This window comes from Cetorhinus maximus, chromosome 22 (genome assembly GCF_964194155.1).
Source record: "Cetorhinus maximus chromosome 22, sCetMax3.hap1.1, whole genome shotgun sequence".
Taxonomy (NCBI): domain Eukaryota; kingdom Metazoa; phylum Chordata; class Chondrichthyes; order Lamniformes; family Cetorhinidae; genus Cetorhinus; species Cetorhinus maximus.
This window is the reverse complement of record NC_135900.1, coordinates 2,033,887-3,186,742: the sequence shown is the minus strand read 5'-3', so window position 1 is coordinate 3,186,742 and position 1,152,856 is coordinate 2,033,887. Positions and strand designations below refer to the sequence as shown.

At 44.2% G+C, this 1,152,856-nt stretch overlaps 3 protein-coding genes across 24 annotated transcripts; 2 read left to right on the top strand and 1 right to left on the bottom strand.

Moving 5' to 3' along the window:
* Nucleotides 1-50,028: 50,028 nt before the first annotated feature.
* Nucleotides 50,029-238,619, top strand: ppp1r12a (protein phosphatase 1, regulatory subunit 12A). Of its 18 annotated transcripts, none has more exons than XM_078567617.1 (28): nucleotides 50,029-50,340; nucleotides 127,769-127,899; nucleotides 141,215-141,333; nucleotides 154,147-154,306; nucleotides 154,988-155,132; nucleotides 160,312-160,386; nucleotides 162,563-162,651; nucleotides 162,799-162,953; nucleotides 163,675-163,802; nucleotides 169,250-169,366; nucleotides 171,001-171,237; nucleotides 176,628-176,725; nucleotides 176,811-176,966; nucleotides 183,456-183,602; nucleotides 186,623-186,760; nucleotides 189,205-189,321; nucleotides 191,892-191,915; nucleotides 199,472-199,562; nucleotides 201,809-202,000; nucleotides 206,467-206,629; nucleotides 210,002-210,138; nucleotides 214,119-214,181; nucleotides 222,322-222,338; nucleotides 222,746-222,887; nucleotides 223,510-223,614; nucleotides 225,149-225,196; nucleotides 226,031-226,081; nucleotides 238,136-238,619. In XM_078567617.1, the coding sequence occupies exons 1-28, from the start codon at nucleotides 50,110-50,112 to the stop codon at nucleotides 238,220-238,222; spliced, it is 3,363 nt and encodes a 1,120-aa protein (XP_078423743.1). In that variant the 5' UTR covers nucleotides 50,029-50,109; the 3' UTR covers nucleotides 238,223-238,619. The 18 variants fall into 18 exon arrangements, with proteins under 18 accessions (XP_078423743.1, XP_078423725.1, XP_078423724.1 ...); XM_078567599.1 differs by lacking the exon at nucleotides 169,250-169,366 and adding an exon at nucleotides 232,453-232,629 and having other exon boundaries at nucleotides 238,136-238,270; XM_078567598.1 differs by lacking the exon at nucleotides 169,250-169,366 and adding an exon at nucleotides 232,453-232,625 and having other exon boundaries at nucleotides 238,136-238,261.
* Nucleotides 238,620-292,718: 54,099 nt separating this feature from the next.
* pawr (PRKC, apoptosis, WT1, regulator) lies at nucleotides 292,719-442,592 on the top strand. Of its 2 annotated transcripts, XM_078567642.1 has the most exons (6): nucleotides 292,719-293,350; nucleotides 388,925-389,041; nucleotides 422,389-422,420; nucleotides 434,167-434,323; nucleotides 434,662-434,766; nucleotides 440,915-442,592. In XM_078567642.1, the coding sequence occupies exons 1-6, from the start codon at nucleotides 292,823-292,825 to the stop codon at nucleotides 440,999-441,001; spliced, it is 1,026 nt and encodes a 341-aa protein (XP_078423768.1). In that variant the 5' UTR covers nucleotides 292,719-292,822; the 3' UTR covers nucleotides 441,002-442,592. The 2 variants fall into 2 exon arrangements, with proteins under 2 accessions (XP_078423768.1, XP_078423767.1); XM_078567641.1 differs by lacking the exon at nucleotides 388,925-389,041 and having other exon boundaries at nucleotides 292,813-293,350.
* A 73,751-nt stretch (nucleotides 442,593-516,343) lies between these two features.
* LOC144696397 (synaptotagmin-A) lies at nucleotides 516,344-1,034,369 on the bottom strand. Of its 4 annotated transcripts, none has more exons than XM_078567640.1 (10): nucleotides 1,034,046-1,034,369; nucleotides 779,875-779,917; nucleotides 600,349-600,551; nucleotides 563,202-563,386; nucleotides 553,287-553,403; nucleotides 549,948-550,115; nucleotides 547,770-547,937; nucleotides 540,147-540,264; nucleotides 520,779-520,912; nucleotides 516,344-518,327 (listed from the first exon to the last, which is right to left on the bottom strand). In XM_078567640.1, the coding sequence occupies exons 3-10, from the start codon at nucleotides 600,518-600,520 to the stop codon at nucleotides 518,121-518,123; spliced, it is 1,269 nt and encodes a 422-aa protein (XP_078423766.1). In that variant the 5' UTR covers nucleotides 600,521-600,551; nucleotides 779,875-779,917; nucleotides 1,034,046-1,034,369; the 3' UTR covers nucleotides 516,344-518,120. The 4 variants fall into 4 exon arrangements, with proteins under 4 accessions (XP_078423766.1, XP_078423762.1, XP_078423764.1 ...); XM_078567636.1 differs by having other exon boundaries at nucleotides 553,287-553,412; nucleotides 1,034,046-1,034,362; XM_078567638.1 differs by lacking the exons at nucleotides 779,875-779,917; nucleotides 1,034,046-1,034,369 and adding an exon at nucleotides 752,641-752,729 and having other exon boundaries at nucleotides 553,287-553,412.
* Nucleotides 1,034,370-1,152,856: the final 118,487 nt, after the last annotated feature.

Below are 1,152,856 nucleotides of genomic sequence, written 5' to 3'. Positions count from 1 at the left end.
TTGAGTGACCGATGGATTTCAGTGACTGTTTTTGAATGACTGGTTCCAGATCTCATATCTCACAGGAGGCCATTCAGTCCATCCAATCCATGCAAGCTCTCTGCAGAGCAATCCAAGTCAGCCCCATTCCCTTACCCTATTGCCCTAGCCCTGCAAGCTTATTTCTTTCAACTGCCCATCCAATTTCCTTTCAAAATCACTCATCGTCTTTGCTTTCAGGACCCACAGAGGCAGAGAATTCCATGTCATTACCACTCACTTCTTAAAAGAAGTTCTTCCCCCACATCCCCTTTGCATACCTTGCCCAAAACCTAATATCTGTACCTGCTCGTCCTTGTACCATCAGCCAATGGGAACAGCTTTTCCTTATTTACCTGATCCAAACCTGTCATAAAGTTAAAAACAAAATACTGCGGATGCTGGAAACCTGAAACAAAAACAGAAAATGCTGGAAAAGCTCAGTAGGTCCAGCAGCATCTGTGGAGAGAAAAAAATAGAGTGAATGTTTCGAGTCCGCATGACTCTTATGAAGAAGGGCCTTCCGAAGGAAGGTCATATGGACTCAAAATGTTAACTCTGTTTTTCTCTCCACAGATACTGCTAGACCTATTGAGTTTTCCCAGCATTTTCTGCTTCTGTCATAAAGTTGCATGTTTCCATCAAATCTCCACTCAGATCCTTTGCTCCAGGGAGAACAACCCCAACTTCTCCAACCCAACTTTGTAGCTAAATTCCCCATCCCCATCCTGCACCATTGAGCCGATAGGAAAAGGCAAATTGTAGCCAAATGTTTCTGTTTGCAAACTCTGCAGCTTCTCCTGACCCACAGCCTAAAATTTCTCAGTAACAGCGACTTAGAAAATAAACAGGGTTCTTCCATTGTCCAGTCCAAAGGAGCACAGCACCAGCTGGCCAATGTTATACCTTGGTTTGGTGGCACTGGGCTCTCAATGTCACTCTTTTGGTCAGGAGAAATGTGCCATGTGATATCCTCAACTGCAGATTGTTACATTCTCACAGCATAACTTGCAACCCATGGCTCAGTGGGTAGTACTCAGCTCTGAGTTGGAAGGTTATGGATTCAAGCCCCACTCCAATGGAGGAAACATTACACTGTTAAAGGTGCTGATTTTTGGATGGGATGTTAAGTAGAGGCCCTGTCTGCGCTCTTAGACAGACATAAAGACTCCATCGGCACAAGTTAAACAAGAACAGGGAAGTTCTCCCAGTCTCCTGGCCAACATTTATCCTCAATCGACATCATTAACACAGATTGACTGGTAATTATCACGTTGCTGCTTGTGGATCTTGCTAGTGGTATTGTCATTGGGCTAATATTCCAGAGACCTAGGGTAATGGTCTGTTCAAATCCCACCAAGGCAGATGATGAAATTTGAATTTAATAAAAATCTGGAATTAAAAGTCTGATGATGACCATGAAACCATTTTGTTTGTTGTAAAAATCCACCTAATGTCCTTTAGGGAAGGAAATCTGCTGTCCTTACCTGGCCTGGTCTATATGTGACTCCAGACCCACAGCAATGTGGTTAACTCTTCAATGCCTTCTGAAAAAGGGTAATTAGGGATGGGCAATAAATGTTGGTCTCACCAGTGATGCCCACATCCCAAAAACAAATTCTTAATGATATAATTAGGAGAAACTTCTTGGTGGTTGGGGGAGGGGAAGGCACTCATGGGGTTAAACCAGGTAAGAATTTGCAAAATGACAGCTTGCGAAAATGGTAAGAGCTTTGAATAAGCAGACAACAGTCCTTTCATAGGTAAATGGTGATGTGCCCAAAGCCACAGAAACAAACTCTCATGAGCAACTTTGTTCATTTAAGCAACACTTTGTGGAAAGTAGACATTTGGTCAGATTCCCTCAGACTGCACCACAATATTAATTACAGTCTCTCTGTGCAAGCTTTGTCTGTTTAAAGGACTCCTGTTTCTATAAAAATTCAACCTTCATGACAGTAATTTTTCAAACTAACTGGAGCATTTGTTGGACCTTTGATTTCCCTATATTCTGCTTTGCAGACATTGCTCTTTTGGAAACTATTACCATTTTAAACAGCAAGAACAATTGGTTCCTAACTGCAAACCTTGAATTGTCTTTCTGAACTAATCAAATTATACACCCCTTTACAAAAATATGGATGAGCTAAATTGTAGCTTCTAGGCACCTGTGGTTGATCTGATTGATTGTGGCCTTAACTCCATTTTCCTGTCTGTCCACCATAACCCTTGATTCCCTTGAAGATAAAGAAATCTGTCCGAATTGGTCTTGAATATACTCAATGACCCAGCCTCTGCTACTTTCTGGGGTAGAGAATGCCAAAGGTTAACGAGCCTCTGAGAGAAGAAATTTCTGTCTTAAAAGGAAGACCCCTTATTTTTAAACTCTGCCTCCTGGGTTCTAGATTCCCATATGAGAGAAAACATCCTTTCAGTATTAACCCGGTCAAAGCCCCATCAGATTTTCACCCCCACCCCCTGGCGGCATTCCGCAGGGATCGTTTGCTCCAGGACACCCTGGTCCACTCCTCCATCACCCCCTACACCTCAACCCCCTCCCACGGCACCTTCCCATGCAACCGCAGAAGGTGCAACACCTGCCCCTTCACTTCCCCTCTCCTCACCATCCAAGGGTCCAAACACTCCTTTCAAGTGGAGCAGCACTTCACTTACACTTCCCTCAATTTAGTCTACTGCATTCACTGCTCCCAATGTGGTCTCCTCTACATTGGAGAGACCAAACGCAGACTGGGTGACCGCTTTGCGGAACACCTTCGGTCTGTCCGCAAGCATGACCCAGACCTCCCTGTCGCTTGCCATTTCAACACACTACCCTGCTCTCATGACCACATGTCCGTCCTTGGCCTGCTGCAATGTTCCAGTGAAGCTCAATGCAAACTGGAGGAACAGCACCTCATCTTCCGACTAGGCACTTTACAGCCTTCCGGACTTACTATTGAGTTCAACAACTTCAGATCATGAACTCTCTCCTCCATCCCCACCCCTTTTCTGATCCCCCTTTTTCCAATAATTTATAATTTTTAAAATATATTTTTCTTTACCCACCTATTTTTAAATTTATTTTGATCTATTGTTTTATCTCCACCTTTTAGCCCATTTCGATCCCTTCCCCCCACCCCACCCCCACTAGGGACATCTGCCACTTGCTTGTCCTGCTTGCTACCCTTAATGTCCCCATTAGCACATTCCTTAGATAATATCACCACCGTCAATACCCCTTTGTCCTTTTGTCTATGACACCTTTGGCAATCTCTTCTTTGCCTCCACCTATCACTGGCCCTCTATCCAGCTGTACCTGTCCCACCCCCTCTACCAGCTTATATTTCACCTAATTTCTCTATTTCCTTAGTTCTGACGAAGAGTCATATGGATTTGAAACGTCAACTGTGTCCATCTCTGCAGATGTTGTCAGACCTGCTGAGTTTTTCCAGCTATTTTTGTTTTTGTTTCCCATCAGAATCTTATATATTTCAATAAGACCACCACTCATTCTTCTAAACCCCAATGAGTATTGGCCAAACCTGCCCAAACTTTCCCCATAGGACAACCCTTCATTCTTTGAATCAACCCAGTGAACGTTCTATGAACTTCCTCCAATGCAAGTATAGATAAGAAGACCAAAACTATACAAAGTACTTACGGTGTGGTCTCACCAACACCCAATTGTTGCAGGATTTCCCTACTTTTATATTCCATCCCCCTTGCAATAAAGGCCATTCCATTTCAAGAAGACAGCTCATCACCACATTCTCAAGGGCAATTAGGGATGGGCAATAAATGCTGACTGAGCCAGTGATGCTCACATCCCATGAATAAATAAAATAAAATGTCTTCCTAATTACTTGCTTTCCCTGCATGTTAACTTCTTGAGTTTCATGTACAAGGACACCTAGATCGCTCTGTACTGCAGCGTTCTGTAGTCTCTCTCCAATCAAATATTAGTTTGCCTTTCATCAGAATGAATACCCAGTATTTTTTGTTTTAATGTCAGTTTTGATGAAAGGTCACTGACCTGAAATACCGGCTGGGATTTTACCAGCCCATTGGAGATGGGCTGGCAATCATGAGGGAATCTAAAATGGCGGTGGAGGGTGTCAGGAGGGATAGTTTCCCACTGCCATGTGCTATTCTCAGAAGTGGGAACAGCAGCAACTCAAATGGCAAGTGGCCAATTCCGTTAATCCGATTAATTGGCCTATTAGCGGCCATTTTATGACCTCACTAGCATTTTAGCAGTGCTGGATTAGCCCTGTGCTACATGAGGCAACCACCCAGCAGTTTCCTGCTGGGGGCCCTCCTTTCTGAATGGTCAATAGTCTATGGAGGGCTCCGGGCCAGTAGCTCAGAGAGGCAGGCTGCCATCCTTGACTGGATGCTGGTCACAGTGGTCATCTCTTAACTGACCGCCACTGGTAAAATTCCCTCCACGGTCCCACCATTTATCCGCGCACGCTCAGGACATTTGCATACTAGCAGTGGGACCGACAGCATGTTGGTAAAATTCCAACCATTCACTCTGTTTCTCTCACCACAGATTCTGCCAGACCTGTTTAGTATATTAAGCACTTGCTATTTTTATTTCAGTTCTCCAGCACCTGCTTTTGCTTTTGGCTTGGACAGACAGACAGACAGATAGATATAGATAGATACATGGGTCAGAATCTTGTGGAGGTGCGGTGGGTCTCAGCTGCTGACTGGAAAGCTGCAGAGATCCCTGCATGCCATCTTTTTGGGAAAGCCCACTGCATCATATGCAAATAAGGCACTTGGCAGGTCAGCGGTGGGCCATCCTCCAGGATCAAGGGCCCTGGGGGTGGAGGTCCTGCCCACCGAGAGCTGCCAGCCAATCTGAGGTCAGCACCTCTAAGGAAGGTGGTGGCTGCTGCCAGTGCGACACCCACCGAGGCCTAGGATTGTCACTGGATCCCAGGCCACAAGTGAGTGATGACGGGAGGGGGCTGTGGGGTGGGAATCATGGGAGAGGGTTAGCAGCAATAGAAGGGGGATGGGAAAGATGTCCATGGGCCTTCTCACCATGTTCTTAATTGTGTGATGGGGTCCCTACCCACCACCATCCCACCTGATTAAATGCCCCCCCCCACCCCCCACAACCAAACCCACTATCAGGGAGGGCACAAGATTCCACCCATAGACAGACAGACAGATAGAATTCTTTCAGATGCTGTTATTTAGCAGTCACTCTGTCAACCTGTTATGGTGCAAATTGAAGATCCCGCAAAATGATTTGATGAGCAAGGATTTCCCTAATGTCCTGGCCAATGTTACTTCATTAATCAGAATAAAAACCACCAGATCATTGTTACGGACAGGAGGGGTGTCAATTCAAACAGGAATGATTTTTCTCTTACCACCTGTCTGTAAAGAGAAGGGGTTTTAAATTAGTTTGTTTTAAAAACTAAGCGATGGTGTATTTTTTCCCAACCCCTCAATTTTTGTGTGATCCAATTTTACTACTAATCCACAGCAAATTCGAAGTACGATTAACTCAGAAGGTTAGTCTATTTCATACATTCAGAATCAGCGAAAGGAATGTCTGCAATGTCCCATTTTGCATTCACACACTAAACAGGAGATAGAGAAAAGGAGGTTTACAGTACAGGGACCAGTGAAAAACTGAATATTGGTTCAAGTGAGTGTCAGAGTCCCAACGTCAGAGTCCAATGAGGAATTCTTTCACATAGGTGTTTTGTATTCGGCTGTTTGGAGACCGGTGTTGTCTGATTCGCTATTCAGGTGGTGTTGATGTTGCAAGGTGAAGTAGGGCATGCAGAGAATTAGTTGGTTCTGTCGGCAATAGTATGAAATCTTCCTGCAAAGTCTGGTTGTCCTGTCTGAACAGAGCCGGCTTCTTTGTGGCTTGCCAGTCGGATGGTAAAACAGCAAACTGGGTGTGCAGTTCAGAAAGTAATACTAAACTGTTCAAAAGGCCAGAATCTTGGGTCATGTGACCTTCCTCCTGCATGCTGATTTTAAAAGGTTTGTTTATTCAGTGTCTGGAATTAGCTATGTTTTCAGGACTGATAGTGTCTCAGCCATTATGGGTTGAAAGAGTTGTCATTTATGTTGAGGGTCTGGCATTTGGGAAATCATTGTCTCAGTCGACCCACTGCTAGCAAAGTCACTGCATTCCTGTAGCTCCCTTTGAAATTGTTCTGAACAGACCCAGGTTGTCCGTTAGTAGCTCCCTAGGCATTACGAGGTGTGACATTCCTGAAAACGAGACGAGAATTTTTCTGACCTGGAGAAGAAGTCCAGTTGAAAACTATAAAATAGCAATCAGGATAAAGTTTTTAAATATATCCAGTGTTGGGTTTCTTGTCCATGTTGGAGGAACCCAACACCATTTAATTTGCTATATGTGAGGCTGAGGGCTGCCATACCTGCTGAAAATAACAGTGTCCACACCTCAAACATGCTTCAATAACTGTAAAGTGCTTTGGGGCATCCTGAGGATGTGAAAGGTGTGATATAAATGCAGGTTCTTTCTTCCCTGCTTATTCCCTGGCTGTTTGCCATCAGTGTATTTATAAGGCTGTTCTTCTCAGATATGTTCAGGTTGGTGTGACCTGAGCAGCCTGCTCTCAATCTCTTTGGTCTTTTCTCTCCCCACTAGATATTTCACAAACAACACACATTTCAAATGTCTAACCTCAGTGGTGGGGAAATTATTGGCAGCAATTCTGAGGGACATAATTAATCTATGCTTGGAGAGGCAGGGATTAATCAAGGACAGTCAGCATGGTTTTGTTAAGGGGAGGTCATGTCTGACCAATTTGATTGAATTTTTCAAAAAGGTGACCAGGTGTGTAGATGAGGGCACTGCATATGACGTAGTCTACTTGGACTTCAGTAAGGCTTTAGATAAGGTCCCGCATGGGAGACTGATAATTAAGGGAAGAGCCCATGGGATCGAAGGCATTTTGGCAAATTGGATCCAGAATTGGCTGAGCGGCAGGAAGCAGAGGGTGATGGTCGAGGGGTGTTTTTGTGACTGGATGACTGTGTCCAGTGGGGTTCCACAGGGATCGGTGTTGGGTCCCTTGCTGTTTGTGGTATATATAAATGATTTAGACTTGAATGTCGGAGGGTCGATCAGTAAGTTCATGGAAGACAATAAAATTGGTGGGGTGGTAAATAGTGAGGAGGATAGCCTTAGATTACAGGAGGATATAGATGTGCTGGTCAGATGGGCTGAACAGTGGCAAATGGAATTTAATCCAGATAAGTGTGAGGTGATGCACTTGGGCAGGACAAACAAGGCATGATGAATGGTAGGATCCTGGGAAGTACTGAGGATCAGAGGGACCTTGGTGTGCATGTCCACTGGTCCTTTAAGGTAGCGGGATAGGTAGATAAGGTGGTTAAGAAGCCATATGGGATACTTTCCTTTATTAACCGAGACATAGAATATAAGAGCAGGGAGATTATGCTGGAACTATAAAACGCTGGTTAGTCCACAGCTAGAGTGTTGCGTGCAGTTCTGGGATCCACATTATAGGAAGGATGTGATTGCACTAGAGAGAGTGCAGAGGAGATTTACCAGGATGTTGCCTGAGCTGGAGAGTTTTAGTTATGAGGAGAGATTGGATAGACTGGGATAATTTTCCCCAGAGCAGAGGAGATTGAGGGGGTACATGATTGTGGTGTATAAAATTATGAGGGGCATAGATAGGGTAGACAGGAAGGAACTTTTCCCCTTGGTGGAGGGATCAATAACCAGGGGGCATAGATTTAAGGTAAGTGGCAGGAGATTTAGAGGGGATGTGAGGAAGAATTTTTTCACCCAGAGGGTGGTGGGAATCTGGAACTCACTACCCGTAAGGGTGGTAGAGGCAAAAACCCTCATAACATTTAAGAAGTATTTGGATGTGCACTTGCAATGCCATGGCATACAAGGCTATGGGCCTAGTGCTAGAAAATGGGATTAGAATAGTTAGGTTTGACCGGCGCAGACTCGATGGGCCGAAGGGCTTTTTTCTGTGCTGTAGACCTCTATTACTCTATGACTCTAAACAATAAATCAGTCCCAGAAAATAGGACTTCTAAATTTTAAGTAATTGAGAGAGCTTATGTGTTATAAATCTAATACATAATTGCATGAGTTCTTATCTCTGCCTGTAAGTGGCTAGAATAGACATTTTCATTTGGCTCAATGTCTGTGCTGATTACACTTCTAATATGGCTTTGCCCATTCATTATAACAACCTCCTACTTAACAATCTTCCAAGATCTTTCCATTGTTCTAATCTGGCCTCTTCATTATGCCATTGCTCTGCCTTTAGGAGCAATATCTTCAATTGCCTGGGCCCTAAGCTCTGGAATTCCCTCCGTGAACCTCTCCACCTCTCTGGCCACCTTGAAGAGACTCTGTAAAGCCTACATATGTCCCAATATCTTCTTATGTGGCTTGGAGATAAATTATATCTAAACAAAACTCCTGTGAAGCACTTTTGGGTTTTACAATATTCAAGGTAATATTCAAATGCAAGTTGGTGTTGTAAAAGTTCAATTTCTTTCACGTCAATTAATTAAAAGTTTCTCAAAGGAAACTTGAAAAGAGCACAAAATAGTCTCCTGTCAGAGAATTACACTTCTAAGAGTCAACCTCTAACAAAATACACTGGCTGAAGAAAGTCTTCTATTTTTATATCTTAATTTTAAAGAGAAACCTCTTGCATTCAATTGACTCACTTCCTGACGATCCAAAGCCTATCTACCATCTACCATCAAGTCAGGAGTGTGATGCAATATTCTCCATTTGAAAAAAATTAACCAATCATAGTGGCACATGTGCTGAAAGGTTTTACTCCTTTTCCTGTGAATTGTTTTAAAATTGTTGGTGTCACACTAAGAGGTCTGGAAGCCTGTGTGGTTGAACATAAACCGTTTATTGGTAACCCATAAATATATACATATCTCCCAGGTATAGCTCTATCTAGGTGCTAACATCAAACCGATTTCTCTCAGACCCTCTCTGCACCACCCTAGCTCCTGTCCACTGTCATGTGTCTCTCTGCATCATATTGTCTGTGGTATTCTTTCCCCAGTCCCACATTAACCCTTACTAACCTGACCACCCTTATATTAACCCCCCCAATTCCTTATTCAACATATTAACAGTACAACCTTTTTTTTACATGTTACACTTCTGCCCGCTTTTCTAAGGGGGGTAGTGGTACTGTCGCAGGACTAGTGATCCAGAATCCCAGGGAAATTCTCCGGGGACCCAGATTTAAATTCCACCATGGAAAAATGGTGAAATTTGAATTCAATAAAAATCTGGAAGTTTAATGATGACCATGAAACCATTGCCGAATGTTGTAAAAACCCATGTGGTTCACTAATGTCTTTTCGAGAAGGAAATCTGCTGTCCTTACCTGGTCTGGCCTACATGTGACTCCAGACCCATGGCAATGTGGTTGACTCTTAACTGCCCTCTGAAATGGCCTAGCAAGCCAGTCAAATGTATCAATCTGCTAAAAAGTCTAAAAGGTGTTGTGATTTGGCAGATGATGTGTGCCAGGTGGACCAAATCCACAAGGGAACTTAGCCACCCTGTCACAACAGTTTTGCAATTTGAATTTATTATTAGAAGACTTGTGCACTGAATTCAGAAGTAATGAGTCCATGAACAACTTTAAAGACTTTAAAAATTAAATTAAAACATTTATTAACAAAAGGAAATAATTCAAACACAGACATAACATTACAGTTACTTGATATTATAACAAATCCCAAAATTGCAAATTAACCTGACTCCCAACGACACACCCCCTTAAGGCAACAGTCCAAAATAGATTTTAAATTTAAATAAGCAATCCATCAAGGTTACCACAGCACCCGCTCAACAGGGCATTTCTTCAGAGCAGCTAGAGAACCTAAGTCTGGTTCACACGGTGTACCTTTCCAGGCTTTCCACACCACACCCCACATAGATTTCCATCCTTCTTTATAAACGTTTCTCTCTCTTTAAGATGTAAAATCCCATTGTTTAGAAATTTACTTTTCCCATAATATAAAAGTTCTTTCATGTTGTCAATATGGCCTTTTCCTTTTGGGAAAAATAAAGGTATTGCTTTGCCTCGCTTATCTTGCTAGTTGTAAACATTACACCATCCCTTTGAAAATCAAACAACCCTTCACTTATTTAAAAATGCAAATTTCATCACATCCTTTTTGTGGAACCCTCATCCTAGCTTATCCATCTCCATTTCAAAAGTCTGCTTTACTCCTACTCTTTTGATAATTTCAATCTTGTAGTCTAAGCGTCTCTAGTCTAATTAAATCAGTCATACAGACAGAACCATTCACACTCACACCCATAAGCCTACAATAAAATGAAAAATATGATAGTTTCGTGAGAAAGGAATTGAACCGGCATTGACCTGGCACCAGAAAGATAAGGGCAAACTCAGCACTGTCAGCCTTGCAAAGTCTTCCTTACAAATATTTGGGGGCTCGTGCCAAAATTGGGAGAGCTGTCCCACAGACTAGTCAAGTCACAGCCTGACATAGTTATACTCACGGAATCATACCTTACAATGTACTATCCTTGGGTATGTCCTATCCCACTGCCAGGACAGACCAGCAGAGGTGGGCACAGTGGTATATAGTCGGGAGGGAGTTGCCTTGGGCGTCCTCAAAATCGACTCTGGACCCCATGAAGTCACATGGCATCAGGTCTAACATGGGCCAGGAAACCTCCTGTTGATTGCCACCTACAGGTCCCCCCTCAGCTGAAGAATCAATACTCCTCCATGTTGAACACCACATCGAGGAAGCACTGAGGGTAGCAAGGGTGCAGAATGTACTCTGGGTGAGGGACTTCAAAGTCCACCCCCAAGAGTGGCTCCGTAGCACCATTACAGACCGCGCTAGCTGAGTCCTAAAGGGCATAGCTGCTAGACTGGGCGTGCGGAAGATGGTGAGGGAACCAACAAGAGGGAAAAACCTACTTGACCTCATCCTCACCAACCTACCTGCCGCAGATGCATCTGTCCATGACAGTATTGGTAGGAGTGACCACCACACTGTCCGTGTGGAGACCAAGTCCCATCCTCACATTGAGGATACCCTCCATTGTGTTGTGTGGTGCTACAGGCGTATATCTATAGTGATACAGATTTCAAAAATATCTAGCAACTCAAGACTAGGCAACCATGAGGCGCCCGTGAGGCTACAGATTGTTCTCAACCACAATCTGTAACCTCATGCACCAGCATATCCCCCATTCTACCATTACCATCAAGCCAGGGGATCAACCTGGTTCAATGAAGAGTGCAGGAGGGCATACCAGGAGCAGCACCAGGCATCCCTAAAAATGAGGTGTCAACCTGGTGAAGCTACAACACAGGACTACTTGCATACCAAACAGCATAAGCAGCAAGTGATAGAGGTAAGTGATTCCACAACCAACGGATCAGATCTAAGTTCTGCAGTCCTGCCACATACAGTCATGAATGGTGGTGGACAATTAAAGAACTCACTTGAGGAGGAGTCTCCACAAATATCCCCATCCTTAATGATGGGGGAGCCCAGCACATCAGTGAAAAACTTAAGACTGAAACATTCACAACAATCTTCAGCCAGAAGCACCAAGTAGATGATCCATTTTGGCCTCCTCCAGAGGTCCCCAGCATCACAGATGCCAGTCTTCAGCCAATTCGATTCACTCCATGTGATACCAAGAAACAGCTGAAGGCACTGGATACTGCAAAGACTATGGGCCCTGACAATATTCCTGCAATAGCACTGAAGACTTGTGCTCCGAACTTGCCGTGCCCCTATCCAAGCTGTTCCAGCAATGCTATTACACTGGCATCTACCCGGCTATGTGGAAAATTGCCCACATATGTGCTGTACACAAAAAGCAGGACAATTTCAAAACAACCAATTACCGCTCCAATCAGCCTCCTCTCAATCATCAGTAAAGTAATGGAAGGAGTCATTAAAAGTGCTCTCAAGTGGCACCTACTTAGCAATAACCTGCTCACTGACACTCAGTTTGGGTTCCAACAGGGCCACTCAGCTCCTGACCTCATTACAGCCTTGGTTCAAACATGGATAAAAGAGCTGAACTCCAGAGGTGAGGTGAGAGTGACTGCCCTTGACATCAAGGCAGCATTTGACTGAGTGTGGCATCAATGAGCCCTAGCAAAACTGGAGTCAATGGGAATCGGGGGAAAACTCTCCATTGGTTGGAGTCATACCTAGCACAAAGGAAAATGGTTGTGGTTGTTGGAGATCAATTACCTCAGTTCTAGGGCATCGCTGCAAGAGTTCCTCAGGGTGGTATCCTCGGCCCAACCATCTTCAGCTACTTCATCAATAACCTTCCTTCCATTGAAAAATAATGGAAATAGGTGGGAAAAGAAAAATCTATATAAATTATTGGAAAAAAGGAGGATCGGAAAGGGGGTGGGGATGGAGGTGAGAGTTCATGAACAAAATGTTCAGTACCATTCACGACTCCTCAGATACTGAAGCAGTCCATGTCCAAATGCAGCAAGACCTGGACAATATCCAAGCTTGGGCTGACAAGTGGCAAGTAATATTCATGCCACACAAGTGCCAAGCAAATACCATCTCAAACAAGGAAGAATCTAACCATCGCCCCTTGACATTCAATAGCATTATGATCGCTGAATCCCCCACTATCAATATTCTGGGGGTTAGCATTGACCAGAAACTGAACTGGACTAGCCATATAAATACTGTGGCTACAAGAGCAGGTCAGAGGCTAGGAATCCTGCGGTGAGTAACTCACCTTATGATTCCCCAGAGCCTGTCCACCATCTACAAGGTACAAGTTAGGAGTGTGATGGAATAATCTCCATTTACCTGGATGAGTGCATTTCCAACAGCACTCAAGAATGTTGACACCAACCAGGACAAAGCAGCCCGCTTGGTTGGTATCCATCCACAAACATTCACTCCCTCCACCATCGATTGTTGTAAAAACCCATCTAGTTCATTAACATCCTTCAGGGAAGGAAATCTGCCATCCTTACCTGGTCTGGCCTACATGTGACTCCAGAACCACAGAAATATGGTTGACTCTTAATTGCCCTCTGAACAAGAGCAATTAGGAATGGGTAATAAATGCTGGCTTAGCCAGCGACGCCGACATCCCATGAATGAATTTTTTAAAACTCTGACTTTATAAATTCAGATGGTCTGGAGGTTTGACTACTCATGCAGATCTCGTTCTTGTCATGTTTGGAGGAATGGTTGGCTCAGTTGCTTTGATGAAGCTTTGTTGACTTGGAGTTGAAATCGTACTATTCTGTGTTTCTGGTACTTAGGTGTCTCCATGTGATTCGCTTTATGCACTGTTTCATGTTGAATTTCTCTTTATCAACCATCCATCTTCTGTGGTCGGATACCATTTGCTTATCCCATTCCTTACGGAGGGAATGTTCGCTCCGTTCATTCATAGAGTGGACTCAGGTTTTCTTTCTCTGTGCGGTCTGCCATGTTCTCCCTGGAAGTTGACATTTCAAAAATGGAATCCTCATTTCCATTTGTTTCCGAATCTTAGACAAGTACTTGTTTACTCTATCATTTTCCAAATCATTTTCAAGGTTATTCATCTTTTCATTCAGCTCAGCAGCTACTCTGGTGAGTTCAGTTGTCTTTGTTTCAGAGTTATCTGTGGAATCCTTATACAAGCTTAACATCCTCACCTGAGCATTCAGTTCCTTTCAGAATCTTTCTCCCATGGTCACTCACTGCTCCTTAGACTCTTTCAATTCACTCGTTAGATCCTCAATCTGTTTCTTAGAATTTTCCTTTTCCGCTTTTATAGCCTGGATTTGCTCTTCCATATTGCGCATCTCATAATTCATGTTCTTCAGATTGGATCGAAGTTCAAGGATCTTATTACTCTTCTCACAATAAAGTTCCAACATTTCATCAGTTTTGCTTTTTTAAAATCCTGCATTCAACCAACTGTTCCAATTCATCAGCAATTCCTTCAAGCTCACATTTTTAATTTTACTTCTGCTAGTTGTTTCTGAGAATCTTCATGCTCCTTTGTGAGAGCTTTTACTTTCTCTTGCAACTGTTTAACTTTTTCTTGACATTCCAGGTTCTTGGGTTTCATTTCAACAACTCAATGGTTCTCAGTAAGTCTGAAGCATTCAGTGCTTTCCCTTCTATCTCCTTAATCTTCAGCATAGGATTTACATTTTCCAATCTTATTTCTGTCTTTTCTTTCTCCACCCATGCAGAGCTTTATCCTTGTCATTTATTTTGTTTTTACTGTCGGCCAGGTCTGTCTCCAGCGAAGTCTTAACTTGTCTCAGTTCTGTAACCATGCTACTCATGGCTTCATTATCTGCTTGCAGCTTGGAAAGCTCTACAGCTTTTCCTTTCAATGCCTCCTCTATTCCACTCAGATGGTTCTTCAGCTCTCATGTCTGTTTCTTGTACCTCTTGGCTATCCTCTGGAATATTAATCATTGCCGAGTTTCTCTGCCAGGTTCTTCAGTTTGTTCAGTGACAAATTAGTTTTGCTTCTCTTCGTAATTTTCTAGAGGAACAAACTTTGACCTGAGGGATCCTTGTAGCACATTACTGCCTTTCAACAGCGGGTTTTCCTTCTCTTTTGTGAAGCTCAATTGCTTTGTCTTAAGTTTTCTTGTAATTCAACAGAGTCTTCTCAACCTTTTCCTTCTGTTCCTTCATTCTGCTGTTCAAGAAAGTCTTCATTTCTTCATGTTGCTGAACAGTTATGTGCTTATTTTGCATTTGATCTTGAAGGACAATTAGAAGTTCATGCAACTGTTTATTTTCTTGTTGACCTCTTGCTGTGCTTCAGTGCATTGCTTTGTAAACTGGTAATTCCAATGCAGCTTTTTCTGAAGTAGTATTCAATGCCTTTTTTTAACTTCTAATGTTTTTCCAGGACCACAGATTGATTCTTTAAAGAATCTTTCAGGGCAACGACATCTTTGAGTACCATTCCTGCCTGCCGTTGTGCCTGGCTGTACTTCTGGTGACTGCAGGAGGTCCCACACAATAGGTTAGTAAACAAAATTAGCACAAATGGGATTGAGGGTATTTTACTTGCATAGGTTGAGAAGTGGATAATGGACAGAAAACAGAGTTGGAAAAAATGAGTCATTTTCAGGTTGGCAGGCTGTGACTAGTGGGTCACCACAAGGATCAGTGCTTAGGTCTCAGCTATTCACAATCTATATCAATGATTTGGATGTGGGGTTTAAATGTAATGTTGCCAAGTTTGCAGATGACACAAAACTAGGTGGAAATATGATTTGTGAGGAGAATGCAAAGATACTTCAAGGGGGTTTGGAGAGGCTAAGTGAGTGGGCAAAAATTTGCCAGATGGAATACAATGTTGAGAAATATGAGGTTATCCACTTTGGTAGGAAGAACAGAAATACAGAATATTTCTTAAATGGTGAGGGTCTGGGAAGTGTTGAACTTCAAAGGGACTTGGGTGTCCTTGTTCATGAGTCACTGAAAGCTAACATGCAGGTACAGCAAGCAATTTAGAAGGCAAATGGTATGTTGGCCTTTATTACAAAAGGATTGAAGTATAGGAGTAAAGATGTCTTCCTACAATTATATAGAGCCTTGGTGAGACTGCACCTGGAATATTGTATGCACTTTTGGTCTCTTTACCTAAGGAAAGATATACTTGCCATGGAGGGAGTTCAACAAAGGACCACTAAATGAATAGTAATAATAACAAAAAGTGCTAGAAAAACTCAGCAGGTCTGGCAGCATCTGTAGTGAGAGAAACAGAGCTAACGTTTCGAGTCTGTATGACTCTTTTTGTTTTTATTTCAAATTTCCAGCATCTGCAGTATTTTGCTTTCATTTACTAAATTAATTCCTGGGATGGGGGGATTGTCCTATGAGGAAAGATTAATAGACTGGGCATTTATCCTCTGGAGTTTAGGAGAATGAGAGGTGATCTCATTCAAACTTACAAAATTCCTACAGTGTTCGACAGGATAGATGCAGAAAGGATATTTTCTCTGGCTGAGGTCTAGACCAGGGGACACAGTCTCAGAATAAGGGGCAGGCCATGTAGGACTGAGATGAGGAGGATTTTCTTCACTCAGAGGGTGGTGAATCTTTGGAATTCTCTGTCCCGGAGGGCTTTGGAGGCTCAGCCACTGAGTATGTTCAAGACTGAAATCGATAGATTGCTACATATTAAAAGCATCAAGGGATACGGGGATAGTGCAGGAAAATGTCGTTGAAGTAGAAAATCAGCCAAGGTCTCATTGAATGGTGGAGTGAGCTTAAAGGACTGAATGGCCTACTCATGCTCCTATTTCTTATGTCCTTATGTTCTACTGGTTGAGATCTTTCAACTCAGCTTTGATACAAACATTTCCCTGTAGAATAGCTTCATTTTATTTTTGTAGGTTTTGTTTCTTTTGGGTTACATCAGATAACTTTCCTTCATTCACAGTTATCTGTTTGCTTCACACTGCCACCTGCTGTTCAAGTTTGGGCACTGTGCCGACATTTTCAAAAAGCTCTATTTTGAAGCCTTTCGGCTGCATCTCCACTTCTTCTTTCCTTTGCATTAAACCCTTCAGCTTGTGCATTTCATTGCACTGACATGGTCTGTTTTGCTTGAGTATTGTCTCCCTTCCCCTGGGGTCTCCTTGCCCTTTTGGTGTTTTATCAGGGGTGTTCTATACCTTTTTTTAAGATCTGCGTTCTCCACAACTTGGAGTTTAAAACACAGGTCAAAGACTTTTATTATCTTGCCAAATGTGGTTGAGGACTCATCTAAACCTTGTCTTATGATTACATTGTTGGCAAATTCACCAAGAATGTGTTAACTTGTACTTCCTCTGATTGCCTACTTAATTCTGATGTACTTCCCTAATCTAAAAACTCTGTTCTCCAGGACGCCCAATTTTACATCTAGTTTGACCCTTGCATAAGCACAAATTGGTCTGGTCATTTTGATTTACTATCCATGCCTGTTTTTAAGAACAGGGGAATACCGCTTTAAATTTTCTTTTCCAAATAGTGCCACGGAAACCATTCCCTTTTCTCTGTTTCCCATGCTTGTCGGCTCCTGTGAAGCGATTGTGGGCCCAACTCTTCAAACCAATCAATTCTGCAAAACATTTTCTAAACAAGCCATTTGGGCCAGGTATTTGTTTTTTTTTAAGCTTAAAAGCCCGATAGAAAGGCAATTTTAGGCCCTGGCTGCCATTTTGAAATTTTTCTTTCATTGATTGGAGCTCAGCCACCATAGGGTATGGTGCCGACTTTGGACTCAGCTGCAGTGTTCCTTCAGCTGCTCTGGTTAAACAATCGGTAAACCCTGCCTGATTAGTGCCCTGGTTATTTTTAAAATGTAAGTTCAGCATTTTCCTCAACTTTGCTCACCCTTTTTGTGATCTGGCTGGGTCCTTTGACTTTGAAACAAAAACAGAATTACCTGGAAAAACTCAGCAGGTCTGGCAGCATCGGCCAAGGGTCATGAGGACTCGAAACATCAACTTTGTTCTTCTCCGCCAATGCTGCCAGACCTGCTGAATTTTTCCAGGTCCGGTAATTCTGTTTTTGTTTTGGATTTCCAGCATCCGCAGTTTTTTGTTTTTATCCTTTGACTTTGAGTTAGATCATGTCTGGCTCTAGGTCTCCATGTGCTCTGGTGGATTCCTTTTGAGTTGTATTGTGAATTCTCCTTTTGCCCTTTGGTTTTTTTATTTCTTATCGGAAATTTGCTCACCCTTTTTGTGACCTGGCTAGGCCCTTTGACTCTGCATTCGATCAAGTCTGGCGATGGACCTCCACGTCTGCAATGGGGTTTCTTTTTAGGTGATCTCCAGCAGTGTCTTCAAATTAGGTGCACTTCGCCCAGGCCAGGCTTCAGTTTCTTTAGTTTCTCATGCCTTGAGATTCTATGTTTCTTCTTCAGTTTCTCTGAGCTTATGTGCTCGTTCATTAGCTGCCTTGGGATTTCAGAGTCTTTTGCCTGCTGCCACCATGTTGTAAGGTTCTTTGGTGTCCATGAGGTCTGGAGGCTTGTGTGGTTGAACATAAACCATTTATTGGTAACCCATAACTATATACGTATCTCCAAGATATAGCTCTATCTAGGTGCTATCATCATACCGACTTCTCTCAGAGCCTCTCTGCACCACTCTGCCTCCAGTCTATTGTCATGTGTCTCTCTGCATCATACTTTGGGCAGTACTCTTTCGCCAGTCCCACATTAATCCTTATACTATGTGGATCACCCATGAAAAATGAGGAGACCTGTGAATCTGATTGCTGTTCGAGTGTGACAGATTTCATGTCCGCCTCCTCTCCTTCTCTGTCTTGCGTTTCTCAGGGGTTTATTGCACACAAATGGGGTGTTGTGACATATTTATGAGCTCTACTTGAGAGCTAAGCCAGAGAAAATGGTTTCCCACGGTAGTACAGAACATCTGTCTATATACACTCCTTTGTGGAGTAATTAGCTTTGAGGTTTTATGACTTAATTACTTTATGGCTTTTAGCTCAGAAGTTTATTATGTCTTAATAATCTGGAACCTTCAATTGTTTGAGTTATCTTTGTTTGACATCCATTTTCCAGCATTCAGTTCAACTGCTAGACTTCCATTTTGTTTGGGAAGTTTTCAATTTAAGCTTTTTTACTTTCCAAGCAATGCAGAGAATATTTCCCAAAGGAATTCCAAATGTAGGTACAATGTGACAGTTCTCTGACTTCTTTTTCCCCTTTATTCTTTCATGGGATGTGGGTGTCGTATTTGTTGCCCATCCCTAATTACCCTCGAACTGGGAGTTTGCTAGGCCATTTCAGAGGCCAGTTAAGTCAACCACATTGCTGGGGGTCTGGAGTCACATGTAGGCCAGACCAGGTATGGACAGCAGATTTCCTTCCCGAATGGATTATTTACAACAGTCAATTATAGTTGGAAAAACTCAGCAGGTCTGTCAGCATCTGCGGAGAGGAACACAGTTAACGTTTCGAGTCCGTATCCCGTCTTCCAATCCCAGCCCGAGCCGTGTATTCACCATACCCCCTGACCTTCCCCTCTCTCTGATGCTGAACATTTAGTGCACAGCCAAGGACTCAGTTTCATACCCTTACGCCCTCATCTCAATGAATTTTGGGCTCGGCACGATGCTGAACTCTTCTTACGCCACCTTCATCTCTGTGCTCACTTCTTTGGGCAGGAGTCCTCTCCCTGTTCAACGGATCATTTTACCCACCTCCAATATCCTCCCTCCACCTGGACCCCTCCCTCTGGATTCTTACCTTCTCTTGATCTTTTCATTGAGAACTGTCGGCGTGACATTAGTCATCTCAATTTCTCTGCTCCTCTCACCCACTCTAACCTGTCTCTCTCTGAACTTGCTGGACTCCGTTCTCTCAGGTCCAACCCTGACATTGTCATCAAACCCGCTGACAAGGGTGGTGCTGTTGTTGTTTGGCGCACTGACCTCTACCTCGCAGAGGCTGAGCGTCAACTCGCAGACACTTACTCCTATCTCCCTCTGGACCATGACCCCACCACTGAACATCAAGCCATTGTTTCCAGGACGGTTACTGACCTCATCTCTTCTGGAGATCTTCCTTCCACAGCTTCCAACCTCATAGTCTCCCAACCTCGGATGGCCCGCTTCTACCTCCTACCCAAAATTCACAAACAGGACTGTCCCGGCAGACCGATTGCGTCAGCCTGTTCCTGCCCCATGGAACTCATTTCTTGCTATCTTGACTCCATTCTCTCTCCCCTTGTCCAGTCCCTTCCCACCTACATCCGTGATTCCTCTGACACCCTACCTCATATCAACAATTTCCAGTTCCCTGGCCCCAACCGCCTCCTCTTCACCAAGGACGTCCAATCCCTCTACACCTCCATCCCCCACTGGGATGGTCTGATGGCTCTCCACTTCTTCCTCGAACAGATGCCTGAACAATCCCCATCCACCACTACTCTCCTCCGTCTGGCTGAACTTGTTCTCTCACTGAACAATCTCTCCTTAAACTCATCTCACTTCCTCTAAATAAAAGGTGTGGCTATGGGTACCCGCATGGGCCCTAGCTATGCCTGTCTCTTTATGGGGTATGTGGAACATTCCTTGTTCCAGTCCTGCTCCGGCCCCCTCCCACAACTCTTTCTCCGGTACATCGATGATTACTTTGGTGCTGCTTCATGCTCTTGTCTGGACCTGGAAAAATTTATTAATTTTGCTTCCAATTTCCACCCCTCCGTCATTTTCACATGGTCCATCTCTGACACTTCCCCTCCTTGACCTCTCTGTCTCAATTTCTGGTGATAGACTGTCCACCAATATTCATTACAAGCCTACCGACTCCCACAGATACCTCGACTACAGCTCCTCACATCCCACTTCCCATAAGGACTCCATCCCATTCTCTCAGTTCCTTCACCTCCGTCGCATCTGTTCTGATGATGCCACTTTCAAAAACAGTTCCTCTGACATGTCCTCCTTCTTCCTTAACCAAGGTTTTCCACCCACGGTGGTTGACAGGGCCCTCAACTGTGTCCGGCCCACCTCCCGCGCATCTGCCCTCACGCCTTCTTCTCCCTCCCTGAACCATAATGTCCTCACTTATCACCCTACTAGCCTCCGCATTAAAAGGATCATCCTCCGCCATTTCCGCCAACTCCAGCATGATGCCACCACCAAACACATCTTCCCTTAACCCCCCCCGGCGGCACTCCGCAGGGACCGTTCCCTCTGGGACACCCTGGTCCACTCCTCCATCACCCCCTACGCCTCAACCCCCTCCCACGGCACCTTCCCATGCGACCGCAGAAGGTGCAACACCTGCCCCTTTACTTCCCCTCTCCTTACCGTCCAAGGGCCCAAACACTCCTTTCAAGTGAAGCAGCATTTCACTTGTACTTCCCTAAATTTAGCCTACTGCATTCACTGCTCCCAATGTGGTTTCCTCTACACGGGAGGGACCAAACGCAGACTGGGTGACACCTTCGGTCTGTTCGCAAGCATGACCCAGACCTCCCTGTCTCTTGCCATTTCAACACTCCACCCTGCTCTCATGCCCACACGTCCATCCTTGGCCTGCTGCATTGTTCCAGTGAAGCTCAACGCAAACTGGAGGAACAGCACCTCTTCTTCCAACTGGGCACTTTACACCCTTCCGGACTGAATATTCAGTTCAACAATTTTAGATTATGAACTCTCTCCTCCATCCCCACCCCCTTTCTGATCCCCCTTTTTTCCAATAATTTATATAGATTTTTCTTTTCCCACCTATTTCCATTATTTTTAAATGTATTTCCTTCCATGTTTATCTCTACCTTTTAGCCTATTTCGATCCCTTCCCCCTACCCCACCCCCACTAGGGCTATCTGTACCTTGCTTGTCCTGCTTTCTACCCTTAATGTCACCTATTAGCACATTCCTTAGATAATATCACCACCTTCAACATCTCTTTGACCTTTTGTCTATGACATTATTTGGCTATCTCCACCTATCACTGGCCCTCTATCCAGCTCTACCTGTCCCACCCCCCCTTAAACCAGCTTATATTTCACCTCTTTTCTATTTTTACTTAGTTCTGTTGAAGAGTCATACGGACTCGAAACGTTAACTGTGTTCCTCTCCGCAGATGCTGTCAGACCTGCTGAGTTTTTCCAGGTATTTTTATTTTTGTTTTGGAATTCCAGCATCCGCAGTTTTTTGCTTTTAATCGATTATAGCTGTTGTGCTCACTATGACTAAGACTAGTTTTCAATTCCAGATTTTATGAACTAAATTTAAATTCCACCCGCTGCTGTGGTGGGATTTGAATCTGTGTCCCCAGAGCTTGGGCTTCTAGATTACAACCCCAGTGACGTTACCACGATGCCAGCATCTCCCTCCCGGTATGTTGAAGGGGCTTCCACTCTTGCTATGAACAAAAGGGTTTGTACTAATCTGTAGCCTCACCCCTATGCTTACTGATCTACACTGTTTCCTGGTCCAACAATGCTTTGATTTTAAAATTGTTATCCTTATTTTCAAGTCCCTCCATGGCCCATCCCTCCCCATCCCTGTAACCACCTTCAGCCCAAAACTCTTTGGGACCTCGGCATTGCTCCAATTCTGGTCTCTTGGGCATTCCCAGTTTGCTTTGCTTCATCACCATGCCTTCATCTTTTGTGCTTAGGTTCTGGAATTCCATCTCTAAAAATCTCTGTCTGTCTTTCTCTCTCTCTCCTCCTTTAAGATTCTCCTTAAAATTCTTTGACCAAGCTTTTGGTCACCTGTCCTAATATCTCCTTATGTGGTTCAGTGTCAATTTTGGTTGATTATGAAACTGTGAATCAGCTTGAAACATTTTACAATGTTAAAGGCACTATATAAATGCAAGGTGTTGTTGTCACTATGTCAAAATCCTGGAACTCCCTCCCAAACAGCACTGTGGGTGTACCTACACCACATGGACTGCAGCGGTGCAAGAAGGCAGCTCATCACCATCTTCTCAAGGGCAGTTAGGAATGGGCAACAAATGCCTGACTTACACATTCATGAATTCATAAAAAATTAAGAGGGGGAAAAGAATCATCAGATAACCAAGCACAGAGAGGGAGTGAATGCATTAAATGACCGGCAAACTGCATAATACAAAACAGGTTATATATTAAAGATCATCAGTGGTATAAATGAGACAAGTAGAAAGAAGAAATAAATGTGGAAGTAGCAGGGAGTGGAATTGAAAAGACACAGGATGGTCTGTGTCAAAATGACACGTAAGAAATAAATGAAGTAAGGCAATGCTGAAACTAGTTGACTTGTGTTAGGAATCTTGTAACTATTGTCACAAACTGTATCTTGCTAGTTAGCAAAAATGTCACCAGTCAGCCTGGTAATACCATATTATTTGTTAGTGTGCTCTATTTAATTATAACCTGAGTCATGTTGCTACGTCATGACCTTCCTGTGACCTGATAGCCAAGTTGCATGAGTTGAATGGTTATGAATATATGAAAAGGCCGCTCAGGCCAAAACATCCATCCAATTTTGCGTAGTATTGATCACAACCTGACCCACTCAATTCACAATTTTACCACTTACCTCCAGGATCCATTTTAACTGCCCTCCCTGAAACTTACTCACTTTGTGAGGAAATAGCTCTTCCCCTATTCCATAATTGCCCTTTTCTCCATGTCCCTGAGGTTTTTAAATGTTTTCGGTGTCCACATCCAATCTTTCCCTTTCACGTTTCTGAAAGCTTTCACCATGTCACATCAGGACCTTCCCTTTATAATGAGAATAATCTTACCTCACTTTCTTCACCTTTCATCAGGACAAAAAATTCCCCTTCACAACTATTGATCTTCTTTGCACAGCTCAAAGGTAATAATATCCTTCCTTTAACCAATACTACAAACAGTACCCTGACTGTGTCCAATACTACACACTGTACTCCGACTGTGTCCAATACCACACACAGTACTCCGGCAGTGTCCAATATCACACACAGTACTCCGGCAGTGTCCAGTACTACAAACAGAACTCCGACAGTATAAAATTCTGACAGGGGTGGACAGACTGGATGCAGGGATGATGTTTCCTCTGGCTGGGATTCTAGAACAAGGGGCCACAGTCTCAGGATACAGAGTAGGCCATTTAGGACTGTGTTGAGGAGAAACTTCTTCACTCAGAGGGTGGTGAACCTGTGGAATTCTCTACCACAGAAGCTGTGGGGAACAAGTCACTGAGTATATTTAAGAAGGAAATCAAGAGATTTCTAGACTCTAAAGGCATCAAGAGGTATGGGGAGAGAGTGGGAGTATTGCGTTGAGGTAGAGGATCAGCCATGATCATATTGAAAAGCAGAGCAGGCTCAAAGGGCCAAATGACCTACTCCTGCTTCTATTTTTCAATGTTTCTCAGGGCAGAATCTCACCCTTGACAGGCGGACTCAGCAGGGGCAGGCGGGGGCTGTCAGGAAGCTGACCACCACCCGTTATCGGGGCCAGCAGGCAATGTCACACTGGCAGGTCAATTAAGGCTCGCCCAGCGTGAAACGTGAGCAGCAGTGCTCAGCGCCGCCTGTGCGGGCCGGAGTGGGGGGGGTGGGGGGGGGGGGGGGGGGGGTGGGATGGGGGGGTAGTGTGAGTGGGGCGAGCGTGACCTTCGCACATGCGCGCGAGTGTGCACACTTCAGTATCTGCCTGAGGCACAGAGCTGCCCCATGGAGATAAAGCATTTTTAAAAAAATAAATAATGTGATAAGACATGTCCCCTCTAGTGACTCTGTCACATGAGCAGGGGCATGTTATTAATTAAATTTTAATTTTTAATTTTATTTTTATTTGCTTTGGGAAACCTTATTCCGCCTTCTCTTGCACACCACACAGCTTTCCCTCCTTTATACATATTTTCCCCTTTGAATGCAAATTCCCATTGGGCTGGATTTTACCGTTGGTGAGTGGGGGCGGGGTCCACTCGCTGACACGTAAAATGACGCATGATGATGTCGGGCGGAACTCCTGACGTCATCCCGCCCCATTTAAATTTTCAGGAAGGCGGGGGCGCAGCAAAATCAGCTGCGTGCCCGCCGACCTCTCATTGGCTAATTGAGGCCATTGACAGATCAATTAAAGTAATTAGTGGACCTGCCCATCCAACCTTAAGGTTGGTGGGCAGGTCAGGAGCCCCGGCGGTGAATAGAAAAAACGTGAAACCTCATCCACCGGTGGATGAGGTTTCATGCAGGGTTGCAAAAATTTTAATAAAGTTTTTTTGGAAATTATGAACATGTCCCAACTCATGTGGCATTGTCACATGAGGTGACATGTAAGGGAATTTTTTTTTTTCTATTTTTAATGTTTTTGAAAGTAGAGGCGATCTCCCTGAGGCTGCACTTAGCCTCAGGGAGATGAGTGCGCTCTTTCATGCGCATGCGTGAAAGAGCGCACTCTCGATTTTAGGCATTCCCCCTGCCCGCACAGGGAGCACATAGCACTTTCCTGCGTGTGTCATGCTGGGCGGGCCTTAATTGGGCCGCCCAGATAAAATGGCGCCATGCTTCGATCGGAGACGCCAATAGGAAGCGCGCCCGCACGCACCTGCCCATCAACTTCCCCCCCGCCAACGGGGGGATAATTCAGCCCATTGTTTCACTCTGTCTTTGGACTTTACCTCTCCAATAATAAAAATCTATCATACTACCAATTTTCCAATAATCTTCGGGAAAAATAAAACACTTTCTTAATTTCTCCTGGCTATTTGAAACATTTCACCCCCTCTTTTGAATTCAAGCTAGTATGGTTTATTTTAAAATGCAAATGTTCCCTTTACACCCCACATTGCAAAACTTTATCCATTTTTACCTACTTAACATTTCAAACCTAGCTTATCTTTTAATACATCAAAGTCTTTAGGCCAACTGCCTTTAATTCATTTAAGATACACACACATTTACACATACACACATACCCAGACCCATAAACACAGACCCCACTATTACTCTACTTTACAATAAATTCCAATAACATTATGATAATTATTATATCTTCCTGACACAACATACAGTACTCCGACAGTGTTCAATACGACACACAGTACTCCGACAGTGTTCAATACGACACACAGTACTCTGACAGTGACCAATACTGCACACTGTACACTGACAGTGATCAATACTGCGCACTGCCTTCTGACAGTGTCCAATAATACACACAGCACTCCAACAATGACCAATATTACACATTGTACTCCGACAGTGACCAGTACTACACACAGTACTCCCACAGTGACCAAGATTACACACAGTACTCCCAGAGTGACCAAGATTACACACAGTACTCCCACAGTGACCAAGATTACACACAGTACTCCCACAGTGACCAAGATTACACACAGTACTCCCACAGTGACCAAGATTACACACAGTACTCCCACAGTGACCAAGATTATACACAGTACACCCACAGTGACCAAGATTACAGACAGTACTCCCACAGTGACCAATACTATACACAGTACTCCGACAGTGACCAATACAACATACAGTTCTCTGACAGTGACCAATACGACACACACTACTCTGGCAGTGTCCAATGCTACACACACTACTCCAACAGTGACCAATACAACACACACAGACAATATTCTGGCAATAGTACTGAAGACTTGTGCTCCAGAACTTGCCACACGCCTTGCCAAGCTGTTCCAGTACAGCTACAACACTGGCATCTACCTGGCTCTGTGGAAAATTGCCCAAGCATGTCCTGTACACAAGATTCAGGACAAATCCAACCCGATCATTTACCGTCCCTTCAGTCTACTCTCAATCATCAGTAAAGCAATGGAAGGGGTCAACAACAGGGCTATCAAGCTGCACTTGCTTAACAATAACCTGCTCACTGACTCCCCCAGTTTGAGTTCCGCCAGGGCCCCTCAGCTCCTGACCTCATTACAGCCTTGGTTCAAACACGGACAAAAGAGCTGAACTCCTGAGGTGAGGTGAGAGTGGCTGACCTTGACATCATGGCCATATTTGACCGAGTGTGGCATCAAAGAGCCCGAGAAAAACGAGTCAATGGGAATCAGGGGGAAAACTCTCCACTGGTTGGAGTCATACCTAGCACAAAGGAAGGTGGTTGTGGTTGTTGGGGGTCAGTCATCTCAGCTCCACGACATCACTGCAGGAGTTCCTCAGGGTAGTGTCCTCAGCCCAACCATCTTCAGCTGCTTTATCAATGTCCTTCCTTCCATCATAAGGTCAGAGGTGGGGATGTTCACTGATGATTGCACAATGTTAGCACCATTCGGGACTCCTTAGATACTGAAGCAGTCCATGTCCAAATGCAGCAAGACCTGGACAATATCCAGGCTTGGGCTGACAAGTGGCAAGTAACATTTATGCCACACAAGTGTCAGGCAATGACCATATCCAATAAGAGAGAATCTAACCATCACCCCTTGACATTCAATGGCATTACCATCACTGAATCCCCCACTATCAACATTCTGGGGGTTAGCATTGACCAAAAACTGAACTGAACTAGCCATATAAATACTGTGGCTACAAGAGCAGGTCAGAGGCTAGGAATCCTGCGATGAGTAACTCACCTCCTGCCTCCCCAAACCCTGTCCACCATCTACAAGGCACAAGTCAGCAATGTGATGGAATACTCCCCATTTGCCTGGATGAGTGCAGCTCCGACAACACTCAAGGAGCTTGACACCGTCCGGGACAAAGCAGCCCGCTTGGTTGGCACCCCATCCACAAACATTCATTCCATCCACCACCAACGCACAGTAGTGTGTACTATCTTCAAGATGCACTGCAGAAATTCACCAAGGCTCCTTAGACAACATCTTCCAAACCCACGACCATTACTATCTAGAAGGACAAGGGCAGCAAATAGATGGGAACACCACCACCTGGAAGCTCCCCTCCAAGTCACTCACCATCCTGATTGGAAATATATTGCCATTCCTTCCCTGTCGCTGGGTCAAATTCCTGGAACTCCCTTCCTAACAGCACTGTGGGTGTACCTACACCACATGGACTGCAGCAGTTGAAGAAGGCAGCTTACTATCACTTTCTCAAGTGTAACTAGGGAAGGGCAATAAATGCTGGCCCAGCCAGTGAAGCCCACATTTCATTAATGAATTTTAAAAAACCACTACTCCAAAAGTGACCAATACTACACACAGTACTCCGACAGTGTCCAATACTATGCACAGTACTTCCACAGTAACCAAGACTACACAAAGTGCTCCCACAGTCTCCAATACTACACACAGTACATCCACAGTGACCAAGGCCACACACAGTACTCCAACAGTGTCCAATACTACACACAATACTCCGGCAGTATCCAATGCTACACACACTACTCCAACAGAGTCCAATACTGCACACCGTTCTCTGACAGTGACCAATACTACAAACACCACTCTGACAGTGACCAATACAACACACAGTTCTCCAACAGTGTCCAATACTACACACAGTACTCTGACAGTGACCAAAACTACAGAGTACTCTGACACTGAGTAACACTGCACGCAATACTGCATTAAGAACATAAGAACATAAAATACAGCCTCCTCAATCTCTCCCCATAGAACAATCCTGCCATCCCAGGAATCAGTTTGAAGTGAACCTTTGTTGTACTCCCTCTACGCCAAACATATCCTTCCTTAGGTAAAGAGGCTAAAACAGCACACAATACTCCAGGTGCAGTCTCACAAAGGTTCTATACAACAGCAGCAAGGCTTCATTACTCCTGCACTTAAATCCTCCTACCATAAAGGCCAACATACCGTTTGCCTTTCGAATTGCTTGTTACACCTACATGTTCACTTTCAGTAACTTATGAACAAGAACACCCAGGTCCCTTTGGACATCAACCTTCCCAATTTCTCCCATTTAAGAAATACTCTACATTTCTGTTTTTCCTACCAAAGTGGATAACTTCACATTTTTCCACATTATATTCCATCTATCATTTCTTGTCCTCTTACTCAGCCTGTCTAAATCCCCTTGAGGCCTCTTAGCATCATCCTCACAATTCACATTCCCACCTAGTTTTGTGTCATCAGCAAACTTGGAAATATTACATTTGGTCCCCACATCCAAATCTTTGGTATAGATTGAGAATAACTGGGGCCCAAGCACTGATCTTTGCGATACCCCACTAGTCACTGCCTGCCAACTTGCAAAGGAACCATTTATTTCTTCTCTCTGTTTTCTGTCAGTTAACCAATCCTCAATCCATGTCAGTATATCACCCCCAATCCCATGTGCTCCAACATTGCTTACTAACCTCCTGTGTGGGACCTTATCGAAAGCCTTCTGAAAGTCCAAATACACCATATCCACTGGTTTCCCCTTATCTATTCTAGTTACATCCTCGAAAAACTCTAATAGGTTTGTTAAATGTGATTGCCTTTTCATAAACGCATGTTGACTCTGTCGAATCCGACCATTATTTTCTAAGTGTCCAGTTATGACACCCTTTATAATAAACTCTAGAATTTTCCCTACTTCTGATGTCCAGCCCATTTTCTTTCTCCCTCCTTTCTTAAATAGTGGGGTTACATTTGCCACCTTCCAATCTGCAGCAACCATCCTAGAGTCTATAGAATTTTGAAAAATAACCACCAATGCATCTTTTATCTATGCAGCACCTCTTTCAACTCTCTGGAATGTAGATCATCAGGTTCAGGGGATTTATTAACTTTCAGTCCCATTAATTTCGCTAGCACTACTTATTAGTCAATACTAATTTCTTTCAGGTCCTCATCGCTCACGTCTCTTGGTTCTCTTGTATTTCAGGAAAGTATTTTGCAACCTTCTCTGTGAAGATAGACACAAAGTATTTGTTTAGTTTCTCTGCCATTTCCTTATTCCCCATTATAGTTTTCTCCTGTCTCTGTCTGTAATGGGCCCGCATTTGTATTTGCCGGTAGTTTTGCCATTATGGGTGCTTCTTTAGTAGAAAAATGGCCTCTTCTGCCCACTTACCGTGCAGCCAACTTGTTGAGGACGCTAGTGTGAGTTACTTGTGTTAACCGGAAGTATGCAGAGTAGTTAGCTCATGTCAGTCAGCCTCCAACTCTGGTTTGATGTCCAGCTTGCCCTTTACCTGATACTTGATCGACTTCCAATGCAAAGAGTTGTCCACAACCGAGCTCTGCAGACTGGCACATTCCAAGGTTCAGGACCATGTGCTGAGGGACGCACTAAAGCATGGGGCAGCGGCTGCACGTGCTTGATGGAAAAAGGCCACTGTCTAAGGCCTGTCTGCCATAGTATACCAAGGAACTGGAACCCATGTAAAGTCCCTCAGGCTGTGTGTATGAGATGAAATATGTGTTGTAAATATTATGTGTAAATGCAATTGTACTCAAGCACCTCAGCAGGCCACATGCTGCATGGAAAGAAATGGAAACCTCATTACACTTTCTGTAATGTCCAATTTGAAATGCTATGAAATGTACTTTTACAAATCTTATGAATGATGTATATATTTGGAAAAAAAGTTCACCCTCACCTCTCTCATTAACGCCCTTTCTTAATCATGCATTCAGCAGTATGAGGGACACCCACCAGCACTGTATATTGGGATCATCAACAGCTCAATGGTTGTTGCTTCTTACTTTTCGACTGGTTGTTGGTGTTTGTGGTAGTGCCGGGTGTTTGCAGGAAGTGATGTTGCATGTGGGAAAACTGCTGCTATAAGAGCTCTGAAATCACCAGCTTAGGTGTCCCGATTCACCCTGGCTGTACATCCTCCACAACTTGGCCAATATGAGGCCTTACTACCATAAAAGCAAAAAACTGGGGATGCTGGAAATCCAAAACAAAAACAAAAATACCTGGAAAAACTCAGCAGGTCTGGCAGCATCTGCGGAGAGGAACACAGTTAACGTTTCGAGTCCGAATGACCCTTCAACAGAACTAAATAAAAATAGAGGAGAGGTGAAATATAAGCTGGTTTAAGAGGTGGGGGGAGGGGGACAAGTAGAGCTGGATAGAGGGCCAGTGATAGGTGGAGATGACCAAAAGATGTCATAGACAAAAGGACAAAGAGGTGTTGGAGGTGGTGATATTATCTAAGGAATGTGCTAATTAAGGGTAAGGAATGTGCTAATTAAGGGTAGAAAGCAGGACAAGCAAGGTACAGATAGCCCTAGCGGAGGTTACCTTACTACCATAGATTTGGAGACCACCTCAGAGGGAGGAGGATGGGAAAGAGGAGGAGGAGGGAGGAAGGAGCCAGCCAGAACGTCCATGTTCCAAATGGTGTGTCTGTCAGTGTGTTCCAGCAGTGCTAAGTGTATGAGGGTGAGCTGAAGCATAGAAATGTGAGGTTTGAGTTGTGGTGGATATAGATTGTTGATTGACAAGTGAAGCAGCTATGGTGAATGGAGCAGTGTGTGAACCTAGTGGTCTGCTTGGTGAGATGTGGCATGTAAGGTGCATTAATTGATCTTGCCAGTCGTGAAGTGATCAAACATCTTTCAGGTCCCTGAGGGAGGTTTGTATCATCAGATGTTTAGTCTTTTGGATGAGACGTTAAATGAAGCCCCATCTGCCTTCTCAGGTACACATAGAAGAACCTATGGCATTCTGTCCAATATTTATTCTTCAGTCAACAACATTGAAACAGATTATCTGGTCATTTTGTGAGAGAATCTGTATTTTTGTGTTCGTGCTGTGCGTTTTCAGGGCAGAGGCCAAGGATTACAATTCCTGTCATGGCTGGGACTCTAGGACAAGTGCAGAGAGCGACAGGGGACAGGCTGCCTGGGTCTCTAGGACAAGTACAGAGAGTGACAGGGGACAGGCTGCCTGGGTCTCTAGGACAAGTGCAGAAAGTGACAGGGGACAGGCTGCCTAGGTCTCCGGGGCAAGTGCAGAGAGTGACAGGGGACAGGCTGCCTGGGTCTCTGGGGCAAGTACAGAGAGTGACAGGGGACAGGCTGCCTGGGTCTCTAGGACAAGTATAGACAGTGACAGGGGACAGGCTGCCTGGGTCTTCGGGGCAAGTACAGGGAGTGACAGGGGACAGGCTGCCTGGGTCTCCGGGGCAAGTGCAGAGAGTGACAGGGGACAGGCTGCCTGGGTCTCTAGGACAAGTGCAGAGAGTGACAGGGGACAGGGTGCCTGGGTCTCCGGGGCAAGTGCAGAGAGTGACAGGGGACAGGCTGCCTGGGTCTCTAGGACAAGTGCAGAGAGTGACAGGGGACAGGCTGCCTGGGTCTCTGGGGCAAGTGCAGGGAGTGACAGGGGACAGGCTGCCTGGGTCTCTAGGACAAGTGCAGAGAGTGACAGGGGACAGGCTGCCTGGGTCTTCGGGGCAAGTACAGAGAGAGACAGGGGACAGGCTGTCTGGGTCTCCGGGGCAAGTGCAGAGAGTGACAGGGGACAGGCTGCCTGGGTCTTCGGGGCAAGTACAGAGAGTGACAGGGGACAGGCTGCCTGGGTCTTCGGGGCAAGTACAGAGAGTGACAGGGGACAGGCTGTCTGGGTCTCCGGGGCAAGTGCAGAGAGTGACAGGGGACAGGCTGCCTGGGTCTCTAGGACAAGTACAGAGAGTGACAGGGGACAGGCTGTCTGGGTCTTCGGGGCAAGTACAGAGAGTGACAGGGGACAGGCTGCCTGGGTCTCTAGGACAAGTGCAGAGAGTGACAGGGGACAGGCTGTCTGGGTCTCCGGGGCAAGTGCAGAGAGTGACAGGGGACAGGCTGCCTGGGTCTTCGGGGCAAGTACAGAGAGTGACAGGGGACAGGCTGTCTGGGTCTCCGGGGCAAGTGCAGAGAGTGACAGGGGACAGGCTGCCTGGGTCTCCGGGGCAAGTGCAGAGAGTGACAGGGGACAGGCTGCCTGGGTCTCCGGGGCAAGTGCAGAGAGTGACAGGGGACTGGCTGCCTGGGACTCTAGGACAAGTGCAGAGAGTGACAGGGGACAGGCTGCCTGGGTCTCTAGGACAAGTGCAGAGAGTGACAGGGGACAGGCTGCCTGGGTCTCCGGGGCAAGTACAGAGAGTGACAGGGGACAGGCTGCCTGGGTCTCCAGGGCAAGTGCAGAGAGTGACAGGGGACAGGCTGCCTGGGTCTCCGGGGCAAGTGCAGAGAGTGACAGGGGACAGGCTGCCTGGGTCTCCGGGGCAAGTGCAGAGAGTGACAGGGGACAGGCTGCCTGGGTCTCCGGGGCAAGTGCAGAGAGTGACAGGGGACAGGCTGCCTAGGTCTCTAGGACAAGTGCAGAGAGTGACAGGGGACAGGGTGCCTGGGTCTCCGGGGCAAGTGCAGAGAGTGACAGGGGACAGGCTGCCTGGGTCTCCGGGGCAAGTGCAGAGAGTGACAGGGGACAGGCTGCCTGGGTCTCCGGGGCAAGTGCAGAGAGTGACAGGGGACAGGCTGCCTGGGTCTCTGGGGCAAGTGCAGAGAGTGACAGGGGACAGGCTGCCTGGGTCTCCGGGGCAAGTGCAGAGAGTGACAGGGGACAGGCTGCCTGGGTCTCTAGGACAAGTGCAGAGAGTGACAGGGGACAGGGTGCCTGGGTCTCTGGGGCAAGTGCAGAGAGTGACAGGGGACAGGCTGCCTGGGTCTCCGGGGCAAGTGCAGAGAGTGACAGGGGACAGGCTGCCTGGGTCTCTAGGACAAGTACAGAGAGTGACAGGGGACAGGCTGCCTGGGTCTCTGGGGCAAGTGCAGAGAGTGACAGGGGACAGGCTGCCTGGGTCTCTGGGGCAAGTGCAGAGAGTGACAGGGGACAGGCTGCCTGGGTCTCTAGGACAAGTGCAGAGAGTGACAGGGGACAGGCTGCCTGGGTCTCCGGGGCAAGTGCAGAGAGTGACAGGGGACAGGCTGCCTGGGTCTTCGGGGCAAGTGCAGAGAGTGACAGGGGACAGGCTGCCTGGGTCTCCGGGGCAAGTGCAGAGAGTGACAGGTGTAATGACACAGCAGTTGGTAAAGGCTGAGTTGTTTAAATCCCAGAGGGGAACTCGAAATAACTGTCATAACCTATATTTTCAATTGGTATGTTTGAGATGCAGCTCTGAATTCAGGAATAAGACCACTGAACCTCATAGTTTTTTATATAAAACTAAATTAAACATTTAGTAATTTACAACAAATTTAACAAATTACTATCATAATAACTTAAACAAATCCCAAAATTTATCACACCCAAGTAAATCACCAAGGTAACACTAACCCATAGATTTTAAACAGACACCAGGGAAAGCACATTTGATCTTACGAATTCAAAATGAGGTTCCTTGCAATTTGGTTCCTCTGCAGACACAGTTGGAGGCTTACAGCCTGGTTAGATCTTAAATGCCTCTGCCTTACACACAATCTCCTTTCCCTCTTTATACCTAGCTTCCCCTTTGAATGTAAATTTTCCATGGTATCTCTAGGCTTTTAACTTCACATCTTCTAACAATAACATTTTGATCCCACTGATTTTATTAGTAAGATAAACACATTGCTTGGCGTCTCCCAGCTAGGTGCAAGATTTTTTGCTTACCCTTGAATGCTTTATTCATCAAATGCAAATGCAAACTTTACCTTTTAACTTCCTTACTGTTTACCCAATTAACATCTCAAACTACGATACATCAAAGCACCCAGACTGTTGGCTTTAATCCAATTGAGACACACTCAGTCAAACAAGTAGACACAGACCCCACTATATCACTATTTTTAAAATAATTTCCAATAACATTATAGACATTAATATCTCTTCATGATACAGGGGACAGGCCACCTGGCTCTCCGGGACAAGTACTGTTCACTCACGTTTACCTGATTTTAATTCTGGACGTTAAAGAAAAGTAAGCTAGTCCTTCTAGATGGCAGCAGTCATGGGTTTGGAAGATGCTGTCTAAGGAGCCTTGGTGCGTTCTTGCAGTGCATCTTGTAGATGGTTCACACTGCTGCTACTGCTGCTTTGTTGACTCTTTTATGGTAAAAATTTTTTCTGTTTTTGGTGTCACTGGCTGGGCCAGCATTTATTGCCAATCCCTAATTGCCCTCCAGAAAGAAGGTGATGGTGAACTGCTTTCTTGATCTGCTGCAGTCCGTGTGGTGTAGGTACACCCACGTGCTGTTAGGAAGGGGCTTTATTCTCTTAGTAAATACCTGGGATTTCAAATTTAGTCTATTTTATAACAAAGGTTACTGGTCCCTGGCTGGATCATAACAATTATCACATTGCTGTTTGTCGGAAACTGATTTGCACAAATTTGGCAGACAGGCCTTAGACAGTGGCCTTTTCCCATCAAGCACGCACAGCCGCTGCCCCATGCTTTAGTGCGTCCCTCAGCACACGGTCCTGAGCCTTGGAATGTGCCAGTCTGCAGAACTCGGTTGTGGACAACTCTTTGCATTGGAAGTCTATCAAGTTTCAGGTAAAGGGCAGGCTGGACATCAAACCAGAGTTGGAGGCTACTGACATCATGAGCTAACTACTCTGCATACTCCCGGTGCACACAAGTAACTCACACTAGCGTCCTCAGCAAGTTGGCTGCATGGTAATTGGGCAGAAGAGGCCATTTTTCTACTAAAGAAGCACCCATAATGCAAAACTACCGGCAAATACAAATGCGGGCCCATTACAGACAGAGACAGGAGAAAACTATAATGGGGAATAAGGAAATGGCAGAGAAACTAAACAAATACTTTGTGTCTATCTTCACAGAGAAGGTTGCAAAATACCTTCCTGAAATACAAGAGAACCAAGAGACGTGAGCGATGAGGACCTGAAAGAAATTAGTATTGACTAATAAGTAGTGCTAGCGAAATTAATGGGACTGAAAGTTAATAAATCCCCTGAACCTGATGATCTACATTCCAGAGAGTTGAAAGAGGTGCTGCATAGATAAAAGATGCATTGGTGGTTATTTTTCAAAATTCTATAGACTCTAGGATGGTTGCTGCAGATTGGAAGGTGGCAAATGTAACCCCACTATTTAAGAAAGGAGGGAGAAAGAAAATGGGCTGGACATCAGAAGTAGGGAAAATTCTAGAGTTTGTCATAAATGATGTCATAACTGGACACTTAGAAAATAATGGTCGGATTCGACAGAGTCAACATGGATTTATGAAAGGGAAATCAGGTTTAACAAATCTGCTAAAGTGTTTTGAGGATGTAACTAGAATAGATAAGGGGGAACCAGTGGATTTGGTGTGCTTGGACTTTCAGAAGGCTTTCAATAAGATCCCACACAGGAGATTAGAAAGCAATGTTAGAGCACATGGGATTGGGGGTGATGTGCTGACATGGATTGAGGATTGGTTAACTGACAGAAAACAGAGAGAAGAAATAAATGGTTCATTTGCAGGTTGGCAGGCAGTGATTAATGGGGTATCGCAAAGATCAGTGCTTGGGCCCCAGTTATTCTCAATCTATACCAAAGATTTGGATGTGGGGACCAAATGTAATATTTCCAAGTTTGCTGATGATAAAAAACTAGGTGGGAATGTGAATTGTGAGGATGATGCTAAGAGGCCTCAAGGGGATTTAGACAGGCTGAGTAAGAGGACAAGAAATGATAGATGGAATATAATGTGGAAAAATGTGAAGTTATCCACTTTGGTAGGAAAAACAGAAATGTAGAGTATTTCTTAAATGGGAGAAATTGGGAAGATTGATGTCCAAAGGGACCTGGGTGTTCTTGTTCATAAGTTACTGAAAGTGAACATGTAGGTGTAACAAGCAATTCAAAAGGCAAACAGTATGTTGGCCTTTATGGTAGGAGGATTTGAGTACAGGAGTAATGAAGTCTTGCTGCAGTTGTATAGAACCTTTGTGAGACTGCACCTGGAGTATTGTGTGCAGTTTTGGTTTCCTTATGTAAGGAAGGATATATTTGGCGTAGAGGGAGTGCAACAAAGGTTCACCAGACTGATTCCTGGGATGGCAGGATTGTTCTATGAGGAGAGATTGAGGAGGCTGTATTTTATGTTCTTATGTTCTTAATGCAGTATTGCGTGCAGTCTTACTCAGTGTCAGAGTACTCTGTCAGAGTACTGTGTGTAACATTGGTCACTGTCGGAGAACTGTGTGTTGTGTCTGTAGCATTGGTCACTGTCAGAGCAGTGGTTATTTTAATTCATTCATGCGATGTGAGCTTCACTGGCTGGGCCAGCATTTATTGCCCATCCCTAGTTAACCTTGAGAAGGTGGTGGTGAGCTGCCTTCTTCAGCTGCTGCAGTCCATGTGGTGCAGGTACACCCACAGTGCGGTTAGGAAGGGAGTTCCAGGATTTTGACCCAGCGACAGTGAAGGAATGGCGATATATTTCCAATTAGGATGGTGAGTGACTTGGAGGGGAACTTCCAGGTGGTGGTGTTCCCATCTATTTGCTGCCCTAGTCCCTCTAGATGGCAGTGGTCATGTGTTTGGAAGGTGCTGTTGAAGGAGCCTTGTTGAATTTCTGCAGTGCATCTTGTAGATGGTACACACTGTTGCTACTGTGCGTCGGTGGTGGAGGGAGTGAATGTTTGTGGATGTGGTGCTAATCAAGTGGGCTGTATTGTCCTGGATGATGTTGTGGGAGCTACCCTCATCCAGGCAAGTGGAGAGTATTCCATCACACTCCTGACTTGTGCCTTGTAGATGGTGGATAGGCTTTGGGGGGGGTCAGAAGGTGAGTTACTCATTGCAGGATTCCTAGCCTCTCACCTGGTTTTGTAGTCACGGTATTTATATGGTTGGTCCAGTTCAGTTCCTGGCCAATGTTAACTCCCCCAGGATGTTGATAGTGGGGGATTCAGCATTGGTAATGCCATTGAATGTCAAGAGGTGATGGTTTTATTTGCTCTTGCTGGAGATGGTCATTGCCTGGCACTTGTGTGGCGCAGATGTTACTTGCCACTTGTCAGCCCAAGCCTGGGTATTGTCCAGGTCCTGCTGCATTTGAACATGGACTGCTTCAGTATCTGAGGAGTCACGAATGTTGCTGAACATTGTGCAATTGGCAGTGAACATGACCACTTCTGACCTTATGATGGAAGGAAGGTCATTGATGAAGCAGCTGAAGAAAAAGAAGAGTCATATGGATTTGAAACGTTAACTCTGTTTCTCTCTCCACAAATGCTGCCAGACCTGCTGAGTTTTTCCAGCAATTTCTGTTTTTATTTCAGATTTCCAGTATCCGTAGAATTTTGCTTTCATATTATGAAGTTGGTTGGGACTAGGACACTGCCCTAAGGAACTCCTGCGGTGATGTCCTGGAGCTGAGATGACTGACCTCCAACAACCACAACCATCTTCCTTTGTGCTCAGTATGACTCCAACCAGCGGAGATTTTTTCCCCCTGATTCCCACTGTTATTTGTTTTGCTAGGACTCCTTGATGTCACACTTGGTCAAATGCTGCCTTGATGTCGAGGACAGCCACCCTTGCCTCAAATCTGGATTTCAGCTCTTTTGTCCATGTTTGAACCAAGGTCGTAATGAGGTCAGGAGCTGAGTGGCTCTGGCAGAAACCAAATGAGTGTCAGTGAGCAGGTTATTGCTAAGCAAGTGCCGCTTGATAGCACTGTTGATGACCCCTTCCATTACTTTGCTGATGATGGAGAGTAGACTGATGGGGTGGTAATTTGCTGGGTTGGATTTGTCCTGCTTTTTGTGTACAGGACATAGCTGGGTGATGTTCCACATAACTGAGTAGATGCCAGTGTTGTAGTTGTACTGGAACAGCTTGGCTAGGGGCGCGGCTAGTTCTGGAGCACAAATCTTCAGTACTATCGCTGGAATACTGTCAGGGCCCATAGCTTTTGCTGTATCTAGTGCCTTCAGCCGTTTCTTGGTATCACATAGAGTGAATTGAATTGGCTGAAGGCTGGCATCTGTGATGTTGGGGACCTCTGGAGGAGGCTGAGATGGATCATTCACTCGGCACTTCTGGCTGATAATTATTGCAAATGCTTCAGCCTTATCTTTTGCACTGATATGCAGGGCCTCCCCATTATTGAGGATGGGGATATTTGTGGAGCCTCCTCATCCAGTGAGTTGTTTAATTGCCCACCACCATTCACAACTGGATGTGGCAGGACTGCAGAACTAAAATCTGATCTGTTGGTTGTGAAATCGCTTAGCTCTGTCTATCATTTGCTGCTTCTGCTGGTTGGTAATTAGTCCTGTGTTGTAGCTTCACCAGGTTGACACCTCATTTATAGGTATGCCTGGTGCTGCTCCTGGCATGCCCTCCTGCACTCTTCATTCAACCAGGGTTGATCCCCTGGCTTGGTGGTAATGGTAGAGTGAGAGATATGATGGGCCATGAGGTTACAGTTTGTGGCTGAGTACAATTTTGCCGTAGCTGATGGCCCACAACACCTCATGGTTGCCCAGTCTTGAGTTGCTAGATCTGTTCAAAATCTATCCCATTTAACATGGTGGTAGTGCCACACAACACGATGGAGGGTATCCTCAATGTGAAGATGGGACTTGGTCTCCACACGGACTGTGCGGTTTTCACTCCTCCCGGTACTGTAATGGACAGGTGCATCTGTGGCAGGCAGGTTGGTGATGATGGGGTCAGGTATGTTTTTCTCCCTTGTTGGTTCCCTTACCACCTGCCGCAGATGCAGTCTAGCAATAATGTCCTTTAGCACTTTGCCAGATCGGTCTGTAGTGGTACTACCAAGCCAATCTTGGTGATGGACATTGAAGTTCTCCCAAACAGAGTACATTCTGCACCCTTTCCACCCTGAGTGCTTCCTCCAAGTGGTGTTCAACATGGAGCAGCACTGATGCATCAGTTGAGGGGGTCGGGGGCAGTATGTGGTAATCATGAGGTTTCCTTGCCCGTATTTGACCTGATGCCATGAGACTTCATGGGGTCTGGAAGTGATGTTGAGGTCTCCCAGGGCAACTGCCTTCAATTCTCTCTATGCTTGATCAAACCTGCCTCCATCACACTCTCAGGCAATGCATTCCAGGCCTTAACTACATGTTTTGTGAGGAAAGTTTTTCCTCATGTCACCATTGTTTCTTTTGTCAATACCTTAAATCCGTTCTTGATTCTTCCACCGAAAGGGATATTTATTCCCTCTCTACTCTGACCCATCATGATTTTGAACACAAAGATAAAAACAAAAAGCTAAAAGCTACTGCGGATGCTGGAAATCCAAAACAAAAACAGAATTACCTGGAAAAACTCAGCAGGTCTGGCAGCATCGGCGGAGAAGAAATCAGTTAACGTTTCGAGCCTTCATGGCCCTTCGGCAGACAGAACAGTTCTGTCGAAGGGCCATGAAGGCTCGAAACGTTAACTGATTTCTTCTCCGCCGATGCTGCCAGACCTGCTGAGTTTTTCCAGGTAATTCTGTTTTTGTTTATGATTTTGAACACCTCTATTAAATCTGCTCTCAACCTTCTCTTCTCCAGGGAAAACAGTCCTAACTTCTCCAATCTATTTACATATCTGAAGTTCCTCATCCCTGGGACCGTTATCGTTAATCTTTTCTGCACCCTCTGAAGCCTTCACATCCTTCCTAAAGCCTGGCACCTAGAAACTCGACCCAGTACTCCAGCTAAGGCTGAACCACCGGTATTCCATACGAGTTTAACAAAACTTTCTTGCTCTTGAAGAAGAGTCATACGGACTCGAAACATTAACTCTGTCCTGCTCTCCACAGATGCCATCAGATCTGCTGAGTTTTTCCGGCACATGTTTTTGTTTCAGATTTCCAGCATCTGCAGTATTTTGTCTTTATCCTTGCTCTTGTACTCTTTGTCCCTATTAATAAAGCCCAGGCTACTGTCTGGTTTATTAACTGCTCTGTCAACTTGACCTGCCACCTTCAATGATTTATGCACATATACACCCAGGTGCCTCTGATCCTGCACCCCCTTTAGAATTATATGCTTTATTTTATATTGTCTCTTTGCATTCTTCCTACCAAAATGCATCATTTCACATTTCTCTGCATGATATTTCATCTGCCACTTGTCCACCCGTTCCACCAATTTGTCTGTGTCCTTTTGAAACTCCAAACTATCCTCCTCACAGTTCACAACACTGCCAAGTTTTGTATCATAGGCAAGTTTTAAAATTGTGTCCTGTACACTAAGGTTTAGGTCATTAATATATATCAGGAAGAGCAAGGATCCCTGGAGATCTCCACTACAAACCTTCTTCCAGTCCAAAACAAATCACTAACCACTGCTTTGTTTCCTGTCACTCAGCCAATTTCGTACCCATGATACAACTGTCCCTTTTATTCCATGAGCTATAACCTTGCTCATCGGTTTGTGAGGCACTGTATCAAACGCCAAGTCCGTGTACACCACATCAACAGCAATGCCCTCATCAAAATTCTCTGTTACGTCTTCAAAAAACATGATTTGCCCTAAACAAATGTGTTTTGGCTTTCCTTAATTAACCTACATTTGTCCAAGTGACAATTAATTTTGTCTTAAATTATTGGGCTGAGTTTTACGTTGTGAGATGAGGACCGCTGCCATCCTGTGCATGCTGTGAAATCCGGCGTGATGACAATACCCGAAATCGGCAGCTCACCCGTTCTTTTTTAAAAACTCATGAATGGGCAATTGACCTTGTTAACAAGGCAAGGGACCTGAATAATATGTTGCCTACACCCTAATGCAATGGGCGCATGGGAAACATGCTCTGTGGGAATTATGTTTTTCAACAGGAAGGGATGCAAAGGTGGGTACAAATGCTGCAAGTGGGACTGTGGCTGACTTTGTCAGAACAAGTCAGGGAGAGTTTGGTATTGTTGTTGCATTTTGCTTTCTTTCAATTTGAAACTCCATTAGGTTATTTCCTGAGGGAAGAGGAACATCCAGGAAGTGTTGCAGACAAAATTGTGGACTGCAGCCTTGGTGGTGAACATCACTGTAACCAATGGGAATAGTCCACCCTGTAGCAGGTCCGTCTTCCAGTGGGGAGGAGAAGAGGAGGATGAGGAGGAGGAGGAGGGGGGAAGCTGGGCAAGGACAGGTTACGCCCTGTACTCCAGAAAGCTGGCTTTCCTGATGCTGAGCAAGGGGCTGTGGAGGAGAGGCTCCAGCAGACCTGCCAGGCAGACAGAGGAAAAGGCACTGTCTAGCCAATGGAGTCTACCAGCCCTGGCTCCATTGCGTGCAAACGACAGGGTGGCAGTGCGTCCAAAGACTTCAGCTGTTCAGCTGTACAGTCACAGCAATCTGTGGAATGCTGGCTGCTGACATTGCATCTAATTGTGAAGGTGGGCACCTGATGCCTGTGACCTTGAAGGTCACAGTGGCTCTGCATTTTTTCGCCACAATGTCCTTCCAGACCTCATCTGGAGACCTGTGTGAGATTGGTCTCTCTGCATCACATGGACAAAATAGTTCCCCCCTCAAGCAGCTACATAATCACTTGGGATATTTCCTCTCTTTATGCACCCTGTGCTTTCTCTGGCACAAGTACAAGGCAACTAGCATATTCACATAGAACACATCTTCCTTTGTCCATGCTGTGTGAAATTTGGTTGCATTTAGGCCAGTAATCATAAAGACTATACTTCAAAAAGTAATCCATTGATTGCTAGCACTTCAAGATCTAACTTTAAGTGGGGATAAGAATGACGGACAAGCAACAGGGGACAAATGGGTTTTTCCAGGTCTTTGCTCTGGGCTGAAAATGTCTTCACAGAATCCGGCAGAAGTTATTTTAAAACACAGCTCCTGTCAAGTTTCATTCTTTTTATAACTGAGTTCAACGGGGACTGCTTGGGAAATAAGAATCTTGTTGCTGCATATCCAGCCTATTCATAAACCACTAAATCCTGAGACAATATTGTTATTTGAAGACATGTCATGATATTTTTATGTGAAATTGCCTTTAAAATGTATTCCGTGTGTTGCAGTGTTGAACTACTTCCCAAAGATCTCTTCCAATAAATGAAAAGGAAGACTTGCATTTCTATAGCACTTTTCACAACCACTGGACCGTCTCAAAGCATTTTACAGCCAATTAAGTACTTTTGAAGTGTAGACGCTGATGTAATGATGGAATTTACCCTGCAATTTGAGAGGAAAAAGCTGGAATCAGATGTAACGGTATTACAGTTGAATAAAGGCAACTACAGAGGCATGAGGGAGGAGCTGGCCAGAATTGACTGGGAGATGAGCCTAGCAGGAAAGACAGTGGAACAGCAATGGCAGGAGTTTCTGGGAGTAATTTGGGAGACACAGCAAAAATTCATCCCTAGGAAGAAGAAGCACACTAAAGGGAGGACGAGGCAACCATGGCTGACAAGGGGAGTCAGGGACAGCATAAAAGCTAAAGAGAAAGCATACAATGCGGTGAAGAGCAGTGGGAAACCAGGGGATTGGGAAGCCTACAAAGACCAACAGAGGACAACTAAAAAAGAAATAAGGAGGGAGAAGATTAAATATGAGGGTAAACTAGCCAGTAATATAAAAGAAGATTGCAAGAGATTTTTTAGATATATAAAGGGTAAGAGAGAGGCAAAAGTGGACATTGGGCCGCTGGAAAATGACGCTGGAGAAGTAGTAGTGGGGAACAAAGAAATGGCGGAGGAACTGAATAGTTACTTTGCGTCAGTCTTCATGGTGGAAGACACGAGTAACATCCCCAAAGTTCAAGAGAGTCGGGGGGCAGAAGTGAGTATGGTGGCCATTACCAGGGAGAAGGTGCTAGGAAAACTGAAAGGTCTGAAGGTGGATAAATCACCTGGACCAGATGGATTACACCCCAGAGTTCTGAAGGAGATAGCTGAAGAGATAGTGGAGGCGTTAGTGATGATCTTTCAGGAATCACTGGAGTCAGCGAGGGTCCCAGAGGACTGGAAAATCGCTAATGTAACCCCCCTGTTTAAGAAGGGAGTGAGGCAAAAGATGATAAATTACAGGCGGATTAGCCTGACCTCGGTCGTTGGTAAGATTTTAGAGTCCATTATTAAGGATGAGATTTCAGAATACTTGGAAGTGTATGGTAAAATAGGGCAAAGTCAGCATGGTTTCATCAAGGGGAGGTCATGCCTGACAAATCTGTTAGAATTCTTTGAGGAGGTAACAATGCCACCATTTGGATGAGATGCTAAACCGAGGCCCCATCTTCCGGTTTGGGTGATGGAAAAGATCCCGTGGCATTATTTCAAAGAAGGGAATGGGAGTTCTCCCCAGAGCCCTAGTCAACATTTGTCCCTCAATCAACATCACAAAAACAGTTATTATCGCATTGCCGTTTGAGGGGTCTTGTTGTGCATAAATTCGCTGCTGTATCTCCTACATTAGACCATAAGACCATAAGACATAGGAGCAGAAATTAGGCCATTCGGCCCATTGAGTCTGCTCCGCCATTCAATCATGGCTGATAAGTTTCTCAACCCCATTCTCCCACCTTCTCCCCGTAACCTTTGATACCCTTACCAATCAAGAACCTATCTATCTCGATCTTAAATAAACTCAATGACCTGGCCTCCACAGCCTTCTGTGGCAATGAATTCCATAGATTCACCACTCTCTGGCTAAAGAGGTTTCTCCTCATCTCTGTTCTAAAAGGTCTTCCCTTTACTCTGAGGCTGTGCCCTCGGGTCCTAGTCTCTCCTACTAATGGAAACATCTTCCCCACGTCCATTCTATCCAGGCCTTTCAGCATTCTGTAAGTTTCAATCAGATCCCCCCTCATCCTTCTAAACTCCATCGAGTATAGACCCAGAGTCCTCAAACGTTCTGGTATCTAATGAGGCTCCACAGGAGGAGGAGTTAAACAGGAGGCAGCAGCAGCACTTGGAGTAAAGACAGATAGATAAACAAAGAAAGACCTGCATTTATATAGTGCCTTCACAACCTCAGGAATTCACAGAATCACAGTGCAGAAGAGGCCCTTCGGCCCATCGAGTCTGCACCGACACGTGAGAAACACCTGACCTACCTACCTAATCCCATTTACCAGCTCATAGTCTTGAATGTTATGATGTGCCAAGTGCTCATCCAGGTACTTTTTAAAGGATGTGAGGCAACCCGCCTCCACCACCCTCCCAGGCAGTGCATTCCAGACCATCACCACCCTCTGGGTAAAAAAGTTTTTCCTCACATCCCCCCTAAACCTCCTGCCCCTCACCTTGAACTTATGTCCCCTCATGACTGACCCTTCAACTAAGGGAAACAGCTGCTTCCTATCCACCCTGTCCATGCCCCAGATCGCCCCTCAGTCTTCTCTGCTCCAACGAAAACAAACCAAGTCTATCCAACCTCTCTTCATAACTTAAATGTTTCATTCCAGGCAACACCCTGGTGAATCTCCTCTGCACCCCCTCTAGTGCAATCGCATCCTTCCTATAATGTGGCGACCAGAACTGCACACAGTACTCCAGCTGTGGCCTCACCAAGGTTCTATACAACTCCAACATGACCTCCCTACTTTTGTAATCTATGCCTCGATTGATAAAGGCAAGTGTCCCATATGCCTTTTTCACCACCCCACTAACATGCCCCTCTGCCTTCAGAGATCTATGGATACACACGCCAAGGTCCCTTTGTTCCAGAACTTCCTAGTGCCATGCCGTTCATTGAATACTTCCTTGTCAAATGTTCTCCTGTACACATTTCAAGAAATCCACTCCATCCAAGCTCTTGACACTATGTCTATCTCAATTAATGTTGGGAAAGTTGAAATCACCTAATATAATGGTCCAATGAAGTGCTTTTCAAGTGTATTGACTATTGTAAAGTAGGCAACCCGGCAGCCAATTTTCACACAGCAAGCTGACAAAAACAGCAATGTGATAATGTCCACAAAATGTTTATTTTCTGATGATTGGCAGATAAATATTAGCCAGGACACCAGGGATGACTTCATTGCTCTTCTGCAAAATGGGATATTTGCATCCACCTGACAGGGCAGTCAGAGCTTCAGTTTAATGTCTCATCTGACAGCGCCTTGGGCAATTAAGCACTCCCTCAGTATTGCACTGGAATGTCAGCCTAGATTTAAGTGCCCAATCCTGGAGCAGAACATGAAGCTGCTAGCTCTGACTCAGGGATGAGAGTGTTGGCAATTGAGTCACTAACAGATACCAGCAGTAACACTGGAAGAGGCAAGAGAGGGATAGAGAGAGAGTGAGAGAGAGAAAAACACTTCAGGAGAGATAGAGAAGGTGGAAGTGATGCTAGTTAAAGGAGAGAATCTGGGAATGGTCATTTGGCAATGTTGGTTTTGGTTGCTCTGGTAACAGGTGTGAGGAGTGAAAGTTTACAAATTATGGAGTATGAAAATTTAAAACAAAAATTAACCATTTGAAAGGTAGACACTCAAAGTTGTTTTAAGAAAGAATACCTATTGCGTCTGCTGGAAATGCATCTCCAGTTGGATGGAGGGGATAGGGCAGCATTTTGGAAGGATTGTACCAATCCTATAGCTCTGAATGTAGTTGGCTTTGAATCTCCTATTTTCTATTTGGAGTTTTTCCAGAAAATCATTTTCTCCCCTTCACAGGATTGTTATCATGCAGAAGGAGGTCATTCAGCTCATTGTGTCTGTGCCAGCCATCTGAATGAACAATTCCCTTCTTGCCATTCTCCTGCCTTCTCCCCGCAACCCTACACATTCTTCCTTTTCAGATAACAATCTAATTCCCTCTTGAATGCTTCAGTTGCATCTGCTTCCACAACACACTCAAGCAGTGCATTCCAGATCTTAACCACATGTTGCGTGAGAAAGTTTATCCTTATGTAGCTTTTGCTTCTTTTGCCAATAATGTTAATTCTGTGCCCTCTCTTTTTTGTTGTTCTTACACAGGATATGGGCATCGCTGGCTGGGACAGCATTTATTGCCCATCCCTATTTGCCCTTGAGAAGGTGGTGGTGAACTGCCTTCTTGAACCGCTGTAGTCCATGTGGTGTAGGTACACCCATGGTGCTGTTAGGAAGGGAATTCCATTATTTTAACAAAATGACAGTGAAGGAACAGCGATTTAGTTCCAAGGGAGGAAGATGTGTAGCTTGGAGAGGAACTTGCAGGCATCTGCTGCCCTTGTACTTTCAGGTGGGAGGAGCAGGGGGAACCATCTGTCCATTATTTTATGGGACCATTATATTAGGTGATTTCAACTTTCCCAACATTAATTGGGATAGACATAGTGTCCAGAGCTTGGATGGAGTGGATTTCTTGAAATGTGTACAGGAGAACTTTTTAGGTCAATATGTAGAGGGTCCAAAAAGGGACGGCGCAGTGCTGGACCTAATTCTGGGGAATGAAGCCGGACAGGTGACTGAGGTGGTGGTGGGGGAGCATTTTAGGGATAGCGACCACAAAATGGTACAGTTTAAGCTTGTTATGGACAAAGAAATAGACAAGTTGCAAAAAAATGTTTTGGATTGGGGGAGAGCGGATTTTAGTAAAATAAGGCAGGATCTGGCCAAGGTAGACTGGGAACAGCTACTTGTGGGGAAATCTACAGAAGAGCAGTGCGGGGGCGTTCAAAAAGGAAATGGGAAGGGTACAGGCTCAACATGTTCCCTCTAGGGTGATAGGAAGGAGTAACAAGCCCAGAGAACCATGGATGACCAGAGATATTCAGGATACGATGAGAAGGAAAAGAGAGGCTTTTAGCAGGTACAAGGGAGCAAATCAGTGTAGGCATTAGTGGAGTACAGAAAGTGCAGGGAAGAGCTTAAGAAAGCAATTAGGAGAGCAAAGAGGGGATATGAGAAAGCTCTGGCTGGTAAAAGTAGGGAAAATCCCAAGATATTCTATAAGTATATCAATGGGAAGAGGATAACCAGGGAAAGAGTAGGGCCCATTAAGGACCAAGGGGGCAATCTATGGGTGGAGCCAGAGGAGATTGGTAGAGTGTAAAATGAATAGCTCACATCCATCTTCACCCAGGAGAATGAGGATGAAGGGATGGAACTCAGGGAGAGAGACTGCGAGGTTCTTAAGCAAATTGATATAGGGAGTGACAAGGTATTGGAGGTGTTGGCAGGCTTAAAAGTGGACAAATCTCCAGGTCCAGATGATTTGTGTCCCAGACTGCTGAGGGAGGCAAGGGAGGAAATTGCAGGGGCTCTGACCCAAATTTTTAATTCCTCTCTGGCCATGGGGGAGGTGCCGGAGGACTGGAGAATAGCTAATGTGGTTCCGCTATTTAAGAAGGGCTGTAGAGATAAGCCAGGGAACTACAGTCCAGTGAGTCTCACATCAGTGGTAGGGAAACTATTGGAGAAAATTCTGAAGGAGAGAATCTATCTCCACTTGTAGAGGTGAGGTTTGATCAGGGATAGTCAGCATGGCTTTGTCAGTGGGAGGTCATGCTTAACAAATTTGATTGAATTTTTTGAGGAGGTGACCAGGTGTGTAGATGAGGGCAGTGCAGTTGATGTAGTTTATATGGATTTCAGCAAAGCCTTTGACAAGGTCCCACATGGGAAACTTATAAAGAAGGCAAATGCACATGGGATACAGGGTAGTTTGACAAGGTGGATTCAAAATTGGCTTAGTTGTAGGAGACAGAGGGTGATCACAGAAGGCTGCTTTAGTGACTGGAAGCCAGTGTCCAGTGGCGTACCACAGGGATCTGTGCTGGGTCCCCTGTTATTTGTCATTTATATAAATGACATAGATGACTATTGGGGGGTAGGATTAGTACGTTTGCGGATGACACAAAGATTGACACAAAGGGTGGTTAACAGTGAGGTTGCGTGTCTTGGGCTACAGGAAGATATAGTCGGGATGGTCAAATGGGCAGATAAGTGGCAGATGGAATTTAACCCTGAAAAGTGTGAAGTGATACACTTTGGAAGGAGTAAATGGACAAGGAAGTATTCAATGAACGGCATGACACTAGGAAGTTCTGAGGAACAAAGGGACCTTGACGTGTGTGGCCGTAGATCTCTGAAGGCGGAGGGGCATTTTAGTGAGGTGGTGAAAAAGGCATATGGGACACTTGGCTTTATCAATCGATGCATAGATTACAAAAGTAGGGAGGTCATGTTGGAGTTGTATAGAACCTTGGTGAGGCCACAGCTGGAGTACTGTGTGCAGTTCTGGTCGCCACATTATAGGAAGGATGCGATTACAGTGGAGGGAGTGCAGAGGAGATTCACCAGGGTGTTGCCTGGAATGATACATTTAAGTTATGTAGAGAGGTTGGATAGACTTGGGTTGTTTTCGCTGGAGCAGAGAAGACTGAGGGGCGACCTGGTCGAGGTGAACAAGATTATGAGGGGCATGGACAGGGTGGATAGGGAGCAGCTGTTCCCCTTCATTGAAGGGTCTGTCACGAGGGGACACAAGTTCAAAGTGAGGGGCAGGAGGTTTAGGGGGGATGTGAGGAAAAACCTTTTTACCCAGAGGGTGGTGACGGTCTGGAATGCACTGCCTGGGAGGGTGGTGGAGGCGGATTGCCTCATATCCTTTAAAAAGTACCTGGAAGAGCACTTGGCACATCATAACATTCAAGGCTCTGGGCCAAATGTTGGTAAATGGGATTAGGTAGGTAGGTCAGGTATTTCTCACGTGTGCAGACTCGATGGGCCGAAGGGCCTCTTCTGCACTGTGTGATTCTGTGATTCTGTAAATGACATGGCAATGTTAAAATTTAACAGAGTCTCCAATGAATACAAAACAGTCATTCCATATCTGAGTTCACTGTCCTGTGTTCTGATCTGCATGTGCCTGGAATGCTGTTTGTCCTGTCAAATGGACTTCTAAATTTTGCACATGCGTAGTCCCTGCTCTCCTCCTGTAAGTGCTCTCTAACAGCTCTGACAGCTCCCCCCACTCACACCCCAAGACATGGCAGCACTACCCTCCCTGATCTCACAGCTCCATCCCGCTCGTAGGGAGCCCCATGGCAGGCTGTCCTTTAATTCCCTCTATGACAGTTGGTCACCCTGGGTAGAGTTTGCGGGTTTGGAAGGTGCTGTGAAAGGATTCTTGGTGACTTTTCGATCCTTTCACAAGTGGGAACAGTCTCTCCCTATCTACTCTGTTCAGTCACCTCATGAATTTGAATACCTCTACCAAAGCTCCTCTCAGGCTTCCTCTTCTCCAAGGAAACCCATCCCATCTTCTCCAATCTTTCTTCATAACTGAAGTTCCTCATTCCTGGAAACATTCTCATGTATTTTTTGCACAATGTCCAACTCCTTCACATCCTTCCTAAAGTGTGGCACTCAGAACTGGTTGGACCAGTGTTTTATACAAGTTCAACATAACCTCCTTGCTCGAGTACCATTAATGTCCCTATTAATAAAACCCAGGATACCATATGCTTTAACTACACTCTCAACATGTCCTGCCACCTTCATTGACTTATACACATAAACATCAGGCCCCTCTGCTCCTGCACCCTCTTTAGAATTGCACCCTTTATATTGTGTCTCCATGTTCTTTCCTCAAATTGGTTGGGCCCCCCCAACCAAGAGAAATCTGCCCAGCAACAGGCACGTGACGTAATCGCGCCCACCCCCTCCCGGTGACGTCATCGGGCGGGAGCCCGGATCTCGAGCTGTGGGCGGGGTCTCCAGTTCTCGCGGGATTATGCAGATGAGCGGCGCCATGGCTCCCAGGGCGATGGGATAGCGAGAGGGAGACGGGCCACACAAGATGGCGGACGCTAAACAGAAGCGGAACGAGCAGCTGAAGCGCTGGCTGGGCTCCGAGACTGAGCTCGAGCCGCCAGTCCTCAAGAAGAAAAAGACCAAGGTCAAGTTCGACGATGGCGCCGTCTTCTTGGCCGCCTGCTCAAGCGGGGACACGGACGAGGTGAAGAAGCTTCTGGATCGCGGCTCGGACATTAACTACGCCAATGTGGATGGACTGACCGCCCTGCACCAGGTGAGGGAGCGAGGGGTGGGGGGGGCAGGAGGCCGCGGACCGCCAGCAGGCCTGGGGAATCAGGCCGGGGGCCTTCAGCTCCATCACCGGGTAAACCATCCGTGGCTCGGGCGCCTGGGGAGGCGGAGATTGGCCGCCTAAACCCCCCCCCCCACCTCCCCAGTTCTCCACCCCCCCCGACCCCTATCTTCCCCCCACCCCTATCTCCCCAGTTCTCCCCCCCCCCACCCCTATCTCCCCAGTCCTCCCCACCCCTACCCCTATCTCCCCAGTCCTCCCCACCCCTACCCCTATCTCCCCAGTCCTCCCCACCCCTACCCCTATCTCCCCAGTCCTCCCCACCCCTACCCCTACCTCCCCAGACCTCCCTACCCCTACCCCTATCTCCCCAGTCCTCCCCACCCCTACCCCTATCTCCCCAGACCTCCCCCCACGCCCCCCTACCCCTATCTCCCCAGATCTCTCTCTTCTTCCCCCCTATCCCTATCTCCCCAGATCTCTCTCTTCCCCCCACCCCCCTACTCCTATCTCCCCAGACCTCCCCCCCCACCCCTATCTCTCCAGATCTATCTCTCTCTCTCCCCCCCCATCTCCCCAGACCTCCCCCGGCCTTCCCCCATCCCTTCCCTCCAGACACTTCCCCATAACCTTCCTCCCCCAGGCCCCTCCACCCAACCCCCGTGGGCCCCTGGCCCCTTTCTCCCCCATCTCTCCCCTCCTCCTCCCTCTTCCCCCCCCCCCCCCCCTGCCTGGGCCCCAGCCCCTTCTCCCCACCACCAACCTTCCATGGTCCCTCCCTCAACCCCTTCCATTTCCTATGGGCCCCCAGCCTACCCCACAACCCCATCCCAGCCCTCTCTCTCAATCTCCCACGCTCTGCTCATCACCCCCCCACTCGTCTCTTGGGGGAGATGTTAAGTTTGCTTTGGGTGAACGCAATGAGTGAGGCCCAGCTCTGCAAGGAGGAAGCTGATTTCTTGTTGGTCGCCCTGCCATCAGCTGGGCAAGAGCAATGTCTCTAAATGGAAAATGCCATCTTTTGCATGAGGGTGGGCCTGGGCAATGATGCATTGGCACTGCAAATTGAGATTGAGGAGGGAGTTTGTGGCATTTATGGATATTACAGCTAAGCTTTGGGTAGTTGAGCATTCCATGATCCCCCATTCTAGTTGTCTGAGCTTGCTTGCCAACATCACTGCCACAGTGGAGGCTGAAAACTGGGCTTTTCAAAGCTGCTGTGCTGAATTTGGGGGTGAACAAAGTCAGAAAGCTGAAAGTTCCCAGTCTGAGCGACAGCTCCTTCAACCACAGCTCAAACCATCTTGTTGCACTACAAAATAGGCTTATGAACTTGCAGCTTTTGTCTGATCTTAAAGTTTGCATTGCTAAGAGTTTGAGGCTTTCTTGGGTTGTGAAGGCTGTTGAAGCCTGTCAGTAAAGGATACACTATTGCATTAATTTGTTTGAGTAGATTGCCGCAGTAATATGTAATGTCACAGTTTCTTTTATTGACGAAAATGCTGTGATGGAGCTTTTTTTTCCCTGTGAAATTGCACTTACTTGAGCTGTATTGAAATTGTGCAAGTGGATCTCGTGCACTCTGCTGTGTTTCTGATGTCTACCATAGTTTGTCAGTTTGTTTTAGACTGTGGTAAAGGCTGTTCAATATGTGGTAGCTTTGCCATCTCTGAAGGATGATTTTAAATGTTAGATTTGTCCATGATGCTGAGAAATAAGCACTGAACAAACGAAAAGTCCTGTACTGACAAGGGATTGCTCAACAATCTTAATCAAGGTGTTTCAATGATGCAAAACGTGGCAGAAAAGCTGGAATATTTTGTAACTTGTCAGAGCTCTGAGATCAGCCGACAGCCTTGGAATCTCGCTAACTTTCATAGTATTTCAGATGTGTGCATTTGTCTTTTGTTGCTGACAGCAGTTGTCATTGTGTTCCTTGTGATCAAAGTTCATGTAAGTATTGACTTTGTGATCTCATCACAGGTACATTGAAAAATGTTCATTTTATTTGTATGCTGAAGGCTTACACTATTATTCCATGGTTAGTCATGGATAAAATTGGTTAGTGTTAATTAAGTTAAGGGCCAGGCATGTTTCATCTATGTATCATCTATTAACCTGGTTATGTAGCATATAGCTTATATGCTTGTGCAAAATTTGAAGTTTTACAAGCTACTAATCTTGTGACTGAATGTTCCAAGGCGCCTAATGTTAAAAATGTGTTGGACTTCCAAAACCAAATTGCCTGTATATTGTTCTACAGCACAGTCTTTTGTACCTGACATTCCAATGTGACAGCAGGTGTAGAATAGAGAGTAGCTCTTATCACGGAACACCAGATACATATGTATATAAAAATATACTAAGCATTTCCTTTTAAAGGTAAATGAAGCTTATAGTATAGGGCAATGAGATTCATAATATACACTGCATGGTGCCTGTTCTGATGATATCAGATGGGCGGATGCATTCCACCCTGTCATGCTTTGCAGTGTGCATTCCTGAAATGACAGACAATGGTCTAGGAGTGGATGCATTCTTTAACTGCCAGGCTTGAAATGACCTCTGATTGAGGATGCACGTTTTGTTGAAAAGTAGAAATGATAAGAAAGTACAAGAAGTTTCTGGTTTACTTCCATGTTAGAAATATCTAGTTGTTACTTACTGAAGTTCAAATGTACAGTTTGGGAGCAGATCTGTGAAATCATATTGTTTTGACTATCTCCTCGCAGCAAGAAATTATGACAGCAAATCTAATACAACGTCTTTTGTATTTCAATTCAATATTAGCTTTTCGGAAGAGTGCAATAAATCTAGTTTTGACCATCTATGCTATAGGGACATTTTGTTAGATACAGAGGTCTTTACTTTTAAATCTGAGAGGGGATTATGTTCCTGGTTAAATTTAGCCACCTTGCAATGGACTGAATTTCAAGGTTTCTGAACATTAGACACACCACCATCGGTCATTGGCAATTCCTTGTGTCGAGGATGAAACTTCCTGCAGATGGTCGGGTTGAGGTGAGGCGTCAGTGTTGGCCAAGGGTTCACAGATGGCACATGAGCCCTGTCCTAACCTTACAGGTTCTCCCACATTGACGATATCCGTTGCCGGCTGGTAGAAATGCTGACGGATTGTTGACTTGAGCAGCTGCCTTCCCTCTCCGTCTCTCCTGTTATTTTCTCTTAGTGGCTGCTATTGTTGATTGTGAGGTCTCGACACAATTTTTTTTTTGAATTGTCAGTTTGGTTGCATTTGGGTATCTGCTTCCCATGTGTCGATGCTAATTGAGCAGATCGTCATAGAGGCTTTAAGATTGTCCTTGAAATGTTTCCTTTGGTCCTGTGAACAGGTTCTGTGGCGTAGCTGAGCAGAGCACCTTTTTGGGTAGCCCTGAGTCAGGAATTCAGATAATATGTCCTATTCATCTCAGCTGAGAGATTATCACGGCCTTAATATTTGCTATGTCTGTGTCTTGGACACTTATGTATGTTTTTTGTCCTCCCACTTGACTTGCACTAGCCAAAGAATTGATGTTTTTTGAGGGCTTTGATTTGGTGTCTATAAGTTGTCCAAGCTTCAACATTGTAGAGAAGTTTGGGGAGAACCATTACACATTAGGCTTTAGTGTTGGATTTGATATGATTCTCAAAGTACACAATATAGCATAGGCTGAGCTAGCACGTTGAAACTCTTTCGAGTTATCAACAGTCACAGATTGCAACTCTTTCGAGTACAATCACAGTTCTTGGTTTTCCGGGAGTGGGACATGAACCCACAACCCTCTGATTCAAAGGCGAGGGTGCTATGAACTGAGCCACAGCTGACACCACGTTGAAGAGGAACACCACCAAATTCAGCATCAGCTTTTTCGACTAGGTAGGTTTCACAATATGGAAAGCCAGGGACATTTTCCAATCCTTCATATACTTTGCTGTGGATTGTCTCCTCATGTTTGAGCACAATTTTGTGTTTTTAAAAAATCCTTGAGGTATTTGATGAAAAGAGATGCTGTGGAACCTTTCATCTTGCACTTGTCAGGGCAGATGCAAAGATACCAAATTTCAAAGGGAGAAACAATTTATATTGCATGAGAAAAGGATGCTGACTGGTTGGTAAGTCGGACCTGATTGGTCGAGATGTTGCCATGGAAAATGCACCAGGGAGTTATTGTCCCCATGCTTTGTTTATTCAAAAAAGGTGCAATGTCTGGACATATTCCTTTTGCCTGCAGAGGACAGGTCCCTGCTTATGAACATATGCAGCATCTAGCAAACATAAGTGAGTTGCGTTGCGAGCCTGGCTGATTATCTTAAATTGGTTGTTAGTGTAATTAGCACACTCAGGATTGTTCAGCAAATACTGCCCATTTGCAGAATTAAATCTAATGTCAACATTATGTTCTGAGCTTTACAAGCACAGATTGGTTGAGTACAGTCAGTATTCTGCCCATTGCAAACAGCCGAAGGGACGTGCTGTTTGATATGATCCGCCAGTTGTTAGTACATATGACCGCTATAACTGGCATCACACTGGCACTGAGATTCATGGACCACATTGTTTATTTATATGGTAGGCAGAATGCCTTTTTTGGCTTGGAGGCAGCATCCTGTTAGTGAAAGCACCAGCACTACACACAGCCGACTTGCCAACCAATCTACACCTATTTCTCATGCAGTATAATGTGTTGTTCCCTTGAAATTTGGCATTCCTGTGCCTATCCTGATGAGTGCAACATGAAAAGCTTCATCATGTGTCTTTTTTCAGTAATACCAAAGCTCTATACCACCAAGTGATCATTTGATAGTTCGGAAAATGGGATTAAACGCACCATAATCAAAACATTCAAGCGAGTTTGCCATTTCCATGATGTTTCCAAGTTACGTTTATTAGATGAAATAATTTAATTAGATTGTGGAGTAGCTGTAGCACCATTGGATGACACTGATTTTTTAGTGGAAAAGTGCGCACTAATTTTTCGTCTTACCAAATTAATTTCAAAGCTGCATTTGAGCTGCCCAATTTTGATTATGGTGTGCATTAACACAAGACCGGCAGAAGCAAAAAATGCAGTAAGTCCCAGAGGCTTAAGTAGCTGGAGTTTGATTCCCAGAGCGCTGCACAAGTGCAGGTAAATGGTGGTGTCTATCTTGGAAGACAAATGAATAGTTTCCAAAAATACCAGTTTTGAAATTTTAGTGTGCAATCATGGTGTATTTTTTACCCACGCTTTACAGAGCTACGTAATTCATTTTTACTGTCTTGAGCAGTATGGTAAGTCGACTAGTTATACAGACACAAGCTCTAAAAGATACACCGCCCACCTTGGAGCAGCTGGTGGTGGTCAGCAAATACCCCTGCCACTTTTCACATTCCAAAGACGCATTTAATGAAAAGGTTTGCATACTAGGTTGTCTGGACTGATATCTCAGTGACTATTGCCAACCAGGGGAAGTGCTATCACGGTGAGCCAAATGTCACACTCAGCCCATGTCTTTGTTTCTTTTATCTCTCCTCCCCCTCCCAGCTTAATATTCTGTAATGAGCCTCTGAGGAATAAATGACAACACTTACTGCATTTGTGTTAGAGGATCACTGTCACATGGAGTTAGGATAAAGGCCAAAGTTTTCTGACTTGGACATGACTAAACTTCAGAATGATGTTCCTTTTGATTTATTTCGATCAGCTTTGATTCTCACAAGCACTAAGTATGATTAAGTCACTAGTTGGCTAAGTACATGTTGTGTACCACAGGCTATCAGCTGCTTGCCTTGTGCTTAAAGCCATAAAAATGATGCAAACAAAAAGACTTGCATTTATGTGATACTCTCCAGTCCCCAATTTTCTAATACTTCCCCAAGCACTTAATAATGAATTAGCCATGTTTGAAATGCAGCCGCTATTATGATGAACACAACAGCTAATTTGCACATAGCAAGATCCCATAAACTGATGATATGCGAGATCAGTTGATTATTTTGGTTATAATACTAGATCCTGCAGCAGAACTTGGCTAAATTGACATTTGTTGGATGTGTAAATGTATGCTTAAACTGGAAGTTAGTAGTAAAGCAGAACTTGGCAAAAACCAGATCGTTACAGAGTTGAACTCTCCCACTCAAAAGTGGGTTTCACTTCTGTTTTCATTGTGATAAGTGCTAAAAGTTTTGCCCCAGCTAATTCCTGTCTCTGGAAACTACTTACATTCCGTCAAATGCATTTTGTCTGTTTCTAAACATTGACAGTTTTTTTGTTTAGGGGGTGGGGGTGTGGAGCAGGGGCAACGCCTTAGATGGAGGTACAGGAAACTTGCTGGTGCTCAGCTCTTGGAAACCAATATTTGATACCTTTAAGTCTCAAAAGAATTTGAGAACCCTTAATTCTAAGGTTTATGCTCAGCAAGATGTTACTATACACTCTTAAGCAATTGTTGCATTCTATAGAAAAAAATGTTGACTGTGCGTTCAGGGTGTAGGTTGTCATCCATGGCTAACTGGATAGCCCACATCTGACATAAGGGAAAGCAAAATACTGCGGATGCTGGAAATCTGAAACAAAAACAGAAAATGCGCCCAAGGGCCCAACCACTCCTTTCAGGTGAAGCAACGCTTCACTTGCACCTCCTTTAATTTGGTCGACTGCAATCGCTGTTTCCAATGCGGTGGACTCTGCATTGGAGAGACCAAATGCAAACTGGATGACTGCCTTGCAGAACACCTTTGGTCTGTCTGCAAGCCTAACCCAGACCTTCCTGTTGCTTGCCATTTTAACACACCACCCTGCTCTCATGCTCACATGTCCATCCTTGGTGTATTGCAATGTTCCAGTGAAGCCTAATGCATACTGGAGGAACAGCACCCCATCTTCTGATTAGGCGCTTTACAGCCTTCCGGATTTAACATTAAGTTCAACACTTCAGACCATGGATTCTCCTCTATCCTCACTCCTTTTTTTAATCCCCTTTTTTCTATATTTTTATTCATTGCTTTATCCCCTTTTCATTCCCCCCTCTATCCCATTTCCTATCCTTTGTTACCCCATCACACCTGCGTCCCCCCCCCATCTCCAAAAGGGCCATCTGTCACTTGTTCCATGTTCTTTCACAAAATGCTTACCCTTGTTCTGCTATTATCTCATTCCGCTTTCTTACCTTTATGGCACTATTATCACCATTTTTTAGCCCTTACCACTGCCATTAACACTCCCCGTTGTCCTTTAGTTCATGACATGTTTGTCAAACTCTCCTTTATCCCCACCTATCGCTGGTCTTCTATCCAGCTTCACCTGCTCCACCCCGCCTTCAACAGTATAACTTTATATTTAACTTAATCACATTTCCACATCTTTAGCTCTGAAGAAGGGTCATACAGACTTCAAACGTTTACTCTGTTTCTCTCTCCACAGGTGCTGCTCGACCTGCTGAGTTTTTCCAATATTTTCTGTTTTTGTTTCTGAGTTAGGGGTTTTGAGTTAAAGTCCCACTCCAGAGACTTGGAACAGATAAATCGAGGCTGACCCTCCAGTGCACTACTGAGGTGAGCACATTGCCAGAGATGCCATAATTCAGATAAATAGCTAAGCTGAGGCCCTCCTCGGGTGCATGCCTCTGGAGTTTGGAAGAATGAGAGATGATCTCATTGAAACCTACAAAATTCTGAGGGTGCTTGATAGGGTAGACGTCAAGACATTTTTCCACTGGTTGGGGAGTCCAAAACAAGGCGGCATTGTCTCATGATAACGGCCAATAATTTAAGACTGAAATGAGGAGAAATTGCTTCACTCAAAGGGTTATGAATCTTTGAAATTCTCTTCCCAGAGGGTTGTGGATGCTCCATTGTTGATTACGTTTAAGGCTGGGACAGATGGATTTTTGGTGTGCCAGGGAAATGAGGGATATGGGGAGTGGGGGGGTGCAAAACTGAGCTGAAACCCACGATCAGCTGTGATTGTATTGAATGGTGGAGCAGGCTCGACAAGCTACGTGGTCTGCTGCTGTCCCTGTTTCTTGCATTTTGGTGATGTTAAAGAACCAATGTTACTACGTCAAAGAAATGAAGGGAGAGTTCCCTAACATCCTGGGCCGATATTTATTCCTCAACCAACGTTGCAAAACTGGATAATCTGAGCATTATCACACTTTTGTGGGAGTTTGCTGAGTGCAAATTTGCTGTCTCACTTCCTAAATGACAACAGTGACTTCACTTCAAAAGTACTTCCTTTTTACTGCCAAGTGCTTCTGGATGCTCTAAAATCATGAAAGGTGCTATAAAGATGCAAATCTTTTCTTGAATATTTTTGCTACCAAACATACAGTAAAGCCAAGTTTGGAAGAACAGAATGCTGCAATATAGAAATTGGGCTGTTAAACTCATCACATCTGTACCAGTCAGGGCTTACATGAATGACATGGTTTTGGTTGTGGGCTTGCTTGGTAACGTAATGTGATGTTTTCTGAGTGTTCAAACAACACAAAATATTTGAAAACATTATGGTTAATCTAAGGGCGCTTTTTTGAAGTGAACAGTCATTTTCTGCTTACAAACTTGAGTTAGGAGAAGGCCATTCAGCCCCTCAAGCCTGCTCCACGGTTCAAAAAGATGATGGCTGATTTGATTATGGCCCCCGCTCCAACCTCCTTCCTACCCCCTATAACGTTTGACTCCCTTGCAATCGGGAATTTCTCTTAGTTGTAAAAATATTCAATGACCCTGCCTCCATCACTCTTTGGGACAAAGTATTCCATGGACCCGTGACCCTCAGAGAAAAAATTTCTCCTCAGACCAGCCATAAATGGAAGACTCCTTATTTTTAAACCATGTGGCCTTATTCTAGTCTCTCCCATAAGGGGAAACATCCTCGCAACATCCATCCTGTCAAGTCCCTTCAGAAACTTACATGTTTCAATAAGGTCGCTTCTTATTCTTCTGAACTCTGATGGATACAGGCCCAACCTGACCAAGCTTTTGTCATAGGATAGTGCCCTCATTCCAGGAATCAGTTTGCATGAACCTTCTCTGAACTGCTAATGTCAATATATTCTCCCTTAAACAAGGAGACCAAAACTCTGTACACTCTTCCAGACTACTTGGTGGTCTATCCTATACCCTACACAACTGTAGCAAAACATCCTTACTTTTATATTCCATTCCCCTTGCAATAAACAACATTTTTTTATTCATTCATGGAATGTAGGTGTTGCTGGCTAGGCCAGCATTTATTGCCCACCCCTAATTGTCCTTGTTCAGAGGGCATTTAGGAGTCAGCTGCATTGCTGTAGGTCTGGAGTCACATGTAGGCCAGACTCTAAGGATGGCAGATTTGCTTCCCTAAAGGACATTAGTAAGCCAGATTTTTTCGACAGTGGTGGCATGGTCATCGTTAGACTTTGAAGTCCAGGTTTTTATTTGCCATGGTGGGATTCGAACCCAGGTCACCAGAGCATTACGCTGGGTCGCTGGATTGCCAGCCCAGTGACAATACCACTTTGCTATTGCTTCCCCCTTTGCCTTCCTAATCACTTGCTGTACCTGTATATGAGCTCTGATTCATGTACCAGGACACCTAGATACCTCTACTTCAAGTTCTGCAATCTCTCCCCTTTTAAATAATATGCTGCTTTTTTATTCTTCTTGTCAGAGGGCAAGTTCACATTTTCACACGTTATGCTCAATCTGCCAAATTTTTGCCCACTCACTTAACCTATCAATTTCATTTCCCTTTGCAGACTCCTTATGTCCTGTTCACAACTTAATTTCCTACCTGCCTATCTTTGTGTCATCAGCAAATTTGGCAACCATACATTTGGTCCCTTCATCCACGTCATTAACGTTCTCCTTGCATTTGATGGGTTACGTTTCCTAGTGTTTGAAACCTTTAACAAAACAAAATTGATGTAGACCCACAAAAATCTGACATGTGGCACGAGAGCAGAATGCGAGGGCTGGCCGCATGTGGCCACACTGCTCTGTGCTTGTCCCCACAGTGAAGTACAGTAGGCCTGAAGCTTGGCATGGGCCAGCCAGACCTGCAGGAGAGAAGACACATAGATGTTGCAGGTACATTACATATATGAAGTTTAATTTCATTCAGATTTGTAAAACATTTCTGTGTTTAAATGCTATGTGTAGTTTGGTGCTTGAATTTTAATGGGACTTATTTATGGAGCAGTAAAAACTTAAACCAAAATCTAATTACTTTGTTTTAAGTGGTCTGCACAATGCTGCAAAATTGCATTTAAGAAAAGCTTTAGATGGCAATGGATATTTTTATTCCTTAACAGCATTTGAAACAAAATCTTTCATAACTTGACCACTTTTTTCAAATGCATAGAGGAAAAAATTTTATTGCAGATGGTTTAGTTGTCTACTAACTGAAAATGGAACAAAAAATCTATGTATATTGATAAATTAAATTTTTAAAACTGTATGTTTGAGGATTTAAACTGTGATCCAGAATTTTAGCTAGGAGAAAATGTACTTCAGTTTCAACATGGAATGTGTGCTTGGGTTTGATAGTTAATTTGATTTAAATTTGTTTTGATGAATGAGGCTTAGTCTGTACAAAATTCAAAGGTGCCGCTGACTTGCCTTTTTTAGGGTATAAGACAGTGCATTCGTGCCACCCTTGAATCTGCATGATTACATTTGTTCTAGACCTGCACTTTTCTTCAAAGAACAGTCTTGAACCTTGGCTACACACTTAAGGGAAGAATATAGCAAAGGGGATGATTGGTATGTTTATCTGCTTGTTGGATTTAATATAGTTAACACACAGTTGTGGAAATAATTAGCACACAAAGCAACCAAACCTTGCTTTGTAGTGAAATAATCTATGAAGCACACCAGTTAGCAGGTTCTAAGTAAGTACATATAGTCCGTTGTCTTTAAGAGCAGCTTTAAGGCGAGTTTACATTTCTGCAAAATGGTAAGAGTTCTGTTTCTGAGTGAGGAATTTGTGTGCTTGATCACCTTGTATATCATGTACCCCTTTTATATCTCATGCCTGAGGTGAAATCGGAATTTTTATGTCCCTGACTAAACTCTAAATTTCGTGTTTTAACCTGACTTTGTTAACCCCTTCAGTTTTCAAGCAATTACTATTAACTGTTTTGAATCATAGATCCCCAGCTATCTTAACAAGACTGCTTTGCATAAATGAATAGATGTTTCTCAGTCGATTTCAGAAGATATCACCATTTGCACATTTGTGCCCATCATACAAAAAACTTGAGATAGTGAATCATGCAAACCTTTCACATCAAAGTGGGTTGGTGTTGTTGAGTGAAGGACACAAGCTTTGGATATTTTAAATGAAATTAGAAATTCAACCTTGGCTGCACAGCCCTTTAATCAGCGTACCTGGTGTCATAATATCCTTGAAGCTTTGCATTGTTAAAATTTATGTTGCTTTGTATTTCCTCATTGTAGTAAACTCATCTGGCATAGTTGGCTACTTATTTTCAGCCTCCTATCTGGGGAGAAGTAGAGGAGCTGATTTCTGCAGGTTAGCGGAGTCGCTTAAAGAACTGACTGCAGGTTGTAGACTTCATGAAGAGGTACTTCACCATCATGATCAGGACCTCTGGTTTATGATGACATGTGGGATTTCCTGGAATGTTTGTGTTGAGATTCTGTCATTCCAATCACTTTCTTTTGTCAAAACTGCATATTGATAGCTTTACTATGGTGATGTTTGATCTCTTTGGAATGTAACTGATATCAGCTTTGTTGGATGGACAGGGGTCAGGTGTTTCAGCCCTGGAAAAACTCGTAATGTATGCAGCATTTACTATTATTCCATAGAACTCAGTGGCAAGTTGTTTTCATGTTACCACTGTTTAATTTGGAGTTCAGGAGAAGCGTGTTCAGGAGAACCCGATGTTTGCACAGTTGTATCTGGCTCAGTTGTTCTGGTGGTTGCCTCTGTGATCCACAAAGCTGGGGTTTCTGTTTTTGGGACATGATACACTCATTTGCCGCCACTAATCTCTCAGTATCCAAATTTATTAGTGTAAATATAAAAGCAGGTCATGCTAATTATCTGAAGCTTGATTGCCTGATTTAGAGAGTGGGCAGGGTGGGATGGAAGTACATAGATCAGAATTAAATTGGGAATTGTGATGCCAGTGGTCTTATCTTGGTGAGCAGACGTATTAGGCTTTCAGCCTCCGCTTGGTAGTAGCACTTTCATCTCTCAGTTAAAAGGTCATGGGTTCAAGCCCTACACCAGAGACTTGAGCACTTGATCAAAGCTGACACTTAAGTACAGCATTGAGAGAGTGCTGCATTGTCAGAAATTCTGTCTTATCAGATCAGTCAATAAACCATGGCTCCGTGTACCTTCTCAGCTGGATGTCGAGGATCCAACAGCACTATTTGAAGAACAGAAGAGGGATCCTGACTCCTTGGTCAATACATAATTAAAATATTAGCTGGTCATTAATTTGCATTTGTTTCTTCAGCCATCAGCAAAAGTGCACCATATATAGCTAACTCATCCTCAACAGATTTGATTTACTGCATGCCCATCATCTTAGGCAGATGCCAGCAATGACGATGAGTAATTAATTTACTGTGTGCAAGTTGGCTCCTGCCGTTTCCTGCGTTATAACAGTGTCTACACTTCAAAAGTAGTTCATTGGCTGTGAAGTGCTTGGGGACCCCTCAAGAACTCAAAGTTGTATTTAAATGCATGTTTGTTCTTCTAAAATTCTAAAATGCTTATGTGTTTGGGAAAACAGGCTCCGGACCCCTATCTGGTGCCCCAAAATCCAGATGGACTCAAAATCTGGCTACATTCTAAGCTGGTGCCCTGGGTAGTAATTTGAAATTGGTACGCAGTGTACTTCTTTGAGCTGCTGCTTTGTTTGGTGGTGCTACCAATTCCTGCTCGGTTCAACCACTGCTCCTTATGCATATGAGTGTGTCTCTGTAATTTCAGTCTTTTTTGGCCCTGTTTTTTTTTTCAAAATCATGTAGAAAAGGCCGGCAGGAAGTCCTGTGGCTGGCGGGAGTGCCAAGACGATTTGTTGCTGAGTATTAAGCAGACTTAGTAATATGCGAGAGAAGGATGCCTCAGTGAAAAGATTGAGTGAAGGATATGGTGGTGTTACATCGACCATTAATGATTTGAAAAAGCAAAAGGAGAAGTTACTAAAACAAAAACAGAAGAGTCACACGGACTCGAAATTTTAACTCTGGTTTTTTTTTCTACACAGATGCTGTTAGACCTGCTGAGTTTTTCCAGCATTTTCTGTTTTTGTTTCAGATTTCCAGCATCCGTAGTATTTTGCTTTTATTTTAGCGAGAAGTTACTTAAATTTGATACTGACGGTGATGTTCCAAAATTAATGGACATTAGGAAAACACTCGATCAGTCAAAGACTGTCCATGTAGACAGTGTTAATAGAGTGGATCAGGCAGTGTCGAAGCAAAAAATATCCATTGGATTGCTTCATTATTATGGCCCAAGCAAAAGTGCTCCACGAAGAGTTAGACCTAACAACACCATGTGAATACTCATCAGGATGGGACTACAGATATATGAAATGTCATGCAGTATGTCTGCTGAAAGTTTGCAGCGAAAAAGCTTCAGCTGACCATGAAGCTGCAGAGGCATGCTTGAATGAATGCTCCACAATAATGTTGGAAGAAGGTTTAACAGCATAGGAATTGTGCAACACTGATGAGACCTCGTCATATTGGAGATATGTTCCCAGGAAAACCTTGGTAACAATGGATGAGTCAGTACCAACAGGATTCAGAGATTCTAAAGGTGGCACAATATACTCAGATGTTCAAGTGTGCACTACCTGTGGCCAACACCAAGAACAATGGGATTATTTGAGAACAAGCCAAGGCTGGCACCAATGATCTTTTCTAAAGCTAATTGGAGTCAAATTACAGGTATGTAGCTACACACAGGTATAAATTGCTTGTTTTTGGCAAAAGCCAGAATCCTCTGGCTTTCAGGGGGGAATCAGGGTTTTTCCTGCTGTTTATAAGGCCACTAAGCATCTATGGATGCCGAGACAAATTTTCCTTGACTGGTACGAAAGCTATTTTTTCCCTGAAGCCAGGGCTCATTGTTGGTGCCTGACTCTTCCTGGGGACTGCAAAATTGTGTTACTCCTTGTTGCATGCCCTGATGCAGAACTCCTCATCAAAGACAATGTTTTCAGAGCTTTTTTGCCCCGCAACCGTATGTCCCTCATCAACCCATGGGCCAAGGCATTCTGTGAGCATTCAAGACCAGGTACAAGGCTGAATTCCTGTTTGAAGATTGTTTGAATATTGACAATGATGCTCTGGTTCACCTCCAACTCTTAGACAGTGAAATATGCGACATGGTCATGAATAAGAAAAAGAGAATGAGAGTGATGATGATGGCAATGAAATTGGTGTGTTCGATGAACAGGAAAAGTGCCTATTGACAGGTGCATAAGCATTATGGAGGAATTGATTCATGGGATGGAGCAGAAGAGCCTCATTACAGAGCAGCATATAATGTGGGTCTGCAAGATAGAAGAGGTGTTCCTGAAAGAAAAGCCTAAATATTTGAAATAACATAAGCTGCAGGACATGTTTAAAAGAATTCTGACAAAGCATCAACCTTCAACTTGGACTGACAAGTGGCAAGTACCATTTGCGCCACACAAGTGCCAGGCAATGACCATCTCCAACAAGGGAGAATTTAACCATCACCCCTTGATATTCAATGGCATTGCCATCATTGAATCCCCCACTATCAATATCCTGGGGGTTAGCATTGACCAGAAACTGAACTGGACTAGCTATATAAATAATGTGACTACAAGACCAGGTCAGAGGCTCGGAATCCTGCAGTGAGTAACTCACCACCTGACTCTCCAAAGCCTGCCCACCATTCACAAGGCACAAATCAGGAGTGTGATGAAATATTCTCCACTAGCCTGGATGAGTGCAGCTCCAACAACACTCAAGGAGCTCGACACCATCCAGGACAAAACAGCCCATCTAGAAGGACAAGGGCAGCAGATACATGGGAATGTCACCACTGGAGGTTCCTCTTCAAGTCATTCACCATCCTGACCTGGAAATATATCACCATTCTTTCACTGTCGCTGGGTCAGAATCCTGGAACACACTCCCTAACAGCACTGTGGGTGCACCTACACCACAGGACCTGAGGTGTCAGCTGTGGCTCAGTTCATAGCACCCTCGCCTTTGAATCAGAAGGTTGTGGGTTCATGTCCCACTCCCGGAAACCAAGAACTGTGAATGTACTCGAAAGAGTTACAATCTGTGACTGTTGATAACTCGAAAGAGTTACACCACAGGGCCTGCAGCTGTTCAAGAAAGCAGCTCATCACCACCTTAAGGACAGTCAGGGATGGGCAGTAAATGCTGGCCTAGGCAGTGATGCTCACATCCCATGAATGAATTAAAAAAAAATCTGACAGGCCTTCATTTGGAAGTGGGAAAATGGATGGTTTGATAAATAAACCCTTTTTATTCTTTATTTTTCATACTTGTTTTGTGTATTTTAAGTACATTGCACATGCGAGGCTGAGGACCCAAAATCCCCAAATCCATCACTTGTCCGATTCCCATCTTCCCAGCTACGGGGTCCAATACCTGTATGCTTCTTTATGATTACATTAGTCGATTAGGATTCCCTGGAGCTGAAGTTGAAACATTTTCTCCATCTGTAAAATAGGTTCATACATGAGATTCAAGACTGAAGTTTAAAGCCATGTTCTACTAATTTGCTTATTTCTCCAGTTGCTGTTAAGTTTTGCAGAAGGATGTACTTACCAGTAGAGCAATATGGTAAAGAGCAGGACATTAGAAACATTTCATTTGAACAGGACAAGCAAGTAAAAGAGAAATACAGGTGCAAATAGGACCAAGTTGCCTGGGATTCAAAGACTAGATTGCCTCAACTCCAGACACATGACCAAAGGGTCAAAGATTCGAAACACCTATATTAAACATCATTGGTAGGGTGCATACTTTGGGTTCAGAGTCACAAGCTTCATGATCAATTTTCCTGGTCATGCTTTTTGTCTGCATGTCCCATTTGTAAATTGTTACTTCAATATTTCTCATTCAGTTTTGCTATGCTAACTGCTACCATGTAGTCACAGGCTTTGACCATTGGCCAGCTCTCTGGAGTGAGATTCTCTGGCCTGTTCGCCCCACAATTCTTGCCAGTTTATATATCAAAAACTCTCATTCTGTGGGCAATACCAAGGAAAATTTACTAGTTCGTGGGGAACAAGGAATCATACCTTTTTTTTAAAAAATGTGCTGCCGCCTGTCCTCTTTACAAATGTTAATTGGTCAGATTTTGTTCAAATTTGTAACAATTGTCAATTTTTTCTTATCAATTTTATTGGTACATACTATCTAAAAGTTCAATTTTTATGGCATCAAGACTGTGCATTAGGAACAATGTGCAAATTTGTAACCTCTGCAGCTTGAACCCTAACTTAGTCCAACTCACTCATCACCCCTATGCTCACTGATCCACATTGGCTCCCAGTTAAGCAATGCCTTGATTTTAACATTTTCATCCTTGCTTTCATATCCCTCCATGGCCTTGCCCTTTCTTATCTATAATCTGCTTCAGCTCTCAGGTGTCTGCGCTTCTCTAATTCTGCCCTGATTTTGATTGCTCCACCATTGTCTTCAGCTGCCAGGGCACAAAACTCTGGAATTCCCTCTCTCAACCTCTCCGCCTCCCTACCTCACTTTGCGATCACTTAAAATCTGCCTCTGACAAAGCTTTAGGTTATCTGCAGTAATGTGCCTCAGTATCAAATGTTCCTGTAAAGTTCTTTGGGACTTTGGTTATGACTAAATATAAGTTGTTACACATTATTATCTCTGATAGATGATGACATCAGAATCAGATGACTTCGTGATAAAATGATGTAGCTTATGGAATTTTGTAGGCCAGTCTGAGAGGAAGTGAAAGAGATGAGTTGATATAATGCTAGTCCTGTGTGCTATATCAGAATTGAAGTGAAGCATCAAAGGATACGCAAGTTGAGGGGAAGGGCGAGGAGTGGAGTTCCCTAGAGCATGGAGTTCATTTTGGCTGATAAAGATCAGGGAGGGGCAAGAGTAGTTAGCCATAGGAAGAGGATTTGTAAATGCTACAGCTATGTTCTGAAGTTTAGTACTAATAAGTATAGGCTATGCATTTGTCATTTGTGCGTGCTGCATTTGGCTCCTTGTCTTCAGTATCCAGTTTTGAAATTCACCTAAGACTGTTTTCCAAAATACTGCTTGACCATAGCTTGCCTGTTTCCATTTAAAGGTTTGACCTACTTAAAATTTCAGAAATTCCACAGCCAAAGATTTCAGTCAAATTTTGCAAAGCATAATCTCAATGACTTTAGAATATTTAAATGTGAACTAAACTCGCACGTGCTTGTAGATTGTGCTGAAATGTATCTACAAGTACTTGTTTCTCGTGTGAGGACTTGAGTTCTCATAATGGTATGCTTTGAAAATCCTTCACCTTCTACATACGTCCCTAGAAGATATAGAATATAAATTCAAGTTTGCAAAATTGCAGTGGGATGCATACTGTCTGTTTTAAATTGACTTCTTATGGTCTCCAATAAATTGCATGCAAGCCTTTGAGACCTGAAACAAAATCAGTTCAGTTTGAAATAGATGTTAGCTGTTTGATTTTAAATAAAGATGCTTGTATTTGTTTCAAATGCTGACTTATCCCACAGTCCCCACATATTTTTATAATGTCTCACTGAGCTGGAAAATAAGTCATCTCATTCTGATGTCCATGATGAGCTTAATTTGATTTTGACGTAGAACTTCAACATTTCCAAATGACTGTGTTGTATAAATGTTTCATTTATGGTTGTAAACAATATGTTGCTTTCAAAACATATCACAAAAACGACTTGGTTTAATAGCTGATCGGTTACTTGTGTAAAGCCTTATATGGGTGATTTATTTTGAATCTGTTTACGTCATGTAAGTCTGTAATTAAACTATGTAACCTTTCCAAGAACGGTAGTTTTATGATGGGAAGTGCTACTGGCAGAGTTAGCAATGCTGTGGACTTTGACTTGCGCCTATGCAAAGCAAAAAAAAACTCAAACACAAACAAGTGCTGGAAAAACTCAACAGGTCTGACAGCACCTGTGGACAGTGTTAACGTTTCGAGTCCGTATGAATCTTCAGAACTAAAGCGAAGTAAAAATGGTGAAATATATACTGTTTGGGGCGGGGTGGGGGGAGGAGATCAAAATAGGCTAAAAAGTGGGAATAAAACAATGAATAAAAATGGAAATAAATTTTAAAAATAATAAAAGGTGGGAAAACAATATATAAAAATTTTAAAATAAATATTTGAAAAAAGGGGTGAGGATGGAGGAGAGAGTTCATGGTCTGAAGTTGTTGAACTCAATATTCAGTCCGGAAGGCTGTAAAGTGCCTAGTCGGAAGATGAGGTGCTGTTCCTCCAGTTTTCGTTGAGCTTCACTGGAACATTGCAGCTGGCCAAGGACGGACATATGGGCATGAGAGCAGGGTGGTGTGTTGAACTGGAAGCGACAGGAAGGTCTGGGTCATGCGGGCAGACTGAAGGTGTTCATGCTGGAGTTGGCGGAAATGGCAGAGGATGATCCTTTGAATGCGGAGGCTGGTGGGGTGAAAAGTGAGGACAAGGGGGACCTTACCATGCTTCTGGGAAGGAGAGGAAGGTGTGAGGGCAGACGGTGCAGGAGATGGGTCAGACACGGTTGAGGGCCCTGCCAACCACCGTGGGTGGGAAACCTTGGTTAAGGAAGAAGGAAGATATGTCAGAAGCACTGTTTTGGAAAGTGGCATCATCAGAACAAATGTGACGGAGGCAAAGGAACTGAGAGAATGGGACGGAGTCCTTACAGGAAGCAGGGTGTGAGGAGTTGTAGTCGAGGTAGCTGTGGGAGTCGGTAGGCTTGTAGTGCATATTGGTGGACAGTCAATCACCAGAAATTGAGACAGAGGTCAAGGAAGGGAAAGGAAGTGTCAAGATGGGCCATGTGAAAGTGATGGAGCGGTGGAAATTGGAAGCAAAATTAATACATTTTTCCAGGTTCAGACAAGAACATGAAGCGGCACCAAAACAGTCATCGATGTACCGGAGAAAAAGTTGTAGGAGGGGGGCCTGAGTAGGCCTAGAACAAGGAATGTTCCACATACCCCATAAAGATGCAGGCATAACTGGGGCCCATGCGGGTACCCATAGCCACACCTTTTATTTAGAGGAAGTGAGATGAGTTTAAGGAGAAATTGTTCAGTGAGAGAACAAGTTCAGCCAGACGGGAGGAGAGTAGTGGTGGATGGGGATTGTTCGGGCCTCTGTTCGAGGAAGAAGCGGAGAGCCGCCAGACTATCCTGGTGGGGGATGGAGGTGTAGAGGGGTGAAGAAGAGGTGGTTGGGGCCAGGGAACTGGAAATTGTTGATATGATGTAGGCGATCAGAGGAATCACGGATGTAGGTAGGAAGAAACTGGACAAGGGGAGAGTGAATGAAGTCAAGATTGGAAGAAATGAGTTCCGTGGGGCTGGAACAGGCTGACACGGTCGGTCGACCGGGACAGTCCTGTTTGTGGATTTTGGGGAGGACGTAGAATCGGGTTGTTGGCGTGACATCGGCTGTCTCAATTTTTCTGCTCCTCTCACCCACTCTAACCTGTCTCCTTCTGAACTTTTGTGTTCTCAGGTCCAACCCTTACTTTATCAAACCTGCCACAAGGGTGGTGCTGTTGTTGTCTGGCATACTGACCTCTAACTCGCAGAGGCTGTCCGCCAACTCTGACACTTCCTGCTACCTCCCTCTGGACCATGACCCCACCATCGAACATCAAGCCATTGTTTCCAGGACAGTCATTGATCTCATCTCCTCTGGAGATCTTACCCCCACAGCTTCCAACCTCGTAGTCTCCCAACCTCGGGCAGCCCACGTTTACCTCCTCCCCAAAACCCACAAACAGGACTGTCCCGGTAGACTGATCGTGTCAGCCTGTTGCTGCCCCACGGAACTCATTTCTTCCTATCTTGACTCTGTTTGCTCTCCCCTTGTCCAGTCTCTTCCCACCTATATCCATGATTCCTCTGATGCCCTACATCATATCAACAATTTCCAGTTCCCTGGCCCCAACCGCCTCCTCTTCACCCCTCTACACCTCCATCCCCCACCAGGATGGTCTGATGGCTCTCCGCTTCTTCCTTGAACAGATGCCTGAACAATCCGCATCCACCACCACTCTCCATCTGGCTGAACTTGTTCTCTCACTGAACAATTTCTCCTTAAACTCGTCTCACTTCCTCTAAATAAAAGGTGTGGCTATGGGTACCCGCATGGGCCCCAGTTATGCTTGTGTCTTTATGGGGCCAATGAAAAGATCAAGGGCAGGTAAGAGGCCAGAGGGAGGGGTCCAGGTAGAGGGAGAATACTGGAGGTGGGTGAATGGATCAGTTGAACAGGGGGAGGACTCCTGTCCAAAGAAGTGAGCACAGAGATGAAGGCGGTGGAAGAAGAGTTCAGCATTGAGGTGAGGGTGTAAGGGTATGAAACTGAGCCCTTTGCTGAGTACAGAACATTCAGTCTCAGAGGGGAAGGTCAGGGGCCATGGTGAATACACGGCAAGGGCTGGGATTAGAAGACGGGATGGGGTCAAAGGGACAGGAAGGAATGGAGGGTCCTGGATGGGCTTTGGTATCAATGAGTTGTTGGACCTTGCGTTCCATAGCACCTGAAAGAAAAAGACAAAGTTTATTGTTGAGGTGTCGGATGAGACGAAGAATAAAATGAAACTGGGGGCAAGGACAGCTTTGAGATAGGGTGAGTCGGTGCTGCAGGAGGGAGAGATCGAGTGTTTTCATATGGCGGCGTATGGCACTGAGTGTGGATCTCAGGATGCGGCAAGAACAGCAGCTTGAGGAGATACCTGTAATCCTGGGTGGATTCAAAATGAGGGATGGAACTTCAGTTGGAATCCACGTGGAGTAAGTCGGAGACAGAGACAGTCACTGAGGAAGGAAATATGGCGGTGAAAGCGAGTCTTAGTAAACACCTTGTCAAGCCCCAGGAGGAAATTGGAACGCAATGAAGGTGAACAGGGCAAAAGAGACAAGCAGAAACCCTGTCGGAGAGAAGAGCAATACTTCTGAGCAATACTTCTTCAAGGTAGGCATTCCTGGAAGAGAAGTGGCAGTTAATTAAACACTAAGTTAAAGGCAAAATACTGCGGATGCTGGAAATCTGAAACAAAAACAATAAGTGTTGGAAAAACTCAGCAGCTGTGACAGAATCTGTGGAGAGAAAGACAGAGTTAACGTTTCGAGCCCATGGCTCTACTTCAGAATTAAAGAGAAGTAAAAATGGTGAAATATATACTGTTTAAGGGGGGTGGGACAGATGAAGCTGGATAGGGCAGCGATAGGTGGAGGCAAAGGAGAGATTGCAAAAAATGTCATAAACAAAAGGTCGAAGGGGTGTTGATGGTGGTGATACTGGCTAAAGGATCAAAAAAAACTCTAGTATATTCACAACAGTACTGTGTCTGGCTTTGGCCTCCTTACTTAAGGAGGAATATACTTGCATAGGGGACAGTTCAGAGAAGGTTCACTCATCTGATGCTTGGGATGAAGGGATTGCCTTATGAGTTGAGCAGGTTAGGTCAATGCACTCACTGAAGAATGACACATGATCTTATTGATTGAAGAAGCAGGCTCAATGGGCCAGATGGCCTACTCCTCCTTTCTGTTTAGAGCTGTTCTGACTAGACTGATGCTAAAAACATAGCTGGCAACATCTATTACTCAGTCATTTTCAAGTTGTCACTACATGTGCTTCAGTGCATTTCAAATTGTACTAGATACAGGCGTAGAGTTGCACCCTTCCCCCTGCACACTGTCCCCCCCCCCCCCCAAAAAAAAAAAAAAATTTCTTGCTGCTTTGCCCCATCTTTGGCAGCTGTACCTTTGGCTACTTCAGCCCCATGATCTGGAATTGAAGTCATATTGGTACATATTCAATGATGAAGCATCCATGACCCTCTGGGGTAGAGAATTGCAAAGATTCGCATCCCTTTGAGTGAAGAAATTTCTCCTCATCTCGGTCCTAAAAGACTGGCCCCTTATCCTGAAACTGTGCCCGTGTTCCCCCGAATCCCCCGCTAGTGAAAACACCCTCGGTGCTTACCCTGTCAAGCCCCTTCAGAATTTTGTACCTTTCAACAAAATCACCTCTCATTTCTCTTATCTCCAAAGAATATGGACCTGGTTTACTCCACCTCTCATCATAGGACAACCCTCTCATCCCAGGGACCAATTTAGTGAACCTTTACTGTAAGGTGTCCAGTGCAAGTATATCCTTAAATATGGAGACCAAAACTGGATGCAATATTCCAAGTGTGGTGTCATCAAAACCCTTTGCAGCCAGTGTCTCGCTTCTTCTCATAGCTTGCATTCCTACCTAGCTTTGTATTGTCAGCAAACTTAGGCGAAGAGACAAAGTAATGTTTCTAAGTAATTTAATCTAGATTTATAAATAACTGAGTCCCCAGCACTGATCCTTGTGGCACTCAACTAGCCACAGCCTGCCAACTTGAAAATGCCCCATTTGTCCCTACTCTTTGCTTCCTGTCTGTTAACCAATTCTCTACCCCTGCTAGTATGTTGCCCTCAGTCCGTGAGCCCTTATCTTGTGTATTAACCTTATCAAATGCCTTTTGGAAATTCACGAACACAGCATCTGTTGGTTGCTGTTAATTTACGCTAGTAGTTATTTCCTCAGAAAACACTAAATTTGTCAAGCAAGATTTTTCTTGCATTATCATGTTCACTTTGTCTGATCATACTATGATTTTCTGAATGTAGTGTTAAAACTTCTTTATTAATGGATCCCAGCACTTTGCCTATGACTGTCAGGCTTTCATAGGCAAACAGGCCTGTAATTCCATGTTTTCTCTCTCCCTCTTCTCTTGAATAACAGTGTTACATTTGCTATATTCCAATCTTCTGGGACTGCTCCAGAATCAAGGAAATTTAGGAAAATGATAACCAGTGCATTCACCATCTCTTTTACAACCCAAGGACGTAGGCCATCAGGTCCTGGGAATTTTTTGAATTTTAGTTCCTTAAGTATCTCTAGTATTTTTTGTCTGCTATTAATTACCTTAATTTCCTCACTACTTTAATCCCTAGGTGACTCTCTATTTCTGGTATGTAATTTGTGTCCCTCAAGCACCTATCCAGTTTCCTTTTTGAAATCATTCATTGTCTGTGTTTCCACCACCCTTGTAGGAAACGAATTCCAGGTCTTTACCACTCGTGTTTTAAAATTAGTGTTCCCAACGTCACCTCTTGCCCAAAACTTCAAATCTGTGCCCCCAAGTCCTTGTCCCATCAGCTAGTGGCCAGCTAATGAACAACTTGTCCTTGCCTATCATGTCATAATCTTGCACACCTCTATCAAATATCCCCTTGCCTCCTTTGCTCCAAGGAGAACAATCTCAGCTTCTCCAATCTAACCTTGTGGCCTTGTACCTCATCCCTGGAGCCATTCTGGTAAATCTGTTCTGCATCCAAGGATCCTCACACCCTTCCTAAAGTGTAGTGATCAGAACTGGATGCACATCTTCAGTTGTGGCCTAACCAGAGCTTTATACAGATTCAGCATTCCCTCCCTCAACCTCCATCTCCCTTTCCCTATTAAAACCCATTTCTTTGATAGCTTTTGGTCACCCCTTTTAATATATACGTTCTTGCCTTGACATCTATTTTTTGATGGCATGTTTGTGTTAATGGTGCGATATAAATACAGGTTGTTGTGAGTGAGAAGGCAGTCATGAGCTCTCAAAACAGCTTGGGTTTTAATGTGCTTGAGAGCCGGACTGAGACCAAAGCTGTGAATTACACACTCGCTGATTTTCTGAAAATGGTTTACCAATGTAAAACTGGGAATGTGACTTCAGCATAATCTAATTTAGTAAAATGTCTCTCAGTTACAGTTGTGACCGTTTTTTCAAATCATTCTGGGCATTCTTTTAAAATGAACAATTGCCTTTTGAACCCAGGTTAGTATATGTTGGTGATGGAACTATTGAGTGTGCGATTGGCTTGATGGTCTAATGAATGCATTCCAGTATGACCTAACAAAACTGTTGGTCAATTCAGGAAGCCTTCTGGATTGGTTAGTTTTATAAATGACTTCTTATGTGGTATGCTGCCAGTGTATCCCATGAACTTTGGCATCTTATAGTCCTGCAGCCTTGTGATTTTTGAAGCTTTGTTTCTTGCCAAAAAAGCATGGTGGAGATTGCTTGTGATTCAATAAATTGTATCACAGAAACATGCCATTCAGCCCATCATGCCTGTTCTGTTAAGATAAAAACAAAGTACTGCAAATGCTGGAAATCTGAAATAAGAACAGAAAATGCTGGAAAAACTCAGCAGGTCTGGCAGCACCTGTGGAGAGAGAAGCAGAGTTAACGTTTTGAGCCGAAACATTAACTGTTTCTCTCTGCACAGATGCTGCCAGATCTGCTGAGCTTTACCAGCGTTTCCTGTTTTTACTGCAGATGCTGGAAATCTGAATTATTTTACTTTTCTCCTTGGAATTGTTTTTTCACCACTTTATTACGTTGAGCACATCTTAATTTGTACCGAAGTTAGACTTTACTTTGTGTTAAGTGCACCACTGTGACACAGGTTGTGTGTCACTTGGCTTGAGCTTGCTTGAGAGTCTGGAGACCAAATCAAGTTCTGTCATTTCCATGCGAACTGTTGAAAGGTCATGAGGACTCGAAACGTCAACTCTTTTCTTCTCCGCCGATGCTGCCAGACCTGCTGAGTTTTTCCAGGTAATTCTGTTTTTGTTTTGGATTTCCATGCGAATGTCTGTCTGAATCTACTTATGGCCTCAAGTGGCAAAGCTAGGTGTGATGGTCACCTGAATTTGTTTCCTTAACGTCTAGGTTTTAGCATATCTTATTTCCTTATTTGCAATCTGCTCTACAAGTTGAAAACGTCACCTGAATGTAATGACGCTGTATCAGGTTTAACCAGACTTGCTCATCACACTGGTTCTTTGAAAGCTGTACCCTGATTTGCTCTTCCCTTTGAACATATCTGAAAAAAAGTAATGTCAGTTTTTGGATTCCACCAGATTTGAAAATTCCTCTGTTTCTTTCGGAACAGAGAAGGGTAGAGGCAGCCAGTACATCTGTGAACATTCTGTACTTGAAAGTCTGAGTTGCCAAACCTTAAAGATTTGGTCATATGTGAAGCTTTTTTGTTTCTCGCGTCATCAAGTTGCATTGGTTGTTCTGAGCTTTTAACTCCAACAAACCAGTCTTTCTCAGCTAAAAAAATCGTGATACTGACTGGAGATAACAAAAGCCAATGTAGGTTGCCCCATAACTATGGTGTGTTTACTGCTGCTGCAGCTTGGATGCGACGCAAGATTCCTGGCAGTTGATGGTAAACATGCATGCAGTATCCCAGTTTGATGCAACTTTTAAAAATAAACAGCTGTGGTGGGCGAGGAAGCTTCTTGAATTTCATAGCTTTTAATGTGACATCGGTATGGGTGCTCAAGTATGGTATGAAACTAGCATTTTTAACTTCATAGTCTCATTCACAGCAGCTTTGAAGCATTGTCTAAAATATACAGGTTTACTTGTTTGTAGCATCCATCCCCATCATCATTGGCACAGTGGCTGCTGTACCAGATAGTCAATCTCCAGAATGCCCTGCAGCAACTTACCAAGATTATTTTGATAGGGATAAGAACAAAGTACTGGAAATACTGTGGAGAGAGAAAAACAGTTGATCCTTTGAGTGGAATATGAATTGTATTTGACTTGAAACGTTGACACTCTTTCTCTCTCTGTACAGATGCTGCCAGATTTGCTGAGCATTTCCAGCACTTTTTTTTCCAGATTTCCAACATCTGCAATATTTTGCTTTTATTTTGATTGCTCCTTTCTCACACATGAATGACAAGCTGGCAACAATGTCACAGGAATCTTCTCCAAATCTCACACAAACCTCACTTAGAAACATAAGAAATAGGAACAGGAGTAGATCATTTGGCCTCTTGAGCCTGCTCCGCCATTCAATAAGATCATGGCTGATCTGCTTGTGTTTTGACTTGCGCCAGATATTCCTGTTCCTCCATTGTCACTGGTTCAATATCCTACAATTCCCTATCTAACACTATTTTGGGAGCAACATTACAACAAGAACTACAGTGGTTCAAAGCTGAGGCTCACCACTAGCTCCTCTGGGTAACTGTGGATGTGCAACAAATGTAACTTTATCATTGCCTGCATCATATGAACAAACGTACAGCAGAATGTTTCCTGAAAACTGAAATTTGAATGGGTCTGTGGCCGGTGGTGAGGGAACACAACAGGGAAAAACCTGCTTGACCTTGTACTCACCAATCTACCTGTGTTATATGCATCTGTCCATGATGGCACATTGGTAGGTGTGATCACTGCACAAACCTTGTGGAAATAAGTCATGTCTTCACATTGAGGATACCCTCCATGTTGTGTGACACTGCCATTGTGCTAATTAGATTTTGGTTAGATCTAGCAACATAGAACTGGGCATCCATGAAGTGTTGTAGGCCATCATCAGCAGTAGAATTGTACTTGACCACAATCTGTAACCACATGGCTCAGCATATCCCCAACTCTACCATGATCATCAAGCCAGGGAATCAACCCTGGAAGCAACCCTGGTTGAATGAAGAGTGCAGGGGAGCATGCCAGGAGCAGCACCAGGCATATCTAAAAATGAGGTGTCAACCTAGTGAAGCTACACCACAGGACTACTTGCATGCCAAACAGCAGAAGCAGCACACAACAGAGCAAAGTGATCCCACAACCAATGGCTCAGATATAAGCTCTGCAGTCCTGCCATATCCATTCCTGAATGGTGGTGGACAATTAAACAACTAAAAGGAGGAGGGGGCTCCACAAATATCCCAATCTTCAATGATGGGGGAGCCCAGCACATCAATGCAGAAGACAAAGCTAAAGCATTTGCAACCACCTTCAGCCAGAAGTGCTGAGTGGGTGATCCATCTTGGCCTTCTCCTGAGGTCCCCAGCATCTCGGATACCAATCTTCAGCCAGCTTGATTCACTCCACCTGATATCAAAAAATGGCTGAAAGCCCTGGTATTGCAAAGGCCATGGGTCCTGACAACGTTCTTGCAGTAGTGCTGAAGACTTGTGCAGCATAACTATCTGAGTCACTGGCCAAACTGTTCCAGTACAGCTACAACACTGGAATCTACCCGGCTATGTGGAAAATTACCCAGGTATGTCCTGTACACAAAAAGCAGGATAAATCCAACCTGATCACTTACTGCCCCATCCGTTTATTCTCAATCATCAGCAAAGTGATAGAAGGTGTCACTGTTGCTATCAAGCAGCACTTGCTGAACTGGTTGGAGTCATACCTAGCACAAAGGAAGATGGTTGTGGTTGATGGAGGTCAATCATCTCAGTTCTAGAACATCACTGCAGGAGTTCCTGAGGGTAGTGTCCTAGGCCCAATCATCATCAGCTGCTTCATCAATGACCTTCCTTCCATCATAAGGTTAGAAGTGGGGATGTTCACCATTCGTGACTCCTCAGATACTTAAGCAGTCCATGTCTAAATGCAGCAAGACCTGGACAGCATTCAGGCTTGGATTGGTAAATGACAAGTAACATTTGTGCCACACAAGTGTGAGGCAATGACCATCTCCAACAAAAGACAATCTAATCATCTCCCCATGGCATTCAGTGGCATTACCATCACTCAGTCCCCCACTATCAATATCCTGGGGGTTACCATTGACTGGAAACTGAACTGGACCAGCCATAGAGAGACTGTGGCTACAAGAGCAGGTCAGAGGCTGGTAAGTCTGACAATTTTCCACATTGTCAGGTAGATGACAGTGTTGTAGCTTGGCCAGGGGCTCAGCTAGTTGGTGAGCACAAATCTTCACAACTGCAAAAATGTTGCCAGGGACCATGGCCTTTGTGGCAAGTAACTTAACTGACGCCCCAAAGCCTGTCTACAATCTACAAGGCAGTAGTGTGATGCAATACTGTCCACTTGTCTGGATGAGTGCAGCTCCAACAACACAAGAACTCAACGCCATCCAGGGCAAAGCAGTCCACTTGACTGGTGCCCCATCCACAACCTTAAACATTGTCCCTCCACCACTGATGCACACTGGCAGCAGTGTGTGTACCATCTACAAGATGCATTGCAGCAACTCACCAAGGCTCCTTCGACAGCACCTTTACAAACTCATGATCTACCTAGAAGGACAAGGGCAGCAGATGTATGGGAACACCACCACCTGCAGGTTCCCCCTCAAGCCACATACCATCCAGACGTGGAACCAAATTGCCATTCCTTCACTGGCTGGGTCAAAATCCTGGAATTCAACACTGGGTGTACCTATACCACATGGACTCTAGCGGTTCAAGAAGGCAGCTCACCACCATGTTCTCAAGGGCAATTGAGGCTGGCTTAGACAGTGCTCCACACACGCTGTGAAAATGTAAAAAATAAATTGGCATTCACCTTTTTGTTAAATTAGTCTCTCTGATCTGTCTGCTTTTTGGCACCAAAAAGTTTAGTTTGTTAGCCTGACAGATTATTCTTGGGTCACTATCTCAAAGTGGAAGGGATTCAGGCGCACTCAGCATCACGCTATACTGCACGATGCACTGCAGCCAAATGGGCTTAAATCTGTTTTAAAAGAAATTGTGATAAATAGACTTAATTTTCAGATTTTCTCGGTCCTTTGATAATGAAGGGCATGACAATGCTTATTTCTGTTTCTAATACTGCAAGCACATGACACGCATTGACTGAGCTGACCCTGAAAAAAGAAAAACTTGCATTTAAGTAGTGCCTTTTATGATTTGGTGGGGGGGGGGGGGGGTACCAAAGCTGTTCCAATTAATGAAGTACTTGAAGTGTAGTCACTGTTACAATTTTGTAAATCTAACTAATTTGCACACAGCCGAGCTCCAGCAAGGGGAAGTATGATAATAACCAGATAATCTCATGTTGATTGTGGCCAGAATGCCGGGGAGAAGTACCCTGCTCTTCTTTGAGATATTTCTTTTTACGGTACACCTGAGAGGGAGGACAGGGCCTTGATTTAACATCATGTCCAAAAGCCAATACCTCAGACAGTGCAGCCACTGGAGTGTTGGCCTAAATTTTGTATTTAAGCCTCTGGAGTGAGACTTGAGACCACAACCTTGTGAGCCAGTGAGTGTGCTATCCACTGAGCCTATGCCTCCCAGACCTGGAAATATATCTTTAATCCTTCACTGTCACTGGGTCAAAAACCTGGAACACCCTCCCAAAAAAGATTGTGGGTATACCTACATCATGCACACTGCAGTCATTCAAGAAAGTGACTTACCACCATTATTCCAAGGGCAGTGAGGCATGGGCAATAGAATGCATGCAATGTCAGCAACACTTACATCCCCGGATGATAAGATAGAAAATCCTATTGCAGTATCAAAATGATTGGCACACTGCAAATTTGGCTCTGGATAGAAATTCAGTTGCTACATATATTTCAGAGTCTGATTTAAAAGTAATTTACAAATGTGTTGAACACACTAATGGGTTTATAGCACTGTTCTGGAAAGGGCATACATTATCCATAATAGCATAAGGAAGACTGGATATATTTGGTTCCATCTCAGTTTGCAGAATCTGTTGCTTGTTTTTGCCTTTGGCTCCAATCCTGGCACCAAAATCATGTTTGTCTTTTTAAAAAATGTGACTGGAAAATCTTGGTTCAATATGTCTGCTTCAGTTTAGGAGAGCAGAAAATTTATAGATAACCATGAGAATCAGTTGGGGCTCTTCATACACATTTTCAACATGTTGTGAAAGGTTTTTAAACCATACAAGCTGCACAAATCAGTGAGAGTAAAACTAACAGCAGTTTCACTGTGACTGGTTTCTCTACAAACTGAATCAGCAAAAAGAATGTCTTGCAGCTTCTATTTTGTGTGACTGGACCATGGTATTTGTTATCCACTGTATACAAGATTGTGCTAGAAAAAGGAAGTCCTGTCAGGACAGGAGTGAAAAGGGACATAGCCAAGCAATGTCTGTGGCTTAACAGAGTAAAACTGCTGAATGAACAAATAACTACATAATCCTAATGAAAGCGAAGGGGAAGATAACATGGAAGCTAGCCACCCCAGCTCAGAGCCGCCGAAAGTGCAAGCTGCTGCTGTGCCATGATACATGGCTTGGGGTAATGGTACCGAGGTCCATTTGAATTCCTAGGCAGTTTTACCAATATGAAAAGGTGAAAGTTAAAACAAGTAAATGTTTTTCATTTAAAATATGACTGCGGAATGGTTCAATGGCAACTCTAACTGTGACACACTCTTCACCGTTCTGAAATGTAATGCTGTGGACTGCAGTAGTTCAAGAAGGCAGCTCACCACCACCATCACCTCAAGAGCAATTAGGGGTGGGCAATAAATGCTGGCCTAGTCAACGACGCCCACATTCCATGAATGAATAAAAACAAGTCAATGCTGACCACAGGCATAGAATTTCAAATTGAAAAGTGGAACACTGTTACACGTTTCTCTAAATTATGGTGTCTGAAAAATTTGCACTTCAGCGTAAAATGGTTTAAGTCTGTCCCAGGGAACTGTCCATAATCCAAGCCTAACTGGTGTGCCATGTAGACCTGTGGAATGTTACGATGTCACACTGGTGTAAGAAAGAAATTGCATTTATATGGTGGCTGATCATTCCAAAACCCTTTGCACAATGCCATGGAACATTTTAATGTCCGCCTGAACAACCACACAGGGCCTTGGCTTAACAGGAAGGCAATGCCTGGAATTGTGCTGACACAATCAGCCAGGATAATGTGCTCAAGCCCACTGTTTTAAGATTCAGAAGAGAATAATGTATACTGAACCAAGCTGGTAACTTGCAATCATGTTGTAGTGCACAGCTCAGCTTGGTGTTGAAGCACATCACTAGAGCAGGAGTAGGAAAGGTTTATATCTGAACTTGAATCAGACCAGTGTCCCATAACTAAGGGCATAAATACTGACCATTTAAAAAAAAAAACTGATTCTAAGTCAGAAAACAGTGTAGAAATCTGTGGCCACTGTTCCACCATATGCGAGCTTTGATCATTGTTTATCATCTTAAATTGTGCAGCATTACGATGAGAGTCATAGAGGTCTACAGCACAGAAAAAGGCCCTTTGGCCCATCGAGTCTGCGCCGGTCAAACAAGTACCTAACTATTCTAATCCCATTTTCTAGCACTAGGACCATAGCCTTGTATGCCATGGCATCGCAAGTGCACATCCAAATATTTCTTAAATGTTATGAGGGTTTCTGCCTCTACCACCCTTTCATGCAGTGAGTTCCAGATTCCCAATACCCTATGGGTGAAAAAAATTCTTCCTCAAATCCCCTCTAAACCACCTACCCCTTACCTTAAATCTATGCCCCCTGGCTATTATTGATCCCTCCACCAAGGGGAAAAGTTCCTTCCTGTCTGCCGTATCTATGCCCCTCATAATTTTATATCCCACAATCATGTCCCCCCGTCAATCTCCTCTGCTCCAGGGAAAATAACCCCAGTCTTTCCAATCTCTCCTCATAACTAAAACTCTCCAGCTCAGGCAACATCCTGGTAAATCTCCTCTGCACTTTCTCTAGTGCAATCACATCCTTCCTATAATGTGGATTCCAGAACTGCACGCAATACACTAGCTGTGGCCTAACCAGCATTTTTTACAGTTCCAGCATAACCTCCCTGCTCTTATATTCTATATCTCAGCTAATAAAGGCAAGTATCCCATATGCCACCTTAACCACCTTATCTACCTGTCCCGCTACCTTAAGGGACCGGTGGACATGCACACCAAGGTCCCTCTGATCCTCGGTGCTTCCCAGAGTCCTACCATTCATCATGTATTCCCATGCCTTGTTTGTCCTGCCCAAGTGCATCACCTCACACTTATCCGGATTAAATTCCATTTGGCACTGATCAGCCCATCTATATCCTCCTCTAATCTAAGGCTATCCTCCTCACTATTTACCACCCTACCAATTTTCGTGTCATCCGCAGACTTAATAGTCAACCCTCCTACATTCAAGTCTAAAGAGTTGATATAAAAGCTGCAGGTTTAACTTTTACACAAGTGAATCAGACCAAAATGAGTTCGAGATGGAGCTTCGAGATGGATAAATGATGAAGACCAGGAAGCTCGGCCCTGTCTGTGCTTGTTTAGCAGTTGACAAAATGTCCCACTCGGGCGAATAAAATTTAATTGACATTCCTTGTCCATATTCAGTTTGGTTTGTTTTTAATGTATGACAGACATGTTTGAAGGACTGGATAGCCTAATCCTCTTGTTCCTTCAGTTCTTGAGGCATTTGCTTGAAACTATGTTGTCATCAGGTGAGACCAAGGTAAGTCTCGGGCCCTTTGGTTAAATAGGGGTGGGATGGAGAGGAATTGGAGGAAAACAACATTTCTCAAAAGGAGAAATTCATGATGAAGGAATTGCACAGATCCCACTCCAGCAGATCAGATTCAAGCTTTGCAGTCCTGCCACATCCAGTCTTGAATGATGATGGGTAATTAAAGAACTCACTTGGGGAGGAGGCTCCACAAATATCCCCGTCCTCAATGTTGGTGGGAAGCCCAGCGCATCAGTGCAAAAGATAAAGCTGAGGCATTTCCTACAATTTTCAGCCAGAAGTGCTGATTGGATGACCCATCTAGGCCTCCTCTGGAGGTCCCCAGTATCTCACATGTCAGTCTCCAGCCAATTTGATTCACTCCACGTGATATCAAGAAACGGCTGAAGGCACTGGATAGTGCAAAGACTATGGGCCCTGACAATATTCCGACAATAGTACTAAAGACTTGTGCTGCAGAACTTGCTGCGCCCCTAGCCAAACTGTTCCAATACAGCTAAAACGCTGGCATCTACCCAGCTATGTGGAACATTGCCCAGGTATATCCTTTACACAAAAAGCAGGACAAATCCAACCCGGCCAATTACTGCTCCCATCAGTCGACTCTCAATTACCAGTAAAGCAATGGCAGGGGTCATCAACAGTGCTGTCAAGCGGCACTTGCTTAGCAATAACCTGCTCACTGATGCCCAGTTTGGGTTCCGCCAGGGACACTTGGCCCCTGACCTCATTACAGCCTTGGTTCAAACATGGACAAAAGAGCTGAACTCCCGAGGTGAGGTGAGAGTGACTGCCCTTGACATCGAGGCAGCATTTGACCGAGTGTGGCATCAAGAAGCCCTAGCAAAACTGTAGTCAGTGGGAATTGGGGGGGAAAACTCTCCAGTGGTTGGACTCATACCTAGCATAAAGGAAGATGGTTGTGGTTGTTGGAGGTCAGTCATTTCAGCTCCAGGACGTTACTGCAGGGTAGTGTTCTCGGCCCAACCATCTTCAGCTGTTTCATCAATGACCTTCCTTCGATCGTAAAGTCAGAAGTGAGGATATTCACTGCTGATTGCACATTGTTCAGCACCATTCATGACTCAGATGCTGAAGCAGTCCATGTTCAAATGCAGCAAGACCTGGACAATATTCAGGCTTGGGCTGACAAATGGCAAATAACATTTGTGCCACACAAGTGCCAGGCAATGACCATCTCCAAGAAGACAGCCATCTAACTATCGCCGCTTGACATTCAGTGGCATTACCATCACTGAATCCCCTACTAACAACATCCGGGGTGGGGGGTTACCATTGACCAGAAATTGAACTGGATTAGCCGTATAAATACTATAGCTTCAAGAGCAGGTCAGAGGCTAGGAATCCTGCGATGAGTAACTCACCTCCTGACTCCCCAAACCCTGTCTACCATCTGCAAGGCACAAGTCAGGAGTGTGATGGAATACTCTTCACTTGCCTGGATGAATGCAGCTCCAGCAGCACTCAAGAAGCTTGACACCATCCAGGACAAAGCACCCTGCTTGATTGGCACCCCATCCACAAACATTCACCCCCTCCACCACCGACGCACAGTAGCAGCAGTGTGTACCATCTACATGATGCACTGCAGGAATTCACCAAGGCTCCTTAGACACCACTTTACAAATCCACAACCACTAGCATCTAGAAGAACAAGGGCAGCAGATAGATGAGGACAACACCACAACTCCAAGTCACTCACCATCCTGACTTTGAAATATATCGCCGTTCCTTCACTGTCGTTGGGTCAAAATCCTGGAACTCCCTTCCTAACTGCACTATGGGTGTATCTATGCCACATGCACTGCAGCGGTTCAAGAAAGCAGCTCACCACCACCTTCTCAAGGATGGGTAATAAATGCTGGCCCAGCCAGCAAAGCCCACATCCCATGAATGAATAAAAAAAAGATTTTAATCAAATTTCAAACTGCTAAAATCAACAGCACAAATCAATTCTGGAGACTTTTTTTTTGTATTTTGTCCTTGCTTTGACTTTGTGCCTGAACGCTTAATTGATGGTGCAACTTATGAAGAGTGCTCATGAACTGAAGGTGTACACAAGTGGCTCATTACTATTTATATTTATCACCAACAAGCTGTTAAGCGTATGAGGTGTCCAATTGATTGTCCAAAGCCTGTGTTGTCGAGCGCATGGAGTTATTTTTATCACTGACAGTGGAGGAGCAGGTTCCCATTGCATAACTTTTACTTTGCTTTACCAGTGACTATTATTGACAAAGCAGGGTGCATGAAAGCAGCACATTGAAAACACCCGACTTGCCACATCAAGGCGAGTAGAAAAGCAGCTTGTAGGACCAGGAACCAATTACAATGGCCAAGTGAGGAGCATCTGCCACCTCCGTGCTTAAGGCTGCTTCATAGGCCCCCAGAACCATTTTGCAACATGACCAAAGTTGCAGAAATGGGCTTTTAGAGTAGAAGGCGAGGTTATAGTAGCTTCCTGCTTTTTGAGACCTTTAAATAATTGGACAAGAAAAGTCATCAGTGAACCCGCTGACTGCCAAATCCAACTTGAATACACTTTGAACAATAATAAACTATTTTCTTTTAATTAGCTATATTCATTTCTAGTAATCAACACCTTTGGAAAAAGTCAATGGAGCAGCTTTTACTCCAATGTTTGTGTAGTTGCAGGATTTTGGAGTTTTGTGTGTTACTGTTTTTTTAAAGCAGTCAGATTACACTTAATGTTTTGTTTGGCTGTATTACAAAACTTTAAGTCCGTTTGACCACGAGCTATGTCGTGAAACAGCAATCTTTTGTAATATTGGTTTTGCAAATTAATGTTGTTTTTAATTTGCTAAAAGCTGGGGCAAAGATTTTGTACAGAGTTTGTCTGAAAAGGGATACTGTAGTTTGGTACTATAATTCAGTGATGGGCAATAACTTCCTGTTATTGAGCTGAAACATGGTTGTAGTAAGGGGCTGTTAAGTGTAATTTCCTGTGCAAGTCTTGGTTCAGCCAGTGACTGCTAAAGCTGCTCATTTCTATTTCTTCGGTCCATTTTTTGAAATCTGTGGCAGAATCGAATCTTGTCAGTTTTGTACAGATCTTCTGTACATTAAGTGGGTTCAGTGCCAAGTTGCCCTTAGTGTAAAGAACACTTCTAAAGTGTGAAACTGAAATACAATAGAGGGTTTTCTTTGAAACTGTATTGAAATGGCATTTCATTTGCATTTAAAGCATAACTGCAGATTGGTCATCTTATCCTTTTTTTATAAAGAAGGAAAACCCAATAATTTCAGGATACATGCATGCACACAGTCAATGACTTTGTAATTCATTGTGGGCATGCAGAGAAGACTTGCACTGACTGCCCAACCCATTGTCATTTCTTCATTACAAAGCTGCAACAATGGATTATGCCCTAATATCCTAATGTTATAGGCTGTGTGGGAGCAAAATAGCTTGAGGCTTGAACTTCTCGAGTCAGCTATGCATTGTGGTTAAAGACCTGCAGTTTATACTTGACAGGGAGTTGCCTCTCTGACCATGTTCACCATCATAAGTTGGAGCATAGTGATGTAGAAATTGCTGAAGTCGGTATGTGAATATGTTCAACTGTTTTAATTTCTGTCACAGTTCTGCTACTCTTGTGAATGTCTGCTGAGGGCTGATAATCTCATTGAGGGAGTGGCCAGCGGTTATGTTGAGACCCAAATGAATATGAATGACAAGGTGTAATTTAGTAATCTTATCATTTCAACTGTATACATACAGCTTGTTGCACAGCTGGAAGCAGTAGTCCCTCTGATTACATTCCTGTAAGGCACAAACATGCAAAGGGAAAGGTAAATCAACTGTGGTTAACGGAAGAAGTTAAAGATTGCCTTAAATCGAAGGAAATGGCTTATAAGGTTGCCAAAAAAAGTGATAAGCATGAGGATTGGGAGCAATTTAGAAACTAGCAAACAAGGACCAAGAAACTGATGAATTAAGAGAAAAGAGAATATGATTGCATACTAGCGAGGAACATAAAGGCAGACTGCAAAAGCTCCCTTAGGTATGTGAAAAGGAAAAGATGAGCTGGGACAAATGTGAGCCCATTACAGGAGAATTTATTGTGGAGGTAGGGAAATGTAGAGAAACCAATAAGTTAACTTAAGTCTGCCTTCATGGAAGAAGATAAAGAAAATATATCAGAAATACTATGCAACCAAGGGACTTGTGAAACTGAGGAACTACAAGAAATAAAGAGAGAGTACTTGAAAGGTTAATTGGATTGAAGGTTGATATGTCCCCTGGACCAGATGAGCTTCATCCCAGAGTGTTGAAGGAGGTGGCAAGAGATAGCGGATGCATTGCTGGTTATCTTTCAAAATTCTATAGATTCTAGAAAGGCTCTTGCAAACTGGAAAGCAGCAAATGTAAACATGCTATTTAAGAAGGGAGGAAGAGGGAGAATGGAGAACTACAGACCTATTAGTCTGATGTCAGTAGTAGGGAAAATGTTAGACTCTATTATGAAGGATGTGATAACTAGACATTTAGAAAGGAATGGTAAGATTGTGCAGAGTGAGCATGGATTTATGAAAGGGAAATCATGTTTGACAGACTTGTTGGAATTTTTTGAGAAGGTTACTTGTAGCATAGATAAAGGAGAATCAGTGGATGTGGTGTATTTGGATTTTCAGAAGGCAGGTTAGTAAATAAAATTAGAGCGTATGAGATTTGGGGAAATACACTAGTATGTATCGAGAATTGGTTTGCAGAGAGTATGAATAAACAGACCCTTAGGATGGTAGGCTGTTACTAGTGGAGTACTGCAAGGATCAGTGCTAGGTCCACAGCTGTTCACAGTCTGTAATATTTACAAATTTGCTATTGACACGAAACTGGGTGGGAACGTAAGCTGAGAGGAAGATGCAAGGAGGCTTCAGGAGGACTTGGACAGGCTAAGTGTTTGGGCTAGAACATGGCAGATGGAATATAATGTGACTTAAGTGTGAAGTTATTCACTTTGGTAGGAGAAACAAGGCAGGTTATTTCTTTTAAAAAAAAACCAAAAATACTTGGAAAAACTCAGCAGGTCTGACAGCATCTGCGGAGAGGAACACAATTAACATTTCGAGTCCGTATGACTCTTTCTTAAATGGTGAGACGTTGCGAAGAGTGTGTGTCCAAATGGACCTGGGTGTCTTTGTTCATGAGTCACTAAAAGCTAGCATGCAGATGCAGCAAGCAATTAGAAAGGCAAATGGTATGATAAAAGAAAAATACTGCACATGCTGAAAATCTGAAACAAAAACAGAATGCTGGAAAAACTCAGGTCTAACAGTATCTGTGGAGAGAAAAACAGTTAACATTTTGAGTCCGTACGACTACTTCAGAGCTCTGAAGAGTCATACAGACACGAAACGTTAACTCTGTTTTTCTCTCCACATATGCTGTCAGACGTGCTGAGTTTTTGCAGCATTTTCTGTTTTTGTTGTTGAAGGCAAATGGTATGTTGGTCTTGGTCGTGTGAGGATTTGAGTGCAGGGGTAAGGATGTCATTCGGCCCATCGTGTCTGCTGCGCCATTCAATGAGATCATGGCTGATCTGATAATCATCAATTCCACTTTCCTGCCTTTTCCCTATAACCCTTGATTTCCTTACTGATTAAAATTCTGTCTATCTCAGCCTTGAATATACTTAACAACCCAGCCTCTACAGCCCTCTGGGTAGATTCCACAGATTCACTACGCTCTGAGAGAATAAACTCTTCCCCATCTCTGTCTTAAATGGGCGACTCTTTACTCTGAGATTATGCTCTCTGATCCTATCTCTCCCACAAGGGGAAACAACCTCTCAGCATCGACCCTATGAAGCCCCCGAAGAATCTTATGTTTCAGTAAGATCGCCTCTCATTCTTCTAAACTCCAATGAGTACAGGCCCAACCTACTCAACCTCTCCTCATAAGAAAATCCCTCCATACTGGGATCAACTTAGTGAACCTTCTCTGGACTGCCTCCAATGCTAGTATATCTCCCCTTAGATAAGGGGACCAAAACTGTTCACAGTATTCTAGGTGTGGTCTAACTAGTGCCTTGTAAAGCTTCCCTTGGAGAAAAGAAGGCTGAGAGGAGACTTGATGGAGGTATTCAAGATCCTGAGGGGTATGGACAGGGTAAATAGTGAGAAATTGTTCCCACTCAAGAGAATGTCAAGCACTAGAGGACACAGATTCAAAATAATTGGCAAAAAGGTTAAAAGTGATGTGAGGAAAATTTTTTTCACTGAGTTGTTGGAGTCTGGAACAAACTTCCAGAAAGGATGGCAGAGGCAGGCTTGAATCGAGATGTTCAAAAGAGAATTGGATTGCTACCTGAAAAGACAATGTGCAAGTGCACGGGGTTAAGGCAGGGGAGTGGGACTTGGTGGAATGCTCTTTCAGAGAGCCAGTGCAGACTCGATGGGCCGAATGGCCTCCTGCATTATAAAGATATCTTGATACTGTGAAATGTTCCACACTGTGAACCCGACCGACGATATTAAATTGGTTGTCAGCGTAACTCTTAGCACATTGAGGATGCAAATGTTGGCCAATTATGGAATCGCAACTAATGTTGGGCACTCTGTTTTGAGTTTTGCCAGCACAGGCTGGTTGGGTATGGTCTGTACCCTGCTTGTTGCGAACAGTGGCTGAGATACACTGTTTGATACAATCCGCCAGTCTTTGGGGCATACGGCTTAGATGCCTAGCATCACACCGGCGCTGAACTTCATATACCACATTACTCGTTTGTGTGATAAGTAGAACGTCTTTTTGGCTTGACAGCAGCATCCTGTTAGTGGCGAATACTACTTGTGTTGTTATTGCATAGCAGCTGAAACAGCTAGCTTCACCTGCTGCTCAAATTTTTGAGATACCCTACCCTTCCAGGGTAATCCGAGGTAGACTGGGCACTTTTAAGGGCCGAAAGTGATATTCACTGAATTTATGAACTCGCGCAGCTGAGTTCAGCTTCAATGACACCCTGTATGCCCAAAGAGATGGCCTTGCCACAGGATGATCTTGAGGCGCAGCTCCCGTGAACATCTTTGTTGTGTTTCATGAGAAACGTGTCTTCGATGGAATGACAACTAATCTCCTACCTCTTGCGTATTTCCGATATGTGGATTATACATTTGCTATATTTAAATCTGCAGCTGCTTCATATAATAATTTCCTTACATGTCTTAATGAGCTCCATCCTGCTTTCAAATTCACCTATGAAATGGGGCAGTCAAATGAACTCCCCTCCCTTGACATACCAGTTGAGAAATCTGCCAGGGGATTCTCTACCGTGGTCTACTGGAAGCCTGCCTTCACTGGTCAGTATACAGATTGGGATTCTCTCAGTTCCACCCTCAGTAGGATTGGTCTCAATAATGGGTGAGCCCAGCACATTAGTGCAAAATACAGGGATGAAACATTTGCAAACCTGTTGATCAGAAGTGCTGAATGGCTGATTCTTCAAGGCCTTGTGCGGAGGTCCCATTATCATAGATGTCAGTCTTCTGCCAATTGTATTCACTCCACATATCAAGAAATGGCTGAAGTCATTGAATACTGCAAAGACTATCGGCCCTGGCAACATCCTGGCTATAGATCTGAAGACTTGTGTTCTAGAATTAGCTGTACTTCTAAGCCAAGCTCTTCCTATACAGCTACAAAGCACTTGTGCCTACCCCACAATGTGGAAAATCTCCCAGTTATATCTTGTCCACAAAAAGCAGGACAAATCCAATACGGCCAATTACTGTCCCATCGGTTCACTCTTGATCATCAGCAAAACGATGGAAATTGTCACTGAATCCACTGCATGAATAAGCAATAGCCTGGTCACCAATGCTCACCTTGGGTTCCCTCAGAGCCACTCTGCTCCAGACTTCATTACAGCCTTTATCCAAACACACTTTATCCTTTATCCAGGCAAAAGAGCTGAATTCCAGAGGTGAATTGGGTGACTGTTCTGGACATCAAAGCAGCATTTGACCATGTGTGGTGTCAAGGAGCCCTGGAAAAATTGAAGCCAATGAGAAACATGGAGAAGCTCTGCACTGATTGGAGTCATACCTAGCACAAATAAAGCTGGCTGTGATTTTTAGAGGCCAAATATCTCAGTTCCAGGACATCGCTACAGGAGTTTCTCTGAGCATTGCCCTAGGCCCAACCATCTTCAGCTACTTCATCGATGACCTTCCTTCCATCATAAATGGAATGACCACTGCTGATTGCAGTGTTCAGTATCATTCACAACTCTTCACATACTGATGCATGCAGGCACCGATCACGTCAAGACCTGGGCAACTTTCACGCTTGGACTGACCAGTGACAAGCAACATTTATGCCACACAAGTGTCAGGCAATGACCACCTTCAACAAGAGAACCTAGCCATTTCCTTTGACAGTGAATGTCATTATTGTTGAATCTCCTAACATCAGCATCTTAGGGGTTACCATTGACCAGAAAATGAACTGGATCAACCAACTAAATACTGTGGCTCCAAGAGCAGATCAGAGGCTGGGGAATTTTGCAGCGAGTAACTTGCCTCCTGACTCCCCAAAACCCCTCCTTCATCAGCAAGGCACAAGTCAGAAGTGTAATGGAATACTCTCCACTTGCCTGGATGAGTGCAGCTCCAACAACACTCAAGAAGCTGGACACATCCAGGACAAAGCAGCCCGCTCGATCTGCTCTCCATCCACCACCTTCAACATTCACTCCCTCCTCCACTAACACACAGTGGCAGCAGTGTGTAATATCTGCAAGATGCACTGCAGCAGCTGACAAGCCTCTGCAGTGCACCTTGTAGATATTACACACTGTATCTTCCAAACCTGCAGTTTCTATCACCTGGAAAAATGAGGGCAGCAGGCGCGTGGAATGTCACCACCTACAAGCCCCCTCCAAGTCACACACCACCCTGATTTGAAACTATGTTACTGTGTTCTCACGGCCATTGGGCTAAAGTCCTGTAACTCCAGTCCGAGCAGGACTGGGTGTATCTACATGAGGTGGACTGCAGTGGTTCAAAAATGTGGCTCATCACCACCTTCTCGAGGTCTATCCAAAATGGGTTTCAGATGCTGGCTTTGCCAGCAATGGTCATGTTCCAAGAACGAACTAAAACTGAGTCTGTCCCTAGTGCTGAGCTATTGACGCAGTGTCACATCTGTGATGTGCTTCCATCTGCACATCGCTCACCTTTGCCTCTACCCTAGCCCATCTGCCATTTCAATCCATATCCATGCTCGTGCCGCTCGATACTCAATTATCCCAATGTACTTCAGATTGACGTCTCATCTTCCACTCTGTTCATTTTCCTTGTCCAAAACTTTGCTACCTGCATGCTGTCTTGTGCCAAGCCCTGCTTGCCCATCATTGTTGTCCTCTCTGCATTAACTTAATCCCCCAAAATCTTTTAAAATTCTCATCTTTGTATTTAAGTTAATCAGTGGCCTTGCCTCTTCCTTAACTCTGATTTGCAACCAATGCTCTGCCCTCTTCCAGCTTTGCCCATACTCATCATTTCCAACTTACTTTGCCCTCTCCTCTTAGACCCAGTGTTGGTGGCTCCATCTTCAGTGTTAGGCAGTGTTAGCCGCCTAAAACTACATGGGCTTGAATTCTTCCTCTTAATCCCTCGGCACTTCCTCTTCAATATTGTCTTTAAAGAACCTCTTTTAAACCTATCTCTGAACAAGCATTTGATCATTGCTCCTAATATGTCCTTTTACTGTGCATCAGTTGTTATCCCCTTGGGCCCCTCTGAAGCATTTTGGAATCTCAAAGGTGCTATATAAATGAATGTAGTGGCAATATTGTGTTCAATTGTGTCAGTGGACTTTGGCTGTTATCAAAAATTTCTGTGTAGGCCAGCAACGGGGAATGACATCCTGGCATATATGAGATGGACTAAGAGTTCAAGTTTGCTAAAATCAGGATAACTGGTGGGGGTTGACACCTGTCACAACCAGCAGCTGCCAGAAGTAGACTACAAAGTCACCTTGTTTGGCAATGGCCTCTGCCTCTTGTGACTTGTTAGCATTAATACAAATGAACAGCACTATGCACAGAGCTGGCAGTTACTACTCTGCAATCAGTACTGCCCAGTATATTTCAGGTTATCTGCTTGATGTGCATTTTGTTTCTCATCCAACTTCAGTATTCCAATTGAATCTTATTATTTTATTCAAATTCATACATTTTTAAGATGCATAATTGACTTAAATATTCAAATAGCTGTTTTGCACTTTTTTCTGCAAGGACCTCCGTTAGTTGTAATGTAATGGTGCACAAACCAGCCTGTTTGAACCATTCATGCACTCAGTATAAGTATGGATTTTGCAATTCCACACTCAATGTCTGGATGGAGCACTTTGAGCTATATACTAGTAGGGTGAAATAGTGATGATGTAACTTTTGAGCAAATTTAAAACATTGCTCGAGAAACAGATTGACTTGAAGAACTTTATCTGGCATCAAATGCTAAATAACACTGCAAATTTTTTTTTGTCATTTCATAGCTGTGCGTAACTCAAAGTTTAGCTATCATGGCTCAAAGGTTTAACATGCATTTATATAGCACCTTAAACATAATGAATTGCCCTGAAATGCTTCACAAAGATGTAACCTGACAAAAAATTCACGGAAAAGGAGCAGACATAAAAACAGGTGATCCGAAGCTTGGCTAAGGAGGTGGATTTTAAGATCCTGTCGAATTGTAAGCCATCTATTACCTAAGTTAATGTCGAACACAAATTCTTGGGATTGTGACAGGACCAGTATACTGCAACAAATCTTAAACCAGGCATCTAGGTTGTGTCTTGAGGCATGCAAGCTATTGAGTCTTGTGAGCCTGATATTAAAGTTTAAACCAAGGATAACATGTTTTCAGATTCTGATTGATTTTGTCATTTAGAATTTATCCCCTCATGAAATCAACTCTATACCTGTGTTCCTTTTAATTTCCCTTTACTCTGGCAGCCCATTGGTTGTACTGTGGTCTCTTAAAGAACCATAGAAAAGTTGTGGCACAGAAAGAGGCCATTCAGCCGATTGTGTCTGCGCCAGTTGAAAAATAAAAATATACCCAATTTAATCCCACCTTCCAGCAACTGGTCCGTAGCCTTGCAGGTTACAGCACTTTAGGTGCAGATCCAAGTGCCTTTTCAATGAGTTGAGGGTTTCTGCCTCCACCAGCAAACCAGGCAGTGAATTCCAAACACCCACCACCCTTTGGGTGCAGAAGTTTTTCCTCATGTACCCTCTAATCCTTTTACCAATCACCTTAAATCTGTGCCCCTGGTAATTGACCCTCTGCTTGGGGAAACAGCATCCCTGTCAACTTTACCTAGGCCTCTCATAATCTTATACACCTCAATCAGGTAACCCCTCAGTCTCCTCGGTTCCAAGGAAAACAACTCCAGTTTACCCAATCTCTCTCCATAGCTGCAATTTTCAAGCCCTGACAGCATTCTTGAAATCTCCTCTGTACTCTCTCCAGAGCGATTTTGTCCTTTCTGTAATATGGTGACCAAAACTGTGCACAAAATTCTAGCTGTGGCCTGACTAGCGTTTTATACAGTTCCATCATTACATCACTGCTTTTGTATTCTATACCTCGTCCAGTGAAGGGAAGCATTCCATATGCTTTCTTTATCATCTTATCAACCTGTCCTGCCATCTTCAAGGACCTGTGAGCATGCGCACCATGGTTTTTCACTTCCTCCACCCCTCCCAATATCCTCCATTTTTTGTTTATTCCCTAGCTTTGTTTGCCCTCCCCAAATGCATTACCTCACAGTTCTCTGGATTGAATTCCATCTGCCACTTTCGGGCCCACTCAACCAAGCCATTGATGTAATTCTGGAGACAGCAGCTATCCTTTTCACTATCAATTTTTGTCATCTGCAAATTTCCCAATCATGCCACCCATGTTTAAGTCCAAATCATTGATATCTACAACAAACAAGGGACCCAACACTGAGCTCTGTGGAACGTCACTGGAAACAGTTTTCTATTTGCAAAAACACCCATCAACCACTCCCCTTTGTTTCCTGTCACTGAGCCAATTTTGAATCCAACTTGCCACATTCCCCTGTATCCCATGGGCCTTAGTAAAACCCATGTAGACAACATCCGCTGCACTACACTCATCAATCCTCCCTTTTACTTCCTCAAAATCAATTAAATTAGTATGCTGACCATCCCTGATTAATCCGTTTCTAAGTGACAGTTTACCGTGTCTCAGAATTGATTCTAATAATTTGACTAACTGGCCTATAATTATTAGGTCCATCTCTTGCACCCTTTTTAAATAAGATTGACTTGCGATCACATTTGCGCACATCTTAAATAGACCTCTGCTTGTGCATGGCCTGCATGCTCCCATTTGTTGTGCAACTGTGCATGTTAGCAGGTTAGAGGGAATGTTGCTCTAGACCCATGTAATTCATGCAGGGAAAACTAGTGAATAAGAAATATAAGCACAAATGGAATAGAGGCAGCTAGGCTTTAGAGCATAAGACATAGGAGCAGATGTAGGCCATACGGCCCAACGAGGCCATTCAATGAGATCTTGGCTAACCTGATAATCCTCAACTCCTTTCCTGCCTTTTCCCCATAACCCTTGATTCCCTTACTGATTAAAAACTTGTCTATCTCAGCCTTGAATATACTTAACGACCCAGCCTCTACAGCCCCCTGTGGTAAAGAATTCCACAGATTGACTACCCTCTGAGAGAAGAAATTCCTCCTCATCTCTGATTTAAATAGGCAACCCCTTACTCTGAGATTATGCCCTCTGGTCCGAGACTATCCCACAAGGGGAAACAACTTCTCAGCATCTATCCTGTGAAGCCCCCTAAGCATCATATATGTTTCAATAAGGTTGCGCCTCATTTTTCTAAACTCCAATGAGTCAACTTCTCGGGAACAACCCTAGTGAACCTTCTCCGGATTGCCTCCAATGCCATTATATCTTTCCTTAGATAAGGGGACCAATACTGTTCACAGTATTCTAGGTGTGGTCGAACTAGTGCCTTATATGCTTTTAGCAAGACTTCCCTATTTTTATACTCCATTACCTTTGAAATAAAGGCCAACATTCCATTTGCCTTCCCCATTTCCTGCTGAACTTGTTTGTTAACTTATTGTGATTCATGCACGAGGACCCCCAAATCCCCCCGTGCTGCAGCTTTCTTCAGTCTTTCTCCATTTAAGTAATATTCAGCTCCTCTATTCTTCCTGCCAAAGTGCATAACCTCACACTTCCCCATATAATATTCCATCTGCCACATCTTTGCTCACTCACTTAACCTGTCTATATCCCTCTATAGACTGTCATCCTCACCACTTGCCTTCCCACCAATGTTTGTGGCATCCGCAAACTTGACGATAGTACATTCACTTCTCTCATCCAAGTCATTAACATATGTTGTAAATAATTGTGGCCCCAGCACTGATCCCTGTGGCACTCCACTAGTTACAGGTAGCCATCCTGAAAATGCCCCCCGTATCCCAACTCTCTGTCTTCTATTAGTTAGCCAGTCCTCTATCCAAACTAATATACCACCCCCAACACCATGGGCTCCTATCTTTATTAAGTAGCCTTATGTGTGGTACCTTATCGAATGCCTTTTGGTAATCCAAATATATTACATTAACCGGTTCCCCTTTATCTATCCTGCTTGTTACCACCTGCAAGAGTTCTAATAAATTTGTCAGGCATGATTTCCCCTTCATGAAGCCATGCAGACTCTGCTTGTTTATATTACGCATTTATAAATGCTGTACTATTACACCCTTTACAATAGACTCCAACATTTTCTCAATGACGGATCTTAAGATAACTGGCCTATAGTTTCCCGTTTTATTTGTCTCTCTGCCCCCCCCCCTCCTCCTTTGAATAAGGTGACAGTGTAGAGAAAACTTTACTCTCTATCTAATCCCGTACAGTACCTGTCCTGTGAATGTTTGGGACAGTGTAGAGGGAGCTTTACTCTGTATCTAACCCCGTGCTGTACTGGCCCTGGGAGTGTTTGACGGAGACTGTGGAGGTGGAGAGGGAGCTTTACTCTGCATATAACCCTGTGCTGTACCCATCCTGGGAGTGTTTGATGGGGACAGTGTAGAGGGAGCTTACTTTGAGCATTACTTTGAACTGATTTTGCAAAACTCCTGGATTCTGCATGACACTTGTATTAGATCTTATGATGAATAACAAAACTGCTTTGGGGAAGTCTGAAAAATATATTGGTCTCTGTATGACAGCTGACACTTTCTACGTTTGGCAGCTTTAGTGAGCGTGGGGTCATTGAGAATCGACAAAAACTAAGTTAATGTTCCTAACAAAAACAAATCATTCTTCTATTTTGTTCATTAATTTCTTTCATGAGCTGTTTAATATTTTTGGCTTGCAGTAGTGCTTCTAGTTTGTTACTGTCAAACTTCACTTTGCCACAAAAAAGGGAAACCATTACTGTGGGCAGAAGTTGAGCTTCATTGGAACTGGCATTCTTTTTAATCTAATTCAACACATTGTGACTCTGTCCAGGCCAAATGTTGGCGTCTTCTACAATAGAAGGGAATGAATTCAAGTGGGATAGTACTAAGAGCTTTTCCCTTCAATGTTCTCCTTTCCCTCCATCTTCTCCTCCCCATCTAATCTTCTCTCTCCTTCACCCCTCCCCAAACAAGATATTGCACTTTTTTTTTAAGTGGAAGAACTGAGAGGCAGTGAAGGTCGATATGATAACTTGTCCTCTGAATCAAATTTACTTTAATTTTTGAGTGCTGTAATTGGCATGGAGGAACAAGAATTTTCCCAATCCCATTCAAGCCTCTCTTAATTGGGTATCTATCAGTGGAGTTATCGGAAGTGTTATTCAAGTTGGTTTCTTCTCCATTTAAGTTCTGAAATTCCATAAATGAAGGAAATTGTTTTATTTGGAAATAAGTCAGAAAAGATATTAAAATTGCTCCTCTGCACCTAACCCCAGTAATTATGCTTAAACTTTTAAAATGCTCTCTCTAAAGCGTGTGCTGCTTCCCTTCAGATCCTGCAGATGAGATGCTGTCATGCTTGTTGCTATTGGCCACCTGAATTTGTGGCTGCAACTAATCTATGTTGAGGATACAATTCACTTTCGTCGATGATCATAACATTCAGCAAAGATGGATTCCAGCGACATAGAAGGACTCTCGGGGCATGACTTGCTATCCGTGGCTAAGGAAGTTAAAGTTAGTATCAAATTGAAAGAGAAAGCATGCAATTACACAAAGATTAGTGACAGGTTAGAAGATTGGTCAGAATATCAAAAACAGCAAAGAATGGCAGAATGGCTAAAAAAGGGAGAAATTCGAGTGAGAGAAAGCTAGCTAGAAATATAAAAACCAAAGAGTTTCTATAGGTATTTAAGAAGGAAAAATGTAAAGTGAGCATTGATCCTCTAGTGAGCCTGGGGCATTAATAATGGAAAACAAGGAAATGGCAGATGATTTGAACAGATGATTTTCTATCTGTCTTTTCTGTAGAGAATACGAATAACATGCCAGAATTAAGTGTGCATCAACAGGTGACAGGGAAAGAGGAACTTCAAACAATTACAATCACAAAGGAAAGAGTACTGAGAAAATTATTTGAACTAAAAGCTGACAAGTCCCGGGGTCCTGATGGGCTTCATCCTAGGACCTTAAAAGAAGTAGCTGCTGAGATAGTAGATGCATTTGTTTTAATTTTCTCAAATTGTAGATTCTGGGAAGGCCCTATCAGATTTGAAAATAGTGAATGTAACTCCTCTATTCAAGAAAGGAGGGAGACAGAAAGCAGGTAATTACAGGCCAGTTAGCCTAACACGTTATAAAGAAAATGTTGGAATCTATTCTTAAAGAGATTATAGCAGGACACTTAGAAAATCTCAATGTAATCGGGCAGCGTCAACATGGTTTTGTGAAAGGGAAATATTGTTTGACTCACTTATCAGAGTTCTTTGAGGAAGTAATAAGGAACGCGGATAAAAGGGAGCACGCGGATGTGGAGTGTTTGGATTTCCAGAAGGCATTTGAAAAGGTGCCACATCAAAGGTTACTGCACAAAATAAGAGCTCATAGTACAGCGGGTAACACATTAGCATGGATAGAGGATTGGTTAGCTAACAGGAAGCAGAGAGTAGGGATCAATGGGTCATTTTTGGGTTCGAGTGGAGTGCCACAGGGATCAATGCTGGGGCCTCAACTATTTACAATCTATAATAATGACTTGGATGACTGGATCAAATACATGGTTGCTAAATTTGCTGATTATGCAACTATAGGCAGGAAGGTAAGTTGTGAAGAGGGCATAAGGGTCTTGCAAAGATATATAGATAGGTTAAGTGAGTGGGCTGAATTTGGCAGATGGAGTATAATGTGGGAAAATGTGAACTTGTCCACTGGCAGGAAGAATAGAAAAGCAGCATATTATTTAAATAGGGAGCGATTGCAGACGTACAGAGGGATCTAGGTGTCCTGGTACATGAAACTAAAGGTTGGTATGTAGGTACAGCAAGTGAATAGGAAGGCAAATGAAATGTTGATGTTTATTGCAAGGGGAATAGAATATTAAAGTAGGGATGTCTTGCTACAGTTGTAGACCACATCTAGAGTGCTGTGTACAGTTGTGGACTCCTTATTTAAGAAAAACATAGTTGCATTAGAAACAGTTCAGAGAAGGTTCACTCGACTGATTCCTGGGATGGGAATGTTATTCCCTGAGGAAGGATTGGACAGGTTGGGCCTGTATCCATTGGAGTTTAGAAGAATTAGAGGTGATCTTTTTGAAATGTATGAGATCCTGAGGGGAATTGAAAGGGTGGATGCTGAAAGGTTGTTTCCGCTTGTGGGAGAGATCAGGACTAGGGGACATGGGTTAAAAATAATGGGTCTTCCATGTAAGACCGAGTTGAGTCTTTTTCTCTCAGATGGCTGTTAGTCTGTGGAGCTTTCTTCCCCAGAGTGTGGTGGAGGTGGGGTCACTGAATATTTTAAGGCTGAATTAGATAGATTCGTGATTGACAAGGGAGTCAAAGGGCATAGGGGGTAGGAAGGAAAGTGGAGTTGGGGCCACAATTAGATCAGCCAAAATCTTATTGAATGGCAGAGCATGCTCAAGGGGCTGAATGGCCTTCTCATTTGTATGTTTGTATGTTTGATCATGATTCAAATTGAGTTTCCTTATTGTCAGGCTTAAATCATAAATGTTAGACTCATGCTGCGGTCCATGTCTGATAACTAGAAAACTACTATTTGAAATTACTATGTCCTGTTTAAAGCTTGTTTAACTCAAAACAATTATTAGCTTTCCATCTCATTGGACTGATTTTGGAGCTACAGTTTTCTCAGCACAATGGTACTGAAGCAGGCACTGACATTTTTACTGGAAATCAGATGCACAGTATAAACCAAGCACATATGTGAAAAAACCTGTTTGAACACTCAATGTCAAGTTAGTTTCTTCCTCTGACTTGAAGTATTTGCCCTTAATCTTGCAGAAAAATACGGCACTGTAGAACCTGTTGCATCAATGTTGTGAAGGACTGAACAGTATTTGGTTGTCTTTGCTGAAATGAAAATGCTGACTGCTTACTCATCATGAAGCAACATTGAAGTTAATCTTTCCAAATTTGGTTTTGGTGATTTTGTTTGACCAATTTCTTTCCACTACATATCTTACTGTGTGTTTCAAAACCAGTCTGGATCTGTTTCACAAGATTCTCTCTCCTTGTAGGAGTATATCCCATTGTCCTATTGCATGACCTTGATTTCACTGTTCTGTAATTCTTCTTGGGATGAATTGCATTGAATTTTCTTTTGTACACAGCCTATCTTCCAAACAGGAAAAGTTGTGATTTCCATGGTCTATGCAAGCTCCTATTACAAATGGCAAATATTTTTTGCAAACTCTAAAACACCAAAACAAAAACAGAATTACCTGGAAAAACTCAGCAGGTCTGGCAGCATCGGCGGAGAAGAAAAGAGTTGACGTTTCGAGTCCTCATGACCCTTCAGCAGAACAGTTCTGCTGAAGGGTCATGAGGACTCGAAACGTCAACTCTTTTCTTCTCCGCCGATGCTGCCAGACCTGCTGAGTTTTTCCAGGTAATTCTGTTTTTGTTTTGGATTTCCAGCATCCGCAGTAGTTTTTTGTTTTTATCTCTAAAACACCATTTGGATTCCAGCTCCATTCATTGTTCCTGTGATGATTCTGAAGGCCATTTGCCCAATCTTAGCTAATCTTAGGACATTGACAGTGAAGTTCTCTGTTTTTGTAGAATCTAATTACGGGATGTATTTAGTTCTTAAATGATTCCAAGGTTTTCATTTCCACAACTCTATTCAGATGTTTATTCCCTAATTGGTATTGATCACTGGATGAAGAATTTTCTGATACCTGCCCGAAATTTGCCTTTTGCTGCTAAGTTTAAACTGCTACACTCTCAAACTTCAAGTTCGGGTACTGGTAATTTTTTGGATGCTAAGCAGTCCCTGAAGTTTTATATCAGCTTTGGCAATGGTTTTGAGTTCCAATAACCTATATGAGGGGAGCATTCGTTGCAATGTTCTCCTGTCAGTGAAATATTCATCAAAATTGGACTCTGGTTTCTGCTCACACAGCGTAATTCATATGTCATTTAAGCTGTTGGGAGAACTCTGCATTTGCTGGTTTTGTGCAGCAACTAATTATGTGGTAAAACTAGCAAGAAACAGGGTTAAAATACGGATATTGGAAGAGTGAAATGCCACTGTGATTTGCTGTGAACTAATTTGCACTGAACTCTTTCACCCTCAACAAATTAGGCTTTGGCAGCTTTCCATTTCAAAACTGAACTTATATAGTCTGATAACATTCTGCATGGCCTCCTTAATGATTCCAGTCACGTTGCAATTTGTGAGAATGAGTTCTGCAGAAGAAGTTGAATTTGCCAGGCTATAATTATTTTATAGAATTCTTGACTTTTAATCTACCATCCATTTTCATTGTTTACAGTATAGAAAAATAAACTTGTATATTACAGACCGTAATTTTAGCAGCTGATCTGAATATTTGCCTCATCTGTTTGTGCAATAATAGCTTTTTAATACTCGTATTTTGTAAGAAGGCTTAAAAGTGCATGTCCGTTTCCTTTATGTTCGACAAAGAAGTTTTGAATGTAGTAATTGTTTACTGTTTTCTCGAAATTACATGTTTTTGACAACTATTGTCAAGCAGTTTTCTTGTATTTTCACGCTTCCATAGTAACATAATGTGAATCAGTGGAAACGTTCACAAACTGATTAACCATCTGACTGGCCACAATGTAAATACATGCTTCATGGCTGTAACCATATTTATATCTCTTACAGTAATTCCTTATTTAGTGTGTACTGAAAAGTGTGATATTCAAACAAACAACGTGAAGTGCATCAGATTCGCCCATTACAACCTAAGTAAAGGCTTTAGTTGGGCTCTGTAGGACATGTCCCATCAAAAATAAATTAAAACATACCCTGAGAGTTTAAATGCTGTACATTGCTAAATTACTATCTTGGTAAACAAAATAACTTGTAATATATATTTAAAAATATAAAAGAAATATCCTCTTTCTACTTAACTCCCACTTGTCATCTATCACGCTTGCTGCCTCTCCCATTCCCCGATCCTCCCGCTGGCTGCCAATTGTGCTCTGCCATCCCTCCTGGCTCGGCTGCTCTTCCTCCCGAATCCTTCATGAACGACGGCTTGGGTGATGAGCGACAAGAGGCAGAAATCAACATACGGAGTGAGCAGTTTTGAGTCGCAGGGGCACTGAGGCAAGCCACAAGCTCGCGAGCCGGGGCGGGAAAAGAGGAGAAGCCACTCCAAAATGGCAGCAATTGCATCACGCGACCCAACATTTCACCCAGTGCGAAATGATGTCAATGTGAACGCACAATACTAAAAGTGAATACCAGTGTCATTAAAAGCAAAATGCTTAGTTGAAACAACTTAAAACAGGGCAACTTAAAGTGAGGTCTTAATGCAGTTCCCATACAGCGGGAGGGTTTTATGGGCTCCCATAACTCATGTAGTTTGCAGCGAGGTGGGAGAGTGTCCATTGCATTTGAGCTGGATGTCAGCCTAAATATATAGCTGGGGTTCGTGTCTCCACTTGCCAGGACTGAAGTAGGTTCCAACCCTAGACCTTTTGACTCTTGGATAGCAATGCTATTACTGAGCCAAAGGCAGGCTCATTCCCCATCAAGCAATTAATACCTAGATATGGTGGCAATTATAGAATAAACATTGATGTTGCTCACTTTTTTTTTTTACTTCTAACCTTAATGCCTGTACAAATCCTAAGGTGCAATATTTCCAGTCCTTTATTTAAAAAACAAAGCAACAGCCTTCCTTTTTGGTGCCTGCCAAACACTGTTTTAATACCTAGCGTGTGGCCAGCATTAAAATTTAATCATATTTGAGTGCTGTTACCGGAGGCCTGCATGTCTGATTAGAAAGCCGTGAATCAGGAAGAATACAACAAGACACCTCAACCGATTACCATTCTTAATAAATACTACTAACTGAACATTGTATGCCATCACTTTATAAAGTGGCACTCAATTTCTGATTAGCTGTATCCCTTTATCTTAATGCTTGTTTGGTATACATTTCTGTGAAATATGTTAATGGTGCCATATAAGTACACACGATTGCAAGCAAAACTGGGTGACTTTCTGCAGTAATAAAAACACAATGCTGCAAAACCTCAGGTCCGGCATCTGTGGAGAGAGAAAGAGTTAAGGTTTTGAGTCCATATGACTCTTCTTGCAGTGCTTTCTGTAAATAGCAAAGATTGCAATCCAAGGTATGTTGCTGGTGGAGGGAAGGGTATTTCAGCCTGTGGATGGGGTGCCGATCAAGCAGACTGCTTTGTTCTGCATGGTATCTAGCTTCTTGAATGTTACTGCAGCTGTACCCATCCAGGTGGGTGACAAGTATTCATTCACACTTTCAACTTGTGCCTTGTTGGTGTTGGAGAGGCTTTGGTGAGCCACACAATACCCAGTCTCCGACCTGCTTCAGCAGCCTCAGTGTTCACATGGCCTGTTCTGTTGCACTTCTGGTCAATGATGACGAAAATATTGATAGTCAGATATTTAGTGCTGGTAATGCCCTTGGTCATCAAGGTGTGATAGTTTGGCCATCTCTTGTTGAAAATGATCGTTGCCTCATACATGGTGCAACTGTTTACCGCTTGTCAGCCCAAGCCTGGATGTTATCCAGATCATCACAAATTCAAGTGTGGCTGAACGTGGCAATCATCAGCAAACAGCTCAACTTCTAACCTTGAGGCAGTGACATTGCTGAAGTTTCATAAAACAGCTAGTTCTAAGATGATGTCTTGAGGATGTTGATGTTCAGAGGCTGAGCTGATTGACCTTCATAAACTATAAGAAGCTTCCTTTGTGGCGGGAGTCCAGCCTCCTGAATTTCACCACCCGTTCCGCCCCTGAGCTTCACTAACTTAAGTTTTACTTGGTGCTGCACTTTGTTGAATGCTCCCTTTATGTTGAGGGCAGTCATTCTCACCTGACTTCTGAAATTCAGCTCTTGTGTTAACCTTGGATTGAGGCTGTAAGATTTGAAACCATGATTGCCAGAATCCAAACTGGATATATTATTGATTAAATATCCCTTAATAACACTGATGATTGAGATTAGATTGGTAAAATGCTCATTGCTGGGTTAGATCTGTTATGCTTTTTTGTGCGAGGCTTACTTGGATCATTTTCCACATTTTCTGCTCTGAAGAAGAGTCATACAGACTTGAAACGTTAACTCTGTTTCTGCCTTTGTAGATACTACCAGACCTGCTGAGCTTTTCCAGCATTTTCTGTTTTTAATTTCATTTTCCAAATTGTCGGTCTGGTAGCTGTCAGCATTACTGATGCACTGGAACAAGTTGGTTTGAGGTGTGATGAGTTGTGGAGTAAATTCTTAACATTGTGGAAAGTTTGCTTGTCAGACACCAAATACTGGATGAATATAAATTTTCTTTAGCAGAATATTGGGAAGGCGAAAGCTATTGTCTTCGGTCCCTGTCACCAAGTTTGTTCTCTTGCCACCAATTCCACCAGTCCTATGGCAGCTGTGTGAGGCTGAACCAGATTGTTTGCATTCTTGGTTCATCTTGAGATTTGACCCCACCTACATATCTTTGCCATCACTTAAGACTGTCCATTTCCACCACTGTGACATCACCCTGCCTCAGCTTGCCTGCTGCTGAAATCTTCACCTATGCCTCAGTTACTTCTAGCCTTAACGATTCCAATGCACCCCTGACCAGCTTCCCTAATTTGACCCTCAGCAAACTTGAGGCAATTGAAAACTCAGCTGCCTGTGTCTTAATTTGCACCAAGCCTCACTCACCCATTTCCCCTGTGCTCAATGATCCATGTTGGCTCCTGGTTCAGCAATGCCTTGAGTTTAAATTTCCTGTCCTTTTTCCAAATCCCTCCTATTTGTGATCATTTCTAGTCTCCCCGGCCCTTTGAGATCTTTATGCTCCAGCAGTTCTGGCCTCGTGAGCATTTCCAATTTTCATTTCCCACCATTGGTGACCATGCCTGAAGCTACCTGGACATTTCCTCTCTCCACTTCTTTATCTCTTTCTCATACTTTAAGATGCTCCTTGAAGCCTATCTCTTTTTGATTAAACCTTTGGTCATCAGGTCTAAAATCCCCTTATATGGCTTTGTGTCAAATTTTGTTTTATGTTCCTGTGAAGCTTTGGATGTTTTACTGGGCTAAAGGCACCATATAAATGCCGTTGCTGAATCAAATCAGCTACAGGCATCTGAGGGTGAGGGGCTAAGAAAGATCAGCACTTGAAGCTGAAGATTGTTACTCATGCTTCAGCCTCGTGTCCCATGGCAGAGACCAATACCTGAGTGTAATTGAAGTTGGGGGTGATGATGGAGCCTCCTGCTCCTGTTGTTTTAATAATTGGCAGTCACCATTGGATGCAGCAGGACTGTCGAAATTTGGATGCAATAGTGCACTTGTCCATTAATATGTGAATGTATAAACATGCAGGTGGATGTCTCTCGTTTACATATATCCCAAATTTTTCTGTTAAATAGTTTGACCTTGGTACAAAGTTTAAACAGCTATACACTTAAGCTAAACACACAAATGTAAATTAGCTGCTGAAGGTCACATTGACTCCCAATTTGAGAGCCAAATTGACTCCCAAGTGGACTAACATAAATGCCTCCATGAGTCCTGTTTATCTTTTCTTCACTGTTAAGCCAGGCTCAGTTGCCACATTAACTGCAAATGCAGCATTTGGGGCAATAATTCCCCAGAGGCAGGGTGAATGCATTCAAAGATTGGTTTGAGGACTTGTACTTGATTATCTTACCAAATATGACACACACCCACACCCATTTTTTCCCCAAATAATGCCTTTGTGAAATAACTTGCCTTTTGCAGCATGGTGAAGCCACAACAACGTGGTCAAGTCCTTACCGACACCCATTGAGGTTATGTAGAGTTTATCATCTGAGTGGGGTCAAGGAGATTTGCTGAACACACAGGCAACAAAGTATTTGGACACTTCGGCAGGTATGGTCAGAGGGTAGCACAATGGACAGTACAGAGTGTTGAATATCCTCATGGGTAGGAAAATATGGAATGCTTCATTGAACGTGTTTGTTTAGATGTCAGTATTGGTTTTGTACCGCACAAACAGTCTGTCTAGTCTAAAATCGTATTAAGCACAATGTCTATCTGGCTAAATGACAGCCAATGGGAATGCATATCCTTTTGAATTCCAGGTATTGTTATAATGGTATGTTAAACTGTAAATCTGGGCTTCTCTGGGATTTCTATTCCATATAAGGTAATATGGTACCATAATGAGCCTGAAAAGAAACTCAGCTTGAGCAAAATCAGCTCTGCCCTTTTATTGGCCTCCTGTAACAGAACAGTAGCTTGCTTAATGAAGCCGGCTTGAAGCTCTGTACTACAGCGCTGGTACTGGAAGAATTTCATTTTCTTGACCTTCAAAGGTTGTTGCTTGTGTCAAGGAAGCAACTTTTATTCTTTTAGCCTATATCATGTTCAGTGCACAGTACTTCTGGTAGGAATATTAATACTTTCAGGGTGTGGTTGGCCAGGCCAGCATTTATTACCCATTCCGAATTGTCCAAGAGAAGGTCGGGGTGAGCCGCAAAGAAAGTTGTATTCCTACCAAAAGTAGTGTGTGCTTTTTACCTTGCAAAATCACTTTCAAAATTGGGATTTGATGCAAATTTTTTGGTAATTATCCATCACTTCAGTTTATTGATTCATACACATAGCGAACTTTTTTTTAAACAAAAGCTCTTGAATTTTGATCTCTTGCCTTGATGAATGCAGCAGCTTTTTATCTATAATGGCTACTTTACTCTTTCCAGGTGTGGGGGAGTGAAAATTTTGGCAATCATTGAGAAATAACAATGAAAGGTATTCAGGTTGTATAAAGCATTTAGTGACTGAAGTTGAAAGGAACAGGTTCATATCCTGTGTTATGATCCTGTTAGGAACAGTTGATATTTAAAGAAGAAATCCGCACAACCAGCAATTAACTGGCAGAAGTATGCCTCAAGATTTCATATTTTTAAACAAAGAAAATTTACTTTAGATGAAGACAAATTAAACAAAGCAAGCACAACAAACTTAACACTATAGCTTATGCAAACACATTCTATAAATTCCATTCTACTTTTTACTCCCACCCCTGCAAACTGCCCCAAGAGCCCCCTTATCTTACAAAATCCTGCAGATGCTTTCACCTTTCCTGGCACCAACCCAAAGTTATGCAGCAGTCCTCTGGAATTTATTTTAATTCTCCTCACTATTCCAGTTTCCTCCAAGATACAGGATTAATGGAGATCTTTCCATTCGTTTTTGGCTAAGTGACCCTCCAATTTTAAGACTCTGAAATCTTCAGCTTCTTGTTCTGGCTGTGGACATATATAGACTGCTTTTTCCCAGTCTGCTCCCACAGTTTCTGTACAGTTCTTTTTAAACTGACTATTCAAGCTAAATGCTTTCTGTCATAAGGAGCACTAGATTTTTTCCCCTAACTTCAAATTAGGCAAACGTGGCAGAAACTCTTGCCACATTTAAAAAGTACTTGAATGTTTACTGGAAGAGCCTTGATCTGTAGCGCTTCAGACCTGGCGTAGGAAAATGGGATTAGGCTGGGTAACTCTTCATTGACCAGAAGGGGCATGATGGGGTGAATGGCTTCTTGTCATAAATTTCCTGTGCTATTTAAAGCGATTTGTTGTAATTACGGAAAATGTTTCATGGTTTGTTAAAGCTAGCATCAACTGTTCTAGTGATTAAATAATGAAGAAACATTTAATATTAAAAGGATTGTTAAAATGGCTATTTATGCCTTGAGAAATAAATTAAGATTTATTATTATTGTTTTATGGGACTTGGATGATGCTGGCAAAGCTGGTGATTATTACGCATCCCTAATTCCCCTTGAAAAGGTGATGGTGAGCTCCCATCTTGAACTACTGCTGTGCGTTTGGTGTAGTTACGTCCGGAGTGCTGTTCAGTAGGGGTTTCGAAAAATTTGACCCAGCAACCAGTGAAGAAACGGTGATATATTTTCAAGCCACGATGGTGTGTGTTGTTCCTATGTACCAGCTGTCTTGTTTTTCTAGGTGGTCATGGGTTTGGAAGGTTGTGTTGATGAAACATGGCAAGTTGCTGCAGCACCTTGTATACCATTTAGCTATTTGCTTGTTATATTTTGTGAAATAGATGTGCTTATATATTCCAGTCTGGAGTTCTGAATTCTCATCACATGAAAAATCCTGTGGAGGTTTAGGATAACCCATGTTGAACTTGAGCAGTGGGATTTTGTGATTTGGACTGCACTGCAAGAAAACATTGAGAAAGCAGATTCAGTAGTAACTTTCAAAAGTCATTTGTATAAATACTTGAAAAGGAAAGATTTTCGGGCAATGGGGGTAAACGCAGAAGGAGTGGGAATAATTGGATAGCTCTTTCAAAGAGCCAACGTAAGTATGATGGGCAGAATGGCAGCCTTCTGTTCTCTAAGATGCTGAGATTCTTACTGAGATACTGAGTGTAAGGATTTGGGCTTGTCTGTAAGTGTGATGTTGAAGTGTGAGGCACAAAAAGCTAGAGTCAGTAGAAAAGACTCAAACTAAGCAACTAGCTTCTCGACTAAATTTTCACCCCACCCCCACCCTCCACCCTTCAAGATTGAGAGTTCTGGAAATGCAGCTCGTGTGGGTATGTGGTACACAGACACTCGGATGCTCTAGAACTGATCAGGGTCTCATTTTAGTTTCCCTTAGCTGGGTGGGTGGTGAGTAATTAGAGGGCATTGCCGCTGGTAGAATAGTAGCTTGCCATAATTGAATCTTCAGGAGCGGATTGATCAGTATTTGGTGCAAAGCATTGGACATGAACCAAATGCATGAAGGGAGAGAAAGGGAAGGAAAGTTGTATTTTTTTTCTCATCTGTTTTATTCCGCCTTTTTTCCAACATTATGATGTATGGTTCCGTGGCCACTATTGCCAGTGACATCTTGCATTTTTCAGCACCTTTATTTGTCACAAACTTTCCCAAGTCACTATACAGGATAGAATGAGGCCTGATGTTGTGATGTTTTATTCCTCATCAGAGCCAAGAATGATCCTCTGGAGGTACTGAACAATTTCAATGGCTAAAAATAATTCAAGGGAAAATGTGTTTTCCTGCATGTTACTGCAACCTTATGTCGCTATTAAGGCTGAAGGTTAAGAATTAGGAAAAATGAACATATGAATTAAGAGGAGGAATATGCTATTTGGCCCCTTGAGTCTGCTTCGCCATTCAATAAGATTATGACTGATCTGATTGTAGCCTCAACTCCGCATTCTGTCTATCTCTGATAGCCTTTGCCTCTTGTTAGTCAAGAATCTATCTACCTCTGCCTTAAAAATATTCAATGACCCTGCTTCCACTGCTCTCTGGGGAAGAGAGTTCCCAAGATTCAAGACCTTCTAGGAGAAAAAAAAGGTTCTCATCTCCAAGTTAAATAGGAGATCCTTTATTTTTAAATAGTCCACTCTTTCTAGTGGCAATTTAAAGCATGATTTTGACAAGTTATATTTAAGCTGTCTGAAATTGGGAGAAGAATGGCAAGATGAAAAAGTTAGATTTGAGGAGAGTAATTCCGAGGCAAAGGATGGTCTGCCTCTGGTGGAGGAGCAGAAAATGGATGCAACAGAAGCTGGAGCACCAAAGAATATACCTGGGTTTGAAGGGTTTGAGGTAGGATAGATGTGGGGAGAATGAAGGAAAGTTGTTTGTCTTGGCTATTTTACCTCTGGCTCGTGACAATGTGAAATGCGCATAAATGTTGGCATTCAGAGGGATTTGGGTGTTCTCACATGTGAATCACAGTGTTAACATGCAGGTACAGCAAGCAGTTGGGAAGGCAAATGATATGCTAGCGTCAATTGCAAGGTGGTTGGAGCGTTAGTAAAGAAGTCTTGTTGCAATTATATAGGTCTTTGAGACCACACCTGGAGTAGCCTCCCCAGCTGCTCCCCACCCCAGCTCCCCAACCTTAACCTGAGGACTGATATATTTGCCTTACGCACTCTCAATTGTCAGACTGCTTGTCTGACATCCAGTACTGTATGAGCAGAAGTTTCCTCTAATTAAATGTTGAGAAGACCAAAGCCGTCATTTTTGGTTACCCCAAGCTCGACCACCAAGCCACTGACTCCATCCCTCTTCCTGACAACTGAGGCTGAATCAAACTGTTGGCAATCTTGGTGTCATTATCAACTCCGAGATGAGCCTCCGACCACATGCCTGTGCCGTCACTAAGACTCCTTAGTTGCCCTCTACAATGTTACCTGAATCCATCCCTGTCTCAGCTCATCTGTTGAACCCCTTTGTTACCACTAACCTTGACTATCCTAACACACTCTTGGCTGGCCTCCTACCCTCCCTAAATTTGAGGTTATACAAAACTTCTGCTTTCACTTGCACTGAGTCCCATTCGCTGATCACCCTGTGCATGCTGACCTATATTGGCTCTAACACCTTGATTTTAAACATTTTTACCCTTGTTTTCAAATCCACCCATGGTCTCTCCCCTTCCTATCTTTGTAATCTCCCCAGCCCTACAACCTTTTGAAATCTTGCTGCTGCTCTAATTCTGGTCTATTGAGCATCCTGATTTTATTCACTTCACCATTGGTGACATTGCCTTAAGCTGTCTGCGCCCAATTCTTCTCCATCTCCGTTTCTCTTAAGGCACACCTTAAACTCACTCCTTTGACCAAGCTTTTAGTTATCTGCCCCAAGATCATCTTATGTAGCTTTATTTTTACATAATGCCATTGTGAAGCACCTTACGATGTTTTATTACGTTAAATGTGCTATATAAATACAAGTTGTTGCCTTGGCATGAGTGATTCACTAGATTGATTCCTGGGATTTAGAGAGCTGTTATTTGAGAAAAGGTTGAGTGAAAGGGGCCGATAGTATCTGGAGTTCAGAGGAATAAGAGATGATCTCATTGAAATGTATAAAATCCTTTGAGGACTTGACAGGGTAGACGCTGGATCGTGGCCCCATGTTCTATAGTCCCCACCTGGGCAAACAATGTCAGGATAAGGGATCAGCTACTGAATGAGGAGACATTTCTTAAAGCATTGTGAATCTTTGCAATACTCTACACCAGAAGGCCGTGGGAGTATATTCAAGGATGAGATAAGCAGATTTTTGGATATTAAGGGAAATGAGATAAAATGGGGTAGGGCATGAAAGTAATAAAGATTAGCCATTATCTTATTGAATGATAAATCAGACTTGAGGGGCCATATAGTCTACTCCTTCTAAAGCTTAAGGCCATACATTTGCAGGTAAGAAATTTGGTATCCTGAAGGACATTGAGTTAGCATAGGTCGATGTGTAGGGGTAACTGGAACTTTGGAATAGGATACAGCTGTGTTTGTGTGGGATGGAACTCTAGAGAGTTTTGAAATTGATTCAAGCTAAGGAAGTGTGGATAAAGGTGATCAGGTATGGGAACCCTGAACTTTTTTTTCTGTCTTAATGTGGGGATTCCAAGACCAGTTGTAATGTGCTGGCAGGGATCAGCTAACTTAAAACTTAACAATTAAATCAAAAAGCATTTTGGGTCCCAGATTCAATGTCAATTTATTTTTTTTGCTGGCTAGATTTCTTGCAGTGAAAATTTAAATCAACTTGGCCAAATTTACACTTTTGCAGTTGCTGCTTGTAACATGCCCTATTAATCTCTGCTGAGGCTGGAGAGATTGGAGTTTCTCCATCTATGGATGAACACTTCTGCAACCTGCCACGACAGCAGCTTAAAACGCATCAACCCAGCTTTGCAAGTTCCTCTTATTAATCCCTGGAATCAAACGATCATTTTAATTTGCATTACTTTATGTTGAGGCTGATGTGAAAAACTTAACCTGCACAATCCAGAACTGAAATATACAGCTGTTACGTTGAACAGTATTTAGGGGCCAAACATTACAACAGTGACTGCACTTCAAAAGTACTCCATTAGCTGTAAAGTGCTTTGAGACGTCTGGTGGTCGTGAAAGGCATTTCTAAATATTATTCTATTGTTTTTAAACGACTTTTAGGATCCTGCTTAAAGCTGATCATGACTCCTACCGGGATATCTTGTACTTCAATCAGAGACAGCATATTCTTTAAGCTTTTCTTAAGTTGTAAAATCGAGTGTAAAATCACAAATCTGAGTAATAGAGGGACAAAAAATAATCATTGACCAGACACTGAATTGGACCAGCCATGTAAGTACTGTGGCTTGTTTTTATTCGCTCATCGGATGTGAACGTTGCTGGCTAGGCCACCGTTTATTGCCCATCCCGAGTTGTCCTTGAGAAAGTGGTGGTGAGCTGCCTCCTTGAACCGCTGCAATCCATGTGGTGTAGGTACACCCACAGTCCTGTTAGGGAGGGAGTTCCAGGATTTTGACCCAGCAACAGTGAAGGAATGACAATATATTTCCAAGTAAGGATGGTAAGTAGATTGGAGGGGAACTTCGAGGTGGTGGTGTGCCCATCTGTCTACTGCCCTTGTCATTCTACATTGTAGCGGTAGTGAGTTTGGAAGGTGCTGTCTGAGGAGCCTTGGCGAGTTGCTGCAGTGCATCTCTAGATGGTACACGCTGCTGCCACTATGCATCAGTGGTGGAGGGAGTGAATGTTTTTGGATGGGGTGCCAATCAACTGGGCTGCTTTGCCCTGGGTGTTGTCAAGCTTCTTGAGTATTGTGGGAGCTGCACTCATCCAGGCAAGTGGAGAGCATTCCATCACACTCCTGACTTGTGCCTTTAAGATGGTAGACAGGCTTCGGGGAGTCAGGAGGTGAGTTACTCGCCTCAGGATTCCTAGCCCCTGACCTGCTGTTGTAACCACAGTATTTATATGGCTAGTTCAGTTTCAGTCAATGTTAACCCCCAGGATGTTGATAGTGGGGGATTCCAGTGATGGTAATGCAATTCAATGTCAAGGGATAATGGTAAAAACAAAAAGCTAAAAGCTACTGCGGATGCTGGAAATCCAAAACAAAAACAGAATTACCTGGAAAAACTCAGCAGGTCTGGCAGCATCGGCGGAGAAGAAATCAGTTAACGTTTCGAGCCTTCATGGCCCTTCGGCAGAACTGGAGCATAGTTAGAAGAAGGGAGAAATATAAATTGGTTTAAGGTGGGTGGGGTGGGGTGGGGGGGGGTGGTGGAGAGAGAGACATTGAGGGTGTGGTGTGGTGATTGTGGAGATGAGCAGATAATCAAAAGATGTCAAAGACAAAAGGGTCAAAGAGGTGTTGAAGGTGGTGGTATTTGTCTGAGAAAAGTGCTAATTAAGAATGGAAGACAGGATATTCAAAGTACAGCTCTAGTGGGGGTGGGGTGGAAAGACTAAAGGTTTTAGTTTTAGATTTAAAAATAATGGAAATAGGTGGGGAAAGAAGAATCTATATAAATTATTGAAAAAAAAAGCGGGGGGTGGGGGGGGTGGGGTGAAGAAACGGGATGGGGGGAGGGGGAGTTTAAGATCTAAATCCACCTCATCTTCCGACTAGGCACTTCACAGCCCTCTGGGCTGAATATTGAATTCAACAACTTTAGATCTTAAACTTCCCATCCCCACCCCGTTTCTTTCCCCCCCCCCGCTTTTTTTTTCAATAATTTATTGCCCATCCCCAATTGCCCTTCAGAAGGTGGTGGTGAGCTGCCTTCTTGAACTGCTACAGTCCATGTGGTGTAGGTACACCCACAGTGCTGTTAAGAAGGGAGTTCCAGGATTTTGACCCAGCGACACTCAAGGAACAGCAATATACTTCCAAGTCAGGATGGTGAGTGACTTGGAGGGAACTTCCAGATGGTGGTGTTCCCATGTGTCTGCTGCCCTTGTCCTTCTAGATGGTAATGGTTGTGGGTTTGGAAGGTGCTGTCGAAGGGGTCTTGGTGAACTCCTGCAGTGCATCTTGTAGATGGCACACACTTCTGCTACTGTGCGTCGGTGGCGGAGGGAATGAATGTTTGTGGATGTGGTGCCAATTAAGCGGGCTGCTTTGTCCTGGATGGTGTCAAGCTTCTTTGTGCTAGGTCTGACTCCAGCCAGTAGAGAGTTTTCCGCCTGGTTTCCATTGACCTCAGTTTGCCAGGGCTCTTTGATGACACACTTGGTCAAATGCTGCCTTGAAGTCCAGGGCAGTCACTCTCACTTCTGGAGTTCAGCTCTTTTGTCCATGTTTGCACCAAGGCTGTAATGAGGTCAGGAGCTGAGTGACCCTGGCGGAACACAAACTGGGTGTCAGTGAGCAGGTTATTGCTAAGCAAGTGCCGCTTAAAGCACTTTGCTGATGGTGGCGAGTAGACTGGGGCAGTAATTGGCTGGAACAAAAACAGAAAATGCTGGAAAATCTCAGCAGGCCTAACAGCATCTGTGGAGAGAAAGAAAGGGTTAACGCTTCGAGTCCGTATAACTCTTTTTCAGAGCTAAAGAGAAGTAAAAATGTGATGAAAGTTATACTCTTTCAGGAGGGTGGAGCAGGTGAAGCTGGATAGAAGGCCAGCGATAGATAGATGGAGGCAAAGGAGTGGTTGACAAAGATGTCATGAACAAAGGGACAAAGGGGTGTTACTGGGAGTGGTACAATGATGCTGTTAGACCTGTTGAGTTTTTCCAACATTTTCCATTTTTCATTTCAAATTTCCAGCATCCGCAGTATTTTGCTTTTCACTCAGTAATTGGCTGGGTTGGATTTGTCTTGCTTTTTGTATACAGGACATATGTGAGTAATTTTCCACACAGCTGGGTAGATGCCAGCACTGTAGCTGTACAGGGCAGGCAAGGGGCACAGCAAGTTCTGGAGCACATGTCTTCAGTACTATAAGAGCAAATTAGAGGCTGGGAATTCTGCAGCTAATAACTCACTTCTGGACTCCACAAAACCTGTCCACTATGTACAAGGCACAGGTAAGGAATGTGATGGAATACTCTCCACTTGCCTGGATGAGGACAGTTCCAACAACAGTCAAGAAGCTTTGTCCAGGACAAAGCAGCTTGCTTGTTTGGCATCCCATCCACAAACATTCACTCCCTCCACCCCTACGCACAGTGGTCACAGTGCGTATCATCTGCGAGATGCACTGCAGCAACTCACCAAGGCTCCTTAGACAGCATTTTCGAAACCCGCTACCTGTACCACCTAGGGCAGCAGATGCATGGAACACCACCATTGGATGTTCCCCTCTAAGTCCTCACCATCCTAACATGGAATTATATCGCAGCTCCTTCACTGTCACTGGGTCAAAATCCTGGAGCTCCCTCTCTGACAGCACCCTGGGTGTTCCTACAGCACATGGACTGCAGCGATTCTAGCGGGCAGCTCAGCATCTTCTTGAGGGCAATTAGAGATGGGCAATAAATACTAGCCCAGCCACCCATACATCCCATGAACAAATAAAAATAAAAACCAGCCAATTCTTAATGAAATGACAAAACATTGAGCAGTGTCAGTAGCAAAATGAAATATACCTGTATGAAATTGATTGAGAAGACAAAATGACCTGAAGCCAGCAGTGTTTCCGTGAATAGAAAGTAGCATTAAAGTAGTTTGTGCTTGATTACAATGCATCAATCGGCTCCTGGGCCCAGAAAATAATGAAATCACGCCACAATCAACTCTTTTTTTTAGCTGAATAATGAATAGCCTGATCAAGGGAGCAATGATCTCCCAGGTATGTCCCAACCAATGTGCAGCCAGAGTTTGATTGTTCAATGTTATGGTTATTTTCTTGGTGCCATGTATTTTAGGCTTCTCAATTGTGGATTGTTGCAGATGTGGAGAAATTTGCTATTTGGAATTTTCATTGACTTATCCACAAAATTGTTGGTCTGAGAAGTAGCAAGTAACATTCAAACCACACAAGTGCCAGGCAATGACCATCTCCAACGAGAGAGAATCTAACCATCTCTCCTTGACATTGAGTGGCATTATTATCGCTGAATCCTCATCAGCATCCTGGGAGTTACCATCGTCCAGAAACTGAACTGCCCAGCCAAATAAATACTGTGGCTACAAGAGCAGGTCAGAGTCTGGGAATTCTGTGGGATGTAACTCACTTCCTGACTCTGCGAAGCTTGTCCACCATCTGTAAGCCACAAGTCAGGAGTGTGATGGAATACTCTCCACTTGCTTGGATGAGTGCAGCTCCCACAATACTCAAAAAGCTTGACAACATCTAGGGCAAAGCAGTGCAGTTGATTGTCAATATTTCAGGTCAATTTCTGCTGTTTAGAACATGGAAAAAAGTGCTTCCCGATCCCACCACCAGGGGAACCAATTTTTCTGTTTTTCCCTATTGAATTTGTATGATTTTAAAAACCTCCATTAGATCGCTGCTAAACCTTCCAAATTCAGGAATGCAAGCCATGGTTTTGCCATTTGCCCTCATGATTTAACCGTTTAAGCCCTGGTATTATTATGGTCAATCTGTGCTGTACTACTTCCAAGGGCAGTATACCCTTCGTTATTTCAAATAGTTGGTTGTTTCTGTTGACGCTATCAGTCCTGAATTCTGTGATTTTGTTTTTGATGCTTTTTACCAACTCGTCTATGGAAAGTTGTGAAATTAGCCACTCGTGATTTTTTTCTTTTGGAAAATTGTAATTTGCAATTTGCTAATTTTCCCGATGTCAAAACGAGGGATTTAGCAAACCGTGATCAGCATAAAGCACTGTGTCAGGTATAACTTGGTGAGCTGAATAATAAAACTCATTATTTCCTGTTCCAAAAATGTGCCTAAGCCAGGCATTTTTTGTTTTGTTTTCACATGCTAGTCACCCAGTGGCTTCTGTGGGAGATTGAGTTCAGTGCCAATGTCAATTAGGAACTGGATTGAGACTGCTGCAGTGAGAGCCCAAAGACCAGTGAAGCTTGGGACCCTTCCAGCCAGCAGTCAGCACACTTGCCATCAGTTTGGCCTGAAACGGCATCAAGATCTCAGTGGTGCAAGGCTGGTATTTAATCCACTGCCTTTGACAGCCTAAAATCTGTTGGTCAAATTAAAACTGGTTTAAGAATGCATTCTGAGCATAGTTTTTTGTGGTTACTTGAGAGAACAGTTTGTTGTCTTTAAAAAAAAAATGATGCTGAAAATTGCACTAAATTTAATTTTGAGTTTCATAGGTAGGTCTTTTTTATGTGAAGTTAAGTGAAATGAAACAAAGTTTTATTCCATTCATGACATGGATAGTTGTAACAGGCAATAACTTTCTCCAAAAAGAGAAAAGTTAACCTTCTCCCCCTTACCCCCAATGCATTACCATTGCGGAATTCCCACGATCAACATGCTGGGGGGTTACTGTTGACCAGAAACTTAACTGGACCAGCCATATAAATTCTATGGCTACAAGAGCAGGTCAGAGGCTAGGAATTCTGCAGTGAATAATGCACCTCCTTTCTCCCCAAAGTTTGCCTCCCATCTACAAGGCAGAAGTCAAGAGTGTGATAGAATACTCTCCACCTGCCTGGATGAGTGCAGCGCCAACAACATGGAAGAAGCTCAGCCCTCTCTATGACAACGCAACCTGCTTGATTGGCACATCATCCACCTCCTTATACAGTCACCTCCATCACCGACGCATAGTGGCAACAGTATACTATATGCAAGAGATGTGATGAGCGATGTTAATATAGTATCATAGGATGCAATTCACCAAGCCTCCTTCGACAGTACCTTCCAAACCTTTGATCTCTACCTAGAAGGACAAGGGCAGCAGACTACCACCTAGAAGTGATTACTGGAACTCCCAGGTGGTAGTCTGCTGCCCTTGTCCTTCAAGGTAGAGATCGAAGGTTTGGAAGGTACTGTTGAAGGAGGCTTGGTGAATTGCTGCAGTGCATCTTGTAAGAAAGTACAAAATAGGAGAAGTAGGCCATTCAGCCCCTCAATTTCAGGCATTTATTGGTCAAAATTGAGAAATCTGCTAATTGAGTTTTCATTTTTAGTGTGATACCATGAATTAAATCTTGCATCTAGGGTGGACAATTGCATCTGTTTGGTTCAAATGCCATGTTAATGATTTCTGCTAATTGAACAATCATATATTGCCCTAAATTTTAGTGAACAAAAGGTAGTATAAAAACTATGAATAAAGGCAGTAGGTTGAACAAACCGAGTGAAGAACAGCAGCAACATATGGTACCTTTAACATAATGAAACATCTCAAGTGCTTCAGAGAAATACTAAAACAAGGCAAGACTGAGCCACACAGGAGATGTTAGATGACCAACAACTTGGTCGAAGAGGTAGTTTTTAAGGAGTGACTTCAAAGAGAAAGCAAAGTACAGAGGCAATGGGAGGGAATTCCAGAGCTTGGAGCCTAGGCAACTGAAGGCATGGACACCAATAATGGAGGAAATTTAATTGGGAATGCACAAAGGGCTGAATTTGGAGTGCACATAACTCAGAGTTGTGGGGTTGGAGGAGATTTGAGATAGGGAAGGGCAAGGTGATAGAGGGATTTGAAAACGGATGAGAATTTTGAAATCAAGATGGTGTTTGCGAACCAAAATAGTTCAGTGAGCATGGGTGACGGGAATGGGACTTGCTGCGAGCTATGGCTCTGACAGCAGAGTTTTGGATGACCTCAAGTTTGCGGAGAGTAGAATTTGATTTCAGAATTTTTAAGGGCTGTTTAGACGCTATTTGTCCAATTTCCACCGTATAACTGGGCTAAGATGACACAACTTTATAGGCTCCAGAGAGTTAGGCTTGCACAGGAATTTTTTTAGTCATTGACACTGCACCATCACTGTATTGATGGGTCATTTATTTACATAACTATATGTTCAGGTGGGTTCGTAATCAATATGGTGGCTGAGATTAGTTTTTCTCCAGAAGAACGACCACAGAGATGTGCTGAATTATGTCTGTGTTGTAAATTTCCGTGGTCCTATCTAATGGCATTTTAGCTGTAGGCTCTCTTCCCAAATTAAATGTGTATAAGATATCTGTTCGAAAATTACATGTAGATGAACTGTCTTTGCGGCAGCATATCCTTCCAAGAGAGGGAGTGAAATGTAATTTTAGAAAGGCAAGGGATATAATTTTCATAAATTTATAAATATGGCAGTTTAGACTCAACATTTAAAGAGAACGGGTAGTAAAATTGGAATCATGTACATGTGTACAGGTACATATAACCTGCCCCTTCCATAGATCAGTCCATAAGGCCCAATTTATTGAATTGCCTGAGGGGAGTTGTGAGCATTTCTTTGCGACACCATAAGATGGTCAAAATTGCACAATTTCTATTTGTTTAAACCTTGTTGGATGTTTTCACAAATGACACTTTTTCTTGCTGGCAGTAGCATAAGGTCTGTTATGGTCTACAGTGTATTCTAATCTACCTTATCAAAACTTGAGACACCAGTCTCTTCCTTGACAAAAATTGCTATCTTGAGTTTACTGAAGCAGTATTTGCTGATTCTGCTCTGAATTTTCTGAACAAATCCATTACTGGTTGGGAATGTTGGGGAGGGAATGATTTTGACTCTTAGGAGGCTTATCAGTTTTCCAATTTTCTAATTGCATCCTATGATACTATATTAACATAAAGTTGAAGGCGTTTTTACTTTTGCATATGGATTAGGCTTTTTGCCCCCTTCTCCCACTTCCTCCCCTCAAAACAAAAACTGAATGACAAGCCTGGTTGTATGTATACTCGCTGCTATGTCTTGGAATTTTAAGTCCTGAAAACACCCTTTCAACTCCTCTCTGAATCCTCTTCAATGCGTCAATATCTTTTTGATGGCACTGAAGCAGTCCATGTCCAAATCCAGCAGGACCTGGACAATATCCAGGCTTGGGCTGACAAGTGGCAAGTAACATTTGTGCCACACAAGCGTCAGGCAATAACCACTGCCAACAAGAGAGAATCCAACCATCGCCCCTTGATGTTCAATGACATTACCATCACTGAATCCCCCACTATCGACATCCTGGGGGTTACCATTGACCAGAAATTGAATTAGACTAGCCATATAAATACTGTGGCTACAAAAGCAGGTCAGAGGCTAGGAATCCTGTGGCGAGTAACTCACTACCTGACTCCCCAAAGCCTATCCACCATCTACAAGGCACAAGTCAGGAGTGTGATGGAATCCTCTCCACTTGCCTGGATGAGTGCAGCTCCCACAACACTCAAGAAGCTTGAGGCTGCCCAAGACAAAGCAGCCCGCTTGATTGGCACCACATCCAAAAATATTCACTCCCTCCATCACCGAAGGCTCCTTCGCCAGCACCTTCCAAACCCACGACCACAACCACCTAGAAGGACAAGGGCAGCAGATAGATGGGAACACCACCACCTGAAAGTTCCCCTCCAAGTCACTCACCATCCTGACTTGGAAATATATCGCTGTTCCTTCATTATCACTGGGTCCACATCCTGGAGCTCCCTTCCTAACAGCACTGTGGGTTGCAGCGGTTCAAGAAGGCAGCTCACCATCACCAGCTCAAGGGCAGCTAGGGATGAGCAATAAATGCTGGCCCAGCCAGCGAAGCCCACATCCTGTGAACGAATAAAAAGAAATGATGTATGAAATTGATCTCTATTCCAAATGTGTTCTCTCCAATTATGTCTGGAAGATTAGAATAACTTGCTTTAACTTGAAGGCAAATGACCTTGAGTTGCAACCCAGTACTTAGGTATTCTTGTTGACAACCAGTCATTAGTGAACAGAAAGGTTCACCACCCCCTATTCCTATTTTTGAGCATTTTGCCAGTGGGCACCCCTTCATCATGTAAATATGTTTAATTTTTCTTACTCCAATGTGGATTGGATTCACCCTAAAAATTTATCTGCAGCTGCTCCTTAAGCTGCCCACTTCATTCGTGTAGAGCCTCTTAAATTCAGTCAGTCTCCTTTTATATTTGTCTCCTTGCCACACAGCTTAGAGTCATGAGCAATTTTTTAAAAGAAAAAGAATCAGAAGCATCTTCCTCCATGTTCTTCGGTCAATAGAGCAAACTGTAGAACTGCACTGATTGTCGTCGCCTCCCTCATTGGTCTGGGCATTTGACAGCAGCTAAAAATTATTATCCCATGTTTCTCAGCGGTTGTTTGATGTTTAATTGCAGTACTCACGTCAGCATGCTGTAAACCTATCTGCTGTTATCTTTTGTAAAGTTCAGTATTTCTACGTTACTGTATCTTCTGGAACTCTTTTTCCTTTCTCTGTCCTGTTGTAACTCTTTTTCTTTCTCATGGCTTCATTTTTACTTTGATTATCAAAAATTTGTGTAAGAACTGGAATTTAAAATATTAAATTTGTACTTTTTAGAAAGTTACAATTCCTTTCATACAGTATTTGCTTTAGCTTACACTGTTGAAGAAATCTTTAGTCATGATTATGTACCAAACCTATTCCCATGAAGCAAGACTAAAGGCCACATGCAATGCCTCAAGCCCCTGTGTGCTTACTTCAGGTGACTTGCAGTTTGAGAAGTTTTTTTTTTGTTAAATGTTGTCTAGTTGGTAGATTAATCTTAAATCAGTATCAAAGATGTGTTTGTGCAGCAACTTGAAGTATATGCAAATTCATGGGAAAACTAAGCTAAACTCAATATGAAATACCTGTGGGATCTATAAGGACAATAAGCTTGAATGCCCTAGCCTTAGAAGACTTTACAGTTGTTTCTGAGGGAGAAGTTTTAGGCTGATGGTTAAGGGTGGAGAACGAAACACTTAATATTCACAGTTCAGGCACAGCATAACCTGATGCAAAGAGGACTGTCCACACCATCTAATGGCAGCTCCTACCCTGTAACCAAAAGGAAGAGACCAGCAATATTATAGGAGCTCAATTATCTCAAAGGTCTCCATCCAAACTCTACACAGTCCTGATTTGGACATGTATCGCTGCTGTTTCACTGTTTGTTTCTGTGAACACTCTACCCCATGCCATCACGGGATTACTGTCATGCATGAGCAGAGCGGCCAACACCACCACCCGGCTCCTGGGGATGGGTGATAAATGTGGCCTTGCCAGTGCTGTTCATGCTCCACGAACAAAATAGTTGTACGATTTTTGTGCTATTTGGTGTCTCTTTCAAAACATATTGAGAGAGGTTAGCAAAGCAATATGGGACCTTGGGCTTCGTAAATAGAGGCATTGGGTACAAAAACATGGAAGTTATGCTGAACCTTTTATAAAGCTGTGGTTAGGCCCCAACTTGAGTAGTGTGTGCAGTTCTGGTCGTAACACTTTAGAAAAGATGTGAAGGTCCTTGAGAGGTTGAGAGGAGATTTACCAGAATGGGGGCGGGGCTTAGTTACAAGGTTAGGTTGGAAAGGCTAGGGTTGTTCTCTTTGGAGCAAAGGAGGTTGATGTGAGATTTGATGGCGGTGTACAAGATTATGATTGGCTTAGATAAGGTAGACGAGGAAAAACTTCCCTTGGCTATTGGTACAAGATCTAGGGGTCACTGATTTAATATTTTGGGCAAGAGATGCAGGAGGAATACCATATGGTTTGTGGAACCTGCTCCCCCACTCTATGATAATGGCTGACCTTGGGCTTCAACTTCATTTTCCCGCTCGCTCTCCGTATCCCTTCCCTGAGAGACCAAAAATCTGCCTATCCCAGCCTTAAATGTACTCAATGATGGAGCATCTACAACCCTGTGAGGTAGAAAATTCCAAAGATTCACAAACCTTTGAGCAAAGCAATTTCTCCTCCTCTCAATCCTAAATGATTGGCCCCTTATCCAGAGACTGTACCCCTGTGTTTGAGACTTCTCAACTGGGAGAAACAATCTCTCAGCGTCTACCCTATCAAACCTCTCAGAATTTTGTCAGTTTCAATCAGATTGCCTCACATTTTTCTAAACTCCAGAAAAATATAACCCCAGAATATGAGGAAGAACTTTTCTACATAGTGCAAGGGTACAGGGAAAAGGCAGGGCAATGGCACTAGGTCATAATGCTCATTTAGAGAGCCACTGTGAACATGGGCTGAATGGCCTCCTACTGTGCTAAGATTCTGATCTGGAACTCGCTGTCTATAAGGGTGGTGAAAGCGGAGACAATCGATGGTTTTGAAAGGAAATTGGATGGGCACTTGAAGGAAATAAACCTGCAGGGCTACAGGGATAGAGCAGGAACTGGGTCTGACTGGATTGTTTCATGGGGACCTGGCATCGACTCAATGGGTGGAATGGCCGTCTCCTCACCCAAAATGACCCTGACCCTATTCATTGACTAGATGTTGCTTGAGTACAGAACTCCAGCTTCATAATCCGTTCCATCTGTTTACCAAACCAGACAACCTTTTCTGATGAGACCATATCTTAGTGATTTCATCAGCAGAACGGACATTCGGGTATCGGGGCTTGTATCCTGTCAGGATAGGAGCCATCAAGGGTAGTTGAAACTCAGCCCACTTGTAGTCAGCTGTTCAATGTTACTTGTAAGAAGTAGCTTCAGGAGTGCCTATGCTCTTTCAAAGCTTTGTTGCTTTGATCTGGCATCATACATCTTTGATGTAACTTGTCAGGCCTACACACCAACTACTATAACTTGATATCCTAATCAAAATAGCAGTTAACAAATTTGATCCTCTTGTTTTAGGAAGTTCATCCTTACTACAAAACTGCAGTTCAAACACAACCTTCATTTGATCTACACCCTGGCACTCTTTGAAGCTCTCCCTACATATTACATTGCTCTTTTCACCTCTAAGTTGCGCTGTTACTGACTGTTCTCTGAAATTAGCTCTCGATCCAGGCCCTTGGCCATGTTTTAACGGTTAGCAAACAAAATCTGTTTTGACTAGTTTTATTCTGTGTGCCCATAAAAGTGGCAGTTGCACTTGTTGTGAGAATTGAAATGGAATTATGCTAAACCTGTATCGAACCTTGGGTAGACCACACTTAGAATATCACGGCCAGAAATGCACCAAGAAGGATATAGAAGCACTGGTTAGGGTGCAGACAAGATTTACAGGGCTATCACTTGAGTGAACGTAGTAGAAAATAACATTGGTTTGCAACTCATGCTAAAACTAAGAAAAGCTAGAACCAGTGATTCCTTTTCTCACCTTGAGTCAATAACGTGACTAATTCTTTATAATATGTAAGTGTCAGATAAAATGTAGGGCTTTGAAAAATATCCGTTGAAAATAGCAATAAGTGAAGCTTTGTGAATTTAAGTAATACTCATTTCAGAAATCTGACATGAGACACATCTGGAGAAAATAGAATCAGGGAGCATGTTCCTATTTGAACTGATTGGTAGTTTGTCAGACATGTGACCAGCTAAAGAATTGTTACAGCTTTGTAGCTAGTTGAGGTGAGAGGTGAATTGAGAATGAAGCTGGTTTTTTAAAATTCCTTAAGGGCTGTGAGAATTTATAGCTGAAACTTTTGCCACTCATTTCTATTGGTGTTTCCGGCCAAAGAGCTTAAATACATTTCAGAATGATGCATTGCCTACAGGAAGTGCTGGAAGATTTGCCTATTGCTTGACATGATCAATAAAGGAGCCCCCTTTGTTGTCTTCCAATTCCTGACATTGGACAAGTTTTAAGGATGGATTTCCCTCAGTTTCTTCCTTAGCTACCTTTTATAGAAGCTTCCTAATCCCTTTTGGAAAGTGAAATATGTTACAGTGCACCTAGCTTCTGTGTGAAAGCACTAGTTTTCATATTAAAGGTTTTGGTTTTTGATTTTTTTCTCCTTGATTCTGAAATCCTTGGAGCAGCAGATCTCAAGCATATGTTCACTAATTAATTAGAATAAAAATGCTCGATCAGCTTAAGGATCAATCTTGATAAATAGAGGCCTGCATCACTACTAACCACTAGGCGAGGTGTTGGTGATAACCTGAGGAAATGGTTGAGATTGTTGTGGGTTCACAGTGGCCAACACCCAAACAGTCATTACTGAATGGCACTAAATCAAATGGCTTTTGGCTGCAGAATATTTACATATTTATTTTGAAATGGTGAAACAAACTCCAGAATTTTTTTTTTCACAGTTATATACATATGTGTATTTTAACATTAACTATTGGAATTGTTTATCAAGTGCCTAATTTGTTGTTGAAACTGTTATTGCAAATTTTAATTAATTTCCAAAAGAGAAAAAATGACTGGAAATCTCTTTGTTATTTTGCCCCATGATAGCTCATGCTATATTGAATGGGGGAAGAAAAAATCCAGCTGATCGTTGAGGGGTTACGTTTTGAAGGGCAGATACAATGCATATCAGGGTTGCATGATAAATTTTTTGAAAAACTCCTGTTGTCATGCGTCCAGCTGACTATGAAGGAGCTGACTCAATCAACCTAATTTAAAGAAGTGTATGCATTTAGCAAATTGGTATTTTTCTGATTTTAAAGGCTGTCGGGTAAGTGGTCGGGCTATATACTCCTCCCACTTAGAAACTGTGCAAATAACACGATGGATTTGCCATTCCTATTCTTGTCAGTTACAAAGTTGAACATGCCAGCTACTTTAATTAGGAACTGGTGTTATTTGTTACGGTATAATCACATCACCTACAAGTGGCATCAGCTACGATTTCAGTTCAAATATAGTACAGCAGAGCACTGACTTTGAGTTTATCTGTTTCAATAAATTGGTCCAAATACATGCATGTTTGAAGGATTCTTGTGAGGATCTTAAAGGAAAGAACTGACTGCATTTATCCAAATGCAGTTAACCTCATTGTTGTGCTCTGTGCATGAATATCTGTATACACAAATATAATCATCGTTGATTTGGAGGAAAAATATCTGGAATGTTTAAGCGTTTTTGTCTCAGAGGGGAAATCATAGATTGAGAGGCAGATTTCTGCAATTATGCTCCCTCGTACTGAGCTTCAATCTCAAAATCCAGACATATTGTCCAAAGAGGACAAACTTGTTGGCACTAATCGCTGTCTCTCTGGTGTGAAACTGCTTTCACTCAAGTATTTTAGAAATATGTTAACCTCCAATTTTAAGTGGCATAATTGGTTTATCATAATTAGGCTAAACTTTTCTTCATTAAGGCACTATGCTATTATCAGTTGATTTTGATGTGAAATATAGACATGGTTTGTTTACTTTTTGTCAGTTTGACAGTGAAGCATTAAGTTTTTGACTACAGTTTTGTACCCTGTTTTTAATTTATCGGGTTCACACTCTGGAACAGATTTATGAAGAACATGATGGTGATGTAAATCACGTTAAATTCAATTATGTTGTTTGAGAAGGACATTATTGTGACACCGTTCTTTCCCCAAATGCCTTTGGCAAAACCTTTTCTATTTTTATGGATGTTCAGTAATCATGACCATTAACTTTCAAAATAAGTCCTTTAATGTACTAACTGTTTCTTAAGGACTTGTTAGTGTGTGCCTGCATGAAATGTATTGAAATGTGATTTGACTTACTGTCACCAGTTTATTTTCATTGTTCGTCACTGCTTTCAATATTTTGGGCATGTTATCTGTGAAGTCATCAAACACCAAATGCCAATTCTCTTTTATTCTAACAGTTTTATTTTGAAGGTAATCATGGAATATTTTAGTTTGAAATTGTTGAGTTTTGTTTCAAACATTCCATAAGTTATTTTGTAGTAGTGGGGCAGAAATACAAAAGCCAAGCCTGAAATAAAAACGTTGGCCTATTAACTTCTGTAAAGAGAAAAATTGTGTTAGCAGAGTTCTGATGAAGGATCTACATTTAAACTGGCAACCTGCCTTCATTTCAGCAGTTGCTGACAAAACTGTTGGGAATTTGCAACATTTTCTCTTTATATTTGTTCTTTGTTCATGCTCCCACTTCACCTTCAAAAAAAAGTCCAGGATGCTTGAACCTTCGTTCTTGTTCCCTACTCTTCCCCCAAACAATTTGGAATGTTTGGAAAGTGAACATGGGAAGTCAGAGCTGCAAATTTGTTGGTGCTCATTTTCTGACTTTTAAAAGAAGGTTATTTAATTTGCTTGGTCTTCCTGTTGGATTTGGAACAATGATGAATTGACTCATCAAGAACACAAAAAAAATTACCTGATGCTAATTTGCGGTGTAGCTTTGGCAGTAAGATCAAATTGCAAGTAATAAGACCCGGCCATCAAATATCTGAACTTTGCTCATTTAGTACATGGACGAGTACTGTAAGATGCTATAATGAGAAGGTGTGCTTGAGTTTTTTTGACTCTACTATCCATCTGTAGCAAATATTGAAAAAATACATTTTTTATATCTCTTCTAGGCATGTATAGATGATAATCTGGATATGGTGAAATTCCTAGTGGAGCATTCTGCAAATATTAATCAGCCAGATAATGAAGGTTGGATACCATTGCATGCAGCTGCTTCCTGTGGATATGCAGACATAGCAGAGTAAGTAGACAACTTCACCATTCTTTTTATAGACTTGCGTTTTTATTTCTTCCTTGCTGTCCTCCCCTGGCATTTAGGGAAGTCTAAAGGATGGAGAGGGTGGAACCTTCTGTGAGGATTCAAAAATTTTGTATAATTGGCTGCCAAGGGCTGTATGTTGCCACAGGGTGGCTGGATTTCCCCCCTTTTAAACTTTAATACTGCTTGGCAGTGAATCAACAGATTTCCACTTGATGTCAAACTTATTTTAGTGTTGGGAGTCGTTACTGGCACCTTGAAGCTCCCTGATACTAAGCTGGAGTTCAGAAGTGCTACACTGCTTTAAAGCATTTGCTTGAAGATCGATCCTTTTTAAAGAAGGAATTAGTCATCTTATTCCATCTCGTGGATATTAATTATTTGAATATAAGATTTTTTCTTCAATGAGTTGAAACAATTGTGATTGAGGGGATAATCCTTACTCTTGAATTTGATTTTCTTTTATTATTTGTTCGTGGGATGGGGCGTCACTGGCAAGGCCAGCATTTACTGCCCATCCCTAACTGTCCTTGAGAAGGTGATGGTGAGCCGCCACCTTGAACCACAGCATCTGTGGTGAGGCGGGGGGAGGGTGAGCATGCACTGAGTTCTATGAATATTGGAGGCGGTGAGTGTTTTTTATTCATGGAATGTGGGTGCAGCTGGCTGGGTCAGCATTTATTGTCAATCCCGAATTGTCCTTGAGAAGCTGGTGGCATGATGTGAACACTGCGCGTTCGCTAAACCTGGGGGTGTGAGCTCTGCGCGCCCCCCTCAACCTGGGGGCATGAGCACTGCGCCTGCCCCCCCCCCCCAACCTGGGGGTGTGAGCACTGCGCGCCCCCTGAATTCTGGCAGTGGAGGTTGTTGGGTTTAGCTATGCATTCTCTGAACCTGGGGATGAGTGCTGCATGTTCTGAGAGCAGTAGTGTTTGCAATGTGAGCTTTGCAGCCTGTCTAACGAGGGCTTAATCAATTACACAATGCAGACACCTTGATGTACTCTACAGACAGGTTCAAATTACACATTCCGTGAAAACACTGTGTGTCTTGACTTTCAAGGGGACAAATCAAAAATCCAGTCTAACCCACAATGTTGCAGACAAACACCTGCCAAAAACATTTCAAATGTAATGAGTTGTAAGTCAGTGATGGTCAACGAAGGCCTGTGGTGGGTCTGTGATGCAGTAGAAGGCAGGAAAGACTGAATGGCATCATTTTGTCACATTGCACAAAGTGAGGTGTGGTAGCTGTAACTAGTAATGTTTCATGTAAACACCTCGATGTGTTTTAATCCAATGGTGTGGCTCTAATATAGCCTCAGTTTTCAAAGTATCTTGGATTTTTCACAATTAGTGTCTGGTAAAGATGAAGAAAGCAGGCACAAGTTCACCACTGTGGTTCTTGCACATGACCTGTTGGCAAAACACTTTGTCAACTCTCTTATTGCTACCATTATGTTACTTAATTCTGCTGTGCTGAAAGTACCTGAAACAAATTGAGCATGTATAGTTAAATGTTCATTTTCTAAATTGAAAATGGATTTGTCTTGTGTTGAACACTGCATGAAAAAAGCTTGATATTTTGTTTAGCTTTTGTACTGAGAACAAGTTTTGTTCGTCAAATGTGCAGCACTAAGGATCTTGCCAAAAAACTGGAATATGATTTGCAGTTCCTTATTTGTAATGGCAGGGGTTAAAGTGCTCCTGATGGTGTTTCTTTGACTAATCCACTAAATTATTGCATCGACATACCACGAGGAGAAACATTGCACAAGAAAGTTTAGATGAAGATGATCCTTCCTATGTTGCTGTTTCTTTATTTTCCAGCCAATATCCTGAAATGCTCAACCTACCACTTAACAGGAGCAGCATCACCTCCTCCTCACAGCAGCTGGGCATGAGCAATAAATTCTGCCAGTGTTGTCTGTACTCTGACAACTTATGTCTTGTGATTACAGCAGTAATATTAATCATGTGAGCTTTGCAGCCTGCCTGATGAGGACTACATCAAATTGTTAATGGTTTTATTGTTCTTGTGTCAGGTACTCTTCCAAATAATGTGTGCCAGTTGTGTGAAGAAATCTCTGTTTTGCCTTCATTAAACCTTTCACACTCCTGACTATCCTCTCATTAAACCTCTGGTGTTTTTACGCCCAAGAGTAACTTGTACTAACAAAGAGAATCTATCTTTGTGCAAAGTTCTCCCTTTATTCTTTACAAGTGATTTACTTAGAACTATATGGATCAATAACTTGAGTTACTTGATGGCAGTTTTTTTCTGTGTAATACTTCAAGTTGTTCTTAAAACCAAAAGATGTACAAGTTTAAAAGCAAAATACTGTGGATGCTGAAAATCTGAAATAGAAACAGAAAATGCTGGAAAAACTTGGCAGGCCTGGCAGTAGCTGTGGAGAGAGAAACAGAGTTAACATTTCAAGTCCAATATGACTCTTCAGAGACAAAGAAGTAGAAATGTGATGGATTTTATACTGTTTAAGCGGGGGATGAAGCAAGTGGAGCAAAATAAAAGGTCAGGAATGGATGGGAGCTAAGGAGAAATTGATAAAGATGTCATGGACAAAGGGAGTGTTAATGGTAGTGTTAAAGACTAAAGAAGGTGCTGTTAGTATAAAGGTAAGGTAGCAGAATGTGTAATTCTGTGTGTTAATAGCAGAACAAAGGTCAGCGCCTTCAAAACAAAACAAGTGACACATGGCGGTGGGGGATTGGATGGAAGGATTTAAAAAAATACATAAAAACATAATTGGATTTGAAAAAAGGTCAAGATGGAAGAGCAAGTTCATGGTCAGAAGTTATTGAACTCGATAAGTCTGGAAGGCTGTAAAGTGCCTAATCGGAAGATGAGGTGCTATTCCTCCAGTTTGTGTTGGGCTTCATGGGAGCATTGCAGCAGGCCAAGGACGGACATGTGGGCATGAGAGCAAGATGGTGAGTTGAAATGGTGTGCGGCAGGAAGGTCTGGGCCATGCTTGTGTACTGAGCGAAGGTGTTCCGCAAAGCAGTCACTCAGTTTGCATTTAGTCCCCCCAGTGTAGAGGAGACTGCATTGGGAGCAGCGAATAGATGTACAAGTTTGTTTGTTGCCATTTAATTAAAAAGCCAGAACAATCCAAAGTTAGACTTTCTAAAATACTTTAATTCCTATTAGTTGCTAAACTGTCTTGGTTTGCTTTCTGTAATTAAGTTCAACTGTGGAGGTGCACTATTACTTGAAATTCACAAACTGCAACTAACCAAAATCTGAGGAAATTATACTTGTGTTGGTGAAATAAAGCATGATGAGCTGAAAGTAAAGATTACATTTATATAAACAAATCCACCAATGAAATTTTAAACAGCTTAAAACCTCATTTCTAAATTTGAATAACAAAAACTAATGCCTGCTTGAATTAATATTGTTAAACATTGAGATTCAAGATGGAAATTATTGATAGTACCTTGTGCTGTCACCGTTACTGAATTTCTTAAGTTTGAATCGATTTATTGCAACATGCTCACTAGATAACAACTTTAGGTGCATTGGAATTAAAGAAGCTGGGCTAGATTTTAAGGGGAGAAGTAATTTTCAAATGTGGTATCGACAGCTATTTGTGCTGTTGAATATTCGTTTTCAGTTGAGTGGGCAGAGATTACGAGGTGCATATATGAATACATAAACATGAATTAGGACCAGGAGTAGGCCATTCAGCAGGTTGAGTCTGCTCTGCCATTTGATAGGTTCATGGTTGGCCTGATTATGGCCTGAACTCTACTTTCCTGTCGACCCCCTATAACCTTTGACTCCTTTGTCAATTAAGAATCTGTCTAACTCTGCCTTAAAAATATTCAATGACCCTTCCTCCGTTGATCTCTAGGGAAGAGAATTTCACAGACTCATGACCTTCAAGAGAAAAAAATTGCTTCTCATCTGTCTTAAAAGGATGACCTCTTATTTTTAAACTGTGTCCTAGTTGTTCTAGTGTCCTGTGTTCTGGTCTCTCCCATAAAGGGAAAGATCCTCTCAGCATCCACCCTGTCAAGCCCCCTCAGTACCTTGCGTTTTCAATAAAATCACCTCTCAATCTTCTAAACTCCAATGGATACAGGCTCCGCCTGTCCAAACTTTCCTCTTAAGATAACCCCCATCTCAAGAATCAGTTGAGTGAACCTTCTCTGAAATGCTAACACAATTATACCCTTTCTTAAGTAAGGAGACTAAAGCTGTACACAGTAATGCAGATGTGATCTCACCAATACCCTGTACAACATTAGCAAAACTTCCCTACTTCAATATTCCATTCTCCTTGCAATAAATGGCAACATTCTATTTGCCTTCTAAATCACTTGCAATATTTTGACTTAACTGTATTCCTTCAAAGTCACCACCATTACTGTAAAATTTGCAGTAACCAGTGCTCATGTAGAATTTCAATATGAATATTTTGACGTTTTGTTTGAAAACGTGCGTTGTTTTGAGAAGTGCCTTTTCGCAACATTCAAGATAACTGAGGTTTGGTGGCGTTGGGAGGGGTGCCTTAATTGACAGCATGAAGATAAAGAATTCCTTGAACTGGGCATTGACATACTCTTTTATCTGAAGTCTGTTGGATTGTTGGGAAGCTGTAAGCATGTCCAACTTTCAGAGATCATTCATTGTCTTTATTTTCAGTAGGGAAGAGCCTACCAGCTGCAAGTCATTCTTGTTACACTTGTGTTAGCCTGAATTTGATCACATTGGGCAGAAAGCCTTTTGATAATCCGAGTCGATAACACATGCTTTTCCTATCCTGGGTCTGAAAGAACAGAATTAAGTTTAAGAAAGAACTTAAATTTATCTCGTGTCTTCCACGTCTTCAGGGTGCCCTTGATTGTTTTGCAGTCAATGACATTTTTAAAATGTAATGTAGGAAATGCAGCAGAACAGGGTGGTGCCACAAAGGGCATTCAATTCATGACAAGGTGGCCTGTTAAAAATGTTGTTTGAAGGATAAATATTGACCATGACACTGGGATTACTTCTCTGTTCTTTGAATAGTGCCGCGCCATCTTTTATGTCCACACGAGAGAGCAAATGGCAGCCTCGATTGTAACACCTCACCCGAAGAATGGCATTTCTAAAAGGGTAGTGATACTTCAGCACTGCACGTGGAATGGCAGCCTAGATTAAAGTGAAGTGAATTGGCTAATGGTGGCATCACACAAGTGACTTATGAAGAGTCTAGACAGTGGTGATCGAGCCATTGAGTTGCCATAGCCAGATTCAGCGTTGTTTTTCCATAGGGGATTACAGAGTAGAAGTGGAAAAATTAGAAATGTAAACTGTATATTTTTTTAAAAGAAAATCCATCAGCTAACTGAATGTTAAACCCTGTTATAATTCATATTGAAGGCACCTTAGTTTAGAGGAAATAAAAAAAGCTGGCATTGATAGAGTAAGTAATAGCAATAACTGTGCACAGCAGATCTGTCAACATCTGTGAAGAGAAAAGACCATTAATGGTGGCATCATATCTTGCTGCCATAAGTGAATTACTCTAGTTTTTCTCACCAAACTTGACCTAAAGATGACTCAAAAGGATCTGGATACTTTGGGATGATGGGCTGCTGTGTGCTGCATGACACCACTTCCCAAACCTCCAGGGCAACATTCAAACTGGACAAATGAGCAAATAAAAAATATGAGCAGCTATGAGTAGCCTGGGCTTTGCCAGCTTTGCTGCTTGGGGGTCAGGGAGCTCGTAGATTGGGCACCCCTCTCCTAAACTTCTCATCCTATCAGCGCATTGATCCTTGGGCAGTTAGCAGGTGCTTGTTCATATGATTGAATTAGTTTTCATCTTTACCTTTTCATGTTGAAACGCTCTGGGTTGGCATGTTCTTTTTCTTCCTCACATGAGCTCTTTGCTTCCTGAAACTTTTCTGGAACATTGACCTTTTCTCAATGTTAAAAGAAAATCTTGGGAAAAAAAACACAGGAACCACAGAGCAGTCCCATTCAGCAAGTCAAAGCGTCTTTTCCCAAAATGGAAACCGATGCTGATGGATCCTGCCGTGTATTTCCAGCAGTTTTATTTTACCACCACCTGGCCAAACAAATCCAGTATTTATTGAAGCCTAAAACAGAAAATGCTGAAAATAATCCGGTCAGGTAGCATCTGTGGAGAGAGAAACAGGTAATATTTCAGGTTGATGACTTTTCACCAGAATCAATAAAGTTAGGAGTCATCCTTTGTCATTTAATCTCTCCTGCCTTCCACTCTATCAGACTTTTCCTTTTGCTTATCATCCTTCCTTTCCCTGCCTCTTTAAACCTGTCACATCCTTTTCCAGCACTGATGAAAGGTTATTGACCCTGTAAGGAATATATTTTTTAAATTTCTGTTGGACTGTTGTAAAGAACATATCTTTTTATTTTCTGTTCGACTGTGAATTAAAATTACAATGGCTGCAGTTTGAAAGACATGTCCACTGAAACAGGATAGATGTATACAATGTTGCAGTCCTAGAACAGAGTATGCCATGAAAAACAGAGTGGTGCCAGAAAGGAGCCCTGGACCAAGGGAGCTGCCTGACAACAACGTTTTAATTGACTCTTGACCAGGTTTTGTGAGAGAAGCAGTGCAGCAAAATAACTCCCAGCCTGAAATGAGAAAGATCTAAAACCACTCTTCTGTGTATGGAAGATTCCAGTAATTTCACGATAATAGCTAGCTAGCTTTTTCTCCTCCTATCTCCGTAACCTGCTCTCTTTGAAAACCTCTGTCAAGAGGCAAAAGTGGAAGATCACCATCAAAGACATTGAAAGGCAAGTGTTCAACCAGAGAACTAAATACTGAAAATGCTGGAAGGCCACCTCGTGTCATCAACAAGAACTAAAAGGAATTTGGAAGACATTGATCAAAATAAACCCATTGAATTCTGCACTCTGGAATTAGTGCTATTGAACTCTTTTATCCCACCCTTAAAATCCATGTTCTTGTGCACTTTACGTACCTTGTATGTGTGTGTGTATAGAGATTTAAGATGGGGATAGAGTTTAAGTTATAGTGTTACAAATTAGCAGTTCATATTTGCTTATTTTTGCCACTGGTTAACAACAGTTTGTTCAATAAACACTTATTTACTTATTAAGTTCACAAACCTGGTGCTCGTATTCTGTTAACCTAAATTAAACAGTCAGGTAGAATTGGGGCAATCTGGTGGTTTGATCACACTTTTTCACATTTGCCGTGGCTTGATATTACAGCGCACTATCTCCACAAAACATTAAACTCCTGTTTCTTTCTCTCCATTGATGCTGCCTGACCTGAGTTTTTCCACCATTTTATTTCAGATTTCCAGGATCTGTAGTATCCTGCTTTTGATTTAGTGAAGCCTACCTACCGTATTATAATATCAGAACAGGGGATTTATTAACTTTAACCCCATTAATCCCAAACTCTTAACTAATGTTGTGTGTGGATTCGGATGGCTTGAGGTTATTTATTCTCCCATTTTTTTCCACTTTGTGCCTTGTGTCAAAGGATGAAGAATCTCAGTCATGAGTAACTTGCTGTTTTGAGCCCATGGGACACAGTTTAACAGCCTTGAGGGAGTGGAGGAAGCCCCCCGGTAACACAAGCTGTTTCTGCAACAATGGACACTTACAGATCAAGTTGCTGTATTTCAAAATGCAGCAAACTAGATATATGAATGTTTTGCTGAGCATTACTGATGTAAGCTTGCTGCGATAAATGTTCAGTTTGAGCAAAACTACATTTTATCCCTCATCACTGCTCAAATGTCTCCCATGTTTCAGGCTGCCTGTAAAATTAATGGCAAAAGTATAAACGAGGTTTGTGGAAATGACAGCTGCAGTAGGTGTTTTGGTTGTAGCGTTGTTCTGACATCAATCAGGCTTTAACCTGGCTTTTACCCAAGCAGCTCCTATGTTGATTTTGAACCATGGGAGTTTATAACACCCAAGGAACCATCTGGCCCAGTAAATAGCAATCGTTTAGCAAGTGAAATTTGGTTGTGTTAGATGCCTGGGATCATAGAACAACATTAGTCTAGATGGAGTTTCTTTTCAGTTCTTAATATTCAAGAAAAGTATGGGAGGATGTTGGCATTTTCTGTCCCAAGCGTGTTGAACTCCTGTTCCCACAGATTCCTCAGACAATGTAATATGGTAACTGGCTCTTAATATAAGGATACCTGTCTTCATATACAAACATATGAACTAGGAGCAGGAGTAGGGCACTCAGTCCCTCAAACGTGCTCTGCCATTCAATAAGATCATGGCTGATCTGATTGAAACATTCCTGCCAACCCTGATAACTTTTCACCCCCTTGCTTACCAATAATTTATCTATCTTTGCCGTAAAATATTCAAACACTCTGCTTCCACCACCTTTCGAGGAAGCGTTCCAAAGACATTGTATCTTCGGAGAAAAAAATTCTCCTCATCTCTATCTTAAATGGGCGACGCCTTATTTTTAAACAGTGACCCCCTAGTTCTCGATTCCCCCACAAGACGAAACATCCTCTCCACCCTGTCAAGACCCCTCATGATCTTCATAATTTCAATCAAGTTGCCTCTTACTCTTCTTAGCTCCAATGGATACAAGCCGAGCCTGTCCAACCTTTCCTTGTAAGACAACCCTTCCATTCCAAGTATTAATCTAGTAAACCTTCTCCGAACTGCTTTCGATGCATTTACACCCTTCCTTAAGGAGACCAGTACTGTACACGGTGCTCCAGATGTGGCCTCACCAGTGCTCTGTACAACTGAAGCATAACCTCCCTACTTCTGTATTCAATTCCCCTTGCAATAAATGGTAACACTCTATTAGCTTTCCTAATTACTTGCTGTACCTGCATACCAACCTTTTGCGATTCAAGTACTAGGACACCCAGATCCCTCTGCCCACTGAGGAGTCAACATTTAATGGTAGCTTTCAATGTTCTACAATGACCAAGTATAAATTGGGTTACAGTTGTAATATCCACTCATATCTGCTTTTTAAATGAGATGCACGTGTCTATGGAATGGACCTATATTGCACATGGGAGACATTTCAATACATAAATTCAAGTTTCAGCTAGTCTGCTTTTGATTCTGAAAGAGTGGGCTTGCAATGATCGTGGGCTATGGACTAACCAACATCGTGAAGGAGTGAATTTGAAGTTGTCCCACTTGTATTTCAGAATTATGGAGCTTCCATTGATTCTTGCACTTGCTATGAATACTTGCTAGCATAAATCTTGGCTTTAAGTACATAACAGGAACCAGATTTTGTCCCTGGTTATTTTGTGTTTAAGTTTTGCATGTTAGGAATGTTTAGTTGGGGTAACCCTCCGAATCCAGAGCAGTGTGCAGTACCTCAAAATTGCTCCAGCTCTTTACACTAAGCTGAATCACTTTGCTTGTTGTGGTACTTCAGCTCATTGCAATATCAGTTTTTAATAATCACGCAATAATAGACTTTTTCTTAGCATGAAACTGCAAGGCCTATGAACAAGTTGCAAATGGTTATCACTTCATGAGACATAAACTAATATCTTTAACTTGGTGCCAGCAACCTGTTGGACAGATAGCAAGAGGCATGGACAATTAATTAGCTTGCCACTTAGCTAGCCTTAAACTTGAATCTATAACAGCACAGCAATGTCTGGTTTCAGTTTGAGGATTTTGTTTCTTGTGCAGTCCTTGCTCAATTTGGGCTTATAATTTATTATGGGATTAATTTTTCAATGCATGTTCAGGTGCAGAAAAGACAGTTGTAAAATCAGTTTTGTCTCAGTGAGACAGTTTTCTCAAATTCAAAGTAGTGGGAATAGGTCTGTGAATAGCTTCACCTTGTGCTTTGCCAAGAGCTTTGAGTCTGAGGGGTTTTGGGCCAATGTGTATCGATCTGTTGTGTAGGTTAGAATGGGAACCTAAGCTTGCATATTTGAGATGTTCACTCGTGCAGCAGAATGCTGGATAAATTCGGATGGAGTAGGAAAGACAGGAGACCGGTCCAATAGAGCTGTACAATGAGCAAGCATTATTTGTGTATTTAATTCCACTCTCAGGCACTCGGTGTTTGAAAGACTTATGGTGCCTTTCATGGTGCAACGTGCTTTACAGCCAATTAAGTACTTTTTGCATTGTAGCCACCATTGTAGGAATTTACACTACTATCTTCATAACTTGATGCATGCAACCTGTTGGCAGTTTGCAGGAGGAATATTTGACAGGGATGAGGGGACAAATTGGTGGTTGTTGACCATTATGTTATCAGGGAATTCCCCTTGCATTGCATTCTCTTGCTCTCTCTATTTTTGGCCCTATCCTACTTTGACTGACAAAGCTTAGAAAAATACTGTATTGGATGCAGCTTCAGTGGAAAGCAGTGATGGGGCACCAACTGTAAACGTGGACACTAGATGTATCAGTGGGTAGTCAGACTGAAATATTGTTGGATAAGTCATTGAGAAATTTACGGCACCGAAGGAGGCCATTTGGCCCATCAGGCTCATGCTGGCTCCCCACGAAACAACCCAGTCAGCCCCACGCTCAGTCCTTGTATCCTTGCAAGTTCAATTCCTTCAAGTACCCATCCAGTTTTCTTTTGAAATCACTGATTGTCTCACCACCCATGTGGGCAGCAAGTTGCACATTAGCACTAAATTTGCTTTGTCTAAAAAAATTTTTTCCTTGTATTCCCCCGCATCTCTTGCCCTAAATCTTAAATCTGTGCCCCTTAGGCCTTGTACCATCAGCTCATGGGAAGAGGTTTTCCTGATCCACCTTATCCAAACCTGTCATAATCTTGTGCACTTCAGTCAAATTTTGCCTCGATTTTCTTAGCTCCAAGGAGGAGATCCCTACCTTTTCCTACCTAATCTTCTGTCTAAATCCTCCCCCATCCCTAGAATCATTGTGGTAAATTTGCTCTCCTCCCTCTCAAGGACCTTCACATCTTTCCTTAACTGTGGTGACCAGAACTGAAAGAATACTCAAGTTTGGGTCTAACCAGAGCTTTATATAAAGATTCAGCATAACCACTTCCTTCTCTACTTAATGCTTCTATTTATGAAGCCCAGGATCCCATATGCTTTGCTAACCACGCTCTCAATATGTTCTACCACCTTCAAAGGCTGATGCACATGCAGCACCAGGTCCCTCTGTTCCTGCACGCACTTTAGAATTGTGTCATTAAGTTTATATTGACTCTCCCACTCCTTCTGCCAAAATGCATCATCTCTCATTTCTCTGTATTAAATTGCATCTGCCACTTCTCTGTCCATTCTGCTTGCCTATCTATGTCTTGTTGCAGGCAATTGTTATCATACTCACTGTTTGCCACTCCCAAATTTGGTGGTATCAACATGTTTTGAAGTTTTACTTGTACTCCAAGATCCAAGTCATTTATTTATACATATATAGCAAAAATAGCACTGACCCTTGGGGAACACCACTCTACCACCCTCCCATCTGCTATAACTTGCTGCTTTCTGTCCTTAAGCCAATTTTTTTATCCAATTAGGCACTGGCCCTGATATTCCATGAGCCTTAATTTTGTTAAGCAGCCTTTTATGTGGTATCTTGTCAAACACTTAAAATCCATATAGACAAGTTCCACAGCATTCCCTTCATCAACCTCTCCTGTTCATTCATCAGGAAATTCAATTAGATTAGTCAAGCATGATTTCCCTTTTACCAATCAGTGCTGGTTCTCCTTAATTAACTGGAACCTCTCCAAGTGCCAGGTGATTCTCTCCACTATCTCCCCCACCACCCAATTCAGGATTCCAAAACCTTGCTTACCACTGATGTTAGACTGACCGGCCTGTAGTTGCTAGGACTGTCCTTGACACCCTTATTCAAGAAAAGGTGATGATTTCACCATTCTCCAATCTTCTGGCACCTCCCTCATGTCTAGGGAAATTAAGGCAAACCCTTCTGCTCTCACCACCCCCACTTCCTCAACCTGTGATGTAAGCCACCTGGACCAATTGACTGACTTACCCTAAGCAGAGCCAACTTTTGTGGTACCCACCTCCCTTTCAGTTTTTGCACTGTCTGTTTACTATTTTGGGGGAGGTGGTGGCATTGTGGTATTGTCACTGACTAGTATTCCAGAGACCCAGGGTAATGCTCTGGGGACCTGGGTTCGAATCCCACCATGGCAGATGGTGGAATTTGAAATCGATAAAAATCTGGAATTCAAACCCTGATGACGACCATGAAACCATTGTCGATTCATGTAAAAACCTATCTGGTTCACTAATGTCTTTTAGGGAAAGAAATCTGTAATCCTGACCTGATCTGGCCTACATGTGACTCCAGACCCAGAGCAATGTGGTTGACTCTTAGATGCCTTCTGAACAAGGGCAATTAGGGATGGGCAATGAATCCTGGCCAAGCCAGCGACACCCACATCCCATGAACGAATATATTTTAAAAAATGCTGTTAGAAGATTTTTGGGTTCCCTTTCATGCTGACTGTCATTCTATTCTCATACTCTCTCTTTGCCAGCCTTATTTCCCTCTTCTCTTCCCTTCTCAACCTATTGTATTTAACCTGGTTTTCACTGGAAGAACTCTGACATGCATCATACATCCTCCGCTTTCATTTAATCACCAGCTCTTATCTCCCTCCTCATCCAAGGCTCCATTTTTTGTTTCCCTTGCCTTTTCCCCTTGTTGGCATGTACTTAGCCTGTACATGAAGCACCTCTTAAAGATCGCTCATTGTCCCTTTGGTTTTTTTCCTGTCCATCTCCGGTTCCATTTAACTCTGGCTAGATCCCTTTTCATCACATTGAGGTTAGCCCTCTTCCAATTTAAAAGTTCTATGTTAAATTGTTCCTTGCTCTTCTCCATGACCCATCTAAAAGTTATGATACAATTAGGAATCAAGGCCCCAGAAAATTAAAAATTCGGTCAAGAATGTGGTTGAAACTTGGACTGGTTGTGAGAATTTTGCAAGTGATTAAAGAAAGTATTCCGATGATTATATAGACTTAAACTTGCTTATGCTTGGGAAATTCAATAACAAAAATAATTAAGTGGAAATTCAGTCTTCGTTTTGATGAAAGTCAGAAATTAAACTCTGTTAGGTTTAAATTTATGGAGTAATGATTATTTGGATCTGTCGCGTTCAGCCTTGAATTGATGAAGGTAATTATTTTCTATCCAAATTTATTTTTAAAAATGAAATTAGAATTAAGTTAAAATCTTAATTGGCATTGTTAACATATTTGCCATTTTTTTTTACTGAAATCCAATAAAGACTGTTTATCTTTTAAACATAATTTTGCAGGTATTTAATTAGTCGTGGAGCAAATGTAGCTGCAGTCAACAGTGAAGGAGAAACTCCATTAGATATAGCTGAAGAAGAAGCCATGGAAGAGCTCTTGCAGGAAGAAATTAGTAGGCAAGGTAAGAAATGAGCCATGGGGGAAAGTATTTCAACAATGCTATGTAGCTACTGCTGACTGTAGAATACAATCAGTGGATAACTTGCAAATTTGGAATGGTTCCAGTAGAATTGGAATCCTTTGATCCTTCAAACTCTTGAGTGGACAATCTCACTGGAAAAATCATAGCTAAACCTTTGCCTTAGAGGTTCTTTACGTAGAACCCAAATTACCTTGCTTTCCAAAAGAAAAATACAGTGGATGCTAGAAATCTGAAATAAAAGCAGAAAATGTTGAATATATTTAGCAAGTCAGGCATCTGTGAAGAGGGGAACAGAATTAACAGGTTTTAGGTTGATGACCTTTTGTCAGCATGTTCTGTCAAAAGCCCTGAAGCATTAATTTTGTTTCCCTCTTCACAGATGCTGCCAGGCCTGCTAAGACTATCTAGCACTTTCTGTTTTATTACCATGCTTTCGCATGCCTTTTTAAGATTACATTCACTGGTGTCTGCCTTCATGTCCTTCATTCAGTTGCATTGAACTTTGCTTTGCTCAACATTGTAAGTGTAAAACCTGTTGTACTTACGAATTTCGATTTGAGCCAGATTCTGAATGGCCAGTAAGTTCAGCGAGCACTTTAGTGCTAATTACAATTCAAAGCAACTTTGTATTCCATTTGGACAAATTTATTGTTCGCAAATTCAGTATTTTTGTGGTGACATGGACTTCCCCAAGGCATGACACTCCATCTTGTTTAGATTATGCATGCAATGTGGTCTGAAGGATCAACCTGATGGTGGGAGATCAGATGCTAGTTATTGATGCAAAGAATTTCATCCAGCTGCCTCAGACAAACAAAAGAGCTATCAGGAAGGCTTTCCACGAGGTTTGTTCCACTACGCATATGTTCTAACTTGCATAGAAATTATAACATAAAACAGGCCATTTGGCCCAATCAACTCGTGTTGATGCATATCCTCCACACAAACAGTAGTTCTAATGTAATGTGCCTGCCCTGATAGTATCTCTTTCAATTACCCATCTAACCTATTCTTAAATGTTGGCTTGGTTACTGCTTCAGTCATCAACTTTGGCACTGCATTCCACATATTTGTAACTCTGTAGAAAATAGTTTGTCATTCTTAGCTAAACCTCTTGTGTTTCATTTTGTGTCCGAGTCCTTTCATTCTAGACCCACATTACTTGAAACTGTTTCTATCTGCCCTTTCTAATTTGAAACATCTATCTCAAATCACTGCTTCATCTTCTGTGCTCTAATGAAAACAGTACCAGTTTTCAACTGTTCATATTTGTATTTCCTCACAGGCAGCATCTTGGTGACTGCACTCTTTTCTATCCGTTGCCTTGACATACAACTGTGCTCTCACTAAAGTCCAGTATAGACCCACCATTGCATCTTGACTTTTATATTCCTATATCTCTTGTTTTAAGCCCAATATTCCCTTTTCATTTGAGATGATGTTTCCACAGGTACAGTGTCTCAAAACTGGCAACCTTGGGACCGAGCCCTTGTTGGATTTCAGATCTTGGTTTTTGGTTCTTGGTTGGGTGGATCAGGAGAGCTGGGTTGGGTGGGGTCATGGGTCGCTTGGACCATTGGAAGTGCAGGAAAAGATAGGCGAGCGAAGCTGATAACCAATCAGTGCAGCACCCAGTCGAACAAACCAGTAAGTTACTTTACTCAACTAATAGCTAATGTTCAGCTTCAAAATATGTCTGGTTTTTGGAGATCGCCGGTTTTCAGAGAGCCAGATTTGAGACAGTGCACCTGTATTGTCTTGTGAACCTGAACTCCCAAGCCCCTCTAATCTTCCACATCATGCAGCTTTCCTCCCATTTAGAGTGTAATTATTACTTTTTTCTTTTTACTGGCAAGCCACCTTCTATTGCTAATATTGGCAAAGATATCCACTAACCAGCGCTGCATATCTTTTAGCAAATGGTGTGGGCTACTCTTAAGCTAACTTTTCTTGTGTTCTCAATGAGAATGCAGTGGGCCATGTTCGAGTCTGCCTTTGCCTTTGTGTTGTGATGTCGCATACAATTTTACTGGGGATCATTGGAGAAATGAATGCATCTATATAATGTTGCATTTAGCCATTTAGAAAAGACTTTTTCTCAAAGTAAACATTTGAAGTATAGTGACTGTTAAAGAGGACAACAGTCATTTTGGGTACAGCAAGCTCATACTAACGGTATGATGAAAGACCAGTTAATCTTTATGGTTGGGGCACCAAGAGAATTTCCTGGTGGCCTAACCACAAATTAGCATACCAACTGATGTTTCATTTCATTGCTTCCCTCAAACGTTGAGATCTTAATCATCCACCTGAGCCACTGAAAGAGGCAAACAGGATCTTGGTTTAACATTTGATCAAAAGGATAACATTCCTAGAGCTGGCACGAAATGTACACCGAATTCCTGGAGTGATACTAGAACCCTCATCAATTTGGGCACAAAGATGACATCAGCTAAACAAGCTGGCATCAGAGTGCCAAGTTATTAACAGTTGGGTACGCTCTTTTAAGACCAGACTCTCTCTCTATGGTGGTTGAAGGGTCATATGCCTTTCAGAAGGAAAGGATAGATAGCATTGAGATTTTCCTGTTGGGGTACCTCCATGTTGCAAGGGATGAGGGAATTGACGAGGAATTGCACCCCATAATATTAGTTGAATTGAACTAAACGGGAGTAGTCCATGTTTCATTCGGAGAATCCTTGAATCTATTAAACGGACATTGGTAGTAAATCTTTGAACCAGTCATTCAGCAATTCAGACAGGCACTTTAAAATAAGTTGTAGTTGGTTGAAGTTTGAAATCTGTTAGAGGAAGTATTGTTTGGCATGATAATTTGGAAAAAGTATTTCTTCAGTGCATATAGTCTGTTCTTGCCACAGTCTTTGCGTGCTGAGAAGAGCAGTTTCTTAGTTTAACTTAGACTTGTGTCCTTTAGTTCCATGTAATAAAGTCCAAATAATTTTCAAGGCCGGCAAAATGACTCACCTCAGTATTTCCACCTGGCATTAAAAATCGCTTCAGCTCTTTTTGTCCCAGAACCTCCTATGGTGAAATCGAACATACGAGCGTGGGGCCAGGGTAGGCCATTCAGCCCTTCGAGCCTGCTCTGCCATTCAATAAGATCATGGCTGATCTGATAGCCTTAACTCCACATTCCCACCTGACCTTGATAACCTTTCACCCTCTTGCTTATCAAGGATCTTTTTATCTCTGCCTTAAAAATATTCAAAGACTCTGCTTCCCCTGCCTTTTGAGGAAGAGTGTTCTAAAGACATTCAACCCTCTGAAAGAAAAAAATTCTCCACATCTCTGTCTTATATGGAGAGCACCTTAAAACGTTCATATGTTACAAGAGATCACCTTCGCTCTTGTAAATTCTGGAAACATAGGCCTAGTCTATTTAGTGTCTCCTCATAGGACAATCCCTCATACCAGGAATCAGTCCAGCGAACATTCGTTGTACCCCCTCCAAGACAGGTTTATCCTTCCTTAGGTAAGGAGGCCAAAACTGTACACAGTATTCCAGATGTGATCTCACCAAGGTTCTGTATAATTGCAGTAAGACTTTTTAACTCCTACGCTCCAATCCTTTTATAATAAAGGCTAGCACACCATTTGTTTTCCCGATTGCTTGTTGGACCTGAATGTTAAGTGATTCCTGTAGAAGGACACCCAAAAGTGTTCTGAACACCAACGTTTCCCAGTTTCTCACCATTTAAAATATACACTCTTTTTCTATTTTCCTTCTGAAGTGGAAAAACTTCAAATTTCTCTACGTAATTAGTATTAACACTCTGGGACTAGTGAGGGGAGAGAGGAGACTCTACCATTACCATCAAGCCAGGGGAGAAGCCCTGGTTCAATGAAGAGTGCAGGAGGGCAGGCCAGGAGCAGCATCAGGCATTCCAAAAAATGAGATGCCGATCTGGTGAAGCTATAACACAGGGCTACTTGCGTGCCAAACAGCATAAGCAGCAAGTGATAGATCAAGCTAAGTGATTCTACAACCAACGGATCAGATCTAAGCTTTGCAGTCCTGCCACATTCAGTCACGAATGGTGGTGGACAATTAAACAACTCACTGGAGGAGGCGGCTCCACAATATCCCCATCCTCAATGATAGAGGAGTCCAGCACATCGGTGCAAAAGATAAGGCTGAAGCATTCGCAACAATCTTCAGCCGTTTAGTTCTCATCAAGCCCCAGCAATTCTTTCAAATGTAGGTTGTCCAAAATTGTGTGGAAATTCCAAATACTTTCTTGGGACTTAATTGGGTCCTTTGTTGCGAATCCTAATATTTGATTAATTTCACATTGACCAGACTGTTCAAAAATGACACCCACTTCTTTTCCTTCAACATTCTTGTTCAGTCACATCCTTCCATTATGTATTTCATTTGTTTTCTGTTTCAATATGAATTACCTTGTCTTCATATACAAACAAAATGAAGGCAGCATGAAATTATTTTTTATTTGTCCAACTTTTTGACAACTTCCATACAATGGAAAATTGATCAGTTCAGCAGAATTTTTAATGTTGTTGAAATGTGGGTAACCTGAGCAAGGCAGTATCTCCTATCCTTAGTTGGCTTGAGAGCCTGAGTCAACTCATGCCATATTTAGGCCAGACTGAGTAGGGGTGCCAGGTTTCCTTCCCTGAAAGACATTAGTCAATCAGTTAAAGTTTTAGGAAAATTCAGTCCTTCTTGGTGTGATCTAATTATTAGATTAAAATAACTGGTAATTTTTTTTTCACAACTTGCCATGTTGGGAGTTTAACTCATGACCTCTCATTTGTTGGTTAACTACTCGGCTGTTGTGCCAATCGGTTGGATTAGCTCCTCTCTGGAGTCATTTGTAGTAAATTGTTCTGTAACAATAATGTCTAAATTGACCTTTTAATACTGCTAAACACTCGGGTTCACTGATTTGGTCTTGATCAATGTGTTCATGAGCTAAGAATGTAAAACAATGATATACATTAAAATATGAGAACAGGAAATGCACAACATGTAAAGTGGGAGAGGTTACCATCATCTGAACTCTCGTATTGATGATTGCATTAATAGGTATACAAACTGTTGTGATGAAGGTTTATATTTAACCAATTTGGGCATTCACGGCATTTTCCAGTTTCTCGCTGGTTTCCACTGGTCTCAAACGTTCTTTCCATCTCAACTATTTTTTGATATGTATTTTGAGATTGTCAGAAATTTGAACGGATTTCATGGATACTTTGGAACTTTGCTGAGAGGAGAACTTATAAGCAGGTTGCATGGGTTCTAGATATGCATCATGCTGCACTGATGAGATTCTACTCTTCACGTCTTGCAACTTGTATTGATCAACCTTTAGATAATCTAGATAATGCAATGCTGCTATGATTTCACCTGTAATCTCTTCAGCTTTAGAGAACAAGACGGGCATGTATTAACTTGGCTCATGTGGTAGCACTATTGCCAGAGACAGAATGTCATGAGTTCTCAAGCCTCATTCCACATTATCTAGTTAAACCCTTGAGGTCAGCACCAAAGCAATGCTATATTGTTTTGAAATGAGATTATTAAATCAAGGCTCCATATCGGCCTGCTCTTGTGTTCAGATGGTCTTTCAAAGCACTTTTTAAAGGAGTGTACTAGGCTTTGTCTTAACAAACCTCATCAAATAAATTAACAGATCATTCGTCCTGTTGTTTGTGGGAACTTGCTGGGTGCAAAATGATTGTCACATCATTGCATTCCAAAGAAATAGTTCATATTTGTAGTGTTTTGGAATATTTTTTGAGATGTGATAAGACTGCAAGTTCCATCTTGATTGATCCCCATTTTTTTTTTACTAGATTTTAATTTAAATTTGACACAAGTTGAATTTTTAACTCTATTGAACCTCATTTCAATTATTTAAAAAAAAATCCATCGTAAGGAAACATGCTCTTCTGTTCAAGCCCAACAGCATACTACATCGCCCTCTGCAGGCAATTTTTCCATCTGTCTGTAAGGTCTTTGTTCAGCAAAGCCTGGAAAATAAAATAAATAGCGTAATAATGTAGCATAATGCAATATAGTTTCACAATCCTGTACAGCAAATGTATTACCACGTAAACTGTTCCAGTAGTAATAGAAAATAAACTCCTTGGAGGTAGGAAATATTTCATATTGAGCATTTGTCTTTCACCAGATCTATTTTCCTCAAAACTTTCTTAATGCAGGAATGTTGAGGACTTATTGTTCACCAAGGCTTTAGGAATAGGAGGGTCAGTATCCAATACTCTAATCCAATCTAATACTCACGTTCTGTGCTACCAAAAGACTATCTGGATTTTAAAAAATTGGCTTAAGGACAGAAAGCAATGTGCCAGACTAGATGGTGGTTTTTTGGACTAGAGGGTGGTAGACAGTGATGTTCGCCAAGGGTCAGTGTTACGACACTGCTTTTTTTGCTGTAAATAAATGACTTGAGTCTTGGAATACAGAGTAGAACTTCAAAATTTGCCGACCATACTAAACTTGGAGGAATGACGGACAGGATGATAGTAATTACCTGCAACAGGACATAGGCTAGCAGAATGGGCAGGCAAGTGGCAGGTAGAATTCATAACAGAATTTGAGAGGTGATGCGTTTTTGCAGAAGGGATGAGGAGAGGCAATATAGACTTAATGGCACAATTCCAAATTATATGCGGAAACAGAAGGACCTGGGGTGCACGTGCATCGATCATTGAAGGCGGCAGAGCACAGTGAGAGAGAAGCTAGCAAAGCATATGGGATCTTGGGTTTCATAAGTAGAGGATTTGGTCACAAAAGCAGGAAAATTTATGCTGCACCTTTATAAAGCTCGGGGTCTTGCGCCCACTTCTGGTCACCACATTTTCGCAAAGATATGGAAGTCCTTGAGAGGATGCAAAGGAGATTTACCAGAACAGTTCTAGGAATGGGTGGGGGGTTGTGGTGTGGTTTAACTACAAGGTTCGGTTGGGAAGGCTGGGGTTGTTCTTCATGGAGCAAAGGATGTTATGGGGTGACCTAATAGAGGTGTACAAGATTATGACAGGTTTAGCTAAGGTGTCAGGGGGATAAGGAATCGGGGGGAAAACTCAGCACTGGTTGGAGTCCTACCTCGCACAAGGAAGATGGTTGTGATTGTTGGAGGTCAATCATCCCAGGACATCGCTGCAGGCAATCCTCAGGGTAGTGTCCTAGACCCAATCTTCAGCTGCTTCATCAGTGACCTTCCCTTCATTATAAGGTCAGAAGTGGGGATGTTGGCTGATGATTGCACAATGTTCAACACAATTCGTGACGACTCAGATACTGAAGCAGTCCATGTCCACATGCAGCAAGACCTGGACCTTGCATGGGCTGATAAGTGGCAAGTAGCATGCACACTACACAAGTGCCAGGCAATTACCATCTCCAACAAGAGAGAACCCAACCATCTCCCCATGACATTCAATGGCATTAACATCACTGAATCCCCCGCTATCAACATCCTGGGGGGGGTTACCATTGACCAGAAACTGAACTGGACCTGCCATAAATACTGTGGCTGCAAGAGCAGGTCAGAGGCTGGGAATTCTACAGAGAATAAATCACAACTGACTCCCCAAGGACTGTCCACCATCTACAAGGCACAAAGTCAGGATTGTGATGGAATACTCTCCACTTGCCTCAATGAGTGCAGTTCCAGCAATACTCAAGAAGCTTGACATCATCCAGGGCAGAGCAGACCACTTGATTGGCACCTCATCCACCACCATCACGGTGGCAGCATTGTGTACTATGCACTGCAGAAACTCACCAAGACTCCTTTGACAGCACCTTCCAAACCCGTGACCTCTGCCACTGAGAAGGACAAGGGCAGCAGATATATGGGAACACCACCACCTGGAAGTTCCCCTCCAAGCCACTCACCATCCTGATGGTTACTTCACTGTTGCTGGTTCAAAATCATTGAACTCCCTTCCTTAACAACACTGTCTGAATACCCCCACCAGGTGCACTGCAGCGGTTCAAGAAGGCAGCTCACCACCACCCTCTCAAGGGCAGTTAAGGCTGGGCAATAAATGTTGGCCTAGCCAGTGATGCCATCATCCCATAAATGAGTATAAAAACAAGGTAAAACTCTTCCTATTCACTGATGGTACAAGGACCAGGTAATATGGATTTAAGATTGTGGGCAAGAGATGCAGGGGGAATGTGAGGAAAAATGTTTTTTACACAGTAACCTAGAATTTGCTGCCCATGAGGTTGGAATCTGAAACAATCGATGATTTCAAATGGAAATTGGATGGGCACTTGAAAGAAATAAACCTGCAGGGTCACGGGGATAGAATGGGGACTGGGACTGAATGGATTGCTCCATGTGGAGCCAACATGGACTTGATGGGCTGTATTGTAAATGACTCAATGACTCAATGACCAGGGAATTTTAAGGCATTTTATGAGTTGAAATGTTCCACAGTTGATCATTTAGGCTGCTTTGTCTTGGATGGTGTTGAGCTTCTTGATTGTTATAGGAACTGCATTCATCTAGGCAACTTGAGAGTATCCAGAGTTCTGACTTATTCCTTGTGGATGTTGGAGAGACATTGAGATGTCAGCAGGTGTTACTCACTCTTGCAGCCACTGGATTTATGTGGCTGATCCAGCTAAGTTTCTGGTCAATGATGACACCCAGGATGTTGAGAATGGGGGCATCAGTGGTAATACTGTTGAACATCAAGGGGAGGTGGTTAGATTCTCTTGTTGGAACTGATCTCTGCCTGCCATTTGCCACTTATCAGCCCAAGCCTAAATGTTGTTCAAGTCTTGCTGCATGCGAGCATGGGACTGCTTCATTATCTGAGGAATTGTGGATGCTACTGAACTCTAGCTCTGAGCAAAATGCAATTGACCCTTAACATCCACTGCACAAGACAGATGGTCTTAGTTTAACATCTCATCAAAAAACATGGTGCCCCTGACAATGCAGCACACTTATCAGAACGGCAGAGTCGTCTCAGCCTGGATTGTGTTCAGGCTTCTGGAGCCATGAATTCACAACTTTGACTTGAGTGAGCTACCACTGATCTAAGATTGATACTGTATGAGAATGACTGCCTTAAACATGGTGCTAGAAGAAATGAAGGTGATCATTCAAGATTAGCTGCTCCTTGGAAGTTTTTCTCTTGTCTGGATCTCGGCTTAGGGCTGTTACAATGTTTTGAACGTGACTATCCTTGCCTAGTTCAAAATGTGTGCCTGTTAGTTCTGTGATAAGCATATGTTGGGGAGGTCTGGCTGGGATGTGAGTGAGGTTGGCAAGACCCATGTATTAATTGTTCCTGAAGACCTACAAAATATGGTGGTCAGCTTCAGCCTTGAATTGCTTTCTTTGGAAGACCTTGTAATTTCTATCTCAACTTTCTTTGATTTATTAATGTCATGCTACTCAGTAGTAAGTGCATGATTAAGCCATTGAACTTGACCCACCAGGTTCTTGATTTTGACCACGTAACTGCAGGTAGATATTGGAGGTCAGGCATTCCTCTCATGAAGGGAAAATTAGCTTTGAACCTTTGAACCCCATCTCGTAGGTAACTTAATTAGTTTTGTGTTCATCACTGTGTATGGCTGTCTCTTGGGTAAGGCTTGGAAAGATGACAGTTGAGAATAGTTGTTCACCCTCAAATTGAAAGGAAAGCTGGTATGTCCCGCTTAGATGGGATTGTATTTATAATTCTGTTAATGAGGCTGCTGTTTCACATATTTTTGAAAGGATTTCCCTTGCATTTTTATTTCATTAATGAAATGAGTGTTGTGTGTCTGCAGTAAGTGAGGCAGCCCTATTTTCAAATTGGACTTGAACCTTTAACTTGGCAATGTTCCCCCTTGTTTTGCAGAGTGCGTGGCTGATTTGTTTAAGTGCACAACCCCTTAAATTTTCTTGCTGTGGATGCACTGTCATTTAAAGGAGTGCACTTGCTTGCATGGGGACTTTCAGGCCGTGCAGCTTAGGGGAAGTGTTACTCTTTGCTCTCTTCAGGTTACTGTATGTTTTACATTCTCCAATTGTGAGATTTCATTCTGTGAAAGGGAATTGTATATTGTGTTGGAATTATATATTACACATCGCATTAAAAGAGAGTTTTAATACCCATCAAAGACACACAAAATGGCTATGGCAGAGTTTCTCTCTTGTTAATGCTGGGATGTGAGTGAGGTTGGCAAGACCCATGTATTACTTGTTCCTGAAGACCTACAAAATATGGTGGTCAGCTTCAGCCTTGAATTGCTGTAGTTGTTGCGATTATACTTGCATAATGACAAGAGGGAGTTTTTTTCCATGGAATTATATAGCATTTGCAGCACAGAAACAGGCCATTCAGTCCAACCAGTCTCAGTTTTTATGCTCCACATGAGTGTCCTCCCACTGTTATTTACTTCATTTTCCCCTATCAGCACACCTTGTATTCCTTTTTCCCTTGTGGATATTTACCTTCTCCATAAAATATATTTGTGCTATTTGTATCAGTCGCTCCATGTGGTAGTGAGTTTCCAACAACACTCCAGGTGAAGGGGTTTCTCTTAAATTCCCTGTTGGAATTATTGTTGACTATCTTATATTTATGGATCTGAGTTTTAGCCTTCGCCCACACGAATCCCTTGATAATTTTAAAGACTGTTGACATCCAAGTCACAGAAGTGACACGATAATTTCTTTGTTGAGACATTGCTCCTGCACCAGTGATGAATACAACCTATCAGGATAGGTTGAACAAGTTGGGGCTCCTTTTCTCCAGGAAAGACAAGTCTTGAGGTGTGACCGGATAGAAGTCTTCAAGATTATGAAAGAGTTTGATAGGGTAGACATAGAGAAGATGTTTCCATTTGTGGGGGAGAGCACAACTTGTAGCCGTAAATTTAAGATAGTCACTGATGAACCCAGTAAGAAATTCAGGAGAAACTTTATTCAGCATGGTGAGAATGTGGAACTTGCTATCACAAGGAGTTGAGGCCAATAACATAGATTTCAGGAGAAGTTAAGTGAACTCATGGGGAGAAAGGAATAGAAGGATATGTTGAATGAAGGATGGCAAAAGGCTCGAGCAAAAAGTAACAGCACAGACCAGTTGGGCCGAATGGCCTATTTCTGTGTTTTAACTACTATGGAGCTATAACTGCTATGGAACTGTAGTTTGTCTGCATCTGAAAAATCAGGACAGGAAAATCATAACGTTGTAGATCCTTTAGCCAGTTGTGATGATAGGTCTGCACTGGATATGTTAAACCTGTTTCTCTTTTCAGATATTGACCGACGTGATGTGTGGGTGTAAATGTATTTCATATTCCGCACTTTAACAATGCTTTTAAATCAGTCATTCCCCTTGAGGTAGGTAGGTCACTGTAATATTTGTAAATTGCGTTCTGACGAGCATTTCAGCTAGTTGAGGTATCAGCTCCGGCTCACCTTTTGAAGTGGGTTGTGAGTTTCGCTGCCAGTCTGAGACTACATGATAATGTAAGCTGACCACAGTGCGTTACTTGGGGGAGTCTTTCTGACATATTGAACAGAGATCAGTAACAGCACCAACTTGCACTTTAGTAAAAGGCTCTGCAGATGTGTAATGAGACAAAAATTGACACTGGCTGAAGGATGAAACATGAGGGTGGGTGACCAAATGTTTGTTCAGAGGCAGGAACACTTTTTAAAGAACGAGCTGAAGAGGTTGAGGGGGGAAATTCCAGAGCCTTGGGCTGAAGAGCAGCAACCAACAGTGGAGTGAAGGAAATTGGGGATGTGCAAGTGGCTAGCTTTGGAGGAATGTAATGTTCTCAAAGTTGTGGAGATGGAGGAGGTAAGAAATGGTGGGGGGAAGCGAGGGCAATGCTAGGAGCGATTTGAATGTTCGGATGAACATTTAAATTTGAAATGTTGATGGACTGGGAGCTAATTTAGGTCAGTGAGCACTGGAGTGATGAATGAACAGGACTTGGTATGAAATGGGATATGGGAAACAGTGTGTTGGATGAGTTCAAGTTCCTGGAGACTGGAAAATGGTAAGCGAACTGGAGTCTCGACTTAAAACGATGGATAAGAGTCTCAACAACATTTGGGCGGAGGCAAGGGTGGAACTAGGTGATCTTATGGAGGAAATGGCAGAGAGGATGTAATGGACTTAAGAGATGTCATGGTGCTATCTGGAGTTCTCTTGGTGTCCTAGTCAATATGTATTCCTCAACCCAAGTTACTAAAACAGATTATCTGGTCTCTCACCTGTGGGCTGTTGCTATATACCAATTGACTGTCATTCCCTTACATCATCAGAGTACTTTTTCTTTGAAATACTTTAAGATGTCCTGATCTAGTGAAAAGGCACTCGTGTGCAATTTCATTCCTCCCTTTATTCCTTATGTCATGAGCCTAAAGGGAATATAAACATAAAAAGGTAAGTTGGATGTCATTTATTGTATGATCACAATTGCACAAGCAAAATCAATAACTTTTAATCGAACGTAATTCAATTTTCATTCATAAAGTCTTAATTTTGCAGTTGTTAATGCCATCTGCTCTGTAGAACAGTAGCCCTAATTAGCCCAGATGTCATGTTGCAATCTACATTTTAGATATCCATGTTTTTTGAGTAGGTTCTTTGCTGTGTTTGGATTTGTTTTCTGTGCTAAACCCTAAATATCCCCTGACTCTTAAGGATGCCAAGTTGTCTAAACGTAATGATGCATGCTTAGCACTCGTTAGCAGGTGTGTGGCTAAACTGTTTTGCTAACTTGCTTTTTGAACTGGTTTGTTTGTTTAGGAGTGGACATAGAGGCAGCTCGGAAAGAAGAAGAACGAATAATGCTCCGCGATGCCAGGCAGTGGTTAAATAGTGGGCAAATAAATGACAATAGGCACCCCAAATCTGGGGGAACAGCTCTTCATGTAGCTGCAGCTAAAGGCTACTCGGAGGTTTTAAAGTACGTACTTAAAACTACTCAAATACTTTGTATGCAAAAGTAAATAAACGATTGAAACGAGCAAATTGGTTCCTTTTTTTATGTTTCATGATACACTAGGGTAACTTGTGTGTCAAAATTGTAATTACTGTAGTTAAAATGACTGGTTGTGGTTTTATTTATTTCATACCCCTGTAGATATTTGATGGAGGTGGGACACTTCATGATGCTTGTAAGCTATGAACAGAAGCATGCAACTTAATTACACGTTGTTTGACTGCTTTAGGAATCAGGTGACTTTAAGTGGCTCAAGGCAATTTAAATGTTGAGAAGCGGCAATACATGGAACTCGCTGAGTTGAAATCTGTAAACAGAAGACTATCGTAAAATGCACCTATCAGGTGTCAGTTGGCTAAGCGAGCCTGTTCACTGAGGTGTTGTACCCTCTTAGCATGTTCTTGCCTTGTTGACACCAAACTTTGGGCTTGTCTTGAAGTGCGTATGACTGAGAAGTGATTGATATAGTACAGCTGAATCAAAAGTGTTTGCCGGGGTTCGTGGACGTCTGGCTCAATTTAACTTTGTTAAAATATACACTGAAGTTCCAAAAAGCTACTGTAACTCAGAGATGACATTTATGGGGGTGTTCTTTTTTTGTGGTTGACTTTTTTTTGAAGAGGTGACTTTTTTTTAAATCCACAGGCTTCTAATCCAGGCAGGTTATGATGTAAATATCAAAGATTATGATGGCTGGACTCCACTTCACGCGGCAGCACACTGGGGTAAAGAGGAAACCTGCCGGATCCTGGTAGAAAGCTTCTGTGATATGGAGACAATCAACAAAGTGGTTTGTTGCCAGTTACATTTTTTTGTTAGTGGTAACCAGTTTTTTTTTGGTTTTAAGTCTCGTGTGTAAAGAGAAACAGATGGTTAAATGATTGTAAGATCAGAGCATTTTGCTTGAAATCGCAACAGTACACAAGTTGCCAGGGAATTGAACCTGTCACAAACTACGTAGCCTGATGAACAGATGATTCCTATCCGTTGATAGCGAACGGACTCTAAATACCCTCTGAGGTGACTGGACAAGCCACTTAGTTGTAAAAACAATTGCCAGAAATCCCCTCAGAGGATGGCAAAAAATGCAGCCAACTATTATATCACGTTGTCCAGAATTTCAGTGACCTCATGAATTGGCTTTTAAGCATTGCGTTTAAATAGCAGCACAGGAGTATCCATTGATCTTTAGAATATTGGAATACACTTAGTGGAAGAAAGACTTGCATTTCTGTAGTACCTTTTGTGACTTAAGGATGTCTCAAAATATATTACAGCTGACGTACTCTTTGAATAGTAATCACTGTTGTACAGTCGGAAACATGGCAGCTAATTTGTACACAGCAAGATCCCACAAACAACAATGTGATGACCAGATAGTCTGCTTTTCATCATGTTGATTGAGGGATAAATATAGACCAGGACATCAAGGAGAACTCTGATCACCTTCAAAATGCTATGGGATCTTTTATGCCTACCTGAGAAAGAGCAGATGGTGCCTAGTTTTATTGTCTCATCCAACAGGTGCATATAGCTTGGGCTTTAGTGCCCTCATGAGTATTTATTTATTTTCTTGTATTCAATCATGATTTATTTTATATTCATTCACGGGATGTGGGCCCCGCTGGCTGGGCCATCATTTATTGCCCATCCCTGGTTGCCCTTGAGAAGGCGGTTAATCCTGTGATAGTAAAGCTTTGTAAGGCACTATCCTAAGACACTATTAAGTCCAGTTTTTTTTTCTCCCTCCCTGTTTTTCCTGAATGCATTGTCTCCTTGCTACAGTGAGGTTTCACAGGCGTTAGGCAGCCTCTGATAGCACACTTGGGTAACCATTCATCAGTGGTGAGCATTGGCAGTCAGTGTTGGCAAGGTATTGGGCGATTGGGGCGTAGTGGAGAGGAAGAGCAGTGATTTAAGCTGAACAGGTTTCCTTTTCACCTTCCTTGGCTCAGGAGAACTGAAGGTAATTGTCGTGCCTGTATCACTGGCTGAATAAGACAGCTCAGCACACACTAGACTTAATACCCTGTTATATTTCTGATCTCTCTGACTCTGTTGCTCGCTCAGTAAACTTAATGTCAACATCATCTGAATGTGAAGGTGTCTGGTGGCAAACTGAATTTGTGCTTCTATAGGTAGCAGTGACTTATAAGGAAGCCATGTAACTAGAAAAAGGCGCTTCCAGTATATTAACACCAGTAAACACTCTTTCTATTGGTAATGTTCTCATTAATTATTTTGTTCAATAGTTTAGATACACAAGCCAGCATTGTAAACTAACTTGCTATTCTGAAGCTTGGCTGCTGAGCTGCACTAGGTATTTTGTTAACGGCGATCCTCCAGAGCCATTTCCTTGTCACACTGTTTATGAGTTGGAATAAAAGACTGAAAGCAAGAACAACATCCATCTCACCTAATCACAGTCTAGGCATTTACACTCTGGCGGTAAACGGTACATAAAGCTAAAGTCGAAGTGTAGGTGTAGTCAAATTGGCTTTTTGTAGTGTAGACGTGTAGTTGAGCAATTGAGATTCCATATTTTGGCAGTCTTGAATGAAAACTGCTTCACAATGAAGATATGACAAGAGGGTTGTAGTGCAAGGGTAAAGAGGACTGGTTTGCTGTGAGGAGTATAAATATGCCTTTGAAGTACTTGGACCTGATGGCAACAAAGTAGACTGTAGTTGAAATAATAAAGTAGGCAATATTTTGTTTCATCCTATCAGTGAGAGGATGTGTTTTTGGTGCAGGAGCAGAGGGACCTGGTGGTATATGTGCATAAATCGTTGATGATGACAGGAGTTGGGAAAGCAGTTAATAAAGTATGTGGGATCCTGGGTCTTAAAAATAGGGGCATGGAGCACCAAAACACGGAAGTTGTGATAAAGCTGTATAAAACACTTCCGGCCTCAACTGGAGTGTTATGTCTAGCTTTGGGTATCACATTTCAGGATGTGAAAGCATTAGAAAGGGTGCAGAAAAGATTCACATGAATGAAGCAGTCCATTTCTAAATGCAACAAGACCTGGACAGTATCCAGGCTTGAGCTGACAAGTGGCAAGTAGCATTCATGCCAGACAAGTGCCAGGCAATGACCAGCTCCAACAAGAGGGAATCTAACCATCGCCATTTGACGTTCAATGGCATTACCATCTCTAAATCCCCCGCTATCAACATCCTGGGGGGTTCTATTGACCAGAAACTGAACTGGACTAGCCATATAAATACTGTGGCTACAGAGGTAGGTCAGAGACTAGGAGTCCTGTGATGAGTAACTCACCTCCTGACTCCCCAAAGCCTGTCCACCATCTACAAGACACGTCAGGAGTGTGATGGAATGCATGTTAGTGGGGTGGTGAAAAAGGCATATGGGACACTTGCCTTTATCAATCGAGGCATAGATTACAATAGTAGGGAGGTCATGTTGGAGTTGTATAGAACCTTGATGAAGCCACAGCTGGAGTCCTGTGTGCAGTTCTGGTCACCACATTATAGGAAGGATGTGATTGCACTGGAGGGGGTGCAGAGGAGATTCACCAGGATGTTGCCTGGGATGAAACATTTAAGTTATGAAGAGAGGTTGGATAGACTTGGGTTGTTTTCGTTGGAGCAGAGAAGACTGAGGGATGACCTGTTCGAGGTGTACAGGGGCATGGACAGGGTGGATAGGGAGCAGCTATTCCCCTTAGTTGAAGGGTCAGTCATGAGGGGACATAAGTTCAAGGTGAGGGGCAGGAGATTAAGGGGAGATGTGAGGCAAAACCTTGTGACGGTTTGGAATGCACTGCCTGGGAGGGTGGTGGAGGCAGGTTGCCTCACATCCTTTAAAAAGTACCTGGATGAGCACTTGGCACGTCATAACAGTCAAGGCTATGGGCCAAGTGCTGGTAAATGGGATTAGGTAGGTAGGTCAGGTGTTTCTCACGTCTTCGTGCAGACTCGATGGGCCGAAGGGCCTCTTCTGCACTGTGATTCTGTGAATACTCCCCACTTGCCCGGATGAGTGCAGCTCCCACTCAAGAAGCTTGACACCATCCAGGACAAAGCAGCCCGCTTGATTGGCAACACATCCACAAGCATTCATTCCCTCCACCACTGACGCACAGTAGCAGCAGTGTGTACTATCTACAAGATGCACTGCAGGAATTTACCAAGGGTCCTTAGATAGCACCTTCCAAGCCCATGACCACTACCATCTAGAAGGTCAAGGGCAGCAGATTGATGGGAACACCACCACCTGGAAGTTCCCCTTCAAGTCACTCACCATCCTGACTTGGAAATATATCGCTGTTCCTTCACTGTCGCTGGGTCAAAATCCTGGAACTTCCTTCCTAACAGCACTGTGGGCGTACCTACACCACATGGGCTGCAGCAGTTCCAGAAGGCAGCTCACCACCACCACCTTGAGGACAACTAGGGATGGGCAATAAATGCAGGTCCAGCTAGCAAAGCCCATTTTCCCGTGAATGAATAAAGAAAAGTCCCTCATTCCTGGACCCAGTTACATGGATGGATTAGAGAAGTTGGTGCGGTTCTCCTTGGAGAACAGATGATGAAAAGGAGATTTGATAGAGGGGCTTAAAATCACGAGGGATGTGGACAGAGTAGATAGGGAGAAACTGTTCCATTGGCAGTAGGACTGAGAACCAGAGGACACCAATTTATGGTGATTGGCAAAAGAAACGGTGGTGACATGAGGAAAAGCCATTTTACACTGTGAGTGGTGAGGATCTGGAACGCAGTGTCTGAGAGCGTGGTGGAGGCAGATTCAATTAAGGCCTTCAAAAGAGAATTGGATAATTATCTGAAGAGAAAAAAAGTTGCAGGGCTATGGGGAAAAGGTGGGGGAGTGTGCCTTGGTGAGCTGCTCTTGCAGAGAGCTGGCATGGATACGATGGGCAGAATGGCAACTTTTTGTCCAGTAGTCGCTCTGTGATATTGTTTGACCAGGAACCAGTATAAGTTAGCCAGCATGGGGTGATGCATAAAGGGGCTTGTTGCGAGTTAAGACACGGGCAGCAGAGTTTTGGATGATCAAGTTTATGATGGGATGCAAATGGTGGCCAGTGAATATAGCTTGTAGTGGGGACCAAAGATACTTGTTTCAGTCTTCGCAATATTTAATTGAGAATTTTTGTGCAATTTTGAATGTTGGAGACAGTGGAGAGGTCCAGAGAAGTGATAGTGAGATAGAGCTGAGTCATCAGTGCACATGCAGAACCATATGTACTTGAATAATGTTGCCTAGGAGTGGCATGTAGATGAAAAATTGAAGGGTGCCGAAGATAGATACTCTGGTAGCTCCAGAGACGAGTGTGAGTGGAAAGAAAATTCATTGCAGGTGATTCTGCGGCTACAATTCCAGTAGACAAGAATGGAACTAAGCGAGGGCAGTTCCACCAAGAGAGATGATAGAGGAAGATGATGTGGTCAAATATGTGGAAGACTGCAGATCAGTTGAGAATGATGAAGAGGGATAGTTTACTTTTGTCACAGTCACAAGGGATGTCATTTGTGATTTTGATGAGAGCCATTTCAGTACTTTTGCAGGGCTGGAAATCTGACGGATTCAAACATGGAATTATAGATTGGATGGGCATGGATTTGGGAGGTGACAACACATTGGAGGACCTTGAAGAGGAAAGGGAGGTTTGAGGTGGGGCAAAGACAGGTCAGGGTGAGTTCTTCTGAGGAGAGGGTTGATGACTGCAGGTTTGAAGTGGTTTGAACAGTACTTGAGAGCAAACAAAGAACAATATCAGCTAATGTAGTGCCTCTTTGCTGGCAGCCTCAGTTCCCAAGAGAGTGACGTGAATGGTTTGAGATGTGTTACCATGGCTTCTGAAACTGTCTAACCCAGTTTGCGTTTTATTAATAACTTTTATTTTCAATTTGGCACTTGACTTGGTAGAAAGGTTTTTCTTTTTCTGTAGACCTCTTCTGAGACCTGTGAATTTTGTCCATAGGGGCAGACAGCTTTTGATGTAGCTGATGAAGACATTCTTGGGTACTTAGAAGAGTTGCAAAAAAGGCAGAATATGGTAAGTTTCTGGAACCTATTACAAATGATCACTCTTTTATTAATTGTCTCTTGGCAGAAGAAAAGAGTTGAATTTCTTCAATATAACTTCAGTCATGTTTTATTGTGATTGGACTATCCATGCAAATACATATAAAGCTTTCTGCTGAGTTAAATAGGGATGGAAGGAAGCCCTCTGGTCAAAACATTAAAGCTGGCTTATGATATTCAGGCCCTACATTCTAATAGAACTCTCAGTATTTATCATTAAAACCAGAATTGGTATCTTGAAGGACAACCATAGAAGACACATTCACAGCCCCTTTTGTTAACTTTTCAGTATGTCAAGTAGCAAATGCTGTTTTTGACTACTCTCATTGTGCACGACTAAATATTGCTGTTTTTAATCTATGCAAAAAGAATTTGTTTGAAATTGAGATTGTGGAACATCTGCCTGCACGTAACTTTTCCAAAAAGTCTATGACTGCTGCCACATATGAATCTGCATGTGTATAGATGGCCTGCTACCAGCACATTTGTATTGTGCCTGTTGGGGTTATCCCCTGGTGACACCATTCGCAAGCACTGAGTAAGTTTTCACATGGACAAAACCTGTAGCACCCAACTTTACCTCTCCTCCACCACTATGTCAACTTGTTCTGATAAAGAAAGTGAAAATGTTTCCACCCAACCGAATGCCACCAAAGCCACTCCTTTTCCATTCCTACCAATACTTGCTTGCCTTTTGCTGCAAATCTTATCACTACCACCAGTTATGTGCTCAGACTACACTAAGTGCTTCGCCATCTTGACATTCTATTTGACCTGAGTACCCCTAATGTACTTGTCACCTGGTCAGTTATCAAGTCTGCATTTTTTCTCCACCCCCCAGAAGTTGTTTCCTTGTGTCCCACATTTTGTTAAAGTCCTTAACCCATTGCTGTGTCTCTGACATTGTGTTCTCTCCTTGCCAGAGCCCCCCCTCTTTTTCCTTCCTCCTTTCAGAAACTTAAATTAGCCCCTCTCTGCGGTTGCAGTCATTCATGTGCTCCCTTCCCCTAACCCAATGTGCATCACTGTGTCCTTGCTAAGTTGCATTGACTGTCTGTCCCCATGGTAGTTTATTTTTTTGATAATCTTGCCACTGTTTGGGGAGAGGCTAATACATAAAACTGCCCAATCTGTCTGTTTCCTCAGTCAAAGAGCGGAAGCAAGTTGTTTGCTACATGAACTTTTCGGGATACAGACGCATGCTGCTAGCCACTTGAGTTCGAAACCGAGCAATTCGCATTTGACCTGTTGAGTTCCAACAATTGCCCATCAGCTTGATACAAGCCAGAAACACTGTCTGTGTTCTTCAGACATATATTCGTTACATTTTCAGTGACAGAGCCATTGAGATTTCTACAGTAAAGTTTTTGTTGCCATGACAAATAAGTCTACAGCTTTGACGGCTGTTTTTGCTCAAAGCACCCTGTGATACTCCTTGAGGTGTAAATTGAACTATCCCAGTGAAAAATACATGCATCATGGAGACATGGCCTTTTCAACTTAGTTGTTGTTCCCCAAAATGTGGTTTAAACATTCAGTGTGAAAGGCCTTTGTGAATCCTTTGTCAAAATGCACTTGGCTCCCAGAGGTGGGAGGACAAATGGTTTCTCAGTTTCAGTCATTGCTTTTTCTGAAATCAAAAAATAATTTATCATAACATGAACAGCCCTTTGAGATCAGAATTTAAAATACTTTCTGTTTGACATGCATAGTTTGTGATTTCTTCAAGTTTTCAAACACACAAGTAAACGTTGCACGTGGTTCAAACTATCCAAATGACCCTCATATTTACAAACTTGCAACCTCCTGATTTTGTTATCAGTCTATTTAAATTGGTCATCTTAAGATGGATTGGGGGTAACAAAACCTTTCACCCAATTTAAGCTCATTTCTAGAATATCAACTCTATTAAATTCCTGTTACAGCACCTATCTATTCGTCTTAAATTAGTCCATTATTAGCAGTCTCAAACTACCCACCCGAGCTGTTCACCTTGAGAACAAATAAATACTTTGTGTACCCTTCCTAATTCTGCCCTTCTAGTCAGTTGCCTTGCACTGAATGGAAATGCAATTATTCAATAGTTTCATAATCTAGCACCATTTTAAAATTGTACCTTGATTTTTTTTTTGTTCCCCCACCAAAAGCTTTTTAGGGAGAAGCAAGCAAATAAATCCCCATTGATCGAGTCAACTACAACAATGGAGAACAACCAACAACTAAAACCCATCAAAAGGTAAGTAAAAGTGAGATTCACAATATGTTAGTCATGATTGATAGGCTCCATCATTTGGGGAATCAAGTCTTCTGTTTCCTGTTCCTGCTTATGATTAAGATCATTCATAGTCTACAAACTGGCACCTTACTGAAATTCTCTTAACAGTAAAGAAACCCTGCTGAATGAACAGAAGATTCCAGTGCATATAGAGTCCCTGGAGCAGGAGAAAGTGGACGAAGAGGAGGAGGGAAAAAAAGATGACTCTAGTTGTTCCAGTGAAGAGGAGGAGGAGGAGGACTCAGAGTCAGAAGCAGAGACAGGTAACCTCCAAGAAATTTTTAAATTGTTAGCCATAAATACAGCCATGATTAGAATAATTGGACCATCTCAAAACCTCCAATCATGTTGACCCTTTTCTGAAGGTTACTGGATTTTTTTGTCTAAAATTGCCAAGTCTGTGCCATTAAAGTGAGGGATATGCTATTGATGAGGTGTAGAACAGTCTCTGCTTCATGTATCCCATGTCAGCATCAATCACTCCCAAGTCATAAACAGCATGTCGAGTCAAATTCCCTTCACATCTGTCCTTACACTGTCAACCTCATTAATTGCATAGTAATGGTATTGAGAAGCAGTTATGTGCAACCAGTTCAGATCCATTAGAAACTGAATTGAGACTAAAATTATTTCTATGTAGAACCTTTGCACCAACAGACAGAATTATGATTCCATCAGCGTGGGCTGCATTTGTGTTCACGTGCCAGTGCTGAGAGGCCATTGCCTGACCAACAGCACCATGTAGTACCCTAATATATCATGTTTAAAAGTTATGCCATTTGTTGTGTTCTACATTTAGCAAATTAAACAAGAAAAGTGATTTTAATTTGTCCTTTCTCTAAAACTTCTTGGAATATAGTGCACAAGGGTCAATGCTGCAACATTCCAACAAATAGAATGCTATGACTATCTTGGATAGTTTATAAGTTAATTTTGTGGGTTTCTTTAGTCATTACTCGATTAAGAAGTGCAATTTTCTTCCAGAAAAAAACAAACCTACAGCAACTGTAAATAGTGTAAACCGTATCAACAGTGGAGGTATACAGTCTGCGGCTGTGGCCCCATCAAGTGTGCCCACAAATCAAGTTACACCAACATCACCAGTGAAAAAGGTATGGGATAGCCAATTTAAACTTTAAATGGTCAGCATTGGGTGGGCTAGCAATCTTGGCAGGAGAGGTGTTTGGACACTCCACTGGAGGGTTTAAATCTTTATCAATTCAAAAATTCTTATTGGGTCAGTTTAATTATTAGCTGGGTTGTTGTAATGTGCAGCAAATGCAACCTTACATCTGAGGGGAAAGATAAATACTGTCCTACATCTTGTCTGAAATAGCTCTGTGTGAAACATACCTGCAGCAATTGAGTGATGCAGTCATTTTGGTGATAGCATTAAATTGTTTGATCTATGCATCCTGCCTTTCTAATTAGAGAGACGGCACTGGATAGAGAAAATGAAGATTAAACATGAGAAATCTAAAAGGGTCTCAATATATATTTGTTGCAGTTGGTACGTAGAACTGCAAATACTGGCAATGAGCACGTGAAATGAGTAGATTGTCCAAATGGAAATCAGTCACTGTCCTTTTAAGACTTGACATCACCACTGCCCTGGCTCGCCGAGCAGACCGTTGTAGTGAATAGTAGTCAACAGGCTGAAAATATGCGCATTCAAAACTCCCGGTATTTAAGGTCAGAGAAGGGAAGACATTTTTGAAGTACAAGACAAACATTTAAATGTGGTTACTCCAGCATTCTTCCTTAATTACTTATCATTTATGTACAGATATGCCAAATGGAGCTGGAGTAAATATTGAGGCTGCCCTGAACCACAGAAATGCCAAAGCATTTTTCGTTATATGAAAGGAATAGTTCATGGAAGCATTTAAGCATGTAACTGGTACTGCACATGAGTTCAATTATACTGGAATTTGATTAGAATGAGTCTTCAAATGAGTCTTCCTATGTGAAATTTGACAAGCTGAAGTCTAACACAAAGAAATGCGCTTTATGTGCTAGTTAGCCATGTATTTTTGAATGGGTTTACCCAAGCCCTTGCTGCTAAATCATAGTTCTGTACTGGGAAGTGACCTCAATCCTACAAGCACAGAAAGCTATGTCTCTAATCAGCAAAGTTGTGTTTTAGAGAGAACAGGTGGCAGGTAAAAATTAAGCATCAGAAACTCTTGACCAATGAAGGGCAGGTTCAAGCAAGCACTTAGATGATTTTTAAAAATATATTGACATGCCAGACAATACAGGTTGAGGTTCACTTAATCTGAATGCAGATGTAGACAAAATAATGGAAAACCTGAATTTTCCAAGTGAGACACGAAAGGGCAACTTCTTTCATTTTGAAGAATTAAGAGAAAAACTATTTTGTCAGCTGAGTTCACTAATTGCATTAGTTCACTCATGTCACTTTGGCTCTCCCTTCACTCCATCAGTCTGCTCCATTGTCAGCAGCATTAGCGGGCTGTCTCAATAGAGACTTGTAAATTGGCAGTTGGGCTTTTAGTGGATATGAGTTTGGTTATGTCTGAGCCAGAATACTTAATATTGGTATTGCAGAAAGTTTGATGAAAAAGTTGGAGAATTTGTATAAAGGCATAATGTGGCCTGATGCATATTCTAGAAAAACTTCACTCAATCTTCTGCATCGTGTTTCAGGCAAAGATGGGTTTTGGAAGATGGACCACTAGAGGTGAAGCAACCTAGCATTCTGTGCAGATGTTTTACTTTCTATAGAATACTGATGTGTAACTGCTGCAGTCCTTTGGGTGTTTTCATAAATGAGGTGTTGTTTAAGGGCAAGAAGTTGTGGACTTGCTTCAGACATCTTTTATTTAGGATTAACAGCTTGACAATCTCTGATGTTGGAGACTTTGGATAGCTAGCATGAAATAAGCCCTCCAATATGTAACTTTGGACGATGTGAAGCCAAAGAATGAAGGGAACTTTTCATGCTGGTCAAGTATATCATTCTATTACAGGGCTTTTTAGACTATTAAAGTTGATAGTAATAGGTGAGCTGTTGTGCATCACGTACAGAGTTGTCCTGTTGTGAACTGACCAGGTATTGAGGAGATTACTTATACAGAGAGTTTTCTCACATCAGTCAGCTATCATATACAAGTCAATTTTGGCCCTGTCAGGATTTGAAAAATTCTGGCAGTTCCAGGAAACCCATAATGGCTGTAGTGTTCCAGGTATTTTCTATTATCAAAGGTGTTGAGCGGACATTGGAAGTTCTGTCAGGCGGTTCAGATAGGTGTTGCACATGCTTTGACACTGAGGAAAAGGATGTTCTGGTGCTTTATTTCTGGCTAAAGAATGGAGGAAGTGGAGGAGACTTTTTTAGATTATGTGATACACAGTGGATACTGGTTGTATTGAAATGTCAAAACCATTCAAAACTTTTCAAGATACTTGTGCGACATGCTAAATGCTAATACCTTGAACAGAGGCCCCACCAAACCCCTCCAACCATCACCCCCATCGTCTTACAGATCTTGTTTTCACGTTGGACAATTTCTCCTATAATTTATTTCACTTCTTTGAAATAAAAGGCATTGCTATGGGTACCGATGGGTCCTAGTTATGCCTGTCGTTTTGTGGGGTATGTGGAAGAATTTCTTGTTCCAGTCCTGCACAGACCCCTTCCCCCAACTCTTTCCTGTACATTGATGGCTATATCAATGTCGTTTCTTGCCCTTGTCCAGAGCTGGAAAACTTAATCAACTTTGCCTCCAATTTCCACCCTTCCCTCACTTCCCTCAACTTCTCTGTCTCCATTTTTGGGGCTAGACTGTCTATTATAAGCCCACCAACTCCCACAGCACCCTCAACAACACTTCCTCACACTCTAGCACCTGTAAGGACTCCATTCCATTCTCCCAGTTTCCCTGTCTCCATTGTATCTGTACTGATCATGTAACTTTACACAACAGCGAGTCCGATATATCTTTTTATAACCCATCACATTTCTATCCTCTTTCGGTTCTGAAGAAGAGTCATAGTCGACTTGAAACATTAACTTTGTTTTTCCCCACAGCTGTTGAGTATTTCCAGCATATTCTGTTTCTATTTCAGATTTCTGGAATCCACAATATTTTACTTTTATGCTAAATGAAAGCCTCCCTAAATCCTTTGGATTGGAAAGCCATTCAGCCCATCTTAGCTCAACCACCGAATAAGATCCTACAGTTTCCCTCCCCTCCCTTCCTCTTTCCACCTGCAAGTCTGCTCCTTATATTTAATACTCAGAAGAAATTCATGGCATCAGCCCTGAATTTACCTTTTGACCAATGTTCCTTCTAATGTCTATTCACTCTGCGTGGCTTGTTTGAGGCACTAAACAATCCCTTTAAGATTGCTGTGCAGCTGGGCAGCTTTGGAGTTCTTTGAGGTTGCAACAAGCAGGGTGGCTGAAGGGGAACAAGGTAGATGTAGTGTATTTGTAGTGTATGCCAAAAGGCATTCGATAAGGTGTCACATAAAAGGTAACTGTACAAAATAAAAGCCCATGGCGTTGGGGTGATATACTACCATGAATATAGAGCATTGGCTAACAGGAAACAAAGTATGCATAAATGGATCGTTTTCAGGTTGGCAAACAGTGACTGATGGAGCGCCGCAGGGATCAGTGCTGGGGCCTCAACTATTTACGATCTATGTTAATGACTTGGATGAAGGGGCTGACTGTATTGCAGCCAAATTTTCTGATGATACAAAGATAGTTAGGAAAGCAAGTTGAGGAGGATACAAAGTCTGCAAAGGAATTTGGGTAAGTTAAGTGGGCAAAATTTGGCAGATGTAGTATAACGTGGGAAAATGTGAAGTTGTCCATTTTGGCAGAAAGAATGGAAAAGCAGCATGATATTTAAATGGACAGAGATTCCAGAATTCTGTGGTACAGAGGGATCAGGGCGTCATTGTACATGAGTCACAAAAAGTTAGCTTACAGGTACAGCAAGTAATTAGGATGGTAAATGGAATGTTGGTCTTGTTGCAAGCAGGATTGAGTATATAAGTGGGGGAAGTCTTGCTGCAACTATACAGGGCATTGGTGAGATTGCACATGGAGTACTTAGTCTCCTTGGTCAAGGAGGGATATACTTCCATTGGTGGTAGTTCAGGAAAGGTTCACTAGGCTGATTCCTGGGATGAAGGGCTTATTTTATGAGGAAAGGTTGGGCCTCTCCCCATTGGATTTTAGATGAATGAGAAGCGATCTTGTTGAAACACCTAAGATCCTGAGGGGACTTGACAGGGTGGATGCTGAAAGGATGTTTTCCTGTGTGGGAGAGACTGGAACTAGGGGAGACAGTTTAAAAATAAGGGGTCTCCCATTTAAGACTGAGATGAGGAATTTCTTTACTCAAAATTACTTTGGAATTCTCTAGCTCAGAGAGCAGTGGAAGCTAGGTCATTGAATATGTTCAAGACCAAGTTAGATTTTTGATTGGCAAGGAAGTCGAGATTTATGGGGGCAGCCAGGGAGCTGGAGTTGAGGCCACAATCTGATCAGCCATGATCTTGTTAAATGGTGGAGCAGGCTTGACGGGTCGAATGTCCTACTCCTTCCATTTCTTATGTTCTTTGTGAATGTTGCTTTCAGCTGTTTTGAACCTGTGCGTTCGCATGTTATTCTAGTGGATTAGATTCAAGTATCCAGATTTATTTTCTCTATTGTATTTGCAGTTTTGCACATGTTTAACATTGTCACTTAGTTTTTTTGTCTGCAGCCTTTCAGTTAATGATTACGATTATGGATTCATGTTGCTTTTTAATGAAACCAGTAGTTGTACTGGTGCAGTTATTCTCTCATTTAAAGATTGATGAAAAATGGGTTAAGTATGCATTTACTTGAAAAAAGCAGTACAAATTGGATCTAAGGTTCCAAATTGGCTGTAAAACCAAGACGATAAGCCGCCTTCCATCAAGTTTCTCACCACATTTGGGAGCTGGTAGTTTCTCGCATTGAATTGAAGCATTAAATAAGAAGTGGGTACTCCAGCTAATCTCCAAACAGTAAAAACTATTTGTGATGCTAATGGAACCTTATACTTGTGTAAAAGCTCAGTTACTGTTGCACCAGGATGCCAGTCAGACTGAGGTCAGGCTGCTCTTCTGACCGAAGTCTGTTGATGGTGTGCCCTGGTCAGGTGTTTATCTTTGCAAATGAGCTGCAGCATGTTGGCAGCCGTCTTACATTTATATGGTAATTACATTTTGCAGTCTTATTTGGAACTTGAAGCAGTTTGCCCAACCTGCAACTGTTCAACTTATGATCTCAAGGTGTAGTCTAGTCTGCTGTGAACTTTAATAGAACCTAGCAAGTATTAAAAATATCAAACTAAGTGGTGAGTTAACTTTGATTTGTTCAAAGTTTAAGACTATACACTCTTTGATAATACTGTCAGGTGTTGAGCTACTTGTCCTTCAAGTGTTCTCTGGTTGATGATTTTATTCACGTCGATAGCATGCGACTGATGTCACACTTGCGTATTTCTCCTTGCAGTTTTCTCATTGCACTTTTTGTTTTAATTGGCTTCAGTATGAATCCATTACTCCACTAATGCCTGTGGCGGAGCCATTAGATCCGACATCTTGGCGTCAGGGCTTGCGCAAAACTGGCATTGTTCTTGTGCCTCAAAAGGGTGAAAAAGTTATGGTGAGCTGGCTTTTGTGTGCACAGAGGTTTGTGTTTTGTGTAAAGTTGCCTGTTTACTGGAAGTATCCGGTTTTGCAGTGCATGTTGTGTTGACACTCATTCTCCTCATGTTTTTAAACAAATAGTTCTGACATCTGAAAATGTGAATTAAAACGCAGAATTTGTGTGGTTTGTGTGCACATACGTTTTTCGCGTCTGTTTTGTTGCATTGCCTTAACCTGCCCTCAAAGTGCATGAACAACTGTTACGTAACTATGGAGTAGTTCATGGCATTGTAGTTTAACAATAGTGGTCTCCTGTTAACCTCCCCACCACCCACCCCCACCTCAGCTCTTGGGGGACCAAAGGCACTGTGTATAGACAGAAATACACTTGCGTTAATATACGTATAGTATTGCGTTAGTAAATGATGTGACTTATTTGAATAGTGCGGTGTTAATTCTTTGTCCTTATGTTCAAAGATGATATGACTTTCAAGACAAGTCTTCACAGTTTTTCGGTTTGGAAGCAGGTCGAAAATTGGCTATTTTGTTGCAAAATATAGTCTAGCTGATTTCCTCTATTTATAAATTGTATTAATCTTTTGGAAATTAAAATAAGCCGCACAGACAAACAATGCATTTGAAATTAAACTGGAGGGACTGAATATTTCTGTGTTAAATTGGAAAGTGATGTAGATGTTGATGTATCTCTAAGAGCTATAGAATAGCCCAATGTTTGTACAATTGTACAACAAAGCTGGTTAGAATAATTGACATCTGACAACATTACCAGTAGTGGTTGATAGGTTCGTCATTGTTTTCTTGTGCTCAGTGTAAAGAACAAATCTGTGTCTTATGAAAATTCTCTGCATATTTTTGTATTCTTAGATAATGCCGTGTTGAGAGCCCTACATTTTCACCGTATTGCAGTAAATATTAAAATGTTGCCATCATTAGACCTCATAGCTGATGAATCAGATCTTGGCCAGACTTTCCATCATCTCACTGTGTTGGTGGACTGTTTGTGTTTCTGAGTCATTTTGTTTTAGTAAAGTTTGGGTTCTTTGTCTTTTGGTGAAGGGTATTGACTATTTTCTAAATCTGATTGCTTTTTGAATGATATATTAGAAGAAGACCTGGGGAAAATCTTTTAGACGTCATCCAAAACAATGGCATATAAAAAATCATAATGTAAATTGACTAACTATTCTATCTTGAATCCCATGACGTTCAAGAAGGCTATGTTTCTGAAGCTCTACAGAAAAACAGTCGTGCATTTCTGATTTACACGGCTGTAATTTGAAATGGCCACCTTTTGCCTGATTTGGAAATATTTTACAGTTCTCAGTCCTAAAGAACTTGTTTGTAGGTATATTTATATGATCTGGTCCTTAGCCTTGGTATTATTGATATTGTATTCGCTGGAACATTTCCTTTTTCCCCACATTGAGGAAGCTAATGAATTGATACATCATAACTTGAATATATACTTGTATATTAAGTTGTCATGGTAGTTCAGGTTTACTGTAGAAGTCAAGTACAGAAAGAATGAGTGATTGTTTTGTTGATCCTTGATCTTTACGTATGGTCTGCCCTGGCACAGGAGCTTGATAAACACTCGTGGATAGTATAGTTTTCAAAATTCTTTTACAGTTGGCCACCCCGTTCATCAAGTCTTCGAAAGAGGAAGAAAAAAAGAGTAAAGATGAGGAAGAGAAGAAAGATGCATCTCCGGCATCTTGGAGGTCAGGGCTTCGGAAGACTGGAAGCTATGGTGCATTGGCTGAAATTAGTGCTTCTAAAGAGGCACAGAAAGAGAGGGATGTTACAGGTGTGATGCGTTCGGCCTCAAGCCCTCGACTTTCATCCACTCTAGATAACAAAGAGAAGGTAACTATTAAATCCACACACCATCCGTTTTATGTTGAAACCCATTTAAGTTGAGTAATAAATTGTCTGTGAAAAATTGGATATGAAGTAATTCAGACACTTCCCTTTCTCCCATCCTTCCCCATCTCCCGCCCCCTCCCCACCACCACCACCACAAAAAAAGTTCAGTTTAGAACTGATGGTGTAAAGTCAATTTTTTAAAGAATTGGCAATATTTGAGAGGTTGATTAAAGATCAGTGTGTCACTTGACTGTAGAAATAGGTTTTCTATGCCGCAAAGAGCCAACATAGGTTCATGCTGGTTATCCCCTAGGCCTGGCAGTTTCAGGTGAGGTCCCAGTCACAAATGAACTGGTATAAATAGCTGGAGAAATAAGAATCTTTTCAGGATCACCGTTTAAGACTTCTTCTCAGCACATTGGTTGTAGTGTCTTGCAAAGACCGCCTAACCAACCCAGGTGCAGGCTTAGCTGAATAGTATTGACCCTATAGCAACATATAGGAACATAGGACTTAGCTACAGGAGAAGGCCATTCAGCCCTTCAAGCCTTTTTTTAAAAATTTGATCGTGAGATGTGGGTGTCGCTGGCTGAGCCAGCATTTATTGCCCATCCTTAACTGCCCCTATTCAGAGGGCAATTATTTTAACAGCCAACCACATTGCTTGGGGTCTGGAGTCATACGTAGGCCAGACCAGGTAAGGACAGCAGATTCAAAAACACAAAATGCTGGAAAAACTCAACAGGCCTAACAGCACCTGTGGAGAGAAAAACAGTTAATGTTTCGAGTCTGTATGACGCTTCTTCCGAGCTAATGAGGAGTAATAACAAGATAAAATTTGTACTGTTTAAGGAGGATGGAGCAGGTGAAGCTGGATAGAAGGCCAGCGATAGGTGGGAGCAAAGGAGAGATTGACAAAGATGTCATGAACAAAAGGACAAAGGGGGTGTTAATGATAGTGGTAAAGGCTAAAGAAGGTGCTGATAGTGGCATAAAGGTAAGAAAGCAGAATGTGATAATAGCAGGACAAGGGTAAGCGCTCTGAAAAGAACAACATGAACAAGTGACAGATGGGCCTTGTGGGGGTGAGGTGGTGGGAAGGGACGGTGGTGGGAAAAATAGATCGAAAACAGGATAAAAGGTGAGGATAAAACAATGAAAAAATGAAAAATAAAAATCAGTGGATAAAAAATATAAATTAATATTAAAAAAAGGGGTGAGGATAGAGGAGAGAGTTCATGGTTTGAAGCTTTTGAACTCAATGTTAAGTCCAGAAGGCTGACAGTCCACAAACAAGACTGTCCCATTGGACCGATCGTGTCAGCCTGTCCCTGCCTGACTCCGTTTTATCTCCCCTTGTCCAGTCTCTTCCCGCCTACCTCCATGAGTCCTCAGATGCCCGACATCATATCAACAATTTCCAGTTCCCTGACCCTAACCACCACCTCTTCACCACGGGCGTCCAATCCCTCTACACTTCCATTCCCTACCAGGATGGTCTGAGGGCTCTCCACTTCTTCCTTGAACAGAGGCCCAAACAATCCCCTTCCACCACCACTCTATTCCATCTGGCTGAACTTCTTCTCTCAGTGAACAATTTCTCCTTAAACCTGTCTCACTTCCTCCAAATAAAAGGTGTGGCTATGGGTACCCGCATGGGCCCCAGTTATGCCCGTCTCTTTTTGGGGTATACATAGAAACATACATAGAAACATACATAGCAAATAGGAGCAGGAGTAGGCCATTCGGCCCTTGGAGCCTGCTCTGCCATTCATTATGATCATGGCTGATCATCCAACTGCTCCCGTTTTCTCCCCATATCCTTTGATTCGTTTTGCCCCAAGAACTATATCTAACTCCTTCTTGAAAACATACAGTGTTTTGGCCTCGACTACTTTCTGTGGTAGCGAATTCCACAGGCTCACCACTCTCTGTGTGAAGAAATTTCTCCTCATTCAGTGTGGGACATTCCTTGTTCCAGTCCTACTCAGGCCCCCTTCCACTATTCTGTCTTCAGTATATCAATAACTGTTTCAGTGCTGCTTCAGGCTCTCGCCTGGACCTGGAAATATTTATCAATTTTGCTTCCAATCTCCACCCCTCCATCACTTTCACATGGCCCATCTCCGACATTTCCCTTCCCTTCCTTGATTCCCCTGCCTCCATTTCTGGTGATAGACTGTCTACCAATATTCATTACGAGCTCACCAACTCCCACAGCTACTTCCGACTACAGCTCCTCACACCCTGCTTCCTGTAAGGACTCCATCCCATCCTCTCAGTCCCTTCACCTCCGTTGCATCTGTTCAGATGATGCCACTTTCCAAAAGGGCGCTTCTGACATGTCTTCCTACTTCCCTAAGCGAGGTTCCCACCCACTGGTTGATGGCCCTCAAACGTGTCCGAACCATCACCCACGCCTCTGCCCTCACACCTTCCTCTCCCTCCCAGAACCATGATAGGGTCCCCCTTGACCTCACTTTTCATTCCGCCAGCCTCCGCATTCAAAGGATCATCTTTTGCCATTTCCGCCAACTCCAGCATGATGCCATCACCAAACACATACTCCCCTCACCACCCCCTCCCCACCAGCATTCCATTGGGACTGTTCCCTCCAGGATACCCTGGTCCACTCCTCCATCACCCCCAATGCTTCACCCCCCCCTCCCACGGCACCTTCCCATGCAATCACAGAAGCTGCAACACCTGCCCCTTTACCACCATCTCCCTCACTGTCCAAGGGCCCAAACACTCAGGTGAAGCAGCGCTTCACTTGCTCCTCCTTCAGTTCGGTCTACTGCATTTGCTGCTCCCAATGCAGTCTCCTCTACATTGCAGAGACCAAATGGAGACTGGTGACCGCTTTGCGGAACACCTTCGGTCTGTCCGCAAGCATGATCCGGACCATCCTATCACTAGCTGTTTCAAAGCACCATCCTGCTGTCATGCCCACGTGTCCGCCCTTGGCCTGCTGCAGTGTTCCAGTGAAGCCCAACGCAAACTGGAGGAACAGCACCTCATCTTTCGATTAGGCACTTTACAGCCTTCCAGGCTTAACATTTGGAGTTCAACAACTACAGACCATGAACTCTCTCCTCTATTCTCACCCCTTTTCTTACCACCTTTTTTCAGTATTTTTTTTTTGTATTCACTCATTTTTATTTTTACTTATTTTCATTTTTATTCATTGTTTTGTCCCCACCTTTTATCCTATTTCGATCTTCTTTCCCACCACTGTCCCCTCCCACCACCTCATCACCACAAGGCCCATCTGTCACTTGTTCATGTTGTTCTTTTCAGAGTGCTTACCCTTGTCCTGCTATTATCACATTCTGCTTTCTTACCTTCATGCCACTATCAGCACCTTCTTTAGCCTTTACCACTACCATTAACACCCTCTGTCGTTTTGTTCATGACATCTTTGTCAATCTCACCTTTGCCCCCACCTATCGCTGGCCTTCTATTCAGCTTCACCTGCTCCACCCTCCTTAAACAGTATAAATTTAATCACATTTTTACTTCTTATTAGCTCCGAAGAAGCATCATACAGGCTTGAAACATTAACTCTGTTTTTCTCTCCACAGATGCTGTTAGACCTGCTGAGTTTTTCCAGCATTTTCTGTTTTGTTTCAGATTTTGCTTTTAAGGACAGCAGATTACCTTCCCTGAAGGACATTAGTGAACCAGATGGGTTTTCATGACAATCCCCTCCAGATCTTTTATGTTTCACTAAAATCACCTCTCCTCCTTCTCAATTCCAATGGGTACAGGCCCAACAGGTTCAACCTTTCTTCGTATGATAAGCCCCTCGTCTGAGGAATGAGTTGTGTGACCCTTATCTGAACAGCTAATGCAATTACATCCGTTTTCAAATAAGGAGACCAAAACTGTATTCTGTACTCAAGATATGGCCTCATCAAGGAGATGCGCAGCTGCAGTAAAACTTTCCTATTTTTATATTCAGTTTCTCTTGCAATAAACGCCATCAAGTTTGTCTTCCTAATCACTTGATGTACCTACATACTAACTTTTCCTGATTCATGTACAAGGACACCTAGATCCCTCTGTACCACCTGATTTCTGCAAGCTCTTTCCATTTAAACAGTATACTGCTTTTCTATTCTTCCTGCAAAGTGGACAAGTTCACATTTTCCCATATTGTACTTACCTGCTAAATTTTTTCCCACTCACTTAACCTGTGTCTATATGCTTTTGCAGACACTCTACCCCTCTATGATAACTTACTTTCCTACCTATCTTGGTGTCATCAGCAAATTTAGCTACCATATATTTGGTCCCTTCATCCAAATCATTTATGTAGATTGTAAATAATTGAGGCCCTAGCACTGATCCCTCTGGCACTCCACTTGTTACAGCTTGCCAACTTAAAAAGGACACATTTATCCCTACTCCCTGCTTCCTGTTAGCTAACCAGTCCTTTACCCATGCTAATATGTCACCCCTACACCAAAATGATTAGAAATGGCCAGAGCAGATGACATGGGATACCTTATTACGAAATGGCTCTTGAAGGTATTGTCTTGAACTGGCTAAGAATGTCACCTTTTTGCCTGATTTTCTGGGATTAAAGCCTTCATTGTGGAACCTCTTCTGTGATCACATTCAGTTTGCAATGTAGTTGCGTATGGTATATCAATATAAACGAATGGATACTCAGACCCAAGTATAATAAAGTGGGTGGGTCTTCACTAAGAAACTGTACCTAGTCATTTACTTTGGGAGCTGGCTGTGCCTACCAGCCAGAAGATCTTGTTAGCATGCTTGATAAAAAGCACACTTCATTAAAAAGAATGACCTAATTTATACTCGAAACCTACATTGCGAATCTCCAATCCTGATTCATAAACTGGAAACAAGTACGTTGTAGTTTCTTTGCTTGTTAGTAATGTTTTTACATGGTGTAATTCTAAATTATATGTCCAAGGGTTGAAGGGTAGGAATAGCCTAATAATTTGGACCAATGTTAAATATGCTTTGCTGGAACATGAGTCTGGGTAAGTCACTGGTAGCCAGGAGAATTAAATAGGACTGATTTGGAATGAACAAAACAAGCAACAAACAAAATTGAAAAAAAAAATGCTGAAAATATTTGGGTCGGGCAACATCTTTGTAGAAACAAAGAGGTACCATCATCTTGATGACCTTTGTTTCTCTAAAGGTGATGCTTGGCCTATTTCCAGCATTTTTTGACCTAGCTTTCCAGCGTTTTGTTTCTATGACAGATTCTTTGCATTTTCAGTACTATGCATATATGTTATGAGTGATAAAATGGTTTCATGTATTATTTTAATGTGGCAGAGATGTAGCAAGATTATTTAGCAGCTCCAAGCAAAATTTGTTGTTGAGCTACTTTTCCACCTTGCCAACAGGAGAAAGACCAGAAAGGAACGAGGCTTGCATATGTTGTACCTACCATCCCATCCAGAAGACTGGCCAGTGCATCTGACATTGATGAGAGAGAAATCAGGTAAAATCCTGCTCCAGTTTCTTTTATTATTTTCTTAGTCTCTCCCGTTCTTTGTGTGTATTCAACTGAGATGATTGCTTCACAGAGATTCTGCGAGTAACTTGGTGCGTAGCGGTTCTTACACACGGCGACGTTGGGAAGAAGATCTGAAGAGGAAAGAAATGAATCATACATCCACCATTGAAGGGTCTACATCACAAAATCCTGCTGTCACCAATGTAGTGCCTAGTTATCAAAGAAGGTAATTGGAAGCTCTTGGTTTGTGTAGTGATTTGGTTATGGAAACAAGTTAGAGGAAAGGAAAAATCAACTTTAGCCTGCCCTCACCACAGTCACTGATCCTTGTTGATTTTATTAGATTTGAATAGGCCCATCAGGCAACAAAGGCAGCTTTACCAATGCAAATATGTTACCCCTACACCAAAATGATATAGAAATGGCCAGAGCAGATGACATGGGATACCTTATTGCGAAATGGCTCTTGAAGGTATTGTCCTGAATTGGCTAAGAATGTCACCTTTCTGCCTGGGATTAAAGCCTTCATTGTGGAACCTCAATTGGGTGTCCTACGTGTAACCCTGATTCAGGAGAAATAAGAGTAATTAATCTGATCAAAAAAAACTATTCAGCTCATCAATTGTCATCCCTGTAGTATATTAAATGTTGCAGTATACCGATTTGTACGATGAAAACAAAAAGTTTGAGGAGGAAGAATCTTGGAGCTCTGCTGCTGTCACCCTTGTTTCAACATAGTTGCTTGCTACCAATGCATACTGACAAAGAATGGGTATCCAGGGTTTATTGCAACCTTTCGGCAGGCAAGGTACCTCAGCACAGGTGAAGATGTGCAAAATCAACAGTTGCTTGTGTGCTGTTCCCAGGTACAGTTTTCTTTCTCCACCCTTTTCCCCCTTTAATCACCCCACTCCTCACCTCCCCCTGCCACAACCAAAGAAAAAGCAGAGGAGGAGAATGACACCCATGCAGGCGCCTGCCTCAGAGACAGGATCTGTGTTTTATGCCACATTTTGCACTGTGCACAAAGGTGGTGGGTCCTTGATGGTTGGTTCTTCCTGTTTATGCAATTTTACTGGCGCTGGTCCAGAAAACTAGGAAAGGACATTCCAACATTTTGGAATAGTTATGAGTACCTTGTTCTTGGAGTTTGCCCATTTTGGTTTGTGAAGGATACTGACCTATAAAGAATGGCGAATGCTGCAATTTGCAGGTGAGGAATCTACCTTTCACTTAAAGCTGCTGTTGTGTTCAAGCATATATCAAAAATAGGAACACTGATATCCTCCAACGGGCCATTTCTACCATCATGCATTTATCATGCTTCTCAAGCAAATGAAAGAGTAAGCATTGCCAGATATCAGATAGTTCCCAAGTGTTACTGAACTATTTGGTGCTTCAGCAATTAGTAAGCTAACATTTTTCATGGACAATACTCACCACCCCCACTGGCGAGCATCTAGGCTGGACCTTTCCTGTGGTAAGTTGTATGAAATGGACAGGGTCATTCGGCAGCTTGATGCATATTGTATTTAAGTAGCTTCACAAAGTGCTTTTGTTAAATTGACCTCATCTGTAACTTCCTTGCACTAAACATTAATCTCTTCCATGAATTCAGCAACTTTAAACAATCTTCATGTGATCAAATCTCAAAACAGTGATAATAAAGTAGGCATGTTCAGAACCATTTTGGATGTCCAGCTGAGTGACATAGAATTTGACAGCACAGAAGGAATCCATTACACCTACATTGGTTCCCAAGAAGCTTTTCCCTTTGTCATATTTGTGCTAGAATTCACATCAACAGAAAGCCATGTTCTAGTCAGACTCTTTGAGTACTTGGTCCTGTTCTGGTCATTGAGTCACAATAAAGGCATGAAAGCTCTGAAGGCACTGCAGTGAAGGTAGACACAAAGATGAACTCCAGTGTCTCAATATGTTCAGTTGAGGGGGAAACCTGAAGAAATGTGGGCTTTCAGGCTGAAAATAAGGTGTCTGAGAGATATACAAGATTGTAAGGATATAGGAAGAGGTGAAAATGCAATACTGTTAAGTTAAATAGTAAGCATGGCAAATGCGGTTGGAGGTTCAAACTGATGACAGATAAAACAAGTGAAGAGGTCACTCAGAGCGCACATCTTCGCCACCTGTATTAACTCAATGTTATCAGAATTACACAACTCTTCCTTGAGACTTTTCCTTGCCTTGGTTGATGCCGTGTAACTACAAAGCTGAAAAAAGAAATCTTTTTATTAAATCTTTTCATCACTGAGGAGGCTTCAGGCCAATTCATATCCAACAGCCTGCTCTGAAAACTCTGCTCATATTTTGACAGCTATGATAAATTGCACCACAGCAACTGGGACAATCACAACATTGTAAAACAAACAACCTATGAAATTCTTTAAAAAAAAACTCAATTTACCTTATCTCCCAATGTTAATGGATTCGTTAAAAAAAATTCCAGGCTCTAGATCTGCAGTTTCCCCAAAAACTAACCAGTTCTTCCTCAGGCCTATCCTTTTTGTTTACCAAATTTCATTGATATCCATCCCTTAGTTTTTGAGAGAGTTTGTTTCTCTCCAGACAATGTAACAGGGGCAAAAACATTAGAACTGACATGGGTAATTCTTTTTAATGCACAAGTAGTTTAATGTATGCAATAGGTTTTCAGAAATTGCAGTGGAATGCAAACTTTGGAATTTTAAGAAGTAATTGGATGCTGAAATGGGAGACATAAAATTTTTCTTTATAGATGAACTAAGATGGGCTGGGTGACTTTCCTCATCCACAAAACTGCATTAAAAATACACAGTTATCAAAGGGGAAAAATAGATGTTTTTTAATGTAAGTTTTTGAAGTTTTGTTATGAAATTTTTCTAACTTGGAACAAGGATGAAGAGAGGGCTGCAGTTTGACAGAAATAATGAACTAATTGGCAAGTGGGACAGCTCTGTTTCAATTATACAGGAATTGAAGAATTTGAGCTAATGGGAAAAAGCTATTTGAGGACCTGACCATTTTCAAAAATCTGCTTGCTTTTTTGACACACCTCAATCCTTTTTCTACAGAAACAAATTTAATTGTTCTGCTGGAACAAGTTAAAATTATCCACTTTGGCCTGCCTTAGTGATTGATTCACTATGCCTTAAACTTTATAAACATCTATTGTACTTGACTTGCCAAATTTGCACTGCATTTCTTCTGTACGTCAGCAGAATTTTGAAGTCAGTCATGTGTAGCCCAGCCCTCATCTGCAAAGTAGATGATGTCAGGGAGGGTTTCTGTGCAAATTTTAAATAGGGTAGTTTCCATTAGTGAAAGAATCATGAGAAAGATCATCACCTGTAAAGGGCTTCAGAGTAAAGCAAAGCTGATCATAACTTTTAATAGTAATGCTGGATGTAAGTACCTCAGTTTTGCCAACTGTGTTGTGAATTGTTGTATCTTGCTCTTAATCTAAATGGATGTCCTCTGCTTTGTCAGATAACTGCATGCGTTGTCTTAGTTGTCTGCAAGCATAATTGAAAGAATATGAACCGTGAATGCTGTTGACACACACCTGCATCCCAAAGAACCTGTTCCAAGTTGATAATGTTATCGTGAAGTTCTGACACATTATATGAAGACATAAGCAATAGTTTTAAATTAGGAATCACTGTTGGTGTTTTCTGTTGGGTAAACTAAATACAAATAGTGTGCTCCTCTTTCATGATATTAAACAAGATACCTCCTACAATTTGGCATCCTAAAAACAAAGAGAGTGTTTGGTAATAACTTCTGGAAATGAGTCCATGACCAGCTTCCAATGCATCTTAAACTTCATGTTACAATTTAGTAGCATCAAAACTTCTACAACTCATTCGAAGTATACCTGGAGCTCATTGCCCATTACAGATGTGACAAGAGGACACTTACAAAATATTGACAGGATTAGACAAAGTCAATACGGATTTTTGCAAGGGAAATCATGTTTGGCAAACCTACTGGAGGTTTTTGAGGACTTAACTAGCAGAATAGATAAGGGAGAACCAGTGGGTGTGGAGTATTTGGATTTTCAGAAAGCTTTTGATAAAGTCCCACATAAGAGGTTTGTGTGCAAAATTAAAGCACATGGGATTGGAGGTAATATATTGGCATAGGTTGAGAATTAGTTAGCAGACAGGAAACGGAGAGCAGGAATAAATAGGTCTTCTTTGGAACTAGGCGGTGATTAGTGGAGTGCCGCAGGAATCGGTGCTTGGATCCCAGCTATTCAAAATATATATCAATGATTTGGATGAGGGAACCAAATGCAGTATCTCCAGGTTTGCTGACGACACAAAACTAGGTGGGAATGTGAGTGGTGAGGAGAATGTTAAGAGGCTTCAAGGCGATTTAGACAAGTTGAGTGAGTGGGCAAATACAAGGCAGATGCAGTATAATGTGGAGAGGTGTGAAGTTATCCGCTTTGGTAGGACAAACAGAATGGCAGAGTATTATTTAAATGGTTATAGATTGGGAAATATTGATGTACAAAAGGACCTGGGTGTCCTTGTACACCAATCACTGAAAGCAAGCATGCAGGTGCAGCAAGCAGTTAAGAAGGCAAATGGTATGTTGGCCTTCATTGCAAGAGGACTTGAGAAGAGGAGCAAGAAAGTCTTACTGCAGCTTTACAGGGCCTTGGTGAGATCACACCTGGAGTATTGTGTGCAATTTTGGCTTCCTTACCTCAGAAAGGATATACTTGCCATACAGGGAGTGCAGTGAAGGTTCACCAGACTAACTCTGGGATGGCAGGATATGAGGAGAGATTGGGCTGACTAGGCCTGTATTCACTAGAGTTAGAAGAATGAGAGGAGATCTCATTGAAACGTATAAAATTCTGACACGGCTGGACAGACTGAATGCAGGGATGATGTTTCCTTTGGCTAGCAGGTCGAGAACAAGGGTCACGATCTCAGGATGTGGGGTAGGGCATTTAGGACTGAGATGAGAAACTTTTTCACTCGGGGTGGTGAGCCTATGGAGTTCTCTACCACAGAGGGCTGTGAAGGCCAAATAACTGAATATATTTAAGAAAGAAATAGATTTCTAGACTCTAACGGAGTTGAGGGGTATGGCGTTGAGGTCGAGGATCAGCCATGACCATAGTGAATGGCACAGCAGGCTCAAAGGGCCGAATGATCTACTCCTGCTTCTATTTTCTGTGTTTCTACAGATTTAACATCATTGTTTATTATTGATGTGGACTTAAGTGAAGTTGTCAAAACACAAAAAGAACAGGATTTGTTAAGGACAAATCGTGTTTCACTAACTTGAGTGTGATGAGGCAGCACAGAGGTTTGATGAGGGCAGTGCTGTTGATGTGGTGTACACTGACTCCCAAAAGGCATTTGATGAAGTGCTGCACAACAGACTTGTGAACAAAGTTATAGCTCATGGAATAAAAGGGCCATCGATATGAAACTAGCTGAGTGACAGGAACCAAAGAGTAGTGGTGAGCACTTGCTTTTCGACTGAGGTAGATTTATACTGGAGTTCCCCAGGGATTGTCCCACCCTTCGGTTCCTGATTATATATTAATGACCTAGATCTTGGGGTACAAGGCACAATTGCAAAATTTGTGTTTGATAAGAAATTTGGAAGTATTGCGAATCATCGTAGTGTGGAACTTTAAAACAATGTAGTTTGGTGGAATGGGTAGACAAGTGGCTGATAGCACTGGAAATTTGAAGTGATTCATATTGGTAGGAAGAATGCAGGTAAATTAAATAAAATTCTAAAGGGGGTGCAGGACCAGAGGGACCTTGGTGTATATCTGCATAATCATTAAAAGTGGCAGGGCAGGTTGAAATTGCGGTTAATGAAGCATTCCACATTCTGGACTTTATAAATACAATTACGTTAAACCTGTATAAAACACTGGTTCGGCCTCAACTGGAATATTATGCCTAATTCTGGGCACTACACTTTAGAAAGGATGTGAAAGGCATTAGAAAGGTTGCAGAAAAAATTCTTGAGAATGGTACCAGGGCTTAGGAAGTTCAGTTACGTCAGAAGATTGGAGAAGCTGGGACTGTTCTCCTTGGAGGAGAGAAGGTTGAGAGGAGATTTAGTAGAGGTATTGCAAATATTGAGGGGTGTGGACAGAGAACATAGGGAAAAACTGTTCCCACTGAATCAAAAACGCAAGGGCACAGACTTAAGGTAATTGGCAAAAGAAGCAGTGGCAACATGAGGAAAAGCTTTTTCACACAGTGAGTGGTTTACACTGCTTGAGTATGGTGTCAGCAGTGTCCGTTGGGGCTTTCAAAAAGGAATTGGATCATTATCTGAAAAGGAAAAATTTGCAAGACTACAGGGAGAAGGCAGGAGTGGCACTCGGTGAATTGCTTCTTCACAGGGCCAGCACAGACATGATGGGCTGAATGGCCCCTTTCTGTGCTGTAAACCATTCTGATTCTATAACAGCTACGTAAATTTCATTAATTGTGGGTTTTTGTGTTTCAACCTGAAACTGGGTTTTGTCTTTTGCTGTCCAGTCAAACTAAACGTTGCAAACAACTTTCTAGCTTTTGTCACTCATTTAACATTAGTGCTTATTTAAGATGTTTTATTTAAGACGTTTTATTTTGCGTTTTACATTTATGCATGATAGCATGTATTCCTATTGCTTTTATTACGTTTTTCTAATTATTTTGATGTGCTTTCTTGCTTGATATGCATGCAGTAATTCGTATCTGCTAGCAATAGGCAGAAGTAGCAGTGCCAGAGATCTCCCAGCCAGCTCTTCCTCAACCATCAGCTTGGATTCTACTAATTCTAAGCCTAGGCAGCCATCTTCAACTCAGTACTCATCTTACAGCATCTACAAAAGGTATAACATTGAACTGTTTGCAAAGGCCAACACCTCAATTTGATTAGAATGCTTTTCTTCTGTGTGTTCCACACTGACCTTTTGTGCATGTTTGTTAGTGTGTGCGTGTCTCTGTGTGCAATTGTGTCCTCACTTCATCGTTTTCCTAATATTTTGATTGAGGTACTGGCTTTTTAATGAGTATAAAAGATAAGTGCAGCATCAGTTTACTATCTGACAACTTACCATTATTATACAAGCCCTGCACAGACTTTGCTTCAATACAAAATGTTGAAAATACATATGAAAACTGGAAAAGACAGGGGTAGTGTTTTAGGCATAGATCCTTCTGCTCTGATGCAGGGACTGCACCCAAACAGTAACTTGATTTTTTTCCCCTCCACATATAAAACTGAATTTTTTACAAATTAATTTTTGGCGTTCTAGTATTTGGAGTCTCTATCTGTTTCTTCATAATTGTTTTTTTATTCATTCATGGGATGTGGGTGTTTCTGCCTAGGCCAGCATTTATTCCCCATCCCTAATTGCCCTCGAAGGTGGTGGTGAGCTGCTGCCTTGAATTGGTGCAGTCCGTGTGGCGTAGGTACACCCACAGTGCTGTTCGGGAGTGAGTTTTTGTGGATTTCAATGATTTGTGTATTTTTAAAAAATATGTAGTTTTGGTAGTTGTGGCTCGTGAGAAAGAGGGAATTTGTTCTATTGGGATGACCTTTCGTACAAAGAGCTGCCATGATTCAGATGTAATTTTGCCAGTAATCTGTTTGGGTTGCTCTACATTTCCATTGCAATTCTGTATCCTGATAGTCAAGATAGTCAGAATGCTGACAGTAGTGTGCCTACGTCATCTGGGGCCCCATGTTATAACTTTGGCACAGCTGATGACCGAGTGAATTGTATTCTTGCCAGATAGTAACTTTCAAAAGAATAAATGCTTAAAGGGAAAATGCATGCATGACTGTGGGGAAACACTGGGGGAGTGGGATCAGTACAATAGCTCTATCAAAGAGCTGGTATAGGCATGTTGAGATGAATTATTCTGTGCTGCGTCATTCTATGATATTATGAAAGCTGGTATGGAGGCATTCTAATATGCACATTGTGGCTTCTGTCCTCTTTATCTTGGTGTTGCATGGGGCTGATACGCTGGGATGACTTTCAGTATTTCTGGAACGCTGGGAATCCTGGGAATAGTACTTAAGGCAGCTCCTTGACTTTATTTTTGTGTGATCCAAGGGAACCCAATTTTCCATTTTAAATTAATGTTTGTTATATTGGGCAGGCAGGCTCTGTGGAGATAATCAATCCTCCCAGCCTGATATTTCTCTTTCGCTGCACCCTGTGTTCCAGTATGCCCAGGAAAAAGAAAATCTACCTCTGTGTTGCTTCATGTACAGGTGACCCTTGTTGTCCTGACCCTTGTTAAGTTGTATTTATTGGGGAAGCATCAAAAAAATCAAAGTGTAATGAGTGTTAACTATAAACCTGTTGACAGTCATTTTAATCAACCTGCTTTAGTGGCCTGCCAATTGTTTGGTACCTTTTCAAACATTGGATTGTTGACATTCATCTTGATTTCCACTTTCATGTTTGACTGGCATTTTAAGAAATTGCCTGTTCCATTGGATCCTTACCGAACAGAGCACCATTTTTTGACCTTTTTGCAAAACAGCGTGTTTGGAGTGGTTATATTCTACCCTTGAAATATCCTTGTGCCACATTTTTTTGAATTCTATTTTCAACATAACTGATCTACCCAAACCCATTTATCTTTGCTGCAAAAATGGAATTCAAACCTCAACCTTAAAACCACTTAATTGTACATTCAGAAAACTTCAATAGCTTCCTCTCATGTGACACGTTTCTTTTGAAAAATGGACAGGCTGAAGGGGAAGTCAAGTATGCATCTGATAACTTAATTTTTAGCCTTGGAGCTGAAAGAACTTTAGGGCAAATCTTGCCTTTCCAGTGTGTAATAAGGTTAACCGTTCAGAAATATCAAGAATATGTTTAAAGGACAACTTTTTAATAACCACAGCCAATATTTGAGAACAAAGCCTAATAATGCAAATCAAAAACATTGTGCTGGTACATTTCCATACGTGTTTTTCTCTATTGCATTTGACTTGGAATCTTTTCCATTACTACCTCTTCCAGTTCCGCACACATACGAACCACTGTTTATTCTTCTGGTCAAATTATTTTCTTCACGTTATGGAACACTGAATTCAGTGTACTGTTCATAGCCTGAAAACAGGATGCAATAAAAACCATTACCAAGCTTAGAAGATATTCTTAAACTGACATCAAAGAAAAAAATCTGTTCATTGTACAGAATGCTGCATTTAAAGCTAACCTTTTTAAACGCAGCAGTGCTTGGAAAAAATTTTGATGAAAGTTCTCACAAGGCATCTCCATTTTAAACGGTTCCCAAAGAATAATAAATTATTCCCGCTGGGACAGACTAAAACACAAATGTGCAAGCTTCCACGTAAAACTTTGGATTGGCCAAGTTCCTGCACTCATTTGTTTGTCAAAATTGATTGATGTGGATAAAATATTGTTTTACAGAGGGCATTTTTATCCCTATCTGTCAATCAAGGTATTTTTGGAATTTGTTAAACATTGCTATAAGTGCTACGGTATATAACAAATTAAGTTGTGTGTGTGTGTTGTGTATGTCAGCAACAATATCCTTTTAAACCATCTGAGAAGGGAAGAAAGAACTTGCATTTATATCTTGTTTTTTGATTTCATTTTTTAACAGCTCAACCAAGTGGGCTCAATTATATAGCTAAGTGACTCCATTAACATCAAATTTAAAAAAAAACTTAAACGTGGAATTTGACATGTGGAATTTTCACCAATCCTTCTGTTTAATGGAACATGTAGTGTAGGAAAGAAATGGAGTATGCTATTTTAAAAAAAATCTATTAACCTTCCTGAAAATCAATATTTAGCATTGCATTGAGATCATAAAGACTTTTGATGAACCTTTCTCCCCACTTTGCTTTTCCCTTCAGTAGTTCTTTTGGTAGAAGGAAAGAGGATTTGATCAGCCCTGTTCAAAGTGCCATTTCAACCAACACCGTAGCAACCATTACCTCAACAAACAGCCTGCAACCTATTACCAGGACCTCTGCATCCTCTGCATCTGGCAGGTAAAGCAAATGAATTGCAGAGATTTCACAGGAAAGTTTTTAGGTTTTTTTCTCTTATGTTGTACGTTTTCTTTCCTTTGTGTGTCTTAAGGATACTGGATTTATATGTGCAATAGTTATTTGTGGAAAGGTTGAAATTTTGGTCAGGAAGGAGACCAGTTAGTCCATTGGCTAGTGGTGTTATTAGATGCACAACAGAATCGTCTACTTGAAGTTTATTTTTGCACTCACCAATCCACTGTTTGTTCTTTCAAGGGATGTGAGCATTGCCAACAAGATCAGCATATATTGCCCATTCCTCATTGCCCTTGAGAAAGTGGCGGTTAGCTGTTGCCTTGAACCGCTGCAGTCCATGTGGTGTAGGTACACCCACAGTGCTGTTAGGGAGGGGGTTCCAAGTTTTTGACTCAGTGACAGTCAAGGAATGTTGATGTACTTCCAAATCAGGATGCTATGTGGCTTGGAGGAGAACTTACGGGTTGTGCTGATTCCATGAGTCTGTTACCCTTATCCATCTCGATGCAAATCCGTCACGCATTCGGAAGGTGCTGTTGAAGGAGCGTTGGCGAGTTGCTGCAATGGGCACCTTGTAAAAGTGCGCATTGCTGCCACTGTGTCAGTGGTGGTGGGAGTGAATGTTTAAGGTGGTGGATGAGGTGCCGATCAAACAGGCTGCTTTGCCATGGATGGTGTTGTGGATGTTTCTTCAATCTGTGCTTGCCGTAATGCCTTCCATACTTCATAACCCTTTGGTATGAAGAAATTTCTTCTCACATTCCTTCTCCTTATGCCTTTATTGTTATCCCCTTATGGTTTGTTGACTAGCAGAAAAATCTATCTTGTTTACTCCTCATTAACATCTTTTCCTGTGATTACAGTTCTGTATTTTCCAAACTCCTCCCATCTACCGTATCATGCTTGTAAATCTTTTGCATGGCTTCAGTATCCAATGTTCTTAATGCTTTTTAAAAAATTCATTGAGGGCATGTGGGCTTCGCTGGCTAGACCAGCATTTATTGCCCATCACTAGTTGCCCTTGAGAAGGTGGTGGTGAGCTGCCGCCTTGAACCGCTGCAGGCCCTGTGGTGTAGGTACACCCACAGTGCTGTGAGGAAGCAAGTTCCAGGATTTTGACTCAGCAAGTACCCAGATGTGTACATTAACCAGTTAGTGTTTAAAGATGTTCAGTGGTAATCGCAAATCGCAGGGGCAATCAGAGTAATAAATTAGAGTATCAAAACTAAATTAAAGCAAGAAAGTAGAAATGTATGAGAGCCTTCAATAAGAATAATGAGGATACAATTTTTGAAGTATTGGTCCAGATTTTTGAACAAGTATCCTATTTACAAATATGGGAATAGTTTGATATGGGCTTTTGATGCACTTTATTGATTAGCTGGTGGAGTGAAATTCACCCTGACACTAGTAAATTACATGTTCAGTCAGCCCTCAGGTGGCCTTGTGACTCCATAGGTGTAAAATGCAAGGTATTATATGAGAAGTTATGCTACACATGACTTATGTTTCTCTTCATAAGTGCCATAATTAAACTACTTGAAGTAGAAGGTGAGCTGTTGAGAAAGGAAAGGTGAGGACCCTTAAGGAGAACAATGATCCAGTGCCACCGCAATTAACGCCTTAAGAGCTAATCCACATAACTGTTTGCAAACATGAAGTATTTCAGACCAGGCCAAAAAGCCTAGCATATCCAGATAAACTCCTGCAACTATTAATAAGATAGTGTTACAGTAAAATGCTGGAAAAACATCAGTTGGAAAAGCAAAAAGCAGGTTCATTGATTCCAGCGAGGAGTCTGGAGCTGAAAAGGAAACCCCCAATGTTTTCATTTCCAGTGCTGTTGCACCTGATGTTTCCAGTACTTTCTGTTGAGTTCGACACCCCATTTCTCATTTTCTCCTCCTGTCAATCCAGAACATAAGATGGTCTAATGTTTAAACAACTTTGAAATTGACCTTAGCAGTACTGCAATAAATTTCCCTATCCTCAGCAGACTACTTTTTAATTCTTTCACCATGTGGGTGTGGCTGGTTAGGCCTGCATTTGTTGCCTATCCCTAATTGCCCTTGGAAAGGTGGTGGGGAGCTGCGTTTTTGAACAGCTGTAGTCTGTGGTGTAGTTACCCCCACAGTGCTGTTTTAGTTCTTCCCAAAAGAAAACAAATTCCTTCTACAATGGTACCAAGATTCTAGTTAACTGATATTTGAATAGAATTCTCAAGTTGCACATTAAACTGCAGAAACAAAATTGGCTTGGAGAAATTAAAACAATTCAGACCAAGGCCTAAATTGATGGTTTTTTAACCTTTAAAGCCAGTACTTAAGTCATACAAAATCTGTTTGAAAATTGATTTTGCTTGATTTTGATTTCATGTTTGTTGTGCTTTGCTTATTTTCTTGTTTGTGTTGCTGCTTGATATGCTGTAGTACCTCAAATCGGTTCTCGACGGGGGACAATACTGAAAGAGAGAAAGAGAATGTTCCTTCAGCGGTTGCTACAACTGGCACTGTCTCTTCAACAACAGAGGTCAGGGAGAGACGCAGGTGTGTAGTCTTCCTGGTAGCGTTGATGCAGCTTTAGGGAGGTGGCTACTAAGATTTAGAATCTTCTAACGCAAAATTAATGGAATTTTATATAGATCTAGCATGCGCTTCAAACAAATTCGATTTAAGGGTTCTAATGCCGTGCCATGATTCCTGCATGCGTAATGTCCAGATTTTTTGCCCACTTTTGTTCCATTTACCATTTGTCTTTTCCACTTATTTTTGGTGAGTGTTGGAGCATATTTTGGACAGACCACTTTGTACATCTGCTGCAAAAGGAGAGATCAGATTATTTTAGCTCCAGGTTTATCAAGCGGACATGTAAAATGCATCATAACATAGAATAACCTGAGACAGCCTTTGAAGCTTTGGGGACAGATATTACGTATGAATTTATAATAATTAATTGTCTGAGAAATTCCCAAGCCTGGTTGTGAAGAAGACACTGAGACTAGGATGCTTGGAAGCGACCCTTCATTGATCACCACAGATTTTACTTCTCCACTCTAATACAGTCTCCCTCCAGTGCAGGTTGACTCTTCTTTATATACACATCTGAGTTTAATTTGCTAATTAATACCCAACACCCCTTCACCTTATTACCTTAAACTACTGGGTATTTAACATCCATCAATAGAACCTATTAGATACTAATATTCATTAAGTTAAAGTATTGAATTTTATTCTTCAGAAAGAGGTATTAGAGGTAAAAGTAAATTAGAAACTATTTTTGATTCTAATGCAGCACAGAGAATGGCACATTGTTCGTGCTACCAGGCTGATATTACATATGAAATTAGAATTAGATTAGGTCTTGGCAGTGTGGCTTTCTTTCATAGTGATTCAGAAAGGCAGGTGATGAGGTGATATCTGACCACAGTTTTAACCATCAGAGCTTGCATTTCCCCAAAGTGCAGTAAGCATGATCTGCTCTTGAGCTCTACGTGGATAAATTTTACTATTTTAATGTCTTGAGTATTACTTTAGCCCCTCTTTCAATCTCAGGAAGTCTCAAAATGTTTTACAGCCAATAAAGTACTTTTGAAATATAGTTGTTGTAATGTAAGGAAGCCAATTTGCACACAGTAAAGTCCCACAAATAGTGAGATAATGACCGGATGATTGGCAATAGGAATATTTGTTAGCTGGTCATTTATATAATTACTGTTTTGATAAGAGCCATAAGGAAACCATGATGATCAAATATTGGAGATGTTTTGAGAACTATTTTTCCTTCATTTTTTTTCCCCCAGAGGAAGTTGTAAATGAGACTGGAGGAGTAGCTGAGAAAAAGAGCCACTACTGGAGATAAATATTCAAGTTAGGAGCAGGATAAGTAGAAAAGACCCAAATGGTATCCATCCCAGAATACTGAATGAAAGAGGCATTAGCTATAGTTTTCTAATAATTGGTCAGAGCTTTATAGGTGGAAAATTCAGTTAACGGGTAAATCAGGAAACTCTAGACTAGCTTGTTCTAACCCATATGTGTAAACTTCCGGAGCGCTCAATGTGGGATGAAATTAGCAAATACTTGGAAAGGCATAGGCTAATGAAGGATCAATAAAGGACATGGCATGCTTGAGCAATTGTAGAATTTGCAGTGTTTGGTGAAAATATTTTTTATTCATTCATGTGGGCTTTGCTGGCATTTATTGCCCACCCCTAGTTGCCCTTGAGAAGGTGGTGATCTACCGCCTTGAACCGCTGCAGTCCATGTGATGTAGGTACACCCATGGTGCTGTTAGGAAGGGATATGGTGGATATTGAATATCTCATTTTATGGAAGTCATTTGATAACATGCCACATCGACTTTTAATGGCAATAAAGGCACGTGGCATTGAAGGGAATGCATGTTTCAAAATATCGAGGCAGTGAGAGACAAATAAAAATCCTAAGTATAAGATTTTTTTTTGAAGAGTGGCGCAACAGAGGACTCAGAGTAAAGATCTAGATTAGTAATGGTATCGATGGTCCTAAGTGGATACATTATGTACTGCTTTACCCAAGAGTCAGGGCAAGACCCAATTCCAGTATTACTTGGCAAATTTAGTGTTCCTGCAATTTGGAAAAAATTAAACTTGGTACGAACTGACTTTCTAGACTTTGGTTTTTCCATGGAGGCTTTTGTTAAGTGACTATCAATATAACAGTAAATGACTCTTAATGGACAAAATAATTTTGTTACTTGTTGAATAATTCTTGTTCTGGACAAGAACCTAATTGAATAGTCAAGCATTAGGGCCCTGCAATGCAAAAAGCTACTTTGGCATTTGCACTTCTAATTTATTTGTTCAAGTTGAGAAATGGGCAGATTGTTCAAGTCAGTGCATGGGTTTATGAACCAATCAAATTCTCTCTCTCCCCCAATGCTTTGCTTTTTCTCCTCTCTATATCTCAGCCTCTTGTTCCTTTTCCCTGCTCTTTCTTCCCCTGTTATTCTCCTTTTTTCTTTCCCTTCCTTTCATTTTACTTTTTCCGCCCTTTATTTTTAAAATCTAGGCTATACTTAATCATTAACTAGTAATTCCATGCTTTGAATTTTTACCAAAACAACTTTTTCTCATCAGACTATTGGTTCCTTTCGAGATTCGGTGAGATGAAGATCTGCATGCTTTGTGGCCATTAATACTGGCTTGTGATTTTTAAGAGTTGTACTTCATTAGACTGTAACCAAAGCATTAGAATGACTTAATTACCTGAATACCTGATATGAAGTGAAAGCAATTGGCATGAAACAGGCCTTCCCTTTTCATTAACTTTCCTTTTATAATTGCTGACTCTGAGCATTGCACTAAATTTGTATAATTTAGATGCTTGGGACTATGATACAAATGACACTTCTAAGTTAGCATGCGTTTTAACATCTGTGCTGGTATAATAAGTTTGAATTGAGCATTTGCAGTTTGAAGTGGTACCTGAGTATGTTTTTTTTAAATTTCACATCAAGCATCTCTAATTCTGGGTTGGTTTTGGAAGATTTGGCATAGAATCGTTACGCTATTGAAGAAAAGGAAACGGCTGCAGTCGTGACTTAAATGTCTAATGTAGCTGTTCTCTTGGAGTTTTTGGTGTAACTGTTGTGCGTGCTGTACTGAGTCACATTCAGCATGAATATAGGAGCATGGTTAGACCATTTGACCCTTCGAGCTAGCTCTGCTATTCAATATGATCATGACGGATCTAAATCAAATCTACCTTCCCGTACTTTCCGCATACCTCTTAATTCCCTTCACATCCAATAATCTATTGATCTCTGTCTTGGGTAAACTCGGGGGTAAAAAATTCTAAAGACCCTTAGAATGAAGAGATTTCCCCTCAAATCAGTCCTAAATTGCTGATCTCTTATCCTGAGACTCTGACCTCATGTTCTAGCCTAGCCAGCCAGGGCAACATTCCCCAATATCCATATTCCCTTTCTAATTTCCCTCACCATTCAGGCCATTTGTTTGCAGAATCACAGAATTGTTACAGCACAGAATAAGGCCATTTGGCCCATCATGTCTGCACCAACTCTTCAACTGAGCAGTCCACCTCATGCCATTCTCCTAATTTCTCCCTGTAACCTTGCACATTCTTCCTTTTTAGATAACTGTCTAATTTTCTTTTGAATGCTTCAATGTTGCTCCTCCAAACTTGTCAAGCAGTGCATTCTAGACCTTAACCACTCACTCAGTGATGAAGTTTTTCCTCGTGTCACCTTTGCGTCTTTTACCAATTATTTTAAATCTGTCCCCTCCTCCTTGACCCTTTCACGAATGGGAACAGTTTCTCCTGATCTACTCTGTCCAGACCCCTCATGATTTTGAAGACCTCTGTCAAATCTCTCCTCAACCTTCTTTGCTCCAGGGAAAACAGTCCTAACTTCACTAATCTATCTTCATAATTGAAGTTTCTCATCTCTGGAATCATTCTCATGAACATTTTCTGCACTCTCTCCAATGCCTTCACATCCTTCTTAAAGTGCGGTGCCCAAAATTGGACGCAATACTCCAGCTGAAGCCGAACGAGAGGTCTATACAAGTTCAACATAAACACCTTGCTCTGTACTCTATGACCCTATTAATAAAGCCTAGGATACTGTATGCTTTATTAACTGCTCTTTCAACCTGTCCTACCACCTTGAAAAGCAAAATACTGCGGATGCTGAAATCTGAAATAAAAACAGAAAATGCTGGAAAAACTGAGCAGGCCTGGCAGAGTTAATGTTTTTGAGTCCATATGACTCATCAGAATAGCCTTCTGAAGAGTCTACCACCTTCAGTAACTTATGCACATATGCACTGACGTCCGTCTGCTCCTGCACCCCCTTTAGAATTGTGCCTCCATGTTCTTCCTAGCAAAATGAATCACTTCACATTTCTCCAGATTGAACTTCATCTGCCATCTGTCTGTGCATTCCACCAACTTGCCTATGTACTTTTGAAGATCTACACCATCCTCCTCATGGTTCACAATGTTTCCAAGTTTGTATCATCCGCAAGCATTGAAATTGTGTCCTGTGCACCAAGGTCTAGGTCATTAATTTATATCAGGAAAAGCAAGGGCCCCAACACTGACCAGAATAACATTAATTAACCACTACTGTGTTTCCTGTCACTCAGCCAATTTTGTATCCATTTTGCGACTGACCCTTTTATTCCATGAGCTTTAACTTAGCTCACAAGTCTGTTGTGTGGCACTGTACCAAATGCTTTTGGAAGTACTCTACATCAATTGCATTGCCTTCATCAAACCTCTCTGTTACTACTTCAAAAAAACTCCAAGTTAGCTAAACGCAATTTTCCCTTAAGCAATCCATGCTGGCTTTCTTTAATAGATACATGGGCAACTGAGTTAATTTTGTCCTGAATTATTGTTTCTAGAAGTTGCCCCACCGTTGAAATTAAACTTAGTGGTTTGTTGTTGCTGGTCTTAACTCACAACGTTTGCAATTTCCCGTCTTCTGGCACTGCTTTTGAAGGAAGACTGAAAAATTATGGCCAGTGTTTTCTCAATTTCCACTTTGACTTCCCGCTGTATCCTTGGGTGCATCTGATCTGGTCCTGGTGCCTTATTAACTTTAAGAATAGGCAGCCTTTCCAATACGACCACCTATCAAATTTAAACACTTTGTGTCTGAATTGACTCCTCTTTCATCATGGCTTGGGCAGCATCTTCCTTGGTAAAGACAGATGCAAAGCATTCATTTAATACCTCAGCTAAATCCTTTGCCTCCATGTGTAAATCCCCTCTGGTCCATAATTGGCCACACTCCCCTTACCACCCTTTCACTATTTATATGCCGAGAGAAGACTTTGGGATTCCCTTTTATATTGGCTGCCAGTCTCTCTTCATACTCCCTCTTACTTTCTCTTCTTTGGTTTTTCATCCCCCCTCTGAACCTCCTATATTCAACCTGGTTCTCAATTGTATTTTCAACCTTACATTTGCACTGCATGGCCCCTTTTAAGTTTACCATACACGCACTTATCTTAAAGGGGCTGCTTCCTGTGCGCGGCCTGATTGGCCCCTGTGCTGTAGGTTCTGGATGACTGTGCAGCCACATACCTGCATAGCTTAGAAGCAGAATTGACCAGCATTTACACTGTTGAGCCCTTTCAGAATTTCATATTTCAATGAGACACCTCTAATTCTTCTAAATTCTCAGGTATGTAGGCCTACTGTAGTTAATTTCTTCCTAAAGGGTAACCCCCACCCCCCCATTGCAAACATCAGTCTAAAGAGCCTTTGTTGCACTTCCTCTAAGGCTGGTAATTCTGTTCTTGGGTAAAGGGTCCTAAAACTGTATGAGATACTCCAGATGTCTAACCAAGGCCTTTTACAATAGAATAAGAGTTATTCATGCTGATATTCCAATCCCCTTGTAATAAAGGGTAGCATGCCATTTGCTTTCCCACTTTTTGCTGTACCTGTATAATAACTTTGTGATTTGTGTACAAGGGCACCCAGGTCCTGCTGAAGATCAACATTTCCTAGTCTCACTATTTAAAGGTCATCATGCAGGTTCCAGGTTTGATACCTGGTTTGATGATGTTGAAACAGCTGATCTTTGCTGGATTGAGGTTATAATAATTTTATGTTTGTTAAAGGAGGGATAAAGTTTGTCCAGTGCTATCATGCTTTGTAGATGTTTCATCATTGGCGATGAACGAAGAATATCACAAGCATATTGCATAACATTAATTCAAGTGTCCCATTTAAACTGAGTATCAATACACAACATGGTTGCTGATATTAGTGAAACCGTGCCTCAGTTTGAGTTACTGCTATTGGGTGAAGGTGGGGACAGAATCAGGACAGACAGGGAGCATAGCCAAAACTAAATTTCCGGCTACAATTTATAATTCCTAATATGGTAAAGGAGCATGCTGTACAGAAAATGAGCACTGTAACTAATGGCGAGTTTAAAGCAGTTCTTTTGAACATGAAATGTTCACAAGGTCCAAATTCCATTGGTAGTGAATTGCATATTAAAACAAGTGCTTAAAATCAAGACTAATTTGTCATACTTAATATAGGCACATGGGTAAGGAGGAGAGAGTTTCATACAATCCCATGGTTTTGGTAATATCAAAATTTATGAGCTTTTCAAATAGGATTTATTGTTCCTGGCCTTCTGAACATTGCAACCCAGAGCTGCTAAACTGGATTCACGTGGTCAGGCATTTTTGTGTGATGATATAGCTAGGTAATTAAAAATCAGCATTAACTTGTATTTATATGCTACCATTAATATAGTAAATGTTTCAAGGTGCTTTACAAAGGCAAAAAGGAATGGCAAACTGTTGTAAGAGAATCGGAGAAGGTGACTGGCATGGTATGAGAAATGGGTTTTGAGGAGCCGTGAGAGCGATAGTGTTCCAAGTATGGAGCCCACATAGCTGAAGGCAATGATTAAAGTGTGGAATGGAGGAAGGCAAGTTAAAGGAGGTAAGATTTGGGTGACTTGCATTGAGTGTAGGTTGTCCATAGGCCCAGGGAGCCACAAGGGAGTTTGAGATAGGATGGGGCGTGATCAGGGAAGGAGCTTTAAGTGAGGAAAAGAATTTTGAGCTTAAGTTTTGAGAAATGGCAAGCCAGTGGAAGTTTTCAAGAAGATAACACAAAGGAGCAGAAATAGGCCATATGGCCCCTAAACCTTCTCTGCCATTCAAGAAGATGGGGTCGATAGTGTGAAGATGTGGGCAGTAACGTTTTGGGCTAAGTTTGAATAAGTGTGGAGAATAGGAGGAGCACTCTGTGGGAAGTGAAGAGTGAACGTTATGAAGCCATGGCTAGGTTTCACAGGTCAGGCTGTGTGGAACTGGAAGTGGATAGCATTGATGATTGGATACGTTGAAATTTAGCTTGAGACACTAATATGTTCAACCTGAGTGAACAGCTAGGGAGGAGAACAGAGTTGGGAACTATGCTCAGTTTTTGTTGGGTATCTGGCAAAGGCTTCAGTTTTGATCAATTGATCTGTTTTATCTAAAACTCAATATCTGGCAAGCAATGGGAAGCACAGTGATCACAGGCTTGAAGGTGATACTGAAATAATGCAGGTGTTTTTGGTATCTACATGGAAGCTAGCTCCATGCCTTTGGGTGATGCCTATAGATTAATCTGTAAAACCAGATTAACTTGTATTAGTTTTTGTGATGTGTTGAACACTGGTGAAACGGTGTTTATTTCCCCACCCCTAGTTGCCCTGAGAAGCTGGTGGGCCTTGATTGTAACTGGTTTATCAAGCTACTTCTAAAAGCATTAAGATTGGAGACACTTGTAGGTCAGACCAGTTATGAGTGTTACATTCCTTTCCCTGAAAGATATTAGTGAACCCTTTTGGGTTCTTAGGATAAAAGAGGAGCTTTTGATGATCAGATTTATTGAATTCCATTTCACTGCAGGCTGGCAAGGTCTGCACCTATTGCCCATTCCTAACTGCTTTTGATAAGCGGTGATGGGCCGCCGCCTTGCACCACTAGTTCATATGAGTCCTGGCGTTTTGACCTTGAGAGGCTGAAGGAATAGCAAGTGTGTGACTTCAATGTTAAAGGGAGGTATTTGACTTTCTTTTGTTAGAGATGACCATTGCCTGGCATTTGCATGGCAGGAATATGAATTGACATTTATCAGCCTAAGTTTGCATGTTGTCCAGTCCTTGCCGCTTGCAGACATGGATTGCTTAATTGCTTGAGGAATGGAGGTGGAATCTGAGCTTGGGATGGAAGCAAAGTTGATATCTGTTGAAGATATTTGGCCCAAGGGCACTGCAGTAATGTTGTGGAGCTGAGATGATTGGCGCCTCACAACCACAGCCATTGGAAAGTGATCCCCACTTCAGTTTTATTAGGACTTTGGTGCCACACTGTGTGGCGTGCTTCCTTTTTGCCAAGGGCAGCCACTCTCTCCTCACCTCTGGAATTCAGATCCTCTGTCCATGTTTGGACCAAGGTTGTAATTGAGACCTGGAGCCGAGCAGCCCGAGCAGAACCCAAACTGATTGGGGCTCTCAATTTGTGCTGCGAGTTGAGTACCCTAGTCACTATGCTACTGTTCTCCTGGAGTTCTAATTGGCCGGTTAGTACCTTGCAAAAAATGCAGCACAATTTGTTCTCTGTCAACTTTGTGTTCACTTATGAATGCAACTGTTGATTCAACTCAAAAATTAGCATTTGATTTAATTTAGCAATCATACACTATTTTAGCAGTTTATCGGCAAATTTTATCATTCGCAAATTATTTGAGATTTTTGTTTGTAGGACTGTTATATTTGATAAAATTAAACATTGCATTCATAATGATGAACCCTTACAGATAAGCTTAATAGCTTTTTATCATTCAATTGTGGCAAAGTGCAGGATTGATTAGATTTTGTGTTTTATTACTTCAGCTGTTCTGTACAGGCAAAAAGTTGAGATGTGCCAGAAGTTTTTCTGCCAAACTCCAAATTTGAAGTGGAGTTTGGGCACAGTGTTTTGACATTAGCAGCCAAATTTTGTAGCCCTGTTATCAGCTATTGTAATACATGCCAGATATACAAGTTTTTCTTCAGCTGCATGTGTGTATTTGAATAATTCCTTTCAGTACCCAGTCTAATTATGCGTCCTGCAGTGTCTGTTAGCATTTGATGTCTAGTATCTGATTGTGAGCATGTCAGTGGTGTCTGTAATACAAATGACTTGGAAGTAAATGCTTCTTCCAGGAAGAATAATCTGGCGTTGAGTCGAAGAGATTAAAGATAAATTTTGTGCCCAGCACTAAAAATTTTAATTCAGTTTGCATACAAAACAGGAATGTCTAACATCTGAACGTGTTCAGATTGATGCACAGGTAGAGTACCTCAAATCTGGCTACCCGAATACCAGACATTTTTTCCATGTGCTCAGAGTGGCTTAGCGAACCTTGACCACACCCAGCCCAATTTGGACTGATCCGCCTGACCTTATCTGCATAGGAGCGCCTTCTTGCAATGGCCTAAGTCAGTTCAAAGAAAGTTATTAAAAGTACTGTACAATCTTGCATGAATAAATAACAAATAGTTTTTAGTTACAACTACAGAGTGTTTTTAACATCATTTCAGTTTGATCTTCTCTCATTTTAAACAGGGTTCACTGACGTAGGGAAGTGGGTGAGGTGTGAAAGAGTTATTGAATCCAATGTGTGATAAGTAAATTAATATTAGCAGCACATGGCCATTAGCCTAAAGTGCTTTGCAGTCATATCATTTGATTTGCCTGTGTCCCTTATTTACTGAATTAAGGGGTTTTAATTTGTTTCCAGAAAACCAGCAAGTTCCAAAATCCAGCATTGTCTCAGTCCCGAGGCACCCCACCTGCAATTAATTTGTTTCAGGGGCAAAAAGTGAGAGTTCAATGCCTATCATTTTGGAATTGGTGCACTTGTACAACAGTTTAAGCAGAGATAAATATGTTCTTCCATTTTTGAAACTTTTAAGAGTGATAGGAGAAATTAAGTTGAAGACTGTTTGTTGTGATTTGTGAATAAGTAAAAATGGGATGTGGATACATTTGAACTTTCATATTTAAGAAAAGACATGAGAAACCGTTTGCGCCCAAGTTGTTGAGCAAATCATACTTCTTTTCAAACAAATAAATCTGAATTACAAGTCATTTCCTGACTCAAATAACGTTTAATGTTAAAGGTCGTATTTAACTCCTGTCCGAGATGAAGAATCGGAGTCACAAAGAAAAGCCAGGTCAAGGCAAGCGAGGCAGTCGAGAAGGTCAACACAGGTAAGTTTTTGTCTTTCTCTCCTTGGTTCAGAAAAGGTTCTTTCCCTTCATCCACCGATCCAATGTGATCTTAAATTTTGTTGTTGCTTTCACATCTGTCAACCCTGGATCTGAAATCCAAGTAGTTCTGCAAAGCATTTTCTCTTTCCCTCTGTCCTGAAGCTGACATTTAATCTTGAACCTAGGTTTCTTGTTCTTGACCCCATAATGACCAGCAAAAATCTGCCTCTGTCTGCCCTGTTGCATCCAATTACTCAGTATTGTTCTTATGTGGAAAAAAAAAAACCAGTTTTTTGGAATCTTCAGTTCTGTTGCCTCATACCAGGCAGCATGTAGTGAATACAATCTGCATTATACCCTCTCTAAATACTCAAATCTCTTTTGATATTCTTTCATTGGGTGTGGCCATTGCTGGCTAGGTCAACATTTATTGCCCATCGCTAATTGTCCTTGAGAAGGTGGTAGTGAGCTGACTTGATTTGCTGCAGGTTTTATAAACAGTGAAACTATCTGACGGGTCTTCATATAGGCTTATTATTACATCTTGGTGTTTCTATTCTATACCTCCTGAGATGCTGAAGCAATCCATGTCCATATGCAGGTAGACCGGGACAAAATCTAGCCTTGGGCTTTTAAGTGGCCGGTAACATTCATGCCACAGAAGTGATAATGACTCGAACAATGGTCATCTCCAACAAGAGTAAATCTAACCAACCTCCTTGACATTCAATGGCATTGCCATCACCGAATTCCCCCACTATCAACACCTTGTGGGGGGGTTACCATTGACCAGAAACTGAACTTGACTGGCCATATAAATACTGGTTAGAAGAGCAGGCAAGAGGCTGGAAGTTCTGCAATGAGTAACTCACCCCCAGTCTCCCCAAAGCCTGTTCACCATCTAAAAGGCACAAGTCAGGAGTGTGATGGAATACTCTCCACTTGCCTGGATGCGTGCAGCTCCAACAACATTCAAGAAGCTAGACATCATTTGAGGACAAAGGAGCCTGCTTGATGAGCACCCCATCCACCACCTGAAGTATTCGCTCTTTCCACCACCATGCCCTGGCAGCAGTGTGTATCATTTACAAGATGTACCGTAGCAACTCACCAGGCTCTTTTGACAGCACCTTCCAAATACATGACATTTCCCACATAGGACAAGGGCAGCAGGTGCATGGGAACACCACTATCTGTATGGGAGCACCACTGTCTGCAAGGACCCCTCCAAGTCACACCCCATCTTACCTTGGAACAATATTGCTGTTCCTTCACTGTCTCTGGGTCAAAATCCTGGAACTCCCAACCCTTCCTAACAGCACTATGGATGTACCTACATCACATGGCCTGCAGCGGTTCAAGAAGGCAGTGCATCACTACCACCTCGAGGGCAATTTGGGATGGGCATTAAATGCTGGCCCACCCAGGGATGCTGATATCCCATGAAAGAATTTAAAATAAATGAACTGCAGTGGTTCAAGAAAGTGGCTCATCACCACCTTCTCAAGGGCAATTAGTGATGGACAACAAATGCTGGCCTAGCGAGCGATGCCCTCATCTTGCAAAAGAGTAAAACAATCTTGGTTCCTTAACTGATATTTTTAACTTCAAAAAGTGCATCAGGCAGAGCAGGTGTAAGTGCACTCAGACTTGCAATAGTTTTTATTACAGGAGTTGATTTTTTTTGCCCTGACTTGGGTGCATGTGATGGAGCATCCCAGGCTACATGAGTTGTTTAGCCCATTGTGCTTGCACCAAAGAGCTATCCAATTAATCTTTTATTTACAGATATTTATGAAATTTTATAAGTAACTATTGAATCTGTCTCCACACCTTTTCAGATAGTGCATTCCAGATCACCACAACTCACAATGGGGGAAAAAACCTCATTTCCTCACCTGATAGCGGAAACCATTCCCTTCCATCTAATCTATCAAGTCCCTTGGAATTTTAAATGCTTCTATTAAATTCTCCCTTAACTTTCTCAGCTCCAAAATGAACAATACCAGTTTCTGCACATAACTGACATCTCTTGCCCCTTGTACCATTCTGGTAAATTTTCTCTGCACCCCCTCTAAGTCCTTGACATCCTTTCTAGAATGGGGTACTAAGAAATGGACATGGTACTTCAGCTGAGGACTAACCAGTATTTATATAGGTAATGTTCCTCGGGCTTAGACTACTGTAACGGGCACAAGGAATGCACAGTGAATCACGACTGAGCATTGAACAAAACTGTCTTGCAGGGTGTAACACTGACGGACCTACAAGAAGCTGAGAAAACAATCGGGCGGAGTCGTTTAGACCGTCGAACTCGAGAACAGGAAGAAAAAGAAAAGGAGGAAAAAGAAAAGCAAGACCGAGAAAAGCAAGAGGACAAGAATCAACCGGAAACTCAAGATGACGAGAGACAAAGGTTTAGTAGAAACACTGAAGAGGTAATGGTCTTTATGAAAAAAATTACATGATTTATTCAGTAAATGTGCACTATAGAGCATAATATTTTGACAGTATAGTGTTTTTATTTTCATTAAGCATGCTAAATGCCTTTTCAAAGTAAATTCTATTGACAGGCTCTGGAGAAGTTGTGCTTCACATCCACACAAATCTTATGCCATTGTAGATTGGTGGTGCTCTCAGTCTCCTCCAGCTTTTTATCAAGCCATATCACCATTGTGTCAATCTATTTGTCATAGTTGAAAAGGTCAGAGGGAGTACAGCTACATTAAGCTTCAAGGGAGTAAGGCAAGGCTGGATGGCCTCTACTTTAATGCCAGGAATATTACTGGTAAAACGGATGAGTTAAGGGTGAGGATTGACATGTGGAATTGTGATATAGTAGCCATCACTGAGACATGGTTGAGGGAAGGGCAGGATTGGCAGCTCAACATTCCAGGATATAGAATCTTCAGGCTAAACAGGGGAGGGGGTAAAAGAGGAGGAGGCGTTGCATTATTAGTTAAGGAGTCCGATATTGCAGTAAGGAGAGATGATATCTTGGAGGGGGCATCGAATGAAGCTTTGTGGGTAGAGCTTAGGAATAAAAAAGGGGCAGCCACATTGTTAGGTGTTTATTATAGACCCCCGGATAGTCAACGGGAAATTGAGGAGCAAATATGTGCACAATTTGTGGAGGTGTGTAAAAACAATAACAATAGGGTAATTATATTAGGTGATTTCAACTTTCCCAACATTAATTGGGATAGACATAGTGTCAAGAGCTTGGATGGAGTGGATTTCTTGAAATGTGTACAGGAGAACTTTTTAGGTCAGTATGTAGAGGGTCCAACAAGGGACGGCGCAGTGCTGGACCTAATTCAGGGAATGAAGCAGGACAAGTGGCTGAGGTGGTGGTGGGGGAGCATTTTAGTGATAGCGACCACAACATGGTACAGTTTAAGTTTGTTGTGGACAAAGAAATCAATAAGTTGCAAAAAAATGTTTTGGATTGGGGGAGAGTGGATTTTAGTAAAATAAGGCAGGATCTGGCCAAAGTAGACTGGGAACAGTTACTTGTGGGGAAATCTACCGAGGAACAGTGAGGGGGTGTTCAGAAAGGAAATGGGGAGGGTACAGGCTCAACATGTTCCCTGTAGGGTGATAGGAAGGAGTAACAAGCCCAGGGAACCATGGATGACCAGAGATATTCAGGATACGATGAGAAGGAAAAGAGAGGCTTTTAGCAGGCACAAGGGAAGCAAATCAGCAGAGGCATTCGTGGAGTACAGACAGTGCAGAGTGGAGCTTAGGAAAGCAATTAGGAGAGCAAAAAGGGAATATGAGAAAGCTCTGGCTAGTAAAAGTAGGGAAAATCCCAAGATATTCTATAAGTATATCAATGGGAAGAGGATAACCAGGGAAAGAGTAGGGCCCATTAGGGACCAAGGGGGCAATCTATGGGTGGAGCTAGAGGACATTGCTAGAGTGTTGAATGAATACTTCACATCCGTCTTCACCCAAGAGAATGAGGATGAAGTAATCGAACTCTGGGAGAGAGACTGCGAGATTCTTAAGCAAATTGATATAGGGAGTGACAAGGTATTGGAGGTGTTGGCAGGCTTAAAAGTGGACAAATCTCCAGGTCCAGATGATTTGTTTTCCAAGACTGCTGAGGGAGGCAAGGGAGGAAATCGCAAGGGCTCTGAGCCAAATTTTTAATTCCTCTCTAGCCACGGGGTGAGGGAGGCAAGGGAGGAAATCGCAAGGGCTCTGAGCCAAATTTTTAATTCCTCTCTGGCCACAGGGGAGGTGCCAGAGAACTGGAGAACAGCTAATGTGGTTCTGCTATTTAAGAAGGGTTGTAGAGAGAAGCCAGGGAACTACAGGCCAGTGAGTCTCACATCAGTGGTAGGGGAACTATTGGAGAAAATTCTGAAGGAGAGAATCTATCTCCACTTGGAGAGGCAAGGTTTGATTAGGGATAGTCAGCATGGCTTTGTCAGAGGGAGGTCATGCCTAACAAATTTGATTGAATGTTTTGAGGAGGTGACCAGGTGTGTAGATGAGGGTAGTGCAGTTGATGTAGTTTATATGGATTTCAGCAAAGCCTTTGACAAGGTCCCACACGGGAGACTTATAAAGAAGGCAAATGCACATGGGATACAGGGTAATTTGATAAGGTGGATTCAAAATTGGCTTAGTTTTTCATGTTCAAAGGGTACTGATTAGTTATCTTTGAACAAATCACACCTGAAGCTTAATTCATTGAATTTTTGTTGATGCCATGATCATCTTTGACTGCGAAGAATGAACTCATATCCCAGAAAGCCAGATGGTGAAGACGAGCACTGGAGCCAAACTCTACACTTTTTAAGCATTGATTTAGAGATGCAGATAATAAACATGCATCTCCTAATCAATCGACCGCAGTTTCAGTCTGTTCCTATTTGTGGCAGCACCAGTTAATGCTCATTTGCATACAATCAAACCACAATTAACATACATTTGACAATTGGGGCAAGCCTTCAATCTGTCCACAAAAAGTTGGCAAGGTACATTCTTCTGTATTTTCTGTTTTCTTCGAGTCAGTGTTTTTCTCACTTCTTCAAGTTTTGTTCAACAAGTCTGGGCATTAGCGCTGATGAAACCTCGCCAAGAGCCCTCTAGAATGAGCATCAGTTGAAATACTGCCCTGAAAAAGACACTTGTGTGAATAAAATGAGGCAAAATAAAAGCCAATGGACAATGTCAAATTGTTCATAGGCTCAGCAACTAGCAGTGCCCCGTTCAGTTCTTATTGACCAACTGCACTTTGTCTGGGTCTGAATGACTCTTTTGAAAGGGCCTCTGAAGCAAATTCAAGCAAAGTAACTCAACTCCTGACTCCCCAAAGCCTGTCCACCATCTACAAGACACAAGCCAGGAGTGTGATGGAATACTCCCCATTTGCCTGGGTGAGCACAGCTCCCACAACACTCAAGAAGCTTGACACCATCCAGGACAAAGCAGCCCGCTTGATTGGCACCACATCCACAAACATTCACTTCCTCCACCACCGACACACAGCAGTAGTAGTGCAAGATGCACTGCAGGAATTCACCAAGGTCCCTTAGACAGCACCTTCCAAACCAATGACGGTACCATCTAGAAGAACAAGGGCAGCAGGTACATGGGATCACCACCACCTGGAAGTTCCTTTCCAAGTCACTCACCACCCTGATTTGGAAATATATCGCTGTTCCTTCACTGTCACTGGGTTAAAGTTAAAGTTAGAGCTCCCTCCTTCACAGCACTGTGGGTGTACCTACACCACATGGACTGTAGCCGTTCAAGAAGGCAACTTACCACCACCTTCTCGAGGGCAACTGGGGATGGGCAGTAAATGCTGGCACAGCCAGTGAAGCCCACATCCTGTGAATGAATTTTTTAAAAAAGCTTGCTCTTGATTGATATTGATGCTGAATAGTGTACCTTCAATTGGATTGTTGCTGTTTGGTACATTGCCAGCAGTGACAATGTAATGCCAGCATTGAAAACCAACCACATGCTTTCAGTTTGGACGTACTTTGGAACTAACTTGTTAAAGTTTTTTCATTCAGCTGCCTCGCCCTGAACTATCACTGAGGCCGCGATGCCTTGCTTTGTGTGGTTAGAATCTCTGTGCTAGTGGATAGATGTCAAAATGCTTAGTGATGAACTGACACAGTTATGCTGGTTTCTACAAAGGCAACTGAGTGAACAATTTATCCCATAATTTTGAAAGACAACATTGAGAAAATGTGAAGCGGTTAATGACCTTTCCAAGTGGAGCCTTGTCAATTTGTGTATTTGATCACACCCAGTGCAAGTGGACTCCCCAGTTGCTCCTGAAGACCTCCTGGCCTCGAATGTTGACGATGGGTGGTATTTAGATTTGACTGCACACATTAGCTTTGGCAGCTCTGCTGAGGTTGTTTTGCAGGGTCATTCTTCTTGCACCTTACCCATGATAATGAAAAATGCTGAATGAAAGAAAGATTGCTTACACTAGGGTGTTTTTCATTCTCATCATGTAGATCATTCTCCACAGACCACAATCCTGTTATTCATCAGACACTGTTTACGAATTTCCTAGTTACTTTTAATTTCAATTTAAAATCGTCTGGCACAGCAGTTTCTAAGACTTTCTTAGGAGTCCACATGCAGCTTACCTACAGTCCACCGACAATCACTATTTTTCCATTTGTGCGAAGTGTACAGTTCCCCTGGAAATCACCATGCTAGGTAGTTAGTATGCTTGGAAGTTGCAGATAATTTGACAAATGAAAAAAACCCAACAGGGTGAATAATTCATCAGTAATTTGCTGAAAAGAAATAACCTTTTAAAATCTATGAAATTGATGCTGTCACTAAGTAAATGTTTTTGGTGTAAATTTTAAAGCTCTCACTCAGCCTTACTGTTTATTTCCCATTTTTTCTTTTAAAGCCTTATCAACGCAACAGGCCAAGTACCACAGCATCTTCAACTGCTGCCATCTCTGCCCTCAATAGTTCATACGTTGCATCCCATCTAAATCGACCCAACAGCCTTATAGGCATTACGTCTGCTTACTCTGCATACTCCCGAGTCCCTGGAGAAGTAGATAAAGGTAAAGTTGGAATTGTTTGAGTGGTCTGTTGGCAAGAGCTAAGCATGAGTCTGTGACTATATATTTATACCTGCTCCACTTGAGTGTGCTTCATAACAAATTGATGGAATTTTATCCATTTAAAAAATTTATTTACATTTATATACATATCTGTGGGCATATTACATATTAAACATGCGCGCGCGCACACAAATCCTGTATGCTTAGATAAAAATTTAATTGTAAAAAAAAATCTGAATCTTGGCAAACTTTTCCTCTTCTCGGCAAAGAACTTGCATTTACAGGAAACGTGATCACATCCAATACTTCACAATCAATGTATTCCTTTCAAAATGCAGCCACTCCTATGCCGGCAACCAACTACCAATGTGTGTGAAGCTAATTTTAGTTAAAGTTGGTTGACAGTGGATTATTGGCCCCTGGGAAAACCCTCTAAACTCATGCTGGTAGTGAAATATCTCATTCAAAAACAACACTTGCGCTGAAGTATTTGCTAAAATTATCTGCTTAAACCCTAGAGTGGAACTTGAACTTCTGATTGAGGTGAACTGAGCTACCACCTGAGGCAAACTGAAACTCAAGTGTTGCAAGTGCTAATCTGTTCATTATTAATCCATTTCCTACTGTACAGCAGTGAGGGCACTTTAAAAGTAATTAATTGGCTGTAAAGCATTTTAAGACAACCTGAGGACATGAAAGGCACTGTATAAATGCAAAAGTTTATGTCCCAGGTCTCATTCAATCCTTCAGTCTCCATATATTTGTTGAATACCTATGACCCATTAGATGAAATCCTCAATTAAAAATAGTGTTGGGCAACCATAATATTAATTTATACTCTGCTGAATAACTTGCATGTAACTGAATTTTGGTTCATTTAAACCTGTTCTCTATTAATTTGCAGTGTGGTAAATGCTGGCACAAACACAATGGGCTAAATGGTCTCCTCCTGTGCTATAAATTTCTGTGATTCTATTAAGAAAGTGCAGAATAATGTGGAGGATTTTTTTTATATCTGTGGACATGACAGCCGGCCACTTCACAGACTATGAGATGACTTGAGGGAGCAGTACTTTGCATGACATCTATAACATGTAGTTACCCTATGGTGACACTCAGCTCAAGACTAAGGATACTCTATTTTTAAAGGACAGGAACATTATACCTTGTCATTCACAATATAAAGGGCATAGCAGAAGGAATAGATCCATTCAGCTCCTTAAGCCTATTCCACCATTTGATCATTAGCAAAGTGATGGAAGAGGTCATTAACAGTGCTATCAAGTGGCATTTACATAGCAATAACTTGCTTGCTGATGCTCAGTTTGGGTTCCACCAGGACCATTCAGCTCCTGACTTCATGACAGCCTTGGTCCAAATATTGGCAAAAGAGCTGAACTCCCGAGGTGAGGTGAGAGTGACTGCCCTTGACCTCAAGGTAGCATTTGACCAAGTGTGGCATCAAGGAGCCCTAGCAAAACTGGAGTCAGTGGGAATCGGGGGGAAATCTCTCCACTGCATGGAGTCATACCTATGAGCAAGAAGCAGGAGTAGGCCATTCGGCCCCTCGAACCTGCTCCGCCATTTAATAAGATCGTGGTTGATCTGATAGTAACCTAAAATCTGCATCCCGCCTACCCCCGATAACCTATCACCCATTTGCTTATCAAGAATCTATCCACCTTTACCATAAAAATATTCAAAAACTCTGCTTCCACTACATTTTCAGGAAGAGAGTTCCAAAGACTCACGACCCTTTATTTTTAAACAGTGACCCCTAGTTCTAGATTCCTCTTCCTCAAGAGGAAACATCCTCTCCACATCCACCCTGCCAAGACCCCTCAGGATCTTGTGTTTTCATCAAATCGCCTCTTACTCTTCTAAGCTCCAGTGGATACAAGCCTAGCCTGTCCAACCTTTCCTCATAAGAAAACCTGCCTATTAAGTACACAAATCTGCATGTGATAAACTCAAAGTCGACATCTCAAAAGAGAGGTAGTTATATTTTGTGCCAAAGTGTGTCACTCAGGCCTGAATTTTATGTTCGTTGGGCAGGCATGCACTCGACCCAATTGGGCGTAAAATGGTGCACAATATTTCGGTTGGCGGGTGCGCGCAAGAGTCGGCAGCGTGCCTGCCGACAACTAAGAGGCCTATTACAGCACTTAAGCAATTAATGTATTTTTCACTGCCCGTTCAACCGTTCATTAGTGCGCGGGCAAATAGACCAGGCGGCCTGTACGTTTTTAACGAAACCTCATCCACGAGCGGGATGAGGCTTCCAACGGTAAATAAAAATTCATTAAATATTTTTCACCATCATTTTAAACATGTCCCTCTTCATATGACTGAGTCACATATGGGGACATGTTTATATCATCTTTAAAATCTTTATTTTCGCTTCTGCACTTCAGCTCCCTGAGGCAGCTCTGTGCCCTCGGGGTTTTCAGCGCACGGTCCACCCATGCATGCGCAGACTTCGACGCTCACCCTCCTCCTGCTCCCACTGTGGCAGCGCTGAGCACTTCTGCACACCGTTCGCACTGGCTGACCGTTAATTGGCCAGCCAGTGTGAATTTGCGGTCGGGGGCCGATTGTGGGCAGCGGACCTTCTCCCAGCCGCGCTTGCCCGATGACCTCGAAATTCAGCCCCAAGTGTTTTATTTTCTTGATTTTCTTCTGCGTTTTAATTGGCTGCCTCCCCCATTATGCCCCAAAATAATCAACCATTTGCTCTCAAAAAATCCCTTTCATTTTTTTCTTCATTCTTATTGAATCGCACTGGACTGTAGAATCTCAGGTGTCTGCAGATACACCATATATGCTTTGCTGAAGTGATCGTGTGTCTGGGCATTGAATGATGCCAAGTTCCTCCACTTTGGAGACCCATTTTAAGGCAAGTCTGGTCACATGACACCCAACACACACATGTGCTTTTTAAAGGAGGCCTCACTAAGTGCTCCACCACTTGTTTAGCTAACTTAGCATGCAGCATAGTTTACATTTGGGCCCTTCCAGGTCAGTCTGATTCACTGTAGGAGGCTGTTAACACCATCAGTATAATTAAATATTCTAATGTCCATCAAAATGAATTTACTAAAATAGGCAGCTTCTTGCAGCCTTAATATAGAGACCAGAAATAAAGTATGGCCAAAATGTAAATTTTCAATGAATACTGAAGTGGATTGGCTTAAGTATCTGTGTATAAAGCTAGACACTGTACTTGAAAATATTTAGCTTTTCTGTTTAATTCCCACGCTAAAAGCTGTAGGAGAACTTGTGCAATGATTGTTGCTTTAGCAAAGCTGGTGAGAACTTGTAGTTACACTGTTTGTCGAAAGGGAAAAACATTATTTTCTTTAATTTGACTAGAAATGGACAAAAGGGAGGATGAGCGAGACGGAGAAGAGAAATTGGACGATAAGTCGCAAAACAAACCATCAATAAGAGATCGCCGGCGGCCTAGGGAAAAACGGAGATCAACAGGTGTTTCTTATTGGACACAGGATGTAAGTGTGATGTCTTTACCCGATTGTTAAAACAAAGCATGTTTGATGTATAACCTGCTCAGTCAGCACTTGGACATGACTCCTTTGTTGGAAAAATCAAGGATCTGCTATTTAAAATACGTTCAATCTCCACTAAGTGAATATGTGTGAGGAGCCAGTTATTTGTCTAGGAGCTTTCTGATACCAAATAATCTAGAAAGAATGTATATGGGATTCATTTGTTGGAGAACTGTTGTGCCCAGATATTAATTTCCTTAATTTCGCCACTGTTTTTAGCCCCTAGGTTACATTCTATTTCTGGTATGGAACTTGTGTCTTTTGCTGTGAAGAGAGGCACAAAATGTGTGTTCAATGCCTCTGCCATTTTCTCACTCCCCGTGAAAAGTTCTCCTGTTTGCTTGTAAGGGACCAATGTTTGCTTTAGCTACTCTCTTCCTTTTTATATACCTATAAAAGCTCTTCCAATCTGTTTTTATATTTATGGCTAGTTTATTCTCGTATTCTATTTTTCCCCCTTTTTATCAACGTTTTGTCGGCCCTTTGCTGGTTCCTAAAACACTTCCAACCCTCAGACTTGCTATTATTTTTGAAACATTGTAAGCTTCTTCTTTTAATCTAATACTATCCTTAACTTCCCGAGTGATCCATGGATGGGTCCTCCTTGTTGATTTTCTGTTTTTCGATGGAATGTATTTTTGTTGAACGTTTGGATTTGTTTCTTTGAATGTTTCCCACTGTTCATCTACCTCCATATCTTTTAATCTATTTACCCAATTAACCTTGGTCAGTTCTCCCCTCATACCTCTGTAACTGGCTTTAACTAAGTTTAAGATTTTGTTTTTGATTGGAATATGTCAATTTCAAACTTAATGTGGAATTCAATGGTATTATGATCACTATTTCCCAGTGGATCTTTATTGTGACATTACTAATTAACCCTGCTTCATTACACAATACTAGCTCTAAGCTAGCTTTTATCCCTAGTCAGTTCCACTATGTACTGCTCCATGAAACTGTCACGAAAACATTCTAAAAACTTACCATCTGAACTATTCTTGCCAATTTGATTGTCCCAGTCGATATGAAGATTGAAGTTTCCCACAATTATTACATTTCCTTTGTTACAGGCTCCAATAATTTCTTGTTTAATGCTCTGCCCAACAGTATAACTACAGTTTGGGGCCTATAAACTAACCCCACCAGTGTTTTTTTGACCCTTTGCTATCCCTGATTTCCACCCTTACTGATTCTACTTCACGATCTTCAGAGGCCAGACGTTTTCCTGCTAATGACTTTACCATCCTTTGCTATATGGGCCATCCCACCACCTTTGTCATTCTGTCCATCTTTCTGAAATATTGTGTACCCTGGAATATATATTTCCCAACCATGATCATCTTGTAACTATGTTTCTGAAATGGCGATTAGATCTAACTCAATTACCTCTATTTGTGCCAATAATTCATCTATCTTATTGCAGATGCTTCGTGCATTCAGATAAAGAAAATATAATTTCATTTTATTTTACTTCCATTCCCTGTAATGACCTTATTCGCTGATGTACATTTTTTGTTATCTCTCTGTCCCTTCATGTTCCACTCTGCTTGTCTTTACCTACATTGCTAATCTGTTCCGATACTGCGACCTTTCCCTTTAGTTATCTAAGTCTCCCTTCACCCGAACCTTCCCCCTCCTCTGTTAGTTTAAAGCCCTGTCCACAGCCCCAGTTACACAATTGGCCAGGACACAGGTTCCATCGTGTATCAAGTGGAGCCCATCCCAGTGGAGTAACTCTCTCTTCCCTGAGTACTGATGCTAGTGCCTCATGAATCGAAACTCCTCCTTCCCAAAGCACTCTTTGAGCTATGTGTTTTAACCCTATGCCAGTTGGTGTGTGGCTCAGGTAACAATCCAGAGATGATTACCTTTGATTCCTGCGTTTTAGTTTGGACCCCTATGCTTCAAAAACTCTTGGGTAGAACCTTGGATGTCATTGGCTTCCACATGGAACATGACAACTGAATCATTCCCCCTCACACTCCCAAGTTCCTCTCCAGCCGCGAGGAGATGTCCTTCACCCTGGCACCGGGCAGGCAACACAACATTTGGAGCTCCCTCTGGCGGCTGCTGAGATCAGTATCTATCCCCTTGGCTGTACCGTCTCCTATCTTTACCACCTTCATCTTAGCTCCACCCACAAATGGCATCCTTCACCCTGGCCAGTCTGCTCATCCACCTTACAGCCCTTCTCATCCATACTTGTAGCCAGCATCTTGTACCTGTTAGACAAAGCCAGGGGCTGAGGTTCATCCATCACTGCATGCTGGGTCCCCATATCTGCCTGACCTGCAGTCACACCCACATGTCCCTGACCATTGGCCAATTCCAAAGTTCTGCCTAGCCTAAGGTGTGTGACTGCCTCCTGGGATAAAGTATTTCGGTAACTTTCCTGCTCTGATGCAGTGCAGTACCTGCAGCTTGGCCTCCAGCTCAGTGACTCAGCTGATGCTGTTTTAAAGTGGATTCTTACCCCTCAGCAGTTTTCAATTTCCCGCTGGTCTTGCCCCTCTCTCTGCGCTGTTTTCGATTAAAAGATTCTGAGCGCAGAGCGCCCAGGATGAGGGTTTCTTTTTGTTGCTTAATGGTCAGAAGGGGCCATGTGGTGCTTGCTCCCTGTGTGGATGAGGAGAAGGACTGCAAGGTGGATGAGCAGACTGACCATGGTAAAGGATGCCATTCATATGCGTGGGAAGAAGAGCAATGCGGTAGTGATAGGAGACAGTATAGTCAGGGGGATAGATACTGTTCTCTGCAGCCACCTCTCGGACTATGCTGAACATTGCAACTGGAGTTAATCAGGCCAGACAAAAACAAATTATCATTTGCCTGTGACGATTGGAAAAACCTGGTGTAACTACACCTGTGATGACTTCAGCAAGAACCATGGGTCTACAGTAGGAAGTAAAGGAGAGGAAAAGCACCTTTCATAATCATACAAATAACTGAGGGAAATTAAGGAAGATTTTGAGGAGGGAGCTGTGGCAAAAATAAATTAACACCTTGAATCTTAGGCAAATTGTATACTCCACTATGGGGAAGTCGTTTTTGGAGAAAGACAGGTAGTTGCATTTAAGCACATATTATTTGATGGGTATTGCAGTTATATCTTTGGAGCCCTGAATATTTTACCATTGACCAGGAACTGAACTTGACTAGACATGTAAATATTGTGGCTACAAGAGCAGGTTAAAGGCTAGGAATGTGGCAAGTAACTCGCTTCCTGACTCCCCACAAGCCAGGAGTGTGATGGAATACTCCCCACTTGCCTGGATGAGTGCAGCTCCTACAACACTGAAAAAGCTGGACAAAGCAGCCTGCTTGATTGGCACCACATCCACAAACATTCATTCCCTCCACCAGGTAGCAGTGTGTACTATCTACAAGATACACTGCAGCAATTCACCAAGGTTCCTTGAACAGCACCTTCCAAACCCACGACTGCTCCCATCTAGAAGGACAACGGCAACAGTCACATGGGAACACCACCACCTGGAAGTTCCCCTCCAAGCTACTCATCATCCTAACTTGGAAATATATTGCCATTCCTTCACTGTTGCAGGGCCAAAATCCTGGAACTCATTCCCTAACAGCACTGAGTGTACCTACGCCACATGGATTGCACCGGTTCAAGAAGGCAGCTCACCACCACCTCGAGGGCAATTAGACATGGGCAATAAATGCTGGCCTACCCAGCAATGCCCACATCCCATGAATGAATGAAAAAAAACTTTCAGAATTATTGTGATGTGCTAAATTTAAAGCTTCTGTATAATAGCAATGGGGTTTCAGAAGCTGGTCTGATAGCAGTCACCAATAACACTACAAGCCTTGGACCACCCATGATCAATGCCATGGAGCAAGTCAGCAAGTGTGTAAATATCTTGAGTTTGCATCCTAATATTTGAAACTGTTGTTTTTAGAGTGATGAGAACGAACAAGAGCAGCAGTCAGATGCAGATGATGGAACGAACAAGAAGTGTCAGGTAGTTTCTTTCTCTTAAGTACTCAACTTTGAAATATTTTTCTTGGAATGGCGACAGAAATTTGCAATCAAAAGAATAAGCTCATACCATCCTGAGAGTTAGCTTTTGTGTGCTTTAATAACAGGGTCAGCTGTGTTTGAGCCTGAATTGGTTGAAATACTTCAAGACTAATTAAATTTCAAGTAAAGGGATTTTCTGTTGTAATATTTGTGACGTTCACTGTTCTGTTTATGGGAACATTGATCTGCCAAATCATACCCGCAAGCAGATTTACTGCAGTAGTTCCTGTTCCACATAACACTAAATCTGCACTAAAAATGCACGTATTTGGGCAGTGTTTGGTGCCACTTGATGAAATCACTTATGAGAAATTCTTGGATTTGAATATTTTTAGGAAGAATTTTGTTTTTATATGGCCATCAGCATGATGAAAGTGCAAGGCACTAGATGTTTGTTGTAAGATCCAATATTTTAATTGGGCCTTAATAAAAATTTAGTCAGCAGAGAAGGTACCATTACAAGAAGCAAAATGGTTTGCTTATTTGAAAGAAATGTGTTTTGCTGAAAATAAATAGAGTATTAGGTAATTGTCTATGAAGGTGCACATGAGTTCTTTAGACCAAGTGCAGTCTTCAGCTAAAGCAAAATGAGCAAAGGTCAATTGGACCAGGGGGTCTCAGACTTTGTTCTGAACCCATTTTAAAGTAACAGTCTTTATTCTTTTCAATATTATTTTATAGAACCAGAAAGCCTTAACACATAAGGAGCCCATTGCTCCAGTGCTGCCTTCCAGGAAGTGATATCCATTTAAATCTTTTTCCAAGTCCTTTTCCATACATAATTGAAAAATCAACTATTAATCCACATGCATGATTCATAACTGTTTGAGGAATGACATTCTATATCCCAGCAATCTTCAACATAAAAGAAGTCCTCCCTGTTTCTTTGTTGATAATTTATGGCCTGTCATTAACAACTCATGAACCAGTGGCAGAATTTCCCTCAACTTTTACCTTGTCAAAACCTGTCATAATTTTGAATACTTGTATACCCTTACAATTTGCCTGAATGAAAAGAGCCTTTCACCCTTGATCTACAATGAATTTCCCCAATACTCTCCACAATCTTGACATTGTTCCTAAAGTAAGGTACTCAAACACTGGACATGCTATTCTAATTTCAACCTGCCTCATAATTTGTATATGTGCATTTTTGTTTCAGTTCTAATTCTGTACCTCCAAACCCCAGTGTCCCTTTTTTATTTAGCTTCTATCAGCTTGTGTTTTCACCTTTGAGATTTGTGGATCTGAGCCTATGAATCTTTCTGCTGACTCCTTTTTTGATTTCACGGTGTGTGTGCAGTAACCTTTGACGTGTCAGCTTATCAAATACCTTCTGGAAATCCAAGTACACAATATGCACCTTGTTTGTTCCTCAAAAAAAAGTAATAAATTAGTTAAACACAATCCCCCTTTCACAAACAACCCATATTGACTCTGCCTGATCAAATTATGATTATGAACACCTCAATGATGTGTTCTAGCAGTTTCCCTATGGCAAATGTTAGGCTAACTGGCCTGTAGTTTCCTGCTTTTTGTGTCCCTCCTTTCTCGAATAAAGGTATTACATCAGTTATTTTCCAACCCACTGGGACCCTACTAGAATCTCCAGAATTTTGGAAGATTATAACCAATGCCTCTACTATACCTGGAGCCACTTCCTTTAAGGCCAACTGGTGCTGGGGACTTGTCAGCCTTTTGTCCTAATAGCCTTTCAGCACCTTTTCCCTAATGATGGTGAATGTTTTAATTTCCTCCCTGTTTGCCTCTTGATTTTCAAGTATGTTTTTGAAGTTTTATAAGTCTTCTATGGTGAAGACTGACACAAAATATCTGTTTAATACCTCTGCCATTTCCTTGTTTTCCATTCGATAAGGTGCCACATAAAAGGTTATTGCACAAGATAAGAGTTCACGGTATTGGGGGTGATGTATTAGCGTGGATTGAGGATTGGTTAACACACAGAAAACAGTGTCGGGGTTAATGGGTCTTTTTCAGGCTAGAAAGATGTAACTAGTGGAGTGCCACAAGGATCAGAGCTAGGGCCTCAATTATTTACTATTTAAGGAGGGGGCAGAGTGTCATGTATCCAAATTTGCTGCTGATACAAAAATAGGTGGGAGGGCATGTTGTGTCAAGGACATAAGGAATCTGCAAAGGGATATAGATAGATTCAGTGAGTGGGAAAAAACTTGGCAGATGGAGTTTAATGTAGGAAAGTGTGAGGTCATGCACTTTGGTAGGAAAAATCAAAAGACTGACTATTATTTAAATGGAGAGAGAGAGACTCCAAAAAAGTGCAGCACAGAGGGAACTGGGTGTTCTCGTGCATGAAACACAAAAAGTCAGCATGCAGGTGCAGCAAGTAATCAGGAAGGCAAATGGAATTTTGGCCTGTATTGCTAGGGGGTTGGAGCTTAAAAATAGGGAAGTCTTGTTGCAACTGTACAGGGTGTTGGTGAGGCTGCACCTGGAGTACATTGTACAGTTTTGGTCCCCGTATTTTAGAAAGGATAAACTGGCATTGGAGGCAGTTCAAAAAAGACTCACGAGGCTGATTCCTGGAATGAAGGGGTTGACTTATCAAGAACGGCTAAACAGGTTAGGCCTTTATTCATTAGACTTTAGGAGATTGAGGGGCGATCTTATTGAAATGCACAAGATTCTGAGGGGGCTTGACAGGGTTGATATTGAGAAGATGTTTCCACTAGCGGGGGAATCTCGAACTAGGGGACATAGTTACAGAATAAGGAGACATTCATTTAAAACTGAGATGTGAAGGAATTTCTTCTCAGAGGGTAGGGAATGTCTGGAATTCTTGATCCCAGAGAGTTGTGGAGGTTGGATCACAAAGTATTTAAAGAAGAGGTAGATACATTTTTGAAATTTTGGGGAGTTGAGAGCGATGAGGAGCTGGCACGAAAGAGGAGTTTGAGGCCTGGGGCAGATCAGCCATGATCTTATTGAATGGCGAGGCAGGCTTGAGGGGCCAAATGGCCTACTCCTGCTCCTTTTGGGGAGGTGATAGTGTAGTGGTATCGTCGCTGACTAGTAATCCAGAGCCCCAGGGTAAAAGTATGGGAACCTGGGTTTGAACCCTATCATGGCAGATGGTGGAATTTGATTTCAGTATAAGTCTGGAATTAAAAGTCTAATGATGACCATGAAACCATTGCCGATTGTCGTAAAAACCCATCTGGTTCACTAATGTCGTTTTAAGGAAGGAAATCTGCTGTCCTTACCTGGTTTGGCCTACATGTGACTCCAGACCCACAGCAATGTGGTTGACTCTTAAATGCCCTCTGAACAAGGGCAATTAGGGATGGGCAATAAATGCTGGCCCAGCCAACAACACCTACATCCCATGAATGGATTAAAAAAAAATTCCTATGTTCTTATTATCAATTCCCCAGACTCATTCTCTGGAGGATAACATTAGCTTTAGTGAGTAATTGGATAACGCAGTCATCTTTGTGTTAGGCATGACTCCAGCCAGTGGAAAGCTTTTCCTAATTCCCATTTACTTCAATTTTACTTGGACTCCTTGATACCACACTAGATCAAATTTAGAATCAATCAAGTTGAGAACCATTCTGTTAGAAATTTTCTGCTGGAATTGCAATGGAAGAATCTGGCCTCATCTTTTTTCCTTGGCTTAATTTAAAACATGCTTGCTTCATCATGACAGTAAAACTCCCAACTGTCAGATTTGTGGCTACGTGGGATGTTTTATATAATCTGTTGTATAAGTAACATTTTAGATGAGCGTTATCTGGTGCTGCAGTTGTAAATTGCCAATCTCTGCAGATCTTTCAGCAAAGGTTAACCACTTTGCTGGGGGATGAACGGAAAGACAGAACTGATTAGGTCAAATTTGAGTATTTCAGTACATGGTAGATCCACATTAAATTAATCTTTGAGAGTAAATCATCTGAGCACTGCTTCCCAGCAGAGAAAATATCCTTTCTGATGCATGCAAAGTGCTGAAAATTTCTTTGTCTACCTTATGCCTCATTGTATTGCTGTAACATCATCTCAGGTATATATGCGGAAGCTCTTTAGTAGCTATTAACTAATGGTGAATGTTGACTGTTCTGTGTGAAGGACTCTGGTCATCTCAAGAGTTTTATTGTCATTTTTTTTAGGATATCATTTCAGAAAAGTTAGCTTGATATCTTTCAGTGTTTGTGCAAATATTAGGAAAGCTGGACTTGCTGCTGTTAGTAGACCAATATTGCATTAATATGGCACCTTTCACAACCTCAGGATTTCCCAAAACCCTTCATGACTTTTGAAGTATAGTCATTGTTGTAATGTTTTACTTCAGTCATTTGTAATAAATATTATGTTTGGCCTTTTTTAGTTTTGTTTGCTTAGTTTTACCATTTGATTTAAGTTTCCAAATTATAGTTTCATTTTGATAGATTATAAAACTTCATTCACAAAACTGGAAGACTGAAGGTTATTGGAGATGGAATGATTTGTCTGCTGGACAGTGACTATAAATATCATTTGAAAGGGAACTGGAATAATTATTTAACAAGGAAGAGTGCGTGTGCAAGCAAGTTACATATGTATTACCTACCTGAATGGCTGGCCACCTGTCTCCTGTGCTGTGATTTCAGTTGTGCATTCTTTCAGTAGTCCAGGAAGGTTACGTTTATTTTGATCCATTGGAACAGCAACTGAGAATTAGTCATTGTTGTCCTTGGCAAAATCTGAATCCTAAATCCAAGGGATGTTGGGTTTTCAGTAATGAGATTGGAAACAAACTTGAGGCCTGTGACACAATGGAAAGAACCCAGTTCTCATCCCTTCCAGCCATACAATGAATCTCTGAATAAGTCCTAACTTGACATTTGCAATATTCCTGAGCTTAACGTGCTTCACCAACCATGAAGGACTAAGTAGATGGGCCTGACCAGAATGTAGGACACTATAGGAGCATGTAAAACTTTGCAATCTTGAGTTCAAAAGATACAGTTGAGAAGTAACTTTTACTGGCAAGCTTGCCCTGACATAATTGCTGTGAAGCATGAAATTATAAAAGCCACTTGAGTATCTAGATAGAAAATTGCTTGTATATAATATTTGACCTTTGCATATCGGATTTGTAGTCAGTAATTCTTTTCGATGTGTAAATTAATCATCTTGTATTGTGACAAAATGTCAAATAAATAATTCTCGGTACAAACTCCATTCCAGTGTTCTTGTCCTAAAATTGTAATAACAAAATTGAACTTTTTTTGATTAAAATATTGATTGCTACATGAAAATGCTTAATGTGTTCAGGTAATGATGAATAATCTGAATTATTAGTGCAAAGAAGTGCTTATGGTTATAGTTCTCTTTGTGTGAGTACTTTGTTTAACTTTCAAACCTTTGCAACTTGGCAAGTTCAATAAGTGATAATTGTGAATTCTAAACTTTGTTAATGTTGGACTTCAGCTGTTATTTCTACTCCATACTTCTGAATATTTTATGATCAGAATTGCTCATTGCTCCATAATTAGAAACAGCTGCAGTGATCTGTTTAGTATCATGAAGGTTAATATCTTGACAGAGGAATATTCCATCAAGGGCACCAGATTAACCCTTAACCCCTGGCTTTAACTCCATATGTCTAGGGCTTATTGCCCAGTTTATGCCTGGGATTTATGCCAACATTTAGGTCATCTCCTCCTTTCTGACTCCCATCAATCAGTTGAGTTTGTTAGCATCTACAATAACTAATTTCCCATCAGGATTCTAACTATTTGCTGATTGGATTAACCTTTTCTTTGCCAATTATAAAACAGATTGAGTACCAAAGTCATGAACTAACATTTCTTTATTAGCCTTAGAATCTTAGCAGTGAAACATAAACATTGTGCATGCAAATAATTATTAGGATGAATTGAAAAAATCCGAAAGTGGTTACAGAAGCAGGGAAAGTTTACCATTATTTCTCAGTAGTTCTGCATTGACTAATTATGCATTTGCTGCTGAGATCGATGTAAATTGTTGCTAATTTAGATTTTAACTCCTTGGCCAAGGAGTTAACAGGATTATACCCCAAATAATTGAATAGATTGAAGTTTATAGACTTGTTGTGGCCCAAGTCCTTAGAAGCTGATGTAGAATAATAGGATAGGATAACAGGTTGTCTCACCTTCCTTGGGGAGGTTTGGGCTCGTCTGACTGAAGTCGAAGTTCCTCACCTCTGTCATTCAAAAGTGCTACCCATTCTTTCTGGATGCTCTGCTCCTGCATAAATTCATTGTGTATCTGGCCTAGCTGTCTTAAATCTCACCTCTTTTGACCTTAAGACCTGTACATCTAACTGGCATATGCACCTGTCTACAACTGACTGTTATAGCCCTACTTAATTGTAATCCTTGATATGACAGAACACCCTGCTATGTATGCTAGAAGTATAGCTCTACACATCTACTGCAAATCAATGAAGCACTGGCATTATGGCCCTTTGTTTACTCCCCTGCTTCTTTGACCTTTGCTAGCAAAATCCAGTATGACTCAGATAAAGTTGAAAATCTTCATCCCTTTAGCGAGCTGATTGTGGATTTAGCAAGCTGATTGTGGATTTAGCGAGCTGATTGTGGATTTAGCGAGCTGATTGTGGAGCTGAGCAAGAATGGAGCGCCAGCCAGTTAACATTGGTGTTTGGAAGTTTGATTTTTTTTCATATTTATGCTGTATATTAACAGTTTGATTGCTAATGGAGGGACCCCAGTAGCTTGGGATGGTGATCTGATGAATGACAAAATGGCAATTAATGTGACTAAATACATGTAATGAGACTTGCAAAGGGAAATAAATGGAGAGAAAATAATCTGAATAGTTCTGTGCCACAGAGCACAGCACAGGAAAGGAAATTTGGGCTATTGATAGTTTGTTGAAAGCAATAGCTCAAGCTGTGCCAGGAATAAGGTAAAATTGGGCAGATGCTGGGCTGGAATATTTCAGGTGCTGCTGACTGTTTACGAGATGCATGTGTATTTGCACTCTTGAGTGCTGTATACAATTTTAGCAACTGTACTGTACCACATGAAGCACATTAGATGCAGTGCAGAGAAGCACCAATACTTAAGGCATCTGTGCGAGGAGACTTAAAAGATTGTTTAATTTAACAGAGATAGGAAATCTTGAAACACTTGAAAGAGTAGATAAGTGGAATTTTGCTAATATGGCTAAAATTGCCACAAACTTAAATCAGCAACATGGGCTCAAGTGTAGAAGAACATGACTGCTTAGATTAAATGACTTTACACAGGGAAGGTGAATTATGGATTAGGTTATGGAGGAAGGCAGATATTGTGGGAAAATTTGAGGGAGAATTCACCAATGTTTGACCTTGTGGGCGAATAGAGTTTTTGAAATGACCAGATGGACAGTCAAGCTTTTTTCCTCTCCAAACTTTCGTTTGCTTCTGATCTATTGGGATTTAGAATTGGTAGGTATAAGATCTGAATTTTACCATCTATAGCCACTCTGAGAGGATGGAGCATTGCAGTTGGGAACTGCATACTTATTGGAATGATTTTGAGTGCTTGCTCCTAAACATGGGAATTTTTATAATGAAAATGGACAATTTTGATCACTATCCTTATGATTCTTCTCCAATAGGAGTGACCTGATTTCGGTTTGCAGAATTTTTTAGAATGTTAATCAGTGGTTAGCCACTCAGCTGTGAAACTATTTTGAACACCCCAAATTTCCTTTCCTGTGCTGTGCTCTGTGGCACAGAACTATTCAGATTATTTTCTCTCCATTTATTTCCCTTTGCAAGTCTCATTACATGCATTTAGTCACATTAATTGCCATTTTGTCATTCATCAGATCACCAGCTGAGATTTTTTTGGGGATTAAAAAGTGTCTCGTTCTCAACTTAATTTCATCCTCAATTTGTGTTAAATGCAGAATCACCTTGAATTTGGATTAACTATTAACTCCATGTCTTTTCCTTTTCAGGACAAAAATAAATCATACTGTTGCTCAATTCATGTTTCATAGTTTACTAGACCTTTATCGTTAAAGATTAGAAAATTTTCTAAAATTTAACTTTTTGTTTCTTTTTGCAGAATGACAGACTTTCAAGGTATGATTTTGTTCATTTTTATGCCATTACAAGATAATGTGCTTGCTACACAGTCAAAGGTACAAACTAGACAGGATTTTGAAAAAAAAAATCATGTAGACTTTGTTAGTGTAGAATGCCTGATTTGCATTCTGTTTGGGAGTCGGAAGAGGAAAAGAAGAGAATCATTGTGTCTGAGCGTAATTGGGGAAGTCAAATCACACAAGATTTACAGCTTTGTGTGAGTGATAAGCTTATTTGTGTTACAAATGTTTTGCTGGGAAGATGACCAAAGTTGGTAAGAAAACACAATGTTCTGGAGCTGTTGCATGAGGATTTACTTGATTTGCAAAAAACTTGTGCTCAGCATTACCTATTCAGGACACCATGAAAGGAAATCAAGCTGACAATGTCTAATTGTTTTACAGGTTTGACTCGGGACTTTCTAGTACTGCACATAATGAGGGTTCCGAGCAGTTAGCTAGTCGAACTGGTTTCTGCCCTTACAGAGGAAGCCGGCATGCACCTCACAGCAGGGCAGAAAAGGAAGACACGTTGGATTATAAAAAGGTGACCATTGAAGTGGTGTCTTCTCTACGTCTGTGCTTTGTAAAGAGGTTTGAATATTGTAAAATAACCCTCTGTCCCTGACTTTGCTTGTATCTGCGTGCAAAGCAGGCTCTTGAGTTAAAGTTATAGGACTTCAACATATAATCAAGCTGACATTTTCATACTGAGATTCTGAGGTAGTGCGGTGCTGTCGGAGTTCATGTTTTGCAGATGCGTTTTTAAACCAAAGGTCCTGTTTGCCTGCTTGTTTGGGCTAAAAGATTCTAGAACACAATTTGCTGAAGTTTAGGGGTGTTTTCCTCGTGTCCTGGAGGCAATATTATTCCTCAACCAAAACCAATTATCCAGTCATTTACCTTGTTATTTGTGTGACCTGGCCAGGTTCCAAATTGCTGCTGTGTTTGCTTACATAAGACACTACGTTTCAAAAAATAATTAATTGGCTTGAAGCACTTTGTGATGCCCCTGGGTTACGCAAAGCTAATGACTGAAAGTTTTGTCAGGCGTAATGATTTATCAAAAGGGATGATGCTGTAATTGGTGAACAGTGGTATTTAATGTGTAGCATTTAAAAGCGGAATTCCAGGTATTGCAATGATTGAAATTTGTGATATTTTCACAGCTTTATGAGCAGTTCCTGGCAGAAAATGAGAAACTTAAGGCGAGTCTACATGACACAAACGTGGAGCTGAATGAGTTGAAAGTGCAGTTAGAGAAAATCACACAGGTAAATGCAGCAATTAATTCTTTGGTGATAAAGGTAAATACATACGGACATTTGAAAAAACAAATTCTGTAACATACAAATTGAAAGTTTGAGTTGGAATAGCAAATGTTCAGTTTATTTTGCATCTGTATATTCAGTTGATCTTGATCCTAAGTAAGTCTTAGTCATTGGTTAGGTTTTGACTTAGCATTCTAAATGGGGCATTATTTGTACAGTAGATTCTAATCTCACAGCATATGATACCAACCCGTGGAGTCTAACAAGTCTGCCCAGTCACCACTGGTCAGCCTCTGCTTCAATTGTTACCAACGCAAAACGCATCTTCAGCTTTACAAATTGAGCAAAGGACCAGACACAAACGAATCTTGATCACTGGCACCAAATCTAAATGGAGGCCATTGCAGATATTGTAAGATATGAGGGTTCCCTGTATGGTGAGCTAATTTCATAAAACCCATGGTTTATCACAAAATGTATCAAACCCCTCTTCTCTTGGGCCAGAGAAATAGAGGACATCATTGGTGATCTTTTGAAGTTGCTGCTTGCCCCATCTGCATTCAGCTTCATGATGCATGTCTTACAGGTTGCAGTGATTGCCTCATGATTAGAGAATTGTATATCCAGATTATGGGGAGATAGTGGCGTAGTGGTAATATCACTGAACTAGTAATCCAGGGACCCAGGGTAATCCTTTGGGGACATGGGTTCAAATCCCACCATAGCAGCTAGTGGAATTTAAATTCAATTAATAAAATTTGGGATTGAAAGCTGATCTCAATAATGGTGACCATGAAACTAGCATCGATTGTCATAAAAACACATTACTTATGTCCTTTGGGGAAGGAAATCTGCCATCCTTTCCTGGTCTGGCCTACACGTGACTCCAGATGCACAGCAATGTGGTTGACTCTTAACTGCCCTCTGAAATGGCTGAGCAAGGCACTCAGATCAAGTGTTCAACAAATGCTGGGCTTGCCAGCAACGTCCAATCCCATGAAAATTTTTTTTTAAAAAGATGCAGGGTACTAGCTTGTTACTCTGAATATTTCCAAATTGATTTGTTTGCAAACAACTCGATTATTTTGATGGAAGACATTAACAAGGGCTTTGGATTCACCAGTCCACTCTTGACTCTGAGTGAGTACTAATGAGTAAAGATCATTGGTTGATTGCCTGCCTTTAGTGGACCTTCCTATTCCATTACATGAACTTGTTGTCCATATGCACTTTCTTCACATTTCCTGTAATTTAGTGATATAGAGTCTATTGGCTTCAATTTTGAATCTCCATATTGTGCTTCAAGAACAGCCAAGGTGTTTTGATCTGTTTGGGAAGGGGTAATGTAAAATAATTTTCTTGAAGCACTGTTGGAAAGGGAAATTGCAACTGACATCAGTAGTCTTAAAATGTTGATGATAACTGTGACTTAAAAATGACATTGAATACCCGCACTTAATCTCTGGGACGCTGAGTATAACCTGATATGAATGAGGGAAATTATGTTAAATACACATGACCTAACATTGTATTTCAGAGGCAAGAAAGGATAGCTGATCGGTCACTGCTAGAGATGGAGAAAAGGGTAAGCTTCAATTTACAGTGCAATCCAGAATAGTACTGGTAATGAAAATTTTGAATAAGTTCAGTGATCATGATACTTTCATCAGCTTGGAGGATTACTGTATTGGTTTAAATGACATTTTAATGTCCAGATGCGCCTTCCTGGATTTATAGTCCATTTGGAAAATAGATGTTTTCTCAAACACTGAACATATTTAAAATGTGGTATTTTAGTTGTGATTTATTGTTGCTTGAAGGGTAAATTCAGAAATGGATCTTGCATTGAATTATATTGTTATGGTAACTGTGTCAACATTGCAACTCTTAATAAAACTGCAGTAGCAACTGTTGAAAGTAATGTCTGAAAAAAGATGATATATAATGTGTCGCTGTTACAGAATGCATTTCTTCATGTACAATAGAAGCTGACCTATTTTAATCATAGCTTAAACTATAAGCACTACAGGTTATTGAAGTTCTGTTCCTCAAATATCATATACTCACTTTTTGCTGACTGTATGCATTCTCCAGTGCAATGTACCAGGTTGAAAGCTTGTCCTTCCAGAGTTGGCCAGCTCCAGATTAGCACTCAGGTTGGTTAAAAGCCATGACACAAGGTGCAATTGGTTCAGCAGATTCAGAACACACAGGATATCTTTCCATCACTGTCATCAGAATAGTATACAAACTTTCACTGAAGTGGAAAATTGGTTGTTTTAAAAAGGTGAGGCTGGGGGAGGGGGGAGAATTATTTTACTAAAACTGAGGGTGAAGACACAGAACAAAAAGTGATTTATCTAAGCCTTGATTTTCCTTTTCAATGCAAGTGGTGTGACAATTTGCCATTATTTAACAGGAAAGAAGAGCTTTGGAGAGGAAGATCGCAGAAATGGAAGAGGAGCTTAAGGTGAATTATTGTTCATCCAATTAATGTTCTTTATTTGAGATTGGTTTTTGTATTGCTTTAACGGAAACTTGAAAAATCCTCCAAGGGTATCTTTCAAATGGCACCATAAAGTTTCTGTTGTGAAAGTAAGATGAGATTTGTATGTTAACTTCTGATGTATAATGCAGTTAACAAGAAAATGTTTAAATGACTGCTGACCAAAGTGATGGTGATGGCAGAGTAAAATTGTTTTTAAACGAGCTTTGTACTGTTTACCATAACGTAATACGGCTATTGGAATTCCACAATGACTTTTTTCAAAAAGAAAAGATTTCGTCTTGGAACTGGCAGCCATCAGCAACAAGGTTTTCTTTTGATGTGCGTGATATATAAAGAGGCTGTATCATATTGCATTTGACAAAACCTAAAGGCCCTGGTTTTCCCCTTGGTTCAGTTAGATAGCTGGCACAATTGTTTCCATGCAATCAAATGAACAGATTTGTGTGGTTCAGTTAAATTTATTTTCTAATGGTTAAATTGGAGGAGAGCCTCTGCTGTTATCCAAGACAATAAATCAGTATATAAGGGAGGATTTATTATTTTGTTGCACATGGTGCACAGAGGAACTCAACCCTATTGCGTTGACTGTGCAATGTTTGTGGGCTGTCATGATCTGTTTGATTTGAAACATCAGCCTTGACCAAGACAGGAGCCGAGTTAAGATATTTTTCTTCATGCTAAGATGACGGTTTGGATTATATTTTATTATCCCTCAACGTCCTGCAAAACCTTCAGATAAAAGCAAAAAACTACGGATGCTGGAAACCCAAAACAAAAATAAAAATACCTGGAAAAACTCAGCAGGTCTGGCAGCATCTGCGGAGAGGAACACAGTTAACGTTTCGAGTCCGTATGACTCTTCAACAGAACTAAGTAAAAATAGAAAAGAGGTGAAATATAAGCTGGGTTCTGGTTATGGAACTGTCGGCGTGACATTAGCCGTCTCAATTTCTCTGCTCCTCTCACCCACTCTAACCTGTCTCTCTCTGAACTTGCTGCACTCCGTTCTCTCAGGTCCAACCCTGACATTGTCATCAAACCTGCTGACAAGGGTGGTGCTGTTGTTGTCTGGCGCACTGACCTCTACTTTGCAGAGGCTGAGCGTCAACTCGCAGACACTTCCTCCTACCACCCCCTGGACCATGACCCCACCACTGAACATCAAGCCATTACTTCCAGGACTGTTACTGACCTCATCTCCTCTGGAGATCTTCCTTCCACAACTTCCAACCTCATAGTCTCCCAACCTTGGAGGGCCCGCTTCTACCTCCTACCCAAAATCAACAAACAGGACTGTCCTGGCAGACCGATCGTGTTAGCCTGCTCCTGCCCCAAGGAACTCATTTCTTGCTATCTTGACTCCATTCTCTCTCCCCTTGTCCAGTCCCTTCCCACCTACATCCGTGGTTCCTCTGACACCCTACATCATATCAACAATTTCCAGTTCCCTGGCCCCAACCGCCTCCTCTTCACCATGGGCTTCCAATCCCTCTACACCTCCATCCCCCACCAGGATGGTCTGATGGCTCTCCGCTTCTTCCTCGAACAGAGGCCTGAACAATCCCCATCCACCACTACTCTCCTCCGTCTGGCTGAACTTGTTCTCACACTGAACAATTTCTCCTTAAAATTCTCTCACTTCCTCTAAATAAAAGGTGTGGCTATGGGTACCCGCATGGGCCCCAGCTATGCCTGTCTCTTTATGGGGTATGTGGAACATTCCTTGTTCCAGTCCTACTCCGGCCCCCTCCCACAACTCTTTCTCCAGTACATCGATGATTGCTTCGGTGCTACTTCATGCTCTTGTCTGGACCTGGAAAAATTTATTAATTTTGCTTCCAATTTCCACCCCTCCATCATTTTCACATGGTCCATCTCTGACACTTCCCTTCCCTTCCTTGACCTCCCTGTCTCAATTTCTGATGATAGACTGTCCACCAATATCCATTACAAGCCTACCGACTCCCACAGCTACCTCGACTACAGCTCCTCACACCCCGCTTCCTGTAAAGACTCCATCCCATTCTCTCAGTTCCTTCGCCTCCGCCGCATCTGTTCTGATGATGCCACTTTCAAAAACAGTTCCTCTGACATGTCTTCCTTCTTCCTTAACTGAGGTTTTCCACCCACAGTGGTCACAGTGCCCTCAACCGTGTCCGGCCCATCTCCCGCGCATCCGCCCTCACACCTTCCTCTCTCTCCCAGAAATAGGGTCCCCCTTGTCCTCACTTATCACCCCACCAGCATCCGCATTCAAAGGATCATCCTCCACCATTTCCGCCAACTCCAGCATGATGCCACCACCAAACACATCTTCCCTTCACCCCCCCGTCGGCATTTCGCAGGGATCGTTCCCTCCAGGACACCCTGGTCCACTCCTCCATCACCCCCTACACCTCAACCCCCTCCCACGGCACCTTCCCATGCAACCGCAGAAGATGTAACACCTGCCCCTTTACTTCCCCTCTTCTCACCGTCCAAGGGCCCAAACACTCCTTTCAAGTGAAGCAGTATTTCACTTGCACTTCCCTCAATTTAGTCTACTGCATTCGTTGCTCCCAATGCGGTTTCTTCTACATTGGAGAGACCAAACGCAGACTGGGTGACCGCTTTGCCTGAACACCTTCGGTCTGTCTGCAAGCATGACCCAGACCTCCCTGTCGCTTGCCATTTCAACACTCCACCATGCTCTTATGTCCACATGTCCGTCCTTGGCCTGCTGCATTGTTCCAGTGAAGCTCAACGCAAAGTGGAGGAACAGCACCTCATCTTCCGACTAGGCACTTTACAGTCTTCCGGACTGAATGTTGAGTTCAACAATTTTTGATCATGAACTCTCTCCTCCATCTCCACCCCCTTTCCGATCCCCCCCTTTTTTATTCCAATAATTTATATATATTTTTCTTTTCCCACCTATTTCCATTATTTTTAAATGTATTTCCATCCATTGTTTTATCTCTACCTTTTAGCCTATTTCGATTCCTTCACCCCACCCCACCCCCACTAGGGCTATCTGTACCTTGCTCGTCCTGCTTTCTACCCTTAATTAGCACATTCCTTAGATAATATCACCACCTTCAACACCTCTTTGTCCTTTTGTCTGTGACATCTTTTGGTTATCTCCACCTATCACTGGCCCTCTATCCAGCTCTACCCCACCCCCCCTCCCCCAAGCCAGCTTATAGTTCTGTTGAAGAGTCATACGGACTCGAAACGTTAACTGTGTTCCTCTCCGCAGATGCTGCCAGACCTGCTGAGTTTTTCCAGGTATTTTTATTTTTGTCCTGCAAAACCTTGGTGCTTTTTCAACATCTCTCCTTTGTTGCAGAACTACCATCCTATATTGGGTGATTCATGCGCACCTTATTAATGAGAAGTAATTTTCACTTTGTCACCCGGTATGAGGTTCTAGCTTCATCAAGCTGGAGAGAAGATGAGGGTTCGGTTTTGGAGATGATGGATGGTCTTTGATACAGAGGCCTAAAAAATGGCTTCATCAACAGTGTTATCAAGTGGTACTTGCTTAACAATAACCTGCTCACTGACGCCCAGTTTGGGTTCCGCCAGGACCACTCGGCTTCTGACCTCATCACGGCCTTGGTTCAAACATGGTTAAGAGAGCTGACCTCCAGAGATGAGGCGAGAGTGACTTCCCTTGACATCAAGACTGCATTTGACCGAGTGTGGCCTCAAGGAGCCCGAGCAAAACTGTAGTTAATGGGAATCCGCTGGTTGGAGTCATACCTAGCACAAAGGAAAATGATTGTGGCTGTTGGTCAGTCATCTCAGTTCCAGGATATCACTGCAGGTGTTCCTCAGGGCCGTGTCCTAGGCACAACTATCTTCAGCTGCTTCATCAATGACCTTCCGTCCAACGTAAGTCAGAAGTGGGGATGTTCACTGATGATTGCACGATGTTCAGCACCATTCACGACTTCTCAGATACTGAAGCAGTCCATGTCCAAATACAGTAAGACCTGGACAACATCTGGGCTTGGACTGACAAGTGGCAAGTAACATTCGCACCACAGAAGTGCCAGGCAATGACCATCTCCAACAAGAGAGAATCTAACCATCGCCCCTTGACATTCAATGGCATTACCATTGCTGAATCCCTCAGTATCTGCATCCTTGACCAGAAACTGAACTGGACTAGCCATATAAATACTGTGGCTACAAGAGCAGGCCAGAGGCTAGGAACCCTGTGGTGAGTAACCCACCTCCTGACTCCCCAAAGCTTGCCCACAATCTACAAGGCACAAGTTAGTGTGATGAAACGCTCCCCACTTGCCTCGATGAGTGCAGCTCCAGCAACACTCAAGAAGCTTGACACCATTATCCAGTCGCAACATGTTCGAATGTTCCCAGCTGTGTAATTTTCTAAAGGCAGCCTTTTAATCATTGCTGTATTGTCAATAATTCTTCACATTTATCAATGTTACATGAAGAATTTCAGTTGCTCTATCCAGGTGGAGGAACTTGCTTCAGGATTTCGTCACTTGAGTTCTTCAGTTTTATCTGACATTTCAGCTATAGAGATGATGATATGGTTATGGAAACCAAGAAACTAGCCACAAGAGTATTTGGATTACATTTTTACTCTGTCGCATGCATTTCATTCATTTTAATATCAGCTAACCAGTGGTTCAGTGTGTATCAAGCATTTCTGGAGCTTCAAATAGTCTCTGGTTTTTACATCAACAGCAGGTTGTGAACACCATTGCGTAAAGCTTAACTGAACCTTCCATATTAATACTATGACTACACGAATAAGGCAAAGGCTGAGTACTTGAATGTGTGGATTACCTCCTGACCCCACAAAACTTCTCCTCTATCTAAGAACACTCAAGTCTGGAATATGATTTGTTCCTCCTGAAGCTGCACACAATCCTAATTTGGACATATATTTTTTGTTCTTTCATCTTTTGAGTTAATATTCTGCAATTCCTGATGGAGCACCCTAAGCACAAGGAAGCAGTGGCATAAGGAGATGGTCAACACCATGTTAACAGATGGCCCATAAACGCATTGGATCATCTTAGGATCATAAGTTGTGTTTCCTGGTAGTCTGGCTCACTATGGTCATAAACAGCCAGAATGATCAGTGAAATTCTGATCTCTGCATTTGCCTGTTTTTGTTGAACAACGGCGGTCTTAATCTGCATGTATACCTTTGCCCTGATGGTGTAAATTATTTTAGCTGCTGTTGGGGATCACCATTGACATTTGTCTGCCTTCATTGCCTGACTTAAAATGCCATGGATACAAGTGTTGGGATGTGCAGAAACATTGTGTTTTGTCTCATGGGGCTGCGATGTAACTCTTTTCTAGACACCATGGTATCTGTGCTTGCATTAATGGAACTGTCAGCATAGCACAATTTCCCAGATGCTTCACTGGAGCATTATCAGACAAAATTCAACACTGAACCACAAAGGAATATTCACACATATGACCAAAAGCTTGGTCAGAGGTAGGTTTTAAGGAGCATATAGAAGGGAGAGAGGGGTAGGGTGGCAAAGAGATTTTGAGTGAGAATTCCATAGTTCAGGGTCTAAGCAGCTTAAGGCGTAGCTGCCAATGGTAGAATGAAAGAATTTGGAAATGCTTTCAAGGCCAGATTTGGAGGAGCCCAGAAATCTGAGTGTTGTAGGACTGAAGGGGATTACAGAGGTAGGGAAGGGTGAGTCCATGGACGGATTTGGAGACGAGGAGGATAATTTTAAAGTCGAGACTAAAGGATTTAATTCAGTCCTGTATGGCAGTGTGAAGCTATGGTGGAGATATGAAGCTACTGTGTATGTTTATATATGGTGGCTGTAACCTCTTCCTGGCTTATAATCTCTATCTTGTATTGTCCCCCTGCCAACTGCTGACAGAAGGCCCTTCTTGTGTAGTTTGATGCCTTCTCAATTATTTCCTAAAAAAAAATTGGTAGTGTGTATGCATGCACATTAATTTGTTTTGGCAAGCAGGTGACATAGTGTCATGTGGCATTAAAGAAATCAAAAACTCTGATCCATTGAGTAAGCTGAAAGTTAGTTCCAAGTCAGAATTGCATGGAGACCTTGTGCTGTATGATGTAATTTGTGATCATAAAATTGGTATTGAGTGACTATTTGAAAATGTGATATGAATTGTTCAAATTTGAGTTGCCTTACCATCATGCTGCTGAACTCCTTGTGAGGGAAACACCCCCAAGGTCTGTGTCCTTGTGCCAAGTGGAAAATTGGGCACTGATTTTCATTTTGTTAACTTTTTTCTTTCCTTATGCCTGCTATCATTCTGCTTTCCAATTCTGTTTCTTCTCCTTGTGTTTTGATCCCCTGCAGAACCTGCATCAAGTAAAAGAGTTTCAGACTCTGAGGCAGTTAAATGAGCGGCTGCTGGCTGAGAATAGGGCTCTGACCAGAGTGGTTACCAAGCTTTCTGAGTCCTGTAGGCAGCTCCAGGCTGTGGACTCGTAGCTCCTTCCCTTTTCTTCATTACTTCCCTTCACAGCCAGGCAGGTGCTAAACTTCAGTTAACTTTCTAGTCCCACTTTTTTGCAATCTTTTTGAGTGAGGACTGCTTCTGTTTGCTGCAGTGCTTCATCTAAATTTGTGGAATGCAAATGTTTTGCTGCTTTTGAGAGTTGGGCAATTCTGTGTGACTTTTATATATTTGTGCTGCTGCTAATGTGGCTTTCCCCATCTCCCCGTGTTCCTTTGAGCATTCTCTCAAGAGCTACACTATTTGAATTCGATGTGTGGTTAAACATAGCCTACAAGCTCACCAAGAACTTAATTTGCATTGACTAGTGGTTGGTTAAACATTGCCAATACAAATTGCATGCTTTTAACTCCACTGGGAATTGGGCTGCACACTAGAACTAAATTGCCATTTGACATCCTTTCACTTGTGTTTCTTTGTGGTTAACCCGAAAGTGTTAAGATTCTGTCAAAGCTTGTCGCTCCAGTGCAATTCCAGTTCGACGGGGATCTCTGAGGCTTGAGGTAAAATGGCTTCAAGCCAAAAGAAATCTCTTGCAGCACTTGAAAGAAGAGGTGCAAGTGAGGAAAAATTTCCATTCATAAAGCACCTTTGGTGACGTCGGGATGTCCCAAAGCGCTCAGCCGCTGAAGTGTTTCTGAAGTGTAGTTACTGTTGCAATGTTGGGAGCATAACAGCCAGATTACACACACAAGTAAGACCTCCAACCATACAATATTTTCCTTTTAGTGACGTTGGTTGAGGGGTAAATATTGCGCAGGAGACCTTGAATTGTTTGGAGCTGTGGGCTGACAAATGCCCAGGTCTGGATGGACTTAACCCATAGGTCTGGAAAGAAGCGGCTAATGCACTGGTTTTAATTTTCCAAAATTCCCTTGATTTGGGGAAGGTTTCATTAGTTTGGAAAATAGCAAATATAACTCCTTTATTCAAAAAGGGAGGGAGACAGAAAGCAGGAAACTATAGGCTGGTTAGCTTAACATCTATCATAGGGAAAATGTCAGAAGCTATTATTAAAGATGTTATAGCAAGGCACTTAGAAAAATTCAAGGCAATCAGACAGAGCCAACATGGTTTTGTAAAAGGGAAATCATGTTTAACCAATTTATTGGAGTTCTTTGAAGGAGTCACGTGCTGTGGATAAAGCGGAACTGGTGGATGTACTGTACTTAGATTTCCAGAAGGCATTTGGTAAGGTGCCACATCAAAGGTTATTGCAGAAAATAAAAGCTCATGGTTTAGGGGGTAACATATTAGCATGGATAGAAGATTGGCTGGGTAACAGGAGGATGTGATGAGTGGTGTGACACAGGGATTAGTGTTGGGGCCTCAACTTCTTACAATTTATATAAATGACTTTGATGAAGGGACCGAAAGAATGGTTGCTAAATTTGCTGATGAGACAAAGATAGGTAGGAAAGTAAATTGTGAAGAGGATGTAAGGAGGCTACAAAGTGACATAGGTTAAGTGAGTGGGCAAAGATCTGGCAAATGGAGTATAATGTGGGCAAATGTGAAATTGTTCATTTTGGCAGGAAGAAGAAAAAGGAATCTTATTATCTAAATGGTGGAGAGATTGCAGAGCTCAGATTGAGTGATCTGGGTGTCCTAGTGCATGAATCACAAAAGGTTGGTATGCAGGTAATTAGGAAAGCTAATAATAGAATGTTATCATTTATTGTGAGGGGAATTGAATACAAGAGTAGGGAGGTTATGTTTCAGTTGTACAAGGCTCTGGTGCGATCACATTTGGAGTACTGTGTGCAGCACTGGTCACCTTATTTAAGGAAAGATGTAAATGTGTTATAAGCAGTTCATAGATAGTTACTAGACTAATACCAGGAATGGGCAGGTTATGTTATGAAGGAAAGTTGGACAGGTTAGGCTTGTATCCACTGGAATTTAGAAGAGTAAGAGGTGAAATAATTGAAAGCTTTAAGATCCTGAGGGGTCTTGACAAGGTGGATATGAAGAGGATGTTTCATCTTGTGGGAGAACATAGAACTAGGAGTCACTGTTTAAACATAAGTGGTCGCTCATTAAAGACAGATGAGAAATTTTTTTTGAGGGTTGAGTGTCTTTGGGACTGTCTTCCTCCAAAAGGCGGTGGAAGCAGAACCTTTGAATATTTTTAAGGCAGAGCTAGATAGATTCTTGATTAACAAGTGGTGAAAGGTTATCGGGGGTAGGCAGGAACGTGGGGCTGAGGTTACATTCAGATCAGCCATGATCTTATTGAATGATGGAGCAGGCTCGAGGGGCCAAGTGGCCTACTGCTCCTAATTCGTATGTTCGTATGTAATTCCCAGTTCATCATCAGAATAGTTTCATGAGATCTTTCACTTGAGAGAGAACACTGGGCCTCAGTTTAACATCTCAGCTGAAAGATGGTACACCTGACAATGCAGTGCTCCCTGCACTGAAGTATCAGCTTTGGTTATGGGCTCAAATCTCCAGAGAGGGACTTGAACCCAAAGTCTTCTGACTAGACAAGATTGCTGAGTTAGCATAGCTGTCATCAAGAAAAGCCTAAGGTACGATGGGCCATTTCATAGTTAAAGCATTAACTGCAGGAAAAGCTGTAGTAGCAACATCTAGGTGCTGTTTATAACCAGGAAGCTCTGGAGTTGGATCGGTTCCTGGCTGCAAGTTGACACGATTTAATGTCTGATATAAGACTGTTACATTTGTGTAAATACAGCTTTGCGTGGTCAATATCAAGTCCTGGTAGGTTTGTATTTTTAGGAATAATTAGGGAGCACTGATTTGCAGTGAGGAACACTATTGTGGAGTGGTAGAGGGAAAATTGCTGAAATTATGTACATTCATAAATGGAATGAACGTTAGTATGTTTGTGGGATGGAGATGTGTGACAATTAACTCCATCTTATTACAATGTGAATTATGTAAGGGAGAAGCAGTTTTTGAAATTAGCACTTTTACACGCAGTTAAACATAATAGGCTGTGACAGTCAACCACTGTGGTTTGTCTCCTCCTCACAGGCACTCATGCTAATTCCATTTGCCTGCCCTATCCCCTAAACCTCTTCTTTTAAAAACTGCGTAGCTTGCAGTAAATGCTGCGATTTTAAAGTCGATAATGTTAAGTTGCTGTCAAGTTAAATACAAGAACGTAGCAATTTACTTGACAATAAAAACTTGCTGATTTACCCAGCTATCTGTGCAGTAGAAAGGGAACTCATACAATGATGTGTACACACAATCCAGCTACAGCCTAAATAAATCAATTGCTAGCTGTAGCCTAGTTTAGGATGATGCAGTTGGGTGATCACCTTTGAGATTGGGTATGTGGAAAAAGTTGATATAAAAACAGAAAATGCTGGAAAAACTCCGCAGGCCTGGCAGCATCTGTGGAGAGAAAAACAGAGTTAACGTTTTGAATCCGTATGACTTCAGAGCGAAAGAAATAGAAATATGATGGATTTTATACTGTTTAAGTGGGTGGAACAGGATGGAAGGTTAGGGATAGGTAACAGCTAATGAGAAATTAACAAAGATGCCATGGATGCAAGACAAAGGGAGTGTTAATGGTAGTGGTAAAGATTAAAGAAGGGGCTGACAGTGGCATAAAGGTGATAAAGCAGAATGTGTTAATAGCAGAACAAGGGTCAGCTCTGTGAAAGCACAACATAAAAACAAGTGACAGATGGCCCCCTGGGGGGAGGGGGGCACGGTTTGGGGAAAAAGGATTTAAAAAAATTAGTAAAATTAAAATCATCAATGAATTGGTTTGAAACAAAAAAGGCCCAAGAAGGAGGAGAGAGTTCATGGTCTGAAGTTGTTGAACTCAATATTAAGTCTGGAAGGTTGTAAAGTGCCTAATCGGTCTGCATTTAGTCTCCCCAATATGGAGGAGACCACATTGAGAGCAGCGAATACAGTAGACCAAATTGAAGGACGTGCAAGTGAAGCGCTGCTTCACCTGAAAGGAGTGTTTGGGCCCTTGGATGTTGAGGAGGTAAAGGGACAGGTGTTGCACCTTCTGCAATTGCATGGGAAGGGGATAATGGAGGAATGGACCAAGGTGTCACGGAGGGAACGTTCCCTATGGAACGCTGGTGGGGGTGGTGAGGGGAAGATGTGTTTGGTGGCAGCATCATGCTGGAGTTGGCGGAAATGACACAAGATTCTTTGAATGCGGAGGCTGGTGAGGTGAAAAGTGAGGATGAGGGGGTCCCTATCATAGTTCTGGGAGGGTGGAGAAGGGATGAGGGAGGGTGGGGAAGGGGTGAAGACAGAGGTGAGGAGATGGGTCAGACATGGTTGGAAAGCCCTGTCAATCACAGAGGAGGGAAACCTCGGTTAAGAAAGAAGGAAGACATGTCAGAAGCGGTGTTTTGGAAAGTTGGAATCATCGGAACAGATGCAATGGAGGCGAAGGAACTGGGAGAATGGAATGAAGTCCTTACAGGAAGCAGAGTAAGAGGAGCTGTAGTCGAGATAGCTGTTGGAGTCGGTGGGCTTGTAATGAATATTGGTAGACAATCTATCACCAGAAATGGAGACAGAGGTCAGAAAAAGCTGATGTTTCCTGTCTGTTTTGGGTACAGCACTAAAAGTTTAAAACTGGTTTAAACAGCATATGTTATTGTATTAAACCGGGGTCCTTTATTTTTCACTTAAGGAGTTAGTTCTTAAGCATGATTTCCACTTTTCAGAACAATCATGTAGGCCAGCTGTATTCTATTACCACATTTGAAAAGTGTAGGTGAAAGCTGATGCTGCCAATCCCAGAAGAGTCTCTAAACAGGGCTATGACCGTTGGTGGAGTAGATGTTCATCTCATCATTGGATATATGTTACAAAATTAGCATACTTAAAATTGGCTGCAACCCACTGACAGTTGAAGAAAATTGCCACTGTGCCATTGCAATTGAAAACTAACTAGTTCCCACAAGGCGAAATTTCACTTTGAGGCGCTAAAAAGGAAAATAAAGAACCTGCATTTATATCCGACATTTCACGAGCTCAAAACATCCCAAAGAACTTGACAGCCAGTGAGTTACTTTTGAAGTGTATTGGCATTTTGATGTAGGAAGCGCTGCAGCCAATTTATGCGGAGCAAGCTCCCACAAACTGCAATGTGATGACCAGATTCTCTTCTTTGTGCTGTTGTTTAAAAATGAATATTGGGTGGGACGTGGGGGGAGAACTCTCCTGCCCCTTGAAATAGCCCCAGAGGATTTTTTGCTTCCATCTGAAAGAGCAGAAAGGGCCTCAGTTTTATTTCTCACTCACCTGATAGTTGGAATATACTTTGTGTCTATTTGAGATGCTTGAACGTGACTTCAAGAAATAACAAAGACTGAAAACTCCAAGGCTGCAGTAACCTTCGTGAGCACAGATATGAAATTGTAATGCTCCACTCTCAAAATTTGTACATGTTCCCACAGTTCATGTTCTGTTTTGTACAGCTTTGTTTATAATCTTTGTTTTCAATGTTGTCTGCAGGCTGAAGGTTATATTAACAGTGGCTTAGCATGTTCTTTGTTTTCACTGCAGATGCTACCAGACTTGAAAGCAGACAACCAGAGACTGAAAGATGAAAATGGGGCTTTGATCAGAGTCATCAGCAAACTTTCCAAGTAAACAGGATTCGGACTGCTGTTGATGCCATTGCATGAAAACTGATTAACTCTTGAGCTACATCACACTCATTCAGCAAAGTGATCAAAAGGAGATGGAAGTGACTGACTAGGCTCCCACCTTGAAGAGAATCATCTTTTATGAACCTGTTTAATGTCTTTATATATGGATATATATATTATATATATAATATATATAGCCATTTAACAGATGCTAAAACTGCTGAAGAAGTGGAATGACTGAAAATCTTGTTTACAGTAATATGAGGAAAGTGTTTAAGGGCAGAAGCGCCTCTATATTAAACCAATAAGCCTTACTACTTGTACATAAAACTCTTGCGTCAACAAACTGCTTTCATTGTCAACAAAGACAGTTAAGAATACAACTAAATTTTACTGTGCCACAGAATTGTGTTCCTTTTTCACGTGCTTAAAAGTGTTTAATATGTGCTTAACCACCCATGTGCCAGTTCAAGTTGGGACAAGTATTCACAAAACTATCCCATTTTGGAAATGATGCGTCTAAGCCCGAAAGTGGAGGTAACTGCGAATCGTGATTTGTCCCTCCATGTTGATCAATACAGTTGGTGAAACGTTAGCTTTCACTGTTTGTGCAATATGCATTTCTTTATAAGATGCTTTATAACAAATCAGTTGAAGTAGATTTATTTTACAAAATGTTTTCTTGACTGACATCTGTCACAGTTTTTTAAGTCTGTAGCATAAGTTCTTATGGAATCTGTAACCTGCACTTTCATTTTAGCAGGTACTGTGTATGTATATTTTATATTTATATTATATAATATATATATATACACACACACACACACATACACACATACTGTTTTAAGTTTCAATGCACCGTGTAGGCGTAATGGTTACACAAAACAGATTGTTCAAAGATGTGGCTTTTTAATGATGAGGTTTTATGGTTTAAAAGGTGCATATAGACATGAAATGAGTTTTTGGAAAAGCATGGTGTCTTGAATGGTAAGCGGTACTTTTGAATCGGGATTCCAATATTCACAGATGTAAAAATGTGCATCAAAGATTAATGAGAGGTTTCTTACTGTGTTTTGCATTCTGTGAGTCACATTCGGGCCATTTAAGTTCCTGCCAGAGTATTATCACTAAAATGGAAGTTTGTTTTGGAAATCTAACTTAATGGCCTTCACATAACTACTTTAGTTTTGTATCCATTGTTTTGGGGCTGATGGGAAGAGTCGCTGAAATTTGGAAAAGCATCATCATGTTGGAGCCCAGAAATCTAAATGCACTTCCTATATTTTGGCCTTTTACAAAAAAAAATTCAGTGAACACTCTTACCATTAGACCAATATTGTGCGTCACCCCAGGTTATTTTGAATATATATTTAAACGTCAATACAACTTCATACGGCACATATTATATGTCAAATAAAACCACTGAAGAGTTCAAACATACTGAGTCATTGTACATTGTTAAGCTTGCAGTAGCTGTTGTATTATCCTTAAATATATTGTATTAAATGTGAATTTATACCCCGTCATATAAAAATACGGTTCTTGTGTTACATCGCTTATCGTAGTCTTCTAGTAATTGGGGCATAATGCCTCTTGTCTCTGGGGCGTGACATTTTCTGTTAATTGGTTTTATGCAGGTGTGGATTCATACTCTTACTACCAATCTCAGGAGATTGATTTTATAAAGGTACCAAGAAAACTAGATTTTCACATTCAAATGGTATTTGGACTAAGTGATTGTTGGATTGTAATTACCAGTGGTGTGTGACATCTTACTGTGGCTTGACATGAGCAGAAATAGTGACGACAGAGGGTTTGAATGCTGGTTCACCACAGTGCTCTGAGTGTGTGACTGACTGACTGGCTAGCAGATTGTGGAATGTATTGAGTGCATGTGCAAAGTTACCGTAGATGTTTCTAATATTTTAGTGTTTTATATTTAGCTTATTTATTCTTTATATTGGATTTCATGATGTAGCTGGTGTGCTGTTTCAGTTTTATTGGTAGTATTGAGCAGACAGTGCATCTGCATGAAACTGATTGCAAAAACTTCCAACTATTTTCTGAAAATTGTATTTTGACATATACAAATAAAAATTAAAATGTTGACTTAGTGCCATATTTATTGACCCATGAGCTGAATTATAAAATACACTGTTTAACCTTGACTTTGAAATTACTGCAACAGCCTCAAGTATTCATCAATGCTCCTCAGCTGAGAAAGAACCTGTTTTGGTTGTACTCAACAGAGCAAGGTGTGTAAGGTAAGGTGTGTATTTGGGAAAATCAGGCCATAGCATTTATAGAAGACTTCAATTTTGGAATCTGTATGGTCTCTGACTGTGTCCGATCCCAGGGGTGTCCAAACAGCAACACATGGATCTTGTGGCCTTTGAAAAAATCACAAGAACCGAAGAAATAGGAGCAGGCGCAGACCATACAAACCCAGGGACCCCAGGAGCCAGTCACAGCAGGTAGGTGATTGGCTGGTGAGTATATCCTATATTTTCTATTTAATTACTTAGAAATAAACATTTATAATAGTAACATTTATTGAATTAAGAATATAAGCACAAGCAGGACTGGAGACATGATTTAAAATTTAATCATTGAAATAATTAAGCAATCTGAAGATGGCAGGGCAGGCGACGCTTGGTGACTGCAGAACAGGGGGGCTCATGGACACTTGTGTGCTCCCTGATCATAAAGGATGACATACGGATATAGTGAGAAATGACCTGGCCTCAGAAGATCACAAAGCAGAATCTGTTTGGATGGAAATTAGGAATAGCAAGAGTCAGAAAACACTGATGGGAGTAGTTTACAGGGACAGGTGGGAGCTCAGGAAAAATTAACAAAGATGTCATGAACAAAGCGAGCATTAATGGTCGTGTTAAAGACTCAAGAAGGTTCTGAGAGTGACATAAAGGTAAGATAGCAGAATGTGTTAACAGCAGAACAATGGCTAGCGCTCTGTGAAAGAACCCCCCTGTGCGGGGGGGAAGGAGGGTGGGGAAAAGGATAAAAAGGGATAAAAAATGTAAATAAATACATAATTTAAAAATTGGATTAAAAAAAGGGGTCAAGATGAAGTTCATGGTCTGGGGTTGTTGAACTCAATGTTAAGGCTGTAATTCCTAACTGGAAGATGAGGTGCTGTTCCTCCAGTTTGTATTGGGCTTGACTGGAGTATTGCAGCAGGCCAAGGACAGATGTGTGGGCATGAGAACAAGATAGTGTGTTGAAATGGCAAGCGACAGGAAGGCCTGGATCATGCTTGTGCACTGTGAAGGTGTTCCGCAAAGCAGTTACCCAGTCTGCATTTAGCCTCCCCAATGAAGAAAGCGCATTGGGAGCAGCGAATACAGTACTCCAGATGTAGTCTCATCAAGGCCCTGTACAGCTGCAGTAAAACTTTCCCCCTTTATAACCCATTCCTCTTGCAATAAATGACAACATTCCATTTGCCTTCCTAATCACTTGCTGCACCTGCACACTGACTTTGAGATTCATGAACCCGGATATCCAGAGCCCTTTGTACCACTGAGTTCTGCGATCTCTCTCCATTTATATAGTACACTCCTTTTCTATTCTTCCGGCCAAAATGGACATGTTCACGTTTTTGCGCATTATACTCCATCTGCCAAATTTTTGCCCACCCACTTAACCTGCTTATATTCCTTTACGACTCTCTACCCCCTCTTGACAACTTAATTTCTTACCCCTCTTGGTGTCACCGGCAAATTTGGCTACCATACATTCGATCCCTTTATCCAAGTCATTCGTATAGTCGAGGCCCCAGCACTGATCCCTGTGGCACTTAAATTACAGCTTGCCAATCCAAAAAAGACCCACTTATTCCTCCTATTCTCTGCTTCCTGTTAGCTAACCAATCCTTTATCCATGGTAATATATTACCCTGTAAACCATGTGCTCTTGTATAGTAGCCTTTGATGTGGCACCTATTAAATGCCTTTTGGAAATCCAAGTACACCACATCTACCGGTTCCTCATTATTCACCTTAAATGTTCGTCAAACTCTTTACGGATTAGTTAAACACGATTTTGCTTTCACAAAGCCATGTTGGCTCTGCCTGATCCCATTATGATTTTCTAAGTGTCCTAACATAACCTCCTTAATAATAGATTTTAACGTGACAGATGACAGATACCTATGGCAGATGTTAAGCTAACTGGCTTATAGTTTCCTGCTTTCTGCATCCTTGCTTCCTTGAATAAAGATGGTACATTAGCTATTTGCTAATCTGCTGGGACTCTTCCAGAATCTAAGGAATTTTTGAAGATTATGATCATGCATCTACGATCTGTGCTGCTACTACTTTTAAGACCCTAGGATGCAGGCCATTGGGTCCTGGGGACTTGTTTTAAGTTTATCCCACCCTATTGCGTTTTGACTTCAATTATCTTTGGGACGTTTTCTAAGTCTTCTGTGGTGAAGACGGACACAAAATACCTGCTCCTTGTTTTCCATCATCAATTCCCTAGACACTCACTCAAGAAGACCAACGCTAGCTTTAGTTACTCTTTTCCTTTTCAAATACTTGTGGAAATTCTTAGTATCTTTTTATGTTACTAGCTAGCTTTCTCTCTTACTCTGCTTTGTGTGCCTTTATTATCTTTTTTAGTCATTCTTTGCTGGTTCATAAAGTCTGTCCAATCCTCTGAGCTACTAATCTTTACAGATTTGTACAGTGTTTCTTTCAATTTAATACTATCTTTGACTACCTTACTTGGCCACAGTTGAAACATCCTTCTCAAAAGAGCCTTTCTTTCTCACTAGGATAAACCTTTGCTGAGAGTTATTAAATATCTCCTTAAATCACTGCCACTGCAACCTTGTAACCTAGTTTCCCAGTGGCCTTAGCCAGCTAGCCAGCTCTACCTTCATATCCTTGCCGTTACCTGTTATTATAGGTTTAAAACACTAATCATAGACCCACACTTCTCACTTTCAAACTGGACACGAAATTGTATAATGTTATGATCGCTGTCACTTAGAGGCTAATTTACCATGAGGTAATTGATTAATCCTGCCTCATTGCACATTACCAGTTCCAGGGTAGCCTGTTCCTTGGTGGCTCTAGAACATACTGCTCCAAGCAATTGTCCTGAACATACTCTGAATTCATTTTCCAGGCTACCTTAAATTGGCAATCTACATGTAGATTAAAGTCACCCATGATTATTGTGGTATCTTTTTAACTTGTCTCATTTATTACTACTTGTATGCTCTGTCTTACTGTGTAGGACAACAATGTGATAATTTTGGGGATTTTAATCTTAGACTGGGACAATCAAATTGGCAAGAATTGTCTGGAAGATGAGTTGTAGAATCTTTTTGTGACACTTAGAGCAATATGTTGTGGAACGGACTTGGGATAAAACTATCTTAGATCTGGTATTGTGTAATGAAGCAGTGTTAATTAGTAATGTCATGGTAAAAGATCCACTGGGAAATAGTGATGATTATACCATTGAATTCCACGTTAAGTTTGAAAGGGACATAGCCCAATCACGAACAAGAATCTTAAACGGGTATTATGCAAGACTGGTTAAGGCTATTTGGGTAAATAGGCTAAAAGATATGGTGGTAAATGAGCAGTGGGAGACATTTAAAGAAACAATTGAACATGTTCAACAAAAATAAATTCAATTGAAAAACAAAAACTCAGCAAGAAAGACCCATCCATAGCTAACTCGAAGTTGAGGAAAGTATGAGATTGGAAGAAGGGCCTTACAATCTTGCAACAAAAAAAAAGTGCCAAGTCTAAGGATTTGGAGTGTTTTTGAAACTAGCCAAGGGCCACCAAAAAGTGGGAAAAAGGAAAAAAATAGAATGAGAGTAATCTAGGCCCCAAAAATACAAGCAGGTTGTAAGAGCTTTTATAACTGTAAAAAGGAAAAGAGTAGCTGAAGTAAATGTTGGTCCCTTAGCAAGCAGAGGCAGCAGAAATCAGGGGCAATGAGAAAATGGTGGATGCATTGAACATATTTTGTGTTTTGATAGTAGAAGACGCAAGTTTCATACCAGAAATTTACAGTTACTGAGGGACTTAGAGTAAGGAACTTAATAACAGCAGAGAAAAAGTACTGCAGAAGCTTAAGGGACTAAAATCTGATAAATCCCTGGCCTGCAACCTAGGTTTCTGAAAGCGATAGCTGCAAAGATAGTGGATGTGCCAGCTTTGATTTTCCAAAATTCCTTGGATTTAGGAACATTCCTGCTAAATTGCAAGTTGGCAAATGTTGTTCAACTTTTCAAGAAAGGAAGGAGAGAGAAAGCAGTGAACGACCAGTTAGTCTAACAACAGTTGTTGGGAAAATGCTGGAATCTATTATTAAGGAAGTCTTAATTCATTTAGAAAGGCACAGTATGATTAGAATAAGTCGACATGGTTTTACTAAAGGGAAATCCTGTTTGACAAATTTATTGAGAGTTATTTGAGCATGTGACTTAGCAAGGTAGATAAAGAGGAGCTAGTAAATGTAGTATACCTGGATTTCCAAAAGCCATTCGATTAGGTGCCACACATGGTGAATAAGCAAGATAAGGGCTCATGGAGTTGGGGCAATGTTAGCAATGGATAAAGGATTGGTTAACTGACAGGAAGCGGTATGTGGGCATAAATGGAGCATTTTCAAGTTGGCAGGCAGTGGCAGTGCTGCAATGCTGGGACCTCAACTATTAACAATCCATATTAATGACTTGGATGAAGAGACAGGAAAAATGTGAGGTGATCCAAGCAATTAGGAAGGCTAATGGTATGTTGGCCTTTATCACAAGAGAGTTTGAGTACAGGAATAGCCAAGCCTTGCTTCAACTGTATAGAACCTTGCTGAGACCTGGAGTACTATGTGCAGTTTTGGTCCCCTTACCTTAAAAAGGATATTATTACTATCGATGGAGTGCAACAAAGGTTCACCAGACTTGTTCCTGGGATGACAGGACTGGGCCTGTATTCTCTTGAGTTTTGATGAATGAGAGGCAATCTCGTCGAAACCTACAAAGTACTTAAAGGGATAGACAGGATAGAGGCAGGTAAGATGTTTCCCCTGGTTGGGAGTCTAGAACCAGGGGACACAATTTCAAAATAATGGGGAAGATACTTAGGACTGAGATCAGGAGAAATATTTTAACTCAGAGGGCTGTAAATCTTTGGAATTCTCTAATTCCAAAGAGCTGTGGAATCTGTCATTGGATATGCTTAAAACAGAGATTGACAGATTTCTAAATACCAACGATATTAAGGGATATTGAGATAGCACGGGGGAAAAAGGCTTTGAAGTGGATCAGCCATGATCGTATTGAATGGTGGAGCAGGCTCGATGGGCTGAATGGCCTACCCCTCCAATGTCCCAGAGAGTAATCTACCTAAGTTTGCTGATGATACAGAGCTAGGTGGTAAAGTAAGCTGCAAAGAGATAAAAACAGAAAATGCTGGAAAAACTCAGGTCTGACAGCATCTGTGGAGAGAGAAACAGAGTTAACATTTCAAGTCCGTATGACCCTCCTTCAGAGCTAAAGTGAAAATGTGATGAAGGGGGGTGGAGCAGGTGAAGCTGGATACAAGGCCAGTGATAGGTGGGGCTAAGGAGAGACTGACAAAGATGTCATGAAGTAAAGGACAAAGGGAGTGTTAATGGTAGTGGTGAGGGCTAAAGAAGGTGCTGATAGTGGCATAAAGGTAAAGCAGAGTGTGTTAATAGCAGTACAAGGGTCAGCCCTCTGAAAGAACATCATGGAACAAGTAACAGATGGCCCCTTTGGGGGTGGGGTGGTGGGAGGGGCTGTGGTTGGGAAAAAAAGGATAGAAAAAGGGATAAAAAAGGGAATAAATGAATAACAATAATTAGATACAAAATAAAAATGGATGTAGTAAAAAGAGGATCATCAAAGGGGTGAGGATGGAGGAGAGTTCATGGTTTGAAGTTGTTGAACTCGATGTTAAGTCCGGAAAGCTGTAAAGTGCCTAATTGGAAGATGAGGTGCTGTTCCTCCAGTTTGCATTGGGCTTCACTGGAACATTGCAGCAGGCTAAGGGCGGACATGTGGGCATGAGAGCAGGGTGGTGCGTTGAAATGGCAAGTGACAGGGAGGCCTGGATCATGCTTGCAGGCAAACCAGAGGTGTTCTGCAAAGTGGTCACCCAGTCTGCGTTTGGTCTCCCCAATGCAGAGGGGACCGCATTGGGAGCAGCAAATGCAGTCAACCAAATTGAAAGAATAATTCCGAAAGAGCATCAAATGTAGGATGTGGGAAGGCCCTTCTTGTCTTGTTTCACCAGTGTTAGCAATTGGACTATTTGGATTTTCTAACCATCCAAACATAGTGCAAAATTATTTTGTAGTTTCTTTACTGAGATGAATTAAAATAAAAATAAGTCATCACCCAAACTCTGCTTCCTGATATGCGTACAACAGAAATACATAAGCTGTAAGTGTGTTTCATCACTCACTGTTTGTGAAGTGAGTACTACCGAAATGAAGTTTTTGAAGTTTACCAACTTTTCTTAAAATAAGTGACACAAAATGATACAAAATATAAATGTTAATGTGCTTCACAAAGTCATGACAATTTGAATTGATTTTGTTCTCGCCCTGATTTTGGGCATAAAATTTCAGTTATTGGAAAAATAGCAAATGATGTTTTTTTAGTGAGTATTTTGTTTGATTTGTAGGGAAAAGGTAGTCCATGGTGTGACAGGGAACAATGAAAGACTACTATTGAAATTAATATTGAAACTCCAATTCAAGCAATAGTGTCAAAGGGAAGCAGACCAGGTAAGTGTGCGCAATTTTGCATTGGAGTTCATACTTGAAATGTTTGCACAAGCTTTCAGCTGAGCATGTGACCCACAAGTGTTAATGTTGTAGATTTAGTGTTGGGTGCGGCAAGTTGAGTCATTCCCAATGGGCAGGAATGTTGTACCATGCAACAAACAATGGTATTCTGAAAGTCTGGGTGTGGATCACAAATTTAAATGAAGCACAGTTGAGGGTAGTGGCATTTAATTGGTTTGACAGTAGAACTACTGATTTGAAAAGTGTGTGTAATTTTCGGACTTCTCGTCAAAAAAAAATCACCCAATGTCACATGACTGGCTTTCATTGCATTAGGGACAATACCCTCAGGCTTGAGTGGGTTGAACATCTTGTGCTTGTGTTTAATTCTTTGTTAGACTAATTTGGAATTGGATATTGCAGCCTAAAATTTTCATAAAAGGGTGGTAAAAGGAGGCAGATTAGGAACCAAAAACGAGATTTGCATATGGAGACACAGGACATGACTAAATGAGTACTTTGCATTTGCCTCTACCAAGGGAGATGATGCTGGTGTTACGATTCTGTGGGGGACCTTAATCCAAAATAACCAAATTTACCAAATGACCCCCAATGAAGAAATTACCAACAAGATTGCTTTTTGTAGATTTTACTTTAAAATGAATCAGAATCCACATAAATTAAACATTAATTAAACATTAATTGACAGGCAAATTATAGTGTCACAAAGTATAAATTAGGCATCAAATAGCAGATACAACAAAAACTATCTCATGAGATTACAGGCATTGGCAGAAAGGGCTGCAGACACCAAAACTACACCTGAATGAGATGTGGATTGAGTGAGGAGTTGGGAATTTTGTTCAGGTGGGGATTTGGGGCAGAAACAGAGAAAGTGTCGTAGGCGACTTCGGTTCCGAGTTGCTGAGCTGGAGTCTCAGTTGGGGACATTGTGAGGCATCAGGGATGGGGAGAGTTACCTAGACGCTTGGTACAAGGAGGTAGTCATTCCCCTTAGGTTAGGCAGAACTTAAGAGTTGGTCAATGGTCAGAGAGACAGGACGATGTGACTGAGAGTCAGGCAGGTAAAGGGAACTAGCGTGCAGTGATGGAGGATCTTCAGCCCCTGACTTTGTCCAACAGTTATGAGGTATTTGCTACCTGTGTGGATGAGGAGAAAGACTGCAAAGTGGATGAGTGGACTGACCATGGCATTTTGGTGAATGATGCCATTCAGGTGCAGGGAGCAAAGAGGAATGTGGTAGCGATAGGAGACAGCACAGTCAGGGGGATAGGTACTGTTCACAGAATATCTCAGTGCAGAAGAGGCCGTTCAGCCCATCGAGTCTGCACCAACACGTGAAAAACACCTGACTACCTACCGAATCCCATTTACCAACACTTGGCCCATAGCCTTGAATGTTATGACGTGCCAAGTGCTCATCCAGGTACTTTTTAAAGGGTGCGAGGCAACCCGCCTCCACCACCCTCCCAGGCAGTGCATTCCAGACGGTCGTCATCCTCTGGGTAAAAAAGTTTATCCTCACACCCCCCCCCTAAATCTCCTGCCCCTCACCTTGAACTTGTGTCCCCTTGTGACTGACCCTTCAACTAAGGGGAACAGATGCGCCCTATCCACCCTGTCCATGCCCCTCATAATCTTGTACACCTCGATCAGGTCGCCCCTCAGTCTTCTCTGCTCCAATGAAAACAACCCAAGTCTATCCAACCTCTCTTCATAACTTAAATGTTTCATCCCAGGCAACATCCTGGTGAATCTTCTTTCCCCCCCTTCCAGTGCAATCACATCCTTCCCATAATGTGGCGAGCCGAACTGCCTAATCCCATTCCACAGTACTCCAGCTGTGGCCTCACCAAAGTTCTATACAACTCCAACATGACCTCCCTACTTTTGTAATCTATGCCTCGATTGATAAAGGCAAGTGTCCCATATGCCTTTTTCACCACCCCACTAACATGCTCCTCCGCCTTCAGAGATCTATGGATACACACGCCAAGGTCCCTTTGTTCCTCAGAACTTCCTAGTGTCTTGCCATTCATTGAATACTTCCTTGTCAAATTACTGCTTCCAAAGTGTATCACCTCACACTTTTCAGGGTTAAATTCCATCTGCCACTTATCTGCCCATTTGACCATCCCATCTATATCTTCCTCTAGCCCAAGACACTCAACCTCACTGTTAACCACCCGGCCAATCTTTGTGTCATCCGCAAATGTACTAATCCTACCCCCCCACACAGCCATCTATGTCGTTTATATAAATGACGAATAATAGGGGACCAAGCACAAATCCCTGTGGTACGCCACTGGACACTGGCTTCCAGTCACTAAAGCAGCCTTCAGTCATCACCCCCTGTCTCCTACAACTAAGCCAATTTTGAATCCACCTTATCAAATTACCCTGTATCCCATGTGCATTTGCCTAACCACATTAGCTGTTCTCCAGTCCTCTGGCACCTCCCCTGTGGCCAGAGAGGAATTAAAAATTTGGGTCAGAGCCCCTGCGATCTCCTCCCTTGCCTTCCTCAGCAGTCTGGGACACAAATCATCCAGACCTGGAGATTTGTCGACTTTTACGCCTGCCAACACCTCCAATACCTTGTCACTCCCTATATCAATTTGCTCAAGAACCTCGCAGTCTCTCTCCCCGAGTTCGATACTTTCATCCTCATTCTCTTGGGTGAAGACGGACGTGAAGTATTCGTTCAACACTCTAGCGATGTCGTCTGGCTCCACCTATAGATTGCCCCCTTGGTCCCTAATGGGCCCTACTCTTTCCCTGGTTATCTTCTTCCCATTGATATACTTATAGAATATCTTGGGATTTTCCCTACTTTTACCAGCTAGAGCTTTCTCATATCCCCTCTTTGCTCTCCTAATTGCTTTCTAAAGCTCCACCCTGCACTGTCTGTACTCCGCTAATGCCTCTGCTGATTTGCTCCCCTTGTACCTGCTCAAAGCCTCTCTTTTCCCTCTCATCGTATCCTGAATATCTCTGGTCATCCATGGTTCTCTGGGCTTGTTACTCCTTCCTATCACCCTAGAGGGAAAATGTTGAGCCTGTACCCTCCCCATTTCCTTTTTGAACACCCCCCACTGTTCCTCTGTAGATTTCCCCACAAGTAACTGTTCCCAGTCTACCTTGGCCAGATCCTGCCTTATTTTACTAAAATCCGCTCTCCCCCAATCCAAAACATTTTTTTTGCAACTTGTCGATTTCTTTGCCCATAACAAGCTTAAACTGTACCATGTTGTGGTTGCTATCGCTAAAACGCTCCCCCACCAGCACCTCACCCACCTGTCCGGCTTCATTCCCCAGAATTAGGTCCAGCAATGCACTGTCTCTTGTTGGACCCTCTACATATTGACCTTAAATTTCTCCTATGCCCATTTCAAGAAACCCACTCTATCCAAGCCCTTAAAATTGTTTATCCCAATTAATGTTGGGAAAGTTGAAATCACCTAATATAATTACCCTATTATTGTTTGTACACACCCCAGCAAATTGTGTACATATTTGCTCCTCAATTTCCTGCTGACTATCTGGGGACCTATAATAAACACCTAACAATGTGGCTGCCCCTTTTTTATTCCTAAGCTTTACCCACAAAGCTTCATTCGATGCCCCCTCCTAGATATCATCTCTCCTTACTGCAGTAACTGACTCCTTAACTAATAATGCAACGCCTCCTCCTCTTTTACCCCCTCCCCTGTCTCGCCTGAAGATTCTATATCGCGGAATGTTGAGCTGCCAATCCTGTCCCTCCCTCAACCACGTCTCTGTGATGGTTACTATATCACAATTCCACATGTCAATCCTCACCCTTAACTCATTCGTTTTACTTGTAATACTCCTTAAAGGAGAGGCCTTGCCTTACTCCCTTGAAGCTTAATGCAGCTGTACTCCCTCTGACTTGATTGTTTTACTGTATTGTGCTGTGCCCCTATTCTGCTAACATTGTGTCCCCTTCCCCTGCCAAATTAGTTTAAACTTCTCCCAACAGCACTAGCAAACCCGCCCGCAAGGATGTTAGTCCCGCTCTGGTTCAGATGTAGACCGTCCCGCTTGTACAGGTCCCACCTTCCCCAGAAACTGTCCCAGTGATCCAGGAATCTAAAACCCTCCCTCCTGCACCAACTCTTAAGCCATGTATTCATCTGCGCTATTCTCCTACTTCTGTGCTTACTAGCACGAGGAACTGGGAGTAATCCAGAGATTGCAATCTGAGAGGTCTTGCTTTTCAGTCTACTGCCTAACTCCCTGAATTCTTGATGCAAGACCTTATCCCTCTTTCTACCTATGTCATTGGTACCAACATGTGCCATGACTTCTGCCTTATCACCCTCCCCCTTCAGGATGCCCTGCAGCCGCTCAAAGTGACATCCCGGACCCTGGCACCAGGGAGGCAACCCACCATCCTGGAGTCACGTTGACAGCCACTGTAGAACTTATCTGTTCCCCTGACTATAGAATCCCCTATTACTATTGCTCTTCCTCCCCTCCTGTACACACAGGCTGCTTATGGTGCCAGAAGCTTGGCTCTGTCCGCACTCCCTGGAGGAACCAGAGCCCTCATCAGCCTCAAATGGAATACCGATTTGCGAGTGGAACCCCAGGGGATTCCTGAACTTACCTGCCTGTTTCCCTTGGACTGCCTGGTGGTCACCCATTCCCTTCCTTTTTCAAGTCCCTTCAGCTGCGGTGTGACCACCTCTCTAAATGTGCTATCCACGATGCGCTCAGACTTGCGGATGCTCCATAGTGTCCCCAGCCACAGTTCCAGCCCTGAAACCTGAGCTTCCAGGAGCTGCAGCTGGACACACTTCCTGCACACATGCTGGTCCTGGGCACTGGAAATGTTCCCAGATTCCCACATGGAGCACGAGGTGTACACCGCGGCTTTGAGCTCTCCTGCCATGACTTATCCCTTTAAATTAAACCTTTTAAATCAATTACTGTCGGGCCCTTCTTTCCTGACCCTCATTACTACAGAGTATAAGTATAAAGTAAAATACAAAGTATAAACCACAAAAAGACCTTAAACTATAAGCAATAAAAGTAGTAAATACTTACCCAACCTTACCCACTACTTACCAGTCATTCCTCTGCCTTGTAGCCTCTACTGCTGCAGCAGGGCAAGACCACTCTGAAGATTTAAGAAGTTGGATAGCAAAGAAAAAACTGCAAAGAGCACCTCTTCCCCTGTGCACCGAATTCCCACTGTGCACCAAATTGCCAATACCCACACTCACTCTGGCTGTGTCTCACTCAGGATGAGCTCTCTCCCCCGCTCATGCGCAAGTACACTGTTCTCTGTAGTCAAGAGAAAGAGAGTCCAGATGGCTGTGTTGCCTACCTGGTGTCAGGGTTCAAGATATCTGCTCAGGGCTGAAGAGGAACTTGCAGTGGAAAGAGGTGGAGCCACTGGCCTTGGCCCATGCAACATAGGTAAATAGATAAGGTACCAGGACCGATGAGATGCACCCAAGGGAAGTGAGTGGAAATTGCAGAGGCACTAGCAATAATCTTCCAGTCTTCCTTGGACACAGGAGTGGTGCTAGAGGATTGGAGAATTGCGAATGTTACACCCTTGTTCAAAAAGGGATGCAATGATAAAGCCGGCAACTACAGACCAGTCAGTTAGCCTTCAGTGGTAGGGAAACTATGGTTTGGGACAAAATCAATAGCCATTTAGACAACTGCAGGATAATTAAGGAAAGCCAGCATGGGTCCATTGAGGGAAAATCATGTTTCACTAACTTGCTAGAGTTTTTTGAGGAGGTAACAGAGAAGGATGGTAAGGGAAACACTGCTGATGTAGATTTTCAAAAGGCAGTTGATACAGTGCCACACAATAGACTTGAGAGTAAAATTCTAGGTTATGGAATAATAGGGAAATTAGGCACTTGGGTAAGAAATTGGCTGAGTGACAGGACACAGATTATGATAAATGGTTGTTTTTCAGATTGGAGGAACGTTTGTAGTGGAGTTCCCCAGGGGTCAGTGTTGGGACCCTTACTCTTCCTGATATGTATTAATGACCTAGGCTGTGGTGTGCAGGGCATGATTTCAAAATTTGCAGATGATTGGAAATGTCAACTTTGACGAGGATATTCTCGAACTTCAAAAGGACAAACATGCAGTGGATTAGACAGACAAGTAGCAGATGAAATTTAATGCAGAGAAGTGTGAAATGATTCATTTTGGCAAGAAAAATATGGACAGACAGTATAAAATAAGGAGAGAAGCTCCAAAGGAGGTGCAGGAACTGAGGGACCTTGGTGTATACGTACATAGGTCATTGAAGATGGCAGGGCATGTTGAGAGAGCAGTTAATAAAGCATATAGTATGCTACACTTTATTAAAAGGAGTATTGAGTACAAGAGTAAGGGGGTCATGTTGAACTTGTCTCAGATACTCATTAGGCCTTGGCTGGAGTATTGCATCCAGTTCTGGGCACCATACTTGAAGAAGGATGTGAAGGTATTGGAGAGGGTACAGAGGAGATTCACAAGAATGATTCCAGGGATTAAGAACTGTAACGATGAGGATAGATTGGAGAGGTTGGGACTGTTTTCCTTGGAGAAAAGTAGGCTGAGAGGAGACTTGATAGAGGTATCCTGAGGAGCATGGACAGGGTAAATAGCGAGAAACTGCTTTCCCTGAAGAGAGCATCAAGAACTAGAGGGCACAGATTCAAAATAATTGGCAAAAGGAGTAGAGGTAATGAGAGAAAAAATGTTCTCACCCAGAGGGTGATTGGAGTCTGGAACGAAATTCCTGAGAGAGTGGTGGAGGCAGATCCTATCGAGGTATTCAAAGGGAGTTGGATTGCTATTTGAAAAGAAAGAATGTGCAAGGTTATGGGGTTAAGGCAGGGGAGTGGAACTCGATAGAAAGGTCTTTCAGAGAGCCAGTGCAGACTCGATAGGCCGAATGGCCTCCTGCATTGTAAAAATTCTGTGATAAAGACTAGGAACGAGGTTCTACACAGTGTGAGAGAGGAGCTAGGTGTGAAATTAAAAAGGAGAATCTCAAAAGTAATAATCTCTGGATTATTACTTGAGGCACATGAATATTGGTATAGGGTGAACAAAATTAGAGAGATGAATACGTGGCTCAAAGACTGCAAAGTGGGCTCCAGTTCTTGGGGCATGGCACCAGTACTGGGGAAAATGGGGGTTGTTGAGTTGGTATGGTCTACCCTTGAAGTATGCTGGGACCCATGTTCTAGCAAACCGCGTAACTAGGGAAGTAGAGAGGGTTTTAAACTAAATACTGGGGCCAAGGGATCAAATTTGGGAAGATGTGGTAAACCAAAGAGTAGAGACAAGGCAAGAGAGAAAGGTATTAATATGGGAAATGATAAACAGACCGTGACTGGAAGGAACAGACAGTACAAATCTGTGTAAATCAGCAGAGAAGCCTAAAGGTTACAAAAATACTTAAAGGGCAAAACTGAAGTCTCTGTATCTGAATGCACATAGCTTTCAAAACAAATCAGCTGGATTGATAACACAAATGAAATAATAAATATGATCTGATAGCCACCACATGGCTGCAGGATGACATAGATTTGGACCTGAATATTGAAGGGTACATGACATTTGGGAAGGACAGAAAGCTTGGCAAAGGTGGAGGGGTGGCTGTGTTCATTAATGATGGTATTAGCACATTAGAGAGGTGTAACCTAAGTCTAGGAAACCAGGATGCAGAAGCAGTTTGGGTAGTGCTGAGAAATGATAAAGGCAAAAAGTCAGTTGTGGGAGTGGTTTACAGACCCCCGAACAGTAATCGCATGGTGGGACAGGGTATGAAAGAAGAAATAATGGGAGCTTGTCAGCAAGGTACGCTGATAATCATAGGGATTTTAATCTGCATATAGACTGGAAAGATCAGATGGGCAAAGGTAGCCTGCATGAGGAATTCATAAAATGTTTTCAGGATAGTTTCTTAGAACAATACGTTCTGGTGCCAACCAGAGAGCAGACTATACTAAACTTGATATTGTGCCATGAGATAGGATATTAATTAACGACCTCATAGTAAAGATGCCCCTCGGTAGCAACGATCATAATGTGATTGAATTTTACACTCAGTTTGAGGGAGAGAAGAGTGGGTCTAAGACTAGTGTTTTAATCTTAAATAAGGACAATTATGAGAGCATGAAAGCAGAGCTGGCTGAAGAGAGCTGGCAAATTAGGTTAAGAGAGAGGCCAATAGAGATGCAGTGGCAGACATTTAAGGGTATATTTCAGAATACACAATGAGAAAGTAAAGGAGGAAAACCTATCATCATCTCTGGTTAATTAAAAAAATTAAAGATACTGAAGAAAAAGCCTATAATTGCGCAAAGGTGTCATTTGGAAGTGCAACAAGCACACATCTGGTTTGATGGAGGAGTTTTGGGTCGGGAGTGCCAATTCTTGCTTGGCATGAAATAGGCTATTAATTTAGATCCAGCTCAAAGTCTTATTTGGGATTTTTGTTTTGTTCTCATCTGATGTCCATGGGAGGTTATGGGAGAGTTTTAGGCTGCATTTTATTTCTGGTATATAACTAAGGTTTAGTAGAAAAAAAATTAGGTTTTGTTTTAAAACCAGCAGGTGGTGCTGGCTACTGCCAGCTTTACTGCACTCTAACTACCTTTTGCCCTATGTTCTCTCAACTGAGTTCACTTTGTTGCGTAATTTGAGAAACTAATTGCCAGGCTGCATTTGCATTGAACATTTTGTACACATGTTTTTTATTCTCTTTATATTGCATGCCATTTCTACATTTAAGGACAAAACTCCTGTGATCCAAGTTTTTTATTTTAAGTAAACAAGATCTGCATGTGCACTGAGGAAAAACAGAAATCTTTTTAACACTTTATGTAACATTGCCTATTTCCAAAAACCTGCAAAAATTAATGCAGCAAAAGGCTTTTTTAAAATCCTTCCAAACTGCTTTACTGAGCGGTAGTTAGTGTGCATTTATTTTATATATGAAAATGTACAACTCGAGAACAAAGGTAGGCTATGCAGAAGGGACCCGTACTAAAACCAGAAGAGCACCACTGTCCTTCTAGAGATGGCAGTGATTAGTCATCAAACTGATGGGGTTGACCGGGGAAGATTTGAAACTAGAGATGGAAAAGAGAATCAATAATACCCCTGTATCTGAATTCAACACTCCATGGTCAGTTAATGCTCAGCTCCCTCCATTCTACCCCATCAACGTGTGTCATGCCAATCTGAGGGTCACCCCTGCTCCACTTTTGCACTCTTGGCTAACTCTTTCCACCCCCCCCCCCCCCCCCCCCCCCCCCCCCGCCACCTGACCCTCCCTTTCATGCACCAAAGATACATAGATCACTTGGATGTCAATGCAATTACTGCTGAATGATAGAAAAATTTCTTGCTGTGGGGCTCCCTGGTAACTAGAACTGAATTGCCACTGGCCAAACTCATTTCACACGGGAGGAAAATACCGTGGACGCTGAAAATCTGAAATAAATTCTGGAAATACTCAGCATGTTAGACAGCATCTGTGAAGTGAAACAGAGTAATTGTTTCAGGTTGAAGACCTTTCATCAGAATATAAAGATTTCCTGTTGGTTTGGGCTGGATTTGAGCTTGGGTCTTTGGTGAAAAGCTCCCTCCTTTTTGTTGCTCAGGCTGGTGTTTGTACATGGAAACCCAGTGTCGCCTTCAAGATTCTGTAAAGCCCAGGCACTTTGGAAGTGCATTGGTGGAGTTTTTATTTACCTTGTAAAGTTCACACCCAGTCTAAAGAAAAGCAGTCATGGAACAGGTAGCACACAGGTGGCCATTTTGCCTATTGTGCCTTTGTTGGCTCTTTGGTCCCCTGCTCTTTCCCCGTTGGCCTATAAAATTGGGTTATTTTACTCTATTAAAGGCACAGTATGAATGTAAATAATAGATTAAAAGTGATACAAATAATCAGCATGCAGGAAATGCTCTTTGCTTAAAATTTGTAAAACCTAAACATTAAAGTGGCAGCTAAGAGATTTTCAATCTGAATTGCTCCCCATAATTTCTACAATCTGATTTTAGTTATAGCCCAACCAAGATCCCAGTCACTTGCTGTAATGTTGCAGGTTTTAGCGCACTCAGCTACTTGCTTGGCCAGTTTGCTTCCCTCTGAGTTTATTCATTGTTCACTAGGGCACAGTTTGGAACCAGCTGCAAGGGGATAGTCTCACAGTGTAGATCACAGACTGGGTTGCTTCACTTGTGAAAGAGAATGCATTTTCAGACAGAAGGTGAAAAAGAGAGCAAGTAAATAAACAGACCTAAATTGGGCTCAGTTGTATTCCCAAAGTATTTGTGTGCTTCCGTTTGAGCGAAGATGAATTCAATCGTCAGTAATTTGCATTTATATCACACCTTTAACGTAGGAAGATATCCAAAGGTGCTTCACAGGAATATTATTAAATAAATGTTGACACTGCGCCACATGAGATGTTGGATAGGTGATCAGAGAGGAATGATTTAAGGAGAGTCATAAAGGAGCAGATAGATTTAGGGAAGAAATTTCAGAGCTTGGGGTTCTTGAGCTGAAAGCACAGCCGACAATGGTGGTAGGATTAAAATTGGGGATGCGTAAGAGGCCAGAATCGGAGGAGTGCAGAGATCTTGGGGGCTTGAAGGACTAGAGATGGTTACAGAGGTTATAGGAAAGGGTGAGGCAGTGGCATGATTTGGTAAAGAGGACCCTGTTTGAAAAAGAATGGTTAGCTATTAGGTTTAGCATATTTAAATGGATGCTGACATTTAGACAGAAGGCCCATTCCCATCATCTCCCCAGAATGGGGACTAAATGTGGCTTTGCCAGAGTCACTCACATGCCAGCAACGTTTCTGAAATGTTGCCAGAGGTTAAATTTGTTTCTGCAAGGCGAGCAAAAGCTTGGTCAAAGAGGCAGATTTTACAAGATTCTTAAAGGAGGCAGAGAGCTTTAGGGAGGGAATTTTAACTTGGGGTCCAAGCAGCTGAAGGCACAGATATTGAATTTTAAATCATACAGGAAGTGATGAACAAAAGAGATGGACTCGTTTCCCCACAGCTGATGAGAGTCAATCTTGACAGATTTCCTGCCAGTCACCTTGGTTTAGGATAGCTAGGGACAGGCAGGGAGAAAATATCTTTTCATGTATGTATAAAATGTTTCTACGTCTGTGTAAAGTCAAGAAGATGTGCTTATTTCAAATAGTGAATTTTAATCCACTAGCTGAAAACTTGGATATGAACACTGAAGAACAGACATTATAAAACAAGGTTAAATGGATGACTGGAAATCATGACCAAAAAATGGCTGCCCCAATTTTCATCACTCTGCATTCCACGTGACACTTCATTGGGATGAAGACGCCAGGTCTGCAAAGACTGCACCAGACACAATAAACCCCTGAAGAATGTGAAAGACCATCTCTTGTACCATTAACAAGGCATTAAGACAAGCACCTGAGATTCAACCGTTGGAGATGGGACATTAGATCTAATCCCTTGCGCCATGAGAGAATGGTGAAGGTAACTTTGCAGACATGAGCTAATCAAGCTACCTTTTGGAATACACAGCCAACAGCCTTTTTTGGATTCCCTCCTCAGACAGCGGAGAGAGCAAATCACAAGATCAACAAACATTTTTTGGGCTTTCGACATTTTTTTTTTTGAAACGAGTTGATGCTGATGACCTGAGGACAAGCAGCTGAAGCTGTTGAGCATGAAGACTTGGCAGCTTATCTCAAATCTGCCACAGATTTGTTAAATCTTGGTGTCTCCCTCCACCCCTCCGGGTAAGCTTTGAACCCTGTTTGCTGATCAAAACCAACCAAAGGCGTATCTACTGTGAAAAGAGACTTTTTAAAACAGAAATTCTGCTCAACACCACTGCCTCCAGAGGAACAACCAAATTAACTGGACACAGCTTTTAAGTCAAAACATCAGAACCACCAAAGGAGCATCTGATCAGCAGAGTCATTGAGCCACTAACCGTATATTCCCTTTACTTATGGAATATAATTTGATCAACATATCCTTCCTCATTCTAATCTGTATTTGTGTGTGTGGGCCCTCTGAGTGTGTGTGTATGAGGAGAAATGTGGTGCAAATTTTATTATTTTAGTCAGATCAGTCTACGTACAATAAAATTAAGCTCTTAAACTCAAGAAAACCTGTTTGATCGGTTCTTTTAAGATCACAGCACGGAAACAGTTAAACACTTACAGAATTAGCAAGTACACTCTTTTAAATTTAAAAACCCTGTTACAGTCAAATCAGGAGCCATTTGACTCCTCCTCACCTGGTCACAATAATAAAAATGTAAAATTTTGTGCAAGATGTTCTTTAAGCAAATAATTGCCCTCAACCCTGACTATGCAAATAATCTTTCTCCCCCACACCCCTCCCAGTCAAGGATGGACTTGTGTTAATTCTTAAAGACTCTAAACGATTCAACAGAACTTCAAGCCAAATGACCTGTACTGTCTAGAAGGACAAGGGCAGCAGGTGTATGGGAACACCACCACCTTCAAGTTCTCCTCCAAACCACGCACCATCTTGACTTGGAAGTTTATCACCATTTCTTCACTGTCACTGAGTCAAATTCCTCCTGCCCCTCCCACTATGGGTGAACCTATACTGTGTGGACTTCGGTTCAAGAAGACAGGCTCACCACCATATCCTCGTGGGCAGTAAATGGACAATAAGTGCTGGCTGAGCCAGTGACACCCACGTTCTGTGATAGAATTTTTAAAAATGTCGAAATGTTGCCCAACCTGTGACTGGGGCTGCTGGTCAATACTTAATAGGAGTCGAAACAGGCACATCCAAAGGCTGTCAGCTCCTTATTAATTCATGTCACCAGGTGGATTATCTGTGCCTGAGCACCAGGTGACATTGCTCCCCATGTCAAGCCCAAATAAAAATTCTGGACGTTTGTGCTGTTTGCTGTGATTTCATATGTAGTCATGTTTTATGTTGCTTATATTTCTGGCAAAATTCCACATGAGATGAAAGAAAAGAAAATTAACATGGGACTTTGGAGGATTTTCGACCGATCAGTCGGCAACTGAATGAAAAAGGCAGGTTAGTGCCGTGTATTTGTGGCACTTTCTGGTTTTCATCAATTTTTCACTATGTACACACTTCTCTTTGTTGCTTGCTGCAAGATGAATGCTTTTCATTTATCCAGGGGATAAATGAATAATTTACCTGCAAGGAGACACAAGAGAATTTGGTTTTCTTCTGTTACATAAGTAGTTGCAATTACATAGTGCCTTTTACAACCTTGGCATTGCAAGGTGCTTTACAAACAATGAATTACTTTGAAAGTGTAGCCACTGTTCTAACAAATGTTCCACTGCAGCCAATTTGAGCACAGCATGGTCCCACAAACAACCATGTGAGGATGACCAATCATGGGGGAGGCGGTGGCCTAGTGGTATTGTCACCAGACTAGTAATCCAGAGACCCAGGGTAATGCTCTGGGAATTTGGGTTCGAATACCATCCCATGAATGAATAACAAAAAGTAATGTTGGTTCAGAGATAAATAATGGCCAGAACACTGGCACAAATTATATAGCACAGAAAGAAACCAATTGGCCCATTGTGTCTGTGCCAGAGCTTTGAAAGGGCAATCTAGTTCGTTCCACTCCTCTGCCCTTTCCCTATGGCCCTGTAATTTTTTCCTTTTCATGTATTTATCTTATATCCTTCTGAAAGTTACTGGAATCCCCATTGAGTGTAGTGTCTTTGGAAGCATGAGGCCTAAAGGGAGATGCAGCTAGCTGCCAAAATGGCCAGAGCTAGGGGTTTATGCTGGATAGTAGTAGGTTACCTTTGTTTCTTATTGTGTTTGTCTTCAGTCGCCTGTCATATGAGGGAAGCAGTCAAAAGGCCAGGTGAGAACATCTTTTGCAGCTGATCCATGTGTCAATCTTTGGGTGTCCCTGATCTGTAGCTGTGTGGAATCTGGTGATTCACTGAGAACCACACTGGCAGTATGTCCTTGAGTGTTATATTTCCCCAGGTTTAGTTGTGTTTCGTGTTACTTTCTGGATACGTGTGTTAGATTGAGTTTGCAGAACAGAAACAGGCCATTTGGCCCAACGGCATTAATGCTCCACCAAGTGCCTCCTTCCACCCCTCTTCATCTGAACCTATCAGCAATGCTTCTATTCCTTTCACCCTTACATTTACGGGGAAGTTGGATAAACATACCTGTTCCAGGCTTGTCTGACCTTTTCTCACACTCACTCATTCACTCACTGACTCCCTCCCGCACACACACACACATTCCCCCACACATACACATTCCCCCACACCTACTGACTCGCACTCTCTCTCCGACACTCCTATGCAGTGCGTCTTCATCCTCACCAAGTAACACCCCACCCCGCTCACCTCAACAATCCCTGTGTTAGCAAGCTCCACATTCTCACCACTCAGGAAAAAGAAGCTTTTTCCTGAATTGGATTTGTTAGTAACTATCCTATTATCGATGGCGTTCTAGTTTTATGTTAAAAAAAACAAAAGAATCTTGAACCACTAATGGTACTGGTTCCTTGTGAGGGGTTTTCTTAAATTGCCTGTGTTGGCATTGCATTGCATCTGTTATCGGACTAACCGGAATTGGCGCTGCTATCTCCACTAACCCTGCAGTTCTGCACATTGATGTCAGTCACTACACCTGAGCTGCGGTGAGCACCTCCATGAGTCTGAAATATTTTACCGTCCCAAACCGCTTTCCTCTTATCAGGCGACCTTTAAACCAAATCCCTGTTTGCAGATTTGGGTGTGTTAAAGATCCCATGGCACTATTCAAAAAAAAAAGAATTATTAGCAAACTGCCATTGGGAAACATTAACTGGTTATTTATCTCGTGCCATTTGTGGCATCTTGCCCGGTGCAAAATGGTTAACATGCTTAATACATAATTGCAGCTTAAAGTATTACGTTTATTTCAAAGTTCTTTGGGTTATACTTCGAGAGATGGATACTGCATTTATAATAGTGCCTTTGATGATGTCAGCAAACCTCAGTGTCCTTTGACCGTACAGAACTGAGTATTGCTGACAAAAGTGTCATGCCGAAGCTTTTCATCTTTCGCTCATCAGGATAGATGCATGAATGCCAAATTTCAAAGGGGGCAACCACTTATGCTGTATGAGAAAAGGGTGCTGATTGGTTGGCATGCTGACTCTGGTCAAGGCATTACCATAGAGAATAGATCAGGGAATTATTGTCCCACTTTTGTTTAATTCAAAAAAGGTGCAGTGGCTGGACGTGTCCCTTAAGGTGGGGATCAGCAGTAATCCTGGGGTGCCCGTACTGGGAGCTGCTGCCCCTCTGAGGCTAATGGATAAGTTTGGAAATGAGGAAAATGGAAAAGACTAGATTGTATTTATTTAGTTGCGTAATGTATAAGGCAGGTTTTGGCTTTCTGTAAGATCATGTCACACGATGAGGCTTGAGGAAAACCACTTGAACTGCCTTTATTGATTTTTGTAAGGTTTTCTACCTCGTGCTTTGTGAACCTCTGAAGAAAATCCAACCAATGATGGCCAGGAGAAGATCCACGTGTCATGCAAAGATTCCCCACCCAACCCTGAACCATGGAATGACCTGAGGGGCAAAAAAAAAAAAGGTTTAAAAACCACAGCAATTCGGGAAAGAAATTTGGAAAATTCTTCTGCAACCCCCAGCTTTGGCAATCAAAAGTTGTCCATGAGACAATGTTGACCATGCGTTTTATGTCCCAGGGCTCCAACCTCTTGGGTGAGTGATCTTTCTGGAAAGAATAATGATTGAGTATTCACAGCATGAACCATCAGCCTGTTGTACAACTCCACAATTCTATAGGAAGTGCCCTTTCACAACCCATAAGACTGACTAGGCTGGGTACGTTGGTAGCATGTGACCGTTTTTTTTTTTGTCTGGAATGTGTCCTCAAGCTTGAAAGTCTATGTAAGGATATGGGAGGCATTCAATTCATTTCTCATAGAAGGTGAATGAGACACAGTTGTCTGCTCTTCCATTCAATGGTATCTTCAACAATTATATATTAAATGGCAAAGAATGTTCTTTTCTGGGTATTTCTGAAAGAATTGCAGCATTAATTTGACAGAAAGCATTCTGTTGGTCAACTTGATGGTGATGCTGAGAACATTGTCTGAAAATACAAGTGTCTATCCAAGTTGCCAATTTGTGACAGCAGCTGGTGGGTGTTAACTTAATTTTGGACATAGTTCTTTGGTAACATGCTGAAAAAGGGTGAAGGATGTTCTTTCATTACTGAAGAAAGATGACAAACATCAAAGTTCCACTATTAGTCTAAGAGATGCGTCCAAACAATTGGGCTCAGGATTCCTGTGCAACAGAAGTACTTCCTTTGGCCTATGTGTAAAACCCCAAGAGCAAGCCATGAGATGGATTTGCAGCAAAATTATTCTGGTCTAAACCATCCAATCTCTGGGTAAACTGGAGGAAGTACCATTCCCTATAAGGATAGGCATGTCTTCTACATATTACGCAATCAAAAATTCTTTTCTGTGGATTTCAGTTCCGAGAACCTTACACTTAATGGTACATGTAAGACACTTGGATAACCCAAAGGAAATATTTGTATTTCTTCGATCCGTGCTCGGGTCCTAGACGCTACTTCCTGACATTGTTCTTGGCTTGCAGAGTGAATGAACTTCATGAACTGAATTATCTTGTTTCGCCTTCCATACCTGATGTTCCCAGTGCTTCCAGAATAAGTTGCATGAGAAGGCAGTTTGATGGCATGGTTTGCCATTGTATTAATGCACCATCCACAGGCTGGTAGGTGCAGATCAGTCGAAGGTGATTTCCTCCATAGGTAACTTATCTGAGCTTGTGAAGGAACATACCAGGGAACGTGTTTCCTGTGATTAATCTCTCATCCCTCTCTTCAATTAGTTACAGAAATGAAAACAGAAAATGCTGGAAAAACTCAGGTCTGGCATCATCTGTGGAGAGAGAAACAAAGTTAACTTTTCGTGTTTCAGAGCTCTGAAGAAGAGCCATATGGACTCGAAACATTAACTCTGTTTCTCTCTCCATAGATGCTGCCAGACTTGAGTTTTTCCAGCATTTTCTGCCTTTATTTCAGATTCCCAGCTTTCACCTTATTTACAGAAGTGCTCTGGCTAAAGACTCTGTGACTGACGGCACTGTTGGCTGGAGTTTATCTCATGTTGGAAGGAGTCATTGAAGATAAAGGAGATGATTTGTTTTAAACTTGGAGAAATAAAAATGTATAAATCGCAACAACAATGGGCCATTTGCAGAAAAGATTCTGTCAAACCCGAATGTTCCAGAAATTAATAAAATGGATTCTATTCTCTTTTAGAAACCTGCTATTTTTTTGGCATTGCACTGATGCCAAGGAAAGCTTCTGGCCTTCTGAGACTGAACTGTGCTGCAGTTTTTGGCTGAATGGTGTAGGAAGAATCTTGATGCGTTGGCGAGGGTACGCTGTTGATTGACTGGAATGCAGATATTAAACTTGCAGCAAGTTGGTGAAGGAGGAGATCACAAGTTAATCCTAACTCAGTTTCAGATTTATTCACAAGGTGAGACATTACAAATGTCTAGCTCCTAAGTCTACAACCCACGACCAGTGTTAATAAGTGTCGCTTTATACTGTTTTATAAGAACGAAAAGCAAATAAACGCAATGGTGCTTTGCTTGCAACAGCCGAAGAACTGAAGCCATGCTTGGAAGGTGAAACTTGAGTGCTCTCGGAGATCCGGGGGAAAGGAATCTCTGAAATCGTGAGTGAAACCCTGGAGGTGGATCCTTGTTGAAGCCTTCCAAGCAGGAGCGACTTTCAGAGAGAATCCCAAGGTCAGATCTTCAAATGTTGGAGATTGGAAACCCTCGTGAGAAAGACAGATTTTCAGCAAGACCAGCTGGCTCTTGGTGTGACAAGCATCTGGGTGGGTTATTGAGAAATCCATAGAATCTGCTTTGGTCACATCTGGCATTAATTTGGAGTGTGGGGTGTCTGACCACAGTTCACCAGTTGGTTCATGTGTGCAGCATACTTAGCCTGAATGCTAGAGTATAAGGTGGATAGGGTAAATTGTTTTATCTTTCTGAATTTGTATTTGCCTGTAGCAAGATAGTTGGAGTGAAGGAATAGTGAATATTTGGATCATTTTTTTGAGTTTGTATTGAGATCTTTCTAACCTTTTTGTCTGGTGTAATATAGTTCATTCATCTTGTTTAATAAATATTTTATTCTTTTTGTTTAAAGCTCATTAGACTCTTCTGGATTTGCTTAGTAACTTTCCTCCATGGTTTCTAAAAACAAAAAGTTAGGATCTACCAAGTCAGGTTTCACTCTGGAATCTGACTTGTCCAGTATTAACTTCATCTGGGATTCTAACACCAGAGGACTGGAGAACTGCAAATATTGCACCCTTATTCAAAAAAGGATAAAACCCAGCAGGATTTAATCTCGGTGGTGAGAAAGCTTTTAGAAACTATAATAAATTAACAGTCAATCATACAAGTGTGGATAAATCAAGGAAAGTCAACATGGATTTAAGGCCAAATTGTGTTTAACTAATTTGCTTGAATTTATTGATGTGTTTTTATTCATTCATGGGATGTGGGGTTCGCTGGCTGGGCCAGCATTTTTATTGTCCATCCCTAATTGCCCTTGAGAAGGTGGTGGTGAGTTGCCTTCTTGAACCGCTGCAGTCCACGTGGTGTAGGTACAGCCACAGTGCTGTTAGGAAGGGAACTCCAGGATTTTGACCCAGCGACAGTGAAAGAACGGCGATATATTTCCAAGTCAGGATGGTGAGTGACTTGGAGGGGAGCTTCCAGGTGGTGATCTTCCTATTGTCCTTCTAGGTGGTAATGGTCGTGGATTTAGAAGGTGCTGTCGAAGGAACCTTGGTGAATTCCTGCAGTGCATCTTGTAGATGGTACACACTGCCATTGTGCGTCAGTAGTGGAGGGAGCGAATGTTTGTGGGTGTGATGCCAATCAAGTGGGCTGCTTTGTCCTGGATGGTATCAAGCTTCTTGAGTGTTGTGGGAGTTGCATTCATCCAGGCAAATGGAGAGTATTCCATCACACTCCTGACTTGTGCTTTGGTGAGTCGGGAGGCAGGTTACTCATCGCACGATTCCTAACCTCTGACCTGCTCTTGCAGCCACAGTATTTATATGGCTAGTCCAGTTCAGTTTCTAGTCAATGGTAACCCCTGGGATGTTGTTAGTGGGGGATTCAGTGATGGTAATGCCATTGAACATCAAGGGGTGATGGTTGGATTCTCTCTCGTTGGAGATGGTCATTGCCTGACACTTGTGTGGCGCGAATGTTACTTGCCACTTGTCAGCCTGAACCTGGATATTGTCCAGGTCTTGCTGCATTTGGACATGGACTGCTTCAGTATCTGAGGAGTCCTGAATGGTGCTGAACATCGTGCAATCATCAGCGAACATCCCCACTTCTGACCTTATGATGGAAGGAAGGTCATAGATGAAGCAGCTGAAGATGGTTGGGCAGAGGACACTACCCTAAGGACTCTTCCAGCATCCGCAGTATTTTGTCTTTACCTGAGTGTTTAACTCCTGCTGTGATGTCCTGGAGCTAAGATGACTGCCCCCCAACAACCACAACCACCTTCCTTTGTGCTAGGTATAACTCCAACCAGTGGAGAGTTTTCCCCAGATTCCCAGTTTTGCTAGGACTCCAATTGTGACCTTGATGTCAGAGGCAGTCACTCTCACCTAACCTCGGGAGTTCAGCTCTTTTGCCCATGTTTGAACCAAGGCTGTAATGAGATCAGGAGCTGAGTGCCCCTGGCGGAATCCAAACTGAGCATGAGTGAGCAGGTTATTGCTAAGCAAGTGCCACTTGATAGCACTGTTGATGACCCCTTCCATCACTTTACTGAAGATCGAGAGTAGACTGATGGGGTAGTAATTGGCCGGGTTGGATTTGTCCTGCTTTTTGTGTCCAGGACATACCTAGGCAATTTTCCATATTGCCGGGTAGATGTCAGTGTTGTAGCTGTAATGGGACAACTTGGCTAGGGATGCAGAGAGTTCTGGAACACAAGTTTTCAGTACTATTACCAGAATATTGTCAGGGCCCAAAGCCTTTGCAGTACCCAGTGCCTTCAGCCATTTCTTGAAATCACGTGGAGTGATTCGAATTGGCTGAAGACTGGCATCTATGATGCCGGGGACCTCTGGAGGAGGCCGAGATGGATCATCCACCCAGCACTTATGGTTGAAGATTGTAATAATGCCTTATCTTTTGCATTGATCTGCTGGGCTCCTCCATTATTGAGGATGGGGATATTTGTGGAGCAGCCTCCTCCAGTGAGTTGTTTAATTGTCCACCACCATTCGCGTCTGGATGTGGCAGAACTGCAGAGCTTAGATCTGATCCGTTGGTTGTGGGATCACTTAGCATTGTCCATCACTTGCTGCTTATGCTGTTTGACATGTAAGTAGTCCTGTGTTATAGCGTCACCAGGTTGACACTTCATTTTTTGGGTATGCCCTCCTGCACTCTTCATTGTACCAGGGTTGATTCCCTGGCTTGATGGTAATGGTAGAGTGGGGGATATGCTGGGCCATGAGGTTACAGATTGTGTTTGAGTACAATTCTGCTGCTGCTAATGGCCCACAGCGTCTCATGGAGGCCCAGTCTTGAGTTGTTGCATCTGTTCGAAATCTATCCCATTTAGCACAGTGGTAGTGCCACACAATGCGATGGAGGGTATTCTCAATGTAAAGGCAGGACTTCCTCTCCACGAGGACTGTGTGGTGGTCACTCCTATCTATACTACCATGGACAGGTGCATCTGCAGCAGGCAGATTGGTGAGGATGAGGTCAAGTATGTTTTTCCCTCTTGTTGGTTCCCTCACCACCTGCCACAGGTCATTTAGGACTCGGCCAGCTCGGTCAGTAGTGGTGCCACTAAGCCCCTTTTGGTGATCGACATTGATGTCCCCCACCCAGAGTACATTCTGTGCTTTTTCCACCCTCAGTGCTTCCTCCAAGTGCTGTTCAACATGGAGCAGCGCTGATTCATCAGCTGTGGGAGGGCGGTGCGTGGTAATCAGCAGGAGGTTTCCTTGCCCATGTTTGACCTGATGCCATGAGACTTCATGGGGTCCGGAGTTGATGTTGAGGACTCCCAGGGCAACTCCCTCCCAACTACATACCACTGTGCCTCCATCTCTGCTGGGCCTGTCCTGCCAGTGGGACAGGACATAACCAAGGATGGTGATGGTGGTGTCTGGGACATTATCTGTAAGGTATGATTCCATGAGGATGACTATGTCAGGCTGTTGCACTGAGACACCGTTCTCCCAATTTTGGCACTAGCCCCCAGATGTTGGTAAGGAGGACTTTGCAGGGTTGACAGGACGGAGATTGCTGTTGTTGTTTCCGGTCGGGTGGTCTGACCGGTTTCATTCCTTTTTTGTGACTTTTTTTAGCAGTTTGTTGCAACTGAGTGGCTTGCCCAGCCATTTCAAAGGGTCTAGAATCACGTGTCGGACCGATGACAGACATGAGTGAACCAGATGGGCTTTTACAACAATCAACAATGGTTCATGGTCATCGTTAGGCTTTTAATTCCAGATTTCTTTTTTCCTTTTATTGAATTTAAATTCCACCATGTGCCATGGCAGGATTTGAACCCAGATACCCAGAGCATTACCCTGGGCCTCTGAATTACTAGTCCAGCGACAATACCAGTAAGCCATCACCTCCCCCAGTTAACAGTGAGGGTTGATGTGTATATGGAATGTCCTATTCCAGAAAGCCAGTCTGAGAAGGATAGTACTGGTACCAATCTTTACTCAGACTTGCATTTATTTACAGAGTGGAAAATTACAAAGCGTATGCCTAACAGCCACGCAGAGTTTCATTACGTGTGTTTTGATATGCGCTCAAGCAGAACCCCAACTAATGCCCTCCACCTGCACACAATTAATGTACAATTTATTTAGATTTTCAAAAAATGATAAGTTGTCACACAACACACTTGTCAGCAATGTTGAAGCCCTGAAATAATGAACACAGTGGCAACGTGGATACTAAATTGGCTGAATGACAGGGAGCAAAGATTGTTTTCTTTCAGTTAGCAGGAGGTTGCAGTGGGGCTCTCAGGGGTCACTACTAGGACCACTGCTTTTCTTAAGTTATATATGGCCTGGACTTCAGTGTACAGGGCACAGTTTTGAAATTTGCATATAAGACAAAACTTGGAAGTATTGTGAACTGTGAGGATAAAGAAGACATAAACAGGCTGGTGGAAAGGGCAGTCAAATGGCAGATGAAATTTATTGCAGGGGAGAGTGAAGTGATACATTTTACCAGGATGGTTGAGGCAGGATAACATAAAATAGATGGTACAATTCCAAACGGGTTGCAAACAGAGGTAGCCGTGAAATATGGTTACAGATTGTTAAAGGTACCAGGACCTGTTAACCTTAACGATTCACTCTGCAGCAGCGTACAGAAGTCGGATCCGGGCGACGAAATGTATCCTGAACCTGAATGCTCGCAGAGTCCCCAATAAACATTCGTGATCCACCCTGTCGAATGCCTTCTCCTGATTAAGGGACGGTAAGGCGCTGAACAGAGCAGTCCTCTGGGACAGATGGATGATGTCCCGGACCAGATGACTGTAGTCAGAAATGGTCTGGCCCGGGACCATGTTGGACTGGTCAGAGTCGATCACGTGGTCCAGCACGGTGCCAAGGCAATCTTGTAATCTGTGCTGAGGGGGAGACTGGACGCCAGTTCTGAAGTTGGTGGAGATCCTCCCTCTTAGGCAGCAGGGCGATGACGGCCCTGCCCCACGAGAGGGGCATCTCCCCGGTCACAATACTCTCCCCCAGGGCCCCCACGTAATCGTTCCACAGGATGCCCCAGAATGCCCTGGAGAACTCCACGGTCAGCCTGTCCAGCCCTGGGGACTTGCCCCTGAAATAATTCACATTGGTTTTAGCAGCTTGCATGAGATCAATAATTCTTCATTCTCTGACTGGGAATCGAACGCAGGCTGCGAGAGTGAAAGTACCTAATCCTATCCAATAGACCACCAAAAAACCTAAAGAAGATGTAGTTATTTTTGAGCACAGCCTGGACACAGGTGTTAATCACTTGTACATAATGTTCACTGTTGTAAATAAACTCCCAAGACTGTCTCCCTGCCTATGGCTCCTTGTTCTGATGAGCAGTGTTCGTGTCACTCAGAAAATATTCAGTGACTCTGCTTCCACTGCCTTCTGAGGCAGAGAGTTCCAAAGTCGCACAGCCCTCCAAGGAAACACTTCTCTTCATCTCTGTCCGAAAACGGCAGCCCCTAATTTTAAAACAGTGCCCCCTAGTTCTGGACTCACATCCTTTCCACACCCACCTTGTCGAAACCGTTCAGAATTTTATATACCCCTCAAATCACCCCTCACTCCTCTAAACTCCAGTGGAAACATGCCCAGCCTGTCCAACCTTTCCTCATAAGACAACCCGCTCATTCCAGGTATCAATCTAGTAAACCTCCTCTGAACAGCTTCCCCTACATTAACATCCTTCCTTAAATAAGAAGACCAAAACTGCACACAGTATCTGAGATGTGGTCTCACCAATGCCCTGTATAACTGAAGCATAACATCCTTATTTTTATGTTCAATTTCTTTCGTAATAAAGGATAGCATTCCATTAGCCTTATTAATTACTTGCTGTACCTGCATACTAATTTTTTGTGACTCATGCACAAGAACACCTAGATCCCTCTGCACCTCTGAATCCTGCAGTTGTTCTCTGTTTAAGTAATTGCTATTTTTATTCTTCCTGTCAAAGTGAACAACTTCACATTTTCTTACATTAAACTCAATCTGCTAGGTCTGCCAGAAGAGTGAGGGGTGATTTGATTGAAATATATAAGATCCTAAACGGTATTGACAAGATGGACGCAGAAAGGATGTTACCTCTTGTGGGTGAGCCCGGAACTGGGTGGCATTTTTAAAATTAGGGGTTGCCCTTTTGGGACAGAAATGAGAATTGTTTCTCGGAGTTGTGCGACTTTGGAACTCTCTGCCTCAGAAGGTGGTGGGGGCGGGGTCATTGAATATTTTTAAGGCTGAGGTAGATAGATTCTTGTTAGGCAAGGGAATCAAGGGTTATCAGGGGTAGATGGGAATGTAGAACTCAACACAAACGGATCAGCCGTGGTCTTATTGAATGGTGGAGCAGGCTCGAGGGGCTGAATGGCCTACTTCTCCTGTTTTGTTTATTCGTATGTGAAGCTTTTGTTCCTGCACAAGATAAAGGCAGATATCTCAGTCCAGGGCCTCTTCCCTGTGCAGTGTGTAACCTTCAGACCAAAGTGATGGTCTGGCTTCACACTCGCTGGACACATTAGTAATGCCTGCACCTCAGCGGTGCTTGTCATTGCTGCCAGAATTCAGGGGGTAGGTGCCACAGAGCTCTGTATTCTTTCTGTGTGCTCTCAGCACCTTTGAGATGGGACTGGCCCCCATCTCTTCAGCATCTATGACCAGCGACGCTGTGCTCCTGAAAGGCTCAGGTGCTGAAGGCTGGCAAAGGATCAGGTGCATTTAAAGTTTCATGGCTGCATCTCCATGATATGACCCTGATCACAGAGCGCAAACGAGCTGCCCTCAGCCAACCAGACAGGAGTCAGACATTCACAAGGGCAATGTGAAGATCTATGGAGTGTTATCACTATCTAGTCATCATCTTCCACAAATCTTGCATCTATGAGGGCCTCCCGTGTGTGCCTGCCTTTTCTGGCCAGTCCGATGGCCTCATAGCTGGCATCCTCGCCCTCAAGGACCTCATCACCGTTATCCCTTTCAACACCCTCCTCACCGGAGGAGACATGCAGCTCCGCCATCTCCTCAGCCAGGTTCTATCCCCGCTGCAGTGCCAGGTTGTGGAGCATGCAGCAAGCTAGATGACGCATGACACTCTCGGTGGACTGTATTGCAGTGCTCCACTGGACCTGGCGAGGCACCGGAACCTCATTTTCAAGATGCCTATTGTTTGGTCCATCAGATGTCCAGGTTGCAGCATGAGCCTTGTTATACCGTTGCTCTGCTGCAGTCTGAGGCTGCTGCATGGGTGTCATCAGCCATGTTCTCTGTGGGTAGCCTTTGTCCCCAATGAGCCATCCCTGCAGCCTCTGTGGACCCTGGAAGATGTCAGGGATCTGAGACCTGCTAAGGATGTAGGAGCTGTCGGCTCCCCCTCCCTTCTCTGTAGGATGCGTTTGTGGTGGTCGCCCACCAGCTGAAGATTTAGCGACTGGAAGCCCCTGCAGTTGACGTAGTTGACTGCTTGTTGCCACTGAGATCTGAGCGCCTTCTGAGTGAAATCGATGGCACCCTGCACCTGTGGGAAACCTGAGATCTGTGCAAATCCCATCGCTCTTGCTTCCTGGCTTTCCTGATCCCGGTCGAAATGCACTAAGTTCTGTGCCCTCACAAAGATGGCGTCCATGACTTCCTGGATACACTTAGGCGTGGAGGCTTGCAAGACCCGGCACAGGATCCCTGGATGAAACCATTGCCATAAAAACTGAGTGCCACGGTCACATTCATGGCCACTGGCAGTGGATGCCCTCCATGTCCCTGTGGCACTAAATCCTTCATCAGGTGGCATATGTGACCAACCAGTTCTCTAGACATGCACAGTCTTCGGTGACACTGGTTCTTGGTCATCTGCAGGAATGACAAGCGTTGCCTCTAGACTCTGGGTCTAGCAAAGTGCCTATGAGCGACTGCTCTCTGTGGATCTTCAGTTTCATGCGCAGCAGGCCCTGCCACCCCTCATCTTGAGGGAAGTACTCCTTCCTTTGCTGAGTCAGGCACCTCCACCGCACTCTTCTCCTCCTCCTCTGCTCCCTGTAAGCCATGAGGGATACTGTTAGATCAGGCTTCATGATCTTGATGTTCTCCTCCAGCAGGATCAAAGAGAGAGAAACATGGGTTAGCACATGTGTCCTAAAAACTTCTCTTGGTTAAGTCTGAAGGCCCCTTAACTCAGGAGAGTGCTGGCCACCACTTGACTGGCCAGTGTGCGGTGCGCTTATTGGCTGCTTGACACCCCACCCACCTCCGCCCCACTCCACTTGACTGATTGGTGGCAGCTTTGGCCACTGAGACTGCATGCTGTGCTCTCAGCTCAGGTGCAGGCATTCTCCTAAGCTGCATTGCAAGGCTGCGCTGTTGGCTTGAACCATGATGGATACTGGTCCAAGCCTGAATAAAGAGATTGCAAGGGGCTGTGAGCACCTCCATCAGTGACTGCGCCATGGCCGCCTTTCGTAACGGGATTGTACAACTTGCAGTCAGCCAGTTGTTCTGCTGCCGCCTTAAATACACATTAATTTGCAGTTTGCACCCGAGCGATGAAAAGTTCTGGAGTATTTGGTGGCACACTCATGCTTTTGAGTTGCTTGCGTGGACAGAAATGCTTCAGAGGCCCGACTCCAAGTGCGTCAATGGAGCTGCAGCTGAACGGTCTCAGCTGCGGAAGAATGCTCACTTTTGACAAGGTTTTCCTAATGCGTGGCTGCTTCCCTTACCCCAACCCCCTCACCCACCTTGTGCACTTCCTTCATGTCTATGCTGCCTTGCCCCCCTCAACAGACACACCAGCCCTCACCCGGCACCGCACTGAAAGCCAGCCGGGGAAAAGCGACTTGCCTTTGTCACCCTCCCCCTCAAATGCGCGACGCCTTTTCCCGAGTGACGCTCGGGAGCGCTGTGCAAGGTTGTATGCACTCACCTCCGAGTTCCCTTTGAAGTTCAGCTTGCTTGGAGCACGCCTTTTTGTAAAGACAGTCGTGAAGCCCTCCGTGCTGAAGTCACGCTGACGTGGGTGGTAAATTTGATGTGGGGGGGATATTTCCAGTGAGCAGGGCTTATAATGAGATGCTGAAGTATTGAAATTAGGTTCCTGATGTGCGGCAGCTAGAAACACAGCCCACAATTGGCTGGTGGAGTGGACGATTGCAAACTAGTTTCACAATGGCATGAAACTGATTTTTGGCCTTCTCGCCATATTGCCTGCCATGGTGCCCAGTGCCAGTGGGGCTGGATGATTCCGCCCGTGGAGTACAAAAACAAAAGTTCTGATGGGCCTTTATAAAACGCTGGTTTGACCTCAGCTGGTGTATTGTGTTCAATTCTGGACACCGCACTTTAAGCCTTCACATTCTTCTTAAAGAGAAGGTGCTGAAAACATTCAAGAGAATGATTCCAGGGATGAGAGACTTCAGTTATGTGGTTGGATTGGAGAAGCTAGGAGAAGAGAGGTTGAGAGGAAATTTGATTGAGGTGTTCAAAATGGTGATGGGTCTGTGCAGATGAGATCGGGAGACACTGTTCCCACTGGCAGCAGAGTCGAGAACCAGAGGACACTAATTTGTGATTGACAGAAGAAAGCAATGGTGACATATGGAAAATCTAATGCAGTGAGTGATTAGGATCTGTAATGCACTCCTCAAGTGTGTGGTGGAGACAGAATCAATCATGGCTATCAAAAAGGAATTGGAAAAGCACCTCGAGCAATTTGCAGGGCTACGAGGAAGAGTAGGATGGGAGGTAGTGTGACTACCCGAGTTGACCTTGTAGAGAACTGGCATGGGCACAATGGGCTGAATGATGGATCCATCTATGATAGATTTTTGTTAGCTAAGAATGTCAAGGGATACAGAACCAAGGCTGATAAATGAAGCTAGGATACAGATCAGCCATGATCTAATTGGATGCTGGAACAGGCTTCAGGGGCTGAATGGCCTCCTCGTGTTCCTTTGCTGTCCAGTACGAGGAACTACAAACACTAAGGCTCACAAAATTGGGACAGTTTTCGTAGGAACATAGAAAATAGGAGCAGGAGATCGAAAGAATACAGAAGTGTGTGCTGAGATTGATCTTAGACCCTCAATATCAGTTGGACGACAGCTTTCATGTCACAAAGCTCTAAACTCTACAAACAAGAAGAGTTAATGTTGGTACTAAGTTCGTAAAATCCCTTATGCAATCTGCCCAATTTGGGAACTGATTGCCCCCACCATGCCCAGGGCAATCAAGGCAACTTAAAATTTTGACTAAATTCAACCCTGTGAGATGTAGCATGCAAAGGTACTGATATGTAGCCCTATTCCTTACATGGCTCAAGTCCTCAAATGATTTCTTAAATGAAGAAATTTATATGCACTTCAGTCATGTAGAAATGGTGCATTGGCTTGGAATTTTAATATAATAATTCAACTTTAGCCTTTTAATATTCCATCCACCACTTCCCTGTTACCTGCTGAAGTTGTTTGCCTATTTTATTACTACATGATTGTTACATGTTTTTAACCTGATTACTTAGTCTATATATGAATTTTATGATGTAAGTCACACTGCAGGTCAGCCTTCAGGCTGTGAACATATTTCTTGAATAAGATACCATTATTACTTACAGGATTAATTTTGGAAAATCAAGAGGATCAAAGCAAGCCTGGCAGGCAGCTTAGATTGTAAAGGGACATTCAGCCCTCACCTGCTGTTGCCCTCAAGGATATATTTACAGGCAAAGTCACAAATAGTTTGCTTCATCAGAGGATTTGGGCACCTGTTCTTATGATCTGGAATGCTCTGCACTGTGGTGCAAGTTGATTGAATAGTTACTTTCAAAAAGGAATTGGATAAATAAATTTGAAAAGTATAAAGTCATTTTACGTATATACCAAAGATGCCCTGGACTGGCAAAGGAGGCCACTCTGTTCCTGTTCAGCTGCAATGGGTGTGTGATTGCAGAGCAGCCTGGCCAGTCTGGCATAGGCCTTGTTCTTTGATAAATATCACGTGTGTGTGTGTGTGTGTGAAAGAATTTCAAGGGATTGCACAATGATTTAAAAAAACAAGCCACGCACAACTAAATATTAAAGGGAATATTGGCAACTCTTTCCAACAAGACATCAAACGGTGTCACCGTGCTGCAGACAGTTTCATGTGTCTATCTTGGGTCTCCTGTCACTTTGACGTTGTCTGTCACGTCTTTTCCTTTCCCCACAGCCTTGATGAGTCAGCTGACCTAGTGAAATGCCTTCAAAGCCTTTCCAAAAGCTTTGAAGAATTTTTGTCCCTTTATGTGTACATGTATATAAGATCCTAAATGGTCTTGACAAGGTGAATGTGGGAAAGACGTTTCCTTTTGTGGGTGAGTCCAGAGCTAGAGGGGGGCACGGTTTTAGGATTGGGGATCACCCTTTTAGGACAGAGATGAGGAAAAATTTTTTGAGGCTTGTATGACTTTGGAACACACTGCCTCCGAAGGCAGTGGAGACGGGGTCATTGAATATTTTTTAAGGCAGAGGTAGATAGATTCGTGTTAGACAAGTGAATCAAAGGTTATCGGGGGGTAGATGGGAATGTGGAATTTGAAACAAACAGATCAGCCAAGGTCTTATTGAATGGCAAAACAGGCTCGAGGGGCCGAATGGCCGCCTGGTGCTCCTATTTTCTGTGTGGCCACTTATCTTTAGTTGTCTACACCCCTTTACATTTTCGCCTAAGGCACAATTTTCCCACCCCATCTCCCATTTTAAAAAAAACAGGCTTGCCTCCCTAAACATGGAGGTATGCGTAACTCAGCTATTCAGTTGAATATGGAAAATGTCACACATTGTGCCAGTTTCACCCTCATTCCAAGTTGTTCTGGACCAATCTTGGGCAGGACAGAAAAAAAATCATCCAAACCCATTTGTCCAATGGTGGCAGGTGACAGCTGCTGCCAATTTTAAATTCATTCTTAGAACGTGCTGGCATTTGTTGCCCATCCCCTAGTTGCCCTGAAAAGGTGGTGATAGAACTGACCGGCTTATCCAGGGTGGCAGTTTTAAGTCAATCAGGTTGGTGTGGGACTAAAGCCTCGCACAGATCCAGACTGGGTAAGGTGGGCAGGTTTCCCTCCCCAAAAGGGCATTAGTGAACCAGTTGGGTTTTTGTGTCAGTCTGATGGCTTCCTGGTCACCTTTACTGAGACCAACTTTTATCTCCAGGTTTATTTTTAAAAAACAGTGTGCAAATTCTCAAGCTGTTGTGGCAGTATTGGAACTTAAGGTCTCTGAATTAATGGTCTGTTAACATAACCGCCACACTACTATACCCTTATATCTTGACTTGTGATTTCTGTTGAGAACAGAAAACAAGTTCAGTCTCCTTGAGGGATAAGAAATCTCCTTTCTCCATCCTGCTCACATGGAATAAAACTGAACTAGCTTGGAAAATTGCAACATTAAAATGAAAAGTGAGCAATTCTGTAAATATTTTGTGTATTGACGTGAGTATCTGTAACATGAGTCACTTGGTTTGAAGCCACAGTCTAAGCAGCACTGTCTCCATTTAGTTTTATTACTGTTCTTCACCAAATATGTTGCTCAAATGGCACAAGATCTAAATTGCCTGTTCTAAATCGCACCAGAGGAAGGCTGTAACCCACCTAGATTTCATATTTTAACATTGAAGATTGTCCATTCAGACCCACACGGGAGGTTGCTCGGTCCCTGAATTGCAGCAATTAGGTGTGACTCAGTTTTGAGAGAGGAATTTCAGTTCAACCCTCTTCTAATCCCTCATCTTCAATGTTTGCACCAAGCAAACTAGACGCTGTTCCGCAGATCGGTTGGAAAGTTAGAATTATCATTGCTCCGTCTGAGAGAACTTAATGAAATCTGTATGGTTGATTTCATTGGCCTGGAAAACAGTACCTTCAAATTATGTTTAAAGAGTTTGCAGGAGTAAACTAATATAAGATGAGACTTTATATAAAAAAAAATCTCATTGCACTTCAGACTTTTGGAATGTTGTTCAAAATCGATGGGAGGGAGGCTGTCATCAGTGAGGTGAAAGGACAGTTAGGAATAAAGAAATAACTTGCATTTATATAGAACCATTCAAAAACTTGGGACCACCCAAAGCGTATTACAGCGAATGAAATACTTTCAGGTGCAGTCACTGCTGTAACGTAGGAAGTTCGACAGCCAACTTACACACAGCAAGATCCCACAAACTGCCGTGTGGTTATGACAAGATAATGTGTGGTTGTGATGTTGGTTGCAGGGTAAATGGCGGCCAGGATACTGATGGGGGGGGGGGGGGTGCGGGGGAGGTGGGGAGTTCCTCAGCTCTTCCAAATAGTTCCATGGGATTTTTTTTTGGATAGATGTGGCTGCAATATCTCTCCGAAAGACAGCACCTCCGACGGTGCAGCACTCGGTCAGAACTGTGCTGGAGTGCCTGCTTGGAAGTTGTGCTCCAGTCTCTGCAGTGGGACTTGAACTCTCAACCTTCTGATTCCGAGGCAAGGGTCAAAATCCTGAAACTCCCTCCCTAACAGCACTGTGGGTGTACCTACTCCACATGGGCTGCAGCAGTTCAAGAAGGTGGCTCACCATTGCCTTCTTAAGGGCAATCAGGGATGGGCAATAAAAAAAATTGCTGGTCTAGCCAGCACTCACGTGTTCCATTAAGGAATAAAAAAAAAATAACCACTGAGCCATGACTGACAATACATAACGACTGCTACAGGAATGATTTCACTTTTTAATCAGCACATTATTTGTGAAGGGCTTTTGGATGTTTCTGTGAGATGTGATGTGCGACAGGTGAAATTGTCTCACTTGAGGGTTATCTTAGAAACTGCCAAGTTGCAATCTCATCAGTATCTTCATGGCTGGCTGGACTAAGGTGCTTCCCTGTGGAGGGGAGAGGAATTTGGGATATTCTGTGTAATTTAAGAGTAAAAGTGAGTCAGCGAAAGGTAACCAGAACAGCTGTGGGATTGAACGGTTAAAATGAGGAGTACATTGAGGAAAGGAAGGATGAGGGTATGAAAAAATGTTGAGACATCAAAGGTAGGAATGTTTGTGTCAAGCTGTCTAACATCACAGTATTAGAAAGCTTAGGCGTACCAGAAATTGGGATATATGTGTCACATCATAAACTATTGTGATTATCTTTTCATAGAAAATTTTGTTTACAGTAAGGTTCTGGAACTTTGTCACCCAACTGCATTTTTAAAAAAAAACATCTGTTCTGCATCTTAAGATGGAATTCATCATCAGTTCATTTTCTTTGGCCGGTGTCATGATTTATTGAAGCTCTTTAGATCTGTGGGTTATTTTGTCTCAATTGTGTCAGTGAAACATGACAGAAATTAGCCATTCAGCTCCTCGAGCCTGTTCCACCATTCAATAGTTTTATGTTTGATCTGTGACCTAGCTCCACATACCTGCCATTGTTCCGAATCCCTTAACATCTTAAGCTAAAGAAAACCATTACGCTCAGATTTAAAATTAACAATTGATCCAGCATCAGCTGCTGTTTGCGGAAGAGAGTTTCAAACTTGTCCCACCCTTTGTATGTAGAAGTGTCTTTTAATTCACTCCTGAAAGGCCTGGTTCTGATTTTTAGACTCTGTTGTCTAGTCCTTAATTCTCCAACCACTGGAAATAGTTTTTCTCTCTCTCTCTCTCCAACCCTCAAAAACATCAAATCACCCCTTAACCTTCTAAATTCCCAGGAATACAGTTCTAGTTTGTGTAATCTCTCCATTTAATTTAACCCTTGGGAACCAGGTATCATTCTGCTAAATCTACATTGCACTCCCTCGAAAGCCAATATGTCCTTCCTAAGGTGTGGTGCCCAGAACTGCTCACAGCAACTCCAAGTTGGCCTAACCAGAACTTTGCGCAGCTGAAGCATGGTTTCTATCCCCTTGTATTCTAGCCCTTGAGATATAAAATCCAGCATTCCATTAGTTTTTAAAAATTATTTTCTATTCCTGTTTATGACGTTTTAATGACCTGTGTACCTGGACCCCCAAGTCTCTTTGTTCCTTCACTGTTTCTAGATTTTCAGTATTTAGAAAGTCCCCTGTTTTATCCTTTTAAGTCCAAAGTTTATGACCTCATATTTTCCTATCTTGAAATCCATTTTCATTTTTGCCCATTCACTGATATCTCTGTAATTTTATGTTTCCATCTGCACTGCTTGCAATTCTGCCTATGTTTGTGTTATTGGTAAATTGGAATATGTGGCTTTCTATCCCATCATGCAAGCCATTAATAGATAGAGTGAATAGTTGAGGCCTCATCACAAATCCTTGTGGGGACACCATTAATCACATCCTGTCAATTTGAGTATTTGCCCATTATCCCTACTCTGCCTCTTGCTGCTCAGCCAGTTTCCTAACCAGGTCAATGATTTGCCTTCAGTCCATGAGCTTCAATTTTAGGTAAAGGTCTCTTATGAGGGAGTTTGTCAAATGCCTTCTGGAAATCCATATAAATTACATCCAATAGGCATTCCAATGTTCACTTTTGTTGTCACCTCTCCAAAAAATTCCATCAGGTGTGTTGGACCTGACCTACCCTATACAAATCCATACTGGCTCTCTCTGATCAACTGAAATTTTTCAAGGTGTTCACAAAGCTACCCTTAATTACAGATGCTAGTAATTTTCTGACAAAAACTGTTTGGTCACCTGATCTATAATTCTCTGGTTTCCCCCCCCCCCGCCACGTCTTTTAAATAGTGGAATGACATGTGCAGCTTTCCAATTCAAAGCAAGCTTTTCCGAATTGAGAAACATTGAAAGATTATAGTTAGGGCATCAGCAATGGCCTCACCTACTTCTTTTAAAACTCTGGTGTGGAAACTATCTGGTCCAGGGGGTTTGTCACTCTTTCGTGCCATTATTTCCTTCATGACTGTTACTTTGCTTATGTTAACTTTGTGGTGAGAACCTGTCCCTGATTCAATATTATTGCAAGAGGTTTTGCGTAATTATGACGAATAGGTTAGAATATTTAATAAGTACTTTGTAGTGGTGTTTACTAAGGAAGAGGATGCTGACAAAATATCCATAAAAATGAAGATGGTAGAGGGAATGGATGGGATGTACTGAAAAAGCTGGCTATGCTTAGAGTGGAAAACTTGCCTGGTGTGGATGGCTTCCATCCCAGGTTGCTAAAGGAAGTTAGACTGGAGGTAACAGAAGGGCTTGCCATAATCTTTCAATCTTCCCAAAAAATGGGGGGAGATGTCAAGAAAATTGGAGATTAGCAAATGTGACACCTTAATTCAAAGATACAAGTACATTCCCTAATTAAACTGACCAACTTGTTGTTACATCAGTGGTGAGTAAGGTTTTAGAAACAATAATCAGGGGGGAAAAAACAAGCACTTGGGAGATTTGAGTTAATTAAGGACAGCCAGCACAGATTTGTAAAAGGCAGAATGTGCTTGAATAATGTCATTGAATTTTTTGATAAAATAAGATTAATGAAGGGAATGCGGTGGATGTTGTCTACATAGATTTTAAGAAAGTGTTTGACCAAGTACTTCATTTTAAAAATTATTTTATGGGATGTAGGTTTCACTGGCAAGACCAGCATTTATTGCACATCCCTAATTTCCCTTGAGAAGGTGGCGATGAGCTGCGGCCTTGAACTGCTGCAGTCCATGCCATGTAGGTACACCCACAGTGCTGTAGCGTTTCAGGATTTTGACCCCAGGTGAGTGAAGGAGCGGCGATATAATTCCAGGATGGTGAGTGACTTGGAGGGGAACTCACAGGTGATGGTGTTCCCAAGTGTTTGGTACTGTTGTCCTTCAAGGTGGTAGAGTTTGCAGGTTTGAAATGCTGGCTAACAAAATTGAGGCTCATGTAATAGGAGGGTCAGCTTGGATTTTAAAAAAATTGGCTTAAGGACAGAAAAAAGCATGGTAAATGATTGTTTTTCAGACTGGAGGATCGTAGACAGTGGTGTGCCCAAGGGTTGAGGCTAAGACCACTACTTGTTTGATTTATATGAATGACTTTGATACTGGAATACAGAGTAAAACTTCAAAATTTGCCAGCGATACTGAGCTTGTAGGTATGGCAAATGGTGCGGATGATGCCAGTCGACTCCAGTAGGACATAGGCTAACAGAATGGCTCATGGCAAGTGGCAAATGGAATTTAATACAGAGAAGGGACAGGGAGAGGCTATACAAATTTAATGGCACATTTCTAAAGAATGTGTAAAGACAGAGGGTCCTTAGGATTTATGCGCATGGATGTTTAAAGGTGGCAGGACAGATTGAGAGAGTGGTTAGCCAAGCACATGGGATCTTGTCCTTCATAAATTGGTATTGAGCATAAAAGCAAGGAAGTTAGGCTGACCCTGCATAAAGCCCAGGTTAGGCCACAACTACATTTTTGCATCCAGCTCTGGTCACCACCCTTCAGGAAGGATGTGAGGGTGAAAAGGAGATTTATCAGAATGGTTCCAAGGATGAGGGATTTTAGCTACAAGGTTAGATTGGAGAAATGGGGGTTGATCTCCTTGGAGTAAAGGAGATTGAGGGAGATTTGATAGAGGTGTAGAAGATTATGACAGGTTTGAATAAAGTAGATGAAGAAATGCTGTTCCCATTGGCTAATGGTACAAGGACTAGATGACACAGATTCAAAGTTTTGAGCAAGCAATGCAGGGGGGGTTGTGAGGAAGAACTTTTTTACACAGCGAGTGGTAATCACCTGGAAAACTCTGCCCAATGAATAATTTCAAAGGAAAATTGGATGAGCTGATGAGGGTAAGTCCACTTACAGGGCTATGGGGATAGAGCAGGGGTTTGAAACTGATTGGATTGATCCACAGGGAACCGGCATGGACTCAATGGGCTGAATGGCCTCTTCTTGTGCCATTATGACTATTGCAATGTTCTGTTGCTCGTGCTTGGTTGTTGTCATATAAAAAAAATGGCCTAGAAACTTGTCTTGTGCCCTAGGTTCTTCAGCTTTCTATGCCACGACTGAAGAATCATTTCTCAATGATGCTTTTCAACATAGTCTTTGAGTTCAAAAGTTATTAGAGAGCAATGGACCTAGTTTTGAAACAGTGTAAAGATTGCTGCTTTTCATATATTGACTCTGTTTTTGAAGTGGCATGATTATTGAAGAGATTGGGAGTTAATAAGCTCTATTATTTCTGGTATAACAGCAAGGTAGAGGGTTAGCTTGGAGGTATGCTATATCCCACATGCACTAGATTACGTTTTTGGTTCTTGCGAGGTACTGACCTGCTAATGGAAGCTGGCTTCTGTGGTGAGCGTCAGGAAGGGCTGTTGAGCAATGGACCAAATTGTAGCAAACTATCCCCAACTCGAACGACAGAGAACTAAAATTGAATCCCACAGAGTAGGTTATTTGGGGAACAGACTCGGTAAAAGTCTTTGATTCTGTGTTGATTCCTTTAATTTGAAGCTGGATCAATGTTTAGGTTGGGAATGGATTGAAGATTAGAGATAAAAACAGAAAGAGATGAACCAATATTCCACAGATGACCAGCTTTTCACCAACGAGGCTGGAAGGACCTTGTGTGGTGGGCAATTGGGCAGGATCAAACAGTGGATTATATAGAGTAGGATGCTGGTGGCTTGTTTGATTGTACCGTGGATGCTGCCATTGTGAAATAAAAACAAAGTGCTGGAAAACTCAGGTCTGGCAGCATCTGCGGAGAGAGAAACAGAGTTAGCATTTTGAGTCCAACATGATTCTTCAGAACTGTTAGAACCAGAACTGGTAGAATTTCAGAACCTAGGCTTTACTGATAGAGATAAAAGCCAAATACTGCGGATGCTGGAAACCTGCAACAAAAACAGAAAATGCTGGAAAAACTCAGGTCTAGCAGCATGTGTGGAGAGCGAAACAGAGTTAAAGTTTCGAGTCCGTATGACCCTCCTTCAGAGATGAAGAGAAGTGGCAACGTTATACTGTTTAAGGGGGGTGGAGCAGGTGAAGCTGGATAGAAGGCCAGCAAATGGTGGGGGCAAAGGAGAGATTGACAAAGATATCATGAACTAAAGGACAAAGGAAGTGTTAATGGTAGTGGTAATGGCTAAAAGGGAACATGAGATCCACACTCTCTGCCATGAGCCGCCATATGAACACAATAAATATACCTTTGGTGAACAACGGCAATGATTCTTCTGCTTTGTGATGATAGATGTATGAAATCCAATAATAAATGGAGAGCGAAGGCCATACTATTCCTCCCCTCTTGTTGACTGAGAATGGACTATGATGGACACAGTTCCTAGGACTGAGAGGAGTGAAGCACTCCTAACTGCTGAGAAACAGCTGTGTTTCGTGTCTCTACCCCTATAATCTTCCCCAAAACATTCGCCAATTAACTTGCATAGAGTGTTTTATTTTAACGTCCGGAAAGTAACGCTAGTATATCCAATTTTTTGCTACAGAAGAGTCAACAAAGCTAAGAGGGGATTTAAGAAGGGAGGGAGAGAGAAAAGGGGGAACGACTGAGCTTGTTAGCCTTAAATCAGTAGCAGGGAAAATGCTAGAATCTGTTATAAATGATGTGATAAAAGGATACTTAGATAATAATGGTCTGATCAGGCATGATCAACATGGATTTATAAATGGGAAATCATGTTTGACGAATCTGTTGGGAGTTGTTTTGAGGATGTTACGAACAGGATTGATAAAGGGGAGGCGGTGGATGTAGTATACTTGGATTTTCAGAAGACTTTTGATAAAATCCCCCACAGGAGGTTGGTTAGCAAAATTCAAGCACATAGGATAGGAGGTAATATACTGGCATGGATTAAGGATTGGCTAACAGGCAGAAAACAGAGAGCAGGAATAAACGGGTCATTCTCGCGTTGGCAGCTGTGACTAGTGGGGTACCGCAAGGATCAGTACGTGGGCCCCAGCTGTTCACAATATATATCAATGATTTGGATGTGGGCACCAAATGTATTATTTACAAGTTCACGGATGACAGAAAGACAGGTGAGAATTGTGTTGTGAGGAAGATACAAAGCGCCTTCAAGGGGATTTGGACAGACTTAGTGAATGGGCAAGAATATGGCAGATAGAATATACTGTGGAAAAATGAGAGGTTATCCACTTTGATAGAAGGAACAGATGTGCAGAGTATTTCCTAAATGGTAAGAGATTAGAAAGTGTAGATGTACAAAGGGACCTGGGTGTCCTTGTCCATAAATCACTAAAAGCTAACATGTAGGTGCAGCAGCAATTAGGAAGTTTAATGGAATGTTAGCCTTTATCACTCAAGGATTTGAGTACAGGACTGGGGAAGTCTTGCTTCAATTGTATAGAACCTTGGTTAGACCGCACCTGGAGTATGGTGTGCAGTTTTGGTCCCCTTAACTTAGGAAGGATATTGTTGCCATAGAGAGTGCAGTGAAGGTTCACCAAACTTGTTCCCAGGATGGCAGGACTGTCCTGTGAAGAGAGGTTGGGGAAACTGGGCCTGTATTCTCTAGAGTTTTGAAGAATGAGAGGTGATCTCATTGAAACCTACAAAATACTTAACTGCATTTCCTCTGTCTGTACCTTTAAGATGTTTCCCCCTGGTTGGGGAGTTCAGAACCGGGGACACAATTTCTAAATAAGGGGGAAGCCACTTGGGAGTGAGATGAGGAGATTTATTTTAAATCAGAGGGTTGTGAATCTTTGGAATTCTCTACCCCAGGAAGGCTGTGGAAGCTCAATCATTGAGTATGTTTAAAGCAGAGATTGACAGATTTCTAAATGCCAATGACATAAAGGGATATGGGGATACAATGGGGAAAAAGATATCGAAGTGGATGATTAGCCATGGCCTTATTGAATGGTGGAGCAGGCTCGATGGACTGAATGGCCTACTCTTGCTCCTATGTTCCAAAGCAAACACAATACTAAGAAGGATCGTACAGACTCAACATTAACTCTGTTTATCTCTCCACAGATGCTGCTAGACCTGGTGAGTTTTTACAGCATTTTCTGTTTTTCTTTCAGATTTTCAGCATTCGCAGTATTTTGCTTTTACAACACTATTTATCCTATGCTCCAACATGCTAAAGCATTTGCAGCCATCTTCAGCCTGAAGTGCTGAGCAGATGATCCATCTTGGCCTCCTGAGGTCACCAGCATCACAGATGCCAGTCTTCAGCCAATTTGATTCACTCCGCGTGATATCAAGAAACAGCTGAACGCACTGGATACTGCAAAGGCTATGGGCCCTGACAATGTTTTGTCAATAATGCCGAAGACTTGTGCTCCAGAACTAGCCGCGTCAAGTTCTTCCAATACAGCTGCAACACTGGCATCTACCTGGCAATGTGGAAGATTGTCCAGGTATGTCTTTTCCACAAAAAGCAAGACAAATCCAACCTAACCAATAACTGCCCCATTAGTCTACTCTTGTTTATCAGCAAAGCGATGGAAAATGTCATTGACAGTGTCATCAAGCAGGACTTACTTAGCAATAGCCTGCTCACTGACTCTGAGTTCCACCAGGACCACTCAGCTTCTGACCTCATTACAGTCATGGTCCAAACATGGACAAAAGAGCTGAATGCAAGAGGTGAAATCAGAGTGACTGCCCTTGACACCAAGGCAATATTTGTCCGAGTGTGGCATCAAGGGGCCCTAGCAAAACTGAAGTCAATGGGAATTGGGGAAAACTCTCTGCTGGTTGGAGTCATACTTGGTACAAAGGAAGATGGTATGGTTGTTGGAGGCCAATCATCTCAGTCTGGGACATTGCTGCAGGAGTTCCTCAGGGTAGTGTCCTAGACCCAACCATCTTCAGCTGCTTCATCAATGACCTTCCTTGCATCTTAAAGTCAGAAGTGGGGATGTCCGCTGAAGATTGCATAATGTTCACCATTTGTGACGACTCAGATACTGAAGCAGTCCATGACCATATGCAGCAAGACCTTTATGTCATTGGCATTTAGACAATATTCAAGCTTGGGCTGATAAGTGGCAAATAACATTGACACCACACAAATGCCAGGCAATGACCATCTTCCCTTGGCATTCAATGGCATTACCATTGCTGAATTTCCCACAAGTCAGCATCCTGGGTGTTACCATTGACCAGAAACTGAACTGGACTAGCTATATGAATACTGTGGCTAAAAGAGCAGGACAGAGGCTGGGAATTCTGCGGAGAGTAACTCACCTTCTGACTCCCCAAAGCTTGTCCACCATCTACAAGGGACAAGTCAGGAGTGTGATGGAACACTCACCACTTGCCTGGAAGAGTGCAGCTCCAACAACAATCAAGAAGCTTGACACCACCTAGGACAAAGCAGCCTGCTCGATAGGCACCTTAAACATTAACTCCCTCCACCACTGATGCACAGTGACAGCAGTGTGTACCATCTACAAGATGCACTGCAGTAACTCGCCAAGGCTCTTCGACAGCACCTTTCAAACCCATGACTGCTACCATCTAGAAGGACAAGGGCAGCAGATATATGGGAACACCACCACCTAGAAGTTCCCCTCCAAGCCACTCACTATCCTGACTTGGAAATATATCACCATTCCTTCACTCTGGCTGGGTCAAAATCTTGGAACTCCCTAACAGCACTGTGGGTGTACCTACACTGCATGGACTGCAGTGATTCAAGAAGGCAGCTCACCACCACCTTCTCAAGGGCAATTAGGGATGGGTAATAAACGCTGGCCTAGCCAGCAATCCCCACATCCCATGAATGAATATTTTAAAAATTCAGAATTAACGAGTTAAACATGAAATAACAGGAAAATTGTGGTTGAACATAAATTACAAATTGCACATTAAATGACATACAACTCAGGCAGATCTTATGAATTGGCTCAGCAGCCCACTCAGATTTGGATGATCTCACTAAGTCGCAAAGTCCTTCAAAACTCTGTCTTCTTCATGAGGAATTGCAGCTCCCCTCCTCCTAGGAGCTAGTCTGATCCCCATGTTAGCAGCGTATATCCGATAATGCAGCCTACATGGAGGATACATCACAAAAGATCTATAAGAAACCCATGGTGAGTTCACACATCTGACCATTAAGTTGCAAGTTGACTTATGATCAATCTATCTTCTAAACTGAAGGGAATACAAACCAAATTTATCCAACCTGTCTTCCCAATCTAACCCTGTAAACCCTGGTGCCATTCTGGTGCGGCTGTACTGTATCCCTTCGAAGGACAATCGGAGGTGTGCTGCCTGGAACTTGGTGTTCGCGTAGGGGTCGGACCAAGACTGTGCAACTGAAGCATCACTTCCTCAGTTTGAATTCCAAATCCCTTGAGTTGAAGGCCAACATTGCACTAGCCTCTTAAAATGCTTTGTTTTTATGCTCCAGCTTTTGCTGATTTCTGTACATGGACCTAAACCCCTTCCCTCCTGCATATTTCCTAATCTCCCTCCATTAGGAAAATATTCATGTTTTCTTCTGTCGATCCAAAGTGGATGATCTCATGCTTCCCCACACTGAACTTCATCTGCCGTGGTTTTGCTCACTCACTTAAACTGTTTAGGCCCCCTTGTAATTTCATACTACAGAACATTCAACAGAACTCTGTGTCTCCTAACTTTGTGTCTTCTGTAAACTTGGCTATCTAATTCCATTAATTGATTCAAGTCATTGATATATATGGTGAGAAACGAAGGCCCCAGTACAGAATTCTGGGGAACATCACTTGTCACATCCTGCGAATCAGACAACATTCTCTCTTTCTCCTGTCTCCTAACCAATTACCAACCCATACCACAATGTTACCTTCAGTCCTGCACTCTTTCATTTGATTTAATAGCCTCTTGTGTGGAATCTTATCAACTGTCTCTGCAAGTTCATATAAATCAATGTATGACATAAAGGTCTCTGGGTACTTCCTTTTGGGTAATCTCGCAATTGGTAATACCTGCAGACTAATCCAAGAACAGGCATGTGGTGTAATTCTGTCCCAATAAGTTAAGATGATCTCACAGTATCATGTATCTATATAGACCCTTCGATTATAGAAGCACATCATAAGGTGATTCAGAAGTCAAAAGGACAAGGGAGGGAGGCAAGCCATTGCTTAGGACTTAGAAGTAACCGAAAACCGGTTCAGCATTATGCTTGGGAGAGGGATTTAAGGTGGAGAGGTGTGTGCAATGAGCTTTGAAGACTAGGGCTGATTGGTTGAAGACTCTAATGCTGAAACAAGCGTGCATGCCAAAAAGAATGTTGAAAAGAAAATGGGATGAATTCTTGAAAGGAAAAACATTTGCAGTGCTCTGGGGAGAGAAGGAGTGGGACTAAATTGATCGTTCTTTCAAAGAGCTAGCACAAATATAATGGGCTGAATGTCCTCCTCCACTTGTGATTCCATGAAAATGTCTAACCACATTTGTTATGATGAGGTCAATTATGAATGTCCACTCCACCGCCAATCACATCTTGCATGCAATTTAAAATGATTTAGGTGCCAAACTGTTCGATACAAGATCAGGCTAGACACACACTCGCGATGGACAAGGGTAGAAAATGGGGACAACCATTGTGAATTTTTGATTTTAAAAATTAAAAATGCAGGCAAATTAATTTCTGTAAACTGTTGCTGATCACGTGACATGGCCAACAATGAGGTATCTGGAACAAGAAACTAATGAATGGTCGTGTGTCTACTCCCTAATAAAATATGATAATTTGGTGGAAATTTCCTCTCCTCTCGTATAATCTAATCTAACACAATTATGAAAATGTCCTAATGGTGGGATTGGAATGTACAATTTAATATTTTCTGTCTGATTGATGTATAACTCCATGAGAAGAAGGGTGTGGGTTGGAATGTGGTGGGTGGTGGCAAGAGACAATCAAAACAATATTTTCCGGCAATAGCCGTTTGGATATTTATTTAGATCTTGAGGTCAGCATTGATGCTGCCTGCAAAGGTTTCTGCAACCCAACCGTTTTGGGATTATTCACCTGGGACTTCTGATCTCAGCTGAAGCATCGAAGGGTCAGCATAGATATACGCGGGCAAGACTGCCAAGCACAAGAAGAGACAGACAAAGTGAGGACAAACCCCCTTTTCATGACAGAAGCTGCCGTATTCGGGTTTTAAAGGTCCAAGTCTTTCAGTGGGTTGGTGAGTGGGTGAGGTGGAGTAGTCTGGTTGAGTGGGGGAGTGATGGTTGCCTGGTTGGTTGTGGTGGTGTTCAGTTATTGAGTTAGACCAGATATTAACTAGCGCAACATTTCGGAGGGTAAGTATGCAGGTAACTCCTGCGTACCTGAACCAAGTCTCTATACTGAGCTCAGTGTCAGAGATTTTCGCAGAGGGTCCCAGGCAACAGGAATTAGCCCATTGGAAGTTGAAATTTCCTGGGCCGTTACCCTGCATGTGTGCGCGTCAGGACTTGCGCAGGGTCCTGACGTGCATCTCTCAACTTATGTCCAATCTTCAACAACCCAGGTACTGGAAAATTTGAACTATGAAGTTTTTCTTCTTGCATCTTGTTGCTTTCCAAAAGTGGCTACTTTTCACCTGTGCTGCTGGAAATTGAGCAAATCTGTGTAACTTTCATCCCTGAGATGAGATGCTGTTTGCCTGCTCAGGTTGTCAGGGAAATCTTGTGGACCTTGTAGGTAACATTCATCTCTCAACCACAACTACCTTCATTTATTACTGAGACTGATTGGCTAGCTCTACCAAGAGGTGGCATAGGCATAGTGGTCCGAATGGCTGTTTTCTGTGTTAAATCATTCAATGACTCTATTAACCAAGCAGACTTCCTTTATTGTGTCTTTCATGACCTTAGCTTTTTGAAGTGTTGTAGGAAACTTGGCAGCCAATTTGTACACAGCAAGATCCCACAAAGAGCAATGTTAAACAGATCAGATTCCTTTTTAAAGTGATGTTGGTTCGGGGATAGATATTGGCCCTGGACATTGGGGAGAGCTGCCCTCATCTTTGAAATACTGCTATGGGATCTTTTACATTCACCTGAGGGGGCAGACAGGGCTTCGGTTTAACATTTCAGTGAAAAACAGCACAAACAATAGGTTATTAGCATAAACAAAGGTTCTTTATTAGCTACACCTTAAACAATTGCAAAGCCAGTTCCTAGCTTTTGGCGTATGCCAGAAAAAAAATGTTCAGTAAGTAAATATTCTAAATATTGAAGATTTTACCTTAAAGTCACATTAAAGGTAATAAGTTCAGAAATGATACAGCAGTATTTTTAAGTTGTGTGTAAGTTAGAGTGAGTGAGCTTTCTAATTTTGCTCTTGGTTGTGTTCCTGATTCACTGATCATTAAAGGTAATGGGGGTTGGGGAACAGCGAAAGGGGGATCTCAATTCAGGGCTTTAATGCCCTCAAGCTAACCTTGGACAAAAGCATGAAATGTCTGTCAATTTATGGAGTGCAATGAGTGGTGCTTAAAACATGGATGGAAGTTGTTGAATAAGCAGGAAAAAGGGGCTGAGGAGGGACATGTAACACCCCCCCCCCCATCACTGTCTGAGTCTCTGAGCCTCTATCTCTGTCCCTCTTTGTCTCTCTTATTCTTGCCCCTCTCTTGCTTCCCTCTTTCTCCCCCTTCTTGCACTGCCACCCCTCCCCACCTCCTCCCTCCCCCCTCTCGCCCCGCCCTCTCCCCTCTCGCCCCGCCCTCTCCCCCCGCCCTCTTCCCTCTTGCGCTGCCCTGCTCTATTCCCTCTTGCGCTGCCCCCGCTCTCTCGCACAGAAACATAGAAACTAGGAGCAGGAGTAGGCCATTCAGCCCTTCGAGCCTGCTCCGCCATTCATTATGATCATGGCTGATCATCCAACTCAATAGCCTGCTCCTGATTTCTCCCAATACCCTTTGGTCCCTTTTGCCCCAAGAGCTATAACTAACTCCTTCCTGAAAACATACAATGTATTGGCCTCAACTACTTTCTGTGGTAGTGAATTCCACAGGCTCACCATTCTCTGGGTGAAGAAATTTCTCCTCAACTCTGCCCTAAATGGTTCTCTGCCCCCAGCTCTCTCTGTCCCTGCAGATGGAGGGAGGAGGGAGGGGTATTGTTGGTTGTATCTGAGGTACCTGTAGCGCTCTCTGTCTGAGAGTCATTCTATCTCCCTCTGTCCTTCTCTCTCAGTCCCTGCAGCTAGAGGGAGGGGGAATGAGAGCTGGCAGGAGCTGAGGTACCGATACTCCCTCTCCATGTGCCTGTCTCTGTCCCTGCAGGTAGAGGGAGGAGAGGAGCAGGAGGATTCCTGGGGGAGGGAGGGAGGGGACGGTGCGGCTGCGTTCTGGGATTTGATACCGTTCAGCTGCAGCTCCTTCCGGCCTGTGCAGGGGTGGGTGGGGGGAGAGAGAGAGAGAGAGACCGGGACCCGGGACCCGGTGCCTGAGAGCGGGGAGGGGGGGGGGCGCCAGGGAGCCGCCGAGTGCAGCCACCTGCCGGTGGGCGGGAGGAAGGAGTGAGCGGGGCGGCGGGGGGCAGGTAGGAGGTGTCGGTGTCTCCCCCAGGAGGAGGGAGGGAGGTGGGGGGGGAGCGGGAACCGGGAACCGGCTCCAGAGAAACTTTGTGGCAAGTTTCACTTCCTGCGCATTGTCTGTGGGAGAGAGAGAGAAACTTTGACCCGAGTTTGGCAACTTTCTTTCCCAATTCTCTCTCTCTCTCTCGCTGTGTGCACTTGGTTTATTATTTATTTATTATTTTTTTTTGGTGTCTTTTCCCAGTTGTATTGAGTTCGCTTCATTTTTCCCTCCCAGTACCTGGGGCGGGTGTTTGTGATGTTCACGGATTGAGACAGAGCAGAAACTTTTTGTTTTCGGAACTTTCCCCTTGTGTTTTGGGAGTTTTTGTTTTGTTTTGTTTTATTTTGTTTGGTGTGTGTGTGGGGAGGGGGGGGGCGATGGCGAGCGGGGGTTACCGGCCTCCCGGGAACACCACCGACTTTCTGGAGGAATGGAAAGCCAAGCGGGAGAAGATGCGCGCCCGCTTCGCCGCCGCTACTACCGGCGCGAACAACGCCGAGCCCGGCGGCCCGAGCCGCAACGGCGCCGAGCTCAACAATAACAACAACGGCGGAGAACGGGCGGCGGCGGCGGCGGCTCCTCCGCCCGTTTCAACAGGCGCCGCCGGCACAAGGTCCGGGGTTCCCGCTCCCAAGCGGCTGGAGGAAGACGGGAGCGGCGCCGCCGCCGCCAAGAGCGGCGAAAGCGGCGCCCGAAATTCGCCCGCCGACGCTTGCGAGCTGGAGGCGGAGAGCCCGCCCGCCGCCGCCGCCGCTGCTGCTTCCTCGCCGCCCGCCTGCACTAAGAACAAGGACAAGATGAAGAGCTCGGGTCCCAGCGCCAGGAAAGGGAAGGGGCAGATCGAGAAGAGGAAACTGAGGGAGAAGAGACGGTCCACAGGGGTGGTCAACATCCCATCCACTGAGGTAAGGATGGCATCACAAACCCTCCCTAACCCTGCCACACACCCATGCCCCCTTCCCCATTCCAGCTGGTTGTGGTACCCCCCCCCCCCCCCCTCCCACTGTTATCAATGTCTTGTTATCAGGACCGACCCGAAACCCTGACATACATCATCAACTTCTCCATCATAGACAGCACCGGAGGCTATTCGGGCCATCCTGCTCCTTGAAAGGGGCAATCCCACTCTGTAAACCTCTGCTTTCTCAAGTACATACCTGATTCCCTTTTGAAACTTGATGTTAAATCTATTAGTACAAATCTATAAGAATGTGTCCTATGTATATATATATATGCACAGGATAATAGTATAACATTACGTCTGAATATATGATGTTTAAAACTTAGACTGAATTCCACTTGTATAATTGACCCCAACTTCACCTGGACTTCCTCATCTTGAGTCCCCATGTCTAATGTTACATGAGGTTGCTCACTGTCTATAAAGCAAATTGGCACAACACGTACCTGTTTGTGGGAGCTTGCTGTGCACAAATTGGCTACTTTACTACATTACGTCACAACAGTGATTACACATCAGAAGTGCCTGATTAACTGTAGAACACTTTGCAATATCTTGAGGTTTTGAAAGGTACTATATAGTTGCAAGTTCTTTATACTGAAAATACAAAATGTGTGTGTTTATATTACAAGCAAAACTGTTGTTTCACTAGTTTATTGAGCTTCCAGTGAGATTGTCAAAGGCTGCGTGTGTTTTTCAAGGGCCATCTAAGACTGGGTAACAACGTCATCAAAGTGGAGGATCCAGATTAGTGACCTGATAACTTGCAGCTACAGTTGATATTGAAGCGAATGCATTTAACCCTCTGCTTGCTTTAATTATCCTTTGCTTTCTGCCTATGCACCCTATTTTTAGTTTAATTTGGGAAGAGGTGGGAATTATCCAAGTCTTTAAAATGTTTGAATTTGTCTATTTACAGGAGAGGGCTGTGACAGCTCGATAATCCCAACCAGGTTTATCTCAGGTTGTTATCTCAGTCTCCAGGAAGTCATTGACTTTCTAAACCGCCTGGGTTTACCTGGTGGAATTGATAAATAAGCAATAACGAAAAAAAAAACAGCATTACAAACTTATTTTTATTTCAAAGCAAGTGTTTCCAACGAATTGATGAACTGTTGAGTGAAATTAATTTATTTGCCCCGAGGTGTTCTCTTGTAAACTGGATTGGGGGAGAGGGCAGTGAATTCTCTGTATTGTCTAACATCATAGTGTATAATTTCAGTCCTGAGGTCTATATGCACACAAAAAGTGATTGACAGAAATGTATATTATGACACGCAGCTGTTGTTAAGCCAGCTTCATTGGACACAGTGCCATATTGTACAAGCAGTTTTATATGCAACAACTATTTGTTTTTAGCATCGTAAATGTGGTAAAACACCCCAAGGCACTACATTCGTTTTCATATCCTACTCTACAGAACAGCAGTGATGTGTATTTCTGAAGCTACTCAGAGATCAGCACAAGTATTGCTGAAAGGTTGTCTGCTGCCCACTCAGCATGTCAGCATGTGGTCCAATCCCCTTAATTCAAAGTTGCTTCATTGAAATAGAGAGAAAATTAACTAATTTATCCAGCACCCTTCACAACCATGAGGACGCCCTGAAGCATTTCACAGCCAATGAAATACTTTCCGAATTGTTGCCGCCGCTCCAATGTAAGAATCACAGCAGCCAATTTGTGCACAGCCAGATCCCACAAAGAACAATGTGATGATGACCAGATAATCTGTTGTAGCGACTTCAGTTGAGGAATAAACATTGGCTAGGGCACCAGGGAGAACTGGAAATGGCTGACACTAGCCAATAATTCAACTCGTTTAACACTAAATTCTCACTTTGTGTTCTTTATATTGCTTAATTCAAATTGTGAAGCAGCTGATTTCTTAGACTTTGAGTTGTCCACTGTAGGTTATACGCTATTTTAATACTTACATTCAAATGAGAAGAATGAAAGGTGACCTAAGATCTAACATCTAAGACCCTGAGGCAATTTGACAGTGTGGCTACTGAGAGGATGTTTCTCCTTATGAGAGAGACTAGAACTAGCGGACGCAGTTTGAAAATAAAGGGTCTTCCATTTAAGATGGAGATGAGAAGAAATTATTTTTTTCTCAAAAAGTCATTCGTCTGTGGAAGCCTCTTTCCCAGAGAGCACTGGAGGCTGTGTCATTGAATATTTTTAAGGCTAATTTATATAGATTCTTGATTGACAAGGGAGCCAAAGGTTATGCGGGGTAGACAGGAATGTAGAGTTGAGGCTACAATCAGATCAGCCATGATCTTATCAAATGGCGGAGCAGGCTCGAGGGGCCGAATGGGCTACTCCAAATTTGTATGTTCGTATGTATGTATCTTTTTCCAATAACCCTTTTACTTTGTAGTGTTTTTAGTTGCACTGTCTAACTGGTTACCAAAATAATTTTGCTTTGTGTAGCTGCAGTTCAGATTAAGACTTGCTGAAGATTGGATATGCGTACTGTGTAGGTACTGATTGACTGCCATTTACGTGGTTTACATGAGAGAGGTGTGCATTGCTGTCATTAGCACATCAATTATACCCTGGAGTTTACGATATCTGTTTAGAAATAAACAAAAATTTCTAGAAATCTTGCAAAATCCATCTATTTTGAGCAATGCGGTGTATAGCAAGTGAAGAGGGCACTCAGTGGGGTCCATACCTCTGTGCTGTGTTAACTCAACATTATTCCAACTACACAGCCCTTCTTTTGAGGCTTTTCCCTGCCTGGTTGATACTATATAAATTCAAAGCTGAAAAAAGGATTTTTTTTATTAAGAGCATCCATCTCACTGAGGAGGCTTCACACAAATCTACATCCAACAACCTGCTGTGAAAATCCTGCTCACATTTTGACAGCTGTGACAAATTCCACCACAGCAGCTGAGACAATCCCAAACATTCTAAAACAATCGACAACATTCTAAATCAAATGACCCACAACATTCTTTTAAAAAATCAATTCGTCCCATCTCCCAATGTTAATGGATACTTTTTTAAAAAAATTCCAGGATCTGGATTCACATCTTCAACAAAAACTAACCAGTTTTTCCTTGGGCCATACCCTTTCTGCCTACCAAGTTTCATTGAAATCCATCTATTACTTTTTGAGATACATTGTTTTCAATTGCTAATCAAGATTATGCCGATTTTTTTTTGAAACTAATATTTCTCAAAACTTTGAATATTCACTTATGATGGAATTTCTAGGTATTTTTGTGCATTTTCATAGTAGTACGGGTCACGTAGTATTTCCAGAACAAAACCAGGCCAGTCAAGTCAGTTCATGATGGTGTTTATGCTCCACACGAGCCTCCTCCCATCCTAGTTAATTTTATCTTATCAGCATCTTCTATTCCTTTCTCCTTCATGTGCTTGTCTAGCTTCCCTTTAAATGAGTCTGTACTATTTACCTCGAGTACTTTCTGTGGTAACGCGTTCCACATTCTAACCACCCTGTGGGTAAGGAAGTTTCTCCTGAATTTCCTATTGAATTTATTTATGATTATCTTCTATTGATGGGTCCTTGTTTTGGTCTCTGTGCAAATTAAAACACCTTCTGCGTGTCTACTCTATCCTATCAAATGCTTTCATAATCCAATCGATCACCCCCTCAGTTTTTTTTTAAGAGAAAAGAGTCCCAGGCTGTTCGATCTTTTCCGATATGTATACCCACTCAGTTCTGGTATTGCCCTAATAAATCTTTTAATGCACTTCCTATAGTGTTTCCATATTTTATATAGCCTAGAGACCAGAACTGTTCACAGTACACCAAGTGTAGTCTAATCAAAGTTCCATAAAAGCTTAACATAACAGACCTGATTTTCAATTTTTTTCTCTCTCGAAATAAGCCCCGGTGTTGTGTTTGCTTTTTGTGGACTTATTAACCTGTGTGACTACTTTGTGATTTGTGTAACTGTACCCGCAGATCTACATTTAGAATCTCATTTTCTCAGGATTATGTGACCTCCTTATTCTTCCTACCAAAATGTGCCAGCTTAGCTATATTGAAATTCATTTCCAAATACACTCCCAGTCTGCACGTTTATTAATGTCTTTCTGTATTTTGTCACTGCAGTCCTTTGTATTAACTACACCCCCCCACTATTTGGACTCCATTTGGAGTGATCTTCAACCTTTCCAAGTTTATAATTACATTAAAAATAGAAGTGTCAGGTAAACAAAATACCCGGTAATCTCTCAAACCTGGGATGCTTTGGACCAAGTCATTTCTGAATTTTAGAATTTTCTGGAGTTTAGAATACATAACTTGCAAGTGTGTAAACCGGAAAACCCTGTTGATATAGGTCTTTACCTGAAATATGAAATGGTGATAAAACATTATAAAACAGTAATACAGATTGTTTCAATTATCCTCATACTGTACTTTCATGATTCTGCTCCCATAATACTGGACTAAAGTAATGCTGGTAACATCAAGGGAATAGGTAATGTCAGTTGGACAGCACTTAAATTAATGACACTGCTGGTTACAGTAACAGGGATAACTTGTGCAGTTACAGTTTCTCCAGAGTTACTTGGTGACTCAAGTCACAGTCAGTTGCTGAGCATTCTGTATCTGTACATTTCGATAGGTTCTCCACGTTCTGCACCTGGCTGGTTTGCCAGTTTATTTTCCTAGTGGTGCCCAACTTGGGGCCCGGGTGATCACCTGAGTTGGATTCTGCAATGTTGATAACCGAACGTTTTGCAATGCCTGTTGCTGGACAGTTTGTACAGTTTGGCCTTGTACTGCAGCAACTTGGATGGTTTGAGCAGCATGGTGTGCGATTGTCTGAATGATTTGCTGCTGTATCGGAGACGGCAGCCGTTGCCCAACAACCTGCTGCACCTGCTGAGGCTGAACCTGCTCTTGCAAGTTTTGCAAGCCGTTGGACTGGACGACCTTTGTACTTTCTGCTTCAGAGATGGGCACAACGGAGGCCAACTCCTCCTTGGTATTTTCTGAGTTGCAGGTGTTGGTGCAGACGGACTGAGTGGTGTCTGAGGAATTGATTGTGAAACGCTGCGGGGGAGGGGGAGGTAGCGTAGGCGGAAGCAGGCGGAGGAGGTGGCGATTCAGGCATGTTGTTCAAAGAGGGGCTGGAAATGGGTGCGGAAATGACTTCCATTCGCGACCCGGCCCATCTGAAGGCTGGACAGACTGACTGCGTCCTCTTTGGGTGCTGGCCACCATGCTGTTTATAGGCACGGTCAAAGTCACGCCACCGCCTATATTAATAGGTAAGGTAGTGACTGTCTTGAGATTGAGAGCTGGAAATATTAACTCCTCGTAGCTGCAGGGGCACGGACAGGCCAGGGAAGATGGGGAAGCAGGCGAACCTGAGAGTTACTTGGGCTCCCTCATAAAAAAAATTTGGGGCAACTGATTCTGGACAATGGATTTTTGGACTGGAGAGGTTACAGTGCATAATGTTCATCTTTAGAAAGAAATACAAAGCCTCATTCTTTTGTATAGCTCCCTCCCTCCCAATCTCAGGATGTCCCAAAGTGCATCATCACTGCATTTGAAACGTAGTCACTGTTGTAATATCGGAAATGCGGTAGCCAATTTGCGCACAGCAAGTTCCCATGAACCGTGACACGGTAATGATCAGGCAGCCTGCTTTGGTGATCTGTGATTGAGGGATAAATATTGACTGGGACATTCCCCAGTTCCTCTTAAAATGGTATTCATGGGATCTTTTACACCCTGTGTATGAGACTAATCGCCTTTGGCAGACTAAATGCATACATATACACACATTCACTCTTAATGCAAATTTTATACCTTCCCTCCACCATGTGAAATAGGGCAAGTGAGCCTGTGCTGTCCATGTGTGGGTTAAGAGTTGTTGTTACAAAGGCTTTTACTAATGGGATTGTCTGCCTGCCAGCCCTTAGGCTAGGGTGAGGTAACAGAGTGCAATCAAATGCAAGGTAGTCACACCTTGTCTGACATAATTATGTATTGTCATGATGAACTGCAAGGCCTATTAGGCTGTTGTTTTTTCTCTCTGTTTTTGATGCATTATGCGTGATCAATTTTTTTTTTTATTGTAAAAATATACTTTATTCATAAAAAATCTTCAATCACATTCAAAACCATTTCAAAAACAACATTACAAGGGTACAATCCAGGTTAAACTTTTACAAAATGTATCACCAGGTGCATCAGTACAAACAATATTACAATCATTTACAGCCTTTCATTTTGATCTGTACAGCCCGAGGGGCTCTAAACAGTTCCCAATCTCTCGGTGCGCTGTGGTAGAAAGGTCTTAGACAGCGACCCTTCCCCATTGCGCCTTTGCGGCAGCTGCCCCGAGCTTTAGTGCGTCCCTCAGCACGTAGTCCTGGACTTTGGATTGTGCCAGTCCGCAACAATCGGTCGGGGACAACTCTTTGTGCTGGAAGACCAACAAGTTTCGGGCAGACCAAAGCGCCTCTTTCACCGAGTTGATGATCCTCCAGCTGCAGTCGATGTTTGTCTCGGTGTGTGTCCCTGGGAACAGCCCGTAGAGCACAGAGTCCTGTGTCACAGAACTGCTCGGGATGAACCTCGACAGCAACCACTGCATCTCTCTCCAGACTTTCTTTGCAAAGGCACAATCCACAAGGAGGTGAACAACGGTCTCTTCCCCACCACAGCCACCTCGAGGGCATCGTGCAGAGGGGGTGAGACTCCTGGCGTGTAGGAAGGATCTGACGGGGAGGGCCTTTCTCACCACCAGCCAAGCTACGTCTTGGTGCTTGTTGGAAAGTTCTGGCGATGAGGCATTCTGCCAAATGACTTTGACAGTCTGCTCGGGGAACCATCCCACAGGGTCCACCCTCTCCTTATCCCTCAGGGCCTCTAGGACGTTACGTGCTGACCACTGCCTGATGGACTTGTGGTCAAAGGTGTTTTTCTGCATAAATTTTTCCACCAGGGACAGGTGGTACGGCACGGTCCAACTACTTGGAGCGTTCCGCGGCAGCGTGGCCAGACCCATCCTTCGCAACACCGGGGTCAGGTAGAACCTCAGCACGTAGTGACACTTGGTGTTTGCGTACTGAGGGTCTACGCACCGCTTGATGCAGCCACACACAAAGGTGGCCATCAGTATGAGGGCGATGTTGGGCACGTTTTTTCCCCCTTTATCTAGAGGCTTGTACATCGCGTCCCTGCAGACACGATCCATTTTCGACCTCCAGATAAAGCGGAAGATGGCTCGAGTGATCGCCATCGCGCAGGAGTGTGGAATGGGCCAGACCTGCGCCACGTACAGCAACAGCGAGAGTACCTCACACCTGATGACCAGGTTCTTACCCGCAATGGAGAGGGAGCGTCGCTCCCACATGCCCAGTTTCCTTTTCACCATAGCCACTCGCTCCTTCCAGTTTCTAACGCATGCCCCGGTCCCTCCGAACCATATCCCCAGCACCTTCAGGCCGTCAGCCCTGACAGTGAAGGGGACAAAGGATCGGTCAGCCCAGTTCCCAAAGAACATGGCCTCGCTCTTCCCACGATTTACCTTGGCTCCCGAGGCCAGTTCGAACTGGTCGCAGACGTGCATCAGTCTGCGCACCGACAGCGGATCTGAGCAGAAGACGGCGACGTCGTCCATGTACAGGGAGGCTTTTACCTGAGTGCCTCCGCTGCCTGGGATCGTCACTCCTCTTATGCCCGGATCCTTCCTGATGGACTCGGCAAAGGGTTCTATGCAGCACACGAAAAGGACAGGCGAGAGAGGACAGCCCTGCCTGACTCCAGATTTAATCGGAAAGCTATCTGTTTCCCACCCATTGATTGAGACTGCGCTACTGATGTTAGTGTAGAGCAGTTGGATCCAATTTCGAATTCCCTCCCCAAAGCCCATTTTGGAGAGCACATCCCCCATGTAGGTGTGCGATATTCTGTCAAAGGCCTTCTCCTGATCCAAGCTGATGAGGCAGGTATCCACACCCCTGTCCTGTACATAGGCAATCGTATCCCTGAGCAGCGCCAGGCTGTCAGAGATCTTCCTGCCTGGCACAGAGCAGGTCTGGTCAGGGTGAATCACCAATTCCAGAGCGGATTTGACCCGGTTGGCGATGACCTTGGACAGAATCTTATAGTCCACATTCAACAGTGAAATGGGTCGCCAATTTCTAATTTCCTCCCTTTCCCCCTTGTGCTTGTAGATGAGGGTGATGATGCCTTTCCTCATGGATTCTGACATGCTGCCGGCCAGGAGCATACTCTCGTACACTTCTAGCAGGTCTGGGCCGATCAAGTCCCACAGAGCCGAATACAACTCCGCCGGCAGGCCGTCGCTTCCGGGGGTTTTACTCTTCTCGAAGGACTCGAGGGCCTTAGTCAGTTCGTCAGGAGTTAGCGGTTTGTCTAGGCTCTCCCGCGTACTGTGGTCTAAGACCTCCGTGATAGAGGACAGGAAGGACTGGGAGGCCGTGCTGTCCGTGGGCTTCACGTCATACAGACCGGCATAAAAGGATTTGCTGATCCTCAGAATGTCGGACCGTGATGACTTTACTGAGCCGTCTTCTTCCTTCAGGCTGCTGATCACAGAGCGCTCTCTGTGTACCTTTTGGAAGAAGAAACGTGAGCACGTCTCATCCTGCTCCACGGAGCGGACTCTGGAACGGAAGATGATCTTGGAGGCCTCCGAGGCAAAGTGCGAGGCTTGCTGGCCCTTCACCTCTTGGAGCTCCTCCTTGACATCGACCCCCATCGACTGCAGCCGGAGCAGATTCTGCATCTTTTCCTGGAGTCGGGACATTTCCCTCTGTTCCTTTCTAGCTTTCTGGGTGCCTTTGCGGATGAAAAACCTCTTGATGCTTCCCTTGATCACTTCCCACCAGTGTGTCAGGGACTCAAAGAGGGGTTTCACGGTTCTCCAACCTTTGTAATCCCTCTTGAGCTCCTCAATGTTCTCTGGGGTCAGCAGTTGCACATTTAGCTTCCATGCCCCCCTGCCCACCCTCAGGTCTTCCTCCAAGTGGCAGTCCGCCAGTAGGAGGCAGTGGTCAGAGAAGAACACCGGCTTGACGTCGGTGGATCTGACTGTGAATGCACGGGACACAAACAGGAAGTCTATCCTGGAACGAATGGACCCGTCTGGCCGCGACCAGGTGTATCTACGCTGCGCTCCGTCTGCAGGGTTGCTGAAGACGTCGTGCAGCTTGGCATCCTTAACTGTTTCCATCAGGGATCTGGACGTAGCGTCCAATCTGCTTCCGGCCCTGCTGGATCGTCCAGCCGCATCGATGATGCAGTTGAAGTCCCCGCCCAGAATGACCGGCCTGGAGGTCGCCAGCAGCAGTGGGAGCTGCTGAAAAACCTCCAGCCGCTCAGCCCCTTGTGCCGGGCCGTACACGTTAATTAACCGGAGTGGAGCGTTCTTGTACATTACGTCTGCTACCAGGAGTCGCCCGCCCACCACCTCCTTGACCTCGGAGACGGTGAAGTTGCCTCCCCGCAGCAGAATACCCAGGCCGGAGGAACGAGAGTCGTTTCCGCCCGACCAGATCGATGGCCCGTGGGACCACCATCGTGACCATTGCCTGTAGGAGCTGAGGTGCGGTATCGCACACTCCTGCAGAAACAACAGGTCAGCTTTGACCTTGGCTAGGTAGTCCAAGGTCGCAACACATCGCGTAGTAGATTTAATGCTACGCACATTTATGGATACAATCTTTAAACCCATATTAAAGCATTTATTCTCCTACCAAACCCACTGTCTCTGAGAGTCCCAGACCTTTAGTCTGCTCCTTCATACCCGTAGTGAGCTCAAATTCCTTCACTTTGGATGGGCTGAGGTAGATCTCCTTGGCCGTGTTCTGCTCCAGTGGCATCTGGAGGTTCACGTAGTGAGCGGGTTTTGAGATGACCTTTGCTGGAGAAGCTTCTCCAAAACTCACCCCCTCTGGGGGGTTGCTGTTCCCGGCTTCCCGGAGCTGGGGTGCGATGATTGCCTCACTGCTCCCAGATTCCAGGGGCTGTGGTGCACTGGCCTCCTCAGGTTGCAGGCAAAGTTGGGGTGCGCTGGTCTCCTTGTTGTCTCCAATTTTCTGGAGCTCGGGTGTCTCGTCCTCCAACGCCCTGGAGCTTTGCCGCCTCTTCTGTCGGTGCCGCTCTGGCACTTCATCATCCGAAGAGCTGCTGCCCTTGTCATCCGTGTCGGATGGGAGACGCCTCTTGCCGCTTCTCTGGGAAACGCCTTTGCTTCTTCTTCGCTCCCTCTTACTTTTCTTGTTCTTCACCGTCCGCCACTCCCCCTGCTGCTTTTCCACTGCTGCCTCCTCCTCCATTGATTCGCTGTCCTGAGGGCTGGAAGGTTCAGGGGGTAGTGCTGTTGATTGGCTCTCTGTTGCCTCAATCTCTTTCTCCACCTTGTCTCTCTCTGTGTCCTCCTTTGTCCCGTTGAGCTCCCTGGGGGCCTTGGTGGTTGGAGTGACACGGAACCTTTCTTCTGCTTCCCCCTGGTCGGCTTTGGCTGCCTGTGCGTAAGTACGGCAGCGTTTGGGGCAGGTCCTGTAGAGGTGACTTGCCTCGCCACACAGGTTGCAGCACTTGGCCTGTTTGCAGTCTTTTGTCTGGTGCCCTTCCTGTTTGCAGATCTTGCAGAGGGAGGCGCTGCAGTTGGCCGCCACATGGCCAGCCTTGCCGCATGAGCGACAATGCTTGGGTTGCCCAGCGTAGACCAGGTAGCCACGGTTTCCCCCGATTGCGAAACTGGAAGGAGGGTGGAAAATGGCTCCCTTACCATCGGTCTTTAGCGTGACCTTAAACAGGCGTTTGCCTGTCCAGATCCCCAAGTCGTCTTGAATCTCGCTGCCGCTCCCCACCTTATCGAAGTACCTGGTGAGGAAGGTGACCACGTCGGCGACAGGGACGAAGGGGTTGTACACATGCACCATCACCTCACGTTCCCGTTGCAACGGCAGAGAAAAGTGCGGCTCCGCCGTCAGGATCTTCATCTCCGGCAGGTCTCTCTTCTCCTCGAACACCCTCAGGAGCCGGACGCAGTCTGCCACCCGCTTGAACGTCACGTCAAAATAACCACCTTTGCGGGAGTCGTGCAGGGTGAAGATCTCCGTTGCTTGGAAGCCGCACGCCTTCAACAGGATCCTCCTGGTGAAGAAGCCCCGATCCATAGGTGATCCTCCTTCGCTGTGGTTCACCGTGACTCGGACGGTGATAGGTAATCCACGGTATGGATTTGGATTGCGATTGGTTATCGCCCTTCCATCCCGACCTTGCCTTGGCAGGACCATGGTGTCGCCCCTGCAACACTACACTTGATCTTAGCCAAGAGGCCGAGATGCGTGATCAATGCTGTCTAAACTGGTACAGTGGATATCTCTCATTTACCTTTTAAAGTGCTTGTCAGCTAAACCATAAAGGGAGAGAAAGTGTTGCTTTTTGGTGATGGTGATTTTTTTTGTGTGATGCACTTCCTGGTTTTTTTAACCCCCCCCCCCACCCACCTGCAAAAATATTGTATTCTTTACTTTGGAAAGATAATCATTTCACCCTCTCAGCAACCCACAGAGCTGCAGTGGTTAGAAGCTTTTATGTTTAATTTTTTACACACCACTTTGTAACCACTTCCCATAATTTACGAACTTTTCAGAACAGCAACTTCCTATCCTGTTACCAAGAGAATAGGGAAAGGATAGGGCAGTGGGACTAACTGGATAACTCTTCCAGAGCGCCAGCACAGTTGCGATGGGACAAATGGTGTTCCTCCAGTAAAGTAACATTTTTAAGATCATGGACTCCAATTTAAAATGATAACAGTTTGAAAAAAGTGTTTATAAAATAACATAGGTTTAAAATTTGAAGTTTGTGACTGTTTTAAAATGACCTGTTGGCCTATATCTTGTGGTGAGGCTATCGGTGCTTGTTTTTATTAAGGTGTAAGTTGGGCAGCAACTTCCAGTGACTGGACATGAGGGGTTCGATGCAAAAATCAGGGAGTTTCTGTCTGAGTTGCCCTGCCCCCCCCATAAGCTGTGTTGTGCCAGTGTATTGCCCAGAGATTGGGCATTGAAACAATTGGAGAGGTATGAATTGCTGTGCTTACATGATAGGCACCCATTGAACTCGCCAGAAGAAAGTCCATTTCGGTTTAAATGATTTTTTGTGGTGTGTTAAGTCTTCATTACTGCCAAAGCCTAAGCCCGAGCAAAACTGGAGTCTGTGGGAATCGGGGAAAACTCTCCACTGTTGGAGTCATACCTAGCACAAAGGAAAATGGTTGTTGTTGTTGGGGGCCAGTCATCTCAGCTCCGAGACATCACTGCAGGAGTTCCTCAGGGTAGTGTCCTCGGCCCAACCATCTTCAGCTGCTTCATCAATGACCTTCCTTCCATCATAAGGTCAGAAGTGGGGATGTTCACTCATGATTGCACAATTTCAGCACCATTCACGACGACTCAGCCACTGAAGCAGTCCACTTCCAAATGCAGCAAGACCTGGACAACGTTCAAGTTTGGGCTGATAAGTGACAAGTAACACTCATGCCACACACATGCCAGGCAAGGACCATTTCTGACAAGTGAGAATCCATACATCTATCTTTCACATTCAGTGACATTGGCATCGCTAAATCCCCCACCATCAACATCCTGGGGGTTACCATTGAATTGGACTAGTCATATAAATACTGTGGCTAAAAGAGCAGGTCACAATTCCACAGAGAATTACTCACCTCTTGACTCCCCAGAGTCTCTTCACCATTCACAAGACATAAGCAGAAGTGTGATGGAATACTGTCTACTTGCCTGGATGAGTGCAGCTCCAACAACACTCAAGAAGCTCGACACCATCCAGGCCAAAGCAACTCGCTTGATTGTCACCCCATCCACAAACATTCACTCCCTCCACCACCGTCACACTGGCAGCAGGGTGTACCATCTACAAGATGCAGTGCAGGAATTCACCAAGGCTCCTTTGACAGCACCTTCCCCCATCACCTAGAAGCGCAAGGGCTGCAGATAGAGGGGAACACCACCACCTTCCAAGCCACACACCATCCTGATTTGGAAATATATCGGCCATTCCTTCACTGTCGCTGGGTCAAAATCCTGGAACTCCCTCCCTAACAGCACTGTGGGTGTTCCTACACCACATGGACTGCAGAGGTTCAAGAAGGCAGCTCACCACCACCTTCTCAAGGACAATTTGGGGTGGGCACGAAAAATACAGGCCAACCACATCCCGTGAAAGAAGAAAACGAAACGAAAACCTCTCTGACCCTGCAAGCTGACTTTAGCAAGTGTGAAGTGAAACTCCTTCAGATTTTACTTATTATTAGAGATTTCTAAAAATCTGAACAACTTTTTTCTATCTTTTTACCTCTCTCTTAATCCAACTGTTCTTTCCCTCACTTTTCACTTGTACCTGACTTAACATTGAATTAACTATTTTTACCAATAATACCTGGTTCAGACTTTGCAAATCTCAATAATGATTCTTCAATTTGATTGGGTCAGGAGCTACACAGTTGCTTTGCCCTCTACGCCCGGGTCATAGATCCTGTAGAGGATGCTGTGCAAAACTGGCTTCTAAATCACAGCAAGTTCCCATTATAAATCCCAGAGAAAGTCTGTGGACAAGTGCAAGTGTAATAAATGGCCAACATCATTCATTCTCTGCTGCCCACAATACCCAGGTCAGCAAGTTTGCATGTTTGTTTTTGACCTGGATAATACTTACATTGCTAATGTTAAGGGATAAGCTGCTTGAATTTTGTAACTGGCATTTTCCATCTCCTATTTACATTTCACTCTCTTCTCCCCCACATCCCACTATGAGATTTATTGTCCTTCCTCTTTACTTTATTAATGTTGTTTTTTCCCCTCTTTTTTATTCAATGTTTTTCAATTATTATTGCATGTTATGAATATCTATGGAATGTTGGCTTTTATTTCAAGGGGGCTGGAATGCAAAGGGGAGGAGTTGTCCATTGCTTTAGTCACAACCCATCTGGAGTAACTACATTCAGTTCTGGGCACTGCATCTTGGAAAGGATAATGACCTTGGAGGGGGTGCAGTGTAGATTCACCAGAACGATAGTTGGGCATAGACAGGTAAATTGTGAAGATGGGTTGCATAAGCTTGGGTTTGTTTTCCTTTGAGTTTAGAAGGTTGTGGGGTGATCTGATGAAGGGTTTAAGATGTTTAAAAGGATTCAATTGGGTGTCAAGAACGAGGGGCCTATCTTAAAGATAGAGCCATCCAGGAGTGAAATCAGGAACCGCTTTTTTTTTCACACAAAGGGCTAGTGGAAATTTGGAACATTCATCCATATGGCTGTGGATGTTGTGGGGGTGGTGGTGGGTGCAGTAGGGGTGGACTTGGAGTTTTCAAGAGTGAGGTTGGTATATTTTTATTGGGTAAGGGTATCGGGGGATATAGAGAAAAGATGGCTAAATGGAATTGAGATGCAAATTAGCCAAGATCTCATTGAATGGTGGGACAGGCTCGAGGGGCTGAATGGCCTCCTGTCCCTATGTTTCAATTTCAAAAGTGCCAAACAAGAAAGGCCTGTATTTTAATCAGTATTTGGCAACTGCTCACTTGGAGCAAAGCCTCCGATAGTCTCAATGTGGTGCATATATTTTTAAACAAAAGAAAAACATGATTCTGTTGGACTTGCTATAGACTCCATTACCCTGTCTCCCTTCCAAATGGGCTAGTCTCCAAGTTCATTCAGTTGAATTGTCTCCAATTGATTATTCCATTATACTGGGACAAAAAACAAAACTCTGCATTCATCTGGCTGGCTCTAAAAACTAATATTCATCAAATGCTCCCTCTCCTCAAGTATTGCCCCAGTTCTCTCTCAATAAATGCCCTTGCTATTTGTCCAACTCAGTTTATCTCAAACACAGGTTCAGCACCTCACTGTGGTAGCTGTTTTCAGTTGTCAAGTCTAGACACACTTACTGCAGAACACCAATTCAACAGCAGATTAAACTGTGTCCCCTAATTCTAGTCTCTCTCACAAGGGGAAAAGTCCTTTCAGCATTCCACCCAGTCAAGTCCTGTCAGGATCTTCAATAAAATCACCTCTCATTCTTCTAAACTCCCAACGGATACTGGCTCAGTGTGGTAATTATGGCTTTATGTAATGTGTAGCATACCTTTAAGAAGGGTTTTACAATGTAAGATCACATAATCGTGTGTAACCCATAGAGGAGCAGCACGGGCTGCCTCTGTATTCAGAAGGAGAAGTATGGAGATAGGGTATGATGTAGAAACACGTGTAGCTGCTGAGTACCTTGTAAATAAACACAATGTGTTCCACCTAAGAAGTGCCTGCTTATCTATATCTATATCTATCTATAGCACCAACTGAGCCATCCCACAATAAACGTGCAACTGGGATTCACTAGTCCCAACACCCAGCCCAGCCCGTCCAACCTTGGCGCATAAGATAACCCCTTCATCCCAGGAATCAGTCAAGTGAACCTTCTCTGACCTGTTTCCAATGCAAGTATATCCCTCCTTAAGTAACAAGACGAAAATTGTCAAATGTATGGGAAGGACCCCATGGCACCATTTTGAAGAAGAGCACGGAGTTCTCCCATTGTGCTGGCCAATATTTATCCCTCAACCAGCATGTCCAGGGCATTGTCACATTGCTGTTGGTGGGAGCTTGCTGTGTGCAAATTGGCTGCTGCATTTTCTAATTACAACAGTGACTACACTTCAAAAAATATACTTCATTGACATTGACGCCGTGACAGGTGTGATTGAAATGCAAGTTCCTAGTCTATGATTTTGTGATTATAGGAGTTGTCTGGTAACCAGTCCTGAGTTCCTGCCGTTAAGTAAAGTTGCGGTTTTAAATTCAATGAATCTGCTAGTTTGTGGCACCAGAGAAAGATAACAATGAAATTGAATTGTTATAAAACCCCACTGGTTTGGTAATGCCCTTCAGTGAAGGGAATCTGTCCCCCACCGTAACTTAGTTTGTACAACAGAAAACTCCAGTCTGTGTGGCTGTCTCTCAGAAGCTGAGTGAGCTGCAAAAACTATTGTGAGTGGAAGGAGCATCTTTTTCAGGGATACTCGGGATGGTTACGAAATTCTGCCCTGCAAACATTGCTCACACCCCTAAACAAACAAAAAAAAATTAATCCTCATCAGTGCATAGAATCACGCAATAGTTACAGCACAAAAGGAGGCTATTTGGCCCATCATGTCTGTGTTGGCTCTCTGCAAGAGCAATCTACCTAGTGCCATTCCCTTGCCTTTTACCTGTAACCTTGCAAATTTTCTCTCTCCAGATCATGATATAATTCTCTTCTAAAAGTGACGATTGAACTTGCCTCCGCCACACTTTCAGACAGTACGTTACATATCCTAGCTACCTGAGAGTGGTTCTCCTCGAGTCGCCAATGCTTCTTTTGCCAATTACCTTAGACCTGTGCCTGCTGGTTCTCAACCCTTCCGCCACTGGGAACAGTTTCCCTGTCTACTCTGTCCACATCCCTCATGATTTTGAGTTCGGTCAAAATTCAGTCATGAAGCACTAAAAGGGGGCTGTTTAGTTCAATATGCCTTTGCTGGCTATTTTAAAGAGCTATCCAATTAGTTCCACTCCCCTTCCCTTTTCCCATAGCCGTGAATAGTTTCCACCCCCCCCCCCCACCCTTTCAAGAATTTATCCAGTTCTCTCTTAAAGGTTATTATAGGATCTGCTTCCACTATAGTTTAAGGCAGTGCATTCCAGATCACAATTCGCTGCATTAAAAATAAAATTCTTCTCGGCTCCCTTCTGGTTCTTTTGCCAAAGACCTTAAATCTATGTGAATGCACAATCAGAACAGACCCAGTGCTGCTCTCCGCACTTAAGGGGGCTAGCATTTCAGGGATTAATGGTTGGGACGTCCTGCCTGCCAATTGAAAGTTGGGGTCGGGCAAGTTACCCATGGCTCTGCAAATTCTGCCCTCTCAAGCATATAATCAAATTCTCTGCTGAAGGTTTGAAACTTTGATGTTGAAGAATTCAAGCTTTGGCAGTGTTGAAGCAGGACAGGACTGTCGGATCCTAGTGAAGGGAGTGTGTATTTGTGTAAGGAGCACCTTCCCTATCTGACCAGCATTTTAAGAAGAATGAATTATTTTAAAAGGCAACAAATAAATTGTGTTGTGTCAAGTGGAGCTGAAGTCTTTGGAGAAATGCTACTTGTAGTTTCTTTGCTGAAGGGAATGTTCAGTAACTGTGAATCCTGCCTAAGAGGGAAATGGGAGCGGGGGGGTGGGGGGGTTGGAAAAAAATTCCGATTGTGTTAAAAGACTTTTTGTTTTTACAAACTGGATCTTTTTCCAAGGGTGATTTCTTTCAGTGTGAAGGAGAGGCAAAAAGCTAACTTTTCCCTTGTTGAATGCTTTTTGTTTTGGGTTCTCCTCAATTTTAACCTGTAATGTCGCTGAGCTTTGTGTATCGGGAGTGTCCTGACATTATATGTAAGGAATGCAAAAATGAAGCCTGCCCTTTATTTTCTACTGCATCTCTGCAGCTCTTGTAAATATCCCGCGTTACTGAAACTCAGCTGGTTTTATTCTGCTACATCTTCCCTGCAGCAAGTGTATTCCACCACAAAACTGCCAAGTTTTAATACTTAAATTCTGTTTGGCTATTTAAAGCTCGTATTGTAGTTCCGCATGCAGGAGTTCAGACTTTCAGACTTAGCCAAAAGCTGGGTTAGCACATAAAATACAGCACTTTTATTGGGTGGGGAGGAGAAAATTGTGCAAGTTCAGGTGGTTCTAATCTTTGCTTATTCATGCGTCCCCAGCAATCCGCTCCGCTCACCAGGTTGCCTCAGATTTAAGGTCCCACTTCAGATCGTTGAAAATTTTAATTTTAACTTTGACGTTGAACTCGTGGCAGAGCCAGTGATTGAAGCCAGGAGCTCCCCCGAATCTAGGTTAAAAAGGGAATGCAAGGTGGTAGCACACACCCGATGTGTGTTTTTTGAGTGTACTGCTCAGAGCTGCATTAATTTGAGATCTGGGAACACCAAATGACGTTCCTGTGTGGAGAATAAAGCCTGGGGACCAGTGTTCTCATATTTTACTTTTGGAGTGTGCAGTGATTTGTTTTGAGTGCATGGCCCCTTTTAATTTTTTTACGTGACTGTACATGCGTGGTAATTTAAAGGGGCTGACTTGTGTGTGGCCTGCATGGGGACATTCAGCTTACTGCACAACCACACAGCTCAGAGGGAATGTCGCTGAGGGCTACAGATGCTCTTGGTGGTTCTGAACACCTGTCAATTCTGAGGAAGAACAATGATTCCTTGGCTTCCTTCATTCTCTTTCTCCTCTTTTACCCTGTCTTCTTTTGACCATCATCGTCTTCACACCACCTCTCCCTTCCCCACCCCATCTGGTTGCCGTGGCTGAAAGTTTAAATATGGGGACAGGAGAGAAGTACTTTCACAGCCAATTTGCAAACTCTCACAAGCAGCAATGTGATAATGACCAGATAATTTGTTTTTTGTGACGTTGATTGAGGATAAATATTGGCCAGGGTAATTATTGGCTGGGATGTAGGGAATAACTCCTCTGCTCTTCTTCAAAGTAGTGCCATGGGATCTCTTACATCCACCCAAGCAGGTACATGGGGCCTTGGTTTAATGTCTCATCCAAAGGACTGTACTTGGCATTCCTTTGTCCACTACTTTAGTCATCTCTTCAAACATTTGACTCCTATCATCTGACTTAGTCTTTCTTCCCCTTCTGTTTGAACACAAGAATTTGGACATAGGAGCAGGAATAAGGCATTCAGCTTTTTGAGCCTGCTCCTCTGTTTGGTAAGATCTTGGATGATCTGCTACCTCAATTCCATTTTCATCGCACTGTCCCCGTATCCTTTGATTCCCTTGATATCCAAGAACCTTTGTCTTGAATATGCTTAATGAGCATCCACAGTTCTCTGGGTTGGAGAATTCCAAAGCTTCACAACCCTCTGACTGAAGAACTTTCTCAACATCTCAGTCCCAAATGGTCTACTGTGTATTCTGAGACTGTGCCCCTATATTCTAGATTCTCCAGCCATGGGAAATATCACCTAGCATCCACCCTGTCAAGCCCCTTCGGAATTTCGCATGTTTTGATGAAGTCACTTTTCATTCTTCTAAGCTCTCCAAGAAATATAGGCCTAGTCTACTCAATCTCCCCTCATCAGAAAATTCCCTTATCCCAGAAACCAGTGTAAGGAACCTTTGTTCCATTTGCTTTAGGGCAGATATGTCCTTCCTATGAGGAGACCAAAACTGTACCTAGTCTGTAGAGATGATGTGAATGAAACCACGTGAATTTTTCCTGTATCTGAAACTTTTGCTCACGATTTTTGCCATGTGTTTGGAGATATGTAGCATATCAGTTATAGTACAAAAGAGAGTTAATGAATATGTATTTCTGTATGTAACCCAAAAAGGAATGGTTTATCTGCTCCTATCCTCTTTGATTTCATACCTCTCCCAAGGGGCCCCTTTTCATGTGTGCAGTTTGGAAGGTAGATGTAAACTATTTCACCACTGAAGCTTCTCAACCTGAGGAATAGTCTCACTGAGTTGCTGTCAAATCATCCCTGAGGCAGAAAGGTATTTTAATGCGAAAAATAGAATATCTCTTGACCCACTTGATGTTTCTTTAGATAAAGTTAATGGCTGGTTAAGCAACTATGTCTATTTTTTTGAATCCATTGACATAAATTGCCAACCCTTCTGATGTTGTGACACACACTAAGGGAAGTTGTTTAAATTCATCCTGTACTTCAGCTGCCAAGGGCCTGAGCTTTGGAATTCCCTCCCTTAAGCTCTCCTCCTCTCTACCTCTCTTTCCTCCTTTAGGTTGCTTCCTCCTTCATGTCTCGCCCCCCCCTCTCCCGCCCCACCCTCACCATCCTCCAACGTGATTTACAATGTGCTGGGTTTGCGTAGACAGTCAGCGTTAAGTGCGGGAGGAATTTAAAATCAGACTGCACTGGGACTGCTGTAGCACAAGCGAGCTCAGTGAGAGTGTTTTTCCTCTTTTAAGTGCATCCGGATTAACTCTCAGCCGTCTGACTGAAATATAATCACCAGATACAGAAGCAGTGCAACCTAAGCAGTCTCTGCTCCTGGCGATATTGTTTCCAGCCACCACCCTCCTTAAACTATTTGCAGAGTCACCGCCCTTAGCAACAAAAGGTAACCCGAGGAGTGATGTGACATCAGCACATTGGCTGCTCTGTTGTGTAGCAGCAATAGGCCTACGGTTGGAAAGCTGAATATTGCTGCTATGCAAACGTAACCGACCTTTGCCCAGACACAAATCATGTAGCGTGTTATTTAACCAAAGTTGTTGCTGCTAGGATAACGTGATTAATCAGTTAAAGCAGGATCTGCCGCCTTAAAGATTCTGTGGAGCAAAGCAGTAGATTTTCCCAAAGGTTTACTATTGGAGAATTCAGCAAAAGCCTGTTTTAATCCTTTGGCTCAAGAATAAAGGATCTCACCAGCTGAAGGGGGAATATAGTTAAGAGTGTACTAAAGATGCAATAAAAGATGATATATAGTCAGTCTGCAGTGGGACATGTTTATGGACAGTATATAACATGAGCTGGTGAGTGTTTCAAGGCTGTGCTGACATTTCGTACATGGATGTTCCCCTGTTTGTTTAAAATTCTATTGAGTTCTTCTTTCACAGGCAAGGGGCTCAATCTTGACTAAGTGCCATAGGGGTCACAAGGAGCAATAGTGAATCGGCAACCGGTTTTACATCTCTCCCAATGGACTTCAACCATTGTAATAATAATGGGGAGGTGTAAACCGAGCTGACAGCTTGCTATCAGTCACTATATACGATCACACAAAGCCAAGATCTACCCTGGGTAGTGAAGACTAAGTGTAGTTCTCAGGTACAAAGGGTTACAGACTAAGGGACAACATACCAGGGCATGTGGACATAATCAGTCCCCGTTTTTAAGTCATGCATTCTGGCCTTTATTTTTAGATTCAGATCCTAAATTCCTCAGACTACTTTTAATAGCAGAGACTTCCTGCAGAAACCTCTCAATGGTGAGGTTACACATCTCTGCTGGTGGTGACATTACAGCGTGACAGGTTTACACGAAACAGTCTCCAGTCTAAATATAGTGGCTGGAATTTAGAATGAAAAATGCTGATGGAAAGTTAACCTACATTTGGCATTCAAGGTTGCTCCGCCTCTCCACAAGATCATAGCAAATCTACTATCTCAACTCCACTTTTCTGTACTATTTCCACATCCCTTAATTTCCTTAGAACTGTCCCCAAAAGCCTATCGGCCTCTGTCTTGCATAGACTGAACGATGGAGCATCCACAGCACTCTGTGATAGAGAATTCCAAAGATTCACAACTTCCCTGAGAGGAGAAACTTCTCCTCATCTCAGTCCTAAATTGTTGACCCCCTATTCTGAGACTGAAAGTTCATTTCTATATTCTGCAGCCAGGGGGAAACATTTTCTCACCATCTACCCTGTCAAACCCCTTAAAAAAAATGTATATCTTCAATGATATCACCTCTCATTCTTCTAAACTGTAGGGAATGTAGACCTAATCCACTCAAGAATGGTACCAGGAAGGAGGGACTGGAGAAGGTGACACTGTTCTCCATGGAGAAGGGAAGGTTAATGGGGGGGACTGCAATAGAGGCATTTAAAATTGTAAAGAGTTTTTATAGAGTAAATAAGTTGAAACTGTTTCCACTGGCAGAGGACCCAGATATAACCTAATTAGCAAAAGAAGCTATTGGGGAACACCTGAGCTGAGTGTTACAAAGCAGAGTGGAAACAACCTCTGTGTCTATCTTGTCAAGCCCCTCCAGAAGCTCATATGTTTCAACGAGATCCAGCTCTCATTCTTCTAAACTCCAGAGAGCATAGACCCACTTTACTCAGCCCCTCATCACAGGATAACCACACTCATTCCAGAGACCAATCTAGTGAACCTTCGCTGCACTGTCTCCAATTTAAGTATATCACACGTTAGATATGGAGACTAAAATGGCACAGAGTATTCTAGACGTGCTCTCACCAAAGCAAGACTTCTTCATTCCCGCACTCCAATCTCCTTGCAGTAAAGGCCAGCGTGCCACTTGCCTTCCCAATCGCTTGCTGTATCCGCATGCTAACGTTGTGTTCTTTGTGCGAGTCCACCCAAGTCCCTCTGAGCATCAACATTGACGAGTTTTACTCCTTTTAAAAGATATTCTACTTTTCTATTCTTCAAACCAAAGTGAATAACTTCACAATTCCCCACATTATGCTTCATCTGCCATCTTGTTGTCCACTCACTTAACCTGTCTATATCTCTTTGCAGCCTCTTTGTGTCTTCCCCACAGCTTACCTTTCCACCTGGATTTATATCGTCAGCAAACTTTGATACATTGCACTCTGTTTCTTTGTCTAAGTCATTAATATAGATTGTATACAGCTGAGGCCCCAGCACTGACCCTTGCATCACTCCACTGTTCACAGCCTGCCAACTTGATAATGCCTCCTTTGTGCCTACAGCAATAACCATGGGTGATTTTAATCTACATATAAACTGGAAAAATCAGATTGGCAGTTGTAGCCTGGATGAGAAGTTCATAGAATTATTTTGGGACAGTTTTTTTTAGAGCAGCACGAGAGCAGGCTACATTAGACTTGGCATTGTGTAATGTGAAAGGATTAATTAGTGACCTCAGAGTAAAGGCACCCCTAAGTAGCAGCGACCACAATATGATTGAATTTTACATCCAAGTTGAAAGGGAGAAGAATGGGTCTAAGACTAGTATTTTAAACTTAAATAAGGGCAACTATGTGGGCATGAAAGCTGAGCTAGCCGAAGTGAACTGGGACATGAGGCTAGGGGATAGATCAATAGAGAAGCAGTGGGGGATATTTAAGGGGATATTTCAGAGTACTGAGGATAAGTATATTCCTACTATAAAAAAAAAATTCTGAAGGGAGCACCCACCATCCATGGTTAATTAAAGAAGTTAAGGAAAGCATCAAACTTCAGGAAAAAGCACATAACGACACAAAGATGAGTGGCAGGTCAGGTGATTGGTCAGAATATAAAGAATAGCAGAGAATGACTGAAATGTTAATCAGGAGAAAGAAATTAGAGTATGAGAGGAAGCTAGCTAGAAATGTAAAAACAGATAGCAAGAGTATTTAAAAAGGAAAAAAGTAAGTAAAGTGAGTGTTGGTCCTCTAGGGAGTGACAGTGAGGAATTAATAGTAGATAATAAGGAAATGGTGAATGAAATGAACAAATATTTTGCTTCTGTGTTCACCACAGAGGATACACAAAACTTTCCAGTAATAGCTGTAAATCAGGAGATGGAAGGGAGAGAGGAACTTGGTGAAATTGAAATCACTAGGGAAGTGGTACTGAGCAAACTGATGGAGCTGTGGCTGACAAGTCTCCAGGTCCTGATGGACTACATCCTAGGGTCTTAAAAGAGGTGGCCAATCAGGTAGTAGATGTGTTGGTGTTAATTTTCCAAAATTTGCTAGATTCTGGAAAGGTTCCATCAGATTGGAAAGAAGCAAATGTAACTCCTCTAGTCAAGAAGGGAGGGAGGCAGAAAACAGGAATCTATAGGCTAGTTAGCTTGAAGCCTGTCATGGGGAAGGTGTTAGAATTGATTATTAGGGAGGTTATAGCTGGGCGCATAGAGAAACTCAAGGTAATTGGGAAGAGTCAGCATGGTTTTGTGAAAGGAAAACCATGTTTAACCAATTTATTGGAGTTCCTTGAAGAAGTAACATGTGCTGTGGATAAAGGGGAGCCTGTAGATGTGCTATACTTAGATTTCCAGAATGCATTTGATAAGGTGCCACATCAAAGGTTATTTCGGAAAAGGAAAGCGCATGGGGTAGGAGGTAACTTATTAGCATGGATAGAAGATTAGCTGGCTGGCAGAAAACAGAGGGTACGCATAAATGGGTCTTTTTCTGATTGGCACGATGTGACGAGTGGAGTCCCACAGGGGTCTGTGCTGGGGCCTCAACTATTTACAATTTATATCAATGACTTAGATGAGGGGAGTGAAGACATGGGAGCTAAATTTGCAAATGACAAAGATAGGTCGGAAAATATGTTGTGAAGAGGACATAAGATTTGCAGACGGGTACAGATAGGCTGAGAGAGTATCCAAAAACCTGATAGATGGAGTATAACCTAGGAAAATGTGAAGCTGTTCTCTTTGGCAGGAAGAATAAAAACGCAGAGTATTACTTAAACGGAGAATGGCTGCAGAATCCTGAGGTGCAGAGGGACCTAGGTGTTCTCGTGCATGAGTCACAAAATGTTAGTATGCAGGTACAGCAAGTAATTAAGAAGGCGAGTGAAATGCTACCCTTTATTACAAGAGGAATTGAACATAAAAGTAAGGATGTTATGCTTTAGTTATACAGGGCACTGGTGAGACCGCATCTCGAATACTGTGTGCAGTTTTGGTCTCCTTATTTAAGGAAGGATGTAAATGCATTGGAGGTGGTTCAGAGGAGGTTTACTAGATTGATACCTGGAATGAGTGGGTTGTCTTATGAGGAAAGGTTGGACAGACTGGGCTTGTTTCCACTGGAGTTTAGAAGAGTGAGGGGTGAATTGATTGAAGTATACAAGATCCTGAACGGCCTTGACAAGGTGGACGTGGAAAGGATGTTTTCTCTTGTGGGTGAGTCCAAAGCTAGGGGGGCACTGTTTTAAAGTTAGGGGTTGCCCTTTTCAGACAGATGAGGAGAAATTTTTTGAGGGTTGTGCGACTTTGGGACTCTCTGTCTCCGAAGGCGATGGAGGCGGGGTTATTGAATATTTTTAAGGCAGAGGTAGTTAGGTTATTGGTGGTAGATGGGAATATGGGATTCGTAACAAACACATCGGCCATGATCTTATTGAATGGCAGAGCAGGCTGAAGGGGCTGAATGGCCTGCTGCTATTTCATATGTTTTTATGTATGTACTCTTTGTTTTCTGGCCCGTTAACCAATCATCTGTCCATGTTAACATGTTAACCCCAACTGCATGAACCCTTGTCTTGTCTATTAACCTTGTGTGACACATTATCGAAAGCCTTTTGGAAATCCAGGCGTATAACATCTACTGCTTCCCCTTTAGGTACCTTTCAGTTACATCCTCAGAAAACTTTCAATTTGTCAAACATGATTCCCCTTTCGTAAAACCATGTTGATTTTTGTCTGATCATACTATGATTTTCTTAGGTGCATTGTTAAGACTTCCGTAATAATAAATGTCAGCACTTCCCTGACGATTGCTGTCAGGCAGACTAGCCTGTTTTCTCTCTCCCTTCTTTCTTGAACAGGGGTGTTACATTTGCTAACTTCAATCTGCTGAGACTATTCCAGAATCTCGGCAATTTTGTAAAATCATGGCCAGAACATCTGCTTTCTCTGTATCTGTCTCTTTTAGAATCCGAGGATAGGAATTTGTCGGATTTTAGTCCCTTAAGTTTCTCCTGTGCTTTTTCTCTGCTGATCTTAATTCTCTTATTCTTTTTAGCATCTAGATTACCCACTATTTCTGGTATGCAACTTGTACCTTCTCCTGTGAAGACGGACACAAAATATTTGTTCAATACCTCTGCCATTTCCTCATTCCCCATGATAATTTCTCGTGCCTCAGCTTTTTAAGGGGCCAATGTTTACTTTAGCTACTCTCTTCCCTTTTATATACTTATAAAAGCCCTTACAACCTGTTTTTTATATTCCTGGCTAGTTTATTCTCGTATTCTATTTTTTTCCCGTTTTATCAACTTTTTGGTGGCCCTCTGCTGGTTTCTAAAAATTCCCATTTCCTCAGACTTGCTACTATCCTTTGCAACTTTATAAGCCCCTTCTTTTAATCTAATACCATCCTTAGCCACCTCAGTAAGCCATGGATCGATCTTGTTTTTAAATGGAATATGTTTCTCTTGAATGTTTTCAATTGTTTCTTTAAATGTTTCCCATTGTTTATTTACAGCCATACCATTTAGTCTATTTACCCAATTAACCTTAGCCAATTCTTCCCTCATATCTATGTAATTGGCTTTGTTTAAGTTTAAGATTCTTGTTTGTGATTGGAGTATGTCACTTTCAAACCTAACATGGCATTCAACTGTATTATGATCGCTCTTTCCCAGCATATCTTTTACTAAGAGATTACTAATTAGAGATTACTAATTAACCCTGCCTCATTACACAATACCAGCTCTAAGATAGCTTTCTCCCTAGTTGGTCACACAATGTACTGCTCCAAGGAACTATCACGAAAATATTTTTACAAACTCATCATATAGCCCCATTTGATTGGTTCAGTTATATGAAGATTAAAGTCCCCCACAATGACTACATTGCCTTTGTCACAGGCTTTTACTATCAGGGCTATTATCCCATCTCTTTTGCCATTCCCTCTGTGTTCCCTGGAATATTTATTTTCCAACCTTGGTCACCATCTAACCATGCCATTAATGGCGATTAGTTCAAAACCATGTATCTGTATTGGTGCCATGAGCTTATCCTATTGCAGGGGCTTTGCTCATTCAGCTAAAGAGCTTTAAAGTTTATTTTTTTTACTTCAATTCCCTGCATGGAGCTTATCCGCTCATGCACGATTACAGTTAAACTCAGTTCCTCCCCTGTCCCGATCTGCTTGTCTTTACCTGCATCGCTACATTGTTCTGTGCCTCAATTTTTCTCTGGATTTCTAAATCTCTCTTCAGCTGAATCCTAACCACCCCCCTCCCCACCCCCTTCCTACCCCTGATCCTTGGTAGCGTAATCCGCAGCCCTAGTTAGACAATTTGCCAGGATACCGGTCCCAACATGGTTTAAGTGAAGCCCCTGCCAACGGAACAGCCCTCTTTCCTGAGTACTGGTGCCAGTGCCCCATGAATCGAAACCCCTTCGTCCTACACCACTCTTTGAGCCCCGTGTTTAATTCTCTAATCTATGCCAGTTGGCATGTGGCATTGGGAACAATCCAGGGATGATTACCTTTGACGTTTTGCTGTTTAATTTGGACCTTAACTCTTCAAACTCTCTCAGCACAGCATCATTCCATTTCTACCTATGTCGTTGGTTCCTATGTGGACCACATCAACTTGATCCTCCCCTTCCCACTTCAAGTTTGATTCCAGCAGCAAAGAGATCTCCTTAACCCTGGCACCAGGCAGGCAACACAACCTTCAGAGCTACCAGTCGCAGCAGCAAAAAATAGTTTCTATCCCCTTAAATACTGTCTTCTATCGCTACCACGTTCCTTTTCGCTTTCTCCACTTGAATGGCATCCTTCACTATGATGCCGTGGTCATGTTGCTCATTCACCTTGCAGCCTTCTCCCCATTCCCACAGGGAGCAAGCACCTCATACCTGTTGGTCAAAGTCAGGCTCTGTGACTCCTCCAGTGCTACATGCTGGTTCCCCTTGTCTGCCTGACTTGCAGTCACAACTTCCTGTCCCTGACCATTGACCGACTCTAAAGTTCTGCCCAGCCTAAGGTGTGTGAACATGACCGGGTAACTCTTGCCCTTCCCTGATGCTCTGCAATGTCTGCAACTTAGACTCCAGCTCAGCAACTCTGAGCCGAAGTTGCTCAAGTCACAAGCACTTAGCACAGATATGGTGGTCAGGGTTCCACAGATTCCTTAATGTTGCAGTCACAGCACACACCATCCCTCCATGTCTGTCTAATCTTATTTAATTAATTAGTCAATTAGTTATTAATTTGCACAGAGAAAGTCGGAGCAAGTCTCCTAGTTTGGAGACAAAAGAACATTCACCAGATACTGGAGTTGAAAAGGATGTAAAAGCAACATCTCTCTTTCCCTACTGAACGGAATGCCCACCTGCACCAAATTCCTGGTACAGCACCCATTCCTCATTACACTTTACCCCTATTTTCCCACTCTGTGTCTATTTGGAAAACTCTTTCAAAGAGCCACCTTCAGCCAGAAGTGGCGAGTGGATGATCCATCTCAGCCTCCTCCGGAGGTCCCCAGCATCACAGATGCAAATCTCCAGCCAAAAACAAAAATACCTGGAAAAACTCAGCAGGTCTGACAGCGTCTGCGGAGAGTGATACAGTTGACCTTTCGAGTCCGTATGACCCTTCATCAGAACTAAGACATATAGACATGAGATGAAATATAAGCTGGTAGAAGGAGGTGGGACAGGAGAGCTCAATAGGGGCCAGTGATAGGTGGAGGGTCATATGGACTCAAAACATCAACTGCAACCCTCTCCGAAGATGCTGTCAGACCTGCTGAGTTTTTTTCCAGGTATTTTTGTTTTTGTTCTAGATTTTCAGCATCCGCAGTATTTTGCTTTTATCCAAGTCTCCAGCCAATTCGATTCACCGCATGTGATTTCAAGAAACGGTTGAAGGCACTGGATACAGCAAAGGCTATGGGCCCTGACAATATTCTGGCAATAGTACTGAAGATTTGTGCTCCAGTACTTGCCATACCCCTAGCCAAGCTGTTCCAGTACAGCTACAACACTGTCATCTACCCGGCTATGTGGAAAATTGCCCAGGTATGTCCTGTACACAAAAAAACAGGACAAATTTAACCTGTCCAATTAGTGCCCCATCAGTCTACTCTCGATCATCAGTAAAGTGATGGAAGGTTATCAAGCGGCACTTACTCAGCAATAACCTGTTCACTGACGCATAGTTTGGGTTCCGCCAGGGCCACTCAACTCCTGACATAGAAACATAGAAAATAGGAGCAGGAGTAGGTCATTCGGCCCTTCAAGCCTGCTCCACCATTCAATATGATCATGTCTGATCCTCTATCTCAACGTCCTTCTCCTGCGCTTTCCCCATACCCTTTGATGCCTTTAGTGTCCAGAAATCTTATCTATTTCCTTCTTAAGTATTTTCAGTGACTTGGCCTCCACACCCTTCTGTGGTAGAGAATTCCACAGGTTCACCATCCTCTGAGTGAAGAAGTTTCTCCTTATCTCAGACCCAAGTGACCTGCCACGTATCCTGAGACTGTGACTCCTTGTTCTAGATCCCACCCAGCCAAAGGAAACATCACCCCTGCATCCAGTCTGTCCAGTCCTGTCAGAATTTTATACGTTTCAGTGAGATCCCCTCTCATTCTTCTAAACTCCAGTGAATACAGACCTAGTTGGCCCTATGTCCCCCTCATGTGACAATCCTGCCATGTCAGGAATCAGTCTGGTGAACCTTCGCTGCACTCCCTCTATGGCAAGTATATCCTTTCTTAGGGAAAGAGACCAAAACTGAACACACTACTCCAGGTGTGGTCTCACCAAGGCCCTGTACAGCTACAGTAAGACACCCTTGCTCCTGTACTCAAGTCCTCTCGCAATGAAGGCCAATATACCTTTTGCCTTCTTAACTGCTTGCTGCACCTGCATGCTTGCTTTCAGTGACTGGTGTACAAGGACATCCAGGTCCCTTTGTACATCAACATTTCCCAATCTATCACCATTTAAATAATACTCTGCCATTCTGTTTTTTCTACTGAAGTGGATAGCTTCACACTTATCCGCGTTATACTGCATCTGCCATGTATTTGCCCACTCACTCAACCTGTCTAAATCACTTTGAAGCCTCTTAACATTCTCTTCACCACTCACATTCTCACCAAGTTTCGTGTTATCAGAAAACTTGGAAATATTACATTTGGTTCCCTCATCCAAATCATTGATATATATTGTGAATAGCTGGGGCCCAAGCACTGATCCCTGTGGTACCCCACTAGTCACCGCCTGCCACTCCGAAAAAGACCCATTTATTCCTACTCTCTGTTTCCTGTCTGCTAACCAATTCTCAATCCATGCCAATATATTACCCCCAACCCCATGTGTTTTAATTTTACACACTAACCTCTTATGTGGGACTTCATCAAAAGCTTTCTGAAAATCCAAATACACCACATCCACTGGTTCTCCCTTATCTGTTCTGCTAGTTATGTCCTCAAAAAAACTCCAACAGGTTTGCCAAGCATAATTTCCCTTTCATAAATCCATATTCATTTTCTCTAATCCTGTTGATATTTTCTAAGTATCCTGTTAACACATCCTTTATAATGGACTCTAGCATTTTCCCTACTACTGATGTTAGGCTAACTGGTCTGTAATTCCTTGTTTTCTCCCCCCACCCCTTTTTTAAATAGTGGGGTTACATTTGCCACCCTCCAATCTGCCGGAACTGTTCCAAAATCTACAGAATTTTGAAGATGACAATCAACACATCCACTATTTCCAAGGCCACCTCCTTTAGTCCCCTGGGATGTAGATTATCAGGTCCTGGGGATTTATCAGCTTTGAGCCCCATTAATTTCTCCAGCACTATTGTTTCAGTAATATTAATTTCCTTCAATTCCTCCTTCTCATTAGACCCTTGGTTCCCTACTATTTCTGGGAAGTTATTTGTGTCTTCCTCTGTGAAGACAGAACTAAAGTAGTTGTTTAATTGCTCTGCCATTTCCTTGTTCCCTATTATAAATTCTCCTGTTTTGGATTGTAAGGGACCTATGTTTGTCTTCACATACTTTTTTTTTAACATACTTAGAGAAAATTTTACAGTCCACTTTTATGTTCCTTGCAAGTTTACTCTCATACTCTATTTTTCCACTCTTAATCAATCCCTTGGCCCTCCTTTGCTGAATTCTAAACTGCTCCCAATCCTCAGGCTATGTACTTTTCCAAGCAGCTTTATATGACTCCTCTTTGGGTCTAATACTAGCCTTAGGCCTGAATCTCCTGGTCGGCGTGTGGGGGCGGCTAACGCATAAAATGATGCAGGGTGACATTGGACATGCGTCCCAAAGTCACCCTGCGTCATTCCATCTGCAGTTCGGTGGGCGCGCACCAGAGTCGGTTGCGCGCCTGCCAAAGGCCAGTTAGGGCCATTTAAAAACCAATTGAAATTATTAACAGAGCTGCCCATCCAACCTTTAGGTTGTTGGGCAGGCGAAGAGCCCAGGCGGCCTTCGCATTTCTCATGAAAGCTCATCGACGGGCGGGATGAGGTTTCATGATGGCATTATAAATTAAATAAAATGTTTTATTGAAATACATAAACATGTCCCAGCTCATGTGAACAATGTCAGTTGAGGGAACATGTCTGAGTAATTAGCAGCTCCGTGCCTCAGGGAGATTTCTGCGCTCTTTCGTGTGCATGCTCCGACTCTCCTTCCTCCGCCCCCCCCACCCGCACAGGGATCACTAGCGTTTCCGGGTGCGCGTCACCCCGGTAAGACCCGCCCTTGTAACATGGCGGCGCACTGGCGGTGATGGGCTGCGTGCCCACTCCTGCCCAGCCCGCACGACGGGGAGAAAATTCTCTCCTTAATTTCTTTTGTTAGCCATGTTCGGGCCACTTTTCCTGTTTTTTTTTGTGCCAGAAAGGAATGTATAACTGTTGAAATGTATAGGTTCGTTCCTTAAATATTATCCATTGCCTATCCACCGTCATGCCTTTTAATGAAGAACCCAATCTATCTTCGCCAACTTATGCCTTATACCTTCGTAGTTTCCTTTGTTTAGATTTAGGACCCTAGTTTCAGATCGGACTACTTCACTTTACACCCTAATGAGGAATTCTATCATGTTATGGTCACTGTTCCCTAAAGGACCCCACACAACAAGATTATTAATTAGCCCCTTCTCATTGCAGAATACCAGATCTAGGATAGCCTGTTTCCTCGTTTCCTTTACATACTGGTCTAAAAAAGCCATCTTGTACACACTCCAAGAATTCATCCACCCCAGTGTTATTGCTAATTTGGTTTGCCCAGTCTATATGTAGATTAAAATCACCCATGATTACTGTAGCACCCTTGTTACATCCATCTCTAATTTCCTGTTTAATGTCGTCCCCTACCCTACCACTACTGTTTGGAGGCCTATAGACAACCCCCACTCATGTTTCTGCCGCTTGTTGCTTCTTAGCTCCACCCAGGTTGATTCTACTTCTAGATTTTCTGAACCAATATCCTCTTTCACTATCGCACTGATTTCATCCTTAACTAACAACACCACCTCACCTCCTTTTCCTTTATGTCTGTCCGTCCTAAATATCGAGTATTCTTGGATATTAAGTTCCCAGCCTTGGTCACCCTGCAGCCATGTCTCCGTAATCACAATCGTATCATATACCCGTTTACATCTATTTGCGGTGTTAATTTGTCCACCTCATTGAAAATTCCCTGTGCATTCAGATACAGTGCCTTTAGACTTGTATTTTTAACATTTTTACACTTTTTGTACTATGGCCCTATTTGCTGCTAGCCTTCGTTCCCTCTGCCTTCCACTTTTGCTTTCTACTTTTCTGTCTTTCATTCCTATCTTTGTTTCCCTCGCTTGTGCCTCCCCGCTCAGGTTACCATCCTCCTGCCATCTAGTTTAACTCCTCCCCCACAGCACTAGCAAACATCCCTTCAAGGGCATTGGTCCTGCTGGGGTGCAACCCGTCCAGCTTGTACAAGTCTCACCTTCCATAGAATCGGTCCCAATGCCTCAGGAATCTAAATCCCTCCCTCCTACACCATCTCTTCAGCCACGCAGTCACCTGGTCTGTTCTCCTATTCCTGATCTCGCTAACACGTGGCACTGGGAGTAATCCTGAGATCGCCACCTTTGAGGTCCTGCTTTTTAATTTATTTTCTAGCTCCCTATGCTCTGCTTTCAGGATCTCATCCCTCTTTTTACCTATGTTGTTGGTACCGATATGGACCAAAACCTCTGGCTGTTCACCCTCCCCCTTTAGAATGTCCTGCAGCCGCACAGTGACATCCTTGACTCTGGCAGCAGGGAGGCAATGTATCTTCCTGGTGTCACATCAGCGGCCGCAGAAACGTCTATCTGTTCCCCTTACGATAGAATCCCCGATCACTATCGCTCTCCCAATTTTTTGTCTCCTCCCTGTGCAGCTGAGCCACTCGTGGTGCCATGGACTTGGTTGTTGCTGCATTGAGAAATCCCCATAGAAATCATCTCCCTCAGCAGCATCCAAAACAGAAAATCTGTTAGAAATGGGGATGGACCCAGGGGACTGCTGTACTACCTGCCTCATGCTGTTACTCTGCCTGACGGTCACCCATTCCCTTTCTACCTGTGCACTCTTTACCTGCAGTGTGACCACCTTACTGTATATGCTACCCACAAAAATCTCAGCCTTGCGGATGCTCCATAGTGACTCCAACTGCCCTCCAGCTCTGAAACGTGTATTTCAAGTAGCTGCAGCTGGAGACATTTCCTGTACACGTCGTCACCCTGGGCACTGGAAGTGCCCCTGACTTCCCACATTGCACAGGAGGAGCATTCCACTTGCCCTGCCATGGCTTACCCTTAAATTACTCCCTTATACTTCCTCTAGTTTAGAGAATATTAAGCACAGAAGAAATACTCACCAGGCCCTACTTATCAATGCTGCCACTCTTCTTACTGAGGAGAGGTAGAAAATGAAAGGATCCCTCCCTCCATCCTTCCTTCAGCAAACTCCGTCTCTCACCAAACTCCAATTGAAGCACTCTAATGCACTCTACTCCCAAAGCAACACTCCAGCCTTGGCCATTACAGCCTTGGCCAAAACATGAACAAAAGAGCTGAACTCAAGCACAGAGGTGAGAGTGACTGCCCTTGACATCAAGGTTGCATTTAACCAAGTGTGGCAACAAAAGACTCGAAAAAACTGGGTTCAGTGGGAATCACGGGGAAAACTTTCCTCTGGTTGGAGTCATACCTAACATAAAGGAAGATGGTTGTGGTTGTTGGAGGTCAATCACCTCAGTCCCGGGACATCGCTGCAGGAGTTCCTCAGGGTAGTGTCCTCAGCCCAACCATCTTCAGCTGCTTCATCAATGACCTTCCTTCAATCATAAGGTCAGAAGTGGGGATGTTTGTTGATGATTGCACAATGTTCAGCACCATTAGTGACTCCTCAGATACTGAAGCAGTCTGTGTCCAAATGCAGCAAGACCTGGACAATATCCAGGCTTGGGCTGATTAGTGGCAAGTAACATTCGCACCACACAAATGCCAGGCAATGACCATCTCCAACAAGAGAGAATCTAACCATTGTCCCTTGATGTTCAATGGCATTACCATCACTGAATCCCCCACTATCAACATCCTGGGGGTTACCATTGACCAGAAACTGAACTGGACTAGCTATATAAATCTTGATGGAATAAATGCTGGTTTAGCCAGCGACGCCCACATCCCATGAAATAATTTAAAATAAGCCAGGTTGATTGACCTGCGTTGGGCACACTGATTTTATAAGTTCTGTTAAAAGATTTTTAGTCATAATTGATTGCTTATAATGTGTGTTTAGTGCAAATGTGCCCCAATTGTGACCCATCAATCTGGTCCATGTGGCCAAGATTACTCAGTTCTGTTGGCCTGTTTGAATTTTTTGAGTCTGGAGGGTTGGAAAGGGTTTTTATTTGTATAGTTTTATAGCTCACTGATGAATAAAAATTCTGAACTTCAGAACCGCTTTGTATCTTCTGCTCGAAGTAGATGCAGATTATTGGGAATGTTGATTTAACCCTCAAACTTGTCCCAAAAGTCTTTTTGAATGGGCCCTTGGGACTGGTGAAGATAAATTGCTTGGGCTAAAGAAAGAAGCTTGCATGTACTGCATGGCCTTCTCCAATTGGAATTCAATGTTCTATGTTCTCATCCAGTCCTCCAGCCCTCTGAGAACCCTGTCTTCCTCCAATTCTGGCCTCTTGTGGACCTTCCTTTCTGGACCTGTCTTTGGCAGCCTTGGCCCCAAGCCCTGGAATTACACCCTTAAACTCCGTCCTTTAACCAAGCTTTAGGTCACCTGTCCTAAAGTCTCTCTTGTTCGCTGGCGTTTTATCTGATCATGTTCCTGTGGAGCACCATTGAGATGTTTTTGTACATTCAAGGTGCTATGTAAATGCAAGTTATACTTGTGAGTGAAGCTCAACAAGTCAGGAAGCACTTATTCATACAAGGGTTGTGGAAATCTGCGATTCTTACCCCTAAGAAGCTATTGAGATTGGGGATCAATTGAACATTTCAAAACTGAACTCAATAGCTTTTTGTTGGGTACTTGGGTTACACAGCCAAGCAAGTAAATGGAGTTGAGGCAGACACCTAATTGGCCAGCAGAATAGGCTCAAGGTGCTGAAGGTTGTCATCCTTTCCCAAGCCTGTTCTGAAACCTTTTGCCTGATGCAGTCATTGCCTGTGGCAATGTAGACTGATGTATTGTCCAGACTCTTGTTTCCCAAATCTATATTGTTTGCATAAGCAATTAAAAACCCCCCTAGATAATGGTACCTCGTCGCTAAGAAGACATTTTCTAAGTGGGCCTTTTTTTTGTTATTTTGGAACATACTCGAACCTATCCTCTTACCTCCTAGACAATAACTGGTGACGTTCAAGGAATGGCTTAATTGAGTGTTTTTGGCCAGGTATGTGTGTGTGTGGTCCTTCTGCTGACAACCATCTTGGATTGATTTGCAATCCAATGCAGCTGCTCCCTGGGTTTTGCACTGCAGCGGAGATTTGTTTGATTTAGCTGTCTCTTTCCAGGACCCAGCATTTTCCCTGTATACATTACCAGCAAAGCCCTATTGCAGGTGAAGCTACATGTCTCAAACGTTGCTGCTGCTGCATATCCTGGTTATGAGGCTGTTGGGAGAAGGTTGGCCCTATGCCATGATTGTAAGGCAGCTGAAGCCAGTCATTGTTGTTTTTTTTATGGCCCTTAACCTCTGAAGGCTGCATAGCTGTTTGGTCACTTGGCGCATGATGTACACTGGATAGTGCTTCAAGCCATCCAACTGATTATCGGGTAAAATCAGCAAATGTTTTTTTCATACTCTTAACATAAATATGCAAGTTAAAAAATGGTAGATGCGCAAACTGTCAGCCTTTTTAGTTTAACTTAAAGAAAGATCTGAATTTATATGGCGCCGTTCACAACTGCAGGATGCCCCCATCTGCTTTGTAGTCAACAACGTACTTTTGAAGTGTAGTCATTGCCATAATGTGGGAAATGCCACAATTTTGTGCACAGCAAGATCTCATAAACAGCAGTGTGATAACGGGTGAACCTTTCGAGGAGTGGCCAGGGCGTCACATTGCTGGTCCGGACGAACTCGGCCTCTTCAGAAATGCAGAGGGTACCCGTACTCGGAGTCCTCTCTCATATAGCGGGATTGTCTGGGGGAAGCCAATCCATGACCCCTTTTTACGGCACTAGCTGCTGTATTTTGGTAAGTCTTCATTCACTAACACAGTGAAAAGCTTTGGGGCATTTAAATAGATTTTCAGTGTGTTAATGAATGAGTGTGAGTGAGGTAAGTGGGTAGTGTGGTAGCTGATAGGGTGGGTAGGGTGCCAACTGGGTAAGGCGGTGGGTGGTAGGGTGTCAACTGGGCAGGGTGACAGGGTGGGTAAAATGGTAGGGTGGTGAGGTAGGGCTGGGGAGGTGGGGGGGGAGTGAGTTTTTAAAAATTCATTCATGGTATATGGGCGTCGCTGACTGGGCCTGCATTTGTTGCCCATCCCTAATTACCCTTTGAACTGAGTGGCTTGCTAGGCCATTTCAGAGGGCATTTAAGAGTCAACCGCATTGATGTGGGTCTGGAGTTACATGTAGGCCAGACCGGGTAAGGACGGCAGATTTCCTTCCCTAAAGGACATTAGTGAACCAGTTGGGTTTTTACGACAATGGACAATGGTTTTGTGGTCATCATTAGTCTTTGTGGTCTTCGAATTCCAGGTTTTTTATTGAATTCAAATGTTACCATGTGCCGTGACGGGATTTGAACCAGGGCCCCCAGAGCATTACCCTGGGTCTCTGGAATATGAGTCCAGTGACAATGTCACTACGCCACTGCCTCCCCATGTCAGAGGGTCTGCGGGGGGGGGGGGGGGGGGGGGGGGGGGTTGGATGGTAGTCAGAGGGCCAGGAAGGGGTTGGAGGGTTGTGGGGGTGGGAGGGGGGGAAAGTGTCTGGGGGTGGGGGGAATGTCAAGGGTCAGTGGGGGAGCGTGGGTTGGCCAGGGGGCTTGGAGCGGAATCAGAACATTGGGGGATTAGTCGGAAGTTGGGCGAGGGGGTGGGATTAGGCCTGTTTTTCTTCTGTCTAACATCTCCTGGGTAACTATTCTGGTAAGTGAATCAAAGCCCTACGATATCTCCAACTCTAACTCGGAAGTGGAGACGTTTTTGGAGGGTTGCCGATCAAATCCTTTTAATTGCTGCTGTTTATGCAATTGTGCTGGAATTGAATCAAGTTTAAATGATGTGTCACGTGGATTCTCAGAAAGCATTTTTCAGAGAGTCGTCACTTTAGCATTCCTTATTCAAATTTTGTGGGTTCTTTGTTATTTATTTGATCTGGAACACGCTGCCTGAAAGGACCATGGAAGCAGGTTCAATAGTAACTTTCAAAAGGGAATCAGATAAATGTGAGAGGAGAAAAAAAATTGCAGGGCTTCGGGGAAAGAGCAGGGGCGTGGGTCTAATTGGATAGCTCTTTCAGAGAGCTGCCACAGGCACAATGGGCTGAATGGCCTCCCTCTGCTGTAAAATTATATGACTTGAGTAGAGAGAAAAAAGGACTTGCACTTTTTAACATGTTATCAAGCCCCAAAACACATCACAACCAATGAATTACTTTATTTTTTTCTGAACTGTAGTCACTGTTGCTTTATCAGTCGACATGGTAGCTGATTCAAGCTGAACAAGATTCCATAAAATAGGCATTGTACGATTGACAGGTTAACATATCCTTGGTCAGGTTGATTGAGCAAGGAATGATGATCAGGATGCTGGGCAGAATCACTCTTGTTCCAACAGTGGCCGTGGGATTTTTTACCTCCACCTGAGAGGGCAATTGGGGTCTCGGTTTTAATGTTTCATCCAAAAGGTGGCACCTCTGACACAACCGCACTCCCTCAGCACCTCACTGATCTGTTGGCCTATATTATGTGTTCAATCCTCTGGGGCGGGAATAGAACCCATGACGATCTGCTTTAGAGGCCAGAGTGCTACCCACTGGACCACAGCTGGCAGCCAAATTTCTCACGTTTTGATTTTTCCATATTGCAAATGTATAATGCAGTCTGTGTTCCATGACCTTTGTTTCAAAGAGATTGAACCACATATAATGTTGAGTTATGATTTATGATATAATGAAGAATGTGCTTTTGGCAAGATCGGACGGAGTATCTGTAAATCTAATACTGTCTATTAATGTGTTCATGTACAAGCATTGTAAATTTAGTTTGGGCCGTGCAAACATTTAAAAAATTAAATATTTGCATGTCTGCTTCACAAAGACATGTGTTTAGTGAAAAGTAGGGAGACTTCTCCCGGTGTCCTGGCCAACATGCATTCCTCAACCAACACCACCAAAACGTTAAGCTGGTTATTTATCTCATTGTCTCTCCCTCTGACCTTGGATCAGAGAAGGGATAGAGATTAAAAAAAAATCAACCCACCTGAATCCCCAATACCTCAAAGAGAATTTTTAACCCTAAAGCCCCCTTTCACCCCTTCCACCCCAGGGCTCATTGATACCCCACTGATGGGAATTTGTGGTCTGGAGAGGATGGCAAACCCCAAATCCCTGTCCTACCGATGTTGAAATGAATATGTGAACCATCCTCCTCTCCTGAAAAATTATTTGTTCCCCCACCTCCTTTCGTTGCTTCCATTGCCCCCAGTTCTCCTTCTCCTTCCCCATCTCTTTTCCCTCATCACTTGCCTCTGCTGCTCTGCTCTCTTCCGCCCCACCCCACCCCTCGCAGTGCTCCCCATTCAGTTCTACCAGCGCTTCCCCTTCATTCCAACTCCCTGTACCACACTGAGCAATCGGTCATTAGTGACAACAGACTCTCCCTCACCACCCCACCCCCCACGGTAACTTTTTCCAGCTCTGCAACTCCCAGGGATCTCTGTGCTACTCCGTTTGTGACCTCTTGCACATCCTCAGTTCTCATTGATTAATCTCTAGGAGTCATATTTACACTGCCTTGGCCTTAAACTCTGAAATTCCCTCACTTAAACCCTGTGCATCTCTCTTCTTTAAAATGCCTCTTAAAGTGTACCCCTTTGACCAAACTTTTGATCACTTGGCGTAATATCTTACATGGCTCAATGTCAAATTTTGTTTGATAAACCCTCCCGTGAAGCACTTTGGGATATTTTATTACATTAAAGGCGCTATATAAATTGAAGTTGCTGTCGCTTTGTTGTGGTCAGGAGCATGCTAAACTTGTTGATTGGTCACCAGAACCAACCAACCAACCCACTGGGCATTGGGATTAGTGCACGTGATTCCAGTTCACTCAACTGGCTTCAGATGGTTGCTCTTTTGAGTGTCCAGTGTGATCATCAGATCTGCTCAGAAAACAGTTTCTTGAAATGCAAAGTAGGATCTTTTTGAATCAAAACAAAAACTTCCAGTTTTCAGCATTAACATCTTGAGCCTGTCAGCCCTGGATCTGGTAATTAGGTATGTACTGAATGCGCATGTGGTTTGAAAACTGCAAAGAACAGTCAGTATTAAAATAGTTAAATAGCATAGACCATGGACTTATTTCCTTATTAGGAGTGTTGTGTTCTTTGGCAAGTTCAACTGTGCCAAAGCCATTGATAGGAAGTTGGAATTATTTCACATTATTTAGCAATGTGTAATTTATGTTTCGAGCTCACCGTTCTTCCAGAAATTTCAGCTTATGCTGCAGAAAAAAACCTGCCTGTTCCTCTTTTACCGCATGAGATTATTTTCAACAAACAGAAAGTAAATGTTGTTCTCGAGTATGAAAATGACAGGAAAAGCAGTCTCTATCAGAATTCCTGGAGCCATCTCTTTTTCCCTCTCCACTGCTTCAGACAATGTTGGCTCGTGCTCAACCCCATTTGATTTTAATCTCTCTGTCTCCAGGAGCTCATCTTGATGTATCTTCTTGCCATTCTATCCTCTTCATCCCCATTTTTCTGTCAAAGATAAAGAAAGACATATTTATATAGCACCTTTCATGACCTCAGGACACTCCCAAGCGCTTCAGAGCCAGTGAAGTACTTTTGAAGTGTAGTTTCTGTCGTGATAAAAATGCAGCAGCTAATTTTTACACAGCAAGCTCCCATAAACAGCAAGGTGATAATAACCAACAGTCTGTTTTTGTGGTGTTGGTTGAGAAATATATATTGATCAGGACAACAGAGATAGCTCCCCTACTCTTCTGTGAAATAATGCATGGGTTTATTTTATGTCCAACTTAGAGAGATCAGATGGGCCTCGGTTTAACATCTCGTCGGAAAGACGGCACCTCCCGACAGTGCAGCATTCCCTCGGTACTGCCTAAGATTTCCGTTAACATATTTTTTTGATGTTCCTTCATGGACAGCATTACCTTGACTCAACCCCTACTGTTTTTTGAATCTTGTTTCTTTTTAACTTTCTGTGCCAAGAGTCTGAATTTCAAACTTGAAGGGAATAGTTTGGAGCAACACAACCACTCACAATGTCACAGTCAAGATTCAATAGAAGGGAAGAGTATTATTGTAATCAAAACAAAAATTTAAAAAAAACCATTCATAACAACTTGACATTGTGATGAAAAATGCAAAATACTTCCATGTGAATGGTCTGGGACTCAGAGACAGCCATGTTCGTTGTATCTTACAACACAGAAAGAGACCATTCAGCCCATCATGTCTCTTCGATAGTGATTAATTATTCCTCCTTCTCTGCTCTTTCCCCAGAGTCCTGCAGATGCTTTTTTTGGTTCATTTTTTTTGCGTAATTACGATGATCATTTCCACGGCGGTCAGATAACTGGACTTTGGCCACTGATCAGAAATACTTCATATCGGCCCAGTGAAAACTTTTTTTTTGTGCACCTGTGACCCAAGCACCTTTGATCTCACTAATCTCTTCTCGTTCTTCTCATAAATATCCATCATGTGATATGTAAATTTCTCTGTTGCGCCTTCAATAAATAATATATAGAAGGATAGAGAGGTCTTACCTCTCATACACCCTCCTATTCCTGTAACCTCCTCTGGCTCTGCAACCCTCTGATCTCTGCACTCCTCCATGTTTGGCCTCTTGAGCATCCCCAGTTTTGATCATTCCGTGTTGACCATGCCTTCAGCTGTGAAGGCCCTGGAATTTCCTGCCTAAACCTCCCTGGCTCCCTCTCTTTTAAGAAACTATCACAAATACACTCTATGAACTCGTCTTGAAGGCTACCTTTACCAATTTCATTTGTCTAATCTATGCAAAGATTAAAATCACCCATGATTATTGCAGTACCTTTCTCATAACCGTCCTCTTTATTTCTTGATTTATACTTTGCCCTACAGTGCAGCTGCTATTAGGGGCCTATAAAACACTCCCACCAGTGACTTCTATCCCTTGCTATTTCTTATCTCCACCTAAACTGACTCTACATCATGATCTTCTGAGCCAAGATCGTTTTTCACTACTGTACTTATCCTTTCTTAGCAGAGATACCCCACTTGCTTTTCCGATCTTTCCAAAATGTCAAATACCCTTCAATATTCAGTTTCCAGCCTTAGGCACCTTGCAGCCATGACTCTGCAATGCCTATCAGATCATACCCATTTATTTCTATTTGTTCATCTATCTTGTTTCAAATGCTGCATGCATTCAGATAAAGAGCATTTAATCCTGCCTTTTTGACCATTTATCCCTACTTCAACCCTATTTGCACTCTTATGTTTGTATGCACTTCCTTTCCTGTGACACTCTGGTTATCATTGCCCATTTTGCTATCCGGCACTGTGACTTTGTCCTTTCTCTTTAATGTTCTAAATTTCCGGTCACTTGAATCCTTCCTCACCCCTAACTATTTTGTTTAAAGCCCCCTTTACAGACCTAGTTATACAACTTAACTGGACACTGGTCCCAGCACAGTTCAAGTGAAGCCTGCCCCAACGGTACAGCTCCCTTTTTACCCATTACTGATGCCAGTGCCCCATGAATTGCAACCCATTTCTCCCACACCAATCTTTGAGTCATGCATTCAAGACTGATTTTATTGACCCTACACCAATTTGTTTGTGACTCAGGTAGTAGTCCAGAGATTATTACCTCTATGATCTACTTTTTAATTTAACCCCTTGCCGCTCATAACTCCCTAAGCAGAGCCTCTTTCCTAGTTCTATGTATGTTGTTGGTTTCAAGTGAACCACAGGAACCAGATCCTTCCCCTCCCACCCCATCTTCCTCTCCAACCCTGAGGAGATGCCCTTAACCCTTGCACTGGGCAGGCAATGCAGCCTTGGGGACTTGTGTTCTTGGCTGCAGGGTACAGTATCTGTCCCCCTCACTATGCTGTCCCTTACGACCACTACATTCCTATTTATGCCTTAACTTGAATGGCCCCTGTACCACTATTACCCCTGTTATCCACCTTGAAACTATTCTACCTTGTAAGCATCATCAGTTTTGTTTTTTGCTGAAATTTTTTTGGCCTTTCAAATCTAAGAGAGCAGAGCAAGTCCAATCCTTCTGTTGAGAAGCAAAAGAGATGTACGCTATTGACACAAGAACTGAGAGGTTATAGCTATCATGAAAGATTAAACAGATGGGCCCTTCTCTCTGGAAAAGAGAAGGCGGGGAGGTGGCCTGGGAGCCATTGGACACCATTGTAAACTTGCCCTGTCTGAAAAATAACTGCCCACCACTGTTTTCTACTTTCTGTCCCTTCGCCAATTTGTAGCCATTCTCTTACTGTAGCTTTAATCTTACAGGCTTTAATTTTACCAAGACTATTATTTGCTACTTCTGCCAAATGCCTTTTGAAAGTCCATACACAGAACATCAACCACACCACCTCCATTAATCCTCTCCATGACTTCCGATGGGGAAAAGAAGCTTTTTTTTAATAAAAAGTAGTGTCCTTAAAACTAGATATTAGAAGGAACGGTAAATACAATGTCTGGAAGGATAAGAGATGTTTTTTGGGCACAGGCTCTGTTGAAACTGAACCTTCCAGGAATAAAAATGACCAGAATGTCGATCCTTGGTGGCTTGGCAATAACTCTTTTTGAAAAGTCTATGCACGTGATTATCTGGGGCAGGCATCCGAGGTTTCTGTTCCCGACGTTCAGCCCCGTCTTTCAGGTGAGATGTCAAACTGCTCCATGTCTGCCCACTCAGGTGGACGTATAGATCCTGTGCTATTTTTCTGAAGGTGAGCTAGGGGGTGGTGGGGTGCTGTTCTTCTGGGATCCTGGTCAACATTATTCCTCAATCAGCATCACTATAAACAGATTATCTGGCCATTATCACATTGCTCTTCGTGGGATCTTGCTGTGCACAAATTGGCTGCCATATTTCCTACATTGCAATAGTGACTACACTTCAAAAGTACTTCATTGGCTGTAAAGTGCTTGGGGACGTCCTGAGGCCGTGAAAGGTACAGAAATGCACATTTTTATTTTGTTTTTGTCCCTTCAGCTCTCCTCTTTTGAGCCACTTCTTCAGACCTATTTCCTTTGACCAAAGTTTTGGTCATCCATCCTCATATCTCCTGATGTGGCTCCTTGTCAAATTTTGTTTGGCAGCACCCCTTGTGAAGTGCCTTTGGGACGTATTACTACGTTAAAGATACTATATAAATAATACAAGTTGTTGTTGTTCATTGCTTCCTGCCATTGTATAATCGGTCAGTGTGCTGGGCATGCTCACAACTCACAATTGGCTGTTCAGGCAAAGCTGTACCATCTGCTGATTGTGCCAGTGTAGAGGGTCATCAGCAGAGATGCGGAGGGCAGGAAATTGGGGGTAAATACTTTTTTTTAATGTCTGCTAAAGGATATGGACAGACTTTTCCTGCTCTACATGAAAAAATAGCAAAATGGTCCTAATTTTCTATATCATGTAGGACAACAGAAATGGGTTCTGTAACCACAGTTCCAACTGTTTTATAATTAATTAAAATTATGATGCATATTGTTCCAGGTGTGAGACATTATTGGAAGTATTTGTAGAATCAGATGGTATTTAACTCATTGATCCTGTGCTGGTTTACAGCTAACATCCCCTCCTAATGTCTCTCACCTGGAAAATGTAAAGTGATCCACGGTTTAAGCTGACTCTGTCCATTGCAGCTGTACATGGTTTAAAACACAAAAACTAAAAAAAAAAATGTTTTTCTTTTAAATCCTGAAGATAGTTTTAGTTTCCTCTCCATATTCAGCATTGTTCTTACATAGTGTAATACACAGCTTTATTCCAAACATGTCTTAGATTCCTTTGGAATATGCATGTGCCAAATTCTTAATCTTCACCAGAGCTCTTAACTGGTTAAGAACTGAGGAGTTTTCATCCATAAACAAGTCTTTAGGATTGCCCTTCCAAAACTGATGAACCTCAAAGAAAGATTTGCATTTCCATAGCACCTTTCACAACATCACAAAGCGCTTCACAGCAACTTGCTTTTGGAAGTGTAGTTGCTATTGTAATGCAGGAAATGTGTAAGCTAACTTGTGCACAGCAAGCTCCCACAAACAGCAATGTGGTAATGATCAGATAATCTGTTTTAGTGTTGGCTGAGGGGATACCGGGAGAACCCCTCCCTGTTCTTCTTCAAAACAGTGCCGTGGGATCTTTTTACATCCACCTGAGGGACCAGGCGCAGTCTTGGTTTCATGTCCCATCCAAACGAGGCCCCCGTCAACAGTGCAGCACTGGTAGTGCATTGAACCGGAGTGAAAGCAAGTCATCCTTGATCCCAAGGGATTGCCTAAGAATCAGAGAAGACTGGGAATGTCAACCTAGATTTTGTGCTCAAGATTCTTAGGGGGCTTGACAGGGTAGATGCTGAGAGGTTGTTTCCCCTTGTGGGAGAGTCTAGGAACAGATGGCATAATCTTAGAGTAAGGGGTCACCCATTTAAGACAGAGATGAGGAGGAATTTCTTCTCTGAGGGTAGTGAATCTGTGGGATTCTTTACCGCAGAGTCTATAGAGGCTGGGTCATTAAGTATATTCAAGGCTGAGATAGACAGATTTTTAATCAGTAAGGGAATCAGAGGTTAGGGGAAAAGGCAGGAAAGTGGAGTTGAGGATTATCAGATCAGATCTCATTGAATGGTGGAGCAGATTCGATGGGCCAAATGGCCTACTTCTCCTACGTCTTATAGTCTCTGGAGTGGGACTTGAAGCCATGACTTTCTGACTTACCGGCAAGAGTGCTACCCACTGACCCTGATGTGTATCTACTGTGATGTGCATAAAAATGTATATATATTTTATAGATATATTCCAGCACAGATACTGTACTGCAGATATCACACCTTGCTACACGTGTGGAACACAGTGCTGTGTGCATTTAGCTAGTGATTGAGGTTGACCAGCACCTTCCAATTCAAAACTTCCAGACCAAACAATTAAAATGAAAGGGTTTCGGGTATGCTTAACTAGTGAGTGAACTTTGGTTTTTATGGGAGAACAGATTGAGTTTACTCAATAATGCATTGGATGTTACATGGTCAGAGGTAAGAGTTCTTCCACTGACTATGGCTACCACCTGTTGGATTGTAGTCCGGAAGACCACTGCATTCTTTGACAACAGTCCTGCATCTCTACTGTTCTACCCATTCGGAAGAGCTGAAGAGGCTGTGGGGCTCTTTGCTCTAAAAAAAAACGAGAAGGCCGATGGGTGAGCTGATAGAAAACCTTTTAAGATTATGGAAGGGTTTGATATGATAGGGAAAATATTCCCATTTGTGGGGAGAGATCAAAGCAGAGATAATAAATCTTCAATGGTGGTACTACATTACAGCTCGGTTAGGGAACCCGAGTTGCTGTGGCAACGTGCACTTTTACATGCATGTTGTAGCCTGGAGCTATGGATAGTGATGACAGAGGCTCCAACTTACTTTCTTTCTCTCCCGCTCTTACCACCTGTCATTGGCGTGTGTTGGAAGGATTTGCAGCTTGATACTCAACCCTGTTTGGCCATATTATGAACACACCTTCCTTGACCATCAAGTCCTGGGGTGGGACTCGAGCCCAGAGCTTCTGGCTCAGAGGCAGGGACACTACCCACTGCACCACAAGACTCACACAAATACAAGATAGTCGCTAATAAATCTAATAGGACACTTGGGAGAAATGGCTTTATCTTGAGAGCAGTGCGAATGTGGAACTTGCAAACACTGGAGATGGAATGGTTGAGATGAACAGCCTGGATGTATTTAAGGGGAAGTTAGATAAATGCATGAGGGAGAAAGGAATAAAAGGATATGCTGGTTGGGTGAGATGAAGAGGGGTGGGAGGAGGCTCATATGGAGCATTAACATCAGCATGACCAAGTGGTCAGTGTAATTCTATGCAATGAAGTTTCCCTTTTTACCTCAGGCAGTGTGTGAGTATCAGATAACAATATCTTCATGTAAACATGATAGGTGAGCGTATCCACACCTTCCCCTCCCTTCCATTCAACTTCAAGGAGATGCTGAAATAACCCCCCTCCCTCCTTCAGCACCCCACAGAAGCAGAGGATTTTCCCTTAATGTTGTCAGATCTTTTGTGATGATATTAATGGCAAATTGAATGATGATAATGGGGGCATTGATGCTTATTCTGCTAAGGTGCAGCTTTGTTTAAGGCCACATAACCTTTTAAGATTTGAATTGTAACTACTATAAGCAAACACATCCTGAGGATTCTTGGAGTTTTCTTTCTGTTCACTTGGGGGTTGGAATGTCCATGTGAGTTTGGGCCTGTGGTCCAGCAGCAACAGGCCTTGTGAGATTAACCTTGTGTTTGTGATTTCCAAACACCTGTATGCTGATGTTCCATTTTTAATGGATTATAGTCAAGAAAGAACTGTGGATTTGTGGTATCAAAAAGTTGCTGAAACTATTTAAAATCTTAAACTCGTTACACTTGGATATATTCTGAAGTGTGGGTTAAGTGTTAAACCTGTGGAGGAGCTATGTCAATATTAAAGTGTCATATGATCAGAAACATGTTTTTAGGCCTGTTATTTGGAGGGAGTTAGGCATAATGTGTTGGAAGATTTTATCGTATCCATTGTGTTATTGAATTGGAGCAAGCAATATAAGACTTGGTATCTCGTTTCATAGTTTACACTCATTGAGGTTAAAATAAGATAAACTTATTGGCTGTCAAATGAAGGAGGGTGCCCAATGCAAATTATAGAATTGTACAGCACAAATGGAGGCCATTCAGCCCATCATGTCTGATTCTTTGAAAATGCTATCCAATTAGACCCACTTTCCCACTCTTTGCTCATTTAGACTTGCAACTCAATCCCCTTCAAGTGTTTACGAGGATACTAATTAGGAGCAGGAGTGGGCCACTTGGCCCCTTGAGCCTGCTCTTTCATTCAATAAGATCATGGCTGATCTGATTGGAACCTTGTGGTAATTATGGTTTTATTTAGTGTGTAATGTACCTTTAAGAATAATGCATGTTAAGGAAGATCACGTGATCTGCAGTAACCAATGGGCGAATAGTGCGGGCTACCTGAGCAGTCAGTGAAGAGATGGAGTTGGAGTTGAAAGCACACGTGTAGTTGCTGCTGAGCACATTGTAAATAAACTTAATGTTTCCACCCAAGAAGTGTCTGCGGATCAACTCTATCATTAATAGTCCAATAGGCCACCCCACAACAAACTGGCGACGAGGATAAAACAGGATTGAACAGAAGAAATCAAGTTCAAAAGAAAGGAAAATATACACACCAGGTATGCTGTCCCTTTAAGTTAAAGAAGAAACGGGCCCTGATCCAAATAGCTGAGAAATCTCCCCACATTGAAAGAATGGTACCAGGGTCGCAGGACCCCTGAGTGAGAGTCCACAGGATGGGCAAGCAAAACATCGGAAAAGGGAGAGAATCTGTATGTATGTTGTAAAGTGGGCGGCAGCTCCGCAGGCTCAGCGGGTTAGAGAAGCTAAAAAAAAAGGAGCAGTCACTGCCGAAAGCATTTAAACAAAATCCACCACCCCGGTCGGGTCACAAGGCCGCTGGGTCTCCCGAGCTGCGGGACATTAGGAGTTCAAGCAAAAAAAAAAGGCACTGAGAGGGGGAAAAGGAAGAGAATTGAAATTGCAGAGTTTGAATGCAGAGATTGCAGCCGCACCCTTCCTTTTGTTTTAAAGTTTGGAAGCTAAAAGAAAGACTCACAATCACAGGGATCCCGCCAAAACTCGAAAAGCGCGGGAAACACACCAGAGAAAAGCTGACGGCTGCAGAGACAGCCCGAGTGGTGACCGCTCTTAAAGCAGCAAAACATTTAAAATGGTACATACAAGAAAACTGGCTATGGCCAGAAAATTAGAAGAGACCCCAGAGAAAGGGCAAACCTGCCGAAGGGAACAAGAGACCCCAGAGAGAGGGCAACTCCACCAAGGGCAACAGGAGACTCCAGAGGGAGAGCAACAAGAAATTAAACAGTTGAAAGAACAGTTGAATGTCCTTCAAGATCAAATGCAAAAGGAATGCATGAACATTCAGCAACGTGAAGAAATCAAGGCCGTCTCAAACAGTAGATTGGAAGCACAGCAGAAGAAACTCGGAGGGCTCAGGGGAAGCCCCGGTAATCGGAGAGGGATCGGGGGAAGCCCTGGTAATCGGAGAGGGATCGGGGGAAGCCCTGGTAATCGGAGAGAGTTCAGGAAGCCCTGGTGATTGGAGAGAGCTCAGGGGAAGGCCTGGTGATCGGAGAGGGCTCAGGGGAAGGCCTGGTGATCGGAGGGGGCTCAGGGGAAGCCCTGGTGATTGGAGAGAGCTCAGGGGAAGGCCTGGTGATTGGACAGAGCTCAGGGGAAGGCCTGGTGATTGGACAGAGCTCAGGGGAAGGCCTGGTGATTGGACAGAGCTCAGGGGAAGGCCTGGTGATCGGAGGGGGCTCAGGGGAAGCCCTGGTGATTGGAGAGAGCTCAGGGGAAGCCCTGGTGATTGGAGAGAGCTCAGGGGAACCCCTGGTGATCGGAGAGGGGAAGCCCTGGGAGTCGTGTATCGCTGGATACAGCCGGGAGACAGGAGTTTGGATAAACTCCAAGGCAGTGCCAGCTCAGTGAAACTAGCTGTCTAGCAAAGAGCTGAAGAATCAGCTAAATGAATCCAAAGAGGCTTTGGAAGCAAAAGTCGCAGAATTTCTCAAGAAGCAGACAGATAATGGAATTTTGGGAGGCTCAGCCACTGAGCTTAGACAAGTTGAGCTTGCCTCAGAGAGAAATCTGGCCAATAGTGAAGTCGAAATAAAGGCAGAGATTAGAGCCTGTGCTAGAAAGAAGAAGCATGTAGAAAGAAGATACAGAAATACTAATAGGGCCTCCACCCAGTTGTGGGGAAAGTGAGAGTTATAAGAGAGGCACCTGCACCAAAGAACACCTCAGAGCTCAAATCATTCCTAGGAATGATCGACTATTATGGGTGGTTCTTACCCAGTTTGTCTACAGTGCTGCCCCCCTGCATTCTCTACTCAAAAAGAACCAACGTTAGTCTTGGGAGATGTCCCAGAAAGAAACTTTCATAAAGATGAAACAATTGTTGCACTCGTCCAATCTATTAGTGCATTATGACGAGGCGAAAGATTTGGTGCTGACATGTGATGCACCTCCCTATGGAGTGGGAGTAGTTCTCTCTCATCGGATGGAGGATGGCACGGAACGGCCAATAGGTTATGTATCAAGAACACTCACCACAGCGGGAAAGGGATACTCACAGGAAAAAAAGGCCTGTCCATCGTCTTTGGTGTCTAGAAATTTCACCAATACGTACATAGCCATCGTTTTACAATCGTTTCAGACCACAAACCATTGCTAGGATTGTTTAGTGAGGATAAGGCTATACCACCCATAGCCTCAGCAAGAATACAACGATGGGCTTTATTTCTGGCAGCATACAAATACACCTTCATACACAGGCCTGGCAATCATATTGCAAATACTGACACCCTTAATCGTTTGTCTTTAGAAGAAAATGATGAGCACGTCCCAGTTCCATAGGAACTTGTCTGACTTAAATTCCTTAGATTCCTCGCCAGTATGTGCTCGACAGATCAGAGATTGGACAAGCCGGGACCCAGTCCTATCTCAAGTATGAGAACAAGTGCCACATGGTTGGTCACAGGAGCCTGTGTCTGATGGAATGAAACCGTACTTCAACAGAAGACATGAAATAACCAGCCAGGATGGTATCATATTGTGGGGAGCACAAGTTATAGTTCCTCCAAAGGGAAGGGAGCCACTTTTAATCGATCCATCCAGGAATTTCCTGAATGAGACCACAGCACGCAGCTAGAGAGTTTAGTAAAGCACTATGTGCAATGTCAGCAACTGTAAAAGTTGCCAGTGACAGCTCCGTTCCACCCATGGGAGTGGCCAGTTAGACCCTGGGTGTGGTTACACATTGACTATGTTGGACCTTTACTGGGAACAATGCTTCTGCTCGTTGTCGATGCCCATTCAAAATGGTTGGATGTATATGAGGTGAAGTCACCAACATCGGCCGCTACAGTTGAAAAACTACGCCAGAGTTTTGCCATTCACGGACTACCAGAAGTAGCTGCTTCCAATAACGGGACGGCATTTATGAGTGCCGAGTTTCAACGGTTTATCAGCCTCAATGGTATCACTCATGTGAAAACTGCACCTTACTGCCCTTCCACAAACCGACTGGCCAAAAGGGCGGTTCAAACATTCAAAGCAGACATGAAAAAGCTAACTGGTGATTCCTGGCAACCAAGCTAGCACACTTTCTTTATCATTACAGGACTACTCCTCACACAACAACAGGTGTCACACCTGCGGAGTTATTGTTGAAACACCGTCTCAGGATGAGATTGAGCTTAATAATGCTGTATTTAGAGGGGAAGGTGGAAAGGAGTCAGGGAGGCCAGAACACTGGACATGACTGGATAGTTGTGAGAGGAAATTTACAGTGGGAGGGACAGTATATGTGAAAAATGTTGGGGAAGGGCCAAAGTGGTTATCAGGTGAAATAAGTGCAGTGACTGGATCTCTATCTCACCATGTGAGGGTGGAAGGCCAGATCATCTATAAACATGTGGACCATTTAGGGAAGAGAGAGAGACAAATCACCAAGATTTGGTTCCACCAGTGACCATGCCCGGGTCTGCGTTTCCTGTTGAAGATACTTAACCCAGGATTGATATGTCTGATATTCCTGTAAGAGTTGAGGATACAGAGCTGCGAGTGCCCATCGAAGCACCTGATGTTCAGGCAACTCAGGAGAAGCAGGTTCCTGATAAAGAACCTGAAGTTGTGGAGCTGTGACATTCCACATGTACCAGGAAACCACCTGAAAGACTGAACTTATAAATTCCTCACCCAGTGTAAATATTATGTTGTCTTGAAAAATATGTACTTGTAAATATAACATGTATAGCCGAGTTAAAGGGAGAGGAATGTAGTAATTATGGTTTTGTCTAGAGTGTAATGTACCTTTAAGAATAATGCTTGTTAAGGAAGATCACATGATCTGTAGTAACCAATAGGAGGGTTGTGTGGGTTACCTGAGCAGTCAGTGTAGAGATGTAGTTGGAGTTCAAAGTACACATGTAATCGCTGCTGAGTATGTTGTAAATAAACTTAATGTTTCCACCTAAGCAGTGTCTGTGGATCAACTCTATCGTTAATAGTACAACTCAGCCACCCCACAGCAAACTTCAACTCCACATTCCTGCCTAAACCCAATAACCTTTCACCTCCTTGCTTATCAATAATCTATCATCTTTTGAGGAAGGGAGTTCCAAAGACTCACTATCCTCTGAGAGAAAAATTTCTCCTCATCTCTGTTTTAAATGAGCGACCCCTTTTTAAACAGTGACTCCTAGTTCTAGGTTCTCCCACAAGAGGAAGCACCCTCTCCACATTGACCCTGTCAAGACCCCTCAGGATCTTATATGTTTCAATCAAGTCGCCTCTTACTCTTCTAAACTCCAACAGATAGAAACCTAGCCTGTCCAACCTTTCCTCATAAGCCAATCTGCCCATTCCAGGTATTAGCCTAATAAACCTTCTCAAAACTACTTCCTTTACATCCCTCCTTAAATAAGGAGACCAGTACTCCTACACAGTACTCCAGATGTGGTCTAACCAATACCCTGTATAACTGAAGCATAACCTCCCTACTTTTCTAATCAATTACCCTCACAATAAACGGTAACACTCTAAATTTGCTGTACCTGCATACTAACCTTTTGTGATTCATGCACTAGGACACCCAGATCCCTCTGCATCTCAGAACTCTGCAGTCTCAAGCCATTTAGATAATATGCTTCTTTTTATTATTCCTGGCAAAATGGACAATTTCACATTTTCCCATCTGCCAAATTTTTGCCCACTCACTTAACTTATCTATACCCCTTTATAGCCACTTCATATCCTCTTTGCATCTTACTTTCCTGCCTATCTTTGTGTCATCAGCAAATTTAGCAACAAGTACCTTTGGTCCCTTCAGCCAAGTAATTTATATAAATTGTAAAAAGTTGAGGCCCCAGCACTGATCCCTGTGCACACCACTCATTACATCTTGCCAACCAGAAAAAGACCCATTTATGCCTACTCTCTGTCTCTTGTTACATAGAAAATAGGAGCAGGGGTAGGTCATTTGGCCCTTTGAGCCTGCTCCACCATTCAACATGATCATGGCTGATCCTCTACCTCAACGCTGTATTCTTATGCTCTCCCCATACCCCTTGACACCTTTAGAGTCCAGAAATCTGTTTTCTTCTTAAATATATTCAGTGACTTGGACTCCACAGCCTCTGTGGTAGAGAATTCCACAGGTTCACCATCCTCTGAGTGACGAAGTTTCTCCTAAATGGCCTAACCCATAACCCGAGACTGTGACCCCTTGTTCTAGAACCCCCTCAGCCAGAGGAAATATCATCCCTACAACCTGTCTGTCCATCCCTGTCAGAATTTTATACGCTTCAACGAGATCCCCTCTCATTCTTCTAAACTCCAGTGAATACCGGCCTAGTCGGCCCAATCTCTCCTCATATCCTGCCATCCCAAGAATCAGTCTGGTGAACCTTCACACTGCACTCCCTCTATAGCAAGAATATCCTTTCTTAAGGAGACCAAAACTGAACACAATGCTCCAGGTGTGGTCTCACCAAGGCCCTGTACAGCTGCAGTAAGACATCCTTGTTCCTGTACTCAAGTCCTCTCGCAATGAAGGCCAACATACCATTTGCCTTCTTAACTGCTTGCTGCACCTGCATGCTTGCTTTCAGTGATTGTTGTACATGGACACCCAGGTCCCTTTGTACATCAACACTTCCTGATCTATCCCCATTTAAATAATACTCTGCCATTCTGTTTTTCCTACCGAAGTGGTTACCTTCACACTTATCCACGTTAAACTGCATCTGCCATGCATTACCCACTCACTCAACCTGTCTAAATCGCCTTGAAGCCTCTTAACATCCTCCTCATCGTTCATATTCCCACCAAGTTTCATGTCGACAGCAAGCTTGGAAATGTTACATTTGGTTCCCTCATCCAAATCATTGACGTACACTTTGAATAGCTGGAATAGCACAGGTCCCTGTGGTACCCCACCTTCACCACCTGCCTTTCGGAAAAAGACCCGTATATTCCTACTGTCTTTCCTGTCTGCTATCCAATTCTCAATCCATGCCAATATATTACCCCTAATCCCATGTGCTTTAATCTTGCACACTAACCTCTTATGTGGGACTTTATCAAAAGCTTTCTGAAAATCCAAATACACCACATCCACTGATTCTCCCTTATCTATTCTGCTAGTTACATTGTCCAAAAGCTCCAGTAGGTTTGCCAAACATTATTTCCCTTTCATAAATCCATGTTGACTTTGTCTAATCCTGTTGATATTTTCTAAGTGTCCTGTTATCACATCCTTAATGATAGACTTTAGCATTTTCCCTATTACTGATGTTAGACTAACCGGTCTGTAATTCGCTGTTTTCTCCCTCCCTCCATTTTAAATAGTGGCGTTACATTTGCCATCCTCCAATCTGCAAGGACTGTTCCAGAATCTACAGAATTTTGAAGATATCAATCAACACATCCACTATTTCCGTGGCCACCCCCTTTAGTCCCCTGGGTTGTTGTTTATCAGGCCCTGGGGATTTATCAGCTTTCAGTCCCATTAATTTCTCCAGCACTACTGTCTTAGTAATACTAATTTCCTTCAATTCCTCCTTCTTAGTAGACCCTTGGTTCCCTAGTATTTCTGGGAAGTTATTTGTGTCTTCCTCTGTGAAGACAGAACTAAAGTAGTTGTTTAATTGCTCTGCCATTTCCTTGTTCCCTGCTACAAACTCTCTCATTTCAGACTGTAAGGGACCTACATTTGTCCTCAAATACTAGCTAACCAATCGTCTATCCATGCTCATATGTTACCTGCTACACCCTGAGGTTTTATTTTGTATAGTAAACTTTGATGTGGCAACTTGTTAAACGTCCTCCGGAAGTCCAAGCACAGTTCATCTACCGGTTGCCTCTTTATTCGTGTTGCTTGTTACTTCTTCAAAGATCTCCAATAAATTGGTTAAACATGATTTCCCTTGCACAAAACAATGTTGACTCTGCCTGATGATCTTGAATTTCTCTAAGTACCCTGCTATAATGTCTTTCATAATAGCTTCTAACTTTTTCCCTATGACATATTTTAAGCTAACTGGCCTGTAGTTTCCTGCTTTCTCTCTCCCTCCTTTCTTGAATAAAGGAGTTACATACGCAACTTTCCAATCTAATGGAATCTTCCTGGAATCTAGGGGACTTTGGAAAATATTTATCCAATTTCCTTGTTAAATGTTACCATTGAATCTACTTCCACCATCCTTTTCAGGCAATGCATTCCAGATCACAAATACTCAGTGTTTAAAAAAGGTTTCCATCTTCCCTAGGTTCTTTCACCATTTGCTTGACTCTTTCGATTCATTTTCTCGTGGCCTTCTCCCTTTCTCCCTGAAGCCAAGTCCCTTCCTTGATGCCCTGGCTGGTTTGTAAAGTTACAATGTTGTGGAGTTATTACCTTGTCACATTCCTGCTTCTGTCACCTAGGCCCTCTTATCTCATGGCCTTAATTATAAAATTTAAATCCCTCTGCAACCTCATCCCTCCCCTATCTCTGTAAGCTCATCCAACACTATGACCCTGAGATTTTGGCACTGCCCTCTTCAGCATCCCTGCTTTTCATTTCTCTAATACTGGCCGCCATGCTTTCAGTTGCCCTAGGCACAAAACTCTGAATTTCCCTCCCTCACCTTGATTCCTATACGACCTCTCTGCCTCTCTCTCTCCTTTAAGACTACCTCTGGCCAAACATTTGGCCACTATCTCCTCAGGTGCCTTGGTTTCACGTTTATTTGATAACACTCCTGCGAAGCAGCTGGGGACATTTTACTACATTTAGGATGCTATAAAATTGCATTAATTCTACATTTAATTAAATATTTTTCTTTTCCCATAGCTCCAGAGATGAATGGACTTGCATCTTGCCCTCTGATTATGAATAGCTGTTGCATGAGTAACTCTCATAGAAAACCTTTATTAAGTTTTAATTTTAAAAAAATGACGGAGTGATTTCCCCTTAGAACTGGTTTACAGGACTAGATTCTTCATTCCTTCTGACATCTCATTTGAAAAATACATTTGGCCGCGGCCCAGCCATTTAAAATCCTCACAGTGCAAACCATTAATTGCCAGTCTGGTTGTGCGGCAAGGATGATTTTCCAGATAAAGCTGGAAATATTGGCGTTTGGTCAGCATTCTCTTCTGGTGTTTAACCATAGTCAGAAAGCTAACCATTCTCTGCTTTCCCATAACTTTATTTTTTACATTTTAGGAATTGCCCACAAGTCCATGTGAACAATGCTTTAATTGAAGAATTGCTATACTCTGCTTATTTGCAGTAAATTGTAATCTTATTCACGAGAAAAATCACTGAAAGAAGCACATTGTGAACCAAGACCCCAGCACTCCGTGCTTGTGGGGTCATAGAATTCACCCAGATTTCTCCTTTGCCATTTCTTCTTCCCCTTCCCCACCCTGTACCCTCACCCCCCATTGTATATCTATTAACTCAATGTTCTGACTCCAGCTGGAGACTTCTAAGCTCCAGATAGCCAGATGATCCCCATACATCTCGCACCTTTCACACACACTCTGTTAAACCCCAATTCTCATTCATGCTTCGTTACCTGTTGATATGACGATTCCAGCACGCTCCTATCCGGCCTCCCATGTTCTGTTCTCCATAAACCTATGATCATCCAAAACCCAGCTGCCTGTGTCTTAACTTGCAGTGAGCCCTGTGCCCTGATCACCCATGTGTCTGTGGACCTAAATTGCTTCCCAGTCACGCACCGTCTTGACTTCAAAATTCTCATCCTTGTTTTCAAATCCCTCTGTCACCTCACCCTTCCCTATCTGCATAATCCCCTCCAGCCCCACAGCCCTTTGAGATATCTGCACTCTTCTAATTCTGGCCTCTTGTGCATTCCCAAATAATCGCTCCACCATTGGTGACTGTGCCTTCAACTGCCTGGGCCCTGAGCTCTGGCATTCCTTACCTACGCCTCTCCTCCCTTCTTTCCTCCTTTTAAGACACCCCTTAAAACCTATCTCTCCAAACAAGCTTTTGGTCATCTGACCTGTCATCTCCTTATATGGCTTAGTGTCATACTTTGTTTTATAGTACTCCTGTGGACACCTTGAGATATTTCATCACACCAAAGATGCTAAATGCAAGTTGTGTGAACAGTAATGGCCTGAAACTCATTGCCTACAAAGGCAGTGGAAGTGGAGATGATGAATGATTTCAAATGGAAATTGGATGGGTACTTAAGGGAAATCAACTTGCAGGGCTATAGAGATAGAGCAGGAGAATGGGACTGACTGGATTACTCTACAGAGCTGGCAAGGACCCAGTGGGCTGAATGACCTCCGGCAGTGCCTTAGTGACTCTATCACCCTTTAATCATAGCCAGAGAGTAGCCTGCAACGGCTTCTCTTCCTGCTCCCAAACCTTTACTCCCAAGAATCTATCCTTGCCCCCACACCCCCCCCCGCCGATTTCCCATCTCCATGCTGCCCTTCGACAACATCATGTGAAAGCACAGTGTTACTTCACACATGTACACTGACAACACCCGGCTCTACCTCACCACCACCTTCTCGACTCCTCCACTGTTGCTAAATTCTCAGACTGCTTATCCAAACTGGATCCGTGCCGGCTGAGCAGAAATTTCCTCCGGTTAAATATTCGGAAAACTGAAGCCTTTATCTTGGGTCCCTGCCCTGAACTCTGTTCCCTCGCCGCTGACTCGAACTATCTCCTGGGTTCTGTCTCAGGCTGCTCTGTCACATTTGATCCTGAGCTGGGCTTTCAACCACAGATCTACACTGTCACGAAGACCACCTGTTTCAACCTTCGTCACGTCGCTGGACTTCACCTCGGCTCATCTCACTGCTGGAATCCTCATCCATGCCTTTGTTTTTCCTGATCACTCCCAAGCACTCCTGGCAAGCCTCCCATATTCTATCCTCTGTAAACTTGAGGCTATTCAAAACCGTGCAGCCTGTCTCCAAACTCGCACTAAATCTTGTTTACCCATCAGCCCTGTGCTCACTCGTCTACACTGGCTGCAGGTTAAACAATGCAGCAATTTTAAATTTTTCATCATGGTTCTTAAATCACGCCGTGGCCTCAACCCTCCCTATCTCTGTCGGCTACTACAGCCCTACAACCCTCCGAGACCTCTTGTGCTCCTCTAATTCCTGCTTCTCAACCTCCCCTGATTTTAATCACGGCACCATTGGCGGCCATGTCTTCAGCTGCCTGGGCTCTTAAGTACTGGAATTTCCTCTCTAAGCCTCTTTGTCTCTCTCTCCTTCAAGACACTCCTTAAAAACCTACCCCTTTGACCAAGCTTTGGTCACCTGTCCTGATATCTCCTTGTGAGGCTTTGTGTTATATTTCATTTACAGTTTCTGCTGTGGCTCAGTTGGTAGCACTCTCACATCTGAGTCACATGATTCTGGCTGAAGTTACACTCCAGGGCTTAAGAATGAATAGCGAGGCTGACACCACAGTGCAATACTGAAGGAGTGCTGCACTGTCGGAGGTGCCACCTCTTGGGTGAGAAGTTAAACCAAGGCTCCATCTGCCTGTTCGGGTGGATGTAAAAGATCCCATGGCACCATTTCAAGGAAGCACAGGGGAACTCTCCCCAGTCCTGATCAATATTAATCCCTTAATCAACATCATAAAAACAAATGATTTGATCATTGTCACATTGCTGTTTGTCAGAGTTTGCTGTACACAAATTGGCTGCTGCATTTCCTACATTGTCGCAACCAGGATGGGAGGAGTGCATGAATTATCTCGCCCCACTACTCCACAGGCCGTACCATTAATTTGTGTTTACTTTTCTCACTGAAATGGCCAATTGTTTACCTCTCGTGCCCTGAAGAAAAGAGAGACTGACCAGGCTTCTTCAAAATACTCGGAATGATTCATTTATTATAAAACAAAACTCCTTTTAAACCAGTTTCAAGAACTGGTTGACACACAATTGTAATCTGGACGTGTAACTGACCAGTCGTTTTAAACTTCTCCAGCGCGCGCACATTTACACACATACACACACACACACATCCACACACACACACACACACACACATCCACACACACACACACACACACATGCACACACACAAACAAAATACATGTCGCCTCTGCAGAGTCGGTGGATGGAAAATAATACTTAGAAAGAAAAAAAAAATTCAAGTTCACGGAGGTTTGATGCTGTCGGTCTGAAGCTCCCTCAGGTGAAGTTAGATGGCTGGGCCCAGTAGATGTCAGTTCACCGATGATGCTTCAGTGTGGAGGAGAGTATAGCTGGACCAATTCTTCCTCTCTCAGCCAGCAAGTCCATACAGACCGACTACACTCAGATGAGGATTATCTGGCTACAGGTTGAGTGAGAGCAGAGAGAAAGAGAGAGCTGGTCAGGGTAGCCTTCTGTTCTCAGCCTTTCCCCAACAAGACTGACAGTTCAGGTGATTGCACGGAAGAGGTTTGGGTGTTGACAGTTCGAAGGTGAACTTATGACCCTTTTTAAAAAAAAAACCTCTGAGGCAGCCTCCCACTGTCCAAAACCAGAACAAAAATTGCTGGGAAAACTCAGCAGGTCCGACAGCATCTGTGGAGAGGAATACAGAGCCGACGCTTCGAGTCTGCATGACTCCTCATCAGAAAGTTTCAGATTTCCAGCATCTGCAGTATTTTGCTTTTATCCCACTGTCCAAATGCTGTAATGTCCTTCCATATTTAAAAAAAAATTTACTTTAAAGAGAGATGATTCTAATACGTTACAACAGTGACTACACGTCAACAGTATTTCGTTGGCTGTAGAGCGCTTAGAGACATCCAGTGATTGTAAAAAGCGCTATATAAATGCAAGTCTTTTTATGTAATCCATTTGAAGTACCTTGGGATGTTTTATTATTTCAAAGAGGCTATACAAGTTTAAGTTGTTGTTGCTGTTGGATGGCGCTTGTCTTGTGATCTGATGCTCGAGGGTTACTAACCCTGCCGTGGGGAAGTTACTGGTGTGAATGGATGTTTTATCATTACTTGTTGCCCTTTGTTCAAGCTCTCGCTTGTAGCAAGATGTCTGGAATGGCATTGTTGACAGTTCAGTCATGGTGTAAGCTATGCGTGTTGGAACAAAGCTGCCATCAGCTGCTGTTTGGGGGTATACACCTGCCTGCAGCTCGCATTAGGCTGGAGGACAATGAGAGTGTTCAAATACAGGGGAGTCTGATTGCAGCTAATTATACCGCAAGCTTCCACTCGAACCATTCCTTCATGCTTTGTTCTGCAATGACCTTCCGTTACAAGTAGCATGTACGTTACAACCTGTTTGTAAAGTAACAACACATCATGTCCCAAAAACTTGTGTGCGTTGAGGAATTTTGAACTTACAAGGGAAATGCCTGGCCTGCAAGTGAGATATCCTGGTGATGATGAAGAAAGGACCGGATCCTGATGGGGGAGGGGAGGTGTTTTAGCATCTGGATCACTCTGAGAATAGAGGTTTCACTAAGGATAACAGTCTGCTGGAAAATGGAAGGACAAAGCCAGTATTCCTGTGAAAATGATGATCTGACCCTAACATGGTATTTAACCTGGAGGGTGGACAACTAAATCTGTTCTGATTCAATAGTGAAAATTAATGCAAGTATTCAGTTCTCACACGGGGATCATAAAAAGCTGTTCCAGCATTGAAATGATTCCGAATGTTGCAAAAGCGTTGGCTTAGACTAGTGTGTCTGAAGTTCGGATACGTAGGGTACGGTTTTCTGACACCTAGGCATTAATCCATGTCAGAAAATTATTTTAAGATGTTGATAGTATTTCTCTGTGCAATCCTTTCCAAAAGAAATGGAATGTAAGCAACCACATCTCTAAGTATGGTATTAAAATGTTTTTATTCTGAGCAGAAACATATGATTGCAAGCAGGGTTCTGCACGTAATGATGCAGAACAGAAACTGGCCATTCAGCCCATCTTGTCTGTGCCAGCTCTTTGAAACAATTATCCAATTAGTCCCACCCATCCTGCTCTTTCTGTATAGCTGTGTATATTTTCCCTTTTCAAGTATTTATACAATTCGCTTTTCGAGGGTACTATTAAATTTGTTTCCACCATGCTTTCAGAACATTCCAGACCAGAACAATTCACTGAGATTGGCCAATTTCTCCTCATCTCCCTTCTTGCTCCTTTTGCCAATTGCCTGAGATCTGCGTCCTCTGGTTACCAACTCTCCTGCCAGCAGCAGTGGTCCTTATTTAATCCATGATTTTGAACACTCCTATTAAATCTCTCCTTAACCTTCCCTGCTCCAAGGAGAACAATCCCAGTTTGTCCAGCCTCTCTCTCTCTCATAACAGGGATAGAAAGCTACAGATTTGAAGTTCTGTTGTGTCCTCTGAGCTTCATTTATTGTCGTGTGCAGCAATATTTTATGAAGAATCTCTTTACACAGAAAACTCCCGGTTCCGAACATTCGGGTTTCTCTGTCCTCTTCGTAAGCCATGTTTCTACAGCTGGGATAAAAACAAAAAACTGCGGATGCTGGAAATCCAAAACAAAAACAGAAACACCTGGAAAAACTCAGCAGGTCTGGCAGCATCGGCGGAGAAGAGCACAGTCCTCATGAGGACTCGAAACGTCAACTGTGCTCTTCTCCGCCGATGCTGCCAGACCTGCTGAGTTTTTCCAGGTGTTTCTGTTTTTGTTCTACAGCTGGGAGTTGTATTGAAGAGAGCCTCTGCCTAATTCAGTGGGTAACGCTCTCTTTCATCTGAGTCAGAAGGCCATGGGTTTAGCTCCCACTCAAGAGACTGAGCATGTCATCCAAGCTGGCACTCCCAGCACAGTTACTGAGGGACTTGTCTTCATCTTAGGCAGTCCCTCGGGATTGAGGGTGACTTTGCTTCCGCTCCGGTTCAATGGGCTCTGAGGTGGCTGATAAGTCCATGTGGGTCAGGTGGTGCTTGAAGGATTGGGGAGGTGGGGTTGTTTGGAGGTTTGAGCGCTCTCTGTCTGGTGTCTTGACTTCACCTCTGCACATTCCTGACCAAGTCTTTCGATGTGTTTGGCAGCATCGGTGGAGAAGAAATCAGTTAACGTTTCGAGTCCTCATGACCCTTCGGCAGAACTGCCGAAGGGTCATGAGGACTCGAAACGTTAACTGATTTCTTCTCCACCGATGCTGCCAGACCTGCTGAGTTTTTCCAGGTAATTCTGTTTTTGTTTTGGATTTCCAGCATCCGCAGTAGCTTTTAGCTTTTTGTTTTTATTTCGATATGTTTAGTGCCTTCCTCCCAAATGAACCTTCTCCATTTTGGCTGGTCACAAGCCAGGGACTCCCATGAGTCAACGTGGCTGTTTGAACACTCTAGGGATGATTTTAGGACATCCCTAAAGCATTTCTGCTGTTCTCTTTGGGAGTCTTTGGCTGTTATAGAGTCCTGAGTAGCGCAGTTGCTTTAGGAGTCTGGCATCAGGTATATAAACAGTACGCCCCACTCAGCGGGGCTGGCTTTGAGCACTGAGGGAGCACTGCACTGTCTGAGGTGTGAAGCAAACATTATACCAATGCTCTGCCTGCCCGCTCAGGTCAATGTGAAAGATTCCACGGCTAGTATTTTGAAGAAGGACAGGGGAGTTCCCTCTGATGTCCTGGCCAATGTTTATCTCTCAATCAATATCACGTACTAATAGATTAGAATATTAACTGATTACGCTCTTTGTGGGAGCTTGCTTAGCATAAATTGGCTGCCACATTTCCTGTGACAGCCGGGACGACACTTCCAAAGTATTTTATTAAGGTTTTGAATAAAGAAGGAAAAATTGTTTCCACTGATGGGAGGGTTGGTAATCGGAAGACACCGATTGAAGGCAATGGGCAAAAGAACTGGGATGAGGAGAATAAATTTGTTCCCTCAGTGAGTACCTTGTAACCCTAACTCCTTGTAAAGCACCTTGGGGTGTCCTGAGGTCCTGAAAGATGCTGGTCTTTGTTTTTCTTCGTAGCTTATATTTGATTATGTGAATCAAATAAAAGGCTAGAAAACCAAGCAAGATACTACTTCTTTGCATCTGGGGATTTATAATTTTTTTTTTACCTCTTTGGCTTCTTCACCAAACTGCCTGCTAGTCACCTACACCTAAAGCCAGGATTTTGGTCGTGCACCCCTAGTGAGGCCTCTGAGGAGTATCGAACAGGAGTAGGCCTTTGGGCCTGGCTGATCTGTACCTCAACTCCATGCGACATCTCACTGTTTTATTAATTGCTGGACAAAGAATCGGCACTTGAGAGGGAAGAAGATAGCAACATTAAGGGCAAAACCAGGGGTGAAGGGAAGTGTGCCAAGGAGGTTTTTCAAGGCAGGGAAGGAGGTGACTTGGCGGAAGGTTCCAGAAGATGAAGGTGTCGTAGTTGAAGGAGAGAGGGAAACAAGTCATGTTGAAACTACTTGAGTTGTAGGAATCACAGAATTGTTATGGTGTAGAAGGAGGCCATTCGGCCCATCATGTCTGGACCGGCTGTCTGAGCATTTTAACTTAGTGCCAATCTCCTGCCTTTTCCCTGTAACCCTGCACATTGTTTCTATTTAAATAATTCTCCAATGCCCTCTTGAATGCCTCAAGTATAGAAGGGATAGAAGTGTAGAGCAGCCATTGCTGTGAATCGAAATAGTGAGTTCACCAGAATTCCACTGGTGTGTAGCTTGATGACATTCAACTAAGTGAAGGCCAGCTGGAGTTGGGCTTGTTCCAAACAGCCTAAACCTATTCTGTTTATAGTTGACAAGTCACAACTAAGGATCGCCATGGTTGTGTTTATATTTTGAATCACCACTGTGGCATTTGACCTGCCTTGGTTCACCAACACTTCAAATTTACAAACATCATTCTTGTGTTCAAATCCATCCTTGGCCTCACCCTCTTCCAACCAATCTCCTCCAGCCGTATAACCTTCTGAGATCTCTACGCTCCTCCAATCTTGGCCTTGTGAGAAGTCCCGATTTTAATTGCTGCATTGACAGCCATGCCTTTGGCTGCCTAGGCCCTAAGCTCTGGAATCCTCTCCCTAAACCTTTCCACCTCTCTATCTCTCTCTCTCCTTTTAAGACTGTTCTTAAAACCTACCTCTTTGACCAAGTATTTGGTCACCTGCCCTAATATCGCTTTATCTTGCTCGTGTCAAATTTTGTCTGATAATTATTAGTGTGAAATGCCTTGGAATATTTTGATTATGTTGAAGGCGCTTTATAAATACAAGTTTTTGTTGCTGAATCAACTCTAATAAAGAGCTCCAAGTATTCAGGGCAACAGAAGATAACTCAGAAAATATTCAGTGACTTAAAAGGTCAAAGAATGTGAAGAATTTCACAAGACTTAGTTTATCTATATGTAAAAAAATTGAGAACATTGTTAACTTTACTGTGCACTCAACAGTTTTGCTATCTGCTTAACTCCTGTGGCAGCTCCTGCTGTCTCTCAGTGCCTTAAACAAGTGCAGTTTTTCATGTTAAAATATTTGTGTAGAACAATGAACCAATGGCATTGGGGGTTTGCAGTGTGTAGTTCACGATATTCCATTAGATTGTCAGTAAGTGACACCAGATAGGACACTTCATGTGGGTGTGTCAGGCTTTGTTTGAGCAGGTTTTCAGTGTGAGATAATGTGTCTTACCAAAGCACACGTGTCTGTTAATATGTTTTACAATATACGATGGGAGCTCCTTCCACAGAATGCACCTGTTTCCACTTGTAGTTTGTGTCGATTTCCTATTCACGTCGGGAGTTGGGATGTTCCGTGGTAGCACTCTCTCCTCAAAGTCAGAGGGCTGTGTGTTCAAGCCCCAGGTTAGAGACACGGTTGCGTGGGCAGTCATGTGATGAAACTTCCTGAGACACGTCCACCAGAGTCGGAATGCCACGGCATGGGTGACCGCAAGCCAAGTATAATATTACCAGGGGCCCTCGCTAGCAGATTGACCAGGCTGCTGGCCGTCACAAGTCTCAGCGTCGCAGCTGGTGGGAGAGAATCTGTGCCCCAGGAATCCAGTGGCGTTAGCCATGGCCTCCAGATGTGTAAAAGCAACTTTCACGTTGGCAACAAGTCAACAAGGTGGTGGATGCCCTGCCATCTGAAAACATCCCACTGAAGTTAGAAAGCCGCTTTGATGTCATTAGTGTGACAGTGTTAGCAGTAGAACGTGCCAAGCTGTAGGCTTATCTGCAGATGTTAGAATGAGCTTCCATCTGTCCTCTCAAGATCCCATGGCCACTGTTTTGAAGAAGAGCAGGGAAGTTCTCCTTGGTGTCCTGAGCTGATATAGCCCTCAGCGAACACCACTTTAAAAAAAATAACAGACCAACTGATCCATTTATCTCATTGCTGTGTGTGGGATCTTGCTGTGTAGAACATTGGCATTGTGTTTCTCAATACTGCAGCAGTGACTACATTTTAGAAGTACTGCATTGGCTCTAAAGGGCTTTGTTTGGGATGTCCCGAGGGTGTGGAAGACGTTATATAAATGCAAATTTGCAGTAGTATATTCAAGTCCGAGGCTTTGTAGCTGGACAGATATTTGGTAAGACATGGAAAGGTAATTAATTTTAAAAATTGCATTACACAACCTAACATTTGGCATTTGAGTAAGTGAGTATAGTTTAATGAATACAGTAAGACAGACGAGGACTCGAAAGCGTCTGAATGTGATAGGTGACTGGGCAGGGGGTTTAGTGTTCTGCAAATTAATTGAAATCCTCTCTGGAATGTGTCTGTGGAATGTTCCTCGCTGCCAAATTGTTATCACATGCTGATTGATGGAAGTATTTACTGGCAGATGTCAGCCGCTTGGCTATTTATTTTCAGCCAAAGGTCAGCCCTGAAACGGGATTTATTTGTGGGGGGTGCAGTGGAGGTGTTTGGGGTAGATTGTGAAAACTAAAACTGGAGCAAGTTTGGCGGATCTTACACAATCCGTGTGTAACTCTTTCCATGCACAGGGTTCAAGGAGGGAGGCACATTGACCAGAATGTACTGTGCAGCTTGAGTTTGGTTCTGGGTGATAGCTCAGAGTAATTGGATTATTCTTAACCCTGCGTTTCCAAAGTGAAAAGGGGCCTTAGGGATTTATCCCTTTTGTATTTTTGAGACCGCTGTTATGGGTAAAGAATTTGTTTTTGCTCCTAATAAATGTTTATTGGCTTTTCTCAAATTAATTTTCGAAACTCAACAGGTTTCGATGACCATCTCATCCCTTACATCTTGCATTACACAGGAATTCCATAGATTTAAAGATCTAGCAGTGAATTATGAAGATTAGAAATTCTTTTGTACCTGTTGGACATTACAAATACTGTGACTGATCCATTGAGAATTGTGTTTTGCTGGGTTTAGGTTATCTGCTGCGAGTGTCTTTTTACAAATGTATTTGCTTTTCTGCTGATGTCCCCACCCCCTCTCGAAAGTTCCAGGAAAAGCGTTTGTGTTTGATTTTTATCAGATTCCTGCGAAATGTACGATTAGCTGTAGAAAGTCTGAATTCAGTTTTTGCACAAAGATGTTTCCACTTGTGGGTGGAGACCATAACTAGGGATCAGAAATAAAGACAAATAACAAACCCAGTTGGGAACTCAGGAGAAACTTCAGACAGTGTTGAAAATGTAGAACTCACTACCACAGGTAACAGTTGAGGTGAACAGCATAGATACACGTAAGGGAAAGCTAGGTAAACTCATGAGCAAGAAAGGAATAGAAGGACATGTTGGTAGGATGAGATGAAGTAGGGTGGCAGAGAGGCTCCTGTGGAACATAAACCAGTTGGACCAAATGTCCTTTCATAAAAACAAAATGCTGAAAAACTCAGTAGGTCTGGCAGTGTCAGTGGAGAGAGAAACAGTTAACGTTTTGAGTTGAATATGACTTCATCAGAACTCTGCTCTGAAGATGTTCTGAACAAGAGTCATATTCGACTTGTTAACTCGGTTTCCCTCTCCACAGATGCTGTTAGACCTGCTGAGTTTTTCCAGCATTTCTGTTCTTAGTTCAAGTCTTTTGCATCCACAGTTTTGTGCTTTTATTTAAGGCCTGAATGACCTGTTTGTGCTGCAGTACGTTCTAGGGAATGCTTTGTAAAATGTTGAAGCCCCAAAACCCGTTTTGAATTTAGTTTTGCTTAAACTGGGGATAATTATCTGCAATGGTACTTGTCCCATTTCAGATCATTGTGCTTGTTAGAGGAGAAATCACCATTGTAACCCATTTGAATAGCTGTCCAGTTCTTTTGTAACAAAGCCTTTTGATGCCCTAATTGTCCCTCCCTAAAGCAGCCTCCTCTCTTTGCATTGTGGCCATGTCTACTCAATTGTTCTGAAATTGCTGCTGGTGGTTCGTTGTGTGTCACTTTGCGAGGTGAAAGGTCAAGAATGCTATTGGTCAAAGGGCCACCTGCTCTTATCGAAACGGGGACAAAACACCCTACAAATCAAAAAATTCTTTTGGTGGTTATTCTTGTTAAGTTGTTTTATGCTCCAATTTAGCAGAAAGTGAAAGTCTTTCTCTAGAGAATCTAGTCATTAGTTTCTGAGAGAAACTTTTTAAACATGCTGTTTAAGGGTGCTCCTGTGGTTTCATAAGGTCTGCTAATATGAATATTAGCTTCTACCCTGAATGCAGTGTAATATTCAATCGCAGGGACATTGGATGTTCATTCTCCATTTGAGAGGTTTCATCATCCACCCAGAGCTGATTCATCTGATTCCAGAGATCAGTGTGAGCACGAGAAACCCTACAACGGGTTTTGGGGAGAGTGGGCGGGTGTGCGGGGGGTGTTTAGGGGAGAGTGGGTGGCTGTGGGTGGGTGAGCAGGGGGTGTTTAAGGGAGAGGGAACGGGGCGTTATTCAGGGAGAGTAGGCAGGGGCACGGGGGTGTTTCGGGGAGAGCGGGCGGAGGCACGGGGGGGGCTGTTTCGGGGAGAGTAGGGAGTTGCAGGGAGGTTTTGGGGAGAGTGGGTGGAGTTGTTTCAGAGAGAGTGGGGTGGGGTCTGGGTAGGGTTGTTTCGGAGAGAGGGGTGGGATCTGGGTGGAGTTGTTTTGGAGAGAGCGGGGTGTGCAGGGAGGTTTCGGAGAGAGTGGGTGGGGTTGTATCGGGCAGAGTGGGGGTTGTCTGGGTGGGGTTGTTGTGGAGAGAGTGGTGGGGGTTGGGATATGGAGGTTGAAAGCTGGGAGTTTAGCAGGTTGTGAAATAGAAGAGATATCCTTTGAGATGATAGAAAAGGCCTTGATGAGAATATCGAAAAGAACATGGTCTGGTTTGCTACTGCTTTTGGGAGGAGTTTAAACTAATTCGGCAGGGGGAGGGGACACAGAATGTTAGAATAGGGACACAGCATAATACTGTAAAACAATCAAGTCAGAGGGAGTACAGCTGCATTAAGCTTCAAGGGAGTAAGGCAAGGCTGGATGGCTTCTACATTAATGCCAGGAGTATTACAGGTAAAACAGATGAGTTAAGGGTAAAGATTGACACATGGAATTGTGATATAGTAGCCATCACAGAGACGTGGTTGAGGGAGGGGCAGGATTGGCAGCTCAACATTCCGCGATATAGAATCTTCAGGCGAGACAGGGGAGGGGGTAAAAGAGGAGGAGGCATTGCATTATTAGTTAAGGAGTCAGTTACTGTAGTAAGGAGAGATGATATCTTGGAGGGGGCATCAAATGAAGCTTTGTGGGTAGAGCTTAAGAATAAAAAAGGGGCAGCCACATTGTAAGGTATTTATTATAGACCCCCGGATAGTCAGCGGGAAATTGAGGAGCAAATGTGTGCACAATTTGCGGAGGTGTGTAAAAACAATAACAATAGGGTAATTATATTAGGTAATTTCAACTTTCCCAACATTAATTGGGATAGACATAGTGTTAAGGGCTTGGATGGAGTGGATTTCTTGAAATGTGTACAGGAGAACTTTTTAGGTCACTATGTAGAGGGTCATGTGGAAAGACATGGACTAGTCAGGGATGGTCAGCATGGATTTGTTAAAAGGAAATTCTTGCCTCACAAATTTGATTGAATTCTTTGAGGAAGTGACAAGAAGGGTTGATGAAGGTGGTGCAGTGGATGTTGTGTACATGGATTTTAGCAAGGCATTTGACAAGGTCCCATATGGCAGATTGGTCAGGAAAGTAAAAGCCCATGGGATTCAGGGTAATGTGGCAAACTGGGTAAAAGGTTGGCTTTGTAACAGGAAACAAAGGGTAATGGTCGATGGATGCCCTTGCGAATGGAAAGTTGTCTCAAGTGGTGTTCCATAGGGCTCGGTGTTGGGACTCTTGCTGTTTGTGTTATATATTAACGATTTGGACGTGAACGTTGGGGGCACGATTGGGAAATTTCCAGATTACACAAAGATTGGCCGAGTATTGTATAGTGTAGAGGATAGCCATAATCTCCAAAACGATATAGATGGGTTGGTGGAGTGGGCGGTAAAGTGGCAGATGGATTTTAACATAGAGAAATGTGAGGTCATACATTTAGTCGACTGCATTCGCTGCTCCCAATGCGGTCTCCTCTACATTGGAGAGACCAAACGCAGACTGGGTGACCACTTTGCAGAACGCCTTCGGTCTGTCCGCAAGCATGACCCAGACCTCCCTGTCGCTTGCCATTTTAACACTCCACCCTGCTCTCATGCCCACATGTCTGTCCTTGGCCTGCTGCATTGTTCCAGTGAAGCCCAACGTAAACTGGAGGAACAGCACCTCATCTTCCAACTGGGCACTTTACAGCCTTCCGGACTTAACATTGAGTTCAACAACTTCAGATCATGAACTCTCTCCTCCATCCTCACCCTTTTTGACCTTTTTTCTAATAATTATTATATATAATTTTAAAAAATTTTTAAAAATCTATATATTTTTATTTTCCCACCTATTATTATTTTTAAAATTTATTTCCATTTATTGTTTTATCCCCACCTTTTAGCCTATTTTGATCCCCTCCACCCACCCCACCCCCACTAGGGCTATCTGTCACTTGCTCATCCTGCTTTCTACCCTTAACGTCACCATTAACACATCCTTTAGCTAATATCACCACCGTCAACACCCCTTTGACCTTCTGTTTATGACATCTTTTGTAATCTCTCTTTTGCCGCCACCTATCACTGGCCCTCTATCCTGCTGTACTTGTCCACCCTGCCTTAAACAGCTTATATTTCACCACATTTCTAATTCTCTTTAGTTCTGATGAAGAGTCATATGGACTCGAAACATTAGCTCTGTCTTTCTCTCCACAGATGCTGTCAGACCTGCTGAGTTTTTCCAGCAATTTTTGTTTTTGTTTCAGATTTCCAGCATCCGCAGTATTTTGCTTTTATCTTAGTGATCAATGTCTTCACAGCTTTCAGTGATTCTTTAGTCTCTTTGTGCTGATAGCTGTTTGATCTGTTCTGCTAGGTGTTAACACATTGGTCCCCTGCACCTGATTGCAACCTCAAGGTAACCCAGTCAGTGGTGGGGGAATCCGTTCCCCAGGGATAACCAGATTTAACAAAGTTACAGCCAAACTTGAGACCCATTGAGTGAGGAACTGGAAGTGCGGGCACAGGCATCTCAGAAGAACATGGATTCAAACCCCACTGCAGTCACTTGAGCCCATAATCTAGGCTGTCACAGAGGTGCAGCACTGAATGAGTGCTGCACTGTTAGAGATGCATGAAACGTTAAACTGAGTCGACATCTGCCTCTTGGGTCGACGTAATCTAGCCCATGACACTAGAGCAGGGGAGTTATCCCCAGTGTCGCGGTCAATACTCATACCGTAACCAACAGCTAAAAATAGATGGCTTGGCCATTATCTCGTTGCTGTTTGTGGGATTTTGGAGGGGAACTACCCGCTGAGTTCCATGTAGCGTTCAGTAGTTTGGTGTTTGATTATGTATGTCTGTTCTCTGGGCGCAACTAGTTAAGCCTGAATTTGGTTACTTAAAGAGAGACTGAACTGAGGCTGGCTGCTGTAAAACATGGGGGCAGACATTTTAAAAACCTTGTGAATAAAGCACACATTGGGTGTGTATCATCTCTGCACATTGCGAGGCATAAAACACAACATTCTACACGTTGCAACAGTGACTCCATGGGGAAAGGGCAGGGCAGTGGGGCTATTTGCAGAGAGCTGGCATGGGATGTGATGGGCTGAATGGCCTCCAGTGTTGTAACCTTTCTGTGTTCTCTGAAAATGTACGCTATTGACTGTGAAGTACTTCGGGACCTCCTTGGATCACATTGTATATGTAAATTGTTCTTCAATTGTGACAACATTTTTACTTTTTGATCTGTTTATGTAGCGGAAAAGAGTAGAATTACTGCAGGGAATGTTCACAAGATTAATCCTGAAGTGGACATGTCAGCGAATAATATTGAGGCATCATCAAAAGTCAGACAAGAACAGAGACATTATGTTTTTGGCAGCTTAACTCAGTGACCAGGATTGTTACCTAATAATGAGAGGCAGCAAATAAATCCAAATGTGTTCAAACCTTTGCTACTTTTTACTTGTCGGTAAAATTTCCGTTAATACCAGATTTCATATATTATTGTAGCTCAACAACTTCTCATCAGAAGAATGTGAAATGTGGAAAATTCATTCCTTTTATCCTGCTCTATTTGAGAAGCATCAAGTGTGGCAGTGTACCCTTTACTTTAGGGGCAGGGGTAACATGTCAGAATGTTACAACAGAACCGCTGGTCACACACACGCACACACTTGAGTGCACCCACTTAAAATTCCTCCACTGCTACTCCTACAAAGAGTCCTAATTGCAGACAGAAGACGCTGCATGCTGATGTGATTCAGTTGCTGAGGCATTCACTAAGGATCTGCAATGCACTGCCTGAAAATGGATGGAAGGATATCCCTCAGTCAAAATCACTAAAACAAATTATCTGGCTATTTATCATGTTTCTGTTCGTGGGAGCTTGCTGTGCCCAAATTAGCTGTCACGTTTCCTACATTACAACGGTGACTACGCTTTTTCATTTGTAAAGTGCTCTGGAACATCCTGAGATTGTGAAAAGTGCTGTATAAATGCAAGCTCTTTCTTTCCCTCCTTCCTTCTAGTTTTCTTTCTTATCCCTCTCTGCTCCTCTCTTTCATGGGCATAGGCATAATGGGCCAAATGGCCTCCTCCAGACTTACGGCGAGCAATGCCATGACAGATTCGCTCATCTTTGATAAATGTTTCTGAGCTTGGATAGTTTGTGTTTTAAGAAGATGGTTTTGCTAGCATCGGTTCGATTGTCATGTTGTTAGTTTGGGTCTGGAGCAAAGCTCGATATGCACGTTTGTGTAGTCTGTTGGTCTATGTGTAGAACCTTGGTTTAACCACATTTGGAGTGGCAATCTAAGGTTTTGGCCAGCTTATTGCACAAAAGGATATAGTCCTTTGATGAATCAATAAATCAGAGTGGGTTAAACAGCCCCTGATGGGGTAGACACTAGAGAGGTGTAAAATAAGATTTATGGCATAACACCAGAACTGAGATGTTACACCCTATTGAGAAAGAATGAACAGGCTACCTCAGCAGTCAATGTAGAGATGGAGATTGAGTTGGAGTTGAAAGCACACGTATAGTTGCTGCTGAGTATATTGTAAATAAATTTAATGTTTACACCCAAGAAGTGTCTACAGATCAACTCCATCATTAACAGCACAGCTCGGCCACCCTGCAACAAACTGGTGATGAGGATAAAACAAGATTGAACAAAAGAAATCAAGTTAAAAAGAAATCGGCACTGTACCTCGCCCGGTGATTGTAAGTGGCAAGCTCTGTTAGAATTGAAGAAATTATCCCCCCTCAAACTGCCACAATTTGGGAGAATTGATCCTTTTGGACTAGCCACAGACAATTGGTCTCAGTAAATGGAACGCCTCACATTCTTTTTTCAAGCAAACGAGGGGGAAGAAGCAAACAATCCTCTTTGAGTACTTATGGGAGCAAAATGAACAGTGTGATTCGAAGTTTGACAGCGCCAGATTCAAAGAGTTCCGATGAATTGTGATGGACCTCGTGAAGAGTAATTTTAAACCAAAGCCCTCAGTCACAATGTAGAGGTTCAGGTTTAATTCACAAAATAGAGCCCCGGGTGAGACAATCGCATGCTACCTGGCAAATCTGAAGCAGCTAATGGAACATTATGAGTTCGGTACGATTCTGAACGGCATGCTCAGAGATCGTTTTGTGTGTGGTGTGAAAAAGGACACAATTCAGAAAAGATTATTGTCCGAAATGAATCTGGATTTCAAGAAGGGGCTGGAGATAGCGTTGGCCGTGGAATGCACAGTAAGAGATTCAAAAGCAATACAGGCTGCGCAAAATAGGGCCATCCTCCACATCGGGTGGGAAACCTCAGCCAAAAGAGGTGCGAAAAAGCGAGTCTCTGCTGAGAAGCGGGAAACAGCCCCCACTAGCTGAAGAATGAAGAAAAATAACTTAGCAGCGAAATTAAAGAATAATTTTAATAGAGGCAGAAACAATCAGTCTTCTAGCGATTGGCAGTTTAAAAAAATCAAATGCTATAATTGTCATAGAAATGGAGATATGATGAGACAATGCAAGGAAAGATTCGAGCAGGCTCATAAACAAAAGAGGCCCAGTGAAATCTACAATGGAGAAGAGCCTGAAACAACAAAGTCAGACATTTACTCATTGTTTCATCTGAAAGTTGGAAAGACAGAACCAATATTTGTCACAGTGAAAGTGAATGGTAGACCTGTTAGAATGGAAGTGGATACAGGAGCTTCCACTACAGTAACTGGGGAACATACCTTCAGATATTTGAACAATGGTGAATGTCAGTTAAGTTTAGAAGAAACAGCTGCCAAACTAAAAACATATACAGGTGAAGACATTCAAGTGAAAGGCAGAAGCAGAGTAACTGTCCATTATGGGAGCCAATTGGCACAGCTACCCTTGATGGTGGTAGTAGATGAAGGGGCCGAATTGGTTAAAGGAGTTTAAGTTGGAATGGGCTGAAATTTTCTAGTTGAGAGTAAGTGGGCTACCAGAGCTACTTAGAAAGCATGCCACCATCTTTAAGGACAAACTGGGGATAATTCAGGGCCTGCAGGCCAAGATTCAAGAAGCAACCCCTCGCTTCATGAAGGCGAGACCAGTGGCATATGCACTGTGAGGTCAAGTCAACATTGAACTGAGCATAATAGAGAAACTGCGTGTTATACAACCTGTTCAGTTCTCAGGATGGGCAGCACCCATAGTCCCCACCCTTAAACCCGACCAAAGCATCCAAATTTGTGGGGACTACAAACTGACGGTTAATAAAGTAATTAAGCTAGACAGACACCCCATCCCAAAAATTGACGACCTGTATGCCAAGCTGGCAGGAGGGACAACGTACACAAAGCCTGACATGAGTCATGCTTATCAACAACTAGAGTTGGATAAGGCCTCCCGGCAATTTGTCACAATTAATACCCACAAAGGGTTGTACCAATATATACGATTGCCTTTCGGTGTCTCCTCAGCTTGTGCCATCTTTCAGGGAATAATGGAAAGCTTACTGTAGGGACTGGCCCAGGTTGTAGTCTATTTGGACGATGTATTAGTGACAGGATTCACTGAGAAAGAGCATTTGGCAAACTTAGAAAAAGTCTTAAAACGTTCCTTACAAGCTGGGCTGCGTTTAAAAAAAGAAAAGTGCATGTTCCAAGTGAGGGAGGTAATCTGTTTGGGTCACTGGGTAGATTCACAGGGTCTCCACCTGGTCGAGGAGAAAGTGAGAACCATAAGAGAGGCACCTGCTCCAAAGAACGCCTCAGAGCTCAAATCATTCCTAGAAGTGATCAACTATTATGGGCAGTTCTTACACAATTTGTCTACAGTGCTGGCCCCCTCCCCTCAGGGGAGGCAGTGGCCTAGTGGTATTGTCACTGGACTGGTAATCCAGAGACCCAGGGTAATGCTCTGGGGTCCCAGGTTCAAATCCCACCCTGGCAGATATTGGAATTCAATAAATATCTGGAATTAAAAGCCTGATGATGACCACGAAACCATTGTCAATTGTCGTAGAAACCCATCTAGCTCACTAATGCCCTCACCTCGTCTGACCCACATGTGACTCCAGACCCACAGCAATGTGGTTGACTCTTAAATGCCTTCTGGACAAGGGCAATTAGGGATGGGCAATAAATGCTGGCCTGGCCAGTGACACCCACATCCCATGAACAAATATTTTAAAAAAATCCTCTACTCAAAAAAAAATCAGCGTTGGTCTTGGGAGGTGCCCCAGAAAGAAACTTTCATAAAGGTGAAACAATTGTTGCACTCGTCCAATCTATTAGTGCTTTATGACCAGACAAAGGAATTGGTGCTGACATGTGACGCATTTCCCTACGGAGCGGGAGCAGTGCTCTCTCATCGGATGGACGATGGCACAGAACGGCCAATAGGTTACAAGAACGCTCACCACAGCAGAAAACGGATACTCACAGATAGAAAAAAAAGGCCTGCCCATCGTCTTTGGTGTCAAGAAATTTCACCAGTACGCACACTGCCATCACTTTACTATCGTTTCAGACCACAAACCATTACTAGGATTGTTTAGTGTGGACAAGGCTATACCACCCATAGCCTCAGCAAGAATACAATGATGGGCTTTAATTCTGGCAGCATACAAATACACCTTCATACACAGGCCGGGCAATCAAATCGCAAACGCAGATGCCCTTAATCGTTTGTCTTTACCTGAAATGATGAGCATCTCCCAGTTGCACAGGAACTTGTTTTACTGTTAACGTTCTTAGATTCCTCACCAGTATGTGCTCGACAGATCAGAGACTGGACAAGTCGGGACCCAGTCCTATCTCAGGTACGAGAACAAGTGCTACATGGTTGGTCACAGGAGCCCGTATCTAATGAAATGAAATCATACTTCAACAGAAGCATTGAAATAACCAGCCAGGGGTGGCATCTTATTGTGGGGAGCACGAGTGATAGTTCCTCCAAAGGAAGGGAACCACTTTTGATTGAACTTCACTATGCACATCCAGCAATTTCCCGAATGAATTTCCTGATGCAACTATCTATGGTGGCCTGAGATGGATGGCGAAATAGAGAGTTTAGTAAAGCACAGTGTGCAATGTCAGCAACTGTTGGATGTATATGAGGTGAAGTCACCAACGTCGGCCGCTACAATTGAGAAACTATGTCAGAGCTTTACCATTCACGGACTACTAGAAGTAGTCGTTTCTGATAACGGCACGACATTTACAAGCGCTGGGTTTCAACGGTTTATCAGCCTCAACGGTATCACTCATGTGAAAACTGCAGCTCACCACCCTCAAGCGGATTGGCTGAAAGGACGGTTCAAACATTCAAGACAGGCAAGAGAAAGCTAACAAGCGATTCCTTAGCAACCAAGCTAGCACGCTTTCTTTCTCATTACAGGACTACCCCTCACACAACAACAGGTGTCACACCTGCGGAGTTATTGTTGAAACGCCATCTTAGGGCAACATTGAACTTAATAATGCTGTATTTAAAGGGGAAAGTGTAAAGGAGTGAGGGAAGTCAGTAAACTAGACATGACTGGCATAGTTGCCCATCGAAGCACCTGATATTCAGGCAACTCCGGAGAAGCAGGTTCCTGACAAAGAATCTGTAGTTGTGGAGCTGCGACATTCCACACGGACCAGGAAACCACATGAAAGACTGAACTTGTAAATTCCTTACCCAGTGTAAATATTATGTTGTCTTGAAAAATATGTACTTGTATCTGTATATGTATATGTCTAGCCGAGTTAAAGGGGGAGGAATGTAGACTTATGGGTTTATTTAGTCTGTAATGTACCTTTAAGAATAATACTTGTTAAGGAAAATCACATGAACTGTAGTAACCAATAGGAGAATATCAGGGGCTACCTGAGCAGTCAGTGTAGAGATGGAGTTGGAGTTGAAAGCACACGTGTAGTTGCTGCTGAGCATATTGTAAATAAACTTAATGTTTCCACCTAAGAAGTATCTGCAGATCAACTCTATCATTAATAGCACAACTTGACCACTGTAGAACAGGTGGCCTAACTGAGATCTTTCAAACAGTGGAAGTGTTTGTTAGGGTAGACATAGAGAAAATGTTTCTTTTCCCACTTGCTGGTGAGACCAGAATTCGGGGTTATAAATATAATGGGGTGGCCAAACTTTCTGAACCTTGGAGCTGCATACAACAATCTCCAGACATTCGAGAGCCACAAGACATAGATAACCTTTAAAGGCATGTTTTCATTACTATTGCACACACTTGGGTGCCCTCCTTCCCCATTCAGCCACACTCACACATCCCCTCCACCTACTCCACCCCCACCCCCAATCTGGATTTATCCTCCTTGCCTGGATGTGGGAGAGAGGGGGCTGTCAGGGCCCAAACCCCAGGCCTCAATTCTCACTGACCCCCCACCAATCCTTTGTCCCGCTTTTGGCCACTCTCACCCCAGTCCGGGACAGATTCACCTCCCACAGTCAAGGTGGCATTAGGCAGGCAATCCAGTACAGGAGTGCTCTGCAAACTGGGTATGGTCTCTGCATCTCCGAATCACAGCGCTGGTGCTGGACCGGTTAGGGTAGGGTTGAGCCGGCGGATGTTGTGGCTCTGCATGCCCAGCATTCCACCCGTATCTTAAGAATGATCCAGATTATTCTCCCTGCCCTAACAACTTCCCCACTTTATCTGTAAAGTTGCACTGTTAAAGAGCCACGCGTGGTTCATGAGCTGTGGTTTGGCTGTCCATGAAATATAAGATCAGGTTAGCCAGGCTTTCGTCAGTCTCAGGGGATGATGGACGGCGCTCGGTGTGTTTGTCACCTCTGGTTTGAACATTGCCTGTTGTGGCTGTGGGAGCCGATTTGTGAGTGGCACAGGCGAATAGCATTGGCCTGAGGTCGACCGATGTTTTTACCTTCTGGTGGGCTCTCTTTTCTGCCATTTAATCATTTAAAGATAAGGTGATCATTGATCAGTCCAATAGGAAATTCACGAACGACTTCTTCACCCAAAGAGCGGTGAGAATTCATTTACCACAGGGAGTGGTTGAGACTGAATAGCGTGGATGCATTTAAGAGGAAGCTGAATAAACACACGAGGGAGAAAAGATTAGAAAGAAATGCTGATAGGGTGAGACAAAATGGGGTTGGGGGGGAAGGGTGGGGGCTTGTGTGGAATGTAGACCCGTTGGGCTGAATGGTCAGTTTGTGTGCTGTAGAATTTTATACAATACTAAGTGTTCAGAGTGATCCGTGACTATAAAAGGTATTATATTTTGGAATCATGAAGCTATCTGCCAGCCGTAAAAGGAAATGCTTGGATTGTGATTTAAGTCTGAAAGGAACTGGTCGGGAAATAATTATCTAGGGTGTTGACCCAGAAGGGTAATTAAGGTCTGGCACAAATCTCGATTGTTTAAAACAGGTTGTTTGAACTTTCCTAATTTCTTAAAAATATGATCTGCCTTATGAATCTCTTTGTGGAAGTTTCAGAATCTAAAGGGAAGCTCAAGGTAAACCAGAAAGTGCTGAAGATTAATAGATACCTGTCTTGTTCTTAGCTGAGGAAGATTATTGAGAAGGAGCAAGATGCAAAGAGGAAGAGGCTTAGCCTTTGAGTAGCAGGTACACACAGGGCTATAGGTGATTACAGTAAAACTCAGGGACAGAATAGAAATAGATTCACTGTAAATGAATCAGCAGCTAGGAAAAGTGTCAGTGGGAACTGGTTTAAAATACCATCTGTTTTTTATTGTTATAATATTTGTGCGGATGGTTTTGATCTCCTTGTCTCAGGAAGGACATGCTTATCTTGGAGGGAGTGCAATAAAGGTTCACTAGACTAATTCCTGGGATGAGGAGATTGTCCTGTGAGGAGAGAGACAGTAGACTAGGCCTATATTCCATGGAATTTAGAAGAATGAGAGGTGATCTCATTGAAATGTATCCAAAAAAATTATAAGGCTTGTTAGGGCAGATACTGAGGTTGTTTAGGTTGTGTGTGAAGTAGAAAGAGTTGCAGAATGTATGTGTGACCCTTCACAGGAAGTATATATAGATTTATATAGCTCTGACGATGAGTGTAAGGATTATATTGCCCAAGGCCATTGAACACAGGTTTGCTGTGATTATGGAGATTAGGTTTATATGATGGCCTATAGTCCAGTTAATTGGAGGGAGGGGTGGTGGTGGAATTTCACTTGTGTTCCCAGGGTAGTTGTGAAGTGGGATGGCTGGGGGTTCTTGGATTGATGATCTGGGTTTGTACAACATAGTGTTTACCACTTCTCTGAAAAACACAAGGTGGTGTGAAAACACACCCTGCAGATAAATTACATCTAAAAACTGAACGACCGCCAATTTAAATCTCAGAGTTGAGTTCAGTGACTAAAACAGAAATGCAGAAGTATCCCCGACAACTTTTTGAACAAGCTGCTCGAAAGCACCGGGTATTCAGAGATTCAGAAGGAAAAAAACCCGTTCAACCACATTGCAGAGAAAAGGCAACAGAAATTTGGCACAGGGGACCAGGAATTGAAACTTGTGCCAACAGGTGCAGCATTGTCACAAGATCACACTTGACCTGACCTGATGCACCTTACCAGAAGGGCCTTGGAAACTCAGGAATTCCGATGAAAATCAAAATCTGGCCATAACTTTTATATTTTTCCAACCCTGTCCAGTTTCCCTCCCACCTTCCTCCCTCAGTAAACTTCAATTCATGCGAAACTCTGCTGCACGTACCCTAACTTTCCCCAGATGCCGCTGGCAGCCATGCCTTGAGACCCTTGGCCCTGGAATTCTCTCCTAAATCCGTCCACCTCTCTCTCCCCCTTAAAGACACTCCTTAAAACCTATCCCTTTGACCAAGCTTTTGGTCACTTGTCCTAAGATCGTCTTATAAATCAAAATTAGACATCGAGCCAAATAAAACTCCTGTGAAACAGCTTGGGACGTTTTTACTTCATTAAAGATGCTATATAAACACAAATTGTTGTTATTGTCTTTGTGGAAAATTTCTCAACAAGCGTTTTGTTTACACTGAATTTAATGTGGAAAAAACAAACCTTGCCAGACTCTTTATGGCGCACCATAAGCTGGACTTGTCATGCCATTATGAACTTGTTGAATGACATATCCTTCATGCAGCCAACCTCTTATAAGCATTGTACCAGTGGGCCGCCTTCTCAGCTCTTCACGCTGCCTTTGACAATTAGACCAATTCCTTAATTAGGGAGTTTGCAACAATCCTGTTCGTGGATGCAAATGTCCTCCTGCCTCCTGGACACAATGCCTTGTACTCCGGTGATGTGGGTGCAGTCTGTCTCCATTTTTCACACTCAAGCGGGATGGACAGGGTGGCGGCTGTGGCTCAGTGGGTAGCACTCTTGCCCTTGAATAACAGGGTCGTGGGCTCAAGTCGCACTCCAGAGACATAATCCAGCCTCTGACAGTCCCAGACCTGAGGGTTTGCTGCACAGACTGAGGTGCGCTGCCTTCCAAATGAGGTAGTAGGCCGAGGCCCTGCCTGCCCTTTCGTGTGGAGGCCCCACCATGTTGGAAAGAGTGAGAAAACTGCCCCCAGGGTCCAGAACAATATCTACCTCTCAACCAACATCACTGTAAAAATATTTTATTCATCCATCATGATTGCTGTTTGTGAGATCTTGCTGTGCACAAATTGGCTGCTGCCTTACCTCCATTACAAGTGTCTACACTTCAAAAGTACTTAATTGGCTCTAAAGCACTTTGGGACATCCCAAGATCATGAAAGGCACCACATGAATACAGGTCTTTTTTGTTGTCAGATTATGTGACTCTTGGGGCATAATCCTGTCCATGTGTGCACTGTCCAAGAAGAGTTGATGGGTAACAGTCTGGAGTTGATTGTCTTCCTCTACCACTCCACTACAAGGAGTGGCTGAGTACAAGGAAGCTAGATAAGCACTTGATAGAGAACAGAGTAGAAAGTTATTAGGATGATGGAGTGAGATGAACTATATTTGAGGATCATAATGTGAAATGATGAACAGTAGAAGATGGCAGTGCATACAGTGCCATGTAACTCTCAATAGCTTGGCTGGTCGAGGTGGGGTAATGATATTTCCTTATGAAATGATCATTAGCATTGGATCACTTCCAAACTCTGCAGCAATGCCTGAATTCTATCTCACCCAAACAATCACGTTCTGCTTGTTTCTCCTGTTTAACTATTACCAGAGCAATCAAATCAAGGATAATGGAAGAAGTCAAATTTCCTTTTCCAGTCCAAAGGGTTTTTCAGGATTTTCTGCCATTTTGTGGATCGGAATCTGCAATTCCATTTGATTATTTTTCTGTGGAAAATGACAAATAATTGGCTTTGACCATCACATGTAGTGAGGCAGAGATTGCTTCTTGTGGATGTGGAGGGGGAAATCTTTGAGCAATTTGGCACCAAACAAACAACAATTCACACTTATACAGGACATTAACATCGTAAAATGTCCCAAGGTGCTTCATAAAAGTCTAAGTGAAACAAAACTTAACACTGAGCCACATGAGGAGGGAGAGGCAGAGAAGTTTCAGGAGGAACTCCAGAACTTAAAACCCAGGCAGCTAAAGGCACGGCCACGGGTAGTAAAATGATTAAAATTGGGGGTACACAAGGGGCCAAAATAAGAGGCGCTAAGGGATCTCGGTGGGTGGGGGGTGGTTTGTGGGGCTGGAGGAAATTACTGAGATAGAGAGGGGAGAAGCCATGGAGGAATTTGAACCCAAGGTTTTTTAGACTGTACTTTGCAAAGCTACTAAACCATCAATACAAAACGACAATTTTGACCAAAAACATGGATTTGGCTCTGAGCTCTTCGAGGGTTGTGCAGTTTGGCCAAATCTTTTAAGTTCTGCCTTGCAGTTACAGAAAATACCATTTAAAGTCCTCTGCCCTATCCCTGAGAATGAACAAAATGCCTGTGCTTTTGTTTTGGTTGAAACTATCACAAAACAAAGATTTCCTCTTTCTCTCCGCTGGACTTTGGTTTACAATTTGCTTGCTTCCTCTACCAAACCCATATCATCTTATTAGGTTGTTAATGCAGAAGAAGCAATCAGATTAGTAGCAGAGTTGAACAGGATCTCGCACTACACTGTGAGAGTGAACAGCTGACAGACTCCAAGGTAAATCAATGAGCAGAGCTAATGTGATTGGGCAATGAGCAGAGATACTGTGATTGGGCAGTGAGCAGAGGTAACGTGATTGGGCAATGAGCAGAAATAACCTGATTGGGCAATGAGCAGAGATAACCTGATTGGGCAATGAGCAGAGATAATGTGATTGGGCAATGAGCAGAGTTAATGTGATTGGGTAATGAGCAGAGTTACTGTGATTGGGCAGTGAGCAGAGGTAACGTGATTGGGCAATGAACAGAGCTAATGTGATTGGGCAGTGAGCGGAGATAATCTGATTGGGCAATGAGCAGAGATAATGTGATTGGGCAGTGAGCGGAGATAATCTGATTGGGCAATGAGCAGAGATAATGTGATTGGGCAGTGAGCAGATGTAATGTGATTGGACAATGAGCAGAGGTAATGCGATTGGGCCAATGAGCCAGTTCCTGTGGGTGGACTGATTAGGAAAAGGGAGTGAAAATGTGTCATTTATGAAGTGGTAAATCAATCTTGCAGGATCAGACAGGCAGGACCCAAAGACCACACCTCAAATATTGGTGAAATCCACTAGTACTACACTAACTGTCAGCCTACACTACATAGAGTTGAAGTGTATTGTTTGCTATGGCCCCCCCTTCTCATCTCTGGTGAGAGACTTTTTCTTGCTTCCATATTTTTCCTTCCGTATTTTTGCACCATCAATATATCTCTCTGTTCCCTTGTTCTGTGATAACGTTAAGTCACACTGTTCTTATACACATCCTACCCAGCTCAAAGCCCAAGTAATTTCCCTGTTTAGGTGGCACATTGTCCTTTCCTGAAATTATAGAGCTTTGTAGCTGGCCATTTGACCCACCACACCCACAAGATTTGTAGGAGCTATCCAAATAATCCCACTCCCCTGCTCTTATCCCAGGGCCCTGCAAATCTTTCCCCTTTAGTACCCTCTGAAATAGCCTAACAAGCCACTCAGTTGTATTAAGCCACTACAAAGTCAATGAAACTGGATGGACCACTCGGCATTGACCTAGGTACTGAAAACGACAACAGCAAACTCCGCTCTGTCGACCCTGCAAAGTCCTCCTTATTAACATCTGCGGTGGGGAGCTAGTGCCTAAATTGGGAGATCTGTCTCACAGACTAGTCAAACAACAGCCTGACTTAGTCATACTCACGGAATCATACCTTATAGATCATGTCCCAGACACGACCATCACCATCCCAGCAGAAGTGGCGGCACAGTGGTATACAGTCGGGAGGGAGTTGTCCTGGGAGTCCTGAACATTGACTCTGGACCCCATGAGGCCTCCTGGCATCAGGTTAAACATGGGCAAGGAAACCTCCTGCTGATTACCATGTACCGCCCTCCCTCAGCTGATAAGTCAGTGCTCCTCCATGTTGAACACCACTTGGGGGGAAGCACTGAGGGTAGAAATAGCGCAGAATGTACTCTGGGTGGGGGACTTCAATGTCCATCACCACGAGTGGTTCGTTAGCACCACTGCTAAGCTGGCCAAGTCCTAAAGGACATAGCTGCTAGACTGGGCCTGAAGCAGGCGGTGAGGAAACCAACAAGAGGGAAAAACATGCTTGACCTCATCCTCACCAACCTGCCTGCTGCAGATGCATCTGTCCATGACAGTATCAGTAGGAGTGACCATCGCACAGTCATTGTGGAGACGGAGTCCTGTCTTCACATTGAGGATACCCTCCATCGTGTTGTGTGGCACGAGCACCATGCGAAGTAGGATAGATTTCAAACAGACCTAGCAACTCAAAACTGGGCGTTCATGAGGTGCTGTGGGCCATCAGCAGCAGCAGAATTATACTCAACACAATTTGTAACCTCATGGCCCGGCATATTCCCCACTCTACCATTACCATCAAGCCAGGGATCAAACTGGTTTAATGAAGAGTGTAGGAGGGCATGCCAGGAGCAGCACCAGGCATACCTAAAAATGAGGAGTCAACCTGGTGAAGCTATAACACAGGACTACCTGAGTGCCAAACAGCATAAACAGCATGCACTAAACAGAGATAAGTGATCCCACAACCAACGGATCAAATCTAAGCTCTGCAGTCCTGCCACATCCAGTCATGAATGGTGGTGGACAATTAAACAACTCACTGGAGGAGGAGGCACCACAAATGTGCCAGCTGTGGCTCAGTTGCTAGCCCTCTTGCCTCTAAACCAGAAGGTTAAGTGTTCAAATCCCACTCCAGGGTCTTAAGCACAAAATCTGTGCTGCTGTTCCACTGCAGTACTGAGGGAGGGCTGTACTGTCTCTCAAACTGATGTCCCATCCAAAGAGTACATTACACTGTTGATTAGAGAAAAAGGGAGGCTTATGGCAGATACCGGGGGGCTCAAAACTGTGGAAGCCCTAGAGGAGTATAGAATGTGTAGGGGGGAACTTAAAAAGGAAATTAGGAGAGCAAAAAGGGGGAATGAAAAAACGTTGGCAGGTAAAATAAAGGAAAATCCAGAGTTATTTTACAAGTACATTAAGAGTAAGAGGATAGCTAGGGAAAGAGTAGGGCCCATTAAGGACCATAGTGGTAATTTGTGTGTGGAGCCGGAAGATGTAGGCAGGGTTCTAAATGAATACTTTGTGTCGGTGTTTACAAGTGAGAGGGACGACGTGGGTATGGAAATCAGGCAGAAGGACTGTGATACAATTAAAGAAATTAGCATAGAAAAGGAGGGGGTTCTGAGTGGTCTGGCAGGCTTATAAGAAGGTAAATCTCCAGGCCTGGATGAAATGTATCCGAGGCTGTTGAGTGAGGCAAGGGAGGAGATAGCAGGGGCGCTGGCAATAATTTTCAACACCTCTCTGGCCACAGGAGAGGTGCCAGAGGACTGGAGGACAGCCAATGTGGTACCGTTATTCAAGAAGGGAGGAAGGGATAAACCAGGGAACTACAGGCCAGTCAGTCTTAACCTCAGTGGTGGGGAAACTATTGGAAGCAATTCTGAGGGACAGAATTAATCTACACCTGGAGAGGCAGGGGTTAATCAAGGACAGTCAGCATGGTTTTGTTAAGGGGAGGTCATGTCTGACCAATTTGATTGAATTTTTCGAAGAGGTGACCAGGTGTGTAGATGAGGGCAATGCATTTGACGTAGTCTACTTGGACTTCAGCAAGGCTTTTGATAAGGTCCCGCTTGGGAGACTGATAACGAAGGTAAGAGCCCACGGGACCCAAGGCAATTTGGAAAACTGGATCCAGAGTTGGCTAAGTGGCAGGAAGCAGAGGGTGTTGGTCGAGGGGTGTCTTTGTGACTGGATGCCTGTGTCCAGTGGGGTTCCACAAGGATTGATGTTGGGTCCCTTGCAGTTTGTGGTATATATAAACAATTTAGACTGAATGTAGGAGGGTTGATCAGTAAGTTCGCGGATGACACGAAAATTGGTGGAGTGGTAAATAGTGAGGAGGATAGCCTTAGATTACAGCAGGATATAGACGGGCTGGTCAGATGGGCTGATCAGTAGCAAATGGAATTTAATCCGGATAAGTGTGAGGTGATGCACTTGGGCAGGACAAACAAGGCACGGGAATACAGGATGAATGGTAGGATCCTGGGAAGTACCGAAGGTCAGAGGGACCTTGGTGTGCATGTCCACTGGCCCCTTAAGTTAGCAGGACAGGTAGGGAAGGTGGTTAAGAAGGCAGATGTGATACTTGCCTTTATTAGCCGAGGTGTAGATTATAAGAGCAGGGAGGTTATGCTGGAACTGTATAAAACGCTGGTTAGGCCACAGCTAGTGTATTGCATGCAGTTCTGGAATCCGCATTATAGGAAGGATGTGATTGCACTCGAGAGAGTGCAGAGGAGATTTAGCAGGATGTTGCCTGGGCTGGAGAGTTTTAGTTATGAGGAGAGATTGGAAAGACTGGGGTTATTTTCCCTGGAGCAGAGGAGATTGAGGGGGACATGATTGAGGTGTATAAAATTATGAGGGGCATAGATAGGGTAGACAGGAAGGAACTTTTCCCCTTGGTGGAGGGATCAATAACCAGGGGGCATAGATTTAAGGTAAGGGGCAAGGTGTTTAGAGGGGATGTGAGGAAGAATTTTTTCACCCAGAGGGTGTTGGGAATCTGGAACTCACTGCCTGAAAGGGTGGTAGAGGCAGAAACCCTCATAACATTTAAGAAGTATTTGGATGTGCACTTGTGATGCCATGGCATACAAGGCTATGGGCCTAGTGCTGGAAAATGGGATTAGAATAGTTAGGTATTTGTTTGACCAGCGTAGACTCGATGGGCCGAAGGGCCTTTTTCTTTGCTGTAGACCTCTATGATTCTATGACTAAATATCCCCATCCACAATGATGGAATAGCCCAGCGCAGCAGTGCAAAGATAAGGCTGAAGCATTTGCAACAATCTTCAGCCAGAAGTGCCGAGTGGATGATCCATCTCGGCCTCCTCCGGAAGTCTCCAGCATCTCGGGAGCTAGGCTTCAGCCAATTCAATTCACTCCACATGATATCAAGAAACGGCTGAAGGCACTGAATACTGCAAAAGCTATGGGCCCTGACAATATTCCAGCTATAGTATTGAAGATTTGTATCCCAGAACTTGCTGTGCCCCTGGCCAAGTTGTTCCAGTACAGCCACAACACTGGCATCTACCAGGCAATGTGTAACATTGCTCAGGTATGTCTGTCCACAAAAAACTTCACCAATGACCTCCCTTCCACCATAAGTTCAGAACTGAGGATGTTTGCTGATGATTGCATAAAGTTCAGCACCATTCACGACTCCTCAGATACTGAAGCAGTCCATGTCCAAATGCAGCAAGACCTGGACAATATCCAGGCTTGGACTGACAAATGGCAAGTAACATTTGCGCCTCACAAGTGTCAGGCAATGACCATCTCCAACAAGAAGAGAGGGGAGATGGCGGCATAGTGGTATTGTCACTGGAGTAGTAGTTCAGAGACCCAGGGTAATTCTCCAGGGACCCGGGTTTGAATCCCACCATAGCCGATGGTGGAATTTGAATTCAATAAATATCTGGAATTAAAAGTCTGATGATGACCATGAAACCATTGGCGATTGTTGTAAAAAAAACCCCATTTGGTTCACTAATGCCCTTTAGGGAAGGAAATCTACTGTCCTTACCTGGCCTGGCCTACATGTGACTTCAGACCCCACAGCAATGTGCTGACTCCTAAATGCCCTTTGAACAAGGGCAATTAGGATGGGCAATAAATGCTGGCCCAGCCAGTGACACCCACATTCCATAAGTGAATAAATAAAATCCAACCATTACCCCCTAACATTCAATTCAATGGCATTATCATCACTGAATCCCCCAATATCAACATCCTGGGGATACCATTGACCAGAAACTGAATTGGACTAGCCACATAGATTCTGTGGCTAGGAATCCTTCAGCGAGTAATTAATCTCCTGTCTGCCCACCACCTACAAGGCACAAGTCAGGAGTGTTTTTGAATACTCCCCGCTCGCCTGGATGAGTGCAGCTCATGCAACACTGAAGACGCTTGACACCTTCCAGGACAAAGCAAGCTGCTTGATTGGTGCCTCATCCACAAACAATCACTTCCTCTACCACCGACGCACAGTAGCAGCAGTGTGTGTACCATATACAAGATGCACTGCACAAACTCACCAAGGCTCCTTAGACAGCACCTTTCAAACCCACGACCACTACCATCTAGACGGATAGGGGCAACAGATAGCTGGGAACACCACCACCTGGAAGTTCCCCTCCAAGTCACTCACCATCCTGACTTGGAAATATATCGGCTGTCCCTTCACTGTCGCTGGGTCAAAATCCTGGAACTCCCTCCCTAACAGCACTGTGGGTGCATCTACACCACATGGACTACAGCGGTTCAAGAAGGCAGCTCACCACCACCGTCTCTAGGGCAATTAGGGATGGGCAATAAATGCTGGCCTAGCCAGTGACACCCACATCCCATGAACGAATAAAAAAAGTTAAGTTTGAATTTTCACGGAGTCGGGACAACTCTGGAGACATTTAAAAATAGCTGGTGGGACATGATTCCGACATTCCTGCCCCCAATTCCCAGAACCCCCAATGTTTGCTGGCAGGGGATGAGACTTGCTCCCTGAATTCCCAACCTGGCAGCGATTCCATTGCAGGGCTAGGCATCCCCTTGTCCCCTGCAATTTTTGTGGAGTTCGACCAGCTTCCCCATGACTTGTGATTCATGGCTTCTCAGAGGAGACGTGAACCATAGTCTGGATTGTGAACCCTTTGAAAGGTAACTTTCCAAAAAGCATTTGATTTGATAAAGTGCCACATCAAAGGTTATTGTGGAAATTAAAAGCTCGTGGTGTAGGGGGTAAAATATTGGCATGGATAGAAGATTGGCTGGCGAACAGGAAACAGGGAGTAGGCATAAATGGGTCTTTTTCTGGTTGGCAAGATGTAATGGTGGCGTGCCACAGGGATCAGTGCTGGGGCATCAACTTTATACAAGTTATATACATGGCTTGGATAAAGGGACCGAAAGTATGACTGCTAAATTTGTTGATGACACAAAGATAGGTAGGAAAGTAAGATGTCAAAATGACACAAGGAGGCTACAAAGAGATAAAGACAGGTTAAGTGAGTGGGCAAAGATCTGGCAAATGGAGTTAAATGTGAAGTTGTCCATTTTGGCAGAAAAAATAAAAAAAGCTTATTATCTAAATGGTGACAGATTAAAGAGTTCTGAGAAACAGAGGGCTCTGGGTGTCCTAGTGCATGAATCACAAAAAGCTAGCAAGTAATTAGGAAAGCTAATAGAATGTTATTGTTTATTGTGAGGGGATTTGAATACAAAAGTAGGGAGGTTTTGCTTCAGTTATACAGGGCATTGGTGAGTCACATCTAGAGTACTGTATACAGTATTAGTCTCCTTAATTAAGGAAGGATTTAAATGCATTGGAAGCAGTTCAGAGAAGGTTTACTGGACTAATACCTGGAATGGATGGGTTGTCTTATGAGGAAAGGTAGGACAGACTAGGCTTGTATCAATTGGAGTTTAGAAGAGTAAGAGGCAACTTGATGGAAACAGATAAGAGCCTGAGGGGTCTTGACAGGGTGGATATGGAGAGGATGTTTCCTCTTGTGGGAAAATCTAGAACTATGGGTCACTTTTTGCAAATAAGGAGTTGCCTGTTTAAGACTGGAAAAACCTGGAAAAATCTCTTCCCTGAGAGTCTTGAGTTTTTAGAAGTCTCTTCCTCAAAAAGTGGTAAAAGCAGAGGTTGATAGATTCTTGACAAGGGGGTGAAATTATCGGGGGTAGGCAGGAATGTGGAATTGTGGTTACAATCAGATCAGCCATGATCTTATTGAATGGCAGAGCAGGCTGGAAGGGCTGAGTGGCCTACTCCTGCTCCTAATTCGTATGTAGGTTTAAAAGGCCTTACTCATGCCCCCATGTCCCCCATGCCCATTCCACCCTAACGCATGATAACGTAAGCACCCCCCCCCACCCCCACTCACCTGGGCATTGAAGGGCCAAGAGTTGGCATGGAGGACATGGCAGGGTGTGGGTTGGAGGCATGAGTTGGCATGGAGACAATAAGAGGTATTGGTGCTGGGTTGAGGGGGCAAGAGTTGGCTTGGAGGTGGCATATGGAGTGTGTAGAGGAGTGAGGGGTGAAGGCTAGATGGCCCAACAATCTTTAATATAACTGGGGCGAAGTCCCAGAGAACCAAGGCAGGCCTTCTAACCAGCCACCCTGGCACTTGGCCACCCCCATGGCTGCCTAGGCTTTACTTCTGGGGTTGGTGTGCCTGACCTCATCCCACACACAGTCTCCCCAAGAGTGAAAATCATGACACTTGGGGACCTTTCTATTGAGGCGGGTCTGACCAGTTAGGAAATTTCTCAATTCAAGCTACCTGCCTCGGTAGTGAAAATCCAGGCCTTACTATTGAATCAGCTTCAACCATTCCACATCACCACAACTCAGTTCATGAAAAAAATCTTCAACTCCTCTCTGGCTCTTCTGCCAGTTACCATAAACCTCGTACCCCCTGTGCTGTGTTCAATGGAATTATTAGTCCCAGATGCAAAGAGCTGCCCTTTCATTGCCTGTAAAGCATATTGGAATGGCTTGTGGTTTTAAAAGACTCTCAAATTCAATGTTCAGTATAACTTGGATCACAGTTATTATTGTGAAACTGTCTATAATTTTGGATTGTGATGAAAGAACAGGGAAAAAATGCACAGAAGTGCAGAAAAATGGTTTCTGAGGAAATGCAATTCATGGTCAGGGATTTGTAGAGCCAGAAGGTGAAATGCTCAATTTCTTTCGTCGGAGTTAAATTTTTACATAAGAACACAAGAAATAGGAGCAGGGTTAGACCATTCGGCCCCTCGAGCCTCCTGGGCCATTCAGTGTGATCGTGGCTGATCTTTGACCTGAACCCCAGTTCCTGCCTAAGACCCAAAAATCTACCAATCGCACTGAATATATTCAGCGACTGAAAAGCTCTGGGATAGAGAATTCCAAATATTTACTGCGGTAGATTGAATTGCATTCCCTGATCAGGGAGCAATATGAAACAAACTGCTATCATGGTGTAGATTATCCTTTCTGGAAAAATGTGTTTCAACTTTCGGATCGTTTTTTATTAGAACTGCAACAAACCAGGACTGTGTTTCTTTTTTGTCCATTGTTTGTTAGAGTGTTGGGAGATGTTGTGGGGATTTGGTTCAGTACCTCTGATGACAGGTCATTGGTAACAGGTAACTGGTCTCCTGGAGTTTATTTGGTTGCCTTCGGGAGTTGGAAAGAAATTTCTCCAGAGTGTCTTCCTGAAAGTGACTTTTGTTAGCCTCCCACTGAGTTATTGTTACAAATGTTTAAGGATGCTGGCAGACCATCTTCACGGGTAGGGTGAACATACATGAAACATAGGTAATAAGAGGAGGCCGTTCAGCCCCTTCAAGCCTCTTCTACTATTCAATTAGATCCTATTGTATCTCAACTCCATTTCCCCGCTTTTGTTCATAACCCTTAATGATACCTGGAATGAGCGGGTTGACATATGAGGAAAGGTTAGACAGGCTGGGCTTGTTTCCAGTGGAGTTTAGAAGTGAGAGGGGTGACTTGATTGAAGTATATAAGATCCTGAACGGTATTGACAAGGTTCATGTGGAAAGGATGTTTCCTCTTGTGGGTGAGTCCAGAACTAGGGGGCACTGTTTTAAAATTAGGTGTCGACCTTTTAGGACAGAGCTGAGGAGGATTTTTTTTTCTCCCTCTGAAGATTGTGCGACTTTGGAACTCTGTCTCAGAAGGCGGTGGAGGTGGGGTATTTTTAAGGCAGAGGTAGATTCTTGTTAGGTAAGGGAATCAAAGGTTATGGGGGATAGATGGGAATGTGGAATTCGAAACACAAACAGATCAGCCATGATCTTATTGAATGGCGGAGCAGGCTCGAGGGGCCGAATGGCCTACTCCTGCTCCTGTTTCATATGTTTGTATGTTCATATGTTAACACCTTTACCCAACAAAAATCTGTTGACCTGCTGAGTATTTCCTGCACTTTCTGTTTTATTTCAGATTTCCAGTTTATTTTGCTTCAATAAAAATTTGCTGGTCCCTGTTCAAAGCTGTCAAATGTTACATAACCCTGAGCTTTTTGGGGAGAGAATTCCAAGTTTCCACGACCCTTTATGAAGAACTGCTCCCTGACATCATTCCTTAGCAGCCTAACTTTTATTTTAAGGTCATGTGTTCTGGACTCTGCCCAGAGTTTCTCTCCGTCTTCCCATCCTAATAAATGCATCCGTTAGAATGCTCATTTAATCTTCTATACTCAGAGGGAATACAAGCCTAGTGTATGCAACCTGGCCTCATAGTTAAACCTTTTTAGCCTGGTATCATTCTGGTGAATCTGTGCTGTGCCCTCCCCAAGCCCAATATACCCTTCCTGAGGTTTGGTGCGCAGAACCGAACACAGATACTCTAAATAGAGTCTACCCAGAGCTCTGTACAAATGTAACTTAACTTCCCCACCCTTTTTATTATTTTCCTCCTCGGAGAACTCCTAAGCATATTTGTTAAATTCATCCTGACTCCCTGATTTTTGGGTCAAATACAAGTTCAATTTCAATTTCTGTTAGCTCCAACTCTTGATGAAAATAGGCTCGTTGGAATGTGGTCTTTGTGTTTAATATAAGAGATCCAGATTCGTCCTTTAGGTTCCCAACCCTCCAGAAATTACAGATTTAACTCCAGGACACTATGAGTAACACCCGGGCAGAAACATCCTAGAGTGGGCTAAAACATCATAGTTTTTTTTTTAAGTTAAAAAAAGGTTTGAACTGTTTTTTGGTTAGTTATAAAATTATTGAATATGGGAAGGAAAAGCTGTTTGACTGATAGTAATGAAGCCTCAGTTGAATAATGAAATGATTTATTTGCTTTCGGATTGGCTGTGGGAAGGCGGGGCACCATGTGGTGACCAATAGCAGGAATGTGGGGCGGAGCAAGTGAAGGCAGGAAGGTCATATGGTGAAACTTCCAGGAATGGAGTCATAACTAGGTTGGAATCATACCCAGCACAAAGGAAGATGGTTGTGGTTGTTGGAGGTCAGTCACCTCAGCTCCAAGACTTCACTGCAGGAGTTCCTCAGGGCAGTGTCCTTGGCCCAACCATCTTCAGTTGCTTCATCAATGACCTTCCTTCCATCATGAGGTCAGAAGTGGGGATGTTCGCTGATGATTGCACAATGTTCAGTACCATTCGCGACTCCTCAGATACTGAAGCAGTCCATGTCCAAATGCAGCAAGATCTGGACAATATCCAGGCTTAGGCTGACAAGTGGCAAGTAACATTCGTGCCACACAAGTGTCAGGCAATGACCATCTCCAACAAGAGAATCCAACCATCACCCCTTGATGTTCAGTGGCATAAATAATACAATAAATCTGGACTACAAAAGCTAGACTCAGTAATGGTGACCATGAAACTATCATCAATTGTCATAAAAACCCATCTGGTTTACTAATGTCCTTTAAGGAAGGAAATCTGCTGTCCTTACCTGATCTGGCCTACATGTGACTCCAGACCCACAGCAACGTGGTTGACTCTTAACTGCCCTCTGAAATGGTCTAACAAGCCACACAGTTCAAGGACATTCGGGAAGGGCAACAATGCTGGCCTTGCAGGCGACACCCACATCCCATGAATGGGCAAAAAAGAAATTACCATCACTGAATCCCCCACTATCAACATCCTGGGGGTTACCATTGACCAGAAACTGAACTGGACCAGCCATATAAATACTATGGCTACAAGAGCAGGTCAGAGGCTAGGAATCCTGCAACAATTAACTCACCTTCTGACTCCCCAAAGCCTGTCCACCATCTACAAGGCACAAGTCAGGAGTGTGATGGAATACTCTCCACTTGCCTGGATGAGTGCAGCTCCCACAACACTCAAGAAGCTTGACACTGTCCAGGACAAAGCAGCCCCGCTTGGTTGGCACCACAGCCACAAACATTCACTCCCTCCACCACTGACACACAGTAGCAGCAGTGTGTGTACCATCTGCAATATGCATTGCAGGAACTCAGCAAGGCTCCTTAGACAGCGCCTTCCAAACCCACAGTCACTACCATCTAGAAGGACAAGGGCAGCAGACACATGGGAACACCACCACCTGCAAGTTCCCCTGCAAGCCATTCACCATCATGACTTGGAAATATATCGCTGTTCCTTCACTGTCGCTGGGTCAAAATCCTGGAACTCCCTCCCTAACAGCACTGTGGGTGTACCCACACCACATGGACTGCAGCAGTTCAGGAAGGCAGCTCACCACCACCTTCTCAAGGGCAACTAGGGATGGATAATAAATGCTGGCCCAGCCAGCGAAGCCCACATCCCGTGAATGAATTTTTAAAAATACATCCGAGCAGAGTTGGCAACTCCTCTCCAGGCTCTTTGTGTGGAAATGGGCAAGTGTCAGTGGGGGAGTTTCCAAAGTCATATCAAAACAAACTGTTTGCATCACAAAATTTGATCTACAAACAGGATGTGTTATTGTTGTTTGCAGCTTGTAATATGAAACCTGAATCTGGGCAGCAATTTTTAAATCTATAAAATTCATATCCTACCACACAAGCTTTGTGCTATGAATGGAATTTTTGACTGTCGGCTGGTGGGATGGTGAAGAAATTCAGTGCGTCATTGCTCTGCTTTACATTCCCAAGTTACATCTGAGCTTCTTGATCCTTATTCTCCGGGGAAAAAAAAGTCAGCTTTACCTTGTAGGGTGATAAAGCATCGAATGAGCAGTGGGCTGTGGGGTTGCCAACCCTCCAAGATTGCCTTGGGGTCTTCAGGAATTAAAGACTAAACTCCAGCTCAACTGCGAGCGAATCCCAGGCAGAAACATCATAGGGGCTTTGGGAAAAAAAGCGTCGATTTCATTTTCTTTGAACCCTTTTGTTGATCAATGATAAAGATGTTGAAATGGGGGAGAAAGGCTGTTTGGTTGACAGTTAAAAATTATCCAATCAGGTGAAGGAGTCTGTTCCTGTTCCAATAAATGCAGGGAGATGGGCACTGTGGTTGGACAAGCTAGATGACCAATAGCAGGAGTGATGGCGGGAGTGGTTGCAGGCTGAATGTCATGTGATGAAATCGCCAAGAAAACATCCAATCAGAGTTGGCAAACGTACTGGGGAGGGGCTGGGTTAAAACTCGGTGAATTTTGTTACTTGGACTCGTTCATAGATTTTCTGTCATTTGTTGGGTTCCACTGACAATTTCTATATTGCTCTTGATATTTTATTTTACAAAACTAACTTGTAATGGAATTGTCATTTTCTTGGGTAGTTTTAATGTTTTACTAGTTAAGCTCCCATTGGCTTTGCATTTGGACAAAAGCTTGGTCTCTCCTTTTGAAAAAATATTTAAACTTAAGCTTTATTGTTGTGGGTTGGCTACCAAGAAATAGAAACATGGGAATTGGATTAACAAAGACTAGGGTCCATTAATTTGCCTTCTACAAATCTGGTAATCCTATGATCGGCCAGGATCTCATTAAATGGTAGAACAGGTTTGAGCAGTTCAGTGGCCTCCTCCTGTTCTATGATACAATATAATGCATGTGTTTACGAATCATGGCGATCAATCTCTGCCAATATGGCTACAACAGATCTTGGGAGAATAGAGATCCTTTTCCTCACCCCCTTCTTTTTTTCCCCATCTCTGTCCCCTCCTCCCCTTTTCCCCTCCTCCCCTTCTCTTCCCTTCCCATTTTGGGGAACTCTACATGCTGCCTCAAGGTCTCCAGTTATTCCTGACAGCGCCAAACAGCTGTGGGAAATCTCACCTTTGTTTGGGAAGAGGGAATAAAGTGAGTCGGGGAACATGGAAGATTGAGGATCCTCAGTTGCACTCCTCCATGTCTCAACTTGGTAGTTGCAGAATGATAGGTCTGGAAAACCAAAACTGGTGCAGCAGAGAGTGCACTCCTGAGGATGGGCCAACCAGCTTACTGGAATAGAAGTAGAGGGCGGGTGCACCTCACATGGTAGAGTTTGACTCAAATACAGGGAGGAGGTCAGTCAGTCTCTAGAACCAATGCTCCTCTCATTAGTGAATTCTGTTTGAAAAAGGGATTACTTTCAAAAGCCTTTCCACTATTTTTTCTCCAGAGCCCTGACGACGATGATCATTCAGGACAGAAGCTGCACCAGAGGGAGGATGCCATTACTCAACAGAACACTATCCAGAATGAGTCGATTACATCTGATGCAAGCAGCCCATATAACGTAAGAATTGTTTTGTATTTTCTACTCACCGTCATTTTTTTGCTGTTGCAATAATAGGGCCACAATCCATAACTAAATAGTGTTCTATAATTGGCTTATAGGCTATCGAATGCCTTAAAGTAGCGATGTCCATGCTTGATGGTTGGGGTGGTCAGTACATGGGGACATAAAGCACAGGAAGCTCAGTCTGGAGTTTGTATTTATCTGCTGTTTTTTTGCCCTGTTTGAATTTTATTTGCATGGAAGTTTGGAAAACATATTTTTAGTGCTATGCCTGATTGGTGGATCATAGAATCTTTCATCACAGAAGGAGGCCATTTGGCCCATCCTGCCTGTACCAGTTCTTTGAATGAGCTATCCAATTAGCCCCACTTCCTTGCTCTTTCCCCATAGCCCTGTAGATTTTTCATTTTCACATATTATAGGATCAATTACTATTGAATCTGCCTCTCCCGCCCACTTAGACAAATTCCAGATAATGGCAATTTGCTATACGGAATAAAATCTCATCTGTCCTCTGGTTCTTATGCCAATTATCCTAAATTTGTGACCTCAGTTTACTGACCCTCCTGCCTGTGGTAACAGTTTTTCTTCACTTACTGTATCAAAACCATTCATAATTTTGAACACCTCTATTAAATCTCCCCTTCACCTTCTCTGCTCTGAGGAGAACCATCCCAGTTTCTCTTGTCTCTCCATAGAACTTAAATCTCTCATCGCTGGCGTTCTATCACATCTCCTCTGCCCCCTCTTGAAGGCCTCGACATCCCTCCTAAAATGTTACACCAAGGATTAGAAGCAGTGTTCTAGCTGAGTCCTCATAGCGGATAAATCTTAAATCTGAACACCACGATCTTCAGATCAACGTAAATTAATTAGAACACTGATTTAAACTTTATCTTGAGTCTCAAGGCCTCATCAAACACAGCTATTCAGCTAATGAAGCAAAGACTTGGAGGCACCTACTATAAAGTATGAACGAACCTTGTTTCTAATTCGGGCTGGGAAAAGGTCAGTTGGGCTGAATGTACTGTTTCTGTGCGGTAAATTCTATGTAGTTCTATGCGAGTGCGCATAAGACAGTGAGAAAATGTTTCCGTTTGTGGGGAGCACAAAAATACAAGTTATAAATGTAAGGCATTCCTTAATAAATCCATCAGGGAATTTCAAGAGAAACTTCTTTACCCAGAGAGTGGTGAGAATGTGGAACATGCAACAGTCCAGGACAAAGCAACCCGCTTGATTGGCACCCCATCCACAAACATCCACTCCCTCCATCACTGACACACAGTAGCAGCAGTGTGTGTACCATCTACAAGATGCACTGCAGGAATTCACCAAGGCTCCTTAGACAGAATCTTCCAAACCCACCACCACTACCATCTAGAAGGACAAGGGCAGCAGATACTTGGGGACACCATCACCTGGAAGTTCCCCTCCAATCCACTCACCACCCTGACTTGGAAATATATCACCGTTCCTTCACTGTCGCTGGGTGAAAATCCTGGAACTCCCTTCCTAAGAGCGCTGTGGGTGCTACATGCTACATAGCACCTACACTACATGGACTGCAGCGGTTCAAGAAGGCAGCTCACTACCACCTTCTCAAGGGCAAGTGCTAGTAAATGGGATTAGGTAGGTCGGTCAGGTGTTTCTCACGTGTCGGTGCAGACTCGATGGGCCGAAGGGCATCTTCTGCACTGTGTGATTCTGTGAATTAGGGATGGGCAATAAATGCTGGCCTAGTCAGCAACACCTATATCCCTTGAATGAATAAAAAAATATATGGAGTGGTTGAGGTGGATAGGATAAATGCATTTAAGGGAAGGCTCGGTATTCACAAGAGGGGGAAAGGAAAAGAAGGATGGAGTCTAATGAAGAATGGGAGGAGACTCATGTAAAGACTGATATTGGTCACTTGGGCTGAATGGCCTGTTTCTGGTCTCTAAACTCAATGTAAAATATTCTCTCCAATTGAACAAACATTACTTCCCCCCCCTACCTCAGAGCAGCTGTCCTTTCTGTGTAATTCTGTGTAAGATTGGAATAAGCTGAATGTGCTTCAGGTAGGACAGAATGTCCTCAGCTCAGAAAAAGTGGCTCAGTGGGTGATTGGTAATGGAAGGGTCAGTACATGCAATATGCATATGTTTGTATATATTGTTCTTTACGCTATCATTTCCAACTAGCTGCAGTTCCTTTGTACTCTTGCTGGATCCGTATTAGCCTGAAATAAAAACCAGCAGGGAAGTTTCTCTCTCACTGTATAAAATTACTGAGTATTTCTTGTCCAGCTGAATAAGCAAAATATTTATACGGACTACGTACTGAGAAAGAGAAATATTATGATTGTGTTGTCCACAGCTTCTCCCTGATAAGGGCTCAAATTTCCCCCCTTTCCAACCTGCTCCCTTTAATTATCATAGATTTCAGTGCCTACCTTACATGTCTAAGTCTTTCGAATCAGGACACAGGAGGCTGTGGGCATAATCTTCACGCTGGATTTTTAATCATCTCCATCTGCCTTTTAATTGCATCTCTGAAGCATCATCCCAAAACCCTTCATGTAGAGCACTTGCATTTATATAGCGCCTTTCACAGCCTCAGGGTGTCCCAAAGTGCTTTATAGACAGTGAAGTATCTTTTGAAGTGTAGTCACTGTTGCGATGTAGGAGACACGGCAGGCTCTTTGTACACAGCACGATCCCACAATCAGCAACAAGATAAATGGTCAGATAATCTTGTTTTAGTGATGTTGGTTGATATATAAATATTAGCCAGGACTCCCCTGCTCTTCTTTGAAATAGTTCCATTGGAACTCATTTCTATTCCTGGATACCTGCATTTGAACCTTCAGACCTTATCACTTTGTAGATCTGTCTTTTTATGTGTGCGGTATTGTTGGTCAAAAGAGTGGTGTGTTTTCTGCCATATTTTTACCATGTCAACAGGGAGGAAGCATTTTGTGCAGACTTTTCCTTTGTGTGCCAACACCCATTGACACCAGAAATGGTAAACCGGGGATGACATTCCAGTTACTGATCTATAACTTCACAGCGTTTCATTTAGGGCGGTTTGAAACAAAACATCCCATCCTAGCCTATTTGTAACTAGTAATTTATAGTGGTAATGGGTAAGTGAAAAATACTAGAAATATGTACAGACGTCTCCCTCCAAAACAATTTACAATTATGCAGCAATTGAGGGATTATAGGGAAGATTATCCTGTGCTAGAGCACGAGATCTCTGTTTTCCTTTTAGATGCCAGTGTTAATAGCAATCCAGCCTTTGAGTTACAAGGTTCAAGTCCCACTCCAGAGACTTGAATGCTATATCTCAGCTGGCACTGAGTGGAGTACTGAGGGAGTGCTGCACTGTCAGGGTTGCTGTCATTCAGATAAAACATTAAACCAAGGCCCGCTCTCCATCTCAGGTGGACATAAAAGATCCCATGGTACTAATTCGAAGAAGATCAGGTAAGTTGTCCCAGGTGCCAGGGGCCTATTTTTATCCCTCAATCAACATAACTAAAAACAAACTATCTGGTCATTATCACATTGCTGTTTGTTGGAGCTTGCTGTGCATGAATTGGCTGCCACGTTTCCTACGTTACAAGAGTGATACACTTCAAAACTATTTTATTGGCTGTAAAGCACTTTGGGATGTCCTGTTAATGAAAGGTGCTATATAAATGCAAGGATTTTCTTTCAAGAATCACGTCCGTTCTGTTTTAATTTGTGAAACTGATTCATTGTCGAGGATTTCATTGATACATTTTAGTGGGCCAAGGTAAGTGGTAAGAGGGAGAAAAACAAAACAGTTTGTGTTTGGAACGCATGTATTTGATGCTGTACACGGCTTCTGGTCAGTAAATGAATCTGAATGACAGCCGCTGTGAACTTCCCCGGAGATTTGTGATCTCTTTTTGAGCACGAGCCAAAATTCCAGCAATAAGGGATTAGGGCCAAGTTCACTGGGTGACACAGCAAAAGCATATACAAGAGCTAAGTGTAATGAGCAGCTTTAAAGAGAAAAAAAAAAATCAAATTTCTAGCTTAATTGAAAATTCAGCTTCTCATATCCCAACTCATATTGTCCTATTCACCCATCATCCACTGTGCTCTCCTCACCTACACTAGCTCCCAGCCCACTAACGCATCAATTTTAAAGTTCTCATCCTCTTTCTCACATCCCCCTGTGGTCTTGCCCCTCCCTATCTCTGTAACCTATCCCAGCCCCACAACCCCCTGAGAATTCCACTCTCCTCCATCTCCAGGATCCTGTCCATTCCCCGCCTCCTTTGTCACATCATTGGCGGCTGTGCCTTCAGCTGTCTAGGCCAGAAGCTTTGAAATCCTCTCTCCAAACCTCTCCGCCTCTCTACCTCTCCTTTCACAACACTTCCTTCAACCAACCTCTTTGACCAAGCTTTTGATCACCTGACCTAATGTCTCTTCATGTGGTTTGATGCATTTTTTAAAATCTGATTATAATCCTGTCGAGCATCTTGGGATGTTTTACTGTGCTATATAAATGCAAGTAGTTGTTTTGCAGGAAATAGCAGATCACATAATTGAATTAGTTGGAGAGCCCAATAAATATAGAAATTAAAAAAATCAAATGTTCTCAGACATTAATCTATCGAAACTCTTCAAGGTGGTGTGAATAGGATGTATGAAAGGGCCTCAACTAGCAATGGAAATCAACCTCAATTTTGATGCAGTGGTTTAACTCTCTCTGATCTGTATCTAGTTCACATTTTCAATAAAGACCGCAATTAATTTTAAATAATCAATGACTACTTCACTTAAAATATGATCAAATACAACAATTGCCAATACTGACCGAGAGACACATTTCCAATTCCTGCCACTGGAGTTATTACAGTACAGAAGCAGCCCAACTGGTCCATACCCGTCTTTATGCTGCACATAAACCTCCTCTAACCCCTCTTCATCTCACCACATCAGCATAACTTTCTAGTTACTTCTTCCTCGTGTGTTTATCCAGCTTCCCCTTAAATGCATCAAACTATTTGCTTCTCCGCTCCCTGTGACAGGGAGCGACACATACTCGACACTCTCTGGGTAAAGACATTTCTCTTGGATATTTTAGTTTTCGACTTACCCACAAATGCAAACATCTTCTCTACCTTCATAATTTTAAAGTTCTCCATCAGGTCGCCCCCCTCAGTCTTCTCGTCCTCCCTTGGGAAGATCGCATACTTGATTCACTTTCATTCGTTTATTCATGAAATCTGGGTGGTGTTGGCAAGGCCTAATTGTCATTGGGAAGGTGGTGGTGGAGGCACCTTCTCGAGCCATTGCAGTCTGTGTGCCTTATAGTGTTTTGTAGCGGCTTTGATACACTGAGTGGCTCACTAGGACATTTCAGAGGGTAATTACAAGTAAATCTGGAGTCACATATAGACCAGACTGGGTAAGGATAGCGGATTTCCTTTGCCCAAGGGTATTAGTGAACCAGGCGAGTAGTCTGATGGTAAGTAGCACTAATATTATCTTTTAATTGTAGCTTTTATTTAATGAACTGAACTTAAGTACCCCATCTGCTGTGAACTCATATCTCTGGGTTATTGGTCCAGCCCTCTGGATTACTGGTTCATTGACAAAACCATTATGCTTCCGTACCCTTTTCTAACTATTCAGATTAGTGGATGGGAAATTGGGTGGGGTCTGTAAAGAGTGTGCACACTTCCATGCCCAGTTGTCCTGTTTTCACTGTGCCAAGATTAGCTAATGGACCCCATCAGAGTTCCTTCCCTAAATCACTCCATCTCTCCTCTTCACCACCTTTCAGAGACCTATCAAAACCAACCTGTTGGTCCATTACTTTGGTTGTGCCTCCCAAATCTTCCCACCTTAGTTCAGTGCCTGTTCCCTTTTCCATTCCCTCCCAACCCCTCTCTGTAAAGGGTCTGCATAAATGTAGGTTTGCTGTTGTAGTTATGTTGGGAGTTGCTCTATATCCAGACTTATATAATCTCCAGAAACTAAGACCAAGCAGGTTGTCTTCAACTCTAGAGCACTACTTCACGCTCAATTTAAACATAGCCTTGGTGCAAACAGTAGCCCTTGCTCTTCAATGGAATATTGTCTTTTGCTTTTTGTTGATGCTCATTTTGGTAGATCTTCACAATTGGAAGGAAGCTTTATTTGGATCTGGCTGAACAACTTTGGTTGAATTTCAAGTAAAATAGTCATCACTGTCTAACTGCTGATTTGACCCACCTTTGTTCTGTGGCTGATGTGCCCACTCTCTCTGTCAATCATCTGTAACAGTTGAACGGACTATCACTCCACTCCACTCCACTGACTTCTGTGGAGTTTGTTTTGTCCTTGTTGTTCTCGCCTGTCTGCTGTTTTAGCTTTTGACTCCTGGTATTTCATCCATCTGATTTCCCATATTGGTTAGCATATGTTGTAAATTATTTGACTTGTGTGTGTTACATAACCTCTGAAAAGCACAGTGTATTAATATCTGGAAAACATTTCTGCACTAAATGTTTAGCGATGGCAAATGGAAAACATTAGTGTCTCATCTGTATTTAATAGTTTTCCTTTCCACTAAGAAAAGTAAATTGTAGGTCCCACCAACCAAATGAATTTCATTAAAAGCTGCTTATTGCATTAGCATTAGGCAATCAGCCACTTTGCCCCTATCCTTCCTGTGATCAGCAAGCTGCTGTGTTACATAGAATTACGGAGAATGTACAGGACTATCAAGTCATTTGGCCCTATCGGTCCAAACAGGTGTTAATGCTCCACTAAAGCCTCCTTCCTCATCTAATCTTATCAGCATAACGCTTTATTCCCTTCACCCTCATATGCTTGTCTAGCCTCCCTTTAAATGTGTCTATCCCCTTTGTCCTTTAAGTTGAAGATGACCATGTTCATCCTCTGGGGTGTTTGGTGGGGTTCTGGGGGCTGCTCAGGCCGTTCGGAGCCTGGAAGCTTCTGCTGCACATAGAACAGGATACCACTGATGCTTGAGTTTTGGATGAGTAGCTGGCTGGGGATTTCCTCTCTTGGTGTTTTCTCTCTGTCTCTGGTACATGATTGCTTTTGAAAGAGGCCGCACCGTTTTTTATTTGGTTATGCCAGGTACAGCGATCCTGGGCGAGCCTCCTCCAGGTCTTGGAGTCGATATCTGTTGTAGGGTGGCCGAGTTGTACTAGGAATGATAGAGTTGATCTGCAGAAACCTCTTGGGTGCAAACATTAAGTTTATTTACAATGTACTCAGCAGCAACTACACGTGTGCTTTCAACTCTACACTGGCTGCTGAGGTTGCCGGCACTACTCTCCTATTGGTTACTACAGATCATGTGATCTTGCCTAACAAGTATTATTCTTAAAGGTACATTACACACTAAATAAAACCATAAGTCTACATTCCTCCCCCTTTAACTCGGCTATACATATTATATTTCCAAGTAAATATTTTTGAAGACAAGATAATATTTACACTGGGTAAGGAATTTACAAGTTCAGCCTTTCAGGTAGTTTCCTGGTACGTGTGGAACGTCGCAGCTCCACAACTTCAGATTCTTTGTCAGGAACCTTCTTTCCTGGAGTTGCTTGAATATCAGGTGCTTCGATGGGCTCTTGCAGTTCTGTATTCTCAACTCTTACAGGAACATCAGACATGTCAGTCCTGGGTTGAGTATCCTCAACAGGAAACGCAGACTCAGTTATAATCACTGTCTTTTTTGTCTTGAATCCATGAGTTCACGAGTTGAGTAAGCTCGAATTGCACACCTTCATATACACTTGTTAGTTGATGCTTGCAATCAATAACAGAGAGAGACCGACATAAGAACAAACTGTGATTGTTTATTACAACAGAAGGAAGAGTACTAAATCCTTACGTGCTCTCACAACCACCTCCAGCTTTAGACTTCCAGTTAACCAGTAGCCCGTGCTGTACATTGATTGGTCACTACTGTCACATGGTTAATCCACTTGCATTCTCTTAAAGGTATATTGTACTCCGCTTTACCACACCCTTCCCCCTTTTACTTAAAAAATACAGTTGATAAACATAATAACATGTGAACGATTTACGGTAATAACTATTTACAAATCAAGTCTCTCAGGAGGCTTTCTCGGACGTATTGAGCGTCTCAGTTCAACAACCTCGGCTGGTTTTTCCAAGACCTCCTCTTCAGGGAATGGTCATCCACTAGGTTCCTCAGTGGATGATTTCACCATCTTCTGTTATGTTCACTCCTGCTGTCCCTCCCCTCCAAGCTCAAACAGATAAAGGGCAACGAGTATAAAACAACACAGAGAGAAAAAATTTGTTTTTTTGTTTTTTCGAGGGTTGTCAATAATTCCTCTTTTTCTTCCTATGTGTCCTTTTCTGGGTAGCACTGATCTGTATCTCGTTCTTCTCTTTAATTTTGCTATTGGCTGGACTTGACTCTAGTTTTAAAATTTCAATGCTTTTACGCAGCTACTGCTTCAGCTCTTTCAATTCTTTCCTATTCTCATTAATAGTTTCCTGGAGAATATCATCTTGTTGCCCCTTCTCAGCTAATTCGTTCCTTAACTTGGCCAGATACAGGCTTAACTCTTCCTTTTCTTTATCATACCTCTTCAGTGGCACAAATTGGGAGCTGATTGAATTTTGTTTTGCGCGAAAGTCCTTTAATAGGTTTTCCTTTTCTTTTTGAAGGATGCTGACTTCAGCTTGAACTCTGTCCCGGTGAAACATTTTTACGGGCTTCTCCCGTTGGGTCTTCACGCACTCATTTTTTCCTGCAGTAAGGCTTCTGGTTTCCAATTGGGAACTTAGCGGGTCCTCAAGGTTTATAAGTCCCAGCCAGTTCCTTCTGAGGAGACTCGGTCCCCTGCCTGATATTACAAATAGGGGTAATTTTGCAGACTGTTCCTCATATTGCACCTTGACTTGACATACCCCTTTCGATCTTATTTCTTCACCCGTGTATGTTCTCAGTTTAGTGTCCGAAACCTCCAACCTTAAAGGATGGATTCCTTTATTCAAGTATCTGAATGTATGCTCTCCAATGACGGACATTGATGCTCCAGTATCAACTTCCATCCAACGGGTTGTTCATTTACTATAACGACTACTTGGATTGGCCCAGTTCCACCCACTTTCAGGTTATATAATGAATGGATGTCTGATTCTATTTCCTCTGGTTCTTCAATGAGACATATTTCACGATTTCTCCCTTTGGCTTTAAAATGCTGTCTCAGCCGATCTTTGCAGTGCCACCTTATGTGACCATAGTGGTGGCAGAAAAAGCATTCGACTTGTTTGAATTGTCGATCTCCTCCTGGATGCATTTCTCTCATTCATTTTGTGGGTTTTCACTGTGGCACTGCTGTGTTTTTTACTGATCGTTACTTGGGGGGCATTTCCCACCTTCCTGTGGGGTCCAATGTTTTTGCACCTTTTGTGCATCTCTTATAGCTTCTGAATTTCTAACAGTGTTATCCATGGCTGTGGCTAATTCTATTGCTTTACTGAAGTCTAGATTAGCTTTGGCTAGCAAACGCCCTTGAATAGCATCATCTCCAATCCTGCATATCAGCCAGTCTCTCGACATATCGCTAATGGACGTTCCGAATTCGCAATATTCAGATAATGCCTTTAAAACGGCAACTTAGTCAGCTGTTGTCTCCCTTGGAAGCTTATTTCTTGAATTGAACTTGAAGCGTTGCATAGTGACTGAGGGCCGTGGTCTTGGGTGGTTTTGTATAACTTTTATTAACTCGTCGAAAATCTTTGAGTCAGGGATGTTAGGTGGCGTGAGGCTGCAGATAAGCCCGTGCATTTTGCTCCCGCACGTGGACAAAAGAATCGCCCTCTTCTTCTCCTCCCCCCCAATGCCATTAGCGGTAAAACGAACGCTAGATGTTCGACATACTGAGATCAGTCATGTGAAATGGATCGACACGCCTGGACTAGAGAGCAAGCTACGAGTCTCAATAGGAGTAGAAGTCCTTATGACTGAGATTCTAGTAGCTGCTAATAAATTGGAAAATAAGCTGATAAAGGAAGCCAAATGAAAAGAGTTAGAAAGTTGGAAGGAATTTGAGATATATTCTGAAATACCCGACAGAGGACAGCCCAGCTTTATCCCACAGATGGACCTGTACAGAAAAGGTACTCCCAGACGGCACATATAAGGCCAAAGTGAGATTAGTAGCCCGAGGCTTTGAAGAGAGACTAGGAGAGCAGGATGTCAGAGTGGACTCGCCTACTGCGGGGAAAGTGAATTTGAAGAGATATTAGCTATTGGGAGGGCAAATTGATTGATATAAAGGCTACGTCTTTACAGGGGGAGAAGTTTCAAAGGGAAGTTTTTTTTGAAACCACCCAAAGAAGCTGGGGATGTAGGAGGAAAGCTATGGAAATTGAACAAGTGTGTTTTTTGGGTTGAATGATGCATCAAGAGTATGGTATTTTTCCATGAGGTCTGTCCTGTTGAAATCAGGTTGCGTTCAGTGAAAGGCAGGTTTCACAATGTTTTGCTGGTACCATAAGGAGAAACTAGCTGGAATCTTAATCATGCATGTTGATGATTTCCTGTGGGGAGGCTCTGTAGAATTCGAACAATGGGTAATCAAGAAGATAAAGAAGGAATTCAAGGTCGGAAGTCAGGCTTCAGGGAACTTTAAATACATAGGTTTAGACATTAAACAGAGCAAGTTAGGAGTGACATTGAATCAACAATCTTATCTAGAAAATGTTAATCATATCCCAATAATTCGTGGTAGATCCTCACAAAAAGAGGATCCTGCTACCAGGGAAGAAACGGAACAGTTGAGAAGCTTGATTGGACAGTTGAACTGGTTGTACACTCAGATTAGACCTGACGTTAGTTATGATGTGTTGGAGCTGAGTACCATGATGAAACATGCTGCAGTTGAGCAAGTTCTGAGAGCAAATAAAACACTTAAAAAAATTAAATTCGTAGAGGTGTGTGCTCAAGTTTCCAGCCTTGAGTGATCCAGAATATATGAGATTGGTCATTTTTAGCGATGCTTCACATGCCAATCTTCCAGATGGGTACTCTAGCACAGCCGGGTTTATCATATTCTCTAGCACAGCCGGGTTTATCATATTCTCTAGCACAGCCGGGTTTATCATATTCTCTAGCACAGCCGGGTTTATCATATTCTTGGTGGGAAAGACTGATAAATGTTGCCAGCTGGCTTGGGAGGCCAAGAAAATAAAAAGGGTTGTGAAAAGCACCTGAGCTTGGTAGAAGCATTAGATATGGGGGTTTAGTTATCCAATATACTGACAGAAATATTATATATGGGACAATGTGAGAAACGTTTGCCCATGGAATGTTATGTTGATAACTGGTCTCTTTGGGACAACGTTCATTCCACAAAGCGTCACTGATAAAAGGCTAAGAATAGACCTAGCCGGCATAAAAGAAACATTAGAGAGGAGAGAGATCTCTAAGATACAATGGGTTGACAAGTCACCAACTATCAGACTGTTTTACACAAAGAAGTGCCTGCTCTAAGAAATTATTAAATGTATTGGGAGAGGGGTGTCTTATGTTATAAGGATGCAATGAAAAAAAACTTTTTTTGTTATATAATTGTTTACATATATATATTTGGTAAAGGAAATACAGGAACTATAGAAGTGGAAATACATGGCATTACCTCCTTCTTCTGTTTGTTTAAAAAAAAAGCTCTTTTTAAGTTTTTTTCAAAGTTTTAATTTAAAAAGAAAAGAGGGGAATCTGTCAATGTATAAATAATCACACTGCCCGGCAATCACCTTGTTAAAGACAATTGCTAGTTAAACACGTGTTGGGCATTGATTATCCCATCTCAACAGATTAAAAAGATACAGCTGGAACACTTTGTGTGGAAGGTATTTGGGAGTCAGTAGCACTGAGGAGTTGTCTTGAAAATAAACCAGCTTCAACCAAAAGACCAGCCTGGGTTAATTCTTCCACCACAGCCTCTTATTGTGATTAACACACTTCCATTCTAACAGGTTTGCCATTTACTGTCACTGTGACAAATATTGGTTCTGTCTTTCCAACTTTCAGATTAAACAATGAGTAAATGTCTGAATTTGTTGTCTCAGGCTCTTCTACATTGTAGATTTCACTGGGCCTCTTTTGTTTACAAGCCTGCCTGAATCTTTCCTTGCATTGTCTCATCGTATGTTCATTTCTATGACAGTCGCAGCGTTTGATTTTTTTTAAACTGCCAATTGCTGAATGGCTGATTGTTTCCACTTTTATTAAAACTATTCTTTAATTTCGCCGCTAAGTTATTTATTCTTCGGCTGATGGGGGCTGTTTCTGCTTCTCAGTGGGGTCTCGCTTTTTCGGGTCTCTCTTGGCTGAGGTTTCCTGCCTGATGTGGAGGACGGTGCCATTTTGCGCACCCTCTATTGCTTTTGAATTTCTTACCGTGCTTTCCATGGCCAGCGCTATCTCTAGCACCTTCTTGAAATCCAGATTCACTTTGGACAATAATCTTTTCTGAGTAGTGTCCTCTTCCACACCACATACTAAACAATCTCTGAGCACGTTGTTCAGAGTCGTACTTAACTCACAATGTTCCGTTAACTGCTCCAAGTTTGCCACATAGCATGCAATTGTTTCACCCGGGGCTCTATTTCTCAAATTAAACCTGAACCTCCACATTGTGACTGAGGACTTGGGTTGAAAGTGACCCTTCACGATGTCGACCAATTCATCACAATTCTTCGAATCTGGAGCACTGGGTGCTGTCAAACTTCGAATCAGATTGTTGGTTTTGCTCACACAAGTACTCAAGAGGATTGCTCGCCTCTTCGCTTCCCCCATAATCTTTGTCGGCTTGAAAAAAAGAACATGAGGCGCTCGATGTGTTGAGACCAATTGTCTATGGCTGGCTCAAAAGGATCAATTCTCCCAAATTGTGGCATTTTGAAAGGGGATAACTTGTTCAATTCTAATGGAGCTCGCTACTTACAATCACTGGGTGAGGTACAATGCCAATTTCTTTTTAACTGCATTTCTTTTGTTTAATTGTATTTTATCCTCATCGCCAGTTTGTTGTAGGGTGGCTGAGTTTTGCTATTAATGATAGAGTTGGTCTACAGACACTTCTTGTGTGGAAACATTAAGTTTATTTACAATATACTCAGCAGCAACTACATGGGCTGAATTTTCCCCCCATCGGGGTGGGGTGGGGGGTGGTTTGCGGGTGCGGGCAGGCGCGCGCCGCCATTTTACGTGATGCTGAGCGCTCCCTGTGCGGGCGGGGGAGGGGGAATTCCCTGAGTGCGGGTCTGCGCTCTCACGCACATGCCCGCGAAAGAGCGCAGAAACCTCCCTGAGGCACCCGTGTGCCTCGGAGATTTGTTTAATGTTCAAACATTTAAATAAAGAGTTGAAAATATTTTTAAGACATGTACCCTCATGTGTAAATATCACATGAGCTGGGACATGTCAAGGAACACTAATTTAAAAATCTATTTAATTTATAAACGCTTCATGAAACCTCGTCCCACTCGTGGATGAGGTTCCATGAAAAATGCGAAGGCCGCCTGGGCTCTTCACCTGCCCAACTACATTAAGGTTGGGCGGGCAGCTCGTTTAATTGATTTAATTAGTTTTAAACAGGGCTTAACAGTTTGGCGGACAGGCAGCCAAGTCAGTTGTGCGCCCGCCGAACTGGAAATCTAAATGACGCGCGGTGACATCGGGACACCCGCCCGACATCACCGCGCATCATTTTACACGCCAGTGAGCAGGCCCCACCCCCGTTCACTGACTGGGAAATTCTCCCCCATGTGTGCTTTTAACTCTTAAACCTGTCTCTACACTGACTGCTATTGGTTACTACAGATCATGTGATCTTGCCTAACAAGTATTATTCTTAAAGGTACATTACACACTAAAACCATAATTACTACAATATAAAAACTCCTAAGCAAAGCCTTCAGAGTGACCTTATAGCGCTTCCTTTGACTGCCATGAGAGTGCACCCCTCACTTAAACTGTCCTTACAAGATTCACTTTGGTAAACGAGTGTCAGGCATTCTGGCTACCTGACCAGACCGACTTGGTTGTGACTGTCTCAATATGGTGTGGATGCTTGGCATGCTAGCTCAGGTGAACCCTTCAGCGTAAGGTATTTCCTGTCATCTGATCTTCAGAAGCTTCTAAAGACAGCTCAAGTGAAAGTGGTTGGCTTCTTGGCATGATGTTGGTACACAGTCCAAGTCTTGCAAGTGTTGAGCAGCGTGGGTAGGATTATTCCTCTATAGCTTTTCAGTTTGGTAGGCAGACTTACTGCTCTTCACTTCCAGACTGATGTGCAAAATCTGCCAAAAGATATACTTGCTTTGGCAATTCTTGCAAGTGTCTCGACATCAATATGAAAAGCTTGATAGAGTATGCTGCTGAGATATGTGAACCTGTCCTCTTGACCAGTTCTGGTCATGGACTGAAACCTTAGGCTCAGGATGGGGCTTTGGTACTTCAGTTTTCTTTGTGCTGATCATAAAGTGAAAGTTTTGCAATGCATTGGAGAACATGTCCAAACTGCACTGCATGTCCAGCTCTGAACCAGCGGTCATTGGCAAACAGGAAATAGCAAAGTATGTCCTTGGAGACTTGGTCTTTGTCTGGAGTCTTCTCAGACTGAGCAGCTTCCTGTCCATGCAATATTTGATTTTGATGCCAGGATCACTATCATGGAAGGTATTGGAGGGCACGGCAGAGAGAAACATGCTGAAGTAGGTTGGCACTAACACACAGCCTTGCATTAGTGACTGGGAACAGGTCAGAGGATTCACCGTCACCCAGGGCACACTCGAGCAAGCCATCATGGAACTGTCAAACTATTGTGATGAATTTCTCTTTTGAATTCCCGATTGGATATCTTGATGACTATCTTATATTGACCACCCTCTAGTTTTGTCCTTTCCCACAAGAGGAAACATTCTGTGTCTACTCTTTTCAAAACCTTTCATAATTTTAAAGACTTCTATTAGTTCACACCTCAGCTGAATTCTTCCGTTAGCTGACAAAGGCCCTCCCTGATTCTGAGGGGGTTAGACAGGGTGGACGCTGAGAGATTGTTTCCGCTGGCTGGAGAGTCTAAAACCCAGGGGCACAGTCTCAGGATAAGGGGCTGATCATTTAGGACTGAAATGAGGAGAAATGATTTCATTTTAGAGGGAGATAGTGGGGTGGTGGTAATGTCAGTGGACTGGCAACCCAGAGACCGAGGCTAATGCCTCCAGGATCGTGGGCTCAAATCCCATCATGGCAGCGGGTGGAATTTCAATTCCGTTAATAAATCTGGAATTGAAAGCTAGTCTCAGTAATGGTGACCGTGACAGACACCATAGATTGTTGTAAAAACCCATCTGGTCCACTAATGGGGAAGGAAATCTGTCATCCTTACCTGGGCTGGCCTACATGTGACTCCAGACCCACAGCAATGTGGTTGACTCTTAACAAGAACAAGAGGGAATGGGTAACAAATGCTGGCCTTGTCAGCGACACCAACGTCCCATGAATGAATATTTTTTTAAAAACTCAAAGGGTCATGAATTTTTGGAATTATCTACCCCAGAGGGTTGTGGGATGGTCCATCGTTGAATACATTTAAGGCTGGGATGACAGATTGACAGCTGGGATGGTGTCTCAGGGAATCAGTGGTATGGGGAGTGAGTGGGAAAGTGGTGTTGAAGCCCAAGATCAGCCATGATCGTATTGAATGGCAGAGCAGGCTCGATCCACAGCAAATCCTGGTTGAGAAGTTGCATTAAGCAGTGCAGAAGGATTCTGACAAAGATTTTGCCGCTGATGGAGAGGAGTGAGATTCCTCTGTGATTCTTGCAAGATTGGCAAGTTCCTTTCCACTTCTACAGGTGGATAATGTATTCTTGCAGGGTGGTCCTTTGCTCCCACAGAGACTGAAGAGGGTCATTGAGCTTCTTGAGCCAGGAGCTGATGCTATTCCTGCTGAGGTCTACAAGGTCAGTGTCTGTCTATCTGGTTAAGAAACTCACTGGTCAAGAAATGTATCTGTACCATTCACTTTAACCACTCCCTGTGGTAGCAAGTTTCACCTTCTCAACACTCTTTGGGTAAAGAGGTTTCTTTTGAAGTCCCGGTTTGATTTCTTGATGACTATCTTATATGCTGGCCCCTAGTCTAGTTCCCCACCAGAGGAAACATTCTCCCTGTGCCTGGTCTTTTCAAAACCTTTCATAATTTTAAAGATCTCTATTAGTTCACTCCTCAGCCTTCTCTTTTCAAGGGAGAAGAGACCCAGTCTGTTCATCCTTTCCTGATAAGTAAAACATCACAGTTCTGGTATCCTCCTTGTAAACCGTTTCTGCACCCTCTCCAATGCTTTGATGCCCTTTTTTAAAAATAATAGCACAACCAAAACAGTACAACCTGCTTCAGGGGTGGACTCACCAAGGTTTGATACAGGTTGATTCAAGATCTCAGTGAATCGGGTTAATATGGGTCCTAAAATATGTGAACATAAAATTATCACATATTTTATAAACTTTTATTTTCTCTGTGATAAATGAGAAATTTTATTTTATTTAATTTTATTTTATGAATAAAATTTTAGTTTATTCACTATTTCCAGAGAGTTTAGTTGAAATCTCATTAGGTCATTCTGTTGATTTTGTGCCTTACAGAAGGATTCCTTTCAGTTTCCTGATGATTGGGTGAATTTAGTACCGTAATGATTCTGAGCGCCGGTTTATAAATTCTCGATAATGTCGTTTGTCTACTGTGCTCCCCTAACGTTATGGAAATTACAGCATATAAAAAGGCCATTTGACCATTGTGTTTGTCCCAGTGATTGTTCATAACTGAAGTTATCAACTGTAACCTCATTTCCCTTTCCTATCTGGGAATATGGTGATTGATGAAACTTAGGACAGGCCTTCACAATTGGAAAAATTCCTTAATGTTGGATGTCCAGGCAGCGCATTTCCAGAAAATTATACACGTCAACCTTTTAAAACCAAACTTGCAATTGCAGAACATGTTTATTGACTCCTTTCATAGAAACATAGAAAATAGAAGCAGGAGTAGGCCATTCGGCCCTTTGAGCCTGCTCCGCTATTCAATATGAACATGGCTGATCCTCTATCTCAACACCGTACTCCTGCACTCTCCCCATACCCCTTGACACCTTTCAAATCCACAAATATATCTATTTTCTTCATAAATATATTCAGTGACTTGGCCTCCACAGCCTCTGTGGTAAAGAATTCCACAGGTTCACCACCCTCTGAGTGAAGAAGTTTCTCCTCATCTCAGTCCTAAATGGCCTGCCCCATATCCTGAGTCTGTGACCCCTTGTTCTAGATCCCCCCAGCCAGAGGAAATATCCTCCCTGTATCCATACCCCTTGCATACCCCTGTTAAAATGATTGGTCTTCAGAACCCTCATCCCACATTCCTATTTGATATTTAAATAGTTACACTTGGATTGTGTCACAGGTGGTTGGGATCATAAGAGTCGGAGATCATGCTTTTCAAGTCCCGGCCCTAGGGACTGGAGCACTCTCAGTGCAATGCTAAGGGCATCTTTCCAGGAGACGTTAAACCAAGGCCCTGTTCAGCCTCTTAGGTGGGTGTAAAGGATCCCATGTCACCATTTTGTAGAAGAGCAGGGGAGTTCTCCCCAGTGCCCTGGCCAATACTTACCCCTCAACCAGCATTGCTAAAACAGATTATCTGGTCATTGACATTATTTGCTGTGTTTCATATAACCCAGCAGTCACTATGTTTCAAAGATAATTCACTGGCTATTGACATCCTCAAAACATGAAAGTTGTTACGTAAATGTAAGTTTGCGTTTTTAAGAGAAATAGATTTAAGTCTTCAAGTTGTTGATACAAACTTGGCATCCAGAATCTATTTCAATTTATCTTTGTCTTGATATTTCTCCCTCAACAATACCGAAATCATATATTCCATTACTGTTTGTGGGTAATCGCTGTATGGCTGCTGTATTTCCTGCATAGCAACAGTAACGATTGGCATAAAACGCACTGGAGCATCCTGAGATTGTGAAAAGCGCTTCATCTTTTCTTTCCTTTTGTTCATTTTGGTAACTGCAAGACATCAGGATCAACCACATCTGTGCAATAATTGCCTTAGGACACATTTTACGCAAAGAGTCTTCAACACTGGAGTTTCAGTCCGTTCATGCTTGTTTCTTATGCCCATCTCACCCAAAATTGGCAGAACTCACGTCAATGATTGCAGCATATTGAGCGTAAATAGAAATTCCATGATCTTTTCTGCCAGTTTAAAAGCCTAAGCAGGACCCCACAGGCAGGATGAATTAATCATCATTGAGTTTCTGCTAATTGTGCTTATTTGAGAAGCTCTGAGGAGACGTTTAAAGCTAAGCTGCAGTTTTTAGGCACAAGGATGTGAATAAGAACTGTTTACAGGGTTTCGAATTTTTTTTTCGTTTACCAAGGAACTGTGGCACCCTAATACAACTGGCAAATGTCCCTTATATTTTTTTAAAGTAATTTTTCAGTCGTTTAAGATTGAATTACTGACAGGTGGTAGATTGGCATTGTGATTGAAAATCATTATTTTTGTGATTTAAACCCGGTTTAACGGTCCCGGGCTATCACTCTTATTTACGGCAACAATTGTTTTTGAAAACCACATTTTTTTTTGAGTGAGAGTTTTCGCTGGTTCATGTTTGATTTTTGATAGGCCAATGAATTTGAGTGTGACCCCCGAGGAGGGGTGGGGTGATAGGGGGGCACTTCTCAAAACTGCTGAAACATGTGAAATATCTGCCTGGACCCCTGATTGCGCCCAAATCAGAAACTTCATCCCACAGTGGTCAGTGGAGCTGCAAATTCACCTCATGGTTTCAATTTGATTTGTTTCAGAGGGTTTGACAAAAGTATTGGAGAGGTTTTCCTGCACGAGCGGTAGAATTTTTTAGCAATGCGTCAAGGATTTTATATTTTTGCCGAGTTCATTGTTTTCCATTGTGTGATGACGAGCTTTGTCAGAGCGGTTTGTTGGGTGTCGGATTCAATTTTCCAGCAGTGCCCCTGATGAAAGAGAAATGAAATGTCCTGTCCTGGCGAAATCCAGGGATTGGTGTTTGATTCCTAACACAGTGATGTTGAATGATGGGCCGTGGGTCTGTATTTATATCCACTTAATCCAAGCAAATAATTCAGTTAATTGCAATGGGCATATTCCTCTGGATACACACAGCAAGAAAGAACTTGAAACTGTAGATAGCTGCACATACCGTCCTCTGGATGTCCCAAATCACTCCACAACCAATCGAGTACTTTTTGCAGTGCACTCACTGTTATGTAGGTAAATGCTGTACCCAATTTGTACATAGCCACTGAAAGAGCGAGCGACCAGCTGGATTGCTGTTGGTGGACCAGCTCGAGGGAGGAATGTTGATTAGGTCACTTTCCTTTCTCCCCTTCAATTAGCGCCATGCAATCTTTTCTCTCCACTTAGGTGAGAGTGACTGCCCTTGACATTAAGGCAGCGTTTGACCGAGTGTGGCATCAAGGAACCCTGGCAAAACTGAGCCAATGGCAATCGTAGAAAACTTTTCACTGGTTGGAGTCATACCTAGCACAAAGTTTGTGGTTGTTGTAGGCCAGCTGTTTCAGCCCCAAGGCATCGCTGCAGGAGTTCCTCAGGGTAGTGTACTCGGCCCAACCATCTTCAGTTGTTTCACTAATGACCTCTCCTCCAACATAAGGTCAGAAGTGGGGATGTTCGCTGATGATTGCACAATGTTCAGTACCATTCGCAACTCTTCATGCTGAAGCAGTCCATGTCCAAATGCAGCAAAACCTGGACAACATTCCGTTTTGGGCTGATAAGTGGCAAGTAACATTCACACCGCACAAGTGCCAGGCAATGACCATCTCCAACAAAAGAGAATCTAACCATTGCCCCTTGACATTCAATCGCATTACCATCGCTAAATCCCCCACCAGCAACATCCTGGGGGTTACCATTGACCAGAAACTTAAATGAACTAGCCACATAAATACTATGGCTACAAGAGCAGGTCAGAGGTTGGGAGTTCTGAGGTGAGTAACTCACCTCCTGACTCCCCAAAGCCTGTCCACCATCAACAAGGCACATGTCAGGAGTGTGATGGAATACTCTCCACTTGCCTGGATGAGTGCGGCTCCAACAACACTCAATGAACTCGACACCATCCAGGATGAAGCAGCCCGCTTGATCGGCACCCCATATACCACCTTCAACATTCACTTGTTCCACCAACGATGCACACTGGCAGCAGTGTATACCATCTACAAGACACACTGCAACAACTGACCAAGGCTTCTTCAACAGCACCTTCCAAACTCACGGCCTCTACCATCTAGAAGGACAAGGGCAGCAGATACATGGGAACACCGCCACCTACAAGTTCCCCTCCAAACCGCACACCATCCCAACCTGCAACTATAGCGCCGTTCCTTCACTGTTGCTGGGTCAAATTCCTGGAACACTCTCTCCAACAACTTTGGAGGTGTTGCTTTATCAGATGGACTGCAGCAGTTCAAGAAGGCGGCTCACCACCATTTTCTCAAGAGAAAAATACGGGTGAGCAACAAATTCTGGCCTTGCCCACATCCCATGAACCAATAAAAAAAAAACTTGAGCAGGGGACTCAGTTTCAGGTCCCAACCAAATGGTGGCACCTGCAACAATGTAGCACTCCTCCAGTACTGCATTGGAGTGTTATCCTAGATTTCATGCTCAAATCTCTAGAGTGAGACTTGAACCCACAACCAACTGACTCAAAGGCAAGAGTGCTACCTACTGAGTCTCAGCTGACCTGATAGCGTAGCTGTTTGTTTCTGTGTATTTTGTGTCGATTGGGATTTTACATACAGGAACAGTGACAAATTATGCAAAATATGATAGAAAACTTCTCATTCGTAAGGTTAGAAGTGTAGACTGTTTAAAAACATATAAATTGTGATTGTCCAAATATTTCTCAGTGAAGGGACGAAAGAAGTTCCATCTTTATAACGCTCTACTACATCCTCAATCCATCTTTATAATGCTCTACCACATCCTCCGAACATCTCAAAGTGTTTTACAACCAATGATTAATTTTGGGATGCAGTCAGTGTTACATCGGAGAGCATAGCAGCTAATTTATACCCATCAAGATCCCACAAACAACCAATGAATGGTTGGATAATCTAATTGGTTTTGATGTTAATTGAGGGAGGAATATTAACCTTGCTCATTTTCAAAATAAGGTTTACTGCAGGTTGATGGAGCCTGGGTTTAAATTCTCAACTCAAAGATGGCATCCCTGACAGTGCAGCCATGTTCAGAGGAGTCAGTTTAACTTCAGTGGTGGGCAAGTTTCTAGAAACAATTATTCGGGATAGAATTAGTAGTCATATCAGGAAAGATATCGGTTGATAAGAAAGAGCCAGCATGGATTTCTAAAGGGGAAATCATGTTTAACCAATTTGCTGGTGTTTTTTGAAGAGGTAACAGAAAAGGTCGCTGAGGGTAATGCTGTTGATGTGATGTACATGGACTTTCAAAAAGCATTTAACACAGTGCCACACAACAGAGTCGTGAGAAAAGTTATTGCTCATGGAATAAAAGAGACAGTAGCAATGTGGATACAAAATTGGCTGAAAAATATGAAGCAGAGAGTAATGGTCAATGGAAAATTTTTGGACTGGAGGAAGGTTTGCAATGGAGTTCTCCAGGGGTCGGTGTTGGGACTCTTGCTTTTCCAGATATATATTAATGATCTAGATCTTGGTGTGCAGGGGACAATTTCAAAATTTGCGGATTATATGGAGCTTGGGAGTGTTGTAAACTGTGAGGAGAACAGTGTAGAACTTCAAAAAGATATAGACGTTGGTGGAGTGGGCAGATAGGTGGCAGATGAAGTTCAATGTGGAGAAGTGTGAGGTGATGCATTTTGGTAGGAAGAACATGGACAGACAATATAAAATAAAGGGTGAAATTTTGAAGGGGATGCAGGAGCAGAAAGACCTGGGTATATATGTGCATTGATTATTGAAGGTGGCAGGACAGGTGGAGAGAGCAGTTAATAAAGCATATAGTATCCTGGGCTTTATTAATATGGGCATAGAGTACAAGAGCAAGGAGGTTATGCTGAATTTATTTAAGACTCTCGTTAGGCCTCAGCTGGAGTATTGTGTATAGTTCTGGGCACTGTATTATAGGAAGGATGTGAACACATTGGAGAGAGAGCAAAAGAGGTTTACAAGAATGATTCCAAGGATGAGAAACTTCAGCTATGAGGATAGATTGGAGAGGTTGGGACTGTTCTCCTTGGAGAGGAGAAGGCTAAGAGGAGATTTGATAGAGATGTTCAAAATCATGAGGGGGCTGGACAGAGTAAGTAGGGAGAAGTTGTTCCCGCTCGTAAAAGGATCAAGAACGAGAGGGCACAGATTTAAAGTGATTTGCAAAAGAAGCAAATGTGACGCGAGAAAAAACTTTTTCACACAGCGAGTGGTTCGGGTCTGGAATGCACGGCCTGGAAGTGTGGTGGAGGCAGGTTCAATCGAGGCACTCAAGAGAGCATTAGATTGTTTCTATTCAAATAATCATGCAGGGGTTACGGGGAAAAGGCAGGGCAATGGCACTAGGTCATAATGCTCATTTGGAAAGCTGGTGCATCCAGGATGGGCTGAATGGCCTCCTGCAGTGCTGTTAAAATTGTGCCAATCTTTGGAACTCCTGACCCCAGAGGACCGTAGATGCTCAGACGTTCAGCATATTTGAGGCTATGATTGGTCAAGTTTTGGGCAGTAAAGGAATCGAGGGATAAGGTGGGAAAATGGAGTTGAAGCAGAAGATCAACCATGATCTTAGCAAAAGGCAGAGCAGGCTTGAGGGGCTGAATGGCCTACTCCTGCTCCTTAACGTTATTATATGTTAGATATATACGTGAGATTTGACAATCCAGAAAATATCTCAATTAAGCAGCCAGTGCCATCAAGATCCTTGACCACATATTTTTGTTAAGTTGGTGGAGGAACAGACAGATGGAATTGAAGCCCTTGCAAAGACAAAAGAAATTGAATCTGAAAGAATTCTAAAGCAATACAAGGAACAGGCAATAAAGTGATACTCAGGAAGTAACCTATTGAATTTCAGAGAATATGAAACTAATCAAGCTTCCCTTTTAGTTTATTTGGACATATAAACTTCTCAGTTCGATTCCAGGCACAGTAATCACTCCCAGTATCCATCAGTCTGTGTACAATATTGACCACATGGGATATGAACCTTTAATCGACTAAACAAAAACATCTGGAGAAAGGTCTGTGAAGCCAATAATATTTTACAATAAAAAGGTTAGGATGGGTTCAGTGTCGCCAAGAAAATTTCAATAAAGCGGCTCTCCAGAGCAGGAGTGAGGTTATAAAGATGAACAGTGTTTGCAGGAGTCTGAGGCATCTGGCACAGCCTAACAGCCTGCGAAAGCCGAGGACAGCAGCAGAGCTAAGACTTTATTGGCAGCTTTGGGAAGGATATTGCTTCAGAACAATCGATGATAATCCTGATTTAGTAAAGGCTACCTGCATTTGCGGTAATGGAAGATTCAGCATCATGGAATCCTTTCTTTCATTAGTCAAGGCATAGAATAGAAGAGCAGGGAGGCTGTGCTGGAACGATAGAAAACATTAGTTAGGCCGCAAATTGAGTACTGCGTGCAGTTCTGGTCACCTCATTACAGAGAGGCTGTTATTGCACTAGAGCGGGGACAGGGGAGATTTACGAGGATGTTGTCAGGACTGGAAAATTGCAGCTATGAGGAAAGATTGGAGAGGCTGGGGTTGTTCTCCTTGGAACAGAGGAGGCTGAGGGGAGATTTGATTGAGATGTACAAAATTGTGAGGGGCCTGGATAGTGTGGATGGGAAGGGCCTATTTACTTTAGCAGAGAGGGCAGTGATTAGGGGGAGAGATTTAAAGTGATTGCTAGAAAGATTAGAGGGTGGTGGGGCGGGGGAGGTGGGTGTGAGGAAAGATTATTTTCACCCAGAGGGTTGTGGTGGTCTGGAACTCACTGCCTGAAAGGGTAATAGAGGCAGAAACCTGCGACTCATTTAAAAGGTGTCTGGATATGCACCTCAAGTGCTGTAACCTGCAGGGCTACTGATCAAAAGCAGGAAAGTGGGATTGGGCTGGGGCGCTCAGCTGGTGCAGACATGATGGGCCAAGTGGCCTCTCTCTGTGCTGTAAACTTTCTGTGATTCTATGTTTGGTGAGAGAAGGGAGAGGGGCAGTGGGAAAGTGCAATGGGGGGGGTGGTGGTGTAAGAGAGAACTGGGTGGGGGAGAGAGGGTGTGGCAGGGGAGGGGTAGGGCAGGTGGGGGAGGGTGACAGCACAAGGCAAGGAAGAGAGGGATGAGCCTGCAGGGTGAGGAAGCCCAGGGGAGGAGGAGAAAGTGGGAGAGGGTAAGAGAGAGAGGGCGTTGGGTGAGAGAAGAGGGAGAGAGTGTGGGCCAGGGGAGGGGAGGGGAGATGCTAGGGCAAAGTAGAGGCAGGAGGATGACAGCAGGACATGAGATTCATTTAGATTGCTTTAGCAAAGATGCAATTAGAAGAACAGATTCCCTTTAATCTTCATAAATCTCCAAGTAAATCTAATCTAGCCATGTGATTATTCACATAAATGTGGTCAAACCTGCTTCTCTCTGGAGTGATAAAAATAGATTTCCACTTATATAGCGCCTTTCACATCAGCAAAGGCTTTACAGAGAAAGAAGTATTTTTGAAATTTGTTGTAGAGTAGGAAATGCAGCAGCCAATTTGCACACAGCAAGCTCCCACAAGTAGCAATATGATAATGACCAGATAGTCTGTTTTTAGTGATGTTAGTTGAGGGATCAGGAGAGATCTCCACCCCCCCTCCCCCTCATCTTCAAAATGGCACCATGGGATTGTTTACTTCAACATTTCACCTCAAAGACAGCACCTCCAACACTGTAGCATACCCTCAGTAAGTGGATAACTAGCTTCATGCATAACTTGCATTGCATGTCCATCACCTGGCAAAATGTGACACGACTCTTAGCCTTTACAAACACAAAGGCTGCAGGAATTTACACCGTGTTTAATTTACTGAATGGCTGAAATAAGCTAACCAAACACAACTTTAAAAATGCACCTCGTCAGTCTCTGATCAAGAGCATCTCCACTTCCACATGAGAGAGTCAAGGCAACCAAAGATGAATGTAGGAAGCACACAGAATTTCTCATAACGTTAACCTCAATTGTCCTAAGTCCTGTTCGCACATCACCTTTCCCACCCTACCTGCACTCACTGATCTACATTGGCTCCTGTCCAACAACCCCTCGAATCTTAAAATTCTCACCCTGCTTTACAAACCCGTCCTTGGCCTTGCCCCTCCCTATCTCTCTGGCTTTCTCCAGCACTATCACCTTCCAAGAACACTTCACTCCTCCCATTCTGGCCTCTTACGCATCTGAGTTCCATTTCCCCACTATTGGCGATTGGGGGATGCGATGATGCAGTAACCCAGAGACCCAGGGTAATGCTCAAATCCTGCCACAGTAGAATTCAATAAAAATCTGGAATTAAAAGTCTGATGATGACCATGAAACCATTGTCGATTGTTGTAAAAACCCACCTGGTTCACTAATGTCCTTTAGGGAAGGAAATCTGCCGTCCTTACCCGGTCTGGCCTACATGTGACTCCAGACCCACAGCAATGTGGTTGACTCCTACATGCCCTCTGAAATGGCCTAGCAAGACACTCAGTTGTATCAAACCACTACAAAGTCTCAAAAAAGAAATAAAACCAGGTGGACCACCCAGTATCAACCTAGGCACAGGAAACGACAACTGTCCACCTTCTGTCCTTACTAACGTTTTTTATTCATTGATGAGTTGAGGGCATCGCTGGCTAGGCCAGCATTTATTGCCCATCTTCAGAGGGCAGTTAAGAGTCAGCCACATTGCTGTGGATCTGGAGTCACATGTTGGTCAGACCGGGTAAGGATGGCAGATTTCCTTCCCTAAAGGACATTAGTGAACCAGATGAGTTTTTATGACAATTGGCAATGGCTTCATGGTCATCATCAGACTTTTAATCCTAGATTTTTATTGGATTCAAATTTTACTATCTGCCCTGGTGGGATTCAAACTCAGGTCCTTAGAGCATTACCCGGGGTCCCTGAATAATTAGTCCAGTGACAATGCCACTATGCCACCACCTCCCCCTGGGTCTGCGGCAGGTGGTGAAGAAACCAACAAGAGGGAAAAACATACTTGACCTCATCCTCACCAACCTGCCTGCTCAAGATGCATCTGTCCATGACAGTATCGGTAGGAGTGACCACTGCACAGTCATTGTGGAGACGAGGTCCCGCCTTCACATTGAGGATACCCTCCATCGTGTTGTGTGGCACTACCACCATGCTAAATGGGATAGATTTCAAACAAATCTAGTAACTCAAGACTGGGCATCCATGAGGCGTTGTGGGCCATCAGCAGCAACAGAATTGTACCTGAAAACCATTTGTAACCTCATGGCCCGGCATGTCCCCCACTCTACATTTACCATCAAGCCTGGTTCAATGAAGAGTGCAGGAGGGCATGCCAGGAGCAGCACCAGACATACCGAAAAATGATGTGTCAACCTGGTGAAGCTATAACACAGGACTACTTGTGTGCCAAACAGCCTAAGCAGCAAGTGTTAGTCAGAGCTAAGCGATCCCACAACCAACAAGATCAGATCTAAGCTTTGCAGTCCTGCCACAACCAGTCGTGAATGGTGGTGGATGATTAAACAACACAGTGGAGGAGGAGGCTCCACAAATATCCCCATCCTCAATGATGGAGCCCAGTACATCAGTGCAAAAGATAAGGCTGTAGCATTTGCTGAAATCTTCAGCCAGAAGTGCCGAGTGAATGATCCATCTCAGCCTCCTCTGGAGATCCCCAGCAATTCGACTCACTCCGCGTGATATCAAGAAATGGCTGAATGCACTGGAAACGGCAAAGGCAATGGGCCCCGACAATATTCTGGTAATAGTACTGAAGACTTTTGCTCCAGAACTTGCCGTGCCCCTAGCCAAGCTGTTCCAGTACAGCTACAACACTGGCATCTACCCAGCTATGTGGAAAATTGCCCTGGTATGTCCTGTACACAAAAAGCACAAATCAAACCTGGCACCATCCATCTACTCTCCATCATCAGTAAAGTAATGGAAGGGGTGATCAACAGTGCTATCAAGTGGCACTTGCTTAGCAATAACCTGCTCACTGATGCCCAGTTTGGGTTCCATCGGGCCCACTCAGCTCCTGACCTCATTACAGCCTTGGTTCAAACATGGACAAAAGCGCTGAACTCCCGAGGTGAGGTGAGAGTGACTGCCCTTGTCATCAAGGCAGCATTTGACCGAGTGTGGCATAAAGGAGCCCTAGTAAAACTGGAGTCAATGGGAATCGGGGGGGAAACTCTGCATGGATGGAGTCATACCTAACACAAAGAAAGATGGTTGTGGTTGTGTGAAGTCAATCATCTCAGCCCAGGACATCACCGCAGGAATTCCTCAGGGTAGTGTCCTCGGCCCAACCATCTTCAGCTGCTTCATTAATGATCTTCTCTCCATCATAAGGCCAGAAGTGGGGATGTTCACTGATGATTGCACCATGTTCAGCACCATTTGTGACATTAAGCAGCCCATGTGAATGAGCTGATAAGTGGCAAGTAACATTCGCACCACAAGTGCCAGGCAATAACTGTCTCCAGCAAGAGATAATCTGATGATCTACCTTTGACGTTCAATGGCATTACCACACTATCAACATCCTGGGGGTTATCATCGATCAGAAACTGAACTGCACTAGCCATATAAATACTGTGGCTACAAGAGCAGGTCAGAGGCTGGGAATCCTGAGGCGAGTAACTCACCTCCTGACTCTCCAAAGCCTGTCCATCATCTACAAGGCACAAGTCAGGAGTGTGATGGAACAATCTCCATTTGCAGCTCCAACAACATTCAAGAAGCTCAACATAATCCAGGACAAAGTAGCCCATTTGGTTGGCACCCCATTTACCTCTTTCAACATTCTCTCCCTCCACCACCGACGCACAGTAGCAGCAGTGTGTACCATCTACAAGATGCACTGCAGCAACTCACCAAGGCTCCGTAGACAGCACCTTCCAAACCCACAACCAATACCATCTAGAAGGACAAGGGCAGTAGATAGATGGGAACACCATCACCTGCAAGATCCCCTCCAAGCCACTCACCATCCTGACTTGGAAATATTTTGCCGTTCCTTCACTGTCGCTGGGTGAAAATCCTGGATCTCCCTCCCTAACAGCACTGTAGGTGTACCTACACCGCATGGACTGCAGCGTATAGAGGACAGCTCAACACCACCTTCTCAAGGGCAATTAGGGATGGGCAATAAATGCTGGCTAAGCCAGCAACGTCCACATCCTCTGAAAGTATAGAAAACCAGGAAGGATTTCCTGAGTTTTGGGTCCAGGCATATACTTTTTTTAATTCATTCACAGAATGTGGGCTTCACTGGCTGGGCCAGCATTTATTGCCCATATCTACTTGCCCTTGAGAAGGTGGTGGTGAGTTGCCTTCTTGAACCGCTGCAGTCCATGTGGTGTAGGTACACCCACAGTGCTATTAGGAAGGGAGTTCCAGAATTTTGACCCAGCGACAGTGAAGGAACGGTGATATATTTCAAAGTCAGGATGGTGAGTGACTTGGAGGGAACTTCCAGGTGGTGGTGTTGCACAGCACGATGGAGGCTATCCTCAATGTGATGGTGGGACTTCTCCACAATGACTGGTCGGTGGTCGCTCTCACCGATACTGTCATGGACAGCTGCATCTGCGGCAGGCAGGCTGATGAGGATGAGGTCAAGTATGTTTTGCCCTCTTGTTGGTTCCCTCACAGCCTACCACAAACCCAGACTAGCAGCTATGTCCTTTAGGACTCGGCCAGCTCGGTTACTAGTGGCCAAGCCACAGTTGGTGATGGACAATGAAGTCCCCCACCCAGAGTACATTCTGTACCTTTGCCACCCACCCTCAGTGCTTCCTCCAAGTGGTGTTCAACATGGATGAACACTGATTCATCAGCTGAGGGTCAGGTGGGGTGGGGGTGGTGTGGGTTGGTGGGGGCGTTCCAGTAGGTGGTAACCAGCAGGAGGTTTCCTTGACCATATTTGACCTGATGCCATGAGAAGTTATGGAGTCAGGAGTCAATGTTGAGGACTCCCAGGGCAACTCCCTCCCAACTGTATGCCATCTCTGGTGGGGATATGTAGGATGAGACATACCTAGCATGATGATGGTGGTGTTGTCCGTAAGATATGATTCAATGGGCATGACTGTGTCTGGCTTCCTTGACTAGTCTGAGAGACAGCTCTCCCAATTTTGGCATAAGCCCCCATATGATAGTAAGGAGGACTTTGCAGGGTTGACTGGGCTCCATGTGTCATTGTCATATCCAGTGCCTAGAATGATGCCGGGTGGTTTGTCCGATCTCGTTTATCTTTCTTTTGGACTTCGGAGTAGGGTGATAAACTGAGGGGCTTGCTGGGCCACTGCTGTGGATCTGGAGTCACATGTAGGCCAGATCAGGCAGATTTTCTTCCCAAAAGGGGCATTCGTGAACCAGGTGGGTTTTTATGGCAATCAGCAATAGTTTCATAGTTACTATAAGTGAGACTTGCTTTTTTATTTCTATATTAATTTAATTCAAGTTCCACCAGTTGCTCTGGTGGGATTTGAACTCATGTCCCCAGAGTATTTGCTTGGGCTTCTGGGTTACTAGTTCAGTGACATTACCGCTACACCACCACCTTCCTTAAACGTGTTTTTTTGTGATGCTAAAACCTACCTCTTTGGCCAAGTTTTTGTTCTACCTGTCCTAACATCTCCCTGTGTGGCTTGGTGTCAAATTCTGTGTGATAATGCTCCTGTGAAACATTTTGGTTTGATTTACAAGCACATGCCTGTTACCAATATTCAGCTTCTTCCAGGGCTTAGAATGCACTGCAACTGGAACAGCAGGAAAACAGCTTTTAAAATCATTAGACACTGAAGGATTATAAAACGCAAGAGGCAACGGGTAACAGGAAACCATTAATTTTCATATGCAATTAACCCGAAATCCCAGGTGTACAGAAATATCACACAGAATTCTCCACATAGGAAAACAGGCTACAGTCAAAACCAGAGAGGAGGAAAAATGGTATCTTGTTCCATTTTTCAGTCAATTACTGGTTGGAGGTTTCAGGAGATAATCCTAGTAATTTACCTAACTGTGGGCACAGACTTTCAGCTTCCCAACACCTTCAGTGTAAGTAATTAGAAAAGGAGCAAGAATCGGCCATTCAGCCCATCGAGACTGCTCCACCATTGAATAAAATGATTTTCAACCCTTAGCCTCCACCTTCCCACACTGTCCCAATATCCCTTAAGTACCTTGGTATTCAAAAATAAGATGATCTTTGTCTCGAATGTACTGAATGACTGGGCATCCGCAGCTCTCCGGGATAGAGATTTTCAAATATTTACAATCATCGGAGGGAAGAAATTTCTCCTCATTTCAGTCATGGGCAGCCAATCCCCTATTTAGAAACAAGGACCCTGTGTCATGGATTCCTCAACTGGGGGGAACAAGCGCTCAGCATCTACCCTACCATGGCCCTTGAACCTTTTATGCATTTCAATAGGATTGCTGCTCATTCCTCCAAGCTCCAGAGAGGAAAGGCCCCCCTTCGACTCAATCATTCCTCATCTGACAATGCTGTCACCCCAGCACTCTATCTGCTGAACCTTTGTTGCACTCCCTCCAGCGCAAATGTATTCTTCCTTGGGTATGGAGAACAAAACTGCACCAAAATATATTTTGGGCTCAAGTTCTGAATTGGGACCAGAACCCATGACCTTATGGACTTAGAGAGAGTTAGCCATCGAGCCATGGCTGATAAAATTCACAATCTCTTCCATTCGGGAATTTCTTACTTAATTTAAAAGCTGATACACCCTGAATAAAACACCTTAATTTAGGGCACACATTTATGAAGTTTTATTGCAAGTAGGTAAAATTAGAAGTAATCTAGTTTGTCCATATTATGCCACAAATTATATTGGTGCTCCGTGGTATCTCATTATAAAGCTGCCCACCTCACAAACATACCTGCAGTGTCATATATCTAGCACCAGGCAGAGCTTCGTAAGTTCCAGATGCCCACAGGTATTTGGACGAGATATTAAGCCATGGTTTCAGCGACCCTGATTAGATGCTTGTAAAATAAATTTTGGCAACATTCAGAGCAGGATAGTTCTCCCTGGTGTCCAGGCCAACATTTTACAAACAATCAGCAAAACAGATTAACCCATCAATCATCTCGTTTACTGTTTGTGGGTGCTTGCTGTGCGCAAATTGCCGACCAAACAAACAGTGGCTGGGATGGATTTCAGCTGACCCTGAGGATGTGGAAAGTGCAATACAATTACAAGTTGGGCTGGAGAAGATGCAAAATAGAATTACAGGAATGATGATGGGTTCTCGTAATAGGGTTGGACAAAGAGGGGTGGGAGGAGGCATGGACTAGTTGGGCTAAATGGCCTGTGTCTGTACTATATACTCAATATAAGTTATTTACAATTCTAAAGGGACATAGGAGCAGTAAATTCAAATGGACCTGTAGATGAAAACCATATCTGTAGTGGTGAAAAGTTTTGCTTATGAAATGAGGAAAAGTAAAAAGAAAGACTTGTATTTACATTTTTTTAATTCATTCATGGGATGCGGGCATCACTGGCTAATTGCCTGCCCCTAATTGCCCTTGTTCAGAGGGCATTTAAGAGTCAACCACATTGCTGTGGATCTGGAGCCACATGTAGGCCAGACCAAGTAAGGACAGAAGATTTCCTTCCCTAAAGGACATTAGTGAACCAGATGGGTTTTTATGACATTCAGCAATGACTTTTAATTCCAGATTTTTATTGTTGGGATTCGAACCTGTTCCCCAGAGGATTACCCTGGGTCTCTGGAATACTTGTCCAGTGCCAATGCCACTGCCTCCCCATCTTTCACGGCCACCAGATGCCTCAGGGCACTTTATGGCCAATGAAGTGCTTGAAGTGTAGTCACTATTTCAATGTAGTCAATATGGGACTAAGTTGTTGAGGCTGAGATGTGAATTAAAAATTTCAAAACTGAGATTGCTAGCTTTTTGTCAGGTAATGGTATTAAGGGTAATGGAAGCAAAGCAGTGGATGGAGTTAAGATGCAGATCAGCAATAAACTAATTTAATGGCAGAACTGGCACCTCCTGTTCCAGTAATTTCATTCCAATTAGGTACGTTAAAAACCTTTAACAAAAAATGCCTCCCCGGCTTAAGTTAATGTTCAATTACATTAACTTGCAAATAAGAAACATATGGACCAACAGTGAATGTGGGGTTTAACTGTAAAGAAAATGATTGATGAAATTAAATAGTTACACAATTGACTTCTTAAGTTCAATCCAGTCCAATTTGAGTGAGAACATCTCTCCATGGGAGCATCCTCTCGGTCCAAATGTTGTAGTTTCAAGCCCCACATCGAGTATCCTGACTGACATTTCTTTCTATCAAATCCCTCCATGTTCTTATCCCTGTAATCTCCTCCAGCCCCACTATCCTCTGAGATCTCTGCACACCCTCCAATTTTATTTATTCCACCATTGTCGGTTGTGCCTTCAGCTGCCTGGGCCCGAAACTCAGGAATTCCCTCCCAAACCTCTCTGTCCCTCTACCTGCCCCTCCTTTTAAGGCACTCCTTAAAATCGATCTCTTTGACCAAGCTTTTGGCCACCTGCTGTAATATTGCCTTACATATGGGTTTGGTGTCACGTTTTCTTTGATTGCATTTCTGTGAAATGCTTTGGAACATAAACTGCTTCAGCAACTTGCAATTAATGATGTTTCTGGTAGATCTGATGGGATACTACGGAAATATATGTTTGTTTATTCTATAGCTAAGAAGCAGATAGTTTTACATATCACTGTTAACTCACTTAGGCCTATTTTCACCTTTTTATTTTGGACGGTTTTTTTGTGCCTGTCAATGATAGAGGATGTTACATAGCTGGTCAAACAAATCTGAAATCAACAACAGCATCCTGACCTCCAGCATAAAACTCCCTCTACTCTTGCTGCACAATGATCCTTAACCCCAGCCTCAGGACAGTTGATTGAAATAAGTCTGAAGTATTATTGAGTAAAAATTATTTTTGTCTATTTTTTTTAGGAAACTCCCAGAACCACAAGCCGATGGAAAAGGTAAAGAAAACTTTTCACAAAGTATCAGTTTTATATGAACCTTGGTTTTTCCCCCGACAAATATACTGGGAACTGCATGACTGAGTGGGTCCGGGATCAGATCCAACCTCGACTGAGATTCTTACTATTGTTTCTTTTGCTCCCCCTCCCAAACAAAACCCCGCTGCTGGTTTTGGCAGGTCCTTAGCTGCAATACTGTATTGAATTGAGGTCAGCCCTGGCTGGCAGTGAGGAGGGAGAGTTGGCAGGGGACCTCCTGCACTTCAACACCATGTGCTAACTGGCCACCGAATGGTGTTGGCGAGTTCGATGTCCTGTTCAGCCTTTACACTGAGTCCAAATTGTTTAACCAGGGACAAAGTTGGCTGTAAATAAAATGAGAAACAGACCAGCCCCCCTGTATCAGGTTATATATAATATTTTATTGCTCCCCCAAATTTCCAGTGAGCAGCTGACCCACACAGACCAGAAAGATCCCAGGTTAATCTCAGGCTGGTGTAGTTAGTTGATTTCAATTAACAGAATCCAGCTGTGGCTGAGTGGACAGCATTCTGACCTCTCAGCCTGAAGGGCATGGGTTCAAATTCCATTCCAAAGACTTGAGCACATAATCCAGGCTGACACTCCCAGTGCCAGTACTGAGGGAGTGCCGCACTGTTGGAGATGCTGTCTTTCAGATGAGATGATAAACCGAGCCTTCATCTGCCCCCTCAGGTGAATAACAAAGACCCCATGACACTATTTTGTTATTCTGGACAATACCTATCCCTCAACTAATATCACTAAAATAGATTATCTGGACATTATCTCATTGTTATAAAAACAAAAAACTACTGCGGATGCTGGAAATCCAAAACAAAAACAGAATTACCTGGAAAAACTCAGCAGGTCTGGCAGCATCGGCGGAGAAGAAAAGGGTTGACGTTTCGAGTCAACCCTTCGGTCATGAGGACTCGAAACGTCAACTCTTTTCTTCTCCGCCGATGCTGCCAGACCCGCTGAGTTTTTCCAGGTAATTCTGTTTTTATTATCTCATTACTGTTTGTGGGAGCTTGCTGTGTACAAATTGGCTGCTGCATTTCCTAAATTCCAACAGTAACTGTACTTCAAAAGTACTTAATTGGCTGTAAAAGCTTTGGGAGCTCTTTAGAGCATGAAAGGTTTTTTTTTGCAGAAGGGAGAGAGAGTTCATTAGTGAATGAAAAATAGAATTAAATCAAAGAAAACTTCTGAAGGATTTTAATTGTTAATATATTAATGACCATTGATAATTTCAATGAATAGTGAAACAGAACTGCTGTTTCACAGAAGGAATTCTTAATGAATGTAGAAGCAGAACAAATGTGCTTTTGCCTGAAAAGAGAAGGCTGCTGTTAAGCAATAATTGGTTCATTAACCTTCACCTAATGGTGTCAGGAAAGTTAGTGAAGAACATTGGAAAGGGATTTCTATTACTTTAAATTTAATTTTGTACCATATAGCTTTTGGAGATGATTATGAACCAGCCATACATGATCATCCCAAGCTCTTTGCATACTGACCACGTCCATTTTATTCGTTCATGGGGAATCCAACAGGATTGTGCCCGTGGCTTGACAGATCGCTGTGGTCAACAAGTTTCAGTTGCATACTCGATTATCTTACTTGAGGTTTCCAATTTATGCGAGTTCTGGTGATGGAACTTGCAGGCTGTGGTTAGGAGAAAGCTGCTCGTCAGATATTCCAAAACAAGCTGCAACAAATCTGAATGTTGGTAAAATCTCAGACTGGGGAGGTGGTGGCATGGTGGTATTGTCACTGGACTAGTAACTCAGAAACCCAGGGTAATGCTCTGGGGACCTGAGTTCCAATCCTATCGTGGTAGACGGTGAAATTTGAATTCAATAAAAATTTGGAAGTAAAAGTCTGACGATGACCAAAAAACCATTGTCGATTGTCAGAAAAACCCATCTGGTTCACTAATGTCCTTTAGGGAAGGAAATCTGCCATCCTTACCTGGTCTGGCCTACATGTGTCTTCATACCCACAGCAATGTGGTTGACTCTTAAATGCCTTCTGAACAAGGGGCAGTTAGGGATGGACAATAAATGTTGGCCTAGCCACATCCCATGAACGAATGAAAAAAAAGATATTCAAGAACAATTCGAGCATTAGGACCACAAATCTGCTTTTTTACGACACACTAGTGATTATTAATAGAACTGAAACTTTAAATTGCAATAAATGAGTTCTTAATGTAACTCCGATGAGGTGTTCAAACTTATGCAGTATTTTAATGGAGTAAATAAGGGGAACTGTTGTTACAGGCAGGAGAGTCAGTAAATAGAGAACACAGATTTAAGATAATTGGCGTCCTTTGGATGAGATGTAAAAAAACCAGGGTTCCTGTCTGCTCTTTCAGGTAGGAGCAATTGCTCTTGTCAAGATCTGGCACAGACTCAATGGTTCAAGTGGTCTCCTTCTGTGCAGTCATTATCCTATTATTCTACAATTCTGTGATCCTGTGGCCACTATTTTGAAAAAGAGCCGTTCTCCTGTTGTCCTGACCAATATTTATCCTCAACCAACATCAATTAACAGCAGTCAAGATAGACTCTGTTTAAAGTTACTGTAGTACAGATGATCTGGTTATTTATCACGTTGCAGAGAGCTTGCTGTGTGCAAATTGGCTGCAGCGATACCCACAATACGACAGTGGCTGCACATCAAAAGAGTAACTCATAGCACATAAAGCACTTTGGGACATTTTGGTGTCTTTTTATGTCTCAGTAATCAGAGTAAGATATGGGATAGATTGACTCTATAGCTCAATTGTTTAATGGTCTTTGGTCAAGGTTTTGTCTTTAAAATTGGCCCATTAAAAAGTTATATACCTGCCTCCTGTGTTTCTGAAACCCAGATCATTAAATTACATGGAATATACAGAAACAAAAACAGGCCATTTGACCCAATCAGCTCATGCCGTTTATCTTCCACACGAGCCACTTCCCATCTTTTCTCATCTACCTTTATTTGAATAACCCTCTTTTCCCTTCTCCCTCTTACATTTATCAACTTTCCCCTTAAATGCATCTACAAAATTCACTTCAACTTCTCCCTGTGGTAGCGAGTTCCACATTCTCATCATTCTCTGGGTAAAGAAGTTTCCCTTGAATTGCTTGTTGGATTTATTAGTGACCATGATATATTGATGGTCTCTAGGCTTGCTCTTAACCACAAGAGGAGATATTCTCTATCCACGCAATCAAAACCGTATAATTTTAAAGGCCTCTATTAGATCATGCCACTGCCTTTTCTTCACAAGAACTCAACCTGTTCATCCTCTCCTACAGGATATAACCTTGTCATTAGGTATTACCTTTGTAATTCCTCTTTGCACCATCTCCACAGAAATATAGAAATTTACAACATGGAAGGAGGCCATTCGGTCCATCATGTCAGTGGCAGCTGTAAAAGAATTATCCAGCCTAATCGCATTTCCAAGTTCTTAGTCTGTAGCCTTGCGGGTTATAGCACTTCAAGTGCAGATCCAAGTATTTCTTAAATGTGCTGAGGGTTTCTGCCTCTACCAGCATTTAGGCAGTAAGTTCCAGACCCCCACGACACTCTGCAAGAAAAGGTTTTCCTCATAGGAACACAGGAATATAGGACTTAGGAGCAGAGTAGGCCATTCACTCCTTTGAGCCTGCTCCACCACTCGATAAGATCATGGCTGATCTGGTTATGGTCAACTCCACTTTCATGTCTGCTGCTATAACCGTTGACTTCTTGTCAATCAGAAATCTATCTAACTCAGCCTTGAATAAATTCAATGACCCAACCCCCCTCCACTCTGAAGAAGAGAATTCTTTCTCTGAGAGAAACTATATCTCCTCAGTTCCGCCTTAAAATAGAGACCTCTTATTCTTAAACTGTGTCCCCTTGTTCTAATCTTCCCCTATAAGAGAAAACATCCTCCCAGTATCTACCCTATCAGGTCTCCTTGGGATGTTATATGTTTCAATAAGATCCTCTCTCATTCTTCTAAACTCCAGGTATAGGCCCAACCTGCTCAACCTTTCCTCATAAGATAAGCCCTTCATGCCAGTAATGAGTCCTCAACTCCCCTCTAATCCTTCTGTGAATTATTTTAAATCTATGCCTCTGGTTATTGACTTCTCTTCTAAGGGAAATAGATTCTTCCTATTTGCTCTATCTAGGTTCCTATACATGCCTCTATATATCTCCAGTGCCTCTATGTCCTTCAATAATATGGTGAACAAAACTATAATCCAGCTCTATCCAGCTCTAACCCCCCTTGCCTTAAACCAGCTTATATTTCACCTCTTTTCTATTTTTACTTAGTTCTGTTGAAGAGTCATATGGACTCGAAACGTTAACTGTGTTCCTCTCCACAGATGCTGCCAGACCTGCTGAGTTTTTCCAGGTATTTTTATTTTTGTTTTGGATTTCCAGCATCCGCAGCTTTTTGCTTTTATAAAACTATAATCATGTTTAACCAATTTATTGGAATTCTTTGAAGGAGTCACATGTGCTGTGGATAAAAGGGAACCAGTGAATGTACTGTATTTAGATTTCCATAAGGCAAAGATTATTGTGGAAAATAAAAGTTCATGGTGTAGGGGGTAATACATTGGCATGGATAGAAGATTGGCTAGCTAACAGAAAGAGTAGACATAAATGGGGTTTTTTCTGGTTGGCAGGATGTAATGAGTGGTGTGCCACAGGGATGACTGCTGGAACCTCAAATGTTTGCAATTTATATAGATGACTTGGATGAAGGGACCGAAGGAATGGTTGCTAAATTTACAGATGGCACAAAGATAGGTAGGAAATTAAGTTGTAAAGAGAACATAAGGAAGCTACAAAGGGATAAAGATAGGTTAAGTGAGTGGGCAAAGATCTGGCAAATGGAGTATAATGTGGGAAAATGTGAAATAGTTCATTTTGGCAGGAAGAATAAAAAAAATAAGCTTATTATCTAAATGGTGAGAGATTGCAGAGCTCTGAGATTCAGAAGGATCCGGGTGTCCTAGTGCATGAATTATGAAAGGTTAGTATGCAGGTACAGCAGGTAATTAGGAAAGCTAATAGAATGTTATCATTTATTGCGAGGGGAATTGAATACAAAAATAAGGAGGCTATGCTTCAGACATACAGGACACTGGTGAGACCACACATGGAGTATTGTGTACAGTACAGGTCACCTTATTTGAGGAACGATGTAAATGTGTTGGCAGCAGCTCAGAGAAGGTTTACTAAATACCAGGAATGGGCGGGTTGTCTTATGAGGACAGATTGGGCAGGCTAGGCTTGTATCACCTGGAGTTTAGAAGAGTAAGAGGCAACTTGATTGAAACATATAAGACCTTAAGGGATCTTCACAGGGTGGATGTAGAAAGGATGTTTCCTCATGTGGGAGACCCTAGAACTAGAGGTCACTGTTTAAAAATAAGGGGTCGCTTATTTAAGACAAGAGATGAGAAATTTTTTCTCTGAGGGTAATGAGTCTTTGGAGCTCTCCGTTGAATATTGTTAAGGCAGAGGTAGATAGGTTCTTGATGAGCAAGAGGGTGAAAGGTTATCAGGGGTAGGTGGGAGGTTGCAATCAGATCAGCCATGATCTTATTGAATGGCGGAGTGGGCTCGAAGAACCAAGTGGCCTATTCCTCTTAATTTGTATGTTCGTGTGTATGCAGCACTCCAAATCGGTAAATCATGTTAATGTTAATCATTCTGTGTTCACTGTTCCCTGGTGTGTGGCATGACTTGCATTTTTTGTACTTTTGTGTTATTTATGAAGAGTAGGTAGAGCTGACTGCAGCCTCTATGACCTGTAAATCTCTGAGTCATGAATCAGTCATGCATTATATTAACCAGCTCAGCCCCCAGACAATTTGGGGCTTTCCCACATAATATTAGTTTGATTCACATTGCCAGTTGAGGTAACTTTACTGTTCTATAAAGAGGTAAGATGAGTGAATGTTTTTTTGCTCCTTGTGCTAACTTGGTGGTCTATATGCATTTCCTTGTTGATAGCTTGATACTCTTCATGTTACAACTGTAGTTGGTTATGTAATAAAAACAGAAAGTGCTGGAAATGCTCAGCAGCACCAGATAGCACCTTTGGAGAGAGACGGCAAGTTAACCTTTCAGGCTGATGACATTTATCAGAACTGCAATAAGCTAGAGCAGCATTTTTCTAACTTGTTTCACCTTCCAGGTGTCTCTGATGTGTTTGTCTACACCACTTCCTTGTCTGAATATTTTATAGCTCCTGTGATCAGGTTCCCTTGTCTCAGGACTGCCAGCACTTAAATTGAGTCTTTGTGTTCTCCATTCCAATTCTGTTCAGGTAGCCGGAAACACCGGCACACCTTCATTGTTAGTTTCATCGAACAAAATACCTATTTCAAACATGTCACAGACATGAAAACAGAAAATGCTGAAAAAACGCAGCAGGTCTGGCAGCATCTGTGGAGAGAGAGAGAGAGAAACAGCTAATAGAGTCATAGAGGTCTACAGCTCAGAAAAAGGCCCTTCGGCCCATTGAGTCTGCGGTGATCAAACAAGTACCTAACTATTCTAATCCCATTTTCCAGCACTAGGCCCATAGCCTTGTATGCCATGGCATCGCAAGTGCACATCCAAATACTTCTCAAATGTTATGAGGGTTTCTGCCTCTACCACCCTTTCAGGCAGTGAGTTGCAGATTCCCAACACCCTCTGGGTGAAAAAATGCTTCCTCACATCCCCTCTAAACCTCCTGCCCCTTACCTTAAATCTATGCCCCCTGGTTCTTGATCCCTCCATCAAGGGGAAAAGTTCCTTCCTGTCTACCCTATCTATGCCCCTCATAATTTTATATGCCTCAATCATGTCCCCCCTCAATCTCCTCTGCTCCAGAGAAAATAACCCCAGTCTATCCAATCTCTCCTCATAACTAAAACTCTCCAGCCCAGGCAACTTCCTGGTAAATCTCCTCTGCACTCTCTCTAGTGCAATCACATCCTTCCTATAATGCGGATTCTAGAACTGCACGCAATACTCTAGCTGTGGCCTAACCAGCATTTTATACAGTTCCAGCATAACCTCCCTGCTCTTATATTCTATGTCTCGGCTAATAAAGGCAAGGATCCCATATGCCTTCCACCCCACCAATTTTCATGTCATCCGCGAACTTACTGATCAACCCTCCTACATTCAAGTCTAAATCGTTTATATATACCACAAACAGCAAGGCACCCAATATCGATCCCTGTGGAACCCCACTGGACACAGGCATCCAGTCACAAAGACACCCCTCGACCATCACCCTCTGCTTCCTGCCACTCAGCCAACTCTGGATCCAATTTGCCAAATTGCCTTGGATCCCATGGGTTCTTACCTTAGTTATCAGTCTCCCATGCGGGACCTTATCAAAAGCCTTGCTGAAGTCCAAGTAAACTACGTCATATGCATTGCCCTCATCTACACACCTGGTCACCTCTTCGAAAAATTCAGTCAAATTGGTCAGACCTGACCACCCCTTAACAAAACCATGCTGACTGTCCTTGATTAATCCCTGCCTCTCCAAGTGTAGATTAATTCTGTCCCTCAGAATTGCTTCCAATAGTTTCCCCACCCAATGTAAGAACTCCAATATGACTCTTGAGTATGACTGAAAAAAAAGAGACATGTCAAAGCCTTTCCTCTTGCATTCCTCGGGACACTTCGCAAGAATACCAATATATGGAAAAAACAACAATTTATACTGTATGAGAAGAGTGCTAATTGGTTGGCAAGTGGACTCTGGTAAAGGTGTTGCCATGGAGAATGCACCAGTGATGGTGGCTGACAGTTCACTGTCAAGCATTGTTTGAAATTTAAAATAGGCAGCTTGACCCTGATTGGTCAAGGCATTGCCCGAGGAATGAGTCAGCGAATGGCTGTCACTTATTCTGTTTAGCTGGAAGAAGCGCAATGTGTGTACCTGTTCTTTCTGTCTGCAAAGAACAGGGCCCTGTGTATTAATATATGTAGCTTCCAGTACACACAAATACTCCACACTGCGAGCCTGGCTGATGGCCTTAAATTGGTTGTCAGCGTAATTCTTAACGCACTGAGGATTATTTAGCAGATGTTGTCCAATAGCGAAATCACATCTGATGTTGGACACTGTGTTTTGGAGTTTTGCAAGCACGGGCTGGTTGGGTATGGACTGTACCCTGCCTATTGTGAACAGTGGAAGGGATACGCTGTTTGATACAATCCGCCAGTGTATGGGACATGCGGCCTACATACCTAGCATCACACTGGCACTGAAATTCATAGAAATAACAGGGTCGTGCTGCCTGGTTTAAATTTGAAACAATGTTTGGCAGTTAACTGTAAGTCAAGTCACCATCACTGGTGCATTCTCCATGGCAATGCCTCTACCAATCATAGTCTACTTGCCAACCAGTAAGCACTCTCTTCTCATACAGTATAAATTGTTATTTTTCCCCTTATTTTAGTATTCTTGTGAAGTGACAAGATGAGTGCAAGACAAAAAGCTGCGACAAGTCTCTTTTGTTCGCAATACTCAAGTTCTGAACTATCAAATAACTATATGACTCTTCTTCGGAACTGAAGAGAGGCAGGAATGTGATGGGTTTTATGCAGTTGAAAAAGTTGGGAGGGTCAGGTGGAGCAAAAAGGGTCAGGGGTAGGTTTGAGGGCGGGGGGGAGATTAAATGACACAGATGTCCAGGGACAAAAGGAGTGGTAATGATGGTTTCAAAGAAACAATGCATTGTTCCAGAGTAGGTGTTAATAGCAAAATAAAGATCAGCACTGCCTTAAAGCAAAACATGAGAACAAGATACAGAGGGGGACCAGGGGGGATAAAAAATACAAAATGGAGGCCAGAGTTCATGGTCTGAAGTTGTTGAACTCAATATTCAGTCCGGAAGGCTGTAAAGTGCCTAATCGGAAGATGAGGTGCTGTTCCTCCAGTTTGCGTTGGGCTTCACTGGAACATTGTAGCAGCTGAGGACAGAAATGTGGGCATGAGAGCAGGGTGGTGAATTGAAATGGCAAGCGACCGGAATGTCTGGGTCATGCTTGCAAACTGAGAGAAGGTGTCCCACTCATTGATCACCCAGTCTGCGTTTAGTCTTCCCAGTGTAGAGGAGACTGCAATGCGAGCAGCGAATACAGTACAACCAAATTGACAGAAGTACAAGTAAATCGCTGCTTCACCTGGAAGGAGTCTTTGGGACCTTGGACAGTAAGGAGGGAGGGGTTGGAGACACATGTCACAGGCTTGTCTGTATTTCTGCCTCATCCAAAACCTGTGCTTCAGGCCACTCAGTTCCTGACCTCATCACAGCCTTGGTTCAAACATGGACAAAAGAGCTGAACTCCTGAGGTGAGGTGAGAGTGACTGCCCTTGACATCAAGGCTGCGTTTGACAGAGTGTGGCATCAAGGCGCCCTAGCAAAACTGGAGTCAATGGGAATCAGTGGAAAACTCTCAACTGGTTGAAGTCATACCTAGCACAAAGGAAGATGGTTATGGTTGTTGGAGGTCAGTCATCTCAGCTCCAGGACCTCACTGCAGGAGTTCCTCAGGGTAGTGTCCTCAGCCCAACCATCTTCAGTTGCTTCATCAATGACCTTCCTTCCGTCATTAGGTCAGAAGTGGGAATGTTCACTGATGATTGTACAATATGCAGCACCATTTGCGACTGCTCAGATACTGAAGCAGTCCATGTCCAAATGCAACAAGACCTGGACAATATCTAGGCTTGGGCTGACAAGTAGCAAGTAACATTTGCACCACACAAGTGCCAGGCAATGACCACCTTCAACAAGGGGGAATCTAACCATTGCCCCTTGACATTCAAAGGCATTACCATTACTGAATCTCCCACTATCAACATCCTGGGGGTTATCATATTGACTAGAAACTGAACTGGACTAGCCATTTAAATACTGTGGCTACAAGAGCAGGTCAGAGGCTTGGAATCATGTGACGAGTAACTCACCTCCTGCCTCCCCAAAACCTGGCCACCATCTACAAGGCACAAGTCAGGAGTGTGATGGAATACTCCACATTTGCCTGGATGAGTGCAGCTTCCATAACACTGAAGAAGCTCGACACTGTCCAGGACAAAGCAGCCTGCTTAATTGGCACCACATCCACAAACATTCACTCCATCCACCACAATAGCAGCAGTGTGTACCATCTACAAGATGCACTGCAGGAATTCACCAAGGCTCCTTCGACAGCACCTTCCAAACGCACGACCACCACCAGCTGGAAGTTCACCTCCAAGCCACTCACCATTCTAACTTGGAAATATATCGCCGTTCCTTCACTGGAACTTCCTCCCTAACAGCACTGTGGGTGTACCTACACCACATGGACTGCAGCGGCTCAAGAAGGCAGCTCACCACCACCTTCTCAAGGGCGATTAGGGATGGACAATAAATGCTGGGCCCAGCCAGAGAAACCCACATCCCGTGAATAATGAATAATAAAAAAACGCTCCTTGCTTTGGCTTAATCAGGGACACCTATGATCTGTCCAGAGATTTGACGAAAGATCACAGACCTGAACCTTTAACTGTTTCTCTCTCCACAGATACTGCCTGACCTGCTGAGTTTTTACAGAATTTTCTGAGTTTATTTCAGAATTTCCAGCATCTGCACTACTCTGCATCAGTACTCACAAGAGCAGTTGGTTTGGAGCTCAGTTGTGAGCCACCATCCACTCCCCATGGTGCTAGCACCCTATACCTTTGGGAATGGATGTATGCTTCATCATGAATCTTATTTTCTTTCCCATCCTCTGGGGTTAGCCAAGTTTTGGATATTTCCAGCATGTCACAGCTACCAGTCTGGCTTCTGGATCAAGCATTTTATTTCTAATGTTACCAAAAGGCAAATATGAGCATATTAATGTGGATTTGCGTCCTTTAATAGCGTATCTGCTCCCTGGTGCTGGTTCACGTATGTATCTCTGAGTCACTGTGTCCATACCCACCTGTTGAAAAAAGAATGAAAAGCTAACATTTTTATAGCGCCTTTTACTGTCTCAAGAGATCCTGAAATGCTTTACAGCGAATGAAATACTTTTGCAATGTACTCACTGTTGCTGTTTATGAAATGTGGCAGCCAGTTTGTTCAGAGCAAGTTAGAGTCATAGAGTTATACAGCACAGAAACAGGCCCTTCAGCCCATCATGTCCGTGCCGGCCATCAAGCTCCTATCGAATCCAACCCCATTTTCCAGCACTTGGCCTGTAGTTCTCCAAAACATCATCGTGAGAGTGACCAATTTGAGTGATGTTCTTGTGGAGTGAATACTTCCTCCCTATCCCTCTTCAGAATAATGCCAGGGATCTGTAACATCTACCTGAGAGGGCAGATAGGACCTTGGTTTAATGTCTGATTAAGAAAGACAGCAGCTCCAACAGTGTAGCACTCTCTCAGTATTGGCATTAAGAGTGTTGGCCTGGCTTTTGTGCTCTTAAGGCTCTGGAACAAGACTTGAATGTCTGTCTTCTGATTTGGAGGTAAGGGTGCTACCCACTGAGCGCCAGCAGACACAGCAGTGAAGGCAGGTGCCAACAGCACCTTGTGCATTGACTGATCATCGTGAAGCAGCTTTCATTCAGTAATGCAAGTTCATTTGTAACACTGTATGGTGCCCAAAGTGCTTTATTTTTCTGCGCTTTTACTTCCCACTAAAGTTTGAAGTCTTCACCTGTGTCCATACAGCACCACGACTGCTCCTGAAGAAGATATCGCAGCGTATTCAGCCGGCAGCAGGTATCCTGGTCGAGTAGAGAGACCTGGTTATAATCGTTTTGGAAACACTTCTTCAAGCTCCACCTTCAGCAGCACATTAGAGAAGAAATTGGAAGAATGTGAAAAGGTACCTGGTGGTGTTGGATATTCTGTGCTCTAGTGTGTGTGAGGAATACTCTGGTTGGATATGTGTGTGACTCCATACATTGTTTCTCCTTTTCCAGTGCACTCCTGCAGTCCTGACATTGTCCATGTTTATTGCAGGCAGCTGCCTATATCTGACAAATAACAGCCCCATTACCATTGATATCAAAACAATTAGAGTAAATGAACAATGGGACTTATTTTATTTTTTTAGAACTAATATTTCAACACTTATTTTCCAGATCCTGAAGTACACGTGATAAATTAATTATTTCAAATGTACATCAATTGCAATTAATGTAAAGCTTCTTTTATCACCAGGAGCTCGCCAAGGAGAGACAGGAAAATCAAAAACTAGTCAAACTACTACAGGATAGAGATGACCTTATTGGGAAACTGAAGGAAGAAATTGATCTTCTGAACAGAGTAAGAACTATTCATTAGAAAGACTTGTCATAGAATTGAAAAAAATATTATTTTAAAGGGGTTATCAACTTTAAATTGCATGACTGTGCTAATTTAGGATTAACAGACTGTGTATTGCATGGTGCAACACTCCTGTCCTGGTAAAACTGACCCTCACCTCTCCTGGGATGAGCACCAGTGAAGATCCACTACTGAATCTGTGTAACATGTGCGTGGTTTGCACATGTTTGAGAGACATTCGTGCATGCGTGTTTATATGTGTGTGAGAAATATGCAGATGTGTGTGTCAGGGAGAGAAATCATGGACCTTGGTCCTTCTACCATTTCCAGACCCCTTATTCCACCCTCCCACCCAACCCCACTTTAACCCTCTGCCTCATTGTCCAGGTGCCCAGAATTAGGAACCATAGTCACAGTGCGGTCGAAATGTGTTGTATAGGTTTAGTAAAACTTCTTGGCTTTTGTACTCTATTCCTCTATTCATGAAGCCCATAGAATTCTCAGGTTTTTAGAATGATGCACTTTGCAACCACTGCTTTAACAGAAAATTACACACAACTTGGTCGTTCATATTATGCAACCAGCTCAACTTCTTTGAATTTGGCCGCATGCAATACCCGGACAGGAACATCCAAAATACTTGAACCTCACAAGCACACCAAAGAACAATCCTATGTACAAATGATAATATCTTGAACTAACAGTGACATATTCTATTGGTGCATGACTCCTGGTTTCAGCTCCAAGTTTAAAAATGGCAAAACCTTCCAGTAAATTAGCACCAACCAATTCATCTGCAATAATGTACTGTTTCTATCCACACAAGTGGGCTTTGTTAACAGAAAAATTACATTGTGTATTGAGTGATAAATATTTTCTCATTTTAAATTGAAACTAACCACACTTACAAAGGAGCATTTAATAGGAGAGCAAAGTACTGCAGATGCTGGAAAACTGAAATAGAAACAGAAAATGCTGAAAATACTCAGCAGGCCAGGCAGCATCTGTGAAGAGAGAAACAGTCAATACTTCAGGTCCAAGACCTGCACTAGTTCTGACGAGGGGTTAGTGACCTCGGTTTCTCTCTGCACAGGCCCTGCTGACGTGCTGAACATTTCCAACGCTTCCATTTTTACTTCACCCCTGTACTTTGTATACTCCTCCAGGCTTTCTACAAAAGACTTGATACTGTAGAAAGTCTAGAGGAGTATAGAAAGTACAGGGGTGAAGTAAAAATGGAAATTAGGAAAGCAAAGAGAGGATAGGAAAAAAAATTGGCAGGTAAAATCAAAGAAAATCCTAAGATGTTTTACCAGTACATTAAGAGCAAGAGAATAACTAAGGAAAAGGGTCGGGCCTGTCAGAGACGTACTTGGTAACCTGTGGGTTGATGCAGAAGATGTAGGCAGGGTTCTCAATGAGTAATTTATCTCTGTCTTCACTGAGGGATGATCCGGATATTCTAGTTAAAGAGGAGGACTGTGAAATGTTAGATACAATAAGCATAGTTAGAGAGCAAGTCCTTGAGGGTCTGGCATCCTTGAAGGTGGATAAATCACCAGGGCCAGATGGACTGTATCCCAGGCTGTTAAAGGAAGCCAGGAGGAAATAGCAGATGCTTTGAGGATCATTTTCCAATCCTCGCGAGATACAGGTGAGGTCCCAAAGGATTGGAGGCCTGAGAATATTGTACCATTATTTAAAAAGACTGTGAGGGATAGGCCAGAAAATTATAGGCCGGTCAGTCTGATGTCATTGGTGGGCAAATTATTGGAAACAATTCTGAGAGACAGAATAAACTGTCACTTAGAAAGGCACAGGTTGATCAGGGACAGTCAGCATGGTTTTGTTAGGGGAAGAACGTGTCTTACTAACTTAATAGAATTTTTTGAGGAAGTAACGAGGAGGATTGATGAGGGTAATGCAGTGGATGTTGTCTACATGGATTTTAGTAAGGCATTTGACAAGGTCCCACATGGCAAACTGGTCAGAAAAGTGAGATCCCATGGGATACAGGAGAAGGTGGCAGGTTAGATCCAAAATTGGCTCAGTGACAGGAAACAAAGGGTAATGGTCAATGGATGATTTTGCGAATGGAAAATGGTTTCCAGTGGTGTTCCATAGGGCTCAGTGTTGGGGCCCTTGCTGTTTGTTGTATATATTAATGGTTTGGACATAAATGTGGGAGGTATGATGGGGAAATTTGCAGATGACACAAAAATTGGCCGTGTAGTTGTTAGTGAAGAGGATAACTGTTGTCTCCAGAATTATACCAATGGTTTGGTTGAATAGACGGAGAAGTGGCAAATGGAATTCAATCCGGAAAAGTGTGAGGTAATGCATTTGGGGAGGGTAAACAAAGCGAGGGAATACTTGATAAACGGGAAGTTATTGAGAGGGATTGAGGAAGTGAGAGACCTTGGAGTGCACATCCACAGGTCTGTGAAGGCGGTAGGACAGATGGACAAGCTGGTCAAGAAAGCATATGGAAAGCTTTCCTTTCTTGGGCTAGGCATTGAATACAAAAGCAGGGATGTAATGATGGAACTGTATAAAATGCTGGTTAAGCCACAACTGGAATTTTGTGTACAGTTCTGGTCCCCACATTACAAGAAGGACAAAATTGCTCTGGAGAGAGTGTAGAGAAGATTTACAAGAATGTTGCCAGGGCTTGAAAATTGCAGCCAGAAAGAAAGATTGGATAGGTTGGAGCTGTTTTCCTTAGAACAGAGAAGACTAAGGGGTGACCTAATGGAAGTGTACAAAATTATGAGGGGCCTGGATAGGGTAGACAGGAAAAACTTGTTTCCCCTAGCTGAGGGGTCAATTACCAGGGGGCATGGATTTAAGGTGATTGGTAGAAGGATTAGCGGGGGCATGAGGGGAAATGTTTTCACCCAGAGGGTGGTGGGTGTCTGGAATTCACTGTCTAAGTTAGTGATAGAGGCCGAAATGCTCAACTCATTTAAAAGGTACCTGGATCTGCATCTGAAGGGCTGTAACCTGTAAGGCTACAGACCAGGTGCTGGAAAGTGGGATTAAAATGAGCGGCTAGTTTCTTTTTTTCTCTTTTTTGGCTGGCGCAGACACGATGGGCTGAATGGCCTCTTTCTGCCCCGTAGCTTTCCTACGGTTCTGTGGTTCCTGTTTCTATTGGAGCAAAAGAATCCTTTTCTCCAGCCCTCCAAAAACCAATCCGACTTCCTGTGAGCCTCTCATTCCCTTTCAGCAAGAAACAGAGCAGCAGCTGCCTGGGATCTGGTTTGGCACCGCATTAAACATATAGTTTTTAAAAATGCTAATTTATGAAGAAAACATAAACAACTTGCTGAGCAAGAAAAAATATCCACAGCAAAGCGGTAAATTGATCATTTAATTAAATGAGTAATTAATAGAAACTCTAAGCAGCAGAGCTAACTAATAAGACCATTTTTGCTTTCTCATTAAGAAGCCAAGTTGGGGCTCGCCCACAGCACAGGCCCCGGTGCTCTGTACACCCCCGCACCCCCACCACCTCCTGGACCCTGTGTGAGGCACAAGGGTACGTTTGTGTGTGGGCTTGTATGTGAGAGACATGCGTGTTACTGTGTGTGCGTGATAAATGTGCGTTTGGCATTCTGCAGTTGGAGAATACGAATTGTATTAGCAATAAATATAACCCACATCCCATCATTTACCATCTTCATGTGACCATTAACGTTTAATTTTTCCAGCAACATCTGCTCTGTTGGAATTATTTGCTCTGGTGATTCAGTTTAATTGACTCACATGACTAGAATTACGCTCAGTTGTTCAGCCTTATTTGTTGAAACTCTGACACTGGTTACAGGCATTTCTTTGAGGAGACAGGCAGATAAAAGATCCTGTTTTTTTTTCAGGCCTTAGCTTTCTCGTACAGCAACATAATTCTTCCTGAAAGTGAGACTAAAAACATTAAATTAACCCTTATATGTAATGGGTGTTTAAAACGATTAGCCGTAATTCAGGATGCATGTTTGTCGGAGGAAACTATTTCGGATTGTGTTTGTTCAGGAGCCAAACTAAGTCCTGGAATGTCGAGGGAAGCACAGAGACTGGTCACTTTTGATCTTTTAATCACACTTCACTTCCTCTCTGTAATCTGAGTTCAGCTTTACGGGGCACAGAAAAAAATTCAATGCCACAGATCATCTTGGAATCGTAGAATTAGAGAATGCTTCAGCACAGGAGGTTATTCAGCCCATTGTGTCTGTGCTGGCTCTTTGAAAGAGCCAACCAATTAGTCCCCCTGCTCTGTGTTTTCCCTATCGCCTTGCACCCTTTTCCCCTTGGAGTATTTATCCCATTTGCTTTCGAAAGCTATTACTGAATCTGCTTCCAGTGTCCTTTTTCAGGCAGCGCATTCCAGGTCACAACAATTCTATGTGTCTAAAAAAAAACACCTCATCCTCCCCCCACCTACCCCTCAGGTTCTTTTGCCAATTACCTCAAATCTGTGTCTTCTGCTTATCGACTCTCTTGCCAGTGGACACAGTTTCTCCGTGTTTACTCATCAAGGTTCCCCATCATTTTGAACCCTTCTATTAAATCTCAGGAAGGATATATTGGTCTTGGAGGGGGTGCAGCACAGCTTCATCAGAATGATACCAGAGCTTAGAGAGGTAAATTATAAGGACAGGCTGAATCAGCTGGCTTGTGTTCCCTTGACTGTAGAAGATTAAGGGGTGATCTGACTGAAGTGTTTAAGATGATACAGGAATCCAATGGGATAGAAATGGGCAAACTATTTCCCCTGGTGGGGGGTATCTAGAACAAGAGGACAGAATCTTAAAACTAGAGCTAGGCTGATTAGCTCTGTGGCAAAACCAGGAAGCACTTTTTCCACTCAAAAGACTAGTGGGAATCTAGAACTTGCTCCCCCAAAAAGCTGTGAATGCTGGGGTCCATTGGAGCTTTCAAGATTGAGCAATAGATTTTTGTTGGGAAAAAGTATCAAGGGATTCAGAACCAAGGCAGGTAAATGGAATTGAGGTAGATAGTAGCCAAGATCTAATTGGTTAGATCCATTTGGTCAGAACAGGCCTGAGGGGCTGAATGGCCTAATGTCCCTATATTACTTGACTTTCTCTCTTCAAAAGGATAACGATCCCAGTCTCTCTCAACTCTCCATGTAACTTAAGTCTCTCTGGCGATATACTCCCATATCCAAGAAGATTTGAGAGATATTGGCCCGAGGCAGTGCAGATGTCTCAAATCCACCAGAAGCAAATCTCAGTGAAGAGTGTTAAGCTCTTACTCATACGTTGGAACATTAGAGCGCCTGCCAGAAAGCAGATTTCAAGATTTACTACAACAGGAGAGGGGCTATTCATCAAGTTTGGTGAAGGATCCTGTCTTCAGTACATAGTGTCCCTTTTGCCACCCTTGAACTCCTTGTAATTTTCTCCTCTGGTTTATCTGGAGCCCTAACGCCCCCCCACTAAGGATCTCTGCAATCCTCCAACTCTGGCCTTTGAGCATTGTCCAATTTTAGTTGCTCCACAATTGATGGCTGTGTCTTCTGCTGTCTGGGCCCTAAGCTCTGGAATTCCCTCCCTAAACCACTCTGCCTCTCTACCTCTCTCTGCTGCTTCAAGACACTCCTTTAAACCAATCTGTTTGGTCAAGTTTTTGGTCACCTTCCCTAATATTTCCTTATATGATTATAGGTGTCAAATTTGTTTGGTAATGTTCCTGAAAGGCAGCACCTTGGGATGTTTTACTATGTTAATGGCGCTATATAAGTGCATGTGGCTGTTGGAAATCTAGAACCCTCCACCCAAAAAGATGCTTGGGGGTGGGTGGGGGCAGGAGGACAGTCCACAGGACTTGCAAAACTGCAGTTCATAGATATTCCTCGCTATGTTTATCTGATAAAAATGGGGTAAATGGAATTGAGATGCAGGTTAAACGTAATCTAACTGAACAGCCAAGCAGGATTAAGGTCCTTTTTTTTTAACTCATTCACGGGATGTGGGCTTCGCTGGCCGGGCCAGCATTTATTGCCCCCCTACCCCCGCCCTCCCAATTATATGGCCACCTCCTCTTCCTAATGTTCCTTTTTCTTGCACTGACACTTCACGTCTCCCTGGCACAAGAACTCATTTTTTTCTTCTGCCCTCTGTTCAAGGATATGGATGAAATTGAAGATGAAAATGATCAACTGAAGCAAGAAAACAAGACCTTGTTGAAAGTTGTTGGCCAGTTGACCAGGTAGAAGATGGCCATTCCTCTCATTCCGTGTATGCTGGACTGATAAATATACGCATTTTACAATCCTGGAGTTAGCTTTCAATAAACAAGTACAGACTGAAGGGAAATCATTCCAAGTTCACACTATTCTCCCCTAAGAATACTACACACCTTCTATTAGAACTGCATTCAGTGTGAATATTTTGTGTTAGTAGTTGGCTTGTCTGTTATTTTTTGATAGCAACTGTTGGAATTTTTAAAAATTTCTTTATCATTTCCTTAAAATGTCTCCAAGAACTTGTGCAAAAAAAACTATTTGCAAGCAGGCCTCTGGTTCAAATGATGGTTTTGTAATCTATACGATAAAGGATCAATTCATACGGCATTGTTCTATTCCTAACTTTTTTTGCTGTGTTCAAAAAGTCACATGAAATTGGAAGAAAAGTGTGCGTGCTTTACGTATAATTTAAAACAAGATTTTGAAAGACCTGATCCTCATGAAGTGTAACCATATGAGGCATTACTATAGAGAGCAGGCTTTCCTCTTCAATTATGGATAAAACCGCATCCTTTCATGTACATCATTTATATGCCTAATGATATTTCTTACCCATGTATTCAAAACCGTGTTTAAACACTACGTTGTTGAATGATTGCTCAAAGGCAGCGGTCACAGTGATTTAACACGTTGCATTCATACTGCAGACGTGGTCAATGCTGCAAGGCCTAATGTTATAGATAGTGTTTGAAGGCAGGAGTCGGGGCCCTAACCTGGAGTGACTGGGTGTGAGAATTGCTCAAGGAACTAATCCCTGTCTTTTCCTCGCTCTGCCTCACACCTCATTTGGTTCCTGAGTCAGGGCCAAGCCTTAACTCTGCGTTTGCACTTCATGCTCTGGTTCTGTTAATTCTAAGGCTATTAAGGTAAATGAATCAGAAAGCTGAGTATAACTTTGGTACTAAGTGGAACCGCACCCAAACATTCCCTTGTGCTGGAATGGACTTAACAAAGGCAGTGTTTAAAACTTAAAAATTATTTATCATATCTTTGTGTTTTGAGCATCACTGCTTCCCACCCTTCATTATATTCAGTTATCACGGTTCCATTATGGCTGCTTGAAGAGCTTTTTTTTTAATGGAATAAATTACATTCCAAACGTATGAAGTTACCTTTCCTTAACGTACAAACAACCATAAATAAGGCTCAGCATTTTTTTTTTGCAGCACAACTGTACACTAAAACAACAATAAAGGTTTTCTTGCAATTGAATCCATTTTTTTTTAATGTGTGAGCCATTATCAGACCAGAACGAATGATCCCTTAATCTCTCACAGAGAGAAAGAAAAGCTGTGTTTTTTTTAAGCTTTCAGTAACGTGGTTATTGAAACATTAAAAACTTGGAGCTTTTAAATTTGACTGGAGCCGGCATGTAAATAAGAAGTGGAGAGAGTGACTTTTGACTGCTACTGGGGCTAATTCTTATAACTTCGGACACGCATCTGCTTCCCTTTTTAGATTAGGGTAATGCATCAGAAAGGACAAAACATTATAATCTGTTTGCGCTGTTGCAGATAAATTTATGCAAAATAAATTCTGAAGCACTACACAATTACAACTTGCAGTGTGACGGGTTTATTTCATTCACATTAACATCATTTCATAAGCACAGACTGCTGCTCTGTTCTTGAAACTTTTCATACACTTGCTCATTAAAGACATTCCTTCTGCTTTTATAAATTTTATCTGTTTTTTTGCAGTCTTAGTTTGACAGGGTAGATGCTGAGAGGCTGTTTCTCCACCCCCCAACCCCCCCTGGCTGGAGAGTCCAGAACTAAGGGTCACAGACTCAGGATAAGGAGTTGGCCGTTTAGGACTGAGATTAAAAAATTCTTCGCTCAGAGGGTTGTGAAATCTTTGGAATTCTCTACCCCAGAGAGCTGTGAATGCTCAGTTGTTGAACGGATTCAAGACTGGGATCGAAAAGTTTTTGGACACGAAGTGAACCAAGGGATACGGAGGCAGGAAGGTAGAGTTAATGTAGAAGGTTAGCCAGGATCTTACTGAATGGTGGAGCAGCTTTAAATGCTTCTATTGTGTTCTCATGGTGATGCTACCTTTATTACCCTGCCAACTTTACGGGGAGATGGTGGTATTTTCACTGGACTAGAGACCCAGGGTAATGCTCTAGGGACACTGGTTTGGATCCCACTACAGCAGATGGTGAAATTTGAATTCAATAAAAATCTGAATGACAATCATGAAACCATTGCTGATTGTTGTAAAAACCCATCTGGTTCACTAATGTCCTTTAGGGAAGGAAATCTGCCGTCCTTACCTGGTCTGGCCCACATGTGACTCCAGGCCCACAGCAATGTGGTTGACTCTTAAATGCCCTCCGAGCAAGGGCAGTTGATGCCAGCCTAGCCAACGACGCCCACATCCCATTTAAAAAAACCAAATAAATCTTCAGGGTCCAACACATGGTGTATGAATCACTGTAGGAAATTAGTGAGCTAGTTGTGTTTTTATGACAATCCAGCATTTTTGTCTTCTGGTTCAAGCCAACAAATCACCAGATTAATTGAATTCAGTTTTGCTCCTTTTCCCTGATGGGATTAAGATAGTTATCTCTTGGGTTATTTGTCCATTACAGGAACCCCAACACTGCCATAACCGACAAATCATCTGTTTCAAATCAGCACTATATGCATACGAGCTGTTTTATCAGAAATACTAGAGAGTTTTAAGATATCTACTTTTCTTGGAATATTAGTGTTGAAGTTTTTCCATATGAATTTCTTCAGAGTGTTATACATTAATTATATCTGCCAAATTTATAAATGTCATAAAAATGGTTGGGACTTCATGTGATTAGTGTGAAAATCAGTATTTAATTTCAAAGTATGTGCCTCTGTCATTCTGCCAACCACTTGCATAGCAACAAGGTTAGGAGTGATTGCATGCTCCTTGTGCCCTTGGTGATTGGCCTGTTTAAGCCTATGGTTTTTGCCACATGCTTAACACAGACCAATCTGGTTGGTACAGCCGTAAGAAGCAAGTCAACCCTAGTGGTGAGGAAGGAAGGAGGAGATGAAGGGGCAAGGGGAAGAAGAGGTTTGAGAGGGAGCAGGAGAAGGGAAGGGTGCAGGAGGAGAAATGTGGGATGAGAGGAGACGGTGAGCAGGCAGGAAGAGGGGGGGTGGGTGCAGGGGGAGTAGTGAGGGGATGTAATGTTAAGAAGGTGGGATGGGGATAGAAGGAGATGAAGGCTGAAAACTAGCTGAGGAAGTAAGGGAGCAGGAGGAGGAGGTGGGGAAGGGGTTAGGTGGAGGTGAAAGGAGGTGATGCTGAGGGAGCGGAGGCAGAGAGGGTGAGGAAACGAGTAGAGTCACTGATAAGAAAATCCTGCTTGAGATGTGGAATTGACTGATGCAGATGAAGACAGTTGCAGTTGGTCTTTTTTACACTTCTCTAAACATTCTGTCAAGGATATGTGGACTAATATCATGTTCCAGGTATTATGCTATTGAGTACCTTTCTGGGTCCTTTGATTACTCTGTTATTTAAACTGTAAATAAATCAAACTCAGTCACTTAGCCTGCATAAAATGATCTGGTTTTCCACCTTTGAAGGAATGGACAAACATGGGGGATATCTGAAGTATCCTCTGGTGAATGATGCACTGTAATTAGGGATTAATTGTTAACCTGGGGCACACTAACGCATTCTTGGCACCTGCAAAGTTGCATGTTTAGGTCTTGAAAGGTTCCATCTGTTTAGAAACTTGGCTATAATCAGAAGACAAAAGGGAACAAGGTTAAATCTAAATGGCACCTCAAAGTCAGAGAAGCCAGGCCTCCCTCCACTACCGACGTGTTGGAAATTCAGCTGACTGGCCTGTCTCTTCAGCCAGTCACCTTGTCCCAGAATTGACTTGATTAGGACATTCTACATTTCTTAATGTCAACTGCCAGCCTCCTGTGCTTTAAGATTCTATGGGAAGAATTTCACCCCCCCCCCCACCCCCCCCCCCCCCCCCCCCCCCCCCCGCACCGCCCCGTTGGGGGGGGGGGGGGGGTGGGGGGGGGATGGTCAGGAGCAGGCGCACTGGGGCGCACCACCATTTTAAGTGGGTGGGCCGATTAAGGCTCGCCCAGCGTGATGTCCGCCGGGAAGCGCTATGCACTCCCTGTGCGGGCGGGGTGGGGTGGGGGGGGCGGATTTCCTAAGCCGAGAGTGCGCTCTGAGGCTAAGTGCCAAATTTTAAATTGTGAAATATAGAAAAATAAAATTTCCCTGACATGTTCCCTCATGTGACACTGTCACATGAGTTGGGGCATGTCCATCCCTTTTAATTCAACTTTTATTACATTTTTAAAAAACTACATGGAACCTCATCCCGCCCGTGGATGAGGTTTGATGCTTTTTCTGAAGCCCGCCAGGGGCTCCCGGCCTGCCCGCCAACCTTAAGGCTGGACGGGCAGGTCCATTAATCACTTCAATTATTTTTTAAATGGCCTCAATTGGCTGTTGACAGGTCGGCGGGCACACAGCTGATTGGTTGTTGACAGGTCGGCGGGCACACATCTGATTGGCTGTTGACAGGTCGGTGGGCACACAGCTGATTGGCTGTTGACAGGTCGGCGGGCACACATCTGATTGGCTGTTGACAGGTCGGTGGGCACACATCTGATTGGCTGTTGACAGGTCGGTGGGCACACAGCTGATTGGCTGTTGACAGGTCGGCGGGCACACAGCTGATTTGGTTGAGCCCCAGCCAACCTGAAAGTTGAAATGAGGCGGGGTGAGGTAGGGAGTTCCGCCCAGCCTCATCCCGCGTCATTTTACACGTCAGTGAGCGGGCCCCACCCCCGCTCGCCGAACTCAATATCCTGCCCTAAGATTCTTTCCATGTAACTGAATTGACCCAACCTGTTACAGACAGGGTGGGGTTAAGTTAAACAGCACTAATTTCTCCTCTCACCACCTGCCCGTAAACAGAAAGGTGTTTTGATTTGTTTCCCTCTTTATAAGTGGTGGCGTATTTCCCAACCCGTTGGTTTTTGTTCGATCCAAGTTTCTATTAATAACCCCGCAGCAAACTTGAGCTAGGATGAACTCGAAGGGTTAGTTTATTTGCACGCACTCAAAATGTGGGAAGGAGGGTTCACAACGTCGCCTCCACACTCAGACAGTAAAGAGAGGGATAGAGAAAAGAAGGTTTTACAGCACAGAGACCACAAAGGACATTGGTTCACCTGAGTTCGGAATCAAAGTCCAATGAGATATTCCCTCATGGAGGTCAGCGGGTTGAAAACCGATTTTGTAAAATTCATTTTTCCGGTTATGTTGACTTCACAAGATGAGAGAGGCACGCAGGAATGAATCAGTCTTGTAGGCAATGGTGCAGAACTTCCAACAGAAGCAGTGTAGATGGGGGCAAGGTGTTCAACCTGGGCAGAGCTCCTTTCTGTGTGGCCTACTAGGCAGATGTTAAATAGCAGACTGAGCTATACAGTTCAGCAAGGCATTATTATTTGTTCTACAAGCCAGAGGTCACATGACCCCCCTACCGCTCCACCAGGCCTTCAACAAAGGATGTTTACCCATCGTCTGAAATTCAGCTGGCTCTCAAAGACTGCTAAACATCTCCGCCATCATGAGTTGACAGGAATGTTTGAGGGGCCTTTGTCTTAGCAGACCCTGTATCTCACGCTAGCAAGCCTGGGTTTTCCAATGCAAATGGCCTTTGAAGTTGGGCTGTGCCGTCCCCAGGTGAGTGGTTCTCCTCAGAGATATCAAGGTGTGAGATTTCCCAAAACTGCAAAGTGGCTTCTTTTGTCCTGGGGCCACAGACAGACATAGAATCAGCCACGTTCAGGATTATGTTCAGCCAAGGTTCAGTTTCAAAATTTAGAACTAGCAATAAGTATATATATTTTATAAAATGTACAGTGTGAGGTCGTAGTCCATCACAATCCTCCTCGCCTTGGGAAAAGGGGGGGTGGGGTGTAGTAGGGAATAATGAATTCTATTTATTTTTTTTCTTATGTGATTTTATGAAAGAACAACAGGAAGTAAAGAAGTATGCATTCATTCTCTCATTCACCCTGGAGGGTCAAACACACAGTTAGCAGCGGCAATGTCCGTTCCCTGCTGCATTTATTTTTGAGATTTTAAAACTGGGTTAGTGCATCAGCAAGGACATTGCCCTTTCCTGAGTTGTGGTGTCCTGGGAAGGCTCAAACTCTGTCTTTCAGGAGAATGTATTCGGGGTTAGAGTTCTGACTTTTCCTCTGTCAGGGATCAGGCATTAGCAAAGCCATTGGTTTTCAGAACTCTGGGCCTGTCCAACTCCTGATTAAGTGACCCCCTACAGGCTCTGGGGGCTTTACAGGGTGGTGAGCACTCAGGGGTGAGTGATGGTCAAACTGCTTGGGGCTACCTGCAGGGGATTGCCGATATCTCACTCTGAGAGCGCCAGGTCCTTTGATCATAGGTCTGAGCGGCCTATGTCCAGTTTAGCTCCTCCCTGTCCACCTTGGTAACTTGTGGGCTCAGCTGTTTGAACCCAGGGACTGTGGCTGGACTGATTGTCAGGAGATTGGGATGTTCCATTGGGATTTTGGCCTCTTTCCTTTGGCTGGCTAACATTTTGCTGCCGGCCTAATCGTTTCCAAGGAGGAAATTGATTCCTGCTACTGGTAGCTCAGGGACAATTCCGACTGTGACAGGGCCTGAAACAAGGTCACACTCGAGGTGGACCCCATGGAGAGGGGGCAAACACAGATCCTCCTCCCACTCCACTGACCAAGGCTCTGGCCCTCAGGGAAGACTCTGGGGGCAGGTTTCGGTTTCTGTCTAACATTAGGACTGCGGACGGCTCCTGTATCCCTGAGCAGTACCACGGACTTGCTCACATTTTGGGGTGGGCAGGGGGACACTGTTGCTAAAAGGACAAAACTCTGGAAGCTCTGGGAGTTTATCCGGCTCAGAAACACACAGAGTGCCATGCCCTCCAAGGGGTACGTTACTGTAGTGAGGGTCTCTGCCTGCTCTGCTGCACCACCCATTGCATCGTCCTTTGGGGGACACTCATGTGGAGCCGAATTAGACCAACAGGCTTCCCTCCCAATCCCCAGCACTCAGGCCTGGACTGGCCTATTTTGTTACAATGGGAATACACCGGTCTCCGGGGGTTCCCCTTTCGAGCTGCAGGGGGGACTTCTCACACTCCCCCCGCACCCCCCACCTTTGTGTTTTTTTTTTCTGGGTGGGGGCCTCTCCTATCTAGATCACCCTGCTTATCTTTCCAATGTTCATGGGGATGGTTTGAAAAGGGTCTGCTTGAGTTTCCAGGCCTACGGGTCAGATCGTAGCTGTCTGCTATGACGGCTGCCTCCCTGGCTGTGAGGACTCTCTGCTCCAAGTGCGTCCACAGGCTGGAGGGTCGGCAATTTTACAATTATCTCAATCACTCCTTAATCACTCATAGATGTATGGGGTCTTTAAGGACCTCACCCATCAAGCAAATGCATAGAATCCTAGTAACACTTTTAGGATTTTAGCATTAAAAGGTTTATTCATAAGTAGAAAAATAAACTTAACCACACAAGATTAAAATTACACAGTTAAAACAGTCTTACAAAACATCCCCTCAAAAAACCCACTTGGTCAGAAAATGCACTACTTGGCAACATCTCCCTTACAGATCTGAACCATAAAAATCCAGTAATATTACCCAAGACAAAACCTGCTGTCACTTTAGTAAAGGTGCACCATGTAACTTCTCACTCTTTTCTACTCTGCTGTGGAAATCCAAAAGAAAGGTTCAGAAACAGACTGTTTTCTGAAAATAAAGACCAGGATTTTCCATGTCCGCTGGCATTAGGCATGTTTGGGGGCATGGGCAGACACTATAGCGAGATCAATTTCACAACGGCGTGAAACCAGTTTGCAATCATCTGCTCAGTCCGCCAGTGACGGGCTGTTTCCTGATCTCGGACATTGGGAACCTCATTGTAAAAGATCTGCATATCATTATTAGGCCAGTTCACTGGAAACACCCCCCCTGCTGGATTGTTCTCCCTTTCCCAACAACATGTTTCACAACAGCACATAAACGACATGCGCCTAGTGGGCTGCACTTAGCCGGGGACTTCGGGGTTTGTTTGCCTACTCTGCTTCAGGCAGCACTCGCAGTCATCAGTGCCAGGCTTCACAGACAGCACCACATCACTTTTAGGGTGATGGTAGATCTCTACCCACCAGATCAGCCATACATAGGTGGCTTTTCAATGGCTGCAGGGCTTGGCAAAGGGCGAGAAGTGGCCTCAGGTAAGGGAAGAGGCTGCAGAGCGAGGGCTGTACTGGGGAAGGAGGGTATCCCAGGGCGTGTGGATCTGTGCAAGTGGCCTCAAGATGGTGAGGGCTGAGGAGGCAGTCTCCAGAGGAGATGAGGCCAGATGGAGATGTGAGGGTGTGTGTGTGAGAATGGGTGGTGATGTCCCTTGAGCTGGCAGTGAGTGAGATGCCAGTGAATGTGTGATGGGTTTGTGAGTGTGTGAGTTTAGAGTGATGGGATGGTTGATTTACCCTGGTGGCATGGATGAGATCATTCATCCTCTTTCTGTATTGGATGGCCAACCTCTTTTGTGCAGCATTGGCACTGATCACTGATACCGCCTGCCAAGCCTGGTTGGTCACGCCACTGCGCATCCTGCAGCCTGGGCGGGGGTAGAGGACATTGTGGCGGCCTCCATGGTGTCTAAAAGGCGTTCCAGTGACGCGTTACTAAACCTGGGGGTTGCAGTCTTGTTGCCTTTCGTAGACACCTTCCTTGCAGTGGTGGTGGGCTGGAAGCATTGAGATGTGTACATACATCTGGACTTTAAATATGCGCCTGGTGTGAATAAGCAGCGAGGTGATGGCGTGGCAGGCAAATGAGAGCCCACCCACCATCGAAATGGCGTGTTTCCTGGGAATGCATAAGTAATGCAGTGGGTTTAGGATGATACAGTGTGAAAACCTGCCATTGCGGATGACGGGAACGATGTTGTTTTACACGGCCACTACTGCGCTTAGTGCAAATCCAGGACGATTCTGCCCAAAGACTTCTTTGGCTTGAAAACTCGATGGTGCTTCAAATTCGCAACTTCCACCTCCTCCCAACACCGATCGAGAGTCAGGACATCTCCCCCAAACAGCCACACAACTCAACTAAACATCTTTCCTTAAATATCTTTTCTCCCTTTCATCTTAGATTCCATTGTCCTCTTTGAAATCAACTTTGCCAAAATATAAAAATCTTTCATATTTTCCTATTGCCTCCACTTTCGGGTCAAATAAAATTTAATCGTCCATTGTTTACTTATGGAACCTTTGTAAGTTGTCAATGTCCCTTGTCACTTCTGAACTCCCCATTGAAATTTAACAGCTGAAAAGTCAAGTCCCTACTTATCTCATAGTGCAAATTTCAAAACCCAACTTAATGCACTTCACCATAGCCTCTCATTACCAATGCATGTAGCACCTTTACCCTTTATCTCTCAACTTCCACAGCTGTCTCTCTGAACTTTCCCCCCAGTTTAATTAATCATTGGCACATACACACACACACACACACACACACACACACCCTTCTTTACAGAATATCATCATATTCCCAAAATACTTTTTAAAAACATCCATCTTCACAGTATATAAATATATATATATATATATTTTATAAAAAGTACAGTGTGTGGTCATAGTCCATCACACAACTGTTAAAAGATGTGTGAGTGTCAGTTGAGGAGAAGATCAGCCTCTGATGTCTTCAGCCTGCACCCTTCATAGAGTCGAACAGACTCTTAACGCAAAGAAGGACACCTACATCCTGCTGGCAGAGGCCATTAGCAGTTACGGAACTGATAGGAGGCAAGAGAGTTCCAAAAAAAACCCTCGTCTGTCAAAACCACATGAAATAACAAAGAATTCCAACATTGTTTGTACGTCTGAAGTGATTTATTTTTGTTGCAAAGGTTAGTATTTGCAAAATGCTTGGGGTTAGTCATGTGATTTCTCCATTTGGTAATATTGAGAGATTGTTCAGAGTCCACTCTCCGGTTAAGGTCACTTCCGTAGGATGAAAACATTGGGAAGCTCCCAGGAAGCTGGACATCTCAAATGGATGGCCAAACTCTTCAAGGACGGATAGAAACTGAATTATAATGAAGCTTCATTTATGAAGCATTGAGTAGTAATATAGTGACTGAAATTGTATAGTGATACTGATAGTGTTTGAATATGAAGGAGGAGAGAGAGTTGGAGAGGTTTTGAGAGGAAATTCCAGAGCTTAGTGTGAAGACAGCTGAAGGCACGACCACCAACGGTGGAGCAGAAATCAGAGGATGTGCAAGAGGTCAGAATCAGAGAAGCGCAGAGAACTCGGGTTGTGATGCTGGGGGAGAGTACAGAGATAGGGAGGGGCAAGGTCTTGGAGGGTTTTGAAAACAAGGACCAGGAGCCTATGGAGTCAGCAAGCCGGTGGGGAGATGGGCGATAAGAGTTTGAAAAATGCCAGACAGAAAAGGAGCTACTGGTTCATCGTTCTGTCCAGGATAATATTGATGCGGTGTCTATCATGATACAGAAATTCCTCAACCCACCCAAAAACATGTGATTACCTGGAAGAAGCAAAAAAAAAGATGAAAACCTAAGTCAATTAGGGAAAAAATTTGGAAAATTCCTCTCTAACCTCCTTAGTCAATGAGATACTTAGCTCTTGTACGAGGTGATCTCTATGCCAAACAGAAACAGGTGCAACTGTCACCAGAAGGAAGCCTGAATGAGCGTCTGTTCCATAAGCCTGTTCCCGGGGTTCACTTTTCTTCCGGAAAAGAATCAGCTCCTGATATCTACCCTGGACCTGTCAATTTGCAATGGCATCACAAATGTAACTTATAGGTCACCCATGAAGCTGGGTCACATAGATGTCCCTGATCAAGAATATCAAATTAAATGACTTCATTAATGTGTAAGAATTATGTCGCCATTAATTTTAAACTAAAACAGCATGGTGACAATACTCATCGGTTTGGTGTAATTAATAATAAATGCTGAGAAGATGGTGTGAGCTTTCATTGATATAATACCTTATCCTGAAAAATTCTAAATGTCTTCACAGCCAATCAATTTTGAAGTGTGATCACTACTGTGATGTAGCAGCCAGTTTGTGCGCAGCCAAGATGGCCCAAACGCCACATAAATGAACTAAAGTGCATTGCTGTCGCGGTTTGAGGGAGGAATATTGGCCTAGGATACTGGGAGAGCTATCTGCTCTTGGAATCATGCCATGCAATCTTTTCCATTTAGCTGAACAGGCAGATAGGCCCTCAGTTTTTCATGGAAGAGTTCAACACAGAAGGAAGCCATTCACCCCATCGGATCTCAGCTGGCTCTTAGCCTCTTTGAAAGAGCTATCCTGTTAGTCCCACACTCTGGCTCTTGCCCCAGTTTTTTGCAATCCCTGCAATTTTTTTCTCCTTCAAATACTTATTCCCTTTTAAAGGCTACAATTGACCCTGCCCTCCACCTAACTCTCAGGCAATGCATTCCAAATCCCAAACACTCGCTGAATTAAAACGTTTTGCCTCCTGTTGCCTTTGGTTCTTTTGCCAATCATCTTAAATCTATTCCCTATTTATTGACTCTTCGGCCACTGGAAACGGTTTCTCTTTATTTACTCGATCTAAGCCCTTTGTGATTTTTGAACACCTCTATCAAATCTCCTCTTCGCCTTCTCTGCTTTAAGGATAAGAACATATGAAACAGGAGCAGGAGTAGACCATTCGGCCCCTCGAGCCTGCTCCACCATTCAATAAGATCATGGCTGATCTTCTTGTGTTTCGATTTCCACATTCTCAACTACCCCCGATAACCTTTGATTCCCCTTGCCTAACAAGAATCTACCTACCTCTGCCTTAAACGTATTCAATGGCCCCGCCTCCATCGCCTTCTGAGGCAGAGAGTTCCAAAGTCGCACAACCCTCTGAGAGAAAACATTTCTCCTCATCTCTGTCCTAAACGGGCGACCCCTAATTTTAAGACAGTGCCCCCTAGTTCTGGACTCACCCACAAGAGGAAACATTGGATGATAAGATCTAAGATCACATCTCAATGAAAGAAGAGTTGACAGTTAAAGAGCATCATTAACAGAAAGCCAGTGCCAGTACAGCAGCCAACTGTTTAGTCGCTGAGTAGGAGAGATCTTTAAAATTAAGCTTTGGCAATGAGTTTGATAGATTTCTTGGACATTGATTTGCAAATTTTAGGAGAAGATAAATTTTCATAATATTTACACACAGAAACAGGTCCTTTGGCCCAACTGGTCTATGCTGATGTCTATGCTCCACATGTACCTCCTTCGACCCCTTTACATCTTGCCCTATCAGCATATCCTTCTATTCCTTTCTCCCTCGTGTGTTTATCCAACTTTCCCCTTAAATGTATCTATGCTATTCACCTCAACCACTCCCTGTGTTAGCGAGTTCCATATTCTCACCACTCTCTGCCTAAAGAAGTATCTCCTGAATTGCCGATTGGATTTATTAGTGACGATTTTGTAGTTATGACTTCTAGTTTTGGATGCCCCCAATGAGTAGAAACAACATCCTGTTGAAACTCTGGAAAATTTTGAAGCCCTCTATTAGGTCAGAATTGCTAATAATTAATAGTCATCTCTATTCTCTCAGATAATTGAATTTGCATCATTTCTTTGTACTTTCCTGATTGAAAACTTTCTGAACTTACTGCTAAGTTACAGTAGGATGTGAGTTCCTGTTGGTGGGGTAAGATGGTATTTCACATATCATCATTGAGTACCCGCAGCTCATATTGCAGTTTATTTGTTTGAACAAGTCTCTGCTTGATTTTATAAAGAGCAGACTGACTCCCGAATTCTCCAATTACATGACAAGGAAGAATTGGAATGCATCCAAAAAAAAACCTCAAGTCGCTTAGCAGGGAAATTTTGGATGCTTTATTTTGGCAACAACTAGCCAATCACCTGTGGCAATGCTCATGGAAAGTGACAATAAATTAAACCACAATGAGGATGCCCTCCATCGTGTTGTGTGGCACTACCACCGTGCTAAACGGTGGTAGAACAGATTTAGTAGCTCAAAACTGGACATCCACAAGTTACTGTGGGCCATCAGCAGCAGCAGAATTTTTTTTATTATTCATTGGATGTGGGCTTCGCTGGTTGGGCCAGCATTTATTGCCCATCTCTAATTGCCCTCGAGAAGGTGGTGCTGAGCTGCCTTTTTGAACCGCTGCAGTCTATGTGGTGTAGGTACACCCACAGTGCTGTTAGGAAGGGAGTTCCAGGATTTTGACCCAGCGACAGTGAAGGAACGGCGATATATTTCCAAGTCAGGATGGTGAGTGACTTGGAGGGGAACTTCCAGATGGTGGTGTTCCCATGTATCTGCTGCCCTTGTCCTTCTAGATGCTGGGTGGTCCATCCGGTTTCATTCCTTTTTTGTGACTGTGTAGCAGTTTGTTACACTTGAGCAGCCATTTCAGAGCCAGCCACATTGCTGTGGGTGTGGGTCTGGGGTCATGTGTAGGCCAGATAAAGATGATAGATTTCCTTCCCTAAAGGGGCATTGGTGAACTCGATGGGTTTTTACAACAATTGACAATGGTTAGATTTTTAATTCCAGATTTTTATTGAATTCAAATTCCACCATCTGCTGTGGTGGGAGTTGAACCTGGATCTTTGGATTACTAGTTGAGCGACAATACCACTTCACCATCACCTCCCCCTAAATCATACTCCACTACAATCTGTAACTTGGCATATCCCCCACTCTAGCATTACCATCAAGCCAGAGGATCAACCCTGGTTCAATGAAGAGTGCAGGAGGTTATGCCAGGAGCACCACCAGATATACCTATAAATGAGGTGTCAACCTGGTGAAGCTACAACACAGGACTACTTATGTGCCAAACAGCATAAGCAGCAAACAATCGACAGAGCAAAGCAATCCCACAACTAACGGATCAGATCTAAGCTCTGCAGTCCTGCCCCACCCAGTCATGGATGGTGTTGGTGGACAATCAAACAACTCACTGGAGGAGGAGGCCCCACAAATATCCCCATCCTCAATGGTGGAGGAGCCCAGCACATCAGTGCAAAAGATAAGGCTGAAGAATTTGCAACAATCTTCAGCCAGAAGTGCCAAGTGAATAACCCATCTCAGTCTCCTCCGAAGGTCCCCAGCATCACAGATGCCAGTCTTCAGCCAATTTGATTCACTCCACATGATATCAAGAAATGGCTGAAGGCACTGGATACTGCAAATGCTTTGGTCCTTGACAAAACCCCGGTTGTAGTGTTTTAGACTTGTGTTCCAGAACTTGCCAAGCTGTTCCAGTACAGCTGCAACACTGGCATCTACCCGGCAATGTGGATCTCCCCTCGACATTCAATGGCAATACCATCGCTGAATCCCCCACCTTTAACATCCTGGGGGTTGCTATTGATCAGAAACTGAACTTGACCAGCCAAATAATTGCCATTGTTACAAGAGCAGGTCAGAGGCTGGGGATTCTGCGGTGAGTCACCTTCTGACTCTCCGAAGCCTGAGAGCACCATCTACAAGGCACAAGTCAGTCATGGAATACCCTCCACTTGCCTGGATGAGTGCAGCTCCAACAACACTCAAAAAGCTGAATACAGTCCAGATCAATGCAAACTGCTTGATCGGCAGCCTGTCCACCACTGATGTATAGTGGCAGCTGAATGTACCATATACAAGCTGCACTTCAGCAGCTCATCAAGCCTCTTTTGACAGCACCTTCCCAACCCAAAACCTCTACCACCTAGAAGGGTAAGTGCAGCAGACACGTGGGAGCACGCATCACCCTCCAAGTCACACACCAATCTGATTTGTAACTATATCGCCATTCCTTCACTGTCATTGGGTCAAAATCGGGAACTCCCTTCCTAACAGCACCATTGGTGTACCTACATCACATGGAGCGCAGTGATACAAGAAGGCAGCTCACCATCACCTTCTCAAGGGCAATGAGGGATGAGAAACAAATGCTGGTTTTTCCAGAGACTCTAATCTCTTGCCCCCTCATTTGTCATAACATCATGCAAAATAGGAGCTGGAGTAGGCCATTGGGACTGTCAGACCTGCTCCGCCATTCAATAAGATCATGACTGATCTGATCTTAACTGCACTTTCCTGCCTGCCCTCCATTACCCTTGACCCTCTTGTAGATCATAAATCTGTCTAACTCAGTCTTGAATATATTCAATGATCCAACCCCCACCGTTCTCTGTGGAAGTGAAGTCCAAAGATCCTCTGAGAGAAGAAATCCCTCCTCATCTCGGCCCTAAATGAGAGACCCTTTATTTTTAAATCATGCCTCCTGGTTTTTAAATTCTCCCACGAGGGGAAACATCCTCTCAGCATTTACCCTGTCAAGCCCCTCAGAATTTTATGTTTCAATAAGATCACCTCTCATTCTTCTAACCTCCAATGAGTACAGGCCCAACCTGCTCAATCTTTCCTCGTAAGACATACCCCTTCATCCCAGGAGTCAGCCTAGTGAACCTTCTTTGATCTGCTTCCAATGCAAGTATGCCCTTCCTTAAGTAAGGAGACCATAGCTGTACACTGTGCTCCAGATCCTGTCTCATCAATGCAGCAAGACTTCCCTACTTTTATACTCCATCCTCCTTGCAATAAGGGCCAACGTTCCATTTGCCTTCCTAATTACTCGCTGTTTCTGCATTCTGACTTTTTGTGATTCACGTACAAGGACACCTAGATCCCTCTGTGCTGCAACATTCTACAGAATCTCTGTCCATTTAAATAATATTCTGCTTTTCCATTCTTCCTGTCAAAATGGACAAGCTCACATTTTCCCACATTACATTCCATCTGCCAAATTTTGCCCTTCTCACTTTATCCATATCCTTCTGCAGACTCTTGTATTCTTCTGACACTTTGCTTTCTTACCTATCTTTGTATCATCAGCAAATTTGGCCACAATGCAGTCGGTCCCTTCATTAAAGTCATTACTATAGCGTAGTAACCTAAGATGTAATATACTTTTAAGACAAGTGTTATAATGTAAGGTCACATGCTCGTAATATCCAATAGCAGAGTAGCGTGGGCTACCTCTAGGTGAGGGAGTCTTGAGTTAGTCACTGATGAGTGAAGACAGAGTTTTATGTTGTGAGCACACAAGTATGGTTGTAGAGTTTAGTTTGTAAATGAACAGTATGTGTTTATTCTAACAACGATCTCTGAATGTTCTCTGTCTCTGTACAACTTGGTCACCACAAACAAAGTGTGTAACCCGGATCCTTTAACCCCAACAAATTGGCAACAAGAGTCAAAACATGAAAAATCACGTAAAAAATGAGGTAAAAAGCGAGGAAGAACGAAGGAAATCAGAAGAACCGAAATCGGGCTGTACCTCGCACGGTAGTCGTAAGTAAAAGAAAATTTCCTTCTGAGTGTTGAAGTATTTCCCTCAGATCATGCTGCAGTTTGGAAGAGTGGAGCCATTCGATCCAACCTCAGACGACTGGTCCCACTATGTTGAACGCCTCACGTTCTTCTTCCAGGTGAACGAGGAGGAGGCCCGCGATCCTTCTGTCCATGTGTGGGAGACAGACATACGGACTAATTCAAAACCTATTGATGCCCAGTTCCCCAGACTCCAAAAGTGTTGATGATTTAGTGAACCTCGTAAGACATCATTACCAGCCCAAGCAATTGGTGACCACACAAAGGTTTAAATTCAACTCAAGAAACAGAGCTCCGGGGGAGACAGTCGTTTGTTATGTGACAAGACTGAAGCAATTAACTGAGTATTGCGAGTTTGGTACATCTATTAATGATATGCTTAGAGATCGTTTGATGTGAAAATGCCATTCGGAGGAGATTGTCGGCTGAAACAAATCTAGATTTTCTGAAGGCGTTGGAAATCGCTCTGGCAATGGAAGATGGAGTTTGAGATTCAGAAGCCATTCGAGGATCGCAAAATGGCGCCGTCCTCCATGTTGGGTGGGGAGTGAGCCAAAAAGAGTGTGAAAGTGCAGAGCTTTGATCTGAAGCGGGAAGCAGCCACTATTAGCAGACAAATTAAAAGAGATAACTTAGCAGCAAAAGCATGGCATCATAGTAACAGAGATGGAAGATGATTCAGATGGACTCGAAACATTAACTCTGTTTTTCTCTCCGCAGATGCTGTCAGACCTGCTGAGTTTTTCCAGCATTTTCTTTTTTTGTTTCAGATTTCCAGCATCCGCAGTATTTTGCTTTTATATTTATGGAAGAAGATCGCCCTGTGATGAAACACAATTTAAAAATCACAGAATCTCACAGTGCAGAAGAGGCCCTTCAGTCCATCGAGTCTGCACCGACACATGAGAAACACCTGACCTACCCACCTAATCCCATTTACCAGCACTTGGCCCATAGCCTTGAATGTTATGTCGTGCCAAGTGCTCATCCAGGTACTTTTTAAAGGATGTGAGGCAACCCGCCTCCACCACCCTCCCAGGCAGCGCATTCCAGACTGTCACCACCATCTGGGTTAAAAAGGTTTTTCCTCACATCCTCCCTAAGCCTCCTGCCCCTCACCTTGAACTTATGCCCCCTTGTGACTGAACATTCAACTAAGGGGAACAGCTGCTTCCTATCCACCCTGTCCATGCCCCTCATAATCTTGTACACCTCGATCAGGTCGCCCCTCAATCTTCTCTGCTCTAACGAAAACAACCCAAGTCTATCCAACCTCTCTTCATAACTTAAATGTTTCACCCCAGGCAACATCCTGGTGAATCTCCTCTGCACCCCCTCCAGTGCAATCACATCCTTCCTATAATGTGGCAACCAGAACTGCACACAGTACTCCAGCTGTGGCCTCACCAAGGTTTTATACAACTCCAACATGACCTCCCTACTTTTGTAATCTATGCCTCGATTGATAAAGGCATGTGTCCCATATGCCTTTTTCACCACTCCACTAACATGCCCCTCTGCCTTCAGAGATCTATGGACACACACGCCAAGGTCCCTTTGTTCCTCAGAACTTCCTAGTGTCATGCCATTCATTGAATACTTCCTTGTCAAATTACTCCTTCCAAAGTGTATCACCTCACACTTTTCAGGGTTAAATTCCATCTGCCACTTATCTGCCCATTTGACCATCCCATCTATATCTTCCTGTAGCCCAAGACACTGAACCTCACTGTTAACCACCCGGCCAATCTTTGCGTCATCCGCAAATTTACTAATCCTACCCCCCACATAGTCTTCAATGTCGTTTATATAAATGACAAATAATAGGGGACCGAGAACAGATCCCTGTGGTACGCCACTGGACACTGGCTTCCAATCACTAAAACATCCTTCTGTCATCACCCTCTGTCTCCTACAACTAAGCCAATTTTGAATCCACCTTATCAAATTACCCTGCATCCCATGTGCCTTTGCCTTTTTTTATAAGTCTTCGATGTGGGACCTTGTCAAAGGCTTTGCTGAAATCCATATAAACTACATCAACTGCACTACCCTCATCTACATACCTGGTCACCTCCTCAAAACATTCAATCAAATTTGTTAGGCATGACCTCCCTCTGACAAAGCCATGCTGACTATCCCTGATCAAACTTTGCCTCTCCAAGTGGAGATAGAAACTCTCCTTCAGAAATTTCTCCAATAGTTTCCCTACCACTGACGAGACTCACTGGCCTGTAGTTCTCTGGCTTATCTCTCCAACCCTTCTTAAATAGCGGAACCACATTAGCTGTTCTCCAGTCCTCTGGCACCTCCCCCGTGGCCAGAGAGGAATTAAAAATTTGGGTCGGAGCCCCTGCAATCTCCTCCCTTGCCTCCCTCAGCAGTCTGGGACACAAATCATCTGGACCTGGAGATTTGTCCACTTTTAAGCCTGTCAACACCTCCAATACCTTGTCACTCCCTATATCAATTTGCTCAAGAACCTCGCAGTCTCTCTCCCCGAGTTCAATACCTTCATCCTCATTCTCATGGGTGAAGACGGACGTGAAGTATTCGTTCAACACTCTAGCGATGTCCTCTGGCTCCACCCATAGATTGCCCCCTTGGTCCCTTATGGGCCCTACTCTTTCCCTGGTTATCCTCTTCCCATTGATATACTTATAGAATATCTTGGGATTTTCCCTACTTTTACCAGCCAGAACTTTCTCATATCCCCTCTTTGCTCTCCTAATTGCTTTCTTAAGCTCCACTCTGCACTTTCTGTACTCCACTAATGCCTCTGCTGATTTGCTCCCCTTGTACCTGCTAAAAGCCTCTCTTTTCCTTCTCATCGTATCCTGAATATCTCTGGTCATCCATGGTTCTCTGGGCTTGTTACTCCTTCCTATCACCCTAGAGGGAACATGTTGAACCTGTACCCTCCCCATTTCCTTTTTGAACACCCCCCACTGTTCCTCTGTAGATTTCCCCACAAGTAACTGTTCCCAGTCTACCTTGGCCAGATCCTGCCTTATTTTACTAAAATCTACTGTCCCCCAATCCAAAACATTTTTCGCAACTTGTCTATTTCTTTGTCCATAACAAACTTAAACTGTACCGTGTTGTGGTCGCTATCACTAAAATGCTCGCCCACCACTACCTCAGCCATTTGTCTGGCTTCAATCCCCAGAATTAGGTCCAGCAATGCACCATCCCTTGTTGGACCCTCTACATATTGACCTAAAAAGTTCTCCTGTACACATTTCAAGAAATCCACTCCATCCAAGCTCTTGACACTATGCCTATCCCAATTAATGTTGGGAAAGTTGAAATCACTTAATATAATTACCCTATTGTTATTGTTTTTAAACACCTCCACAAATTGTGCACATATTTGCTCCTCAATTTCCCGCTGACTATCTGGGGGTCTATAATAAACACCTAACAATGTGGCTGCCCCTTTTTATTCCTAAGCTTTACCCACAAAGCTTCATTCGATGCCCCCTCCAAGATATCATCTCTCCTTACTGCAGTAACTGATTCCTTAACTAACAATGCAACGCCTCCTCCTCTTTTATCCCCTCCCCTGTCTCGCCTGAAGATTCAATATCCCGGAATGTTGAGCTGCCAATCCTGCCCTTCCCTCAACCTCATCTCAGTGATGGCTACTATATCACAATTCCACGTGTCAATCCTCACCCTTAACTCATCCGTTTTACCTGTAATACTCCTGGCATTAAAGTAGAGGCCATCCAGCCTTGCCTTACTCCCTTGAAACTTAATGCAGCTGTACTCCCTCTGACTTGATTGTTTTACTGTATTATGATGTGTCCCTATTCTGCTAACATTCTGTGTCCCCTCCCCCTGCCGAGTTAGTTTAAACTCCTCCCAACAGCACTAGCAAACCGCCCGCAAGGATGTTAGTCCCGCTCTGGTTCAGATGTAGATCGTCCCGCTTGTACAGGTCCCACCTTCCCCAGAGACGGTCCCAGTGATCCAGGAATCTAAAACCCTCCCTCCTGCACCAACTCTTAAGCCACGTATTCATCTGCGCTATTCTCCTATTCCTGAACTCGCTAGCAGTGGCACTGGGAGTAATCCAGAGATTACAACCCGAGAGGTCTTGCTTTTTAGTCTACTGCCTAACTCCCTGAATTCTTGATGCAAGAACTCATCCCTCTTTCTACCTATGTCATTGGTACCAACATGTACCATGACCTCTGCCTTATCACCCTCCCCCTTCAGGATGCCCTGCAGCCGTTCAGTGACATCCCGGACCCTGGCACCGGGGAGGCAACACACCATCCTGGAGTCATATTGATGGCCACAGTAGCGCCTATCTGTTCCCCTGACTATAGAATCCCCTATTACTATTGCTTTTCCTCCCCTCCTGTACAGACAGGCTGCTTGTGGTGCCAGAAGCTTGGCTCTGTCCGCACTCCCTGGAGGAACCAGTGCCCTCATCAGCCTCCAAAATGGAATACCGATTTGCGAGTGGGACCCCAGGGGACTCCTGAACTACCTGCCTGTTTCTCTTGGACTGCCTGGTGGTTACCCATTCCCTTCCTTCCTCAAGTCCCTTCATCTGCAGTGTGACCACCTCTCTAAACGTGCTATCAACGATGCTCTCAGACTCGCGGATACTCCACAGTGTCCCAAGGCGCCGTTCCAGCCCTGAAACCCGAGCCTCCAGGAGCTGCAGCTGGACACACTTCCTGCACACATGCTGGTCCCGGGCACTGGAAACGTTCCCGGCTTCCCACATGGAGCATGAGGAGCACTCCACGGCTTTGAGCGCTCCTGCCATGACTTATCCCTTTAAATTAAACCTTTTAAGTCAATTACTCTAGGGCCCTTCTTTCCTCATCCTCGTTACTGTAGAATATACAAACTGTGAACCACAAAAAGACCTTAAACTATAAGCGATTAAAGTAGTAAATACCTTACCCACTACTTACCAGTGATTCCTTTCCCTTGTAACCTCTACTACTGCAGCACATTCTGAAGATTTAAGAAGTTGGGTAGCAAGGAAAAAATGCAAAGAGCACCTCCTCCCCTATGCACCGAATTCCCGCTTTGCACCAAATTCCGAATACCCACTCTGGCTGTGCCCCACTCTGGATGTGCTCTCTCCTGTTCGTGTGCGAACACACTGTAGTGTGCTTCCACATAGTCCCTTTCTTAAATAGAGCTGACTTGACTCACCACTTGTTAAGCTTCAGATAGTAATTAACCCCTATTCAGGCCCTAATCAGGTTTCAGGTGATTGATAGTTAACTGTCACACAGTCAGCTGAGTCAGCTACCTTACCAACCTTTTAACCAGACTACTGAACTTACAAAAATTAAAGAGAAATTAAAGAGAAAGACTTACCAGTTCAATTGCACCAAATTCCGAATACCCACTCAGGATGTGCCCCACTCAGGATGTGCTCTCTCTCCTGTTCGTGTGCAAGCAGAAAAGATCGAATGTTTCTTCTGCCATTGATATGGGCACCTCATGAGAAATTGTAAAGATTGAATCAGGCAGACTGTCAGGCAAAGGCAAAAAACCCAATGAGAAAAACAGTGCTGAAAAGACTGGAGTAATAGATGCTGATGTCTATTCGCTGTATAATTTAAATATAGGAAGGTCAGAGCCTATCTATGTAACCATGAGAGTGAATGAGAAGCCATTCAGAAAGAGGTGGATGCTGGTACAGCCACTACGGTGATCAGAGAGCATACTCTTCAATAGCTGAATCATGGAAAATGTAAGTTGAATTTAGTAGAAACTGTTGAAAAATTGAAGACAGGAGAAAACATACAAGTCAAGGGCGTATGTAAAGTCACAGTAAACTATGAAGGTCAAACAGTGAGATTACCCTTGATGGTAGTAGCAGGCAAGGGACCTGGTCTTCTCAGATGAAACTGGCTGAAAGAAATTAAATTGGAATGGAATGGAACCTTCCAACTAAGAACTAATGGACTTTCACAGCTACTACAGAAATATGCCTCAGTTTTCAAGGAAGGTCTTGGAAAAATTGAAGGACTACAGGCAAAAATTCATGTAGATCCAGAGGCAACACCAAGATTCATGAAGGCAAGACCAGTACCTTATGCAATGCGGGATAAGGTAGATGCAGAACTGGATAGATTAGAAAAGCTGGGAGTGATACAACCAGTACAGTTTTCAGAGTGGGCAGCTCCAATTGTACCTGTTCTCAAACCTGACCGAAGCATTCGAATATGTGGGGACTATAAATTAACAGTTAACAAAGTGGCAAAATTGGGTAGACACCCCATACCTAAAATTGAAGATTTATACACTAAATTGGCAGGTGGAACAGCTTACGCGAAGTTAAATTTGAGTCACACCTACCAGCAATTGGAATTAGAGAAGGCATCCTGGAAGTTTATCACCATAAATACACATTAGGGATTGTATCAATACACCCATTTACCATTTGGCTCATCTTCTGCTTGCGCCATATTCCAAAGAACCATGGAAAATTTACTACAGGGACTGCCCCATGTTGTAGTTTATTTGGATGACGTTCTTGTGACTGGACTCACTGGAAAGGAATGTTTGATGAACTTGGAAGAAGTTCTGAAACGTTTTGCACAGGTTGGGGTGAGATTGAGAAAGGAAAAGTGCGCATTCCAGGCAAAGGAGGTAACTTATCCAGGTCACAAGGTCGATTCACAAGAACTTCATCCAATTGAAGAAAAAGTGAAAGCCTTTAAAGAAGCTCAGAACCAGAGAATACATCTGAACTAAAATCATTCTTGGGGATGTTCAGTTACTATGGATGCTTCTTACCTAATTTATCAACAGAACTGGCACCACCTGTATTACTTCCTCAAGAAAAACCAGAGATGGTCATGGTAAACACCACAAGAAGAAGCTTTCACAAAAGTGCAACAGTTGTTACAATCATCTACACTGCTAGTACATTTTGACCCAAAAATAGACGTGCTATTAACATGTGACGCATCACCTTATGAAGTGGGAGCAGTGCTTTCCCATTGAATGGGTGATGAATCAGAATGACTTATAGGTTATATGTCGAGAACGCTTAGTACTGCAGAGAAAAAGTTCTCTCAAATTGAAAAACAAGGCCTGGCGATCATTTTCAGTGTTAAAAAGTTTCATCAATATATGCAGGGTTGTAATTTTACTATCATAATGGACCACAAGCCATTATTAGGACCATTCAGTGAAGACAAGGCTATACTCCCTATAGCCTCAGCAAGAGTGCAAAGATGGTCATTGATCTTGGCAGTGAATATACTTCTATTCACAGGCCTGGAAGTCAAATTGCAAACCCAGATGCACTCAGTGGTTTACCATTCACCCTTGCAGGTAAAAGATGAGGATGTTCCAATTCCTCGGGAATACGTCTTGTTATTGAACTTCCTGGACTCATCACCGATATGTGCCAAACAAATTAAAGATTGGACAAACTGAGACCCAGTCTTGTCCAAAGTGAGAAATCAAGTTCTTTCTGGTTGGTCACAAACACAAGAATCCGATGAAATGAAACCGTATTTCCAGCGAGGATACAAGATAACCAGCCAAGAAGGTATTTTATTGTCAGGAGCTCATATAATTGTTCTTCCGAGAGGACGGAAGCCATTGTTATTGGAACTTCACAGTGCACATCCAGGAATTTCCAGAATTAAGACAGTAGCACATGTGGTGGCCGGGAGTGGATGGAGAAATAGAAAACCTAGTGAAAAGTTGTACACAGTGTCAGCAAATGCAAAAATTACCTGTAGCAGCTCCGCTACACCCCTGGGAATGGCCGGAAAGACCCTGGGTATGAGTACACATCGACTATGTAGGACCTTTTATGGGAATATGTTTCTCCTGATTATAGACGCTCATTCAAAATGGATGGATATATATGAAGTAAGGCCACCCACACCTTCAGTGACAATAGATAAGTTACGACAAAGCTTCGCAATAAATGGATTACCTGAGGTGCTAGTATCAGATATTGGAACAGTATTCACAAGTGCTGAATTTAACCGATTTACAAGTCTCAATGGTATTGTTCATGTGAAAACATCTCCATGCCACCCTTTATCAAACGGACTCACCGAGAGAACAGTTCAGATGTTCAAATCTGGTATAAAGAAATTGTCCCGAGATTCAATAGCGACTAAATTAGCACGATTTCTATTCCATTATTGAACCAGCCCTGATTCAACATCAGGTGTCACACCTGCTGAATTGTTGATAAAGAACCGTCTCCAATCAACACTGAGCCTAAGTGTGCCAAACTTGAGGGGGAAGGTAGAAAGAAGGCAGGAAAGTCAGAAAATGGGACATGATTATCACAGTCGGGACAGGACATTTAATGTAGGAGAGAAGGTATTTGTGAAAAGTTTTGGAAAAGGATCAGTATGGTTAGTCGGTGAAGTAAGTGCTGTAATGGGACCTCTTTCCTACCGTGTGAAAGTCAAAGATTGAATAATAAGAAGACATGTGGATCACATACGAAGTGGAGAAAGCAAAATTCCAGAAGAGATTCCACCAGCGTTCGAGACTGAATCAATATTTCCTGTTGGAATAACTCAACCAAATACAAATGTGTTTGAAGGGTTGACTCTACCTGAAAGAGTTGAGGAAACAAATTTACAGTTACCTGCTGTAGAACCTGATACTCGGACGGCTTCAGTAAGGGAGAGTCCAGAGCAAACTTCAGAAGCTGTGGAGCTGGGATGTTCTACACGCATAAGGAAACCCCCAGAGAGACTGACTTTGTAAATAATTAAAAGCAAAGAACTGCGGATGCTGGAAATCCAAAACAAAAACAGAAACAGACATATCTGGAAAAACTCAGCAGGTCTGGCAGCATCGGTGGAGAAGAGCACAGTTGACGTTTCGAGTCCTCATGACCCTTCAACTGAACTAAGTAAAAATAGGAAAAGGGTGAAATATAAGCTGGTTTACGGGGTGGGTGGGGGGGGGGGGGGGGGGGTTGTTGGGACAAGAAGCCAGTGATAGGTGGAGATAACCAAGAGTTGTCACAGACAAAAGGACAAAGAGGTGTTGGAGGTGGTGATATTATCTAAAGGAATGTGCTAATTAAGGGTAGAAAGCAGGACGAGCAAGGTACAGATAGCCCTAGCGGGGGTGGGGTGAAGGAATACTAAAAAGGCTAAAAGGTAGAGATAAAACAATGGGTGGAAATACATTTAAAAATAATGGAAATAAGTGGGAAAAGGAAAATCTATAGAAATTATTGGAAAAAACAAAAAGGAGGGGGAAGAAACGGAAAGGGGGTGGGGATGGAGGAGGGAGTTCATGATCTAAAATTGTTGAACTCAATATTCAGTCCGGAAGGCTGTAAAGTGCCTAGTCGGAAGATGAGGTGCTGTTCCTCCAGTTTGTGTTGAGCTTCACTGGAACAATGCAGCAGGCCAAGGACAGACATGTGGGCATGAGAGCAGGGTGGAGTGTTGAAATGGCAAGCGACAGGGAGGTTTTCTTTTCCCACCTATTTCCATTATTTTTAAATGTATTTCCACCCGTTGTTTATCTCTACCTTTTAGCCCTTTTAGTATTCCCCACCCCCATTAGAGCTATCTGTACCTTGTTTGTCCTGCTTTCTACCCTTAATTAGCACGTTCCTTTAGATAATATCACCACCTTCAACACCTCTTGGTCCCTTTGTCTGTGATATCTTTTGGTTATCTCCACCTATTACTGACTTCTTGTCCCAACAACCCCCACACCCCTTAAACCAGCTTATATTTCACCCATTTCCTATTTTTACTTAGTTCTGTTGAAGGGTCATGAGGACTCGAAACGTCAACTGTGCTCTTCTCCACCGATGTTGTAAATAATTAAACTGTGTAATCTGATATGTAATATGCCTTTAAGACAAGTATTGTAATGTAAGGCCACATGATCTTAAAATCCAATAGCAGAGTAGCGTTGGCTACCTCTATGTGAGGGAGACTTGAGTTAGTCACTGATGAGTAAAGACAGAGTTTTATGTTGTGAGAACACAAGTATAGCTGCAGAGTTTAGTTTGTAAATAAACAGCATGTGTTTATTCTAATAATGTTCTCCAGATGTTCTCTGTCTCTGTACAAACTCGATCACCCTGAATCGAGTGTGCAAACCGGACCCTTTAGCCCCAACAAACAAAGGGCACTGGATCCAACATATAGATTGTAATTGGGCCCAAGCATTGACCCCTATATGGCACTTTGCCACCTGAAAGTGACCCATTTATCCCAACCCTGTTTCCTGTTCATTCGCCATTCCTCTATTCACTTCAGTATATCAGCCCCAACACCATGAGCTCTTATCTTGTGCAGTAACCTTTGCGCAGCACCTTATAAAATAGCTCTTGGAAATCTAAATACATGACATCTACTTGTTCCCCTTTATCCATGCTGCTTGCTAAATCCTCAAAGAACTCTAAATTCGTCAAACACGATTTCCCTTTCACAAATGCATGTCGACTCTGCCTGAGGTGTTATGATTTACTAAGTATTCTGCTATTGCCCCCTTAATAATGGATTCTAGCATTTTCCCAGTGACAGCTGTAATGCTAATTGGCCTCTAGTTTCCTACTTTCTGTCTCCCATCTTCTTGAACAGAGGCATTATATTTGCAGTTTGCCAATCTGATGGGACCTTTCCAGAATCTAGGGAATTTTGGAAGATCACGACCAATGCATCTACGGCCTCTGAAGCCACTTCTTTTAAGACCCTCGGACGCAGATTGTCGGGTCCAGGGGACTTGTCAGTTGTTAGTTCCATTAGTTTTGGCAGTACTTTCTCTCTGGTGATCTAGTCCTGGTGGTGGGAGGCAACCAATCGCGTGATGAACTCCATGCTTTGGATATGGAGTCCTATGACATAAGAACATAGGAACAGGAGAAGGCCATTCAGCCCGTCAAGCCTGCTCAGCCATTCAATACAATCATGCTGATCGAACACTTCAATGCCTTTTACCCACACTACCCCCATAACCCTTTACGTTATTGTTAATCAGAAAACTATCCATCTCTATCTTAAACATACTCAATGACTGAGATTCCACGGCCCTCTGGGGTAGAGAATTCCAAAGATTCACAACCCTCTGAGTAAAGAGTTTTCTCCTCATCTCAGTCCTAAGTGGCTTCCCCCTTATTTTGAAATTGTGTCCCCTGGTTCTAGACTCCCCAAACAGGGGAGACATCTTACCTGCATCTACCCTGTCTATTCCTTTAAGTATTTTGTAGGTTTCAATGAGATCACCTCTCATTCTTCAAAACTCTAGAGAATACAGGCCCCGCTTTCTCAATCTCTCTTCACAGGACAGTCCCACCATCCCTGGAACAAGTCTGGTGAACCTTCGTTGCACTCCCTCTATGGCAATAATATCCTTTCTGAGGTAAGGGGACCAATACTGCACACAGTACTCCAGGCGCAGTCTAGCCAATTTTCTATATGACATATCTTATGTGTCTATGTAAATACATAAGTCTCTCGGAACGGCTTCCTGGAGCGGGGGCGATGGAGCCGAATGTAGATTTAGTGAGCAGCATCAGCCCAATCACCGAGAGCCTGAGATTTTCATCACAGATTTTTATATTTATATGCTGTATTATATGTTGATTCATAATATGCGACTTTAATAATTATACACTGAATGCTGCTTTATTGCTGTTTTGTCTTTGTTGGCATCTGGAATCGTGTTAATTTTCAAGTGTTAATATGGGGTGGTATTGGAAACTAGTTTGGGAAGCACTGATCTAGGCAGACAGTGCCAGTGCTGAGGGGTTGCTGCACTATCAGAGCTATGTCTTTTAGAGCAGTTGTTAAGCTGTGGACCTGTCTACTTTTTGTGGCCACTATTTCAAAGAAAGAGCAGGGGAGGGGGTTCTCCTTTGTATCTTGGACAATATTTATCTCGTAACTAACAAGACTAAATAGGCCATCAGACCATTGTCACATTGCTTTACAGCCTATGGCGTGCTTTCCGAAGCACAGTCACTGTTATAGGACATACAGCAGTTAATTTGTGCACAGCAAGGTGCCACAAATAACAATGAGATACATGACCAGGAAATCCTTCTTGTGATGTTGGTTGAGGGATTGGCTAAGGGAGAGTACATTTGTTCTTCTTTGAAATAGTGCCATGGGATCTTTTGTGTCCACCCAAGAGAGTAGTCAGGGTCTAGTTTCCCACAAAAAAGCTGCGCCCCCTCAGTGCAACACAGGAGGGCCAGCCAAGGTCTTTGTGCTCAGCCCTTGGCGAGGAACTTAAACCCACAACCTTCTCAGGCAAGAGGTGAGAATCCAAGCCACTGAGCCACAGTTTTCCTGTGTACCTGGCGTGTTTTGGATATAATGCCCCTCTGTTTCATTACCTGCAGTAGGTGCTGTCACAGGAGAGACATACATACAGTGTACATGGATCTCTCAAAGTGATTGGATGCACTGCTTTTACAATAGTGCCATCTATAGACCTGAATGTTGAACACCTTGAGAACCGTATATGAATTGCGAGGCAGTAAATCATCAAGGAAACTGCTCCAGATTTGAAGATTTAACCCAGAACCTGTTTGTGGTTAGTTAGAATTATAGAGTAGTTGACTTTTAATGTCACTTTAATCCAGCATAAAAAGAAAATGTGCAATGTTGTTTTCATTCTCAGGCTTGAGAGATCTTATCAGGTTTGGCTAATAAAGCTGTAATATATAGAGACTAAGATAATATATCTTGGTGTGTACCATCTAAAGCTGCAGATTACGTTACAGTCAGAGGCCAGGATTTTACAGGCCCGGCTGTGGCGTGTTTCCCCACCGGCGAATGAGGTGAGCCATTTAAATCTCCATTCAGTTTGGCGGGACAATAATATCCAGCCGGCCAGGAGGGGTGGTAAAACGCTGGCCACAGTGTCAGCGTGAAGTGCTCCTATTTTCTACTGGCAAGAAACTAGTGGCCCAGAAGAAACAAACACTAGCACCTTTCACAATCTCAAGATGTCCTGAGGTGCTTTAAAACCAATGAAGTGCTTTTTAGTTGTAATGTAGGGAATGCAGCAGCCAATTTGTGCACATCATGATCTCACAGCCAACGACGGGTTAATAAGCAGGTCATCTGTTATTTAGTGATGTTAGTTGAGGGGTAAATATTGGCACAGGACATGAGAACTTCCCTGCTTTTGTATAGTGCCTATATCCAGACACAGGACAAGGAAGAACAGGACTCCAGAGGCTGGAACAACTGAATGCTCCCGGGCACCAATGTGGAGCAGGAGGGCAGCAAATGGAACCAGATGAAACGATACAAGCTGGGGCAGTTGATACAGGCTGGGATGTAGAACTGGAGAAGAGGATCCTAACTCCAGAATTATACTACAGTTTGCTGGCACAAGTGTAAAGTGGTGTAGTTACATCCTGATGCGCTGTGTGTAACAGGAATAGGAAGAGGCCATTCAGCCCCTTGAGCGTGTCTCACCATTCAATGAGCTCATGCATGATCTGCATATTAACTCCAACCATCTGCCCTGTCTCCCATATCCTTTAATGCCCTGAACTGGCAAAAAGCCTTCAATCTCAGATTTTAAGTTACTAATGTTAACTTGCAGGGCTACAGGGGTCGAGTGGGTAGGTGGGACTAGCTAGATTGCTCCATGGGGAATAGGCATGGACTCAATGGGCCAAATAGCCTCCTTCTGTGCCATAAATGATTGTATAACTCTCAGTGGATTTGTAAAAGCACAGGGATAGTTCACAAAGTCAATCACTCCACAGCTTATCCGCACAATTAAAACGATTCCATTTTGTAATCTGGGGACGGAGTTTGATCAAATGGTATTGCTCTGTATTGCGTGTGTAACTGCTGCCCAGTGTGGAATCATGCCAAGTCCCACTTGCTCCTCAAGCACATTCAATCAACACCAAATCACTGAATTCAAAAATTCCCCTTTAACAACCCCACCGCATCGCTTCTCTCCACAATCCTCAGCCCTATAGCCCAGCCTGGATGTTTCTGAGTCCGGCTCATCTTGCACTCTGTATGCACTCGTGCAACCCCACAGTTGGTGAAGAAGCCTTCAGCTGTCTCAGTCCTACTGCATAGGACTCTTCTCCTCTTCCCTTTTAACTTCTCTCCTCCACATTTAAAAGCTTCCTTAAAATTTATCCCTCTGGCCATCTCTCCATCTGCTCGGACATATAAATAGAATGCAAGTTGTAACTTTAATAACATCACTGCAGCCAACAACAACTGTAGGCTCCACACTCCCCGATCTGGGCTGAATTCCAGTTGAAGTTTCAGAGGTCAAAGGTCAGTTCACTGAGCTACCAAGTTTCCCAAGGCTATTTAATGACTCATTATTCACAAATTGTTTAAATTTTCCCTGCATTTATCTTGCCCTGATTTAATCTTAAAGTAAACAATGTCTGGAAGTATTTGACATTTTGTTTTTGGAGAGGGAGAGAGGTTCAGAAAGGAATATCTGGGACTCTTGATGGCCATGTAGTGATTATTTTACTGCACTAGTAGTGCAGAGATTTGGATGAATACATCAGCAAATGTGGGTTCAAACCCCACCGTGGCAGTTTCCGTGTTTGAATTTGATTTAAAATATTTTGTTGAAAGCTCTGATGAAAGGATTTTGACCTGAAACGTTAAACTCTGTTTCTCTCTCCACAGACGCTGCCAGACCTGCTGAGCTTTTCCAGCATTTTCTGTTTCTATTTCAGATTTCCAGCATCCGCGGCATTTTGCTGCAGCAAAAGTGACCGTCAAACAGTCAGATTGTTGTAAAAATCGCTTCTCTCCACAATCGTATTGTAAATTGTAGAAACCCAGCCAGTCGATGGATGTCCTGTAGGGGAGGAACTTACCATCCTTACCCTGTCCGGGCCCGTATGTAACTCCAGATCCACATCAAACTATTTGACTCTTAATTTCCCTCTGAAGTTGTATCAAACCCACCACCAGCTTCTCTGGGCCACTAGAGATGGGCAAACAATGCCAGTCCTGCCAGTGATGCCCACAGCCTGAGAATGATTTAAAAAAAAACCGAGCTAGGGGGATTCCAAAAGTATTTGAGAAAATAGGCTCCTCCACTTTCACACACGGGATATTTAACAATAGACTGTCTGGGAGTGGAGTCCTTCAGCTGTGTGTGACAAGCTTTCCCAGGCCAGTGGAACTGGGGAGAAATGATGTTCTGTTGGTTGCAAATTGTTCTTCAGCTCCCAAGCTTACTATGTTTTTTGCATTTATTCGTTCTTGGGATGTGGGCTTCGCTGGCTGGGCCAGCATTTATTGCCCATCCCTCATTGCCCTTGAGAAGGTGGTGGTGAGCTGCCTTCTTGAACCGCTGCAGTCCATGTGGTGTAGGTACACCCACAGTGCTGTTAGGGAGGGAGTTCCAGGATTTTGACCCAGTGACAGTGAAGGAACGGTGATATATTTCCAAGTCAGGATGGTGAGTGACTTGGAAGGGAACTCCCAGGTGGTGGTGTTCCCATCTATCTGCTGCCCTTGTCCTTCTAGGTGGTAGAGGTCATGGGTTTGGGAGGTGCTGCTGAAAGAATAATGTCAGTATAACTTTATACGTCCACTGACCTACGTTGATATTTGCTAATATTGATATATCCAGCCTGGGCTCCTCAATGCCTGCAATATTGGAACTCTAGTGCAAGACTTCAGCAGACAATTTAGGTTGATGCTTCCCTGATAATACAACATCAAGGGTTCCATCTTTTGGATGAGATGTTAAACTGAGGCCTCCTCTGCCTTTTCAGTTTTACGTAAAAATTCCATGGCAGCAGTGAGGGAGTTCTCCATGGTGTTCTGTCCAATATCAACAGTGCTATCAAACGGCACTTGCTTAGCAACAACCTGCTCACTGACACCGAGTTTGGGTTCCGCCAGGGCCACTCAGCTCCTGACCTCATTACAGCCGTGGCTCAAACATGAACAAAAGAGCTGAACTCTAGAGGTGAGGTGAGAGTGACTGCCCTTGATACCAAGGCAGCATTTGACCAAATGTGGCATCAAGGAGCCCTAGCAAAACTGGAGTCAGTGGGAATCAAGGGGAAAACTCTTCGCTGGTTGGAGTCATACCCAGCACAAAGGAAGATGATTGTGGTTGTTGGAGGTCAGTCATCTCAGTTCCAGGACATCACTGCAGGAGTTCCTCAGGGTAGTGTCCTCGGCCCAACCATCTTCAGTTCCTTCATCAATGACCTTCCTTCCATCATTAGGTCAGAAGTGGGAATGTTCACTGATGATTGCACAATGTTCAGCACCTTTCGCGACTCCTCAGAAACTGAAGCAGCCCATGTCCAAATGCAGCAAGACCTGGACAATACCCAAGCTTCGGCTGACAAGTGGCAAGTAACATTTGCACCACACAAGTGTCAGGCAATGACCATCTCCAACAACAGAGAATCCAACCATCATCCCTTCATGTTAATGGCATTGCCATCACTGAATCCCCCACTATCAACATCCTGGGGGTTATCATTGACCAGAAACTGAACTGGACTAGCCAGATAAATACTGTGGCTACAGGAGCAAGTCAGAGGCTGGAAATCATGTAATGAGTAACTCACCTCCTGACTCCCCAAAGCCTGTTCACCATCTACAAGGCACAAGTCAGGAGTGTGATGGAATACTCCCCACTTGCCTGGATGAGTGCAGCTCCCACAACACTCAAGATGCCTGACACCGCCCAGGACAAAGCAGCCCGCTTGATTGGCACCACATCCACAAACAATCACTCCCTCCACCACCGACACACAGTAGCAGCAGTGTGTACCATCTACAAGATGCACTGCAGGAATTCACCAAGGCTCCTTAGACAGCATCTTCCAAACCCACAACCACTACCATCTAGAAGGACAAGGGCAGCAGATAGATGGGAATACCACCACCTGGAAGTTCCCCTCCAGTCACTCACCGTCCTGACTTGGAAATATATCACTGTCGCTGGGTCAAAATCCTGGAACTCCCTTCCTAACAGCACTGTGGGTGTACCTACACCACATGGACTGCAGCGGTTCAAGAAGGCAGCTCACCACCACCTTCTCAAGGGCAATTAGGGATGGACAATAAATGCTGGCCCAGCCAGTGAAGCCCACATCCTGTGAATGAATTAAAAAAAAATCCATTAACTAACCACTAAAAAAAAACCAGATTATCTGGCCATTGTCACATTGCTGTTTGTGGGATCTTGTTGTGCATAAATTGGCTGCCAAGTTTCCTACATTACAGCAGTGACTACACTTCAGAATTACTTCATTGCCTGTGAAGCACACTGAGACGTGCTGAGGTTATGAAAGATACTGTCGGTTTAGAGACATCGGAGCACAGAAGGAGTTCCTTTCCTTCATGTTGCTTTTCTCTGGTTTGGCCTGTTTGAGTTTTATAGGCCTGGAGGCTTGGGATGGGCTGGTTTTAGCGCTCGTTTCTTACTGGCGGATGAATCTTCAACCAGGCATTGGTAGTATCAGCGACTTGAGATATTTGGGATTTAATGTGGGTTCCACGACCCTACATTACCCACCTACGAAGCTCACAAAGATGGGAGGTTTGTTTGATTCTGCTCTAGGAACAGTTGGAGACTCTCCTCTCAGTGGGAGTTTACCAGGATGGATGATTGTCCTCTCAGGTTCTGCGGTGAGTGGTGTCACGTGATTGAATGTCATGTGATCAAGTGGTCACCTGATCAAATCTCCAGAAAGGGGTCAAGCCAGAGTTGACAACCTGAGCTCTGTGACATTTGTTGACAGGTTATCCTACGACACATAAATTCAGGAACATCTTATTAACCTAAGCAACGATATCAGGATATAGAAGCGCTGGTGAGGTACAAAAACAATTTACACGAATGATAACCGATCTAAAAGGCTATACCTATCAGGAAAGGCTGAAAAGATTGGGGTTCTTTTCTCTAAGAAAGAGAAGGCTGAGGGATGACCTGACCAAGGGGTAGAATGTTACATTCTGAGATCAGACACATGGCCGACCCGAACAAGCGTAAACTCGCGCAAGGTTATGTCGGGCAGGCATCATGACATCATGAGGGCATGGTCCTATATTATGGTTGGCGGGCACACACAAATGCCCACTGACAATTAATCTGGCAATTAAGCCACTTTGATACCCGATTGTTTGTGATTGACATTTGCCCGTGCGACTTAGCAGTTGGTGGATGGGCAATGCGGGTAGGAGGCCATCCCCTGTTTATTGGTTTCTCCACCCAGGGTGTGATAAAAGTTGTCCAGAGCTTTGCCAATGTGAGTAGTCCAGAGTTTGGGTGAGAGTTTGCTGTTGGTTGATTCCTGATAGTTCATAGCATTTTCAGTGTTTTTTGGAGGACTCTTTGCCTTTCTAGCTGTTTTTCAGGACTGTTTGGCTTAGAAACTTTCTTGGAGGCTTTCTTCCAAATGCACCCTTCAGTTCACGGGCCAGTGTCATTTGCATTTTTGCAAATGGGGATTGTATACTCTGCTGGTGGAACCTGCTCTGAAGGGAAGGAGAGGGCCAGAAGGGAGAGGAGGCCAGGTGTCCACAGGCGGTGTTCCAGAGAGCGACCTGTGGGAGGAGAGATGCAGCCAGAGGGGGTTCAGGGCCAGCAGGAAGTCCAAGGTGGAAGGGTCTGCAGAAGACAGCAATATCCTGCTGCCAGAGTGTACAGCAGCGCTCCAGTTGCCTCAACATGTTTGAGGTCCAGTGCCAAATGAGGCTCTGCCTCTCTAGGGAAACTGTAACCTCCATCTGCCAAATGATTGGGCTGGAGATTGCCTCCACCTGTGTAGGAGGCCATCTTATGCCACTGGCTCTGAAGGTCACAGTTGCCCTCAACTTTTTTGCCTCCACTTCTGTCCAGGGGTCACTGGGGGATCTATGTGGAGTCTCCCAATTTCCTGCCTACAGTTGCGTCAAGATGGTCACTGATGCTCTCTTCAGATGGGTCATGACCTTCATTCGTTTCTGAACCGAAGAAGCCAGCCAGGCTGAGCGAGTCAGAGGCTTCACAGCAATTGCTGGGTTCCCCCACATTCAGGGAGCCATCGACTGTGCTTATGTGGCCATCAAAGCACAGAAGGGATACTCCATGAACATTCAAATAGTTTGTGATCACAGGACACAGATTCCACAGGTACCCTGTGCAAGGTACCCTGGCGGATCCCATGATGCATACATCCTGTGACATTCCCAGACGCCAAGGCTGTCCATGGCTCCAGCTGGGCTGGATGGTTGGCTGCTGGGTGACAAAGGATATCCCTTGAAAGGTGGCTTATGACGCCACTCAGGCACCCAAGGACAGAAGTGCAAAAGATGTACAACAGAAGCCATGCCTCCACAACGGCAGTAGTTGAGAGGACCATGGGCTGCTAAAGATGAGGTTCAAATGCCTGGACTTATCAGGGGGAGCTCTGCAACTCTGTGTGTTGCTTATAGTCGTTGTGTGCTGTGTGTGTCAAGGGAGGAGCCATTGGAGGATGAAGACAACGAGGCAGCTCCACAGGCCACTGACGATGACTCAAGTGATGGTTCTGCTGAGAAGCCGGGGGAGGGGCAGAGTGAGGGCGTGGAGGCAGACATGAGGAACCTCCAGGGAGGCAGGGGCACCAGGGGTGCCTTGATTCTCCACACGTACAGCTAGGCAGCCAAGGCATGGCTTGAAACTTAGGCTGAGGGTGTGCCTCCTTACAAAACATTCCGGTGAGGCCATCCTTTGACCCCAAAGTTGATTCCTAACCCCTAAAATAAAGTTTGCAGCCTCTCCCGTCTGTCACAAGCCACTGTCATGCCCTGCACCAATAAAAAACCTGAAGCAGCTCACACCATGAAAAGAAAAGAAAGATTTATGTCGATGATATTGACACAAAATGAAGGTAAGTTTATCTAAGAGTCATACGGAATTGAAGCATTCACTCCGTTTCTCTCTCCACAGACGCTGTCAGACCTGCTGAGTTTTTCCAGCAATTTTTGTTTTCGTGTCAGATTTCCAGCATCTGCAGTATTTTGCCCATAAATTTATCTTTCGCTGATGTAGCCACAAATTGAACATCTAACACTTATCAAATTAAATAATCTCACCTGTGAAAACCCCATCGTGCTCTCACGGTGCCTTAAACTTGTGATTGATGTGCCTTGGTGCCCTCCCCTTGCTGGCAGTGCCATTGGAGGCAGCCTGCTGACTGCGCTGTTGTGTCAGCCCTGATGACCTTAGTGGTCGTCCTCTGGCCAGTGGAGCCTGTGTAGGCCCCGCCTGGGAGGGAGTGTCCAGCACCATGGCCGGGCACTCCTCAGCCTTATCGGATGCCACGGTCACTGGCAAAGAGGCGGAGGAGTTTCTGCCATTGTTCAGAGTGCCCTGAAAGGAGCCCACAGTGACGACAAGCAGCTGTTCCGCAAGCGTGAGGTTGGTCTGGACCTCCCCTGCTGACCATTGATGGACGGGCTCCTATCAGACTTGGTGCCTCATCCATCTCTCACACTGGCTGTGACTGCCTGAGGTCACAGCCAGTTTATGGGAGTGCAGGTCTGAGCGCTACTCCAGGAATCCCTGATTCTGTTCCTGTAGCTGCCTCTCCATGAGATTTGCCACTCTCTCAATGGGGGGGGCAGCGCGCTTGGTGCTGAGGCCCAACGCAATGCTCACACTCCGCATGAACTCCTCCATGACAGAGATCATGGCACGGAGGCCCTTGTAGATCTCCGCCAGATCCTCCTGCACATCCCGCTGGACGTCCAGCATCTGCTGCCTGATGGGCAGCTCCAGAGGCTCATCACCTGCCTCGGACTCAGCATCGTCCTGGTCTCCAGCAGTCCTCCAACTGCCCTGGGCACTCTCTGTCTCCGCCTGCTCTCCATGCGAGTGTGCCGTGCCCTCCCCACTGCGCACAATCATTTGAGCCGACAAATTAATGCCCACCGACATGTATGGGTCTGTGTCGTGCCTGGTGACGAGAGAGGATGTGACGTAGATGTAGCTGGGAGTCCTCGTCAGGTGTTAAAGGTAAAGGGCCGGGGGGGTTCCTTGGGGTCTTGACAGCCTCTTGAGGATGGCTCATCAGAGGGAGGAAGACAATATGTCAATATGTCAAAGTCAATGTGCATGCAGATGGGCTGCTGACATCACAGACAGCTGCCTCACAGAGGCGTTGTGATTGGATGATCAATTGCGACTCTTCCTTAGAAATTCTCATTTGAGATGAGATGACCCGACATTTATTGCGCCCTCCACCAGTCTTGCACCTGTCCACTGGACGCTTACCTTCCTCCGGGACCCCTGCCTCTCCATGACCTGTGGACCTTGCTCCGCGATGGCACTCGCGCTCCAGGGTGTCCATCTCGTACTTGGTCATTATGAGGGGGTTGGCCACCCCACCACCTGTTCATGTTCGCTCAACAGCATTCTGACCTCCCTACTGAACGGGTAGAAGAGAATTCGTTAGTTCAACCACTACCACCAGCACCATTCCAGCCTGGACCCCCACCTCCCCCCGCCCAGGTAGTGGTGCAAATCAGATTAGCACACCCTCACCCTTCGATGCACCCAAGGCAAGCGGGTAGATCTGCCAGCCTTGGTTGGCATAGGTTTCAGTGCCGTTTGGCACCCAGACTCTTACGCTCTGTGGCAGGTCCACATGCCATTACTTCCTTGACCAGAATGCTTAGGCACTCATCAGAGAACTGGGGAGGGTAGAGTGCCCTCCTGCAGCGCCCTCCTGCCTGGCATGTCCAGCTGGTGCAGACGTCATTACTATATCGCATGCTTTAATTTTTTGGCAGCACAGCTCCCTACGTGTCTCCTGGCAGCTTTCAGGGAGCTGCCCCTGCTGTTTTTAAGGCCCCTATCGGATCCCCATTGGACCGGGAGCCCGCCCCTGCACCCTCTGGGAGTGCTTCTCCAAACAACTTCCACGTTTCACGCTGAGCGGCCCTTTAATTGGCCATTTAGCATGAAATCACGTTTCTCCCCCGATGTCAGCCAGGAGAGGGTTTAACCTCTGCCCCCAGGCCTGCTGATCATGCACTTCCAACAGGTGCAAAACTCAGGCCTGGGTCTTTGATAGGGTAAACACCGCTCCACTTCTAGGGGGGGAGACCAAATCTAGGGGCCAGAATCATAAAATAGTCATCACTAAATTCAACAAGGAATTCAGGAAAAACCTCTGTACATGGAGAGCAGTGGGAATGTGAAACTTGCTCCCACAGGGAGTAATTGAGGTGAATTGTACAGATGTTTTTAAGGGGAAGTTGGATCAACACATGAGTGAGAAAGGAATAGAAGGATATGTTGATTGGTGAGATGAAGAGGGGGTGGGAGAAGGCTCATGTGGAGCATAAACACCTGCACAGAGCAGGTGGGGGCCGAATGGCCTGTTTCTATAAATTCAATGTAAAATATCCTCACCAATTGAACAAAACAGCAAACTACTCGAACAAACCACACAAACAACAGCTGCAGTTCCCACCTGAAGCCACCAAAGGGCATCCTAGCTCACTAAAGGCAGCCATTTTAATCCAGAGACACTGAGGGTAGCAGAGATGATGGGAGCAGTTCAACTACCAGACACTCTGAAGACACTCAGCAATGCTAGTGAAACCTGCAAATTCCTTCTTAAATATGATGTGCGCCCAGTGGCATTGTCAAGCAAAGCAGCCGCCACAATCAGCAATAGGCCAGTATGAACACGGCCCAGATGGAGAGGGTCAGCGTCCTTTCATGCTCCTCACAGGTGGAGATGAACTTGGAGTGGGAGGGGGGAGGATCCAGTTGTCCACATATGATGCAGGTAGAACAAGGAATGATGTTCAGCTGGGAAAGTTTGAAGAGTTGAGGCCCAAATTAAAATGCAGTATGTCATAGATATGTCACCTCTGTATTGTTAACGCATTCACAAGCATGTGGTCGAGCAGATTAGAGAATTAAATGCATGGTTCAAAGCATGGTGTGGAAAGAAGGGGTTCTGATTCATGCGGCATGGGCATCTGTACTCAGAAAGGAGAGAGAGGGAGAGCTGTTCCATTGGGATGGGCTCCACTTAAGCTGGCTGGTACCAATGTCCTGGAGAATTGTATAACTAGGGCAGTGAATAAGAGAAAAGTTGAGGTAATGGAGTGGTTCAGTGATTTGGATAAAGACAAGCAGAGTGGGTCAGGAAGGGACAGAGAGTTTAATGGTAACGGTGTATCAGTGAATAAGGTCCATGCAAAGAGTAGGAGTAAAATAAAACTAAAGGCGATTTATCTGAATTCACTGAGCATTTGTAACAAGATAGACAAACTAGAGGCACAAATGGAGATAAATGTTTTTTTTGTATGTTCACCATCACAGAGATGTGGTTACAAGGTGACCAAGGTTGGAAATAAATATTCCAGGACATACAACATTTCAAAAACATAGACAATTTGGAAAAGGAGGAGGAATAAAGGATGACATAAGGACAGTAGTGAGAAAGGATATTGGCTCAGAAGAGATGGAAGTAGAATGAGTATTGGTGGAACGACAAGAATCATAAAATGCTGGTGGGAGTCGTTTATAGGCTCCCTAACAGTATTTATGCCATTGGACAGGACATTAGGCAAGAAATAATTGGAGCTTGTCATATTTGTGGAGGATTTTAACCTTCACATAGACTGGACCAAACAAATTCGCAAAAGCAAAGAATGTTCCCATGAAAGCTTCTTAGAAAAATACATTGTATAAGCAACTAAGGACAAAGCTATTTTAGCTCTAGTATTGTATAATGAAGCAGGTTTAATTAGTAACCTCATCATAAAAGATCCTCTGGGAATAAGTGATCATAATATAATTAAATTCCATATTAAGTTTGAGAGTGACATGCTTGAGTCCAAAACAAGAATCTTAAACTTAAAGCCAATTACATAGGCCTGAGGGGAGATCTGGCTAAGGTTGATTGGGTAAATAAGCTAATAGTTATGACAATAAATAACCAGTTGGAAACATTTAAAGGAACGAGTTCAACAAAACTGCCTTCCATTAAAAAAATAAAAACTCAGTGAGAAAGATCCACCTATGGTTTTCCATGGAAGTTAAGGATAGGGTTAGATTAGAGGAAGAGGCTTATAATGTGGCAAAGAATAATAGTAAGCCTGAGGATTGGGAGAGTTTTAGAAATAAGCAAAGGACGACCAAAATGCTGATGAAAAGGGGAAAAATAAAATATGAGACTTAACTAAGCAGGAATATAAACATGGATTGTAAGAGCTTTTACAAGTATATTAAAAAGGAGAGTGGCTAAAGTAGCCATTGGCCCCTTAGAGGCAGAGACAAGGGAAATTATCATGGGGAATGTGGAAATGGCATAGATGTTGAACAAATGTTTTGTTTCTGTCTTCACAGTAGAAGACACAAATTACAGCGATAGAGGGCGGAATTTTATGGCCTCATCAGGGTGGGGGGGGCGGGGCCAGAAAATGCAGCGAGCTGTTCAGAAGCCCATTGACTTGACGGGAGGGGCTGGTATATTCCGGCTAGAGAATAACCAAAGGGCTAAGAGTGAGGAGCTTAAAGTAATTAAGCAGAGAAATATTATTAGAGAAACTTAAGGGACTAAAAGCTGATAAATCCACAGGACATACATCCTAGGGCTCTTAAAAAAATGATAACTGCAGAGATAGTGAATGTGCTGGTTAAAATAGATTCTAAAACAGTCCCAGCAGATTGGAACTTAGCAAATGTAACACTGCTCTTCAAGAAAAGGGGGAGTAAGAAAACAGGGAACTAGAGGCCAGTTAGCCTGACATCAGTCAGCGTGAAAATGCTGGAATCTATTATTAAAGGAGTTCTAACAATGTACTTAGAAAAGCATGGTATGATCAGACAGACTCAACATGGGCTTGTGAAAGGGAAATCATGTTTGACAAATTAATTAGAGTTTTTTGAGGATGTGACTGGTAAGGTGGATAAAGGGGAACCTATAGGTGTAGTATACCTGGATTTCCAAAAGGCATTCAATAAAGTGCCACACAAAAGGCTAATAGGCAAAATAAGGGCTCATGGAGTTGGGGGTAATATATTAGCATGGATACAGGATTGGTTAATGGACAGGAAGTAAAGAGTAGGGATAAGTGTGGTATTTTCAAGTTGACAGTGTTACAACACAGCAGTTGGTAAAGGCTGAGTTGTATAAATCCCAGAGAGAAATTTGAACAACTTTCATAACCTATATTTTCAATTAGTATGTTTGAAATGCAGCTCTGAGGATTCAGAAATAAAACCACCAAGCCTCAAGAGTTTTTTTTATATAAAACTAAATTAAATATTTATTAATTTAACAACAAGTTAGACGCATACACAGGTCTACAAATTATTACCATAATAACTTTTAAACAAATCCCCGAATTAGTCACTTTCAGGTAAATCTTCACCAAGGTAACAACAACCCATTGACTTAAACAGACACCAGGCAAAGCACATTTGACCGTACGAATTCAAAATGAGGTTCCTTTGCAGACACAGTTGTAGGCTGACAGGCTGGTTAGATCTTAAATGCCTCTGATTTATGCACACAAACTCCTTTCTTTGAATGTAAATTTTCCATTGTTTTACTACAATTTTAAATTTTACCTCTCCTAACAATAACCGTCTCATTCCACCAATTTTATTAGTAATATAAACATATTGCTTGGCACCTCCCAGCTAGGTGCAAGATTTTACCCACTCTTTAGAATGGCCTATTCAACAAAGGCAAATTTACACTTTACCTTCACCTCCTTAGGTTTATCTAATTCACATCTCAAAACTACTGTACATCAAAGCACCCAGACTAGCTGGCTTTAATCCAATTAACAGACACAGACACAGACCATAGACACAGACCCTACTACAAATCCAATTTAAAAATAATTTCCAGTAACATTATAGACATTAATATCTCTTCATAACAGCAGACTGCAGCCAGTGGAGTGCCACGATGACCATGCTGAGACTGCAGCTATTTACCTTCTCTATCACTGACTTAGATGAGGAGATAGAGAGTAATGTATCCAAGTATGTCAGAGCTAAGTGGGAATGCAAGCTGGGAGGACACAAAGAGGCTGCAAAGAGATATAGAAAGGTTAAGCGAGTGGGCAACAAGGTGGCAGATGGAGTATAATGCGAGGAAGTGTGAGGTTATTCAGTTTGGCAGTAGGAATAGAGAAGCAGGATATTTTTCAAAAGGCATGAAACTTATAAATGTTGATGTTCAGTGAGATTTGTGTGTGTCCTTATACAAGGAACGCAGAAAGTTAGCATGTAGGTACAGCAAGCAATTAGGAAAGCAAATGGTATATGAACATACAAATTAGGAGCAGGAGTAGGCCATTCGGCCCCTCAAGCCTGCTTTGCCATTCAATAAGATCATGGTTAGTCTGATTGTGGCTTCAACTCCACATCCTGCCTACCCCCGATATCCTTTTGACTACCTTGTTAGTTAAGAATCTACCTCTGCCTTAAAAAGACTCAATGACCCGGCCTCTACTGCTCTCTGGGGAAGAGAGTTCCAAAGACCAACAACCTTCTGAGAGAAAAAAATTCTCTTAATCTCAGTTTAACAATAAGGAGTCTCCAATTTAAGACTGTGCTCCCTAGTTCTAACCTCTCCCTCGTGGGGAAACATCCTTTCAGCATCCACCCTGTCAAGTCCCCTCAGGATCTTATATGTTTCAATAAGACCATCTCTCATTCTTCTAAACTCCAATGGATACAGGACCAGTCTGCCCAAACTTTCCTCTTATGATAACCACCCCCTTCCCAGGTATCAGTTGAGTGAAGGTTGGCCTTTATTGCTAAGGAATTGAAGTATAAGAATAAGGAAACCTTGCTGCAATTGTACAGGGCTTTGGTGAAACCACACGTGGAGCACTGTGCTCAGTTTTAGTCCCTATATGGAAGGGAGGCTATACTTACATTGGAGGCAGTACAGCGAAGGTTCACTAGATTGGATTGTGGGATAAGAGGGTTGTCCTATGATGATATGCTGAGTAACAGCCTCCAACAGCACGGTGGGTGTGCCTACACCACATGGGCTGCAGCAGTTCAAGAAGGCAGCTCACCACCACCTTCTCAAGGGCAACTAGGGATGGGCAATAAATGCTGGCCTAGCCAGCGATGCCCACATCGCGTGAAAGAATAAAAAAAAATTAGGCCTATATTCTCTGGAGTTTAGAAGAATGAGAAGTGATCTCAGTGAAATATGCATGTTTCAGCTGTGTCTCGGTTGATAGCTCTCTCCCTCCCGAGTCTCTGGATACAAGTCCCACTCCAGGGCCTAAGTGTAAAAAATCAAACGCAGTGTGCTGCGGTGTGCTGAGAGAGTGCTCTGCTGTTTGAGGCACCCTCTTTCAATCAGATGTTAAATTAAGGCAATCACTGGCCCCTCAGGTGGATATAACAGACCCTATAGCACAATTCTGAAGAGAAGGGGAGCTATTCCCAGTCTTCTGGCCAAATTTCCCCTTCAATTAACACCACAAAAACATTATTTGGTCATCATCCCATTGTTCTTTGTGGGATCTTGCTGTGTGCAAATTGGCTGGTGTGTTACACCCAGCAATGACTGCACCTCAAAAGTACTTCATTGGCTGTAAAGCATTTTGACAAGTCTGGCGGTGGTGTAAGGCGCTATGTAAATGCAAGGCTTTCTCTCTTTCATACAAGGTTCTGTTGACCCCATGGGGAGCAAACTCAGGGTGGGTGTGATAGGAGGGAATGGTTAGGGTTACAGGGGGCAGAGGCAGCCGGTAGGGTGGAAGGGTGAGGGTGCGACGGTGTCAGGTGAAGGAGCAGCGAGGGTTGTTGGTGGGGACACGGAGGGAGACTCGGAAGCGGGAGGTGGTGGGGGAAATGGTGTGGGAGACTGGGGGGAGGGGAAGCGGTGGGGGAGACTGGGGGGAAGGGAAGCGGTGGGGGAGACTGGGGGGAGGGGAAGCGGTGGGGGAGACTGGGGGGAGGGGAAGTGGTGTGGGAGACTGGGGGGAGGGGAAGTGGTGGGGGAGACTGGGGGGTGGGGAAGTGGTGGGGGAGACTTGGGGGGAGGGGAAGCGGTGGGGGAGACTGGGGGGAGGGGAAGTGGTGTGGGAGACTGGGGGGTGGGGAAGTGGTGGGGGAGACTGGGGGGTGGGGAAGTGGTGGGGGAGACTTGGGGGGAGGGGAAATGGTGGGGGAGACTGGGGGGAGGGGAAGTGGTGTGGGAGACTTGGGGGAGGGGAAGTGGTGGGGGAGACTGGGGGGAGGGGAAGTGGTGGGGGAGACTGGTGGGGAGGGGAAGTGGTGGGGGAGACTGGGGCGGGGGGAAGTGGCGGGGGAGACTGGGGGGGAGGGGAAATGGTGGGGGATACTTGGGGGAGGGGAAGCGGTGGGGGAGACTGGGGGGGAGGGGAAGTGGTGGGGGAGACTGGGGGAGGGGAAGCGGTGGGGGAGACTGGGGGGGAGGGGAAGTGGTGGGGGAGACAGGGGGGAGGGGAAGTGGTGGGGGAGACTTGGGGGAGGGGAAGTGGTGTGGGTGACTGGGGGGAGGGGATGTGGTGGGGAGACTGGGGGGGGGGGCGAAGTGGTGGGGGAGACTGGGGGGAGGGGAAGTGGTGGGGGAGACTGAGGGGAGGGGAAGTGGTGGGGTAGAGTGGGGGGAGGGGAAGTGGTGGGGGAGACTGGGGGGGAGGGGAAATGGTGGGGGAGACTGAGGGGAGGGGAAGTGGTGGGGGTGACTGGGGGGGAGGGGAAGTGGTGGGGGAGACTGGGGGGAGGGTAAGTGGTGGGGGAGACTGGGGGGAGGGGAAGTGGTGGGGTAGAGTGGGGGGAGGGGAAGTGGTGGGGGAGACCGGGGGGAGGGGAAGCGGTGGGGGAGACTGAGGGGAGGGGAAGTGGTGGGGTAGAGTGGGGGGAGGGGAAGTGGTGGGGGAGACTGGGGGGAGGGGAAGTGTTGCGGGAGACTGGGGGGAGGGGAAGTGTTGCGGGAGACTGGGGGGAGGGGAAGTGGTGGGGGAGACTGGGGGGAGGGGAAGTGGTGGGGGAGACTGAGGGGAGGGGAAGTGGTGGGGTAGAGTGGGGGGAGGGGAAGTGGTGGGGGAGACTGGGGGGAGGGGAAGTGTTGCGGGAGACTGGGGGGAGGGGAAGTGTTGCGGGAGACTGGGGGGAGGGGAAGTGTTGCGGGAGACTGGGGGGAGGGGAAGTGGTGGGGGAGACTGGGGGGAGGGGAAGTGGTGGGGGAGACTGGGGGGAGGGGAAGTGGTGGGAGAGACTGGGGGGAGGGGAAGTGGTGGGGGAGTGCAGAAAATACATGATAAAAACCATGTTGATCAATCTGAAAGTGAACAGAGCCTCATGTTGGACGGGCACAGACACTATACGGTGGTTGGGTCACTGGGTGGCCGGAGATGCAGGTCATCTCAGCTGGACAACAGAAAGGGAACCACAGCAGGCAGTATTGAATGTGCTAGGGGCCAGTGAGATGAGCTTGGTGGATGAAGGCTCTGCGTACGTGCGAGAGGGTCTACACAAGTCTCTGAGAGGCACTGCCACAGAACCTTCTCCCTGCAGATTCAGTCATGGGGCTGTCTGTGTGCAGGAGAGCTGCTTGTGGGGGTGGGGAGGGCCGGTGACAGCGCAATCACCAAGTCTTAAACCATGTTGAAAAAAACAGTAGAAATTTTAGCAGTGGAGGCGATTACATTCACAGAGGTTAGATTTGTGACAATAGTTGTTCACCTGTGCAACCAATTTTGATCAACATTTCTTTATTTTATGTAGCCTACTACCTCTTCCATGTGCTCCCCTGATATCTGCAGCAGGGGTGGAGGCAGACTGCTGACTAGTTTGCCTTGTTGCATTTGATGACCAGCAGTTGTCCTGTGGAGAGTTGAGGTCTGGAGAGCCCCAGTTTGCTTTGACTGTCCTCGTGTGAACCAGCTGCTCCCTCTGTGTTTGACAGAGGACAAGGTTAAAGGGGAATCGGAGGATGCGGACAACCTCTGCCTCAGTGGATGACCAAGGTGAGTCCAACTGCTGCTCCTCCTCCCTTAGGTTTACTGAGGGCTCCACCTGACTCCTTGTGGGGAAGGGGCACCTGGAGGAAGGTCGAGGTGCCCGGCTGCCTCTTGCGTTGCCACTGCAGGAACTCCCCCATGGTTACTGCGATGTAGGGCAGGTCTGCGCGCATCCCTGGCAGAAACTGCTGGACCAGGGTCTCCATGGCATCTGCCAACCTCTCCATGGTGACCTCCATGTGCGCACATGTGGGCACCACTTCATCAGAGGGCAGGCGGACGGACTCCTCCGACTCATGTGCCACTCTATTGAGGGCTTCCAACAGCTCTGCCTGATGTAGCTCAGCCTCTTACTGACTCTCCGCCATGAGTTGGAGGGCCAATTCCCAAGGATCATCATCAGACTCCGACCTTGCTGATGCCTCTCCCCCAGCATTCCTCCGAGAGTGCAGGGGAGCTCGGCTGACCCTGCCTCCTTCTGCTGCAGACACGTGTCTGTGCAGTGACCACCAGATTGTGAGACCCTCCCTAAGGTAGAATTAGTACCCATCGTTTGTCCAAATCCTGGTGGAGGGTACAAGTGTCTGCTGTGACGCCTCTACAGGTGAGTATCTCTCTGCTTCTCCTCTCTCCTGGCTCCCCTCTGGGTAGGGGCTGGTGCTGAGGCCTGACAGGGATTCCTCACACTCAGGCCTCGGCCTCTTCCTTGTGGCACCTGTAGGTGAGAGAGAAGAGAGTCAGTGACAACATGAGCTGCCTCCAACATGGAGGCACATGGACCTTCATGTTTCTATACCATGGATGGGTCCTTACTGAGTCTGACCTCCTCATTGCCAATGGCCAGGTCCCGCTCCAAGCCTGCCAGCTGAGCTGCCCTCTCTTCAAACTCTGTCAGATGTCTCAGATGTGGGCACCCCGCTCCCATCTTCTCCTGTTCCCTACAGCTGTGTCTCATCTTCTCCTGCTCAAAGCCAACAGAAAATGGGTTTCAGAGGAGCCTAGCGTAAGGTAGCTCACTGTCGTGTGGCAGTGCAGGACTGCGCTGCAAGTTGTCCAGGAGGGTTGTGGGCCAGCTAAGCCCATCCACATGCAAGGAGAAGGCTCAGACAGGTATCTGATTTGCGGATGCTGCTGGTACCCTCTGCCCCTAAGTCTGATTTCACCCCCACCCCTCTCTTCCTTACATTGTTCTCTGTCTGTTAAAGGGTGAAGGAGGCACAGTGGTCACTGCGCTATAGAGCGGATGCACTGCAGTGGTGCTGGGAGGCAGGTGCCACTGAGGCCCATGTACCCTGACATATTGGTCTCTTTGTGGTTTATGCGACTGCCCGAGGAGTTACTTACCCTAGCGGAGCAAATGAGGTCTTTCATCCTCTTGCGGCATTGTGTTGCTAACCTCTTCTGTACCACATCGGTACTGACAGCATCGGCCACCTGTGCCCAGGCAGGGCTGGTTCCCCTGCTCCACCTCTTCCTCCTATCAGCCTGGTACAGAACATTCCTCTGGACCTGGACATGGTCCAGGAGGATGTGCAGGGAGGCGTCATTGAACTCCAATGCTGGGCCTTCACCTCCACTTGCAGACAGTCTGTTGTTTGCTTTGACAGTGGATATCTGGGCGCCTTTTAAATATGGTGCCCCGATACGATGGCGGGGTGCACACCATCCAGCCCGCCCTATCATGGAAGATGTCGCAAAACCCCTGGCTACGTAACTAATGACACCGGGGCCGGAAGATACCACGGGATTTCCTGTCTGCCTCCTCAGCGGCATTCCCTCCCTGTCCCCACCCCCACCATGGGACTTAGTCCCGGATGGGAGAATTTACCCAGGGAGGTTGTTTCCTCTGGTTTGGGAATCTGGATCACGAGGCTCAGTCTCAGGATAAAGGGTCAATCATTTAGGGCTGAGATGAGGAGAAACGTCTTCACTCAAAGGGTCGTGAACCTTTGGAATTTTGTATCCCAGAGGGTTTTGGATGCTCCATTGTTCAGTATCTTCAAGACTGGGATAGACAGATTTTTGGTCTTTCAGAGAATCAAGGGATATGAGGAGCAGGAAGTTGGTAATACAGAATTTGAGTATTGCTGAAAAAAGGAGACATGTCAAAAATTTTTCGTCTTGCACTCATCAGCCCCACTTCCGGGGTTTGAGCACAAGACCTAGGCTGGACCTTCGGTGCAGTACTGGAGGGGGTGCAGAGGAGATTCACCAGGATGTTGCCTGGGATGAAACCTTTAAGTTATGAAGAGAGGTTGGATAGACTTGGGTTATTTTTGTTGGAGCAGAGAAGACTGAGGGGTGACCTGATCGAGGTGTACAAGATTATGAGGGGTATGGACAGGGTGGATAGGGAGCAGCTGTTCCCCTTAGTTGAAGGGTCAGTCACAAGGGGGCATAAGTTCAAGGTGAGGGGCAGGAGGTTTAGGGGGGATGTGAGGAAAAACTTTTTTACCCAGAGGGTGGTGACGGTCTGGAATGCGCTGCCTGGGAGGGTGGTGGAGGCGGGTTGCCTCACATCCTTTAAAAAGTACCTGGATGAGCACTTGGCACGTCATAACATTCAAGGCTATGGGCCAAGTGCTGGTAAATGGGATTAGGTAGGTAGGTCAGGTGTTTCTCACGTGTCGGTGCAGACTCAATGGGCCGAAGGGCCTCTTCTGCACTGTGATTCTGTGATACTGAGAGAGTGTTGCGTTTTTGAAGGTGCTATCTTTTAGATGAGCTGTTAAACATAAGCCCTACCTTCCTCGCATAAGAAACAGGTGATGGAGTCGACCATACAGCCCCTTGAACCTGCTCTGTGTTACGGACAGAGGGGAGATTAATTTAAACAGCCCTGATTTCTTCTCTCACTACCCATCCGTAAACAGAAAGGTGTTTTTGATTTCTGATTTCCCCCTCTATGAGTGGTGGCACGTGGCCTATGTTCCCCAACCCTTCAGCTTGGAGTGATCCAATCCTCTATTAATAACCACACAGCAAACTCGAGGAAAGGTAAAATAAGAGGGTCGGTTTAGTTTGCGCACACACAAAACGTGGGAAAGGGGTTTCGTAATGTCCACCCCTTTTTGCACTCGTACAATAAAAAAGGGATAATGAAAGAAAGGGGTACAGGGCAAGACCATGATAAAAATAAGAGTTATGGTTTCACGTGAGCCCAGAGTCCAGAATCAAAAGTCCAGTGTTATATTCCTTCAGAGTTCAGGAAGCTGAAACTGCTGTAGGGTGATCCAACTTTCCAGAACTGAGGACCTCCACGATGGGAGAGGCATGTAGAGATGAATTAGTCTTAAAGGCACAGATACAGAAGCTCCAATGTTCCAGTAGTTCACAGTGTAGATGAGGGCCAGGCACTTCACCTGGACAGAGATCTTTCTGCTGCTGCCTATGAGATGATAATATGGTTGACTGCCTGGGTTCAGTTCCACACGGGTTCTAGCAGCTCATGTGACATATCTCCCACTTCATCTCCTGGGTGTTGGACAAAGGATGCATTTTCCCAGATCTGGAATTTTGAGGTGTTTAATAGAGGAGTCAGGGGCCCTTTTTCCCTTTGCAGACATATCATCTCCATTGGTTGGAGCTCTGCCTTGGAAATGCAAAGGGGATTGGTGCATTTCTTTGGAATTTAATTGTTGGCAGTCACAGAGGGCATTAGAGCCTCTTTAAAATAACAAGGTCCCTGCTTGTGTCTGAAGGTTAGAAATTCCTCTTGTATGAGTCATGGCTAGTCCCTCCTGTCTTCTTGCCAAGTCATCTGCCACTCAAAGAGATCATGGCTGATCTTCTACCTCAACTCCACCTTCCTGTCCTATCTGCATATCCCTTCATTCCCTTAGTGCCCTAAAATTTATTGATTAAATATTTTAAACAACTGGACATACAGAGTTCTCTGGGATAGAGATTTCCAAAGAAGTTTCTCTTTATCTCAGTCTGAAATATCCTGCCCCTTATCCTGAGACTGTGTCTAGAGGCACCAGCCAAGGGAAATAACCTCTTAGTGTCTCCCCTCTCAGAATCTTATATGTTCCAATGAGATCCCCTCTCATTCTTCTAAACTCCAGAGAATATCAGACAGTTCTACTCAATCTCTCCTCATATCTCTTTCATCCCAGGAATTAATCCAGAGAATATTTGTGGAACCTCCTCTAAGGCAGCTCCTCATGAAAGGAGACAAAAACTGCTCATAATAACACTGTACACAGCTGTACAAAACAACACCTGTTTATTAGCATGAGTAGTGTAATGATATGGCAGATAATCTGTGCCAGGCAGATCAAATCTACAAGGGAAACTTGATCATGTGGTCACAACTGTTTTGCAATTTGTATTTATTTAAGATGCGTGCCCTGAATTCAAAAGTAATAAGTCCACCAAGACTTCAGAGATTTTTTTTTAGAAAAATAATTTAAACATCTATTGACAAAAGAAAAGATTTCAAACACATACATAGGTCTACAAATTACTACTATAATAACTCCTAAAACCCCTAATTAATCTGGCTTCCAATTACACCCCTGTTAAGGCAACAGTAAAAACAAATAGATTTAAACAGATCCAGGCGAGCCAATACAATACCCTGGACAGTAGAATTCAAAGTGGCTTTTCGCAGCTTCGGTTTCTGTAGACAGCAGCTTAATGCACAAATACTGGAGGTTTTTCACACTTCTGGTAGATCTTACAATGCCTTCCCTAACAAATAACCTCAAACCTTTATACATGTTTCTCGCTTTTAATGAAAATCCCATTGTTCCCATATGTCTTTGGAACTTTACCTTTCTCATAATTTAAGTCATTTCATGGGGCTGATATTATCAGGAACCTTTGGGAAAAATAAACACACTGTTTGGCCTAGCTTCCCTGACAAGGTGTAAATCCTGCCATCTCTTTGAAATTCAAATTACCCTGATTTATCTAAAAATGCAAATTCTCCTCACCTCACATTCCAAGACTTCAGCCATGTTTACGTGTTTAGCATTTCAAACCGAGCTTCTTTTGATGAGTCAAAGCCTCCAGACCAGCCGTCTCCAACTCAATTAAATCCCACACATTCACATATAGAGGAACTACCCAAACCCCACCATTAAACTACTTTTGCAATAAATCACAATAATATTATGAGAATTATTATACTTTCGTGACAGTAGTTGCATCACCAAGCTCTCAATATTATTCACTAACTCCCGTAGCTGTGCTTATTCCACATACACCGTTAGGACATGCAGAACTGTTTAGCATTTCATCAGCTCCAATACGCACACTCTCGCTCAGTGCTGGCACTTGGAGTGTCAACCCAATTTTATGCACAAGTCTCTGGAACGGGATTTGAAATCATAAAGTTCAAAGCAAGAATGCAACCCACTGAGCCAAAGCAAACACTTGACACTGGACAGATAGTTGATTTTTTCTTACAATTACTCATTCTTGGGAAGTATGCATTCCTGGAACAGCTGACATGAATTGCTCATCCACAGTTACCTCAAGATGGTTGCGCTGAACCTTCTTCAATCTCTGGTAGTGGTTTGATACAGCTCAATGGCTTTCCAGGTCACTTCAGAGGGCAGTTAAGTCTCAACCACATTTTGTGGGGCTGGGGTCACATAGACTGGGTAAGGACAGCAGCTGCAATATTGCAGCCCTGTCCTACTCCGAAGGACATTAATGGACCTGGATTTTTATGTCAATCCAACAGCTTCATGGTCACTTTTACTGCTTTTCATTTCAAGATTTTCTTTTTAACTTGAATTCAAATTCTGAAAATACCATATTGAGATTTGGGTTGACGTGCTCTGGATTGCTATCCAGTAACATAATGCCCAGACTATCATATTCTATGTTTTAACATAATAGCCTCAGTTTTGCAGTCAGCAAATGGTTACCACCGTTAGTCACACTGATATTTGCCCACCGATTTACTATGGGCTTTTCCACAGGAACGTGTGGTAATTAGGGGCAGGGTTTTTAGCTTGGTGAGCGGGCACGTGCCCGACCCGCCGGAGCGTTAAATAAAGCGGGTTTTTGTTGGCTGAGCGTGCCGACGTCAATGCGCACTCTCGCAGTGTTTCGCTAGGCGGGCGTAGATGGAGACGGGGGCTCGTCGGCCATTAATTCAGTGGCCAGTCAAGGCCCGAGGGGCACCAATTGTCTCCGACTTTACACATAGTCTGTGCGATTTCTAGGCCATCGCATGGGCAGGCGGGCAGGACACAATTGGCAAAACTTCATCCACGGGCGGGATAAGAGGGGTTAGTGGCCTTGTCAAAGTGATTAGTGAGGAGTGCAGTATATCACTCGCTGCTGCTGCTTGCTTCTGTAAGCGCGACAGCTTCATTTCACTTCAAAGCTGCATTCAGATATTCTAGAGGCTTCCGTTCAGGACTTAACTGTTGTTTTCCAGACCCCCGAAGGATTCATACTACTTAGGGCCTTCCAGGTATCAGACAGCCTTCCCTTACCCTGGGAATGGGGATTATAGTCTCCGCTGGAGGAAGAGAAGGCCAGAAGGGAGAGGAGGCCGGGTGTCCCTACTCAGCTTCCAGGGGAGGGACCTGTGGGAGGAAAGGCTCGGGCACAAGGGCTGCAGGGCCAACAGGAAGGCCAAGGTGGAAGGGGCCGCAGAACAAGCCACTATCCTGCTGCCAGGGTTTACAGGCGGCAATGCAGCTACCTCAATATGTCTGAGGTGCAATGCCGAAGGAGGCTCCGACTGTTAAGAGAGACAGTGACCTCTGTCTGTCAGATGGTGGGCCCTGAGATCAGCTCTGACTGTGTGGGTGAACACCCCATGCCAGTGGCTCTGAAGGTCACAGTGGCTCTCGGCTTCTATGCCTCTGGCTCTTTGCAGGGGGTCAGTGGGGGATCTGTGTGGAGTCTCCCAATCAGCTGTCCACAGTTGGGTCAAACTGGTCACGGACGCTCTGTTCAGGCGGGTATTGTCTTTCATTCATTACCATACAGACGAGGCCAGCCAGACACAGTGAGCCAGAGGCTTCACAGAGATTGCTGGCTCACCCCGCGTCCAGGGTGCAATTGATTGTAGCCATCGAGGCACCAGCGGGTCAGCCGGGTGCCTTCGTCAACAGGAAGGGATTCCACTCCCTTCGTGCATCATGGTGCCCTCGTCTTTCCATTATCAATGGGGATTCCAGGTTCCAGGCTCACATCAATATAGAGACAACACTGGAATGGTTGCAATAACCGACATTCCCACCTCAGTGCACTGCACTCTTACCTTCCTCTGGCACCCCAGCCTCACCGCAGCTGCCTGACCGAGATGCATGGCACCTTTCCAAGTCCAGGGCTTCCTGCTCGTATCGCGAGAGGATGAGGAGGTGTGGGGGCCCCTCGCCAGTCCGTGACCTCTCTGCATTGTTATGGGATGTTTTTTCCGGAAGGGACAGAGGAGCATTGATGAGTCCGCCCTCTACCTGCAGCACCATTGCAGCCTGGCCAACCCCACCTGAGGAACACCTCACAGGGCACAGCCGATTCATGACCCTGGAGTCGCTAGGCACTCAGTCCAAGCAGCCAGGGCTCACCCCCTTGGCCAGATCCTGCCTCATTGACATTTGGCACTCAGACTGTAACACTCCTGAGGTCCACAGGGGGATGGGCAGCTCTTACCTGTTCTGCAGAGTGACCCATGCCAACAGGGTACTCACCCTTCCTGATCGCAGGAGGTTGTTGAAGCCTTTCGGGCACTGTACCCACGTGCACCTCCCCACGTCACGGCTGCCGACCACCTCCTCCCAGGCCTTTTTGCTGAGGTGGGGGTGCTGCCTCCTCTCGTCTCTGGGGACAAGTGTTTCTCTCCTCGCTTCCACCTCCTCCAGGAGGGCTGTGAGGCACTCCTCCGGGAAATGCCCCTCCAACCTGCCCTCCCGCCTGCCGTGTCCACCCGCTGTGGTCTCTGTTCACACGACTTCCGTGTACCTCGGTGGCAGCTTTCCAGGAGCTGCTGGTCACCATTGGACCTGGCGGACATCATGCCCCCACCCCCGCCCACCCCTTCACACACATTCCAGGCCATGTATCAGGCTGGGCTGGCCTTAACTGGCCTGTGTAAAATTGCAGAGCGCTGCTCATTGCGGGCGGTGGTCAGCTCCCCGACTGTCCCTGTCTGCCCCTCCCCTGGCGATCCTGCATGTCAAGGGTCAAATCCTGCCCTAGGAAACCATTTCAGTGCATTGCTCTCTACAGAAAATCTGGGACCTATGTGAACAAGACAAGCAACTGGAATATCTCCTTACCCAATCAACTTGAAGAGTCATTAATCAGCAGCGCTGAGTCCTTGGACAGCACCTTCCAAACCCAAGGCCACTGCCATCGAAAGACAAGAGTAGCAGATAGATGGGAACACCAACACCTGGAAGTTCCCCTCCAAGTCACTCACCATCCTGACTTGGAAATATATCGGCGTTCCTTCACTGTCACTGGGTCAAAATCCTGGAACTCCCTCCCTAACAGCACTGTGGGTGTACCTACACCACATGGACTGCAGCGGTTTAAGAAGGCAGCTCACCGCCACCTTCTCAAGGGCAACTAGGGATGGCCTAGCCAGTGACGCCCACACCTCATGATGAATAAAATAAATCTCTCATCCAGCAAATGTACCTGAGCCGGCAAAAGTCACCTCTGGGTGATGAGCGCCAACACACTTGGGAAATGAGCCTTTGAGTGAGCTACAACATCTGCGATTTTGTCCTTCCATGAGATGCCCAGAAGGTGCAAAAAAACAGGGAGGCTGGAAGTTGTTGAGCTTCCTTTCTCAATAGCTGTAAGTCAGCCACGTTTCACAGCTGTACAGCAGGGTGCTGAGAACACAGGCCTGATAAACCAGCTTGATGTTATTCAGCACACGATTCATGAATCAACCACAGGCGGTAGCCGCTCTCCTTATGTGTGTATTGGGTTCTGCATCAAGAGACAGATTGTTTAGATTTGCCACAGTGTTGGTCTTTCCAGTGTAACTGGATATTTAAGTCCCAACATTTTCTGGCGAGTTAAGTACAGCAACTTCATGGGTTCTGTGTGCTTCAATACCGAGTCTCTCCATGAGAGAGTGAAGTTTGTGAGTAGGGGGGCATCTCAGCCACTAACTTCCTGAATTCCATGTTTAACTGCACATCTGCAGGTGCCAGTATCTTGCTGTCCTGTTTGCTCAGCGGTAACAGTGAGCATTTATAGTCTCATTATTTTCACTGTCATACCTGAGCCATTGTATCCTTAATAAGCATCTCACCTGTTTTTCATAATTCATACTTACTTTCCACTTTCGTAATGTGTTACAGTTTGTTAATGCAACATGTTTACTGAGCTAAACAACCTTCCAGACAGAAGAAGTGAGTGCTAAAAAGGTATTAAGGGAATCACCAAGAACATGTTTGAAGAGGGTGTTTGTCTGGCGGCTTTTTAAGGATAGGAGACAGTTTGCATGATGTTGGGGGTTGTAGGGAGTAGGGCCAAGGAGGTGAAGATACTGCCACCAATGGTAACGAGATCAGAGAAGGAGGTTGAAGGAAGCGTGGCTCAGATGGCGGAAGGTTGTCACCAGTACTGTCACCAACGATGGGGCAAGAGAAGGTTTGTAGAGGGTGTTACAGGGAGCAGGACTAAGAGGACTAAAAATCCACTATTAATAAAGTGAACTGGAGCTGCATAATTAAGAGGCTAGAGATACAGAGCTGACTGGTACAGGCAGTCACGGGAGTGGGAAGGGGTGTTTAAACGAGGAATAGAATTTTTCAGGAGAAGCTGTTTAACACATTTCCATTGTGGAAGCTGCTGTTTGGAGCCACCTTCACATCCCTCAGCCAAGCTGCAAGCAGATGTCAGCTGCTTTGAATTGTTCTCTTGGAACTATCAGCAATGCTGGAGAAAGATTTCATTCTGCTAAAGCTCAGGAACTCCAGACTCAAACCCTAAAGAGATGCTTATAATTTGGAACATGATTGTGGCTGGAATCTCTTTTTATTCTTCATTTTGCAACCTTTTCTTTGATGAGTTTTCCTCCCATTTTAAAGTGTACCTGTTAAGGACACTTGCCAAGGGGCTGATTGCAGTTTCCAGGGATCTATTCAGCGAGACTGTTAATGGGCATGAGCAGCTGTGGAAAGGGGAACCTCCACAGCTTTTGACCCAATGATTGGCCACCAGCCCCGGAAGGTATGTTTGAAAATTCGTCCTTGGGGATGAGGGCCTTGCTGGCAAGGTCGGGATTTATTGTCCATCCCTCATTTCCAGATGGTTGTAAGCCACCCTTAAGCAGAAAAGTGAGTTAAAAAGGGTGGGAGGAGGCTCATTTGGAGCATAAGCACCAGTAAAGACTTGATGGGTTGAATGGCCTGTTTCTGTGCTGTAAATTCTCCGTAACCTCTGCAGCATATGTGGTCCATTGCTCCCACATGGCTATTATTCTTTGTAGTGGATTTGATACTGAGGAGTTTGCTACATTACTTCAAAGGGCAGTTAAGAGTCAGCCACATTGGTGGAGGACTGGAGTCACATATAGGCCCAGATTAAGAAAGGACAACAGATTTCTTTTTCCTGATGGACACTAGTGAACTACTTGGGGTTTTATGACAATCCGACATCTGCAGGGTCATTTTTAGTGATACCAGCCTTTTATTTCCAGATTCTTAAAACTCAAATGGTGGGATTTTTAACTCACGTTTACCTGGATGATTAGCCGAGTAATCTAACCATTACACCCCCATGAAAAGTCACATAGAATGGTGATGGGAAACCTGACTACTACTGGAGGAAGAAGAATCTTCATAAACGTCCCAATGATTTGCTGAATAAAAAGAGACCAGGGTCAATCTAGTTCACCTTCTGCCATTTAGGTAGTTACATGATACAGCTCTGCTGGAGTTTTTGACTAGTTGACTAGGAGCCCAGCACGTGAACCAACTGTCTTCAGTACTGAGGGGATGAGCCTTCTTGACCTCCTCTTGATGCTCTGTCCATTGTAGATCTCTCCATCATCAAGTAGTTCCATTGTGTGTACAGCACAGAAACAGGCCATTTGGCCCAGCTAGTTCATGTTGGTGCTTATGCTCCCTTGAGCCTCCTTTATTTCACCATATCAGCATTTCCTTCTATTCCTTTCTCCCTCTAGCTTCCTCTTAAATGTCTCTATGCCATTTGTCCTAACCACACCTTGGGGTGGCACATTCCACAATCTAACCTCTCTCTGGGTAAATTGTGGTGGCAAGAGAAGAAAGATTTGTATTTTTATAGTTACAACTTTAGAAAGCCTAAAGTACTTGACATTCAATTACGTACTTTTGAAGTTGTAATGAAGTGAAGTGCGACAGCCAATTTGCCTACCAGCTATAACAGCAATGAGATAATGATCAGATAAACTCTTTTTAGTGATATTGTTTGAAGGATCAATATCAGCCAGGATATCAGGCAGAACCATCCTGCTCCTCTACAAAATGGCGCCGAGGGATCTTTTATGTCCCCTTGAGAGGGCAGACAGGCTGACACCCAAAAGGCAGCACCTCCGACAGTGCAGCAGTCCCTCAGCACTATGTCAGTTTGAATTTTGTGGCCAAGCTTCTGGGGTGGGCCTTGAATGCTGACTGAAGGATGAGAGAGCTACCCATTGAGCCAATGTTGAGTAAACAAATGTTCGTCCATCCTTTCTGAGGATAAACAATATCATGTGCCTCCAAACCCATCATTCAAATGTCATGAGACGCTCTCTGTGGCAATTTCCCACTGATAACTTATTTCAGGGTCGTAACAGATTAAATAATTCAGCAATGTTTGTTCACTGTTGTATTTTCTCTGTGGTACGCTTTGACATATTTTTATTCCCATGTCATTTTTTGACCCTAAAGTGGTCAAACCCAATATATCAAGAGCATTCCTGGATAAATGAGATGAAATCTTCCAACCCATTACATTGCAAAGACAGTACTTATTTGAAACCGTCCAACTTCAGATGGCATTTTATTCTGGTGCCAAAAGAAGTCATCAGTTTGCAGTTTGTTGCATTAAAATCAGACCTCATTGACATCAGTTACAGGTTTCACCTGGTTGGACAGTCTAGAACACAGGGAGAGTCTAGAACACAGGGGAAAAGTCCAGAATACAGGAAGAGTCTAGAATATGGTGAGAGTCTAGAACGTGAGGGAGAGTCTGGAACACAGGGTAAGTCTGGAACACAGGAGAGTCTAGGACACAGGGTGAGTCTGGAACACAGGAGAGTCTAGAACACATGGGCACCATCTCAGAATAAGGGGACAATCATTTTGGACTCAGATGAGGAGAAATTTCTTCAATCACAGGGTTGTGAATCTATGGAATTCTTCACCCCAGAGTGTTTTGGATGCTCCATCGTTGATCATATTCAAGAGAGAGGTTGATAGTTTTTTGGATACTAAGGGAATTCAAGGGATATGGGGGTATTGGTGGAAAGTGGAGTTGAGGTAGAAGATCTGCCATGATCTTATTGAATGGTGGAGCAGACTCGAAGGTCAAATGGTCTAGCCCATGTTGTTAACACCGGGAGAGGAGGGGAATTTTTTAGAAAACACACTATTGTGAGCTGGAACGTGCTGCCTTGAAAGGGTAGGGTGGAAGCAGATCCAATAGTAACTTTCAAAAGGGAATTGACTGTAACACAGAATCACACAATGTGGAAGGAGGTCATTTGTCCCATTATGCCAGTGCTATCTCTGAAAGAGATATCCAGTTAGCTTAGATTTTTCACTTGATAGGTGTTAGTTGAATGTAAGTTGTCAGTAAACTCAACCTAGTAGCCATGTTATTGTAGTCAGCAAAATAAGTCGTGAGAAATCTGCTGAGAATATGCAAACAGTCAGTTAATGACACTGAAATGAGCCACTTGGGCTTTCTCAGGCGGCTTGGCTTTGCTTCCATGAACAGCTGCTCACGAGCAAAGAAAAACTCTAATCCTTGTGGTTATGACTACCTCCTTTAGTTACCAGGCCCTCTGGAATACTGCTATCAAAGAGAGACCCAGAAGTTTAATGGCTACCATGTGCTTACTCCCTATCTTTTGTTCAGTTAACAATATTCAAGTACCATACATGGAATCATAGGGCTGGACTTTCTGGGAGGGGTGCGGTGGGGGGGTGGCGGGGAGGGGTGGGGGTTGCGGGGGGGTGTAAGCCGGGGGGCATTGGCACCCTGACCTCGGGATAGAAATTGCTAGAAGCAGGACCTGCTCTGCAGTTTAACTACAGTCAGCAACGTAATTGGCTGCCTGTGGGTCTGCCGACCAAATAAGGACTGTGGCATCAAGGCAGCATTTGACCGAGTGTGGCATCAAGGATCCCTAGCAAAACTGGAATCAATGGGAATCAGGGGAAAAACTCTCCTCTGGTTGGAGTCATACCTAGCACAAAGGAAGATGGTTGTGGTTGTTGGAGGTCAGTCATCTCAGCTCCAGGACATCACTGCAGGAGTTCCTCAGGGTAGTTTCCTCGGCCCAACCATCTTCAGCTGCTTCACCGATGACCTTCGTTCCATCATAAGGTCAGAAGTTCAGCACCACTCATGACTCCTCAGATATTGAAGCAATCCATGTCCAAATGCAGCAAGACCTGAACAATATTCAGACTTGGGCTGACAAGTGGCAAGTAACATTTGCACCACAGAAGTTCCAGGCAAGTTCCAACAAGAGAGAATCTAACCATTGCCCCTTGACATTCAATGGCATTACCATTGCTGAATCCCCCACTATCAACATCCTGGGGGTTACCATTGATCAGAAACTGAACTGGACTAGCCACATAAATACTGTGGCTACAAGAGCAGGTCAGAGGCTAGGAATCCTGTGACGAGTAACTCACCTCTTGACTCCCCAAAGCCTGTCCACCATCTACAAGGCACAAGTCAGGAATGTGATGGAATACTCCCCACTTGCCTGGATGAGTGCAACTCCAAAAACACTCAAGAAGCTGAACACCATCCAGGACAAAGCACCCTGCTTGATTGGCACCACATCCACAAACATTCACTCCCTCCACCACCAACGCACAGTAGCAGCAATGTGTACCATCTACAAGATGCACTGCAGGAAATCACCAAGGCTCCTTCGACAGCCCCTTCCAAACTCATGACCACTACCATCTAGAAGGACAAGGGCAGCAGTTACATAGGAACAACACCACCTGGAAGATCACCCCATCCCCCCGTCCCCCAAGCCACACACCATCCTGACTTGGAAATATGTCGCCGTTCTTCACTGTCGCTGGGTCAAAGTCCTGGAATTGCCTTCCTAACAGCACTGTGGGTGTACCTACATTACATGGACTGCAGCGGTTCAACAAAGCATGTCATCACCGTCTTCTCAAGGGAAATTAGGGATGGGCAATAAATGCTGGTCCAGCCAGCGATGCCTACAACCCATGAATGAATATTGAAAAAAGCTCGGTCAGTAGTGGTGCTACCGAGCTACTCCCGGTGATGGACATTGAAGTCCCGCACCCAGAGTACATGCTGTTCCCTTGCCGCACACAGTGCTTCCTCTGAGTGGTGTTCAACACCAAGAGATACTGTAAGGGGATGAGTGCCCATTGCGGAGTCTCACTCACGCCCAGAGCCGTACTCCGGATGAACGGGAATGGGTAACTCAATACCAAGCAATGTGTGAAAACAGCAGTTTGTATTTGGCAACTATTAAACAATTATTAATGATTAAAAGAAAATGAAAGAAAGATCATGTTATTAAAAAGAAAGGAAAAAAAATATAAAAAGCAAGGAAGAAAACGACTTTACACACGATACATAGTATATTACAGATACATAGTATATTACAGATACATAGTATATTACAGATACACGCTGTATTGCAAATGTTAACCCCAAATTGTTCTGTTCGTGACAACTCCCCAAAATGATAAAATTCCCCTTGGTTCATACATCACCAAGTCTCCGAGTAACCAGATGGGCACTTTGCTCTGTCTCTCTTTTCACGGTCCTTCCTCTCGCAATCTCGAGCGGTTGACTATTCCACTCTGGCTGCAGCAGTGATTCATGGAAGCAGTATCCCTTAAAGCCAAATTTCTGACTCCATTCCAGCCTTTTGAGGTTTTACTCAGGTGTTCCTAAAGTAAGCACCTGGAAAGCACGAGTACTTATCAATTCTCCTCAGAAGCACTGCAAAGCCTCATAGACTTTGCCATGTTTAAGTTGTTTGTGCATCTTTTGATGGTGTCTCCCATCTGCCAACAATCAGGTTGTGTGTCCATCAATCGAACTCCATCTCCTGGTTCCATACCATAGCTGACCACCCCATGGCTATTCATTGTCCTGGCCTGTAGTTCAAGGATCATCGAACGCAGTCAGAAAAAGCACTTCTGATAAACAAAATACAACTTTTATTTTAGTAGTCTAGCTTGAAAAGGGAAAGTAAAGATGTAGACCAAATACCAGCTGTGAATGGCCAGTAAGAGAAACAAGGTCTTGGGAAAACATGTCTACAGTTAATAATATCACTACTGATAAGTAGTTAAGTGTTTGATTTAATCAAAGGACAAGCATACAAGGTCTACAAGGTAACTAAATATTCAATACGAGCTTAAAATCAAGAGCAAAGCAGAAATAAAATGCAAAAATACAAAATTGCAAAAATGAGTGGTTGCAGGCCTCATACCTACAGCACTGATTCATCATCTGAGGGGGTACGATAAGCGGTAATCAGCAGGAGGTTTCCTTGCCCATTTTCGACCTGATGCCATGAGACTTCATGGGGTCCGGAGTCGATGTTGAGGACTCCCAGGTCAACTCCCTCCCGACTGTGTATACCACTGTGCCACTAGCTCTAGCGATGGTAGTGTCTGGGACATTGTCCATAAGGTGTGAAATTGTCTGTAAGATATGCCTCAGAATGTTATTCAGAGAATCATAGAATTGGTCTTTGAATGAGATGCTGAGTACCAGTCAAAGTTGTGCATAAATGTAGTTGAGTTGACAGTGCCTCCATCAGGAGACCGACACAGAGAGATGAGGTGTTCAGAAGTTGGTACTGGTGGTTCAATTACTATATCGGTTGACTAACTGTGAAACCTACACTATGCTCACAGTGGTCTTCTGTGCTCGCCACGCCAATGGCAGGGATAGTTCGCCTGGTTTATAGAGCCTATGTCAGCTAATCTGCTATCCTGTAGAGTGACAATGTGGACATCAAACAAATGAGCTGATCACCTCTTTTAGTCATGCCGATTAAGGGATAAATATTGGGTAGGACTTTCCCTCTTCTCTACATAGTGATCATGGGATCTTTTATGTCCACCTGAGAGGGTAGATGGGACCTCGATCTAATGTTTAATTCAAAAGGCTGCACCTCTGTCATTGCAACACTCCCTCAGGACAGCACTGTCTGTACGGATCATGTACTTTAGTCCTGACAAAGGCCTTGAACTATAACTCAGAGATGAGAGTGCTGAGTCACAGTGGACAAAGATTGTCCTTTTTTGTTGTAATTGTTGTTTAAGTGCAAGTGTCTGTTTTACAAGTGAACATTTGATGAAGTCGGAATTGAGTGCAGTAATTGAAGAACGCTGCATTCAGTTCATGGAGCGTGTGATTCAGTTATGGAGACAGTCTACTTTAATAACCCTGAGGTGGAACTATTACCGTAGCAATTGCAGTCAAGGATCTTGGCAACATCATGGACCATCAGAGGTAAGCTCGAGAGAACATTGTCTGAATCAAAGCTGCAATCATTCCCCACAGCTGTCTTCTTATTTGGTTTTCTGCAGTACATGTTGTTCAATCATTTTCTTGAAGTTAGTGACTTATTGAGTAGCTGGCAACAGTGCTGCCCATGGCTGTTCTGTTGAAGGGATGAGATCATCACTGTCGCAGTTTAATGACTGTGGGTTAGAATAGATAAGTCGCACGAGAAAAATAATTTACTGGGAGCCGGAGGTAGCTGGTGTTTGTAATGATATTGCAATGTTATAATAGCGTTCAGAATCAATAGCTTTGATATGAGAATTCTGCTGGTGGCAATGGGGAGGATGTATCCCTGAGTGCACATAGTACACATATAAAGGTATAATAGTGTTGGTGAGGTTGGATGACAGGTATGGTTACAAAATTTCAACAGATTAGTAGAAAAAAGTTTCATAAACTCTATATTATACTAATCTATACCTATCTTTCAGATGAAACGGTAAACTGAGTTCTCCAACTACCCTCTCTGGTGGATGCAAAAAGTCCCATGGTACGGTAAGAAGATGAGCAGGGGTTTTCTCCCTGGTGTCCTGTCCAATATCTACCTCAGAACTAATATCACGAAAAAACAGATTATCTAGTCATTTATCTAAAGGCTGTTTGTGGGAGCTTGCTGTGCACAAATTGGTTGCTGTGTTCCCCTATGTTATGACAGTCAATATATTCATTGGTTGTAAAGCGCTTTGATAATCCTGAGGTTGTGAAAAGCACTATATAGATTCAAATCCTTCCTTCTTTCTTACTTCCCTCCCTCCCTTGATCACTCCTTCCCTTCTTCCTCTACCTGAATCATTGTAAGCACGTTAAAGAATTGCAACTTGGAACACCAACTCACATTAAAAAGTGCCTTTAATATAGAAAAATGTCCCAAAATGCTTGACAGGAGCTATACCAAGAAAAAACTGACACATAAGGAGATAGTAGGACAGGCTTGGTCAAAGAAATAGTTTCGAAGGAGCATCTTAAAGGGGGAGAGAGATGTACAGAACAGAGAGGTGGAGGTGTTTAGGGAGGGAATTCCTCAGCCTGAGGCAATGGCAGCTGAAGTCAGGGATCATGACTGGGATGCTAAAGGGGCCAGAATTGGAGGAATGCAGAGATCTCGGAGGGTTGTCGGGCTGGAGAGATAGGGAGGGGCAAAACCATGGAGGGATCTGAAAACATATTGTTGAACTGTGGTTTTCACTGTAGGAATGAGTGCCAAGACTACTTAAATCTGTCTGCAGCTGAAATTGGAAACACATTCTGTGACAAGTTATTAAAATAATTGATCTGAATCTAGCCTATTGTAATTTCTTATTTCACTGCTCAGTAAGGTGTTCTTTAAGATAGCGGGCAGCATCCGCTCCAGAGGAGGTGGAGTTTTGAACATGAAGTTATGGGTGTCGCTTTAGTGTTCATGAATAAAACATGTTGTCAATCTCTCCTTTGCCCCCCAACCTTTCACTGGCCTTCTATCCAGCTTCACCAGCTCCACCCACCCCCTTAAGCAGTATAAATTTCATCACATTTCTGCTTCTCTGTAGCTCTGAAGAAGGGTCATACGGACTCAAAACGTTAACTCTGTTTTTCTCTCCACAGATGCTGTCAGACCTGCTGAGATTTTCCAGCATTTTCTGTTTTTCTATCATTAAAATGCAGATACACTGATCATTATCTCACTGTTGTTTATCGGATCTTGCTGTGTGCAAATTGACTGCTCTGTTTGGCTACATTCAACGTCCTTTAGAAAGTTGCGAAGGTTCACATGACGCTGTCTAAATTTCAACTCTTTGGCCGGGACATTCCGTGCCTGCTGGTGTCGGCCATGTTTTGGTGGTGTGAGCGGACAATATGACCTGATCAGTTTCACGACAGCGTGAAACCAGTTCACGATCGTCCGCTTAACCCGCTGATGCTGGGCCGCGTTCTCTGCCATCGGGCATCGGGGACCTCATTGTCATACATCAGCAAATCATTATTAGGCCAGCCCTCTGGAATCGTCCCCCCCCGCTGGACCGTCTGCCCACGTTGGTGGCAAAGCACGCGACGTGTTTCACAACAGCACATAGCGACGTGCACCTGGCGAGCTGCACTTCACTCAGGACCTCGAGGTCTGTTTGTCTACCTTGCTTCGGGCAGCACTCGCAGTCTCAGCGCCAGGATTCACAGGCAGCACCACATCACTTTTAGGGAGGCTCACGGGCAGGTCTCTACCTACTGGACTGGGGGGTTGTGTTGGAATGGGTGCAGTTGGGCGGGTTCCCGATTGGTGCCCCTGGTTGGGGGGGGGAGGGGGGCGTGCCGCCATTTTATGCGGGCAGGCCAATTAAGGCCCGCCCAGCGTGATGTGCGCCAGGAAACGCTATGCGCTCCCTGCGTGGGCGGTGGGGGGGGTGGGGATTCCCTGAGCCGGGAGCTCGGTCTTTTGCGCAAAGTGCTGCCTCAAGGAGATCGGCTCAGGTTTCAAGCAGTGAGTAAAGATTAGAAAAAAAGTTACTGACGTCCCCTTCACGTGACACTGTCACATGAGCTGGGACATGTCAATTTCCTTCATTTAGATATTTCATACAAATTTTAATACCCTCATGAAACCTCATCCCGCCCGTGGGTGAGGTTTCATGTTTTTTCTGTAGGCCGCCTGGGCTCTTCGCCTGCCCAACAACCTTAAGGTTGGACGGGCTGGTCTATTAATCAGTTTAATTACTTTTTTAAGGGCCTTAATAGGCTTTTGGCAGTTCGGTGGGCGTGCAGCCGACTTGGCTGTGACCCCCTCGAACAGAAAATCTAAATGACCCCGGGTGACGTCGGGATGCACGCTCGACGTTACCCTGTGTCATTTTACACGTCAGCGAGCGGGCCCCACCCCCACTCGCCGACCGGAAGATGCAGCCCATGGATTTTAAGGATGAGATAAAACAGTTCAATAACACCAATTCTGGAGCACAGGATTCGATGGGTTGATTTTGATCGATGTCTCCCAAATTCCTTTCAGTTCTTGTTGATGACACGAGGTGGTCTCCCAGCACTTTCAGTAAATAGTTCACTGGTTGAGTACTTGCTTTTCAATGTTCCTCACAATGATTCCCCCCTTTTTCTCTTGACAGGGGTTTTCAGAGAGAGAGCAGGTTATATAGATATGAGGAGAAAAAAACACATTAGTGTGGAATTAATGGAATCTTCCACATACAGGAGAAAAGGGTTTTTGGTCTTGAAGCTATTCAGCTGCATTGCTGTTCACACAAGCCTTGGTCACCTGGTTAGGAGCCAATCAAAATGCTGCTGTCAGGAAGCTCCCTTGGTCCAGGACTCCTCTCCAATACCATCCTGTCCCTCATGGCACATTCAGTTCCAGGGCTGCAACGTTGTATATATCTCTCATCCTGTTTCAGTGGACATGTCTTTCAACCTGCAGCCATTGTAATTTTAATTCACTGTCCTACAGAAAATAAAAAGATAAGTTCTTTACAACAGTCCAACAGAAATAAAAATGTATGTTCCTTACGCACTCTAGTGAGAGTATATGTACAGCACTGTCAAAATTCCACTTGTCCCCTCAGGTAAAAGATGTAAAAGATTTGATGACATTATTTTGAAGAAGATGAAAGGAATTATCTCCTGTGTCCTGGATGATATTTATCCCTTAACTAACATCACTAGCACCGATTATCTGATCATTATCTCGTTCCTGTTTGTGGGAGCTTGCCATGTAGAAATTAGCTGCTGTGTTTCCTATATCGTTACAGTGACTACACTTCAAACTTGCTTTCATTTGCTGTCAACTGCTTTGAAACATTCCTGAGGTCATGAAAGGTGCCGTATAAATGCAAATTCATTCTTCTTTAACAGGAGGCAAGATATGTGCCAAGGTAATGATTTGTCAGTCTATTTTATTGAAAGGATACAGAGGCATTGGAGAAGATGCAGGAAAGATTTACTGGAGTAGCACCAAAGCTGAGAGAGTTTAACTATCAGGAAAGATCGAACCAGCTGGGACTCTTTTCACCAGAAAAGGGGAGGTCGATGGGCGACCTAATTAAGTTCTTTTAAGATTAATAAATGGTTTGATAGAATAGACACAAGGAAGATGTTTCCAATAGAGGCCAGGAATATATGATAGTCACTAATAAATCCAATAAAAATTCAAGAGGAACTTTTTTTTTACCCCAGAGAGTGATGAGAATGTGGAACTCACTACTACAGGGAGTGATTGAGGTCAATAGTATCGATACATTTAAGGGGAAGCTGGATAAGCACATGAGGGAGAAAAGAACAGAAGGAGAGGGCAATAGGATGAGATGAAGAGGGGTGGGAGGAGGCTCATGTGGAGCATAAACACTGGCATGGACTGGTTAGGCTGACTGGCCTGTTTCTGTGCAGCACATTCATGTCATTCTGTGCAACATTGATTCCTTACAAACCTTTACAGGAACTTTCTGCATAGGCTGTGAAAATACAAGACAACTTCTTGCACTGGTTTCCATGGAGGTTATCCTGTTTATCTCGACAGAATGAATTTTAAATTAAATATGTTAGATCAATATGACATGAAGAGAAACCCAGCACTTTATTCTTCCGCCATTAAAAAAAAACGTACTTCCTGCTGAACAAAAAAAGATGGCTATTACAAGTCACATGACAACAGGATTGGTCCTTTGTTCTAGAAGCTACCAATAGGAGTTACAAGAACAAAAGAATTTCTCTCTCAGCCTGTGGAATCTCACACCTCATTGTACAGACCCCTTGTAATTGACGAAAACAGAGGACGTGCAGACAAACTGGCTCCCCAACCTGAACGGTCACAAAAGAGAGAGATAGGAACTCATTATGCCAGAAGAGATGGTAATAATCACCTCGACTCTCTCCTAGTGAGGGACAATGGATTCTGGCCAGAAGAACAGAAACTGGTTGTTAAGCTGCAATTAACACATTAATGGGCCATGCCACATGACCCAAGCCTCTGGCCTTTTGGACAGTTTTAACATTACACCTTTGGCCTCACAAGCAGTCAGCTGTTTTACCCCCAACCTGTGAATACCATGAAGCAGAACTCCAGGCTGAACAACAGCCTGCTCACTGAAACCTGTCTCTGCTGGAAGATTTCCTACCATCACCTGCAGACCTCATCCAGTCTCTGAGTACCAACTTCATCTCGCGGTGTCAGCACAAATATGAAGAGAACTTTACAACTCCAGTCTTCAGCTGAACTTGAGCTCCTACACAAAAGAATTCCTCACTGGACACTGACTCTGGACTCTGGAAATCACATGAAATAATTTTCATTTCTGTGTTCTTGTATTGTTATTATCCAAAGTTGTAAAACTCTTTTTTCTATCTCACCCTTCCTATGTGTGTGTGTGTGTGTGTGCGTGTTTGTGAGTACTCGAGCGGGATGTTGCAAACACACTTCCCTGGGTTTTGAATGTGAAATAAACTAACCTTCTGATTTAATCATGATGCAGGTTTACAGTGAGTTATTAGTAAATTGGATCACACAAACCGAGGGTTTAAGAAAACATGCACTGCATACTTTAAAAATAATTCGAAATACCTTTTGCTTACAGACAATTAGTGAGAGGGAAGAAGTACAGTTTGCCTGTCTCTCTCCTGTCCGTAACACTAGTCATACAGTGTAAATATGATGCAGTGTCATTACTCAACCAGAACCTGATTGCAGGTTCATTTCTACAGCACGGTTGGCTCGATAGGCCATGTGATGCTCCTGCTCCTGTTCGGTATATTCTTTGATTTATGAATTTTTCATTTTGAGAGCCTGTGTTGTCAACCAGACTCAACAATAAAATACCGCCCCCCCCACCCCGCAACTTCTGAGCATGTTGCTGAGCCGGTGAGAGGCATATCCATGGGGCAGGCAAAACAAATGGTCATCCCTGGCTGTTCTCCCCGTTAAACTGGTTTTCACCTAAAGATTTCTCTCCATTGAGACACATTGGGGGAATTGTCAAAGATTTGCACTAAGTGCGGTAGCGGGCGTGAAAAATGATGTTTTACCCGCCGGCCGCAATGGCGGCTTTTCACACCGTATCATCCCGTTCCCGCCTCATTAATGATGCAGTCATAGGAAACGCGCTGTCTCGCTGGTGGGCGGACTCTGAGTTGCCCACTGTGCTGGGTTTACCTCATCACTTCCTCACTCTAGGCACCTTATTTAAACTGCAGCTGTCAGCACCTTTCTCGATGTTTGCAGCCCAGGTCTGTTCTGGTGAAGACATGGCTCCAAAAGTGAAGAAAAGTGAAGCCCCCTGATTCAGTGACGCATCCCTGGAACGCCCTTCGGACACGGTGGAGGCCCATTGCGATGTCCTCTACCCACCTCCCCTGGCCGCAGGAGGCCCATCAGTTTCACCACTCCGGCTTGGGAGGCGGTGGCAGAGATGGTCAGCGCCAATGCTGCACAGAAGAGGTTGGCCATCCAGTGCAGATAGAGGATGAATGATCTCATCCATGCCCCCAGGGTAAGGCAACCATCCCATCACTCTAAACTCACCCACTCACAAGCCCATCACACATTCACTGGCATCTCACTCACTGCCACCTCAAGGGACATCACCACTCACTCTCTCACACACACCCTCACATCTCCATCTGGCCCCATCTCCTCTGGAGACTGCCTCCTCAGCCCCTTACAATATAAGGAAGTTAACGTTCTTATCCAAATATAGTAATCTAAAATACCCATTTTGTTTAACTCCAAATTCTCACATCACCATTGGACGGACACCACTGTGGAAAGAATGTTGAGTAAACTGGATGTTATGTATTCCCCAGTTTGCTGTCCATCTTTGATGTCTCACTGACCTCAGAGCAGTGCGGAGTTGCCACTAGTTCCAAATCATTTGAGTCGATCACTTCCAAACCATTTCCAAATTATTCCGAATCTAAAAGAGGTTTATTTACAGTACTTACAAATATCTCAGAACTTCAAAGGTTTTTCAAGAATTAGGATTTCAACGCACACATGATCCAAGCCCAGAGACTCCAGTCTTCCTGAAATCATCTGAGTTTCGTTAGCTCTCTAGCTCCACCCACAGGTTTAAGCCATTCAACACAGTGCAACACACACACACACACACACACACACACACACAGCAGTTACCAGGAGAGCATAACGGGCCACATTTTTAGCTGGGCGGGCGGGCGCGCGCCTGATCTGACTGAGCGTAAGATGAAGTGCGATGATGTCGGGCAAGCATCCCGACGTTTGTTTGGCCGGTGCGCGCTGGAGTCGGCAGGATACCCGCCGACAATTAAAAGGCCTTTAAATGATCGATTAACTTGACTTTTCCGCTGCCCGTCCCACCAACCGGCTGGTGGGCAGGTGAAAAGGCCCAAGCGATGCTCATCCCGCCCAGCGGACGAGGCTTCCTAAAGCAAATAAAAAGAAAATAAAAATGTTAAAACTTAATTAGCGACACGTCCCTGCTCATGTGACAGAGTCACGCCAGGGGACACCTTTCATTACGTTTTTATTTTCTTTATTTTTTTTAGACGCCCCCTTCATCTCCCTGAGGCAGCTCTTTGCCTGACAGAGATTTTTATGAAGTGCGCGCGCCTGTGCGTATTCGCCAAGGTCGGACTTGCTCTGCTCACGCATCCAATCCCCCCCACCCGCACAGGCAGCGCTGAGCGCTACTGCTTATGTTTCATGCTGGGCGGGTTTTAATCGGCCAGCACGAAATCACCTTTCGGCCCCGACTGCGGGCAGCGGTCAGCGGTCAGCGGTCAGCTTTCCGACCAGCACTGTCTGCCCCCCCACCAAGCCCGCCCAACGTGGGTGAAATTCTGCCCGATCTAACACAAATCAATGAAACTATTGAACACCAGCCCCTGGTGTGGACTCCCTCGCTCAGTCAGTGCACTTGTAAATGTGGCATAGATTTACCTTTTTATTATGGAAGTGTTCCATAGATGCATTGCTGATTCCAAAAACATGCAACGTTGATTGACTGATCCTCTAGCACTCAACTCTCTGCTTCCTGCCTTTTTCCCCATGTCCCTTAATCCCTTTATTTCCCTAGTAAGTAGCGATTAAACACCTCAACTGACCTTTGTGTCAATAGGCTTCTGGTGGAGTGGGTTTCACATTCTGGTGGCTCTGTGTGAAGAGGTGTTTTTAATCCCTGAATTTCCTTTCAACGAATTCAGCTTTAATTTAAAGATTACAATTCTTTGTCGGGGCGAAGGTTAGCATTTGTAAAAGTTAAGAGAAACCCAGAAGGAAATAGATATCAAGTTAATAATTTATTTCTGAAAGAAAAGTATTAAAGGGCAGGTTATCTGTCAACTGTTTCAGTTTGGTACCCAGCACAAGTTCAGGTTAGAATTTCTACCACACAGAGGGACAGGCCGTTCCTTAGGTGGATGGATTTTTGTTGGGTTGAGGTGTCAAGGGCTATGGATCTGAGGTGGGTAAATGGAGTTGAGTTATGGAACAACCATGAGCTATTTGAGGGGCTGAAGGACCTACTCCTATTCCTAGGGGCTGAATTTTGCCCTCGTTGGTCGGGCGGGTCCAGGAGCAGACGTGAAACCGGCCGGCCGCCTGCGAATGGGCCCCTCCCACGATTTCACCCTGGATGGCCAATTAACGGCCGGCCAATGTGAATTGTGCGCTGCAACGCTCAGCAATGCCAGGGTGGGGGCGGGAGGAGGGAGAGGGCGGGTATGTGTACCGAAAGCTCCCTGAAGGCACAGAGCCTCCTCAGGGAACCGAAGATTTAGAACGGCACAAAGATTTGAAAAATAAGGTGAACATGTCCCATGAGCAGGGGCATGTTATAAATGAGATTTAAACATTGTTATTTTATTTTTAATCCCTGTTGGAAACCTCACACTGCCCGTGGGTGAGGTTTCGTAGCAAAGTCTTTTCGCCCGCCCGCTAACCGATCGGTTGGACAGGCAGCGAAAAATTCGATTTAATTAATTGATGAAGGGCCTCTTGATTGCTGCCTCTCTTGCGTGTGCCCGCTGAGTGAAATGTCGCGAGAGGGCATGATGACATTGGGCGAGCGTCCCGATGTCATCGTGGACTATTTTATTCTTGTGTTGGTTGGGCGACGAGAGGAAAACTCTGCCCCTTGTGCTTATAAGACAAGGAATGAATGAGAAGTGATGGGCTGGCTCACTGGGGACCAGTGTCATCTGTCACTCGGGAGGTGGCGAATCCAATCGCCACTCAAGGACTCCAGCACCCACACTGGGCGGACACATCCAGTGATGCATTGTTGGTGGTGCTGTCATTTGGATGAGATGTTAAACCAAGGTCTTGGTTATTCTAGAACTTTTCATTATAAATGTCGTTTGTAGTAGGGATATTTTCAAGGATAAAAGCACGAATTCCCCACAAAATCACAGATCATTAATAAATAAGTATGATCTGATAGCCATTACGGAGACATGGCTGCAGGATGGCATAGATTGGGACCTGAATGTTGAAGGGTTTGTGACTCTTAGGAAGGACAGGAACTAGGAAGAGGTAGACGGGTGGCTCTGATGGATGAATGATGGTATTAGCGCGTTGGAGAGGGATGACCTAAGTTCAGAAAATGAAGATGTAGAAGTGGTGTGGGCTGGGATGAGAAATTATTAAAGGCAAGAAGTCACTTGTGGGAGTGGTGCACAGGCCCCCTAATTGTAACGATATGGAAGGACAGAATATGAAGGGAGAGATAATAGGAGCTTTTCAGGAAGGAATGGCTATAGTCAAGGGGGATTTTAATCTACATATAGACTAGAAAAATAAGACAGGCAAAGGTAGCTTAGATGAGGAATTGATAGGATGCTTTCAGGATAGTTTCTTAGAACACCATGTTCTGGAGCCAAACAGGCAGCAGGCTATACTAGACCTGGTATTGTGCAATGATAAAGGATTAATTGATAATCTCATACCCCTAGGTAACAGCAATCATAATATGATTGAATTTTATATTCAGTTTGAGGGAGAGAAGAGTTGAGTCCAAGACTAGTATTTTAAGCTTAAATCAGGGAATGTGGGAAGGAAAGCAGAGCTAGCTAAAGTGAATTGACAAAAGAGGTTAAGGGATAAAACCGACAGAGATACAGTTGCAGACATTTAAAGGGATATTTCAGAATACACAGAATATGTACATTCCAATGCAAAAGAAAAATTTCAAGGGAAGGACCCACCATCCCGTGATTAACTAAAAAATTTAAAGATAGTGTCAAAGTTAAAAGAAAAAGCATGTAACTGTGCAAAGACAGGTGGCAGATCAGAAGATTGGACAGAATATAAAGACTGATAAAAAAATTAATAAGGAGGGAGAGTACAAGAGAAAGCCAGCTAGAAATATAAAGACAGATGGTAAGAAGTTCTGTAGGTACTTAGATAAGAAAAGAGTTAACAAAGTGAGCGCTGGCCCTATAGAAAGTGAGTCTGGGGAATTAATAATGGAAAATAAGGTGATGGCAGATGGATTGAACTGATATTTTGTATCGGTCTTCGCTATCAAGGATACCAGTGACATCCAAGAAATAGCTGTAAATCGTGAATTGGAAGGTAGGGAGGAACTCAGGAAAATTACAATCACCAGAGAAGTGGTGCTGAGCAAATTGTTGGGGCTGTGGGCCCCACTGCCACCCAGTGGTCTTCATCCTAGGGTCTTAAAACAAGTGGATAGTGAGATAGTTGATACGTTAGTCTTAACTTTCCAAAATTCCCTGGATTTGGGGAAGGTGCCATTAGGTCGGAAAATAGCAAATGTAGCACCTTTATTCAAAAAGGGAGGGAGACAGAAAGCAGGAAACTACAGGCCAGTTAGCTTAACATCTGTCATTGGGAAGATGTTGGAAGTAATTATTAAAGATGTTATAGCAGGGCACTTAGGAAAATTCAAGGCAATCAGGCAAAGTTAACATGGTTTTGTGAAAGGGAAATGTTGTTTATCATGTTGGAGTTCTTTGAAGGAGTCACATGTGCTGTGGATAAAGGGGAACCAGTGGACTTTGATTTCGAGAAGGCATTTGATAAGGTGCCACATCAAAGTTTATTGCAGAAAATAAAAGCTCCAGGTGTAAAAGCTCATTGGCATGATAGAAGATTGATAAGCTAACAGGAAACCGAGGGTAACCATAAATGGGCCTTTTTCTGGTTGGCAGGATGTGATGAGTGGTGTGCCACTGGGATCAGTGCTGGGGCCCCAACTGTTTACAATTAATTACAATTAATATAAATGAGTTCGATAAAGGGACCAAAGATATGGTTGCTAAATTTGCTGATGACACAATAATAGGTAGGAAAGTAAATTGTGAAGAGGACATAAGGAAGCTACAAAGGGATATAGATAGGTTAAGTGAGTGGACAAAGATCTGGCAAATGGAGTATAATGTGGGAAAATGTGAAATTGTCCATTTTGGCAGGAAGAATATAAAGAAGCATATTATCTAAATGGTGAGAGATTGCAGAGTTCTGAGGTACAGAGGGATCTGGGTGTCCTAATGCGTGAATCACAAAAGGTTAGTATGCAGGGATAGCAAGCAATAAGGAAAGCTAATAGAATGTTATCATTTATTGCAAGGGGAATTGAATATAAAAGTAGGGAGGTTATGCTTTAGTTGTATAGGACACAGGTGAGACCACATCTGGAGTACTGTGTACAGTATTGGTCACCTTGTTTAGGGAAGGAGATAAATGCATTGGAAGCAGTTCAGGGAAGGTTTACTGGACTAATACCAGGCATGGGCGAGTTGTCTTATGAGGAAAGATTGGACATGGTAGGTTTGTACCCTCTGGAGTTCAGAAAAGTAAGAGGTGGCTTGATTGAAACATATAAGATCCTGAGGGGACTTGACAGGGTGGATGTGGAAAGGATGTTTCCTTTTGTGGGAGAATCTAGAACTAAGGGTCACTGTTTAAAAATAAAGGGTCACCCATTTAAAACAGAGATGAGAATAATTTTTTTCTGAGGGTAATGAGTCTTTGGAACTTTCTTCCTGAAAAGGCAGTGGAAGGAGAGTCTTTGAATATTTTTTAAGGCAGGGCCAGATAGATTCTTGATTAACAAGGGGGTGAAAGGATATCGGGGGTAGGAGGGAGGTTACAATCAGATCAGCCATGATCTTATTGAATGACGGAGCAGGCTCGAGGGGCCGAGTGGCCTAATCCTGTTCCTAATTCGTATGTTTGTACGTATCAATTCAACACAGTCTTCTTTAAATCTGTAATCAACTTTTAATTTTTTTTATATAAACAAAACAGTAAGTAACACACAAAATTTTATAATCATTTAAAACATCAACTGGAAATGAAACGTTTTATTGAACACTAGTGTAATATCAAGTCATATAAACATCAGGAACTTCACAATGTCATTCACTACACACAGTGAGCTCAAATCTGAGAAAAAAACGCCTTGCCAAATATGAAGGTTCACAGGTCTCGCAACCTCACGAGCAATGTGGCAGCAGGAAACACCGCTATACATCCATGACACACATAGGAAGGTCACGCTTAAAACACTCAAGCAGGCAAGTAAATGTACATAATCATACACCAAGGCAACTAGTATCATTCTACAGCATCTGATGCTAATGCTTTTTACACTTCACTATCATAAAGATTAGCATTTATCTATGGTGTTTTGTCTCACAGCAGGTTTAGATAGTCTTGGCTGAGTGAGTAGAAAGGGAAGGGGCACCTTCTGGCTATGGCTATACTTAAGTTGCGACTATCAGAAAGAATCGGAATTCTTTATTTGGCAGTGTCTTTTTATTTTTTATATATATATATATATAAGTATTGTTGTGACGTCATGTTGTAAATTAAACCCGCACAATACCATCTCTGTGGCAGTTCCTTACGCAGTGTGCTCATTGCGCGACTTTGTTAAAATCCTGAGCTAAATGAATACTAACAGTAATAACTAAAGCTTTCGATATGCTGCTTGCTCTTATTTTAAAAGCGTGGCCCATTGGTAGGAGACTATTTCACAACGTCTTTGTGTTTACATTGCACAGTGCTCGAAAAAGATGCTGTGTGATTTCATCTATTTCTGCTGATCCCCTGGGAATTAGATTCCCGCCCTCCTGCATGGCCCACTCAGTCCCGGGTTGGTCCGCAGGGTTTAAGTGGAACTGGATGTGCTATGCAGCCTGCTGGACAGGGCAGCAGAAAGGAATGATTATCCCGGCAAAATTAAAACAGGTAAACCCACACATCTGAATCAAAATTACTACTGAGTAAACTTGTTGCTATTCCACTGAATATCCTACATTTCTAAGCACACAGGCAGTCACAGTGATACACAAAACAGTCCTCTATGGAATGACTGATAGCTTTATAATAGTGCCATTGACTACATTAGAACAAGAAAAACATTTAAAAACTCCTCCCAAAGTGTACACCTAGTACACAAAAGAGTGACGGAACCAGGCCACCTACATCAGCTTGTTTTTGTGTCCCTCTCACTTATCTTTACTAAGGTGTGTCTCCCTCTTGCTCTATAGACTTCACAAGAAGGAAATCACTGGAATGCGGAAGAAATATGTAACCCATAATATATAACATTGACTTTCGTATTTCTCAGTCAATTGATATAATTTAAAATAGAACATCTTATTAAAAACAATACACAGAATAAGAAATGCTAACAACATACAAACGCACAGACTAGAAATCATTTTCCGCTTTACGGTATATATACAACTGTGAGATACATTATTTCAACCATGCTCTATCTACACAGATCATATTGCTTAAAAGGATGATGGTTTTGGACAGGGTTGATGAGATGAGGTGCCCGATGAACTTTTGTTTGAAACCAGATTTACGTTTAATGATGGAGTGGGAGGGAGGGAAAGGAACCGAATGAGTTCGGGGAGAAGCAACTCTGAGATGTTCAAAGTGGAAGTGGCTGGATTGATGAGGGTCGAGGTATTTACACACACTGATGACGAATACTAAAGGGAGGAACACGGAAAGGCTTTTCATTTCTTCAGGCCGAGAGCGATGTCCACCTCTTCCTCATTCTGCAAGGTATGCCATTGGGCTATGGGACGTCTTGGGTTGGCCAGCATGTCTGACCAATGACGAAGCTCTGCAGCAGTGCTGTTATAGCCCACAAAGACCTTCCCAATAGCGTCGTTCTTGCCAATCTTGTCATAGTCCAGGACAGTGACAACAACCTGCACTTTCTGTATGAGCATAAACAGAGGAAGGGGTACAAAAGAAATATTAATGTGATGCTGTTCTTTACATATTAAGTTCTAACCTATTGTCATGATTTAGTCACACATTCATGACATCAGGTGCAATTTTGTGGCACTTAGCACCTCTTTGACATTGAGGCACGCCTGAAGTGGTTACTAGAAAGCTTGCCTTCCATTAGTTTTAACAGAGTAAATATTGATACTGTGCTGTCAGGTAATGAGTCAGCACCAACTATTGCTATTTACTCATCCCACGGCTGGTAGCAATCACCATTTTCTTTATTACCTCAATACAAACAGTTAAAAGACATTTTCTGTGACTACTTCTTCATTCTCTGCCTCAAGGGCAGGTACAACACATAGTGTCACAACCTCCACCAAGGGTAGGGCAAGGAGGCAGGTCCAGAATCCACCCCAGCCAGTGCAGGAATTGAAACCTGTGCTGTTGGCACCAATCTGATCCTCACCAGCCATCCGACCAACTGACACCCACCACCCCCCACCAGGGGCCTGAGTTGCTGTGGCAACATGCACTTTTACATGCAGGTTGTAGTCTGGAGCTATGGACAGTGATGGTGGAGGCTCCAATGTTCTTTCCATCACATAGATGACCAGGAATCTCTCCCACTCTTACTGCCTGTCATTGGCGTGTGTTGGAAGGATTTACAAGTTGATACTCAACCTGTTTGGTCGTTATATGCACGCAACTTCCTTGGCCGTCAAGTGCTGGTGTGCGATTTGAACCCAGGGCTTCTGGCTCGGAGGCAGGGATGCCACCCACTGCACCACAGGACCTCCTTTCTGCTACTATGAGCATGGATAATTCATTAGTAATTAACCAAATTTACTAATGGCAGTGAAAATGGGGTAATTGTGTTTTTTTGTACCATATTAAAGCCCATGGTAGCAACTGTTACAGTCTGTGCTTTACTTTTTAACATTATCATTGAACTCAGTGAACACCAATCAGTATGCGATCAAGGGTGGGGGAGACAGGAAATCACCCCGAGGAAGATAGGAAAGGAGTCGTCTATTCAGCCCCTTGAACCTGTTCTATCATTCAGTTAGATCATCACTGATGTGTATTTTAACAACATCTACCTGTCTTGGTTCTATAATCCTTAAATACTCTTATCTAATGAAATTTGATCAATCACAGTTTTGCAATTTTCCATTGACCTCCGACCTAACAGGACTTTGGAGGAGAGAGTTCCAGATTTCCAGATGAACTAGAATCATAGGTAAACAGTTACATAGTGATGACAGGTTATATAAACTTGATTTGTATTCCTTTGAGTTTAGAAGGTCAAGAGGTGATCTCATCGAGGCGTTTAAAATGAACAAGGGTTTCAACGCGGTAGATAGACAGAACCTATTTACTATTTTCTGGTGGAAAATATCCAGAACCTTAACATTAAAATTAGAGCCAGGCAGAAATTAGTTGGCAAGTTGCACACAAATGGTGGTGAAAATTTAGAATTCTCTACCCTGAAAGGCTCTGGGTGTCCGAGGTCAGTTGGAGCTTTCAGGATTGGGATCGACAGATCTTTATTAGATAAAGGTACTGAAGGATACGGATTATTGGCAGATAAATGGAGTTGAAATACGGATCAGCCTTGAGCTGATGAATAGTGGAAGGGGCTGGTTGGCCTCCTCCAGCTCCTCTGTCGCTCTACCCCAGAGGGAATTAAACTCCCACAAGTAGGCAAGGCCTCTCCCTAGCACTTGATTCAGACACATTCAATTATTTTATTTGTTCTCGTTCCTAACCTACTTCAGTTCAAATCTGACTGGGGAGTAACAGCAACAAACCATTGGAGGTGAGTGTTAAGCCTCAGCCTCCAACGAGACAAGTTGTGTAGCTGCCGAGTGCTATTGAAACCCTTCACACTTCATATTCATTCGATATTTTTGATGCCATATAATACCATACAATATAGGAGAAGGCCATTCAGCCCATTGCCCCTGTGCTAACTCATTGAAAGCTAATTAGTTCTCCCCACTGCTCTTTCTTTATAAGCATGCATTTTTTTCCTTTTTCAGTATTTATCCAATTCCATTTTAAGAGTTACTAATGAATCTGACCCCAGCACCCTTTCAGGAAGTGTGGTCTAGATCAAAGCAACTCATCGCAAATAGAGAATGCTCTTCAGCCTCCCCACGTCTCTTTTGCCAATGACCTTACACTTGTGTTACTGACCATGCTTCCAGTTGAAGCAGTTTCCCCCTATCTATTCCACCAAAATCTTTCATAATTTTGAACACCTCTATTTAATCCCCCCTAACCTTCTCTGCTCTATCCGGACAATCTCAGCTTCTCCAGCCTCTCTGCGTTCCTGAGGCCCCTCTTCTCCGTAACATTCTGATAAATCTTCAAGGCTTTGCCATCCTTCCTAAAGTGAGGTGCTTATGATTGGATGCAATAGTTGACGTTACCTGTATTTGCTCAAATGGTACTTCAAAGCTGAATGATTCGTTGTAGTATGGGTTAAGGGTGTTCTTCTTAATTGTTGTCTTCTTTTTCTTCAGTCTTTTGCCATTCTGCATCAGGTGAATCTTCACATAGGGATCTAGGAAAATAATAATGACCACGGGATAAAATGAGTAATTTATAACTCAGATCAGAATCGACATTTTTAATGCAAATTTGTCCCCAGTAAATGTTTTGCAAATGTGCGCATTTGCATTTTTTTCTCCCTACAGACTGACCTACTGAATTTTCTGTTTCTATTAAAATATCCTCGATGTTTCTATAACACCTTTCATGACCTCAGGATTCACCCAACTGTTGTGATGTAGGAAACCTGATGTCAATTTGTGCACAGCTAACTCCCACATTATGACCAGATCATTTGCATCAGTTAGTTGGTTGAGGGATAAATATTGGTCAGGATGCTGGGGAGAACACCGCTGCTGTTCTTCAAAAGAATGGCTATGCGATCTTTTACACCCACCTGAGAGGGGAGACAGGCCTCCATTTAACATCTCATGTGAAAGCCAGCATCTCCAACAGTGCAGCACTCCTTCACTGCTGCACTTGGAGTAGTGGCCTTCAAATCTTTGGACTAGGACTTGCGCCCACAACCTTCGGACTCTGAAGCTACTATTTGATCCACTGGTGACATCAGATCCAGCAACTATTATTCCTGAAAAATAGTTTCCTTTATGTCATGCTGCTTAATTCACATCATTATCCAGTCTTTATCCACCCTGTTTACCTGCATTACGACAGTGACTGCCCTTCAAAAGTAGGTTATTGGTCATGAAGCACATTGGGATGTCCTGAGTATTGAAAAGGTACAATAAAAATACAAGTTCTTCTTTTCCACACACAGCAATGACAAGATGGATGCAATCAGAGACCAAGCACACTATTTTAACTCATCCACACTGAAAGCCACTTAAATTTTAAAAAATTCATTCACGGGATGTGGGTTTCGCTGGCTGGGCCAACATTTATTGCCCATCCCTAATTGCCCCTTGAGAAGGTGGTGGTGAGCTGCCTTCTTGAACCGCTGCAGTCCATGAGGTGTAGGTACACCCACAGTGCTGTTAGGGAGGGGGTTCCAGGATTTTGACCCAGGGCAGAGAAGGAACAGCCGATATATTTCCAAGTCAGGATGGTAAGTGGCTTGGAGGGAAACTTCCAGGTGGTGGTTTTCCCAACTATCTGCTACCCTTGTCCTTCTATGTGGTAGCAATCATGGGTTTGGAAGGTGCTGTCTAAGGAGCCTTGGTGAATTCCTGCAGTGCATCTTGTGGATGGTACACACTGCTGCTACTGTGCATCAATGGTGGAGGAAGTGAATGCTTGTGGATGTGGTGCCAATCAAGCGGGCTGCTTTGTCCTGGACGGTGTCAAGCTTCTTGCGTGTTGTTGGAGCTGCACTCATCCAGGCAAGTGGGGAATATTCCATCACACTCCTGACTTGTGCTTTGTAGATGGTGGGCAGGCTTTGGGGAGTCAGGAGGTGAGGTACTCATTGCAGGATTCCTAGCCTCTGACCTACTTTTGTAGCCACAGTATTTATATGGCTAGTCCAGTTCAGTTTCCGGTCAATGGTAACCCCCAGGATGTTGATAGTGGGGGATCCAGTGATGGTAATGCCATTGAACGTCAAGGGGCAATGGCTAGGTTCTCTCTTGTTGGAGATAGTCATTGCCTGGCACTTGTGTTGTGTGAATGTTACTTGGTGCTTGTCAGCCCAAGCCTGGATATTGTCCAGGTCTTGCTGCATTTGGATATGGACTGCTTCAGTATCTGAGGAGTCATGAATGCTGCTGAACATTGTGCAATCATCAGTGAACATCCCCACTTCTGACCTTATGATGGAAGGAAAGTCACTGATGAAGCAGCTGAAGGTGGTTGGGGCGAGGACACTATCCTGAGGAACCCCTGCAGTGATGTCCTTGAGCTGAGGTGACTGACCTTCAACAACCACAACCATCTTCCTTTGTGCTAGGTATCACTCCAACCAGTTGGGAGTTTTCCCCCTGATTCCCACTGACTCCAGTTTTGCTAGGGCTCCTTGATGCCACACATGGTCAAATGTGGCCTTGATGTCAAGGGCAGTTACTCTCACCTTACCTCTGGAGTTCAGCTCTTTTGTTCATGTTCATGAACCAAGGCTTAAATCCCACATCACAAATTTAAGCTGTAAACTGTTTGTTTTTATTCAATATGAGACTACTAGTTCTTGATGCATGTGTCAAAATACAATTGGCTGTAAAATGGATGAAACCACCCCCTGAAGCCAATAAGACTGCTGGGAGCCTTTTGTGGGAGTGGGGGGTCCTTGGGGATCTATCTTTATAGAACTTTACTCCATAGACACCATTTGGTGAATCGTACCTATGCTGACTCTTTGAAAGAGCTGTCCAATTAATGCCATTCTTCTGCCCTTTCCACATAGCCCTGCCAATCTTTCCTATGCAAGAATTTATCCAATCCCCTTTTGTAAGTTACTATTGAGCCTGCTTCCACTGGCCTTTCACGCAGCACATTCCAGATCACAACAACTCGCTGTGTAAGAACAATTCTCTTCATCACCCTCCCACATCATTGACTTTCAATCATAAGGAAGGTTAATGAAATTGCAAAACCAATTTCAATTTTAAGTCCAAGTGTCTGATCAAATTGTCTTTTATTTTGTATTTTGATTTTTACAGCAATTTGGAAATATAGCTTGTAACATTTCCATCATAACACTTTCCAAATGCCGCATCCTAATGGTTCTGTGACTCTACGTATTGTTTTTGGAATTATAGTCAAATGTAAGTAAAATTGTTACAGAATCATTGAAGATGATGGCGTTCCATCAGAGACTTAAATCTTTCATTTACTCTCGGTTTATGATGATTATACTTAAGATCTTTTTCTCAAGCTTTCCTTCAAACAATATATTTATTAAGCATTCATGATTATGTAAACTCATAGGAAAAATGTGTCTTCATTTTGCGATGCACGCAGGTTATTTGTGCTAGTCTTTCCAGCTGATCATAGCACTGAATATGAAATAAGAATTGTGTTTTTATTTTGGTTTTTACTTAAAACTTCATTCTGTTATTCAACCAAGACTACCTGTGAGTATTTTATAAAACGTTCGAAAGTCCAGCACAGGATGACGCCATTGGGTCCATTGCATCTGGTGCTTTCTCTTCAACTGGAGCCTGCACAGAAATGATGGGCCAAATCATCTCCTTTTGTGCTGCATGATCCTATAGATCCATCTGCAATCATATTTTTTTGATCTCTCTCCCTCCATTTTCCTTTATAATCTCCCTACTTAATGGTAAGGTAAGGTAATAAGCCATAGACCACAAACATCTCTCTCCATTAGAAAGAGGCAATTGGTTACATAGTTTGCAGGGCACCACTCTGTATCAAGCATGGTACAAGGTGAGGAGGCAGGGCCTCCATGAACTACTGCAGCCGGTGTGGGGGTTGAACCTGACTGTTGCCGTCATTCTGTATCACATTCTAGCCATCTAGTCAACCGAACTAACTGACCCTCACCTCCTAATTAATGATTAATTATTACAGAAAAAAAATCACCTCAAGTTTTTCTTCTTGCAGTCATCAGGACACTTTGCAAGAATACCAATATCAGGGCAAAACAACAATTTATACTGTATGTGAAGAGAGTGCTGATTGGTTGGTAAGTGAACTCTGATTGGTGGAGGCTTTGCCATGGAGAATACATCAGTGATGATGACTGACAGTTAACTGCCAAGCATTGTTTGAAATTTAAACCAGGCAGCTTGACCCTGACTGGACAAAGCATTGCCCTGAGGAATGAGCCAGCGAATGGCTGTCACTTATTTTGTTTAGCTGAAACAGGTGCAATGTAGGTACATGTTCTTTCTGTCTGCAAAGAACAGGGCCCTGTGTGTTAATATACGTAGCTTCCAGTACACGTAAATGCGCCACGCTGTGATCCTGACTGACAATCTTAAATTGGTTGTCAGTGTAATTCTTAGCACATTGAGGATTATTTAACAAATGTTGTCCAATCGCGGAATCACATCTAATGTTGGACACTGTATTTTGAGTTTTGCAAGCACGGGCTGGTTGGGTATGGACTGTACCCTGCCCATTGTGAACAGAGGCTGGGACACGTTGTTTGATATGATCTGCCAGTCTTTGGGATGTACGGCCCACATACCCAGCATCGCACTGACACTGAAATTCATATACCACATCACTCATTTGTGTGATAGGCAGAATGTCTTTTTGGCTTGACGGCAGCATTGTGTTAGTGGTGAATACCACTCGTGTTGCTACTGCATAATAGCAGCATGAAACAGCTAGCTTCACCTGTTGCTCAAATTCTTGAGATTCCTTACCCTTCCAGGGTAATCTGAGGTAGACTGGGCACTTTTCAGGGCCGAAAGTGATGGCCTTAGGCCCGTTCATGAGTTTGGGTGATTATACAACGTGAAATAATCTGATCAGGGTGGCCATTATCCCGCAGGATGTCTTTGATGTGCCCTATTTCAGCATCAAGCTTGCACAGTGAGCAAATGGCTCAGGCCTTATATACGAGGTTGCCGATAAGACCAAGCTTATAGCGTGTGGAACAGTAAGAATCCTGACGTGTATATTGACCAGTGAAGGTAGGCTTACAGTAGACCATGGTAGAGAATCTCCTGGCAGATTTCTCAACTAATACGTCAAGGAAAGGGGAGTTCATTTGACTGCTCCACTTCAAAGGTGAATTTGAGCACAGGATGGAGCCCATTAAGATATGTATGGAAATTGTTACATGCAACTGCAGATAAGCTACAAGCCACATACAAGCTATATATATTAATACACAGGGCCCTGTTCTTGCAGACAGAAAGAACATACATTGCAACTGTTCAGCTAAACAAAGTAAGTGACATCTATTCGCTGACTCATTCATCAGGGAAGTGCCTTGTCCACTTACCAACCAATCAGCACTCTCTTCACATACAGTATAAATTGTTGTTTTGCCCTGATATTGGTATTCTTGCAAAGTGTCCTGATGAGTGCAAGACGAAAAGCTTTGACATGTCTCTTTTTTCAGCAGTACTCAAGTTCTGTCCTACCAAAAGATTAATTATTGCTAGCACAGATAGAAATAAGTATATATGACCTGATGGCCATTACAAAGACATAGCTGCAGGATGACCAAGGCTGGGACATAAATAATGATGGGTACTTGACATCTCAAAAAGGCAGGCAGCTAGAAGGAGATGGTGGGGTAGTTCTGTTAATTAAGGATGTCATTAGTATAGTAGTGAGACATGACGTCAACTCGAAAAAGCAAGATGTAGAATTAAAAACAAAAACAGAATTACCTGGAAAAACTCAGCAGGTCTGGCAGTATCGGTGGAGAAGAAATCAGTTGACGTTTCGAGTCCTCACGACCCTTCGGCAGGAGGGTCTGTTCTGCCGAAGGGTCGTGAGAACTCGAAACATCAACTGATTTCTTCTCCACCGATGCTGCCAGACCTGCTGAGTTTTTCCAGGTAATTCTGTTTTTGTTTTGGATTTCCAGCATCCGCAGTAGCTTTTAGCTTTTTGTTTTTAAGATGTAGAATTAGTTTGGCTAGAGATAAGAAATTGGAAAGGTAAGGGGTCACATGTGGGAGTAGTTTATAGGCCCCCTAACAGTAGTTACACCGTAGGACAGATTATACAGGAAGAAATAAAAAAGGTGTGTAAAAAAGGTACTGCAATAATCTTGGGTGACTTTAATCTTCATGTAAATTGGACAAATCAGAAAGGCAAAAGTAGCCTGGAAAAAGGGTTCATAGTGTTTATCTGGGGCAATTTCTTAGAGTAGTATGTATTAGCACCAACCAGTGAGCAGGCTATTTTGACCTGGTAATGTGCAATGAGACAGCATTAATCAATAACCTCATAGTAGATACGATGTACTTGGATTTCCAAAAGGTGATTGATAAGGTGCCACATCAAAGGTTATGTTAGGGGGGGAGGAATTAAAAATGCTAAAAGAGAATACAGTAAGAATTTACTGAAAAACCCCTAATATCTCCAGGCAGACATGGCTGCTAAACATATTAAGAGTTGAAGATTACCAGATGAACATTGCACAGCCTTGAGAGTCAGACTGGAGACAAAAGTAGGATGTAAATTAGATTAAGTGTACTCTTCTCTCAGATAGGGAAGGGGCAGATGGTTTTTAGTTTAGTTATGGGAAGATGAACAATGGACAAAGAGGGGGCTTGGATGAAACACAAACAGTCTTGAGTTGTAGGAACCAAGGTCCTTGTGTACGTGTTTTAACTCTGATTGAATAGTATAATTATGTAAACATCCTTTAGAATAATTGGTTAGCAAAATCACTCAATAGGATAGAGATAATGGAACCGGTATGTCAGTTACCAATTGGATGTATTCAAATGTACTCAAATGTGTTATGATAAGAAAAAGTACAAAAGTAATGAAATGTAATCAATCAGGCAACTGGGTCTTCATTCTTAGGAATGATTGCGGCTCCCTTGCATATGCTTGAATAAAACCAGTTAAAAGGAAGCCTGAGTCTCTGTGGTCGTTGCGAGATTCAGGTTATCACACAAAATAAGAGCTCATTGTGTAGGGGGCAACATATTAGCATGGATATATGGTTGGAAGCACAGAATATGGGTAAAGGGATCTGTTTTGGGTTGGCAAACTGTAACTAGTGGAGTGCCACAGGGATCAATGCTGGGGCCTCAACTATTTACAATCAATGACTTGGATGAAGGGACTGAACGTATGGTAGCTAAATTTGCCGATGACACCAAGATAGGTAGGAAAGTAAGTTGTCGAGAGGAGGTAGAGAGTCGGCAAAGGGATAGAGACAGGGTAAGCGAATGGGCAAAAATTTGGCAAATGGAGTATAATGTGTGAAAATGTGAAATTCTCCACTTTGGCAGGGAGAATAGAAACATAATATACTACTTAAATGGAGAGCGGTTGAAGAACTCAGTGACACAGAGGATTCTGGGTGTCCTGGTACATGAATAACAAAAGGTTAGTATGCAGGTACAGTAAGTGACTAGGAAGGTAAATGGAATGTTGGCATTTATTACAAGGGGAATGGAATATAAAAGTAGGGAAGTTTTACTGCAGCTGTACAGGGCCTTGGTGAGACCACATCTGGAGTACTGTGTACAGCTTTGGTCTCCTTATTTGAAAAAGAATATAATTGCATTTAAAGCGGTTTAGAGAAGGTTCACATGACTCGTTCCTGGGATGAATGGCTTATCTTAGGAAGAAAAGTTCAATAGGTTGGGTCTATACCCATTGGAGTTCAGAAGAATAGGTGATCATATTGAAACATACAAGACCCTGAGGGGGGTTGATAGGGTGCCAGGCAGATGTTTCCTCTTGTGGGAGAGGCTAGCACTAAGAGACATAGTTTAAAAATAAGAGGTACCCCTTTTAAGACAGGGATGAAGAAAAAATATTCTCTCAGAGGGTCATTAGTCTGTGGAATTCTTTTCCCCAGAGTGCAGTGAAGGCTGGGTCATTGAATTTATTCAAGGCTGAATCACAGAATCACAGTGCAGAAGAGGCCCTTCGGCCCATCAAGTCTGCACTGACACGTGAGAAGCACCTGACCTACCTACCTAATCCCATTTACCAGCACTTGGAATGTGGGCTTCGCTGGCTAGGCTAGTATTTGTTGCCCATTCCTAATTTCTCTTGAGAAGGTGCTGGTGCGCTGCCTTCTTGAACCACTGCAGTCCATGTGGTGTAGATACACCCACAGTGCTGATAGGAAGGGAGTTCCAGGATTTTGACCTAGCAACAGTGAAGGAATGGCGATGCATTTCAAGTCAGGATGGTGTTTGGCTTGGAGGGGAACTTGAAGGTGGTGGTGTTCCCATCTATCTGCTGCCTTTGTCCATCTAGGTGGTAGTGGTTGTGGTTTGGAAAGTGCTGTTGAAGGAGCCTTGGTGAGTTTCTGCAGTGCATTTTGTAGATGGTGCACACTGGGGGTGATGATTAGATTCTCTCTTGTTGAAGATGATCGTTGCCTGGCACTTGTGTAGTGCGAATGTTACTTGCCACTTGTCAGCCCAAGCCTGGATATTGTCCAGGCCTTGCTGCATTTCGACATGGACTGCTTCAGTAACTGAGGAGTCGTGAATGGTGCTGGACATTGTGCAATCATCAGCGAACATCCCCACTTCTGACCTTATGATGAAAGGAAAGTCATTGATGAAGCATCTGAAGATGTTTGGGCCTAGGACACTACCCTGAGGAACTCCTGCAGTGATGTCCTGGAACTGAGATGATTGACCTCCAACAACCACAACCATCTTCCTTTGTGCTAGGTATGACTCCAACTAGCGGAGAGTTTTCCTCCTGATTTCCACTGACTCCAGTTTTGCCAGGGCTTCTTGATCCCATGCTTGGTCAAATGCTGCCTTGATGTCAAGGATGGTCACTCTCACCTCACCTTTGGAGTTCAGCTGTTTTGTCCATATTTGAACCAAGGCTATAATGAGGTCAGGAGCTGAGTGGCCCTGGCGGAACTCAAACTGGGCGTCAGTGAGAAGGTTATTGCTAAGCAAGTGATCCTTGATAGCACTTTTGATGGCCCCTTCCATTACTTCACTGATGATCGAGAGTAGACTGATGGGATGGTAATTGGCTGGGTTGGATTTATCCTACTTTTTGTGTACAGGACATACCTGGGCAATTTTCCACATAGCCGGGTAGATGCCAGTGTTGTAGCTGTACTGGAACAGCTTGGCTAGGGGTGCGGCAAGTTCTGGAGTGCAAGTCTTCAGTACTATTGCCGGAATATTGTCAGGGCCCATAGCCTTTGCAGTATCCGGTGCATTCAGCCGTTTCTTGATATCACTTGGAGTGAATCAAGTTGGCTGAAGACTGGCATCTGTGATGCTGGGAACCTCTGGAGGAGGCCGAGATGGATCACACTCCTGGCACTTCTAGCTGATGATTATTGCAAATACTTCAGCCTTATCTTTTGTACTGATGTGCTGGGCTCCTCCATCATTGAGGATGGGGATATTTGTGTAGCCTCCTTCTCCAGTGAGTTGTTTAATTGTCCACCACCATTCATGACTGGATGTGGCAGGACTGCAGAGCTTAGATTAAATCCGTTGGTTGTGGAATCGCTTAGCTCTGTCTATCACTTGCTGCTTATGCTTTTGGTACACAAGTAATCCTGTGTTATAGCTTCACCAGGTCGACACCTCATTTTTAGGTATGCCTGGTGCTGCTCCTGGCATGCCCTCCTGCACTCTTCATTGAGCCAGGGTGGATCCCCTGACTTGATGGTAATGGTAGAGTGGGGGATATGCCAGGCCATGAGGTTACAGATTGTGGCTGAGTACAATTCTGCTGCCGCTGATGGCCCACAGCGCCTCATGGAAGCCCAGTCTTGAGTTGCTAGATCTGTTTGAAATCTATCCCATTTAGCACGGTAATAGTGCCACACAATACGATGGAGGGTATCCTCAATGTGAAGGCGGGACTTCATCTCCACAATGACTGTGCGGTAGTCACTCCTACTGATACTGTCATGGACAGATGCATCTGCGGCAGGCAGGCTGGTGAGGATGAGGTCAAGTATGTTTTTCCCCCTTGTTGGTTCCCTCACCACCTGCCGCAGACCCAGTCTAGCAGCTATGTCATTTAGGACTCGGCCAGCTTGGTCAGTAGTGGTGCTACCGATCTACTCTTGGTGATGGACATTGAAGTCCCCCACCCAGAGTATATTCTGCAACCTTGCTACCCTCAGTGCTTCCTCCAAGTGGTGTTCAACATGGAGGAGCACTGACTCATCAGCTGTGGGAAGGCTAATCAGCAGGAGGTTTCCTTGCCCATGGTTGACCTGATGCCATGAGACTTCATGGGGTCCAAAGTCAATGTTGAGGACTCCCAGGGCAACTCCCTCCCAACTGTATACCACAGTGCTGCCACCTCTGCTGGGTCTGTCCTGCCAGTGGGATAGGACATACGCAGGGATGGTGATGGTGGTGTTTGGGACATTTTCTGGAAGGTATGATTCTGTGAGGATGACTATGTCAGGCTGTTGCTTGACTAGTCTGTGAGACGTTCTCCCAATTTTGGCACTAGCCCCCAGATGTTGGTAAGGAGGACTTTGCAGGGTCGACAGGGCTGAGATTGCCATTGTCGTTTCCAGTGCCTAGGTCAATGCTGGGTGGTCCATCCAGTTTCATTCCTTTTTATAGGTTTGCTAGGCCATTTCAGAGGGCATTTAAGAGTCAACCACATTTGGGTCTGGAGTCACATGTAGGCCAGACCAGGTAAGGACAGCAGATTATTTCTTTCCCTAAAGGGCATTAGTGAACCAGATGTTTTTTTACGACAATCAACAATGGTTTCATAGTCACCAAAGACTTTTAATTCCAGATTTTTATTGAATTCAATTTCCACCATGTCGGGATTCGAACCCGGGTCCCCAGAGCATTTTCCTGGGATCTCTGGATTACTAGTCCAGTGAACGCACCAAGCACGGGAAACCAGCACTCCAGAATTCCAAAGCTTCTCTGGCTCTGAGGGAGTGGGCAGTGCCCCAGGATACGGGTGATGTAAAGACTGTGACCCTGTACGAGAACAAGACAACGGCAGCAACCGTTACCGAGGCATCTCCCTGCTGAGCATTGTGGGAAAAGTATTGCCCGCGTTGCCCTTGTCAGACTGCAGATCCTGGCTGAACACATCTATCCCGAATCCCAGTGTGGTTTCAGAACTGAAACCCTGAACACATCTATCCCAAATCCCAGTGTGGTTTCAGAACTGGAAGATTGAGAAGTGACATGATCTCCTCGGACCAGCAGCTGCAACAGAAATGCTATGAAACAAAAGAGACCACGACATGTTTCCTTCAGCGATCTCACCAAGACATTCGACCATGTGATCTGAGGCGGTCTATTTAAGCTGCTGGAGAAAAATGGCTGCCCACTGAAGCTGCTGAATGTGATCTCCTCTTTCCATGGTAACAGGATGGGTAAGGTGAGGGGGCAACAACAGAACCCTTTCAGATCCGCACTGGGTTCAAACAGGGTTGTGCCCTGGCACCAGCTCTCTTTAGCAAATCCTTCACTTTGCTGATGTCATATGTCTACAGATCATCTACAGAGGGTGTCTGCTTAACACCAGAACTGACGGAAAGCAGTACAGCCGTACTTACCTGAGATCCAAGGCACGGGTGTGCCAAGTCCCCATCAGAGAGTTGCTCTACACTGACAATGCTCACTTACATTCCACACCTTCAGCGGCAAATGGACAGACTCTCTCACGCCTGTAAAGAGTTTGGTTTGACCATTAGCATCAGGAAGATGTCATGGTCCAGGATGTTTCCATACCACCATCGATCAGCACTGACAATGTGACACTGGAGGCTGTTGATAGCTTCACATATCTAGGCTCTACAATCACCAGCAATCTGTCACTTGATGCTGAAATCAACACATGCATTGCAAAAGCTGCAGCTGTTATGTTCAAGCTGAGTAACAGAGTGTAGAACAACAGCAACCTGACTGAGATCACCAAACTGCAACTCTACCAAGCCTGTGTCCTCAGTGAACTCCTCTACACCGACGAGAGCTGAACACCGTGTGCTTGACAGGGGAAAAGGCTGAACAATTTGCACCTTCACTGTCTCAAATGTATCCTCAGTATCTCTCAGCAGGACATGGCCACCAATGGTGCATGTTAATTCCATCAACATACTGTCATTGCTAAGCCAACGACATCTGCGCTGGTTCAGCCACGTTCATTGGATGGATGACAGCTGTATACCCAAAGACCTTTTGTACAGTGAACTGGCCACTGGGTCATGACCTCCTGGGCTCCAAACCTCTGCTGCAAGGAGAGCCGCAAGTGGGATATGAAGATTATTGGAGACAGTCGCTGACACAGGGATGACCACCATCGTCTTACAAGATGGAAGGCTCCCCTAGTAAACTGAGGCCCATCTGCCATCTCAAATGGGCTTAAATGATCCCTTGGCAGCATTTTGAAGACAGCCAGAGAGGTCTCCTGGTGTCCTGGCCAATATTTATCCCTCAACAAAAACTACTAAAAAACACATGGTCTGGTCATTATCGCATTGCTATATGTGGGTGCAAATTAGCTGCCAAGTTTCCTACATTACAATGGTGATGACATTTCAAAAGCTACTTCATTGGTTATAAAGCACTTTGGGACATCCTGAGGTTGTGAAAGGTGCTATACAAATGCAAGTTCTTTCTTGCCAGCACTGAGTTACCTCTGTGAAGGAGCTTTTGCAGATCACACACTGTGTTCAGTAAGTGCGGGTGGAGCGCATCCGACTTTCAATTTCAGGAAATGTAAACAGTTCTTATATTTTTTAAATCGTTGGTCCCCCTGAGCATCTTTGTGATTGCCGACAACTCGACTGTCAGTTCGAGACAGAAGTGCAGTCACTTTGTGAAGTTGTTTTCTCTCTATCTTGTCAGATTTATCTATATTTTTTTTCCCTTCCAGCATGAAACACTTTATTAGTTTGTATTTCTTTTAGCTGTGGAATTGTTGTGAAAAGAAACAGTTTTTCTAAAAAGCAAAACCCACAAGAATGAACAACAAATACTAATTTGAAGAAACCTCTGGTATTATTGGTAATTAATGCAGAGACTTGACAGGAATATATAAATAGTATGCGTTCTGTTTTCATGGAAACACCTTTGGATGTTATCATCTAATAAGTTGCTTCAATGTTATTGTTGATTTAGTATTGCTGATTAATCTGATCCTATCCCAAAGGGAACACAGAACTGGGGCTTCACAAACACAAAGTATAGGAGGTGGCAGGACAAGTTAAGAGGGCGTATGGGAACCTGGGCTTCACTAATGGGAAAACAGAGCACAGAAGCAATCCTTTATAAACCACTGCTTAGGGGTCAGTTGCAGCATTGTGCTCAATTCTGGGCACCACACTTTAGGAAGGATGTCAAGGCAATGGAGAGGGTGAAGAGGATTTTTACTTGAATGGTACCAGCAATGAAGGATTTCAGTTATGTGGGGAGACTGGGGAAACCAGGATTGTTCTCCTTACAGCAGAGAAGGATGGTGGGAGACTTATGGAAGTGTTCAAAATAACAGAAACATAGAAAGTAGGAGCAGGAGTAGGTCATTTGGCCCTCCGAGCCTGTTCTGCCATTCATTATGAACATGGCTGATTCTCTATCTCAACACCATACTCCTGCACTCTCCCCATACTCCTTGATGCCTTTTGAATCCAGAAATCTATCCATTTCCTTCTTAATTATATTCAGTGACTTGGCCTCTACAGCCTTCTGTGGTAGAGAATTCCACTGGTTCACCACCCTCTGATTGAAGAGGTTTCTCCTCATCTCCGTCTTAAATGGCCTACCCCGTATCTGTTTTTAAAAATCATTCATGGATGTGGGCTTCACTGGCTGGGCCAGCATTTATTGCCATCCCTAGTTGCCCTGAGAAGGTGGTGGTGAGCTGCCTTCTTGAACCGCTGCAGTCCATGTGGTGTAGGTACATCCACAGTGCTGTTAGAAAGGGAGTTCCAGGATTTTGACCCAGCGACAGTGAAGGAACGGTGATATATTTCCAAGTCAGGATGGTGAGTGACTTGGAGGGGAACTTCCAGGTGGTGGTGTTCCCATCTATCTCCCGCCTTGTCCTTCTAGATGGTGGTGGTCGTGGATTTGGGAGGTGCTGTCGAAGGAGCCTTGGTGAATTCCTGCAGTGAATCTTGTATATTGTACACACACTGCTGTTACTGTGCGTCGGTGGTGGAGGGAGTGAATGTTTGTGCATGGGGTGCCAATCAAGCGGGCTGCTTAGAAAGGGAGTTCCAGGATTTTGACCCAGCGACAGTGAAGGAACGGTGATATATTTCCAAGTCAGGATGGTGAGTGACTTGGAGGGGAACTTCCAGGTGGTGGTGTTCCCATCTATCTCCCGCCTTGTCCTTCTAGATGGTGGTGGTCGTGGATTTGGGAGGTGCTGTCGAAGGAGCCTTGGTGAATTCCTGCAGTGAATCTTGTATATTGTACACACACTGCTGTTACTGTGCGTCGGTGGTGGAGGGAGTGAACGTTTGTGCATGGGGTGCCAATCAAGCGGGCTGCTTTGTCCTGGATGATGTCAAGCTTCTTGAGTGTTGTGGGAGCTGCACTCATCCAGGCAAGTGGGGAATATTCCATCACACTCCTGACTTGTGCCTTGTAGATGGTGGACAGGTTTTGGGGAGTCAGGAGGTGAGTTACGCGTCACAGGATTCCCAGCCTCTGACCTGCTCTTGTAGCCACAGTATTTATATAGCTAGTCCTGTTTAGTTTCTGGTCAACTGTGACTCCTTGATCTAGACCCCCCCAGCCAGAGGAAACATCATCCCTGCATCCAGCCTGTCCGGCCCTGTCAGAATTTTATATGTTTCAATGAGATCCCCTCTCATTCTTCTAAACTCCAGTGAATACAGGCTTAGTCAACCCAATCTCTCCTCAAACCCCACAATCCTGCCATCCCAGGAATCAGTCTGGCAAACTATAATGAGGGTTTTGGCTGGAGAAAATAGGGAGAAATTGTTTCCACTGGGCAGGAGGGTCGGGAACCAGAGGGGATAGATCAAAGATAATTTGCAAAAGGGCCTCAGACATGGTGCAGTGCTCCCTCAGTATTGACACTGCAGTGTCAGCTTTGCATTTGCGCTCAGGTCCCTGGAGTGGGACAAGAACCCAACACCTTCCAACTTCTGGCAAGGGGGCCTCCGTCTGAGCTGTGGCTGTGATCAAGTGTGGAATTAAATTGTTCACATCTCCTCAATGGAAGGGAAATGCAATGCTGAGTATATCGACAGGAAAAAGATTTGATTTTTAGTGTGATTTATGATGAGTCGCTGCTCATAGTCCCTCTGGCTGATGCAGGTAATGGGACTAGTAAAGTTTAGTGATGAATCCAGGTGTCTCAGGTTGTTGATCGCTGCTCTCTGGGTTGGACCAGTTATTGCCTGGAGCCCATTAACAAGAGAATTCTTGTCTGTTCATCTTGTTATTGATTAGGATTAATTAGGAATTTTACTTTGTTAAAATTTGAAGGGCTATGATTAGACCATTCCAAATTACTGCGGGACATTATACCCTGATTCATCATGGGGAATATTTTCCACTTGTTTTTTGATAATACTGAGGAGGGATTTTATTTATTAACGGTGTTGAAGAGTGCCATTAGAATTTGTTATGGCTCTAAAGAATCTTTTTGATTAACTGATGCTAAGGTAAGGTTATACTTCTTAACCAGCATTAATCACAGAGTAAATATTCAATTTAAATCGTCAGTGCAAAATTTGATATATGGTCCAGAAAAACTTTCTTTAACATCGAGAAACAAAGCATCTTTAACTTAGGGAAGAATTTTCCCCACGTCGGGGGGTAAATGCAGGAGCGGACGCGTGCAGGCACACCTCCGATCGGTGCCCCCGATTGGGGCGTGCCGCCATATTACGTGGGCCCACCCAGCGTGGCATCTGCCAGGAAGCGCTATGCGCTCCCTGTGCGGCTGGGGCGGGGGGTGGATTCCCTCAGCCTGGGAGTGCACTCTTTCTCACATGTGCATGAAAGAGCGCACTCATCTCCCTGAGGCTAAGTGCAGCCTCAGGGAGATCGGTGCCAAATCTAAAAATGGTGAGCATGCACAAGCCAAATTTCCCTGACATGTCCCCTCATGTGACACTGTCACATGAGTTAGGACATGTCCATCACTTTTAATCAAACATTTAGTACATTTTTAAAAACCCTCATGAAACCTCATCCCACCCGTGGATGAGGTTTGATGCTTTCTCTGAAGCCCGCCAGGACTCCCGGCCTGTCCGCCAACCTTAAGCTTGGATGGGCAGGTCCATTAATTGTGTCAATTACTTTTCAAATGGCCTCAACAGGCCATGGACAGGTCGGCGGGCGCACAGCTGATTTGGCTGCGCCCCTGCCAACCTGAAAATTGAAATGATGCGGGGTGACATCGGGAGTTCCACCCAGCGTCATCCCGCGTCATTTTACACATTGGCGAGTGGGCCCCGCCCCCTGCTCGCCAACCTCAAGATCCTGGCCATAGTAACAATCCAAAGGCACTTCATAGGAGCGTAATCAGTCATGATATGACACTGAGTCACATAAAGACAGGTGACCAAAAGCTCGGTTCAAAGGGTAGGTTTTAAGGAGCAGCTTAAAAGAGGAAAGAAAGGCTGAGAGGTTCAGAGAAGGAGTCCCAGAGATTAAGGTTCAGGAACTGAAGCAACCTCCAAACGAGGCGGGATTAAAATTGCAGATTATCAAGCGGCCAGAATTGGAGGCACGCAGAGATCTCGGAGGGAGGCAGCGTGAATACCCTCTGTGAGAATGCTCCTGTCATGGAGACACAGTGGAGGCCCAAATAGTCGCTCGATTGCTGGAGGATGATGACGACATGCAGTGAGAACACTCCATAGATCTTCACATTGCCTCTGAGAATGTCTGACTCCTGTCTGGCTGAGGGCAGCTCGCTTGCGCTCTGTGATCAGGGTCATATCATAGAGACACAGCCATGAAACCTTAAATGCACCTGATCCTTTGTCCGCCTTCAGCATCTGAGCCCTTCAGGAGCTGGTGCACAGTGTCACTGGTCACAGATGCTGGTGTGATGGGGGCCAGCCCCATTTTAAAGGTGCTGAGAACACACAGAGAGAATGAGAGAACTCTGTGGCACCTGCCCACTACATTCTGGCAGCAATGACCAGCACCGCCGAGGTGCAGGCAGCAGTAATGTGTCCAGGGAGTGTGAGGCTGGACCATCACTGTGGTCTGAAGGCTGCACAGACACAGGGAAGAGGCCTGGACTGAGACACCTGCCTTTATCTTGTGCAGAAAGGTTTCACATCTGAGTGACAAGAACACTGCTCATCAGAACAAGGAGCCATAGGCAGGGAGACATTCTTGGGAGTTTATTTACAATTGTCAACATTATGTACAAGTGATTTACACCCGTGTCCAGGCTGTGCAACTACTTTTACCTAACTTTCCTAACCCTGCGGCTACGTCTTGGTGCTCCCCGGACAGCCACAGTGGAGGCGGGGGCAGCCTGCTGACTGTGACGCCCTGTCTGTGATGACTTTGGTGGGCGTCCTCTGGAGGGTCAAGATCTGGAGGGCGCTGGCATGATTTCAGGGTCCTGCTGTGTGGCAGTGCCACCCTCCTTGGCCTGTGAAGCTGGGTCTACGGAGGTCACAGGAAGAGGGGATTCAGATGGACCGGTCACTCCCGGAGTCACCTGGGTGGATGGCCTCGGGGTGTGCACCTGCTGATCCTCCTCCCTATGGCCCTCCTCCTGAGGGCCCCTGGCTGACTCCGTGAGTGGAAGGAGACATGGCTGGAGTGAGATCGAGTTGCCCAGCACCCATCTCGTGTACACACTGTTGGAGGCCAACTATGGCATCAGCAATGGAGTTCAGCCCGTGCAGCAGTGCAGGATGACGTCCTGGACCAAGGTCTCTATGGCGGCCGCCATTCTGCCAGTGTTGACCTCAGTGCGTTGCAATGCCGGCGCTATCACCTCAGCCTGAAGGTGGACGGACTCCTCCATTGTGCCTTGCAATCTGAGGAGTGCAGCGGACATCCCTTCCTGATGTTCCCGAGCTTGCCTTTGCAGGTCCAGCCACTGTGACATGACCAAGTCCAGAGGCTTGCACACACATGATGGCGTAGTAATACTGTTGCTGGACTAGTAATCCAGAGACCCAGGGTAATGCTCAGGAGACCCCGGTTTGAATCCTGCCATTGTCGATTGTTGTAAAAACCCATCTGGTTCACTAATGTCCTTTAGGGAAGGAAATCTGCCGCCCTTACCTGGTCTGGCCTACATGTGACTCCAGACCCACAGCAATGTGGTTGACTCTTAAATGCCCTCTGAACAAGGGGGATGAATTAGGGATGGGCAATAAATGCTGGCCTAGCCAGCGATGCCCACATCCCATGAATGAATAAACAAAACGACAGACAGACACACATACAGACAGGAAGACACAGAAAGAAAGACAAACAAACAGGCACACACACAGACACATATAGAGATGGACAGACAGACACCTACATAGACAGACAGACACATACACAGATGGATAGACACAGACACAGGCACACGTACGGACAAACAGAAAGACAGATAGACATCCACACAGAGGGAGATGGATAGGTAGACAAAGACGTAGCGACAGGCACATACAAGGAAGTTATACTGCTTTGGATATTGGCCATGGTAAGTTATGAAACTGAGTTCAATAAACCTGGCCATTTATAATCTAACACTAGAGGAAAGTGACCATGGGAGCTGGCTCACTAATGTTCTACTGGCTCTAATTGACCTGACCTACATATGTCTCCAGTCCCACACTTTTAATGCCTTCAGGGAAATTATGGATGCACAGGAAAAGGTGCCTTGCTCATACCACCCTCACCCTAGCAACAGGAGGATGCCTTTCAGCCCATCCAGCCAGTTCTGCCTACCATTCAGTTAAACCCTGGGCTGCTCGGTACCTTATCCACATCTACCTGCCCTGACCTAACAAAACTTTGTCGACTCAGTGCTGAAAGTTTTAGTTGATCCCCAGTATCCCCCATTATTTTACGGGAGAGAATTTCAGATTTCCAGTACTCTGGGTGTGAAGAATTTCTTCCTCATTTCAATCCTAAATGGCTTGTCTTGGTGTTTATGCTCCACGCGAATCTCCTCCCATTTCCCTTCATCTCATCCAATCAGCATCTCCTTCTATTCCTATCTCCCTCATGTGTTTATCCAGTTTCTCTGAAATGTATGGATACTGTTCACCTCAGCTACCCGCTGTGGGAATGCATTCCACATTCAAACTGCTCTGTAGGTGAAGGAGTTTGACCTGAAATTTTTATCGATTTATTCGTGACTACCGTATCATTGGAAACCTCCTCTCTCAGTCTACCCTACCAAACCTTCTCATAATTATAAAAACCTCTATCAGTGCATCCCTCAGTTTTCCCTTTAAGAGCCCCAATCTGTTCGGTCTTCCCTGATAGTTATAACCTCTCAGTTCTGGTGCCATCCTTCTGAACCGTTTTGAAACCTCCTGCAGTGCCGCGCACGGTATTCACGTGTGGTCCAATAACTTCTCTGCTTTTCATTTCAACCTCAGCCTGTCTTTCCTGAAAATCCTAATCTCTACTAAACCTTCCCTTTATCCAGGAGTAATCACGCGGTAAAAGTTACGGTGCTGTGGCCTGTCAGGCTTTGATGTTGCGGTTTTAGAGAAAATGGCCGGTCTTTTCGCCTACCCGATAAACCTCCCACATCCATTTTCTTCAGGTTCTTTGCCTCCAGGATGACAACTGTCAATTTTCCAGCAGTTGGGACATAGCGAAGGGAGAAACAGATGTCCCCCAGCTTCTCTTGCTGTGAATGAAAATAAACAGGTTTTAGAATCAGATTGATTAGTGTCCCAACGATTTGCTCGCTGAATTGCAACAATTGTACCAAGTCCCGTTCACCCACCTCTGCCTGTGCTCACTGACCGACATTAGCTCCTGGTCCGCGCACCTCGATTTTAAAATTCTCATCCTTATTTTCAAATCCCTCCATGATCTCGCCTCCCCCACCCACCCACCGCCCCCCCTTTCCTGCTGCCCTACGATCCTCTGAGATCTCTACACACTTCCAAATTTGGCCACTTATTGCACCTCTGCACGTTAGTTTTAAGGATAGCGCTCTCTCCCTCGCCTCTGAGTCAGGAGGCTGTGGGTTAAGTCCCACTCCAGAAACTTGACCAGGTAATTCAGGCTGCCATTCTGGGCACAGCACTGAGTGAGTCCTGTGCGTTAAACGAAGGTACTGCCGGCCCTCTCTAGCAGACGTAAAAGAGAACACCTCTGCAGAAGAGCAGTGGTGTAACCTCCAGTGCCCTGCCAATACTTATCCCGATATCATAACAATAACCATGTTTCAAAAAGTACTTCACTGGCCGTAAAACACAAAGAGAACATGGAAGAAATGCAATTTTTTTAAGCTCCATAAATTCATGTATTTAATTCTAATGGCACATTTCCATATTTGGAATGGTAAAATTTGAGGTGGTATCAGTGGCTCAGCTGGTTCCAGTCTCGCCTGAGTTACAGCTTCACTGATTCAAACCTAATTCCTCAACATGAGCAGACAACATAAGCATCACGGAAGTGCTACACTGGCAGAGGTGCCTTTTTTTTGGACGAGACGCTAAACCAGGACACCATATAACACGCTGCAGGATCCAGTACACCCCACGGTGCTATATTAGGAGCGGTGGGCTGTTCTGGCCAATAGGCCTCTCCATCCAACCTTCTCTATCATTTGCCGTGTGCGAGTCCGTGGCCCAGATTTTCACAGAGTCAGGGAGACTCTACGGGTCTTCAAAAATGAGGGGTGGGATCTGGATGTGGAGGTCCTGCTTCCCATTTTCAACAGATCGAATTTTGCCGGTGGTGGGAGGGGGATGGGGGATGATTCACACATGGGGGGCGCATGCATTCAGTGGGGACATTTGAACTCAGTGGGTTTCGCTGGCTGGGCCAGCATTTATTGCCCATCCCTAGTTGCCCTTGAGAAGGTGGTGGTGAGCTACCTTCTTGAACGTTGCAGTCCATGTGGTGTAGGTACACCCACAGTGCTGTTAGGAAGGGAGTTCCAGGATTTTGACCCAGCGACAGTGAAGGAACTGCGATATATTTCCAAGTCAGGATGGTAAGCAGCTTGGAGGGGAACTTCCAGATGGTGGTTTTCCCAACTATATGCTGCCCTTGTCCTTCTAGATGGCAGTGGCTGTGGGTTTGGAAAGTGCTGTCTAAGGGGCCTTGGTGAATTCCTGCAGTGCATCTTGTAGATGGTACACACTGCTGCTACTGTGCATCAGTGGTGGACGGAGTGAATGTTTGTGGATGTGGTGCCAATCAAGTGGGCTGCTTTGTCCTGGACGGTGTCCAGCTTCTTAAGTGTTGTGGGAGCTGCACTCATTCAGGCAAGTGGGGAATATTCCATCACACTCCTGACTTGCACCTTGCACCTTGTCGATGGTGGACAGGCTTTGCAGAGTCAGGAGGTGAGTTACTTGCACAGAATTCTGGCCCTTTCTGCCTTGGACTTCCTGCTGGCCCTGCCCCCCTCGTTCCTGCGTCTCTCCTCCCACAGGTCCCTCCCCTGGAAGCTGCATATGTCCCCTGGTTCTAGAATTCCCCATCAAGGGAAACAATTTTAACCTGTCCACTCTATCTATTCCCCTCATAATTTTGTACACCTCAATCAAGTCACCTCTCAGCCTTCTTTGTTCTAAGGAAAATAACGTCAACCTATCCAATCTCTCCTCGTAGCTACACTTTTCTAACCCTGGCAACATTCTTGTGAACCTCCTTTGCACTCTCTCCAGAGCTATTACGTCCTTCCTGTAATATGTCTATCTATATGATATATATATGTGTATCTATATGAAAACCATCCCCACACCAAGAAGTTTTGATGAAGTGTCATATTGGACTTGAAACGTTAACTCTGTTTCTCTCTCCATGGGGATAGAGGGTGGGTGATGACATTGTGGTATTGTCACTGGGCTAGTAATCCAGAGACCCAGGGTAATGCTCTGGGGGCCCGGGTTCCTGTCCCACCAAGGCAGGTGGTGAAATTTGAATTCAATAAAAAAAAATCTGGAATTAAAAGTCTGATGATGACCACAAAGCCATTGACGATTGTTGTAAATACCCCTTTGATTCATTAATTTCCTTCAGGGAAGGAAATCTGCCATGCATACCTGGTCTGGCCTACATGTGACACCAGACCCACAGCAAAGTGGTTGACTCTTAAAAAAAAAGTGCCCTTTGAACAAGGGCAATTAGGGATGGGTAATAAGTGCTGGCCTAGCCAGTGACACCCACATCCCATGAACAGATAAAAAAAAACAGATGCTGCCTGATCTGCTGAGTTTTTCCAGCATTTTCTGTTTTGATTCCACACCAGCCTGGCTGCAGTGTTAACTTCCCTCGGAGCCGGCCAGTCAGTACAAGACCCGGTCAGTGAGGAACGGACAAACCCTGGGAGATTGGAACACCTGAAATTGATGCTACAGCTCCCGGACCAAACCTCTTCATGAGGTCCCCATAGGGCAAACTGTTCCCAGACTCAATCTGACAATGCCCAAGCATTTCCTTAAACCTTCCACAGGAGCTATGTTCCAGCTTCGTTTCTATCTCTCTTTTATTCTCTCTCTCTCTTTCCATTTCCTTTTCTCTCTTTCCGTCCTTTTCTCTCCCTTTCCCTTTTCCCCTTTATCTCTCCCCTCCCCCCCACCCCTCTCTCTCTCCCTCCCACTCTCCTTCAAGTGCCTGCAGTCTGTCGCTCTGCTCCAATGACCCATCTCATTTGATTTTGTTACTTGGTTCGCTTTGGTCTTGGCTGACGATATTTCTCAATGTCACGCCCAGCTTGCGCAACCGCTTGCATAAAACAAAATTAATTTTTGTCAAAGACGCATGCAAAAAATACTGCCCGTGACAATGAGGATGTTGATCTGATCTATATCCTGTAGGATGCTTCTGACTGATTGAACAGGGCGATTGTAAAAATGCAAAATGAAATTCAATCTGAGAGGCTTATTAATTATAGGACAAAAAAAAGTCAGTGAGCTTGCCTATATTTTATTGTCAGTGGATTATATCAGGATAGCACTGTGTTCACATACAGACACAGAAGGATCAACAGAGCTTTCCTTAATTTATTAAGTAGTTGGTGAATCCTTGTGCATAACCTCTCTGATCAGGAAAAACGGCAACTTCTGGACAATATAAACAAAAAAAATGAGCAGTTTCAGGACAAACTCTGAGAAATTCTCCAAATTCCTTTATATAATCCTATGAGGGAGTGTTGCTACTCATGATCCATCACTGGACAAACTTAACTAACCCAATGATACGTGCCAATGCCGTCTGCAACAGAGGACTGTAGAAGGTCAGGAAAAGGTTTCGATCCATGGCTTTGGTACAAAGCTCACAGGCTCCACACTGGATGGTTTGAGCACTTCACTATAATGCTTGACTCAAGATGGCCAATAGATCTCAGTGTCAGATTCTGGTAAATCTCCCCTGCATCCTAAAGTGCGCTACCTGAATTGGACACAATTAAAAAAAATTCTTTAACGGGACATGGACTTTGCTGGTTAGGCCAGCATTTATTGCCCATCCCTAATTGCCCTTGAGCAGGTGGTGGTGAGATGCCTTTCTGAACCACTGCAGTCTATTTGATGTAGGTACACCCACAGTGCTGTTAGGGAGGGAGTTCCAGAATTTTGACCCAGCGACAGTGAAGGAACAACGATATATTTCCAAGTCAGGATGGTGAGTGACCTGGAGGGGAACTTCCAGGTGGTGGTGTTCCCATGCATTTGCTGCCCTTGTCCTTCTAGGTGTAGTGGTCGTGGGTTTGGAAGGTTCTGCCTAAGGAGCCTTGGTGAATTCCTGCAGTGCATCTTGTAGATGGTACACACTGCTGCTACTGTGCGTCGGTGGTGGAGGGAGTGAATGTTTGTGGATGTGGTGCCAATCAAGTGGGCTGCTTTGTCCTGGATGGTGTCAAGCTTCTTGAGTGTTATTGGAGCTGCACTCATCCAGGCAAGTGAAAAGTATTTCATCACACTCCTGACTTGTACCTTGTAGATGGTGGACAGGCTTTGGGGGGCCAGGAGGTGAGTTACTCATTGCAGAATTCCCAGCCTCTGACCTGCTCTTGTAGCCACAGTATTTACATGGCTAGTCCAGTTCAGTTTCTGGTAAATGGTAACCCCCAGGATGTTTGTAGTGGGGGATTCAGTGATGGGAATTCCACTGAATGCTAAGGGGAGATGATTGGATTCTCTGTTGTTGAGGTTGGTCATTGCCTGGCACTTGTGTGGTGTGGATGTTACTTAATAATGTTCATAATTTCATAATAATAATGTTCAATAATTAATTCAGCTGAAGTCAAACAGTGATTTATCCTAATTTGCACCACGTTCCTTTAACCTATCAAGCCCCCTCCCGCATCCCCCCATCCCCCCGCATCCACCCGCCCCCCCACCCGTGTTCACTGTCCTGCATTTGCTCCCAGTTCTACAACCCTTGGAGATCTTTGCACTCCTCTGATTTTGCCCACTTACAGGGAGGTGATGGTGTAGTGGTATCGTCACTGAACTGATAATCCAGAGAGCCAGGGTATTGCACTGGGGACCCGGGTTTAAATCCCGCCATGGAAGATGGTGAGATTTGAATTCAATAAAAAAATCTGGAACTAAAAGTCTGACAATGACCATGAAACCATTGTCGATTGTTGTAAAAACCCATCTGGTTCACTAATGTCCTTTAGGGAAGGAAATCTGCTGTCCTTACCTGGTCTGGCCTACGTGTGACTCCAGACCCACAGCATTGTGGTTGACTCAACTGCCCTCTGAACAAGGGTAATTAGGGGTGGGTAATAAATGCTGGCCTAGCCAGCGATGCCCACATCCCATGAATGAATAAAAAAAAACTTGATCATCCCCATTTTTCTTTCCTTTACTACTGGAGGCTGTGCCTCAGCTGTCTTGGCCCTAAGCTCTGGAATTCCCTCCCAAAAATTCTCCACCTCTTTTCCTTTATGATGCTCCTTAAAACCTATCTCTTTGACCAACCTTCTAGTCACCTTTCCTAATTTTGTGTGGTAGGATCATCTTGTGAAACACCTTGGGGGGTGTTTTACTATTTTAAGAGTGCTATATAAATGCATGGTGTGGTTATAAAGGTTTACCATCACTTCCATGTTTTGAATCCTGGGCCTTTATTTATAAAGCCAAAGATCATGAGTGTTTTTTTTTTGAACAACTTATCCAATCATCCAAGTTTATCACAATCACTGGACTGAATGGATTACTGAGGTCATGTGACCACCATTGCCCACCCCCTTCCCCCCACCCACCTGAACGCAATCGTTACTTTTCTCAAAGGGTCGTGAATCTGTGGAATTCACTACCTCAGAGTGCAGTGGATGCCGGGACGCTGAATGAATTTAAGGAGGAGATAGACAGATTTTTAATGGGTAACAGGTTGAAAGGTTATGGGGAGAGGGTGGGAAATTGGAGTTGAGGCTGAAATGAGATCAGCCATGATCGTAATGAATGGCGGGACAGGCTCGAGGGGCTGAATTGCCCACTCCTGCTCCTAGTTCATATGCTATTAAAAAAAAACTGACACTGTCATGAACTCTGAGCTCCCCGGGACCTACACAACCAGACGGACATGGCAACGTCCTGTTTTCGTGTGTTTCCAGCCCAGTTGGACTCTCACTCTGAGGGGTTACTGAGGCTGTCAGGTAAAATAAGAAAGAACTTGCATTTATATCACAATTTTTGGGGGTTGGTGGCGGTGTGTCGGGGGGTCTCAGTTACCCAGGAGTTAGACTAGGACTTTTCTGTCTAACATTTCCTGGGTAACTATCCAGGTAAGTAAGTCAAACCGTCCAAAGCCTCCAACTCTCACTCAGACTTGCCGACTTTATCGGAGGGTCCCAGGGAGCAGGGGAATTGGCCATCGGAAGTTCAAACCTCCTGGGCAACTCCCATGGAGTCGGTGTGTTGGGACTTCTGTGGGGTCCTGTTGCGCGTTTTGGTGGTATGTCCGGTCTCTGATAATTCGAAGTCCAGAAGATCTGGACCAATCACTTCTTTGGGAGTACAGGACTTGAACTTGTTGGAAAGAAGGAAACGTTGCTGAAGCTTTTTGCTTTGTATTCATCAGGACAAACACAAGAATGCCAAATTTCAAATGATTACCACAATTTTATTGCAGGAGAAAAGGGTGCTGATTGGTTGGTCAGTCAACTCTGATTGCATTTAAAATGGCAACACGTGGGCCCATGAGAAACTATAGGCTCACCAAGCTCCTATTTAATTAAAAAAAGTGTTTGCCCATGCTTTCAAAACCCAAAACAAAATACCTACTGCTCGATGTGATTCCATGATTGGGCAGCACTTGCTGAACAAAACTGAGTGCGTTAATAGCTACACTGATAATCAGTCAGGCTCACAATGTGGCTCACTTATACATGCTAGAAGCTATATGTATTCTTACTCACGGACCTGTCCTCTGCAGGCAAAAGGAACATGTCCAGGTATTGTGCCTTTTATGAATCAAACAAAAGCATATAGGACAATAGTTCCCTGGTGTATTCTCTATGGCACCGCCTCAACCAATCAGAGTTGACTTGCGAACCAATCTGCATGCTGTTCTTATGCAAAATAAATTGGTGCTCCCTTTGAAATTTGGCATTCTTGTCTGTCCTGATGCGTGTAAGGTGAAAACCTTCAACAGCATGTCTCTTTTTTTCTGCAATATCCGATTATATACATGCACTATTTTACATTTTAATGAATAACTTGGGATTTTTTTAGTGGGGAGCAGGTGTGATAAATTACAGCTGCCTCTCTGCTGCCTCTCTGTTTCTGTTGGGGAGGTGTAAATGAAGTTAATTCAACAATGGCTTCTTGCAGTCGAGCATGTGTTAATGTTTTCTCTGTGCAGCTCGCAACACTAACAGTGTAAAAGTGGAAGATTTTGACAATTCACTGATTGCTTAGGGTTACAGATGGGGGAATCTCATAAGTTCACCCTCTGGAGGAACATAGACTCAAAGACAGCATCTTATGGATTTACGCGTTGTTCTGTTCATGTATAGACTCCAGAAGTTGCTGTCAGTTTCAGTGGAGTAATGAGAGTGAACACTGAGAGTTTCACATCATTATCATCGCAAAATCCAGTCAAATATTTTATAAATGACTGAATTGCTAAGCTTTGAGAGATTGGGCGAATTGGAATTCATTATCAATTTGGGCACAGCCAGATTCCATGTGATGTCAGTATGAAATTCAGAACACCAACCTCCTCTTTCTCAGCTCCTTGCAGGTCCCTCCACTCCTCGGTTACATGGCCGAAGTCCACTGTATTCATTGGTACTTTCACCTCCCCAATGACATCGTGCTTGGAGAATCGGTCAAAGTCGTAAACTGCCATCACCAGATTTTTTCCTCCTAGTTCTGAGTATGGAATCTGAGGAAATCAAAAATACTTCACCTGAACGAAAAGTTCACATCATTACATTGAATTAGATAGAATGTACAACACACAGACAACAGGTGTACATCCAGCCCCAGTTGTTCCATATTACTGTTTATGCTCCACATGAGTCTCCTTCCACTTGACTCCATCTCATCCTATCAACACGTCCTTTTGGTTCTTTCTCCCTCATGCTTTCTCTTAGAACTATTTGCTTTAAGTACTCCCTGCAGCAGGGAGTTCCATATTCTAACCACTCTCTTGGTAAAGAAGTTTCTCTTGAATTCTCTGTTGGATTTATTGGTGACTGTTATGTCGATGGCTGATGTTGGACAAGTCAGATCCCAGAGTCAAATTTGGCATTGTAGGTCCTAACTTTGTTTAGTTTTAGAATCTGTGGCGGTCAGTTACTGAGCACATTCACAAGAGTCTGCCAGTGTACTGTTATAACATAGAATAAAACATTTATTAAACAAGCAAAAATGAACAATATTACACAAGACAAAAAGGTTGGAAAGATTTCAATACCGATACCAAAAAATGATTCAAACTCATGCTATTCCTTTTATCCCAGCAAACCTCTTAGACAAAAGACCCCAGTGAAGAGTTACCACTGTCTCAACACCAAAGTTTATTGCTTGGGTTAGCTCAGTTTCAAACAATTTTCTTCAGGCGGACTTCTGAACAGTCACTAGGTGCTTTTCTTCAGCTGGTATCTCTCCCTGAGACACCCAAAAAACACAATCTAAACTCATTGTTATTTTAACTCCACAGCAAACATATGAGTTCCATAAACTCAGTTCCCCAGCAGACATAAAATAAAAACAGAAAATGCTGGAAAAAACTCAGCAGATCTGGCAGCATCTGTGGAGAGAGAAACAGAGTTAATGTTTTGAGTCCGTATGACTCTTCTTCAGAGCTTCAGAGTGTTTTGCTTTTATCCCCAGCAGGTTTGCAGGACTTCCTATTAGAGAGATTAGACCTCCTGCCTGCATTCTCTGGTATACACACACTAACTGACCGCCCTTCTGTGTTTCTCTATTTCTGTGTGTGTGTCTCTGGACCTCTGTTGCTAGGCAGCAACACAGCTTTTTCTATATAAATTTTTAAAACTTCATTAAACTACTAACCACTCGGTAACCCATCTCTTTACTTCAAGAGTTGTAAAACCTCATTAAAAATGCATGTACACAAACAGGGCCCCAGACTTCCCGGCACCCAGCTCACAAAAACTTCTAAATGAAACTAAAACCAGGTTTCACCTTTCTTAACACCCAATTACAAAATATAAATTAAACTTAATGCTATACGTCGTTCCTAACAGTGACTATCTTGATATTCATGGGTCTAGTTTTATATTTCCCTCGTGTGTTTATCTAGAGTCACCTTAAATGCATCAATTCCCCTCTTCTGGCTGACAGTGGAAGTGGGTGCTATGAGAATCTGAAGAACGTGGGCTGTTTCTCTGCTCGAACAGGTGGATCCACCTGCAGAGGTAAACAGAACTAGAGGCCGTAAATTTAAGATAATCGCTAATAAATCCAATGGGGAATTTGGGAAGCGATTGAGATGAACAGCACAGGTGTATTTAAGGGGAAACTGGATAAGCATATGAGGGAGAAAGGGATAGAAAGATAGAGCGATGGAGTTAGATGAACACGGGTGGGAGGAGGTTTGCGTGGAGCATAAAGAACAGCACAGAGCACTTGGGCCGAATGGCCTGTTTGTTGTGCTGTTAATACAGGGCAATCATTGTTCAGATGCGCCATCCGGTCTGAGCCAAAGGAGGAACGGGATTTTACGCCACCTCCTGCTCACAGGATTTTCCAGTCCCATCAAAGCCAATGGACTTTAAAAACCGCTTGTCAAATTTCCTGGCCCCGCCCCCCCCACTGCGACAGGGCCGTAAAATTCCGTCCAATGTCCAGACCCCAGGGTAAGGGACCGAAGGGCAACTCTCACTTGGTGATTTAGACTTGCTGAGACCCTGAACCAAGACGTTACCTTGAAGATGAAGGATTCGTTGAAAACTGGATTCAGTGTCTTCCGGTGAACTTTTGTTTCATATTTCTTCTTCTTGTCCGGCAGTAGGAACACCTTCACGTAAGGATCGGACGTTCCTCCCATATCTAGAGCGGGAAGTTCAGCAGCTTGAATAATCCCCACTATAAGCTGTTAGTACGACACAAAAGAGGGTATTCAACAACAACAACAATTTGCATTTATAAAGCGCCTTTAATGTTGTAAAAATGTCCCAAGGCACTACACATGAGCATCAACAGACACAGAGTCACTACAAGCCCATAAAAAGGTATTAGAACAAGTGACCAAATGCTCAGTCAAAGAGATAAGCGCTAAAACGCGTCTGAAGAGAGTGAGGGGGGAGAGGGCTGGGGAGGAAATTCCAGAGTTTGGGGCCTAGGGAGCTGGATATATGACCACCAATGATGAAGTGTGGGTGTCCGGGGATGCGCAAGAGGCCAGAGTTGGAGGAGTGAGGAAATTCCAGACGGTTGTAGGGCCAGGGGCCATTACACAGATAGGGAGGAATGAGGGCCTTGGAGGGATTCGAACTCAAAGGCGAGAATTTTAGAGTCAAGGCATCGCTGGACCAGGAATTAATATAGGCGCAGGTTCTCACTGCAGCAAAATGAGCCCCAATATTTCTGGGAATGAGGTTGAGAGCCTTTCCTTCGGGAAATACCTCAGCCGCCGGCACCTTCCATCTTGTTTATATTTGGACCTTAGCGGTATAAATACTCGGTTGTTTCAATCAAAGGTTCTCCCATGGATTTGGAATTTAAGTCCAATCACTGGTACAGATTAACGAGCAACAATCTTGTCTGCTAATAAACCAAACTAACAAAAGCAATTCCAAATCATAAACTAATTACCTATTAAAATTGATGTCATGCTATTTTGAGTGACAGCTGTCTAACTCAACCAAATCTTATTTTCCGTAGGAGTTAACTATCAATTTGTGTCGGAAAATTAACTGCAGATTTAATCCATGACCAATATTTCTTTGTATTCAGTTTGCTTAAAAATGAATGAAACCTTGCATGAAAATTAACTGTGCTTTACTGGTGCATTCCATAGAGCCCTCCCTCCCTCAGCCACTCTAATATAAGTGGCACTGAGTTGTATTTTTAAACATTGAACTAATTTCAGCTCCTGGATTGTATATTCTCCTTGGGGCATTACAGACCTTATATGGTGCTTTCCTTCCTTTGTTAAAAACCTGAAGTGAAATGGCTCGAGGTCCACATTGGAACAAAAATGCACTTCATTAATGTACCCGAGAGACTGACAGTAACACAAGAGGTTTCAGAAAATACATGCAAACCCATTTCCACTACTTTGCAATACATTCCAGGAGACAGATGAGATCTGTCGGCTGCTCTGAATGTTTCTATTATTGGATGGTTCTGCAGTGGAATGATCAGTTAGCGAAGAGAATCTATCCTGCTTTAGGTCTGTTAGGAGTAAATGCCTTAGTTTCCTTAAAGTATTAATGACTGCACTAACACTTTCGATGGTGCCGTATCACACATCGCTGCTTTTCTGAGCTCATTGGAAAGGGGATTTCAGGGAAAGTTAAGAAGACTTTGAGGCCCAAGTTCAATATTGGGCAAACAGTGGATGCAATGGTGCCCAATCTACATCAGGCATTCAAGCCTCTGATTAATTGGGTCGGGTTCCTTTCCGGCGGCAGTCTTGCTGGCCGGCTGAAACTTCTGACCTGGTCCTTGTAAAATTGGTTACATTAGTTGGGTGCTTGTGTTTTGCAAACCTGGGTTTTAAGAGGCCTCTTGAGGTCGGGGGAGGGTGGGGTGCGGTGGGTGGCTCCTTAACAGGGTTGCTGATTCCGAAGAAAGACCCGCAACTCTCAGAAATATGGTGGAAATTAGAAGGAAGAGACCTAGGGTGGTCATCGCTGGAGACGCCCGGATGACATCATCAAGTACGAGGGTGATGTCATCATGTGCAGAGATTCATCCGGGTTCCAGAGACAACGGTGGGTGGGTGGGTGGGTGGGGGTTGGTGGGGGGAATATGAAAAACAGCCGGTTTTTTTGTGTCCCAGCCGGGTTTAGGCTGCTGCAAAGGGAAAGGAATGAGCACACACCCCTGCTGGTGCCTCACTGAGGTAAGTGCACTAAGGCACACCACCAGCATTCAGGCAAAATCAGCTTCGATGGACTGAACGCTGTGTCCCGAGGGCTGAAAAATACCTCCCCTGCCAGGCCCTGATTTTTTCAACTCCCATGTGGCAACATTCCAGGGGAGGACCAAGAAAATGCTGCAAAGACACCCGGATGTTCTCTTTGAAGTGCGGCAGCATTGACATTAATGACTGGAGGAGTTTGTTCAAATTCACAACAACCTGTCTATCAAGCTGCATCACACTTTGAGTCCAAACACCTCAGTGATGAGGTAGAGCAGCGGAACAGAAGGAAAGGAAAGGAAGTAAATCCTGCTATCCGGATACCACTACCTCGTGGAATGTCCTACCCCATCTGCCCAATGACCTGTGGGTCGAGAACTGGCCTGTTCAGTCACATGAAGACCCAGAGCAGAAACTTCTGACCTTGCGTAGATGTCATCCTCGAATTGAGGGACAGCCAATGAAAGCAACTACAGCACCAAGTATCAGATATAGAGCCATTCGGTATCAGGCAGTGGCTAGACTGGCTAAAAACCAGACAGTCCGGTCTCAAACCGATATCTTCCACCCCAAAGAGACCCATCCTCATCCTGCCTTCTCCCCTCCCCCACATCCTTCGGCCCACCTGCCCAACCCTCTTTCTCATCGGCCTAAGCACAAGCCAATGGTTAGAGCCCCATTTGGATGGATGCATCGACGCACTTGATTGGTGCCTGAAACTAGCCTGAATTATTATGACGAGTCCCGAGGATGAAATTAGGATGGTACTCAGGCCTCTCCAATCTGGTGCCAGGATTTAGACTTCAGTGTTTCATGTACACGTCGATTTGTTTGCTGCAGTGGGGCCTGAATGATTTGATTACACATTATTCTACCTAAGGAAGTCACGGAGGTTAACAGGGTGTATTGACTGGGCTAGGATGGCTGTTCTCTTAGCATGCAACTGAAAGTCTAAGATTGAGGTTCGGGTTTCCAGAGCCATTGTTCTATTTACACTACGGTGTACGACAAACTAAGACGGGAATAAAATCTTACTTGAGGCAAAATAAACAACCTGCTCACTGCAATTGTTAATTTGATGGTTTTGTTGAGAGACTAACGTTTCAACATCGTGCCACAGGTAGAAATAAAATCTGCCATTTTCTTTTCTCATATTTTAGAGGATTCTCACCACACCTGATTGTTCTGGAAGTCGTAATCCAAGGAAAACTGAAGCTTCCCGAGTTTCTCCTCTTCCTTCTCTTCTTCCTTCCCATCTGCGGTTAGGCCAGTCTCTACATCTTCATCATCATCCTTCAGAGGCTGTGAGCAGGATAGGCATGTTAGAATGCATTGCTTGTTCAATTTGATGGAGATTCATAGGTAGGGAGTCAATCTCTGGCTCTACTGAAAAGCTATTACAAGCAGGCAGTAGATGATTTAATCTTCATTAGCCCAGGCACAAAGTATAGCTTTGCTTTATTATGGCTACTGGGAGGTTTTCAAACCAACAGACAGCTTGTGTAAAGTGCACAATCTCAGAGTATCACAGGCAAGTACTTTAAATTTGCAAGCATCATCTAAAGCTGTCTAGCATGTCAACATGGTACTTAACCAAATTCAGGTCTATAGATGAGATCCTAATATGAAAATTGTAAATAGAACATGCTGATAACAGGCAAGATGATACTAGTTTAGCAGAATTCAGCCAACATTACATGCAGTAACAGTAAACAATGTCAGATTAGTGCAACTCTAATGTTGCTTTTCCCTTGATCCAAAATTACAGCAAAGTAGATTTTGCTCTGAGAAAGGTTTCAGTTTGGGCTTTTTATTAATGATTCAAGCTGGTAAATGCATTTATTTATTTATTTGAATAAAGCACAAGTTGTTCCTAAATACTGCTCCAGTTCCGAATTCTTAGCTTCAAACCAACTTGAGATTTCAGGATAATCGATGTCTTTCACTGATCAAGAGTATAACTTTGCATTTCCCTTATATGCAATTTTACAATAACAATGAGGGTCTCAGTCTCTGGCAAGATTAAAACCAATCCATTATGTGTATTGTTAAATACACAAGTTGTGGCCTCTATGTGATATGATTTGGGCTACCTCCTGTTTGAAACATAGAACAGGAGGATGTCATTCAGCCAAGTGACCCTGCTTCATCATCCAATTTAATCATCACTGATTTGTATCTTAACTCCATTTACTGGCCTTGGTTCTGTAACCCTTGATACCCTTACCTAACAAAAATCTATTACTCACAGTTTAGAAATTTTCAATTGACCCACGGACTCATCAGCTCTTTGGGGGAGAGAGTTTCAGATTTCCAAACTGTAGCTCAAAGTCAGTCACCTGAGTTTTAATTTACTCTAAAGACAATGGCCGGGATTTTCCCTGAAATCGGCAAAGTGGGCATAAAAATTGGTGTCGCATCGGCCTATTGCAATGGAGGGAATTTACACCACATTGTGCGCTCCCAGCTGAAGTAATCAGTAATCCACAGGGATCACACCGTATCGCTGGTGGGCAGCCTTTGATTCACCTGGCCTGCTGTGACCTCAGAGCTCCTTAACTCTGGGCGCCATACTTAAAGGGTGCCCCTGCACAATGTTCACACTCTCTCAGCTTAGGAAAGCTGCCGCCTCTAAAGACATCACCGCTCACTCTCACCACACCCTCACATCTCCATCTGGCCTCATCTCCTCTGGAGCTTGTGTCCTTGTCCAGTCCAGGGCTCCACTCGCCACCCACACACGCCAGGCATCCTTGTCATCTGTGTTCGCAAGCGTCTTCCTCACACTCTCTCCATCTGTCTTCACGTAGGACAAGCTGGCTCACAATAAAAAAGAGATCCCAGACCGGTGGAGGAGTTGCTGAGATCAAGGTCCTTTCTTGCTTTGAGAGTAGATCCATCCAGCTGGCCGGCGAGGATGTGGACCGTGCCCGCGCTGACGGTGAGGTCGGCGGCGCTCAACCAAGTGAGGATCCTGCACCACAACATCCATCAGACAACCGTACTGAGAGTGACGTCTCCTGTTATACAGTCACCTGTCAGGCACTAATCATCTCTCCTTCCTTCCTCTGGAAAGCTGCCGGGGTTAGGCCCGAGCCCGGCCTTCGACTACAGCCCTGAGGAAACCTCAGATGAGGAAGCTGAGGGGAGTCACATTGAAGACCTGTCACAGCGCACACTCACACCCTCCACCAGCACAGAGATACACACCTCAGTGGGACCTAGTTCTAGAGTAGCCTCAGGATCACAATCTGGTGAATACAGCGCACTGTCTGATCCACAGCAGATGGAGGCAGGGACATTCTAGGTTCCCTGCAGTCGGAGGACTGCTGGGGGCCAGGAATCTGCTGAGTCCAAGTCAGCTGAGGAGCCTCTGGACTCGTTCTTAAATCAGTTGTTGGAGTTTCAGTGATAGTCAAGGGAACATTAGGAAAGGATGCAAGCTGCACTCCTTAGATTGCGAGGCATGATGGAGGACTCCGTCCACCTTCAGTCTGAGGGAATAGCGCTGGCATGCCGGCACACCAAGGTCAACACTGGTGAAATGGCAGCCGCCATTGCGATCTTGGTCCAAGGCATCGATTCTGCACTATTGCATGAACTGCACTCCATCGCTGACACCCTTGGTGGCATCCATCAGTGTCAACGTGGGAGTGTCAACGTGGGAGGGGGTCAAGGTAGCTCGATCCCACTCCAGCTGCCCCTTCTCCTCAAGGAGTCAGCCAGGGGCCCTCAGGCACCCATAGGGAGGAGGACTAGCAGGTCAACTCCCCGGGGCCATCCACCCATATGACTCCAGGAGTGCCTGGTCCATCCGAATCCCCTCTTCTTGTGACCCCTTCAGCTCCAGCTCCAGCTCCGCAGGCCGGGATGGGTGCAACTGGCCCACAGAAGGACCCCTAAAGCAGGCCGTGGCCCTCCAGGTCTCGGCCCTCCAGAGGATGCCCGCCAAGGTCATCACAACAATAGGGCATAGCAGAGAGCAGGCTGCCTCCCCCTCTGTTGTGGATGTTATGGGAGCACCAAGACATAGCGACAGTGTAAGGAAAGTGAAGAAGATGTAGTTGCACAATGTGGGCACGGGTATTAAACACTTTTCCAAAATGCTCACAAGTGTTCTACCAAAGCTTGGGTTGCAGTATAGCCTTGTTGTACCCTCTATCAGCAGGAGTCTGAAGCTGCTGCATGGGCGTCATCAGCCACGTCCTTTGTGGGTAGCCCTTGCCCCCGAGGAGCCAACCCTGCATCCTGTGTGGTCCCTGGAAGATGTCAGGGATCTGAGACCTCCTGAGGATATGAGTTGTGGAGGCCTCCAGGGTCTCTTGCACAAACCTGCATGATCTGTTTGTTATGGCCGCAGAGCAGCTGAACATTGAGAGAGTGGCTCCCATACTGGACTGATTATTGCCAGGGAGATTTAAGAGCCATGTGAGTGCAGGCGATAGCTCCCTGCACCTTTGGGAATCCAGAAACCTAAGCAAAGCTCAGTGCCCTCGTGTCCTGGCTTGCCTGATCTCTGCCGAATGTTAATAAAATTGTGTGCCTTGGCAAAAATGGTTTCTGTGACCTCCTGGATGCATTTGTGGTTGGAGGCGTGTGAAATCCCGCAGAGGTCCCCAGTGGAGCCCTGGAAGGAGCCACTGCTGTAGAAGTTGAGTGTGGCGATTACTTTGACTGTCACTGGCAGCGGATGCCCTCCAAGTTCCCATGGCGCCAAATCCTGTAGAAGATGGCATATGTGAGTGACCAGTTCCCTTGACATGTGCAGACGTCGGCGACACTGGTTCTTGCTCATCTGCAAGTAGCACATGCACCATCTATAGACCCTGAATCTGATGAGGTGCCTACGAATGACAGCTCTCTGGGGATCATCCTATGTGTCCGGACGAGGCTCTGCTGCTCCTTGGACTTGAGGGTTCTGCTCCTCCCTTTAGCGAGTCAGGCACCTCTGTCGCTTTCTCCTCCTTCTTTTCTCCAGTCTATAAGCATTAATATAGGCAGCCAGATCACCAGGCTCATCTTCCTGATGCTCTCCTCACTGCAGTGTCAATGAGAGAAATGCAAGGATCAGCATCTGTTTCCTAAGGTCCGCTTTTGGTCAAGGCATCGCCTGCAATTTTGGCCTCAAGGCCCATTTACACACGCTGGAGAGTCCTGCCCCCTGAAATGTTGTCCAGTGGGGGTTGCGCATGACAGTTGACCACAATCCCCCAACCCTGCCCCAACCCACATGACTGACTGTTGATAGCTTCGGCCCCTCCACTGGATGTTCTTCTCTCATCTCAGGCGCTGGCATCATCCGAGCCAGCACTCCAAGACTGCCAGGTCTGGTATGACCATGAGGGTGAATGTTCACTGTCTACCTTACTATAATTTAGGGGGTTCAGAGCATTCCCTTCTGTGGGGTCCCCAAAAGGGAGGTCCTCAAGCTTGTCCAGTCGCACAATAGTTCTGCTGTTCCATTCGACTCTGTTGATTTTGAATGCTGTGCATGAGGAGAATAAAACTAGGGGAGCAATCATTTTGCCATGTTGAGGAATCAGTGTTGCTTGAGTGGGTATAATTGCTTCACTTGTTTGACTCCACGCGAGTCAATGGAGCTGATGCTAAACTGTCTCAGCTGTGGCAGTGCCCTCATTTTGGAACTTATTTTCCAGATGGGCGGCTGTTTAATTCTCTCCTACCCCCTCGTCATGTGTTTGTGTCTAACCTTCACCACTCATCGCTGCCCTCGTTCTGCAGCCCCCTCCCTATACGCAGTGCGGCCTTGCCCCTTTCAGAATGGAGCCCTTACCCTGCAGCACATTAAAAGCCGGCTACCCCTTAACCCTGGTCTGGCCGCTGGCCGTACAGACTCGCCTGAGAGACCCCCATGAATCCTCAGTGGCGCTCACATCGAAGCCTTACGCTGATCCCCGCGAGCGCTGCGCTAAGTTGTGCAAACTAACATCGGAGTTCCCAGTGAAGTGTGCGTCGCCATCTGCACATCATTTAAATGCTGTTATAAAATGACTCGTTCTGATTTCACGTCGATGTGGGATTTAAATTCAACATGGGGAGGATGATTCCGGCGAGTAGGCATCATAACGAGATGCAAATGTATGATAATGATATTCGCAATGTTCGATGGCGGGAAACACGGCCCTCCATTGACAGGGGGGGGAGAGGGGAGCACACAATCGCTTCCTGCTTCTACGTCATCAGCAATCGCGGCATCATGACCCCCGGCCCAACTGGGAGTGGAAAATTCCGGCCAGTGTGTAAGAGTTGAAAGAATAAAGTATCTCTGGGAGATTCTGTGTTGTCATACATCACAATGCTACTCTCCCGCTCACACACACATCAAGGGACATTATAGGCCGGTGTTTATTGGTGCAGCTGTTTTTATACATCTGCTCTAGCAATCCCAATTTTCAGAATCACCCTCAGCTTTCCTGGTAGAATTGTTCCGAAAAGTGTAGTGAAGAGAACCACATTCCCTTCCCATCATTGTAGAAGATGAAAGCCCCTGGACCAATTTTGCTTTCCTTCTTGGCTATCACCTATGTAGGAAAATAGGAACAGGAGGAGGCCATTCAGCCCATCTCATCATTCAGTCAGGTCATGGATGATTTGTACCTCAACCACCATTTACCTGCTTTGGCTCTATATTCCCAGGTGCCCCTACCCAACATAAATCTATTGATCACAACCTTGAAAATTTCAATGAATCCCAGAATCCACAATTTCCAGATTTCCATTGCCCTTTGTGTGAGGAAGTGAGTCCTGGCATCTCCCTTGAACAGCGTCCTGAGCTTATAGTCCTTTGTTCTGGAATCCATCACCAGGGGCAATCGTTTCTCCTCCTCTATCCTACCAAATATTTTACCCATTTTGTGGAAAAAGTGATTTCACTCCTAAGTGGGCCTGGTTCTATTTTGAAGATTCCCCGACTAGAGAAAATAGTTTCTCTCGTATCTACTCAATCGAATGAATCCCTTTATCATTTTAAAGCCTTGGATCAGGTTGATCCTCAATCTTCTCAACTCAACAACTGTTGTTACTTCCTTACTCTAAATGTTGCTTTTTCAGAGTATTTAGCCATCTTTCTGACCATGCTGCTATGTGCCATGGTTAGCAGATCACTATTTATGGAGCAGCTTTAATGGAGAGAAAAGTCCCTCTGTGCTTCACAGCGTCATAAAGAAAATAAAATGACCGAGGTTAAAAAACGTGCTTACATGTATTATTGAAGGATTTGAGAAATCCAGGGAATCTTTTATCAGTTTTGGGTAAGATTCCTCATCCATTACCGGTTGAGAATTTTGAGTGAAAAGGCCATTATCCTTCAAATCCAAGTTGGCTTAGCTCAAAAATACGTGGGAGGACTAAACTATCTGATGGGGGGAAAACTAGAATCAGGGGTGCAAGCTGGTTAAAGTGTGACAATATGCGTATCCAAACATTGAAATAAACCTACCGCAAAGGACAATCCAGCACAGTCATGAGATAGAACACAGATAAGGAAGGATGTAGAAGGAAGAAATAACATTTATAACACCCACATACAAGCAGTAAGTAAAGAAACTGGATAAACGTGGAGAAGTGATCTCAGTAAAAATAGCACAGCCATCACAGCGTGTCCGATCTTTAACATGAATTTCTCTCAAGTGTTTTGAAATCTTTTGGAGATCTTCCTCAGTAAGGTGTGTATTTTGTGCACAATTTAACTCACTGTAAATTAATCAAAACATTATTTTAATAATTTGCGATGAGCCTGTATGCAATTTTAAGAGCATCAAATCAGTTCTCCAGGTCCGACAACAGCAATAGTTCTGTAAGAAGTGATACTACAGTATTCTGTGTTTCAATGTTACCCAGAGAGACTTTAACAATTCTGTTAGCATTATCTGCTTCAAGGCTTTGCTAAATAACTTTGAAAATAGGTTTTCACTCTCCAACACACATATTAGCGAAGGGGAAAGCATTGGAAACATTTAATCACCTCCAGCAACAAATATTTTCGCAAACAGACACACACTCTTGAAGAGGAGTGACTGAAAAAATATTCAGATGATTAAATTAAGTGCATATAGTGTAATTCCAGGCTTCTCTGAGTGTCTCAATCCAACCCAAACAGGCAAGGTTTCCAACCAGCAAAGTGACATCTGCTGACATTTAAAGCCGCTAATACTTCTGAAAGGCATCTTGAGAACTTCAGCTTCACTGATTGAAATGATTTTTTGAAAAATGCAGAGATCATGGGGTTGAAGTGGGAGGAGGAGAAAGGGTCTAATTTAATTTGGGTGGGGTCACTGGCCAGGCAGTGTAGCATCAGCCACCCTTTACTTCAATAAAACGGAATGGTATGCATGCCCTATAACAATAGTAACTTGCATTTATATAGCGACTTTAATGTAGTAAAGCCTTCCATGACGCTTCACAGGAGTGTCATTAACATGAGGAGCTATTAGGACAGGCAACCAAAAGCTTGACCAAGGAAGGAGTGCCCTGAGGAGTGAGGGGTGCAGAGACGGAAAGGTTTAGGGAGAGATTTCCAAAGCTTAGGGCCCAGGCAGTGGGAGTCACAGCTGCTGAAAGTGGAGTAATTAAAATCAGAAATGTGCAAGAGCCCAGAATTGGAGAAGCACGGGGAGCTCGGAGGGTTATTGGGCTGGCAGACGTCACTAATTCTTTGTTTTAATAGTTCATTCTAAGTGGACATCATTGCATAAAGTAATTGACATTTTCAGCAGTCTGGTCACCCCATCATATTAAATGTAATAGATAGCAAGCTTTATAGCTCAGTCTCCCTCTCTTTCTTACAGTAGTATGTCCTGCCTGTGAAGCATTTATTTCTTCCTGTTTAATAATTTTGCTTCAGGTTATCTGGTAGATTCTCACCACATTATTGTGGTGATGTGTTGAAGACGTCATTGGGCTCAATTCAGTTAAGCTGCAGCCCTTCTGAAAACTTCGGGCAATCAGGTACTAAGCTCATTTCAGGCATATTTAGTAAAGTGATTCATACCTTGTGACCAACATCTCAAAAAGAGATTTCACCCTATTAGACCGTTCAGTGAGATGGATGAAAAATCAAAGTCAAAGATCAAAGATTCAGAAATACTGAAGGGGTTGGCTGCAGATTGTAGAAAACGCACTTGCTGAAGGTGCATCTTAATTGGTGCAGTTGATCCCATGTGTCTGGATACGCTTGGTTTAACCCTTGTGCAAAATGTGGAGGGGACACTGCTTCATAGTACACTTGCACTGACAAACGCATGTACACATCTATACTTCCCCGCACAAATACACACATTTGTGCAAGTCCACACTAATAAATGCGGGCACACACACAAACACACACCACATGCCCACACACACACACACACACACAAATCGATATACATGCAGGCACACATGGAAATTTTTAGATCCACTCAGCAGGCAGCCAGGACTTCCGTTTAATGACAGCATCTCTGACAGTGCAGCACCCCCTCAGTTCTGCAGTGGGTGTGTCGGCCTAGATTATGTTCTCAAGTCTCTGGAGTGGGGCTTGAACCCACAACGTTATTTTGGCCTGACTTTCACTGCTGCCACAAGAAGGTGTATTGCCCTTATGCCAAAAACACCAGATAATCTTCTGAGTGAAAACAACCTGGTCAATCATGAGTGATAAAATAGTGAGTAAGTAATGAATCCTTTTGTGTGATCCATAGCTTCCCAGGGAACATTTTGATTGACAAATACAGGAACATTGGAATGGTGAGATGGAAAAAGACCAAGATCCAACCTGTTCGCCTTCTGCCATCCAGGTAGTCACATGAAACAACGATAATGGAGTTATTGACCGATCCCAGTGATCAATCTCTATCAATGAGTGTACAGATATTAGATAAGGAAAACTCCGTGTGGGAGAGATATGCGAACCATAGGTCCAAAGTCACATGATCCTCCAAAAAACTTGCTCCCCCCATTACATACGATATAACTATAATGAAGGTTAAACTAACATTCTTCATTAATGTAAAGACCATTTCAGATTGATAGGACACTGCAATGGTCCACATGAGCTATCATTCAGCTCACCCCACAATTCTACTTAATTGGTTAATTATAGAAAGAGTCATGTCAGTCCAAAGTAGATACATCAATAACGGGGCTAGGTTAAAGAGTAATTTCTACAGCTCGATATGAAAGGGAAAACATCTTAAATGCTTGTTAAAATTGAAATTCATCAGCTTTGCAGAACGGAATGAAAATATATCTTCATTGAGATGAGGGCTCCTGCACTCTCCCATTACCAGTGTTGGGGTGAGAGCTAATAGGGAGGCAGAGTTCAGTCTCCATCTCTTTCTTACAGTAGCACGCTCTGCCTGTGAAGTATTTATTTCTTCCTGTTTAATAATTTTGCTTCAGGGTTATCTGGTCTCATCCTCCAAAGAGTTAATGCATCACTGTGGGACGTTTCAGAACCCATCAGCCTTTTCTGGGGGGGTCTATGACATTCAATGAGTACAAGGGGGCACACAGAGAAGCGATGGCTTCTAATATCACCCATTGGGAGGTAACAGTAAATGATGACCACAATCCCTGAGGGCTAGGCTGACCAGTGTTACAGCTCACGTTTTGGGGAGTTTGGGAGCTCTTTTTTTTATTGGGAGGTTGATGTGTGTTCATGGCTTCCAGTGGACCCAGAGGAACCTGGAGGTACAACTACCTATGTCTTGCTATTGTTGGACTGTGACAATAACTGGTAAATTGGGATGGATGGAGATGGTAAGGACTATTTAGTATGTTCAATGAATGAATATTTATCATATTCATCTTCACTGGACTTGTCTATCCAAAGACAATATTGCAAAACCATTCTATTTATAAAAGTACAGTGGTATAACTGGATTACTAATTCAAATTTTTTTATTTTGATGCACTATCCCCAACATTTTAATCAATTGAAACTAAGCACTTAATTACCAATTAAATATGAGTCAGTGAATAATAAAACAATGACATTAAAGGGCTTCTACCCATCATGTAAACAATTATTTACCAATGGCAAGGAGAATTCCTCTTGGGATAACTCCTGACAAGATTCCTTTCCTACATTACCTGGTCTTTAGCTGACTTCCCCTGGTCCTTCACATCTTTCATGTTCATGGCATTCTTCCCTCCCTTTTCTTTTCCCTTCTTCTTGTTCTTTTTCTTCAATAGGCATTTTTTGCAGACACAGAAGCAGCAGGTGAGAATCAAAAGGACAGCGACAATCGCAATGGCTATCAGGGCCCAAGGAGGCACTGTAACGAAAACCCACAAACACAACCCACGTCAGAAAGAAAGAGCTTGCATTCGGGTCACACCTTTCTGTAGGAATAGGAGGAGGCCATTCAGCCCCTCAAGCCTGCTCTGTCATTCAATTATGTCATGGCCGAACGTCATCCTTCTACCTTTGATCCACATCGCTGGACACCCTGATCCCACCGAATGAGAACCCTCATACCCATGCTGGCTTATTGAAGAGCTGTCCAGTTAATCCCTCCCCTCCACCTGCTCTTTCCCCTGAAACTTGATCCTTTTCGAATATTCGTCCAATTTCTTTTTGAAAGTTATTATTTGAACCTGCCTCCACAGCCCTGTTGGGCAGTGTGTTCTGGATCATAGCGTCTCACTGGGTAATTGTCAATTATATTAAATCTGTGTCCCCTGGTTACTGACCCTCCTGTCACTGGAAACAAGTTTCTTCTGGTCCAAACCCCTCGTTAGGATGTTGGCAATTTGGAGGTGGGGCAGTTGCTGGTGACTCAGCAAAAAGAATAAAAGAACTTGTATTTATATAGCGCCTTCCACGGCCTCGGGGCACCCCTTTACTGTGCTTTACAACCAAAGAAGTGTAATCATTGTTGTAATGCAGGAAACGTGGCAACCAATTTGTGCACAGCAAGCTCCCACAAACAGTATTTTGATAATGGCCAGATAATCTGTTTATATTTGGTCACTGACTAAGGGGTAAATATTGGCCAACACATAATGGAAAACTCCCCCATTTTTCTTTGAAATAGAATCTTTCATGACCCCCTGAGAGGGCAGATGGAATCTCAGTTTAACGCCTCATTTGAAGGTGGCACCTCCAACCGTGCTGCATGCCCTCAGTACTGGCACTGGGGGGAAGGGGTCAGCCTCATCTCAACCAGTAGCAGTCAGGACAGATTGGTCATTGTCGTACTGCTCTTCGTGAGACCTTACTGTGCATAAATTGATCGATGCTTTTCTTAAAACAATGGCCACACTCCAAAAGTACCTCATTGGCTGTAAGTGCTTTGGGATGTGCTGAGGAGGTGAAAAATTCTAGAGAAGTGCAAAGTCTTTCATTTTTTTTTCAAACAATTGGCAAATAGAACATCACTTGAGTACAAATACATTGTTAATTAAAGTACCCTATGGTGTGCGCAAGCATTACTGTGTACATGTGTTACTAATGATAATGGCAATTTATTGATTTTATCTGCAGCAGTTACAAATTAATATGTTAATCTTACTTGAAGCATTGCACAATGCCCTGGCAGTTGGATTGGACAGCATACAGCAATCTGAAGTGTGGTCTCTATATCCAAGTCAAATTTGAGGGGATAGTGTCAACTGTTCAAGTCACTTTTACCTTGTGCGTTAAAGGAGTTTACTATCCCAGCTGATGTTAATACTGGACAAGTCACATCCCAGAGTGAAACCTGGCTTCATAGATCTTAACTTTTTTTTAGAAACCATGGCAGTCAGTTACTGAACACATTCAGAAGAGTCTGTCAGCGTACCGTTAGTACAAAGAATAAAATGTTTATTAAACAAGAAAAAAATGTAGCATATTATACTAGATAAAAAGGTTGGAAAGATTTCAATACAGATACCAGAAAATGATTCAAACTCATACTATTATCCCATTGAAGATTTACCATTGTCTCAACACCAAGGTTTCTTGCTTGGGTGAGCTCAGCTTCAAACAGACTGGCAGACTGCTCAGCATTCACTAACTGCTTTTCTTCAACTGGTATCTCTCCCTGAGACACCCAAAGACCACAATCTAAACTCACTATTACTTCAACTTCACAGTAAATATGTGAGTTTCCTAAACTCAGTTGCCGAGCAGGTTTGCAGGATCTCTTGTTAGAGAGATTAGACCTTCAGCCTGCACTCTCTGGTCTACACATACTAACTGACTATATTGTGTTTCCCTGTCTCTCTGAGTGTCTCTGGACACCTGTTGCTATGCAACAGCACAGTTTTTTCTACTTTATGGCCAGAATTTTTCGCTTGACATCCTGACGTATTCATGCACTCGTGTGATATGTTGGTTGGTGGGCACACACGGGTGTTGACAGTGCACCTGCCAACAATTAACAGGCTTATTAAGGCCATTAAAGATCTAACTGAATTAAAATTTTCACTGCCCATCCAACCTTACGTTTGGCGGGTAGGCGAAAAGGCCAAGTGGCCTTTGGATTTTTTAGGAAACCTCATCCATGGGAGGAATGAGGTTTCCAACAGCAATTAAAAATTAAATACAAATTTCAACATCTCATTCATAACATATCCCTGCTCATGTGACAGAGTCACATGAGGGGACATGTTTTTTAACATCTTAAAAATCTTTATTTTTAATTTTCAAAAATCTTCACCTGCTTCAGGGAGTTTTCCCTGCGCACACTCGCGTACACGCTTGCCCTCGTCCCCAATCCCACCACACAGCGCTGCGCTGAGCTCTGCAACATGCGTTTCAAGCTGGGTGGGCCTTAATTGGCCCACCAACGTGGAATCACAGTTGCGGCCCGATCGTGGGCGGTGGTCAGCTTCCTGACTGCTCCCGCTTGCCTTCGCTGAGCCCGGTCTATGTTTTTTTTCAACTTCACTAAACTGCTAACCCCGTGGTAACCCATCTCTTCACTTCAAGAGTTGCAAAACCTCGTTAAAAATGCACATATGCAAACAGGGCCCCAGACTTGCCGGCACCCAGCTCACAAAAAACAGCTTTCACCTTTCTTAACACCCAGATACAAAATATAAATGAAAGCTAAAGCTATCCATTGTTCCTAACAGTAGATGTACATATTTATTGGACCAATCTTTTATTGGGAGCTGGAAAAACTTTACAGGGAAAAGAGCAGCTTAACTGTTGGGATGATTTGCATTTGATTAAGTTTATTGGTTGCACTGAGACCATCTAGTTGTTGCCAGTGATTATATTCCTCCATCCTTTGCACTTGGCAGTTTGGCTTCCCTTAATCATTTCCTTTAAAATCATGAACCCGTCACTGCCATCAGACCATGGGAACAATCTTAGCTCCTCAAAATGAGTGGGTTGGGGTTGAGCCAGAGGTTAAAGTTCACAAAATCTAAAACAGGAACCCAATTTGCTTGACCCTACCTACATACAGTATTAGCAGAGGTGGAATGAGAACCAATTGGCTTACAGGAGGTGTGCTAAATTTTATAATCAGATTTTGTGCTTTCATTTTAACAGTCATTCTATTTTTGACACATGTCAGTCAGGTTTCCCAAGGATTGAAAAAGATGAAAGTTGGTGAAAGAGGCAGATTCCATCACTGCTTGTGGGTCATGAGGAGCAGTGGTGATCTCTCCAGTCCAAACAAGCTACTCAGTAAATGCTCCTAGCTCCTGAGATCTGTCTGTTCAACCCCACCTCCCTACCATCGGATGTCCGAGACCACCATCAGCCATGTCCCTTGTTGCCGTTGCTTCATTTGCTAATGACCTTAAATCTGTGCCCTCTGGTTCTTCACCCTTCCACCTCTAGGAACAGTTTCTCCTCATCCGCACTCTCCGGACCCCTCATGATTTTGAATGCATCTACCAAATCTTCTCTCAGCCTTCTTGCCTCCAAGGAAAACAGTCTCAACTTCTTCAATCTAGCTACCTACCTAACTGAAGTTCCTCATCCTGGAACCATTCTTGTGAATCTTTTCTGCAGTCTCCCTAATGCCTTCATATCCTTTCTATAGTATGGTATATAAATGTACTATCTGGTATATATATGTGCATCTATATGGTGTATATATATATATGTGTGTGTGTGTGTGTCTATCTATATGGTATATATATATGTATATTGATATGGTATATATGTATATCTAATTTAATCATGTTCAAAATCATGAATGGTTTGGATAGAGTAAATAAGAAGTAACTGTTTTCAGCAGAAGAACGCCGGGTAGCCAGAGGACACAGCTTTGAAGTGACTGGCAAAAGAACCAATCAGTAAATATTATTTTACGCAACAATTTGTTGTGCTCTGGAATGTACTGCCTGAAAGGGTCGGGGAAGCAGATTCAATAGCAACTTCCAAAGTGAATTGTACGCATACTTGAAGGACGATATTTTGCAGGGCTATGAGGTAAGAGTGGAGGGAGTGGGATTAATTTGAAAAGCTATTTCAAAGCGTCAGCACAGGCACGATGGGCCGAATTGCCTCCTTCTACTCAAACAAAAGCCAAGGAGGAAAGCTTTAATTTTTGTTGTTCCTTTTCATTTCATTCACCTATAATAAATTATTCTGAAGTTCAATGACTTGCTCTGTAGACAAATGCAGCAGCTGCCCTGAGCACTGAGTCCAGGGGTATGATTTTCACTTAGGGGTTTTCATTGAGTTAGTATGCGAGAGGTCCCAGGTTTGAATACTGGACGAGTCCTCATGTGTTATCAGTTGTTTAAGCATCAAGGGGTATGGGGAGAGAGTGGGAGTATGGCGTTGAGATAGAGGGTCAGCCGTGGTCATATTGAATGGCGGAGCAGGCTCGAAGGGCCGAATGACCTACTCCTGCTTCTATTTTTCTATGTTTCTATAGACTCCAAAGCACAGCAAGATTCCGCAAAAAGCTGTTTCTTACCAGAATATATTAACAATCTTTAGTAATTAAATTAATGATTATGGCAGATGAAGAGACTGTAATCTCAGTGAAAGTGAATTCAGTTATGTAGTAACACAAAAAGGCAATAGCCAATCAGAAGCCTGTTTTACACCCCACCCGATTTTCTTTTCGATTATATTCAAACCATTGCCTGATTGGCCCAAGCCTGATATTGCTGGTTATAAGGGTTAACAGGTTAATTAAATCTGAGAATCAAATTTCACAATAAATGCAGAAGACGGCAAATACACTTCCAGCAAAATCTGGGAGTTGTGATAAGTTATTCAAGGTGTCCTAGGAGGACAAGGGCAGCAAAAACATGGGGACACCACCTCCTGCAAGTTCCCCTCCAAGTCACTCACCATCCTGACTTGGAAATATATCGCCGTTCCTTCACTGTAACTGGGTCAAAATCCTGGAACTCCCTCCCTAACAGCACTTTGGGTGTACCTACACCACATGGACTGCAGCGGTTCAAGAAGGCAGCTCACCACCACCTTCTCAAGGGGCAGTTAGGGGTGGGCAATAAATGCTGGCCTCACCAATGACACCCACATCCCATGAAAGAATAAAAAATAACTTGTAATGAAACTATCTGAGGCAATTAAACATTAATTAAACACCCATTATAAAGTACTGAAACACAATTTATGAGCAGGATTCAGTAAGAACGTCAATCCTAATCATTTTCTCAATTTTTAAAAAAGGTTTGCCTTTTCTGAACAGCCATAACTTGCATTTGTGAAGCACCTTTAACATAGTAAAACATACCAAGGCACTTCACAGGAGTAATTATCAAACACAATTTGACACTGAGCCATATAAGGAAACATTCAAGTGCCCAAAACCTCAGTTCAAGTTTTCAGGAGCATCCTAAAGGAGGAGGGAAACGTGTGTAGTTTAAGGGTCTGGCACATATAGGGTTAATGTGGGACTGAGTACAGTACCGCCCACACAGTGATGTAAGAAGGCACATGACCCAGACTCAGGGACAGTGTGCTGTTGAAGAGACGTGTATAGGCCTAAGCATGGAGAAAACTCCTAGCTTGTACCCTTCACTGTACATGTGTAAATAGTTCTACCAGTTAATAAAGATTTACAGTTAACCTATAGAAGACTACGGAGCCTTCATTAACACATACCGTTCTGTAACCACCACCTCCCAACATGGTGGCAGAAGGGGATAAATACCTAGGGCCTCGCTAAAATGTAGAGACAAACCGAAATGCTGGAAGACTGACAAAAATTCAAGAAAACGTTCTGACATGAAAAGAAGCTCCCAAAGAAACAGAGGTGCAGAAGGAAAATCAGGTTTAAATAAAATGTCAGAAAAAGAGCAGGTGAACATGGTGCTTAACTCAGTAGACCCAGTCGCAGAAGACATCATTAAGACCATAAGAAATAGGAGCAGAAATTAGGCCATTCGGCCCATCGAGTCTGCTCCGCCATTCAATCATGGCTGATAAGTTTCTCAACCCCATTCTCCCGCCTTCTCCCCGTAACCTTTGATCCCCTTACCAATCAAGAACCTATCCATCTTGGTCTTAAATACACTCAATGACCTGGCCTCCACAGCCTTCTGTGGCAATGAATCCCATAGATTCACCACTCTCTGGCTAAAGAGGTTTCTCCTCATCGCTGTTCTAAAAGGTCTTCCCTTTACTCTGAGGCTGTGCCCTCGGGTCCTAGTCTCTCCTACTAATGCAAACATCTTCCCCACGTCCACTCTATCCAGGCCTTTCAGTATTCTGTAAGTTTCAGTCAGATCCCCCCTCATCCTTCTAAACTCCATCGAGTATAGACCCAGAGTCCTCAAATGTTCCTCATATGTTAAGCCTTTCATTCCTGGGATCGTTCTCGTGAACCTCCTCTGGACCCTCTCCAGGGCCAGAACATCCTTCCTGAGATACGGGGCCCATAATTGCTCACAATATTCTAAATGTGGTCTGACCAGAGCATTATAAAGCCTCAGCAGCACATCCCTGCTTTTATATTCTGGTCCTCTCGAAATAGATGCCAACATTGCATTTGCCTTCCTAACTACCGACTCAACCTGCAAGTTAACCTTAAGAGAATCCTGGACTAGGACTCCCAAGTCCCTTTGCACTCCAGATTTCTGAATTCTCTCCCCCTTTAGAAAATAGTCTGTGCCTCTATTCTTCCTACCAAAGTGCATGACCTCACACTTCCCCACATTGTATTCCATCTGCCACTTCTTTGCCCATTCTCCTAACCTGTCCAAATCCTTCTTCAGCCTCCCCGTCTCCTCAATACTACCTGTCCCTCCACCTATCTTTGTATCATCTGCAAACTTAGCCAGGATGCCCTCAGTTCCTTCATGTAGATCATTAATGTATAAAGTGAAAAGTTGTGCTCCCAGTACTGACCCCTGCGGAACTCCACTAGTCACCGGCCGCCATCCTGAGAAGGACCCCCTTATCCCCACTCTCTGCCTCCTGCCAGACAACCAATCTTCTATCCATGCTAGTACCTTGCCTCTAACACCATGGGCTCTTATCTTACTGAGCAGCCTCCTGTGCGGCACCTTGTCAAAGGCCTTCTGGAAGTCCAAGTAGATAACATCTACTGGCTCTCTTTTGTCTAACCTACTCATTACCTCTTCAAAGAATTCTAACAAATTTGTCAGGCATGTCCTCCCCTTGATGAAACCATGCTGACTTTGCCCTATTTTACCATGCACTTCCAAGTATTCTGAAATCTCATCCTTAATAATGGACTCTAAAATCTTACCAATGACTGAGGTCAGGCTAATTGGCCTGTAATTTCCCGTCTTTTGCCTCAGTCCCTTCTTAAACAGGGGGGTTACATTAGCGATTTCCCAGTCCTCTGGGACCCTCCCTGACTCGAGTGATTCCTGAAAGATCACCACTAATGCCTCCACTATCTCTTCAGCTATCTCCTTCAGAACTCTGGGGTGTAATCCATCTGGTCCAGGTGATTTATCCACATTGTAAGACAGGGAATTAATGAATCATCTGCTAAATTCGAAGAGGTGCTAAAATTATTCAACATTAATTTCAATTTAGGAAGCAATAAAACACACAAAAGGGCTAAATTTAATAAGAGAGTCCAACTGCCAGGAGAACCAGGCAAGTCATCAATGGTCTGGCAGAAGGTTGTAAATACTGAGATTTAAAATCTGAATTCATCACGGGTTAGTGGTAGAAGTGACAGATGATGCACTCTCTGACCTCCTACAAGCAAAGGAAGATTTTGTTTTTGTTCTAGATTTCCAGCATCCGCAGTATTTTGCTTTTATCTTAGTGTTTAATTGACTGCCATCTCTCTCCAAGGAATGTCTACCTTGAAGAAGTATTGCTCTTCTCTCCGACAGGATTTCTGCCTGTCTCTTTTGCCCTGTTCCACCTATCACTGGCTCCCTATCGAGCTGTACCTGTCCCACCCCCCTCTACCAGTTTATATTTCAACTCATTTCTATATATTTTTTAGTTCTGACGAAGGGTCATATGGACTCGAAACATCAATTGTGTCCCTCTCTGCAGATGACCTGCTGAGTTTTTCCAGGTATTTTTGTTTTTGTTCTAGATTTCCAGCATCCGCAGTATTTTGCTTTTATCTTAAGGAAGATCTAACCCTGGGAAAGGCAATCGAGATAGTCAGACAATCAGAACTCTGTGAGCAGCACAGGACAATCTTAAGGGGAGACAATAAAACATAGTGCAGAATCCAACCCCCAGAACAGCCTGTCAGCCCACAAAGGCACAGAGGAACACTAAATCAGGGAAAGCAATTCCTGAGCCGGCCAGCAGAGTGACCGTGCCAATGCTTTGGAGCAACGTGACCTCACAGGCAGGATCAATGTCCTGAAGTACAGCCCAATGCTTCCAATGCAACAGGATTGGACAGTATGGTAAACTGTGCAAGGCATGGGCTCTGAAATGTACAGCAGGCCCAATGACGATCCACAAACTCGAGACTGCAAACCCAGAAAATACACAGCCATGTTTCTTGGGTGAGGTCAAAGATCTTGCCTTCCCATTTTGGAATGTGGATGTTTCTCTCAATGACCATCTAAGAAATTTGAAATTCGATACAGGAGCCAGCGTGACAGTCCTGTCAGACTGAGTAACCGTGACTGAAACACCTCTGGCTTCAAACAACAGACATCCCACTTTATGGGCCTGGAGGAATCTGACTTCCAGCCATTGGTATGATCCTGGGACCATGTCCAGGATCCAGGATCCAGGACCTGGGATCCTGGGAAGGTATGGCAGCAAACAGAACGTTGGGCTGATGTAGGTCACCTGCAATCAGCCTTTCTCTCTCCTGAGCAGGGATGCCTGCGTAGCCTTGGATCGCCTCAAAATGGTAGATGATGTCAAGACAACCACCGTCGTTAACCAAACAGACCTGCACGTTGCTGAGTACTCACACAAAAAAGAGTATCCTGGCTGGGACTTCAGCTCTGAGCTGTCTTATCTCTTTGCGGAGCGGGTTTGTCCATTCTTGTTACGGGTCCCAGAAAATCCTCAATTGTCAGATTGGCCAACTACCCAGGAGGTAACCATGACGCCTCCAGTGGAAGAAGTGATAGAGAGTGACCAGCAGTCCCAGAAGTCTCTACCTCCATCCCCGGCGACAGTCCAACAGGTCAACACTGCAGCCACTGTGCATCGGCTGTAACTCCCAGCCGGCATGCCAAAGCCACAAGAGATGCTGGAACCTGGTAGCAGCCGTCCATTGGCGACAGTGAAGCTGAGAGGTGAGTGTGGCACTAAACCTCATTCCTGTCACAGGAATGCTCTTCCTCAGCTACAGAGGACATTGAGATGACCCACAAAATGACAAAAAAAGCAAAAGAAGTGACAAGGAGACGAACGCAATGTTCATCCACCCACAAGAAATGAGTTAGAGCAGCAGCAACCACCGATCCACGCAACAGCTGGACCAAGTGAGGTCTAATACGAAGGAGTGGAAGAAAAGGATGAATGCATACCCAAATACCAACTCCACCTCCAAACTGACAGCAACGACAGAGTCTACCACCCCCCTGACAGAACTGTGAACAAGATATGGAAGGGTTATAAGGCTTCCAGACCGCCTGAACCTTTAAATTCAAGGACTTGAAGGAAGGGAGATGGGGTAGTGATAATGTAGAAATAGTGCTAAGGTGAATGCTAATGTAGTCACAACAATGTAACTGATAACAATGCAAGACATGAAGTAACCTAGTATAACACCAAATAAGTTGGCTAAAGACTTGAAGGAAAGTGTATTTTAAGGGTCTGTCACATGTAGGGTTAATTTGGGACTGAGTACACCACACAGTGATGTAGGAGAACACATGACTCAGACCCAGGGTCAGTGTGGTGTTGAATAGAGACGTGAATAGGCCTAAGCATGGAGACAGCTCCCAGCTTGTCCCTTTACTATGCACATGTAAATAGTTGTAGTAGTTAATAAAGACTCACAGTTAACCTACAGGAGATTATGCAGACTTCTTTAAGACATACCATTCTGTAACCAGCACCCTCCCAACAAGATGGAGAGATGGAGGCTTTAGGGAAGGAATTCCAGAGATTAGGATCTAGGCAACTGAAGGCACGCCCGCCAATGGCAGAGCAATTAAACTTGGGGATGTTCAAGAGGGCAGAATTGGAGAAGTACAGAGATCTCGGAGGGCTGTAGGGCTGCTGGAGGTTACAGAGATAGGGAAGGGGGAGGGCACGTAGCGATTTGAACATCAGGATAAGAGTTTTAATATTGAGATGTTGGTGGACTGGGAGCCAATGTAGGTCAGCGAGCACAATGAACAGTGCCAGAAGAAATCAATTACTTCAGATTGTTTTGGAATAGTTGCTTCATTGAGATATTAATATATTTTGTTTATAGTAAAGCTTGATAGCTTAATCCTGTTTGAGATGTCAAATCTGCAATGCCAGATTAAGTCCTGCTAATACATTTATAGTGCTCGTGTCAGTGAAAGAGTCTCAGTCTAAATGTTTGCTTTTTAAATTCTGTCGAGATGTGAATGTGGTTTGTATGGGTGTGCAGTTACAGAAGAATATCTGATGAAATAATAAGTCATCTGAAAGAAAAGCAATCTACTGTTTACATCATAATGCCTCTGTATCAGCCCTGGCACAAACCTTGTCCCTAGGGACGATTAAATGATGTCCTGTCAGAACTAGAATCATAACTGATTCTACATTAAAAAGCTACTGTTCATGGAGACTGACTGCAGTGAATCTGGGCAAGTTTCCTTTGGTAAAGTTACCAATCTACACAATGGTTTATGCGTGACACCAGATTAATATCTGCTTTTTTCAGATAGTGACACTATGGGGAGGTCCTTAACCACATAAAATGGGTGTGTTTAGGTCAGTCGGGTGGGGAGGTGTTTAAGGTTTTAAACATCAGAATCCTACCCCAACTTGTCTTTAAGCCCGCTCAGGCCCAGCTTTGACAGAGGTGTGAAGTTAGATGGGTCATGGACCAAGGAGGCAGGATGGAATTTAACCAATACAATAGGCTGTGACTCTCATGGTTATTCTACTGCTTGAGTTTATCTGTGGACGGCCGGGTTTCCCAAGCCTCAGCAGCTACACCCCGCTGCGGAATATTGGATCCAGGAGAGGTGACATCTACACCTACCTGCTGGATGCAGCATGCCTGCCTAGATAACACCAGGATTGGGCATGCACCGTGTACACCCCCTCGCCCTGCCCAACCCCCCAACTGACCCTCCACCCAAGAGCTGCACTCCTGTAGTATTAGGGTTTGTAAGGGTTAATGTGCGGGACTGTGTAAATAGGGATGTATACCTGGGCCACGAGTTCAAAAGCAACCTGAGCTGAAGCTTATTTGAAGTGTTAGAAGGGACAAGAAATACATTTATAAGAGCATTGGCCACAAAGCTGGTTTTGCATCCTGAAGCCTGACACCTTTAGAAATTCCAGTAAATACTTTTGATAAAAGATAATTGAGTTCACAACCTTGCTGATCTATTTTCTGTTCAGCTTGTAGAACAGTATTTTACAGAGTTCCATGTTGTGCAACATTTATTTGACACGGTTTATTTTACTTAGCATTCCATTTCCTCTCCATCACCACATCTGACATATTGCAGGGCTCTCCCTCTGCCTCATCTAGAGCTGAAACCCTAATTTGTGCCTTTGTCACCTCTAAACTTGACATTTCAACTCTCTCCTGAAAGGCCTTCTATCGTCATAGCTCCTTAAGTTTCAGCTCTCCCAAGACCATGTTGTTCATATCCTGACTCACACCAAGCCCCATCCACCCACCACCCCAGTGCTTGCAAATCTGACTCCCGATCCACTAACGCCTCAATTTTAAAATTCTCATCCTCGTTTTCGAATCCCTCCGTAGCCTCGGCCTTCCCTATCTCTGTAATATCCTCCAGCCCCCTACAACCCTCTGAGATCTCTGTGCTCCTCGCTCTTAATCATTTCACCATTGCTGGCCGTGCCTTCAGCTGTGCCTGGGACCTAAGCTCTGGAATTCCATCCCTAAACCTCTCCACCTCTCTACACCCTCTCTCCTGAAAACCTACCGTTTTGACCAAGCCTATCCCATCCTGATATCTCCTTATGTGGCTCAGCGTACAATTTTGTTCGATAATGTTTCTGTGAAGCACCTTGGGATGTTTTATTACATTAACGGTGCTGTCTCCATACAACATTGCAGTTGTTGTGTTGGTAGTTTCTTACATCAAGCTGAATTGCTATCATTGTTGACTTATTCAGTGAGTGTATCTCGTTGTCAGTTGTCATGCCGCTATAAAATATATCCAACATTCGCTATTTGTGGCTGAATAGGATTTTCAGACGACCGTTTGATTATTGGCTGGGAAATTCGCACTGGAAGGTAAAAGGGGAAAGAGCCTTTGAAAAATTCAAGTAGCTCTTTCCATAATTACAACATACATATTTATGAGCCAATTGTGTTAATACTTGGGTGTAAATGTGTTAAACAATGCAGATAACGCTCTGACTGCCTTTATTAAATATTCCACTGCCAGAATGATCAGATATTGAAGAGGCAGCTATCTTGACCCATTATTGACTGCAATTTCATGTATCTCTTTGACATGAGCTGCATGCCTTGACCCTCCTTGAACTTTTAAAAATTTGTTCACGGGATGTGGAACATCCCTGGCTAGGCCAACATTTACTACCCATCCCTAATTGCTCTTGAGAAGGTGGAGTTGAGCTGCCTTCCTGAACCACTGCAGTCCATGTTTTGCAGGCACACACACACACACACACACACACACAGTGCTGTTAGGGAGGGAGTTCCAAGATTCTGACCCAGCGACAAGGAACGAATGATGATGAGATGCTCAAAAGGATAACACCAGACCCAAATCCATTTCTAATTCGTTCTGTTAGGCTTTTTTTCCCTTGTGAGGAAGGCGAGTTTCATTACTGAAACATTGTGTATGTAAATTCAGCACATTTTACAGGATTGTTGAGTCATTACGCTACAATACAATTTTACTTAGCATTATGTGCCACCAAAGAGCTTAAGTGTGGAGTTTTGAAATATTGAGATTGTGTAAGGTTGATGGTAAGAACAGATCATGAATTGGAAAAATTGAATTGCTGATTTCACCCAGGGTGTCTATGAAAAATAGAAAAATGTCCTGCATTTACATAGCAACTTTCACAAAGTCAGGATGTCTGAAAGCTCTATGCAGCCAATGAAATACATTTGAAATCTAGTCACTATTGTTAAGTAGGAAACACGGCAGCCAAATTGCACACAGCAAGATCCCACAAAGAACAATGAGATAATAACCAGGTCATCTGTTTGTTCAGGCGTCGGCTGAGGGACAAACATTGGCCAGGGCATGAGGAGAATTCCCCTGCTCTTCTGGGAGGGCAGCTGGGGCCTCGGTTTTAACATCTCATCTGAAAGACGGCAACTCTGACAATGCAGCGCTCCCTCAGTGATCTCAGAGATGCCTGTGCCCATTCCAATTCTGGCATGTGGCACGTCATCTATTTCGTTTATGGTTCCAACAACTCTACCATTAGAAGCTGTATCTTTAGCTGGGCCCTAAGTTCTGGAATTCCCTCCCTAAACCTCTTGGACTCTTTCCTTCTTTAAGGCATTAGTTAAAACTTACCTCTTTGACCAGGTTTTTGATCACCTGTCCTAATACCGCTATCGGTGTCTAATTTTGATTGTGAACACTCTCTGTGAAGTACTTTGGGACATTTTATTACATTAAAGGATCAGTTGCAAGGTATTGTTATTTTGGTAATAGATCCTTGTATCATGGAAAGCAAGCTGCTCCATTGCTGTGTTCATACATAGAACTCTGTACAGAAGCAGTGTGCATATAAGTTGGGCAATTACATTACTGTATTGAGTTGTGTGGTGTGGGACATTACTGTATTGAGTTGTGTGGTGTGGGACATTACTGTATTGAGTTGTGTGGTGTGGGACATTACTGTATTGAGTTTGGTGGTGTGGGACGTTACTGTATTGAGTTGTGTGGTGTGGGACATTACTGTATTGAGTTGTGTGGTGTGGGACATTACTGTATTGAGTTGTGTGGTGTGGGACGTTACTGTATTGAGTTGTGTGGTGTGGGAAGCTTTCCAACTCTTCTTTCAATTAATTTAATGCTGAGATCTGACTGTCCATCTCAAGTGGACTTGGGTTGACTGAACTACATTTTAAAAGCCTCTCCAAATGCAAAGTACTTATTATGAAGACTTTTAAGTGCACCATCACTTCAAAATATCCTGCCCAGAGACAGAAACCCTTGTGTTACTGGCTGCATAGCTGAGTCACATGGTTTAAGACACAAGCTGCAAAAGAGACACTTCAGTTAAAGCTTAAACCTCCAACCTATCATCTATCAAGCGTGGTGGGAAGATAGCAGTGAATCTTAGATGGCCATTTCAAAAGTAAATTGCACAGCTCAATCTCCCAGCATTGTTTATTAATTGTTAGAATTTTACTGTGGAGAATAGTGAGAGAGGATGAGAATGAGCCAGAATGTACTCCTATTCACTTCTGTTTCAGCTTGCCCAGTACAGCAGGACCAGGGAATATAGCCTGTGTTTGATGTGTGGTAAATTCATAACTATTCTGAATGGCTAATCAATAGAACAGGTTCCCTAAGAGATGTTGGAAGTAGGTGACGTTGATTAGGTTACACTCAGATCAGCCATGATCGTATTGAATGCTGGAGCAGTCTGGAAGGGGCCGACTGGTCTACTCCTGCTCCTAGTTTGTATTTTCATATTTTGATTAACAAATGCGAATGAGATAAATTTCTTCCAGAAAATAATCAATGTCATAGCCCAGAAAGAAGCCTTTTGGTCCATCGTGCCTGTGCCAGTTCTTTGAAAGAGTTATTCAATTTGTCCCACTCCCCTGCTCTTTCCCCATTGCCCTGCAAAATCTTCCCCTTCAAGTATTTATCTAACTCCATTTTGAAAGTCACTGTTAAATCTGCTTCCACCGCCCTTTCAGGCGGCGCATTCCAGATCATTGCTGTGTAAGAATTGTCTCCCTCCGTGTCACACCTGGTTCAGTAACGTTGTGGGAAGCAATACATGGGTAACGTGAGACATGGCAGGCTGGTCGATGAGTCCATCGCAGGCCCAGAAGGAGGTCTGCTGTGCACAAACTGGCTGGCACATTTCCTACATTACAGCAATGGCTACACTTCGAAAGTACTTCATTGGCTGCAATGTGCTTTGGAACATCCTACGGTCATTTTAGCTGTTAAATAAATGTTTTTGTTTGTTGAGACAGTGTGGGTCTTAACACCCAATTCATAGCACACGGTAACATCGTTAAACCCCTAAAGTTGTCTGGGAGTGTGCCAAGATTAAAGACTAACCTCCTGGACACTACTGCCAGTAAACCTAAGAGAAAATCCAGGCTTCATTTTTATGAGAGGCTGTTCAGGCACAATTAAGAGACCATGACAGATTCTCCCAGTACAAACCCTTGGCTGGCCTGCCAGCAGAACAGGAAGCTACCATTATCTGGTCACTATTACCCACCCCGCCGTCTCCTAACTAACCCACTCCAGGGAGGGCAAAGGCTTCAGTTGGAATGTTCCTGCAATCTTAGATTAAGAAGCCCTTGCCTTAACATTGCAATTACCAAACTGTCCTGTAACCCATGCTATAGTTTTTTGGTTTCTTATCTTTCCAATAGGGTTCATTCCAATCAGTATAACACCATGCCTTTATATCGCTGCAGTGCAAACAGCAGTAACTACATTGAAGGCAGATGCTAGGGGCTGGAATCTTTAATCAAACATTTATGCAGAAAGAATTTCATGATGAATGGAGGTCATTGTTATAAATACTTCAACTGAAACCAGGAGATAAATACAGAAACGTCCATTATCTTTTATTACATAGAATATGTAGCCAAAGGCTTTGGAAAATGACATATTTATATAAAAAGATATTGTTGGATTAAAAAAGCAATAGTCCAAAATTTGCTTCTGGAATAATGTCAGGTTTAATGGCATTCCTCATTAGTGATGTGTAAACCTCCAGTAACTTGTGGCGAGGGAGGGATACTCTGTGAGTTCTAAATCACCACAAGTTGCTGGACGATCTGTGCGTTTACTGAATTATTTGTGCTGCTTTGCCAATAGCCACACAAAAATGTCAGCTCGCCCTCATGTAGCTGCTGCATTTGTTCATTAATTATCATTAAACTGGTCGTGGAAATTTAAGGCTGGTGCTTTACAACCCAAGGACCATTTTAATGGGGAGATTTATATCCTTTAATGCCACCCAACCTTGCCAGTCCAGAAAGGGAAGAACTGAAATTGTGGAGTCTCATTCCTGCAGCTAGTAAATTGTTCTTAGAGATATTTAGTTATCTTCTTTCTTTTCCTTTCTGTTTTTTTTTTCTCTCTCTTAATCCAATATTTCTTTCCCTCTTTATTTATCCCTCTGTACTTGATTTGACTCAAATTCACCTCATTTCCTTCTACATGAGATCATAAGAAATAGGAAGAGTAGACCATAAGGCCCCTCGAGCCTGCTCTGCCATTCAATGGTTGATCTTGTACACCTTTGTGCATTATCACTATGTAGCTTGATTCCCTTTAGTGCTCAAATAATCTTTGTCATGAATAAACTCAACAACTGAGCACCCACAGCTCCCTGGGGTAGAGAATTCCAAAAATTCACAACCCTGTGTGAAGAAATTATTCCTCATCTGAGTCTTAAATGGCCAACTGATGCTGCAGGGAAGTGGAGGTGGAAGTTGAGATGGAAGATCATTGGCCACCCCATTACTGGTCAAACTCTTATGAGCTCTGACTTAAGGTCGCCATAGTCACAGCCCTCAGCCAATCTGTATAACTCATTTAGGAACGAGTCCACAGGTTCCCTGAGCTTTTGGACTCTCTTGTTAAATTTTGCTCACTCCAAAATTTTATTGCTCCTTAAGTTGAAGTAGGTGTCAAAAGACTTCATGACCTCTCCAAAATTATTGGAAGATTCATTTATTCCTTGTCTGGCAATTATGTCATTGGCTATTAGACCTACTGAATATAATAGTGTACTCACTTGTTCAGCCTCTGTTTTCCTATTCAAGCTTGATGCTATCATATATCTTAAAAATCTTCTTCTCCATAATGCCCAATTTTGTGCCTGGTCTGCCCCTTCCATCTGACTTAATTGACCTGGCAGTTTTGATTTCCCATCCTTGGCTGTTTTTAACACAGTGGAATATACTTTAATTTTTTTTTTAATGGCCTTACAGTAATTGTTTTATTTCCTCCCATGCTTCTCAGGATTTGGTAGGCTCTTGTCATGGTTATGGAGCTGTTTTAAACTGCAATGATTCTGCACAAAACCGTTTGAATGCATGGTTTTGGCCAGCTAGTTACTTTCCTGAGCTTTGAGAATCGAATTAACGCTGATTTTTTGCTCTGACTTCTCTTTAAACCACGTGTTATGGCGCCAACTCTGGATCCGGCTGCAGCGTTCTTCAAGCTGCACTCGTTAAAACAATCGCTCTGCCGTTGCGATTATGGCGCCAAGTTTAAAAGCTTACTTCAGCCTTTTGTTTTGGAGTTTGCTCACCCGTTTGTGATCTGGCTAGGTCCTTTGATTCTGCTTTCGATCGGGTCTCGCAATGGACCTCCACATGCTCAGGTGGAGTCCTTTTTCTTTGCACAGAGGATCTTTCTTTCCCCTTCAGCCTCCACACCTGTAATGGAGCTTCTTAGGCGATCTCCAGCTGTGTATTCGAGGCCTTCATGTTAGGTGCACTTCTCTCTGGAGGCTTGTACGGTTGAACAATAACTGTTTGTTAATAACACATTATATATATATATACAGGATACAGCCCTAACTAGGTGCTACCTTCTTCCGACTTCTACTAGACTCACTACTACACTCTGCTACTCCCATGTGGTTCTCTACATCTCCAGCCCCACATTAACCCTCACAATCCCAAACATCCTTACATGTGGCACTTATCAGGTGAGACGGAGGAGCACTCCCTCAGTACTGTACTGGAGATGTCAGCCTAGAATTTGAGCTCAAGTTACTGGATTGAGGCTTGAACCCATGACCTTCTGAGTCAGAGGAGAGAGTGCTACAAACCTAGCCATGGCTGGCACTATTAACAACAAGGAATCATTGATTTATCCTATTGCTAACACCATACCTGTTCAGCAACAAATAATGATCAAGTACCATTGTTGATCACAGAATCACAGAAACTTAATGGCACAGAAGGAGGCCATTCAGCCCATCATGTCTGCACTGGTTCTGCAAATGAGCATTATGACCTAGTGCCATTGCCCTGCCTTTTCCCCATAGCCTTGCACATTGTTTCTATTCAAATAATCATCTAATGCCCTCTTGAATGCCTCGGTTGAATCTGCCTCCACCACACTTCCAGGCCGTGCATTCCAGACCCGAACCATTCGTTGTGTGAGAAAGGTTTTTTCCCCACGTCACGGTTGATGATGATGCTGTAGTGTTTTTTTTTCCGTTATTCTATTTCCACTGAAATGTTGCATAACAGTAACACGCTGAGCATTTAATTATCGTTTCTGATGACAACCCACAAGAGTTTAGCTTCTAATCTCATGACGTTGGTGTGGTTTTTGATATTGTTTTATTTCCGTGCAATAATTAAGCTGCTTTGATTGCGTCTCTATAATTTTTAGTTGCTGAATATTTGAAAGGAAGATTCACTAGATTGGTCCCGCATATATTCTTCTTTGCAAGAATGAGAGGTGATATCACTGAAACATGCAAGATTCTGAAGGGGCTTGATGGGGTTGATGCTGAGAGATTGTTTCTGCCGGTCAGGGAATCTAAAACACGGGGGCCTCAGTCTCAGGATAAGGGGTCAACCATTGAGGACTGAGATGAGGAGGGATTTTTTTTACCCAAAGGGCTGTGAATCTTTGGAATTCTGTACCCTGGAGACTGTAGATACTCCATCAATGAATAGGTTTAAGACGGATCTTTTTGATATCACAAGGAAACTAGGGTCATGGGGAACGGGCGGGAAAGTGGAGTTGAAGCCAAAGGTCAACCATGATCATATTGAATGGTGGAGCACGATCGATGGGCCGTATGGTCTATTCTCGGTCCTATTCCTTTTGTCCTTATATTCTGGTCAAAAAAGATTTTAGAGATACTGTAGAGGTTGCAAAAAGGAATTACAAGGATGATACTAGGAATGAAAGGGGTATACGAATCAGGAAAGAGTGAACAGCCTGAGGCCCTTTCCTCTTGAATTTTGGAAAATGATAACCAGTGCATCCAGTATTTCTGTAGCTATCTCTTTCGGAACCACAGGAGGTAGGCCACCAGTTCCTGGGATTTACCGGATTTTAGACCCTTAAGTTTCTCCAGTACTTTTTCTCTGCTGATATTAATTACCTTAATTGCCTCCCTCTTTTTAGTCCCTATGCTAGCCTCTATTTCTGGTATGGAACAGACGCCTTCTACTGCGAAGGCAGACAGAAAATATTTGTTCGATGTCTCTCCTTATTTCTTCCTTATTTCCCATGATAATTTCTTACGTCTCTATCTCTAAGGGACCAATGTTTATTTCAGCTACTCTCCTCGCTTTTTATACATGTGTAAAAGCTCCTAGGCTGGGATTTCCTGCTTCCGATCGGGATGGGCGTGTTCGGTGGCGAGATCGGAAAATCTTGCGAGAAGGCCCTTGGCGTGTTCCCCAGTGACATAGATCCAGGAAGTGATTGTCCCCTCCCCCCAATACAGTCAATGGCGGGCCATGTTTCCTGCCATTTGACGCGAGGAACTTAATTTGAATATTTTTGCATATCAAAGCAGCCGGGCAGATGGAAAAAGATATCAAAGGTGAGCACCCTTCCCCAGCTGAGACTGTCTAGCTTCAGCTCAATTGACATGCTTGGAGCCAGGCTAGTCAAGCAACTGTGCCCACTCAAGCAGCACTAATTGCTGAAAGTGACAATGATTGTTCCTCTACTTTTAACCCCTCATGCGCGGACTTCAAAATCGAATGAGGTGCTGAGGTGCTGCAGAACCATTTGGCCACTGGGCAATCTTGAGGATTCCCTTGGGAAGGGTGGCCATCGAACGCTGACGGAGGGGTCCGCTCCTAATCCCTTGCATTACGTTTCAGTTCACGTTGAAAAGTCACCCTCATGGTCCAAGAAAACCCCGAAACTTTGGAGTGCAGGTTAGGACAATGGCCCGGGCCTGAGGTGAGAGTTCAGGAGGCAGTCGAGTGGCCGAAGCTGCCTCCACTGGATCATGTGGTGCGGGGCGGTGCTGAGTGGGATCAGGGTGAGTCATCATACACACGAAACTGGGTATCCATGTGGTGGTCTGGACTCTCCGCCATGCCTAAAGGGGCCTTGAGAGGCACCACAGGTGATGACTTGTCTAAGAGTGGTCCTTAGGAGGCAATTGCTGATCCTTGCATCTCTCCCTTTGATACACAGTGAGGGGACCATCAGGAACATGGAGCCTGGTGATCTTGCTGTCTGCCTCATTGCTTATAAGCAGGAGAGAAGACGGAGAAGAATGCAATGGAGGTGCCTGGCTCACCAAAGGGAGGAGCAGAACCCTGAAGACCAAGGGGCAGCATGGCCCCCTCCTCACACAGAGGATGAGCCCACAGAGCCATCGGTCATAGGCGCATCGCTAGACTCAGGGCCTACAGACGGTGGGTGTGCTCCCTGCAGATGAGTGAGAGCCAGTGTCGCTGACCCCTACACATGTCAAGGGAACTGGCCACACGCAAATGCAGGATTTGGCACCACGGGTACTAGGAAGGAATCCACTGCCAGTGGCAATGAAGGTGGCCACTGTGCTCAATTTTTACAGCAGTGGCTCCTTCCAGGGCTCCACTGGGGACCTGTGTGGGATTTCACAAGCCGCCACCCACAAATATACCCAGGAGGTCACGGACGCCATTTCCGATCAAGCGCACAACTTTGTCAATTTTGACAGGGATCAGGCGAGCCAGGAAGCAAGAGCGCTGGGATTTGCTGAGATTTCCAGATTCCCACAGGTGCAGGGTGCCATCGACTGCACTCACGTAGCTCTTAAATCTCCCTGGCAATAAGCAGTCCAGTATGGGAGTGCAAAGCCTTCCACTCTCTCAATGTTCAGCTGGCCATAACAAGCTGATCACGCAGGTTTGTGCAAGAGACCCCAGAGGCCTCCATGACTCCTACATCCTCAGAAGGTCTCAGATCCCTGACATCTTCCAGGGACCACAGAGGCTGCAGGGTTGGCTCCTGGGGGACAAGGGCTACCCACAGAGGCCGTGGCTGATGATACCCGTGCAGCGGCCTCAGATTCCTAGTGAGATAAGGTACAATGAGGCCATACTGCAACCGGAGTTTGGTTGACCACACAATAGAGATCCTGAAAATGAGGTTCTGGTGCATGGACAGATCAGGTGGAGCCCTGCAGTACACTCCCCAGAGGGTCTCACACATCATCGTGGCTTGCTGCGTGCTATACAACCTAGCGATGCAAAGGGGGGAGGACCTGAATGATGAGAAGATGGAAGAGATGCATCTCTCCTCCGATGGGGAGGCGGTGAAGGGAATGAGGTTCTGGAAAGCGAGGGTGGAGGTGATGAGGCCATTGCACTGGCCAGAGTAGGCAGGAGTGCTCATGAGGCCCTCATTGCCACCAGATTCCAGGAGGATGATGACGAGATGCAGTGAGGACACTGCTGAGATTTTCAGATTGCACCTGGGAATGTTTGACACCTGCCTGACTGAGGGCAGTGCACATACACTCTGTGAAGAGGCTCCTATCATGGAAACGCTGCTGAGATACAGTGGGCACATGGGCTTTAACAGCACTTGATCCTTTGTGAAGCTTCATGACTTGTTCCCTTCAGCAGCACACCTTCACCTGTCAGGAATAGTGTCGCGATGGGGGGAGGGAGGGCAGCCCCTCCTCTAAGGTGCTGAGAGCACCACAGAAAACATCACTGAACCCAGTGGCACTTGGCTAGGAGATTCTGGCAGCAAACAAAAGCCACATGGAGGTGCAGGGGTCACTAATCTGGAGAGTGACTTTGAAGCTGGACAATCACAGTGTGCAGAAGTTACACAGCTGGACGAGGGAGAGACCCTGGACTGAGACATTTGCCTTCATTTTGTGCTGGGACCAAGGTTTCACAAACACTGCTCATCATAACAAGGAGCCATAGACAGGGACACATTCATGGAAGTGAATTTACAGACTCACAGAATCTTTATAGTGCAGAAGGGAGCCATTCTGCCCATCAAGTCTGTACTGGCTCTCTGAAAGAGCATTCTTCCTAGTCCCACTCCCTTGCCTTATCCCAGTAACTTTGCACATTCTTTCTTTTCAGATATCAATCCAATTTCCCTTTGAAAACACTGATCGAACCTGCCTCCCTCTCAGGCAGTTCATTCCGACTCTAACCACTCTCCAGGTAAAATTTTTTTTCCTCACATCACATTTATTCCTTTTGTCCATTATTTTGAATCTGTGCCCTCTCGTTCTTGATGTTCTCTTGAGTGGGAACAGTTTCTCACTATTTACCCTATCTATACCCCTCAGGATCTTGAACACCTTTATCAAGTCTCCTCTCAGCCTTCTTTTCTCCAAGGAAAACAGTCCTAACTTCTCCAGTCTATCCTCATAGCTACAGTTCTTTATCCCTGGAATCATTCTTGTGAATCTCCTCTGTACTGTCTCCAATTCCTTCACATCCTTCCTCAAGTATGGAGCCCAGAATTGGACACAGTATTCCAGATGAGGCCTAATTATTGTCTTATACAAGTTCAATATGACCTCCTTACCCTGTTAATAAAACCTAGCTTACTCTACACTTTATTAACTGCTCTCTCAACATGCCCTGCCACCTTCAATGACTTATGTATGTATACACTGAGGTCTCTCTGTTCCTGTACCTCCTTTAGAGTTTCTCCCTTTATTTTATGCTGTCTCTCCATGTTCTTTCTGCCAAAATGAATCACCTCACACTTCTCTGCATTGAACTTTACCTGCCATTTGCCTGCCCAATCCACCAAAATGTCTATATCCTTTTGAAGTTCAAGGCTATCCTCATCACAGTTGACAATGTTTCTAATCTTCGTATCATCTACAAATTTTGAAATCATGCCCTGCACAGTCTAGGTTATTAATATATATCAGGAAGAGCAAGGATCCCAATACTGATTCCTGGGGAACTCACTACTCTCTGTTTCCTGTCACTCAGCCAGTTTCTTATCCAAGTGCCTACTTTCCCTTTTATTCCATGAGGTAGAATTTTGCTCACAAGTCTGTTGTGTGGCATTGTATCAAATGCCTTTTGAAAATCGATATACACCACATCAACAGCATTGCCCTTATCAGCCTTCTCTGTTACCTCCTCAAAAAACTCCAGCAAGTTAGTTAGACATGATTTTCTCTTAATGAATCCATGCTGGCTTTCCTTAATTATCCCACATCTGTCCAAGCAATTATTGATTTTGTCTCGAATTATAGTTTCTAGAAATTTCCCTGCCACTGAGGTCAAGCTGACTGGCCTGCAGTTGCCAGATTTATCCTTGCACCCCTTTTTGAACAAGGGTGTAACATTCACAATTCTTCAGACCTGGCACCTCCCCTGTGTCTAAGGAAGACTGGAAGATCATCACCAGTGCCTCTGAAATTTCCACTCTTATCTCCCTCAGTATCCTCAGATGCACCTCATCCAGTCCTGGTACCTTATCAATTTTAAGTAAAGATAGCCTTTCTAACACCTCCTCCTCCTCAATTATAAACTCCTCGAGTGTACCAGCTACCTCTGCTCTCACCTTGGCCTGGGTACATCTTCTTCCTTTGTAAAGACAGTAGCAAAGTACTTGTTTAATACCTCCACTACTTCTACTGTCTCCACATGTAAGTCTCCTTCTTTATCCCTAATCAACCCTACACTTTCTTTTACCACCCTTTTATTATTTACAAGCTTATAGAAGACCTTGGGATTCCCTTTCATGTTAGCTGATTTTTCTGATTAGTTTCTTCACTTCCCCTCTGGTCCTTCTATATTCAGCCTGATTCTCCATTGTATTTTCTACCTGACGTCTGTCATACGTGTACTTCTTCCTTTTCATCTTCACCTCTATCCCTCTCGTCATCCAGGGTGTTCTAGATTTATTTGTCCTACCTTTCCCCTTCAAGGCAATATACCTTGACATTGCCTGCAATATTGTCTCTTTGAAGGTAGCCCATTGTTCAGGCACCATTTCTTCCGCTAACAATTTATTCCAACTCACTCGACTCAGATGCATTCTCATCCAATTGAAGTTGGCTTTTCCCAAACTAATTCTCCCAGCTCTGGATTGCTCCTTGTCCTTCTGCATGGCCAACCTAACCCTTATGAGAAAATGGTCACTGTCCCCTAAATGCTCTCCCACTATTATTTGAACCACTTGGGCTAACTCATTCCCCAGAACCAGGTCCAACAGTGCCCGCCTTTTCATTGGACCGGAAACATCCTGCTGCAGAAAATTATCTTGAACACACTCTAAGAATTCATGCCCTTCGTGTCCCTTTGCACTATTCCTGTCCCAGTCTATATTTGGACCATAAGTCCCTCATTATAATTCTATAATTCTTGCACCTCTGTAATTTCTTTGCAAATTTGTTTCTCTACATCCTTTCCACTAGTTGGTGATCTATTTACTACACTGATCAATGTTATTGCACCTTTTCCATCCCTTACCTTTAGCCAGAGAGTTTCCATCCTTGACTCCTGTGGAACATCCCCCCTCTCCAGGGCTGTAATACCATCTTTAATCAATACTCTCACTCCGCCCCCCCAACCCTTTCTTCCTTTCCTGTCTCTCCTAGATGCCTTGTACCCAGGAATATTTAACGCCCAGTCCTGCCCTTCTTTGAGATCTCTGTTATAGCAATTATGTCATAGTTTCATTAGTTCCATCTGTCAACCTGTGCCTGTAGTTCATCAACCTTATTAGCCACACTACCTGCATTCACAAAAATGCACATTAAGCCTGACTTAGGCTTTTTAACTTTCCCCATTGCTCTGACCCCATTTATTGACATACTGTAGCCTCCTCTAGTTCTGTCAAACTCTCCAGTCAACAGTATGGACAGGTGTATAACACCCATGACCATGTTGTGCAACTACATTTTCTTGACCTTTCTAACCCTGCCGTTAAGCCTTGGTGCATCCCCGATATCTACAGTGGAGGTGGAGGTAGCCTGCTGATTGCTATTCCCTGTTGTCTATGATGACCTTGGCGGGTGTCCTCTGAGGCCTGCCGGTCCCCGGCCTGCTTTCGGGGTCCTGCTGTGTGGCAATGCCACTCTCCTCAGCCTGCGAAGCTGGAGCTGATGTTGGGTGGGGGCGGGGGGTCATAGGAAGTGGGGATTTGGATGGGCCGGACACTCCTGGAGTCACCTGAGTGGATGGTCCTGGGATGTGCACCAGCTGATCCTCCTCCCTATGGGTATCCAAGGGCCCCTGGCTGACTCCTTGAGGGGAAGGGCCAGCTGGAGTGAGCTCGAGATGCCCTGCCTCCCTCTCGCATTGGCACTGATGGATGCCAGCAAGTGCCTCAGTGATAAAGTTCAGTCCGTGCAGCGGTGCAGGATCGATGTCCTGGACCAGCGTCTCCATGGCGGCTGCCATCCTATTAGTATTGACTTCGGTGCGTTGGCATGGCAGCGCTATCTGGAGGCAAATGGAGTCCTCCACCGTGCCTTGCAATCTGAAGAGTGCAGCAGGCAGCCCTTCCCGATGTTCCTCAGCTTGTCTTTGCAGCTCCAGAAACTGCGGTTTGACCAAATCCAGAGGCTTGTCATCTGACTCGGACTCAGCAGATTCCTGGCCTCCAGCAAACCTTCGAGTGACAGCACCTTTAGATGTCCCTGCCTCTGCCTGCTGGGATCAGACAGTGCAATCTGCTCACCAGATTGTGACCCGGAGGCTACTCTAGACCAGGTCCAACCAAGGTGTCTGTTTCTGCACTGGTGGAGGGTGTGGGTAAGCGCTGTGACGGGTCTTCAATGTAGGTGTTTGCAGATTCCGCTTCCAAGGTGTCCTCAGGGCTGGAGTCGAGGACTTGGCTGATGGACCCCCTTGTCTGCTTCCCAGATGTGCCTGAGAAAGAAAGGAGAGATAGTTAGTACATAGCAATGGCCTGTGAAGCAGGACACATCACTCAAGGCATGGTTGTCTGATGGATGTCGCAGTGCTGGATCCTCACTTGGTAGAGCACTGCCGACCTCACCGTTGGCACATGAATGGTCCATATTGACGGCCAGCTTAATTGTCTATTTTCTAAGTTTGTCAGGGCCTTAAGGTCGGGCATTCCTCCTCCAGTCTGGGACCTCCCCCTTTTGTTGGGTGCCAGCTTGTCCTGCATGAAGAGAGATGGAGAGTGTAGTAATTATAGTTTTGGGAAATGTTGGACTGTAGCTTTAAGAATAATCCTGTGATGTAAGATCACATGATCTGTGTAAACCAATGTGTAAGCAGTGCTGGGAACCTAAACAGAGAGTGTACTTCTTCATTATGGAGTTTGATGTACATGTATAGTTGCTACTGCTGTCTTGTTTTCACTAAGAGAAGTTGTCTGAAATAACTCTATAACAAACTGACGATGAGAATGGGATCAGATTTGGTGCTGTACCTCCCCCAGCCATTGTGAATATCTAAGTTTGTTCAAAATAACAGAAGAAATACTCATCTGAAATGCTACAATTCGGTAGAATCGATCACTTTGAGCCAGCCGCGGACAACTGGTCTCACTATATTGAATGTCTTGAATTCTTATTTCAAGTAAACAAAATCATGGGGGAAGAAAAGAGGAGAGCAATCCTTCTGAGTATTTGTGGGAGCAAAACCTACAGGTTGACTCGAGGCTTGACGGCCCCCAGTACCCCAGATTCAAAGACTTTCAGTAAATTAGAGGACCTTGTTAAGGGACATTTTCAACCGAAGCCCTCAGTCACAATGCATGGGTTCAGGTTCAATTCATGGAATAGAGCCCCAGGGGAGACAATTGCTACCTACATGGAGAAATTAAAGCAACTAATGGAATGTTGTGATTTCGGTGAAACCCTGAATGACAGGCTCAGAGATTGTTTAGTATGTGGCATGCAGGAGGATGCTATACAATGAAGATTGCTGGCTGAAGTGAATTTTAATTTTAAGAAAGTGTTAGAAATAGCTGGCGATGGAAAGCGCTGTAAGGGAATCACAAGCATTTTAAAACGGTGTCGCGCTCCAAATCGGCTGGGAACAGTCATCCAAAAGTGGCACAAAAAGCCGGGACTCCGATCTGAAGCAGGAAACAACCCCCGCTAACCGAGAAATGAGAGGATCAGCTTAGTGACTAAATCAAAAAATTACTTTCAGTGATGTAGAAACAATCGTGCATCCCGACGTCACCGCGCGTCATTCCGATCTTTCGTTTGGCGGGCGCGCACTGGAGTTGGCTGCGCGCCCACTGAATTGTCAAAGGCCTGTTAAGGCCGTTAATAAACTAATTAAGCAATTTGACAGGGCTGCCCGTCCAACCTTAAGGTTGTTGGGCAGGTGAAGAGCCCGGGCGGCCTTCGCATTTTTCATGAAACCTCATCCATGGAGGTTTCATGAAGGGTTTATTAAATTAATAAATATTTATTAAACATTTGATAAGCCTGTCCCAGCTCAACATGAGGGGAAATGTGTAAATGATTTTAAACTTTTTTATTGTGAAGTTTCAAAATCCAACTCAATCTCCGTGAGGCAGCTCCGTGCCTCAGGGAGATTTCTGCACTCTTTCGTGTGCATGCACGGAAGAGCGCAGGCTCCGACTCTCCCTCTTCCCCCCGTCTGCACAGGTAGCGCCGAGCACTACTGGGCGCCTGTCACGCTGGGCGGTCCTTAATTGGCCGCCCGCGTAAAATGGCGGCGCGCAGCCGTTCATGGGCGGCGATCGGCTCCACGCCTGCCCCTGCGCGCGCCCGCGCCCGCTCCCAGCCTGCCCGCCCGACAGGGAGAGAATTCTCCCCAAGGAGACTCTGCTGAATGACAGAGTCCCAGACGAAGTGAGTAATCTTTGCAAAGAACAGAAAAACCTGTTGAAAGACCTTCACACGCTACAAGATTCCCTCAGGTCAAAGTTTGTGTCTCTGGAACAGTACAAAGGGAAACAGAAAGAATTCAACACCTCTCTGAACAAACTGAAGAACCAGTTGGCAGAGAAGACGCAGCAATGTCCAAGTTTCCAGGAGGCAGCAAACGGATACAAGAAACAGAAGAGCTGAAGAATCAGTTAACAAAAGCTAAAGAGGTTTTGGAAGCAAAAGTCATAGAACTTTCCAAGATGTGAGCAAATAATGAAGTCATGGGTAGCTCAGCGACTGGACCAAAACAAGTTAAGGTTACATTTGAGAGAAGACAGTGAAGTCAAAAAGAAGCTGAGACTAAATTTTGTGGTAAAGTGAAGAAGACACCTAGAAAGAAGAAGCATAATTACTGATGAGGCGCTGTCTTCTGACAAGACTAAGCCTAATTCTCCCCAATTTGGAGGGGAAGGTGGAGAAAAGTCAAGGGAACCAAAAAGCGACTCATGATTTACACAGTCATGAGTGACAATTTACTGTTGGAGAAGCAGTATGTGTAAAGAATTTCAGTGGACGACCGAAATGGTTAACAGTTCTGAAGAAGAGTCACGTGGACTCGAAATGTTAACTGTTTTTCTCTCCACAGACGCTGTTCGACCTGCTGAGTTTTTCCAGCATTTTCTGTTTTTGAACCTGGTGAAGTATGTTCAGTGACCAGGCCATTGTTGTACCACGTGGAAGTGGAAGAGAGATCACTCACAAAATATTGTTCCACCTGTAAGCATTACTGAGTCGCTGATTTCTATTGAAGACACTCAACCAAGGACAGACATGCCTGATGTCTCTGTCGGAGTGGAAGACACTGAACTGTCTGTGCCTAATGAGGTACCTGAAGTTAACGTGGTTCCAGAGGATGTGTTTCCTACAGAAGAATCTGAAATCGGGGAGCTGCGACGTTCCACACGGATCAGGAAATCACCTGAAATACTCAACTTGTAATTTCATGACCTTTGTAAATATTGTAATGTCATGAGATAAATATCCTTGTAAATATAAAATGTACAGAAAAGTTAAAGTGTGAGGGATGTAGTAATTATAATTTTGGGAAATGTTGGACTGTAGCTTTTAGAATAATCCTGTGATGTAAGATCACATGATCTGTGCAAACCAATGTGTTAACTGCACGGGGAACCTCTACAGAGAGAGTACTTCTTAGTGATGACGTTTGATTGATGCGTGTAGTTGCTGCTGCTGCCTTGTAAATAAATCCAAATGTTTCCACTAAGAAAAGTTTTCTGAAGGTCAACTCTGTAACAGAGGGAGTGTAAGCAGGACGCCTGCCAGGCCAGATGAGAAGGATGCCTGGCCTGTGTGGATGCTGAGCGGTGCCATGGATGGGATGAGTGCATGATCTGCAGAGCGGATGAAGGTGTGTGCGAGAGAGCGAGTGGTGACGTCCCTTGAGCTGGTAGTGAGTGGGGTCCCTCTGGATGTGTGGTGGGTTTGTGAGCGTGTGAGTTGAGAGTTATGAGAAGAGTGACTTACCCTGGTGGAACGGAGATCATTCATCCTCTTTTGCTGCTGGGTCCTCTTTTGCAGGGTGTTGGTGCTGACCACCACTGTCACCGCCTTCCATGCTGGATTGATGACCTTGCTTGCTGATCTTCACCCAGAGCCGGGGTAGAGGACATCACAGCGGACCTCCACTGCATCTAGCAGGCACTCGAGGGAGGTGTCGCTAAATTTGGGGGCAGCATGTTTCCTCCCTTTGGCAGCCATCAGTTCCCAGCAGCTTCCGATCCCTTGGAGAGAGAGAGCTGTGTACAGGGACGCCCTTTAAACATGGCGCCTGGATTATGGAGGCTCTGAGGTCACAGTGGGGCGGGCGAATCCGAGGTTGTCCCACCAGTGATCCAATGTAAAATCCGTGTCTCTGATTTTTTTTTAACAATGTTCTACACTATATGCAGTGAAATTCCACCATTGCCGTCAGTGGGTCAAATGTTGATTTCCCCACCGGATATCGGACTTTGCCGATTTCAGGGAAAATTCTGCCTTTAGAATTTGTTTTCACATTTCTGACTCGTTTACTCTCATATTCTATTTTTTCATTTTTTATAAATTTTTGGTTGCCCTTTGCTAGTTGCTAAAATACTCACATTCCTCAGACATATTACTCTCCTTTCGTAAGCCTCTTTTTTCATAATATTATTATCCTTTACCTCCTTACTAAGCCACAGATGATATTGCACTCTCAGAGGGTCAGTACTGAGGGAATGCTGCACTGTTTGGAGGGTCAGTACTGAAGGAGTGCTGCACTGTCAGAGGGTCAGTACTGAAGGAGTGCTGCACTGTCAGAGGGTCAGTACTGAAGGAGTGCTGCACTGTCAGAGGGTCAGTACTGAGGGAGTGCTGCACTGTTGGAGGGTCAGTACTGAAGGAGTGCTGCACTGTCAGAGGGTCAGTACTGAGGGAGTGCTGCAGTGTTGGAGGGTCAGCACTGAGGGAATGCTGTACTGTCATACGGTCTTTGCTTAGAGAGAGCTACACTGTCAGAGGTGCCATCTTTCGGATGAGATGTTAAACCAAGACCTGATCTCTCAGGTGAACTTAAAAAATCCTATGACATAATTTCAAAGAAGAGCAGGTACTCCTCAGGATCCTGATCAACATTTATCCCTCAATCAAAAATGGAAAAATAGATTAACTGGTTGTTTCATTCAGTTCCAGGACATCTCTGCAGGAGTTCCTCAGGGTAGTGTCCTTGGTCCAACCATCTTCAGCTACTTCATCAATGACCTTCCTTCCATCATAAGGGGATGTTCACTGATAATTGCACAATGTTCAGCACCATTCGCGACTCCTCAGATACTGAAGCAGTCTATGTTGAAATGCAGCAAGACCTGGACAATATCCAGGCTTGGGCTGACAAGTGGCAAGTAACACTCGTGCCACACAAGTGCCAGGCAATGACCATCTCCAACAAGAGAGAATCTAACTATCACCCCTTGAAGTTCAATGGCATTACCATCGCTAAATCACCCACTATCAACATAATGGGGAATAGCATTGACCAGAAACTGATCTGGACCAGCCCTATAGACACTATGGCTACAAGAGTAGGTCAGAGGCTAGGAATTCTGTGACATGTAACTCACCTCATGACTCCCCAAAGCCGGTCCACCATCTACAAGGCACACGTCAGGAATGTGATGGAATACTCTCCACTTGCCTGGATGAGTGTGGCTCCAACAACACTCAAGAAGCTTGACACCGTCCAAAACAAAGCAGTCTGCTTGATTGGCACCACAACCACAAACATTCACTCCCTCCCCCACTGATGCACAGTAGCAGCAGTGTGTACCAACTATAAGATGCACTGCAGGAATTCACCAAGGCTCCTTAAGCAGCACCTTCCAAACCCACCACAGCTACCAACTAGAAGGACAGGGCAGTAGGTACATGGGAACACCACCTTCAAATTCCCCTCCAAGCCACACACCATCCTGACTTGGAAATATATCGCTGTTCATTCAAGTCGCTGGATCAAAATCCTGGCCCTAACAGCACTGTGGATGTACCTACATCAGGTGAACTGTAGAGGTTCAAGAAGGCAGCCCAAGGGCAATTAGGGATGGGCAATAAATTCGGGCCTAGCCAGCGATGCTCAAATCCTATGAATGAATAAAACAAAATCTTCATTATCCTCAAGAGCTCTATCAGGTTACTGACCTGCCTTGCAAAGGATGAAGAGGGCCAGCCTATTCAAAGCTTGTTGTTTTTTCAGAGATCAGACTGAATGTTTCTCTATTGGAAACAGGGGATGAGACTTCTGTATGTACAATTAACACAAAGAGAAATCTATTATTACTCAGGGTAGAGGGTGGGTCATTGTTTGGAGGGCAGGCTGTCAGTCATGTTCCTCGCCATAAACTTACCAAATCACATTCACCTATCATCGCAGTGCTCACTGACGAATGTTAGCTCCCAGACCAGCAACGCCTCAGTTTTAAAATTGTCATCCTTCTTTTTAAATTCCTCAATGGCCTCATCTGCTCCCCGTCTCTGTAATCTCCTGGAGCCCTATAATCCTCTGAGATCTATATGCTCTAATTCTGGCCTCTTGTGCAATTCTGTTTTAATCTCTCCACCATTGGCAGCCATGTCTTCAGCTGCCTGGGGCCTAAGTTAAAGGATTTCATATGTTTGATAGAAAGAAACTATTTCCTCTGGTTGGGGGAGCGTTAAACAAGGGGTTGTAAACTGAAAGTGAGAGCGAGGCTAGTCAGGGGTGATGTGAGGAAGCAAAGAGTTGTGGAAATCTGGAACTCTCTCCCTCAAAAAGCTGATGAATTTGGGGGTCAACTGAAAATTTCAACGGTGGGATTGATAAATCTTTGTTCGGCAAAGGTATTAAGGGTAATGAATCAAGATGGATAAATGGATACAGATTAGACGTGATTAATTGAATGACAGAACAGGCTTGAGGGGCTGAATGGCCTCCTCCTGTTTCTATGCCTCTGCTCTAGCCTCACAACATAACTAAAGTCTATCAGGTGTTGGTCAGACCGGGTCAGGTTGCCGGGTAAGAGCAGCAGTCAATGGGATTAATTAATTTTCAGCTTTCATGATTACTTTGTTATTTTTTCACTGACATCAGTTTTATTTTTCCAGAATTTCCTCCCTAAACCTCCCCAATTCTCAAATAGTAACATACGAAGCGAGGCGACAACAGATTTTTCTAAAAAGTCATTTTAACTGACTTGTCAGAGCAATGGGAGCTCCTGGAGATTGCCACGGCCTTAAAGACAAAACACGGATGTTTGGATGATAATGGTGTTGCTTGTTTGCGAGTCTCTGGGGAAATTTCTCAAACCCTTTTGTGCTGTCAGAGACTAAACTGCGAAGTACTGACTCTCCTGTAGTATATTCAAACCGGAGGTCCTCGGTGAGCGGACTAATTTGCTCCGACCTATATTGCACCCAGAAGCGAGGAGATTAAATGACTGAGCTCCACTTCCCATAGTAAAAGTAGAAAGCAAAGTAAAACACGCAAACTGCTGAGAGTTTCAGAATATTCTAGTCTCTTCGACCTCATCCTAAAAGGCCGTTTGTACTAAACACCATCAAATCAATGGACAAGTAAATAAGACAACGTATCTCCCAGATCAAAGAGCAGCGCTAACAGTCCGATTTATTTCCTCAGCCCCAGGTAGCATTCGACTGTTTCCGTGGCACATTCATGAGGAATGGCCTGTGTCCTATAACTGAATAAAACTTGCTGCTTCTGAAACTCCGTGAAAAGGCATGTGGTATGGTGGCGAGACAGAACTGCAATTATTTGATCAGTGCCAGCTGAGACAGAGTTAGAATTGATCTGGTCATTACCGTATGTAGAAGAAAGAGAGAAAGGAAGCGTGTTTTTAAACAATGCCTTACCAGCTCTTTCAGAAATATCCTAAGGCACTTCGTGTAATAGATTTAAAGCACAGTGACTGCAATGTAGACAAATACAGAAGCACTTGGTGTCAGCAAGATCCCACAAGCAGCAACAGCCACTTTTCCTACATTACAACAATGATTACTTTTCAAAAAGTGCTTTATTAATGCTTTGTGGGTATTCTGAGGTTGTGAACGGTGATAAAGAGATGCAAGTTTCTCCTTCAGTTACACAGGGCATTGCTGAGACCGGCCCTCGAATACTGTGTGCAGTTTGGGTCTCCTTATTTAAGGAAGGATATAAGTGCATTGGAGGTGGTTCAAAGGTGGTTTACTGGATTGATACCTGGGGCAGGCTATTGAGGTCGGTGAGCAGGGGGTGGGTCCTGCTCACTGACATGTAAAATGACGCGGGATGACGTCGGGTGGAACTCCCGATGTCACCCTGCGTCATTTCCATTTTCAGGTTGGCGGGGACTCAGCCAAATCAGCTGTGCGCCCGCCGACCTGTCCACGGCCAATTGAGGCCATTGACAAAGTCATTAACCTCATTAATGGACCTGCCCGTCCAAGCTTAAGGTTGGCGGACAGGCCGGGAGACCTGGCGGGCTTCAGAAAAAGCATCAAACCTCATCCACGGGCGGGACGAGGTTTCATGAGGGTTTTTAAAAGTTTAATAAATGTTTGATTTAAAGTGATGGACATGTCCCAACTCAAGTGACAGTGTCACATGAGGGGACATGTCAGGGAAATTTTGTTTGTGCACCTTTACCATTTTTACATTTGGAGCCGATCTCCCTGAGACAGCACTTAGGGAGATGAGTGAGCTCTTTCGTGCGTAAGCCTGAAAGAGCGCACTCTCGGTTGAAGGAATCCACCCCCCACCCTCATAGGAAGCGCATGGCGCTTCCTGGCGGAAGTCATGCTGGGTGGGCCTTAATTGGCCTGCCCACAGAAAATGGCAGCATGCCCCCGATTGGGGGTGCCAATCAGAGGCACGCCTGCACTTAGCCCCCAACCGGGGTGGGGGGTGGAATTCTTCCCCTGGAATGAGCGGGTTGTCTTATGAGGAAAGGTTGGACAGACTGGGCTTGTTTTCCACTGGAGTTGAGAAGAGTGAGGGGTGATTTGATTGAAGTATACAAGATCCTGAACTGTATTGACAAGGTGGATGTAGAAAGGATGTTTCCTCTTGTGGATGAATCTAGGACTAGGGGACACTGTTTTAAAATTAGGGGTCGCCCTTTTAGGACAGAGTTGAGGAGAATTTTTTTCTCTCAGAGGGTTGTGTGACTTTGGAATTCTCTGCCTCAGAAGGTGGTGGAGGCGGGGTCATTGACTATTTTTAAGACAGAGGTAGATAGATTCTTTTTAGGTAAGGGAATCAAAGGTTATCGGGTTAGATGGGAATGTGGAACTCAAAACACAAGAAAATCAGCCATGATCTTACTGAATGGCGGAGCAGGCTAAAGGGGCTGAATGGTCTACTCCTGTTCCTATTTCTTATGTTGTGTTCTTAACATATGCTTTTTTTAGCTGGTGTTTGATGAAGGAGTAATATCCAAGATTATTGGGAGGTCTCCTGGCTTCTCTTTGAATAGTATCAATGCCCTGTACACCTGGGTCTCTAAGTGAAGCTTTGTTTTAATGTCTCTTTTGGTTTCTGCAGCCTGACAGAATGCACGATGTGTACATCCAGTATAGAGTTGTGTTTGTGAATGAACTAATCTTAATTGATTCACAATCGTCTGAACTTTGCTTCTGGAATATTCACCGTAAATGATGGCACTGGGGGTAGCTAGACGCCCACGCAAATACAGCTGGGTGTTTGGTAAAGGGATACAAATTCCAGGGGTATTCCCGGTCACGTGCAGCTTAGCAACATGGGACATGAGGAGTTGGTGCTCAATTCTGGCATCCAGAGTTTCAAATGGTAGCAAGGGAATATTTAAACAAATTGAAGGGTGTCTTAGGCCCTGCTATCGATTGGGTTTTGGTGAACTGTAGAGGCCTTGGATGGACCAGACAGTGACAGTTCCATGTGCCTCGCTGAAGTCGTTTTCCACTTGGTCCCTAGTTGAGACAAGGAAGTATAACGAGGCTCACTGTGAAACAGGCAAGAGGATGTGTGGTTGAGTCACCCGGAGGGTCAGTATCAGAGGGCAGGGATTGAAGATAGTTGGCAAAAGTAATGGGGGTGGTGGTGGGTGGGGAAATGACGAGATATTTTTCTACGCAATGAGTTGTGATCGGGAATGCACTGACAGAAAGGGTGGTGGAAGCAGATTCAATGGTAAATTTCAACAGAGAATTTGATAAATACTTGAAAAAGAAAATTTGCAGGGCTGTAGGGAAAGAGGGGAATGAATTGGACAGTTCTTTAAAAGAGTTGGTATGGTGGACAGAACGGCTTCCTTCTGTGCTGTAAGATTTTACGATTCTAACTGCTCGATTCCATTAGCCAGGTTAAAACATGATTAGTCCCAGAAGGACATAGCTGTAAAAATCAATTGAGGTGTTTATAGAGGAGGGAGACATTTCTGTGGGAAGATAGGGTGTTAAGGAATACAGATACAGAGCAGGGAGTTAGGAATAGTGAACACAGGAACAGAAGGAGGCCATTCAGCCCCTCGAGCCTGTTTGCCATTCAGTTAGATCAAAGCTGATCTAGCACTGCTCCACCTATCCACTTTGACTCGCTAACCTTTAATACCCTTACCCAACAAAAATCTATCAACCTTAGTTTTGAAACCTTCAATTGAAAATCAGAGGATGTGGCCAACAAAATGGTGCAGCAGGCTGCGGACTCCTGTCCCTATGTGTTTACATTCGTTGCTTGAGAATGACACGCTTATTAATATATTTCACCCTCGGTCACAGTATTACCACCAAGCAATATTTCTGCAGCATTACATTTACTATGTGAAGGCGGTTTGTGAATCATATAAACACACAGCACAGAAGAAGGCCACTCAACCCCTCTTACCTGTGGTAGCTCTTTGGAAGATCTATTCAATTAGACCCACTTCCTTGCTCTTTCCCCATAGCCCCGCAGATTTTTCCCTTCAAGTATTTATCCAATTCCATTTTGAAAGTTACTATTGAATCTGCTTCCGCTGCCCTTTCAGGCAGCACATTGCAGATCACAAAAACGCAGTGTGAATTGAAAAACATTCTCACATCGCAGTGAAAAATATTCAACAGCTGTAAAGAAAATCTATGAAAGCCAAAGATTGACTTTTTTTTCGAACGTGAAGATTAAAAGCTTCCAGTGCATGGAAATTCAACGCTATAGCGGCTCTGAAATCAGGCTCCTCTTCTACTCACGTGGAATTTTGTTGAGTTCATTCATGAACTTTTCCTTCACCTTAGAGAACCCATCATTCTTTCCTTCCGCCTGGCTGGCTACTGCCTCTGTGGCGTTGCTTATGGGAGCTGGGGCCGCGAGCGTGACAGGCGGCGCTGCCAACGCCTCTCGTCGACTTTCGGTCAGCTTCATCCTGAGCCAGGACCTGGGCCTGGGCAAGACTCTGGAGGGGAAGACAGAAGAGCAAATGAAGGCGTTTATGAGAACTTAGGAGCTAAGGCGGTTTCGAACTGTGCCGGAGGTTTGGGACAGGCCTCTTGTCTTCCTATCTAGTTTTGTTTTTGCTTAGCTGAATAAATAATGCATCACTGACATGTTAATTCATGTTGGCTCATTCAATATTGATAATCCAGCATAATGGAGTCTAGATTAACCCAACAAGTTCACTCATACATTGTCTTTTCTGTGAGGCTTGTCTGTCACTGTTAACCCGAAACCTTTGGGTTTTTTTGTCATTCTGTTAGTACAACTCATTCCTCTATGATAACACCAACACACATTTATATCGCTCCTATAAAGTAGCCAAAACATCCTAAAGTGCTTCACAGGAGTGATAGCCAACAAAATTTGATACTGAATTTTAGGACAGGTGACAAAAAGCTTGGTCATAGAGGTAGGTTCTAGAGAGATGGAGAGGTTACGGGAGGGGATTCCAGAGCTTAGGATCAAGGCAGCTAAAGACAAAGGCCAGGATTTTCCCCTCGGCGATTTGGGGGCGGGGCCCGCTTGCCGACAAGAAAAATGACGCAGGATGATGTCGGGAGGAACCCCTGACGTCATCCCGGTCCCTTTAAATTTTTAGGAAGGTGAGCAGACAGTGAAATCAGCTGTTCACCCACCGACCAGTTAATGGCCAATTGAGGCCATTGACAGGATAATTAAGATAGTTAAAGACCTGCCCGGCCAAGCTTAAGGCTGGTGGGCAGGTCAGGAGCCCCAGCGGGCTCCAGATTGTTCATCCACTGGCGGGATGAGGTTTCATGTCCATTTATTAAATATTTAATAAATTTTATGTGTTTATTATTAACATGTCCCATCTCGTGTGACATTGTCACATGAGGGGGACATGTTAATAATTTCAATATTTATCTATTTTTACACTTTACTTACCTGTCACGAATCTCCCTGAGACAAGACTTTGCCTCAGGGAGCAGTGAGCTCTCTGACAGATGGGGAATCCCTCCCCCCTCCCTCCCCGCACAGGAAGTGCACAGCGCCATAGCGCTTCCCGTCGGGCAGGCCGCTGGGCGGGGCCTTAATTGGCCCGCCCACTCAAAATGGCGGCGGGCCCCGTTTCGGTGGCAGGGGTTGGCTGTCTGCCCGCTGTCTGAGGGCAAAGTTCTGCCCAAAGCCACTAATGATGGAGGGATGAAAAATGGGGATGAACAAAAGGTCATAATTGAAGGAGTGCAGAGAACTTGTAGGGCTGGAGAACATTACAGGAGGGACAAGGCAATGGAAGGATTTGAAAACAAGGATAATGATTATAAAATTGAGGTATTGCTGGATGGGGAGCACTCCCTTTAAGATAGCACCGGAACCCCACCCCCAACGCTTCAAGGTCTCACCAGCAACCACCACCCCCACCCCTGCCCTCTAAGATAGCACCGGAACCCCACCCCCAACGCTTCAAGGTCTCACCAGCAACCACCACCCCCACCCCTGCCCTCTCCTGCTCTCAAGGACTCACCAGCCACACAACCTCCCCCCAACACCACCCTCTCCCTCCACCCTGGTATTTACTGCCAATCCCCTCTTTTCCGTCAACAGCAGTTTGGCACAGTTGAGTTATTTGCTGGGTAACGGAAGGAAATTAACAGTCAGCCAAGTTGGTGTGGAACTGGAGCCACATATCGGCCTATATAGGGTAAGATATCAGACCTCTTTCCTTAAAGAACATTCATGAACCAGACGGAGTTTTTATGACAATTGGAAAGATTCACGGTCACTTCTCCTGGCACCAGCACTTTATTTCCACGTTTATACTGTTAAACTGAATTCAACTTCTCAAACTGCTGTGGTGGGATTTGAAAACATGCTCTCTGGATTACTGGCCTGGATCTCTGGATTAAGAGAGTTAAGTAACTTTGCCCATTTTCTTTCAATAGCTTTTTTGTTTACCTTCTTCTGTCAATTTTCATTTGAGTCCAAAACACTTTTCTGCCTTCAGTGCATTAACTGGGATTGATTCCAGAATGACTAACAGTGGAATCAGAATGTCTTGAGTTGAATTCAGCCAACCCCAGTGAGCAAGTGAAGATGTCTATGAGGTTAATAGATGTTTACCCTCAGGGAAATGCAATTGACTATGCCCATTGCTGCAAATGGCATGTACTTTATTACAACAATCTAATTGTTGGGTATGATTGGCTCAATGCATTACTTGTCCTATATATACTCTGGGTCAGGTAATCAGTTACCCACACACAGGAAATTCCTGATCTAATATAGACACCTGGTTCCTCACATCTGAAACAGGCATTAGCTCCTCTCCTTATGAAGGTGAAGAACCAAGCATTGGATGAGTCACTCCCTGGTCAAGCTGGCTGCTTTCTGGAAAACCAGGTTTACCTGTTGCCTAAGTGATTCAGTGCAGGCCAACACAAAAAAAGGTAAGTTTTCTAAAGAGTACTTACCTAAATGTGAAGCTGGGAGGAGCAGGAGGGGTCCTCTCCAGTTCACTGCAGTGTTGAGACTTGTTGTCTACACTTGTTCACACCCTAACTTCTAATCCCAACTTCACTCCCGATCACTCCCCCCACTCCCGATCACTCCCCCCCCACCCCCCACTCCCGATCACTCCCCTCCCACTCCCGATCACTCCCCCCCCCACTCCCGATCACTCCCCCCCCCACTCCCGATCACTCCCCCCCCCCACTCCCGATCACTCCCCCCCCCACTCCCGATCACTCCCCCCCCCACTCCCGATCACTCCCCCCCCACTCCCGATCACTCCCCCCCCACTCCCGATCACTCCCCCCCCACTCCCGATCACTCCCCCCCCACTCCCGATCACTCCCCCCCCACTCCCGATCACTCCCCTCCCACTCCCGATCACTCCCCTCCCACTCCCGATCACTCCCCTCCCATTCCCGATCACTCCCCTCCCATTCCCGATCACTCCCCTCCCATTCCCGATCACTCCCCTCCCATTCCCGATCACTCCCCTCCCATTCCCGATCACTCCCCTCCCATTCCCGATCACTCCCCTCCCATTCCCGATCACTCCCCTCCCATTCCCGATCACTCCCCCCACTCCCGATCACTCTCCCTCACTCCCGATCATTCCCTCTGCACTCCTGATCACATGCCTCTCTCCACTCACTCCTTCCAATTCCGATCACTCTCTTCACCCCTAATCACTCTTCCCACTCCTGTTCACTCGACCCACTCCTAATCACTCCCCCTGCTCCCAATCATTCTCCCTCCACTCCCAATCACTCCCCCTCCACTCCCGATCACTCTCCCTATTCCCAATCATTCCCCCTCCTTTCTCGGTCACTGCCTCCACTCCCAATCCCTCACCTCACCCCCTATCGCTCTCCTCACTCCTCACCCTCCCCCAATCATCCCTCTCAGTCCTGATCCTCCCTTCCCATTTTTCCTTTGTACAGAATAATTCTGAGCACGTTACGGAAGGAGCTGGTGAATGGCCCTTTCTAAGGCAGTGAGGATTATTTCCCAATCATTTTGGAGGATGGATGGTTTCATCCTCCTGTTTTAATTATCCGTCTGTAAAACACATCTGTTGTCTTTAAGTCCATCTCAGGGAGCATTATTTCAGGTTTGAAAGCAACAGATCAAATCACAATGGCAGGCGTTTCCCTGAAAGGAGAATTTTTAAATATTTAAGAGAGTTTGATTGATACAGTAGCTTGATTAGCTTCTAGTGCTGTTGGATGGAAAAAAATAACTTGGCATTTCAATGGTTTTCCCTGCACAGGTTGTCTGTTTCATTAGTGAGGAATTTGGAGATGTCATTAAATTAAATAACATACTGAACGTGTCTCCAATCACTGTTGACAGGAGGTCGGCTGAATATATCCTGAAATTTCAAACCATTTGTTCTCTCTTTCTCAATCTGACGATTCACAAACATAATTACGCAGAATTTACAGCACAGAAACAGACCATTCAGCCCATCAGGTCCTGCCAGGGTTTATGCTCCTCACCATCCTCATTCCACCTTACTCCATCTAAACCAATCAGCATATCATTCTACTCCTTTCTCCCCCATGTGCTTATCTAACTTCCCCTTAAATGCATCTGTACTATTCACCTCAACCACTCCCCGTGATAGTGAGTTCCACATTCTCACCACTCTCTGGGCAAAGAAGTTTCTCCTGAATTCCCGATTGAATTTACTAGTGACTGCCTAATACTTATAACCCTATGTTTCGGTCTTGCCCCAAGTGGATACATCTTTTCTACATCTAGCCTCTCAAATCCTTTTAGCAATTTACTTGTACTTCTTCAACTTAGTCTACTGCATTCACTGCTCACAATATGGTTTCCACAAACATGGACAAAAGAGCTGAACTCCCAAGGTGAGGTGAGAGTGACTACTCTTGACATCAAGGCAGCATTTGACCAAGTGTGGCATAAAGAAGCCCTAGCAAAACTGGAGTCAATGAGAATCAGGGGGAAAACTCTCCGCTGGTTGGAGTCATACCTAGGACAAAGGAAGATGGTTGTGGTTGTTGTAAGTCAGTCATCTCAGCTCCAGGGCATCGCTGCAGGAGTTCCTCAGGGTAGTGTCCTTGGTCCAATCATCTTCAGCTGCTTCATCAATGACCTTCCTTCCATCATAAGGTCAGAAGTGGGGATGTTCGCTGATGATTGCACAATGTTCAGCACCATTCGCGACTCCTCAGATACTGAAGCTGTTCATGTCCAGATGCAGCAAGACCTGGACAATATCCAGACATAGACTGACAAGTGGCAAGTAACGTTCACGTTGCACAAATGCCAGCCAATGGTCATCTCCAACAAGAGAGAATCCAACCATCTCCCCTTGACATTCAATGGCATTACCATCACTGAATCCCCCTCTATCAACCCAGGGAATGGTAATCCTAGGGGTTACCATTGACCAGAAACTGAACTGGACTAGCCATATAAACACTGTGGCTACAAGAGCAGGTCAGAGGCTGGGAATTCTGTGGAACTCACCTCCTGACTCCCCAAAGCCTGTCCACCATCTACAAGGCACAAATCAAGAGTGTGATGGAATACTCTGCACTTGCCTGGATGAGTGCAGCTCCAACAACACTCAAGAAGCTCGACACCATCCAAGACAAAGCAGCCCGCTTGATTGGCACAACATCCATAAACATTCACTCCCTCCACCAATGCATAGTAGCAGCAGTGTGTACCGTCTGTAAGATGCACTGCAGGAACTCACTAAGGCTCCTTAGACAGCACCTTCCAAATCCACGACCACTACCATCTTGAAGGACAAGGGCAGCAGATAGATGGGAACATCACCACCTGGAAGTTCCCCTCCAAGTCACTCACCAGCCTGACTTGGAAATATATCACCGTTCCTTCACTGTCACTGGGTCAAAATCCTGGAATTCCCTCCCTAACAGCACTGTGGGTGTACCTACACCACATGGACTGCAGCGGTTCAAAAAGGCAGCTCACCGCCACCTTCTCAAGGGCAATTAGGGATGGGCAATAAATGCTGGCCCAGCCAGCGATGCCCACATCCATGAAAAACTAAAACAAAACTGACAGGTGGTGGAATTTAATTTCAATTAATAAATCTGGAATGTAAAGTTAGTCTCAGTAATGGTGACCATGACAACTATCATTGATTGTTGGAAAAAACCCATCTGGTTCACTTTTGCCTTTTTAGGGAAGGAAATCTGCCGTCCTTACCTGGACTGTGCCTACGTGTGACTCCAGACCCACAGCAACGTGGTTGATCCTTAGCTGCCTCTGGAGTGGCCTAGCAAGCCACTCAGTTCAAAGGAAATTAGGGATGGGCAACAAATGCTGACCCTGCCAGTGGTGCCCACACCCCCTGAAAGAAATTATCGTGCTGAATTATTGTGCTGACTTTCAAGTGCAGCCTTTCAACAGAAAAAAAACATCTCATCATAGGAAAGTAGGAAAGCTGAAATCAACCAAGTCAAAACCCAAGCATAAGACGGTGGCTTTCTACCTAATTTTTATCACTTAGTCCTTCAGGCAGAAAATTATCACTTTCAGATCATGTCTTCAGCAGCTTCACCAGGCTAAGCTCCAGAACTAAACAGTTATTAGCAGCTCCGATGGACCATAAAATGCCCGAATCTGGTTCCCGAGTATCCCCTGCTAGCTCCAGCTGAACTATTAGAGGGGCCATCGAACTCTTTCAGGTGTGTAATTAGCCAGCGGGGAAGCAGACATTCCTGTGAGAAATAAAACTTGGAAGTTGCCCGATTTCCGTAGACAATGAGTTGTGATCGGGAACGCGCTGACTGAAAGGGAGGTGGAACATGGGAACTACTCGCTGCAGTTTCTTGAACAGCACCTCTCAAAACCACGACCTGTGCAGCCAATAAAAATCAAGGGCAATAGACACACGGGAACACCATTACCTGCAAGTTCCCCTCCAAGTCACACACTATCCTGACTTGGAAATATATCCTCGGTGTCAGAAATTTGTGGATTCAAATCCCATTCCAGAGATTTGAGTGCAAATCCCAAGCTGATACTCCAGGGAATACTGAGGGAGTGCTGCACTGTTGTAGGTGCAGTGTTTCGGATCATGGCCCAGATTTCCCCATCCGGTGGATTAAATGATCTGATTATACTACTGAAAGGACAGACGAGGTGTCCCTGGTGCATAGGGCTAATATTTATCCTTCAGTCAACGTGACAGCAAAACAATTATCTGCTCATTATCACACTTCTATTTGTGGGAGCTTGCTGATCATAAATTGGCTGCTGTGGTTTCTACATCACAACAGTGACTGCACTTCAAAAATACTTCATTGGCTGTGGAATGCTATGGAACATCCTGAGATTGTGAAAGGTGCTATATAAATGCAAGTCTTTCTTTTTCCATTAAAAGGCTTGGTCAGGAAACCATGAGCTCTGTGCCCACATGTTCACAAGAGCCATTCCCTCATATCTCCTTGTGTGTAGTCTCTCGGTTGGACTCCGACACTTCAACACAAGTTATAAATTCACTATTCTTCTCCCTCTGTATACTTGAGCTCATCCAAAACACTACTGCCTGAATCCTAACTTGGACCAAATTCTGTTCAGCCATCGTCCCTGCGCTCATTGGCTCCCAGTTAATCAGCATCTGAATTTTAAAATTCTCATCCTTGTTTTCAAATCCCTCCACGACCCTTCTCTATCTCTGTAATCTCCTCCAGCCCTACAATCCCCCAAGATCTCTGCATTCCTCCAATCTTCTTTTGCATCCCTCACTTTCTTCGGTCCACCATTGGTGGTCTCAGCCCTAAGCTTTAGAATCCCCTCTCTAAACCTCTCCACTTCTTTACCTCACTTTCCTCGATGAAGATGCTCCTTTAAAAGCTCTCTCTCTGGCCACAGTGTCAAATATCATCTGACTAAATGCCTTAGGATGTTAAAGGCAACGCTGAAGGCAAAGTGCAAAGATTCTGAAAATTTTGACCATGACCGCGATTCATCATTTTATCAAACAATCTCTTTTCATTCCTGCGAGTTACCCATAGTCCCAGTAGATGTAACTTACACCAGGGACTCAATGCAATAAATAGCTGACTATCTGGGTTTAAAGTGATTTCTGTGCTACTAGAAAACTAACAAAACTTAAATCACACAAAAAGAAAATCAGCCACGGAAAACCCAACTTTGGGAAATGCAAAGTGTATTGAGACCCGGAGCTCAACACCAAACTGTGAAAAACCAGGAGAGACACAACACAAAAGGAAAAACATTGACATTCTTGTATTCAGTCTGCCTCTGTCCAGCATTGTGAATGCCAACAATAAGGCAAAATGCCAACAGCTATCTTCATCAGTGGAGGGGTGAGCATAATACAAGCTACATCATCAACTTCCCAGAGGTTGGAAAATCCATTGTAAGAACGAAGCTGGAACCTTCATTTCTTACACTTCATGACCTCAGGATGTCCCAAAGCACTTTACAGCCAATGAAGCACTTTAGAAGTGTAGTCGGCTGGCTGCGTAATAAACATTGGCCAAGACACCAAGGAGAACTCCTCTGATTTTCTTCAAAATAGTGCCATGGGATTTTTACTTCCACCTGAGAAGGTACTTGGGGCCTTAACTTAATGTTTCATCCAAAAGAAGACACTTCCAAAAGGACATAGGTTTAATGTGGTTAACTAAAGAACCAGGAGCAACATGATTTTTTTTGGACAGTGAGTTATTGTGATCTGGAATGCGCTGCCTGAGAGGGTGGTCAGAGCAGATTCAATGGTCACAGTCAAAGTAGAATTGAATAAAAACTTGAAGGGAAAAAGCTTATAGGGATATGGAGGAAGAGCAGTGGGTTCATTGCTAACTTTACCAAGGGCCAAGTACAGACACAATGGGCCAAATGTCCTTCTTCTGTGTTGTACCATTCTTGGGTTTGAGCTGCACTCAAATAGTGATGCCCTGAGATTGTCAGCCTAGATATAATGCTCAATTCCCAGAAGGAAAAAACAGTTCGGACCAGTATTCTTATTTCCCAGTTTTTACTGTTTTTTCCTTCTGGGAAGCTTCTTGAGTGGGGCTAAAACCCACAATCTGCTGATATGGAGTTGAGAAAGCTGTTCACTGAGCCATAGTTCACAATATTAAACTACACGACTGCCTCTGCTCAGGCCTTTTCCTGAAATATGATTCATACGGGAAAAGAACTGGAGCTCTGTAGAGTCCCACCAAAACTGAAATCATTTTTCAATCCACCATTTAGTTTCAAGGGAAACACTGTTCTTAAATTAATTGGTCAAATTAATACATCCATTTAAATCTTTAAGCTATAGTGCACCTGCTGTGACTGAGTAAACTTGGGTGACTGGTTTACAACCTGCAAGGAACACTCAAAATCAAACGGTGTCAGCCATAGTGGGTGCAGAACCTAGTGGGTGTGTGTGTTGGTAGGTGGATGGGGAGGTGAATGAGAGTTGGGTGGATGAATGGGTGGAAACATTTTATTCTTTCACAAGATATGAGTCACTGGCTGGGCCAGCACTTGTTGCCCATCCCCAATTGTTGTCAAGAAGGAGGTGCTGAGCTGCCTTCTTGAACCGCTGCAGTCCATGTGGTGTAGGTACACCCACAGTGCTGTTAGGAAGGGAGTTCCAGGATTTTGACCCAGCGACAGTGAAGGAACGGCGACATATTTCCAAGTCAGGATGGTGAGTGGCTTGGAGGGGAACTTGCAGGCAATGGTGTTCCCATGTATTTGCTGCCCTTGTCCTTCTAGATGGTCATGGTCGTGGGTTTGGAAGGTGCTGTCTAAGGAGCCTTGGTGAATTCCTGCAGTGCACCTTGTAGATGGTACACACTGCTGCTACTGTGCGTCAGTGGGTTGGGGGGAGATAGTTGGTTGGATGGGTGTTTGGGCAGATGGAGGGGTGGGTTGTCTTGACTTTGTTGCACACCTTATTATACTTAATTTTTGCATCCTCATTACTTCACAATAAAGGTTTAGAATGAAACAGATTTTATTGGAAGTACTACAATACCAAGCTCTGCCTCAGGCAGTTTGAAGCCTTTTGCTAAACCTTATTTTTTTGTTGAAAAATATGACACCATTTATAAATCCCATAGTTTGAGGGGAGGATCAAAAGTATTAAAAACTGAGAACTCACATCGAGAACATGGATGGAATTGATGGAAGGCCAAAGTAATGCCACTAAATGAAAGCACCCAGTGCTGTGTGCATTATACTGGATTATCAGGTCATTATATCATTTGCTGTCTGCCTGAGCTTTCTGTGTGAAAATTTGTTGCCAAGTTTCCTATATTACACCAGTGACTATGCTTTAAAAAAACACTTTATTGGCTGTAAAACACTTGGGGATGTCCTGAGGTTAGGAATAGTGCTGTCAAAGTGCAAGAACATTCATTCTAATTCTGGTCTATAGGCAGTGAGGAGACCAATAAAAATCAGACTCAGGATGACACTTAAAAATGATCCCATTCCTCCTTTTCATTGCTGCAATAACATTTAGGTTGTGCGAAAACAGTTATAATGTTTATACAGATGCCACCTAATACCTAATGCTAATGAACTCAGGCCTGCAGCCCTTTCAGGAGTATCCTCAAAAAGACAAATCATCAAGTGCGAATGATTAGATGCCTTGGACAGTCGCTAGTTCAACATTGCCCCTGCAAAATGTTTAATCTACCTACAGTGTGGACACTGTAGATGGCTTGCTGTTGTGCTCCATAGCAGATGCAGATCATAAAGATAAGTACAACTGAGTTCAGGATTAACCTTATTTCATTTCATTTCATGGCTCTACTGTTAACTCTCAGCTCATTCTTGTCTTTTCAAAGCTAAAAAATCCCAATCATTCTAATCATTCCTCATAAATCGGAACCTCTGACTCTGGGGTTCATCAGGGGGGAGTTCGAACTGGAGGAGGCCATTCAGCCCCTTAAACCTGCTCCGTCATTCAACAAGACTATGGCTGAATTTCTATATCAACTCCACTTTTCTGCCATACGCCCATATCCCTTGATGCCTTCAATTCCAAATATCCATTGATTCCCAGCCTTGAACACACTCAAAAAACTGGGGTAGAGAATTCCAAAGATTCAAAACCTTCTGAGTTAATAGATTTCTCCTCATCTGAGTCTTAAGTGGCCGACCCCTTATTCTGAGACAAAATAGAAACAGAAAATGCTGGGAAAACTCAGCAGGTCTGACAGCATCTGTGGAGAGAGAAACAGAGTTAACGTTTCGAGTCCGTATGCCTGCACTTCTAGGCTCTCTCACCAGGGGGAGCAGCCTGTCAGCATCTACCCTGTCAAACCCCTTCATAATCTTGGACATTTCAATAAACTCACCTCTCATTCTTCTGTTATGATCAGGTGGGAAGGAGTGAACTGACTCTCCTCAATTCAGCCTCCTCGGCTGGTCACAACAAAGGTTTAAGTTTCTTTTTCATGAGGATAAGGGTTTATCGAATCAAAATGTATTTAAACATTTAAGCTGTGAGCAATAAGGAGCCAATCAAACAAGGTTTTCTTGAGCCAAAGAAAGATCAAATTTATTAACCACGAAAAGCAACGTCAAACATTCAGTCCTCATGCAGTCATTCAGGCCCACACGCACACACCCACACACGCGCACACATGCACATGTTCACACATGCACACACCCACACACGCGCACACATGCACATGTTCACACACGCACACACATGCACACACGCACATGCACACGTGCACACAAACACGCACACAGAGTTATCAGAGATATGAGAAGTTAGAGTGCAATAAAAAAAGGTAAAAGAATATACGCTTAAGTGTCCTTTGATTGTCCTTGAGGCATTTTTAGATTTTTAAACATTGCAGCCTATTTGGATTAGCTGGTTTCGTGGATGCAGTTAGATATAGAAGGTGTTGCAATTATTATGAGATCTCAGTTCACTAGTAGACCCCCACCTGACTGACCACCACCCAGGGATCAATCCCCTCCCACCCTGGATTGAACTCCACCCCCCACCCCCCCCCAACCTCCCCATTCAGGATCAACTCCTCCACCCCCTCCCACCCAGGGATTGACAGCCTCCCCCTTGGAATTGACCCCTCCTCCACCCACACCACCCTCAGCCTGGAACAACCCCACTTTATCTCCCTCAAGATCAACCCCACCCCTGCCCCCTGAGATTGACTACTCTCCAACTCATTCCCCCCTTCACCGATTGCCTCCCGCTCTGAATTTGTCCCCCTTCCACCCAAAGCAATGACCTACCTTGTCCAGCAGCCTCTACAGAACGCGACCCTGTCTGACCGGCAACCAATCAGGAACCATCAGTTACTCCTGGGGCAGCAGGTAAGTAAAATTCCAGGCCTATGATTCTAACCTTCTCTCCACAACCCAGCTTCCAATAGCCTCGATGTTCCTCTTGTGCTTCAGTGACCAAAACTAATATGACAGGACATACATTTCTATCCCACCTTTCACGACCTCCACACAGTGGAAACACTTTACAGACAATTAAACATTTTTGAAGTGTAGTCCCTGCTGTAGTGTAGGAAACACGGCAGCCAATTTGTGCACAGCAAGATCCCACAAACAACAGTGTGACCATGATTAGATAATCTGTTTTAGTGACTGGTTGGGGGATCAATATCAGCCAGGACATTGGGGGAAACAGACTTGCTCTTCTTTGAAATAGTGGCTTTGAGATGTTTTACCTTCACCTGAGGGGGAAATACAGGACCTTGGTTTAGTGTCTAGGATTTCCTCAGGTGGGAATGTCCTAGTCCTGGTATCATGGTGACAACTAAAGAGACAAGTTAGGCCAAACTCTTGCAGCTATATGGGCCCTGGTGGAGCAGGTTTACGATGCCTTGAATGGTCTTCTTACTTGGGCTCAGTTGTAACTGCACCAGGGTTAAGTCGAGGAAGTGGGGGAGGGGGAGCTCTGGGTAACCTATCTTCTCCACCCCCGTAAACGGGCATGTCTTTGAATTTAGGGCACATCAATTGGGCAGGTGTCAATGACGTGCCTTGCACCTCCCTACCCCATGCACATGAGGGGTGATCTCCGAATGCAGCAACAACTTTCATTTATATTGTGCCTTTGGCATAGTGTACCAAGGTGTTTCCCAGCAGCAATTATCAAACAAAATGTGAAACTGAGCCACATAAGGAGATATTAGGGTAGGTGACCAAAAGCTTGGTCAAAGAGTTAGGTTTTAAGGAGCATTTTATTGGAGGTGAGAGGTGTGGAGATGGAGAGATGTTTAAGGACAGAATTCAGAGCTTAGGGCCCAGATCACTGTCAGCACAAATCCCAATTTTGGACTAAAGAGGCCAGACTTAAGGGAGCGCAATAGTGTTGGAGGAGATTGCAGAGGTAGGGAGGGAAGAGGCCATGGAAGGATTTGAAAATAAAGATGAGGTTCTAAAAACTGAGATGTTGCCAGACCATGAGCCAATATAGGTCAGTGAGCACACGGGTGATAGGTGAACTAGGCTTGGTGCAAGTAAGGACACAGGCAGCAGAGGTTCGTGTGAAATTAAGATCATGGAAGTAAGAAAGGTATGGATGAGGTTTTTGGCAGCATATGAGCTGAGACAGGGTAAGAGTCGGACAATGTTATGGAGATAGAAATAGACATTCTTAATGATGGAGCAAATGTGATCAACTCAGGTTCTGACAGCCAGTTGGTGAAGGAGGAGACCACAAGTCAATCTATACTCAGTTTTAGATTTATTCACAAAGTGAGTCATTACAAATGTACAGTTCCTAACTCTACAACACCACCCCCACCAGTGTTTCTAAGTGCCTCTTTATATGTACTCAAGTAATTATCCAATGAGTGGCCCCTCCACCCCGATATGTTCATTGTAAAAATTAAGGTTAAGTGTATACAAGTGTTAAACATAACACCAAGATTGTGAATGGTCTGCTTCAGCCTCAGGGAGTTGTCAGGAAGAGGGATGGTGGCAGTAGCGAGGGAGTGGAGTTTGTGGCATTTTGACCCTACAAATTTCAACAATGTCCCAGTGTTCCCTGAGGACACCATTGTGCATAATCCTGGTGTATTCCGGGGCTTTGAATGGAAAAAGTTATACATAGATGTAAAATCTTTAATAACTTACAAATAAGCTTTATGATTTCTGTGATTTAGAATTACAAAGTTTACTTATCACTCAAAAAGCAATAAATCCTTTGCAAATTAACTGCCATCTCCAATATCCATCAAATTCATCTAACAGTGCCTCCTCCTTGTGAAGGGCAGTCTCCTGGTGGCAGATACCTGCAGACACTCGGTTACAATACTTTCACAAAGAATGCAAAAGATATATCCCAATCGATGTAATTTATGTCAGTAACAGTTGGCCTATGCCCTCAAGACTGAAATGTGTTTGACCGTTGCTACAACACCAAAGTCTATCGGATAATGAACGAATCAAGACATAAGAAAAGTGGAGTGGATCACACATAAGCAGATTATAGATTCACAATCGCACTATCCAGATTACATTAACAATTCCTCTTTGGCTACGCAAGACTTTTCAGGCAATGAACTCATTGCAATTATCACCAAAAACCTTGAGGAGCCTTTCATGGACCTAGGACATCCCAAAAGTGCTTCATAGCCAATGAAATACTTTTGAAGTGTAGTCATTGTTGTAATGTAAGAAACACGGCCGTCAACTTGTGCACATCAACTCCCACAAACAGCAAATTGATCAACACCGAATGATCTGTGTTTTTGCTGATGTTGGTTGAGGGATTAATATTGGTCAGGACACCGGGGAGAACTCCCCAGCTCTTTTTCAAAATAGTGGCCATGAGATCTTTTACATTCACCCGAGAGGGTAGATGGGACCTTGGTTCAACATCTTATCTGAAAAACAATAGGTTTGACAATGCGGCAATCCCCCAGTACACACTGGAGGGTCAGCTAGGTTTTGTGCTCAAACCTGTGTAGTGACTCATGGGCTAGAGTGATATTAACTAAGCCACAGCTGATGTGATGAGAAGACTTCATTGTTCATCTTGGTTTAATAACCAAAATATGTCTCTTATTTAGGACAAGGGAACTGTGGCAATATCGACCTTCTCTGCTGGGCCTTTAGAGGTTCATTGAACATGAAAGTCACCTCCCAACCCAGAACAGATAATGGGCCAATGAGGGAACTAACCTCAGCGAATCCTATTGACTCCCCTAAGCCAAGGAAAGAGCTTAACCTCAACACATAAAACCAATAGTCAGATTGTAGCCATGACACACCCTCCCTCATCAACCCAACTGAGCCTTAAGACAAAGACCACACAAACCACTTCAACTCTTGATTTATGCATTATACCCACTGCATGCACAACTCTACCATTGAATTTAGAGGACCAGAGTAGTCTTCTGCTGGTTCTGAGGGAGTGCTGCACTATCAGAGATGCTGTCTTTTGGATGAGAACTTAAACTGAGGCCCCTCTGCCCTCTCGGCGGGATCTAAAAAATCCTGCGTGCGCTGTTTGAAGAAGAGCAGAGGAGACCTCCCTGGTGCCCTGGGTCCAATAATCATCCTTCAATCAATATCATTAAAAAGAGGTTATTTGGCCATTATCATATTGCTGTTCATGGGACTTGATTTGGGTGTCTTGAGCTCACAAAAGGTGCTATACAAATGCAAGTTCTTTCTTTCTTATTATGCACAAGGTACATGAAATGCTTCAATATCATAAAGTACCTGGTCTTGGGATTCAAACCTGCTTTGTATTAGTTGTGATATTCTGGTCTAAATTTGGAATTGGAAAAGAGAAAGACTATACTTAAGACTTCATATATGAGATGAAGCTGGGCTTAACAGCATTGGCTGCCATCTGCTCTAACTCCTGACTTGCTTTGTAGACAGAGATTTACACTCTGGAATACATCAGTGTGGCTCTTATCGGCTTTCTGCAGCCTTGACTTAAATGTACTTTTTGCTAAATCCGGACACCCATGTAACATCTGTGCTTTGATTTGCAAATCTTATGGCCTCACGTTTCTTTCAGAGCAGATTAGTTTAAGTAACAGTTATAAGTTATTTTATCTCGCTTTATTGTTTCCGGTTGTGGGAATGTTGCAGCTTTTGTTCCTTTCTGTCGGCAGGCAGAAACCGAGGTGGAGTTTTATTTGGAGGAATCGAGTGTCAGATAATTTGACTGTTTGGTGATTTCAAATCAAATGATATATTCCCTAAATATAAAGTTGACAAAACCACGAGGCAGGAAACGCTCCATTTGCTGAAATCAATAAGGGCGGAATTAATTCTGATGCCCAGAGATTTGGGAACGACATGAGAATGGGCAAGAAAGAAGATGCAGAAAAATTATGATTCTGAGAAATGGCATTCATGATTCGAGAGCTTTATGTACGAACAAACTGTACTCCACTATTCATTGGACTACTGTATAGGAGGGGAGGGCGGGAAGAGTTCTCTTAACAGATTGTGGTCTGTTCATGTTTCTCCAATTACAAAAGGCACCTTCTAGCTCAATTAATAAGGGGTTGAGGCCAAGGCAAGTGGACAGAATTAAAATAGAGATCAGCCCTGATCTCATTGGCTGGTGGGGATGAATGATCTACTCCTGTTCCCATGTTCCAATCTTCTCCCATTCAAATGAATCAAAGTAAGACTTTCATTTTTAATGCGTCTTTCATGACCTTAGGGTGTTCCAAATTGCTTTACAGCCAATGAAGTACTTTTCGAAGTCTATTCATTGTTGTAATATAGGAAGTGTGCAGTATGATCTGATTTGGAGAATCTGATTTTGTGATGTTGGTTAAAGGGGTAAGTTTCTACCAGGGCAGCAGATTTCTGCTGTTCTCCATGGGGGCTTTTATATCCACCTGAGAGGGAAATGGAGCTTTGCTTTAAGGTCTCATTGAAAGGCAACACTTCCAACAGCACAGCACTCCCTCAGTATGGCACTGAGAATACTAGCCTGAGTCGTGTGCTTAGGCCTCGGAGGGGACTGGAATCCACACCCCTCTGACTCACACACAGGGGTGCGACCTCCTGAGTCACAGCTGGCCTACAAGTTAACCTACGATTTGCGAACTCTGTGCTGTTGCTTTACGCAATGCAGTTTACGAAGGATTTCCCATTAGCTAATGATAATCTAATGTTATTATTTGTTGATAAAACCTCATTGCTTGTCCATGAAATGCATAAGAACTCGTTCAAAGGAGGTGTGCAACCATTAGCTCACACCTGTGTACCTTGCTCATTGGAATACCCTAAAGTTGTGAAAGGTGCTATAGAAATGTATGTCTCTCTCTTTTTTTCTTCCTTTTGACTAAGTTCCAATGATGGAGTAATTTCTGAGGAAATTCTCAGTGTAGGCCTGAGGTCCCAAGTTCCCCTTTCCCAATCTAGTTCAAAAAGGCTGACACCCCAGATACCCCTTTGTCTCAAAGATCTCAATCATGTCACCTCAAAGTCTATGTTGCTCCAGTGAATGTAGCAAACATACATGTTAACTATAAGGAACATTGTACAATGCTTGGAATTCACTGCAAGTAAAATGAACTCATGGTGCTACGAGGCGCATGATGAAAAGGATAAGACTAAGTAACTCCTCTGACCTACACTTACCATTAACCAACCCCTCCACCTCCCCAAGTCTCACAATCCCCTGGGGAAAGCAACAAAAGAGAAATAAAACTTTGGTCTACTTCTTGAAGCTCAACACTCTCCTTTGAAGCCCTGTAGTGAAATCCTCCTCACTGTCGGTTCTGGTGATCTACTCCAGAGGCCCATTGACATTAAAAAAAAATAGGAGATCTCTTGACGTACCACTCTAATGTCATTGTTTTGCTGGAAATCTGGCTGAAACATTTATGCTGCAGTGTCACCAGTGTTGTGCTTTGGATGTGAGGTTAAGCGGATGCCTCCACTGCCCTCTCAGGTGGTTGGAAAAGATGCTGTGACCGTTATTCAAAGAAAAGGAGAGTTCTCCTTGATGTCCTGGCCAATATTTTATTCCTTAACCAACATCTACAACAAATTATCCAGTCAACACCAATTGCTGTTTGTGGGAGTTTGCTATTTGCTACTTTACATAAATCTCTTCATTGTCTATAAAACACTTCAGGATTTCCTGAGGCCTTGAGAGGCGCTATATAAATGCACGTTTCTATACTGTAGCTGTAATGTAACGTCTATTATAAATATGGCCAATTCTCTAAAAAGCCAAACAGTTCTGCCCATACCAGATGTATAATGAGGTTGCCTTTTGCAAATTGCTCCACAAGGCACATTTTGATTGACACCCACATTGGTTTTTAAAAATTTGCATCAAAGCCCAAAACTACAATGGATAGCATAAACCTAGAGCTCATTTGCATGCATGGTTTTTTTACTACTTGCTTATCACTTGTCAGGTCCGTGTGGGTGTGCGGCCATCAAAAACTGAGCAGAATGTTCAGTGCAGGAACATTAGTAAATAAACTGGACACGTTCAGTTGGAGCTCACCACAATGGAGGTGGGCTTTGCAAAGCAGCTTTCCTCTGGCTGGCTTCATATCTTTAGTGCGACTGCTCAGTAGCGAGAGGAACTGTATGGATAGCTCACTGTCAAAGACTGATTCAGGTGCACTGGGGAGATGACACTAACATTGACAGACCTATTTACAGAATCGTACACCACAGAAGGAGGTCGTTTGGCCCATCGTGCCTTTGTTAGCTCTTTCAGAAAGCTACCCAGTTAGTCACCTTCCCTCGCCTTCTGTCCCCATCACCCTGAAAATCTTTTCCTTTGCCACATTTGAGAGCACACTTTGGAATTTTCCACCATTAACCGAAGCAATAATCAGATGGTTTGGGCATCTTATTTTGAAGTAATGCAGGAATGATTTAGGTAGGAGTTAAAGGTGGTGCATTTTCATCGCATGACTGTTCTGGCATCTGTCATTGCTGCTTTTCATCTGCAGGCCTTTTAATTCACATTGGGAGCTCCCTCGATATTCCTTCCGAACAATGCAACTGCTTTAACGTTACAACTCAAGACAAGAGCCTGACATAAAAGATGATTGTTCACCAGCATTTATCCATGAAATTTCAATAACATCCAAAGAGATTCCTTGCTGTTTTCCGATTCACTGGAGTGTTTTTTCTTTTCAAGAGGTATCTACTCTCAGACAAATACTGTGCCTGCGCATAAAAATCAATTTATAGTCAGACTTGACTTCAGTGAAGTCAAGGTTCTTAATAAATTCTGTGTGTGACAAAGTGCCACGGATATCAACTCCGAAAAAATGTAATAAGGAGAGGGTACCTCCGAAACACTAACTAATAAGTGTGAGTACAAGATGATGTGATTAACTGTTTATCATTAATGATGTGTTGTGAAAGCCAATTACTATTACCTGAAGCTTTTAATATAAAGAGACAGGATAATGTTAACGGGTTTAATAAGTTAATCTGGATAACAGCTTCAATTGGCTTGAACATTTTTTGGGGAGTAACCATGTCACACAAGCGCACATCAGCTCCCAAGGATCAGCTCCCATTCCTTGTGATAGGAAACATAAGCCTGCACAGAGCCTTGACATTTCTTCATTTGAATTATTTATGGTCTCCTTGTTATGTATAGACTTCTTTCAGAAATGCAGATCAAAAGCCAATGGCTGACAGCCAATGGGTACTCTCAGGCAAAGCACAATCAGTACGTCTGCCAGCAATTTCTGCATAGCAAGATCACACAGTAAAATCTGTTTCATCAGAACGTCTCTGCCTTAATGCCTTGGTTTTCGTGCTTTGCATGTACCACACGCTATGTTCTTAATTTTTCTCCTGGCCAACAATCTGTTGATCTTCAGCTTTTGATAATCAGCTAACTCACCTCCTTTTAGTCCCTCGAAACTTACTGTAGATTTTTAAAAAAATTGTTCATGGGATGTGGGTATCCCTGGCAAGGCTGGCACTTATTTCCCATCCCTAATTGCCCTTGTGATTGGGTATTTTGACTTTCCACTGTGAGTCAGGCCTGTTTTAATGGATATTCAGAATCATAGAAATAGATGGAGAAGGATAGTAGAAGGAGACCTCAAAAAATATAACCAAATTGGCCAGGCACTATTTGCCTTCAACAAATTCTTGCTGGCTCTCCTTGATCTTTTTTAAAATTTATTCTTTCACGGGATGTGGGGTGTCGCTGGCAAGGCCAGCGTTTGTTGCCCATCCATAATTGCCCTGGAACTGAGTGAGTGGCTTACTAGACCATTTCAGGGGGCAGTTAAGAGTCAGCCACATTGCTGTGGGTCTGGAGTCACACGTAGACCAGACCAGGTAAGGACGGCAGATTTCCTTCCCTAAAGGACATTAGTGAACCAGATGGGTTTTTAACTACAATCAATGATAGTTGTCATGGTCACTATTACCTAGACTAGCTTTCAATTCCATATTATTTTAAATTAATTGAATTTAAATCCCACCAGCTGCTATGGTGGGATTTGAACCCAAGACCCCAGAGAATTAGCCTGGGGGCCTCTCGATTAATAGTTTAGTGACATCACCACTACACATCTCCCCATAACCCAATGCCTTTCTAAATGAAAGGTAGTTTTTATCCCTGGTAATGGTTTCCAAGAACTTTCCCACCATTTATGTTCAGCCAACTGGACTGTAAATTCTTGGTTTATCCCTCTGCTCTTTTTTGAATAACGGTATAACATTAACAACCCTCCAGACTTCAGCACCAATCTTCAATCCAGTGAGGATTCAAAGATTGTGACTAATGCCTCTGTTATTTCCACTTTCGCTTCTTTCAGCTAGCGACGCTGCATCCCATCTGGTTCTGGTGACTTACCAGCTTTCAATACTGCCAATTGTTTTGGTGCATCTTCTCTAGCAATTAATATTCTGTCCATCATTCCCTCTCCCCTTTTAGTGTCACCTTCACATCATCTGCTTCCTTTGCTAAGGCAAGATGCAAAGTACTCATTTAAGACTTTTGCCATATCTTCTGGTCAGGTATTTTGGCTTTCCAGGGTAATCTGAGGTAGATCAGGCACTTTTCAGGTCCAAATGAGGGTGGCCTTTTGCTCATTAATGAGTTTTAGCACAGTGAAGGATGATCTGATTGGGATAGCCATTATCCCTCAGGGTAGTTTTGACGCGTGCTATCGCTGCGTCAAGCTTGTAAGATGAACAAAGGGCTAGGACTCCATTTACAAAGTTGCTGATAGGGCAAATCTTACAGGGATGGAACTATACAAATCCTGACGTGTATACTGACTGCTGGAGGTAGGCTTGTGGTGGAGAAAGGTGGAGAAACTGTGAGTGGATTTCCCAACTAGCACGTTGAGGAAAGGGAGCTCGTTACACTGCCCCATTTGAAAAGTGAATTTGAGTGCGGGATGGAGCGAATTAAGGTGTGTAAGGAAATCCTTACACACCGCTGCAGATTCAAAGATCTTGAGGGTATCATCCACGCATCAGAAATATGCACAGGGCAGGGTATTAGGGCTCATTCCATCAAAAATGTGCCTCTCACGGAAATTGATGAAAACGGTAGTGACCACTGAGCCCAGGGGCGATCCCGTAGCGACACCATCTATTTGGGCATATGTGGTGTCATTAAAACTGAACTCAACTGCGTGAGTTTCCAAGTTCATTAGTTCAATGAATACAGATTCAGAAAAAGGTGGCGTGTATAGATTGCCTTGATATAGGGGCACTAATGTCAATGGCTTCCTCCTGTGGCACATTTGTAAATAAGCTTGCAATAACGAACAAGCACATGGACAAGGCATTGCTATCAATATGGAGGTCGTGTACTTAGCCAAGGTGAAGGAGCTCCTCACCGTGTATGTGGAAACCCCACTCAGAACTGACTGCAGTAATTCATTCAGCCACTCGGCCAATTCATGCTGCACAGACCAGTCACTGATAAAATAGGGTGCACTTTTGTGGGTTTTAGGCAGCCCATTCGTGTGTAGACATGGTGAGCCACGGGGACGAATCCTATCATATATTTCATAAGGCAGATTGTTACTCTTACACAAATCCAACAAAGGGTTTTGTAAAAGCAAAATACTGCGGGTGCTGGAAATCTAGAACAAAAACAGAAAGTGCTGGAGAAAGGCAGCAAGTCTGGCAGCATCTGTGGAGAGAGAAACAGAGAGAAACAGAGTCCGAGTCCGTATGACTCTTCTTCAGGGTAGATTTTGTAATTTGCTTTCGAGCAAGGCTGTGAGGTCATGATTTATGGTTTAATCTAATGTTGTCTGCTAATCCTTTTTCCTAACCTCTCTTTGACTCCTGTATTAACTTCCAATTCCCTCCCATGCATTCCATAACCTTCCTAGTTGATGACTGAATCTTTGGTAAATAAACCAACCTTTTCAGTGTTATTTTAATTTACATTTCCTTCGTCATCCAGGGTGCGCTAGCTTTGGTTGTGCCATCTTTTCCCTTCAACGTAACATGCCTAGCTTGTATTTGAACTATCTCTTTGCTGAATGCCCTCCATATCTCCATTACTGCCTTACTCTGCAATCGCCTTCCCTGTGCGTGGATCCTTCTTAAAGCACTGAAATGAACTCTTCCCCAGTTGAACATTTTTACTGTTGATATTTTCTCTTCTCCTTCCATAATTACTTTCAACCAAATGATGTTGTGTCACTCTGAGCGAGATGATCTTTTACTGTAACACACTTCACTCGGTCCTTACTCATTTCTCACAATCAGATCCAACATTACTCTCTTCCCTGTTGGACTGGAGACGTATTTTTTGGGAAAGTTCTCCTGTGCACATATTGGAAATTTCTCTCCTTTCTAACCCTTAACACCATGTTTTTCCCCAGTCTGTATTAGGGGTAATTAAAGTCTCCTAATATTACTGCTTACACTTGTTAACATGCTTTGGAAATTTTCTGACAAATTTGCTCATCTATCTCCTTAATGAATTCTATAAGGAATTCCCAACAGGGTAACAACTCCAAGATAAAAGCAAAAAACTGCGGATGCTGGAAATCCAAAACAAAAACAAAAATACCTGGAAAAACTCATCAGGTCTGACAGCATCTGTGGAGAGGGACACAGTTAACGTTTCGAGTCAGTATGACTCTTCACCAGAACCAGAGTCATACGGACTCGAAACGTTAACTGTGTTCCTCTCCGCAGATGCTGTCAGACCTGCTGAGCTTTTCCAGGTATTTTTGTTTTTGTTTAGGGTAACAACTCCATCTCCTTTCCTCAACTCAAACCAAATAGATTCAGTTCTAGAACCATCTAATCCTTTCTAATTGGAACTGTAATATTATCCTTAATCAATATGGCTACCCTGAGGAACTCCTGCAGTGATATCCAGCGACTGAGATGATTGACCTGCAACAACCACAACTATCATCCTTTGTACTACGTATGACTCCACCAGTGGAGAGATTTCCTCCTGATTTCCAATGCTGCCAGTTTGGCTGGGTCTCCTTGATGCCACACTTGGTCAAATGCTGCACTTGATGTCAAGGGCAGTCACTCTAACCTCACCTCTGGAGGTCTATGTTTGGACCAAGGCTATAATGAGGTCAGGAGTCGAGAGGCCCTGGCAGAACCCAAACTGAGTTTCAGTGAGCAGGTTTTTGCTGAGTAAGTGTCGCTTGATGTCAGTGTCATGCCCCCTTCCATCGCTTTGCTGATGAATGTTATTGGGTGGTAATTGGCTGGATTGGATTTGTCCTGCTTTTTGTGGACAGGACATACCTGGGCAATTTTCCACATAGCCGGGTAGATGCCAGTGTTGTAGCTGTACTGGAACAGCTTGGCTAGGGGCATGGCAAGTTCTGGAGCACAAGTCTTCAGTACTATTGCTGGAATATTGTCAGGGCCCATAGCCTTTGCAGTAGCCTCTGCCTTCAGCTATTTCTTGATATCACATGGAGTGAATCGAATTGGTTAAAGACTGGTATCTGTGATGCTGGGGACCTCAGGAGGAGGCCGAGATGGAGCATCCATTCTGCACCTATGGCTGAAGAGTGTAGCAAATACTTCAGCCTTAACTTTTGCACAGATGTGCTGGGCTCCTGCTTCATTGTGGGTGGGGATATTTGTGGAGCCTCCTCCTCCAGTTAGTTATTTAATTGTCCACCACCATTCACAAATGGATGTGGCAGGACTACAGAACTTAGATCTGATGAGTTGGTTGTGGGATCACTTAGCTCTGCCTATCACTTGCTGCTAATGCTGTTAGGCACGCAAGTAGTCCTGAAATGTAACTTCACCAGGTTGACACCTAATTTTTAGGTATGCCTGGTGCTGTTCCTGACATGCCCTCCTGCACTCTTCGTTGAACCAAGGTTGATCCCCTGGCTTGATGGTAATGGTAGAGTTGGGGATATGCTGGGCCATTGGGTTACAGATTGTGTTTGAGTACAATTCTGCTGCTGCTGATGACCCACAGCGCCTCATGGATATCCAGTTTTGAGCTGCTAGGTCTGTTTGAAATCTATCCCATTTAGCACGGTGGTAGTGCCACACAACACGCTGGAGGGTATCCTCAATGTGAAGGCGGGATTTCGTCTTCACAATGACTGTGCGGTGGTCACTCCCATTGATTTAAAGGGTCTGGAAGACTGACACTTTTACTGGGCTATAATAAAATGGAATTTTTTTGTAGAAAATGCAAATTCATCAATGAATGTTTTTTTCTAAATAGCTTTTTTTAAACATCCTGTCACTATAGCGTTCATTGCTCCTTTATGAAGCCGAATTCTTCTCTCGTTGGGTGGGTCTGTGCCCAACCCGAACGAGAGAAAAATAATGTGCGATGACATCGGGCGAGAGTCCTGAGGTCATTGCGCACTCTCGCGATGTTTCGCTCAGCGGGCACGCACGAGAGGAGGCAACGTGTCTGCCGATAATTAAGAGGCCTATTAAGGCCCTTAATCAATTAAGTAAATCTGATTTTTCACTGCCCGTCCAACCATGTGGTTGACCGGCGGGTGAAAAGGCCAAGCGGCCTTTGGATTTTTTATGAAACCTCGTCCATGGGCGGGATGAGGTTTCCAACAGGAATGAAAAATAAAATAAAAATGACGACATCTTGTTTATAACATGTCCCCGCTCATGTGACAGAGAGGACGTGTTTTTAACATTTTTAAAGTCTTTATTTATGTCTTTAAAAATCTCCAGGGAGATTTCGGTGAGTGCACCAGCTCACATGTGCAAATATCCGCGTTCACCATCCTCTCCCCACCACCCCGGCAGCGCTGAGGCTTCCCAGCATGCACTTCACGCTGGCTGGCTGTTAATTGGCCAGCGTGAAATCATGGTCAGGGCCTGGTCGCGGGCGGAGGTCAGTTTTACGACCGGTCCTGGGCCCACCCGCCCGAGGAGGTAAAAATCCCGCCCCGTGGTGTATGGTGGGTAAATAGGTATGGAATTGCCGTAGCTTGGGATCAGGTCATGAGGGGCCATAGGGGGGGCGGGTGGGGGACATGAGGTGGCATGGATAGGGAGTGCGTGAGGAGGAGGGTTTGTGAGGTGTGAGGGGTGCAGGACCTTTCTGTTTTTATTAAAACTTGCCGGCCCCTGCACCTGGCAGCCCCTGGGACTGCCTCCGAACCTTCTCCCTGGTCAGCTGGCCTTCCTGAAGCCAGCACCTGCCCCCTGGCGATGAAGAGCCCGTCCGCGCGGGCACATTTTCCTGAGGCTGGCGGGGCCGAGATGGGCGTTTTACCAATTCCTGCTACCCATCTTGAAGATGAGAATCCAGCCCAGTGACTTTAATAAGAAGCTTATCAATAGCTTCACAGGACAAATAGGGATGGAATTGCATAACAGGAGGAAGGAGGGAGGGAGGGAGGGGTGGATAGAGGGATGGGGTAGGAGGAGAAGAGGGAGGAAAGAAATGTTTACAATTCTCTAGCCATCATGTGTGGAGTTTGCCTTTTCGTGTCCACCAATTTCATATGTAGGTAATGAATGTGGTCTTGTCAATGTTACACACATCCTCCAAACAAATAAATTATTGTCCCTTATCAACAGGTAAAAGGTTTTTCCACATGGGTTTTATAATGTGGTTTGTGAGTTTGCAGTGAAATCCCTTTGCTCTACATCCTGTAGAGGGCATTCTGGGAGAAGATCTAATTAATTCACCAAACACATCAACTGGAAGTTCACTCAGAGTTGGCAGGAGGTGAGGGTGACTGCCCTTGACATCAAGGCAGCATTTGACCGAGTGTGGCATCAAGGAGCCCAAGAAAAACTGGAGTCAATGGGAATCAGGGGAAAACTAATGGAGTTCTGCTCTCTTAGCAAAGAATACATAATGAGGCTCAGGTGACCATGTCCATGACAGTACCAGTAGGAGTGATCACCACACAGTCATTGTAGAGACGAAGTCCCGCCTTCACATTGAGGATACCCCCCATCGTGTTGTGTGGCACTACCACCGTGCTAAATGGCATAGATTTCGAACGGATCTAGCAACTCCAGGCTGGGCATCCATGAGGTGTTGTGGGCCATCAGCAGCAGCAGAATTGTACTCAAACACAATCTGTAACCTCATGGCCTGGCATATCCCCCACTCTACCATTACCATCAAGTCAGGGGATCAACCCTGGTTCAATGAAGAGTGCAGGAGGGCATGTCAGGAGCAGCATCAGGCATACCCAAATACGAGGTGTCAACCTGGTGAAGCTATAAGACAGGACAACTTGTGTGTCAAACAGCATAAGCAGCAAGTGATAGACAGATCTCAGCAATCGCACAACCAACGGATCAGATCTAAGCTCTGCAGTCCTGCCACATCCAGTCGTGAATGGTGGTAGACAATTAAACAACTCACTGGAGGCGGAAACTCCACAAATATCTCCATCCTCAATCATGGAGGAGCCCAGCACATCAGTGCAAAAGATAAGGCTGAAGCATTTGCTACAACCTTCAGCCAGGAGTGCTAAGTGGGTGATCCATCTTGGCCATCTCTGGAGGTCCCCAGCATCACAGATGCCAGTCTTCAGCCAATTCGATTCGCTCCATGTGATTCAAGAAACGGCTGAAGGCACTGGATACTGCAAAGGCTATGGGCCCTGACAATATTCCGGCAATAGTACTGAAGACTTGTATTGGAGAACTTGCCACGCCCCTAGCCAAGCTGTTCCAGTACAACTACAACACTGGCATCTACCCAGCTATGTGGAAAATTGCCCAAGTATGTTCTGTACACAAAAAAAAAAGGACAAATCCAACCCGGCCAATTACTGCCCCATCAGTCTACTCTCCATCATCAGTAAAGTAATGGAAGGGGTCATCAACAGTGCTATCAAGCGGCACTTGCTTAGCAATAACCTGCTCACTGATGCTAGATTTGGGTTCCACCAGGGCCACTCAGCTCCTGACCTCATGACAACCTTGGTTCAAACATGGACAAAAGAACTGAACTCCCGAGGTGAGGTGAGAATGACTGCCCTTGACATCAAGGCAGCATTTGACTGAGTGTGGCATCAAGGAGCCCTAGCAAAACTGGAGTCAATGGGAATCAGGGGGAAAACTCTCCGCTGGTTGGAGTCATACCTAGCACAAAGGAAGAGGGTTGTGGTTGTTGGCGGTCAGTCACCTCAGCTCCAGGACATCACTGCAGGAGTTCCTCAGGGTAGTGTCCTCCGCCCAACCATCTTCAGCTGTGTCATCAATGAGGTCATCATAAGGTCAGAAATGGGGATTTTCACTGATGTTTGCACAATGTCCAGCACCATTCGCGACTCCTCAGATACTGAAACTTGTCCATATCCAAATGCAGCAAGACCTGGACAATATTCAAGCTTGGGCTGAAAAGTGGCAAGTAACATTCGCACCACACAAGTGCCAGGCAATGACCATCTCCAACAAGAGAGAATCCAACCATCGCCCCTTGATGTTCAATGGCATTACCATCACTGAATCCCCCACTATCAACATCCTGGGGGTTACCATTGACCAGAAACTGAACTGGACTAGCCATAGAAATACTGTGGCTACAAGAGCAGGTCAGAGGCTCGGAATCCTGCAGTGAGTAACTCACCTCCTGACTCCCCAAAGCCTGTCCACCATCTACAAGGCACAAGTCAGGAGTGTGATGGAATATTCCCCACTTGCCTGGATGAGTGCGGCTCCCACAACACTCAAGAAGCTCGACACCCTTTAGAGAAGAAGTAGAGAAGTGTTTTTGATCAGCACTCCATTCATCTTCTTAAATATTCGCTCCCTCCACCGCTGGTGCACAGTGGCAGTGGTGTGTACCATCTGTGGGGGAGGGTGAGGGGGGTGCAGCATGTTGCTGCCGGCAAAATGCTGGTGGCACAGGAAAATGGCCTTCAGTTGGCGTCTTAATTATTTCAGTTGGATACCCTCCTCTGGTTGCTGGGCAGCTGTTCCTGTCACTGAGAAAATGGCCCCTTGCACAGCATTTACCCGCTTCCCAACCTGTCTCCAGAGCAGTGACAAAACCCCAGCCAAAGGTTCAGATCAATAATGTTCTTCTGAAGTGGTGAAAGGTCATTAACCCGAAACATTGACTCCGTTTCTCTCTCCACAGTTGCTGTCTAACCTGCTGAGTTTTTCCTGCATTTTCTGCTTTTAATTTAAGATTTCTAACACCTGCAACATTTTGCTTTCATGCTGGTGTTGGGTGTCCACAGGTTTTACAGCATGGAGCACTGTGACACATATTCCAAACCAGTCAACTTGGCATCCTTCCATCTACGAGAGTTGGTGAACACACAGCAAACAATCCATTTAGGAGGTGTCTTCACTCAGTGAACCTTTGCTGACGGCTGTGAAGGCCAATCCCTGAGAGGCAGGTTCTTCCATAAGTGCCACACAGGAAGTTACCAAGTGACGTTGTGGTTGTTGTTTTCAGCATTGGCTCCTGTGGCCGAGCCGCTGCAGCCACTGGTCATCGTGGTACTTTGCGCCCGTCCACATGAGGCGTCGCCATTTCTCTCTTTCGACAGTTAGTGACTCCCAGGTGCGAGAGTCGATGTTTAGGGCCCTCCTGTCACACCTACAAGCATCCTTGAAGCAGAGCCTTGAACATCCCACTGGTCACCTGGCTCCGGCTACCTCACCACACAGAAAGCCCTTGGGCATGCGACCATCCTCCATCCTGCCAATGTGCCCAATCCACTGAAGCCGCCTCTGTTTTATCAGCGCCGGCACAGTTGGGAGATCTGCGTTTGAGAGGACTGCCACTTTTGTGATTGTGTCCTGCCAGGATATACTCCGAACATGATACAGACAGGGGAAGGTTAGAAATTGTTGAGCTTCTTTTCCTGGTAGCTGTGCGTTGGCCACCTTTCACAGCCATACAGCAAGGTGCTGAGATCACAGGCCTTATAAACCATCAACTTGGACTGAAGAGTCAGCTTGATGTTATCCCATGTATAATTCATGAGCTGGTCAAGGGTGGTTGCTGCTTGCCTTATGCGTATATTAAGCTCCATACCAAGGGACTGATTGTCTGTCACCATGGACCTGAGGTAACATTATTTGCTCACCATTTCCAGCAGGATGTTATTTAGTGTTGATCAGGGGCGGAAATGCAACAACTTGTCCCATAACCATGGCTTTCTTGATGCTGTCAGTCAGGGAGAACAAGTTACAGACACGGGAGAGACAGCCCATGTGTCTTTGTAGCCGAGTTTCCGTGTGGGTGACTCGCACAGCTTCGAGTGGAGGAGTTCTCGAATCAGGACACCATGTGTTTTTGACGTTGCTTTCAGTCTTTGATAGATTGTAGAGCCTGCCTACTTGTGTAAGTGAAGCCCTTGCATATCAGTAGCCAAGGTGAAGGTCAGCAACGGAGAAGAAACCAAACTGAGTGGGGGCTAGACACAGCTCTGTTTCACTCCTGTCTTCACTCTAAAACTGTCGGTAGTGGTGACATCAAACTAATTCAGTGCAGTGCATATTGTCATAGCAGGAACAGATGAGACTGAGGAGCTTTAGTGGGCAGCCAACTTATCCCCAAATCTTGTAGAGTCCTGCCCTGGCTGACAGTGTTGAATGCCATAGTGAGACCTATGAAGGTCAGGGGTATACCCCAGTCCCTACAAGCGCTATAGGCAGCTAAAGTAGCATCCAGTTGGAATGACTTTTTAGGGCTCTGATTTACATTTTTCATGTGAATTCTGCCCGAGTCAGACAGATATATTAATCACTAAAAAAAAAAGCACAGCAGTGTTAAAAGGGCCCTGTGGAAGGAATGAGTGGCAAATGTGCCGATTGAATTTTACCTCCCTCATCGCAGGCAGCACCTTCCAGGTCACAACAACTTGCTGAATAAAAACAAATCCTCCTCATCCTCCCACCTCAAGCTTGTTTTTATTTTTGTCAATTATCTTAAATCTGTTTCTTCTAGTCTCACCAGATAATTGAATTCGCTCATCCCTGGTATCATCCTAGTAAATCTCCTCTGCACCCTCTCCAAGGCCTCCTTGAACTCCTTTCTAAAATGTGATGGCCAGAATTGGACACAAATACTCCAGCTGAGGTCTAACCAACAATTTATTAATGGTTCAGTGCAACAGCATTGCTTTTGCACCTCACTGATGAACCCAATTTGGCAGCTTCATCGATTTTCTGGCTGCCTTCAAAGATTTGCATGTATACACACACCCCCCCTCCTCCTCCCCTATTCTCTCTGATCCCCCCTTTAAAATGCCTCTCCTCATTTTTTTCTTCTAAAATGCATCCTTTGGAATGGAGCATATTTGATATTCTGTTACTACTCTCTTCCATTTGGAATAAAGGGTCTGTGACTATAAAAAGAACATTCTCTTATGCTTTCTACATAAACTCTTCTTGAATGTCATGACACGTGACTCGAATGATTTCTCTTTGCTCCCAGCACAGTGGAACCCAGTGGAAGTAAATTTGAAAGCACTAATAAATATTTAAATGTTATTTGAAAATGCTACTCATGACTTTATAATTGTTACAGTGAATGATTGAGTTTATGCAAATGTATAGCAAGAATAATAAATTCACCCAAATACAGGTAAGACGATCTGAATATTTGATTTGATGCTGTATAGACTCTTCATGCACCACTAGTGGAAGTATGTGCAGGAAAATAGGTCTCAAATATTCACAGTTTAATTGTATAGGAACACTGCAGTGACTGAATAACGAGATCTAAATTAATTGAAGGTCCAAGAAAGATAAGGTGCAAGAAAACTAATACTAGTGAGGCCTATGAGCGGTACAGAAGTGAGTCATGGATTATTAAAATGAGATATGGGACAAAATAAAATTTGACTGTCGGTAGCAGATGCAGGTTGCAAACAAATGGCTAATCGTTGTTGCAGGAGACAATAGAGGTCTTTGAAAAGCTGATCCAGGTAATAATATATAAACGCTGTAAAATGTCAAGAGGAATGATGTCTTGAATTTAAAATTCTCATCATTTTCAAAACCCGCCACTGCCTTGCCTCTCTCTACCTCTGTAATCTCCTCCAGCCCTACAACCCTCCAAGATTTCTGCTTTCCCCCAACTTTGGCCTCTTGAGCATCCCCAGTTTTCTTCACGCCACCATTAGTGGCCGACCTTCAGCTGTCAGGGTCCTACACCCTGGAGTTCCCTCCCTAAACCCCTCTGTGTTGTTCCTTCTCTCCTTCTTTAAGAAGTTCCTTCAAACCTACCTCTTAGACCAAGTCCTGTCCTACTATCTGCTTATGTGGCTGGCTGGCAAATTTTGTTTGATCCTCTCTTGTGAAACATCTTGGGATGTTTTAGTACTTGAACCGAGTGAATAAAAGCAAGTTGTTGTTATGGGGACCACAGGAGGGCTAATTTTACAGAATTGTGCCTGCACTACTGACCCTGACTCCAAATTGTGAGGAGTGTACCCCCCCAAATTCCTGCCCTGACCCCAAAATCTGAGCAGACAAGGCTTTGTGATTTTGCAATGTTATTAAAGGGTGGGAAACGTTCTGTGCATTCACTGGAAGACCAGAATTGCATTTATCCAAAATAAATATTTATGCCGTCATGTAAATATTCTAACGAGGCTCCCACTTGCTTCAGGAGGATGAATTGCATGGGAATTGTTGGGACTTGAGTATGAAATTGGTACAAAATTTTGACCAAGGGGGACGTGCTGGAAATCACCCCGATTATCTTCCTGAAGGATGGGATGTGAAATATAAAACTCAATCCACTTCTAAACCTAAACAAATAATTACAAGCAGCAATGTTCTGAATAAATTATATGATTCTAAGTCACTTGAGGAATAAAATTTGTAACAGATATTATAAGATTCTGTTAGTAATGTTTTTTTTTGGTCAATTTTTGTGCTCAAAAAAACCAGGACTGATGAATTGGATGTTCTGCTCATTAGGCCCATCCCTGGCCTAATACAATTGGTTTTGTCCGTATTTACCCTGTTCACTCAAACTCCTTGGGAGGTGACCAGCTGCAGACGAAGCCTCCAACACATATGAACATATAAACCAGGAGCAGGAGTAGGACTAGGAGTAGTCTGCTCTGCTATTCAATAAGATCATGGCTGATCTGACTCTAACCTCCTGAGTGAGCAGGGCAAATACGGACAAAACCAATTGTATTAGGGCCAGGGAACAGGCCTAATGAGCAGAACATCCAATTCATCAGTCCTGGGTTTTGAGCACAAAAATTGACCAAAAAAAAAAATATTGCTAACAGAATATTACAGTATCTGATACCAATTTTATTCCTCAAGTGACTTAGAAGGGTAACCTTTCACTCCCTTGTTCATCAATAATCTACCTACCTCTGCCTTCAAAACATTCAAAGACTCTGCTTCCAATGGATTTTGAGGAAGGGTGTTGGAAGGAAACTTGTCAAGACCCCTCAGGATCTTGTGTTTCAATCAAGTCACCTCTTACACTTCTGAACTCCAGCGTTACAAGCCTAGCCTGTCTAACCTTTCTTCATAAGGCAACCCGGCCATTCCTGGTATTAGTTTAGTAAACCTCCTCAGAACTGCTTCCAACACATTTACCTCCTTAAATAAGGTGACTAATACTGTACACAATACACCAGATGTGGTCTCACCAGTGTCCTGTACAACTGAAGCATAACCTCCCTACTTTTGTATTCAATTCCCCTTGCAATAAACAATAACATTCTATTAGTTTTCCTAATTACTTGTTGTACCTGCATACTGGCCTTTTGCGATTCATGCATTAGGACACCCAGATCCCTCTGCATCTCAGAGCTCTGCAATCTGTCACAATTTAGATAATATGCTTCTTTGATACTCTTCCAGCCAAAATGGACAATTTCACATTTTCCCACATTATACTCCATTTGCCAGACCTTTGCCCACTCACTTAACCTATCTATGTCCTTATGGAACCTCCTTAAGTCCTCTTCACAGCTTACTTTCCTACCCATCTTATTATCAACAGCAAATGTAGCAACCATACCTTTGATCACTTCATCCAAGTCATTTATATAAATTGTGGGGAGAATTTTCTCCCCGTCAGGGGCGTTGGACGGGAGCGGGTGTGGGCGGACGCGTAGCTGATCGTCGCCCACAACCGGCTGCGTGCCGCCATTTTATGTGATGCGTACCCGGAAGCGCTGAGCGCTCCCTGTACGGACAGGGGGGGGTGAGCAGGCTGAGTTGGGGTCTGCGCTCTTTTGCTCATGTGCGCGAAAGAGTGTAGAAATCTCTCTGAAGCACAGAGCTGCCTCAGGGAGATTAGTTTGATGTTTGAAAATTTTAATAAAGTGAAAATTTTTTTTTAAAGACATGTCCCCTCATGTGACAGTGTCACATGACACTGACAGTGTCACATGACACTGACAGTGTCACATGACACTGACAGTGTCACATGACACTGACAGTGTCACATGACACTGACAGTGTCACATGACACTGACAGTGTCACATGAGCTGGGACAGGTCAATGAATTTTATGAAAATTTTTAATTAAACTTTAAAAACCTTCATGAAACCTCATCCTGCCCGTGGATGAGATTTCATAATAAATGCGAAGGCCGCCTGGGCTCTTCGCCTGCCCAATAGCCTTAAGGTTGGACGGACCGCTCAGTTAATTAGCTTAACTGGTGTTTAAATGGCCTTAATAGGCCTTTAACAGTTCAATGGGCACACAGCCGACTCCAGAGCGTGCCCGCCGAACTCAAGCTCTGAATGACGCGCAGTGACATCGGGTCGCCCCCCACACACCGAACTGAAAATCCTGGCCTGTAAAAAGTTGAGGGCTCCACACTGATCCCAGTGGCACACCACTCGTTACATCCCCCCCAACCAGAAAAAGACCCATTTATGTTTACTCTGCTCCCTGTTAGCTAACCAATCTTCTATCCATGCCAATATGTTACCCCCTCCACCAGGAGCTTTTATTTTCTGCAATAACATTTGATGCTGCACCTTATCAAATGCCTTCTGAAAATCGAAGTACAGAACATCCACCAGTTCCCCTTGATCCACAGCACATGTTACTCCTTCAAAGACCTCCAAAAAATTGGTTAAACATGAATTTCTCTTCACAAAACCATGTTGACTCTGCCTGATTGCCTTGAATTTTTCTAAGTGCCCTGCCATAACATATTTAATACTAGCTTCCAACATTTTCCCTATGACAGATGTTAAGCTAACTGGTCTGTAGTTTCCTGCTTTCTGTCTCCTTCCTTTTAGAATAATGGAGTTACATTTGCTATTTTCCTGTCTAATGGAACCTTCCCCGAATCAAGGGAATTTTGGAAAATTAAAACCAACGCATCAACTATCTCACTAGACACTTCTTTTAAGACCCTAAGATGAAGTTTATCATGACCCGAGCACTTGTCAGTCCGCAGCTCCAACAATTTGCTCAGCACCACTTCTCTGGTGATTGTAATTTTCCCGAGTTCCTCCCTACCTTCCAGTTCCTGTTTTACGGCTATTTCTGGGATGTTACTTGTATCCTCTATAATTAAGACTGATGCAAAATACCTGTTCAATTCATCTGCCATCTCCTTGTTTTCCATTATCAATTCTCCACATGCACTTTTTATAGGACCAAAGCTCACTTTGTTAACTATTTTCTTATTTAAATATACATAGAAACTCTTACTATCTGTCTTTATATTACTAGCTAGCTTTCTCTCATTCTCCAATTTTTCCCTCCTTATTAATCGTTTTATCATTCTTTGCTGTTCTTTATGTTGTCCAATCTTCTGACCTACCATCTGTCTTTGTGCAATTATATGCTTGTTCTTTAAGTTTCATGCTTTCTTTAATTTTTTTTGTTAACCACAGATGGTGAGTCCTCCCTTTGGAATTTTACTTTCTTGGTGAAGTGTGTCCTTAGTGTTCCATGTAACCATGGAAACCTCTTCTGATTGGAGGGAGCATTACCATCAGGTGCTCTCTGGTTGGATTTAAGCTCTTCTGATCTGAGCTCATCAAGTTCTCAGTCTAACTAGGGAACTTATCTTGCTGTGGTTACAGCCCAATGCACCAGCGTTAAGTACCTTGTCAGACTCATGCAAATAGACCATTAGAATTTTTGTTGTAGGCAAATAGAAATGTGCATGGTGAACATGGATTGTAGATGGATAAATTAAGACGCTGAATGAGAACTATGGAGAGGGAGGCAGTGGCATAGTGGTATTGCCACTGGAGCAATAATCTGGAGACCCAGGGGTAATGATCTGGGGACCTGGGTTCAAATTGCACCATGGCAGATGGTGGAATTTGAATTCAATAAAAATCTGGAATTAAAAGTCTAATGATGACCATGAAACCATTGCTGATTGTCATAAAACCCATCTGGTTCACTAATGACCATTAGGGAAGGAAATTTGCCTGGTTTGGCCTACATGTGACTCCAGACCTTGACTCTTAAGTGCAAGGGGAAATTAGGGATGGGCAATAAATGTTGGCCTAGCCAGTGATACCCACATCCCATGAGCAAATAAAAAAAAAATCAAGTGTAGGGTTGTTGTATTCCTACAGGAACCCCATCCACTCTCCAATTCCCCCATTCGGTCAAACAGCCCCTATGTTATGTTCTACTGTTGGGCCACAAGCCTCTGCTCACATTCTCTTAAAGGTATATTGCACCTCAGAGCACCACACTTTGTTTCTCCATCTTCAATATTTTCATGATTTCAAAATAAATTTTTTTAAAAGAAATCAACAGAAGTACACAATCGTCAGCACTAAGCAAGGATGTGGTAGAGTAATGGTTCAATTGCTCGACTAGTAATCCAGAAAGCTCGACGAATAAGCCAAGGGATGGGAGTTAACATCTCATCTTGTGAGTTTGTGAGTTTGAGAATTTGAATTGAGTTTAAAAAAAATTAGTAAATGAAAACAAGTTGCCCTCAGTAAAAGTGAGTGAGAAGCTGCCAGATTGTCGTAAAACCCCAATTGGTTCATTCATGTCCTTTAAGAAGGAAACCTGCCATCCTTACACAGTCTGGTCTATAGGCGACTCCAATTCCTCACCAATGTGCTTAAACTCTTAACTGTCCTCTGAAGCAACTCCACGGGCAGAATATAATGCCCCCCCCACCCCCCCCACCCCCAACCCGGCTACTCTACCACAGCCTTGTTTAGCCCTGACAATTGTGTGCTTCTGTTGATTTCTTAAAAAAATTCTATTTTGAAATCATGGGGAGAATTTTCCCCCCACGTTGGGGGTGGGGTTGTGCGGGGGCAGACGGGAGTGGGCGTGAACCCAATTGGCGCCCCCGATTGGGTCCGCGCCACCATTTTACGTGGGCAGGCTAATTAATGGCCGCCCAGCGTGACGTGTGTTCAGGAGCCCTGTGCGCTCCCTGTGCGGGTGGGGGTGTTGCGGGGGGTTCCCTGAGTCCGGGTCTCCGCTTTTTCATGCGCATGCATGTGAAAGAGAGCAGAAATCTCCCTGAGGCACAGAGGAGATTAGTTTAAGGTTTAAAAATTTAAATAAAGAAAATAAACTATTTTAAGACACGTCCCCTCGTGTGTCAGTGTCACATGAGCTGGGTCATGTCAAGGAGCATTAATGAAAAAATCTATTTAAGTTATAAACCCTTCATGAAACCTCATCCCGCCCGTGGATGAGGTCCCATGAAAAATGCGAAGGCCGCCTGGGCTCTTCACCCCCCCGACAACCTTAAGGTTGAACGGGCAGCTCAGTTTATTATTTTAGTTGATATTTAAATGGCCTTAATAAGCCTTTGACAGTTCAGCAGGAGCGCAGCCCAGCTGAAAATCTAAATGATGCGCGGTGACGTTGGGACGCCCGCCCGACATCACCCCGCATCATTTAATGCCTCAGTGAGCAGGCCCCGCCCCAACTTGCCGAGCCGAAAATCCTGGCCGATGAAAATATTGAAGGTGGAGAAACAGTGTGGTGCTCTGAGGTGCAATACACCTTTAAGCGAATGTGAGCAGATGCTTGTGGCCCAACAGTAGAACATAACCCAGAGGCTGTTTGACCGAATGGGGGAATTGGAGAGTGGGTGGGGTTCCTGTAGGAATACAACAACCCTACAACTTGATTTTTTTTTTTATTTGCTCATGGGATGTGGGCATCACTGGCTAGGCCAACATTTATTGCCCATCCCTAATTTCCCCTTGCATTTAAGAGTCAACCACATCTGGTTCACTAATGCCCTTGAGGGAAGGAAACCTGGTGAGTCTGGAGGTGGTGGGGGGGATGGTCGTGTGATTGGATGGGAGGTTGTGGGGTTGAGACCACGCTTCCTTTCCATCTTACTCTGAATAAGTCTGGGGTAGGAAGGTGTGCGGTTTAAGAGCTGCAGTTGCAGGCAGGGGACTCGCCATCCAGTGAGGCTTCCCAGCAAATGCTGTTGGGTTTGTCTGCTGCCCTTCTAGTGGGGCTCCCTCATTCAAAGTCACTCCGTATGGGATCGAGGGATCCAACACGGGAAGGGGCCACACAGGATGCCACCCACTGGACCTTGCTGTCCACCCCCCAGCTGGCCTGTGGCCCCCCTCCCTGGGAACCCCATCCTGCCCCACTTACCTGTCTCTGGAGGATCCATCACCCACCCTCTGGGTAGGCCGCAGTGCAATACCGGCAGCAGCCACCCTTCCCAGCAGTCCTGCTGGTACTGCGGAGCTGCCAGCCTTTGATTGGTTGGCAGCTCCAGGGGGTGGGATTCCCTCCCTACTAGGGTCTTAATTCAGTGCGAGGTCCAGGTAAGTGCCTGGTTACCTTGGAATAGCATCGGGCCTCCTGGGAAAAGATGACATGGAGCTCCCACTGATTCCCTAAGGAGTGGTTGGGAACCACATCACAGCCACTGAATTCTGTCCAATGTACCAACGTGCCAGTGAGACATTAAAATGTGAGGCTCTGTCTGTCTACAGATTCCACAGCACTGTATGGAAGAAGAACAGGGGAGTCCACCCCGGTGTTTATTTATTTAACTGGTTTGTCCCAACATTTAATCAATCGACATCATCAAAGCACATTATCTGGTCATTATCATATTACTATTTGTGCAAGATTACCGTGTGCAAATTGGCCGCCATGTTTCCCAATGTTACAAAAGTGACAATGCTTCAAAAATGACTTTATTGGCTGGAAGGTGCTCTGGGTTGTCCTGAGGTTGTTGAAAGGCATGACAGAAATTGAAGACTTTCTTCAAGCCCCCACAACATTCTCAAGGAGACTGTATAGCGATGGGCAATAAACTCTGTCCTTGGCAGCCATGCCCACACCGAATATGAATAAAGCAAAGATAAAGCTTGCCTCTCTCTCCTTTAGCACTGGTGTACAGTCTCAAATGCCTGGAGCCTGTAATCCAGAATCCTAGCAATGGAACTGATTCTAGTTTTGTGTGGGAGAGACATTCTTTGCTGGGGTTGCGAGAAAGGAGAGTTTTTGTTTCGTTTGAATTCGGGCATTTCAGGCCCAGATGATCAACTGCTTCAGACCTGAGGGGGAATAAAGAAGATGATTTCTATTGAAAGCTGCGTGGGCGAGATCACAATTGCTTTGCAAATGAGAGTTCGCGCGACAAGGAGATTCAATCAGACAGCTCCATTTGAAAAAAAAAACTCCACCCAAAGTTTTCTTGGAAAAATTCTCAATTTTCTCCTTTGTGCTCATAATAACATAAGAGACGTTTCAGAAAAATAATGGCATGATCCTCCCAACGTTTTAACCATTACATATTTTTGAAATCATTATCCAATTTTCACAAATTTGATTTTGAACAGTAGCAGGAGACTGATGGAGCTGTGCACATCCAGTATAGAGGATGGAGTGCTCAATCCACACCGGATGTGTGCCAGTACCATATCGGTCAAAGCAGAAAGAGAGGTTTGAAATAGGTGTTTGTCCCGTAGGCAAATAAAGGGCCTCACAGGGGATGCTGTAGACCTCCAATGAAAAGGGATTTTTAAAATATCCACCTATATAAATGTGGAGGTGGGAGACACATTGCTGCTCCACTGCAATGTCAGAACTGATAGCTGGGCCCCCCACCCATCAGCGAGAACGCGCTCGGGCACGAGAGGGAATGTACGGCCCGCGGGCACGCGCCACGCGAGAGTTTTAGGTAGGAAACAATATTAGAACAAGGAGATTCCTGACCCAAGGTGCCTACGCTAACAACACCGGAGATACATGTGCTGAACAGGGAGGTTGCAACCTTAGGACAGTTGGAGGTGATTGGAAGGGACAAGCTGGTCAGGAGTAAACAGAAGGTCCAAGGAATCTCAGCCTGAAAGTGAATCATTGACACAGTACCCAGACCAAATGGTTGATCTTCTAAGTTTTGATAAGCATTTGACTTGAGATTTTTAGGGTCCAAGTCCAATGGGTGTAGAAGGAAAGTGAAGTTAAGGCACTTGATTGAATCAACATCCTGGGGGTTACCATTGACCAGAAACTGAACTGGACTAGCCATATAGATACTGTGGCTACAAGAGCAGGTCAGAGGCTGGGAATCCTGCAGAGAGTAACTCACCTCCTGACTCCCCAAAGCCTGTCCACCATCTACAAGGCACAGGTCAGGAGTGTGATGGAATACTCCCCACTTGCCTGGATGAGTGCAGCTCCAACAACACTCAAGAAGCTTGGCACCATCCAGGACAAAGCAGCCTAGGGATGGGTAATAAATGCTGGTCCAGACAGTGAAGGCCACATCCTGTGAATGGATTAAAAAAAGAGTCTGCTTCATTGGCACCCCATCCGCAAACATTCACTCCCTCCACCACCGACGCACAGTAGCAGCAGTGTGTGTACCATCGACAAGAAGCACTGCAGAAACTCACCAAGGCTCCTTAGACTGCACCTTCCAAACCCACGAGCTCTGCCATCAAGAAGGACAAAAGCAGCAGATGCAGCAGTTCGGGAGTGCAGGCTTTTGACCAGAAGCAGCCTGCAGCCTTAAAAGGCGCACTCTAATATCAGACAGCTTGGGAAAGGGGTTGGGGATTCCAGAATTGGGGCCCTCCCGGCCATTTTGAAAGGTGTTCCTGAGTCACCTGGACTCAGTGAAAATCCAGGCCACAGGAACAGCAGGAGGCATTTAGCCCTCGAGCCTGTCTCATCATTTAATGAGATCGTGGCTGATCTGTGACTGTATGGGGCTGGGGAAGGTTCATGTTGAGCATAAACACAGGCATTGACTCGTTGGGTTAAATGGTCTGTTTCAATGCTGGAAGTTTTATGGAATTCCGTGTAATGGCTCGAACTTGAACTACACGACCTGTACAGTAAATTGACTGGGTTGGTGAAGTGCACTGAAGGGACATTGATTGGAAATAAAACTTGTAACTATGGTCCTCTGTTCGAGCAGGGCCATCTCCACCAGCTCTCCGAGACTGATCCTCCTGATATCCCTCAAGCCGGCTGCATAGGATTAGTGAACCTGCGATCCAATGATAATTCACAATTGGGCAAAACCTTTTACCTTGCAATAATGAAAAATAAAAACACGCATGTCTTGTAAATAGGGCAGGAAATGCTCCAGGACATGTTGTCCAGATGTCACTACCAATGAAAATGCAATTTAACGAACATTATTAACAACATGAGCACATTGATGTTGTAAATGTGATCTCGACAGGAACCAGTAACATTTTTTTTTAAAGAATTCCAAAAACCAGATATTTACTAAAAGAATGAAACCACAAGGTTCACAATTTAATCAAAAGAATTTTACAGCACAAAATCAAAGAATGTGAACCAGTTTTGTTTAAGGTAGTAACAATATAATGACCACAATTATTTATTCTTTCTCCTTGGACATGGGATGTGGGTGTCGCTGGCTGGGCCAGATTTATTGCCCATCCCTAGCTGCCCTTGAGAAGGTGGTGGTGAGCTGCCACCTTGAACCGCTGCAGTCTATGTGGTGTAGGTACACCCACAGTGCTGTCAGGGAGGGAGTTCCAGGATTTTGACCCAGCGACAGTGAAGTAACGGCGATATATTTCTAAGTCAGGATGGTAAGTGACTTGGAGGGCATTGTTCAGCTGGTGGTGTTCTGCTGCCTTTATCCTTCTAGGTGTTAGAGGTCATGGGTTTGAGTTCGAAAAGATAGGCAGGTTGGCAGAGGGGGTGGGGTTGCTTTGTTAGTAAGAAATGAAATTAAATCGATAGCAAGAAACGATGTAGGGTCAGATGATGTAGAATCTGTGTGGGTAGAGTTGAGGAATCGCAAAGGTAAAAAAAACCATAATATGAGTTATGTACAGGCCTCCGAACAGTAGTCAGGATGTGGGGCACAAGATACACCAGGAGATAGAAAAGGCGTGTAAGAAAGGCAAGGTTACAGTGATCATGGGGGATTTCAATATGCAGGGAGACTGGGAAAATCAGGCTGGTAGTGGATCCCAAGAAAAGGAATTTATGGAATGTCTACAAGATGGCTTTTTGGAGCAGCTTGTGGTGGAGCCCACTAGTGAACAGGCAATTCTAAATTTAGTGATGTGTAATGAGGCAGATTTGATAAGGGAGATTAAGGTGAAGGAACCCTTAGGAGGAAGTGACCATAATATGGTAGAATTTACCCTGCAATTTGAGAGGAAAAAGCTGGAATCAGACGTAACGGTATTACAGTTGAATAAAGGCAACTACAGAGGCATGACGGAAGAGCTGGCCAGAATTGACTAGGAGATGAGCCTAGCAGGAAAGACAGTGGAACAGCAATGGCAGGAGTTTCTGGGAGTAATTTGGGAGACACAGCAAAAGTTCATCCCTAGGAAGAAGAAGCATACTAAAGGGAGGACGAGGCAACCATGGCTGACAAGGGAACTCAGGGACAGCATAAAAGCTAAAGAGAAAGCATACAATGCGGCGAAGAGCAGTGGGAAACCAGGGGATTGGGAAGCCTACAAAGACCAACAGAGGACAACTAAAAAAGAAATAAGGAAGGAGAAGATTAAATATGAGGGTAAACTAGCCAGTAATATAAAAGAAGATTGCAAGAGTTTTTTTAGATATATAAAGGATAAGAGAGACGCAAAAGTAGACATTGGGCCGCTGGAAAATGACGCTGGAGAAGTAGTAGTGGGGAACAAAGAAATGGTGGAGGAACTGAATAGGTACTTTGCGTCAGTCTTCATGGTGGAAGACACGAGTAACATCCCCAAAGTTCAAGAGAGTCGGGTGGCAGAGGTGAGTATGGTGGCCATTACCAAGGAGAAGGTGCTAGGAAAACTGAAAGGTCTGAAGGTGGATAAATCACCTGGACCAGATGGATTACACCCCAGAGTTCTGAAGGAGATAGCTGAAGAGATAGTGGAGGCGTTAGTGTTGATCTTTCAGGAATCACTGGAGTCAGGGAGGGTCCCAGAGGACTGGAAAATCGCTAATGTAACCCTCCTGTTTAAGAAGGGAGTGAGGCAAAAGACGAGAAATTACAGGCCGATTAGCCTGACCTCGGTCGTTGGTAAGATTTTAGAGTCCATTATTAAGGATGAGATTTCAGAATACTTGGAAGTGCATAGTAAAATAGGGCAAAGTCAGCATGGTTTCATCAAGGGGAGGTCATGCCTGACAAATCTGTGAGAATTCTTTGAGGAGGTAATGCGTAGGTTAGACAAAGGAGAGCCAATGGATGTTATCTACTTGGACTTCCAGAAGGCCTTTGACAAGGTGCCGTACAGGAGGCTGCTCAGTAAGATAAGAGCCCATGGTGTTAGAGGCAAGGTACTAGCATGGATAGGAGATTGGCTGTCTGGCAGGAGGCAGAGAGTGGGGATAAGGGGGTCCTTCTCAGGATGGCAGCCGGTGACTAGTGGAGTTCCGCAGGGGTCAGTGTTGGGACCACAACTTTTCACTTTATACATTAATGATCTAGATGAAGGAACTGAGGGCATTCTGGCTAAGTTTGCAGATGATACAAAGATAGGTGGAGGGACAGGTAGTATTGAGGAGGTGGGGAGGCTGCAGAAGGATTTAGACAGGTTAGGAGAATGGGCAAAGAAGCGGCAGATGGAATACAACGTGGGGAAGTGTGAGGTCATGCACTTTGGTAGGAAGAATAGAGGCATAGACTATTTTCTAAATGGGGAGAGAATTCAGAAATCTGGAGTGCAAAGGGACTTGGGAATCCTAGTCCAGGATTCTCTTAAGGTTAACTTGCAGGTTGAGTCAGTTGTTAGGAAAGCAAGTGCAATGTTGGCATTTATTTCGAGAGGACTAGAATATAAAAGCAGGGATGTGCTGCTGAGGCTTTATAATGCTCTGGTCAGACCACATTTAGAATATTGTGAGCAATTTTGGGCCCCATATCTCAGGAAGGATGTGCTGGCCCTGGAGAGGGTCCAGAGGAGGTTCACGAGAACGATCCCAGGAATGAAAGGCTTAACATATGAGGAACGTTTGAGGACTCTGGGTCTATACTCGATGGAGTTTAGAAGGATGAGGGGGGATCTGATTGAAACTTACAGAATACTGAAAGGCCTGGATAGAGTGGATGTGGGGAAGATGTTTCCATTAGTAGGAGAGACTAGGACCCGAGGGCACAGCCTCAGAGTAAAGGAAAGACCTTTTAGAACAGAGATGAGGAGAAACTTCTTTAGCCAGAGAGTGGTGAATCTATGGAATTCATTGCCACAGGAGGCTGTGGAGGCCAGGTCATTGAGCGTATTTAAGACCGAGATAGATAGGTTCTTGATTGGTAAGGGGATCAAAGGTGATGGGGAGAAGGTGGGAGAATGGGGTTGAGAAACTTATCAGCCATGATTAAATGACGGAGCAGACTTGATGGGCCGAATGGCCTAATTTCTGCTCCTATGTCTTATGGTCTTATGGTCTAAAAGGTCCTCCTCATCCTCCCTCTGACAAGGTAAATCATCCCACCCACCGCCTCATTTCCTAAATTCAACCATATGTCCCTCCATCCACCCCCTTTGCTCCTCTTTCCCCCGAGACCAAGCTATGACACTTATCCCACTCCAATGGCCCCTTGGGCACCCTATGCCAAGCTGTGCCATTTCCATGCTCACTGACCCAATATACACTATATAGAACTAATGAACCCTACAATGACAGTAGGATGTGTAAACATTAAAAAAAGCCATTCATTTATTACTTTCCACTATGATTAAGAAAAATTCATTTCACTACAGGACAATAAAAGTGTCAATCATTGAGACCCATTAAAATATCAGTTTCAGAAACTGCAAGCACTTGAAACCACTTAACATTGTGTAAATAAACATCGTGAAATTGACACAGAGAACAAAAAGCAATGATTTTTCTGGGGCTCAGGTGCTTCAACAAGAGCAATGGATGTCTGAGCTTTCAGCCAGGCAAACATAATGTGGCAGGCACATCACCCAAACAGAGTGCAACACAATCACTGACATACTGTCCTCTCTCTTGCAGGACAGGGTAGCACACAATAAAAGGGAGAAGAGCAGAACTGGTGGGGCAAAGGACATCTGTATCTCCTACAGAGGAGATGGTTCTCAGCATCATGGGGTTGCCTGTGTCATCTGGTAGCACCGAGCACACTGAGGACGTTGGTATGTTCCTGCCTTGTTCTCCTTCACATCTCCCAGCTCACCCACATTTTGGTATCTGGCATGATCAACAAGCTGCTGATGGTGTGACCATGAACCTCTCGCTTTCCACCCCCACTACCCCCCCCCCCCCCCACCCCAACCCCACTCCTTTCCCTCACATCAACCCTCCCCTCTACCTGCCACAGCTACAGGGGCCCCAGGAGCAGGAGAGACAGCAACAGCACAGCAATGATGAAGAGGCCCCATCACTTCATCTGATGCTCGCAGACACCAGCTCAGATATTGGCACTGCACCTAGCTTGCAGACTAGTCTAGATTTAAGCTCAGCACATGGTGAGACACTGGGCATGAGTGGGCTGCAACCAGGTCAGTGGGAAAGGGTGGGTTCATGTAGCTCCCTGGAGGATGAGGTAGCAGACGAGTTTTGGTTGCAGAAGGCTCAGAAGAGGACCTCGATGGAGCAGCATACAGGAGAACACTGATGGGTATGCACACTGAGACACTGGGTGCATGCACACTGAGACACTGGGTGCATGTACAGTGAGGCACTGGGGGCATGTACACTGAGATACTGGGTGCATGCACACTGAGATACTGGGGGCATGCACACTGAGACACTGGGTGCATGCACACTGAGACACTGATGGGTGTGCACACTGAGACACTGGGTGCATGTACACTGAGATACTGGGTGCATGCACACTGAGACACTGGGGGCATGTACACTGAGACACTAGGTGCATGCACACTGAGACACTGATGGGTATGCACACTGAGACACTGTGCATGCACACTGAGACACTGGGTGCATGCACACTGAGATACTGGGGGCATGCACACTGAGATACTGGGGGCATGCACACTGAGACACTGGGTGCATGCACACTGAGACACTGATGGGTATGCACACTGAGACACTGGGTGCATGTACACTGAGACACTGGGGGCATGTACACTGAGACACTAGGTGCATGCACACTGAGACACTGATGGGTATGCACACTGAGACACTGGGGGCATGTACACTGAGACACTAGGTGCATGCATACTGAGACACTGATGGGTATGCACACTGAGATACTGGGTGCATGCACACTGAGATACTGGGTGCATGCACACTGAGATACTGGGTGCATGCACACTGAGACACTGGGTGCATGCACACTGAGATACTGGGGGCATGCACACTGAGACACTGGGGGCATGCACACTGAGACACTAGGTGCATGCACACTGAGACACTGATGGGTATGCACACTGAGACACTGAGTGCATGCACACTGAGACACTGGGTGCATGCACACTGAGATACTGGGGGCATGCACACTGAGATACTGGGGGCATGCACACTGAGATACTGGGGGCATGCACACTGAGACACTGGGTGCATGCACACTGAGACACTGATGGGTATGCACACTGAGACACTGGGGGCATGTACACTGAGACACTAGGTGCATGCACACTGAGACACTGATGGGTATGCACACTGAGACACTGGGGGCATGTACACTGAGACACTAGGTGCACGCACACTGAGACACTGATGGGTATGCACACTGAGACACTGGGTGCATGCACACTGAGATACTGGGTGCATGTACACTGAGACACTGGGGGCATGCACACTGAGACACTAGGTGCATGCACACTGAGACACTGATGGGTATGCACACTGAGACACTGGGTGCATGCACACTGAGACACTAGGTGCATGCACACTGAGACACTGGGTGCATGCACACTGAGATACTGGGTGCATGTACACTGAGACACTGGGGGTATGCACACTGAGACACTAGGTGCATGCACACTGAGACACTGATGGGTTTGCACACTGAGACACTGGGTGCATGCACACTGAGACACTGGGTGCATGCACACTGAGATACTGGGTGCATGTACACTGAGACACTGGGGGTATGCACACTGAGACACTAGGTGCATGCACACTGAGACACTGATGGGTATGCACACTGAGACACTGGGTGCATGCACACTGAGACACTGGGGGCATTGCCTGGCCTTCCTGACAGCCTCCTGTCACTGTCAAGGAGTATGGAGGAGTCTGGCTCCAATTCGGCAGAAGGCATCAAGCAGAGCTTTCCCTCCCTGACCCTCTGCTCCATCTCCCTGTTGTGCTGCAGAATCAGGTCCCTGTTGTCCCCACGCCTCTAACAGTCTATGTGTGAGCAGGTCACCTACTCCTCTGCTCTCCCTGTGAGGAGGCAGCAACAGCCTCTGCCAAATCCAGGAGATCACTGCAACAACCCCAGAAATATTCCACAGTACTTCTAGACACTTGGTAATCACAGAATTTGTTCTAATCTACCTTACCTGCAGGTTTGGTGCCTGGCTGGTTAAGTGACACTAGTGCTGTGCCTGTCTCATTTTTAAAAATTCATTCACAGGATGTGGGTGTCACTGGTTGGGCCAGCATTTATTACCCATCCCTAACTGCCCTTGAGAAGGTAGTGGTGAGCTGCCTTCTTGAATCATTGCATTCCCTGTGGTGTAGGTACACCCCTGTTAGGAAGGAGGTTCCAGGATTTTGACGCAGTGACAGTGAAGGAACAGTGGAATGCCTGCTCCTCGATGAGCAGCAATGAAAATATGTACAATTGGCTGTGAAGTCCAAATTTGGAAGTTGAGTGTCACATCAGATGCTTTGGCTAAGTGACGCCATAATAGCATCCATCCATTGCTTTGGGAACACGCAGAAGACACCCACTTGAGTTCCCTCCTCTTGCCTCTAAGCAGAAGGTCATGAGTTCAAGAATCATCCCAGTGACTTGAGCCTGTTTTCCAGGCTGACACTTTCCAGTGCAGGTACCGAGGGAGCGCCACACCGTCGGAGGGGTCAGTACCGAGGGAGCGCCACACCGTCGGAGGGGTCAGTACCGAGGAAGCGCCACACCGTCGGAGGGGTCAGTACCGAGGGAGCGCCACACCGTCGGAGGGGTCAGTACCGAGGGAGCGCCACACCGTCGGAGGGGTCAGTACCGAGGGAGCGCCACACCGTCGGAGGGGTCAGTACCGAGGGAGCGCCACACCGTCGGAGGGGTCAGTACCGAGGGAGCGCCACACCGTCGGAGGGGTCAGTACCGAGGGAGCGCCACACCGTCGGAGGGGTCAGTACCGAGGGAGCGCCACACCGTCGGAGGGGTTAGCACAGAGGGAGGTTCTGTCTTTTGGATGATTTTGCCCTTACTGGTGGATGCAAAAGATCCCACTATCTACAGAAGAGCAGGGGCGATCTCCTCAGTGTCCTGGTCAATGTTTATTCCTCAACCAACGTGATGGAAAAACAGATTGTTTACACATTCCTATTTGGGCCTTGCACACAAATTGTTTGCTGTTTCTTATGTTGCAACATTATCTACACTTCAGAGACACTTTGTTGGCTGTAATTCATTATGGGACGTGCTGAGGTTGCGAAAGTCGCTGTAGAAATGCAAATGTTTCTTTTATCCTTTTAATGCAGGGACTGAGGATCCAGAAACTCGAACCCTAACCCATTCCTTTTCATCAGAGATTCTGAGGTAAACTGTTTCCCAAGGCATGGGTGATATGTGCTCATTGGACAGACAGACCCATGAAATATTGAGCTGAGTGTGGGCTTGTATTCCCCAGTTCCTGGGGAAACATACATGCAGGGCTGGAAGATTGGGACCTCAGCTTGTAGTTCATGAATACTTAAACCCCCTGGTCTCTCAAGCAGAAGGAAACGTTGAAAACTCAGCCTAAAATACTAATTCCTGTTGAGTTTATCCTGCAACTTTGTCAAATTCAATTTAATGTAAAAAATATATTTAGATCATGTTTGGGCTCCTAAAAATGAATGTTATCTCTCCAGGTCCTTTTATACTTTTTGAGATTTTATAGGGCAAGAATGGAACTGTTTGACGTGCGGGGCAATTGAGCAGGGCAGAAGCCCACACCTCATCTACACATGCATATGGGTCACTGTTACACTGGCTGGGGCCTTAACTTTTGACATCCATGATGACGGCACCAAAAGACCATCAATCCCAGGCTCCTGTGGGCCATTTCCAAGCTAGATTACTAAATTGGTTTGCCCTATTCCCAGGCAAGTCCTAACAGGCGTACCTGAATCTGGAGCCCTGACTCAGCTGTGTCAGAGATTCATGGGTTCAAGTCCTACTCCACAGAATGGAACACATAATCCAGTCTGACACTCCCAGTGCCAGCTCTGAAGGGGTGCTGCACTGTCAGAGATGATATCTTTCAATGAGATGAACCTAGGCCTCATCTGCCCTCTCAGTTGGGTGTGTAAGACCCTATGGCACTATCCCAATGAAGAACAAGGGAGTTCTCCCCAGTATCCTGGCCAATATTAATCCCTGAACCAACACCATTAAAAATGGTTACCTGGTAATTATCATGTTTTTGCGGGATCTTAACTTTGTGTAAATTGACTGGTGCATTTCCCACATGACAGCAGTGATCACATTTCAAAAGTGCTTAATTGGTTGTAAAGCACTTTGGAATGTTTTAAGGTCATGATAGACGCTATATAAATGCATGTTCATTTGTTTTTTTTCTTGTTTGTCAAGCCTGCCTCTCTGAAGTGATAGATAATGAGATCTGCGATCATGGAAGCGTATCATATGCAGGCAATTTATCACCGTGGGGTGTGCAATTAAAATCTCCTCCCATTGTCAGCATCTCTACTCTACAAGGAGCAGGGCAGAGATTCAGTATTACCAATGGAGCTTGCCTTGGAGTATATTACTTTGAAACAAATCCGATGTGATACGAAGTCTGCCTACGTGTGGTATTTTATAAAATGGAGCTTATAACCTCTGCTCCATTAAGATTATAAATCAAATTCCTGAGCTTTCCATATCTAAAAATCCCAAACCCTTTGAGTCCAGGAATATGCTTAGTATTGCTTGTTCTTAGAACAGATAATAGGATGGGAGAACAAAATGATTCATCTCAAATGCATGAATGATCTCTTTTGGAAGAATCTGGTTCTAGTTATATAAACATACTGAAAGCTTTGTACAGGCTAGACAGCAGGAGGAAAGATGTGTCCCGGCTGACAATGATCTTATTATTCATTCTCAGGACGTGGGCATTGCTGGCAAGGCCAGTATTTATTGCCCACCCTGATTCAACTGAGTAATTTGCTGGGCCACCTGAACAATAACAACAACAACAACTTGCATTTTAACATAGTGAAATGTCCCTCACCTAATCTTAACTTCCACCAAATCCCATTCACCCATCACCCCTGAGCTCACTGAGTCTCGGCATTGGCAACGTTGTGATCTAAAAATTCTCATCCTAGTTTTCAAATCCCTCCATGTCCTCGCCCCCACACTCCTCCCTCTCTGTAATCTCCTCGAACCCTCCGAGATCTCTGTCCTCCTCCAATTTTGGCCTTGCGTATTCTGAATTTTAATCACTCCACCATTGGCGGCCGCGCCTTCAGCTGCCTGGGTCCTAAACTCTGGAATTCCCCCCTGGAATCTCTCCACTTCCTGCTCTCCTCCTCCTTTAAGATGTTCCTTGAAATCAAGCTTTGGATCACCTGTCCCAATACCGCTTTATGTGACTCAGTGCCAAATTTTGTCACACACTCCATTCTACTATCCGAAAGGTGCTATATAAATGAAGTTGTTCTTGTCGCTGTTGTACCCCAATGTGCTGGTTGATGAAGTTTGGGATGTTTACCTCCCTCTCTGTGGAAGGTGAGGCTGTGCAGGCTGTGGTGGGGGTGTTAGTGTCCAGGTTTTTGGTCCCAGATTGAGCATTGCAGAGACAGGACAATTCCTGGCTCTGCGAGCCTGGCCTATAAAAATGGCAGCCTGTGGTTCCGCTTTTCGTTCCTGGGGGTGGGGTGGGGTGGGGTGGGGGGGTGCTGGATTAGAAGTTGGGCCTGTCGCCCCCGGAGTGAGTGCAGAGGGCTGCCGGGTGCAGAAGTGGGGCTGGGCGGAGGGTCTGCCTCTGTGCTCCTGCACTTTATTGATTTTAGTTAAAAAAAATATCATTAAACAACAACAAAAACAATCCCTCCAGCCCTCACCCCTCACTGCCCCCACACACTCCCCATGCCCCATCCATACCAACCTACACCACCTCATGCCCTCATACCCCCTATACTGATGCATGCCCCTCTATCCACCCTCCATGGCCCCTCATACCCACATGCCATCCACTCAACTTCATGGCACTTTACAGCACCTATGCCGGCTTAGTGCCAGCTCATGCCAACCTGTGCCATCCATGCCAATGTTTGCCCTTACCCCCTCCATGCCAAGTCACCTAGTCTCCACCATGGCCAACCCTCAGGAGCTAAGCTGACATAAAGTTGTGTGTCTATAGATGACATCACTACTTCAAACAAAAAAGCTGTAATTGATTAACAAAACATTTAATACATGGAAATTGCTTCAACTAATCTCTTAGGAAAACAAATATTTCTATTCTATAACCACTTGGATCTGTCAATCAAACTGCTCACTTAACAGGCACCCAACAGTGATCATATTAATTTGTAAAATCAGTCATTGCAACACAAATCCGATAATGATAACCCTCAGGCTTATGTCAACAGACAGAATGAAATAACAAGCTCTGATTTTTTTGAACTTCACATTTTTAAAAAAATTTAAAGCCCAGCAGAGTAAAATCTCTTGACAGCTTTGACGCTGCGGATGAGTTTTGACAGTTCTTTGACAGTTTGACAGTTCCAATGAGTTAATGCACTTTTTACGCACAATCATGTCGACTAACAATCCCAAAGGATATATCATCTATCCCAAAGAGTACTTTATCTTTCCCGAAGGTGTCCCAGGGCCATATCCAAAGGGTCACCTTACCTCTCCAAAGAGGTACTCTGGCTATCCAAACGAGTCCACCAAGTTCAGACCAGCTCTTACCTGATATAATCTGCACACTCCGGGATTCACATCCAGGCCTACCAAAACCCCACCTTTGGTGGAGGTAGCTGATGACTTAAGTGGTCAGTTGCCTCCGTAAAACACACATGCGCGAACGCTGGCCCAACTCCAGTCCCACCCCAGTGAAAATAGGAAATGCTGTGTTCGGGGTTGGGACTTTAGGATTTTCGGCCATTTCCGCTATTTTTGCCATGATGGAGAGCCTCTCCCTCCTGGTGAAAACCTGGGTCTAGGTCTCTGTCAGATTTCCCCCACATTCTTCCCCACTTCCGCTCCAACACCTCGCTCGAAACGAGGTAGGATCATGGAGAAAAACCCAGGCCCACATCCGCAGAGTCACTCGTAGGAATGCATTCCTTCCCATAAATTGATAGTCTCCCTGTTTCACCAGAATATTTCCTGAGCTCTGTGACTGATTCTCTAAGTAAAACGCTGCAACTTTCACAATCCCATAAACAATATTTCACCCGGATGCTTCAGGTGGTAAGTAATAAGCAAACATAGACATTTTACAGTTTGATAGTCAGTTGATTAAATTGAAACCTGAAAATGAAATATGTTGTGTTTCATTCGTTCATGGGATGGGGGTGTCGCCGGCATTTATTGTCCATCCCTATTGGCCCTTGAACTTAGTGGCTTGCTAGGCTTTTTGCCAGGATGTTTAACGGGATGATTGCCCACATCCTGCGAATGAACAAACAAAAAACAACACACTGTTTTGGGACTGGAGTCACATGTGGGCCAGACCAGGTAAGGACAGCAGATATCCTTCCCTATAGGGCATTAATGAAGCCAATGGGTTTTTATGGTCTGCATCAGGCTTTTAACTCCAGATTTTTTATTGAATTCAAATTTCACCATCTGCCTTGTGGGATTTGAACCTGGGCCCCCAAAGCATTACCCTGGGTCTCTGGAATACAAGTGACAACACCACTATGCCACTGCCCCCCTGATAACATATATTGATAGCATCTTAGTTCAGACTCCTTCCTTTCATTTTCGTGTAGGGGTGAATAATTTCAAAAGCCTTCACCAATTCAGATGATCTATTGAAGGTGTTTAGACAATTAAAAATATTGATGGTTTCCCTCGTTTGATCACAGGTGTTGAAGCCAGAACAAGGGGCAAAAGGGGCTTAATATTAAAGCCAGGCTGTTTAGGGGTGATGTCAGGGAGCGGTCCTTCATGCAAAGGGCAGTGGAAATCCAAAACTCTCTCCTCCAAAATGTTGTTGAGACTGGGGATCAATTGAAAATTTCCTGCCTGAGATTGCTTAGTATCTGTTTTGTGGGGGTATTCAGGATTATGGAACTGGATCTCACACCCAGATCAGCTGTGATCTAGCTGAAAGGTGGCTCGAAAATCTGAATGGCCTCGTCCTGTTGCTGCCTTCCTATTTCGTCCCACTCTTTGAAACATTGGTGTTAGTTGATGTCTAAGGGCCAAACCCAACATGTGCCAAGTGAGCAGATGTTCAGTTGGCAGAGAATAAAGGCTGAATTAGGAGACAAAGCCCTGTACCAATTCCTTTCTGGCAATTTAGTGCTCTTCTATTTTTAGCATGTTGAAGGGTTTGTGCTAATTTAATGTGCAACCGCCACTTTTTATTAGTTCAATAGTATTTCTGCTAATTTCCCCTTGCTTTGCACCCATTTGGAATAGGACCTACAGAGACACTATTGACACAGGAGGTCTTACTAAAAATCCTTTGTATCTATCTAGTTAGTATTTACAACTTACTTTTTAGTGCAGGGTTCTTTCTCATTGATGTTCTTCCAAATTTCTGGAAGTTTAATTAAAGATATTAATTTGTTCCCCTCCAAAAAATTAAGGTGAGTAACATGGGCAGAGGAGGAAGCCATTCAGCCTCCAGAGTCTGTTCCACCATTAAATGAGGTCATGTTTCACGATGTGATCAAAATTTCAAAAGGGAATCCGATAAATACTTAAAAAGGGGAAAAAATATTGGGCTTTTGGGAAAACGCAGGGGAGGGAGATGGGATTCAAAGAGCTGGTACAGGAAGGATGGGTCAAGCCCCACTAAGCGTTTGATTCTATGAGATGTGAGACTCTCATCAGGGAAGTGATCTGAACTTTGTTCCAGTGAAGCTCAACGCAAACTGGAGGAACAGCACCTCATCTTCCGACTAGGCACTTTACAGCCTTCCGGACTGAATATTGAGTTCAACAATTTTAGATCATGAACTCTCTCCTCCATCCCCACGCCCTTTCCGATTTTCCCCCTCCTTTTTGTTTTTTCCAATAATTTATATAGATTTTTCTTTTCCCACCTATTTCCATTATTTTTAAGTGTATTTCCATCCATTGTCTTAGCTCTACCTTTTAGCCTTTTTCGATTCCTTCACCCCACCCCCACTAGGGCTATCTGTACCTTGCTTGTCCTGCTTTCCACCCTTAATTAGCACATTCCTTTAGATAATATCACCACCTTCAACACCTCTTTGTCCTTTTGTCTGTGACATCTTTTGGTTATCTCCACTTATCACTGGCCCTCTATCCAGCTCTTCTTGTCCCACTCCCCCCTTAAACCAGCTTATATTTCACCCCTTTTCTATTTTTCCTTAGTTCTGATGAAGAGTCATACGGACTCGAAATGTTAACTGTGTTCCTCTCCGCAGATGCTACCAGACCTGCTGAGTTTTTCCAGCTATTTTTGTTTTTGATCTGAACTTCTGTTGCCTTCCTCAGACTTTTCTTTTGGATTATCTTCTCTGGGCAGGGGTGCAACCAAGGTTTAAAAACTCCACTCACCTCCTGCTTACAGTGAGGGAGGGGAGTTATCCACACAATGTCCACTCTCACTTTATGCCATCCCAGCATAAATCAGAACTACACTTGGGAAAGGGGAGAAGAGTAGGGGAGAAAATTGGGAGGGGAAACAAATGCGAATGAACCGTTAGGACTGTGGAACCTTTAGAAGTCCCGGTTTGTTTAGATCCAACATGCGATATGGAGGCAAACAAGGACTCAACAGCACAAAAGGAGACCATTCTCCCCATTGTGCCCGTACCACCCCTTTGGCAAAGCTGCTCAGTTAATCGAACTCCACCTACTGTTTGTACAACTTGAAAAATTTCTCTGCTGCAGCCACTCTGTTGTGTGCCGATGTTCTGCACTATTGGCAGATCGAATCCCATCCCCCCTCCCTCCATCCCCTGCCTCCCCTCCCAAACTCCCCCATCCCCTGCCTCGCCCACCCCCCACAACTTCCCCCCCATCCCCTGCCTCCCCTCCCCTCCTATTCAAACACTTTGCAATTTCTTGGTCTCAAATTTCAGATAACTGGTAACAAAGCCTTCAGTGTATTAGGATCGTTCCATTTTTGCAGCAACCAATGAAATCAGTCTTAGCTTCTATACCAACTAAATCCAATATAACAGTGTCTGATGAACCTGAGAGATTACAGCCTGCGAAAGCCTCTTTGATATTAGTCTGAAAACCTCTCTTGTTCAGGCTGTCTATTTTAATGGAGGTGTCCTTATTGCTTTTAGAGCAGTAATGCACTCACTATAGGCTGCCATTTTACCCATCTCTTAACATAATACAGCCGTTACCACTTAAATTTTGAAGCGGATTGTTGAGTCAAACCACTGTCATTGTCCCCTGAGTTATAAAGGTATTTATACCTATTTCATGCAGGGGTTAGTCTCTTGCTTATCAATTATTATAGAGAATTAGAGAGAATTGATAGTACAGAAACAGACTGTTCTGCCCAACTGATTTATGCCGGCATTAATGCAGAAGCCTCCTCATCCACCATTATCCATTTATCCTCTATTCAGTTCTTCCTCATTTGCTTATCTAGCTTTCCTTTAAATGTGTCTAAACTATTCACCTCAGCTGCTCCTTTTGATAGTGAGTCCCACATTCTCACCTCTGGGTAAAGAAGTTTCTCCTGAATTCCCGATTGGATTTATCAGTCTTATATCTGATGTTTATGGCCCTTAGTTCTGGTCTTGCCTGCACGCTCCACGTTTATCTCGTTAACCCTTTCATAATTTGAAACACCTCTTTCAGGTCATGCCTTTGTCTTCTCTTTTCCAGAGAAAAGAGCCCTAGAATAGGCTAATCAGACTACTGGACCCACACTTATAAATGAAATTTTATTTGCCTTTTAAAGTAATTTCAACCTGGAGACTTTAATATTAGATAGTAAGAAATCTCTTTTGGTTACTGTCCTTTGACTAACATTTTCCTTTTAAGTAAGTGGCAATTTTCTCCCTGATCTTTAAGTCAGACCCATAGACGGTTTGTTCCCATTGCTAACTCTGACTCGAGAATTGCAAAATCATACTTAAATCATAGCTCAAATTAAACAAGGTAACTAGACACGGAATCTTGAACTAGACAGTCAGAATGAAATGAGATTGAAGAGATAACCTTTAAATAGTAGAAGCCAAGATGTCTCAAACTCAGACATAGGCCAGAAGTTTTAGCTCGGTGGGCACAAGCTCAACCTGACCGAGTTTGAAATGATGCACGATGATGTCGGCCGAATGTGCTGATGTTAATGTGCAGTCGCGCAATAGTTCGGAGCCAGCAGCGCACCCGCCAACAATTAAAAGGCCTATTAAGGCCATTAAGTTATCAGTTGTCCTTAATTTTTCACTGCCCATTTACCTAACAGTTAGCGGGCAGGCAAAAAAGCCAAGCGGCCTTTGCATTTTTTTGGAAACCTCATCCACAGGCAATTAAAAACATGTCCCTGCTCATGTGACAAATATTTCTATCATTTAATAATTTTTTCAATATGTTCTTCATCTCCCTGAGGTAGCTCCGTGCTTCAGGGAGATTATTCAGCGCTCTCTTGCGCGCATGCGCCAAGTTTGCGCTAGGCCTGCTCGCCCTCCTCCCCCCCCCCGCCCGCACAGGCAGCGCTCAGCGGTGCCACTCGCAGTTCACGCTGGGTGGGCCTTAATTGGCCGGCCAGCGTGAAATTGCAGTGCGCTGTCGATCGCGGGCGGCAGTCAGCTTTCTGACCACCACCGCCGATCCCGCACGCCAAAGGCAAAATTCTACCCACCATTTACGAAGAAGGAATTTTAATCATAATCTTTCTGCAAATGTGTCACTCAGTGGGTAGCATGTTCTTGCCTCTGAGTCAATAAGGCTGTGGCTTCAAGAACTGTTCTACAGGCTGATACTCCCAGTGCAGCACTGAGGGGGGTGCTGCACTGTCAGAGGTGCCGTCTTTTAGAAGAGCTTTAAACTGAGACCCTGCCTGCCCTTTCAGGTGGATGGGAAAGATCCTAGGGCACTACTTCAAAGGAGAGGGGAGTTCTCCCTGGTGCCTGGCCAATATTCATCCAATACCACAAAAACAGATTATCTGGCCATTATCTCATTGCTGTTTGTGGGATCTTGCTGTGTATATATTGGCTGCTGTGTTTTCTACATTACAGTGACCACGCTTCAAAACAAAAGGTAATTCCTTGGCTGTGAAGCACTTTGCCATGGGAACACCAATACCTCCATGTTCCCCTCCAAGTCACGCACCATCCCAATTTGGGCCTATGTTGATGATTCCTGCATCGTCACTGGGTTAAAACCCTGGAAATCCTTCCCTAGCAGCGCTGTGGGTGCACCTACACCACGTGGACTGCAGCCGACGGAGTGAGGGGGAGGGGGGGGGCAAAGCGGCGGGAGCAGAAAAATCAGTTTCCCGCAGATGTAAAATGACGGCGGGATCTTCCTGCTCCTGCCTGTCAGGGTGGGTCACAATTCCTGCCAAAGGTGGGCGTGAAACCGGTTTGCATCCCGCTATCGGGATGCAGATGAAGGCCCGACCGGAATTGCCACCCTGCCCAATCGTCCGTGCCACACCGGTCCAGAACCCCTCGGGACCAACGTGGCATGAAGATATCAGGAATGACCTGAAGGAGGCCTGGGGTAGCCTGTGGAAGTCGGGATGGAGCCCTCCCCTGTCCTTGGACACTGGGATGCGCAGCAGTTGGTTGTGGGGAGCATCCACCAGGTCCATCTCCATAAGACCATAAGACCATAAGACATAGGAGCAGAAATTAGGCCATTCGGCCCATCGAGTCTGCTCCGCCACTCAATCATGGCTGATAAGTTTCTCAACCCCATTCTCCCGCCTTCTCCCCGTAACCTTTGATCCCCAATCTGAGCGTTCCAGGAGGTCTGTCCGGAGGTGGGTCAGTTATGTCGTGGCTCCTTTTAAAAACGACGCCTGGATATGATGATGGGGTGTATGCCATCCAGCCCTCCCTGCCACGAGAAACAGTGGGAACTCCACCCTTTCCCCCAGCCCCCTTCCTTCCCCCCGCACCCCCCTCCCCCACCCCCCCTCCTCCCCCCCCGCACCCTCCTCCCCCGCCCTCCCTCCTCCACCCCCTCCCCACCCCCCCTCCTCCCCCTCCCCACCCCCCCTCCTCCCCCTGCACACCCCCTGCACACCCCCTCCTTCCCCCGCACCCCCCTCCCCCTGCACCCCCACCCCCCACCCCCCCTCCCCCACCCCCCGCCTCCCCCCGCACCCTCCCTCCCTCCTCCCCCCTCCCCCACCACCCCATCTCCCCACCGCACCACCCCCTCCCCAACCCCACCTCCTCCCCCCCGCACCCTCCCTCCCCCACCCCCCCCCACCCCCCACTGCATAGCTAATGAGGCTGGGATTGTACGGCACAGCAAGAATTCCCACTGGCGGGAAACACTCCCCGTCCCCACCACGGGATTCAGCCCCGGAATGAAACATTCCGCCCGTCTTCTCTACTTCTGTCCTGTGAGCCCTTTTCCTAATCTTGAAGGCCACTGTCAGGTCACCCCTCAGTTTTCTTTCTTCCAGAAAAGTTGTCCTAACCCGTCGAATTTTCCCTGATATTTATACCTTTTCAATTCTGTTGTCATTCCGGTAAGTCCTGTTTTGCACTTTTTTCAAGCGTTTCTAAATTATTGCACACCTGAGTTCTAATGGAACTGGATGGTTTTCAGACCTTATTACAGGTGTCCTGCAGTGTGAGCTGCAGCAAGGTCATTCCAAATACTAATTCAAATTGGATTTAAGTCACCAGGATTATGTCGTACTCACAGGATTATGTGCAAAATAAGGCTTAATAATAAATTGGGGAGGGCATTAACTCTAGGGACACAATTCTAATATGGGCTCAGCTGCTTTCTGCATCTGCCTCATTCAGTTTGAACTAAAAGCAGCTGAGCATTATCTAGAAACAGTTCCCACGAAACCCCTCGCGGACAGCTTCAATTATATGCAGTGCTACCTTTTCCAGTCTCTTAGCCAAAGGTGTCTATGATTAGTCAAAGCTGTCCTGCTATTTAATAATCATAATCGCTCTACTGTGCACGGGAAGGTATAAAAAAGCTTGCAGAATGGGTGCGTTGTTAACAAATTCATCTCAATATAACCACCCAGGAGCTGGAACATTTTGGTAGAAGGATTAAGGAGGTTCACATGCCCATTGAAAAATAAGAATCTGAATGGGGTAGAGGAGCAAAGGGATCTGGAGGGACAGGTACTCAAATCATTAGAATGTGCGAGACAGGTGAATAAGGCCATGAAGAAGGAAAACTAAGCGCGGGAGGCGGGGGCGAAGTCAAGGGATAGAACTGATAAGCAAAGAAGACATGTTAACAATTTTGGCGAGTGTGTGTGTGGAACTGACTCCAACAAGGAGTGGTTGAGGTGAATGATAGATTCATTTCAAAGCTGACCAAACGCACGAGGGGGATAGAAGGATATGCTGCCGGAGTGAGATGACCGGGTTTGGGAGGGGGCTTGTGTGGAGCGTCAACACCAGCACAAGCCAGTTGGGCTGAATGTCCATTGCTGTGCTGGAAATTCCACGTACTGGTACACTTCATAACAAACAGCGGAAGTAATTTACTAAATTGCTCCAATCATCAGAAGAATTCAGCTTTTCCATCAACGGTTTTACAAATAAAGTAATATATAAGTTTTCATATCAATTTAGGTTAAATAAATTTAAATTTGAATGGTTACCTAGAACACACCTTGGTGAGGTGATGGTGTAGTGGTATTGCTGCTGGACTAGTAATCCAGAGACCCAGGCTAATGCTCTGGGGACCCGGGTTCGAATCCCACCACAGCAGATGGTGGAATTTGAATTCAATAAAAATCTGGATTAAAGGTCTAATGATGACCATAAAACCATTGCCGATTGTTGTAAAAACCTTTTTGGTTCACCAACGCACTTTAGGGAAGGAAATCTGCTGTCCTTACCTAGTCTGGTCTTCATGTGACTCCAGACCCACAGCAATATGGTTGATTCTTAAATTCCCTCAGAAATGGCCTAGCAAGACACTCAGTTGTATCAAACCACTAAAAAAGACTGAAACCAGACGGACCACCTGGCATCGACCTAGGTACTGGAAATAACAATGGCAAACTCAGCCCTGTTGACCCTGCAAAGTCCTCCTTACCAACATCTGGGGGCTAGTGCCAAAATTGGAGAGCTGTCTCACAGACTAGACAAGCAACAGCCTGACAGTCATATTCACAGAATCATACCTTACAAGTCATGTCCCAGACACCACCATCACCATCCCTGGGTATGCCCTGTCCCACCAGCAGCACAGACACAGCAGAGGTGGCGGCACAGTGCTATATAGTTGGGAGAGAGTTTCCCTGAGAGTCCTCAATGTTGACTCTGGACCTCATGCCATCAGGTCAAACATGGGCAAGGAAACCTCCTGCTGATTACCATGTACCGCCCTCCCTCAGCTGATGAACCAGTGCTCCTCCATGTTGAACATCACTTGGGGGAAGCACTGAGGGTAGCAAGGGTGCAGAATGTACTCTGGCTGGGGACCTCAATGTCCATCACCAAGAGTGGCTCGGTAGCACCACTATTGACTGAGCTAGCCGAGTCCTAAATGACATAGCTGCTAGACTGGGTCTGCGGCAGGTGGTGAGGGAACCAACAAGAGGGAGAAACATACTTGACCTCATTCTCACCAACCTGCCTGCTGCAGATGCATCTGTCCATGACAGTATCGGTAGGAGTGACCACCACACAGTCATTGTGGAGACGAAGTCCCATCTTCACATTGAGGATACCCTCCATCGTGTTGTGTGGCACTACCACCGTACTAAATGGGATAGATTTTGAACAGATCTCGCAACTCAAGACTGGACATCCAGGAGGTATTGTGGGTCATCAGCAGCAGCAGAATTGTACACGAACACAATCTTTAACCTTATGGCCCAGCATATCCTCCACTTTACAATTATCACCAAGCCAGGGGTTCCACCCTGGTTCAGTGGAGAGTGCAGGAGGGCATGCCAGGATCAGCACCAGGCATACCTAAAAATGAGGTGTCAGCCTGGTGAAGGTATAACACAGGACTACTTGCATGCCAAACAGCATAAGCAGCAAGTGACAGACAGAGCTCAGCAATCCCACAACCAACGGATCAGGTCTGAGTTCTGCAGTCCTGCCACATCCAGTTGTGAATGGTGGTGGACAATTAAACAACTCACTGGAGGAGGACCTGCACAAATATCCCCATCCTCAATGATGGGGGAGCTCAGTACATCAGTACAAAACATAAGCCTGAAGCATTTGCTACAACCTTCAGCCAGGAGTGCCGAGTGGATGATCCATCTCGGCCTCCTCCGAAGGTACCCAACATCACAGATACCAGTCTTCAGCCAATTCGATTCACTCCACGTGATACCAAGAAACGGCTGAAGGCACTGGATACTACAAAGGCTATGGTTCCCGACAATATTCCAGCAATAGTGCTGAAGACTTGTGCTCCAGAACTTGCCACGCCCCTAGCCAAGCTGTTCCAGTACAGCTACAACAGTGGTGTCTACCTGGCAATGTGGAAAATTGCCCAGGTATGTCCTGTACACAAAAAGGAGGACAAATCCAATCCATCAGTCTACTCTTGATCATCAGTAAAGTAATGGAGGGGGTCATCAACAGTGCTATCAAGTGGCACTTGCTTAGCAATAACTTGCTCACTGATGCCCAATTTGGGTTCCACCAGGACCACTCAGCTCTTGACCTCATTGCAGCCTTGGTTCAAACATGGACAAAAGAGCTGAACTCCCGAGTTGAGGTGAGAGTGACTGCCCTTCACATCAAGGCCACATTTGACCGAGTGTGGCATCAAGGAGCCCTAGCAAAACTGGAGTCAATGCGAATCAGTGGGAAAACTCTCCACTGGTTGGAGTCATACCTAGCACAAAGGAAGATGGTTGTGGTTGTTAGAGGTCAATCATCTCAGCTCCAGGAGATCACTACATGAGTTCCTCAGGGTAGTGTCTGCAACCCAACCATCTTCAGCTGCTTCATCAATGACCTTCCTTCCATCATAAGATCAGAAGTGGGGATGTTCGCTGATGATTGCACTATGTTCAGCACCATTCGCGACTCCTCAGGTACTGAAGCAGTCCATGTCCAAATGCAGCAAGACCTGGACAACATCCAGGCTTGGGCTGAAAAGTGGCAAGTAACATTCGCACCACACAAGTGCCAGGCAATGACCATCTCCAACAAGTGAGAATCCAACCATTGCCTCTTGATGTTCAATGGCATTACCATCACTGAATGCCCCACTATCTACATCCTGGGGGTTACCATTGACCAGAAATTGAACTGGACTAGCCATATAAATACTTGGCTACAAGATCAGGTCAGAGGCTAGGAATCCTGCGATGAGTAACCCACCTCCTGACTCCCCAAAGCCTGTCCATCATCTACAAGGCACAAGTCAGGAGTGTGATGGAATACTCTCCACTTGCCTGGATGAGTGCAGCTCAAACAACACTCAAGAAGCTCGACAGGACAATGCAGCCCCGCTTGATTGGCACAACATCCACAAACATTCACTCCCTCCACCATCGACGCACAATAGCAGCAGTGTGTGTACCATCTACAAGATGCACTGCAGGAACTCACCAAGGCTCCTTAGACGGCACCTTCCAAACCCATGACCACTGCCTTCTAGAAGGACAAGGGCAGCAGATAGATGGGAACACCACCACCTGGAAGTTTCCCTCCAAGTCACTCACTGTCTTGTCTTGGAAATATATCGCCGTTCCTTCACTGTTGCTGGGTCAAAATCCTGGAACTCCCTTCCTAACAGCACTGTGGGTGTACCTACACCACATGGACTGCAGTGGTTCAAGAAGGCAGCTCACCACCACCTTCTCAAGGGCAACTAGGGATGGGCAATAAATGCTGGCCCAGCCAGTGACATCCACATCCCATGAATGAATAAAAAAAACAGAGAAAGAGGACAGAGAATGGCTCCACATTGCCACCTGGTAGCCGGATGGTGCAAGTCATACAACATGTCTGGTTTACACAGGAGTTTCCAACTATAAATACAACCACAGTTCCTTATATTGGAAAAATGTTAGGGCAGAACTGTGACAGAAACGATGACAACAGGAGGTATGATTTTTGTAGTCAGGAAATGTAGGGTCAGAGGTTAAGGTATTTACTGTGTTTATTGATCGCCATGAGAACAATTTGACTATAACTGTCTTGCAAAGTATTACACTAAATAGATGAGATTTCATTAACTGCAACTACCTGTTGCTCTCTAGCTAAACTAAGCACCATGATTACTTAATTTAAACAGCACCAAATTTATATTTTATTTGTAACACATCACAACGCTTTGGTGTCAACACCATTAATAAGTGCTGGGGGATAAAGCAACGCTATAAAAATACAGAACTAGTTACTGAGATCTCAGCCTAATTTACCTTTGCAGATGGTAGTTTCTTACTGGATACAGTGGGACTGCAAAGCAGGATCAATTTGCCAATTACCTCAGTTGTTAGCTCAGAAATTCCCTTCAGTTCCTGCAAGAATAGACTGTGCACAGACCAAGCTCATTAGGAGACACTTTATAGAGCCATGGAAAACAAGAGAAACTTCAGCAGCGTCTTCAAAAGTTGGCCTGGTGCTGAACGCTTGCGCTCAGAACCCTCTTGGGAGCTATGATCTGAATGGTTAGTTTCCAACCAGCCACTAAATTGAGAGCTTCAGAGCTCCATCTTGTGAGGGGCAGGTGTGGGGCTCAAGGCTGTTAGTAAACATGTTCTCTGCACACTTCCTGTTGTATTGCAACATTTTAGTCTAATTGTATGGACATTTCAGCACAGGAGGAGGCCATTCTGTTCCTAACTGAAACAACAGCACTGACACGATGAGCCAAATGGTTCCTTCTAGTGCCATATCTTTCCCTTGTTTTTCTGTAACATGCATTTATATAGCATCGTTAATGGAATAAAACATCCCAGGGTTTTAAGGAGCATCTTATTGGAGGAAAGAGAGGTGGAGAGGTTCAGGGAGGGAATTCCAGAGCTTAGTACCCGGAGCTGAAGGCATAGCCACTAATGGTGAAGCAAGATGAGGATGAACAAGAGCCCAGAAACTCTAAGCTCACCCATTCAACCCCATCACACATTCACTGGCATCTCACTCATTGCCAGCTCAAAGGACATCACCACTCACTCTCTCACACACACCCTCACATCTCCATCTGGCCTCATCTCCTCTGGAGACTGCCTCCTCATCTCTCACCATCTTGAGGCCACTTGCACAGATCAACGTGTGACCCCCACACACACCCTGGGATACCCTCCTTCCCCAGTACAGCCCTCGCCCTGCAGCCTCTTCCCTTGCCTGAGGCCACTTCTTCCCCTTCCCCAAGCAAGACCTGGCCCTGCAGCCAGTGAAAAGCCACCCTGTTGTTTCCAGTGCTCTGGTTTGTTGGGGCTAAAGGATCTGGGTTGTATGCTTGTTTTGGGGTGACTGAGTTGGTACAGAGACAGAGAAGATCAGTGGACCGTTCTTTGAAGAAACACATTCTGTTTATTTACAAAAGGAACTCAGCAGCTACACTTGTGTGTTTACAACTCCAAACTCTGTCTTTACTGTTCAGACTCTAACTCAAGCCTACTGACTACAGAGGAAGCCCACGCTACTCTGCTATTGGGTATCAAGATCATGTGATCTTACATTACAACATTTGTCTCAGAGGTATATTACACCTCAGATTACTACATCCCTCCCTCTTTACTTAGAAATACATTTTACAATTTTTCTCAAAATATCAAATTGTTCACACAGATAAATAATTTACAAAGTCAGTCTCTCTGGGGGTTTCCTTATGCGTGTGGAACGTCTCAGCTCTACAGCTTCTGATGTCTGATCCGGAACCTCCCTCACTGGAGTTGTCTGAGCATCTGGTTCTTCAGTAGGTATCTGCAAATCTGATTCTTTGACTCCTTCAGGTGCAATCGGCCCTTCAGACACATCTGTACCCAGTTGAGATATTTCAACAGGAGATGTTGATTCAGTCACGAACACTGGTGGAATCATCTCTGGGTGTTTTGTTTCTCCTCTTCTTATATGATCCACATGTCTGCGTATGACTCAATCTTCCACTTTCACCTGGTAGAAGAGAGGTCCTATTACTGCATCTATTTCACCAAACAACCATGTTGGTCGTTTTCTAAAATTTTTTACAAATACTTTCTCTCCTACATTAAACGTCCTGTTGTGATAGTCATGTCCAATTTTCTGACTTCCCTGACTCCTTCTCACCATCCCCCCCCAAGTTTGGCACAACTAGGCTCAGTCTCGATTGGAGACGATGCTTCATCAACAATTCTGCAGGTGTGACACCTGTTGTCGTATGAGGGGTGGTTCTATAATGGAAAAGAAAACGTGCTAATTTAGTCGCTATATAATCTCCAGACAATTTTTTCACACCAGATTTGAATGTCTAAACTGGTCTCTTGGCCAGTCCGTTAGCAGGAGGGTGGTATGGTCAAGCTCTCACATGAGTAATACCATTGAGGCTGATAAATCAGTGAAATTCAGCACTCGTGAATACTGTTCTATTGTCTTATACGACCACTTGAGGTTGTCCGTTGATCGCGAAACTTTGTCGTAGCTTGTCTATTGTAGCAGAAGATGTCGGCGACCTCACCTCATATACATCCATCCATTTTGAATGTGCATCGATGATACGTAGAAACATTGTTCCCATAAAATGTCCCACATAGTCGATGTGTACTTGTACCCATGGCCTTCCTGGCCCCTCCCAGGGGTGTAACGGGGCTGTTTAGGTAATTTTTGTACTTGCTAACACTGCATACAACATCTCACTAAGTTTTCTATTTCTCCATCCATCCCAAGACACCATAGATAACTCCATGTTATTGCCTTCATGCTGGAAATTCCAGGATGTGCACTGTGAAGTTCAGATAACAATGGCTTTCGTCCTTTGGGAGGAACATTCACTCGTGCTCCCCACAATAATTTACCTTCTTGGCTGGTTATCTCGTATCTTCTCTGGAAATACAGTTTAATTTAATCAGATTCTTGTTTTTGTGACTAACCATGAAGAACTTGATCTTGCACTTTGGATAAGACTGGGTCTCGATTTGTCCAATCTCTAATCTGTCTGGCACATATCAGTGATGAATCCAGGAAGTTCAATAATAAAACAAATTCTTGAGGAATTGGGATATCCTCATCTTTTACCTGCAAGGGTAAATGACTGAGCACATCTGCATTTGCAATTTGACTTGCAGATCTATGAATGAAAGTATACTCATACGCTGCCAAGATCAACCGTGTTATTTGTGTTTCTGTGTCTTCTTTCAATGGGCTTTCTTCTTTCTGACACTGACTTTATTCTTGGCCTTCTTTTCGACTTCCATATTGGCCAGACTAATCTCAAATGTAAGCTCGACTTAAGTGAACTCAGTGGTTGAGTTTTCCAGAATTTCATCATCTGTCTGCTTCTTAGAAAATTCTATGACTTTTGCCTCCAAAGCCTCTTTGGTTTCACATAACTGACTTTTCAGCTCTTCCATCTCTTTTTTGCATTGGTGTACCGCCTCCTAGAAAATGAAGCATTGTCATGTCTTCTCTGCCAATCCATCCTTCATTTTACTTAGAGAAGTGCAGAACTCTTTCTGTTTCTCTTCATACTTCTCCAGAGGTACATACTTAGGAGGGAAACTGGCAGTGTGTGAATGTCTTTCAGCAGGTTTTCACTTTTCTTTTGGAATCTCTGCGACAAATCAAGGTTGATTTCCTTCATAACAACAAAAATAGCTGGAAAAACTCAGCAGGTCTGACAGCATCTGTGGAGAGGAAGACAGAATTAATGTTTCGAGTCCGTATGACTCTTTTGATGAGGAGTCATATGGACTCGAAACGGTAACTCTGTCTTTCTCTCCACAGATGCTGTCAGACCTGCTGAGTTTTTCCAGCTATTTTTGTTTTTGTTTTAGATTTCCAGCATCCACAGTATTTTGCTTTTATCTTGATTTCCTTCCTAGTATGCTTGGTCCTCTGCCTGCTACCACCATCAAGGGTAATCTCGCTGTTTGACCTCCGTTGTGTACTGTGACTTTACATATACCCTTGACTTGTATGTCTTCTCCCGTGTAAGTTTTCAATTTGGCTTCAATCTCTTTCAAATTTAGTTTATGTTCCCCATGATTCGGGTATTTAAAAGTATGCTCACCTATCACTGTAGTATGCACCAGTATCCACCCCCATTCTGATAGGCCTCTCATTCACTCTCATGGTTACATAGATAGGCTCTGTTCTTCTTACCTTTAAATTATATAAGAAATAAATATCTGAACCTATTACTTCAGGCTTTTCAACGCTGTTAATTCCATTGGGTTTTTGCTTTTGACTGAAGGTCTGCCTGATTCTATCTTTATAATGTGTCATGAGGTGTCCATTTCGATGACAGAAAAACATTTGATCTTTTTAAGCTGTGATTCATTAGAAGGTTGTCTGCTTCCACCTCTGTCACCATTACGCCATGTTTTTGCTGATAAGTTATCTCTTTTAATTTGTCTGTTAGCGGTGGCTGCTTCCTGCCTGTGAGTAAAGCTTTGGACTTTCACGCTCTTTTTAGCTGAGGCTCCCCACCCGACATGGAGGACGGCGCCATTTTGCGCCCCCTGTGTGACTTTCGAGTCTCGCACTGCACCTCCCGTTGCCAGAGCGATTTCCAATTCCTTCTGAAAATCTAAATTTGTTTCAGACAGTAATCTCTTCTGAATCGCATCTTCATTTATACCACACACCAAATGGTCTCTAAGCCTATCATTGATAGATGTACCAAACTCGCAATATTCAGTTAATCGTTTCAGACTTGCCACATAACAAGCAACTGTCTCCCTGCAGCCCTGTTTCTTGAGTTAAATTTAAACCGTTGTACGGTCACCGACGGCTTGGGCTGGTAATGATTCTTTATGAGATTCACTAAGTCATCAAAACTTTTCGAATCTGGAGCGCCGGGTGCCAACAAATTTTGAATTAATCCGTATGTCTTACTCCCACACGTGGATAAGAGGATCACAGGCGGCTTCTCCTCCCCCGGAATGTTGTCCGCCTGGAAGAAGAATGCAAGACTTTCAACATCATGAGACCAGTGGTCTGAGGTTGGATCGAAAGGCTCCACCTTTCGAAATTGCGGCCTACTCTGAGGGGATTGCTTCAACGATCAGGAAGGAAATTTTCTTTTACTTACGATTACCGTGCGAGGTATGGCCTGATTTCGGTTCTTCTGATTTCCTTCGTTCTTCCTCGCTTTTTACTCTCGTCGCCAGTTTGTTGTATCCAGTGTCCTGGTTTGTTGGGGCTAAAGGATCTGGGCTGTTTTGGGGTGACTGAGTTGGTACAGAGACAGAGAAGATCTGTAGACCGTTCTTAGAAGAAACACATTCTGTTTATTTACAAAAGGAACTCAGCAGCTACACTTGTGTGTTTACAACTCCAAACTCTGTCTTTACTGTTCAGACTCTAACTCAAGCCTACTGACTACAGAGGTAGCCCGCGTTACTCTGCTATTAGGTATCAAGATCATGCGATCTTACATTACAGCATTTGTCTCAGAGGTATATTATACATCAGATTACTACACACCCACATGTGGCTGGTCTGGTAGGTAGAGACATCCCATGAGCCCCCTTAAAAGTGATGTGGTGCTGTCTGTGAATCCTGGCGCTGAGACTGCGAGTGCTGCCTGAAGCAAGGTAGGCAAACAAACCTTGAAGTCCCGAGTGAAGTGCAGCTCGCCAAGTGCACGTCGCTTATGTGCTGTTGTGAAACACGTCGGCGTGTTTTCCTGCCTGTGTGGGCGGACGATCCAGCGGGGGGGGTGGATGAATCCAGCCGGCTGATGTATCACAAGGAGGTTCTTGACGCCTGATGGTGGAGAACATGGCCTGTCATCGGCAGGCTGAGCGGACGATCGCAAACTGGTTTGACGCCGTCGTGAAACCGATCGTGCTATACGGTCTGCGCACGCCACCTAACATGCCCGATACCGGCTGGCATGGAGAATCCCAGCCTAGGGGAGGGAACTGGTGGTGGGGGGGTGGGGGGCGCAGTGGTATTCATATGGAAAGAGTACTTACCTGGTGTAGGAGGAGTGGGGGGCCCAATGTGGTCAGAGATTTGTTTGGGGGGTTGTGAGGAGAAAGGTCCTGAGTCCAAAGGAAGAAAACTCTCTAGTTTCCAGAGTTATCTTCTTTCATATAGAGAACAGCTTTCCCTTTAAGGAAGACTGCTCAATGCCTTGTATGAATAGTTGAGTGTGTGCAGTATTCCCATTTGTACCAGGATATTGCAGTTGTGATGCAGGACCCCAGTTTGCATATTTAAGCAGCCTTGCATCTGTTCCAACCAGTTTGACTCTTTTTCATTGTATAGACCTGACTGAAAACTGCATCAAGACAGCTGTGGCATCACTGGGATAATCAATCTGCTGCTTAACCCCCTCCTGATGTTGGCCTCCTACATTTCAACTCTCTCATATATTATAACTACTCTTAATATTTATCAGCCACGTTTCATTTAAAAGGCACCTGGATCTGCATCTGAAGCACTGTAACCTGATAGGCTATGGACCAGGTGCTGGAAAGTGGGATTAAAATGAGCGGCTAGTTTCTTTTTCTGGCCCGCACAGACATGAGGGGCTGAATGGCCTCTTTCTGTGCTGTAACTTTTCTATGGTTCTATGACAGACTACCTACTTATTCATTTGATTGCTCTTTGTGGGAGATTTCTGTGCAGGCTGTGCCTCTTACGTTATAACCGTGACCACACTTCAAAAGCCCTTCTGAAGGAGGGTCATACGGACTGGAAACGTCGACCCTGTTTCTCTCTCCGCAGAGACTGTCAGACCTGCTGAGTTTTTCCCAGTATTTTCTGTTTTTGTTTCAGATTTCCAGCATTTGCAGTATTTTGCTTTAATTGAATGTGCTTCATTGGCTGTTTATTGTTTTGGAACGTCCTGAGGGTCAGGAAGGTGCTATATAAATGCAAGTTCTTTCTGTTTGCTTCATTGTTTATTTATTTTTTGGCTGAAGCTCCCAAAAGAGATTCCGCTACCTTGACCTTTACTATATGAACTACAGATCAGTTCAACTTCGAAGAAAATATTGACCCCTGAGTGAAAATAAACAGCACATTTTTCAACTGTGCAAGTTATTGATTTCTAATCAGCCTAAATATTAAACAAAATAGTAAATCATATAACTACAGCCATTTAAAATGAAGTCAGATGTTGCAAAAGATTAAATACATGGAAAGGTCACTGGGGTTACCTTACGCAGCAGTCATTAATGTAATTACACATTTTTCTAGTATGCAGCCCAATGGATTCATTTAATCTTACAAAGCGTATAACCCTGTAAAGCCCACAGTAATGATTAAACACTCAGCTCAAAGATAATGCAGAGTTTTTATCACTTTTCAAGCTTACCCTGGGATAACGGTGAGTCAAAACACAACAACATGCGATTATATAGTGCCTTTATGAACATACCACGCTGATGGGCAGGAAAAGACCAGTCGGTCTATCGGGCCTGCTGCACATACCACGATGACTGATATTGTATGAGCAGTCACTTCTCCTCACATCCCGCTCCCCATTCATACCCCATTCTCCACCTACCCCAATCTGACCCCTCCAACCCAATCTCCCTCCCAGCACCTCATTTCCCCACCCCACCCCACATTCCTTCCACCTCCCTCAAACTGCCTCGACCCCCATCTTCCCTAATCCCCCCATCTTCCCCAAGCCCCCCTCTTCCCCAATCACCCACTCTCTCTGCCAATTCCCCCATCTCCCCCCACATCTTCCCCAATCCCTTCTCCCTGTCTCCCCCAATCGCCCCTCTCCCCCCATCTCCCCATTTCTCCCAAATACCTCCATCTCCCAAATCCCCCCACCTCTCAAAATCCTCTCATCTCCCCAAATCCCTCTCCATCTCCCCCAAATCCCCCCTCTTCCCTAATCACCCCCAATCCCTCCTTCCTATGTCTTCCCCAATCACCCCTCTCCCCCCCTCTTCCCATCTCCCTCAATCTCCCCATCTCCCCCAATCACCCCTGTCTCCCAAAACCCCCCGTCTCTCCCAGCCCCCTTTCCCCCGCCTTCCCCAATCCCCTTTCTCTCCCTATCTTCCCCAATCCCCCCTCGACTCCCCACCCCGGTCTTCCCCAACCTCCCTCTACCCCCTGTCTCCTCCAACCTCCCTTTCCCCTCCACTGCCGTTCAGCTACCTATGGGCCACGGAGACAAAAAGAAAAAGCCTGGAAAAGTCCCAGGGCCAATGAGGGAAAAATTACACTGGAAAAATTCCTCTCCGCCTCCCTCAGGCGATCAGAAACAGTTCACGAGATGATCAAGTGTTATGCGTAAAGATACTAACCATCGATATGATGTGATCCCTGCCCCATTCAGGAACCCATCCAGCTTCCTATTGAAGGCAGACTTTCAGCGGCCAGTGCAGCACACAGCGAACTATCCCAAGGAACATCACAGGAGCATTATCACACGTGACACCAAGTCACATAAAGAGATATTAGGAGTGTTGACCAAACGCTTGGTTAAATAGGTAAGATTTAAGGAGAGAGGCAGAGAGGTGGAGAGGTTCATGGAGGGAATTCCAGAGTTTAGGACCAGGTAGCTGAAGGTATGGCCACCAGTTGTGGAGGGATTACAATTAGTGATGCACACGAGGCCAGAACTGGAGCAGTGCAGGAAAATGCACTTCATGTCATTTGGAAAAATTGCACCCACATCTCTGACAGGTTCATGAGATTTATTTAAAAAAAAAAAGTCTCAGCCATTGCCAGCTGTGTCTTGTTGGATAGCACTCTCACTTCTGAATTAGAAAATTGTGGGTTCAAGTCCCACTCCAGAGGCTTGAGCACAAAATCTAGGCTGACACTCCAGTGTGGCACTGAGAGAATGCTGCACTGTTGGAGGTGCTGTCTTTCAGGTGAAACACTAAATTGAAGAGCTATCAGCCCTGTCAAGTGAATGCCAAAGATCCCGGCATCTGTTTGCAGGAAAGCAGGAAACTTCTCCCTGGTATCCTGGCCGATATTTATTTCTCAGCCAAAACCTAAACCAGAATATTTGACCATTATCATATTGCTGTTTCTGGGATCTTGCTGTGTGCAAATTGGCTGTCATGTTTCTTAAATTACAACAGTGACTACACTTCATTGGCTATATGACACCTTGGGATGTCATGAAGGCCGCTATGTAAATGCAAGTCATTTTTTTTCTTTTTGCATTTCAGACAAGGAATGTTGAAAATTTTACTCAATGCTAATTGCATACTTATGTTTGGTGTTCCTTGAAGAGTGCCCTCAAGTGCTCTGAACTTGCCACGCCCCTATCCAAGCTGTTCCAGTACAGCTACAACACTGGCATCTACCCAGCAATGTGGAAAATTGCCCAGGTATGTCCTGTGCACAAAAAGCAGCACAAATCCAACCCAGCCAATTACCACCCCGTCAGTCTACTCTCCATCATCAGTAAAGTAATGGAAGGGGTCATCAGCAGTGTTATCAAGCGGCACTTGCTTAGCAATAACCTGCTCACTGATGCCCAATTTGGGTTCTGCCAGGGCCACTCAGCTCCTGACCTCATTACAGCCTTGGTTCAAACATGGACAAAAGAGCTGAACTCCCGAGGTGAGGTGAGAGTGACTGCCCTTGACATCAAGGCAGCATTTGACAGAGTGTGGCATCAAGGAGCCCTAGCAAAATTAGAGACGATGGGAATCAGAGGGAAAACTCTCTGCTGGTTGGAGTCATACCTAGCACAAAGGAAGATGGTTGTGGTTTTTGGAGGTTAATCATCTCAGTTCCAGGACATCGCTGCAGGAGTTCCTCAGGGTAGTGTCCTCGGCCCAACCATCTTCAGCTGCTTCGTCAATGACCTTCCTTCTATCATAAGGTCAGAAGTGGGAATGTTCGCTGATGATTGTACAATGTTCAGCATCATTCATGATGCCTCAGATACTGAAACAGTCCATGTCCAAATGCAGCAAGACCTGGACAATATCCAGGTTTGAGCTGACAAGTAGCAAGTAGATGGTCATTGCCACACAAGTGCCAGGCAATGACCATCTCCAACAAGGAAGAATCTAATCATCGTCCCTTGACATTCAATAGCATCACCATCACTGAATCTCCCACTATCAACATCCTGTGGGCTACCATTGACCAGAAACTGAACTGGGCTAGTCATATAAATACTGTGGCTATGAGAGCAGGTCAGAGGCTAGGAATCCTGCGGTGAGTAACTCACCTCCTGACTCCCCAAAGCCTGTCCCCCATCTACAAGGCACAAGTCAGGAGTGGGATGGAATACTCGCCACTTGCCTGGATGAGTGCAGCTCCAACAACACTCAAGAAGCTCGACGCCATCTAGAACAAAACAGCCTGCCTGATTGGCACCACACCCACAAACATTCACTCCCTCCACCACCGATGCACAGTAACAGCAGTGTGTATCATCTACAAGATGCACTGCAGAAACTCACCAAGCCTCCTTAGACAGCACCTTCCAAACCCACGACCACTACCATCTAGAAGGACAAGGGCAGCAGACAGATGGGAACACCACCACCTGGAAGTTCCCCTCCAAGCCACACACCAAATTGACTTGGAAATATATCACTGTTCCTTCACTTGTCGCTGGGTCAAAATCCTGGAACTCCCTCCCTAACAGCACTGTGGGTGTACCTACATCACATGGACTGCAGCGGTTCAAGAAGGCAGCTCACCACCACCTTCTCAAGGGCAACTAGGGATGGGCAATAAATGCTGGCCCAGCCAGCAATGCCCACATCCCATGAACATCAACATTTACAATTTTCATGTCTTTTAAAAATATTCTGCCTTTGTATTCTTACGACAAGTCGAGTAATCAAGAATCGTTAATAGAAGATCAGAGGAGCATAAGAAATAGGGGCAGGAGTTGGCCATTTGGCCCCTTGAGCCTGCTCCACCATTCAATAAAATGGCTGATTGTGGCCTTAACTCCATTTTCCTGCCTGCTCCCCAGAACCTTGACTCTTTCATCAATCAATCTGTCTAACTCAGCCTTGAATATATTCAATGACCCAGCCTCCACTGCTCTCCGGGGAAGAGAGTTCCAAAAATTAACAACCGTCTGAGAAAAGAAATTCCTCCTTAACTCTGTCTGAAATGGGAGATTCCTTATTTTGAAACTGTGCCCCCTAGTTCAAGATTGCCCCATGAGGGGGAATATCCTCTCCACATCTACTCTGTCAATCCCCCTCAGAATCTTATATGTTGCAATAAGATCAGCTCTCATCCTTCTAAACTCCAATGGGTACAGGCCCAACCTGCTCAACCTTTCCTCATATCCCAGGAATCAGCCTAGTGAACCTTCTCTGAACTGCTTCCAATGCAAGCATGTCCTTCCTTAAGGAGACCAAAGCTATACTCAATACCCTAGGTATGGTCTCACCAATGCCCTGTACAGTTGTAACAAGACACCCCTACTTTTATATTCCATCCCCTTGCAATAAAGGCCAACATTCCATTTGCCTTCCTAATTACCCGCTGTACCTGCATGCCAACATTTTGGGATTCATGTACAAGGACGCCCAGATCCTTCTGTACTGCAGAATTCTGTAGTCTCTCCATTTAAATAATCTGCAAAATATTTGCTCGCTCACTTAACCTATCTCTAACCCTTTCCAGACTCTTTCTGTCTTCACAACTCACTTTCCTACCCTTGTATCATAGCACCCTTTAAAAAACATGGTAATTGTTACTGACTGGCTCTGAAAGTGAACAATTAAATGTGTTGTGTCTTATTCCTTTAAGTTGAGTATTATTTTAGGAGATATTAAAAATGGTAAATTTTTCCCTTTCTGAATCAATTCTCTCTATTTTCCTTTCTGTACCTGATCTGACTTTAATTCACACTCCACCTGTTTCAATCCTTAAACTTCATTTCTGAATGTTGGTCCTGCTTTTTTTTTAATTCATTCATGGGATTTGGGCATTGCTGGCTAGGCCAGCATTTATTGCCCACCCTTAATTGCCCTTGTTTTGGGGGCCATTTCAAGAGTCAACCACATTGCTGTGGGTCTGGAGTCACATGCAGGCCAAACCAGACCAGATTTCCTCTCTAAAGAACATTAGTGAACCAGATGGGTTTTTACAACAATCAGCAATGGTTTCATGGTCATCAGATTTTTATTGAATTCAAATTCCACTGTCTACTGTGGTGGAATTTGAACTCAGATCCCCAGAGCATTAACCCTGGGTCTCTAGAATACTGGCCCAGTGACCATACCACTATGCCACCACCTTCCCCTGGTCACCAAGATCCCAGATACCCCATTTTCTTTTCGCACTGTTGTCGGTTCGCAAATTAGTGAACAATAAGTTTTAAACATGCAAAAACAAATCTAACTAAAAGGCAGATGGCGAGACGCCCAGGTACTAGAAAATCCGGTCCAATAGATTTTGTTGGAGAAATATCCTGATTATTGATGGCAGAGATGCTCCTGATAAGGTTCTGACTGATGCTGAATTAGTAAAACGTAAATCATTTTTAAAAATTATAAACTTTTTGGTGAAGCCTGCAATGACTGGGAGAAGGTGGAGAGTTAGAATTATTTTATAATATTTTAAAAAATCACAGAAAATGGAGAGAGACAGAGAACTGTCCACAAATCGCAAAAATGTGATAGGTGTTCAGAATGATGAAGAGTTTGATAGGGTAAATAAGGAGAAACATTTTTCAGTGACAGAAGGATCGGTAACCCCAAGAGACACAGAATGAAGAGAATTGAGAGGAGAAGAGAATTCGTTTAACGCAATGAGTTACGATGACCCGGAATTCACTGTTTGAAAGGCCAGTGGAAGTAAATTCAATTGCAATTTTCAAAAGAGCATTTGATGATTACTTGAAGGGAAAATGAAGTAATATGGGAAAGGAACAGGGCTGTAGGGCTAACTGGATAGTTCTAGCAAAGAGTGAATGGCCCCATTCTGTGCTGCATCATTCTATGATGTAGGAATGAAGTTAACATGATATTGGGATGATTGAACCTGTAGAAACTGGATTATTCCTCCTCATCTTACACTCAAATTGACAATTCTTACATAATAAACAAGAATTACAAACACTTTTTGCCGAGATACACGATTGTTTGCAATGAAATATCGCGAGCCAGCATTGCGTAAGTAAGCAAATAATCAGACAGCGCTCCCAGGTTTCAGATTGTGTAAGTGGGACACACCGATACAGGCTTCTCTGTGAATTAGAGCATGTTCAACCTCTGCTGTACAAATTGTGGTGACAAGCTCATGTGGAAGCCCGAAGTAAAAAAAGTCAATAATGAAACCGCGTTGTTACAGAATGGAACTGTGCACTTCTGGTTTACTGATACATACTGAACTTAAAAGCACAGAATGCATTGTTTTGTTTAGATAAATCTTCCTCCCGACATCAGCGAAGAAATAACATATCTGATTGTGCCAATGTTCCCATCCTTCTTGATAATTACAAATGATAGAGGTGCAATGTTTTAATGAGTGTATTTGAATAATTGCAGCTGTAATTAATTATCACCACAGTGTTGGATTGAATGAGACAGGGACATAATAAAAAATGACATTTCAATTTGGCTCCATTCCCATGCTGCATTTTCAAGAATCATTACTGAAATATGAATTAAACTGCTCAAGTAATGTACATCTGATGATTCCAATTTGTTTTATTTATTCACAACAGTGAAAAATCCAGATGTTTCATATTGGAGCTAGCTTTAATTTTCAAGTTATGCTCAAAGCATATTAATAACTGCTGCAATTTAGATCTGGTAATTTATCCACATTGTCATTTGCGCAAATCTAATGTACAAAATTATATGTGTAAATGAAGTGTGTAGATGAATGAAACAATGACTGTCTTTCTCGCCTAATGTGGGATTGATATTGTATGCGATTTCTCAGAGGATCCCTTGTGGTGGAAGTTACTCGTCTGAAGTAATTACAAATGTCTTTATATAGTCACTTGGTCGTACAGGTCTTGGATATTGCTGAAAAGAGAGACATGATGTTGAAGCTTTTCATCTTGCACTCATCAGGACAAGAATGCCAAATTTCAAACAATCACAACAATTTATACTACAGGAGAAAAGGCAGCAGATTGGTTGGCAGGTTGAATCCGATTGGCTGATACATTGGCATGGAGAAAGTAACTCCCAATCTCCCGGATAATTCAAAAAAGGTGCAGAGTTTGCAGGGAATGGGTCCCTCTGTATGAAGGTATCTTCCTTCAAGTAAGTGTAAATGAGCCACATTAAGAGCTTGACTGATTTATCTTCAATTGGTTGTTAGTGTAGTTATTAGCACACTCAGGATTGTTCAGCAAGTGCTGCCCAATCGCAGGATCACATCGAACAGTAGCTGTTTTGTTTTTGAGTTCTGTAAATGTGGCTGGTTGAGTACAGTCTATACTCTGTCTATCATAAACAGCCAAAGGAACATGCTGTTTGCTTTTTCCAGCCAATTCCTGGGATGTATGGCCTGTATACCCGGCATCGGACTGGCACTGAAATTCTTACACAATGTTACCCAGTTGTGTAGTAGGCATTTATCTATTTGGATTAAAGGCAGCAGCCTGTTAGTGGAAAATACCACACGTGTTGCCATTGTGTAGTAGCAATGGGGAACAGCTTGCTTAACCTATTGTTTAAATTTTTCAGATACTTCAGCTGGAATTTTCCAGCACCTCACGCTGGTGGGATCTTCCGGCCCCACCAATGGGAAAGGAGATTTCAATGGCTCGCTGGCCCTGACGCAGGGGAACCCGCAGCAGGGGTGCTGGAAAATTCTGGCTTTTGCCTTTCCAGGGTCAGTTGAGGTAAACCAGCACTTTCCAGGTCCGGAAATGGTGGACTTTGGCCCATCTGTGAATCTGTCTGATACTCAGCAAAACAATGATCTGATCAGGATAGTCATTATCCCGCAAGATATGACGCAATCTATTTCTGCGTCAAGCCATACATCCCAACAATGAGGAAGAACTTTTTTATGCAGAGGGTAGTGGGTGTCTGGAATTCGCTGCCCAAGTTGGTGGTAGAGGCAGAAATTCTAAACTCTTTTAAAAAGTACCTGGATCTGCACCTTAAGTGCTGTAAGCTGCAGGGCTATGGGCCGGGTGCAGGAAGGTGGGATTAGAAAGGGCACCTGGGTGTCCTCGGGCTGGCATGGACAAGATGGGCCGAATGGCCTCCTTCTGCGCTGTAACTTTTCCACGGTTCTAATTTGCCAGTCTGGAATGTGTTGCCTGAAAGGGCTGTAGAATCAAATTCAATAGTAATTTCCAAAAGGGAATCGGATAAATACTTGAAAAAGAAAAAAATTGCAGAGCTACAGGGAAAGAGCAGGGGATTGAGGTTAATTGGAAAGCTCTTCCAAGAGCTAGCATAAGCACAATGGGCCGACCGGTCTTCTTGCATGTCAGGTGATTATATGATTGAGGAGCCAAAAATCGCTGTGGCCTGGATGATCCGAGGGGCAATAATCATCGTCGGATTGCCCCTCCACTCAACCTCCCCCACCTCGATGCTGCTCTGCATTTCTTACAGGGTGTTGCGAATTTTGCTTGACCAGAAATGGGGATGACAAGGTCCTGCCAAGAGCTCCCTCACAGCGCTGTAGAGCTGCGGGTAAGACCCTTGTTTATGGCACTGGCTGCCGTATGGTATGTTGCAAGGTCCAGTGTGAATGTTAATGAGTGGGTTGGGCAGGAAGTCAGGGTGGTGGGTGGGTCGGGTCAGGAGGGGTACTCAGGTCTGGTTGGGGGGGCTAGCGGGCGGTTGGAGGTTCAGGGTAATTGGGAGGGATGGTTGTTGAGGGGGATAATTGGGGAAGGTCAGTGTGAGTGATTGCGGGGGGTTGGGATGGGGGATGGTTTAGTTCTGTAGTTACGCAGGAGTTAGACTAGCATTTCTCTGTCTAACCTGGGTAATTTTTCAGGTAAGTACATTGGAACTGTCTGAAGTCTCCAAGAGTGGGAGATATTTGGGGAGGGTCCTGGGGAGAAGGGGAATTGCCGATCGGAAGTTTAAACTTCCCAGGCAATTCCCATGGAGGTCAGCACGTCGGGATTTCCACGGGGTCCCGGTGTGCAGTCTGGTGGTACTTACAGTCCCTGATGATCCAGAGAATGAAAGATTTGAGCCTGTATTTCATTTAATGATTCAATATCTTAAAAGCAGCTTCAGTGCTCAGGTCTATAGCCCCTTCCCTTCAGCCCAAGGCCATGGCTTAAAATGCTGAATGTTCTTGTGGAGAGACGCTTGCGAACCAATCAAGTTACAGTTTCTTTTCACTGTGTTGCCTGCATCTCCTGATAATGATGGGCTGTCAGCTGCAATTCATTTGTGATTCCACAAAAGTGAAATCTAAGAGCGTTGACCTGTACAAACCCTTCGGCTTGACTCTGCTTGCTTGCTCATACCTTTATTGATTTGGTGTGGTATGAATTTTGAGTCAATGCTGCAGTAGAGGGTGTTTGAATTAATGCTGAGTGTTAGTGGTGTAACACCAGCCAGATGCTATTAGGACCTGATTACGTGAAAATATATTTCAATAGAAATTACAGTCAGCATCACTGCACTTTTTGCTTTTCGTATTGATTCATCTTGTTCTCACCATCTTCAAGTCTGCCTGCTTCTATCTCTGGAATATCTCTACCTCCGCTCATGTGCTGCTGAAACCCTCATCCATGCCTTTGTTACCTCTGGACTTGATTATTCCCATGCTCTTCTGACTGGCCTCACATCTTCTATCCCCCATAACCTTCAGCTCCATCAAAAACTCATATCCCAATGCCCACCGACTCCTAATTGTCAATCACCCCTGTGCTCCCGGTCCTTGTTTACAATGCCTTCATGGTCTCCGCTCACCCTATTTCTGACTTTCGCCAGCCCTTCAATCCTCCAAGATCTCTGTGTTTCACCATCTCTGGCCTCTTCTGTATCCCCAGTTTCCATCACTGCACCATTGGCAGTTGTGCCTTCAGCTGTCTTGGCACTAAGCTCTGGAATTCCCTCCCTAAACCTCTCCACCTCTCTCTCTCTCACTCCCTCTCTCTCCCTCTCATAAGAACATAAGAAATAGGAGCAGGAGTAGACCATTCAGCCCCTCGAGCCTGCTCCTCTATTCAATAAGATCATGGTTGACTTCCTTTACGATACTCCTTAAAACCAACCTCTTTGACCAAGCTTTTGGTCATCTGACCCTAATATTTCCTTATATGGCTCAATGTTAAAATTTGTTTGATAATGCTCCTGTGAAGTGTCTTGGGATGTTTTACTGGGTTAAAGGTGCTATACAAATGCAAGTTTGTGCTCTCTGGGGTCAGATTTGACATTTCAAACTTGGACTTTGGAAGGTGGAAGTGGCCTCAAAATGAGGGTGGGTGAACTTAACGGCAATAATCAGGTCCCTTTAACAGATACCCGCCGTAGGGAAGTTGAAGAGTGTGCCTGATGTAGCTGTGGCTCGGTGGATTGCACTCCTGCCTTTGAGTCAGGAGGTTGTGAGCTGAAGCCCCAACCAGAGACTTGAGTGCAAAATCCAGGTAATAGTGCAGTTGTTGTACTGAGGAAGAGCTGCCTCTCAGATGAGATCACAGGATTCCTGTGGTGCCAAGGAGGCCATTCAGTCCTTTGTGTCTGCACTATCTCTGATTGAGTAGCTCACCTAGTTCCACTTCCCCCACCTTCTCCCCATAACTCTGCACATTCTTCCTTTTCAGATAACAGTCTAATTCCCTTTTGAATGCCTCGATTGAACCTGCCTCCATTACACTCTCAGGCAGTACATTCCAGATCTGAACCACTCACTGTGTGAAAAAGTTTCTCCTCATGTCACGTTTGCTTCTTTTGCAATTATTTTAAATCTGTGCCCTCTCATTCTCGATCCTTTCACGAGTGGGAAGAGCTTCTCCTGATCTACTCTGTCCAGACCCCTCAAGATTTTGAATACCTCTATCAAATTTCTTCTCTGCCTTCTCTTCTCCAAGGAAAACACTCCCAACTTCTCCAGTTTATCTTCATAATTGAAGTTCCTCATCCCAGGAACCATTCTCGTGAATCTTTTCTGCACTGTCTTCTGTTATGATGTTATACTGAGATGTTAGATGTGAAATGGGATGTTAGATAGTAGACGTCAGATGTTAAACTGAGGCCCTGTCTGCCCTCTTGGGTGGTGTAAAAGATCCCAAAGCAATTTTTAAAAATGATTCATTCATGGGATATGAGCTTTGTTGGCAGGGCTAGCATTTATTGCCCTGATTATCTTTGAGAAGGTGGTGGTGAGCCGCCTTCTTGAAAAATAATTTGCCAAAAACAAATTTGGAGGGAGAGCAGGGCAGTTCTCCTCAGTGACCTGGCCATTATTTATATATATGAACATAAGAAAGAGTAGCAGGAGTAGGCCATTCAGCCCTTTGAGCCCATTCCACCATTCAGTCAGATCATGGCTGACCTTTTACTTCAACACCATTTTCCTGCACTATCCCCGTAATCCATGATGCTTTTAATATGTAGAAATCTATTGATCTCAGTCTTGAATCATACTCAACAGCTAAGCCTCCACAACCCTCTGGGACAGAGAATTCTAAAGATTCACCACCCTCAGAGTGAAGACACTCTCAGTCCTATATGACCTGCCCCTTATTCTGAGACTGTGTCCCCTGGTTCTAGACTCCCAACCAGGACAAACATCCTTCCTGCATCTACCCTGTTGAGCCCTGTATGAATTCTGTATGTTTGAATGAGATCACCTCTCATTCTTCTAAACTCCAGAGAATAAAGGCCCAGTCTATTTAATCTTTTCTCATAGGACAATCCCTGCACCCCTGGGACTGGTTTGGTGAACCTCCATTGCACTCCCTCTATGGTAAGTACATCTTTCCTTAGGTAAACAGACCAAAATTGCTCACAATGCTCCAGGGCCAGAAATTTTCACTTGGCGGGCGGGCGCCGCTCAACCCACTCGAACGTGAAACGACGCGCGATGACGTTAGCCGAGCGTGTCGACGCCAACGAGCAGTTGTGCGATTGTTCAGCCAGCGGGTGCGTGTCAGAGTCAGCAGTGCTCCCGCCAACAATTAAAAGGCCCGTTAAGACCATTACATAATCAATTAACTTAAATTTTTCGCTGCCCATCCAACCTAATGGTTTTTTGGAAACCTCATCCACGGGCGGGATGAGGTTTCCAAAAGCAAATAAAAATAAAATAAAAACTTTAATTTTTCATTAATAACATGTCCCTGCTCACGTGACAGAGCTTCGGGCCTCTGGGAAACTATGAAGCGTTCACTCATGTGCATGCGCCAAGTTTGCACTCGGCCTGCTCACCCTCCTCCCCCACCCACCCCCACCCCCACCTCCCCCCACGGTCCCCTCTCCCCTCCACAGGCAGCGCTCAGCGCTGCCTCTCGCGTTTCACGCTGGGCAGGCCTTAATTGGCCGCCAACGTGAAATCGCTGTCTGGCGCCGATCGCGGGCAGCAGTTGACTTCCTGACCGCCTCAGTCAAGCCTGCCCGCCAAGGGCAAAATTCTGCCCAGGTGCTCTCACCTAGAGTTCTGTACAATTTCAGTATGACATCTTTACTCCTATACTTCAATCCTCTTGTAATAAAGACCAACGTACCGTTTGCCTTCTTAACTGCTTGCTGTACCTGCATGTTTGATTTCAGTGACTCATGAACAGGGACACCCAAGTCCTTTTGAAGTTCAACAGTTCCCAGCCCCTCACCTGTAAGTAATATTCTGTATTTCTGCCTTTCCTACCAAAGTGGATAACCTCACATTTCTCCACATTGTATTCCGTCTGCCAAATTTTTGTCCACTCGCTTAGCCTCTCCAAATCCCCTTGAAGCATCCTTGCATCCTCCTCACAACTCACATTTCCACCTAGTTTTGTGTCATCTACAAATTGTAAATATTACATTTAAACCTCACATCCAAATCATTGATAGATTGTGAACAACTGGAGCCCAAGCACTGATCCTTGCGGTACCCCACTAGCCACAGCCTGCCAGCCTGAAAATGACCCATTTTTTCCTACTCTGTTTTTTGTCCATTAACCAGTTCCCAATCCATGCCAGTATATTCCCTCCAATCCCATGTGCTCTAATTTTGTTTACTAATCTCTTGTGTGTGATCTTAACAAAAGCTTTCTGAAAATCTAAATATCTCACATCCACCAGTTCCCTCTTATCTATTCTGCTAGTTTTGTTTTATTCATTCATGGGATGTGGGTGTCACTGGCTGGGCCAGCATCTATTGTCCATCCCTAGTTTCCCTTGAGAAGGTGGTGTTGAGCTGCCTTCTTGAACCGCTGCAGTCCATGTGGTGTAGGTACACCCACAGTGCTGTTAGGGAGGGAGTTCCAGGATTTTGACCCAGCGACAGTGAAGAAACGGTGTTGTATTTCCAAGGATGGTGAGTGACTTGGGGGGGAACTTCCAGATGGTGGTGTTCCCATCTATCTGCTGCCTTTGTCCTTCTAGAGGGTAGTGGTCATGGGTTTGGAAGGTGCTGTCTAATGAGCATTGGTGAATTCCTGCAGTGCATCTTGTAAATGGTACACACTGCTGCTACTGTGCGTCGATGGTGGAGGGAGTGAATGTTTGTGGATGTTACGGAAAAAAATCCAACAGGTTTGTCAAATATGATTTCCCTTTCACAAAACCATGTTGACTATGCCCAACCCTACCATTATTTTCTAAGTGTTCAGTTATCGCATCCTTTATTATAGATTCCAGCATTTTCTCTATTATTGAAGTCAGACTAACAGGTCCGTGGTTCTCCATTTTGTCTCTCCCTCCTTTCTTAAACAGCGGGGTTACATTTGCCACCTTCCAATCTGCAGGAAGCATTCCAGAAGTGAAAGATGATCACCAATGCATGTACGATCTCTGCAGCCACCTCTTTCAACACTCTGGGATGTACCTCAACCAACATCACTAAAACAGCCCTGTAGTAATTGTAAGTTAAACCTATCATACTGTTATGGGGATCATGTGACCATACAGACGAATCAGCCCTAAGCGTGGGGAATCTTAGAGGTGGAGTGTTTCTAACCTTGGTCTTGGAACAAGCATGTAGCTTCTTCAGGATCTCTGTAAATAAAGTTTACTTACAAGAAACCAGCCCTGCATTCCAAGTTTATTGCACAGTCATTTATCTCATTATTACTTGTGAGATTTCACTGTGCACCAATTGGCTAGAGCGTTTCCGACATTTAAACAGTGACTATATTTTAAAAAGTACTTACTTGACTGTAAAATGCCTGATTCATAGCCTGCCATATTTTCCATCTACAATAGATGGTAAATCTGCTCAAAGGCTGTATTTTTGAATGGAGCTAACTGTACAGTATTGGCCCCAGATCTTTCTGGAGTGGGACATCTCTCTGCCCCATTATACCTTTTCACTGTACCGTTCAACTCAAAATCTTTTTGTGGTGCAGCTGTTGGGAGTAGGAGCTGGTAATGGGGTGTCAAAGGCCACAGGCATCTGGCATCAGTGAATGATGGGACCAACAGCCTATCTCCTTAACCAATCAGATTTAGGAATTGAGAAAGATACAGGAAAGATGAAGAAGGAAATCCGGCGAATTAGAGTCAAATCAGACACATAAAGAGAAATAAATAGAGGGAAAGAACGAAGAGAGAGAAGAGGGAAACCAAGAGAAAGAAAAAAAAGTAAAATCTTAAAATTTATGAGAATTTACTAGCTGTAGGAATGAGATTGAACAGTTTAAATTGTTTCCTTTCTGGGCCAGAGAGATTCATTCCATTGTTAAAAAAATCCTGATGTTGTTAAAAAGCTATTTACACTGTTAATGATGAGCCCACTTTGAGGTCTCACCTGAAAGATGGCTTCTCTGACAGTGCTGTATTCCCTCTGGTGTGTGCTTAATGTGCAAATCCAGCAAATTATTAACAATGGGGAGGTTGTGGGTGAGATGCCGTTCGTGGGAAGTTAAAGTTGGGGTGGCGTGAATCGAGCTCTGGAAATCCACAAACCACAGCGTATCATTTAATGTCCTGAAATCACTGACTATTAAAAATGACGTGTGACATTAACATACCATTACTTTTCCAGTGCCACTTGGCCCATATTTTCTTCCTTCTGGACCTTATTTATCACCACAAGTAACTATGGGTATTTATTCATAATTGAGAGATGAGCACTCTAAGGACTGATTAAGGAAATTAATTTTGCACTTTTCACTGGTAAGATACAATGCATAAAAACTTGAAAAATTCCAGTGTCAAAACCTGGCCTTTTAGCAGGGTTTGGAGTCATGTGGACTGAAAATGTGAATGCTAGGTCACATGGTAACGCGTGAGGCTTTATACTGCCTCCAGTCAAAACTATTACTTATGCTTCAATTGCCTGACCTGCGCACAGATAGAAAAGCAACTACAAATATCAAATCTGAACTTGTTCACAAAGTATTTCCATCCAGTTCTGTGTAATTATCAATCATTCTGTTCCTATAATGGAAAGGTCGTTGAAACCCTAATTAACCCTATACTGAGCATCAATGTCCCATCATCAAACAGAGGAAGCCAATAATCTTCCCAGGCTGCTCAATATTCGAGGTTAATAGCTGAGGAGGCCTGCATAATTAATGAGGGAATAATTAAGTGACTGAAGACTATCAAAATGAAAGGTGTAACATTTGGCATTGTAACCTGCAGGAGAGACAAACTCCCTGTGGGTTGTCATGCCCTTATCCAGACGGAAGCAGTTTCTAAAATATCTCCATGAGAAGGACGGGGGCTGAAATGTGAACTTCAGCTCGGGTCACATAAGAGTGAAGATAAATTGACTGCTTGTTTTTGCAATAAGCCCCCCAGAGTGTTCTGTTAACTTCAGAGGTCCCTCAGCACCATGCTCTGGGTGGGAGTGGGGTGGGGTAACTGGAAAATGTGCTGCTGATTTTAATCATGGGCATTGACCCTCCCAAAACACAAACTGTTTTCTTCTATGAAAAGGATACAGAATTTATACAGAAATCCTCCTTCCTCACCACCCCCCAACACTCCTGTGCACCCCTGTGTACAGAAACCCTCCTCCCCAAACCCCTGCGCGCACACAATGAGGTTTCTTCTCCTTTAAGAGGATATGTGCTGGAGACCATCTATTTGTGTTCCTGTTCCTGGAGTTGAGAGTAACCTTGAAAAGAAATCCCTTTTCCTAGTCTGGTGGGCCAGAGTCAGTCTATCTTCTCCCACTCTGGAAAGTAAACGGTTAAGGCTTACGACCCCTCCCTCCCTGACCCTCAGCTGGTTGATTCCACGTGCAGGAGCATGAGGGTGAGGTGCCGGTAATCATGCAGCGAGTGGTCAGATTTGGATGTATTTTCTTTGTTGCTGATGGGAGTAGCCCAAGGTTGAAGGAACCAAATGTGACAGGGCCTGAACTGAGGAGTTTGAGAAACAAGCCAAAGGGGCTCTCGGTCCAGCAGGAGCTGCAGACGCTTCAGGAGCTGGTGGGCGCAAGATATTCATCAGATATTCAGTATGATCATCTTCACATCTTCACAATTCCACACAGACCCTCAATGAGAATGTTGGAAACCTGATTTGAAAAGGGTCAAACTTTAAAAATGCTCAGCAAGAGGTCAGACCACACCAGAAAGCAGAAAAAAAACAGAAATGCAGATTGGCCAAGAGCTTCTGCTTTGGGTGTAAAACTGCATTCAAAATCGCACTGGGTTTGAGAAATGTTGTTTTCCAGTCTCCACTGAAATTAATTTACATATATCAAGCCATCTTCTCAAGGGCAATTAGGGATGGGCAATAAATGCTGCCCTTGATAGCCACTCTCACCTCACACAAAAGAATTTTAAAAATCTGCCATAAATCGGCAGAGGTTTAGAATGTAATTTAATAAAAAAAATGCATTAAAATATAAGATCAGTAACCTGGTGCAGTTTGATCAATGCAGCTGAAAACAGGTTTATCACAAAAATATACATTTTGATGAGTGTCTGGACCACCAGCTGTGAATAACTTGATTTGAAATAACTGAAGATCGACTTTAGAAAAAGTGCACAGAACCAATTTCATGTGACATTGGCGGACAGTAGTCAGCCTCTTAATGCACTAAAAAATGTAATATCTTCGTACCTTAAAAAAAAAAGCTTAATTTTAAGAAGCTTCTCTGAGGGCTGTAAGCAGGCTCGATTAACGTTAGTTCAGTTTAGTGATCAATTTTTATCTGGGCGTGTGGCCAGTTTTGTTGGCCGGCCCAGCTTCTAACACAATGTGTTTTTAAAGTAGTGCAAAAGGTTATGGAAACTGGATGTGCACTTAACAGATGCACAAACGTTCGCATGGTTTGATTGATCTTGGGTAAGATGAGCTAAAGAAGACCAGCACAATTGTGCAGAAAGTCTAGACCCTGTTTTATTCGGATGAACGTATCTGCACTGGTGTTTACGCTGTACAAGAGCTTCCTTCCCCCTTCGCTATCTAACCCGATCAACATAGCCTTCGATTTCCTACATTACAGCAGTGATCATGCTTCAAAATTGGCTGTAAATCACTTTCGGACACCCCGAGGTTGTGAAAGGTGCTATATAAATGCTTATAAGTTCTTTTTTTATTCCTTACTCCCTCATGGGGAGAATTTCCCCACCGTCGGGGTTGGGGGGAGGGGGTTATGGGCGGGGATGGGTTGCGTGCCGCCATTTTACGTGGGGGGGGCCAACTAAGGCCCGCCCAGTGTGGTGTGCACCCGGGAGCGCTGAGTGCTCCCTGTGCGGGCGGGGTTGGATGGGGGTTCCCTGAGTCGGGGCCTCGGGGCCTGTGTTCTTTCATGTATGTGCGCGAAAGAGCACAGAAATCTCCTGGAGACACGGAGCTGCCCCAGAGAGATTAGTTTAAGTTCCCAAAATTTTAATAAAGAAAGGAAAAAAATTTAAGACATGTCCCCTCATGTGTCAGTGTCAACACGAGCTGGGAAATGTCAATGAACATTAATGAAAAAATTTATCGAATTTATAAACACTTCATGAAACCCCGCCCCGCCCGTGGATGAGGTTCCATGAAAAATGCGAAGGCCGCCTGGGCTCTTCGCCTGCACCCCCGCCAACCTTAAGGTTGGACGGGCAGCTCAGTTTATTAGTTTAATTAATATCGAAATGGCCTTAATACTGGGCTGCGTGCCCGCCAAACTGAAAATCGGAATGACGTGCAGTGACGTGCAGTGACGTTGGGACGCCCGCCCGACATCACCGTGCGTCATTTTACGCGTCGGCGAGTGGGCCCCGCCCCTGCTCGTCGAGCTGAAGATTCACGCCCATGTGTTTAGCCAGCTTCCCCTTAAGTGCATTGGTGCTATTCACCTCAACCACGCCCTGTGATAGGGAGTTCCACATTCTCACCACTCTCTGGGTAAGGGAGTTTCTCTTCAATTTCTTCATGGATTTATTGCTGGGTCATGTTATATTCATGGACCCTAGTCTTACGTCAGTATTTAGGTTAATATTTTAGGTTTCATTCATTTTTCAGTGTTGATGAACAGGCTGCATTGAAATATTAATCTGACCATTCCCTTTGGGGGGATAGATTTTCTGCAGATTTCCAACACTGTCTAATCTTATTCCAGAGGGATCAAATCCATTGCTAAATATATCAAGCTAAGGTGGAAAGACTGGCAACACTGGCATCTACACGGCTATGTGGAAAATTGCCCAGGTATGTCCTGTCCACAAAAAGCAGGATAAATCCAACCCGGCAAATTACCGCCCCATCAGTCTACTCTCTCCATCATCAGTAAAGTAATGGAAGGGGTCATCAGCAGTGCTATCAAGCGGCACTTGCTTAGCAATAACCTGCTCGCTGATGCCCAGTTTGGGTTCTGCCAGGGCCACTCAGCTCCTGACCTCATTACAGCCTTGGTTCAAACATGGACAAAAAAGCTGAACTCCAGAGCTGAGGTGAGAGTGACTGCCCTTGACATCAAGGCCATATTTGACCGAGTGTGGTGCCAAGGAGCCCTAGAAAAACTGGAGTCAATAGGAATCGGGGGAAAACTCCCCCCTGGTTGGAGTGATACTTAGCACAAAGGAAGATGGTTGTGGTTATTGGAGGTCAGTCATCTCAGCTCAAGGACATCACTGTAGGAGTTCCTCAGGGTAGTGTCCTTGGCCCAACCATCTTCAGCTGCTTCATTAATGACCTTCCTTCCATCATAAGGTCAGAAGTGGGGATGTTCACTGATGATTGCACAATGTTCAGCACCATTCATGGCTCCTCAGATACAGAAGCAGTCCATGTCCAAATGCAGCAAGACCTGGGCAATATCCAGGCTTGGGCTGACAAGTGGCAAGTAACATTCATGCCACACAAGTGCCAGGCAATGACCATCTCCAATAAGAGAGAGTCTCATAATCGCCACTTGACATTCAATGGCAATACTATCACTAAATCCCCCACTATCCCCACTTCTGACCTTATGATGGAAGAAGGTCATTGATGTACTGGTCAGTACTGCAGTGATGTGCCAGCCTAGATTTTGTGCTCAAGTCTCTGGACTGACACCTTCAGACTAGAGGTGATAGTGATACTCACTTGACCATGGCTTATACCTTAAACAATGCCCAATATTTCAGACAGTGGACTCTGGTCCTCTCTCAAATTCTGACTCTCCCTATTTCTCTCTCTATTTACCCTTTGCACACCCCAGTACAATCTCTGCCTCCGTCTGTACAAAGTGTCTCACTAATGATAAAACCAAGGTGGGAACAACATAGCGTCTGAGGCCAATGTGAGCGATGTAATTAAAACAGTGATACACATACTGACATGATACAGCGGTGACACAGCTCTCTGACTGCCTTTGATAAATGCACTGATGTTGGTCTGAGGAAAGGAGAACAAATGTTGCCAGAGAGACTGATCAAAGGATGAAAAGAAATCCTTTGTACTGTTCCATCAAAACTGGCCAAGCATCAGGAAAATGTCCATCTTTAGTCAGAACCTCGTGGACTTAATTGAAAGTCGGAGCTGGCAGTTATTGGCGCCTGAACAAATCTTCGGATTCTCTAATCAGAGTTTATCACTCAGTGAGAGCAGGTTATGAATACTTATGAGTGATCTTTGGCAGTGCAAGGTTTACCTCAATTATTTAGCTTGCTCAGTACAGACGAGCCAGACATTATGCAGCACTTCAGACAACCTCACGGCCAGACCCTTGGTGGGAGGTGAGATCTAATGGGCGGAATCGTCCCAGATTTGCACTAAGTGCAGTAGTGGTCGGGAGAAAAGACAGTTTACCCACTGGCCACAGGGTAGGTTTCTGAGCCGTATCATCCCCTTCCCACCTCATTAATTAAGCAGGCACAAGAAACACGCCATCTCGCTGGCGGGCAGCCTCTGATTCACCCGCCATACCGTCACCTCGCTACTTCCTCACACCGGGCACCATATTTAAAGTGCAGCCATATTCACACCTCTCAGTGCTTCCAGCCCAGAATTGCTGCACAGAAGACATGGCCCCAAAAGGCAAGAAGACTGCAGCACCCAGGCTTAATGACGCATCCCTGGATGCCATGGGGGCCCATTGTGATGTCCTCTATCCCCACTCTGGCCACAGGAGGTACAGCAACGTCTGGCTTGGGAGGCGGTGGCAGTGGTGGTCAGTGCCAACGGTCTCTCCAAGAGGTCGGCCATCCAGTGCAGAAAGAGAATGAATGATCTCATCCGTGCTGCCAGGGTAAGGCAACCATCCCATCGCTCTAAACTCACACACTCACAAGCCCATCACACATTCACTGGCATCTCACTCACTGGCAGCTCAAGGGACATCACCACTCACTCTCTCACACACCCCTCACATCTCCATCTGGCCTCATCTCCTCTGGAGAATGCCTCCTCAGCCCTCACCATCTTGAGGCCACTTGTACAGATCAACATGTGACTCCCACACATACCCTGGGATACCCCCCTTCCCCAGTACAGCCCTCGCCTTGCAGTCAGTGAAAAGCCGCCCCTGCCTTACAGCTGGTCCAGTAGGTAGAGACCTGCCTGTGAGCCTCCCTAACAGTGATGTGGTGCTGCCTGTGAATCCTGGTGCTGAGACTGCGAGTGCTGCCCGAAGCAAGGTAGGCAAACAAACCTCGAAATCCCGAGTGAAGTGCAGCTCACCAGGTGCACGTCGCTTATGTACAGTTGTGAAACACGTCAGTGTGTCGGATGATCCCGCGTGGGGGAGATGATTGATGTCTTTGAAGAAGGGACCTCCCCCCAGCCACCAGGAGCCCACAGGCAGCCCCACATGGGACCCTGTATAGTAAGCCCCCTCCCAGAAACTGGAGTCCATAAACCAAGCTGGCAATACTGAGGGAGTGCTGCACTGTTGGAGGTTCCCTCATTCAGATGAGACCCATTAACCTTGTCAGTTGGATTTAGAAGATCCCATGGCGCTATTTTGAAGGAGAGCAGGCAAGTTATCCCCAGGGTCTCAGACAATATTTACCTTAGAACCAACATAATTAAATCACAGATTATCTGGTCATTATCACATCACTGTTCATGGGATCTTGCTGAGTGTAAATTGGCTACCGCCTTTATTACATTATAACATGACTATGCTTCAAAAATGTGCCATTAACTGTAAACTGCTTTAGGATGTTCTATGGTCATTGTCGTATTAGGGTGACCAGGGTTGAAAGGGTTAATGTGCGGGGCTGTGGAAACAATAGCGCCCACACGATGATGTAAGAGACACATGACCAAGGGTCGCGAGGGAGAATGCTTCTAGCTTAGAACGTAACACCTGGTCAGGTATATCTGTGCATAGTTCTAATAAACCAGTTATTGTTTAAACATAGCAAGGTTCCAGCAATCATTTCCCAGCCAGTCACAACCAACATACAATAGTCATTAAAGGAGCTATATAAATGCAGCTCTCTCTTTGTCCCAAGATAGGCTCAAAATTGGGTCTATACTCTTCAGAGAAACATGGGGCTGAATATTCCTGGGGGCTGTGGGACGTCCAAGTCAGGACCAAATGGGGGTCTTGAGTTTGCACTTGCTGGAATCCAGGCCAGCAGAGCTATTTTCCCGGAAGTGACCTCCTGACTGGCCACCCCAGAGCTTGTCATCCAATTAAGGAAGGCCTGCGGACTCCCAGTGCTGACAGCCCAATGGGAGACCTGGCAGCTCTGGAGTCTCAGCAGCCCCACTGGGAATTGTGGCAGAGCTGACGGAGATCAAAGACCAAGAGGACATGGAGAAGCCCTTGGAGGGGGTAAGTTAAAAATACACACTGAATGGGGCTGAGCAGGTAGGCCCCTCTGATCAGAGGCGACACCCCTCTATATGGGTCACTCGGACAATGGGGATGACCTTCCCTGTCCAGGACCCCTCATTAGGGGATATGTGGCTCCAAAGCCCCTCAGAATGCTGCAGTGAGGCTGCTTCCATGAAGGTTGAGAGCCTCCCCATGCACTGGGGGATTTGCCCTGCTACTGATTAAATACCAGCAAGTGGGGAGAAAAATCACCCCTAACTGGGGCCTTAGTTACTTCAGTTGACAACCTGCATGTTGTCTCCCCTCCCCCCAATGGGAAGCATCTCCAGTGGAAGGAATGCATCAGAAATGCTATTTTCTCAGCTCCCTTGCCTCCCAGCCCACCATCCTGGGCCAGGAGAGTCCTGTCCACAGTCTGAGGATTAGGGTTAGTGTCCTCCTTATCGGGGTTGGGGGGGAGATCAAAAGGGTAATCTCTAGAATTTGAGGGGGGTGCATTAAGGGAACCCCGCCCCCAAATGGTCAAAGACAGTGGGTGAATTCGGCAGCAAAGGGCAGGTGGGTGCCAGAGATGGGCCATAATGATGTTTGCACCCACCTGCCCCTTGGCTAAAGGAATGTTCTCCCTGGGAATTCTTGTGGGAACAGTGTGGGAGATGGTGGTGTAGTGGTAATGTGACTGGACTAGGAATTCAGAGGCCCAGACTAATGCTCTTGGCGTATTGGTTGAACTCCCACCACAACAGCTGGGGGAAAATAATACCATTAATAAAATCTAGAATGAAAAGCTAATCTCAATAATGGTGACCATGAAACTATCATCGATTGTTGTAAAAACCCATCTGGTTCACTAATGCCCTTTAGGGAAGGAAATCTGCTGTCCTTACCTGGTTTGGCCTACATGTGACTCCAGACCCCACAGCAATGTGGTTGACTCTTAACTGCCCTCTGAAATGACCGAACTCAGTCGAAGGGGTAATTAGGGATGGGCAACAAATGCTGGCCTTGCTAGCGATGCCCACATCCCGTGAAAGAATAAAAAATGTGTTAATGGGCACGATCCTAAGTAAATTAAGTAAAACCTCACCACTGTTCTGCAGATTACCCACAAGCACACCCACAGGAGAGTGACTGAAGGATCTGATTTTGCTAATTGTTCATAGACAGAGAATCCACAATTCCGGGCCTAAGACCTGTGGTGGGGGTGGTGGGGGGGAACCAGCAGTGTTTCCAGCCACCGAGCCTGGTGGGAACTCACACCACGTCGCACAATACTGGGCTCATTAATGATGCAGTTGGGGGTTTTCCCAGTGTACTGCGCGGACGAGTGGGCTGGGTGTCACACACCTCACCGTTACACCTTGGCGCCATATTTAAAAGACGCCTGGCCTGACATCAACGCCTTTGCCGTGAACCCGCCGTGGAAGGAGGAGGTGGCCCAGTGACCCCAGGGCGTCCGGCCCTCAGATCCAGCGACGCTCCCCATGATGTGCTGCTCAGTGCAGCGGAGGCCAGGAGGGGCATCCTATACCCTGAGGATGGAAGGAGAAGGCCAAGCTGTGTGACCGACTCTGCACGGGAGGAAGACGCCAGGATGGTCAGTGCCCACGGCCTCCGCCGGAGGACTGCCCTGCAGGACCGGGAGTGGGTGAATGACCTCATTGGCGCTGCCAGAGTAAGTGACCCTTCAACTGCTCACACTCACCTCACTGAATGGTAGAGGGGACATGGGCCTCGGTGGCAAGGGCATCATCTGTGCCGCCCATGCATAAAACAGCTACTCAATGTGGTGCCTCGTAGCCCCACTGCAGCCCATCCAGGCTGGCACTGTGGGTCCCTGACCCTTCCACACAGAGAGCTCAGATACTGCTGGGGGTTGGTGGTGGTGGGGGGGAGGGGGGGCGGTGTGGATGTAGAGGGAGAGGGTTAGGTGTTGAGGTGTTGAGGTTACCAGCAAGCATCACTAATGATATGCCTCCATGAGGTTTATCCTTCTATCTGCATGGGCTCACCACTCTGGAGGGCACTGCCTCCTTGTGGACAGCCTGCAGTGCATCACTCAGATGGCACACAATCCAGGGGGTTATTTGTAAGACTGGAAGCAGGAGAAAGATACACGGAACCCAATTTCTCTCAATACCATCTTCTTTCTTTGTGCAGGGACAGTTATAGCACAACAGGAGAGAAAGCGAGAGAGAGAGAGAGAGAGGGAGAGAGAGAAAATGGGGTGGGTGGGGGGTGGGGTGGTGGGGGGGGGGGCACCTGAACTAAGAACCCTGGCAGAGTTTGAGGAGAGAGCAGACGAGCTGGCTGCGGAGGACCCACTTCGGGCCTGTACAGATGGAGAGGTCATTGGGCAGCCTCCATCCAGTAAGGATCTATGCATAATGTAGTCACTTAGAAACCTAAGATCACGCTTTCCTCCAGGTTGGATGCTTATGCAGTCAGTCACAATCTCCTCTCTCACTTCCAGGTACCAGCAGGAAGAGGGGAAGGCCAGAAGAGGAAACGCTGTCCAGCAGTACCTCCAGCCCCCAGACAACCAAGGGCATGGGGGAGGAGGCAGAAAGTGCACTTGTAGAGGCATCGCTGCAGTCAGCTACAGCCTCCACCAGCACAGAGATACGCACCTCGTTGGCTACTAGATCTAGTTTAGGCAGCGTCTCACGTTCTGGTGGTCATTGCAGAGACACATGTCTGCAGTAGGAGGCGGCAGGGTCACTGGCACTCGGAGGGCTGCTGGGAAAGAGGCATCTGCAAGTCAGATGACGAGCCTCTGGGATCAGCCCTGCCGCGATGGTGGAGATGCTGAGAGAGGTGGGGGAACATCAGGCAGAGGTGGTGAAGGATCTCAACAGAGTGGCACATGAAGTGGAGGAGCCTGCCCTCTGATGACGTGGTTCTGGCTTGTGCCTGAATGGAGGTCTCCATGGGGAGGATGGCGAATGCAATGGAGAACCTCGTCCAGCTCAACACCCAGTTTCTGTCAGGAATGCGCACAGACCTTCACTCCATCACTGTAGCCATGTGGGACAGGGACAGGGCACCTCGACCTCCCTCCAGGTGCCCTTCCTCCTCTAGAGGTCAGGCAGGGGCCCTCGGACACCCAAAGGGAGGAGGAGTGGCTGTTGGACACCCCTGGGACCTCCACTCAGGATTCTGAGAGTGTCCAGCTCTTTGGAATCCCCTTTGCCTGTGACCCCTTCAGCCTGGTCCTCTGTGACCACAGAGGGAGCAGCCGCCCCACGTCAGGACAGCCAAAGTAAGGCAGGACCCTCCAGGCCTCGGGTCTCCAGAGGACGCCAGCCAAGGTCATCCAAGACCACAGGGCCAACCGGTCAGCAGGCAGCCCCCACCCTGGCTGCCGATGGTGGGATGGCACCAAGAGGAAGTGGTACAGAACGAACAATTAAGAAGTCACGGTTTCACCTTTGGTTGCACGGGTTCACTGTAATTGTTAATGTTCTTACACTTTGGTAAATAGACTGTACTTGCACTTTGATGAGGTCGGATGTGGTTATTTGCGATTTGTAGAGGTTAAGCCTGTGCGCTCCCCGTCCATCCCGAGCATCTTCAGGGGGACACCCCAGGCTGAGTCTATGTCCCCCAGAATCAGGAATGTGCAGGGAGGCAAGAATCTTGGCCAGGGCCCTTGTGAGCAAGAAGTCTCCTGACCCTTTGCCCTTCACATGCTTCTCTGTTGAAACACCTTAACATTGTCAGTACTACATTCTGGGGTTCCCCTTCAGTTGTCCAGTTGAGCTGACCTTCCGCTCCCCCCACCCCAGATGACCCAGCTCCCGTGCAGCACCTTCAGACCTCAACCTCGAGGCTCTGGATAGTTGCAAGCGGCCATGGTGCATTGACCCTCCTGGTGAGACCTTTGACCTATTCACAGTCATCTTACAACCCTCCCCCATCACCTCCATCCCGTGCAGGTGAATATCCATGTCCCCTACCTTCCCAAGGAGCCCACTACCGTGACGATAGACATTCCCCCCTCACCCTGCTTACCCCCAGAATCTGGTTTTACCTCCGTGCCCCCTTCAACAAACCTCAGCATCCCTCCGCCCATCATTGCAGGACCCTCACACTCCTACCCTACCGGCATCCACTGCCCCTGTTAACCCTCACCATCCCTTCCTATCAACAACTCCTTCCATATGCCCCCCCAGGACTCATCAGTTGACACCACAAACCCCTCCCTCTGAACTCCATTCCCCTCTTCCCCCCTCCGCCCGCACTTCACCACAGCCTGTCCCACCTTCCTGCCCCCTGAACCACCTCACCCATTCTACCGCCTCGTCAGCATCCCTCTCTTTTCCCTATCGCCCCCCAATCTCCCCTACCCGCCTCTAGGCCTCCACACCCACCCCACCTCTTCATCCATCTCCTCCCAGCACAGACCACCGCTGCCCAATGGTACCTCATGCAGCTGACTGCCTGCAGTGCGATGAACCACGTGGTTGATGCTCCACACGCCCAGTGCTGCACGCGGGGTCCCAGGGTCCGTGCTCACTGGGGGCCTCCAGCTTTCACTTGCCGCAAGCTGTCCGAGGCCTTCTCCGGGTGACCCCCGGCATGTCGGTGTCACATTGGTGGGGATGTGTTCCGGACTGGCGTGATATCCTGCTGGCAGCGCGAATGATGGATGGAGTGGGGGGGAAAGGGGGAGCAATTCTGGACAGGGCTTTGTCTGCAACCCGTTAACTGGATGCAAAAGGGATTCATGCCGGCCTCTGTCAGCATGAAGGGTGGAAGAGGACATTCCAGCCAGCGTGACCTCAGGAGAGGGGAGACGGCTTTATCAGCTCCCGCCTCATTGTTTCCCCCTCTCCACCCCCCACCCACCATTAAACCTACCGCTACTGCGTCTGGAAAACCCCAGCCAGAGAATCGGAATAACCAAATCACACGTAAAGAACATGTCAAACACATGACAGCCTGTGACCCATAGTCAAACTAGAACTGAATGTGAGTTTGTGATCAATCAAATTCCTGTTTCTCCTCTCCAATATTCCTGTTTCTCCTCTCCAATATTCCCGTTTCTCCTCTCCAATATTCCCGTTTCTCCTCTCCAATATTCCTGTTTCTCCTCTCCAATATCTCTGAGTTATGATGCAGCAAATGCACTTCTGATGAGAAGCTGATTCGGTCAATGAAGATAATGTCTTCCTGCTCCCCTTCCTAAGTCTCCGTGTGAGCGAGAGTCTTGGGGGTCTCTCCGTGAGAGTTTCTTTAAGAGTCTCTGTGAGAGTCTCTGTGTGAGTCTCTGTGTGAGTCTCTGTGAGAGTCTCTGTGTGTGAGTCTCTGTGTGAATCTCTGTGTGAGTCTCTGTGTGAGTCTCTGTGTAAGAGTCTCTGTGTGAGTCTCTGTGTGAGTCTCTGTGTGAGTCTCTGTGTGAGAGTCTCTGTGTGAGTCTCTGTGTAAGAGTCTCTGTGTGAGTCTCCGTGTGAGTCTCTGTGTGTGAGTCTCTGTGTGAGTCTCTGTGTGTGAGTCTTTGTGTGAGTCTCTGTGTGAGTCTCTGTGTAAGAGTCTCTGTGTGAGTCTCTGTGTGAGAGTCTCTGTGTGAGTCTCTGTGTAAGAGTCTCTGTGTGAGTCTCTGTGTGAGAGTCTCTGTGTGAGTCTCTGTGTAAGAGTCTCTGTGTGAGTCTCTGTGTGAGAGTCTCTGTGTGAGTCTCTGTGTGAGTCTCTGTGTGAGTCTCTGTGTGAGAGTCTCTGTGTGAGTCTCTGTGTGAGAGTCTCTCTGTGTGAGTCTCTGTGTGAGAGTCTCTGTGTGAGTCTCTGTGTGAGAGTCTCTGTGTGAGAGTCTCTGTGTGAGTCTCTGTGTGTGAGTCTCTGTGTGAGAGTCTCTGTGTGAGTCTCTGTGTGAGAGTCTCTGTGTGTGAGTCTCTGTGTGAGTCTCTGTGTGTGAGTCTCTGTGTGGGAGTCTCTGTGTGAGAGTCTCTGTGTGGGTCTCTGTGTGTGAGTCTCTGTGTGAGACTCTCTGTGAGGGAGTCTCTGTGTGTGAGTCTCTGTGTGAGTCTCTGTGTGAGTCTCTGTGTGAGAGTCTCTGTGTGAGAGTCTCTGTGTGAGTCTCTGTGTGTGAGTCTCTGTGTGAGAGTCTCTGTGTGAGTCTCTGTGTGTGAGTCTCTGTGTGAGAGTCTCTGTGTGAGTCTCTGTGTGTGAGTCTCTGTGTGAGAGTCTCTGTGTGAGTCTCTGTGTGTGAGTCTCTGTGTGAGTCTCTGTGTGAGTCTCTGTGTGAGAGTCTCTGTGTGAGAGTCTCTGTGTGAGTCTCTGTGTGAGAGTCTCTGTGTGAGTCTCTGTGTGAGTCTCTGTGTGTGAGTCTCTGTGTGAGAGTCTCTGTGTGAGAGTCTCTGTGTGAGTCTCTGTGAGAGTCTCTGTGTGAGTCTCTGTGTGAGAGTCTCTGTGTGAGAGTCTGTGTGTGAGTCTCTGTGTGAGTCTCTGTGTGAGTCTCTGTGTGAGAGTCTGTGCGTGAGTGTCTGCGCGTGAGTCTCTGTGTGTGAGTCTCTGTGCGAGTCTGTGTGTGAGAGTCTCTGTGTGAGAGTCTGTGTGTGAGTCTCTGTGTGAGTCTCTGTGTGTGGGTCTCTCTGTGTGAGTCTCTGTGTGTGAGTCTCTGTGTGTGAGTCTCTGTGTGAGTCTCTGTGTGTGAGTCTCTGTGTGTGAGTCTCTGTGTGAGAGTCTCTGTGTGAGTCTCTGTGTGTGAGTCTCTGTGTGAGAGTCTCTGTGTGAGAGTCTCTGTGTGAGTCTCTGTGAGAGTCTCTGTGAGAGTCTCTGTGTGAGTCTCTGTGTGAGAGTCTCTGTGTGAGTCTCTGTGTGAGTCTCTGTGTGAGAGTCTCTGTGTGAGAGTCTGTGTGTGAGAGTCTCTGTGTGAGAGTCTGTGTGTGAGTCTCTGTGTGTGGGTCTCTCTGTGTGAGTCTCTGTGTGGGAGTCTCTGTGTGAGTCTCTGTGTGTGAGTCTCTGTGTGTGAGTCTCTGTGTGAGTCTCTGTGTGTGAGTCTCTGTGTGAGAGTCTCTGTGTGAGTCTCTGTGTGTGAGTCTCTGTGTGAGAGTCTCTGTGTGAGAGTCTCTGTGTGAGAGTCTCTGTGTGAGTCTCTGTGGGAGTCTCTGTGTGAGTCTCTGTGTGTGAGTCTCTGTGTGTGAGTCTCTGTGTGAGTCTCTGTGTGTGAGTCTCTGTGTGAGAGTCTCTGTGTGAGAGTCTCTGTGTGAGTCTCTGTGAGAGTCTCTGTGAGAGTCTCTGTGTGAGTCTCTGTGTGAGAGTCTCTGTGTGAGTCTCTGTGTGAGTCTCTGTGTGAGAGTCTCTGTGTGAGAGTCTGTGTGTGAGAGTCTCTGTGTGAGAGTCTGTGTGTGAGTCTCTGTGTGTGGGTCTCTCTGTGTGAGTCTCTGTGTGGGAGTCTCTGTGTGAGTCTCTGTGTGTGAGTCTCTGTGTGTGAGTCTCTGTGTGAGTCTCTGTGTGTGAGTCTCTGTGTGAGAGTCTCTGTGTGAGTCTCTGTGTGTGAGTCTCTGTGTGAGAGTCTCTGTGTGAGAGTCTCTGTGTGAGTCTCTGTGAGAGTCTCTGTGTGAGTCTCTGTGTGAGAGTCTCTGTGTGAGTCTGTGTGTGAGAGTCTCTGTGTGAGAGTCTGTGTGTGAGTCTCTGTGTGTGAGTCTCTGTGTGTGAGTCTCTGTGTGAGTCTCTGTGTGTGAGTCTCTGGTGAGTCTCTGTGTGTGAGTCTCTGTGTGAGAGTCTGTGTGAGTCTGTGTGTGAGAGTCTCTGTGTGAGAGTCTGTGTGTGAGTCTCTGTGTGAGTCTCTGTGTGTGGGTCTCTCTGTGTGAGTCTCTGTGTGGGAGTCGCTGTGTGAGTCTCTGTGTGTGAGTCTCTGTGTGAGAGTCTCTGTGTGAGTCTCTGTGTGTGAGTCTCTGTGTGAGAGTCTCTGTGTGAGAGTCTCTGTGTGAGTCTCTGTGAGAGTCTCTGTGTGAGTCTCTGTGTGAGAGTCTCTGTGTGAGTCTCTGTGTGAGTCTCTGTGTGTGAGTCTCTGTGTGAGAGTCTGTGTGTGAGTCTCTGTGTGAGAGTCTCTGCGTGAGTCTCTGTGTGAGAGTCTCCGTGTGAGTCTCTGTGTGAGTCTCTGTGTGAGAGTCTGTGTGTGAGTCTCTGTGTGAGAGTCTCTGTGTGAGTCTCTGTGAGAGTCTCTGTGTGAGTCTCTGTGTGAGAGTCTCTGTGTGAGTCTCTGTGTGAGTCTCTGTGTGTGAGTCTCTGTGTGAGAGTCTGTGTGTGAGTCTCTGTGTGAGAGTCTCTGCGTGAGTCTCTGTGTGAGAGTCTCCGTGTGAGTCTCCGTGTGAGTCTCTGTGTGTGAGTCTCTGTGTGAGTCTCTGTGTGAGTCTCTGTGTGAGAGTCTCTGTGTGAGTCTCTCTGTGTGAGTCTCTGTGTGAGAGTCTCTGTGTGAGTCTCTGTTGAGAGTCTCTGTGTGAGTCTCTGTGTGAGAGTCTCTGTGTGAGAGTCTCTGTGTGAGTCTTTGTGTGAGAGTCTCTGTGTGAGAGTCTCTGTGTGTGAGTCTCTGTGTGAGAGTCTCTGTGTGTGAGTCTCTGTGTGTGAGTCTCTCTGTGTGAGTCTCTGTGTGGGAGTCTCTGTGTGTGAGTCTCTGTGTGATAGTCTCGGTGTACTCTCACACAGAGTCTCTGTACAAGTCTCTCTGTGAAGCGGAAGAAGTGTTTAACCGCAATTGTCCAGGCATCATGAGTGTGGGGCAGGGTTGATGGACCAGTTGGTCTTTTCTTGCCCGTCATTTTCAGATGCTTCAGATGTATGGGCTTTATGTGAGTACTCTTGGCCTATCTGTCTTCCTCAACCAACATCATTGAAACAGAAGTGATCCAGAAGGGATCCATGAAGTGATCCATGTTAACAGGAACGTTCAATATCTAAAACCTGCAACGTGCACTATCGTTGGCAGAGAGCCAATAGTTTTTACTAATTAAAATGTAGGTACCATCATTAATTCTATCAGTTTATAACTGACTCTGTGGTCATAAGTTAAAAATGTCAGAATTTAATTATGTAACAGGACTTAAAACATCACCTGTAGGAGTTTGTTTCTATCGTTAACTGTGGATAGCTCCTGAAATCTAAGCTGGTATCCAGCCCAATGTATTTCACCTACTACTGGAATTTGTACTTATTTATTTTTAAGTGAGGTTGGTAAACTCACCAGAATTAGGTGATAACAATCTGTTTGAACGGTTGTTGCACGGCTTGTTTTAAATCAAAGCGTTTCATCTTGCACACATCAGGACAAACTGCAAGAATGCCAAATGTAAAGGGTACAACGATTTGTACTACATGGGGAGAATTTTATCCCCGTCGGGAGGGCTGAGCGGGAGTGGACGCGGGCGGGCGTGCAGCTGATCACCGCCCGCGATTGGCTGCGCGCCGCCATTTTAATCGGCCCACCTACCGTGACACACACCCGGAAGCGCTGAGCGCTCCCTGTGTGGGGGATGGGGAGGGTGGGGGGGGGGAGGAGGGAGAGTTGGGGCCTGTGCTCTTTCCCTCATGCGCGCAAAAGAGCACAGAGACCTCCCTGAGGCACGGAGCTGCCTCAGGGAGATTAGTCTGATTATGAAGAATTAAAATAAGGATAAAAAAGAATTATTCAGGCTTGTCCCCTCGTGTGACAGTGTCACATCAGCTGGGACATGTCAACGAATTTTAATAAACATTTTTATTCAATTTATAAACACTTCATGAAATATCAATCTGCCCGTGGATGAGGTTTCATGAGAAATGCGAAGGCCGCCTGGGCTCTTCACCTGCCCAACTACCTTAAGGTTGGACGGGCAGCTCAGTTAATTAGCTTAATTAGATTATTAACAGCCTTAATGGGCCTTTGACAGTTCGGCGGGCGTGCAGCCGACTCCAGTGCGTGCCCGCTGAACCGAGGATCAGAATGACGCGCGGTGAGGTCAGGACGCACGCCCGACATCACCGCGCATCATTTTACATCTCGGTAAGCGGGGGCCCTGCCCCCACACGCCGACCAGGAGATTCAGGCCTATGAGAAGAGAGTGCCGATTGGTTGGCAAGTGGATTCTGATTGGTAGAGGCGTTGCCATGGAGAATGTGCCAGTTTATGGTGGCTGACAGCTGTCAGTAATTTATGTATATCCAAAAAACACTGGCGCTGACCCTTGGGGAACACGCTTTCTACCATAGTCCAGCCTGGAAAATAACCATTTACCATATTGCGCTCTTTTTTTGCCCTTAAGCCATTTCTTTTCAATCCAAGCTGACACTGTGAATCCCTGATTTTAATCACTCCAATATAAAAGCAAAAAACTGCGGATGCTGGAAATCCAAAACAAAAATAAAAATACCTGGAAAAAGTCAGCAGGTCTGGCAGCATCTGCGGAGAGGAACACAGTTAACGTTTCGAGTCCGTATGACTCTTCAACAGAACTAAGGAAAAATAGAAAAGAGGTGAAATATAAGTTGGTTTAAGGGGGGTGGGACAGGTAGAGCTGGATAGAGGGCCAGTGATAGGTGGAGATAACCAAAAGATGTCATAGACAAAAGAACAAAGAGGTGTTGAAGGTGGTGATATTATCTAATGAACGTGCTAATAGGTGACATTAAGGGTCGAAAGCAGGATGAGCAAGGGACAGATAGCCCTAGTGGGGGTGGGGGAAGGGATCGAAAAAGGCTAAAAGGTAGAGATAAAACAATGGATGGAAATACATTTAAAAATAATGGAAATAGGTGGGAAAAGAAAAATCTATATAAATTATTGGAAAAAAGGGGGATCGGAAAGGGGGTGGGGATGGAGGAGAGAGATCATGATCTAAAATTGTTGAACTCAATATTCAGTCCGGAAGGCTGTAAAGTGCCTAGTCGGAAGATGAGGTGCTGTTCCTCCAGTTTGCGTTGAGCTTCACTGGAACAATGCAGCAAGCCAAGGACGGACATGTGGACATGAGAGCAGGGTGGAGTGTTGAAATGGCAAGCGACTGGAAGGTCTGGGTCATGCTTGCAGATAGATCGAAGGTGTTTCGCAAAGCGGTCACCCAGCCTGCGTTTGGTCTCTCTAATATAGAGGAAACCGCATTGGGAGCAGCGAATGCAGTAGACTAAATTGAGGGAAGTGCAAGTGAAATGCTGCTTCACTTGAAAGGAGTGTTTGGGCCCTTGGACGGTGAGGAGAGGGGAAGTAAAGGGGCAGGTGTTTACTTCCCCTCTTCTCACTGTCCAAGGGCCCAAACACTCCTTTCAAGTGAAGCAGCATTTCACTTGCACTTCCCTCAATTTAGTCGACTGCATTCACTGCTCCCAATGCGGTTTCCTCTATATTAGAGAGACCAAACGCAGGCTGGGTGACCGCTTTGCGAAACACCTTCGATCTATCTGCAAGCATGACCCAGACCTTCCAGTCGCTTGCCATTTCAACACTCCACCCTGCTCTCATGTCCACATGTCCGTCCTTGGCTTGCTGCATTGTTCCAGTGAAGCTCAACGCAAACTGGAGGAACAGCACCTCATCTTCCGACTAGGCACTTTACAGCCTTCCGGACTGAATATTGAGTTCAACAATTTTAGATCATGATCTCTCTCCTCCATCCCCACCCCCTTTCCGATCCCCCTTTTTTCCAATAATTTATATAGATTTTTCTTTTCCCACCTATTTCCATTATTTTTAAATGTATTTCCATCCATTGTTTTATCTCTACCTTTTAGCCTATTTCGATCCCTTCCCCCTACCCCCACTAGGGCTATCTGTACCTTGCTTGTCCTGCTTTCTACCCTTAATGTCACTTATTAGCACATTCCTTAGATAATATCACCACCTTCAACACCTCTTTGTTCTTTTGTCTATGACATCTTTTGGTTATCTCCATCTATCACTGGCCCTCTATCCAGCTCTACCTGTCCCACCCCCCGCCCTTAAACCAGCTTATATTTCACCTCTTTTCTATTTTTCCTTAGTTCTGTTGAAGAGTCATACGGACTCGAAACGTTAACTGCATTCCTCTCCGCAGATGCTGCCAGACCTGCTGAGTTTTTCCAGGTATTTTTATTTTTGTTTTTAATCACCCCAATGTTGTCAACTGTGCCTTCAGTTACTTGGGCCCTAAACTCTGGAATTCCTTCCCTAAATCTCTCCACCTCTCTTTACGGCTTTAAGAGGCTCCCTAAAGCCTACATCTTTCACCAAGCTTTTGGTCACCTGTCCTAATATCTCCTTATGTGACTCAGTGCCAAATACTTGTCTGACAACGTTTCTCTGTGTGTGTGCCTCGGAACCTTCTTTTCAGCTACATTAAAGTCCCTATATAAATGCAATTTGTTATCGATCAGAAAAAAAGGTTAATATCTAATCCACTGTGGCCATGCCTAAGAGAGTGCACTGCCCAAACCCCTGACTGAGCTGAGAAAGCGAATTAACTGAAAGAGATAAGGAGGCTTTCAAACATGTTGATTTGCAATTGTTGCCTTGGCTAGTTTAGTTCAGTCATTACATATTTCTGAGCGTTGGTTGTGGTCTTCAGAAGCATTGCGAGCCCTTATCGATGTTCTGAGCCACTTTCTTGTCTGGAACCATATGGCACGGCTAATTAAATCATAATTACAACAATTCCTTTTATCTCCGTAACATTTTTAATTGAGTGTTATTTTCAGAATTCAGCAGGAAGTAATAAAATGATGAAATATTACACAGTAATAATTTAGTCCTGACAGTAATCTTGCATTGCAGCCAGTGCAACAGCCGTCGGATATTTTGTTAACACTTGGAATAGAACATGTTCCCCTAATCGCGATGTGGAAAATAAAGAGCATGATCTAATTAAATCACACGGAAAAAATGAGAATAGATTTCACTTCAGATGGGTTTTCTTTATAACCCAGCACTTCATTAATGAGACAATTCTTATTTAGTGAGATATAAAATAATGTGCCTTATTTTCCATGTTTAAATTGAAATCTTTTTGTGGAAATAATTCTTTGTAGATTCTTACAGCACAGAAGTGGGTCGCCCATCATGCATGTGCTGGTTTATTGAAAGAGCTGTCCAATTAGTTCCACTTCTTTACTCTAACAAAACTCCTTCCTGAGGCTGAACACCTCGACTAAATCTTTCCTTTGCCTTTGCTCTAAGGAGAACAATCCCAACTTCTCCAGTCTCTTCACATAACTGAAGTCCTTTTCTCGTAAATCTCCTCTACAACCTCTCCAATACCTTCCTAAAGTGTAGCCTTAGAAGGAATAAGTTCCTCTGTGAATTTCATTTCGAAAAAATCTAATCAATGCCGCTAAATTTAATGTACTCTGTACTTGGGAGATATTCTATTGGCCTGTTTTAACAGAACAGAAAACATTTCTACCATAACTGAGCCAGTTCTGGTTTCACCACACTGATAAGGCCTTCGTTTAGACCGAATATGCCTTTCATGTTATAATGATATTTTTAAAACCTTCTTTTCCTTAGACTTTGATAATCTTAAACAAGCAAATAAAGCCATTCATTGATTTTTTAATTGCTGGAATCATTTCACCTAGGCTTTTTCGAAAATAAAATTGAATTAATTTATTTATGAAAGTGATTTCTATGATTAGTTTATTTTAATTTAAAGTAAAATTATTTTTCTGGAATTGTAGCAAAGGAAGCACAGATAAAGACCATTCAGCCCAGTCTGCTTGTACTAGCAATTCAACTGGGACTATTTATCGTTATTCCATTTCCTTGCCCTCTCCCTGGAGATCCCTCTAGCCTTTAGTATCTGGTAACCTTCCTATTTCTCAAACTTCAGAGAGATCTTTGGTATCAATTTCCCAAATTTTAACTGATTGTCAAACTGCACTTTTTTTAAATATTGATATATTATGGTCTATGTTAATATATTACATGCTACTTTAATATATTAAACTATATTAATATTTAACCATCTGTATCAATAGATCATACTTTACATTAATATTAACATTAAAACAATGTATTATCTTCCCACTGGGATGTGAAGAATCCCACGGCCACTATGTTGAAGATGAGCAGGAGAGTTCTCCCTTGTGCCTTGGGTCAATGTTTATCCCTCAATCAACATCATAAAAAAACAGATAGTCTGGTCATTATCACATTGCTGTTTGTGGGATCTTGCTGTGTGCCAATTATGTGCCATATTTCCTACATTTCAGTGACTACACATCAAAAGTACTTCATTGGCTGGAGAAAGCTTGGGGGCATCCAGAGGCCATGAAAGGCATTGTAGAAATTGAAGCCTTTCTTGTTTTTAGCACATTGAAGTATGTTTTAATAATGTATTATATATATAGTAATATAATAGTCAGTATTCATATATTAGACTGCTGCTACTATAAGCATGTTATATTCCTGTATGTTTCACTTAAAGTCACATAAAAAAACTAACCAGGAATGTTACACTTCATATCTTCCTTAAAATATTAACATAAAAAAATCACTGATCAGTCATTGCTGCATCAACTGGCACTCAATCAATCAGTTATAAAACAGGGTTCATTGTTTTAAGAGTTGGTTGTCACTGCACAACATGACAAGGCCCCTGAACGCTGAGCAGATCATCGGCAGTTTTGTGCAGCAGAATTCAGTAAACAGAACACCTTTTTACATGCATCACGCAAAAGCCACTCGTGGGTTGGATCTGAATGATACTTTCAGAGGCAATGAAAAGGTTGTGTCTGCCTAATTTCACAGAGACTCAGTGGTAATGGAATTAAGGTGACTGTAACAGCATTACATCTGGGTAACTGTACCGTTCTGGCTTTCCCCTGACTTAATTATGGTTTCAGAAGCAAGGTGTATATACTTCAGGTGCAGATGGGTGCTCGGTTTCAGACAGAGACTGCAGAATGATAATGAAATATTTTGACACAGTCTGCAAGCATCATTGAGAAATACAATATTACAAGGGACAGCCCTTTCCACTGCAGTGAGTGTAACGTTGTTATCCATTTATATTATGCCAGACAGACAAACCCTTTTCACTGTGCCACATTTGATTGTCAAAAATAGGACACCAGCTTTTTAAGTTGAAATTGGACATGATTTAATATTCAACTGTATTTCAAAGGTAAGGATAGAATGTGTAGATAACTATTCAGATTATATGAATATAAATAGTAAAACTAAATAAGTAAAGGGGCAATGAGGAGAAATATATTTGCACAGTGAATTGTTATTTGGAATGAGCTTTCTGAGAGGACTATGGAAGCTGATCCAACAGTAACTTTCAGTAAAGGATTGGAGAGACACTCAAAGGGGAAACAAAATCTGCAGGGCTATGGGGAGAGGTCGGGGAGTGGGACTAATTGGATGGCTCTTACAAAGGGCCAGCACAAGCACTATGGGCCAAATGGCCTTCTTTTGTTCTGTATCAGTCTATGATTCCATGGCTTTCTCCCACGTTTATATTTCAGAAACAAAAAATAAATAATACTGGAAATACTCAGCAGGTCTGAAAACATCTGTGGAGAGAAACAGAATTAACCTTTCACGTCTGAGATGACCTTTCATCAGAGTGTTCTAATCGGTTCTATCGAAAGGTTACCTTGAGCTAAAACGTTAACTTTGTTTCGCTCCACTGATGCAGCCAGACTGGATGAGCTTTTCCAGCTTCCTTATATTTTTATTTCAGGTTTCCAGCTTCCGCAGTATTTTGCTTTTATATTTCAGATCACGTCTCCTGGCTACAATTCCTATCTCTGCTGCTGGTCCTTATATCTGTGACTTTTCGTGAGATAGCTTAATCAACTCTTTGAGGATTCACACGGTTCCCACACAGCACAAGCACTTTCTCAACACTCACACCTCCCTATGAATCACCACCTTTAATTCTTACACTTTATTCATTTTTTCCTCACTTTCCTATTGTCTTCCCTGCTCAGAATGTGATGTGATTTGTGTGTCATTTCCTTGTTAATAAGAAAAAAAAGGTTTTGGTTAAATGAGTCACGTAAGATCCAAACTAGTGAATTGTGCTTGGCTGTGATTGCAATTATTCTGAAGGGTCTTTGTCTGCTCTGAATGCAATTTGCTTCTTGTGTCACTCTTTGTTTCGGAATTCAGCTGCTTGATCTTAACTCAGTAAGCCACGAAATTCTCCTTAATGTCCTGTTATTCCATCCATCAATTTCTCATCAATCCCTATTTGAAACATCCTATCCACGAGAAATTGTCTTGTCCAACAGAAATTTTGGGTAGTAACAGGAATAGGCCTCTCAATCCCTCGAGTCTGTTCTGTCATTCAATTAGATCATGGCTGATCTGTAAACCCTAATATTTTATACTTTCTCATTAATACACACATTAAGTAGAGATTATGGGCAGAATTTTACCGTCGATGAGCTGGGGGCGGGGCCTGCTCGCCGACACGTAAAATGACACGCGGTGACATTGGGCGGAACCCCCGACATCACCGCGCCCCATTTAAATTTTCAGGAAGGCGGGGGCGCAGCAAAATCAGCTGTGGGCCCGCCGACCTATCAATGGCCAATTGAGGCCACTGACAGGATCATTTAAACAATTAAAGGACCTGCCCGTCCAACCTTAAGGTCAGTGGGCAGACCAGGAGCCCCGGCGGGGAATAGAGAAAACATGAAACCTCATCCACTGGTGGGATAAGGTTTTATGCAGGGTTGTAAAAAGTTTAATAAAGTTTTAGTGTAATTTATGAACATTTCCCATCTCATGTGACATTGTCACATGATGGGGACATGTTAAGGATTTTTTTCTTATTTTTTGTATTTTTAAAAGTGTCAGCGATCTCCCTGAGGCTGCACTTAGCCTCAGGGAGATGTGCACTCTGTCGTGCGCATGTGTGAAAGAGCGCACTCTCACAGTTGAGGAATCCCATCCCCCTGCCCGCACAGGGAGCACATAGCGCTTCCCGCTGGATGTCACGGTGGACGGGCTTTAGTTGGCCCTCCTACATAAAATGGCGGCGGGGCCCATTTCTCCGGCGGGGATCGGGCTCCCTGCCCGCCGGAGATTGGGTCGGGCCCACCCGCCCAACAGGCAGAAAATTCTGCCCCATGTTTGTTAGACTGTGCATGTTTTGTTTTTATTTGTTTTCTGTGTGGTTTGTGTATTGCATGTCGTTAGTCAATGATTGAGCTCTACATGCAGGGATGCTTGTGTGTGTACTCATTCAGAAACTGAGCTTCAGGTCATTATCAACTCCTTCTCCAGAGCATATGAGAAAATGGGCCTTTTGCTAAACACCCGGAAAGCCAAGGTTCCTTTCCAACCAACACAACACATCCCAGCGCCAACCCCTTCCTGTTGACTGAGGTCAATAACAAAGAATGTGGATCATTTTCCATATCTTGGGAGCATCCGTTTGATGAAGGGAGACATAAAGGATGAAATTCAGCCTCGGTTCCAATGGACCAGCTCAGCCTCCAGCCGAATGAGGAAAAGAGTATTTGAGGACCAGGACCTCAAAGCCGAGACTAGGGTCATGGTTTACCAGGCAGCAGTGATCCCTGGCTCCAATAGGCTTCAGAGACTTGGACAACCTACAGCAAACACCTCAAAGCACCGGAGAAGTACCACCAGTGGGGGCTTCCACAAGATCCTCCAAATCCGGTGGCAAGAGCGGGGGTCCAACAGCAGCATCCTCCCCCAAACCCACACGCTCAGCATCGAGGCGCTAATCACTCAAAACCAGCGCCGCTGGGTGGGACACGTTGTTCTTATGCCTGACACCAGAATGCCGAAGGGACTGCTCTACTCGGAACTCAGTCATGGCAAGAGGTTCCCAAGAGGAAGCTGAAACCCTTCAGCGATGTCCTCAAAGCATCCCTGAAAAAATCAAACATTCCTGTTGACTCATTGGGAGTCCCTGGCTTGTGACTGACCAAAATGGAGAAGGTTCATTTTGGGAAGGCACCGGGCACATTGAGAGACTTCGTCAGAAACATGCAGACGTGAAGTCGAGACATTGGAGGGAGCGCACAAACCTCCAAAAAAACTCACCTACCACCACCTGCCCCATGTGTGGATCACGCATTGGCACCTCCGAGCCCATCGTGCCGGAGTGGAAGCAAGTCACCCTCAATCCCGAGGGACTGCCTGAGATGAAGAAGCAGTTACTGTAGCTGCGACTCAGTGGGCTGCACTCTCCTTCTGAGTCAGAAGATTGTGTGTTCAAATCCCACTCCAGAGACTCAAGTCCGTGATCTAGACTGACACCGCCAGTGTAATACTGATTTATATCCATAGTGTTGAAGGGGCTGTACTCAGATGAGGTCCTCTCATGTGAATGTCAAAGGTTCTATGGCAGTATTAGAAGAAGCAGGGAAATTCTCCCCAGTATCTTGGCCAATATTTATCCCACAACCAGCATCACTAAAACCGATTATCTGGTCATTATCATGTTGCATTTTGTGGGAGCTTACTGTGCCAAATTAATATTCTTTCTTCCTTTGTGTTCCAAGCTATAACATTACAGCCTATCCTCACAGGGCCAGGCAGACTGTGTCACCCTCACAGGGGGCGGGGAGACTGTGTCACCCTCACAGGGGGTGGGGGGCAGGGAAACTGTGTCACCCTCACAGGGGGTGGGGAGACTGTGTCCCCCTCACAGGGGGTGGGGGCAGGGAGACTGTGTCACCCTCACAGGGGGTGGGGGGGCGGGGAGACTGTGTCGCCCTCACAGGGGGCGGGGAGACTGTGTCCCCCTCATGTTGCTAAGAACAATTGTGAACAGGGAGGGATATAAATGGGGATTGAATAGGATCTCACTTCTCTAAACAGTCTTGGCAAATGTCTTTCAAGAATTTAGCCAACTAATCATGTATTCCTTCCAGTGCAGTACTGAAGTCAATACTAATTCAGCAAGAAAACTGATACGTTGGCAGTAATCCCACTGTTAAGCTTACCCAGTGGTGAATCACATAGAGAAGGGAAGTGAGTTAGAATCAGGACTACAATGGGATCACAGAATCGACCCTGTAATGTGCCAAAATCATTGTACCCATGGTATGGTGGGAGAAAGCAATTTCCCAATATCTAAAAAAGCTAATTGAAGGTAAGTCAGAGAGAAAGTAACACCTAACCAAGATGCAAACCGTCATTTTATCCTTTATCAATGAAGGTCAATTTTTGTTTTTTTTAAAGCAATGAAACAAAACATATCACCTGAGTTTGAAGATCAAATCTATGGTTCTTTCCTATTGATTATTAATTTTTTTTAATGAAAAATGGCTGGTAAAAGTAGGGAAAATCCCAAGATATTCTCTAAGTATATCAATGGGAAGAGGATAACCAGGGAAAGAGTAGGGCCCATAAGGGACCAAGGGGGCAATCTATGGGTGGAACCAGAGGACATTGGTAGAGTGTTGAATGAATATTTCACGTCCATCTTCACCCATGAGAATGAGGATGAAAGTATCGAACTCGGGGAGAGAGACTGCGAGGTTCTTGAGCAAATTGATATAGGGAGTGACAAGGTATTGGAGGTGTTGGCAGGCGTAAAAGTCGACAAATCTCCAGGTCTGGATGATTTGTGTCCCAGACTGCTGAGGAAGGCAAGGGAGGAGATCGCAGGGGCTCTGACCCAAATTTTTAATTTCTCTCTGGCCACGGGGGAGGTGCCAGAGGACTGGAGAACAGCTAATGTGGTTCCGCTATTTAAGAAGGGTTGTAGAGATAAGCCAGGGAACTACAGACCAGTGAGTCTCACGTCAGTGGTAGGGAAACTATCGGAGAAATTTCTGAAGGAGAGTATCTATCTCCACTTGGAAAGGCAAGGTTTGATCAGGGATAGTCAGCATGGCTTTATCAGAGGGAGGTCAAGCCTAACAAATTTGATTGAATGTTTTGAGGAGGTGACCAGGTGTGTAGATGAGGGTAGTGCAGTTGATGTAGTTTATATGGATCTCAGCAAAGCCTTTGACAAGGTCCCACATGGGAGACTTATAAAGAAGGCAAATGCACATGGGATACATGGTAATTTGATAAGGTGGATTCAAAATTGGCTTAGTTGTAGGAGGCACAGGGTGATGGCAGAAGGATGCTTTAGTGACTGGAAGCCAGTGTCCAGCGGCATACCAAGGATCAGTGCTCGGTCCCCTATTATTTGTCATTTATATAAACAACCTAGATGACTATGTGGGGGGTAGGATTAGTAAGTTTGCGGATGACACAAGGATTGGCCGGGTGGTTAACAGTGAGGTTGAGTGTCTTGGGCTACAGGAAGATATAGACGGGATGGTCAAATGGGCAGATGGAATTTAACCCTGAAAAGTGTGAGGTGATACACTTTGGAAGGAGTAATTTGACAAGGAAGTATTCAATGAACGGCATGACACTAGGAAGTTCTGAGGAACAAAGGGATCTTGGTGTGTGTGTCCATAGATCTCTGAAGGCGGAGGGGCATGTCAGTGGGGTGGTGAAAAAGGCATATGGGACACTTGCATTTATCAATTGAGGCATAGTTGGAGGTCATGTTGGAGTTGTATAGAACCTTGGTGAGGCCACAGCTGGAGTACTGTGTGCAGTTCTGGTCGCCACATTATAGGAAGGATGTGATTGCACTGGAGGGGGTGCAGAGGAGATTCACCAGGATGTTACCTGGGATGAAACATTTAAGTTATGAAGAGAGGTTGGATAGACTTGGGTTGTTTTCGTTGGAGCAGAGAAGACTGAGGGGTGACCTGATCGAGGTGTACAAGATTATGAGGGGCATGGACAGGATGGATAGGGAGCAGCTGTTCCCCTTAGTTGAAGGGTCAGTCACAAGGGGGCATAAGTTCAAGGTGAGGGGCAGGAGGTTTAGGGGGGATGTGAGGAAAAACTTTTTTACCCAGAGGGTGGTGATGGTCTGGAATGCACTGCCTGGGAGGGAGGTGGAGGCGGGTTGCCTCACATCCTTTAAAAAGTACCTGGATGAGCACTTGGCACGTCATAACATTCAAGGCTATGAGCCAAGTGCTGGTAAATGGGATTAGGTAGGTAGGTCAGGTGTTTCTCATGTGTCGGTGCAGACTCGATGGGCTGAAGAGCCTCTTCTGCACTGTGATTCTGTGATTCTGTCATTCTGTGAAAAGTAACAGTACAGTTCCCAATTAGACAACTGAACACCTCTAAAGGTGTTTTTATTAATCCTCTGCTGAGATGCTGTAAACAATTTTACCACTTAGCCTCTGCAGGAATGATACTCCTCACAATTATTAATTGTATCATTTCAAAGACCCTCTTTTGAGAAACAATGGTAATACTTCAATAGTTTTGTTGACAATCGGAGATGCCCTTGTGAGGTGAAGTGGCAACATTTTTGCTAAACGTCAATGATTTCACTCCCACTTTCAGTTTGATGGAGGTTTGTGGATAACTTTCTCTCACCATTTCACATCCTTCCAACTATTTACAACAAAACCTTTAACCGTATCTGACTGAAATGTAAAACACCTACAAGAGAGTCAAAGTGATTCTGTTGGAGAGCTTCCAAGTAACTCAGGCTGTCAACATGTCATCAAAAATAATCAGGTGCTAGAAATGCGCAGCACCAGATCTAGCGGAAAGAACATATCAGAAGGATTGTTAAGGTATCATCCTCTCTTGCTCTTGTTTAATAACACATCAGAGATATTTTCCCTGATCTTTTTGGTTTAATTCTAATCTCACTTAAGTGGAAAGCTCGTCAATAATGCTGCAAAATCCTTACATGGTTTCACAGGGGTCTGTTTTGAAACCCTAAACGGACAGTGGTGATGTAGAAGTAAAACAACATGGGTTTGCCTGAGGGCATATGCAGCAGCAGTTACTGTTCATTGATTACCGAGCAGTGATCACAGGCAGCTTGACAGAGGCTCAGGACACAACAATGGCTTACAAAATTCTCGATGCATAGAGCTTGGGGGGACTGCCTGTTTCTTTCCTCCCACAGCTCAAAACTCTGACGAGACAGCGGGAAAAAAAGTGAAGCAATTCAAGGGCATTCCCCAAGAAATAAAATGCTAATTCTACAGCTAAATCTGCTGCTGGCTAAACTGGACCCAGGTGTGCAGACACATACAGACGCACACACACATATACATACCATAAATACTGTATCCCTTTAGCAATAACTCTGATGCCAGGGTACATGGTAAATAACTGTACCGACAGTTAATTCTAATGTAATGCTTTTATAGCTTGTGTGCCAGCTGTGAATTTTGTGTCTTCAAATAGCCTCATCAATTCAGGTTCAAATCAATTTTTTGAGTAGATTTCAGTGGCTCATGGTATATATATTAATGAAATAATAATTTTGAAGGGGGTGGAATGAAATTTTTATCGACCTCATAAAATTGTGTTTCAGGAAAGTCATTATTACATGGAGAAAGATGGAAATAATCAGGAGAAGATTTGGCAATTCGGCTCAAAGAGACTGATGTTTGCCGTGAGATTGTTACTTATGAATCAGTGTGCTGACTGTGTCTGTGCTGCAGCACCCAAGTCAATGAGAGTAAGAGGTTCAGTTTGTGCGAGCACCTCTACTTCACAATAGAGTGAGAGTCACTCCTTGACTGTTCTGTACTACTTCACATAGGGCAAATCTCCCTGGGAAAGTAATGGAGCTCTAATGATGCATACCGTTACTAATGTGCTAACCGGTCAGCCGATTCAGAGGCTCTGGAGATGTGCCGTGAGTTGCCAATCTCCGAAACTTGCTGGTGGATTTTTATGTTGCTCCTTCTTTTGCTTCACACAAACAGCATCTCAGCCTCAAGCTGCCCATTATTTTGAAAGATTTGTAGATTAATTGCCTATTAAACCCGCCACAGAAAGTTAGAACTGGAATTTAACAGCATAAGTACATTTTTAGTGACATAATAATTGTTAATGCAAAGCCAGCCTCCCTGGCTCAGACAGAGGACAACTTACACTGTTTAATCTCATTCTTGCTGGGACTAGACGCTTCTTAAATTTAAAAGTAATCTAAATATTAAATTTTCTTTCTCTTACTTTTCCTTTCTGTACCTTACCTCTCTCTCTCTTAATCCAGTCTTTCTTTCCCTCACTTTATTTCTCTTTCTGGACCTGATTCACCTAATTTCCTTCTCCATGGTTTCTCGGTTTCTTCCTCAATCCTTAAACCTTGTTGCTAAAGGCAATAGGCTGTTGGTCTTGTTGTTCACTGGGGCCCCAGATGCTCCTTTGTCCTCACCACGTCATTATCAGTTCATACTTCTGACAAGTTATGGTACAAAAAAAGGTGGTTGTGCTGAAGGGTGAGGGAACACAAGAAGCAAGTTTTAAATTGTTTTCAGACTGTGTGGTGCATGAAATCACAGGGTATTCCTGCTTCCCCAGGAGCCCAACAACCTCAGATGAAGGCCTTTCTTTAAAACGTTCAAAACACATAATGCAGAATTTCCTTTACCAATATGGTGGCACCTCGAAATTACATAGAGACATAGAAACATAAAAAATAGGAGCAGGAGTAGGCCATTCGGCCCTTCGAGCCTGCTCCGTCATTCATTATGATCATGGCTGATCATCCAACTCAATAGCCTGCTCCCGCTTTCTCCCCATACCCTTTGATCCCTTTCGCCCCAAGAGCTACATCTAACTCCTTCTTGAAAACATACAATGTTTTGGCCTCAACTACTTTCTGTGGTAACGAATTCCACCGGCTCACCACTCTCCGGGTGAAGGAATTTCTCCTCATCTCAGTCCTAAATGGTCTACCCTGTATCATCAGACTGTGACCTCTGGTTCTGGACTCTCCCACCATCGGGAACATCTTTCCTGCATCTACCCTGTCTAGTCCTGTTAGAATTTTATAAGTTTCTATGAGATCTCCCCTCATTCTTCTGAACTCCAGCGAATATAATCCTAACCGACTCAATCTCTCCTCAAATGTCGGTCCCGCCATCCCAGGAATCAGTCTAGTAAAACCTTCGCTGCACTCCCTCTATAGCAAGAACATCCTTCCTCAGATAAGGAGACCAAAACTGCACACAATATTCCAGGTGTGCAAGGCCCTGTATAATTGCAGCAATACATCCTTGCTCCTTTACTCGAATCCTCTGGCTATGAAGGCCAACATACCATTTACCTTCTTTACCGCCTGCTGCACCTGCATGCTTACCTTCAGCGACTGGTGTACGAGGACACCCAGGTCTGTTTTTGCTACCAAAGTGGATAACCTCACATTTATCCACATTATACTGCATCTGCCATGCATTTGCCCACTCACTCAGCTTGTCCAAATCACACTGAAGCATCTCTGCATCCTCCTCACAGCTCACCCTCCTACCCAGCTTTGTGTCATCTGCAAATTTGGAGATATTACATTTAGTTCCTTCATCTAAATCATTAATATATGTTGTGAATAGCTGGGGTCCCAGCACCAATTCCTGTGGTACTCCACTAGTCACTGCCTGCCATTCGGAAAAAGACCCGTTTATTCCTACTCTTTGTTCCCTGTCTGCCAACCAGTTTTCTATCCATCTCAATACACTACCCCCAATCCCATGTGCTTTAATTTTACACGCTAATCTCTTTTGTGGGACTTTGTCGAAAGCCTGCTGAAAGTTCAAATGAACCACATCCACTGTCTCCCCCTCATCAACTCTACTGGTTACATCCTTGAAAAATTCCAGTAGATTTGTCAAGCATGATTTCCCTTTCGTAAATCCATGTTGACTCTGTCTGATTCTGCCACTGTTTTCCACGTGCTCAGCTATTAAATTTTTTATAATGGACTCTAGAATTTTCCCCACTACCGATGTCAGGCTGACTGGTCTATAATTCCCTGTTTTCTCTCTACCTCCCTTGTTAAATAGTGGGGTTACATTAGCTACCCTCCAATCTATAGGAACTGTTCCAGAGTTTATAAAATCTTGGAAGATGACCACCAATGTATCCACTATTTCTAGGGCCACTTCCTTAAGTACTCTGGGATGTAGATTATCAGGCCCTGGGGATTTATTGGCCTTCAATCCCATCAATTTCTCCAACACCATTTCCCTACTAATATTGATTTCTTTCAGTTCCTCCCTCTCACTAAACCCTGTGTTCCCCAACATTTCTGGTATGTTATTTGTGTCCTCCTTTGTGAAGACAGAACCAAAGTAAGTATTTAGTTGGTCGGCCATTTCTTTGTTCCCCATTATAAATTCCCCTGTTTCTGACCATAAGGGACCTACATTTGTCTTCACCAATCTTTTTCTCCTCACATACCTATAGAAACTTTTACAGTCAGTTTTTATATTCCCCACAAGCTTACTCTCGTATTCTATTTTCCTCTTCTTAATCAATCCCTTGGTCCTCCTTTGCTGAATTCTAAACTGCTCCCAAACCTCAGGTCTGTTGTTTTTTCTGGCCAATTTGTATGCCTCTTCCTTGGATCTAATACAATCTCTAATTTCCCTTGTAAGCCATGGTTTGGCCACCTTCCCTGTTTTACTTTTGCGCCAGACAGGAATAAACAATTGCTGCAGTTCACCCATGCGCTCTTTGAATGTTTGCCATTGCCTATCCACCGTCATCCCTTTCAGTAACGTTTCCCAATCCATCATAGCCAACTCGCGCCTCATACCATCGTAGTTTCCTTTATTAAGATTCAGAACCTTTTGTTTAATCCTTTGTTTGCCCCCATTTTTCACCTGGAAAACAGGGACCAAGAGGATCAAGTTCGTCACGCACCTCCCCACATCCCCTCTACACCCCTCCCCACCAATCTAAGTGTTATTTCTGTTCCTCATAGTCAAGGGCACAGTGCAAAATATATTTTAGTTTGTAATACGTTATTTGTTTAAGTAAACCTTTTAGAGCAGCAGATATTGTAATTACAACTTGAATTTCAACACCACATTGTTGGCAGAAATTCATTAAAGCCAGATGTACATGCCATATATCGATGTTTATTCAGAATGAATTGTTTCTGAGTCAATTCGGAGTCAATAAATTATGCCAAGTGGCGAAGGTGCCAACTCTGATTGGACATGTTCCAGAAGATTTCATCACTTGACCTCATGACTCCAATTGGCCCATACCCCCATGCTCCTCCAATTGGTTACCCAACAAGCCCATCTTCATAGTACACTGTTTCCCTTCAGCCAATCAGAATAGACTCTTCATTATCCAAACGGATGATTCTTGTCAGGTGGTCAAACAGCCTGATTTCCCCGTATTCATTAATTTTTATAAGAATTAAACCAAAGTCTTCAAAGAAAATTTAAGATAAAGCACAATTTCAACACACCCATGATTTGTTTGTGTGGTAACCTGGGGATACATCGTTAGCATCTGCAGATTCTAGGGTAGTCCTGGGGAGTTGGAAGCCCTGAATGCGGGATGCCCATGGATTTAGATTGATGGCAACATTCTTCAACATAATAAAACATCTCAAGGTTCTTGCTGACAGACCACAGAAATGTATTTCTTTTAGAAAATGGTCTTAAAGTGCTAGCTTGTAATTTGCTGAAGCAGACTTTGGGTTCCTACTCTAGAGACGTGGGCACATAATCTAAGCTGGCACACCCAGTACCAGCACTGAGGGAGTGCTGCACTCTCTTTGAAGTGCCATTTTTCAGATAAGATATTAAATCGAGGACCCATCGGCCCACCCGGGTGGTGAAAAATCCCATGGAACTACTTTGAAGAAGATGAGTGGCGTTCTCCTGGGTGTCTTCCCTCTACCAACATCACTGAAAACAAATGAATCGGTCTTTGATTTCATTAGCTGTTCATGGAACTCTATGCGAAAGAAAGAGAAAGGTTACATTTATATAGCACCTTTCACAACCTCAAGACGTTTGAAAGTTCTTTACAGCCAATGAGGTACTTTTGAAATGTAGCGACTATTGGAATTTTGTAAATGCAGCAAGCTCTCACATCAGCGACATGGCAATGACCAGCTCGTCTATTTTTAGCGATGCTTGATTGAGGGAACAAATATTGGCCAGAACTATCCTGCTCTTCTCTGGAAATTGGCTTCCCCTTTATGACTCACAACAGTAGTGACCATGATTCAAAAGTATTGCATTGATTGTAACTTGCTTGGGTTGCCCTGATGTGAGAAGACATTACAAGGGCGGGACTGACTCTGGCTTTTGCGCAGAATGAGAGGCAGTGGGACAGTCCTAAATATCAGACGAGTTGTAAAACTGGCTGCCCATTCACTACCGCATGGTTTACGCCACCTCCATAGTCAAATTTCATCTCGGATATAAATGCAACTTCTTTCTGGTGAGGAGGGAATGAGCAAATCTGTCTGAAATTCAACAACAATTTGCATTTATATAGAACCTTTAACATAGTAAAACATCCCAAGGTATTTCACAACAGCATCATCCAACAAAATTTGATACTGAGCCAAGTAAGGAAATATTAGGGCAGGCGACCAAACACTTAATCAAAGCGATAGGTTCTAAGGACCTTCTTAAAGGTGGAGAGTGAGGTAGAGAGGCGGAGAGATTCAAGAGCTTAGGGCCTAGGGAGCTGAAGACTCGGCTTCTAATAGTTTGATGCACAAGAAGCCAGCGCAGGTATCGCATAGGCTTGTGGGGCTTGAGGTGCTTACAGAGATAGAATGGGACAGGGCATTGGAATTTCATTCCATGGAATCATGGAATGGTTTGAAAACACAGATGAAAGTTTTAAAATTAAGATGGTGCCAGAAGGGGAGGTCAATGTCAGTCAGCGAGCGGAAGAGTGATGGGCAAACAGGACTTGATGTGAGTTAGGATTTGGGTAGCAGTGTTTTGGATGAGAGAGGGTGGAGGATGGGGAGGTCAGCAAGAAGTGCATTGAAATAGTCACATCCAAATAAAATGATTAAAAGCAATCAGTTATGTCACAATCATCTAGTTCCTTGATACACGCACACCAGACAACATTAACACTGAACTCATCAACATATCAGAACACGTTGATGACTATCACACAAAATAACAGAATAATGTAAATCTGATTAGGAAGGAGGGAAGGATGTAAAAATTACAAACAATCTTGTTAAGTATTGGCAATTAGTGTTTGAGGAGGCTTGCCCTGCTGCTTCACCCTTACAGCTCATCACATCTTTCAAATGGCCTAAAGCACTTAACGTACCATTGAATGCTTTGAAGTGCACTGATTTTAGGTGAATGCAGTGACCATTTTACGCACAGCCCAATGAGATTACTGACTAGTCAATCTGTTTTCAGTGACGTTGGTTGAGGGATAAATATTAGCCGGAGCACCAGGGAGAACTCCACTGGTCTTCATCAAATAAATGCCATGAGATCTTTATAGCATGCTCCTGTTGAAAGAGTTGGCTGTAGAGATAATGGATGAATTGGTGGTCATCTTCCAAAATTCTATTGGTTCTGGAACGGTTCCTGAAGATTGGAAGGTAGTAAATGTAGCCCCGCTATTCGAGAAAGAAGGGAGAGAGGAACTGGAGAACTACAGACCTGTTAGCCTGAAATCCATTGTAGGGAAAATGCTAGAATCTATTCTAAAGGATATGATAACCAGATACTTAGAAAATAATGGTAGGATTGGGCAGAGTCAACATAGGTTTATGAAAGGGAAATCGTGTTTGATAAAACTGTTGAAGTCTTTTGAGAATGTAACTAGCAGAATAGATAAGTGAGGACCATTGGGCATAGTGTATTTGGATTTTCAGAAGGCTTTTGATAAGGTTAAAAACAAAAAACTACTGCGGATGCTGGAAATCCAAAACAAAAACAGAATTACCTGGAAAAACTCAGCAGGTCTGGCAGCATCGGCGGAGAAGAAAAGAGTCGACGTTTCGAGTCCTCATGACCCTTCAACAGAACAGTTCTGTTGAAGGGTCATGAGGACTCGAAACGTCGACTCTTTTGATAAGGTTCCCCACAGGAAGTTAGTAAGCAAAATTAGAGTGAGCACATGGGGTTGGGGGTAATATACTGACACAGATTGAGGACTGGTTAACAGACAGAAAACAGAGGGTGGGAATAAATGGTTCATTCTCAGGTTGGCAGGCTGTGACTAACAGTACTACAAGGGTCAGTGCTTGGGCCCAGCTACACACAATATATATATCAATGATTTGGATGTGGGGACCAAATGTAATATTTCCAAGTTTGCTGATGACAAAAAACTAGGTGGGGATGTGAATTGTTAGGAGGATGCAAAGAGGCTTCAAGGGGATGTAGACAAGCTAAGTGAGTGGGCAAGAGTATGGCAGATGGAATATAATGTGGTGAAATGTGAAGTTATACACTTTGAAAAGAAAAACAGAAATGAAGAGTATTTCTTAAGTGGTGAGAGAATGAGAAGTGGTGACGTCCAAAGGGACCTGGCTGACCTTGTTCACAAGTCACTGAAAGCTAAAATCTAGGTGCAGCAAGTATCGGAGCTTGCATTGGAGTATTGTGTACAGTTTTGGTCTCCTTACTTGCAATAGAGGGAGTGCAGTGAAGGTTCACCAGACTGATCCCTCGGATTGTTCTATATTCTCTGGAGTTTAGAAGAATGAGAGATGGTCTCATTGAAGCACCACAAAATTCTTAGAGGGCTGCACAAGGTAGATTGAGGAAGGATATTTCCCCCTGGCTGGGGGTCTAGGACCAGGGGACACAGCTTCAGAATAAAAGGTAGACCATTTAAGACTGAGGTGGGGAGGAATTTCTTCATTTAGCGGGTGGCGAATCTATTCTCTATCCCAGGGGGCTGTGGAGGCTCAGCCATTGAGTACGTTCAAGACAGAGATCGATAGATTTCTAGATATTAAAGATATCAAGTTATATGGGGATAGTGTGGAAAAATTAGGTTGAGGTAGAGGATCAGTCATGGTCTAGCTGAATGGTGGAGCAGGCTGAATATTTCCGATGTTCCTATGCACAGGTTTCAGTCATCTAGTCTGAGGAAGTGTACCTCTGATCATGTGACACGTCTGAGTATCTTAACTATACTCTCAAGTCAGGGACTGAGACTTGAAGCCACATGCCTTGAATTGGGAAATTTCTTAAAATTTAAAAAGGAAAACATGAAACTACGCAAATGTGCGATGCCATTTGAAAGGAGAAAACAATGTAAAATGTTAAGGAAAGAACTTGCATATCACCTTCCAGAACCTCAGGGCATCACAAATTGTTTTACATTCCATGAAGTACTCTTTGAAGTGTAGTCACTGTTGTAATGTAGGAAACACAGCATCAATTTGCGCACAGCAAGCTCCCACAAAAAACAGTGAGATAAATGACCAGGTAATCTGCTTTTTAAATGGTGCTGCTTGAGGGATAAAATATTGGCCAGAACACTGGGACGATCTCCCCTGTTCTTCTTCAAAATATTACTGTGAGGCCTATTATGATCCACCTGAGAGGGCAGATAGGGCCTTGGTTTAAAGCCCCAACTAAAAAATGACACCTCTGACAGTGCAGCACTCCCTCAGTACTGGCCAGCCGGGATTACACACGGAAGTGCCTGGAGTGAAATACATTTCTACATGTTCAGATGGAAAGAAATGCTGTTTTTGAAGGATGGGTTCAGTTTACTACCCCCACCGCTGAAGGTGGGCAGAGGTAATGTCTTCACCCCCAATAGTCTGTTAGTGTGCAAACAATATATCTCAAAAGCTAATGCATGGATTTCAACAGGACTTGGTGCACAGAAAGGGTATGGCCCAGGGAAGGACTGCTTAGCTCATGGCGAAGATGTGGATCTAGATCCTGGGATTTTTTAAAGGATCCATAAACATTGGGAGATAGAGTGAATTGACTTCTTTTTTTAGAATGTTGTTGGCTGTTTTAGAATGATATGGATTGTCTCAGCTTCTGTGGTGAAATTTGTCACAGCTGTCAAAATGTGAGCCGAGTTTTCACAGCAGATTGTTGGATGTAGATTGGCCTGAAGCCTCATCAGTGAGATGGAAGATCTTAATAAAAATATTTCTTTTTTTCAGCTTTGTATTTACAGAGTATCAACCAAGCAGGGGAAAAGGTTTTTAAGCCACTAATATTCCTACCTTGCTGTTAATTATGTTGTTTAATTCAAGGAGGAGCTGCATAACTGTAATAACGTTGAGTTAACACAGCACGGTGGAGGTTTGCGCTCTGAGTGCCCTCTTCACTTGTTTATTATTTAATTCCTCTGCAACTGAAAAGTTGTTGCGTAAGCTGCACTTGTTTAAATTGTGATAAAATTGCAAGTGACATACTTAGAAAACTTGAGGCTGCTCTGAGGGACAGGGAATTTCATTAGAGCTGTCTATAAATTCTCATTGACAAAATAGGAGTTTTAAAGCTACTTTTATGCCTTGCTAGTTTTGAGTTTTCTGCTTTCATCATCACATTAAAATAGCAACTGATGCTGGCAACTTAAAAAATGATAACCCTGGCCAACTGGAGGGGTTGGCTGGAGGTTTGGGGCGGGGGTGGTGTTCTATTCCAGGAAACTTCAAACGAACTGTTTGAAGTTAGTTTATTTTGTCAATGCATAGATTCTATTCAATCAAAAATCAAACCATATGTTCAGGTAAAAACATCTTTATAATCAGCCATGGTAGAATCACTTCGAATTTCATGAGGGATTTGCTTACTTTCCAGTTGTACTGGGAATGATAGTTTTTTTTTCCCCAGTTTCTATCTGCATCTTATTTTGTCCCTCACCCTGTCACACCTGTAGCAGACGGGGCACATTTCCATCCTCCTGCCACTTACACTTCAGTGCGTGGACAGTCGGAGATGTCAGCAGCAATAATTATGACAAATTGTAACACGCTGTCCACCTTCCCCATCAGTTTTAAATGCTGATATAGAAAGCACCAAAGGGAGAAATCTGCGAACGCCCCTCGATTACACAGATGAGGCTAAATCACCGGACCTTTCCCTCATCTGAGAAAACCATTTATCTTCTGAATGGCAACTGCTGTGGATGTTTACTGAAGTTGGCACATTAATTTACATGAGCCTTTCAACACTATAGGGGAACACACCAGAGAATCCAAACAATCAGTGCACTCTCTCCTCTTATCAGAATGCTTGGGTTGCTTTGATGGGAATGGCCTAGTTCCTAACCAAGAGGTGACATTCAGAATCGCTAAGGTATCACTACTGCCCTCTAATGTCCTTTTTCGTACCAGAAAATATCCCAGAATGCATAGCACATCAAGATCCAATGCACAAAGCAATATATCCAGAATCATCTGGACTGTAAACTTTGTTTAAAAGCGATCAAAATTTGGTTTTACTACTTAAGAGTGACACTTGCTGACTGAAGAATTTTCCATTTTCCTTATCTCTTCAGAGCGTTCATTCTGAACCAACATCTTCAAAATAGATTATCTAATCGTTTTGTGCTCAAGTCTCTGGAGTGGTACTAAAGCCCACAAAGTGCTGACTCCGGGACCGGAATGCCGAACCTGACAATCTAACAATTCCACCGCTAAACTTCAAACCACAATAATATTTGAAACCTCTGTGATTTCATTGTTGTGATATCCAGGTATGCACCTTGTGGGGAATCATACATTCTCACAGTAATTACAGGTCATTCTGCCAATCATATCAATGCTGGTTCTTTGTTAGCACATTCCGAAACTAACCACAGTGGCCTGCTGCCTCTTCATATAGCTATGTAACTTCAGACATTTATTTACTTTTCTCTTAAAGAATCTGTCTCACTGATTTGTGTTAACAAGCAGGGTTTAGGTACTAAGGAGTTTCTACGCCAACAAATATTCTCAGATCTATAGATAAAAGCAAAATTCTGCGGATGCTGGAAATCTGAAACAAAAACAGAAAGTGCTGGAAAAGCTCAACAGGTCTGGCAGCATCTGTGGAGAGAGAGAGACAGAGTTAACATTTCTTCAAGAGAAGAAGGGTCACAAAGACTCGAAACGTTAACTCTGTTTCTCTCTCCACAGATGCTGCCAGACCTGCTGAGTTTTCCCAGTATTTTCTGGTTACATTCTTCTCAGATCTCTTTCTCTTTTTCTTTCTAGAGAGTTAATTTTTCACTGAACATGCCACAAACTATTTTAAAATTGTTTTCTGACATTTTAACTTAAAGATGCTAGTCAAGTAGCTTATTCTCTGTCAGTGGGAAGACCAGGGAGGTGTTCTTTAAAATCCACCTTCATCTCTTATAAAGCTCTTTAATGATCTCATATTTATGCTGAAGAAACATATTTTGCCATTTGATCAGATTTTTCAGAACACCAATCTCTGAGATACACACACACACACACACACACATTTCAAGACCATCCTTCTTGAAGAACCTGCATCCACAACTGCATAGTTTTCTCTGGGTACATTTCCTGAATACGTTCTCCCAAACCAAGCCTCATCTGTTGGGAACACACAACTGGGAAGCCGCCAATGTGCAGTTACGGCTGTCCAGAAAAATCAATTCCCTGATATGCTCCCAGTCAGGCAGAGTCTATGCCTTCAGTACGCCAATTGTAGAATTGCTAGTACTCTCTAGTTCCTGTTCCCAGTCTTCCCTGTAACTTTAAATGAATTCCTCAACGAGGTAGGACAAGTCACAACTAATATCGTACACATTATATTATTGTGTCTTTCTGATAGTTCAACATCATTTTTAACACTTGAAGAGCAAAGCAATTTCACGAATAGCGTAAATTAAACAACATAATTAACAGCAAGGTAGGAATATTAGTGGTATAAAAACTTTGACTTATTAGATCATTTAAATGATGTAATTTTGAATTAAGTTAAGACTGCGTTAGGAATAGATAAAACAGGAAATTTCAGAAAATCACTTTCATGTATTAAATGTCTAATATCTGTATCAATTCCTATGACCATATTTTTGCTATTAAGTGTCTATGTCAACTTGTTATGCTGTAAGCACACTCCCTTGCCAGAGGAGGTGCTGCAGTTGTGGTGAGACGGTATTTACAGCATGACAAGTTTACACAAGTTGTTTCCATTATAAATATCAGCTTTACAATGGAAATATAAATGTACATATGCAAACCCCAGCCAGTATTCCTCTGTCATCTAGCTATTACAAAAGGGATATAGAAGTACTGAGGAAAGCTCAGAAAGGATTCACAACGATGATATCAGAATGAAGAAGTTACAGCTAGGAAAGATTGAACAGGTTGGGACTTTTTAAACATAGAAACATAGAAACTAGGAGTAGGAGTAGGCCATTCGACCCTTCGAGCTTGCTCCACCATTCATTATGATCATGGCTGATCATCCCACTCAATAGCCTGCTCCCGCTTTCTCCCCATATTCTTTGATCCCTTTCGCCCCAAGAGCTATATCTAACTCCTTCTTGAAAACATACAATGTTTTGGCCTCAACTACTTTCTGTGGTAGCGAATTCCCCAGGCTCACCACTCTCTGGGTGAAGAAATTTCTCCTCATCTCAATCCTAAATGGTCCAGCCCCTATCCTCAGACTGTGACCTCTGGTTCTGGACTCCCCCACCATTGGGAACATCCTTCCTGCATCTACCCTGTCTAGTCCTGTTCGAATTTTATAGGTTTCTATGAGATCCCCCCTCATTCTTCTGAACTCCAGCGAATATAATCCTAATCGACTCAATCTCTCCTCATATGTCAGTCCCGCCATCCCAGGAATCAGTTGGGTAAACCGTCGCTGCACTCCCTCTACAGCAAGTACATCCTTCCTCAGATAAGGAGACCAAAACTGCACACACTATTTCAGGTGTGGTCTCAGCAAGGCCCTGTACAATTGCAGCAAGACATCCCTGTTCCTGTACTCGAATCCTCTGGCTATGAAGGCCAACATACCATTTGCCTTCTTTATCACCTGCTGTACCTGCATGCTTACCTTCAGCGCCTGGTGTACGAGGACACCCAGGTCTCGTTGCACGTACCCCTCTCTCAATTTATAGCCATTCAGATAATAATCTGCCTTCCTGTTTTTGCTACCAAAGTGGATAACCTCACATTTATCCACATTATACTGCATCTGCCATGCATTTGCCCACTCACTCAGCTTGTCCAAATCACACTGAAGCATCTCTGCATCCTCCTCACAGCTCACCCTCCCACCCAGCTTTGTGTCATCTGCAAATTTGGAGATATTACATTTAGTTCCCTCATCTAAATCATTAATATATATTGTGAATAGCTGGGGTCCCAGCACCGATCCCTGCGGTACCCCACTAGTCACTGCCTGCCATTCGGAAAAAGACCCGTTTATTCCTACTCTTTGTTTCCTGTCTGCCAACCAGTTTTCTATCCATCTCAATACATTACCCCCAATCCCATGCGCTTTAATTTTACTCGCTAACCTCTTATGTGGGACTTTGTCGAAAGCCTTCTGAAAGTCCAAATAAACCACATCCATTGCCTCCCCCTCATCAACTCTACTCGTTACATCCTTGAAAAATTCCAGTAGATTTGTCAAGCATGATTTCCCTTTCATAAATCCATGCTGACTCTGTCCGATTCTGCCACTGTTTTCCACGTGCTCAGCTATTAAATCTTTTATAATCAACTCTAAAATTTTCCCCACTACCGGCATCAGGCTGACTGGTCTATAATTCCCTGTTTTCTCTCTACCTCCCTTTTTAAATAGTGGGGTTACATTAGCTGTCCTCCAATCTGTAGGAACTGTTCCAGAGTCTATAAGAATCTCAGAAGATGACCATCAATGCATCCACTATTTCTAGGGCCACTTCCTTAAGTATTCTGGGATGTAGATTATCAGGCCCTGGGGATTTATCGGCCTTCAATCCCATCAATTTCTCCAACGCCATTTCCCTACTAATACTGATTTCTTTCAGTTCCTCCCTCTCACTAAACCCTGTGTTCCCCAACATTTCTGGTATGTTATTTGTGTCCTCCTTTGTGAAGTCAGAACCAAAGTATGTATTTAGTTGGTCAGCCATTTCTTTGTTCCCCATTATAAATTCCCCTGTTTCTGACTGTAAGGGACCTATATTTGTCTTCACCGATCTTTTTCTCCTCACGTACCTATAGAAACTTTTACAGTTAGTTTTTATGTTCCCCGCAAGCTTACTCTCATACTCTATTTCCCCTTCTTAATCAATCCCTTGGTCCTCCCTTGCTGAATTCTAAACTGCTCCCAAACCTCAGGTCTGTTGTTTTTTCTGGCCAATTTGTATGCCTCTTCCTTGGATCTAATACTATCTCTAATTTCCCTTGTAAGCCATGGTTTGGCCACCTTTCCTGTTTTATTTTTGCGCCAGACAGGAATAAACAATTGTTGCAGTTCACCCATGTGCTCTTTGAATGTTTGCCATTGCCTATCCACCGTCATCCCTTTAAGTAACGTTTCCCAATCCATCATAGCCAACTCGCGCCTCATACCATCGTAGTTTCCTTTATTAAGATTCAGGACCCTAGTCTCAGAATCAACTATGTCACTCTCCATCTTGATGAAGAATTCTATCATATTATGTCGCTCATCCCCAAGGGACTAGGTTGCCAATTATTCCTTTCTGATTACACAATACCCAGTCTACGATGGCCTGTTCTCTAGTTGGTTCCTCAACGTATTGGTCCAGAAAAACATCCTGTGTACACTCCAGGGATTCCTCCTCTACAGTATTGTTACTATTTGATTTGCCCAATCTATGTGCAGATTAAAGTCACCCATATTTACAGATGTTCCTTTATTATATGCGTCTCTAATTTCCTGTTCAATGCCATTCCCAACATCATCATTACAGTTTGGGGGTCTATATACAACTCCCACTTACGTTTTTTGCCCCTTTGTCTAGAAAGGAGAAGGCTGAGGGATGATTAGAGGTCTTTAAAGTTATGAAAGTGTTCGATAGATTAGACATGGAAAAATCTTAACGCTCATAAAGGAGTTCAAAACTAAGGGCCATAAATATAAGATAGTTACTAATAAATCCACTAGAGAATTCAGGAGAAACTTTCTTTATCCAGAGAGTGGTGAGAATGTGGAACTTGCTACCACAGGGAGTGGTTGAGGTGAACAGCGTAGATACATTTAAGGGGAAGGTGGATAAATACCTAAGGGAGAAAGGAACAGAAGGAGATGCTAATAGGGCAAGATAAAGTGGGGGGAGGCCCGTGTGGAGCATGAACATCAACATGGTCGAGTTGGCCTTTTTTTGTGCTGTAAATTCCACATAAATCATCTTTAACTGAAGACTAGGCTAAATCTCCACTCTACACGTACAATGCAGTAGAAGATAATGTAGCATTAAGGCATTTTTGCTGCTGTTTTGTTTCTCAAACTGCCTCAAAACATGCCAACTTCATTCAATTCAAATGCTAATCACCGCCTTGAAATTAAAACATCAAAAAAAGCATGGAAGGCTGAACAATTTATTGATTTTCCCCTTCAATGACTTAACAGTAATTATGAGGGGATGTCTAACAAAGATTCATGCTGCAGTAATGCACAATTATCTGTGTTATGTGTGTTAATTATTGCCCTCTCTGAACAATAAGAATTTTGATATACTCTGTCCACTGTGACAGATCTGAAGTTGTTTTCCCTCTTGCTAAGCTGCTGGTTGCTTCAACAGATACATCTTTTTAGGTGTGTCACCCCTCTTAGAATTAAATACCTCAGCCTCCAGATCTGCTAATCCTCCCCTCTTGTGGGGTCAATAGGGTTCAGTTATGAGGACAGGTGCACAGACAAGGCCTGTAGTAGAAATCTAGAACCCCAAAAAGCTGTTGAGGCTGGGGGTCAACTGAAACTTGTTGGACAAGGGGATTAAGGGCCATGGAACCAAAGCTGGGAAATTAAGTTGAAATACACAACAGGCGTGATCTAATTGAATGGTGGACCAGGTTTGAGGGGCTGAATGGCTTCCTCCTGTCCCTAGTGTTGTGCCATACAACCACCAGGTTGGCAGAAGGTGAACTAGATAGATCTTGGGCCTTTTCTCATTTAACAATTCCCACGTTCCTATAGCAGATTCACAACGAGCTGCTTCCCCACAGAGAAGGAGGTTAAATCTGAAGCAAAGCTGTTCTCCAAATTCCCTGCCTTGGGAGTCAGCTGATGTCTGCTTGGTCTCCTGACTAAGATGGCATACGGGAAATCGACTACAGCTCGCAACGCTATATAGCACCTTCAAGAGATAAAAATGGGACAGAGGGAAATTCAGACAAAATTGAATTAGGATGAGGCGACTAAAAACTTGGGCAAAGTTTTAAGGAGGGCCTTAAACAAGGAGAGGGAAGTGTAGAAACTGACAGGGTTTTGGGAAGGAATCGCGGAGCATAGGGTCTAGATGACTGAAGGCACAACTACCAATGGTGGGGCAAAGGAAGGAATGGACAAGAGACTGGAGTCAGAGGATGGTGCAGGGTGTTAATGCTGGAGAAGGTTGCAGAGATAACAGGAGGTGAAGATATAAAAGCACACAAGGATGAGAATGTAAAATCTGAGGCTTTTGTGGGCTGGGAGTACCTGTCAATATTAAGCTAATTCCCAAATTAAGAAAATACATGCATTGGAATAAGCAGAAGATGCTTTCGTTATTAATTTTGCACAAATACTTTAGAGTATCAATGCACCTTAACTGATTCCAAATGATGCCCTATAATCTCACAAAGGTGGAGATGTAGTGACTTGCAACCATCTGTCTCCCCAAAGGCAGCATGGATTTGTAAAATTGCCCTCAATTCGTGTATGTATCCAAGGTATCTCAGAGTGCAGGGACTAGGATGTATCTGTGTCATCATCGTTAAAATATAAAGTGTTAATTGTATATTAATTGGGTGTTGCATTGACTGTATTCAGGTGGTCGGCATCAACTAGGAATTTACTTGTGCTCCTGAACAGAAGGGTAGACTGAAACTGTGGTTGTTGGGCTTGAAGACACACGTTTGTAATGTGTGTACCTGCAAAAAAGCTAATACTGTGCAAAGACTAGACTCCAGTTCTATCCTTCACCACCGGACTATCTAAAGTGTAACAGAAGGCTTCTCTTTGATTAATCTCAAATTGCAGCATGAGTTCCTATCACAGAGATGCCTCCCCTCAATGGGGGCAAAATTAATTTTCCACATTAGCGGAAAGAGGCAATGGCACATCAGTCGCCCCATTTGGTGGAGTGTTGAAGAGGCTGTCCATTGGCTCTTGTCCATTTTGTGTCACTAGTCAAGGTGAATTTCACCCGTTGACCCCCCACCATTAATGACGTTACACAATATCAAATATGAATCAATGTGCAATGGATGGAGAGTTTGTGGAAAATTGCATAAATGACAAGGGAACATAAGAACAGATGGAGGCCATTCAGCCCCTCAATCAATTACGTTATGATTGATCTGTAACTCAATTCAATTTAACCGCAGAAAATGCTGGAAAACCTCAGCATCTGTGGAGAGAGAAACAGAGTTAATGTTTCGAGAAGCATATGACTCTTTGAACTTGAAACATTAACTCTGTTTCTCTCTCCACAAATGTTGCCAGACCTGCTGAGGTTTTCCAGCATTTTCCTTTTTTATTTCAGATCTCCAGTAACTGCAGTATTTTGCTTTTATTCATTTAACTGCCTTTATTCCATATCATGGGGAGGATCTTCACGTCGGCGAGTGGGGGTGGGGCCCGCTCGCTGATCTGTAAAATGACGCGGGATGACGCTGGGCGGAACTCCCGAACTCACCCCGTCTCATTTCAATTTTCAGGTTGGCGAGGGCACAGCCAAATCAGCTGTGTGCCCGCCGACCTGTCAATGGCCTATTGAGGGCATTGAAAAACTAATTCAGGTAATTAATGGACCTGCCTGTCCAAGCTTAAGGTTGGCGGACAGGCCGGGAGCCCTGGCAGGCTTCAGGGAAAGCATCAAACCTCATCCATGGGCGGGACGAGGTTCCATGAGGGTTTTAAAATATTTAATAAAGGTTTCAGTAAAAGAGATGGACATGTCCCAACTCATGTGACAGTGTCACATGAGGGGACATGTCATGGGAAATCTTGCTATCATGTGTTTAACATTTTTTAATTTGGAGCTGCTCTCCCTGAGGCAGCGCTTAGCCTCAGGGAGATCAATGCGCTCTTTCGGCTGAGGGAATTCCCCCCCCACCCGCCCGCACAGGGAGCGCACTTCCTGGCGGACGTTACGCTGGGCAGGCCTTAATTGGTCCACCCACATAAAATGGCAGCGCGCCCCTGAATGGGGGCACCGACTGGCGGTACGCCTGCCCGCGCCTGCTCCTGCACTTCCCCGCTCCCCGATGGGGGGGAAAATTTTCCCCACAGGGCACAGAAGGAGGCCATTTAGCCCATTGTGCATGGGATGGCTAATCGAAAGAGCTTCACAAGTAGCTCGACTCCCCCTAATCTTTCCTCATCCTCCTGCAAACATCGTCTTTATTGAATCCCTTAATTATTTTCCTTCCAAACTCAAGGGAAGGTGATGTCATGTTTGTACATACTGCCCTTGGAATTGAACCCATTTAAGCCCTGGAAATACCTCCAGTAAATCTACAAGGCAAACACTTCAGTTTAACTCTGCCGATTCCTGAGCCACACAGTGAACTGGACCGACTGTACAAGCCATCGGTCCGGAAAAAAAGACCAGATGCCGGGAAGCACGAGAGAGCAGCGGCAGCTGGGACCCATGACATGTTTGGAGTGTGGCAGGAGGAGCTCACAGGGAGTGAAGGCTGGGACATTCGCCAGGATAATTATAATGTCGTTACAGATTGTGCTTGCTGCTGTATCCCTGTGCATTCTGCAAGAGTTCTGTGCATCTGCATCCACCATTAATCTTGTTAACAGTTAGTGTCACAGTCCATTTCCAGAATGATGACCATCTGATTACTGGACAAAGAAGCACATTTATGCTGTGAGCCGATTTAGACTTGTCTGTCGTAGGTTTATTTGTGAGTTAACAAAAAACTGGGTCAAGTTGGAGACTTCTTGTACCTGAATAAAACTAAAGGTTGCACCTGTTGGAGGCACCATCTTTCAGGTGGGAGGTTAAATTAAGGCCCCTGCCGTCCTCAGGTGGATGTAAATGATTGTAAAGGGAACTTTTTCAAAGAGGCACACGGGAGTTATCTTTGGTGTCCTGGTCAATATTTGTTCCTCATTCAACATCACAAAGACAGAATATCTGGTCATTACCACACTACTGTTTATGGGAGCTTGCTGTGCACAAATTATCTGCTGCATTTCCTACATTGTAACAGTGACTACACTTCAAAAGTGCTTCGTTGCTTCTAAAGCACTCTGGGAAATTCTGAGGTTGGAAAAGGTGCTATGTAGCTGCAAGTTTATCCTTCTTTTGTGACACGACTCAATATCTGAAAATTGCCAGTTTATGGCCAGGATTTTTCATTGGTCGGGCGGGCTAGGTGGGAGCGGGTGGGGGCAGTCGTGGAGCTGACCGCCGCCCGTGATTGGTTCGGCACCATGAATTCACGTGGGAGGGGCCAAATAAGGCCGGCCCAGCTTGGGTCGCAAGCGGTAGCGCTGAGCATTACCTGTGCAGGCAGGGGGGAGGAGGGAGAGTCGGGTCCAGCGCTTTAGTCTCCCTGAGGCGTGGGGCTGCCTCCACGAGATTGAAGCACTTTTCAAAAAAAAATAAACAAAAGCATTAAAAATATGATGGAACGTGTCCCCCTCCCACATGTGACTGTGTCACATGAGATGGGAGATGTTTTTATGTTTCAAAGAAAGTTTTTATTTAATTTGTAAAAGCTTTTGGAAACCTCAACCCGCTTGCGGATGAGCTTCCCTAAAAAATATAAAGGCTGCTCTTGGCCTTTTCGCCTGACTGCCAACCGTAAGGTTGGATAGGCAGCGTAAAGTTAAGGTTAATTACCTAGTTAACGGCCTTGATAGGCCTTTCAATTATCGGCGGGCGCGCAGCCAATTCCGGTCCGTGCCCGCCGAACGAAATATCGTGAGGCAGCGTGATGACCTCGGGACACACGCCCCATGTCATTTTACCTCCAGGCGTGTTGGGCCCGCCCCCGCACGCCGAATGTAAAATCCTGCCCTGCGCTGCTGCTGAGGTGAATGTGATGAAAACCAGAACCTCTCTCTAGTAATTCCTTCCTATCTGAAGAAAAAACACGCCAAGCAATTGTGGGTTAAAAACCCCAGGAGACCAAATGCTACAAACTTTCTTCCAGCTCTGCAAAGGCAATCAAGCAAAACCATGGGATTCTACTCCAACTGTGCAGCCCACTCAATTCATCTCTCATCTGTCACTATCCCCAGGTGATGAATCCAGGGACCCATCATCACATCAACCATTATTCTTCAGCACAGTACCTGCTCATCTTTTCTGTTAAACAGACATACATGTAGTTCCTTTTTAAAGAGGAATGATTGTCATATCGTAACGATTTGATTGAGCAGTCTCACACAAACTGGCTTAGCAATTGCTAACTTATCCAGGCTACAAAATTGAAAAAATTCATCCTCTGATTAACAGCCTCTGCATTTTACTATATTTTACTGTATTTCTTTTTGATCACTGTAAGGGATCTTTGGTTTTATAAATAGAGGCATAGAGCAAAGGGAGTTATGACGAACCTTTATTAAACGCTGGTGAGGTGTCAGCTTGAATACTGTGTCCAATTCTGGACACCGCGCTTTAGGAAGGACGTCAAGGTCTTGGAGATGGTACAGAGGAGATTTACCAGAATGGTCCCAGGGATGAGGAACTTCAGTTATCTGGAGAAACTGGAGAAGCTGGGGTTGTTCTCCTTAGAGCAGAGAAGCTGGTTAAGGGGAGATATAGTTTGATAGAGTGGGTAGGAAGAAACTGTTTTCAGAGGCAGAAGCGCCATTAAGGACACAGACTTAAAGCAATTAGCACAACCAGAGAGGGGACGAAAATATATTTTTTTAAACACAGGCAGTTGTTATAATCTGGAATGAGCTGTCTGAAAGTGGAAACAGATTCAGTAGTAATTTTCGAAAGGGTATTGGATAAAAACTTAAAAAAGGAAAAAAAATGCAGGGCTATGGGGAAATAGTGGAATAGAGGGAGTAATTGGATAGCTCTTTGAAACAGCCAGCACGGAATGGTGGACCAAATGGTATATGATTCGAACTATTTGCCAGCCAAACCTGTATTCATGGAGTCAGCCAATACTCTGAAGCAGGATCAGGAACTTTGAAGCAATTGATCTGATGGCAACAGCCATTACATGACTGAAAATGTAAGATATTGGCCTGAATTGTAAAATTATATACTCAGCACTCACATATTAATATATGAAGTGGATGCACTTGAATTTGTGAAGCATTAAAAAACATACTCATTAAACTTGCTGTTACTGCAAATTGTAAGTACCATTGGAAAACTATACTTAATTATGTAAAATGGTTGAATTCAATTCCTCTATGCAATTAGATGTGTTAATTTCAGGATATGGTACGTGCAGCAACAGATTATATTCAATGAATCTACCTCTAGGGGACAAAATAATTCTTTTCCCCACGTTCTTTTTCTGTAAAGGAAACAAAATGGTTTGACTTACAGTCCAAATTTTTTAGGAACTAATCATTGTGGCTCAGTTGTTGAGGCCCTTAAGCTCTGGAATTCCCTCCATGAACATTTCCACCTCTCAATCTCTCCCTCCTCGTTTAAAACGTGCCATAAAATCTAACCCTTTAGCCTAGCTTTTGGCCACCTGTCCTAATGTGATATGTGGTTCTGTATCCAATTTGCTTTTGACAACTCTTTTGTGAAGTGCCTTTAGACATTTTCTTTATGTTAAAGGTGGTCTATGAGTGCAAGTTATATTTATTGTTGTTAGAATGAGTGCAGCTGAGAGTTTGGTGAGTGGGGGAGTTTGGTGAAGGGGAGAAGGAGGTATTCATTTCTATTTGCTTTTTCTATCTTTCTCACCCTGTAGGAATTGGCTCTTACTCTACTACAGGGAAAGATGGTAAGTTATTTAAGCCTATTCTATTCCTAAGGTTTAAAATAGCATACAAATTGATGGCAAAGTTAATAAAATATATTAAAAAAGCAACATTAATAAGTGAATAATATAATTAAGTAATTAAGTAAAACACATTAAGGATGGCAGGACAGGCAATGTATCAAGGCTGCAGCATGTGGGAGCTCTTGGATAACACTGTGACCCAGGGCAAACACGTCTGCAGTAAGTGTTTGCGGCTCAAGGAACTTCGGCTCAGAGTCATTGAGCTGGAGGCTGAGCTGCAGACACTGCGACACATCAGGGAGGGGGAAAGTTACCTGGATACTTTGTATTAGGAGGCAGTCATACCACTTAGGATAGGGTCTTCTGATTTGGACAGTGGTCAGAGACAGGATGGTGTGACAGTGAGTGAGTCAGGTAAGGGGACCTAAAGGGCAGGAGTGCAGGAGTGTGAGACTCTGCAATTGTCCAATAGGTTTGAGGTTCTCTCAGGCTGTTTGGATGAGAGTGGGGGCTGCAGGGTGGTTGAGCAAACTGACCATGGCACCGTGGTGCAGGAAGCCATCCAAGTGGGGGCAGCAAAAAGGAATGTAGTGGTCGTAGGGGACTGTATAGTGAGGGGGATTGACACTATTCTCTGTAGCAAAGAGCGAGTGCCCAGAGGCTGTGTTGCCTGACTGATGCCAGGGTTCAGGGCATCAGCTCAGTGCTGGAGAGGAACTTGCAGTGGGAGGGGGAAGATCCAGTTGTCCTGATCCATGTAGGTACCAATGACATAGATAGAACTAGGAAAGATGTTCTACATAGAGAGAATGAGGAGCTCGGCACTAAATTGAAAAGAAGAGCCTTAAAGGCTATAGGCCAGTTAGATTGACGTTTGTTGTGGGGAAGGGGTTACAATTGCTCATTAAAAAGGTTATAGTTGGGCACTTTAGAAAAACTCAAGGTAATGGGGAAGAGTCAACATGGTTTTGCGAAGGAGAAATCATGTTAAACCAATTTATTAAAGTTCTTTGAAGGAGTAACATGTGCTGTGGATAAAGGGGAGCCGGTACATGTGCTGTACTTGGATTTCCAGAAGGCATTTGATAAGGTGCCACATCAAAGGTTATTGTAGAAAATAAAAGCTCATGGTGTAGGAGGTAACATATTAGCCTGGATAGAAGATTGGCTGGCTGGCAGAAAATTGAGTATGCATAAATGGGTCTTTAATTGGCAGGATGTGATGAGTGGAGTCCCACAGGGGTCTGTGCTGGGGCCTCAACCTTTTACAATTGACATCAATGACTTAGATAAGGGGAGTGAAGGCATGGTAGCTAAATTTGAAAGTGACACCCAGCCTCAGGCAGGAAATTCAGAACTTTAGAAATATTGGGTCCAAAATGTCAAGGAGCAGTGCACAACTGAGGTGTAGAGGAGCCATCCCTTAAAGTAGCATCACACATCTGAATCCCCAAGGGGAGGACACTTGGGTAATGACAGGGAGAGAGCAATGGCAGCATGGGAATCATCCACCCTGTCCTTCTTCACCCTTGAGCACTGGAGAGGATGTTCTGGCTGGACTGTGACATCTCAGACCTTAGTGGAACCCGTTAATTCCTTGGAATGATCTTGTGTGACAGTGAGGATTCTTCTCCCTGGGATTCTGGAATTTTTTTTGTGCTGAAATAACCGAGATTCTGATGTTGGAGATTTAAGCTGCCGTGCTTTCTTAAAAAACCTACCAGACAGACTCCGACTGGAACACAGGGCTGGCTGCCCTTGAGTTATGGCACCAGCTCCTGCACAGCCATCTGCTGATGCAGGCTTCCTGACGTCAGAGGCGTTCCCCACAAGGTGACCCGGCCACAAGGACACGTCGCCCACTGACCATCCATAATCGGGTTCAGCCGCCCATCAGGAAGCTGTGTCGGATCCCCCACAACCTCAGAGCCGACTGGCGGCTGCTGCAACAATCGGACCTAATACAGCCCATCAGCTGGAGATTTCCGTCCCTCTTGGCCTCACGAATCATGGCAGTTGGTGGGGGTGGAAATTTTGGCATGAGGGGCAGAAATCGGTTTCACGCTAGTGTGAAATCACAGCAGGTCCTCCAAGGTGTCCTCATGGTGGTGAAAAGCGAATCCTGCGGGAGGCCGTCATGAGCCTGATTTGCATCCCGCTAATGGGTAAGGCTCAAACGGAACCGGCCCCCATGTCCAATTTAGCATTATGCAGCGGGAAAACACACCGGCCCAGAATACATCTGGACAAGTGTGGCATGCAGAAGTCAGGATTGACCGTTAGGGCCTTTCTCAGATTGCGGGCATCTGAGGAGCAGAAGATGCTGGAGCCCAACAGCTACCGGACCCTGGAGGAACACGTGCATCACCTGCTGGGTGTTATCCTTATGGACACGGCTCCACCGCGAAGCAGCTCTCAGAAGGCGGGAGGTCTCCTTTGATGTCTCGGGTCTGCTTCGGAACATTACGGTCTTGGCGATAGGCTGCTACGTATGATCAGTGAGGGGGAAGGGAGAGGAGCGTCTAGGTCAGAGCGGGAGGGGAAGGTGCACCGGAGGTGTGGGTGAGGAAGGTCTAGGTAGGTCTAGGTGTAAGGGAGGGAGTTCAGAGTGGGGGAGGTGTTCAGATGGAGGAAGGAGTTCAGAGAGGGGAAGATGTCCGGGGGAGGAGGGAGTTTGGAGGGGGGAAGGTGTCCAGGGGGAGGAGGGAGTAAGGGTGGAGGAGGGAGCAAAGTGGGGGGATGGGATTTCCAGGTGAATGTGCAAAGGAGGGGTGTGTGGAGTCAATGACTGTCCTCTGGGGAGCAAACTGAGGCTGCGCGTGGTAGGAGGGGATTGTGAGTGTGAGTGGGGGTAGGGGGAGCCGGTAGGGTCAGAGGGTGAGAGCGCATCAGTCACAGTAGAAGGGGCGGCAAGGGTGGTTGGTGGGGACTCGGAGTCAGACATGGACCTCGGGGCTGGGTAGGGGGAATTTGGGGAGGTCAATGTGGATGGGAGTGGGATTTTCAGGAAAGTAGGAATGTGCATGTTCACCTGAGCATCCTGGAAAGAAAAGGGTTCGGACTGGTAGGTGAAGGGGGAGGGGGAAGGTGATGCTGGGGGCTTCGACGGTGATGGGGGAAAGGACATGGGTGACTGGGGGAGGGGAAAGGACAGGGGAGCTGATGATATACTGGACCACGACCATGGTCATCGAAGTCAAAAGTGAGCGGAGCCTTGTATTCGATGGGCACAGGGTGCTGCATGGGAGTGTGGTCAGTGGGTGGGTGGAGACACAGGTCGGCTCAGATGGACAATCGATAGTGAACCTCAGCCGGCAGCATTGAGAATGCTCAGGACAGTGAGGTGAGTGTGATAGAGGAAGGCTCCGTGTGTGTGGGAGAGGCTTGCACGAGGCTCCAAAAGGCCCTGCCACATATACCTCACCCTCCAGAAGCACTCGTGGTCCGGCTGTGTGTAGCTGCTCTGCTAGTGGGGGCGACGGTGGGGAGTGGGGGTGGGGGGGTCAGGAGGGATGCAGGGGGAGGATTTGCGAAGCCTGTGAATGAAGCTGAAAGACAACATGACACATTATTCAGAGAAAGTGAATATATTTCCAGATTGTAAAGTGACAAAATGTGTTCGCCCGTGCAGCCGCTAGTGATCAGAATTTCTTAACTTTTCTAGGCCGAACACTTCTTCTAGGTGCTGCCCTGACATCCTCAGCAGGGGTGGAGACAGCCTGTGCAATGATTGGCCCTGTTGCCTCTGATGACTGTGGCGTGCACCCTCTGGAGAGCCAAGGCCTTTAGGGTCCCGTCTTGCTTTGACTGTCCTCCTGAGAGCCAGTTGCTCCCTCTGTGGTGACGGAGGACGAGGTTGAGGGGGTCACAGGTAAAGGGGACTCAGAGGGAGCAGACAGCCTCTGAGGTTCCTGAGTGGATGACCCAGGGGTGTCCAGATGCCGCTTCCCCTCCCTTTGGGTGACTGAGAGCACCAGCCTGAATCCTTCAGGAGAAGAAGCACCTGGAGGGACATCAAAGTGCCCCGTTTCCCCCTCGCGTTGCCACTGTAGGAACTCACCCATGGCTCCCGTGATGGAGTGCAGATCTGCACACATCTCCATGCTCTGCTGGACCAGGGTCTCCATGAAGCCCACCATCCTTCGACAAGTGGGCACCACTTCATCAGAGACCAGGTGGAGGGACACCTCCGACTCACGTGCCTCTCTGTTGAGGGCTTCCAACAGCTCTGCGTGATGTTCCCTGCCTTCTGCTGACTCCCCAGGATCAGTTGGAAGGCTTAATCCAGAGGATCGTGATCTGACTCGGACCTCACAGATGCCTGATCCCTGGCAGTCCTCCAAGTGCTGGGGAGCTCACACAAACCTGCCTCCTCCTGCTGCAGACACCTGTCCGTGTGGTGACCTATGAAAGAGATCAAAGGATATGGGGAGAAAGCCTAATGTAGGCCCTGGTCTGGGACCTCTCCCTGCTGTTGTGAGCCAGCTTCTCCTGCATGGAAACAGATGGAGAGAGTGTGAGCAGGACACATGGCGCTGTGTGGAATGTTTGTGTGGTGAGCGGAGACATGGACGGGATGAGGACGTGAGCTCCAGAGGATATGAGGCTGATGGAGATGTGAGGGTGTGTGTGAGAGTTAGTGGTGTTGTCCCTTGAGGTGTGAGATCCCTGTGCGTGTGTGATGGGCTTGGGAATGTGTGAGTTGAGAATGATGAACAAAGTGACTTAACCTGGCAGATCGGAAGAGACCATTCACCCTGTAGCAGCACAGGGTGGCTGACCCGCTCTGTGCTCCGGTGGCGCTGACCCGCTCTGTGCTCCGGTGGCGCTGACCCGCTCTGTGCTCCGGTGGCGCTGACCCGCTCTGTGCTCCGGTGGCGCTGACCCGCTCTGTGCTCCGGTGACGCTGACCCGCTCTGTGCTCCGGTGACGCTGACCCGCTCTGTGCTCCGGTGACGCTGACCCGCTCTGTGCTCCGGTGGCGCTGACCCGCTCTGTGCTCCGGTGGCGCTGACCCGCTCTGTGCTCCGGTGGCGCTGACCCGCACTGTGCTCCGGTGGCGCTGACCCGCTCTGTGCTCCGGTGGCGCCGACCCGCTCTGTGCTCCGGTGGCACTGACCGCTGCTGCTACCACCTCCCAGGCCAGATTGGTGCCTCTGGTGGGCCTCCTGTGCCAGAGCGGGGGTAGAGGACATCGATGCAGCCGTCCACTGTGTCCAGCAGGTGCCCCGGAGACAGGTCACTAAATTTGGGGGCTGCCGTCTTCCAGGCTTTCGGGGCCACCTGTGGCCTGGAGCAGTCCTGCTCTGTAGACATGAAGTCGGCTGTGTCTGGTGCACTTTAAATATGGCGCCCGGAGCGAGGAAGCACTGAGGTCACCGTGTGGTGGGCAAATCCCAGTCTGCGATCCGGAGTTTTCCCAGTGAATGGATTGTTAATGAGCTGGGACGCGCTGGGAATGGGGTGATACAGCACGAAAACCCGCCATTCTGGCCGGAGGGTAAAGTGGCTTTTTTCATGCCCGTTACAGCACTTGATGCAAATCTGGGACGATTCCGCCCATTGTCTCCCTCATGCGTTAAACACCTCTCAATATTTTCATCTGCATTGACGTGGGTGGAAACATTGTTTGTTTGCAACTATCCTCTGAAGCTAAACTTCCTCCCATTGAGTCTTCAAGTTTGTCCGAGGGGAAGGTTTGATGTGACAACGATAAAAAGCTTATCCTTCAAAACATTCCTCTCAAAACAATCCTTCTCACCATTAATTATCATTTCCAGCTGTGACTGATGAACAGTTCTACAGAAATATGCCAAGTTTATCCTCTTGTGCAACTTTTAAACTGTGGAGAGTTACCGACAGCTGTTCCTGCTACAACTGACCAGTCAGAACCAACGGACTCATCTGGTCATTGTACATCCCCACGGTGTAAAGGATGAGAAGCCTTTGTAACAGTACGACAGGCAGCATTTACATCATTTAGTTAACTGCTCAGAACCAACAGTCAAACTGCTCTGCTTGCTTAAACAGAGCACAGAGTTTTCTTACATTGTTTAGCCAGTCATTCTAGAAAGAAAGACTCTGCATTTATTAGCGTCTCAGGATGTCCCAAAATACTTTTCTGCCAATGAATTACTTTTAAAGTGTGGGCAGGGTTGTAATATAGGAAACGCGACAGCCAATTTGTGCACAGCAAGCTCCAACAAACAGCTATGTGGTAGCATAATCTTTTTTAGTGATGTTGGTTGAGGGATAAACATTGGCCAAGACACTGACGAGAACTTTCCCATTTTCCTTTGAATTGTGCCACGGAATCTTGCATGTCAAAATGAGAAACCAGATGGGCCATTTTAAGCATTTCCCATTGTTATTCTACATCGTTGTTTGCCCAATATTGTTGTCCATTTTATGCTCAGTCCCTCAAAATCAGCATCTCTCCAACCTATCAACTTGGTATTTGTCATGCTTATGTTCATCTCTATCACCATCTTAAAGTGTATTATGTTATGGTCACTATTACCCAGATGTTCCCCTACTTTTATTCCTCTTATCTGCTCTGGTTCATTCCCCCTTACTAGGTCCAATAGCAAATCCCCCTTGATGTGCTTTTTACATGTTGGATTAGAAAGGAGCCCTGTACACATTTTAGGAACTGAATTCTCTTATCCCCTTTACCTACTATTCTATCTAATTAATGTCAGGGTAAGTAAAATGTCCCATGATTATTATTCTTTTTTTTATTCAATTGCCTAATTTTCCTGCATATTTCTCCCTCCACCACCCTTCCACTATTAGGTGCTATGTAGATGACACCGATTAATGGGATTGATCTTTTATTATCTTTTACCTCTCTTCATATGGATTCCATTTTTTCCTTGCCGATAGCTGACTCACTTTTTTCTACTGCCAGTATGTTATCCAGATTAAGTGCAGCTACTCCACCTGCCCTTTCCCCCTCCATTTTTTCTAAATAGCTTACACCCTGCAATGTTTAATTCCCAGTGCTGATTTTTCTGTATTCGTGTCTCAATAAACCTGACTATGTTGGGTTCCACCCAACGCATGATTGCTCCCAGCTGTCCTGTTATATAACAAACACAGAGGGGAGGAAAGGACGGAGAAGAGAAGAGAGGGTGGAAAGGAAAGGATGGAGAGGAGTTGATGGAGAGGAGAGAATGGTGAGGAGAGGATGGAGAGGAGAGAATGGAGAGAAGAGGGCAGAGAAGAGAGGACAGGGGGGGAGAGAACAGAGAGGGGAGAATGGAGAGGAGAAGATGGGGGGCAGAGGACAGGGAGGAAAGGACAGAGAGGGGAGGATGGAGAGGAGAGGACAGAGAGGAGAGGACAGAGAGTAGAGGACAGAGAGGGGATGATGGAGAGGGGAGGATGGAGAGTAGTGGACAGAGAGGGGAGGACAGAAAGTAGAGGACGGAGAGGGGAGGATGGAGAGTAGAGGACGGAGAGGGGAGGATAGAGAGGGGAGGACAGAGAGGGGAGGATGGAGAGTAGAGGACAGAGAGGGGAGGATGGAGAGTAGAGGACGGAGAGGGGAGGATGGAGAGTAGAGGACGGAGAGGGGAGGATGGAGAGTAGAGGACGGAGAGGGGAGGACGGAGAGGGGAGGATGGAGAGGGGAGGACGGAGAGGGGAGGATGGAGAGTAGAGGACGGAGAGGGGAGGATGGAGAGGGGAGGATGGAGAGTAGAGGACGGAGAGGGGAGGATGGAGAGTAGAGGACAGCGAGGGGAGGACGGAGAGGGGAGGATGGAGAGGGGAGGACGGAGAGGGGAGGATGGAGAGTAGAGGACGGAGAGGGGAGGATGGAGAGGGGAGGATGGAGAGTAGAGGACGGAGAGGGGAGGATGGAGAGTAGAGGACGGAGAGGGGAGGACGGAGAGGGGAGGATGGAGAGTAGAGGACGGAGAGGGGAGGATGGAGAGTAGAGGACGGAGAGGGGAGGACGGAGAGGGGAGGATGGAGAGTAGAGGACGGAGAGGGGAGGATGGAGAGTAGAGGACAGAGAGGAGATGAGGGGGGGAGAGGACGGAGAGGGGAGGATGGAGAGGGGAGGATGGAGAGGGGAGGACGGAGAGGGGAGGATGGAGAGTAGAGGACAGAGAGGAGATGAGGGGGGGAGAGGACGGAGAGGGGAGGATGGAGAGGGGAGGATGGAGAGGGGAGGATGGAGAGGGTAGGATGGAGAGTAGAGGACAGAGAGGGGAGGACAGAGAGTAGAGGACGGAGAGGGGAGGATGGAGAGTAGAGGACGGAGAGGGGAGGATGGAGAGGGGAGGACGGAGAGGGGAGGATGGAGAGTAGAGGACGGAGAGGGGAGGATGGAGAGGGGTGGATGGAGAGTAGAGGACGGAGAGGGGAGGATGGAGAGGGGAGGATGGAGAGTAGAGGACGGAGAGGGGAGGATGGAGAGTAGAGGACGGAGAGGGGAGGACGGAGAGGGGAGGATGGAGAGGGGAGGACGGAGAGGGGAGGATGGAGAGTAGAGGACGGAGAGGGGAGGATGGAGAGGGGAGGATGGCGAGTAGAGGACAGAGAGGGGAGGATGGAGAGTAGAGGACGGAGAGGGGAGGACGGAGAGGGGAGGATGGAGAGTAGAGGACGTAGAGGGCAGGATGGAGAGTAGAGGACGGAGAGGGGAGGACGGAGAGGGGAGGATGGAGAGGGGAGGACGGAGAGGGGAGGATGGAGAGGGGAGACGGAGAGGGGAGGATGGAGAGTAGAGGACAGAGAGGAGATGACGGGGGGAGAGGACGGAGAGGGGAGGATGGAGAGGGGAGGATGGAGAGGGGAGGATGGAGAGGGGAGGATGGAGAGTAGAGGACAGAGAGGGAGGACAGAGAGTAGAGGACGGAGAGGGGAGGATGGAGAGTATAGGACGGAGAGGGGAGGATGGAGAGGGAGGACGGAGGGGAGGATGGGAGTAGAGACGGAGAGGGGAGGATGGAGAGTAGAGGGCGGAGAGGGGAGGACGGAGAGGGGAGGATGGAGAGGGAGGACGGAGAGGGGAGGATGGAGAGTAGAGGACAGAGAGGGAGGAAGAGGAGAGGACGGAGAGGGGAGGATGGAGAGGGGAGGACGGAGAGGGGAGGATGGAGAGGGGAGGACGGAGAGGGGAGGATGGAGAGTAGAGGACGGAGAGGGGAGGATGGAGAGTAGAGGATGGAGAGGGAGGATGGAGAGGTAGAGGACAGAGAGGGGAGGATGGAGAGTAGAGGACAGAGAGGAGATGACAGGGGGAGAGGACGGAGAGGGGAGGATGGAGAGGGGAGGACGGAGAGGGGAGGATGGAGAGTAGAGGACAGAGAGGAGATGATGGGGGGAGAGGACGGAGAGGGGAGGATGGAGAGGGGAGGATGAAGAGGGGAGGATGGAGAGGCGAGGATGGAGGGGGAGGAAGGGAAATAAACTCATGAGTAAAGATGAAGAAATACAGATTCTATAGACATCTCTAAAAAAGCTGATACACTAAACGATCAAAATCATTTGGAAGAAACTTTTCTTTGTTATTGAAATACAATTACCATACTTTGCAACTGAAAAGATAATGAAAGGGATTCTCTTTTTGAAGCTAGTTTTTATTTACAGTGGACTTCAGTTGCAATTAAAAATAATGGAAATAGGTGGGGAAAGAAGAATCTATATAAATTATTGAAAAAAAAAAATTAAAGCGGGGGGTGGGGGGAAGAAACGGGGTGGGGATGGGGGGAGGGGGAGTTTAAGATCTAAAGTTGTTGAATTCAATATTCAGTCCTGAAGGCTGTAAAGTGCCTAGTTGGAAGATGAGGTGCTGTTCCTCCAGTTTGCGTTGGGCTTCACTGGAACAATGCAGCAAGCCAAGGACAGACATGTGGGCAAGAGAGCAGGGTGGAGTGTTAAAATGGCAAGCGACAGGGAGGTTTGGGTCTTTCTTGCGGACAGACCACAGGTGTTCCGCAAAACGGTCGCCCAGTTTGCGTTTGGTCTCTCCAATGTAGAGGAGACCGCATTGGGAGCAACGAATGCAGTAGACTAAGTTAGGGGAAATGCAAGTGAAATGCTGCTTCACTTGAAAGGAGTGTTTGGGCCCTTGGACGGTGAGGAGAGAGGAAGTGAAGGGGCAGGTGTTGCATCTTCTGCGTGGGCATGGGGAGGTGCCATAGGTGGGGGTTGAGGGGTAGGGGGTGATGGAGGAGTGGACCAGGGTGCCTCCATCACCCCCTACCCCTCAACCCCCAGCATTGTTAAGTACACAATCTACACACAGTAAGGCCCCAGAAACAATAATCAGATGAATTATTCATCTTTGATGATGTGGGTGAGTGATCAGATCACCAGGAATAAGTTCCTTTCTCTTCTGTGAGTTAGTGCTGTGGGATCTTCCCTGTCCAATTAAACAGGTGGGTAGGGTTTCAGTTTAACATCTCATCCAAAAGACCATGGAGTTAATTTTAACATTGACTAACAGTGTAAAAATGGGTTTCCATTGTACACCTTGCACACCTTGCTTGATTAACCCGTTCAATAAACTGCAACAGAGCGACAAATCAGTCCGGCTGTATTACAGGCTATTAATTCATCCTGTGTTTAGAACAATGCAACACTGCTCTGATATGGAGCGATAAGCAAATTACAAACTCAAATCTGTAAGTGGGGTTTGAATCCACAATCTTTGGATGCAGAGTAAAGGGTATCTTTCTGAACCAAACTGATAGCACTCGCTTTGGCGATTAATGCAGTTTGGATGTGTTATGATGATCACTTTATTGGAAACTTGCCATTGTGGGGAGATATTAACTGTCTCAGTTCTAACAGTATTAAGTAGCACAATCTATCATTTGAATGGATAATGGCATTGTTAAATGGATTGCTGATATTCCTTAACCACTCTTAACATGTTAAAGTGTGAAGGACCCTGAGGTTGGCTAAATGACCACACCGCAATCACCACTCAATTGAGTAGTCCCCGATCAGAATGCTGGATTCAGGTCCAATGGAACAAAATAAAAGTGCTTATGCGTTTTTTATAGTGTTGCATCAAAAATGACAAGCTGAGCAGCTTTTTACAGAACAGTTTGAAATGGGAACTATAAACATCTATCTATGTAAACTTCTCCAACCTTACAACCCTCTGAGATCTCTGCAATCTTCTAATTCTGGCCTTTTGCACATCCCTGAATTTCTTCACTCCCTCCATTACCTGAGTCAAGTTCTGGAATTCTGTCCTTAACCTCTTTCCCTCCCTAAGACTTGCTCTCCTCATTGAACACACTCTTTAAAACCTGCTTCTTTGATTAAGCTTTTCATTCCTGTCCTAATATCTTATGTGGCTCGTGGTCGAATTTTGTCTGATTATTTCCTGTGATGGCCAAGGAAGGTGTGTTCATAATGCAACCTGCAAATCCTTCCAACACACGCCAATGGCGGGCAGCAAGAGTGGGAGAGATTCCTGGTCAGTCATGAGATGGAGAGAACATTGGAGCCTCTACTATCACTGTCCATAGCTCCAGACTACAACATGCATGTAAAAGTGCATGTTGCCACAACAACTTAGACTTTTTGGGGGGGCTGGTTGGCTCAGTTACCGTAGATCAGATTGGTGCCAACCATGTCCCCACTTTGGCTGTTGCAGATTTGAAGTGACTTGACCCAGTCACTTCTAGTCATTATTTGGGCTATTGGCTTGATTGGTCACTGTGTTCTCCTCCTAACTGAACACAAAATCTAAGCTGAGGGAGTGCTGCATTGTCAGAGGTGCTGTCCTTTGATGCAATGTCAGGTAGTGTGAAAGATACCCTGGAACTATTTCTAAGGAGGGTAGGGAAGTTCTCACTGATGGTCAATGTTTATCCCTCAATCAACATCACAAAAGCAGTTATCACATTCCTGCTAATGGGATCTTGCTGCACATAAATTGTCTGTCATATTTTCTACATTACAACAGTGACTATGCTTCAAAGCAAGTCCTTCATTGGCTGTGGAGCACTTTGGGATGTCTGGTGATTGTGAAAGGTACTATAGAAATACAACATTTTCTTTTTTTTTCCTTTTTTCCCTTTATTAGAGTCAAGCTCAGCTGAGGTTGGGATGCTGATGTGGATCTTATGAATATTTATGTCCTCTGGTTCAAACCATAGAATTGTGCATTGAAACCCTGTACCATCAGGCTTTGTAGAGTGTGATACAAGACATTGAGGGGAATCAGCCATTTTAATATTCCTCTTAACTCTCTGAGGATCGACTGACTATATTTCACTTGTCACAATGTGTTGACATGAGACGCCTTTTTAGCATTAAGCTCATCATTAATGATTTGCGTCTCACAGCTGTCAGACTGCCAAGGTCAGATCAAAATCTCTCTCACTTTTATCTTTCACAAATGATTGCCTTTTCTATCATCTTATTTGGTGCTATTGAGTGTGCACAAGGACTACTTTCCTTCCCCATTGTCTAGGAAATTGCTATGAAGTTGTGATTTTGAGCAGTTATTTCCCCATTTATCCCAGTATAGCAATGGCAAGGTTCTGAAGGACAAAATCAATACTTAAATAACACTCCATTCTGTGATTCTCGTTTCACTTTGTGATGATCACCCAAAGGTCTACTTAGGGCACAGGCCACCAGTTTTGTGATAAGACACGGCCAGGCAACAGTCATGAAAGTCATGTTATTCCCAAATCAGATCTGTCTCTGAAACAGCCCATCAGCTTACAAAAGAACTCAATATATATTGCTGAAAAGAGAGACATGTTACTGAAGCTTTTCACCTTGCACTCGTTGGGACAAACACAAGAATGCCAAATTTCACAGGATCACAACAATTTATACTACGAGAGGAATGGGTGATGATTGGTTGGCAAGTGTGATTATTTGAAATTTGACATTCACCCTTTTTTCCAATTTGGGCACCATGTCTTTCTTCAGCAATATTCAAGTTCTGTACCATCAAACTCAACATATCAATGGGTTGTGAAAGATCTCTCCACTAGCAGGCTGCTACTCTCTGAGGTTTGTGGACAACATTGAATGTGTGCTTGGAACTGAACTGGCTTCACTTATGGAGACTATCAATTCTCTATCTGCTGTATTAGTTAGAAAGCCTAACTGTAGAGATAGTGATTACTGGCAGGTGTCAGCATGGTTCAGTGTTGGTAGCACTGTCACTTTGGAATCAGAGGGACTGTAGGTTCAAGCCTCACTATAGAGACTTGAGCTCATAATTTTGGTTGAAATGCCCCGGTGCGGTACTGAGGGAGTACCGAGAATGTCTGCCCTCTCAGGTCGGTGTAAAAGATCCCACGGCTCTTCTAAGGAGTCCAGTATCCGGTGTCCAGTTCAATATTTATCCCTCACCAACAACATCATTAAAGCAGGCTATCTGGTCATTTGCATAATCCTCTTTGTGGGAGCTTGCTGTGCACAAATTGGTCACAATGTTTCCTACCTTGCAACAGTGACTACACTTCAAAACAATAACTTACTTCATTGGACGATGCTTTTTATAAATGCACGTCTGTTTTTTTGACTTGAGATGAAGATATAACAACTTTGATTTCTACAGCTTATCCGCGTGGAAGTGATGGATAGTTGAATGTCGCAATGCAGCCTGAATACAGGCAGCTTGCAAGTTAGTTGCTGACGACTGTGAGCCTAAAATGCTGCACTTTGAAAACTTTTAGTGTCCCCAAGCCATTCTATGACTCTAAAAGAAACTGTGTTTCCAACCATCAATATTTAACTGCAAGCAGTATTGAAAAAAACTACCATAAGCAAAGTGTAACCCAAGACTCATAAATAGATTGATGTCTTGTAGCGGAGGTGCCTTTGTGATATCTGTTTAGTTGCTAGTGAAGAATTATGGATAATTGCCTGGAGAACAAGACAATGTGGGTGACAGGGCTAGTAGAAACCTCCAGTGTTTCACACATAACCACCGTGCGGAGTGCAATGTACAGGGAGTTTCAATCAATATTCTCTACCACAGGAGATGACAGTTAACAGCAACCAGATAGTTGCTAGAATAAGCTGCAGTTAAAGGATTTCAAAAGCAAGTTGTGATGTGAGCTACCATCAGGCCGCATTGCAACCCCAGAGATATTTGGCTCAAATTAGCTCCACTTAGATCACTAGGAAACATCAAAGGTGAGGTCTTACAAATTATCCCCTGCTCTGAGCTCTGAGCGCTCCTTCTGATTGTCTTTTAGCCACGCCTTCGTTACTTCTAGATTTGACCATTGCAATACACTCCTGGCTGGTCTTGCACATTCTACTCTCTGTAAATGCAAGGTCATCCAAAACTCTGCTGCCTGAAAGTCCAGTTCCCTATCTCCCCGTGCTCGCTGACCTTTATTCATTCCCGGCCAAGCAACATCTTGATTTTAAAATTCTCATTCTTGTTTTCAAATCCCTCGCCTTGTTTCTCCCTATCTCTGTAGCCTCCCCTGAACCCACAACCCCCTGAGATATCTGTGCTCCTCTAATTCTGACCTCTTCAGTGTTGCCTGGTTGGAGGCTGTGCTTACGGTTAACTAGGCCCCAAGCTCTGAAATCCCCTCCCTACATCACTCCACCTCCCTGCCTCATTTTGCTTCTTTAAGACTCTGACCAAGCTTCTGTTCACCTGACCTAACATCGCCTTAGTCATATAGACTCGAAATGTTAACTCTGTTTCCCTCTCTCCACAGATGCTGCCAGACCTGCTGAGTTTTTCCAGCACTTTCTGTTTTTAACTCCTCAGTATCTTAATTTGTTTTACAATGTTTCTGCTGTGGGACATTTCATTATGTTAATGGTGCTATATAAATATAAGTTGTTGTTGTTGCATGATTCTATAATTCTAAAAAGCATCCATGAAAGTTTCCTAGCTGAGGGACTTTGGTACAATGGGGATACCCGAGGAGGTGGGATTATTCTCCCTACAGCAAAGGGTATTAAGCAGAGATTTAATTAATGATTTCAAAAATTTGAAGGTTGTTGAAGGAAAGGGAGGGATGGAAGCAAGGCGAGGGATTGGAAACAAGGATGTTGATAGAAAACTGTTTCCACTGAGAGGAGGATCAGTTAGCAGAGTGCACGGATTTCAAATATCGACAGAAGAATCAGAGGCAGAAACACGAGAAATACTTTTACAAAGGAAGTTGTTATGATCTGAAATGACTGCCAGAAAGCATGGTGGCAGCAGGTTAAGGGGTGATTTGATTGAAGTTTTCAAGATGTTAAGGGGAACGGAGAGGTAGATAAAGATAAATTATTCCCGCTGGTTGGGAAATCCAGGACTGGGAGGGTGGAGGAGGGGAGATAGTCTAAAAATTATAACCAGACCTTTCAGGAATAAAAGTAGGAAATACCTCTACACAAAAAGGCGTTTGGAGTTTGGAACTCTGTCTTGTACATGGCAATTAATGCTAGATCAATTGTTCATTTTAAAACTGAGGGTTTTTAAATATTCATTTATGGGATGTGGGCATCACTGGCTAGGCCAGCATTTATTGCCCATCCCTAGATGCCCTTGAGATGGTGGTGGTGAGCTGCCTTCTTGAACCACTTCAGTCCATGTGGCGTAGGTGCACCCACAGTGCTGTTAGGGAGGGAGTTCCAGGATTTTGACCCTGCGACAGTGAAGGAACGGCAATATATTTCCAAGTCAGGATGGTGAGTGACTTGGAGGGGAACTTCTAGGTGGTGGTGTTCCCATCTATCTGCTTTCCTTGTCCTTCTAGGTGGTGGTGTTCCCATCTATCTGCTTTCCTTGTCCTTCTAGGTGGTAGTGGTCATGAGTTTGGAAGGTGCTGCCTAAGGAGCCTTGGTGAATTCCTGCAGCGCATCTTGTAGATGTATTTTTGGTTTCCAGAGGTGTTAAGGGATGGGGAAAAGGCTGGTATATGGAGTAAGGTTAGATCAGCCATGATCTCACTCAATGATGGAACAGTCCTGAGGTGTTGAATGACTCCTCCTGTTCCTATATTCCTATAGAAGCAGATTTGGTAGCAACTTTCAAAAGGGAATTGGAGATAAGCATGAAGGGAAAAGATATGCAGTGTTTTGGTGGAAGGGCAGTGAGGACGGATCTAATTGGATAGCTTTTTCAAAGAGCCAATACAAGAAGGATGGGCTGAATGAGATGCAGCTGATACTCTGATCCAGTTTGGTAAAGCTGGAAAGGCACTTGGTAATAATTGAGAGTCAAATGTCATTTGAAGAAAATAAGCTTGACATTTCTTCCTATTTATAAATATAGTTATTTCCACGACCATCATGCGGTTTCATTTGACAGTTACATATTTTTAAGTGGGCTGGTCAGCTCACTTGGTTGGTGTGTAGTTCAGAATAATGTCAACAGGGCAGGTTCAATTCCTGTTCTGGCCGAGGGAGACCCGGGAACCTGCCTCCTCACCCTGCTCCTGAGAGCGGAAGGCAATGGCAAACCACCACTGACAAAACCTGCCAGGATAAAATGGCTCAGGATGAAACATAAGCAGACAATGAGCCAAGGACCTGCCTTCAGGCAAAACATTCATGGAACGGAAAGGAATATTTTTGAGCTTTGTGAAAATTTGCCGGCTTATGGAGCGAATCCAATGCAGATTGGATTCTGCACTGTGTTCTTCTACAAATTCTTTCAATACTGGCCTGTGCAGCTCTTATCAATTTGGTAAATGTAGAATTGCTGCTAATTAGGGTGATTTATTTGCTTAAAAATGACTCAACACGTTATGCAACCACACGTCGTAAACATTTTGGCGTCTAGAGGAAGGAAAAGCATAAATAAAAACCAAAAAAAAATGAGGTTAGCTGAATCAAGCAGGAAAATCAATGCAAAATCTATCAAGTGTAGAGATTGAAATGTGTACTACAATGCTTCAGTTCATTGTTTTGTTTATTTACCCTGTATAGCGTTGGTTATTTAAGACTAACGGTGTTTTTTTTTTGCATCTGTGGCTCTCAGTTAAGTACACAATTACAATTGTTTTATCATTCACTCACTGAACATTGAATTACATGGAATTTACATCAGGTTTATGTGGTGTTTTTTGCTCTCTGCGAGCACACCCCCCACCATACCATCTCACCCTATCATCATAATCTCTGTTCCTTGCTCCCTCAACTCCATAATATAACCAGGGATATATTGTAATTACATTTTTGTAATTGTATTGTAATTACCGATGGAGGCGGTCTAACTGGTAGGAGAAGGTAACATGCTTACACAGTCATTGTCCATTATAAAAGTGTGAATTTATAATCAGAAATAGAAAAATAAGGACAGAATATGCAAATATAAACTGAGGATTGATTGACACCTGATCTACTTAACCGCTATCCTCTCACCAACTTTCCCTGAAGACCACTATTGGTCTTAAGTTCCTTTTGCAACTCCATGGAAGACTGAGGTGATATAACCATACAACAACTCCTTGTATTTACATAGCAGCTTTTAAACTGTGAAATGCCCCAGAGCACCTCATGGAAGTGTAAACAAAAGGCAGGAGAAATATAACCCGGCCAATTACTGCCCCATCAGTCTACTCTCGATAATCAGCAAAGTGATGGAAGGTATTGTTGACAGTGCTGTCGGGTGGCACGTATTCAGCCATAACCTGCTCACTGATGCTCAGTTTGGGTTCTGCCAGGACCACTCAGCTCCTGACCTCATTACAGCCTTGGTCCAAACAGAGACAAAAGAGCTGAACTCCCGAGGTGAGGTGAGAGCGACTGCCCTCGACATCAAGTCAGTATTTGACCGAGTGTGGCATCAAGGAGCCCTAGAAAAACTGGAGTCAATGGGAATCAGGGGGAAAACCTAGCACAAAGGAAGATGGTTGTGGTTGTTGGAGGTCAATCACCTCAGTTCCAGGACATCACTGCAGGAGCTCCTCAGGGTAGTGTCCTTGGCCCAACCATCTTCAGCTGCTTCATCAATGACCATCCTTCCATCATAAGGTCAGAAGTTCACTGATGTTTGCACAGTGTTCAGCACCATTCGCGACTCCTCAGATATTGAAGCAGTCCATGTCCAAATGCAGCAAGACCTGGACAATATCCAGGCTTGGGCTGACAAGTGGCCAGTAACATTCGCACCATGCAAGTGCCAGGCAATGACCATCTCCAACAAGAGAGAATCTAACCATCACCCCTTGAAGTTCAATGGCATTACCATCACTGAATCCCCCACTATCAAGATCCTAAGGGTTCCCATTGACCAGAAACTGAACTGGACTAGCCATATAAATACTGTGGCTACAAGACCAGGTTCGAGGCTGGGAATTCAGTGGAGAGTAACTCACCTCCTGACTCCCCAGGGCTTGTCTACAATCCTCAAGGCACAAGTCAGGAGTGTACTCTCCACTTGCCTGGATGAGCGCAGCTCTAACAACACTCAAGAAGCTTGACACCATCCAGGACAAAGCAGCCCCGCTTGATCAAAACCCCATCCACCACCTTCAACATTAAGTCCCTCCACCACTAGTGCAGTGCTATCAAATTGAGCAAAGAATTTAAGATGACATCTTTACACAGAGGGCAGTGTGAATATGGAACTGGCTGCACATGGAGTGGTTGCAGCAGAGCGCATTGATATATTCAAGGGAAGACTTGATGCAGGAAGGAAAGAGAAGGGAAGAGAGGTCTACAGAGGTGGGTCATTGTGGAGTATAAACATTAACACAGACCAGCTGAGTTAAACATTCTGTTTCTATGCTGTACATTCTGTGTAAAACTTTTGAGAATCAAATTGTCATTTACCTAAGTGAGAAACAAGGCTATTTCGAGTGAAACTATTCTAAGGCATTTATCTGAGGATATCACACACAAGTGCTAAGATTGCAACTTGGGAGTAAATACCATTACTGTAAATGCAACATAAGTGATTTATTATGTATCTGAAAGTGGAAAGCACCAGACTTAATGGCAACCAAGTTGAACTCAACATGAATTCTGCTGTTTTAAGTTCAATTCTGTTGCTATGGGTTATTTTCTGAACTGTTTTTCAGTTTGTGTGAGTCCTTTCCACACTAAATGCAAATTGAACACACAGGAAGAGACTAGCTGGCCTACCAAACCTGTCCCACATACCAGGACAGCTGGAGCATTGTGACCATACAGTTAGCTGTTCTGAGTCAATGGAAATTAGTCCTCAAGCTTCATTTGCACTGGTTGTCCCTCCCCGAGCCAAGGAGTCAATCTCGGACAGTTGGCCTCACTGGCAGCCCTGTGATGTGGGAGACAATGGTTCATGGAGAATGTAGAACTCACTGTCGTGTGGAGTGGTTGGACCAATATACAAACCATGACTTAAAACCTAAAGATGGGTTTAAAAGCCAGAGAGATATAGCTGTGAGAATCAGCAGGCAGTGAGGGCAGAAATTTAACAATCACTCCTGCTTCCCTTTGGTTATCCTTGAACATTTGAAAAAATAAATAACCAAAGTTACCTGTCGCTGGAGGTCAAAGGGCCTGAGTTGGATAAGCCTAATGCTTTCCTCAATTGTCGGAGATGAATTTCAGCAGGAGCACTGACAATAGACATTGGGCTGCTAATTTACATATTGGAGGGGCCTAAGGAGGATGAGTAAGATATGGTGCTCATGAATTTAGCAGTATATTCATTGTCTGGGAAAATTGGGGCTAACATGGACCAATTTCTAACTCTATGAGTGATCAAGTTATACATTAAATAAACATAATCTAGAAGAATTTTCTCCCTCAATGTTCTATCTCTCTGGGTTTGTTTGTTTTCAACAGCACTATAAGACTCATGTCCTAATTTCAGCATTAATCCCTAGTGTCCTAGAAAAAGATAAACAATGTGCCTGGATAAGAAGTCGCTGGTCTGTCCTGGGTCATGCTGTTGAATATTCATGTTGCTGCTTGTTATTCACACATATTGTTGAGCAAGTGAGTTTAGTAATGAAGGTGAAAGTAAGAAATTATTTATCTCTATGAACTGTTAGACTCTTTGTCCAAAGTTCTATGTCTCCTGTGATTGGGAAGCAGGGAGACAATGAAAAGAAACAAACAGTTGAATAAATTGAATGTGTTTTTAATTAAGTTTTATAAAGCTTTGCTACATGGTTAATATGCAGTTATTGCAATTTCTTTTTATAGAAATCCTTCCATGCCCTGGCTAGATTTATGAATGTATCCAGTTCATTGATTTATTTAACAGTACAGAATTCACACTGAAAAATAAATCACTTGGCTAGAGAGTCAAGTTGAGGACAAGGCCAAAGATTTTAGAAATATTTTTCATCGGATGTGGGCGTCGCTGGCTGGGCCAGCATTTATTGCCCATTCTTAGTTTCCCTCGAGAGGTGAGCTGCCTTCTTGAACCGCTGCAGTCCATGTGGTGTAGGTACACCCGTAGTGCTGTTAGGGAGGGAGTTCCAGGATTTTGACCCAGTGACAGTGAAGGAATGGCCGATTTATTTCCAAGTCAGGGTGGTGACTGGCTTGGAGGGGAACTTCCAGGTGGTGGTGTTCCCATCTACCTGCTACCCTTGTCCTTCTAGATGGTAGTGGTCATGGGTTTGGAAGGTGCTGTTTAAGGAGCCTTGGTGAGTTGCTGCAGTGCATCTTGTAGATGCTGCCATTGTGCATCGGTCATAGAGTCATAGAGTTATACAGCACAGAAACAGGCCCTTTGGCCCATCCTGTCCATGCTGGCCATCAAGCACCTATCTATTCTGATCCCATTTCCCAGCACTTGGCCCATAGCCTTGTATGCTATGGCATTTCAAGTGCTTATCTAAATGTTAAATGTTGTGAGGGTTCCTGCCTCTACCATCCTCTCAGGCAGTGTGTTCCAGATTCCCACCACCCTCTGGGTGAAAACATTTTTCCTCAAATCCCCTCTAAAGCTCCTGCCCCTTACCTTAAATCTATGCCTCCTGGTTACTGACAGCTCTGCTAATGGGAAAAGTTTCTTCCTATCTCTTCCCCTCATAATTTTGTACACCTCTATCAAGTCCCCCCTCAGCCTTCTCTGATCTAAGGAAAACAATCTCTCTTCATAGCTGAACGCTCCAGACCAGCCAACATCCTGGGGAATCTCCTCTGCACCTTCTCCAGTGCAATCATGTCCTTCCTATAGTGTTGGGTCTTGAAGCTATTAATGTATATATTGTTGGAAATTATTTTTTTTTAAATAGGGGTTTAATCTCTATTGTGGGTGTGTCTTAATTGGATTAAAGACAACTAGCCTGGGCGCTTTGATGTGTACTAGTTATGAGATGTAGAGAGGTAGACTGCATTTGCATTTTGCGGAATAGAGCATTCAAGAAGGGGAGTGAAATCTGGCCCCTAGCTAGCAGAGACCAAGCAATGTTCATATTACTAATAAAATTGGTACTATGAAAGGGATTTTATTGTTAGAAGAGGGGAAGTTCAAAGAGGCTGACGATACAATAAGAGTTTACATTCAACGAGGTGTCCTGCATATAACAGACAACAGTTTTGTGTCTGTAGGACAGAGGCAATGTAAGATCAAAGCCTGTCAGCCGACGACTGTGTCTGCAAAGGAACCAAAGTGAAAGGAGCCTCATTTTGAATTTATAAAGGTGAAAATGCTTTGCCTGGTGTCTGCTTAAAGTCTAAGGGCAGAATTTAATTTTTGGCGTACAGGGGTGGGCCCGACACGCCGGAATGTAAAATGACATGGGGTGTGCATCCTGACGTCTGCTCTGCCTGGCGATGTTTCATTCAGAGGGCACATGCTGGAGTCGGCTACATGCCTGCCAATAATTAAAGCGCCTGTTAAGGCCATTAACAACCTCCTTAACTTGAAATTTACGGTGCCCGTCCAACCTAACGCTTGCCGGGCAGGCGAAAAGGCCAAGTGGCCTTTACGTTTTTTAGGAAACCTCATCCACGACTGGGATAAGGTTTGGGATAAGTGGGATAAAGCTATTACAACTTGAATAAAAATTTTCTTTGAAAAATGAAAACATGTCCCATCTCATGTGACACAGTCGCATGACAGGGGACATGTTTCATTAAATTTTTACTGTATTTATTTATTTAACAATTGCTTCATAATTGTGGCTCCATGCCTCAGGGAGATTGAAGCGTTCTTTTGCATGCATGTGCGAGAGAGTGCTAAATCCGCCCCTTCCGCATGAAATCGCGGTGTGCAGCCAATCGTGGGTGGTGGTTAGCTTTGCGACCACCACCGCCTGCTCCTGCCGAGCCCACCCAACCAATGAAAAATCCTGGCCTATGGGTTGCTGTTGCCTTTTAATGGAGATTAGTTTGGGAATTTGTTAAAAGTTATGATAGCAGTAATTTGTAGCCATGTGTATATATTTAACTTGTGTAAATTAATAAATGTCTCATGTAGTTTGATATAAAAACCTCTTGAGAATTGGTGGTCTGATTCCTGAATTTAGGGCTGCATCTCAAACATAATAAAAATATAGGTTATGACAGTTGTTTAAAGTTTCCCTCTGGGATTTTTAAATAACTCAGCTTTACCAGCTGCTTTGTCATAACAGTGGTGACCAGAACTACACACAGCACTCCAGCTGTGGCCTAACTAGCTTCTTATATGGCTCCAACATAACCTACCTGCTCTTATATTCTATGCCTCGGCTAATAAAGGCAAGTATCCAATATGCCTTTTTAACCACCTTATCTACTTGTGCTGCTGCCTTCAGGGATCTATGGACATGTACACCAAAGTTCCTGTGATCCTCTGTACCTCCTAGGGTCCTACCATTCATTGTTTATTCCCTTGCCTCCCAAAATGCGTCATTGGTGGGATATTCCATCACGCTCCTGACTTGTGCCTTGTAGATGGTGGACAGGCTTTGGGGAGTCAGGAGGTGAGTTACTCGCCAGCGGATTCTTAGCCTCTGACCTGCTCTTCAGTCCAGTTCAATTTCTGGTCAATGGTAATCCACAGGTTATTGATCGATGGTCATGCATTGAATGTCAAGGAGTGATGGTTTGAATCCCTTTCTTTGGAGATGGTCATTGCCTGGCACTTGCACGACCCAAACCATCACTTATTTTCCAACTTAAAATTCTTCTGTTTTCTTGCACATGCTTTCGCTCGCTCACTATTGAATCCTAGGATTTCAGTAATTTCACTGGGCAATTCCATCATGCTTTCAGCTGCGGCTCAGTGGGTTGCGGTCTTGTCTGAGTCAGGAGGTGGGCCCAAGTCTCACTTCAGATGCTTGAGCACATAATTCAGACTGACCCCCACCACCAACCACCACCTCCCCACCCCCCCTCCCCCCCATCCACTGCCCACCACCCACTGCAGGAGTGAGGAAGGACCTGCATTGTTGAAGTCGTTGTCTTCTAGATAAAATGTGAAACCAAGGTCCCATCTGCTCTCTCTTATGACCTCAGAAGGTTCCAGAGTGCTTTACAGCTAATGAAGTGCTTTTTTGAAGTGTTGTCCTTATCTTGACATGGGAAATGCAACAACCAATTTGCACACAGCAAGCTCCCACAAACAGCAATATTCAGGTAATTTGTAACAAAAACAGAAATACCTGGAAAAACTCAGCAGGTCTGGCAGCATCGGCGGAGAAGAGCAAAGTTGACGTTTCAAGTCCTCATGACCCTTCAACAGAACTAAGTAAAAATAAGAAAGGGGTGAAATTTTTTTACTTAGTTCTGTTGAAGGGTCATGAGGACTCGAAACGTCAACTTTGCTCTTCTCCGCCGATGCTGCCAGACCTGCTGAGTTTTTCCAGGTATTTCTGTTTTTGTTTCAGATTTCCAGCATCCGCAGTTTTTTGTTTTTATTTATTCAGGTCATTTGTTTTTTGTGATTTGTTGGTTGAAGGATAAATATTGGTCATGATGACTCCCCTGTTCTCCTTCAAAATAGTGCCATCTGAGAGGGCAGGCTACGCCTCTGTTTAACATCTCAACTGAAAGACAGCATCTCTGACAGTGCAGCACTCACTTAGTAGAGTCTAAGACCTTTTGCAATTGTTCCTCTTAACTCAGATCACAAATCACATGCATGCACATATCTACACAGCATTCTTTTGTATGCCAATGATGGCCACCATTGAATACAATTCTCCAAGTGAGGCCTAACTAATGCCTTGCAAAGTTCATGCCATGCACTATCTGAAAGGGCAGTGGAAGCAGATTCAAATATAATTTTCAACAAAGGAATACATTTTCAGGGCTATAGGGAAAGAGTAGGGATATGGGACTAATTGGATCGCTCTTTCAAAGAACTGGCACAGGCATGATGGGCCAAATGGCCTCCTTCTGTGCTGTAGGATTCCAACAACCTCAGTCATCAAGCTGACAAAAACAACTTCTGTAACTTTCAAACCAATCTTGTTCCCATATGAATGCACTCTTGCCTCTGAGTTCAAAGGTACAAGTCCCACTCCAGAGACTTGAGCACAAAATCTAGGCTGACCCTCCCAGTGCAGTACCGAGGGAATGCTGCACTGTCAGAGGTTCCACCTGAATTTCTCTGTGCATATTTTTAAATCTCCAGGAACCCTCCTTCTTCAATCAAGTTGGTGTTGCCTGTGATAATAGTGCAGAGAAGAATTTAACAACATTTTAACTGTTTGGACAAAAATATCTCCAGGGGGGGAAAATCTACTTCACTGTGTCTTTGGTGTGTTAGTTACATATTGAAGGTGATAAGTCTACTAGACATTCCATGATCCCTTTCTGACTGATGCACATTGGGAGGACTAATATAGAAAGACAATATATTCGAGGACAGGGCTTTGTAAAGTGTAGCTGAGTAGAGAGATGTTGGTGTTCGTAAATACACAAATCCTTAAAGCTGGCACAGTGAGTTGATTAGGTTTTGGTTGGTTGGGATAATAAATAGAGGAGTAGAATATAAAAGCAGAGAGATCTTTCTAGAAGTTTATGGGCATAATGTTTTCCTTGGCGTGCAGGCTTGGTGGGGATGGGCAGGCCGCGATCAGGCCTGGAAGGCAATTTCACGCTGGTGGGCCAATTAAGTTCCGTCCAGTGTGAAACATGAGTGTTAGCGCTCAGCGCTGCCTGTGCGGGTAGGGGGAGGAGTGTGAGCCAGGTGAGTGCGAGTGCGCGCTATGTAAATCTCCCTGAGGCACAGAGCTGCCTCGGGCAGGTGAAGGAATATGAAAAAATATAATTAAAAAATTAAAATGTAATGAAACATGTCCCCTCATGTGACCCTGTCACATGAGCAGGGACACGTTATTAATGAAAAGATAAAGTTTTTATTTGATTTTTATTTGCTTTTGGAAACCTCATCCCGCCTGTGGATGAGGTTTCCAAAAAAAAGTGCAAAGTGCCGCTTGGCCTTTTCGCCTGTGAAAAATCTCTCTTAATTAACTTTTTAATGGCCTTGATAAGCCTTTCAATTGCCCTCGGGTGCACTGCCGACTCCGGCATGCACCCACCGACCGAAATATCGCGCGAGTCTGCGCTGACATTCGGACGCACGCCCAACGTCATTGAGCGTCATTTTACGTTCGGTTGGGTCTGGCCCTTGCCTACCCTATGATTCACTAGCTAGGCCTTGGCTGGAGTGATGTGGATAATTCTGGGCACCACACTTCTATGTACAAGCTGGGCCTCTTCGGTCCTATAGCTGAGCACACTACCACAGGCCGTGGTTTGAGGTGAACCATATATGTGCATTTAAGGGGAAGATGGATAAACACATGAGGGAGAAAGAGCTAGAAGGAAATGTTGATAGAGTGAGATAAAATAGGATGGGAGGGGGCTTGTGTGAAGCATAAATGATTTAGATCTAATGGCCAATTTCTGGGCTGTAAATTCTAGGTAATTGTCCTTTCTCACATATTTTTGTCTCATTTCCAACCCTTTCTTGTCCCTGAGTGCCAGCTATAGTTGGCAGTGTTGGCTCCAGCTCAGTGGCTCACACTCCTGCCTCTGTGGCACAATTCTGGATTCAAGTCCCATTGCAGAACTTAAGCACAAAAATCTAGCCTGATGTTCCAGTGCAGCACTGAGGGACTGCTGTCTTTCAGGCGAGACATTAAGCTGAAGTGCAGTCTGCCTTCTCAGGTGGGTGTTCCCTGACCAATATGTGTCCCTCAATTAACATGAGAAAAAACCGACGGGCTCAGACTTTCGCTCCTGAGTCGAGTGGGGCCAGGGGGATCTCACGGCTCCTGAATGGTTGGATCTTTGCTCTAGGGGAATGGGTATGGGATAGAGTTGGGCCCGTCGACCCTGTACGCAGATCAGAGGCAGCCACAAGGGCTGTCGAGTGCTGAGGCAGAATGTTTAAAAGGCCTCCTTGGTTCTCAGGAACTTTGTCCCACTTGTTTTGTTAAATATTAGGCCCACTGGCTGTCACCCCTCACACCTCCTCATCACTCCCCCACCCACACCCATGACCCATCAATGCCAACTCATGCCAACCCACGCTCCCACTCACCCCCAATGGCCCCTCATACCCTCCATGCCAACCTATGCTCCCCACTCATTCCAACAGTCCCTCATACCCTCCAAGCTGACTCATGTCCCCAACCCACCCCATTGCCCCTTATAGCCTACACACCAACTTAATGGCAACTCATGCCAACCCATCCACCATCCTCACCCTCCATGCCAACTCAGTCAGTATTCACTATGGACAGACTTCACCAGGTTGAGATGAAACAAAATAAAGTTCTAATTATCTAATGCAGCTTTCACTATAGTAAAAAAAAAACACTCTTATTCATGAAAGCCCATTTAAAACATTTAGATTCCCTCAAGTATTCAATCCCTTATAAAAACAAACAGAATTGTATTCATAAACCCACAACAAAGATAGCTAATTCTTTAATAAACTCTTTGAACTGCCATTGAAACTGTAAAGTTAGGACACCCCTACTGGGATAACCATAGGCGATGGAAAGCAGCCAAGCATTAATAATGATGCAATGATAGCCCTTGGAGTAATGTCAACAACAGCTATTGTAACTGGTTGAACAGATTTTTTTCAACACTCACTGACACAGGCAGCCTACTTTTAAAATTTTTACAAGGCTGGGGAATTAAAAAACTTCACAACTTGAACTTATTTTACCTGTGACTGACGCAGGCAGCCTTTTTTTAATTTTTAAAGGGATAGGGATTGAAATAACTTCACAGTTTGACAGTTCTACAGACCTTATTCACCCTTCAAGAGCATATCTGACTACTTTAAAGATGTGTAGCTCCCACACAGCAGGATAAGGCCCTTAACTTCAGCAAGCATTGGGTCCTTGCTGAGCTCAGGTTGTCCTCAAGTGTGAGTTATGCCCCATATCTTTCCCCCTACTGTAGAAAATCGGATCTGTTGGGAATGGGGCAGGACTTCCGGATCCGGCTCCCACCCGCCACTTTTAAAGGTCCATGGACCCTCCCTGAATCTTCACAAATCTGGACCACTATCTGGCCCATTATCACATTGCTGTTTGTGGGGCCTTTCTGTATGAAAATTGGCTGCTGTGTTTTTTACATTGCAACAGTGAGTGCTGTCTGTATTCCCTAGAGTTTCGAATAAGGAGGGGTGACATTGAAACTTACAGAATTCTTAAAAGGTGTGGCAGTAGATAAGATGTTTCTCCTGGCTGGTGAGTCTAAAACCAGGGGACATAATCTCAGGGTGAGGGGTAGGTCACTTAGGACTGAGATGAGGAGGAATTTCTTCACGGAGAGGGTGGTGAATCTTGGGAATTCTCTACCCCAGAGGGCTCTGGAAGTTCAATCACTGAGCATGTTCAAGACAGAAATCGAAAGATTTCTGTAGACTAATGACATCAAGAGATATGGTGATAGTGCAGGCAAATGGCATTGAAGTAGATGATCAACCAGGCTCGATGGGCTGAACGGCCCACTCGTCTTCCTATGTACAGTTCAAAAGTGCTTCATTGGCCTTGAGACATTCAGTTGTCATGAAAGGTGCTATAAAAATGCAAGTCTTTCTTTTCACTGGCCATGGTCCCAAACTGCCCTCTATTAGTGGCTAATTCCATTAAAGTGACAGACGTCATGGGGCAGATTGTGAGTGTAAACCAGATATTGGTGAGTCAGCCGATCAAGATTTACATCACTCCCCATTATTATTTCAATTGACGTCAATCAAGAGAGACATAAAATGGGTGCGGACTTGTCATTGCCCACTTTATGCTCGGACTGAATTAAGATCAAGCCCAAATAATGATGTGATGAGATAATTTTAATGTAAAAATCCTTGATTACAAAGCTGGTTAGAGTGCATTGTGATATAAAATAAGATGGTGCTGGCCTTTTCAGATGCCTATTTATAACATTCCTTTGAATATTTTTGTAAATAGCTGCTGACACACAGAGAATAATTACCATCAAATCGTTTACATTGCTTCACTTCAAACTGCACCAAGTCAAATAAAAGTCAGCCTCATTAGGAACAAGTTGTATTTTATTCCATCAGAGATGACACACAAGGTAGGGCATGTCCTAGGGGGAGAAGGGGTAGAATATAAAATGTGAGACATCCTTGTTTGACAATAAACATGACCTATTTCTGTATAGTGCAAGTAAGGAGGCGGTGAGGAAATATGTGAGGAATTGAAAGTTTTTTTTTCTGATAATGAAAGAAACAGAATGTGCAAACATGATCAAATAATACCCACCAGATGTTTACTCATTTCAGTTTGCAAGGATTCTTTCTTATTTTGGCTGTATCTTGAAATATTTATAACCCCAAAACCGATAGATGTTCATCTCCTCTGTAATAAGTGCCTGACCTTTCAGCTGTAAGTTAGTGGTACGCCTGGTACCTAGGACACGGAGGCAATGAAGGGCTGGGGGAAGCGGGGGGGAGGTTGGAAACTTCAGGAGGCAAAGGTCAGGTGACAGGACAGGAAGAGCTGTAGCAACTCTTAACGAACCGCTTCCTGCTCTTTGAGCTGTGGGAGAAATGGCTGAAGCAAGTTATAGAGATGGCTCAAAGTCATCCCTTCAATATAACTGTTCTGGGACTTCTTAAAGGAAAGGGGATGCAGTTTTGGAACTGAGGGCCATCATACAGTGAGGAGAGCATTAAGATAGTAAAATTTTGAGGCAAGAGTAGATCTTTGGCCCATCTAGCTCACCTGTCCACAGCATTTCCTTTGTGCTCTGCTAATAACTCTGAACCCCATTTATTGACAAGAGACTGTCTAGCTCCTTCTGGAAGCGCATTAAGATTGCTCTGTTTCACCAGCCACCCCTCAGCCCCCTATTAGCAAAAATTACCTTCCTGTTCTTCCCTATTTTCTTTTGTTGTCTTAATTTATAAATTTACAATGAAAGGCAGCAACACACCAACCTTGGATGGTTGACAGAAAAATTATTGGGTTGGGGGAACCCGATGAGGAAGATATTTACCAGGAAGACTCCTGGAGGTCAAACAGGATAGTACAACATCTTTGAGTAGCAATAGGTCAAAAAACGTGACGAACTCTGCTTCCAAACTTGGAGAAACATCTTTTTTTGTTCATGATGTATTCAGAGAGTGGACTAATGGTCACACATGTAGTGCAGTGTTTAATTACAAGAGTAGCAATGCAGTCAGAATATGAGTTCAAATCACACCACGGCTGTTAGACAATTTGGAAAAATTGGTATTTGTAGAAGTGACCATGAAGCTGTTGGATTGTCACAAAAATCCAACTGATTTACTGATGTCTTTTTGGGAATGGAGCTGAATGTCCTTACTGTAACTCCACATGCACAACTCCAGCCTCACACTAATGTGCTTGATTCGAATGAAAGATCATTGACCTGAAAGGTTAACCCTGTTTCTCTCTCTTCAGATATGGCCTGACCCGCAAAGAATTTCCATCATTTTCTGTTTTTATTTCAGATTTCCCGCATCAGCAGTATTATGTTTTTGTGCGTGATTCTTAACTGTCCTTAGAAGTGGCTTAGCGATCAGTTGTCTCAAATCACCATGGCGATTGAAGAGGAAAGCCCACCTTCCCTCTCTCAGGACAATTGGCGGATAGGCAATAAATGCTGGTCTTTCCAGCAACAACCACATCCAGAGGATGAATAAAGAAGCGACAGCAAAGTATTTTCTTGAAACTGCAATATTTTCTTTGAAGCAGTTGACTTTTGCCTGTTGGAACTTATTCAGAGGATAGCTTCTAACTGTGTCTGTTCCGCTTGTGCTACCCCCTACGGAGAGTGATGAAAGAAGGTGAGCGGATAATTGATGAGCTGCTTGGATACATCATCTTCTGGCATTGACCTCACCTTGAGGTCCAAGGCTGCCTTCATGTGGAGATTCACTTTGTAGAAAAAAAACCAGTCACTCTCTATACTTACTTTCCCTGTCTGCAAATGGGAAATGAGTAGATTTAGAGGTGACTGACTTTAATGTGGATCAGGATCAGTGTGTGTGGGAAATCACCTGCAAATTGGGGAGGAGCTGAGGCACACTTGATTTTAACCCTGACTTTCCTCACCCACCCCACCCCCCACCCCCCCAGCCAGGCCTCACTACCACACGGCCACATACAAACGCAGCCTGCCCCAGTGAGGAGAATGAGGTTTGAGGTAGGTAGTGAATGGGATTGTAATTTCTCACAGCTGCGGGCCACCTCTCGTGGGCTGGGAAACAGTCCCCGGCTAGGTAAATGAAGATGGGGTGGGGGGGAGGAGGTGGGGGAGGGGGGATGGGGAAGGTGTCACGGGCAATTGTGGACAGAGCTTGGTGGGTGAGGTGGGGGGTGGGGGGGGGAGTCCAAAGCAGAGGAGCCTCAAGGATTCCTTATGAGACCACATGAAAAACTCTGCTCCACCTGTGCCCACAGGGAACCTTTGAGAAGATATTAATCACTTGGCCCTCTCCAGGCCCTGCTCACTGGCAGCTCTGGGACTGTATGCGACTTATGGATTTGTAGATTAAACTCATAATGTGGAGCAATAAAAATGATTGTGCTACGCCAGCTGTGTCTGAGTAGTTGACACTCTGGTCTCTGACTGAGAAATCTCGAACCCAGGTTATCCTAGGCTGACATTCCCAGTGTAGGGAGTGCTGTAAAGTCAGAGGTGTCAGCTATCAGAGGAGATGTTAAACTGAGGTCCCACCTATTCTCTCAGGGGGGCTCAGAGCTCCCATGGCACTATTTCGGATGAGAGCAGGGGAGTTCTCCCCAGCGCCCCTTATCCCTCAGTCAACATCGCTTAAAACAGATTACCAGGTCATTAATTTTATTGCTGTTTGTGGGACTTTGCTGTGCAAATTGGCTGTTGTTTTTCCTACATTACAACAGAAACTATACTTCAAAAAGTACTTCATTGGCTGTAAAGCATTTGGGGCAGCCTGAAGTCATGGAAGGTACTATAGAAATACAAGTTTCTTCATATAAAGAATTAGATAAAAAGACTTGTCTGAGTGTAGGAGGAATCAGACTGAATGAATCGAATGGCCTGTTTGTGTGTTGTAAGGACTACATATTTTTATGTATAGGTAACACAATAAGTGCTTGCACCTCAAAAATGTCAATCAAAAAATTGGTTCCACCTCACAATTATACTGTTCCTGACAAAGATCTAACCAGGCAACCCAAACTCTGTAGTATGTGTTCATCCTCATGAATATTTATTAAAATATTACAACAAGTATGAGAAATGCTTTGATGTGTAATTAATAGTCAATTAAAATATGCAAATGAAATCATGTAAACGTTAAATTGCTGACTCTGTTTAATGTTTAATGTATCTTTGGGGAAAATGTTTAGTGATTGTTGTCTTCAATGAACCAGTTAATCCGTGGAACAGAAACAAACATAAAAGATCTGGCTTAGATTTAAATGAAGATCACCTGATTTGGGAATCTCAACCATTAAAGTTTAACAAAGTATTTTTGACTTTTTCTGATGAAAGCAACAGGAAGCTGAGCATCAACCAATACCTAGGGTCTTTTTGCACTGAAGTATACCGGCCACATCGGTATATTCATTGAACTGCCATTGTTAACACCTGCCCCCTTTGGCACCATTACAGACACCCAAATCAAAGCTTAACCTTCTGCCTTCTCCTCCTCCAACACTTCGTTTCTTGAACTCGGTAAAGAACCTTTTCTCTGTTGCTTCAACTCAGTTTATCCAATAAGAGCAGCGTCAAGATTTATCAGCCTCTCTGAACCAGTAAAAAAAAACTTGCATTTATATAGTGCCTTTCATGAGGTGATGAGAGGTGATCTTATTGGAACATATAGAATAGAATTTTCGGGTCAGCGAGTGGGGGCGGGGCCTGCTCGCCGATGCGTAAAATGATGCGCGGTGACATCGGGCGGGCGTCCTGACGTCACCGCGCGTTATTTAGGTTTTCAGGCCCGCCGAACTGTCAAAGGCCTGTTAAGGCCTGTTAAAAACTAATTGAAATAATTCAATGAGCTGCCCGTCCAACATTAAGAGCCCAGGCGGCCTTCACATTTTTCATGGAACCTCATCCACGGGCGGGATGAGGTTTCATGAAGTGTTTAAAAATTCAATAAAATTTAAAAAAAAATTAATTGACATGTCCCAGCTCATGTGACACTGTCACGTGAGGGGACATGTTTTAAAAGTTTTTAATTTCTTTATTTGGATGTTTAAAACTTAAACAAATCTCCCTGAGGCATCAATGTGACAGGGGACCCCACCCCTGCCTGCACAGGGAGAGCTCAGCACTTCCAGGCGAGCATCATGCTGGGCAGACCTTAATTGGCCCACCCACATAAAATGGCGGCGTGGCCCCGATGAGGGGCGCCGATCGGGTTCACGCCTGCCCCTGCCCACGCCCACACAACCCCCTGGATGGGGGAAAATTTCTGCCCATCAGATTTTGAGGGGGCTTGACAGGGTGGACGCTGAGAGGAAATTCACCAAGGCTCCTTAGACAGCACCTTCCAAATCCACTACCACTATCATCTAGAAGGACAAGAGCAGCAAACACATGGGGACACCACCACCTGGAAGTTCCTCTCCAAGTCACCCACCATCATGAGTTACCGTTCCTTCACTGTCGCTGGGTCAAAATCCTGGAACTTCCTCCCTAACAGCACTGTGGGTGTACCTACACCACATGGGCTGCAGTGGTTCAAGAAGGCAGCTCAACACCACCTCCTCAAGGGCAATTAGGGAAGGGCAATAAATGCTGGTCTAGCCAGTGATGCCCACATCCTGTAAATGAATAAAAAAAGGATGTTTCCCTTCATGAGGAAATCTAGAATTAGGGGCACAATTTAAAATAAGGAGTCTCCCTATTTAAGACAGAGATGAGGAAGAATTTCTTCTCTCAGAGAGTTGCTAGTCTTTGGAATTACCAGAGAGCAGTGGAGGTTGGGCCATTGAATATATTCAAGGCTGAGTTGGACAGATTTTTGATCTACAAAAAGCCAAGGGTAATGTGGGACAGGCAGGAAAGTGGAGTTAAAGTGACAATCTGATCAGCCATGATCTTACCAAATGGAGGAGCAGACTCGAAGGGCTGAATGGCCTACTCCTGCTCCTATTTCTTATAATCTTATGATCTTCTTCATCTAACTCCATCAGCATAACTCTCTACCTCCATTTCTTCCTTATGCTTATCTAGCTTCTACTGAAATGTATCGATACTACTCACTATGGTAGTGAACTCCACATTCTAGCTGCCATCTGGGTATAGGGGCTTCTTCTGGATTTCCAATTGGATTTCTCAGTGACTATCTTATATTGATGGCCTTTAGTTATGCTCTTTCCCACAAGAGGAAACATTCTCTCTGTATCTGTTCAATCAAAACCTTTCAGAATTTTAAAGACCTCTATTAGGCCAATCATCAGCCTTCTCTTTTCAAGAGAAAAGAGACCCAGCTTGTTCATTCTTCCCTGATAAGTATACCCTGTATCCTTGTATTTCTGGTAATATTCTTGTCAGTTCTTTTTGCACTTCTCTAGTGCCTCTATATCTCTTTTATTGTTGGTCACCAAAACTGTATGCAGCATTCCAAGTGTGGTCTAACCAAGCATGGATACAAGTTCAGCATAGGTTCAGGTTACATGACAGGACAGGCTTGGCAAATGTCAAAGTTCTAGTCTCACCAAAAGCAGATAATGCTTTAGGTTCGTTTGGAGCATATACATCAGCATGGAATGGTGGGGCCGAATGGCCTGTTTCTGCGTTGCACACTCTTTGTGACCTTTTCCTGATGTGTGAACCTCTCTCAACCAAGGCATGGTGCAAATATCGAGAGGAGCTTAAAATAAGGAGAAATGAATAATGGAATTCCTTTGCAATCCCTGGCCTGTGCAGTCAAGTGAATATTAATGGAACATCTCTAATGCCAAGGCAACTCTCCAATATTGAGACAAATTTCCAGAATGGTCTGGGCGTGTCGATGAGGGGAACTGCTCTCTCTGTGTTTTCTCCATGTTATGCTGGAGAACAGCTGGTCACAGCAGGGCCTTTCCCTTCACTAACCTGATTAATGTATCATGCCTTGTATTTAATCCCTTTGCACGTCACTGCATATAGTTACACCAAACTGTGCCACCTGGGAGAGAACTGGCTTGAAAATGAGGAAAGGATAGAGAAGAATAAATCAACCCTTTGCCAAGATTTTCTGATCTTCAATGCATCATGCTCATTCCTTCCCCACCTTGGTGGTTAAGAAAGAACGGATATTGAGCCTTAGCCACAGCTGCAAAAGTTGGACAGCAAAAAAAAATGCAAGGGGAACTTTTTTTTATTTTTTAAAGGGTGATCAGTGTGTTTGAAATTATTGGCATGGGAGATGGAGCAAGGAGCCTTAACAGGTTTCATCAAGGATCTTGACTGGTTCTCCCCCACAAATGTGATTCAGGGTAATTAGAAATGCACTGTGAGTAGGTAGGCCAGAAGGACATAATGTCTTCTCCTGCCTGAAACTGCTCCTGTCCATCAACTTAAAAAGTTTATTTTGAGGAGAATAACCTTTCTATGGATAGAATTTACAACATGGAAACAGGTCATTCTTCCCAACCAGTCCACCTAACCCCATCAACGTAATATCATTCCTTTTTACCTCTTGTGTTTATCTAGCCTCCCTTTAAATGCATCCATACTCTACGTTTTAACTACTCCCTGTGGTAGTGAGTTCCACATTCCAATCACTCTCTGGGTAAAGAAGTTCTCTTGAATTCCCTTATTGGATTTATTAATAACTACCACTGTGGGAGATGGTGACATAGTGGTGATGTCACTGTGCTAGTAACCCAGGGGCCAATGCCCTGGGGGTATGGGTTCAAATTCCATCACAGCAGTTGGTCAATTCATAATGCTGAAATATATAAACTAGTCTCAAGGAATGAAGACCATGGCAACTATCACTGACAGCTGAAAAAAAACAGTCTGGTTCACTAATGTCTTTTAGGGAAGGAAATCTGCCATCCTTATCCTACAGGCCCACAGCAATTGAATGGCCTAGCAAGCCACTCAGGTCAAGGGCAATTATGGGTGGGCAACAAATGCTGGCCTTGCCAGTGATGCCCACATCCATGAAACAATTAAGAAAAATCTTATACTTATGGCCCTTAGTTTTGGACTTCTTTAACAAGGTGAATTCTCTGATTGGATCTCAAGCTGATCCATTACTGTGGCTATACATTGTAGGATTGAATCTGATTGGTAATTTTATTGAATATAACTTTTGATAACACAATAGAAAGAGTCGACCTTTGTTATTCCATTTAGTATCAGACTTGTAGTGGCCTGATTTTTCTCACTGTGATTGGTGATTGATTAACTAACTGGCTGAGGCATTTCAAGGGGAACTGGATGAGAAGGGCTGTTTGCCCCGAATAGAATCTGCCCATTATTTCAAATAGACAAAATGTTGGCTATAGCCAAAATTTTCTGGACCCATTGGCGTCGGGCGTCATGGCAGGTGGGGGCAGGGGGGGACAATTTGGCGAGATCGCCAAAAATCGATTTCACGCCATCGTGAAACTAATTTGCGATTATCTGCTTCACCCCTCAATGGCGGCTGCGTTTTTCACCGCCGCATGTCGGGAACCTAATTTCAATACTTCAGCATCTCATTATAAGCCCTGGTTGCCGGAATCATCCCCCACACTGGATTATCCGGGCACATCATGTGATTGCACATCAGCATGTTTCACAACTGTACATAAGCGACGTGAACCTGACGAGCTGCACTTCACTCGGGATTTCGAGGTTTGTTTGCCTACCTTGCCTCGGGCAGCACTCGCAGTCTCAGTGCCAGGATTCACAGACAGCACCACATCACTGTTAGGGAGGCTCACGGGCAGGTCTCTACCTACCAGACCAGCCGTAAGGTGGGGGTGGCTTTTCAATGGCTGCAGGGTTAGGGTTTGCTTGGAGAAAGGGGAGAAATGGCCTTAAGCAAGGGAAGAGGCTGCAGGGCGAGTGCTGTACTGGGGAAGGGGGGTATCCCAGGGTGTGTGTGGGGGCACATGTTGATCTGTGCAAGTGGCCTCAAGAGGGTGAGGGCTGAGGAGGCAGTCTCCAGAGGAGATGTGAGGGTGTGTGTGAGAGAGTGAGTGGTGATGTCCCTTGAGCTGGCAGTGAGTGAGATGCCAGTGAATGTGTGATGGCCTTGTGAGTGTGTGAGTTTAGAGTGATGAGATGGTTGCCTTACCCTGGCGGCACAGATGAGATCATTCATCCATTTTCTGCACTAGATGGCTGACCTCTTGTGCAGCATTGGCACTGACCATCTCTGCCACCACCTCCCAAGCCAAAGTGGTGAGGCTGATGGGCCTCCTGCAGCCAGAGCTGGGGGTAGAGGATATCGTGGTAGGCCTCCATGGCCTCCAGAAGGTGTACCAGGGATGCGTCACTGAACTGGAGGATTGCACTCTTCTTGGCTTTTGGGGCCATGACTTCATAGGACCAGTACTAGGCACTATGCATTGAGAGTTGTGCGCAAATGATCTCATATTGAAGGTGCCCCTAGGTAGCAGTGACCATAATATGATTGAATTTTACATTCATTTTGAGGGAGAGATGAGTGGGTCCGAGGCTGAGCTTCTAAACTTAAATAAGGGCAATTATGAGGGCATGAAAGCTGAGCTGACTGAAGTGAATTGGTAAATTATGTTAATGGTTAGGTCAATAGAAATGCAAAGGCTAATATTTAAGGGGATATTTCAGAATACACAGAACAACTACATTCCAACGGGTAAGAAAAAGTCCAAGGAACAGCCACACCATCCGTGGTTGACTAGAAAGGTTAAAGATAGTATCAAACTTAAAGAAAAAGCTTATAATTGTGCAAAGAGAGGTGGAAGGTCAGAAGATTGGACAGAATATAAGGAACAGCAAAGAATGACTGAAAGACTAACAAGAATGGAAAAATTAGATTATGAGAGAAAGCTAGCCAGAAATATAAAAACAGATAGTAAGAGTTTTTATAAATATTTAAAAAGAAACGAGTTAACAAAGTGTGCGCTGGTCCTGTAGAAAGCGAGTCTGGAGAATTGACAATGGAGATGGCAGATGAATTGAACAGGTATTTTGCATCAGTTTTCACTATAGAGGATACAAGTAACATCCCAGAAGCAGCTATAAACCAGGAAAAGGAAGTGGGGAAGGTAGTCAGGAAAATTACAATCACCAGAGAAGTGGTACTGAGTAAATTGTTGGAGCTGTGGCTGATAAGAGCTCGGGTCCCAATGGACGTCACCCTAGGGTTTTAAAAGAAGCCTCTAGTGAGATAGTTGATGCATTGGTTTTAATTTTCCAAAACTCCCTAGATTTGGGGGAGGTCCCATTAGATTGGAAGATAGCGAATGTAACTCCATTATTCAAAAATGGAGGGAGACAGAAAGTGGGAAATTACAGGCCAATTAGCCTAACATCTGTCATAGGGGAAATGTTAGAAGCTATTATTAAAGAAGCTATAGCAGGGCACTTGGATAAGCTCAAGGTAATCAGGCAGAGTCAACATGGTTTTGTGAAAGGGAAATCGTGTTTAACCAACTTTTTGGAGTTCTTTGAGGAAGTAACATGTGCTGTGGATAAAGGGGAACCAGTGGATGTACTGTACTTAGATTTCCAGAAGGCATTTGATAAAGTGCCACATCAAAGGTTATTGCGGAAAATAAAAGCTCATGGTGTAGGGGGTAACATATTGGCATGGATAGAAGATTGGCTGGCTAGCAGAGAGTAGGCATAAATGGGTCTGTTCAGGTTGGCAAGATGTAACGAGTGGTGTGTCACAGGGATCGGTGCTGTTTACAATTTATTTAAAGGACTTGGATGAAGGGATTGAAGGGATGGTTGCCAAATTTGCAGATGACACAAAGCTAAGGGAGGTGGTGGCATAGTGATATTGTCACTGGACTAGTGTTCCAGAGACAAAAACAAAAATAGCTGGAAAAACTCAGCAGGTCTGACAGCATCTGCGGGGAGGAACACAGTTAACATTTTGAGTCTGTATGAGTTCTGATGAAGAGTCATACGGGCTCGAAACGTTAACTGTGTTCCTCTCCGCAGATGCTGTCAGACCTGCTGAGTGTTTCCAGCTATTTTTGTTGTTGTTTCAGATTTCCAGCTTCTGCAGTATTTTGCTTTTATCTTAGTGTTCCATAGACCTAGGGGAATGCTCTGGGGCCCTGGGTCCAAATTCCCACCATGGCAAATGGTGAAATTTGAATGTAATAAAAATCTGGAATTAAAAGTCTGATGATGACCGTGAAGCCATTGCCGATTGTTGTAAAAACCCATCTGGTTCATGAATGTCCTTTAGGGAAGGAAATCTGCCATCCTTACCTGGTCTGGCCTACATGTGACTCCAGACCCACAGCTATGTGGTTGACTCTTAAATTAGGGATGACCATATCCCATAAAGAAAAGGTGGGAAAGTAAGTTGTGAAGAGGACATAAGGAGGCTATAAAAAGATATAGATAGGTTAAGTAAGTGAGCAAAGATCTGTCAAATGGAGTATAATGTGGGAAAATGTGAAATTGTCCATTTTGGCAGGAAGAAAATTATCTAAATGGTGAGAGATTGCAGAGCTCTGAGATGCAGACAAATCTGGGTGTCCTAGTGCATAAATCACAAAAGGCTAGTATGCAGGTACAGCAGATCATTAGGAACGCTAATAGAATGTTATCATTTATTGTGGGGAGAATTGAATACAAAAGTAGGGAGGTTATGCTTCGGTTGTGCAGGGCAGTACTGAGACCATCTGGAGTATTGTGTACAGTATTGGTCACCTGAATTAAGGAAGGATGTAAATGCATTGGAAGCAGTTCAGAGAAGGTTTACCAGGCTAACACCTGGAATGGGCGGGTTGTCTTCTGAGGAAAGGTTGGACAGGCTAGGCTTGTATCCGGTAGAGTTTAGAAGAGTAAGAGGCGACTTGATTGAAACCTTTAAGATCCTGAGGGGTCTTGACAGGGTGGATGTAGGGAAGATGTTTCCTCTTGTGGGAGAATCTAGAACTAGGAGTCACTGTTTAAAAATAAGGAGCTGGTCATTAAAAACAGAGATGAGGTGAAATTTTTTCACTCAGAGGGTCGTGAGTCTTTGGGACTCTCTTCTGGTAAAGGTGGTGGAAGAGACTCTGGTCTTTCAATGTCTTCAAGGCAGAGTTGGATAGATTCTTGGTAAGCAAGATGGTGGTAGGTTATTGGGAGTAGGCAGGATACAGATTTCACGTTACTATCTGATCAGCCATGACCTAATTAAATGGCGGAGCAAGCTCGAGGGGCTACTCCTGCTCCTTGTTTGTATGTATGTTCGTACATTTAAATGTGGCGCGCTGCGTGAGGAAGCAGCTAGGTAATGGCGTGGCAAGCAAATTGGAGGTCACCTGCCAGTGAGATGGCATGTTTCCTGTGGCTGCATAATTAATGAGGAAGGAATGGGCCAATATGGCGCGAAAATCCACCATTGCGGCCGACGGGTAAAACGACTTTTTTCCCACCCACTACCGCACTTTGTGCAAATCTGGGACGATTCCGCCCTGTGGTTTACTGGGAGTACAAGCATCTCCATTCAATATTTCTTCATGTATTTTGCCTTGTTGGCTGCTTTTAATAAGCAAGTGCTCCTGATCTCCATTTGCTGAGAGAGAACCATTCCTACTGCTCAAATTTGGCCATCCATGCTGACTATTCATTGTTCTATTTCTCATGTCTAGATGTTTTCCAGTCTCTCTTTTAGTAAGGATTCCATTATTTTTCCTAATGCCAGTGGTTAGCTGACTGTTCTATAACTTACTGGACATGTTCTGTCCCCCTTCTTAAATGTAGCAATTACATTCGCTATCCTCTGTCCTCTGGCACCTTTTTCTAAAGAGTTTGTAAATATCTGTAGTAATGCTTCGGCTATCTCTTCCCAATACAAAGCCAACTGCAAGTCTGTCAGTTTTGCAGATGGCACTACAACAGGGAGCTCAATAAAAATAGAGGATGTTGCAAAAAAAAAGTTACAAAAGCATTGAGATTGGATAAACAATTTGATAAACCAATAAGATTCAATAATGATTAATGTGAGTCTTTGCATATCATGATGTTACCTGTGGCCCAGAGGTTTAAGAGTGTCACCTCCCTCTGGGAGACTCTACTCCACAAGCATTCGTTTCTAAAATCTACCTTTGCAAACACACGAGAAATGGAATCGAATTCAGCAATTTCATGCCCCCAGTGAGAAGCTGGCATCGAAGGGGCATGAATCGCAAGGAAAACTGATTCTCTGATCCATGCTCCCAACTCCTCACAGCGGCAGAGTCAGTGCTGTTGAATTCACCTTCAATCCACAGAGGGACAATGGACCAATGATAAACTTGTCACTTAAAATGTCTCGGCAACACAATTGGAAATTTCGCCCCTAATGAATATTGATTCTGCTTTTGAAATTCCCTCAAAATGAACCATATCTGTGACAGCCCATTTAAAACAGGATCCACACAATGTTCAACTACAATCGCAGAGCGAGCGATTACACACAGTAGTACGAGGATCAGTCCTGTTTCTATAATTTTTGGTAGTAAAGGGGCAATTTTACAGATCAGACTCCCAATGCGCAGTCTCACCTTCCTGTTCATTGACAGCTCAATTTACATAATAATCGCTCCATTATTGAGACCACCTACTTCCACTGCTGCAACATTACCCAGCCCGTCCTTGTCTCAGGTTGTCTGCCGCTGAAACCCTCACCCATTTTTTTGTTAGAATTCGTTATTCCCATCCTCTCCTGGCCGACCTCCCAGCTTAAAACTTGAGCTCACCCAAACTCTGCTGCCTGTGTGTCCTAACTCACACCAAGTCCCATTCACCCATCACCCCTGTGCTTGCTGACCTACATTGATTCTCCGTATGGCAAGGCCTCAGTTTTAAAATTTGCATCCTGGCTTTCAAAACCCTCTCTGCATCTTCCTCCAGCCCTGGAACCCTCTGAGATCTCTTCACACCTCATGGCCCCTTCTGCATCCCCAATTTTAATCACTCCACAAATGGAGCATCTCGGGCTCCAAGACCTGGAATTCCCCCCTCTAAATGCTCGGCCTCTTGACTTCTCTCTCTCCTTTAAGATGCTCCCTAAAACCTGCCTCCACTCTAATATTTCCTTATGTGGCTTGGAGTTCATTTTTTTTTTGATAATGCTCCTTTGAAGCACCTTGGAATGTTTTATTATGATCTTTAAGTTGCTTCTTCAGTGGACTCTTTCAACACAATGATCCCATCTGCCATCACATTTTAATGAAATAAAGTTCAGCTTATCCATACAACTAGTTTCTCAAAACAATGGGAAGAATTAAAGAGAAAAAGGAACTTGCATTTGTATAGCGTCTTACATGGCCTCAGGACATCCCAAAGTTCTTTTCAAGCAGCTAGGTCTCTTTGCAGTGTACTGACTGCTGTAATGTCAAACGCGACAAATAGTTTGTACACAGCAAGCTCCCACAAAAAGAAAAGTGATAATGACCAAGTAATCCGTTGTTTTTCAGTGAAGCTGCTTGGGAAATCTTTTGCATCCACCCGAGAAGACAGACTGGGTTTGTTATTTCCCCCAAACAATAGTGCTCCAACAGTACGGCATTGACAATGTCAATCCAGATTTTGTAATCAAGTCCCTGGCATGGGACCTGAACCATCCAACTCAAAGGCAGATTGCCACCCTCTGAGCTACAGTTATCCCTATGATTAGAGATCACTTACATTAGAATTCAAAGACCTCTTATTTCCAAAAGTCTTTACATGTAAGTGAGCAGGGGGCTGTATCCTAGCCTCTAATCTTTTTCTACTAATGATTAAGAGATAAAGCTACGCACAGATCGACTCTGTATACATCAGCTGATGATAGTTCCAGTAATCACTTTAATACAAGGTTGCAGAGTTTTCACTGTCTTGTTAATGTTATCTTGCTGTCCACATCTGTCCAAACAGCATCTAAAAAAACTTCCAGTGAATGGAATGCAAATAATGGGAGATAGTTAGATAGAATCCTCCTGATTGCTTCATTCCGTAAAGTGATGGGTGTTGCTGAGATTATCTTCAGGAGTTATCTAAAGAGATTATGGGATAAAATGGATCACAACCCACTCTGACAAAATGAAAAGAAGCAGTTGCTTGACTGGACTTCATTGACAATTCTCAGCTGTGTTGTTTCACTGGTGTTATCTAGGGGTGCAGGGACAACAGAAAAGGTTAAGAGGAGATATGATAGAACTCTTCAAAATCATGAACAGTTTTGATAGAGTAAACATGGAGAAACATTTGCACTGGTGATAAGAGAACACAGATTTCACTTACTTCACAAAATAGCAAGAGGGAGATGGGGAAACATTTAATTATGCAGTGAATTGTTATGATCTGGAATGCACTGCCTGAAAGGCTGATGGAAGAAAATCTAACAGTGTCCTTCAAAACAAAATTGGATAAATACCTGAAGTGGAAAGATTTGTAGGGCTATGAGGAAAGGTGGAGGGGGGGTGGTGAATTGGGACTAATTGAGTAGCTCTTTCAAAGATCCGACACACAGGCTCGATAGATTGAATGGTTTCCTTCTGTACTGTGTCATACTATGATGCTATGACTACCATGACTACCAAGGTAACAGCAACATCACAACCAAACTGAATTTACTAGATTTTACTTCATCTTTAAACTGAGTAAAGAGGCAACTCCATGATTGCAGCATTCCAATGGGGCAACATCTCTGGCAGGGAATGTAGGTCAGAAAAGGCCTACAATGTTAGCTCCCTGATCCTCTGATCCATTCTCCCTGCCAGCATGGCTCCCGATGGAAGCTCCTGATCACCCATCGACACCAATAATGATTCGCGGACTCTGCCAGATGACAGATTAGTTAAGCAATATTGCCAAAGAACCAGAGGGAAGCGGAAGAGAAATTGTTTTACACAGTGAGTTGATGTGATCTGGAGTGCACTGACTGAAAACAGATTCAATAATAACTTCTTGAATTGTATAAAGGGGAAAGAACAGGGGAGGGGCTATAGGATAGCTCTTTCCAAGAATCGACACAGCCACGATATTATCCTATGTTGTAAGTTAGTCATATCCTTTTTTCAAATGTGCAAACGTAACATAATTCATTTTACACTTACAGTGACGGCTTCAATAATTCCTCTGTCTTCTTTGCACTCTAACCTATTAAGATAAAAAAAAGCAATATTTCAAACACTATCGATAGCATTATGGCACAGTCGATGGTAAATGCTGATTTGTTCAAATCCTAAAGGGAAAGTTGAAACAATTGCCACAACTTGTTTTGCAATTTGTATAAATTTCAAGATGCCTTGAATTTAGTAGTAATAAGACCACCAAGTCTCATAGGTTTTTACAAAACTAGATTAAACATTTATTAACAAGAAAACGGTTTTAAGCACATACATATGTCTACAGATTACTACTATAATAACTTCTAAATCCCTTAATTAACCTGACTCCCAGTTACACATTCATTAAGGCAACAGTAAGGCACATAGATTTTAAAAGATCCAGGCAAAGAAACACGATACCCTGAACAATCCAATTCAAAGTGAGTTGTCTTAAATTCAGTTCTTTGAAAACAGCAGCTTGAGGCATAGGTGCTGAAGGCTTTTCACACTTGTTCGATCTTAAAAATGCCTGTCCTTACACACAACCTTTGATCCTTTATACATATTTCCCCCTTTGAATGCAAATACCCATTGTTTTACTGTGTCTTTGGACCTTATCTTTCTGATGATAAAAATCTCTCATAGCACCAAGTTTTACCAGTAATCTTTGGGAAAAATAAACACACCGGGCAGAATTTTAGCTCGATGGTCAGTTGTGTGTCCGACTCAACCGAACATGAAATGACACGCACTGGGATCGGCCAAGCGTGCCGATGTCAACGCGCAGCTGCACGATAGCTCAGTCGGTGGGCATGCGCTGGAGCCGGTAGCGCGCCCGCCAACAATTAAAAGGCCTATTAAGGCCATTAAGTTATCAATTGTCCTTAATTTTTCACTGCCCGTTCAAACTAACAGTTGACGGGCAGGTGAAAAGGCTAAGCGGCCTTTGCATTTTTTGGGAACCTCATCCACAGGCGGGATGAGGTTTCCAAAAGCAAATACAAACAAAATAAAAATGTTAATTTTAATTAAAAACATGTCCCTCTCTGCTCATGTGACAGTCACATGAGGGGACATGTTTTATTAAATGTTTCTGTTGCTCAATAATTTTGATGCTGGGTGGGCCTTAATTGACCCACCAGTGTGAAATCGCGGTGTGCTGTGGATTGCGGGCGGCGATCAGCTTCCCGACCACCCCCGCCCACTCCTGCTGATCCCACACGCCAAGGGCAAAATTCGGCCCACTGTTTCTAAACTTCACCTAGCTAGGTGGCACATTTCACCCCTCCTTTGAAAACAATCAAGACTGGTTTACTTAAAAATGCAAATATCCTTTAACACCTTACATTTTCAATTTCCTCCATGTTTACCATGTCGACATCAAAGCCTTTAGACCAGCTGCCTTTAATCCAATTAAGTCTCACATACACACACACACATACACATATAGACACAGATACCACTATTTTACAATCAATTCCAATACCATTATGAGGATTATTATATCTTCCTGACAATAGGATTCCAAAGGTTTTATTATTGCACATGGTCTGCAGCGGTTCAAGAAGGCAGTTCATCACCAACTTCTCAAGGGAAATTTGGGATGGGCAATAAATGCTGGCCTAGCCAGCGATGACCACATCCCATAAATGAATTTAAAAAACCTGCTAATCAATTTTAAGAAGGGATGATTTGTTCTTGCAACATGGAACATGGCTATCATGGAACATGATAGGTTTAATTAATGACCTCATAGTGAGGATACCCCTAGGTGGTAGCGATCATAATATGATTGAATTTTAATTTAGTCTGAGGGAGAGAAGAGTGGATCTAAGACTAGTATTTTAAACTTAAATAAGGGCAATTCTGAGTGCATGAAAGCAAGGCTAGCTAAAGTAAACTGGCAAATTAGGTTAAGGGATAGGTCAATAGAGATGCAGTGGCAGACATTTAAGGGGGTATTTCAGAATATATTTCAGCTCACCACCACCTTCTCAAGGGCAACTAGGGATGGGCAATAAATACTGGCCCAGCCAGTGAATCAATAAAAAAATATATACAGAATAGATAGATTCCAATGAGAAAGAAAAATTCCAAGGGGAGGGCCCACCATCCGCAGTTAACTAAAAAAGCTAAATATTGTATCAAGCTTAAAGAGAAAGCATATAATTGCGCAAAGATGGGCGGTAGGTCAGAAGATTGGACAGAATATAAAAACAGCATAGAATGACTAAAAGATTAATAAGGAAAGAAAAATGAGAGTATGAGAGAAAGTTAGCTAGAAATGTCAAGACAGGTAGTAATAAGAGTTTCTAGAGATATTTAAAAAGAAAGAAGTTAACAAATTGAGCGTTGATCCTATAGAAAGAGTCTGGGGAATTAATAATGGAAAATAAGGAGATGGCAGATGAATTGAATTGGTATTTTGCATCAGTCTTTACTGTAGGGGATTCAAGTAACATCTCAGAAATAGATGTAAATCAGGAAATGGAAGGGAGGGAGGAACTCAAGAAAATTACAATCACCAGGGAAGTGATACTGAGAAAATTGTTGGAGCTACAGGATGACAAGTCCCCGGGTCCTGATGGACTTCATCCTAGGGTCTTAAAAGAAGTGACTAGTGAGATAGTTGATGCATTGGTTTTAATTTTCCAAAATTCCCTAGAATTGGGGAAGATTCCATTAGATTGGAAAATAGAGAATGTAACTCCTTTATTCAAAAAGGGTGAGGGACAGAAAGAAGGAAACTACAGGCCGGTTAGCCTAACATCTGCAATAAGGAAAATGTTTGAAGCTATTAGTAAGCATGTTATAACAGGGCACTTAGAAAAATTCGAAGTAATCAGGCAGAGTCAACATGGTTTTGTGAGAGGGAAATCATGTTCAACCAATTTACCAGGGTTCTTTGAACAAGTAACATGTGTAGACAAAAGGGAACTGGTGGATGTACTGTACTTGGATTTCCAAAAGGCATTTGATAAAGTGCCATATCAAAGGTTATTGCAAAAATAAAAGCTCATGGTGTAGGGAGTAACATATTGGTATGGATAGAAGATTGGCTGGTTAACAGGAAACGGAGAGCAGGCATAAAACGATCATTTTCTGGTTGACAGGATGTGTCACAGGGATCGATGCTGGGCCTTTACAATTTACAATTTATATAAATGACTTGGATGAAGGGGCCGAAGGTATGGTTGTTAAATTTGTTGATGGCACAAAGATAGGTAGGAAAGTAAATTGTGAAGAGGATGTAAGGAGGCTACAAAGGGATAGAGATAGGTTAAATAGGGCATAGATCTGGCAAATGGGGCATAATGTGGGAAAATGTGAATTTTAGCATAAAGAATAAAAAAGAAGCACATTATATAAATAGAGAGAGATTGCAGAGCTCTGAGATGCTGAGAAATCTGGGTGTCCTGGTGCATGAATTGCAAAAGGTTAGAATACGGGTACAGGGGATATGGGGAAGAGTGTCCTGCAGTCAGCATCGTGATGAAGCAGTCTGGGAAGAGCGTCCTGCAGTCAGCATCGTGGTGAAGCAGTCTGGGAAGAGTGTCCTGCAGTCAGTTCTTGTTGAAAATAACAAGAGTGACATCACAAGACAGCGCGAGAGAGCGGTGGAGAGATTAGAACCAGCGCAAGTGCGGGGAAGATTCAAAAAGTGACGTCAGCACAAAGGTGAGAGCTGATAGTGGGTAAGTGTTTTTCTCCATTTTTTCTCCCATTTAAAATAGATTAAGCTAAGGAAAGGTAAGAGTTTTAGTTTTTATTTAAAGTACATAAATAATTTAACTTTTTTTACTGTATTTAACTTAAAGTAAGGGTTTTTTTCAACTAGAGGCATGGCAGGGCAGCTCAGTCCCATGTTATGTACTGCCTGCAACATGTGGGAAGTTCTAGACACTCCTTGCACTCTGACTGACCACGTGTGCAGGAAGTGCCACCAGCTGCAGCTATTTGAACTCTGAGTTTCGGAGCTTGAGCGGCAGCTGGAGACACTGAGATGTATCCGCGAGGCTGAGAGTTTCGTGGATAGCACGTTTTTAGACATGGCCACCCCACAGCTTACGGAAGTGCAGACAGAGAGGGAATGGGTGACCATCAGTCAGAAGAAAGGTGTCAGACGGGTAGTCAGGGAATCCCCAGCGTGCATCTTGCTCGAGAACCATTTTTCTGTGTTGGAAAACGGTGAGAGTGACGGTTCCTCTGGGGAGTGCAGCCTCGCTCATGGCACTGTGAGTGGCTCAGCTGCACAGAGGGGGAGGAAACAGAGGGGAAGAGCAATAGTGGTAGGAGACTCGATAGTAAGCGGAACAGACAGGTGTTTCTGTGGCTGTAGATGTGACTCCAGGATGGTATGTTGCCTCCCTGGTGCCAGGGTCAAGGATGTCACTGAACGGCTGCAGGGCATTCTAAAGGGGGAGGGCAAACAGACTGAAATCATGTACATATTGGTACCAATGACATAGGTAGAAAGAGGGATGAGGTCCTGCAAGCAGAATTTAGGGAACTAGGAAACAGATTAAAAAACAGGACCTCAAAGGTAGTAATCTCTGGATTACTTCTGGTGCCACACGCTAGTGAGTATAGAAATAGGAGGTTAGTCCAGATGAATGCATGGCTGGAGAGATGGTGCAGGAGGGAGGGCTTTAGATTTCTGGGACATTGGGACTGTTTCTGGGGGCGGTGGGACCTGTAGAAGGCGGACGGGTTGCACCTGAACCGGAATGGGATCAACATCCTTACGGGGAGGTTTGCTAGTGCTGTTGGGGAGGGTTTAAACTAACTTGGCAGGGGGATGGGATCCTGAGAGGAGGTTTAGCAGGGGGAGATGCACAGCCAAGATTAGAAGTGAGAGCAAATGAGTCTGGAAGGCATAGAAATTATAGACCAGTTAAGGCACAAGGGAGTTTGACAAGGTTGGATTGTATTTATTTTAATGCAAGGAGTCTGATGAATAAGGCAGATGAGTTGAGGGCACAAATTAACACATGGAAGTATGATGTCATTGCTGTCACAGAGACATGGTTGAGAGAAGGGCAGGATTGGCAGTTCAATATTCCAGGATATAGGGTCTTCAGGCAAGACAGGGAAGGAGGTAAAAGAGGAGGATGTATCACAATATTGATCAAGGAATCAATTACAGAGGGGGGAAGGGATGACATCTTAGAAGGCTCCTCAAATAAAGCCATATGGGTAGAACTGAAAAACGAAAAAGGAGCAATCATATTGCTGGAAGTGTACTATAGGCCCCCAAACAGTCAGAGAGAAATAGAAGAGCAGATATGTAGGCAAATTTCAGAGAAGTGTAAAAATAATAGGGAAGTACTAGTGGGGGATTTCATCTTCCCCAATATTAACTGGGTTAGTCATAGTGTGATAGGTTTAGAGGGAGCAGAATTCTTAAAATTCATCCAGGAGAGCTTTTTAAGCCAGTACGTAGAAGGTCCTACAAGAGAGGCGGCGGTCCTGGACTTAATTTTAGGGAATGAAGTCAGGCAAGTGGTAAAGGTATCAGTGGGGGAGCATTGTGCAGATAGTGATCATAACTCCGTTAGATTCAAGGTTGTTATGGAAAAGGACAAGGATGGGCCAGAAATCAGAGTTCTAAATTAGGGGAAGGCCAATTTTAATAAGATCAGATATGATTTGGCCAGAGTGGACTGGGAGCAGCTACTTTTAGGTAAATCTGCGTCAGAGCAGTGGGATTCATTCAAGAAGGAAATAGGGAGAGTTCAGGGCCAAGATATACCAGTAAAGACAAAGGGTGGGACCAACAAATCCAGGGAACCCTGGGAATACAGGATTGAATAAAGAGAAAAAGGGAGGCTTATTGCAGATACCGAGGGCTCAAAACAGCAGAAGACCTAGAGGAGTATAGAATGTGTAGGGGGGAACTTAAAATGGAAATTGGGAGAGCAAAAAAGGGGCATTAAAAAACATTGGCAGGTAAAATAAAGGAAAATCCAAAGTTATTTTACAAGTACATTAAGAGTAAGAGGATAACTATGGAAAGAGTAGGGTCCATTAAGGACCATAGTGGTAATGTGTGTGTGGAGCCGGAAGATGTAGGTAGGGTTCTAAATGAATACTTTGTGTTGGTGTTCACAAGCGAGAGGGACAATGTGGGTATGGAAATCAGGCAGAAGGACTGTGATATAATTAAAGAAATTAGCATAGAAAGGGAGGAGGTTCTAAATGGTCTGTCAGACTTAAAATTAGATAAATCTCCGGGTCCGGATGAAATGTATCCCAGGCTGTTGAGTGAGGCAAGGGAGGAGATAGCAGGGGCACTGGCAATAATTTTCAATACCTCTCTAGCCACAGGAGAGGTGTCAGTGGACTGGAGGACAGCCAATGTGGTACCGTTATTCAGGAAGGGAGGAAGGGATAAACCAGTGAACTACAGGCCAGTCAGTCTAACCTCAGTGGTGGGGAAACTATTGGAAGCGATTCTGAGGGACAGAATTAATCTACTCTTGGAGAGGCAGGGATTAATCAAGGACAGTCAGCATGGTTTTGTTAAGGGGAGGTCATGTCTGACCAATTTGATTAAATTTTTTGAAGAGGTGACCAGGCGTGTAGATGAGGGCAATGCATTTGACGTAGTCTACTTGGACTTCAGCAAGGCTTTTGATAAGGTCCCACATGGGAGACTGATAACGAATGTAAGAGTCCATGGGATCCAAGGCAATTTGGAAAACTGGATCCAGAATTGGCTGAGTGGCAGGAAGCAGAGGGTGATGGTCGAGGGGTGTTTTTGTGACTGGATGCCTGTGTCCAGTGGGGTTCCACAGGGATCGGTGTTGGGTCCTTTCCTGTTTGTGGTATATATAAATGATTTAGACTTGAATGTAGGAGGGTGGATCAGTAAGTTCGTGAATGACACGAAAATTGTTGGGGTGGTAAATCGTGAGGAGTATAGGACAGCCTTAGATTACAGGAGGATATAGACAGGCTGGTCAGCTGGGCTGAACAGTGGCAAATGGAATTTAATCCGGATAAGTGTGAGGTGATGCACTTGGGCAGGACAAACAAGGCACGGGAATACACAATGAATGGTAGGACCCTGGGAAGTACCGAGGATCAGAGGGACCTTGGTGTGCATGTCCACTGGTCCATTAAGGTAGTGGGACAGGTTGATAAGGTGGTTACGAAGGCATATGGGATACTTGCTTTTATTAGCCGAGGCATAGAATATAAGAGCAGGGAGGTTATTCTGGAACTGTATAAAACGCTGGTTAGGCCACAGCTAGAGTATTGCGTACGGTTCTAGAATCTGCATTATAGGAAGGATGTGATTGCACTAGAGAGAGTGCAGAGGAGATTTACCAGGATGTTGCCTGGGGAGTTTTAGTTATGAGGAGAGATTGGATAGAATGGGGTGATTTTCCTGGGAGCAGAGGAGATTGAGGGGGAACATGATTGAGGTGTATAAAATTATGTGGGGCATAGATAGGGTAGACAGGAAGGAACTTTTCTCCTTGGTGGAGGGATCAATAACCAGGGGGCATAGATTTAAGGTAAGGGGCAGGAGGTTTAGAGGGGATGTAAGGAAGAATTGTTTCACCCAGAGGGTGGTGGGAATCTGGAACTCACTGCCTGAAAGGGTAATAGAGGCAGAAACTCTTATAACATTTAAGAAGTATTTGGATGTGCACTTGCAATGCCATGGCATACAAGGCTATGGGCCTAGTGCTGGAAAATGGGATTAGAATAGTTAGGTTTGACCGGCGCAGACTCGATAGGCCGAAGGACCTTTTTCTGTGCTGTAGACCTCTATGACTCAATGACTCTATGAGCAAGTAATTAGGAAAGCTAATAGAATATTATTGTTTATTGCGAGGGGAATTGAATACAAAAGTAGGGAGGTTATGTTTCAGTTATACGGGTATTGGTGAAATACATCTGGAGGACTTTGTACAGTACTGGTCTCCTTATTTAAGGAAGGATGTAAATACGCTGGAAGCAGTTCAAAGAAGGTTAATTAAACTAATACCAGGAATGGGCAGGTTGTCTTATGAAGAAAGGTTGGACAGGCTAGGCTTGTATTCACTGGAGTTCAGATGAGTAAGAGGTGACTTGATTGAAACATATAAGATCCTGAGGGCTCTTGACAGGATGGATGTGGAGAGGGTGTTTCCTCCTGTGGGAGAATCTAGAACTAGGGGTCACTGTTTTAAAATAAGATGTCACCCTTTAAGAGAGAGATCAGGAGAATGTTTTTCTCTCAGAGGGTAGTGAGTCTTTGGAACTCTCTTCCTTAAAAGATGGTGGAAGCAGTGTCTGAATATTTTTAAGGCAGAGGTAGATAGCTGAGGTTGCAATCAGATCAGACATAATCTAATTTAATGGCAGAGCAGGCTTGACGGGCTGAGTGGCCTAGTCTTGCTCCTAATTTGTACATTTGTATATAGAGATAGGACTATAAAACCATTAGAATAGCTATTCCTGCTCCTATGTTCTATGGTGCCTGTTATGTTTTACAATGGGATCGCTTTGCTCGTGAACCGATTGCACGTTTATCTGTCAGCAAGTGAGTCGATTACAATATACTGCAGACACAGAGACCAATATGAAATGAAGCACATTGTATTTATTTACACAGGCAACTGAGCACTAACATGATGTGTGCTTCTCCATACAGACCCTACTCTAGACTAACATTAACATTGTAGCCTGCGCTACACAGCTATTGGGTCTTACAGTCACGTGGTCAATCTGCTCACATTCTCTTCAAGGTATATTACACCTCAGATTAACACATCCTTCCCCCTTTACTTGAAAGTACATTTTACAATATCTTAACTATTTACATAAATAAACTATTTACAAATTCAGTCTCTCAGGAGGTTTTTTCAAACCTGTCGACTGTCATAGTTCTATGACTTCGGATGGTTTATCTGAGGCCTCCCTCTCGGGAGTTATCTGTCCACTAGGCTGCCCAGTAGCAATCTGCAAGTTTGCCTCTTCGATGCTCTCAGGCTCTCAGGGGCTTCCAAAGCAAGAGGAGTTCCTTCTACCTGTGGCGTAGACTCCAACGGGAATGTTTCCATCCTTTTTTGGGCTCAATCGCCTGCACTCCTGCTGCCCCTCCCCTCCAAGTTCAGCTATAGGAAGGGCGACTGTAAGACAGGTTCTGAGAATCAGGATGTTGGGCAAGGCTAAATTTAACACAAAATGATCAGCTTCCTGTTGTGTAAAAAAAAAATGTTGGTGCCTTGTTAGTAATTTCGCTTTCTTTTCCTATGTGTCTTCTTTTGATGGGTTTTCTTCTTTGCAGCGCTGACTTTCATCTCGGCTTCCTCTTCAACTTCCCTATTGGCCAGACTAGGCTCAGGTATGAGCTCAGTTTGAGTGAACTCAATGGTTGAGTCTTCCAGCATTTCCTCATCTTTCAGCTCCTTTGAAAACTCAGGGGTCTCGATTTTTAAGGCTTCTTGGCTTCCGTGTGGCTGGTTCTTCAGTTCTTCCATTTCTTTTTTATATTTGTTAGTTGTTTCCTGGAGAATTAAGTTTTGTTGTGCTCTCTCGGCTAATTGATTCTTCATCTCGGCTAGAGATGTGCTGAATTCTTCCTGTTCTTCCTCGTACCTTTTTAGTGGTACAAATTGGGATCTGAGGGAATCTCGCAATATGCAAAAGTCCTTCAGCGGGTTTTCCTTTTGGAGGTTAATGACTTCAACTTGAACTCTGTCCTGAAGCATCACTTCTACTAGTTCCTTTTGTTGAGTCTTTACATGCTCCTTCTACCAAACAGTAACATTTCCTGCTTCTGATTGGGATCTCAGTAATCTCTCAAGATTGATCTCTCTTAACCAATTTCTTCTGAGGAGACTCGGTCCTCCGCCTGCTATCACCATGAGGGGAAGATTAGCAGACTGGCTTCTATATTGTACTGGAACCTTGCATATACCTTTTACTTGTATATCTTCACCAGTATATGTCTTTAATCTGGCATCTGAGTTTTCCAGTTTTAGTGAGTGGCCTCCTCCATTCAGATACTGACACATGTGTTTCCCCTATAACTCTCGTGGATGCACCTGTATCCACCTCCATTCGAACGGGTTTTCTGTTGACTTCTACTGTCACATAGATTGGGGTCTGTTTTACCCATTTTTATGTTGTGTAGCAAGTATCTGACTCTGTTTATTCTGGTTCCTCCATTATATAAATTTCAGGACTTCTGCTTTTTTGTTTGAAATTTTGCCTCAATCTCTCTTTACAATATCGCATAATGTACCCACTGCGATGGCAGTAGAAACACTCGGTTCCTTTAAATTGTCAGTCGTTTGTAGGCTGTCTGGTTCCAATTCTGCTATTATTAATGTGGCTTTTATCCCTTAAGCCATTGCATTTTGCTGGTGTGTTAATGGTGGTTGTTTCCTGCCTTTCCGCGGAGCCCAGCGCTTCCGCGCCATTTCTAACCGGTGCCTCCCTCCCGACGTGAAGGACGGCGCCATTTTGTGCTCCCTTGATTGCTTCTGAGTCCCTGACTGTGTCTCCATTGCGAGCGCCAACTCCAGCGCCTTGCTGAAGTCTAAACTCGTTTCTGACAACAGCCTTTTTTGAATGGCGTCTTCATTAATCCCACACACTAATCAGTCTCTTAACATGTCATTAATCGACATCCCAAACTCACGGTGCTCTGTCAGTTGTTTCAAGGCTGCTACGTAGCAAGTGACTGTCTCTCGAGGGCGCAACACCTCGAATTAAATTTAAAACGCTGCGTTGTTACTGAGGGTTTTCGCTGAAAGTGGCTTTTCACAAGGTTCACCAACTCATCAAAGCCCTTGGAATCTGGGACGTTGGGTGCCATTAGGCTATGAATTAGGCTGTATGTTTTACTGCCACATGTCGATAAGAGGATTGCTCGCCTCTTCTCCTCCCCTGATATGTCATTGGCCAAAAAGAAAAATGCGAGGCGTTCAATATAATGTGACCAGTCATTGGTGGTCTGATCAAACGGTTCGATGCAGCCAAATTGTGGTATAACTGGAGGGAGATAACTTCAACGGCTGTGGTGAGGTCTGTACCTACAATCGGTCTGTAAGGCACAGCTCATTCACTTCAGTTGCGTTTTCATGACTCTCCTTAGTGTTGTTGACTGGTGGTGTTTTGCCTCGTTGCCAGTTGTTCTGTTCTATTATGGGGTCGCTCTGCTCGCGAACCGATTGCACGCTTATCTGTCGGTGGGTGAGTCGATAACAATATACTGCAGACGCAGAGACCAATATGAAATGAAGCACATGCTATTTATTTACACAGACAACTGAACGCTAACATGATGTGTGCTTCTCCATACAGACCCTAACTCTAGACTAACATTAACATTGTAGCCCGCGCTACACAGCTGTTGGGTCTTACAGTCACGTGGTCAATCTGCTCACGTCCTCTTAAAGATGTATTATGCCTCAGTTTACCACAGTGCCAGCTCTCTAAATTGGCAGTGGAGCCTCAAAGAATTACCCTTTGAACCTTGACCACAGTCCAGGTTATTTTAATAAAGTATGATGGATCTCTTGTGGCATTGCAATTGGACAGGCATCTATGTGCTCTTCAGCTGAAGAAGAGTGAGAAGATCTGGTGAAGTGGACCTGGAATCAAAGATTGAAATTCAGTCCTCATTGTAAATTCATATGCTCAGTTATTATTTTTCTACAATAAACTGAAGGAACATTATTATTTTATGTGGCTAACTATAGAGCTTGCATTTATCTTGCTTTTTTCATGACCTTGGTACATCATTGCCAATGAAGTACTTTTGATGCTCAGTCATTAGTGTAATGTAGGGGACATGGCAGTCAATTTGTGCATAGCAGACCCCCACAAACATCAATGAGATAAACTAAGAGAACATTACTTTTTAAATTAATTTCTGTTGAGAGATAAATGTTGGCCAGGCTACCAGGATGAACTCCACTGCTGTTTTTCCTTCCGTGGGATCTTTTACATTCACATGAGAGGGCAGAGCCTTGTTTTAATGTCTGATTCGAAAGACAATGCCTCTGACAGTGCAGCACTCCCTCAGTACTGCAATGGAGTGTCAATGTTGATCAGATGCTCAAGTCTCTGGAACAGGGCATGGAAACCACAACCGTGTGATTCCTTGAAACTGTAAACCAGTAGCAATTTGGGGAGCAGAATAGTAGAGTTGGTTGGAGCAGAGGTATCTCTCTGTAGCGCAGAGCAAGAAGAGCTGGTAAACTCAAAACTGTGGCACTACATCGCCCTTACTGTCAGGAGGGTGTAATTACAACATGACAAGTTTACATAGGCAGTTTCCATTCTAAATCTGCAAATAGGAATTTATAATGGAAGAAATTAGTTGAAAAGAGTGACAAAAGCATGACAACAGGATATATGTGCATACGGAAGGTCTTAAGTATGTTTTAAGAAAATATTTATTTGAATTTAATATTTGTAACATCATCCATATTACAAAAAATTAGATAGTATTTATAGCACAGAAACAGGCCATTTGGTCCAACTGGTCCATGACAGTGTTTATACTTCACATGAGCCTCCCGCCACCCTGTTGTATCCAACCTCATCAACACACCCTTCTGTTCCTTTCTCCCTAAAGCATTTATCTAACTTCTCCTTAAATGCACCATATCGGCATTATTAGTGCGATGAAATTCTAATGGACATCGGTAATCATTTGTTTCTTTTCTACTTTGAAGTGTAGAAAGGATTGAAAAGCGCACTAAACCTCACTGGCCGATCAGTGAATATTGAACAGCTTCATACAGCGACAGAGGATGTCACAGTGTGAAACTGCAGGGTCGAATTCAAACTGCACATGGCCATGTGGAAAAGCTAATTCTCAGATGGAGGGAGCGTGTAAGTGAAGAATGAAAGGAAAACACACTAGCTTGACTGAATTGGTGCCTCAAAAGTCCACGCTGATATTTCTGAGGAATGCCACAGTGTCAGAGAAAAAAGTGCTTTCAGATGAGACATTAGGGGCGTCATTTGACTCTTTCACTGCTAAGGAGCCACTCTTTGGAGAGAAGGGAATTCTCCAACAGTCACACTCACATTGTTCCTTTAACCAACACTACCAAATGTCAATCAACCAGTTCTTCATCTCATTTGTGCTGCCTTGTTGTACACAAGATGGCTGCATTGGAAAACCGCTTATCATAGGGACTGCATTTCAAAGCAATTCCTTCCATATAGAATGGGCTGAGGGCTTTTTGAGAGCTATGATCACTGTGCTATGTAGGTGCTTGCTTTCCTAACAGTGTCAGCCATGTACGCACAGCTGTGAGGGTTGGATTGATCTCCAGCACAGAAACAGGCTATTCAGCCCAACAGGCCCATGTTGGGTTTTACGCCCCACACCAGCATTCTCCCACCTCTTCTTCATCTCACCTAATTGATGTATCCTTCTTCCTATTCTGTTCTCCCTCATGTGTTTAACTAGCTTCCCCTTAAATTCATCGATACTGCCATTTTTTGCAGCTACACAACATGTGATGGAATCAATTAAGTTTTAAACTTTAAGGACTGAGGGAAAAATAAAAATCAGAAGTATTTCCTGCTGCTGCTCTTTAGATCCAGAAGCTTCCAGTACAGAACGAGGCCATTCGGTCTGTGTCGGCTCCTTGTTAGAACAAACCAATCCCAATGCCCGACTCTCACCCCACAGGCCTGTACTTTACTAATGTGGCCCCGGTAAAGCAGGCGGAATGGAAGTGATTGCATTGATATGATACCTCAGGATGTTCCAAAGTCTTTTACAACCAACTTTCGAAGTGCAACAACTGTCAAATGCAGCCAATTTGCACACAGCAAACTCCCCCAAACAGCAAAGTCATCATCTGCTTTTAGTGGCGTTGGTTGAGAAATCAATGTTGTTTTCTTCACCAACTAAACTTCAGCTGACGTGCCGGGAGTAGATTTTTGCCTGGATCTGTAATCTGACGATGTGGATCACTCAATACGTTTAGGATCCACCTGAATTTCATTCCACTGAAATCAATGGGATTGAAATCAGGCAATGGGTTATATAACGGACATGCATTCCACTCTGCCAGATTACTGATCCGTCAGTATATATGTAAATCGGCTTCAGAGAAATGCGGGATGAAAGTTATACAGTGTGCATCTTGGGAAAGCCTTGTAGTACCATTTACAGCTGTACATTAAGCATTCTAACTCACAAAGAATAATTCCAATTGATTTAAACTGACGAATCCAGTCATGATCTTTAAGAAGCCATTAATAGTATTCACTGAGCTGAAAGAATCTAAAGTGCCTACTAACCAGTTATTATCAACCGTGGCCTCACGTAAGGTCTGATGGAATCAGAGTCACAGCACAGAAGGAGACCATTCACCTCATTGCACCTCTACTAGCTCTTCAGCTGGAGATATCTATTTACCCTCTCCCCATATCCAATTCTCTTTTAAATAATGCCTTAGTCAATGCCTCATAACCCCATGAGGTAAAGGATTCTGTATTCTAATAACCAGAATAAAATCTTCCAATTTCCTGCTCAGTTCTTCCCAATCTATGTCTACCCATTGATCAGAAACTGAACTGGACTAGCCATATAAATACTGTGGCTACAAGAGCAGGTCAGAGACTAGGTATCATGCAATGAATAACTCAGGTCCTGACCCCCCAGAGCCTGGGTGAGTGCAGCTCCCACAACACTCAAGATGCTCGACATCATCCAGGACAAAGCAGCCCATTCAATCTGCCCCCAATCCACCACCTTGAACATTCACTCGCTCCACCACTGGTGCACAGTGGTAGCAGTGAGTACCATCTCCAAGATGCACTGCAATATTTAGCTAACAGCATGTTCTAATCCTGCACCCTCCACCACCTAGAAGGACAAGGGCAGCAGATAGGTGGGAACACCACCACCTGGAAGTTCCCCTCCAAGTCACTCACCATCCTGACTTGGAAATATATCGCCGTTCCTTCACTGTCGCTGGGTCAAAATCCTGGAACTCCCTTCCTAACAGCACTGTGGGTGTACCTACACCACATGGACTTCAGTGGTTCAAGAAGGCAGCTCACTGCCACCTTCTCAAGGGCAATTAGGGATGGGCAATAAATGCTGGCCTTGTGAGCTATACCTTCATCCCACGAGGTGAGATGAGAGTGACTGCCCTGGCCATCAAGGCAGCATTTAACTGAGTCTGATATCAAGGAGCCCCAGCATAACTGAAATCAATGGGAATCAGGGGGAAAACTCTCCACTGAATCATGTGTAGCCTGCATTGGCAATGCATTGAATATCAAGGGAGATGGTTAGTGCTGTTAGGAAAGGAGTTCCAGGATTTTGACCCAGCGACAGTGATGGAACAGCAATATAGTTCCAAATCAGGATGGTGAATGGCTTGGAGGGGAGCTTCCAGGTGGTGGTGTTCCCATCTATCTGTTGCCCTTGTCCTTCTAAATGGTAGCAGTCGTGGGTTTGGAAGGTGCTGTCTCAGGAGCGTTGGTAAGTTTCTGCAGTGCATCTTGTAGATGGTACACACTGCTGCTACTGTGTATTGGTGATGGGGAGAGTGAATGTTTGTGGGTGGGGTGCCAATCAAGCAGGCTGCTCTGTCCTAGATGGTGCAAGCTTCTTGAGTGTTGTTGAAGATGCACTCATCCAGTCCAGTAGAGAGTATTCCATCACAGCCCTGGGGAGAAGATGGGAGAATGGGGTTGAGAAACTTATCAGCCATGATTGAATGGCGGAGCAGACTCGATGGGCCGAATGGCCTAACTTCTGCTCCTATGTCTTATGTCTTATGACTTGTGCCTTGTGGATGGTGGACAGGCTTCGGGGAGTCAAGAGGTGAGTTACTCGCTGTAGGATTCCTAGCCTCTGACCTGTTCTTGTAGCCACAGTATTTATATGGCTAGTCCAGTTCAGTTTCTGGCCAATGCTAACCCCCAGGATGTTGATCTTGGGGGATTCAGTGATGGTAATGCCATTGAATGTCAAGGGGCGATGGTTAGATTCCCTCTTGTTGGAGATGGCCATTGCCTGGCACTTGTGTGGCATGAATGTTACTTGCCACTTATCAGTCCAAGCCTGAATTTGTCTTGGTCTTGTTGAATTTGGACATGGGCTGCTTCAGTATTTGAGGAGTCGCGAATGCTACTGAACATTGTGCAATCATCAGCGAACATCCCCACTTCTGACCTTATGATGGAAGGAAGGTCATTGATGAAGCAGCTGAAGGTGGGTGGGCCAAGGACACTACCCCGAGGAACTCCTGCAGTGATGTCCTGGAGCTGAGATGACTGATCTCCAACAACCACAACCATCTTCCTTTGTGCTAGGTGTGACTCCAACCAGTGGAGAGTTTTCCACTGGATTCACATTGACTTCAACCTTGCTAAGGATCCTTGACACATGATGAATATAGGAATAGAATGTTATTTGCTGAAAGTGATGGGGGGAGGCTCAGGTGGAACATAAATGCCATCATGGACTGGTTGAGCTGAATGGCCAGTTTTTGTACCATAGACTCTAAGGAGCTCGATGATCACATTACATTCAGACCACTGAACAATGCTTAGGTCTTTTGACAGTGATGGCTCCAGAGCCACATCCGCCTATTTCTGAATGCTGGATGCTGTATTTTTGCTCAGTTACATATACGTTTAGCAGACATAATTTCTCCTGAAGCGATGGACCTTTACAAAATGGACCTCTGCTGTAAGTCTGGCAGCAATCTGCTGAGGGAAGATGGGAAGTCAGGTCTCTGTATATGCTGCACATTCTAGTCTACAGCAACCTCGTTTTTAAATATATATTACGAATTAAAATATAAAGTAGTTACTTTGTTTGCTCAGCAAATGTGCTTATTTGTGGTTATACTTGGCATGATTTCAAGCCTAGATCCAGGGGGTAATGGTTCTCTGAAGGTGCTGGTTATACAGCAACCAATGTTCACCATCTATCGATTTAGAATGGAAACTTAGAGCCGGTGGATATGAGGGGAGTGGAGGCATGCAGGGGGGAGGAGGAGGGGTGCAGGGGGGAGGAGGAGGGTGCAGAGGGAAGAGGAGGAGTGTAGGGGAGGAGGAAGGGTGCAAGGGGAGGAGGAGGGGTGTAGGGGAGGAGGAAGGGTGCAAGGGGAGGAGGAGAGGTGTAGGGGAGGAGGAGGGTGTAGGGGAGGAGGAAAGGTGCAAGGGGAGGAGGAAGGGTGCAGAGGGAGGAGGAGGGGTGTAGGGGAGGAGGAAGGGTGCGAGGGGAGGAGGGTGCAGAGGGAGGAGGCAGGGTGCAGGGGGAGGAGGAAGGGTGCAGGGGGAGGAGGAAGGGTGCAGGGGGAGGAGGGTGCAGGAGGAGGAGGAAGGGTGCAGGGGGAGGAGGCAGGGTGCAGGGGGAGGAGGGGTGTAGGGGAGGAGGAAGGGTGCAGGGGGAGGAGGAAGGGTGCAGGAGGAGGAGGAAGGGTGCAGGGGGAGGAGGCAGGGTGCAAGGGGAGGAGGAAGGGTGCAGGGGGAGGAGGAAGGGTGCAAGGGGAGGAGGAGGGGTGTAGGGGAGGAGGAGGGTGTAGGGGAGGAGGAAGGGTGCAGAGGGAGGAGGAAGATGGCAAAGGGGAGGAGGAGGGGCGTAGGGGAGGAGCAAGGGTGCAAGGGGAGGAGGAGGGTGCAGAGGGAGGAGGAAGGGTGCAGGGGGAGGAGGAGGGTGCAGAGGGAGGAGGAAGGGTGCAAGGGGAGGAGGAGGGTGCAGGGGGAGGAGGAAGGGTGCAAGGGGAGGAGGAGGGTGCAGGGGGAGGAGGAAGGGTGCAAGGGGAGGAGGAGGGTGCAGGGGGAGGAGGAAGGGTGCAAGGGGAGGAGGAGGGTGCAGAGGGAGGAGGAAGGGTGCAAGGGGAGGAGGAGGGTGCAGAGGGAGGAGGAAGGGTGCAAGGGGAGGAGGAGGGTGCAGGGGGAGGAGGAAGGGTGCAAGGGGAGGAGGAGGGTGCAGAGGGAGGAGGAAGGGTGCAAGGGGAGGAGGAGGGTGCAGGGGGAGGAGGAAGGGTGCAAGGGGAGGAGGAGGGTGCAGAGGGAGGAGGAAGGGTGCAAGGGGAGGAGGAGGGTGCAGGGGGAGGAGGAAGGGTGCAAGGGGAGGAGGAGGGTGCAGAGGGAGGAGGAAGGGTGCAGGGGGAGGAGGGGTGTAGGGGGTAGGGTGTAGAGGAGGAGGAATATGGGGGAGGAGGAGGAGGGGGGTTAAATACCTCAGGATTAGAGCTGAGTGCCCAGGGGAAATTGCAAATCAAGCTTTCATCCTCATTCAGACAGAAAGGCTTAATACGAAACAGCAACCTGTCCAAACTGGCAAGTGAACAGTGAAACATCTATTTAGCGTGTTATTTTTATGTATACTTATAAACTCCGTTTGCTCCTTAGGCGTTGCCATGACAATCAGTTTGATTTACAATAGCAGCATCTAATGAGGTATTATCTAGGTGGGGAACGATTTCAGACTGATTTACTGAGCAGCACCACATGGCTGGTGTGACAAAACTAAAACCTGCAGTTCAAAGCCTTGACTTATTTTTAACACTTCAGGCAATCAGTACGATGCAAGTCTGTTCCAACTGCAGCCATTTAATCACACACACAGGCAAGCTTTCTCAAGTCAGAGCAATAAATAGGGCTCTGGTAGATTGACTGCATTAAAAGAAGGCAATGAATTTTACTTATGGATTAAATCGGAAGTCTCTTTGCATAAATAAGCTACAGTCAGTAAAATAGACTGAAATTCCTCACAGCTGTGAGTGTTTGGAAGAGAGCTGCTGTGCAGCTAATAGACTTTTCAATAGCAAGTCCCAAACTCCATCCCAGTCAATGTTTTCAAAACATACCTTAATTTTTCACAGTACAACAACAACCTGCATTTATATAGCACCTTTAATGTAGTAAAACGTCCCAATGTGCTTCACAGGGGTGTTTTCGATATTTGTTTATCACTGCCCCTCAGGTAATGAATGCTGGTCTGACTTACATGTGACTCAAAACAAAATCTCACAGTGAGAATAAGGAATACAAAGAAACAAATGGAAGCATTTCTATAGTGCCTTTCATGATCTCAGAACATTCCAAAGCACTTTACAGCCAATTAAGTACCTTTGAAGGTCAATCATTGTTGCAATATAAGGAAATAGGGCACTGTAGGAACTCACCAAAGCTCCTTGGACAGCACCTCTCAAACCCATGACTGCTACCATCTAGAAAGACAAGGGCAGCAGATAGATGGGAACACCACCATCTGGAAGTTCCCCTCCAAGTCACTCACCATCCTGACTTGGAAATATATTGCCGTTCCTTCACTGTCGCTGGGTCAAAATCCTGGAACCCCCTCCAAGTACTGTTAGTACTTTGGGTGTACCCACACCACATGGACTGCAGCGGTTCAAGAAGGCAGCTCACCACCACCTTCTCAAGGGCAATTAGGGATGGGCAATAAATGCTGGCCCAGCCAGCGAAGCCCACATCTCGTGAAAGAATAAATTAAAAAATTTAAAACGTGACAGCCAATTCTCACACAGCAAGCTCCCACAAGCAGCAATGTGATAATGGTCAGATCATCTGTTTTCGGGATTTTGGTTGGATGATAAATATTGCTATTTTATATCCATATGTGAGGGTAGACAGGACCTCATTTTAATCTCACCCAGTGTTGGGGACACATGTAAACCAGATGAGGCTCCTTTTCCTGAAGGAGGTTAATAAACGGGTGTAGAGCTCCTTTCATCAATGTTCTGATATTGGCTACATTCACAATGTTATTTATAGGAGTGTGGGCTCGTCTAAGATTAAATCCTTTAAAAATAAACCTCACAGATGGCTGGGGCTTTTTAAAGCACAAGTTACTGTGTTATCAGACTAGCTCCTTCAGGTGGTCTCACAACTTGTCCAATGAACCAACTTTAGCTGAAATTAGCAGGCGTTGTGTTACATGCTGATTCGTTACAAAGCTGCAGAATAATCAGCTCAGTAGATAGGTTTGTTGTGACTTAATCCCTGAGTAATGCGGTAACATTTCTGCACTAAAATAGAACAGTAATTCCCATTTTACCTTACAGCAAATTGTGCAAGATACCCCATTGTCTCTAGCTCAGTTTTCCAATATGCAGCATTGACGGAGAACTGTTCTCTGCATTTCCAGATACGAACGTATGAAATAGGAACAGGAGTAGACCATTCGGCCCTTCAAGCCTGCTCCGGCATTCAGTAAGGTCATGGCTGCTCTGTTGTATTATTAATTCCACATTCCCATCTAACCCCGCTAACCTTTGATTCCCTTGCCTAACAAGAATCTATCTACCTCTGCCATAAAAGTATTCAATGACCCCGCCTCCACCACCTTCTGAGGCAGAGAGTTCCAAAGTCACACAACCCTCTGAGAGAAAAAAATTCTTCTCATCTCTGTCCTAAAGGGGTGACCCCTAATTTTAAAACAGTGCCCCCCTAGTTCTGGACTCACCCAGAAGAGGAAACACCCCTCTCTCTTCTAAACTCCAGTGGAAACAAGCCCAGTCCATCCAACCTTTCCTCACAAGACATCCCACTCATTCCAGGTATCAATCTAGTAAACCTCCTCTGAACCACCTCCAACACATTTACATCCTTCCTTAAATAAGGAGACCAAAACTGCACACAGTATTCGAGGTGTGGTCTCACCAATGCCCTTCAGTTCAATAACTGAAGCATAATATCCTTAATTTTATGTTCAATTTCTTTCTTAATAAAGGATAGCATTCCATTAGCCTTCTTAATTACTTGTTGTACCTGCATGCTAACTTTTTGTGACTCATGCACAAGAACACCTAGATCCCTCTGCATCTCTGAATTCTGTAGTTGTTCTCCATTTAAGTAATACTCTGGTTTTTTGTTCTTCCTGCCAAAGTGAACAACTTCACATTTTCCCACATTAAACTCCAATGGTCAGATTTTTGCCCATTCAACCTATCTGCAACCTCCTTATTTCCTCTTCACAACATACTTTCCTCCCTATCTTTGTGTCATCTGCAAATTTAGCCACCATGCCTTCACTCCCTCATCTAAGTCATTGATATAAATTGCAAAATGTTGAGGCCCCAGTACAGGCCACTGTGGGACTCCACTCGTCACATCCTGTCAATCAGAAAAAGACCCATTTATGCATACTCTCTGTTTTCTGCCAGCCATCCAATCTTCTATCCATGCAAATATGTTACTCCCTACAGCATGACCTTTTATTTTCCACAATAACCTTTGATGTGACACCTTATTAAATGCCTTCTGGAAACCCGAGTACTGTATGTCGAAATGCTCCCCTTTATCCACAGCGCACGTTACTCCTTCAAAGAACTTCAATAAATTGGTTAAACATGATTTCCCTTTCACAAAACCATGCCGACTCTTCCCCATTACCTTGAGTTTTTCTAAGTGCCCAGCTATAAGCGTTACATCTTCAGTCTCATGCAAGACTCTGCTGTCAGCATCCTAACTCATGCCAAGTTCGATTCACCCACCACCCCTCACTCTCCTCGCTGAGAGTTTTGACCTGATTGATTGAATGTCAAATTCAGCTGAAAATCTAAACTGGGTCCTAAAAGGAATTTGTTACTTTAATGTGTCTTTTGTGACACTGGTATAAAATGGAATCTATTGTGTGTGAGAGATCCCTGCCTTAGTGTGTAGTCAATGGCTCAAGTGCTGAATACACGTTCCAGCTTCTCAAGTCTTCACTCCTTCTCATCCTGACACCTTGAAGTTAAATGCAACAGATTGCATTTATGTAGCGCCTTTAATGTAGTAAAACATCCCAAGGTGCTCCACAGAGCCATTACAAAACAAAAATTGATATTGATTCACATAAGGAGCTATTAGGGCTGGCATTTAAAAGCTTGATCAAAGGAGTAGATTTTAGGGAGCCTCTTAAAGGAGGAGAGAGAGTGAGAGAAAGCGAGGCAGAGAGGTTCAAGAGGGCATCTCAGAGCTTTGGGCCAAGGCAGCTGAGGATACGGTCACCAATGGCAATGAAACAAGCGATTTGGTGCAACAGGGCCATACTCATTGAAGCAGTGATCTGTGTATTCAGGTAGAGGCCCTATGATGGCAACTAACTGTAGAGACAGGGTCGCATTCAACAATGATGCAAACCAGCCTGACGCTTTGGAATATCCACTTATAAATTGGACGGAGATCTATAAAGATAAGGGTAGACACAAACGTTAAACTGTTTTATGGAATACAATTGCTTCATCATGGCCAGGTCATTCAACACAAACTGTTGAGTGTGATACCAGCATGAAATAGGGAAAGGTGCTCTCTGGTTGCTATGGGACGGCAACACAGTTACCTGAGGAAATCTTAAAATCAAAGCCAGGCCATTCAGGAGAGAAGATAGGAAGTGCTTCAACACACAAAGGGTGGCAGAAGTGTGGTAGCAGCAGATGCTAGCTCAATTAATCATTTAAAATCTCGGAGAGAATCACAGAATCTTACAGCACAGATGTAGGCCATTCAGTTCATCGTTGCCTGTCCAGCTCTTTGAAAGAGTTACCCAATTTAGTCCCACAACTTAACTTTTTCCAAATAATCCTCAAATTATATCAACAGATTTTTGATGGACAAGGGTATTAAGGGATATGGAATCAAGGTGGGCAGAAGGAGTTTGAAAGCAGACCAGCTGTGATCTAATTAAGTGGAGGAACAAGTTGAAGGAGCTGAAGAGCCTACTCATGCTCCTAATTCCTATGTTTATAGCCAATGAAGTACTTTTGAAGCATAGTCACTGTTGTAATGTAAGAAATGCAGCCAATTTGTGCACAGCAAGCTCCCACAAACAGCAATGTGATAATGACCAGATAACCTGTTTATAATGTTGGATGAGGGATAGTTCAAGATGTTGGGGAAAACTGTCTTGCTCTTCTACAAAAGAGTGCTAGGGAATCTTTCACCGCCCAAAGGGTAGACAGGGATGGTTTTAAATCTCATCCAAAAGATGGCGCCTCAGACAGCGCAGCACTCTCTCAGCTCGGACACCAGGAGTGATGGCCTAGATCTTGTGCTCAAGTCCCTAGAGTGTGACCTGAACACATGACCTTCTGGATCAGAGGTGAGAGGGTGCTGCCCACCGAACCAAAGCTGCTGGTTAGAATTTTCAGGTGCAATGTGCCCACACCTGCCCATTGTACCAGTGTTGAGCAAATGTGAGTGAGAATTTGTCCTCCAGGGAGTCTGACTCTACTTCACCCTGTTCATAGAAACATTAGAAAAAGGAAGAGGCCATTCAGTCCCTCCAACCTAGAGGTTATTCAATTAACTCATTAAAGATCTGCACATTAACTCTATTTAGCCATATTTACTCTGTATCCCTTGATACCCTCACCCTGGGCAAATCTATAGACCTTCATCTTGAAAGCTCCAATTGTCCCTCAGCATCAGAGGCTTTTTGGGGAGAGAGTTTCAGATTAGCACACAGTCTTTATGTGGAAAAATACTTCCTCATTTTGCTCTTTAATAATCTCTCTTTAATTTTTAGATTACGTCTCATCATTCTTAACTCCCTGCCAGAAGCAATAGCTTCTTTGCACCTACACTATCAAATATTTTGAGCATTTTAAACGCTCCAAAAAGAATATCCTTTTGTTCTGTCCTAATTCTAGATTCAGGCTGCATTTACTCTAATGATTTGATTTCTTTACACTCACACCCACAGTGGGTGAGGTAGGTAGCCCCTTGCAGTGACAGGGGGAGAGCTGTCACAGTGGGTGAAGTAGGTAGCCCCTTGCAGTGACAGGGGGAGAGCTGTCACAGTGGGTGAGGTAGGTAGCCCCTTGCAGTGACAGGGGGAGAGCTGCCACAGTGGGTGAGGTAGGTAGCCTCTTGCAGTGACAGGGGGAGAGCTGCCACATTTAAGCTGCAGCAGGATCGGTGTAACAATCGAAAGAAACACTCCTCAGCTTAAGGGGTTAAAACGGATTGGTGCCCACACATAATTACTTTGTCACTTAAAAAAGGAACACCTATACCAGAAATGGCAGATAATGAGATAGAATTACACAGTATTTACAGCACAGTCACAGGCCCTCCAGCTCAGCTGGCCCATATTGGTGTTTATGCTCCTCTTGAGCCTCCTTCCACCTCTCTTCATCTCACCCCATCACCAAATCATTCTATTTCTTCCTCCCTCATGTGTTTGTCTCGCTTCCCATTAAATTCATCTGTACTTTTCACCGTTTTTTTTATTTGCTCACAGGATGTGGGCGTCGCTGGCTGGGCCAGCATTTATTGCCCATCCCTAATTTCCCTTGAGAAGCTGGTGGTGAGCTGCCTTCTTGAACCACTGCAGTCCATGTGGTGTAGGTACACCCACAGTGCTGTTAGGGAGGGAGTTCCAGGATTTTGACCCAGAGACAGTGAAGGAACGGTGATATATTTCCAAGTCAGTATGGCGTGTGGCTTGGAGGGGAACTTCCAGGTGGTGGTGTTACCATGTACCTTCTGCCCTTGTCCTTCTAGATGGTAGAGGTTGTGGGTTTGGAAGGTGCTGTCGAAGGAGCCTTGGTGAATTCCTGCAGTGCATCTTGTAGATGGTACACACTGCTGCCATTGTGCATTGGTGGTGGAGGGTGTGAACGTTTGTGGATGGGATGCTAATCAAGCAGAGCTGCTTTGTCCTGGATGGTGTCAAGCCTCTTGCGTGTTGTTGGAGCCATACTCATCCAGACAAGTGGAGAGTATTCCACCACACTCCCGACTTATGCCTTGTAGATGGTGGACAGGCTTTGGGGAGTCAGGAGGTGGGTTACTCATCGCACAATTCCTAGCCTCTGACCTGCTCTTGTGGGCACAGTATTTATAGGGCTAGTCCAGTTCAGTTTCTGATCAATGGTAACTGACAGGATGTTGACAGTGTAGGATCCAGCATTGGTAATGTCATTGAATGTCAAGGGAGATGGTTAGATTCTCTCTTGTTGGAGATGGTCATTACCTGGCACTTGTGTGGCGTGAATGTTACTTGTCACTTGCCAGCCCAAGCCTGGATATTGTCCAGGTCTTGCTGCATTTGGACATGGACTGCCTCAGTATCTGAGGAGTCAATACTACAACCATTTGATGTGGCAGTAAGTTTTATATTCTAACCGTGCTCTGGGTAAAGTTGCTCCTGAATTCCACAGTGGATATATTGGTGACTATCTTATATTTATGGTCCTGAAGTTAACACATTGCTGGTTATACCAATTAAACCCCGTAATTAAAGAGGAGAGCTGTATCACTGTGATTGCCATTTCTCTTTTAAGGTTAATTCTCTCCTCTCAAGAAATGAAGTAATTCCAATTGAATTTTAACCAATCGGGATTAACCTGTCAACTTTCTGTACTAGGTAGCAAATTTTCATCTCCCACAAACACACTGAGTTTAATTTTAACTGAATATCACTAGCAATTACCATCAGCCACATTTACTACATTTCAGTCTGTCAAGAATTCATATCTTCCATTTTTCTAACAGACCTTTACATTAAACATGACACACAGGCCTCAACATTGGTGAGAAAACACCCCTCTGATTTTAAAAGTAACACAGGTACAACCACACAGCAGATAAAATTATATTACATTGGAGCAGGAGTAGGCCATTCGGCCCCTCGAGCCTGCTCCACCATTCAATAAGATCATGGCTGATCTGATTGTGGCCTTAACTCCGCTTTCCTGCCTATCCCCCCATGACCCTCGACTCCCTTGTTGATCAAAAATCTGTCTAAGCACAGTGAAGGGTCGGTGCTAATTTTTGTTAAAAACATTATTAAAGAAGCCTGTGTTGTTAAATTCTTTCGATCGGAAAGAACTGCCTTCGGAGAAAATTCATCACAGGAGCGATTCCAAAAGATCTGGAATTCTCACTGAGAAGCTAAGCTTGTGGACAGAAAGAATGCACATTTCCATAGAGCTGTTCACTTCCTCAGGATACCCCAAAGCCTTTTACAATCAATGAAGTGCTTTTGAAGTGCAGTCACTGTTGTAATGCAGGGAAAGGCGGGCAGCCAATTTGTGCACAGAAAGATCCCACAAACAATGTGATAATGACTTAATGTCTGTTGAAGGACGCTTGTGTAAGATTTCTTCCCTCATTAATACATTTAAGGTTCCGACAATTTAGGCATCTAAAAAAATTGATTTTGGAAGTTAGCCTGGGGCAAATTTGGGCCAGACTGTACCGCTGCTGTTATGTTTTGTGCCTTTTTAAATTATTTGTTCCTGGGATGTGGGCGTCGCTGGCTAGGCCAGTATTTATTGCTCACCCCTAATTGCTCTTGTTGAGAGGGCATTGAAGAGTCAACCCCATTGCTGTGGGTCTGGAGTTACACGTAGGCCAGACCAGGTAAGGATGGCAGATTACCTTCAATTGATGATGGTCACCATTAGACTTTTAATTTCACCCTCTGCCATGGTGGGATTCAAACCCAGGTCTCCAGAACATTACCCTGGGTCTCTGCAATAGCAGTCCAGTGATAATACCACTATATCACCACCTGCCCCTACAGGTACAGTGCAGAATAAACTGAACCCCTCACCTGGTGTCAGCTGAAAAGGAACATTCTCAAAGTCGCTCAGTCAAACCATCACCTGGAGAATCTAGAATACGGGGGCACAGTCTCAGGGTAAGGAGTCGGTCATTGAGGGCCTAAGGGGGAGGTGGTGGTGTAGCGGTAACATCACTGGACTAGTAATCCAGCGGCCCAGACTCTGGTCCCATAGGTCCAAATCCCACACAGCAGCTGGTGGGAATTCAATTCATAAAATCTAGAATTGAAAGCTAATCTCTGCAGTCCATGTGGTGTAGGTACACCCACAGTGCTGTTAGGGAGGGAGCTCCAGGATTTTGACCCAGTGGCAGTGAAGGAACGGCTGATATATTCCCAAGTGGTGAGTGGCTTGGAGGGGAACTTCCAGGTGGTGGTTTCCCATGTAGCGGATTGATACAACTGAGCAGCTTTCTAGGCCATTTCAGAGGGTCAACCACATTGCTGTGCATCTGGAGTCACATGTAGATTTCCTTCCTTCAAGGGAACCAGATGGGTTTTTACAACAATTATTAGACTTTTAATTCCAAATTCTTATTGATTGAATTCAAATTCCACCATCTGCCTTGTGGGATTCAAACGCGGTTCCAGAGAGCATTACCCTTGGTCTCTAGATTACCAGCCCAGCAACAACACCACTGCCTCCCCCTGTGACTCCAGATCCACAGCAATGCAGTTGACTCCTAACCGCCCTCTGAAATGTTTAATTCAAGGGAACTTAGGAAAGGCAATAAATGCTGCCTTTGCCAGTGATGCCCACATCCCACAAAAGCGTAAAAAGAAATCATTGGATATATTGAAGACAGATTTTTGGTCCCTCAGTGAATCAAGAGTTATGGGGAGGGGGTGAGAAAGTGGAGCTGAAGTCAAAGAGCGGCCATGATCTTATTGAATGATGGACCAGGTTCAAAGGGTTGAATGGCCTAACCCCTGCTCCTATTTCTTATGTTCCTATTTGCTTCAAGAGCCGGTGTGCTTGCTTCCATTGAATATCTGCAGTTTATTACAGCTTTCGCTTGACAAGTACATATCCCACAGTGCACAAAATTCCTCTTTTCTGCTCCTAGTGTGTCAAAAATGATATTTGGAAATCGGTGTGCTTCATAGCTGTGTGCAATTATCTAAACACAACAATGTCAGGAACATCTTCATTGAACACGGTAACAAGGTTTCTGTAACACAGCTGTGCTTGGGTATGAAGTGTAAAATTATTGACACAATGATGCTGTATACAGAGACAGACAACAAACAAATGGATGCAAGTGATGTGGAAAAGTTGAGCGGGGATATACAAGTCCCATAACAAATAGATCCAAATAGGTATTTACCTGTGTTTTTTGGAGAGGTGTAAGTAAGACTTGCTTGTGCAATAATATCTGTGAGACTTTCTGATCCAGTTGAGGTCATTAATTTTTACTAAACCTAATCTAGAGGCTACTTCAAGCATCGTTAACCATTGCTAATGAGGGATCAGTACAACCTGATAGATGAATTTATAGAGATAAATTCAATAATCTTGATTGTAAAGACCATAGGACAGACAATTGGGGCATAGTGTTGCTCTCCCTCTGGTTCCTGCTCCTTCCCAAGTGTAATTTTCCTGCTCGTTGTTTAACATTACTAAATTTGTCTAAAAATGTTATTACCCATTTCACTTGATGCATTCTGCGCTGAGGAACTGGAGGTTCTGCAATTCCAGCGCGGTACTGAGGGAGTGCTGCACTATTGTGGGTGCTGTCTTTTGGATGAGACATTAAATCAAGGCCCCATCAGCCCTTGAAGATGGATGTAAATGATCCCATGGTGCTATGTTGAAGAAGAGGAGATTTACCAGGATGCTGCCTGGGCTGGAGAGTCTGAAGTATGAGGAAAGGTTGGATAGGCTGGGGTTGTTTTCCTTGGAGCAGAGAAGGTTGAGAGGGGGCCTGATAGAGATGTATAACATTAAGAGAGACGTAGATTGGATGGACAGGGAGGCACTTTTTCCATTAGTGGAGGGGTCAGTAACCAGGGGGCATAGATTTAAGGTAAGAGGTAGAAGGCTAAGAGGGGAGTTGAGGAGAAATTTATTCACCCAGAGGGTGGTGGGAGTCTGGAACTCACTGCCTGAAAGGGTGTTTGAGTCAGAAACTCTCGTAACATTTAAGAAGTATTTAGATATTCACTTGTGTTGCCATAGCCTCCAGGGCTATGGGCCAAGTGTTGGAAAATGGGATTAGTCTAGTCAGATCTTTGTTGACTGGCATGTACATGATGAGCTGAATGGCCTTCTTCTGTGCTGTAATCATCTATGAGTCTAAAAAGCTCTCTCCGGTGTCTTGGCCAATATTTATCCTTCAGCCAACATCAATAAAAATCTCATTATCTGGTCATTAACACATTGCTGTTTTTGGGACCTTGCTGTGCACAAATTATCTGCCACATTTGCTACATAACAACATGATTGCACTTCTAAAGTAGAGTTCATTGGCTGCAAAACACTTTAAGACATTCAAAAGCTGTAAAATGTGCTTTATAAATGCAAGTTTTTCCTTCTCAACCAACACCACCAAAAAGAGGTGCACCATGTGGTGGAAGCAATTATATAGCATTTTCACAGGTCTGATGGGCCGAATGGGCTGCTCCAGTATTGTGTGTTTGCTGATTCTATGAACGTACCCAGGATTTGGATTATTACGTTCTATAACCCTCTTTTCCCCACTGCAGCCGATGATTCTGCAGCTGAGAGTTGGCCAGATCCACTGTAGAATGCACATCTACTCTTGCAGTAAATTAAATTTCAGCTGCTTTTAACTTTGTGACCACAAGGGATACTGCCTCATGCTGAATCTCAGGAGAAACACAAGATGTTTGTACACGCATTGTACTCAGGATTCACACAATTACTTTGGAGATGTAAAAAGTTTGATTAAAGGAAAGAGGGCATCTGCATATCCATCAATACGTAAAACCTCCCCACTGGAGAACAGATCCCCCATTGGGACAGAGCCCCCAACACTGGGACAGAGCCCCCAACACTGGGACACAGACCCCTAACACTGGCACACAGACCCCTAACACTGGCACACAGACCCCTAACACTGGGACACAGACCCCAGCATTGGGACAGAGCCCCCAACACTGGGACAGAGCACTGCAACATTGGGACAGAGCACCCAACACTGGGACAGAGCACCCAACACTGAGACAGAGCCCCCAACACTGGGACACAGACCCCTAACACTGGGACAGAGCCCCCAACACTGGGACACAGACCCCTAACACTGGGACACAGCCCCCAGCATTGGGACAGAGCCCCCAACACTGGGACAGAGACCCCAACACTGGGGCACAGACCCCCAACACTGGGACAGAGTACCCAACACTGGGACACAGCCCCCCCAACACCAGAACTGAACCTCCAGCACTGGGACAGAGCACCCCAACACTGGGACACAAACTCCCAACACCGGTACACAGCCACCAACACAGGGACAGAGACTCCCACACTGGGACAGAGCCCCCTAACACTGGGACAGAGACAGCTAACACTGGGGTCGAAACCCCAATACTGGAGCAGAGCCCCCAACACTGGGACAGAGCCCCCCCCCCAATAATGGGACACAGCCCCCAATACTAGAATAGAGCCCTCCAACACTGGGACAGAGCCCCCAACACTGGGACCCAGCCCCCAGCATTGGGACAGAGCCCCCAACACTGGGACAGAGCACCCAACACTGGGACAGAGCACTGTAACACTGGGACAGAGACCCCAACACTAGGACAGAGCACCCAACACTGGGACAGAGCACTGTAACACTGGGACAGAGCACCCAACACTGGGACACAGCCCCCAGCATTGGAACAGAGCCCCCAACACTGGGACAGAGCACTGCAACACTGGGACAGAGCACCCAACACTGGGACAGAGCACTGTAACACTGGGACAGAGACCCCAACACTGGGACAGAGACCCCAACACTGGGACAGAGCACCCAACACTGGGACGCAGCCCCCCAACACCAGAACTGAACCCCCAGCACTGGGACAGAGCGCCCCAACACTGGGACACAAACTCCCAACACCGGCACACAGCCACCAACACAGGGACAGAGACCCCCACACTGGGACAGAGCCCCCTAACACTGGGACAGAGACAGCTCACACTGGGGCCGAAACCCCAACACTGGAGCAGAGCCCCCAACACTGGGACAGAGCCCCCCACCACAATAATGGGACACAGCCCCCAATACTAGAATAGAGCCCCCAACACTGGGACAGAGCCCCCCAACACTGGGACAGAGCCCCCCAACACTGGGACAGAGACAGCTAACACTGGGGCCGAAACCCCAACACTGGAGCAGAGCCCCCAACACTGGGACAGAGCCCCCCCCCCAACACTGGGACAGAGCCCCCAATATTGGAATAGAGCCCCCCAACACTGGGACAGAGCTCCCAACACTGGGACAGAGCCCCCCAACACTGGGACAGCGCACCCCAACACTGGGATAGAGCCCCCCAACATTGAGACAGAGCACCGAATACTGGGACAGAGCCTTCCCCTACCCCCACAACACTGGGATAGAGACCCCAACGTGGGGGCAGAGCCCCCCAACACTGGGAGAGAGCACCCACCCAGTACTGGGACAGAGCCTCCCACACCAGGGAGTGGGCAGATGAGAGCACCACAACAGACCTGGGCAATAAATACTGGCCTAGTCAATGTCACCTACATCCCATGAAAGAATAAAGAGAAGCACTGGGGGGTAGTGGGGCAGTCCCCCAACACCTAGGAGGTGGAAAGGGTACCGAACACTGAGGGACAGAGCAATCCCCCAAAACCGGGGCGCAGAGCTTCCCCACCTCAACAATACTGGAAAGATGGGGGGAGGTGGACAGAGCCCAGCAAATCAGGGGAAAGTGCTGCCCAACATGGGGGTACCGAGCCCCCTCCAACACCAGGGTGGGGGTACAGAGCCCCCTCCACACTGGGGTGGGGGTACAGAGCCCCCTCCAACACCGGGGTGGGGGTACAGAGCCCCCTCCACACTGGGGTGGGGGTACAGAGCCCCCTCCAACACCGGGGTGGGGGTACAGAGCCCCCTCCACACTGGGGTGGAGGTACAGATCCCCCTCCACACCGGGGTGGGGGTACAGAGCCCCTTCCACACCGGGGTGGGGGTACAGAGCCCCCTCCAACACCGGAGTGGGGGTACAGAGCCCCCTCCAACACCGGGGTGGGGGTACAGAGCCCCCTCCAACACTGGGGTTGGGGTACAGAGCCCCCTCCAACACCGGGGTGGGGGTACAGAGCCCCCTCCAATACTGGGGTGGGGGTACAGAGCCCCCTCCAACACCGGGGTGGGGGTACAGAGCCCCCTCCAACACCGGGGTGGGGGTACAGAGCCCCCTCCAATACTGGGGTGGGGGTACAGAGCCCCCTCCAACACCGGGGTGGGGGTACAGAGCCCCCTCCAATACCGGGGTGGGGGTACAGAGCCCCCTCCAACACCGGGGTGGGGGTACAGAGCCCCCTAACATCGGGCGAGAGAACCCCACCCCCCATCCAACACCGGCAGGGAGAGGTGTAAATCGTAAACTGGGGGCAGGGTGCAAATTGGGGACAGTGTGTGAACTTGTACCAGCAATTGTACAGTCAATAAGAACTTGCATCTGTATAGCACCTTTAATGTAAAACTTCCCATGAAACGTTGGAGGAGAGTTTGTCAGGTAAAGGTTAGGCCGGTTGACCAAGACCCAATTTTCAAGTCAGAGGCAGGAATCGTGTGGTCAGTCTTCCACCAGCGTTGCTCGGTGACCATTCTTTTGGCTGTCCCACCTTTGTCCTGACACGGATGGAGTCAAGAAAATCCGGATCCGAGAATTTGAGTCCGCAACTCTGGAATTTGCCCCCTAAACCTTTCCACCCATCCCTCCTTCTTTAAGGCATCATTAAAATCTACCACTTTGACCAAACTTTTGGCCACCTGTCCTAATAGCTCCACATATGGTTTGGTGTCAAATTTTATGCGATAAACACTCCTGTGAAAGAGTTTGGGGTGTTTTTCCGGATGGCAGGCGGTGACTAGTGGGGAACCGTGGGGATTGGTGCTTGGGCCCCAGCTATTCACAATATAAATAAATGACTTTGATGAGGGAACCAAATGCAATATTTCCAAGTTTGCTGACAACACAAAACTGGGCGGGGTTGTAAATTGTGAAGAGGATACAAGGAGGCTTCAGGGCGATTTAGACAAATTGTGTGTGAGGACAAACACATGGCAGATGCAGTATAACGTGGATAAATGTGAAGTTATATACTTCGGTGTGAAAAACAGAAAGGCAGAGTATTATTTAAATGGTGATATATTGGGAAATGTGGATGTACAGAGGGATCTGGATGTCCTTGTACACCAGTCAATGAAAGTAAACAGGCAGGTGCAGCAAGCAATTAGGAAGCCAAATGGTATGTTGGCCTTCATTGCAAGAGGATTTGAGTTCAGAAGTAGGGATGTCTTACTGCAGTTATACAGGGCCTTGGTGAGACCACACCTGGAGTATTGCGTGCAGTTTTGGTCTCCCTACCTAAGAAAGGATATACTTGCCATAGAGGGAGTACAGCAAAGGTTCACTAGGCTGATACTGGGGTTGGCAGGACTGTCATATGAGGAGAGATTGGTTCGACTGGGCCTGTATTCACTAGAGTTTAGAAGAACGAGAGGGGATCTGATTGAACTGTATTAAATTATAACAGGGCTAGACAGACTGGATGCAAGGAGGATGTTTCCCCTGGTTGGGGAGTCTAGAACCAGGGGTCACAGTCTCAGGATATGGGGTAGGCCATTTAGGACTGAGATGAGGAAAGATTTCTTCACTCAGAGGGTGGTCAACCTGTGGAATTCTCTACCACAGAAGGTAGTGGAGGCCAGGTCACTGAATATATTCAAGAAAGAAATTGATCAATTTTTGGATATTAGGGACATCAAGGGGTATGGGGAGAAAGCGGGAATATGGCCTTGAGATAGAGGATCAGCCATGATCATATTGAATGGCGGAGCAGGCTCGAAGGACCGAATGGCCTATTCCTGCTCCTAGTTTCTATGTTTATACGTTTTAATAAATTAAAGGCACTATGTAATTACAAGTTGTTGTTCTAAGGAGTACCTTAAATCCCAGACGTAGTGGAATTGGGGGAAACAAATATGATCTGTCAGGAGCAATCCAGGGGATTTTCAGAATGTTTCCTATGGATGTACAAATAGAAATTTGAGTTGTTGGTGTAGAATTGCTGATTTCAAAGAAGATTAAAGCTCTCAGCATTCATGTGGATGTGACAATGGGAGAGCTGGAAGTGCTGATAATTGCGATGTTCTGCCTTGGGTACCAATGACTTGTGACACTCCGCTGAGTTCCCTTTTAGTGTACGCATTTTCTATAAATGTTAAAGAGTAATTTGAGTTATTATATATATTTAGTTTTTAGAAGTAGCCAGGTCACTAATGCAGGAGAGGTCAGCAGCATTTGAAGCTATCTGACAGGGCTTCAGATAAATTAAACAAATTGACTAAGGGATAGTGGATAATGAGGGCAAATGTACAACAAAGGACTGAGAATCAGAAAATGTGTATGTGGTCAAGGGAGGTCCTTGAGCAACGGTGAAGGAGAGAAGGGATTTAAGATGAACATTGACTCTGTTTGGACAGAGGATTAAAAAAAAAACTGCAAATGTTGGAAACCCGAAATCAAAATAGAATTGGTTACTTTGAGGATTGATTGCTGTCAAGGCCCTGGAGAGGGTTGTGGAGGGATGTGTTAGAATGGAACCAGGGATTTGGAGAGACTGGAGAGGCTGGGATTGTTCTCCTCAGGGAAGCAAAGGTTAAGCAAGGGGACGTTGAATAGAGGTGTTCAGAATCATGAAGGGTTTTTATTGAGTAAATAGGGAGAAGCTGTTTCCACTGGCAGGAGGCAGATTGGTAATTAGACGTGATTAGCAAAAGAGCCCGGAGGCGACATGAGGAAACAGTTTTAGACACAGCGAGTTGTTGTGATCAGGAACACGCTGCCTGAAAGGGTGGTGGAAGCAGATTCAATAGGAATTTTCAAATGGGAGTTGGATAAATACCTGAGGAGGATAAAATTGCAGGGCTATGGAGAAAGAGCAGGAGATTGGGACTAATTGGATGGCTCTTTCAAAGGGCTGGCACAGGCACAACGGGCCAAATGGTCTCCTTCTGTGCTGTTTCATTCTCAAGGCCTTGAGGCCTTTAAAGAAGGCTTCAGCTGCACAGACTGCAATTGTCATCAGGTTTCCAACATCTGCAGTTTTTTTTAAATCCTCCTTCCAAGCAGAGTGACCTTGAGTCAACATTCCTCTCAAACGATCCACCCAAGATTTCTGAGGGTAGAAATAGTTACAAATCCTGGAGGAGCCCAGGAAGTTACCCCCACATTCGGCCTTCACACAGAGGGTGATGTTGGAGATATTACACACCCCTCCCCGTTGCTTTTCTAGATCACAGAGAACATCCAAACAAAACCAAGGTGTAATCTTCATGGAAACGAGCTCCACAGGCAGGTAATCCACCCCCAGGCTGCAACAGAATTTCAGGCCCATTATTTATTCTCATTCTTCTGAATTTTTTGGGAACAAAATTTTTTGCCTGCAGAATGGAAACTACATCATCAAAAGTAACTTGCCACCGCTAAATAAAAAGGTACTTCCCTTCAGATATCTTCTGAGGCATTTATAGCCCACAAACCCAACCACTGCCACTTCTCTTAGTCAACCATTATTGATACAATTCTTAAATTACCCACTCTGTGGCAGAAATATTACACACTGCTTTTGAACATCATGGTTCACAGTACAACCACACTGAAATAAACCAAAATGGGAGTGACTTCCTCCCATGTTTTATTTGGTAAAGAAAACTATCGTCATGGAGATGGAGAACTCCAAGTCCAGTGATTGATCTTTCTAAGTTTTCACCCCCAAACCACTGGGTTAAGCATCATTGTGCATAGACAAATTCCCCGAAGTGTGCTCACATGCAAACCCCAACACACTCACACCCCTACGCAAACTCCCACACCACCCAAACATACTCATACTCACATGCAAGCCCCCATACACCCAAACATACTCACACACACAAGCCCCCACACCACCCAAACCCACTCACACTCATGCACTCACACTGCCCAAATGCACTTCCATTCACCCAAATCACATTCACGTCTCTACAAACACCCCAATCACGCTCACAGGGAATGGCAAAAAATAAATCAAATAATAATATCTAAGTCAGATATCCCGGTGGAAGCAGTCAGTGTGATGACAGTATGAATATCTTATAGGCTACCTGGGAATTTCTCTGAGGGCAGTGTTTGATGATGCCTCTGGGATCTGATTAGGAGCTCCACAGTCTCATGATGGGGATGCTTTAATCTCCCAATATGGAGAAGGTAGCAGCAGCTACCTGTGCGGCTCTGAGACAGTGATCTGTCATTCACTGTTTGTGAGGAAGGTTGGATCCAGTTGGCTTGTCACAATTCTTCCACATTTTGTGCCATCAATCATCAGGCTGCGGAGAGATTGCTGAAATGACAGTCCAAACTGACCACCTCGATTTGATCCAGGTCTGTCAGCTCTGCTTAGATCGACATGTCTGTGCTGATACAGTGTTTGTATTCCATCGAGACTGCATGTTTGCAGCAAGGGTGTGATGGTGCGATGTTTGCAAGCTCAGGCAGCCACGGTGCTGGTGTTGATCACCAGTGATAATTCTCATAGCAGACATCAGCTGGACAATGGGTTTGAGCTGCGAATAGGTTCGCTGTGCCAGGCAGCAGCTTTCCACTGGAGACAATTGGTGCCACGCAGAGGGTTTAGCATCTGTTCTCCATGTGGATTCAGTGCGTTTCTGGATCTGGTTGATCCGAGTCTTTAGTTTTCTTGCTGAGGTCCTGGAGATATTATCTGTACGACAGGGTATGATCGAATGTGACTCCGCAACAGGATGGGTTTTACCATAGTTTTCCTCTTCCAGGGCTCAGCTTACTGGCTGTTGAGGTGAATGTTGAAGTGACGATCTTTTGAGGATTTGGCTGAAGCTGCCATTGGTGGGAGAAGGCTTCCATCATCTGTAAATCATTGATCAGGGTCTCCTCAGTGGCCATTGGATTCCTGTTTTTGTTTTAAATGGCCATGACAATTTCATTAGAATATATGAATCTGTGGGATTCTGTGTCAGGTAGATTACTGATATAAGTGTTGATAATAACTAATAATAGTTCCAGGACAGACCCTGTAGGAGTCTGTTGTTCAGTGTCTGATATATACCCTTCTGAGTGCCTGTCTACACATGGAAGCATTGATTGCCAGGTATGGAGTTGAGAAGCTGGATCATTGTCCTACAAGGTGAAATGTTGGAGAGCTTGAAAAGCTGTCCATGTTTCCATACTGGGTCATGTGCTGTAGTAAAATTGTATTTCTCTCTTTGTTGTTACAAACCCTCCAATCTGGATCTCATTAAACTGGCTTCTTTTCAGGCCAAGATTAAGATCTATATGAGATAGTTCATCTGAGGCCTTGTTTGGCAGTACAGATGGTTCTGATAAAGATCCAATGGCAACCTTCGAAGATGATCAAGCGGGTGCTGCTTGTGTCCTGGCCAACATATCTGTTAGCTGCTGCTTGGTAATACTCTCGCTTTTGAATCAGCGGGGCGTGGGTCTAATACTCTCTCCAGAGACTTGAGCACAAAGTCTGGGCTGACATTCCCAGTGCAGTGTTGAGGAAGTGCTACACTGTCAGAGGTGCTATCTTTCAGGTGAGACATTAAACTGAGGTCCTGACTGCCCTCTCGTAAAGGATCCAAAGGCACTATTCCAAAGAATGGCAAGGGAGTTCTCCCAGGTGCCCTGCCCAATATTTATCCCTCAACCAACATCACTAAAAACAAATGATTTGGTCATTACCTCAATGCTGTTTGTGGGAACTTGCTATATGCAAATTGACTGCTGTGATATATTACAACACTGACTATACTTCAATAGCTGTAAAGCACTTTTGAAAGTTATGAGGTCATAAAGGGCATTATAGAAATAAAGGTTCTTAAATTTTGCTTTTCTTCAAGATTCCTCTTTCAGTCAACACCATCAAAATCAGTTAACCTCGTATCTCATCACTGTTGGTGAAACACAAAATGGCTGTTGCTGTATTTGCCTACCTAACAACAGCAACTGTGTCCTAAAGCAGTTCACTGCTTGTGAAGCATTTCAGGGTGTTTGAGTAATGTGATAAACCCTTCCCTAAATTTGAGTGTTTTTTCCATTAACGCAGGTCAGTCTCTGGAATTGATGATTCCAGCCATGACAGAGATTCCCAATCTGCTGGTTCTGTAAATACTGCTGATTGGTAATCAAGTGACACTTCAAAGCTAGTCAGGCAAAGACTATTTATTCTGTCTCTGTTGATGTGTGTGGCAATTTTCTCAAGTTCTGCTGCAATTTGCAAAACACATTAATAAAAGCCATGAAACAAAGACAATTTATACTGCCCATAACCCATAAAAGTACAACACAGCAAACTTGAGAAGATAATTGATGTTTATATCTTTCAAATTTACTAGCGAGACCAAAACACATTATACTCCACTCAGTATGCATCTGCCTTGTTCCGACTGTTTAGAATCCACCTACCTGTATGACAGATACCTACTTAGTCAAACTATTTTGCACAACATAAGGCAAATTAAGTAGTAATTAGTATATTTATTAATTATTCATGAAGTTTCTTTTTCCATTCCCTGAAGGTTTAGTAAACATATGTCATTTATTGAGAGACCTGCATTTCGATATCCGATCTTTTTGTGGTCCAGCTGTGGTAGCATCGTGGTTGTGTTACTGGACCACTGGTTCAGAGGTCAAAGTTCAAATCCCATCATGGCAGCTGGGGCATTTATACTCAGTTAATTCAATACATTTGGAATAAAAAGCTGGTCCTGTATAACTTATGGTGACCATGAAATTTACAGATTGCCATTTAAAAAAAAACACCTGGTTCACTGATGTCCTTTAGGGAAGGAAATCTGCCATCCTTACCTGGTCTGGCCCACAGGTGACTCCAGACCAACAGCAATGTACTTGCCTCTGAAATGGCCCAGTAAAGCCATTCAGTTGTATTCAGGGCCATTAGGGATGGACAATAACTGCTGGCCTTGCTGGTGTTGCGCACACCCTGTGAACGAGTAAAAGTGAATGTTTTGGGTCACTTCTATTTTTTTTCTCCCCTATTAGATTTGGGTTATGTTCAAAAGAACAGAGATGAGATAGCGTTTCATTTGTATTGGGCTGTTGTAAGGAAGTTGCCTAAGAAAAGACATTATGTCAAAAACAGGCTTGGAGAAAAAGGACTTATCCCTGCTTCAATTTCCGATCTCCTGAGAGCTCTGTGCAATCTAAAATCCATGAAGGTAAGGTCACCTGATTTCGTCGCGAGAGTTGAGGGGAGGGCTGGTGTGGGAGGCTGGAGAAATTTTGCTTATTAACAATCTTTGCTTTGAATTAAGCAACTATAGCCAGACCACTAGTTTCCAAACCAGAGTTTGCTGACTAGGGGGACCCAGGAAGCCTGGAAGGTGATCAGGTTTCTGTTTATTCATCATCACAGGGACATAGGAATATCTAGACGAAAAAATGACAAAGATCCATCTAGTACACCTCGATGGGCTGACTGACCTCCTTCTGTGCCCTAATAACATCCTGGTAGTCACATGATACAATGATAATTGAGTTATTGACCAATCACCGTGATCAATCTCTATCAATGAGTCCACAACAGACCCAGGCATGAGATGAGGAAATCCCAGTGATGGAAAGATCTGGGAACCAAAGATCCAAACTCACTTGTTCCTCCCAAGCTCGCTACACTCAGCACACATTATGTCTTACATTACTGTATCCCAAAATGTTATTTCCTTATTTATGTATTTATTGGCCTCCAAGCATGTTGGCTAGGTTATTGGCCTGCGGTTCAAAATAATGGAAATGAACCGGGATTTGATCCCCATTCTGGCTGAGGTAGACTTGGGGCCCACTTCCTTACCCTACCCCATAGCAAAAATCATGGTGTAGGCCGTGGTTCAGTGACCCTTGAATAATTGAGGATGCTACCTCAAGAACAGGAAGAAGCTTGCTATATCTGTTGCTGTGTATAAGGAAAACAATGCTCTCTTCTATAGTAGCATTATTTTTTTTTGAGTTTCTCACACTCAATTTAGGAAGTTGGGATTAGTCTGGTGGTAATATGGTGAAGTTGATTGTCCACACAATATGTAACTTGTCTGAATTTCACTCCCTTGAAGCGAGTGAGACTGAGAATATTTTTAAGGGACTCTCACAAACAGACCCCGACATTAAAGAATACTTTGATATTATAGCCAGGTCAACTGTCAGATCCAGATTCAATATACAGCAATGTTTTGGATCAGTAAATTACAAACATCAAATTTGCCAATTATTGGCAAATCCAATTAACTCATAATCATACTATAAATTCTGTGGTGTTCTCTCCCTGCATTGGAAGATAAGTTTGCAACAAGCACTAAAATTGAACAATGGCTGTTTATGGTACTCAACCCCAATAGCTGTGATCATTGTCTTCTCAGGTGCTGCTATTGTAGGAAGCAATGTTTTCTTTAGTATGCCTAGAAAGCAGAAATCAAGAACGTATTTATCTGGATAAGTGCAGCTGCAATAACCCTCAAGAAACTCAACATCATCCAAGCACAAACCAAATAATTTAAGTAGCAGGTCCATCTGCCAGCTTAAACATTCACTCCGTCCACCACCGGTGCTCTGTGGCTGCAACATGTACACTATCTACAAGATGCACTGCAGCAATTCATCAAAACTTCTTCGACAGCACCTCCCAAACCCACGTCACCTCGAAGGACAAGGGCAGCAGATGCATGGCAACACCACCACCTGCAAGTTCCCTTTCAAGTCACACACCATCCTGACTTGGACATTAATGGCCATCCCTTCACTGTCGCTGGATTAAAGTCATGAGTCACCCTGCCTAACAGCAGTGTAGCAGTACCTTCACCAAATAGACTGCACAGTTCAAGAAGGGTGAGTTGGGGAGGATTTATTTTTGTACAGAAAGTTGTAATGAACTGGAATGCACTGCTTAATAGGGTGGTGGAAGCAGACTCAACAATAACTTCCAAAGTAAATACTTGAAGGGGAGAAATTTGCAGAACTATGGGGAAAGAACAAGGGAAATGGAACCAATAAGAAAGCTCTTCCAAAGAGCCAGTACAGCATGAAGGACTGAATAATCTCCTTCTGCTCTGCTTGCTTGTTTAAACATGCAGTTGCAAATGCTAGCTCTGTTATATATGGTAGAATGTTTTCGTGGTCTGACTGAGTATGGAATAATTAAAAGATTGGAGACACAAAAGCAAAATAAAATATTTTATCAGATTAAAAAAGGAAATTAGTCAGAGAAATGTAATCCATAACCCGTTTTATTGCAACCAGCGCTAAAATCAGATTAAGCATCCTGTGCTTTCATACATCCATTTCTTTGGCAACAAAATATTCTTTGTTCTGATGCTCTGGTTACATTAGTCAATGATTTCCTGAGAGAGATAATAAAGAATGATCGTGGAGAAACTGCATCAAGATCGAGTTAGACTCGAATCAATGGTTGGAAATAACAAAGGTTACAATGAGGTTTACAAAAGTGGAAACTTGTCAATTCCAAATTGAGGGGACAGATAGTTGGAGAGAGGAGAACAGATGCTACTGAAATGATTTTACTTCCATCAGGTGTCTAAGTTCAGAGAAGTTTCCTAAGCTTGGCAGAAGATTTATTGATAAAAGTATCCTCTTTTCCCAAGACTTAACGTTGTAAATTGAGGGATTGATAGGGAATTAGCAATGTAACAGTCTGCATAATCAAAAAAAAAAATCTCTTAACCTTTCCCTTTGCTCTTTTCGTCATGGTCTTAAACTTATGCCCCTGGTTATTCACTCAGCAATCAGTACAAATAGTCTTTCTCAGTTTCAGATCAGTCATGATCTAATTGAATGGGGGATAGGCTCAAGGTGCTGAATGGCCTCCTCCTGTTTCTATGTTCCTGTATAATCTTCAACCCCTCTATTATATCTCATATTGGAATCACAGAGTTCTTACAGCACATGAGATGGCCATTCAGTCCTTTGTGTCTGTGCAAGCTCTCTGCAGCAGCAACTAACCCTAGTTCCACTCCTCTGTCCCTGCCTTGTGGTCCTGCAAACCTGTTCTCTTCAGGTAATTATCCAGTTCCTTCTTAAAAGCTACAACTGAACCTGCCTCCATCACATACTCACACTGTGCATTCCAAATCCTAACCACTCACTGCGTTAAAACGTTTTTCCGCATGTCGCCCTTTGGTCCTTTTTGTCATTCACTTTAAATCACTGTCCTCTGGTTCTCGGCCCCTCTGCCAATAGGAACAGCTTTTCTCTATCTAGTCTCTATCCCTCATGATTTTGAGCATCTCTATCAAATCTCCTCTTTGACCATTTCTTCTCCAAAAGCCCAGCTTCTCCAATCTATCCCCATAACTGAAGTTCCTCATCCCCGGAACCATTCTTGTGAATCTTTACTGCAGCCTCTCAAATACCTTCATATCCTTCCTAAAGAGTGGGCCCCAAAATTGGACACAATACTCCAGTTGAGGTCGGACCAGTGTTTTATACAGGTTTATCATAAAGTCCTTGCATTTGAACTCTATATGCCTTTGTTCATGAAGCCCAGGATCCTTTATGCATTATTAACCACTTTCTTGATCTGTCCTTCCACCTTCAAATACGTCCATTTGACTTGATTCCATATCCTTCATACCCTTGTTTAACAAAACATCCATCAGCCTCAAGCTTAATGTGATTAATTGAGCATCTACTGCTTTTTATGGGAGAGATCCAGGTTTCTACCACTCCAGTCTATGTGTGTAAAATTGTACCCTAACTTGTCTTCTGATTGGCCTGCCTCTGGTTTTAGGTTATATCCAGTTGTCCTGGACAGCCCCAGCAGTGAGAAAAGGTTTCTGTCTATTCACATGATCAATTCCTTCCAAAATCCTAAAAGTCCTGGTATGCCTGTGGCTGAATCAAAGGACAGGGGAATGGGCCTGGGTGATCAACGCACCTGTTGGCTGGTGTCCAAAAGTTAAAATTTACTCTCAAAATATCTCAATAACCAAAGATCTCCTATAAAAAAAACCAGAGTTAAACAGAGTGATGTTGTTTTTCATTCCAATCCTGTTTAAACAATGACCGTTGATGATATAATTGGAGGGACTGAGTGCAGAGTCTGTTACTGGATCTGACAATGAAAGAGAACTAAATAACTTCAGCAGGATATCGTCATTAGCCCAGTGTGCATCAGCGATCTTGTCATTTCAACTGGGACTTTTAATGCAGCTCCTGTGCGCTGTCAGATTCAATGACTCACAGCCAGTTCTCAGATGATGTTACTTGCAACCACGATTAAACAGAAAAACTTAGCAAGAATAAACAAAAACAGAGATTAAAGTTCATGATGGGTTTAGTGACTAAACTTCAGAAAGCCTTTATGGTAAATGCAGCTTCAAAAACGCTCAAGAAGTTCAACACCATCCAGGACAAAGCAGACCTCTTGATTGGCACCCCATCCACTACCTTAAAAATTCACCCCCTCCACCATCGATGAACAATGGCAGCAGTGTGTACCTTCTGTGTTCCTCAGGGTAGCGTCCTAGGCCCAACCATCTTCAGCTGCTTCATCAATGACCTTCCTTCTATCATAAAGTCAAAAGTGGGGACATTCGCTGATGTTTGCACAATGTTCAGCACCATTCACGACTCCTCAGATACTGAAGCAGTCCATGTCCAAATACAGCAAGACCTGGACAATATCCAGGCTTGGGCTGACAAGTGGCAAGTAACACTCGCACCACACAAGCGCCAGGCAATGACCATCTCCAACAAGAGAGAATCCAACCATCGACCCTTGACATTCAATGGAAATCCCATCACTGAATCCTCCACTATCAACATCCTGGGGGTGACCATTGACCAGAAAAATCTGTCTATCCCAGGCTTAAATGTATTCAACAATGGAGCATCCACAACCCACTAGGATAGAGAACTCCAAAGATTCGCAACCCTTTGAGTGAATTAATTTCTCCTCATCTCAGTCCTAAATGATCGGCCCCTTATCCTGACACTGTGTCCCTGTGTTTTAGATTCCCCGATCGGCAGAAACAATCTCTCAGCATCAACCCTACAGGCACCTTCAAAATCTTCTATGTTACAATGAGATTGTTTCTCATTCTTCTAAACTCCAGGGCATATAGGCCCAATTTACTCAGCATCTCATCATAGGACAACCATCCCATTCCAGGGATCAATCTGGTGAACCTTCACTGTACTGCCTCCAATGCAAGTATATTCTTTCTGAAATATGGAGGCCAAAACTGCACACAGTATTCCAGATATGGTCTCACCAAAACCCTGTACAACTGTAGCAAAACTTCTTTATCCTCATACTCCAATCCCCTTGCAATAAAAGTCAACATGTCATTTGTACTCATAATTGCTTGCTGTACCCGCATGTTCCTCAGGGTAATGCCCCAGGTCCAACCATCTTCAGCTGCTTCATCACTGACTTTCTCCCCATCATAAGGTCAGAAGTGGCAATGTTTGTTCATGATTCCACAATGTTCAGCACCATTCACAACTCCTTGGATACTGAAGCAGTCCATGTCCATAGGCAGCAAGACCTGGACACCATTCAGCCTTGTGCTGATGTAAGTGGCAAGTTACATTCGTGCCACAAAAGTGCCAGGCTATATCCATCTCTGACAAGGGAGAATTTAACCATCTCCCTTGACATTCAATGGCATTACCATCACTGAATCCCACACTAACAACATCCTGGGGGTTACCATTGACTACAAACTGAACTGAACTAGCCATTAAATACTGTGGCTACAAGAGCAGGTTAGAGGCTAGGAATTGTGTGATGAGTAACTCACCTCCTGACTCCCCAAAGCCTATCCACCATCTACAAGGCACAAGCCAGAAGTGTGTTGGAATACTATCCACTTCTACAACACTCAAGAAGCTTGACACCATCCAGGACAAAGCAATCTGCTTGATTGGCACCACATCCACAAACATTCACTCCCTCCACCACTGACGCACAGTAGCAGCAGTGTGTACCATCTACAAGATGCACTGCGGGAATTCACCATGGCTCCTTCAACAGCACCTTCCAAACCCACGACCACTACCATTCAGAAGGACAAGGGCAGCAGATAGATGGGAACACCACCACCTGCAAGTTCCCCTCCAAGTCAATCACCATCCTGACTTGGAAACATATCGCCATTCCTTCACTTTCGCTGGGTCAAAATCCTGGAACTCCCTCCCTAACAGCACTGTGGGTGTACCTACACCACATGGACTGCAGCAGTTCAAGAAGGCAGCTCACCATCATCTTCTCAAGGACAACTAGGGATGGGCAATAAATATTGGCTTCGTCAGTGATGCCCACATCCTGTGAAAGAATAAATTTTAAAAATGCAAACTTCCTGCCTTCCTTGTATAAGCACACCCAAATCTCTTCGAATATCAACATATACATGTTCCACACCTTTTAAAAAATATTCTGCTTTTCTATCCTTAGAGCCAAAGTGAATAACCTCACACTTCCCCACTTTGTACTCCATTTGCCATCTTGTTGTCCATTCACTTAAACTGTCCTTGCAGCCTCTCCATGTCTGCCCCACAGTTTACCTTCCCACCTAGCTTGTATCATCAGCAAACTTAGATACATTACTCTCTGCCTCTTCTTCCAGGTCATTAATAAAGATTGTAAACAGCTGAGGCCCCAGCACTGATCTTTGTGACACTCCACAAGACACAGTCTGCCAACTTGAAAATGCTTGGTTTATCTCCCATTCTCTTCAGACCAGAAGCAGGAGATCTTTCACATCCACTCGAGACATCTCATTCAAAAGAAACACCTCCAACAGTGCAGCACTCCCTCAGTACTGCACTGAGTGTCAGCCTTGATGTTTGTGTCTACATCTCTGGTCTGGGACTATGAACTTCTGGTTCAGATGCAAGAGTGCTACCAACTGAGCCCCAGCTGACACTCTCTATTTCTGTCTGCCTGTCTATCCTATCTCTGCCTCAGTTCATCTCAGTCTCTTTATATGTACATTTTTAAAAAATTCGTTCATGGGGATGTTGACGTTGCTGGCTGGGCCAGCATTTATTGCCAATCCTTTTTAAGAGTCAACCATATTGCTATGGGTCTGGAGTTACTTGTTACATGTAACCCAGAGCATTACCCTGGGTCTCTAGATCACTAGTCCGGCAACAATACCACTACGCCATCACCTCCCCTCGGATGGACATCTGTCTCAGCTTGTCTACATATACATATAGACATCTACTGAGGAGGCAATGGTGTAGTGGTATTGTCGGCGCACTAGTAATTCTGAGAACCAGGGTAATGCTCTGGGGACCAGGGCTTGAATCCCACCCTGGCAGATGTGGAATTTGAGTTCAATAAAAGTCTGGAATTAAAAGTCTAATGATAACCATTGCCGATTGTTGTAAAAACCCATCGGGTTCACTAATGCCCTTTACGGAAGGAAATCTCTTGTCCTCACCTAGTCTGGCTACATTTGACTCCAGACCCACATCAATGTGGTTGACTCTTAAATGCCCTTTGAATTAGGGGTGGGCAATTAATGCAGCCAGCAACAGCCACATTCTATGAACGAATAAAAAAAAACTGTCTGTCTATGTATATATATGCATATGGAAATCTATCTTAGTCTGCCTATATATGCAAATGGGCATCTCTCGCAGCCTGTCTGTGGATTAGATTTGCTGGATTATAAAACAAGATAGAGTGTTATTATCAAAGTTTGACTTATAAAGTGCGATTGGGCTAGGCGTGATGTTTGATGACAGTGTATGTTATACACAAGGTTTTAAACATATTGTGGGCTTCAATACCCAACAATGGAGTATTGACTTTCTACATACAGAGAAATAGAAAGTTTTATTTAACAAAAGGAATTCTAGGAGGAGGAAAAGGTCGATTAGATAGTAAAGCTTTAGCCTGGGCTAGTGTTGTAGATAAATGCTCTGTCACTATCTCAGAAAGAAAGAACTTTCTTTCACCTTATCATCTCCCTCAGAATTATCCCAAAACACTTTCCTGTGAATTACAATTACTTCTCTCCATGGTCAAAGGCAGCAGTCAATTTTGCTTATGATCCACCAGCCAAAATGAGATTAAAAATTGGGGAATAGCTTTAGGTCAGGTAATTGGCAGAACTCAGTGTTCCTCACTGAATGGTTCATCTGAACAAGCAGCGCGATGCTCATTTCAACATCTCACCGAAGAATCTCAATGTTGATCCAAGTCTGTAAACCAGGGCTCCATTTCTGGGCTAAAATAGATAAGCCTTAAGGTTTCCCATATACTGTATTTAGTCACTTTAGTATTTAGTATATTTTTGTTCCCACATATCAATGTGAAGGATGTCGACTGTCAGAAATCATAAAACCAGAGAACCTTCCAGCACAGAAGGAGGCCATTCAGCCCATGGTGTCTGTGCTGGCTCTTTGGTATTCTGATTAGTATCACTCCCCCTGCTTGTTCCCCATAGCCCTGTAAATGTTTTGTCCCTTCAAGTATTTATCCAATTCCCTTTTAAAAGTTCCTATTGGATCTGCTCCCACCGTCCTTTCAGGCAGCGCCTTCCAGATCACAGCAACTCGCTGTGTAAGAACATGCTTGCTCAACTTGCAACTGGTTTGTTTGCCAGTTTTCTGCTTATAACACACACCAGCTGAACAAAACTGCCTACAGTCATCCCAGACTCAGAATAACTCCCCTCGCTACTCCAGCAGTATGAATATTCCTGTTTATTTTTTACATCTCTTTGCCTGTGATTGTCAATTTGTGCTAAGCCAAGGCAGTGATGTGCTGTGGAGCTGCAGCACGAGGGCCTAGGCTGAGGCTTTCTAAACGCATTCCACATACAGAATCATGGAACAATAGAATGGTTACAGAACAGAGGCCATTTGGCCTGTCAAACCCCTACCTGCTCTCTGAAAGAAACATTTAGATTTTCCCAGTCTTTCCCCGTAGCCCTACAAATTATTTCTCTTAAGGTGCTTAGAAAATTCCATTTTGAAAACTGCGATCGGAATCTCTGTCCACCACCCTCTCAGGCAGTACTTTCCTCGCTGTACAAGAAATTTTCCTCATATTGTTATTGGTTCTTTTCCCAATTGCCTTAAATCAGTGTTCTCTGGTTGTTGACCCTTCCAACCAATGGAAACAGTTTCTCTTTCTTTACTCTGTCCAGACGCCCCATGATTTTGAATAACTTTTTACCAAATCTCCTCTCAACCTTCTCTTCTCCAAGGAGAACAAACCCATGTTCTCCAATCTATCGACTTAACTGAAGTCCCTCGACTCTGGAACCATTCTTGTGAAGCTTTTCTGCTTTCTCTCCAAGGCCCTCACATCCTTCCTAAAATGAGGTGCCCAGAATGGGACACAATTAAAGCTGGACCAGTGTTTTATAAGGTACATAATAACTTCCTTGTTTTTGTACTCTGTGCCTTTATTTATAAAGCCCAGGACCCTGTATATCTTTTTAACCATTCTCTATATGGTGGGGTGGTGGTATTGTCACTGGGCTAGTAATCCAGAGACCCAGGGTGAGGCTCTGGGGACCCAGGTTTAAATCCCACCACGGCAGATGGTGGAATTTAAATTCAATAAAAATCTGGAATTAAAAGCCTAATGATGACCATAAACCATTGTTGAATGTCATAACAACACATGTGGTTCACGAATGTCCTTTAGGGAAGGAAATCTGCCGTCCTTACCTGGTCTGGCAATAAATGCTGGCCTAGGCAGTGACACCCACATCCCATGAATGAATAATAAACAACACGTCCCAGCACTTTCAATGATAGGTCCCAGATCCCTCTGCTCCTACACCCCCTTTAGAATTATACACCTTAGTTTATTCTGCCTCTCCTTGATCTTCCATGCTTCTCTGCATTAAATTTCATCAGTTGCATGTCTGTCCATTCCATGTGTTCCTGAAGTTTATCACACTCCTCCTCACGATTCACTACATTTCCAAGTTTTATGTCATCTGTAAATTTTAAAATTGTGATCTATCCACCCATCTAAGTCATTCATATAGATCAAGAAAAGAACCAACCACTGGGGAACTGCACAATATATCTTCCTCCAGTTGGAAAAACAACCTTTTACCATTATTCTCTGTTTCCTGCCACTAAGCTAACTTCATATCTATGCTGCCAATGTCCCTTTTATTCCATGGGCTGTAACTTTGCTAACAAGCTTATTATGTAGCAATTTATTAAACACCTTTTGACCTTTTGGAAGTCCATATAGATCACATCAAATGCATTTTTAAAAATTCATTCACGGGATGTGGGCGTCACTGGCTGGGCCAGCATTTATTGCCCATCCCTAGTTGCCCTTGAGAAGGTGGTGGTGAGCTGCCTTCTTGAACCGCTACAGTCCCTGTGGTGTAGGTACACCCACAGTGCTGTTAGGAAGGGAGTTCCAGGATTTTGACCCAGTGACAGTGAAGGAACGGCGATATATTCCCAAGTCAGGACGGTGAGTGACTTGGAGAGGAACTTCCAGGTGGTAGTGCTCCCATCTATCTGCTGCCCTTATCCTTCTAGATGGTAGCGGTTGTGGGTTGGAAGGTGCTGTCCAAGGAGCCTTGGTAAATTCCTGAAGCGCATCTTGTAGATGGTACACACTGCTGCTACTGTGCATCGGTGGTGGAGGGAGTGAATGTTTGTGGATGTGGTGACAATCAAGCGGGGCTGCTTTGTCCTGGACTGTGTCCAGCTTCTTCAGTGTTGTGGGAGCTGCACTCATCCAGACAAGTGGGGAGTATTCAATCACACTCCTGAGTTGTGCCTTGTAGATGGTGGACAGGCTTTGGGGAGTCAGGAGGTGAGTTACTCATCGCCCGATTCCTAGCCTCTGACCTGCTCTCGTAGCCTCAGTATTTATATGGCTAGTCCAGTTCAATTTCTGGTCAATGGTAACGCCCAGGATGCTGATAATGGGGGATTCAGTGATGGTAATGCCATTGAACATCAAGGGGTGATGGTTGGATTTCTCTTGTGGGAGATGGTCATTGCCTGACACTTGTGTGGTGTGAATGTTACTTGCTACTTGTCAGCCCAAGCCTGGATATTGTCCAGGTCTTGCTGCATTTGCACATGGACTGCTTCAGTATCTGAGGAGTCGAAAATGGTGCTGAACATTGTGCAATCACCACTGAACAACCCCACTTCTGACTTTATGATGGAAGGAAGGTCATTGATGAAGCAGCTGAAGATGGTTGGGCCTAGGACACTACCCTGAGGAACTCCTGCAGTGATGTCCTGCAGCTGAGATGACTGACCTCCAACAACCACAACCACAGCCATCTTCCTTTGTGCTAGGTATGACTCCAACAAGCGGAATGGTTTCCTCCTGATTCCCATTGACTCCAGTCTTGCTAGGGCCCCTTGATGCTACACTCAGTCAAATGCTGCCTTGATGTCAAGGGCAGTCAGTCTCGCCTCACCTCAGGAGTTCAGCTCTTTTGTCCATGTTTGAACCAAGGCTGTAACGAGGTCAGGAGCTGAGTGGCCCTGGCGGAACCCAAACTGGGCATCAGTGAGCAGGTTATTGCTAAGCAAGTGCTGCTTGCTAGCTCTGTTGATGAACCCTTCCATTACTTTATTGATGATGGAGAGTAGACTGATGGGGTGGTAATTGGCTGGGCTGGATTTGTCCTGCTTTTTGTGTACAGGACATACATGGGCAATTTTCCACATAGTCGGGTAGATGCCAGTGTTGTAGCTGTACTGGAACAGCTTGGCTAGGGGCACGGCAAGTTCTGGAGCACAAGTCTTCAGTGCTATTGCTGGAATATTGTCAGGGCCCATAGCCTTTGCAGTATCCAGTGCCTTCAGCTGTTTCTTGATATCACGTGGAGTGAATCAAATTGGCTGAAGACTGGCATCTGTGATGCTGGGGACCTCCGGACCTTCCATTACACTCATCAATCCTCTGCTGCCTCATCAAAAAACTAAATCCAGTTACTTTTAACAAATCTGTAATAAACTTGGTGTTCCGGAGAGGTTTCTTACTTGAAACAGTTAATTTTATTTACAGAGCTCTTGAAGAAGCTTCACACTTGAACCAGGTCCACAACTAGAAAGCTCCGCCCCTAAGATTACCCACGCTTGGAGCTGATTCGTCAGTAAAAGAAGGTTTTACCCACAATCACTGCAAATTCCGTGCTGGTTTTCCTTAATTAATCTACACTTGTCCAAGTGACTTGATTGACAAGGCAGTCAAAGGGTCCGGGGGGTGGGGGGGAGACAGGAACGTGGAGTTGAGGCCACAGTCAGATCAGCCATGATCGTATCAAATGGCGGAGTGTTAATTTTGTCCTGGATTATTGTTTCGAAAAGCTTCCTCACCACTGAAGTTAAGCTGATTGGCCTGTGGTAGCTGGGTTTATCCTCACACCCTTTTTATGATTCTTGCTACCATACAACTAGAAAAACCTTTTATCTCGTAGGTCTGGATTGTGTTCAAATGCAAGATTCCCCGGATGAAAGAACATTGTGTTTAACTCCCTCTGCCAACCGGTCTCCATGAAACAACATGTTGATTTGGATATTCACAATTCTGAATGTGAAACAGATAAAATTCATGAGCTTATAAATTTGATGTCATCATGCCTGTTTTTGGGGGCTAAATGGGAGCCAGGAGCCAAAACATCCAGTATGGTGGTCAGTAAGCATGGGCTCATCAGAGGCTGGAAGTTTGTCATCTATCCTACGCTCCAGGCTGCATATCATAACTCATTCCCTTCCCTTCCTCACCTGACCATTGTTGTGACACCTCGTCCTAGTTCTCCAAGGTCCAATATTGGGTGCACCTTGGGCCTACTTGTTCAAGTGCAGGAACAATCCCATTTACTTGAAGATCTGAATCTCGTTAGTTCTTTGATATTACCCAGTTACCAAATTGCTAAGACAATGCTTCAGTCATAGCATCTTTCATTTATTTCAGAATTCCGAATAATCATTTTCGTCTGAGGTTAATCAGTTTTCAATTACAGGAATGATTTCTTTGTGCTCTTCGATTTTGGTGCATAAATCTGGTCTACCCCTGGACAGCTCAGTTTCAGCCCCAGGAACACAACCGTAATTTTCTGTTGAAAATATGGCAAAGAATGATGCAGCCAAAAAGACCTGTGATTAATCCATTGATACGTAATGGTGTAAACAGGGCCTCCACTGGTAGTGTTTAACACATTAATCCAGACCATTGTAACAGGGAGCAATGGAAATCAAAACTATGTAGAGAAGATGTTTCTACTCTTAGGGGTAACCAAAGCTAGAATCCAATGATATAAGATAGTAAATCCAATAGGGAACTCAGGAGACATTTCTTAACCCAGAGAGTGGTGAGAATGTGGAGCACATGGTAGTTGTGAATAGTACGGATGCATTTAAGGGGAAGAGAGATAAACCTATGGGGGAGAAAGGAATAGAAGTATCTGCTGTTAGAGTGAGATGAAGAGAGGTGGGAGGAGACTTGTGTGGAGCAGAAACAGCAGCATGGACCAGTTGGGACAAATGGCCAATTAAATCTGATGCAGTTCATTGCTTTCCCTTTCACTCTTGGCCCACTTCTCTTTGAGATCATTATATTTTTCTCTCGACTTCCAGCTGTAGTTAATCTAAAGGTGTGTTCTTTCCCCCCAGTTCCCATTATAATTCTCTATTTCACCTGTTGCTTTTTAATCCTGTTAGCTTCACCTAGAAGGCTATATGCAAGATAATGAATTTCAATCTTTTGCTGAGGGGATGCTACAGTGCAAACGAGTAATGCCTTTTGTTCATGGAATTAATGTTTCTCACAAAATGACACCCGGAGTGACTAAAGGAGAGGAAGCCAGCATGATCTATTGCATTTTCACCATTAACTTGAGAAACCAATGACAGAAGTCCCCATAAACATGCACTTTGGACTTGTGAGCATGTGCCACAGCACCATTAGTAGGTGCCACATTAAAACACCATTTCTAATGAGTGCTAGTTCTACATTACAATATTCCATTCAAGTGGAAGATTTTAATCTCTCCTGCTTTGAACGGCTATGCGTTATTCCTCCAATACATCACTTGAACTGATTTCAGCGAATTAAATAAATCATCATTGATAGGTTTAACTCCAGCGGAATAGAACATGCTCTGAATGCGTGTTTCCCAGACTAACTGAAGAACCTTCCAATTGTATTAGAAGGTTAAACATATGTTAATCAGTTTGGATTCAGCAGATAGGGGATATCAGTTAGGTGCCCGCTCATTAACATTAATACCACAGGCAGTCAATAAACCTGATTTATAGGCCAATGTTACATATGTTTTTAAGTAAATGCATTCTCACATAAAATCCTAGATCATTGCACTTTCAGGAGCAGTTGAACTAAATGAACATAAATTAACTGACTCATAAAATTGGAGTAGGAAGCTTTGTAGGCAGCTATTAATTGGAATGTACAAGCAATAAGATTCAGAAATCTGTCAACATGCTCTGTTTTAATATAATAGTAACCCGTGGTGCAAATGAATCATATTACATCCTTGTTTACTGACAAACAAATAATTCAGCATTAAACAAGATTTTGTCCGTGTGTGGCAAATGGTTATTAATCTATGAAAGCTGTGGTATCTTCCACATCAGACACTTAATCTCAATCCAGCATTACTCTCAGTGGAAGGAATGCACACATTTAGAACAGTTTTCAGCTGTTTATAATGTAGGAAATGTGGCAGCCAATTTGAGCACAGCAAGTACCCTCAAACAGAAATGTGATAATTACCAGATAATCTGTTTTTTAGTGATATTTATTGAGGGATAAATATAGGCCAGGCTACCAGGGAGAACTCAGCTCTTACTCAAAATGATGCTGTGGGATTTTTTACATCCACCTGAGACACAGAACCTTGGTTTAACATCTCATCCAAGAGACAGCAGCACCCCCTCGGTACTACACAGAGGGTAGATCCCTTAGATTGTTGTGCTCAAGCATCTAAAGCAGAACTTGAACCTGCAACTTGCTTACTGAGAGACAAGTGAGAGTGTTACCCACTGAGCCACAGCTAACACTGCAGTCTGTGGTCCTCTGTGTGTATAACCCTGATGATGCTTCAGTCACTGAAATCAGGGAGCTTTCTGAAGGAGAAAAACAACAGTGTGTTGTTCTAAATGTAAACGAGTGCCAAAGGCGGCAAATCTAGTCTAATCTAATCTAAAAGTCCTGACATTTAAATCTGAAGCATGCCTGAAACCTTGATCAACTACCATTGTGGAGGCTGATGAAACGAAAAACAAAATGGAAAACGAGAATCACCTGAGGCTTCTCAATTAATTATCCCTACACTGTAAACTTTCTTGGAATAAAGACAAATTTTCAAATTCTCTCTTTTCTGAACAGCCCTCTACAATCACTCAATGCTCGCAATTTACCATGAACCACACCCCAATGGTTTGCCTTCCTGACTTTTCTAAGAACTTAGGAACATGGGGAGGCATTCAGCCCCTTAAGCCTGTTCCATCATTCAGTTAGACCATGGCTGGTCTGCTCTTCCACTGCCTTTATCCATGTTGGTATCATACCCCTTAATATCCTTGCCTAATAAAAATCTAGCAATCTCAGTTTAGAAATGTTTTATTGAACCCCTAGCCATGACAGGCTTTTTTGGGGAGAGAGCTTCAAATTTTCACTATCCTTTGAGTGAAGAAGTGCTTCCTGACATCGTCCCTGAACAGGCTAGCTCTGATAGCAATGTAGGGTTAAAGGTTGTGCTCTCTTGTTCTTTCACCAGGTAAAATAGTTTCACTCTCTCTCTACTTTATCAAATCCTTTAGTAATTTAAAATGCCTCAGCAAACTCAAGAAGCTCAGCACCATCCAAGACACAGCAGCCCGCTTGATTGGCACCCCATCCACAAACATTCACTCCCTCCATCACTGACGCACAGTAGCAGCAGTGTGTACCATCCACAAGATGCACTTCAGGAATTCACCAAGGCTCCTTAGGCAGCACCTTCCAAATCCATGGCTACTGCCATCTAGAAGGACAAGAGCAGCAGATACATGGGAACACCACCACCTGGAAGTTCCCTTCCAAGTCACTCACCATCCTGACTTGGAAATATATCGCCGTTCCTTCACTGTCGCTGAGTCAAAATCCTGGAACTCCCTCCCTTTTTTCCCTTCATTCTTTCATGGGGTGTGGGCGTTGCTGGCAAGGCCAGCATTTGTTACCCATCTGAGTGTCTTGCTCAGCCATTTCAGGTGGCAGCTAAGAGTCAACCACATTGCTGTGGGTCTGGAGTCACATGTAGGTCAGACCAGGTAAGGACAGCAGATTTCCTTCCCTAAAGGACATTAGTGAAGCCAATGGGTTTTTACCACAATCAATGATAGTTTAATGGTCACCATTACTGAAACTAGCTTTCAATTCCAGTTTTTTTACTAATTGAATTTAAATTCCACCAGCTGCCTTGGTGGGTGGGGGGGGGAGGGGGGGGAGGGAGTTGGGGGGGGGCTGCAGGGGGGATGGTGGTTTGAACCCATGTCTCCAGAGGATTTGCCTGGACGTCTAGCTCACTGTCTAGTGATGTTACCACTACACCACAAGCTCCCTCGCTGATAGCAGTGTAGGGTACCTACACCACATGGACTACAGCGGTTCAGGAAGACAGCTCACCACCACCTTCTCAAAGGCAATTAGGGATGGGCAATAAATACTGGCCCAGCCAGCGATGCCCACATCACATGAAAGAATAAGAAAACTGGATCACACCTTAATCTTCTATATGCAAGGGAAAACAAACCTAATCAGTGCAACTTGTCCTCAGATTTAACCCTTTTGGTCCTGTTATCATTCTAGTGAATTTGCACTGCAGTCTCTCCAAGGTCAACACAGTATATACTTCCTGAGGTGCAGTGCCCAGAACTGAACACAGAACTTAAAACAGGGCCCAACCAGAGCTTTATATATATAACACAGCACAATTTTCACCCCTTTGTATTCCATCCTCCTGGAGATAAAGTCCAATATTCCATCTGTCTGAATCCAAAGCTTTCTGTGAGAGCTCACCTTATGATTCACCCCGCCAATGCACACCTGCCCACAGTTCTTCACCTTTTAAAGGTCAGAAGAATTGCGTAAGATGCTGGAACTGGATTTTCCCAAGAATGTACCAAACACACCGAACACCCCACGCTCACCACACCACCCCCAACAACACTGTTCCAGAAACAGTACACATCAGGGTCTAAATTCATTGATACCTCAAATGGGGGTGCAGCCTAGAAGTGCGTAGCCACAGCCCTCCAGAATGAATACGTCTGAGGACAGAACTAAATTGTTCATTGGGAGCCATTGTCTTAAATGTTTGGATCTATGGGAACTTTGGAATGGAGGCGCAATCCGCATGTTCAGGGCTTTAACCAACTGTGGCCAGAATCGAGGCCCAGACACAAGTCAGAGGGGGTTTGGGAAATAAGGGTAAGTCAGCAATGGCTTGTACATCTTAACCAGCAGGTCGCAGGTTTGAGACCCACTCTGGGATTTGAGTATGTAATTCAGCCTGATATTCCAGCGCAGTATTGAGGGAGGTCCCATCTTTTGGATGAGAGATGAAACAGAGGTCCTATCTGCCCTCTCAGGCGGACACAAAAGATTTAACAGCAGTACTTTGCTGATTTTGAGAGGTGCTATGTAAATGCAACTGTTTCATATCACTCATCCTGGGAGTCACATGCTATTGTGTTTCGGAGTTATGTTGCGGTGCAGCTCCGGAATTATCTAGAACATCACCTTTCGTGTCCTGGTAAAGTGACAGGCACTTTGCGCCAATGCACGGTAAATTGCACTGTAAAGCCACGGAATTTTATATCTCCTTTCCCCTGCATTTTCTTTGATTTAAGAGGTTGATTCAGGGTACATGACAGATTCTCAATCATTTCCCATCAGGCGGCTCATGGGTACCTGGCATTGGGCTAGAGAATTAGTCTTGTAACCAATTTGTGACACACTCCATTCCTTAGGGAGATTTGCGTTTGCAATACTTGCATGTCAGAGGGTGCAGATAGCACCATGGTTAAACTATTGGATTAATAATCCAGAGAATTTGGTGGGATTCCCACAGTAAGCAGTTTAAAAAATTGAACTCAGTTTTATAAAAATATGGAATTGAAAAGCTGTTACTCATAAAAGTGACCATGAATCCATTCAATTCTAACTGGTTCACTAATATCCTTTAGAGAGGGAATCATGTCATCCTTGGTCTTGGTCTATAAGTGACTTAAGTCCCGAATCAACATAGTGAACTGAGAGGACCTTATTTAAACATATAAGATTCTGAGGAAGCTTGACAGGGCAGATGCTGAGGGGATGTTTCCCCTTGTGAGGAGGTCAGTTTCAAAATTAGGGGTCTCCCATTTAAAAGAGAGCTGAGGAAGAATTTCTTTTCTCAGACGGTCATTAGAGTTTGGAACTCTCTTCCCCAGAGGGCAGTGGTGGTTGGGTCATTGGATATATTCAAGGCTGAGTTGGACAGATTTTTGATCTACAAGTGAGTCAAAGGTTATTGGGGACAGGAAGGAAATGGAGTTAAGGCCACATCAGGTCAGCGCAAACCTTATTGAATGGTGGAGCAGGCTCGAGGGCTTGAATAGCCTACTCCTGCCCCTATTTCTTATGCACTCATATTCTTATGGTTAACCCTTAAGTGCCCTCTGAAGTGGCTCGGTAAAGGTCAGCCTCCTTATTGACACCCAAGCTCTGATTCTGAATTTAAAAAAAACACAGGGCTGAATAGCACAGGGGGCCAGAGGGCTCACCTCCCCTACCCCGGTGGCAAAGTTGGCATTGAGGTAACCCGCTCCACGCCTGCCCGCCCACCACCATCATGCACTGTGGGCGGGCTAAACAGGGCCAGTGGGGGACTTCTGCCCTCACTGGAGAGGAAATCCTGCCCTTGGGAGCTGCCAGCCTATCTGATTGACCGTCAGCTCCATCAGTCCCGGCAGCGTCAAGAACGCACGAGTGGGCGTTGCTGGGACTGCAATGAATAAGAAGGAGGAGCAATGGAGCCCCCAGAAACGGGTATGCCTGGGGTCTTGGGCAGGGAGGGCTTGGGCAGATTAGGAAGAGGGGGTGGTGGGCTTAAGGCTGTAGGCGGGTAGGGAGAAAGTGGGGGTTCTTTCTTAGGGGGGGGGGGGGGCTACCTGCCCAATCTGTGAAGGACAGCTCCTGAAGATAAAAAACCCTGCTTCCTACCCACCCTTTGAAGAGATTATTTTAAAAATTGGGCTGCCCATTCCTGCCCACATGGTGTGGACAGCCCATTTTCAGGGTCAATTTCAGGCTCGATAACAAACGTAATTGACCCCCGATTACTTATTTAAAAATGGCAGGTTGGCTGCCGATTTCGGAGTCCACCCAACCCTCGTGTTATGGGGGTGAGCTCGGGGGTGGGTGGCAAGGCAGTGGGGTGGGTACTCGCCCTATTTTACATGCTCCCCACCCACCCCATCCCTGCTGAAAACACGCCTGGCAGGGGCACGTAAACCCAAAGCCCATAGGCTTTGTTTAAATTCTATATTTGTTTCAAATTGTGCCTCTCAATAATGCTTTAAATAATAGATCTTCAAATATTAGATCCTTAAATATTAGATCTTTAAATATTAGATCTTTAAATATTAGATCTTTAAATATTAGATCTTCGAGGCTATTAGAGCTGGTAGCTTAATTTTGTGCCATGATGGACCTCGTATGAAATATGAGCACAATGGAGTCATGCATCCTAGTGTAAGAACATTGGATCAGGAGAGACCATTCAGCCTAAGGAGACTGTTCCACCATTCACTGACAGCACAGCTGGCCTGGATCCTAACTCCATCTACTCGTTCTGGCTCTATAATCCCTTAAAACCCTTATCCAGGAAAAATCTACGGGGCAGGATTTTCCCGTCGGCGAGCTGGGGGCGGGGCTCACTCGCCGACGTGTAAAATGACGCGCGGTGATGTTGGGCAGAACCCCCGATGTCACCGCGCCCCATTTAAATATTCCGGTAGGCGGGGCCACAGCAAAATCAGCTGTGCCTCCGCCGACCTGTCATTGGCCAATTGAGGCCATTGACAGGGTCATTTAACTAATTAATGGACCTGCCCGTCCAACCTTAAGGTTGTCGGACAGGTCGGGAGCCCCGGCGCGAATTAGAAAAAGCATCAAACCTCATCCACGGGCGGGATGAGGTTTCATGTAGGTTTTAAAAAATTTTATTAAAGTTTTTGTAAAAATTATGGACGTGTCCCAACTCGTGTGACAATATCACATGAGGGGACATGTCAGGAATTTTTTTTCTTTCCCTATTTTTCATTTTGTGACAGAACAGCCGATCTCCCTGAGGCTGCACTTAGCCTCAGGGAGATGAGTGCGTTCTTTTGTGCTCATGCGCGAAAGAGCGCACTCTCGATTTTGGGATTTCCCCCCCCCCCACCCGCACAGGAAGCACACAGCGCTTCCATGTGGACGTCACGCTGGGCGGGCCTTAATTGGCCCTCCCACATAAAATGGTGGCGTGGGCACTGATCGGAAGCGCGCCTGTGCACGCCCGCCTTTCAACTTCGCCCCTGATGGGGGGGGAAATCCTGCCCATGGATCTCAGATTTCAAATGATTAATTGAGCTAGCACCTACTGCTCTACACTTCTACCATCCTTTGTGTGACAAAGTGTTTCCTAACTTCTCTCCTGAGTGGCCTGGCTTTGATTTTATGGTCATGTCCCCTTGTCCTGGACTCCCCCACAGGTGAATAAGGTTCTCTCTATCTACCCTATTAATTTTTTTTTCAAAATCCTAAAAACTTTAATCAAATCAGCCCTTAAGCATCTATATTCCTGGGAATACAACCTTGGCCTATGTAATCTCTCCTCATAAACTCACCCTTAGGCAGCTCTCAATAACCAGTAGACTACTTCCTTAATTGGAGTCAGTTACAGGGAAATCAATCACTAAACTGACTTGGGTGGTTCCATTTTTCATTGGATGAAAATGGGTTGAGATGCATTTTAAGTCTTTCCAAAAATTTCAGAACTTTTGTCACCTGTACTCATGTTCCCCTTTAATTGCCTTCATCCCTTTAGATTTTACTTAAATGTTCCTTTTCCTAGTGCATACCTGGACATTTTGTGGAATTCTGATGGTGTGCTCACAATGGAACATTAGATGCCAATTCCTCGCTTTTAGTCAAAACAGCGGAGTTGCATTCAACTTTGAAGAGAAATCAGATTGGGTGTAGATTATAATAGGCCTTTAATCCACTTGTACCGCGTTTGAAACAACACAAAAGTTATAATTCACCCCCCCCAGCACATTTCTATCCATTTGGGTTCAAGTTACTCCACTCTCTCAGAAATCCTAGGCTGGGATATCTTTATTTTCTGATCAAATTTAGCAACGGCAATCAGATTTAATGCTGGGTGCTTCAGGAATGCAACTTGAAATTAACAAATCAACTTTCCAAACTTCCTGAGCAAACAACAATTAAACTATGATTGACATGAGCTTCTCTGTACTTAACAAAAAGGACATGGCTCCACATTAGCTCTAGAATATTACATTACGAATTACATTGTTTAACATTCCGGCCTTTATCCATGAGCAATGCCACAGGAGATATTCAGTAAAACACACACGTGCTGAACTTTTCCTTCAGCCGGCGGGTTTAACTAACCAGTGTGACTCCACTGTCCCACTCCAGAGACGTCAGTGTAAAAATCTAGGCTGGCACACCCAGTACAGAATAGATTGAGCCCTGCATCATGTTGGAGTTGTCGTCTTTCAGATGAGGTGTTAAACTAAGGCCCCATCCATCCTCTCGGGTGGATATAAAAGATCGATGCCACTAATTTGAAGAAGAGCAGGGGAGATCTTCCTGGTGTCCTGGCCAATAGTTAGATCTGAACCAACATCACTGGGGCAAGTTATCTGGTCATTCTCCTATTGCTGTTTGTAGGAGCTTGCTGTGCACAAATTGGCTGCCATGTCTCCCCACATTAAAGCAGTTTCTACACCTCAAGAGTATTTCATTGACAATAAATGCAGGCCCTCCTTTTAACTTGGCAGAATAAACCGTGCAAAAGGAGTGAGATGAGGATTTTTAAAAATGTGGCGAATTGCAACAATCTGGAATTCACTGAGCGACAGGGCAGTGTGGGCAGAATGAGGAATAACTTTCAAAAGGAGATGTGGATATATACTTTAAATGGAAATATTTGCAGGGCTATGGGGAAGGAGCAGGGAAGTGGAACTTTCAGAAAGTAGGCACAGGAATGATAGGCCGAATGGCCTCCTTCTGTAATATTCTATACGAAGTACAATGAGCTACGGAGGCTGGGCCCAAATAATATCACATGATGGCGATGATATCAAATGAAGTTTTTCCAGTTTGTGCATTGCAACCTTGAAAATGCTGGCAGGGGCCCCAGTCCAGAAGTCCCGCCCTCAAACTCAGCCTCTGCCATTTTTGGAGGGGCAGATGAGAATGAGGGAAGGTAATAAATCACACATCTGTGCTGTCCAGAGGCAGCAGCACATATATATCAGCAGCTGCCTCTACTCATGTGTGAATTTGGTGAGGTAGGTGCCTAAAACCCAAAGTGCCCAGGCTAGAGCTGGTAGGAGCTGGTCTGAACCTCGTGGATTGGTTTGGATAGCTGGGGTACCCTTTTGAAATGGGAAAGTGCCCCTTTGGATATGGTCCCAGGATGCTGTTGGGAAAGATAAGCCACCCTTTGAGAGAGATCAGGGCCTTGCATTTCTATAGCCCTTTTCACACATTTCCGGGATGTGGGCGTCACTGGCTGGGCCAGCATTTATTGTCCATCCCTTGAGAAGGTGGTGGTGAGCTGCCTTCTTGAACCGCTGCAGTCCATGTGGTGTAGGTACACCTACAGTGCTGTTAGGGAGGGAGTTCCAGGATTTTGACCCAGCGACAGTGAAGGAACAGTGATATATTTCCAAGTCAGAATGGTGAGTGACTTGGAGGGGAACTTCGAGCTGGTGGTTCCCATCTATCTGGTGCCCTTGTCCTTCTAAATGGTGGCGATCAAGGGTTTGGAAGGTGCTGTTGAAAGAGCCTTGGTGAGTTGCTGCAGAGCATCTTGTAGATGGTACACACTGCTGCTATTGTGTGTCAGTGGTGGAGGGAGTGAATGTTTGTGGATGGGGTGCCAATCAAGTGGACTGCTTTTTCCTGGATGGTGTTAAGCTCCTTGAGTGTTGTGGGAGCTGCACTCATCCAGGCAAGTGGGGAGCATTCCATCACACTCCCGACTTGTGCCTTGTAGATGGTGGACAGGCTTTGGGGAGTCAGGAGGTGAGTTACTCGCCGCAGGATTCCTAGCCTCTGACCTGCTCTTGTAGCCACAGTATTTATATGGCTAGTCCAGTTCAGTTTCTGGTCAATGGGAACACCAGGATGTTGATCATGGGGGATTCAGTGATGGTAATGCCATTGAATGTCAAGGGGCAATGGTTAGATTCTGTCTTGTTGGGGATGGCCATTGCCTGACACTTGTGTGGCGCGAATGTTATTTGCCACTTGTCAGCCCACCTTTGGGATAAGAACACCTTCGTTCTAGAACAATTTCTTTTAATGCCAGTTGAAGTATGGCTGCAAAAGGTATCTACAAAAGGTCACTGGAGGAATGGTGCAATACCTTTATAAAGAAAATCATATTCCAATCAATTAAAAACGTCAGCTTTCCCTTTGAAAGTGTTTGATTTGAAAGACTGTTTGTTTCAGTGCTGATTCTTGGTGTTGACAATGCACAGTAGGGAACTGCAGTAAAAAGCAGCACGCTACTTTCAAAAATAATCTAATCATTTGGTAATTTAGCTGTCATTCTTATGCCAGAAAAGGAGCTCAGAAATATTTCTTTTGCTGGATACAGATCCTCACATATTTATGGCGCTTGTTTGTCTTTTGTGCAATTGAAAAAAAAGACCTTTTCTTGCACATTTTGCAACTAGCAATCAGACCAGGAGAAGCACACCACAACCGTTAGTAACCTTTGTTGAATGAAGGGAATCTTTCAGTCTGTGCGCTCAATTGCTATGCGTGTCGAAACCAACACTAACACTAATTAGGTGGCACTGCTACATACAGCTCTTTCAGCTGTTCTGTTTACTAAGGAGGGCCAACTCCTGGAGAGTATTGCTGGAGATTTCATCACATGATTACCCGCCCACACGCTTCCTGCCATTGGCTGTCTGACAAGTAAATCCTCCTGGTAATTGGTTACTCATGGTGGCACACAATACCCACAATACTCTGTTCTATCTGCCATCTTGTTTTGCCTGTTCAAATGGTCAAGTGTCACTGTTTCACTGAATCCAGAGAGATTGTTTTCCCTTAATTATCACCCTTAGGAGTATCTGGGTGACTGATCTTTCTTTTTGGAAGGTTCCAGGTCAATCTAGAGGTGTGGGCGGTGCTTGGCATCCTAATTACGATGCCATTATCCTCTAGGATGACTGTGATCCACCTGCAAAGGGAAGGTCGACTGCACGCTAGAACGCAGGTCTGGCCTATTCCTCACGCCTGCGCGAGGGCAATCACCCAAGCCATCTTTCGCTTTATCTGGAGGTCGAAAATGGATCGTGTCCGCAGGGACGCGATGTACAAGCCTCTAGATAAAGGGGGGAAAAAATGTGCCCAACATCGCCCTCATCCTGATGGCCACCTTTGTGTGTGGCTGCACCAAGCTGTGCATAGACCCTCGGTACGCAAACACCAAGTGTCACTACGTGCTGAGGTTTTACCTGTCCCCGGTGTTGCGAAGGATGGGTCTGGCCACGCTGCCGCGGAACGCTCCAAGTAGTTGGACCGTGCCGTACCACCTGTCCCTCGTGGAAAGATTTATGCAGAGAAACACCCTTGACCACAAGTCCATCAGGCAGTGGTCGGCACGTAACGTCCCAAAGGCCCTGAGGGAAAAGGAGAGGGTGGACCCTGTGGGATGGTTCCCCGAGCAGACTGTCAAAGTCATTTGGCAGAATGCCTCATCGTCAGAACTTGCCAACAAGTACCAAGATGTAGCTTGGCTGGTGGTGAGAAAGGTCCCCTCCCCATCAGATCCTTCCAACACGCCAGGAGTCTCACCCCCTCGGCACGTTGCCCTCGAGGTGGCTGTGGTGGGGACGAGACTGTTGTTCACCTCCTTGTGGATTGTGCCTTTGCAAAGAAGGTCTGGAGAGAGATGCAGTGGTTTCTGTCGAGGTTCATCCCGAGCAGTTCTGTGACACAGGACTCTGTGCTCTACGGGCTGTTCCCAGGGACACACAGTGAGACAAACATCACCTGCAGCTGGAGGATCATCAACTCAGTGAAAGATGCTCTTTGGTCTGCCCGAAACTTGTTGGTCTTCCAGCGCAAAGAGTTGTCCCCGACCGAGTGTTGCAGACTGGCACATTCCAAGGTCCAGGACTATGTGCTGAGTGACGCACTAAAGCTTGGGGCAGCTATTGTAAAGGCGCAATGGGGAAAGGTCACTGTCTAAGACCTTTCTGCCACAGTGCACCGAGGGACTGGGAAAGGTATAGACCCCTCGGGCTGTCCGGCTCACAATCAATGTATGCATTGAATAGTAAATGTATATTAATTGTATTGAAGCACCTCAGGGTGCAACATGATGTGGATAACTCCAGTACAATTGCACTGTCTAACTGTCATTGGCTATAATATTTTCAAAATTCCTTGGATTCTGGAAAATTTCCAGTGGATTGAAAAAATGCTAATATAATGCCCTTATTCAAAAAGGGGGGAAGGCAGAAAGTAGGAAACTATAGACCAGTTAGTTTAACGTCTGTCATTGGGAAATTGTTGGAATCCATTATTAAGGAAGTAGTAATGGGGCATTTGGAAAGTCAAAATGCAATCCATCAGAGACAGCATGGTTTTATGAAGAGTAAATCGTGTTTGACTAATTAGCTAGAGTTCTTTGAAGGTGTGACAAGCAAAGTGAATAATGGGGGATCCTGTAGATGTAGTATATCTGGACTTCCAGAAGGCTTTTGATAAGGTGCCGCACAAAAGATTAATACACAAGATAAGATCACACAGAGTTAGGGGTAATATATTATTAGCTTGGATAGAGGATTGGCTAACCAACAGAAAGCAGAGAGTCGGGATAAATGGGTCTTTTTCTGGATGGCAAGCTGTAACTAGTGGGGAGCCACAGGGTTCGGTCCTTGGGCCCCAACTATTTACAATCTATATTAATGACTTGAATTCAGGGATAGAAGGTACTATAGCTAAATTCGTAGATGACACCAAAATAGGTGGGAAAGTAAGTTGCAATGAAGAAATAAGAAATTTACAAATGGATATGGACAGGTTAGGTGAATGGGCCAAATGGGCTTCCAGTTCTGAAGAAGAGTTTCATACGGACTCGAAACGTTAACTCTGTCTTTCTCTCCACAGATGTTGTCAGACCTGCTGAGTTTTGCCAGCAATTTTTGTTTTTGTTTCAGATTTCCAGCATCCGCAGTATTTTGCTTTTGTCTTGAGTGGGGATTCTGATTTGGAGGAGCAGGGTCCCTGGAATTTATCAATCTCACACAGATAGTGCAGCACAGATGGCCAAGTGTTGAAGGATAGATTTGGAGCCTAATCTTTACACTAATATAATCTTTTATTTACAGAGGCACACATTGCAAACCCAATTAGAGTTCCAGTCTGCTCCTATATACGTAACTCTTTCGAGTTATCAACAGTCACAGATTGTAACTCTTTTGAGTACATTCACAGTTCTTCGTTTGCGGGAGTGGGACATGAACCCACAACCTTCTGATTCAAAGGCGAGGGTGCTATGAACTGAGCCACAGCTGACACCATGTAGGAGCACAAGTGAATCCCCAGTTAATGTCCTCCACCTGAATACAATTAAACGCTCAATTAATGCACAGTTAACACATGGTACCTGTGCGACCCTCTGAAAATAAGGCTGTTGAGTCCTGCATCTTTGCTTTTTGTCTATAACCCTGTCACCCTCAAGTATTGGTCCAACTCTCTTTTAAAATTATTTATGGAATCAGCTTCCACCACCTTTTCACTTCAAACCTTCCAGATTCTGACAACTCATGTGAAAAAAATTCTCCTTATCAACCCTCTCAATCTTTTTAAAATGATTGTGAATCTATATCCCCTGGTTATTGACGTATTCATCAGAGGGAATATTTTTTCTCTATCTTCTTTCAAAATCTCTCATCACAAGAATCTTTACAGCACAGGAGGAGGCCATTGAGCCCATTGCGTCTGCAAATGAGCAACTCACCGTTGAGTGCCATGCCCCCTCGCCCTTCTCCCCCTAACCCTGCACATTCTTCCTTTTCATCATCTTGAAATGCTGTATGAGTTCACAGCTTAACCTTCTCTGTTTCAAGGGGAACAGTCCAAACTTTTCTAACCTCTCCTCATAACTGAGATCACTCACCCCTGGTAACATCCTGGTAAAACCTCTTCTGGACTCGTTCGAAGGCCTTCACATTGTTTCTAAATCCGGTGTCCAGAAGTGGCCACAATACTGCAGCTGAGACCTAACCAATGATTTATAAAGCTCTAGAATGGTCTCTTTCATTCTGGTGATAGTGGAATAAGAGGGGCTGGCCAACTAAATGACACAATTGTACACCATTGGTAAATCGCCACAAACAGCAGTAAGAGTATCCTCGTCAAGTCTTTAAATTAGGGCATAAAGTGATCTAAAGTAACAATTAATGTTAATAGGAATATAAATGTCAACAGGAATAAAGTTGCAAACAATTATGCTGAAGCAGAGAAACAATCTACAGAACATAAAATGCTTTAGAAACACATTAAATAATTGAGGAAACTTTAATGAGCCTATTGGCCCTCGTTAATATAAACCGCCAAACATCTTCATTATGCAAATCAATTGTGTAGAAGATACATTTAATAGAGACTTACCAAACCTTGAAATTACTTAAAGTAAATCTTGTGTCAACCTTGAGAATAATGGAGGGAAAACAAAACAGCTTCCAGGGTTTGGATTTAAAGATAAATCTGGATTATCTTTCACAATTCACTGATACAGAACAATGAAGGTAAGAGCGGGGAAAAACTATCTTTAATTGGATTTAAATTAACTTTATTCACAATCTCTGGAATAGAGGCTAACCCAAAAAGTTTCAGAGTCAATTACCATCACATATCTGACAAACATCATGGCTCAACATTAGCTCATCAAAGGGCTTGCACACATTCAGTGTCAAATCTATATGCTATGGTTGCTGTTTGTGCCTAGCTTTTTGTCAATGGAATGTTAATCCTATTATCAAGATTAAAGATACACAGGTGAAGGGCATTGACTCATTAAGTACCATGAAGCTATTAATGTATATAATATTATTGGAAAATATTTTTCTTTTAAAATAGAGGTTGAGTCTGTGGTTGTGTCTTAATTGGATCAAAGACAGCTAGTCTGGGTGCTTTGGTGTGTACTAGTTTTGAGATGTAAGAGAGGTAGAGTGCATTTGCAATTTTTGAATAGAGTATTCAAGAAGGCGAGTGACATCTGGCACCTAGCTAGCAGAGACCAAGTAATATGTTTATATTATTAATAAAATTGGTACTATGAAAGGGGTTTTATTGTTAGAAGAGGCTGCTGGTACAATGAGAATTTACATTCAATGGGCTGTGCTAGGTATAACTTCAACAGTTTTCATGTGCGTAGAGCAGAGGCAATGTAAGATCAAAGTAGCTGTAAGCCTCCAACTGGCTCCACAGGAACCAAAGTGAAAGGAACCTCATTTTGAATTTGTACGGTGAAAATGCTTTCCCTGGTATCTGGTTAAGTCTATGGGTTGCTATTGCTTTAATGGAGATTAGTCTGAGGATTTGTTATAAATTATGATAGTAGTAATTTGTAGCCGTGTGTATGTGTGTGTGTGTTTAATGTGTTGTAACTTAACTAAATGTTTCAGTTAGTTTAATATAAAAACCTCTTGAGAGCTGGTGGCCTTATTCCTGAATTTAGAGTTGCATCTCAAACATACCACTTAAAATATAGGTTATGACGGTTGTTTAATGTTTCCCTCTGTGATTTTTAAATAACTCAGCTTTACCAAAAGGCTGTCTCATAACAAAATACATTTAAAAAATTGCTTTTTGGTTAGAGAGGAAACCAAATGTAATATGTAATATTATGTAATATTGCATTCTGTAAATAAATCTAGTATTAAGTAAAAATATTGCTGTCTGTTCTCCTACTTCACCATCTGGCTTTGGAATGATTTAACACATTGTAATCTTAAACTGTTTTACATCGTATTGACTTGGGGAATATCTACTGTAAAGAGTCAGGAAGATACAAAATCAAAGTATGCCTGTATATGGGTTGAATGGGCTCCAGTGATTAGCTGAGGGTACAGGATGTCATGGATATGAGGATGCCACATGGAGATGGGGTTATATAAAGAACTGGTGTAAAGGAGTAAGGACAGAACACGAGCAAGGAACAAATAGGTTTAACATGTGATTGTTTGACTGCCAAAAGATTAGGGTAATATCCATTGTTACTAGTGTGTAACTAGTTGTACTTGACCAGTAACATTATTGATGCCAGTGTATTGGTTGACTTCTTGAACTGATCTACAACACAACCAAAAACAGATCATCGGGTCATTTATCTCATTGCTGTTTATGGGAGCTTGCTATGTGCAAATTGGCTGCTGCATTACATTACAACAATAACTACACTTCAAAAATACTCCACTGATTGTGAAAGGATATGGAGTGTGAAAGGTGCTATGTAAATTGTCACTTTATCTATTGATAGGCTGATTCTTAATTGGATACAGACATCATAGCATGAATGTGACAGCACACTCCTCATTCTGTTAATTCACCTTTTAGCCTTATCATTTCTCAATGCTGAAATTCAATCAAACCCCTGCTCTCTTTTGCGGCTTGTACAGTTCATCAATGGTTTTCACCTCAACATAGTAAAGCATCCCACGGCACTTCACATGAGCATTATCAAACAGAATTTGGCATTGGGACAGATTAAGATAGGTGACCAAAAAACTAGGTCATAGAGGTGGGTTTTAAAGAGCGGTTTAAAGGAAGAAAGAGAGGCAGAGGGGTTTAGGGAAGGAATTCCAGATCCCAGGCAGCTGAAAAGACAACTGCCAATGGTGGAGTGATTAAAACTGGGAGGTGCGCAAGAAGCCAGAATCAGAAGATGCAGAGATCTCGAAGGATTATAGGATTGGAGGAGGTGATGGAGATGGGGAGCGGGTGAGGCCATAAAAGGGTTTGAGCATAAGGGAGAGAATCTTAAACTCAGGGCATTTGGGGACTGGGAGCCCATGTAGGTCAGAGGACACAGAGGTGATCGGTGAACAGGACTTGGTTTGAGGCAGCAGAGTTTTTGATGATTCCACTATGTGGGATTTATCTGCTCAACTGGTTCCTTCCAAAGTTGGATCTTTAAATCTGATAAGTTCTCAGAACTCTAAAGTTAAGACTCGCTAGTCAGGAGTTCCTTTTAACATTCACATTCTAATTTAGGGGATTGGAATCCCAATCCTACATAGAAACTTGACTGAAAAGTACTGGCGAGTTCTCTGCTCCTGTCAGGCCCCAACAGGCTAACTGTTTGTGTGTCCCACTAGACTTTACACCATCAGATCTTGGATTAAGTCCATGCTTGTTGCTGCACATAACATTTCCAAATTTAACTTACACTCAGCGAGAGGCCTTCTGGTGCCACTGCTGAGAAATAGAGTCTACATTTGATTGGTTGATGTTTCCAAAGATTCTCTGCTCCTAACACTTCCCCTCATCAGAACTGACTGATTAACATCTGGTGGGATGGCCAAATTTAAAATCATCCTTTAATAAGGGCCTTTGCACAGTAAGAGCGACAGAATTGATCATGAGTTTACGAATAAAGTGACTGTTTCACTAAATGAACTGGAAGCATATTGTTGGATGGTTACTTAGAGAAACACTTGACTTTCGATCTCTGGTTCACAATCTTTCCCCCACTGGGGATTTTCCTCACCTCATGTCTGGGTCTGTTGTAGACTCATTGATAGAGATTGATCACTGTGATTGGTCAATAACTCCAATCTCATTGTATCATGTGACTATCAGGATGGTAGAAGGTCTGCAGGATGGACCTTGGCTTTTGCTTTCCATCTTGTAATTTCCCATGGTCTTTTTCTGTTCTGTGAATCTTTTGCCGTTTTTGCAAGATTGTGAGCAGATTTTAAAATAAATTTCAGGCATTGAGCCTCCCCCTTAGGAAGGACATGTCAAGGATTTGGTGCGAATGTATACAGGTTCCTCAGGACCTCCATCCAATGATCGATGTGCCATCCATCCTCATGAGGATGAGTCTGATTGTGCCCGTGTGAGTTTCTCCAGTTTTTATATCAGCCGTTCTTACCTGAGGGACATTGCCAGGTTATGGGCTGCTTTATGGAGTGGAACAAAGGTGCAGGAGTGCTCATCCCGACTTCACCGAACTGATGAAAACTATTGGCATCCTAAACTCATCTCACTTCTCTCCATCCTGATTGTCTCCCCCTTCCCACTTTTCTCCCTCCCAATTGCTTCTCCTGCTCTCCCACCCGAGGGTCACTGCAATTCAAAATTGAAATCCTCTTCACTAGCGAGCTTTTTTTTTCTAGTTTCTTCATGGGATGTGGGCATCACTGGCTAGGCCAGCACTTATTGCCCACCTCTAACTGCCTTTGAGAAGGGGAAGCCCAGTGCCTGCACTTTGCCATGCTCACGTAAATGGGACCAGAGGACCAATATCGGGTATGGCAAGGGATCTACCTGTTTTGGCACAAGGGATTGATTTCTGTGCCTCGCCACTGGCACCAACCAATCTCTAGCCCCATAGGTTAATCTGCTTCAAACAGGTTTTATTGGCTCCAGCTATTTTTGCAACAGCTTTACAGATTGTGATGTAATCATTCTTCCTTAAAATAAATGAGAATGCAAATGAAATAACTGAAGGTGGTTATGAATGAAATAAGAAGTGAATGATAACAGATGGTATTGACAGATTCCTGTTGGGAAATGTTCAGTTCGTGGAAACCTTAGCAATTCTCTCTTACACGCTTACACCTTTCATTTTTGTTCACAGGATGTTGGCTTCGCTGGCCGGGACAGCATTTATTGCCCATCCCTAGTTGCCCTTGAGAAGGTGGTGGTGAGCTGCCTTCTTGAACTGCTGCAGTCCATGTGGTGTGGGTACACCCACAGTGCTGTTAGGGAGGGAGTTCCAGGATTTTGACCCAGCAACAGTGAAGGAACGGCGATATATTTCCAAGTCAGGATGGTGAGTGACTTGGAGGGGAGCTTGCAGGTGGTGGTGATCCTATGTATCTGCTGCCCTTGTCTTTCAAGGTGGTAGAGGTTGTGGGTGTGTCGCTGCAGTGCATCTTGAGGATGGTACACACTCTGCTGCTAGTGTGCATCAGTGGTGGAGGTAAAGGTCCTTTCTGACAACAAGCTAAGCAATGCATTTCTTCATCTCCAATTCGTGTCTTTTAACGTTTTAATAACTCCCAATGATGTTCCTTCAATGGCTTGTCTTCATGTTGCTCAAACAAAATTTCTGCTAGGCATTTCAGTGATCTATCTCAGACTTCTAATAATCTGCTGGAAAATTCTAACCGGTAGGTTTGGTCCTTTCCAGTAGATTCCCCTGGCTTCATTTAGTTGTGTGTTTGGGTGCTGAGTGGATTGGGGTGAGGTAGGTTGACTAATTGGCTGGGGAAAGTAGCATTGGGACTGGTGAGTGGAACAGTTGGAACAAGCAGGAGCTGTATTGAAATGCAAAACCCAGATTGAATCTGGAATGGAGAGTTTTGAGCTACCTGGAAATTTGAAGCAGTAAGCCTATTGGCTTGAGGAGGGTAGAGGTGCAGCTGAGAAGTGGAAGTATTCCTAGGGCTGAGTAAAGAAGTAAGAGAAAAAGACTGGGTATTTCTATAGCGACCTTATCAACCTCAGGGTGCCTCAAAGTGAGCTTCAGCTAATTTTTGTAGTGTAGTCACTGTTGTAATCTTGGAAACACTACAATCAAGTTGCGCACAGCAAGCTCCCACTAACAGCAACATGAGAATGACCAGATAACCTGTTTTAGTGGTGTTAATTGATGGCTGAATTTTAGCCCAGGAAACCAGGGAAATTCTCCTGTTCTCCATCAAAACAGCCTCTTGGGATCTTTTGTGGCCATCTGAGAGGTGTGGTGAAGCCAGGATAACATACACTAGGCAGGGGGAAAAGACTGAATAGTTTCCACATTCACTGTCTCAGACGTATCCTCAGTACCTCTCGGCAGGACCGGGTCACCAACTCAGAGGTCCTGGTGCATGTTAATTCCATCAGCAGACACCCATTGCTCAGCCAACAACGTCTGCACTGGTTTGGGCAGGCTGATCAGATGGATGATGGCCGTATACCCAAAGACATTCCGTTGGTGAACTGATCATTGGGTCACGAGCCCCTGGGTGTCCATGTCCCTGCTGCAAAGACACCTGCAAGCAAGCTATGAAGATGGTGGATACTGACAGTGCCGACCGGGAGACAGCCGCTGACGGCTGTGACCTCTGGAGGCTGACTGTTTGGAGGGGCATCGGAAGAGGCGAGCAGAAATGAAAAGCTCAGCTGGCCGAGAAGAGGGCCCAGAGAAAACAGAGGCCAGCGAATGGTGCACCTTCTCATCCACTGTCCTCCTCTGCAGTAAATGTGGCAGAGACTGCCCTGGCAGGGTGGGGCTCCTGAGTCATACCAGGCGATACTTAACACAGAGCTGATCATCACGGCACCAACTATCTCCTTACGAGGCAGAAGGCTGCCGCAAACCTAAGAGTTGAGGTGGGGTCTCAGTTTAACACAAAATTTGGATGGTGGCTCCTCTGGCAGTGCAGCCCTCCCTCAGTACTGCACTGAGAGTGTCAGCCTAGGTTTTCTACTCAGGTCTCTGGAGCAAGAACTTGAACCCACAAGCTTCTAACTTAGAGGTGAGAGTGCTACCAACTCTCAACTACCAACATGGCAGAGCCATGACTGACACTGCTGTACAGGTCTGGAATCCGCATTATAGGAAGGATGTGATGGCACTAGAGAGAGTGCAGAGGAGATTTACCAGGATGTTGCCTGGGCTGGAGAGTTTTAGTTATGAGGAGAGATTGGAAAGACTGGGGTTATTTTCCCTGGAGCAGAGGAGATTGAGGGGGGACATGATTGAGGTGTATAAAATTATGAGGGGCATAGATAGGGTAGACAGGAAGGAACTTTTCCCCTTGGTGGAGGGATCAATAACCAGGGGGCATAGATTTAAGGTAAGGGGCAGGAGGTTTAGAGGGGATGTGAGGAAGAATTTTTTCACCCAGAGGGTGGTGGGAATCTGGAAGTCACTGCCTGAAAGGGAGGTAGAGGCAGAAACCCTCATAACATTGAAGAAGTATTTGGATGTGCACTTGCGATGCCAAGGCATACAAGGCTATGGGCCTAGTGCTGGAAAATGGGATTAGAATGATTGGATACTTGTTTGACTGGTGCAGACTTGATGGGCTGAAGGGTCTTTTTCTGTGCTGTAGACCCCTATGACTCTATGGGAAGAATTTTCCGGTCAATGAGCGGGGGCAGGGCCGACGCACAACATGATGTGGGGTGAGGTCGGGCGGGCGTCTTGATGCCACCACGTGTCATTTAGAGTTTCAGTTTGGCGGCCTATTAAGGCCATTTAAAACCTAATTAAATCAAATAGCCGAGCTTCCCGTCCTACCTTCAGGTAGTTGGGCAGGTGAAGAGTCCAGGCGGCCTTCGCATTTTTCATGAAACCCTATCCACGGGCGGGATGAAGTGGTTTTAAAATCTAATAAAAATTTGTACATTTATTCTTTGACATGTCCCAGGCCGTGTGATAGTGTCACATGAGGGGACATGTTTGAAAAGTGTTAAAAACCTTTATTTAAAACTTTAGCACTGAAACAAATCTCCCTGAGGCACCTCCGTGCCTCGGGGAGATCTCAGCGCAGGGAACCTCTCAGGGAATCCACCCCACCTGCCCAAGGAGCTCTCATCGCTTCCAGGTGAGCGTCACGCTGGGCGGGCCTTAATTGGCCTGCCCATGTAAAATGGTGGCACGACCCCTGATCAGGGGCGCCTATCGGAGGTGCGCCCGCTCGCGCACTGCCTCCCCAGCTGGGGGAAAATTTCTCCCCATGACTACGACGCTATGACTGCTCACAGCTTGAATGTAGGCTGTTTAAAATGGCAGTGTTGGTTCTTTATAACATATTTCACTCCGATTGTATTAGTTTAATTCATTTGCTATAACTGATTTAATGTTGTTATTTTACAAATAATACTTTCTGTCCAGCAAGATGGTGGTTGTAATTTGCTTGACAAATTGCTCTAAGCAATTCCGGCTTTGCAGCACTTGTTTCCTGCTCATTGGTAGTTTTCTGTTTCTTGTGTGGTCACATTGCAGCCAATCAGCACTGTCCAATGGATATTTAATTGCTGTCTTTTTGGAACTAGTTAGAATTATGTTTGCTCAATGAGCACATTTGATGGAGAATGACACTTTCTTTGAATTTGATGGACAGGCATCAGATCCAAAGCCTTGCTTTATGGCCAGAGGTCATGGAAGGTGTACTCGAACTGTAAGTCTTGCTTTAATTACATCGATGGAATATAGAATTCAATTTCTGAGAGGTAAGAATGAGACACTTCCATGGTTAAGCATTGGTATTGTTTTGGCTTTTGATGTTTTTGGAGTATCCCTTAATGATAGCCATCACTGAGACATAGTTGAGGGAAGGGCAGGATTGGCAGCTCAACATTCCGGAATATAGAATCTTCAGGCGAGACGGGAGGGGGTAAAAGAGGAGGAGGCGTTGCATTCTTAGTTAAGGAGTCAGTTACTGCAGTTAGGAGAGATGATATCTTGGAGGGGGCATCGAATGAAGCTTTGTGGGTAGAGTTTAGGAATAAAAAAAAGGGCAGCCACATTGTTAGGTGTTTATTATAGACCCTCAGATAGTCAGTGGGAAATTGAGGAGCAAATATGTGCACAATTTGTGGAGGTGTGTAAAAACAATAACAATAGGGTAATTATATTAGGTAATTTCAACTTTCCCAACATTAATTGAGATAGACATAGTGCTAAGGGCTTGGATGGAGTGGATTTCTTGAAATGTGTACAGGAGAACTTTTTAGGTCAATATGTAGAGGGTCCAACAAGGGACTGCGCAGTGCTGGACCTAATTCTGGGGAATGAACCTGGACAGGCATACCACAGGGATCTGTGCTCAGTCCCATATTATTTGTCATTTATATAAACGACATAGATGACTATGTGGGGGGCAGGATTAGTAAGTTTGTGGATGACACAAAGATTGGCCGGGTGGTTAATAGTGAGGTTGAGTGTCTTGGGCTACAGGAAGATATAGACGGGATGGTCAAATGGGCAGATAAGTGGCAGTTGGAATTTAACCCTGAAAAGTGTGAGGTGATACACTTTGGAAGGAGTAATTTGACAAGGAAGTATTCAATGAATGGCATGACACTAGGAAGTTCTGAGGAACAAAGGGACCTTGGCATGTGTGTCCATAGATCTCTGAAGGCAGATGGGCATGTTAGTGGGGTGGTGAAAAAGGCATATGGGACTCTTGCCTTTATCAATCGAGGCATAGATTACAAAAGTAGGGAGGTCATGATGGAGTTGTGTAGAACCTTGGTGAGGCCACAGCTGGAGTACTGTGAGCAGTTCTGGTCGCCACATTATAGGAAGGATGTGATTGCACTGGAGGGGGTGCAGAGGAGATTCACCAGGATGTTGCCTGGGATGAAACATTTAAGCTATGAAGAGAGGTTGGATAGACTTGGGTTGTTTTCGTTGAAGCAGAGAAGACTGAGGGGCGACCTGATTGAGGTGTACAAGATTGAGGGGCGTGGACAGGGTGCATAGGGAGCAGCTGTTCCCCTTAGTTGAAGGGTTCAGTCACAAGCGGGCATAAGTTCATAAGGTGAGGGGCAGGAGGTTTAGGGGGAATGTGAGGAAAAACCTTTTTTACCCAGAGGGTGGTGATGGTCTGGAATGTGCTGCCTGGGAGGGTGGTGGAGGTGGGTTGCCTCACATCCTTTATAAAGTACCTGGATGAGCACTTGGCACTTCATAACATTCAAGGCTATGAGCCAAGTGCTGGTAAATGGGATTAGGTAGGTAGGTCAGGTGTTTCTCATGTGTCGGTGCAGACTCGATGGGCCGAAGGACCTCTTCTGCACTGTGTGATTCTATGATTCTTAAACTGTTTGTTGTCACTATTAAGTGACATTTGTCTTTTAGGTATTGTATGGTGGAATTGCCTTGAAACAGCAATTAAGGAAGGACAATAGTGTCTAGTCGATTTGAGCTGTGTATTTCTGCATCTGTGCTACCACTGGGGAGCCTCACTTGCACTATCATGATCGAGAAGCACATGTGATGTCATTTAGTTCAATTGTTGGGTGTTTGATTATGTGAGTCTGTTCACTGTTCTTGAATGATTCATTCTGGGTGTGAACTCAGGTAAAAGTAAACAAAAGCTGCCGAAATAGCTGGAATCCTGAGCTGAAGCATGGAATAGACATTTTAAAGCATTGTAAATAAAATCTGTTACATCTGTAGAAACTAGTGTCAACACTGCACAACTCTGAGCTATAAAACATACAACAGCACACAAACATTAGACATTCTTCTGAATGATATTTAATCCATCATCACTAGAGGAGTTTAACTGGTCTTACAGAGAAACTTCAAAAACAGGTTCAGTAGTAGCATTCGACCCTTCAAGTCTGCTCCGCCATTCAATATGATCATGGCTGATCCTCTATTTGAACACCATACTCCCATGCTCTCCATATACCCCTTGACACCTTTAGCGTCCAGAAATCTATTTCCTTCTTAAATATATTTAGTGACTTGGCCTCCACAGCCTCTGTGGTAGAGAATTCCACAGGTTCACCACCCTCTTAGTGAGACATTTCTCCTCATCTCAGTCCTAAATGGTCTACCCTGTATCCTGAGACTGTGACCCCTTGTTCTAGACCCCCCCAGCCAGAGGAAATATCATCCCTGCATCCAGTCTGTCCACCCCTGTCAGAGTTTTATGTGTCAACGAGATCCCCTCTCACTGTTCTAAACTCCAGTGAATACTGGCCTAGTCGGCCCAATCTCTCCTAATACGACAATCCTGCCATCCCAGGAATCAGTCTGGTGAACATTTGCTGCACTCCCTCTATGGCAAGTATATCCTTTCCTAGGTAAAGAGACCAGAACTACACAATACACCAGGTGTGGTCTCACCAAGGCCCTGTACAGCTGCAGTAAGACATCCTTGCTCCTGTACTCAAGTCCTCTCGCAATGAAGGCCAACATACCATTTGTCATCTTAACTGCTTGCTGCACCTGCATGCTTGCTTTCAGTGATTGGTGTACAAGGACACCCAGGTCCCTTTGTACATTAGCATTTCCCAATCTATCACAATTTAAATAATACTCTGCTATTCTGTTTTTTTCTCCCAAAGTGAATAACTTCACGCTTATCCACGTTATGCTGCATCTGCCACGTATTTGCCCACTCGCTCAATCTGTTAAAATTGCCTTGAAGCCTCTTAACACCCTCCTCGTTGTTCACATTCCCACCTAGTTTCATGTTGTCAACAAACTTGGAAATATTACATTTGGTTCCCTCATCCAAATCATTGATATATATTGTGAATAGCTGGTGCCCAAGCACTGATCCCTGCGGTACCCCACTAGTCACTGCCTGCCACTCCGAAAAAGACCCATTTATTCCTACTCCCTGTTTCCTGTCTGCTAACCAATTCTCAATCCATGCCAATATATAACCCCCAACCCCATGTGTTTTAATTTTACACACTAACCTCTTATGTGGGACTTTATCAAAAGCTTTCTGAAAATCCAAATACACCACATCCACTGGTTCTCCCTTATCTATTCTGCTAGTTACATCCTCAAAAAACTCCCTTTCATAAATCCATGTTGATTCTAGCATTTTCCCTACTACTGATGCTAGGCTAACCGGTCTGTAATTCCCTGTTTTCTCTCTCCTTCCTTTTTTAAATAGTGGGGTTACATTTGCCACCCTCCAATCTGCCAGGACTGTTCCAGAATCTACATAATTTTGAAGATGTCAATTAACGCATCCACTATTTCCAAGGCCACCTCCTTTAGTACCCTGGGATGTAGATTATCAGGCCCTGAGGATTTATCAGCTTTCAGTCCATTAATTTCTCCAGCACTATTGTTTCAGTAATACTAATTTCCTTCAATTCCTCCTTCTCACTAGATCCTTGGTCCCCTAGTATTCCTGGGAAGTTATTTGTGTCTTCCTCTGTAAAGACAGAGCTAAAGTAGTTGTTTAATTGCTCTGCCATTTCCTTGTTTTCTATTATAAATTCTCCTGTTTCAGACTGTAAGGAACCTACATTTGTCTCCACTAATCTTTTTTCTTTTTACATACTTATAGAAGCTTTTACAGTCCGTATTCATGTTCCTTGCAAATTTACTCTCATACTCTATTTTTCCCCTCTTAATCAATCCCTTAGTCCTCCTTTTCTGAAATCTAAACTGCTCCCAATCCTCAGGCTTGCTACTTTTTCTAGCAACTATATATGACTCCTCGTAGGATCTAATGCTTTGCTCATATCACTGTTTGTAGGACCTTGTTATGTGCAAATTGACTTGCAGTTCCTGACACTTGAAAAGTAACTCATTAACTATGATGCACTTTGGGATGTCCTGAGGTCAGGAAAGGTGCTATATAAATGCAAGTCCTTTCTTAAAGGGGAAGAGGGAGGTATAGGATTTAGTGTGTTTCACTAGAAACAGAACCAATACAGATCCCAGTGCACCAATTGGAAAACAGTATCAAATGGCATTTACAAAGCCCTGGTTGTTATTATTAAGCACTTGCCATTAAAGTAACAACAGCAGATTGGTGCTAATAAGTTGTTTTTTTGAACAGGGCAGAAAGCTCTGAAAAACTGACGCTGTCAACTAATTCTGCTGGGGCAGTGCTTCTGGCTTTCTGCCCCTATCTGATGCCGACTGTAAGGACGCTGGCTGTGAAAAACTCACCCATTTGTCTAATGTTGTGGAGTGGAATTGGAAGGGGTGATTTCCAGACTGGCAGCTCTTAGCTTCTCCCAGGGGGAACACACATGAAATGCTCCAGTGTGCTGTGGCGCTAAAATAATGGGGTGCAATATATGGTGGGGTGGGGGCTGGGGTGCAAATGGCACACCTCCCCCCTCCCCCACATCAGTGTGGTTTACATGGGAGACACACCCGCTGGGGGGGTGAATAATTCAGCCCATGGTTGGAAGCTACTGTTTAGTGCTGAGGAAATTCCATTAGGTCCTTTGTCGTGGCCAAGTGATACCACCAGACCTGGCAAATCGCTGCTTTGGATTAGCTTTTTAATAATCGCTCGCTGTAAGGTTGCCAACAATAAATTGCATTTATTTAGCATCTTTAACATGGTGAAATGTCTGATGGTGCTTCACAGGAACAAAATTTGACACCGAGCTACATAAGGAGATATTAGCACAGGCGACCAAAAAGCTTGGTCAAAGAAGTAGGTTTTTTAAGGAATGTCATTAGAAGAAGGAGGTGGACAGGTTTACATTACAACAGTGACTACACCTTAAAAGTACATCATTGGCTGTAAAACACTTGAGATGCTCTGTGGTCATCTCAAAGTAAGTTTCCCTTTTTTCCTTTAGGAATTGAATTCCAGAGCTTAGTGTCCAGGCAGCTGAAACCAATGGTGGAGCGAATAAATCGAGGATGAGCACGAGGCCAGAATTGAAAGTGCGCAGAGACCTCGGAGGGTTGTGGGTCTGGAGGAGGTTACAGAGATAGGGAGGGGGGAGGTCATGGAGGGATTTGAAAACAAGAATGAGGTAGACACATTCCTGGAGGTTGAATCATGTAAAACTCACACCTCCAAACATCCTAATCCAGTCAAACAACCTTTGGTCCATCTTCAATATCTTCTTTTACAAAAGTCATCAAACAAAATGGGAAAAACAACCCTCCCAGTTATTTAATGTCCTGATCATTTTTCTTTTGGGAGTTTGGAAGATTAATCTCTTTTCTGGACAATCTTGGCAATTCAAGTGTACTGATGGCACAACTTATATATATATGAGAGAGTTTCTTTAAAGATATTACATAAAATTATGTTGCATTTTACAGACAGAAATAGACTATTCAGACCAGCATGTCTATAATTCTCCACATCAGCCTCCTCCCGCCTTTCAACATATCGGCCCATAACTGCCCAGCTCCCCAGCATCAGATTTTGTGGGGGGGCTCAAAAGTTGCATTGGAGAATATCCTCTGGCAAGTTCCCAGGTAAGGGTTTGCATGGCAATTGCCCAGACATGCACACTTCCTTCGGACAATGGCGCTGCGCTGGGAACCATTGCAAATGTCGGATGGTTCCGCCAAGGTTATACCAATAGTTACCCAGAAAACGTTTGAAGAATTAAAACCTCTTCTAACTTCTGAGTAAGTATTGTAAAGACCTGGACCGACCCCACGGGATCCTCTCCCACACCTCGACCCCCCCACCCCTCCCCCACACCTCGACCCCCCCCCCCACCCCTTCCCCACACCTCAACCGGCCCCCACCCCACACAGGACTCTACCCACCCGCCAACCCCCCCTGATCTCCAACAACCCCCACCCCATCTGACCTCTGATCCCCTGACCTCCGACAAACCCCCCCAATCCTCTCGACCTCTGACTCCCCCCCTTCCCCATGGGCTTCTGACCCTCCACCACCCTGACCATCATCCCCCCCCCAGCCCCTCCCCCACTCCCCCCCCACCCCCACACCCCCACCGCCGCGCCTCGGACCTCCGACTCCAACGCAGCCCTGCCCCGCCTTGAACACCCTCCGCCCACGACCCCCTGGACTTTGGACCCGCCCCCCACTACCCCCCGGTCCTATGAATCCTGCACCTCACGGCGACCGCCCCTCCTGCACCCCACGACCACCCCCCTCTGCACCTCTGACCACCCCTCCCTTGCGATCCCCATGGACCTCAAAACCCCTCCCACATGACCCCCTGGGCTTCTGACTAAACTCTGCCCCCAACCTCGGGCCCCACCACCACCACAACCCCCGCCGAACCTTGGACCCCCCCATGGAACTTCGACCCTCCCATCAGATCTCCAACCGACTCCCCCAACCCCTCCAGCCCTCCGCCGGAGCTACACTTCACTGGGGCCTGTGAGGAGCCTTTCGACGTAGGCCCCAAGCCGCTCCGGTGAACAGAAGCGTCAACGTAACTTTCAAGACCAGGTAAGTAGGCATTTATTTTTTCTGATTCCCGCGGGCCAGCGCTTTCCGATGTTAGTTAAAAGTTACGGCCCATCTTTCTCTCCATTTCTCCCTCATGTGTTTATCCAGCTTCCCTTTCAACACATTTGATATTATTCAACTGAACTGCTCCCTTTGGCAGTGAGTTCCATATTCTCACCACTTTCTGGGTGAAGAAAATTCACCTGAATTCCCAATTGGATTTATTAGTGGCTACCTTATACTGATGGCCCTGATTATCCAAATGATAAGATATCGGATCAGTTCTGGTATACTGCTGGTATACTGCTGCAAAACATTGATCCTTTCTGAGATATTTAGGACCTAAGTCAAAACTGAGAATTTCTTTTTAAGTGAAATCAACTAAGGTAGGGGAACTTGTGACGAATGAAACGTTTTTGTCTGACAATAGCAGTCGGTGAATTATCTGAATATTTCCATGTAAATTAAAATGTCAACCACAGCCCTGAAATTAACTAAAAAAGTTTGTGGCCCATTGAGCTGCTCAGATCATTGACTTTGTGGCAACCAGAGGTACAATCGCCAAGGCTCTGTATACAAAACGTCTCAGACACTCAACTGTGTGACACTGCCATTTATGGGAGCCTGCTGTGTACAAATTAGTCTGCTGCACTTTCCTACAAAGTATCATCTATGGCTCAATTGGCAGCACCCTTATCTCTGACTCATAAGGTTGTGTTCATGTCCCACCCCAGAGTCTTCAGCACATAATATTGGTGGAAGTATTGCACGGTCTTATGGCGGAACTCAAACTGCAGCTCCTGTCTGTCCTCTTAGGTGAATGCAAAAGGTCCTATTTTGAAGAAGATCAGGGCAGTTCTCCCCAGTGCCCTGAGTTAATATTTATCTCTAAACCAACATCACTAACACAGATGATCTGGCCATTATCTCAGTTATTTGTCAACCTTGCTGTGTGCAAATTGGCTGTTGCACTTCCTACATTACAATAGTGACTACACCTCATAATAATGCTGTAAAGTGTTCCCGAGGTTGTGAAGGGTGCTATGGAAATGCAAGTTGCTTCTTTCTCGTAACAAAGTGACCCAGCGCCCAGTTTCCCCTGGAGATGGGGTATGTATCATGATTTGTTTGGAACACAATGGCAAATAATGAAGTGAAGCAAAGAATCAAGATGCCTCAATTTCATGTTTCTTCTTCTTACGCAGCAGGATAATGACTCTGACATCAGGGTTGGCCCCCGTGAACTCTAGATATTTGATTAGCAGTTGATAACCAATTCAGTTCCAGTTTGATGTTTACAACTGCAGAGATAGAGGGTGGTTATTATCCCAGATAGATAATTACTTTCTGACAATGAATCAACCTTTGAAGGGACTGTAATACTAATAAACACGATAATGTTTTGCCAGACCACATTTTGTTTCCAATCAGGCCCTTGCAGTTCACTTATGTCACTTCCCAATCAGGATGCAGGAACTCATTACCGTGCAACTCTCAGCTCTTATCTGCATTTCCAATTCTAATCTGTCGTGATCTCCTCCAACACTACATCATGCGGGAGCTCCCACTATAATCTTTGTCACAGTACATGCACTGATGTAGGGATTGTCCAGACAGGAGCCTTGAGTAGGTGTCTTGTGCATGGGCTGTTTGAGCTGAATGACCTGTTCCTGGGCTGCATACACCCTATGCACTTACATTCATTTACCCAATTCTTTCATGTTTCTTTTTATGGAAAAAAAGGCTGATCTACAAGACTAGACGCATATCTCAAACACTGAGAATAACTACATATGGGAACTGTCCATCTCGAAAGAAAGGCTTACATTTATATAGTGCCTAACACAACCTCAGGGTAACTCAAAAGTGTTTTATGTGGCTTGTGTCAGGTGCAAGTGTTGACATTCTTTTGCAAGGAAATGGAACAAGGACTGATTGGCTCAGAATGCGCTGGAAGAATAACAGTGTGTGACTGAGGTTATTAATGTGTAAAACATCAAACAACAAGGAAGCAAGGAAAAAATACCCTGTGAGTTGTCACAGATTGCTGCATGATTCACACCACTCCAAGTGAAAACTTTATCTTTCCATGAATTTCATGATTTTTTTTTCATGATCTTGCTGCATTTGTACCTTAATTACCCATTAAACTCAATGCAGAAATTCAAGTCTAGTAATTAACAATGTAAACATCCTTTTGACAACGTGATCATTGTTATAATGATTATAGCCAATCATCCACTCTGGCCCAGAAAGTGAACAATTAAAAGTTCCATTCCTTCAGGTTGTGAATTATTATTGGACATTTTTAAAATGGCCAAATTTTAATATTCTTTTCTTATTTTTCATTTCTATATCTGATCTCTCTCTGTGTCTTCGTATCGTCTTTCTTTCCTTTCTTTGTTTCTCTTTCTGTGCCTGACCTGACATTGAGTTCACCTCCTTTTCGTTTCAGTCCTTTCAGCCTCACTGATGTGGAAACACCTGGCATTTGCCCCTGTTCATCAGGATCCAGATTCCCAATTTCTTTTCGTTGTATGGCCATCAATTCATACTCCCAGAAACTTGGTGGGCAAATGTTTGTTGAGCTGAAAGTAGACACTGTCAGATGTGCCACGATAGTAAAACCTGTTCTATTGTGTAATAAAAAAAAATCTACCTCCAAGATGCATCATTTACAAAATGCCAAACTATTCAAAAGAGCAAAAATAAAACAGATTTAGGCCGACTCAACGTTTGCACCTTTGATTTCTGAAATGAGAGTTTGCTTTTGCTCCAAGTTAGTACTTCACTGAAAAATTGACAATGGTGATATTATAAGCCATTAATAATCCAAGAGAATGTTAGTCAGATCACTCACATGAGTACAATAGCTGCTTCTATTTACAGTCGAGATCAGAGTTTCCTTTGAGAAACAGAATCTAAACATGACGGTTGTTACTGAATTGCTGTCGCACAATAGATCACAACACCAGCTGCTCAAACATATTTTCTGCTCGCAAAACTAATATCGGTGTATAATGGGGCATAAGACCCTATGGGGCTCAGGAGCTGAGTATCGTAAATCAGCTAAGGATACAGTGCTAGTTACAGGAGATTGCATCCATATCATTGTTGGGTAGTTCAGAAGATTAAATGTAAAATAAAAACATCTGCCGTCATGAAATAAGGATGATGTCTTATATAGAAAATGTAGAACCAATCAAAATATCAGTGACAGCAATTTTTAAAATTAAGGTAGGATTTCTGAACATAAAAAGTGGAAGATTGGCGGTGAATTATGTATAAATTAGGAGGGAAAAAAGCAAGTTAGAAGGGAAAGAAAGGTGCTATATAAATAAAAGTTCTTTCTCAATTTCAGGATGCCCAAAGAGCTTTACAGTCAATCAAGTACTTTTGCAGAGTAGTCACTGCTATAATATAGGAAACACGGCATCAATTTATATACAGAAAGCTCCCACAAACAGCAATATGATAAATGACAAGATAATCTACTTTCGATGTTATCTGAAGGATGAATATTGGCCCAGACACGAGAGGAACTCCTCAGCTCCTCTTCAGAATAGTGCCATGGGATCTTTTACTTTCACCTGAGATGGCAGATGGGGTTTCGGTTTAACGTCATATTTGAAAGACAGCAGTTCCAATACTGCAGCACTCCCTCAGTATTGCACGGGGAGTGTCAGGCTTGATTACGTGCTCAAATCTTTGGACCAGGGCTTGAACCCATGTCCTTCAGCCACCAGTGACAGGAGAGGATGCAAGGCTGATACAAGTGGTAGGAGTTGTCTGGGGCAAAAGGGGAACCTGAATGATAGCAAAATCAAAACTGTGCTGTTAGTATCTCTCCAACTCTCTCTGCCCTTTTGAACAACATCAATCCAGCTGATTATTAGGAAGGTGCTTATTGACCCCAAATGAATAGGCGTCAATGGGCCACTCTGTCACATTCCACTAGTCTGTGGGGGAGGAAAGGTTTTTCTCTCCTCTAATGGCTGGCTCTCTTGGATTGTGACATGACACACATGTACACATCCAAGGAAGCCAGCTGTTTAAATTGTCCTCCCACCCACTCCAGTTTTCAGCCAGTTGCAATTATTTAATCTTTTCCACACATCCATTTTCTTCATGATTACCATTATAATAAAAATAGGCAATTTTAATTACTATTTTCTGACACTTGGTGATGTGCAGACCAGTCATTTCACCTCCTTCCTGAACTACTGAACCCACAACTACCACATAATTGCATCACAGCATAGCAACTAGTTTCCAGAAACACCATATCCCGTACAAACCACATGGGCTGAACTGAAGGCAGGAGAGCACAATGTAACCCGTGTCTCAAAAAAGCCAAAAAAATACCGATCTACTCTTCAGTTTGCTGGCCCAGGCATGCTGGGCCGAATGGCCTCTTCCTCACTAGATCACGCATAGAATTAAATGGAACGTGCAGCACAGAAATAGGCCATTCAGCCCAACTGGTCCGTGCTGGTGTTCAGGCTCCTCCCACCCTACTCCATTTCACCCTATCAGCATAACCTACTGTCCCGGGAAATACTCAGCAGGTCAGCCAGCATCTGTGGAGAGAAACAGAGTTAAAGTTCCAGGTTAATGACGACCCAAGGGTGAATGCAGTGAGTGAACGATAGTTAAATAATGTAGTTTATGTGCATAGCGTCAATCCCAGTCACCTACAGCAGTGCGACTTTCAGGCACGACTGATGGGGAAAGTTAGTCAAACAGCTCCACTCTGGCCAGGTTTAGTGATATTTCTATATGCAACCTACTTTTTAAATTAATCCATGGGATGTTGGGATCTCCGGCAAGGCTGACTTTGTGTGCAGCTGTTCCCCCCATCTGAGCAAAGTTAAAAGTAGAAGCGTGGCACTGGGGGGGGGGGCGCTGGAGTTACATGTGGGTCAGACAAGGAAAGGGTGGCTGGTGTCCTTCCAACCGGTGAATCAATTAGGCTTTCGGAATAACTAATGGCCAGTTTTCCCATGTTTGTTTCAAAACTGATTGAAACTTTCAACTTGTCTGGTTGGGTTTTGAGCTCGCATTCACTGGACTGTTAGCCAAGGCTCCGAGAGTGCAAGCATGGCAGCATGGGTCACTACTCCATAATGCCCGACATACAGAAAGTCCAAACAAAACTGACGCTTTAAGTATTTCACAAATAAAGCCTCGTTGTTTCCAACACTGTGAGGGGTATTTCAAAGTCCCATCATCTTCCCGTTTCCCATGTACTAATCTTTAAAGATAATTGATTGAAAAACAAGTTTCAGTGGTAAGTATCTTATCAAACCATGTTTAGGGCTGACAGCTCATTTCATTTAATTAGGAAACCAGCTAGCACTAGGCTAGATCCACCGATTTCATTTCCATACTCCAGATCTAATATATTATTTTCAAATGCATCTCAGCCCTGAAATAATATCTGTTGATGTTACAAAAGCGAAAAGGCATTTTTTATGACTCACCATCTACCCTCTCAGATCAGATCATGATTTCAAATTAAATTTCTAATTTGCACAACTGAAGGTCGTGGGTTCAAGTCCTGCAGAGACTTGAGGTCAAAATCCGTATAAACACTCCCAGGACTGTACTGAGGGAGTGCTACACTGTCACAAGTGCTATCTTTTAGATGAGGGCTTAAACCAAGGCCCGCCTGCCCTCTCGGGTGGATTGAAAAGATCACATGGCAAGATCTTAAAGAACAACAGGGGACATATCCACTGTGTCCTAGCCAATATCACTAAAATGCAAAGGATCATTGCATTTGTGGGAGCTTGCTGTGCACAAATTGGCTGCTGCATTTCCAACATTACAACAGTGATTACACTTCATTGGCTGTAAAGCACTTTGGATGCTCTGAGATGGTGAAAGCTACGATGGACCAGCATTTGTTGACAAAGTAAGAGTGTGTAAATAACACGCACTGTTCATAATCTGAGCATTCTGAATTGCCACAATTTGCAAGATGATTTGTACTGCTCCATTGTTACCTTTAAGAAAATGGCACCTTGCGCACAATTACATCCCCCTCCCACCTGCCCCCCAGCCCCCGCATCACTCCCCACAAACTTCCCCCTTTACCCCACCCTGGTGATTTTCACCATGTTGCTGCATTAATTAACCATTAAAAATGCTGCAGGAAGTGGAGTCATCGACAATGTAAGTCTCCTGTTAGCAATGTGAAGATTGTGAATGATATGCTAATCAACCTTGCTGGCCCAGAAAGTGAACAATTAAAAATGTGGAGCCTAATCCTTCAGGGAGTGAACTTTTGTTGAAGTTTTTAAAACTAAAATCAAAAATCTTTACTTTTTAAAATTTCTTTTCATTTGCCTGTTTTCTCTCTCTTTCTTAATCCAGCCTTTGTCTCCCTCTCTTTCTTTCTCTTTCCATACCTGATTTGACTTTAAGTCACCTGACTGCCTTCTCCATCATTTCTCTGCTTCTTCCTCAATTCTTAAACCTCATTGGTTAAGGAGATAGACTCTTGGTCCTACCATTCAGGAGATCACAGATGCCCTGTTGCCCTCATCGCAATGTCATTAGCTCCCACTTCCTGCAAAGCACAAGGCTAAAAATGTTTGAGCTGATTGAGCTGAAACGTGAGGGGAAAACGTCTAACCTGATGGGGCACGCCGAAAAATACCCTGTGCAGGATTTTCAGTTCGGCGGGCGGGCGTGGCCAGTGGGTCCAAAATCGGCTGAGGAATGGACCTCCGATCGCGATTGGCCCCTGACCGCGGTTTCGCGCTGGCTGACCAATTAACGGCCAGTCAGCGTGAAGCATGTGCTGAAAGGCTCAGCTCTGCTGGAGGGGGGGGGTCGGGAGGAGGGCGGGCTCTGTCATAAGTGCGGATGCCGACCAGCGCAGAATGAAAGCTCCCTGAAGGCAGAGGGTTGCCTCGGAGAGCTGAAGAACTTAAAAGCGGTAAAGAAAGATTTTAAGATCCGGGAAAAAAAAACATCCAAGCATCAGAATCAGTCACCTGAACATATTCATGATGAAAATTCTGTCCCTGCATTATTTTTTAATTTAATAACGGAAACCTCATCCCGCCCTCGGATGAGGCTTCATCAAAAATGCAAAGTCGGCCTGGCAGATTCGCCCGTCCGCCGGCCGTAGGGTTGGACAGACCACGAAAAATGAGGGACAATTGGAACTTTTATGGGCTTAATTGGCCTCTTAATCGTCAGCAGGCGCGATTCAGACTTTCACGCGTGCCCACCGACCGAAATATTGCACAAGTGCTGGATGACGTTGGGACACTCAGCCGACGTCGTCAGGCGCTATTTTACCTCCGAACGGGTTGGGCCTCCATGCCGAGCTGAAAATTCTGCCCCCTAATCCAGCAAGAACTGGGCCAATACTAATCAATCAATATCAATCACAACCTGTCTTTCTTTCTTTACTTTCTCGTAAGAAGTCAATGAAAAGAAATGTAGGAACTTAAGCTATTAAGAGAATGAAATCATTAATTCGCACATGTTGAACAAGACATTGCAATGTTTGGTCTGTCAGTATCACCTCTCCAACATTGCTTGTCACCGTTCCTACATAGAATGGGGTTTGTTTATTCGCCAGAATATAAACGATAATCCGAGATGATGTACATGAACTCCATAATTAAAATATGAATTTAAATATGATGAATATAATGGATTATCTGAAACTCAATGTAATGCACAATAAATGAGATGCATTGATATATAAAAAAGCCTGAGAGGATTAAAACGGTTAGTTGAAAGGCAAGTGCTTAATATATTTGTACAGGTTTATTAATGGTCCCTATTCATGGTCTTAAATACTGTAATTAAAGAGCTGGTTAGTATTCAATTCACATTATATACTCAAATATCTGCAATTTGCATTATAAATCGGACTAACCTGGCTACAAAGAAAGCGTTTGCATATTGTATCCATGCAAATTAGGGTTAGCTAATGAAACTAAGTGTGGGAAAGAAATTATGGTAAACTAAGTGAGAAATAAATAAAAGCATTTTCAATTAATTTGAAGGAAATTAAAAAAGGAGGAATCAGCCATTGGTGGCACCTAACATGGCTGAAAATTATGGAGAATGTATCAAAAAGAAGGCAAATGTGGTTTCGTTCCAATAAGTCGCTTTTGAGATTAGGGTCAAGTAGAACTTGCTGCATGTCTACAAAGTAATGAGCTACAGAGGGTTAAATAAATAAAATGCAAGGACAGGTGTCAGACAATCAACCCCTCGAGCCTGTTCCAACGTTCAAGTAGATCCAGGCTGACCTGTATCTGAACTCCATTTATCCACCTTGGTTCCGTAACCCTTCATACCCTCACCAACAAAAGTCAACTGATCACAGTTTTGAAATTTTCGACTGACGTCACCTTGCCCCCCACACCGCACCCCCTCCCACAACACAGCCTCTTTTTGGGAGAGAGTCAGAGCCAGATTTACACTACGCTTTTAAATGAAGAAGATTGAACTGATTTATCACCTGAATGGCTGAGCACTAAGTTATGTCACTTTGTGACAGCTTCATCTGTTCTGATGTATGTTATTTGTGGTACATCATGCAATGACTTCTGGCCTGCTTCATGGGAACATGCGTCTGTGAATTGGACTTGGAGGTCAGCATCAGACCTGGGGATCAGGAAGGGGGAGCACAAAGGGTGAATAGATGCAAATGGAGGAAAGTTTAAGTGCCTGGATACTATAGAACATAGCAAAGGAATACGAAGGATTTTTGATGAAGGGCCAATAAAAGAAATGAAGGGTTCTTTATTTTGGAAAGATAGACAGAATGACAAAGGAGGAGGGGTAGCCCTGATAGTAAAAGATGATATGGGGACATTAGCAGAAAAGGTCTGGCCTCAGAAGATCATGAAGAATCAGTATGGGTTGAAATTAGGAATAGCAAGAGTCAAAAAACACCGGTGGAAGCAGTTTATAGGCCCCCTAACAGTAGTTATATTGTTGGGCAGAGCATTAAACAAGAAACTATTGGAGTTTGTAGCAAAGGCCATGTATTAATTGTAGGGGACTTTAATCTTCATATAGACTGAGGCAATCAAATTGTCAAGAGTGGTCTAGAAGGTAAGTTTGTAGAATGTTTTTGAGACAGTTTTTTTTGGAGCAACATGTTGTGGAACTGACTAGGCATAAAGCTATCTTAGATCTGGTGGGCAGAATTTTCTAGAAATGAGACTAGGTGGGGTAGTGAGCGATTTCAGCAGCGACTGACCTGCTGCCGGAATGGCGGGAACTCGCGCCCCATTCTGCACTTGAAGCCTCAATAATGCTGCAAAGGCCTGTATCACCCCTAATCACCCGGAGCATCGAGAGTTGATTTGTGTGGCCTCCGTCAGCTGGTGGGTTCACAGATGGCCTGTTGGTCTTTATTACAAGGGGATTGGAGTACAAGAATAAAGAATTCCTGCTATAACTGCACAGGGCTTTGGTGAGACCGCATCTGGAATATTGTGTGCAGTTTTGGTCTCCACATTTAAGAAAGGATATACTTACATCGGAAGCAGTACAATGAAGATTCACTAGATTGGTCCCTGTGATGAGAGGCTGAGTAAATTGGGTTTATATTCTCTGGAGTTTAGTAGAATGAGAGGCGATCTCATTGAAATGTACAAGATTCTGGAGGGGTTTGATAGGGTGAACACTGAGAGATTGTTTCCGCTGGTCGGGGAATCTAAAACGGGACACAGCCTCAGGATAAGGGGCCGATCATTTAGGACTGAGGTGAGGACACAACACTGGCATCTACCTGGCTACATGGAAAATTGCCCAGGTATGTCCTGTACACAAAGCAGGACAAATCCAACCCAGCCATATACCGCCCCATCGGTCTACTCTCGATCATAGGTAAAGTAATGGAAGGGGTCATCAACAGTGCTATCAAGCAGCACTTGCTTAGCAATAACCTGCTCATTGATGCCCAGTTTGGGTTCCGCCAGGGCCACTCAGCTCCTGACCTCATTAGAGACTTGGTTCAAACATGGACAAAAGAGCTGAACTCCCGAGGTAAGGTGAGAGTGACTGCCCTTGATATCAAGGCAGCATTTGCCAGAATGTGGCATCAAGGAGCCCTAGCAAAACGGGAGTCAATGGGACTCAGCGGGGAAACTCACGTAGGTTGGAGCCATACCTAGGACAAAGGAAGATGGCTGTGGTTGTTGGAGGTCAGTTATCTCAGCTCCAGGACATCACTGCATGAGTTCCTCATGGTAGTGTCCTCGGCCCAACCATCTTCAGCTGCTTCACCAATGACCTTCCTTCCATCATAAGGTCAGAAGTGGGGATGTTCACTGATGATTGCACAATGTTCAGCACCATTTGCGACTCCTCAGATACTGAAGCAGTCCATGTCCAAATACAGCAAGACCTGGACAATATCCAAGCTTGGGCTGACAAGTGGCAAGTAACATTCACACCACACAAGTGCCAGGAAATAACCATCTCCAATAAGAGAGAATCCAACCATTGCTCCTTGATGTTCAATGGCATTACCATCACTGAATCCCACCTATCAACATCCCGAGGGTTACTATTGACCAGAAACTGAACTGGACCAGTCATATAAACACTGTGGCTACAAGAGCAGGTCAGAGGCTAGGAATCATGCAACGAGTAACTTGCCAAAGCCTGTCCACCATCTACAAGGCACAAGTCGGGAGTGTGATTGAATGCTCCCCACTTGCCTGGATGAGTGCAGCTCCCACAATATTCAAGGAGCTTGACATCATCCAGGACAAAGCAGCCCGCTTGATTGGCACCACATCCACATTCACTCCCTCCACCACCGATGCACAGTAGCAGCAGTGTGTACCATCTACAAGATGCACTGCAGGAATTCACCAAGCCTCCTTATACAGCATCTTCCAAACCCATGACCAGTACCATCTAGAAGGACAAGGGAAGCAGATAGATGGGAACACCACCACCTGGACGTTCCCCTCCAAGTCACTCATCATCCTGACTTGGAAATATATCGCCATTCCTTCACTGTCGCTGGTCAAAATCCTGGAACTCCCTCCCTAACAGCACTGTGGGTGTACCTACACCACATGGACTGCAGCGGTTCAAGAAGGCAGCTCACCACCACCTTCTCAAGGGCAATTAGGGATGGGCAATAAATGCTGGCCCAGCCAGCGAAGCCCATATCCTGTGAATGAATAACAAAAAAGATTGCTTCATTCAAAGGGTTGTGAATCTTTGGAAATCTCTACCCCAAAGGGTTGTGGATGCTCCATCACTGAATATATTTAAGGCTGGGATAGACAGATTTTTGGTGTCAGGGAATTAAGGGATATGGGGAGTGAGCAGGAAAATGGGGTTGAAGCTAAAGATCAGCCTTGATCGTATTGAATGGTGGAGCACGCTCAAAAGGCTGTGTGATCTATCCCGCTCCTATTTCTTTTGTTCTTGTGCTCTGTGGAAAATTGTACTTTTGAAGGACTGCAATCCTCCAAACGTGGTAGCAGGAAGGTTGGTCCAATAGCAGTGCCCTGTCCCAAGCCAACTTGCCAAGCATCGAGGTGTTAATCACGCAAAACCAGATCCGCTGAGTGGGACATGTCATTTATAAGCAGAACACCAAACTCTCGAAGGAACTGTTCTACTCAGAACATGGTCACAGCAGGAGGCTCCCAGGAGGACAGTGGGAAAGCTTTAGGGCTGTCTTCAAAATCATCCCTGAAGAGTCAAACGTAGCTCCTGTGTAATGGGAGTCACTGGGTTGTGAGCAGCCAAAATGGAGAAGTTTACTTCGGGAAGGCAGTGAATACATCAAGAGACCTTGTTGGGAGCACACAGAGGTGAAGTTGAGGTTTCGGAGAGAACACACAAACCCCTAAACAACCCATCTACCTGACTCTTCAAGCTTCTCCTAGCACCCCCCCGCAATGTGGCAGAGTCTGCAGATCACACACTAGACTCAGAACCTTTCTCAGAACCATCGAACCAGAGTGGAAGCAAGTCATCCTCGGACCTGAGGGACTGCCAAAGAGGAGACTGTTGTAATGTAGGAAATACGGGAGCCAATATGTGCACAGCAAGCTCCCATAAACAGCCGTAAGATGATAACCAGACAATCTGTTCTAGTGATATTGATTGAGTGATAAATGTTGGTCAGAAATTTAGGAGGGTTCTTCTGATCTTCTTTGGAATAGTGTCGTAGGATCTTTTACATTGACCTGAGAGGACATCAGTTAAGGTCTCATCTGAAAACTAGCAGTTTGACAATGCAGCACTCCCTCAAGACTGCACTGGAAGTGTCAGCTTAGCTCAGTGTCAGTGGCTGTTAGTTGGCCCGTCAGCGTGAAATCACGGTCAGGGCCCGGTCGCGGGCGGTGGTCACTTTCACAGCCACTCCTGAGCCCGCCTGCCCCACCCGCCCAATGAGGGCAAAACTCACCCCTAAAGTTTGACATGTTGTCTTCAAATTGACTCTTCACAGACGCTTAACAAGAAAACACAGACTCTGCCAGAACAAATCACTATTTGGACAGTGAAATGGGAAGGACTTTGACAAGTTGAGTGTGCGTCCTACAAATGAATAAAGCTTGGTGTCGTCACAAAATCCTGACACTACCAGCAAAAGAGGAATTATCAATCTAATTACTGAGGCAATGGATAATGTAAAGTAAGACTTTCACAAGAATGTTGTTAAAATGCCTCACAGGAGGGCCAGCAATGAAAGCAGAGAGATAATGGAATTAGGGAAACATAATGATTTGGATCAAAAATTGGTTCCTAGCTTTGAAACAGAAGGTTATATAAATGAGCATTGTTAAAGCTGAGCAGGAGTAACCAGGGGAGCTCCACAGAGATCAATAAATGAGCCAAAAACAAAAAACTACTGCGGATGCTGGAAATCCAAAACAAGAACAGAATTACCTGGAAAAACTCAGCAGGTCTGGCAGCATCGGCGGAGAAGAAAAGAGTCGACGTTTCGAGTCCAATGACCCTTCAACAGAACTGAGTATAGTTAGGAGAGGGGTGAAATATAAGCTGGTTTAAGGTGGGGGGTGGCGGGGGGGGGGGGGGGGGGGGGGGGGGGGGGGCGGGGAGAGAGGGAAGTTGAGGGGGGGGTGGTTGTGGGGACAAGCAAGCAGTGATAGGAGCAGATAATCAAAAGATGTCACAGACAAAAGGATCAAAGAGGTGTTGAAGGTGGTGATATTATCCAAGAAAATGTGCTAATTAAGAATGGATGGCAGGACACTCAAGGTACAGCTCTATTGAATTCAACAACTTTAGATCTTAAACTCCCTCCCCCCATCCCCACCCCGTTTCTTCCCCCTCCCTTTTGTTTTTTTCAATAATTTATATAGATTTTTCTTTTCCCACCAATTTCCATTATTTTTAAATCTACAACTAATACCTTGTCAGTCTTTCCACCCCACCCCCACTAAAGCTGTACCTTGAGTGTCCTGCCATCCATTCTTAATTAGCACATTTTCTTAGATAATATCACCACCTTCAACACCTCTTTGATCCTTTTGTCTGTGACATCTTTTGATTATCTGCTCCTATCACTGCTTGCTTGTCCCTACAACCACCCCACCCTCAACTTCTCTCTCCCCCCACCACCGCCCCCCACCTTAAACCAGCTTATATTTCACCCCTCTCCTAACTATACTCAGTTCTGCTGAAGGGTCATGAGGACTCGAAACGTCGACTCTTTTCTTCTCCGCCGATGCTGCCAGACCTGCTGAGTTTTTCCAGGTAATTCTGTTTTTGTTTTCAATAAATGAGCCTCGGTTTGGAAGATTTTCTGATAAGCCACCTGGACGAGGGTGTTAAAAGTAGAACTGCTAAATTTGCTGATGGCAAAAACTGTCAAAGTTGGATAGGAGATGGAGATGTTATTCAAAGTGATATGGTGAGGAGGAGTATTCAAACTAGCAAACTTGATAAGTGCAAGGCAATGTATTTGAAAGAAGGACTTGTATTTATATAGCATCTTTCATGTTCTTAGGGCATCACTGAGTGCTTCACAGCTAATGAAATCCTCTGGAAGTGAAGTTACTGTTGTCCTGTAGGTGAGCATGGCAGCTAATTCTGCATACAGCCGAGTGCACAAACAGCCATAAGATAAATGATTATCTAAAGTGTTCCAAAGAAGAGTCATATTTGACTTGAAACGTTAAGTCTGTTTCTCTCTCCACAGACGCTGCCAGACCTGCTGAGGTTTATCAACATTTTCTGTTTTTACTTCAGATTTCCAGCATCCACAGTATTTTGCTTTTAGAAAAATAAATTTTGTTGGTTTTGTCACAGTTGGCTGAGGGAGAGTTATTTGCCAGGACACCTGAAGAGTTCTTTCATCTTTGAATGAGGTCCTGGAATGCTCTGGCATAAGGGACATGAGGAACTATCCACCATCTCAAACATTCACTCCCTCCACCACCGACACACAGTAGCAGCAGCGTGTACCATCTACAAAATGCACTGCAGCAACTCACCAAGGCTCCTTCCTAGCCCACACCATCAAAAGAGTGTAGGTGTCATTTATTTCATTCACTGTTTTTAGGACATTACAGTACAAGTTGTTTGTCTGATCTATCGACATTATAGCAGGTACTATACTTCAAGGGCAATATATTAGCAGTGAAACGTTTTGAGACATCCCAAGGATTTGAACGATACTGTCTAAGCGCTTATTTTCAGAAGTTCAGCTAATTGTTTTTCAGGTATCTCAGTTGGTAGCACTCTCTCTCTAGCCATCATTTTTGTACTCAAGTCGCACTCCAGATCTGGACTGCCACTCCTGGCGTCAATACTGAGAGAGTGCTAGACTGTCTTTTGGATGAGGTGTTAAGTGGAGGCAGTGTCTACCCTTTCAGTTGTACCTATAACGCTATTTCAAAGAAGAGCAGGGTTGCTAGGACAAGATTTATCCCTTCATGAATGTCACTAAAAAAAGAACAGATGGTTTTTTAAATTCATTCTCGGGATATGGGCTTTGCTGGCTGGACCACCATTTATTGCCCATCCCTAGCTGCCCTTGAGAAGGTGTGGTGAGCTGCCTTCTTGAACCGCTGCAGTCCATGTGGTGTAGGTACACCCACAGTGCTGTTAGGGAGTTCCAGGATTTTGACCCAGCGACAGTGAAGGAACGGTGATATATTTCCAAGTCAGGATGGTGAGTGGTTTGGAGTGGAAATTCCAGGTGGTGGTGTTCCCATGTATCTATTGTCCTTCCAGATGGTAGTGGTCATGTGCTTGGAAGGTGCTGTCAAAGGAGCCTTGGTGAGTTCCTGCAGTGCATCTTGTAGATGGTACACACGCTGCTGCTACTGTGAATCAGCGGTGGAGGAATGTTGGTGGATGGGGTGCCAATCAAGTGGGCTGCTTTATCTTGGATGGTGTTGAGTTTCTTGTGGGAGCTGCACTCATCCAGGCAAGTGGGGACTATTCCATCACTCTCCTGACTTGTGCCTTGTAGATGGTGGACAGGCTTTGGGGAGTCAGGAGGTGAGTTACTCACCACAGGATTCCTGGTCTCTGACCTGCTCTTTTAGCCACAGTATTTATATGGCTAGTCCAGTTCAGTTTCTGGTCAATGATAACCCCCAGGATGTTGATAGTGGAGGATTCAGCGATGGTAATGCCATTGAATTTCAAGAGGCAATGGTTAGATTCTCTCTTGTTGGAGATGGTCATTGCCTGGCACTTGTGTGGCGTGAATGGTACATGCCACTTGTCAGCCCAAGCCTGGATGTTGTCTAGGTCTTGCTGCATTTGGACATGGACTGCTTCAGTATCTGAGGAGTTGTGAATGGTGCTGAACATTGTGCAATCATCAGTGAACATCCCCACTTCTGACCTTATTATGGAAGGAAGGTCATTGATGAAGTAGCTGAAGATAGTTGGGCTGAGGACACTACCCTGAGGAACTCCTGCAGTGATGTGCTGGAACTGAGACCTCCAACAACCATAACCATCTTCCTTTGTACTAGGTATGACTCCAAACAGCAGAGAGTTTTCCCCCTGATTCCCATTGACTCCAGTTTTGCCAGGGCTCCTTGATGCCACACTCGGTCAAATGCTGCCTTGATGTCAAGGGCAGTCACTCTCACCTCACCTCGGGAGTTCAACTCTTTTGCCCACGTTTGGACTAAGGCTGTAATGAGGTCAGGAGCTGAGTGGCCCTGGCGGTACCCAACCTGGGCATCAGTGAGCAGGTTATTGCTAACCAAGTGCCACTTGGTAGCACTGTTGATGACCCCTTCCATTACTTTACTGATGATCGAGAGTAGACTGATGGGGCGGTAATTGGCTGGGTTGGATTTGTCCTGCTTTTTGTGTACAGGACATACCTGGGCAATTTTCCACATAGCTGGGTAGATGCCAGTGTTGTAGCTGTACTGGAACAGCTTGGCTATGGGTGTGGCAAGTTCTGGAGCACAAGTCTTCAGTACTATTGCTGGAATATTGTCAGGGCCCATAGCCATTGCAGTATCCAGTGCCTTCAGCTGTTTCTCAATATGGCATCTGTAATGGTGGGGACCTCTGGAGGAGGCCGAGGTGGATCATCCACCCGGCACTTCTGGCTGAAGATTGTTGTAATTGCTTTAGCCTTATCTTTTGCACTGATGTGCTGGGCTCCCTCATCAGATTTGTGGAGCCTCCTCCTCCAGTGATTTGTTTAATTGTCCACCACCATCACGACTGCATGTGGCAGGACTGCAGAACTTGGATCTGATCCGTTGGTTGTGGGATCGCTTAGCTCTGTCTATCACTTGCTGCTTATGCTGTTTGGCACGCAAGTAGTTCTGTTTTATAGCTCCACCAGGTGGACACCTCATTTTAAGGTATGTCTGGTGCTGCTCCTGGCATGCCCTCCTGCACCCTTCATTGAACCAGGGCCGATCCCCTGGCTTGATGATAATGGTAGAGTGGGAGATATGCTGGTCCATGAGGTTACACATTGTGTTCGAATACATTTCTGCTGCTGCTGATGGCCCACAGTACCTCATGGATGCCCAGTCTTGAGCTGTTAGATCTGCTCAAAACCTGTCCCATTTAGCACAGTGGTAGTGCCACACAACACGATGGAGGGTATCCTCAATGTGAAGGTGGGACTTTGTCTCCATAATGACTGGGCAGTGGTCACTCCTACCAATACTGTCATGGACAGATGCATCTGCGGCAGGCAGGTTGGTGAGGATGAGATCAAGAATGTTTTTCCTTCTTCTTGGTTCCCTCACCACCTGCCGTAGACCCAGTCTAACAGCCATGTCATTTAGGACTCAGCCAGTAGTGGTGCTACTGAGCCACCCTTGGTGATGGGCATTGAAGTCCCCCACCCAGAGTACATTCTGCGCCCTTGCCACCCTCAGTGCTTCCTCCAAGTGATGTTCAACATGGAGGAGCACTGATTCATCAGGGAGGGTGGTACATGGTAATCAGCAGGAGGTTTCCTTGCCCATGTTTGACCTGATACCATAAGGCTTCACAGGCTCCAGAGTCAATGTTAAGGACTCCCAGGACAACTCCCTCCTGACTGTATAGCACTGCGCCACCACCTCTGCTGGGTCTGTCCTGCTGGTGGGACAGGACATGCCCTGTGATGGTGATACCTGGGACCTGGGACATTATCTGTAAGGTATGATTCTGTGAGGATGACTATGTCAGGCCATTGCTTGACTAGTCTGTGAGACAGCTCCCCCAATTTTGGCACTTAGCCCCCAGATGTTAGTAAGGAGGATTTTGCAGGGTTGACAGGGCTGAGTTTGCCATTGTTGTTCCCAGTGGTCAATCCAGTTTCATTCCTTTTAGCGGTTTGACACATCCATGAGGCTTGCTAGACCATTTCACAAGACAGGTTGACCTTTATTGCAACCACATTGCTGTGGATTTGGAGTCAGAGGCAGGCCAGACCAGGTAAGAATGGCAGATTTCCTTCCCCAAGTGAACCAATCAACAATGATTTCATGGTCATCATTAGACTTTTAACTTGAATTTAAATTCAGCCATCTGCCATGAGTGGGATTCAAACCCAGGTACCCAGAGCATTACCCTGGGTCCCTGGATTACTAGTCCAGTGACAATACCATTATGCCACCGCCTCCCCTCAATCCAGAGCTAATCATTATCACATTGCTGTTTGTGGGAGCTTATGGTATGAAAACTGACTGATGTGTTCTTTTTATTCATTCATGGGATGTGGGCTTCGCTGGCTGGGCCAGCATTCATTGCCCATCCCTCGTTGCCCCTTGAGAAGGTGGTGATGAGCTGCCTTCTTGAACCGCTGCAGTCCATGGGGTGTAGGTACACCCACGGTGCTGTTAGGGAGGGAGCTCTTATGTTACAGCGGTGATTACACTTCAAAGCTATTTAATTGACTGAAGTGCTTTGGGACATTTTGAAGTCGTGTAAAGTGCTGTAGGATTCTAAATCGTTCTTTTCTTGGATGTTACTGGAAAAATCTACACAATAGATCACCCTTTGCCAGCTGGGTATTTAACTGAATAGAGTGATGACTCATTAGCTTTCTGATTGAGCATGGCACACGCAGTACACAGTCAAAAATGACACAGAGCCTATAATTTAAAATACAATAGAATTAGAGACAGACAGCAACACATGCAGTTCCAGCCGCTTTAACATTACATAAATACCAGTTTGGGTACAGGCACGACTGACAGTGAACAAAGACTAGGTGATGAATCATCAACACTTCAGCAAAAGCCCCTGCAATGTTCCAACCATTGTCCACTATTGTGCTGTGGGTCACCTTCACCTTCACATCCACTGAAGGAACTTTGAGAAAACAAGAAGGATGTGGTGGTTAAGTCTCTATTCAAATGGAAAATTCATTCCTGCAGCAAGTAGTTCTTTTCAAATCCAATTGCTTTGGACCTGAGGTTGGATTCTGAAGACTTCTTTCTGACAAACCATCTCAGTCCTGCATATATGCATTTATGTAGCATCTTTCACAACTCAGAACATCCCAAAATGCTTCACAGCCAATGAAGTGCTGGTTTAAAGTGTAACCAATGTCGCAAGGTAGGAAACATAAAATCCAATTTGCTCACAGCAAACTCCCACCTACAACAACGTGACAATGACCAAATCATCTGCTTTAGTGATGTTTGTTGAGAGATACATATTGGTCAGGATGTCAGGGAGAACTGCCCTGCTCTTTTTTAAATAGTGGCATGGGTTTTTTATGATGACCGAGGAGAGCAGAGACCACTACGATATAACATCCTAACTGAAAGGGGCAACTCCAACAAGGCAGCACTCCTTCAGTATTACACTGGAGTGTAAGTCTGGCTTATGTATTCAAGACTCTCGACTGGGAATTGAACAAATAACCTTCTATTCAGAGGCAAGTGTGTGGCCCACTGAGCTATGACTGACACCTAAAATTTCAACAGACTGATCTGGTATTTCCCAAAGCACACATTTTGCTTCCAACAAAATTAACTTCATTTGCACCCCAGGAAGGTATATTTTTAGTATGGAATGAGGATCCCTTAGTTTGTTTGTTGATTTAGTGATAATTAAAGAAATAGTATAGGAATCCTGAGGGAAAACAGGGTAAACTTTGCTCTTGTCATTATTAATAGGCTAGATGTGCTTTGAAGAGAGCAGAAGATGCCTTATAAAGCATCATATGTTGAGAATATTGGGGATGATCTGAATTTATCATTATTAATTTTCTCTGTCTGTTCCTTTCAAGCGTAAATCTCAGGTGAGGGGAACATAAGAATCTTCATCTCTCAAGTTTAGCAGATAGATTTTGCAAAGCAAATGAGCCTAATGAAACAGTAGTGCACGGTGGTAATTGTGACATGTTACGTAGAATTTTTGTATGAATAAAGTTTTCTACTAAGTTCTGTCACAAATACTTTCCCCTGTCAGGATACAGAGTTTCAGTTCATCATTCCAATCAGACAACAGCAACGTTTGTGGTCAGGAATTCTTTCTGAGCTGATTCCACTCTTCCAGCACTATAACTTCAGCATAAATCACAAACTGTGGTCTATTTTTTTTCTCTATTTTATGTGAAGCAATATTGCAGATGCTTCCTTCAATGAAAACAAGTATCTCTGTCCCTGCCATCCATTCCCTCAAGGGGCTAGATGCAAGGATAGAATTACATCAATCCAAAGTAGGAACAGGTGTTGGTTATTTGGTTCCTCAAGTCTCCTCAACCATTCAATAGGATCCTGGCTGATTGTGGTTAGCAGACAGGAAACAGAGAGTAGGAATAAATGGGTCCTGAGGTGTCAGCTGTGGCTCAGTTCATAGCACCCTCACCTTTGAATCAGAGGGTTGTGGGTTCATGTCCCACTCCCGGAAACCAAGAACTGTGATTGTACTCAAAAGAGTTGCAATCTGTGACTGCTGATGACTCGAAAGAATTTTTTTAAAAATGGGTCCTTTTCGGAGTGGCAGGCAGTGACTAGTGGGATAGCGCAGGGGTCAGTGCTTGGGCCCCAGCTATTCACAATATATATCAATGATTTGGATGAGGGAACCAAATGTAATATTTCCAAGTTTGCTGATGCACAAAACTTGGTGGGAATGCGAGTGATGAGGAGGGTGTCAAGAGACTTCAAGGTGATTTGGACAGTGGCAAATATATGGCAGATGCAGTATAACCTGGATAAGTGTGAAGTTATCCACTTTGGTAGGAAAACAGAATGGCAGAGTATTATTTAAATGGTGATAGATTGGGAAATGTTGATGTACAAAGGGACCTGCGTGTCCTTGTACACCAATCACTGAAAGCAAGCACGCAAGTACAGCAAGCAGTTAAGAAGGCAAATAGTATTCATTGCAAGAGTACAGGAGCAAGGATGTCTTACTGCAGCTATACAGGACCTTGGTGAGACCACACCTGGAGTATTGTGTGCAATTTTGGTCTCCAAGTGGTCACAGTCTGAGGATACGGGGTAGACCATTTAGGACTGAGATGAGGAGAAACCTCTTCACTCGGAAGGTGGTAAACCTATGGAATCCTCTACCACAGAAGGATAAGTCACTGAATATATTGAAGGAGGATATATTGAAGGAGGAAATAGATAGATAGATTTCTGGACTCTAAAGGTTCGAGTGTATGGGGAGAGCATGGGAGTATGGCGTTCAGGTAGAGGATCAGCCATGATCTTATTGAATGGGGGAGCAGGCTCGAACAGCCAAATGACCTACTCCTGCTCCTATTTTCTATGTTTCCAACTCCATTTTGCTCCCACCCTACCCCCCCAGACCTCCAATCCCCATAAATGGCTGCTCCATCATTCAGCAAGGTCATAGTTAATCTGTACTTCAATTCCATTTACTCATCTTTGTTCCACATCCCTCAATATCCTTACCCAACAACAATCTATTGATCTCAATCTTGAAACTTCCATTGACCTTTTGAGGAAACGAGTTCCAGGTTTCCAACAACCTCCATGTGAGAAAGTGCTTAGTGATTAAAATGCACCTCAGCTTTCTAAACTCAAGTGAATACAAGGCAGGTTTATGTTGGGGAAGACGATGGTGTAGTGGTATTGTCACTGGACTAGTAATCCAGAGACTCCCCCCCCATGTAATGCTCTGAGGACCTGGGTTTAAATCCCACCATGGTGGATGGTAGAATTTGAATTGTCGATTGTTGTAAAAATGCCCTTTAGGGAAGGGAATTTGCTGGTCTACATGTGACTCCAGGCCCACAGCAATGTGGTGGACTCTTGAATTTCCTATGAACAAGGGCAATTAGGGATGGGGCAATAAATGCTGGCCTAGCCAGCGATGCCCACATCCTTCTCTCAAAATTTAAGCCCTGGTATCATTCTGGTGAATTTGCACTGTCTCCTCCACAAGGATCATATATTATTCCTAAAGTTTGGTGTGTCCAGGGCTGAACACCGAGCTCTAATTGAGGCTCTGTGGAACTGAAATGTCACTTCTTCACGTTTAAATACCTGCCTGAATCTTCTGTATTGTAACTAATTAATCAGCTGCTGATTGTCCATTTCTTACACCTCAATAAGTTGAGGTATAGAAATTTTTGTTAATTATATACAAGTTTGCAATAGTCAGGAAAGGGACTTAGTATCAAAAACTGCAACTGCAGTTATAAAATGGTGAGTGATAACATAGCAGTCTACAATTGATAGGAAAACTGTAGCCGGAAATCGTGGTTCTGAGGTCAGTTTTGTTTGTACATTCAGGAGAAAACAGTGAGAAAAATGTTGAGACTGACAGACTAGATTTTACTTTGAATATTTAACAGTCAGTTAGAGAGAAGTGAGAGTCGGGACACATGTATGCACTAGATTTAGACAGAAGTGTTAGAAGTGAGAAAGGACGAACATCTAAACTGTTGTTACTCAGTCATGTGCTAGGGAAAAAAAAGTCCTTCAAACTGTAGAGTTGAATTTTGTCCAAGTTGATTTTTCACACACCAGAAGCTGCTTTACTTTAAACTTCAGCCGGCAACACTAAATGAAACCGATGGGTGGGGAATTATCAAGAGGGGAGGAAAATCTACAAAAGCCAATTAAGGAGCGGAGGCAGAGTGGGAAAGTGTTGGAAGATGCTGGGGCTACCCACACAGATGGTGCTAGACTTGGCAACTTGCCAAAACTGCAGAGGGACTTGAATCTGTGAACAGAACTTTACAGCTTTATCTCAATCCCTCTCTCGGTGCCATTTCTTTGCACATTAACCTCGGCTGCAGCCCTTCACCTTAGCTGATCAGGAAGATAATGGAAGAAATATCAGAACAAGCTCACTGTCCAATTCTTTCTCAGGAGGAACTATTGGTGGTAGTCGAGTGCAGCAGATTGACAAGTGATCACAGTTATGTGGAGAGACTGGAGAAGCTCATAGTTTTTGTTAGAGCAGAGAACGATAGGAGGAGGTGGAATAGAAGTCAAAATTATGAATGGTTTTGATAAAGTAACTGAGAAACTATTTCCACTGGCAGGAGGTTTGATGGGTTGAACATCAGACAGGATTTAAGTCTCAATGTCAAACCAGGTATCTGTTACAATCTGAAATTCAATGCCTGGAAGGGAAATGGAAGCAAATTCAACGGTAACTTTTCAAATGGGAATTGAATAAATACTTGAAAAGAAAGATTCTCAGAGCGATGGGGAAAGAGGAGAGGAGTGGGTCTAATTGGATAGAGCTGGCACAGGCATGATAGGCTGAATGACCTCCTCCTGTTCTTCAATATTAAGGAAAGCATGAATAAATTGTCACCCTCCCTGATCAAAAGATAAAAAAAAAATTTCATATTAGATCATTTTAGCAACTGAGAAAAAGGTGGAGAAAACATGTAACATTCTCCCCATATGTATAAAGAGAGAGAGAGAGGCCTGAGGCACAATAATAGCATTAAATTATCAGCTAACTTTTTCCTGTTAATTAATTATGTAAGATTCACTGTAGACCTGACAGTACCGTTCTCTCGGCAAAGACATGCATCCTCCCAACTTGATTTCGGCTGCTATAGCTTGTGTGAAAAGTGAAACCGGATGACGTGGTCTGATGGATGGGCGTTAGAGTTGGCAGCAACACATTTTCTATTTGATTTTCTCGCACCAAGTGTTACACAAGGAGCTGTGGAAGGGCTGGCTAATCCAGCCTTCAGTTACGCAACCTCGTCATCTGGAGAATTTGCATACAGCATAATGAGACAATCTCAGCACAGTTTTAATGAGTCAGTGTGGAAACACTGATGGGCTGACAGAAGGAAGCAACATTAAGTTGCATTCTGCAAACTAGCTGATATCCCACAGTGATCAGACTCTGCGTCTGTTGCTGCCGCCACACTATTGCACAAATAGATGCATCAGCAGTAGCTTTTTCCATTGGGCACTCTCAATTTTTTGGTGAAAGTGATTGAGTTTTTAGCATTATAAACAATTCTTAGAATTTAATCAACTTCCCTACTCTTTCCCCATAGCCCTGCAAATTACAACCAGTGATGTGTGCTAGCATCGTTAGTTTATATCTGGGCACCACACTTTAGGAAGGATGTCAAGGACTTGGAGAGTCCCAACTAACTCTTCCCCAGAATCCCAAACGCATAGGATAATTAAATCATTGAATGAATATGGCCAAGAAGGAGGTCATTCAGCCTGTTGTGTCCATGCCAGCTCTCTCCTAAAGAAACACTGCTAACCCCACTCCCTTGCCCCTTTCCTAAAAACCTGCAATTTTTTCTTTTCAGATAATGATCCAATTCCCTTTGGAAACCGACATTTGAACCTTCCTCCCGCTCTCAGGCAGTGCATTCTGGATCCTAACCATTTGCTGTGTTTTCCCTCATGTCGTTGTTCCTTCTTTTACCTTAAATTAATCTCCTCTGGTTCTCAATCTTTCCACCAATAGGAACAGTTTCTGCCTATCTACTCTGTCCAGACCCCTCATGATTTTGAATACCTCTATCAACTCTCCTCTCAGCCTTCCCTTCTCTAAGGAAAACAGTCCCAGATTCCCCAATCTCTCCACATAAATGAAGTCCCTTGCCCTTGGAACAATTTGTGTACTCTCTCTAATGACTGCACATCCTTCCTAAAGTGTGATATTCAGAATCGGACACAATACTCCATTTGAGATAAACCAGTGTTTTATAAATGTTTATCAAAACTTTCTTATTTTTGTACTCTATGCTTCTATTTATAAAGGAGGATCCGACATGTCTTTCCAGCCACTTTCTAAACCTGCTCTGACACCTTCAACGACTTGTGCACATGTACCCCTAGCACTCTCTGTTTCCACATTATCTTTAGATTGTGCCTTTAGTTTATATTGCCTCTCTTCGTTCTTTCTACCATAAGTTCTAAAAGTAATTTCTTAGAGTGCCGCACAGCAGACTTTTTGTCAAAGTTAGAGCTTGTGGAATAGAAGGGACAGTGGCAAGATGGACACAAAATTGCCTGAATGACAGGAACCAGAGGGTAGTGGCTAATGGATGCTTTTTGGACTAAAAGAAGATTTGTATTTGGGGTTCCCCAAGGATCAGTGTTGGGACCCTTGCTTTTCCTGATGTATATTCATGACCTAGACCTTACAAGGAACAATTTCAAATTTGCAGGTGATATGAAACTTGGAAACATTGTGAGCTGTGCAGAGGATAGTGCAGAATTTCAAAAGACAAGTTGGTGGAACGGGCAGACAGGTGATGACAGATGAAGTTCAATGCAAAGAAACGGGAAGTGATTCATTTTGGTAGGAAGCATGTGGAGAGACAATATAAAATAAAGGTGAAAAAAGAAACATGTCAAAGCTTTTTGTCTTGCACTCATCAGGACACTTTGCAAGAATACCAATATAAGGGGAAAACAACAATCAGCACTCTCTTCACAGACAGTATAGATTGTTGTTCTCCCCTTTATGTGGTTATTCTTGCGAATGTCCTGATGAGTGCAAGATGAAAAGCTTTGATACGTCTCTTTTTTCAGCAATACTCAAGTTCTGTGCTACCAAATGACTGTAAAATAAAGAGTACAACGCTAAAGGAGGCGCAGAACACAGGGACCTGGGTGTGTGTGCAATGAGTTCTTGGAGGTGGCAGGACAGGTGGAGAGCACGGTTACTAAGGTATACAATATCCTAGGGTTTATTTATAGGGGTATTGAGGGAGATGGTGGTATACAGGTAGTATCAGTGGAGTAGTAATCCAGAGGCCTAGGCTAATGCTCTGGGAACATGGGTTCAAATCCCACCATAGCAGTTGGTGGAATTTAAATTCAGTTAATAAAATCTGGACTTGAAAACTAGTCTCAGTAACGGAGACCATGAAACTATCAACGATTGTTGTAAAAACCCATCTGGTTCCCTAATGTCCTTTAGGGAAGGAAGGAAATCTGCCATACTTACCTGGTCTGGCCTACATGTGACTCCAGACCCACAGCCATGTGGTTGACTCTTAACTGCCCTCTGAAATAGCCTCGCAAGTCACTCAGTTCAAGGGCAATTAGAGATGGGCAATAAATGCTGGCCTTGCCAGTGACACCCACATCTCAGGAAAGAATAAAATTAATAGAGAAGAAGAGCAAGGAGGGGTGTGGGAGGGTCAGAATGGGGAAGAGACAGGGAGCAGGAGAGATGGTGAGCAGAAGGTAAGTAGACAGAGTTAGTATATTTCTTTTATATTTTTAAATCATTTTTATTTTATAAGTTAGTTCAGTGGCCAATGTAGGAATTTAGCAATGTACATACTTAAACTTACAGGGTATATGTTTTGATGTCTTTTTTTTTGATGGTAAAGGTCCTACAAAACCTAACTCAAACTTTCACTTTAGCTGTAATGGTTAAATCTGATATCGCTTCCGGTTATTTCATTTAAAGTTGCACTTTCCAGGAATGCACCGACAAAGTTAAACAAGGAATTACTTTATAAGGATAATTTAAGTCCCCCATTATAACTACTCTATAGTTCATGCACCTCTGTAATATCCCTGAAAATTTGATCCTCTTTATATTCCTGCTTAATGGTGGCCTAGCATTGTAATGGTACCTCTACTGTTTCTCTATCATTGTTATTTCCTTTTGTAACCTGTGCAAATGTGGCATCAACAAAATGATGATTCTTGACTCTGCTCATCATCCCTCCATTCTTTGGCCATGGAAAGGAAGCAAGAAAATTACTTGTGACCTTACCACGTTCTCAGATGCCCCAAAGCAATTCATTCATGCACAGGATGAATTGTTTCAAAGTGCAGCCATTGTTATATAGACAAATTAGGTAGCCATATGTTGTTTGGAAAGCTTCAATTAGATGAATGACCAATTGACCTTGTTTTTTTTAAGGATGCTGTTTGAGAGATGAATATTGACCAGCATCGTGGGAGAACCCCCTTCCCTGCAAGTATTATCAAGGAATCTTTAATATCTTTTTAAGCTGCTGGATATAGAAATAGGGCGATCGAGTAAAAGGAAAAACAAAATAATTTTATATAGTACCTTTCTCAATCTCAGGATATCCCAAAGCACTTTACAATTACAATTATTATTATTTAATTATTTTAGAAATTTAGTCACTGTTCTACAGCGGAAACATGTCAGTCAATTTGTGCACAGCAAGCTCCCACAAACAGCAATGAAATAATCTTCTGTTTTTTTTTAACTGGCGTTGGTTGAGGGATAATGTCCTGGACTCTGATGGCATTCAAAATTGTGGTAGTATGGGAGGGCAGAAAGGGCCTTGGTTTAACGTATCATCCAAAAGATGGCATCTCTGATAGTGCAGCAGTCCCTCGGTAGGGTGCTGAAAGTGTCAGCCAACTTGGATGTTTTGCTTAGGTTTCTAGACTGAGGCCAGGATTTTCCCGGTCGGTGAGCTGGGGGCGGGGCCCGCTCACCAATGCGTAAAATGACGCGGGATGATGTCGGGCGGAACCCCTGATGTCACCGCGCCCCATTTAAATTTTCCGGTAGGCGGGGGCTCAGCAGAATCAGCTGCACACCCGCTGACCTGTCAATGGCCAATTGAGGCTGTTGACAGAGCCATTAAAGTAATTAATAGACCTGCCTGTCCAACCTTAAGGTTGGCGGACAGGCCGGGAGCCCTGGCGGGCATTAGATAAAGCATCAAACTTCATCCACGGGCGGGATGAGGTTTCATGAGGGTTTTAAAAAATGTAATTAAAGTGTATTTAAAAGTGATGGACATGCCCCAACTCATGTGACAGGGGGAGCACAGCACTTCCGTGCAGACGTCACGCTGGGCAGGCCTTAAATGGCCCGCCCATGTAAAATGGCGACACACCCCCAATCAGGGGCGCCGATCAGAGGCGTGCCTCCGCTCGCCCGCTCTTAAACTCCTCCCCCCCCCCCATTGGGTGGGGGAGAATTCTGTCCTGAGACTTGACCCAGTGCTTCCAGACTCGGGGGTCTGAGCACCACGCACTGAAGTAAATTACACCAACTCAAACAATGCAGCATTTTCTCAGTACTGCATTTGGACTACATACTTAAGGATAAAAGAAATTGTTTTTTTTTGTGGGACATAAACTACAGCAGCAGATTGTACATTTCAAGGTATAATGTTCTTGTCATCAGAAACCAGCATGTGTTGTAATTCAGTATGAATAGCACCGTAGGACATGCATTAGCATTTGGCTTCAGAACTTGTACAAGACAGAGAGACTTTACCTTTCTTACTTTGGTCCCATTATAAAATATATCAAAGCAATTCTGTCCTCCCACTGAATGCAAGTCAGGGGGAAAGTGACAACATCATTGCACCATCCCCTGACCCACTTGGAGTATAACCCCTTCTGAAAATGTGAAACTACCCTTCTAATTATCTCAGCCTTCCTTTGGCAGGACCGTTGGAAACGTACTTGACTTCTCATTGGAGTAACCCTGCTGAAATGACAGTGGCCATAATGACAAAAGACCAGTTAAGTAGAAATGTGTGTGTTTGTGTGGGGGGGGAGGGGGTCACACAGCAGGTAAGGTTGCCAACTCTCCAGGATTGTCCTGCAGCCTCTCTTGGGCCTTCAATCAAATCTGGGAGAAAAGTCACGTTAGTTTATTAGTTACATTGGACATATGGGAATAAAAGGCTGTTTTACTGGGCAGGGGTATTGGAATTTGGTGAACCTTTGACATTTCTTCCAATCAGGAGTTGGCAACCCGAGCAGTAGGTGTTACAGAACAAGGAGATATTGTGTGTGGTGATTTTTTTTTTTTTATTCATTCACGGGGTGTGGGCTTCGCTGGCTGGGCCGGCATTTATTGCCCATCCCTAGATGCCCTTGTGGCAGTTGTCCTTCCATTCTCCCCAGCCCCTGCTCAAGGAAAGCTTTCCCGTCTTTCCCTCTGATGGACGTTCCTAATGAAAATCTGAAAGCCTCAAGCTTTTGGCCGATGAGCTGGAAACCTCAGGAAATGAGCAAGGCAGATTCACACTGCCCCTCTGAGCTGTCACCTGCTTGTTAATGCGAGGTGGTAATTAACACGTTAGCAAACAGTTCAACCTGAGTCTTCAATTAGTTAAGATTTTTTTTGAGCGTGTGACGATATTTTTTCTTTAGAATATGTTTTCTATACAATTAGATAACAATAGAAACTGGACACTACTCGTCTTTTCCCTGTGGAAACATAGGCCTGAATCTTCGGCTCGGCGAGTGGGGGTGGGGCCCGCTCGCCGAGGTGTAAAATTGACGTGTGGTAATGTCGGGCGTGTGTTCCGACGTCACCGTGCGTCATTCAGATTTTCAGTTCGGCGGGTGCGCAGCCGACTATTAAGGCCATTTAAATATCAATTAAACTAATAAACTGAGCTGCCCGTCCAACCTTAAGGTTGTCGGACAGGCGAAGAGCCCAGGCGGCCTTCGCATTTTTCATGGAACCTCATCCACGGGCGGGACGAGGTTTCAGGAAGTGTTCAAAAATTGAATAAAAATTTTAATAAAAATTCATTGACATGTCCCCAGCTCATGTGACACTGTCACTGTCACACGAGGGGACATGTCCTAAAATTTTTTCTTTTCTTTATTAGGGTTTTTTAAACTTGAGGCAGCTCTGTGCCTTAATTGGCCCACCCACGTAAAATAGCGACGCTCCCCCTGCACAACCCCACCCCGACAGGGGGAACATTCTCCCCATAAGATCACTGTTTGTTTGGATCATTCAGTTCCTCGAGGCTTTTCCTTAAATCGATTAAACTGACGCCTGGTCTGCGTCGTAACTCCATTTACACATTTTGGCTCCATAAACCTTAATAACCTCCCCTGAAAACATCTAAAAATCTCATTTCTGAAATGGACATCTGTGTCAGCTGGAAATGATTATAAAATTGCTTCTTTCTGTGGGTTAGGTTGAAAATGATCAACAGTGCTTTGTAAGCTTACTCAACAACTCTTCTGAAACTCCTCTCTGCTGCTTTAACAGCCATTAACCCCACTAAAATTTCCCCAGTCAAAACAGGACAAAGAGGAAGCATTTCTACAATTAGCATGGATTGTAATTTCTGCTGTGGTTCTGGGATTCAGCAGGTATTAAAGAGGTTGCATGATTCCAGTACTTGCTGTTGCAATATTTTTTTTACCAGAAAACAGTGATGAGCTAGTTTTGTGCAGGGGAAGAATACTCTACAGAAAAGATTTCCCGTTATGTAGTGTCTTTTTGACCTCAGGAGGTCCTAACGTGCTTAAAAGGCAGAGAGGTATTTTCAAAGTGCAATCACTATTGCAATGCAGGAAATGCAGCAACCAAAATGTGCACAGCAAGCTCCCACAAACAGAAATGCAATAATGACCAAATAATCTGCTTTGGTAATGTTGATTGAGGGATAAGTATTAGCCAGGACGATGAGGATAATCTCCCCTCCGCAACTCCACCCTACCCTCCTTCAAAATAGGCCTTGGAATGTCTTACATCTACCTGACAGGGCAGACAGGGCCTTAATTTGGGGCTGGATTTTGGCCGGGTTGCTATGAGTTGGGAGCCCTTTAAAAACGATGGGCGGGATCAGATTCCAGGGTTCCTGACCCCATTCCCGGGATTTCAGATTTTCAGGAGCCTCTTTTAAGAGTGCAGGCTGTTTCGGGTCGTGAGCCCACACCCTGGTCTCCCAACCTGGCCGGCTCCAGTGGGGGGGATTGGCATGTCCGGGTCCTTCGCAATTTTCATGGGGTCAAGCCAGCTTTTCAAAGAGTTGTGGTTCTCGGTACAGCAGCGGCTTCGTGAACCATTATCTGCATGAGGGAACCTTCTAAAAGATAAGTTCAAAAAGTCCTCTTCATGCCCCCCATGCCAAGGCATGCCCTCTCCCACTCCTAAGGCCCCCATGCCAAGGTATGCACCCTCAAACAATCCCTATGCCTCCTCATGCCACCCATGCCATGTCATGTCCTCCAGACAAACCCTATGGCCCTTCATGCACCCCCATGTCAAGGTATGGCACTTCCATTGCCAATCACCCACTAAACACTGTATGAAACAATGAATCCTATAGTGACAGTAGGATGTGTAAGAAAAAAAGTTTTTAAAAAGCCATTTCATTGATAACTTTCCACTTTCTTAAAAAAAACCTCCTTTTTACTACAGGCCAATAAAAGTGTTAGCCATCCAGACCCATGTCTGAAATACCAATGTCTGAAACTGTAAGCACTTGAAACCGCTTTATCTTGTGTGAACAAACTTTGTGAAATTGACAGCATAGATCAGAGGGTCAGAGGTGTCAATCAGGCGATGTTTTCATGGGGTTTAGGTGTTTCAACAGGCTAATGTTTTCCTGGGCTCTCAACCAAGCCTCATTTTGTTTTCTTGGCTGAGAGCCCAGACATCCATTACGGCACTAAAACAGTTGGGAGAAATGGTGACGTAGAGTTAATGTCACTGGACTAGTAATCCAGAGGCCCAGGTTCATGGTCCTAGGGCATGGGTTTAAAAACCACCATGGCAGCTGGTGGAATTAATATTCAAATAATAAAATCTGGAATTGAAAGCCAGTCTCAGTAATGGTGACCATGAAACTATCATCGACTGCTGTAAAAAACCATCTGGTTCAATAGTGTTATTAAGGGAAGGAAATCTGCTGTCCATACCTGGTCTGGCCTACATGTGACTCCAGACCCACAGCAATAGGGTTGACTCTTAACTGTCCTGTGAAATGGCCCAGCAAAGGCACTAGGACAATTAAGCACGGGCAACAAGTGCCGGCGATGCCCACATCCTGTGAATGAATAAAGAAAAAGAATATAATAACCGAGGAATTCTTAAGATTCACTCACTGGAAAAGAGTTAAAGGGAAGGTCAGAAAGAATTTTTAGTACCGAGGGTAATTAGGGCATGCAATTCATGGTCACAAAATGTTGAAGTAAAGCACATAAGTTGTCGTTTAAAAAATAATTAGATAGTTAATTAAAAAGGGGAATATGAAAAGGATATGGAGAAAGAGCAGGACAATGGATTAGGCTGGATTGCTTACGTAGCGATGATAGCTGGCACAGATTTAATCTTCTGCACATCCTGTAGAGTATGTGGCATGTGATTTAATAAAACGTCAAAGTGTAGCTGGTTGTAAAATTAGATTTCCACTAACAACTACTTTCAAATACAAAACAGTCTTTGAGATAAATCTCAAGACAGACGTACTCTTAAACCCTTTCCACCAGATTAGAATGGCGTCATTTTCCTTCAAATTCCATTTGGTTGTTATGGCAACTCAACCCAAATTTACAGACTTGTTAATTTTCCAGCTTGTTTTCTTTCATGTGGAGGCCCAATGCTAAGGTATCTCAGGGGTTCAGGAAAGTCAGTTATCCATCCTCCTTTCATATCTTATCCCTGCCCCCATTCAACCTGCATTTATATAGCACCTTTAATGTAAGTAAAACATCCCAAGGCACTTCCCAGGAGCATTATCAAACTAAATTTGCCCCTGAACCAAAGTAGGAGATATTTGGTCAGGGAAGGAAGGTCCCTTTTAAGGACATTCTTAAAGGGGGAGACGGAGGTAGAGACATAGAAAGGTTAGAGCCATAGGATAGAATTTTCCCCCTGTCAGGGGGTTGTGTGGGGGCGGGGTGGGTTGGGTGTTCCCTGAGTCGGGGCCTGCGCTCTCTCGAGCATGAGTGCGAAAGAGCACAGAAATCTCCGAGGCACAGAAATCTCCGAGGCACAGAAATCTCTGAGGCACAGAAATCTCTGAGGCACAGAAATCTCCCTGAGGCATAGACAGCTCTCTGAGGTACAGAAATCTCCCTCAGGCACAGAAATCTCCCTGAGGCACAGAAATCTCCCCGAGGCACAGAAATCTCCCCGAGGCACAGAAATCTCCCCGAGGTACAGAAATCTCCCCGAGGCACAGAAATCTCCCCGAGGTACAGAAATCTCCCCGAGGTACAGAAATCTCCCCGAGGCACAGAAATCTCCCTGAGGTACAGAAATCTCCCCGAGGTACAGAAATCTCCCCGAGGCACAGAAATCTCCCTGAGGTACAGAAATCTCCCCGAGGTACAGAAATCTCCCCGGGGCAGGGAGCTAAGTTTAAAGTTTGAACAGTGTAATAAAGTGTTGTAAAAAATGTTATGATGTCCCCTCATGTGAAACTGTCACATGAGCTGGCACATGTGCATTAATTTTAATAAAAATTTTTCTGAAAATTTTAAATTATTCATAAAACCTCATCCCGCCCGTGGATGAGGTTCCATGAAAAATGCGAAGGTCGCTTGGACTCTTCGCCTGCCCAACAACCTTAAGGTTGGACAGGCAGCTTTCTCAATAGGGTTAATTAGTTAATTAATGGCCTTAATAGGCCTTTGATAGTTCGGCGGGTGTGCAGCTGACCCGGCTGTGTTCCCGCTGAACTGAAAATCTAAATGAGGCGCAGTGATGTCGGGACGCACGCCCAATGTCACCCCGCGTTATTTTACGCCTCGGCGAGCAGGCCCCACCCCCGCTCACCGAGCCGAAGACTCAGCCCATAAAGTCATTGAGTCATAGAGTCCTCATGGCACAGCAGGAGGTTATTTGGCCCATCAAATCAATGCTGGCTCTCTGGAAAGTCATCCAGTCAGTCCCATTCCCCTGCTTGGTCCCGGTGGCCCTGCAAGTTTATTTCCTTCAAGTGCTCATCCAATTTCCTTTTGAAATTAATGATCGTTTCAGCTTCCACCACCTTTGTGGGCAGCGAGTTCCAGGCCATTACCACGCACAGCGTAAAAAAGTTCTTCCTCACTTCCCCCTGCATCTCTTGCCCAGAACCTTAAGTCTGTGTCCCTGAGGGTTGTCTCATAACCTAATAGAGGCAGCTTTTCTTTATCTACCTTTTCCCAAACCTGTCATAATCTTGTACACATCTATCAAGTCTCCCCTCAATCTCCTTTGGTCCAAGCTTCTCCAACTTGTAGCTGAAATTCCTCATCCCTGGAACCATCCTGGTAAATCCCCTCTACACACTTTCAAAGATCCTCACATCCTTCCTCAAGTGTGGTAACCAGAACTGGATGCAATAAGCTAGTTATGGTTTAATCAGCCCAAAGGTTTTGAATATCTTCCCTCTCTTTGCACTCAGTACCTTTATTTATGAAGCCTAAGATCCCACATGCTTTGCTAACCACTCTGTCAATATGTTCTGCCACCTTCAAGGATCTATGCCCATGGATCCCAAGGTTCCTCTGTCCCGGCTACTGAAGGCATGGCCTCCAATGGTGAGCAAAGAATATTGGGACTGTGCAGGAGGCCAGAATTGGAGGAGTGCAGAGGTGTTGGTGGTAGTAGTTGAGGTGGTTGTTGCATGGTTGTGGGGGTGGCTGGGGGGGGCCCAACATTTTATGGCTGGAGGAGGTTACAGAGATAGAGGGGAGGGATGAAGCCATAGGGAAATTTAAACACAAGGCTAATCATTTTAAAACCATAACAGAAAGGTAAAGCAAAATGGAATGCTAACAACTTGTCATTAATCAAATAGTCATCCGAGTTCATATGGAGTTCAGCAACTATTATCCTCAAACTGTTTTTTTCTGCTCAACCATCACGATCATCTGCTGATCCGGCATGTCAAATCACTGGGAATATCAGGGTGACCTCAAACCGACCTCAATCTTCTCACTCTGTTCTATGATGCCTTTCCTCTGAGCCGCTGAATCACTTTTCACAGTTTCGATTACTACTTGATTAATTGTCATTAGTTGAAAGGCATTGCAGTTAATTAAAACAGGAATGGTTGAACAATCGCTAAAATTCTCTTTACTGTGACCTTCCACCCATTTCACTTTAATCTTCAGCGCGTTTAAAATATGGCGCAGGTGGAGTCTCTCTCTCGGTCATTCGTAAGATATTCATTCTCGGGTGGTTGATAAGGAAGACATTTGATTCCTGTGCACATTGCAGGGCCGAAGGAGTTCCTCATTTCAATAGCTTAGCAAACTTTCCTTGTAAAATGCTTTCAATGGAATTTTGAAATGATTGTGTCTTTTTGAAATTTCTCTTTGTTGATAAAACTAGTTTGTCAAATGGTGACTTCAAACTGTTAGTTTACGGCTGTATAAAAGCACAGGTTGAAGACAAATCCATGTCACTGTGAATCAAATATTTATGAACAAGCATACAGTTCTGAATTTAGATGTTAACAGGAGCCTGAGATCATGGGGATGTGCTGCCCCCTTAAAAGTAGATTATGTAAAATCAATTCAGATATTTCTGATATGCAGAAGACTGTTAGAATTTTCAAATAAGATAAAGGCGTAATACCATGGGTGCAGGAAATCTGATATAAGAACAGAAACTGCTAGGAAAACTCAGCAGGTCTGCAGCATCTGTGGAGAGAGAAACACAGTTAACGTTTCAAGTCCATATGACTCTTCTTCAGAGCTAATGAGAAGTAGAAATGTGATGGATTTTATAGTGTTTAAGAGGGAGTGGAACAGATGGATAAAAAAGGTCAGGGATAAAGTCTCCTTTATGCCACTATCAGCACCTTCTTTAGTTTTTAACACTACCATCGAGGCAATGGTGTAGTATTGTTGCTGGACTAGTAATTCAGAGACTCAGGGTAATGATCTGGGGATCCAGGTTGGAATCCTGCCATGGCAGATGATGGAACTAAAAGTCTAACGTTGACCATGAAACCATTGTCAATTGTTGTAAAAACCCATCTGGTTCACTAATATCCATCAGGAAAGGAAATCTGCCGTCCTTACTCTGCCTGGTCTACATGTGACTCCAGACCTACAGCAATGTGGCTGACTCTTAAATGCCCTCTGAACAAGGGCAATAAATGCTGGCCTTTATTGACACCCACATCCCATGAAAGAATTAAAAAAACACTACCATTAACGCTCCCTTTGCCTTGTGTCTATGGCACCTTTGTCAATCTCTCCTGAGCTCCCATCTGTTCCTGACCTTTTATTTTGCTCCACCTGCTCTACCCCCTCCTAAACAGGTTAAAATCCATCACATTTCTACTTCACTGTAGCTCTGAAGAAGAGTCATACAGACTCGAAACGTTAGCTCTGTTTCTCTCTCCACGGATGCTGCCAGACCTGCTGAGCTTTTCCAGCATTTTCTGTTTTCAGTATGTCAGAATTCTTCTCCTTGTTTTCAAGTCCCTCCATGGCTTGGCCCTTTCCCCTCTCTGTTCATCTCTAACCTCATCCAGTTCTGATGAAGTCAAAAACTGAAATGTTAACTGTGTCTCTCTGACCTGCTGAGTGTTTCCAGTGTTTTTATTTTACTATTCAGAATTCTGGGTCCCAATATGGTAAAGATGCAATTATTGATAACCCTCTGAGAACATTAGAAAGAGAGTTACTGAATTTGTACATTCACCTCAACTCAGAGCGGATGGCGCACTCTTCAGCTGTCTTGATCCTAATGCTAAATTGTCTCTCTGATCTCTGACTCTTCACCTTTCTCTCTCTATCTTTTACAACCTCATCAACATTCCTCTTCTTGGCCAAGCCTTCAGTCACCTCTCATCAGTCCCTCGCTGATTCACCATCCTTTTACCCATTTCTTACGCAAAGCAAGTTGGAACGTCCCATATGTGAAAGGAAGTATATGAATGCAGGTTTTTGTTAAGGTTGTCACACATTTACTACTACGTCAGCACAGAGACTTGCATAAATCAACTCATCTCAGGAACAGCGAGATCTTTCAATCGACTAATTACTTTCATCTCTCTCTCTGTATAACAGTAACGAAACAGAACACCAGACAGACAGAGAGAACATCTGCTCCCAGAATGCTGTCCATTGCTACACTTCCTGTGTAGCTTGTGCACATATTCCTAGCCCAATCTGTCACTGAAATATACCATCCCTGAACGGAATAAGAAAAAGATTGTTATATAATTCATCGAGTTCAAATACTACTGAAGTCATGCCCATTTTTCATTCTGGATAATTACATTCAGGACTTTTTTATAATTCAGAAAACAGTATTTTTGAGTCAAAACCCTAGAGAAAGTATTTATCTGTCTTCTTTTTCATAAAGAAAGACAGACTTGTATTTCTACAGAGCCTTTCATTACCTCAGGGTGTCCCTTTGGAGCAAATGAAGTCTTTTTGAAATGCAGCCATAGATGTAATGTAGGAAATGCAGCAACCAATTTTCACACAGCAAGCTCCACAAACAGCAATAAAATAAATGACCAGATAATCTGTTTTTTGCAGTGATGTGGTAAAGCGGTAGACATTGGTAAGGGCACCAGGGATAACTTGCCTGTTCTTGGTGCAGGTGAGGACGTGGGCAGCAGAGTTTCGGAGGATGTTAAGCTTATGGAGGATTGAAGATGGGAGGTTGGTCAGGGGATCTTTGGAATAGTCGAGGCTCCGATGTAACAAAGACCTGGCTGAGGATACAAGGACTTTGGGTCTCTTCACACCGGTGACCATGAAATATTCCGGCTTTTCAACACCAAAAGTTCACCACGAATAAATAGCAGCTTACCAAAGAAGTTATCAAATGAGGTGCCAATGGGAATGAATTTCTTGCTGCTGCCATGATCCCACAGAAAGTTCTTGGATGCAGTTTATAATCTGCAGATCTGGATTGCCTCCAGAGGAGCTCGTGTGCTGCAAAGGTTTCACAGTTCAGAGCTAAAATAACTGCAGCATATGTTGTTCCATTCACACGCTGCTCATATCTCTGCACCAAAACAAGGTCTATAAATATTTAGTTTGTTCAAAGCATTCCTGAACATTATCTTCCCCTTCCCTCCTGCCAGCACCTCAGATTCTCTCATCACCTCTCAGCTCACTGCCCTGTTTGTACTTTGCTCACAAACCTTGGTCCTTGGTAGTAAAATGACACAATTACATCGATAGTAAAGAGGAGATTTCTTTTTTAAAAATCGGTGCTGATGCTTAGCTGGAGCCTGATTGAAACAGAGGACGCCATTCAGGCTTTTGAGACTATTCTTTCATTGAATTAGATCACATCTGATCAGCATCTTAACTCTACATGCTCACCTTGTTTCCACAATCTTTAATACCTTTACCCAACAGAAAGCCAGCAAATTACAGTTTGGTAATATTTAGCAGATTTTTGGGGAGACAGTTTCAGAGTTCCTGCAAAATGCTTCCTGACATCACCCCCAAATAGCTTAACTGTGATTTTAAGGTTCTGCTGTCTTGTGTAGTAGTAGGATCTGGTACATAAAGGATTAATGTGGGACTGAGTACAGTATATTGCCCACCCAGTGATTGATGTAAGACACATGATCCAGAGCCAGAGTCAGTCTAGAGATGGACAGAGTTGGATAAAAACCTAGACTGGAGTCAGCTCCATACCTGTAACCTCTACTGTAAAATACGTACTTAGATGGGAGTTGTTAATAAAGACTTGCTGTTAACATACTCTAGACTATGAAGCCTACTTCATGGTTTCCAAAGCAGGATTCTTCATGATCCTCAGGATCAAAACACTCATTCTCACAAGAATGCTGAGAAGCTGAGAAAATGGACACTGTCAACAGATTCTGCACTGAGCCTAACTCCCAACCGAAGCTACGGACACTGAGAAAACTCACCAGGAAATAATAATAAAGGAAAAGCTCCAGAGACTGAAAAGCCTGGAAGCAAACAAGAAAGGGAGAGCTTTTACTCAAGGAAGAGACTCCATCGTATCCTCCTTGGAAGTCCAGCTTCAGCAAGCAGAGCCCTCAGCCCGCAAGGGTCAGGTAAAAATTTTTAAATTCCTGGCCAGCTAGTCCTGAGAAACCCCTTTTTAAGTTGTTCAGTCAGAAGCGCCATTTGGAAGCAACCAATCGCTAAACCCGATCCCAGACTCCGAGTCCCAACACCAACCCAACCCCCAAGTCCGGCAAAACAAAAATCATTAATAATTAAATTTCGTCCACTGCTGGTGCCTCACGACCATTCAATTTCAGAAACACCAAGCCCGCGGTCCTTATCCGAGAGTCCCGACTCGTAACGCTATACCGCTGAATCCGACCTACATCACCATTGCAGTCCCTTCCTCTTCAGGCAGAGGTGTGCCGCCGCCATTTTAAAAAGCTCACCGAAAGTTGGCAAGCGCGGGGGAAGGTCCTTGGTTCAGCGGTAGCCGGCAACGCCATCCTGGAAGCCTGTAATCTCTTAAAGCTGTACCCACACTTCTTAAAGTCATCAAAAATGGATCACAATTCCATGCTTCCAGCTCCACTGGCCCAGGCCAGTCACAGAATCAGAGTCTTTGGAGAAGAGTTTTAAGATACAGCATTGCTGCAGGTCACAATAAAAAATCAGAGGCAGAACAAGTTAGTACACTTCTCTACTCGATAGGGCCAATTGCAGACAATATCATTGCACAACAACTATTGATGAATCAACTGTTAAATTTGCTAATGTTTTGAGATCTTTGAACGTCTATTTCAACTTGAGACCCAATAAACCAACGGAGAGAGCTAAATTTAATAAGACAGCCTAGCTCCCTGGGGAAACCTATTGATTCCTTCATTAACAATCTCTACAGGTTGGCAGAGGGATGTGAATATGGCGATTTAATGTCTGAGCTTATCCGAGATAGAATCGCGGTGGGTGTTTCAGACAATTCACTCTCTGACCTCCTACAAGCTGATGATCTTACCCTTGACAATGCTATGCCGCGAGTTAGACTGCCTGAGCTATGTAAACAACACAACACCATCCTAAGGGGAGAGAACACTTCATGAGGCAGAAACCAACCCTCAGTCCACCGGATCAAGTGACTAAAATTCAGGGACCACCCAAGTCGGGGAAAGCGCCTCCTGAACCACCCAGCGATGCGGTGCAAAGTGCCCTCATGGGAAAGATCAGTGTCCTGCGAGTACAGCCCAACGCTTCCACTGTAACTGACTGGGACACTTTGGTAAACTGTCCAAGTCAAAACCCCAGCTCTGCACAAAGATCTCAGAGGTAATCCATGAGATCAAGAACAAAAACCCAGAGACATATGGCCTTTCTTCTTCTTAGGGGACATCAGAGAATGCGGTTCTTCATTTTGGAATGTTGGCATCCTGGTAAATAGTCATCTAACAAATTATAAATTAGACTCAGACGCCATCCTGTCAGACGAGGAACCATGGCTCAAAGGCCTTTGGAATAGAGCAACAGGCACTCCACTTTAAGGAGCAGGGGGATTGCAACTCCCAGTCCTCGGTATGATCCTTGAACCATTGAGGAATGGTAACAAACAAATCTCTGAGTTCAAGTATGTTGTCCACAATCAGCCTTTCTCTATTCTGAGCAGAGACACCTATGCAGCCCTCAATCTCAGCCAGTGGAAAATGTCAAGACTTCCACAGTTGTTAGCTGGCCAGAACAGTGTGGTCCTGAGTCCTCAAACTGACTCAGATGTTACCTGTGATCTCTTTTCTCTTTTTGCGGAATAGGTTTGTCCATCATTATTCCAGGTCCGGGAAAGTCCCCAGTGTCAGACCAACCTACTGTACACGGGATTACCATAGTACCTCCCGTGGAAGTGGTACCAGAGAAGGATCAACAGTCTGAGGAGCCTCTACCTCCAAATATGACGATGGTAAAGTTGGTAGACACACCAATCACAGTGCAAATGCAGCACCTTCCAGATGGGTAAAGGCCCAGACTGGAGTCAGCTCCATACCTGCACCCTCTACTGTAAATATGTACATAGTTATGAGTTGTTAATAAAGACTTGCTGTTAACATACTCTAGACTATGAAGCCTACTTCATGCTGTCTGAAGCAGGATTCTTCAACTCTCGACTCCCATAGCAGAGGAAATAGTTTCTCCCTATCTGCCTGTTAAACGCTTCACCATATTAAGAGAACACAACAGCTCACTGGCAGTTTAGAAATGAGGTGGTGGCATAGTGGTATTGTCACTGGGCTAGTAATCCAGAGACCCAGGTTAATCCTCTGGGGACCAGGGTTCAAATCTGACCATGGCAAGTGATGAAATTTCAATTAAAAGTCTAATGATGACAATGAAACCATTGTTGTAAAAACCCATCTGGTGACCTTAAGGGACAGAAATCTACCATTCTTACCTGGTCTGGCCTACATGTGACTCCAGACCCACAGCAATGTGGTTGACTCTTAGCTGCCCTCTGAACAAGGGTAATTAGGGATGGACAATATAAAGCCTACATCCAATGAATGAATGACAGGCCCCACCCCCTCCCCTTCTTGGGGGGAATGTTTCAGTAGAATCAGACAACAATGATCTCACTGTGACCCTGACTGAGTTTCCTGGGTTAGAAATCAATTGGTATGTAGGCTGGGCATCACTGCCAACTAGAACAAGCCACCATGGCAGGAGTGGCATTAAAGGGGCAGATAAACCTCATAGTTCAGGTTAAATGTCCCACTGAAGGCCTTGGCCAAGACAGGCAAATCTTGGGAGGTAAAATGGAGGGAGAGGAGGGTATGACAGAATTAATCCACAGTGTGAGGATATTCACTCCATTGAACCTGCGCCTTCTCTTTCAAAGAGCAATTTAATTCATTTAACTCCCCAACTCTTTCACATGACTCGCTTGCAATTTGTTTTCTCCTTCAAGTATTTATCTAGTTTCATGACTATTGACTTTATCTCCACCCTATTAGGCAGTGCATTCCGAACAACATTGTGGGTGTACCTATGCCAGATGGACTGCAGCAGTTCAAGAACATGGCTCACCACCATCTTCTCAATATATGAACATATGAACTAGGAGCAGAAGCAGCCCATTCGGCCCTTGAATCCTGCTCCACCATTCAATAAGATCATGGCTGATGTGTTTGTGTTTTGAATTCCACATTCCCATCTACCCCCGATAACCTTTGATTTCTTTGCCTAACAAGAATCTATCTCTCTCTGCCTTAAAAATATTCAATGACTCCGCCCCCACCTCCTTCTGAGGCAGAGAATTCCAAAGTCGCACAACCCTCTGAGAGAAAAAATTTCTTCTCATCTCTGTCTTAAAAGGGTGACCCCTAATCATAAAACAGTGCCTCCTAGTACTGGACTCACCCACAAGAGGAAACATAATTTCCAAGTCCATCTTGTCAAGACCGTTCAGGATCTTACATACTTCAATCAAGTCACCCCTCACATGAGTGGAAACAAGCCCAGTCTGTCCAACCTTTCCTCATAAGACAACCCCGCTCATTCCAGGTATCAATCTAATAAAAACAAAAATTGCTGGAAAAACTCAGCATGTCTGACAGCATCTGTGGAGAGGAAGACAGAGTTACCGTTTCGAGTCCGTATGACTCTTCATCAGACCTCAACGTCCAAGGGCCCAAATACTTCTTTCAAGTGAAGCAGCATTTCACTTGCACTTCTCTCAATTTAGTCTACTGCATTCGCTGCTCCCAATGCGGTCTCCTCTACGTTGGAGAGACCAAACGCAGACTGGGTGACCGCTTTGTGGAACACCTTCGGTCTGTCCGCAAGCATGACCCAGACCTCCCTGTCGCTTGCCATTTCAACACTCCACCCTGCTCTCAAGCCCACATGTCCGTCCTTGGCCTGCTGCATTGTTCCAGTGAAGCTCAACGCAAACTGGAGGAACAGCACCTCATCTTCCGACTAGGCACTTTACAGCCTTCCGGACTGAATATTGAGTTCAACAACTTCAGACCATGAACTCTCTCCTCCATCCCCACCCCCTTTTTGATCCCCTTTTTTCTAATAATTATAATATATTTTTAAATATATATTTTTTTCTTTTCCCACCTATTTCTATTATTATTTTAAAAAGTTATTTCCATCCATTGTTTTGCTCCACCTTTTAGCCTATTTTAATCCCTTCCCCATGCCCCACCCCCACTAGGGCCATCTGTCACTTGCTAATCCTGCTTTCTACCCTTAATGTCAGCATTAACACATCCTTTAGCTAATATCACCACCTTCAACACCCCTTCGACCTTTTGTTTATGACATCTTTGGCAATCTCTCCTTCGCCTCCACCTATCACTGGCCCTCTATCTAGCTCCACCTGTCCCATCCCCCTTAAACAGCTTATATTTCACCATATTTCTATTCCTCTTTAGTTCTGATGAAGAGTCATACAGACTCGAAACATTAACTCTGTCTTCCTCTCCACAGATGCTGTCAGACCTGCTGAGTTTTTCCAGGTATTTTTGTTTTTTGTTTCAGATTTCCAGCATCCACAGTATGCTGCTTTTATAAATCTAAAAAAATTCTCCTTTGAACCTGCCTCCAACGCATTTACATCCTTTCTTAAATAAGGAGACCAAAACTGTACACGGTATTGAGATGTGGTCTCACTAATGCCCTGTATAACTGAAGCATAACACCCTTACTTATATGTTTAATCCCTCTCATAATAAAGGATAGCATTCCATTAGCCTTCTTAATTACTTGCTGTAACTGCATAATAGCCTTTTGTGACTCATGCACTAGAACACCTAGATCCCTCTGCACCTTGGAATTCTACAATCATTCTCTGTTTAAGTAATACTCTGCTTTTTTATTCTTCCTGCCAAAGTGAACAACTTCACATTTTCCTACATTATACTCCATCTGCCAGATTTTTGCCCACTCACTCAACTTATCTATATCCATCTGCAACCTCCTGATGTCCTCTTCACAACATACTTTCCTACCTATATTTGTGTCATCTGCAAATTTAGCTACCATGCCTTCACTCCCCTCATCTAAGTCATTGATATAAATTCTAAAAGGTTGAAGCCTCAGTGCAGACCCCTGCAGGACTCCACTTGTCACACTTACCAATCAGAAAAAGACCCATTTAAGCATACTCTCTGTTTTCTGCCAGCCAGCTGGTCAATCTGCTATCCAGGCTAATACATTACCCCAACATCATGAGCTTTTATTTTCCACAATACCCTTTAATACGGCACCTTATCAACTGCCTTCTGCAAATCCAGGTACAGTACATCTACAGGCTCCCCTTTATCCATAGCACATGTTACTCCTTCAATGAACCCCAATAAATTGGTTAAACATGATTTCCCTTTCACAAAACCATGCTGGCTCTTCCTGATTACCTTGAGTTTCTCTATGTGCCCAGCTAGAACCACCTTAATGATCAATTCTAACACATTTCCCACGACAGACGTCAAGCTAACTGGATTACAGTTTCCTGTTTTCTGCCTCCCTCCCTTCTTGAATAGAGGGGTTATATTTGCTACTTTCCAGAATTCTAACAAATTTTGGAAAATTAACACCAATGCATCCACTACCTCATTAGCCACCTCTTTTAAAGCCCTAGGATGAAGTCCATTTGGACCCAGAGACTTGTCAGTCCGCAGCTCCATCAGTTTGCTCAGTATCGCTTCCCTAGTGATTGGAATTTCACTGAGTTCCTCTCTCCCTTCCACCTCCTGATTTACAGCTATTACTGGAATGTTTTCTTCACAGTGAAGACAGAAATATTTGTTCATTTCTTCTGCCATTTCCTCATTATCTACTATTAACTCCCCACTGTCACTCTCTAAAGGACCAACACTCACTTAAGTTACTCTTTTCCTTTTTAAATACCTGTAGAAACTCTTGGTATACGTCTTTACATTTCTAGCTAGTTTCCTCTCATACTCTAATTTCTTTTTCCTGATGAACCTTTTAGACATTCTCTGCCATTCCTTATATTCTGACCAATCATCTGACCTGCCACTCATCTTTGTGCAGTTATATGTTTTTTCCTGAAGTTTGATGCTTTCCTTAACTTCTTTAGTTAACCACGGATGGTGGGTCCTCCTCTTAAGAATTTTTCTTGATATAAGGAATGTACTCATTCTGAGTATTCTGAAATATCCCCTTAAATGTCTGCCACTGTTTCTCTATTGATCTATCCCCTAGCCTCATATCCCAGTTCACTTCAGCTAGCTCAGCTTTCATCCCCACATAGTTGTCCTTAGTTAAGTTTAAAATACTAGTCTTAGACCCACTCTTCTCCCTTTCAAACTGGATGTAAACTTTAATCATATTGTGGTCACTGCTACCTAGGGGTGCCTTCACTCTGAGGTCATTAATTAATCCAGTCACATTACACAATACCAACTCTAATGTAACCTGCTCTCTGGTTGGTTCCAGAATGTGCTGCTCTAAAAAAACTCTCTTGAAAGCATTCTATGAACTCTGCATCCAGGCTACTACTGCCAGTCTGATTTTTCCAGTTTATATGCAGATTAAAGTCACCCATGATTATTGCTGGCTCTTTATCACAGCACCCAATATTTCTTCTTGTATACTTTGTCCTACATTGTGGTTACTGTTAGGGGGGCCTGTAGACCGCTCCCACCAGTGACTTCTTTCCATTACTATTCCTCATCTCCAAATCGATTTTACATCCTGGTCTACTGAGCCAAGGTCATTTCTAATTATTGTACCAATGCCATCCTTGATCAACAGTGCTACCCCTCCATCCCTATGGGGGAGGTGGCGGCATAGTGGTATTGTCACTGACTAACATTGCAGAGACGCAGGGCGATGCTCTGGGGATATGGGTTCAAATCCCACCATGGCAGATGGTGAAATTTGAAATCAATAAAAATATGGAATTAAAAATTTGATAATGATCTTGGAACCATTGTCAGTTGTTGTAAAAACCCACCTGGTTCACTTTAGGGAAGGAAATCTATTGTCTTTACCTGGTCTGGCTTACATGTGATTCCAGACCCACAGCAATGTGGTTGACTCTTAAATGTCCAATTAGGGATGGGCAATAAATGCTGGCCTAGACAATGATACCCACATCCAACGAATATAAAGAAAAGCCAGGCTTCCCATTCTTCTTGAATGTCATATACCCCATAATATTCAGGACCCAACCCTTATCATCCTACAGCCATGTCTCTGTAATGGCTATCAGATCATATTGATTTACTTCAATGTACACTATCAATTCATTTACTTTATGAATGCTACGTGCATTCAGATACAGAGCCTTTAGTTTTGTATTTTTGTTATTTTTGTAACATTTAGTTTGACAATTAGTGTATTCTTAGGTTTTATCTCTCTGTCACTTCCTGATATTCTATGACCCTCATTTCCCAATTACCATTATGGCCTTGTGCCTTGAATCTACCCCTTGATTTGCCACATCTACCCAAGCTGGATCCCTCATCAACCCACCCACCCTCCCCACCCCCCCCCCCCCCCCCCCCCAACCCTTGTTTAGTTTAAAGCCCTCTCTACTTCTCTAGTTATGTCATTCACAAGAACATGCGTCCCAGCACGGTTCAGGTGTAAACCATCCCAACAGTACAGCCCCCACTTTCCCCAGTACTGGTGCCCGTGCCCCACGAACTGGAACCCACTTCTCCCACTCGTCTTTGAGCCACGCATTCATCTCTCTAATCTTATTTGTCCTATGCCAATTTGCTCGCGGCTCAGATAATAATTCAGAGGTTATTATCTGTGAGGTTCTGCTTCTTAATTTGGTACCTAGCTTCTCATGCTGACTATGCAGAACCTTCTTCCTTGTCCTGCGTATGTCATTGATACCTACATGGACCACGACAACTGGATCCTCCCCCTCCCACTGCAAGTTCCTCCCCTGTACTGAGCAGATGTCCCGAACCTTGGCACGGGGCAGGTGACACAGACTTCTGGACTTTCGCTCTTTGCTGCAGAGAACAGTGTCAATCCCCCTCACTATACTGTCCCCTACTACCACTACATTCCTGTTTGCTCTCCCCTGTTTGAACAGCTTCCTGTACCATGGTGCCATGGCCAGACTGCTCATCCACCTTGCAGACCTTGCTTTTGTCCACACAGAGTGTGAGCAATTCAAACCTGTTTGACAATTACAAAGCCTGAGGCTCCTCCATTACTGTCTGCTTGGTCCCATTACCTGCCTCATTCACAGTCACATCCTCCTGTCCCTCACTGCTGACCAAAGCAGATGACCCTATTCTAAGAGACATGACCATCTTCTGTAACAAAGTGTCCAGGTATTTCTCCTCCTCCCTTATGTTGCACAGTGTCTGCAGTTGGGCACCCAGATCAATAATCCTTATCCGGAATTCCTCTAACTTCTTGTGCTTTCTGCAGACGTGTTTTTTACAGATCACCTTGGCATCCAAAAGCACCCGCATTCCACAACTGCAACGTAACACCTGTCCTTCCATTGCTATTTATGTTAGTTAGTTAACTTAATTGAATTACTCACTTAATGAACTTAGAATAATTCCTATGTATACCACACCTCTTTCCCTAGTGCACCGGATTCCCACGTGAATCTAATTCACTACTTACAGTCTCTGTCTCACTCTGGTATTGTCACCTGTCTCCTCAAGCGCCCCTTTCTGATCATGTGGTTTGAAAAGCCTGTCTCTTTTATAGACCCTCGGATGAGCCACTAGCTAGTTTAGCTTCCTGCTACAGTAATTAACACCAGTTGAACCAATTGCTTTCAGTTAATTGACAGATAACTGCTACCCCATACAGTTCTCTGTTTAACAAGCTAACCTAGCTTACTTGCAGTTCTGAAGAAGAGTCATACGGACTTGAAACTTTAATTCTCTTTCTCTCCACAGATGCTGTCAGACCTGCTGAGTTTTTCCAGCACTTTTTGTTTTTGTTTCTAACTTATTTGAAGGTTAGTACTTTGTCAGATCTTGATTCTTAAGGTATAGTTAAAACCTGAAAAGGACTTACCAGAGCTTACCAGTTTAACCTAATTCACTACTCACTCAGTCTCTGTCTCACTCCACTGTAGTTGCCTGTCTCCTCGCGCATCCCTTACTGATCAATGGCACTTAGGGATGAGCAGTGAATCCTGGTCTTGCCAACAATGCTCACATTCCACAAACAAATAATAAAAAAAAATCTAAATCCTGACCATTCATTGCATAAAACCATTTTTTTTTGGTAATGCAGAACTTGAATATTGCTGAAAAGAGAGAAATGTTGCTGAAGCTTTTCATCTTGTACTCATCAGGACAAATGCAAGAATGCCAAAATTCAAATGATCACAACAATTTATACTACAGGAGAAAAGGGTGCTGAGTGGTTGGCAAGTTGACTCTAATTGGCCAAGGCATTGTCATGGAGAAAACAATGGAGAACTATAGGATTCCCAAGCTCCTGGGTAATTCAAAAAAAGTGCAAGGCATGAATATATTTCTTTTGCTTGCTCAGGTCCCTGAGTATAAATGTATGTCACTTCTAGCAAGTGTAAATGAACCACGACATGAGCTCAGCTGATTACCTTAAATTTGTTGTTAATGTAACTATTAGCGCACTCAGGATTATTCAGCAAGTGCTGCCCAAAACAAAACACCTACCATTAGATATGATTCCATGATTGGGCAGCACTTGCTTAACGCATAATCTAGGCTGACTCTTCAGTGCAGTAATGAGAGAGTACTGCACAGTTAGGAGCTGTCATCCTTTGGATGAGACATTCTTTATTTTCCTTGTTCAGGTGGATATTAATGATCCCATGGTAATATTTCAATTAGAGCAGAGGAGCTCCTCCAGTTTCCTGACCAATATTTACTGCCTAACCAGCACCACCAAAGACAGATTATCTGGTTGTGGATGTGTTTGTTGTTTGTGGGACCTTGCAGGGTTCAAACTGGCTGCTATGCTTGGCTCTATTACAGCAGTTATTGCACTTCCAAAATGAGCCATTGGCTATAAAACGCTATGGGACATTGTGAAAATGTGATGTGATGTTTGATCAATAGAAGCTCCATCTTAATAATAGTGCTGGCTTTTTTTCAGAGTTATCAGCAACACAGAGGGCAGTACTTCATAAACTGTAACAACATGGAAATTACTACCAACCATATCAGTGGATGCATACTCGATACATCCATATGACACTTCTCGATCTGCGGTTTGGGCAGAGCTGGAAATTCATCTAGAATAAACACACCAGCTATAAATTAAAATAATATTGTAGGCATGAACTGAAGGGTTGTTCATAGATATTTATTAGCAGCCATTACTAGGCTTTTGCTGTACAGTCATGTAAATGTTAATCATGACTGCAAAGGCTAGTGATTTAAGTAGCATTTTGCTGTTTTATTCATTGGCACAACACAAATACATGCATTACTGAAAAACAAACCCTTCACACACTGCTTACTCAGTCACTGTTGCTGGTGTTTGGAGAAGGGAGGAAAGAGATGTTGCATTGTGGATCTTTTACTCGCCAGTATTGAGAGCCAATAGTTTTCTGCCTTAGCAAGAGTGTCATTGATAAAGTGGAGTGCCAGGAGGGACTGGGCACACACATCATTGGTTTGTTAAGGGGCCAATCTCTCCAGTTACGAATGTTCATTATTCACAAATCCTGCCCTGTTAAGGACAAGAACCCTGAACTGTTATTTTGACTTGACCTGTAGTGAGGAGGATCCAGAGCCTATGCTGAACCTCACTGGTGCCTGTCACAACATTGGGGTTGCTGTAGATAGCTGCTAGTGTTCAGTGGCATCAGCCACTCCCTGAAGTGGTCCAGACTGCTGCTCCTTATGGAAATTGGCTGCCACTGCCCTACGTCTACTCCATAGATTATCTCAATATATCCTTCTATTCCTTCCTCCCTCATGTGTTTATCTAGCTTCCCTTAAAATGCATCGATGCTATTTGCCTCAAGCACTCCCTGTGGTAGCGAATTCCACATTCTTACCACCCTCTGGGTAACAAGGTTTCCCCCGAACTTGCCTGGATTTCTTGGTGTCTATCTTATAGATATGCATATATTCACAGAATCACAGAATCTTTACAACACAGAAGGAGGCCATTCGGCCCATCGTGTCTTCACCGGCTCTCCAAATGAGCATTACGACCTAGTGTCAGTGTCCTGCCTTTTCCCCGTAACCCTTGCACATTGTTTCTATTCAAATAATCATCTAATACCCTCTTGAATGCCTCGATTGAACCTGCCTCCACCACACTTCCAGGCCGTGCATTCCAGACCCGATCCACTCGCTGTGAAAAAGTTTTTTTCTCACGTTCACAACTGCTTCTTTTGCAAATCACTTTAAATCTGTGCCCTTTCGTTCTCGATCCTTTTATGAGTGGAAACAGCTTCTCCCTATCTACTCTGTCCAGCCCCCTCATGATTTTGAACATCGCTATCAAATCTCCTCTCAGCCTTCTTCTCTCCAAGGAGAACAGTTCCAACCTCTCCGATCTATCCTCAAAACTGAAGTTTCTCATCCCTGGAACCCTTATTGTAAACCTCTTCTGCACTCTCTCCAATATGTTCACATCCTTCCTATAAGTGGCGCCCAGAACTGTACACAATATTCCAGCTGAGTGTCTTATATAAATTCAGCATAATCTCCCTGCTCTTATATTCTACGCCCCTATTAATAAAGCCCAGGATACCATATGCTTTATTAACTGCTCTCTCCACCTTTAATGATCTATGCACATATGCACCCAAGTCTTTCTGCTCCTGCACCTCCTTCAAAATTTCACCCTTATTTTATACTGTCTGTCCATGTTCTTCCTACCAAAATGCATCACCTCACACTTCTCTGCATTGAACTTCACCTGTCACCTATCTGCCCATTCCACCAACTTGTCTATGTCCTCTTGAAGTTCCACACCATCCCTCTCACAGTTCACAACACTCCCAAGCTTCGTATCATCTGCAAACTTTGAAATTGTCCCCTGCACATCAAGATCTAGGTCATTAATATATATCAGGAACAGCAAGTGTCCCAAAGCAACCCCTTGGGAACTCCACTACTAACCTTCCTCCAGCCTGAAAAATATCCATTGACCTTTACTCCCTGCTTCATATTTTTCAGCCAATTTTGTATCCATGTTGCTACTGTCCCTTTTATTCCATTAGCAATAACTTTTCTCATAAGTCTGTTGTGTGGCATTGTGTGAAATGCCTTTTGAAAGTCCATGTATACCACATCAACAGCATTAACCTCATCGATCTTTTCTGTTACCTCTTCAAAAAACACCAGCAAGTTAGTTAAAACATGATTGCCCCTTTAGAAATCCATGCTGGCTTTTCCTTATTAACCTATATGTTTCCATGTGATTACTAATTCTATCCCAAAAAATTGTTTCTAGAATCTTGCCCGCCACTGAAGTTAAACTGACTGGTCTGTAATTGCTGGGCTTATCCTTACAACCTTTTTTGAACAAGGGCATAATGTTTGCAATTCTCCAGTCCTCTGGCACCTCCCCTGAGTCTAGGGAAGAATGAAAGATTATGGCCAGTCCCCTGCAATTTCTACTCTCACTTCCTTCAATATCTTTGAATGCATCTCATTCAGTCCTGGTGCCTTCTCAACTTTAAGTACCAACAATCTATTCAACACTTCCACCTTAACAATTTTGAACTCTTCTAGTGACAGAGTTTACTTATCTGTCACCATGGCCTGGGTAGCATCTACCTCCTTGGTAAAGACGGATGTAAAGTATTCATTTAATACCTCAGCCATGGCCCCTTCGTCCATGTGTAAATTCCCTTTTAGGTCCCTAATCGGCCCTACTCCTCCTTTTACCACCCTTTTACTATTTATATGCCTATAGAAGACTTTGAGATTCCCCTTTATGTTGGCCGCCAGTCTTTCCTCATAATTCCTCTTCACTTCCCTAATATGCTTTTTCACCTCCCCTCTGAACCTTCTGTATTCCTCTTGGTTCTCAATTGTATTTTCTACCTGGCACCTGTCATAAGCGCACTTTTTCTTCTTTATCTTAATTTCAATCTCTTGTTTGCATCCAGGGAGCTCTGGATTTGTTTGCCCTGCCTTTCCCTTTCAATGAAATATACCCTGACTGTGCCCAAACCAATTCTTTTTGAAGGTAGCCCATTGTTCAGCTACAGATTTTCCTGCCAATCTTTCGTTCCAGTCTATCCGGCCCAGCTCCGTTCTTGCCCCATCGAAGTCGGCTCTTGTCCAGTTAATTATTTTTACTCTGGATTGCTGATCGTCCTTTTCTACCGTCATCCTAAAACGTACAATACATTGATCACTGTCTCCTAAATACTCTCCCGTTGACAATTGATCTACTTGGCCCACCTCATTTCCGAGAACCAGGTCCAACAGTACGTCTTTTCTTGTTGGATTTCACACACACTGCTGTAGAAAATTCTCCTGAATGCAATCAAGGAGCTTCTGCCCCTCTCCGCCCTTTACACTACCAATGTCCCAGTCTACATTCTGGTAATTAAAGTCCCCCATAATAACTACTCTATAATGCCTGCATCTCTCTGTAATTTCCCTGCAGATTTATTCCTCTACATCGTTCTCACTAGTTGGCGGTGTATAGACTACACCGAGCAATGTAATTGCACCTTTTTGTTCCTTAGCTCGAGCCATTGATTCTGTCCTTGAGCCCTCTGGGACATCCTCTTTCTCCAGCACTGCAATGCTCTCCTTAACCAATACCACCACCCCATCTCCTTTCTTTCCTTTCCCATCTCTTCTGAACACCTTGTAACTGGGAATATTTAACACCCAGTCCTGCCTTCCTTGAGCCAGGTCTCTGTTATCACCACAACATCATATTCCCACATGGCAATCTGCGCCTGTAACTCCCCAATCTCTGTGCATTCACATACATGCATAATAATCCTGATTTAGATTTTGTTACTTTCTCTCTTACCACGACTTTACCTATTAACTTACTATTCTAGTGCTATCTATCTCTCCCAGTATTTTGTGCACCCTGGTATTTCTCTAATATTTTCCCTAGGTTCCCACACCTCTGTTGAGTTAGTTTAAAGCCCCCCTAACAGCACTAGAAAAATGCCCCGCAAGGAACTAGGTCCCAGCTCTGTTCAGCTGCAACCCGTCCGGTTTGTACAGGTGCCATCTTCCCCAGAGCCAGTTCCAGTGTCCCAGGAATCTAAAGCCCTCCCTCCTGCACCATCTTTCCAGGCACACATTCATCTGCCTTATCCTCCTATTTCTGTACTCACTGGCATGTGGCACTGGGAGTAATCCAGAGATTACTATATTAGAGGTCTGCACTGGAGTGCTGTGTTTGGCTGCAGTAGAGGGCTTCAGTTGAAGTTGGTGACTGAGGGAGTTCGGTGAGAAGGTAGGAGGTGATTCTTTCTTTTTCTACCTTTGCTCAGAAAGAAGAGCAGTGGCCTTGGTAAGTAGGAACTGATGAGTAAATTAGAAAAGTGTAATATTTTTAAAATTCCTATACTTGGATTTAACTGAGAAATGCCAGGAATAAGGGAAATTTAAGGGCCAATATAATAAAGTAAAATAAATAATCCAAAGTAGAATAAAGTTAACACATGGGAAGTAGAGTTAAGGCATAGCAGGGCAGCCTCAGTCGAGTGGAATGCGTGTCCTGTAATATGTGGGAAGTCATGGACGTTACCGATGTCCTAGACGACCACATGTGCAGGAAGTGCTGTCAGCTGCAGAAGCTTGAGCTCTGGGTTTCACAGCTCGAGCAGCGGCTGGAGTCACTGTGGCGCATCCACGAGGCTGAGAGCTACATGGATAGCACGTTCAGAGAAGTGGTCACAACGCAGCTTAAGGGCCTGGAGACAGAGAGGGAATGGGTGACCACCAGGCAGTCCAAGAGAAATAGGCAGGTAGTGGAGTCCCCTGGGGTCCCGCTCACAAATTGGTTTTCCGTTTTGGAAGCTGGTGAAGGCACTGGTTCCTCAGAGGAGGGCAGTCAGAGCCAAGTTTGTGGCACCATGAGCGGCTTGGCTGTACAGGAAGGGAGAAGGAAGAAAGGAAGTGATAGGGGATTCATTAGCTAGGGGAATTATTATAGAGGTTTTACAGAAATGTGTATGCGCACACTCAGCGGATGTGCTCCAAACTATTGTCGACGCATTCTTGGGGCAAACGAAAGAATGGGCCTCAGACTAAACATCCAGGTTTCTTGCTCGAGGCTGCCCGAATTGGAGAAGGAGCATCCGTGAAGGTACCAACCATTTTGAGCGTCTTCGGAAGACCCAGGTGGAGGCCGAGCACAAACAGCGGAAGGAACGTACCAGAATTTGAACTTCCCACCCACCCTCCTCATCAAGCACTACCTGCCCCCTCCTGCGGCAGTGTGTGTGCACATCCAGCATTGAGCTTTTTAGTCACCGCAGGACCCACAGCCCCGGAGTGGGAGAAATTCATCCTCAGTCCCGAGACACTGCCTAAGAAGAAGAAGGAAGAGTCTCCCTTAAATAGGTGGCTTCTAGATTTAGTCTCCCCATATCAACCTACCCTATCAACACAGGGAGACAGTGGCATTGTGGTAATATTACTGGATTAGTAACACAGGCCCACGTTCAAATCCTACTATAGCAGCTGTAGGAGTTTAAATGCGTATTAATAAAAACCTGGCATTAAAAAGCTAGTCTTAATAATGGTGACCATGAAACTATCACTGATTGTTGTAACAACCCATCTGGTTCACTAGTGCCCTTTAGGAAAGGAAATCTGCATTGTCTGGCCACAGATCCACAGCAATGTGGTTGACTCTTAACTTCCTTCTGAAATGGTCTTGCAAGTCATTCAGTTCAAGGGCAATTAGGGATGAGCAAAAAATGCTGGCCGTGCCAGTGATGCCCACATCCCATTAAAGGATAATCTCAAAGACCCCTTTCAGACTTCAATGCCTCTTTTCTCAAGAAATGAGCCCCAGCCTTTGCAGTTTTTCCTGATGAATACAACCACTCAGTTCCTTAATATTGCTGTAGTGAGGATTTGTGAGTGAAACAATGATATCTTCTTGTGCTGTGAACCAGATCTCTTTTTCCCTCAAACATGTCTACTCTTTCAGTCTCTCCAAATTTGGATGGAGGCAGTGCTAAATGCAATCATCTTCAGTTCTAAATTACAAAACCTACACAGTGCTGAGGCACTTGATACAATCAATAGATTGTACATCGAATCATTGAATAATTAGATCACAGAAGGAGGCCATTCAGCCCATCAAGTCCATGCTGGTTCTCTGCTGCAGCAATTAAGTCCTACTCTCCCATTCTTTCCCTGTAACCCTGCTTATTTTCTATCTACGGGTGCTGATTCTTACTATTACAGAAGTAATGAACATGTATAGGTCAGTCTTTTTGGTGGGCCTGTTACCTCTTGTTAAAGCACAAACTCTCCTTGGCCATGTTCCCTTCACCTTCTGCTGACCTCACAGGTTACAAAATGATTTCCAACACTGTGATGTCAAGTGCCACACTCAATAATCCAGAAGATCACTACACTCTAAAAATTTATTTATGGGGTGTGGGTGTTGTTGGCTAAGGCAGCATTTATTGCCCATCCATAATTTCCCTTGAGGTGGTGGTGGTGAGCTGCCTTCTTGAACTGCTGCAGTCCATGTGGTGTAGGTACACCCACAGTGCTGTCGGAGAGCACTGAATTGTCCATAGTTTGAGGCTGAGAGTTTTCCCCATTTCACTTCATTGCCATCATCACTGCAGCTGCCATAGGAACGAATATAGGGACATGATAAGCCATTCAACCTCTCAAATCCACTCCACCATTCAACTAGATCATGGCTGATCATTTACCTCAATGCCATTTTTCCGTACTATCCCCATATCACTTGACGTCACTTGTATTTAGAAATTTATCGATCTCTTTCTTGAACATACTCAATGACTGAGCCCTCTGGGGAAGAGAATTCCAAAGACTCACTACCCTCTGAGTGAAGAAATTCCTCCTCGTCTCAGTCCTAAATGGTTTGCCCCTTTTTCTGAGACTGTGTCCTCTGGTTCTAGATCCCCCAGCCAGGGGAAATATCCTTCTTGCATCTACCCTGTCTAACCTCTTAAGAATTTTGTAAGTTTCAATGAGGTCATCTCTCTCACTCTTCCAAACTCTAGAGAATTTAGGCCCAGTCTCCTCAATCTCTCCTCACAGGACATTCCTGCCATCCCAGGGATTAGTCTGGTGAACTTTTGAACTATGGCAAGTATATCCTTCCTTAGGCAAGGTGATCAAAACTGTACACAATACTCCAGGTGCGGTCTCACCAAGGCTCTATACAATTGCAGCAAGACATCTTTACTGCTCTACTCAAATCCTCTTGCGATAAAAGCCAACATACCATTTGCCTTCCTAATTATTTGCTGCACCTGCATGTTAATTTTCAGTGACTCATGAACAAGGACACCCAGGTTCCTTTGGACATCAACACTTCCCAATCTCTCTCCATTAAATAAATATTCTATACTTCTGTTTCCCCACCAAAGTGGATAACCTCGCTTTTTCCACATTATATTCCATCTGCCATCTTCTTGCCCACTAGCCAAGCCTGTCCAAATCCCCTTGAAGGCTCTTTGCATCCTCCTCACAACTTGCATTCCCACCTAGTTTTGTGTCATCAGCAAACTTGGAAATATTACATTTGGTCCCCACATTCAAATCATTGATATAGATTGTGAACAGCTGGTACTGATTCCTGGGGTATTCCACTAATCACAGCCTGACTGCCTGAGAATTACTCATTTATTCCTACTGTCTGTTTTCTGTCCATTAACACAGTGAGATGAGGTTGAAGTGGTAATGTCAATGGACATTAGTAATCTAGAGGCTGAGGCTAATGCTCTGGGGGCTTGGGGTTGAATCCCACCATGGCAGCTGGTAGAATTTGAATTCTGTTAATAAATCTGGAATTATAAAGCTAGTCTCAGTGGTGGTGACCATGAAACTATTATCGATTGTTGTAAAAACCTACCTGGTTTACTAATGTCCTTTAGGGAAGGAAATCTTCCGTCCTTACCTGGGCTGGCCTACATGTGACTCCAGACCCCACAGCAATGAGGTTGACTCTTAACTGCCCTCTGAAATGGCCCAGCAAGCTGCTCAGTTGAAGGGCAATTAGGAATGGGTAACAAATGCTGGCCTTGCCAGTGAATCCCACATGAAAGCAAAAAAAATTCTCAATCCATGCCAGTATATTACATCCCAATCCCATGTGCTCTAATTTTGTTTACTGTGGGACAATATCGAAAGCCTTCTGAAAATATACCACAATACACCACATCCACGGATTCCCCCTTATCTATTCTGTTGCTAACATCCTCAAAAAACTTCAATAGGTTTGTCAAACATGATTTCTCTTCCATAATTTCAATCCTACCATTATTTTCTCAGTGTCCCATTATCATATCCTTTAGAATAGATTGGAATATTTTATTTACTGCCGACCTCAGGCTAGTTTGCATTAGTTTCTCCAGTATTACTATTTTATGAATACTAATTTCTTTTGGTTCCTTATTCTCTTGGTTCTCTAGTATTTCTGGGAGTTTTTTTTTATCTTCCTCTGTGAAGACAAAAGCATTTCTTTAGTTTCTGTATCACTTTCTTATTCCTCCTGTTCCTGTCTCTGCCTGTAATGGACCCACATTTTTCTTCGTTAATCTTTTCCTTTTTACATTGAAGATTTTAGAATCCATTGTTATGTTTCTTGTTTATTTACATTCATATTCCATTCTCCCTTTCTCAGCTTCTCAGTCCTCCTTTGCTGAATTCTAAAATGCTCCTAAGTCCTCAGGCCCACCACTTTTTTTTTGGCAACTTTATAAACCTGTTCCTTTGATCTATTACAATCTTTAACTTCCTTTTTAAGCCACAGTTGACTTACTTTTCCTGTTGAGCTTTCATGCCTAAAGGAATGTATATTTGTTGTGAACCATGTGTTAATTCTTTAAATACTAGCCATTAAAAGGTATGGCAGTAGACAGGTAATGTACCACAGTCAACTTGCCCCTTATACCTTCATAGTTTCCTTTGTTTAGGTTTAAGACCCTAGTTTAGGATTGGACTACATCTTTTTGAAATATAATGTAAAATTCTAACATATTATAGTCACTCTTCCCTAAAGGTTCTTTTACAACAAGATTATTAATTAGTCCTTCCTCATTGCACAATACTGGATCTAAAATAGCCTGTTCCCTAGTTAGTTTCTCAATTTGCTATTCAAGAAAACCATCTCGTGCACATTCCAGGAATTTGTCCACCACAGCATTAGTACTCGCTAGGTTCACCCAGTCAATATGGAGACTGAAGCCCCCCGATGATTACTATTACCCTTGTTGCATGCACCTCTCATTTCCTCATTTATACCGTGACCTACATCACCCCTATTGTTTGGTAGCCTATAAACAACTCATACCAATGTTTGCTGCTCCTTGGCATATCCCTTTCAGTTAAGCTTCTGGTAAAAAACACACACACACATCATAACAGAACTCAAATCCTTTGCTTGAGAAAATAACCGAGAAACTGTCACTTGTGGGTGAAGAAACACAGGCACCAGAAAAAACGATCTTTACTGGTTAGTACCCATTCCAAAGATGGAGGGTATAGAACTGCTGCGCTGCATTAATTAGACATCAATACCCATGCAGCGCTCATATAGGCTCATGTTTTACTGGTGTAGAAGAACAAGTTGTAGTTTGGTGCCTGAACAAAAACAGAATTACCTGGAAAAACTCAGCAGGTCTGGCAGCATCGGTGGAGAAGAAAACAGTTGACGTTTCGAGTCCTCATGACCCTTCGGCAGAATTTCCAGGTAATTCTGTTTTTGTTTTGGATTCCCAGCATCCGCAGTAGCTTTTAGCTTTTTGTTTTTATCTCTGTAGTTTGGTGCCTCCCTTGTTGCCTTAGTCACCTGTTGAAATATGGCTTGGTACCAACATTTTATTTAATAGCCGCTCCTGTGAAGCATCTTGTGATGTTTTACTGTGTTAAAAGGTACGACAGGAATTCATGTTAGACACGGGCCTGAGTTTCACACCCCCCCCTGCTGGTGAGTTTTTAGGCTGCAGGGGGAGTGAGAAATAGCACAAGTGGCCTTCCCACCGGGTTCCTGCTGCCTGACCGCTCAGCGATTTTACACTGGGCAGGCAAGGCCTCACACAGACCCCCACACTTGCCCCAATTGAGGCCTCTATGCAACCAATTATTGACCACTTAAGGGCCTTTTCCCACCTAGCCTCGATTTTTAGGCTGGCGGGAGGATTTCCTGGGCATGGGGGAAGACCGCAAATGATCGGGCAGGGATTTGGGGGGGGCACCTCCATCAGAAGCCCCCTTCTAACTTTGGACTTCCCCCCCTCCCACCTTTCCCACCCCTTTAAGGTCCGGTGGCCACTGGAACTCCTTCCCCCCCGCCGCTGGCCTCTCCTCTGACACCCTAAACCCCTCTATCCACCCCCCCAGGTCTCCCCTAACCCGCCCTGTCCTGAGATCCCACAAACTCACCTTTCCGTGCAATCCTGGGTCTTCAGCTCCCTGGACTTCATGAAGTTCCACTTCTGTCCACTGCAGCTCCTGTTGCTGCAGGGACTACAGAACTGGCGGCCAATCTGATTGGCCGGCAGCTCTCTAAGGCGGGACTTCCTCCTGAGTGAGGGGAGGATGTCCAGCCTGCGGCCAATAAATGCTCTTTCAGGCATGAAGTGGCTGTGAATGATGGAATTGGAAACCTCGCCATCAGACATATCCTGGCCATGACACCACTATTACTATTTGAACTTAGCAGAGCAAAACAATTCTACTTCAAATTATTTACTAAGACTTAAAGCCACATCTCGAGCCTTGAGAGATTTAAGGCTACAGCTGAGCGATCTGCTTGATTGACCTGTCTGGAGAAGTCAATGGGAAGTAAAACTGAGTTGGGTTTAGAAACAGACTGCTGATTACTGCCTCGCCAATGTTGAATCTCCCCCCTTCAATTCTCAATCCTAGATTAAGCTTTAAAAACAAAAGCACATGGAACAGCTAAAATAATTGATAACCTCGAACCCAAAGAATACATCTTTCACCCGACCCTCTATTTGAGTAGAATGAGACATCCACAGCTTTTAAACAGATTGAAACATCCGTGTACAGTAACAATCAATTTAACTTAATTGAATCTCAACATCACTGGTGGCTACAGAAGTAATTAATCATCAGAGCTCCTCTCTGGAAGGTGTATACATGTGATCCATCAATTGAGAATAAATTCAGGCACTTGGATTTCTCTTTTCACCAGCCTTTCAGGTACATCAAGGAGAGATTCTGAATGAAGGGTGAAATGTGTATATTTAGCGAAAGGGCTTGCAATTAAGAACTAAGAACTAGGAGCATGAGAAGGACATATAGCTCCTTAAACCTGCTCCTCCATTCAATAAGATCATGACTGACCTTCTACCTCACAGAATCGGGACAGCACAGAAGGAGGCCATTCAGCCCATCATGTCTGGCTCTCCAAATGAGCAGCTCACCCAGCGCCATTCTCCCACCTTCCCCCCCATAACCCTGCACATTCGTCCTTTTCAGATAACTGCTTGAATGCATCAACTCAGCCCACCTCCACCACACTTTCAGGCAGTGCATTCCAAATCCTAACCACTTGCTGCATGAAACAGGTTTTTCTCATGCTGCTTTTGCCTTTTTTTTTAAGCAGTTACTTTAAATCTGTGCCCTAGGGTTTTCGATCCTTTCACAAGTGGGAACAGTTTCTCCCCATCTACTCTGTCCAAACCCATCAATATTTTGAATACCTCTATCAAATCTCCTCTCTGCCTTCTTTTCTCAAAGGAAAACAGTCCTAACTTCTCCAATCTATCTTCATAACTGAAGTTCCTCATCCCTAGAAACATTTTTGTGAATCTTTTCTGCAGTCTGTCCAATGCCTTCACATCCTTCAGAAAGTGTCGTGTCCAGACTGGGTGCAATACTCCAGCTGAGGCTGAGCTAGTGTCTTATACAACTTCAATATAACCCCCTTGCTCTTGTATTCTCTGCCCCTATTAATAAAGCCCAGGATAGTGTATGTTTTATTAACTGCTCTCTCCACTTGTTCTACCACCTTCAATGCCTTATGCACATATACACCCAGGTCCATCTGCTCCTGCATCCCCTTTACAGTTGTAGCCCTATTTTATATTGTCTCTCCATGTTCTTCCTACCAAAATGAATCACTTCACACTTCTCTGCATTGAACTTCATCTGCCACCTATCTGCCCATTCCACCAGCTTGTCTATGTCCCTTTGAAGTTCTACACTATCCTCCTCACAGTTCACAATGCTTCCAAGTTTTGAATCATCTGCAAACTTTTAAATTGTGCTCTGTATACCAAAGTCTAGGTCATTAATATATATCAGGAAAAATACTGATCCCTGGGAAACTCCACTACAAACCCTTCCTCTAGCCCGAAAAATACCCATTAACCACTACTCTGTTTCCTATCACTCAGCCAAATTCATATCCATTTTGTTACTCTCCCTTTTATTCTATAAATTATAACTTTGCTGTACAGCACTGTACCAAACACCTTTTGGAAGTCCATGTACACCACATCAACAGCATTTCCTGCATCAACCCTCTCTGTTACCTCCTCAAAAAACTCCAGCTAGTTAGTTAAACATGATTTTCCTTCAAGAAATCCATGCTGGCTTTCTTTAGTCAACCTGCATTTGTCCATCTGACTATTAATTATGTCTGAATTATTATTCCTATTAATTTCCCAACAACCTGAATTTAAACTGACTGGCCTGTAGTTGCTGGGCTTGTCTTTACACCCTTCTTTGAACAAGGGTCTAGCGTTTGCAATTTTCCAGTCCTCTGGCACCACCCCTAAGTCTAAGGCAGACTGGGAAATTATGGTCAGTGCCTCCACAATTTTCGGTCTCAGTTCCTTCAGTATCCTTGGATGCACCTCTTCTGGTCTTGGTGCCTTATCAACTTGCAGTACAGTCAGCCTATCCATTATCCCCTCCTTATCAATTTTAAATCCTTCTAGTGTCTGAATTGCCTCCTCTTCCACCATGGCCCAGGCAGCATCTTCTTCCTTGGTAAAGACAGATGCAAAGTATTCATTTAACACCTCAGCCATGCCCCCTGCCTTCATGCTTAATTCCCCTCTTTGGCCCCTAATCGACCCTACACCTCCTTTTACCACCTTTTTACTATTTATATGTCTATAGAAGACTTTGGGATTCCCTGTTATGTTAGCTGCCAGTCCCTTTGCATACCCCCTCTTTGCTTCTCTGATTTGCTTTTTCATCTTCCCTCTGAACATTCTGTATTCCGGAAAGTTGTATTTTCAACCTGATATCTGTCATAAGCACGCTTTTTCTTCTTTATCTTAATTTCTCTCTCATTTGTCATCCAGAGAGCTCTAGGTTTGTCCTACCTTTCCCTTTGGTGGGAATATACCTTGACTGTGCCCCCAAATGCCTCTCCTTTGAAGGTAGCCCATTGTGCAGCTACTGTTTCTCCTGTCAGTCTTTGACTCTAATCTATTCGGCCCAGATCCGTTGTTACCCACATTGAAGTTGGCTTTCCCCCAGTCAATTATTCTTATTCTGGATTGTTCTTCACCCTTTGCCATAGTCAGTGTAGCTGTAATGGGTTAATAGTTATGGTAATGAGTTACTGATATGTATCATGATGTAACAATGAGATCGGCAGTCCTGTGGTAGAGACTCTATAGAGCAAATGGAACAGACGGTACCCAAGAGACATGTACAAACCCTTTAGCCTCTTGCATATAGAGGTACCGGATCCCTTATCCGGCCTCCCAAAACCCGGAAGGACCCGGAAACCGGCAATTTGAAATTGGCATGCAATCCCTTTTATTCATTTGTTTCTCCTCGTTCTATGATATTTTGTTATTTTGGTTTCAGGAAAGGTTCCTGTGGTATCTCTTCCTCCAGCCGTCCACCTCTTCATAAGAAGCAGGATTGACAGATGACCTTGTCAAGGGCCTCTGGGAGCGGTACTCCCATTCCAATCCTGGGGGGATGCCAGGAAAATATTGGGAGAATGTGCCTGGACGGCTCCCTGACTTCTTCCCATCGCTGGCCAAATTTCAGGGACATGGGGATCGGGAACAGGAGCCTGCAGGCCAGTGGCTGGGATCCAATTCAGCATCTTATGGGGACCATTCACTGTGATTTTGTGCAACAATTTGAGCGTTGTAGGAGACACGCGAGTCCCATAGAGCTTCAGCGACTCAATAACTGTAATGAGATTAGAACACAACAGGAGGAAGCTGTTGTTTATAATTTTATTTTTCATGCCTTATTTCCCTTTATTTTATGTATTCTGAGTATTTTATGTATTACAAGTACAAGACCCCAAAATCCATAAGTTCCCCAAATCCGGCACACGTCCGGTCCTGAGGTTCCCGGTTGCAGGGTCCAGTACATGTCATGTGAAATAAAATAGTTTGAAGTAACATACATAGTCAGAGCAGAGTTACTCATGTAAGGTGTGCCACACCACCAGCACACTAAACACTGAGCAGCAGTGGTGATAGTTTGCTGCCATCGACAGAACACCTACGGTGAGAAAGTGGAAGACCTGTCAGCAGGAAGAATGTAAAAACTTAACTATGGGGGAGGCACACGTAGAAATGGTAGCGATGTTAGCACCAGGCAAGGAGTCACTGCCCCCACTGTTCGAAAATCGCTAGGGCCCGCAGAGAGGTCAGAGAGAATTGTGGAAGAAACACTTCCTTAGCTATCGAGCAGCACCGCCGTTGTATGCCAAAGAACAGAAGCACCCAGGTTGGTTCATTCCTTTACACCGTAGGACCTGTCACCGATGATGTCCCCTTGAGACAGGGGAAGAGACCTCCACATACATCGATACTGTCCTAAAGGAAATTTTGACACATATTTTAGTCTGAAATGAAACCTCATGATTGAGCAAGCACGGTTTAATCGGTGATCGCAAAGGCTCAGGGGAATCTGTGGAATTATTTCTTACTGTCCCTATGTCACCTGGCCAGTTTTGCAGGTGTGGTGCATTGAAAGATGAACTTATTCGCAACCACATTGTCGTCAGTGTCCACAGTGAAAAGCCGTCAGATTTTTTACAAATCGAAGACAACCTCACTCTGGATCAAGTGGCTCAGTACACGAGGCAGGCCGAACTCAGAGAGCTAAATCGGGTCATGACACTAAGGTGCTAGACGGCTCTGTTAGCTGCGTAGGCCCAAGGGTGATAGTCCCACCTACTCAAAATCCCGCCAAAATGGGTAAAAGTGTGGAAAACCTTACAGCAGCCATTTTATACTGCGGCACAAAGAAGCAGCGCTGAAGACAGGATTGCCCAGCAAGGCCGCTGACCATTTCCAGTGCAGAAAAATAGGAAACTTCAAGCACTTCTGTAAGTCGAACAATTGCAATAGGGGAAGACGGCAGAAGAACATTAATGAAATCCAAACCATTCAAGGATTTGGAAACAATGACAGACACAAAAGTACAGAGTTCTGAGGAGAAGTAAATGTTCCTGATCAAGGCTATTGGTCAGTTACAGTGCAAGTTAAAGGCTTTAACCTGACTTTAAAATTGACAGTGCAGCTGGAGCTGCAACTCCAGCTGATAATCTGGATTGCCTCCCCCTGGAGATACCCCTCTATCCATCAGACATGAAACTGCAAGGTCCAGGTGGGACCAATCTTCCAGTGAAAGGTCAGTGCCCTTTGCTACAAGGGGAGACAGGTTGTTGAGACTGTCCATGTTGACTACAATCAAAGCATATCTTTAATGAATGGAGCTGTCTGTATACAACAGGGCATTCTGGAAAAAAAGCAGATAATGACCTACAACTGGATGCCTTTCACATAGGAATTTTCAAAAAGTCATGTGTAGAATGGGTGAATTTTCAGCCTTCACCAGCTGGGGATGTTTATTGATCGAGTGGTGATTCACTCTCCATCACAGAGACACCATCCACTAGACCCCGGGAGGAGATGGAGGTTGTGGATCTCTTGGGTCTGTTTGAAGGCGGAGGATGTGGATACAGGAGGCACTGCGGCGGACAGTGGTCATCCACAAGAGGACCTTTCGGATCAAGGTTAGCCCTTTCCTGAAGGAAGTTGAGAAAGAAACCATTGTAGAACTGAGTGGTCCATTGGAAGATGAGGTCCTTGAGTTTGGTACACTATTCAAATCTATTGCCAAAGCATATGAAGTCTCTGGGTTTTTTTTTCGAGGAGTCAGCTGTTTTTGCTGTGGAAGAGCTGAATTCACGAGCAGAATTTTTCGCTTGGCGTGCGGGTGCAAGCCCAACACACTCAAGCGTAAAGTGGCGCGTGATGATGTCGGGCGAGTGTCGCGACATCATCGTGCGCTCAGCGATATTTTAGTGTACGCCCGCCGACAATGAAGAGGGCCATTAAACCCATTAACTGGGAATCTTCACTGCCTGTCCAACCATACAATTGGCGGGTGGCAAATTGGCCAAGGATGGATGAGGTTTCCGTCATTAAATAAAAAAATGTTTGGACATAATTTTCATGTTGTATATGTTCCAGTGACTGTTTCTGATGTGTGGGCATTTTCCCCGGTTTTAAACTCTTTGTTTTTTGTATTTAAATTCTTCAGCTCCCTGAGGCAGCTCTCAGGGTACACCAGTCACCGAAAGCAAACATGCAGGTGCAGCAAGCAGTTAAGAAGGCAAATGGTATATTGACCTTCAATGCGAAAGGACTTGAGTACAGGAGCAAGGATGTCTTACTGCAGCTATACTGGGCCTTGGTGTGACCACACCTGGAGTAGTGTGTTCAGTTTTGGTCTCCTTACCTCAGAAAGGATATACTTGCCATAGAGGGAGTGCAGTGAAGGTTCACCAGACTGATTCCTGGGATGGTAGGATTGTCGTATGAGGAGAGATTGGGCCGACTAGGCACTGTATTCACTGGAGTTTAGAAGAATGAGAGGAGATCTCATTGAACCGTATAAAATTCTGACAGGGATGGACAGACTGGATGAAGGGATGATGTTTCCTCTGGCTGGGGGGGTCTAGAACAAGGGGTCACAGTCTCAGGATATGGGGTAGGCCATTTAGGACTAAGATGAGGAGAAACTTCTTCACTCAGAGGATGGTGAACCTGTGGACTTCTCTACCACAGAGGCTGTGGAGGGCAAGTCACTGAATATATTTAAGAAGGAGATAGATAGATTTCTGGACTCTAAAGGTGTCAAGAGGTATGAGGAGAGAGCGGGAGTATGGCGTTGAGATAGAGGATCAGCCATGATCATATTGAATGGCGGAGCAGGCTCGAAGGGCTGAATGGCCTACTCCTGCTTCTAGTTTCTATGAAATGCAGCTGATAATTCATACACAACAAACTCCCAAAAACAGCAATGTGGTAATGACCAGATAATCTGTTTCTGCGATGTTGATTTAGGAATAAATATTGACCAGGACACCAGGGAGAACCCCCCACCACCCCCCCACCCCCCCCCGCCCCCACTGCCCCCACTCACCCCCTCCACCCCCGGTCTTCTTCGGCACGGTGCTATGGGATCTTTTACACCCACCCGAGCAGGCAGATGGGGCGGACCTCAGTTTAATGTCTCACCCAAAGGTTGGCACCTCTGACAATCCCACCTTCAGCTGCCTGGGCCTACAATCCCCTCCCTGAACCTCTCTGTCTCTCTCTACCTGTCTTTTGTCTTTTGTGATGCTCTTTAAAACCTACCTCTTTGGCCAATGCTTTGGACTGCTGTCCTAATATCTCCTAGTGTGGCTCAGAGTTAACTTTTCCTTGATAAGATTCTTGTAAAACTCCTTGAGATGTTTTACTGGGTTAAGAGTGCAATATAAATACAAGTTGCTATTGCCCTAAACCCAACTTCACCCTCCCTCTCCCATTGGTGGGAGAATCCACAAAGTCAGTCCAGGTTCAGTGGGAACTATTTTCTAACTTTTCTTTTATTCATGCATGGAGTAGGGGTGGTGCTGGCTGGGCCAGCATTTATTGCCATCCTTAATTGCCCTTGAGAACTGAGTGGCTTGCTAGACCATTTCAGAGGGCACTGAAGTGTCAACCACATTGCTGTGGGTTTGGAGTCACATGTAGGCCAGACCGGGTAAGGATGGCAGATTTCCTTCCCTAAAGAGCATTAGTGAACCAGATGGGTTTTTACAACATTCAACAATGGTTTCATGGCCATCATTAGACTTTTAATTCCACATTTTTATTTGATTCTAATTCTACAATCTGCCGTGGTGGGCTTCAAACCCGGGTCCCCAGAGCGTTACCCGGGGTCTCTGGATTACTAGTCCAGTGACAATGCCACTACGTCACCGCAGCACCATTCATGTAGAAATGAATACCGTGTTCATCAGAAATGATTAATTTGGTTATTTTAAAATGTTAATTGCCACAATAAAAATACAGAGAAGAATTTAGACCATGTGTTTGTCAGTCGGTGAACATATATCATAGGAAAAGTCAATAAAGTCAATAATAGATACCTAACATGGTCCAGATTTGATAAAAAAAAAGTCTAGCATCTCTATAACACCTTTACTCCAGGATGTTCAAAACTGCTTTACAGCCAAAGAAGTACCTTTGAAGATCAGTCACTTTTGTAATGTAGGAAAAATTACAGCCAATTTTCACATGGCTAGATCCCAGGTCAAAATCCTGAAACTCCCTCGCTAACAACACCACGGTAGCACCTTCACTACATGAACAGTTCAAGATGGTGGCTCAGAATCACCTTCCTGGGTCTACAAAGTGCCAACAAAGGACAGGCAGTAGGTCTTGCCAGTGAAGCCCACATCTGCAGAAACAATCTCAAGTTAAAATATACCCAAGGGAGAATTTTGCCCTCGTTGGGCGGGCTTGGCGAGGGCGGTCAGGAAGCTGACTGCCGCCCGCGATCGGGGCTGGACCGCGATTTCACATTGGCGGCCAATTAAGACCCGCCCAGTGTGAAAGGCGTGGGATCAGCGCAGCCTGTGTGGGTGGGGGGTGGGGGGAGGTCGATATGTGGGGCATTTCACACATGCCCGCAGGCGCATGCTGGAAAAGCTCCCTGAGGAATAGAGTTGCCTCAGGAAGATGAACAGTTTTGAAAATGAAAAATAAAGCATCGTAAGGTGTTAAAAAACACATCCCCTCACGTGACCCTGTCACATGGGCAGGGACATGTTTGAAACTAGTATGAAAATTAAAAAATTTTTTTTAATGACGGATTGAAACCTCATTCCGCCCGTGGATGAGGTTTCGTAAAAAATGCAAAGGCCACTTGGCCTTTGCGCCCGTCCGCTAACCGTAAGGTTGGACGGGTAGTGAAAAATTTTAATCAATTGGATTGTTAATGGCCTCAATCGACCTTTTAATTGTTGGCGGGCATGCTGCAAACTCCTGTGCGTGCCCGCCGACTTAAATATCGCGTGAGTGTGCGATGATGTCAGGACGCTCGCCCGATGTCATCGTGTGTCATTTTACACTCATTTGGGTCAGGCGCACGCCCACCTGACAAGCGAAAAATTCTGCCCTCCCGAGTGCGGGCTGGCAGGTAGTAAAATCTGTGCCATGGTGGCAGTGTTGTGCCTGCCGTCTACCCGCTCCTGCTGGTATTTTACCAGTGGTGGGGGAAGGCGTCAGGTGACCCACCCACACTTGGACCAATTGAGGCCCTTTTGCTTTGTGGGCTCAGGGGATGGCCCTTCCTGCTCGGGCACCGTGTGTCCAACTGAGGCCCTGCCCGTGGTAATCCTCTGCCTGGGAATTCCTGCCTCCCTCCCACCACCCTGCCAAACACAGCCCCCCACTGCCGCTCCCTCATCGGGGCATGCCAGCCTGGCCCTGGTAAAGCCCTGGACTTACTTGCAGGTCAAGCAACATAGTTCCTCTTTGGTGGTGACTGCCTGTAGTCCCAGCAGTGACCAGTGCTCCCAGTGACGCTACTGGAACAAGAGAGCCGCTGGAATGAGAGAGTGACTGGAACGAGAGAGCCGCTGGAACGAGAGAGCCGCTGGAACGAGAGTGTGACTGGAACGAGAGAGCCGCTGGAACGAGAGAGTGACTGGAACGAGAGAGCCGCTGGAACGAGAGAGCCGCTAGCTGTCGAATGGGTAGAAGTCTCACACTGAGTCAATTAATGGCCTAACAGCTGTTAAATTGCTGCGGGATGGACTGGTCCAAGTGGACGTGCAATGTTTATCCTTCCGTCAACAATATTGTCACAGATTATCTGGTCATTTATAGCATGACTGTTTGTGGGAGTTTGCTGTGTGCAAATTGTGTTTCCTACATTATACCAGTGACTATACTTTAAAGTATGTCTTTGGCTAGAAAGCGCTTTAGGATCTCCTAAACTTGTGAATGGCGCTTCATTCATTAAAATTAGGTAGTCTGGCCCATCAAGCTTGTGTCAGCTCTTTGAAACCCAGAAGAAAAGAAACAGTTCGGACCAGTACTCTTATTTTCCAGTTTTTACTGGTGTTCCATGTTAAGGTATACAAGACCAGTTTGGACCAGTGTTCTTATTTCCCAGTTTTTACTGTCCATAGCCCTGTAAACATTCCTACTTCAAGAATTTATCCAATTCCCATTTTGAAAGTTACTATTGAAAGTGCTTCCGACGCCCTTTCTAACAGCATCTTCCAGGTCATAACTCACCATGTTCAAATGTTCCCATTTGCCCCTGGGTCTTTTGTCAATTATCTTCAATCTGTGCCCTCTGGTTATCAGCTCACTCAACAGGAGGAACAATTTCTCTCTATCCAGTCCATCAAAACTCCTCATAATTTTGACCCCCTCTATTTAATTATCCTCAACATCATCTCTCATCTGCGCTGATCTGAAAATATGAATAAAAGGAATTAATTGATTGATGAAGGCATCAAGAATATGGATATAAGTATTCATTGTTTGAACTTACATTAATTCTTTAATTTCTAAAGATCCAACCAACTAATTAGGCACATCTGTCTCTCCTCACAGGCCAATTTTGCTTCTCAGTATTCATTCTGTCACGCTGGTTTCAAGGATTAGCAGATGTGACAGAGTTGATCAAATTTCTGTTCAAAAATCTGGTGTCCGTGTTTCAGGAATATTTCATAAATTGTAATATTGCAGTGATCCTTCAACATTCAGGATTGGTCCATTTGTCATGTGGTTAGCAAGGGCCAATCAGATCCATCTCGGCCTCCTCCAGAGGTCCCCAGCCTCACAGATGCCAGTCTTCAGCCAAGTCAATTCACTACACGTGGTCTGGAAGATTGGCATGTGAAGCATGGTTAAAAATGACCAACCTCAGGAATAGGAGGCCAAAATAGCTAAAAAAAATCTTCAAATTCATTTTCCCCATGGTAGGCGAGTCCACTCAGACATCCTGATCTCCTAGTCTCTCTTCAAAGCCCAATCCTGCCACATCCAGTTGTGAATGGTGGTGGACAATTAAACAACTCGCTGGAGGAGGAGGCTCCACAAATATCCCCATCCTCAATGACGGGGGAGCCCAGCACATCAGTGCAAACATAAGGCTGAAGCATTTGCTACAACCTTCAGCCAGAAGTGCCGAGTGGATGATCCATCTCGGCCTCCTCCAGAGGTCCCCAGCATCACAGATGCCAGTCTTCAGCCAATTCGATTCACTCCATGTGGTAACAAGAAACGGCTGAAGGGACCGGATACTGCAAAGACAATATTCCGGCAATAGCACTGAAGATTTGTGCTCCAGAACTTGCTGTGCCCCTAGCCAAGCTGTTCCAGTATAGCTACAACTGGCACCTACCAGGCTATGTGGAATATTGCTCAGGTATGTCCTGTACACAAAAGCAGGACAAATCCAACCTGACCAATTACCACCCCATCAGTCTACTCACAATCATCAGTAAAGTAATGGAAGGGTTCATCAACAGTGCTATCAAGCGGCACTTGCTTAGCAATAACCTGCTCACTGATGCCCAGTTTGGGTTCCGCCAGGGCCACTCAGCTCCTGACCTCATTACAGCCTTGGTTCAAAAATGGACAAAAGAGCTGAACTCCCGAGGTGAGGTGAGAGTGACTGCCCTTGACATCAAGGTGTTAGTCAAAATAAGAGGTTGTGGTGGAAGAATTAATCCAGGCTGGTCTTTTGGTTCAAGCTGGTTTATTTCCAAGACAACTCCTCAGTACTACTGACTCCCAAGTACCTTCCACACAAAGTGTTCCAGCTGTATCTTTTTGTTCTGTTGAGATGGGCTAATCAATGCCCAACACATTTTTAACTAGCAATTGTCTTTAACAAGGTGATTGCCGGGCAGTGTGATTATTTATACATTGACAGATTCCCCTCTTTTCCTTTTAAATTAAAACTTTGAAGAAAACTTAAAGAACCTTTTTTTTTTAAACAAACAGAAGAAGGAGATAATGCCATGTATTTCCACTTCTATAGTTCCTGTATTTCCTTTACCAAATATATATATGTAAACAATTATAAAACAAAAAAGTTTTTTTTCATTGCATCCTTATAACATAAGACACCCCTCTCCCAATACATTTAATAATTTCTTAGAGCAGGCACTTCTTTGTGTAAAACAGTCTGATAGTTGGTGACTTGTCAACCCATTGTATCTTAGAGATCTCTCTCCTCTCTAATGTTTCTTTTATGCCGGCTAGGTCTATTCTTAGCCTTTTATCAGTGACGCTTTGTGGAATGAAGGTTGTCCCAAAGAGGCCAGTTATCAACATAACTAAACTCCCATATCTAATGCTTCTACCAAGCTTTCACAACCCTTTTTATTTTCTTGGCCTCCCAAGCCAGCTGGCAACATTTATCATTCTTTCCCACCAAGAATATGATAAACCCGGCTGTGCTAGAGAATATGATAAACCCGGCTGTGCTAGAGAATATGATGAACCCGGCTGTGCTAGAGAATATGATGAACCCGGCTGTGCTAGAGAATATGATGAACCCGGCTGTGCTAGAGAATATGATGAACCCGGCTGTGCTAGAGAATATGATGAACCCGGCTGTGCTAGAGAATATGATGAACCTGGCTGTGCTAGAGAATATGATGAACCCGGCTGTGCTAGAGAATATGATGAACCCGGCTGTGCTAGAGAATATGATAAACCCGGCTGTGCTAGAGAATATGATGAACCCGGCTGTGCTAGAGAATATGATAAACCCGGCTGTGCTTGAGTACCCATCTGGAAGATTGGCATCGCTAAAAATGACCAACCTCAGGAATAAGATGCCAAAATAACTAAAAAAAAAATCTTCAAACTCACTTTCCCTGCAGTAGGCGAGTCCACTCTGACATCCTGATCTCCGAGTCTCTCTTCAAAGCCTCGGGCTACTAATCTTGCTTTGGCCTTATATATGTTGCCTTTTCTGTACAAATCCATCTGTGAGATAAAGCTGGCTGTCCTGTGTCAGGTATTTCAGAATATACCCCAAATTCCTTCCAACTTTCTAACTCTTTCCATTTGGCTCCCTTTATCAGCTTACTTTCCAATTTATTAGCAGCTACTAGAATCTCAGTCATAAGGACTTCTACTCCTATTGAGAATGCTAGCTTGCTCTCTAGTCCTCAGTCTTGTTAAGGTAGAGCCTCTACTCACATTCCTCTCCCTTTCTGGACAGTTACTATCTGATCTTTCTCCTGTGTGGGCAGAACCCTGTTCGTAAGTCCCTGATTTTTTTCTAGGGCCACGACCACTTTCTGGTCCACGGCCAGAACTCAGACTGCACTTTCAGGGTTTCCACACCTTTACCTCGGTTTGCCAATCGATAGGCCTTGTCTTCTGTCCTTCATCCTGCACATTTAGCCAATGTTTGTATTTACCAGTGGTTTTTCCTGCTCTCCCTATGATAGTGACATCCCTCCACACACTGGTGCCTTCTGGCATGTACGTTACCTTTGTTCCTATTTTGGGTAGTTGCCCTTTTGGAAGAATAGTGTTGTCCTGTTCCTCAGTGTCAGTCAACCCTCTATCTGCCATCGTCTGCTCCTCATAACTACCCAGTGTATGTGTATGTGAAGCGCATGGTGCCTCCACATGTTCTATGTCCTGTTCAGAACCTGTAAAGGTATAGTCAGCACCAATTAACCGTGAAGAATGTACCCCAACAGTTTGATTACCGTGTTGCACAATTACTACTTTCCCATCACTCCCTATAACCTTGCCAGGTCCTTTCCACTCTTTCTGGCCTTCCCTTTTATAATATACCACGTCTCCTTGTCTGAACTGTATTCCCAATGGTCTTCTACCGTGCTGTAGGGCTGGCCCAATTTTCTCCAAAACCTCAGCTTTAATGAAAGCTTTTCTGTCCGCATGCAAAGTGTTCAGATGAGCAGAAAAGATGGAGCTAATGTTAGTCCCATCTAGAGCAGGGGGGCATCTGACAACACTGAAGGTAACTTCGGATTTCTTCCGTACACCAACTGATACGGACTGTATCCCCCAACCATTTGCACAGAGTTCTTTGTGTGCGCCACCCATGCTAGTGCCGTTTGCAATTTACAATCTGGTTGATCAGCTAATATTTAATGTAACATGTCATGTATTACTGCATGGTTTCTTTCACAAAGACCATTACTAAACGGACTCTCAGTTGCAGTGCTCATAACTATGATGTTTAAATTTTCGCACACAGCTCGAACTTCCTCATTGGCGAATTCCCCACCATTATCTGTGAGGAACTTCATTGGTGTTCCCAAACCTGCTCCTACCCATTACTCCATGACTTTATCGACAATGGTCCTTTTGTCTTTACTATGTATCACGGTGGATAGACTAAATCTGGTTGCCATATCTATGAAGTGTAGTAAAAAAAGTACCCCTATCCTTGTCCCAAACTTTCAAGTCCATTGCCACTGCATCGTTAAACTCCCTGGCTAGTGGCAGCTCACCACAGGACGCGGTGGTATCTTGCGATATTTTAGGCAAGTTTCACACTGAGCAGTGATTTGTTCAATATCATCATATCCTTTATCGGCCACTCCTGCATCTCGAAGCAGAGTCTTCAGTTTCTGTGGCGCCGGATGTAAAAACTGTCTATGTCATTTCCAAATGATCTTCTTTTTGTCCACCAAATTCTCGTTCTCAGCAGTTAACAAAACTTCATGAACTTTTTGATGAGAAATCTCTGGTTTCCTTAGTGGCAAGCAGTAATGGCCTGACTGAGTAAAATGTAGATCCACATTTTTCCCAAACACGACTGCTCTATCATTCTTCATATCTGGCGTCATCTGAGCCTTCTTCATCGCAGATCGACTCAACAATAGCGGTATCTCACTAGAAACCACATCAGTACTGATAAACAGATTGATCCCTGTTATCTTACAAGGGAGGACCACCCGTTTGGAGGATGTCAATGTATTGTTGTCTCCGAACCCGAAGCAGGTAGAGCTTTCGTACTCCTTGACCTTCCACTGGTCTGCCTCATCGAGAGACTCCAGATAGCAGTCAAGCCAGTCCATGCCTCACACCGTTGAAGTGCAACCACTGTCCAGAACTGCACAGTTGAAGGAATCTAACATCAAGACACTCATCACCGGATTCAAACTCTCAGTGATCAATACAATTCCATCACGCCAGTCACCATCACAGTTTCAGTTTCAGATGAATCCGTCTCGTGGGTCACTTCAAAAACACGATTCCTTCGCTGTGGCCAGTTCATCGCGTAACGATACTGGGAATCACACTGAAAGCACCGATTAGCCATTCCCCGTGCATTTTTTGGGTTCAAACATCTACGGTCACCGTCCCAGACAAGCTTTTTGTCCCGACTCTCAAATTGGCTAGGGTTTTTCAGACCTCTTGTCATTAACCCCATCTTTGTATTGGAATCTTCCTCGAATATTTCGCTGACCTTGAAATTCGGTCACCATTGAATCCTCGATCCTTTGTTTTACAGCAGAGTTGTTCACATTTGCTAAGAAGGTGGCAGGGAATGACTGTTTCCCCAGAAATATTTTCAGAGCAGCAGCCATTTGATCCAAGAGAGATTCTCTCCCCCAGACCTGAACCCCTGTTAGTACTAAAAGATTTTAACATGGGAAATGCAAGCAAAGTCCAGTAATTTAAATACCAATGCCGATTTCAGAATTTCAAGTTCAAATCTCTGTAGTCTCCTGTACCACTTATCAAAATCCATGATATATTCTTCCATGGGCTGATCATCTGATTTCCTAAACCCATCAAAGATCGTCCAAACTTCATCCGCTTCCAATAACTCATCCCTTTTGTAAAACTTATCCAAAAATTGTAACAGACGGTTTAATCCCTCTTCATGATCCAAATCATCCACTTTCTACTCTGAAAATACTTTACTCCTTATCTTACTTTTGGCTGGTAATGATAACACCAAAGCCATACCTTGCTTCTTCCAGGCTATAGCAGTAACCCAGGTCCACATTTCAATTTCAGCTTCCCATTGCTGATAAGGTTCAGAGTCAGAAAGAATTGCTGGATAGTCAAAGCCTGTGATTTTACACTGTCCTTCCACCATTCCGTAACTTAAATTGTTAGCAACAGTACACCTCTTTCCCTCAGAGGACTGAGACAGAAATCTTCATATACAGCAATCAATCAGCAAAGCTTAAAGTTCATCCTCTACCATGTTACTCACAATAAGAGGCTGTGGCGGAAGAATGAATCTAGGCTGGTTCAAGCTGGTTTATTTTCAAGACAACTCCTTAGTGCTACTGACTTCCAAATAGCTTCCACACAAAGTGTTCCAGCTGTAACTTTTTAATCTATTTAGATGGAATAATCAATTCCCAACACCTGTTTAGCTAGCAATTGTCTTTAGCAAGTTGATTGCCATGTAGCGTGACTATTTATACATTGACACAAGGCAGCAATTGACCGAGTGTGGCATCAAGGAGCCCTAGAAAAACTGAAGTCAATGGGAATCGGGGGAAAACTCTCCGCGGGTTGGAGTCATACCTAGCACAAAGGAAGATAGTTGTGGTTGTTGGAAGTCAGTCATCTCAGTTCCAGGACATCACTGCAGGAGTTCCTCAGGGTAGTGTCCTCGGCCCAACCATCTTCAGCTGCTTCATCAATGACCTTCCTTCCATCATAAGGTCAGAAGTGGGGATGTTCGCTGATGATTGCACAATGTTCAGCACCATTCGCGACTCCTTGGATGCTGAAGCAGTCCATGTCCAAATGCAGTGAGACCTGGACAATATCCAGGCTTGGGCTGACAGTGGCAGGTAATGTTCGCTTGTAAGATGCTGCACCAAGGTTCCTTCAACAGCACCTTCCAAACCCACGACCACTACCATCTAGAAGGACAAGGGCGGCAGACACATGGGAACACCACCAACTGGAAGTCCCCCAAGTCACTCACCATCCTGATTTGGAAATATATCGCCATTCCTTCACTGTCGCTGGGTCAAAATCCTGGAACTCCCTCCCTAGCAGCACTGTGGGTGTACCTACAACACATGGACTGCAGCGGTTCAAGAAGGCAGCTCATCACCACTTTCTCAAGGGCAACTAGGAGTTGGCAATAAATGCTGGCCCAGCCAGTGATGTCCACATCCAATAAATTAATAAACAAAACATGTGAAGCAATTTTCAGGCATCATGCTGGTTCCTTATTCCGCCTGATTAATCCTCTACACGGGACATTTTATTCACTGTGCCTTACCCCTAACCCCTCTCGTGCTGTGTCAGCTGCAGTACTCTCTGGTGTCAGATGGTCATGGATTCAAGCCCCGATTCAGAGGCAGCACCACAAAATCCAGGCTGATATTGCCAGTGCCAGTACTGAGGGGGTACAGCACTGTCGGAGGTGACATTAAACTGAAACCCTCTCTGCTCTCTTAGGTAGGGGTAAAGGCTTCCACTCTTCAAAGAAGAGCAGGGGAGTTCTCCCTGTAGTTCTGGTCAATATTTATCCCAGCTATCAGCAATGATTGTTAAAACAGGTTATCTGGCCACTATCACATTGCTGTTTGTGGGATTTTGATGTGTACAAAATGGTTGCCACAGTTTCTACATTACAACAGTGACTAGACTTTTAAAAAGTGCTTCATTGGCTGTAAAGTGCTTTGGAATGTCCTGAGATTATGAAAAGTGCTATATAAATTCAAATCTTCTTTCTTTTGTTCCAAAGCCCAGATTGATCACCACTCTGCTCCATCCTCCCAAACTTTGGCGCCATCTCAAGTGCTCAGCTCCCTATCTCTCTACTATTTAAAATGCTTTGGGCATTAGATAAAAGGACATATCTTTTTTGCAGTAATCCAATATGGCAGATGGTGCATTTGGGTCTTCAGTAGCCTGCAAGTGACCAACAAGCAGGCACTGGGTGAACTAGTTTCTAGTCCATTGCCTCACTGCACGCTCAGTTTGCTGAAACATTTAAGCAATAGAGCACAGTTGCTGTTGTGTAGGGAAAGGCTGTGGCAAACTTTCCCAAGGCTAGGTCTCTCAAACAGCCAACAAGGTAATTGGTCAGTTCATCAGTTTTCGGTAGTGATCGATGGAAGAGGAATGTTGTCTTGAACAAGCGGAGAATATTCCCCCAACCCCTCCCCATCACCCATTTCACAGCCATGGTCTTCTTCAGATGGTGCCACAGGAGTGTTAATATCCAGCTGATTACAGAGATCTCAAGTTAACGTCTCACCTGAAAGATGGCATCTCTGCCTCTGGAGAGTCACTCTAGGTTATGTATTGAACCAAACTTCTATGACTCCAAGTCAAGAATTTTTCCAAGCTAACATGATCAACATTTCAAATGAAGCCTTGCTTCTGAACTTTGTTCTGTTAAAGGGTCAGGCACAAAAGCATTGCTCATTCTCTCTCCCAGATATCGATTGTTTTGTAGGACTGTATTTCTAATTCAGGTTCTGGTGCTAAAGGCATACAGAGTAAGTGTTATCTATGCTAGCTCCAGGAACATTTTTTATTTATTCACGGATGTGAGTGTTGCTGGCAAGGCCAGCATTTATAATCCATCCCGAGTTGCCCTAACTGAGTAGTTTGTTAGGCAGATAAGAGACAGTTAAGAAATGTTAAGAGACATTTCAGAGTGCAGTTATGAGACAATCACATTGCTGTGGGTCTGGAGTCACATGTAGGCTAGACCGGGTAATGGTGGTAGATTTCTTTCCCTGAAGGACATCGGTGAACTGGATGTTTTTTTTAAATTACAATCCGATAGTCCCACAGTCACTATAACTGAGACTAGCTTTTTATTCCTGGTTTATTTAATTAACTGAATTTAAGTTCCCTCAGCTGCTGTAATGGGATTTAAATTCATGTCCCTGGATCATTATATTCCAGGCCTCTGGATTACTAGTCCAGTAATGTAACCATTATACTACCATACCCATGATTTCACTCTGCATTACTTTCTGAAATGAGCTCTCAGTGGGTGAAGCATAGAGATGAGAGCTCAGATCAGTTACATTATTCCTTGTACATCTTAAACAGGCGAGTAGCAGTTCATTTCTGATTTGTTCCCTAAATGACTTGGACGAATTGGGAACATTTTCTCGAGCTGATTTCTCCTTTAATGCCAGTTAGTCCTTTCCAGGTTTTGATGTTGTTTGTTAAATGAAGCAACTGGTTGCTCATTAGAAAGTAGCAGTTCAGTGTGTTGTACAGAGTGTAAGAACCAGATTATTATCTATTTGTCGACATTAGATATAGATCCCTAAGGAGTTTAGACAAATGGCACACATTTTCCTGTGCTAAATGATTTGCTGTTGAACAGAACATCATAATGAAAACTGTACCACCACCTACATTACACCGTGATGTCACTACATTGGCTGTAAAGCACATTGGGACATCCTGAGTTATGAAAGAAAGATGTTATATTAATGCGAGTTCATAGAACAGAAAGGCCCATTCAGCCGAGTGTGCCTATTTTAGCTCCTTGAGAGAGCCATTCAATTACTGTGCCCTCCAGAACCCTGCTCCTTCCCCATGGTCCTTCAAATGGTTCCTTTTCAAATACTTATTCAATTTCCTTTTGCAAGTTACTATTGAAACTGCTTCCTCCACCTTTTCAGGCATGACTTACCATTTTTTAAAACATGCCATACATGCTGGATGGTGGGAAAACCTACAACTGACAATCAAACCAGCACACTTAATCCCCATATCAGTTTCAGGAGAAACACTTAGTAGGGTGTTAGTAGACAATGTGGGACTGTTACCAAAAATGAAAGTGGGACAGCAGTATATCCGTACTATTATGGAGTTAACAACCTTTGACAGTAAAGTCATCAACAGTGCTATCAAGCTGCACTTGCTTAGCAATAACCTGCTCACTGATGTCCAGTTTGGGTTCCACCAGGGCCACTCAGCTCCTGACCTCATTACAGCCTTGGTTCAAACATGGACAAAAGAGCTGAACTCCAGAGACGAGGTGGGAGTGACTGCCCTTGACATCAAGGCAGCATTTGACTGAGTGTGGCATCAAGGAGCCCTAGCAAAACTGGAGTCAATGGGAATCAGGGGGAAAATTCTCCACTGGTTGGAGTCATACCTAGCACAAAGGAAGATGGTTGAGGTTGTTGGAGATCAGTCATCTCAGCTCCAGGGCATCACTGCAGGAGTTCCTCAGGGTAGTGTCCTCAGCCCAACCATCTTCAGCTTCATCAATGACCTTCCTTCCATCATAAAGTCAGAAGTGGGGATGTTCACTGATGATTGCACAATGTTCAGCACCATTCGCGACTCCTCAGATACTGAAGCTGTCTATGTCCAAATGCAGCAAGACCTGGACAATATCCAGGCTTGGGCTGACCAGTGGTAAGTAATGTTCACGCCACACAAGTGCCAGGCAATAACCATCTTCAACAAGAGAGAATCCATCCATCACCCCTTGATGTTCAATGGCATTACCATCACTGAATCCCCACTATGAACATCCTGGGGGTCACCATTGACCAGAAACTGAACTGGACTGGCCATATAAATACTGTGGCTACAACAGTAAGTCAGAGGCTAGGAATTGTGTGACGAGTAACTCACCCCCTGACTCCCCAAAGCCTGTCCACCATCTACAAGGCACAAGTCAGGAGTGTGATGAAATACTCCCCACTTGCCTGGATGAATGCAACTCCAACAACACTCAAGAAGCTTGGCACCATCCAAGACAAAGCAGCCTGCTTGATTGGCACCACATCCACAAACATTCACTCTCTCTACCACTGACGCACAGTAGCAGCAGTGTGTACCATCTGTAAGATGCACTGCAGCAACTCACCAAGGCTCCTTAGACAGCACCTTCCAAACCCATGACCACTACCATCTAGAAGGATAAGGGCAGCAGATAGATGGGAACACCATCACCATCCTGACTTGGAAATATATTGCCGTTCCTTCATTGTCACTGGGTCAAAATCCTGGAATTCCCTCCCTAACAGCACTGTGGGTGTACCTACACCACATGGACTGCAGCTGTTCAAGAAGGCAACTCACCACCACCTTCTCAAGGGCAACTAGCGATGGGCAATATATGCTGGCCCAGCCAGCGATGCCCCACATTCCATGAATGAATAAGAAAAAAACAATTACAGCTAAGGTCGTGGTAGAGAAGTTAACACTATTTCCTACTTGATATGCTTTACTAATAGAGACCCAGTCAGATTAGGGTTCAAATTTTATGTCTAAAATCTTTCAAAACATAATGAGTAGCTTGGGTATAAAACAGTTAAAGTCCACAGCACACCATCCATAGACACAGGGAGCTTCAGAGAGGTACCATCAATCTCTGAAAACAACGATTAAAGCAGCAAGTCATGGATATCCCCATGGTTGGGACAAAGGACTGGGCTTTATTTGCTACCTAAGATTCACCAAATGAATCTACTGCTTTTAGTCATTTTGAATTAATTTATGGATATGAGATAAGAGGTCCTCTAAAATGAATCAAAGAAAAGTTTTTAGGAAAGAGGGATGAATCCTCTATGTTAGATTATGTGTTTGTGTTTCAGGGATGGCTCACGGGAGCCTTCAAAGTGGCTCAAGAACATCTCAAAGTTTCTCAAACAAAGATGAAGGAGTGTGCAGATAGGCAAACTGTGACCTGAGTATCACAGTCAGGGGGTGACGTGCTAGCACTATTCCCTTCTAGGGGGAACCTTTGAAAGCACAGTTCAGTGGTCCGTACAAGGTAATTAAGAGGGTTGGTAAAGTAAATTATTTGATAGACACCCCAGATCATAGGAAAAAGAATTGGCCCTGTCATATCAATCTGTTAAAGGAGGAGGGTTAGAAGGAGCAGGATTATCAGGTAGTAAGGACGGTGGAGGACGAAAGAGACAGTGAGAAGGAGGCAGAAAGAGACTTAGACAGTTCACAAATTGAACCTCCTGCTATCCGGTTAGCTAACACTGAAATACTGGGACAGGTTAGATACCATTTTTTCATACTTAGAGGCAGGACAACGAGAAGATACAGTGAGGTTACTTAGAGAATTCAAAGGAATGTGTAGGGATAAACCAGGATGTACAACTTTAGCCACGCATGATGTGAATGTAGGGGGATCTTTTCTTATGAAACAACATCCTTATCGTTTAAGCCCAGAGAAACAAGCTCAGTGAAAACAGAAATTCAACATATGAAGGAAAATCACCTAATTGAATCTAGTCAAAGCAGTTGGAGTTCTCCCGTAGTTAGTGTTTAAACCTGATGGGTCAACCAGATTCTGCACAGGCTACAGACAGGCTAATGTGGTAACAAAAACAGACTCCTACCCAATCCCTCATTTAGAAGATTGTATTGACAGGGTTGGCAGTGCCACATTCCTTACTAAGATAGATTTATTGAAAGGATACTGGCAAGTACCTTTAACACCGCGAGCTAAGGAGATATTGGCTTTTGTCACACCAAATGGGCTATACCAACACCGAGTAATGCCATTGGGACTAAAAAATGCTCCAGCCACTTTCCAGGGACTAATGAATCAAATTGTAACCAGTATTCCAAACGGTGTGGTTTACTTGGATGATGTATGGATTACAGAAACACTTGGAAAGATCATTTAAAACAATTGAAAGTCCCACTAATAAACAGTTATGGTCAGCAGGTCTCATAACAAACCTTGCCAAGAGTGAGTTTACGAAGGCGCGAGTATCTTACCTAGGGCATATCGTAGGGCAAGGAGAAATGTTGCCAAGAACAGCAAAAGAACAGGCTTTGGTGGAATTCCCTGCCCATAAAACTAAAGGAGAAATCATGAGATTTTTGAGGATGTGCGGTTTCTATCGTAAATTTGTGCCAAACGTCAGCGCAATAGCTGCTCTACTAACGGGTTTATTGCAAAATAAAGCAAAGGTGGTATGGTCAAGAGTGTGCCAGACAGCTTTGAGAAGCTTAAGGCAATCCTAATGACTGAACCAGTGTTGGCCAGCCCGAACTAAACTAAACCCTTCAAGGTGGCAATCGGTACGAGTGACTTAGGGGTGGGTGCTTTCTAGTTGCGAGAAGATGAAACGGGCATAGAGAAGCCAGTGGGGTACTTTTCAAAAAAAAAAATTATATTGGCGTCAAAAGAGATACTCCATGGTAGCAAAAAAACGCTGGGATTGTTACTGGCTCTTAAACATTTTGAGGTATATATCTGTCACGGGTGTAACGAAACACTAATATATACTGACCATAATCCCTTGGCCTTTGTAGAAAAATTTAAGGCTCAGAATGTCAGACTGTTCTAATGAAGCTTGTTAATACAGCCTTGCAACTTAAAGGTTGTTCATATTGCTGGGAAGGATAATATTATTGCTGATGCATTATCAAGAATGTCATTTTGTTGAAGTTATCTGGAAATCAAGAAGGTCAGAGAAAACTGTACAGCTTCTATTTATTGTCTTTGTTTTCCTGCGCATTTTGTAATGAAACGCATTTGGAAATCGTGGTCGTAAGGTCATCTTCACAGGAAGTGATGCAACATCACATGATTTGCTCTCGTGCAAGCTCATGGAAAATGCAGTTACAACAATAAGATGTGCATAAAGCTTGTGTTTTATATATCTCTGCAGATTCGTTATATATTCTGTATTGATTGAATAATACCAAGAATCTTACATTTTGCACCAATTTCCACTCACCCAATACCCTGCGCTCAATGGTGTACATTCGCTCCCACTCCATAAATGCCTGAAATTTAAAATTCTCATTCTTGTTGTCAAATCCCTCCATGCTCTCACCCCTCCTCATCTTTTTAACCTCCTCCAGCCGTAAAACTCTCAGAAATCTCTGTGCTCCTCCAATTCTGGACTCGTGTGCATCCTTCCCATTTTCTCCCACTATTGGCAGCTGTGCCTCAACCATCTAAGACCTACACATTCCATAGCTAAATCTCTCCACCTCTAACTTTCTCTTCTCCTTGAAGATGTTCCTTAAAATCTACCTTTTTGATGAAGCTTTTGGTCATTCGTCCCAATATCTCCCTAAGTGGCTCGATGTCACATTTTGTTTGATGATCGCTCCTCTTGAAGTGTTTTGGGACATTTTATGTTAAAGTTGCTATATAAATTCAGGTTGTTGTTGTGTAGCTGATGTTCACTCACTGTTTAATACAGGGAGTGTTTTTTTATTCTTTGATAGGATGCAGGCATCACTGACAAGGCCAGCATTTGTTGCCCATCCCTATTTGTCCTTGAAGTGAGTAGCTTGCTAGTGCAGTTAATCATAGAATATTTACAGTGCAGACAGAGGCCATTCAGCCGATTAAGTCTGTACTGGCTCTCTGAAAGAGCACTCTGCTTAGTCTCACTCCCTTGCCTTATCCCCGTAACCTTGCACATTCTCTCTTTACAGTTAGCGATCCAATTCCCTTTTGAATACCCCAATCGAATGCGCCTCTACCACCCTTTCAGGAGGCTTGTTCCAGACTCCAACCAGCCTCTGGGTGAAAACATTTTTCCTCACCACATTTACTCATTTTGCCAATTATTTTGAATCTATGCCTCAATGCTCCCTTGAGTGGGAACAATTTCTCACTATTTATCCTGTCTATGCCTCTCAGGATCGTGCATATCTCTAGCAAGCCTCCTCTCAGCCTTCTTTTCTCCAAGGAAAAGAGTCCCAACCTCTCCAGTCTATCCTCATAGCTACAGTTCTTTATCCCTGGAATCATTCTTGTGAATCTCCTCTGTACTCTCTCCAATGCCTTCACATCCTTCCTCAATTTTAGGAACACAGGAAAATAGGAACAGGAGAAGGCCATTCAGCCTGTCGAGCCTGCTCCACCATTCAATACGATCATGGCTGATCGAACACTTCAATGCCTTTTACCCACACTATCCCCATAACCCTTTACGTTATTGTTAATCAGAAATCTATCAATCTCTACCTTAAACATACTCAATGGCACCCAGGACTGGATGCAGTACTCCAAATGATGCCTGGCCTAAGATAATATATGCTTTATTAACTGCTCTCTCAACATGCCCTGCCATCTTCAATGACCTATGTACATATACACCAAGGTCCCTCTGTTCCTGTACCTCCTTTAGAGTTTCTCCCTTTATTTTATACTGTCTCTCCATATTCTTCCTGCTAAAATGAATCACCTCACACTTCTCTGCGTTGAACTTTACCTGCCACTTGTCTGCCCAATCCACCAACATGTCTATGCCCTTTTGAAGTTCAAGGCTATTCTCATCATAGTTGACAATGTTTCTAATCTTCGTATCTTCGTATCATCTGCAAATTGTGAAATCATGCCCTGCACACCACAGTCTAGGTCATTAATATACATCAGGAAGAGCAAGGATCCCAATACTGACCCCTGGGGAACTCCACTACAAACATTCCTTCAATCTGAAAAACAACCATTTATTACTATTCTGTTTCCTGTCACTCAGCCAGTTTCTTATCCAAGGGCCTACTTTCCCTTTTATTCCTTGACCTAGAATTTTGCTCACAAGTCTGTTGTGTGGCACTGGATCAAATGCCTTTTGAAAATCCATATACACCTCATCAACAGCATTTCCTTTATCAGCCTTAGAACCACAGAACCATAGAAAAGTTACAGCGCAGAAAGAGGCCATTCAGCCCATCGTGTCTGCGCAGCCAAAAAAGAGAAATAAGAAACTAGCCGCTCATTTTAATCCCACTTTCCAGCACCTGGTCCATAGCCTTGCAGGTTCCAGCACTTCAGGTGCAGATCCAGGCACCTTTTAAATGAGTTGAGCATTTCAGCCTCAACCACCAACTTAGGCAGTGAATTCCAGACACCCACCACCCTCTGGGTGAAAAAGCTTTTCCTCATGTCCCCTCCAAACCTCACCTTAAATCTATGCCCCCTGGTAATTGACCCCTCAGCTAGGAGAAACAAGTCTTTCTTGTCCACACTATCCAGGCCCCTCATAATTTTGTACACTTCAATTAGGTCATCCCTTAGTCTTCTCTGTTCTAAGGAAAACAACCCCAGCCTATCCAATCTCTCCTCATTGCTGCAATTTTCAAGCCCTGGCAACATTCTTGTAAATCTCCTCTGCACCCTTTCCAGAGCAATTTTGTCCTTCCTGTAATGTGGTGACCAGAACTGTACACAACATTTCAGCTGTGGCAAAGCCAGCATTTTATACAGTTCCATCATTACATCCCTGCTTTTGTATTCAATGCCTAGCCCAAGAAAGGAAAGCATTCCATATGCTTTCTTGACCACTTTGTCCATCTGTCCTACCACCTTCACAGACCTGTGGATGTGCACTCCAAGGTCTCTCACTTCCTCAGCCCCTCTCAATAACTTCCCGTTTATCGAGTATTCCCTCGCTTTGTTTGCCTTCCCCAAATGCATTACCTCACACTTTTCCAGATTGAATTCCATTTGCCACTTCTCAGCCCACTCAACCAAACCATCGACATCATTCTGGAGTCGACAGCTATCCTCTTCACTATCTTCTTCATTATCAATTACATGGCCAATTTTTGTGTCATCTGCAATTTTCCCAATCATGCCTCCCACATTTATGTCCAAATCATTAAAATACATAACAATCAGCAAATGGCCCCAACACTGAGCCCTGTGGAACACCACTGGAAACCATTGTTACCTCCTCAAAAACCCTAGCAAGTTAGTTAAACATGATTTTCTCTTAATGAATCCATGCTGGCTTTCCTTAATTGTTCTGCACTTGTCTAAGTGACTATTGATTTGTCCCAAATATAGTTTCCAGAAGTTTACCTACCACTGAAGTCAGACTGACTGGTCTGTAGTTGCCAGATTTATCCTTGCATCCCTTTTTGAACAGGGGTGTAACATTCGCAATTCTCCAGTCCTCTTGCACCTCCCATGTCTAAGGAAGACTGGAAGATTATCACCAGTGCCTCTGGAATTTCCACTCTCACTTCCCTCGGTAACCATGGATGCATCTCATCTGGTCCTGGTACCTTATCTATCTTAAATAAAGATAGTCTTTCTAACACCTTCGAGTGTAAAGCATCTTCTTCCTTTGTAAAGACAGATGCAAAGTACTCATTTAATACCTCCGCTGTTTCTCCTACCTCTATGCGTAAGTCCCCTTTTTTTGTCCCTAATCGGCCCTACTCTTTCTTTTACCATCCTGTTATTATTTATATATTTATTGAAGACCTTGAATTCCGTTTTTTATTAGCTGCCAGTCTCTTTTCATGTCTCTCTTTGCTTTTCCTATTAGTTATTTTCACTCCCCCTCTGTTAAGAGTGGGTCTGATGTCACATATAGGCCAGGCCAGGCCAGGTAAGGACAGCAGATTTCCTTACCGAAAGGACTAGTGAACCAGGTGGGTTTTTACAACAATTGATGATAGTTTCATGATCACCTTAACTGAGGCTAGCTTTATATTCCAGATTTATTAAGTGAATTTAAATTCCACAAGCTGCCCATGGTGGGATTAGAACCCATCCCCCAGAGCCTGGGTTTATGGATTACTAGTCCAGTGACATTACCGCTCCACCAGCATCTCAATAATGCCCATTCAATAAGACATGGAATTCATCCTCTCTAGTTTCCCTCATGGAGACTGCATTGATCTGTTGGGAGCAGTGTTAATGCTGCATGAAGCAGGCGGGGAGAGTTTGCCCAGCTAGTGCTTGCATTGATTGTCCATTGTTAATGCTGTAAGCACACTGCACTGCACAGCTGGTGAACACTGGAACAGTTTCTACCTTTTATTCATTGACTGGAATCAATATCACATATATTCAAAATAGTATTGAATTGACATGGGTGGTTACTGTGAAAGCCAAGCGAGACTGAAGCTGTGCATGTTTACTCCACTGGGGATGACAGTTTGTATTTGAATCAATCTCGGGAAAATAGCAGATGAAGAGGGATGAGAGAAACCTCACCAAGCAGACTAACCAACCCTTCCCTATCTCTGTAACCTCCGCTGGTTCTACAGTTTCTCTGAAATCTCTGCACTCTTCCAATTCTGACTTGTTGAGCATTCCTACATTTTCATCCTCCCGCCATTGGCAGCTTTGCCAACTGAAGTTGTTGTTGTTGTGGAGAGTCCATTATACAAAGGAAATTGACCTTCATGGTATGAAACATTAATGTGTATATTATTGTAAACATCGTCTCATAGTCATTCCAGAATATAGTAATCACCTCCTATAGGAAGTAACAATTCAGAAAGAAATGCAGACTCAGAGTAATTGAACATTTTCATTCGATGATAATGAAGAGACAAATAAAGACAGGTAGGAAGGATGGAAGAAAGGAAAACAAGAGAGAGATATAGTTCAGTCAATAAATAGATATAGTTACCAAAGAGTAAGAAAGAGATAATGATAGAGTGAAAAACTGAGGGAAAGGGAGAGAGAGAGAGAGGTGGTGAAAAAGAGTGAAAAGGGAAAGAGGAAAAGGGTGAGAAAGAGAGAGAGGGAGCAAGGGAGAGAGAGAAAGAGAGAAAATAAAAGAGAAAGAGAAAAAAGAGAACTTGAATACTGCTGAGAAGACATGGGTCGGAATCGGCCCAGACTTGCACTAAGTGCGGTAGCGGGCAGGAAAAAGAACGTTTTACCCGCCAGTTGCAATGGTGGCTTTTCACATCGTATTATCCCACTCCCACCTCATTAATCATGCATTCCTGGGAAACATGTTGTTTCAATGGTGGGTGGGCTCTCATTCACCCACCCTGGCATCACCTCGCCGCTTCCTCACGCTGGGCGCCATGTTTAAAGTACAGTGGCACGCGCAACTCTCAGTGCTTCCAGCCCAGGAGTGCTGCACAGAAGACATGGCCCCGAAAGGCAGGAAGACTGCAGCCCCCGGATTCAGGGACATGTCCCTGGTATGTCTTTTGGATGCTGTGGAGGCCCACTGTGAAGTCTTCTACACCCGCTCTGGCTGCAGGGGGGGCAGCAATCTCACCACTCCTGCTAGGTAGGCGATGGCAGTGATGATCAGGGGGTGGCTTTTCAATGGCTGCAGGGCTAGGGCTGTACTGGAGAAGAGGTTGGCCATCCAGTGCTGAAAGCGGATGAATGATCTCATCCGTGCTGCCAGGGTAAGGCAACCATCCCATCACTCTAAACTCACACATTCACAAGCCCATCACACACTCACTGGCAGCTCACTCACTGGCAGCTCAAGGGACATCACCACTCACTCTCTCACACACCCTCACATCTCCATCTGGCCTCATCTCCTCTGGAGACTGCCTCCTCAGCCCTCACCATCTTGAGGCCACTTGCACAGATCAACATGTGCCCCACACACACCCTGGGATACTCCCCTTCCCCAGTACAGCCCTCACCCTGCAGCCTCTTCCCTTGCCCGAGGCCATTTCTCTCCCTTCTCCAGTTCAGCCCTAGCCTTGCAGCTAGTGAAAAGCCACCCCCGCCTTACGGCTGGTCTGGTAGGTAGAGACCTGCCCGTGAGCCCCCCTAACAGTGATGTGGTGCTGCCTGTGAAGCCTGGCGCTGAGACTGCGAGTGTTGCCCGAAGCAAGGTAGGCAAACAAACCTCAAAGTCCCGAGCGAAATGCAGCTCACCAGGTGCACGATGCTCATGTACAGTTTGCCTGTCAACCTACTTGGATGATCCAGCGTGGGGGGGGATGATTCCAGTGAGCTGGGCTTATAATGATATGCAGATGTATTACAATGAAGTTCCCAATGGCAGGAAACGTGGGTCCCGCCATTGATGAGCAGAGCAGATGATCACAAACTGGTTTCACAACATTGTGAAACCGATATTTGGCCTTCTCGCTATATTGTCTGCTCACACCGCCAAGTATGCCCGACCCCAACGGGCACGGAAAATTCCGCCCATGTTGCTAAAACATTTGGTCTTGCACTCATCAGGACAAATGCAAGAAAGCCAAATTTCAGATGATCACAACAATTTATGCTAAAGGACAAAAGGATGCTGATTGGTTGGAAAGTCTCCTTGTATAACTTACAGCACAGAAACAGGCCATTTGGCCCAACTGCTCCGTGCCAGTGTTTATACTCCACACGAGCCTCCTCCCACTCCCTCTTCATCTCAACTTATCAGCATATCCTTCTACTCCTTTCTCCCTCGTGTTTATCTAGCTACCTCTTCAATGTATCTACAAAACTCACCTCAACTACTCTCTGTAGTAGCAAGTTTCACATTCGCACCACTCTTTGGATAAAGAAGTTTCTTCTGGATTGGATTTCTTGATGGCCTGTTTTTGCTCTTCCCCTCAAGTGTAAATATTTTCCTTGTGTCTAATCTATCAGAACTTTTCATCATTTTAAAGGCCTCTATTAGGTCACCCCGCAGCCTTTATTTTCAAGAGAGAAAAGGGAAGGCTGCAGGGTGACTAGGTCTGTTCATCATCTCCTCATAAGTATAACATTGCATTTCTGTTACCATCCCAGTAAATCTTGCCAGTGATGTTCACATCCCATGAAAGAATATAACAAAACCTTTTTTGCACCCTCTCCTCTGTCCCTATATCCTTTGTAGCATATGGCGCCCAGAGCTGTTACAGAGAATTCCAAAAGGGATATAACTGACTCGAAACGTTTCTCTCTCCACAGATGCTGCCAGACCTGCTGAGCTTTTCCAGCATTTTCTGTTTTTATTTCAGATTTCCAGCATCCGAGGTATTTTGCTTTTACCTCAGGGATATAACCGAGGTTTCATATGAGCATAACTTCTCTACTTTTCAATTCTATTCCTCTAGAAATCAAACTTAGTGCATAATTGGTTTGCTTTTTATGTAAGACGGCCCTTCCTTAAGTGTGACCTAACTTTCAGTGATTTGTTTATTTCTACTTCCTCATCCCTTTGCTCCTCTACCCAATTAGATTCTTATTTTCCAAGTGATATGTGACTTCCGTATTTTTTGTCATTAAAATGTAATAGCTCACAAAGTGTGAAATTCACCAGCCAGTTATAGCCCTATTTGGCAAGGCTATTAATGTTGTCTTTTAATTTGTTATAGCCTTTCACAATATTGACTACCCCCCCCGCTGTCACCCCACCACTCTCCCACCCAACCCTCCCCACAATTTGGTGTTGTTTAATTTAGAAATGGTGTTTTTAATTCCAAAGTCCAAATCATGTATTTTAGGGCCTGAATTTTACCTTTGGCGGGCGAGCCCAATCAACAGGTCCAGGAGCACTCGAGAAACAGGCCCATTATTGCGATTGGCAGCCGCTTGGGATTTCACGCTGCTGGCCAACTAACGGCGAAATGCGTGCTGAGAAGCTGAGCGCTGCCGGGGTGGGGGTGGGGGTGCGGGTGATGATGTTTCCACGGGCGTGGGTGAGCTCTGCAAGAAAGCTCCCTGAAGGCAGGCCGCTGCCTAAGGGAGCTGGAGACCTGAAAATGCCCGAATATAGGCTTAAAAAGCAGAAAACAAAAGGTCCCATGCACCACAATCAATCATCTGAAAATATAGCTCATAAAAATGTTGCCCACAGATATTTATTTTTATTTTATTTCATAAAGGAAATCTCATCCTGCCCTTGAATGAGGTTTGATGCAGAGTCTGCCTGGCCGATTTACCCATCTGCCAGCTGTAAGGTTGGACGGACCTCGACAAATTGGAGACATTTGCACTGTTAATAGACTTAATTGCCCTCTTAATTGTCGGCGGGCAGGCGCAAAGGTTGGAGATGCGCCTGAGTGAAATATCGCCCGAGTGCACAATGACGTTGGGATTCCCGCCCGACATCTTCTCGCCTGATTTAATGCCCAATTGGGTCGCCCATGGGATGTAAAATTCTGCCCGAGAAAAGATGTGAAGACGTTGGAGAGTGTGCAGTAAGATTGACGGGAATGGTTCCAGGGAGGAGGAACTCCAGTTCTGAAGGCAGATTGGGGGCAGTTAGCCTTCTTTTCTCTTAGGAAAACATTCCTGGGAGGAGATTTGATAGACGTCTTCAAAATCATGAGGGGGTCTGGTCAGAGCAGATTGGGAGAAACTGTTCCCACTCGTGAAAGGATCGAGAATGAGAGGGCACAGATTTAACGTAATTAGCAAAAGAAGCAAAAGCGACACGGGAAAAAACTTTTTCAGGCTGTGAGTGGTTAACGTTTGGAATGTACTGCCTCAGTGTGATGGAGGCTGGTTCAATTGAGGCATTCAAAGGGGAATTAGACGGTTATCTGAAAAGGAAGAATGTGCAGGGTTATGGGAAGAAGGCAGGAGAATGGCAGTAAGTAAATTGCTCATTCAGAGAGCCAGTACAGACAGAACAGGCTGAATGGCCTCCTCCTGTGTTGTTAGAATTCTGTGATCATTATATCATTACATTTTAGGAAGGATGTGAAGACATGTGAGAGCAGTGGGCTTTGCTGGCTGGGCCAGCATTTATTGCCCATCCCTAGTTGCCCTTGAGAAGGCAGTGTTGAGCTGCCTTCTTGAACCGCTGCTGTCCATGTGGTGTAGGTACACCCACAGTGCTGTTAGGGAGGGAGTTCCAGGATTTTGATCCAGCGACAGTGAAGGAACGACAACATATTTCCAAGTCAGGATGGTGAGTGGCTTGGAGGGGAACTTCCAGGTGGTGGTTTCCCATCTATCTTCTGCCCGTGTCTTTCTAGATGGTAGTGGTCATGAGTTTGGAAGGTGCTGTCTAAGGAGCCTTCGTGAATTCCTGCAGTGGATCTTGTAGATGGTACACACTGCTGCTACTATGCATCAGTGGTGGAGGGAGTGAATGTTTGTGGATGTGATGCCAATCAAGTGGGCTGCTTTGTCTTGGATGGTATCAAGCTCCTTGAGTATTGTTGGTGCTGCACTCATCCAGGCAAGTGGGGAGTATTCCATCACACTCCTGACTTGTGCCCACTGAGCGTGTTTTGGGGAGTGAGGAGGTGAGTTACTCATCGCACAATTCCTAGCTTCTGACCCGCTCTTGTAGCCACAGTATTTATATGGCTAGTCCAGTTCAGTTTCTGGGCAATGGTAACGCCCAGGATGTTGATAGTGGGGATTCAGCAATGGTAATGCCATTGAACATCAAGGGGTGATGGTTAGATTCTCTCTTGTTGGAGATGGTCATTGCCTGGCACTTGTGTGGCATGAATGTTACTGCCACTTGTCAGCCCAAGCCTGGACATTGCCCAGGTCTTGCTGCATTTGGACATGGACTGCCTCAGTATCTGAGGAGTCGCAAATGGTGCTGAACATCATGCAATCATCAGCAATCATCCCCATGCCTGGCCTTATGATGGAAGGAAGGTCATTGATGAAGTAGCTGAAGATGGTTGGGTCCTGGACACTTCCCTGAGGAACTCCTGTAGTGATGTCCTGGAGCTGAGATGACTGACCTCCAACAACCACAACCATCTTCCTATGTGCTAGGTATGACTCCAACCAGTGGAAAGTTTTCCTCCTGATTTCCATTGAATCCAGTTTTGCTAGGGCTCCTTGATGTTACACATGGTCAAATGTTGTCTTGTCAAGGGCAGTCACTCTCACCTCACCTTTGGAGTTCAGCTGTTTTGTCCATGTTTGAACCAAGGCTGTAATGAGGTCAGGAGCCGAATAGCCCTGGCGGAACCCAAACTGGGCATCAGTGAGCAGGTTATTGCTAAGCAAGTGCCGCTTGAAAGCACTGTTGGTGACTTGTTCCATTACTTTACTGATGATCAAGAGTAGACTGTTGGAGCGGTAATTGGCCAGGTTGGATTTGTCCTGCCTTTTGCGTGCAGGACATATCCGGGCAATTTTCCACATAGTCGGGTAGATGTCAGTGTTGTAGCTGTACTGGAACAGCTTGGCTAGGGGCGCAGCAAGTTCTGGAGCACAAGTACTGTTGCCAGAATACTGTCAGGCCTTTGCAGTATCAAGTGCTATCAGCCATTTCTTGATATCACGTGGAGTGAATTGAATTGGCTGAAGACTGGCATCTGTGATGCTGGGGACCTCTGGAGGAGGCTGAGATGGATCATCCACTCAACAATTCTGGCTGAAGATTGTTGCGAATGCTTCAACCTTATCTTTTGCACTGATGTGCTGGGCTCCTCCATCATTGAGGATGGGGATATTTGTGGACCCTCTTCCTCCAGTGAGTTGTTTAATTGTCCACCACCATTCACAACTGGATGTGGCAGGATTGCAGAGCTTAGATCTGATCCGTTGGTTGTGAAATCGCTTAGCTCTGTCTATCACTTGCTGCTTATGCTGTTTTGTATACAAGTCGTCCTGTGTTATAGCTTTGAAGGCGGGACTTCACCTGCACAATGACTGTGCGGTGGTCACTTACCGATACAGTTATGGGCAGGTGTATCTGTGGCAGGCAGGTTAAGTATGTTATACCCTCTTGTTGGTTCCCTCACCACCTGCCGCAGACCCAGTCTAGCAGCTATGTCCTTTAGGTCTCAGCCAGCTCGGTCAGTAGTGGTGCTACCGAGCCACTCTTGGTGATGGACATTGAAGTCCCCCACCCAGAGTACATTCTGTGCCCTTGCAACCCTCAGTGCTTCCTCCAAGTGGTGCTCAACATGGAGGAGCACTGATTCATCAGCTGAAGGAGGGCAGTACGTGGTAATCAGCAGGAGGTTTCCTTACCCATGTTTGACCTGATGCCATGAGACTTGATGGGATCCAGAATCCCAGGGCATCTCCCTCCCGACTGTATAGCACTGTGCCGCCACCTCTGCTGGGTCTGTGCTGCAGGTGGGACAGGACATACCCAGGGATGGTGATGGTGGTGTCTGGGACATTATCTGTAAGATATGATTCCGTGAGGATGACTATGTCAGGTTTGATTAGTCTGCGAGACAACTCTCCTAATTTTGGAATTAGCTGCTAGATGTTAGTAAGGAGGACTTTGCAGGGTTGACAGGGCTGAGTTTACCATTGTCTTTTCCGGTGCCTAGGTCGATGCCGGGTGGTCCGTCCAGTTTCATTCTTTTTTTTTGAGATTTGTAGCTGTTTGATATAGCTGAGTAGCCTGCTAGACATTTCCATATTGCTGTGGGTCTGGAGTCGTAGGTCAGACCAGGTAAGCACGGCAGATTTCCTTCCCTAAAGGACATTAGTGAATCAGGTGGGTTTTTACGACAATGGTTTCATGGTCATTTTTATTCCAGACTTTTATTAAATTCAAATTCCACTAGGATTCGAACCCGGGTCCATTACCCTGGATCTCTGGTCCAATGACAATACCGCTACGCCATATATCAATATAAGTTGTTGTTGTTATTATGTCGTACATTATCAAAAGTCTTTTGACAATCTAGACAAATTGTATTTACTGAATTACCTTTGCCCATCTCTCAGTTATCTTATCAAGTAAAATCAATAATGTTGGTTAATCAAATCATTTTCTTTTGAAATCCATGCTGACTGTTCATTGTTTTTTTTATTCATCTTGCTCGAGAGCATTTATTGCCCATCCCTAATTGCCCTTGAGAAGGTCGTGGTGAGCTGCCGCCTTGAACTGCTGCAGTCCATGTGGTGTAGGTACACCCACAGTGCTGTTAGGGAGAGAGTTCCAGGATTTTGACCCAGTGACAGTGAAGGAACGGCGATATATTTCCAAGTCAGGATGGTGAGTGGAACTTCCAGGTGGTATTTTTTTTTGTTCTTTCACAGGATTTGGGCATCAATGCCAAGGCCAGCATTTGTTGCCCATCCCTATTTGCCCTTCAACTGAGTGGCTTGCCACAGCATTGCAGAAGGCAGTTAAAAGTCAACCACATTGCTATGGGTCTGGAGTCACATGTAGGCCAGACCAGGTAAGAATGGCAGGTTTCCTTCCCTAAAGGGCATTAGTGAAGCAGATGGGTTTTCATAACAACTGGTGATAGGTGTCATGGTCACCATTACTGAGACGAGCTTTATAATTCCAGATTTATTAATTGAATTTGAATTCCAGCAGCTTCCAATGGTGGGATTTGAACTCATGCACCTCGAGCATTAGACTGGGCCTCTAGGTTACTAGTCTAGTGACATCACCATTATCTCACCATCCCTCCTGCATTGTGGTCTCATGTATCTACAGCCTTTGTCCTTCCAGGTGGTAGAGGTCGTGGGTTTGGAAGGCATTGTTGAAGGGTCCTTGGTGAATTGCTGCTGCGCATCTTGTAGATGGTACATACTGATGCCACTGTGTACTAGTAGTGGATGAAGTAAATTGTGAAGGTGGTGGATGGGGTGCCAAGGAAGTGAACTGTTTTGTACTGGATAGTGTCAAGCTTCTTGAGTGTTGTGGGAGCTGCACTCATCCAGGCAAATGGGGAGTATTCCATCACACTCCTGACTTGTGTCTTGTAGATGGTGGACAGGCTTTGGGGAGTCAGGAGGTGGGTTACTCACCACAAGATTCCTAGCCTCTGACCTGCTCTTGTAGCCACAGTGTTTATATGGCTAGTCCAGACCAGTTTCCAGTCAATGGTAACCCCCAGGATGTTGATAGTGGGGGATTCAATGATGGTAATGCCATTGAATGTCAAGGGGAGATGGTTAGATTCTTTCTTGATGGAGATGGTCATTGCCTGACACTTGTGTAGCACAAATGTTACTTGGTAATGATGTACAATATGACTTATTATGTTCTATTTGGTTTCTAGCTGTTTTTCTGTTTTCTCTTTTCATAGTAATTCCATTATTTTTCCAACCACCGATGTCATGCTGGCTCATCCATTGTACCCCGGGACATGTTCTGTCCCCTTCCTTCAAACATAGGCTCAACATTAACTATCTGCCAGTCCTCTGGCACTAAACCCTGTTTTCACAAATTATTGTTTGACAGATGGACGGGCAGAGAGAGAAAGAGAGGAAGCGAAAAGAAGAAAGAGAAGGACAGTGAGAGAAGCAGATGCACAGACAGATTGTTCTAAAGCTAAATCTCCCTTGCGGCCGAGATAAGAAAAATGACTAACACTAGAAATTTGAAATAAAAATCTAAAATTCCGAGTCAGTCTGTCTCTGAAAAAGAGATTGACAAAAGAAAAGGATCTGAAATATTAACCAGTCTTTTCTTTTCAAATACTCACTGACCTGCTGTGCTTTCTGGCATTTTCCAGTTTCTTTTTCAAAGTTTCTTTGTACCATTTCTGAATAGAGCAATTGCTCTGAAGTTGAAGTAATGAGACAATCTCATTCTGTAGTGTGTGATTAGTACCATTTTTAAAAAAAAAAGATGCAGAGAGAGTCAGAGAGACTATTCATAGCTCCCTGATTACTCTATAATTGTAGCAGCTAATCAGGCTGATACACAATTAAAGTCCAGGGTATCCACTTGAAATGGAAATGATAAAGTAGGAGAAAGATGTCTACATTATCCAGCAATAAAGAAGATTTGCATAAAGTATATTTAAAGAGAGCCTCTGCTTTTAAAGGTGCTTAACAGCTGCCAGCCCATGAATATTGAGTGGAGTGGATACATCAATAGTTTGAAGTATAACCATTTTTATGCATCAATATGACAGGCTTCCAATTAGCTGCTCTTTGTGCTTTCACTCAGGTTATTAATCCTTGTTATGAGCCACATTATATTGGAGTAATTAAAGTCAGGAGCAGGGAGGACCAAATTGTATTGATCTTTGAAAGAACGGGAATGGGAGCTATCAATACCGTCCCCACCCTGACACCTCAATACCCTCCCCGCCCTGACACCTCAATACCCTCCACTCCCTAACACCTCTCAATACCCTCCCCACCCTGACACCTCAATACCCTCCCTGCCCTGACACCTCAATACCCTCCCCACCCTGACACCTCAATACCCTCCCCACCCTGACACCTCAATACCCTCCCCGCCCTTACACCTCTCAATACCCTCCCCGCCCTGACCCCTCTCAATACCCTCCCCACCCTGACACCTCTCAATACCCTCCCCACCCTGACACCTCAATACCCTCCCCGCCTTACACCTCAATACCCTCCCCGCCCTGACACCTCAATACCCTCCCCACCCTGACACCTCAATACCCTCCCCGCCCTTACACCTCTCAATACCCTCCCCACCCTGACACCTCAATACCCTCCCCGCCCTAACACCTCTCAATACCCTCCCCGCCCTAACACCTCTCAATACCCTCCCCGCCCTGACACCTCAATACCCTCCCCACCCTAACCCTCTCAATACCCTCCCCGCCCTGACACCTCAATACCCTCCCCGCCCTGACCCCTCTCAATACCCTCCCCGCCCTGACCCCTCTCAATACCCTCCCCACCATGACACCTCAATACCCTCCCCGCCCTGACACCTCAATACCCTCCCCACCCTAACCCTCTCAATACCCTCCCCACCCTAACCCTCTCAATACCCTCCCCACCCTGACACCTCAATACCCTCCCCGCCCTGACCCCTCTCCACTAATGAACCACCAACCCTCCCCTCCAAATACCAGGAGGAGGAGAGACAGAGAGGAACGAAGAAAGAGAGAGTGAGAAAGCAAGAGATACAGAAAGAAATGAAAAAGAGAGAGAGAGACAGAGCCAGACAGACAAAGAGAAAGGGAGAGTTAGAGTGTAGGCTAGATAGAGAGATAGTCATAAGACCATAAGACGATGGATGTGAGAGGGAGGAGGAGGAGATGGAGAAGGAGGAGGAGATGGAAGTGGGAGAAGCTGAGGGAGTGAGCGAGAGAGAGAAAGAAAAACAGAGAGTCAAAGAATGAGCATGGAAAAGAAAACTATTAAAGTATTGGGGGAGGTGGGGTAGGGGGTAAAAGAGAAATGAAGTTACCCGGGGAGGGAGGAAAGCATTCAGAACATAAAATCAATCCAGGAGTACAGGGGAGTAAGGAGCAGGGGCCAGGAGATAGAGCATGGTGCAGAGGTTGGAATAATTACGAAGGATTGAAGAATGGGCCAAATGCTGCTGGAAAAAGCTGAAGACATTTGCTGTTATTAATGTGCAAATGAGCCAGTGAGGTCAGGGGACAAAGAGAAAAAGACATGAGATGTCCCAGAAATTGCTGCTCAATATTTGTCACTTTCACATTTGCTTTGTAAACACAGCTTCTCTCCCTCAACATCAAGAAATTATTGGATTTGCACATTAATTGCCCAATACAGTTAGCGCTGGAACATAATAGCCTAAGTAATTTTTTAGTAATGTGATAATTGTTAATGCAATGCAAATCAATCTCTTGGACCCAGAAGAAAACAGTTTAATCTCATTATTACAGACAATAAATGGTTGTTCAATTGTAATTTTTTCTTACTTTTTCTTCCTGTCCCTTTTTCTATCTTTCCTAATCCAATCTTTCTTTCTCTCTCTTTATTTTTCTTTCTGTTTTTGATGGTCTTTAATTCACCCGATTTCTTTTTCTTTTTTTCCTCTGGGTCTTTCTCAATCCTTGAATCTCACTGGTTAAGGAGTTAGACTTGTGGTCAGTCCCAACTGCCCTATTGCTCTCACTGTGTTGTTACCAGCTCACATTCCCAGCACATTACAGCCTGAGATGTACATGGAGAACAAGCTACAGAGGACTCTGCTGCCACAGGTTGCATTGTCCTACCTTGCGATCAAATGTTCAGCACCATTCACGACTCCTCAGATACTGAAGCAGTCCATGTCCAAATGCAGCAAGACCTGGAAAATATCCAGGTTTGGGCTGACAAGTGGCAAGTAACATTCATGCCACACAAGTGCCAGACAATGACCATCTCCAACAAGAGAGAATCTAACCATCGTCCCTTCAGGTTCAATAGCATCACCATCACTGAATCCCCACTATCAACATCCTGGGGGTTATCATTGATCAGAAACTGAACTGGACTAGTCATATAAATACTGTGGCTACAAGAGCAGGTCAGAGGCTAGGAATTCTGTGGTGGGTAACTTACCTCCTGACTCCCCAAAGCCTGTCCACCATCTACAAGGCACGAGATTGGCTGAGTAGTGGATAGTGTAGAGGATAGTCATAACCTCCAAATCTATATAGATGGGTTGGTGGAGTGGGCGGTAAAGTGGCAGATGGATTTTAACATAAAGAAGTGTGAAGTCATACATTTAGGGAGGTCAAACAGTTACAGGGGTTACAAAATAAATGGGAATATACTAAGAGGGGTAGATGAAGTGAGAGATCTTGGCGTACAAGTACACAGGTCCCTGAAGGCAGCAGTTCAAGTAGACGAGGTTGTAAAGAAGGCATATGGAATGCTCTCCTTCATTGGCAGAGGTATAGAACATAAAAGTAAGGATATAATGTTGGAATTGTATAAAACACTGGTGAGGCCACAAATGAAGTATTGTGTGCAGTTCTGGTCACCACATTACAGGAAGGACGTAATAGCTCTGGAGAGAGTGCAGAGGAGGTTTATAAGAATGTTGCCAGGGTTAGAAAAGTATAGCTATGAGGAGAGGTTGGATAGGTTTGGGGTTATTTTCCTTAGAACAAAGAAGGCTGAGAGGTGACTTGATTGAGGTGTACAAAATTATGAGGGGAATAGATAGAGTGGACAGGATAAAATTGTTTCCCTTGGAGGAGAATTCTAGAACCAGGGGACATAGATTCAAGATAAGTGGCAGAAGGTGTAGGGGGGACATGAGGAAGAACTTTTTTACACAGAGGGTAGTGGGTGTCTGGAATTCGCTGCCCAAGTTGGTGGTAGAGGCAGAAATTTTAAACTCTTTTAAAAAGTACCTGGATCTGCACCTAAAGTCCTGTAAGCTGCAGGGCTATGGGCCGGGTGCAGGAAGGTGGGATTAGAAAGGGCACCTGGGTGTCTTCGGGCTGGCATGGACAAGGTGGGCTGAATGGCCTCCATCTGTGCTGTAACTTTTCTATGGTTCTATGGTTCTAAATCAGGAGTGTGGTGGAATACTCCCCACTTGCCTGGATGAGTGCAGCTCCCAAAACACTCAAGAAGCTTGACACCATCCAGGACAAAGCAGCCTGCTTGATTGGCACCCCATCCACAAACATTCACTCCCCCCACCACTGACTCACAGTAGCAGCAGTGTGTACCATCTACAACATGCACTGCAGGAATTCACCAAGGCTCCTTTGACAGCACCTTCCAAACCCACGACCTCTACCATCTAGAAGGACAAGGGCAGCAGATAGATGGGAACACCAACACCTGGAAGTTCCCCTCCAAGTTACTCACCATCCTGACTTGAAAATATATCGGCCGTTCCTTCACTGTCACTGGGTCAAAATCCTGGAACTCCCTTCCTAACAGCACTGTGGATGTACCTACACCACAGGGACTGCAGCGGTTAAAGAAGGCAGCTCACCACCACCTTCTCATGGGCAACTAGGGATAGGTAATAAATACTGGCCCAGCTGGTGAAGCCCACACCCTCTTAATGAATAATAAAAAAAGTTATGGAAGGGTTTCATTCTTTAAATCTGAAGAAGCCATCTTAAGGATGGTATTGGATGATTACCTAGCAGGCAGCTCACAGTTGAGTTGGAGCCATAGGATCAGAAACCTTTTCCTGGGGTTCAGCGTTGCTCTCCATCAAAGCTGACAGCTAGGCTCCAATATAATAGACAAAGATTAAATATATTTTTGAAGTTATTTGGTGCAATTTTACATGGAGGCCAAATGGCCACGCCATTTCCTTTTCTCATAGAATGTTACATTACCATAACATGCATAAAATGGCATTCAATTTGCATGAGGATACAGCTTTGAGTGTCAACATCCAGAATCGATTGAGTTGAGTACTCGCAGTTACATTTGTCAACTCAGATAGGACATATTCCTGGAGGTATCACAGGTCTCTCCCCCTCCCACCACCCTGCCCACACTTCGTGGCCTTACACATCCATCGTCATAGTGCTCCATCTTCTCACAGCCAATTGGAAAGTGAGCAGATCCTTCATTGCCCAATTTGATGATTCTTGACCACCAGTCAAACAGTTTTTATTCCGACCACCCCTATTTCCAATGTGCCTGTGTGTAACTGAGAAACCAAAAGCGTTCAAGGTAAACGGAACATTTTGCTTGAACCAACCCCCTATGATTTTACACCAGAGTTGCCCAGGACAGCAGTTATTAATCCCTGGAGAGTGCAGGACAATCCTGGAGGGGATAACAAACCTCTGTCCAGCACAGACCTTTGAGACACATTTGGAGACCTGGGAAAGGAAGGCCGCTGACACCCCCAGCCCAATTCTAAAGGAGGTGCAGGAGCAGAGGGACCTGTGCATGTGAGCACAAATCATTGAGTGTGGCAGGGCAGGTTGAGAGAGCAGGTAATAAACACATGCGGAGTACTGGACTTTTTAAAAAGAGGCAGAGAGTACAATTCAAGAAATTTATCATGAACCTTAAACGCTGGTTCAGCCTCAACTGGAGTTCATCCAGTTCTGAACACCACACTTGAGGGAGGATGTGAAGGCGTTAGCGAGAGTGCAGAAGAAATTCACAAGAATGGTTCCAGGGGTGAAGAACTTCAGTTACGTGAGTAGATTGGAGAAGTTGGGTCTGTTTTCCTTGGAGAAGAGAAGGTTGAGAGGAGATTTGATGGAGGTATTCAAAATCATGAGGGGTCTGGACAGAGTAAATAGGGAGAAATTGTTCCCATTGGTGGAAAGATCAAGAACCAGAGGCCACAGATTTAAAGTAATTGACAAAAGAAGCAAAGGAGACATGAGGAAAAACCTTTATAGGCACTGCCCGAGAGTGTGGTGGAGGCAGATTTAATCATGGCTTTCAACAGGGTATTGGATAATAATCTGAAGAGAAAAAAATTGCAGGGCTACAGGTAAAGGGGAGTGGGATTAATTGAGTTGCTTTTGCAGAGAACTTGCACGGACACAATAGGCCGAATGGCCTCCTGTGCTCTGACCATTCTATAATTCTATGATGCCATCCCATCTCCTGCTTCTTTCCTCTCTCAGGACCCTTGATGGAAAATCCTGGACCTGTCTCACCAGGAACACCAAATTACAGGACTATTCTCATCAAATTACCAACAATGACGCACTTATATTGTGGCTTTAACATAGCAAAACATCCCAAGGCACTTCACAGGAGCATTATCAAACAAAATTTGACATTGAACCAAACAAGGAGTTGTTAGCTTGGGTGACTAAAAATTTGGTAAAAGAGGCACATTTAACGAGCATCTGAAAGAAGGAGAAAGAGTTGGAGAGGTTGAGGGAGGGTATTCTAGAGCTTAAGACCCAGGCAGCAGAAGGCAGGACTGCCAGCGGTGCAGAGATGAAAATCAGGATGCTCAAGATGCCAGAATTGGGAGTAATGCACAGAGTCCCAGGGTCAACTCTGCACTGAAATCCCCAAAGTGGCTCCGCACTGAGACCCCAGGAGCAGCTCCGCACTGAGACCCCAGGAGCAGCTCCGCACTGAGACCCCGCCCAGAGCATCTCCGCACTGAGACCCCGCCCGGAGCATCTCCGCACTGAGACCCCGCTCGGAGCAGCTCCGCACTGAGACCCCGCCCAGAGCAGCTCCGCACTGAGACCCCAGGAGCAGCTCCGCACTGAGACACTGCCCAGGGGCAGCTCCGCACTGAGACCCCAGGAGCCCCTCCGCACTGAGACACCGCCCAGGGGCAGCTCCGCACTGAGACCCCAGGAGCAGCTCCGCACTGAGACCCCACCCAGGGGCAGCTCCGCACTGAGACCCCAGGAGCAGCTCCGCACTGAGACCCCGCCCAGAGCATCTCCGCACTGAGACCCCGCCCGGAGCATCTCCGCACTGAGACCCCGCTCGGAGCAGCTCCGCACTGAGACCCCGCCCAGAGCAGCTCCGCACTGAGACCCCAGGAGCAGCTCCGCACTGAGACACTGCCCAGGGGCAGCTCCGCACTGAGACCCCAGGAGCCCCTCCGCACTGAGACACCGCCCAGGGGCAGCTCCGCACTGAGACCCCAGGAGCAGCTCCGCACTGAGACCCCACCCAGGGGCAGCTCCGCACTGAGACCCCAGGAGCAGCTCCGCACTGAGACCCCGCCCAGGGGCAGCTCCGCACTGAGACCCCAGGAGCAGCTCCGCACTGAGACCCCGCCCAGGGGCAGCTCCGCACTGAGACCCCAGGGGCAGCTCCGCACTGAGACCCCAGGAGCAGCTCCGCACTGAGACCCCAGGAGCAGCTCCGCACTGAGACACCGCCCAGGGGCAGCTCCGCACTGAGACCCCAGGAGCAGCTCCGCACTGAGACCCCAGGAGCAGCTCCGCACTGAGACCCCACCCAGGGGCAGCTCCGCACTGAGACCCCACCCAGGGGCAGCTCCGCACTGAGACCCCAGGAGCAGCTCCGCACTGAGACCCCGCCCAGGGGCAGCTCCGCACTGAGACCCCAGGAGCAGCTCCGCACTGAGACCCCGCCCAGGGGCAGCTCCGCACTGAGACCCCAGGGGCAGCTCCGCACTGAGACCCCAGGAGCAGCTCCGCACTGAGACCCCAGGAGCAGCTCCGCACTGAGACCCCGCTCGGAGAATCTCCGCACTGAGACCCCAGGAGCAGCTCCACACTGAGACCCCGCCCAGAGCAGCTCCGCACTGAGACCCCGCCCAGAGCAGCTCCGCACTGAGACCCCAGGAGCAGCTCCGCACTGAGACCCCAGGAGCAGCTCCGCACTGAGACCCCACCCGGAGAATCTCCGCACTGAGACGCCGCCCGGAGAATCTCCGCATTGAGACCCCAGGAGCAGCTCCGCACTGAGACCCCAGGGTCAGCTCCGCACTGAGACCCCAGGAGCAGTGTTTTGTTTTCTGTTTGGGATCCACATGGGGTTTCTTTCGGGTTTTCCTATTCCCCTCAGCATGCCACCATAAACTGTCATTTGTAAAAACCATTCTTTGGTAGTACAGGACCTGAGTATTGTTGAAAAAAAGACACATGTGGAAGCTTTTTGTCTTGCACTCTTCAGAACACTTCACAAGAATACCAATAAAAGGGGAAAACAACAATTTATACTGTATGTGAAGAGAGTGCTGATTGGTTGACAAGTGATCTCTGATTGGTAGAGGTGTTGTCATGGAAAATGCACCAATTGATGGTGACTGAGAGTTAACTGCCAAGTATTATTTGAAATTTAAACCAGGCAGCTTGACCCTGACTGGTCAAGGCATTGCCCTGAGGAATGAGTCAGCAAATGGCTGTCACTTATTTTGTTTAGCCAAAATAGACACATCGTGTGTACATGTTCTTTCTGTCTGCAAAGACAAAATGCTTCAACAGGTCTCTTTTTTCAGCAAAGTCATTCTTGTTTATTTACGGATCTATATAAATCTCAGTACTCTACATGATGTACTTTTGGTTCCCACTAGATCTCAGTCTCTTAGTCATGTGACATTTCACCATAGCTACATCAGTATCAGGTGCACCCGGTGTTAATCCTTAACTCTACATCTCTCCCCACCCCCCTCCCCAAAGTCTTTATCCCGGCTGCATTCATCCTCCTACATCTCCCGCCAAAGTCTCGGACTTCACAGGGTTAGTCTCTGTGATGTCTTGACTAATCTCCCTGATCTGGTCCTGATTTCATTTCGAGGTTGAGGATGAACTGCACTGTCTCATCGTTCGATAGGAGGGTCTCCCACCTGGGCGGTTGTAGAGTTTCTACTTGTTTCTGGCTCCTTGTCTCCATCTAGATCTAAATAGCATGTCCTCGGTTCCATTGGTTTCCTTCCCAGTGATATCAAGCCACTTGGGTCCCTCCTGATATTTCCCTGCTCCATCTCAATTCTATATGATCTCGGCTGTGGAGTTCTTTCTGGTACAATGGCTTCTGTCTGTTGATCTCATATCCACTGGGCTGTAACACTTTCCGGCCTCGTGCTCTGTGCCTGAAGTTGAAATTACGAGCTTGACTGTCTCTTTGTTGTTCCTCACACATCCTAACTCTCTCACGATCATCTGAGGTAACGTTAGGTTGGAGTGCTTGGTGTAGAGCTGGGAGTTGTGTTCGTAGCTGTCTTCCCATCAATAGCTCTGATGGCAAGAACCCGCTTTATAGTGGTGAGGTTCTGTAGTTGAGAAGGGCTAAGTTAATACCTTCACTCTTTTTCATCAATTCCTTGATTGTTTGAACTCCTTTCTCTGCTTCTCCGAGGATATTGAGGTGAGCTAGTCACATGTGTGAAATCATATTCCTACGCAATTGTAGAACAGCTTGTTCACAAACTGAGGACCATTGTTTGACACCACAGCATCCAGGATGCACTGTGTGGTGAAGATTCTTCTTAGTGATGTAATGACTGCCTCCACCATGATGCTGCACAGTCTACTCACGTCAAACCATCTGGAGCAGTGATCAATGGTGATGATGAAAAATTAGCCTTTAAACTTGAATAAATCCATTCCCAGGTGTTGCCATGGTCTCGAAGGACAAGTGGAGGGTGCCCGTGGTTGGCTCTGCTGTGGGTTATTCACGGCACAAGTAAGACAATTCGTAATTAACTCTTCAATGGAGTGACAGGTGCCTGGCCATGAGACTGACTGTTAGGTTCTTGCCCTGCGTTTCACTATTCCCAAGTGACCTTGGTGAATTTTCTGGAGAATGTCCGAGTCAAAGTGATTTTGGGATAACTAGTCTGTTGTTGAAAAATAAGAACTCATCGATGATGGTGAGATGTCTCCTTTGCTCAAAATATTGACAAAGTACAGGATTATTTGGGGTGTACTCTGGCCATCCATTCTGGCAATGCTCTTTTATTTTGATGCACTAATCATCCTGCTGTTTTGCTTGCTTAATCTTTTGTAGTCTTTTCGCAGTGGCTGGTAAATGTTTGGTAATGAACGGAGTATATGTTTCCACTTCCTCAATAAAATTTAAATCTTCTAACTTGACTCCTTCTACCGTTATTCTTGACAATGTAACTGCTGTTGTCTGGTACTCTCCCCGGATCAACGAGTCTCAGTTGAAAATGTTGAATTCTCGGTGGCTTTTTTGCAATTTCCTATTGGTTGAGGAGAGGAAGCAAAGGATTGTGATCAGTTTCAATTTTCAATCTTAAGCCCGAGAATGTCTCGCGGTTCCATGTGGCTGCTAATGCTTCTTTCTCAATGGTAGCATACCTCATCTCTGTGTCCGTAAGAGATCTTGGGGCATACTAAACTGGTCTTTGTCATAAAGACAGAAAATGATGGAAAAACTCAGTAGGTCTGGTAGTATCTGTGGAGAGAGAAACTGAGTTAACATTTTGAGTCCATATGACTCTTCTTCAGTGCCACAGGGACTTGAAACGTTAACTCTCTTTCTCTCTCCACAGATACTGCCAGACCTGCTGAGCTTTTCCAACATTTTCTGCTTTTATTTCAGATTTCCAGTGTCTGCAGTATTTTGCTTTTATTTTGGTCTTCTTTGTCTATTTTTAAAAATTTAAAACAGCACCTTGCCCAAGCCTGTAGATGATGTGACCTCCGCTGCTACAATTGTTGGAAACTCTGGATCATAGTGCGCCAGTATCTCTGCTGATATTAAGAGATTTTTGACCTTGACAAAAACATTTTGCTGGACCACATTCCAGCATCACTGTTGACCTTGTCTCAGCAGCTGTTGTAATGGCTCATTGATCTCCGCCAGGTTTGGTAGGAACTTGCCTCCTTGGTTGACCATCCCAAGGAATCTTTATAATTCTGTAATGTTTTTAGGCTGTGGGAACCCTCCAATGACCTTGGTTTTTTGTGGGTCGGCTGTAATTCCTGAAGCTTGCACAAGGTGAGCTGAGAATTTTATCATAGGCTTTGCAAATTCACATTTGCTGTTTAATGTTAAACCTGCTTCTTGTAAAGGACTTTGATGACTGTTCTTCTCTCGATGAACCGTGTACGAGAATGTCATCCACATGGAATGTTACTCCTTCCATACCTACCAGGGTCTGAGACATTGTTCTTTGGAATATTTCAGGTACAGAAGCAATTCTGACTGGTAACCTGTTAAAATAATAATAACCAAATGGGCCGATAAAAGTTGTTAACGATCTGGATTCTTTGTCCAGAGGCAACTGCCAAAAGCTGCTGTTAGCATCTAATTTTGTGAAGAGCTTTTTGTTGATTTGACGACACTTTCATCCACTGCTGCCATTGGATGGATCTCGTGCTCTACTGATTGGTTAATTGAGTCAAGTTCATACAGATTCTGATTGAACCATTAGGCTTTGGTACTGTGACCATTCCGGAACACCACTCTGTCGGTATGGTAACTGGAGAGAGGGTCCCTTGTTGTAACATGTGTTCAATCTCACTCTTGACTTTGTCTAAGTGTGGGCGAGGGACCTTCCTCACTGTGAAGAGACATATAGGCTTAGAATCTGCCCTCAGGGCCATGTGATAATCTGTTTTCAGCTTTTCTAAGCTTGAAAATAGGGATGGAAATTCAATCCTGAATATCTTAGTAGACCTCTCATCAGCAATTTCATCGACCCTGTAAATGAGCCTCAGCTGCAAACATGCTTTTCTGCTCAATAATGATGATGCCTGGTTCTGTATACGTACAGAGATTCCTCAATTTCTTTATCCTTGTATCTTAATCATGGGAAGTGTTGGCCTATTACTTTCAGTGTTGTCCCTCCTGGGCTTTGCAACTGGATGGAGGATGGCGGTAACGTGATATTTTTAGGCTATTTCACTTCATCAGGCAATACTGAAACACCTGCGCCAGTGTCTAGCTTGAATGGGGTGACTGTCAACTTCTAATTTAAAGCTCCAATAATTATTTTCTGTTTTCTTAACTTCTCTTAAGAAAGTTATTTGTTTTTCCTGTGGCTCTTCCACTTCTTGGATTTTATTTGGTTTTGTTGTTTTCTCTTTCTTCCGAGGAGCTAGAGGAACTTTGGATCTGCAGACTATTTTAAAATGTCACAACTTCCCACAGTTGTGGCACTCAGCTGCCCCTGCTGGGCATTCTTCCCACTTGTTGCAGAGTTTTCTCGCCACACCGAGAGTATCTCAAGATGGCGCTTGGCGTGCTTTTACCTGAATTCGCGGGCTTCTGTTTCTCTGCGCTTTCCCTTTTTTGTCCGGCATATTGGATGGCTTCACTCATTTTTTTTCCAAGGGACACTTTCCCCATGAGCAACTGTTCTCTTTAGAAACATAGAAATATAGAAACTAGAAGCAGGAATAGGCCCTTCGGCCCTTTGAGCCTGCTCCACCATTCAATATGACCATGGCTGATCCTCTATCTCAAGGCCATATTCCCGCTTTCTCTCCATACCCCTCCATGCTCCTAATATCCAAAAATTATCAATTTCTTTCTTGAATATACTCAGTGACCCAGCCTCCACTACCTTCTGTGGTAGAGAATTCCACAGGTTGACCACCCTGAGTGAAGAAATGTTTCCTCATCTCAGTCCTAAATGGCCTGCCCCATATCCTGAGACTGTGGCCCCTGGTTCTAGACTCCCCAACCAGGGGAAACATCCTCCCTGCATCCAGTCTGTCTAGCCCTGTTAGAACTTTATATATTTCAATCAGATCCCCTCTTATTCTTCTAAACTCTAGTGAATACAGGCCCAGTCAAACCAATCTCTCCTCATATGACTGTCCTGCCATCCCCCGTATCAGCCCAGTGAACCTTTGCTGCATTCCCTAAATGGCAAGTAAATCCTTTCTTAGATAGTGAGACTAAAACTGCACACAATACTCCAGGTGTGGTCTCACCAAGGCCCTGTATAACTGCAGTAAGACATCCCTACTTCTGAACTCAAATCCTCTTGCAATGAAGGCCAACATACCATTTGCCTTCCTAATTGCTTGCTGCATCTGCCTGTTTACTTTCATTGACTGGTGTACAAGGACACCCAGATCCCTTTGTACATCCACATTTCCCAATTTATCACCATTTAAATAATATCTGCCTTTCTGTTTTTCACACCGAAGCATATAACTTCACATTTATCCACATTATATTGCATCTGCATCCGCATTGCCCACACACACACAACTTGTCTAAATCGCCCTGAAACCTCCTTGCATCCTCCTCACAACTTACAACCCCGCCCAGTTTTGTCTCATCAGCAAACTTGGAAATATTGCATTTGGTTTCCACATCCAAGTCATTTATATATATATATATCATGAATAGCTGGGGCCCAAGCACTGATTCCTGTAATACACCACTAGTCACCGCCTGCCACCCGGAAAAAGGACCCATTTATTCCCACTCTCTTCCCACCCTCTGTTTTTGGTCTATCAACCAATTCTCAATCCGTGCCAATATATCACCCCCATCCCATGTGCTTTAATTTTACACACTAACCTCGGATACGGGACTTTATCAAAAGCCTTCTTGAAATCCAAACACACCACATGCACTGGTTCTCCCTTATCTATTCTACTAGTTACATCCTCAAAAAACTCCAGTAGATTAGTTAAGCATGATTTCCCTTTCATAAACCCATGCTGACTCTGTCTAATCCCGTTAATGCTTTCCAAGTGTTCTGTTACCACGTCTTTTATAATAGACTCTAGCATTTTCCCCACTACTGATGTTAGACTAACTGGTCTGTAATTCGCTGTGTTTTCTCTCCCTCCTTTTTTAAATAGTGGGGTTACATTTGCCACCCTCCAATCTGTAGGAACTGCTCCAGAGTCTATAGAATTTTGGAAGATGACCAATGTATCCAATATTTCCAGGGTCACTTCCTTTGTACTCGGGGTATAGATTATCAGGCCCTGGGGATTTTTCAGCTTTTAACCCCATTAATTTCTCCACCACCATTTTCTTTTACTAATACTGATTTTCTTCAATTCCTCCCTCTCACTAGACTCTTGGTTCCCTAACATTTCTGGGAAATTATTTGTGTCCTGTTTTTGTGAAGACAGAACCAAAATGTGTGTTCAATTCTTCTGCCATTTCTTTACTCCCCATTATAATTTCCCCCGTTTCTGACTGTAAGGGACCTATGTTTGCCTTCACTAATCTTTTTCTCTTCACATATTTATAGAAGCTTTTACATTGGGTTTTTATTTCCCTTGCAGGTTTACTCTCATTCTCCATTTTCCCCTTCTTGGTCCATCTTTTTGTCCACTTTTGCTGAATTTTAAACTGTTCCCAATCCTCAGGCTTACTGCTTTTCCTGGCAATTTTATGTCTCCTCTTTGGATGTAATACTATCCCTAATTTCTTTTGTAAGTCATGGTCGAATCACCTTTTCTGTTTTACTTTTGCACCAGACAGGAATGAATAATTGTTGTAATTGATGCATACATTCCTAAATATTAGCCATCGCCTATCCACCATCAACCCTTTTAGTAAGGTTCCCCAATCCATCGTTGTCAACTCACACCTCATGCCCTTGCAGTTCCCTTTATTTAACTTCAGGACCCTAATTTCAGATTCAACTTCTTCACTCTCCATCCTAATGAACAATTCTGTCATTTTATGGTCGCTCTTCCCCAAGGGACTCCGCACAACAAGATTGTTAATTAATCCTTTCTCATTGCACAATACCCAGTCTAGGATAGCCTGCTCTCTAGTTGGTCCCTCACTCTCACACTCCAGGAAATCCTCCTCCACAGTATTATTTGGTTTGTCCAATCTATAATTAGATTAAAGTCATCCATGATTACAGTTGTACCCTTAATGCATGCGTCTCTAATTTCCTGCTTAATACCTTCCCTTACATCTCCATTACTGTTTAGGGGCCTATAGACAACTCCCACCAATGTTTTCTGCCCCATTGATGTTTCTTATCTCCACCCAAACAGATTCTACATCATGATTTTCTGAGCCAATATCCTCCCTCACTGTTGCATTGATTTCCTCCTTTACTAACAATGCTACTCCATCTCCTTTCCCTATTTGTCTGTCCTTCCTAAATATTGAATACCCCTGGATGTTCAGTTCCCATCCTTGGTCACCCTGCAGCCAAATCTCCATAATTGCAATTATATCATAACTGTTTATATCTATTTGCGCTGTTAATTCATCTACCTTATTATGAATGCTCCACGCATTAAGCTACAATACCTTTAGACTTGTCTTTATAACCTTGTTAGTCATTTTAGCTTTATTTTGCACTATGACCCCATTTGTTATTCACCCTTGTTTTTCTGCCTTCCACTTTTGCTTCTTACTTTTCTGTCTTTTGTTTCTATCCTTGTTTCCCCCTCCTCTGTCTCCCTGCTCAGCTTCCCAGCCCCCTGCTATTCTAGTTTAAACCCTCCCCGACCACATTAGCAAACAACCCCCCCCAACCCCACAAGGATATTGGTCCTGGTCCTGCCCAGATGCAACCTGTCCGGTTTGCACTGGTCTCACTTTCCCCAGAACCGGTCCCAATGTCCCAGGAATCTCTCCTCCTCCCTACACCATTTCTTCAGCCACGTATTCATCTGATATATCCTGTTATTTCTACTCTCGCTGGCACGTGGCACTGATAGTAATCCTGAGATTATTACCTTTGAGGTTCTGCTTTTTAATTTATGTCCTAACTCCCTATATTCAGTTGTAGGACCACATCTCTTTTTTTACGTATGTTGTTGATACCAATATGTACCACGACCACTGGCTGTTTACCCTCCCCCTTCAGAATGCCCTGCAGCCTCTCTGAGACATCCTTGACCCTGGCATCAGGGAGGCAACACACCATCCTAGAGTCTCTTTTGAGGCTGTAGAAATGTCTGTTCCCCTTACTATTGAATCCCCTATCACTATATCCCTGCCACTCTTCTTCCTCCCCTCTTGTACAGCAGAGCCACCCATGGTGCCATGGACTTGGCTCCAGCTGCTTTCCCCCAAGAGGCTGTCTCCCCCAGCAGTATATCTGTTAGAGTTAGGGGCAGCCACAGGGGATTCCTGTAATACCTGCCTCCCTCTACTCTGCCAATCCCATTTCTGCCTGTTCAGTCTTTACCTGTGGTGTGACCACCTCATTGAATGTGCTGTCTGTGATAATCTCAGCATCGCGGATGCTCCACAGCGAATCCAGTTCCGAAATGCAGTTAGCCAGTAGCTGTAGCTGGACACACTTCCGGCACACACGGTCGCCAGGGACACTGGAAGTGACCATGACTTCCCACATAGCGCAGGAGGAGCATATCACAGGTGCAAGCTCTGCTGACATGACTTCCCTTTAGATTAAGCTCGTTAGTTACTCCCTTTAAAGAATACTAATTATGCTAGGGGCCTTATTTCACTCCAAATACTCGCACTACAGTCCAAAGTTCTCACCTTATTTCGTTTAAACTAATGGACTACAGCAGTTTAATTAATAGAAAAAGTAAAAGTAGAAGTACTCGCTTGACACTACTTACCAATCAGCCGCCTCCCCTGCATCGCGTCACTTTTGGATCATGACATCCTCGTGCCGCTTTTAGCCCCGAGTCCAGCTCCTGCTCTTTTTATATCTCCGCTCTGACTCTCAGCTCCCGCTCCTTTTAAACGTTACCAAGGCCGCCGCACCTCTCGCACTGCCTCCCAGTCCTGCTCTGGGGGACCACCAGCTGTTTTATCCACCACTCTCGCTCCTCAGCTCGCTCTGTCACGCTATTTATACTGCTTCTGTGAGAGTTAAACCTCCCCTCATTTGCAAAAGAACTGATAGGGTTTCATCCAAGAGCCCAATACACTGTACGATTGTGTATTAATCCATATCTGAGGATCCCATAGTCACAGTTCTCCATGAGTCTGTACAGGTCACTTACAAATGAGTCCATGGATGCACCCGATTTTTGCCTCTTATATAATTTCACCCGCTCAATGGTCAAAATTTTTGGAACACTGAAGTGTGAATCGAATTCCTGGAGCACTTCCTCACATGAGATTGATGTCTCGACGCTGTCTTTGCAATAGCATTGTCTGCACACACATTGCTCCGTTCTCAGGTGAGTCTTCAATCTTTTTTCTTCTTAGTATAGCTTTAAGTTTATGTTATTCATTCATGGGATGTGGGTGTCGCTGCCTAGGCCAGCATTTATTGCCCATCCCTAATTAAGAGTCAACCACATTGCTGTGGCTCTGGAGTCACATGTAGGCCAGACCAGGTAAGGACAGCAGATTTCCTTCCCTAAAGGACATTAGTGAACCAGAAAGGTTTTTGCGATAATCGGCAATGGTTTTAGGGTCGACATCAGACTTTTATTTCCAGGTTTTTATTGAATTCAAATTTCACCACCTGCTGTAGTGGGATTCGAACCCAGGTCCCCAGAGCATTACCCTAGCTCTCTGGAATACTAGTGACTTCAGTGACAATACCACAATGCCACCGCTTCCCCTATTTGGGTGTTAAGAAAGATGAAACCTGGTTTTAGTTTGATTTTGAGGTTTTTGTGAGCTGGGTGCTGGGAAGTCTGGGGCTCTGTTTGCATACATGCATTTTTAATGAGGCTTTACAACTCTCCAAGTGAAGAGATGGGTTGCCAAGGGGTTAGTAGCTTAGTGAAGTTAAAAAAGTACATAAAGTAGTAGGGGTCCAGACACTCAGAGGCAGGGAAACACAAGAGGGTGGTCAGTTAGTATGTGTAGATCAGAGGGTGCAGGCAGAAGGTCTAATCTCTCTAATAAGAAATCCTGCAAACCTGCTGGGGAACTGAATTTAGGGGAATAATCAACCCAGATGTGCACTAAGTACGGTAGCGGGTGGGAAAAATGATGTTTTACCCGCCTGCCATAATGGCAGCTTCTCACACCGAATCATCCCAAACCCACTGCATAATTTATGCATTCCCGGGAAACACGCCATTTCCATGGCGGGCGGGCTCTGATTCGCTCGCCACACCATCACCTCGCTGCTTCATCACACCTGGCACCACATTTAAAGTACAGCCGGGCTCAGTGCTTCCAGCCCAGGGCCGCAGCAATGAAGACACGGCCCCGAAAGGCAAGAAGACTGCAGTCCTCGAGCACCCTTTGGACACCGTGGAGGCCCCGTTGTGATGTCCTCTACCCCTGCTCTGGCCACAGGAGAGGCAGCTACATTACCACCAGCTTGGTCAGCGGTGGCAGTGGGGATCAGTGCCAATGTTGCACAGAACAGGTCGGCCATCCAGTGCAGAAAGAGGATAATGATTTCATCCATGCAGCCAGGGTAAGGCAACCATCTCATCGCTCTAAACTCACACACTCACAAACCCATCACACATTCACTGGCATCTCACTCACTGCCAGCTCAAGGGACATCACCACTCACTCTCTCACACACACCCTCACATCTCCATCTGGCCTCACCCTCTCTGGAGATGCCTCCTCAGCCCTCACCATCTTGAGGCCACTTGCACAGATCAACATGTGACCCTCACACACACCCTGGGATACCCCCCTTCCCCAGTACAGCCCTGGCCCTGCAGCCTCTTCCCTTGCCTGAGGCCACTTCTCCCCCTTCCCCAAGCAAACCCTAGCCCTGCAGCCATTGAAAAGCCACCCCCGCTTTGCGGCTGGTCTGGTAGGTAGAGACCTGCCCGTGAGCCCCCCTAACAGTGATGTGATGCTGTCTGTGAATCCTGGCGCTGATGCCCATGAGTGCTGCCTGAAGCCAGGTAGGCAAACAAACCTCAAAGTCCCGAGCTAGGTGCAGCTCACCAGGTACACGCCTTTTATATGCTGTTGTGAAACACGTCGGCGTGTTCCTACTGATGTGGGCGGATGATCCAGTGGGGGGATGGATGAGTCTGGTGGGCTGGCCTTATATTGATATGCAGGTGTATTACAATAAGGTTCCCAACGTTCGATGGCAGGAAACATTCTCCGCCTTGGTGGAGGGTGCGACGGGCGGAGCGGACGATCGCAAACTGGTTTCATGACCTCGTGAAACTGATTTTTGGCCTTCTCGCCATATTGTCCGCTCACGCCACCAAACACGCCCGATGCCAGCGGGCACGGACAATTCCACCCTAGTGAATTCCTGTGTTTGCTCTGAAGTTGAAGGAATAGTGAGTTTAGGCTGCAGTTTATGGGTGTCTCAGGGGGAGATAACAGCTGAAGAAATGTATCTAGAAGAAAACTGTTTGAAACTGAGCTTATCTAAGCAAGGAGCCTTGATGTTGAGACAGTGGTAAATCCTCACTGGGGCTTTGTGTTTGTAAGGGTTGTTGGGATAAAAGGAATAGTGCGAGTTTGAATCATTTTCTGAAAGCTATAATAAAATCTTTCCAATCTTTTCGTCTTGTGTAATATAGTTATTTTTCTCTCCTTTAATAAATATTTTATTCTTTGTGTTAACAGTACACTGGCAGACTCTTGTGAACCTGTTAAGTAGCTGACCACCAGAAGTCTAGAACCAGTGGACACAATTTCAAAACAGGGGGGAAGCCACTTAGGGCCGAGATGAGGAGAAATCTTTTTACTTATAGGGTTGTGAATCTTTGGAATTCTCTACCCCAGAGGGCTGGGGAAGCTCAATCATTGAGTATGTTTAAAGCAGAGATTGACAGATTTCTAAATGCCAACGACATAAAGAGATATAGGGATACAATGGGGAAAGAGACATTGAAGTGGATGATCAGCCATGGAGGAGAAGGGGAGACGTGGTCCTTTCTACTTCACTCGAAATGAATAGATTCTGTAATGTTGACTGTTCTCAGAGTTACAACTCCCTTGTAAAATCTGTGCAGAGTTCATTTTCCACGGTCTACTGGTTAACCAGAAGTAATGTGGGTCAAATTTTTACTGACACCAGCTCCTTCCCTTGTGTAATTCAGTTGACGTGTAGACTAGGAATCACAATATGCTGAATAAATTACTCTATTACCCGGGAGAACATTGGTGTAATATACCGTATCCTACAATCCAGCATAAAGCAAGCCAATGGACATCCATTAAATACAAGAAAACTAAAAATGCTGCAGTTGTGAAATAGAGACAAAAAAAATACAGGGATATGTACAACAGGTGAGTCTGCACCTGCAAGGAGACAGAAACAGATTGCGGACACTTCTATTGGAGTGCCAGATTATGGCATTATGAGTTCTAAAACCCTCCATGAATTCTGCATTCCCCCACTTGCCAAATCTGGCTGGACATATCCTGGGAGACGTGGTGGAAGTCACGATAATCTGGCTGCGTAGCATGAGCGGGTGAATTTCTCATCCAGGCTGCCATCTCAGCCCCACTTCCCTCAGCTGCTCTCCCAGATCCAGTTTTTTTGACATTTATTTTTCTCTTGGGTTTCTCCTTCCTCTTCCCCGCAACAACCACCTCGGGGTCTTTTACATTCTGGTTTCCAACACGAGCTGTGTTCAATGTCCCAAGATTAGAAGAAAACGAATAAAACAACACTTACACTGCGCTGACTGAGTTAATCGTGAATCAATCGGACTAAAAATTGACAGCAATAACTCACAGGGAAGACCACTGGAGTCTGTGGTTGTCAACCCTCCAGGATGATCCTGGAATCTCCAGGAATCAAAGAATAATCTCCATAAAAGGACATAAGATATAGGAACAGGATGTACAGTCCTTCAAATCATTCAATAAGATCACAGCTGATCTACCTCAACTCTATGTTCCCACCTCCCCCAATCCCCATATCCCTCGATTCTCCTCCTCTTCTTTCAACTTCTCTCATTTTATTTGGAGTCGCCATGATGCTGGTTGATCACTCTTCTACCCTTCTCCAGCTCTTCCTGTCAGTCACGCATTCCTCTCTCTATCCTGCTGTGTTTAAGTCTCTCACCACTGCATCCTTCCATCTGGTCTTAGCCCTTCCTCTTCTCCTTCTTTCCGGAAGTCCTATCTCCATCACATACCTCACCACTTGTCCTCTCTCTCTCTCTGCAACAGGTGACCGCATCATTTCAATCTATTCTCAGCTACTTTCTTCGATGTTCCCACAATCTTCACTGACGCCCCCCCCCACCGGTTGTGCTGGTTCCTGATTTTGTCCTTTCTCATTACTCCACACATCCATCTCAGCATCCGCATCTCATTAATCTCCAGCCCTTGTTCCTCTTTTCTTGACGTGCCCAAGTTTCAGTGCTATGTACCATGGCTACTCTCACAACTGTCTTCCAGGTTCTTCCTTTCAGTTTCAGTGATTCCCCACGACACCCTTAGTGTCCAAAAATCAATGAATCAATCTGAATCTTTATATTTTCAACACCTGAGCAGCCACAGCTCTCTGGGGTAGAGAATTCCAAAGATTCACAATGCCCGGAGTGAAGAGATTTCTCAGAAATGGCTGAACCCCCCTTATCACAAGATTGTCCAGCAACTTTGGGAGAAAAACACACGTACCAAATTTTCCTCGTTATCTTCAAACACTTTGGTTAATATTGGAGATATAAAAAAAAACGGGTGTTTGACATGGAGGGAGAGAGAGTGGAGTTAGAGGTGGGAAGACAAATGATGAAACCTCCAGGAATATGACCCAGCAGAGTTGGCAACTGTAATTCAGACACATTGGATGTTCTTCAACAACCAGGTTCTTTAGAATCGGTAGCAATCCCCATGTTTCCATTAAACCCATTAGCAAAGAGCTCATTAAAAAATTTTACTGCGAAATACTACCCTGAGTTCCCCTCTAAATTGTGCAATTCTATTTTACTTCAAATGCTATAAATTGACCGCAGAAACCATAAAAAGGGTGAGTTGAATAGAAGCAAAAGCATTGTGGTCTGGGAAATGTGGATATGATAGTCCAGTGGTTATGTTACTACACTAATAACAGAAACATACATACATATAAATTAGGAGCAGGAGTAGACCATTCAGCCCCTCGGGTCTGCTCCACCATTTGATAAGATCATGGCTGATCTGATTGTAACCTCAAATCCACATTCCTGTCTACCCCTGATAACCTTTCACCCCCTTGTTAATCAAGAATCTATCTAACTCAGCCTCAAAAATATTCAATGACCTTGCCTCCACTGCTCTCTAGGGTAGGAAATTCGATGGAATAACAGCCCTCAGAGGAAATGCTTCTCCCCATCTTAAATGGGAGACCTCTTATTTTTAAACTGTGTCCTCTAGTTCTAGTCTCTACCGTAAGGAGGAGCATCCTCTCAGCATCCACCCTGTCAAGTCCCCTCAAGATCTTAGATGTTTCAATAAGATCACCTCTCATTCTTCTATCTTCGGCTCAGCGAGCGGGAGCGGGACCCGGTGACATCAGGCGTGCGTCCCGACGTCACCGCGCATCATTTCGATTTTCAGTTCAGCGGGTGCGCAGCTGACTCAGCAGCACGCCCGCCGAACTGTCAAAGGCCTATTAAAGCCATTTAAAAAGCCAATAAAGCAATTAGCTGAGCTGCCCGTCCAACCTGAAGGTTGTTGGGCAGGCGAAGAGCCCAGGCGGCCTTCGCATTTTTCATGGAACCTCATCCACGGGCGGGATGAGATTTCATGAATGTTTTTAAAGCGTTTGAAAATTTTAAAATAAAATTAATGGACATGTCCCAGCTCATGTGACAATTTCACATGAAGGGACAAGTCCTTAAAAAAATTTTTTTAACCTTTATTCGATGTTTCATAAGTGAAAGTAATCTCCCTGAGGCACCCTGTGTGCATGCGTGAAAGACCACGCTCCCCGACTCAGGCAACCACCCCCCCGCCCGCACAGAGAGGGCTCAGCACTTCTGGGTGCACGTCACGCTGGGCAGGCCTTAATTGGCCCATCCACTTAAAATGGTGGCGCCCAGCCGATCGGGGGCAGTGATCAGCTGCGTGCCCGCCCCCGCACAACCCCCCCGATGGGGAGAAAATTCTCCCCCTAAACTCCAATGGGTACAGGCCCAGCCTGTCTAACTTTCCTCATAAGATAACATCTTCATCCTAGGAATCAGTTGGGTGAACATTCTCTGAACTACTTCTAATTCATCTATATCCTTTCTTAAGTAAGGAGACCAAAACTGTAGACGGTGCTCCAGATGTGGCCTCACCAACACCCTAGGCAATTGTAGCAAAATATCCCTACTTTGATACTCCTTTCCCTTTGCAATAAGTGACAACATTCCATTTTCCTTCCTAATCATCTGCTGTACCTGGATACTAGCTTTTTGTGATTCATGTACCAGGACACCCAATCCCTCTGAGCCACAGAGTTCTGCAATCTCTCTCCATTTAAACATTGCTTTTCTATTCTTCCTGCTAAAGTGCACATCTTCATATTTTCCCACATTATACTCCATTTGCCAAATTTTCACCCACTCACTTAACTTGTCTCTGTCCCTTTGCAGATTCCTTATGTCCCCTTCACGTTTTACTTTTCTACCTTTGTCATCAGGAAATTTAGCAATCATTCATTCAGTCCCTTCATCCAATTCACTGATATAAATTGTAAATAGTTGAGGCCCCTGCACTGATCCCTGTGGCTCTCCACATCTTGCCCACCTGAAAATGACCCATTTATCCCTATTCTCTGCTTCCTGTTAGCTAACCAATCCTCTATCCATGCTAATGTGTTACTGCCTACTCCATGAGCTCTTATTTTCTGTGGTAATGTTTGATGTGACATCTTATCAAATGCCTTTTGGAAATCCAAGTACCTATCATCCACAGGTTCCCCTTTATCCACGTTGCTTGTTACATCCTCAAAAAACTCTAATAGAATAGTCAAACATTATTTCCTTGTCACAAGACCATGTTGACTCTGCCTGATTGCATTGAGATTTCCTAAGTGCCCCACTATAACCTCCTTAATAATAGATTCCAGCATTTTCCCTATGACAGATGTTAGACTAACTGGCCTGCAGTGTCCTAATTTATGTCTCTCTCCTTTCCTGCATAGAGGAATTATATTCATTATTTTCCAATCTGAATTTCTAGAATCTAGGGAATTTTGGAAAATTAAAACCAATACATCTACTATTTCATCAACCACTTCTTATAAGGCCCTGGGCTGCAGACCATCAAGTCTTGGGGACTTGTCAGCTTTTAGTTTGAATAATTTTCTCAGTATCCTTTCCCTGGTGATTGTAATCATTTTATGTTCCTTCTTCTCTTTCACCCCCTGATTCACAACTATTTCTGGGATGTTATTTGTATCCTCTACAGTGAAGACAGACACACACATCTGTTCACTGCTTCCACCATTACCAATATTTTCCATTATTAATTCCCCATTCTCACACTCTAGAGGACCAATGGTCACTTTAATTACTCTTTTCCTTTTTAAATACTTGTAGGAATTCTTACTATGGGGAGAATTCTCCCCCCCCCGCCCCCACCACCCCCCGCCCCCATCTGAGGGGTTGGGCGGGGCTGGCCCTGATTGGGTGCGCGCCGTCATTTTACGTGGGCCAATTAAGGCCCGCCCAGCTTGACGTGCGCCCGGAAGCGCCGAGTGCTCCCTGTGCGGGTGGGGAGGTGCCTCAGGGAGAAAAAGAAAAAATTTAAAGACATGTCCCCTCATGTGGCAGTGTCACATGAGCTGGGACATGTCAATGAATTCTTTAAAAAAATTTTATTCCATTTTTAAACACTTCCTGAAACCTCATCCTGCCCGTTGATGAGGTTCCATGAAAAATGCAAAGGCTGCCTGGGCTCTTCGCCTGCCCAACAACCTTAAGGTTGAACGGGCAGCTCAGTTTATTACTTTAATTAGTTTTTAAATGACCTTAATAGGCCTTTGACAGTTCGGCGGGCACACAGCTCGAACTGAAAATCTAAATGACATGCAGTGATGTCGGGACGCATGCCCGATGTCACCCTGCTTCATTTAACGCCTCGGCGAGCAGGCCCCACCCCCTGCACACAGAGCTGAAAATTCTGACCTGTGTTTTTATATTTCTAGCTAGCTTCCTCTCACACTCGAACATACAAACACATGAATTAGCAGCAGGAGCAGGACACTTGAGCCTGCTCTAATTTCTCCCTCCTTTTTTTTCAAAGTTATCATTCTGCACTAGTTTTTAAATTCTGTCCAATCTTCTGCCCTGCCACAAATTTCACAGAATTGCACACTTTTTCTCTCAATTTGTTCCTGTCCTTAGTTAGCCATGAATGGTGCATCTTTCTCCTCACTTTCTTTCTCACTGGAATGGATCTTTGATTAGTGTTATGAACGGTCTCCTTAAATGTCTGCCACTGCATCTCTACTGACTTATTCCTTAGCCCAATTTCCCAGTTCACTTTAGCCAGCTCTGGTTTCATACCCTTTTCATTGTCCTTAATTAAGTTTAAAACACTAGTCTTAGATCCACTCTTCCTCAAACTGAATGCAAATTTCAATCACGGTCTGGTCACTGCTACCTAGAGGCTCCTTTACTATAAGGTCATTAATTAATCTTGACTCATTGTACGTTACCAGGTCTAGAATAGCCTGCTTTCTGATTGGCTCTAAAACATGCTGCTCTAAGAAATTGTCCCTTAAACACTCTACAAACTCATCTTCCAGGCTAGCCTTGCCAATCTGATTCAGAGGGTAGTTGGCCCATCAGATCTGCGCCAGACAAAAACAAGCCGCCCAGCTTAATCCCACTTTCTAGCATTTGGTCCTTGGTTCTGCAGGTTACAGCACTCGAGGTGCATATCCAGACACCTTTTAAATGAGTTGAGGGTTTCTGCCTCCACTGACCTTTCAGATAGTGAGTTCCAGACTCACACAGCCCTCTGGGTGAAAGTAATCTTTCCTCACCCCCTCCTCTAATCTTTCTTCCAATCACTTTAAATTTACGCCCACCAGTCACTGACCTCTCTGCTAGGGTAAATAGGCCCTTCCCATCCACTCTATCCAGGCCCCTCATAATTTTGTACATCTCAATCAAATTTCCCCTCAGCCTCCTCTGTTCCAAGGAGAACAACCCCAGCCTCTCCAATCTTTCCTCATAGCTGCCATTTTCCAGTCCTGAGAACAGCCTCATAAATCTCCTCTGTCCCCGCTCTAGTGCAATAACAGCCTCTCTGTAATGAGGTGACCAGAACTGCACGCAGTACTCAATTTGCGGCCTAACTAATGTTTTATGTAGTTCCCGCACAACGTCCCTGCTCTTACATTTTATATCTTGGATAATAAAGGAAAAGATTCCTTATGCCTTCATAACCACCTTCTCGACCTGTCCTGCTAGTAATATACATTAATAAATCAAATTTATAATGAACTTTGGAGTTTCTCTGTGGCTCGTCCACATTGTCATAAAATAGTAATTAGGCCAAATTCACGATAGCAAAACTGAGGGGACAGGTGGATGTAAAACAAACAAACATTGTTATCACCGAATTCACCAGTGTGGAGGACTCAACCAATGAGCTGAATGTTTAGTTGTTCGAGTAAGCAATTCGGCAAATCCCTTCACATGATTTGAGAGTTTTGTAACAAGATAAAAAAAACTTTAATAATTAAAATAGAAAAAAGACCATCAAAATAAAGGAGGGACGAAAAAGAAAAAAATGAATTAAAATGTGTAAAAAGGAATAAGCATGCAAACTTAATTGTCCATAAAAATTTGTAAAACCTCTGATGTTAGAAACATCGACAATCTAATGGCTTGAGTGGAGAACCTTTTATCATGCTCGATTTGTAAAAATCTCAATAAAGAGTTGCTGTGTCTGAACCATTTACCACAAGCAACCTACTACAAAGCTGAAGAGTTTAACATTTTGGCTACCGGTCATGATTTTGATCTGATCTGCACGATGTTTATGTTTGGAGCCTTTTTCATCTGGTGCATTTTCCAATGTGATATTATTGTCTTTGTGTCTGACCCTAACATAAACTATAGCAACAGTATCACCTATTCAAAAAATTATATCTGGTTTCATAATACTCCATTGGATGTTCGAATATATGGTTCCATGTACCGCACTCAGTATATCTACATTTCACGACCTTATCTTTGAGAGAAGATTCAGCATTTTGTTGTGTCCGTGTATTCTGTGTCAGTGTATTCTGTTGGACTATCTGGTGTATTCTGGCATTCTTCACACATAGGCAACTGCCAGAAATGTATGCAACAGTTTCATTCAGGGCACTGCATCTTCTACAATTAGTAATATATCCATCCCTACTGAGTGGTAAGGATCTGTGGACATTCATTCCAAAGTTCCTCACTTCCTCTATACCTTTCAGTATCCTCCCGTTTATTGTGTAATCCTTTGCCTTGTTTGACCTCCCCAAATGGATCACCTCACACTTCTCTGGGTTGAATTCCATTTGCCACTTTTCTTGCCCAGCTGCCCAGTCCATTGATACCTTCCTGCAGCCCTACAGCTACTCTCCTCATTATCAACTACACGGCCAACTTTTGTGTCGTCTGCAAACTTCTTGATCATACCTCCTACATTTACATCCAAATCATTAACATATACCATAAAAAAGCAGGGGACCGAGTACTGAGGCCTGCAGAACCCCACTGAAAACAGCCTTCCAGTCACAAAAACACCCGTCAACAATTACCCTTTGTTTCCTGCCACTGAGTCAATTTTGTATGTTGAAGAAGAGTCGTGTAATTCTCTCTGGCCATTACTTATCCTTCAATTAACTGCTAAAGAACAGATCATCTGGTCATTATCGCAGTGCAATTTGTGGGAAGTTGCTTTCTGCAAATTGCTTCTTTTTGCTGCTTTCCCCTAGATTATCAGCGTGATTACACGGAAAAAAAATCACAGTGCTTCATTGGCTGTAAAGAGTCACAAGGTGATGAAACTCCTCACCATTTATTGTCCTTAGTTTCGATTTGAAAATGCTTGCACCGACTCGGTTAGTCGTCGAGAATGGCCATGAGCTTGAGTTCGAGTCAGACACCGTGCTCTGGGATAGCATTTCCACTTCATTGTGCTCATCACAGCAGAATTCCCTAATCAGAAAGGAGCCTGTCGTGACTCAATCTCAGCACCATTCATTTTTGGAAGAAAATTGCTGTTCACACATAAGCTTTGATCTTCTACCACTCTGTGCAATTTTCATCCACATGGAATAGCTCATTTTGCAGACTTGCAGCATTGGTGATTTTTTAAAAAATTGCCAGGGATATCTAAAATATAATAACTTCAGAGATCAAAGAGAAGGCAATCTGATTTCTTCCCCACCTCCCATCACCGTACAGGTTCTTTCGTTGATTTATAGAAGTTGTTTTTCCTCTCGAGCCTGGGCACCATTCAGATGTGGGGCCAAAAAAAATTCAATTCTTGTACAATTTCCATTTTAACAGAAAATGCAGACAAAGAGAGAACTTGTATTTCAGGTTGTTAGGGATGCCCCAAAACGCTTCACTGCCAATGGAGTACTTTTGAAGTGTAGTCACTGCTGGAATGCAGGAAAGGCAGCAGTGAATTTGCGCACAGCAAGCTCCCACAAACAGCAATATGACAATGACCAAATAGTCTGTTTTTGTGATGCTCATTGAGGAATACAGATTGGTCAGGGCACCGGGAATAGCTCTCCTGCTCAATAGTGTCATGGGATCTTTAACATCTACCTGAGAGGGCACACAGGGCCTCAGTTTAACATTTTTATCCAAAAGTTGGCATCTCCAGCAGTGCAGCATTCCCTCAGTTCTGCACCAGGAGCTCTAGCCCAGACCTTCACGTTCAAGTCCTGGATTGGGACTTGACTCAGAAGTGAGAATGCCCACTGAGCCACAGCTGAGTCTAGTGACTGTTGTTTCCTATAGTCAGCACAGCTTCAAGAGAACTTACTCTCACCTCAACATTTGAAGTTTACGGGTTCAAGTCACACCCTAGAGATTTGAGCACATAATCCACCCTGAGCTTCCAGTGCATTCTTGAGGGAATACTACACTGTTGGAGGGGCCATATTTCAGGTGAGACTTTAAATTGAGACCTCGTCTGCCCTTTCGGGTGGACGTAAAAGATCCCACAGTACTATTTGAAGAAGAGCAGCGGAATTGAGATGAAGGTGGCTTGATTGAAGATTCCAAAGGGGCTTGACATTGTAGACATTAAGGAAAGATGTAAAGGTCTTTGAAATGGTGCAGAGGAGATTTACCAGAATGCTTCTAGGGATGAAAGAATTTAGTTACAAGGTTTGGTTAGAGAAGCGGAGTTTGTTCTCCTTAGAGCAAAGGAGATTGAAAAGAGATTTGACAGAGGTGTAGAAGATTTTGACAGGTTTAGATAAGGTGGACAAAGAAAAGCTGATCCCATTAGCTGATGGGACAAGGAGACATGATGTAAATGTTTTAGAAGAGAGATGCAGGGGGATGTGAGGAAGAATTTTTTTTACACAGCGAATGGTAATGACCTGGAACTCTCTGCCCATGATGGGGGGTGGAATTGTAGACAATGATTTCAAAAGGAATTAGGTGGGTGCTCGAGGGAAATAAACCTGCATGGATAGGGTTGGGGAGTGGGACTGACTGGATTATTCTACACAGAGCTGGCATAGACTTGATGGACTGAATGGATTCCTTCTGTGCCAGATAGAGTCTTTATTGTTTCCCCTGGCTGGGGAATCTAGAATACGGGGGCAGAGTCTCAGGATAAGGGGATTTAATAGTTATGAGGTCAGGAGAAATTGCTTCACTCAAAGGGTTGTGAATCTTTGGAATTCTCTAACCCAGAGAGTTGTGGATGCTCCATCATTTGAGCATATTCAAGGTTGGATTAGACAGATTGTTGAACTCTCATCTAATAAAAAAATATGGGGAAGTTCTGATGAAAGGGCACAACCTGAAACGTTGGGCTGGAATTTAGAGAGTTGGGAAGACTCTGCAGACCTTTAAAATTGGTGAGCAGGATACACATGCCCCACCCTAATTTCCAATAGATACAAGTTTGGCAACAGGGTGAAGGGGAAGGGTGTGATTCCCACAGGCAGAAACCACAACTCAGCAGGGCCAGTTGAAACAGCGCTGAGTTCAAACAGACCCATTTTGGTTATTCCAAGGACCTTAGCCTGCGGTGTGGGAGTCATAAATTGATGGAGTAGACATGAATAATTTTGAAGGGTGGATGAATACTATTTAGGTGTCATGATCTAAAGCAGTTTAAAAATCCCTTGTTATTTAAACTTGTAAAAAAAAAGAGGTCTAAAAAATAAGGTGTTAGCGAGAGTTTGTACAGTCTGCTGCATTGCTTTGGTTGACAGGTCATCTAGTGTAGGTTAGAAAAAAATGTGATCACCTATTCCACAGTTTCAATAGGTTACCTTGTTGACATTTCCCAAGGCCTATTATTATTTCACAATGAATGCCTGGCTGAGTTTCAAAAGCTTTAAAACACTTTCTCAGCAAGGGGTTCCGAGTTCACAGTTTGATTGACAGTTTAAAGGGACTATTTAAGGATCAGCTGTCTCTGATGTGTCTGGAGTGTGTTTGTCTTTATAATAGGTTAACTACTTTAGGAGATTTAAATGTCTTGAATGTGTTTCATAAATGAGATTTTTTCCACTATCTAGTGTGTATGAGTGAGAACTGTATTAGATATTAGAAGTTTATTTTTTCATCTCCAGTTGGCTTCTGAGATCTCCCCATGATGGGTACTAGGAGAGTGGCTATAGGGGCACATGGGAAGCAGGTGGGGGTGGGGGTGGGGGGGTGGTGGGGGGTGGTAAGAGATTAAGGTTTTAGAGTAAGACAGCATCTAAAACAGGGACAAAGTGTCAGAGAATAGAGGCGGGCCTTCTAAGCAACCCAGTGCAACACTCGCCCAAACCCAGGGCCACTTACAATCTGCTTCTGGGGTTAACAGGTCCAAATTCATCCTGCCCCTACCTCCCTGGAGCAAAAATTGGTTTAAAAGGGCCTCGTTAGACCCAAGGCAGGTCTGACTCAAGCTACCTGCTTTAGTTGTGAAAATCCAGCCCATTAAATCTGTTTCTCTCTCCACAGGGGCTACCTGACCAACCGAGTATTTCCAGCATTTTCTGTTTTTATTTACAGTATCCACAGGACTTTGCTTTAGGAGCATGGAGCATGGGTGGGAAAGTGGTGATGAAACAGATGATTGGCCATGATCATGTTGAACAGTGGAGCAGACTTGAGGGGTCATCTGATCCTGCTCCTATGTAAGTTTTAATATCCTTTTGAGTTCTCTCTGGTGTCCTGGTCAATATTTAATCCTCAATAACACATATTATCTGATCATTTATTTCATTGCTGCTTTGGGAGTTTGCTGTGTGCAATTTGGCTGCTGTTTTTCACAGAATCACAGTGCAGAAGAGGCCCTTCGGCCCATCGAGTCTGCACTGACACGTGAGAAACACCTGACCTACCTACCTAATCCTATTTACCAGCACTTAGCTCATAGCCTTGAATGTTATGACGTGCCAAGTGCTCATCCAGGTACTTTTTAAAGGATGTGAGGCAACCCGCCTCCACCTCCCTCCCAGGCAGCACATTCTAGACCATCACCACCCTCTGGGTAAAAAAGTTTTTCCTCACATCCCCCCTAAACCTCCTGCCCCTTACCTTGAACTTGTGTCCCCTTGTGACTGACCCTTCAACTAAGGGGAACAGCTGCTCCCTATCCACCCTGTCCATGCCCCTCATAATCTTGTACACCTCGATCAGGTCGCCCCTCAGTCTTCTCTGCTCCAACAAAAACAACCCAAGTCTATCCAACCTCTCTTCATAACTTAAATGTTTCATCCCAGGCAACATCCTAGTGAATCTCCTCTGCACCCCCTCCAGTGCAATCACATCCTTCCTATAATGTGGCGACCAGAACTGCACACAGTACTCCAGCTGTGGCCTCACCAAGGTTCTATACAACTCTAACATGACCTCCCTACTTTTGTAATCTATGCCTCGATTGATAAAGGCAAGTGTCCCATATGCCTTTTTCACCACCCCACTAACATGCCCCTCTGCCTTCAGAGATCTACGGACACACACGCCAAGGTCCCTTTGTTCCTCAGAACTTCCTAGTGTCATGCCGTTCATTGAATACTTCCTTGTCAAATTGCTCCTTCCAAAGTGTATCACCTCACACTTTTCAGGGTTAAATTCCATCTGCCACTTATCTGCCCATTTGACCATCCCGTCTATATCTTCCTGGAGCCCAAGACACTCAGCCTCACTGTTAACCACCCGGCCAATCTTTGTGTCATCCACAAACTTACAAATCCTACCCCCCACATAGTCATCTATGTCATTTATGTAAATGACAAATAATAGGGGACAGAGCACAGATCCCTGTGGTACACCACTGGACACTGGCTTCCAGTCACTAAAGCATCCTTCTGTCATCACCCTCTGTCTCCTACAACTAAAACAATTTTGAATCCACCTTATCAAATTACCCTGTATCCCATGTGCATTTGCCTTCTTTATAAGTCTCCCATGTGGGACCTTGTCAAAGGCTTTGCTGAAATCCATATAAACTACATCAACTGCACTACCCTCATCTACACACCTGGTCACCTCCTCAAAAAATTCAATCAAATTTGTTAGGCATGACCTCCCTCTGACAAAACCATGCTGACTATTCCTGATCAAACCTTGCCTCTCCAAGTGGAGATAGATACTCTCCTTCAGAATTTTCTCCAATAGTTTCCCTACCACTGACGTGAGACTCACTGGCCTGTAGTTCCCTGGCTTATCTCTACAACCTTTCTTAAATAGCGGAACCACATTAGCTGTTCTCCAGTCCTCTGGCACCTCCCCCGTGGCCAGAGAGGAATTAAAAATTTGGGTCAGAGCCCCTGCAATCTCCTCCCTTGCCTCCCTCAGCAGCCTGGGACACAAAGCATCCAGACCTGGAGATTTTTTCACTTTTAAGCCTGCCAATACCTTGTCACTCCCTATATCAATTTGCTCAAGAACCTCGCAGTCTCTCTCCCAGAGTTCCACACCTTCATCTTCATTCTCTTGGGTGAAGATGGATGTGAAGTATTAATTCAACACTCCAACGATATCCTCTGGCTCCACCCAAAGCTTGCCCCCTTGGTCCCTAATGGGCCCTACTCTTTCCCTGGTCATCCTCTTCCCATTGATATATTTAGAATATCTTGGGATTTTCCCTACTTTTACCAGCCAGAGCTTTCTCATATTTTTTCTACATTATAACAGTGACTACACTTTACAAGTACATTATTTATTGAAGGATATCCTGTGCTGTAGGAATGCAAGTTTTTTCTCTGTAACTAACAGCAATGGGATAAAAGACCAGGTAATCTCTTGTAGTGGTGTTAGTTGAATGATAAACGTTGGTCAGAACACTGGAGAGAATTTCCCTTCTCTTCTCCATAACAATGACAGGGACCCTTCACATCCACCTGAGCATGAAGACGGGGCCTAAGTTTAACATCTCATCCGAAAGATGGCAGGCGTGACAGTGCAGCACTCCCTCAGTACTGCACTGGGAGTGTCAGCTGAGGCGGGACTTGAGCTCACAATCCAGTGACCCCCCAAGGTGATAGAGCTACCAACTGGGCTGGAGCTGACAATTAAAAGCAGCTTCCAATATTAAACATACAAGCCCTTTTCAAGCAACATTATCCAAAAGATCGGTGAGGAAATGACTTCCAAAATTTTCCTCAGTTCCCATTTGTAGCTCATCCAGGTTTAGAAGGACCTTTGCCAACATTTGGAATGACTCCAGACACACGATGAATGATCTCAGTTATCAGCCAATCCTCCACTGGGACAGCGAGCTTCACATTTCAACAGAAATGGAAATGAACTTCATAGCGATGGTAATTACTGTTCAACCAAAATATACCAGTGATGATGGTGCACACAGGCAGGGAGCTACCCTCTCACTCTGCCTTCCTGTAACAGTCCCCCCAAAAAACCGGAGCGAGTATTGATAACACCATGTCAGCCAATGATTGAAGGTGGGACAAAAAGCTTCTATTTAAACAGAGGCAGAATCGTCCATGCCCGAGAGAAGGCCAACAGTTGGCTTCACAAACGCCGTGAAACCGGTTTACGATCATTCACTCAGCCTGTCGATGGTGGGCCGCGTTTCCCGCCATCGGACATCGGGAACCTCATCGTAATACATCTGTACAGCTTTATAGGGCCAGCCCGCCGGAATCATCCTCCCTCCCCGCCGGAATCATCCACCCGACCCGCCGGAATCATCCTCCCTCCCCGCCGGAATCATCCTCCCGCCCCGCCGGAATCATCCTCCCTCCCCGCTGGATCGTCCACCCATGGTCAGCGTGTTGGCATGTGTTTCACAACAGCATATATAAGGTGTGCAATTGGCGGGCTGCACGTTGAGGGGAACTGGGAGGTGAGTGCACAGTAACGATGCACAGTGCTCACCCAGATCGCCTGTTGGGCTTCAAGGTTGAGGTGTGTTGGAGGTGGGGGCAAGGGCAGCTCTGAGCTTGAGGCGATTTGGCAGTGGGGGGGGAGAAAGGGCTGCCCTGCGGTTGATGGTGCACAAGCGGGGTGGGGCTGGGGGAGGGAAGCAGCCATGCATTAGGGACACCTTGTATAAAGTGACCATTCCCCTGCAGCTGAGTTCAGGCGCAGCCACATTGACATGCGTGGAGTCGGGCCTCTAGCTTATCTGCCCACTCAAGCAGCGCAGAGACATCAAATTGCCACCAAGTGCTCCAGAGCTTTTCAACCCTCAGGCACAGACTGGAAACTAATGAGCATTTCAATGAACTGCAGAATAGTTGGACGACTGCATAAGTTGTACAATCTCCTTGCTAAACCTGGTCATAGAGCAGTCACTGGTGGAGGTGCTCACTGTCCCATTGCAATGTCATCATCCCGGTTTGGACCAGTCTCCCCCATGGCCCAAGCTAACAGTGCAGCCTTGCAGTGTGGGTTAGGAGAATGCCTGTGCCTGAGCTGAGAGCACAGCCTGCAGTCCAATGGGCAAAGCTGCTGCCAATCGGTCAGGTGGAGTGGGGCGGAGGTGGTTGGGGTTTTGGGCAGCCATGCAGCGCGCTAAACTCTGCCAGCACTCTCCGGGATGTGTTAAGGGGCCTTCAGTCTTAACCAAGAGAGGTCCTTAGCACACCCACACTAACCCGCACGTCTCTCTCTTTCATCCTGCAGGAGGAGTACATCAGGAGAATGGAGCCTGCTGACCTAGCTGTATGCCTCACGGCGTACAGAGAGCGGGGAGGACAGAGAAGAGAACGATGGAGGCACAGAGGGAGAAACAGCACCATTAGGAAGAAGGGGCAGCTGGGGCTCCCGCACACAACGCTGAACAGCCACAGCGAACCATCATCATCAGTGTCGAGCTAGACCCAGGGTCTATGGGCTCCTCCTTTCATTCCTGCAGATGACTGATAACCAGTGTCGCCGAAGACTGCGCCTGTCTATGGAACTGGGTCAGTCACACCTGCCGGCTACTGCAGGATTTGGCACCAAAGGGACATGGAGGGCATCCACTGCCATTGGCCCTGAAAAGTGACCACAGCACTCAATTTCTACGCCAGTGACTCCTGTCAGGGCTCCACAGGCGACCTCTGTGGGATTTCACAATCCGCCACCCACAAATGTATCTATGAGGTCACAGATGCATCTTCTCCATGGCAACAACTTTGTGAATTTCGCCCGGACCGGGACAACCAGGATACAAGAGCGACTTGATTTGCCCAGGTCTCAGGTTTTCCATAGGTGCAGGGTGCAATCGACTTCACTTATGTGGCATCAGTTCTACGTCACAACAAGGGGTCAACCATGTCAACCGCAAAAGCCTCCACTCACTGAATCTGCAGCTGGTGTGCGACCACCACAAGTGCATCCAGCAGGTCTGCGCACGGTTTCCAGGAGTGTCCACGGTTCCTACATTCTCAGTTAGTGAAAAACCTCTGTAGTCTTACAGAGTCCACAGAGGCTGCAGGGGACAAGGGCTACCCACAGAGGCCGTGGCTGATGACACCCGTGTAGCGGCCTCAGACTGCAGCAGAGCGACGCTATAATGAGGCTCATGCTGCAGCTCACAACTTGGTGGAGCAGACCATCGGGATGCTGAAGATGCGGGTCCAGTGCCTGGACCGGTCTGGTGGAGCCCTGCAATACAGTCCACAGAGGGTGTCACCCATCGTCATCGTCTGCTGCACCCTTTACAAACTGGCGCTGGAACGGGGAGAGGAGCTGGTCAAGGAGGAGATGGAGGAACTGGGGGGTATCCTCTGATGAAGATATCAACAGGGATGAGGGTGAGGAGTTCCTCGAAGGCGATGATGACAGCGATGAGGCCGTTGCACTGACCAGACGAGGCAGGCACGCTCGGGAGGTCCTCATAGCTGCCAGATTTGTGGAGGATGATGACGTCATGCAGTGAGGAGACACCATTGATCCTCACATTGCATCAATGAATGTTTGACTCCAGTCTGGCTTATGGCAGCGTGAATACCCTCTGTGAGAATGCTCCTGTCATGGAGACGCAGTGGAGGCCCTAATAGTCGCTCGATTGCAGGAGGATGATGAGAACATGCAGTGAGGACACTCCATAGCTCTTCACATATCCTCTGAGAATGTCTGACTCCTGTCTGGCTGAGGGCAGCTTGCTTGCTCCATGATCAGGGTCAAATCATAGAGACACAGCCATGAAACTTTAGACGCATCTGATCCTTTGTCCGCCTTCAGCACCTCAGCCCTTCAGGAGCTGGTGCACAGCATCACTGGTCACAGATGCTGGTGTGATGGGGGCCAGGCCCACCTTAAAGGTGCTGAGAGCACACAGAGAGAATGATGGAACTCTGTGGCACCTGCCCACTACATTCTGGCAGCAATGACCAGCACCGCCGAGGTGCAGGCATCAGTAATGTGTCCAGGGAATGTGAGTCTGTGGTCTGAAGGCTGCACAGACACAGGGAAGAGGCCCTGGACTGAGACACCTGCCTTTATCTCGTGCAGAAAGGTTTCACATCTGAGTGACAGGAACACTGCTCATCAGAACAAGGAGCCATAGGCAGGGAGACATTCTCGGGAGTTTATTGACAATAGTGAACATTATGTACAAGTGATTAACACCCGTATCCAGGCTGTGCAATTACATCTTCTTAACTTTCCTAACCCTGCCGCTACGTCTTGGTGCTCCCCGGACATCCACAGTGGAGTTGGGGACAGCCTGCTGACTGTGACGCCCTGTCTGTGATGACTTTGGCGGGCGTCCTCTGGAGGGCTGAGACCTGGAGGGCCCAGGCCTGCTGTCGGGGTCCTGCTGTGTGGCAGTGCCACCCTCCTCGGCCTGTGGAGCTGGGTCTACAGAGGTCACAGGAAGAGGGGATTCGGATAGGCTGGACACTCCCGGAGTCACCTGGATGGATGGCCCTGGGGGGTGGGGGTGGGGGTGTGCACCTGCTGATCCTCCTCCCTATGGCTACCTGAGGGCCCCTGGCTGACTCCTTGAGGAGAGGGGGTAGCTGGAGTGAGATCGGGCTGCACCTCACCCCTCTCGCATACACACTGTTGGAGGCCAATTATGGTGTCAGCGATGGAGTTCAGCCTGTGCAGGAGCGACATCCTGGACCAAGATCTCCATGGCAGCCACCATCCTACCAGTGTTGACCCCAGTGCGTTGGCATGCCGGCGCTATCACGTTAGCCTGAAGGTGGATGGACTCCTCGATCGTGCCTTGCAATCTGAGGAGTGCAGTGGACATCCCTTCCTGGAGGGTGTGGGTGAGGCTGTGACAGGTCTTATGGAGGGTTTCAGCGGATTCCTCTTCTGACCTTCCCACGGGGCTTGATTGGAGATCCTGGGTTGTGGACTCTTGTCGGCTGTTCCCCAGATGTTCCTGTGAAAGCAAGGGGAGATAATCAGTGCCTGGCAGTGGCCTGTGAAGGAGGACACATCACTCACGACATGGTTATCTGATGGATGTTGCACTGCTGGATCCTCACTTGATAGAGAGTGTAAGCAGGATGTCTGCCGGGCCAGATGATAAGTATACCTGGCCTGTGTGGGTGGTGAGTGGTCCCATGGACGGGATAAGGAAAATGACGGTGTGTGTGAGAGAGTGAATGGTGATGACCCCTGAACTGGCAGTGAGTGAGGGCCCTGTGGATGGGTACATCATGAAATGAGAGTGAGAGTCGAGGGTGATGAGAAGCGTGACTTACCCGGGTGGAACAGAGGACATCATTCATCCTCTTGTGGCACTGGGTGACTGTCCTTTTTTGCAGGGCATTGGAGCTGACCACCGCTGACCACCACTTCCCAAGATGCATTGCTGATGTTGCTGCCCATCCTGCAGCCAGAGCGGGGGTAGAGGACATCATGGTGGGCATCCACTGTGTCCAAAAAGCGCTCCAGGGATGCATCATCGAATCGACTGGGGGCCGCAGTCACCTTGTCTTTCGGGGCCATGTCTCCTGTGCAGCAGCCGTGGGCTGGAAGCGCTGAGAGACGCGCACTTTAAACGTGGCGGCCGGCCTGAGGAAGCGGCGAGGCGATGGTGTGGTGGGAAAATGAAAGCCTGCCCACCATCGAAACGGCATGTTTCCTGGGAATGCATAATTAATATGGCGGGTTTGAGATGGTACGGTGTGAAAAGCCGCCATTGCGGCCGACGGGTAAAACGTCATTTTACTCACCCACTACCGCACTTAGTGCGAATCCGGGACGATTCTGCCCAGAGTCTCTACACATTATGGCAAACAGAACTCATGAACTTCTGAATAAAAACAGAGTGATTTCTCCATCAAAGTGCAGCAAGTGGAGTACAAAGTATAATTATATGCAATTATGTACAGTATGATTATATGCATTAAATCAATTCCTGTCACTTACAGCAGTGCCGTCTCCAGGTGAGATTGACCGGGGCGGGGACAGAAGGCAGAATTCGCTCATCTCTAATATGGCCGGGAATAATAATGTGTCACTGTTTCAAATAAAAACAGACAAAAATCCCCAGAACTTACTTCTTTTTGGGAGTTAGAAAAAGTCCGAGATTGATTAACACTGTTAGTTTGTGATATGGGCCAGGTCTACTTCTACCACTGAAGCAGTCTGTGCCCATATGCAGCAAGACCTGGACAACATCCAGGCTTGGGCAGATAAGTGGCAAGTAACAGGGGGTATGATCAAGAATTCACAGATGACACGAAAATTGGTAGGGTGGTAAATAGTGAGGAGGATAGCCGTAAACTGCAGGAGGATATCAATGGTGGGCAGAGCAGTTGCAAATGAATTCAACCCAGAAAAATGCACTTGGGGAAGCCTACAAGGCAAGAGATTAAACTATGAATGGTAGGACCTGGAAAGTACTGAAGATCAGAGGGACCTTTGTGTGCATATCCACAGATCTTTGAAGGTAACAAGGCAGGTAGATAAAGTGGTTAAGAAGGCATATGGGATACTTACCTTTATTAGCTGAGGCGTAGAATACAAGAGCAGGGAGGTTATGCTGGAACTGTATAAAACGCTGGTTAGGCCACAGCTGGAGTACTGTGTGCAGTTCTGGTCACCACATTATAGGAAGGATGTGATTGCACTGGAGAGGGTGCAGAGGAGATTCACCAGGATGTTGCCTGGACTGGAGGATCTGAGCTATGAGGAAAGATTGGATAGGCTGGGGTTGTTTTCCTTGGAGCAGCGAAGGTTGAGAGGGGACCTGATAGAGGTGTATAAGATTATGAGGGGCATAGATAGGGTGGATAGGAAAGCCCTTTTTCCATTAGTAGAGGGGTCAATATCCAGAGGGCATAGATTTAAGGAAGGGGGTAGAAGGTCAGGAGGGGAGTTTTTTTCACCCAGAGGATGCTAGGAATCTGGAACTCACTGTCTCAAAGGGTGTTTGAGTGAGAAACTCTCGTAACACTTTAGTATTTAGATATTCACTTGTGTTACCATTGCCTCCAGGGCTATGGGCCAAACGCTGGAAAATGGGATTAGTGTAGTCAGACCTTCATTGACCGGTGCAGACACGATGGGCCGAATGGCCTCGTATGCTGTAAATTTCTATGAGAATGAATGAGAGCATTCACACCATGCAAATACCAGGCAATAACCATCTCCAACTAGAGAGAATCTCCCCTTGATGTTCAACGGCATTACCATCACTGAATCCCCCACTATCAATATCCAGGGGTTACCATTGGCCAAAAACTGAACTGGACTAGCCATATAAATACTGTGGCTACAAGAGCAGGTCAGAGGCTGGTAATTCTGTGAAGAGTAACTCACTTCCTGACTCCCCAAAGCCTGTCCACCATCGACAAGGCACAAGTCAAGACTGTGATGCAATACTCTCCACTTGCCTGGATGAGTGCGGCTTCAACAACACAAGAAGCTTGACACCATCCAGGGCAAAGCAGCCTTCTTGTTTGGCACCCCATCCACAAATATTCACTCCCTCCACCAACAGCACACAGCAGCAGTGTGTACCATCTACAAGATGCACCACAGGAACTCAGCAAGGCTCCTTAGACAGCACCTTCCAAATCTGCGACCTCTACCACCTAGAACCTCTACCACCTAGAAGGACACGGGCAGCAAATACATGGGAACACCACCACCTGGAAGTTCCCCTCCAAGTCACTCACCATTCTGACTTGGGAATATATCGGCCGTTCCTTCACTGTCGCTGGGTCAAAATCATGGAACTCCCTCCCTAACAGCACTGTGGGTGTACCTACACCACAGGGACTGCAGCGGTTCAAGAAGGCAGCTCACCACCACCTTCTCAAGGGCAACTAGGGATGGGCAATAAATGCTGGCCCAACCAGCTACGCCCACATCCCATTCAAAAATTTTTAAAACTTCAATTTCCTGCCACTGCAGTTGGCCTTTTGTACAGTTATGTATGTAAACCGTGCAGAAACTGGGACATGCTAAAATGTACTTTACAGAGAGGCTAAAATATACTTTACAGAGAGGTTTTACTATGTGGCTTTTTTATTTAGAACCAGAAAAGGATATTACAAATTGCATAGGAACATTGGAACAGAAGAGGAAATGACCCCACAACCCATATGGCTCATCAGGCAAAAGCTCCTTAATTACCCGTCCACTTGAATTATTCTCTGAATTCTGTCACATTGTTTACATCCTTGGGCAGGTTTTGCAACACGTTCTCAGCCTCCAAGTGAAGTCGCTCAATCTAAGCTAATATGGATGCAAGGGAAATGGGCCACTCACTCAGCTGGTTCATGCTCGTGCGCATACCTCACACTAGGCTCCTCCCACTCAAACTATACTGCTCCATCCTGACCCCCATATCTCTCCATTCTTTTGTGTTTGTTCACATGTTCTCTTCAAAACTTCGAGTGTGCCCCAGTTCTAGAGTACGAAAACATGTTATTTGGACTCAATTTCTTGGTTTCCTTTAGGATCCTGAACATTTGGCTCGTATCTCTAAATTGTTCTCTCTTCAATGCTTATTTATTAAAACTGCAAGAAAGAAAGACTTCCATTTATATACTGTCTTTCACAATCTCAGAACATCCTAAAACGTTTTATAGCTAATGAAGTACTTCTAAAGCGGAGTCACAGTTTTAACTTGATACGAAACTTCGGAGAATTGTAAACTGTGAGGAGGACAGTGTAGAACTTCAAAAGGATATAGACAAGTCAGTGGAGTGGGCAGATAGGTGGCAGATGAAGTTCAGTGTGGAGAAGTGTGATGTGATGCATTTTGGTGGGAAGAATATGCAGAGACATAATATATAATAAGAGGTGCAAGAGGGTTCCAGCAGCAGAGGGACCTGGGTGTATATGTGCATAAATCATTGAAGATGGAGAGCAGTTAATAAAGCATATATAGTGTCCTGGGCTTTATTAATAGGGGCAGAGAGTACAAGAGCGAGGAGGTTATGCTGAACTTGTATAGGACACTAGTTAGACGCCAGTTAGCTGGAGTAGTGTGTACAGTCTGGGCGCCACACTATGAGAAGGATGTGAATGCATTGGAGATAGAGTGGAGAAGATGTTTACAAAAACGGTTCCAGGGATGAGAAACTTCAGCTATGTGGATAGACTGGAGAGGTTGGGACTGTTCTCCTTGGAGAGGGAAAGGCTAAGAGGAGATTTGATAGAGATGTTCAAAATCATGAGGGGGTGGATAGAGCAGATAGAGAGAAACTGTTCCTGCTCATAAAAGGATCGAGAATGAAAGGGCACAGATTAAAAATGATTTGCAAAGGAAGCAAATGTGACAAGAGAAACCTTTTTCACGGTTTGAGTCTGGAATGCACGGCCTGGAAGTGTGGTGGAGGCTGGTCCACTCGAGGCACTCAAGAGGGCATTAGATGGTTATTTGAATAGAAACAATGTGCAAGAGTACGCGGAAAAGGCAGGAGAATGGCACTGAGTCTTAATGCTCATTTGGAGAGCCAGTGCAGGCAGGATGGGTTGAATGGCCTCCTTCTGCGCCCTAACATTGAGATTCTGTGAAATGAGACAGCCAATTTGCACACAGCAAGCTCCCACAAAGAACAATGTGATAATGATCATCTGTTCTAGTGATATTGGTTGAGGAATAAATATCAGCCTGGACACTGAGGACAACTCCCCTGCTCTCCTTTGGAGAATGGCCGTGAGATCTTTTGCATCCATCTGAGAGGGTAGGTGGGTATTGGTTTAATGCCTCATCCCAAAAGATGGCACCTCTAACAGTGAAGCACTCCATAAGTACTATACTGGAATGGTCGCCCTAGATTGTGGGACAATGAAACTATATCCTTCTCACTTAAGAGGCGAGGTTGCTACACACTGAGCCACAGCTGACTCTCAGACAATATACTATCTTGATCTTCAGCATTTAGCAAATCAAATTGAAAATTCTATCTACAAACCACAGAATCAATTCAGAGAGCCACTGCCTTCAGTTCAAGCTCGTCAGGCATTCTTAATGGGATGCTACATAGGCTGTGCCATCTCCTATAAAATATTACACAAATCTAAATGTCCCTCATCAATTCTTGACAATAATTCATTCAAATGGCTGTCATTACTGAGAATGTGTCATTCCTCTGAATGTTCAAAACATTGACAACTTATTTTAAGACTGAAAAGAAAATGTCTTCAATTTACATTAAGTGCCTATTTAATTTGACAATTACTTTTTCACATAATAAAAAAGTACTAATAATCTTTCTGAAGTTCCGGTTCATTGCGTTTTCCACAAGAAATTTCCCTAGAATCAATGGAAATGGGCCTTGCTATCCCAGTTTCCCTTTTGTCACACAATCCCTCAAAAAACAAGGGTCATGGGGAATTCCACCAGACACAAGCCTATTCACCGATACACACACCATCACATTCCCACAAGCACACACCTACGCATACACCCAAACACTGGTAGACATATACACACACACACCCCACATATACTCACACATGTACCTATACACACTCCCACTCACCCACACACTTGCTGACTCTCACACATATGACCCAAAGTAATAACAGCTTTGAAAAGAAAATTCCCCCAAACTGAGCAGGACAGTGTTTTTTTGAGTGATTGTGGTGTTGGGCACAGCACTGAAATTTCAGTGTGTAATTTTAATAAATCGACAATTAGCACCCACTTCAAATTCTTCTCTCCACTATTTCAGTGGATGAGCCAAATCTGTTTACAATCACTGGGTTGAATCTCCCACTAAATACAGTATATGGTAGTCAATACCTTTCAAAAAGTATTCTGTTTTGTGCTTAACGTTTTATTTTACTCAATCTCAGGATGTAAACATCACTGGCTAGGCCAACATTTATTGCCCCATCCCGAATTGCCCTTGAGAAGGTGGGGGTGAGCTGCCTTCTTGAACCACTGCAGTCCATGTGGTGTAGATACACCCACAGTGCTGTTAGGGAGGGAGTTCCAGGATTTTGACCCAGCGACGGTGAAGGAACAGTGATATATTTCTAAGTCAGGATGGTGAGTGACTTGGAGGTGAGCTTGCAGGCAGTGATGTTTCCATGTGTCTGTAGCCCTTGTCCTTCGAGGTGGTAGAGGCCACAGTAAGATTGTTCATACTGAGAAATGGAACTCTTCCCATTTTCGGCATCCAGGGTCCCAACTTTGGTTGCCCTACAACCCCCCTTCCCAGCGGAATGGGATGGTAGGAACATGAACAACAGTGCCACTTTCTGACTAGGCACCAATATAATTGGCCAGTGTTCTCATTAGATACAAGCAGAGACCTTGGTGGGCCCCAGAAATCCATGTCTGAAAATGTTGACCATTGGAAGCTGCTTCGGAGACTAAGTAGGTCTGGTGAACATTACTTGGCGATGTGATAACTATTGATTGCGCATGAAGGAAATCCTCAAAGCAATGACTTTCATGTGTTTAAAATGATTAAAGGGATTTGACAGATAAATGTGGAGTCCAGAACAAGAGGGATAGTAGAGCTGAGTCATTCAGAAAGCATTCTTCATTCAAAGGAGAGTGGATTTCCGGAACTCACTTCCCAAAAGCTATGAACCAATTGGGTCAATTGAAATATTCAAGATCAAGGTTAATAGATTTTTTTTGTATTAAAAATAGTGGGATTATTAATGGTATAATTTGAAGATGAGTAAATGAAATTTAAGATACGGATCAACCATAATCTCACTGAATGGTGGAACTGGGCTGAGGGCTGAATGGCCTCCTCCTGTTCCTAATTTCTGACATCCTAAGACAACATTAAAAAAAAATTGAGCTCACCTAAAAAAAAAAAATTGCACCTTTATTTGATTTTTAAACACACTCCTGGCTGATCTTCCACGTGTTGCCCTCTATAAACCTGAGGTCATCCAAAACTCTGCTGGCCATTTATTCATTCACAGCAAGCTCCATTCCCCTTTCACCCCTGTACTCTGACCTACATTGGTTCCCAGTTAAGCAACGTCTTGATTTTGAAATTCCCATCCTTATTTTCAAATCCCTCTATGGCCTCGCCCTCTCCCTATCTCTGTAATCTCCTCCAGCCCCACAACCCTCTGCGATATTTGCACTCCTTTCATTCTGGCCTCTTGCGCATCTCCAATTTTAATTGCCCCACCATTAGTGGCTGTTCTTCCAGTTTTTGAGATCCTAAGCTCTCCAATTCCCTTCCTACACCTTTCTGCCTCTCTAACTTGCTTTCCTTCTTTTAAGACACTCCTTAAAACCTTCCTCTTTGACCAAGGTTTGGTCATCTGACCTCATATCGCCTTACATGGCTTGGTGATATACTTTGTTGTATAATGGTCCTATGAAACACCTTAGGAGGTTTTGTTACGTTAAATGTGCTATAGAAATACTTTTTCTTAAGTATTCTTTCATGGGATATGGGAGTCATTGGCTAGACCAGCATTTATTGCCCATCCCTAACTGCCCTTGAGAAAATAATTGTTGTTTTTGTTCTTGAAAGGAATGATATGCTTCCTATTGCTACATTACGGGTCAGGATATGAAATAATAATACTTAGTGATTCAGTTGGTGTCTTTGAGTTCCTTTTCATTAATGTCCTTGCTGATATCTTTAGTTAATCATAAATAACACCACTACGAGTCAAATGAATCAGGATTTTGAGAATTGATATACAATTTGGAAACAGTTTGGATAAATTCAGTGAACTCAGTAAGGTTTGTATTGAAAAGAAGTGCTCTCCAGCCCCGGAACCTTTGGGAATTGATTGCTCTTTGACATTTTCAACTTTAGGCCCATTTATATCTAAGGCACAGCCTGTGGCTTCTCCTAGTGGAGGTCACTCCTCCTGGGCCCATTGAGGGTGGGGGTTTCACTTAATGGACCTCCTGGGAAAACACAGGGTCATTGATAAAAACATCCCCAAAAAAGACTCCTCTTTCCATCCCCATTCTCCCCAAATTTAATTTGCTGGTAGCTTTAAAGCAATTAAGACCTGGAGCATCTGAATTCCTCCTTCAATTATGACCCACATTACTGGAATAACCAAGCAATTTCTGAGTTTATATGTGATCCCTCCTTATCCCACGAACTGACTGGTGATGACAGAAACTTAGATGCATAAGTTCATCTACTTGCCTGAGCAAGTGGCTCATGAGAGAAAAAAGATTTTCATTTATATAGTGCTTTTCCTATCGGACATCCTGAAGCTCTTTAAAGCCAATGATGTACTTTTGAAGTATAGTTACTGTTGTAATGCAGGAAGTGTGGCAGCTAATTTTCACACAGCAAGGTTCCAGAAGCAGCCATGTGATAATGATCAGATCAGTTGTTTTTTGCGATGTTGTTTGAAGGATAAATATCGATCAGGGCACTGGGTAGAACTCTTCTGCTCTTCTTCAAAATAGTGGCATGGGATCTTTTACACCCACCTCAGAGAGCAGATGGAGCCTCAGTTTAGCATCTCATCCAACAAATGGAACCAACGACAGCGACTCCCTTGGTACTGCACTGTCAACCTAGATTTATACGCTCGAGTTTCGGGCCTGGGGATTGAGCCCACAACCTTCTTCCTCAGAAGTGAGAATGTAACCCAGTGAGACAGAACTGGCACAGGCATGTACATCTAAGAGCACAAGCAGAAGGCCACAGAAACATCAATTGTTAATGGGCAGAAATAAGAACAAACAGGAATCTATTTAGAAAGGAAACAAGCATTTACATGAAACCAGAAGATCAAAACAAAAAATATCATTTCTTATTATTAATTCTTGAAATGTCAGAATCAATAAAAAAAGAGTTCCTCTATCCTTGTTGGGCTTTTTACTCATAAACCGTATGTCACGTTATACTGATAATCTCTTTTCTTTACAGCTTATTGATTCATATTTATCACATCTGGAGACTTCACTAATCCCCTGCTCTGTCCCACACAAGCTCCCAGATCAATTAAACCTAAGAAGTGAATTACATCTGCTACTATCATTCACTAAGTGCCCATCCAATTCTATGCACACAGTAGACTCTGACTACAAGGTTGTCTCTTCAAAAAAAAAAGCCAGTGTTATAAGGCAATGTTTATTATTTTGCCAGAAAAACTCAGAAGTCCTATCAGTAACAACCAAGCTATGCCTTTCTGAAGTCATGTCATATGAGACAGTACTACAGTGAAGGCAAAACTATATTACAATTGTGGTAATTATGGTTTAACTTATTGTGTAGTATGCCTTTAAGAAGGATGTTATAAAGGAAGATCACATGATCTTATTTAACCAATAGAGGAGTAGCGTGGGCTACCTCTGTCGTCAATAGTTTGAGTTAGTAACCAGGAGTATGGAGACAGGGTTCGAGTTAAAAGTGCACAGGTGTAGCTGCTGAGTACCTTTATAAATAAACAGAACGTGTTCCACCTAAGAACTGTCTGCTGATCAACTCTGTCTATTGTACCAACACAGCCATCTCAAAACAAGTGTGCAACCTGGATCCGTAAGTCCTAACTAACTGGTGACTAGGATCCAACTGACTGGCGACAAGGAAGCAGCAAGAAAATAAGTGAGGAAAAAGTGAAGATTTGAGAATAACACTGGCTTCAAGAATAAAACAAGTTAACAAAAGAAATTAAGAGAAATGAAATCGAGCCGGACCTCGCATGATAATTGTAAGTAGAATTTCCGTCTTAATCGTTGAAGCAATCCCCTCACAGAATGCTGCAATTCGGAAGAATTGATCCTTTTGATCCAGCTATGGATGATTGGTCTCATTATATTGAACTTTTTATATTTAGTAAATAATATAATTTATATTATATTGTTCTTTTTCCAAACGAAAAACATTGCAGGGGAAAAGAAGAGGCGAGCGATCCTCTTGTTCACGCGTGGGAGTAAAGCCCATGGCTTGACTCAAAAGTTTGATGGCAGTGCCCCAGATTTGAAAAGTTTTGATGAACTGGTGGACCTCGTAAAAGGTCATTACCAGCCAAAGCCCTCGGTAATGATGCAATGGCTCAAATTTAACTAAAAAAAAAATGAGCCCTGGGAGAGACAGTTGCTCATTATGTGGCAAATTTGAAACAGTTAACAGGACATTGAGAGTTCTGTACATCTTCAAATGATATGCTCAGAGATCATTTAGTGTGTGGTGTGAATGAGGACATGATTCAGAAGAGACTACTGTCGGAAACAAATTTGAATTTTAAGAAGGTGCTAGAGACAGCACTGGCCATGGAAAGCACAGTAAGGGATTCAAAAGCCATACAGGGAGTGCAAAGTGGCACCGTCCACCATATTGGGCAGGAAGCCCCAGCCAAAAAGCGTGCAAAAATGTAAGACTCTGCTGAGAAGCGGGAAACAGCTACCGGTAGCAGACAAACAAAAATAAATGACTTAGCAGCAAAAACAAGGAATAATTGCGAGAGGTGGAAACAGACAACCTTATAATGATTGTCAGTTTAAAAAAAATTGAATGTTTTTATTGTCATTAATATGGATACCTAATGAGACAGTGCAAGGAAAGAATCAGACAGACTTCAAATTACAAGAAAAAAAACGAATGAGATCTATAATGTAGAAGAGCCTGAAGCAGCAAATTCAGATATTTATTTGTTATTTAATTTGAAAGTTGGAAAAACAGAACCAATATATGTAACAGTGAAGGTAAATGATAAATCTATTAGAATGGAGATGGACACAGGTGCTTCCACTACTGTGATTGATGAACACACTTTCAAATATATGAATTATGGTGAACATAAATTAAATTTGGAAGAAACTGATGCCAGATTAAAAACTTACATGGGTGAAGACATCCAAGTCAAAGAAATAAGTACAGTAACTGTCCATTATAGAAGCCAATCGGTAAAAGTACCTTTGATGGTGGTAGCAGGCAGGGGGCCAAATCTCCTTGGATGAAATTGGCTAAAGGAGATTAAGTTAGAATGGGCTGAAATTTTCCAGCTGAGAGTAAATGGGTTATCAGAGCGACTACAAAAATACGCCTCAGTCTTCAACGACGAACTTGGGAAGATCCAGGGGCTGCAGGCAAAAATTCATGTGGATCCAGAGGCAACCCCCCCCCAAATCACGAAGGGAAGACCAGTATCTTATGCATTTCAGGAGAAGGTCAACACCGAACTGGACAGATTAGAGAAACAGGGCTTTATACAACCTGTGCAGTTCTCAGAATGGGCAGCACCCATAGTCCTTAAACCCAACCAAAGCATTCGAATTTGTGAAGACTACAAATTTGACAGTTAATAAAGTGGCCAAGCTGGACAGGCACCCCATACCAAAAATTGAAGACCTGTATGCTAAACTGGCAGGTGGAACTGCCTACACAAAGCTCGATATAAGCCATACTTATCAACAATTAGAGTTAGAGAAGGGAATTTGTCACAATTGATAAACACAAATGGTTGTATCAATAAACCTGTTTGACTTTTGGCGTCTCCTCAGCTTGTACCATATTCCAGAGAACAATGGAATGTTTACTGCAGGGACTGCTCCACATTGTAGTTTATTTAGATGTACTGGTGACAGGACTCACCTCAAAGAAGCATTTGGCAAACTTAAAAGAAGTCTTAAAACGTTTCTTGCAAGCTGGAGTGCATTAAAAAAAAAAGAAAAGCACACATTCCAAGCGAGGGAGGTAATCTATTTGGGTCACCGGGTAGATTCACAGGGCCTCCACCAAATTGAGGGGAAAGTGTGAGCCATAAGAGAGGCACCTGCACCAAAGCATTGCTCAGAGCTCCTAGGAATGATCAGTTATTATGGACAGCTCTTGCCCAGTTTGTCTACAGAGCTGGCACCCCTGTATTATCTACTGAAGAACCACCAACGATGGTCTTGAGAGACACCATAGAAAGAAGCTTTCATAAAAAGGTAAAAAATTGTTGCATTCCTCCTACCTAGTACATTATGACCAGAGGAAAGAATTGGTGTTGACGTGTGACACATCTCCCTATGGAGCGGAAACAGTGCTTTCCCATCGAATGGACGATGGCACAGAACAGCCTTTGGGTTTGTCTCAACAACACTCACCACAACAGAAAAGGGATACTCACAGATAGAAAAAAAAGGCCTGTCAATCATCTTTGGTGTCAAGAAATTTCACCAGTACGTACACGGCTGCCATTTTACTATCGTTTTGAGGCATGAGCCATTGCTAGGATTGTGCAGTGAGGATAAGGCTATACCACCCATAGCCTCGGCAAGAATATAACGATGGGTATTGATCCTGGCAGCATACGAGTACGCTTTCATTCATAGGCCTGGAAATCAAATTGCAAACGCTGATGCACTGAGTTGTTTGCTCTTACAAGAAAAAGATGAAGATGTCCGAGTTCCACAAGAACTAGTTTTGTTGTTGAATTTCTTAGATTCATCTCTGGTAGATGCTAGACAGATCAGAGACTGGACAAGTCGAGACCAGGTCTTATCCAAAGGACATGAACAAGTACTTCATGGTTGGTCACAAGAGCATGTGTCTGATGAAATGAAATTGTACTTTAACAGAAGATATGAAGTAACCAGCCAGGATGGTATCTTATTGTGAGGAGCACGAGTGATTGTTCCTCCAAAAGGAAGAAAGCCATTGCTGATTGAACTACACGGTGCACATCCGGGAATTCCCTGAATGAAGACCATAGCATGCAGATATCTATGGTGGCCTGGGATGGATGAAGAAATAGAGAGTTTAGTGAAGAATTGTGTGCAATGTCAGCAATTGCAAAAGTTACCTTCAACAGCTCTGTAACACCCTTGGGAGTGGCCGGGAAGGCCATTGGTATGATTGCACATTCTCCCCATGAAAAGGTCCCAAATAGTCAATGTTTCTGCTCATTGTGGATGCCCACTCAAAATGGATGGGCCTATATTAGGTGAAGCCACCATCGTCTCCTGCTACAATCGAGAAGTTATGTCAAAGCTTTGCCATTCACGGACTACCAGAAGTGGTTGTATCTGATAACTGCATGGCATTTACGAGTGCTGTGTTTCAGCCGTTTATCAGCCTCAAAGATATCACTCATAAAAACTTCACCGTGCCATCCTTCTTCAAATGGTCTGGCCGAAAGGGCAGTCCAAATGTTCAAGGCAGGCATGAAGAAATTAACTGGAGATTCCTTGGCAACCAAACCAGCACGCTTTCTTTTCCATTATAGGACCACCCCTCACACAACAACAGGTGTCACACCTGCGGAGTTATTGATGAAACACCACCTCAGGATGAGATTGAGCTTAATAATGCCAAATTTAGCGGGAAAGGCGGGAAGGAGTCAGGGAAGTCTGAAAACTAGACACGGCTGGCATAGCCGTGCCAGGAAGTTTACCGTAGGAAAGGTGGTACGTGAAGAACTTTGGAGAAGGACCAAAGTGGTTACTGGGTGAAATAAGTGCAGTGACTGGACCTCTACCTTACCATGTGAGGGTGGAAGGCGGAGTCAAATGGAGACATGTGGATCATCTAAGAAAGAATGGAACAAATCCTCAAGAAATGATTTCACCAGTGGTCACGATCGAGTCAATGAAAGGACTTAACCTAGAACAGATGCATCAGATGTGTCTGTTGCACGTGCAAGAGTTGAGGAAGCAGATTTGCAGGTGCCTGAAGAACCTTATGTTCAGAGAACAAAGGAGGTTCCTGACAAAGCATCTGAAGTTGTGGAACTGAGACGTTCTACATGCATAAGGAAACATCCAGAAAGACTGAATGTGCAAATTACTTATGTGTAAATAATTTTGCTATTTTGAGAAAATTGTACTTGTAAGTGGTATTTCTGAGTAAAGGAAGAGGGATGTGGTAATTATGGTTTTTTGTAATGTGTAGTACACCTTTAAGAAGGATGTTATAAAGGAAGGTCACATGATCTTATTTAACCAATAGAGGAGCAGAGTGGGCTAGCTCTGGAGTCAGTAGTCCGAGTTAGTAATCAGAAGTATGCAGACAGGGTTTGAGTTAAAAGCACACAGGTGTAGCTATGAGTACCTTTGTAAATAAATAGAATGTGTTCTACCTAAGAACTGTCTGCTGATTAACTCCGTCTATTTTACCAACACGGCCATCGCAAAACAAGCCTGCAACCCAGATCCAGAAGTCCCAACTAACTGGTGACCAGGATCCAACAACAATGTAGGTCAATCCTCAGTTAATCACTGGAACAATATTTCTTGAAAATAAAAATCTTAACAGTTCATGAAAACATAGTATTATCTCAGTAACAATCCCTCAATTCAATGAATGATGAGGAGCAGGATGTTTAATGCCATGTTGCAGTGCAGGAGACAGGGTTATATGATATTTCTATAGCATCCTGCACAGAGCATACATTTAGAATAGTGTTTGAACCTAAGATATACCAAAGTGACATTGATCGTATATTCATCCAGTGCTTGGGAGCAGCAACGCAAAATTCAACTTAGGCTCACCGTTCCCACGTCAAGCATTTTAAGATTTGAATTGGCTCCCAAAGGCATAATGAGATGCTGGTTACACTTTCAATTGTGTATGTACAAAATGTCACAGGCAACCTGCAGAGTTTCACTTGAATTTTAAGCAGCCCACAATTAGCCAGGCCCTAATGTATTTCATTGGCCTCATGCCTGTGGATTTTTATCATCCCAATTCTGAAGTCTTATTGACTTTAGAACAAAGGAAAAAACACAAAAAGGCTCAAGGCTTCTAGAAACCAACTGCGTTACTACAGAACATTCTTTACACATCATCGCAGCACTATCAAAGGTACCGACTTCCAATTGAGATGTTAAAATGTGGGTTTGTCTGCTCTCAGGTGGATGTCACTCTTTCAGAGAGAGAGAGCAGGAGAGCTTTCCCCAGTCCCCTGGCCAATATTTATTCCTCAATCAACATCATTAAAAACAGGTGATCTTCACATTGTTGCGTGTGGGAGCTTGCTGTGCACAAAATGTCTGCCACACTCCCTGCATTACAACAGTGGCTACACTTCTACCAGCAAATGACATTTATTCTCTCAATGGGTGAAGATTCCTCTTGTTAAACATGAAATTGTCAACTTCTTTAGAAGTGGGTTCTCAATTTCACTGCACCTCGACTATGGAAAGAATCTTCTAGATGTCGAATTCTGAAATTTGTCAATTAGACTGGGAATCGTGATTTCTTTGTTGTAGAATCATGCTTGCTTAGGGAATAAAGGAAGACAGCTCGACTCTCCATTGTTTAATTACCAGGAGCTATAAGTAATCCATATTGCAAAAGCTAGAGCTGATCCAAATGTTGGTCTCCATACATTATTCTCAAGAGACAAAAAGCCTGAAATTTGTCAAGGGTAAATTGAGATGCTGAAAGTGTCAATCTGTGGTAAGAGATTGGTGCCAGGAGACTAAATCTGAAGGGAATTTTTTCCCGGCTGCAAGTGGATGGAAAATTAGATGTATTAAAAATAAACAATTCAACACTCAATAGCTCAAACAGACAAGTGTAGATTTTCCAACTCCAATACCTTGTGAATTGCTGAATCAAGGGATGGTGTATCTCAGGCTACACATTCACTGTTTTCCTGACTCCCACACATTTATAGAAAGTTTTGAACCTACTAAAACATCTCAAAGCACTTTACAGGAGTGTTACCAGGCAGCAGTTGATACCATGCAAGCCCAAAAGAGGAGATGTTATGCCGGGGATCAAAAAGCTTGGTCGAAGAGGTGGATTTTAAGAAACATCTTAAAGGCAGCGAGGTGAGATTTGGGGAAGGCATTTCAGAGATTAAAACCCTGTCGTCTGGAGGCACAGCTGCCAATGGTGAAGCAAGAAATGTTCAAGAGGCCAGAATTGAAGAAATGCAGAGATGTTGGAAGGCTGCTGTGGGTAATAGAGATAAGGAGGTACCAGGCCATGAAGTGATTTAAATACAATGATAATAATTATAAATCAAGGCTACAGGTAATGTACTCAGTAAATTCACCCATAATTTCGATTGAAGGTACAAGTCACAGTAGGATGAATGCAGAGCGCCCAGCATAATGAGAATAATTATTTTCATTTGAGTAACCCAAATGACAGATTTATTTATGCTAATTTTCCCATTACTCAATGATGTCCTTTCAATCACTCACATCAAGGTGGTGCCCAGTTGGCTGGACAGTTAGTTTGTGATGCAGAGTGTCAACAGTGCGGGTTCAATTCCTGTGCCGGCTGAGGTCATCCATGAAGGGCCTGCCTTCTCAACCTCACCCCCTCGCCTGAGATCTGGTGACCCTGAGGTTAAACTCGCCACCAGTCATCTCTCTCTAATGAGGGAGCAGCCTATGGTCCTCTGGGACTAGGTGACTTGCACTTTACAGTTAGCTCTTTGAAAAAGCTATCCAATCAGTCCTTCTTTCCCCATTGCCACCTAATTTTCTTGCCTTCAAGTTGAATTTCCATTTATCCAATTCCCTTTGGAAAATTAATTCTATCCTCAGGTTACCAACTTTTTCATCAGTAAAATGTCTCTCTATCTATCCTATCAAAACCCTTTGTAATTTTAAACGCCTCTTAAACATTGGCTTAACCTACTTTGCCTTAAGGAGAATAATCCCAGCTTCTCTGGTCTTTCCACATAAACACATGTTGAGGTCTTTCTTTGGGTAGATAATCATCATTTTTCATTCATCCCAATCAATGAATTTGTCAAGATCAGAGAGCGGAGAAAATTGGAGAATTAGCAGCATCATTAGACTAAGACAAAGCAACAACACAAACAGATCAATAAAAGCAAAATACTGTGGACTTTGGAAATCCGAAATAAAAGCAGAAAATGCTGGAAAAGCTCAGCAGGTCTGTGTCTGTGGAAAGAGAAACAGAATTAACGTTTCGAGTCCATATGACTCTTCTTCAGCTCTGAAACACGAAACACTAACTCGGTTTCTCTCTCCGCAGATACTGTCAGACCTGCTGGGGTTTTCCAGCATTTTCTGTCTTTATTATAAACAGATCAATGCTACTTTTGTCAATATATATGGACTTTTCACAATGGTTATTTACACATTAAACAACATTAAGCTGGCATTTTAAAATCACTTTGGCTACAAAAATGGGTAGAAATGATAGGACAGATGCGAAGGACAGATGCAACCTTTCTGGTTTCCAAGAAAAAGTGTCCCCAGTTCCTTTGATTACAATCCCTGAAAGGATAAAATGTTCCTCCGGATTGCTCTGTTGATTATTTTGTAAGGGCATCGCTACACTAACTGGGGAATTCTAGGATTCAAAGAACCCAACTCCCTAATTGAAATTAGAGGTTACAAGTGACCCATTTGACTACGACACTAAACTGAGAAATTGCAATAGTTACAGTAGCAAAATAAACTAAACTTCAACGCAGATGATGACATTCGTGTTAACCAGGTAATGGATGTAGATTGGGCCAATCTATTCCCTCAGTCCCATGATCCCAAGCACCCCATCTCCATGATCCAATTCATATCCTGTCCAGGGTCCCATTCCCCCACACCGCCCCTACCCATGTGCTGTTTTAGTGACAGGGTAATGTGAGCTGTAAAGGATGCTAGGATTAAAAAAGGAAGCTTGTGTGCAACGATTCTCAGACGCTTGAAAAACCTGCTGAAAAAACCCAGAAAACCAGCTTTTTTTTTGTACTTTGTCTTTATTCCAGGATTTACCTGCTTCAAGTGTGTTCAAAATTTCAAAGGCAGGAGATGAAGAAGCAATGAACTCGAAACAAAATACAATCAGGAACTGAAACCCCTTTTCTTGAAATAGTCAACATGACAGTAATTGCCTGTTACAGTCGTATTCAAGTGGAAAGGAAGAAATTAATTTGTACCAACAATGACAAAAAAAGAAATGGAAAAGGACAAAGGAATAATAAAGCTGAGGGAGAAACCTAACTCCCGTTCCTCTTGCACATTTCTCTCTGCCAACCTCCGTTTGTGAAGGGGGAGAAAGGGCGACAGAATGGGAAGAGGAGGAGGGAAAGAGTGGACGAGAGAACTAGGGATGCATTTATATAGCGTTTTTCAGGACCTCACAATGTCCCAAAGCACTTTACAGCCAATGAAATACTTTATAATATTTGGTGGAGAACAGACCAACACTATGCAGATGAGGCACAGGAATCAAAATGACACTGCAAACATCAAAGCACACTTCACACGTGGTCCTGCCCGACTCCTGCACCAATTAAAATTGGTCATGACATTGGGGGAACTCCTCTACTCCGCTTTGAAATAGTGCCATGGAATCAGTCATATGCACCCAAGTCGGCAGGCAGGACCTCAGTTTACCTAAAAGATGTTATCTCTGACAGTGCAGCACTCCCTCAGTACTACACTGAAGTATGGGCCTAGATTTGCAGTGGGGGCTTATAGGGAAGATGGTGGCTTAGTGGTAAAGTCACTGGGCTAGTAATCCAGACGCCCAGACTAATGTTCTGGGGATATGGTTAATATTCAAGTCAGAGGTTTGAGGAATTGAGGAAAATGGGGGTAGTGCAAGAAGGAGTAGCTGATATGGAAGATTACCCATGATCTTCCCGAATGGTGGGTGAGGCTCAAGCTGCTAAATGTCCTCCTCCTGATCCTTTTTCTTCTGTTCCTGACTGCCCACAGAGATCAATATGAAAGATGATGAAATCACTCAAAGATCCCCGTTACTCTTAAATCTTTTATAATCAGGGTCTCACAAATGAGAATCCAAATCAGGCTGAAAATATTATCCTGCGAGTTAAGAAAGAACACTAAGGAAATCTTAGGTGTGATTTTATCCCCACCCAGTTTTAAATCAGGCAAGGAGGCAGTTAACACCAGTCAAAATCCCTCAATATTCTGCCTGGAATATATAGTCTTTCATTTTAACTTAGTTCTCTGCACAAGCAGACAAAGACACCCACTGGGACCAGTGGGGGTCCTTTGTTAGATATGCAGATCGGGGTACGATGACATTATCGAGCCTCGACTACTTAACTCTGGCAGAGCATGGGAACCACCAGATGAAGACAGCAAGAAGAATATTTGAGTCCAGAAGAGACCATTTCTACACAAGGGTTTTCTAACCACTTGTGCGACTAGGAGAAATGGAAATGTTCCTCTGGGCCCAACACTGAAAACATCCCTCCCATGGAACCCGCTTCCCATAACTCTCATTCTTACATACAAACAAGGAGGAGCCGCCCCTTGAACCTGCTCCATCATTTAATAAGATCATGGCTGATCTGTGGATAACCTCAAATCTGCATCCTGCCTGCCCCCGATAACCTATCACCCCCTAGCTTACCAAGAATCTATCCACCTTTGCCTTAAAAGTATTCAAAGACTCTGCTTCCGCTGCTTTTACAGGAAGAGAGTTCCAAAGACTCATGACCCTCAGTGAAAAAATTTCACCTCATCTCCATTTTAAATGGGCAACCCCTTATTTTTAAACAGTGACCCCCTAGTTCTAGATTCTCTCACAAGAGGAAACATCCTCTCCACATCCATCCTGTCAAGACCCCTCAGGATCATACAGGTTTCAATCGAGTCACCTCTTGCTCTAAGGAGAGATCATCTAATTGAGGTATATAAGATGCTAAAGGGAATAGACAAAGTAGACGTGGAGGGGATGTTTCCCCTTGTGGGGCATTCTAGAATGAGAGACCATAGTTTTAGTCATAGGGGTGGTAGATTTAAATCAGAGATGAGGGGGAATTACTTTTCTCAAAGGGTCATGAACCTGTGGAATTCACTACCTCAGAGTGCAATGGATGCTGGGACACTGAATAAATTTAAGGAGGAGATAGGCAGATTTTTAACTAGTAATGGGTTGAAAGGTTATGGGGAGAGGGCAGGAAATTGGAGTTGAGGCCAAAATGAGATCAGCCACGATCGTATTAAATGGCGGGGCAGACTCGAGGGGCTGAATTGCCTACTCCTGCTCCTAGTTCTTATGTTCTAAACTCCAGTGGATACAAACTTAGCCCAACCAACCTTCCATCATAAGACAATCCACCCATTCCAGGTATTAGTCTGGTAAACCTTCTCTGAACTGTTTCCAATGCATTTACATCATTCCTTAAATAAAGTGACCAATACTGTACACAGTACTCCAGATGTGGTCTCACCTGTGTCCTGTACAACTGAAGCATAACCTCCCTACTTTTGTGCTTGATTCCCCTCGCAATAAATGATAACATTCTATTAGCTTTCCTAATCACCTGCTCTACCTGCATACTAGCCTTTTGTGAGTCATGCACTTGGACACCCAGATCCCTCTGCACCCTAGAGCTCTGCAATCTCTCACCATTTAGATAATAAGATTCTCTTTTATTCTTCCTGCCAAAATGGACAATTTCCCATTTTCCCACACCGTACTCCATTTAATGGCCAGCCCCCCCTCTGGTGTCAGCTGGCAGTCTTCAGCCATCTAAACATCTGCCCAGTCCTCTTGGGCGCTCCTGCATCCAGCCGGCCCCATGCTTTGAGATTCCATCCCAAAACCACTCCCCCTCCCCTCTCCAAGGCCCCTCCTAAAAACCTACATCAAGCTTTTGGTCACTGGTTCCGACATCTGCTCCTTTGGTGTTGCAGCCAAAATTTTGTCTGGTTACATCTCTGTCAAGAGCTTTGGGATCATTCTCCACCCTGGCCTCCTAATTTGAATTGCTTCAAGGGTTCGGAGGGGAATTTCTCAGCCTTTATTCTCCCTAAATTGACCTTAGGCTTTTTAAAAATATGAATGTTTGTCTCTCCCAAGAAATATCATGGCAGTAATCATCATGCTGAATGTGTCATGACCACATGGGGCAGATGGGATGAGATAGCTGCTCTTTTCTTGCCTGTGCATCATTTTCAGGTATTTAAAGATAACAGCCCCTAACTTCCGCGGCGTGGTAACTAGAGTCGGATTGCCACTCCGCTCCTCCTTACTTACCTGGAAACAAAGCCGCTCCTTTCTCGCCCGACCTTCTGACTCAGGTCAGGTGTGGACAGTGTGAGGCAGCGGCTTCCTGAGGCTGTGTGTCCAGGGCAGGAGACTCAGAGGAGAGGCCACAGCCCTTTTATGACACTAGCTGCTGTAAAACAGGTAGGATTAATGGTCCGGCCACTTTCAGAAGCCAAGGAGAGGTTTGTAAGATAAGTGGATGGAATTGAGGGAGGGGGAAGATATCAGGCGGTCAGTGTTGAGGGGTGATCACTGGGGGTGTTGGGTGGGTCAGGCGGTCAGTGTGGGCATGGTCAGTGGTTCGGGTTGCGTGTGCTTAGGGGTCAGGGAATAGTCAGTGAGGGGGGGGTTCGAGTGGTCAGTGGGAATGGTCGGGGGGGGTATTGGGTGGTCAGTGGGGCAGGCTGTCAGTGGAGGTGTCGGGTGGTCATCTGGGGCTGGTCAATAAGGATTGGTTAGTGGGGGGTTGGACGGGCAGCCGGGGTGTCCTGCGGGGAACTGGGGGTGTGGGGATTCCCCAGCACATCTTTGGGGTGCCCCGCCCACCGGTTACGATGCCCTGGGGCCCTGATGTGACGGGCCGTTTGGTTGATTTGCTGTGGCGATGTCTGATGTACAGACGACTCCAGCATGCAGTAGTGCACCCTTCTCTGCATAGCTCCAGACTGAACTGGCTCTAAAAGGAAGGGAAGGGATGAGAGGCAGAATGCATCTCCTATCCCACTGTAACCTCAATCCATTTTCCTGGATCAGTGTCTCCCTGAGGGATTCCCATCAACGAGAGGGAGCTCACTGCTGCCACTACATTGGAAAAGCACAGGGACAGAGCTGTTGGCAGCAAGTGCTGGGGCTCATTTAGAGGATCCACTTAACCCAGTCCCTCATCTAGAGGCGTTGGACCTTTTACCTCTGCTGACTGGGGTCTATCATCAACTTCCACAGGGATCTCAGGAGGAACTAAGGTAAATATGAACACGAGCTCACCAGCAGTTACACATGTCAGGCAGGGAAGAGGCAGCCAATGACAGCCTGGGAGGAGGGGCAGGTGTTAGAAAACCCAAGTTGGACAGGAAATGATGATCAACCTCCTTGCTCCATTTTCCCACTATTTCCAAATCACTAGTCCTCTAGATTAGAGCTGGCATTACATACCACATTTTTGTAACATCCCAGTATCAGCGGGTTTTTTTATTCATTTATTGAATGTGGGTGTCACTGGCTGGGCCAGCATTTATTGCCCATCCCTAATTGCCCTTGAGAAGGTGGTGGTGAGCTGCCTTCTTGAGCCGCTGCAGTCCATGCGGTGTAGGTACACCCACAGTGCTGTTAGGGAGGGAATTCCAGGATTTTGACCCAGCGACAGTAAAGGAACGGCGATATATTTCCAAGTCAGGATGGTGAGTGATTTGTTCTTCTAGGTGGTAGAGGCCACGGGTTTGGAACGTGCTGTCAAAGGAGCCTTGGCTGCAGCTTGATGCCACTGTGCACAGCATGTGGCTTGGTTAGGAATTGCTGAATTGTGAAAGAATGATAATAGACTGAGGCAAAATCAAAAATATAGATTGAGCTTTCTGGAAAATTCACACCTTTCCTACCTACATTTCCAATATCACAGCGACCGTGAACTGGACTCAGATGTTTTATTACATTAAAAGGTGCTATATAAATATAAGTTGTTGTTGTTCGCCTAGAGCAGATGTGGTTACCAAGCCAAAGAATCATGTATTTAGTACTGAATAAAAGAGGTGGGTGGGTAACAGCACTGTCAATCTTCCCCAGCACACACACTCAGTCTTCTTGCTGCTGGTAATAACCTGCCAATTGCCCGCCTACTGCTCAATTCCTCTTTTCACTGTCTTCTGTGATTGAGTTGCTGCTTAATCTTCAGATACTGAATGAGGTAACGATTGCACAGAAAGCGTCTCAGAGAACATTGTCCCTTCCTACCCACACCCACATTGCTAATGATGAAGATGTGAAAATGGGTGAAGAATCTTTCTCTAAGGCAGTTCTGTGTAGGTGCTTAGGGATGTGTCACAACAGTAAATCAGAGTTGAATAATGCATTAATATGATTACCATTCCTCATCATAAATGAGACAAAGAAAGATGAACATTTGAAAATTGTATGTGCCATTGTATTTGTTTCGAAGGAGAACCACATTTTACATCGAAGATCTTAAAAGGAACAAACTCACATTTCTATACCACCTTTCAGAACTTCAGGACATTCAAAAGCATTTAGAGCCAATGAATTAGTTTTTGAAGTGTGCTCACACATGTAACGTAGGAAACAGCAGCCAATTTGCACAAATGGCAATATGATAATAACCAGGTCATCCTTTTTTTAAAAAAAAAGTGATGTTGATTGAGGGATAAATATTGGCCAGGACATTAGGCGGAACTCATCAGCTTTTCTTTGGAACAGTACCATGGGATTTCTTACACCCACCTAAGAGGGCAGATACTCAGTTGAACATTGGAGCACTCCATCAGTACTGCACTGGAGTGTCAGCCTGGGTTTTTGTGCTAAAGCCCCTGGAGCTGGAATCCACAACCTTCTGACTTAGAGGTGGCAGGCACTAAATAACCACAACATGAGGGAAATGTGAAAACAGAATAAAAGAGACATTTATTGGGTAAGGGTATCAAGGGATATAGATCAAAGGTGGGCAAATGGAATTGAGATACAGATCAGTCATGATCTAACCTAATGAAAAAGTTTAATGAGGTGAATGGCCTCCTCCTGTTTCTATGTAGCAGGCTCGAGGTACGAAATGGCCTTCTCCTGTTGTGTAAATACTTTCAGGCTATTCATTTTGAAAACTAGCTCCAAGTGGTTGCTCAATTTATTTATTTCAGGTAATGAAACATTTCCACCTTTTATGAATGGATGCTGAGTCAAATTCCCTGTGCTCTGCCCAACACCATCAGTCAGTCAGAAGGACCTCTCAAACTCTACAAATAGAACACTTCCATTTCCCATATCAACCTGTGACTCTGTTGAGAGAGATGACTAAATTAATGTAGAATTAAGAAAGGAAAGCAACATTGTAAATGTTCAAAATGTAAAACAAAAACAGAAAATTCTGGAATGGTCAGTGTGCCTATTTAAACTCACATGCATTCTACACGCAGTATGTGAACTGCCAACCTACCTTTTCAGATAATGATAAGGGTCTTGTTAGAAACACACATTTTCAGCACAAAGAGAGCAGCAGTGGGTTGAATTTAGTCCTGTTATGCAGTCTGATTTGCCTGAGCTCTTAGAGAATCAAATCATATTCCCCTGTTCTCTCCCCATGCGTTTCCAGAACATGTCACGGCTTTTGTTTAGTGCTCTTGACCCACTCTCAAGGGGAGCAGGGCTGACATTCACTTTGTCTTTCAGGATCTTGCTCTCATTTGTGGCGGGAGTGACGTGGTTGGGGAGGTGGAGATTTAACCCTTTGCATCTGGTTTACATCAAGGTAGCCTCTGAACCTGACAGCGCCATAACTGACCCTGTGTGTAAACGTGGCAGCAGCTTTTGCAAGTTCAATTTAAAATTCGCTGGGTTGGGCAGGACAGCTCTTCAAACCATGTTCACCCATCAGGCTAAAGGCTTTGTCAGCCGTGGTTCAGTTGGTAGCATTCTCATCTCCGGGTCAGCAAGATACAGCTCAAGACACACTTCAGAGAATTGAGAGGGGGGGTTGGTGGAAGGGGGGGGGATTTCTATCTTGGGGTGAGGCTGTGCCTCCCGATCAGCAAAGGCTGAAGATAGAACCCCCGCCCCCCACCCCTCGCCAATTCCTTCCCACCCTTTGAGGAATTTTTAGCAAACAAACAATAAGGCCGCCCACTCCCACACCATCCATTTTATGGCAAGGGCAGCATATTATCAGGGTCGATTTGCTTGTTATCAAGCCTAATTGACCCTTAATTGCTCATTTAAATATGACAGGCTGGCTGCCGATTTGGGCGACCACCCACCCTATTATGGGGGTGAGTTCGGGGGTAGGCGGGAAGGTGGTGGGGCAGGCACCAACCCTACTTTATGTGCCCCCCACCCCTGGCTGAAAACTCGCCACAGGGGGCCACATCAAACAGAGCCCAATGTAGTACTGAGGAAGTGCTGCACTGTTGGTGATGCTCTATAAATGCAAGTATTTCTTTCTGGGTGATACAAAAGAATATTTGCATTTATATAGTATCTTTCACAACCTCATGATGTCACAAATTGCTTTACAGCCAATGAAGTATATCTGAAGTAAAGTCACTGTTCTGATGTCGGAACTGCAGCAGCCAATTGGCACACAGCAAGTTCCCACAAACAGCAGTGAGATACTGACCAGATCATCTGTTTTTGTGATAAAAGCAAAAAACTGCGGATGCTGGAAATCCAAAACAAAAACAAAAATAAAAATACCTGGAAAAACTCAGCAGGTCTGACAGCATCTGCGGAGAGGAACACAGTTAACGTTTCGAGTCCGTATGACTCTTCAACGGAACTGAGGAAAAATGGAAGAGAGGTGAAATATAACCTGGTTTAAGGGGGGGTGGGACAGGTAGAGCTGGATAGAGGGCCAGTGATAGGTGGAGATAACCAAAAGATGTCATAGACAAAAGGTCAAAGAGGTGTTGAAGGTGGTGATATTATCTGAGGAATGTGCTAATTAAGGGTGGAAAGCAGGACGAGCAAGGTACAGATAGCCCTAGTGGGGGTGGGGTGGGGTGGGGGGAAGGGATCGAAAAAGGCTAAAAGGTAGAGGTAAAACAATGGATGGAAATACATTTAAAAATAATGGAAATAGGTGGGAAAAGAAAAATCTATATAAATTATTGGAAAAAAGGGGGATCAGAAAGGGGGTGGGGATGGAGGAGAGAGTTCATGATCTAAAATTGTTAAACTCAATATTCAGTCCGGAAGGCTGTAAAGTGCCTAGTCGGAAGATGAGGTGCTGTTCCTCCAGTTTGCGTTGAGCTTCACTGGAACATTGCAGCAAGCCAAGGACAGACACGTGGGCATGAGAGCAGGGTGGTGTGTTGAAATGGCAAGCGACAGGGAGGTTTGGGTCATGCTTGCGAACAGACCGAAGGTGTTCTGCAAAGCGGTCACCCAGTCTGCGTTTGGTCTCTCCAATGTAGAGGAGACCACATTGGGAGCAACGAATGCAGTAGACTAAATTGAGGGAAGTGCAAGTGAAATGCTGCTTCACTTGAAAGGAGTGTTTGGGCCCTTGGACGGTGAGGAGGGGGGAAGTAAAGGGGCAGGTGTTGCACCTTCTGCGGTTGCATGGGAAGGTACCGTGGGAGGGGGTTGAGGTGTAGGGGGTGATGGAGGAGTGGACCAGGGTGTCCCGGAGGGAACGATCCCTACGGAATGCCGCCGGGGGATGAAGGGAAGATGTGTTTGGTGGTGGCATCATGCTGGAGTTGGCGGAAATGGTGGAGGATGATCCTTTGAATGCGGAGGCTGGTGGGGTGATAACTGAGGACAAGGGGACCCTATCATGTTTCTGGGGGGGAAGAGGAAGGTGTGAGGGTGGATGCGCGGGAGATGGGCTGGACACGGTTGAGGGCCCTGTCAACCACCGTGGGTGGAAAACCTCGGTTAAGGAAGAAGGAGGACATGTCAGAGGAACTGTTTTTGAAAGTGGCATCACCAGAACAAATGCGATGGAGACGAAGGAACTGAGAGAATGGGATGGAGTCCTTACAGGAAGCGGGGTGTGAGGGGCTGTAGTCGAGGTAGCTGTGGGAGTCGGTAGGCTTGTAATGGATATTGGTGGACAGTCTATCACCAGAAATTGAGACAGAGAGATCAAGGAAGGGAAGGGAAGTGTCAGAGATGGACCATGTGAAAATGATGGAGCGGTGGGAATTGGAAGCAAAATTAATAAATTTTTCCAGGTCCAGACGAGAGCATGAAGCAGCACCGAAGCAATCATCGATGTACCGGAGAAAGAGTTGTGGGAGGGGGCCTGAGTAGGACTGGAACAAGGAATGTTCCACATACCCCATAAAGAGACAGACATAGCTGGGGCCCATGCGGGTACCCATAGCCACACTTTTTATAACTCATCGACACCAACGCCCATCCAGGACCTTCCACCCCTGCCCGTCCCTCTGTCCCCATCCCGTCTTCCAATCCCAGCCCCAGCCGCGTATTCACCATACCCCCTGACCTTACCCTCTCCGATGCTGAATGTTCAGTGCTCAGCAAAGGACTTAGTTTCATACCCTTACGCCCTCATCTCAATGAATTTCAGGCTCGGCACGATGCTGAACTCTTCTTCCGCCGCCTTCGTCTCCGTGCTCACTTTTTTGGGCAGGAGTCCTCTCCCCGTTCAACGGATCCTTTTACCCACCTCCAATATTCTCCCTCCACCTGGACCCTTCCCTCTGGATTCTTACCTTCTCTTGATCTTTTCATTGAGAACTGTCAGCGTGACATCAGTCATCTCAATTTCTCTGCTCCTCTCACCCACTCTAACCTGTCTCTCTCTGAACTTGCTGGACTCCGTTCTCTCAGGTCCAACCCTGACATTGTCATCTAACCTGCTGACAAGGGTGGCGCTGTTGATGTCTGGCGCACTGACCTCTACCTCGCAGAGGCTGAGCGTCACCTCGCAGACACTTCCTCCTACCTACCCCTGGACCATGACCCCACCACCGAACATCACGCCATTGTTTCCAGGACTGTTACTGACCTCACCTCCTCTGGAGATCTTCCTTCCACAGCTTCCATCCTGATAGTCTCCCAACCTCGGACGGCCCGCTTCTACCTCCTACCCAAAATCCACAAACAGGACTGTCCCGGCAGACCGATCGTGTCAGCCTGTTCCTGCCCCATGGAACTCATTTCTTGCTATCTTGACTCCATTCTCTCTCCCCTTTTCCAGTCCCTTCCCACCTACATCCGTGATTCATCTGACACCCTACATCATATCAACAATTTCCAGTTCCTTGGCCCCAACCGCCACCTCTTCACCATGGACGTCCAATCCCTCTACACCTCCATCCCCCACCAGGATGGTCTGAGGGCTCTCCGCTTCTTCCTCGAACAGAGGCTCGAACAATCCCCATCCACCACTACTCTCCTCCGTCTGGCTGAACTTGTTCTCACACTGAACAATTTCTCCTTAAACTCCTCTCACTTCCTCCAAATAAAAGGTGTGGCTATGGGTACCCGCATGGGCCCAGCTATGCCTGTCTCTTTATGGGGTATGTGGAACATTCCTTGTTCCAGTCCTACTCCGGCCCCCTCCCACAACTCTTTCTCCGGTACATCGATGATTGCTTCGGTGCTGCTTCATGCTCTCGTCTGGACCTGGAAAAATTTATTAATTTTGCTTCCAATTCCCACCGCTCCATCATTTTCACATGGCCCATCTCTGACACTTCCCTTCCCTTCCTTGACCTCTCAGTCTCAATTTCTGGTGATAGACTGTCCACCAATATTCATTACAAGCCTACCGACTCCCACAGCTACCTCGACTTCAGCTCCTCACACCCCGCTTCCTGTAAGGACTCCATCCCATTCTCTCAGTTCCTTCAACTTCGTCGCATCTTTTCTGATGATGCCACTTTCAAAAACAGTTCCTCTGACATGTCTTCCTTCTTCCTTAACTAAGGTTTTCCACCCACTGTGGTTGACAGGGCCCTAAACCTTGTCCGGCCCATCTCCCGCGCATCCGCCCTCACACCTTCTTCTCCCTCCCAGAAACATGATAGGGTCCCCCTTGTCCTCAGTTATCACCCCACCAGCCTCCGCATTCAAAGGATCATCCTCCGCCATTTCCGCCAACTCCAGCATGATGCCATCACCAAACACATCTTCCCTTCACCCCCCGGTGGCATTCCACAGGGATCGTTCACTCCGGGACACCCTGGTCCACTCCTCCATCACCCCCTACACCTCAACCCCCTCCCACGGCACCTTCCCATGCAACTGCAGAAGGTGCAACACCTGCCACTTTACTTCCCCTCTCCTCACCATCCAAGGGTCCAAACACTCCTTTCAAGTGAAGCAGCATTTCACTTGCACTTCCCTCAATTTAGATTACTGCATTCGTTGCTCCCAATGCAGTTTCCTTTACATTGGAGAGACCAAACGCAGACTGGGTGACCGCTTTGCGGAACACCTTCGGTCTGTCCGCAAGCATTACCCAGACCTCCCTGTCACTTGCCATTTCAACACTCCACCCTGCTCTCATGCCCACATGTCCGTCCTTGGCTTGCTGCATTGTTCCAGTGAAGCTCAACACAAACTGGAGGAACAGCACCTCATCTTCCAAATAGGCACTTTACAGCCTTCTGGACTGAATATTGAGTTTAACAATTTTAGATCATGAACTCTCTCCTCCATCCCCACCCCCTTTCCGATCTCCCTTTTTTCCAATAATTTATATAGATTTTTCTTTTCCCACCTATTTCCATTATTTTTAAATGTATTTCCATCCATTGTTTTATCTCTACCTTTTAGCCTATTTCGATCCCTTCTCCCCACCCCACCCCCACTAGGGCTATCTGTACCTTGCTCATCCTGCTTTCTACCCTAAATGTCACCTGTTAGCACATTCCTTAGATAATATCACCACCTTCAACACCTCTTTGTCCTTTTGTCTGTGACATCTTTTGGTTATCTCCACCTATCACTGGCCCTCTATCCAGCTCTACCTGTCCCACCCTCGCTTAAACCAGCTTATATTTCACCTCTCTTCTATTTTTCCTTAGTTCTGTTGAAGAGTCATACGGACTCGAAACGTTAACTGTGTTCCTCTCCGCAGATGCTGTCAGACCTGCTGAGTTTTTCCAGGTATTTTTATTTTTGTTTTTGATATGTTTTTGTGATGTTGGTTAAGGGATAAATATTGGTCCCAGGACACTGGGGTTAACTCCTCTGTTCTTCTTCAAATTACTGCCATAGGATTCCATATGCCCACCCAAGAGGGCATCCAAAATTTGGCACCCCTGACAGTGTAGTACGGCCACAGAAGTGTCAACCCAGGTTATATGCTTAAATATCTAGAGTGTGACTTGAACCTGCTACCTTGAAGTCGAGAGTGTGACCCACATGCCAAGATTGACACCACATTGAAGCAAGAGTAAGATATCAATTATTATTCAGCCTTGCCCCACTGGAATGCATAGTATTAATTTTACTGGAATAGTAATTGCCCTCTTAAATGGTCTAACATGCCACTAAGTTGTATCAAACCACTACAGAACAGGCAAATCAGAATAAAATCAGACAGGAAACCCAGTGTCAACCTTAGGATCAGATCTGCCATCACTGGGTCAAAATCCTGCAACTCCCTCCCTTACAGCACTTACACCACCTGGACTGCAGCGGTTCAGAAACATGGCTTACCATCACCTTGTCAGGTACAATCAGCGATGGGCAATAAACGCAGGCCTCATCAGTGACATTCACACCCAGAGAATGAATGAGAAAAACATCTAACCCTCGAGCAGCATTGATGTCTGAGCACCAGAGCACCCTGGGCACAACGGTGAGGGGCAAGTTGAGGGAACAGAAGTTGAAGCCAAAATGCTGCTCCTAGATAAAGTTCAGGGACTGACCTAGATTTCTGGTCTGTTTTCTTCAGATATCACAGCTTACAGTGCTTCAATCCTGCATCAATTTTGACTTTCTCGGCACAGATCACACCTCAGAATGGCTCTTAAGCACATCACTAATTAACCATCTCAAACAAAATCAAACAGCACGAATATCCAATTCAGTTGTTAATACCATTAGCTTTTTGTACACTTGACTTTGAAGTATTCTGTACATGGGGTTTGTAGACTCCAACTGCAATCTGACAGTGGCAGCCAACAGCCCAGACGGCTAAGCCAGGTCGTGATTGATATATTTAACAGAAAGGTGCCCAACATTCTACCCCACCAAGCACTGCTGTGAGATGTTGCATTAACCTTGTCAATTATAACTAGGAGTATTGATCAACAGTTACACTCACTGCCACAAACAAAGATGATCAGTCAGTGGTGGTGATGATGGCGGGGGTGGGGGAACCACTGTTAGAAGCATTCAACATCATAAAAAGCAACAAGCAAGCTCAAAAAAAGAGTCATTTCTATAGGTAGGAAAATGCAACAACCTGCAATTATATAACTCCTTTAATGTAGAAAAACACCACAAGAGCATTATCAGACAACAACCTTGACAATGAGTGAAAGGAAGAGACTTTAGTATGTCTGACACAAAGCTGAGTCAAAGAGGTGGACCATATGGAGGGGTAGAAAGGGGGAAGGGTTGAGGGAGGGTATTCCAGAGCTTAGGGCCTAGATGGTGGAAAGCATGTCCACCAGTTGGTAGCGTGACAGGAATGACTGATGAGGGTCCAGGATCTCAAGGTAAATACTGGATATGCAAAGGGGATTAGAAGAAATCTTCAACCATCCTCTTCATCCAGAGCCATCAGAATGAGGAATGTTTTTTTCCAGAAGGGATGATGGATGTTAAATCGAATACAGAATTGGAAAATAGTATTGACTCCGCTTTAAAAAGGATAGGGGGGAGCACAAGAAGAAAGCAGAATAATGGGCTTTGTATAACCAGCCCCTGGGAGAGACCAAAATTTAACAGAAGCAACAAGGGCTGAGTGGCTTCCATGTGCGAACATCTTAGGCTTCTCCTTCTTTTTCTAAATTCACTCTCAGGTTTTTCCTGTGTTTATTGTCCATCTGTACTTGCCCTGAGAAGGTGGCAGTGAGTCCTCCTCTTGAACCCCTGCAGTCCATGTGGTGAAGCTGCTCCCACAATGTTACCAGCACCAAATTAGGCAAAAGGTGAGATCAGTGAATGGGAAAATGAAAGAATAGCCTTCTAGTCATTTGGAGAAGACAGTAGGTTAAGTTATCCAAGTCACCCACTTTGCAAATTGTGCTTTGTGAATAAGCTGAAACCTTTGGTTTCATTTTGTCCCTCTCCTTCACTCAGTCAATAATGGTTGCAAGCTGATTAACAGGCAACAACAAGAATTCTCCATCCAGATCTTAACCCTCTTTATACCAGCCAATAGTGGTGGAAAGGGTTGGTTCTATGTGATGGGTAGGTTTTATGGGCTCCCACAACCCATACAATCTGGAGCACCCACCCACAGTCGCAAGTGTCCCACTGGGTGTCAACCCAGGGTTTTGACCTGTCCTTTGCTCACCTGAACTGACTGGAGTGGATTTCAAACCCTGTGCTTTCTAGTCTCAGAGGTGGGAATGTGACAACGAGGCTCACTCAAGAAATTGAAATAAAGGCTGGTAACTCAAGATTCAATAGTTCTAAAAAGGAAAAGAAAAAGAACCCAAAGAATAATAAAGAGAAATGTAAACAAGTAAAAAAAAATCCCAGCAGCAGAAACTTGATCCAGCTTTAATGGATTGTTTACCAAAGACATCAATGGGAATGAAAGTGTGGATATGGGAACTCAATTACCATGTGCTATACCTACAACCCTTAGGAGACAACCCATCAGTAGCATCATACAACTACATGCAGATATTACATTCTTGAAAACACAAAATAGATTTTTCTCTCTTGCACTAGACAGCTGTCAGCACACGCTTGATTTGATTGACCTAGTCACAGAGCTTTCAAAAGCCAGGGTTAAAGAAACTAAGAGAGCCTATGAAGAAGTGCCCTCGACTCCTGATCCTCATCTAAGGAGCTATTAATAACCCTGAGCATCTGTTAAACCTTTAGGAACTGACTTTTACATTTCACGTTCCACTTGTGTGATATAAACAAAGCTTCATCTCACAATAACTGCTTTTTGTGCTTCCGCAAATTTGTCTGCAAAATATTCCCCTTGACACTGACAGTGAAGTACATTGTGTGCATGCCTGCCTCATGATGGAACAACATTTGTAAACAAGCAAATCCAGGTTTCCAGTCCCAAATAATCAGACTTCCTTCTGAATTATATAGAGTTTCACACTAGAATTGTTTATAGTGGAAATGATTGTTTTAAAGTGGCAAGTTTGAGTTTTGAACATTGTATCACATGGTCTCACTTGTATAATATTTACAGCATTTAAACAGGTCATTTGGCCAACTGCACCATGAAGTATTTATTCTAGACACAAAACTTCTCCCACCCTATCAACATCTCCTTCTATTCCTCATATTTTAATCTAGCATCCTCTTAAATGCATCTATGCAATCCACCTCAACTACTCTCTGTGGCAGCAAGTTCAACATTCTAACCACTGTCTGGTAAAGAAGTTTCTCCTGAATTCCCCACTGGATTTATTACTTACTAACCTTATGTTTCTGATACCACCCGCATCTCCCAGCCTCCCAAAAGTGGAAGCATCTTCTCTACATCTACCCTATTAAATCCTTTCATAATTGCCAAGACCCGATCATACCTCTAGCAGAAAGAACACTGGCTGTTCAGTCATTCCTGATATGTAAAGCCCCTCAGCTATGCTATCATCCCAGTAAATCTCTTTTTGCACCTTTTCTGCTGCTTCTCTCTATTTTTTTTAATACTTCGGATTTAATGCACCTACATGGTAACTCCAGACAATCAATGTCTGCTTTTTCATGAATTCAATGGTGACACTCATTTCTGTTCTAATTTGGTTTGAATATTTTTTTTATTTCTATTTAGTTTTTTTTGATGTTCTTAATGTACAGTAGAACATAAGAAATAGAAGCAGGGGTAATTGGAGCAATTTGGGATGAAAGGAGCAAAGAACAAACTAAACACTAGTAAGACTGCATGATGAATAGAAACATGAGGGAACAATTGAGGATTAGCAAAGAGGCAAACATAAAGCACGTGGACAGCAGGGGAGTGCAGGACTGGAGAGAATCCAAAGAGATAAGAAGAGAAATGAAACAATTAGAAAAGCAAAGAAATTAAATTATCAAGGAACATAAAGCAAAATAATAAAATATTTTACAGACACTTCAATAAAAAAAGGCTCTGATGGGAGTCGGGCCATTAAGGGATGGACAGGATAATACCAGAGGTAATGATAGAGAGATGGCAGAAATATTAAATAATTATTTTGTTTCAGTATTCACCAGGGAGATAGAATAGATAGACATGACATTGAATGTGAGGTGAATGATGAGATAAGTGTACTTAAAATTAAAAAATAGGATATATTCAATAAACTAAACAAACTCAAAGAGGATAAAATCCCTGGTCTGGATGGATTGCATCCAGATACTTTAAAAGAGTCTAGGGAAGAGACAGCAGAGGCGCAACTGACTCATATTTAATCATTTGTTAGAAAAAGAGGACTGATGGATAGCTAATATAATTCCTATTTTTAAGAAATGTCTGGGGTGGGGGGAGGTGGCAGCAGAACATGCCCAGGGAATTATAGACTGGTCGACTTAACATGAGTGGTAGGAAAAGCAAAGGAATTCCTTACTAAAGGATAGAATAGAAAAATCTAGAAACAAATAACATGACAATAAATAGTCAGCATGGATCTCAAAATGGAAAGTCTTGCTTGACTGACCTTATTGAGTTTTTTTGAGGAGGTTAACAGAGACAGTAGACAATGGTAATGTAGTAGATGTAGTTTATCTGGATTTTCAAAGGCCTTTGAGAGCCTAATGAATAAGGTGAGAGAATGTGGAGTCAGGGGACAAGTGACAGAATGGATTGCCAGCTGGCTTCAAGACAGAACGCAGAGTGTGGAAGTAAAGGGTAGTTATTCAGAGTGGCAGAAGGTGGAAAGTGGCTTTCCACAAGGATCAGTGCTGGAAATCGCCGCTATTTACAATTTACATCAACAATTTGGAATAAAAAACAAAAATATAGTTTCTAAATTTGTGGACAACACCAGATAGGCGGGGGTCAGGAGGGAGAAAGGGGGGCGGTGGGAGGGGGATGATCAATATTGTGGAGGACTGTTACAGATCACAGGAGGACATTAATAAATTTGCAGAATGGGCAAACAATTAGCAAACATACTTTAACACAGATAACTGTGAGGTAGGAAGAATAGGGAGGTCTCTTATTACTTTGGACATGCAAGTGTAGGTGGGGGTAGCGGAATAAAGGGATCTTGGGATTAACGATACAACAATCGCTAAATGTTTCACCACAGGTTAACAAGGCTATAAACAAACAAACCAAGCACTGGGTTTTATTTCTAGAGGGATGGAATTCAAAAGTAGGGAAGTGATGCCAAACCTGTATTGATCCACGCTTAGAGAGTACTGTGTGCAGCTCTGGTCACCACATTATAACAATGATATAGAGGCACTGGAGAGGGTGCAGAGAAGATTAACAAGGATGAGACCAGTAATGTGTGGGTTGACATCTCAGGAAAGGGTTGACAGACTGGGTCTCTTTTCCCATGGAAAAAGAAGGCTGAGGGGTGACCTAATTGAGGTCTTTAAAATGATGAAAGGTTTTGATCGAGTGAATACAGAGAGGATGTCTCCTCTTGTGGGAAAGAGCAGAACTAGAGGCCATCAATATAAGATTATCACCAAGAAATCCAAACGGGAATTCAGGAGAAACTTCTTTACCCAGAGAGTGGTGAGAATGTGGAACTCACGATCAGAGGAGTGGTTGAAATGAATAGTATCGATACATTTAAGTGGAAGTTAGACAAGCATGTGAGGGAGAAAGAAATAGAGGGAAACAATTTAGATGAGGAAAGATGGGAGGAGGCTTGACTGGAACATAAATGCTTGCATGGATTGGATGGGCCAAAAGGCCCGTTTCCACATTGGATGTAAAAGAACAGATTCTCTGACACCTTTCATCCTCCTATCCTATACAAATAGAGAAATACATCACCAGCACATCTATCTGCACATTCACTGGCCAATCCATTCACCCACCCAATGACTCAGCTAACCACCTGTCAACCCAAACACCCTTGACCCCCTTCACCCACCCACTCTTCTATCTACCCAGTCAGCCATTCACCCAACCCGCATTCATCCTCCCATCCACTCTTACATGTTAAAACAATCAAGGCGGAATTAATCAGGGATTGAGCACCTGGATATTCACCAAATCTTCTGTATGAATTCCATGCACAACATCATTTCACAGCTTAAAATTGATGGTTACCAAAAATATTACAAGATGCGCCAACATTTTGTGTCAAGGTGGGCATACCTCAGAAGGTTGGTGCCCTGCTGCTACCCTAGGGAGAGTTAATTGGTGGAAGGTGGAGTGAGTGAGATGAGGAAGCATTCAGATCTGACAGGTACTTTATCAACATTATTCTGAATGAGTAAATGCTGCATAAATCAAAAGAAAATCATTGGATATCTTGGGTGCATTTTAAAGAGAGAAGATCGAATTCAAGTTTTAATCACTTCGCTTGATGGTTAATTTCTGTGTGAGTTTCAGATGTAGAAATGCATTTTCCATGAGCCTCCCACCCAATGATGTTGCCCTCACACTGTTTAACCACTAGAATGCTTCAAGATAAAGACCATTCCATTTGGACAAGGTTCCTATTAAAACTCAACAAAAAATGAAGTGATTTTTAATATGTGCCTATTACAATAAAATATTACAGTGTTAGCCAAATATTATGGATTTCTCAAGGAGTAACCCCAGCCAAAACAAGTTTTGAGTCAGACTCTGATTTACACCAGTCTGATTTGAAGTTCCAATTAAGTCAATAGAGTCTAAAGTTGAACAGGGTCTATCCTGTATTGAGCCTTCAGTCCAAAGGCTCCAACTATTGCCTCCAGGCATTGAAATCAGGGCTGGAATATCGAATTGTGAAAAATTCTATTTTCTCACAATCTTACACTTCCAGCTGAAATACATCCACTATCCACAGCCACTTGGGGAGTGAGTTCCAGATTTTTGTGTAGAAGAGTGCTTCCTGATTTCATTCCGAACAGGCAGGGGTCGATTTTTCAGATTGTAGCCCTTTTGCTCCTGATCCATCACCAGATGAAATCCTTTCTCCCCATTTAGCCACTGAACTCCGTTTAACATGTTAAACACCTCAACAGGAAAGGTTTATGCAACCGGTTCCTTCAAATGTCAGTCCTCTAAATCCTAGAATTATCCTCCATCCCTCCATAATCCATTTCATACATCCCCCCCACTTCCAATATGAAGTTTAGTTTCAGCTCTTGGTCCACTTTTTCACAGTCTCTTTAGAAATTCCAAACAAATCATCCAGGGTTGAATTCATCTCATCAGTCAAGAGTCTGAAACCCCCTTTCGACTGAATAAATGGGGGGGTTCAGCCCCTCTCCCTAGCGCCTGTGCCAGGTCTGGGTGGGGCTGCCCATCCCAGCTTTGCCTCCAATGACGCCCAGGAACCCAGCTCAGGGTTTTTTTAAATGGTTGAGGTGAGGGACTAGTGTGTGCAATAATGGGAATGAGTCGGCAGCCCTGAGATTTACATCTCCTCCCAAGGCTTCAAACTGTCAAAAATCACCTCGTTCCCCACTGCTCAATGGAGGAAATGTTTGTAAAAATGATTTTTAAGTTGTTATTTGAAAGCCGAGGTTTATTTTTTTGAAAACTCCTCAAATGTTTGATACTGAGGACTGACTTATTGCAGATTTTTACGAAGTTACACTTTCGGAATAAAACGCGTTGGTAAAACTGCTGACATTCTGCTCGAGTCTGGTCCCACATCTCCAACTTTATATAGAGTGTTGAAGGTGCTTTTACATTTACTACATCAAATAGCGCCACAAGTTCCAGTTTAAGACAGGAGGAAAATGAAACCTGTTGACGGTTGATAAAATTGCCGAGCCCAATATTATAAACTGTTGCAGTGCGGAGATTTGCTCCTGTTTGGGTTTTTCTCTCTCTCTCTGTTTCTAATCTCCAGGATTTTCCTGTCACTCCGCTTCCCTTTCACTGGACTCTTCCCGGAGCTGCTTGTTAAGTGACATTCCTGCTGCGGGTGACATTTGCTTTGTAATGTGGCTGTTTCCCAGGTTGAGAAGCCCATGTCTGTCAGGTGCTTAACACAATCTGAACCAGGGCAATAAATCCGTGTATAAATGTGTATGTGTCAGAGAAATTACAATCGTGTCAACACAAACACATCCTTGACCTTCACAACCTGCATTCAGAATTCGCCCCCACTATTTTTAAACCCTGTCTCCTTAAAAAAAAACCACCCAGAAATGCAAAGCTTCCGAATTGAAAGCAGTTTGATAATTTCCCCCCCTGTCAGCGATGGATATTAACTAAAGGATGTGGTAACTAAACATGTCCCTTGGTGACTGAGCAAACGGGTTTGTTCCGGGAGGCGACATCTGTTTGCAGTTTCGGGCCAAATGCTTTCCGCTCATTTCGGGAAGTCTTTCTTATCCTTTCCCAATTCCCTTCGGTCCAAGAGATTTCATTTTGTTTCCTCAACCGAGATTCATCTGGGACTGCCGGCTGATAGTGGAAGGCTGTCTCTCTGTGTCTCTCTCTGTCTCTCTCTCTCTCTGTGTCTCTCTCTCTGTGTCTCTCTCTCTCTGTGTCTCTCTCTGTGTCTCTCTGTCTCTCTCTCTCTCTGTGTCTCTCTCTCTGTGTCTCTCTCTCTCTGTGTCTCTCTGTGTGTCTCTCTGTCTCTCTCTCTCTCTGTGTCTCTCTCTGTGTCTCTCTCTCTCTGTGTCTCTCTCGGTGTCTCTCTGTGTCTCTCTCTCTCTGTGTCTCTCTCTCTCTGTCTCTCTCTCTCTGTCTCTCTCTCTCTGTGTCTCTCTCTCTCTGTGTCTCTCTCTGTGTCTCTCTGTGTCTCTCTCTCTCTGTGTCTCTCTCTCTCTGTGTCTCTCTCTGTGTCTCTCTCTGTGTCTCTCTCTCTGTGTCTCTCTCTGTGTCTCTCTGTCTCTCTCTGTGTCTCTCTGTGTCTCTCTCTGTGTCTCTCTGTGTCTCTCTCTCTGTGTCTCTCTCTCTCTGTGTCTCTCTCTGTGTCTCTCTGTGTGTCTCTCTCTCTGTGTCTCTCTCTCTCTGTGTCTCTCTGTCTCTCTCTGTGTCTCTCTGTGTGTCTCTGTGTCTCTCTGTGTGTCTCTGTGTCTCTCTCTCTGTGTCTCTCTGTCTCTGTGTAAGTGTGTGTGTGTCGCTGATTGAATCGCTGGTTGTCGGAAACCACTATTAATGGCTCTTTTTTCCTGATAAGCACATTTTAATTTAATCTAATACACCGCCTGTCTGGAATTTAACAAATAAAAAAGAAAACGCAGACTTATTGAACCCAGAGAATATTTGTTGCACCTACAGAACTGACTCTTAAATGAACCTGGCTAAACACTCACTAAGTGTTGGATGGGAGCGTTGCACAGGGGGATGCCATTGCTAACCGTTTCCTTTAAACCGATACACAGCAGAAAACACATTCCAGCTGGGAGACCGGGAACAAAACAAGTGAAATGTTTCCTTCCCCCCCGCCCCGCTTTATCCCTGATGGAGAGAGTGGCGATGCCGGACAAACAGCGGCTATCCGGCTTCACAATCAGCGTTCAGCCCTTTCATTACAGTTTCCTACACTCGTGTTGTTACATCCACCTCAACTTTCTGGACACATTTTTCTGGCTTCAGCGAGTAGCCTCCCCCCGCCACGAGTGGATCTCAATGATCCTGGGTGAAGACTCCTGGAGATATCTGTCCTCCTCGGAACCGCTTCCTAACAGAATCCAGCCAGTTCAATTCGCAAGCTCACATTTCCACCCCCACCTCCCCACCACCCAAACACTATCCAGAAAGAGGAACATTAATTAAACCCACACACACACACACACACACAATAGGCTTCCTATTAGCTGCACTTGCAGCTTTCACAACCCACATAACATTGCGGAACAACAGCACAACATCGCCTTACCTGAAACGATGTCCTCTTATTTTGTTTTTTTTTAAAAATTAAAAAAAAACCGAAAATCTATTCAGCTGGAGGTGTCTGGAAAATAGAGGGACACCCACACACACACACAAAATAAAAGGAAGATTCGTTTCTCTTTTCTGCTTCTCCTGGTCAGGGGCTTTTCAGAGATTTGGCTACAACTGAGTTAGCCTCTTCCTGTTGAGAGCAAGTGGCTTTATAGATGAGGAGAGAGGAGCATAGCCTCTTTAACACAGGAGCGACATACAGCAGCTCCTCAGGAATTCCTCCATTGAGAACCCACTGCATCACCGAGTCCTTGTGTCTGATTGGACACACAGAAGACGCTGCCTCGCATATATAATTTAGCAGCAATAAACAGGGAGCACTTTTTTATTTCATCTCCCCAGCTCCACATTTGAGAGAGTTCCTGCAAGAGGCAATCGGGAACGTACATCATGTAGGAAAAAATATACCCGGTTCTGTGGCCAGCAGATAGCTGGGCTCCACTTTGCATTGTAAGGATGGGGAATTCTGTGATATGACAACCCCCCTGCCCAGAGGGTCTCAGCACCACCAACAATGTAGCTGAGAAATGATCTCATAAAGACCCACACCATTCTGAGAGAGGAAATATTTCCAATCAGTGATTTTGTTGGTGGGGGGTGGGGTGGTGGAATGGGTGCAGGTGGGGGTGCACAGTCCATGAGACATTAAAAGCTGCATCTTTATATCCTGGGTTTTAGGTTCTTCAGTTATCAGTCAATTCTGACATAGTCATGCTTCAGTAAATAGAAGTTCATGAGTTTGGATAACTACCTGGAGTGCACAGGTCGATGGTGGATTTTGAGGTTTTATAATTTGCACATGGGATGGGTGTGTCATTGGCATTCATTGCCCATCCATAATTGCCCTTGAGAATTGAATAGGCCATTTCAGTGTCAACCAAATGGCTGTGGGTCTGGAGTAGGCCAGATGACAGCAGATTTCCTTCCCTAAAGGGCATTAGTGAAACAGATGGGTTTTAAACGACAATCTTTTCATGGTCATCATTAGACTTTTAATTCCAGATTTTTACTGAATTCAAATTCCACCATCTGCTGTGGCAGGATTCGAACCTGGGTCCACAGAGCATTACCCTGGGTCTCTGGTCAGGTGACAATACAACCAGGCCACCACCTCCCCTTTACATCCACACAGGTCAGTGTTCCTGGCCTGGACAAGCCACCTTGCTTGGCCATAAATGTGATTATCATTTACATCAGTCGGAAGGTTTTTTCTGAGGCTCAGCAGCCTGTCTAATAGGAGGTTGTGGGTTTGAATCTTGCTCCAGAGGCATGCGCACAGAATCTAGACTGGCACGTCAGTACTGAGGGATTGCTATGTCAGAGGTGCCATTTTTCAGTTGGGGGGTTAAAGCAAAGCCCTGTCTATCCTGTCAGGTGGGTGCTAAATGTCCCATAATGCTATTCAAGGAAAGGTTGGGGAGATCTCCCAGTATCCTAGTCAATGTTTATCCATCACCTAAAACTTTAAATAGAGAATCTGGTCATCACCACAATACTGCTAGTGGGATCTTGCTATGCACATATTAGCTGCTGTGTTTCCTACATTACAACACTGACTAAACTTCAAAAAGCACTTCATTAGTTGTAATGCCTTTTGGGACATCCAGAGGACATGAAAGGGGTTACGGAAAAGCAAGTAATATTAGACAGAAAATGCTGGAAATGCTCAGCAGGTCTGGTAGCATCTGCAGAGAGAGAAAATCAGTGTTAACATTTCAGCTCAATGACCTTTCATCAGGCGATGAGAAACTTTAACAACTGTTTCACTCCACGGTTGCTGACTGACATTTGGAGTATTTCCAGCATTTTGTCTTCTCATTTCAGTATTTGGTTTCTGTATTGAAGTGCAAAATGTTCTTTTATTTCTTTCTCCATAAGCCAGTACTCCAATCATAGACCCAATGTACAAGCTTTCTTGGTTGGTCAGGGAAATGATAGTGGGAAAGGAAAGCCCTGTATATATGTATGTTCGTATAAGAGGCAAGCCCCAAATGACCCTGTGGTCATAGGGCCATTTATTGACTGTCCGTAATCAACACTTGGGAAGGTGGTGGTGAGGCGTCATCTTGAGCCCTTGCAATCCATCACTGTGAATTGATGCAACTGAGTGGCTTCCTCGGCCATTTCAGAGAGCAGTACAGAGAGAAACCACATTGCTGTGGGACTGGGGTCAGATGTAGGACCGACCAGTTGGGAGGGAAGACTTCCTTCCCTAAAGGGTATTAGTGAACCAGATGGGTTTTTACAACAATCCATGGTCACCATTACTGAGAGTAGCTTTTAATTCCAGATTTATTGAATTAGTTGGATTTAAATTCCCCGGTTGCTGCATTTGAACTTGTGTCTCCAGATAACTCGTCCAGTAACATAACCGCTGTGCTACTGGACAATGACCTCTGACTGTTGTTTTGGGACATGAGTGGGAGGATCGTGCAAGTTCCACCCAGATTTCACCAGCAATAAAGCCAAACAGGAGCAGGAACAATATTTTTTTTTCTAAGGCCTGAAGGATCGGCAATGTCTCCTCCAGGTCCCCATGTGTAATAGGCTTTCATTTATATAGCACCTTTCATGACCACTAGATATCCCTAAGAGCTTTACAGCCAATTTTTGAAGTGTAGTCACTGTTGTAATGTATGAAAGGCAGTAGCCAATTTGCACACAGCAAGCTCCCACAAATAGCAATGTGATAATGGCCAGTAATCTGTTTTTGGTGATTTTGATTGAGGGATAAATATTGGCCAGAAGACCGGGGAAAACTCCCCTGCTCTTCTTCAAAGTACGTCATAGGGTATTTTACATTCACTTGAAAGGGCAGCTAGGGACCCTTGGTTTACTTTCTCATTGACAAGTTAGCACCTCCAACAGTGTAGCATTCCCTCAGCAACGCACTAGAGTGTCAGCCTAGAGCTTTGTGCTCAAGTCTGTGGACCCACATTGAACTCAGAAGTTCCAGACTCAGAAGTGAGACTGCTACCTAATGAGCATGGCTTCACAGGATGCTGGTGCTTAACCCTCAACCAGACCCCCACCACTGCACACTCCCATGTTCCCTCCCACCATGGACCCAATGACCTTGGAGCTGCCCTATATTATGCCTGCCTGGTGATATGGTGTGAGATGCCTGTTTGCTATTGCAGTCGGTTTGTGCCATGCTAACGTGGCCTGAAACTTCCAATTCTTACTACAATTAGAAAGGGCCTTGTGAGGCTACAGTTTTGATCTCCGTATCTAGGGAAGGGCATACTAACCTCGGAGGGAGAACATCGAAGCTTCACTAGTCTTGATCTTGGGCTGAAGGGATTGTCCTTTGAGGAGAGGTTTTGAGTAGACTACGCCTATATTTCCTGGAATTTAGAAGAATGAGAGGTGATCTAATTGAATTCAGAGAGGGTTTAACAGGGTAGATGCTGCGAGGTTGTTTCCTGGCCTGGCGAATCTAGAACACGGGGGCACGGCCTCAGGACAAGGAGCCAATCATTTGGGACTGAGATGAGGAAAAAATACTTCACTCAGAGGGTTGTGAATCTTTGGAATTCTCTACCCCGGAGGTTGTGGAGGCTCCATCGTTGAATATGTTCAAGATTGAGGCCGGTGGAATTTTGATCACTGTTTGATATGGGATAGGGCAGGAAGGCAGAGTTGAGGTACAAGATCACCCATGATCATGATGGAGTAGGTTTAAAGGCCAAATGACCTAGTCCTAACTCCTATCTTCTTATACACTGAAGCGAATCTCCCACTGACATTATGGGATGATGGATGGCTGTTCAGTGACTAAAATCTATCCCAACAATCTTTGGAAAACTAAAATTGTGTTAAAATATGATTTTTTTTTTTGTTCAGCTGTCTGTCTCTTGCTCTCTCTTTCTCTCTTTCACCTCATAATACATATGCTGTGTTGACTTCAGCCAAATATTCCTCCTGGGCACAGGAATGTTGCCAGTTTTCGAACTCAGTTTTTGGAACAAAATGGATCAAAGAAAAGACAGTTAGTCTATAAATAGTACATTAGCTTATATTATAAATGGGGGCTCGTGTGGGTTGGGGGCTGTTCAGTGTTTGTATATTTACTAGTAATGAAATATAAATGAAAACTGGCTCCCTCGAGAACAGGAAGCACTGCTGTGAATTCCATCTGGGAAGGATGCACGCAGAGAATTCATTGGAGTGATTACATAAGAATGTTAAAACACACACAGACACACACACATACACACACACACATAAGACACATACACACACACACACAGATACAGTCACACACAAGACATATACACACACACAGACACACACACGCACACAGACACACACTGACACAGACACACACACAGGCACACACAGACACACACACACACACATACACACACAGGCACACACACACATACACAGACACACATACGCACAAGACACATACACACACAGGCACACACACATACACGCACACACAGACACAAGACACATACACACACAGACACACTTACATATACACACAGACACACACACACGGACACACTCACACAAAAATACACACACACAGACACACATATATACACACACAGACACATATATACACACATACACACACACATACATACACATATACACACACAGACACATACACATACACAGACACAGACACACACACAGTCACACACGCACACAGTGCACATGTACATACCGACACAGACATGCACAACACTGATACACAAACACACACACATTCACATACACTCTGACACTCGCAGAGTGCACACATACATACACACATCGACATGTATACAAAAATAACCATCTTGCACACAATATAAAAACACATATGCACACACTCATACCAACACATTCGCCACACTGCACACATCTACACACATGTACACATGCCAACACATGCAGGTATGCAAACACAGGGACACAAACATGTATGTCAGCTTGCACCACACATACACCGACTCTGACATACACATGCATCATACATTGTCGCACACACACATACACACACACAGACACACACACACAGATGCACACATAAACACACACACACAGACCCATGCATACACAGGCACACCCACACACAGGCATGTCCACACCACAGGCGCACACACACACAGGCACACACATACACAGGCAGACACACACAACGAGCAGGACTTGGTGCTGGGGCCCTTGCTGTCTGTGGTCTACAGAAATGATTTGGACTTAAATGTAGGGGGTATGATCAAGAAGTTCGTGGATAACACAAAAATTGGTAGGGTGGTAAATATTGAGGAGGATAGCCGTAAACTGCAGGAGGATATCAATGGACTGGTCAGGTGGGCAAAGCAGTGGCAAATAGAATTCAACCCGGGAAATAGTGAGGTAATGCACTTGGGGAGGGCTAACAAGGCAAGGGATTACACTATGAATGGTAGGACCTGGAAAGCACTGAAGATCAGAGGGACCTTGGTGTGAATATCCACAGATCCCTGAAGGTAGCAGGGCAGGTAGATAAGGTGGTTAAGAAGGCATATGGGAAACTTGACTTTATTAGCCAAGGCATAAAATACAAGAGCAGGGAGGTTATACTGGAACCGTATAAAACACTGGTTAGGCCACAACTGGAGTACTGTGTGCAGTTCTGGTCACCACATTATAGGAAGGATGTGATTGCACTGGAGAGGGTGCAGAGGAGATTTACCAGGATGCTGCCTGGGCTGGAGGGCCTGAGCTATGAGGAAAGATTGGACAGGCTGGGGTTGTTTTCCTTGGAGCAGCAAAAGGTGAGAGGAGACCTGATAGAGGTGTACAAGATTATGAGGAACATAGATAGGGTGGATAGGAAGGCATGTTTTCCATTCATTGAGGGGTCAATATCCAGGGGACGTAGATTTAAGTAAGAGGTTAAAGGGTATGAGGGGAGTTGAGGAGAAATTTTTTCACCCAGAGGGTGGTGGGAGTCTGGAACTCACTGTCTGAAAGGGTGATTGAGTCAGAAACTCTCGTAACACTTAAGAAGTATTTAGATATTCACTTGCATTGCCATAGCCTCCAGGGCCAAGCGCTGGAAAATGGGATTAGTGTAGTTAGATTTTTGTTGAACAGCATGGACACAATGGGCCAAATGGCCTCCTTCAGTGCTGTTAATGTCTATGAGTCACATACATGCAACCACATACACAGGCACACACAAACACACCCAGACACACACGCACACCCGCCACACAGACACACACATACACACACACAGAGACACCCACCCAGACACAAACACCCAGACACATGCACACATACACACACAGACACATACACAGACACACAAATACACACAGACACAGACACCCACACATGCACACGCAGACACAGACACACGCACACACACACACAGACACACACTCAGACACACACAGACATGGTTTAATACTCCTCCTGATGTGGCAACTTTCTGTGGTCTCTGCTTATATCAGAATTCTCATTTTGAGAGGCGGAGAATTATCCAAGAAATTCCACTCAGAAAGTTAACTATTGAGCGTCAGGGTTTGTGCTGTTTTGGCCACAACTTTCTATCAATACAGGATGTCAGTTTAATTATATTTGGTTGGTGTTGCCTAGCAACATCAAGGTTACATATTTTTGAAAATGTATTAGTCCAGTGTACAATATGACAGTGATAAATAAAACACATGAACTACAAGATATTCCACATTTTAATTTGATGTTAAGTGTTGAGTGAGATTCCAAATGCAGCCCTTCACTTGTCCAATCAAGGTTTACTTAGTTATATTGTAGAAAATTATTGTTGACAGCAATTGAGTGTGGAATATCAGATCTGTGTGTACATGTGATGGTCACAACTACATGTCCTTAATGCTGCAGTGTGAGTATAGCAGCTTTAATTAAACACCCCAGGAGTCATTTTCTTCATTCTCTCTAAACTTTATATTTCCAGATAAGTTTAAAACCATCAATGCTTGATTGGCCCATTGCATTATCATATTGTCGATTCGCTAAAATTAATATTGATGTTGATTTATTCTGATCCCTCCAGCTTTCAAATGCTTTCAAGATTATGGGCAGAATTTTCCCACTGTCGGGGGATAAGTTGATGGGCAGGCGCGTGCGTGCGGGCTTCCGATCAGTGTCCCCCATCGGAGGCGCAGCGCCATTTTACGTGGGCGGGCCAATTAAAGCCCGCCCAGCATGACATCTGTAGGGAAGCGCAATGTGCTCCCTGTGCGGATGGAGGAGGGTGAGGAATCCCAAAATCGAGAGTGAGCTCTTTCACGCATGCGCACAACAGAGCGCACTCAACCCCATGAGGCTAAGTGCAGCCTCAGGGAGATTGCCTCTACTTTCAAAAATATTAAAAATAGAAAAAAAAAATTCCCTTACATGTCCCCTCATGTGACAATGTCACATGCGTTGGGACATGTTCATAATTTCCAGAAAAACTTTATTACAATTTTTAAAACCCTCATGAAACCTCATCCCGCCGGTGGATGAGGTTTTATGTTTTTTCTATTCCCCGCTGGGGCTCCTGGCCGACCCGCCAACCTTAAGGTCGGATGACAGGTCCACTAATTACCTTAATTGATCCTGTCAATGGCCTCAATTGGCCAATGAGAGGTCAGCGGACCTGCAGCTGATTTTGCTAAGCCCCCGCCTTCCTGAAAATCTAAATGGGTGGTCACCGCGCGTCACTTTATGCGTCAGCGAGCGGGCCAGGATGGAGAGGAGATTTCCGAGAATGGTACCAGGGATGAGGGACTTCAGTTAACTGGAGAATCTAGGATTGTTCTGTTTAGAGCAGAGAATGTTTGGGAAGATTTAATAGGGTTGTCCAAAATTCTGAGGGGTGTTTCTAGAGTAAATAAGAGAAACTGTTTCCACTGGAAGGAGGTCAGTAACCAAAGGACACAGATTGAAGATAATTGGCAAAAGGACCAGAGAGGGAGATGAGGAGAACTATTTTTTAACAGTTTGCTCAAACAAATTATAGAAACGTAGTCATGCAGGAGGGGGTCATTCAGCCCATCATGTCTGTTCCAGCTGCAGAAAGGCTACCCAGTCTAATCCCATCTTCCTGCACGAGATCTCTTGTCCGGTTGTGATCTGGAAGGCGCTGCCCGAAAGGGCGGTGGAAGCAGATTCAGTCAGAAATTGGATAAATCTTTCAAAGGGCCGGGAGAGGGACCAAACCAATGGTTAGTGAACAAGGTAATTTGCGTCTTAAATTTTTCCAAGGGATCCGGAGAATCTCGCTGCATTTATAATTTGGAAATGCTTCAAGGATTAAATTATTGGAAGAGGTCACACAAATTAGCAATGTTTTCCCTGGGATTCAGAAGGTTATGGGGTGATTTGATTGAAGTCTTCAAGATATTAAGGGGAATTGATAGGGTTGACAGGGTGAAACTAATTCCTCTGATTGAGGCGTCCAGGACAAGGGGACGCGGCTCAGGATTTTCCAGCGCTGCCAGTGGCAGGTGGGGGTGGACAATACGTCAGGAGTTGAAAAATTGGTTTTCCAACAGTCTGAAACGATGTTGGGAACTTGGCCCCGACCGTGGTGACAGTATATTGGCAGGGCGCCATTACTGGCAGAGGCTGTGGGGAAGCCGTTTTGCATCTCATGGTCAGGATTCAAGTGAACACCTGACCGGAATTTTCACCCCCTCCCCTCCCATTCCAATCGACCATCCCGCCAGCAGGATTTCATGCCAGTCTTGAATAGGTGCAGTGGGGAAATGGAGCAGAGTGAAGGGAGGGCAGTGGGGGAAGAATGGAATGAGTGGGGCGGTGGTCGGGGTTTGGGGTTACAGGGGGAAGAATGGGACTGTGAATGGGGGGGGATAGGGGCAGGGGGAAGAATGGGACTGTGAATGGGGGGGGATAGGGGCAGGGGGAAGAATGGGACTGTGAATGGTGGGGGGAAGGGGCCGGGGGAAGAAGGGACCGTGAGTGGGCTGAGGGTTCAGAGGGAGGAGTCTGTGGTATCAATTGAAGAATCCTGGGGGGCAAAGTGAGGGAATTGTTGGTAAGATGGAATAGCTGCAGTTAAAGGAGGCAATGGTATGCAGTAGTTTGGGAGGGCGAGGGTCTTGTGATGATGGGCGAAGGGGCGGTTAGGGTTGTTGAAGGGAAGACAAAATGAAACATGGGGAAGAACTTTCCCCCCGTTGGGGGTTAATGCAGGAGCAGGCAGGTGTGCCTCCGATTGGCGCCCCCGATTGGGGGTATGCCGCCATTTTAGGTGGGCGGGCCAATGAAGGCTCGCCCAGAGTGACGTCTGCCAGGAAGCGCCGTGCACTCCCTGTGCGGCCAGGGGGGTGGATTCCCTCAGCCGGTACTGCACTCTCTCACACATGCGCACGAAAGAGCAACTCATCTCCCTGAGGCTAAGTGCTGCCTCAGGGAGATCGGCACCAAATTCAAAAATGGTCAATGTACAAAAATAAAATTTCCCTGACATTTCCCCTCATGTGACACTGTCACTTGAGTTGGGACATGTCCATCACTTTTAGTCAAACTTTTATTACATTTTTAAAAACCCTCATGAAACCTCATCCGGCCAATGGATGAGGTTTGATGTTTTTACTGAAGCCCACCAGGGCTCCTGGCCTGCCCGCCAACCTTAAGGTTGGACGGGACGGCCCATTAATCACTTCAATTAGTTTTTAAATGGCCTCAATTGGCCATTGACAGATTGGCGTGTACACAGCTGCTTGGGCTGTGCCCCTGCCGACCTGAAAAATGAAATGACGTGGGGTGATGTTGGGAGTTCCGCCCAACGTCACAGAATCACGGTGCAGAAGAGGCTCTTCAGCCCATCGAGTCTGCACCGACACGTGAGAAACACCTGACCTACCTACCTAATCCCATTTACCAGCACTTGGCCCATAGCCTTGAATGTTATGACGTGTCAAGTGCTCATCGAGGTACTTTTTAAAGGATGTGAGGCAACCCGCCTCCACCACCCTCCCAGGCAGCGCATTCCAGACCGTCACCACCCTCTGGGTAAAAATGTTTTTCCTCACATCCCTCCTAAACCTCCTGCCCCTCACCTTGAACTTGCCCCCTTGTGACTGACCCTTCAACTAAGGGGAACAGCTGCTCCCTATCCACCCTGTCCATGCCCCTCATAATCTTGTACACCTCGATCAGGTCGCCCCTCAGTCTTCTCTGCTCCAACAAAAACAACCCAAGTCTATCCAACCTCTCTTCATAACTTAAATGTTTCACCCCAGTCAACAACCTAGTGCAAAAAAAAAAATACCTGGAAAAACTCAGCAGGTCTGGCAGCATCTGCGGAGAGGAACACAGTTAACGTTTCGAGTCCGTATGACTCTTCAACAGAACTAAGTAAAAATAGAAGGGAGGTTAAATATAAGCTGGTTTAAGGGGGGGGTGGGACAAGTAGAGCTGGATAGAGGGCCAGTGATAGGTGGAGATAACCAAAAGATGTCACAGACAAAAGGTCAAAGAGGTGTTGAAGGTGGTGATATTATCTAAGGAATGTGCTAATTAAGGGTCGAAAGCAGGACGAGCAAGGTACAGATAGCCCTAGTGGGGGTGGGGGTGGGGTGAAGGGATCCAAAAAGGCTAAAAGGTAGAGATAAAACAATGGATGGAAATACATTTAAAAATAATGGAAATAGGTGGGAAAAGAAAAATCTATGTAAATTATTGGGGAAAAAAAAGGGGGGTATCAGAAAGGCGATGGGGATGGAGGAGAGAGTTCATGATCTAAAATTGTTGAACTCAATATTCAGTCCGGAAGGCTGTAAAGTGCCTAGTCGGAAGACGAGGTGCTGTTCCTCCAGTTTGCGTTGAGCTTCACTGGAACAATGCAGCAAGCCAAGGACGGACATGTGGGCATGAGAGCAGGGTGGAGTGTTGAAATGGCAAGTGACAGGGAGGTCTCGGTCATGCTTGCGGACAGACCGAAGGTGTTCCGCAAAGCGGTCACCCAGCCTGCATTTGGTCTCTCCAATGTAGAGGAAACCGCATTGAGAGCAACGAATGCAGTGGACTAAATTGAGGGAAGTGCAAGTGAAATGCTGCTCCACTTGAAAAGAATGTTTGGGCCCTTGGACAGTGAGAAGAGGGGAAGTAAAGGGGCAGATTGCATGGGAAGGTGCCATGGGAGGGGGTTGAGATGTAGGGGGTGATGGAGGAGTGGACCAGGATGTCCTGGAGGGAACGATCCCTGCGGAATGCCACCAGGGGGGATGAAGGGAAGATGTGTTTGGTGGTGGCATCATGCTGGAGTTGGCGGAAATGGCGGAGGATGATCCTTTGAATGCAGAGGCTGGTGGGATGATAAGTGAGGACAAGGGGGACCTTATCATGGTTCTGGGAGGGAGAGGAAGGTGTGAGGGCGGATGCGCGGGAGATGGGCCGGACACGGTTGAGGGCCCTGTCAACCACCGTGGGTGGAAAACCTTAGTTAAGGAAGAAGGAAGACATGTGAGAGGAACTGTGTTTGAAAGTGGCATCATCAGAACAGATGTGACGGAGGTGAAGGAACTGAGAGAATGGGATGGAGTCCTTACAGGAAGCGGGGTGTGAGGAGCTGTAGTCGAGGTAGCTGTGGGAGTCGGTAGGCTTGTAATGGATATTGGTGGACAGTCTATCACCAGAAATTGAGACTGAGAGGTCAAGGAAGGGAAGGGAAGTGTCAGAGATGAACCATATATATGTCCCTATATCAATTTGCTTAAGAACCCCGCAGTCTCTCTCCCCGAGTTCGATACCTTCATCCTCATTCTCTTGGGTGAAGACGGATGTGAAGTATTCATTCAACACTCTACTGATGTCCTCTGGCTCCACCCATAGATTGCCCCCTTGGTCCCTTATGGGCCCTACTCTTTCCCTGGTTATCCTCTTCCCATTGATATACTTAGAGAATATCTTGGAATTTTCCCTACTTTTACCAGCCAGAGCTTTCTCATATCCCCTCTTTGCTCTCCTAATTGCTTTTTTAAACTCCACCCTGCACTTTCTGTACTCCACTAATGCCTCTGCTGATTTGCCTCCCTTGTACCTGCTAAAAGCTTCTCTTTTCCTTCTCATCGTAACCTGAATATCTCTGGTCATCCATGGTTCTCTGGGCTTGTTACTCCTTCCTATCACCCTAGAGGGAACATGTTGAACCTGTACCCTCCCCATTTCCTTTTTGAACACCCCCGACTGTTCCTCTGTGGATTTCCCCACAAGTAACTGTTCCCAGTCTACCTTGGCCAGATCCTGCCTTATTTTACTAAAATCCACTCTCCCCCAATCCAAAACATTTTTTGCAGCTTGTCGATTTCTTTGTCCATAACAAACTTAAACTGTACCATGTTGTGGTCGCTATCACTAAAATGCTCCCCCACCACCACCTCAGCCACTTGTCCGGCTTCATTCCCCAGAATTAGGTCCAGCACTGCGCCGTCCCTTGTTGGACCCTCTACATATTGACCTAAAAAGTTCTCCAGTACATATTTTAAGAAATCCACTCCATCCAAGCCCTTAACACTATGTCTATCCCAATTAATGTTGGGAAAGTTGAAATCACCTAATATAATTACCCTATTGTTATTGTTTTTACACACCTCCACAAATTGTGCACATATTTGCTCCTCAATTTCCCGCTGACTATCCGGGGGTCTATAATAAACACCTAACAATGTGGTTGCTCCTTTTTTATTCCTAAGCTCTACCCACAAAGCTTCATTCGATACCCCCTCCAAAATATCATCTCTCCTTACTGCAGTAACTGACTCCTTAACTAATAATGCAACACCGCCTCCTCTTTTACCCCCTCCCCTGTCTCGCCTGTAGATTCTATATCCCAGAATGTTGAGCTGCAAATCCTGCCCCTCCCTCAACCATGTCTCAGTGATGGCTACTATATCACAATTCCACATGTCAATCCTCACCCTTAACTCATCTGTTTTACCTGTAATACTCCTGGCATTAATGTAGAGGCCATCCAGCCTTGCCTTACTCACTTGAAGCTTAATGCAGCTGTACTCCCTCTGACCTGATTGTTTTACTGTATTATGCTGTGTCCCTATTCTGCTAACATTCTGTGTCCCCTCCCCCTGCCGAATTAGTTTAAACTCCTCCCAACAGCACTAGCAAACCCGCCCGCAAGGATGTTAGTCCCGCTTTGGTTCAGATGTAGCTTGTACAGGTCCCATCTTCACCAGAAACGGTCCCAGTGATCCAGGAATCTAAAACCCTCCCTCCTGCACCGACTCTTAAGCCACATATTCATCTGTGCTATTCCCGCCTTCCGGAGCTGCCAGTCAATCGGATTGGCTGGCAGCTCCACCAGTCCCAGCAGTACCCGGGGCACATCAACGGCAGCTGGTCAGGCCTGCAGGGGAAGAAGGAAGGAGGCCCATGGAAAGCCCAAGAAAGGTCGGGGGGTGGTGGTGTTGGGAGTTCAATCTTAGTGGGGTGGGGTGTCCCCTCTATTAGCATAATGCAGCCCCTCAAGGGTGAAAAGATTTCACTGATTTTGGCGCCTGCCCAGCCCCCTTATTATGGGGGTGAGCTCAGAGGTGGCAGGAGAAGTGGGCATCCCCCTCGCCCCCCACTCCAATTTTACATTCCTCCCACCCGAGTCTGGCACAGAATGTAAAACACAGCCCGTGGAATAGTACAGCACAGAAGAAGGCCATTTGGCCCATTGAGTCTGCACTGTCCATATTACTAAAGGATGTACAGGTAATGAAGAAGGTGCAAAAAAAATATTCCCATGAATAATACTAGGATTAGAGGGATATACTGAACAAGCTGGGGCTCTTTCTACACTCTAATCATGACCGAGGGTGCTCTTATAGAAGCTTTTGAGATTATAAAAGAGTTTCGAAAAGGGAGAAGTAGAGAAGATGATTTCACTTGTGAGAAAGACCAGAACTAGGGGCCACAAATATAAATTATTCACTAATAAACCCAATCAGGAATTCAGAGAGTGGTGGGAATGTAGAACTCGCTACCACAGAGAGTGTTTGAGGTGTAAAGTATGAGGAGATGAGGAGGGATTTTTTTCTCTCAGAGGGTTGAGAGTCTTTGGAACTCTCTTCCTCAAACGGCGGTGGGAGCAGAGTCTTTGAATATTTTTAAGGCAGAGCTAGATAGGTTCTTGATTAACAAGGGGGTGAAAGGTTATTGGGGGTAGGCGGGAATGTGGGGTTGGGATTAAAATCTGATCAGCCATGATCTTATTGAATGGTGGAGCAGGCTCGAGGAGCTGAGTGGCCTACTCCTGCTCCTAATTCATATGTCGTGTACATATGTATATCTAGGTACATTTAGGGGGCAGCTAGAAAAGTACATGACGGAGAAAGGAATTGAGGGGTATGTGGATAAAGGGGAGATGAAGAGGGTGAAGGGAGGTTCGTGTGGAGCAGAAACACAGGCCAATTGGACCCGAGCGGCCTCTTCCTGTGCTGTAGGCTCAGTATAAATAAAATCCGAAATGGTTTGATGAAGGTGACCCATCACAGCCATTTCTGGGCACCTAGGGATGGGCAATAAATCCTGGCCGTGCAGGCAACATCCACATCCCAAGAATGAATTTTTAAAAATATTTTCTGAATGCAATTTTACCAACTGTGGTTTAAATGTATTTGATGTATGCAGAGTAACTGATAGATCGGCAGAATAAATCCCCCACTTGCAGTTACTGCTTAGTTATTCATGTTATTTAGTGAGTCTTATCATCACTCAGTGCAGACCATAACATAACCTCGATAAATCTCATTCTTACCATTACATATGAATTGACTAAACAATCATGTAGCACATTAAAGTAACAACAATTCCCAAAGGTCTAGAAGTAAATGCGCAGCTGACATTTTGTTTGTAAGTTTGTTTTATTTGTCCTCTGCAGACCCTGTTTTCTTTTCCATTTTCCAAATTTCGTTCATTTTTTTAAAATCAATTTTTGACTTCTCCAAAGAGGAATCGACAACAGAATTCATTGGAGAATGAAATTTAAAAAAAATATTGTGATGACTCCTTGGTGACGAGCTATTTTATTCATAAATTGATTGAAAGATTCGGTGGATATGTGAAACTATTTTTTTTGGTGGGGAAGTCCAGAGCAATGAGATAACATCAATGTGAGCCAGCCCGTTCAGGACTCACAAAGTACACTTTCATCCAAAGAGAAGTGGAAATCCAGAACTCTCTCCCCCAAAAAGCCGCTGGGGCAGGGAGAAGGAGTGGTGGGGTGGTGGAGGTTGGGGGGCTGTCAATTGAGAATTAAACCTGAGATTCATAGGGTGAAAAATTCAGATTCGTAGCACTTCTGGAGACAGCACTTCAGAAGCTTGAGGCCTTTGAGGCGGGCCACACCAGTCCTTCAATGACTCCTGGCGTGGCCTGTATCATAGCCCAAGCTGGGAAGGGTGCCTGCACAGGGGTCCCCTCTGTACGCCAGAGGCATCTGAGCTGGTGTTGCCATGACATCACTCAGCCCTACCAGCTGATTTCACTTTTTGTTTGAGAACTTGGGCCACGCAGGTTCATTCAATGTATTCACTTGTTACGCACCACAGACCACGTGTTCAGCTGCAAGGGGAGCTCAGCACTCATGTTACTAAAAGGACCAGAAACCGAAAAGGCAGGTAAGGTAATTAGGATAAGTCTTACTATTGCCTGAATATTGTACAGTGTTTTTGGAGGTGTTGTGGGGAGTCCCTGGGTTTGGCAGGGAGTGTTGCTGCATTCTCATAGGGAGGGCAGATGATTTGGTCTCCTGCCCACACAAAGAATACAACAGATATGGAACAGCAGTGGAAGTGTTTCTGGGACAACAGCACATCAGCGAAATGTGAGCCCGTGCCAAAAAAGTGATGCAGAGCTGTTTCCAGATCATGGATTTTTGTTAGGTAAGAGAATTATGGAACCAAGGTGGGTAAACATGGAGTTAAGATGCAGAGCAGCCAAGGCCTAATTTAATGATGGAACAAACTCAAGGGGCTGAATGGCCTCCTCCTGTTCCCATGCTCTAGTGCACCTCGCAAGGCAATTTAACACATTGCCTTGGGAAAACAGCTGTGATGATTTCCCACTGAGCTTGACTCCCCGTTTCAAGGACCTGAGATGTTGAACCATCAGAGCTACTCGCTGTTGCGCAGAAACCTAAAAAGCAAGTTCTTGCATTTTTGATGCCTCTTTCACAACCTCTTGATGCCCCAAAAATACTGTGCAGCCAATTAAAAGACTTTCTGAAGTGTAGTCGCTGTTTAATGTTGGAAACACAGCAGCCAATTTTCACACAGCAAGATCCCACAAAGAACAACGAGATAATGACCCAATAAACTATGTTTTTTTTGGCGATGTTGGCTGAGTGATAAATATTGATCAAGACACTAAGACAACTTCCCGAGGATAAGCTTCTTGAGGATAAACTTCCTGCTTTTCTTCAAGATAATGGCTATTGGACATTTTACATTCATTCAAGAGTGCAGAGAAGGTCATCTCATCCCTCAAGGCAACAGCTCCCAGCCGTGCGTTACTCCCTCTGAGAGTGTCAGTCTGGATTATGTGCTCAAGTATCGAATGAGATTCGAACCCATGACATTCCGAATCACTCTGAGATAATTGCTCCAGCTCCTTATTGTGATGGGACAGCAGAACAGACCTTGGTTCCCCACAGCCGCATGGTGGGAAATGAAGGTCAATGCAAGGATCAGTCAATTAGATCTTTAATTCAAGGAAGGCAGTGTGATTTAAACCCAAGCTCAATGTGATTCTCAGTATAAATATTACATGACTGTAATATTGATAAAGTAAGAAATTAATTGACCACAAGTCTGAAGCAACTAATAGTATAAAGAGCGCTCAAACTCAGAAGGATCAAAGGATTTTGGCTTGACGACAGTAATATAGAAGTTGTCATTTTATTTTAATGTTCTCCAGAGTATCTGCATTGACATTCAGGAAGACCCTGTGCTAAATACTCAAGGAATTTACAAGCCTGTGAAATCTGTCAGTGGAATTATATGTTCACTTGTGGAGATCACAACACAATCTCAGTAATAGGATTATTCTTATTTATGATATGCAGTATACGACTAGCATAAAAACGTTTTAAAATGTATTACTTATTAAAATTCAAACATGCACAACTTCAGCCTATGGTGGTTTAGAAATATTTTAAGTGTACTCAGAAAGCAATTGGAAATTGCGTTGCATAGAAACACCTCATGATATCCATCTTAGGGTTTGTGTAAGTGAACAGACGTGATGCGTGAAGATCACTTTATCATCCATCAGTCACTACTCTGCACATCTGACTGGAATAATGTGATTGCAATTATAACGTTGCAATAACACCTTGCATTTACATGGCACCTTTAACATAGTGAAGAACCCAGGGCAATTCACAGGCGTGTTTGTCAGACATAATTTAGAGATATTAGGATAGACCTGAGAGAGCTTGGCCAATAAGGTAGGTTTTAAGGAAAGTTAATGACGAGAGAGGGGGAGAGGTTTAGGGAGGGAATTCCAGAGCTAAGGGCTGAGGTAGCTGAAGACAGGGCCGCCAATGGTGAAGTGAAGGAAACATAGAAAGAGTTACAGCCCATCATATCCATTCCAGCCAGGAAGAAGTTATCCAGAATAATCCCACAGCCTTGTCAGTTATGAAACCTCAAATACAGATGCAAGCGTTTTTTCATATGTGAATAAAAGGAAGTGGGAGGTGCAGAAGAGGCCAGAGTGGGAGCAGCACAGATTTCTGCGGGGGGGTTCTCGGGCTAAAGAAGATTACAAAGCTAGGGTGGGTGAGGTCAAAAAGGGACTTGAATAGGGGGGTGAGAATTTTTAAATTGAAGACTGCGAGCCAATGAGTGAACCTAGAGGAGGTGGGCGAATGGGGCTTGGTGTGAGCTGGGATCCACTGTTAGTTGTCAAAAGTTTGATCAGTACATCAGGACAATACTTCGCTCTGCTTTAATTTAGCACCAGAGTTACTCAAATGTAGAGAAGGGTATTGAAGCAGATAGGCTACAATTTCACCCAGGATGCGCATGATGTTGGGTCCCAGTTTTCAGCTTTGTACAGGTAGGACTTCAGCACAGCTCAAACATGACCAGTCAAGTGAAATAGGGTGAAGTGAGGAGAAACAGGGCAGGCGATTCCCATGTCCTTGGGCTCACGCTGATCACTCACGGTCAGCATCGCTATACAGTTCCTTTCAGTAATGGAAGTGGGCACTTCTGCAGGGTCCAGGCCTGGATTGAGGCCTACAGCCCTGAAAAACAGACACATTTTCTGCATGTTTTTAGGCTTCCTTATGTCTATACCGACATTGAACAATCCACCCTGCCTTACAGCCACTTCAGAATTATCATCATTGTTTGAATGTTGGGAAACATGGCAGCCAATTTCCACTTTGCAGGATCCCACAAACAAACAACAATGAAATGCACACCCAGATCATTGGTTTTTAGGTGTTGGTTGAGGGGTAAATATTGGCCAGAATAGCAGGACAAACTGCACCACGCTTCTTGGAAATAGTGCCACAGGATCTTTTAATCTTTTAATGAGGCAGCCCCTCAGTAGTGCCCCTCTGAAATGTAACATCCCACCAGTACTGCTCCCCTGATAGAACAGCACTCCCTCAATACTGACCCTTTGACAGTACAGCACTCCCTCAATACTGACCCTTTGACAATGCAGTGCTCCCTCAATACTGACCCTCCGACAGTACAGCACTCCCTCAATACTGACCCTTTGACAATGCAGCACTCCCTCAATACTGACCCTTTGACAATGCAGCACTCCCTCAATACTGACCCTTTGACAATGCAGCACTCCCTCAATACTGACCCTTTGACAATGCAGCACTCCCTCAATACTGATCCTCTGACAGTACAGCACTCCCTCAATACTGACCCTTTGACAATGCAGCACTCCCTCAATACTGACCCTCTGACAGTACAGCACTCCCTCAATACTGACCCTCTGACAATGCAGCACTCCCTCAATACTGACCCTCTGACAATGCGGCACTCCCTCAGTACTGACCCTCTGACAATGTAGCTCTCCCTCAGTACTAACCCTCTGACAGTACAGCACTCCCTCAGTACTGAATCCCTGACAGTGCAGCACTCCCTCAGTATTGACCCTCCAACAATGCAAACACTTGCAGTACTGACCCTCCGACAGTGCAGCGCTCCCTCAGTACTGACCCTCTGGCATTGCAGTGCTCCCTCAGTGCTGGTCCTCCGACAGTGCAAAATTTCTTCAATCCTGCCGTTGCGATAGTGCAGCATCCCATTAGCACTGTCCCTCCAACAGTGCAGCACTCCCTTAGCGCCCACTCTGCGAGTGTTCACCTGGATATGTGCTGAAGTCTCTAAAGCATTGCCTGAACCCACAGCCACATGGATCAGCAGCAAGGGTGCTACAACTGTGCTACAGTTTGTGTTTGATAGTATTACACTTACAAGATGTTATGTAAATAAGTTGTGTATCCTACTCTGTATTTTCACAGTAAATTGACATGTTACACAGACCGCTTTTTGCTTATTGGTTCAGAAACAGTGCAACTCCCTGGCAATCATCCATCCCTCCCCTGACCCTCAAAGCGGGAGAAATACAACTTCACGTGGGGTGTGAGAATTATTGTGTTGAGTGAGGGCTTCGAGAAAGCTCAGATCCCCTGAAGACAAGAGGAAATGCCGATTGAACCTTTAAATCAAAAATTCAAATCTTGCATCAAGTTGTCCTGCTTTGGCTGTGCTGTGTGGTAAGAGAGTGCTGCTTCTTCCATCATCTTTAATTAGGATGTTGTAGCGATTAATTGGTGGTTGTAGCGATGAGACAAAGGACGACTAAGATGTACATTGCAGGGTTGAGGCCTTAAGGAACCTTGGCAAGCCAACACTTTGAATTAGACAGCCATCTCCCTGCCAAAAGACTAGCAATATCTACAAGTTTGCTGGAAGCTGATGTAAATTATACATCTGTATTGCAATATTATGTCAGGAGTCAGCTGCCATGAGGTTTTATATTACAGGCTTCTTGAAATGTAGGCACATTCTTTATTCCATCAGCCTTCAGTCACGGTGAAGTGATTAAGGAAGTCCAGACTGTTTTACAATTGTGCTAAATTGAGGATTTTCAACTATCCTTCACATTAATCCCCACAGTTCAGTGATGGTCTTCCCTCTATCGTTGGATCAGAGGTTTGGTGGGGATGCGGGGGTGCAGGGGGGTGGCGGGGTGGGGGGTGACCACCAATCACCCTAGAAACCCATCCCCCCCATGCTGCCTCCCAATCCCATTCTGATCCCACTTCAATCCCACTCCGATTCCACCCCAGTCCTATCCTAATTCTACCCAATCCCGCTACCTGATTACACCACTCTGTGTCACCCCCAATCCCATCCCGATTCCATCCCAGTTTCACTCTGATCCCACTCTGATTCCATTCCTATTCCACCCCAATCCCTCTGCTTTCCATTGACATCCGGGTAACCAGTCACAAGACCCTGGGTGAAGACTTCTGCTGTCAAATTCATATACGACATTACCCCATCCTGCACTCCATCCTGATAAGGCTCCATTTTGTGTTTAAATTTACGTTTGAGATGGGCTCCCCTCCCTTAATGTGCTAGTTGAGAAATCTGCCAGGGGGTTCTCTACCATGGTCTATCACAAGCCTACCTTCACTGGTCAATATACACGTTGTGATTCATACAATTCCATGAGCTATAAGATTGATTTTAATCAGCAACCTCGTAAATAGGGCCCAATCCATTTGTTCACCATGTAAGCTTGATGTTAAAATAGGGGCATTAAAGGCATCCTTCAGGATAATGGCCACCCTGATCAGATCATTTCATGCTGTACATCACACAAACTCATGAACAGGCCTAAAGCCATTATTTTCGGCCCTGAAAAGAGCCCAGTCTACCTCAAATTACCCTGGCAGGACAAGGGATCTCAAAAATTTGAGCAACAGGTGAAGCCAGCTGTTTCACGCTGCTACTTTGCAGTAGCAACATGAGTGATATTCGACCCTAACAGGATGCTGCCGTCAAGTCCAAAAGATATTCTGCCTATCACACAAATGAGTGATGTGGTATATGAATTTCAGTGTCAGTGTGATGCTGGGTTCATTGGCTGTACATCCCAAACACTGGCAGATCGTATCAAACAGCATGTCCCAGCCTTTGTTCGCAATGGGCAAGATACAGACTGTACCCAACCAGGCCGTGTTTGCAAAACTCAAAACAGTGTCCAACATTAGATGTAATTCTGTGATTGGGCAATATGTGCTAAATAATCCTCAGTGTGCTAAGAATTACACTGACAACCAATTTAAGACCATCAGTTGGGCTCACAGTGTGGCGCATTTCTGTGTACTGGAAGCTACATATATTAATACACGGGGCCCTGTTCTTTGCAGACAGAAAGAACAGGTACACACATTGCGCCTGTTTCAGCTAAACAAAATAAGTGACAGCCATTCGCTGACTCATTCCTCAGGACAATGCCTTGACCAATCAGAGTCAAGCTGCCTGGTTTAAATTTCAAACAATGCTTGACAGTTAACTGTCAGTCTTCATTAACTGATGCATCCTCCATGGCTTCACCTCTACCAATCAGAATCCACTTGCCAACCAGTCAGCACTCACTTCTCATACAGTATGAAGTTATTGTTTCCCCTGGCATTGGTATTCTTGCGATTGTCCTGATGGGTGCAAGATGAAGATCTTTGACAAAATGTCTTTTCTCAGCAATACTCAAGTTCTGTACTACCAAATGACTAAAAGAGAAAGGCGTTTTTGATTTTTTTGATTTTCCCCTTTGTGGTAATCTGAGGTGCAATACACCTTTAAGAGAATGTGAGCAGATTGACCACGTGACTGTAAGACCCAATAGCTGTGTAGTGCGGGCTACGATGTCAATCAGTAGTTTAGAATAGTGTCTGGTCTGAGAAGCACACATTGTGTTCGTGCACTGTTACTTGCGTTAATAAACAGCATGTGCTTCATCTTACATTGGTCTCTGCATCTGCAGTATATTGTTTACCAACTCACTCACCAGTAGATAGTGTGCAACCGTGTTTGAGAGCAAAGCGACCCAATAAAGGGAACATAACAACTGGCAACGAGGCAAAACATGACCAGTCGATGACACCAATCAAAGCCGCAGAAATTCAACAGAAGTAAATCAGCCGTACCTTGCAAGGCGATTATAACTACAGCCTTATCACCGAAGTTATCTCCCTCCAGTATGCCACAGTTTGGGCATATCGAACTGTTTGACCACCGATGACTGGTCACATTATATTTAACGTTGTTCTTTTTGGCCAACAACATATCGGGGGAGGAGAAGAGGCGAGCGATCCTCTTATCGGCGTGTGGCAGTAAAACATACGGCCTAATTCGTAGCCTAATGGCCACCCAACGTCCCAGATTCCAAGGGCTTTGATGAGTTGGTGAATTTTGTGAAAAGCCACTTTCAGTCGAAACCCTCGGTAACAACGCAGCGTTTTAAATTCAATTCGAGATGTTGTGTCCCTGGAGAGATAGTCGCTTGCTTTGTAGCAGCCTTAAAACAACTGACAGAGCACTGTGAGTTCAGGACGTCAATAAGTGACATGTTAAGAGACTGATTAGTGTGTGGGATTAATGAAGACGCCATTCAAAAAAGCTTGTTGTCAGAAGCGAGTTTAGACTTCAGCAAGGCGCTGGAGTTGGCGCTCGCAATGGAGACGCAGTCAGGGATTCAGAAGCAATCAAGGGAGCACAAAATGGTGCCGTCCTTCACGTCGGGAGGGAGGCACCGGTTAGAAATGGCGCGGAAGCGCTGGGCTCCACTGAAAGGCAGGAAACAACCACCATTAACAGACCAACAAAAAGCAATGGCTTAACGGAGAAAACCCACAATAATAACGACAGAAATTGAACCAGATAGCCTGCAAGCAAATGACAATTTAAAAGAATCGAGTGTTTCTACTGCTATCTTAATGGGCACATTATGCAATATTGTAAAGACAGATTAAGACAAAACTTTAAGCAGAAAGGTAGAAATCATGAAATCCACATAATAGAGGAACCAGAAGAAATACTACCAGATATTTACTCACTACACAACTTAAAAATGGGTAAAACAGAGCCAATCTACATGACAGTGGAAGTCAACAGGAAACCCATTCGAATGGAGGCGGATACAGGAGCATCCACAACAGTTATAGGGGAACATACGTTCAAATACCTGAATGGAGAAGACCATTCATTAAACCTGGAAAATTCAGATGCTAATTTAAAGACATATACTGGTGAAGATATACGAGTGAGAGGGATATACAAGGTTCCAGCAGAGTATGGAAACCAGTCTGTTAATTTACCCCTGATAGTGGGAGCAGGGGAAGGTCCAAGTCCACTTGGTCGGAGCTGGCTTAAGGAAATAAAGTTGGAGTGGACCGAGATTTTTCACCTCAGAATGAAAGACCTGCAAGAATTATTACAGAAATGTGCATCTGTTTTCAGGGAAGAGCTTGGGAAGGTTCAGGGGCTGCAAGTGAAAATCCACGTGGATCCTGGGGCAACACCCAGATTCTTGAAGGCGAGGCCAGTCCTCTATGCATTACGAGAAAAGGTCTAAATTGAATTGGACAGGCTGGAAAGGTTGGGAATCTTACAACCTGTACAATTTTCTGTATAGGCAGTATCCATAATTCCTGTACTAAAGCCAGACCAGAGTGTGCGAATATGCTACAAGTTGACTACAGGGGGACTACAAGTTGACCATTAACAAAGTGGCCAGACTGGACAGGCATCCTACACCGAAAATGGATGAATTGTACTCCAGGCTGGCAGGGGGGACAACATATACGAAACTCAACATGAGCCACACTTACCAGCAAGTCGAGCTAGAAAAGGCCTCTCGGGATTTTGTGACTATCAACACAGATAGGGGATTATACCAGTTTACCCGGTTACCCTTCAGAGTCTCATTGGCTTATGCCATTACTTCCAATGGACAATGGAAAATTTACTTCAAAGTTGGCCCCATGCGGTGGATTTATCTTGATGTTGTCCTGGTGACAGGACTAAGTGATGTAGAACACCTGGCTAATCTGGAAAAGATATTGAAGCATTTCTTACAAGCTGGAGTACATTTGGAAAGAGAAAAATGTATCTTCCAAGCAAAAGAAGAGGTTTTCCTGGGTCATAGGGTCAACTCACAGGGCCTTCACCCGGTAGAAGACCAGGTGAGAGCTATTTGTGAGGCACCAGCACCGAGAAACGCCACAGAACTCAAGTCCTTCTTGGGAATAATTAACTATTATGGCTTTTTCCTCCCAAACTTGTCAACAGTACTGGCTCCATTATACAGGTTACTCGAGAAAAACCACAGGTGGACTTGGCAAGCTCCACAACAACAGGCTTTTACAGCAGTAAAGTAGTTTCTCCATTCATCAGCCCTGTTGGTACATTTCCACCCAAAGAAAGAATTAATTTTGACCTGTGATGCATCCCCTTATGGAGTGCTTTCCCACCAGATGGTGGATGGCTCCGAATGGCCCATTGATTACGTCTCAAGAACGCTCAATGTTGCAGAATGAAGAAACTCACAAATAGAGAAAAAAGGCTTATCCATCGTATTTGGCGTTAAGAAGTTTCACCAATACATCCATGGTCGCCACTTCACCATTGTGCCTGACCACAAGCCACTACTAGGCTGGTTTGGTGAAGACAAGACAATACCCCTAATTGCCTCTGTGCGTATCCAAAGGCGGGCACTGATACTTTTATCCACCAGCCAGGAAGCCAGGTTGCAAATGCCGACTTACGGAGCCGATTACCTCTAAAAGACAATACTGTGAACGTCCCAATTCCCCAAGAACTTGTCTTATTATTAAACTTTCTGGATTCATCACCAGTACATGTCAAACAAATAAGGGAGTGGACAGACCGTGATCCGGTTTTGTCTCACGTCAGGAAACACGTCCTACAGGGATGGTCTAACGAGCCAAAGTTGGATGAAATGAAGCCCGATTTTAATAGGAGATACGAGCTCACCTGCCAGGATGGCATCTTGCTGTGGGCAGCGAGAGTCATTGTGCCTCCCAGAGGAAGGAAGCCATTATTGACCGAATTACATAATGCTCACTCCGGCATCTCTAGAATGAAAATGTTGGCGTGCTGCTACTTATGGTGGCCAAGGATGGATACAGAAATCGAAAACTTGGCCAAGAACTGCATGCAGTGCCAACAGGTACAGAAATTGCCCCCTTCGGCTCCACTGCATCCCTGGGAATGGCCCGGAAGGCAATGGGTCCACCTCCACGTTGACTACTTGGGGCCTTTCTTGGGCACAATGTTCCTCTTGATTATAGACGCTCACCCGAAGTGGATGGATGTATATGAGGTGAGATCACACATATCTGCCGTCACCATAGGCAGAGTGCATCAGGGTTTTGCGATACACAGGTTACCAGAGATAATAGTGTCTGATAATGGAATGACATTCACCAGTGGGGAATTCCAATGATTTATAAATCTCAATGGCAAACACATGTTAAGACCTCGCCATACCATCCTGCATCCAATGGTTTGGATTTCCAAAAGGTGTTTGATAAGGTACCACACATAAGGCTACTTAATAAGATAAGAGCCCATGTTGTTACAGTAAATGGCAGAACCCTTAAGTGCATTGACGGGCAGAGGGATCTGGGTGTACAGGTCCACAGGTCACCGAAAGTGGCGACGCAGGTGGATAAGGTAGTCAGGAAGGCATATGGCATGCTTGCCTTCATTGGCAGGGGTATTGAGTATAAAAGCTGGGAAGTCATGCTGCAGCTGTATAGAACCTTGGTTAGGCCACACTTGGAATATTGCGTGCAATTCTGGTCGCCACATTACCAGAAGGATATGGAGGCATTGGAGAGGGTGCAGAGGAGGTTTACCAGGATGCTGCCTGGTCTGGAGGTTATTAGCTGTGAGGAGATGTTGGAGAAACTTGGATTGTTCTCACTAGAGCGACGGAGATTGAGGGGCAACTTGATAGAAGTTTACAAAATTTTGAGTGGCATGGACAGAGTAGATAGTCAGAAGCTTTTTCCCAGGGTGGAAGAGTCAATTACTAAGGGACATAGATTTAAGGTGAGAGGAGAAAACTATAGAGGAGATGTGCGGGGCAAGTTTTTTACACAGAGGGTAGTGAGTGTCTGGGATTCGCTGCCAGAGGAGGTGGTGGAAGCAGGTATGATAGTGGTGTTTAAGAGGCAGCTTGACAAATATATGAATAGGATGGGAATAGAGGGATACGGACCCCGGAAATGCAAAATGTTTTAGTTGACGGGCAATATGATTGGTGCAGGCTTGGAGGGCCGAAGGGCCTGTTCCTGTGCTGTACTTTTCTTTGTTCTTTGTTCTTTGTTGGGGATAGTATATTAGCATGAATAGAGGTTTGGCTAACTAATGGAAGACAGAGAGTTAGGTTAAGGGGGCATTTTCAGGATGGTGACCTGTGTCTAGTGGAGTGCCACAGGGATCAGTGCTGAGGCCACAATTATTTACAATATATATTAGTGTCTTGGATGAGAGAAATGAACGTACTATAACCAAGTTTGCGGATCACACAAAAGTAGGCGGGAAGGCAAGTGATGAGGATGACACAAAGAGCCTACAGAGGGATATAGGCAGGTTAAGTGAGTGGGCAAAAATGCAGCAGATGGAATATAACATGGGAAAGTCTGAGGTCATGCATTTTAGCAAGAAGAATAGAGGAGCTGAATATTATTTAAATTGTGGCTACAAGAGCAGGTCAGGGACGAGGAATCGTGCGACGAGTAACTCACCTCCTGACTCCCCAAAGCCTGTCCACTATCTGCAAGGCACAAGTCAGGAGTGTGATGAAATACTCTCCACTTGCCTGGATGAGTGCAGCTCCCAGAACACTCAAGAAGCTCGACACCATCCAGGACAAACCAGCCCGCTCGATTGGCACCACATCCACAAACATTCACTCCCTCCACCACCGATGCACAGTAGCAGCAGTGTGTGTACCATCTACAAGATGCACTGTAGGAATTCACCAAGGCTCTTTCAACAGCACCTTCCAAACCCATGACCACCACCACCTAGAAGAACAAAGGCAGCAGATAGATGGGAACACCACCACCTGGAAGTTCTCCGTCCAAGTCACACACCATCTTGACTTGGAAATATATCAACGTTCCTTCACTGTCGCTGAGTCAAAATCCTGGAACTCCCTCCCTAACAGCACTGTGGGTGTACCTACACCACATGGACTGCAGTGGTTCAAGAAGGCAGCTCACCACCACCTTCTCAATGGCAACTAGGGATGGGCAACAAATGCTGGCCCAGCCAGTGAAACCCACATCCCGTGAATGAATAAAAAAAAAGGCACAGCAAGTAATTAGGAAGGCAAATAGCATATTGGCCTTTATTGCAAGGGGATTGAAGCATAGGAATAAAGACATCTTGCTGCAGTTGTACAGGGTTTTGATGAGACCACATCTGGAATACTGTACTGGAATGCCATTAACACTCCCTTTGTCTTGTGTCCATGACATCTTTGTCAATCCCTCCTTAGCCCCCACCTGTCCCTGACCTTCCATCATGTTCCACCTGTTCCACCCCCTTCTAAACAGTATAAAATCTATCATATTTTTACTTCTCTTTAACTCCGAAGAAGAGTCATACGGACTCAAAATGTTAGCTCTGTTCCTCTCTCCACAGATGCTGCCAGACCTGCTTTTATTTCAGATTTCCAGCATCCTGCAATGTTTTGCTTTTATCTGGAATACTGTGTGCAGTTTTGGTCTCCATATTTAAGGAAGGATTTAATTGCATTGGAGGCAGTACAGTGAAGCTTCACTAGGTTGGCCCCTGGGATGACAGGGTTGTCCTATGATGAGAGGCTGAGTAAATTGGGCTTATAGTCTCTGGAGTTTAGAATAATGAGATGTGATCTCATTGAAACATGCAGGATTCCGAAGGGGTTTGACAGGGTAGATACTGAGATGGTTTCCCCTGGCTGGGGAATCTAAAACATGGGGCATGGGATAAGGGGCCAATCATTTAGGCTGAGAGTAATCTCACTGTTTGACTTTTGTTGTGTACTGTGATTTTACATATACCCTTGACTTGTATGTTTTCTCCTATCAGCATCTATTACTTCAGGCTTTTCAGCACTGTTTATCTCACTGGGTTTTTTGCCCTTGTCTGACAGTCTGCCTGATTCAATCTTTACAATTTCTCATGAGGTGTCCCTATCGATGGCAGAAGAAACATTTGATCTTTTTGAATTATGTTTCATCACAGGGCTGTCCACTTCCATAAATATAAAAGCAAAATACTGCAGATGCTGGAAATCTGAAACAAAAACAGAAAATGCTGGAAAACCTCAGCAGGTCTGACAGCATCTGCGGAGAGAGAAACAGAGTTAACGTTTCGAGTCTGTATGATTCATCTCCTTCCATCTCTGTAACTATGATGCCATGCTTTTGCTGCTAAATTTTCCTTTTTAATTTGTCTGCTAACGGTGGCTGCTTCCCGCTTCGGAACAAAGCTCTGCACTTTCACGCTCTTTTTGGTTGAGGCTCCCCACCCAACATGGAGGACGGCGCCATTTTGCACCATTTTGCGCTCTTTGAATGGCTTCTGAGTCTCGCACTGCATTGCAAGAGCGATTTCCAATACCATTGGAAAATCTAGATTTGTTTCAGCCAACAATCTCCTCTGGATCACAATTTTGTTTATACTGCACGCCAACCAATCTCTAAGCATATCATTGATTGAAGTACCAAACTCACAGTATTCAGTTAATTGCTTCAGACTCGCTACATAAGAGGCCCCATAGCTCTGATGCTTGAGTTGAATTTAAACCTTTGTGTGGTCACCGATGGCTTGGGCTGGTAGTGATGTCTTACCAGGTTCACTAAATCATCAACACTTTTGGAGTCTGGGGCACTGGGTGCCAACAGATTTTGAATTAATCTGTATGTCTTACTCCCAAACGTGGACAGAAGGAACGCGTGCCTCTTCTCCTCCCCCTCAATGTCATTCGCCTGGAAGAAGAATGTGAGGTGTTCAATATAGTGAGACCAGTTGTCCGAGGTTGGATCGAATGGCTCCGCCCTTCCAAACTGCGGCATCTCTTAAGGAATTAATTCAACGCTCAGAAGGAAATTTGCTTTAACTTACAACAACCGTGCGAGGTACAGCCCGATTTCGGTTCTTCTGATTTCCTTTGTTTTTCCTCGCTTTTTACGTCTTTTTTTTTGTGATTTTTCATGGTTTTACTCTCATTGTAAGTTTGTTGGATCCACTGTCCTTGGTTTGTTGGGGCTAAAGAATCCAGGCTGCACGCTTTGTTCAGGGTGACTGAGTCGATACAGAGACAGAGGACATCAGGAGGTCGTTGTTAAAATAAACACATGCTGTTTATTTACAAACTAACTCTACAACTATACTTGTGCGCTCACAACATAAAACTCTGTCTTCACTCATCAGTAACTAACTCAAGACTCTCCCACAGAGAGGTAGCCCGCGCTACTCTGCTATTGGACAATAAGATCATGTGACCTTACATTACAATACTTGTCTGAAAGGAATATTACATCTCAGGTTACCACACTAGCCCAGGAGGGATCAAGCTACAGGCCAAAGGTACGTTGCAGGCAACGCTCCAATACAAGAACAAACACACACGGGAAACATTATATGTCCTTCCCAATCAGGAATTCTCTCTTCTATGTTGAAAAGCCTATGTTGACCTCAATCTCATCATAAAGGTTGAGGAAATCAATCAGAAGGAGGCTCAAGTGTGGTTTTGGGATGCACACCAAGGGCAGGCATTCCGCCAGATCAGAGACATGTTGCTGTCACCAGATATCCTGGCTCACTACGACCCATCCCTAAAGGCCACAATCGTAGCTGATACCTCATCTACAGGAGTAGGGGCCTGTACTGTTTCAAGAGCAACTGAATGGGTGCTGTCGACCAGTCTATTTTGCATCTCAGGTGCTATCTGACACAGAAATGAGGTATGTGGTTGTAAAGAGAGAGGCTGTCACAGTCACACGGGATAGTCTTGAACTTCAAAAAAACATAGGTATGTTAGTGGATTGAGCAGACAAGTGGCAGATGAAGTTCAATGCAGAGAAGTGTGAGGTGATTTGTTCTGGCAGGAAAGATATGGTGAGACCATATATAATAAAGGGAGAGCCTCTAAAGGAGGTGCAGGAACAGAGGGACATTGTTGTATATGTACATAGGTCATTGAAGATGGCAGGGCATGATGAGTTAATAAAGCATATAGTATCTTAGGCTTTATTAATAGGGGAATTGAGTACAAGACTAAGGAAGTCATGTTGAACTTGTATAAGACACTAGTTAGGCCTCATCTGGAATATTGCGTCCTGTTCTGGGTGCCATAGGCAGGATGTGAAGGCATTGGAGAGAGTACAGAGGAGATTCACAAGAATAGTTCCTGGGATGAAGAACTGTAGCTATGAGGATAGATTGGAGAGGTTGGGGCTGTTTTCCTTGGAGAAAAGAAGGCTGAGAGGAGACTTGATAGAGGTATTCAAGCTCCTGAGGGGTATGGACAGTGTAAATAGTGAGAAACTGTTCCCACTCAAGAGAACATCAAGAACTAGAGGGCACAGATTCAAAATAATTGGCAAAAGGAGTAAATGTGATGTAAATAATTTTTTTTTCACCCAGAGGGTGGTTGGATCTGCAACAAACTTCCTGAAAGGGTGGTGAAGGCAGGTTCAATCGAGGTATTCAAAGGAAAATTGGATTTCTACCTGAAAAGAGAGAATGTGCAAGGTTACGGGGCTAAGGCAGGGGAGTGAGACTATGTAGAATGCTCCTTCAGAGAGCCAGCACAGAATTAACAGGTTGAATGACTTCCTTCTGCCCTGTACAGATACTGTGATACCATGATAGGTTGAGAAATGAATATCCAAAGGTACTCGATATTTAGGAAGGACAGGCAAAAAGGAAAAGGAGGTGGTGTGGTGTTGTTAGTTAAGGATGAAATCAGTGCAATAGTGAGAGAGGATATTGGCTCAGAAAATCTAGATGTAGAACCAGTCTGGGTGGAGCTAAGAAGCAACAAGTGGTGGAAAACATTGGTGGGAGTTGTCTATAAGCCTCCAAACAGTAGTGATAAGGTAGGGGGGGCAGCATTAAACAGGAAACTAGAGATGCATGTAACAAGGGTGCTACGGTAATCATGGGTGACTTTAATCTACATATAGACTGGGCAAACCAAATTAGCAATAATTCTGTGGCAGATGAATTCCTGGAATGTGTATGTGATGGTTTTTTAGGCCAGTACATCGAGGAACCGACTAGGGAACAGGCTATCCTAGATTTGGTATTGTGCAATGAGAAGGGGTTAATTAATAATCTTGTTGTGCAGGGTCCTTTTGGGAACAGTGACCGTAACATGATAGAATTCCTCATGAGGATGGAAAGTGAAATAGTCCGATCTGAAACTAGGGTCCTAAATCTAAATAAAGGAAACTACGAAGGTACGAGGCCTGAGTTGGCTAAGATAGACTGGGGAACTTCATTAAAAGGCATGACGATGGATAGACAATGGCTAATATTTAAGGAATGAATGTATGGATTGCAACAGTTATACATTCCTTTCTGGCTCAAAAACACAACAGGAAAAGCAGCCCAACCACGGCTAACAAACGAAATTAAGGATAGTATTAGATCCAAAGAGGAGTTATATAAAGTTACTGGAAAAAGTAGCAAGCCTGAGGATTGGGAGCAGTTTAGGATTCAGCAAAGGAGGACCAAGAGATTGATTAAGAGGGGAAAATAGAATATGAAAGTAAACTTGCAAGGAACATAACAGCAGACTGTAAAAATTGTTATAAGTATGTAAAAAGAAAAAGATTAGGGAAGACAAATGTAGGTCCCTTACAGTCTGAAACAGGAGAATTTATAATAGAAAACAAGGAAATGGCAGAGCAATTAAACAATTACTTTAGTTCTGTCTTCACAGAGGAAGACACAAATAACTTCCCAGAAATGCTAGGGAACCAAGGATCTAGTGAGAAGGAGGAATTGAAGGAAATTAGTATTACTGAAACAATAGTACTGGAGAAATTAATGGGACTGAAATCTGATAAATCCCCAGGGCCTGATAATCTACATCCCAGGGCACTAAAGGGGGTGACCATGGAAATAGTGGATGCGTTGGATTTCATCTTCCAAAATTCTGTAGATTCTGGAGCAGTCCTGGCAGATTGGAGGGTGGCAAATGTAACCCCACTATTTAAAAAAAGGAGGGAGGGAGAAAACAGCGAATTACAGACCAGTTAGCCTAACATCAGTGGTAGGGAAAATGCTAGAGTTTATTATTAAAGATGTGATAACAGGGCACTTAGAAAATATCAATGGGATTAGACAAAGTCAACATGGATTTTATGAAAGGGAAATCATGTTTGACAAAGTTTTTTGAGGATGTAACTAGCAGAATAGATAAAGGAGAACCGGTGGATGTAGTGAATTTTGGTTTTTATAAAGCTTTTGATAAGGTCGTGTGTAAGAGATTAGTGTGTAAAATTAAAGCACATGGGATTGGGGGTAATATATTGGCATGGATTGAGAATTGGTTAGCAGACAGGAAACAGAGAGTAGGAATAAGTGGGTCTTTTTCAGAGTGGCAGGTGGTGACTAGTGGGGTACCACAGGGATCAGTGCTTGGGCCCCAGCTACTCACAATATATATCAATGATTTGGATGAGGGAGCCAAATGTAATATTTCCAAGTTTGCTGATGACACAAAGCTTGGTAGGAATGTGAGTGTTGAGGAGGGTGACAAGAGGCTTCAAGGTGATTTAGACAGTTTGAGTGAGTGGGCAAATATATGGCAGATGCAGTATAATGTGGATAAGTGTGGAGTTATCCACTTTGGTAGGAAAAACAGAATGGCAGAGTACTATTTAAATGGTGATAAATTGGGAAATGTTGATGTGCAAAGGGACCTGGATGTCCTTGTACACCAATCACTGAAAGCAAGCATGCAGGGGCAGCAAGCAGTTAAGAAGGCAAAAGGTACGTTGGCCTTTATTGTGAGAGGACTTGAGTACAGGAGCAAGGATGTCTTACTGCATCTGTACAGGGCCTTGGTGAGACCACACCTGGAGTATTGTGTGCAGTTTTAGTCTCCTTACTTAAGAAAGGATATACTTGCCATACAGGGAGTGCAGCGAAGGTTCACCAGACTGATTCCTGGGATGGCAGGATTGTCGTATGAGGAGAGATTGGGCCGACTAGGCCGGTATTCACTGGAGTTTAGAAGAATGAGAAGGGATCTCATTGAAACATATAAAATTCTGACAGGGCTGGACAGACTGGATGCAGGGCTGATGTTTCCTCTGGCTGGGGGGGTCTAGAATAAGGTCTAGATCCGTCTGAGGATACTGGGCAGACCATTTAGGACTGAGATGAGGAGAAATGTCTTCACTCAGAGGGTGGTGAACCTATGGAATTCTCTACCACAGAGGCTGTGGAGACTAAGTCACTGAATGTATTAAGAAGGAAATAGATTTCTAGACTCTAAAGGGGTCAAGGGATCTGGGGAGAGAGCGGGACTATGGCATTGAGATAGAGAATCTGCCATGATCATATTGAATGGTGGAGCAGGCTCGAAGAGCCAAATGACCTACTCCTGCTCCTATTTTCTATGTTTCTATGGCTTAGACCGAGTAACACCTAGTCTTGCACATCTGTATATAGTTATGTTCATCCACTAAACCAGATATAGTTCAGACTATCTCAGCAGTCATTCCTTAACCAGTCACAAGCAACATACAACACCAACAATCTTTCAACTTTCATGTAGGAATGCTACCCACGGAGCCATGCTCCATATACCACAGAGTTAACTGATAGGGTCAGAACTCACATCAAGGAAAATTCCCAGAAGCCGATTCTTTACCTCTTAGCCACCCATTCCTGTGGGGATTCAATGTCAGGTTGCTTTGAATAGTTTGATATTTAATGATGCAGAACTGCCTCACCTTCTGTTGGTTCCAATCCCTTGCTGGGTGGCTAGTGCCAGATCACCAGGCGCTTTATGTCCCCATGTAAGTTAAGTGGAACAGGCTGGAATTTGGGTGACACACTCGAGGAGAGCAGATTCAGTTACTTGTGTAGCAAACAAAACGATTTAAAAGGTTGTTTCAGTTCCTGGAATCAACATTATTCACTCCAGTGAGCAGATGGCCCATTACCTGCTGACAGGTGATTTTCTCCCCCCCTTTCAATTTAGTAAATTTAATTTCAGAAACAATGCAGATAGGTAAAATGGTGTCACCACACTCTCATCGTCCCATTCAAGGGTGGTTTCTCCGCTTTGTTTTGTGGGAGGAGAGAATTGCGCGGGGAGCCTGGTAGAAGATTCTCGGCCCAAAGCTCAAAGTTTTCCATGTCCTTTTTAAAATAATATTCATTCATGGGATGTGAGCGTCGCTGGCAAAGCTAGTGTTTATTTTCCATCCCCTAATTACCCTAGAGAAGGTAGTAGTGAGCCATTGAGAGGTTTGATACAGTCAAGGGTGTTGCTAGGTCACCTTGGAAAATAACCAAGAATCAACCAAGCTGGTGTGGAACTGGAATCACATACTTTACCAGACTGGGTAAGGACAGCACATAGGTAAACCAGTTGAGATTTTACGACAATCCGACAGCTTCATCTGCACTTTTAGCGAACCCAGTTTTTTTAATTTCCTGATTTAAAAAAAAACTGGATTCAAATTCCCAAATCGTAGGATTTAAACTTTTGTCCTCTGTGATTATTACCCCTGTAATACCCTGGGCTCAGCATGTGCATTTCTGTCTATCATTAATGTAATCAGATAGTATTTCAAGTGCTGTACACCCTCCTCTACCCCCGCAATGACTCCCACCATGGTCTCCCAGTGAGCTCGGAATACCAGACTGGCCCTACATTGTGCTTACAAATCGAGCAATTGGACACACAAGACGGCAAGGGGTTGGAATATGTCCTCATTGCATCTATCTCACTGATAGAAAATAGGATGAGGGGGAAATGATCAACTATCTAAGGCCATGGTAAGCTTGAAATTATCCCAATCCATATTGGACCTCAGACCATGTTACAATCTCTTACAGACAGATAACTTTTAAAAATTATATGAACTCTGTGATACTGTTAATTCCCTAGTGACAAAATTTCACGTTTTAATACTTTTACTACAACTAAGATATTTCTTACAACCGTTTTTGCTGGTCACCACACTTCTGGCAGGTGTGTCGGATTACAAGAAGAAGTGCTAAATTACTCCCAGCTCACCAGTAAGCTTATTTCTCCCTACCACATTAGGTTGAAACTTCTAGTGTCCCTCAAAAATCATTCCGCTCAGCCTAGGTCTTCAAGACCTGACTTTACAAAGCAATGCCCACATCGCCAAATCCTTGTTCTCTAAATCTCCAAAAGTCCCATCAGTTCTGTCCTTCCCTTTCCAACAGAGAACCCACTCACTAGGAAGTTCTGAGGAACAAAGGGACCTTGGCGTGTGTGTCCATCGATCTCTGAAGGCAGAGGGGCATGTTAGTGGGGTGGTGAAAAAGGCATATGGGACACTTGCCTTTATCAATCGAGGCATAGATTACAAAAGTAGGGAGGTGATGTTGGAGTTGAATAGAACCTTGGTGAGGCCACAGCTGGAGTACTGTGTGCAGTTCTGGTCACCACATTATAGGAAGGATATGATTGCACTGGAGGAGGTGCAGAGGAGATTCACCAGGATGTTGCCTGGGATGAAACATTTAAGTTATGAAGACAGGTTGGATAGACTTGGGTTGTTTTCGTTGGAGCAGAGAAGACTGAGAGGCGACCTGATCGAGGTGTACAAGATTATGAGGGGCATGGACAGGGTGGATAGGGAGCAGCTGTTCCCCTTAGTTGAAGGGTCAGTCACAAGGGGGCATAAGTTCAAGGTGAGGGGCAGGAGGTTTAGGGGGGATGTGAGGAAAAACTTCTTTACCCAGAGGGTGGTGATGGTCTGGAATGCACTGCCTGGGAGGGTGGTGGAGGCGGGTTGCCTCACATCCTTTAAAAAGTACCTGGATGAGCACTTGGTACATCATAACATTAAAGGCTATGGGCCAAGTGCTGGTCAATGGGATTAGGTAGGTAGGTCAGGTGTTTCTCACGTGTCGGTGCAGACTCAATGGGCCGAAGGGCCTCTTCTGCACTGTGTGATTCTGTGATTCACACAAGCATCCTGTTTGGTTGTTAACACAAAACATTCTGCTTCCCTATAGCAATAGCTGCTTTTATCTCTCTCTCTCTCACTGTCTCTCTTTCTCTTTGTGTCTCACAAAGCATCTGTCCCTTTACTGTGAATCACTGTACAAGGGTGTAAAAACTGTCACTTGATATTCCAGTCAGTTTCTGTTTGAGTTTTTCCCCCATGGTGAACGGATTACAAGGGCCTGTTTCCAAGGAGAAGTGTTTAGTATCACCTCCACATACCCCTTTCCAGAACGCTTTGATTCACAGGTTAAAGGAGACATTTTAAAACATAACCATCTTGTAAACTCCAGCATTTGTAACACCAGTTTCAGACATCCTTGCTCAGGTGTCTTAATCAAGCATTGGGTGACTTAAATATCCTAACGCAGAGCCCAAGCCTGTCTTAAGGACCCCTTGGCAACATTTGTCAGCATTGAGTAAAGCATGTGGGGAGTGATCCTCCTCACAGCCCTTGTGAGTGTTTCGATCACCCCCACCACTTCCAGGTTGTTCTCCCACTCTCCCTCTACACCCTGACAGGGCTTCCCTGGAGAAATTTGCTGGCAAAGTACTCAACCCAAATTGGAAACATGACGAATGGGAGAGATGCCTCAGGGAGAGCAGAGACCCAGCTGCTTGATCTGAAGCAAAGTGAATAATACTTATTTTTCTTAGTGTTCAGGCCAGGGCTCCATTAACTATAGTGTGGCTTCTGTTTTCTGATCTTTATAGCTCTCATCAGTTACTCTAATCACAATCTCAATGAATTTATGGCTGCCAACCGACTCAAGTCAAAATGATGAATTGACTTAGTACTGGTCATGAGATGAAGCTATTCTTACAATGAGACTTTGGCATGTGGCAGGAAGGCAATAATTTATTTCAGACATGGTAATAGATTAGAATCAATGATCAATGTCTGTAGCTCCAACTGTATACCTAATAAATCTTTGATTGCACCCAACTGAGCTGCAAAGGAGAATTGTTGACTGGACAAGATGTTTTTGAGATGCACTGTTTAACGTAGTCCCACCTTCAATTTATTGGAAATACAGTAAAAAATCTAGGTTGAACTGAGATTGGGGAGGTTTAAACAAAAAAACTTATGTTACTTACCAAAAGTGGCACGTGATACTGCAAAGGCTATGGGCCCTGACACTATTCCAGCAATAGTACTGAAGACTTGTGCTCCAGAATTTGCTGCACCCCTAGTCAAGCTGTTCCAGTACAGCTACAACACTGGCATCTACCCAGCTATGTGGAAAACTGCCCAGGTATGTCCTGTACACAAAAAGCAGGACAATTCCAACCCGGGCCAATTACCGTCCCATCAGTCTACTCTTGATCATCAGTAAAGTGATGGAAGGGGTCATCAACAGTGCTATCAAGCGGCACTTGCTTAGCAATAACCTGCTCACTGACACCCAGTTTGGGTTCCGCCAGGACCACTCAGCTCCTGACCTCATTACAGCCTTGGTTCAAACATGGATAAAAGAGCTGAACTCCCGAGGTAAGGTGAGAGTCACTGCCCTTGACATCAAGGCAGCATTTGACTGAGTGTGGCATCAAGAAGCCCTAGCAAAACTGGAGTCAATGGGAATCAAGGGGAAAACTCTGCACTGGTTGGAGTCATACCCGGCACAAAGGAAGATGGTTGTGGTTGTTGGGGGTCAGTCAGCTCAGCTCCAGGACATCACTACAGGAGTTCCTCAGGGTAGTGTCCTCGGCCCAACCATCTTCAGCTGCTTCATCAATAATCTTCCTTCCATCATAAGGTCAGAAGTGGGGATGTTCGCTGATGATTGCACAATGTTCAGCACCATTCGCAACTCCTCAGATACTGAAGCAGTCCATGTCCAAATGCAGCAAGACCTGGACAATATCCAGACTTGGGCTGACAAGTGGGAAATAACATTCGCGCCACACAAGTTTCAGGCAATGACCATCTCCCACAAGAGAAATCCAACCATCGGCCCTTGATGTTCAATGGCATTAACCATTGCTGAATCCTCCACTATCAACATCCTGAGGGTTACCATTGACCAGAAACTGAACTGGACTAGCCATATAAATACTGTGGCTACAAGAGCAGGTCAGAGGCTAGGAATCCTGTGACGAGTAACTCACCTCCTGACTCCCCAAAGCCTGTCTACCATCTACACAGCACAAGTCAGGAGTGTGATGGAATACTCCCCACTTGCCTGGATGAGTGCAGCTCCCACAACACTCAAGAAGCTTGACACCATCCAGGACAAAGCAGCCCACTTGATTGGCACCACATCCACAAACGTTTGCTCCCTCCACCATCGACTCACAATGGCAGCAGTGCGTACCATGTACAAGATGCGCAGCAGGAATTCAGCAAGGCTCCTTAGGCAGCACCTTCCAAACCCACGACCACTACCATCTAGAAAGACAAGGGCAGCAGATAGATGGGAACACCACTGCCTGGAAGTTCCCCTCCAGTCACTCACCATCCTGGCTTGGAAATATATCGTCGTTCCTTCAATGTTGCTGGATCAAAATCCTGAAACTCCCCTCCTAACAGCACTGTGGGTGTACCTACACCACATGGACTGCAGCGGTTCAAGAAGGCAGCTTACTATTGCCTTCTTAAGGGCAATTAGGGATGGGCAATAAATGCTGGCCCAGCCAGCGAAGCCCACATCGCATGAATGAATAAAAAAATCAAGAGCAGCAGCATAAGGAATACAGGGCAGAGAAAGATCTCATAAAAAGTAGTGGACAAAAAATAGGGAAAGATCAGTCTGTGCAGCATTCTGGTTGGAACTTGAGCTCTGTGTCCACTTCTGGTCACTATGGCATAAGCAAGACTTTCAAGGTAATGCAGTGTTGAGCTGTCAGTGGCAAAGGACTGAATTGTGAAGCATACAGTGCAAGCAAGGAGGTTAGGATAAGTCTTTATAAGCCACTGGTTCAGCCTCAGCCTGGAATATTGTGTCTAATTCTGAGCACCACACACAATAGGAAGGATGTGAAGGCTTTGAGACAGTGTGCAGAGAGGGTTTATTGGAATAATATCAAAATGAGAGACTTCAGTTAAGTGCCAATGCTAGAGAAACTCAGGTTATTCTCCTTAGAACATTGAAGGAAGATATAAACAAGATGTTTAACATTATGAAGTGTTTCAATGGAGAAGATCGGGAGAAATTGTTTCCACTAGCAAGAGGGCTGAAACCAGAGGGAGATGATGTTTTTACACAGCGAGTTGTTGTGATCTGGAAGGCGCTGCCTGAAAGGGAAGCAGAAGCAGATTCAATAATAACTTTCAAAAGGGGATTGGATAAATAGTTGAAAAGGAACATTTTGTAGAGCAGGGGGTATTGGGTGAATTGAAAAGCTCTGACAAAGAATTAGCGCATTCACGGTGGGCTGAATGGCTTCCTTCTGTGTGTATCAGCCTATGATCTATGTGAGAATGTTTGGAGATGCAGTTAGTTCATCTGAAATTATTTCAACAATTAATATCTATTTGCATATTTATCCATCCTATGGGCAGAATGGACTCCTCCTGTGCTGTAATGACTCTATAGATGTATTAAATGGAGGTGTCGGGGGTCTCGCCTGCCAGTTGGAGAGCTGGTGAGTGCTCCACATTGCCTCTTTATGGGAAGGCCTGACATATATGAACTGCCACTCAGGCATTTAACTGGCCAGCGGTGGGCCTTCCCATGGACCAAGGACCCTGGGGGTGGAAGTCCTGCCTGGCAAGAGCTGCCAGCCAGTCAGGGACCAGCAGCTCTATTGAATGGCAGTGCCGCTTGAGAGGCGTGGCTGCTGCTGGTACAATACCCAGCCAAAGCCCAGGATTGTCGGTGGAATTCAAGCCCCAGATGAGTGATGGTGAGTGCGGGGAAGGGTGGTGGTCACTGGGTTGGAGTGATGGGGGTGTTGGTGGCAAGGGCAGAGGATGACTCTTAGCGGACACTGCCCTTGAGAAGGTGGTGCTGAGCTGCCTTCTTGAGCCGCTGCAGTCCATGTGGTATAGGTACACCCACAGTGCTGTTAGGGAGGGAGTTCCAGGATTTTGTGACTCTCCTAATATCTCATTCTCTGAATTGAAGTCCATTATTTTCCTTCCAGCTCCACAACACCCCGCGATATAGGTGCTCCTCTAATTCTGGCCTCTTGAGCTAATTGTTAAAGATTTAATTCCAGTTTAGACATTAAACAAATGCAAAGCCAAAGACATTGAGCTGCCTATTTCACACTAACTTTCCTCATCCTCAATGTCATTGAAATCTTTCAGCCTCTAAAAATCAGGCTCAGACATATTTTGTAAGGACCAAAATAAGATCATAAGAATTAGGAGCAGGAGTTGGCTATTCGACCCCTCGAGCCTGCTCTGCCATTCAGTAAGATCATGGCTGACCTGATTGTGGCCTTAACTCCACTTTCCTGCCTGTCCCCCTTAAACCTATGTTCCTCTCAGTTCTGGTCATGTGAACAATTGTTTTGCAAAATCTCATACATGTTGTTTAATGCGAAATTAGGTGCAAAGGAGAAAGAAATGTTATTCAATGTTTTACAAGTGTTTGTGTCTCTTTAAACATGCTCACACGAGACAGCGAGATAGATCTTGCTGGAGCAAGGGCATCTCATAACCCGTTCTGTCGGTTAAAACCACATTCAGGTGTTACATGTTTCTCCCCCTGTACTTTGCTGGGAGTGTGAACTGATAACAATACGGTGAGGTCAATTTGTGCATTAGTGATGGCATGGGTCACCCAAAGTCTGGGCCAAAAAGAAGCTGTTAAATTGGCTTGAGTGTGTGGTGAATGGAGTGCAGTAGAAAAGGTGAGAGCTGTCCATTGCACACAGCCTACTGCGAGGGGTGAATGACACCAGTGCAGCACCTCTCTGAGATCCTTCTTTACCTATTGATTGTGTCAAACATTGTTCACAAATTGTAAAGACAAATCTGTGAACAGGTGCACTGATGCAAACATAGAAATTAATGGGTGCCTCAAAGACCTTCTCACATTTCAATGCTTTATTTGTCTTTATATATATTTGACATTGGGGAGGGGTGGGGGTGGTGCTGGTTAGCTCAATTGACTAGACAGATTGTGTATGAATCAGATTAACACCAACAGCACACGTTCAATTCCTGTCCTGCCTAAGGTAGGCTCCCGCTCTGTCTCCCAGAGTGGAAGGCAATGGTAAATCACCACCGATTTAAAAAACAGTTTAGGGTGAAGCATCAGTCTTTGGGCAGAGCACACACAAGTGAATAAGTAAATGAATATTTGATATAGCTAAGCTACGCAGCAGAATAAAAACAAAGAGCTTGTGTTTACATTATGTCCCACAGGTCTAAAATCCTTTCCTCGTAAAGAGCAAACATCATTGTTAGGATCAAGCCTGGCCCTACACTCAGCTTTACCTCAGTGGGTAGCACTCTCATCACTCAGTCAGAAGGTTACAAGTTCAAATCCTAAAACAGAAACTTCACCTCAAAATGTGGCTACTCTCAATTCATATTAAGGGAGTGCTGCGCTGTTGGAAGTTCTGTTCTTTGACTGTGTTGTAGGCCTAATCTGCCCTCTTGAGTGGTCGTAAAAGATCCTGTGACATTGTTGAAAGGAGAATTCTGACCAATCTTTATCCTTTAACTACCATTGTTAAAAAAAGCCAGATGATCTGTGTTCTGAGATGGGTCCTTCTACCTTGGACTCTAGGCATGGGACTTGGTTCTTAGACTGTAGACATACTCTGGTACCCGTATAACACTTCTCTATTAGTATTACATCTAAGCAGGTTCTTAGACATGATTCCAACCTCTCTCAAATGACTGATTGATGTCAGTGGTACATCATCATCTACATCATACATTAGCATATCCCATCTGTTAACCCTTTATACTACAATCTGGTCATTTCCTTATTGCTGTTGGTGGAATCTTGCTGTATGCAAATTGGCTACCATGTTTCCCTGAAACAGTTATTACACTTCAAACCTACTTCATTCGTGCAAAGAGCTTTAGGACATCCTGAGGCCATGAAAGGTGCTATAGAAATGAAATGAATAGAATAAGCAGTTAATGCATTGATGATTGCAGTGTTCAATTGGTCTGTGTTCGATTATGTGAGTCTGCTAACTGATCTAAGCTCACTGTGCTTGATTGGTTAAATCTGGGTATGAGCTCAGAGAAAAGTAAACAGACTGTCTAAAGAGCTGGAAGCCTTAGCTGAAGCATGGAACAGACATTCCAAAGCACTGCGAATAAAACCTATGACACACATAGAAACTTGTGTTATCTCTGCATGGGTCTGAGATATGAAATATACAACAGTGATGGAGTTGGTAAAGCTGGGCCTTGATTTTTATTCATTCATGGAATGTGGGCTTCACTGGCTGGGCCAGCATTTATTGCCCATCCCTAGTTGCCCTTGAGGAGGTGGTGGTGAGCTGCCTTCTTGAATCAATGCAGTCCCTCTTGAACCCTCAAGAAAGCTTCAGTTACCCTTAAGAGACATCGTGGGATCTTGTACCACTTGATGAGGCCTCGGTTTAATGTCACATCTGAGAGACGGCACCTCTGACATCATAGCACTCGCTCACTGGGAGTGTCAGCCTAGATCACATTCCCCAGTCATATTTGTAGACCTTGAACCCAGGACCTTCCAGAGGTCAGATGTGAGAATGATGTCTTGTGGCAAACAATCATTGGATAATGACATGCTCCACGAAGTGTTTCACCCTGATGAAACAGTTCTGGCTTTTTTTTGTTTGATACAACCTTACATATGCAATTTTAACATAGTGTTTTACATCAAGGAGATCTTATTAATTGTACAATATCCTGAATGATTTGACACTTGCTGATTTAACCAGTCTGTAAGCATGTTGACGAGAGATATTCTTCACCAAATTACACCAAACTAATCTGAACTTTGTAATAGGGCAAAACAAACTTATTTAATCGAGGTTCGGGTAGAAATTTAAATCTGTCACTTACTGTAATGATACAACTGCCAAAACAGGTTTGCCAAACAAACCTCTTGTAGCAGATAGCTCTGTTTGGAGTGAAGTAATCATCCGACAGGTGATCTCATTATAAAGAGGTCGCATTGTGTTATTTCAGTTTAATATTCCTTTTGCTTTCTATCATGAATATATTGTTTGAGAAGGAGGTCAAATTCCCCTCCCCCTCCCCCAACCCCAAACTCATTGGATGGATTTTGCTGTGTACTGACAATGGTGAGGTTCTCAGTGTTCACCCTTAGTGAGCTGGCAATCGGACAGCAAGTGCACGTTTGCAGTTAAACATAGAAATCAGGAAGCTGTTGACCAAGTTGCTCTGCTCCATCAGGAGATATATTTAACAGTGTCTTGCTCAGATACCCACCATTGAAAGATGCCTAACAGTCCCAAAGTTGCCATACATATGTGATATAAACCCATTAAGCTCACCAGTAAAAGTTAGGGTTTGTTTATTCCAGTGTAAATATTTTTGACAGCTTAACTATTGCCAAAAAAATTTCTGGCACTGAAAATTAACTTTTACAGTCATGAGTCTTACTGCTTCAGATTTTAATTATTGTTGGAGATCTAAATTTTTTAAAAAGCTTTTTCTTTCCTTCTCTATCTCTCTCCCTTAATCTGATCTTTACTTCCCTTTTTATTTCACTGGTTTGACATTGAATTCGCTAATCTAACTCAATACCTGGTTCAGGCTATGTACATTACAGTAACGATTCTTCAGTTTGATTGGGTAAGGAGATGTTACTTTGCCCTGTTCACGGTCCCAGGTATCATGTAGAGGCTGCTGTGCCAAAACAGCTCTCAAATCACTGGTAGTGCAATCACCAGTGCAAAGTGCTATAGAAAGTCTGTGGGCAAGTGTAAGTGGGATGAATGGCTGGCATTGTTCACTCTCTGCTGACCACCAAATCCAGATGAATTGAGATGATGAAACATGCACCTATCGGGAAAGGCCAAACTGGGGGGATCTCTTTTCTTTGGAAAAAGTGTCGACTGAGAGGTCTTGATAATCATGAAGGGTGGATTTTGTGGATTTGACCCCAGGACAAAGGGCCATAAGTACAGGTTAGCCATTAATAGATTTATTTTATTCACTCACAGGATGTGAGCATTCCCAGCAATGCCAGTATTTCTTACTCAGACCTGTACAACTGAGTGGCTTGCTAAACCATTGCAGAGGGCAGTTAAGAGTCAACCCCATTGCTGGGGGTTTGGAATCACATGTAGGACAGATCAGGTAAGGATGGAAGATTTCCTTCCTCATGGTCACCATTACTGAGGCTAGCTTTTCATTCCAGATTTATTTAATTAACTGAATTTAAATTCCCCAGCTGTTGTGGTGGGATTTGAACTCATATCATTTCAAAACCCATTCACTTACACAGTGTCGAAATCAGGCCCCATTAGTCCAAGCCTCTGGGTCTGCCATTAGCTTGTTTCCCTTAATGTCCCCATTAGCACATCCTTTAGTGAATATCACCACCGTCACACCCCTTTGTCCTTTTGTCTATGACATCTTTGGCATTCTCTTCTTGGCCTCCACCTATCACTGGCCCCCTATCGAGCTCTCCTGTCACACCCCCTTCTACCAGTTTATATTTCATCTCATTTCTATATGTCCTTAGTTCTGAAGAAGAGTCATACAGACTCGAAACGTCAACTGTATTCTTCTCCGCAGATGCTGTCAGACCTGCTGAGTTTTTCCAGGTATTTTTGTTTTTGTTCTAGATTTCCTGCATCCGCAGTTTTTTGCTTTTACCTCTGGATTACTAGTTCAGTAATTTCATCACAATACTACCATAGGCCTAATTTTTAAAAAATTCTTTCACAGGATGTGAGCATTGATCTCTAGTTGCCCCTTGAGAAGGTGGTGGTGAGCTGCCTTCTTGAACCGCTGCAGTCCATGTGATGTAAGTACACCCACAGTGTTGTTAGAGAGGGAGTTCCAGGATTTTGACCCAGTGACAGTGAAGGAACAGTGATATATTTCCAAGCCAGGATGGTGTGTGGCTTGGAGGGGAACTTCCAGGTGGTGGTGTTCCCATCTTGCTGCATTTGGACATGGACTGCTTTAGTATCTGAGGAGTCGCGAATGGTGCTGAACATTGTGCAATCATCAGCGAACATCCCCACTTCTGACCTAATGATGGAAGGTCATTGATGAAGCAGCTGAAGATAGTTGGACCTAGAACATTATCCTGAGTAACCATGTGTGCTAGGTATGACTCCAATTAACAGAGAATTTCCTCCCTGATTCCCATTGACTTCATTTTTGCCAGGGCAAAATAGGACATATGTGGCCTTGATGTCAAGGGCAGTCACTCTCACCTCACCTCTTGAGTTCAGCTCTTTTGTCCCATGTTTAGACCAAGGCTTTAATGAGGTTAGGAGCTGAGTGGCCCTGGCGGAAACCAAACTGGGCATCAGTGAGCAGGTAAATGCCGCTTGATAGCACTGTTGATGACCCCTTCCATTACTTTGCTGATGATCGGGAGTAGACTGACGAAGTGGTAATTGGCTGGATTTGATTTGTCCTGTTTTTTGTGCACAGGGCATACCTGGGCAATCTTCCATATTGCCGGGTAGATGCCAGTGTTGTAGTTGTTCTGGAACAGCTTGGCTAGGGGCACGGCAAGTTCTGTCATGCAAGTCTTCAGTACAATTGCTGGAATATTGTCAGGGTCCATAGCCTTTTCTGTATCCAGTTCAAAATAAAGAATTTCTTTTCACAGGAATTTTTGAGATGATTGAACTCATGGCTAATTGAAACAGATAGCATTGATATTTAAAGGGAGGAAAGGGGGACACTTAATACACACATGAGAGAGAGAGGGATAGAGTGGCAATCAGATCAGAAGGGATAACTCGAGTGGGAAGAGGCCCATGTGAAGCATAAACTCTGGCACAGCCCAGTAGAGCAGATTGGCCGGTTTCTATGCTGTTGTTTCTGTGTAATTCGATATCAGTCATTGGAGGGTTTCGTGTTCCAGCACCTTGGACCCATTGGACTCAGTGAAGAGGAAAATCAGTCAGAGATGTGAAAATTGGAGAGCATGTCCCATCTTCCATCTAAAACCATCAGGCAGGTGATGAGAGGAGCTTAGGATTCTCCCCTTGGGGCCTGTTTGTGTTTGTGAAATTGGCTGCTATTGACATTTTACTTCATATTTCTTTGACCTTTCTGAGATCTCTGTGCTCCTCCAACCCCATCCTTTTGGGCATTCCTGGTTTTTATCACTCCAAGTTGGCAGCTGTGTCTCCAGCTGCCTAGGATCTGAACTCTAGAATCCTCCCTAAATGTCTCCGCCTCTCTACCTCCCTCTCCTCCTTTAAGACACTCCCTAAAACCTATCTCTTTGACCAGGCTTTAGACCACTTGTCCTAGTATCTCCTTACGTGGCTCAATGTATCAAATTTTGTTTAATTACTGCTCCTGCAAAGCACCTTGGGACACTACTATGTTAAAGGTGCTATATAAATGTAAGCTGTTGAATGATGGGGAGGTTGAAGAAGAGATTGGGGTGCTGGGGCAGAAAGAAAGATAAAAGAGAAGCAGCTGGAAACGGCGGAAAGGGCTCGGAGCTGTTTATGCTTCATCAGTTCTCTCAACACTTGAACAGTGCAGGAACAGGACAATCACTGGTACTTTTCAAAATAATTAATTATATTTATAGCTGTTCCATTATGAGGTGATGTTGCCACAATCTGATTCACAATATTTTGAGTACACAGAGTTGTAGGGAAGGACTTTGCATGTAACAAAATTCTTCTGTGTGTTTTCTAGGATGACAATTTTCCAGGTCAGATTCCATTATTTCTGCTCAGAGCTAATATTCTCCACTTAGTTTACACTGTAAATCTGCCCACACCCAACCAGCTAATTTTTAAAAATTGATTTTATGGGATGTGGGCTTCACTGGCTGGGCCAGCATTTATTGCCCATCCCTAATTGCCCTAGAGAAGGTGGTGGTGAGCTGCCTTCTTGAACCACAGTCCCTGTGGTATGGGTACACCCACAGTGCTGTTAGGGAGGGAGTTCCAGGATTTCGACCCAGCGACAGTGAAGGAACGGTGATACATTTCCAACTCAGGATGGTGAGTGACTTGGAGGGGAAGTTCTAGGTGGCGGTGTTCCCATTTATCTGCTGCCCTTGTCCTTCTAGATGGTAGTGGTTGTGGATTTGGAAGGTGCTGCCTAAGGAGCCTTGGTGAATTCCTGCACTGCATCTTGTAGATGGTACACACTGCTGCTACTGTACGTCAGTGGTGGAGGGAGTGAATGTTTGTGCAAGGGGTGCCAATCAAGCGGACTGCTTTGTCCTGGGTAGTGTCAAGCTTCCTGAGTGTTGTTGGAGCTGCACTCATCCAGGCAAGTGGAGAGTATTCCATCACACTCCTGACCTGTGCCTTGTAGATGGAGGACAGGCTTTGGGGAGTCAGGAGGTGAGTTACTTATCGCACGATTCCTAGCCTCTGACCTGTTCTTGTAGCCACAATATTTATATGGCTAGTCCAGTTCAGTTTCTGGTCAATGGTAACCCCCAGGATGTTGATAGTGGGGGATTCAGTGATGGTAATGCCATTGAATGTCAAGGAGCGATGTTAGATTCTCTCTTGTTGGAGATGGCCATTGTCTGGCACTTGTGTAGCATGAATGTTACTTGCCACTTGTCAACCCAAGCCTGGATATTGCCCAGGTCTTGCTGCATTTGGACATGGGCTGCTTCAGTACCTGAGAAGTTGTGAATGGTGCTGAACATTGTGCAATCATCAGCGAACATCCCCACTTCTAACCTTATGAAGGAAGGAAGGTCATTGATGAAGCAGCTGAAGATGGTTGGGCCTAGGACACTACCCTGAGGAACTCCTGCAGTGATGTCCTGGAATTGAGATGATTGACCTCCAATAACCACAACCATCTTCCTTTGTGCTAGGTATGACTCCAACCAGTGCAGACTTTTCCCCCTGATTCCCATGGACTCCAGTTTTGCGTGGGCTCCTTGGTGTCAAGGGCAGTCACTCTCACTGCACCTCGGAAGTTCAGCTCTTTTTTCCATGTTTGAACCAAGGCTGTAACGAGGTCATGAGCTGAGTGTCCCTGGCGGAGCCCAAACTGAGCGTCAATGAGCAGGTTATTGCTAAGCGAGTGTCGCTTGATAGTACTGTTGATGACCCCTTCCATTACTTTACTGATAATCGAGAGTAGACTAATGGGGTGGTAATTGGCCGGGTTGGATTTATCCTGCTTTTTGTTTACAGGACATACCTGGGCAATGTTCCACATAGCCGGGTAGATGCCAGTGTTGTAGCTGTACTGGAACAGCTTGGCTAGGGGTGCAGCAAGTTCTGGAGCATAAGTCTTCTGTACTGTTGCCGGAATATTGTCAGAGCCCATAGCCTTTGCAGTACCCAGTGCCTTCAGCTGTTTCTTGATATCATGTGGAGTGAATCAAACTGGCAGAGGTTTGGCATCTGTGATGATCGGTCCACTGGAGGATGTAAATCTGCCCACACCCAACCAGCCACTGATAGTGCTGGTTTCACAGATCTGAAGTGTTTGGCAGTTAAGCGAAAAATGGAAGACTTTCATTTATAGAGCACTTTCAGAACCACAGCATGTCCCTAAACTTTTCACAGTTAACGAAATACAATTTAAATGTGGTCACTGTTGTAGTTCAGGGAAACATGGCAGCCAACGTGTTCCGAGCCAGATCTCACAACAACCATTATTTTTAATTCATTCCTGGGATGTGGGCATCGCTGGCTAGGGCAGCACTGATTTCCCATCAATAATTGTCCTTGAGATATGACTGGACTTTCCATTTTTTAGGGATGTTCGTTGAGGGAATAAATATTATCCAGGACGCTGAGGAGAAACCCCTTACTCTTCTTCCTATTCTATCCTGAGACCGTTTACATCAACCTGTAAGAGCAGACAAGGCCTCGATTTAATGCCCCTTTGAAAGACAGCGCCTCCAACAGTGCAGCATTCCCTCACTATTTCACTGGGAGACTCACCTAGATTTTGGGCTCAGGTCCCAAGAGTTGTCGTCCTTAATTTCTGGTTATACAACCCCATGTCCCCGCCCCCGACTCCACAAACCCCCTGTACCATGTGCTCCACACCCACTTCTTGATTCCTTTGCCAATTATCTTAAACCTGTGGGCTCTGGTTACTGACCTTCCAGCCTCCTGCCATCCCTCAGCACTTGGAACACTAGCCAGAGAGTGGCGAGAATGTCGAAATCATGACCATATGGAGTAGTTGAGACAAGTAACATAGATACATTTAAGGGAAAGCTAGATAAACACATGAGGGAGAAAGGAATAAAAGGATATGTTGATAGGATAAGATGAAGTCGAGGAGGCTCATGTGGAGCGTACGTACCAACATGGAACAGTTGGGTTGAATGGCCTGTTTCTGTCCTGGAAATTCAGTGTAATTCTATTGTTGTAAATAAACATGAGGGGGAGAATGAAAGTGTCTGATTAAACTGGTGTGTGATGTCTCTGTCCATGTTGAAGGAAGCCACAGGAATCCAACACAACATGATCAGTATATCTGACGAAAAGGCTGTAAGATTCAAATTGGTTCAGGCAAGCAGGTTTTGAGTTTTGTATCTACGTCAACAGCACAAGTGAATTCTAATCCATTCAAAAGCCAAAGGACAGATATGGATTGTGAGTAAGGCCATCCAGGAGAAACTGTTTGTAATATCTGTCCTGTTGTTACAACATGATGGAAATATAGTGTGACAGTTGAAATTGATGTACAAATGGGCTACAGATAGTACAGACCCCCACATATGGCAAAAACTCAACTTGTTATTACAAATTTGTATTTGCAAAGGCTGTTCAATAAAAGCAGATGGCTCCCTGGCAATGTGGAGCACAGCACTATGAGGAGGGAGTATGCAAGCATAACTAACAATGATGGACAGGATAAAAAGCCCTGGTTCACACAATTTGTGATACCTTGGGCATTGACACATATAGACACTCCCACCACTGCACCCCACCCCCTCTCCCAATGACCCCTGAAACCATGTGATCTCCTGGGAAGGAGTTTCCCAGGAAACTCAGGCCAAATTTGGAGGAAAAAAGCTCAGAGATTCCCCTCTGGTCTGCTTTGATGATCCAAACTAGCCCAGGAGATCAGTCTGACCATGATAATTCTACACTGTATCTAACTATACACCAAATGTCCGTATATGAATGGTGTGAAGGAAGTGCTATGTTCTTTTTGCATTCTGTATTTGCATTCTGATGAATGGTCATCAGCCGAAAATGTTAACTCCTGTTTCTCTCTCAACACTTATACCTTCCTCCCATCTGTAAAACTCTTCACCACTACTCTGTTTCTTGTCACTCAGTACTGCCATTATCCTTTTTATTCCAGGGGCTTCAACTTTGCTGACAAACCTGTAATGTTGCACTTTATCAAATTCCTTTTGAAAGTCCATGTACACATCAATCACATTAATTTCATCAACCCTCCCTGTTACCTCATCAAAAAACACAATCAAGTTAGTTAAACAAGATTCGTCTTTAACAAACCTGTGCTGGTTTTCCCAAATTAACCTACACGGTCTCTCTGATCCCAGCTAATAACTTTTTTTTATTCATTCACATTATGTGGGCTTCACTGGCAAGGCCAGTAATTATTGCCCATCCCTAGTTGCCCTTGAGAAGGTGGTGGTGAGCTGCCTTCTTGAACCGCTGCAGCCCATGTGGTGTAGGTACACCCACAGTGCTGTTAGGGAGGGAGTTCCAGGATTTTGACCCAGCGACAGTAAAGGAACGGTGATATATTTCCAAGTCAGGATGGTGAGTGACTTGGAGGGGAACTTCCAAGTGGTGGTGATCCCATCTATCTGCTGCCCTTGTCCTTCTAGGTGCGAGTGATCATGGGTTTGGAAGGTGCTGTCAAAGGAGCCTTGGTGAATTCCTGCAGTGCATCTTGTAGATGGTACACACTGCTGCTGCCGTGTGTCAGTGGTGGAGGGAGTGAATGTTTGTGGATGTGGTGCCAATCAAGTGGGCTGCTTTGTCCTGGATGGTGTCCAGCTTCTTGAGTGTTGTTGGAGCTGCACTCATCCAGACAAGTGGGGAATATTCCATCACACTCCTGACTTGTGTCTTGTAGATGGCAGACAGGCTTTGGGGAGTCAGGAGGTGAGTTACTTGTCGCAGGATTCCTAGCCTCTGATCTGCTCTTGTCGCTACAGTATTTATATGGCTATCCCAGTTCAGTTTCAATGGTAACCCCCAAGATGTTGATAGTGGGGAATTCAGTGATGGATAATGCCATTGAACATCAAGGGGTGATGGTTAGGTTCTCTCTTGTTGGAGATGGTCATTGCCTGACACTTGTGTGGTGTGAATGTTACTTGCAACTTGTCAGCCCAAGCCTGGATGTTGTCCAGGTCCTGCTGCATTTGGACATGGACTGCTTCAGTATCTGGGGAGTTGCGAATGGTGCTGAACATTGTGCAATCATCAGCGAACATCCCCACTTCTGACCTTATGCTGCATGGAGGTCACTGATGATCAGCTGAAGATGGTTGGGCCGAGGACACTACCCTGAGGAACTCCTGCAGTGATGTCCTGGAGCTGAGGTGACTGATCTCCAACAACCACAACCATCTTCCTTGGTGCTAGGTATGATTCCAATCAGTGGACAGTTTTCCCCCTGATTCCCATTGACTCCAGTTTTGCTAGGGCTCCTTGATGCCACACTTGGTCAAATACTAACTTGATGTCAAGGGCAGTCACTCTCTCCTCACCTCAAGATTTCAGCTCTTTTGTCCATGTTTGAACCAAGGCTGTAATGAGGTCAGGAGCTGAGTGGCCCTGGCGGAACCCAAACTGGGCATCAGTGAGCAGGTTATTGCTAAGCAAATGCCGCTTGATAGCACTGTTGATGACCACCACCCCCCCCCGCACAGGAAGTGCACAGCGCCATAGCACTTCCCATTGGTCAGGCCGCTGGGCAGGGCCTTAATTGTCCCGCCCACTCAAAATGGCAGCGGGCCCCGTTTCGGTGGCGGGAGTCGGCTGCCCGCTCACCGCCGAGCCGGTGGGGCCCGCCCGCCATCCGAGGGTAAAATTCTGCCATTTACGTTCCAGGGGATACCAGCCTGGCCTATGCAACCTCTCTTCAGAAGTTAACTCTTTCAGTCCTGGTATCATTCTGAGCTGCACCCCCTCCAAGGCCAATAAATCCTTCCTTGCAAACAGGCTAGATGTTGGAAGCTGAACAATGATGCCTCTCTAAACACTACAAAAAACAGTCCCTCTTCAATAATAGATTCTTTCACTCCTATCAACTTGACCACAAGGCTCATTTATCAATACTGATCTAACTGAGACAGCGGGACTGTTCTTCTGTGTTAGTCTCTGCATTTAACCCACATTTTAAAGTGGAGGAAACAGGAAATAAATCTCAGGAGAAGGTAAATACTCATGATGGAACAGCTGAAATGTTAAGAACGGAGGGGAAAATATCAACTGATCAGATGCGAAGGATCATGGCAGTGATATCGGAACACAAGAAATAAAACATTGGGGGCTGATGGTTTATGGATTATTTGTTGGTGAATAAAACTAGCTGAATGACCTGTGGAGAAGCCCTGTGTGAACTTACTGCGGGGGCTGTTGAGGGGGAGAGGGGGCTCCATTGATAAGGTGGAAAGTAATTGGAAGAGATTCAGCCGTGTATAATTTGGGAGCTGATGCAGGTTCAGTGAACATCTGGGAGAAGGGAAGGAAATAATAACTGGGATTTGGTATAAAGCAGCAGGACAGAAGAGAAAATTAAAGCAGATTGATTTCAGTAAGTACAGAACACATTGTCATTACCATAATTCAAACTGGATGCAGGGAGTGGGGGAGGAGCCTGTATGAAGTTGTGAAAGGCCAACACAACTGCAAGCAGGAAATAGGGCCAATACTGACCAGTGGGAAACATAGTGACCACGTGGCCTGGAATTTTCCTTGCAGCTAATCCCGCTTTGCCAGCGTAACTTGGTTGGAAGTGCAGTGGAACCAGCGTCTCCACTTGGAAACTGTGATTCTGTTGTGCTGCCAGTCAAGCTATGCCAGCCAGAGCTACCTCTGAGGGAACCACAGCCCATCAGTGGGAGTGGGACTCATTGGACAGCTCTTTCAAAGAGCTGTCACAGGCATGATGGGCCGAATGGTCTCCTTCTGTGCTGTTTAAGTGAGGTAATCCTTCACGTTCACAATCGGCAATCGGCAAACAGTTTAAAATGGGCAACCAATCAGCGAGCACCATTTTACACACCCCGGGATCAAGATGAGAAATTAAACCCTGTGTCACCAAACTTATCAAGGAAACAATCAGAGGATAACAATAGCAATAAAACCAGACTTCAGGAAATCTGTTACTATCTAATGGATGAAGATAAATCAGGGAAAATATTCCTGAATAGAGACATCAAAATCAAGAGTGAAGTGCTTCTGAGGATTATAGTCCGAAAGAGTGCAAATTTAATTTTAACACACAAAAACAGCAAGTTAATGTCATAAAATAGCTTTAAAGATAAAAACAAATCTGATATCTGTAAGGAAAGCCAAAAGATTGGCTCTGTTCCGTGCATCCTCCTCATCCAATTTCCCTCTCTATGTTTCACCCGGAAAATTCCTCATGCCAAGTTGGTTAAAAAAGATTAAAAGTCACTTTCTGAGTGCTGGGAGATTTTAACCTTCAGATGAAACTGTCCAGCACCTTATAATTGGTAAACTTCCATGACCCTTGAGTGACCTGAACCTCTGTTCAACAATCATGCCCCGTTCGCTCGGCTCACTGTGCTAACATTCTTGTTTTCAAATCCCTCCATGAGCTCACCCTCCTGTAACTTCCTCCAGACCTTACAACCCTCTGAAATGCCTCCAGAACTGCCTTTTGGCCATCCCCGGTTTTAATCGCTCCACTATTGGCGGCCATGCTTTCAGCTGCCTGGGCCCCAAGCTCTGGTCTCCCCTCCCTAAACCTCCCGTCTGTTGTGAGGTTGTATGTTGTCTTATGAAGAGCTCTAGATGCTTGTATGGTTGAACAATAACTGTTTATTAATAACACATAACTATATACATATATACAGGATACAGTCCTGACTAGGCGCTATTATCATGCTGACTTTTACCAGACTATCTCCTACACTCTACTACTCCCATGTGACTCTTTACATCATAATGTGGGCGGTACTGTTTCCTCAGTCCCACATTAACCCTTACAGCCCCAAACACCCTAATACTACACCATCCCCTTACCTCTCTCTCTCTCTCCTTTATCTCTTTGATCAAGCTTTTGGCCACCTCCCCCAATATTTCCTTGTGCGATAATGTCAACATTTATTTGATAACACTTTTGTGAAGCACCTGGTGATGTTTTGCTATGTTAAAGTTGCAGTATAAATGCAAATTGTTAATTAATTCACTAACAATTAGACTTTGTTGTCTTGGAGAGATAACTCTTTTAGCAGTATGATAATATTTTGTGCAGCGCAATGGTTTAATACTCGTCACCAAACAGGGACTCTCTGTGAGCTGGACAAGGGGAGATCTGCATAAACTTACAGAGGAGCAACAGTCTATAATGTATTAAAAATTATGTATACGCAAATAATTCCTTTTCTCCATTCTCAGTTTTGATATGGGTGTTTGTAATGGTAACTGCCTATGTAAAGTTTCCTAACTGTAGTTACTGCGTTACACGGTCCTTCAGCCGCTAATCACTATTCACCTGGACACTACTCTCTATCTTGATTCTCTGTGTGTGTTAACCTAGGAGACACACTAATTGCAACAAAAAGAGAGAAAGCCAGATATTGATCTCAAATTTGCAAACACCTTCCAATCTCCAATTCAGCTCAGATAAATCTCGTTCCTGTGCTTAATTAACAACAGTTACATAATGGCCCAGATCTACCGGTCAGCACGAAGGCCGAGACACATGCTACTGGCCTGTATAAAAATTCCTTCCTTATTTTTTGTGCTGGAGTTTTAGCGACTTCCCGTTCTATCTGAAGGATGCAGTGATCAGCGAAGCAGCTACAAGGGGGACAGGTGTCCTTAGCCCAGCTATCTTCAGCTGCTTCATCAGTGACCTTCCTTCCATCATAAGGTCAGAGGTGGGGATGTTCGCTGATGATTGCACAATGTTCAGCACCGTTCATGATTATTCAGATACTGAAGCAGTCCATGTCCAAATGCAGCAAGACCTGGACAATATTCAGACTTGGGCTGACAAGTCTGAGTAACATTCGCACCACACCAGTGTCAGGCAATGACCATCTCCAACATGAGAGAATCTAACCATCGCCCCTTGATATTCAATGGCATTACCATCACTGAATCCTCCACTATCAACATCCTGTGGGGTTACCATTGACCAGAAACTGAACTGGACTAGCCATATAAATACTGTGGCTACAAGAGCAAGTCAGAGGCTAGGAATCCTGTGACGAGTAACTCACCTCCTGACTCCCCAAATCCTGTCCACCATCTACAAGGCAGAAGTCAGGAGTGTGATGGAATACTCCCCACTTGCCTGGATGAGTGCAGCTCCCACAACACTCAAGAAGTTTAACACCATCCAGGACAAAGTAGCCCATTTGTTTGGCACCCTATCTACAAACATTCACTCCTTCCACCACTGACACACAGTAGCAGCAGTGTGTACCATCTACAAGACGCACTGCAGGAATTCACCAAGGCTCCCTTGACAGCACCTTCCAAACCCACGACAACTACCACCTAGAAGGACAAGGGCAGCAGATGGCTGGGAACACCACCACCTGGAAGTTCTCCAAGTCACTCACCATCCTTTCATTGGAGCAGAGAAGACTGAGGGGCGACCTGATCGATGTGTACAAGATTATGAGGGGCATGGACAGGGAGCAGCTGTTCCCCTTAGTTGAAGGGTCAGTCACAAAGGGGCATAAGTTCAAGGTGAGGGGCAGGAGGTTTAGGGGGGATGTGAGGAAAAACCTTTTTACCCAGAGGGTGGTGACAGTCTGGAATGCACTGCCTGGGAGGGTGGTGGAGGCGGGTTGCCTCACATCCTTTAATAAGTACCTGGATGGGCATTTGGCATGTCATAACATTCAAGGCTATGGGCCAAGTGCTGGTAAATGGGGTTAGGTAGGTAGGTCAGGTGTTTCTCGCGTGTCGGTGCAGACTCGATGGGCTGAAGGGCCTCTTCTGCACTGTGATTCTGTGATCCTGACTTGGAAATATATCACTGTTCCTTCACTGTCGCTGGGTCAAAATCCTGGAATTCCCTCCCTAACAGCACTTTGGGTGTACCTACACCCCATGGACTGCAGCGGTTCAAGAAGGCAGCTCACCACCACCTTCTCAAGGACAATTAGGGATGGGCAATAAACGCTGGCCTAGCCAGCGACCCTCATATCCCATGGAGGAACATAAAAAATATGGTGAGGTACAGAATTGCTGCAGCCACTTCACCTTTGATGTATGTAGTGGAAGGAACACCCGTGATGTCCAGCAGCCTTGCCTTATTGCAGTGAATGCATTTTTTTAAAGTTCTTAATAGCTTTTCAGCAATTTTCAATCTTTCAAAGACTTTCAGTTGCTTTTATAAGTTTGTATAAGCTTTAATTTAATATCAATAAATATGGAAAACTCTTGAAATGAATGTTTTAAATTATGTAAAATGAAATAAATGGTAAAGTAATTGATGCAGTATGGGTTGGGGGTTGGCCTTGGTTGGGGAGTGGGTTGGAGAGTGGTAGGAGATTGTGGGGGTGGGGTGCAAGGTGGAGTGGTGGAGGGTGGAGGCTGGGGTGGGGTGAGGGATGAGTAGTGTACTTTTAAATATATTTCAAGTTTTTAAATATATTTCCCAATAGAGGTGCTCCTGTTAATTGCATTGAAATTAGAAGTTTCCACACGTGTGAGCACATCAGGACTCCCTCTGGTCCCAACGGCAGCAGTGGTGAATGTCTCAAAGTTCACTGTTACTTCAATCAGGCCACTGTGTCTTAAAGAAATACAACTGCACAGAAGCCACAGAATACTGACCATCACAATGCTGCGGTCCTCCTAAGAGCATCAATCATCCCAGCCTACGGCAATAGAGGAATAAAAGGGCATTTAAATATTTTAAGGAAATGAGGAAGGATTGATTGAAATTACAAATAATATTTTTAATTGATCAAAAAGGATCAACAGGAAAATAATTCCAGCGGCGAGCGATTACTTTTGTGGCTGTTCATGCTAGACATATATTGAAGAACAAATGAAAAAAAATTAGAGAAAATAATGTTAAGGTAATGGCAGAGAAAAATACATTTTAAATTGTTTTGTACAATAAATTTCATTTTACGAATGGTGATATGCTAGTGAGGAGCATTTCAGGAACATTTGACCTCATTGGCAACAATTTAGAAAAGACATTGTCACTAACCAAAGCAATAGGGTTTGAATATTCATAAGGATGTATGACCAGATGGAATGCACCCATGCATACTTAAGGAAATGATAGTGTGGGGGGGTGGGGGAATGGGAGGGCTGAACTATCTCGTGGCTCATTACATATGGGAGTAGTACCGGAAGATCAGGAAATAGCTGCAGTTCCAATTGTGTTCAAAAAAAGGTCAATCCACAGGACCTAGGGAATTATAGACCCACTGTAAATAACTGGGAGGATAAAATATTTCCTTCATAGCCAGTTGCAATGCAAGTGTAAAGGTGGTGAGCAAAAGTGTAAATTAAACTTAGATTTATGAAGAATGCTTCACTGTCAGCCTTGGCCCAATGGCTTTTGTTTCTGAGTCAGAAGGTCATGGGTTCATAGGCCATTAATCCAGGCTGACACTCTTGTGCAGTGCCCAGAGGGTGCTGTCATATCAGGGGTGCTGTCTTTTGAATGAGAGGTTAAACCTAGACCCTGTTTGCCCTCTCAGGTGGATGTAAAGCGTCCCGTGGCACTAATTTGAAGAAGAGGTGGGGAGTTATCCCTGATGTCCTGGCCAATAATTAACCTCAAACAACGTCACAAAAACAGATTACGTGATCATTTCTATATTGTTGTTTGTGGGATCTTTCTGTGTGTAAATTGGTTGACACATTTCCTACATTACAGCAGCGACTACATTCCAAGAATGCTTCATTGGCTGTGGAGCACTTTGGCACATCCCATGAAAGGTAAATCAATCTTCCTTCCTTTCTCCCTCTCTTCCTTTCTCGGAGTGTTTTGAAGATGTAACAGTGGATTATGCCATTCAGCTCAGGCTGTGAGCATGACTGACAGGATTTGCATTTGCTGCCTACCCCCACTTGGCTCATTTTTCCCAACTCCCTGTTTTCTGATAGTTTGCTAATCCCTCTATCCAGGCTAAAAGAATATCCTCAGCACCATGAGCTCTTATATTCTGCAGTAAACTTTCATGTGGCACCTTATCAAACACCTTTTGGAAATCCAAAGACACTACATCTACTGATTCCCCTTTATCCATCCTGCTTGTTACATCCTCAAAGAACTCTAATAAATTTGTCAAGCATGATTTCCCTTTCACAACACCGTGTTGACTCTGTTTCAGTGCGTTATGAATGTGGGATGTGCTCCTCCTGCCCAAAGCCTGAACACATCGAAGTTCAATCTGTGAGACAGCAATCGAGACCGAGAGGCAACAGGGAGGCTGAGACCCGAGACTTGAACATGGAGGCACCTTTGAACCTGAGGTTTCTATGACATGCATGGATCCTTTACATGGAATGGATGCCGCAAGCCAATCTCACCATCTCCGATGGATCTGTCTTGCTCTACCCCAGCCAGTTGGGCTGTCCACTCCTCAAAGTCGGTCAGTTCTTTAAATTGTGGCTGGGCCTCCCCCTGTCTTCTCCCTTTCTTTTCTGTTATGGCTCAAATTCTCCTGCACTAAGAGAGAAGATGGGGTTCAGAGGAACTGGGTTTTGTGTATCTTTCTCATGCTTCCAGTCTTACAAATAACCCATGGGATTGTGTGCCATCTGATTGACGCACTGCAGGTTGTCCAGGGGGGTGCTAGGCCTGCATTCTCCAGTGCAGTGACCCCTGCAGGTATAAGGATAAGGCTCAGAGAGGCATGTCATTACTGGTGCTTGCTGGTGCCCTCAATGCCTGAGATCTCTATCCCCCCCCGTAGCCCCACCTCCCACCTCCCACCTCGCAGACAGCATGTGGAGCTCTCTGTGTGGAAGGGTGAAGGAGCCACTGTGGCCTCTCCACCTTCGGAGTGGATGGACTGCGGTAGGGCTATGAGGTGCCACCTTATCATGTTGCCACTCAGGGCCATGTCTCCGGTGCCATTCATTGAGGTGAGCGTGAGCAGGCGTGGGTTCACTTACCCTGGTCATTCATCCTTTATCAGCATTGCAGATCCGTCCTCTGCTAGAGGCCCTGGGCACTGAATGCCCTGGAGACTTGCTCCCATGCAGGGTTTGAGTCCCTGCTCAGCTTCCTCCTCCCCTCTGATGGATAGAGGACATCCCTCCTGGCCTCTACTTTTGGTCAAGCAGGACGCCAAGGGAGGCGGCACTGAATTCCGGCGCCAGAGCTCCCGGCCCCTCCTGGCCACCTCCTCAATCAGCGTGGTGGGCGCCTTTTAAATATGGCGCCCAGGTATGACAACGGGGCATGCGCCATCCAGCCTGCCTCACCGCAAAGCACATCAGGAAACCCTCGACTGCAAAGTGAATGAGGCTGGGATCACAAGATACAGTGTGAATTCCAAGCAGGCTCCAAAGCAGGAAACACTCCCCGTCCCCATCCCCGCCACAGGACTTAGCCCTGGAAAAGAAAATTCCACCCCAATTCTTGCATTTATGCCGTGCTTTTCATGACCTCATGACCCAAAATGATTGAGAACTCCCCTGCTCTTCTTTGAAAATAGTGCCGTTGGATCTTATACATACACCTTAGAACATAGATTTACCATCTCTTTTGAAAGATGTCATCTCTGACAGTGCGGCACTCCCTCAGTACTGCATTAGGAATGTCAGCCTAGATCTTGTGCTCATCTCTCTGGAGTGGAACCCAAACTCAGAATCATCTGTCTTCGAGGTGCAGGCGCTCCCCACCGAGCCATGTGTTTGAGTGGCTTGAATTTTGCGCTGATTAAGTAAATGATCACTTGTGTGGCGTATATACAATTAGCTTAGTGACATTGTGAACTTATTCTGGAACTAAGCAGAGAGAAGCCCCTTCCCATGGGGAACCTTGCTCTGTTCTGATATTCAGTCAGGCTTTGTATCCAGACTCAAACTGCACTGGTACTAGTCTATAGAGCAATAGTCCTGCTCACTCTGCCCTACAAAGGCGAGACTTGGGCTGTGTACCAACATCAAGCCAAGAAGCCAAGAAGCCAACCACTTTCACTTGAGCTGCCTTTAGAAGCTTCTGAAGATCAGATGACAGGAAATACCTTACACTGAAGGGTTCACCTGAGCTAGCATGCCAAGCATCCACACCATATTGAGACAGTCACAACCGAGTTGGTCTGGTCAGGTAGCCAGAATGCCTGACACTCGTTTACCAAAGTGAATCTTCTAAGGGCAGTTTAAGTGAGGGGTGTACTCTCATGGCAGTCAAAGGAAGTGCTATAAGGTCACTCTGAAAGCTTTGCTTAGGAGTTTTGATATCGACTCCAAGACCTGGAGGAAGGTCTCCCAGGATCGCTGTACCTGGCATAACCAAATAAAAAATGGTGCGGCCTCTTTCAAAAGCAAGCACGTACCAAAGACAGAGAGAAAACACCAAGAGAGGAAATCCCCAGCCAGCTACTCATCCAAAACTCAAGCATCAGTGGTATCCTATCCTATCCTATGCGCAGCAGAAGCTTCCAGGCTCCAAACAGCCTGAGCAGTCACCTTCGTACCCACCGGAACCCCACCAAACACCCCAGAGGATGAACATGGTCATCCTCACCTCGAAGGACAAACAAGATGCAGATACTAAGTGACCCTGTTAGATTGCATTGACTACACAACATGAATAGAAATACTTGTATGTCCTGACAACTAAGAGCAAGTATAATAAATATTGTCATTGGTGCTGATCTATAAGATAACACCCATCCCAGTATTGTCAATGAAGGTTTCCTTCAGGCGATTGTAAACAATTGCACTGAGACTGTCAGTTGCATATCTGAGACTAGTTCACCCCTGGCTATTATTTTCCTAATATTTGAAGGTTGTACTGACACATAATTGTGTTTTTGATGGATTGAGAAGATGCCCTGCAAAGTCATCACAATTGGCTTTGAAGATAATGACCCAGAAAGTCTGATTTTTATCTGTAAAATGGCTAGTTTGGGAGTCCAAAATGGTGCAATAGACACACACTGGAAAGCTATTGCATGCCATATACACCCATTCAGGGCACCCAGTGGAAATGTTCACAGGGCTCATTGTAATATGCAAATAAGGGCCCTATTTGGTTGCTGGAGCCTTTTGTTAAATTGATATTCCCTGATTCCCCATTTCCCAAATGCCTAGCAAATCATGGAGCGACCATTCAAAGCATTATTTAAGCATCTTTATTTGAAATCTCTCTGCTCCTCCAATTCTAGCCTCTTGCACATCCCCAATTTTAATCACTCCACCATTGGCAGTCACGGCTTCAGCTGCCTATGCCCCAAAGTTTGAAACTCTCTCCCTAAACGCTCCATCTCTTTACCTCTCTTCCTTTAAGATGTGTTTCGGAGCCTCAAGAATCCAGGGAAAATTGCCTTATGCAATTCTATGAATCTTCTTCCACTCTCCTTTCAGGCAGCGCATTCCAGGTCACAACAACTCGCTGCATAAAATCCAATTCTACATCCCCCACCTCACCACCCACCCACCCCCCATCCCCAACCCCAGGTTCGATTGTCTTAAATCTGTATCCACCCGATACCGACCCTCCTGCCACTCAAAACAGATTCTTCTCATTTTACCTTACGAAATCCCCTCACAGTCTTGGCCACTCCTATTAAATCACCTTCTTACCCGTTTGCTCTACTTTGTTACAACTCATTTCTAAACTCATAAACTCGTACAGCAGTGATAGAGGCCATTCGGCCCATTGGAGCTAATTGGAGAGGTTAGGATAATTCCTCAATCCAGTGAACCATGTTTTAATTTTAACAGAGGAATGATTCCAGGCTGCGTGCTTGGGATGCATTCCCATGATGACAGCTCCCTGCTGAAAACACCAGTGAGGAAATTAAACCTTCTCCCTTTACACCTGCTTGGTTGCATAATTACATGTTCAAATTTACTACTATAAATTGAAGCTGAGGTGAGAATATCACAGTATACTAAAACCTCTCTTATTTGAGGTGCACGCTTTGCATCATAATTAGTTTGGAAAAGGTAAATTTATGTTAATGAATTAGCAATCTTGGTACCTGGCCAAGTTGTGTGTTGATCTCCTCCAAAGCCCAAACTCTCTGCTGTTCGGCAATAGAGAATATTGGTCTTCCACCCGTCAGCCATGGCTCAGCGCGTCTGCCTCTGAGCCAGAAGGTTCAAGTTACACTCCAGCCAATTGAGCTCAACAATCAAGGCCGTCACTCCAGTGCTGTACTGAGGGAGTGCTGCACTGTCAAAGATGCCATCTTATGAGCAAGATATTAAAAGGGGGACCCGTCTGCTCCTTCAGTGGCCCTGGTCAATATTTATCCCTCAACCACCATCACTGAAAACAGATGATCTGAACATCATTACATTGTTGTTTGTGGGAGCTTGCTGTGCGCGAATTGACTGCTACATTTCCTATGTTACAACAGTGACCACGCTTCAAAAATACCTCACTGGCTTAAAGCGCTTTGGGACGTCCTGAAGTCATGGAGGATGCTGTGGAAATGAAATGTTTCCTTTCTATTTTCCAGTGTTCTCCCTGAGCCGTTAGCCGTTAAATTTTTTTCTCTCATCTGACTTTGTTGACTCTTACACAAGGTCGTATTTAATCATCCGGTACCTTCCTTCCAAGCTGCTCAACAGCCTCAAGCTGGTTTATTTTAGTCTCCAGAATCATTGCCCACACTCCTCGGCATCTCATCTGCTTTCAGCTGTACATCTGCCTCTGTGAAGTGAGACTTCCTGCTCCTTTTCAATTTTCACTCTATTTTGCACCAAATTGCACTGGCAACATTACCCGATCATTAATTTACTCAGAGGTCAAATGGCACATTTCTGCGTTGTTAAGCTGCTTAAAACAATTATTGGAAAAGCCACTTTACTGGGCTGCTTAACTTCACGCTCGTAGCTCAGAAACCCAGCAAATTGTATGTAAGAAACTAGATGTTAATACTCCCGTCTGCTATCTGAATAGCCTCATCAATTGCATGCAAGGTGACTCCACCCAGCCTTTATTTGAGATCAGATAAGGATGCAAAACTGTGGCTTGTGTGCACTAAGCATAAGGTTTTATCAATATCAACTCAAATGCATATAACTTCAGAATCAAAAGTTTGTGGGGTCAATTCCCACCAGACTGCTATAGAAAGAATTAGGCAGATTGAGATAGACAGACTGGGATAGACAGATTCAGATAGGCAGATTAAGATAGACCGGCTGGGATAGACAGACTGAGATAGATAGGTTGAGATAGAAGCAGCTGCAATAGATAGTGTCAGTTCAGTTTGTGCCTCTGGCTCAGGAGGTTGTGGGTTCAAGTCCCACTCCAGAGACTTGAGTACAAAATCTAGGCTGACACTCAGTGCACTTCTAGTGAGGTGCTGCACTGTCAGAGGTGTTGAATTTCAGATAAGATGTTAAGAAGAGCCTCTGTGTGACCTTCCAGATATATGTAAAAGATCAAATAGCATCATTTGCTGAGGAGCAGGGGTGTTCTTCCCAGTGTCCAGGCCAATACTTATCCCTCAGGCAACAACAGATTATCTAGTCTCTAACGTGTAGATGTTATTGGGAGCTTGCAGTGCAAAAATTGGCAGCCACATTTCCCAGATTATAACAACAATCATTTTTCAATAAAAGTACTTCATTGGCTGTAAAATTATTTGAGGCATCCCATGGTTGTGAAAGGTGCCATATAAGGAGGAAGTGTTGAATAGACTGTTGGTTTTTGAAGCTGACAAGACACCTGGACCGGGTGAGATGCATCCAAGGATATTGAAGGAAGTGAGAGTAGAAATTGCAGGGGCTCTGGCCATAATCTTTCAGTCTTCCCTAGACTCAGGGGTGGTGCCAGAGGACTGGAGAATTGCGAACATTACGCTCTTGTTCAAAAAAGGTTGTAAGCATAAGCCCAGCAATTACAAACCAGTCAGTTTAACTTCAGCAGTGGGCAAGATTCTAGGAACAATTATTAGAATTAGTAGTCACATGGAAAAATGTGGGTTGATAAAGAAGAGCCAGCATGGATTTCTATAGGGGAAATCGGGTTTAACTAACTCGCTGGAGTTTTTTGAAGTGGTAAGAGAAAAGGTCATGAGGGTAATGCTGTTGATGTGGTGTACATGGACTTTCAAAAGGCATTTGATACAGTGCCGCACAACAGAGTCGTGAGAAAAGTTATTGCTCATGGAATAAAAGGGACAGTAGCAACATGGATATAAAATTGGCTGAAAAATAGGAAGCAGAGGGTAATGGTCAATGGATGTTTTTCGGGCTGGAGGAAGGTTTGTTGTGGAATTCCCCAGGGGTCAGTATTGGGACCCTTGCTTTCCTGATATGTATTAATGATCTAAATCTTGGTGTGCAGGGGACAGTTTCAAAGTTGAGGATGATACGAAGCTTGCGAGTGTTGTGAACTGTGAGGTGGACAGTGAGGAACTTCAAAAGGACATAGACAAGTTGGTGGAGTGGGCAGATAGGTGGCAGATGAAGTTCAATGCGATGAAGTGTGAGGTGATGCATTTTGGTAGGAAGAACATGGACAGAAAATATAAAATAAGGGGTGAAATTTTGAAGGGGGTGCAGGAGCAGAAGGAACTGGGTGTATATGTGCACAGATCATTGAAGGTGGCAGGACAGGTGGAGAGAGCAGTTAATAAAGCAGATAGTATCCTGGGCTTTATTAATAGGGGCATAGAGTACAAGAGCAAGGAGGTTATGCTGCATTTATATGAGACATTTGTTAGACCTCAGCTGGAGTATTGTGTACAGTTCTGGGTGCCACATTATTGGAAGGATGTGAACACACTGGAGAGAGTGCAGAAGAGGTTTACAAGAAGGGTTCCAGGGATGAGAAACTTCAGCTATGAGGATAGATTGGAGAGGTTGGGACTGTTCTCCTTGGAGAGAAGAAGGCTGAGAGGAGATTTGATAGAGATGTTCAAAATCATGAGGGGGCTGGATAGAGCAGAGAGGGAGAAGCTGTTCCCGCTCGACGGGAGGTGATGACGTAATGGTATTGTCGCTGGACTAGTAATCAAGGGACCCAGGGTAAAGCTCTGGGGACCCGGGTTCGAATCTCACCACGGCAGATGGTGGAATTTGAATTCAATTAAAACATGGAATTAAAAGTCTGATGATGACCATGAAACCATTGTCGATTGTTGTAAAAACCCATCTGGTTCATTAATGCCCTTGAGGGAAGGAAATCTGCCGTCCTTACCTGGTCCGGCCTACACGTAACTCCAGACCCACAGCAATGTGATTGACTCTGAAATAGCCTAGCAAGACACTCAGTTGTAACAAACTGCCACCAAGTCACAATAAATGAATGAAACTGGACAGACCATCTGGCATCGACCAAGGCACCGGAAACGGCAACGGCAAACTCAGCCCTGTCGACCCTGCTAAGTCCTCCTTACTAACATCTGGGGGCTAGTGCCAAAAGTGGGAGAGCTGCCCCACACTCTAGTCAAACAACAGCCTGACATAGTCATCCTCAGATAAAGATAATACCTGAGGCGCCACCATCACCATCCCTGGGTATATCCTGTCCCACTGGCAGGACAGACCCAGCAGAGGTGGAGGCACAGTGCTATACAGTTGGGAGGGAGTTGCCCTGGGAGTCCTCAACATTGACTCTGGACTCTATGAAGTCTCATGGCATCAGGTCAAATGTGGGCAAAGAAACCTCCTGCTGATTACCACGTACCGCCCTCCCTCAGCTGATGAATCAGTGCTCCTCCATGTTGAACATCATTTGGAGGAAGCACTGAGGGTGGCAAAGGTACAGAATGTACTCTGGGTGGGGACTTCAACATCCTTCACCAAGAGTGGCTTGGTAGCACCACTACTGACCGAGCTGGCTGAGTCCTAAATGACATAGCTGCTAGACTGGGTCTGCGGCTGGTAGTGAGGGAACCAACAAGAGGGAAAAACATACTAGACCTCATTCTCACCAGCCTGCCTGCTGTAGATGCATCTGTCCATGACAGTATCAGTAGGAGTGACCACTGCACAGTCCTTGTGGAGATGAAGTCCCACCTTCACATTGAGAATACCCTCCATCGTATTGTGTGGCACTACCCCCTTGCTAAATGGGATAGATTTTGAACAGGTCTAGCAACTCAAGACTGGGCATTCATGAGGCGCTGTGGGCCCTCAGCAGCAGCAGAATTGTACTTGAACACAATCTGTAACCTCATGGCCTGGCATATCCCCCACTTTACCATTACCAACAAGCCAGGGGATCAATGCTAGTTCAATGAAGAGTGCAGGAGGGCATGCCAGGAGCAGCACCAGGCATACCTAAAAATGAAGCGTCTACCTGGTGAAGCTACAACACAGGACTACTTGCATGCCAAACAGCATAAGCAGCAAGTGATAGACAGAGCTAAGTGATCCCACACCAATGGACCAGATCTAAGCTCTACAGTCCTGCCACATCCAGTCGTGAATGGTGGTGGACAATTAAACAATTCACTGGAGGAGGAGGCTCCATGAATATTCCCATCCTCAATGATGGAGGAGCCCAGTACATCAGTGCAAAAGATAAGGCTGAAGCATTCACAACAATCTTCAGCCAGAATTGCCGAGTGGATGATCCATCTCGGCCTCCTCCGGAGGTCCCCAGCATCAAAGATGCCTGTAGATAAAAGCAAAAAACTGCGGATTCTGGAAATCCAAAACAAAAATAAAAATACCTAGAAAAACTTAGCAGGTCTGACAGGGCTATCTGTACCTTGCTCGTCCTGCTTTCTACCCTTAATGTCACCTATTAGCACATTCCTTAGATAATATCACCACCTTCAACACCTCTTTGTTCTTTTGTCTATGACACCTTTTGGCTATCTCCACCTATCACTGGCACTCTATCCAGCTCTACCTGTCCCACCACCCCCCACTTAAACCAGCTTATATTTCACCTCTTTTCTATTTTTCCTTAGTTCTGTTGAAGAGTCATATGGACTCGAAACGTTAACTGTGTTCCTCTCCGCAGATGCTGTCAGACCTGCTGAGTTTTTCCAGGTATTTTTATTTTTGTCACAGATGCCTGTCTTCAGCCAATTCTATTCACTCCACTTGATATCAAGAAACGGCTGAAGGCACTGGATACCGCAAAGGCTATGGTCCCTGGCAATATTCCAGCAATAGTATTGAAGACTTGTGCTCTAGAACTTGCTGCACCCCTAGCCAAGCTGTTGCAGTATAGCTTAATATTGGCATCTACCAGGCTATGTGGAAAATTGTCCAGGTATGTCCTGTACACAAAAAGCAGGACAAGTGCAACCTGGCCAATTACCGCCCCATCAGTCTACTCTCCCTCATCAAAGTAATGGAGGAGGTCATCAATAATGCTAACAAGCGGCACTTGCTTAGCAATAACCTGCTCACTGATGCCCAGTTTGGGATCCACCAGGGCCACTCAGCTCCTGACCTCATGACAGCCTTGGAGTCATACCTAACACAAAGGAAGATGGTTGTGGTTGTTGAAGATCAGTCTCAGCTCCAGGGCATCACTGCCGGAGTTCCTCAGGGTAGTGTCCTCGGCCCAACCAACTTCAGCTGCTTCATCAATGACCTTCCTTCCATCATGAGGTCAGAAGTGGGGATGTTCGCTGATGATTGCACAATGTTCAGCACCATTTGCGACTCCTCAGATCCTGAAGCAGTCCATGTCCAAATGCAGCAAGACCTGGACAATATCCAGGCTTAGGCTGACAAGTGGCAAGTAACATTTGCGCCACACAAGTGCCAGGCAATAACTATCCCCAACAAGAGAGAATCTAACTGTCGGCCTTTGATGTTCAATGGCATTACCATCACTGAATCCCCCACTATCAATATCCTGGGGATTATCATTGACCAGAAACTGAACTGGACTAGCCATATAAATATTGTAGCTACAAGAGCAGGTCAGAGGCTAGGAATTGTGCGATGAGTAACTCACCTCCTGACTCCCCAAAGCCTGTCCACCATCTACAAGACACAAGTCAGGAGTGTAATGGAATACTCCCCACTTGCCTGGGTGAGTGCAGCTCCAACAAGAAACTCAACGCCATCCAGGATAAAGCAGCCCCCTTGATTGACACCCCATCCACAAACATTCACTTCCTCCACCACTGACGCACAGTAGCAGCAGTGTGTACCATCTACAAGATGCACTGCAGGAGTTCACCAAGGCTCCTTCAACAGCACCTTCCAAACCCACCACCGCTACCATCTAGAAGGACAAGGGCAGCAGATAGATGGGAACACCACCACCTGGAAGTTACCCTCCAAGTCACTCACCATCCTGACTTGGAAATATATCGCCGTTTCTTCACTGTCACTGGGTCAAAATCCTGGAACTCCCTCCCTAACAGCACTGTGGGTGTACCTAAACCAAATGGACTGCAGCAGTTCAAGAAGGCAGTTCACCACCATCTTCTCAAGGGAAACTAGGGATGTGCAATAAATACTGGCCCAGCCAATGAAGCCCACATCCCATGAATAAATAAAAAAAGTTTCAAGAACGAGAGGGCATAGATTTAAAGTGATTTGTAAAAGAAGCAAGTGTGACGTGAGAAAAACCTTTCTCACACAACGAGCGGTTCGGGTCTGGAATGCGCTGCCTGGAAGTGTGGTGGAGGCAGGTTCGATTGAGCCATTTTGTTGTAGGGTGGCCAAGTTATTCTATTAATTATAGAGTTGATCTGCAGACACTTCTTGTGTGGAAACATTAAGTTTATTTACAATATACTGAGCAGGAACTACACGTGTGCTTTCAACTCTATCTCTACACTGACTGCTGAAATAGCCTACGCTACTCTCCTATTGGTTACTATAGATCATGTGATCTTCCTTAACAAGTATTATTCTTGTACACTATACTATTGTAGTATTGTACACTAAATAAAGCCATAATTATTATATTCCTCCCCCTTTAACTCAGATAAACATATATTTACAAGTACATATTTTTCAAGACAACATAATATTTACACTGGGTAAGGAATTTACAAGTTCAGTTTTTCAGGTAGTTTCCTGGTACATGTGGAATTTCGCGGCTCCACAACTTCAGGTTCTTTGTCAGGAACCTCCTTTTCCGGAGTTGCCTGGACATCAGGTGCTTCGATGGGCACTTGCAGTTTTCTGCATTCTCAACTCTTACAGGAACATCAGACATGTCTGTCCTGGGTTGAGTATCTTCAACAGGAAACACAGACCCAGTCATGGTCACTGTGGAACCAAACCTTGGTGACTTGTCTCTTTTCCTTAAATGGTCCACATGTTTATGGATGATCACCCACTTTGGCTCTTCCCCAAAATTTTTCACCTATACCGGTTCTCCCACGGTAAATTTCCTCTTACGAATATCCCAGTCATGTCTAGCTTCCTGACTTCCCTGACTCCTTTCCACCTTCCCCTCTAAATACAGCATTATTAAGCTCAATCTCGTCCTGAGATGGTGTTTCAACAATAACTCCGCAGGTGTGACACCTGTTGTTGTGTGCGGGGTGGTCCTGTAATGAAAAAGAAAGCGTGCTAGCTTGGTTGCTAAGGAATCGTCAGTTAGTTTTCTCATGCCTGCTTTGAATGTTTGAACCGTCCTTTCGGCCAGTCGGTTTGAGGAAGGGCAGTAAGGTGCAGTTTTCACATGAGTGATACTGTTGAGGCTGATAAACCGTTGAGATCCAGCGCTCGTAAATGTCGTGCCGTTATCAGAAACGACCACTTCTGGTAGTCCGTGAATGGTAAAGCTCTGACATAGTTTCTCAATTGTAGCGGCCGATGTTGGTGACTTCACCTCATATACATCCAACCATTTTGAATGGGCATCGAAAATGAGCAGAAGCATTGTTCCCGGTAAAGGTCCAACATAGTCAATGTGTAACCACACCCAGGATGTAATGGAGCTGACATTGGTAACTTTTGCAGTTGATGTCATTGCACACAGTGCTTTACTAAACTCTCTATTTCGCCAGGCCACCATAGATAGCTGCGTGCTATGGTCTTCATTTGGGATATTCCTAGATGGGCGCTGTGTAGTTCAATTAAAAGTGATTCCCTGCCCTTTGGAGGGATTTTCACTTGTGCTCCCCACAATATGATACCATCCTGGCTGGTTATTTCATGTCTTCTGTTGAAGTACGGTTTCATTTCATCAGGTACGGGCTCCCGTGACCAACCATGTGGCACTTGTTCTCGTACCTGAGATAGGACTGGGTCCGACTGGGCCAGTCCCTGATCTGTCGAGCACATACTGGCGAGGAATCTAAGGAATTTAACAATAAAACAAGTTCCTGTGGAACTGGGACGTGCTCATCATTTTCTTGTAAAGGCAACTGACTAAGGGCATCGGCATTTTCGATTTGATTGCCCGGCCTTTGTATGAAAGTGTATTTGTATGCTGCCAGAAATAAAGCCCATTGTCATATTCTTGCTGAGGCTATGGGTGGTGCAGCCTTGTCCTCACTAAACAATCCTAGCAATGGTTTGTGGTCTGAAATGATTTTGTAAAATGGCAGCTGTGTACGTACTGGTGAAATTTCTTGACACCAAAGATGATGGACAGGCCTTTTTTTTCAATGTGTGAGTATCCCTTTTCTGCTGTGGTCAGCGTTCTTGTAACCTATTGGACGTTCTGTGCCATTGTCCATCCGGTGAGAGAGCACTGCTCCCGCTCCGTAGGGAAATGCATCACATGTCAGCACCAATTTTTTCGTCTAGTCATAAAGCACTAATAGATTGGACGAGTGCAACAATTGTTTCATCTTTATGAAAGTTTAGACACCTCCCAAGACTAATGTTGGTTCTTTTTGAGTAGAGAATGCAGGGGGGCAGCACTGTAGACAAATTGGGTAAGAACCACCCATAATAGTTGATCATTCCCAGGAATGATTTGAGCTCTGAGGCGTTCTTTCTCTTATAACTCTCACTTTCCGCTCAACCGGGTGGAGGCCCTATTAGTATTTCCGTATCTTCTTTCTACATGCTTCTTCTTTCTAGCACAGGCTTTAATCTCGGCCTTTATTTCGACTTCACTATTGGCCAGATTTCTCTCTGAGGCAAGCTCAACTTGTCTGAGCTCAGTGACTGAGCCTCCCAAAATTTCATTATCTGTCTGCTTCTTGGGAAATTCTGTGACTTTTGCTTCCAAAGCCTCTTTGGATTCATTTAGCTGATTCTTCAGCTCTTTGCTAGACAGCTAGTTTCACTGAGCTGGCCCTGCCTTGGAGTTTATCCGAACTCCTGTCTGCCTGGCTGTATCCAGCTATACACGACTCCCAGGGCTTCTTATGAGCCTTCTCCGATTACCAGGGCTTCCCCTGAGCCCTCTCCGATTACCAGGGCTTCCCCTGAGCTCTCTCCGATTACCAGGGCTTCCCCTGAGCTCTCTCCGATCACCAGGACTTCCTTCTTTGCAGTTCTTCTGCTGTGCTTTTGTTCTACTGTTTAAGACTGTCTTCATTTCTTCATGTTGCTGAATGGTTACACATTCCTTTTTTATTTAATCTTGAAGGACAATCAAATGTTCTTTCGACTGTTTACTTTCTTGTTGCCCTCCCTCTGGCGTCTCCTGTTGCCCTTGGCCGAGTTGCCCTCTCTCTGGGGTCTCTTATTCCCTTCTGCAGAGTTGCTCTCTCTCTGGGGGTCTCTCCTAATTTTCTGTCCATAACCATTTTTCTTGCATTTACCACTTTAAATGTTTTGCTGCTTTAAGAGCAATCACTGTTTTTTTAATCTCGGGCTGTCTCTGCAGCCGTCAGCTTTTCCCTGCTGTGTTTCCCGTGCTTTCCCGTTGCCATAATCATGGGCCTTCTTCTCTTTTAACTTTGTGAAACTTTGTTCCTGTTTGGTAAAGAAGCACAGAGCAGTGATTTCTTCTGCCTTTTCTGGGCAATTCTGCAGGGTTTTTTCATTTTTTTAAATTTAAAACTTCAGCGCTGCTTTCTACTCTATTTGCTGCATTTTTTTTACCAGCTTCTCTAACCCGCTGAGCCTGCAGGGCTGCGGCCTATTTTATAGTTAAGTACAGATTCTCTTTTTTTAATGTTTTACTCACCCATCTTGTGGATTCTCACTCAGGGGTCTTGCAATTTTGGCATTTTTGACTTTTTAAAATGTCGGGAGTGCTCCAGGAGATTTCTCAGCCCTTTGGTTCGGGGGCCCGTTTCTTCTTTAACTTAAAACGACAGCAGACCTGGTGAGGATATCTTCCTTTCTTTTTAATGATCTTAAACACTCACAATCGCCGGGTGAGTGACAGTGCCAATTTCTTTCTAACTTGACTTCTTCTGTTCAATCTTATTTTATCCTCATCACCAGTTTGTTGTGGGGTGGCTGAGTTGTACTATTAATGATAGAGTTGATCCGCAGACACTCCTTGGGTGGAAACATTAAGCTTATTTACAATAGACTCAGCAGAAACTACACATGGGCTTTCAACTCCAACTCCATCTCTACACCGACTGCTGAGATAGCCCTTGATGCTCTCCTATTGAGATTAGGGTTAGGGGTAATGTTTTTGGGCACAAGGTTTAGGGTTAGAATTAGGGTTGGGGTTAGGGTTAGGGGTAGGGGTAGGGTTTATGGCCAGGAGGGTCATTAGGGTTAGGGCTAGAGATAAAGTTAAAGTTAGGGTTAGGGTTAGGGTTAACTTCAGGGTTAGTGTCAGGGTTAGGGTTGGAGCTCAGGTTGAAGTTAGGGTTAGGGTTAGGTTTAGAACTAAGGTCAAAGTTAAGGATCGGTTGGTTTCTCCAGAAAGTTATTCTAACACTTGGTTTCTGCTGACATTTTCTAAAGTTCGTTATCATCAGCAGCAGAACTCAACTCATCTGTAAAGGTCAAGTGATTTAATGTTCTTGAATGTTAACATCATTCATTTGCATGATTGCAACTTTGATTGGATCATGCAGTTAAATGCACCAATAGCAGATTTCCTCTTGTGAAAAATGTAAAAATGCAGAGTTACTGGTAGAATAATTATTTAACTGGGAGAATAAAAACTCCCTAACAGCTGTCAAGATGGAAATCAAAGCTACAGTTTTATAAGTATATTAGCAATATATGTGCATATATAAATGGGTTGTGAATATCAATCAGAAACATCAACAACTCTGTTCCATTGCACATAATGTGTGAGTTGAGTTAGTGAGATATTTGCAGTCAATGGCCCCTGCACCCAGTGTAATGAGATTTCCACAGGGCACAGTGTGTGTGGCAAATGACCCACTGAGGTTATATTAACATACATCATCTTAATAAAGGTAACTGTGTGAGGTTATAAGTGTTTGCTATAAATATCAGGCTAAGTGTGCAGAATAAAGCAATGGCCATATTTCAGTTGTTCAATTACTCGGGTAATTTTGTAATGGTTTTTTGCATTCACTGCCCAATGTTTGTGGAAACTGGAAAGATCTTTGTGAAGACGGGGGATGTGGGAGGAACATATTCAGTTGACTCTCCTTGCCATTGGGAGACATCAACAACAACAATAATTGGCATTTCAATAGCACCTTTAATATAGTTAACTATCTCAAGGCATTTCACAGGAGTGATTATCAAACCAAATTTGACACAGAGACGCATAGGGTGATAGTGTGCTAGAAGAGGTGATGAAAAATTTGGTCAAAGGGTTTAAAGTGCACCTTAGAGGAGGAGATAGGTAGAGAAGAGATCGAATTTAGGGTGGAAATTTCAGAGCTTAGGGCCTTAGCAGCTGAAGGGGCAGCTGCCAATGGAGGAGTAATTAAAAACAGGGATGCTCAAGAGGCCAGAATTGGAAAAGAGTAGATATCTCAGAGGCTTGTAGGGCTGGAGGCAATTACAGCAATAAGGAACGGATCCTTGGAAATCACAAGTAAGTGTTGGGGGACAGGCTGAATTGATGAATTGTATCTAAAATTGGGCCGCAATGTCCCTTCTAAGCAGCCCTTCACATTTTGGATGCAATACCCTGGTTGTTCATCTCCCATTTTCTCAAGAATGGAAACACCACCCCCAGCACCCACCCACCACTCGCCTAACAACCCCGCCCCCACCCCACTTCACACTGTCTAAAGGTAATAAAAATCTATCAGGTTCATCCATACAAGACTGCCATATAGGCCGCACCGTTTTTAAAATTCATTCCAAGGATGTGAGCGTCACTGTCGAGGCCAACATTTATTGCCCTTCTCTAATTGCCCTTGAGAAGGTGGTGGTGAGCTGCCTTCTTAAACCGCTGCAGTCCATGTGGTGTGAGTGCACCCACAGTGCAGATAGGGAGGGATGCTCAGTGTGAAGGTTCTGCTGAAGGGTCATGAGGACTCGAAACATCAACTCTTTTCTTCCCCGCCGATGCTGCCAGACCTGCTGAGTTTTTCCAGGTAATTCTGTTTTTGTTTTAGAAAAAGCAGTAAGCCTGAGGATTGGGAGCAGTTTAGAATTCAGCAAAAGTGGACAAAAAGATTGATCAATAAGGGGAAAATGGAGTATGAGAGTAAAGCAGGGAACATAAAAACTGACTGTAAAATTCTATAATTATATGAAAAGAAAATGATTAGCGAGGACAAATGTAGGCCCCTTATAGTCAGAAATGGGGGAAATTATAATGAGGAGCAAAGAAATAGCAGAAGAATTGAACACATATTTTGGTTCTGTCTTCATAAAACAGGACACAAATAATTTCCCAAAAATGTTAGGGAACCAAGGGTCTAGTCAGAGGGAGGAATTGAAGAAAATCAGTATTAGTAAAAAAATGGTGCGAGAGATATTAATGGGGTTAAAGGCTGAAAAATCCCCAGTGCCTGATAATCTACATCCTAGATTACTAAAGGAAGTGACCCTGGAAATATTGGATGCATTAGTGGTCATCTTCCAAAATTCTATAGACTCTGGAGCAGTTCCTACAGATTGGAGGGTGGCAAATGTAACCTCACTATTTAAAAAATGAGGGAGATAAAAAACAGAGAATTACAGACCAGTTAGTCTAACATCAGTAGTGGGGAAAATGCTAGAGTCTATTATAAAAGACGTGGTAACAGAACACTTGGAAAGCATTAACGGGATTAGACAGAGTCAGCATGGGTTTATGAAAGGGAAATCATGCTTAACTAATCTACTGGAGTTTTTTGAGGATGTAACTAGTAGAATAGATAAGGGAGAACCAGTGGATGTGGTGTATTTGGATTTCAAGAAGGCTTTTGATAAGGTTCCGCATCAGAGGCTAGTGGGCAAAATTAAAGCACATGGGATCAGTGCTTGGGCCCCAGCTATTCACAATATATATAAATGACTTGGATGAGGAAACCAAATACAATATTTCCAAGTTTGCTGACAACACAAAACTGGGTGGGGTTGTGAGTTGTAAAGAGGATACAAGGAGGCTTCAGGGCGATTTAGACAAGTTGTGTGTGAGGACAAACACATGGCAGATGCAGTATAACATGGATATATGTGAAGTTATATGCTTCGGTGTGAAAAACAGAATGGCAGAGTATTATTTAAATGGTGATATATTGGGAAATGTGGATGTACAAAGGGATCTGGGTGTCCTTGTACACCAGTCAATTAAAGTAAATAGGCAGGTGCAGCAAGCAATTAGGAAGGCAAATGGTATGTTTGCCTTCATTGCAAGAGGATTTGAGTTCAGAAGTAAAGATGTCTTACTGCAGTTATACAGGGCCTTGGTGAGACCACACCTGGAGTATTGTGTGCAGTTTTAGTCTCACTACCCAAGAAAGGATATACTTGCCATTGAGGGAGTGCAGCAAAGGTTCACTGGGCTGATACGGGGGATGGCAGGACTGTCGTATGAGGAGAGGTTGGTTTGACTGGGCCTGTATTCACTAGAGTTTAGAAGAATGAGAGGGGATCTGATTGAAACGTATAAAATTCTAACAGGGCTAGACAGACTGAATGCAGGGAGGATGTTTCCCCTGGTTGGGGAGTCTAGAACCAGGGGCCACAGTCTCAGGATATGGGCAGGCCATTCATGAATGAGATAAGGAAAAATTTCTTCACTCAGAGGGTGGGCAACCTTTGGAATTCTCTACCACAGGAGGTAGTGGAGGCTGGGTCACTGAGTATATACAAGAAAGAAATCGATAAATTTTTGGATATTAGGGGTATCAAGGGGTATGGGGAGAGAGCAGGAATATGGCCTTGAGATAGAGGATCAGCCATTATCATATTGAATAGTGGAGCAGGCTCGAAGGGCCGAATGGCCTACTCCTGCTCCTACTTTCTATGTTTCTGTATAGGAGTAGTTTATAGGTCCCTTAACAGTAGTTATACCGTTGGACAGATCTTTAAACAATACGTTATCAGAGCTTTTAACAAAAACAATGTAATAATTGAAGGGGCTTAAGTCTTTGAAATGACTGGACCAATCAAATTGACAAAGATGACTTGGAAGATGAGATGTAGAACACTTTTGTGACAGTTCCCTGGAACAACAAGTTGTGGAACCAATTAAGGATAAAGCTATTTTAGATCTAATATTGTGCATTGAAACAGGTCAATTAGTAATCTCACAATAAAAGATCCACTGGGAAATAGTGACCATAATACAATTGAATTTCATATTAAGTTTGAAAGCAATATACACCAATCACAAACCAGAATTTTAATCTTAAACAAAGCCAATTACACAGGTACGAGAGGAGAACTGGCTAAGGTTAAATGAGCAAATAGACTGTAAGGTATGGCGGTAAATAAACAGTGGGAAACATTTAAAGAAACAATTCAAAATGTTCAACAAAAATACATTCCATTAAAAAACAAAAACTCAGAAAGAAAGATACACATCCGTGGCTTACTAAGGAAGTTAAGGATAGTATTAGGTTAAATCAAGAGGCTAATAATGCAGTAAGAAGAAAATTAAAAAAGTAATAATTCTGAGGATTAGGAGCATTTTAGAAACCAGCAAAGAGTCAAAAAAAAGTTGATAAGAGGGGAAAATTGGAATATGAGAGTCAACTATTCAGGAATATAAAAACAGATTGTAAGAGGTTTTATTAGTATATAAAGAAGAAGAAAGTAGCTAAAGTAAACGTTGGTCTCTTAGAGGCAGGGACAGGATGACAGGAACATTGAACAAATATTTTGTTTCTGTCTTCACAGTAGAAGACATAAGTTACATACCAGAAATGGAGGATAACCTAGGGGCTAATAAAAGTGAAGAAATTAAGATAATTAATATCAGCAGAGAAAAAGTGCAGGAGAAACCTAATGGACTAAAATCTGACAAATCCCCAGGACCTGATGGTCTGTATCCTAGGGTTCTAAAGGAGAGGGCTGCAGAGATGGAGAGTGCTCTGGTTATCATTTTCCAAAATTTTCTAGATACTGGATCGACCCTAGAAGGTTGGAATATAGCAAATGTGACACTGCTTTTCAAGAAAGGAGGGACAGAGAAACACAGGGAACTAGAGGCCAGTTAGCCTGACATCAGTCATCGGGAAAGTGCTGGAATCTATTATTAAGGAAGTCTTAACAATGCACTTAGAAATCATGCTATGATCAGAGAAAGTCAACATGGTTTTATAAAATGGAAATCATGTTTGACAAATTTATTAGGGTTTTTTGACGATGTAACTAGTAGGGTAAATAAAGGGGAACCAGTAGATGTGGTGTACCTGGATTTCCAAAAGGCATTTGATAAGGTGCCACACAGGAGGTTAAATTGCAAGATAAGGGTTTATGGAATTGGGGTTAATATATTAGCATGGATAGAGGATTAACTGATGGACAGGAAGCAAAGAGTAAGGATAAATTGGGCATTTTCAAGTTGGCAAAGTGTAACTAGAGGAATGCTGCAATGATCAGTGCTGAGGCTTTATCTATTTACAATCTATATTAATGACTTAGATGAAGAGACAGAGAGTAACGTATCTAAGTTTTCTGAGAATACAGAGCTGGGTGGGAATGCAAGCTGTGTGAGAACACACAGAGGCTGCAAAGAGATGTAGACAGGTTACGTATGTGGGCAAGAAGGTAGCAGGTAGAGAATAATTTGGGAACATGTGATGTTATCCTTTAGTAGTTTAGCAGTAAGAATAGAAAAGCAGAATATTTTTGGTCTCCATATTTAAGGAAGGATAGTCTTCCATTGGAGGCAGTACAGCAGAGGTTCACTAGATTGATCCTGGGATGACAGGGTTGTCTTATGGTAAAAGGTTAAGTAAGTTGGGCCAATTCTTCCCAGAGTTTAGAAGAATGAGAGATGATTTCATTGAAACATACAAGGTTCTGAAGGGGCTTAACAGGGTAGACACTGAAAGTTGTTTCCCTTGGCTGGAGAGTCTAGAACACAGGGGCAAAGTCTCAGGTTAAGGGGTCAACAATTTCAGATATAACAGATTGAAATAATAAAACCCTGATGGAGCTTCTTTCAGTTTGACTTGACATTGGTTAGATTATTTTTAGTGGTGCTTTACTAAAAGGGGGATTTGTGGTACGGATTCCTATCTGGTGACAGTAGGGTTAGAAACATAGAAACTAGGAGCAGGAGTAGGCCATTCGGCCCTTCGAGCCTGCTCCGCCATTCATTATGATCATGGCTGATCATCCAACTCAATAGCCTGTTCCCGCTTTCTCCCTATATCCTCTGATCCCTTTCGCCCCAAGAGCTACATCTAACTCCTTCTTGAAAACATACAATGTTTTGGTCTGAACTACTTTCTGTGGTAGTGAATTCCACAGGGTCACCACTCTCTGGGTGAAGAAATTTCTCCTAATCTCAGTCCTAAATGGTCTACCCCGTATCCTCAGACTGTGACCCCTGGTTCTGGACTCCCCCACTATCGGGAACATCCTTCCTGAATCTACCCTGTCTAGTCCTGTTACAATTTTATAGGTTTCTATGAGATCCCCCCTCGTTCTTCTGATCTCCAGCGAATATGATCCTAATCGACTCAATCTCTCCTCATATGTCAGTCCCACCATCCCAGGAATCAGTTGGGTAAACCTTCGCTGCACTCCCTCTATAGAAAATACATCCTTCTTCAGATAAGGAGACCAAAACTGCACACAATATTCCAGGTGTGGTCTCACCAAGGCCCTGTATAATTGCAGCAAGACATCCCTGCTCCTGTACTCGAATCCTCTGGCTATGAAGGCCAACATACCATTTGCCTTCTTTACCGCCTGCTGCACCTGCATGCTTACCTTCAGCGACTGGTGTACAAGGACACTCAGGTCTCGTTGCGTATTCCCCTCTCTCAATTTATAGCCATTCAGATAATAATCTGTCTTTCTGCTTTTGCTACCAAAATAGATAACTTCACATTTATCCACATTATACTGCATCTGCCATGCATTTGCCCACTCACTCAGTTTGTCCAAATCACACTGAAGCATCTCTGCATCCTCCTCACAGCTCACCCTCCCACCCAGCTTTGTATCATCTGCAAATTTGGAGATATTACATTTAATTGCCTCATCTAAATTATTAATATATATTGTGAATAACTGGGGTTCCAGCACCGATCCCTGCGGTACCCCACTAGTCACTGCCTGCCATTCAGAAAAAGACCCGTTTATTCATATTCTTTGTTTCCTGTCTGCCAACCAGTTTTCTATCCATCTCAATACACTACCCCCAATCCCATGCGCTTTAATTTTACACACCAATTTCGCATGTGGGGCTTTGTCGAAAGCCTTTAGAAAGTCCAAATAAACCACATCCACTGGCTCCCCCTCATCAACTCTACTAGTTACATCCTTGAAAAACTCCAGTAGATTTGTCAAGCATGATTTCCCTTTTCATAAATCCATGCTGACTCTGTCCGATTCTGCCACTATTTTCCACGTTCTCAGCTACTAAATCTTTTATAATGGACTCTCGAATTTTCCCCACTACCGACGTCAGGCTGACTGGTCTATAATTCCCTGTTTTCTAACATAAGGAATTGGACCATGAGTTGACCATACTGCCCCTTGAGCCTGTTCAACCATTCAACAAGGTCATGGCCAATCTTTGACTTCAACTTCACTTTCTTGCCCTACCCCCATATCCCTCGTCCCTTAGTGTCTAAAATGCTATCAATCTCAAGTCCTCAATAAGGTTGTGCATTCAAGTTTTGCACTGTCGGAGACGCTGCCTTTTGGATAATACATTAAAACTGAAGCCATGTCTGTTCTCTCAGTTGGATGTAAAATATCCCACAACACTATTTCAAAGAAGAGCAGGGGAGTTTTCCCCTGTGTTATTTATCCCTCAAAAACATCACAAAAGAAACGGCCTGTGTCATGATCACATTGCTGTTTGTATGAGCTTGCTGTGTGCAAATCAGCTGTTTCCTACATTACAACAAGTGCAGTCACTACAAAAGTACCTTTTTTTTAACTCATTGATGGGACATAGGTATTGTTGACTAGGTCAACATTTATTGCCCTGTTCAGAGGGCATTTAAGAGACAACCCTGCAGTTACAGGTAGGCCAGAGCAGGTAAGGATGGCAGATTTCCTTCCCTAAAGGGCATTAGTGAACCAGATGGGTTTTTACAACAATCGGCAATGGTTTCATAGTCACCACCAGATTTATAATTCCAGATTTATTTTATTGAATTCAAATTCCACCAGCTGCCAGGGTGGGATTTGAACCCAGGTCCCCAGAGCATTATCCTAGGGCTCTAGATTACCAGTCCAGTGACAATACCAGTAGGCCACCACCTTAGTCAAAAGTGATTTGGGATGTCCTGAGGTTCTGAAAGATGCAACGGCAAGTTTTTATCTGGTGTGAAATGTAGCGTCAGAAGTAAATAACCAGACAATCAATGCAGTGCTGGGTCTAGCATTTGTTACATGTTAAAATGATGGAGACAGAGCTTCAAAATGTAAGCAAGTCACCCACAGTCACTCCGGTGAAGTCTAATTGTATTTACAGTTTATGCAAGGAGATGTCTCAAAATGTTCTCCCTGACTTTAAGGAAACCCACACCAATTTCACCTCAATGGGACTCTGGTATCTGACAACACAAGGCAATGAGATGCAGAGATAGTGAGGAAATAATAGTTAGTCCACAGCATCGATTCACTACTTCTGTGTTAAATTCTGTCTTAAAGGAGAGCACAGTATGGAGAGTTTTCAGCATTCAGCTTTCTTCCTTTACCTGCAGTCCCCACACCGCAACTTCAACCCTCCCCAACACCAACCACGAGGCACCAAATGCAAAGAATTCAGTGGCATTCTAGTCTTGCTTCTGTTACACGTTGAACAGTGAAAAAGTCAATTAAGATGAGGAAATAGTCCCAAGAGATTAGTACAGACAAGCATTCGACAGCCCTTAAATAAGCTGCCAGAAGTAGTTCTGGTGCTAAGGAATGCAATTAATCAGTAACGATGCATTTTGAAATAAATGATTAGTTAATTAATGAGCTGCAGAAAGACACAGGAGTTGAGGATGGAAGCTGTTCTCATTGGCAATTCAAATCAAAGAGCTGGGGCTTGATCAATGGAAATCACAGGAACAGCCCCAAAAGAAAGCATATGAAAGCTGCTACTAATCAGAAATTACAGAAACCAGACACATCCATAGGTTGGAAATTTCCTGGGCACTTTTCCTTCCCCAAAAGTTCAGTGAAAAGCATGCCTGCATAAACAAACATAATACATCATTCAAAATTTGATTTCTTTTTATTCATTCATGGGACCTGGACATCACTGGCTGGGCCAGCGTTTATTGCCCATCCCTAACTGCCTTTGAGAAGGTGGTGGTGAGCTGCCTTCTTGAACCGCTGCAGTCCATGTGGTGTAGGTACACTCACAGTGCTGTTAGGAAGGGAGTTCCAGGAATTTAACCCAACGACAGTGAAGGAACGGCGATATATTTCCAAGTCAGGATGGAGAGTGACTTGGAGAGGAACTTCCAGGTGGTGGTGTTCCCATCTATCTGCTACCCTTGTCCTTCTAGATGGTAGCAGTCGTAGGTTTGGAAGGTGTTGCCTGAAAAGATCAGTGATGTGTTAATTTTAAGTCAGCACCTGTAACATATCAATCAATCCAAAAGCTAGCTGATTTGAAAATCGTATTTAATGAGCTGTAAATCTATTCTCTTGCATTCTCTGCGGCACATTATGGGCAGATCCTGACAGGACAAAATCACAAAAATGGCAGTCCTCTCAAAAGCGGAGTTCCCAACTGTCACTGGTCAATTGGCGCTGATAAAACAGAGGCGGCTTCAGTGGATTGGGCACATTGGCAGGATGGAGGATGGTCGCATGCCCAAGGGCTTTCTGTGTGGTGAGGTAGCCGGAGCCAGGTGACCAGTGGGACATTCAAGGCTCTGCTTCAAGGATGCTTGTAGGTGTGACAGGAGGGCCCTAAACATCGGCTCTCGCACCTGGGAGTCACTAACTGTCGAAAGAGAGAAATGGCGACACCTCATGTGGACGGGTGCAAACTACCACGATGACCAGTGGCTGCAGTGGCTTGGCCACAGGCGCCAATGCTGAAAACAACTACCACAACGTCACTTGGTAACTTCATGTGTGGCACTTATGTCAGAACCTGCCTCTCAGGGATTGGCCTTCACAGCCGTCAGCAAAGGTTCACTGAGTGAAGACACCTCCTAAATGGATTGTTTGCTGTCTGCCCATCTCGTAGATGGAAAGATGCCAACCATCCTCTTGACTGGTTCTCTGGCTTTCAGTTCCACAGTGGCAGGAGGTAGAGAGGCATCTTTACTGTTGCTAGGTTTGGATTTTAAGGATTCTGTTCCATTTTAGCTGAGCAATCACAGACAACTTGCTGTCAATTCTTAACATCGCACTACATTAGAACATAGATAATTCTGAACATGAATAGCTGATGCCCTTCAGCATTTCTCAATTTGTGGACCGGGGTTTAAAGCTGTGATGTTTAGCCAGCAGGGTATTTCTAGCATGGTCCATCCCTTTAAAGCCATTGCTCAAGTTTTCTCTCTGGTGGGGGAGGATGTTCAAAATAGCCACATTAACATACCTTTGAGGTCAATTAAAGGCTTCTTGTTGAGATGGGTTTACATAGATTGTCAGTTGCTTGTAAAGTCACAGGAAAAAAAAGTAGGAAATGGTTGTCTTCCATTTTTTATACACTTTGACGGTTTGTTAAGCAGAGGACATGGGCTGCACCTGAAGGTGGGGGTGGGGAAATTCAAACCCAATCTCCAAATACTGAACAAGTGGTTAATCTATTGAACAGGCTCCCTAAGGAGATGATGGAAGCAGAATGCATTGATTAAATAACAAAGAATAACACTCTGGGATCCAGTATCTGAGTAATTAGAGACATGACGTGTGGTGAGTGAAGTGTGTTCAGGAGGAACGGGTGACTTTGGACCTATGGTTCCCAAATCTTCCCACCACAGGGGGTCCTCCTCACCTCATGCCTGGCTCAGACTCAGTGTAGACTCATTGATAGAATCACTGTGATTGGTCAATAACTCCGTCATTGTTGCACTGCGTGTCTAGCAGAATGGACCTTCCTAGATAGAACGATGCAGACATGCTGGGTAGATTATATAATGCTGTTATTATTGAGGGAGAGGGGAGATTAATAACTCCTCCACAGTATTTATAAATTATCACCTTTGTTTTCAAATCCATCCAAAGTTTCATCAGACCCTATTTCTATAACCTCCTCCAGTCCCACAACTCTCCAAGTGTCATAAGAGTGGCCTAGTTGCTACTATTAATGATAGAGTTGATCTGCAGACACTTCTTGGGAAAAACATTAAGTTTATTTACAACATGCTCAGCAGCAACTACACATGTGCTTTCAACTCCAAATATATCTCTTTGCTGACTGCTGAGGTAGCCTGTGCTACTCTCTTATTGGTTACTACAAATCATGTGATCTTCCTTAACAAGCATTATTCTTATAGAAACATTAGACACTAAACAAACCCATAATTACTACATTCCTCCCCATTTAACTTGGCTATACATGTTATATTTACAAGTACATATTTTTCAAGACAACATAATATTTACACTGGGTAAGGAATTTACAAGTTCAGTCTTTCAGGTGGTTTCCTGGTACACGTGGAACGTCTCAGCTCCACAACTTCAGATTCTTTGTCAGGAACCTGCTTCTCTGGAGTTGCCTGAATATCAGGTGCTTCGGTAGGCACTTGCAGTTCTGTATCCTCAACTCTTACAGGAACATCAGGCATATCAATCCTGGGTTAAGTATCTTCAACAGGAAACGCAGACCCGGGCATGGTCACTGGTGGAACCAAATCTTGGTGATTTGTCTCTCTCTCTTCCTTAAATGGTCCACATGTTTATAGATGATCTGGCCTTCTGCTTTCACATGGTGAGATAGAAGTCCAGTCACCGCACTTATTTCACCTGATAACCACTTTGGTCCTTCCCTGAAGTTCTTCATGTATACCGGCTCTCCCACGGTAAATTTCCTCTCGTGACTATGCCAGTCATGTCCAGTGTTCTGGTTTCCCTGACTCCTTTCCACCTTCCCCTCTAAATACAGCATTATTAAGCTCAATCTCATCCTGAGATGGCTTTTCAACAATAACTCCGCAGGTGTGACACCTGTTGTTGTGTGAGGGGTGGTCCTGTAATGAAAAAGAAAGTGTGCTAGCTTGGTTGCTAAGGAATCGCTTGTTAGCTTTCTCATGTCAGCCTTGAGCATTTGAACCACCCTTTCGGCCAGTCCATTTGAGGAAGGGCAGTAAGGTGCAGTTTTCACATGAGTGATACCATTGAGGCTGATAAACCGTTGAAACTCAGCACTCGTAAACGCCATCCCGTTATTGGAAGCAGCTACTTCTGGTAGTCCGTGAATGGCAAAACTCTGACGTAGTTTCTCAATTGATGTTGATGTTGGTGACTTCACCTCATATACATTCAAACATTTTGAATGTTTCTGCTCACTGTTGATGGCCATTGTTGCCAGGAAAGGTCCAACATGGTCAACGTGTAACCACACCCAGGGTCTACCTGGCCACTCCCATGTGTGTAATGGAGCTGTCACTGACAACTTTTGCAGTTGATGTCATTGCACTCTCTATTTCACCATCCATCCCAGGCCACCATAGATAGCTGCGTGTTTTGGTCTTCATTTGGGAAATTCCTGGATGGGCACTGTGTAGTTCAATTAAAAGTAGCTCCCTTCCCTTTGGAGGAACTATCACTTATGCTGCCCACAATAACATGCCATTATTTCATGTTATCTCATGTTTTCTGTTGAAGTACGATTTCATTCATCAGATACAGGCTCCTATGATCAACCCTGTAGCACTTGTTCTGATACGTGGGATAGGGCTGGGTCCGACTTGTCCAGTCTCTGATCTGTCAAGCACATCCTGGTGAGGAATCTAAGAAATTTAACAGTAAAACAAGTTCCTGTGGAGGTGATGGTGTAGTGGTATTGTCGCTGGACTAGTAATCCAGTAGACCCAGGGTAATGCTCTGGGGACCCAGGTTCGAATCCTGCCATGCCAGATGGTGGAATTTAAATTCAATAAAAACCTGGAATAAAAAGTCTAATGAGGACCATGGAGCCATTGTTCATTGTTGTGTAAACCCACCTGGTTCACTAATGCCCTTTAGGGAAGGAAATCTGACGTCCTTACCTGAACACCACTTGGAGGAAGCACTCGAGAGTGGTAAGGATGCAGAATGTAGTCTGAGTGGGACTTCAATGTCCATCACCAAGAGTGGCTTGGTAGCACCAGTACTGACTGAGCTGGCTGAGTCCTAAATGACATAGCTGCTAGACTGGGTCTGCAGCACATGGTGAGGGAAAAACATACTTGGCCTCATCCTCACCAACCTGCCTGTGTACAGTAGTGGTAGGAGTGACCACCACACAGTCCTTGTGGAGACCAAGTCCCACCTTCACATTGAGGATACCCTCCATTGTGGCACTACCATCGTGTTAAATGGGAAGGATTTCGAAAAGACCTAGCCTCTATGAGGCACTGTGGGCCATGAGCAGCAGCAGAATTGTACTCAACCACAATCTGTAACCTCGTGGCCTGGCATATCCCCCACTCTACCATTACCATTAAGTCAGGGGATCAACCTGCTTCAATGAAGAGTGCAGGAGGGCATACCAGGAACAGCACCAGGCATACCTAAAAATGATGTGTCAACTTGGTGAAGCTATAACACAGGACGACTTGCGTGCCAAGCAGCAAGTGATAGACAGGGCTAAGCGATCCCACAACCAACGGATCAAATCTAAGCTCTGCAGTGCTGCCACATCCAGTCATGAATGGTGATGGACAATTAAACAACTCACTGGGGGAGGAAGCTCCACAAATATTCACATCCTCAATGATGGATGAGCCCAGCACATCAGTGCAAAAGATAAGGTTGAAGCATTCGCAATAATCTTCAGCCAGAAGTGCCGAGTGGATGATCCATCTCAGCCTCCTCTGGAAGTCCCCAACATCACAGATGCCAGTTTTCAGCCAATTCGATTCACTCCACGTGATATCAAGAAATGGCTGAAGGCACTGGATACTGCAAAGCCCTTGGGGCCTGACAACTTAAATGTTTCATCCCAGGCAGCATCCTGGTGAATCTCCTCTGCACCCCCTCCAGTGCAATCACATCCTTCCTATAATGTGGTGACCAGAACTGCACACAGTACTCCAGCTGTGGCCTCACCAAGGTTCTATACAACTCCAACATGACCTCCCTACTTTTGTAATCTATGCCTTGATTGATAAAGGCAAGTGTTCCATATGCCTTTTTCACCACCCCACTAACATGCCCCTCTGCCTTCAGAGATCTATGGACACACATGCCAACGTCCCATTGTTCCTCAGAACTTCCTAGTGTGATGCCGTTCATTGAATACTTCCTTGTCAAATTACTCCTTCCAGAGTGTATCACCTCACACTTTTCAGGGTTAAATTCCATCTGCCACTTATCTGCCCATTTGACCATCCCGACTATATCTTCCTGTAGCCCAAGACACTCAGCCTCACTGTTAACCACCCTTTGTGTCAATCTTTGTGTCATCTGCAAACCTACTAATCCTAACCCCCACATAGTCATCTATGTCGTTTATATAAATGATGAATAATAGGGGACCCAGCACAGATCCCTGTGGTACGCCACTGGACACTGGCTTCCAGTCACTAAAGCAGGGGGGGTGTCTGGGGTGTCAGTTGTACTGTTACCTTGGAGTTAGACTAGGATTTCTCTGTCTAACATTTCCTGGGCAACTATCCAGGTAAGTAAACCAGCACTGTCCAAAGTTTCCGACTCTGGGAGTTGGAGGAATTTTTGGAGGGTCCCTGGGACTAGGGGAATCTGATGGGCAATTCCCATGGAGTCAGGGCATCAGGACTTCCATAAGGTCTCGACGCACATCTTGGGCACGTCTGGTCTCCGGCGATCTGTAGGGACTGGAAGATGTGGGCCAATGTCTCCTTATGTGAGTTGATGTCAAGTTTTGACTAATAACACTCCTGTTAAGCACCTGGGGAAGCGCCTTTACTACATAAAGGTGCTACATAAATGCAAGTTGCTGTTGATTGTTGTTAAACACCATTCTTTCAGACAGTTTGGAAATGAATGAGAAAGGAATACTCGTTGATGCACCTCATCATATTATTCACATCAAGCAGAATCAAATCAGACTGATAAATGTTAATTATATGCAAATTAGAGAGAGTAGGTATTTTGATGTGCACATTTAATGTAACAAAGGTGAAGAGAAGGATTTACAGTGTAACACTGGAACTGCTGATGACAGTGACAGAGAATGAACTGATGCATTATTCCTTACTGTACTAAATCCAAACTTCTTAGACCTAAAGGCTTTTATTACGTGGGGAGATGATGACAGTGCAAGTCAAAGGTTGTGCTACAGACAAATCTTGAACTATAAAGTCTTCACGCAAAGTCACAAGAGAAGGCAAAGGCACTCGAGGCTGACAGGAAGCTATCACTGAGCTCACTAGACAAAGCTTCAAGCAATACAAAGAAACAGTTAACAACAACTTGTATTTATATAGCATCTTTAATGTAGAACCTGCTGCAAGGAACTGTTATTAAACAAAGTTTGACACTGAGCCATGTAAAAATGTTGGTTGACCAAAAGATTTGTCACAGAGATATGTTTCAAGGACCACCTTAAAGGAGGCAAAATGAGGTAGGTCCAGAGGGTTAGCGAGCGAATTCCAGAGCTCAGGGCCTCAGCAGCTGAAGACACAGGGCAGAATCGTCCCGGATTTGCACTAAACGCGGGAGCGAGCGGGAAAAAGAATGTTTATCCCACCAGCTGCAATGACAGGCTTTCGCACCATATCATCCCAATCCGGCTTTATTAATCATACAGTCCAGGGAAACACACTGTTTCGATGGTGGGTGGGCTCTCATTCACCCGCCCACCGACACCTCGCCGCTTCCTCACGCCAGGCACCATATTTAAATTGCAGCTGTGCGCACACCTCAGCGTTTCCAGCCCAGGACTGCTGCATAGAAGACATGGCCCCGAAAGGCAAGAAGACTGCAGCACCCCCATTTTAATGACTCGTCCCTTGAGCGCCTTTTTGGATGCAGTGGAGGTCCGCCGTGATGTCTGCTACCCCGGCTTTCGCTGCAGGAGGTCCAGCAACATCACCGATCTGGCATGGGAGGCAGTGGCGGCAGCGTTGGTGGGCAATGCCAATGCCCTGCAGAGAAGGACAGCCACCCAGTGCTGCAAGAGGGTGAATAATCTCTTCTGTTCCACCAGGGTAAGTCACTCTTCTCATCACTCTCAACTCACACACTCACAAACCCATCACACATCCACAGGGCCCTCACACTGCCAGTGCAAGGGACATCACCATTCACTCTCACACACACACACTCATTGTCCTCATCCCATCCATGGGACCACTCACCACCCACACAGGCCGGGTATACTTATCATCTGGCCTGGCAGGCATCCTGCTTACACTCTCTCCATCTCTATCCATGCAGGACAAGCTGGCTCACAATAGGAGGGAGAGGACGCAGACTGGTGGAGGAATGCCTGAAATCAAGGTCCTCACCGACTTTGAAAACAGAGCCACCCAGCTGGCCGGCAATGACCGGGACCGGTCCTGTGCCGACGGTGAGGTCGGTGCTGTTCTACCAAGTGAGGATCCAGCAGTGCAACATCCATCAGATAACCATGCTGTGAGTGATGTGTCCTCTTTCACAGGCCACTGCCATGTACTATTTGTCTCTCCTTGCTTTCACAGACAAATTTGGTAAACAGCCAATGGAGTCCATGATCCAGGGCTTCAAGCCCTGAAGAAACTTCTCAAGAGGAACCTGAAGGCACCCTCCCTGAAGTCCTGTCACGGCACCCACTCACCCCCTCCACCAGCGCACAGACGCACAGCTCGGTGGGACCTGGCTTTAGAGTAGCCTCGGGATCACAGTATGGTGAACACATCGCACTGTCTGATCCACAGCAGGCGAAGGCAGGGACTTCCCAGGACCCCGGCACTCAGAGGGCTCTTAGAGGCCAGAACGTTGCTGAGCCCGAGTCAGATGAGGAGCCTCTGGACTCGGTCATGTCACAGTTGCTGGAGCGGCAAAGGCAAACTCGGGAACATCAGGAAGGGATGTCCACTGCACTCCTCAGATTGCAAGGCATGATGGAGGAGTCCGTCTGCCTTCAGACTGAGGTGATAGCGCCGGCATTGCAATGCACCGAGGTCAACACTGGCAGGATAGCAGATGTCATGGAGACCTTGGTCCAGGACATCGGTCCTGCACTGCTGCATGGGCTGAATTCACTCGCTGATGCCATAGTTGGCCTCCAACATTGTGTTCGCAAGAGGGGTGCGGGGCAGCTTGATCTCACTCCAGCTACCCCTTCTCCTCAAGGAGTTAGGCAGGGGTCATCGGGCAGCCATAAGGAGGAGTCACAGGTGATTCTGGGAGTGTCCGGCCCATCCGAATCTCCTCTTCCTGTGACCTCATCGGCTCCAGCTCCACAGGCCGAGGAGGGTGCCACTGCCACACAGCAGGACCCCGAAAGCAGGCCGGGGCCCCCCAAGTCTGAGCTCTAAAGAGGACACCCGCCAAAGTCATCACATCATCATCATCATCACATGACAGTCAGCAGGCAGCCTCCACCTCCGCTGTGGATGGTGGGGGAGCAACAAGACATAGCAGCAGCGTTAGGAATGTTAAGAAGATGTAACTCTTTTGGAGTCAAACAGTTAAACTAAATTAACAGAACGAGGGATAAAGTAAACACAGCCCCTAAATTAGGATAGCTGTAAAACCAAACACAAAGTATAAAGAAAACTTACAAACATCAAACCAAAATGTGATTAACAGGGTTGGTAAAGCACCCCAGTCCCCGCGGTGCCCACCGGGCATGAAGACCTCACCGGTGCCGGCAGACACCGCGTGCTCCCTCCCCAGGGACACCCGGCCGCGAACCTAGCCACAGGAGAGGGGCAAACAGTCGGGTGGGATGACCCCCTCGATCGTCCACTGCCTAGGCCTGTTAATGGCCGACTTGGCCAAACCCAGGAGCAGGTTCACGAGGAGGTCCTCCTCCTTCCCGGCCCCCCGTCCGCACCGGGTGTCCATAGATCAGGAGCGTGGGACTGAAATGTAAACAAAACAGTAATAAAAGGTTTTTTAAATAACTGAAAAGGGAGTGCAGTTGCACAGCCTGGGCACAGGTGTTAATAATGTTCACTATTGTAAAGAAACTTCCAAAAATGTCTCCCTGTCTGTGGCTCCTTGTTCTGATGAGCAGTGTTCGTGTCACTCAGATGTGAAACCTTTCTGCACAAGATAAAGGCAGGTGTCTCAGTCCAGGGCCTCTTCCCTGTGCTTTGTGCAGCCTTCAGACCACAGTGATGGTCCAGCCTCACACTCCCTGGACACATTACTGATACCTGCACCTCGATGGTGCTGGTCATTGCTGCCAGAATGTAGTGGGCAGGTGTCACAGAGTTCCCTCATTCTCTCTGTGTGCTCTCAGCACCTTTAAGGTGGGGCTGACCCCCATCACACCAGCATCTGTGACCAGTGATGCTGTGCACCAGCTCCTGAAGGGCTGAGATGCTGAAGGCGGACAAAGGATCAGATATTTTTAAAGTTTCATGGCAGTGTCTCTATGATTTGACCCTGATCACAGAGATCAAGCGAGCTGCCCTCAGCCAGACAGGAGTCAGACATTCTCAGAGGATATGTGGAGATCTATGGAGTATCCTCACTACATGTCATCATCATCCTCCTGCAACCGAGCGATTATCAGGGCCTCTGCTGCATCCCCATGACAGGAGCATTCTCACAGAGGATATGTGCGCTGCCATCAGCCAGACTGGAGTGAAATGTTCACAGGTGCAAAGTGAGGATCTATGGTGTCTCCTCACATGTGTCGTCATCATCCTCCACAAATCTAGCAGCTATGAGGACCTCCCAAGTGCGCCTGCCTCATCTGGTCAGTGCGACAGCCTTATCACCGTCATCCTCACCTTCGAGGACCTCCTCACCCTCATCCCTGTTGACATTCTCCTCATCAGAGGAGACACCCAGCTCTTCCAACTCCTCCTCAGCCAGCTCCTCTCCCTGTTGCAGCACCAGGTTGTAAGGGGTGCAGCAGACGATGTTGGTGTGTGACACCCTCTGTGGACTGTATTGCAGGGCTCCACCAGGCACCGGAACCTCATTTTCAGCATCCCGATGGTCTGCTCCACCAAGTTGCGAGTTGCAGCATGAGCCTCATTATAGCGTCGCTCTGCTGCAGTCTGAGGCCGCTGCACGGGTGTCGTCAGCCACGGCCTCTGTGGGTAGCCCTTGTCCCCAAGGAGCCAACCCTGCAGCCTCTGTGGACTCTGGAAGACATCAGGGATCTGAGACCTGCTAAGGATGTAGGAGTTGTGGACACTCCCTGGGAATTGTGCGCTGACCTGCAGGATGTGTTTGTGGTGGTCACACACCAGTTGCACATTCAGCGAGTGGAAGCCCTTGCGGTTGACATAGTTGATCACTTGTTGCCACGGAGATCTGAGCACCGTGTGAGTGCAGTCGATCACACCCTGCACCTGTGGGAAACCGAAATCTGGGCAAATCCCAGCGCTCCTAATCCTGGCTTTCCTGGTCCCGGGTGAAATGCACAAAGTTGTCTGTCTTCGCAAAGATGGCGTCTATGACCTCATGGATGTATTTGTGGGTGGAGGCTTGTGAAATCCCACAGAGGTCACCTGTGGAGCTCTGAAAGGTGCCACTGGCATAGAAATTGAACACTGTGGTCCCTTTCACGGCCACTGACAGTGGATGCCCTCCATGTCCCCTTGGCACCAAGTCCTCCAGCAGATGGCAGATGTGACTGAACAGTTCCCTAGACCTGCGCAGTCTTCAGCGACACTGGTTCTTGGTCACCTGCAGGAATGAAAGGCGGTGTCTATAGACCCTGGGACTAGCTCGGCGCTGACAAACAATGGCTCACTGTGGCTCTTCAGCATCATGTGCAGGAGCCCCAGTCGCCCCTTTGTCCTGAGGGTGCTGGTCCTCCATCTGCGCAGTCAGGAGCCTCCGTCACTGTGTTCTCCTTTGTCTCTGCTCTCTGTACGCCACGAGGCATACAGCCAGGTCACCAGGCTCTATGCTCTTGATGTACTCCTCCTGCAGGGTGAAGGAGAGAGACATGTGGGTTAGCTTGGGTGTACTAAGAACCTCTCTTAACTATGAAGGCCCCTTAATGCACCCCGGAGAGTGGTGGCCACCACTTGGATGGCCAGAGTTTAGTGCGCTGCCTGACTACCCAAAACCCCACCCACCTCCGCCCCACTCCACCTGACCGATTATCAGCAGCTTTGCCCATTGGACTGCAGGCTGTGCTCTCAGCTCAGGCACAGGCATTCTCCTAACCCGCACTGCAAGGCTGCACTGTTAGCTTGAACCATGGGGAAGACTGGTCCAAACCAGGATGGTGACTGGGAGGGGCTGTGAGCACCTCCACCAGTGACTGCTCTATGGCCCAGCTTTAGCAAGGAGATTATACAATTTGCGCAGTTGTCCATCTGTTCTGCAGTCCACCAAAACACTCATTAGTTTACAGTCCTGAGGGGTGAATAGTTCAGGAGCACTTGGTGACACTTTCAGGGCTCTGCGCTGCTAGAGTGGACAGATAAGCTAGTGTCCAGACTCCCAGCATGTCAATGTGGCTGCATCTGAACTGTCTCAGCTACAGAGGAATGGTCATTTTATACAAGGTGTCCCTAATGCATGGCCGCTTCCCTCCCCCACACCTCCGCATGTGCTTGTGCATTACCATCATCCACAGGGCAGCCCTTGACCACCCCCCCCAAGCCTCCTCAGCTGCAGTGCAGCCGTTGCCCCCATCCCTGATTCACTCTATCTGTTGCATCCATTTAACAGTGCTCATGTTGTCAGGAAGGTATAACAATATCTATAGTGTTATTGAAAATGATTGTAAACAGAGCTCTAGTGGTGTCTGTGTCTATGTGTGTGTATGTGTGTGTATCTTAATTGGATTAAAGCCAGCTGGTCTAGAGAATTTGATATATAGAAGAGAAGTAGGTCTGAAATGGTAATTAGGTGGTAATGAATACTTAGCATCAGTCTTCACAATGGAAAAGGATGACGCAGATATAGACATCAGGGTGGAGGACTGTGAAATATTAGAAGAAATTAACATAGAGAGAGAGGAGGTACTAGCGGGTTAAGCAGCCTTAAAAGTGGATAAATCCACAGGCCCGGATGAGATGTATCCCAGGCTGTTGAGGGGGGCAAGGGAAGAGATATCAGGGGCCCTGGCAGTAATTTTCCAATCCTCTCTGGCCACAGGTGAGGTGTCAGAGGATGGAGGACTGCTAACATTGTCCCATTATTAAAAAAGGGAGGGAAGGATAGACCAGGAAATTAAGGCTGGTCAGTCTAACCTCGGTGGTGGGGAAGTTACTAGAAAGAATTCTGAGGGGCAGAATATATCTGCATTTGTAGAGACACAGATTAATCAGGGATAGTCAGCATGGATTTGTTAAGGGAAGGTCGTGTTTGACAAATTTGATCCAATTTTTTGAAGAGGTAACAAGGAGTGTTGATGAGGATAATGTTTTTGATGTGGTCTACATAGACTTTAGCAAGGCTTTTGATAAGGTCTCTCATGGCAGACTGGTTAAGAAAGTAAGAGCCCATGGGATCCAAGGCAAAGTGGCATGTTAGATCCAAAATTGGCTGAGAGGCAGGAAGCAGAGGGGGATGGTAGAGGGATGTTTCTGTGACTGGAAGTCTGTTTCCAGTGGGGTTCCACAGGGCTCAGTGCTGGGGCCCTTGCTGTTTGTGGTCTACATAAATGATTTGGACTTAAATGTAGGGGGTATGAGCAAGAAGTTCGCGAATGACATGAAAATTGATAGGGTGGTAAATGGTGAGGAGGATAACCGTAAACTGCAGGAGGATATCAATGGACTGGTCAGGTGGGCAGAGCAGTGGCAAATGGAATTCAACCCGGAAAGGTGTGAGGTAATGCACTTGGGGAGGGCTAACAAGGCAAGGGATTAATCTATGAATGGTAGGGCCCTGGAAAGTACTGAAGATCAGAGGGACATTGGTGTGAATATCCACAGATCCCTGAAGGTAGCGGTTTAGGTAGATAAGGTGGTTAAGAAGGCATATGGGGTACTTGCCTTTATTAGCCGAGGCATAGAATACAAGAGCAGGGAGGTTATGCTGGAACTGTATAAAATGCTGGTTAGGCCACAGCTGGAGTACTGTGTGCAGTTCTGGTCACCACATTATAGGAAGGATGTGATTGCACTGGAGAGGGTGCAGAGGAGATTTACCAGGATGCTGCCTGGGCTGGACGGTCTGAGCTATGAGGAAAGGTTGGATAGGCTGGGGTAGTTTTCCTTGGAGCAGCAAAGGTTGAGAGGGGACCTGATAGAGGTGTACAAGATTATGAGGGGCATAAATAGGGTGGATAGGAAGGCACATTTTCCATTGGTAGAGGGGTCAATAACCAGGGGGCATAGATTTAAGGTAAGAGGTAGAAGGGTATGAGGGGAGTTGAGGAGAAAGTTTTTCACCTAGAGGGTGGTGGGAGTCTGGAACTCACTGCCTGAAAGGGTGGTTGAGTCAGAAGCTCTTGTAACATTTAAGAAGTATTTAGATATTCACTTGCGTCGCCATAGCCTCCAGGGCTATGGGCCAAGCACTGGAAAATGGGATTAGTGTAGTCAGATCTTTGTTGATTGGCATGAACACAATGGGCCAAATGGCCTCCTTCTGTACCATAAATGTCTATGAGTCTATGAGGCTATGAGTAAACAAAGGGAAGTAATAAGGTAAAGTGTAATGGGGACAATTTGCATTTTTAAATAGAGCATTCAAAAGAATGTGTGTAATATTACACCTAGCCAGAAGAAGTCAAACAATGTTTTTTCTTTTTCCAAAGCTTTCTAATAAAATCGATGCTATGAAAGGGTTTTATTTTTAGAAGAGGTAAAGTTCAACAAACCTAGTGATACAATAAGAATTTGTATTCAAAGAGGAAAATATGTATAAAGGGAGAGAAGGCTGTCGTTAAATGGGAGACGGATTCTAAGATCTAAAGCCTCCAGCCTGTAAGCCTCAAGCTGCTGCCTGTAAGGATCCAGAGCTGAAAGAAACTCATTTTGAATGCAACTGTCCAGGGTGTGCTTCGCCAGGGGCCTGTTTAAATCTATGTGTTTTATTGTTGTCTTAATGGAAGTGTGACGGAGAGTCAGATTAATATGGGGATTTTTTTCGAAATTAGTATCATAGTAACTTGTAGACATATGAATGTGCTTACAATCTTTTAATTATAAATGTTTAATTTAGTTTTATAAAAATCTCTTGAGACTTGGTGGTCTTATTATAACTAAATTCAAAGCCCTCATCTCGAAACATACAGGGCAACACCTTCCCCCCCATCGGAGGGGAAGTGCGGGAGCGGGCACGGGTGGCTGACCTTCTGATCGGCACCCCCGGTCGTTGGGGGGTGGGGGAACGCCGCCATTTTATGTGGGTGGGCCAATTAAGGCCCGCCCAGTGTGACGACCGCTAGGAGGCGCTGTGCACTCCCCGTACGCTCTCTGTGTGGGTGGGGGCGGGATTCCCTCAGCCGGGAGTGCGCTCTTTTGCACATGCATGCGAAAGGGCACATAGATCTCCTTGAGGCAAAGTGTTGCCTCAGAGAAATTGGCTCTGCTTGAAAACTTCAAATAAAAAAAATTCCCTGCCATGTCCCCTCATGTGACACTGTCCCATGGGTTGGGACATGTCCATAACTTTTATTGAAACAACTCATAAAAATTTAAATACCCTCATGAAACCTCATCCCGCCCATGGTCGGGCAGGTCCGTTAATCATCTTAATTAGTTTTTTAATGACCTTAATAGGCCGTTGATAGTTCGGCAGGCACACAACCGATTCGGCTGCGCACCTACTGAGCTGCAAATCTAAATGACGCGGGGTGATGTTGGGGCGCACACCTGACGTATCCCCGTGTCATTTTACGCGTCGGCGAGAGGGCCCCGCCCCTGCTCGCCAACCGGAAGGTGCTGCCCTAATTACGAAAATTAGTTATGACTATTGTTTTAAGTTTCCCTCTGGGGTTTGAACAACTCAGCCGTGTCGTTGGCTGTGTCATAATAATTGGAGGCTCTTTGGGATATATTTGAAATTCCTTGATTTTTTTTTGGAATTGGTGAATCTTAAGATTATGAGCACGAGAAGCGCTTTGAATTTAGGAGTTGGTGAGGTATTTTTGAAGTGGTGAGATTGCAAAAATGGCTGCATCCATGGTTAAATCTTTTTTGGAAGTAGAAGAGATAATTGTGATTGGGTGACAGAAAGTATCCAAGAGTAAGTTAACAGAGTTGGTGGTTAAATTACAATTGGGGTTACCTGAGGGGGCTAGGAAATCAGATATAATTGAGGGTATAGCACAGTATTTGAAGTCGGGAGTGATGCCTGACACTCGTGAGTCACAGCTGGAGGTAGTGAGACTTCAGTTAGAAATGAAAATGCTTGAATTTGAACAAGCAAAGGAACTGAGAAAACTGGAACTAGAGGCATCAGAAAAAGCAAGGGAAACAGAGAGATTATTTCAAAAAGAAATGGAAATATGAAAACTTGATCTCCAGGGGGAAAAGTTAGCAATGGAAGAGAGAATGAAGGAAAGAGACAGAGAATGTCGGCTTAAAAGGCTGGAAGTTAAAAAAGAGATCTCAGATTCTGAGGAAAGCTCTGATGAGGAAAATACTTTTAACTTAAAGCCCAATGTGTTTAAATTTGTACAAGCTCTTCCAAAATTTGAGGAAAAAGATGTTGCAGCATTCTTTATTTCATTTGAGAAGAAGGCTAAACAGATGAAATGGCCACAGGAAAACTGGACATTGTTGTTACAATCCAGATTGGTGGGCAGAGCACATGAGGTTTATGCTTTGCTGTCAGAAGAAATGTCGGTGAATTATGATGTGGTAAAAAAGGCTATTTTGAGTGCATATGAGTTGGTTCCTGAGGCACACAGGCAGAAATTTAGCAACATAAGAAAACGGCCTGGGCAAACTTATATTCAGTTTGAGAGAGTAAAACAAAGTAATTTTGACAAGTGGATAAAAATAGAGACAACATATGCAGCTCTTAGAGATGTAATTCTTTTGGAAGAATTTGAAGACTCAATTCCTTCAGTAGTGGGAACTCGTGGATGAACAGAGGGTTCAAGTAGTAAAACAAGCAGCAGAGATAGCAGATGATTATGAGTTAGTGCATAGAGCTAAACCTCTTTTTCATCAGTGTTTTAAATCGGAAAAGGATAGAAAGCGAGAAGGTGAAAGGAAGGTGGGTATTCAGGAAATAGAAGGAGCAGCTGGAAATTCCCAGCAAGTTTTTTCCTTAGAATAAAAAGGAAGGTGCTGAGGGTAGAAGTAACATTCAAAAATTGACGTGTTTCATTGTAATACAGTTGAACACATGAAGTCAGTGTGCCGGAAATTTCAAGGAAAATCTATTGGAATTATTGGGGTGCAGGAAAGTTCTGGAACTAAGAGTACTGTGGATTCTGAGGTTCAGCCACAGGAAAAACCAGTGGTTTGTGTACAGGCGAAACAGGGAGAATCAGTGATAGATAAAGATGTGGGAATGTGTTCACAATTCACCCAAGGGAGCTCTGAGGAGCAGGTTGCAGAAATGTTTAAAGGTTTTGTGTGTGAAAGGAAAGTCTTTCCAGGTATGCAGGGTGGAGTAGGTAAAGACATTAAAATTTTAAGAGACACAGGGGCTAGTCAATTCTTAATGTTGTGGGACAATGACATTTGTCATTTAGAGGGAGTATTGCAGGAATGGGTGATAATAAGTGAGGTTCATGGAGATGCTAAACCTATTCCGTTGTGGAAGGCAAATTTAAAGAGTAAGTGGAAAACTGGTGAAGTGACAATTGGAGTGGTAGAGAAATTGCTCATTGCAGGGGTTTAATTTATTTTGGATAATGATATAGCTGGGTCACAGGTTTGGGTGATGCCTATGGTAGTTGAGCAACCTGTAGAAGTGTTTTCAACAAAGGTGTTGCTAAAGGAGCATCCTGGATTGTTTCCATATTCTGTAATAACAAGATCACAGGCACAAAGGTTGAAACAATAAAAATAGGAAGGACAGGCATTTCAAAGGCAGGAAGAAGGTATTGAAATCCAATTAGCAGGTACTGTGTTTGATAAGATTGTTCAGAAAGATGCATCAGAGGAAAAGGCAATTGGGGTGCTTAGCTCAAGGCAGTTAATTGAGTTGCAGCAAAAGAATTTATAATTAAAACAGTTATATCAGAAAGCTTACTCAGAAACAGAAGCAAAATGTATACCAGAATGTTATTATCTTAAGGATGATATTTTAATGAGAAAGTGGAGGCCGGATCATGTCTCAGCAAATGAAAACTGGGGGGAGGTACATCAGAGTGTTATCCCAATTAGGTATAGGAATGAGATTCTGAGGATTGCTCATGAAATTCCAATGGGAGGACATTTAGCAATTGGAAAGACACAGGGAAAAGTATAAAGACATTTTTATTGGCCAGGATTGCATAGGGATGTAGCCAAATTCTGTAGAACATGTCAGACATGTCAGGTGATAGGGAAACCACAAGCAGTTATTAAGCCGGCACCTTTAATCCCAATTCCAGCACTTGAAGAATCTTTTACTAGGGTCATGATTGAGTGTGTAGGACCCCTCCCTAGGACTAAAAGTGGAAATCAGTACTAACTGACAATAATGGCTGTGTCTACCAGGTTTCCTGAAGCGATACCTTTAGGAAGCATTACAACAAAGAAGATTGTTGAAGAGTTAACTAAACTTTTTACAAGATATGGTTTACTTAAAGAAATACATTCAAATCAGAGGTCAAATTTCATGTCACAGCTATTCAAGGAAATAATGAACAGTTTGGGGATAAAACAGTTTAAGTCAACAGCTTATCATCTGAAGTCAGAAAGGACTTTGGAAAGATGGCATCAAACTTTAAAACTCAAAATATTTAGCTTGGCGGGCAGGCACGTGCCCAACCCGACTGAATGTAAAATGACACGCGATGAGATCGGGCAAGCGTCCGAGGCCATTAAAGGATCAATTGGATAGAATTTTTTGCAGCCCATCCAACCTTATGGTTGGCGGGCGGGCAGGTGAAAAGATCAAGTGGCTTTGCGCTTTTTAGGAAACCTCATCCACGGGCGGAATGAGGGTTTCCTGAAGCAAATAAAAGTAAAATTTAAAAATGTAAACTTAATTAATAACCTGTCCTTGTGTGACAGAGTCACACGAGGGTACATGTTTCATTACATTTTTAATTTTTTTTATATAAATAACTCTTCATCTCCCTGAGGCAAAGAGATTAAGAATTGTGCACTCGCATGCATTCGCAAAGCTCCCCGATCGCCCCACTCATCCTCCTCCCCCCGCCCGCACAGGCAGCACTGCAATTGCCTTCAGGCCCCAATTGCAGGCTGCATTTGGCTTCCCAATCGCCCATGCCCGCTCCCACCAAGCCCTCCTGGCTTGGGTGAAATTCTGCCCCATTAGAGCGTACTGTCAGGATTATCCACAGGATTGGGATAGGGGAATTCTAGTCTTATTATTTGCTATTAGGGACGCTCCTAATGCATCGATTGGATTTAGCCCTTTTTAACTAGTTTATGCTCGTGAGGTGAGGGTACCACTGAAATTGATTCATGAGAAATTCGTGGATCAAAATTCAGAAACTACTCTCCTGGATTACATATCAAACTTCAGAGAGAGATTAGGCAGAGCCTGTGGCTTGGCTAGAGAACATTTAAAGATATCACAGCAAATGATGAAAGTGAAAGCAGACAGGAAGGCTACAGCTTGGAATTTTGTTGTTGGAGAGAGAGTGCTAGTTCTGTTACCAGCACTGGGTGACTCATCAAAGGCACACTCTAGTGGACCTTACAGGATTGAAAAGAAATTGGATGAAGTAAATTATTTAATAAATACCCCAGATAGACGAAAGATGCCGAGGGTCATATAAATATGCTTAAAAAGTGCTTTGACAGGGAAGAGGAACAAAAAGAGATATTAGTGGTGGTAGATGATGAGAAAGAGGTAGAAGTGCAAGACTCTGAAATTGATTTTACTCTAATCAAATTGGATAATGAGGGGGTACTTGAAAATTTCAATGAAATATTGAGTTACCTTCCAAACATGTGTCAAAGCTATTGCAGTCACACAAACCTATTTGTGGGAATAAGCAAGGGAGGACAGATTTAGCTACACATTATGTGCCTGTGGAAGTTTCATCTTATAGATTAAATCCAGCAAAGTTATCACAAGTACAAAAATAAATTGAATTCATGCTTCAAAATGATAACATTGAGTCTAGTTGCAGTAACTGGAGTTTGCCTATTGTGCCGGTACCAAAGCCTAATGGAACACAAAGACTGTATGTGGCTTACTGAAAGGTGAATGCGGTGACGAAAGCAGATTCATATACTATACCATGGTTGGAGCATTGTATTAAGAAAGTAGGACAATCAAAATTTATTACAAAGATTGACTTGCTAAGAGGATATTGGCAGGTGCCGTTATCAGAGAGAAAAAAGGAGATTTGGTGATGGCTTTTTTGATGCCAAATGGACTATATCAGTTTAAAGTCATGCCATTTGGTATGAAGAATGTACCTGCGATATTTCAGACTGACAAACAAAGTAATCACAGATCTAAGCAATTGTGCTGTTTATATTGATGACTTAATAGTTTTCAGTCAGGCATGGGATAAGCATTTACAGCATCAGGAAGAATTATTTACTCAATTACTAGAGGCTAATTTGATTATGAACTTGGCTAAAAGGCAATTTGCAAAAGCACTAGTTATGTATCTAGGCCATACCATTGGACATGGTAAAGTGGCTCCGAGAGATGTGAAAGTCAAGGCAATTGTCAATTTCCCAGTGCCGACAACAAAATGAGAAGTTTTGTGATTTCTGGGCTTGAGAGGGTTTTACCAGAAATTTGTACCAAATTTTAGCCATGTGGTTGCTCCACTGACTGAACTATTAAAAAAGAACAATAAGTTTCAATGGGCACTGGAGTGTCAGAAGCTATTTGATAGTTTGAAAATTCTATTAACTATAACATCGGTTTTGGCAGTACCTAATTATGTCAAGCAATTTAAGTTGGCTATTGACACAAGTGATATAGGCATTGGGGCCTTACGGTTACAAGAAGATGACGCTGGAATTGAAAAACTGAAAGGGTATTTTTCACGGAAGCTGAATGTACAACGGAGAAGATATTCAATGATTGAAAAGGAGACATTGGGTTTGGTGTTAGCATTGCAGCATTTTGAAATCTATGTGGCAAACAATTTGTCAGAAACAATTGTTTATACAGACCACAATCCCTTAAAGTTTCTGGACAAAGCTTGATACAGAAGTGCAAGGCTATTCAGATGGAGTTTATTACTGCAACAACTTAATCTACAGGTTGTACACGTTGCTGGTAGAGAATATATGTTCGCAGATGTGTTATTAAGAGTTTGAGGCTTAAAGGGAAAATTGGACATTTAAACCTGAGCAGGAATGATTTCTGCTGATACCAAGGATTTGTAAATATATTGTTATGTTAATGCATGCATCTGGTAATGTAATAGTGTAATATATAGATAAGTATAGGAGATAATGTAAGATGGGTTAATAAAAATGAAGCCGTCTTTTAAAATTATGACTGTTTATATTTCGATATGGAGGGGGGTGTCAAGAAGATATACGTCTATAATATTGTTGGAAATTATTTTTAAATAGAGTTCTCGTGGTGTCTGTGTGTATGTGTGTGTGTGTTAATTGGGTTAAAGCCAACTGGTCTAGAGCCTTTGATGTATAGAAGAGAAGAGGGTTTGGAATGGTAATTAGGTAAACATAGGGAAGTTATAAGGTGAAGTGTAAAGGGGACAACTTGCATTTATAAATAAACCATTCAAAATAATGGGTGAAATATTACGCCTAGTCAGAAGCAGTGAAATAATCTGTTTGCTTTTTCCAAAGCTTACTAATAATATTGGTGTTATGAAAGGGTTTTATTGTTAGGAGAGGTAAAGTTCAAAAAACCAAGTGATATAATGAGAATTTGCATTCAAAGAGGAAAATATGTATAAAGGAAAAGAAAGCTGTTGGTAAAAGCGAAGAGATTCTAAGATCTAAAGCCTCCAGCCTGTAAGCCTCAAGCCACTGTCTGCAAGGACCCAGAGCTGAAATAAACTCATTCTGAATGTGACTGTCCAGAGTGTGCTTTGCCAGGGGTTGGTTTAAATCTGTGTTTTACTGTTGCCTTAACGGAGGTGTAATGGAGAGTCAGATTAATTAGGGGATTTTTTAGAAGTTATTATCATAGTAATTTGTAGACATATGCATGTGTGTACAATCTTTTAATTAAAAGAGAACCTCTTGAGACTCGGTGGTCTTATTATACCTGGGATTTGAAAAACTCAACCTTTACCATTGGCTGTGCCATAATAATGTTCATTTATAGTCCCTTCCAAAACTTTACCCCTCTCTATCCCTGCAGCCTGCAGACGGTCAGCTGTGGCTCAGTGGGTAGCACTAGCACTTTTCAATCAGAAGATCTTGGGTTTAAGTCCCCCTTTCAGGACTTGAGCACATTATCCAGGCTGGTGCCCCCTGGTACAATACTGAGAGAGATTCTTCCACTGTCCCAAGTGTTATCTTTCACAAGAAATATAAAACTGTGGGTCTCACAGAGTCACAGTATCTTTCCTGTGCAGAAGGAGGCCATTCAGCCCATCAAGTCTGCGCTGGCTCACTGAAAGAACATTCCACCTAGTCACACTTCCCTGCCTTATCCCCTTAACCTTGCACATTCTTTATTTTCAGGTAGCGACCCAATTCCCTTTTGAATACCTCGATTGAACCTGCCTTCACCACCCTTTCAGGAATTTTGTTCTAGACTCCATCTACCCTCTGTATGAAAATGTTTTTCTTCACGTCACATTTACTCCTTTTGCCAATTAGTTTGAATCTGTGCCCTCTAGTTCTTGATGTTCTCTTGAGTGGGAACAGTTTCTCACTATTTACCCTGTCCACGCTGTTATGACACAGCAGGTGATGTGTGCCAAGTGGATCAAACCCACGAGGGGAACTTGATCACATGGTCACAACGGTTTTGCAATTTGTATTTTATTTTGAGATCCTTGCCCTGAATTCAGAAGCAATAAGTCCACCAAAACTTCAGAGATTTTTTAGAAGACCAAATTAAACCTTTATTAACAAAAGAAAATATTTCAAGCACATACTAGGTCTACAAATTACTACTTTCATAACTCCTAATTAACCCTAATTAACCTGGCTTCCAGTTACACCCCAGTTAAGGCAATAGTAAAAACAAATAGATTTAAACAGATCCAGGCAAGTCAACACAATACCCTGGACAGTAGAATTCAAAGTGGCTTTTCGCAGCTTCAGTTTCTGTAGACAGCAGGTTTGATGCACAAATACTGGAGGTTTTTCACATTTCTCATAGATGTTACAATGCCTTCTCTGACACATAGCCTCTTCTCCTTTATACATGTTTCTCCCTTTTAATGTAAATCCATTGTTCCCATATGTCTTTGGAACTTTACCTTTCTCATAATATAAATCATTTCGTGATGCTAATATTATCGGTAACCTTTAGGAAAAATAAACACACTGCTTGGCCTAGCTTCTCTGACTAGGTGTTACACCCTACCATCTCTTTGAAATTCAAACTACCCTGAATTATCTAAAAATGCAAATTCTCCTCACCTCACATTCTAAGACTTCAGCCATGTTTACCTATTTAGCATTTCAAACCGAGCTTCTTTTAACAAGCCTCCAAACCAGCTGTCTCCAACTCAATTAAATCCCTCACATTCACAGAAACTATCCAAACCCCACTATTAACCCCTACTTTTACAATAAATCACAATAATATTATGACAATTATTATACTTTCATGACAATACCCCCTCAGAATCTTGAATGCCTCTATCAAGTCTACTCCTAGCCTTCTTTTCTCCAAGGAAAAGAGTCCCAACCTCTCCAGTCTATCCTCATAACTACAGTACTTTATCCCTGGAATCATTCTTGTGAATCTCCTCTGTACTCTCTCCAATGCCTTCACATCCTTCCTCAAGTATGGGGCCCAGAACTGGATGCAGTACTCCAGATGAGGCCTAACAAGTCTCTTATACAGTTCAGCATGACCTCCTTGCTCTTGTACTCAATGCCCCAATTAATGAAGCCTAATAAGCTTTATTAACTGCTCTCTCAACATGCCCTGCCATCTTCAATGACCTATGTACGTATATACTAAGGTCCCTCTGTTCCTGCACCTCCTTTAGAGTTTCTCCCTTTATCTTATACTGTCTCACCACGTTTCTCCTGCCAAAATGAATCACCTCACACTTCTCTGCATTGAACTTCATCTGCCACTTGCCTGCCCAATCCACCAACATGTCTATGTCCTTTTGAAGTTCAAGACTATCCCCATCACATTTCACAACATTTCCAATCTTTGTATCATCTGCAAATTTTGAAATCGTGCCCTGCACACCAGAGTTTAGGTCATTAATATATATCAGGAAGAGCAAGAATCCCTACACTGACCCCTGGGGAACTCCACTATAAACCTTCCTCCAATCTGAAAAAACTACTCTATCACCGCTCTGAAGAAGGGTCATTGCAGACTCGAAACGTTAACTCTGTTTCTCTCTCCACAGATGCTGTCAGACCTGCTGCATTTTTCCAGACTTTTCTGTTTTTGTTTTCAGTTACCACTACTTTCTGTTGCCTGTCACTCAGCCAATTTCTTATCCAAGTGCCTACTTTCCCTTTTATTTCATGACCTAGAATTTTGCTCACAAGTCTGTTGTGTGGCACTGGATCAAATGTCTTTTGAAAATCCATGTACACCACATCAACAGCGTTTCCCTTTTCAACCTTCTCTGTTACCTCCTCAAAAAACTCCAGCAAGTTAGTTAAACATGATTTTCTCTTAATGAATCCATGCTGGTTTCCCTTAATTATTCTGTACTTGTCTAAGTGACTGTTGATATTATCCTGTACTATAGTTTCTAGAAGTTTCCCTACCACTGAGGTCAAACTGACTGGTCTGTATTTGCCAGATTTATCCTTGCACCCCTTTTTGAACAAGGGTGTGACATTCACAATTCTTCAGACCTCTGGTACCTCCCCTGTGTCTAAGGGAGACTGGAAGATTATCACCAGTGCCTCTGAAATTTCCACTCTCACCTCCCTCAGTAACCTTGGATGCATCTCATCCGGTCCTGGTACCTTATCAATTTTAAGTAAAGATAACCTGTCCAACACCTGCTTCTCTCAGGTGATCGTACATTCTACCAGTGATTATACTTCAAAAAGGTGTTCAAATGGTTGTAAAGCACTGTGTGATGCCCTGAGGTCATGAAAGGTGCTACTAAAATGCAATTTCTTTCTTTCTTATAAAAAGCACATTGTCTATAATTTTGATTATGTACATGTGTAGTAATTTACAGAATCAAGGTTAGAAAATTACAATGGTAACATACCCAATTGATAAAATATCTTTGGTTTCAGCTCCGAGGAAAGTAATCTCAACCTCCGAAGCTAAATACATTTTTTTAATATTCGTTCATGGGATGTGAGTGTCACTGGCTAGGCCAGCATTTATTGCCCATCCCTAATTGCCCTTGTTCAGAGGGCATTTAAGAGTCAAACACGTTGCTGTGGGTCTGGAGTCACATGTAGGCCAGACCGGGTAAGGATGGCAGATTTCCTTCCCTAAAGGACATTAGTGAACCAGAAGTTTCCCTAGCACTGAGGTCAAACTGACTGGTCTGCAGTTGCCAGCTTTATCCTTGCACCCCTTTTGGGGCAAGGGTGTAACATTCACATCTCCCCTGTGTAAACCAGATGGGATTTTATGACAATCGACAATGGTTTCATGGTCGTCATCAGACTTTTAATTCCATATTTTTATTGAATTTGAATTTCATGGCAGGATTCAAACGCAGGGTCCCAGAGCATTACCCTGGGTCTCTGGAATACTAGTCAGTGACAATACCACTATGACATCACCTCCCCGTATGGATGAGAATAAAATTATGCAGGCAAATTGACCTTACCCAGGCAGACTGTGTCCCACATGGATTGTCTGAGCTGCTATGTTAGAATGCATTCCTCTTCACACGATCATTATATTAGGATCATGCCCAACATGCTGACCTCTGATCTTCATAAATTATTAGACTGCGCTAAAAAGAAGGTGCATTTAACAGGAAGCAAGATAGGTACATGAGGGACAAGGTACATGATGGGTGCATGAGGGAAAAGGCACATGATGGGTACATGAGGGACAGGGTACATGAGAGGTACATAAGGGAGAGGTACATGAAGGGTACATGAGGGACAAGGTACATGATGGGTTCATGAGGGAAAAGGCACATGATGGGTACATGAGGGACAGGGTACATGAGAGGTACATAAGGGACAGGGTACATGATGGGTACATCGGGGCAGGGTACATGAGAGGTACATAAGGGAGAGGTACATGAAGAGTACATGAGGGACAAGGTACATGATGGGTACATGAGGGACAGGGTACATGAGAGGTACATAAGGGAGAAGATACATGATGGGTACATGAGGGAGAAGGGAATTGAAGGATCTGCTAATACGGTTAGATGAAGAGGGGAAGGAGAAGGCTTGTATGGAGCATAAACACAGGCATGGACATTTGGGCCTATTGGCCTGTTTCCTTGCTGTAAAAGCTTGTATTTATATTACATAATTATATGTAAACATTTAGAGAAGTAAAAGATTGCTATTTCAGACCACACACATCCTTTCCAGATTTTTATGTATTCTTTCACGGGATGTGGGCTTCACTGGCTGGGCCAGCATTTATTGCCCAGCCCTAGTTGCCCTTGAGAAGGTGGTGATGAGCTGCTTTCTTGAACCGCTGTAGTCCATGTGGTGTAGGTACACCCACAGTGCTGTTAGGGAGGGAGTTCCAGGATTTTGACCCAGCGACAGTGAAGGAACGGCCGATATATTTCCAAATCAGGATGGTGAGTGGCTTGGGGGGGGGAACTTCCAGGTGGTGGTGTTCCCATGCGTCTGCTGCCCTTGTCCTTCTAGATGGCAGTGGTTGTGGGTTTGGAAGAAAATAGTTCCAGATATAATTGGCAGAATTTTTATTCCCAGGTCGTGATCCTGGCTCCAATGGTTACCTGGCCTGTTGTTGGCAGAGGCTGCCACCATTTCACAGATGCCTCCTGACTGGGCTGGTAACCCATCAGCCAGCTGGAGAATCCAGACAGCGCTGGGAGAGTGCCCTTCATTAAACCCTCAAGGAGCTTATTTGGGTACACACTGCGGCTGGTCAGGTAACCAGTCCCGCTGTCATCTCACCTTCTGCTGGACCCTGTGGAGGCCAGAATGTGTTGTGTCGCTGGTCTGACATGATTTCTCTCCTGTTTTCGGCCCATACTCCCTACCAGAAACTCTGCCCAGTAACCCGACCCAGATTGTTTTAAATGTGAATATTGAAGTAAACATGCAAAGACATCACGTTCATGGATTGAAACAGAATCATTTTGGTTTTGTTGTAATCCTGTTCGTGCAGCAACACAAAAGGTTAACAGCAGGACGGAGAGTGAGCCACATAAAAGGATCAATTTTGCTGATAAATTGTCAGCTTTTTTGGAATCTGTACCCAGGAACAAAATACGGTTCTTGATCATCCTGTCTCTCTGGTGTTCTTAAAATGTACGTTTTCATTTCAGGTCTCTGTTTGTTGGGCAGAAGTAGGATGAAAGGTTGATAAAAAGCATTATTAAGATGGATCTCAGCCAAATTGTTGTTGAAAGTGGGGGGAGAGAGAGCTTCCTTTGATGAAAACTACACAAACAGTATATAAGGTTGGCAGGTACATGTCAGCACCCAGCAGAATAATGAGGTTTAAATCTTGAACTCTATCCATTATTTGTGTGAAATAAAGGACCCTGGAGGGAGCTTTACAAGGAAGAAATTCAATTGAAGGTGTCCCGATGAGACAATGCAGTTACTTGGCTTGGCATCAATTATAAATGATAAAGATTGAAATGTGGTGCATTCCTCTTAAACAGCATCTTCTTTTATTTTGCATGCACCATCGAAGGAGTTTGAAGGGAGAAGTTGCACTGGGATGCACACTGTTTTCGAACACATTGCTGCAGAAGCTGAGGAGTGTGAGACGGTGGTAATGACATCCTGAGTCCACGCTCGAGGTTACAGCGGCTGATTATCATGTTCATGAAGCAGAACAACACTGAGTGGCTCAATAAAAAGGTTCTTAAAGCAAAGTACTGCAGGTGCTGGAAATCTGAATCAAAACCATAAAATGCTGGAAACACTCAGCAGGTCTGGCAGCATCTGCGGGGAGAGAAACAGAGTTAACTTTTCAGGGTCGATGACCTTTCATCAGAACTTAATAAGGCTGGTTCTTTGAGCATTGATTTCCCAAGTTTACAATTTGGAAATTGCACATTTGAAGTTTACTTGCTCTAAGTTGCCACAATTTCTTAAACGAAAATAATGTATATAATACATACACTCTTAGGTACACACAAATACACTTACGTACACACACATATAGGAGGAGTTGATGAGCTTGGACAACATGAAGCATTTCTCTGCAAAAGAGCAGGTGTTTTGCAGCATTTCCTGATCTTATTACAGATTTCCAGCATGTTAACTTCTGCTTTTCATTTAATGTGGTTGATATTTCATGTTAAAGGTGCCTTACAAGTGCAAATTGCTTTTCCTGTTTTATTATTAGGGTTAGATAAAGAACAGTGTGGGTCATTCAGACCTCGAATTCAAAAACAGTATCAAAATAAAGAGACAGATTACGTACCTGCATCCTCAAAACCATCACTGTTCAGAAGAAATTTGCTTATATTCATAATTTTACTGAAGGGCTTCCAGGCTCCATCTGTACACAGTTTCTTTGCCTTCCCTCCACAGAGATAGGTCTGTGATGTGGGCTTGGGTCCAGCAGGACTCTGTTGGAGCCGCTATTCATCTCCCTGTTGACCTTCAGCAGCAATTACTGCTTCCCCTACCACATACCGTCCTCCCCATCTCCCCACTGCAAACATACATAATACAGGTCTGCGGTTTTAGAGCAATTAATAATTTTAAACGAGCATCACTCAGATCCAGGAATCACCCATAGAACAACGACTAAAACTTGCAATAAATTTGTCTGTCAGTTGTGGCTCAGTAAGGGGCACTCTGGTCTCGGAGCCAGGAGGCCATGGGTTCCACCCCCAAACCAGAGACTTGCACATGATGTAGACTGACACTTCAGTGCAATGCTGAGGGAACACTGCACTGTCTGAGGGTCAGTATTGAGGGAGGGCAGCATTGCCAGAGAGTCAGTACTGAGGGAGCACGGCCCTGTCGGAGAGTTAGTACTGAGGGAGTGCTGCATCTTCAGAGGATCAGTGCTGAGTGGGTGCTGCACTGTCTGAGGGGCAGTACTGAGGGAGCACTGCATGGTCAGTACTGAGGGAGTGCTGCACTGTTGGAGGGTCAGTACTGAGGGAGTGCTGCACTGTCAGAGGGTCAGATTTGAGGGAGTGCTGCACTGTCGGAGAGTCAGTACTGAGGGGGTGCTACACTGTTGGAGAGTCAGTCCTGAGGGGGTGCTGCACTGTCTTCTAGATGAGACATTAGAATGAGGCCCCATCTCTCATCTCAGGTGACTGTAAAAGATTCCATAGCCACTCATTGACAAAGGGGAAGGTTCTCCCTGGTTTACTAACCAATGTGAGTACTAGCACATCTCACCTTTAATGCACTTGTTTCTGGATTGAGCAGTGTACAAATGGGTTACTGTGTTTCTTTACATAACAACAAATGCAATTGATAACGAAAACAGTACAGGCCACTCTGAAGCATTTCAATATTACATGAGAATGTGAAAGACACTATGATCTGAATATTTCAGATGGTGGAGTCTAGCTTCCCACCATCCGAAGTGTTGGCGGGGAACACATCCCCGATGTCTCCGAGTGTCCCAGAGCCATTTCATGCTTGAATGAGCATTAATTGGCTGTGGGCGGGACTTACGCCCCTCACTTATGGGGGGAGGCGATAGCAAAGCGGGATTGTCGCTGGGCTAATAATCTAAGGCCCCAGGGTAATGCTCTGGGGACCCGGGTTCGAATCCTGCCACAGCAGATGGTGGAATTTGAGTTCAGTAAAAATATGGAATTAAAAGTCTAATGGTGACTATGGAATGATTGTTGTAAAAACCCATCTGGTTCACTAATGCCCTTTATGGAAGGAAATCTGCCGTCCTTACCTGGTCTGGCCTACATGTGACTCCAGACCCACAGCAATGTGGTTGACTCTTAACTGCCACCTGAAATGGCTGAACAAGACACTCAGTTCAAGGGCAATTAGGGATGGGCAACAAATGCTGGCCTTGCCAGTGACACCCGCATCTCAGGAAAGAATAACACTGAGACCATGGTACACTGACCCTCAGGGATCTCTGCCAGATCTCCCTACGCATCCCACTGGACATCCAGCATCCACCACCTGAACAGCCCCAGGGTAATGGATAACTCCAGAGGCTCATCATCTGCCTCGGGCTCAGCTTCATCCTGGTCTCCAGCAATCGTCTGACTGCCAGGACCATGGGGACTCTCTGCCTCTGCCAGCTCCTCAGGCTAGTGTACTGTGTCTTCACCGCCGTGCAGTACCATCTGATCCAAAGCACAGATGCCCACCAATGTTCCTGTATCTGCGCTGGTGCATGGTGCAGAGGGAGGTCAAGTGAGGGTCCTCGGGGTCTTTCTGAGGGAGGAAGAAACAATGTCAATCTTGAAAAGCACTACGAAGCCAGAGTGCATGCAGTCTGGTTGCTCCTCAGAATGGACATCTTGCTAAGCAAAGAATTCTGAATGGACAGCCACTGCCCTACATCTCTCATACCCTCCCCCAATCTCTTCCCTGTCCACTGGACTCTTGCCTTCAACCGACACCCCTGCCTCCCCGTGACCAGTGGACCTGGCTCCACATTCGCAGACCATCTCTAGCGCTTGCTCCTCTGCCCGACTTAGGGGAAGAAGGTTTGGGCCCTGAACGTCCGTCCATCTTGGTTCCTGCACATTGTGACTCCTCTTCTCCTGTAAGGACAAAAGGGCTTTCATTAGTCCCCCTCTACATGCCGGAACATTCCAACCTCCTGCCAAAAGACGCAGGTTTAGGTATACTTCACATTGCCGCACCTCCCCCTGATATGGATGCCAGCCATGGTCTATCAAGGTATAGTATTATGTGCCACATAACATTCAGCATTTCATACCCGTGAGCATCAGCAAGTGCTGCCGCCCACAGAGACATGTATTCAGGGTTCCAGCTGGAATCAGTACTGATCCTGGCTGAGGGCAAAAGGCCATTGAAACTTTCCCTACGCTGGTTCCAGGTACTGAAAACAACATCATGGCCATTGACCAGGCCTGTCCCCTCCACCCAGGCCCTCTTTGCCATGTGAAGCGGCCTCCTTTTACCATCTCATGGCAGCAGGATGCCACATTGGGCACTCCGACAAAACCATAAGGCACTCATTGGAAAAACGGGGGAGCAGGCTGGCTCCGGGCATTTCCATCATGCCTGGCGTGGGCTCTGGGTACTGGTGACATTCTGGAGACAGCAACAGCACCATAACTGAAGTGATGTGCTGAAAAATTCCAATTTCAAAGCAGCTCCCTGAAGCTCCTGAGCGCAGAATTCCTGCTTTCAGGGAGTTCCATTTAAACCCCCTGCCCACACCCCTACTGGCCCTGGCGCTCCCCACTCCTGCCGGCAGTGCTAGGCCTGTTTCAGCACCTGTTTCACACTGACCGGCAGTTAATTAGGCAGCCAGCGTGAAATTGATGTCAAGAGCTGATCACGGATGGGAGAGGATTTCAAATCCCGCTCTGGTCCCGCTGATCACGCTCACCCAACAGGCTAAAAATTCAGGCCAGGGTTCCTGGGGGTGGTTCACAGTTCAAGCAGTTTAATTTGAGAGTCTTAGAGAAAGCTGGAGTGAAGGAAATGCAAACATATGAACATAAGAAATAGGAGCAGAAGTCGACCATTGAGCTCCTCGAGCCTGCTCCATCATTCAATAAGATCATGGCTGAACTGTTTGTGTTTCAAATTCCACATTCTTATCTACCCCCGATAACCTTTGATTCCCTTGCCTAACAAGAATCTATCTACCTCTGCCTTAATAATATCCAGTGACCCCGCCTCCACCACCTTCTGAGGCAGAGAGTTCCAAAGTCACACAACCCTCTGAGGGAAAAAAAGTTCTCCTCATCTCTGTCCTAAAAGGGTGATCCCCAAATTATAAATTAGTGCCCCCTAGTTCTGGACTCACCCACAAGAGGAAAAGCACTTTCCGTCCACCTTGACAAGACCACTCAGGACATTATATACTTCAGCCAAATCACCCTTCACTTTTCTAAACTCCAGTGGAAACAACCCACTGTATCAATCTAGTAAACCTCCTCTGAACCGCCTCCAATGCATTTACATCCTTCCTTAAATAAGGAGACCAAAACTGCACATAATATTTGAGGTGTGATCTCACCAATGCCCTGTATAACTGAAGCATAACATCCTTACTCTTATGTTCAATTCCTCTCATAATAAAGGATAACATTCCATTAGCCTTCTTAATTACTTACTGTACCTGCATACTAACTTTTTGTGACTCATGTACTAGAACACCTAGATCTCTCTGCACCTCAGGATTCTGCAGTTGTTCTCCGTTGAAGTAATACTCTGCTTTTTTATTCTTCCTGGCAAAGTGGATAACCTCACATTTTCTCATATTATACTCCATCTGCCAGATTTTTGCCCACTCGCTCAACCTATCTATATCTGTTTGCAACCTCCTTATACCCTCTTTACAAAATATTTTCCTACATATCTTTGTGCCATCTGCAAATTTAGCTACCATGCCTTCATTCCCCTCATCTAAGTCATCGCTATAAGTTGTTAAAATTTGAGGCCCCAGCACAGACCCCTGCAGGACCCCACTCATCACCTCTTCCCAATCAGAAAAAGACCTATTAATGCATGCTCTCTGTTTTCTGACAACCAGCCAATCTTCTATCCACATGTATTTCTTTAAGCAGAATTTTATTGAAATTCTAGGTGTTGGCTAAAGAAGTTAAAATTTGTGTTAACTGAAGGACTCTACTAACAGTGAGTTGAATTTCTGGTATAGCCAAGCTGAGGAGAGGGAGAGAGAGAGAGGGAGCAAGAAAGAGAGAAAGGGAGAGAGAGCATTTCAGATACAAAACTCCATAGTTAAAGAATATTAGAAGCAGGAGATTTCTGACCCAAGTTGGCCATGCTTAAGGTGCCAGAGACGCTTATGTTGAATGGGGAGTTTGCAACATTAGGACAGTTGGAGGAGATTTGAAGGCACAAGCTTGCTGCAAGTAAATGGAAGGCCCAAGAAATGTCAGCCCATATATGGATCGTTGAAACAGTAGTCAGAGCAAGCAGTTACTCTTTAAAATTCTGATAAGTATCAGACTTGAGGGTTTTGGGGTGTAAGTCTAATAGGTGTAGAAGGAACGTGGAGTTAAGACATTCAGTTTAGAGTATAGGTGATTGTTTTCATTGTATTTTTTAATTATCTTTAATGTAACTGATATGGGGAAATGGTGGTTTAGTGGACTGGTAATCCAGAGACCCAGGCTAATGCTCTGTGGACATGGGTTCAAATCCCACCATGGTGGCTGGTGGAATTTGAATTCAGTTAATAAACTTGGAATATAAAGCTTCCCTCAGTAATGGTGACCATGAAACTATCATCGATTGTCACAAAAACCCATCTGGTTCAATCATGTCCCTGAGGGAAGGAAATCTGCCGTCCTTACCTGATCTGACCTACATGTGACTCCAGACCCACAGCAACGTGGTTGACTCTTAACTGCCCTCTGAAATGGCCGAGCAAGTCACTCAGTTCAAGGGCAGTTAGGGACGGGCAACAAATGCTGGCCTTGGCAGCGACACCCACATCTCAGGAAAGAATATCGAAAAAGAAACCTGACTATTTGAGATACAGAGTAGTTATTAGAATTCACGATCTTTGATTCTTGTATTGTAAAATTATTTTGTTTTAAGCTGTGAACCTTATGGCTTTGTTCTTTCCGTAAAAGCTGGATTTCAGATTCTATGACAAAACTAAAAACGCCCTGCTCTCTACTGAGATCATAACAGGAGAAAGACAGAATAGAAGGCACAGACAGCAACAGCAATTGCCTGAAGGTGCAGGGACATGAAATTTACTGATGGCGTTGTGATTGTTGACAGTTTGCTGATTGTTTGTCTCCCAGTTAAGGAACCGGCTACTGGGGGTTGAGCAACGTTTGCCCTAAGGTCAATGTTCTTAATGCATAGGCAGAGCAGCACCGTGATAAAAGTGGACAGTGAAAATGAGACGATAGAATTGGTGAACGAGCTTAATTGGAGCTCATTTGTACAGCACCAGGGGGATTTGAGAAATGTGTTTGATGAACTCTGGGATGGGAACCAAGGTTGTAAACTATGAAAATAAGTGTTTATGCACTGAGTGTTCAGTCAATATTTGTACACTGTTCTTAGAGGTGAATGATGAATAAGGTACAGTACATGAAGTCTTATCCTTTGGATCACATATTAGGATTAATTTTGACCTTGGGTGATGGTGTGAAACTGGTGTAATTGGATAACCCGCCCATTCTGTACCTCCTCCACTTCACTTCAATGGGAATGAAAATCAGGAAAGACGTGTAATGGGGTTGATCCAAGTCACTCCCCTGCCCAAAATCAAACTCACCCTTATTATTGTACCCTGACAGGATGTTAGACTGCAGGTAGATGCAACATTCAGTGCTAACGTGGTCAGGAAGAGTGGCCCTGTACAGAGTAACAGAACGTGTTAGGTGAAGGTTATCAAGATAGTGCTGAAGGGATTCCTGTCATAAAGAAATAATCTCGGAGGAAGCAATTGCTAGCATTCTTAAACTGATGGGGTAACATTATCCAGGGTGAAAAACATTATCCAGGGAATTTTGAGTGCTCGTTGCGAAAATGTGTGTGGTATGGTTGAAGATCAGCACTTATAGAAAATATTGAAGTGGATTCCAACTGGAAAGTGTGGAGGGGAGATGAAAGGACTATGTCCATGTCTGATTGGTTTATAACAAGATTTCCTGGTGACCTGTTATGTTCTTCTCCCTCCTGTTCCCCTTTTTTTATGACGGTTCAGTCTGATTAAAGCTGGAATGGGGCAGAGGGGAGAGACCGACGTGTCAAAGCGCTCCTTAATGATCTAATTAAGCAACCCAGCATGCTGGACTCTATTCAGAGACAGTGGGTTTTGCTCAGTGATGGGATGCTGGCAGATGCTTAGACAAGTAGACAGTTCCATGGTCTACCTTTTGGTACCTGCACCACACAACTGTCTTTTAAATCTGCCCTCTGTTGACTTTTTAGCAGGATTCTATCATCACAAAATCCTCAGCATGCAATAAAGAGAAACAACAGCAAAAATAGCAATAATAATGTGTTTCAGCAGGACATATCCATTTGTATGTTAGTATATATTGAGTCTACAGATTATTATTTCAACAGTGTATAATCCAGGCTCTTGTTTAAAGTATGTTTCACTTTCTGGCATCAGAGGTTGATTAAGAGGAGAAAATAGAGTATGAGACTAAACTTGCAAGGAACATAAAAGCCGACTGTAAGAGCTTCTGTAAAAGAATAGTGAAGACAGATGTAGGTCCCTTACAGTCTGAAACAGGAGAATTTATAATAGGGAACAAGGAAATCACAGAGCAATTAAACAACTACTTTAACTCTGTCTTCATGGAGGAAGACATAAATAACTTCCCAGAAATACTAGGGAACCAAGTGTCTAATGAGAAGGAGGAATTGAAGGAAATTAGTATAACTAAAACAATAGTGCTGGAGAAATTAATGGGACTGAAAGTTGATAAATCCCCAGGGCCTGATAATCTACATCCCAGGGTACTAAAGGAGGCGGCCTTGGAAATAATGGATGTGTTGGTTGTCATCTTTCAAAATTAAGTAGATTCTGGAACAGTCCTGGCAGATTGGAGGGTGGTAAATATTACCCCACTGTTTAAATAAAGGAGGGAGAGAGAAAACCGTGAATTACAGACTGGTTAGCCTAACATCAGTAGTAGGGAAAATGCTAGAGTCACAAAAACAGCCTTCAACCATCGCCCTCTGCCTCCAGCCACTAAGCCAATTTTGGATCCAATTTGTGTCAATCATCCAGACCCTTTAACCTATTAATAACAAAACCGCGAACCCTTGAACCCACTTAACGTTGTGTAAACAAACATTGTGAAATTGACAACAGAGATCAGAGAACCTGAGCTGTCAATCAAACAATGTTTTCTGTGGAGGGGGGGCAGGCGTTTTAGTGCTCTAATTGTTGTCTGGGCTCCCGGCCAGGCATACATTATACAAATTGACACTTCTATTAGCTAGCAGGGAAATGACTTTCTTTCAACATAGGAGAAAGTTATGAGTGAATTACTTTCTTTAAGGTTTTTTTTGAAACATACCACTCTACACTGTCGGGTTCATTGGTTCTAGGCAACGTATAACGCACTGTATTTGGTCACCTCTGGTGAATTTACCTTATTATTCCCAGCACTGATTACCAGTGAATCGACCAATTCTGGTGTATTGAGCATCCCCAATTTTAATCACTCCATCATTGGTGACGTTGTCTTCTGTTGCCTGGCTCCTAATCTCTGGGCACCTCTCCAGCCTCTAACTCACTTTCCCCCTTTAAGGCACTCCTTAAAACCTACCTCTCTGACACAGTTTTAGATCATCTGGCCTAATGTTTCCTAATGTAGCTCAGCGTTAAATTTTGCTTGACAACACTTGTAAAGTACTTGGAACATTTTGTTACATTAAAGGTACTATATAAATGCAGGTTGCTGCTGTTGTTGAGATCTTGCTAGAAATACAAGAATAACACTCGCTTGATAATTATTAATGAATAATGACTTTGCAAACCACAAACAATTAAATAAATAAAAATTTATCACATTCCATAAAACCTTGAAGCACCAATTGAAAAGATCTAAATAAAGAATCAATTCACTGGCTGAATACAATGAATAATTAATGAGCAGTACTTAAATAAATAATTCATTGACTCCATTAAATAGATATATTCCATCACGCTGGGAATAAATTATTGTCCGACAGAGATAAATCAATTAATTCTTTGTTGTTTTAAATAAGTTACAAAGGGGAGGGAAAGCAATTAATAATAATTTTGAAACCAAAGTTCATGTTATTGAGAGGCACGTGGGTATAAAAATAAAAGGATCAGCTGGGTCCTTGACAGAAATCTTTGTATCCTCACTGGCTATGGGTGAGGTCCCAGAGGACTGGAGAATGGCCAATGTTGTTCCATTGTTTAAGAAGGGTAGCTGGGGTAATCCAGGAAATTACAGGCCGGTGTGCCTTACGTCAGTGGTAGGGAAATTATTGGAGAAGATTCTTCGTGACAGGATTTACTACCATTTGGAAGCAAATGGGCGTATTAGTGAGAGGCAGC

What these genes read in the sequence shown, in the direction of transcription:
- ppp1r12a (XM_078567617.1), top strand. Translation starts at nt 50,110, where the DNA reads ATGGCGGACGCTAAACAGAAGCGGAACGAGCAGCTGAAGCGCTGGCTG. An exon ending in ATTGATGAGAGAGAAATCAG is followed by an intron (nt 176,726 to 176,810) that starts GTAAAATCCTGC and finishes ATTGCTTCACAG; the next exon opens with AGATTCTGCGAGTAACTTGG. An exon ending in TTAGTAGAAACACTGAAGAG is followed by an intron (nt 202,001 to 206,466) that starts GTAATGGTCTTT and finishes TTTCTTTTAAAG; the next exon opens with CCTTATCAACGCAACAGGCC.
- pawr (XM_078567642.1), top strand. Translation starts at nt 292,823, where the DNA reads ATGGCGAGCGGGGGTTACCGGCCTCCCGGGAACACCACCGACTTTCTG. An exon ending in ACCACAAGCCGATGGAAAAG is followed by an intron (nt 422,421 to 434,166) that starts GTAAAGAAAACT and finishes GTGTCCATACAG; the next exon opens with CACCACGACTGCTCCTGAAG. An exon ending in AAATTGATCTTCTGAACAGA is followed by an intron (nt 434,767 to 440,914) that starts GTAAGAACTATT and finishes CCTCTGTTCAAG; the next exon opens with GATATGGATGAAATTGAAGA.
- LOC144696397 (XM_078567636.1), bottom strand. Translation starts at nt 600,520, where the DNA reads ATGAAGCTGACCGAAAGTCGACGAGAGGCGTTGGCAGCGCCGCCTGTC. An exon ending in AAGGAGCTGAGAAAGAGGAG is followed by an intron (nt 540,265 to 547,769) that starts GTTGGTGTTCTG and finishes TTTCATTCACAG; the next exon opens with CAAGAGAAGCTGGGGGACAT. An exon ending in GGATGTGGGAGGTTTATCGG is followed by an intron (nt 520,913 to 540,146) that starts GTAGGCGAAAAG and finishes TTATTTTCCTAG; the next exon opens with ATCCCTATGTGAAGATTCAC.